Source organism: Dermacentor silvarum, chromosome 2, assembly GCF_013339745.2.
Source record: "Dermacentor silvarum isolate Dsil-2018 chromosome 2, BIME_Dsil_1.4, whole genome shotgun sequence".
NCBI classification, from domain to species: Eukaryota; Metazoa; Arthropoda; class Arachnida; order Ixodida; family Ixodidae; genus Dermacentor; species Dermacentor silvarum.
The window spans coordinates 2,917,803-3,900,011 of NC_051155.1; the positions used below are offsets into that span (position 1 = coordinate 2,917,803).

At 48.8% G+C, this 982,209-nt stretch overlaps 6 protein-coding genes, 4 long non-coding RNA genes and 17 other non-coding genes across 37 annotated transcripts; 5 read left to right on the plus strand and 22 right to left on the minus strand.

Moving 5' to 3' along the window:
• Positions 1 to 34,915: 34,915 nt before the first annotated feature.
• Positions 34,916 to 36,905, minus strand: LOC125943605 (uncharacterized). 3 transcript variants are annotated; one of them, XR_007465789.1, is made up of 3 exons: positions 36,798 to 36,905; positions 35,886 to 36,108; positions 34,916 to 35,071 (listed from the first exon to the last, which is right to left on the minus strand). It is a non-coding gene; the product is annotated as an uncharacterized LOC125943605 (long non-coding RNA). The 3 variants fall into 3 exon arrangements; XR_007465790.1 differs by lacking the exon at positions 36,798 to 36,905 and adding an exon at positions 36,587 to 36,791 and having other exon boundaries at positions 35,886 to 36,408; XR_007465788.1 differs by lacking the exon at positions 36,798 to 36,905 and adding an exon at positions 36,441 to 36,791 and having other exon boundaries at positions 35,886 to 36,251.
• A 26,058-nt stretch (positions 36,906 to 62,963) lies between these two features.
• On the minus strand, positions 62,964 to 65,860 carry LOC125943606 (uncharacterized). The gene is made up of 3 exons (XR_007465791.1): positions 65,651 to 65,860; positions 65,156 to 65,247; positions 62,964 to 62,986 (listed from the first exon to the last, which is right to left on the minus strand). It is a non-coding gene; the product is annotated as an uncharacterized LOC125943606 (long non-coding RNA).
• A 37,640-nt stretch (positions 65,861 to 103,500) lies between these two features.
• Positions 103,501 to 271,653, plus strand: LOC119441284 (glycosyltransferase-like domain-containing protein 1). Of its 7 annotated transcripts, XM_049661118.1 has the most exons (8): positions 103,501 to 103,928; positions 153,987 to 154,214; positions 166,933 to 167,042; positions 200,129 to 200,273; positions 221,878 to 221,948; positions 242,775 to 242,816; positions 257,177 to 257,268; positions 271,430 to 271,653. In XM_049661118.1, the coding sequence occupies exons 1-8, from the start codon at positions 103,576 to 103,578 to the stop codon at positions 271,514 to 271,516; spliced, it is 1,128 nt and encodes a 375-aa protein (XP_049517075.1). In that variant the 5' UTR covers positions 103,501 to 103,575; the 3' UTR covers positions 271,517 to 271,653. The 7 variants fall into 7 exon arrangements, with proteins under 7 accessions (XP_049517075.1, XP_049517074.1, XP_037561837.1 ...); XM_049661117.1 differs by lacking the exon at positions 242,775 to 242,816 and having other exon boundaries at positions 271,410 to 271,653; XM_037705909.2 differs by lacking the exon at positions 242,775 to 242,816.
• LOC119441285 (uncharacterized) lies at positions 140,287 to 141,508 on the minus strand. Its single transcript, XM_037705911.2, has one exon. It carries the CDS (start codon positions 141,492 to 141,494, stop codon positions 140,793 to 140,795), a length of 702 nt encoding a protein of 233 aa, XP_037561839.1. The 5' UTR covers positions 141,495 to 141,508; the 3' UTR covers positions 140,287 to 140,792.
• Positions 271,654 to 284,561: 12,908 nt separating the features above from the next.
• On the plus strand, positions 284,562 to 291,251 carry LOC119441287 (putative nuclease HARBI1). Its single transcript, XM_037705912.2, has 4 exons — positions 284,562 to 284,668; positions 289,334 to 289,533; positions 289,628 to 289,769; positions 290,249 to 291,251. The coding sequence occupies exons 2-4, from the start codon at positions 289,495 to 289,497 to the stop codon at positions 290,620 to 290,622; spliced, it is 555 nt and encodes a 184-aa protein (XP_037561840.1). The 5' UTR covers positions 284,562 to 284,668; positions 289,334 to 289,494; the 3' UTR covers positions 290,623 to 291,251.
• A 1,250-nt stretch (positions 291,252 to 292,501) lies between these two features.
• Positions 292,502 to 293,742, minus strand: LOC125942878 (uncharacterized). Its single transcript, XR_007465394.1, has 3 exons — positions 293,602 to 293,742; positions 293,301 to 293,515; positions 292,502 to 292,609 (listed from the first exon to the last, which is right to left on the minus strand). It is a non-coding gene; the product is annotated as an uncharacterized LOC125942878 (long non-coding RNA).
• Positions 293,743 to 307,585: 13,843 nt separating this feature from the next.
• Positions 307,586 to 313,827, plus strand: LOC119440843 (uncharacterized). Its single transcript, XM_037705711.2, has 5 exons — positions 307,586 to 308,405; positions 309,473 to 309,675; positions 311,853 to 312,012; positions 312,430 to 312,527; positions 313,529 to 313,827. Exons 1-5 carry the CDS (start codon positions 308,276 to 308,278, stop codon positions 313,559 to 313,561), a joined length of 624 nt encoding a protein of 207 aa, XP_037561639.2. The 5' UTR covers positions 307,586 to 308,275; the 3' UTR covers positions 313,562 to 313,827.
• Positions 313,828 to 434,236: 120,409 nt separating this feature from the next.
• Positions 434,237 to 974,817, minus strand: LOC119441288 (probable ubiquitin carboxyl-terminal hydrolase FAF-X). Its single transcript, XM_049661116.1, is given in 37 exon segments — positions 434,237 to 434,497; positions 458,908 to 459,054; positions 461,146 to 461,682; positions 467,127 to 467,300; positions 478,111 to 478,280; positions 481,874 to 481,964; positions 492,761 to 492,902; positions 528,576 to 528,667; positions 542,140 to 542,309; positions 566,869 to 567,113; positions 580,782 to 581,545; positions 590,721 to 590,822; positions 611,086 to 611,415; positions 635,035 to 635,193; positions 635,918 to 636,055; positions 647,699 to 647,807; positions 667,383 to 667,525; positions 670,458 to 670,559; positions 670,613 to 670,790; positions 699,933 to 699,998; positions 713,752 to 713,906; positions 713,969 to 714,096; positions 723,723 to 723,843; positions 729,929 to 730,066; positions 779,392 to 779,503; positions 799,114 to 799,242; positions 836,917 to 837,887; positions 838,539 to 838,985; positions 840,371 to 840,433; positions 873,794 to 873,926; positions 905,401 to 905,768; positions 921,009 to 921,041; positions 921,043 to 921,115; positions 927,904 to 928,016; positions 931,283 to 931,395; positions 958,479 to 958,686; positions 974,684 to 974,817. Coding segments are annotated over 37 exon segments (7,404 nt in total). The 5' UTR covers positions 974,801 to 974,817; the 3' UTR covers positions 434,237 to 434,374.
• Trnaf-gaa (transfer RNA phenylalanine (anticodon GAA)) lies at positions 468,039 to 468,112 on the minus strand. Its single transcript has one exon. It is a non-coding gene; the product is annotated as a tRNA-Phe (tRNA).
• On the minus strand, positions 468,291 to 468,364 carry Trnaf-gaa (transfer RNA phenylalanine (anticodon GAA)). Its single transcript has one exon. It is a non-coding gene; the product is annotated as a tRNA-Phe (tRNA).
• Trnaf-gaa (transfer RNA phenylalanine (anticodon GAA)) lies at positions 468,543 to 468,616 on the minus strand. Its single transcript has one exon. It is a non-coding gene; the product is annotated as a tRNA-Phe (tRNA).
• Positions 468,795 to 468,868, minus strand: Trnaf-gaa (transfer RNA phenylalanine (anticodon GAA)). The gene has a single exon. It is a non-coding gene; the product is annotated as a tRNA-Phe (tRNA).
• Positions 469,047 to 469,120, minus strand: Trnaf-gaa (transfer RNA phenylalanine (anticodon GAA)). Its single transcript has one exon. It is a non-coding gene; the product is annotated as a tRNA-Phe (tRNA).
• Positions 469,299 to 469,372, minus strand: Trnaf-gaa (transfer RNA phenylalanine (anticodon GAA)). The gene has a single exon. It is a non-coding gene; the product is annotated as a tRNA-Phe (tRNA).
• On the minus strand, positions 469,551 to 469,624 carry Trnaf-gaa (transfer RNA phenylalanine (anticodon GAA)). The gene has a single exon. It is a non-coding gene; the product is annotated as a tRNA-Phe (tRNA).
• Positions 469,803 to 469,876, minus strand: Trnaf-gaa (transfer RNA phenylalanine (anticodon GAA)). The gene has a single exon. It is a non-coding gene; the product is annotated as a tRNA-Phe (tRNA).
• On the minus strand, positions 470,055 to 470,128 carry Trnaf-gaa (transfer RNA phenylalanine (anticodon GAA)). The gene has a single exon. It is a non-coding gene; the product is annotated as a tRNA-Phe (tRNA).
• On the minus strand, positions 470,307 to 470,380 carry Trnaf-gaa (transfer RNA phenylalanine (anticodon GAA)). Its single transcript has one exon. It is a non-coding gene; the product is annotated as a tRNA-Phe (tRNA).
• Positions 470,559 to 470,632, minus strand: Trnaf-gaa (transfer RNA phenylalanine (anticodon GAA)). The gene has a single exon. It is a non-coding gene; the product is annotated as a tRNA-Phe (tRNA).
• On the minus strand, positions 470,811 to 470,884 carry Trnaf-gaa (transfer RNA phenylalanine (anticodon GAA)). Its single transcript has one exon. It is a non-coding gene; the product is annotated as a tRNA-Phe (tRNA).
• On the minus strand, positions 471,565 to 471,638 carry Trnas-cga (transfer RNA serine (anticodon CGA)). Its single transcript has one exon. It is a non-coding gene; the product is annotated as a tRNA-Ser (tRNA).
• On the minus strand, positions 471,817 to 471,890 carry Trnaf-gaa (transfer RNA phenylalanine (anticodon GAA)). Its single transcript has one exon. It is a non-coding gene; the product is annotated as a tRNA-Phe (tRNA).
• On the minus strand, positions 472,069 to 472,142 carry Trnaf-gaa (transfer RNA phenylalanine (anticodon GAA)). Its single transcript has one exon. It is a non-coding gene; the product is annotated as a tRNA-Phe (tRNA).
• Trnaf-gaa (transfer RNA phenylalanine (anticodon GAA)) lies at positions 472,321 to 472,394 on the minus strand. The gene has a single exon. It is a non-coding gene; the product is annotated as a tRNA-Phe (tRNA).
• Positions 472,573 to 472,646, minus strand: Trnaf-gaa (transfer RNA phenylalanine (anticodon GAA)). The gene has a single exon. It is a non-coding gene; the product is annotated as a tRNA-Phe (tRNA).
• On the plus strand, positions 493,124 to 499,343 carry LOC125942877 (uncharacterized). 3 transcript variants are annotated; one of them, XR_007465392.1, is made up of 3 exons: positions 493,124 to 493,389; positions 494,863 to 494,929; positions 498,995 to 499,343. It is a non-coding gene; the product is annotated as an uncharacterized LOC125942877 (long non-coding RNA). The 3 variants fall into 3 exon arrangements; XR_007465393.1 differs by lacking the exon at positions 493,124 to 493,389 and adding an exon at positions 493,640 to 493,657 and having other exon boundaries at positions 498,995 to 499,163; XR_007465391.1 differs by lacking the exon at positions 493,124 to 493,389 and adding an exon at positions 493,840 to 493,858 and having other exon boundaries at positions 498,995 to 499,163.
• On the plus strand, positions 625,043 to 627,227 carry LOC125942874 (tigger transposable element-derived protein 6-like). The gene is made up of 2 exons (XM_049661122.1): positions 625,043 to 626,360; positions 626,797 to 627,227. Exons 1-2 carry the CDS (start codon positions 625,444 to 625,446, stop codon positions 626,864 to 626,866), a joined length of 987 nt encoding a protein of 328 aa, XP_049517079.1. The 5' UTR covers positions 625,043 to 625,443; the 3' UTR covers positions 626,867 to 627,227.
• Positions 974,818 to 982,209: the final 7,392 nt, after the last annotated feature.

Here is a 982,209-nt window from a genome sequence, read left to right on the forward strand (position 1 = left end):
ATCCGCCTGGCCACTGGAGCTTTCAGAACAAGCCCCATTGAAAGTCTATACGTCGAATCAAATGAGTGGTCACTCCACCTGCAGAGAACATTCACCAGCCTCACATATTTCCTTAAAGTTCACTCTAATCAGCAGCATCCGTGTTTTAATACCGTTAACGATATGACGTGTGCTACACTTTTTCGGAATCGTCCCTCTGTAAGACAGCCTTTCTCACTGCGTGTCAGGGAGCTTAGCGAAGAAATGGACATCCCACTCCTCGAACATCGCTTAATGCCTTCAGCCAAACTGTTACCACCTTGGGAGTGGCAGGTAGTAGAATGTGATATATCGTTTGTAGAAGTTACAAAGCACGCTTCAGAGGTCGAAATCCGAATGCATTTCCTAGAATTACAGTCCAAGCACTCGTGCACAGAATTTTACACGGACGCTTCTAAATCATATGCCGGAGTATCTTATGCAGCCGTCGGTCCATCCTTCTCGGAATCTGGCGTACTCCACCCAGAAACAAGTATCTTTACGGCTGAGGCCTACGCAATATTGTCAGCCGTAAAGCATATAAAGAAATCAAAACATCAAAAAACTATTATATTTACAGACTCCCAAAGCGTCGTAAAAGCCCTGAAGTAACCCTGTAAACAGAAAAACCCTGTCCTCATTGAGCTCTATTCTGTTCTTTGCAGAGCATACGCAACTAACCAGCATGTGATTATATGCTGGGTGCCTGGGCATAGAGGCATCGAGGGCAATGTTCTTGCCGACCAAATGGCCACATCAGTCACATCACCCGCTAATAACCCTACAGCTGCTGTTCCTGCAACAGATTTGAAACCTTTCTTGCGAAAGAAACTGCGAAGCCACTGGCAACGCTCGTGGGACGCAGAAACAAATAATAAGCTTCATTTGATTAAGCCACAGTTAGGTTACTGGCCCTCCGTAACAAAAACCCGGCGAACTGATATCCTATTCTGTCGTCTGAGAATAGGACACACGTACGGCACCCACAATTTTCTATTGAATGGTAATGATACTCCTACCTGTGGTAGATGTGGCGAAAGGCTCACCGTCCTCCACGTCCTCCTGGAGTGTCGGGAAGCCGAAAGAGAAAGAAAAAAACACTTTCCTCTAGCATATCGCTACTGTCTCCCTCTACACCCCGCTATGTTCCTTGGTAAAGAACCGCTCTTTAACACCACAGCAGTCCTCGCATTCTTGAATGATGTTGTGCTACATGTTATTAGGCCAATAAGTTCGTAGCACATCCTCTCTTCAGAGGATGTTGCTGTGATAGTTCTTTATAGCACATGTCTCCAGGCCTTTGTGTTTCAAGGGCTCTGTTTTAGGCACTTGTGCTTCTGGCCGATTCTTACGGTCTGTGATATTTTGTCTTATCACTCTTTTGCAATGCATTGTTCATGTCTATAGTACACATCATTAGTCATTGCCATAATCTTATTACGTATAGATTTTACGCACTTTACAGCGACTGTTTTTAGGCCCCTTTACAGCCATGCCACATCTCTTCATGTAATTGACTATTCATATATCATTAACAAGTCATTACCATCGTCTTGGCGCTCTTTGGCCATAACTGGCCCTTGCGCCAACAAACCACAATAATCATCATCAATCATCATTATCTATGTCAGTAGAAGTACGGAGAGCACCTGACTGCGCAACTCTGTCAGCTACCTCATTGCCAGCTATGTTGCTGTGCCCCGGTACCCAGCATAGTGTGATTTTGTGCTTGGATTTGTGAGCCGACCTAAGACATTTTAGAAGGAAATTAGTTACTGGATTTGTATGCTTTTTACCGGATGACAACGCAGTCACCGCACTGAGGGAGTCTGTATATATGATGGAGGCTGGTTGTTTCTTCTGTAGGATGTGCTTTACGGCCAGGAGCATGCCACATCATTCTGCGGTAAATATGCTTGTATGCTCGTTGATTGTTTTCGATTTGGGAAATATAAGGGCCATGTGAGGCACATGCGACAGCTGAGGACTTAGAGACGTCAGTATAATACTCGGCGCACCTGTATTTTGCCTGAATACATAAAGTGCTGATTTATTGCGAGCGGATGCATGCCCATGTTTGCCCACCTCAAGAAATGAGATATCAAAGTTAACAGCGTGTATTTCCCACAGCACAATGGTGTCTTTATGGGAGACCACCTGGAGGTTGGAGACTGGTATGTGCAGGCTTTCAATGTGTGATGCGACTCTAACGGGATATGGTGGCGTTGCTGATGGTCGCCTCAAGAACAACTGGGCGTTGGTTGTGTCCCGCAAGAGTTCACCCGATGGATGATCTGCATGAGAGCGCACCTTAGTGGCATACACTATACTTGTGCACTGCCTTCGTCGTTCCAGTGACCATCTGTTCGCCTCAACATACAGGCTCGCTATTGGGCTAGTTCTGAAAGCACCAGTGGCCAGACGGAGCCCAAGGTGGTACACGGAGTCAAGCATCTTTAGCGCAGACTTTGACGCTGATTCGTACACTACCGAGCCTTGGTCAATACATGACAGGACAACACTTTCAGAAGGTTCAGTAGACAGTCACGGTTGGTACCCCATGACTTATGGGAAAGGATCTTTAGTAAGTTCAATGCTTTCAAGCATTTCAATCGCAACTGCTTGATATGTGCAACAAAGGTGAGCTTTTTATCGACCACAACACCTAGGAATTTGTGATCGTGTTTAACGGCTATGGTCTGCCCGTTCAGTGTGATGTTGGGGTCTGGCCTAATGCCACGCTGTTGAGGAAAAGGTAAACAGACGGTTTTTTCACAGTTGAATTTAAACCCATTTTTATCTGCCCAGCTTGAGAGTTTATTTACCCCCAACTGAATTTGCCGTTCACAGATGGCCAAGTTGCAGGATTTAAAACTGATCTGGACATCGTCTACGTAAACGTAAGAGATCGTTTTGGGCAACACACTGCTTAGGAAGTTCATTTTAACTATGAAAAGCGTGCAGCTGAGAACGCCACCTTGGGGGACGCCATTCTCCTCTATGAACCGCTTCGATATAGCATTTCCAAGACGAACCACGAAGGTGCGTTCGGAGAGGTAGCTTTCTATAGTATTGAGCATGCTTCCCGAGACTCCAAGAGAATGCAGATCACGGAGAATGCCATAACGCCAGGTCGTGTCATAAGCTTTTTCCAGGTAAAAAAATACAGAAAGACAGTGTTTGTGGATAAAGGCATCCCTGACATAGGACTCAAATGCTACAAGTTGGTCAGTTGTCGACCGACCAGACCTGAATCCAGCTTGACGTTGGTCGAGAAGGCCGTTATATTCAAGCAAATACACGAGGCAGCGATTTATAATTTTTTCAAACACCTTGCACAAGCAACTGGTCAAGGCAATGGACCTGTAGCTAGCTGCAAGTGTGGCTTCCTTTCCTTGTTTAAGAATGGGTATGATAACAGCCACTTTCCAGGCTTTGGGCAGGCGCCCAAAGGACCATTTTTTGTTGAACCGAAAGAGGATGGTTATAAGGGTGTGTTCATATATGTGCTTCAGCACGCCATATGTAATCTTGTCTGGGCCTGCTGCTGAGCATCCACATTTTCCCAGAGCCGCCTTCAGTTCCTCCATAGTGAAAGGGCTGTTGTACCCTGCTTTGGATGGCCTTTTATCACGGATAGGTTTCCGCTCCTCCGCTAGCTTGTGTCGCATGAAGGAATCTGTATAATGTGCTGAGCTGAAAATATATTCAAAATGTTGACCTATTTATTGCATCTGCTTGGTGTTCCAGTGTATCACCAGCAGTGCTGACCAGAAGCACTGGGTGAGCACTGCGCCCTTGAAGTGCTCTAAATCTGTTGTACACTTTATGTGTATCTGTGTAGGAGTTTACATATGAGAGGAATGACTGCCAGCTTTCTCGTTTGGATGCACGTCGGATACGCCTGCCGTTTGCTTTAGCACGCTTGAACTCTATTAGATTATCAACTGTAGGATACCTGCGCAATTTTGACCATGCTTTGTTTTGCTTCTCACGGGCATTCTTGCACTCCGCATTCCACCGTGGTCTTCGTTTGTTTTGGTTTTTAGTTGATGCCTGTGTAATTGATTTCTATGCGGCCTCTAGAATATGCAGTGTGATCATGGATTGAGATTCGTGTATATCTAGGTCTACGATTGATGAACTGGGCAGTTTTGAGAGTTCTCGGAACTTCTTCCAATCAGCAACCTGTTATTTAAATTTCCTATGATTATTTACACAAAAATTTATGTTTCCTGTGTATTTTAAGGAAACAGGAAAGTGGCCGCTACCATACAGATTATCAATCACAGCCCTATTGAATTGTAACATTTGTGCTTCCGAGGCTGTCGTTTTGTGTCGATCATTCACCGTATACATATAGTTTTTGTAGCTATTACCGACGCTTAGATAGTTGGTTAAAGATGTATTTAAATGAGTAGCAGTACACGAATAGCGCTTTCAACAGCTGTGATGAGGAGTGGCAAGGCTAAACGGGATAAGATTACGGAGCTAGGGAGCTGCACGAAAAGAAAAAATTGTCGGTTTCACCCGAAAGGCGAAGCATCAATTGCGACAGCAAATTAGAGGAGAGCTATACGAGGTAAGGATAGTAGTTTTATCAGCTGTATAAACTTGGACATGCAGCAGCACCAGCAACGCGCAGAACTGTTGTCAACGCCTTGGGCGTTTTATCCGCGTTCGCACCGAACGCGCGTGGCGTTGGTGACTGTTGCCGGTGTCTCTGTGGATGGCTCGGAGGTTTTCGACAAGATCATAATGGGACACTCGTAGAGCAGCGTCGGAAATCTTACCTACCTTCTCGCCTCGCAACGTTTTTAAAAAAAGTTGTCGCAGTTTCACCTGAAAGGCGAAGCATCAATTGCGATAGAAAACTTGTAGAGAGCTATACGGAGTAATGATATTAGCTTTATCAGCTGTATAAACTTGGACATGGAGCAGCATCGGCAACACGCAGAACTGTTGTCGACGCCATCGGCGTTTTGCCCGCGTTCGCTCAAAATACGTGCGGCGTTGGTGACTGTTGCCGGAGCCTCTGATATAAATAGGCACTGCGTGCCGCAGCTAAACGTCGCCTCCCTTCCCTCCCCCTCCCCCACGGCCTCTCGCTCGTCGGAAGAAGGCGCGTTTGCTCTACATACATGGTGATTGTGAAGGAGAACAGAGACGCCTACTTCTGCAGCCCTTAAGCGAGCACGGCGCAGAACGCGCGTTTGTTCTCCGCCGTGCGTTCACTCCCCGTGAAAGACGCGCCCCTCGCGCCCTTTCACTCGCACATACAGCGTTCGGCGCGCGGCAACGATTTCTTCTCCAAATGACGTCATACGGAACCTGACGGCGACGGCGACGCCGACGGCAGAAAGAAATCTGCTTTTGAGTGTCCATATAATTGCTATCGCAATAATAAATACGCATTTGGTGCCGCAGCTAAACGTCGCCTCTCTTTCATCCCTCCCGTCCCCCCACGGCATTTCGCGCCATGGAAGAAGTCGCGTTTGCTCTCTATATAGTGATTGTAACGGAGGAAAGAGACGCAGCCCTTCAGGGAGCACGGCGCAGAACGCGCGCGTGCTCTCCGACGTGCGTTCGCACCCCGTGAAAGCGAGCGTCCCTCGCGCCCTTTCACTCGCACATACAGCGTCCGGAGCACGGCGACGATTTCATCGCCGTTGACATCATACGGAACCTCACGGCAATGGCGACGGCGGCAGAAATCCGCTTTGGAGTGTCCATATAATTGCTATCGCAATAAAATGATTCGCCAGGCGATTGTTGTTCAATGTTTTTTCTTTATTCGCTATGATGCGGCTGCAGTCTCTGTTTAACCGGGAACTCGGCTTTGTCTGAGAAACTTTCAACCTCGTTCACAAGGTTCAGTTAAAATTGATCCGCCGCTAACATGCACACCTGCAACTACATTTAAGGTTGCGCTGTTGCGCTGCCTTGACGGTATAACGGCAATGTGAATCTGATATTCTGAGACGTCGAATAAGCGGGTGCGATTCTGCCGGCCCGTCCAAGTTTGTTGATCCGACAAATATTTCCATTTACTTCCGCTGGCCTCAATAGGGATGCCCTGTCTGAAAGACTGACATATATAGCCTTTTGGAGTACCAAGAAAAATGCTCTCGAACCGATCCTGTTATGCTGCTCCATTGCAGCTAATGATTCAGTGTTTATTTTGAAGCAGCAAGGCACGTCGGGATCACCGCCCGTGAGCGTACCGTAACTGCATCGCAAATATCGTAAGCTTCACTGCTTTGCAGACGCTAGCTTGATTTCACCTCTTGAGCTGCCAGGCGCATGCACGTGACGTTGGAACTAGCTACCGTGCCCATACCTGTAGTGCCAGTCGAGCTTAAAGGAATGAAGGGAGGAAAGTAATCGAGGCGTTGTTAAAGAATTTATATTGTGGGGCTCAGCGTAGCGAAATTGCTGTGGATTACGAGAGACAAAGTAATGGAGAAGTCCGGATAAATTGTGGCCACCTGGAGTTATTTAACGCGCACCGAAAGAACAACACAAGCGTTTTTACATTTCCGTCGGAATGCGACAGGTGTGGCCGATACCCTAAAGTCACCTTGTTACTGCGGTGACTGTCGTTGAAAGAACGAATCAGCTGTTTGAAATTTCGTATAACAAGGTGGGATTTTGCCGACGTGTCGAACCTTACAACGGCTTCATTCCTAGCCTTGCAAGTCGATGGCTTCGACGTAAAATGAACGTGGAAAAAACCGCGATTAGCCCATTGTATCTTGCGCTACATTTGTATCACCGCAAAGAGCAATTTCCGCTATCGGGAATGCAAGTGATTCTCCGTGCACAAGACGAGCCGCAATTCATGCACATCTTCATTTGGTTATGTAAAAAAAGAAAAGAAAGCAACATCCGGACTGCATTAAAGTGCACGCGCTGTATTAGGGGCACGCACTGTTGTGCTGTGTCAGGCAAATGAAGGTGTGCCATGAAGTGGCTGCAAGCAGGTGAGATGAACTGCACGCTAACATACCTAATTATCTCGAAGGAGAGATTGAATTCTTATTTACGCGTCATGTACATTAGTTGAGTGCCTCTGCCTTCGTTATATCAACTGTGCTCTATATACACAGTTTTTAAAAGCACACATTTTTCTTCTACCACGTTAAGTATACTTTTGCGGAATGCCACCTTCATCTGTGTATGCCATCTGAAACATGCTGTACATTCATGCAGACACGTTGATGCAGACATAGACAAAGATAATATTTTTCAAAGGAGAATGATTTATTTACAATACTACAAAGTGTCCAGCATAGTTTTACTGTACTTTTGTGTTACAGTTTTACTGTAACACAAAATGAGGACTTATATACCAAGCTCTGGACGTTCTTCTTTCTTCTTCTTTCTGGGGTTTTACGTGCCAAACCCAGTTCTGATTATGAGGCACGCCGTAGTGGAGGGCTCCGGATTAATTTTGACCACCTGGGGTTCTTTAACGTGCACTACAACGCAAGCACATGGGCGTTTTTGCATTTCGCCTCCATCGAAATGCGGCCACCGCGGCCGGGATTGCGCAAGCTCTGGACGTAACAAGTAAAAGACAAACTGCAACAGGAAATACAAAAGCAGATAGGCAGTGTTAGTGCCTGCACCTTTTAAAATGTGAAACAAGCATAACGCATGAACTTGCAGTGAACTTCATGCAGTTGTGACCAACAAGATCTGGGCCCCTGAGTTCATCGTTTTCTCGTTAATGAAAATGGTTCTGTTTATAACCGAAACTATGTAAAATTGCAGATAACTACAACATGAGGAACAGAAGTCACGTATGTACTAAACTTACTGTAAGGTCACATTTTCGATAGATAAGTTATCTAATGAGGAATTTAGACAGCTAAGTGCTCGCAGCTTTAGCATGAAAAAAGAAAGAATGAAAGCGATGCATGAAAATCTGCAAGGAGTATTCAAAAAGAAACTTTTGAAATAGCACGTCAACCGGCAGAGAGAGCGCGCTGCGGCTACTCAATGCACGTGCCAGCGGGTTTAGACAACCAACTGCCACTTGCGGCGTTTCGCTCTGACCATTATTGAGCGAACTACAGCCGCCGAAGTGAGAGCGTGCACAAGCTGTTTGTAGGATTATTAGTGCCAAAGTAGCAATGAAAGAGGTTGAAGAACAACGTGTGTGTGTGTGTGTGTGTGTGTGTGTGTGTGTGTGTGTGTGTGTGTGTGTGTGTGTGTGTGTGTGTGTGTGTGTGTGTGTGTGTGTGTGTGTGCGTGTGCGTGTGCGTGTGTGTGTGTGCGTGTGCGTGTGCGTGTGTGTGTGTGTGTGAAATTTTGCGACGAACTTGGCAAAACTTTCACAAAAACATTTCAATTGCTTAATCAAGCATACGGGGAAAACCGTATGAGTCGCACTCGGTGCTATCAGTGGTTTGAGCATTTTAAATAAGGCAGAATGTCGGTTGGTGACGATCCCAAGCATGGACGACCTTCCACATCAACAGATGTTGACCATGTCGAGAGAGTGCGTGCTGTGATTCGTGGAAATCGTCGTCTAATTGTTCGAGAACTAGCTGACGAAGTGGGCATCCGCGTAGGATTATGGAATCCTATTGTGAGTGACAAACTTGAGATGCGTCGTGTCAGTGCGAAATTCATACCGCGTTTGTTGACTGACGATCACAATATCACACTCTCGTTGCGCCTCATCCACCGTACTTTCCATACCTAGTCCCAAATAACTTGTTTCTGTTTCCCGAACGTAAAACCACATTGAAAGGACGATGTTTCCAAGCCATAAAATATATTTCAAGGGAATACGACATCAGACCTACGTGCCATCCCAGAAAAAGCGTTCCAGGAGGCTTTCCAAAAATGAAAGAAATGATGGGAACAATCTATTGCCAGAAGAGGGAACTACTTTGAGGGGGGCAGTGCCTAAAATGTTGTACAATAAGCAATAAAGATGTTATACCAAAAGTTTGGTTTCTTTTAGAACATACTTCGTATGTATTTGAATTGAAGAACTCTTGGAAGCCAAGCAACATAAAAAATCTTTTGTCCTCCGGAGAAAACTCCGTATTCATGTCGCAGTGGTTGGGTGAATGTAGGGAGATCTAAGTGAAGTTTTTTTGTATACATTGCTAACAAGATAAAAAACCGCTTTTAAATGTGTTTTATTTTGTCATAGTTGCTCCGTCATCACAAACACATTAGATATTCATCTATACTCAGAGTTATTTGTCCTGATGACTCCTGGACCTGCAGGTGACCATCGTAGTTGGAAGGAAAAAAAAGAAATTCCACTCAATGTTACACAATTCCAAAGACTGCCTGTTGTTCGAGGGCAATATAGTTGTTCGACGCCAATATAGTAGTTGTGTCTTGCACGAAATAGATCTCACTGTTAACCGTAAACTTCTGAGGCTGCGAGATAACGATCCGAGGTCTTTTATTTGACTGCCGTCATTGTGGTGTGGCTATAAAACCAAACTTTACTGCACTTAGTTGCACCTTGTTGGTGTAAACAATTGTTCTGATGTGAACATAGTCTGAACCATTGTTCAGACTGCGTTCATCACCCTTGCATTGCCCTGCTACTTGACATGTGAGTTGTTGCTGTAGTGCACGGATGCCGTGCACTACATTGATGTGTACACATTATCTTCCTTTCTATTTTAAAGCTCGGCTCTCCTGTTCCCTTTTCACTTAAATAAAGTTGTTTCTCTCTCTCTCTCCTGTTTCCTTTCATTCTCTTTATACGCGTTCCTCAGCACAGTCACTTGTATTTACACTGGTGAACCTGCCTGTCTTCCTATCTTTCTACCTCCTTCCTCCAAGAGCATGTGTCAGCATTAAAGCACTGCACGGGCTCGGGCTTACCTGAAAGCCCAGGCCTGGCCGGGTAGGGCAGTTCTTTCACGGGCTCGGGCCGGGCACGGCATGTGCTTTTTGACCCGGGACCGGGCCGGGCTCGGACTTTCTGGTGGTGTGCATGTAATGTGCAGCGAGTTATCCTCGTGCATCTCGACTATAGAAAACCTGTTGCCTCGGCGCAGCTGAAAGCTAGCAATGCTACTCCTGTGTACTTCCCTTTTCGTCTGTCGTCCAGAAATACCGAAGTCGCCTCAAACCAAAGGATGCCATTGTATTCCTTAGCTAAATCAATGTAATTGATGCTTTCAGCGTGGTGCAAGCACGTTCGCGACTTGCTGATTCGAAAGGCGAATTGGTAAAACGATGACTGGTAACATAATTCGTCACGTGGCTGAAATATGGCACTGCGTCCATCTATGATTGCACGCATGTTCTCAACCGGCCACCTAGCAGCAGCGCATTACCCTGCACCACGGAGGAACGTGAACCTTTCTCCATTTACTCAATTCATGCGTTGCGCTCACGACCGGTCGTCGCTGCGCTTCGGCTATAGTGTACTAGAATATGGTTGAGTGGGACGAGCGGCTGGGGCGGCGCATGCTTTGCAGTGAGGCGCCCGACGTGGAACAATACTGTGGCGTCGCTGCGATAGAAGTGGATTGGGCCGCATCAAGGTCGCGCCGTTGGAAACTGCTGGCGATACTGCTCGGCAGGGTCATTCGCACTACTTCGTGCACTGGTATTCGTATTTGCGTTCAGACCACTCAAATAGTGTTCATAATTGCATGTGGCATGTATTTGTGCCTTAAGAATACATTCCTTTCATTCTCTTCATTATTTTATTTTTATATTATTATATAATAATATAAGTGCTCGTATAAGTCCTTCAATGCCATCCGCATGTGAGCAATACTGTAAACACTTGTACCTTTGTGAGCCCCACACCACTTTTGAGCTGGCAATATATGAGCTTTTTGTTCGTGTTTTTCATCATAAGCGTATATTTCCGCACTGCAATGAACAACCATTATGGGCCTGATTTTCGCTTACCGGTGCTGTGGTCCGCTCTATAGTTGCACTGGAGAGCCCAGGGTTCTGCTTTCTTTGGTGGCGTTCTCATTAGTGTCGACCTCCCACTTTATTCCTGTATAGAAAAAAATTCAGTTAAGTGAGAATAAAAACTATCAGCCCTTCCACTGGGGTGGAGATGGAAGACCAGCGAAGCTGTACTATGATGGATAATTATGTATTTCCAATTATGACTTAAGGTGTGATGGTGTAATTGGTTATTTGAACTACTATATAAAGAATGAGAAATATATATAATCCGGTGGTCTTCATTTATTTAGTGACCACAAGGATCATGGGCTTTTGGTCGCTACGGTACAGCGTCATAGGGTGTACGGCAAAGGTTGGCACGTTCTCATAAACACGTCACCAACGCCTCGCGCATTCGGTGCGAACGCGGAGAAAACGCCGCTGCAGTCTACAACAGTTGTGCGCGTTGTTTGTATGACCGCACACAACCGCTGTCAAAACGCAGGCTACGTGACGAACGGCTAAACGCCGTTGTGGACACTGTTAGGGGAGAGGCGGGCGAGAGCCCAGAGAGAGTCGGCAGCAGAGGCCAGCAGGGCTGCGCGCATGCGCCACAGTGGGAGACGCACACGCACAGTCTATCAACGTTACTAGATTACCTCTTTCAAAGTAATCTAGTAACGGTGCAGTCTATAATATAGGGTGTCTCGATGCCCCTCCTCGCCCACCACTCCCCTTCCACTGGGAAGTCGCGTTTGCTCTCTGTCGTGCGGTGGCTCCCCGTGAAAACGCGCGTCCCTCGCCCTCGCGCGCTTTCACTGAAAAAAAAATTGTCGCAGTTTCACCTGAAAGGCGAAGCATCAATTGCGACAGCAAATTTGTAGAGAGCTATACGGAGTAATGATAGTAGCTTTATCAGCTGTATAAATTTAGACATGCAGCAGCACCGGCAACACGCAGAACTGTTGTCGACGCCGTCGGCGTTTTGCCCGCGTTCGCACAAAATGCGTGCGGCGTTGGTGACTGTTGCCGGAGCCTCTGATATAAATAGGCACTTGGTGCCGCAGCTACACGTCGCCTCCCTTCCCTCCCCCTCCCCTCTACGGCCTTTCGTGCGTCAGAAGAAGGCGCGTTTGCTCTACATATATGGTGATTGTAAAGGAGGAAAGAGACGCCTACTTCTGCAGTCCTTAAGGGAGCACGGCACAGAAAGCGCGTTTGTTCTCCGCCGTTCGTTCACTCCCCGTGAAAGCGCGCGTCCCTTGCGCCCTTTCACTCGCACATACAGCGTTCGGCGGCGCGCGGTGACTATTTCATCTCCATTGACGTCATACGGAACCTCACGGCGACAGCGACGGCGACGCCGACGGCAGAAATCTGCTTTGGAGTGTCCATATAATTGCTATCGCAATAAAATTCCGACAGTTGTGTCCGTAGCGCGGAATCGAACCAGGGACCCCTCGCTTCCGAACGCGCGGCGCTAACCACTACGCCACGAAGCGCACATGGACACACGCACCACGATGACAATAATACCCAACATTAACGAAAGACTGCGCGTTTATAACGCGTTTGTGATAGCGCGTTACGGCCCGTGTAAGAAGCTGGTGTAAGACGCTGTGGCCTCTCCGCCTTACCCCCGTATTCATAAACGCTCCTCGACTTGAACTTGACTTGCCACCGCCTTGGGCGGCGCGTTCGAAACGCGTTGAAGGCGGTGGCAAGTCAAGTTCAGGTCGAGGAGCGTTTATGAATACGGGGGCTATACTCTCTCAGCAGTCATGTGATGGCGTCGGCAAACGCGGTGCACGTTCCGGCATGTGTAAACGGCTGCGTAAGACGCTGTGGCCTCTCCCCCTTACTAGAGAGTACTGCACATTTCTAACGCGTTTGTGCTATCGTCCCCTTAAGCGGGAGATGGTGCAATTATAATGAAGGGCGCTGTTATAAAATAGGAATGACGTCACATATGGCGCGTGTCATTGGTGGAAGTCAATCGTTCGATTTAGTGCGGCGAGACTGGGCGAATTACACGGAAGATTCACGGTTTACCGATGATTACCTCCGGAGCTTCGCCCACTCATCATCATTCACCCCATGGATATGCGGTGTTTTTTTTTTTCTATTGCCGTACGCGACGATCGAAAGGTGAGCCTTTAACAGCTTCGCTGTAAAATCAAATGCAGACATCGAATAACTCGAGAAGCATATCATAAGAAATGTCTTATTAAGGCCTATTTTGGGGCTAGTGGGTACCTCATAGTCGCAAATCAACACTGAATAGCAATCACCACACAAAAGAAAAATGTCCAACTTGATATGTTCTTCTACTTCTTTCATAGTCTTTTTTTAGCTATACACAGCACTGCTTTCTAACAACATTATGAAACGACGCAAGTACTGAAAATCAGATTTTTCTGTCTGCTATAAAACTTGAAACTGCTACAATCAACGTGACCAATCGCGCCCTTGAAATTTTGCCAGAGGCATAGAACTTCGCCCCTTCTACAAGTAACGAGTGTACAGCTATCAAAGATATTGTGGCAAATCCTGCGGCTAGTGCAAACAGACATTTCGGAGCTGCTGCGTCGTCGGAGTTATATGATTACGGTCGCGTCACGCAAGCTTCGAGCTAAGTTGGGCTTTGAATTTTAGTGAACTCGACGTATTGAACAGGAAAGCCACATACCGACGCAGATCGACGCACTACACAGAGGAAAGTCCGTAACACACCAGAAAATTGTTCAAAATGATGATGATGATGAAAATGTATTTATTGGAGGATGGCTCGAAGGCCTATTATGTGGAATAGTAAGGGGAGAGGGAAGGAGAAATTAGAGCCGTCCTAGAAGCTGCGTGTCCTTGGCGAAACCCAAGAGCGAGTCCAGGATGGCCCTGTCGGAATCCGCCAATCCAGTTGCCGGCCTAATCCACTCCTCGTAGGAAGACACTTGCACCGCCCTCAGGTGGTGGTCCCGCTGCTTAGCGTAGCGCTGACACTCCCAAAACAAATGGGCTGCGGATGGTCGCGTGGCCACGCCGCAGTCAGGACACCTGTGCGGCTCCTGGGGTGCTTCTTCGTCCTCCGAGGCTGTCGAGGGGCCAAGTTCCTGCGACGGAAGGGGGTCAGGAGAAGGGAAAGGAGGACGTCTCTCCCTGCGTGGCCGGTACTGCCGCCACCGCTCTAGCACGTCCGGTGTAAGGACGAAGCCGGAACGGAGCCTATGCAGCAGCACCTGCCCCGCCCTGGGAAGACCCACGGGAAGTGGGTTTGGGTCTGGCGGGATACTCGCACGGAGTTTCCTCTTGCGTCGGTTGGCTGCTACTCTCAGAGCTCTATCTGGGTCATACGGTGGTCCTTTTGTCGTGCTCGTTGTGCTGGCGCTGAGGGTCTCTGAAGGATCCCGGGAGATGACGCGGTTGGAAAGAAGGGCGCGCGCCGCCTCATGGGCTCTCTCATTTCCCTCGATGCCCTGGTGACCAGGGATCCAATGAAGTGTTGCAGTGACCCCGCGGACCTCTGCACGCCTGAAGGCCTGCTTGACCAATAGAACTTCTGATAACAAAATCGTCGTTTCACAAACTGCGACTACAAAATGCAATGAATTAATCACGCAAACCACACGATAGGGATTTAAAAAATTTGTTACAAAATTTCATGGTTAGAACGCTACACACGATTACCAGCGGTGCTACAAAACGCAAGCCCTAATGAACATTCGCACATGAAATTTCAACAAATGAACACCTGGCTACGCGAGCAAAAACAATCGCCAACAAATCCTAGAATTTGAGGAAACCGAAATGGAAACGCCTCCAGTTATAGCTATACTTCACACGCCAAAGCTTCCAATGCGCGTGTTCGCATTAGTATACTACACGTTCAGATATTTAAATCACCGAGATTAGTTATCTGCTGCCTCATAATAATGCAATGGTAGATTAAGCATTTAGTAAGCGTAGCGTATGGGAAGCAAAATTCGACCTACCAAATAAACAGGTTCGCAGCTCTACAGCACGCACTCCTGGGCCCGCCGCCGCTGATCGCCCGAGTGGCCGTCGCACTCGCACGAGTTGTCGAAGTTGCACTGGCTTCTGCAATTTCCGGTTGATTTGACCATCACTGACATCACCGAGGGTGTTTATCGACGCGGCCAGATCACTTCACAACACGAACACAGTCGCATAACGTCGCCGGTACAAGATATGACGATAATTGCCGCCGAAAACAATTGCTTTGTCCACCGGCGTACGCCCAGTTCTGGCTTCTCGAACACAAACTTTCCTCCTCCTCTGCCATTAAAGCAACGCAGGGGCGACGCCTTTTTTCTCTTCGTTCTCTCCTTTTGCCGTTTCGCTTATGTTTCTTCCTCAGAGCATCTCCCTCACCGCTCCTTGCAGCTTTTGCTTTGTAACACTCTACACGCTACGGCGCGCTGTTGCGCGCCCAATTTCCAGGGCTGCATAATTTGCAGTTTGCACGTGACTTCATATCCGCCGCCTGCCCCTACCATCCGCCATTGCTAGGCGCCTCGCTACTAGCCGCTGGCCCGCTGCGTTTGTGTTCGGCGTTCGCTTCTACGTGTCAGCGCTGCATGTTTGCTGTCGTGAATGCTTTGCGATGGCAAAAGTCAGGAGCCCTGAATTTTGCCCTTCCTACATGGACGAGCTTGGAGGGCCGACGCGGGCTCGTTACAAAGAAAATGTCGGAATGTGCGACGGCGTGGACCCATTCTAGCTGCACGTTGGCGTGGATACCAGTTAAGACCCCGAGGTGCTCCCGGCCATGACGTACGTAGATATTATTATCTTTCCCGTCCATGAGCTACGTCACGCTGAACGAAATAAAGGCTTACAAATCATTGAAGGCGCACAATTACTTCACGAGCGGTTGGGTGAGGAAGGTTGCAGCGAAGCACCTGTCGTCGGGTCTGTCCATCGTCCTCGGCGAGGTGAGCCAATGAAAGCATATGTTTCTTGCCGTGCGGCAGGGAAAACTATCTCAGTATTTTTTTTGTGCTGCTCCATTCAGGGCCAGCTTTCTTGCCACAAAGGTTCACCTATATGCACTTTTTCCGCAAGCTTCAAAACGTGTGTTCGCTTCTTTCTGCGATTTTTCTTTTACAGTTCGGTGCATGTCCGTGCATGGGAATTCTGTTGCGTTAAAAAGAAGTAGCCCATTATATTAAAAGCATGCAGACATTAAAATATTGCTTAGCATATCCCTAAGCGAAGCACACATACCAAGAAATGACGATGCGAAGCAGTTTGCAGGCCGTTCAAAACACTAAATTGGGGTTTTCCGTGCTAAAATCACGATCTAATTATGAAACACGCGGCAGTGAAGGGTTCCGGGATAATTTTGACCGCCCGGACTTCTTTAACCTGCACTACAACACAAGTACACGGGCGTCTTTCAAAGCGGTAAAAGCGACCATGCGTGTGCAGCAGGCGGTCACCAACCATTACGGGGGCTTTCGATGCCGCCCTTTTACAAGCATGCGTGATTTGCAGTGTTTTGGCGTGTTATGTACTCGCCCGCAACAAAGTGACGACACGCACGTTGTTCAGGTCCTTTTGATTTATCCGGGAAAGCCACAGGCACCGACGTTTCGCCGACTGCATTCTTGTGCGTTCGCACTGCCATGTTATTACTTTTGGTGAAGACCTACGCCCGTTTATGCGTAGCTCGGCTTTGCGGCAGTGATACTTGTGCGGTAACCGAAAATCGCGCAGATTGGCATGATAACGACGCGAGAAGGAACTTCGGATCAACAACGCGTCAGCGCGCGCAGCCTGCTCCAGCACGCTTCCATAGGCGCGCAGGGTCCCAAAGACGGCTTGTTTTTGGGTCCCTCTGAACATTAAAAACAACCTAAATTAAAATGAGGGTAGCCCGCACCACTAGCGTATCGCAGGCTCAAACCAATCAAACGAAAATGATTAAGGGTACAACCCAAAAAGTAATTTAGGAAAAGCCAATTGAGAAACAACAAAAAAACATGAAAGAATGCGAAGGTGAGCCGACCCAAAAGGCGGAGAAGATATTCGGGCAAGTCCTGTCAAAAGGTGGGAGCTAAGTGTCTGCCATTGCGTGGCATGTCGCGTCTCAGCTTTTTATTTTAAACACACGCATAGTTCACAGACATACATACAATTAAAGAGACAATAGAGTAAGAAAAGGGAAAAAATAAATATAGAACTAAATAGAGAAATCAATAACACATATCGAAAAGCAAGGAAGAGAAGAAGAAAGAAAAAAGAAAGAAAAGAAAAGAAAAATTACAGCAAACACCAGCAGGAAAAGTCCAGACACCACAGTTGGTGTGCATGATGAAGGCTTCCATGAGGCATCAGCAGTACTGCCAGTCCGGGCCCGTGGCACCGAGCAGCACCCAATGGCTCCATTTACGGAAGGCCTGGAAGGCTAGCCCAGGGGTGACCTTTTGGCTACTAAGTGGTTCTTTTGGAAAGGAAGAGGTTGGCGCTATCTTCTGCAGCCCTTGAGGGAGCACGGCTCAGCGCCAACGACCTTTTGGCTCAAAGAAGCAATCATGAGCGAAAAAGGGGTGAGAGAGGGTGATGATGATGATGATGGTATGTACCAGACATTCCGTCCCAACTGTCCCCAGAGGCAAGCTCCACCTTTGTTGGCATAACAAAGGACAGCAGGTAACGAAATCTGAGAGTGAGTAAAAAAAAACACAAAAAAAGAAAAAAAGAAAAAGGGGGGGGGGGGGGGCACTCGCTTGAACATGGTCTGATTACGCAGTTGCCGGGAATGTGAATGAGGCTATGAGGTGGTACAGTTGAATGAGTAAAGCTCTCGTAAAGCATTATAATGATTATAATTATTATAAGTAAAGCATTATAATGATTAGGTGTTATTCTCAGTTTCAGAGTTGTCCTTTAACAGTCGGGCGAGATGATTAGTGAGAGGACATTCATTAAAAAAGTGTTGCACGTCTGTGCATGGCATCCCACACGCACGGGCGCGCGTGCTGTGGTTCGGTTGGGCCGGCACATCGCTCTCTGAATTTTCCTCAACATCGCAGGTATTTTTGATTTGGCTTACGAAATTTTAGCTGGGGGTTGTTTTTAAACGTGTAGGGACTCTATTCGACACGCGGGTTGGGACTAAAAGGTGTTATTTATCTTTTCTCGGCCGCTGGCTGTTTGTCGAAGCCCATCGGCCGGGTATGTGCCATAGCGCGGCTGGGCCTGCCTAGCTCTGCCTAATACTAGGCAGAACCACGTCATCTCGCCGTCCCCGACGGGCCCTCTCGGTGCTGGGCAGTCGCCCCGCTCGGAGGAGGGCGAGTTTTCGGACGACGGTGATGCAGTGATCGTGCGTTTTTGCGATTTGATTGACAAGATGCCGGTCACGTCAGAGGAGCAGCTCCCCGCAGATGCCTGACGAGGATGAGGCGCTGTCGTCCGTCCCGGAGGGGACGGCGGTTGCGGCGGCGCTTCCCGCGGACCTCGGCAGCCGCGTGCAGAACCGAGTGCGCGAGATTGAGGACGAGGTCCTGAATTACTGCACGTGTCCAGCCAACAAGGTACCCGTGGAGGCCCGCAAGTTCCTGATGGCCCGGGTGTTTGAGATGGTCGCGTTCTGCTCGGACCTGCGGGCGGAGGCGGCCACGGAGCGCGGCGCGGCCCTTGCCTTGCAGGGCCAGCTCGTGGAGGCGCGCCGCGATGTCGCGGCGTTGCAGAGGCGTGCCATCGTCGCGGAGGCTGGCCCTGGGGGTGCGGGTTGCGGTCTTGGCGCGCCGGTGGCCGGTGGCCGGTGCTGGCGGCCCGGCGTCCGTGCCCGCTGCGCAGATGAGCTATGCGGCTGCGCTGAAGTCGGGCATCCCGCCCGCCGCTGGCGCGGCCTGCGGCGGTCCTGGTGCGGCGGGCGGTGCCGTGGGGGCGCCTTCTCGCCCCATGCACGACCACGTCGCATTCTTGACACCGACTAGCCAGACGGACGCGCCGGCGAGGGACGTGGTGCGACTCCTCAAGACTAACATCGACCCCGCTGCAAAGGACATCAAGGACGTCTCGCTGCGGTTCACAAGGTACGGCGTCACGGTTTTCACGAGCCAAAAGCAGTTCGTGGCGAGCTGCGCGCCTCGGGTATCGCCATCCGCAGAACCCCAGAGTTGGTGTTTTGCGTTAAAGTCACCTGCCATGATAACAAAAGGCATGGTGATCCTGGAAAGGTGGAGTTGCAGCTCGTCGAATAGCGGTTCAAGAGGTTCGTGTGGAGGGGCATAAACAGCAACCACCGTAAACGAAACTGAAGGGGCGGCACAGGTGATAACAACATACAGGGAGTGAGCGTGCACTAAAAACACGTCATATGTATTTTTGGTTGCTAACAGAGCCAGGCGGGGATTAACGGGAGAAGCGTACGCAATATGCGTATGAGGTAGGTGTGGGAGGGAGTTGCCGCGTGTAAAAGGTCCCAAAGACGGCGGACAGGCTCGCGGACCGGTGCGGAAGTGACGCGCGTGCAAACTATGTATAAACGTTGCGTCCGCTGCCGGCCGCATATAGCGGGCCGAGCCGGCCGCCGCAGCTATTGTCACGCATAATATTGCTTGAAAGTCCGTTTATATGCAGTACTTTACGCTGGAACGAAAATATACCGCATATGTGCCGGACGTTATATGGAACTTGACTAAGAGTGTATGATGTTTCACACTTTCTCAAGGCCTCATAAACACATTCTTTAAGTATGGCTTAAGAGTAAGTGGTTATGGTAACAGCCCTTATGTCGAAGAAGCCTATTAAAAGGATCGGCAAAATGAAAGTCTGTTAGTCATTTCAATTTAACATTTCAATTTCAACAGACATTTCAATTTAACATTTTTGTCAAAAATGAGCGTCAGTTAAGTTAGCAGCGCAAGTCTTCTGTAATCACTGCTACCGCATGTATACGTTTGTCGTTTTCCAGCCACAAGCAGCTGCATCCATTAATACTGCAAAGTTTGTAGAATCGTCTCTTTGATGCCTTAAACAGCTTCCATAAATAGGCGAAAACACCATATGCTTCAACAATGAACAGTGTGTATGTGCATACATAATTCTTTAGAGAGTGCATATCTGTGTTTGAAAACCCGGAAGTACTAGGACGCGCGGCTACCTTCTTTATGCCAGTACTACATGCAAGGCGCGCCTTGCATTCGTGGATTCTGTTTTACTACGAAGCCTGTTATTATGCTGCGAGAGTACCTTACAGCGTAGTACGGTTTTTCTTATCTTCTAAATGGCTATTTGAACCAAGACGCAATCGCGAACACTTTCTGCACGATACGGTTCAAGCCGAACACAAATGCAGACAACAGCTCGCCAGTTTCAGGCAGCTCTCAGGCACCTCTTAGTCAACAAAGTCTTCAAGCTGTCAGAAACACCCAACTAGGCTGTGGACATCGTAGGCCTTCTCGCTACTCTTTTAGCTGGTGTTGCACCTGCTGGTCTACCAAATGTCCTAATAGCATGGTTCTTTCAATAAGAGCTGATGATTCGCTCTCTATTTTTCATCTGACTTGTGCCTATACCTGTGCAAGCCAGGTACTGCTGTATCCTAGTGTAAACTGCACTAGTGACTTAGACCTCTTTAAATCTTACAGTTCCATCTCCCTCTGTCACACGTTTTGTTTAAGCTTATGGGAAAAGTTTTCAAGCACTTGTAGAAATCCTTGTCCTGTAAAAAGATGCATACTTTCTGAACAGTATTTCAAGAAATAGTTGACAAGCTCCTCACCGTGTGCGACCATAATGTCTATGATTAGTTGTTTTCTTTGTTTACCAGAGTCAGGCTGTATTGGTATGCAAGGAAGCAAAATGATGAACTTCTTCAGGCAGCTGCATTTAACAAGACGAGACAACAAGCGAAAAGGCCGATAATGTGAAGTTTTGAATACTAATTTGTACACTTTATTGCCCTAATGTGGCACTGTCCCCATGAGAGACCTACTAGCGGACTCCTCAAGAATTACACCACCTGGAATTTTACATCTACATCAAAATATCGGGATAGCGTACTTGCTATTTCCATGTCGGCCACTGAGGTCAATATTCAATTCCACGACGTTCAGATCAGCAGCAGAGGACCTTCGCCACTGCAGTGGGTAAAAGCTTTGAGAGTTACCAAGGTGACATTAGGTATGTGGCAAAATGTTGCTTGAACGCGTACATGAATTTATTGCTAATACAAAGCGGCTGCTATAAGATTGAATAGGATCACAATCCGTGTTACACGTGTAAATTGTGAAGAGTGATTTAGGTGAGCCTGAACGAACCCCATTTTGCCAAAATAAATTAAGGGACCACCTTGTTGATTCAGTATCGTGGCATGCGAAGTCAATATTGGCGTGCTGTTTTTGAAATAATCTATTTTAATTGGACAGAACGCATTCAGAGTCAGAAGTCGACATTGAATGAATTAAAAAACTTGTGTTTACAGAAGGAGGTCCCACATTCGGAGACTGAATCGGGATCTCCTACGGTAGTTAATGTAGCAAATTTAATTAAGGCAGTAAACAGCAGTAGCGAAAACAAAAATAATATAGATCGCAGACAAAACAAGGAACTTGAGAAAAAAAGAACAGCAAATAAAAAGAAACGAACAGCACTAATTAGACAGGATAAGACACAAAAGGTAATTGAACATATCTAAGCAGTTTGCGGATTGTTACAGGGTGAAAAGTAGTGAAAATAAACGAAAAAAAGAAAACAAAAGAAGTTGCATGTATTATCAGCAATGTAAAACAACTCCTGATGATGAGACAGCTTGGTATGATAGGGAGCGGGACAACAAAAGGAAGTAAAAAGTAACCACAATTACGCAGAATATGACATGGATGTGAGGAAAGTTTTCAGTTCTTTGTTTGAATTTGCCAATTGATTGTGAGATTTTGATTGCCGGTGGTATGGTATTCCAGAGACGTATTCCGGTGACGTAGGCCCTTTCTTTGCCATAGTTTGTATGAACTGAAGGTGAAATAAAATTCTGATTACGTGCAAACCTAGTCAAGTTAGTATTCGCTAGGCTGGATTGAGGGATGATGAACAGAGGAAGCTGTTTGTTAATTTGCCTGAACAATAATATACCTAGCTGGTATTCGAAGGTGTTATCGACCGTTAGGGTGTTGTTGGCATGTAGGAGTGTTTTCGCGTTACTGCGATAAGGACTGCGGGTAAGTATTCTAATGAATTGATTTTGTATAGCTTGAAGGGAGACGAGGTGGCTGCTGTAGGTATTGCCCCAAGAAGTGATACAGTAATATATATGGGAATGAATAAAAGCATAGTATAACGAAAGTAATGCAGGCTGGGGAATTATACCACGGGATTGAATTAAAACACGGATGCCGTAAGCCATTTTTTTCCGCAGGTAAGCAACATGCGAGTGAAATTTCAAGTGACGGTCCAGTTTAATTCCCCAAAAAAGTACCCTCTTCTCCTGCTTCAATTGCAAATTGATCTAGAAATACTGGCGGGATATAATTATGTACACGTTGGTGAGAGTGAAAGACAACGAACTTCGTTTTAGTAGGATTAATTTGCAATTTTTTATGGAAGCACCAAGCTTGTCAGGTCATTGTTTAGTTTATATGTCAGAGAATGGAGGCATTTATCAGTGTTAACAATTGTTGTGTCATCTTCATATAGCATCCATTCTGAAGTAGTAAGACAAGTTGGCAGATCATTTATATAAATTATGAAAAGTATGGGCAGAGAATAGAACCTTGGGGTACTCCTACATTAGTTATATTAGGTCTATATTTATAACCTAACAGACTAACAACCTCACTTCTGTTGAGTAAGTAATTCTTTATTAATGAAAGTTCGGGACCAGTTATGCCTATTGCGTCAAGCTTCACAAAAAGAATGTGTCAAATGCTTTGTTGAAATCTGTGAATACAGAACCTGCGTACTAGCCCCATCGATAGCTTTCTTCAGCTTTTCGGTTAAAGATAACAAAGCGAGGTCAGTGGAATATGCTTCACGAAAACCAGATTGGGAAAGTGATAGAACCTGGAATTCATTGAGGTATTTCGTAATGAGAATTTCAAGTAATTTTTCAAATATTTTACTGAAAACAAAGGTAGTATGCAAATGGGTCGATAGTTGGCTATGAGCGTGCGGTCACCTTTTCTAAAAACGGGAACGATTTTACCGCCTTTCAGTTCTATAGAGAAGATGCCAGATTTGAAAGCTAGGTTGATAATGGTTGACAGAATATCAGAAACAGCAATCGCAATCATATTTATGTGGGTGGGGTGAATACTATCAAGACCAGCACTTGTGGTTTTCAGGTTTCGAATGACATGAACTTCATGAGGTGGGGTCGGAAATAAAAAGAAAGGTTGTGGCAGACGAGAAAGGGGAAGATGACAGTCAGCACTGGGGAGGACATCAGTGTGAAAAAAATTACTGAAGGCCTCAGCAATATCTAACGGGCAGTCATACGTATCGTTGTTATACAGAATAGTATTTATGCTATACTGCCTTTCATTCCTGTTCAGGAATGAGTTACCGATATCCCATTTTTTCGTAACTTTTTTTCTTAACAGGGCATTTAGAAGAACGTTCCTGTTATTGGTGTTGCTATAGCTATGCCAAGGTTGGCTATACTGCTTGGAATCGTTGAACATATCTGTGTCCTCTGAGCACCAGAAGCCTATGATACTACTTAAGAAATGTTGACGCTCCCGTAATCGAGAGTAGATGCAAGCAAGAAATAGCTACTGACAAAGCAGAGTGGTTGGAGATGATTGTAGCCACAATCTTAAAATAGGCGTAGTGCATGTTCGCAAGGGCACACGCCACCACACCACCCCGCACCTCGCGCACCTCGCCGCACCTCGCCGCACCACGCCATACTGTGCACTGGTCCATATGGGCGCAATAGTTTCCTGTCATAGACAGGAAACTATTTCAAGTCTCATTGCAAGTCTCGTCTCGGTCAAGTAGCCGCCCGGAGCGCGCCGGACGCTGCCAGCTTGGTCACGCAGCGCGGTGCCATCTCTCGAGTCGGCGCAGAACGCGCGCCGCGAAACTCACGGGCCGCTGGCGTTGAGTGAAACAGGCAACCCTGTCTCAGTGCCAAAAGATTACAATTAAGTGCCTGGTGCCCTGTATCTGTCCTTTGAACGTCGCCATTGGAAATGCCAAATAAACCTTCAGCGTACTAGAAGTTACAGCTTCAGTGCTATTGTGAACAACCATTGGGACGAACTCGGAAGCAATATTTTTAACTTGTTTGGGCAGCCACTAGTGCACGTAATGCGGTCCTCTACAAAGGGTTGGGGGCCAGGGACCGCATTTTACTAACTTTTGACTAGTTGCCCGGGTGGTCTCTTTTTTTTTCTCGCAACGATGCCCGGATGTTCTCGTTTGAGTTTGGCTCAGGGTCTCTTGAAAGTCGCCGACAACCGCATTTTGAGCTTAATTCTGTAAGTTAAAGGGCTCTTCGAATTAGACAAAGCTTGCATGGGACTGTTTAGCCTTTACAATATGTTAGTCATCTCTAATTAAGCCAGGCTGATTTCAATATAATTGCTGAAATGAGTTTCCATTCATTCCAAAAAGTAGTGTGTACATTTATAAAATGTTCAAAGGTGTGAATGAAAGTGAATATGTGAATGCTCCTATTTAGCAGCTGATTGCTAAATTAGTACATTACTCATTGTATATTCATACATTCCAGTCACATAATGTTTGGTTGTGTGGTGCATGTTGTGTTTATGTTTTTGTGCAATAAAAGGCGGCTTTGAAAGCTCTCTTGCATTGTCTTTCTTGCACCACTAATGTTTTGATAAAGTTTATATACACACACAAAATGCAGTAAATGGACATTGCAATGGAGGTACAAAGACAGGCTGAAGTGAGCCGCCAGCTTCCTGGAAAAGGTTTGAGAAGTAATCATTGGTAGCGTAATGGTCCCAATGGACAACCGTTAAAAATTCGCACCAAACAGCATGGCATAACTTACGGTGCCGGCATTGATGTCATAATCATTTATATTGTTTTTTCACATTAGGTGCCCCCCCACCCCCCACCCCTCTACTCTTCTAGTTCGCCGCACCGCGTCAACTGGAGTTGACCTGTTAACGGCGGCGAACAATGCAATGTTGCCTCTGACAGCATGGCATTATGTGTCCGTTTGTGTAATCAGACGTACCTTCGGGGTGATTTATAGCTTGCCAGAACCTTCAGGGTTTACTTAGTAACAGTGGCATGTCACTGAAACAGGAATAAATGTTTCGCCCACAGTACAGCAGACAATGCGGCGTCTGTGCAGTGATATCTCTCCTCAGCTGAGGGCGCTCCAGGGCGTAGCACGGAACACACCATTGAGAGACAGATAATTTATTAAACGCAAGATATATTGCGATTCCGGATACTTTATGCAGTTCCGGTATCTATCGTTATGTTCAAAGTACTTTGACGCGGACTTGAGTCACTGGGTATTTTATGGCCTAATGGGCTACTTTGTTGAGGGAACCGTATTTGAAAGTAATTTTTGACCAACTTTGGTCAGTGAGCATTTAACATTCCATATTTGCAATCGCTCACTGAACTTCTTCCACTTCAGCCTGCGTCAGTGAGTATGTTCTACTGGGTATGCAGCGCTCTTCAATGAACCTCTCTGACACCAACTTGAGTCATTGTATGTGAACCATTGGGTACGTTTTCAATGAACATAAAATTATCTAAAATTTATCGGTGCTAGGGGAAATCGAAGCTGCGTCATATATGCAGGCTTGGGCCACGCCTGGAGATTATGGTGGCGCCCCTAGATTGCGCAAAATGTCTAGAAGAATACGTGAGAAGAGTCCAGCTGCATACACACCCTATATATGACGCGTTTTGGTGATGTCAGTATGGTTTATCACTAATCGCCTTAACGTCTACATTTAGCGTGAGAAACGTTCTGCCATAACATTTAACTACGAGTTAATTCTTTTCTAAGTCCAAGCCAATGTCACAGAGTTTGTCACAATTTATCACGGAGTTCACAAGGCCCTTCAAGGTCAGTGTCGCCGATTCGCGCGCCACCCCAGGCGCCCGCTCACTGGACTCTATTCTCTCGGGCCCTCCTTGATCCATCCGCATGCACGCGCTCTTCCGCACACGTACAAGGTGTTAATGGCTTGGAGCCTTCTCTCCTCGCCCACCGGTATGCGCGTGTGCGCCACAAATAAATGGGATTCGATTGTGCTACATTCTAAAAACAGTTGTACCCTTTGGGGTGCATTTTTGCCACACAACAATAATCGTCATCTGTCTTGCTTGCGTTTCCTATCTTGAAAACTCTGCACTTGCTACTTTCCTGTCGAGAACGCTGTGTCACGCTGATAACGCTCTCTTGTCGTTCGTGACCGAGAAGTGCCGGGCGCACAGCGTTAAAGAAAGGAAAGCCACGCACGTCGGATGACGATTATTGTTCTGTGGCAAAAATACGCCCCAAAGGGTGCAACTGTTTTTACAGTGTAGGTGAGCTATGTTGCGCGCAGGCCTCGGATAGTAGATAAAGCAATGAGCCCTCGAAAGTAACAAGCGGAAGAGGAGAGATACTACAGAGGTATGCGATGTCTACCGAAGCGGCGACGCAGGAGGCGAAGCGACGCGCGGACAAGATACGCGCGGTCGTGGAGCTAGAACAAGAGAAGCGACACGCGACCGAAGAATAGTGACCCGCCAAGCGAACGGGAGCAACACGCCGCCGAAATCAAGCAGCGTCAACCGAAGGACCGCTGGACCGCTGGTATCTGCGTCCTGGTATTGTCTCCTACTATGGTATTGTACTCATACCACCGTGACGCTGTCGTCTTTATACAATCGTTTTAATTTCATAATGGTCATCCGTTGTGATTGCGTCGTTCGTTATACAACCTACATTCGTTCCATAGACATCATTCCTTCTAAGTTATCCCATCGCCGTCACTGCGTCATGTTCGACCCTGGCGAGTGAATGTCACAGTAGTGTGGCCCGATACCGGTTAAAGTACGACGCATACAGCCGGAGCGTTTGCAATCTGAGAATGACCACTACAGATTCTAAAAAAAAGTGCCTTCAGCAATGTGGTGTGTCACATACCTAGATGGTTAACGGGATCTAGCATCTTGAGCGCGCTTGGGGCGGCAGAGTGACATACTACAGCACCATAATGTATTAGCGAACGAATCAGACTTATAAAGGTTCAATAGACTCTTCCTGTCGCTGCCCCATGTTGTGTGAGATATAATCTTCATTATGTTCATGGTTTTTAGGCATTTCGCCTTGAGATATTTTATCTGGGGGATGAAGGTAAGCTTAGAGTCAAGTATGATGCCTAAAAACTTGTGTTCTTTGTTTACGGGTATTTGCTATCCACACAGTCATACACACGGATCTGGGATCAGGCCTCTCTTCTTGTGAAAAGAACACAATAACTTTTGTGGGGGTTTACTTTGAACCCGTTTTCGTCTGCCCACTTAGACACTTCGTTCAACCCCTGCTGTACCTGTCTCTTGCACACGGCACACGGCCAGGTTATAGGACTTGAAGCCCATTTGTATATCATCCAAGTAGATGGAATAAAAAATAGCTGCTGGTAGTGAATATCGAAGTGTGTTCATTTTGACGATAAAGAGCGTGCAACTGAGCACGCCTCCCTGGGGTACACCAGTTTCCTGTATAAATGGACGCGACAGTGCATTACCTATTTTAACCCAGAATGTGTGGTTGTGTAGGTAGCTTTCAATAATGTTTAACATATTACCGCGGATGCCCAATTCCCACAGATCGCGTAGGATTCCGTAACCCCAGGTTGTATCGTACGCCTTTTCCATATCGAGAAACACGGATAAGAAGTATTGTTTATGTATGAAGGCATCACGAATGTTTGCTTCGATGCACACGAGATGGTCGGTTGTAGACCGTCCTTCTCTGAAGCCGCACTGATATGGATCAAGAATTTTGTTTGACTCAAGGAAGTGTAAAAGGCGACGGCTTATCATTTTTTCAAAACGTTTGCAAATACAACTTGTGAGGGCTATTGTGCGGTAACTTGTTACTAATTTGGAGTCTTTACCTTGTTTCAAAATCAGAACGACAAGGGATTCTTTCTATGCAGTAGGTAGGTACCGGCAGCCCATATAGCATTGAAAAGTGTGAGTAGCGTTATTTGAGTATCACTGTGGATGTGTTTAATCATGTCGTACATGATCATGTCAGGTGCAGAGCTCCGACATGCAGTCAAGGAGGCTCTCAATTCGGCGATGTTAAAAGGCATGTTATAGGGTTCGTTCTGTGTTCTGTAGGGTTTGTTCTGGGTTCGGCCTTGCGTTCTGTGATTTGTTTGTGCTTTAGGAATGCCTCGGAATAATGATTCGAACTGGATACGCGCTCGAAGTGTTCGCCAAGAGCGTCAGCTTGGTCTTCCAAGCTGTTCGCTTCGTCGTTCAATAGGGGCAACGGATGGATTTCTTTTCCCTTTAGCCTGATTAGCCTGTCCCATACCTTTGCCTCTTGAGTACACGAATTGATACCTGAGAGAAGCCTCTCCCAACTTGCCCTCTTAGCCTGTCTTCGCGCCCTTCTTCCCTGGGATTTAACATTCATGTAGTTTGCCCCAAGCTTTATTTTGTCTCCTTCGTGCCTGTCTGCAATCGTCATTCCACCAGGGTACCCGTCTTTTGAATGAAGTGCTACTTGTTTGAGGAATGAACTTCTCAGAGGCGTCAATGACAAAAGCAGTAAAAAAATATGATAAGGCATGATATATATTAATTTTTTTATAAAATCTCGTGATAAGTACGTGGATTCCCCAAAGCATTCCCAGTCAGCTGAGGCCTGTTTCCAGCGAGGGACATGGGAAAGAGAGTAATGTTCGTTTAATAAGTTTAGGGTTACTGGGAAATGATCACTCCGAATAGATTTTTGATTACACGCCATCCTAAATCAGGGAAAAGTGAGGCCGAGCCAATTGACAGGTCTATTGGTAAATATGAACTATAATTGATATTGTAATATGTTGGTGATGATGATTGTTGGAGTTTATCGGTGCAAGCGTCAGATGTGGCCAAAGAGCGCCAAGGCGATGATAATGGCTTGTCAATGGTATGAATAGTGAATTATAAGGTGTGGATAAAACAGGTGTGGCATGGCTGTAAAGGGGCCTAAAAACAGTCGCTGTAATGTGCGTAAAATCGGTAGGGAATAAGATTATGGCAATGACTAATGAGGTGTGCTATGGACGCGAGAGATGCATTGTGAAAGGATGATATACTAAAACAAGTCACAAGCGGGAATTTTCAAAACGCACTACTGCCTAGACGGAGCCCTTGAAGTGCAAGGGCCTGGAGGCATGTGCTATACTGTACTCTATCGCGGCGGCATCCTCTGGAGAGAGGATGCGCTACGTATTTACTGGGCTTATAACATGTAGGACTACATCGCTGAAAAAAGCGAGGACTGCTTTGGGTTTAAAAAGCGGTTCTTTACCAAGAAACATAGCGGGATGGAGAGGGATAGAACAGCGGTATGCCAGAGGAAAATGTTTCTTCCTCTCTCTCTCGGCTTCCCTACACTCCAGGAGGACGTGAAGAACGGTGAGCATCTCGTCACATCTACCACAGGTTGGAGAATCATTACCATTCAATAGAAAACTGTGGGTACCATATGTGTGTCCTATTCTGAGGCGACAGAATAGGACATCAGTTCGCCGTGTTTTTGATGCAGAGGGCCAGAAACCTAACTGTGGATTAATAAAGTGAAGCTTATTATTTGTTTCCGCATCCCACAAGCGTTGCCAGTGGCTTCGCAGTTTCTTGCGCAAGAATTCCCCAGTCAAAAATTCCATCAAGCTACCGGCTTACATGTCTGTTCGCTATACGTAATTTCGGACCTTGAAGGTCTACAAGTCTACTGGTCTACAAGTCTACTGATCTACAAGTCTACTGGTCTACGAGTCTACCGGTCTACAAGTCTACCTGCCTACAAATCTACCGGTCTACTGGTCTACCAGTCTACTGGTCTACCAGTCTACCGTCTACCAGTCTACCGTCTACCAGTCTACCGGTCTACCAGTTTGGCGGTTAATGGTGCACTAACGTATAATTGATTTCATCAATTGTAATATGTATTTGCACGGCTGCTATGCAGGCTGGACTAGCATTTTTATTCTGAACGTCTCAACCAGTTGGTACAGCAGTCAATCGGCAGGCATGTGCACATTCCACCATTCAATTCAAGCTTTATTTGCAGTGGACGAGAGCAGTTCGGTCATTGAATAATGCAGTAGTTGGAAAAACCAACTTACTTGAAGCAAATTCTGGAGCAGCTGCCTCCCCTTTTGAAGCAGATGGCAAAATAAAATAAACATTTAAGGCAGAATATACTGTCTTAATTTAAAAAGTACACCATTTATGTTGTTACATAAAGGGCACTTAAACAGAACTGCAGGAAAAAAACATATTATTAAATGTGGGCAAGAATACTGGCTTACAGATTAGAGAGACATTCGAATGAGAAAATAATTGTACTACATGCTTCATTATAGAGTAGTAATCTTTCAATAACAACGAATCAATACGAAAGACAGCCACACTAAGCTTCCTGTACTAACTGAAAACTTTTAATGAGAACAATAGCCAAGGAAAGATAACACAAGAAACGAATTAGAGCAGGGGCGTAGCCAGAAATTTTTTTCGGGAGGGGTTCACCGGCCCGACCGGGGGGGGGGGGGGGGGGGGGGCTTCTGCTTTCCTCTAGATGTCGGTAGGTTAAGCACACTCTATACGTGTATATCAAAGACATGGGACTCTCCCCCCCCCCCCCTCGCGTGTGCGTGTGCTTGTGAAGAAATTAAGTAAAAAGTAAAGTAAGCTCAGTAAATACAGTAAGTACGACAGGTACAGTGGGCGTTTGGAGCAACGGTCTCTCATCGCGCCACTGAATGGACCAGTCTTCGAAAACGCATCATTGAGACGAGCCGTGCGATCGGAGAAGACATCATTAATTGTTCATTTCCGTTAAGCGTAGATGGCGTCGTCCTCGTCGGGGCGAAGTGCGTTTCACAAGTCAAGGACGGCTATACGTGCGAAAATGCACGTGTGACCAGGCCATACCTACTCCCATAGCAATAGCTTGTTCGCTGCGTCTTTGCGCTAGAAAACTTAAATACGCGCAAAAACGCGTAAGGCTTTTTTTTTTTTCGAAGCTTTCGTCGCCTTGCTCCCTCATACGAGAGGGTTGCATTTCCTGCGGCAAGTGCATGGGCCGCTGTGTCTTCCGCTGTGTGTGAGCGTGCAGCCGTCATTTGCCTTTACGTCAACAGATTCAGAATTGTACAGAATATTTCACCGCACAGCATAGATATGGCATGTGTACGCATTTTAAGTAGTGCGTGCAACTCATTTCTGCTTCACTTACGCCGGTGCAAACAGGAAGCGGCTTTGTACCTCACAGAATCTCGACTGATTGGTGTATTAGTGATGCAGGAATGAACTCCGGTATTGTTCAGTACATAGTGCACATAATCAATTTCTCAGGACGCGTGAACTCCGACGAAAACTGTCAGCGCCTGCAACAAGAGTTTACTTACGCGCTGTACTGCGCACAGCAGTAATTCATGCTTGTCGGCTGTCTGTTTCGTGCATTCTATTGCGAGTCGCTGGAATTTCACTGCTGTCATCAACCCCTACGTGTGTACATCGCTGGTTTGGGATTCCACAACTGAAACAGCAACTACCAGCCTTCCGTAATTGCTGGTTTGTGATTCAACAACACAACAGTAATTACCAGCCTTCCGTAGGGGCGCAATCGCAAACAAGAGACGTTTCTCGCGCAGACTAAGCCTACGTTCACACTTGGGAAGCGGCAAGCGGGCGGAAAGGCCAAAGCGGCCGGAAATTTTTTTCCGCGCCTAGCTGTCCAAGTTGTTCACATTTGTTTTGCTGCCGCCGCGGCCGCCGCTACCGTTTTCGTCCAGATCCATCTCGTCTGCGTACGTTTGTCGGCGTGGTGGCGCTCATTATCGCATTATGTCAAGCGGTATGTTCATTCTTTGACCCACGTACCGTCATCAAAAGTGATAATTTTACGCAACTTCGCGTGTCATCTGCGACCTTCGGTAAATTCCTCGTTGGCGTTCCGTAATTCTCCGCACACGGGCGCGGTAACGCTGAGTCATATAGGTTGGTGCCTAGGCGTGAGAATATTTCTTTAATAGCTTTTGTTTACAAGTTGTAATAACATTTCATCACTTCGTATTGTCGGCACCTCCAGGACACCAAAGGGGCAACGGGAACACCACAGCTAAAACCCGGGCTGGCCCTTGTGTTGGGGCTCGCCAAAGCCTGCGCGTCCTACGTGAGACCTACACTCCCAATCTATCGTCGCGACGAGAAAAGCACCGCGCGACTTCTGCAACATACCGTACACGTGCGAGGAGAATTATGGAGCGCCAACGAGGAATCTGCCTAACTATTGTCTGCCGTGGAAGTGGAAGAAGAAATGGCTTTTATACTTCTACCTACTTGTTTTCTAGAAATGGACAATGAATAAACGGAAGACGCGGACACCTAGGAAACGGCGGTGGTGGGTTCGCCTGGCTTTGCAAAAGCGCGAGAAGTTGGGTCACGCCAAGGCTTCGTTGCCGCACCTCCGGTCGCGCGACGTTAATACTATCGCGAGTATTGCTGACAGTACGTTTTAGTGCCACTCTTGTCGTAGAGCAAGGGCTGGTTCTTGATCGCATCGATCAGCATTACAGCCTACACTTCTGGTGCCACGTTCAATTTTACGACCGGTTGTTTACATGCTAGTGTAGCTTGCAGTGAAGCAGATCTAACGACTTTCCGCCGCGTTTCCGCTTCGCCATGGCGAAAAAATCGGCCCGAGACTGATTTGGCTCACAGCCTGTTTTTCTGCCTGTTTTGCCGCCTAGGCGGGCGGATTTTTGCAAGATTTTGCCGCTTCCTACAGTTTCGAGACCAAGTGTGAACGTAGCCTAAGATCCTGCGCGAGCGCGGTCTAACCTGCACCTGAAGGGAAGCGGCGGAAATGTATACCGGACATTTCGACCACCTGGGGTCTTTAACGTGCACCTAAATCTAAGTAAACGGGCCTCGAGCGTTTTCGCCATCATCTAAAATGCGGCTGCCGCATTTGTTGCTTCATTTGTTGCACATTTGTTGCTTCAGAATGCGGCCGTCACATTCTCGCCCAAAACTTCACAGAGTGTCAAAGCCTTCACAAACACCGTGACAGTTTTTTTCCACATGCAGACATGATTCGCTGTAAATTACCAACCAAACGGAAACGCCCAGGAATGAAATTGTGATAGTAGCACCGGTTTCATGAATTATGTCAGCGCGAAGCGACGAAAACAAAGGGCGGGTAAGGGGGGGGGGGGGCGGAAAAAATTTCGGGGGGGGTTTGAACCCCCCCAACCCCCCCCCCCCCTGGCTACGCCACTGAATTAGAGTGGTGGAACAGTCATTTTGCATTTTGGCGTAGGCCTCAGCGAGTCAAAAAACTGATCTGGCGCAGCGATAGGGCACGTTTGCATACCTGCCAGCCTAATATCACGAGGACGGTAGAGGTTAAATGGCACGCATTTTCATATTTTCCTTCAGTACACACTTTTGAAAATGCATATGGACTGACAATAAATGGATGCAGAGCCCATGCAGTGGCAAATGACTGATAAAAAGTGCGTTTTTATGACATACTGACTTTCTTTTTCACCGAGTTTGCTTTCGCTGACCTCAACTGTTTCGGGAACACAACTTGCTGAATAAACTTGCTTAGCTGAATAAACTTGCTTAGCTAAACTGAACAAACTTGCTTAGCTAAGCAAATATACCTTTGTTTTATGGCATCTTGCGCCGCCCTACTTTTCAACACGTTTATAATTACTTCACAACCTCATTTTGCGTAAAACACCACAAATTCGTAAAATCATAGAAAGATCCGAAAATCTTGAACTTTCCAAAAAAATCAGAGGTTTGGAAGGGTATGCTTCTTGTGCAGCATCGAGCATACCTCATACACAGCAATATTAGCTGAAATACAAGATGATAATAGACTTAATTTTGTTTCAGCTTTACTGACGGGACAGCATGAATGGAATGAAACTTTCATTCTTCCACTTTCTTTGGCAAAGGCTAAGTGCAATGTACCACTAAAATGCCATATTGTAGCAAGGTGGCAACACAGAATGCTCTTGCCGCAGCTGTTCCACCACTGTGATTATTATACAAGTACTTTGTTGTTATAGCAAGATTTAATGAATGCCACAGGATGCGCAAAACAAAAAATAAAAACTGACTAGAATATATAAATACTGGCTGAACTTTACAGGTAACACAGAAGCCAGAATATAGATTTTTAAAAGACTATATAACCTGGCCGCTGCCACATACCAAATAGGGCTATGCTATATATACACTAGCCGACTTAAACACAGGTGTGACGGACATAATAGAGGGGGACCGAAAGCATAGTCAGGTAGTCTGCAAAAAAAATCACTCTCGTCAACAGGCCAATTTGTTAGTTGCCACCTGGCCGCCCAAAAGTAGGTCCGCCTATCGAAACGTAGGCCAACCTTTCTGAGGCACTTTAGCGGAACTCTTATACCACAATCAATTGCGACTAGTTAGAAGAGATGCAACAATATCCTTGGGTAATAAATAAGTTAAAGTAAATCCTCCCGGCACCTGCATTGACCACAGTTCTGCTTGCTGCAGCTTTAGCACAGTGTCTTATTTGTAGCACGCATGTAACGTTTACAACTAAAAGGCACAGGCAAAAGAGTAAAAGGGCAAAGACAAGACAAGGCCACAATGGACAACACACTTGTGCTTGAGCTTGTCCCATCCTATGTCATCTTGTTAGTGCCCTATTGCTCTTTCTTTGCGAGCTGCAACAAGAGGGTCGAAAAGGCAAGAAAGTTGCAGGACATCACAGCTTATGTTGAGCATAGCATGAGAGTAGGCATTGATGCGACATGTGGAACCTGAAGGCTCAAGCTAGTTTATTTCAACATGCATTCGCAGAGTTCACCGCCGCTGCATATCGCCGAGCTTCTGCGACAAGTGTTCTCAGCCGCCTTCATTCTCTAGTCCGACACCTCCTTTGGCATGTCACCCATGTAGATGGCGAACAATGCTCCATAGGAAGTGAATTATTAGCTTCAAAAAAGACACAGAATTAAGCACAGTTTTTATTACTATATGGGTGTATTTAGAAGTCGCTGAAGTGTAATATGTGGGAAAATCAAATTTAGTTTACAAGGAAGTCGCTATTGGTCGTGAATGTATGAACTGATTTCCTGTTTGAAAAAATTAGTGTTCTATGAATTGTTCTGCACGACGCTGCTGTTCCCATACATGGTCATGTGTAACAGTATTGTGCTTGAATATTCTACATTTACTATGAAGCATCCATGTAACATAGCTATTAGACCTACAGCCAGTGATGAACTAGGTTTAGCTCAATATGACTTGCAATGCATGAGCACTGTTAACACCTGATTATAATGAGCATCTTAGTATACCTACATTGATGAGAAATAAAGATATGGCTAACTATCCGAGTGCAGCATGCTGCTTCACTACCTTCGGTGATGCACCTGTGATGGCAACTTGCGTTCTTGTGCAAAATTGTAGTCAGAAACTTAGTATTAGCAAAATAAGGCAAACAATTGTCAGACAAGTACTATCTGCTGAAAGATCATCGTAACAATAATGCTATTACAGCAACCTTCAGCTTTTTTTACTCAAAAAATACCGAATCCAGTATCACATGTCCAAATAACAGCTAAAATTTTTGTTTCCATCATTCAATGGTAGAACTTAAAAGGCGATTAAGCAAAATTAACGTGCCAACATTTTCTCTAAAATAAAACCCCATGATAAAAAAGGAAAACATGCACAAGCTCATTATGTAAACTTTCTAAAGACCACAGGAGAAAGACATATACCCTTTAGAGAAGGTACTTTCTCTGGTGTCAGCGCTGGCTTTGCCTCAGTGTAGCCAAGATGCCGTGCCTTGTTCGAAAGTGTTTCGGTGACACTCCTAGTTTTCAGTTGTTCGGCTGTCCAAAATACAGTAGCAGCACTTCTACAGAACATAGAGTCCGTAGAAGCGCTGAACAAACATCCCCAGGCTTTTTCATTAATCCAGGAGCCACAGCCTGCATACACCTGCATTACACAAAGAAATCATCACTTGCAAATTAGAGACAGTGACAGGTCTATCCCACATTTTTTTGCTTTATCAGGCAGCAAGCTGTCAACCACGTCACTACAGTGTCATGCCAGATTTCCTTGAATGCACAAAAGGATCACTTTTGCACCCAAAATGAAGACTGGCTTCTTAGAGATAGAGTGTGTTTACAAGTTATCTCACGAAAATTGAAAATTACGAAAATTCGACTCACAAACCACTGATACATGTGCTGGTCTTGGTGACCAGCACGTTGGTTGGCCTGAGATAGTGCACACCTTTATTTATTTCTTTCTAAATTACGACCCACAAAATGAAGACTGGCTTCTTAGAGATAGAGTGTGTTTACAAGTTATCTCACGAAAATTGAAAATTACGAAAATTCGACTCACAAACCACTGATACATGTGCTGGTCTTGGCGACCAGCACGTTGGTTGGCCTGAGATAGTGCACACCTTTATTTATTTCTTTCTAAATTACGACCTAAATGTTATGTCAGTAAACAGAACAAAGAATGATACTGGTGCTTGACATGTTGTACGGCTGTCAAACGTATGCGTGCGAGCTGTCACAGAAACAATTAGGCTCGTTCAAGCTGCAGCTCAATATGTGGCTTTGTGACCACATTCAGGCAATATATAAAGACAATAACTTTGGTGCGATTACCTTTCCGTCATCCCTTCTGGAGCCTATGACAAACTCTTCCGAGGCATTGTTCTCTAAACAAAGTTCTACCCCGGCCTCCCTATAAAAAAGAGGTTTTCAACAGACCAGTTATAAACACTGCAAAGAATAAAGAAACTCTTTCAAAAAACAATGTCATAATATAATTCCTAGAACTAAATAATATAATGCATAGAACAAATAACTAACACTCTATTACAGTATCAGAAAGAATGGAAGGAAAATGGAAACAGTTGAAGTCAGCAGAGTATTTAACCTACCAAGTAAACAATTTTTTATAAACAATAAATGAACAAACAGAAGTTAAAAATTTTTCATAGAATAAGAAAATGGAAATCGCACATCCTCAGGGCCTAACGGATAAATAAATTCGTAAAGCTTGCCTTGTAGAAACCCAAGGATGCTCAAGAAGATAAACTTCCTGTCCTTTGTGCCCTGTTCTTTACGACCGCTGGGGCGACCAATGCTCAGTGTTCAAATTAAAATGATACAGATCTCACACACTGCAGAGATCAATGTTATGCAAAGCATTACGCAGTTGACTAGCCATACAGAATATTAAGGACACTAATGTAGTGCAAATAAAACAAAGAACACACATGACAGCATAGGTGCCGCCTGCAATTGGTTTATCACAGCCCCTACAAGACCAGAGAAAGAACATGCCTGCATAGACTAATAAATCAGTAGCAAGTGTAGTGCCCGTGCTGCCCCACCTTCTGTTCTTTGCATCTTATTTGCCGTGCAATGTCATGCCACCTTCCTCAAGCATGAAAAAAATTAAATTGTAGGGTTTTTTACATGCCAAAACCACGATTTAATTGTGAGGCATGCTGTAGTGCCCCGGGGACTCTGGGTTAGTTTTGACCACCTTGGGTTCTCAAATGTGCACACAATGCTCGGTACATGGGTGTTCTTGCGTTTCACCCTCAACGAAATGCAGACACTGCCGCTGGGATTTGATTCCGGCACCTCGGGACTTAGCAGCACAACACCAAAACCACTATGCCATCATGGCACGCTTCAAGTATCAACCAACTTGTCTAACAACTTAGAGCTGCATAGCATCATTTGGAGTTCCATGAAGATGGTGCAACATGTCTGTGTAAGGCTAGCAATTACTTGATGTGTGTTTGTGGCAACAGCAAGGGATGGCATGACAACTGATATCTTGTTCTCCAGTGATGAAACATTCAACTTCAGGTATGTCCAAGGCTAACCTCGCAGGTGAATAAACTGGGCCAATCATAAGAGCCGCGCAATATCACAGCATGCACTAGCTTCCACAAGGGAAGGACCACGTGGTACATTCCTGCACGATGGAAAGAAACTTGCTATGCAATGCGACATATGCCAAGCATTTTAAAGCAATAGCTTGCACATGTGAAGAAGTGTCATAGGTTGCTATGCTGTCATGTCATGCACGCGCCTGTGGTATAATGGATATACCATCAGGCTGTTGCCCTGTGTGACCCTGGTTCAAGTACCACCACTAGACAACTTGCGACAACTGCCGCATCATTTCTCATTCTCCCGAGTGCCATGGATTGTAATAATGAGATTGGGAAGTATTTAAGCATAAAGTCGATTTGGCTGAGGAGGGACCAGTGTGAACTGGGCATTAGTACGAGAGGCTGTCCAGGCATCCAAACTGAAAGGCTGATAATGATGACTAACATGTATTTCCTACTCGCACGAAGAACACAAAGCTTTAAAATTTTTTACACTGAGCTTGGTTCCACACTAGATAAAACTGAACAATGCTGCTTCTACCAGGCTCTAAACGTGCCACAAATTTTCATCTCACTTCACTCCACAGGCTGCATGTGTAACAAAAGTTCGATGCATACCCTAATTAATGACTGCCTACCTTCAATCAGTCATTCAAACAGATTTAAAAAGTGCAGGCATTACTGTGGTGGTTGTATCTTCAGAAGAATGAGTGCATTAGCAGGTGACAATATGATCTCTATCAAGCCAGCTGCTATTTCAATCTGCTTCCAGTGTTATTTTTTTTTTGCCAAGGCTGGAACTTGAAACACCTACTCACAAGCACCTGTGACAAAAGGATGCAGCAGATTCACTTGTACTGAGGGTAAGAGCTCGGTAAACTACAGGGGACGTATATGAAAATTACTGCAATTACACCCCAGAAAAAAAATTGTTCCAATGAACCATGCTTAAAAATCAGTTCTCTCTGGGGTTTTATGTGCCAAAACCAGTTCTGATTATGAGACACACTGTAGAGGTAGAGAAAAGCTCCAGATTAATTTGGGCCACCTGGGGTTCTCTAACGTGCACTACAACGCAAGCACACGGGCGTTCTTGCATGTCTCCTCCATCGAAATGCGGCTTCTGCGGTCGGGATTCGATCCCGCGACCTCGTGCTCAACAGTGCAACGTTTTAGCTACCGTATTTATTCGAACCTAGGCCGATAGTTTTTTGAAATAATCATATACGAAACTCTAGGGTTGGCTTAGATTCGAGGATTTTAAAAAAACGCGCCAGTTTTTAAATGAGACTGATAAATATGGTGCATAGTTAGTGCCATCTAATAAAGTCAGTATCGCAGCCGCTACTAGCCGCGCCAGTAGCCAACTGAAGTACACGAGGGACGTCGCCATTTTGACCTGCGTCGTATCGGTAGTGTGTAGTACCGGCGCGCGGTGTGGCGTTAATGGCACCAAACAGGCGATGCCACTATAGTGCCGCTTTCTAACGTTCACGTTCTCTGCGTCTGCTCTATCAGCATGAAGTACCGAGTTCATCATGATGCCGCATTTAAAAGGAAAGTGATCATGTGTGCGGAGACGGACGGAAATCGGGCCGCATCACGGGTGTTCGGAGAATCCAAGACTTTCTAGCGGGACTGGCGCAAACAGGAGGAGCGGATTTTCGCCAGCAAAGCAATGCGGAACGGTTTCAGTGGACCGAAGCAGGACGTAATCTGCGACAATCCACTCCGGCGATACGATCGCCTTGGCCCTATCATGAAAGCAATCTGCGACGGGGTAAGTCTGCCGCGCGCCGTGTTTTCGCCGTCGCGTTGAAGAGAGGCATGCTAGTACAAAGGTAAATTCGCTCACCGCGCTTCGTCACTTCAGCGTTTTGACAGTTCGTTTCCGCAGTCAGCAAGCGAGATGTGTTCATGTTTGCTTGTGCGCGCGTGACACCGCGCTTGTTACGTTACACCGTGATTTGCTTGTTACATCGTGCGCGTGACACCGTGCTTTGGTAAGCGAATGTTTGCAATTTTATACGGCCGATAAAACTGCTATCCTTACTTCGTATAGCGGTCTACTAATTTGCTATCGCATTCGATGCATCGCCTTTCGGGCGAAACTGCGACTTTTTTTTATTCATCGCAACTTCAGTGCATCGGGAGGAAATCTATTTTTCTAAATGACAGTTGCATGTCTGTTTGAAAGCATGAGGTTCGCGGTACTGTAAAGGACTTTTTTCATCACGGAAAAAGGGTGCACGTTACAATCGAGGGCGCGTGAGAATCTAGTAAATACGGTAGTTGTGCTAGCCGCAGGGAGGCATTGTCAAATGTTCAAGCCTGGCGGAACTCGTTGGAGGGGCCACGGGAGATGCTTTTTGCGTGCGCCGCAACGAGGATGGCAATTGATCGTGCGCTCCTTCAAAAAATGCAACATCTCTAATGCGCTTGATGATACTGAATATAGTGCACTGTTTGAAGATGTCAGCAGTAAGATAGCGACGAGGCTAGCAGCGATGGTGACATAGAATGAGCTCGGCATGTTCATATGTAATAAATGCTGTTTCATTTTACGAACGCTGCCCTCGCGTTTTCGTTCGGCCTACTTTCGAGGTAAGTTTTTTTTTGTTTTTTTTTAGGGAGGGCGGGGGGTTGGCTTAGAATCGGAGTTAGCCTAGATCGAGTAAATATGGTAACTGAGCCACTGCGCCGGGTTTCAAAACCAGTGTCTGCTTTATTTCAGACTGGCTAAATATCAAATGATTCATTCGAGGGCCATTTGCCAACTGCTTTATATAAGCACAAGCAACTCTAACATTGTAAAGCTATGGCAAACCCAAGACGAATGCATAGCAGCACAGACTAATGTCACTAGCAGCTCACTGACAATTGGCTTAGATGAGTATGCTATTGGAAGCATGAAACATACACGAAAGCTGCTTAGAACCTTTTTTTTCTCTCAAAAAGCCAGCAGTTGAACGGGTGCTGTTTTGGTGTAGTGCAACTTTCACGGACGCAGATAAATAAAAGTATCCACAGACAGTCTTGTTCTTCCTCTATATCCATGTACTAGTTGCGCTACACCAAAAAGCTTCCATGATGACATACCAATAAGCCCATATCTCAACACTATTGAACTTAAACGAGGGTAATACCCACAAAACATAAAGAACTTGGATTCCAGCTTTCTGGGGGAAATAAATGAATTATAAAATTTGACTTAGTACCCTTAGCCTTTGCATCCCTGTCTGAAGTTCCTAAGCCACCAATACACAATGAACATCTTGCAACTCCCTTCTAGGAGTTTAGTTTGTAAAATATTGCTGCACTTACAAGTATGTCGACAATGCCACATACACCACCAAAAGATATACATACACCAGAAGACAGATCAAGTACAAACAAATCAACATACAAATGTTCCTTACCAAAGTCTTCTAATCTAAAACTCGATGCTGCAGCAGTATTACTCTGAGGAGTTGAAGACTGCAACGATTCAGTAGCACCACGGCCCTCGACAGTTGCAGATTGTAAATCAGCAGCACCAGGATTCCCGACACTTGCAGGTTCTGAGGAATACACATATTCACACAATCACTGCACTTATTCAACTACACACACCTGCCATTTACCTTACGGTTGCCTATATTCTTTAGTTTCTCTGCTCATCCGAGATTAAATGTATCCCCGAATTTCTTGGTGGATTTTAATTCCTTAGTGACACTAAACTACCTGCAATATATTTACTGGGAAAGTTAAGCACTGAATTAATATGGGAAATTTCAAGCACTTTCTTGGTGTACCTCACAGATGTTTGAATTTCAAAGATATTTACTATACAAGGTGTATTCAATGTGATCATTTATGGTGTGACTTAGCAAACTGAAAGAGTGCAGCATAACCAAAAATGCTGCACTTCGAACTAGCACCCTTTACAAACATCAAGCGCGCAAAACATCTGCCGGTCTGCCGTGTTGTTTGGTCTGCCGTGTTGTCCTAGCACTTCAGCATTGCATAATGCAACATAAGCTCCGAGCTACAACATGTACATTACTTACCTCTCTGGCCCAACACCCTTGGCATGGTGGCCTTCTCTACTGGGAGTTTTGCACGTCCTGCAAGAAGGAAAGACTTGTGAGCTGCGTCAAAGAACTAGACGCCCATGTGAAAAAACTTCCTCTACAATATCTTAGGTCCCGTCAGTGTACAGGTCATGCATGACTTGAGTGAACACAGCATAACGGGATCAGTACTGCATAATGCAAAGCGCCTGTATGTTAGACAATGACTTGCCTGTCTGACAATGCGCCCTTGGTGCAGGCACAACGCAGGTTGTGGACCCTAGAATATCAAAATTACAGTGTTGAAAGACCATATGGAAACAAACATTGTTATTGCAAATATATATTCTTGTAAAGCGAAAACCTTACTAAAGTGATCACAAAGCAAGTGCCTCTAGTGAATTTAATATTACAGTGCTTTCGAAGTTAAGTGCAGTTTAATAAATACCTTATGCTAGCTACACAAATGTTTGCAGAGGTGGTTTATGTGATTCACAGCAGGAACAATTTCAGCAAAACAAATACATAGTTAACGACAGTTTGTCAACTTTTTATTTTTATTTTGCAGTTATATATTTGTGTTAGAAACTTCAAGACAATTTTATGTGAAGGCAACTTCCCTTTAATCCTACTAAAGCACTTGTGTTCCGAGATCAATTTTATACTCAGTATGCCTAATCTTTCTTCCAGGGTCAAAGATAGCCTTATTTGAGAGGAAAATGACCACGCATGCTGCAGCTTGATGCAGAAGCCTCTTGTATTCCGGGAGCAGGAGCACAGCTGTTAGCTTTCCCTGGCTTTTACACAGGCATGCTAACCACAATGTGCTATGTCACATGGTGGGTTTGCCTTGTGTCGACGCCTCCCTCTCCTTTGAATGCGAAATTAGCTCATAGTGAGGCAAATTTTCTTATGAGTATAATGAAACACAAGTACTTTATAAGAACGAAACAAAATGTAGTTGTCTTCAAAACTGACTGTATTCAAGTTTGCAATATAAATGGACAACATGAATGCGACAAAAAATACTAAAAACATTTTTGTTAATTATGCATCACCAGACTACTTTGTTGCAAATATAGCCTAGGCGCTCGAAGTGTCTCAGCAAAGGTGCTTGAAGTGCCTGTGCAAGAACAATTTGTATAGCTAGCATAGTGTTAAGATTACTGACACTTGGAACGCAATATATGTGGACACAAGGCTGCACAGTGCACACTATGCAGGATGGATATCGTCAGATTCAATAAGAGGTGCTTCAGTAAGTTTCAGTTTCAGTTCAGTTTATTATTCATTCACACAGTTAATTACACAAGATATAATATACAGACAAGGGTCCCATAGTCAGCGACTGCACCGGGACCCTTGATTAATTGTTATATAAAAAATAAAGCGGAATACAGAGCAGAGAAACAACAAAATGGAATAAGCAAAAATACAAATTAACAATATAACATTATACAAAGTTAATCACAAAGCAAATAATTCTTAAGTTGGTGTTTAAATGAGTACAAGGTAGATGACAATTTAATGACATATGGTAGACTGTTCCAAAGTTTAATTGCGCAAAAAGAGGAAGCCATCTTTCCGTAATTAGTATGGCATAAAGGTAACAGGAAATTTCCTTCTACTGCAAACCTTGTGTTATTAGGATTAAGAAGTAGATCAGAACTAACGAAGTTGTAAGAAACTTGTTTGGTTAATAGTTTGAAAAATAATATCGCTAAATGATAGTTGAACAAATCTGTCACTTGAATAATGCGGTTTGTACGTAGTTGAGAGGAGGCATTAGAGAAAAAATGGCTTCGGGTTATAATGCGAATGGCCTGATTTTGAATGTGCTGAATAGAGGAAAGATGACAATGATAAGTATTACCCCAAGAAGCAATACCATAAATGATATGACTATGAATGAAAGCGAAGTATAACGATAATAGTGCTTCTTTGGGAAAAAATGCACGTGATTTGAGTAGTGCTCTAATACCAAATGCTGTTTTTTGTTTGATGTGAGCAATGTGATTGGTAAACTTAAGGTGGGGATCTAATTTAATGCCGAGGAAGGACACACAAGTGGAGGGAGGAATGTTATGCCTATTGAGGGTTATGGCCGGAGAGCAAGGTAAATGTCTCTGTGATGACCTAAATATCATAAATTGCGTTTTAGCAGGGTTTAAAATGAGAAAATTGGCGTTACACCAATCAGTAATTTTAGACAGGTCACTGTTTAGTTTCAAAATTAGCGAAAGTAGAGATTTATCTGCGAGGGCAACAGTCATATCGTCTGCGTATAATACCGATAGTGCATAATTAATACAGTCGGGTAAATCATTCATATAAATGCAGAATAATAGTGGACCTAAAATGGAGCCCTGAGGTACTCCTTGGTTAATCATTTTGCTTTCAGAGAAAGCCCCACCTGCATACACTGTTAATTCACGATTAGATAGATAACTTTTTAGCATATTAAGTGTGGGACCAGAAATTCCAATAGACTGCAATTTAGTAAACAAAACATTATGGTTTATTGTATCAAAGGCTTTAGTAAAGTCTAAAAAGACCGAGCCAACAAAGTGTGCGAGATCAAGTGAACGTCTAATATAATCAGTTAATGCTAGCAAAGCTAAGTTAGTCGAGCTTCCTGAACGGAAACCGAACTGACAAGGCTTCAGCAAGCTAAATTTGTTAAGGTAGCTGTTAATACGGCTAACTAATAACTTTTCAACACCTTTACTAATTGAAGATAAAATACATATAGGACGATAGTTAACGACTTGAGCTTTATCACCCTTTTTGTGAACGGGAATTACCTTAGCTTTTTTTAGAAATGTAGGGAATATGCCGGTTGTGAAAATAAGGTTAATTAAATTACTGAGAGCATCAGAAATAGTCGGAGCAACAAGCTTTAAATGAAATGCGGAAATTCCATCAAGACCAGGACTTGTGTTCTTTAAGTTGGAAATCTCAGTAAGGACTTCTTCAGAGGTCACAGGAAACAAAAAGAAAGAGTGGTCGCATCGGCTTACAGGATAGTCAGAAGAAACATGTGTGGTATTATATATTTCATAAAAGTGGTTACTGAATGCACGGGCAATGCTAGGAGGGTCAGTGATAGTTAGATTATTGTAAATTATTTTTTCAATGGAACTGCCAAAGTGCAGTACATTCAAAAACTCGTTGATAAGTTGCCATTGTTTTTTCGGATGAAACCTATTTTTCACGAATTCATTTTCATAATATTGCCTTTTAGACTTTTTCAATAAATTGCTCAGGATGTTGCAATATTTTTTATAGCGAAACGCTAAATTAACATTGAAAGGTTGTTTTTTAGTCTTTTACATGTTTTCTTTTTTCCTCATGCTCTGAAGTGATCCATTAGTGATCCACAGATTGTGTGGAAATTTAAATTTCTTTTTGCACTTTACAGTTACAGTGTTAGCTTGAACAGCTCTTAAAAATGAAGACGAAAATAACTGAAGTGCTTCTTCTGGATTTTGTTTGGTAGCTATCACTGTCCAGTCAATTTTGTCAATTGCATCAACAAACTTTATCTTATCAAGACGAGACGTGAAATAACAGCGATCTGTCCTCGGAAGGTTAGATTTGAAAGTGAGGAATACAGGGTAATGATCCGATATATCTATGTCAATTACACCAGAATCTGGCGAAGGCGAAATATTAGTAAGGACATGGTCTAAGAGGGAGCTGCTTCCTTGAGTAGAAATCCTGGTTGTAGAAGTAATTAATTGCTCAAGGCCAAAACCTGTAAAACAATCCGTATAGGCACACACAGCACCATTGTCGACATCAAGCGTGTTAATATTTATATCACCTACGATTAGAATGGGCTTGTTTTCACTAGTAATTTTTTGCAGAACTACGCTAAGATGACCAAGGAAATCAGGCACGGAAGAAGATGGAGAACGGTAAATACAGCCAATAATAATTCCGCCACAATAGTTTGGAGAATACAAGGCATCGGTTTCGATCCAGTTTCGCAGTGAAATACATCAAGGGATAGGTCAAGTCTACGTTTATATTTAATGTGGGGTGAGATAAAAATCGCGCTACCACCATGTCGATCTGCAGTACGATGACAATACTCTGCCTGATAGGAATAAAACCCGTATAAGTTGCTATCATCCGGGCCAAGCCATGTTTCAGATATGCAAATGAACGAAAAAGTGTGGGAAAGAGAATCGATGAATGAAGATATGTTGTCATGATTCTTACGCAAACTTCGCGCATTGATGTGAACCAAAGAAGGACCAGCAGAAGTAAGCAGTGATAAAGCTTCAGACGGGGAAACAGAGACATGTTTGAAGGATTGAGTCACACAAAGTACAAATAATCAGGTTAAGTCATGACGCGAAGGTCGGCCTCAGAGCTTATGAAGAACACTTTGCTATTTTCAGTCTTGCGTGCTTTAATCTGACAGTTGTCTGTCCAAAGGAACTGCCACTTGTGCTCCTTCTTTAGCGCAAGTGCTCTGCTGAACAGTCGTTTGTTCTCAAATGTGAGGTGCTCGTTAACATATATTGGGCTATCAGTACCTGAGAGCCCAATCATGGAGGTTCTCAGGCGTGCCTTTCGAGCCTTACGGAGGAAATCATTCTTCTTGGTACGTGAGCAAAATCGAACAATTAAATTTTTCTGTGGTGACTTGCTAGCGACCCGATGGACTGTGTCAATGTCCACCACATCCAGTGGACAGTCAATTGCATCAGCGACCGCAGTCAAAATGGCAGAGCAATCCTCTCCTTGCGTTGAAGGGATGCCTTTAATTTCAATATTGTTCAGCCTGCTGTACTGTTCCATTGATGCAATTCTTTTTGTCAAGGATTCATTCTGTGCTATCAAAGCCTTGTTTGCAGCAGATAGTCCATCAAACGTCGCCCGCATTTCTTCATACCGCTGACTTATGAAACGTACAGTCAACCACAAAAGTTTGCGGACCACGCGAGCGCGTGGCCAAGAGCCTCTTCGCGACACTTCCGCTACGTCACCAGCGATCGACAGCAGCGCTACGTTGAAGACGCATCCCTCCTTAAATCTATGGCCTGTCTATTTTCGCACTGTGCGCAAATATTTTCTACCTATCTCTTTCAACGTGACGCGCTCTTTGTTAGCCAGGGCTACTTGCTTATATTTTGAGAGCAGAATATCAGTACAAGTAATCAGGCAGCGTATTCTTCGGCTGTTATCAGTTCTATTTTCGCGTAGCCACGCTGTTTTTTTTTTTTTCATGAGTGCGTGAGTGAGCGGTGAGGCAGCCATGGGACACAGATGCTTAGTCAGTAGGCAGAATTTTTCCGTTCCTCCCCCATCGCTAAGTGACAATAGCGGCCGGGATTTGATCGCCTGCGCCCAGGTTTTGCTGCGCAAAGCCCGAACCACCGCGCTGCTATAGTGGTTACATTTAGAAAAATAAGAAATAATCGGGTGCGATGACTCTTTTTATAACCCTTTGCGACACGGCGTCCTCGTTTGGGGACTCGAACTTCGGAGGCGCGTCCCACGCCACGTGTTTCTTCAAATGACCTAAAACTCAGTGTGCACATTCGTGTCCGCTTCCTGATGGGACAACTAGCGGTCAGTTAACTTCATTGTCCTGCGTATTGCTGCAGATGATCACTTTGCTGGAGACACTACCATGTTAGACAATCGTTCGACGTGCCGCGTTCCAAGACCAACGTCAAGAGTATTTTTTTTCTCCGGTCGACACGAATACAACCGAAAAAGCAAGTGTGCATGCGTTTCGGGCCTAATAGTTGATTCTTTTTATGCAAGCATTGAAGCTGACGGATTTCAGAATAATTAGATAATGAGTTATACGCTAATTAATTTTTTTTACTGAAACTCGCACAAAACAGCACATTGCTTCGTCTTCTTTCTTGGAATGTAATAGTGAGCGTCTTGAAATGATGCCATGCGCATTTGACGCATTTGCAGACAGTGCATCATAATTCGTGTCTTAAGGGGATGAATTTATTCACAAGACATTTACAGAAGTGTCATGAAACATAGGTCTCTCAATGATCTAGTAGGAAGTGAAATGTCCGCCGTTTTCTAGCACCTTATTGATGCGTGTGGGCATCGACTCGTACAAAGATTCAGTAATCTCCGGTCGACCGCGCAGGCTTTCCCATTCTTGTGCGATCGCTTGCCACAGCGTATCGGCCGTGCGGCCGCGGTTGGCTCGTGTGGACAGCCGTTTCTTCAACATGCCCCAGACATTTTCTATGGGATTCAAGTCGGCACCACATGGAGGCCACTCAAGCTGGCAAACAGCATGTTCTTCTAGCAATGACTGGACGATACGTGCTTTATGGATCGGGCTGCGGTCGTGTTGAAAAAAATAGCAGCCGTCGCTGAAGGGACCGTCCAGCGCATACGGAACGAGGTGTCTAGTGATGACGTCGCAGTACAGTGACGCAGTGAAGGGCCCTTCCAGACGCACAAGGGGACCAAGGCCATCTTTGCTGATTGCTCCCCACACGCTCACGGAACACCGTCCACTGGATAGAACACTCTGTGTGTAATTAGGCAGATATCTGCAAGAAATAGCATACAATTGGGTTCCAGCGGCGCGTCTAAAAATGTTGTGATTCCTCTTGCGTATGAACTTTATAATGCTGTTATAGAGTTGCAATAGAAAACGTGCAAACATCATTAGATAGTACTGAAAGACCCACTGGCAGCTTTTAATTAGCTTCAGAGTAAGTAGTACTATGAAACAATCGTTAATGTTTTCAACATAATACCACTACAGAAAAATCTCGTAATGTCCAAAAGCTCATTTTACGTGAAACATGTTGTGATGCAGAATTAGCTTCGTGAATTAACTGCCAATACACTGTAAACACACCTGCAGTTTAGTGGACGCCAAACCCGCTTCCGTTGGTCCCAGCGCGTGGAAAAAGTTGACTCGTCGCTAAAGATGACATCGCCCCATTTCTCTGTTGTCCAATCTTTCATTGCTGTAGCGAACATGAGTCGTTCTTGTAGCTGGCTGGCTGAGAGGCAGGGCTTTTGTGCTGCTACGAAAGACTGCAGGCCAACTCAGCCTTCTTCTGCTCACTCAGCCTTCTTCTTACAGTCTCAGACGATACCGTGAGCGAGAGCGCTTCTCGGATATCCTCTGCACTTTGAAAAGGATCAGCCACGATGGCGGCCGTAATCAGGCGGTCCTCTTCCTCAGTCGTAGCCCTTGGACGCCCACTGCGCTCCATATCTGTGAATCTGTCATCGTCGCGGAAAGCTTGAATAATCCTATTCACGGCAGTCCGGCTCCTGTTGGTTCGGCGGCAGATTTCGCGCTGAGGTATTCCCTCTATAAATAAACGCACAATGTGCCTTCTTTCGTCAAGTGGAACACGCAGCGGCATCTTTCCAAATAGGCAATCACCACGTGGCCTGAAGCAAGTCTACTACGTTTTCAGCGACTGATGCGAAGATGCGCCTATGTGTGAAAGAAAATTTTCTATGCATCCGCTTTTTCTTTATTTTTGATGACAGTGAAACACCTCCCTACCCTTTCTCTCAAGACGCAGAAGCAGCAACGCTCATTGGACCAAGATGCTGCCAACCAAAGTGCGCCAGTAAACGTCGCGTAAAAAAATTGTCGCAGTGCTTCGTGAAACTTATCTACCCACTGGCACACCAGTCGACAAAGGTTGCAGTGATTGCTCCGATACTGCTATCAAGCCAGATATGTGGCGGTTTTATCGCAGACAGCGCTCTGCGTCAACACAACGAACTAACAATGTCATGCACGGGAATAAAAAAATTAACAGGCAGGCGAGTACCAAGAGGGCTCATATCCGGGAGAGCGCCCCTGTCGCCGCTAGGTGGCGTACCGCTAGGTGGCGCGGATAGGCAGTCTGGCACGCGCTCGCGTGGTCCGCAAACTTTTGTGGTTGACTGTACACTCAGGCGCGGATCCAGAGGGGATGTCCGGATGTCCTGACCCCCCCCCCCCCTCAGATTTCTGCATCGCCCCCTCGCTGACAGGGGGATGGCCCTGTCGCAAAAAATATGGCCACCAGCATTCTTGAAAAGCATTTTTCGCGAGTACCAGTGATATCAGCCATGTATAGAAGTAAAGCTAGCTCGCTCACAAGCTTAGTTGTATTCCGTCGGAGTGTGGTGTCGCGAAGTTGCCGTAGTTATTTTTTCTCATGAACACCTTGGACCTCCTGGCGCCGGCGGTGCCTTACTCGTCCCGTCGGTGGCGTCGAATGAAGGAGGTTGCCAAGCACGCCGATGTCCGCGCGAGCGCCTTCGCGCCTGATCAACTTAGTTGCCCCTTGGGGTGTCATCGGTTGCCTCATTGGCTGTCATCGGTTCCGCGACCAACCTGCTTAATGAAAGAGATCACTTGCTGAAGTGTTCATATATACAGTGTTTGTCCGAAAAGAAATGTCAGTGATTATATTGTGAAGCGACTAAACGTCGCAGCGCGCTAAGACCAGTTGGGATTGGTGGAAGGGGAAGTTAGCATACGCACGCGTGGTCGCTCAGTCGTCTGCGACAATCTGGAGAGTAAGGACAAGGTTTTTCGTCAACTCATTTTTATTTACCCTGCAAGCCGTAATGCAGCGCTCGTTGGCACAAAGGATTGCCATCGAGTGGTGTGTGAAACTCGGCAAGTCTGCAGTGGAAACTTTTCCACTGATAAAGACAGCTTTTGGTGATAATTGTTTGTCAGAACGTCAAGTTTACCCGGGGCACAATGCCTTGTTAGAAAGTTGTGAAGAGGTCAGCGATGAAGCCCACGCTGTACCGCCATCAACGACCATCAGCGACGAAAATGTGACGCGCGCGAGAGATCTTTTGTACTCAGACCCTCGTTTGAGTGTCCGTTTAGTGGCACAGACAGTAAACATTCCAAAAAGCACCGTTCACGAGATTGTGACGAATAATTTTCAAATGCGAAAAGTGTGCGCGAAGATCTTGCGCAAAATATTAATGGACGACCAACAATCAAGCCGAGTTGAAACATGACAGGAGGTTTGGGACTTGTGCGAAAGTGACCCCCACGTTTTGGACAATGTCGTCACAGGTGACAAGACTTTGGTGTTTGAATACGACCCCCAAACAAAAAGGCAAAGTGCCAAGTGGCACAGCTTGGCGTCCCCTCGCCCCAAGAAGGCCAGAATTAGCAAGTTCAAGACCATGCTGATTGTGTTCTTTGACATCAGTGGCCTTGTCCACCATGATTTGTACCCCATGGCACAACCGTGAACCCCAAATTCTACGTGAAAGTGCTCAAGCGACTCAAACGAAGGATTCATCGCACCCGGCCTGATATCGGGGGCGATTGGAAACTTCACCATGACAACGCACCATGCAGCCTGCACCGCCTTCCTCGTGACCCGCTTCCTGGCCGATTGAAAGATGTCAACAGTTCCCCAGCCGCCCTACAGTCCCGACGTGGCTTTACCAGGCTTTTTCTTCTTTCTGCACAATTCCCATAAAAGGACATCATTTCGCGACAGTTGGGAAAGTCGAAGAGGCTTGCACCAAGGCTCTAAAGGACATTCCTGAGGAGGCCTACCGTGACGCCTTCGATGGTTGGAAATCTCGCTAGAAGCAATGTAACGACGCAGGAGGAGCCTATTTTGAAACATTTCATTGTGTTGAACCAATCTGACCAATAATTTCTTTTTAATCGACTCACTGACATTACTTTTCGGACAAACCCTGTATAAATAACAACTAACAGCTAAACTAAGAACTACGGATGGGCAACTTTTTTAACTGTAGCACTCATTGTGATCACAGTTACACGTTGACAATATCCAGCACGAGCACAGTACCGTTCGTACGCTACAAGTTTTTCATTGTAACTTCGCAGTTTTATTGCCGTACATTAGGCATAGTAGGGTCAAAGCCGCTGGATCCGCTTATCTGAGTGGGCGTTCTCGCGGAGCGGGGCGAAGTCTCGAGCAGCGGCTGCGAAGTGGGGGAGCGTGACGTCAGCGGTCAACGCCAGCGCGCGGGCCAGGCATGGCGTCGCGTGTTTAGAGAAACAGGAGCAGATGCGCGCCTTGTGTAAAAGGATGGCGTCGCGCGGGAAACAAAACATGAAGATGCTGGCTCGCGCTCTCGGCTACTAGAACACATCGTTCTTCTTGTAGGTGGCGTCGTGAGTCTTCATACGCGGCGATTCGCATATCGTAAACAACAAGCGTAGTAGTTGCTGCGTTGAAGCTCCAAAGCAAACGAAGGTGTCTCAGCCGAACACAAAGAATCTCCTTAAGGAAATCAATGTGTCCCAACAGAACTCCAAAGACGGGCCCGTGCTTACGCATTTATAACGAACCTGCAACAGATCATCCCAAATTTTATTTTAAGAAACAATACAGGCTAGATATACCAGGTGTTCAAAATTAAGCATTATGGTTTTCTTAAAGTTAGGCACTGGGAGACACGTGAAGAGCACCTGCGCAAATAAGTTATGTGGCCAGGGGGACACAAAGTGAGGTGATAATTATCGCTGTCAGCAGCCGAATTGACTAAAATTGAATAATTAACATTTTATTGACTGCAGTAAGAAACACGACTGCCTCTAAGTTTTCAATACAAACATACCCACTTACTGTAGTCGACAAAGAAAGATTGTTCAATTTTAGTTAATTGGACTGTTCACAGCGACTATTATCATCTCACTTTGTGACCCCTCTGGCTACATAACTTATCTGCACGGGTGGTCTTCGCGTGCCTCCCAGTGCCTAATTTTAAGAAAAGCATAAAGCTTAGTTTTGAACACCCTGTATTATCAGGCACAGCCGCCAAGCACATGGCTGTATTGGGTTACGTCCTTTTCCTATAAGCTCGGAGAAACCTATATCTGGCTTCGCTACAGGTCTTCTTCCTCTTTCTTGGGTTTTACGTGCCAAAACCAGTTCTGATTATGAGGCACGCCGTAGTGGAAGGCTCCCGATTAATTTTGACCACCTAGGGTTCTTTAACGTGCACTACAACGCAAGCACACGGGCGTTTTTGCATTTCAACCTCCATCGAAATGCGGCCCCGATTCGATCCCGCGATCTCGTGCTCAGCAGCGCAACGCCTGAGCTGACTGAGCCACCATGGTGGGCTACAGGTGTTGCTCTAGACGTATAAAACGGGGGTTTATCGTGAGCAGAAACGGTGAATTTCGATAAATAAGAAAGGCTCTTATCATCATCATCATCATTGACAGAAGCTGACCCCCCCCTCAGAAAAAACCTGGATCCGCCCCTGCGTACACTATCAGCAAGTGCACTAATATTGCCAAGGCCCTGATCCTCAAGCTTCTGTGCAATTTTAGCAGCAAGCCCTTCAACAACAGAATCAAGTTTACCTTCAAGCAAGGACTCGAGGCGCTCAATCTTCTTGCACAACTCAGCGTTAGTAGGCATTTGGGGGCACAAGAATTAACTCAGCCAAATACCAGTAAGCAGAAAACCAGTGAGCAGCAGTCGCAAGAAGAACCGTGACGTAGGAAAGACCCCCAAAAAAATGAAAACCAACCTGCAGTCAGTAGAAGTAGCAGGAATTAGTGTACGTTCACGTTGTTGCGACTGCTGCTCAATGAAGCTGGAGCCACAGGGAATCCGTTTATATCCTCTCCGTGCCAAGGTAGCGCACGCGCAGCAGGGTCCAGAGAGGTGAAGCACGTGCCAGATGAGTGTACAGATGACACACGAAGATGTGTGAACTGCCCAGGGGACAGATAGCAGGAACCACGCAAAAACGAGGCAACAGCTTGGAAGAATCTGCAGTCAGTAGAAGTAGCAGGAATTAGTGTACGTTCACGTTGTTGCGACGGCTGCTCAATTGCAAGTACAGCCTTAATGTGAATCCTACACACCAGCAATGTCTCTGTAATGCAACGTTTCTTTCATGATAAAAATAAACTTTTTGCAGGGGTCCTCGACCGCCCGTTGGTCTTTGTAAAAAAACACAGTCCTCCAGATCGCATACGCTGCTGCGAATGTCTGTCAAATTTCGCAGTTGTGCACATGGAGCTCACAAGCAGAGCATGAATTCACCTTTTTCTGAAACACTGTTTTCAACAGAAGCCTTTTCTCTCTTTGCGGATGCTACATTTCGTCATATAGCATATTCCAATAGAGGGCTGCTATTGGCCAATAGCTTACATCAATCGAGAAGGGTGTTTGGATCAGTGTAATTCTTCCTATTGCTATTGTGTATATTTATAATTACTGTTTAATAAACAAGCTGAAGTTAGCAAAAATATGCTTTCGAATTTACGTATTTCAGGAAGCCTACTGTTGTCTGCTCTTGTGCAGCGTAGAAATTAAACTGACCACACTTCTTATCGGTGTTGTAGCCATTCGGTCGCATTATTTCAATTTGTTTTGAACATTCAACTAGCCTTGAACTATGTGAAACTTAAGGTCATACCCTACGTACATTTGCCAGCACGTGCTCACACCTGGTTAGATGCCTTCGCAGACATCACTTCATACTGAGCTATCGATATTGCCTCAAAATGCGCAAATTGAATGTGGTACTATCCTTCGGTCAAGCGGGTTCAGGCCAAAGCTGGTCCACACTGCGTAACTTAGGCAGATTGGAGCACATGAGCCCAAGCATGCACTCAAGCCTGTCGGGATATGGGGGATGCCAACGGCCCTCTGCCTCGACACACCGAGCCCCGCGGTTGGCGCATGCCTGCGCATCAACCGCGGTCCGGTACAAGCTCGAGGAAACAAAAGACGACAACCACGTGTACACTCGAAGAGCATTTATTACGACTGCAACTAACACTTCGAGCAGGCCAGCTAGCTCACTTTGCAGCACTTTGCAGCAGCAGTTACGGCTCTACGCAGCACGCTGGTCTAAACACTTCTGGACGCTTTCGCAGGAACCAAGGTTTCTGTTGGACGGCTGCCGCCACGATTTCGGTGATCCCTCACTACTGACCGTTCCAGCCTGGCCGCGCCGAGTACCGCCTGACATAGCCAGTTGCCTCGTGCCCTTACCACGAGAGCCATTGACAGCTATCCTGCGTGGATCGCGGATCAACAACGTTGATCTGCGCAGATCACCAGCTCGAATTCCGGCAAAAGGCGGCGGCACGCCTCGTCCAACATCACTTTGCAGCAGCAGTTACGGCTCTACGCAGCACGCTGGTCTAAACACTTCTGGACGCTTTCGCAGGAACCAAGGTTTCTGTTGGACGGCTGCCGCCACGATTTCGGTGATCCCTCACTACTGACCGTTCCAGCCTGGCCGCGCCGAGTACCGCCTGACATAGCCAGTTGCCTCGTGCCCTTACCACGAGAGCCATTGACAGCTATCCTGCGTGGATCGCGGATCAACAACGTTGATCTGCGCAGATCACCAGCTCGAATTCCGGCAAAAGGCGGCGGCACGCCTCGTCCAACATCACTTTGCAGCAGCAGTTACGGCTCTACGCAGCACGCTGGTCTAAACACTTCTGGACGCTTTCGCAGGTTGGTGTCTTTTGTGAATGGCATTCTAATTAGGTGTTTATCTTGCCGTAGCTGCTGCTGCAGGTGGTTTTGTCCCTTTTCTATGCAACTCAACTCTACCATTTAGCTGTGCTGCTAAGTACATACTTCATGGCAAACACCTGCGTTGCTTGTCACAAGTCTATCCCAACCGATGAAGTGCATTTATCCTGTTCAGAGTGCAATTATGAATATCATCTTGGTTCATGCTCAGGTGTAACAGAGAGCGCGTACAAAAAGAAATCAGTAGAGGCCAAAATCTCTTGGAAATGCACAACCTGTAAGACCTCAAATGCTCGTGGTAACCAAAGTAATGCAAAAGAAAAAATGAGTCGTGAAATAGACCTAACAAAAGAAATTGTTGAAATACACCAGAAGCTTTCTGCGCTGCTCACGATGAAAGCAAAAGTTGATGCTCTTGAAGGCATTATTACCACCGTTGATGCCATTGAAAAGTCTGTGCAAACAATGTCTGACAAGTACGATGAAGTAATGAACCAAATGAAGAAGCAAAACACCGACATAGACGGCCTCAGGACGCGGGTAAAAAAGCTTGAGGAGCGTGCAGCAGAACAAGAAATAGACAAGCTTAAGCAGGATATGAACGATCTAGACCAGTACAGTAGACGACTGAACCTCGAAATACATGGGCTACCTCAACAAATGAACGAAAATATACTGGAAAAACTGAACATTTTGGCTAATGACTTGGAACTGCCGAGGTTGTCTGAGTCCGATATAGAGGCTGCCCACCGGCTTCCTATCAGAGCGGGAAAAGACGAGGTCGATAAGCCCGCCCCTATCCTGGTACGCTTCTCATCTCGCCTGACACGAGATAACTGGCTCAAAAAGCGAACGGATCTAAGAAAAGCAAAATCCAAGATCTTCTTCAATGAAAATCTGACTGCGCAAAACAAAAAGCTATTTTGGCAGATAAGGTGTAAAGCCCGCGAAATGAATTATCAGTTTTCTTGGATTAAAGATGGTAAGATGTTTATGCGACGAAGCTCACAGCATCGCATTGTTAGAATAAGAACAGCCGAGGATCTGGAAGGGGTGCGATAGCTCATAATGTCATCCAATTGTTTTTTTTTGTTTTTTTTTAATGTCAAACCTAGCTCATGGCTTCGTTCTCGCGGTTGCATGGCTATTATGATGCTACTTCTTTTCAGCAACTGAAAGCTACGAGGGACGTAAAGCAGCTATCCTTGCTAAATTTAAACGCGCGAAGTTTAAGACACAAACAAGAGTCCGTAGGCCTGTTTTTGGATACACTCGATCACAATTTCGACATTTTAACATTCACAGAAACCTGGTTTTCTGATGATTGCCCTGATGCACATTTCTCTGGATACAATTGTAGTACGATATCGCGAAGAAACAGAAGGGGAGGTGGTCTGGCTATTTATGTCAAAAACCAACTCTATTGTGAAACAAACTCAGAATACTCAAAAATTGATCCTCACTATGAATGTCTAATGATTAAATGCATGGGCACAATTGTTGTCCTTGTGTACAGACCCCCTTCTGGTTCTGTTACCGCGTTTTTAATTTATCTTGAAAGTGTTCTAGAGTACTGTTGTCAGTCTGGACTACCTGCGATCTTTTGTGGTGACTTCAACATCGACTTATTATCACCAACGGGAAATAAGCAAAATCTCAGTGATATTTTCTGTTCTTTTGGATATCAAAATGTAATTAACATACCGACAAGAATTACGGATGCTTCTGAAACCTTACTAGATCTGTGTTTTACCAACTATCAGCCACGTGAGTGCGATGCAGGGGTACTGATAGCTGATTTAAGTGATCACTTGCCCTTTTTTTCTTTTTTTCACGCCCTACTTTACCAGACATAGCCAAAGTACACAAAATACATCCGTCACGTGCAGAATAATATCTACGGACAAAATTGAAATTTTTAAACGCTTAGTCGCAGGTACTAACTGGAACCCTGTAATGGAAATAAAGGACCCCGTGGCTTCATATGGCCTCTTTTTACGTGTTATCAAAGACCTTTATGACATTGCATTTCCTATGGTAACAGTTAGAAAACACCAGAAATCCAGGAAGCCCTGGATAAATTCAGGCCTTTTGAGGAGAATAAAAGAGCGTGACAAGCTATTCAGTTTATTTATCAAAACAAAAAACTTGGACACCTTAGCTAAATATAAAAAATAAGGAATAAATTAGGCTCAGATATTAAGCATGCACGTGCCGCATATTATGAAAATATGTTTGCTAACGTAGCCAATGACTCGAAAAAAGTATGGAAAAGGGTAGGTGATCTCATGCTTAAAGATGACAAATCGGTTATATCGGAGCTTATGATAGAAGATGAACCATGCTCGGGTGCACTGCTTGCCAATAAGTTCAATGAGCATTTCCTGAAAGCTGGCGTTTCGACGACCTGTGTTGACGAAAATAGCAGCTATACTTCGTACATCACTGACAATGTTGTATCCTCAGTTTTTTTGTTCCCCACAACTGAATCCGAAATATACACACTATTGCAAAAATTAAAAAATAACTGCGCATGCGGCGTAGATGAATTAAAGCCCCAGCCTATTAAAGCAGTTGCCCACTTTATAAGTCAGCCACTATCGCATATATGTAACATAATTCTCAGTTCTGGTATTTTCCCTGATGATTTAAAAGTCGCCAGGGTATCGGTTATTTTTAAGGGTGGTAATAAAAATGATTTTAATAATTATAGGCCAATCTCATTATTGCCTATATTCTCTAAAGTTTTTGAGCAGGTGATAAACTTACGACTTTCTAACTATTTACTGCAGGAAAAGGTGATCACAAAGCAACAATATGGTTTCCAAAAGAACAAATCTACTGAAACGGCCTTACTAGACATTAAAGAAAAAATACTTGACAATTTTGAACATAAACTACTCACTCTAGGGGTCTTTCTCGACTTCAAGAAGGCTTTTGATTCAGTTAAGCACCACATCTTATTACTGAAACTACCTAAATACGGAATTAGGGGAATGGCTTTAGAACTAATAAAAAGTTATTTAACTAATCGTCAGCAATATACTGGGATTAGTGACGCTAAATCCAACATGGGTAAAATCACATGTGGTGTTCCACAAGGGTCAATCCTAGGCCCTTTGCTTTTTTTGATTTATGTTAACGACATTCCTAACATACCACTTACACCCGACATAGTTCTATACGCCGATGACACCAATGTATTCTTCTCTGGTAACGGGCTCAATATTCTTGAACAACAAGCAAATCTTTGGTTGAGACATCTATCTGACTGGTTAAAAAATAATAGACTAGAACTAAACACTAAAAAAACGAAATATGTTTTATTCCGCCCACGTAATAAGGCTATCACGAGAGAAGCTAACATAACTTTTGAGGGGCAAGAAATTGAACGCGTCACAGCACATAAATTTCTCGGGGTACTTTTTCAAGAGCACTTAGACTGGCTCTTGCACACCAATTACGTCCGCTCCACCATATCAAGATCTACGGGTATTATTTGTAAATTACGACAGCTGCTTCCACAATGGTTAAAAAAACAACTATATTACACAATAGTTCACTCGCACATCCACTACTGCCTTCTTGTGTGGGGGAGTACGACTAAATCAAACACGGATAAAATTCATGTCTTGCAAAAGAAAGCTATACGACTAATCGAAGGAGTATCACACAGGTTTCATACGGCGCCTCTTTTCAAAAAACATGAAATACTAACCATTACAAACGTCATGAAAAAAAAGTTGGCGATGGTCATTTACAATCAAGTAAAATCTAATCCTACAGGTTTTTTTTTCAGAGATATCTTGCGAAAAACCACTGCCACAACCTACGTCATAAAATTTATAGGAAAGAAAAAACACGCACAAATTACGGAACCGAGAAACTGAGCTATCACATTCCGCATTTTTTAAACCAACACCCTTCTCTAGCTACGCTGATTGAGGAGATCGGTTCATACCGTGCTTTTAAAAGCAAGGTACATTCATATTTATTATCAATACAAACATAAACCTTGTTCACGTTTTATGTTGTCAAAAGTATTTGCTGTTGTTTTTTCTCTCACCTTGTGTCATCTGGAAGTCGGTAAAATCAATTCATTCGATGTCCTATTTTTGGTTTCACTTATATCCCTTCTGGTGCCTTAAATACGAAAATTATTGTTTACGTACAAAAGCGTTACTGTACTGAACTGCTTCTTCTTCTGTCCTATGACCATTTTTTTTTCTGAACTGTAATAGCTATTGCCAAACTGTAACTCTGTGCATTGTGTCTTTTTGGGGGTAAATTTGGGTTCTCGGGGGGCAGGCGCCCTGTCAGGCTTTTAGCCTTTTCGCCGGTCCCCTAGGCAACTGCATATGTGTGTACATATATGTACTGTTTGTTGCCTGAAATAAACTTCAACTTCAACTTCAGCTATAGTTGACATCGCTGCGGGGTTCCCTCGAAGAGAATAATACACTAGGTAAAGAAGGGCTTCCGACTTACCAACTGGGGAATACGGGGGGGCCGCGGCGTTTGCCGCGGCAAGAACGCGGTTGACTAACCACGTGCGGGAATCGGGAGCGGCGGCGGAGACTTCCGCCATCGCCGCTTGCTGGGGACCAAAGAGACCCGGGCGATCTCAGCGGGATCTCACGTGCCCACCCGGTGGCGCTGATAGCGCTTGCGATTCCCGCGCGCCGCCCGCGGAAGGAAAGTTTCCCCTCTCCCAACTCTCCCTGGCACGCATACGCTTGACGCGACGTTCGCTGCCCGTGCGGCGGTCATGGGATCCGAGGATTCCCACATCCCTCCACCCTTAAATATTGCACTACGGCGGAGAAATCGCTGAACGACGGCATTGACAAAGTATCCGGGCCGATGCGATGGTAAACTCCGGCAGGAAATGTCCGAATCCACGTTGATAGGCAGCACAGTCCTGTGTGGCGGCAGCCACATGTGGCAGCCGTCACAGTGGTTGACGATGACGGGGCTGAAGATGGCTTGCCCTCAAGATGCGCGCCGCAATGTCCACCCGGGAACAGCGGGTCAGGACTTTCTCGAAGCGGCGCACGCGCCGGCACGATGAACCTCGCACCGACGCACCCTCGTGGGAGTGTGATGGTAGGCCTCCCTCCTCGTGGCTGCCATGTGCTGCTGCATCGGGCCGCGAACAGGGAGGGGCCGAGACAGCAGGCAGGGACGTGGACCATGGCCGCAATAGCAAGTCGAGGCGGCTTCACTCGTTCTGCAAAGTCGCTCAAATGCACTCCACAAACACTTAGAATTAAGGCAGTAGAGGCCGCCGCAGCGTCGGCCGTCTGACACGATGCTGAACCACCCGTCTACCGCATAGCTTTATGCGGTAACGAGAAAAAAAAAACAATCCAGTACGTTTAAATGAAGTTATTCGCTTCGACCGAATTTTTCCGGTCCGATACAGCGCGAACGTGGGCGATGCTCGTATGACCAAAGCGCTCTCTGGTCCTCCGAGATTTCGGTTATTCCGCCCGCAAAATATTGAGTTCAACTGAACAAAATAAGCGTTCTATTTCGAACGAGGTTTCCCTGCTCAGGCGAGTATAGTATAACTAGCGAATCCGGTTGCACCCGCTAAATGTCACGGCATGGTCGTCTTCGCACATGCGACCGGCAGCTCCGCAGAGCCTTAGGCCTAATCGCGTCCATGACGGATACCAATGCCACAAAAGACCCATAAAGGGTTACAATGAGCCGCCGCGAGGAGATGCAGGCTTAGCTAAGCGGTCCCCGCTCGCTGCTCAACACGCAGCTTCCGAGCAGACTCCTGGGACTGCGCCCCACTGACGTCCTAGCCAGCGTTTCCGGCGCCCAGCTCCCAGAGCCAAAGATACAGAAAGGAGGCTATTTACATATGTACAGGGAAAATCGACCACCGGGTCGGCTGCTGCACTCACTCGCTTCGGGCGTACTCTTAGGAGAAAACTCGCTGCAAATCTCAGCGTCTACACGAGTTCGGTGACACTAGTGCAGCGTTAACTCGCACTCAAGAAAGCACATGCCCAATCTAGCTAGCAATCACGCCTTCGGTTGAGGCCTAACGCCGGTCCGGACAAAGCCTTCAGGCTTCCTCACATCCGAACCGATCGTCGTCCCGTTTTCCAAGAGCTTGCCCCACGTTGGGAACGCCAAAATGTCGGGATATGGGGGATGCCAACGGCCCTCTGCCTCGACACACCGAGCCCCGCGGTTGGCGCATGCCTGCGCATCAACCGCGGTCCGGTACAAGTTCGAGGAAACAAAAGACGACAACCACGTGTACACTCGAAGAGCATTTATTACGACTGCAACTAACACTTCGAGCAGGCCAGCTAGCTATAGTTGACATCGCTGAGGGTTCCCTCGAAGAGAATAATACACTAGGTAAAGAAGGGCTTCCGACTTACCAACTGGGGAATACGGGGGGGCCGCGGCGTTTGCCGCGGCAAGAACGCGGTTGACTAACCACGTGCGGGAATCGGGAGCGGCGGCGGAGACTTCCGCCATCGCCGCTTGCTGGGGACCAAAGAGATCCGGGCGATCTCAGCGGGATCTCACGTGACCCACCCGGTGGCGCTGATAGCGCTTGCGATTCCCGCGCGCCGCCCGCGGAAGGAAAGTTTCCCCTCTCCCAACTCTCCCTGGCACGCATACGCTTGACGCGACGTTCGCTGCCTGTGCGGCGGTCATGGGATCCGAGGATTCCCACAAGCCCTATTGCGAACAGACAAATGCTGTGCAGATGCATTACCACTGCAAGTGGCTGCATCTGCTACACATAAAAAATACCACAGCTGCCCTTGGGTGCCGCAATGAGCCCACTCGCTCAGCTCACTGCGCCTCACTGAGGACAAGCGTGCTTGGCATAGCCTTTACAGTGCACGGCATTGAAGGAGCCTGAGCACCACGAAGGGGATCAAAGGCAAATTTTGGCTGCTGATAACTTCGCTTCTGCTGAACGCATTGAAGCACTTTTTCCTGCAAAGTATTTATGATATAGTCTATTGTGACTTCAAGCGCATTTCTCGATTTCGATATGTTTTTCAGGGCTCCTTTAACAGTACATATGTACCGAGTATGAAATAAGGATGACTGATGCTTCTAAAAGACAATCATTGCGTGCTATACAAGCACTCCTGTTGGAATGTCAGTCCATTATGATAACACATAACAGTCCTTACTGTACATCAAATACAGAAAAGATGTTTTTTCTTAGTCACCCTTTGCTCTATTTCGAAACAAATTACGGCACAAACTGCCCAAAACAAGATAGTGCTAGTAATAAACATCAAACTAGATCACACAGCAGAAGGTAGAACTTGCCTCTAATATTTGACGGTGTCACAGGGTACTGTTGCGCTCGCACTTACACATCAAAGTGGCATAGACAACTCGGCTTTCTGAAAGGTTTTTCAAGGAGGCATCTGAGCTGTGAACATTTTACTAGTACCTCAATAGCAACACTCATCAGGACTGCCACCACTAAATGACAACTGCTAAATGAAATAGGATGTACCCCACAAAGACGATGTTAATTAGCCCATTGCCAAGAAATCACAAGCCGAAAAGAGAAAACCAAGTAGAAAACCAAGACAACAAAGCAACACGTGCTGCCAGCTGTTTCTGCTTGTTGCTTCGCCAATGCTCGGAATGATCACAAACATTTGACATACTGTATTGCATTTAGGAAGCACAGTTGTTCCCTTATTATGTTTCTTTGTTTAGGCAGTGCTGATATGAGACAAGAAAATAGATGTCTGCAAAGCAATATTCTCCAATAACAGTGACTGTGCTTGCACAACTTTATCAAAACACATTGCAGCTCTTTTACTGAAGTGGTCGCAACACACACATTTCTAGCATTTGTGCATGAGCATTAAAGCTCAAAAGAATTTCAGTTTTTCTTTCAGCATAGTCTGTTTCACGGAAGTTTCTGGCTAGAGAAACACTAATGCTTCATAATTCAAATAAATTTGCCTCTACAGCGCCCTTTTTGTGTGTGTGTGTGCTTGCAATGCTTATAAAAGTACATGCTTCGAAAAGGGCATGCTTCGAAAAGTGAATTCTTAAATCAGGCACTTATTTATAGCAGTTCATCTACATGCATTTTCTCTGCAAATGCACCAACTCTAGATCGTATATTTTCGCAACCACTTGCAGTTACTGTGGTGTTTGGGACTATTCGGCACTTTCGCTAGTGCGCAGTGATGCGGAAGAAAGACAGAGAGTCGTTTTGTAGCATTTATCAAAATGGAAAAGAACCCTAAAAATATATATACAGAGGTAGCTGATGGTCTGCGTAACGGCAGTCAGTGTGTCCACACTCGCACAGCACACGAGTATAAACGGACTGTGACAGTCCCGTGTTTTGAGGCTCACGCTTCCGTCGTCCAAGGCGCTGCAGATTCACCCGTGCTCGAGCCGACTGCGACGACGACACGTTCAGGCCCCGTCCAGCATGGTTCTCGGGCTCGGCACGCTCAGGAGCAGCAACGGCAGCAGGCAGGGAACGCCTTGTACAGCACGACCTCGGTGGCCAGCTCGTACGCCGCTCGAAATCCACGTGCGACGGTCGCACGTGAGGACCGCGTCTAGCACAGCAACATCTGTGCCAGACGAATGCTGCTGGGCACAGCTCAGGTGCAGCAGCTCAGGGACCGGCGGCACTCGGGTCAGCCAGCGCCTCGAGCACTGGCAACAGGAGCCCTGTTTCCTCGGACGCCTTCGTCCACGCCCGGCTCCGCGATCCTCTGCACCTTGCCACGGACGTCTCGCCAGGCAGGTCCTCTCGCCTCGTTCGCCCCAGGAGCTCCGAACTGCTGCCCGCCTGGCTCGAACACTGCGAGCTCGTCTCGTGCCGCCGCGCTCGTGCATCCGTTCACTTCTTCTTCCCAGAGATTGGGTGGCCGCTCCGATCCTCCAGCGGCACCTCGCGGCACTTACATATGACAGTTACATTTACCAAACACCAAGATAACTGAAGAAGAAAACTTGTACTTTTCCTTTCGTTCACAGTTTCACTTGGGGAAGAAACAATGAAACAAATTAGACTTGAAAAGGCAATGAACGAATGTCAACAACCTCCACTTCTGTACACATAGCATAGCTGGTGCAATAGCAGGCACACCAAATTTTGAAGCTGTGCTACAAATTCGCTAGATTTGGCTTCTTTATAGAAGGCATATCGCCTTACCATTGTGATCTGCTCTGCATTGTTCACCTATCTAGCACTCTAAACAAAAGAGATTCACAGAAAGATTAAGACGTAAGAAGCTTTACCCTGTGGTCAACACCGATTTCTTAATTGAAATTAATGCAAAATGCAAATATGTTTTCATAAGACATCCGCTGGACCGATATTGCTGCACTTAAGAGGCTGAGTTAAATTATGCTGACTGTAGAAACAAATTTTGACTTAGGAATATAATGTTTGACAAAAAAACTTTAGTATGTATGATACAACCACATTGCCTTCAGCGCAGTTTAGACATCACTTATCGAAAACGTAAGTGAAGTGCTCTAGGCTTCTGCCATGCATGCTGTAAATGCAATTATCAACAAGACATTACCTTTTCCTTGCTCCTTTTCTTTCCTCGTGGCAAGTCGACCAAAACCTTCCTGGGACGCTTTTCCTTCTATGCCTCCATCTCTTCCTCAGATTCTGCAGACTATATAGCAATGCGGCATGCAAAGAAAGCACACGCAGACACAAATCTGTCTCCTACAAGGCCTAGTCAAATAGTGCTCCTACGAACACAACAGCGCCGTTCACAATCCAAGGAGAGACACCGCCTGTAGGAGACTCTCCAGCTATTTAAAGCACGTCTACATCAAATGCTCATGATGCAACTGTTGTTCGATAGCGGATACTGAAAATTAGACTCCAAGTGAGTGCACATACAGGTAGTGCTACCCCGCATTTTCGAGACATAATTCATTGTGTGAGAATGTCTAGCGAAGTTGCTTTTAAATGTTACTGCGGCCACTGCCTAAACACAACGCACGCTCTTCGATGCATGGCATCACTGTGAAAGGGTACGAATGGAACTTGACATGTCACTTACCATCGAGATGCAGGATCCGCGCTTCATAAAAATCGCCGGTGGTGTCTTCGTCCCCAGGCCAGTAGACTCAAAATCGGTAACGTTTTTAGGAGTGAAAGCCTTTATAGCGGAGAGCTTCACGACAGCCGTCTTGCCATCGAATTTATATTGCACAAACGCAAACATCTTCACACAGCAAGGACACATGAACGAGCAGTCAGCACTGCCAGAGTCAGCGTTCTACCACGTGCGTGGTATGTGACGTCACATTGACGACGTCACCCAATGTCATGTGATCAAAGGCGCGAACATACGAAAGTGCCACACTGCCTTTCCTACGGACGGACGGACGGAAAAAAACTTTATTGATAAAAGCACCTGCGAGGTTGCCGGCCCGGGCTCATATAAAATAGCGAGACGCACAATAGAGCTGTTTCATTCAAAACATGTTCTATTAGGTGTGCCCCTACCAAATGAGTCACCATGACGCCGTTATGAGGTTAGGAAACGTTGCTTGCCCGCTTTATTTTGCCCTGGTTTTCTTTTTTTCGGGTTTTTTTTCCTTGCTGACACGAAAAAACACTGGCTTGATTTCCGGTCGCGCAGTTGCTAATAGTGCACGGCTTCGTCTATATCTTCGGGGTTATGACGGTTGTTTAATGTATAACTTTTCCATATGTTGTCATGCACAAGCATCTATATCGAACAATTAACATTTAAGATTATAAATGTTACAAGCCAACAACATCGTGCATGCTTGAGCGTTGGCACAGAATGTTAGGCTCACTTAATGTGTAGTACGGGGATGTAATATTTCCTACGACTTGTACAAACTGACATTTAGGAGGCTGTTTATACAGCGGGATATTTTAATGCACATGCTGATGTTCCCGTCCCTACGAAGGAAGTACAGGAGGTACAGCGAGGAGGTAATGAAGGACGTACAGCGTCGCAGACTTCCGAGCGCCACCAACTGCCGGTCACTTCGAATCACGCAACCAAGCGCAGGATGTAAACATAAGGCTCCAAATATTTTCACTCTTTTCATTTCAGTTATCACCACCACGCTTTTCTACGTAGCCTTAGCTGCTACTTTAGGAAAGTATACTGAGCAATGTTGGCTGATCACGGAGCACGCGGTGATGAAAAGCGCGAGTTGTCACCAGTGGCGTAATCAGGGTATATATATTGTCGCGGGCGAGACAACAGAGACAGCCAGAAGTCCACGTCTTTATCGGAACCAGACCAAAAGAACAACGTTCTCTTCTTCTACCTACCCCCCAAGCGTGTACGTGCCACACTAGATGGCTCATATGTGTCAGCATGTGCCATTACCCCCTCTCCTAAAGAAGCATTGTCTCGATGCTGCAAATGAGGGTAAAAAACTATATAAAAAATGAGGGTTACAATATAAACTAAAGAAATGTGTCGGAACGCGAAATAACAATCTGGTGCTGTGAAATAAGGAACAAAAGTAAAAAATAAAAGCACTGGACACAACGAAAACGAACCAAAAAAAGCAAAAACAAAAAAGGACGACGCTAAGTCGTCAATAGTCACTCGACGGTCGAGTCACGGCGCGAAAAATATGGTTTTAGTCTTGCAACATGAACCACTTCAGTTTGAGGAAGCCGACAGGAGTTTCTAGGGGTGCCTTCTGGGAGAACCTCGTAGGTAACGTCACTGAGTCGCCGTACAATCTTGTAGGGAACGAAGTAGCGACGCAGCAACTTTTCTGACCGGCCTGGCTCTCGGATGGGGGTCCACACCCACACTTCATCGCCAGGATTGTAGGCAACCTCTCGGTGGCGAAGGTTGTAGCGGCGTGCGTCTGCGGTTTGGCGGCACTGAATACGGCATCGCGCAAGTTGACGGGCCTCCTCGGCGCGCTGGGCGAACATGGCCGCGTCCATGTTAAACATTCCCAAGTTGTCGGGAAGGAGCATGGCGTCGAGCATCGTGGTGACTTCTCGACCGTGCACTAACCGAAAAGGTGTGAAGCCTGTACTTTCCTGAATTGCGGTATTGTACGCAAAAGTGACGTAAGGAAGGATCTCGTCCCAGTTCTTGTGGTCAATGGCCACATACATTGACAGCATATCCGCGATTGTCTTGTTCAGGCGTTCAGTCAGTCCATTTGTTTAGGGGTGATAAGCCGTAGTTTTGCGATGTGCAGTGCCGCTTAGCCTCAAGACTTCCTGTAGCATCTCGGCGGTGAAAGCTGTCCCACGATCAGTAATGACGACCGCTGGCGCTCCGTGACGGAGGTCAATGCTGTGCACGAAAAAATGGGCGATGTCTGTTGCAGTAGCTTTTGGGAGTGCCTTTGTTTCGCAGTACCGTGTTAGGTAATCGGTAGCGACCACAATCCGCCGATTGCCGGACGAAGACGTGGGGAATGATCCCAGCAAGTCCATACCAATCTGATGAAATGGCCTCTGCGGTATTGCTATTGGTTGTAGCAGTCCCGCTGGCCTCACAGGTGGAGTCTTACGTCGTTGGCAGTCGCGACATGTGCGAACGTACTGCTTCACAGTCTTTGCGAGACGTGGCCAGTAGTAACAGCGGCGAATTCGTTCCAACGTGCGTGTGTACCCCAGGTGTCCGGACGATGGTTCGTCGTGACAGGCACGTAAAATATTGTCACGAAGCGAGGTCGGCGCAACTAGCAGGTATGTAGCTTGCGTATGGTCAAAGTTCTTATAAAGGACGCCATCGCGGAAACAAAAGGAGGCTAGCGCGCGTGGGAAATTTCGAGGAAGACTTGAAGTGCGCCCTTCCAGGTAGTCAATGAGAGGGCTGAGCTCCAAGTCGTCGCGTTGATGTTGAGCCATATCTGTTACTGATACGGCAGAAAGAAAACTGTCGTCCTCTTCAAGGTCAGCGGAGGCACTTCCGATTGGGGCACGTGAGAGACAGTCAGCGTCGGTGTGTTTGCGTCCTGACTTGTGAACGATTGTGACGTCAAACTCTTGCAGTCGAAGGCTCCATCGCACTAGGCGACCTGAGGGATCTTTGAGATTCGCGAGCCAGCAAAGCGAATGATGGTCGCTGACTACTCTGAATGGGCGACCGTACAAGTATGGCCGAAACTTTGTTATGGCCCAGACAACGGCTAAGCATTCTTTTTCTGTGGCAGAGTAGTTTTTCTCGGCAGCGGATAACGTTCGGCTCGCATAGGCAATCACACGCTCTACGTCATTTTGCCACTGAACCAATACAGCTCCAAGGCCGACGTTGCTGGCGTCTGTGTGCAACTCCGTGTCAGCGTTCTCGTCAAAGTGACCAAGTACAGGTGGGGCCTGGGGAAGGTTGCGGAGGGTATCAAATGCGAGGCGCTGATCCTGACCCCAAACAAACGGGATGCCTTCCTTCGTAAGTTGGTTGAGCGTTTCAGCGATCTTAGAAAAATCTTTGACAAAGCGTCGGTAGTACGCACAGAGCCCCAGAAATCGGCGGAGATCGCGCTTATTTGTTGGCACGGGAAATGCGGCGACGGCGCTCGTTTTCTCGGGGTCTGGGCGCATGCCGGCATGGCTTACAACGTGACCTAGAAACTTCAGTTCTTCGTACCCAAAATGACATTTCTCGGGTTTTAGAGAAAGTCCAGCTGTTCGAATTGCCTGAAGAACTGTCTGAAGACGCTGTACGTGCTGTGCAAACGTGTCCGAAAAGACCACCACGTCGTCGAGGTAAACGAGACACGATTGCCATTTCATCCCAGAGAGAACCGTGTCCATCATTCTTTGAAAAGTAGCTGGCGCTGAGCATAATCCAAAAGGAAGCACCTTGAACTCGTAGAGTCCGTCAGGAGTAATAAAAGCGGTCTTTTCACGATCACATGCGTCGACTGCGATTTGCCAGTAGCCACTGCGTAAATCCATGGAAGAAAAGTAGCGAGCGTTGCGTATACGATCCAAGGAGTCATCTATTCGGGGCAGGGGATAAACGTCTTTCTTCGTGATCGTATTTAATTTTCGATAATCCACGCAAAAGCGCAAGGTACCATCTTTCTTTCAAAGACGATAGTCTTTCTTGGGGAACTTAAACGCTGAAAATTTGGTCTGTCTGTCTGTCTGTCTGTCTGTCTGTTTGTCTGTCTGTCAACCGATTCAGCCACCCGGCCAAAGTTGGACCACTTGCTTACCGCCCACACTACTTAAACTGGTACGGCTGTTCATACTTGTGAACGTTACCGATCAAAAAGTAAATATTACGCATATCTGAGGCGCAACATCACTAGATAAGTATTAGGAGGTGTGTTCCTTTAATAGAAAATACATAGCTACGTAACTCTAAAGACCCTAGTTTCTTAAGCTGCGCTGAAAATGCCATGCTATGCGCGCCGACGAACGACGTCTGCCACGAAGGGAGGGAACCCTCTGCACAAGGTCGTGTTTCCCCGACTGCGCGCCGACGAGCGCCCTCTGCCATGGAGGAAGGAAACCCTCTGCACAAGCTCATGTTTCCCGATGTATTCCCAGATGGCGTCCATGTCTCACGCAGCGCCTCCTCAATTTTATCAATGCCAGCCAGATGCGGCCGATTCAACATAAAGGAAGCGCTGTCTGAGGCAGGGCAAAACATAAATGGCCGCTTGATGAAATACAACCCACTCTACAAGACATGCACAGACAACGCAGGGAAAAGACCGACGACCAAATTGCAGCGGAGAAGCGCCGGCGTGCCGACGCTCGTCGTCTCAAGCGTGCCCAGGAAACGTCCGAGCAACGAGCCGAGGGGCTAGCGCAAGGAGCTTGGCAAGCGAAAGCAAAGTGCCTACAACCCGGTTTGGAACGGCTCTCGACCACGTCTTCCAACGCGGGCTAAAGAACGTGGAAGTACTGAAGTACGCCTCCTACTTCAGCGTACACAGACCTCTGCTCTGCTTGGTTGCCAATGCGTCGGACGACGAGGGATGTCATGGTGACACTCAGTGTGCCAGTGGTACCAGTGCCACTGTGGAACGTGATCGTGCCTCACACCCTGGCGTCACCGGAGACGGGAAGGCGTCTACTTCGGCGCACCAGTAGTACATGCGCACAGCCATTGACCCTTCCACGCAATAAAATACATTCATGTCTCACAAATGGTTCTTCTTTGCAAACTATCATGCTATACAGTATACCACACGCGACCGAAACATTGCTGACATATCGTGGAGGTACGAACACATGGCATGCCAGCAGTGATAATGCGGTAAAATGAAATCTGTTCAAACAAACCTCCATTGCATTTATCATGCCAGGACGGAAATGGTACGAGAACAGCATCACGGGTGGCCGCGGATGTAGTACGGCACCAGCACTCATGTAGTACGGCCGGCAGAAGACTATCGTCTTTCGACGACATTTGCAGCGAAGCACGCAGATACGCGGCCATTTTTTATCGGATGTTCTAGAGAGAACAGAAAATATATAATAAGGCTTTCACTACCAGATACCTTGATGTTACAAATGACTGAACATTGCTTTACGATCTCAGTCTGAGCAGAGCAAGAATGACAGATAGACATGCCGAAACACCCCGAACAACGAAGAACATCTGCGAAGGAATAATTTGAGGGCGAGGGATACAGCAGCGTTCCAATGTCTCTATTCACTGATTGATTGCCTTTGATTCGTGTTTAAATTTGCATGATTATTAACCTACTGTGTATTCAGTGTACGTTCTATGGTTTGCTTCCCTGTAACAAGGGAACCAACAAAGGAAAGCCCCTACTTGGTGTGCTTCCTGTTGACGAGGAATATCGGCTGCTGTACTGAGTTCACGAACTACGCAAGCGCATTTTGTTGAAACGTTTTTTTTTTTTTTTTACTAACACAACTGGCGAAGCCCAGGGACTGGTCGATGGCTAGATGACGTCATCTTTAAGCATCTGCTGAACTTGGTGACGTATGGCGTCTTGTTCCTTTTGCGATACCCGATAGGCATGTTGTCGAACGGGCCTTTCGGTAGGTTCGGTAATGATACGATGCTGGGCAAGCGGCGTCTGGTTAACCTTCGTCGTTGTAGCGAAACAATCTCGAAAAGAACCGAGTACATCGAGAAGCCTTTCTCGTTGTTCTGATGGTAGGCTCGGGTTCACATCAAGAGTGCTCGCAAACGCCATGGCAGAATGGTCACACGGTGAAAGAGCAGCTAATACTGGCGGACCGTTGACGTCGGCAATTTCTGCAAAGTATGCAATCGTAGTGCGTCTTGTGAGATGAAGATATTCCTCACTAAAGTTCGTGACCAGCAGGTGAGCCTGTCTGTTTCGAGGCTGAATAACTCCTCTGGCAACGCATATTTGTCGTGCAAGGAGGAAAGACAAATTGGCCTCCGCAATTACAGCGTGGGGAACGTCCTGTTCACATTCCACACCGACACAGAGGCTGCTGCGAGGAGGCAGAGTCACGGATTCATCGGACACTTAGCGCGGTCTTCGGTAATTGGGTGATGTCAGTATCAGAAGGAAAAGGGTCCTCGAACGACACCAGCAACTCACGTAAGTCAATGATTGCGCCGTATTCACAAAGAAAGTCCATTCCAAGGATTATTGGGCGGGAGCACACAGGTAATACGAGGAAAGACCCCGTGAACATTGACCCACGGATTCGAATACGTGCCGTACACATTCCAGTTGGCATCACCAGATGGCCACCTGCCGTGCGTAACTGGGGCCCTTGCCATGGCGTGGTGACCTTCCTCAATTTAGATGCGAGTGCGCCGCTCATAATTGAATAATCGGCACCGGTGTCGACGAGGGCAGTAACAGCATGATTATCAACAACTACGGCGATCTCGGCAGAAATAACCCTAGTACTGTCAGAAAATAAAGAAAAACCGGAACGATCGTCGTCGGGTCTGTGATGTGTTTTGTTGTCACCGATCTCGGAGGCGTGCGGGTGTTAGACGAGATGGGGAAGGAAGACGGATGGCGACACAGCAAACAGATTTTTTAATAACACACACACTCAAAACTCAAACTAAAAATCAAGCACATCTAAGCACACTACGAGAAGAAATACTAATAAAAATACAAACTAAAATACAAAGCCTAACATTCTACTTGGCGCCTATGCGCGTCCGTGGTGGCTAACTCTTCACAGTCAGGCAACCCTGTCTTATCTCAGAGACGCTACAAACAAAGAGTCACCTTGCTGCGTTCGTCGTTGCACGTCTGTCCGAGTTCGAAGCTCGTCGGTCCCTTTTCTCCAGCAGTCGGTGTACTCGTTGATGCTATAGTCGCTTTTGCCTTGTTGTCGGCGCGTCGTCTCTTTACCAGTAGGGAGCTCGCTGGTGCTTCATCGGTGATGAGCTCGTCGGCTCGTCCGCAACGGCGGTCGCCGTAGCTTAGGCCTACCTGCCTAGGCCTAGCGTCGGGACGCGTCCCAACTCCTTCAAGAGTGCTGACGTGGCGTCCCGAGGAGGATCAATCGTGCCGGTCTGCCGCAGAAGGGGGAGCCTCTCTGGGGTGCCTGGTCCTGCCGTGAGAAGCTGCAGCTCGTCCAGGAGCCTCGCCCGAACTTGCCGAGGTCGACGGCCACGCCTTGGACGGCCAACGTCACGGACTCGGCCAGACCCCCAAGTCTCCCGTCGCCAGTGCGGTGCTGGCGATGCGACCTTCCTGGCCCGGAACCACGTCGATAATCCTCAGACAGCGCCGTTCATCCCTCGATTACGGCTCGGCTCACGCGCCTCGCGAGCTCGTGCCGTTCCGAACGCTCCGCTCACATCGTCTTTTTCTTCTTTTATGGCGCCGCCGGCGTCTTACTCATGACATGGCTCCCCTTTTTAAGAGTTTTTTCTGAAAAAACTGCTTTCTGTCCGTCTTCTTTCTTGGTGGCGAACTTGACTCTTGTGACTTGGGTGCCTTTTTGTGCTTCGTCGGCGCTTACCGATTATCACCACACTTCACTGCACTGTCGCGCACATTTCACTGTTTGCACTGTTCACAACACTCATGAGTTCATTGTTCGCACCACTTCAAATATGTACATTTGTTTTGTACGCGTTATGTTCTCACTGCTTAGTCAATCCATTGCCCTACTCATGTAATCTGCCCCCACGTTCTGTCGTCCCTTAATATACTCTACGTGTAAAGTAAGGCTCCCTCTCATTATATCTGTTATACGTCGGCTTAGCTTTATATGCGCGGGCTCCTCTGTTAAACACTGCATCTCGCTCCGCCCAACTTCTATTTGCTCGGGTAGGTCTGAAAATCCTTCCTCGACCTTGTTTCTCTGCCTGGGGCCTGCCCACTGCTTGTATCGTATCTCGTGTATCCTCCTTGGGCTCGACGCGTCCCGTTCCCAACTTGTGCCCCACAAATTCCCTAGTCCTGTAGCCTATCTCACACTTGGTTGGCTCTATCGTCAATCCTATGTCCTTGTCATCGGCAATCGCCAAACAAACACCAGTCTTCTCCTCGTTTTTCCCCTTAGCCATCGCCTTTTGGCATACGTCACATGCTTTCACATATCGTTTCACGTCGCTCTGCACTCCCAGCCAAAAGAACTCTTCTGTTATTTTTTGTAACGTGTCTTTGATTCTCTGGTGACCTGCCGTTACACTATCATGCGCTAACTTCAATACTTTATTCCTCAGTTTCTTCGGGACCATCAACTGTAATACTACCCTACCTGAACTAAATATACATTTCCGGTACAATAAATTATTCTTCTTTATAAACTCCGCTACTGTCCGACTCCTTTTCCTTTGCACCCGTTCTCCTATCTTCTGTTCACACTTTCTTATCGACTCATCCTTGTTCTGCAATTCTCGAAACTCTGCTACCGTTATATCTAACCCCTTCACGGCCGTAACCTGCAATGCTGGCAGAGGTTTGATGCCCTTGCTACTTGCTCGTGTTTGTACTACAGCGGCTACGTCTGTGTCTTGCATCACTCCCTTTTGCGCTTCTAAGCGTTCCTTCTCTTCTACGTCCTTCTCGGTCCTCTTCCAATTTGGGTCGGGGTCATCTGCTTTCCTCGCTCCCGGTACATTTCCCACAATCAAATCATAGAGGGGATCGTCTACACATCTAGCTGTGACTAGTCCTGTATAGAAGGGTGTCGATATTTGGATCTGTGCCTCTGGCAGATACTTGACTGACTTGTCTACCAAGATCACTGGTTTAAAGTATCCGGTCATGCTTTCATGTGGCACTAAACTTTTCCTCACTATAATTGTATTTGCTCCTGTGTCTCTCAACACTGTAACTTGGTGCCCTTCTACCTCGCCTTCCACTACAGGCATGTTCTGTCCTCTCTGTCCTTCCTCTATTGACTTCACAATACATGCAGTCTTATCCATGAATCTGGTCCTGCATTCGTCTGCTCTGTGACCTTTCCTTTGGCACAACTGGCAAACTACCGGTGCTTCGTGACGATTACCTCTCACCCGACAGTTCATCGCTACATGACCCAGCCGATTACATAGGAAACACCTCTGTGGTCCCCTTGGTCTGTTCATTTGTCCTTGATTCTTCACCTCTTCTACCGCTGCTGCGTGCGTATCTTTATCACTCTTTCCCAAATTCTTCAACCCTTGTGCTTCTACAAACTGTTCGGCTTGTTCGGCCATCTGCTTTACTGTTTGCAACTTTCTTTCTTTGAGAAATATTGCCAGACTGTTACTGCACCTGGCCAGAAATTGTTCACCTACGACTTTGTCACGAACTGCTTCATACGTTTTGTCAGTCTCTGAAAGCTCTATCCACCTTTCAAAGTAGTTAGTTAGTCGGCACGCAAACTGTTTGCCTGTCTCCGAGTCTTCCGGCTTGCATGAGCGAAACTTCTCTCGAAACCCTTCTGCCGTCAACCTGAATCTCTGTAATAAAGTATTTTTCACCTTGTCGTAGTCTAGTGATTCTTCAGCTGACATACGCCCATATACACTCAACGCTTCACCCACTAAACATAGGCTTAAGGCGTTAGCCCACTCGCTCTTCTCCCAGCCTTGCCCGATGGCTATTCTCTCGAACCGATGCAAATATGCATCCAAGTCGTCTCTTCGCTCGTCAAAAGGAGCCATTAATTTTCTAGGGCAAATTCTCTTTGGTCTGGAAGCAGCTGAGTTGGATGACGCCGATCCGGGTGAACTTGTGCCTTCGCGAGAACCCGTGCCCATCTCCGCTAGTCTTATCTTTAGTTCTAGAATTTCCTTTTCATTTTTCTGCTGTTCGCGTACTTGTTCATGTTCCTCGCGTGCTCGTTCGTGCTTCTGGCGCTCTCGTTCGTGCTCCTTCTCTTTCTCTTGACGAGTGTACTCGAAGAATGTCATCGCCTCATCCTTAGACATATTCAAATCCTTTGCTATTGCCGCCAAACGCTCCCACTCCATCTTTGCTACTGCCGAGTATCGGTGACTGGGCTGGATAGAATCCGGGAACGGATCCTGGCAGGCTCGCCAATTGTGATGTGTTTTGTTGTCACCGATCTCGGAGGCGTGCGGGTGTTAGACGAGATGGGGAAGGAAGACGGATGGCGACACAGCAAACAGATTTTTTAATAACACACACACTCAAAACTCAAACTAAAAATCAAGCACATCTAAGCACACTACGAGAAGAAATACTAATAAAAATACAAACTAAAATACAAAGCCTAACATTCTACTTGGCGCCTATGCGCGTCCGTGGTGGCTAACTCTTCACAGTCAGGCAACCCTGTCTTATCTCAGAGACGCTACAAACAAAGAGTCACCTTGCTGCGTTCGTCGTTGCACGTCTGTCCGAGTTCGAAGCTCGTCGGTCCCTTTTCTCCAGCAGTCGGTGTACTCGTTGATGCTATAGTCGCTTTTGCCTTGTTGTCGGCGCGTCGTCTCTTTACCAGTAGGGAGCTCGCTGGTGCTTCATCGGTGATGAGCTCGTCGGCTCGTCCGCAACGGCGGTCGCCGTAGCTTAGGCCTACCTGCCTAGGCCTAGCGTCGGGACGCGTCCCAACTCCTTCAAGAGTGCTGACGTGGCGTCCCGAGGAGGATCAATCGTGCCGGTCTGCCGCAGAAGGGGGAGCCTCTCTGGGGTGCCTGGTCCTGCCGTGAGAAGCTGCAGCTCGTCCAGGAGCCTCGCCCGAACTTGCCGAGGTCGACGGCCACGCCTTGGACGGCCAACGTCACGGACTCGGCCAGACCCCCAAGTCTCCCGTCGCCAGTGCGGTGCTGGCGATGCGACCTTCCTGGCCCGGAACCACGTCGATAATCCTCAGACAGCGCCGTTCATCCCTCGATTACGGCTCGGCTCACGCGCCTCGCGAGCTCGTGCCGTTCCGAACGCTCCGCTCACATCGTCTTTTTCTTCTTTTATGGCGCCGCCGGCGTCTTACTCATGACAGGGTCCTTGCGTCGAGGGAGGTTCTTGGAGTGTTCGTTGTAAAGCGACTTCACCCCCAGAAGTCGCAGTTCCTAGTTTCCCCTGTAGGGACTCGGTGAGTGGTTCCTTAGGGGAGCGTAAGACGACGAGGGCAAGCTAGGTGACACGGACCGGCGAGGGGATAGTGATCGCGATTGGCGGCGCTGAATAGTCGATGGAATTCTCTGGGCCGTCAGATAGGCTTCGATTTCGCGAGGACGCTCACCGTAACGTGGGCACTGCGAGACCCAGCTGGCGGTACTGGCAGTCGCGGTACACGTGACCCGCTTCGCCACAGTGGTAACATAGCGGACGGTTATCCGACGAGCGCCATACACTTGCCTTACTAGCGCTCTGTCTTGAGTGATCAGGGGGTCGATACGTAGGTACGCTCGGGTACCTTGAGCCGGGTAGCGGATTCGAAGAGGTGTCCGGGAACAGATGTGTGGCCTGGTCCACTGTACGCATGACGGGATCTGTAGATGGGGGTGCAGGAGCCCTCAATGCCGCCGCATTGTTAGCACAGGGACCTCGGGTCTCGGTGGTGCGAGTGGTTGCACCGCCTGTCTGATTTCACTCCGGATGACGTCCGCAAGTGCTGTCATAGGTGGTTGGGGTCCCACTGGTGCCACTGCTTGGAGTTGCCGCAGTTCGTCACGCACAACGCTTCGTATGAAGTCTGCGAGGGCCTGCTTCTCGCTGTCGAACCCAAGAGAGCACGCAGTAGCCGTGATGTCGTGGCGTTCGTACTGTGACGACCGCTGCTGGAGAGTACGCTCCATCGTGGTTGCCTCACTCACGAACTCGGCCACAGTTGTTGGTGGATTGCGTACGAGTCCGGCGAAAAGCTGTTCCTTGACTCCACGCATTAAATGTCGCACCTTCTTTTCCTCGGGCATTGCAGGGTCTGCGCGTCTGAAAAGACGAAGCATGTCCTCGACAAACATCGAGACTCTCTCGTTGGGCCGCTGGTTCCTAGAAAAGATGGCTTGTTCAGCTCTCTCCTTTCTTTCGGCGTTGCGGTACGCATCGCGGAGCTGTCGGCTAAACTCTTGCCATGTCGCAAAGGAACCCTCATGGTTCTCATACCACGTCTTCGCAGAGTCTTCTAGCGCGAAGTAAACTCTCCGCAGCTTGCGAACATCATCCCACTCGTTGATGCTGGCAACGCGATCGAAGTGGTCCAGCCAGTCTTCAACGTCTTCAAAAGTGTCCCCGTGGAACGGTCTGGGGTGTCTGTGGCGCATGACAAACATGCGGGAGAGAATACTGGGCATCGTGGGTTTGGCTCGCCTGGTTTGTAGTAGTTGTTGACATTGTTATTTCCTGTGTCGATGACAAGGGAACGAATTCGGGTGGTAGTCCTTGCAGGCGGCGGCTGCTTCTTGCTGTGGGAGCTGTGGCTGTCTGTAAGGTGCTAGGAGTGACGGCGGAAACTTGGGAGCGAAGGTGCATTTACCCAGCAACTCCACCAGTAATGTCGCGGGCGAGACAACAGAGACAGCCAGAAGTCCACGTTTTTATCGGAACCAGACGAAAAGAACAACGTTCTCTTCTACCTACCCCCCAAGCGTGTACGTGCCACAATATGTCTTACACCGTGGTCAGGGGAAAGGCACGTAGCGCCTCTTCCCCCCCCCCCAACCCCTAAATAAAGACAAAAAATTTCCGTGTGTCGCTGGATGTCACGAGGAAATAATACGAGAAAATTAATGGCAAGTGATGCACGCCCCAAGGGTCCCACGAGCCGGCTTTGGCAGGAAAGTAGCACGGCCGCTGGATAAAAAAACAAAACTTTTTTTTTACCCAGCGGCCGTCAAGGTAGTATGCGGTTGGTGCGATCGTTGTCTAATGCCGAGGTTCAATTGCACTGTCGGCCATGTACATTGTTACAGCGAAGCTGCATATGGCTAGGATCTGCTGGATCGTCTCCGGCGACATAAACGAACATGTGGGCCGATCCTGGTGATGTGCAGAAAGGATATATATATATATATATATATATATATATATATATATATATATATATATATAAATGCCTTACACAGGTGTCAAAACGGATGATGGATGGCCCATTGTTATACCCATTGCCACCACCGATGTATCTTTCACAAGTGTCGCGGTACTCGGCAGCGGCACTTCCCACCAATCCTTGTGTCGCTTTGTCGCTATGGGACGGACGCGTGTCGTTCGCTCGGACGATATAGAGCGGGAATTGAAGGAGCGCCAACGCGCACAGAAGCGCGAATGGGCGCGAAAACGACGTGAAGCGCGCCAGCTTCGCTGGACTTCTCTGTTCACAAAGTGGAAGTGCTCTGTGGGTTTTTTTTTCATACCTAGAGGACCGAAGTGTGACGAGACAGGAAATAACCAGCCTACCACAAATGCCTGGAATGATACAAATAATATTTCGCATTAAAACGTCATGCTACATGCACACATACTAAAGTGCAAACCTCAGCGATATCCAAGATGTATATGATCGAAATGAGGCTTCGTACACACGCACGCCCAAGGGCTTATGAGTACAGAATTAAATAATAATGCATTATCAAATGATGGGTCATAATATAGAGGTGCTGGCTCGCGAGCCCAACTGCAATGCCGCCTATTCGAATACATGTAAAACGCAGAAATGCTTTCCAGACGTGGTCCCAGAACCAGTGTAATTAAAATTTGAGCTGAATTTGGACCTGATTGTCTTAACGAAAATTTCCGAAAAGAGCCAAGCACGAAAATATATATATATACAAATTCTGAGCTCTGCACCAAAAACAGATTTCGCAGTTCTGTTCTTTAAACTAGAGCCGTTTTAAAGCAAACAAATTAGGTTTATTTCTTTACAGCTTACGTGGATTTCTTACAGTTCATGTTTACTAGAGACTAGAGTTCTGCAAAAGTCCTTTGACAACAATGTATTTCACAGGGGTGTAAATATACCCATTCGACCGCTTTAGATGTATTATCGTTTTCCATTGCCGGGATCAACGTTACTAGAGCAATCTAGTAACGTTAGCTGAGATATCGAGTGTTAACTTGATAGTTCCATTTCCTGAAAATGTGCCGTTTTGAAAAATTTTTATTTAAAAAATGAGGACGTAAATATAAAGCCTGCTGCCAAGAGTCGCAAGATTCGAAAGTATTTTTTTTAACTGCAACAACCTTTATTAAATTTGATGCAGTAGTTGCCGAGAACGATTTCTTTGTTGATTTACATAGATAACAAACCCCTAACTAAAGGATGGACGAGCAAGGTTCGTCAAGAAAGCTGGCGCATGTGCCCTGATTTCTAACGATCAATTTCTTTCCACGGCTTAGCCCTTCGTCATTGGGTGGCTTATGCCGCCAGGCGTGATAATATAATTTATCGCCTCAAAAAAGGTGACTCAGTAATAAATCAGCAGCAACAAAAAAGCAACGGCCAGTTGGTGCCCACCAATGTTTTCTATCTGTAGTTTACACACAAGTAGGGAGACTACACACAACGGAGACGTACAGAAACAGAGTTCCCAGTAATGGTTCAAAAAGGTTGATGCCTGGAATTCTTTGTATTTGTGTGTTTCTCAAAAATGAAGGTACGACATTACTCAAAATAATAACAAGAGCTTGATGGCTAAACCCACCACCCCGTTTCAAAGGGGACGCTCATAGCATCCATCCATCTATCCATTTCCACCAATGTATTGAGGCTCTATTCTGGACTAGCATGGCGGCTGCACGGCCGCCATTATCCGCCATCTTGGTTGTCTCATTGGCTGTCCAGAGGTCACGTGTTTTGAAATTTGTGCCGGGAAACGGAAGTTTTGCAAAATGCAATTTTGCGTTCGCGTCAGAATGACGAAACGTGACGTGGAGCTGCAAGTTTTATCGACTAATACTTTTTTGTGGTCCTTGGCACCTATATTGCGACTTTAGCGCTTTAAAAAGAAAGTGCACGGTAGCGTGCAGAAGCCCGTGCAGTGCATCTGCAATTTCGCGAATATGTGGTGGCGTTCCAAGATAGCCGGCATGTCAGCTTGTTAATTGGCTAAAGGAATATCCCACGAAGAGCGTCACAGAAAGGGCTGTTTCGTAAACGTCAATTTGACGTTGCGTGACGTTGTGCTGGGCCGCCATTGCAGAGATTTTCCGCCATAATTTGTGGTGTGACGAGCCGCGCGAATTATGGTAATGAGCGGCCATATGCAATGGCGGTCAAGAGGCATGCGTATCGCCGCATTTTCCCTGTCAGTTGGGGCGATGAAAATCTTTTGTTCACAACGCGTGCTCATAGCATTTGCATCGCTCTCGGGTGGTGTTGGCATTTGTGTTTTGAACCATCATTTTTATTAAAAACACGCTTATTTAAAATAACATTGGTTGAAACTAGCAAACTTCTTGCGACTTTTTGCACTTTTCGCCACTGCGTTTGTATTGTAATCAATATTAATGTCTTTTCGCGTCATCAAAGGTTATGACAATGACGACTTTTTAATTTATAAAAATAAATGTACGCAAGGCAGCGTCTTCAAGTTTCCTCTCGCGGTGCGAGTACGAAGCGAAGTGAACAAGAAATGGCAGTGCCGGCGCTTGCGTCGTGCAAGCGGATACCTGTGGCGCGCGCAACGCTATCGATGATATTCGGCCGCTTCTCAGCCAGTCACTTGCGGATCACGAGATAGCGATAACGTGGCCTAGAGCGTGCGCTGATCATCACTGGCAGGTCGCGTATCTTGTCTCAAGGTAGAAAGCAAGCGCGTGGGCGCCAATATACGATGACTCATTCCGTTTCCCGAGGACACGCATCCTACCTAATGAAGCAGACGACAGCCTGCGCGCATGCAGACGACGGAGCGAGAAATGATTTTGATGGAATAATCGTACGCCTTGAGCTAGCTACTTTATTTTTACTGGGGAGGAAAACTGTTTTGCTTTATCAGCCATGCTATGTTCAATGCCTACATTACAGTTTCTTAGGCGAAACGTCAAATTTGCGTCACGTTACGAAAGCAAATCGGGGCTATCGGCGCCATTTGTAAGCGTCGCGCGTACGTCATGCTCGAAGAAAATGGCGGAATGTCCAGAATAGCGGCTTTGATCTCCACCATCTGATACAAAACACATTATCTATCCATTGCTCACCTGTAGCCTCACAAATGCCTAGGAGGCTTCGATTTCGCATGATTTGCTTAGTTCACCACGCCTCCTTTTGTATAGTGTAAGGTGTGCGGTGTGCCGAAAGTGAAGCTAGCTCTTAGTAATACTTGGGATCTTGTGCTTGTCCGCAAGTATTTGCAGCAGCGCTAATAGCGTGCCCTAGGCCCAGTCTGGTTTCTGCTAGTGTTGTTTGCGCGCTCGGCATGTCGCAGAAGACGCGAGGCCGCTACAGGTGGTACTTGGAACCGAACTCAACTGAGCAAGTACCAAAGCAGACTCAGCAGCATTGCCAAGCGAGCGAAAACACGGCGCGCAAGCAAGGTATGTGTATTGCTGAAAATTCATTGATTAGAACAAGTTCTGTTTTTTTTTTCGGGGGGGGGGGGGGGGCAGAGAGGGTGCTTTTGACGTGCGACTTTGGTTTAGTGGCTGTGGCGTTCTGCAGCCGTGCACCAGGTCGCGAGTTCTGCGCGGAGACATTTAACCGTCTTTATTGCCAAGTCCGAGGACTGTTGGAGGGGCCCCTAATCTGGAGCTCCCATGAAGAGTCTCGCGGCGCAGCCTGACGATGCGGGCAGAGCGCAAAAACCGTCCTGTGTGGGTTTTCGTAAAGAGCTCGATCAAGGCACTAACGATGAAAGCGGCAGCGGGAGCATGAGAGCTGGATTCACATGACGGACTGACTTCGGCGGACTGAGCCCGACGTGGCTGAGCCGCAGCGAATTGCGCCGCTTTTTGTCATGCTGTAAACAAAAGGCTCAGCGAGAAGGCTTTGGTGAACAACCACAGAAGAATTGCTACTGTGCCATTTGGATTACAAATCTAGAATGGACGAATGAGTTGATAACTTATTACTGGCCAAAACGTATTTCGAAAGCTTTTGTAGGCAAATTAACATAAGCAATAACTGAGCATGTGAAAATGTAGGTAATTGTTTCCCACAAATGGAATACATATCTTTCACATGCCACTGCTGCATTGGCCTAAGAGGCCAGTGTGTCGATTGCTGGTTGCATGACTGTGCCAACCCTTTGGATTCCTTCCCTTAAGTACCTTAAGTACTTAAGTACTTGTGCCCATCATTTAAAATGGGTAATGGAATATAATCGAGAGTGGGAGCTTGATAACTTAGGAAAACTTTCTCTATCCTCGACATTGAGTTTTGTAAGCAGCCGTTTGTATTACTGGAAAACAGGTTCACTTGTCTAATGCACATAGTGCAACAAAACAGCATTACTGTGTTGCTTCCAATGGCTGTATGTTTTCTCAAATTTTGTTGTGGTTTCCTCCTTTGCTCATGTCACTGGGCCTCTTCGATTATGCAATCCCGGACTGTCCGCAAACCGTCCGCGGCTTCCGGTCTGACTAGCCCTGACAGAAGAGCGCGTTACAGTCACGTGATCCAGCTGTCGGAGACTGTCCGAGATTTCGGTCGAAGCACCGCGACCGGAAGTCACTCTCCTGGCTGCCGTCGTCTGCTCTTTGCTACTCGTAGATAGCCCCCTACCCAGCGTTTTTATTAGCGTGGCCTCCGCAATGGTGCAGTCTCAGAGGCGCACGTCGCCGACACAACCATGTAGTCGTAGCCTGAACAGTGTAATCGTAGCCTGAGCGCGTAGAACGTTTTCGCAATGCCCAGTTTATTACGCCGCGCTATCTAGCTCATTGCCTGAGAAATTTAACTGGAATTCCCACACAGACGTAAGGAAAATCGTGGTGGTGGTGAAATATATTTATTGGCCCTAAAATTGCTGTGGAGAGACTCCGAAATTATGGTCATGCCACGTCGCTGTTCGTGCAGAAAGCACCCGCCTACATCCTCAAAGCTTGGGAGACCATCTGCTAATTAAAGGTCCGACGCGTGAGAGAGCGCGTGTACACCGTCTACTAATCCTGCACGTCAAAAATCAAACGCTCGAACTTGGTAGAAGAAAGGATCAACATATATGTCAACAGCAATCCGCGAAGCTCTTATTGTATACCACCCCAGTTACCGGCGTGAAGTAGCCACATGCAGTATATGATTCCTTGCATGCACGCTAGTTTCACTTACCTGAAAAGCAAAATTTACGTGCAATGAGCATGACAGATTTCGTGAAACACATTAAGAAAAGCAAACATGTGCGCCTGATCGCTGTGCTTCTTTCTTTAAAAAACACGAAGACTAAAGCTACAGCAATTGGACGGCTCGTAAAAAACTTGCATGATGGCACACAAAGCACCGATGTAACAGAAGCGATAACTCAATGCACAGTAGTTGCCGTCTGGAGTGCGCAAAGTACGCAGAAGCACACGGAATCTTTCACAACATGGCGTCAAACGCCTTGCGCATCTTTTTAAGACAGCCGTCGTCTGCTAGCTACTTGCGCTTGTCCGAGCAAACATTTGCTGACAGCTCCAACAGTCCGTGGGCAGTCCGGAACTTCCGGTCCGTGAAAAAACGAACGCGCTTCTGACAACACTCGGACTAGTGGGCGGAGCTTCGGAAGCTGTCCGAGCAAACTCGAATGCGCCACAGCAGTCCGGGACTGTCAGGGACTGATAATCGAACAGGCCAACTGTAAACTTATGTGCAACAATTAATCCAGGTTATTGTGAGTGTCATGGTCTCATACCATTCGTTCTCTGTATGGTACATTGTGCACTTTAAAAAACTGTGCTTCTATGGTGCCTTATGGACCAACCTGAATTGAGTCTTGCAATTGATTATATGGCAGGCAGGTTGTAATATACACATGTTGTGATATCAGTTATTAATAATGGCTGGACAAGGCCCCGCAGGGGCGTCTGCGTAAGCAGGCGTTTGGTGTGTTACGACACCACGTACCCGAGCACACGAAGGTTGGACCCTCCTGCGTCTAACCGTGCGCGGCTTAGCCGTGTCCGGGGAAAAGAGGATCCTGGGGGTTGAGCCAATGCTGAGTGCTTGGACCTTTATGGCCCCTTGGCGGAGGCAACACACCCCTTTGGCCTCGGCTTCACGTAGACGGCACCCCCGGACTGACCCAACCGGGGGAAATCGGTGGTCGCCTTTTCCTATCCCCCTCTCCAACCTTTTGCTTTCCTGTCTCCTTTCTTTAACTATCCTATCATCTCTTCTCTTCTGTCACTTCCTAATTTTCATAGGCGGCTTGGGTTAACCTTGCGTATGTGCCCTCCCTTGGGTATAATATATTAGGTTATAGTGGCAATGTACGGTTGGCGCCTGCAGCCTTACGCGTTAAGCACTGCAGCGTCCCCTAGTTGGGCTCTGTGGTGGGTGGCCGCCATTGCCGCCGAAATAAAACAAACCGTTATGGGAACACCAGCATTTCCCCGCCTACTTGATCGTTACCCTTTAAAGAGGGGACGCACCGATGAACTTAGCCTGTATTCCAACCGACCAAAAGAAATCTATCCGAAATACCATGTTGTACACAGTGAAAATGCTGCAAAACCGGCCAGATTCATTTCTCCATTCATAGTTGCGAAATCTTTGACGGAAGCTTTAGGCTCAGGTTACAAAGTGATCAAAATGGCTAGCGGAGACCTTCTTCTTGAGGTCCCTCAGAAACAACAGTACGAGAAACTCGGCAACCTTGTGACTTTCGGCAACATACCAATTTCTGGATCACCACACCGATCAATGAATAGCTCACGTGGAGTCGTATCAGAAGCAGACCTCCTAGAATTATCCGAAGCAGAACTCCTGGAAGGGTGGAAAGATCAAAATGTCACCAATGTAAAACGTATCATCATCAGACGGGACAACAAAGAAATCCCCACCAAACATCTTGTCCTCACATTTGGATCTAGCGTTCTGCCTGAAACCATCGAAATAGGATACATTAGGTTAACTGTTCGACCATATGTCCCTAACCCTAGACGGTGCTTCCAATGCCGAAGATTCGGCCATGGCTCACGGAGCTGTCGTGGTCAAATAACTTGTGCAAGGTGTGGAGTACAGGGCCACTCCTCCGACAACTGTACTGGCATCCCAATCCCTATGTTGCTGGGCAAAGGCCGCGAGCAAGGGCTTGAGGTTCCGGTTAATCCGTTCTGTCGGGTTGGCCTGTGGGTGATACGTGGTTGTCTTGCGGTGCTTAATGCCAAAGGCAGCACACGCATCCACGAACATCTTGGCCGTGAAGTAGGACGCATTGTCCGTTATCAGCTCCGCCGGAAAGTCAAAGCGGTTAAAGACCTCGGTCAACTTGTCCCAGATTGCGCGTGCCGTTAACTTCCGAAGGGGAAAAAGTTCAACCCATTTCGTGAAGTGATCTGTGACAGCCAGGAGAAAAACGTAGCCTCGCCGGCTTCTGGGAAAAGGTCCCATAATGTCACAGGCCGCGACTTGCCAGGGTAGCTGGCTGTCGATTGGCTGCATGAGCCCGGGGGGTTTGCCCGCGCGAGGCTTCACACATTGGCACACGCGGCATGAGCGGGCGTAGTGAAGAGTGTCACGCTTCATGCCTGGCCAGGTAGCGGAGCGGCACAACTTTTGGAAAGTCTTAAGGCCACTCGCATGTCCGGCCACCCGCGAGTCGTGGAAATAGCTCAGGGTGGCTTTCCTTAGACTGCGGGGTATCACCACCTTGAAAGACTCCTGAGGAGCCTCTTCAGATGGGATGTAGCGCAGGAGAGCTTTATCGGCGTCAAGCAGATACGTATCCCACGTGCCCGCAGCAATACTAGCTGTCCGGGTACGCCCGGCGGCTTTGCCGCCCCACTCCTCTTGGGAGCTCGGCTCTTGGAGCCTGTCAACGATTTCTATTTACAAAACGGGTCGTTCTGCTTAAGCAGATACGGATCCCACGTGCCCGCAACAATACAAGCTGCGTGGCACTCGGCGCCAACAGCAATACAAGCTGTCCGGGTGCGCCCAGCGGCTTTGCCGCCCCGCTCCTCACGGGAGCTCGGCTCTTTGAGCCTGTCAACGATTGCTATTTACAACATGGATCGCTCTGCTGAGCCTTTAGCAGCTCTTGCCTGCTGAAGACAATACCCGATGAGGTAACGGGATCCACCAGGTAAACGTCCTCTCCCGGGGCTGGCAATCCGAGGATCGCTTCGCCGTCGGGGGTCGCGCCTTTCGAGCCATTGGAGACACAGGCTCCGGTCTCTACTAAGTGCATGAGGTTCGCGCCTTTTGAGCCATTGGAGACTGAGGCTCCGGCTTCTACTTGGTGCGAATGCTCACGGGAGTGGCGGACCAAAGGATCAAACGCCGAAACGGGGGCTCGCGACAAGGCGTCCGCCACCACGTTTGAACTCCCTCTCCGGTAGCGCAGAACAAGGTACCACTGCCATGTCAACGCCCAGCGCGCGAGGCGGCCCGATGGCTCGCACAAGCGCTTAAGCCGGATTGTACGTCTCCACGGCAAACGGCACGTACGCTAACGCCAACTTCCGGAGAGCAAAAAGGACCAACGGACAGGTGGTCCGCTCAATGCACGACCGACCGAATAGGGCCAGTAAACGGCAAAGAGCTGGGCTGCCGCTCCGACAGGCGCATGAGGCCTCACATGACCGGCAGACGGATCGACCGCGGAGCGGGGTGACTCACGCACGTCGAAAATGTCGCTCGGGTGCGCGTGAGACAAGCGGTAGGCGGAAAACGCGGCGACTTTGTCGGCTGAGCGGGGTGGCTCGCGCTCGACATTGCTTCCCAGCTGTGCTCGGGACAAGGAGAGGCCAGCGAGCAATTTGCACCAACAGCGAGGCAGGGAGGCTCAGCTGCGGCGCACGGGACACCGAACTGCGCTCGGGACAAAGGAAGGCCAGCGAGCGAGCTCGCGCCTACGGCGTAGCGGGAAGGCTGCACCGCGGCGTATTCGTCCGAGAAATGCGCTCGGGACAACGGTGGGCCAGCGAGCGTATGCGTGCGAGCATCTAAGCAGGTTGGCTCCGATGCGGCACATGGCGCAGTGAACGATGCTCGAGACAAAGGGAGGCCGGCGAGCGTATTCGTACCGGCATCTAAGCTGGGTGGCTCCGATGCGGCACATGGCGCGGCGAACGACGCTCGGGACAAAGGGAGGCCGGCGAGCGTATTCGTACCGGCATCTAAGCAGGGTGGCTCCGATGCGGCACATGGCGCGGCGAACGACGCTCGGGACAAAGGGAGGCCGGCGAGCGTATTCGTACCGGCATCTAAGCAGGGTGGCTCCGATGCGGCACATGGCGCGGCGAACGACGCTCGGGACAAAGGGAGGCCGGCGAGCGTATTCGTGCGAGCATCTAAGCAGGGTGGCTCCGATGCGGCACATGGCGCGGCGAACGACGCTCGGGACAAAGGGACGCCGGCGAGCGTATTCGTACCGGCATCTGAGCAGGGTGGCTCCGATGCGGCACATGGCGCGGCGAACGACGCTCGGGACAAAGGGACGCCGGCGAGCGTATTCGTACCGGCATCTAAGCAGGGTGGCTCCGATGCGGCACATGGCGCGGCGAACGACGCTCGGGACAAAGGGAGGCCGGCGAGCGTATTCGTGCGAGCATCTAAGCGGGGTGGCTCCGATGCGGCACGTTGGGCGCAACTGAGCTCGGGACAAAGGCCAGCGAGCGGAGACAGCACGCCGGAGGGGCTAGTAGGCACCTGCTCCCCGCGCGTCTCAAACAGTTGATAAAACCCGTAACTGGCGTGGCTATATAGGACTAGCGTACACATCCGAGCTGTCGACATCACCTAGGGCGCTCCAAGGAAGGGATCGCTCCCGGTGGCCGAAAGCAGAGGGTCGCGAAGGCGAACCTACCTCGTGCTATCGGTGTCGTTCGCTCCGAAGGACGTTAAGTCCGCAGCCAGGGGGTGAGGCAGGAACGAGGGCCGTGAAGGGGCCTGCTCTGATGCCATGCCGAAACCACGTTGGGCGCCAGTTATGTGGCGATGGGTTTGCACAAGGCTTACCCTACGAGCGACGGTCAGGAAAGGGCACGACGCTCCTCCACTCCGCAACGCACAAAGGCGCTACGGCAGGGTTCGTCGACTCTCCGACACGGCGCAGAGAAGGCTCCGGAGTCAGATCGCCAACAAACACGGGTTTATTCACCCAAGGTACAGCTCAGTGCTACAGTCACGGCACTTACGGGCCAAGGCTCGCCGCAAGACCGATCGAGTACGCGCGCCCGCTGCGCTAGGGCTAACCGGGTAGCGGTCCGCCAAGCGCGATAACGAGGAGTCGCGAGAACAAAGGTCTCATGTAATCACCTCGTTGCGAGCCTGAGAGCCTCTGCTGCGGCGAGGAAGCGCTCCGCGGACGAGAGCTCGGGTGGAGAGGGTGCCCGGGGGCCGCCGCGCGGGAGGCCAATCAGGGCGCGTCCCGGTGACGTGTCTCGCGGGGCGAGTCCAATCCCGGGGGGGAGAAGCACGGTTTGCGCGGGAAAGTAAGTCCGGCGCGCTCGCCATGTCCGCCATGTTGCCGTTACGGCGGCGGTTCCCGGGGATCGAGCTAAGCGCCACGCGCGAGCTGGGGGACGAGGCGCGGGAAGGCACCTCGATCCCCACAAACTTTCTCCGACAGTATGTTACGTTTCGTAAAGACCGCGATGATGCTCTTGCATCTTCAGGCGGTGTTGCCGTTATAATTCACAAAAGCATAGCGTGTCAACGTTTAAAGCTGCAAACGCCACTTGAAGCAGTGGCAGTTCGACTTGTTCTCCTAAACAAACTCGTCACCATTTGCTCGCTTTACATACCCCCACATTGCGATTTACACAAACATGAATTTCAGTTCTTTATAAACGAATTGCCAGAACCTTATCTTGTTCTTGGGGATCTCAATGCACACAGCGGTCTGTGGGGCGACTCTCGCATCGATGCGCGAGGCCGTCTAATTGAAGGCTTTCTTTTCTCATCCGGTACGTGTCTGCTGAACAAAAAAGAACCTACATATTATTGCCTTGGAAACAAAACTTTTTCTTCTATAGATCTCAGCATACCTTCTCCATCCATATTTCCTGAACTTGAATGGGAAGTTATAAAAAACCCTTACGGGAGCGACCATTTCCCCATACTGCTGAGAACACCAAGACAATACGAATCTCCACCACATGCTCCCCGGTGGAAGATCGATGCAGCGGACTGGGAGAAATTCCAAACACTTACCAGTACGCTCTCGTGGGCTGACATTTCATCGCTCGGAATTGACGGTGCCGTCGAATATTTTACTAATTTCATAATTGATGCAGCTTTTAAATGTATTCCCCAAACAAGTGAACTTTCTAGCAAACGCCGTGTCCCGTGGTGGAATGAACAATGCCGGAATGCACGTAGGCAGCAGAACAAAGCATGGAGGCAGCTTCGCGATTTTCCTACTACTGAAAACCTTGTCAATTCCAAGAAAATCAAGACCCAAGGTAGGAGAACGCGCAGACAAGCCAGAAGAGACAGCTGGCAAAAATTCTTATCAAGCATCAATTCGTACACGGATGAGGCCAAGGTTTGGAACAGGGTCAACAGAGTAAGAGGACGACAAACACATCCGCCTCCCCTGGTACACACGCAGGGAGACAGCCTGGAGGACCAAGCGAACCATCTGGGTGCACATTTTGAAGATGTGTCCAGTTCATAACACTATTCTCCAGCATTTATAAAATACAAAACAGCAATATAAAAACGAAAACTAGACCGAAAGAGCATCGGGAACGAGCAATATAACTTACCTTTCTCTCTTGCAGAGCTGCATGCATCCCTCACCTGTTGCAAACAATCTGCCCCAGGTTCTGACCGCATACTATACGAAATGTTCAAACACCTGTCCTCTGAAACGAAGAAAACCCTTCTTTGTCTCTATAACTCTATATGGACCTCCGGCGAGATCCCCTCTGCCTGGAAAGAGGCCATAGTGATCCCTATCCTAAAGCAGGGCAAGGACCCATCGTCCGTATCCAGCTATCGGCCCATACCTCTAACAAGCTGCATCTGCAAAGCCTTCGAGAAGATGTAAACCGCCGTCTGATACATTTCCTAGAATCAAATAAGCTGCATGACCCATACCAATGTGGGTTTCACGATGGCCGATCCACCACTGACCATCTGATACGCATAGAGGCTCAGATTCGTGAGGCTTTTGTCAACAAGCAATTCTTCCTGTCTGTTTTCTTCGATATGGAAAAAGCATACGACACCACGTGGCGGTTCGGACTACTGAGACAGCTCGCACACTTTGGAATACGTGGAAATATGCTGAATATCATTAAAAGTTACCTGTCCAACCGCAGATTCCGTGTCCGTGTGGGTAATGCCTTATCAGTACCATATGTGCAGGAAACTGGAGTACCACAGGGTGGTGTGCTCAGTTGCATCCTTTTTATCATAAAAATGAACTCTCTGCGTCTGTACATCCCACGCAACATTTTTATTCAGTATATGTCGACGATGTACAGATAGGGTTCACCTCATGTAACCTTGCAATCTGTGAACGACAGGTTCAATTTGGTCTGAACAAGCTGTCTAAATAAATGGGCAGACGAGAACCGTTTAGGCTTAACCCACAAAAGTCCACATGCGTCCTCTTTTCCAGAAAAGAGGTCTGCAACCTGATCCAACATCGAGATGCAGGGTGAGGGTCTACCTGTAAAAACGGAACACAAATTCTTGGGCGTAATTCTAGACCCGAAGCTAACATTTATCCCACATCTAAAGTACCTAAGAAACAAGTGCATGAAAACAATGAACATCCTGAAAGTGTTGTCTCGCACTGCGTGGGGTAGTGACACAAGATGTCTATTGAATCTCTATAAGAGCCTCATCCGATCCCGTATAGACTACGGTTCCATTATATATCACTCTGCGACGCTGAGCGCCTTGAAGATGTTGGACCCTGTCCTGGACCCTGGACGTGAGAAAGAGGAGGTCCGAAGATGTGTTTACCAACTGCTTCCGTGGGCGCAAATTTCACAGTGAATATATCATGGATGGTTTGCACGATACATCATGCTTCCCCCTTGCAGGTCGGCTGCGAAGACCATGAAAAGAGCCTAACTGCACGTATGGTCGGGTTTTATGTTATCATGAGACTGCACTTTTTTGTGAAAGGCGAAAACAAATTCAAACTGCTGAGGAAGCGTAATTCAGCCAAACACCTTAAGCTAAGCAGGTTAAACTAGGTGCAGTGTAACTATCATATCGCGTGTTTTATTTTTGTCTCCCTAACCTGCTCTGTTATTTTTTTTCACTTCACCTTGCTAATTGTGCTGATTTGCTGAAGCAAAGCAAGCAGCTGCACATTTGTAGTTCATTTGTTGCCCATTGCCATGACAATGCTGTCACTGCATTAGTGTGGAAAGCTATTCCAGATATCAATGTTCTGTGCCCTACCTCGTTATATGTGTTCTCATACTCTGTGATACCTTATTGTTAGCATTTAGTTGAAGATTGCAGACTATGAGCTTGTTCCCCTTTTGTGAAATTCTGTAGCACGTTTAGCGCCTGCTTTGACATTTCACTGGAATTGCCATTTGGCTTCCTGCATCATTGCTGTGCTAGTCTTCTTCTGTTCATTTGTGTTTACTTTGCGGGTGGGACATGGTTTAACCGCTCAATTTCAGTGATTTTTTCAGAATAAATTGCTTCTGTGGACGTATGTGACTTTTTTCAATTCCTGCATGAATGTTTCCTGTGTAGCTTTTTAATTCGGGAAAATTTCAGCTCGCTTCAACAGCAACGGGTCCAGCTGATTCTGCGCGACGTTATTCATTGGCGCAGTTTTTTTCTTTCTTTTCTCTCTTTTTCAAGGCCGTCACCTAACGTGTCATTGAAAGGTGTAGCCAAGACCCGCCGTGGTTGCTCAGTGGCTATATGGTGTTCGGCTGCTTAGCACGAGGTCGCGGGATCGAATCCCGGCCACGGCGGGCGCATTTCGATGGGGGCGAAATGCGAAAACACCCGTGTACTTAGATTTAGGTGCACGTTAAAGAACCCCAGGTGGTCCAAATTTCCGGAGTCCCCCGCTACGGCGTGCCTCATAATCAGATCGTGGTTTTGGCACGTAAAACCCCATAAAAAAGGTGTAGCCAAGAAGATAACGAGTGTACAATGTACCTGCTTAATTTAAACTTGCTTTCGTTGTTGCGGGGACTAGCTACGTTTAATTACCCTGTCACGCGGCCAGCCGATTGCGATTATGTACAGTCCGAATCTGCTCACTCGCGATCGTAGACTCGTCTGCGCCCTCAAGCTCTGTAAGCTTAACAAATTCGATTCTGATTGCTGAACGTGTTGAAAAAGTTCATTTGGATGGGACTCAATTGCGATCCAAACTGCCCGTATTCTAGAGAGCGTGGCAAGATTCAAGCGGCGAGGATAGACGCGCTATAGTCATTTCAGAGACCGCTTTTGTTTCTGTGGCAAAAAAAAAGAATAAAAAGCAGTACGCATTGTATTTTCTGATCATAAGCAGACAATACTGACTAAATAAACTAAGTGCTTACGGGCAAAAATCTGAACAATGTTTCCAGCGCGCGCCAAGCATATACAAGCGTCGCAGTGGATGCGGGTGTGTCGTCTGCTTCTCTTCAAGAGTGGTCGATCGCAGCGCCGCCGCTACAGACGCCGCCGCCGGAGCCACACGGAGAGTGCCGCCCTCTGCACTGCCCTTTAAGCCCGACCCTCATGGAGAGAACTTTCCCGACGATGTTCGCGCGTCAAAAAGTGTAGCGAGACGCGCCGCCGTGTTTTCGCCTCACCGCCCCTCATGCGACGATCCAGCGGCGAACGCCGCCGAGCCGCTATCAATGTGGCCAGCCGTGAAGCAGGATATTACTGTTTTTTAAATGTAACCCACAGTAAGATTTAGCATGTTGCGACACTTAATAACGTCATAACTTAGTGTTTTATAATTTTCTTGAGTTATTTCTTCTACAACATACGCGGTTCCATTACGCTTCGAATTTCGCATACATAGGGCAACCAAGTAATTCTATGTGTGTGTGCGTCAGGAAAGTGCCAGAGGCAGCGCAATGGAAGCCAGGAGCGCGTTGTATTTTTACTTCCCATGTCCGCCGATCTGCAGCGAAACAGACAAGCAGTACAAGCTATCTACCATAGCCCCCGAAAGCTTCTCATCTCAGAGGCCATATGCCGTCGTCGCGCCTATTTCCCAACTTTACCGAAAGGTGGCGCTCGCATCTCAATGAAAATTTCTCTCGCTAGGCTTAGGCGCGTTCGAAACGAGAAGCGATCTCGAAAATTCCTCAAGATTAGCCATAACACTCTCTCGTCGAAGTGGCATGAGACTAAGCAAAAGCCGTTTGCGCAGTCAGTTGCTACGAACGAAGTGAATTCTGCAAAAACAACGCCAAATTCAGTTCGAAGCGGGCGACCGGGACCGCCGCCATGTTTTACATAAGCTCAATCCCATGATGCAACGGCCGGAAGTGCTGCCTCCTGATTGGATCGGGCTTGTCGCCGCGCGCTGGACGCTTCCGGCGGCGGGCGAAAATATCTATCCCCTCCAAATCGGTGGCGCGCGTCGCGATTTTTGACGCCGACCGAAGAGCGGCCGCCGTCGGACGAAGTTCGCCGCTTGGACGCCGGAAATTCGTTCTATGAGGGTCGGGCTTAAAGTACACTGTAGTGTGGTATGGTGCCTAGAGTGTACTAGAATGCGGTCGAGTGGGACGAGCGGCTGGGGCGGCGCAAGCTTTGCAGTGAGGCGCCCGACGTGGAAAAATACTGGGGCGGCGCTGCGGTCGAAGTGAATTGGGCCGCATCAAGGTCGCGCCGTTGGAAACTGCTGGCGATACCGCTCGGCAGGGTCATTCGTACTACTTCGCGCGCTGGTATTTGCGTTCAGACCGCTCAAATGGTGTTCATAATTGTATATGACATGTATTTATGCCTTAAGAATAAATTCCTTTCCTTTCTCTTCTTTATTTTTTATTATTTTCTAATGCCACTCGGTGATTGCGCGTGCATTGCGGCCGCAGTGTCGGCTTTCATTCTACTACGTTACTGTACGGTTCCCTTTGGAGAAAAAAATATTTTTCTCGTTCTTCAAGCAGCATATGTATCTCTCGTGTGTATTGTTGCGCATATAGCTTTCCATCAGTAGGTCTTGCGAAACGCAGACGGAGAAACATATGTAACCTTCCTGCTTGCCGCTTCAAACAAGTAAAGCATATCTGCCCCATCCGGCGCCTTGCACTCAGATTTACGGGAAGCATTGTTATAGATAAAAAAAACACCGCATATCCACGGGGTGAATGATGATGAGTGGGCGAAGCTCCGGAGGGAATCATCGGTAAACCGTGAATCTTCCGTGTAATTCGCCCAGTCTCGCCGCACTAAATCGAACGATTGACTTCCACCAATGACACGCGCCATATGTGACGTCATTCCTATTTTATAACAGCGCCCTTCATTATGATTGCACCATCTCCCGCTTAAGGGGACGCTAGCACAAACGCTTTAGAAACGTGCAGTACTCTAAGGGGAAGAGGCCACAGCGTCTTACGCAGCCGTTTACACATGCCGGAACGTGCACCGTGTTTGCCGACGCCATCAGCGTTTATGAATACGGGGGTAAGGCGGAGAGGCCACGGCGTCTTACACCAGCTTCTTGCACGGGCCGTAACGCGCTAGCACAAACGCGTTAGAAACGCGCAGTCTTTCGTTAATGTTGGGTATTTATTGCCATCTAGGTGCGTCTGTCCATGTGCGCTTCGTGGCGTAGTGGTTAGCGCCACGCGTTCAGAAGCGAGGGGTCCCTGGTTCGATTCCGCTACGGCCACAACTCTCGGAATTTTTTTTTTTTTCGCATAAAAGTAGACGTGGCTACCTACTACGACGTCTACTACTACAGAGGAGGGACAGACCCACACCCTAAGGAGCTTCGCCCCTAAAAAGACTAAACTGCAGCGCAACATTCCATTTAAGTTTCCGCCTTTCTCGCGTAACAGAATGCGGAGTAATTGGTAAGGGGTCATTTATTGCGGTAGGACCTCGAGCGCCGAAAACGGTTTTTAGTTAGCCAGTCTATACGCGAATCTTTGGCCGTAAGCCGTACGTGGAATTTTTTTCTAGTCGATACTTCAAAAAAGAAAAAAAAAAGCCTGCGCAGTAGTCTAATTAGTGGCTATATAGTGGATAAGCCGTTGCGCTGATAAACTGGAGCTCGCGGGTTCAATCCAGGTCGCGGAATTGGATGAGAACGAAATGGAAAAAGACTCGTGTACTTATATTTAGGTGCCCGTTAAAGAACCCCATTTATTATATCTAATTACCCAACATACTCCTGATATTATACTGTTGCAAGAGACATGGTTGACAGCTGGTCAAGATTTTCATTTAAGAAACTATCGTTGCTTTCGATTGGATAGGCCTTCCCGAGGTGGCGGGTTGGCTTCGTTCATTTCATCTAAAATTTGTCATACAGTAAAAATTTCATATCAGACTACGTCTCCTGAATGCGAATTTTAGTATTAGAGATAACACTTCCAGGCTGCGCACCACTTTCTGTAGTCAATACCTACTTCCTTGCTGGGATACAAGATGTCAGTACACTTGAGGTCACCTTGACCTACTGCAAAAAGAACACGTTCACGGGTGATTTCAATTCACATCATGTGGCGTGGGGATTCCGCACTGATGCATCCGGGAAACGTTTGTGGGATTGAACTTCTTCGAAAAATTTTACTTGCTTAAATACTAAAGTTGCAACTTTTGTTCGCTGTCAGTCGCGCTCTGTGACTTATCATTTGCTAGCTCAAGTTTATCATCCTCATCTTGGGCTGTCGTTGATGACGCCACAAGTAGTAATCACCGTCCTATACTGATGGATACTGTCTGCCCCTTAATTTCTTTAGATATTGAAGTCCATGTATTTGTGAACTATTCAAAATTTAAGAAAACGTTACAGTCCACGATAGCATCTTTGATAGGTATGGAGAGAGATTCTAAAGCTATACGCAATTGCGCGGTTTTGAAGGGTACCCTAAAGAAATCTGAGTTTGCAGTATCGAAAGCTAAAGGTAGTTCTGGCTGTCCCTGGTGCAACTCTGACTGTGCACGAGATTATAGACGCTGAAAGACTGCGTGGAAGAAACTTCTTCTTAACCAATGCCCTACAAATTGGAGTAACTATATGTATGCTGCAGCTATGTTTAAACGAACAGTATCTTTAGCAAAAAGTAATTATGATGAAAAACGATATAATTTTCTGTCGAAGAGTGGCGATAAAAAGCGCTTTTTAGGTTTCTTCGGTTTCGCAAGGCTATACCAACGCCAGTAAATATTGATTCAGTAATCCTATCGCCTAAAGAATTATCAGAATCATTGGAAAAAATTGCCAGAGGACTAGACAACCGTTTTACAGCTCAGGTACAATTGAACTTTGTCAAGATTGCATCCGAGGACAGTTTTATAGATGTGACGATTGAAGAGCTTTCGCACGTTGTAAGACTGCTACCTGCCTCAGCTTGTGGAACTTTTTGTGTCGATCACGCCGCTTCGAAGCTAGGCGCGGGTAGGCTTAGGCCTAACCCGACAAAGAGGGGCATTATGCCCGAAGTAGAAATGGTTGTAGGAGAGGACATCTCCTCCGAAGCAGCCAACAGCCCAGGCTGGACGACAGCGTTGGGCAAGAATAAGAAAACTCGGCAAGAAACACCAGTTTCAATGAGCAAGAAATCCTACGTGAGATCGAAGGGCGGCTGCCGCACGGCAGCCCCGCAAGGCGTGCTGCAACGCCTCGCAGCCTCGTCGAGGCTCCCTAGACAACCGAGGGAGCACATAAGAATTATTGTCCGCCCAAGGGACGGGTTGAACGTCAAGAAAGTAAGCCAAATCAGGCTGGCTCAAGCCTTGGCTATGGCGGCTGCACTAGCCCCCACAGAAACCGAGGGCGACATAGTTTGCCCTAATTTCACGCAAAACGTTCTCGTCGTCTCCACCCCGGAGAAGAAGAACGCCTCCGCTTACGCAGGGATCCAGCAAATCCGCATAAGCGAAGGACTATACAAGGTGGCCGCATACATCGCGGCCCCAGACAACACCTGCAAAGGGATCATACGAGGGGTCGACGCAGACATCAGCGAGACCCAACCCCAGCTCATGATCGTCAACCACCGTAACCTGAAGGCTCTGGAAATCAAACGCATCAAGAACACCCCAACAGTGGTCGTCCTCTTCGACGGCATGACAGTGCCTGTCATGTGCGGCGTCAGCCTTCTGCGCTGGACGCTCTACAAACGCCAAACCGAGGTGTGCTACGCGTGTGGCGGTTTGGGACATCGTGCGGACCGTCTGTCCCAACCCCACCAATAAGGATTGCCGAGGCTGCGGAATAGGGTTGCCAGATGGCCCCAACAAAAAATAGCCAAATGATCTCAAAATGTAGTCCAAAGATAGCCAGACCCAATTTTTTGTAGTCCAAAAGAAGCCAAAAACATAGCCAAAAGTTCGATGATGTTCTGCAGGTGTCTTATATATGGTGCAGATGGTTCACCGCGTATTTCCGGCTCCAAAATTGCTTCCCCCGCATGCGACCAGCACAACAATGGCCTCAAGATCTGCGTAAAGAATTCTAGTGAGAGCTGCCTCTCAGACGTGGGTTTGGACACCACTTATTGTTACGAGCCGAAGGATTTCGTTTCCGATTGATTCATGACGCTATCAGTATTTACTGAGCCACGTTGTGAGCAAACTTTAGTTCACGCCTCGTTTTACTCAAGGCATTTTTCTATAACTGTCGGGCAAAATACTGCCAGCTCCAGCCTCTAGGGTCAGCTTCGGCTGGTCACGATCGAGTGCCCAAGAGGCGGCCCTATAACGACATGTATATATATATATATATATATATATATATATATATATACAATCATTTTGCCTGCTATGAATATTATTTCTGCGAATGAGTTTTATGTGCAGTATTCACTAATACGTGTTTTGTTACTGCAAACACGTGCGCTTATTCCGGTCGGGAGTGTTCACTTTTCAATTATTGCATTTAGAATATTTGTTATTTTTTCCTTACATTATATCCTGAATATATATGTCTATGCACCCTTTGATTTAATTACCTCAAAATGCATTGACCATTCTTCGCGCCACGCAGTTATAAACCACCTGGTTTATTTCACTCTAATATTTTTTTCTTCGATCATTGTCCCTGATCAATATCCATCAACAAGAAGCGCGCGTAAAGTGACTCGATATCATGGAGGAAGGAAACCCCAGGAGAGGCCCTGGCCAGCACGAGCGTATTGGAGAAGGTGTGGCGGAAGTCACGTGCTGTTTTTCGCAAAGGAGCACTGGGATGGGTACCCCAAATGACCTGAACTACAGTGTACTAGAAGGGGGCAGTGGGTTTTACTCTCCGGCGGAGGCTATGCGATGCGGCGGCTCCACGAATGTCGCAAACATGAGCTTCCCCGATAGCCCGAGCGGCGGCGCTGGCGTCGGTTTCAATGGAACGTGGGTGTGACGGCGCAGCTGCCCAGTGCCCGCCCAGTGACCGATCATATTAGTTGGAGTTGCTGAGCTGCGTTGTTTTTTCTGTGGACGTCGTCGCCTGGGTTTTTTCTTTTGTTCTTTTTCCTTCAGTGTTTTTTTTTTTCCGCATATAGCTTGCAAGAGATTAGTATGCCTCGCAGTAACTGAGCCATGCCGCGGCATCGACAAAACCACTGTTACGCGCCTGGGTGCCAAACAGGCTATGTTTATGTGAAGGATGGGCCGAAGTTGTCCTTGTTTGGCGTCCCGAAGGATAAAAATAGGCGGAAAGAGTGGGAAAAGAACCTCCATAGAACCTCCCCTGGACGACACGAGCGCAGTATGCGAGCTCCATTTCGAGCCACGTTTTGTGCTCAACTCGAACGCAGTTCCTGATCACTGTAAATTGTTTTTTCTTTTTATGGTCTAGTTAGGTCAGTTAGCGAAGGAAACTGCGAGGAAGGTACACTCGCCTCCTTACTGGAAGTTGACTCTCTCGAAGCATCAGGTGACAGAAATGAGTGCAGTCAAACTGCTGCTAGCGCTACTGCCACAGAAGCCACACAAACGTGGTACCCCAGCATTGCACGGGCCTGCGGGTTTGAAACGACCATAGCCAGCACGTGGCCAGAAGCGACTCGAGGCTCACTTACCACATTGCGGGCTATGTTGCGCGGGTGTGTATCGTTAATTCCAGCACAAAATGCCAAGAATGCATAAAGCTGCTCACTATGACGCCACCAGGCGAAAGTTTTCAACTTGCCCTGCTAACAAACTTCTGTGACCGAGGAGGCCTCCTTTATCCCTCCAGTCAGCTGTACGGCTTTGTGAAAATTCTAGAGGATCTTTTCACAAAATGCTTCTCTCAGAGTGAGCTACACTCTGGCAGCGTTATGGATACGCTGGAAGTTGTTAAGAGTAAGCTTTAATTCCCTCGAAGTTGGCTGCAATGTGCACGCTCTTAGCCTCACAGCTAAAATAGTTAGCTTCTACATTGTCACACGTCTGCATTTTTATGTAAAAGGAATTAACTGTGACAAGACAGGAAAGCGGCAGAGGGCCAATCAGCTGAAATTGAGCCGTTGTACTTGTACAATGGCTCGCTGTACTTCTTGCAAATAAAAGCTTTGTGTCAGCAACAGCCCTGTTAACTTCATTTTGCTTACCCTTATATAACTGTACATAAGCATAGGCCGGAGCCTTTGTCAAGTGAACTAGTTTTTACTTTTTGTTCAGGCCTCCCTCCATTTCTTTATGGAAAAAACAAACCTGATTTGATTTAACAAATGTGTGCCGGCGTAATGATGGTTAATAATAAACGCAGAAGGCTACTGTGAAGCATGGAACAACAAAAGTGGAACAATGAAATATTTAAGTCATATATACATATTCATTTTGGCTAAGCAAAGACATGCACAAACCTGGTCAGCATGCCTGATTTTTTTTTCTTTTTTTTTTTTGAGCCCAGCTGGGAAGTATGCACGCGCTGTTTTCTGTCTGACAAAATTTTACATTAGGTCGACACGGCATGAAACCGTTTTCAATTTTTTTTACGATTGCCCGATAATGCGGAAAATTTGAAGGCCCCTTCCGCATAAGCAACATCCGTCAGCGACGACCTCTTTGCACAAAAGGTCTGGAGTTAGGATAGGCAGCAAATTTACCAAGAGTTGCCGTCTTGCTTTTCCACAAGGTACTATTATGGCAAATATCATGTGGCCTAAACAAATATAGTGCTTGCTAAAGATATGTAAAGACTGTCAAGTATGCCAAAATTAAAAACAAATAAGAGTGTGAACTGCTTCGAACTGAAACCGACAGAAACGCAAGGAAAAGCAAAGCTTCTGCAAGCAAAGCTTCCATTGAAGTTGCCAGTGGCGCCACCTCTTGGATGCGACGCTGACTGCGTCAGAGGAGCGGCTGAGTAAGCCCACTGCCCCCTTCTAGTACACTGTAAATGTCAACGTTGCCATGACAACCGCGCTCCTGAAGCTTCGCTACTGCTCTCGGTCTCTGAAAAGTGAGTTAAGATTTTTCCGCCGGTGTCTTTCCCGCAGCATCTTTTGTTCGCGAGAAAAGCTGACTTTGGAGTGTGGTGCGTAAGCTTGAAAGTTGTGTTTTGGGTCTGTGAGTGTGAGTGTCGGCCAGCAATAGATACACTCAAGCAATCACGGCGCGGGTCTTCGTCGTCTTCTTCAACGTGCCACGGAAAAACACAGGAGCGCGTCTGCTTCACTAAGCCTGTTACAGAAGTGTCGTAAGCTTTGTTTTGACGCGCGTCGGCAGCACACGCTTCCGGCCGCTCGTAACAATGCAAGTTCAAAGTTCGCGCCCATCTGCTCCGGCGAGCTGCAGAAGCCCTGATTGGAGGCGCAAAGAGAGGTGGCACACCAACATGGCTGCACTTCCGGCTTCAAAAAAGTGACGTCAGGGCCTCTCCTGGGGCTCTATTCTGGACACGCATGGCGGCGTGCGGCCGCCATTATCCGCCATCTTGGCTGTCTCATTGGCTATCCAGAGGTCACGTGTTTTGAAATTTGTGCCGGGAAACGAAGTTTTGCAAAATGCTATTTTGCGTTTTCGTCAGAATGACGAAACGTGACGTGGAGCTGCAAATTTTATCGCCTAATACTTTTGCGTGGTCCTTAGCACCTATATTGCGACTTTAGCGCTTTAAAAAGAAAGTGTACGGTAGCGTGCAGAAGCCCGTGGAATGCATCTGCAATTTCGCGAATATGTGGTGGCGTTTCAAGATAGCCGGCATGTCAGTTGTTGATTGGCTGAAAGAATATCCCGTGAAGAGCGTCACAGGAAGGGCCGTTTCGTAAACGTCAATTTGACGTTGCGTGACGTTGCACTGGGCCGCCATTGCACAGATTTTCCGCCATAATTTGGTAGTGCGACGAGCCGCGCGAATTATGGTAATGAGCGGCCATATGCAGTGTCAGTCGAGAGGCATGCGTATCGCCGCATTTTTCCTGTCATTTGGGGCCCTGAAAACCTTTTGTTCACAACGCGTGCTCATAGCATTTGCATCGCTCTCGGGTGGTGTTGGCATTTGTGTTTTGAACCATCATTTCTATTAAAAACACGTTTATTTGAAATAATATTGGTTGAAGTTAGCAAACTTTCTGCGACATTTCGCACTTTTCACTATTGTGTTTGTATTGTAATCAATATTAATGACTTTTCGCGTCATCAGAGGCTATGACAACGGCGCGCATGCAGACGACGGAAGCGAGAAACGATTTTGATCGAATAATCGTACGCTTTGAGCTAGCTGCTTTATTTTCACTGGGGAGGAAAACTGTTTTGCTTTATCAACCACGCTATGTTCAATGCCTACATTACAGTTTCTTAGGCGAAACGTCAAATTTGCGTCACGTTACGAAAGCGAAACGGGGCTATCGGCGCCATTTTGTAAGCGTCGCACCTACGTCACGCCTCGAAGAAAATGGCGGAATGTCCAGAATAGCGGCTCTGTTTTGTTTCCTTCCTCCATGCTCGATATGCTCGATATCAATAATAAAATTTTCATGCGTAGCCTTCATGGTGCGGCGATACCAGTTACTTTGGTAAAAACAGCAGTTCACCTGGCTAAAACTACATTTGGCACCGGCCATCAAGAGTCATAGGCGCACCGAAGCAACTAAAACATTTAAAAAAATGTACTGCGAGAAAAACTGGGCGCCCTCCAGCGTCCGCGTAGCGAACGCGCGCTCGCTAGCAGACGACGCGCTTGACAACGACAGCAAAATTGAAGACGTCGCGTTGTAAAATCTATGCCTCAAATATATATGTTTGGTAAAATGGTGTAAACATAAATTTGCAGTTGAAATAAAGCGCTATTTTAAGAGCGTGCTACGCGCAATTGGCCTCCGCCCCAATGCAGTTCGCTCGCAGCGCCCTCGCACTATTTTTCCACACGCGGCGCCTCACCGGCAGAGTGCCGTTCGGCCCACTCGACCATTGTCTGGTTCTGTGGTCTGGTACACTCTAATGGTGCCGTAGGTGCTTTATTTTATGCAGTAGGTGCAGTCGCGCAGTTGTTAAACGTCGTTGGTCATGGCGGTATTGTTGCTGGAACCCTTCTACGGTGGGTCGCACCGACAGTTGATGGATCTGCTAAGCGTGGAGCTGGGACCGCAGGGATGCCGCTTGGTCACGCTGCCGGCCAACAAGTGGCACTGGCGCGCGCGCACGGCAGCCCTGTGGCTCGCCGAACGCATCGAGCCGTCCAACGGCTACCGCGTGCTGATGGCCAGCGGCACGCTAAACCTGGCCGAGCTGCTGGGGCTGCGGCCAGACCTGTCGCCGCTGCGCAAGTTGCTCTACATGCACGAGAACCAGCTCGCCTACCCGGTGCAGAAAGAGCAGCAGCGCGATTTCCAGTACGGCTACAACCAGGTGGCGTCGTGGTAAGATTTATATAAAGCCAACAAGGAAGAAGAAGCTTGCCGCGGTAAAGCTATGGAAATGTTTTGGAATGTGAAAATTCTTATGCCGAGATTTCCAGGTGCGGCTTTGTTTGGCTTTGCAGCATTCGTTTGTTTTGCCGGTTGCAGATAAATATGTGATTTAAATGGGGACATCCTCACCTTGTCATTTACTTGACAAGAGATTTAGGTGCACGTTAAAGAACCCCAGGTGGTCAAAATTTCCGGAGTCCGCCACTAAGGCGTGCCTCATAATCAGAACTGGTTTTGGCACGTAAAACCCCATAATTTTTAGGTGTTCACTGCACCACAGGCTATCTAGGGGTCCACCTAGCTGACATGACCATTTCGTCTGTTGCTGAAGTGCTGATTGGCTGTGGCGCCTGGCTCCTGTTGAAGTGCACCCCAGCCCAGCCAATCAGAACTTCAACAGCTGGCGAAATGGACATGTCCACTAGGTGGACTCTTAAAGAATACCTACCCCAGCTGACGGTTTAGGTTACTCTGGCCTCCTTGAAGCCCTTGGGTTGATGGATAGATAGCAGGGGAAAAGTAAACATGTCCGCAATAGAGATTAGTAAGAGGCGATTGAAGGTTTGGTGGCAGAAAAGTAGCGAGACCACAAACAACTGAGGCATTCAAAACAAAGTTCCAAATAGTAGCAGAAAAGTTTAGTGCTGGGAATACTTTGTGTGTGTGTTTAAAGAAAAAGATAGGTAGAACATTACGCAAAATAAGAACAAGAATGTGTGGGTGCAACCCATTTTAAGCATCCTCATAGGACACTCGTAGCATCCAACCACTCATCCATCTATGCTGACCCCTCCCTCAGCTCTCGTAATTTTTGCACAAGCATGGAAGGAAGAACAGAACTAGGGAGGGAGCAGATGGAAGGTCATTGGGAAGGTAGAGTGCATGGTAGATTTTAGTTCTCCCAGTCTGTGAGGAGCAGTGCCACTGCTGCCAACCCCAGGGAAGTTTCCCTACATCTACGGATTCTAGACCTTGTTTAGGAAAAAAAAAATTAAAAAGCTAGCGAAGATTTGTGTTTTGGCCGAGACATGGCGAAAAGAAAAACACAGGACACTTGAGGGAACCACAGTTGCGACGCCGCAATGACTGACACGTAGAACTGCCGATGTGATGACGTGCTTTGATTTCAGTCAGCCTAAATTAGCTTGTGAAGTAGGATTTGTGGTCATACTGCCTGTGGTGCAGTGAACCCTTCTTGTCAAGTAAATGACACGGTGGGGATGACTGCATTTAAATCAAATATTTATTTGCAACCGGCAAAACAAATGTATGCTGCAATGCCAAACAAAGCTGCACCTGCAAATCTCAGCATAAGAGGAACACATGTACCTAGCACTGAGCATGATCGACTAGTCTGTTGGGGTGTTGCATAATCGACTATGCACTCAAATTTGCTGTCCATTGACAACCAAAGCGCCACGCAGGGTGCTGCGCTTCCGGGCAGCAATGTAGGCTGCAATGCCTACAATACCTACGGCAAAAAAATTTACAATGTTACAGTGTACAGTCTTCCTCCGTTCTTGCTGCACTCTTGAAGCATGATTACGCACCAGACTTGGTGCATTAAATTTATGGCGATGGTTTGCCACAAGTGCTTCATGTCAAAACACATGTATGCCATCTGATCTGGATCAAGTTCAAACAATAATTTTCACCGTTGAAAATTAGGTGAAGGAAACATGTGTTTGTGTCAATCTTTGTTTTTTTTTTTTCTGCCTGCAGCACATTTTAAATGTCTGTAAGGCAAAATGTGTTTTGATACAGCAATATTCCTGCTAAATAATCATTTGCATCAAATCACTTTTTTTTAATAGGTAATGAAATGATTACAATTGTTGCTTAAATTAAAGTGAAAATGTACAGTTTCATGCTTCTAAATAAAATTTGAGTCAGCAGAACTCTCGGGAGTCTGAAGCAACTGTGAATATGTTGTGTGCGTTCTGTTGAATTTACATTCCGCACTTTCAGTGCCAGAAGGCACTGTGTACTGCGTTTGCTTTGCGATGAACATATCATTCACACTATGTTTCTCAGTTATCCTGCATGTGAAAAATATGCATAAAACTGTGTTGTTCTTCCAGTGCATAGCAGTGTTAGGTTATGTTAAATTGCAGGGTTTAGAAGCTGAAAAGTGCACTACGAGGGACACCATGACTGCACACCCCAAGCGCGCCACACGAGCATGCTTTGCATTAAACTTCTCGAAACTCCTAGGCAGCTGGGAATTGAACCCATGGCCTTGTGCTAAGCAGCTATATAGAGCAGATTGAGGACATAGAGCAAGTGTGAAATGAAAGCAGCGAGTTCGAAATCACTTTCTGCTAACCTTTATCTTAAATTTCTTTCTTGCTCATTTTTTAACTGTCAGAACGGTATATCTCTTTTTCCTGTGATCACAACAAATTAGGCCCCTAGGATTGACAGGCCCTGCTTACACTTCTTGTCTACTTCGTATTCTTACTACCACTTGAAAGGATCAGCTGCACGTCCCCTCTTTTGTGGCTAACACACTCGTCTTTAAACATTTCGACTTGTGTCATCATACTCTACAGACCAACTTCACAATTTCATGGCTGCATGTTCTCTCGAGCATCTGTAGCAATTGTTGCCTCGGTGAAGACAAGTCACATTGTTGAAAGGCGGGCTCGCGAGAGACATCCCTCCATTAACCAGTGTTGATCTTTTCGTGTGAATTGAAAAACACAACATGAGCGGGTGCAGTTAGCGTAGTGATAAGCGGAGTAGACGAGTGTGACAACCCATGAAATAAACTTTTTAAACCGCAAACAAGAGACAAGGCACAAAAGGAAGGTTAGACACAGGACAGGCGCTACTACAACGTCGTGAAATATATATCAAAAAAGGCACATGCACAGAAACGTTATTGAAAAAAACTGCTGGTGGCAGGTCTCCCTCCAACAGTCATCTCTGCGGTTGCTGAGGGTCTGTTTTGCAGAAGTTTAAGAAAGGAAAAGAGGGCAATAAAGATTTCAGTCGGAAAAAAGGTGCACTTGACGTAGTTCCTTACTTCCACAAAGTTTCACATAACCTCAACAAGGTCACCAATAGGCACGAAGTTGGAGTGGTTCTTTCTGCCCCCAAGAAACTCGACCGTCTTTGCCCTCGTGTAGCCACACCAGGCGAAACAAGGCGAAGTTGCCTTAAGAACCACCTTTCGCCCTATCTCAGCTGCACCTGCGGAGTTGTTTATGACATTCCTTTGCTCTGGGGCAAAAGCTATGTCGATCAAACAGGAAGGTGTGTGAATGACCGATTTAGAGAACACGCCTTGAATATTAAAAAGAAGGAGCTAACACATTTGGTGGATCACGTGAACTCTTGCGGATGTGAGGCATTATTGTTTGACGCGAAGATTCTTGGTAGGAGCCACAGTGAGCAGGCCCGCTTGATACTGGAAGCATATCACATAAAAAGGAGGGGGGGAAGGTTGCATCAGTGAACCTTCTTAAGTCTCTACGCGAAAGAGTTTGGATACTTCGATGCGCATGTAAATTAGTCAGGCATTTCTCATACATTGTCCTTGTCGTTTTTTTTTTTTTCATTTCCCCTAAGTTTTTTTTTTTTCCATAATGTTTCTGCACATGTGCCTTTTTCAAATATATTTCATGACGTTGTGGAATAAACAGTTGAAAGTAGCGCCAGTCCTGTGTCTGACCTTCCTTTTGTGCCTTGTCTCTTGTTTGCGCTTTAAAAAGTTTATCAAGTATGCACCAACTAGGCCAATAGAAAGGTCTTCTAAACTCGTGAAAGTTCGCCTTGCTCCGATGGGCGAATGACAAGCCGGCCAAGAAACTTGACCTGTCTATAAGCAGGCCAACAGACTCGCATTGTAGAGTCCCAGTGGTCAGGTGTTTGGATGAGATTTGGCATAGAGGGAAAAAAAATTGGGTGCCTATCTGCGACTGCAAATTACTTGTAAGTGTGCAGACGTGGTGCTGCTATGTTGGTACATGACAGCATGTAAGAAAAATTTACTGCACATACTTGATGTTGGTGTCGTGAGGGGACACACTGTTTTGACATTGCTACATATTCTGTAATCTTGTGTAGTCTGGTGCCAGATTTCTTACAATTCAAATAAGGCTCCCTGTCAATCTTGGCGTCCAAATTTGTTTTGTATGTGGAGCAAGTACAAACATGCTGACGTCTTGTTCGTGAATGTAGTTTCAAGCGGGAGGCTTTGTTGTTAGCATGAAGAACTCTGGCTTGCACTGCAGTATCATTTCAGCTTGAGTACAGCAACTTCATTATATAAATTTGTAAAACGAGGTTAGAAATAAATTGAAACTCTAAATTTTCAATCTATTCGCATAGTGAAAATTAGGTCTTTACAAAAATCAAATTGGAAACTTAACGAGTGTATCTTGCAACAATCTAGGGAATTTTATTTTTATCCAGTTCGGGGGAAAACTTCCTTCGGAAGTTGGCAGCACTGGTGAGGAGGGAGCTGACGTGGTACGAGGTACAACGTACGCTTACGCTCCTCACGTACAGCCTTCATAACGAAGTGCTAGGCGCCCCCGGAATCGTTTGTTATACAGGCCACTTCGTTGTAAATGTTGCACACTGCACCGCTCACAATAGAGCCCAATTATTCCTTCATTATACAGGTCGTTTCGTTGTCAGAACTCTCGACTGTAGTTAGTCAGCTGGCATTGAAATGAAGCACCGCGCATGTGCCCTCCTGGGCATTCCAAGCACCCTCAAAACAAGTGAAGGTGGTAACTGCCAAATGACTGGCCTAGAGCAAATTGAAACACTGAACACGTGTTCGCTCTATCTTCACAAAATTCATTGTGTGCAGTGGTTGCAATGAACGTAGGTTTTTTGCGTGAAATGTGTTCCTCTTGTACGCCTCTGTATAAAAGCCGCCAATGTCATCTCGGTGCAGTGATTGCGCAGATTCTCAAATGAGCTTTTTCACATGCATGTCATAGTTCCATTTCGCAACATTATATCATGCATTATTGCTGTTTCGCTGCAAGGGGTGCGGCCTAGGTGATTTCTTTTTCTTTGTTGGAACAGATTCACAGATTCCCTCTGTTCACATGGATTATATGAAGTGGACATTACTTGCACCATGTAAGAGATTAAAAGATGCACTAAATAATGCTTAATTGTTACAATTGTAAAGTTAAAACCGAGACATGGTGAAGTTGTATCAGCCTAGCTGAAATCCTAGCCGACACTACCCAGATCTAGGGACATTTATGTTTGGACATTGGGGAAATCCTAAGGATGTACCAAACTCATCCTAAAGTTAAATACTGAAAGTGGTCCAATCCCAGCTAGGTCTTATTTTTAGTTGTCATTGGGACAGTGTGCTGAATGTCGAATACAAGCATAGAACTTAGTCTGGATGTTATTAATCAGGTTTGTTGATGCTGGCTTTCCATGCTTGTAAGGTGCCATGCAAAGTAGCTGTGAAAATTTTAATGCCACTGTCGTTCTGTAATACGAACTGTCAAGTATTACAGCTGTAAATCGATATCGCAATTTTCTTTAGGAATATAAATGAACGCCAGTAGTATTCAGTGCAATAACAGCTGATCCATGTCAACCGCGAGTGTTCGCAACGTATATGGGTGCACGTATATGGGTGAACACTCAAGCGACTGAATGCTACGTATTGTGTCTACATCACATGCAATGCATAGTATGCATGTGCATGCGCTCATACAATGTGCCTGTGCATGATCCGATGGATCCCATTGTTCCCTTCTTTAGGACCATCCGCCTGGAACTGCTTCTGGGATATTCAACCAAATAAAGTTTTCAAAGTCAATGTTATCAGAAAATGCATAAACTATGGTGTATGCACGAGCTTCAAATGTTATAGCTTTGGGTTATAATTTGAACATTTCAAAAACCTGTTTCTCTTTCTCGAACACTTAATTACCGACCACCTAGGAGGCTGACTAATAATGTGCAGGCTGAAAAAAGGCCAGCGTGTGACGTCCTCGTGATATCCCTGTTAATATAACCTAAAATGTTAAGTAAATTTAAATAGAGTGTCTATCTGGGAAGCAGGCACATGTGGCATGTGGTCTGCTGTTTCCTGATGCACACTCACAGAAAATATTTCGCATGCTTATTCCAAGTCCTAATCATGCCTGTGGTGGAGTGTTTTTCGGACCTTGCTGATTAGGGCGCTGCTTTTAAGCTTTTAAGATGTGGGATGTGTGGATCTTTCTGGGACGTCCATGGGATTTCTTGCGTCGTCTGGGTGGATGGATATCACTTTAGAGATGTCAATCCCTAAAACAGTGCTAAACATGCACGTTTGCAGTTGTCGTTTCAAACTCTTAGAGAGAGGTTCTTGTGAAACTGTTTGCAGGAATGCCTATTAAGTTCATACCACATTTTGCGGACGCAGATGTCAAAATTGGTGTTAGTCTCAGAATTTCTGCTACATGACTTCTGAATTGTGCAATTTCATAATTTCAGTATGTAATGTAAAGTGAACAGTTAAGAAGTTAAGTGTTGAACCTTTTCAGTTATAGCTATGTAGACATAGTGATTGGTGTGCAAGTAAATGTCTGCCTCTTCAGATAACCTATCTGAACAGATTGAATTGTGCTTTCGAAATGACCTTCAATGGGGCCCGTGACTATTTTGTACCCTTGTGTTGCTGATGTTATCCCGAGGTGAATGCAAAAACAATTATGGAAATTGACGCAGCTAAACAAAAGTTATTCAACTTACAAATTGAAAGTAAAAGCAGACGACACAAAGAGGCATGGCCTTTCGTATTTCACTCACCGAGGACTTGTGCTGTTTCTAATCAAAACACGGCTTACATCCCCAAACCAGGAGCTTTCTTCACATTGAGGCCTAGCCATGCTATTTGACAGCATCGTTACCATGATTACAGTAACCAGTACGGGTAAAGTTGTGTTCCTAGTGTAAGTCAACAGTAAGCACAGACGAGATGTGATTCAGGCGAGACGCACGATTGCATGCGTTCCCGAGCCTCTCTGGATATGGTGGCGCCATCTAGTTAGGGCGTCTCCAAATGCACCTTCTCATGCACAATAAATTCCATAAATAGCCAACGTATGTATATCAGAAATATACGGAATGAAGTGTACACACTATTTATATGTACATGCTATGTGAGAATGCCTATTTTTGCATTATATTTTGAGTGTATTAGTTGCAAGCAAGATTAATTTGTATTGCACAAATACCATGCATAAAACACATTTTTATTTTTAAGTGCTGATTGTATGTATGCATAAACACGTCTTTATGCTCAGCCAATCAAAGTGAACAGCATAAGTGACATGCCTTTGGCATCACATTATCTGCCAAAAATTGTTGATGTCTGTGCGGAAACTTACTTCAGGAGCAAATTAAAATATCAAATGCTCAGATTTCGGCATTTTCACTGGCACAGCAGGCATTGCCAAGTCCTGTAATTAGCAAACAAGGAATGAAAACAACATGCTTAATTTAGAGTGCAGAGCCCCTTTAAAGAAAATCTTCTCTAGCTAAAGTACAGTAAAAGCTCTTTTCACGGGGATGCCTAACGAGTTAGAATTAAACCGAATTCGAACTAACGAAAGTCATTCAAAAACAGCCAGAATTGAGACCGGGTTGCTAGAAAGCACTTGTAACTCACAATATTTATTGGCCAAAATAATCTGTGATCACTTTTTTGCGCTCAGTTTTTCCGCTTGATTGCTTTCGATGCTGACAAGTATATTTTATTCAGCATTGTAGACGCTGAAAGAAATTAATGAAGTGTTTCACTGCTCTTATTCCACATAGAAACAGCGAGCACTGACCACGCAGCCGATACAGCGAAGGTTTTTGTGGCCGCCTCGTGCCGAGGTTGGCGCCTGTATGCTGCTCATGCCTTGACAAAAGTACAGTTCATAGGAATCACCATGGAAGGCCAGCACGTTGGAACAACTTTGAATGTGCTGCCCGCACATTAGTCACGTATTTGCGATTGTAATAACACTTTAAAGGGAGGAAGTTAATGCATGATATCAGGAATGTGGTGAAAAAAAATTTAAAAAGTACATTGTGCTGGTGCTGGTGGCTTAATGTAAGTTTATTGCGAGTAGCACAGTCATTGCAGAGCATCACATTTTTACAAACCACAGGGCTAAACCCTCTTGACTTTTTTGTGAGTAGCACACTGGTTTAACCCTTTGAGCAAAAAGTGAACCTGTGTAATGCAGTAAAACCTAGCCACCGATCCTGTTAGAGCAGTGGAATGCTCGCTGCAGCCAATCTGTCGCACATTGGCTGCTAGAAGCAAGAAATCCTTTACCACTTTTGTGTGCAGTCATTTAGTGCTAAATACACGAGTGAGTCTGTCCTCGAGGGTCTGAATGAGGAGGCTGTACAGACTAACTGGTGGGTACAGAAGCCTCCCCCCGATGTCCAACTGTGTGTAAGCTTCTGCTGGCAATTGGTGCAACACACTTTCTCTTGTCACAAGGCAGGCATCACTGCATGCCTTGCAATCACTTGGAAGGGTGCGCTTCCTGGCTACATAGCCAGAAATTCATCTTTGCAGGCAGGCACGCGGAAGGGAGATGCTCATTTGTCCACATGACTTGTAGCTGGCGTTGCATTGCTTGCTTGCTTGTTCCTCACTTGTGGCGCTTACCCACTACGGAGGATTGACCAAGGAGCCGGCGGTTAAAGTTTAAAGGGAAGGGGGAGAGAGAAAAACCTAAACGAAAAAGTAAACCAGAGTGAAGTAATGATAATTAGGAAATAGATTGACCTGTCAGATACAGAAATAAAAATAATTGTAATTATACATGAACAACAATTTTTTTTGTGATGGTATTAGGATAATTTTGAACACACAGTCAGCGATTTAATGAGCTATCCAATTATTGATATAAAGAATTAACATGGTAGCCTTTTTGTGTCACAGAGGTAGTCGCAAATGGCCACACAGGTGTTCCTGTGGCCATCGTTCCTGTGGCCATCGTAGCCCAATGAAGAAGAGCATATTTTGAGTAGTTATAGAAATGCCAAATTTTCGGAATAAAGACTCTAGTTTCTTCCTCGGATTTCTAAATCAACAGCATGCTAGTAGAAAGTGATCAATGTTCTTGGGTTCCTGGCAGATAGGACACAGAGGGGACGGTGCCAGACTGGACATCTATAGGTAAAAATTGAATGATGGGATGAGGCAGCGTAATTTTGTCGCAACGTGGCACAAAACACCACTTTTGCATTTTTTTCTTTGTCGTTGACGGCATTCTTCACAGCGTGTCAAGGAATAGCAACAGCAGATCACACCACCTACTTTGAAGAATTACTGAGGAAACGCAAGAAAAATAGGGCTGCATTACACAGACCACAAAAGCTACTTCGCGCAGTTCCGTGGCCTACGAGATTGGCAGGCTCATGGCGCCCCTGACGGAAGCGCCGAATTTTCCCACAGTGGCAGGAATGCGCAGCGGGGCCTCGCTAGGCATTGGTGGCGGCGCCGCAGTCTTCACACATCCCAATTCTAGCCATCGTGAAGACCGCCAAGTTGGATTTTCTGCTCGCTGGGCCAGGTTTGGCTTCCAGTGGCCCACTCTATGCCCTGCTAGATTGGGAGCGAGTGCATTATGGTCTTGTCTCAAAGGTCATGCCCGCTTTTCCTTGGCTGAGAAAACTCTCCAGGGCACGGCACTTTTTCTGCTTTCGTTCTATTTTCGGTCAGCACTATTGTCATAACCACATGTTGCGGGTTCCTTTTTTCTTTTTATCACCGTGTGGTGGCGCACAGTTCGAATTAATGATGGAGGAGCCGATGCGCATGCGAAATAACGAGCTGGCTCACCCATAGATGCCTATGCTGCGTGCCTGGACCGCAACAGTCAGTTCGAATTATCCAAAAGTTGGAATTAATGAGGTGCAAATTAACTAACACTTACTGTAAATAAATAAGGCGCAGTATATTGCAAACATGCCTGAGTATACGTACCCAAAAAACAATGTGGAACAATAAGTAGTGGCCATGACGAGGTGGTGTTTGTGCACTCTTGTCCCGTTTTGTATGCATACTTTATTTGTGAATGCGCTATGTACTGACAGGGTTTACGCGGTGCGAGATTTGAGAAAAAGCAGACATCCTGCGCATGCAGCCTGCATTTCAAGTGTGCTACGTCTGACATGGGGCTGTGCTGTTTTAATGGCTGCAAGCTAAACTGGGCTGATATTGATGCGTGTGCATGTTTTTCCTGTGAGTGTTTTTCACTGGCTAACCACAGTTACAAAGTTATAGTGCGGCACAAGACGTACCTTCCTGTTTCGGAACTTTCGACTGTTGTTGCCGATTCTGCAGTGAACGAATCTTTGTCTAATCAGATTGCATGCACAAAGCGAATAATGGTGTACATTCTAGAATGTGTGTTTGAGCACCAGCGATTACACTGGTATGGGCAGTGAGCTGCGTATGAATAGCTCACCCATGAATGACATTTGTGTTCGCTGCTTTGTGTGTTGTTTGTTTTGCTTGGCACAGGTTCACCCAGTTGAGATTTATATTCTTAACTGGTGCTTCTGGTAGTCCTAGGCTTCACTGGCATTACAAAGTGACAATTGATCCTTATTGTTTTGATCCTTTTTATCCTTATTGTTATTGATCCTTTGTTGATCCTTATTGGCGCCGGGTCCGCACTTCTGCCGCCAGGGGTCATACTACGTGCTATTCGAAGACGATGATGTAGATAGACACTCGGATTTAGTGGGACGTACTCATAAGTGCTCGCTGGCTGATCTGAATACGACGACATGCCTTGTTTTGATGTTGGCCAGAGCTTGCTACCCCTTTTAAGTACACTGTGTAAATAGTTTACGTACTGTGCATCCACATAGCAATATAATGCACATACACATGACTTATGAAGCTCAAGTACAAAAAGATGACTTATGATGGCAAGACTTATATTTACGATGGTACAACAGATTCCGTATGGAGTACATTCAGTAGCAAACAAAGCGTGAGCCTGCACGGCTCTGAAGAAACACGTCAGGTCGCCTGTCCGTCATCCTTATCAATTGTAGGAGCCTGAAGAATAAAACATGAATTCTCTAGCCTACTGCACATTTCACAACCTGATATTGTCATCGGGACAGAATCGTGGCTCGAGCCTGGCTTATCGGATTGTAAAATGTCTCCATCTGAATACAAAGCTTATCGAAAAGACCATAATCACCAGAGAAGAGGCGTGTTCATCCTTGTACATGACAGAATCAGAAGTGTACCATTATACTGTGATGATGTTTCTTCAGAATGTATTGGGCAGAATATTGGTTTCTGGGGTGGTAACAGCTTTGTGGTGAAATCGTTTAACAGGTCACCATCTTCAACAAGCATAGAACCATTTCGCAACCTTGCATGATCACTGTCGGTCTTGTCATCGGAGACTATTCTACTATGGGGCGATATCGACATGCCTGAGGTTTGATCACGTGACCTCAGCGACGAGAAGCTCGGCACTTCCCTCGGCCTTCATTGAACTAACACGGAACAATGAACTTGCTCAGTTTGTGCATTTCCCAACGTGTTACGGTTCAGCTAGGGACAGTTCGTTGGGCTTGTTGTTTAGCAACAACGGTTGAAGCAGTTATGGCAGCACCAGGAATAATTGATCGTAAATGCAACAATAGTGTGCAAGAAGTTACAGGTTAGCAAGAATTGCCCGAGAAAGATTTTATGTATGAGCAGGCTAATTATAATGCCATAGATGAAGAGTTAAATTTATTTCTGCCAGTATTGCTGGCATACAGCAGTCACTTCAGCATAGAAAGCTTATGGGCTCTGTTCAGAGACAAACTCCTCTCTTTGGTCACTAAATACATTCCCTCAAGAGTGGTATCATCTAGACGTAGAATGGATAAACCTTAGATTAATAAAGAACTGCGTCTGTCAATAAGAAAGAAGGCCGGGGTATACAAGGCATTCAAGATAGCACCAAGTCAGAACTTGCATGACAAGCTTAGAACTCTAACTTAAAACATGAAACAAGAATTAAAGATGTCAAAAAGAACATACTTATCGTCGCTAGCTGATAAAATAAGACCTAACCCGAAGGAGTTATGGCGATATGTCGAAAGTAACAGAAAAGAGTGTTGGCATTCCGGCTCTCCAGCATGAAAGTGGTGTGTAAACTGGTGACACAAAAGAAAGCTGATTGCTTTAACGAATATTTTCACTGTCTTCACAGCATGTCGTCATACTCTGGTACCTGAATTATACGAACAATTACCTCAAATGCATGACGTTTTAAATGAGGCTGGAATTAGGGCTCTGTTGTGCAACATTAATCCTCATTCTGCTCATGGTCCAGATGGTATATCAAATCACATTTTGAAGCTCTGTTCCCACAGTATTGCTCCTATCTTGGTTGAATTATTTACCAAGTCAATAAATTTCAAAGATTATTTATAGTCGGGTACAGCTTTAGAAGTCAGGAGAGGCCCTGCCCAGATGACCGAAGCGCAGCAGCCGATTGTCTCCGCGACTAAAGAAATAGTACCGCTCAAAACATTGCGACTGCTTCTAAAACGTGTATTTCTCGGTATAAATAAGATTTGTGTATCTTGATGAGTGGTTTGGTAAAACTGTCATGATGGAAATGCTACAGCACATGCCAGATCACGAGAGAAAAATAACTCCTTGCCTTCTACAATGCTGTGCGTCATCTGCTACAGAGCAAGATCGACAGCACCGGGCATGTAATTATAAAGCAGTCGCTGGTTTAATAGCATGAGATTCATATATACTTTTTGTGTGTTTTCAGAAGTTTATTATTGCGATAGCAATTATATGGACACTTCAACCGGATTTCTGCCGTCGCCGTGAGGTTCCGTATAGATTCCAAGGGCGATAAAATCGCCGCACGCCGTATGCGCGAGCGAAAGCGCGCGGGGGACGCGCGTTATCACAGAGAGCGAACGCTCGGCGGAAAGCAAACGCGACCGTCGCGTGGGGGTATGGGAGGGAGGGAGGCGGGGCGGTGCTGTGCTCCGGCACCAAAGGTGTATCTTGCCACTCAATCTCCCACGCGGAAGCAACAAAGCGGGAAGAGGGGGGGATGGGGAGGGGGCAGCTTCTCCTCTGCCAACAACTTCTCCTTCGCAGTTTGGCCGGTGGTGCCCGTCGCCCGCACCGTCTCTTATCTCCACACGGCTCTGGTTTCCGTTGAAGCAATAGACCGCGCGAACCTGCGCTTGCTGCCAGCGTTCTGACAGTCGTTGGCTGCGGTCATTCAGTGTGATCTTTTCATGTTAGCTTGTGCGCGCTGGCACGACGATTGTTCATTCAGTTAGTAAGCCAATGTGTCCAAGTTTATGCAGCCGATAAAACTGTCCCTACTCCGAATAGCTCTCTACTAATTTGCTATCGCAATCGATGCTTCGCCTTTCGGGCGAAACGGCGACATTTTTTTTTAATGCCTTAGGCTTATTTGATGAAGGAGGTTAAAAAAAAGGACACTGGCCAATAAAAATACAAGAAAAGACATTTTATTGGTCGGTGTCTTTCTTTTTAACCTTCTTCATGATGCCTGAAGAAGACGGGCTTCCGTCAAAACCTCGGCTTCAGGCTTATTTTATAATACTAATTATTTTTTTTTATTTTTTTGCGGTTGCGAACCTGCAATCTCGTCAGTTCACGCACGTTCGCGCATGGCAATGTGCCAGTTTTCCGCCATAGAGCCTAGCGATGTGACATCAGAATGCGATCCTTTGTTGCCGAACGAGCCTTGTGTCGCCTCGATGACCACACCACCAAGGAGCCTCGGCAAGAAAAAGAGCGGCCACATCCTGAACAGCGATTCACGGCAACCTGATCTTCCACTGCTACACGTTTTGGCATAACAGGGAGTCTGAATGCAGCGTGGAGGACACGAGCAAGTTTGTCGCCAACATTTTGGTGCCAGCGAAACAACAGTGTTCAGGGTGAGGGAGGAAGTTAAAGCTTCGCATTTTTCGGGTGGCGAACTGACGACGTCGTCGCGAAAGCGCCCACGCAATGCGGAGGAGAGAAGGCGCAGCACGAAGTTTGACAGCTTCACCTTGTGCGCGCTGAGGTCATGTGTGCACGATTTCTTTCGCCGCAATGAGATACCCACGGTCGAGAAGATAACTACCGAGTTCTCAGAGCGTATTGACACGTATACATGTTTATCTTTCACCGGTGGCCGCTTTCCACCGGCTAACAAGTGTTAAACGTTATCGCTCGGCGCAGGACGCGCCTGCATCGGAAGCTTCTCGATCGTTGTAGCCTCAGAAAGAAATTCGGCGACAGTCTTGGGCGGGTTGCGCATCAATCTGGCGAATAGTTGCTCTTTGACACCCCGCATCAAGAACCGAACTTTCTTTTCTTCAAACATGTCAGGGTCGGCGTGGCGGAAGAGGCGAGACATCTCCTCCGTGAAGATCGCGATACTCTCTTTAGGCAATTGCACTCTGGTTTCTAAGAGAACCTCTGCCCTTTCCTTTCGTACGATGCTCGTGAAGGTCCTCGCTGAAGTTCTCACGAAAAAGGTCCCACGTAACCAGGGTGGTCTCTCTGTTCTCAAACCAGGTCCGAGCAGCGTCATCCAAAGAAAAATAGACGTGGCGCAGCTTGTCGTCGTCGCTCCATTTGTTGAACGTCGCGGTCCGCTCGTATGTCTCCAGGCAGGTTTCAGGGTCTTCAGCCGATGATCCACGAAAGGTCGGAGGCTCCTGAGGTTGTTGCAGCAGGATGGGGGACGCTGAGGCTGCCATTGGGGTCGACTTGGCCTTGATCGCTGTGGTCTTCTCAGAAGAAGTCCGTACTCCGGCAGAAGTCCTTGCTGCCTACGGCTAGCTCGCTGGTCCTTGGCGACGTTGGCAGTTGTCCTCCGGTTTCGGGCTTGGATCGCAGCTTTGCGGGGGCGTTCGCTGCATGAATGCACTAGCACCTCCACCAACAAGTCACCGTTCCGCCTCGCTCCAGCGTAATGATTTTCATCGGTACCGAAGTGCCTGCAGACATGAAGGGCGTCATCGAGGGCGATCATCACCCTACTGCTCGACCGTGAAATTTGCGTCGCTAGAGGCATAGCTGAGCTACGTGCAGGGAAAGCAACGGTGATGCTCACGAACTTCAGCCCTACATACAAGCACATTAACAAAGGCACCACGGTCGCCTACATCGACAAAATAATACAAGCCAGCAGTGCTTTCGCCTTCACGGATTCCAGTGCACCCGCAACGACGACTATAATACCTGAACCAACTTTCGACGTCAATCAGAACCTTCCCAGGTATAAGAAAGAACAACTAAAAGCTCTGCTCCTGCAATACAAGGACTGCTTCTCGTCGTCATCAAAAGTTTGACAAACCCCTGTCGCCAAGCACCGCATCATAACCGACGAAAATGTCCGCCCACCGCGTCAGAGCCCGTACCTTGTTTTTGGGCCACGTCATCAACAAGTCTGGAGTGTGCCCCGACCCTCAGAAAACTGCGGCCATCTCCAACTTTCCTCCACCCGCTGACAAGAAGGTAGTGCGTAGATTTCTTGGACTGTGTGCCTATTATAGGCGCTTCGTCAAGAATTATTCACGGATCGCTGAGCCACTGACGTATCTCATGAAGGCCGACATCGAGTTTAAGTGGGAGACGCCGCAAGTTGAAGCATTTGAAGAACTGAAGCGACGCCTGCAATCGCCGCCAATACTTGCACATTTCGACGAAAACGCCGATACCGAAGTTCACATGGACGCAAGCAGCGTAGGACTTGGCGCCGTGCTTGTGCAGAGGACTGACGGACTAGAAAGGGTTGTAAGTTATGCTAGCCAGCCGCTGTCGACGGCAGAGTCAAATTATTCCACAACAGAAAAGGAGTGTCTCGTTATCATCTTGGCTACATCAAAGTTTCGCCCCTACCTCTATGGCAGGTTCTTCAAAGTTGTGAGCAACCACCACGCCTTGTGTTGGCTAGCCAACTTGATGGATCCTTCAGGTCGCCTCGCACAATGGATCTGAGACTTCAAGCATTTGACATCACCGTCGTTTAGAAGTCCGGGCGAAAGCAGTCTGACGCCGAATGTTTGTCTCGCGCGCGCCCGCCAAACCGCTGCCACAAGACGACCAGGATGACGACACTTTCTTGGGACCCATCAGTGCGGACGAATTCGCCGAACACCAGCGAGCCGACCCGGAACTAAGGAGCCTTGTAGACTACCTGGAAGGCAAGACCGTCATTGTGCCGAAGGTGTTCAGGCGAGGATTGGCGTCGTTTTTCTTGCAAAACGACATTCTCCTAAAGAACTTCTCGCCTCTCCGAGTCAACTACCTCGTCGTGGTACCCTCAGCATTGCGTCCAGAGGTTCTGCAAGCTCTCCATGACGACCCAACGGCTGGACATCTTGGTTTTTCCCACACTCTCGCGAGGATACAAGAAAAATACTGGCCTTGCCTCTCTGCCGATGTCGCCCATTACGTAAGGACATGCCGAGACTGTTAGCAACGCAAAACACCACCGATAAGGCCAGCCGGACTTCTACAGCCAATCGAGCCACCTCGCCGACCGTTCCAGCAGATCGGGATGGTCTTACTGGGGCCTTTTCTGACGTCGACATCTGGGAATAAATGGATCGTCGTCGCTACGGACTACCTCACCCGCTACGCCGAAACAAAAGCCTTGCCCAAAGGCAGTGCCGCCGAGGTAGCCCGATTCTTCGTTGAGAACATCCTCCTGCGTCACGGTGCCCCAGAAGTCCTCATCCCTGACAGAGGCACGGCCTTTACGGCAGAACTAACTCAAGCCATCCTGCGATACAGCCAGACAAGCCATTGCCGCACCACCGCCTACCACCCGCAGACGAATGGCCTCACCGAGCGCCTAAATAAGACCATCGCCGACGTGCTGGCAATGTATGTCGACGTCGAACACAAGACGTGGGATGCCATCCTTCCGTACGTGACTTTCGCATACAACACGGCCGTGCAAGAAACGACGCACATGGCGCCGTTCAACCTGGTCTACGGAAGGAACCCGGCAACGACGCTTGACGCCATGCTACCGGACGTCGCTGACGAAGAAAATCTCGACGTTGCCACTTATTTGCAGCGTGCCGAAGAAGGTCGACCGCTCGCCCACCTGCGCATCAAGAACCAGCAGAGGACCGACAGCCGACACTACAATCTTCGACGACGACTACGTCGAGTACCAGCCCGGCGACCGTGTTTGGGTCTGGACTCCGATACGCCGACGAGCACTTAGCGAGAAACTGTTGCGTCGCTTTTTCGGACCATATAAGATAATCTGACGTATTGGCGCACTGGACTATGAGGTCGTGCCAGACAGCATTTCACAATCACAGCGGCGCCGGGCACGACCCGAAGTCATCCATGTGGTGCGTCTTAAGCCTTTCTACGCCCGCTGACGATGTTAGGTACTTGGTTACTTTGTTATTGTTTTTTTTTATTTATTACGCGTGGTATTGTTTTCGCTTTCGTGTTTGTATCATCGGGTCGATGCTCTTTAAGGGGAGGGTATTGACACGTATACATGTTTATCTTTCACCGGTGGCCGCTTTCCACCGGCTAACAAGTGTTAAACGTTATCGCTCGGCGCAGGACGCGCCTGCATCGGAAGCTTCTCGAATGTTATCGATGCTTCTATCCTTCGTCTGTGGTCACCGACGCTCATGTAATCTGATTGTATGAGCGACGCGAATTGTCTAGAACTTTCTGGAAGACACGCAGGCATCAGGGATTAATCTGGAACCTTAGATGACTCAGGTATAAAAGCCGACGCGATTCGCCGCTGATCAGATTTCGCCGATCGCCGACTGTGTTCGCCGCTATTATTGTGCTTTGAGTGTAGCTTGCTTTTGTGGGCACAGGTTCGTCCAATAAAGAATCACTTTCGTCATACCCAGTTTTACGACTGTTTTCTTAAGCGTCACTACTACGTGACATCCATCACTAACGCGGTGTACTGTGCATCGCCTGCTTGCCGAGATCGGCTTCAAGCACGAAATATCAGAACACACTTTGTCGAGACTAAAGTGTGAAACGGCAGAAGCCTGACACCATTGCCTGTTAAAGTGTTTGCTAAAGTAGTTTGTGGCTGCCTGGAACTGTTGCAGCGCCGTTTGTGGATCAGGAGGAGACGTGTCTTTCATGGCGGTGCTATGCCAGCTATACGCGCTACAGGCCTCAGGGCATGAGTGGAGCAGACGACAAAATGGATAGGCAAGCAGGCACCGTTGCTATAGCAACTGTAGCATCGACGCAGAAATGACAGACCCGTGCGGCGCTGAACCACCCCCACACCCGCACTTGATGACAGTGACGTCACGCACGTGAGCCAATCGGGAGGCACACACCTGCGCCTAGCAACAGTGACGTCACGACACAGAGGAGACCAATCAGGAGGCCGGAAAGCTGTGACAGTTCCTGCTAACGGCAGATGACCTTGACAATGAGCCATTAAAGGCTTCCGCCTTAAAACAGAAGCTGCAACTCGCAGCTTATCGACTGGGATGACATCGCCGATCGGCGGAATCGCTACCTCCGTGTCGTGGAGTGCTACCGGGCGGAAAGCCGAAAGATGTTCTACCTGGTCGAGACATGGGTGACAGCGGGACACACTCGTCGATCGTGTGGACAGACACTGTGGCGCAGAAGCGCGGACGCCTGTTCGCTCGAGGAAATGGCATGTCGATGGGTCTAAAACAACCTTCTGGGAAAGGTGAGCGCCTGATCGTGACGCACATCGGCAGCGAGGATGTCTTCGTTGACGGCTGCTTGGATGTATTTCGAGGCCAAAATACAGGCGAATTTGCTTCGAGGGCTGGTTCAATGACATTCTGCAGAAGTTGCCAGCTGCTAGCGTCATTGTTATAGACAATGCACCTTACCATAGCCGGCGAGAAAAATTGCCAGCGATGGCCTGGAAGAAGAAAAAAATACAGGAGTGGCTCACAAGCAAGAACAACACCTACGGTGAAAGGATGATAAAGAACCAGCTGCTTGAGCTGGTGGCATCTGTAAAGTTTTAGTCTCCGGGTTCTCTCAAGCCGCCTTTGCCGTAAGGCTTAGGCTTGACGGCTAACTCCCTTGTGCTTGCCTTGTACTACCGGGGTTCAGCGGTACAAGGACAGGCAGAAACACGACAACACACGATAGCGTAACAAGTATAAAAAGAGTTTATTGCTCCAGGGGAATTGGCGTGGAAGCAGGCTATAGAGTTGACCTCGACGTTTGTCGGGGTCGATAGTGGTCGAACGAGGTAGGGCGCGACAAAGGAGGGGAACAAGATGGTTACTTGAGCTCCGTCCTTCGTCGCAGCTCGCAGCGTGCGCAGGTCGCGCTGATCGCGACCGCCCCGTCTCATTCTGGGCTTGGTACAATGAGCGCGGGGCTCCGCGTACACATCACCGCTGCGTTTGCAACCGGTTTCCAAGAGGATCGCGCCACCGCACGAAGAGCCGTTTTGCTCCCCGAACGGGAAGAGGGAAAAAGGCGTCTGCTCTCCAACTAACGTACTCGCTGTTGCGGTTCCCTCAATGCAGTCGGCAGGTCGATGTCTTCAGATTCCTTCTCACCAGAACCCATTGTCTCATTTCATCCCCCGAAGTCGGCCACACCAGGGTCAGCCGACAAGGGCATGGTGTACTTGTTGGGTTGTCCATCGTCGACCTCTGATCGGATGGCTTGGGCCACTCCAGCCCCGCAGTAGCACGGCGCACGGACGAAGGTGCACTCCTTAACGGGTCCTCCGAAGGTTGGCTCTCCATGCCGGCACTCGTCTCTGGCGTCCAGTGGGCCCAGGGAGTGCACGAGCGCGGCTATCTTCTGGAAGGTTTGTTGGTGGCTTGTCTTCTTGATCAGCTGAGGTGCAGCCGTGGCTCCGTGCCATATGCCCTCACTGACTTCCATGGCCAGCTTTAGCTGCTGCTCCATAGGTGTGGTTCTGCTGCTTCGGGTGGGTCCGGACTGGTACGGTCTGTTCTGCCGACTGCGGGTATTGTAGGGGTGCGCCACGGGGGTCGATGGACATTCGCTTGCCTTCCCACGAGTTCGCGGCGCAGGTGCCGCAGCTTCCACAGTGCCTTCCCTCCGGAAGTACTGCTTCAGCTCACCGACGTAAATTGGTCCGCTGATACGACCTGTGTTCAGATCCCTCAGCTTGTAGTTAAGTCGCGAGAGCTTCTCAGCAACTTCGAAGGGTTCAACCCATTTGGGTGCTAAACCAGCAGCAAATCCTGTGCTCGCGTCGCTGAGCGCGTGGTTGCGTTTCAGGACTAGGTCTCCCATTTGGAATTCCATGTCCCGATGCGCTCGGTCATAGGAGGCCTTTTGACTCGCCCTTGCCCCTGCGCGGTTACGATTTGCTTCTATCATGGCGTTTGCCAGGCGATCACGCAGCCGCCGTGCATAGTCGGCAATTGGTGTTCTTGCGCCGGCTGAATCTGTCCGTTTGGATAAGATTGTGTCCGTTGGCATCTGGAGGTCTCTCCCGAACATCAGGAAAGCTGGCGTGAAACCCGTTGAACGGTTTTCACTCGTTCTTAGGGCGAAGGAGATCGCATCTAGGTGCTCGTCCCAGTCGTTGTGCGCTTGGGCGTATGCCCCAAGTAGTGGCTTCACATCTCGATTCCGGCGCTCTGTCACATTCGACTGAGGATGGTAGGACGTTGTCTTCACCTGCCGGACACCCATCGCTGCGCACGTATCTCCGAAGATTTTCGACGTGAAATACGACGCGTTATCGGTGATCAGCCGCTCTGGGAACCCATAACGGCAGAAGGTCTCCGATAGTTTTTTCAGGACCTCCTTCGTTGTCGCTGCTCGTAGCGGGTAGAGTTCAGCGATTCCACTGAAGTGGCAAGTGATGACTAGCACAAATTTGTGCACTATCTTAAGGGCAAGATATAGTCCGGCGTACCCGCAGGGGCGTCTGCGCAAGCAGGCGTTTGGTGAATTGCGCCACCACGTACCCGAGCACACGAGGGTTGGACCCTCCCGCGTGTAGCCGTGCGCGGCTTAGCCGTGTCCGGGGAAAAGAGTATCCTGGGGGTTGAGCCAATGCCGGGTGTTTGGACCTTTATGGCCTGCCGGCGGAGGCAACACACCTCTTTGGCCTCTGCTTCACGTAGACGGCACCCCCGGACTGACCCACCCGGGGGAAATCGGCAGTCGCCTTTTCCTGTTCTTCTCTTCAATCTTCATCTTTCTCCCTCACTTTTAATCTTTCCTGTCTCCTTTTCTCTTCTATTTACTTCCAACATTCCTGGCGGCGAGGGTTAACCTTGTGTGGGTAGCCAACCTTGGATATTCCATATTTGGTTATAGTGGTGGCGTACAGTTGGCGTTTGCAGGACCTGTCCTTTACAGATTCTGCAGCGTCCCCTTGTTGGGCTCCATGGTGGGTGGCTGGCGCCACCGCCGAAACAAATTCCGTATACATGGATAGTTCCTTTCCCGCACTTCCTGATCGCCGCCAGAAACGGGGGCGCACCGAAGCATTTCAATTTTTTGGCCAAAAAACAGAAATTTTTCCGCGCTTTCACGTTATTCATAGTGAGAAGCCAGACAAGAGCGTAAGAGTTCCATCACCTTTCCTCGTTGCGAAATGTTTGGCCGAGACCATAGGACCAGGCTACAAGGCTACAAAGTTGGCAAGTGGAGATCTCCTGCTGGAACTCCGCGACAAAAAACAACATGAAAAGTTAAATGCCTTAGTGTCTTTTGGCGAAATACCGATAACAGTCACCCCGCACCGCACGATGAACACCACTCGTGGTGTCGTCTCAGATGATGACCTCATGGACCTAACCGAAGCTGAACTTCTAGAAGGCTGGAAAGATGAAAATGTGATCAATGTAAAACGAATTAAGATGAGACGAGATGGCAAAGAGATCCAAACGAAACACCTTATTCTCACATTCGGTACAAGTGTTCTACCCGAGACCATAGAGACAGGATACATAAAGATCAAAGTCAGGCCCTACATTCCGAATCCTCTCCGTTGTTTTAAGTGTCAAAGATTTGGCCACAGTTCGCAGAACTGTCGTGGCCGCCTCACCTGTGCAAAATGTGCCCACGAACATGCATCCGAATCCTGTGAAAACAAACTGCAATGTGTGAACTGCGACGGCGAGCATGCCGCCTACTCGCGGTCCTGCCCGTCGTGGAAGAAGGAAAAAGAAGTCGTTACAATCAAGGTCAAAGAAAATATTTCGTTCAAAGAGGCACGAAGGCGGGTATCATACCTGCCAAAGAACACCTTTGCCGAAGTGGCGCGTCAGGGGGCAGCGTCGCAACGGCTTCTGGCGGCTGTCCGGCTCACACACAATGAGCCGGCAGTGACGCCATCCACCCCCTCTGCGGCTGCAGCTAGCGCTGCTCCGCCAACTCACAAGGGGCCATCGACCTCTGGGCTGGTGGCCTCCAGGGCCTCGTCCCTCGAGGCGAGGCCTTACCGTCAAACGAACCGCTCGCAAGAGCGCGTGTCCAGCGCCTCGCAACAGGCGATGGACACAACAACCGCCCAGACGGCGCCGTCAGCGTCTAAGGAGCCGCGAGAATCTCGCGATCGCTCCAAAAAAGAAAAAGCCCGCATCACAGGGCCCGGCAAGGGCTCTGTAAGTTAAGTTAGTCTCCTAAACGCACAGCACACAAAACACTTTCAACATGAATACACAAATAATACATTGGAACGTCAGAGGACTCCTACACAACCTCGATGACGTTAAAGAAATCCTACACAGGTTTAATCCTAAGGTGCTGTGTGTTCAGGAGACACACCTTAAATCTACACAATCCAACTTTCTCCGGCAATACGCCATTTTCAGGAAAGACCGAGACGACGCTCTTGCGTCGTCAGGTTGTGTAGCAATAGTTGTAGACAAGTCTGTAGCTTGTCAACATGTACCCCTTCAGACGGCCCTTGAGGCAGTGTCAATTCGGGCAATTCTTTTTAATAAATTGGTCACTGTACGCTCTATATACATACCCCCACACTATACTCTCGGAAAAACTGCGTTTTACAATCTTGTTCATCAGCTTCCTGAACCCTACATACTTGTGGGCGATTTTAACGCTCACAACACGTTGTGGGGAGATTCCCGATGTGACCCAAGGGGTCGTCTTATAGAAAATTTTCTTCTGAACTCTGGTGCGTGTCTCTTCAATGGGAAGGAGCCAACATACTATAATATTTATCATAATTCTTACTCATCAATAGACCTGTCAATTGGCTCTGCCTCTCTTTTCCCCGATTTAAAATGGCGTGTGCTTAAAGATCCACTTGGAAGTGACCACTTCCCAGTGGCACTGGACTTGTTGAAACAACATGACTCCCCTCCGCATGACCCTCGCTGGAAACTAGCCTCAGCTGACTGGAAGTGTTTTAAAGAATCCACATACTTATCACGAGATTTTATAAGTAATTTTAGCATAGATCATGCTGTATTATATTTTACCGCTTTTATTATTGACGCTGCAGAAAAGTTCATCCCTCAAACAAAAGGTCGTTCATGCGGAAGACGAGTTCCCTGGTGGAACGAGGACTGCCGGCAAGCTCGGAAAAAGCAAAACAAAGCCTGGGGCATTCTGCGCCGATACCCAACTGCAGAAAACCTTCTTCAGTTCAAACAATCCAAATCACAGGGAAGGCGCACGCGACGGCAGGCTAGGAGAGCAAGCTGGGAGAGGTTCCTGTCGGGAATAAATTCATATACCCAAGAAACAAAAGTGTGGAATGCGCTCAGAAGGCTAAAGGGGCAGGAACCGCATCCGCTGCCTTTGGTAAATAATCAAGGAAACAGGTTGGAAGACCAGGCAGACGCTCTCGGTACACATTTTCAGTATGTATCTAGCTCCGCGCACTATACACATACATTCGTTAAACACAAAGAAATAGAAGAACGGAAGACACTGGACCGCAAATGCAGAGGAAACGAACTATACAACTGTCCATTCAACATTGCCGAGCTTAAAGCAGCATTGAACGCATGCAAAAGCTCTGCGCCGGGAGCAGACAGGATTATGTATGACATGATTAAGATATACACACGGACACACAGATAACATTGCTCGCACTTTTTAATCACATTTGGGCAGCGGGACACCTTCCAGCGACATGGAAGGAAGCTATCGTTGTCCCAGTTCTGAAACAGGGTAAAGACCCATCCCTGGTAACAAGCTACCGTCCGATAGCACTTACAAGCTGCTTATGTAAGCTTTTCGAAAAAATGATAAATCGCCGTCTTATGCATTTCCTAGAATCAAACAACATGCTTGATCCATACCAGTGTGGATTTCGAGAAGGCCGGTCCACAACCGACCATCTTGATATTGAAGCAAACATACGCGATTCATTTGCTCATAAACAATATTTTTTGTCAGTTTTTCTCGACATGGAAAAGGCCTATGACACCACATGGCGCTATGGCATTATCAGAGACTTATCAGGAATGGGTATCCGTGGCAACATGCTTAGCGTAATTGAAAGCTATCTCTCACACCGAACTTTCCGAGTTAGAATTGGTAATGCCCTCTCTAGGCCATTTACACAGGAAACCGGGGTACCTCAGGGTGGTGTACTTAGCTGTACCCTTTTTATTGTTAAAATGACCTCTTTACGCTCGTTTATCCCACAAAGTATGTTTTATTCGGTATATGTTGATGATGTCCAGATTGGATTTAAATCGTGTAACATCGCAGTCTGCGAGCGACACGTTCAGTTTGGATTGAACAAAGTCTCAACATGGGCAGATCAGAACGGCTTCAAGCTGAATCCACAGAAAAGCTCCTGCATCCTCTTTACAAGGAAGAGGGGCCTTGTCCCAGAGCCCAGTATCCAGCTCCATGATCAGTGCTTACCTCTGAACACACAGCATAAATTTCTTGGTGTCTTGCTTGACTCTAAACTTACATTCATTCCGCATATAAAGTATTTGAAAGCCAAATGTTTGAAAACAATGAACATCCTTAAAATTCTTGCGCACACGACATGGGGCAGTGACAGGGGCTGCTTAATGAACCTGTACAGGAGCCTCATACGGTCACGTCTGGACTATGGGTCTGTGGTGTATCACACTGCCGCTCCAAGTGCACTGAAGATTTTAGATCCTGTCCACCATTTAGGCATTCGCCTGGCCACAGGCGCCTTCAGGACAAGTCCTATACAGAGTTTATACGTAGAGTCTAATGAGTGGTCACTCCACCTGCAAAGAACATATATAAGCTTCACATATCTCCTCAAAGTGCAGTCTAATCCTGAACACCCGTGTTATAAAACTGTTAAAGATTTCACGTCTGACACGCTATTTCAAAACCGACCTTCAATGAGAAAACCTTTTACACTACACGTGAGGGAGTTGAGCGAGGATATGAATGTCCCACTAGATTTGCACCCACTGATGGCTCCAGCAAGGCTGTTGCCGCCGTGGCTGTGGCAAATGATAAAATGCGACACGTCATTTGTCGAAGTTACAAAGCACGCTCCTGTGGAACACATCAGAATGCACTTCCGAGAACTTCAATTAAAATACCAATGCCCAGAATTTTATACTGACGCATCAAAGTCCAATGCTGGCGTGTTTTATGCAGCAATTGGTCCATCTTTCTCAGAATCTGATGTATTGCAACCCGAAACAAGTATCTTTTCCGCGGAGGCATACGCATTAATGTCGGCTGTAAAACACATAAAGGAATTAAAACTTGAAAAAGCTGTCATATTTACAGACTCTCTCAGCGTAGTAAGAGCTTTAGTGTCTCTACGGAAACATAAAAATCCAATAATCAATGACCTTTACTCATCTCTGTGTACTATGTACGCATCTAACCAATATATCGTATTATGTTGGGTGCCAGGGCACAGAGGCATAGTGGGCAATACGCTTGCAGACGAACTTGCTACATCCATATCTACGAGAACCTGCAACTCTACCGTAGCAATCCCTCCCGCAGACTTGAAGCCTTTCTTCCGCAATAAGCTGAAAAACTTTTGGAAATCCATCTGGGACCATGAAACCTCCAACAAACTTCATTCAATCAAGCCGCACCTACGAAATTGGCCTTCGGTAACAAAATTGCGACAAACTGATGTCGTGCTTTGTCGACTGCGAATAGGACATGTGTACGGCACTCATTCTTACCTGCTCACTGGTGGTGAACCTCCACTTTGTGGTAGGTGTGGTGAGAGGCTGACCGTTCTCCATGTCTTGGTAGAGTGTCGGGAACTAGAGGCTGAACGAAATAAGCACTTTCCTATAGCACACCGATGCCACATTCCCCTTCATCCGGTTTTGTTTCTTGGAGAAGAACCAATTTTTGACTATAAATCAGTGTTACAATTTTTACAAGATGTCGACTTATTGCGCGTTATAAGCCCACGTGATTCGTAGCGCGTCCTCTCAATGGAGGCTGCTACTACGATAGTTGTGACCTGTATGGCACATGCCTCCAGGTCCTTGTGCTTAAGGGCCCTGGTGAGGCACTAGTGCTACCTCTTTTAATATATCACCTCTTTTTAATACACCGTTTCTTCATAACATGTCATGTACCATCATCAACTTTTAATGCATATATAATTGCGGACATTTCAACGAATCTTAGGTTTATATACAGCCATGTCTTAATCCATGTCCTTTATCCATGTCTTAATATTAATTATTCATCCACCCATAGCAGCCTATTACCATAGCATTGGCGCTCTTTGGCCACATCTGGCCCTTGCGCCAATAAACCCCAATAATCATCATAGTCCGGCGTAACGTGCGCGCGCGGCCACGTGCGGCGCGGTTAAGCAACGCTGGTGAAAAGTGCGCAATCTACAGTCTGGCGTCACGGCGTAGCCGGCGTGCCCAGCTGCGTCTGGCGCGCTCAGCGCCGCTGGCGTGGAGATAGAACATGTTCTATTTCACGCGGCTGCCGCTAGACCAGAATGCACTGCGCGCTGTAGGGGCAGTGGGCAGAAAGCAAAATGGCGGCTTGCGGCGCTCGTAGTGAAAGCGCGGCTGTGGCTTTCTCAACGTCCGTGGACGATGACAACGCAAGTGAGGATGTATGTACGTTTCGCTTCCGCTTTTGATGTAGCCGACGCACTAGCACTAGGACTGCGATCTTCTCTGGCTTACAGGACAAGTTAACGCCATGCCGTGAAGGCAGTCAAACAGCACACGGAGCGAGACCTGTGTATAAGGTATTTTTTTGTGTGTTTGCGTATGTAAAAAATCACGATGTGCTTTCTTGTCGAACTTATGTTTATATTTATGCATGACTGGCCCCTAGGCAACTATGTATGTTGGTTGTCTGAAATAGTGTCTTCTCTTGTCAAAAAACACAAACAAAAAAAAAGCGCAGCTCGGACGGCGCGAGCACATTCTGTCAGAAACTGAGAATGCGCATGCGCCATGGATCGCGCGGCCGTAAAGTTGCGCTCCCACACACAGAGATGGTGCTAGCCTCGCGCGGCGTGCGCGCCGAACTCTAGAGGAGGCAAATTTCTTCCACAGGCTGGCGTGGCTGGTGTAGCGTATCCGACTTTGCCTGTCGTGGCTGGCGCGCCGAAAACGCTGGACTATATCTTGGCCTTTACTGCGCGGCAGCGGCCCGATCAAATCGCACAGCCACAAGTTCCCATGGCTTTGTGCTCACAATCGGTTGCAGCAAGCCGGGCGGCTACCCCGCCTCTCGGCTTTCTTGCTTGGCAGACGTGGCAGGTTTGCACGTATTTACATACATCACGCTTCATGCCAGGCGAGGTTGCGAATCGACATAGTTTCTTCCATGTCTTTGGTGCGCTCCCGTATCCATCTATGTCATGGTAATGCTGCAATGCCGCTCGTCTGAGCTGGCGCGGGATGACGGCTTTGAATCTCTCATATGAGTCTTCTTTGCCTGGCACGTATTTCAGCAAAACTCCATCTGCATCAAGCAGATAGTTCTCCAGCTCAGTCTCAGCTGCCCTAGAGTCCGCACCCACCGTCGTACTGGTGGTTTCCGTATGCTCTCCAACTCCTCTCTCTGAATCCGTCTCTTCCCTGAGGCTGGCGACCAGGTTTTGATAGTGAGTGTCGTCCTTTTAAGCCCTTATGAGCTGATCTCTGCTGAATGCACTCTCGAGGGGCGGTCTCACTCTAACGAGATGCACGTGCTCTTGGTTTTGTGCCGGCGGGGTTTTCCCTTCTCCCCGGCTTCCCCGCGATGAGAGCGGCTCGCCTGCCCCCTCCTCCTCCTCGTGACCGACTGGTGGGGTGTCCTTCACCGGCGCCCATGACAGCGCATCAGCGACCACGTTTGTGGTTCCTTTGCGATAGCGGATCTCGAACTCGAAGCGCTGTAAGGTCAGGGCCCAACGCGCAAGCCTCCCGCTTGGCTCATGGAGGCGGGTCAGCCAAGTCAAGGCCATGTGATCGGTCTCGACTGTGAACCTTGTTCCTTCTAGGTACATCTCGAATTTTCGGAGTGCATATATCACTGCCAAACATTCCTTCTCCATCACTGAATAGTTGCGCTCTGCCGGCGTCATCGCGCGGCTTGCGAATGCCACCGGACGTAGCTCAGTCCCTTCTGCCTGAAGGAGCACTGCAACAATTCCGAAATCGCAGGCATCTGTCTGGATCACGAAATGCCTGTTTAGGTCCGGTAGTTTCAGTGAGGCTGTGTCTGCGATGGCCTGAGCGAGATGGCGGAAGCTTTGCCGTTGTTCCTGTCCCCATTCCCGAGCCATGCCCTTCTTCAACAGTTTTGTTAAGGGGGCTTGCATGCGTACGCAGTTGGGAATGAACTGTCGGTAGTAGCCTACCATCCCAAGAAAGCGGCGTACACCACTCAGCATCTTGCGGTTCCGGAAACTCGACGATTGCTCGAAGTTTCTCCCGGTCCAGGGACACCTGCCCTCGTTCCACCCGGTAACCGAGCAAGCTCACTTCTGCTCTACAGATTTGCGCCTTGGCCGGGTTGAGTGTGAGGCCGGCTGTCCGGAGTTTTCCCAGGACGTCTTGGAGATGATCCAAGAGCTCTTCGAAGGTGTGCGAGTACACGACGATATCGTCGAGATAGGCGAGCGCGTGACGCCATTTGGCGTCCCCAAGTACGCGGTCTATCAGCCGTTGAAACGTGCTCGGACTTCAGGAAAGACTGAAGGGCATCCGCACGAATTCGTAGAGGCCCCTGTGGCAAGTAAATGCCGTTTTGCACTCGTCGCCTGGTCACATCTCTACTTGGAGATAATCTTTGCTAGCATCCAGTAGTGCACCCAGGATCTCTGCCAGGGGGGGGTTGACAGTTTGCCAATACCATCTAAACAGCACTAATTTCGATTTCTTCACGGGAAACTGTCAAAAAAATGTGCTTTTTGCGAGTGTGCAGACGATTGCGCGTCTTACATCTTAGTTGAAGTACTCAAATGTGTAATGAAAGAAAAGGGGTTAAACAAAAGGGGGGTTAAGTCGGCCTCAGGGGGGGGGGGGTTACAACCCCCGAATCCCCCCCCCCCCTCCCCCCCCGTCGGTGCGCCACTGCTAGCATCCAACGTAGAGAAGTACTTCGCTCCGCCGAGGTTGGAAACTCTCGTCCACCCTTGGCAAGGGATACGCATCCTTCTTTGTGACTGTATTCAGCCGCCAGTAGTCCACACAGAGACGGGAACTCCCATCCTTTTTGGGGATGAGCACGACTGGGAATCCTCAGGTCCCATGACCGCCGCACGCGCAGCGAACGTCACGTCAGGCACATGCGCGCCAGGGAGAGTTGGGAGAGGGGAAACTTTCCTTCCACGGGCGCCGCACGGGAATCGCAAGCGCTATCAGCGATACCGGGTGGGTCATGTGAGATCCCACTGACATCGCCCGGGTCTCTTTGGTCCCCAGCAAGCGGTGATGGCGGAAGTCTCCCTTATTCCCGCACGTGGTTAGTCAACCGCGTTCTTGCCGCGGCAAACGCCGCAGCCCCCCGTATTCCCGAGTTGGTAAGTCGGAAGCCCTTCTTTACCTAGTGTATTATTCTCTTCGAGGGAACCCTCAGCGATATCAACTATAGCTAGCTGGTCTGCTCGAAGTGTTAGTTGCTGTCGTAATAAATGCTTTCCGAGTGTACACGTGGTTGTCTGTTGTTTCCTTGAGCTTGTACCGCACCGCGGTTGATTCGCAGGTGTGTCGAGGCAGAGTGCCGTTGGCATCCCCCCTATATCCCGACATTTGGCGTTCCCAACGTGGGGCAAGCTCTTGGAAAACGTGACGACGATCGGTTCGGTGCGAGGAAGGCTTTGTCCGGACCAGCGTTAGGCCTCACCCAAAGGCATGATTGCTAGCTAGATTAGGCATGTGCTTTCTTGAGTGCGAGTTAACGCTGCACCAGTGCCACCTAACTCGTGTAGACGCTGAGATTTGCAGCAAGTTTTCTCCTAAGAGTATGCCCGAAGCGAGTGAGTGCAGCAGCCGACGCACGGGAAGAGGGAAAAAGGCGTCTGCTCTCCGCACTTCCGTGGCGCGCGTAAGGACGCAGGAACATATGAACCTTCGTAATTCCCACAAAGTCACGCTTTCTCAGCTATATCGTAGACAACGCAGCTGTTAGGGCCGGTTGCATTGTACTCGGGCTCCCACCGTATCACTGCGAATTTAATCTCATTGAGCTTGTGTGGGCCAAGGTCAAAAAAAGTTGTCGCAGTTTCACTTGAAAGGCGAAGCATCAATTGCGATAGCAAATTTGTAGAGAGCTATACGGAGTAATGATATTAGCTTTATCAGCTGTATAAACTTGTACATGCAGCAGCACCGGCAACACGCAGAACTGTTGTCGACGCCGTCGGCGTTTTGGTCGCGTTCGCTCAAAATGTGTGCGGCGTTGGTGACTGTTGCCGGAGCCTCTGATATAAATAGGCACTTGGTGCCGCAGCTAAACGTCGCCTCCCTTCCCTCCCCCTCCCCCCCCCCTCCCCCACGGCCTCTCGCGCGTCGGAAGAAGGCGCGTTTGCTCTACATATATGGTGATTGTAAAGGAGGAAAGAGACGCCTACTTCTGCAGCCCTTAAGCGAGCACGGCGCAGAACGCGCGTTTGTTCTCTGCCTAGCGTTCACTCCCCATGAAAGCGTGCGCCCCTCGCGCCCTTTCACTCGCACATACAGCGTTCGGCGCGCGGCGACGATTTCATCTCTATTGACGTCATACGGAACCTCACAGCGATGCCGACGGCAGAAATCTGCTTTTGAGTGTCCATATAATTGCTATCGCAATAAAATGGCACCGCTGCGGACAACAGAGACTTAAAGCTGTACACAGTCGACGCCATCTTGAGGGAGAAAATCAAGCACGTAACGGCGGAAGAGTGGAGAAAGAACATTCAGCACGTGATGGACTTGGAGGCAAAGTTCAGACTTGACACGTCTGGGAGTGAGCACATTCCACCCATCATCATCCAACTGGGTGAAGATGACACTGAAGAAAGCGACTCCAACTGTGAGCTGTCTGGCATTGAGCCACTTGACGAAGCATAACGGCTTCTTATTAACGAAAGAACAGCCCTTATTAGGGCTATCAAAATTTTGCCGGTAGGTTCGCAACAGCCAACCATCAATTCCGTGACCTCTCAAATAAATAAGGAGTTCCATTTATGGTGTATTCCTTATCATGGAAGCTCAATTCTGATAAGCAACATCCTGCACACATCGTGCTTGATTTAAGAAGTGGCATAGAAACACTCCTAACTGCTGGCATATCTGAATTGAAACACAATCGTTAACCTTAATTATTGTTGCCGGGCTCAAAATCCTCATTTGGGCAGCCACCATCGAGTTTGATGGGCCCCATTGTGAAATAGCAGTAGTCAAGGCAGGCTTTATGGCTCCGTTAATAGTCTGCACTGGAAATCACAGTCATGTCATAGCCAGTGTTGGTGAAATAGCAGTATTCAACATGAAATTGACAGCCACTGTTAGCAGCTTGCACGCCAAAGCACATTCGTGTGGTTGCATTGTTTATTTTGGTTATCTGACTCGGACAAGTAATGCGAATAAGAGAATATAAAACACCATTAGCTTAGTGGGGACCAAAATCCTCATTCAGGCATCCACCGTCGAGTTTGACGCGCCCCATAGTGAAATAGCAGTAGTCGGAGTACGCTTGATGGCTCCATTAGCAGTCTGCACGGGAAATGAGTCATGTCATAGCTAGTGCTTGTGAAATAGCAGTACCGTATTTTCCGGTCTATAAGTCGCACCTTTGTATAAGACGCACCCCCCTCAAACCGGCAGCTTTTCCGGAAAAGAACATACGTAAGTCGCACCGGTGTATAAGACGCACCTCTTCGTTCGTTAAGTGATAAAAAAAAATTGTGACGTTTCTTTCTGTGAAAGTGAGTCACGCGCAAGCATATGGGTGCCATATATTTCTGCTCCAGGCACATTTCTGCTGTCGTGGTTGCCGCGATGTTCTTTATAAAGTCCAAGGGCGATAACATCGTCCCCGCGTCCCATAAGCTGTATGTGCGAGTGAAAGCGTCCGACGGTGAGCCGAATCGCGCACAAGGGAGGAAAGCGGGAAGGCAAGGTGGAAGGGAGGGGGGGGCAGTTTGTACTCTTGTAGCAACTGCGTAGTTTGCGGGCGGCGCACGTCGTATTTAGCCAGTGATCTGCAGATGCGATGACTTCGGGGTCAGCCGACTCGCAGTCAGCCTGCCGCAGCTTGCGTTGCTGCTCCGTCCTCGCACGGCGCTCGGGAACTCGATCATAAGAAGAACCCGGCACCTCGATAGCGCGCACAGAACACGTAGCAATTACGTCAACCAGCGCGCTTCGCGTGGCCATAACATCGAATCCGATTTTGACGGCAGTTTTCCCATAAAAAAAAACTTACATAAGTCACACCGTTCTATAAGACGCACCGACGAAAAATTCAGAAAATAACCACGTCTTATACACCGGAAAGTACGGTAGTCCACGAAATTGACAGCCACAGTTAGCAGCTTGCACGCCAAAGCACATTCGTGTGGTTGCATTGTTTATTTTGGTTATCTGACTCGGACAAGTAATGCGAATAAGAGAACAAATATAAAACACCATTAGCTTAGTAAGGCCCAAAATGCTCAGTCAGGCAGCCACTGTCGAGTTTGATGCACCCCATAGGGAAACAGCAGTAGTTGGAGCACGCCTTATGGCTCCGTTAGCAGTCTGCACTGGAAATCACTGTCATATCATAGCCAGTGCTGGTGAAATAGCAGAAGTCCACGAAAATGACAGCCACTTTTAGCAGCTTGCACGCCAAAGCACAATCCTGTGGTTGCATTGTTTATTTTGGTTTTCTGGCTCAGATAAGTAATGCGAATAAGAGAACAAATATAAAACACCATTAGCTTAGTGGGGCCCAAAATGCTCATTCAGGCATCCACCGTCGAGTTTGATGCGCCCCATAGTGAAATATCAGTAGTCAGAGCACGCCTTATGGCTCCGTTAGCAGTCTGCACTGGAAACCACTGTTATCAACGTTACTAGATTACCTCTTTCAGTTTGCAAACTCCGGCGGCATGCAGCGGCAAAACGTGGCCCCTTTCGGTTCCCGCTCGCGAGGTGGCGCTTCCGACGCCATTGGCCCGGTCGCATCATGGTTACGGAGCCTGCTTGCTGTGTTAAACGCAATTTACGCGGTCAATTATGTGTAAAGGAAGTTATTTTTGAGATAGTGAGCAAATGTTATTTCCACTTCGCTACTAGAGTATCGTTTGAACCACTAGAGCGATGCCGCCGGCCAGAGGTGTGACTGAGATGCCTGAATATAGCTACTGCTACGCGGGACTGTTATTCAGTTGTAAGGATTCATCAGTTTCCTGTTCTTTTTAATTCAGTTTTGTATAAAATTACATGTTAGTGGTGAGCCACGTAGAATAGGTACCTGATGCCGCCGAAAATTCCAAAACCTAAAGCTTATAGAACCACCCTTTTTTAGCAGAACGCTTAATGCTAGGATACGCATTTATTCCATGCAAGATACTGAACTACTTCAGTGAAAGCTCGCCAGTTTAAGGCTATAAAACGTGAAAAATGACGAGAACAAAAGGCAAATGGGAAACAATTTATTCAATCAATGCAATAAAAATCAACTGGAAACCTTTGTCCAAGAGTTACAAGAGACGCGCTTTTTTGTTTGCTATAGCTACCTTTTCCTTGCTTTCTAACCGATGGTTAAAATCTCGGGAGAAAAAGTGCATTCTTGTCACAATGACAAAGTTCAATATCTGGCATGTGAATGCTGGCATGTGATCTGCACAGCCCAAGCGAGCAAGGCTGCACTTATCGAGCTGTTCTAGCACCTTCCAGAAAATGTTTTCGCAGGCACCAGCCTCATCTAACATGACAGAAACTACATCGTTTAGAAGTTTCATCACACTCAACAACTTAGCTGTAGGGTGTTTCGTGCAGCCTTCCTTGAAACTTCTATAAGTCGTCAGATATCCATCACAGCAAACAACGGGCACTGGACTGCTTATGTCTTCTAAGCACAGGAGGCATGATGTGTGCTTTTCAAATTTGTGCACAACATATCCACTCAAGTAGTAGATAATAGCATCACCCACTTCCCCTTTAAAGTAGGAGTGATCGTCGCCCTGCTCTCCAGGGTCCCTGACTGTTTCTGACGTCATCTCCAGTAGCTTTTCTTCTATGCGTTCACGCAAGGAAGCATGTTTGGCTCGGTAAAGCTCTCTCGTCCTTCTTAGTGTGTCCTGTACGCTGACAAGCACATTCCCCGGCACACCTTGCTCACTCCCACCCAAAGCAGTTTTTATCGGTGTGTACAAACTCAGAAGGCGAAATATTTGAGTGAAATTGACCACAGTAGGGGGGGTGAGATTCATCCCCTCCGAATGAACGGACAAGTCCGAAGTGGTGCTGGAAAAGATACATGGTTTGTTAGGCCACAAGCAACTTCATCACTTCAACACTCATAAATCAGCACCGATCACATTTATCACCTCCAGGGGGTCCTGGTTCAACTTTGCCGTCAAAACATAGTGTGCACCCTGATCCAGTAGGAAGTCGATGATGTCAAGCGTTGACAACAAAGTAACACGCAAGGACTCCGTGGTTAGTTGAGATGCAAAGAGCTTGAGACCTTTCTCCACGGCGTTCTTTTCTGTGACATTCAACATTTCTAAGAAGTCTTTGATGATCTAAAAGAATGCGGTAAAATGTCAGTAAATAAGCATCAACATGCATGAAAAGATACTTTGGCTTGCCTGTATTTCCTTTGAGTGCCTTTTAATGCCTCTTTCAGGTAGCTTTACATTCAAAGCATCAAAAAGGTCATTTAGCAATTCGGTGAATGCTTCTGTTCCCTCAGAACCCTTCATGCCTTCAGCACCGGCTTCTCTGTATATGCGGATGCCAATAGCTGTTCCACGGTTGAATAGCTGCAAAAAAGTGCATGGATAAATTAGTTAAAAAATAACCAAAAATACTAAGCACCGTCTTTCACGGTACTACCTGTGTAGTAAGTCGGACGCTCATCTTCTGGAGGTTGTCCGGGGCAACATGTGCTCTAGTCAGTTTTGGCACGACTCTTGTATGTTTGCTTTTTTCGGATTTATACAGCGCAACATAATGTGCAAAGTTGATCTGATGATCTCCAGCCTGAAAGAACCAAGCAGTTTTCTGAGCTCCATTGTAATGAAGTGCACATATTTCTTTTTACCATTCCATAGGTGTGCTTTTTCAAATGATTTCTGATGCACTTGACTATGTGTGGAATGTCACAGATAAAGAAGATCTTCTGCGAAGGCTCCCAGGGGTGCTCAATGCTGTTGCATGGCGATATCATGTCTCCCGATATTCCCAAGTGCGTCCACATTGAGCGGTTATTACCTGCTCCATCACTTACAACAACAAGCACTGAAGCATTATTATGCTTGTGAAGCTGCAACACAGCACTTCACAAGAGCTGTGCAAGAATCCGTCCAGGTGCCGCACCTCTTGTGGCAAAAGATGCTATGGGTTGAACCCAGCCCTCAAAAAGCGGAACAAACATCAACACCAGTGCGTGGTCAGCAAGTTGGTCGGTGGTGGCATTTGTCACATCGCCATAATCAACAAAGCCATCCATCTTGTATGAGGTTTTGTTGAAAGCAACGGTTTGCTTAAGCTTTACCTCATCGAGCAGTAGAACACCGCACCTTCTGAGGCGGCTCTTCTCATGAAAATGCTCTCGGATACTGTTTAGCGATACCTCCTTGAAACCGTACCCGCAGGGAATGCCACTAATAATCTGACGAAGGCGTGCTCTTGTAGGAAGCGGCAGAAACTGCATATCAGATAACAGTTTGTAAGCTTTTGGGCTTGAAATCTGCCAGCAGAAGGCACGTCATTAACCACTGTTCTGTGTACCGCCTCCCATTTTTAGATTTTGCCTTTGCTGCCTGAAAAGCAGTCCTGAAAGCGAGCTGCTGTTTATCTGGAAGAATGTCAAGTGCACGTTCCGCCCTCTCTTCTGTAACATTCTCAACTTGTTTTTTCATGGTGGTTACTTCTTTTTTCATCTTTTCTCTCTGCATAGTTGCTCTTAAGGCCTTTCGATGCAGGGACTTCACTTTAGTGCTCCTATATTTCAACCTGTTGCTTGTCTTGCAATGCCGTAAAAAGAGCTTGTGCAGACTCTGGCATTCGTGGCATGTTGCAGTTAGAGACAGAATTGTGCATGATTTGCGATGCCATGTATCGCCATTTTTAATGGCCACAGCTGATGACAAGACACAGGGGTAATTATAAGCAGGGCAACCTTCACAAAAATTCAGCCTTTCAATACATGAAAGTAGAAACTTTAGGTCGTCACATGATTTCATTTCAATGCCCGCAATCAGTAGCATACACAGCTGATGGCACACGTTGCCCCTTGGCACGGACAGAGGCGGTCATGTCTTTCGACACTACGACTGCCCTGTCAATTTCTGGAAGGTCTTCTCTCATTAGCAGCTTGTACACCACGATTGTAGTGCCAACAACCTCAAGTGACCAACCCTGCAACAGTTGGCCTGCTGCTGCCATGCCACACAACTCATCGAAAAGCTCTATGTTGTTCTCATGCACAACATTGCTGTCAATGTCACCACCGCTTTCCCTTGAAACGCAGAAGTTCGACGTCGCAGCTTCTTGGTCGTTCTCCTTTTGCTCTTTCCGACGCTTAGGCCGAGGCGGTGCACGCACGGTTGGAGCCTTGCGTTTTTTCGCTGGCTTCGACAAGTATTTAGGGCAATTGGGAAAAATGCGCGGCACAGTATCTTCCTTAAGAGCCCACTTGTCACGCGGTATGACAACTACGTCGCCATGAACTTTGTGAACGAAGTCTTTCACAATATCTTCCTCGTGAAAGTAGAGGTCGCAAACAGCGCATGAGCTGGACAGCTCCTTATCCAATCTCGGTATAGCCCGTCGCCACTGTTGAAGGCGGACCTCGTCAGTGGGTGGCTTAAAAAAATGTCTTTTTTCAGCCGTGGATTTCGTCGAATCGTACCCACTTCGGCAATTAGTCACAAAGCAACGAGGCATGTTTTCTCACATTCAGGACATGTCACAGCCACAAATGATATATATTGTGAGCGCTAACTGTGCAGCTCGTCATCGTCTTCATGTGTATATACCCATCCTCATAATCATCATCATTTTGTCGGGTTGGTGTTCGTGGGCTGTCTCGCGCTGTGTGACAATAGAAGAGCTCTGCCTTCGTCCTGGGCGTCGTCTCACAAGTCGTGGAGCGTGCGTTGTTATCCCCGTCCTCTTGCTCTACCGGTCACCCCTGGAGCTCCGCTCTGGTCGACGGTTGTGCTCGCCAACACCAGTCATGGCACAAACCACCGCATCCACTGCTGCTACCACCTCAGCTCCGCCAGGTGGGCCTATTTGGTCTGTCACCGCAACGCGACCCTCAGATTTTTTCTGGCCTTTGCGGCGAAGACGTGGAAGACTGGCTTGACCAGTACGACAGGGTGAGCGCTTGCAACCATTGGGACGAGTCACACAAGCTCCGCTATGTTGCCTTCTACCTGGGGCAGGTTGCCCAAACTTGGTTTTTCAACCATGAGCGTGACTTCCCTGATTGGCCAGCATTTACTGCGCAGCTGCGACAGATATTTGGCACATCTGCTGGGCGCTCCAAAGTAGTGAAACAGAAGCGCGCTACCCGCATCCAGGGAGCCGACGAATTCTATACGTCTTACATTGAAGACGTTCTGGCTCTCTGCCGTCGCGCTCATAGTGACATGCCCGAAGGGGAACGTATCCGCCATATCCTGAAGGGCATCAACTCCATTGCCTTTAACGCTCTTGTAGTCCAGAGTCCCACTTCAGTTACTGACATCGTCACGATATGCCAACGCCTTGCCACGATCTGCGCCTTTCGTCTTCCACGCGCCTCCTGCGACGCTCACCTTACCGACAACGACGAGTTTCGAGCGCTCATCCGCATCATTGTGCGAGAGGAGCTTCACGGCCATGAAGTCCGTCCAGCCAACACCGCCATTGCGTCACTGCGCGCTCCTCCTCCCAATTTGCGCGAGATCATCAAAGAACTGGCATCCATGCCAACTGTCACACATGCCCGGTCCCCTGCGCCTGTTTGTGCACCTTCTTACGCCGAGATTGCTTCGCGGCCTGCGGCCCCAGTTCCATCTGCGCCTGCCATCGTTGTCTGCGACCACCTGGCCTCGATGGCAGCGAAGGCCCCCATGCAACCATACGACTCTACCTGGCGCCCTTCTCGCCCAGTATGTTTCTACTGTGGCATACGTGGTCACATCTCTCGTTTCTGCTGCTGGCGCCAGCATGATGAACGACGTGGCTATTCCGCCTATGAGAGAGACAATGTGCCCAGATCGGATGCCTACGTTCAAGGACCCTATATATCCTCGTCACGTCGCTCGCCCTTACCTCCGTTGTCCCAAAACATGTCCCGGTCTTCTCGCTCACCCCGTCGTCGTTCCCCGTCTCCGTTCCGCCGTACTTCATCGCCCCTGCGTCCTGCCTCCACTTCTTTCGACACCCATCCGGAAAACTAGACGCTGCAGTTTTTGGATTAGAAACTGCTTGTTTGCGAACTGTCCCAATTCCCCCTGCTCGCCTGACTAATTTACTCGCTGTTTGTGTGGAAGGTGTTTCTGTCGACGCTCTTATTGACACTGGTGCCGCCATTTCTGTTATTCATCGCGCACTATGCTTCCGTCTGCGAAAAGTGCAAACTCCGTATGTTGGTCCGGTCTTACTGCCAATGACAGTCCGATTTACCCTACCGGACAGTGTACTGCTCGTGTCCTCATCGACGGAATTCGCCATCATATTCAGTTTACTGTGCTTCCGTCGTGTGCTCATCCGATCATCTTAGGCTGGGATTTCTTGTCAGCCGCATCTGCTGTCATTTCGTGCGGACAACCACTTATAAATATTACGGACACCGAGCTCTGTGACGCTGCTGATTCCTCGCCGCCCCACCTTGTCACAGCGGCAGATTTTGTTCTTCCACCCGGCCAAGCCCGCATTCCCACCATTAGATCTAGCGAAAATATCGACGGCGACGCAGTGGTCTCCCCTTCTCAGCGCTGCATTTTTCGGGGAATCACCATCGCTTCTTGTCTAGTGCGTTTCTCATGCGGCTGCGCCAGTCTGACCGCCTACAACACGACATCAGAGCCACTTCTGCTGCCGGAGGGGTCCACTGTTGCTATGCTTATCGACGCAGCACCAGTATGTGTTGTCGCTGCTTCGCCTCTTCCCTCCTTCGCCGAGTGTACGCCCACGGACGGTTCACCCAGTGCTCTCAGGGCCACTGTGAGTTCAGATCTGAGCCCAACTCAGACCTGATGCCTTGCTGACCATCTTAAGGAAACGCCAACCTTGCTTTGACGTGTGTTCGGATGGCTTGGGTAAAACAACCGTGGCCGCTCATCACATTGAAACCGACGGATCCCGCGTCATTCGTCGCCGCCCTTACCGTGTCTCGTCTGCTGAACGGAAAGTTATAGAAGACCAAGTCAATGACATGCTCGCACGGAACGTTATAAGGCCTTCAGCAAGCCCTTGGTCGTCTCCTGTTGTCCTAGTTAAAAAAAAGGACGGTTTGGTACGCTTTTGCGTTGATTATAGGGCACTAAACAAAATTACCCGTAAGGACGTATATCCCATTCCCCGTATTGACGATGCTTTGGATACCTTACAAGGTGCCGAATACTTTTCGAGCCTCGACTTGCATTCTGGATATTGGCAGATCCCGATGCATGAACCCGACAAAGAGGAGATGGCGTTTGCAACACCTGATGGCCTTTTCGAATTTAACGTAATGCCTTTTGGTCTGTGCAATGCGCCAGCCACATTTGAACGAATGATCGACACCGTACTACGCGGCCTCAAATGGAAAACCTGCCTATGTTACCTGGACGACATTGTCATCTTTTCGTCCAGCTTCTCCCAGCACCTAGAACGTTTAGACGACGTTCTCACGTGTCTAGCCAAGGTCGGTCTCCAGCTCAATACTAAGAAGTGTCAATTTGCGAGCCGCAGTATTAAAGTATTGGGTCACGTGGTCAGCAAGCACGGCATTGAGCCAGATCCCGACAAGGTCGCTGCTGTACAGCATTTCCCAACACCAACCACACCTAAAGACCTTCGCAGCTTTCTCGGATTAGCGTCGTACTTCCGCCGCTTTGTCCGTGGCTTCGCGACTATCGCAGCTCCTCTTCATAAACTCCTGACCACGACCACACCCTTTACCTGGACGGATGAATGTGAAGCCGCCTTTCAGACCCTCAAGCGATGCCTCACATCAGGACCAGTGCTTCGTCACTTTGATCCCACAGCCTCTACTATCCTCCACACGGACGCAAGTGGGCATGGAATAGGCGCTGTCCTGCTGCAGCGAAACCACGCAGTCTGACGAGCAAGTCGTGGCCTACGCGAGTCGTACTCTTTCTCCTGCTGAGCGAAACTATACTATCACCGAACAAGAATGCCTCGCCATCGTATGGTCCATACAAAAGTTTCACCCCTATTTATATGGCCGCCAATTCACAATTGTGACTGACCACCATGCTCTGTGTTGGTTGTCCTCCCTGAAGAATTTGTCCGGACGCCTCGGCCGTTGGTTTCTGCGTTTGCAGGAGTACGACTACACTGTCACATATAGGTCTGGCAGGCAACATAAAGATGCTGACGCTTTGTCTCGTTGCCCGCTGTCGCCACATGCCCCTGTCTCACCTTCCCTCCGTTCGGCACCGCCCAGCCGTTTCCCCGATTTGTAGACAACAGTGAAGTCGAACTCCTGGAGCCGAAGGCTCCAGCGTGCTAGCCGACCTGCTGGATCTTTTAAATTAGTCAGCCAGCAAAGTGCATGGTGATCACTGACGACGGTGAAACAGCGACCGTATAGATATGGGCGAAATTTCAAGATGGCCTAGACTACCGCGAGGCATTCTTTTTCTGTAGTGAAGTAGTTAGTCTCCGTTCTGGATAGGGTCCTGCTGGCATAAGCAAGCACTCTTTCGGTGCCGTCCTGCCGCTGAAGAAGCACTGCGCCAAGGCCGACATTGCTAGCATCGGTATGAAGAATCGTCGGGGCGTCATCGTCAAAGTGTGCGAGCACAGGAGGCGTCTGCAGCCGTTGCCGTAGCTCGTGAAATGCCCATTGCTGCTCTTCGCCCCACACGAAGAGGACATCTTCGCGGGTTAGATGTGTCAATGGACACGCGATGTGCGAAAAGTCCGCAATAAACTGCCGGTAGTAGGCGCAAAGGCCCAGAAAACGTCGCACGACCTTTTTATTAGATGGCGTCGGGAAATAAGCGACGGCAGCAATTTTATCAGGGTTAGATCGAACACCTTCATGACTAACCACGTGACCGAGGAATTGAAGTTCCTCAAAACCAAAATGGCACTTTTCCGGTTTCAAAGTTAGGCCTGCTAAGCGTATTGCCACCAAGACCGTCTTCAGTCTCCGTAAGTGTTCGTCGAACGTGGCTGAGAAAACAATCACATCGTTTAGGTACACTAGGCAGGTTTGCCATTTGAGGCCTGAGAGTACCGTGTCCTTTAGTCGTTGAAACGTTTCTGGCGCAGAACACAAACCGAAGGGAAGCACCTGAAATTCATAAAGTTCATCAGGTGTCACAAAAGCGGTCTTTTCACGGTCTCTCTCATCAACTACGATTTGCCAGTAGCCGCTTTTCAAGTCCATTGACGAAAACTAGCGTGCATTTCGTGTCTGGTCCAGTGAATCATCGATACGCGGTAGCGGATAAACGTCTTTCTTTGTGATCTGGTTGAGTTTTTGATAGTCGACGCAGAAGCGCAGACTACCGTCCTTCTTTTTCACCAATATGACAGGCGATGCCCACGGACTCTTAGATGGCCGAATAACTCTGTTCTCAAGCATCGTCTTCACTTGTTTTTGTATTGGCTCCCGATCTTTCGGTGCTACACGATAAGGATTCTGCCGAATGGGTCTTGCGTCGTCTTCGGTGATAATACGGTGCTTGGTGAGCGGCGTCTGGCTAACTATTGACGTAGATGAGAAGCAGCTGTTAAACTCATTGATGAGCTCAAGAAGGCTGTTGCGTTCGATGGGCGATAAAGCTCGACTGACATCAACCACAGGTGCAGGCATAGGCACGGTGGACGCCACGTGCTGCACTGAGAGGCAATCTTGTATTGGGGCAATTTCGGCGAAGTAAGCAACAGCGGTGCCTTTAACAATCTGTCGACGTTCCCTGCTAAAATTCGTCACCAGGAGTTCAGCATGTCCCCCGAGTACACTAATTACGGCCCTGGCGACGGAAACGCCCTGACTGAGTACTAGTGCGTTGATGTGTTCAGCGATGCCAGGCCCGCTGTGAAAGTTATCGCAGATTACAGGCACGAGGGAACAACTTCTCGGCGGAAGCGTCACGTCGTCGTCGGCGATACGTAAACGCGGTCGCTGGTCATCCGCGGGGTCGACGTCTTCGGAGCTCGTAGAAAATGTCACCATGTGGTCGCAGACATTAATAACTGCACAGTACTCCTTCAAGAAATCCATTCCCAAAATAAGTTCTTTACAGCACTCAAAGAGAATGACGAGGGTGGCGACGAAGGCTGAACCGGCGATTACGATGCTGGCTGTGCATTTTCCAATCGGCGTCATCAACTGGCCTCCGGCAGTTCTGATGTAGGGCCCGGTCCACGGCGTCTTCACTTTTCTTAGTCTGTCGGCTAGCTTTACACTCATTATCGAAAAATGCGAACCAGTATCAACGAGAGCGGCCACTTGGTGGTTGTCAATGCAAACGACAAGATTGGCACTGACGGCGTCTGTTACATGTGGTGTGGTTGGAATCGTCGGAGTCGTAGAGTTGTCGATCGTTGGTGATGGGGGTTCTTGGGAAGCTGCACGGTTTGCAACCTCACCCCCGGAGGTCGCTGCCTCTAGTTTCCCTGGCGCGGGCTAGGAGACCTGCCCCTAGAGGCGTCAGGAAAACCGCGACGGGTTGGTTGGGTGTAACGAGTAGGTGATGGGGAACGCGATCGGGGCGTCGTTGCACCTTCCGGCTGAAAGTTTGAAGGATTGTCGACGCAGGTATGTGGAGCGTCAAACCGAGGGTAGCTATAGTTGGTGGGAAATCTGGGAAACCCAGCTGCGCGGTAGTGGAAAGCTCGATAAACATGTCCTGCTTCACTGCAATGAAAACATAGTGGTCAGCGGTGCGCCACACATCAGTTTTTCAAAGCGGATAGTCGGCAGGGAATTCTCCGTAAGACCGCGGCGCAGCGATTGGCTGTCGGTGATACGGCATTGCTGGCGGCGGCTGTGACTGTCGAAGATAGGGCGTCGGGGATGGCGGCGGTGGCTGCGTTGGAGTGGTCGACGGTGTCAGCAGCATCAAAGTGGCAGGAGGTGGACGACAAACAGTTTCCACGTATGTGCATCGTCGCGGCACCGCTTGCCAGTCGGGCGAAGAAAAAGGCCTGCCAAACTTCCTCCCGGATGACATCAGCGACAGAAGCCACCGCTGGTGCCATGGGAGCAATTCCGAGCTGCCGGATCTCCTCTCGCACAATCTCTCGGATAACTTCACGCAGAGATGTGCTGCTGCCCTCAGGTAGCAGTGAAGCATTTGTTGGTGAGTTCACGCGATCGTATTGGCGGTACCACTGCTGGCACTGATGGCATGCCCATTTGATAGCGGTAGCCTCCTTGGTAAATTCGGCCACTGTCGTTCGGCGGATTCCTCACAAGTCCGGAAAACAGTTGCTCCTTCACTCCCCGCAAGAGATAGCGCAACTTCTTTTCTTCGGCCATCTCAGGATCTGCTCTGCGGAAAAGGCGGGCCATATCTTCTGCAAACATGGCAACGCTCTCATTTGGCTTCTGAACACGTGATTCGAGAAGGCGCTGCGTATTGTCTTTTCTGTCGCTGCTAGTGAACGTGTCTAGCAGCTGCGTGTGGAAGGCATCCCACGTGGTCAGGCTCCTATCCTGGTTCACAAACCACGTCCGCGCACTGTCTCGAAGAGCAAAATAGACATTAGACAGCTTTTGCCGGGAGCCCCATCCATTATGACTGGCAAAACGCTCGAACTGGTCCAGCCAATCTTGGACATCTTCAACGGCGTCACCATGGAAACTTTTTGGGACCATAGGATGCTGTAGCGTCACCTGCGATGGAGTTGCAGTGGCCATGGCGGTAGTACGTAGACGCGGTCCGGCAGGATCCTGCAAGGGGTTGAACTCGGGCGTCAGGCCTAGCAGGCGGTGGCTGTACCGGTGAACAGGAGTTTCGATGAGCGAAGGCGATCCCGCGTTCGATGGATGGGTTCGCGAAGGGGTGCCAAGCATGAGGCAATCCTACCCCGCACCTCCACCAGTGTCACGACCTCGCAGGAGACGTGGAAGCCGGTGTACAGCACGTATATAAGCACTTTATATGAACAGCCAACGCAATGTCGTTGTCGTCTCTGTTTCTCTACCCGCGCGCTACTTCAGCGTCGTTTCCATGGCCGGGCCATCCTGTATCCATGGATACAGGATGTGGCAATATGACAGTTCATCTATAATGATACATCATCGGCTCAAGAAAAGTCGCGGAAAGTAGATACCTTGTGTCTTTCAGTTAGAGAAACGATAGACAGGGTAAGTAACACTGCCTGGTGTTAGGATATGCCAGGTATAATTTCGCAATTGTAATTAGCAGTAATAGTTCCACTAAGAAAAAATAAGTCAGGAGTCAACTTAGAGGTACATTGTAATCTCGTAAAGTTGTCTACAACTTGTAATAAATCAAAGGTAAATGCAATATACAACATTGCTTCTCCAGATTTATCGTTAGGATCTTTGAGCGAAAGAGTAGACCCGTTCACATTTGGCAGAATAAAATCGTCTGCCAGGACAACACGATCACCAGGCTTCACATGCATGCGCAGGTAGTTAGTAAGGCCTTCTAGTACGCTAACAGAAGAACCAGGGTGTCTTACATGGCTCCAATAATATACCTGACCTTGTCATGATAGGCCTTACAAAACATACATTCAATATTAGGTGCTTGCGGCATGCTGATAATGTGGATAGAGCCCTTGACAGTTAAGTATACCCCTACACCTTTGCCTTTGCGATCATTCCTGTACGCGCGATATCCATTCGGGACAAATTCACTGTCATAAATTGCAGGGTTCAACCAGGTTTCTGTTATGATAGAAATATCTGAATTTGTATAAGAAAACAACAGAGCCTCGAAGTCGGTCACCTTATTAACTATACTTATAAAATTTACGTTGAGTATTTTCAGTGATGTCCGGTCATATGGGCGATAAAATGCACAGTTGATCTTTGTACTTTGTCTTCTTTGTCTCTTTGTCTCTGTCTCTTTGTCATCTTTGTCTTCTAGCTTATTGATCTTAGTTTTGGTAAAAGGTTCCCAGCTTGTTGCGGCATACTCAGAAATTGGCTGTGCAACAGATTTGTAGGCCAAGTCTGACAGAAGGAACTGAAAACTTTAGCATGCCTCAGAAAAAAGAAGCTTAATGTTTGCATTTGTGACAACATTGTTAGTATTCTTATTCCAGCTTGGATTGCTCGAGATTGAAAGACTTGTATTTATTAGTTAATACGGGCATTACAACACCTTAAATGTCATATTGAGAGCTCAGTGGTCTTTTCCCCTACAAGTTATTTTCATAAACACTGTTTTATCATGATTGATCACCATTCTCTGCACTACAAAGAAGCTTTCAGTAATGCTTGCTTTAATAACAACTGGTTGCACACATGCTATCTATTTCCGAGTCAGAATAATCGGTATATAGTTTAATTTTTATTGGAATGTTTTCCACTATGTCATTAATAAATATTGTGAGTGCATAACTGTGCAGTTCATCATCGTCTTCATACCCATCCTCATTATCATCATCATCGTTTGTCGGGTTGGTACTCGCTGGCTGTCTCACGCTGCGTTGAAATACAAGGGCTCTGCCTTCGTACTGGGCTCTGTCTTACAAGTGATGGAGGTGCTGGATGAGTCCTCGCGACGACTTCAGAGTAGCTGAGCGGTGCAGTCGTCAGGACCTGTTGGGGCATTGCGACGACATCAGCGCAGCTTAGTGGAGCGGCCGCAGGAAGATGTTGATGCTGGTCTGGCAAGACCTCAGCGATTTCCTGCTTGATCAGGCGACAGAGCGTGGCCATAACATTCGTTGCGGTCTGTTGCACATGCGGCGGCTGAGCGAAGGTTAGCAAGGAGAGCTGACTTGCAATTTCCACCCGAACAAACACTTTTATTTCTGTAAGCAGTGCTGACTGGTCGGAGATGGTGGACAAACCAGCAATGTGTTCGTCGCACGATGAAGGGCGACGTGTGAACGAGCACGGCCTGCGTAGCTCCTCGTAGCTTTGGCATAGAGTGACGATGTCAGTCACGCACTGAGGATTTTTCGCAAGTAGCATGTTGAACGCATCGTCTTCCATTGGGCCAGAGCCCGACAAGGTTGCTGCTGTACTGCATATGCCAAAACCAACCACATCTAAAGACCTTCGCAGCTTTCTCGGATTAGCGTCGTACTTCCACCGCTTTGTCTGTGAGTTTGCGACTATCGCAGCTCCTCTTCATAAACCTCTAATCACGACCACACCTTTTACTTGGACAGGTGAATGTGAAGCCGCCTTTCAGACCATCAAGCGATGCCTCACGTCAGGCAGTGTTTCATCACTTTGATCCTACAGCCTCTACTATCCTACACACTGACACAAGTGGGCATGGAATCGGCGCTGTCCTGCTGCAGCGGAACCACGCGTCTGAAGAGCAACTCGTGGCCTACGCAAGTCGTATCCTTTCTCCTGCTGAGCAAAACTATACTGTCACTGAACTATACTGCCTTGCCATCGTATGGTCCATACAAATGTTTCGCCCCTATTTATATGGCCGCCAATTCATAATTGTGACTGACCATCATGCTCTATGTTGGTTGTCCTCCCTGAAGAATTTGTCCAGACACCTCGGCCGTTCGGTGCTGTGTTTACAGGAGTAGGTCTACTGTCACATGTAGGTCTGGCAGGCACCCAAGATGCTGACGCTTTGTCTCGCTGCCCACTGTCGCCAAATGCCCATGTCTCACCTTCTACCCGTTAGGCACTGCCCAGCCAACTGACCAAGACGATGGCCCCGGTACGATTCGGGACCTCGGTAGACATTCTGTCATCAGGAGACCTCGCCTCCCTATAATGTGCAGACTGCTGCACAATTATCGACCGGCTCGCTGGCTTATTCCGTCCTCCCAACAGCCGCTTAAGACGACACCTTGCACGTTTTAAACTTCATGATGAATCATTATTTCGGCAAGTTTACCACCCTACCGGTCACCGATGGGTCCTAGTCATCCCTCACTCACTTCGACTCCAAGTTTTACAAGCGTTTCACAACGACGCAATGGCTGGCCACTTAGGATTTGACAAAACCTATGACCGCATTAAGACTAGCTGTTTTTGGCCTGGCCGGTCCATTAGTGTTGCCAAGTAGGTCGGTTCGCGTGCGTCATGCCAATGCCGATAACGTCTGACCTCTCTTCCCACCGGCCCTTTGCCGTGCAATGCCATGCCCATCTGTTCCTTTTGAATTCGTGGGTATCGACTTATACGAACCCCTTCCGCTTACACCCGCGGGTCACCACTGGATTGTCACCGCCCTGAACCATCTCACTTGCTACGCTGAGAAGGCAGCTCTTCCTTCTGGTGCTGCCTTTTAAGTTGACGAGTTTGTCCTGCACGCCATGCGCCACGGCACACCTCGTGTTCTTCTAAGTGACTGTGGCAAGACATTTCTTTCGCATGTTCTTGCTGAAGTCCTGCAGGCCTTTAGCACCATCCATAAGACCACCTTAGTGTATCATCCCCAAACCTATGGTCTTACCAAGCTTTTCCATCGAACTTTGTCCTACGTAATCTCCATGTATGTTAAACCGGACCACAAAAACTGGGACACTATACTTCCTTTCGTCACATTTGCTTATAACCCTGCCGTTCAATGCACAACTACAGCCCCTTTTTCCTCGTGTACGTACGTGCACCGTCGTTTGTTTTGGACACCACCTTTCTCTCTACGCCTTCTATTCCATCCGCATCTCTACCAGAGTCCGTATCGCCCACTGCATGAAATTGCTCACGCGAACACCGTGACCATTCAGGACAAGAGGAAAGTCCGTTGTGATGCGATGTGCCGTGTCATTTCGTTCCGCCCAGGCGACGAAGTGCTCCTGTCGACACCTGTTCGAGTACCGGGGCTCCTTGAAAATTTTCTTCGCAGGTATCTCAGCCCGTACACCGTGCTTGAAAGAACGTGTGCAGAAGTTGTGCAGAAGTTGTGCAGAAGTTGTGCAGAAGTACTATATGAGAGATAGCGTGAGTGTCCATTGTATGTGTCACCTGATAGCGCGGTTACTTTGGCGTGAGAGGAACCAGCCTCACCACGTGGGCAGACTGGGCCGCAGACACATTTGCTCGTATGCGCCTCCGTTCACATACCTGCAAACGACTTGGGCATTGCTGTCCGGCAGAGGGTGAACATATTCGCTCGATATCCTGTTGTGGTGAGTCAAACTTTCACAATTTGTCAGTGCCCATCGGCATGTCCCATTAGTTGAAATTCGGCTAGCTGGCCTTATTTTATAAAAGGCGTAATAAATGCCTTTTGTTTGTTTCCACTAGTGTGTTGTTGATCCTTTGTCAGCAGCATAGCACACAGTCTAGGTCGTTCCACAATCTTACCAGCCTATAGATGACTGAATACAAGCAGTTTAAATGTCCTGATATTGTGAAGAGCCATTGGTGTTCAAGGGAAAACAGCAAGCATCAGAAGAAGGCACTGGTACAGTGAAACCTCGTAATAACAAAATCGTATCCAACATAAAAATACCTTTGTTACATTCGGTACAGACTGATAAACATCTTGTATGTACTTGGTTATGTTGGGGTTCAAGATTCTTTTGGACCATCGCTAGTGTGCTGTGACACTGTAGGAGAGGCCTCAAAAAGGGCTCCACTGACTTTTTCCAGGCCCACTATTTGTGTGTGCAAATTTGTCAGTCTTGCTTGTTGCAAAGGTACTGTTCCTTTAATTTTCTACCAGTGCGTGTTGCTTTATTCAGAATGAAAGAGAGACAGGGTTGCTCAGTGCTAGCTGGTGGTCACATGTTTTAAGATTTCTTCCAAGATCAGCAGTGCTCAAAATCTGGTCTAGTAGGTGAAGGCCGCAGGTCAGCAGAATAAGCCGACACTCACTCGTGTACACTTGCTCACTTCCTACTCATGTTCAATCACGTTCATGCTCAATTTCATTCATGCTTACTGGCACTCACTCACATAAGCCGCCAGGCACGCACGCTCACAACTCGAAATATCTGTCATTGAATTTTGTTCGTATTCACACTAACCAGTTCATGTGTCGCTGTCTGACGCTCTATCTCGCGCCTCTGAAATCAGTTTCGAGTGAGTATGCTGACCTCCATCATGTTGTCCTCTAACTATACTCGCTTGTGCAGCTTGGTAGCTGATGTGGTGCTGTTCAACTCTTGCTTCAACCGGGACTCGTTCCTGTCAGCTGTGGAGCCATTCCTGAACCGTGTGCCAGGTGCAGGCCACCTGGGGCCACTGCGGTATCGCCTGGAGGCCAAGGCGCAAGTGCTGCCCTTTCCGGTGGACGTGCCACTTGCCCCAGCGCTGTGCAGGGACCCTGCAGCACCCTTGCACATTGTCTGGCCTCACCGATGGTCAGTATTAGGCTAACCATGATTTTGAAGGTGTCTGGTTAGGTATGAGACGACTTTTCCTGGCTACGTGCTATGGAATGGGTGTGATGCTCAAACTTGTCCCACAATCTGTGATGTGAAAACATGATGATTTTATTCACTTTAGCGTATAATTTCAAGCAAAATTCAATAATTTATCTCAGGACCTGTGAATCAAAAAGCCGTGCTGGGGCAACATCACAAGCGGTTGTTCCGCCTGCTTCTTGCCCACAGCGTCTTCAAGGCGGCAACACCCCACTTTTCTGACCATGCCTGTTCCAGCGTGGCGTCGGTCATTATGTGGGCTGCACCATCTTTAGCCGTCAGGATGGGGAGGATCATCCGGTTGAGCCCTTCAACAAGTGGGGTGGCATACTATGGAACCGCACAATGGTGCCTGATGGACGTAACTTATTTTATTATTTTTTTAATTTTATTTCAAAATACCTTACAGGCTCCATGAGGAGCATTGGGTAAGGGGGGCATCACTGCAAGACAGTTTTACACGTGAATTCCGAAACTCGAGGACCACAAAAATGAGCAGAAATCATCGTCGCAAAAACAGGGTTACAAATGAAAAAGACGCGTTAGCGTACAAAACATCAGACAAATGTTATCACGCATATTGCTCGCGCACATATCTAACATCATGTAAAAATGTGTATTTGAAAGTATGAAAGAGAAAAAAAAACAATACAAACAATACTTAGATAAACAGAAATAACAGTTCAAGGTAGTGTGCAAAATACCAGATAAATTTTACCAAGCACATTGTTCACGCATATAATCAAACATTGCGTAAGAAAAGTTTACTTTAAAGGATGAATAGGAAACAATAGTCAGTGTGACGTTACATACAAATAGAGAGCATGGCATACAGAATGACGCATTTTTAGGACATAAACTGCAGGTTCAGGAGTTTCCTAAATTTATCTCTGTCCGTTTGCATGACAGCGCTGTCAGGGAGGGAATTCCACAAGCGGATGGCTCGTGGCAAAGCCGACATATTAAATGCATCAGTGTTTCCGTAGATGCGAGTGAAACTTAAATCATTATTCAGTCGTCGTGATACGCAACTTGCACGTTCCAGCAGCAAAGACGATGACTTCAATTGATGAACATATTTATGGAACAGCAATGCCACGTCACGACGACTACTTAGTGCAGGAAGCGAAAGGTCAAGTTTGATTCGAGTTATGCCTATTGCAATTGCGGGAAATGAAACGACTAGCTCGGTTTTGGATGGCTTCTAACATGCAGATTAGGTACTCGTGATGAGGAGACCAAATCGGGGATGCGAACTCGAGCTGTGGATGTCAGATGGAGAATTTCGTAGGTTGCGGTGAATGTACCCTAGTGTTTTTGAACCATTAGCGCATATGAGAGGCCCAGGAAAGCGAGATGAACGCCTAGGTATTTGTACAGTGAAGCTTCGGATACTAGATCCGCATTTATATAATAAGAAAAGCTTGAGTTAAAGTGTTTGCGTGTGAAAGTCATTACCTTGCATTTAGATGAGTTAAGTGTCATTTGCCAGGCGTTGCACCAGTCGCTAGTGTGTTGAAGGTCGCCTTGAAGCATAAGGTGGTCCTCAAAGCTGGTAATTGGTCAGTATATTATACAGTCATCGGCGAAAATGCGCGTGCAGGAGGAGATTTTATTAGGCAGGTCGTTGATGTAAATTAGAAAAAGCAATGGTCCTAATGCACTGCCCTGTGGTACACTGGAATTCACATAGGTGAGGGGTGAAGCAAAATTGTTCGCAACTGTAAATTGCTGACGATTAGTTAAGAAGTTACGGATCCAAGATAGCGTTAAAGAGTCTAATTTGAGAGCAGATAATTTGGAAATTAAGCGGCAGTGGGCTACACGGTTGAAGGCCTTGGAAAAGTCGAGAAAGATGCGATCTGTTTGAAGGTTATGGTCCATGTGGGAGTGTATATCAGTGGCGAACTCTAGTAACTGTGTCTCGCATGATAAACCTTTCCTGAAGCCATGCTGGTTAGTGAAGAAAAAATTATTTGATTCAAGGTGTTCGTATATGTGAGACGCTATAATATGCTCGAGCATTTTGCAGCATATGCTCGTTAATGAAATTGGACAGTAGTTTTCTGGGGAATTCTTGCTGCCGCTTTTGTACACAGGTACCACTTTAGCAATTTTCCAATCGGAGGGGAGCTGGCCTAATGACAATGACTGGCGGAAAATATGGTACAAAATTTTACTAGATACCGAAGTTGTATTTTTTAAAACTTTAGAGTTAATTTTATCGACGCCTGAAGAGCTAGATAACTTAAGGCTATTGATGAGACATGCGATACCATCTTCAGTAATATCGATGGGCTCCATATACTGGCAGTCGAGATCAGCGACTTCAGGAATGAGTGAAAGATCTTCATTTGTGAACATGGACGAAAAAAACGTGTTAAAGATTGCAGGACATTCGCTATCAGCAAGCGGAACTTGATTCTCACCATCTAACGAAATATGGTTTGAACCGCGATCGGGTGATATTGCCTGCCAAAATTTTTGTGAGTTGGACTTAAGAAGGGAGGGTAGATCATGAGAATAATATTTATCTTTAGCTTCGCTTACAGCTGAGCAGTAAGCTTTCAAACAAAGGTTATATTTGTACCAAGCCGTGGGTGAACGGATATGCTTCGCATTCATGTACAACCTTTTCTTCTTATTTCTAAGTCGTCGAAGGTACTGGGTGAACCATGGGTTCATTTTATCACTTAATATTTTGATTAGCGTCAACTGACCGAGCGGACAGCAAAGGTAAGAAAGTCTGAGAAAGGAACGTCTCAAGTTCCTCGTTTATTTTGTTGTAGTCGCCTTTGTTATAGTCGCAGATAGTTTTCTTAGTGACGCTTGTAAACTGCAAGGGGACATTAAGAGTAAGTTGAAGCAACTTATGGTCACGAAAGCCCTCTAAGTAAGTCACTTCACCAAATGTTTCAGGGGCACTAGTAAAAACGAAGTCTAAAATGTTAGTGCCGCGGGTGGGTTGCGTAACCATTTGGAACAAATTGTAATCTAACGTTAAAGAAATAAACTCAAGTGACGACCGACAGGATGATGTTAGTTTATACCAATCAATCAGTGGAAAATTGAAGTCTCCAAGGAGATAAATGATATCAGCCTGACAGGTCTCCAAGGAGATAAATGATATCAGCCTGACAGGTGTTAGTTGCTTTTGTAATGCTATTGCGCAGTTCAACAAGAAAGCACTGATTCGAATCGGGAGGGCGATAACAGCCTCCAATTACCACTTTGTGGTTACGGGTTAGGTATTCTGCCCATACTATTTCAATAAAAAAATTGGTGTTAATAACATGCGATTTAATTGTTTTTTTGACGCCTAAGAATACGCCACCACCTCTTTTTCCAGTGCGGTCACACCTGTATACGTTAAGAGTTATCGCCAGGGAAGATTTCATTATCAGCTATATCGGGATGTAGCCATGTTTCAGTGAGAATAACGATATCAGAATTGCAGTTGTCAAGAAATGAGGCAACATCGTCGCGCTTAGGTAGCAGGCTTCGAATGTTTGTGAATGATAGTGATAATGATGTCACGGTTGTAGGTGACTCAGATCTTCGACAGTTCGGATTACGCGGTGTGGTTTTTAGCTATCTGCTACAGAGGACTACAGCTTTACGGGTGTTGTCAAAAACATAAATTGCATCCTCAATGCGCAATTTGTCAGCAGAAAGGCTAAAAGGCTTCGCTTTTGCCTTAGCAAATGCAATCAACTGCCTTCTTGCCTCCCGTGTAGTTGGTGAAAAATCTTCGCGGATAGAGAAGCCAGACCCTTTAAGTTTTCGTGCAGAAGACAGAATACTTCCCTTGTCTTTAAAGAAAGTCATTTTAGCTATAATAGGCCTTTTCTTGTCTTCTGCATACTTCCCTAACCTATGAACTCTTTCAAACTGAGCAGTCGACATTTCGATGCCCAATTTTTCGGAGCAGAATTTGATAACCTTTTCTTCTGAAACAGCCCAGTTCTCTTTGGATTAGAAGACAGGTTAGATCGCCTCATTCGGTTTTCCACGTCGTCGCATCTAGAATTTATTTTATTCAGTCGATTAGATACGTCTCGCAATGTTTCAGTGCATGATTCAGAATCGGCAGCCGGTTGACATGGGATAGTTGTCTCCAACGTCGCTATCTTTGTTTTTAGTAGTGCAATTTCTTTCACGGCTACAGCATGTTCTTCTTTCGCGTGTTTTAAGTCGTCACGCAGAGCCTTTTCATTAGCCACATGCTTGCGTACGGTTTCCAATGCAGCTGCCTGCCCCTCTTGGGAATTTTTAAAATCGGCCAGCATAGCTTTGACTGTGTCTTCTAGCTTACCGATTCTATCCAACGCGGCAGCAAAGGCATCTGCTTCAGCCTTGGACATAGGTCCAAGGCTGAAGAGAGAATGCATTTAACAGAGGCTTTTCAGAAATATTCGGCAGCCCCACTGTGCTTTATGGGGAACAGCGCCTACATGGGCGAGTGTAGCAGCAAGGCGAGAACTTGACAAGTTACATACATGTTGTGATTGACATATAAAAGAGCATTAATCCTTTCATGACTGAACGAGAGAAGGTGAATCGCGTAATGAAAGGCACAGACAACTCTGTCCAATTATTGCTTTCAAGGGTTGAGTAGAGGGTCATATATTGTGTCGTGAATTCATGCTAGAGCTTTGATGAGCTATACAAACAATGTGTCTTAGCTCAGCGGCCAATACCAACAGACACTGCCTTGGTTATTGGTTGGCCAGAGTATGCTGGTGTGACAGGTAAGAGAATTCGTGCCAGTAGGCAGCTGTCATCTTTGCCAGCCCTCGCACATTAATTGGCTCCTACAATCCAATGAATGGTTCAAGAGCAAGTGATTGGGGCCTTGTTGTCTGCCTATGAGCCAACTAACACAGATGCGCAATTTTGTGGCTGCACCACTCCTGTTGCCACGCCACTGACAAGTGCTAACAACATTTCCTGGCTACGTGCCACGCCACTGACAAGTGGCGTGGCAACAGTGGCTCAGCAAGTGTTAGCCACTCAACCTGAACAACATTCCTTGGTTTCAAATCTTGAAACGTTCTTGGCTACCACTAGTGCACACTTCCATTTCGCATGTGACACCGCTACTCACACGACATGCTGCTGACCTTTGTTGCTCACCGCACTCTTTCACCTTTGCGCTCCCAGCCCAGCACCACTGAGGCAAAAAAACTGGCTGCTCCTGAGGCAAGAGGTGTGTCACAGTTCACTTGTTCTCACTTTAAGTACTTGGTCCTAACCCTTGCTGTTGCAGGTGATGTGATGAGTGCGGATACTATGATGAGTGCACAGAACATTCAACTTCTGTAGAGCCAGGATCGAAGACGTATTGAGTGTCCCCACGATGTGATCCCTGGCTGGAATTTTAGTCACGCTGGCATTGCAGTGATTAAACAGCTGTTGCCAGTGATGGTAGTGCTGCTCCCAAAAAGAGAAATGCTGCTGCATCTCCAAACTGTGGTTGTTGCGAGTAACTGCTCTGAACCTGCTCCGAAAATGGCACTGGGAAATTCCATCTCATACTGATTACGAACTGCTGCTGTGGCAACTGTGGTTGTTTACGTTTACATTGTGATGCCAAGCTTTATTTGCTTTGGCCTCACTTCTGCCACAAGAATTGGCATTTTAAATATATAGCTCATTTAGGTGTATTTTTGAACTTGGCATGTAGACTATTTTGGTGAAATGTGAAAGTGACTGAGATTACATGGATCTCATACCGATTATCAACTGCTGCTTTGGCAACGGTTATATGTGACTGTGGTTACTTTTATAGTGTGATGCTCAGCTTTACCTCTTTGTTCTTATTTCTGCCAATAGCTCTGCTATTTTAAATATATAGCTCATTTTACTGCACGTTCAATAATCATCCATCTTCTTAATTGTTTGTTTCTTGCAATTTGTGCTGATCATTGTATGTGCAATATGTTTCATAATAAATATTAATATTTATGAGACGCTTTGGTGATGCTTGTAACTCCAGGAGTCGTATGGCATATTTTGCCATCTGCTCCAAAAACACCAATAGCTGCACCAGCATAGCATTTTTTCTGCTCTGAAAACACTTATGGCTGTTCCAAAGTGGAATTTTTTTCTGCTCCGAAATCTGCTCCAAAAACGTAAAATGCCGCTTCCATCAATACGTTGCTGCCCAAATTGCACCGAGAGCAATCCTTTGTGCTACCCTGCTCCAGAACGGTATTTTTGTGGAAAATCGCACCAAGGTATCAACACCGAGTGGCCGGTGTTGATATATAGCCAATGCCATCGGTCCTCCATTTGCTGTTTTGTTCTATTTCTCGATGGTGGAGGTCCCAATGTTCTGCTGTGGGGCAGCTATTCCTTGTACCACTGTGGTGGTGCGGAGCTCTCTCAAGGCTGTCACATCAAAATGCAGCTTCTGATAATGTTAGGGTGCACATTATTTAGCATAGTTGTTGTTTTAGAGATGATAAGGGGAGCAAGAGAAATAAAAATATGGAAAACAGAGACCTTAGCAACTGCTGGCTAATGATTACCTTCCTTGCAACCCTGCTCAATTGGAAGAGTAGATCCCATGGTTGTAATTTAAACAGCTTTCACATTATCCAACGCACAGTTATGCAGGAGAGACTTTGCAAGTAAAAAAAACCTCTGCATGTCTTGACCGCAACCTTGGTTTAGTTGTGCACTTCTATATAGGCATGGTCTTCCTTACATCATCCTTGGTCCATGCATTTATTGCGCTACATTCCTTATTCAAGATATTTTTACAAAAATGACAACCCTTGTTGCAAATCAAAATGGTAGACCGGTATATGTACACAGAAAAAGGAATTATTAAATTTAAATGTAACTAGCCTTTTAATTTTTATCCCAAATCATGCAGTGATGTGATTGCTGCTCTAATTGCTCAAAACTGCTCCAAAAAGAAAATTGTGCTACATCCTGCTACAATTTTGCTGATGAGCTTCCAAGCTGCTCCGAAAGGTGGTCTCTCCTACTTTTGGAAGTGAAAGTAATTGCCGTATTTACACGATTGTAAATCGACTCGAATGTAGGTCGACCCCCCCAAAATTGCATGTCTAAAAAAAAAAATTGAGGGGGGGGGGGGAGAAAAACCACGCGAGTGCATTTCACACAAGGGAAATTTATTGATGGGGTTGCTAAGACTACTCATCGTCACTAGAGTTGACCTCACTGGTACTGCTGCCGTCATAGCTGCTGCGGTCCCACAGCATGTCGTCATCAAAAGTGAGGCCACACTTCGCGAACGACCGCACCACGACATCGCGCGGTACAGCCCCCCACGCAGAGAGGACCCACCCGCACACAGTAGCCAGAGAGGCCAAATTTTCTCGCGCTGAAGCCGCCACTGCCGCACCACACGTTCACTGACTACAGACTTGCGTCCCGCTGCGCAGTTGTTAGTTTCCTCAACATGGAGGATAGCAGCCCGTTTGAACGCTGCTGAGAACGAGCGCCAAAAGTTCTTGGCACTCATGACAGGCGCGACGATTCAGCACAACAGCAGAATTGACAGATGCGCGCGGCCGTCGAAAACAATCGTATCTCAAAGAAAAGCTCTTCCGCTAACTACTAATACCCCCCAAACGACGGCTCTTCCGCCAACTACCAATACCACCCCACGACCTACTGGAACTACAGACCTGCACAGATGTCCGGCTTCTATGGGAGCAGCTTGCGCCCACTTTCGTTCAACCGGTGGCCGTAGGTGGCGCTTTTATAACATGTTCGTCTGCTACTCGGCGGGTGGCTGGGCGGCGTTCGAATGTGTGCGCCTCCTCTTCTGTAGCGGGCTGCTAGCACATGTGACAATTTCTTACGAAGACAACAGCTAGTATGTAAAAATTGTTTAAGTGTACTCATTGTGGTGGTATCTAATAACGCGTAAATAGTACACGAATTCTTTCTAGGTTTGCTATTATGCGGAAATTTCGCGCCGCTCCACACACACACACAAAAAAAACAAAAAACTCGCTGATGGAGTGATTGTTTACCTGTTTGTTCGATCCGTCAAATATGCATCGCAAAGCTTTTATGAAACTGTGAAAACTGATGTTAGAGTCCTTGCTTTGTTCTTATTTTCATGATGGCACACAGCAATATACCACAATGTGATCATTGACGTTATCCCATCTGTAATTAACTCAAGCAAGCTGCATGTAGCTAAGGCTGAAGTTACATGCCTTCTGCAGCGTCTGCAGATTCACGCAGTTTGTGTGTGGTCTGCGTATACATATCGTCTGCGTGATTCTTTTAAATGTCCTTGTTCATATCAATATATCAAGTTCTTTATTACTCCATTGTACTATATTTTATCCTATGAATATTCTAGTAATTAGATTTTTTTTTCTCTACTGCGAAGGCAACGGGAGGAAATGTTATCGTCTGCCGGCTGTACTCGTTGTTTTCCTTTCTTGCACCGCTCTACCTACTGTACCTCGTGATTGAAATGAGAAGCAATCATTCGCAAATTTTGTTTTCTTTTTTATTTTCGTGAATTTATGCATTTACAAACAATGTAAACGATCTGGGGCTGCCGAAATAGCGGCACGAGCGCTGGAACAGATTGCAAAAGCAGATGACAGCGAACAGGTTATAACTAGCGCCACTCTGCTCGTACGTTCTGTCCCTAGCGGCAAAAGGGGTGAACTAGACCAGGCGTGCTGGAGCAGGGAGATCTGTGCAGGTCTGTAGTTCAGTAGGTCATGTACCACCCCCCTAACGGCAGCTCTTCCGCCAGCTACCAATACCCCCCAAACGGCGGCTCTTCCGCCATCTACCATAACCCCCTAAACGGCGGCTCTTCCATGATCGATGCTCCCACAAGAGCCGTGCGCTTGTGGTGCACGCAATCAAAATGTACGCAATACAGTAAATTATTACGCTACGCTTCTACCGTAACCATACAAACGTAGGTGCAAAGTTGCAACCACGCCGTAGCGCCCCTGATTTCTCGTTTCTCTTGCCGTTACTAGCGGTGCACGGTTCGGTTTCGATTCTAAGTCGACCCCCCAACATTGGATTGCCAAATTTGAAAAAATGGGTCGACCTACAATCGTGTAAATACGGTGCTCAAGTTCGAGGTGCTTTACTATGACGAGCGACATCATTCATTAAAAAAAATAGTGCGAGAAAGAAAGAGTGAAGGAAACGCAGCGTTGTGCTGCTAAGACAGAAGAGAAATTTTATTGCGATAGCAATTATATGGACACTCAAAAGCAGATTTCTGCCGTCGGCGTCGCCGTCGCCGTGAGGTTCCGTATGACGTCAATGGAGATGCAATCGTCGCCGCGCGCCGAACGCTGTATGTGCGAGTGAAAGGGCGCGAGGGGCACGCGCTTTCACGGGGAGTGAACGCACGGTGGAGAACAAACACGCGTTCTGCGCCGTGCTCCCTTAAGGGCTGCAGAAGTAGGCGTCTCTTTCCTCCTTTACAATCACCATATATGTAGAGCAAACGCGCCTTCTTCCGACGTGCGAGAGGCCGTGGGGGAGGGGGAGGGAAGGGAGGCGACGTTTAGCTGCGGCACCAAGTGCCTATTTATATCAGAGGCTCCGGCAACAGTCACCAACGCCGCACGCATTTTGAGCGAACGCGAGCAAAACCCCGACGGCGTCGACAACAGTTCTGCGTGTTGCTGGTGCTGCTGCATGTCCAAGTTTATACAGCTGATAAAGCTAATATCATTACTCCGTATAGCTCTCTACAAATTTGCTATCGCAATTGATGCTTCGCCTTTCAGGTGAAACTGCAACAACTTTTTTTTGTGCTAGCTGTGGTCAGCAAAGAGCTTGGCTCATGTCCGATCTTGTAGCAGCATTTTCGGCGATGCTATTGCATTGTACTGCCGCTGCTGCCTTAACAAATGGCCAGAAATTACGATGCTGTTTTCTCTGCACACTGCAGGCTGCGCATACATTCGCACTTCCATTTTGAAGTTTTTTTTCCAAAAATGAATATGATTATCACAAAATGTACACTGCAATACAAAAATATTGACACTAAAACTTAATGTTGTTAGCATGAATGTACACTACATTGTCAATGGCACCGGACCACATTAAATAGAACATGGCAGGTGGAAGCAGCTTCTAGTGGAAAATCTAACGCTGACGTTCTCAATTCTGGACGTCAACCTTGTGGTAAAAATGCACCAATGTTCCCCAGACATATGTAACAGGATGCCGTTTTATGTATTGAAGCACAAAAGTAACTGGAATGCTAATGTATTTCATCGCACATTTTGGAAATCGTGATCTTGGAACTGGTGTCATTCTGGGAATTTGTTCCAGGTGGATAGATCTTGTGAACTCCCTGGCTAAAATTTATAAATATAATATGCCCTAATGTAATTAGTCAGAAACTTAATTCATATGAGCATGTAATGTCCACCTCTTCCAGTAATCCTCCTGCAGGTAATCCTCCTGCAGGTAATCCTCCTGCAGGCAATTTTTGAAACTTCTGCTAAAAAAAAAATGTGGTTGATCCCTCTTATATAGGAATCGGTATAGAACACGAAAGTGAAACGTGTCTTCACAGAAGTAGTGTAATGTTTATTGCACATTGATATATAATGTCTATTGGTGTTTTGTGGCTAAAGCGCCCTTAGGCGTTGATGCACCCACGCTGACGCCTGGTGGCACGTCTCCTCCATCACGACTACCAACGTCGATGACCATGAGCAACCGTCGTGCATATGGAAGCTGCACTACGCTGCACACGCTAGCACAACGCGAAAGACGAAGCACGTAACTGACACACTAATACAACGCGCAAGACAAAGCACGTAACTGAATCGTCACCGAGTCAAATCAGCGCGTACAGCGCGTCGTAATTGCAGCCTCCGCGATCAACTTCAGAAACATTTTCAGAGCTAATTGCGGAGGCCACGCTCCGCTGTGCTGAGTACGGTGAACGCCACCTAGGTGGCGTTGGTAGTGCTTCTTGATGCCAGCGTCCCTTCGAATGCTGGCATCGAGGCGTCGTAGTACTGAGACCACCGAAGCGTTCACTGTCGGTGCGCGTTAAGGCCGGAATACATGGAGCGAATAACCGGCGTCCGAGCGAAGAACTTCGTCGGGCGGCGAACGTCCGACGGCCGGCGTCAAGAAATTTGCCGTCCGCAGCCGATCTGCCTGTCCAAACATTTTCGTCGGGCGAACGCCGCCGCCGGAAGCGTCTAGCGCGCAGCGGTGGACGACAGCCAATCAGGAGGCACTAGTTCCGGTCGCAATGCATGCTGGTGTTTCGCGCGCGCGCGCCTTTTCGCGTCGTCTGCAATCGCGTTGGTGTTGCCGTGTCTGCATGTCTCTGCACCGATTGAGTAGTTCCTAGTATGATCTCTCAGGAATCGCGTTGTATTTGTACATCCCATATCCGCTGATCTGCGAGGAAACAGACAAGCAGTGCAAGCTCTCTACAACAACCTTCAACAGAAATCTTCTGATCTCAGAGGCCACATGCTGTCGTCATGCCTATCTCCCGACTTCCCCGATAGATGGCGTTGGCATCGGATATTTCTTTCGCTAGGCTTAGACGCGTTCGAAACGAGAAGCGATCTCGAAAACTACTCAAGGTTATCCATAATACTCTGTCGTCGAAGCGGCCTGAGACTAAGCGAAAGCCGTTTACGCAGTCATTTGCTTCCAACTAAGTGAATTCTACAAGGACAACGCCAAATTCAGTTCGAAGCGGGCGGCCGGGACCGCCGCCAACACGGCGGCCAACGCGCGGCGGCGTTCGCCGCATGTATTGCAACACAGCAAACATCCTGCGTCGTGTCGCCGCGTCGTTACTTGACGCGTGAAGTTCGTCGAGAAAGTTCGCTCCATGTATCCCGGGCTTTAGTGTCATAATGCAGTACTTCTCTTTTCTGCTCATAGGCGGCGGCACCGCCCCGAGCAAGAGCGCGGGTACACGGAGGAGTGTTAGATATATAAGGCGCGTCTGTGTAGCTCTCTGCGAATGCGTTTGTGGCGCAATGGGTTAAACGCTCGGCGATCTATCGTCGCGGACCGAGAGGTCGTGGGTTCGATTCCCAAATTTTGCATGTTTGTGGAACTTTTTCTTCTGGTTTCTTTCTTTGTATTATGTTCTATGACGTATTTCCGTGACGGAAATACGTCAGTGAAGTCTTGGTGGACCCCGGAATAAAACACTTTCGTGTTAAAAAACAGAAGGGAATTCACCAATGCACACATATAAACCATTCACACTCCGTTGCTGTAGTAGTTGCTCCTCTGTTGCTAATGTGTGTCGATGTCTGACCTTGTAGTTTACTGCAATCCTGTTAAAATTGTTTGCTGGACTCATCTGATTACTTTTAAATCAACAGAACTTGCTTTTGGGCTAGTTTTGTTCATAATGCTTAGGTGGGCATGATACAGAAAAGGCACAAACTGGTTTCAGTCAATTCATGTGCAGCTTCATTCACTATGAAGAAAAGGCACACCTTGTCTTTCGCAATCCTGAAGGATTGTTAAACACTATACACAAGTGCTTGTGTATGTCGTTTTCCTTCTGTCTCATCCTTTGTTTCGGCGCTAAGAAGTTGCATCATGGGTTACTTTTATCTTGTAGCTTGATGTGTGCCCACCGCAACTCAAAACTAAGTGGAATTAATCTGTGGTGCAGGGAGCATGACAAGGGTCCTGAAGAGTTTGTGCAAGCACTGCTTGAACTGCACCGACTGGGCCTGCGCTTCCAAGTCTCCTTCCTGGGGCAGCAGTTTGACCAGCTGCCTCGTGAGTCACCTTACCACCATCTGGCTTGCTGATTGTAACTGCAGAGCTACTCGCCAAGCACTGCCATTGTTGATTGGTGTTCTTCAATACCTGCCTTTGTGCTGTGTCCTACCCAGGCAATACGCATCACAGTTCTTCTAGACTCACTGCAAAAAAGCTGGGCTGCTGAAGGTGCTCCCAAAGTAGAGCATGGCATCACTCTTGCTTTGGCTGTAATTAATTGAACAGTTGGTGCACCTTCGTATCTACAGGCATCACTCGAGGCATGTATTTTTCTGCAAAAGTTGCCATCTTTGAGCAGACAACGAAGTTGCCACGGCATAGCAATTTCTTGAATGCAGTTCATTTGCCCATGTCGTTAACTCTGTGAGCAAAGCATCTGGCAACCTTTTTTTCCATTGCGTTTACACAAGCAACTCTATGTTGGTGTTCACACTTTTTTGTGTTCTTTGGCATTAGTGTGTCTGTTAAAACCTTTTCTTCACACAGCTAGCAGACTTGTCATCGTATCACTTGCTCCTCACAAGCTGCTTGTGCATGAGTGCAGCAGTGGCCTGCCAGTCCATTAAAATCAGTGCTTGGGCCATTCCACTGCATGGTGTCTTTTGCCCTTGATGACAACCAATGCGGCGGACACAGAGGTTCACCACCATTTCAAGGTTCTAACAACAGGCTTTTCTTAGCCAAGTGTTTTGCAGAGATGAACTACAGTTAAACCTCGGTGTAATCAAGTTGGTAAAATTGGCAAATAGCTTCGTTATATTGAAATTTCGTTATATTTAAATTCAGCCCTTTATACAAATAAGTTGTTGGAATTGAGGAATGCTCCGGCGCCATTGCGCGGGCTTCACCTGTTCTGCCGTGCCTACGCCTTCCCCCCAGTTTCATTCGCAACCAGTTTCAGCGGCGGCGCTCCACTCGCGGCGGTTTGCGGTAGAGGCGGGGCATTGGCGTCTTGACATGGCCACGTTCGGCTGCTGACAGCTGAGCGTGGCTCTCTTATCTCCGGGACCAGCACTGGGTATGTACATGCTTCCCTCTCATCCGCTGACACCTTTGTGACTAGGACTTGAGCTCGCGCACGGTGCCTTTGCCCATGCAGGGAGTGCATACTTTGTGCTGATCCTTTCCTGACGCTAAGCCGAAGAGCAGTGCATAGTGCTCGTGCGAGGTTGTACCACGCTAAGCCGCAATTGCCGAAGGCCCAAGCCGAAGGAGATTGCCCGAGTTCTCGCAAGTTGGCCCATTGGTTATTGCAAAGCCTCAGAGACTTTTCCTAGCGGCATATCCCAGCTTGAGCTCACAGCGACATGCTATAGGCACCCCTGTCTATATTTTCGCCCTTGGTGTGGGACCCCGTTGGTGCCCACGCTGCCCCCGGAGCGGGCGTTTATACTGTGTTGGGTGGCGCCAGACACAATAAATGGTTTCCACTAACTCAGGGCAATACTGTGTTCTTGCATGCGTCACTCGGTAGCCCCTAGTGGCCTGAGCTCATACGCAGCGGTGCTGGAGGCGACAGCTGATGCAGCCCTGTGGCTCGCTAAGCTTGAACCCACAGTGATCGGTACTCTTTTGAGACCCTGCTTCTTTCTGGGGTTTTATGTGCCAAAACCAGTTCTGATTATGAGGCACGCCATAGTAGAGGGCTCCGGAATAATTTTGACCACCTGGGCCCCGAGACCACACAAAGTAAAAAGTATAGTCGCTGATAAATTTTGCTTACATGAAGGGGCTGCAAAATTTTCCAAATTATTGGGCAATTGGAAAATGACAATTTAAATTAGAAAAAAAAATTCATTTTTTTTTAAATTTGAGAGTCAGCAACGAAAAATACTGTTTCATGCTATGTCGACGACACCTTCACATTGGCAGTACAAAGCGAAGCCAACCACGCTTTCACACCCACTTCGCCCCCGCGACTGGTAGTGTCGCCTGTAGAGGGATGATTCTATCACGAAAAGCGCCGGCAGTGGGTAGTGAATGCCTTGTCTGCCTCTAGCCCCAACGTGTCTCTGAAAGTCGACGTTGCGCAACCTTGTGGGGATGCGCGACTCTCACACGTCCCCTGATGTTGTTTTTCCCGCATGGCTCCCGTCTCCTGTAATCCGGCTTCGCCGCGTTGCGTTACAGCAGCAGCGTATTGCGAGAGATCGCGCGAGTGTTGGCGGGGTCACTTGGGCATAAAAGGAAGACGGTGCTTCCTCTTAGGCGTGGGGGATCGGTGAGCTGCACACAGGGACGCTTAGCGCTTGCGCTGGCCCTCTTCACGAGACCATCTTGTGAGGCTATGAGCAGGATGAACACGGTTCGTTCGAACGCGCCACCGTTCCCATGACCGTACACGTGAACGACTAGGTGATGGTGTCATAGCATGGGGTGAACATGTTCGCTCGCTATCCGGTCGCGGTGAGTCAGACTTCCTTGATTTCTCGAGCGCCCATGTGAAGGTGCTATTGGTAGTAATTTGGTTAGCATGCATTAGTGTATGGAAGGTGTGATAAATGCCCTTTTGATTGTTTGCACTACTGTGTTGTCGTTCCTTTGTCCCAAGAGCACGTCTGGAGAGCCCACAACCTCCAGTACTAAACATGCAGGAAGACAGCGCACGTGATGCCACGCTATTTGGCACGCCCACTCTGAAACAGGGCGTGCGAGTTGAATATGCGCTCAGCCGCGCTGGCCTTGCTAGAGAAGGAGATGCGTTCCAACCTGCCCCCCCCCAACTCATGGCGAGCTCACTACCCTCCCCTCTTGCTCACATGGGAAGACTGCGCTTATCAAGCCACCGTTCTTCTTGGCTCACATGCTTTCAACCAAAGCATCCGATAAGATCCTAGCATGCGGAGCACAATAGGATCTTATCACACTTTATACTGAACATTATGCTGCTCCGCCTCGACGGTTGCTCTTAGTCACATGGCACATGAAATTGAGAGGTGCAGCCACTTGTCATTCAACAACTTGACTATCTGCGTCTGCCCAAGTTTCCATTTATTGTCTCGGTATTCCTTCATGCCTGCAGTGAAATTTCGTTAAATTGAAATCGTGTATAAAGACACTTCGTTATAATGAGGTTCTAATACATATTGAGAACCTTTTTTATATTGAAGTGCGCCATATCGAGGTTTAACTGTATTGAAGTCGCGTACAAGCACACTTTATTGTATTGAGGTTCTAAGTACATGGTGTTCTATGGAGAAGAAGGTATAAAAAGGTAAATACTTCGTTATATTCAGAATTTCATTATATTGAAGTTCGTTACATGGAGGTTGAACTGTATTACAGTGGAATCTCGATGATACGAATCTCACGGGGTCACGAAAAATATTCGTGACCCCGTGAGATTCCAGATTCCTGACCAGCTTGCCTAAGCGGTCATACATATATATATATATATATATATATATATATATATAGTTCAATTTCATAACCTGAGTCCCCTCGTACCATAAAGAGACTCGCGTCTCTCGGATGAGCCATGCAAAAAGCCGATTAAGTTATTCACGTTAGGGAGATATGTGTGTTTTGTGCCTATAAGTCGCACAACTATGCATAAATGAAAACAGCCATGTCACGATTTGTGAAAGTTTTAATATACAAAGACACAGTCAAGAAATATTTTCCTGACTAAAGGTCAGTTGAAAAGATAAGACATAACATATATAAAACATACACAATATATAACAATTTCTGTACACAACTTATGACTACAATTATTAGCATAAAACAACGTGACTCCATGACGCAATACTTTATTTACTTGTCAAAGCATGCCTTATGCCACTGGTTTCATTTATTTTCCGGCGGCGGAATAAATGATTATAGAGTAATAAATTATCAGGCGCAGAAATACACAGTCATATTAACAAATAAATAAATAAGACACAACGATATCTCAAAAGTGGGAAAGGGCACGAGAGGAAGTAGTAAGAGCGTGGATTGCGTTTTTGAGCAGCTAATGCAGCATATGACAAATAAATATTAATAAGGAAAAAGCACAGCATAGACTGGGAAGCTTTGGAAATAGCGCAATGAAATGTCTTTGCGTACCCAAAAGGCCTCACCCTACTTGCCCTGTCATGCACCCCGTTTTCGTTCCTGGAAATAACTTTTATTGCGATAGCAATTATATGGACACTCAAAAGCAGATTTCTGCCGTCGGCGTCGCCGTGAGGTTCCGTATGACGTCAATGGAGATGAAATCGTCGCCGCGCGCCGAACGCTGTATGTGCGAGTGAAAGGGCGCGAGGGGCGCGCGCTTTCACGGGGAGTGAACGCACGGCGGAGAACAAACGCACGTTCGGCGCCGTGCTCGCTTAAGGGCTGCAGAAGTAGGCGTCTCTTTCCTCCTTTACAATCACCATATATGTAGAGCAAACGCGCCTTCTTCTGACGCACGAAAGGCCGTAGAGGGGAGGGGGAGGGAAGGGAGGCGACGTGTAGCTGCGGCACCAGGTGCCTATTTATATCAGAGGCTCCGGCAACAGTCACCAACGCCGCACGCATTTTGAGTGAACGCGGGCAAAACGCCTACGGCGTCGACAACAGTTCTGCGTGTTGCCGGTGCTGCTGCATGTCCAAGTTTATACAGCTGATAAAGCTAATATCATCACTCCGTATAGCTCTCTACAAATTTGCTATCGCAATTGATGCTTCGCCTTTCAGGTGAAACTGCGACAACTTTTTTCCTTTGTTTTCTTAGCCAAATGGTTAGCTTTAACTTGTGAGTTGGCAACTTTCCCTTTCCTATTAAAGACATCATTTCGTTGTCTGATGGGATGGTTTCACCTTGAGGGAAAATGTGTTCATTCGGGCACTTCTTCTAGCAATGAAGTCGTCGGCAATTTTATTTAAATTGATTTTGCGGGAGAGTTCTTTGTGAGTGTGCAAAATGGCCAGATGGTTCAAACGGGCTTGTCCAGTCGTCTACCGCAGGTACGTTTTCAGTCGCCGAAGACAAGAAAAGGACCTCTCGGATGTGCTTGACGAGACCGGTATGGTCAACGAAATTTTTGTTAGCTTGGCCATTTCCGGCAAAAGGTTTCACAGGTGTTCGCCCTTCTCCCCCGAAAACATCTGCACGACGTCCCCGAATGTGTGCAATGGTGCCGACTTTTGTTGGCTTACGATGTAAATGAGCATGTCTCTGTGCAAAATCAGCCGTCCTCGTTCAAGGTCGTCACCGTATAACTTTGTTGTGTATGCTTCGTCTTGCTTTCCTGTGGCAAACTGCTCAATGTGTGACATATGCTGCCACATCTCAGGTGGATATATGTCGCTTAATGAGGACAGTACAGTGTGAAGTACTTCGTAGTACCTCTGGCGGTACATGTCCTCCGCTGATGTGAACACGTGAGCTGAGGAACCTTCTTGATAGCGTTGTGGAGCTCTCTTTCGCCTAGCAGCTGGAACATACGGGTCCTCAACTCCTACTTTTCCTGCCTCTGCCAACACCTCCTCCCAAACCAAGGGAAAACTTTGCCTCAGTTCAGCGACACTTGTAGTGACGGATTTCACCATTTTCTCCGCTTGGTCAAACCTGAGGCTTGGTCAAACCTGAGCGTTCTCTTTTGTAAGGCGGTATTCGGTGCTTTCATTCGTAAAAACACTTTTGTCAGAAGCGTCAACATGAAAAATGATTCAAGCTTGAACAGCATCCTTAAAAATCCGCTGGCTTGCGCACCGGCCTCAGTTCGCTCTTCGGATGCTGTTTCAGAGAAAAATGTTATGAGACTGCTATAATTTGAAAGAACTCATCGCAGCGATGAAGCCTTTAGCGTCCACCTTGTCGGGCAGAATTTTCGCAAGTTGCTGGATGAGGGACGGCTCTCCTCGCAGTCTTCACCGGGGGCTTTCCGTTTCCTGATCAGATATTTTTCCATTGCTTTTGAACAGTCTGCAAGGGAAATGAATAACATTCTGAATAGACGCTCGCATAAACATACAAAGTTTGGTATAATATTCATATTCAGAGTTGGTCAAGCGCGTAGGAACCCTGCTCAATTTTTAAAAAGACAAAAGAATCTTGACCATTTCTGGAAGCATGAAGAATTATCCCGTGGTAAGAAACCCCAGTTTTCACACAAAAAAAATAGGATTTGCCAAGTCTGAATGATGGCGCCGCCTGTGGCAATGAGCTGTAAAAATTTTCGGCTACCCATAATATCATTTAGTGCGCGCTGCAATAAAGGTATGCGTCTTCTTGAAATTAGAAATACATTTCTTCAGAATATGGGCCGACCAGCATGGGAATAATTTTATACCCTCTGTCACAGACCCCGTGAACGAGGCGCAGACGCCGGACCAAATTCCAAAGCCGGCTTATCAGCTTCCGAAAATAATCCCACGAAAGCAAGGATAATTAAGAATGGGCCCTCTGAGGCACCAGCGAACGCCGGTTGCTGTCCAAAGACCGAGTCAGAGCCCAGAGTTGTCAAGACACAACAAAATATATTCTTCACACAAGGCAGTTACACACACACTTGCACACTTAGGCTAGACACAACACAATACAAATCAGATGGGTTTCACAAAACACAAGAAAATAATTAACGAGAAGCACTAAGAGTCCAACACTTAAAGTACAAAATAAATAGGAACACTAAGTGTCCAATCGTATTCACCAGTGTTGGTCTTGAAGTCGGACGATCTCGGCGTGGCTCAGGGCAAATCTCGAAGATCGAACTTCTTCCGGAAATCCAGACGCTCGATGAACTCGTCGACTAGCTTGCCGGGGAATCCCCTTCTTCCGCAGACGCTCGGTCTTCACGTTACATCACTTCACCGGTGCGGACTGAACTCGCGAACTCCCTGAATTCCACCCTCCGATTCTCGCACGGCAGTTATATAGCTTCCACAGGCGTTCTCGAACTTTCCTATCGGTGTCGTGATCTCGTAGCATGGCCAAAGCTTGGGAAGCTTCGAGTCTTTTCTCGTACCTTCGACCGCCGCTGTCGGAGCATTCTCGAGGGGGGTGATGACTCATCCTGTTGGTGTACGCTCACGCGGTAGTAATGTCTGTCGACTCACCGGGTGAGAAGGTGTCTCGGCGCGCACGTGTGCTCTCTCTCTCTCTCTCCGGTTCACGTCGCTTCGTCGAGTCTCTTCCAGACGTTTCGGCGCCATTGTTAGCATTGTTGCTTGAGGCCTATGCGCTCTCCCCCTCTCTTGAAGTTGCCGCGGGGCCGGCGGGTTCTTTCGCTGGCTTGCGTGACACTTGGCGCGCGCTTGGATTACGCGCTCTTTTGTGACACCCTCACGTGGCAACGAATATGGGACGATCAACCTACATTTGTCTACAAGCTATACGCGAATACACATGGCATACGTACTATCACGATGAAAAGAAATGCGAACAGCGGAGCGCGTGGCCGAAGCATAACAAGCTTGCAGGTATAGGGCGCGCCGTCCAGTTATCAGCATTGACAGGCACGCACGTCTGGTTTGATCGTGCTGTGCGATGATGCACCCCTATACTGCGATATTTTTGTTTGCGCTGTCCAATTTGCGATGTCATCATTACTGCGCCATCAACTTTTCTCTTTTTGAAATAAAAGAGAAGCAGAACACAAACAAAAATATCACAGTATAATCATCGGTCGCGAATAACCAGACACTTGTGATCTCTGCAGCTACATTATTATTGTCATCAAACAAAATTATAAAGCAGATAAGACGTTTCATGTAAAAAGAAGATGCAGGCGCTACATTTGTGAACTACATCCACACGTCATGTTATTTTAATTCTTTGAGCGCACTGCCGCACGACGGTGGCATAAGATAACACGCTCTATCTCCTGTTCCTAGTCCCTCAAAGTGCCACCGGGCCATGATTGCGCCGTTAGATCTCTCACAGGCGTGCAGACGGTGCAGTTACTTTGTTTACAGGCGCCGTGACACCGTGGTACATTAAACCACAGTCGGCGAGTTTCTTTTGCCGAGAGCCGCGAAAACGAATTGTTTCGATGAGCGATGCGCCAAGCGAATATGCAGCTTGCTTTTTCTTACGCCTGAGTGTCTACCCTACTTTCGTTGCTGGCGCTCGCATGCGCGTTTTAACTTTCGGCATGGCAATGTGTGCTGGCTTCACTGCGAAGGAGCTCGGGCTCATAATTTGACACAGGAATGACTTTTCGGGCGCGGGAGAGGCATGAGGACGCTGAACAAAGTGTCACACGTTAAAGAACTACCACAAAGGTGCAGATCACGGCTGTTGTGAAAATAGAAATAAGTTGTGTGGCTGTTAGCATGTTTGTGAATACGTTGTGCAGCATGACCATACATTTTGGAATACATTATTCAAACTACATACAAAGCCATTTTGTCAATCTATTGCCACTTGAGCAAACTGTTGCTATTTTTAAAGGCTATTCTCTCAATTTCTTAAACTGGAATAATAGATCTGCCACTGGGAACCAATTTTGCGAGAACGAATAATCCTCAAAGGCCGATTCTCTACGCGATCAAGCATTCCGTGCCTACACGATCATTACATAAACACAGTAGTTGTCTTACACAGTAATTGCCTTACACAATCAAAACCACGCACGTTCACTTTTCACTTGTTCCTGAAGGTTCCCTCACTGCCTCCTCTGCTCGTATTAGCGCCTGATAAGGTTTGCCAACTGAATACCTCGTACATGCCTTATTGTAGGAGCACTCTCTCTGTTAGACTGCCATCCTGGTACAGAACGGCTCAGAACTACGCGATAGCTCCCAGTTTTTCCTTTTATTAAAACTTACCGCCACGCAATGTTCATAAAGACGCACCCCTTCATTAGAACGAGATCGAACAATTTTCCGAATCAGTCAGCACTGGCCACTTTTGGTCACTCTGGGTAGCTTAAGCGCGGGCACTTTCGCTCCTGCTGACGTGGTAGCCGACTTTGACGCCGCCAGATGCGCAAGGCTGCCATAAAGAACCATGTACGATCGCGTGCATATAGTATTATAGTTAACGCAAGTCAAAGTATCATGACGATGCACTTCACATTGCTTTCGTGCTGACGACGCTTACTGTGACAGTGAACCTCTACTAAAGACGTCGAGTATTCTAAGGGGTATGCGTTAATAATGGAAGACTTCACTCACCTGTTCTGACCGATCAGGTCGCAGACGTCAGTTGTCAACTTGTCTGATGGGCAGGCACTCGCTTAATTTCACAAGTAAGACGAGTGAGGCGCATCCAAAGGGCCTGGACACGATGGTACTACCTCGTTGAAAAACCAGCGAGATTTTTAAAGTCCTCTACATTTCCGAAGTTGTGCATATGAAAACCACAATGGACACAATGGCGCTTCGCTTGGTTCTCCTATCTCGGATTCTCCACCTGCTCAAACGCGAAGGTGCCTCCTGCTAATGCTCACAAGACATCACTATAGATGGCGCAGTGGCAGCGCGCTAAGCTTAGGGTTCTTGCAAGGCTCAGAGGAGAAGGCAGCGGCGCATGTGCAGAATACAAGTCTTGAACGCGCGGTCACTTTATCGATAAAGCGTGCGCTTTGAAGAAAGGGGGGGGGGACAAGCGCGGCGGGTATCTGCTAGTTTGTAGTGACTGCGGCTGTCCGTGCGCCTGGGGAGTACTACATACGCGGGTCGCGTGCTTTATTTTGGCAGTAATGTGCGCGCGGTATCTTGAAAGCGATCCGCGGATGGCTAATACCTTTGTACACGCTGTGGTTTTGCCGCTCAGTTTCCGTTGAAGCGATAGACAGTACGAAGATCACTGCTTGCTGCTGCTGGTGCGGCACTTTCATACTGCCAGCGTTTTGACGGTTAGTGTCAGAGGTCATCGAGTGTGCTGTGTTCATGTTTGCTTGGGCGCGCTGACAACATGCTTGATAATTCAGTTAGTAAGCAAATGTTTGCAAGTTTATACGGCCGATAAAACTACTATCCTTACTTCATATAGCTGTCTACTAATTTTCTATTGCAATCGATGCTTCGCCGTTCGGGCGACACTGCGCCTCTTTCTTTTTTTCTTCTTTTTACGTTTAGTGCGAGTATAAGCGCTGCTGCGCATGGCGGCTATTGATTCTGATTGCGAGTGATTCCGGCTTAGCCTCACTTCGGTTACTGAGTAAATTATTTTCATTTATGACCGCTGCAGGCATGTGGGGATGTTTCCATCCCTAATAAATGTTATAAATTATTAGAACAGTTTTTGGTTGGTTTTTTTTCGTGAGTCGTTAGCATTGCCTACTGGAAACAGTAGCAATACTCAGACACACAACATTCATGTGCATTTCACACGCCGCTGATAAAAGACTCTGCTGAAGGGGCCACTGAAGACTGCAGGTTTTTCTTTTCAGGGTCAAAAAAAGCACGCAATGCAATTTGAAGAGAGGTGAACATTCTTCTTCTTTTGGGGGTTTTACTGTGCCAAAACCAGTTCTGATTATGAGACACGCCGTAGTCTAGGGCTCCGGATTAATTTTGATCACCTGGGGTTGTTTAACGTGCAGTAAAACGCAAGCACACGGGCGTTTTTGCATTTTGCCTCCATCGAAATACGGCCGCCGCGGCCGGGATTTGATCCCGCGATCTCGTGTTCAGCAGCGCAACGCCTTAGCTGACTGAGCCACCGCGGCGGGTGAGAAGTGAACATCATCATCATCATCAGCCTATATTTTATGTCCACTGCAGGATGAAGGCCTCTCCCTGCGATCTCCAATTATCCCTGTATTCCAAGCGTATTCCAACTTTCAGGCGTAAGTAGGAATACGCTAGTGCAAGGCAGGGGTAATTGGAGGTGAACATAGAGGAACGTATTCATTCTCCAGGCATAACCTATCCTTACAATTAGAAATAATTGTTACTTGGCTAAATCCTTCTCTTTAAAAAACGTAACAAACTTATTCCTCTGTATATATTTAAATATATTGTATGTGTGTGTATAGTGTTCACAGTCCAAATTAAAAAAAAACGTTGAAGTGAGAAAAAATGCTTATGAGGTAGTCGCGGCTGGCGCTTCTAATGCGCTTGTCGTCCTGTGGTCAGGATTTGCAGAAATATAGCGAAAGTGTGAATGTAAAGCCGTGCACGTCCGCGCTGATGCAGTAAGCTTTCAGCCACAATAAAATGTTTAGTGAAACGTTGAGGCAACTCTAAAGAAACCGCAAATGATTTGGGCAACAGAACTCTGGTGATGACATTTTGGCGAGAAATGGGGGGGGGGGGGCAGGCTTCGGTTTTTCGGGGGGGGCTCGAGCCCCAGAGCCCTCCCGTAGTCGGCGCCTATGCGTCCGCGCCTCCTCACCAAAAGAGAAAGGGAGAAAGCACGTGACTGCGCGCTGTTCTCTTTCGCGGCCATCGGTGGAGCGGCGTTTATTCGTATCAACCGACACTGGTCGAAAATCGATTCGTAACAACCGTTTTCTAGCACGTTGCAAAGTAATGGGGCTCGGCCGGGACCGCAGTAAAATTCCTATCATCCGAAAATTCGTATTAGCCGTGACCGTATCATCGAGATTCCACTGTATTTGTACACTTTCTCAGATGCAATCCAGTGTCTTGTGGAATACTGTAGTAGTCTTCCACAAGTTTTTACAACTCCTCTACATTACATGCACCAATTACATAAAAACTATCTCTCAGCATATGGGATATTAATCTTCCACCTGACCCAGTACCAATAAAAATGTGTGCATCAAAGGGAACTCACTCCATGACATTTCTGCTCTACAGAAATCAAAATAGTCACTGCTCGCCAGTGACATTTCCAAAAATGCTTTCTTAATGTTTGTTGAAATTTTAGTTTTTGGGGGATTGTGCCACATCAAGAATGTTTCTCCCTTGTCGGAAATTGATGCGTATGAGAAGTTGCACTGAAAACTACTTGCGCCTTCGTTGTCACTGTCTCACAGTGAGGCAGAGTAGTATGTTAGTGACTGCATAGTTTTTTCACCAAACTTGTTTCCTAGGTCATATTGTAACACTGTATTACTATATTAGCACATTTCTTACCCTACATTTTTTGTATATGTATTCACATATGTATTCTAACTATTGTATAAGTAATAATTTTTATTGTACTCTCCCCCCTCACACAATGCCTCTTGGGGCCTGTAAGGTATCTTTAAATAAATAAATAGATAAATAATCCCATAATGTACCGTCATACTTTTCAAAGTTGTGGGTCTCCGCCGAGTTTCTGTTGCAATGATCCCAGTCGCTCAAGTAGTACTCCTTAATTGTCTTTCAAATCATGTAAGTTTGGTCAGTAGAGTTGTCCAACTTCATATTGACCTCACAGTAATTTGTCAAGTTTATCATAATGTCATCGTCTTCCCTTGAGAGCGGTCATACAGCACTGATGCCAAGATATTCAACCGTCCAAAAGAACTTTAGCTGTTCAGCTGGAAATCTCTCAAGCACGAGACATGAAAGCCCTGAACCTCATTTGACTGAATATCATGTGAAAAAAGTCTCTGCACATCGGACGACAGTTCTTACCATACTGAGAGACATTGAGCTGGTCAATTTTCCCGGTTCTCATTGTATTTAGTTAGCCTTGTTCAGCCTGGACTTTGTAGGCGGAGAGTGTAGTCCTTTCTCTCTGATAACTTCGTTGTATCTGAGCACTGTCAAATAATTTAATTGAATTCCAGGGTCTTACGTGCCAAAACCATGATTTGATTATGAGGCATGCCGTAGTGGAGGACTCCGGATTAATTTTGACCACCAGGGGATCTTTAACGTGCTCCCAATGCATGAGACACGGGTGGTTTTGCATTTCACCTCCATCGAAACACGGCTTTGTGCGGCAGGGATTCAATCCTGCAACCTCGTGCCTAGCAGCCACTATGGGTACACTGTCAAGTTACTCCATATTTGGGAACTTTCAGTAGCATTGGCGTAGCCAGACGGGGGGAGGGTCTGGGCAGTCGAAACCCCCCGCCCTCCTTTCAACTCTTTCCCATGGAACAGAAAGTTTCAGGAGGTGGGCTCCTAAAAAGCAACATTGATAAAAGGGAAAGCTTGAATGTGACGGCAATGCGAGGGCTAGATGCGGTCCGCAGGGGGGGTGTCATGGAGGCGATCCCCTCTCCCATGCACAGAACAGTGCATCCCCACTCATGTTGCACCTCTACCTCATTCCTTATCGTGTTAACCATAGCTGCTGAGGGGGGATCAGTGCTAAAAATTCCACGCACAGATAGAAATGGGATGAGCACGTGCATAAAATTTAGAGACGTTGTTGCTTCCCACCAGGCCTTCGTGTACTTGACCGAATCGTCGACTACACTGCGTGGAAGAAAAGCATTCTGAAAATATTGCAACTTGCTTGTCTAGGAAACAGATAAGCACACCCCTCCCCCATTTTTTTTTTCTTGTCCAAAGGCCCACCCCGAATTAACTTCACAGGACTCTCAATAAAGTTGTTCAATCAATCATTTGCCCTGGCTCTGACTTTCATTATGTCAATAAACTTCAGAAGAGCTTACTGTTGGGCTAGTTCGTACAGGCTGTTAAGAATGAAAACAGCAGAAATCGGAACAAGAGAGAAAACCTACAGAACGCTGATTAGCGCACGCTGAAATATATGAAGGACAGGGGTGCTGGGCCAAGGAAGCTAAGAAACCTCTCAACAAACAGGTCGGAGGGCAGGTAGGTGAATGGCCTCAACGTCCACGCAGAAACATAAATATAGGAATGTTAGGGGCCGCCGTGCTGTTCAGCGACCCGGTGAATGTGAAGAGTGCGGCACTGACTTACGGAAAATAATTTCAAGGGGAGTGGAGTGATGGATATGAGGAGGGAAGGGTGGGGGGGGACACACATAAAGGCGTCAAAAACGAAATTGGCGGATAATTATGGACATAGGGAGAGCGTCTCGTCACTTCCTGATCGCTCAACACCAGACGGCCGTGGCCAGTCGCCTAGCTGAGGCTCAACTACCCCGTCGTAACATGTGCTGCTTGCTGCGGAGCACCTGTCCTAATGTCTCTTCAATTTTCAAAGTAGATGGGTGTCAGGAGACACGATGCTTTCAAATCACTCGGAGCTACAAGCCCTTATTTTGCTGCGAACTAGGATGCCCTAATTTTCACAAAGGCTTCTAAACAGGAAGCAGCCCGGCTTTGGACTATCTGCCTCATCATTTCCCGAGTGGGATCAAATATCAAATGCGTCGCGTAATGACTTCAATACCATGACCACAAGTTCCTTCTAAACATCTCTTGAAACAAGTCGGACAGCAGGTCACTGAAAGTGAGTGCAAGTTGTTCTAGCGCAAAGCTTCATTCCCATATTTTTAAATCTAGAGTAATATAGCATGCCCGTAATGCCGAAAGCATGATTGAGTGATAGGCAACTTGCAAAATGGTGCTCACCCTATTCCGTACGTAGCTGTGCCTGTACCACTCACTAGAAGATCTGGCAGGAAAACAACGGTTATCTTGACTGTTTCCTGGGCTGCAACAAGTCTGGCTTGCAAACAAGAAGGCACACAATAGTGCAGTCTTCTTTTTGTTTGGCCCCGTGCGTGTGGGTGTTATGCTCATTGTATCTGTCACACACCATCTGCTTGTAAACGGGGTAGTATTTATAATAGCAAACACTCCAATGAACCCCCACACGTTTACCCAGCATGTCCCCCACAGTGTTCCTCACACACATGCAAGAAGTACACTACATGACCATGCACGTGCCTATGGGTGTTATGCTCATTGCATCTGTCACACACCATCTGCTTGTATACAGGGTAGTATTTATTATAGCAAACACTGCAAAGAGCCCTGACACGTTTACCCAGCATGTCCCCCATGGTGTTCCTCACACACATGCAAGAAGTGCACTACATGACCATGCACGTGCCTATGGGTGTTATGCTCATTGCATCTGTCACACACCATCTGCTTGTATACAGGGTAGTATTTATTATAGCAAACACTGCAAAGAGCCCTGACACGTTTACCCAGCATGTCCCCCATGGTGTTCCTCACACACATGCAAGAAGTACACTACATGACCATGCACGTGCCTATGGGTGTTATGCTCATTGCATCTGTCACACACCATCTGCTTGTATACAGGGTAGTATTTATTATAGCAAACACTGCAAAGAGCCCTGACACGTTTACCCAGCATGTCCCCCACAGTGTTCCTCACACACATGCAAGAAGTACACTACATGACCATGCACGTGCCTATGGGTGTTATGCTCATTGCATCTGTCACACACCATCTGCTTGTATACAGGGTAGTATTTATTATAGCAAACACTGCAAAGAGCCCTGACACGTTTACCCAGCATGTCCCCATGGTGTTCCTCACACACATGCAAGAATTACGCTACATTACCATGCACGTGCCTATGGGTGTTATGCTCATTGCATCTGTCACACACCATCTGCTTGTATACAGGGTAGTATTTATTATAGCAAACACTGCAATGAACCCCCACACGTTTACCCAGCATGTCCCCCATGGTGTTCCTCACACACATGCAAGAAGTACACTACATGACCATGCACGTGCCTATGGGTGTTATGCTCATTGCATCTGTCACACACCATCTGCTTGTATACAGGGTAGTATTTATTATAGCAAACACTGCAAAGAGCCCTGACACGTTTACCCAGCATGTCCCCCATGGTGTTCCTCACACGCATGCAAGAAGTACACTACATGACCATGCACGTGCCTATGGGTGTTATGCTCATTGCATCTGTCACACACCATCTGCTTGTATACAGGGTAGTATTTATTATAGCAAACACTGCAATGAACCCCCACACGTTTACCCAGCATGTCCCCCACAGTGTTCCTCACACACATGCAAGAAGTACACTACATGACCATGCACGTGCCTATGGGTGTTATGCTCATTGCATCTGTCACACACCATCTGCTTGTATACAGGGTAGTATTTATTATAGCAAACACTGCAAAGAGCCCTGACACGTTTACCCAGCGTGTCCCCCATGGTGTTCCTCACACACATGCAAGAAGTACACTACATTACCATGCACGTGCCTATGGGTGTTATGCTCATTGCATCTGTCACACACCATCTGCTTGTATACAGGGTAGTATTTATAATAGCAAACACTGCAATGAACCCCCACACGTTTACCCAGCATGTCCCCCACAGTGTTCCTCACACACATGCAAGAAGTACACTACATGACCATGCACGTGCCTATGCGTGTTATGCTCATTGCATCTGTCACACACCATCTGCTTGTATACAGGGTAGTATTTATTATAGCAAACACTGCAAAGAGCCCTGACACGTTTACCCAGAATGTCCCCCATGGTGTTCCTCACACACATGCAAGAAGTACACTACATGACCATGCACGTGCCTATGGGTGTTATGCTCATTGCATCTGTCACACACCATCTGCTTGTATACAGGGTAGTATTTATTATAGCAAACACTGGAAAGAGCCCTGACACGTTTACCCAGCATGTCCCCCATGGTGTTCCTCACACACATGCAAGAAGTACACTACATGACCATGCACGTGCCTATGGGTGTTATGCTCATTGCATCTGTCACACACCATCTGCTTGTATACAGGGTAGTATTTATTATAGCAAACACTGCAATGAACCCCCACACGTTTACCCAGCATGTCCCCCACAGTGTTCCTCACACACATGCAAGAAGTACACTACATGACCATGCACGTGCCTATGGGTGTTATGCTCATTGCATCTGTCACACACCATCTGCTTGTATACAGGGTAGTATTTATTATAGCAAACACTGCAAAGAGCCCTGACACGTTTACCCAGCATGTCCCCTATGGTGTTCCTCACACACATGCAAGAAGTACGCTACATTACCATGCACGTGCCTATGGGTGTTATGCTCATTGCATATGTCACACACCATCTGCTTGTAAACCGGGTAGTATTATAGCAAACACTGCAAAGAACCTTGACACGTTTACCCAGCATGTCCCTAGTGGTGTTGCTCACACACATGCAAGAAGTACACTACATGACCATGCACGTGCGTGTGGGTGTTATGCTAATTGCATCTGTCACACACCATCTGCTTGTAAACAGGGTAGTGCAGTATAGACCACTTATAACGTAACCGCTTATAGACTGTTTTTTCATGGGCGCCGCCATTGCATTGGCAGTGGCGCCATCTATGGGCAGTTGGTATGCTGGCTTGGGCGAACGCCCGTGTTGTATGCTGCGGTATACGCTCGGCGGCAGTTTCTGGTGGATTTTTTTCGCACTCGCGCGGTCTATTGAGCATGAAATGGCGTCTTTTACGTAGGGAATGGTCCTGTGAGGTGTAGTGAAGGAATTTAAGTCTGAAGTAATTAAGCGGCTGGAGTTACTGCTGGCCAAATTTAGGGCGGACGGAGCACCCAGCGCAGGGTGTGCGCGTTTGTTTGAGCTTACAATCAGCCTCGGATATCGGTTAAGTATTTCTGAAAATTCGTTTCACGAATGTTACCTTACTGCAGCATTCTCAGCACTGCAATTCTAACCTCTGGTTTAGCTGCAACAAGTATTTGCGAAACATTTGACGATCCTAACAGCGTGAGTACCGTTCTGCTAAGTCGTGCTGTTTAGTTTGACAAGCGTTCAACTTGTAATCTGTAGATACATTGGGCGACTGCCTTGTTTGCTGGGCAAGGTTTCTGCCCACAAATAAAACAGTTTGGTTAATAATAACCGCATACCGTACAATGTGAATCACACTTTTTGAGTGGTCGAACGAGCAGCTGCAGACTGTGTGAGCTAAATGTTGTGTTATAGATATGTTTGTTCTATATAGCGTATGGTCCAAGTGGTCCAAGCATGCGGCACTTCCATGCGGAGTCATATTGCGTCGTTATCCCGTGTTCTGTTTTATTTTGCTGCAAAATGAGCACATATGAACTCTTTTTTTTTTTTCAGTCTCGTAAGTTCAATCATCTACGACGCATTCACCCATCTTACGGAAATTATGTCCTTGCAAATAGCTGTTGGTTTCTCTTTATGCGATCCCCTTTGTATACTCTGCCTTACAGGGCAAAATGGCAATGCCGATCGAAGCACGAAGCTTGTGTGTGTCATGTTGGTTTGCCAACCGCAGTGCTTGCTATGTTGAGCAAAGCCTTCGGCCTCTTGCAGGAGGCTAACGTAGACATAGTGATTTGAAGTGTATTAGACTTAAAATGTGTGAGAACGAGGCTGGTGGCTGTTGGAAACGTTTTACAACAACTCTTCGTCGAGTGAAACTGATACATCCAACATAGTTCACAACACCTACACGCACCGCGGCTGATGATGCGCGTCGCATTTTTGCACATCCAAGAGAAATTTCCAGATACTGTAGCTACTGCTGCACCTAAAGGCTACACAGTGGTTGTTCGACGACCTCGTAAGAACTGACATCCCGTAAATTGTACTCAGAACCAGCTAAAACACCTCCAAATCGTTCCGCGGCGCACGACCGGCAACACATTCAAGCCGCGCCGCGCCGGTTCGTACAAGCCAGAGAGGAGGAAAGGCTTGTCGCGCGCCCTTTCCTCCTCGCCCGATGAAAGCGTCTATAGTGCAGGACCGGATATAGTGCGGTCTTTTCAGACTCCCGTTAATTTTCCCCTAACACTCCATGTATACACGTATCGCTTATAGTGCAGTTGCGGGAAACAAAATACCGGTTACAGTGCAGCTGCCTGGGAGTACGGAAGTCAGCGTAGACGGCGAACGTTCCCCTCAAACGGGCGCCCCAAGGAGTGCTCGAGGAAGAAAGAGAGACGAAGTGGAGGAGAAGTGCACGTGGTGTGAACGAACAGCCAATGAGGCTGAAACCAGAATCATGAGTGCGAGTCTTGAAATATCACGGCGCCCATATCGAGCGAGAGCCTTGAAACTGCCAACGCCGGCCAACGCTCGCTTCACGATAACAGCAGTAAATGAAACTTCAGAGAGCGGACAGCGCCGGCACGGCACGGCGAAGGGCATTCGTGGAGACCGTGGAATGTGAGGGAGAGGAGGACAGCAGGGAAGCGGAATTCGCCTCGGCAACTCCGCCGCTTCAGTGGCTCCCCTCGCCCTCCCTCGTAGCTCCCTCACTTTCGACTGTTACCGTGCACTCCCGCCGCCGCTCCAGCTAGCCCGGCGCCAGCTCCCCAAAGTTTCGTTTTCTGCCGTTATCGGGAAGCGGGTGTTTGCCGGCGTGGGCAGTTTCGTTGGCCGGCCTGGGACAGCGCCACTGCTTCCCTCTGCACCGTAGCCGCACCGTGCAAGGTCAACACGTGACTAGAAAGTAGAGGAAGCATAGGACAAAGAAGGGTTCGCTGCCATTTTCTACGCGTGGCTACGGTAGCGTGGCCGAGACGTCGGCACGTACACGCATGTTCCGGCGCAACGCAGAATCGGCGACCTATCCATTTGAGAGAGGGCGAAATTTCCGCCCCGTTTTTTTTTTTCTTTTTTTGTTCGCGCGCAACTTTGAGGGGTCTCTCCTAAGCTCTTACTCTATGGCGCTGCCGGAGTAATGCCGGTCGGAGGTGCCGCCGCGTGAGTTATTTCAAATTAACGAGATTCGACTGTAAATTGAATGCAAACGTTCTAGCCGCATTCCTCGACTGTCGCATGCGCGTGGTGGCTCGGTGCACATGTTTTGCATATATGCGGGCCTTGAAAATTGTTGCTTTGGTTATAGTGCGGTACCGCTTATAGTGCGGATATTCGCGACTCCGGCGACTTACGTTATAAGCGGTCTACACTGTATTTATTAGCAAACACTGCAAAGAACCCTGACACGTTTACCCAGCATGTCCCCCACGGTGTTCCTCACACACATGCAAGAAGTACACTACATGACCATGCATGTGCGTGTGGGTGTTATGCTGATTGTATCTATCACACACCATCTGCTTGTAAAGGGGGTAGTATTTATTATAGCAAACACTGCAAAGAACCCCGACAAGTTTACCCAGCATGTCCCCCGTGGTGTTTCTCACACACATGCAAGAAGTACACTACATGACCATGCACACATGCACGTGCGTGTGGGTGTTATGCTCATTGCATCTGTCACACACCATCTGCTTGTAAACAGGGTAGTATTTAGTGCACACGTAGAGAGCTATGTGTGCACTGTGTTTTTGCCACTTAGTTCGCATTGAAACGAGAGGCAGTTTGCTCACTGCTGTGGCCGCACTTCCTCACTCCAGTGTTTTGACTATAGAATAAATGGTCACGGCCTATGGTGAAACACAACTGTATTTACATTATTTACAGTAATTGGATTGAATGCTGTCCATGGCGGACGCTGTCTCTTCTTCTACTTTGTCGTCTTCTCCATGCGTCCGTGCTCCCGCGTGCCTTGCAGTTGGCTTCTTCTTTTTCTCTAGCTCTTCGAAGAAGGGTAAATATTCAATATCCTCCGCCCCCGGAAAGGCGCACAGTTTGAGTTTGTTACAGCGAAGAAAGTTCAATTTGGTACAGAAGTTGGACGGGTCGGCGTATTAGAGAGCCGTTTGGAAGCTTCACCGAACAAGTTCTGATATTTTCATCACGTCCTCGGTGTACTTCTTCGATTCGTCCCGTCTTCCATAGTTGTCGTGGTGCATTTTCTTCGTAAAGAAGCACAAGATCACCAGCTTTCAGATTGTTCGAAGCTTGAACATTGGCATAGTGCGCTGAGCGCAGGCTAAGAAGATATTCTCTCCTCCATCTTCTCCAAAAGTGCTCCAGTAACTGCTTGCGATGAAGCCACTTTCTTGTGACCGTAGATCTTGACCCTGAAGTATCGACATCTTAGTTGTGGTAAGGAAGCCTTGTTAGTCATTTACCGGTTAAGAAATGAGCCGGAGTAAGTATTTCCATTTCTGCTGGTGACGTTGACAAGTAAGTGAGGGGCCTGGAGTTTACTACTGCTTCTACCTCATACAATATCGTCATTAATTCTACTGGCGTAAGCTTTGCGTTGCCAAGGATCTTCCGGAGGCTGGTTTTCACAGTTATTATCAATCTCTCCCAGAAACCGCCCCACCATGCAGCTCTTTCTGCGATGAACTTCCATTCTATTCTTCTTTGAGAGCAATAGTCTTGTAGCTTTCCACTGAAAAATACTCTTGCTAAGGAGGCGATTTCCTTTGACGCTTTCTTAAAAGCCTGCGCGTTGTCGGTGTATATTATGTCAGACAATTCACGACGCGATAAAAATCGCCGAAACGTGAGCAGGAAACTTTCTGCTGACAATCCGGTGGTTAATTCAAGGTGTACTGCTCTTGTGACGGCACAAGTAAATAACACTATGTAGACCTTCGACGTACTGTCTTTCATAAATAGAGGTCCCGCAAAATCGATTCCAACCGCTTCAAAAGGATCAGATCGGCGTACTCGTTCACTTGGAAATGGTGCGACAGGTGCGCTGCTGGGCTTTAAGCGTGTCTTGATGCAAGCGTTGCATCCTCTGATGACTTTCTTTACAGTTTGTCTTCCGCGGGGTACCCAAAATTTCTCTCTAAGCTCGGCAAGGGTATCTAGCAGACCACCGTGGAGTGTACGCGTATGGCAGTCTCTTATGACAAGTTTTGTCAGTTGGTGAAGCAGAGGCAACAAAATAGGACGTTTAACTTCTTCCGCTACCTGTGAGAATTGCAGTCGTCCACTTACACGCAACCTTCCTGTCATGTCGAGAAAAGGATGAAGCATTCTCAGGTCTCAATTGCGATTCAGCTGTAGTTCCTTTTCAAAGCTTGTTTCAAAGCGAGTTTCAAAAGGCACCCTTGTCATGCGCCATTCCTCTATTTCAGGATCTTGTTTTCTCCTAGAGGGTATATCCTTGAACCATAGGAATCTCAACTCATCTGTCTTTCATTTTTACGCTAATCTGGAGAAAGGCTTTCTCTATGTCAGCCGTCAGAGCAATACAGTTCATACGAAAACGTATGATAAGAGCAACCGAGTCGGCTAGTAGCTTTGGTCCTTTCTCGAGATGTTCATTGAGGGACAATGAATCACGATCATGAGAGGATGCGTCAAAAACTACTCGTACTCGAGTAGTTGTAGAGTCGCTTCGCACAACGGTGTGATACGGCATGTAGTAGAGCTTAGAGGGTTGCGCCTGAATTTGGCTAGGTACTCTCTCGGCGTGACCCATCTTCATATAGTTCCTGATGGTGGTACAGTCGAATCTTGTTAATTCGAACACACTTAATTCGAACTGCCGGTTTATTCGAACTGACGCTCTGGTCCCGTCAAAGTTATGTGTATTTCAATGGGCGAAAACGCTCGGTAATTCGAAAGCGAAAGCATTTGTGACGGTTAATTCTAACATACTGCGGACCTACAATGCTCTCAGCAGCGCGCCGAATAACGCGGCGGCGCCTCTGACCGGCATTGCTCCGACACCGCCATAGCGCAAAAGCTTAGGAGAGACCCCTTCATGCAGCGGTGGAGGCCCAGTCCGGCCGACGAACTGCCCACGCCGGCAAACGCTCGCTTCCCGATAACAGCAGAAACGAAACTTCAGGGAGCGGCCTAAGGGTACGGCCACGCTCCCTGAAACGCGCGGCAACGCGTCATGCCGCGCGTGGTCAAAAGCGGCAGGAATCGGGGGTTTTACGGCGTGCCGCGCGAAATGGGTTCGAGACCCATTTCTGCGGCAAATGCCGCGTGCCGCGAGATGAAGAACCAATCAAGAGCGACGAGGGTGACGTCACGGAGCCATCACAACCGGAGCGCTGCCGGTCCGTGCCGGGTTTTCAATCGACGATCGTCGTCTCTCGCATGAAACAACGAGCGCTGGCGCGTTCGGAGAGCGTGGGGGATCTTATCGTGCTGCCGCGGGGCGAGACGCGCGTGACACGGTGGCCTCGCGGCAAGGCGTTGACGCGGGGCAACTTGCCGCTCACGACGACATGACGCCAGTGGCGCACCGACGGGGGGGGATTCGGGGGTTGTAACCCCCCCCCTGAGGCCGACTTAACCCCCCCTTTTGTTTAACCCATTTTCTTTCCTTACGCAATTGAGTGCTGCAACTAAGATGTAAGACGCGCAATCGTCTGCACACTCGCAAAAAGCGCACTTTTTTGACAATTTCCCGTGAAGAAATGGAAATTAGTGCTGTTTAGATGGTATTGGCAAACTGTCAACCCCCCCCTGGCAGAGATCCTGGGTGCGCTACTGCATGACGCACGCGTTTTTTGCCGCCAGCGTGGCCGTGCCCTAAGCTGGCCGGACTGGCAGCGTCGGCACCCACGCCGGCAAACGCTCGGCAGAAAACGAAACTTCAAGGAGGCTAATCTACGCCGAACCGGCTGTACCGGCGGTGCCAGCGGGCGCGCACGGAGACTCGAAGGTGAGGGAGCTGTGAGGGACTTGAGAAAGTGGGCGAGGGGAGCCACCGAAGCCACTGCCACCGAAGCGGCGCCAAATCCGCTTTCCTGCCGCCCTCCTCCCTCACCTTCGATGGTCACCGCGCGCGCACCCGTTGCCATGTCGGCACCGTCCGCTCCCTGAAGTTTCGTTTTCTGCCATTACCGGGAACCGAGTGTTGGCCAGCGTGGGCGCAACTCGCTATGCGCTTGCGCGCCGCGAAATTTCACGACTCGCACCGTTCGTTCCTCATGCTATGGTGCTCGAATAGTTCAAAAATACGTCTTTCGTTAATTCGAACTTCTTTTAATTCGAACAAATTTTTGGGCCCCTTTGAGTTCGAATTATCGAGATTCGACTGTATCATATTCTACGGCAAACTCTGGCTTGTTCTTCATTTTCTTTCCGAGACACATCAGTTGCTTCCGTGCTTACAATCGGTTATCTTCTAGTTGTCCACAGCTTTCTTTCCACGGAAGGGCTACTTGGTAGCAACCGTTGACGAAGGCGATATCGCGTTCGAATTTTTCTAGCACCATATTAGGTTGCTTATTTGGAGTGTTGTCGACTGGCGTAATCCCGATGCTCTCTAACTCCCAGAACTTCCGATGTAGATCGTCGATAGAGTCAGTAGATGCACTTACTCGCAATACGCATGCGTTGAGTGCGGCTTCCAAAAAGGTGTTGAACGAAAGTGGTCCTTGTAACATCCAGCCAAATGCAGAACCCAGCGCCACCAAGTCTGCCTGGGCGTGGTATCGTTTCATTTCTCCGGACATGAATTGCCATAGCTGGTCAGCACCAATTAAAAGGCTAATACCAGGAACAGCAGCCATGCCTGGTAACAACAGCTTATCAGCAATGAGGTGTTCATCGCTTTCAATGGTTGTAACAAAGTAATGTTCGAGTGGTACTTGAAAAACAACCTTGCAGACGAACGGTACTTCAATGGCCTGTAACACGTATTCCCCGAGTGTCATACTGACTGTGAAGTTTTAGTTCGACAAGGCGATGTTGGATGGTAACCGAGCTTGTCTGTCCAAAAGTATTTAGCTGTAAATTCACAGATCCCAGTTCTTTCAAGCAAAGTGTCTTGGATACGCCTTCACGAATGAATGTGCGCTGGCTTCCGCTGTCTACAATTCCACGAATGTAGGCCCTCTGCTTTTTTCCGATAATCCATGCCTGAAATGTCTGCATTAAAGCCTCAGCATCCACGAACGAACGAGAGCTGGTATGAAGACTGTTCGCGGTTACGAGACTTTCTTGTTCCGTCTTCTTAGGTTTCCACTTGGGATTGCACATTGAGGAGACGTGACTTCCTCTGCATGTTCCACACTTGACTTTTCGATAACAGTCTTTGGCAAGATGTCCTCTCACGGTGCATCGATAACATCGGTTTTCTGTAGTCAATTTCTTCAACTTTTCTTCATGGTTCATGACGCTGTCACAAACTGGAGTTGAGTGCTTTGAAGACCCACAGAAGAGACAGTCCTTGTCTTTAACTTTTGAGGAAGATTGCAGGACAGCTGCTGTTGGTAAGGTGGAGTGCAAGTTTCTTCTCTCCTCGGGTGGTTTAGCGCATTTCTTTCCTTTAAAGTCATAAACTCCACTTCCTTCTCGGCTTTCAACTTCCACGCGAAGATAGGTTCAAGAGTTCTTGCAACTCCTCGTCGGCTGTCACTGTCGTTGCGCCTTGCTGTTGTACAGAGCCTGAACTATCGATAGCAGATGGTGATGACTTTGAACTGGCTTCTTTGTCATAGCCAATGACATTGTCATAGCCAATGACAATGTCTGCTGGCAATGCCTTCAATAGAATGTCCGTCATCATAGTTGCATGGCTTGCAGGACTGACGTTTAGACCTTTCAGGCCTCTGATATGGCACTGCACATAATCCAATAGCCTTCGAAGATTGTATACATCTTCTGCGGAAGCAACTGCTGGTAGTGTGCGCAGACGGCGTAGATGCTCCTGCACAATGCGACGCTTATCGCCGAAACGACTCTTAAGAATTTCGATAGCATCGTCGTAGCACTCGCCTGTCGCTTGTAGACCAGAAATTGAAGCTGCTGCTGTACCGCTAAGAAGATTCTTCAGATATTGAAATCGTTCTCCTTTCGTGAGCTTTTCGTTTTCATGCACAGGCACCTTGAATTGCTCCCAAAAAGCAGGCCAGTGATAAAGCTGTCCGTCGAATGTCTGCAACTGTAGAATTGGAAGCTTGATTGATTTGCGCGGGGCACGATCATCGAGTGCATTTGATGAGCCTGCAGCTGCGGAAGGGGCAGTCGTAGAACACTGATTTTGACGGAGTAGCCACTCCCGAGCCTTCAGCTCCCCCAACATTCCTCGCGCAGCATCTTAATAAGTCAACACAGTTTCAAATTCTGCCGCGAACTCATCCTCGGGGATAGTTTCTTCGAGCTCGGCGTTAAGCTTGTCCCTCCCGTGACCCACAGTTATTAAGGAGTTATAAAGCATACCGTAATAAGCTGAATAAAGAAATTCGGAATGCTAGGACTGCATATTTCAATAGCACTTTTGCGCAAGCTACAGACAACCCGTCACTCACTTGGAAAAAAGTAAATACAATATTTGGTAGCAATAAGGCACTTCATAAACCTCTTGAGCTTAAGATTAATGGGACCTTAAAAAACGGTAAAGAACTAGCAAATATTTTTTAATGATTACTTTGTAGATATGGATCATCCTCCTATTGCGGATACCAACACATGTCATCATAAAGAATCGTGCAAGGATACAGTGTTCTTAAACAGCATATCTGAGTGCGAGGTGTTCAATCTAATCTTAGGTTTGAAAAATAGTTCTGCGTGTGACTACTATAACATGCAGGTCCGCCCAATAAAATTTGTTGCAGATCTTATTGTGGGGCCACTCACACGCATTTTTAGTCTCTGTTTTGCTAGTGGTACTTTTCCAACGCAGTTACAAATCGCCAAGGTGTCCTTCACAAAAAAGGTGACCGGAATAATTTAAACAATTACAGGCCTATATCAATCTTGCCTGTGCTTTCAAAGGTTTTAGAAAAAGCTTTACTTTCTCGCTTGTCGACTTTTACAGATAAACATAGCCTAATAACAAACTCACAATTTGGGTTTAGGCAGTACCGGTCCACAGAGCTCGCCCTCCTCACACAGAAAGAGTTTATATTGGAAAACATTGAACGTAAAAATTTTATATTAGGTAGCTTTATTGATTTCTCTAAAGCGTTTGATTCCTTGAACCACAGTCTACTTTTGCGCAAACTACAATTATGTGGCATACGTGGCTTAGCGCACAACATGATTCAGTCCTACTTGAGCAATCGTAGGCAGTGTGTAGCAATTCATCATCACCTTTCGTCCGTGAAAACCATTTCCTGTGACATACCCCAAGGCAGTATTTTAGGACCTTACCTCTTTAATCTGTTCATTAATGATATCACACATATTGACCAGGAATTAAAATTTGTAATATATGGAGATGATACAAGTTTATTAATTCCGGATAGCAATCCCATGGCACTATTCCGCCGAGGGAATGAAATTCTCTCCAAACTAGAACTCTGGGCCTCAAGTAACGGACTAACCATAAATGTGAAGAAAACCAAGGCAATTGTATTTAGATCAAAGGGCAAGCAACTTCCAGCAGTTTTTTCACTCTTTTTAAATGACAACCCAATAGACATAGTCAGCAATTTCAAATCTTTAGGTGTGATATTCACTGAACATATGCTCTGGGACATGCAGACCGATTATACAATAGCAAAGCTGTCACGAGTAACAGGTTTACCTTATAGGAATAGAGATCTACTACCCATGAACATTAGGATGTTACTATATCACTCGCTTTTTCTTTCTAGCATACAATACTGCTTTCTTGTATGGGGCAATACAACTTCAATGAATATAGGAAAACTCGCTCGTACCCAAAATAAGATAATCAGAGCTATATCTAATGTTCCATCGTATACTGCAGTGGCTCCTCTAATTAAAAGATATGGTTTAATCTCTATGGAAAACTTTTATAATTATTGCCTCAGCAAAACATTGTTAAGAGAAAAACGGCATCACTTTTCTAATCTAACTTGCCTTGTGAAACTTACATTTCCAATACACATATACAATATAAGAAATTGGGAGTGCTGCAATGTGCCACTTAACTGTACTAATTATGGAGAGCAGATGCTCAAAAGTACAATCCCAAAACTGTTAAATTACTTTAATGAGCATGATATTGTGTTAGAAAATTTAACCGCACTAGAACTTAAGCGTGTTTTTTCATAGTTTGTTCCTTTGTGTCGCTTTCCCCCCCCCCCCCCCCCCTACATAATCGTTTTTATTCAATTGAACATGGCTCACAAACTTGCACTTTGCTTTAACATTGTATAAGCCAGCATGCAAGTTAATTTTTTTTTCTACTTTACATTTATATTATACCTGTACTAGCTGAGCGAAATACTTGTACTTGCATTATTTGTTTACCTTTTTGTGCTTGCTGTAAACGGTTGCTGCTCAAACGTTTCGGGGGTGAGAACCCGTCAAGCTGCCTTATCGGCAGCTTTTTCTTTTCGCGCACCATGTACACTGATACATGAATAAATGATTGATTGAGGTCCACATTACATACCTGCCAACTCTTCCGAATTTTCCGTAAAATGTACGAATTTGGACCACTGATCTCCACTAGGTTTCTGGATGGCGCTTCGCTGCTGTTGCGGCCGGGCGCGCGCACGGCCACCGGAAGTTGAAAGGCTTGTCCCGGAAGTCGGGCGTCTGCTACGCTTCGCAGCCGCGGGTTACCATTCCTAATTGCAAATTTTGGCATTTAGTTGACACGTTATTGCGCTTTTGAAGATTACTTTTCGTTGAGATCAGAACGTCTACGGTACCGAAACATGCGACGTGAATATGGAGCAGAATATAGCGGCGCAACATAAAAAAATGTCACTTGTGTCTTGGTTTCAGCGGACAAGGCGCAGCTCGAACGGGATTCACGCTAGCGAGCTCTACGACTGGTGTTAGGACGCACGTCTTATAAATTAACAGTCGCGAAGGCACTTAGACTAGCTGAAATCAACTCACGCGTATGAAAAGACAATAAGCGAGGTCGATATCAAAACGGGGGAAGCTGCCTGATAACAGTATATATCGATTGTGGGGACTGCTACATGCCGAGAAGAAAAATAACGTGAAAATGACTTTGGGCACTGTTTGCTCGGATAACCTTGAAGGCCAATCCACTAGAACCCTCCGCAGTACAGCAAGCAAAGAAATTCAAAAATATTTGTAACCAGGCCGTGGTATATTCTTTTGAAATTAGCTTTCTTATCATCGCAGACAAAAAGTGCTGCCCACGTCAAGTTTTGCTCCAGACAGAAAATTTATGGCTTTATGAACACATTTATTACTATCTTTCAGGGACAGTCAACCAGTGTGCACATGCAGTTCCTATTGCAAACTGGCATTTCCAACCAAGATTTGCCAAGTGGTTACAGCTTTAACCAGCATTTTAGTGATAGTTTTAGCAAATGATAATGAGGAGTGCACGACAAAATGTGCTTCAGTGAGAGTGTGAAGCCTGCAATTATACCAAAGGATCAACGATTATTTTACAATGTTTTTATCCTTGTTACCGGCCACGCAGTCCCTGGAAATGAGGTTGACATTAATGTATGCAGATTAATTTTTAATAATGCTTGCAGCTTCGTAATTGAAACAAAAACATAAATGTACACAGATGAATTTCAACTGTTTATTGCACTAGAAATATGGAAGGCCTCTGATGAAAAAAGGCCCTGTCAACAAACTTTACTAGTGCTTGAAAATAAAAAAAAAAGTAATTACGTTTTATTGTTTACAGTACTTTTTTTTTCAGTGTCACTTCGGAAAACGCTTGCTCTGACACAGTTTGTCACAAACTCCACGAAGAAGATGTTCTTGTTTGCCGTTTTAATGTGTAGCACGTCACTGGCAAAGACGCCATGCAAAGATGTGCAAAGAAGGTCGCGCACATGCAGGCGATTTTTTCTAATCAACGTAGCATTCACTGCAGGGCAAGTTATACGTATACGTACGCTAAACGAGCGAAGTGCGACGGCTTAACGTTATTATATTTATTATGTCGAGGCCTGTCGTACCTTTTGCAAATGCTTTGGAAAGGAAAACAACGTGGGAACTGCGTCAGGCTGTAGCCGAGTCCGTGCGCCCGTTCTAACGAAACAAGTATCAGTAAAGTGGTCACTGCAAAGCCTGCTGCCTGGGGATGGTGTCCATTTGTCTCTTCTTAAGTTTGCGACCCAACGCTGGTGCAAATCCGGCCTAGAGCGAGGGAATCTGCGTAACAAGAGGAACAGCTGTAAAACTGACACTGATACGACACGAGTGTTTCGCTACGTATCGCGTATGTTGTGCATAATATCGTAATACTTACAAGTGAAACGTTTTGCCAGACGACTTCTCTGGTCTGCTTGTACAGTTTATGGCGCAACAAGCAGGCATTTTTCGATGAAATGCGAGCGACACCGGCCCATACACATCAGTAGCTATGCTTGCACGGCGACCATTTGTCCAACTTCCGGGACGAGCGGTCGAGCTTCCGGTGGCCGCGCGCCGGAGAGCTCGAAGCGCCATCCAGCAACCCTAGTGGAGATCAGTGATTTGGACCCGTCTTACGATTTTACGAATGTTGGCTCAATTTTTACGGAAAAATGGTTATATTCGCGAAATAGTTTTTTAAATTTTTAATAAATTCACACCGTTGCTGGTGGGTAGGGGCGCCACTTACGTAGGGGCGCATAGAGATGGAGGTATGCGCCGTAATCTTTATTGTCTGCAGAGTAAGGAGATTTTTCAATCTTTGACGTTGCCTTCGTCATCGGATTGTTGGACTACCTGACGACGGCTGGAAGTCACTGGTTGTCGTTACTCTCAACATAGAGGTCCACCTGTACGTAAGTGGCGCCCCCAGAGACGACGGCGATTTCGGGTCGATGCGGCAGGCACAGTTTCGGTATGGGAGGCTGTGGCTAGTCGTCTTGCCTAGCTGTCACCTTCGCTAGGCTTTTTTCGCGAGTACAGTAAAAGCTCGTTAATTCAGACACGTCCTTTGGTCCCGGCAGGCGTTTGCATTATTTAATGCAATGAAACTCTCGTTAATTCGGACGTATTTGGCCGCACATCGGTTAATTCGGACAACTCTTGGTGCTCGGCGAGCGCGGAGCGCCGCAAATGTGCGACGCAAACGAGCTATAACTAGAGTGTACTCTACCATAACGGCATTAGCGTCCACCGAAACGAAGCGACGGAGTTCAAATCGTACGGGAATGACAGCAACGCCAGGACGCTTCGTGCCTATTTGAGCCTTTAAAGCTTTTATTCTTTCGTTTGCCGGCGCGCATAGCACCGCGTTGGCCGCGTGCCTTCAAAACTGCGTAGTCGCCATCCGTGATCGCGTTGATAGTGGCCGCGGTTTCATCCGCAGCGGTTGCGGCAAAAAGTAGTTTCGTTTTCACTAGTACACTCTAGTTTTCACTCAGTGTCCGTGCCGTCAGGGAATGGAATACGAACTCCTTGAAAAGACCAAAAGGAAAAAAAAAAAAAAGAAAAAAGAAATCTGAGCCATTCCACGCCGCCGCGCGTTGTTTTCCATCCTTCTCCGCATCGCCAGCCTCGCGCGCCTCTGTCCCGTTGCCCTTCCGCCCCTCCGAACACGAATGGTCCGCGCCCATAGCTCTAAGCCACGCCACCCTCCGAAACATGAATGCACCGCGCCAACACAACGTTAGCGTCCACCGAAACGAAGCGACGGAGTACTGGAATGACAACAACGCCGGAAGGCTTCGTGCCTATACGTGCCTGGCTTGCGTTTACCGCCGCACATAGCACCGCGTTGGCCGCGTGCCTTCATGACTGCGTAGTTAATTACCAACCATGATCGCCTTGATAGCTGCCGCGATTCCGTCCGCTGCGGTTGTGGCAAACAGTAGTTTCGTTTTGACTCGGTACGCACGTCGGCCGTGTGCCTTCATAACTCGGTAGTCGCCATGCATGATCGCGTCGATATCGACAGCGGTTTCGTCCGCAGTTGCAGCAAACGGTAGTTTCGGTTTCACTATGCGTGCGTCAGCCGCGCGCCTTCAGAACCGCAAGGTCGCCGTGCATGATCACGTTGACAGCGGTTGCGGTAAGCAATAGTTTCGTTTTTACTCAGTGTAAAGCTGTCGAGGATGAAGAGAGAGAGATTGCGGTTGTGAAGAGGAAGAGGCGCACCGTCTACATCGCGATGGGCGGCGACCCGGCGACATTGGCGAAAAAATAACGGGATGTGCGCGCGCTAGTGAAAAGCCCGTCTCAGATGAAGACGCGCGCCGCGGCCGCAATGTGAAGGAAGTCGCGAAACCTTCGCAGCGGGGAGCTCTAATCAGTCGCGAGATGACGAGAATTGCAGCTTCCGCATTGCGTTTATGCAAAATAGAAACATAATTTGCTGATTCATACTGCAAATAAGAGCGTGTTGACGTAGTAAGCATTTGTTTATTGTTTTCTTGATACCCTCGATAATTCGATATTCGGTTAATTCGGACATTTGTTTCGGTCCCGTGAAATCCGAATTAACGAACTTTTACTGTATGACCTGTTTTGTGGGCCTCGCTTTTTTTTTTTTTTTTTTGTGCGACGTGCTGCTGCATCGGGCGCAGTGCGACTCCGGCACTCCGGTGTTTTGTAGCCGTAGAGGCTGCGAAGTGCTCGAAGCCTCGTCAGCACTAGATACTATCAGTACTTCCAAGTGTGTTTGAAGTCGTACCCCTCGGCAGAATTCCCGTGCACGCCCGCCCTCCCCCCCCCCCCCCCCCCCCCGCCCCCCGGTCGCGAGTTTACGAATTTGCAAGTCTTGAGGTTGGCAGGTATGACATTATTTGCGTCTAGTCGTTCGATCAAAGATGAAATCCTTGCACTGTCAGCACTTTCAATCACGGCTTTTGCTTCATTGATGAGACGTGTGTTCATCTGGCGTCGCGCGTTCGCTTGTGTTCGGTTCATCTTGTGTTTCAAGCATGTGGGACCTCGCTCACCTTCTCAGATGAATGCTGAGTAGATGTCTTATCACGGCGAAGGGTAACGGCGGATGGTCCAGTCATGTTGTACCGACTGGCTTTCGGAGGAGGTTTCTGCTGTCCCTACGACGTGCTGTCTTCACTTTCAAAGTTCCCGATGAGCACTCCAGGCATGTAGAGTCCCAGCGAGCACTCCCAGGGGGTTTCGGCACTAGAATATCGAATAAATGGTCACGGCCTATGGTGAAACACAACTGTATTTACATTATTTACAGTAATTGGATTGAATGCTGTCCATGGCGGACGCTGTCTCTTCTTTCACTTTGTCGTCTTTTCTGTGCGTCCGTGCTCCCGCGTGCCTTGCAGTTGACTTCTTCTTTTTCTCTAGCTCTTTGAAGAATGGTAAATATTCAATATTGACAGTGAGTTTCAGCGGTCGTCGAATGAGATGTGTTTATGTTTGCATGTTTGCTTGGGTGCGCATGACACCATGCCTATTAATTTAGTTTGTAAGCAAATGTTTACAAGCTTAAACGGCTGATAAAACTACTATCGTTACTTCATAAAGCTGTCTACTAACTTGCTATAGCAATCGGTGCTTTGCCATTGGGTGAAACAACGTCTGTGTGTTCTTTACGGTGGTTTCTTTCATGATTACTGGTGTTTCCTTACATAATACCATGTGCGACCAACTTGCCCACCAAGCCACTACTCCACTATTGTGTTGTGCAGCATCTTTGGTTGGAGTCCGGGACGAACTGGGAGACCACATCCAGCAGTGGGGCTCCCTGCCGGACCGGGACCAATACCTGGCCCTGCTGTGCAAGGCTGATGTGGTTGTTTCCACGGCCACCCATGAGTTCTACGGGGTTGCCATGCAAGTTTACCGAGCTCGTGCTTTTGTCCCTCACATAAAGATGTTTTGTGTTGTCTCAGTCTAGTTTCCTAGGGCTGTGTTCGTATTTCGGCCGGTTTATTAAGAACTTCGCCCAACTTGCTCACCCACTCACGTGCCTTCTTCAGAAAGACAGTCCATACGTATGTACTACAGAGTGCGAGGACGCGTTCTGTCAGCTGAAGTACTTACTAACCTCTGGGCCAGTCTTGCGCCATTTCGATCCCGAGGCCATGACTGAGCTACACACTGATGCTAGCGGTGTGGGCGTTGGCGCCGTCCTCGTTCAACTTCACCATGGGCGCCAGCACGTCATTGCGTACGCAAGTCGGACACTGACTCGAGCGGAGCGAAATTACACTGTCACCGAATTGGAATGCCTGGCAGTAGTCTTCGCCATCCAGATATTTCAGCCATATCTGTACAGTCGCCATTTCAAGATAGTCACGGACCATCATTCCCTTTGTTGGCTTATTGGACTGCGAGATCCTTCTGGACGGCTGGCACGCTGGGCGTTACGCCTTCAAGAATACAACTTTTCTGTCGCCTACAAGAGCGGTCGGTGTCATACCGATGCCGAATGCTTGTATCGTCTCCCGTCGCCACACACCAACGCTAACGACGACGACTTCGACGACTACCTTGCCAGCATTACCGAGTTTCCTGACGTCAGTACCTTTAAATGTGAACAACATCGCGATCCTAGACCGATGTCCCTATTGGAGGCTGCCCGCACGTCAGGTCAGACCACGCCGTTCATGCTGTGGGACGGCCTGCTTTATAAAAAGAATTACTCTGCTGATGGCGCTTCGTTGCTCCTAGTCGTTCCCGAACGCCTGCATACTGCGATTCTTCGCGCCATGCATGACGACATCACGTCGGGTCACCTGGGCTTTGCCCGGACGCTTCATCGATTACGCCAGCGCTTTTATTGGCCGAAGCTTTAGAAGAGCACAAGACAGTACATTGCCAGTTGTCCAGGTTGCTAATGTCATAAGAAGCCGGCGTCGTCTCCTGCAGGCTTTTTGCAACCAGTGATGCCCCCTACTTCACCATTTGAAAAAGTTGGTATCGACTTGCTCGGCCCCTTTCCTAAGAGCTCTACCGGCCGTCGCTGGATTATTGTATGCGTCGACTACTTGACAGGCTATACTGAGACTGTGGCGCTTACCTCTGCTACAGCCGCCGACGTGTCGTGCTTTCTGCTTCATTCTGTCGTCCTACGCCACGGCGCTCCCCGTGTTGTTATAAGTGACCGCAGACAGCAATTCACCGCCGACGTTGTTGAAGATCTGCTGCGCCTTTGCGGTTCTACATATCGGCATTCAACGCCATACCATCCACAAACCAATGGCCTGACCGAACGCACGAATCGTACTCTCACCAACATGTTGTCACTCCACGTCTCAGCTGATCACAAGAATTGGGATGCTGTGCTGCCCTTCATCATGTACGCATACAATACAGCCAAGCATGAAGTAACCGGGTATGCGCTTTTCTATCTGTTGTATGCTCGCAGTCCCCAAACTTTCTTGGATACAATTTTGCCGTTCATACTGAACGAAGACACATCTGTTGCACAGATTGTGTCGTGCCGAAGAAGCGCATCGGCTTGCTCACCTAAGAACCATCTCCTCGCAAGTTTCATCCAAGGCACGCTATGACGCCCAGCATATACCTGTCACTTTCGCTTCGGGCGATCACGTTTTACTGTGGACACCTGCACGGAAGAAAGGCTTGTATCGCAAGTTTATCGCAACGTACAGTGGTCCATTCGTGATACTCAACCAATTAAGTGACGTCAACTACGTCATAGCAAAACTGACCTCCAATAATCGCCGGTCGCGGAAGACACAAGTGGTTCATGTGGCTCGCCTGAAGCCCTACCATCATAGGGTTCCCGAATCGAGTGCTACCAACCACGTACTTCCTTAACTCGCTCGGCGAGCTTCGTCTGCGCCGGAGGAAGATGTTACGCTGCGCAGCGTAGCCGAAGAAGAGGAGATGGAAGGAGTGCACGCGGTGTAGAGCAATGCCTGACTGCCTGCAATCTCCTCGCTACGCCCCCTCGATCATCTTGTAAATAAACCCATCTCACCCGCAACACTATTACGGCAGTACTTGAGTAAAATTTTTCTGCTCGCTGATGTTTATTGTGTGGCAGGTATTGACTGGCCCCATCGTATGATCTCACTCTCATTGTTATGCGAATTATCCAAACATTTTCTATTTGCAATGTTGACTTCCATATGTATTAGCATCATGCAAGGGTTGAAGCTTGGGTGAGTTGGTAATGGTGCATTTTGACGTTGTTCACAGCGCACACTAATAAGCAAAAAGGGCAGGTAGAGTGAAAGAGCAAGGACTACAAAAGGACAGGACAAGGACAGAAAAAGTTGGAAGTCAGTGCTCTTTCACGCTGCCTGTTCTTTCTTTCTTCTTTCATTTCATTTCATTTTTATTTCCTTAAAGACCCCTGAGGGGGTATTGCATAAGGGGTGGTTTGCTGTTTTTTTTTCACAAACTTGTTTCTACACTGAACATTTTTGTGTTTCGATTAGCTAAGTCTGAATGAGTAACTTGCAAAATGTATATTAAACCCTTATTAACTCAGACTCTGATGTCTCAAAATATTGGTCAAGTTGAAGTTTTTTTCTGGCCATGGGTTTCAACCCATGTATTTTTCACCACTTATCGTGAAAATTTCTTGCGTCGGGCTCTGGATATTTCGAAATCTCAACATTGAAAATACCAGGAAAAAGGCAACGGGGCAGCGTTGGCAGCGTCGCTGGCTGAGCTGCACGAGGTCGCACTCCCTGCTTCTCTTTTCTGCCCTCTTCCTGTCTTGCTCGGCTGCCACTTTGTTATGGCGTCACAGGGCAGCGTTGAGTTGGGAGTCGGTCTTTTCTTTTTTCCCTCTCATTTAGCATGCCGTAAGTGACGCATCAGGGTGGTCATATCATATTAATTGTCACCTTGGGCAAGGTTATCTGCACTTTTCAGCAGGCATGATATCAGCCCATCCTCTGCACCCAAAAGAAGCCAGCATAGAGCCCACAGCATTTCAGTGAGATCACAGCTTGATAAGGATGCTCACTCCATGCTCACGTGATGATGAGGCGTAAATGCCGTGCCACTCATGGGCATCTGCTAAAGGTGTGACAGTTGCGCCATCTTGTAGCTTCAGTTTTCAAAATTTATCATCCAGAAATAAGTGTGTCGGGTTTTGGGATGTCTTTAAACAGTTATGCTTGGATGACTGACTTCAAATGTATCGTTAGGACCCATCGTCTTGACTCTGTGCCAAGCACGCTGTCTTGGTCAATAATGCTGTTGGCTGTAGACCTCACCAGTGTAGATGCATGGAAAAGTGATTCAAAAATAGTTCTTGCAGTATCTTGGAAATGCTCCGTGAGGTCTGTGCGCGACTCTTATTTTCATAATTTCGCTTATCTCAAAACTTCTCTTATCTTGACTTTTTCCGCGGTTTTTACAGCTTTGAGTTAACGGGGTTTTACTGTACGTCCACTGATATCTACCGCTGTTAAACTCTGTTGCTACGGAAGTGTGAAATTTGCTTTCCACGGGGCCTTACCAGTGGCGCAAAGTTCTTTGCGGACAACTAGAGATAAATTTTTGTGCCATTGAATTTTAATCCCATAACGCCGGACATTGCATTTTTTTACCCATGAGCCACTTAAGGCTTTCGCCATAATAACTCAGATTATGTGTGCAATAGAGTGCAGCAACATGAAATGTAAAATGAATTACGAACCTTTACAATTTCCAACTATATTTTTTCCATATATATTTCCTAACTTATGTCCTATGCATGCTCATTTATGTACAGGCAGGGCACATTCAAAACGGGATGTCCCCCGGACATCCGAACGAGATATGGACAAATTCTTGTACGTCCTATGGACGTCCATGATGGATATTTAAATGGATGGACATTCTGATTTCTCGCGGACGTCCCACGGATATACGTGGTTACTTGGGTCTGTCTGTTTGTCCGTCCGTCTGTCATGCTCGTGGTGCCGTCGTGGTTCTATCGTCGTCAATCCAGCTTCATGATCCGACTCTCGTCATGCCATCATCGTCACGCATTCTTTGCCAACCTAGTGGCCCAAATTCCTAATAGCTTGGGACACTAGGACACTCATGGTCATGATGCTGTCAGGGTTGTTACATCTTCGTCATTCCAACGTTGTCATCCGTCTCTCGTCAAGCCGTTATCGTCACATAGTCATGCATTCGTCATCACACTGCCATAGTGATGTCATCATGGTTCTATCGTCGTCACTCCAGTGTCATCATGCCATTGTCGTCACGCCGTTGTTGTCATACAGGCTTTGTCATGCCATTGTTGTCACACAGTTGTGGTTCAGTTCAGTTTTATTTCCTTAAAGACCCCTTTGCTGGAGGTATTACATAAGGGGTGGGTACAGTTGATAACGCAACAGAAACACAGGTATTCATAAAAGCTGTACAAGAAAGCTACATTTCGCATGTGCATAAAAACAGAAAGAAGGTGATACTTATATCGTCAGGCCATCGTGATCGCTACAGCATCGTTATTCTAACTTCATCATTTGATACTTTCATGTTGTCATAGTCACGCCATCATTGTTACACAGTTGTCGTCGCACCATTGTCGCCATGCCATTGTCGTCATGCTCTTGCATTACCATCGTCACCACTTCAGTAACGTCATCCAGTTCTCATTATGCCGTTGTCATCATACCACCTTCGTTGATCCATCGACGTCAATTCTTTGTAGTTCTATCGTAATTATGCTGCCGTGTGATGATGATGTGGGCCCAGGCCTCAAACACACAGGGATGGCACAATGAACACACAGAGGCTTAATGACATGGAAACGGGACTAGGACAACGCCCACGATTAAACACACAATTCACTTCCTAGTTGTCTGTCGCTTGCATACAGCGTGTCTGTAGGATGACGTCTAATTGCGTGTCCATATAGTATCGGGTGATATCGGCATGTACTACACATGCCGATAAGTACAAGTTTTATCGATGTTGCCCTCTCCCGATCCAGGCATTTATATAAAGCCTTGCTCAATAAACATGACATGATTCTTCCCGTTACACTCGGACTGTCAGGATGGCCCAACGGTGCCAAACGATACATGGTGTCAGAAGTGGGATCTGGTGAAATCCGGAGTTTGCATCCAGGCGCGAGAACACTGTCGCTGCCGGCGAGATCTGCTTCTATATCTTCTCTGCGAGGCATTATGTAATGCTCTCGTTTTAGGCACTCATTTATGTTTCGTGGATCGATGCACACTCAGATTTTCCTGTCCTTCTTTCGAACAATAACGTCAGGACTCACCCAGTCTGTTGGCTCAGTCACTTTCGTGATAATGCCTGCACGTTGCTTGCGGTCCAGTTCCATCTTGAGGGGTTCCTGTAAGGCCAATCGAACACGCCTTGCGGCCTGGACGACGGGAACGGTGCCATCACGCAACACCATCTTGTATACTCGTTGCACGCACCCGGTTCCAGTAAACAGATGGCGAAATTCGTTGAAGATGTCTTCAGGGCTGCTCTTGGATACACTGTGTACATGCTGAACGTGCCGGTCTAACATTCAACGCTGAAAAGTGCACGATTGCTGTCGAAAAGGTAGAATTTCTTGGGGACGTAATTGACAAAAATGGCATCAGGCCAAGCCCATCCTTGACAAATTGCATGTTGCAAATGCCATTACCGGTGGACAAGCTTGCGGTGCAAGGAATGTTGGGTGTCGCCAATTACTTCGGCAAGTTCTTGCCGTCGCTCGCTGAAAGAACAACACTACTGAGGGGTCTGATAAAAAAAAACGCGTTTTCGAATGGACAGCCAACCACGATCAAGAATGGAAGCAGTTATGTGACAATTTGAGCAAAGCACCTTTGCTATCTATCTTTGATGCTCAGCGGAAAACTAAAGTGTCGTCCGACGCGTCGCGAAATGGGCTTGGATCTGCTTTGTTGCAATGCCACAATAACACGTGGAAACCCGTCGTGTACATGTCACGAGCGCTCAGCGAAACAGAGCAACGATATTCACAAATCTAAAAGGAAACATTAGCTTTGCTGTATGGCTGCGAAAGATTCCATCACTTCATCTACAGCCGCAAAGTAACTGCAGAGACCGATCATCGGCCCTTGATTGCCATCGCTCGAAAACCAATGGGTGATATGCCGCCAAGGCTACAGCGTTTTTTCCTGCGTCTGCTGCGTTATGACCTTGACTTGCAATTCATTCCAGGGAAGCACCTTGTCCTCGCCGACATGCTTTCGAGAGCCACCAGCAGGCAAGCGGGTGACACCGACAGCGACGATGTAGAAGTCCACGCAGTAAGTGTGATGTCTTCATTAGCGCGCGACCAGACTCGAAAGCGATTGGCAGCAGAAATGGAGAGGGATGAACAGCTTAAGGAAGTACTGAAGAACCTAGAGTTTGGAGAGGATATCAAGGGTCAGTAGAAGCCATTTCAAGTAGAACTATACCAAGTTAAAAGAGTACTTTCTAAAGGATGTAAGGTGGTAATACCGGCTACTATGAGGTGTGAAATGCTAGAACGCATTCACCAAGGCCACCTAGGTGTCAACAAATACAAAGCGAGGGCCAGACAGCTTGTTTTTTGGCCTGGAATGAATCAAGATATAGAATTGTTGAACTATAAATGTGCAGCATGCCGAAAGTACGCCTATAAACAGCCGACAGAGCCCCTTATAATGCGCCCGGCACCACCTCAGCCATGATACCGTGTAGGGACGGACATTTTCAAATACGGCGGTAGAGCATACTTGTGCGTTTACGACGTGCTTTCCAACTTTCCCGAGGTGGAGTTGCACAAAGACACATCTTCGAGAACCGTCATAGAAGCAGCAAGTGCAATCTTCACCAGGTACAGGCGTACGAATTGAACTTTGTACCGATAATGGCCCCCAGTTCACAAGTCATGACTTCACGGCATTTTCTCGATTATACGATTTCAAACACGTCACTTCAAGCCCGGGATACCCTCAGTCAAATGGTCTCACAGAAAAAGGAGGGTAGGTTGTTAAGCGCATTCTAAAAAAGAACTACTGACGTGAAACAAGACTTCTGGCTTTCACTGCTCGCTTACAGGACGACTCCGATGGAGGGGGCCCCTTCGCCTGCCAAGGTGTTACAAGGTGTGGGGAGCACACGCCACCACCTTCTCCTGCGGGCGCTCACCCTCGCTTGCGCACGAAGCGCACTCGGCGTGAGCCGGGTGGACATCTTCTCGTGCGCGCGCAGCGGGAGTTGGGCGGACACGGGAGAGATGCACATTGCCCTCTCCCAGTTCTCGCTCACCTCTCGCGACGCGCATGCCCGCGCGGGAAGAGGGAAAGTATCCGACGGGCGAGGAGGACATTCCCCTTGCGAAAAGGTAAAAAGGTATAAAAGAGCGCGACCGAGAGACCCCCGGGGCTCTCTTAACCTCGCTACACCTACCTGCCCATACGGATATACCCACTGCAACCCGTGAGTGGCCTCATTTGCGTGACTACCACACGCAACGAGGCAAGCCTATTTTATTACTTATTATACAGAGCAGACTTCCCACTGCAAGTGTGTTTTATTGCCCACAGCAACAAACGTTGTTGAGTTGACTCACTTGTTGCCTTATTCGCCCGAACCCTACGTAGCTGCGATTATACGCGCTACGGGTTGGGGAAAACCCCCACAAAGCAAGGTAAATGCGAACGACACTGCCGGATGTCCGGGTCGTTCCGAGAACTACAGGTCTGAAAACATTGCCAAAGCAACACTTGGAAGAGGACACTAGTGCCGCTGGGAACAGGCGACACCGTTCGGGTTAAAACAGGGTCATGGGCAACCAAAGCCCAAGTCCTCGAGCCGTGCAACACTCCCAGGTCATATCACGTAGTCGCAGAGGAAGGAAGGGTGCTCCGCCGCAACCGCCAGCACCTACTGCCGACTGGCAAAACCTTCCGAAGGCGTACACGTTCCGACAGCGATGAGGACTTTGGCGAACAAAATGCTAATTATGCTATTTGCAGTGGTAAACCCGCCTAACCACATGCACCCAATGCGACAAGCACCACAGCAGCATCGAGATGCTCGACAAGACGACGGTGGCCACCACAACGATTGACCTATGACAGAAACTTTATGCAGGTGTCGTGATCAGCCTCCAAGCAGCGTGCAATGAATGTTGCCACTTCAGTACACTGTTCTATTTGTTAACCTTCTGATGGAAACTTTTAACAGTTCTGTTTTTGTTTTCTCAAACGAAAGAGGATGTATCGGGTGATATCGGCATGTACTACACGTGCTGATAAGCACAAGTTTTATCGGTGTTGCCCTCTCCTGATCCAGGCATGTATATAACGCCTTGCTCAATAAACGTGTCATGATTCTTCCCGTTACGCTCGGACTGTCAGGGTGGCCCAACGGCGCCGAACGATACATGGTGTCAGAAGTGGGATCTGGTGAAATCCAGAGTTTGCTGGAGCTCAAGATTGAGCTCCAGGAAAACACAGCTGGCGCACAAGGTGCGTTGAGTGACCCCACTACGCAACAGTTGGTTACCAGGGTGGCTTCCTGAGGTATTCAGTCTGCACAAGTTGATCCCCCCATTTAACGAAGCCCGGGATGATTTAGACGCCTACTTGCAACGCTTTCAGCGAGTGGATGGCCCCGTTCAAAATGGGCACTCTCTGTCAGCCTTTGCCTGAGACAGGAAAAGCATTGACAGTCATAGGACGGCTTGATTCAAATGCAGCCCTAGACTATGACCAGCTGAAGGCTACTCTTCTTCAGCGGTTTCGGTGCACTGCTGAGGGATACCGAGAAAAGTTTCGAACCGCAAGGCCCGAAGAGCACGAGACTGGCCCGCAATGTGCAGGAAGAATATCGGGCTACTTCGACCGCTGGCTTGAAATGTCCCATATTGAGAGAACCTTCGACTCCTTCAGGGATGCCATAATTGCTGAACAGTTTTTGAGATGTTCTGGGTTGCAGCGAGTGTTCCTGAAAGAAAGAAATTGTAGGACCCTCGCTACCTTGTTGAAGAATGCCAATTGTTTTATAGAGGCACATAACCTGACCAATCAAGGTGGAGAGAAGCTCTCCAATGAGATCACGTTAAACTCTGCTCACAAGACTGCACCTCCAACTGCAGCGCTGAGGACAACTAATCGGTGTTTCCTTTGTGATAAAGCAGGACATGGAGCTTTGGAGTGCTGGCCGCGGACTAAAGAAAACCCTGAAGGTCACGGATGGTCCGGCAGAAATGAACAAGGAGGTGAACCCCCAAGGAGGAAAAATCAAGGACAAGCTTCGTGTATGCTGGCTCCGTTGCAAGCCGAAAAACCGACGGAAGAGGTTGGCGGATACGTCTTACTTCAAGGTGGCGAAACAGTCCCAATAGCCACCGTGATGTTAATGCGACCAGGCCCCAAATGTGATGGTGGAAATCTGCCAGTGGAAAGAGGCTTCCTCGAATCATAACCGGTGTCTGTCTTACGAGACACTGGCTGCAATACCGTGGTAGTGCGGCTTTCATTGGTACCTGAGGACAAAATGACAGGAACAAAAAGCGCAGTGTTCTTGCCTGACCGCACGGTTCACTACTTACTGGAAGCGATAGTATACTTAGACACGTCATTCTTTACAGGCTACCCCCTGTATGACGTGGTAGCGGGAAACATTGAGGGTGCCCATTCACCTGATGACCTGGCCTAGTTAGTTCATGGTCTCCACAGCAACATAACAGCAACAAGACGAGTTACCTGCCATGAGGACGCCAAAATTGTGATGATGTGGGCCCAGGCCTGGCACAATGAACACAGAGGCTTTATGACGCAGGGAAGGGACTAGGACAACGTACACGATAACACACAATTCACTCCTAATTGTCTGTCGCTTACATACAGCATCACTGTAGGATGATCTATAATTGCATGTCTGTATCACAGTTGTCATTCAGTCGTGTTTATGCTGCCATTGTCATGCCATTATCGTCATTGCGTCGTCATCATACAGTCTATATCATGCATCTGTTATCATACCCTCATGCCGTCGTGATCGGGCCATCATTGTTACACCAAATTCGTCGACTCTCGTCATGGTGTCGTCACGCCATTGCTGTCATACACTTGCCGTCATACCATTGTCCTCATACTGTTGTTATGCCATCATGATTGCGTTGCCGTCGTACAGTCATCATCATCCATTCGTTGTAATAATGTCATTGTGATGCTGTCGTGGTCGTTTCATCGTCATCATTCTAACTTTGACATCTGACTCTCGTCATGCCATCGTCGTCATACGGTCGATGTCATGCCATTGTTGTCATCTCGTCGTCGTCACACTGCCATTTTATCATCGTCATCACCTTAGTGGGCCTATTCGATTTTCGGAGTTCTGGCAGCCAGACGGCAGCCAGCTAATTCCGTTCCTGATAGGAAGTCAAGTAGGCTGGGATCCCAAGACAACCTGAAGCTGCCCGAAGTTTGCAAAATTGAGCACTGGGACAGCTGGGCGCGGGATAAACGTAAACACTACCAGCATGGCAGTGGTACGCGTGCTCGGTTGTCACATGTAAGAGGTCGCCAGCGGTATACGAAAAAGAGGACGAAGTTTGCGGAGCGTTCCGAACGGCGCGAGCGCGCGAGGCTTGTGAACCGAGCTGTGATCGTGGAAGAAACAGCACGGTTCGATTATTATCGACGTGGCTCTAGAGCTGGAAGGTCACCTCGTCAGCCATGCTCTGACGACAGGAGAGCGGAGGACCCGGCCACGAAGTCTTGAGACTGGCAAGGCCCAGGCGTAGCTGGAGCCCTCGGAGACGTCCGGACGAAGCTCCTGGGACCGGCCACTGCTGCTCACGGTGGTTCCGGTCTTCTTCTCGAGAATCTCTCTTCCTCGGCCAAGCCCGTTCAACTGATAATCACCGTGCTACCTGGTCGCCATGCCGAACGACGTAAGGTGAAGAACGCTTCGCGAGGCCTAAACCGGCTAGTGACACGTCAGCGGCGGCTACCGGGGCACCAGCCACGTACTCGGCCAGGTCGACAGAACCGCGAGGCATCGGCACCTACGGCACCCTCAACGCTTCGGACGCGCACGACGCGGACTTAACAGGAACTTCGAACTGCCGGTCTGTAAGAACCCGCACTTCCATGTTGCGACGCAATTAGGCCGGGGCCAGGGTGCTCAGACTTTGACGAGTCGGTGCTAGGACTGACCTAGAGACATATAAGGCGGAGCTGGGCTCTGGAAATGAGATAGTTCTTTTTTAGTAGTGTTGTATTTAGTTAGAGTTTTGGATCTTCTGTTGAGTGAGCATTCTTGGCTGAGTTATAATTTTAGTTTTGTGTGCCTTATGCATTTACTGTCCCTGTACATATTAAATCCTTGTTTGCTGTGCTGCCAGTCGTGTCTCTCCTTCATCGAGAGTGGCACATGTACGCAACTCTCCGCCTCCCAAATGAGTAGAAGGTGACAAAATATTGGCAAGCCTGCCAGGATTGATACAGCCCAGTCACCGATACTCGGGAGTTGCAAAGATGGAGTGGGAACGCTTGGCGGCGATAGCGAAGGATTTAAACCTGTCAAAGGATGAGACAATGACGTTTTTCGAATACACTCGACAAGAAAAAGAAAAGGAGCACAAACGAGCACGCATGGAGCATGAACGAGTGCGCGAACAGCACAAAAGCGAGAAAGAAATTTTAGAGTTAAAGATTAGACTGGCAGAGATGAACGCCAGGTCTCGCGAGGGGTCGATTTCCCCCAGGTCGGCGTCATCCGACTCGACTTCGCCCAGGCCAAAACGAATTTGCCCAAAGAAATTGATGGCTCCGTTTTATGAGCGTAGAGATGATTTAGATGCGTATTTGGATCACTTTGAAAGAATAGCAAGGCTGGGCAAGGAATGAGTGGGCTAGTGCCTTAAGCCTGTGTCTAGTTGGTGAGGCGTTAAGTGTGTTTGGACGGATGCCCGCCGAAGAGAGTTTAGAGTATGATAAGGTGAAGAACACTTTATTGCAAAGATTCCGGCTAACCGCTGAGGGTTTCTGCGAAAAGTTCAGGTCATGCAAGCCGGAAGACGCGGAAAGGGGAAAACAGTTTGCATGTAGATTAACAAACTACTTTGAAAGATGGATGGAGTTGTCAGAGGCGAACAAGACAAATGAAGGGGTGCGGGACAAGGTCGTAGGAGAACAATTTCTCGCCAGGTGCAGCGACAGTCTGGCGATATTCCTCAAAGAGAGGAAATTAAAAACAGTATAAGAAATGGCGGCGCATTCAGATCAGTTCGTAGAGGCGCAGGGACTAAGGAATTTAGGAAAGAGTGGCAAGGACGCGCCGATGGCAGCAGTAGGGGAGACGAGGAATCGGGGTCCAATGAACAGGCAAGGGACGTCACAAAGGTGTTTTTTTTGTAACCGGCTGGGACATATAGCAATGAACTGTCGGGTGAAGGATAGTCGACGTGGTCCACCAGTGGTTTGCCAGCTATGTCAAAAGAGAGGTCATGGGGTGCACGAATGCAGTTCAGGATACGTGGACAAAGCTGCATGTATGATGAAAGGCAAAGAGGATGGGCCGAGAGAAAAGAACATGCCCGTGGTAAAGGGAGAAGTTCAAGGATGCAGGGCCATGGTATTGAGAGACACGGGGGCGAACACAGTCTTAGTCAGGGAGAGTCTGGTACCATCCGAGAACATGACCGGCTATTTCAAACCAGTCATTTTGGCGGACAGGTCTGTCAAGTATTTGCCAGAGGCGCAAATTCAAGTATCGACTCCATTTTTTACGGAAGTGGTCACAGCTAGGTGTGTAGGAAGATCCCCTGTAGGACCTGATTTTGGGGAATGTATCAGGGGTGAGAAGGGCGGATGACCCAGACCCTAACTGGAAGAGGACAGAGGATTTAGAGAAGAGGAAAAAATCAGAAGCGCTAGAAGAGGAGACACCTGAGGTAGAGGTAGCAGCGGCAGTACAAACGCGAGCTATGAGTAAGAGTACTAAACCCTTAACACCATTACCGGTCACGAACATTAAGGGGTTGAGCATAACGGTGGCTGAATTCAAGGAATTACAGGAGAAAGACGAGTCGTTGCAGAAGTGCATACAGAAGATAGGAGGAGTAGTATGAAGGAAAGGAAGTCGAAACCTGGTGGAGTTTTTCAAGAAGAACTATTTATTATACCGGAAGTGTGTGTTCAACTCGGGAAGAGAGGTGCAGCAGTTGATGGTCCCGAAAGTTAGGGCACGATAATGCAATGGCAGGTCACCAGGGAATAAAAGACACTTTGGAAAAAATAACAGAAGATTTCTTTTGGATCGGGGTACAGAGCGATGTGAGGAGATACGTCAGGTCATGCGATGTATGCTAAAAGACTATGGCTAAGGCGAAAAACGAGGAGAACACTGGCGTTTGCATTATTGCTGAAGGGAAGAACGCAGGCAGACTAGATAGTACCCCTGACGTCGGAAAGAAAAAGCTTGCGACGGGAGAACTCTTGATTCAGAGTAAACGGGATAAGAGGATAGACAACGTTCCAATCGAGGTCTGCATACCCGAAGAGCAGAGGAGAGTGGAGAAGGTAGTTTCACCTCGGAAGGATAGGAGGTCGATAAGTGCAGTGGAGCCCAGGGAGTACCAGACACTAGGCATGATGGAACATTGGGACTCTGAGAAAAAGGGCGAAGAAGGCAGATACCCGAATCTCCATAAACGTGTAACGTGCAAGGGCAGAAGATGGAAAAGAAACAGAGCAGGTGCAATGGCTATAACCAGAAGGAAAACCATGTAGGACTGACACGCGGAATATTGCAGGATTCAGAAATGTGTATAGAGAGGAAAGAATGGAAACAGTACCTATGCAGATATAGAGTAGGTAGAACTCTCCGCCTTCCAAACGAGCAGAAGGTGACATCGGTCCAATGCCAACGCTGTTCTGTACAGAATCGGGCTGCGCGATTTATAGCTTCACAATACGATTGGAACACAAGCATCACTAGCATTAAATTTTCTCTTAATCTCCAGTCCTTGTCAACTCGCCACCCAATTGCACAACTGTGTCTTTTTCACAAACTCTACTACTATTTTCCCCAGTTGCGTAATACACTTCTTCCTCCTCACCACACTTCTCATCGACTTTTCAACAGCTTAAGTGTACGTCTTCATGGAACTACCACCGCATTTCATAAATCTTTCCTGCCCATCACAATAGAGCACTGGAATGAGCTGCCACAATCAATAGTTATTGAGCGTGATAGCTCAAAATTCAAGCAGTTACTGACAGCCCATTATCTAACCTAATCACCTTGCTTACACCTGTGCCACGTCTTACTACTATTGCTTTATTTTTATTTATTTTTATATATGTATATATATGTGTGTATAATATCTGTATACGTATATTTATTTTTCTTTTTTCCTATATTTAGCGTTCATACAATTTTTGATATCATGACTGCTCTGTATTTCTGTTTTTGTCCCCCCCTTATGTAATACCCCGAAAGGGGCCTTTAAGGGTTATTAAATAATGATGATGATGATGATGCCAACGCATCCGATGCCAAGATACAAAATCGCACATAAGTGATCACAAAAGAGATCGCTCGAGGATGTCTCCTTGCAGCGATCACGATTGATGAGTTGGTGTGTTGTCATTTTTTGCCAAGACACGAAAAAGCAGGATATCTGGTACGTCTTATAGGCATAAAATTTAGTGCCGACTTGCTTGCGTGGGCTTCGATTTCATAAAGTTTGTTTCGGCTGATGGTGCTTCTCTTCTGCCCCTGTGCTGAAGGAACTAAGGATAATGAAGTCTTTGTGTCCTACGAAGGTGTAGTTGAAATGTTGCTAAGATTAGACCCCAAATGTTCTGTTGGTCCTGACAATGTCCCAAATGTATTCTTGCGCCGCTATGCAGAGCCTCTTGCACATTTTTTAACTATAATTTTTCGTGTCTCATTATCATCTTTTTCGTTGCCTTCTGACTGGCTTACAGCGAAAGCTGTTCCTGTTTATAAGAAAGGAGACCGGTTGTGTGTGAGGAACTATCGTCCCATTTCCCTTACATCCACCTGTTGTAAGATGCTTGAGCACATTGTCGCTGATCACATTCTTCAGATACTAAAAACTAAGGCAGCTTTAAGCCCCTGCCAGCACGGATTCAGAAAAGGATTTTCTACTATCACACAATTAGTTACGACCATTCACAACTTCAGTGCCATTTTAGATAACTCAGGACAAGTAGACACAATATTTCTTGATTTTAGTAAGGCATTTGATAAGGTTCCGCACAATAAATTGCTCCTCAAGCTTAAGATAATTGGGGTTCCTCTAGCCCTCATCAACTGGATTGCCGCCTATTTGAAACACCGTACACAATTTGTAGAAGTTGATGGCGCTTGTTCCTCACCCCTTCCCGTCTCCTCAGGTGTTCCCCAAGGAAGTGTACTTGGCCCCTTACTTTTTTTAGTGTATGTGAACGATATAGTTTCTGCTATAGATCCCAGTGTTGCTATTAGTCTGTTTGCTGATGACTGCATGCTTTCTAAACCGATCTACTCACCTTCTGATCAAGCCTTGCTTAATACTGCACTGAACGATGTCCTGAACTGGTGCGACAAATGGGGAATGGTTCTTAATACAGAAAAAACGGTATCCATGCGAATAACAAGAAAGAAAATGCCACTAAAATTTGACTATTCTCTTGAAAACAGACCTATTTCTGATGTTACATGTTATAAGTACTTAGGTATTATCATTAATTCCCAGCTTAGTTGGACTGACCACATTAATTATATCACGTCATCTGCAAAACGAAACCTAGGCCTCTTGAGGCATAAACTTAAAGGAGCACCAAGCAACGTTAAGAAACTGGCATATATATCTCTCATCAGGCCGAAATTGGAATATGCAGAAATAGTCTGGGATCCACATACCAAAAAAGACATTACAGAACTGGAAAAAGTGCAGAGACGTGCAGTGCGTTTCATCTACAACAAATTTCGAAATACTGACTCTCCATCTGCTCTAATGGTAGCTAACCAAATTCAGCCCCTCCACATAAGACGAAAAATTTCTCGATTAAGCTTTCTTCATTCTCTTCTTCATAGGAAATTTGGAATTTCTCCAAACCCTTACGTCACGCCTTCAGTCACACGGAAAACCCGCCACAAACATAATTTCACCTTAGCCCCTTACTTTGCTCGAACTAACCAATATAAATATTCGTATTTCCCGCGAACAATCACGGAATGGAATTCATTACCAGAAGATGTGTTTCAAAGTGAAAATTTTGTGAATTCCATTGCCAACATTGTATAAATTGTGTCCTATTCATGTTTTCCATATTCGGCCTGTCTGCTGTTAGTGAATAACCCTGTATTTTATTGACTTGCAGTATTGTTTCTTAGCGTTCCGAATATTCTGTTTTATTTTTGCCCATCCTGCTTGGACGATACTGCAGACCTCCAGTATCGTGTAAATAAATAAAAAAAAAAACTGGGGCTGCGGTTGGCGCATGAAAGTACACGGCGTGAAAGTTCGTGGGCCCAGGGACTCAGATACAGGAAGCAAAGTCATAGACAGGACAAACATTTATCGACCACAGACGGCACCAATTACATTTACGATGAGTTAACAAGACACTGTGGCTATTTGTATAACGGTCCACGCAGTCCACGACTCACACGAGCTATCACAGTGCGTGTCCTTCGGCCATTTCGTAAGATGGTCACTCACAATACTGGTGACGATGGCGGGGGCGTCGGCGCTTGCAGACGCAGCGTTGTTTGTACGAAGAACTCGTGCAGGCGGCCAGCGCACAAGAAGATGTACTGCTCGCGCGACAGCACGGCAGGCCCACGCGGTCAGCAATGCGGCACTGTGGCCACGACCCCAGCAGGTGGTTGTGCCGGACCCTCTCACGTGGCTCGCCCAAACTTCGCACTCCCGACCAAGGCCATCTGGTACCGCTTGGCTCGAACGCTCGTTCACCGCAGGAACAGCACCGACCCGTTCAGCCTGGTCTGCATCTCAGCTCTGGCCGGAACACAGGTTCACCGTGGGACACGCCAGTCTCGTCCCGGCTAGTCTGGTAGCACCGGCTCGGTCCGTGTTGTGCCTCAGGTCGAACCCGTACACGCCCTGGCTAGCCTGGCAGTGCTAGCTCAGCCGTTTGCATTCCGAAGGCCCCGAGCTCCCACGCACGTTCGTCCCGAGCTCGCGCATTCACTTCTTCGTGGCTTCCGTTGGCTTTTTTCAGGTTGCCATATAGTAGTTTCTTACTACACCAGCGAAAAGTTTCACACCAAAAATAGTATTGGTCGATCATGAGAGCAATAAGATGTATATAATATCTAAATATATAAATAGAATGTGCATAGCTGTTCATCACTAATCTTAGACCTCATTAATGTACATTTTTGAACTATATAATGGTATGTTCTATGTATTCTGATTTTGCACTTGCGTCACAAAAATTATGCTCCCTTTCTTTTAGCTGACTTAGTTTTGTTTTACTTACTGTGTTTTACTTACTTTTACTATGTTTGAAGTACTTACATCCCTTATACAGTGTAGACCGCTTATAACGTAAGTCGCCGGAGTCGCGAATATCCGCAATATAAGCGGTACCGCACTATAACTAAAGCAACAATTTTCAAGGCCCGCACATATGCAAAACATGTGCACCGAGCTGCCACGCATATGCGACAGTCGAGGAGTGCGGCTAGAGCGTTTGCATTCAATTTACAGTCGAATTTCGTTAATTCGAACCAAATCACGCGGCGGCGCCTCCGACCGGCATTCCTCCGGCACCGCCATAGAGTAAAAGCTTAGGAGAGACCCCTCAATGTCGCGCGCGAACAGAACAAAACAAAAAAAAAGAAAGAAAAATGTGCCTGAAATTTCACCCTCTCTCAAATGGCAAGGTCGCCAATTCTGCGTTGCACCGGAACATGCGTGTACGCACCGACGTCTCAGCCACGCTACGGTAGCCACTCTTAGAAAGTGGCAGTGAACCCTTCTTTCTCCTTTATGCTTCCTCTACTTTCTAGTCGCATGTTGACCTTGCACGCTGCGGCTACAGCGCAGAGGGAAGCAGTGGCTCTGTCCCAGGCCGGCCAATGAAACTGCCCACACCGGCAAACGGCCGTTTCCAAGAAGGCATTGCCGCTTCCCGATAACGGCAGAAAACGAAACTTTGGGGAGCTGGCGCCGGGCCGGCTAGAGTGGCGGTGCCTGCACGGCGGCGGCGCGCACAATGACAGTCGAAAGTGAGGGAGCTACGAGGGAGGGCGAGGGGAGCCACCGAAGCGGCGGAGTTGCCGAGGCGAAATCCGCTTCCCCGCCGTCCTCCTCCCTCACATTCCACGGTCTCCGCGTGCGCCCTTCGCCGTGTTGTGCCGGTGCCACCCGCTCCCTGAACTTTCGTTTACTGCTGTTATCATGAAGCCAGCGTTGGCCGCGTTGGCAGTTTCGTGGCCCTCACTCGCTATGCGCGCCGTGAGATTTCACGACTCGCACTCAAGATTCTGGTTTCAGCCTCACTGGCTGTTTGTTCGCACCACGTGCCCATCTTCTCCACTTTGTCTCTCTTTCTTCCTCGAAGCACTCCTTGGGGCACCCGTTTAAGGGGAGCGTTTGCTGTCTCCACTGACTTCCGTACTCGCAGGCAGCCGCACTGTAACCGGTATTTCGTTTCCCGCAGCTGCACTATAAGCGATACATGTATACATGGAATGCTATGGGAAAATTAACGGGAGTCTGAAAACACCGCACTATATCCGGTCCTGCACTATAAGCGGTTACGTTATAAATGGTCTATACTGTATTGTTACAGTGGACTTGATGAATAATTATTGTAACACTGTATTGCGTTGTTTCACCTACCTGTCTTATGTATCTTTTACACTGTACTCATGTATGTTCCCTCCCTGCTATGATCTCGTGTGAGATCAGCAGTATTGCTAAATAAATAAAATAAATAAATAATGGATTTGTCGCCATTGCTCAACTAGTGCATTTCTTTAACATCAACGGCCTATAGTTAGAACACATCGGTTTCAAGCTGCCACTCAAGTATACAACGGAAAGACTGAACGAACACGGCGGGGCTAGCTGCACAAAAAAGAGATATCACCGCATATGCGCGAAATATGCTAAAGGGATACCACGAGAGAAAGGTCAAGTGAAAAGGCACCGCAATGTGTGGGAATGAACGTCTACAACTTCACGGACTACAACTTTCATGGAACACGATGCAGATAGCATGTACGCATGCATGATCAAGAGCGTGACGTGCTGTTTACAGCAGAAGAGCAGCTTTTATGGGACACACAAAAGAAAGCTTGAAATGGTTTGCCGCCACTCGTATCGCACCGTCTCGCAAGGCGGAAATGAGTGTTAGAAACTTAGAAGATAACGCCAGAAGTAATGCTACCCAAAGGTGACTATAGCCAGTTTGCTGAGCGAAGTAAAGGTCCTTAAACGCCCGCGTTGCAATCCGTCAAGTCCCCACAAAGATGGCGGCGAGTGCTCATCGCCTCATTTTGTCGTCTGCTAGCCAGAGAACTTCCGGTGAGCAGCCAGGCCAAAATCGTCCTGGCTGGTGCTGGGAGCCAGTGGGTAGCCAGAACCGTCGAACCCGAGTAAAAGGAATGCGCGGCTGAAGTGCGTTGCGCGGTGGCCGGACCAACCCAAGAAAAACGAAGGCACTCTTGACTGGCTCTGGCAGCCTGCAGGTATAGCCAACAGTGGAGAATCAAAGAGGCCCAGTAAGGTCGTCCCATTGTTGTCATACCGCTTTCATCAATCCTTCGGTGTCATTTTATTGATAGCAGTTATATAGACACTCTAGGCGCATTTCTCCGTGAGGTCCCGTATAAAGTCCAAGGGCGATCAAATTATTGCCGTATGCTGTATGTGCGAGTGAAAGTGTGTGAGGGTGAGCCGACAATCGTGGCTCAATGTCACGCACGCTTCCCTCTCTTCAGAGAGGGAAGTGGGAAGGAGGCGCGCAACGCTGTGGAGGGAGGGTACTGAGGGGGGGGATGCGTTCTCTGGGGGGAGGGTAAGGAGGGAGGGGGGGGGGGGCGTTCTGCCATCTGCGGCGGGGACAGACTCTGCCTTGCGCGGCTCAGTTTGCATTGATGCGAGCGTCAGCATGAAGGTCAATTCGCTCGCTGCTGCTTTCGTGCTTACTCACTCCAGCATTTTGACTGCGAGTTTCCGCGGTCATTGAGTGAGATGCATTCATCTTTGCTTGTGCGTGCTTGACACCATGGTTGTTAATTTAGTTAGTATGCCTATGTTTACAAGTTCATATGGCCGATAAAACTATTATCCCTACTTGGTATAGCTGTCCACTAATTTGCTATCACAATTGATGCTTCGCCTTTCGGGCAAAACTGCAACTTTTCTTTATCATTCGGTTGTAATCATCATCAGCATGCCATCATCGTCATTGCGACGTTGTCAGACAGTCGTTACTATTCATCCATTGTCACACCATCGCAGTAGCGCACCCAGGATCTCTGCCAGGGGGGGGTTGACAGTTTGCCAATACCATCTAAATAGCACTAATTTCGATTTCTTTACGAGAAATTGCCAAACAATGCGCTTATTGCGAGTGTGCAGACGATTGTGCGTCTTACATCTTAGTTGCAGTACTCAAATGCGTAAGGAAAGAAAAGGGGTTAAACAAAAGGGGGGGGGGGGTTAGGTCGGCCTCAGGGGGGGGTTACAACCCCCGAATCCCCCCCCCGTGGGTGCGCCACTGCACCATCGTCATTCGTGCTTCGTAATCCGGTTGTCATACTGTCGTGACGCCATCGTCGTTCGTCGTCATCCCATTGTCCTCGTGTCATCGCCATCACACTATCTTCGTTACACCATTGTCATCATTTAAGAGTCGCCATCTCATTGCTGTCATTGTCAAGCCACTATGCTCATGGGCAACACATCGGCAAGGGACTCCCATAGCAAAGTCAGAGGATACCGCAGTATATCGCATGTAGCCGAATAAACAAAAGTATCAGAATGAACTCTACAGATGTTAAATAAACCTGACTTCATAAGTACAGCATGTCGCTACATTTGTCGAATACTAATCGCACTACCATCGGCAGTCATCATGAGATGAGTTCTGTGGTAATTTTTTAGCATTTGTAATTATATTGCCTATGTTTAGAGTAATCACTTTGTGCAGGTGTTGTCCCTTATGTGCGGCAACTATGGGCTCTAATAGAAGCAAGTAGGAGCAACACAGCTTGTATAATGTATGGACTTGTTATGCAAATGACTTTTGTTTTGCTGTGGTTGAAGAATATTTAATTCCAACACATCCAGTCCACACACATACACGTCACTGCCTTCTTGTGTGACCTGTCATCAGCATACAAATGGGAAGGCAGTGCATTCAGTTGTAGATGTTGACAAGCCCATTAAGGATTGCTTGTGACGGTGCCTATTCGTACCTCTTTAAAGCAGTTTGAAAAGTACTACTTTGCACAAAAAGTGGCTGACACTCACCTGAACGATGTGCAGGTTGGAAGCAAGCCTGCTTGGCTGCTACCCACTGTGCCCAAATCGGCTTGTCTACCCGGAGATCTATCCTCGTGAGTACTCTTCCTCTCTTCACATTGATTCGGCACTAAGAACATGAAGCTTCAACCGAATTCATGTTCCTGCTACCATGCCCACTTTATGTAGGTTCATCCACATTTGCCTTTGACTTGGCAAATAAAGACTATGGTGGAAAAGTGCCTTGACTATCTGTTCTTGTGTTACATGTGTGTTAGTCAACAAAGTTGCAGTAGCAGCCTTCCTTGGTCAATTTGAGATATCCAATGCTGATAAAACATTTGATTGGATGTAATGCACATGTTGGAGCCTGTGAAGTGTTTTGTGAAATGCTATACAACTAAATGCAATGCATACAGTTGTGTTTATTTTCAGCCTATGTAATGTTTAAGCAATTTTAATGTTTATGCACTGCATAGATCACAAACTTTAATCTCATGCAATGTTTATTCATTTTTTACAAGCTATGTCAAAATGCAAGCACCAAATATAAGACAGATGTAATGTTGTCAGAAGGCCACGAACAGCTTTAGTTTTTGAAAAGACAATATGGGTTGTGCTTTAAAAGGTTACTGGCCATGAAAGACACAGACCATTACATACAGGAACATGCTTTTTTGACAAGGGCTCAGCTTAAGACACCCTTTTATAGTCTGCATACGAGGATGTAGCTCCTCTCGCAGTCACTGCAGCAAAGATTCGGAAAATACTGCTTTGCCGCATCTACCACAGTGCTGCGATTATGAACGACAAAAGTTGTTGCATCTCTTACAATATAAGGTAGTAGAAAGAATTAATATTCAAATGAGCCTTTTTGTGAAATGTGTGGCGTTAAAGGGCTACAAATCTTTGGTAAGAGTCAACAGCCTCTATAATAAACGAGGACCCGTAGCTCCGCAACACGTCTTTACTATCCCAGGGCTCGCTCCGATACCCTACTTCTTGTTTTCTCTCCCGTGTTTCCCCCCTCCTGGTGCCCCACATCTTTATTTTCAACATTCTCTGGCGGGAAGGGAAGAACAAGGGAGGTAGCGGGTGCCATGCTCCTGGAAGTGGGCGAGAGGTCATTTAGCTGCCTCAAGAATGTACAACTTCTGTATCAGGCGGTTCACCATGTGGCCAGTTGCAAGACACACTGAGCATGCCCTGACCAATCCGTCTCGTGCGGGATGTAGCGATGTCACTCACCCAAGTTTCCAGAACATCGGACAAGTGTTCTCTTCGTGTACAATCGCAACGTCACCGACGCGAATCTGTGATGAAACTTGGTCTGGGTAGTAGTGCGCTGATTGTAGTTGCAAAAATAGGCACGTTTCCATCTTCGCCACAATTCCATGCTGAGACACTTGCGGTATTGAGTGCGTCGTTGCAACTCAGCATGAGTCGATGTCTCTACGGTGGGGCTGCTCTCGGGCATGGCGATGGCTCGTTTCCCAGCAAAAGTGAGCCGGAGTTAAAGCTTGCATCTTGTTGGGGTCATCCTCAAGATACGTTAGCGGTCTGCTGTTACTAACTGCTTCAACCTCGCATAATGTTGTCGTGAAACCCTTTGCGTCCAGGCTGGTGCCTCCTAAGGTCTGTTTCAAAGCGTCCTTAGTGGACCAAATAAGACGCTCCCACCATCTGCCCCACCAGGTAGCGCGTTCTGCAATGAACTTCCACTAAATGTGCGTTGTGGCAGCATATTCTTGCAGCATAGGGACGAACGCTTTGAAGCTCCGCACACAATGACGAAATGTTTGGGCATTGTCCAAGTACACCGTTGTTGGAACACCTCGCCTTGCAACAAACCAGCAAAAAGCAAGGAGCATGGTCGCCACTGCCATACCGGACATAAGCTCGAGCTGGACAGCACGTGTAACGGCACAGGAAAACATCAATATGTAGGCCTTGTTCGAGTCCCCGGCGGTGCGGGCATAAAGGGGCCCACAATAGTCGATGCCGACAACGGAAAATGCTTGAGCTTCTGTTATGAGCTCTGGTGGTAATGGTGCCACAGGGGCAGACCCTACCGTCAACCGCCGCTTTCTACAAGGTAAACATTGGGAAATGACAGTCTTTACAGTTTTCCGTCCCTTTAACACCCAGAATCATTCTCGAAGTTCTGTTAGCGTGAGCTCGACACCGCCATGAAGAGTACGTGCATGTGCTGCTTGAACAATTAGCGCTGTGAACTTGTGTTCGGCAGGCAAAAGGATGAGATGCCGAATATCGGTAATGGCGTTGAGCAGGTTGAGCCGCACTCCCACACGTAATAATCCTTCTTGGTCCAGAAATGGAGCCAAACGAAGGACAGAAGACGTCAATGACAGCCATTTGTGTTCCAGGAGGAATTGAATTTCAGCTCTGAAAGAGTAGTCTTGCACTGCTCGAAGCCAGTAACGCTCGACGTGCTGTAGCTCCCAAGTTGTAAGCGGTCCACTACGAACGTGGCTTCTTTTCAACGTGTTGTTAACAAACTGTTGCACGATAGCGGTAACACGAATAGCCGATGAAGAGAGCTATAATCTTCCGCATGAGCAATTCCATTCCATGAAGGGGTGGTTAATGGACAAATCTCTGTTCCTGGTTCACGCAAGAGTTCAGCGTCGCTTATTTCCTCTAGGCTTTCGTCATGCTTGAAACTTGGGACTTGCCCTGGAGTTTGTGCAGTCTCACACGTGCTCTTTGGACAAAGGAACGACAACACAGTAGCGCAAAAAATCAAAACGGCATTTATTGCACCTTTCGTACACTAATACACACTAGCCGAAGAACATTCACATGGGCGTGCCACAAATCAAGGAAGTCCGACTCACCGCGACCCGATAGCGAGCGAATATGTTCGCCCCATGCTGTGACACCATCGCCTAGTCATTCACGTGTACGGTCACGTGAACGGTGGCACGTTGGAACGATCCGTGTTCATCCATACCGGGGTCCAGACGGTCCCGCGAGGCTAATGTGCAACAGGCACGCGCGAGGCGTTCGTGCGTGTTGGTCGCCGACCCCAAGCCAAAGAGGAAGCGCCTTCGACCTTTGCTCCCAAGTCACCCCGCCGTCCGGTGGCGTTAGCATCGCGACACTCGCGCCATCTCTCGCAATGCGCCGCAACCACTACGACCGCCACCGGCGCTTAGCCACGCGGAGAAGCCGGACCACAGGAGACGCGAGCCATGCTGGGAAAACAACATCAGGGGACGTGTGGACGTCGCGCATCCCCACATCCCCCCAACCTTAAATCACTACACATACTCCGGCGAAACATGTCACACGGTCTGTCAACGCACGCGTCGCGAACAAAAGTTAGTACATGCGACAGTGGACGCGCCGAGGAAATCTCCACACGTTGCAATCCACAACATGCGAACCGACATTGTCTCTGGGGTTCACCGCTGGCGTCTGTTGGTCACAGCACCAGCTCTGCAAATTCGACGGCACGACTCCAGCCCAGGACTCCGGAAACAGCGACGCAGAAGTCGGCACGAGCAAGCGTCGTTCGCGCCGACGCGCCCTGCTGGCAAGAGACGCAGCAGCCGTTAGTGACTGCCGGCTCTTTTCCCAGCCACTGAGGGTTGCGAGCCGGACATAGGCGGCTGCCGAAATTGCTGCGCCGAACTGGCCACAGGCATCCGCATCACCTGGGGTAGCTCGATTGTTGTCCGGGGCAGCAGCGCAGACGATGTGCAGGTGACAGCAAACCAGCCAGGGGTGACTTCGCTCATGCTGCGTACACTCAATGCACTCGACAAACACTAAAGTAGTGCAAGGGAGAGGAATTCGGCATGCGCATCGCCCACGTGGTACGATGTTCACTTCGGCTAGCAAAAAATCAGGCGGCTACTCGGATGCTAAGTTCACGTGAACAAAGCTCGCTTTCTCGAGTCGAATGAGTAATTTCAAATCGTGTGAGACTAACTAGAATGAGGGAAGCAAAAGTGCGACACCTCAACACCACGGTCCACCAGGTTGTGTCCCTCAAAGTGCGACAGGCGGCTTTGTAAAGCCTTAGGCCTAATGCGTTGCTTCAGCATGTCAGAATTCTGTTGCTTCAGCATGTCAGAATTCGATGCCCATTTCCGCAGCTCCATACATGCTCCCACGAGGATGGCGCGCACTTATTTGTACACGGCCCGAGCTTGTTCCGCCATTGACATTCCTATCATAAGGTCATCCATATAGATGGCTTCTTCCAAGAGGGCTGCTGTGACCAGAAAGCTGTTCCAACAACGAAATGTTGTCGAGGAGTGGCGGCGAGCAGGAATGGACTTGAGGCAGCTCCAAACGGAACTCTCATCATCCACCAAGCCACAACCGGCAGGCTACAATCTTTATCTGTTGGGAGCCGTTCAACCCTTCTAATGTAACTGTGCTGTCTCGGAATCGTCCACAAAGTGTCACTGAAATGCGTTGACAACGCAAATGATGCCATGGCTTTGCATTCCTGTACGTCACCAATGACAACTCTTCCGTACCCAGTGCTCCACACTGCAATGTATTCGCAACATTGGTGCGGATGAATGAGCGCTGGCTGCCGCTGTCGAGCATCACACAAACAAGGAGTCGTCGGTCACCGCATTCCACCCAAACGCGACCAGTCTGAAGCAGCACAGACTTGGCTCTTCCGTTGCCCGCTGAAGCCATAGTCACAGTCGGTGAAGTCGGGCCAGACGCAGCACGCTGCTCAGTAGCACAGGGATTAGCGGTTCTTGCGACGGCGCCTGACAGCTCGCAAAGCACCGTCAGGTTTCGGCATTGGCACTTGTTGCATGTGAGGCTGCGAGAGACCCTGCAGAACCGAGTGGCACGATCACGTGTACCGCACTGGTAGCAGCAGTGCGCATTGCGTAGCTTGGCTCGTTTTTCGTCGGCAGAAATGTTGGCCGTGCATTCTGCGATGCTGTGATCTGTGCTATTGCACAAAGGGCAAGAAGGAATGTGTGGCTGCGGGTTTTCTATTGTGGCCTGGGCAGACGTCGATGGAATGGCAGGGGTAGATATTGTCCGTGAACTTATGTCGTCAGGTTCCTTGGCCGAGTGGCGGCCTTGCACCTCGACCTGAATCTTCAAAACCATCCAAATATCTTTCACCTGTCGCGTCCTCGCCTCTGGAGTCATGCACTCAGCTGATGCATCAGCTTCCGATGTGCTCTTCTTTTTCTTTTGGCAGTACAGTATTGCCAAGTCTTCTGGGTGGCACCTCATTAACACGCGATTTAGCACCTCGAGCACGCTCACATGAAATCGCACAGTGTCATGTAACTGCCAAAGCTTTTCCACGTCTCTTTAAGTTTTTACTGCCAAGAGTGCAAGGAGCTTATCGTTGTGCTCGTTGACCTGCAGTTCAGGTCGGCCGAAGCAGTCGCACAGCGTCTTGACAGCTATCTCCTAGTTGCTGTCGGAAAGCCTGATGCCTTTGATTGCTCGTTTTGCAGCTCTGGTCAAGTACGTCAACAAGTACTTGAATTTTTCGATGGGAGGCAACTCAGGGTGTTTTTGGATCGTGGCACTATAGTGGTCCCCGAACTCTTGCCACTGATGCAAATCGCCTGCATACGTGGGCACCTGAAGCCTTGGTAGCGCGACGGATCTATGATGCGATGCGCTGACCTGGTCTTGCGACACAGCAGCAGGCCCGATGCTACCTTGGGTTGGTTCTGTGTGGCGATTCAAACGTCCACTCGATAAAGGGTAACTGAGATGAGAGGACTCTTGCCGCTGATAAAGGACAAACTCTGCATCTGCGATTGCAAACGGGATCTTCTCGTTGTCGTTGTAGTCGGCAGCACTCTCAAACTCGCTGTCAATCGCCTTGTCTGCAATATCGTCAAGGATCTCCTTGTCCTGCTTGCGTAGCTCAGCTTCCTTCGCCTTCAAAAGGCTGACATATATGTTGATCTCTTGCACCTCGGCATCAGGGTTCTGCAGCAGTTCTGTCAGGAACATAATATTCTAAGAGACGCTGGCCCTGATAGTTCCACGCACCTTCCGAAGATATTCTGTCATCGTTGGCGGTCGGCCCAGGTTTCACAGTACCATTAAATAATATAATAAACGAGGACCCATGGCCGTAGCTCCGCAACACGTCGTTACTATCCCAGGGCCCTACTTCTGTTCTCTCCTGTGCTTCCCCCTCCTTGTGCCCCACATTTTCAACAGCTTGCTCTGACTGCACTTGAAGCTGAGCTGATGCAAAGCATTGCTCAACCATCCTTGTATATACAGCAGTATTGTGCTCTGCCACTAGATGGCACTACTGCATCTTCTGTTTTGGTCCTGGTGGAAGCACTGGTCTATTCTGCCAACCAATAGACATCGGGGGATGCATCACAAAAGTAGAGTGGGCTTCAGGAAGAGGTGAAGAACCCTATTGCATGTTCGTGAGAGCGCTGTTTGCCAACGGGCAGGTTTATTTGTCGCAGTCAAAAAGTATTGCAGGACCCCTTTAAAAGTCACATTTCAAATATGTAAGGATAAGGTGCGGTCCCTTCGTTCTGACACTTTGGTTTCTCTCGAAACTCTAGTTATCTCAGAAATAATTCTAAATATTTTTTTCATAAGGGCATGGGTTTCATGTTGTAGTACAGTTGAACCCAATTATAATCATCTCAGATGTATAATGATCTGTCGGTTATAACGACCACATTTCGGTGTATTTACGATTTTCCGACCCTCCTTACGGAAACTGCTCCCAAATATAACGAATATTTTCTAAATCGCCGTACTGCTACAATGAACCCTTTGAACCCAGTCATTGTAAAAAGCGGACACACGAAAAGTGGCAAAGCACGAAAGCACGACTAAACTGGCCGCACGGCAGTGTGTGCACCCTGCTGCAGTCCAACTGCGACGATGATGCGACCTTCAAGATGAGCGAGCGACTGCCTTGCGAGGATTTCAGTAGTTGCGAAGAAGGTCACGCGTGGTCACGCATTTTGAAGGCGTGCTGCATACAGCATACAGTAGAACCTCGGTGATACGAATCTCGCGGGGTCGCGTGAAATATTTTTATCACCCAAATTTCGTATCATCAAAACATACACAAAATCAAGAAAAAATTAATTTATCTTTATTTGAAAGAATTCCTAATAGTGGAATCCCGTTGATACGTTCTTTGCCGCTGCGCTTTCCCGGCTGCTACGTCGCGTTCTTGCGGTCCCGACCTAAATCCTACATTTACTTCCATGTTCCCCTTGATACGTTGCCAATCTGTCATTTTCCTGCATCTTACATTACGTTTGAATGGGGCGGTCACGTAAATTTAGCGGTGCAGCCAGCTTGTATATTGCAACAAGTGACCAGTACATTGCAACAAGCAACTGGCACGTCGCCGATATGGCGCGGCAGCGCTGGCACCATATCACATGGCCGTATCTTGAAAGAGATCTACAATGTGCGCAAAGTGTGCGCCCGTGAGGGCTTCATCTTCAAAACGACCTGCGATGTTGACAAAGTGTGCCCATAGTGCCGGATACCTTAGTATGCACTGTGCTTTTGACGTTGTGATGGTTAGGATCGTCACGTTGCAAGGCGTGTGACGCGAAGAATGTGGAGGAGATGGTGCGTGATTAGGAAACACACGACAATTATATTAGACGACACATAGACACAAAAGGACATCTTAAACTAGATCAGGATTGTTCAAAAACAAGGAAAAAACTGCGCAGTCTCGGGAGGTTGCTGTGGAAGTCCCGAGGGTTGGGAGACTCGTAGAGATGGAACACTCGCAGGTAGAGTGATGTCCGACATGGCCAAGTAGAAGAATCGGCACGGGGCAGGAAAAGGTGGGTGGCTCACAGCTCGATAGACGGCAGCAGGCCGATCTGAGGCCTCTTGCAAGGCGACCACCTGAGGCGCTCTTCGCCTCGATGACGGACGCCGGGTCTCCTGAACCTCGCACGTTGTCGGGATATGGGGGGATGCCAATGGCTTTCTGCCTCGACACACCGAGCCCCGCGGTTGGCGCATGCCTGCGCATCAACCGCGGTCCGGTACAAGCTCGAGGAAACAATAGACGACAACCACGTGTACACTCGGAAAGCATTTATTACGACTGCAACTAACTTCGAGCAGGCCAGCTAGCTATAGTTGACATCACTGAGGGTTCCCTCGAAGAGAATAATACACTAGGTAAAGAAGGGCTTCCGACTTACCAACTGGGAAATACAGGGGGGCCGCGGCGTTTGCCGCGGCAAGAACGCGGTTGACTAACCACGTGCGGAAATACGGGAGCGACGGCGGAGACTTCCGCCGTCGCCGCTTGCTGGGGACCAAAGAGACCCGGGCGATATCAGCGCGATCTCACGTGACCCACCCGGTGGCGCTGATAGCACTTGCGATTCCCGCGCGCCGCCCGCGAAAGGAAAGTTTCCCCTCTCCCAACTCTCCCTGGCACGCATGCTCTTGACGCGACGTTCGCTGCCCGGGCGGCGGTTATGGGACCCGAGGATTCCCACATCCCTCCACCCTTAAATGTTGCCCTACGACGGAGAAATCGCTGGAACGACGGCATTGACAAAGTATCCGGGCAGATGTGATGGTAAACTCCGGCAGGAAATGTCAGAATCCACGTTGATAGGCAGCACAGTCTTGTGTGGCGGCCGCCCAGATATGGCAGCTGTCACAGTGGTTGACGATGACGGGGGCTGAAGATGGCTTGCCCTCAAGGTGCGCGCCGCAATGTCCACCCGGGAACAAGGGAACAGCGGGTCAGGACTTTCTCGAAGCGGCGCGCGCGCCGGCTCGATGAACCTCGCACCGACGCATCCTCGTGGGAGTGTATGATGGTGGGCCTCCCTCATTGTGGCTGCCATGTGCTGCTGCATCGAGCCTTGAACAGGGAGGGGCCGAGACAGCAGGCAGGGACGTGGACCATGGCAGCAATAGCAAGTCCAGGCGGCTTCACTCGTTCTGCAAAGTCGCTCAAATGCACTCCACAAACACTTAGAATTAAGGCGGTAGAGGCCACCGCAGCGTCGGCCGTCTGGCACGATGCTGTACCACCCGTCTACCGCATAGCTTTATGCGGCAACGAGAAAAAAAAAAACAATCCAGTTCGTTTGAATGAAGTTATTCGCTTCGACCGAATTTTTGCGGTCCGATACAGAGCGAAAATGGGCGATGCTCGTATGAACAAAGCGCTCTCTGGTCCCCCGAGATTTCGGTTATTCCGCCCGCAAAATATTGAGTTCATCTGATCAAAATAAGCTTTCTATTTCGAACAAGGTTTATCCGCTCGGCGAGTATAGTAGAACTAGCGAATCCGGTTGCACCCGCTAAATGTCACGGCATGGTCGTCTTCGAACATGCGACCGGCAGCTCCGCAGAGCCTCAGGCCTAATCGCGTCCATGACGGATACCAATGCCACAAAAGACCCATAAAGGGTTCCAATGAGCCACCGCGAGGAGATGCAGGCCTAGCTAAGTGGTCCCCGCTCGCTGCTCAACACGCAGCTTCCGAGCAGACTCCTGGGACTGCGCCCCACTGACGTCCTAGCCAGCGTTTCCGGCGCCCAGCTCCCAGAGCCAAAGATACAGAAAGGAGGCTATTTACATATGTACAGGGAAAATCGACCACCGGGTCGGCTGCTGCACTCACTCGCTTCGGGCGTACTCTTAGGAGAAAACTCGCTGCAAATCTCAGCGTCTACACGAGTTCGGTGACACTAGTGCAGCGTTAACTCGCACTCAAGAAAGCACATGCCCAATCTAGCTAGCAATCACGCCTTCGGTTGAGGCCTAACGCTGGTCCGGACAAAACCTTCAGGCTTCCTCGCATCCGAACCGATCGTCGTCCCGTTTTCCAAGAGCTTGCCCCACGTTGGGAACGCCAAAATGTCGGGATATGGGGGGATACCAATGGCCCTCTGCCTCGACACACCGAGCCCCGCGGTTGGCGCATGCCTGCGCATCAACCGCGGTCCGGTACAAGCTCGAGGAAACAATAGACGACAACTGCGTGTACACTCGGAAAGCGTTTATTACGACTGCAACTAACACTTCGAGCGGGCCAGCTAGCTATAGTTGACATCGCTGAGGGTTCCCTCGAAGAGAATAATACACTAGGTAAAGAAGGGCTTCCGACTTACCAACTGGGGAATACGGGGGGGGCCGCGCAAGAACGCGGTTGACTAACCACGTGCGGGAATACGGGAGCAACGGCGGAGACTTCCGCCGTCACCGCTTGCTGGGGACCAAAGAGACCCGGGCGGTATCAGCGGGATCTCACGTGACCCACCCGGTGGCGCTGATAGCGCTTGCGATTCCCGCGCACCACCCGCGGAAGGAAAGTTTCCCCTCTCCCAACTCTCCCTGGCACGCATGCTCTTGATGCGACGTTCGCTGCCCGGGCGGCGGTTATGGGACCCGAGGATTCCCACAACGTAATGCGGGTTCGAGGTTGCAGCAGGCCGCTCCGAGGTCTCGTGCCATGCAACGACCCCAGGCGTTCTCTGTCCTGAAGACCGGTCTCTGGCCCGGTCAAGTGAGCCTCACTCGTAGATGTGGGTTCCATAGGCCCTGCGGCCCTAGTCATGCCGGCGTACAAACGATCTCTGCGCGAGCCCCTTTTTTCATTTGCTGCACGAGCCTCGCTTGTCTTTCTTTTCCTCTTGTTGAGGACAGCCGCACTGTCGTCTGCTCTTGTGCTCCTTGCTTTGTGAGTACTTTTTCACAGACGTTTAGTTCGCATTGAAGCGAGAGACAACCGCTGCTGCCGCACTTTCTTACTCCAGGGTTTTGACAGCAAACTCCCGCAGTCATCGTGCCAGATGGGTTCGTGTTTACCTGTGCATGCGTGACATTGTGCTTGTTAATTTAGTTAGTGAGCAAATGTTTACAAGTTTATACGGCCGATAAAAATACTATCCTTACTTTGTACAGCTGTCTACTAATTTGCTATCGCAATCGTTGCTAGAGCACTGCACGGGCCGATTTTTACGGCCCGGGCCCGGCCCGGGCCCGTTTTCACATTGGGCGGCCCGCCCGAGCCCGATCAAAACTTTTATGGCGAGACCCGGGCCCGGCCCGGGCCCGGAAAAAATCTACGTTACCCGCCCGGCCCGGCCCGCCACCCCTTTACCTTAAGCCCGAGCCCGGCCCGAGCCCGACTCGAAACCGGCCTGAACCCGGCCCGAGACCGAAAAATACATGTTTTTCAGAGTTGAGAAGCCCGAGAATAACTCGGAGAAAGCCCGAGCCCGGCCCGGGCCCGCGTCAAAAAACCCGAGCCCGGCCCGGGCCCGAGTCAAAAAGCACACGCCGTGCCCGAGCCCGGCCCGAGCCCGTGAAAAAACTCCTCTACCCGGCCCGGCCCGGCCCACGGGCCGGGCCGGGCCCGGGCTTTCGGGTAAGCCCGAGCCCGTGCAGTGCTCTAATCGTTGCCTCGCCTTTCAGTGAAACTGCGACTTTTTTTTTTACGGTCCCTTGAAAAAGTATTAACGGGGCTCTACTATCTGTGTGCGTTTTCTTCTTGCCCAGATCGTCAACGATCACCACCTGGAAGGCGTAAAAGTGCATGCGCGTGATCTCACAAATGTTTTTGCATGCCACTGAACGCCTCAGCACGTCGAGTGCAGGGAGCATTTTGGCCATTGTGGCAGCTGCCGCAGTCGATGGTGATGATGATGATGCCTCAATAAATGGCACAACCCACTGTGGGGGATAGGCCATGAACCGGAGGGTATTATGATAGAAATTTAAAATAAATTAGTTTAGAAATAAATAAGTAATAAAAATTAAAGGAAAATAAATAAATAATTGAAGATGTGAAACGAACCGATAATAAAAGAATTAAGTAGTCTATACCAACTTAGTCAGCCTTACCTAAAAAAATTAAATTATGGGGTTTTACGTGCCAAAACCAGCTCTGATTATGAGGCACGCCGTAGTGGGGGACTCCGGAAATTTGGACCACCTGGGGTTCTTTAACGTGCACCTAAATCTAAGTACACGGGTGTTTTCGCATTTCGCCCCCATCGAAATGCAGCCACCGTGGCCGGGATTCGATCCCGCGACCTCGTGCTCAGCAGCCCAACACCATAGCCACTGAGCAACCGCGGCGGGTAAGCCTTACCTAGATAGGAATATTAATATGAATTTAATAATTAATTAAATACAGTAAAGGATAGACGTAAATTTTGAATAATAATATTAACACTAATATAATTGTGATTTTGTGACATTACTTTTTGAATTTGCTAAATCTATAATTTATTGAAGAATAAATAAATCAATCATGGAAAGATGGGAAAATATTAATAAGGCAATCTTTTTGTGTCACAAAGAAAATTATAAATTGCTCGGCAAACATTCTCGTGGCCATACCCTAACACCGTGGCTCCAAGTGAGATTATAACTGGACTGCTTAAAGGCAGTCCTAGATTGCGAAGTGGGATTTCCAAACATCGTTATCGATGATTAGAAAAACGCCGACACGATAATAAAAAGTGATCGATGGATTCTGGTTCATTGCAGAGGTAGCATAATGTCATCGTTGCTGCAGCGGTCCTCGTCTTCCTTCTCGTTGGTCAAAGCATCAGCTAGACTTTGATGTGGTCCGGTTCTCGTTTGTTCGCGTTCTCGTTCGCGTTGCTCTCGTTTTGCGCAATTGTCCGTGCAGCACCATGTGCATTACGCCTGTTTCAATGATTTGAAAATATATTGTTACAAGCAAGAAAGTCTTGTATAATTTGGGTATGTGCCGCAAGCAGTAGTGGAACATGGGGTACAAGAGGGCAGAAGAAGACATTCGCCTAGTGATATCGGAACCTCGGCTGGCGCTCAAGACCGGTTGTGTCCCAATAAACCCTCTCTTCACCGAGAGTTACCCGTAACAGAGTGGTGGAGGTGCGGGGTACACGACGTCGCCATACTACGGAGTCGCGACCGCTTGAACTTCACCGGACCCACCGTCTAGCCGGTCTCTCGGCGACAACAGTCATAATGCCACAGAACGGAGGAGCAGACCTGGAACCAGTTGCAACCGCGCAAAGGTCAACTCCAGTTGCTCCTGCGCATCATTACATGGAACCACGCTCGTTCGCAGGAAGAGCGGGAGAAGACGTGGACGAGTGGACGTGGACGAGTGGATAACATGGGAACTCTTTGTTGAGGAAATAGGGAAACGTTTTGGTGACACTGATGCCAAAAAGAAACGCGCAGAGAGAACAGTTGCCCAAAGAGCTCAAACTCCAACAGAGACATGCACTACCTATATAGACGTACTCAAGTTGTCCAAAATCATAAATCCGCGGATGTCTGCAAACGACCGAGGCGGACATCTTCTGAAAGGCATAGCAGAAGATGTCTATAATTTTCTGATAGGGAGAGAAGATCTCACGTCCATCTCAGATGTCTTGCGTCACTGCTGTACATTGAGACGTTGAAGACCCGTCGCATTGCGCCCCAATTTGGATGACTGGCAAACGTGACAACTGTCGCCAGTGTCGATACGAGTCCGTCCACCGACCTTGCCTCTACTATCTGGGAAATAGTGCGCGAAGAACTGTGACGACACAATGAACTAGTGTGCAACACAGCTCAACCGCCGGCTACGTACCCAGTGTATCACTCAGCGCCCACAGCACCATGCGCTACTTTGCCACCGTCTGCGTGTGTCATGGACTTCGATGTGGCTGGAATGACGTGGCCACATCTGGAGACGTTTCCGTCAGAGCAGCGGTACGGGCAACGCTTTCACTCCAGCTGTGATGCACAGAGGCAAAAGGCTCCTGTTCAACGTACTGGGGTGCTGTACCCTATTCGACAACCTCTGCCGGCTGAGCGCTTTGAGCGGCATTTCGTCGAGCGTCCTCTGCCCTTGTGCCACAACTGTGGTATCGAGGGCCACATCGCCACGTACTGCAACGTGGCCCCACATCGCCGCCAGCTGCCGAGGTACGACCGATCTACAACATCTGGCCAGCAACACGTTGGCGGTGCATACACATATCCACACGGTATGTCCAACGAGAACCTGGGAACACTGCAAAACCATTCACCAGCCTCCGATCGGAGGTTCTGCCTCTCGCGTAAGCCAGTCATCGTCTCCCCGGCGCTGCTACCCGTCGCCTTCGCTGAAAAACTAGTCAGCGCGGCCGTTGGAGGTGAGGCCGCTGGACAGTCTTCGATTATGACAGAAATACCTCCGCCAATTTGCATGTTTAAAAATAAGGTTTGTGTACGTGTAGACGGCATCTCAACAGTGGCCTCAGTGGACACTGGAGCAACCGTTTCCGCAATGAGTCACGCATTCAAACGCCTGCTAGGACAAAAAGTGCTGTTTTCATGGGACCGTGCCGATGTGTTTTGTGGAGTGAGTGGAGAACTATTGTACCCTGTAGGTGTGTAGGTGTGACATGTCTGCGGACACACAAAGGGCACATTTGTAACACGGCGGGTGTTCCACAAATACGGCCCGAAGGCTCGAAGTCTATAGTAATTTCTCCCATTCGGCAATCGACATTGGCACCACACAGTTCAAGAAAATCGAGGCCCAGAATTACATCACGCGTAGCATTAGGTAAAACTACAAAGTCCGTGTTAAACGTTTCACAACCCAAGCTAACTGCTGCACTAAACACACAGTAGTGCAAACAATCAAAAGGACATTTCTTGCACCTTTCATACACTAATGCACGCTAGCCGAATTACTACCAATAGAACATTCACACAAATCAAGGAAGTCCGACTCACCGCTACCCGATAGCGAGCGAATATGTTCGCCCCATGCTGTGACACCATCGCCTTGTCGTTCACGTGTACAGTCACGCGAACGGTGGCGCGTTCGAACGATCCGTGTTCGTCCATACTGGTGTCCTGCTCTTAGCCTCGCGAGACGGTACCAGTTTTGCTCGGTTCAAGACAACCTTTGTTTCAACCGAAGCGTAGTCCTAGCGTGGATTTTGATCGCTAGTGTCGGCGGCGTCCTTTCTTGAGTGAGGCGACGGTTGCTGTACCGTGTTTGAACTTTTCAAGCATGCGAAGCCTTTTTGCGAGTGTTTTGTTGAAGTACACTCGTCGGTACGAGAGCCATGTGGTCTGCATCCTGGGAGAGCGAGGCCTAGTGCCCGTGGAGCATTGGCAAGCCTGAAGCAAGTGACTACGGAAGCCTCGTGGGAGGTCCGAATTTCTTATGTAAATAACTTCTATCTTTTTTACTTCGGAAGTCGCGGCTCAGGGAGCCAGGTGATCGCGGGCCACGGGTGCCGCTATGGGCTGACTGGTATTGCGGCCTGACCGGCGCTCCGACACCATCTGAGATGGTGGGCGCCGTCAACTCGGACGCTGTGTGCACTGAGCAGGGTAGGACCACCTGCCAGAGCTAACGTTTCCTCACGGCTGCCTGTTGTGCCATGTTGGGTGATGTTTTTTTTTTTTTTTTGATGCCGGTTGTTGTCAGGGTAGCGACGCATTAGGCCTTAGGCTTTACGAAGCCGCCTGTCGCACATGGAGGGACACAAGCTGGTGGACCGTGGTGTTGAGGTTGTCACACTTTGCTTCCCTCATTCTAGTTAGCCTCCCACGAATTGAAATTACTTGTTCGACTCAAGAAAGCAAGCTTTGTTCACGTCAACTTAGCATCTGAAATGCCACCCGAAATTTCGCTAGCCGAATTGAACATCGTACCACTTGGGCGATGCATCGTACCACGTGGGCGATGCGTATGCCGAATTCCTCTCCCTTGCACTACTTTAGTGTTTGTCGAGTGCGTTGAGTGTACGCAGCGTGAGCGGGGTCACGCCTGGTTTGCTGTCACCTGCACATCATCAGCGCTGCTGCCCCAGACTACAATCGAGCTACCCCAGGTGATGCAGATGCCTGTGGCCAGTTCGGCGCAGCGATTTCAGCAGCCGCCTGTGTCCAGCTCACTACCCTCGGTGGCTGGGAAAATAGCCGGAAGTCACCAACGGCTACTGTGGCTCTCGCCAGCAGGGCGCGTTGGCGCGAGCTGACGCTTGGTCATCTTGACTTCAGCGTCGCCATTTCCGGAGCCCTGTGCTGGAGTCATGCCATCGAATCTGCAGAGGTGGTGCTGTGACCAACGGACGCCAGCGGTGAACCCCAGAGACAATGTCGGCTCACATGTTGTGGATAACGTGTGGACATTTCCTTGGTGCGGCCACTGTCACATGTACTAACTTTTGTTCGCGACACGCGCATTGATACACCGTGTGACATGTTCCGCCGGAGTATGTGTAGTGATTTAAGGTTGGGGGGGGGGGGGGAATGCGCGACTCTCACGCGTCCCCTGATGTTGTTTTCTCCGCATAGCCCGCGTCTCCGGTAGTCCGGCTTCTCCGCGTGGCTAAGCGCTGGAGGCGGTCATAGTGGTTGCGGCGCGTTGCGAGAGATGGTGCGAGTGTCGCGATGCTAACGCCACCAAACGGCGGGGTGACTTCGGAGAAAAAGGTCGAAGGCGCTTCTTCTTTGGCTTGGGATCGGCGACCAACACGCACAAACGCTTCGCGCGTGCGCCAGCCCCAGGATCGTCTCGCGAGGCTAAGAGCAGAACACCAGTATGGACGAACACGGATCATTCGAATGCGCCACCGTTCGCGTGACTGTACACGTGAATGACTAGGCGATGGTGTCACAGCATGGGGCGAACATATTCGCTCGCTATCGGGTCGCGGTGAGTCGGACTTCCTTGATTTGTGTGAATGTTCTATTGGTAGTGATTCGGCTAGCGTGCATTAGTGTATGAAAGGTGTAATAAATGCGCTTTTGATTGTTTGCACTACTGTGTTGTCGTTCCTTTGTCCCAAGAGCCCGTGTGAGACCCCACATGCTTCACAAGATATTACGACCGCCGACACCGACACGTCACATATGATCCCGGTGACTTAGCGTGGCTGTGGACACCTACCAGAAAACGTGGGTTGTGCGAAAAACTACTGGTGCACTATGTTGGACCTTACGTTGTGTTCGCTCACCGCTGTGGCCACGCTTCCTCACTCCAGTGTTTTGACAGTGAGTTTCAGCGGTCGTCGAGTGAGATGTGTTTATGTTTGCATGTTTGCTTGGGTGCGCATGACACCATGCCTATTAATTTAGTTTGTAAGCAAATGTTTACAAGCTTAAACGGCTGATAAAACTACTATCCTTACTTCATAAGCTGTCTACTAACTTGCTATAGCAATCGATGCTTTGCCATTGGATAGTTGGTGCTAATACTAGCTGGATAGTTGGTGCTAATACAAGCTGGATAGTTGCTCCTAATACTGGATAGTTGGTGCTAATACTAGCTTGGACCATTAGTGCAGTTCTATAATCAATTAGAATGGGGAACGGCATGATGTTTAGGCTTCGGAAGAGTGGTAGTGTATGTGCAGTATAGTCTGAATTTGTAATAAAGCGTATTGGGGGGGGGGGGGGGGGCTCTTTTCTGGAGTATAAGAACTGGTTCTAGGTATGTGCGGTATGTGTGACCCAGGTAACACATACCTGGGTACAGTAACTTAAATGGTTATGAAATATACTTAAATTAATTATTCGTAATGGTCGGTATGTCAAACATGTTTTGGTATTTGTGCAAGAGAAAACAAGCTTCACTAAGTTTCTTGCTGACTTTGTCGATATGAGGTTTCCAGTTAAAAAATTCATCAAGTATAATGCCTGGGTATTTTATTGAATTATTTAGTGTAAGTGTACGTGAGTGTTCTTGCTGAATTTTGTGCGGTGAATTAAAAACAATATACTTGGTTTTCTGTGTATTTAACGTTAGTAGGGTGGCTAGGATGGGGAAGTGTGAATACCGGCGGCGCTTTCCTGCGGGCGCGTGTGACCCCCTTGCGCACCGATGCCACCAGGGGAAATATGGCGCTACCGCTTGTGGCGCAGTAAGCATAGCCAGGCTAGCCGCGCCGGCCTCGCCTCGCCTCCGTGCCTTCGCCGTCAGTTTTGGTCTCGTCGCCTGTTTTGGGGTGTTTCTCGCGATACATAGCGTCTTGCACAGCATCGTCGTGGCATTTCCAATTGCCATCCAAGTATTATTCACGAGGCCTTTCACGCTAGCTCAATCTGATCACCACCTCTGTTTTTTTTTTGTTTTTTTTTTGCCTTAGGTTTATCATTCGCGACTTTATTAAGGGAACTGCAGTCTTGCTACCACGTCGCATTCATGCCCTCTCAGAAGATGCCGTGCCCACAGTACTTCCGAACTTGCCAAAATACATTAGCAGGACTCAGACGAAAGAAAGAAAAAGAAGAGATGTCTCGCACGCTCCACGGGTGCCAGGTTCCGCACGCAAACCACTCCGGTATAGGCAGTCCCGCATTCTGTGACCCTGTATGCCTGGACTACATATTCGACTCTCTGAGTACAAATAAAGTATTATTATTATTATCTTACAAGAGAAGCGGCGCTTGTCTATTGACAAGACTAAGAATGGGTGCCCACCGGCAGACGTGGAGGCTGCAAATATACAGCTGGATGGAATGCCAATCCAGTCACAGAAGAATTGTTCAGTTTCGAGCTTAAGCGACCTTTGGAACTGTGGTCACTGCAAAAGTTTAAACAAAGCATTGCTCGTTACCGGACTGCAGAGTTTGCAATGAACGAAATGACGCACCTGTTGTGTTAACCAAAATGGTAGTGTTCTTTATTGGTGAAGGACTTGCCATCTGTAGCATCTACTTGGCTGGGCAGCTTCACAAAGAAACCGTTGTGGAATCTAAAGAACAAACAGAAGGGACCTTGGGGGCCTTTTATATCCATCAGAACCATTCTACAAGCTGGTCAATGCCCTTGAAAACAAACTCGCTCGTTTGCATGCCAATTAGCTGTGGCAGAGTTTATGCAGTCGATCAATTGGTGATGTGCCAAAAATTGGTTACCTAGAGCATTCTGCTGCCCTGACAGCATAAGTTGTACATTTTTATTGTGTAACAAGGATTCATTTTTGCTTAAAGGTGTCATTCAGCAGGGCACTGAGAATAAACTAAAAGTTCTGAAATCTTGCGTGTTGTAGATCAAATTTTCCCATAGTTGTTTTCCTCACCTAAATAAACGATTTTATGACCAGATCTGTTGCTGTCTGCAATCATAGGAAATTGCTTATTTGAGCGTCGAAAGGACATGCTATAGCTCTGCAAGCGCTGGCAGGAAGTGGTTTATATGTCGAGAAATAATCTGGTAATGACTGCAGTTTACAGGTAGTACGTACGGCACGCATAGGGTGATTACTGCTGACCTTGAGGATGACGGTCGCATTTTGAGGGAGTCGAAATGCAAGGCACCCGTGTGCTGTAAGGTGTCAGTGTGCGTTAAAGAATCCGAAGTGGTCGAAATTATTCCAGAGCCCCCAGCCCCTATGATCCTGATCCAGAGGGAAAAAAAAACGCGTTCGAATCTATCGACGCAATGCGAACTGGGCCCGTAAAATCTCACAGGAGTAATGATGCGGGTTGATAAAATGTTGATTTCATGAAAAAGACGTATTTTATGACGCTCACAGAAAGCATGCGATACCCGAGGCTGGCGATGCGCTCATTTCGGCTGCGTGCATTCCCGCGCCTCGGTCAACAGTGCCGCCCTGCGGCATCGGTGCGCTGAGGGCTCACGCTTGCATCGCCGGTATTCACACCTCCCCATTCTAGCCACCCTAACGTTAGTTTGTTTGAAGAGAACCATTTGTGGATATTGTTAAGCTCTGAATTCGCACAAATAAAGGTATGGTCTGGAGAGTCTTCGGCACATGTGAGAGCTGTATCGTCAGCATACATAAATATTGAAAAGTTTTTTACTATGCTAGGAAGGTCGTTAATGTACAGTGCAAAAAATATTGGCCCAAGAACTGATCCTTGGGGTATGCCTACAGTTGTTTCAAGGAACTCGGACCTGGTATCGGCTACTTGCACTGCCTGTTTACGGTTTTCTAGATAACTTAAAAAAATTCTAGGCACATTCCATGAAAGCCATAGCATTCTAGTTTGTTTAATAATATGCTGTTGGAGACAGTATCAAAAGCTTTTTTAATGTCAAGAAATATACCTACAACTGTTCTGTTGTTATTTAAGTGGAAGTTAATAAGTTCAGATAAGGACAAGGCGGCTGTATCAGTTCACCTTCCCTTTCTAAACCCACGTTGACAGGGTGTAAGAATTCTTTGGCCTTCTAGGAAAGACATGATTCGTTTGACTATCAGTTTTTCGAATACAATATTTATAGTACTTGGGATGGAGAGAGGACAGTAGTTTTCTGGGATGTTTTATTGCGATAGCAATTATAAGGACACTCAAATGCAGATTTCTGCCGTCGGCGTCACCGTCGCCGTCGCCGTGAGGTTCAGTATGACGTTAATGGAGATGAAATCGTCGCCGCGTGCCGAACGCTGTATGTGCGAGTGAAAGGGCGCGAGGGGCGCGCGCTTTCACGGGGAGTGAATGCACGGGGGAGAACAAACGCGTGTTCTGCGCCGTGCTCGCTTAAGGGCTGCAGAAGTAGGCGTCTCTTTCCTCCTTTACAATCACCATATATGTAGAGCAAACGCGTCTTCTTTTGACGCGCGAGAGGCCGTGGGGGAGGGGGGGGAGGGAGGCGACGTTTAGCTGCGGCACCAAGTGCCTATTTATATCAGAGGCTCCGGCAACAGTCACCAATGCCGCACGCATTTTGAGCGAACGCGGGCAAAACGCCGACGGCGTCGACAGCAGTTCTGCGTGTTGCCGGTGCTGCTGCATGTCCAAGTTTATACAGCTGATAAAGCTAATATTACTCCGTATAGCTCTCTACAAATTTGCTATCGCAATTGATGCTTCGCCTTTCAGGTGAAACTGCGACAACTTTTTTATCACCAGCCTTGTGAATCGGTATTATCTTAGATAACTTAAGAAGGTATACGTAGATGTATAAAATGATAAGTTAAATATTTTTTCTAAAGGTACACAAAGGATATCGATGCATTCCTTGAGGGCCAAAGAAGGTATGCTGTCACAACCGACTGAAAATTTCACTGACATAGCACTAACTAGAGTTACAATTTCAGTAGCTGTTATATCTGTAAATTTAAATGTATTAGGATTGCGAGGAGGGTATGTAATGTATTGTTCGTTGATAGCCGTAGCCATTAGCCGAGAACCTACTGTGCAAAAATAGGTATTAAACGTCAAAACGAGGGTGCTCACTGATACTCCGAGAGCCTCGAAGTCTGGCATGGTGTAAGAGTTGCAGGCGGTCTAAGAATAGAGTTTATAATAAGCCATGTGATTAGTGAGTTATCCAAATTTTTAATTATTAAGTTTGTGTAGTTTTCTTTCTTTCTTATTCAAATGAGTGATGTTACTTTATTACAAGCCAATCTGAATTGCTGTAGGTAATAGTCATTGTTTTTGTGCATTTTTACTTTTGAATGCCAAAAGTCTTTATTCTTAATTTGTTCTAAAATGCATTTATTCATCCATGGGCAAATTGCCCGGTGGGCTTCGTCTACGTGGGGGGATGTGTTACAATCGTGTATGATTTGGGAATGTGCCGCAAGCAGTAGTGGGACACGGGGGCAGAAGGAGAAGACGTTCAGCTGGCGCTCAAGACCGTTGGTTGCGTCCCAATAAACCCACTCTTCATGGAGAGTTACCCGTAACAATATGTCTTTACACCATGGGAACAGCGGCCGTTCAAGCGCTCCTGCTGATGCAGCCCGAGCGAGAATGCTGCACCACGGGCTGCCTCCTTGCAATGTTGCAAAGGGTCAGCAGTTACTGCGCCGTTATTAGCGGATCACGATCACAGCGATCGTTTACGTGTTGCCGATTTCTGATAATGGTTTGCAGTGATATTTTATGTTTTGAACAACGCATTTTTTTTCCCGCCAGAAGAGACATAGAAGACGTAATCTTACAGCCCTTGTGTGGCTGTTGCACAGTCATAATGCCGAGACCATGATGTCCGAGACCTTCGTTGAATGGCAGCATGCCACAGTAGTTAACGAAGCTTACGCTGCTGGCCAACTAGAACGCTTCACTCTTATGTACAGAATACAGTCATGGCCTGCTGGTAGTAAAATATATCACAAGCTCCTAAATAAAAAATGGCGGCTACGCTTGCAGTTTCTAAACGACAGGTGATCGGAACCGGGCGGCATTTTAAAAGAGCTACACGATGCTGCATTTCGTTATTTAGATGGACAATTTTAACGGAAGTGTGCAGCTAGGTGTGGGAACGTACCGAGAACAAAATTGACAGTGAAAATCTGGTTTTCGGACCAAAGTGCTGCCGAATTGTAACTGCTGATGCCAGCTTCAGTGCGGTTAATTTTTGAGCGTTCTTAAGGGCGAATCCATATTGTAACGATGTTGAGCAACACAGGTTAATAAAACAACTCTATTTATTAAGGGCTAACCTGTGCCCACGACTCAGTCACTACGATCGTGAAGAATGCCCGTCAGTCATGTTCTAAAACTGGCATCGAACTGTCTTCTTCTTTCTCCTCACGTGATACCTTGTGTGCGTGGCATGGGAGCTGGCTCCAACCGGCTACTCGTGCCTCGATGATCACTGCTTGTTGTTGCTGAACTACAGCATAGTACTGCGCACACAGTGTCCAATACGAAGGGCGACAGGCGCGCTACTTGAATGTGGCCCAGTTGTCGCGGCAGTATCCCCCTCGTTAACGCATCAGTGAGAGAAAGTAGGGATTACCTCTCGTGGTAGGGTTTCATGCGGGCAACATGTACAACTTCCGTGGAGTTGCGGCATCTTAGGCTCTCGTGTCCAGTAGATTTCACTTCGTAAGTGGCGTTGCTTATACGACAGAGTATTTCGTAAGAGCCTAAGTATCAGCAGAGGGTATCGGCGAAGTTCAGAAAGTCCACGGCGGCGCACTGGGGTCCATACCCACACCTTGTCACCGGGCTGATAATGAGCTACTGCGTCGCTAGTTATACCGGCTGGAGTCGATGCGTTGTTGGCAGCATATTCAGTACCTTGCCATCTGTCATGCTTTCTCAGCTCCTTGCAAGGAAACATCTAGGTCGGATGAATTATTGTTTTCTTCATCTAATGCAAACATAGCATCCAAAGTTGTGGTTACTGCTTGGCTGAATACAAGTTAAAACGGGGCGACTCATGGTGTTTCTTGAACGGCCGTATTATATGCAAAGGTGATATACGGCAAAATTTCATCCCACAGCCTATGTTCAACATCGACATACATCAAAAGCATGTCAGCCAGTGTTCTGTTGAGGCGTTTAGTTAAACCCTTTCTCTAATACCCCTTACACACGGGCAAAAGTAGAGTCCTTTGCAGGAAACCCCTTTTGTTGCCCCGAAGGACCCTTTGCAGAAAGGTGTTGCGCCGATGACACACGGCCCCGCACTAACTTCTTGAGGCGGTTCCTCAGATAAACGCCACCTATAAAAAAATAAAAAAGAAGTGTTGCTTGTTAAAGCAGCAAGAGCAAGAACATTTACAAAAACTGCGCATGTAGATTACATTTAGTGATTGTACAACCTAAAAACATTTTTTTCACATTTTTGGTGGCTTAGAATGCGCATATCGGAATTCAACATTGCGGCGGTAGCGATGTGCATGGGGTGAGCGTTTGAGAGTATAGCTAGAGCAAATCTTCACTGTTCGACAAATCACATTACCACTAAAAGTAACATAACTATGGGGCACCGTAGTTATGGAACAGGTTTTCTTCTATTGATGAGTTGTGCACGCTGTATGCGAGAGTACACCTTTCCGCTCGAAAAGTAGATGCCCGGTCTTCTTTCCTGCAAAAGAACTTTGCCGGGAGGGAGATACTCCTTTGTCATGTGTCACTGCACTTGAACGCCTTTCCAGTCGATGTCCCTTTACCTAAAGGACTTTAGAGTGCCCGTGTGTCAGGGGTATGAGGGTGGTATGCCGTAGTTATTCTATGATCAGTTGAAGAAATTCACATCAAGCATTGCATTTGGTCCACAGTAAAAGCTGTTCTACGATCGGTAATAATCACAGTGATAGCACCATGCCTGAGTACGATATTGTTGACAAAGAATCTTGCAACTTCAACAGCCGTTGCACTGTGCAGAGAATTAGTTTCTGCGTAATGGGTCAGATAGTCCGTGGCCACAACTATCCTCTTTTTGCCTAAAGATGATGTTGGGAAGGGTCCAAGGAGGTCCATACCGACTTGTTGGAAGGGGGCTTTTGGTGGATCTATTGGGTGGAGGAGGCCTGCCAGTTTTATGGATGGAGACTTGCGCCTTTGACATTCGCGACAAGTCTTGACATAGTGCTGCACTGATGCTAATAACTTAGGCCAGTAGTATTTCAGACGAATCCTGGCGAATGTACGGCTCACGCCCATGTGTCCAGATGTCGGTTCATCATGACATGCATGCAAAATTTCTTCTCGTATAGCTATGAGTACGACAAGTGAAAACTTTTCCTCACTGTGCTCGAAGTTTCTCTTGTAGAGGAAACTTCCTCACAGACAGAATGATGAGAGCCCTCTAGATAAACACGCGGGAGTTGAACGTCGAGTCTCTACCGGCACTGTATAAGTGGAAGCAATTCCGGGTCATCTCGTTGTTGAGCGATTTGTGCCGCGTCAACAGTGCCAAGGAACGGGAAGTCCTCTTCTTCTGACACAGTTGTCTTGACTGGTGCACATGACAAGCTGTCCGCATTGCTGTGTTTCCTCCCGGATCAGTATACAACAGTAATATCATACACTAAGCACGACTTCCATTTCAATCTTGCAAGTACAGTGTCAATCATTCGCTGGAATGTCGCAGGTGCGGAACAGAGGCCGAATGAAACTGCTTTAAATTCATAGAGGCCATCTGGGGTTACGAATTCTGTCGTTTCACGGTCCCGCTCATCCACCTTCATTTGCCAATATCCACTCTTGAGATCCATGGAGGAGAAAAACTTTGCACATCGGAGCCGATCTAACGTATTGTCGATACGCGGAAGGGGGTATACATCCCGCTTAGTTACACTGTTCAATTTACGGTTGTCGACGCAGAATCGAAGTGTGTTATCTGTTTTTTTTAACGAACACTACAGGAGACGCCCATGGACTGTTAGAAGGCTTCAGCCTTCTAACGTCATCTGGAAGCATCTCCTCTACTTGCTTCTTAATGATCTTCCTTTCTTTTGGTGAAACTCGATACTGGTGCTGGCATGCCGGTCTCTTGGCGTTCTCTGTTATAATTCTGTGCATTGCAACAAATGTGTGCCGTACCTTCGAGGAAGTGGAGAAGCAGTCAGAAAAATCCTTTATCAGGGCATATATCTGTTTCTTTTGGGCTTCTGGGAGTCTCGGGTTGATGGTAATTGATCTGTAGACACTGCAGGTTCCTGGCAGAGCAGTTGACATTGTCGGTAGGCTGCATAATTAGGTTGCCACACAGAACTCGTGGAAATAGGCAATAGCTGTTCCTTGTGCGATATGTTGGAATTCATTTCCGAAATTCGTAAGTACGACATTTGTACGCCCATTGCTTAAGTGAATGAGACCCCGAGCCACGCAAATACCTTTGTTCAAAAAGAGCGCCATGTTTCCATCCCCTATACCTTCGCGGTCGTGAAATGTTTTATTCTGCACTGCAGCTTGGCGGCACAGTTACATCGACGACGCGCAGTGCAGCAAGACGTCACTCCTCTGATTGCTCCACAGGTATAGCTTGTTCTGTCGAGAATGACACACTGGACCTATGTAGGCTAATTATGGCGTCATTGGCTTGTAAGTTCCGTTGAACATTCTGGCACTACAATAAAGTCGGAAACGTAAGTGAAGCCTCTTATCTTAAGCCTTGCGGTGCATCGGCCAAGGGGCGTAATAAGATGATCACCTGCTGTGCGTATCTGCGGTCCAGTCCACTGTGTCACAACTTTTTTCAGTTTCTTCGCTATTTTGTAGCTTATTACCAAATAATCAGCGCCGGTGTCAACTAAGGCATTCAGCTTGCATCCGTCTATTATCAACAGCAAATCTGATGTAACCTTTTCGTTCCTGCACTTATGTACAGGAATATGTCATCACACTGGAACCGTGCTTAAGAATCTTCATAACTGTGGTTATTAGTGGCCTCACGTCCACAGGTCGCTTGCTTCAGTTTTCCTGGTGTGCTCTTCGTGAACGACGCCTAGGCAATCTTGGAGACGCGCGTGGGCTGGGCGATCGGTAGCGTATGGCCGACGGTGACTGTTTATTTGTTTACTCTTATACCCACAGTGCCATTTAGGCATTACAGTGTTACATACAACAATGTTAACAGCTTATGGCATATAACAAACAGCAGGATACTATACAATACAAAAAAGGCAAGAAACGGCATCATAAAACTAAATAATAAAGCACTATGTACTGATAGCAAACTCTACATAAACTATGTACTGTAAAATAAAGAACAAAATTTCAAAGAGCATTTGCAAAAAGTTCATTATTAAGTATACCAACCACGGCAGCAGGCAGTCGATTCGATTCTAAAATGGTTTTGGGGAAAAAAGTGCTTTTGAAAAGCTTAGTTCTACAACTGTATTCCCTAACCTTGAGCTTGTGACCTGTTCGCCTGGATATATAATGTGGTTGAAGAATATACTTATTGCGGTCTATTCCAATTTGGCCATAAAATTATATTGTGAAAACGTTTCAAGCATAATGTCTGCCTTCTTTTTTTCTAAAGTGTCCCATTTTAATGTTTGTTTTGCACTAGTAATGCTAAAGTTTCTCTCATAGTTGCCGATTACATACCGTGCTGCTATATTCTGAACTCTCTCAAGTTTATCTCGGTCGGTACACATATGAAGGTTCCATACGGTGAATCTATATTCTGAAATGGGTCTAAAATAGCTTTTGTACAGAAGATCACGAGCCTGCTGGGGAAAGAGTTTTGTATTGCGCCGTAGAAATCCTAACACTTTGCATGCCTTTGCTGTAATGAAATCAACGTGCCTGTGCCAACATATGGATGGTGTGAGAAATACACCCAAGTGCTTATACTCGGAAACAATCTGCAATGGGGAACCGGATAGATAATATACTGCTTCTGGCATACACTTTTTAGAAAAGCGCATGTGGACAGTTTTCTGTATGTTTATTTGCATATGTGACTCTCTGCACCAGTTTTGTATTTTAACTAAATCATTTCACAAAATAACAGTATCGGCAATGCTTGTAATTTCTCTATATATTATCAGATCATCAGCAAACAATCTTACGGAAGAAACAATAGTGTTGGGAAGGTCATTTATAAATATTAAGAAAAGTAATGGGCCCAATACCGAGCCCTGGGGGACGCCAGACGTTATGCGGGCCGCACTAGATTTTGCACCATTTACCACTACATGCTGAAACCGCAAAGAAAGGTATTCCTGAATCCATGCAATTACTTGTTCATTGATATTAAACCAACATAGTTTACATACTGTAAAGGTGTTTATTAGACACCAGCTATTTGGGCTGTCCGTTGTTTGAAGGTCCGAGCTCTCAGCACGAGCGGCGTTTCTCAAGGAAAGCGCATGAGGGATAAACCCACTAGAAAGGGCTGCAGAGCGTGACCCACTACGGCATTCGTATTCTTCGCTACAATCACCCCCAGGAACGAATAGGGAGCCATCAGGCGACCTAACCGCTGGTCGCTATGACTGGGTCATAGTAAGTCTTGAGGCGCTCGACGTAGACAGTGTCGCGTCCACGACGGCGCATGTCCACAGAAGGTTCAACTGGATCGATCACGTAGTTGACGGGAGATGTGCGTTTGACAATACGGTAGGGGCCTTCATACTTGGGCACTAGTTTGGATGAGAGACCAGGGGTAGCGGAAGGAATCGAGAGCCACACAAGCGCTCCAGGAAGGAAGGTGGGTGCAGAAGTGGTGTCACCACATGTGCTCTTCTGCTGCTCTTGGTCATAGGATGTAAAGACCTGTGCGAGATCGCGGCACTTCTCAGCATGTCTTGCCGTGTCAAAAATGGGCGCACATTCAGATGCATCCGGCCGGTATGGCAGAATTGTGTCGATCTTGTGCGACGGTTGCCGACCATACAGTAAGAAAAAAGGTGAAAAGCCAGTGGTGCTCCGAGTGGCAGTGTTATACGCGTAAGTTATAAAGGGCAGAATGGCATCCCAATCAGTGTGGTCGGAGGCGACATACATAGCAAGCATGTCGCCGAGCGTACGGTTGAAGCGTTCGGTAAGGCCATTGGTTTGGGGGTGGTACGCCACAGTTGTGCGATGAACAACGCGGCACTCCTTGAGAATGGCTTCAACTACTTCGGACAGGAAGACACGCCCACGATCACTGAGTAGTTCCTGGGGTGGCCCATGTCGCAGGATGAATCGTCGAAGCAGGAAGGAGGCAACATCACGCGCTGTAGCTGCCGGTAGGGCGGCTGTTTCGGCATATCGCGTCAGGTGGTCGACGGCCACAATGGCCCAGCGATTTCCAGCCGAGATCAGGGGAAGGGGTCCATACAAATCGATGCCGACGAGTCCAAATGGCCGGTTAGGGCAAGGTAATAAAGGTTGCAGACCGGCGGGCGAAAGGCGGGGTGAAGATTTCCGGCGCTGGCAATCGGGACAAGAGCGAACAAACTTCTGAACGTAGCTGTACATCCCGCGCCAGTAATACCATTGTTGAAGGCGCTGGTAAGTCTTGAAAACTCCGGAGTGTGCACACTGTGGATTAGCATGGAAAGCTGCACATACTTCGGAACGCAGACTGCGGGGTACCACTAACAACCACTGGCGCCCGTCGGAGTTATAATTGCATCGGTGAAGCAGGTTGTCGCGAGTGGCAAAATGACGTGCTTGGCGACGCAACGTGCAAGTGCTTGGTTGTGCTGACGAACTAGAAAGCAAGTCTATAAGGGAGGCAATCCAGTGGTCCTTGCGTTGCTCAGAAGCGATGGTGATAAGGTCGAGCGAAGAAACAATAATCTCGGATAGTGAGAACTAGGCATTGCCAGGCAAGGGAGAGCGCAAGAGGGCGTGCAAGAGGGCAGAATGCTGGCGTCCGTTGCGGCACAGCACCCAGACATCGTAGTCCTGCAGGTAAAGTGCCCATCGAGCAAGACGGCTCGAGGTGTCCTTCAAGAACAACAGCCAACATAGTGCATGGTGGTCCGTGACTACGTCAAATGGACGACCATATAAATAAGGCCGGAACTTAGTCAGAAGCCAGATGATGGCCAGGCATTCTTTTTCTGTCGCAGTGTAATTTGTCTCAGCTTTCGTAAGCGTACGACTTGCATAAGCAACGACATATTCAGGAAACCCTTGTTTGCGTTGGGCAAGAACAGCGCCGAGGCTGACGCCACTGGCATCTGTGTGCACCTCAGGCGGAGCTGTCGGGTCGTAGTGGCGCAAAATCGATGGAGACATAAGTAGATGGCGGAGTTTCGTGAAGGCCTCATTGCACTGGGACAACCATGAAGTTGAGTGACAGCAGTTTCGTCAGGGGTGAGATGATGACGGAGAAATTGCGAATAAAGCGTCGGAAGGAAGAACACAGACCAATGAAACTGTGCAATTCTTTGATAGATCTTGGCTTAAAGAATTTGGCGACGGCTCGAAGTTTGGCTGAATCCGGGAGTATCCCATCCTTGGATACGACGTAACCGAGGATTGTCAGCTGCCAAGCAGCAAATCGGCACTTCTTCAGGTTTAGTTGTAGGCCAGCGTTTGTTAAACACATCAAAACGCCTAGGGAAGTTTGCCCGACATCGAAAGAACGAAATTCTTCTAAGAGGCACAAAAGTTGAGATCGCTATTCTTGAGGTGTTTGAGAATTGAGGCGTTTATTAGACACCAGCCGTTTGGGCCGTCTATTGTTTGAAGGTCCGAGCTCTCGGCACGAGCGGCGTTTCTCGAGGAAAGCGCACGAGGGATCGACACACTAGAAAAGGCTGCACAGCATGACCCGCTACGGCATTCGTATTCTTCGCTACAATACAAGTAATGTGTGATCCATCAGGTCGAAAGCTTTTCTTAAATCTACAAACACCGAATCAACACAAGAACGAGCATCCAATGCACCACAAACTTCATGAACGAATTCTGTTAATGGAGACGTACAGGAAAGCCCTTGCCTGAAACCATGCTGTTTTGGATTCAGGAGGTTATGATTGGTAATGTGTGTCATTATGTTACTGCACAAGACGTGCTCTAATACTTTGCAGACAATACTTTAGAGATATCGGTCTGTAATTGTTGACTAGCTCACGAGGCTCCGATTTATACACTGGCACAACGCACGCCATCTTCCATTCGTGTGGTCATGTGGCACGCCATCTTCCCCGGTGCTCAATGACTTCGAGTACAGTACCTTTAGAAAGGGTGGGATGAACGACGCACACAATTTGCGAAAAGCGCCTGTCAATACATCCGGCCCCCCTGCTTTGCTGGAATCTAAATGTTCAAGAAGAGACCGTACCGTATTCCACTTTCATCAATAACTGTATCATCCATGTTTTCAATAACCTCATTGGCAGACGGATGCGGAATTGCGCTCGAGGCACTGTGTGCGATAATGGAAGCAAAAAACTTGCTGAAGCAGTTGGCTTTTTCAAAGCTATCTTCTATTTCCACTCCGTCATGCTGAAGTGATGGAATACATACTTTGTCTTTTTTTTTACATTTGACAAGATTCCAGAACAGCTTTTTCGTTGTTTGAAGTCTAGAAGGCAAAGTGTGAAAGAATTCTTTTTTTGCCTGGCTGATTTTTGTTTGCATGATTTTGGTTATAGTCGCAAGTTGATCGCAAGTTCTCGAAATGAAGTTTCTTTTATATTTCCTGTATATTCTATTCCTTTTACTAGTAAGGCGTCGTAGCTCACCATTAAACCATGGCTTAGATTTATTACGCCGTTTGGTCTGCACCCACGACGGCACATCGTTTTCTTGTATCTCAAGCATTTTTGTTTTAAAAAGGACCCGTAACTCACGAACGCTGATTGCTTCAGAAAGTATTTCGAATTCCGGAAGGAATTCCTGTAATGCAAGTCCTATTTCGTTTACGTTGGCTTGTCTGTAATTATACATCCTTCTGGCTGTCGAGCTTTGTGTCTTTTTGTACGTCAGATTTATTTCACAAACCACAGCTTTATGGTCGCTAATACCTGGCACCACCAAAACTGTCCTAACCCAATTTGGCTGATTAGTTAAAATTAATTCTAAGACGTTATTTTGTCTCGTACCTTCTGTTACAACCTGGGTTAAGGAAAAACTGCTTAGTATCATCAACAATTCCTTTGCCACTGTAGATGTAGCCCTAATATTAGAAGGTTGCTTATTCCAAGAAAGCTCTGGAATGTTAAAGTCCCCATCAATGACAAGGTAATCTGTATTGACTGTCTCTATTGTCTTTGAAAAATCAGACATGACAGTAAGAGAACTTGAAGGAGCCCTATAAAATGAACATACTGATAATGTTTTCCCGTTTGGTAATCGAATCTTACATTATATATCCTCGCAATTTCCGCTGCTGATATTGAGAGCGGAACAAGAAAGCAAAGTGTCAACAAGTATAAAGACTCCACCGCCATGATGGTTTCTATTGTTCCTAAAGCATATGTAGCCGTTTGGAAAGACTTCATTGCTTGTTATTTTGTCATCTAGCCATGATTCCGTTCCAAGCACTACACTTGGTTTGGTCATGCGTAGTAGGTTGTTGAAATCATCTACTTTGTTCTTGATACTACGGCAGTTGACAACAAGCACATCTGCTATGGAGCAGTGCATGCGTCATGTCGTTTGTACAACCTAGGCTTCGTCATATACATATGCTTGCCCGTTTAAGAACAGCTTATCATATTTTAGGGTCACGCGAGCACCATCAAGAGCATTCCTACTGCCGAATTCCCAAAGAAACATTCTTTTTCTGCGCACTGCCTCTGAAAAATCTTCTGATATACTAATATTGGATCCTTTTAGTTTCCTTGCGTTGGCTAGAATTGCCTGTTTATCTTTAAACATCGAAAACATTGCAATGAGCGGCCGAGGTTTATTGGCCTGGGACCGGCCAAGTCTGTGTGCCCTTTCAATCTGCACTGGCGTTAGTCCTAAACGTGATACGACTTCTTGTGCTCTTTTCTGAGAGACAGCATGCAGTTCACGACTTTCACTGTCAGGGACACCATAAAATATCCGGTTACATTGCCTGCTGCGGTTTTCCAAGTCGTCTATTTTACGGGATAAGTCCTTCACCGTGCTACGTGTACTTCAGTTTTTTTCCTACATTCAGTAACGACTCCTCTTAGGTTTACGAGCTGTGCTATTGCACAGAATCTATTTGCGATTTCAGCTCTTCGATATCTATTTGACGTTGATTCTGCGATGTTTCAATAGCCTGTAATTTGGCCTTTATTTCTTTTTGGCAGTAGTTGGGCCAGGATTTATCTCTACGTCACCGCACAGGAATAAAAGCAAAAAATAGAATGCATATCTTTGCAGTAAAAAGAAACTACATTTGGCATGACAACGGACAGCACAGTACTCTGATTGCACACTTGAACCATGGGGCGTAACCGGCACCATGAATACGTGAAAGGTGAAACTCTCATTCGAATAATCACCAACCTGCGTTAGCAGAAGAAAATGCGTGAGTGGCACAATCATGTTGGTGCCGGCCTCACGCCCCTTGTTGATGTTGGCGAAGAACAATGGGGCTTTGGTGGGTGGACAAGTACTCTTCGATCTTTGCTGGTCGTTCACCATTTTGGGGGGCTTTGCTCCACAAAACGAGGTGCACTACATGCTGGAGGCAGATAGGCAGCCGTTGGTTCCAGCAGACGAGGTGCGTTGCGTGCTGTCGGCGGGTAGGCAACGGTCGTCGCAACTGCTGCGCTGCACTACTTGATAGGGGAACAGCGCAAAAAACACAACAGGCAATAAAGTAGACACACACCAGTGCTGGTGTGTGTCTCCCTTCTTGTCTGTCGTGTTTTTTGCGCTGTTCCCCTATCGAGTACGTACGGACTAGCCCAAGCCTCAACGGTGCTGCACTACTGTGTACCGTGGGTTGCCTGAGTACGTCGGCGTACATTGCGATGCGCCGCATTGGCTGTGGCTCATGCTCTGGATCTCGTATGACCTGCCTCAGTTTGTCCTGGATAACTTCGATGATAGTGCCGTTGGAGTCTGAGGTGTTTGCAACTTGCCGAGCTCTTCCTTGATCACTGACCAGATGAGCTCCCACAGGGCTTCAAGGTTGTTCGGCACGCCTCCAGAGAAGATATGGGCAGGTGCACAGCTTGCTTCACGGTTGTATTGCCGTGCCCGCTGTTCCAGCATCTTTTCGATGGTCATTGCTTCGGATCTGAACTCAGCAACAGTGCGCGGTGGGTTGTGGACGAGAACTGCGAAGAGCTCTTGCTTTACTCCACGCATGAGCTTCTTATCTTCACTCATGTTGGGATCAGCACGCTTGAACAGGCGGGACATGTCCTCGATGTACATCGCCACGTTATCGTTTGTGAGGTGGATTCTAGCTTGAAGTGCAGTTTCCGTCTTTTCTTTACAATCCGTGCTGGTGTATGTAGCTAGCAGTTGTCGTCGAAATTCCTCCCAAGAGGACAAAGACGGTTCGTGGTTTTCATACCACGTTTTTGCGAAGTCCTCCGAAGCGAAATTTACGTTACGGAGCTTCTGTCTCTCATTCCATTCATTAAAGCTTGCCACTCTTTCGAACAGTTCCAACCAGTCTTCCACGTCTTCGAACGAGTCGCCATGGAATGTTGGTGGCTTGCAAGGTTGGCTTACGACCAGCTGTGCTGGTGTTAGCAGGCTAGTGGCGGCGTCCATTGTCTGAGTTTCCCTTGACGTGAAGAGAAGAGGGCCGAATTTAGGCGAGTCACCTCGAAGACAGCATCTGGCCTGCTGAGGCACAGGTGTCAGTTCCACGGGATCAACTCGCTGGCGGTTGGGGCTACGCTGACTTTCGTTCGTGGGGCTTCGACTCATACCCCGCACCTCCACCAGAAATGCAACGATGTTCAGGAACACAGGTTAATAAAACAACTATATTTATTGAGGGTGAACCTGTGCCCACGACTAAAAGTCACTGCGGTCGTGAAGAATGCCCGGCAGTCGCGTTCTAAGACTGGCGTCCAACCGTCCTGTTCTTTCTTCTCGAGTCCTGCCTCGTGCGCGTGGCGCATGCGAGCCGGGTCCAACCGGGTGCTCGTGCCACGAAGATCGCTGCCTGTTGTTGCTGAACCACACCATGGTACGGCGCACACAGTGTCCAATACGAAGGGTGATGGGCGCGCTACTTGAATGTGGTCAAGTTGTCGCGGCTATAACGTACTACTGATATAACGACCACTTTTCATGGGACTATTAAGTTCATTATAAACAGGTTCAACTGTACCACGTTGATTTGTTGGACAAGCACATTGGAAAATGTAGTTGGGTGCTAGATATTAAAGGCCATGAAGCAGCTCTAGGCAACGATGCATTGAAGTTGGTCACAGTTGCTTTGCTGCTGCATTGTGGGTTGCATGTCATAGATGTGGCAGCAAGAGCATATTTTTTGGTGCATCCACAAAGTGTTTATCCTTAGTGATTATCTGTGGGTTCTTAAGCAAATGGTTCTTGGAAAATAAAAGTAGTTGTTACAAAGCATGCATTCTTGTGTTGCTCCTTTTCTTCGTCCTTGTTTGCTTGTGTGCAAAAAGCTTTTTAAAAATTAGTTTATCCACTGTAGCAATTGATGGTGGCTTCATTAGTGGATGCCAGCCACTGCAATGCAGGCTGCATAGTCCTGGCTGCTTGTGTCGTGGGTACACAACCCAGAACCTTTGTATTGTTTCAGGTTGTTAATCCTTATCAAGCATCTGAGAAGTCAACTCTCAGAATATGGTCTCTGGATGCATTTGTACCAACATTGCAACTTTTGCCCTGCATACTGTAATGCTGTTGTTTTCTACAAATGCAGATTAGAAACCTTATGGCCATAACATGATGGACAGCTCGTGGTAGCAGTCTACCCTGAGTTATGGTCGCTTAGGATTAGTCGAAACGTTCTGTTCAAGTAGAAGCAACAGACAAAGAGGGCCTCCTGCGGTTTCACATAATCAGATAAGTATCAAGGCAAGAGCTGTGCAAGACTCACAACCTGCAGTAAAATGTCTGAAAAAGCACAAGGTGCAAAGAAATTGTAATCGTGTAGTATTGGGTCAGAGTATGATGCATAAAGCAGTGTCTCTCAGCTTGCCTTATCCTGAGCCTGCATCACACCTGGCATAACATGGTTGTTCCATAGTGTTAGCTGTTCTTAGCTTTTAGCGCATTTGTACCTGCACCTACAAATAATTGTCACTGGAACAATCCCTGTTGTTGCTTTCAGCATGCTGCCTCTACAACACTTGGCGGCAGCTGGTCAAGCGGCTACACAGCTTCTGCCTACAACCCGAGGCTGCCCGAACGATGGCCCCCAAGGTATTGCATACTCTTGCTAACGTCAGGGAGGCCCTGGGCTGCCTTCAGTCATTGTCAGAATAGCGGCATTGTTCAGAAGTTACAACACTGCATTTGATAACCTGCTGACAACTTTAATAAAAGAAGTACTGCTTTGGTTTCACACAAGGTGTGGTCTGTAGTACCAGTCAGGCTAGTATAACCAAGGGTTCAACGGAACACCACCCGGTCAGGTAAAAGCATCACAGCAGGTCACTTACCAATGTAAACAAAACAAAAAGCTTGAAATTTTGGAATCTGTGACTACCCTTGTTTACTATGAGCTGGTCATTACAAGGTTAATTTATATATGGTTGGGCACTTGTCCCGAGGAACAATACACTTTTGCCTTGTGTCGTGTTGAGCATGTCGTCTGTCATTTGGATAACCAGATGTATTCTTGCTGTTAAGTTCTTTTCTATGATGATGATATTTGCCTCGTCCCAGTTTATCGCATGCTATGTGTTTTCAGTATGCTATGCAATGACATTTGAAGCCATGTGGTTCTGACGACGTCATTTTTATCTCGACGTCATTTTTATGTTGTTTTAGTTGCCTTTGGAAGTTTCCCATTTCTCCGATCTAGGCAGATTCACAATCTGCATAGGGAATCTTGTAAACCATGTCGGAATACCTTTGAGCAGGGAAAGTGTCTTTCACATTGAGATTTAATTCCTCAGCTTGCTCGTCAGCACATGCGTAATCTGGGCGCCATCTTTCTTGCATCCTCAACAGTGTGTAAGGCAATCTGGACAATGTATACTCTTGATCCGTGAAACGAATGCTCAAGCATATTGTGATAAGATTAGTTCTCGTTCCGGCACCCAGGGGGTCTCACAGGTTCAAGAGAATAAATACAGCGCACACAACCCCACTTGGTCAGCATAAAACCTGGCCAACTGCATGCAATCTTGTCAGTCCGTTGGCCAGCATGTGCCGGAACTGCACAGTCATCGCAAGTAGCTCCAAGGATGACTAATGAAGCAGACCGGCAGAGCACATCGATCGTCAGCATGCCTGTTGTTGAGAAGCTGGGCACGTTTGACCAGAGTACATTGGAGTGGGCAGAATACCATGAATACCGTACTTTGCCACGAACAACATTCCAAGTGATAAGCAAACAGCAGTGTTATTGACATGCTGTGGTCCACAGGCTTATTCCCTGCTACGGAGTCAAGCCCGCACAAACAGGACTGACTGAAATCTTCACCGTACTAGGTAAGCACTATGCCCCTGCTGTGTCGGAAGTGGTAACGAGCTTCAAGTTTTTCTCAAGGCACCAAAAAGAGGGGGAGATTACATTGCGTCGCTGAAGAACTTGGAAGAAGGCTGCAATTTTGCAATACAGTCGAACCCACTTATAACGATACCGGTTTTAACAATATATTGGTTATAACAATGAGAAGCTGCCACGCCGTCAACTTTTGTATGTTTTCTATGGTGAAATAACCCGCTTATTAGGATGCCCCCATGCCGCATTATCGGTTATAACGATGAAGTCTGGCTACTGGGTTTCTGTGCTGAAAGGAAATGGAATGCGAACTCCTTAAAAAGAATTTGAGCCGTTGCACGCCGCCACGCGCTGCTTTCCATCCTTTTCCGCATTGCCAGCCTCGCATGCCTCTGTTCCATTGCCCTTCCACCTCTCCGTCCGCATCAGATGTGACAAAGACTATAGTTTATTTTTGACTCGGTAAGCGCGTCGGCCGCGTGCCTTCATATCTGAGTAGTCGCCATCCATGATCGCGTCGATAGCGACTGCAGTTTCGTCCGCAGTTGTAGCAAACGGCAGTTTCGTTTTAGCACGATAGCGTTAAGGGCCCCGTGTCGCAGATAATCTGGCGTCGGCAACCGGTGTTGGCGTGCGATTCCCCAGCCACTACAACCGCGCAGGCCCTGCACGTGCTGCAAGGTTTTGGTGAACAAAAATTCAATTTCTCACAGTGAAATCCGTCAGAAAAATGGTAAAGTACGACTTTGCCATTTGGCGTCGCATTCGCCGTCGGATTGTAATTTGAATGTACGAGAAAACCTAATTCTGCTACGAAGAAACTCAAACACAAACCCATTTTCCAGCATTTCTGCCAGACCTACAGCCGCGCACTCAGGTACAGTTAAACCTGGATATAACGAAATTGGCAAATTCCCGAAAAACTTCGTTATAAAGAGGATTTCGTTATATGCAGGTTCAGCACGAAAATTCGAAAAAAAAAACGTTTACCGTATTTACTCGTTTCTAACGCTCCCTCATTTGTAACGCGCACCCGTTTTCCGTTTTTGTCGAAGCACTCATCCTCGAAATGTCACACCAGGTACCAGATGCGTGGACGCGTGTCGTTTCGCACAAGCGCGAGGCATCGGAAACGAAGAGCGAGCATCACAATGGCGTCGTAGCGTCGTATAATGTTACAGTAGAACCTCGCTGTTACGTTCCCGGGGGCTGCGTTTTCCCGGCTGTTACGTCGTTTTCGACCGGTCCCGGCACAGCTCCTATAGATAGAACTCAATGCATTGGTAACCCCGCTGTTGCGTCGCAACTGTGGGACCGTTCCCGCATCATACACGTTGCGAACTGCCACTCCGCGCCGGCCCGAGCGGCCATTTTGACTTTTCATGTCGCTTCGCTTGGTGGCTTGACGATGGCATTGGCCGCCCAAAGTGCCGGGGGCGACAACTATGACGTACTTTGGTTTTCCTCCTGCAAAAGTATGGCCCTTGAGATCCGTGTTTGCTATGTAAAGATGGTGTCTATGACGCGTTGTGGCCCTAAAATTGGTTTTGGCTCCTAGATATTCCATATAAAGTCCAAGGGCGATAACGCAGTCGCCGCGCACCATATGCTGTATTTGCGAGTGAAAACATGCGAGGGGAGCCGACGACCGCGTCTAAATGTCGCGCGTGCAAGAAAAGCAGGGAGGAAGCGCGCCTTCTTCCATTGTGCTTGAGGCACAGGCGAGGGGGGAGGGATAGCGGGGCGGCGTTGTACTGTACTCTGGCATCAACTGTGTACTGAATGGCGGCGCGCGGTTGCGTATCTTGAAAGCGATCTGCGTTGGGGGCTTGGGGCAGAGTCTAACAGTGTTGCGTCGGCGGCTCGTAGCTTTGTGCATGCTGTGTGTTCTCGGCGCTCAGTTTGTGTTGAAGCAATAGACAACAGCACGAAGGTCACTTCGCTTGTTTCTCCAGCGGCACTAATTCCACACGCCGCCAGCGTTTGACAGCGCGTGTCCGCGCTCATCGAGTGCGATGTGTCACAGCGTGTACCAGCGCGTCGGCAACATCAACTGGAAAAGGAGAGTGCCTGTTTGGCGGGCTAGGCTAGCTGCAGCAAGCGGCAGGATCAGGTTTGAATGAAGGGAGGGGGAAAGGTCACGCCCGCGGCGGCAAGATCGCCGGGTCGAGGGATGCAGGCCCGCCTGACACACGCTCGCACGCACACGTGCGCTCGCTTCGCATTCCGTCGCGGCGGAGAAGGTGCTTCCGGTTGTTGCTCGCTCAAAAATGACAAAATTTGGGGCGAAATCTCTAGATTGTCGGAGGGGGAAACTTGTTATATCGAGGGGGTCTTCCGCTGCCACTTCGTTACGTAGAGGTCTCAAATACATGCGTTTCTATGGAGTAACGGCGGGGAATAGAAAAACTTCATTATATCCAGGAATTCGTTATATGGAGGTTCATTATAAGCAGGTTTAACTGCATCTTCATTTGAGCGTTTAAGCAATGCAATGCAGTTTTTACAACAGCAAACATGAGGAGATATGATGTAAATAGTTGTTTTTCTCAAGTACATGGTGACGCAGCTTTTGGTATTCGTGATATTCAAATTTAAAAAATTGTTTTTCAAGTTAACTGAAGACAATATAAACCACCTTTAAAAGTGATTATGTCCCATAATTGTGTTCGGCTCTCAGGACGTTAAAGGGAGTCTAGTGTACAATCCCAACACCGATAATTCCAACAGTACTGTAGCTCCGGATGTAGCTCCAAGCCTTGGCACGGTTCAGAGGCAGTCAACTCCAGACCACCGCTCTGACCGGGCAAGATTGTGTTGAAGGTGCGCCATCACAGCACTCCTGTTTTGATTTGAAGTAATGGGGTGTAACGACATGTCTTGGGCACTACTCGCCTAATCGCTTGGCCCTAACCAAATAAAGAGGGGAGGGATGTTACCTAGTAGCATGACGCAGCATGCAAGGCAACTCCTGTTGGGCAGAAGAAGCTACAAAATGGGATTCACGTGGGAAATTTTTAAAGGTTTTCTATTCTGCCTGCTGAGGCAAGCGTCCGTGGAATAATGGTGTTGCGCTTCCATGCTAGTTGTTCTTTGATCGAATCGCCATCAGACAATTTTATATATTGTCACGTAGTAGTGACGGTGAAGCAAACAGTCGCAAAACTGTGAATGACGAAACGGACTTTTTATTGGGCGAACCTGTGCCCACAAAAGCAAGTTGCACTCGAAGCACAACGATAGTGGCGAACAGTCTGCAATCGTCAAAAATCTGATCAGCGGTGAAATGAGTCGGCTTTCATACATGAGTCATTGAAGGTTCTAGATTAATCCCTGGTGCGCGCGTGTCTTCCAGAAAGTACTACATAATTCGCGTCGCTCATGCAATTAGATTACATAAGCGTCAGTGACAACAGACACCAGATAAAAGCATCGATAACGTTCAAGAAGCTTCCGATACATGCAGGCACGTCTTGCGCCGAGCAATAAAGTTTAACATTTGTTTGCTGGTGAAAAGCGGTCACCGGTGAAAGATAAACATGTACACGTGTCAATACCCTCCCCTTAAAAAGCCCGATACTATAAACAAACAGCAAAAAGTTGGCGCAGTTTCACCTGAAAGGCGAAGCATCAATTGCGATAGCAAATTTGTAGAGAGCTATATGGAGTAATGATATTAGCTTTATCAGCTGTATAAACTTGGACATGCAGCAGCATCGGCAACACGCAGAACTGTTGTCGACGCCGTCGGCGTTTTGCCCGCGTTCGCTCAAAATGCGTGTGGCGCGTTGGTGACTGTTGCCAGAGCCTCTGATATAAATAGGCACTTGGTGCCGCAGCTAAACGTCGCCTCCCTTCCCTTCCCTCCCCCTTCCTTCTCTCCCCCACGGCCTCTCCCGCGTCGGAAGAAGGCGCGTTTGCTCTACATATATGGTGATTGTAAAGGAGGAAAGAGACGCCTACTTCTGCAGCCCTTAAGCGAGCACTGCGCAGAACGCGCGTTTGTTCTCTGCCGTGCGTTCACTCCCCGTGAAAGCGCGCGCCCCTCGCGCCCTTTCACTTGCACATACAGCGTTCGGCGCGCGGCGACGATTTCATCTCCATTGACGTCATACGGAACCTCACGGTGACAGCGACGCCGACGGCAGAAATCTGCTTTTGAGTGTCCATATAATTGCTATCGCAATAAAAGAAAACAAAACCACACACAGTAAACAGAGAAAAAACAATAACAAAGCAATAAAGTACCTACGTTCATCAGCGGGCGTAGAAAGGCTTAAAACGCACCACGTAGATGATTTCAGGTCGTGTGCGGCGCAGCTGTGATTGCGAAATGCCGTCTCACACGACCTCCAGTGCCGCCACTGCATCAGGATGATTTTATAGGGTCCAAAATAGCGACGTAACAGTTCCTCGCCAAGTCCTCGTTGGCGTATCGGAGTCCAGACCCAAACACTGTCGCCGGGCTGGTACTCGACGTAGCGTCGTCGAAGATTGTAGTGACTGCTGTCGGTCCTCTGCTGGTTCTTATGCGCAGGTGGGTGAGCTGTCGACCTTCTTCGGCATGCTGCAAATAGGTGGCAACGTCGAGATTTTCTTCATCGGTGGCGTCAAGCATGGCGTCAAGTGTCGTTGCCGGGTTCCTTCCCTAGACCAGGTTGAACGGCGCCATGTGCGTCGTTTTTTTTTGCACGGCCGTGTTGTATGTGAAGGTCACTTACGGAAGGATGGCATCCCAAGTCTTGTGTTCGACGTCGACGTACATTGCCAGCATGTCGGCGATAGTCTTATTTAGGCGCTCGGTGAGGCCATTCGTCTGCGAGTGGTAGGCGGTGGTCCGGCAATGGCTTGTCTGGCTGTATCGCAGGATGGCATGAGTTAGTTCTGCCGTAAAGGTGATGTCGGTGATGAGGAATTCTGGGGCACCGTGACACTGTAGGATGTTCTCAACAAAGAATCTAGGTATCTCAGCGGCACTGCCTTTGGTTAAGGCTTTTGTTTCGGCGTAGCGGGTGAGATAGTTCATAGCTACGATGATCCATTTATTCCCGGACGTCGACATCAGGAAAGGCACCAGTAAGTCCATCCTGATCTGCTGGAACAGTCGGCGAGGTAGTTTGATCGGCTGCAGAAGTCCGGCTGGCCTTGTCGGCGGCGTTTTGCGTCGCTGACAGTCTCGGCATGTCTTTACATAATGGGCGATGTTGGCAGTGAGGCGAGGCCAGTAGTATTTTTCTTGTATCCTCGCGAGCCTGCAAGAAATACCGAGGTGTCCAGCCGTTGGGTCGTCATGGAGGGCTTGCAGAACCTCTGGGCGCAATGCTGAGGGTACCACGAGGAGGCAGTTGGCTCGGAGTGGCGAGAAATTTTTCTTTAGGAAAATGTCGTTTTACAAAAAAAACGACGCCAATCCTCGCCTGAACATCTTTGGCACAAGAACGGTCTTGCCTTTCAGGTAGTCCACAAGGCTCCTTTGTTCTGGGTCGGCTCGCTGTTGTTCAGCGAATTCGTCGGCACTGATGGGTCCCAAGAAAGTGTCGTCATCCTGGCCATCCTGTGGCGGGGGTTCGATGGGGGCGCGAGACAAGCAGCCGGCGTCAGAGTGTTTCCGCCCTGACTTGTAAACGACAGTGATGTCGAATGCCTAAAGTCTCAGATCCATTGTGCGAGGCGACCTGAAGGATCCTTCAAGTTAGCTAGCCAACACAAGGCGTGGTGGTTGCTCACAACTTTGAAGGACCTGCCATAGAGGTAGGGGCGAAACTTTGATGTAGCCCAGATGATAACGAGACACTCCTTTTCTGTTGTGGAATAATTTGACTCTGCCTTCGACAGTGGCCGGCTAGCATAACTTACAACCCTTTCTAGTCCGTCAGTCCTCTGCACAAGCACGGCGCCAAGTCCTACGCTGCTTGCGTCCATGTGAACTTCAGTATCGGCGTTTTCGTCGAAATGCGCAAGTATCGGCAGAAATTGCAGACGTCACTTCAGTTCTTCAAATGTTTCGACTTGCGGCGTCTCCCACTTGAACTTGACGTCGGAGTTAGTAAGGTACGTCAGTGACTCGCGATCCGTGAAAAGTGCTTGACGAAACACCTGTAAGAGGCGCACAGTGCAAGAAATCTACATACTGCATTCTTGTTGGCGGGCGGAGGAGAGTCAATGATGGCCGAAGTTTTCTGAGGGTCAGGGTGCACTCCAGACTTGTCGATGACGTGTACCAAACACAAGAGTTCCTCGTATGCGAAGTGGCACTTTTATGGCTTCAACGTGAGTCCGGAGGTCTCGATTGCTTGAAGAACATTTTCAAGGCGCCGGAGGTGTTCTTTGAAGCTTGAGGCAAACACAACAATGTCGTCCAAGTAGACGAGACAAGTCTGCCACTTCAACCCTGCCAGTACTGTATCCATGACGCGTTGGAAAGTCGCATGTGCCAAGAAAAGACCAAACGGCATGACCTTGAACTCAGACAGTCCATCTGGTGTTAGAAAAACAGTCTTCTCCCGGTCCCTCTCGTCGACTTCGATTTGCCAGTAGCCGGTTTTGAGGTCCATCAACGAAAAATACTTTCCATTGTAGAGTCGATTCAAGGCGTCGTCTATCTGTGGGACACGTCCTTCGTGATTTTGTTGAGGCGACGATAATCGACGCAGAAACGTAGGATTCCCTCCTTCTTCTTCACTAACACCACAGGGGACGCCCACGGACTCTTGGATGGCTGGATGATGTCGTCGTGTAGCATTTTGTCGACTTTTTGCCTTATGGCCTCACGTTCGCACGCCGAAACTCGGTCCGACCTCTGATAGGAGTGGGCGGGCATATTCGTAGGTTATGATGTGGAGCTTGGCGACAGGGGTTTGTCGAATTTTTGACGACGACGAGAAGCAGTCCTTATACTGCATAGCAGGGCTTTTATCTTTTCTTTCTTATGCCTGGGAAGGTTCTGATTGGCGTCTAAAGCTGGTTCAGGTACTACAGTCGTCGTTGCAGGTGCACTAGAATCCGTGAAGGCGAAAGCACTGCTGGCTTGTACTATTTTATCGATGTAGGCGACCATAGTGGCTTTGTTAATGTGCTCGTATTCGTGGCTGAAGTAGCATCACTCTTGCTTTCCCTTCACGTAGCTCAACTATGCCCTTAGCGACGCAAGTTTCACGGTCAAGCAGTAAGTGATGGTCGCCCTCAACGACGCCCTCCATGTCTGCGGGCGCTTCGATACCGACGGAAATCATTACGCTGGAGTGAGGCAGAACGGTGACTTGTTCTTCAAGAACATTCAAGGCATGGTAACTGCCGTTTGTATCCGGTGGTATTGCTTTGTGCGTTGAAAGCATTATCGACTTGGACCTTAAGTCGATGACTGCACCGTGTTGGTTTAGAAAGTCCATGCCTAAAATGACATTCCTGGAGCAGTGCTGCAGGATTACGAAGCTCGCTGGGTAAGTGCGCTTGTTAACCGTGACTCGCGCTGTGCAGATTCCAGCCGGCGTTATTAGGTGTCCTTCCGCTGTCCGGATATCGGGTCCTTGCCAGGCCGTCTTCACCTTCTTCAACTTGGCGGCGAACGGGCCACTAAAGACGGAATAGTTGGCCCCAGTGTCGACGAGAGCCGTGACATTATGACCATCGATAAGCACTTCTAGGTCGGTAGACCATTGTCTAGCGTTGTGGTTATATCGTGCCGTCGGATCACGGCTGCGTTGGCTTGCTCCGCTGCTGCTACGTCGCGTCGGCAGGTCTTCTTTTGGCGGCGAAGTGTTGTCGTCAAGGATCTTGCCAGGCGGTATGCTGATGCCGTGTTGTGTTGACGTGCAAATCGTCGGTGGCGGCGGAGGATCTTCGGCATTACGTCGTACAGCAACCGCACCTCCATCAGTTGCTGCTTTTAGTTTCCCGGATAGGGGCTCACAGACTGGCCCCAGGTTGGGTCAGTGTATGGTCAGCGCTGCGGGGACAGGTAGCGTGAGGGTTGTCGTGCTTGCCACTGGGCTCCGGCGATGTTGTTGACCATGTCACATGATCGCTCGCCAAGCTGTGGACGTGGTGCGTTGACGGCGAACCCTCGTAGGCCCATCTCGCGGTATGGGCATCGGCGGTAGACATGGCCGGCTTTCAGGCAGTGATAGCAGAGCGGGCGGTGGTCGGGGGTGTGCCAAATGTCAGTTTTTCTTGGGTAGCTGCGCTGGGCGAGGGGTGGGCGTGCTGGTGGCAGTGGACGATGGAACTGCGTCGTTACAGGGCTCTGGGGCAAGCGCGGAGGGGGACATTGACGGCGGGCGACGGCGGCGTAGGTCACCACTTGCGGCTGTGGTTGAGGCGACGCCGGAACTTCTGGCTCTGAAGTTCTGGCGTCGCCTGAACCGCTGAATCTGTTCTTTAATTATATCAGCGATCGAGGCCACCTGTGGCTGCGACCTTGGGCATAACTGCTGTAGTTCTTCCCGTATGACAGCTCTGATCTTCTCAGCAGGTCGTCGGCACCTAACACTTGAGCTTCAGCGTGGTTTGTCAGCGCATGGTGGTTGTATTGCCTGGTGCACATTTTAAGCGTCTTCTCGATCGTTGTGGCCTCCGAGACGAATTCTGCGACAGTCTTGGCCGGGTTGCGTATCAATCCAGCGAATAGTTGCTCTTTGACACCCCACATCAAGAATCGAACTGTCTTTTCGTCAGACATTTAGGGGTTGGTGTGGCGGAAGAGGCGGATCTCCTCCGTGAAGATCGGGATGTTCTCTTTCGGCAATTGTACTCTGGTTTCTAAGAGAACCTCAGCCCTTTCCTTTCATACGACACTCGTGAAGGCCCTCACGAAGTTCTCACGAAATAGGGCTCTCGTCACCATCTGTTCTCAAACCAGGTCCGAGCAGCGTCATCCAAGGAAAAATAGACATGGTGCAGCTTGTCATCATGGCTCCATTTGTTGGAACGTCGCGGTCCTCTCGTATGTTTCCAACCAGGTTTCAGGGTCTTCAGCCGATAATCCACTGGAAGGTAAGTGGCTCCCGAGGTTGTTGCAGCAGAATGGGGGACACTGGGGCTGCCATTGGGGTCGTTGACCAGTCCTTGATCGCTGTGGTCATCTCAGGAAGAAGTCCGTACTCCAGCAGAAGTCCTTGCTGCCTACGGCTAGCTCGCTAGTCCTTGGCGACGTTACTGTTGTCCTCTGGTTTTGGGCTTGGATCGCAGCTTTGCGGGGGCGTTCGGTGCATGAACTCACTAGCACCTCCACGAGAGTGTACTAGAATATTCTAGTACACTCTGCCTCCACCATATGTGTCATGTAGTAGTGACGATGAAGAAAACAGTCGCAAAACTGTGAATGACGAAACGGACTTTTTATTGGGTGAACCTGTGCCCACAAAAGCAAGTTGCACTCGAAGCACAACGATAGCGGCGAACACAGTCGGCGATCGTCGAAAATCTGATCAGCGGCGAAATGCGTCAGCTTTTTACATGCGTCATCAAAGGTTCCAGATTAATCCCTGGTGCCTGCGTGTCTTCCAGAAAGTACTAGACAATTCATGTCGCTCATGCAATCAGATTACATAAGCGTCGGTGACAACAGACAATGGATAGAAGCATTGATAACGTTCGAGAAGCTTCCGATACATGCAGGCACGTCTTGTGCTGAGCGATAAAGTTTAACATTCGTTTGCTGGTGAGAAGCAGTCACCAGTGAAAGATAAACATGTGCATGTGTCAATATATTTATTCATTTAAATACGTGCATACTTTAGCACTGCTGTATGTTAGGTGTGTTAGTACTCGAACTTGGATAACATTTTAGTGCCAGCGGACAAGGACAGCTAAAATGCTATCCAAGTTGATACAGTTAACATTCGATTTTTCGAACTCCCTTGGGGCTGCAAAAACGTCCAAAAAATCGGGCAGTTCAAAAAAAATAAATGCATGCCTTTTACTCCCCCCAAGGCCTAAATCGCCACAGGCACATCCGAAATAGCTCTGAAGGCATGCCGGTACACTTATTAGGCGTATCGGTGCTCACACTGTGACAGGAGATGCCGGGTGCATGCATGCATAATTAAGGAATACATACTGGGTGCACGAGTAGTTGAGAACACTGTTCCTTATTGCCATAGACACCAGCAGGCTAATCATATCTATCTAGGCGTGCGGCTTCTTGTTGGTTGACCCCTTATCATTCATACTGTGCAGTTTGTTCAAAGATGGAAGCATACAGGTTGACGCAGGAAATGAAACGCCATGCAGTCCTCGTCGCCCTGGCTGCACACCCCAGCCACTTGGAAATTGCCACCTTTCTGAACATAGCGAAGTTTTCATTTACAAAGTGCAGGAAAGAACTGATGTGTTCTGGCGGTGACGTGGCATCTGTGGCGAAAAGGGAAAAGCACAGTCAGCGGTCAGACGTCGTCAGAACCTCAGATTTTCTCCAGCGGCTGCAAGTCATTGTGAGTGACGACCCAGGGAAGTCAATGCGGGCCATTGCAAAGTCACAAAGTCAACTGTCAGACTCGCTGTCTGATAAAACTCGGGAGCATCATCTGCTCCAGTCCAAGCGCTTGCTAAGCAAGCTGAAGAGACCTGAGGACCCTGGAATGCTGTTTTTTTTTTCAGGTGAAAAGAACTTCGACCAAGACCAAAAAGTTAACCGCTGTAACGACAGGTGGCTTTGTGCAAGCGCTGATGAGGTGCCTACAGTGATTCAAACAAAATTTCCGTCGTCTGTGATGGTGTTAGCCGTCGTCAGCAATGAGGGTGTCGTCATACCGGCACACTTTTTGCAGAAGGATGCCGCATTAATGCTGCCGTGTATGTGGAGGTACTTGCCACAGTTGTAGAGCCCTGGATAGAGACTGTTTCGAAAGGAAGAACTTATGTCTTTCAGCAAGATTTGGCTCCCGCCCACACTGCCTGCGTCACCCAGGAGTGGCTGGCTGACAACTTCTATGACCACGTCACTTCCAACTTGTGGCCTCCTAGTTCTCCCGATTTAAATCTGCTCTACTACTATGTCTCGGGGCATCATTGAGAGAGAGGCCAACAAACAGCCACATAAGACAAAAGACTCACTGAAGCTGCTATTACTGACTCAATGGCCAACAACTCTAAGGACCACCTGATCCATGCATGCAGCTGTTTCTGAAGCCGAATTGAATCGGTTAGTGCTGCGGATGGTGGATTCATTGAGTAATTGTGGAAATAAACCGTAAGAAAAGTATTTCCAAAAGTTTAGTGAAAATGTGTCTATTTTTGCTGGAGATATTCTTCTCTACCTGAAGCCAATATTGTGTTCTCAAATACCTCGCGCACTCAGTAGTATCGTGTCCCGTGACAGTTGCCCCCTTTCTACTCTTGGTATGCTTCACCGCAATATATTATGTATGCTTCACCGCATATCACCATTGTATTGCGGAGAAGCTGACTTTTGAGAACCGGCTTATGCAATGCGCCGTGCTTTTCGCACGTCTAAGCCATCGGCGAGGATTACAACGATGGAGTTGGCGCCATTGCTGACAGCGGCGAATTGTTACAATGAAAAACATGGCAGCGAACAGCGGGAAGCTTGGTAGCGAATATCAAAGCAGCTAGGTGATGGCTACGGCTGCCAGCACATCGGCGTGCGAGAGTAGAGTGCCAGTTCGAGGCTGCGAGATAAGTAAAATAGCGGCGGTAGTGGCGTTGATTAATGCCTCTTCGGACCTGCGGTCAGGCAAGACGGCGAAGGGTTTTCGCGTCCGAAATTTCAGTTTCTTGCATCTTGGCTCCATGGGTACGTGGCGGGGCCGCGAAGGCGTCCGAAATATCGGGCTTTCGAAAAATTGGTCGTGGACTGTATATATACTTATGTATATCCGAAACATCATGGCAGCACCGAAGACGAAAATTCACCTGGGGTGTTCATATCATTGCTATTGCAATAAAAAATTGACGAGGACATTATAATGTGATTATCATTCTTATTAGCAAACTACACACCCATCTTAAGATAGGTGTGTAATTGGTGATGATATGTTTACTGATATGTATACTGGGACATGCCCAGCAACCCAAGTTGGCATGAAGCTGGAGTGCTGCAGCAGGCTCAGCAGAAGAAGCAAGATGCAGTGCAGTGCACATTGCTGGTTGACAGGAGGTTGTTATGCAAAGAGTGTATGAAGGAGGTCCATTGGAGAGTGGAACCTACCCTGGTGCATACTTGGGTATGCGCCAGTTTATTAAAAAATGTTTAATTTTGAAAAATTTGATGCAGCTTAAGAAAAACATATATACTATATGGCAGAGGTGGCTCTGGTAAGACCATATATAGCATAGGTGAATAAATAAACAGTTGTTAATGTGTAAGCTTCATGTTCATTTTGTGTTTTTGTGTCAGTGTCTCTGTGCACCACCTTAGTATTGCAACTATGCACACATTATATCACTGGATTCAGGGCAGGGTCCTCAGCTAATAGTTGGACAAAAAAACAAGCATACCAAGTTTACAACAAACTAGGCTCTAGCGATGAGTGTAGCACATAAAAGGAGCAATAGTTTTTCACCTGCATGGTGGGCAGGTCATTGCTGGTATACTGCCTGTTGTAAAGTGTAGCAATTTCATCGAGCCCTTTTAAGATGTAAGTGATTATTTTGTGCCATGGCAACTAGGCAGCTGGAGTGCTGCAGAAGGCTCAGCAGAAGTAGCAAGATGCAGTGCAGTGCACATTGCTGGTTGACAGGAAGTTGTTATGCAAAGAGCATGCACATACCAAAAGAAATCTCATCAAAGTATAGTGGATGGTTGGTATACTTCAACTGGTGCTTGGATGGTTCACTTATCTGTCAGCACATTTTGTGCATTACGGGAATTGCCTACTAATGAACTCGTGCCCCCAGTTTGGCCTCCCCGTCTTTATCGGGCTTCCACATAGAGCTGGAGTTCCTCTTGCGCAGCTGGATCGCAGCCGTTTCACTTGGGAGTCACTGCGGCCATGCTATCGGGAACTGCTGCTGCCGCCGCCTGATGAGCCCAGCGGATGACAATGCCTTTGGCCATGTCATGTGACCTGTGTTGATGATTTGGGATGAACGGTGCGATCGTGGTGACCTCATCGTGCAAGGAAATGCAATTGTAAAAAGAGACACAGCCAATAAAGCACACTATCAAAGAACTGTAAGTAGGTAGTTGTTATGTGTGACAAGCAGTTGTGATGAACGAGAAGGAGAACCGAAGGGCATGATTTTGTTAGTCACAATTACATAAATGTGGCTGTAGGTAAATCTAAAGTGAGTGGAAATGTGCCATATTCATAAAGATACAAAATTATGATTTCAGATTGCAACATCTTGCCAGCACTAAATGTTTGCCTCATGAACTTATTTACGCTGTTTTTCATACATTAATCTAACATATTCTTGAGATAGGAAATGCAGATAATACATTTTATTCATTTAATACACTTCCCACTCTTATTTATAAGAAGCTATTCAGAAATTGTTCTCGAGTGATTTACGCTTACTGTCCTCGGTCGCGAAAGGAGCTTTTACTGTTCGATGCTGCCCACTTCGAACGATCGTTATTTGGGGTATGGCATCCATGTGTCTGGAGATGGCTCTGGTAAGATCTTGCCATCACAGGATGCAGAAAAACTTCGATATTCAGGTTATCTGGCTTTATGAATAAAGCCGGCTCTGGGACAGAGCCGGATGTCCCAGCTCTGTTATTGCCGCAATTGCAGATCCGACTGACCGAGATATTAATTTTTTTTTCTTGTGCTGTAGGACCATGATGTGCCTTGTGCTTTGTAGCAGCAGAGGAGTGTGTGCAGGCATATGCTAAAATATACTTCGTCAAGCTGCAGCTGTGTGGTGTGAATTGAGGTGAACAATGGGACAAGCAGCTATGACCAGTGCCTTCCTCTCATCCATGTCTGCTTCTTTCCCTTTTCAAATGTAAACACTGTGTGCTGGCTGGCACACATTCATAGGGTGCTTAATACTGGAGCACATAATGTGTGTGTATTTTTCTTCTCAACCTATTCAGTTGTATGCTTTATTGACTTTTATGAGGTAGAGGCTGTTACATCGTCATGGGTTTCAAGAAAGATCTGCATGTGGCCATTACATGCCTGAAGATGACAATTCTGCATATTGAAATACCAAACACTTCATACAAGAAATCGAGAGGTAACCATAGGTACAGCGAGACACTCTTATTTCAAGCTTCTTGTCGTTAGCTTCCTTGTATTCTGCTCACTGCATTTAGGCACTGGTCACAAGAAAATGTAATAACTATATTGATCCCTAAAGTAACAAACTGTGATGGTATAGTTTTGACTTGCAAAAGTAACAAACTGTGATGGTATTGTTTTAGCTTGCAGTATATAATTGTTGCAGAGACTTGCTAACAAAATAACCTGCCGAATAGGTTCATAAAACTGTCAATTGCATCAGTTCCTTGTGGTGACCCGCAGCGTTGTATGAACTGCCCGATCAAACTCTCTCCTCATTTATAGGAGGTCAATTTTGTTTGCTTTCAAAGCGAATAGCATTGCCTATCTTGACAGGCTTTTCTTATCGAATTGGCTGACAAGAGGCTAAGAGCACGCAGAAGTGGAAGTGCTGAGCTAGCACAGAGAAAGTACATAACTGGATGAGGAGGGTGGTCTGGTATTGGTATGCATCCCCTTGCTTAGCTTGCGGTGGCTGGTATAAGATCGTGGTGGCATGCAACGGAAGGTTAAAAATGCCACTATAGTGGATGCTCAGCTAAGAGTTGGCAGTGCAATGTCGTATACATGCCGAAAGGGCTCGTCAATGTTATACTGCCACGCAAAAGTTTTTATCATATGCAAATAAATTCATTGTCCTCGGCAGCCAGAGAAATTGACGGCCAACCATTTTCTATTCCTTTCGGAACGGGGCGATCTCCGGCTATTCTAAAAAAAAATTCAGCTTTGTTCGGCATATTAATGCATCTTTAATGTGTGCATGTTACTTGGACGAGCCTAGTTGCCACGGCTTTGTCATGTGGCCTGCCAGACAGGCGAAGTGGGTGCAGACAAAAATCTTTCTGGCTAATTGCGAGAGAGATGTAGAATCAGAAACAATAGGTTTTTGGGGGAGGGGGGGCTAATCATGCATAATCAGTGCATACACGTCATATCAGGTGGGGAGATTTAGCAGTTTATGTGACGTTGGATGCAGACAGCCAAAGTGGGGGTGGCCCGAAAAATGTTTGACCGCTTGTGGAGGGCTGATTGCAGAATGGAATAGAAACGGTTAAGAATACCTTTACATTATAGCACCCATAATGTGCGTGTTGGTCAGTGGCATCCAAGAAAACTAAACTGTGTCCCGGTATTCATTTTGCATCTGTAGATTCAATGTCAACTTTGGCAAGTTCTAAAATACGCAAAATCATATAGTAAACAATGAAAGGAAGTGTGTATGTGAGCCACTTTGAAAATACATAGCTCTGAATTCTGTGCAGAATGAATTATACTGCACTCACATATTGAAGGACCACTGAAGTCAAAGGTCATCGAAATCCAAGAGCTTTCACAAAAAAGCCAATGAGGCACACAGGTTTCAATGACCTTTTGGTTCCAATGGCCATTGAATGTGAACATGTGACTGTGGTGTTAAGTGAACTAGTTACTCGAGGGCCTGTTATCAAAAGAGCACTTGTAATTTTGGTACCATCCTATATCCGTTATGCAGGTATGCATTGTATTTTCACATTATTGCTATACAATATAGGGCAGAATGTTCAATCAAATGTTACGTATACCGCAGATTCAGTATGCATGAATTTCTGGTTTAACTTTGTGGGGAGCAGACGCCACCACATTCTCCCGCGGGCGCTCGCCGCCGCTTGCGCACAGTAGCGCACGCGGCGGGAGCCGGGTGGACATCTTCTCCCACGTGCGTGCGCAGCGGGAGCCGGGCAGACACGGGAGAGAGTATAGTGAACTAGAATATACTCTAGTGGCACGATCGGAAGGCCACGTCGCCTCTCTCGGTGGTCGGAAATGCCATAGACCGCCGCTACGGTTTCGCGTGGCGCTACTGCGTCTTTTCCTAGGGTAAGCGCGGACGGGGCATCGGAGCGGACGGCACGTCTGGGTACAGCTGCCCGAGACTCGTGAGCCGCTGCGTCAGCAGCCACGAAGTGACGACTGCACGTGTACCGGTGTGTTCTCCAAAATTACTTGAGTGCCGCGCGGACATTTAGAATTGCGAGTACATGTACAGCTTCAACAATCTTGCCACACTCAGTGTCAAAGGGCAACTGTGAGCCTGCAGTTCTCCATGCCATTTTGCCCGCTAATTCGGCACCGAAATGTTTTCATCTGGTAAACAGCAACTAATTGACAAATTTGCAGAGAATGGCAACGTAGCTACCGCACAGACTTTGCTCACAGAGAGTGCGCCAGATCATGCGTCATGTGTTACATCTGCCAGTGATGTAGATGTAGAGCCTTGGTGTTAGTGGCACATACCCACTCTGGGGGATTGGCCAAGAAACAGGTAGTTCAATATAACATTGAGAAAGGAGATTTATAAAATAATGCAAACATAATTTTGGGAATATATATAAGCCATTGATAACCGGCTGATGTTTTAAATAGCAGGGTACGTAGCTCGGAAGTGCATTCTAAAGACAGCCTACGAAGAGTGCCTGAAACTTCTAATGCAAAAGAAGTCAGCTGAAAATTTGAACCTAGCACAGTTGACACGCATGAAGGACATTCGATGAGGGCGAAATGCGAAAACACCCGTGTACTTAGATTTAGGTGCATGTTAAAGGACCCCAGGTGGTCCAAATTTCGCGAGTCCCCCACTAGCCGTGCCTCATAATCAGATCGTGGTTTTGGCACGTAAAACCCCATAATTAAATTAAATTGACGCATGAAGGACAATGGTGGCCTGCTTTACCCTTCTAGCCTGCTGTATAAGTTTGTTCTTGATCTAGAAAAAAAGCTTTCACAGCGTGTTTCACTTTGCTGGAGCTACACTCTGACAGCATACTGGACATCCTAAGCCAACTTAAGGCAAAGCAGAAAAACCAGCTTGGTTGTCCTGACCATTCTGAAGGCATTGCAGCTGAGGTCACAGTTTTACATCACCACTCGGCTGCACTTCCCAAGTGAAAGCCTAAACCAGAGTAATGATAAAAAACGCGAAGCACCCAACTCTTAAAGGTCAGTAGGTGTTGAGTTGCGCTCATGTCTATCTGATGTGTAATTTGTGCTGCGAATCATTGGAATACTTTTGAAAAGCTGTTAAATGAGTGAAATAAAGAGATGTCCTTGTTTTCATGTTCGATGCTGAGCACTGTATCCTATACCGTAACCTCCTACATAATAAGCCTTTAACACCACTATATTAAATCGGCCATGGTGGCTGCATTTCGATGGGGGCAAAATACGAAAACACCCATGTACTTAGATTTAGGTGCACGTTAAAGAACCCCAGGTGGTCCAGATTTCCAGAGTCCCACACTATGCGTGCCTCATAATCAGATCGTGGTGTTGGCACGTAAAACCCCATAATTAAATTACTTAATTAACTATATTGAATTCAGAGCCAAACGCATATGCCTATATTGAGCAATTAATCGCGATCACTGGGTAACGAAGGTTCTGAGTGCAGGTGCTAAATATGAAAAAAGATATATACTGGTCGCCATGGTATATACGAACAGCTAAGCCACGCAGTGACTAACCTGACTATTTTATGTTTGCAGTTAACCAGAAATCAAACGTGCATTAGAACCGCAGCTGAAACTGCTAAAAGAACCCTACAACGCAGCCGAAAATGCTAGGAAAGGTAGCAGTGGCGCCATCTCGCAGTGTCCGTAGAAAAAGAGGACGCCAGAGTCCGGCCGGTCACACCACTAGAGTATATTCTAGTTCACTATGGGGAAGCAGCGCTGGAGTAGAGTGCACTAGAATACTTGGGTAGTGGAAAGAGCGGCGGGCAGCGCGTGAGGCACTTGATGTTAACGCTACCAGGTGGCGCCAGCGGCTCCTAACCGAGCACCAGCAAGCGCTCGAAAGCGGTCAGGCAGCCGCAAGCACGGAAGTTTTCTTTTATTATTACTGCAGTTATGCATAGTACTCGCGCTGCAAATGTCATTGATAGCTTATGGGCGAATTAATCAAAGCAATATGACTTCAGCAGGGCTAAGCTTTCGTCAGATTACCTCCGCTGAGGAGACGGCGCCAAGGCACGAAGTGTGTGAAGCTTCGCGCTTACAGTAAGAAGTCGTCTTAGGAGATCTTGCATGGAACGGCGACGTCTGCATCAATTTACTGGCGTGTTAATACGAACAGCCCCTGTGAGATGCATACATCACGTCACGAGTGCACGCTCCGGGCACTTCGTACTCCCGCCAGTTCTCTTATCACAGGCACGTGCCTTTGCGGCACTAACAGACAGAAATTCCAGGTGTTCTGTGCGTTTCTTTTTTCATATTTTGGAGTAAATTTTAAATTAAATTGCGATATCATTATGAGGCACGCCGTAGTGGGGACTCCGGGTTAATTTAGACCACCTGGGGTTCCTTAACGTGCACTTAATGAACGGTACAAGGGTGCTTTTGCATTTCGCCCCCATCGAAATGCGGCCGCCACGGCCGGTACTCGATCCCGCAACCGCGGGCTTAGCAGCGCAGCACCAAAGCCCTTATGCCACCACGGCGGCGTAATGTTTTGTCCCTGGAGTGGCAAACCTCTTCTCTTTTGTTACGCTTTTCTCTTGTTCCTCAAACACAAGACGAAGCTATCGTTTCATCTAATACTTAAGCATATAAAATGCAAAATTGAAGGGAAAAACATTTTTTACATACCAACTGTTTATTTAAATCCGTTGGTTCAAGACATGTGCACCAGGTATAATCACAACACAATTTGTTCAAAGCTGGTGTGCGTAAACTGTTCACACGAAAGTTTAAAGGAACGGAGTAAGGTTCCCTGAAAACCAAGCAAGCACGCTCATGTGCAGTGGCTTAGCTTTAGGTAGTTAGCAGTTTCCGGTTTCTGGCACCCAGCGCCAGAAAAAAAAAAAAAAGCCCTTACAGTGAAGTGCAGACGGGTAGTCGGCTAGTCGCAAACCGCCGACGTTTCCGAGTGTGGCCTATTTGTCTTTGCGGTGCAAATTCCTATTCCACTGATTTCGTTGGGCTTCGTCTTTCGGGGCTTTAAACAACGACAACGTCCGTTCATTTAGCTCACGAAATCCGTGTACCGGCTCTTGCAACCTCATCTCATCTCCCAATTGTTGGCTCATACCCACTACGGGGGATGCCAAGAATCCGGTGATTTCAACTATATATGTTTATTAGAATTTAAACAAAAACTAAATTTGTATAGCAGAAATTAGAAAAATACCATAAAGAATTTTAAGATAAAATAATTTTGACATAAAAAAGGTAAATAATAGGAATAATTCATAATTCTAGAAATCCAGCAAGGTACTCTTTTTGTGCCTCTTATGAAATTGTAAACTCCAAGAAAAGCATCCTTGTGGCTGTGTCCCAGTGAAGTCACCCCAAAAAGACAGAATCGTTGGCGAGGTTAGTCTTTCGAAATGAAATTTCTAAGTGTTTTATCAGTCTTAAAATTCGGTGGCACAACAGAATAACTTCTTGTTGGGCGAGTTGGTGTTTACAGTAGTGCTCGTCTTTCCTTTCCTCTCGTCTTTCGCTGTTGTCTTTTATTTCGAGTTTTGCGCTAATAAGTATCATGTTTGGTGGCACAAGAGGAAAAAAATAAGTGATCAATGAATTCAGGTGCATTGCAAAAAGAACATAGAGGTGACACAGCGAGACCAGACCTGTGTAAGTAAAAATTTAGAGGCGGTATATGGCATCTCAATTTTGTAAAGGAATCTGACACCGATTATTGTTCTACGGTAAACAAAGATAGTGGAAATCAGAAGAAGGCGTTAAAATAGATTTTGCGATAGCGTAAGAAAATCTAACGTGTCGGAAACGCGGTAAAAGACGCAGAAACTGCGTTCGCAACCTCACTGACAGCCGCTACTGCGGCCGTGATCTCCTCGGATGGATGGATGGATGGATGAGGCTGAACCCTTTAAATCGGGCGGTGGCATACGCCACCTAGCCATGACTATTAACATAAATTGTACTTTGTGGTGGGTGAAATTTCACCCCTGCCTTGATTTTATCCACCAATCAGATAACCTCTGTTTGGTTATTTCTACCCGCTTAAAGTCTATTTTGCCTTCACTGTCCCTAAACCCCAATGCTTTGAAAAAATCAGCCCCGTTGCCTTGCACTGTAGGGTTAAGCCCTTTACAGAAAAGTATGAGGTGTTCAGCCGTTTCCTCTTCTTCTCCACACGCACAGCACATCGTGTCTATAACTTGGTACTTGACTCGGTACATCTTAGTCCGCAATACTCCCGTCCTGGCTTCAAACAACAAAGAGCTTCCCCTAGAATTATCGTAGATATTTTCTTTGGCAATTTCTTGCTTGAAAGTTCGGTATCTTCCCAGTGCTGATTTCGTCTGCATCCCCGTTTTCCACAGACCCCTCTCTGTTTCCTTAACCTTTTTCTTAACCGCTGTTTCCTGGTGTGCACCCCTCCTGCAGTCCAAATATTTGATTGACAGTTTTCTGGTCAGCTTCCTCCATTTTTTATCAACATTCCTCATGTACAAATAACTGAAAACTCTCCTTGCCCACCGCTTTTCTGCTATTTCTCTCAATCGCTCCTCAAATTCTATCTTGCTGCTGGCTTCCCTGCCCTCGAATGACGTCCATCCCATGTCACCCTGAACCCCCTGATTTGGTGTATTTCCGTGTGCTCCCAGAGCCAGTTGACCTACCCCTCGCTGCCTCGGTTTTTTGACGCCAGCGCCACGCGCGGCGGTTACAGAAGTGGCAACAGCTCTCCCATAGGTCGCGCGCTCTTTCCACTACCCAAGGTATTCTAGTACACTGCAGCTGGAGTTTTCACGACGCCTGCAGCGCCGCCCTGGCGGTCAGGACGTGCACAGTGCAGCCGCTCCCGCGGGCGAAAATGGCTACTGGTAGTGGCGATGCGGGCGCTGAACGTCGAAGGAAAACAAAAGGAGGCCGACGGTACTATTGCGTATACAAGTGCCACAACTACGTCAGGATGAGGGAGAATATATCCTTCTACGTCTTTCCATCTAAACCCTACGAACAAGAACGGAGGCGGCGTTGGATCCAAGCAGTCAGGCGAGCGGAGTAAGTTCTCGTCTTGTCGCCCTGTCAAGCGGTGTCGGGCTGGTTTCTAAATTGAATTTCACGTGTGTGATTGTTTTATTCGATAGTGAAGATGGTCAGCCGTGGCAGCCAGGACCAAACAGCAGAATCTGCAGTCGGCATTTTGTCGGAAACAAAATGAGCAATATCATGCACTATCCGGCATATGTACCAACCATTTTTCCGTCGGAATACCACCGCCAAGCCCCTTCTGATGCCACCGCACCAAGCGAACGATACGAAAGGTAAATAGTTTCCATTCATTGCAAGAATTATGTGGGAGGGAAGCTGCCTTGTAATACGAGTTGTGTGCGCATACTGCCGGCGCACGTGCGATAAGCCGCCGATGTATTTTTAAAAATGCGCACGCGGATGGGGACTCGGCGCCGATATGCATTCGTGCTAAATGTAGCTAGGGTTGTCACGGATCAAACAGCGGAGCTCGAGTCAGCTGATGCTTTCTTCTCCATTGGCTGCTGTGGCGAAGTAACATATCATAATTCCTCGTGCCTAGCCAGAGAAGTATTGAATTTCTTGAATTTTTACTTATTTTGTTCGCCCGACGTATTATATTGTTTCGTCTGCGAGTGCCTGATTAAAAATGCAGTGCTTGATCAAGCTCTGCATGCATACTTACCGCGGACTGCGATCTCCTTGAAAAAAGAAAAATGAGGCGGATACCCCTTGAATGTTTTGATTGTGAAGGTGGGCAGCATGGCATCGATCCAGCGCAGGCTTTTCATTGGGAGCTTGTCAGCCTGCACAGCTTGACAAGGGCCAATATATGCAGCCAGAAAATTATGACCAGGTAAAAGTCCAAACACAGTTCCATGAATAAGGCATTTCATTAGTACATTTTCTTTCACTTTAATGCTGCTTGTTATTTCATTCACAGGACAAGGATGTTTGCTCCCAGAGCCATAGTCATCTTGACCCAGATAAAAATGCAAGTTTACTTCCGCTCATTGCAAGCCCAATTATGTTTCACGACATGTGGTTAAAAATAATGGGGTTTTACTTGCCAAAACCACTTCGGAAATTTGGACCACCTGGGGTTCTTTAACGTGCACCTAAATCTAAGTAAACGGGTGTTTTCGCATTTCATCCCCATCGAAATGCGACCGCCGTGGCCGGGATTCGATCCCGCGACCTCGTGCTCAGCAGCCTAACACCATAGCCACTGAGCAACCACGGCGACATCTGTTTGCTTATATGTTGTCTTCACTGTGTCATGACATAGTTGTCCAGCCCAGGGGCGGATCTAGGTTTTTTCTGAGGGGGGGGGGGTCAGCCTCTGTCAATGATGATGATGATGATAATAGCCTTTATCATTTATCGGAATTCACTGTTTCTGCTCACGATAAACCCGCGTTTTATACGGCTAGAGCAACACCTGTAGCCCGCCGTGGTGGCTTAGTCAGTTCAGGCGTTGCTCTGCGGAGCACGAGATCGCATCCCGGCCGCGGCGGCCGCATTTCGATGTAGGCGAAATGCAAAAACGCCCGTGTGCTTGCGTTGTAGTGCACGTTAAAGAACCCCAGGTGGTCAAAGTTAATCCGAAGTCTTCCACTACGGCATGTCTCATAATCAGAACTGGTTTTGGCACATAAAACCCCAGAAAGAGGAAGAAGCCCTATAGCGAAGCCAGGTATCGGTTTCTCCGAGCTTATAGGAAAAGGACGTTACCCAATACAGCCATGTGCTTGGCGGCTGTGCCTGATAATACAGGTTGTTCAAAACTAAGCTTTATGGTTTTCTTAAAATTAGGCACTGGGAGGCACGCAAAGACCACCTGTGCATATTGGCCAGGGGGGCACAAAGTGAGATGATAATTATCGCTGTGAGCAGCCCAATTGACTAAAATTGAACAATTATTTTTTGTCGACTGCAGTAAGTGGGTATGTTTGTATTGAAAACTTAGAGGCAGTCGTGTTTCTACACAGTATCAGTCGGAAGAATTATTCTAGCGTGTTCGTGCTCCGAGATATCCGACTCCAAATTTCTATTGTACTGCGCAGAGTTATCGACTCAACGCGAGAGCGGTTTATGCTTTGCGTTGCTGTGGAAGGGAGGCATTTTGAACATTTTTAGGGCATTGACATCTGGATGGGTGAAGTGTTGTCATGAGATTTGTGCATGACAACACCAAAGTTAAAGCGGCAGTATGAAATATTCGTAAGCATAGCTAAAAAAGGTTTCTGCTGTTGATGGTGCAGTTGTTGCTTTTGATTTCAATACAACTTACAATACTTGGAAATCAGCAGTCACTTTATTTGCGTAGCCCAAACAAGGACCATGCCCGGTCGTCTAGTCACCATTACGCGCGCGCACTGCCCTACGGCTTCTCCGCTCGCGCCATTATCTCGGCATGGCAGCTGCCGCCATCTTTACAGGCTGCGCGGTCGCGTGTTACGACAGTGGTTATGGGCTCTTCGATTTTTTTTATTTCGCCAGCCATGAGGGAAAGGGGGGCAGTTATTATTATTGCGATAGCAATTATATGGACACTTCTACCGGATTTCTGCCGTCGCCGTCGCCGTCGTCGTCGCCGTGAGGTTCCCTATAGATAAAATCTTCTCCACGCGCCGTATGCCCGAGCGGAAGCATGCGGGGACGCGCGCTTCACGGAGAGCGAACGCACTCAATCACCCACGCGCAAGCAAGGAAGCGGGAAGCCAGCGCCGGAGGGAGCGCGGGGGGGGGGGGGGGGCGCACTTCTACGCTGCCAACAACCGCGCTCGTCGCTCGTCCGCACCGTCTCTTATCTCCACATGGCGCCGTTATGCGCCGTGTATTAGCCGCACAGTTTCCGTTGAAGCGATAGACCGCACGTACCTTCGCCCGCTGCGGCGTATATACGCTCGCTGCCAGCGTTTTGACAGTCGTTGTCTGCAGTCGTTCAGTGTGATCTATTCCTGTTTGTTTGTGCGCACTCACACCACGCTTGTTCATTCAGTTAGTAATAGTTGGGCCACATTTTTCAACGCACGCTACACATGCAATGCTGCCCGGATTGGCAGTGCAGCACTACAGGTGTGTCCCTTCGCACGCACTGCCCACGGGAAGCGCTTCTCATCAACATCACGGTTTCACACGCGCCTTCTCGTGGTCATCGAGTCTCTCTTCATGTCGGTCTACTTACGCCGCAGCACACCTGCTTACTTAATCAGCTCATGTTTACTACAATTCATATTGCTACCAAAGCCGCTCACCTTACTTCGTATGACATTGCTGTGTTGCTATCGCATTCATTGCTTCGCCCTTAGGGCGAAACTGTGACATTTTTTTTTTTGCCAATGCCTCCGCCGCGTTTTCAGACTAAACGCTGCACCCAACAGCCGCGTCACATCAGGGAGGAGCTTTGCGCCGATCCTCACTTTCTTGCATGCATAATCATGCAAACGACAATTAAAATTTGGAGTTGGATATCTCGGAGCATAGACATGCTAGAAGAATTCGTCCAAGTGAAACTTTGGAGAAACACGACTGCCTCTAACTTTTGAATACAAACATGCACACTTACTGCAGTCAATAAAAAGTTAATTATTCAATTTTAGTTAATTCGGTTGCTGACAGCAATAATTATCTCACTTTGTGTCCTCCTGGCCACAAAACTTATTTGCGCAGGTGGTCTTCACGTGCCTCCCAGTGCCTAATTTTAAGAAAACCATAAAGCTTAATTTTGAACACCCGGTATATCAGCCTGTATTGTTTCTTAAAATAAAATTTGGGATGGTCTGTCGCAGGTTCGTTATCCATGCGTAACCACGGGTCCGTCTTTGGAGTTCTGTTGGGACACCTTGATTTCCTAAAGAAGATTCTTTGTGTTCGGCTGAGACACCTTCGTTTCAACGCGGCAACCACTACGCTGGTTGTTTACGATATGCGAATCACCGCGTATGAAGACTCACGACGCCACCTACAAAAAGAACGATGCGGCGTAGTAGCCGTGAGCGCGAGCCAGCGTCTTCATGTTTTGTTTCCCACGCGACGTCATCCTTTTACACAAGGCGCGCATCTGCTCCCGTTTCTCTAACCACGCGACGCCATGCTAGGCCCGCTCGCTGGCGTTGGCCGCCGACGTCACGCTCCCCCACTTCGCAGCCGCTGCTCGAGGCTTCGCCCCGCTCCGCAAGAATGCCCACTCAGATAAACGGATCCGGTGGGCTTAATGTACGACAATAAAACTGCGAAGTTACAATGAAAAACTTGTAGCGTATGAACGGTACTGTGCTCGTACTGGATATTGTCAACGTGTAACTGTGATCACAATGAGTGCTACAGTTTAAAAAAAAGTTGCCTATGCGTAGTTCTTAGTTTAGCTGTTAGTTGTTATTATTTATATATGAACACTTCAGCGAGAGATCTTTCATTAAGCAGGTTGGTCGCGGAACCGATGACAGCAAATGAGGCAACCGATGACACCCCAATGCGGAACTAAGTTGATCAGGCGCGAAGGCGCTCGCGTGGACATCGGCGTGCTTGGCAAAAGTCCGTCCCCTCATTCATTCAATGCCACCGACGGGTCGAGTAAGGCACGGCCGGCGCCAGAAGGTCCAAGGTGTTCATGAGAAAAATTAACTACGGCAACTTCGCGACACCACACCCCTACGGAGTACAACTAAGCTTGTGAGCGAGCTACCTTTACTTCTACATGGCTGATACCACTGGTACTCACGAAAAATAATTTTGAGGAATGCTGGTGGCCATATTTATTTTGACAGGGCCAACCCCCTATCAGCGAGGGGGTGATACAGAAATCTGAGGGGGGGGGGGGGGTCAGGACATCCGGACATCCCCCCTGGATCCGCGCCTGGTCCAGTCGTATGTAAAGTGTTTTTACCTGTCTCATGCAGGAAAAACGTGAGCCTGCTGTGAACAGCCTTAATCAGGAGCAGTCTGTTTACCAAGTTGCTCCACCAAGTGAAAATGTGAGTTTAAAGCTCTTCAGTTCGCACATTGCTGTAGTTCAGGTGCAGCAAAATTTTTTGGTTGCTTTTGTTGTGCTTTTTAGTACATCGCTGGTCAACAGAGCCATGGCATTGAAAAAACGTATCCTGAACCAATGGATCTGACAACTGGGCAACTGTGCCAGACTGACCCACTGGCCATACCTTCCGGAACTTTGCCGTCGCAGAGATGCCCGCTCATGCTTCATCACGCTGTAGGACAGGATACAAGATCTTGCTTCTTTGGGGGCTATGACACACTTTCCCTCACACCTGGGGCAATATCAGACTTATGTGGGGTTGATGAGAAAGTGTTTTCCCTCCTATTAAGCATGCTGCCTCAGGTGAGAGATAAAGCAAGTGATGTCGGTCTCCCAAACAAGCTTGTGATCTTACTTGTGTGAGACGTCGGTCGATGCGATGCCTTTATTTCCGAGCAGCCGCCCGAGTCAGAGACGAAGCACCGCACGAGACAAAAGATGATGATGAGTGGTATGTACAGATGATGACGACGATATGCACAAATAGCGCTCACATAAGATGATGAGTCGTCTGTACAGATGACGACGACGATATGCGCAAAATGCGCTCACACTTGTTAAAATAAAACATGGTATGCTGTTTAGTGCCATAGCCGTATTGTTCGCAATTCACGAAACAACTGCGTCAAGAATTTTCCTCAGTGTCTTTGGCACACGCCACAAGTGGATTTACAAGCCAAACTTGCGTGTCATTCGTGAAACAATGCCAGAGTGCTTCAAGCTTAATTACCCAGAATGCACTCTCATTGTGGATTGTACAGAGCAGCGAACAGAAACTCCATCTGAAGTGAGGCAACAGCATGCTTTGTACTCATTTTACAAGAATGGCTTTACACTCAAATTTTAGTAGCCATTGCTCCCTCTGGCCTCATTGTATACAAATTGCAGTCTTTCAGAGGACGCTGCTCTGATGCACACATAGTGCTAGAGTCTGAATTCCTAGATATCATTGAAGAGGGTGATGTGATCCTCGCAGACAAGGGCTTTTCAGGCATACAAGCAGGCGTGGCAGGGAAAAGTGCAGTGCTAATCATGCCACCTTTTTCAACAGGCAATCAGCCTTTTTCTAGAGAGCAACTTTAGCAAACACATGATATTGCTCAAGTACGAGTACATGTTGAGCGTATGATACAAAGAATAAAGACACATGGAATTTTGCAACATCGCATCCCAATTAGCTTGATCCCTGTCATGAGCAAAATATTTCACATGTGATGTGTGCTGGCAAATTTGCAGAGTCCCATCATACAACATAACGGAAAATGAAAAACTGCATCATAAATCAACATCTCGAAAAACCTTCACACCATTTATCATGCATTTGTGATGCAATTAGTTGCATATATCATCTAGCACTTCATCATCATTAGCCTATTTTTATGTCCACTGCCGAACGAAGGCCTCTACCTGTGATCTCCAATCTTGCGCTAGCTGATTCCAACTTGCACTTGCTAATTTCCTAACTTCACCTAGCACTTAGTGAGCCCATAAATGTGAGCGTTCGGAATAACTTGTAGCATTGCTTGATGTCTTTGTGTTGGCGTTTTGTTTGTTATGCCAATGACAAGCACATACAGGGTGCGCCCTTTGTGAAAGGCAATATGTGAGTGCACAACGTGAATGCTGCTGTAAACACACTTTCAAAACTAGTATTTATTATCAGCCATTAAAACGCAATATGAAAATATCAGTGAAAGCAGGGTGACTAGTCCTCATGTAAGAAGGTTTAGAAGGAGCTTATATTACACCACTACTCCTGAACATGTGCAATACAACCTCCCCTCCCTTCGAAATTGGCATCTTAGTTAACTAAAACACCTGTTCAGAAAACTTCCAGTAATGACGAGATAGTATACTGAACACATGCATTTTCCATAGAAGCTGCCTACTTTCGATGCAAACAAAAGAATGAAGAATGCTCAGTGCACACTCAATAGAAGAATCTCGCTACATAAAAGCATCAGCATTGAAACATCAAAAGGGCACTATGCTGTTTAGTGTGTCAGGAGCTTTATGTAATACTTGTGATAAAACCACTGAAGCCGTGGAATGCTCTTGGCAAGAAAGGCTTCATCCCTTTCAACTAAAATAATGAGGTCCTGCTTGCTGCTGAACACAAAAAAAGAAACACTCTGTGGTGTTCGTTACGTACATTGCCACTTGCACTTGACAGTAGTACGGGTGCTTGCGAGCTAGTCTAAGGCAGCTGTCCTCATACACAACATAGCTAATAAAGCTCTGGCACAGGCTGGGATCAATGATGAAATCGTCTTTCCTGGAGAAAGGGCACTTAATTTCTAGTAAAGTTATCCCCTTGCTCGTGTGGAACAGTCCATCTGGGCTTGCACAGAGCCAAGGCTGTCGTGGATGAACGAAGAGGCCAACCTGCACAGATAATTATTTGTCTAAATAAGCAAATAATTTCCTTTCGGGGATCTGCTCATCCATTTTTAAATAAATTCTGCACACAGCCACGGAGTGAGGCAGCAAAGAGAAAGTAAAATATTATTCTGGAGCACATTACCGTGAATAAAAAATTCCCAGTTACGATCCGCCTATTTGCATACAGTCCTGCTTTATTTAATATACTGTGGTAGCACGTTCGAGAAATTAAACGGCATATGCATCTAGCACAAATGAATGCAGCGCGAATTATTGAGATGCATGCCGTCAGTAGTTTTTCAGGGATTATTATTTTTAAAACCTAGCTCACATGACGCTGAAAATACTGCAAGTATGATGATTGCTGCACTAGTCTAAAACAATCTATAACAGAAAAAAAATGCAATAAGCTAGGCATTTCCTAAGTTTTTGTGTAATAAAAAATATAGATGTGTTACAAACAGCTAGCAGAGCATGTTCCTTTTACACTTCCTTAGAAAATGCCTTCACAGTGAATGCATCAACTGGAAATTTTTACTACCACTTTTCTAGACAGGCCAATTCTCATTTGCACTGAAAATATGCTTGTAATTTCAACAGACTACAGTAGACCAGAGATGTAAATATGATAGTGATACATTGGGATCAGAGATAGCAATTTCTTAACAGTTAGGATAAATATGTAATTAAGCTTCAATGTTCTTACAGCTGGTTAGTGAACCGTGCATAAGAAAATTTATTTCCTTTAACTGTGTCACTAAAAGAGAAAGACATCGCACACTAAAATACAAATATAAACTACAAAGTGTTACAAGCATTGCTAAGAATTATTCTATAAATGAAGTGAGACAGCATTTGAACGCATGGTTGCCAGGAGAGCACAAAGGAGGATCACCGCAAACACAATGTAACGAAAATTTGAGTCCCATTTTTGAATTAAAGAAACACATGAATTTACCTTGTATATGAAATGTCCGAAAATGTGAAAGTCTGGTTGATGAACTACTATTACAATGAAATAATTCTCTCGTGCGTATTCTGTGACAGCAACTGCCTGCACAATTTTCACATCTTTTCGCACAGCAACAACTTTTAGTGCTGATAACACACAAGAAAGGAGCCACAGAATTCTTATTACCTTGGCGATAAACTAGTTATAACCGAATACTATGCCAACTTATTGCAAGTAAATTTTAACATTACTGATTGCAATAACTGACCTGCGTCACTGTGGTGCCTGCTTTTCTTTCGAAGACCTGCCGAGCCACTGGTTCCAATGCAATACCTGAGAATTTTGAAAACGAAGAGGCTAGCAAAACTGTGCTTACAAAAATGCACATCTCTAGCCCTCACATGTACGAGGATTACTGCAGTGCCAACACCGTCTGACTGTCTCCGAACAATACGTCACTGCTCTGCAAATATTCACAAATATTAGTGTTGCCAAAATAAGTGTTGAGTAAACAAAAACATAATGGTGTGTACTACCATATGCATGAAAGTCAAGGTTCTTTGAAAACATGCTGATTGTGAAGTCATTGCTGTAACAAAAATTGTGCAACTCTGGACTAACAGGTGTGCCAGGCTTATCACAATATGTTTGGCAACTGAGAGTGCAGTACGAAACATGGTTTCTACAGAATAGTTCCTGAGCTCATTGCTTGCACATAGCACAAATGGTTTCCAGCAGAACGTACTGACATGGACAGAAAGATACGACGACAACGCTGCTAGACGACACACGCTGCTAGTCCAGCGTGTGTCGTCGTCCCTTTCTGTCTGTGTCAGTAAATTCTGTTGAAAATCATTTGTGCTATGGTTGCTCCAACTGTGATTTGCATCTGAGGGAAGCAGAAGCCACCAGCAATGACTGCATATCTCTTGCATGAGGGTGTGCCTCATCTGAAAATTTAAGTCAGTGCCCAGAAATTAAGAATGTGCTACTTTGAGCTCTGGTTGATTCAATGCACCCTGGCGGAATACCAGATGCCCATTTGTGTTAGCACAAATGCCAAAGTAACCGCGCACATGAAGCACTTTAGATGTTTGAACATGTGATAGTATGTGATGCAGCCATGCATTTACAAGTAAGACGGCTTTACTCTGTTGACTGGCTTTACATCATGTTACATAGATTACTGACACTGGCTTACTGTGATGTGGTGCCACACGGCATTTATGCACTAGTTTCTGACCCAAATTAAAACCCAAATCGTAAACGCAGGGGTCCGCAACAAGTGTGACAATTTTACGAAGACGTCTGAAGAAAAGGCAGCCGTGAAGGAGGGTTTCCTTCGGCACGGCGCTATTCCCGGCGTGATCAGATGCACGGACGGTAGCCTCATTGCCATTATCACACCAAAGGGTGAGCGCAATACTGCGTTCATGTCTCGGAAGGGCGACTACGCCGAAAACTGCATGTTCGTAAGTATGCGTCATGTTCTCTAGTGCTGCTCATTCTTTTGACGGTTGTGTTGCACTTGTCAACGCCGACTTTATCCGTTCACATTTTCCGCAGATCTGCGACGCAGACATGAGCATCCTGAGCGTGTATCCCATGCGACCGGGGTCGGATCACGACTCATTCGTCTGGCGGACGACATGGCTGCGCCGGCGGTTCCCGGCGGGGCGCATCGCGAATCCCGGTGTATGCCTCATCAGTAAGACAGAGCATTTTTTGTCGCAATCACGCTTCATTAGTGAATAGAACGCCATGTGCACCCCAACACAGACTTATAACTAAATAACATACACACAAGTAAGTGCCTGCCTAAGTAGAAAAAATCAAACCAATCAGTGCTAGTACTGACAATTTTAAAAGTGCTTAAGCTACAAGCATGTTACTAAGTACCTGCCAGGAGCAGAAGCAACACGTATTAGTGCTACTACTGTATCATTGGTAATACCAAATAGTTTCAGTTTCAGGGGGGCAGGGGGGCAAGTAGTACACTTGTAATTTGTTTAACAGTTTGTGTCGGGGTGGACATGCCCAACTCTTGCTCTTACTTGCGACTCATGACAGTGCGAGGTCTGCAACGTCTGAACCCTACCTTTGTTGAATGATGCTGTAACTTTCCTCAGTTGTCAACTTGCCTCTCGTCAGAGCAGTACTAAGTGCACCGTTTCCATTTTCATGCAGGTAATAGCTGCTACCTCTTGGATCCGTGGCTCCTGACCCTGGTTCCCGGCCATCCTCCTATGCAAACAGCCGAGGGGAAGTACAACACAGCACATGCCACCTTGCGTTCCGTAGTGGAGAGGCGTATTGGGCTCTTGATGAGCCGTTTCCGCTGTCTGCAGCGGTACCTGCACCCTCCTCTACGAGCCAGAACGTGCGGCCAACATTGTCGCCGCATGTGCTGTGTTGCACACACAACCTTCGGCTGTCTGAGGGTGACAAAGACGACGATGATGAAAGTGATGACGACAGCAGCACCAGCAGTAGTAGCGAGCTCGATAACAATGGCGACCCCATACCACACGGTCTGCCCCGAAACAGGGGGTCTCAATTGAATTATCTGAGAGGGCGGCTGTCCGAGACAATGTAATCAGCATATGCATTACTTGAGGAGTGTGTGGTTGCATTTGCGACTTCAACAGCATTGCGAGCATTGCTAGGTGCATACACGCTGTTGTTGTGTCAGCCAGATGTGGTGGTCTAACAGATACAAAATTATTGCATTGTGCATTCTGTAAAATTGCTGACAAAACGTTTTCCATACTCAGCTGTAGTTGATGTCTACATAATGTAAAGCATTCACGATTTGTAGAGAAATGTAGAAGTTGTATAGTTGAGGGTTATGTAGACCTTACATTTATAATAAGTAAAACAGACTATATAGTGGTAGCATATAAGATTGAAAGCAAACTAAAATTAAGTGGCTTTTAAAAGTGTGCATGACATGATTTCCTTGCTGCTGCTGTCGTCATGTAGATGCCCTGTGTGCCATAGATGTAGCGTGCAGTTTTGTTTTGTAGCCTTTTTCCTTACTGGTATCCCTGACAGTTCTCCGCTCCCCTTATGCAATGAAGGACATTAGCGTTCGTCTCCTCGCTTTCTACTCGGGCAGTGAAGCTCACAAAAGCCAAAATGCACAGTGCACATCACACCTTCCGCTCCATCGAACGTGCTGTTACGCGCACACCTTCTAGGTCCTGCACCTTTTTCTCTCGCAACAACCCCAAAATTTCCTCCTAGTGACGAAAATGCTGTCAACTGGTCATCCAACATGTCAAGTTGTGTGGCTCCCGTGAAGTGTGCACACACATGAGCAGTTGGTAGATTTCAGCAAAGTGCCCTCATTTGTAAATAGTAGAGTCAATAACTGAAATGTTACACAGTAATGTTCTTACAGTGCAAGCTAGCACTGCAGATATAGCAGTGACATCTAAATAAAAACATTAAACTAAACTGCAGCTTTCTTTATTCTTCAACCTACAGGCCTTTTTTAAAGTAAAACGTGTTTATGCACACATCACATGCAATAGCAATTACATTAAATAACCGTGAAAATCATCAGGCGGCAGTAGTAGAGACATGCAGCATATATCACATCACCTTGTATAAATATCACATCCCCTTGCACTTGCATTTAAAGTATCACAAGCAACGGCATGCATTGTTTCAGAAAACTATTGTGCAATCCATAGTTACACAGAAATAGCACCCAGTTTAAACTGTGCCAGAAAAGAATGTACAGGTGCATAAATTTTCACGCACCAACAGAACTATATTTATCACAGCCAGATGTGTAAGCACATCACCACATGTGAAAGGAACATGCTGTCGTGGAGTTACTTACAGAAAAAAAAAATGTCGTACTTTGATATTCCCAATTATACAAATGAAATGAAGGAGCATAGGCAAGGAATTTTCATCGCATTTTTGTGTGTGTTCATAGGTTGCTTTCAATGTTACAGTAAGGTCCGAATTCCCCCGCCTCTCAAGAAGTGATCGCCACTATTTGATGAGACAGGATGAAATCGTCGAACAATTGTGGTGTAGCCTTGTGCGCACATTGACATGACAGCAATCAGGCGCCTGGGAATTTCAATGCCACAGTTAGAATGCTCGCACCACCAGGCTTACTGGCACTTGTGCAGGTGAGTCTGATAGTGTGGACACGCCTACTGCTGCAGTATCAATTCAAGCACGAAATCATGCTGCATCTGCTGTGCTATTTGTGGTTGCATTAAAGGGTAACATTAGCAATTATTTGTTGCACACCAACAATAGTGTGACATTACTACATCAGCAAATTTTTTAATGTGATTAAAAAATGCGATGAAAAATTCCTTGCCTATGCTTCTTTACAATTAATGAGGGGCCTGAAAGGGGCTTGGCTTGCACCATGAGTAAGTGCAGCCAGCAACAGCTGTAGGAGGCGAGGCTTTGATTCGTCCCCTGAGACCGGCGCTCCTGCTCGAGGCACTGCTGCTGTATGTCCCACAGGCTGCGCACTTCCTCTGTCAGCAGGCCAGCCATCTGTGCCTTATGGTGCTGTTTGCAAGAAAATAAATTAAAATTTACTTACAGAAGCTCAGTAACAAGTCCTTGGTATATTATATTGGTTCGCAGGCTTTGGCGTTACTGCAATAATGCTATTGTCACTCTATATTGAGACACCAAAAATACACTTCTGGCCCATCAAAATTCTGCCGTCCCATTTCATTAAGATTTCATGGCTCCTTGAACTTGACTTTTTTCTTGCCTAGATATTGCCAGTTAAATCATGCAAATGTATACAAGAAGTGATCATCACAGTACTACATGTAAATTTTATGCTTGTTTACTTATCGATACAATTAATCCAAACGTCAGCACATGCTGACCCAGTGATTGCGGCTTATCTTTATCGCTTTTCATTTAGAAGGGCCACTATCTCTTCCCACAACTCGTTTTTTTGAGCACCACTCATACGTGGCGAGAATTCAGTAGAAGCTATCGCCAGGTATGGATGCTGCTCGACAAACTGCAACAGAATAGTGGCCTGTTCCCCTGGCACGCGTGGGCCTTTCGCTGAGATTTTGAAGCCCTTCCTAAAAACTAGAAAATTTCAGCCCGACCTCAACACAGTAAGGAAATTATTTTGTCTAAGCTTTTATCGCCCACATAAAATGCTGACTTCGATTTCATTACATTGGTTTACCTTTTTATACCGTTAATGTAAAAAAAGTTAGTCGCTACTCACATTTACCGTTGTAGCAGCTTCTTTCTCGGAGCGGAACCGTCGGTGCAGGGGCGCCTGATCTAGGAAGGGTTACCGTCGCTGTGATCACTTTGATGAAGCTATTGTTCTGTCGTGGCGCTGCCCCACTGAAAGGTGCTCGGTGCCTTGACAGTTCTCGATCCACTATAATCCAAATTTTTTCCTCCGGTGTTATGAATAATTCTTGTTGGCTCTTCCTAAAAAAAGAACGGATCACACGTCATTCACTACATGCAGCGATACCACACAACAATGCAAGCACCACACGAGAATATTTACTCACCTCTTTCTTCTATCTCACGTTTCCCAGAAGCCACGTCTGAATTTCTTCTCAGACGAAAGTACACAGTCGTGGGCCGAAATCACTTGTGGAACATTACGGACTAGTGTAAACGCTCGGTGATGCGACAGTCAGCTACCTGGCTCCAACAGAGGCCGCTGATTTGCGTGCGCTCAACGGCATGGATTGGATGTACATTCAACAAATATGTGGCTACGGCTTCAAAAATAGGAGCACTTGCGTTTGATTTTCTTTGTGCAACGGCGGCTTTCGCGTTGTAAGGTTATAAAACAAGTTTGCTTTACGAAGAATGGATGTGCACTTTTATTAAATGTAGTGGAACCTCGATGATACGATCACGGCTAATACAAATTTCCGGATGATACGAATTTTTCTGCGGTCCCGGCCGAGCCCCATTACTTTGCAACGTGCTAGAAAACGGTTGTTACGAATCGATTTTCGACCCACGTCGGTTGATACGAATAAATGCTGCCCCACCGACGGTCGCGAAAGAGAACAGCGCGCAGTCACGCGCTTTCTCCCTTTCTCTTTTGGTGCGGAGGCGCGGACGCGACGCCGGACAGCGCGGAGGCATCGATGGGCGCGAAGAGTTCGAAGCAGTGGTGCTTTTGTTGCTTTTGGGCTTGTCCTCCTTTTCCGCGTGCCATCGGGCGGAGTGGCTGCCGTGCTTCGGGCCGCGTTCTTTTTTGCGCCATTTTGCCTAGTCGCAGCGAGCTACGTCTACCGAGATAGGATCTCAGCTGATTCGCGTGGCCGTACGCCGAGGCGCGGGAGCCTCCGTTGGTGCGTCTTCCTTCGGCTGCGTTATCGGTGCCGATGGCACAGGGCGATTGTGGGTTTCGCTGCTGGAGTCACACTTTGCAAGATAGCGCGGCACGTAATCCACGGTGCAAGGTTGCGCTCGTTCAGTCGGGTGCTCCTCCGCTTCTCCCGCTAATCACTGTATTTTTCTTGCCCTAGGAACGCTTCCGTATTCCGAATGCGTGCTTCGTCCAAAGTTTATTCGCCAACGAGCGACGATCCATCACTAACCTGGGACTTCTCAGTAATCCGAATTCTGTGTTCAAGTGAAGACGCCGGCATGGTTTACGAAGCAGACAACTGCGGTTGCCATCTTGCCCCTGTCACAGCAGCAACCAATGGAGAGACGCCTTTCAGCACGGCAGCCAAGCGGAGGCCCGCTTTTATCAGAGGGCCCGTGTCACTACCTATCGCAGACCCGTGCTTCTTTGGTGTTTGCGCGTTTGTTACAAGTTGGCGACGACAGACGAATTGAAAAGCGGAACAGCGAAACTTTGAGCTTTCGAACGATACCAAGATAGCGGCGCTCGGTGGCGGGAAATACGAGATATGGCTCCGTGAACGGCGGTGATTTTGCGCGATTTAAAGCTGTTTTCTCGCCCTGCGCACTGACGAATTAATCTTTTTCGGGCACTTTTACTGCGTTTTCAGCCAAACCATTTTGATACAGCGTAGATTAGGTGTTGCAGATACCGAAATGCGTGGTTTTCAAAAATCGATTTTTCTTGCGATTTTCGCGATCTGATCCCACGTCCTCCCTTAATTTGGCTAGTTTTAATTGCGTTTCGATGATACTGAATTTCGGCTAATACGAATACTTTTCGTGACCCCGTGAGATTCGTATCATCGAGACTCCACTGTATTTTCACAAAACAACTTTGCTATACAGCCCCGGAAAAAGAGAAGAGACCACGAAAAAACATTCGCCCAACGGAGGGAGCTGTTGATTGCACTATTCAAAAAATGCCGTGCACACGTATACACCATTTGCAAAAGCGGTGACGTCGCGCGATAAGCCATTGTGACCTTGAAAGTCATTTGTACATAATCGCACCCCTGCTACGCTACTTTCATGACTCGTGCATCGCTGGGCACGCGAGCAGCCCCATGACATATGCTAAGTTGTGTCGCTTCGCTACCTGGCCAGGCATGAAACGGGACGTGATTCACTACGTCCGCTGTGCCAAAGCGTGAAGCCCCGAGGCGGACGACCGCCCGGCTTCATGCAGCCTATCGACAGCCAGACTCCCTGGCAAATCATGGCGTGTGACATCGTGGGACCGTATCCGACAACACCGAGCAGGAACAAATTCTTGCTGGATGTCACGGATCACTTCAGTAAATGGGTAGAACTTTTCCCCCTACGAAAACTGACGGCACGAGGGATCATGGATAAGTTGATGGAGGTTTTCACCAGGTTTGGTTTTCCGGAGCAGTTGATAACGGACAATGCGTCCTACTTCACTGCAAAGGTGTTCGTTGACTCGTGCGCCGCACTTGTCATTAAGCACAAGAAAACGACAACCTACCATGCTCAGTCGAACCCCACTGAACGAGTCAATCGCAACATCAAGCACATGCTTGTCACGTTCTCTGAAAGGCATAAGGACTGGGATACCTACCTTCCAGAGATCGGGTTTGCATCGCGATCGACAGTGAACCGCTCGACTGGGTATGCGCCTTCTTCTCTCAACCTGGGAAAAGAGCTGCCGAATACGATGAATAGGGTTCTCGCGGAACACACCGGAATGCCAGTCGCGCGGTCAGCATGAGCTGAATACGCAATGCATCTACGTGCCAAGATGACGGAAGCTTTACATAAAGCACGCTGTAATCTTCGCACTGTTAGGGCACAACAGAAGGCGCAGTACGACTGCTCGCATCGGAACGTCCACTACGAAGTGGACAATCTGGTGCTTCAACGCCAGCACATTCTTAGCGATGCTAGCAAACAGTTCGCTGCCTCGCTGGCGCCGAAGTGGACCGGGCTGTATCAAGTGCAAGAGAAGGTTTCCTCGCTTGTTGTGATGTGTGGTGCGCGACGGTGATATTTGTGGTGTGCGACAAGGTGCGTTGCATTTCAAACAAGAAGCAGACGACAAGGAGAGCGCGCGGCGCTCTATCGCGCCGCGCCGAAAACGACGACGCCGAAGACCGTCCGGCACGTGAACACGCGGCACAAGAAAAGAAATCAAAAGAAAAAAGCCAATCCAATCACAAAAGAACACGGAGCCTCGAGCAGCCAATCAGAAATCGACGAATCGACCAGAGCAGCAGAAAAAGGAGCCCCGCTGGCAGTAGGGAGAGGAGTTCCAGAAGCGACACCAGGACAAGGTCGGCCACCGGATCGGGAGTTGAAGACGGCCGTCGGGTTCCGGACCCGAGCCACCAGGACTTCACCCGGCCGGGGCCTCCTGCCAACCCGTTCCTGGGAGTCGCCACTCCTCCTGATCGTCAACCGCTGACCGAGGCCGGCAAGCGTCTGCGCCCGTGGGCAGAACGAGAGCTGTCGGGCTACTGGCCCGAGCTCCACGACCAGCTGCCCGGCCAGAACGCTGCCGCCGTCAACCCCTGCTGCCAAGCCGCCTGCCTTCCCGGGCATCGCCACCCTGCCCAATAGTCAACTGCTCCTGCCCGAGGCCGGTGAGCGTCTGCGTCCGTGGGCAGAACGTGAGGTGACGGGCTACGAGCCCGAGTGCCACGATCAGCTGCCTGACCAGAATGCCACCACCGTCGGTCCGTGCTGCCGAGCTGCCTGTCTTCTCCCTCCGAGCCAGAGTTGCCACGCTCTGGCAGCCTGTACGACGTTCCGACACAACGTCTTTTGGTGAGATCAACAACGCTTCTCTCGTCGTCTCGTCTCCACTTCGCCGCGTTGAGACTGTAGTGCATACGCACACCCGCAGCCTGCCCGAACTTGCCTCATATCATTAGCGTTCTAGCTACATGTTTTCATGTTATCTTTGTGTGTTTGTTTTTATGGGTTAATTTTCGTTTCTAGTTTCATTAAAAGTTTGTGTGTGTGTTTCCCGACAAACGGCTTTGTCCTCGATTGGGTTCTGGGAGGCTTCGCCTCAGAGAACCGCCAGAAAACATTAACACAAAAGAACCTGCTCATCACACTTGTTTACCGGCTCGAGAACAAGAAAGGAAAGCCGATCGGCAGACCGGTACACGTATGCGACCTGAAACGCTACGTGCCGCGTGCTGAGCAGTGGGATGATGATCTGGCCCTCCCTCAACCACGATCGGTGAGAGAGAGCAGTCAGAACTGAACGGCGAGCCCGCAGCGGTGCTACAATTTGTGTAGCAGGCGAAAGTAATCTGACTGCTCGTTGCATAACCCAACAACTGCGAGGAACATCCGTAAGTCCGGGTGGCATTGCATACAGCCGCACCGGGCTGGCACTTTGGTAGTTCCTGATGGGGAAGCGAACGTCTAGTGACCACGGAGCGCCAAGTATGGATGACGAGTCGTCGCTCCAGCAAGTACCCTCACAGGCCACGACAGGAATGTGGCGTGAACGTTCGACGCGTGGGCACCGCGTGGGTACCGCGACAGAGGGCACCCCTGCCCTCTGTCACCTCTGTTGTTCATGCTGTATTTACAAGGACTAGAGAAAAAATGAGAGAGGAGCGGGCTTGGCTTCAGCCTTTCCTATTTCAAGCAAGGAGAATGAATTAAACAGTCATTACCAGGACTGATGTACGCGGATGACATTGTACTTATGGCTGACAGCAAGGAAGACTTGCAGGGATTAATGGACATCTGTGGTAACAGGGAGATAGCTTAGGTTTCAAGTTTAGTAAATAAAAATTGGCAGTCATGATTTTTAGTGATAATCAGGTCAGTGAGCATAGGGTACAGGAGATAACACTGGAGGTAGTGATAAGTACAAATATCTTGGAGTGCAGATAAACTATGGGGCTGAGTACCCAACGGAACTGTGAAAAATATGTAACGACTAAAGGTAGCAGGAATGCAGCTGTGATGAAAAATAGGGCACTGTGGAATTACAGTAGGTACGAAGTGGTGAGAGGGATTGGGAAAGGCATGATGGTCCCTAGTTTGACTTTGGTAATGCAGTCCTGTGCTTGAGATCAGAGGTTCGAGCAAGGTTGGAAGTTAAGCAGCGAGGGGTAGGTAGGCTTGCTTTGGGAGCACACGGAAATACACCAAATCAGGGGGTACAGGGTGGCATGGGATGGACGCCTTTTGAGGGCAGGGAAGCTAGCAGCAAGATAGAATTTGAGGAGCAATTGAGAGAAATGGCAGAAAAGCGGTGGGCAAGGAGAGTTTTCAGTTATTTGTACATGAGGAATGTTGACACAAAATGGAGGAGGCGGATCAGAAAATTGTCAATTAAATATTTGGACTGCAGGAGGGGTGCAAACCAGGAAACAGCGGTTAAGAAAAAGGTTAAAGAAACAGAGAGGGGTCTATGGAAAACAGGGATGCAGATGAAATCAGCACTGGGAACATACAGAGCTTTCAAGCACGAAATTGCCAAAGAAATATCTATGATAATTCTAGGGGAAGCTCTTTGTCGTTTGAAGCCAGGACGGGAGTATTGCGGACTAAGATGTACCGAGTCAAGTACCAAGGTATAGACACGTTGTGTGGTGCACGTGGAGAGGAAGAGGAAACGGCTGAACACCTCATACTTTTCTGTAAAGGGCTTAACCCTACAGTGCAAACAAAACAACGGGGCTGATTTTTTCAAAGCATTCGGGTTTAGGGACAGTGGAGGAAAAATAGACTTTAAGCGGGTAGAAATAACCAAACGGAGGTTATCTGATTGGTGGCTAAAATCAAGGCAGGGGTGAAATTTCACCCACCACAAAGTACAAAATATGTTTATAGTCACGGCTAGGTGGCGTATGCCACCGCCCGATTTAAAGGGTTCAGCCTCATCCATCCATCCATCCATCCATGGGTATGCGGGGTGCGGTTTGACCAAAGACTGCTGTGAGGGCCAGTGTGGTGATTATCTTGTGCTGCAACTCGAATTGGTGATGATGCTTGCGAACATTCCCTTCGTAACAGACGTCGACGGTGTTCCCGGATATGGCCAACTATGCTGCTGATCACAGCTATGCAGCTGAGCGCTACATACCACCAGCCCGACGCTTCCTCGGTCGCCAACCTCGGCGGGTACTCGGGCAAACAGACGTCCCTAGGTGCCAGCCTCAATGTACGGGGGCCTTCTTAAGGGGGGGAGGATGTGGGGAGCACACGCCGCCACCTTCTCCCTCGGGCGCTCACCGTCACTTGCGCACGTAGCGCACGCGGCGGGAGCCGGGTGGACACGGGAGAGAGGCACTTTGCCCTCTCCCGGTTTTCGCTCGCCTCTCACGACGCGCGTACCCGCGTGGGAAGAGGGAAAGTATCTGACAGGTGAGGAGGACATTCCCCTTGCGAAAAGGTAAAAAGATATAAAAGAGCACGACCGAGAGACCCCCGGGCCTCTCTGACCTTGCTACACCTGACCTGCCCCTACGGATATACCCGCTGCCACCCGTGAGTGACCTCGCTTGCGTGACTTCTACACGCAACGGGGCAAGCCTATTTATTACTTATTATACAGAGTGGACTTCCCTCTGGAAGTGTGTTTTATTGCCCACAGCGATAAACATTGTTGAGTTGACTCGCTTGTTGCCTTATTCGCCCGAACCCTACGTAGCTGCGATTGGTTGGGGAAGACCTGCACAACTTTTACTTGGTACAAGGGCACATCATTCAATTGTTTCATAGCGTAGCAAGGATGGCAAGGATAGCAAGGAAGGAAAGCGAGGATGTGCGAAGCAGGGGTGGTTGAGAATAAGGTCAGTGACCATCAACGAACAGTGAGCAACAACTGGGCAGAGGGTGCAGCGCTCAAGCTCAAATGGGTGACTTTTTCGAATAATTTGTAACATTAAGGCATATAATGCACTGCACTTGTAGGTGGAATAAAATTGCAGATGGTGCAGCCTGTTTAATAATTCCATCAGGTCTTATGTTCTTGAGGTTCCATTGCTAGCAAGGTAAACTAAAGTAAACAATACTAAGGTGAAACCAATTTACTGGTTTGCAATAGGGAAGTTTACCAGCGTAATGTTACAAACTTAGCGGAAAAACATCTTTTTGTTCTGTGTATTTTTTTCTTGGTCGAATACTTTGCTTGAAATGCACTGTACCCAGCAGCAGACTGAGCAGCAAGCAGTGAAAGCAGAAGCAAGCGCTCAAAAGCATTGGTGCCTGAAACACGTGGTCAACTTTTTCTGTCAAATGAACTTTCTTTTGGAATATTGGTATTATTGGAAAATGGATGCAGACGTTAAGTATAGTGGCCTGCATTGCATGGTGTAAGCTGCCTATCCATCTTTTGGAAATATGCTTGACCTGTGTGTACTCTTGCTGGACTAGTTTAAAAAGTCCATCTTTAAGCTGTATCAAAAGCAGTTTCAAAAATGCCGATCTGAATAAATTTTTATTTCGGGGGGGGGGGGGGGGAGTTTAAAATTTTTTTTCTGGACAGGGTAATTCTATCATTTTAAAGACATATTTTGTATTTTCTTGTTTAGGTGTAGTCTGGCGTACATTGTAGAAGATATAGAGCTTCTTTTTGAAGGTTGGTGGTCTTGTTGGATATTTCACAGCTTCTATAAAACCTTCCCCTTATTTTGAGAAATTAGGGTGCTAAAATTTATCTCTTTTGTACTACCTGGGTATCGTCATGTGTACAGACCTATGCAATGTCTGCGTGTCTCCCCACACAAGATGCACATGACAGACATGTACCGATTATGGGAGAGGAAAGAAACACGTTATGGAATGAAGTGGTTCAGTTTTTGAAGGCTCTCAGCCCGACAAGTATTGAGGCGCTCTCTGTGTTGACAGGCAAGGAACGCTGGAGACACTAAAAGAAAATTGCAGTGTATATGATGTACACAATCCAGGACAGTCATCCATTCTTTTCTAGACCGGACCGACCCAAGTGGCCACCCCTCTCGGACGCCAGGCTATTGAACATTACCTTTTTCTTCTGCGTATTAATCTTCAACCATACACTTACGCTTTCTCATCATAAGCGTATCTAAAGGGGGGGGGGGACGACACTTGCCTCCCACCGTCAGAAGCTTTTTTATTTATTTTTATTTACCGAATACTGAAGGCCAACATGTGGCCCAGGCAGGAGGGAAGTCGTTAATACAGTAATGAAATTAAATACGTTCATGGAAAAGAAATACATATGAAATATGAAATACATTGAAGCATATGAGATATACATTGAAGGATGATATTAAATACATTAAAAAAACACATTCTACAAGCATACAAAGCAAGGGATTGAACTGAAAGCTGAGAAATATTTTTGCAGTACCAGTTTATACAGTTTCTTTTTTTCAGGCCTAACGCAGCGAAGATAGAAGTGATCTCTCTCATGCGCCGGCTAACACGCATGAAAGTACTCACGCGCTCAAACGTTTATTTGAAATGCAGTTTTTCAATGGCATGTGGTATTGGACAGGAATACATCGGCTGGCAGAGAGTTCCAATCATTTATTGTTCTAGGAAAAAAAGGAATACTTAAAGCAATTTGTGCGTGCGAAAATAGGGGTTATCTTGTCAGGGTGATGATTTCTGGTAGGTCTAGCTGGTAGCGGCTAGAGACAGGGTAAATGATCAAGTTGTAGTTCTCGTTTCCAAAGGCAGAAAAGCAATGTTAGGCGTGCTGCCTTTCTTCGGGATTCTAGGGTGGCAATATTATTTTCATTAATCAATTGAGATGGGGAGTCATAACGTCCATAACAATTATATATGTAGCGGACGGCAAGCCTGTTTATGTTTTCCAGTTAATATTTCTTTAGTGAATGGGTCCCAAACGACGCAAGCATATTCTTCTAATCGCGACCTTACCAGTGTGTTGAATGCTAATTGTTTCACAGATGGAAGAGAATGTTTCAGCTTGTCTCAGTAGGCCGAGTTTGCGTCGAGCAGATGCACAAACATTATCAATATGTTGCGACCAGGTGATTATTGATGGTTACACCTAAATATTTAAAGGAGTCTGTTTCAGTGACCGTAGATTGATTAATAGTATACTGATGTGCTAGAGGGTGTTTATTGTTGGTGATGCGCATAAAAACGTTTTTTTCTTCATTAAGTTTCATTTCCCCCGTGTCGCACCAGTCAGAAATCGCATTAAGACTTTTACTCAGGATCACTTGGTCATTGGCATTTTTGATCTCTTTGTGAAGTAAGCAGTCATCCGCGAACAATTTAATACTCACACTATCCTCTATGCATGCTGTTATGTCATTAATGTATACTAGGAAAAGTAGCGGTCCGAGCACACTTCCCTGCAGAACTCCGGAGTTTACAAGAGACATCCAGAGTAATGGCCCTCAACATCAACGAATTGTCTCTGCATGCTCAAATATGCACAGATCCAGTTTACAATGTTAGGCGGAAACCCATAGTTGCTTAGTTTTGTTATCAAACCAAAATGAGAGACCCTATCAAAGGCTTTGCTGAAATCGAGGAATATAACATCAACCTGGCAGGCTTTATCAAGAACGGAGGCAAAAGCGTCAACGGTGGAGAGAAGCTGAGTAGTGGTAGAGAGCCCCTTGCGAAAGCCATGTTGGCACGGGGACAGAATACCATGTTTTTCAAGAAATTCCGTCATGTAATTTCAGATAATATGCTCTAGAAGCTTGCAAGATGTAACCGTCAGTGATATAAGGCAGCAAAGTCCAGATTCTTCTCGTTCCACTCCTCTACTTGGGCGTCCGAGACGCACCGCCACAGCCGGTCTACGCAAGTAGAGGATGTACTGCTGCTGACGATAGCGGCGACGGGTTCGCTGGGTGCTTCTTGTAGATTGAAGTAGACAGATGACGAAAAAGAAAACACTTTCTATTTACAATTATTTACATGAAATTACAAATACACATACAAGACGGGACTGCAACGCATAGGGCGACCCTATATTGACATAGTCGATCGTGCATAGCACCGTACTTTGTCCAGAACGCTTGGTCGGGGCAGCGGGGCCACGTTTTCTGCCCTTTGGCGCCCTGCCCCAAGCATTTACCACCCAATCGCCACCAAGTGGCTTTGAGTGGTCCGCCGACGCACCAATCCCGAATCCTGTATTAGGATCGTCTTGTGCGCTGGCACTTCCAGTATTGCGCTTCTTCTAAGCGCCCTTTTCTTTACCACCTTTTATGGTGTCTTTCTCCCTCTCCCTCAAAACAGCATACAAATAAAAACAACGCTCCAAGAAAGGGGGGGGGGTGACTGATGCATAGCATGCGTGCTTCCGCGCATAGCCACAGCGCCCAGCACAATGGGTTCAATACAATCCTAATGAACAGGTAGTACCTGCAAACCAAAGTGGCAGGGAGATTGACCTATGCCCTGACTCCCCCCCGCTCGTACCTTTACGAAAAACTGATAGCAGTAGTAGCTATGGGTCATTCGTCAATGCAAGCTGTCAAACGACACTTTGGGCTCGCGTACCCCTATTCAGTAAATGCTTGCTCGGAGAAGCTTTTCACGACGGTCGATTGGCAACGGTCTTCAAAACGGGTTGTCAAAGGCAGTTACCATGCAAAAGGTGCGCGTGGTGAATAATGAGCACTGCGTTCACGCTTTCTGTCTCCATTACACGACCGGCACGCGCACATCAGGAGCCAGCGACAGTCACGGACATCTAAGCTTTTGCTGTCATGGCGACTGCACGGGATGTACGTGACGAAGCACCGATATTCCCTCTTCTTTAGGTCAGCTTTGTGTACTCTTGGGTGCTAATGGCGTCGTGACGCACCCTCTACGTTAGCTCAGTGCCAGCCGGCTCAACTCATCCTTCCGCGTGTCAGGTATAATCTGCATGTCATGAGCTGCGCCTCTGCCTAATCTCGGCGCCGTCACCGCGACGGGCGCCCACCGCTGGCACTTAATCATCCCATTGTATTTCGCTGGTCAAGCAACGACCATTGACCAAATACGCTAGCCGTCTCTTAAGCTTTCCTCTGCAGCCGTTCCCTTCAACAGGATGAAAAGGGTGGAAAATACCGGTTTCAAGCTTGCCGAGCTATAATTAAAGACATAACTTGTCCTTTTCTAGCAGCAGGCTTACACCCCCCACCCAAGACAAGGTAACAACTTGCCTACAGTGTTGCCGAAGCGGAAACCAGAAACAGCCGGCTGCATGTAACATCCCACGAAACAGACAAGCAGCTATTTGATGTCTAAAAGATGTCTTGGAACGGATAATTCAAAAGTCTAATAGCTGTCCTGGTCAAGACATTTGCTAGCTGTGGACGTCTGCAGGTACTTTAGTAAGCCCTGCTAACGTTACACTAAAAGTTGGCTAATAAACATCTCGACAAGAACAACTTGGTATTATACGTTTCCAGAATTCTGTAATAATGGTTTCGGAAACATTGTGCAGGCTTTTATAAAACATCTTGACAAGAACAAGTTAAGAATTTTATTAGACGTTCCCAGAATTTTGTTACAAATTAAGCTATAAAAGCCTGCATATTGTTTCTGAAGCCATAACATATTGTTTCTGAAGCCATAGCGTATAATGGCTTCAGAAACAATATGCAGGCATTTTATAGCCGTCTTCAAAGCAGCATTTATACGATTGTCATCCTACAGTGGCATAAGCAATATTATTGGCAACTTCTTGAGCATACCATGCATCCTTATGCTAGCTTCATAGTACACATGTTACTATATAGAACTGAAAATTAAATCGAAGCATTACATTATATTATTTATAATAACTTGCATAAATTTTTTAAACATATATGTCTAATGTGCAATACACATCCAAAGCAAATGTGCATAACCTGCAGAAAAAATTACAACCTGTCCTTGTGAGAAAGCGGCTTTATTGAGTAGTAAATAAAAGGACACGCAGAATGATTTTACAAAATTATACAGTAGAAAAGGTAACCACATAAAAAGACGTAGCTGCAGTAACCACAGGAATCCAGGTCCCTTCCCTCTTGGACGCCACTGGCTGCCCACAGAAGTTTGCTCTGTAATACAAAAGTGAAGAAAAAAGTGAGTAAGCCACACTTGATTTACAATAAATATGTGCAATTCGGTATTTCAAATAGGAACATATGTGCGGTTGTTTTACCTTGGTCACATTTACTTTATAAATTTAAGCAATACTTTCTCGCAATATCTTATGCTGTACGATGACGATCAGAAATATGTTGCAGATAGGATATGAAAAAGCTACTGTAGAGTGAAATTAAACTGGCAATTGATTTAATACACACGACTTCCACTAGGTCATTAGCAGTTAGATGGTTTGCAAACAAATATCTTACAAGAGTATGTTACTTTTATTTAAGTAGTGGTGTTGGTGGGTTGTAGCAACAGGCGGGCTTAGCCTGGCAATCAAGGCCGGCAACTGCTCCTTCCGAGTGTCTCTTACAATATCACTGCGGTATTGTATAACATGCCAATAAAACCATTGTATTGAAAGACGGAAGACGACCAGGACAGGCAGCACTGGCAGACCCGTTTATTCCACCGGCACGGCCGAGGCTCAAACACGAAGAAGAAGAGAAACAGGGATGATGATGGCTATATACAAATGAGAACGATGAAGTACGTGAAATGCGCTTACACTAATTTCCCCCCCTCGTGGAAGCGGCCAACCTGGCCGCAATCTAAAGATCGGCTGAACGGGGAATAAAGTGCTTCATGCGGGAGACGTGAACAATTTCTGCACTACGACGACGGCGGTCCTCGACGGAGTGAAGCGGAGTGACTAGATAGTTCACTGCGGAAGTTTGTTGTAGGACTGTGTAGGGCCCAATGTACCGGTGAAGGAATTTCTCGCAAAGTCCAGGGGTTCGAACCGGCGTCCAGAGGAGGACTTGGTCTCCAGGATGGAAGGCGATGTCGCGGCGTTTACTGTCGCAGCGACGTTTTCTTTCTTCTTGGGTAGCGGCGGTGTTGCGACGAGCAATTGCACGGCAATGCGCGAGTCGAGCTGCAAACTCTTCTGGGAGGGAGGTGTTAGGCGAAGCAGGAGAGAAAAAGAATTCGGAGTCGAAGACGGAGGAGGCAGATCGTCCATACACCAGGAAGAAAGGGCTGTAACCGGTAGTTCGTTGTGTCGCAGTATTATAAGCGAATGTAACACAGGGAAGGATGTTGTCCCCAGTAAACCACGAATGTCCATGGGACGTACTGGTAAGGTCGAAATGTCCAAGACGAAAAACGACATTCTATAAACATCTAATGGATGTCCCATTCGTGCTTCGTGCCATGTGGCTGTTCAAGGGATGTTCTTTGGCTTTCTATTCTGGATGTATAACGTACATCTATGACATGTGAGCCATGGACGTGCTTTAGATGTATGCGACAGCAGCACACATATTACAGCAGAAATTCCACTGGAGTTGTCTAGTATGCGAAGCATACCCCAAAATCCTGGCAGTAGTGCAGAAAGGGTCCAAGCACAATGGCACATACCCCTGTGAACTAGCGAAGGTGTTTAAGCCTAGTCAAAATACGTGGCCAATACCTTGTGATATCCAATAGATAGCCAATCAATAGCTAATTGATAATCTATCAATAATCAATAAATTCTGGAAAATGCTGGGGATTACTTGGTAGTGCTTAGTCTAGCCAAAATACGTGGCCAATACCTTGTGCTAGCCATGCAATCAATAGCTAATCGATAATAGATCAATAATTAATAAATTCCGGAAAATGCTGGTTCGGATGACTTATAGTGCTTAGTCTAACTCAAATACGTGGCCAATACCTTGCGATAGCCAATCAATAGCTAATCGATAATCAATCAATAATCAATACATTCCGAAATATCGGGGTGATGACTTGGTAGTGCTTAGCATAGGCCAAATACGTGGCCAATACCTTGCAATAGCCAATCAATAGGTAATCGATAATCGATCAATAATCAATAAGTCCCTCGAAATGCTGGGAATGACTTGGTAGTGCATAGCCTAGCCCAATTACGTGGCCAATACATTCCGATAGCTGATGGATAGCCAATAAATAGGTAATCGATAATCAATCAAAAATCAATAAATTTCGGCAAATGTTGGGGATGACCTGGTAGTTCTATGTGCCGATCAGCTGCGCTGTTTCGTTAGCCTAGCGCCACTAGTGCAAGCTACAGTATTTTTTTATTGTTCCTTAACGCTTATAAAGCTGCCAATCATCTACATTTACACTATTATAACGAATAAATGTATTCGGAAATTACGCATTTTAGTACAGATGCAAGGCATTACACTTTTTGCGTCACGGAGAGATTTTCCTGGGGTACTCGCTGAAGAATGCTTGCGCATTAATACGAGATGCTATTATTGGAAACAAATTTAATCGATGTGAAAGTGTTTTATTCACTCGATCGTCAATTCAGCGCGGCGGACACTAGTTAAATAGGCGCCTTTCAGATAAATTAAAAAATTCATTTAATTAACTTTTCCATAAGTGATCTTAACGCCCATCCTGCAATAGAGCCCCGTGATAAGCTCTTTTGAGTCATGTGGATGCCCCATGGAAATCAAGAAAACGCGGTTTCGGCATCATATCTGCCTAGTTTCGGTTTCATGAACACATCGTTACTAGCAAAACAAAACAAAAAAAAAACAGCCTGCTCTTTAAAGTCATTTTATTAAAAAAGTGAAATATACATGTGCATGTACACCTTAAAAATAAAGTTGTGACTGTGTTAGAAAATTTACATCAACTTCGTGCTTGTACAAGTTGGGACGCCGCCATTGTCATCGCCAGCACCATTTACCGCTCGTAGCCGCTCGCCGCTCGTTCGCGCGCATTTTTTACAGCTTTTCGTCTATGGTGCTGCTGTGTTCCGAGCCGCCCGGGTCGCCGTTTTCAGAGCCTTGTTTATTTTCTTTAATAGTTTATTGTGAGCTCGAAAGACATAAGCTTCAAGAGCCTTCATCCTGTTCTGCGCAACATAAAGGTAAATTGAGTTGACGCTTCTTAGACTGGTTGAGGTTCGCCGTCATGATTCCGTAACCATAGAGTTCGTAACGGCATTAATGGTGCAGCAACTTTGGAAAGCTCAGCGCTAGAATTTGTGATTTCATTTTCGTGATGGTAGCCTTCATTAGCATTGTTTAATTTTGCGTTTGGTTATTGTTTTCTGCAGCATGCCGAAGCTCAGCTGGACAAAGCGCCATGTTCGCAACAGAGCTCGTCTCGAAGTCGCGGCAATTTTGGAAAGAATTTCAAGCTTGAATCTTGCAGTGACGGAGCATTCAGCTGAAATTTCAGTTGGGACTGTTGCAATGAAGAATGCATTCAAGAAATAACTGTTCACAGCTCTAATTCACCCACTGGCTGTAAAAGCCGTTCATCTTCTCAGCAAAGTGCTCGTGAACTGTCCCCTGTTCGCAGCTCGAATTTCCCCTTTAGCAGCGAAAGCGTTTCGCCTTCCCAGCAAAATGCACATTGTGTCTTGGAGTGCGTTTCTGAAATTCAGAGCCCCGTTGATAGCAGTGATGTTGAGCACGAGCTAAGGGTCAGAATTTGGTCCGAAAGTGATCCAATGACTGACGGTCCGCAGCCAGGCACTCCCGAAAATTCGGTTTGGCATGCTGAGAAGGGAAGCTCTAATGCGAGTGACAATTTTCCCTCGGAGTTGGCAAGATGGGCTGTTGTCAACAATATTACTCATCAATGTCTCTCAGCTCTACTGGTTCTTTTGAAAACTCATATCTGTTTTTCCACACTTCCAAAGGATGCTAGAACCAAAGGACATGGTATAGAGGTTATTGGAGGTGAGATTAATTTATGGCAAAAACGTAAATTGTATTGGACTGTAAGTTTCTGCAATGTTATCTATACCAAAGTTGCATGTTAATAGCACACGAATGCCTTAATAATCTAAATACATTCTTGATAAAAGTGCTTCCAGAGTTTTGGTTTTTGCATTATTTGCAACATTGCATTGCAGAATTCTGTTGTGGTACTTGAATTACAATTGCCAGCACATGACATTTGCACCTTTCATACATTTATGTGCAGAATTTCAGCGTGAGGTGCTGACACGGCTCTCTGTACTCAGGATTGTTCAGCAGCAGCAAGGCGAGTTGCTAACAGCGTTGACAACCCGGTGCACTGTGAAACAGTCTGACAACGCTCCTCAAGTTGTAGTGGGCCAGTTTGACAGCTATGACGAACTGAAGAAATTCGACCAAACACTAACTGGACCAGTCAAGGAGGCTGTGGTAAGATCTTGCTCTGCTTCCAAAGGCTACCTTGTCTGACCTTCCATGTCTTGTGAACATGAAAAGTAAATTTATTACGAGTGTTGTCCAAAACGAAAGTTCCGAATACATTTTAAGGCAGGCATGATCATCAATGAAAAATTCTGGGAGAAACCAATTTATGATGAGTGTCGACTTTACTGTGACTAGCACTGAAGAAATGTATCAACACTATGCCACTGCCGGGTTCCTCTTTAACGCTTCCCTCTGGACATGCAGCACCACATAGTGCTGCCGTAATGTCTCTGTGTGGCACGTGTGTGAACATATATTTTAACAAGATTGTGGAGAAATACGACGGGGGTTTCATTTTGCCCAGCACCAGACAAATTTTAATTTTTTTCCATTGAGGAGTGGCAAGTACCCAGTTGCACATCCAGTGACCCAAGTTGGCACCAAAAAGTTTAATTGAAGACCGGCACATAACCCAGTTAATATAACTAGTGACCCAAGTTGGTGTCAAATAGCTTAATTGAAGGGTGCCATTTACCAAGCAACGCATACCTAATAACGCTTCCTTGCGGGCTAGTTGGTGACCCGTTCTTCAAACTGTTACTGCTGTTAAACAGATCACGTGTTGAACTGTTTTTTTTTTTCCTGCGTGTATATGCGCTGTATGAAGGACTCATACCTGGTGACTCAGGTTGGCGCAAAACAGGTTTATTATGGAAGACATAAACCATCGCACATGTCCAGTGACCCAAGTTGGTGTCAAAGAGGTTTATTCAAAAGCGGCACATACCCAATTCACATATGCAGTGACCAAATTTGACATAAGAGGTTCGTTCACACGTGGCACGTACTTTCATATACCCAGTGACATAAGTTAGGATGAAGGATGTTCATTGAAGGGCAGCACGTAAACAGTGACATATCGCAGTGACACAAGTTAGTGTGAACCGAGTTAACTGATCAGCGTCGCCTACAAAATGTCACAAATCTCTGACACAAGTTGGCCCGAGGATGGGACAGCAGCTCGATGCTCGCCATTAGACCATGAACTACCCAGTGACCCAAATTGGCGGGCAAATATGTAGCCCTCAGAAACACCGTGAAGTGTGCTAATATTCCTAATCGCATTAAAATGTTTATGTAGCCAGATACAGTGATGCATAGGCCATTTTATCAGACATGAACCATAGTTTTGCAGGAATTTGTCGTAGTGCAGCACCTGCTAGGCTACTCTATGCTGAAGTCGTGCTATTCTGCTGCCAGAGACTGCACCTAAGATATCACCCCAGTCTTAGCTGCTTGAAAGCGTAGTTGATATCTGGAAACAGGAAAACTTGGAAATTGAGAATAATCTTTTTCTTAAATTCATCGGAGCCTTTTGTCACTATTGCTGTAAGGAGCCAGCCAGCATTGTCATGCGTATTGCATTGGCCTACTGTGATATTTCTACATCGTGGTCTATAAAATCCAGACACTTTATGTGCCTGCTGTTGTATCCCTGCTGACGTCACCTTTTTGCCATGCAAAAACCTCATTATGTAAGCAACTGTCAGGAAAGCCATTTTACATTTTTATGCAATGTAAACTTGGAACAGGACATGCAGCACTGTACTCAACGTGGGCCACCCTTACAGGACTCAAAAACTAAATGTTTTCTTGCAGGGCAACTTTCTATTGGCCATGTTGAAGTTCAGATACATGCATGACATTGTTTGTTATTGGCAGCAGATTAACTTAACACTTGAATATAAAACATACTGTTTAGCTGAAGCACATTTCTAAAAGAACATAGCTCACATCTGAAATAGCCCTTGCATGACTCAATAAGACGACATAAACATTTTCTTTTTCTGAAGTTTCTGGTGAAATTTGTGCTTGTTTTCTTATATGGCTCAGGAGTAACACTAAAAATTTTAATTTCGATCTTTACCTTTTCGTCCAGTTTTAGATACCAGATAAAAGGCAAGTTTTGGTAATAGTGCAGTAATCTTGGGCTACTTTTTCTTTGCTCTTGATTAATTCAGCTTACCTGACTACATCTGAATATTCCAGATATTGCTTCCTTGAACTTTTGAACAGATTAACTCAATATCTCATGTTTGTTTGGGTCTAACTTATAAAGATACACTTGATCATGCATCAACATTTTTCATGCACTTGATTTTTAGTAACTTTGAATTCTGCAGGTTCAACAGCTTGCAAACATTGGGGGTCCAAGCCCAGAGTCTTGCACACGCAGGGTTTTGAGAAGTGTGTTGTCAGACAAACTTGCATCAACATTCTCATGGCACGGACGAAAGGGGAAGAATGCCTTTGACTGTCTGCTTCTCTCAAAGTGCATTGTTGGTATGTATATATATGACCTTACATAACATAGTATTCGCTTGTCTTTTCATGTTATTTCCTTTTAGAATATATTTTATGGTCATTGCTGACGTCACTCACTCTCGACATTACTTTAATACTTGTATATTTTACGTACCTTACATGGAATAATTTAGGCCTCTATACAGCCCGCAACATCGTCATCCACTGTATCATCAACTTCCCTACACCATTTTTTGGCGCTCTTTGACCATCTCTGGCCCTTGCGCCATAAAACCCCATATCATCATCATTTGCTTGTCATGCAGGCATTTTAACAAAGGATGTGGCAAATTTGAATTTTTGGCATTTTAAATATTGCTAGTCTTTTGAAGCTTGTCAATGCACAACAGGCAAGCTTGTGTTACTTTGTGTTTTGTCCATGCTTTTTAATTGCAGATGCTGTAAAGGTCACCCATAAATGTGACAATTTTGTAGTGGAAAGTGCAAGCAAAGACTGGCTTCGTCATGCCCCGGCAAGATGTGCATCGGAAAAGGTAATTAAGAGCATTCTCGTTAGTAATTTTTACAGAAAGCTATGTTATTTATTTTACCAGTGTGAACAATATTGCAGAAATTTGACGTCTGTTGTTATTGATAAGATTTACGGAGTCCTTGCAGCAGTTCACGCCGGGACCACAAGCACACAAATGTTTGACAGCGCACTTGGTGTTGTAGCTTAATGGAGCGCTAAAAAATAATTTGAGGTGTGCTAGTAAGCTAGCTATATATAGCACAAAAAAAACTCATGACATGGGAAAATGCTTGATAAACTAGAAAAGGCGCAACAACGAGACAAGAGGCAATGCTGCCTTAAACTTCCAGCACCAGCTCACCATGGTCTTATGGATGTTTACAGCATTTGCTTTTGGCCTAACAAAATTTTGTGGGTAAAGGTGGACAAATTTCTAGTCGAAAAAAGAGGAAGACTGAACTTCACAAGTTTAAAGAAATTTTACTGGGCTACAATGGCACAAATACGATGTCAACGTAATGTAGCACAGCTAACAGTTTCAGCGCAAAATTTAAAAAAGCGGAGCTTTCACATTTTGTCCTCATTTCTAATAATCAACTTCTTACCGTAAAACTAACAGAGTTATTAGAGTTATTTGTCAATTCAGCTGACTGGGTGTTTTTTAGGGTCCCTTTATGTTCAAGCATAAAAAAGTTATTGTGATGAGCTTCTCATAGCAGCTTTTTCATTTGCAAATAGAAAATACGTCTGTACAAGAACTCTAGGTGGCTAAAAGTAATCTGGAGCCCACTGTGGCAACCCTCATAATTGTATATGTTGCTGTGTGACATTAAACTTCATCATTCTGTCGATGCCATGGGAAGTTTTATCCATGTCCTGTATCTCAGAAACACAAAAGCCACATGCATTTTTATTTTTTATGGGAATCACTTCGATGATCCTGTTAATAAATGCCTAATGTTCTTATGTTTGCAACTGTAAGAACTCCAGCTATGCCGTTTTTTTTTTCTTTTCTACTTGCAGTCAGCAAGCCATCCTTCCAGCCTGCCGGACTAGTGATCCAACCAGTGACTAGACGTGATTTAGCCAGTGACTAGACATGCGATTCAGCCAGCGACTAGACCCGTGTCCCAGCCAGCGACTAGACCCGTGTCCCAGCCAGCAACTAGTCCCGCGTTCCAGCCAGCGACTAGACCCGCGTCCCAGCCAGCGACTAGACCCGTGTCCCAGCCAGCGACTAGACCCGTGTCCCAGCCAGTGACTAGACCTGTGACCCAGCCAGTGACATGACCCGTGACCCAGCCAGCGACATGACCCGTGACCCAGCCAGCGACATGACCCGTGACCCAGCCAGCGACCAGACCAGTGATCCAGCCAGCGAACTAGACCAGTGATCCAGCCAGTGACTACTAGACCAGTGATCCATCCAGCCAACCCCTGCCAGGGCATGAACATAAGTTGGGCGTGAGCTTCTTTGGCAGGTTGCTTTGGGAGAGGGTTTGTTTTTACTTTACTGAAGGCTTTACTTCTTTTAACTTGCTTCGCATTAGCTGGCACATTTTGCATGCACTGCTGAAGTAGTCACTATTTTACTGCACCTTAAGCACTTTTTTCACTTCAGCTGCGCAAAAATTATGGTGCCCTGAATGCAAGAAGAGCATACGTTTTATTTAGTGAATGTTACTTGCAGTTGACTTTTTTAAGCTGGTACAGTGCCACTCTTTTTCTTGCTCTTCTGCTTTGGAATACCTATCTTAGCAGCAGGTGTTGCACTGCTGTGGTTTTTGTAGTGTCTGAGCGTATTTGAAAACATCTGACAATGCTTTCCATGATGTGACCATTATATTGATAAAATTTACAATAATGTATGCGCGAAAGCTACCTTTGTAGGAGCTGGGATGGGAGATGTTTTAAAGGTCTCGTTATGGAGGTTTTTGTGATGGCATCTATTAAAAAATATATGTAGCTAGTCAGCTCGCGATGTGAATCATTTTCAGGTTTTTAATCAACACAGAATTAATGTTCCGCTATCTGAAAGTACTGTCAGCTGGTGGACTTTTTAATTAGTGTTCTAGAATGTTCCATGTTTATTCTAATCTAATTGCCTAGCAACCAAGCTTGTGTATTTGGTCTTTTTTGTCACATTGCATTGTTGCTTTAGAATAAGTTCTTCCTTTGACTTGTTCAGTCACTTTTATCATACTTGTGATATCGTGCAATATCTTTCGTTTTAGCCTAGTCATAAAAAGTGCCCGTTAAGGTGAAGTCATGGTCAACATGCTTAACTCCGGAAACTTTCATTTTTATTCTAGTCTACTTTGCATTCGTCTGCATACGTGTTCTTTTTTTGTGATATTGCGTGGCTGCTGTATCACACTTTATCCTCTCGTCATTTAGCCATTCCTAAAGTACTGTCTTTTGTGGTTATCCTTGTAGAAACATTTTGTAGTGTTTCATTGCATTCATTTTCTGCAACAAAATGTTAAACATTGAGAAGCGAGTTACTTCTTCACATAACCTAGTCATGACAAGTGCCTGTTATGGTTAGCCTGTAATAATAATAGCAAGAGCTAAATTTTAATAATGTTACTAAAGTGCTTAGTTGTGAATGTAAGCAACAATCTGGTATCTTGTGTCAGCAGATCTCATAATGTCTCATCATGTATGTTCGACACATTACCATGTGTGATAGCCTTGCACTGGTCCTTGAATAAAAGAAAAAAAAAGTTTAGATCTGTGTTGTGCTTTCAGCGTAGCAGGCAGTGCAATGGTACTGCTTCTATGCCAGCATGTTTGGAACATTATTACAGTGTATCTCCGATTCGTTTACTCATGGTGTTCTGTTAACTTGGATACAAACAAATACACTTTAATGGTTTCATACTTTCATATCGCAACAATTTCATAAACACTCAGCCGGCCACTGGTAATGTGCAGTACTAAGAGAACACATTTTTATGGGCCTTTCTATAATTTTGGGGGGAGCCGCGAACAGTGGTCTTAACTCCTGTGGACATCTTATGGATGTCAGTGTTTCATGAATAGATATCTTTCAGATGTACATAACATCCAGCCTGAACATCCATATAACATACCAGGTTTGTGATCTGGATGCATTTTAGATTATCTATAGTACATCCGTGGAATGTCATTGGGAGAATGCTGGATATCCATTGGATGTCTTGAACGTCCAAAACCTAGCATCCTATAGACATCTTAGGGACATTCCTGGTTTACTGGGTCCCAGTTTGTGTGGTCAGGACGTAAGTACATAGAAATCATGTCAGAGAGCGTTCGGTGGAAGCGTTCAGTAAGGCCGTTGGTTTGCGGGTGATATGTAGAAGTGGTTTTATGCTTCCTATTAGTCTGCCGCAAGACTTCTTCGAGGACGTGGGACATGAAGGCTTTGCCATGATCGGACAAAAGAACGCGAGGAGCACCATGGCGCAAGACTATGGATTGCAGGAAAAAGTCAGCAACCTCAGAAGCAGCACCAGATCGAAGAGGCGCAGTCTCGGCGTATCTTGTTAAGTGGTCTACCGCTGTGACGATCCAGCGGTGACCGGAGGGCGTCAACGGCAAGGGACCGTATAAGTCAATTCCAACGCACTCGAAAGGTTTGGTCGGACATGGCAGAGGCTGAAGAAAACCGGCAGGCGGGGATGTGGAGCGTTTGCGGTGCTGACACAACGCACATGAGGCAACGTATTTGGCTACCGTTGTGGACAATCCAGGCCAGAAGCAGCAGGTCTTGATGCGGTCGTAAGTCTTGAGGAAGCCTAAGTGGCCGGCGGCAACGTCATCATGAAATGCTTCTAAAGCTCGAAGACGAAGGCAGCGAGGTATGACTGGGACCCACTTGTTACCCGTAGGATGATAAATATAACGATGAAGCACCCCATCTTGAAGGCGAAATTGCTGAAGCTGGCGTCGCAAGCGGCTGTTGGGTGGTTTAGTTAGGCCGCGAAGGCGATCAATGAGAGTTCGACAGTAGGAGTCTGCGTGCTGAAGGGAAGCTAAATCGGAGCGTGAAGAAAGCTGAGCTTGATCCAGTGACATTAGCGTGAGCTGGTGGGCGGCAGGCGTAGCGTCAGAGTGACGTGGTAGAGACGGGGAGTGCGCACGATCGATAGAAGGCGAAAGCGGGCATCGAGACAGTGCGTCTGCATCATGATGACATTTGCCAGACCGGTACGTTATCGTGAAATCATATTCTTGTAAGCGCAGTATCCAGCGTTCCAGGCGTCCTGACATGTTCTTCATAGATGACAGCCAACAAAGAGCATGATGGTCGGTTACGATGGTGAAGTGGCGACCATAGAGATACGGGCCAAACTTCTGAATGGACCAAACAATAGCCAGGCATTCCTGCTCTGTGATCGTGTAGTTCCGTTCGGATGGCGAGAGGGTCCGGCTAGCATACGCCACAACCTGCTCTTTAGACGCGGGACCCCGTTGCAGGAGCACTGCTCCGATGCCTTGCGCACTTGCGTCAGTGTGGAGTATAGTGGGTGCCCTCTCATCAAAATGGCGAAGCACCGGTCCGGAAGTGAGATGTTTCTTAAGGGCTTGAAATGCCGACTCACAGTCTTCGGACCATGTGAAAGAGGCGCCGGTGACCAGGAGCTTATGTAGAGGAGCTGCGATTGTAGCAAAATTGCGTATAAAACGGCGAAAGTAAGACGCCAGGCCGAGAAAGCTGCACAATGTTTTTTGATTTGATGGGCAAGGGAATCGAAGCACAGCAGCAATCTTCTCAGGGTCAGGTTGGACGCCGTCTTTTAAAACGACGTGACCCAGCACTTTGATGCTTCTGCTGGTGAATGTGCACTTTTTAGTATTAATCTGGAGACCAGCATCTGAAAGGCATTGGAGGACTTCGTCTAATCTCTGTAGGTGTTGGCTGAAGCTGGAAGAAAAAACAACGATGTCATCCAGATAACAGAGGCAGGTCTTCCACTTAAGGCCACGAAGAACAGTGTCGATCATACGCTCAAACGTGGCTGGAGCGTTGCACAGGCCAAATGGCATTACATTAAATTCATAAAGTCCGTCCGGCGTGGCGAAAGCGGTTTTCTCTTTGTCAGCCTCGTTCATGGGAATTTGCCAATATCCCGATCGCAGATCAAGGCTGGAAAAATATTCCGCTCCTTGTAGTGTATCTAAGGCGTCGTCAATTCGAGGCATGGGATACACATCCTTGCGTGTAATCTTATTGAGCGCTCGATAATCAACGCAAAAGCGAACGGAACCATCCTTTTTCTTCACCAGAACGACAGGAGACGCCCAGGAACTGGATGAAGGTCGTATAATATTTCGTGCTAGCATGTCATCAACTTGTTCTTCAATGATCTTCCGTTCCGACTGCGAAACACGATATGGGTGACGGCGTATAATTGCAGAACCGTCGGTTTCGATGCGGTGTGCAGCTACGGAAGTCTGGCCCAATGCGGTGGCACAGCTATCAAAGCAGGATTTGTGCTTAGCCAAAAGGGCGAGTAACGCATCCGACTGGGCAGCGGTTAGGTCAGAACCAATTAGGGCTCGGAGAGAAGAAGAATCCAAACCTGAGGTTGGTACTTGTGACGAAGAAGGGGAAATCGCTGCGACAGAGATCAGTGGCGGGTCGGTGAAGGTTGCCACGGTCATCCCTTTGGGCAACAATACAGGATCTGGGGTTGTGTTGCAGGCGTACAGGAGAGCTCGGCCACATGAAAACCGGACGAGACAAGGGGCGACTAGAATTCCTCGTGAAGTGCAGCGTGAAGAGGGGGTAACCAGTGCGTCCCAGTCATACCTCGCTGCCTTCGTCTTCGAGTTTTAGGAGTATTCTTCGAGTATTCTTAAATGGGCCCTGAAACGCTTATACAATACAAACAGCAATACAATTAAGCTCTGGCTTGCCATGACTAACAGAAATGGCAGCCACATGGCACCAAATAAATAACAATACACAAAAGAGGTGCATTAAAATCAAAAGAAGCACTTAACAGAACAGTCAAGCCTTGCATGCTCCTACAGGTTTACCTTAAGATTATTCAGGTGTGCATGAAACTGCAAAACACCGTTTGACCCCTCTTCATCTGTTTGCGGAACATATGCCCTACTGTAAGATAAACAAATTTGTAGCAGCATACAAACGGTAAAATGCCAAAAGTATGGAAACAATGCAGCGATTGTGCACGCACATAAAGCGACCGAATAAGCATACATTCAGGCTCTGGCTTGCAACCATGCAACTTACCTTGACAAAACAAAAACAATGGCGCCAGCAGGCCTTGTGGTTCCGTGACAGAATAAAAGAGCTGCATAGGAATTAGAAGGATACAGTCAACAAAACAGTCAACGTTTTGCTCGCACGCCCAATTTCTTAAGTTGCGAGCCATCTCTGTCGAACTATCACTCTGTTCCTACGGACGAAATGACTCACTTTGCTCACACGTCTCACTTGGCAGCGATGCAGTAGAGCTTGAACTACTGTACTGTTCGTCACGATATAACACTGCACTCGCTTCTTTGTCCGGCGCACCAATAGGTCCTGACATAGTCCTGTCACGCGGGTTTCGCGATACGTTGCTTGTAGAGCCAAAGCTGTGCTCCGATATACCATCGTTTGAAGAGACACCAACAGATGAAAAAAAAAGCTGATTGCGGTGTGTGCACTCTGTCCGTACCGTCAGTTAAACATGACTCTCGGACACTTTTTGGCACGTGGAGATCGCAAAACAACGGCTCGACTACAGCGTTCAGCCGACGATATTTTTCCTGTCGAGATAAGGCTGCTAATAGCTTTTTCTTCCTTTGCATTGCCGCATGCAGCTAGAATTTCTGTAATAATTAAACCAATTATGTGAAACTCCAGCTTTACCTCCCACAACACAAAAGAATGTTATTTTACATACCGCGCATGCAAATATATGTGAGTCTAAACTTCGCGCCAGCATGGGCCCGCCAAAACAAAAGTGGCATGCAAGTTGTAGCAGGTAAATGCATACGTACTGTAAGGAACTACACCACCGTATCTGCAGGCGCTTGTCAAGGGTTGAACGCGGTCGCTCCACGGTGCAGTCTCCGCTTTGTTTACATTGTTTCGCCCGCGCTTTCCTTCGCTGCTCATGCTCACGGCGCTCTGTTTTCGACGGCGGCAGATCGCCTGCTTGCTGAACAGGGATGCAAAGACTGCAGTGCGATTTCAAGACGGTTGCCGACGCCAACAGTTTTTATTGCGATAGCAATTATATGGACACTCAAAAGCAGATTTCTGCCGTCGGCGTGAGGTTTCGTATGACGTCAATGGAGATGAAATCGTCGCCGCACGCCGAACACTGTATTTGCGAGTGAAAGGGCGCGAGGGGCGCGCGCTTTCACGGGGAGTGAACGCACGGTGGATAACAAACGCGCGTTCTGCGCCGTGCTCGCTTAAGGGCTGCAGAAGTGTCTCTTTCCTCCTTTACAATCACCATATATGTAGCGCAAACGCGCCTTCTTCCGACGTGCGAGAGGCCGTGGGGGAGGGGGGGGAGGGAAGGGAGGCGAGGTTTAGCTGCGGCACCAAGTGCCTATTTATATCAGAGGCTCCGGCAACAGTCACCAACGCCGCACGCATTTTGAGCGAACGCGGGCAAAACGCCGACGGCGTCGACAATAGTTCTGCGTGTTGCCGGTGTTGCTGCATGTCCAAGTTTATACAGCTGATAAAGCTAATATCATTACTCCGTATAGCTCTCTACAAATTTGCTATCGCAATTGATGCTTCGCCTTTCAGGTGAAACTGCGACAACTTTTTTTTCGTGGCGGCAACCTCAAGAAAGGGGAGCGTCTGCTTCCACACGTGTTTGGTGTTGGAACAAATTGTGGGCGGTGATGTGACAGTAAAAGCCAAGTGCGTGTCGGAGGTGTCCAACAAGATTGTATATGACATCTAGTTAGAGGTACACACCGAGTTCAGTCATTTAGTCACTTTTATTTCTCTATGACGCAGTCACAAAGCGGTCATGCATGCTTGCAGAGATGTGCAGAGACGGTGACGATTGCAGTTGGTTTCGTTGGTTGCTGGGCGCGCACACACGGCTGCTCTCAATTTGGCTCTCAGGGACTGGCATCAGCACTGTCGGAACAGAAAGAACACATGCATTAGGCACCAATAAGCCAATAAAATTAATTAACGATGTAAGTACTACATATGTGCATAATGCCTTATATCATGCTGTATAAATATTTAATCATGTATATCATGCCTTATTCAATGCTAGAGTCATGGCAACTCATTGCATTATTGAGCAAGGTATCTTTTCACTGGTCATGAGAAATCACTCGTACAAACTGCTCCGCGAAATGAACCCAGGTCTCGGTAACCAGCGATTACCTTGGAACCAGCAGCACGAGCGCAAGAATTAGCAATACATGCCTCATCAAAGCAAATCTAGTTTCTCGTCGGCCGAATGGCCCCGCCGCAGCTAAAGTATAGCTCACACCGATGGCCGGCTACTACACGAAACAAAGATTCTTGGCGGGAAGAGTGGAGCAGAAAGAATGTACAAGGTGGCAATTACTTTAAAACATGCTTGGGTATTGTGAACCCAGAAAGCATGGCCAAGCAACAAACATAGCGCGTGCGTCTTGGGCAGCTGCTTTGCGATCTGCCGCTTACCGACGCATGGGATGACCACAGCTTGCATTAAATACGGATTGCCACCACAGAACAGACAAATAAAGTGCGGCCCTATTTGTTGCCTGTACAACTAGGAATTTCAGTTGCAGCGTTTTGAAAAAGGATATAATTATCTTGAGCCAGTCTTTGCCGATCGCGAGTGAACGAACAGTACAATCAATTAAGTTCGTAGGTTTTACATGCAAAAGCACAATATCATTATGAGGCACGCTGTAATGGATGGTCTCAGGAATGAATTTGACCACAGGGGGTTCTTTAACGTGCACAAAAATCAAAGTACATGGCCTGTACTGTACTGTATTCTTGCATTTCGCCCCCATCGAAATGCGGCCGCCGTGGCCATGAATCGAGCTCGCGTCGTCGAGCTTAGCGGCGCTACATGTATGCATTTACCGCTAAGCTAACACGGCAGATTTCACTGTACGATTCAACTACGCGACCCGTCTAAACAAACGGCCATGCGCTAGATACAGGCACATTACTATTGCGTTTTTATCGAGCGGCCATGATATTGCACGCGAATGCGAAAGTACGTGACTTACTTGACTCGGCGCACTGCAGTTATCCACGCTTGTCGTCTGTCCTCCTCGTACCACCTCTCCGGAATTCTGTAGAACTTCACGGGCGGCTTTCGACTTTTCGAGGCTCTTGTGGCAATCAACAACACAGCAGTATTGCGTGCCATCTTTCCTGGTTGATGAGGTCGCGCTCGCCGTCACGAAAACAACGCACGCGGTCGCTCGCGCCGTAGAGAACACGGGCGCGCGCTGGCCCGGCGGCGACCTTCCACACTTCCATCCTTCCGCCAGGGGAGTTGGCGGCGCTGGTGCCGCGCAGGCAAACTTTAGATTGCCTCGTCTATACGGGCTTTACCACCATGGAGGAAGGAAAAAAACTAGGAGGGAGCGTCACGTGACAATCTTGAAGCCTAGTCATAAAAAATTTAGAGGAATGGGATGATGGGAAATAGGCCTTCACGTGATAGGCAAGCGGTAAATTTTACTCGGCTCGCTTCGGTGGCTTCGGTTTCGTCTGCTGCGGGGGTGGAATATACGCACATACTCGACGTGGCAAACGCGCGCCGAGGTTAGTGAAGGAATTCGAGTGTGTGAAGCAGTTGAGTCTCACCGCTTAATTAGCAGACAGGTGCCAAGGCTGTTGAGAACGAAGGCGTCGGTTAACCGGCATTGCGCCCAACAACCCGGGAGGACCACCTCAAGGACGACTGGTTGCGTTTTGGTGTGGTTTCAGGCAAACGAGGGAACCTTTCGCCCTGCAAACGTGTGAAGGCAACCAAGTCGCCCTTCCAACGACGATTCGTTGCGTTTGACGACGTCTTCTGGGAAACAATGATGCCTTTCGCCCCGCAAAATGTGCAGGTGATTAAGCGAGCGTACAGGGTCCGAAGCGACTGTTTCCCTACGGGAAAAAAAATTCGTCCCGTCTTGTGCCCAAGGATGGACTGGCGAGCCGGAGACTCCAAACATATTTAGGGCCGTGCCGGCCTGTAGTTAAGGTAGCGCAGATCGACACTGTTGCTCGAGATCTGCTCAAAGCCTTTGGCCTCTTAGCAGACCGGCGAGAACTCCCGTCAGCAGTAGGCGCACCTGCGTGATGAAGTGTTGTGTGCCAGGATGCCCTAATCGAACAGAAAATCGGCGCGATGGTCTGTCCTTCCATAGGTAAGCACAATGAACGTTTCTTTTATTTATGAAAATGGAACTGCAATATTCGCGATCGTTAGTGACTATACGTGCTCGTGTGAATTATAACTGACGAAGTAGTGGCGCAATACTATTCAAGCCATTTTTTTTCCAACTTTGTCATAATTCCCACTAAGTGTTAAACATTTATTTCTCCTTAAAGTACTTTTATCAGCTAGCGTACACTTCTAAAAAGCCCACGATGTGAAGCTATTTATTGTCGAATAATTACATTTTCTGCTATAAAAATTATTATTGACTGAATTTTGTATGTATTTCTTGTGGCTGAAAACAATGAAAATTGCAATAAAACTAATTAATTGAAGAAACCATGAAAGATTAGTATTCACATAACATACCAAGTTTTGCAATATTCGCCAAGAACAATAATTTTGTAGAGAATATTCTGCTCGTAGTAACTCGGCTTGTGAGTGCAAAGTTCAAACATCATGTTGCAAAGTTTAATCACTCCCCATGTTGAGGCTAAATATCATTTTCTTTTTTTTTGAGAAGATGATGTTGGTTGACAGATTTTAAACAATTAACAGGTAAATGACAGTTGAGATGAAATAACGCAGTTTTACTTTAAATTACAGGAGGGAACATCATTTTTATTCATTTATTAGTAGTACCCTGAAGGCCTGGAGGCATTACAGAGGGGGCATTACATTACATTATGTATCTGTTACAGCTATATCTATGATATTTTTGTGTGAAACATGCACTGCGATGTTACTACAGCTCCATTTTCTCCGAGATTCAATTAGCGGTATGTGTATTTTACAAGCGCACTTAGATCAAACATAGTTTCCTACACAAGGGGATGTGGTGTGTAGGGAAAGCATGCACAGATCATGCGAGGTCTTTTGCATGACTCTGAAAAGGTTGTGTAAATGCATTCCACAGCAAATGTTATTGTTGGACCTTAAAAATATCTGGTGGGTTATTCTTTAACTCCAGACGCTTGCAAAGGACGATGCCACAGCAATGAGTCAACCTTAAAGTGAAGCAGCTACATCCACGGGAACATAACAGCATCAAGTTGAGCCAGTAAGTTGATGCACAGCTGTATGCAGCCATAATGCATGTTTCCAGTTTGATCATACCTTTTTCATGACTGTGGTAGATGTCCCCCACCATTCCTAAAGTGAAATATGCTTTTCTTATATTCAGGCAGGTCTCTCTCAAGCCACAATGGATATGGACATCTCTGAGGGCTTGTCTATTGTGCTAGCAGAGGGTACTGCTACATCTGCTAGCACGTCCTTGACTGATTCAGACATTGCTGATCAGCCTTCCGAAATCCAACATGTCCTGGCAGGTATGAGACTGTCATACAGCTTTTTGTAAGATGTTTTCGACAGATTTAAAAGATCTATTAGTAATGCTCAGAATGAAGAGAAAGATAGAACTGTTCAACCTATCATTGGCTACATTACAGCCCTTTTTTTGACACAGGTGACAAGCATACTGCGTTCAAATTTCGTTTTTAACACTGGCAAAAGGAAGTGCTAATGAATGAAAGCCATATATGCTACATCATAACCTCATTTTAGTCAATCTAGGATAAGTACAAGATAGGGAAAATAAAACAAACTGCAGCAAAGCAGTGTTATGTAAGATGAACAACTACTTTTTTTCAGTAAAGTTGGAATAAGGAAAACACACTCCTTCTCTGAATTATATTTCAGCCATGTCCTCTCATTACACACATAATTAACACCCTTGCTAGGCTCCAACATTTACTACAGTAATAAAATTTATAACATGCCAACTGTGCTGGTAAGCTTTATCAACATTTTTTGGGATAGTAGATAAAAAAATACAGTATATAGCCACAGCCACTGATCTCCCTAACGATGTCCTGCTTGCTGGTCATTATTGTGCTTAAATTTTAAATGAAGCCAATGGTGTCGCTATTAGTCCTGGGTTTTAGCTTCAACTGTGCATCTGGTGTTTCGTTTGTACGTTTGCACGGATGTTGGATCCCTGTCACATGCTGAAGCTACTGCAGCACACCGTGTTTGATAAAAAGGCTATTGTGATACGAACAAACAGTTCATATTGTTGAAACACATTGATGAGCTGCATGAAATCCAGTACACAGAGGGCCTACATTTGGCAAACAAACTTAGACAAGCACATATTACCTGGAAAAACCAGCCCATGAAAGTCTCATTGTTGGCTGAAACGTTTAGTCAATCGGTAGCAGATTGCTCTTAGTGACTGCAGAGCTCAAAAAAATTCAAAATTTTCTAATTCCTTGCCAACAGAAGAGTTTATCAGACATGTCAACAACGCATTTGACATTTTAAACTCAAGACATCCAAGGCAAGAAGAATAGAAAAGACCGCTGTGTCCTGAAAATGTGGCTCCTGTCGCTGCGTATGTCAAAGAACTGATGGCCTACTTTTGCTCGCTTAGGGAGTCTGCAGCTGGTAAACTAATGACAGGGACCAACCAAAAGACAGACTTCATTGTGGTGTGCTTAGACAACAGTCTATACAACCACTTGGTTACAGAAAATGGCCTATTGGATTATCTTGCGACTTACAAGCTCAGTCAGGACCACCTTGAGTTACTTTTTGCTGCAATAAAATCATTTGGGGGCTGCAATGACAACCCAACAGCAAAGCACTTTGCAGCAGCACTGAAGCGTCGCAATGAGTTCGCAATTAGGTCAAGTACATTGATGGCGGAAATTGCTTTCTATTGAAACACATCGAAATTCTCTTTGTACGCTCCTCTGAAAAAACCATACTCCATCGATGTAATTAACCTCACTGCCCCTCAGAGAAGCCTTGCAGCCAGTGAACCACTCACAGAGGCAATTTTACAGGATCATGGTTACTCTGCTGACCCAGGCAGGGTGTCTGAGCTTGGGTCCCTGCGGCTCGCAGTACTGGAAGAATTGCTACACCAGTTTCCTCGTGGGTGAATTACGTTCATGATGGCCCACACAATTAATTGCTTTATCCATCAACTTCAGCTATCCCACCAGGTTTTATGTTAAGGCTTTTGTTTTTTGAGTGACTGTAAAGTGCATATATTGTTCAAGAGCGCTGTATGCAGATGCCAAACTTTTATAGAGGGAAAATGTGATACCTTATTGTAAATTCTGCAAGTACATGTTTGTTGTCTTGCTAAATGCTGTAGCTTGAATCACCTGCTTGCAAATTATGCTTAAACAATTGTTCTGTTCAGCCCCAGCTAAACAGTGTGGACAATGACGGTAGGTTAGCTGTCCTACCTTTCACTAGAGCAAACTGTGTTATGACACGGACATGCTGTGAATGCTCTCAATGGATTATGTGTGAACTAAGTATACTCTTGAGGATGACAATGTTTTTTTAATGTTTATCCTATATGTCTTTACTTGACCTTTGTGGAAATTTGCCACTGTCACCTGGAATACCGTTGGTTTTACTATTTTTAAATAATTTAATGTGCTCACTCTGTTGATTTGCTTTACAATAGCCTTTTATGATGCCAGATTCACTGTAACCACTGTAAGGAAGAAGAAGTGCCGGTTAGTCAGGTGTATCTCCGGTGTATGAACTACGACGAAGAAGTGCCGGTCGGTCAGGCGCATCACCAGCGCTTTTACGCACGGGGCTTGTCCTGACTGCTCGCAGGGTTCTGACTGCCGCACCGAGTTCGACCTCTCAATCCTGTCAATAAACACCTTGACATTTGGTGGAGGTGCTGGGTACGACTCCATCAACGCTGGAACTTCGCAGCCGAACCCTTCAATCATCTCGGCCCATGCCGGACGATCCAGCCCAGTCTTCTCGAACCATGCCTGACGATCCAGCCCAAGAAGCAGCAGTCACGGCACCAACTGTCATCTGTCCTGGCGTGCAGCGTCAGCGGGATCCTGCGATTTTTGCGGGTACCGGTGATCAGGACGTCGAGGACTGGCTCGCCTCGTACGACAGAGTCAGCAGGCACAACCACTGGGACGATAGGGAGAAGCTCAACAACGTAATTTTCTACTTGAGCCACGTTGCGCACTTGTGGTATCGGAACCACGAATCCGACATCTCGACATGGTCGGCGTTCAAGACCAACTTCACGGAAATCTTTGGTCGCCCTGCCGTACGTAAACTTCAGGCCGAACAACGCCTGCACCACAGCTACCACAGCTTCTCGCCGCCTGCACCACAGCTACCACGCCAGCCAAATCCTTGGCGCACAGCCGACAACCGCCCGATTTGCTACCATTGTGGTATTCCGGGACACGTTGCCCGCTTTTGTCGACGCCTTATGCAGCCTACTTATGATTACCGCCGACCCATGAACTGTTACGCCCCTCGACAGCTACAATCCCCTGTGCCACCAGATGAAACCCCTGTTCCCTACACTACTCGTCGTTCGCCATCCCCACGCCGCCGTTCCATCTCACCGATGAGACGCCGGCCAAGCCCTCTGCCTCAGGGAAACTAAGTGTCGCAGTTCCCGAGGCGAGAACTGCGTCCCCTTCGCTTTACCCAAGGCCTCGAAATCACCCCTGCAACGTAATTGAGGTATACGTCGAAGGGATTCCAACATTCGCACTGGTCGATACGGGCGCAGCAATCTCGGTGTTAAGCGCAGGACTTTGCCGACGGATGGGAAAAGTAACGACGTCGCTTTCCGGACTGTATTTGAGTACTGCGAGCGCACAGCCTGTAGGACCTTTGGGAGCCTGCACTGCTCGTGTTGTCATCGCGGAATCTCTTCATGTCATTGGGTTCGTTGTCCTGCCGTCCTGCTCCCACGATGTCATTCTAGGCTGGGATTTCCTATCGTCTAACAATGCCATCATTGACTGCGCCCGCGCCGAGGTGGAGTTGTTCCCTTCCGCTGCAGCCATAGACCACGATCCTGTGACGCCTCCAAAAATGATTGTGGCCGATGTTACCGATATCCCTCCTCAGTCCGCCGCCGTCGTCTCTGTGTCTTGCGTATCTGCACGTGACGCAACCGTCTTATTCACGCCATGTGACTTGTTCGCCCGTCGCCGTTCCCTTCCGCTGCCCTTTGCCGTCATCGCCATCAGTGCTGGCCGTGGTGTGATGTGTGTGTGCAATGTGTCTTTCCTGCCGGTTACTTTGCATCGCGGAGAGTGCCTCGGTTATGCTGAAATTGTGGATTCTTCGATGCTCTTCGATGCTCCCGACACCGCGCATTCGACATCCCTTGTCGCGCTCGACAATGCGACTCGACCGCCGTTGGAGTGCTTCCAACCGTCAATCTCCGGTGATTTGACAACCACACAACGCGCGCAACTTGTCAGCCTGCTACTCACTACAAAACCCTAGCAGAACTCCTCGCACGACTCAAAGAGGACGTTGCAAACTCGACTCAGGATGTTGAAACCGAACTGGAGGTCGAGCGAATGGATAGCCGGCTAGCTCACCTACTCGAAGCTAAAAAATCACTGCACGCGAAATGGCGCACGCAGAAGCTCAATCGTAACCTTCGTAAAAAAGATAGCTGAACTCAATCGTCAAATCGAGGCACATTGCCGTAACCTAGAGCGTCAGCACTGGGACGAAGTGTGTAACTCGGTTGATGGTCAAATGAGAAACGGGGCCAAATGGAACCTGTTGAAACACTTACTAGGTGACAAACCTTCGACAGCATCCCAACAACTCACGATAGACAGACTAATCCACAAACTCAAAATCTCGGGTAAGACCGACACTCAAATCACCGACGAGCTAGCTGCGCGTTACCTATGTACCGAACCTAGCTCCCCATCCGATTACCCGCCTGCCCCGGACGCTACGGAGGAGGATCCACTAGGATCCCCCTTCACTTGCGCCGAGGTTAAGGCGGTCCTCTCCGAACTCATCTGCCGCTCGGCCCCGGGTCCCGACGGTATACAGAATAAGCTTCTTAAAAATTTCGCCGAGGAGGACATACAACTTCTCACCGAGCACATTAACAAAATCTGGGAGACAGGTAACGTCCCGCCTTCATGGCGCGAGGCAACCGTCATACTTATCCCCAAGCCGGGTAAACCCTTAGCGCTAGGCTCACTTCGTCCCATCTCGCTCACGTCCTGTGTGGGTAAGGTGGCCGAACACGTAATCCTCAAGCGAGTCACGAAATTCGTAGAGGAGCGTCAGATTCTACCGATCAACCAAATTGGCTTTCGCCCGTCCATGTCCACGCAGGACGTAATGCTGATGCTCAAATACGAGCTCATGGATAAGATCACCAGAGACACTAGAGCCATCCTAGCGCTCGACCTCGAGAAGGCGTTCGACCACGTAAACCACTCTCACATCCTCAACTCGATTCGCGAGGCAGGATTAGGTACTCGTTTCTACAACTACGTTAGCTCTTTCCTACGCGACAGGACAGCTACAATCCAACTCGGCTCGATGGGCTCGAAGCAGTTCAACCTGGGACCGAGGGGCACACCCCAAGGGGCCGTGAGCTCTCCGTTCCTGTTCAACCTCTCCATGCGCGCTCTGTCGCGACAACTCTCACAGATCGACGGCATCAGCCACGCCTTCTACGCAGACGATATCACCGTCTGGAGTACGAGCGGCAGTGACGGCCATATCGAGGAGCGACTGCAAGAAGCGGTCAACATGGTACAAACGTTCTTATGGCAGGCCGGTCTCTCGCTATCGGCAGAGAAATCAGAATTACTACTCTACCGCCCGAAATACAAGGCGCGCAGAGACGCATACGCGGAAATCAGCGTCCTGACGACGGACGGTACACCGATCCCCACGGTGGACCAAGTTCGCATTCTAGGCATGGTCATTCAAGCCAACGGCCATAACGACGCCAGTATCACTCACATTTCTAAGAAGGCCGAAGCAATGGCTAAATTAATTAACAGAGTAGCTAACAAGCGCGGGGGACTGTCTGAGGAGAATCTCCGCAGACTATTCCACGCGTTCCTCATGAGCCACATCAACTATGTGGCTCCCGCCCACCTGTGGCAAAAAGGAGATGTACGCCGTCTCGACGTGATCATCCGCCGGTGCGTTAAACAGGTGCTCGGGTTACCGGGCAGCACCCGCACGACCAAGCTCAACGAGCTAGGCATTCATAACACATTCAAAGAAATAGTAGAAGCTCAAAAAGTCTCTCAAATTGTAAGGCTGTCTTCCACTGAAGCTGGGCGACGGTTACTAGCACACCTCGGGCTCCAATCTCCCGTAACCCAAGAAAGCCCGCGACAGCTCCCCGAAGAGCTGCGCGCAAAATTTACGGTATTACCGATACCCCGTAACATGCATCCCACACATAACGTGGGAAGACGTCAGGCACGGGCGCGAGCCCTACTCAGTACCGCAGCCGCCATGGAGGATAACGTGGCCTTCGTAGACGCAGCGCAGTACGGATATACGGACCACTTTGTCTCGGTTGTAACAACAATCAAAGGCGAACACTTGTCGTCTATGACTTTATTAAATTCAAACGCTGATCGTGCCGAGCAGGTCGCTGTGGCACTAGCTCTCGCTGCCACCGACCGCACCGCCATTTACACAGATTCGCGCGCAACCGCACGGGCCTTCATGACGGGCTCGGTTTGTCGGGAAGCCGCGCGCGTTCTCTATGCTGCTAATTGGTCAGACAAAAAGCACATCATCTGGTTCCCGGCACACGTTGGCCGACACGTACACGGAACCATCCTTAATGCCTACGAGTTGGCTCATTCCCGGGCGCGAGGTCTCACATTCCGCGTCGGGGAGAACCACTCGGAGGCTGAGGACGTTACTAGGTACTTCAGAGACCCGTTGTTAACCTTTACTGAAATCTGCAAACATTACCAATTGGAGCGGCGGAAGTACCCACTCCCGCACCCAAACTTAAACAGAGCTCAGTCTATCACTCTACGTCTGTTACAGACGGAGGCGTATGCATCGCCTCTAAAATGTTCGAAATACATGGATGGCATAGAGCCGGGGTGCCCGCGCTGTGGCCACCCCAAATGTACCTTACAACACATGCTGTGGCAATGCCCTACGTTGCGCGAGAGCAGCGAGTCTCCCTCTACGGAGGCGGACTGGAACTATCTTCTCACTAGCCAAGACAAAAGAGACCAGCTTAGGGCCATCCAGAGGGCCCGCGACATGGCCGTGGAGTTTAACCTCCCCGTCCCGTCGTGGGAGTGGCCCACCAGTGTCACCCCCTAATGGGGGTCGAGCGCCGCCTCCGGATAATAATAAAGTTCTTTGCCTGCCTGCCTGTCAGCCTGCTACGCGAATTTGCCGCCTCCTTCGACTGCCATCAACCTTCTCTCGGCCGCACCACCACAGTGTCGCACAGCATCGACACCGGTTCGCACGCCCCACTCCGGCAGCGTCCTTACCGTGTCTCAGCTTCTGAACGCCGCGTCATCGACGAACAAGTGAGCGATATGCTTCGGCGTGGCGTGATTCAGCCGTCCCATAGCCCGTGGGCATCACCTATTGTCCTCGTAAAAAAGAAAGATGGTTCTATTCGATTCTGCGTTGATTACAGACGTCTTAACAAAATTACGCGCAAAGACGTATATCCCCTACCGCGCATAGACGATGCTCTTGACTGTTTGCAAGGTGCCGAGTTCTTTTCCTCTTTGGACTTGCGGTCTGGATATTGGCAAGTCCCCATGGCAGAGTCTGACCGCTCCAAAACCGCCTTCGTTACACCGGACGGATTATACGAATTTAATGTCATGCCATTCGGCCTATGTAATGCGCCCGCTACGTTCGAGCGTATGATGGACAGTATCTTGCGCGGTCTCAAGTGGCACACGTGTTTGTGCTACCTAGATGATGTCGTTGTCTTCTCACCTGATTTCTCGACTCACCTCCAACGACTAAGAGAGGTATTAAGCTGTCTGACTAAGGCTCGCCTGCAACTTAACATCAAAAAATGCTTCTTTGCTGCTCATAAGCTTACCATCTTAGGCCACGTGGTATCCAAAGAAGGCGTGCTTCCGGATCCTGCAAAACTCCGTGCAGTTGCCGAGTTCCCCAAGCCCACTAATCTGAAGACACTACGCAGTTTCGTCGGCCTCTGCTCCTATTTTCGCCGCTTTGTGAAGAACTTCGCCATGATCATCGCCCCTTTGACTCAACTGCTGGCTGGAGACAACGCCCTATCCGCCTGGTCGAAAGCATGCGATGACGCGTTCACGACCCTTCGCCATCTGCTCACCTCTCCTCCTATTCTGCGGCATTTTGACCCCGATGCTCCAACTGAAGTCCATACCGATGCTAGTGGAGTCGGCCTTGGGGCGGTTCTTGCCCAACGCAAAAGTGGTCTTGTGGAATACGTCGTTGCTTATGCTAGCCGCACGCTGACAAAGTCGGAGCTCAACTACTCTGTTACAGAAAAGGAGTGTTTAGCAATACTGTGGGCCCTTACGAAATTTCGACCTTATTTATACGGCCGCCAATTTGATGTAGTAACGGACCACCATGCGCTGTGCTGGCTCTCCTCATTGAAAGACCCCTCTGGCCGCCTCGCACGCTGGGCACTCCGTTTGCAAGAGTACGACATCCGGGTTGTGTACCGCTCTGGACGCAAGCACACCGATGCCGACGCTCTCTCACGCTCGCCACTATCACCTGACCCTGATCCTGACAGTCTTTGCCCACTCAACTTCGTCCTCTCAGCACTTGCCATCGATGACATGCGCTCTGAGCAGAGCAAGGACCCGTGGATTTCTTCGCTTTTGGAGTTTCTATCTGATCCTACCACTGTTACGGCGTCTAGGACTCTACGGCGGCAGGCGCATCACTTTGTTATTCGCGACCAACTCCTATACCGTCGCAATTATCTCCCCGAGGGTCGGCAATGGCTCCTAGTAATACCGCGTCATCTTCGGGCTGAGTTATGCGCATCGTTTCACGCTGATCCCCAATGTGCACACGGTGGCGTGTTAAAGACCTACACCCGCCTTAGGCTCCGGTATTACTGGCCTGGCATGTACAAGTTCGTTCGGAAGTACGTCCGCTGCTGCCTCGACTGCCAGCGCCGAAAGTCGGCCCCTACTTCCACGGCCGCACCCTTGCAGCCGCTTCCTTGCCCATCCCGTCCTTTTGATCGGGTCGGAATCGACCTTTACGGCCCGCTTCCTTGTACTGGTGCTGGCAACCGCTGGATTATCGTTGCAGTGGATCACCTCACACGCTATGCAGAAACCGCTCCACTTCCATCTGCAACTGCCCAAGATGTTGCATCCTTCATACTGCGGCGTTTTGTTCTTCGTCACGGAGCCCCTCGGGAACTTCTCAGTGATCGAGGCCGCGCATTTCTATCTGAAGTCGTGACGTCACTTCTGAAGGAGTGTCACATCATCCACAGGACCACTAGCGCATACCATCCACAGACGAACGGGCTGACGGAGCGTTTCAACCGTACTCTTGGCGACATGCTCGCCATGTACGTCGCGTCCGACCATTCCAACTGGGACGCTGTGCTTCCGTTCGTCACGTTCGCCTATAATACTGCCACTCAAGCTACCACTGGTTTTTCTCCGTTTTTCTTACTGTACGGCCGTGAACCTTCCTGCACCATCGATACCATGCTCCCCTACCAGCCTGATTCATCGGAATGTGTTCCTGTGTCTCAAGCTGCGCAGCATGCTGAAGAATGCAGACAACTCGCCCGTTGTCTTACCACCGCAGATCAGACACAACAGAAGCTCCGTCGTGGTGGCTCTGTTCCACCAAGCTTCCCTTCCGATTCGTTGGTTTGGCTGTGGGTTCCACCTGTAGCTCCCGGCCTTTCTTCTAAGCTGCTCCCAAGATATCACGGACCTTACCGTGTAATTGCACAAACTTCCCCCGTGAATTATGTGGTCGAGCCTGTGTCCCCGTCCTCTGATCAGCGCCGTCGCGGTCGCGAAACGGTTCACGTAGATCGGCTCAAGCCCTTCTACGATCCCTCTATGTTACCGTATGCTTAGATCGCCAGGATGGCGTCTTTTTCTCCGGGGGACAAATGTAAGGAAGAAGAAGTGCCGGTTAGTCAGGTGTATCTCTGGTGTATGAACTACGACGAAGAAGTGCCGGTCGGTCAGGCGCATCACCAGCGCTTTTACGCACGGGGCTTGTCCTGACTGCTCGCAGGGTTCTGACTGCCGCACCGAGTTCGACCTCTCAATCCTGTCAATAAACACCTTGACACCACAAACATTTGGTGTATACCACTCAATGAGTGTTTTAAATACCGTGAAATATTGATTCATTTGAGGTTCACAACGTAATAGAGCCGTCGCCTCTTAATTTTGCGGTGTGTTGGCTCAGCTTCGACGGTGCTAACTTTTTTGTAGGTATGTGATACAGCATTAGCTTTGTTGTACATTTTACTTGCAGCAAAATGCATTGAATTTAATGTTGACATACTTAGTTTGTGGGTCTGACCTCACAAATATTCTTTCAACTTTGACTTTGTGAACTACCACTCTTTTTTAAATTTCTGCATATGTATTGCTTACTTTTCTGACAAGCACAATCACCGAAGCCTTTCAATATTTCTGAGGACAGCGCAGATATAAATATTATACAATTATAGCCCTGCATTGAAGGCGTTGCATACAAGGCATTGTAAGCAAAACTGCAGCTACATTCAAGGACAGCTGATCCCATTGACCAGTTCTATTAAAGGTATCAATACTACATGTGATATAGTTTACTTTGTACAACATTATTTTACAAATGCCCTGTGGCATACAAGTATGCTAATACTGATACTGAAGAGCAGTATTTAAATTATACATGTGGCTTCCTTCTGTATTTGTGTGAAATCTTGTGGCTTCTATAGGTACAATAAACATTGAATAAAGAATGAAACAATTACTGTTGTCATAAAAATGTTCTTTCCATAGTACAAGTACACCAACAACACAATGAATCCACAAGTGCAAATGAATTCTGCCATTTTCCCCTTGCCGCTATGTATTCAGTTTTCATGCCGTTTCACACTAGCAGAGGAAGAAGGGTCCCCCTGGCAGTGTTTGATTCTAGGACATAATTATGCTTTGGAGCTATACTCGAAGAATGCCCCTAGAATGCTCTAAAATAAACTTTGTTATACACCTAATTTCAGACTTGAATGAAAAAAAAATTACCACCAACCAACTATTGCTTCTTTGCGGAAACTTCAAATACCGCTCACGTGATCAAAAAAAATTTGTCGACCAAAATACTTTGGTGAAACCTTATTCACACAATAGCCATCTAGCCCAATTTTGTCAAGAAAATAAACGATGGTCGGTTTTTGGGCTGGGACGTTTCGCGTGGAATGACCCAACACCGCGCGGCATTTGCTTCCTGCGCGCGCGCGAGGAGTGGCTTCACTGCATAGCTGGAACATAATGGCGGACCTATGCGCAACTCTGCTCCCGTAGGGAGCATATACAGTAACTCTCCTCGCGCTAACTTCAGCGCGCCCCCTGGTGCGGTTCAAGAGCAGATAGCAGTTCGCTCAACGTTTGTGACTGCGCGCGGCCAGATTTGTCGGTGACGATTGCTGGTATCGCAATTCCGGCTTCTTCAGCGCTTGTTAACGCAAAGGGATAGGAAAACACGGCTCTAGCTTATAAGGACGCTGCAGACGGGCGCGCACGTGTGCGCCCGGACGTTTTCTTTTTATTGCGATAGCAATTATATGGACACTTAAACTGGATTTCTGCCGTCGCCGTCGCCGTGAGGTTCCGTATAGATAACATCATCGCCGCGCGCCGTATGCCCGAGCGGTAGCGCGCGGTAGCGCGCAGCTATCACCGAGAGCGAACGCACGGCGAAAAGCACACGCGACCTTCGCGCGTGGGGGTATGGGAGGGAGGGAGGGAGGGAGGCGGGGCGACGCTGCGCTCCGGCACCAAAGGCCTATCTTGCAACCGGGCGCAAGGGGAACTTCCCACTCAATCTCCCACGCGCAAGCAAGGAAGCGGGACGGCAGCGCCGGAGGGAGCGGGGGGGGGGGGGGGGGGGGGAGGCGCACTTCTACTCTGTCAACAACCGCGCTCGTCGCTCGCCGGCCGCACTGTCTCTTATCTCCACACGGCTCTGACCTTTTCTATGCGCTGTGCATTCGCCGCTCAGTTTCTGTTGAAGCGATAGACCGCACGTACCTTCGCCCGCTGCGACGTATATGCGCTTGCTGCCAGCGTTTTGACAGTCGTTGTCTGCGGTCATTCAGTGTGATCTATTTATGTTTGCTTGTGCGCGCTCACACCACGCTTGTTCATTCAGTTAGTAATAGTCGGGCCACATTTTCCAATGCACGCTACACATGCAATGCTGCCCGGATCGGCAGTGCAGCGCTACAGGTGTGTCCCTTCGCACGCGCTGCCCACGGGAAGCGCTTCTCATCAACACCACCGTTTCACACGCGACTTCTCGTGGTCATCGAGTCTCTCTTCATGTCGGTCTACTTACGCCGCAGCACACCTGCTTACTTAATCAGCTCTTGTTTACTACAATTCATATTGCTACCAAAGCCGCTCACCTTACTTCGTGTCACATTGCTGTGTTGCTATCACATTCATTGCTTCGCCCTTAGGGCGAAACTGTGACATTATTTTTCTAAACTTTGACTGTCGTGACAGACCCACCCTTATCGTGCAACGCGCCGTGGCCCGGGTGAGTTTTGCCGGCCGCGCGGCACACACGTACGTAGTCGACGCGGCGATCGAGGGAGAAAATCGGAAAGGAATCAAAGAAAATAACCCCGCGGGCTTTTTCTGCTTGTTCACCCAAAGGGGGAAAGCAGCGAAAGGATGCGACGTTTAACAGATTGCATATGGCTTGTTAAAGTCGCATGGAATGTAAGGCTGCGCGTCGGGCACGCGCATTTTAAATCTTTTTCACGCGCACGCCCAAGCATGTCGCACATTTTCCGACAAAAACATCTAAAAAGGTTCTTGAGTTAGACACTCTCAAGACATTCACCAAAGTATACTCCGGTGACGCCAGAGGTGGGCTGTTACCCCAGCTGAAACACAATAGTATAATTGATTAATCGTACTTCTTGCTACGTATTTCCAAGAACATCTGTTTAACGTCTTCGCGTAGATCAAGACGTCTTCTATAGCCGTTTGTAGCCGTTCTGAGAAGTTTTCAAGACGTTTTGTGTTTCGTCGGATAGCAATTATGCAGCAGCTTAACAAAAAAAAAATAAATGAAAACAACAGGAGTGCCGTAAACATTCTAGTACAGTGGCGCACCGACGGGGGGGGATTCGGGGGTTGGAACCCCCCCCCCCCCCTGAGGCCGACTTAACACTCCCTTTTGTTTAACCCCTTTTCTTTCCTTACGCATTTGAGTACTGCAACTAAGATGTAAGACGCGCAATCGTCTGCAAACTCGCAAAAAGCGCATTTTTTACAATTTCCCGTGAAGAAATCGAAATTAGTGCTGTTTAGATGGTATTGGCAAACTGTGAACCCCCCCTGGCAGAGATCCTGGGTGCGCTACTGTTCTAGTATTACGACTAGCTCTTTCCTACCGAACTAACCATGTGACAGGTGCTACTCCTGGGGTGTAAAAAACAAAAACTACCTGTTGCACTCGCTAGCTTACAAAAAAAAAAAGGACAGCTGAATTCTAACACTGACGGAACACTTCATACGCGCGACATGTCATGCAGTAGAAGAAAATCCCCCCCCCCCCCCCCAAAAGATCGAAGCTCCAGCAAAGTAGTTTATCACAAGAACACAGCTAGGGAAAGCACATGCTGCAAGCACCAATAATGTTAACTTGCCACTTATAAGAGTAAAACAAAGTGCCAGTTACAACAAAGAAACGAAACACAAATTAAGCCTTTTGCTAATGCAACCGCACTTGCCAAATTATAAATAGCATGCAACATAAAATAAGGCTAGACTGGTAAGACAGAACTACACAATGCATTGAGACGCATGAAAAGCAGTCTCGTGCAACACTGCGACTGTTCGCGTACGGCGAGCCTGCAAACCCCGCTATTCGCGATGATGATGATGATGATTTATTGGCATCCCCTTTGAAACGGGGCGGCGACAAATAGTCACCTAGCCTGCTTGATTTAAAGGTATACTATACATGTTCTTCATCTAGCATTTTTGTATACCTCTCATTATTATTTTTCTTTTTCAAAAATTTACCTTGTGTCGCTGCCTATGATTTTAAGAGATCAGGTCGTATCCATCTTTTCCCTGCTTTTTTTCCACCAGTACTCCAATCGTCTCTTGCTGATCTCTACGGCTGATCTGTTTATGTTTCCTTCCACTTTGAAACCAAGCGCTTCTAGGAGTTGCACGTTACCTACGGTTCTCGCTGGGTGGATCCCGTCGCATTCCATCAGGATGTGCTGAGTGGTTTCTGGATCTTTACTGCAGCATGCACATGTCTCATCTAGTTCCGAATATTTGTTCAGATATGTTTTCGTCCTTAGGCAACCTGCTTGAGCCTCAAATAGCAAGGCACTGCCCTTTGTGTTATCGTACAGATTTTCCCTTGTAATTTCTTTCTTCTCATTCTTGTAAATCTCCATTGTCCTTTTTGTTTCCATTCTTTGCATCCAATTCACGGTCTCTATTTCTCTCACTTTCTTTCTGATGACTCCTGGTTGTCTATTTGCAGTTTCGATTATCCTGTACTTGGTTGCCAACTTCCTTGACCTCTTCCTCCAATCTGTGTCTACGCTTTTCATGTAGAGATACTTGTGCACTTTAGCCACCCATTTATTTTCATCCATGTTCCGGAGCCTTTCTTCAAAACTAATTTTGCTCTGTGCTTCTCTGACTTCAAAAGAGGCCCAACCCATGTCACCCTGCACTGCCTCATTTGTTGCGATGATGATGATGATGATTTATTGGCATCCCCTTTGAAACGGGGTGGCGACAAATAGTCACCTAGCCTGCTTGATTTAATCAGGTATACTACACATGTTCTTTATCTAGCATTTTTGTATACCTCTCATTATCTTTCTTTTTCAAAAATTTAGCTTGTACCGCTGCCTATGATTTTAAGAGATCAGGTCGTATCCATCTTTTCCCTGCTTTTTTTCCACCAGTACTCTAATCGTCTCTTGCTGATCTCTACGGCTGATCTGTTTATGTTTCCTTCCACTTTAAACCCAAGCGCTTCTGGGAGTTGCACGTTACCTACGGTTCTCGCTGGGTGGATCCCGTCGCATTCCATTACGATGTGCTGAGTGGTCTCTGGATCTTTACTGCAGCATACACATGTCTCATCTAGTTTCGAATATTTGTTCCGATATGTTTTCGTCCTTAGGCAACCGGCTCGAGCCTCAAATAGCAAGGCACTGCCCTTTGTGTTATCGTACAGATTTTCCCTTCTAATTTCTTTCTTCTCATTCTTGTAAATCTCCATTGTCCTTTTCGTTTCCATTCTTTGCATCCAATTCACGGTCTCTATTTCTCTCACTTTCTTTCTGATGACCCCTGGTTGTCTATTTACAGTTTCGATTATCCTGTACTTGGTTGCCAACTTCCTTGACCTCTTCCTCCATTCTGTGTCCACGCTTTTCATGTAGAGATACTTGTGCACTTTAGCCGCCCATTTATTTTCATCCATGTTCCTGAGCCTTTCTTCAAAACTAATTTTGCTTTGTGCTTCTCTGACTTCAAAAGAGGCCCAACCCATGTCTCCATGCACTGCCTCATTTGTCGTATTACCGTGTGCTCCCAAAGCCAACCGGCCTACTGATCTTTGGTTAACTTCCAAACCCGCCAATATATCCGATTTTAAGCATATAATGGCATTTGCAAATGTTAGCGCTGGCACCATTACTCCTTTCCAGATTCCACGCACCACCTCATACTTATTGTGGCCCCACAGTGCTCTGTTTCATTAATGCTGCATTCCGCTTCCCCTTTATTTTCAGATTATCTTGGTGGTTGCTTGAGTAATTCTTTCCTTCGTTTATGTGTACGCCGAGGTACTTATATTGCTTCACTATGGGTATTACTTGCTGTTGAATTGACACCACGAAGTTACTCGTGTGTTCATTAAAGATCATAATCCCTGATTTCTCTGTGCTAAACTTAAGGCCTAGATTTGTCGCTGCGTTCCCACAGATATTCGCAAGTATCTGTAAATCTTTTTTATTGTCCGCTAGTAGCACAATGACGTCTGTGTACATCAATCCAGGGACCTTCTGTTGCACCATTTGTCCATTACGCATGTAGGATAAATCAAAACCTAATTCGCTGTTTTCCAGTCGTCTTTCTATGCCCTTGACGTAAAGCGTGAACAACAATGGTGACAGAGGGCATCCTTGCTTCAATCCTTGGTGAATTCCCACCATTTCATTTCCTTTTCGGCCTTCCCATGCCACTTGTACTTGGTTGTCTCGATATATCTCCCTCAGCAGCTCCACGAAATCGTCATCTATGCCTTCGTATTGAAGAATATCCCACAACAATTCCCTGTCTACGTTGTCATAAGCTCCTTTAATATCTAGAAATGCTACCCATAAAGGTCTTTTCTGAGCTACTGAAATCTCTATGCACTGAGTTAGTACAAACATATTGTCTTCTAAGCGTCTGCCTGGCCTGAACCCATTCTGTAGTTCCCCCAATACACCGTTTTCCTCCACCCACTTCGACAGTTCTAATTTTATGGCTTGCATTGCCATTCTATATATCACCGACGTTACTGTAACTGGCCTGTACGAGCTCATCTTATCCTTATCTCCTTTGCCTTTGTAGATGAGATTCATCTTGCTTTCACGCCATCCAACGGGAATATTCTTTGTTCTAATCACTTGCTCTATGGCATTAGTCACCAGTGCCTTGCTTTTTGGACCGAGGTTTTTGATTAGCTGTATTGGGATTTCATCGGGTCCTGCTGCCGTGTTGTTAGGGACATTTTCTGCTGCCTTTTTCCAATAAAAGCTTTCTATGCTGAATTTTGATCTCTCAAGCCTCTCTGTTGTTGCTGGATCTGTTGTCTGAACTACGCTTTTTCTCGTACCGAAGTTATGCCTGATAACGTCTGTGATGTACCGCAGCGCATCATCGCCTTCATAGATGTTACCGTCTTCATCCCTTATAGCCGTTTGCGAGTTTCTAGTTGGAGCTCCGAGTGCTTTTATATGGTTCCAGAATCCTTTTGGGGCGCCTTTGTCTCTTTTGTGAAAGTTATGCACCCAACGTTTACTTGCACATTTAATTTTCTCTTGCACGAGCTCACTCGCAACCCTTTTCTTTTCTCTGTATGTATTCCATCTAAGGAGCACCTCTTCTTCTTGTAATCCCAACTTTTTGGCTTCTCGATGAACCCTAGATGCCTCTTTACGCTCGTCTATAGCTTGTTTAATTTCCTTGTTCCACCACTTACGTGGTTTCCTCTTTCCAATCCAACAATTGTATTGCCGTGTCCGCCTTATTTCATGCTGCATAACCTCCACCAGTTCCTTATATTCCCAGACTGCTGTAGGAAAAGCCTCAATTTTCTTCTCTATGTTGTTTGCGATCTCTGTTATTTGCTCGTCATTCGTTTTTAAAAACTCTGAGGCTATTGGTTCATGTTCAGCGCTGGTATCTCTCCCAAACTTTAATGCTAAACGTCTATGATTGCTTCCCAGGCTATTTTTTCCATTTTCGTCTATTATCATTTGGTCCAGTTGTTCGTAGACCATTTCTGAGACTAAGGCGTAGTCGATACATGACTGCCTGTTTCCGCATTGCCACGTTACCTGTCCATGACACTTATTCTCCCTGTTAACTACTATAAGGTTCTGTTCATCACACGAATCCAGCACTAGAGAGCCGTTGTAATCAGTATATCCGTCTAAATCGTCCATGTGCGCGTTCATATCTCCCACTAATATCACCTGGCCCGAGTTACTGAACTCATTAATATCGCTTCTAATGCAATCGACCAATTCTTTATTTTTTTCCCTGCTGTCACTACCTGTCCATAGGTAAGCTACTCCCAGCCACGTCTTTTTACCTTGCCATGTACCACTAATCCATAAATGCTCTTTACATGTCTCGTTTACCCTTCGCCACTTCAGACCTCGCCTAATTAGTACGCCTACGCCTCCGCCTTTCCTTGACCCGGTCATTCTGTTGCACCCTTCCCATACAAACTGGTCAATAACAGGCGGCTGCTCCAAATCTCGTAGATGCGTTTCGGTCAAGGCGTACACGCTAATTGCTTCATCATTCAGTTGCGTTTGAATTTCCAGCCATTTTTCCTGCTTACGACCACCCTGCATGTTAATGTAGCAAATTTTACCTTCTCTATTCTTATCCTTTCTGCGTCTTTTCCTGACTCCTGGTCGCCTAATTCTGCCCTTTACTGGTGTTTCGCTATGTTCAATACTCAATCCTGGTTCCTGATTGCCTGGGGCCCGCCTAAAAAAGCTACAGCTCGTGCCGCGAATCGACTTCCGACCGGTGTTGCTACACTTTCACTAAAATGTATCCCGTCACGCACAAAAGCGCCTTCGCGGCCTGCTCAGTGCACTTCTCGGTTGATGTCAATGACCGTAAAATTCATTGCTTTAGCTAGAGTCCAAATTTCCCTGTTTACTGCAAGAACTGCCCTTTCAATTTTATAACCCTGCCTTTCAACCTCTGGCACCGTGCACACCGCGATTTGTACTTCTTTTGAAACATTCCGCAGGTCGGTGACCCCTTTGGCTATTTGCTTTGTGATTCCTGCTCCTCGTCCGTTCAGTACGTCAATCACTCCGCCCATTATCACCACTAGGTGTCTCTCCTCCATTGTGTCCCACATGCGTTCCTTGGCCTTCACTATCACCTCTCTAATCGGCTTTCCGGGAAGCGCGCTAACCTGGACTCGTTCGTCTGCCCCTACGCTCTCTGCTATCGCCCGTTCTACTTTACGCATGTTGGAATCCTCAACAAAGACAACTCGACGCTTTCCTTCCCCCTCACCGCCGAAAGCTGCCCCCGAAGTCACAATGCCCTCCCCTCCTTTCTTATCCTTGCCCTTGGCTTTGTTTTCTTCCCCGGCCGCGTCAGTGGTATCCCCTTCGTGACTATCACTGACGTTTCCGCCACTGCTTCCCGGCGTGGCGGGTTCGGCTGTCTCTGTACTCGCATCGGAGCCAGCTCCGTTCGCGGTGCTCGCCTCGATGCGTTCATCATTGCTTTGCAGAATGGTGGCGCTCAGCTGGATTTCTGCGTTAGCTAGCTTTTCATGCAATGATGATGATGATGATTTATTGGCATCCCCTTTGAAACGGGGTGGCGACAAATAGTCACCTAGCCTGCTTGATTTAATCACGTATACTACACATGTTCTTTATCTAGCATTTTTGTATACCCTCTCATTATCTTTCTTTTTCAAAAATTTAGCTTGTACCGCTGCCTATGATTTTAAGAGATCAGGTCGTATCCATCTTTTCCCTGCTTTTTTTCCACCAGTACTCTAATCGTCTCTTGCTGATCTCTACGGCTGATCTGTTTATGTTTCCTTCCACTTTAAACCCAAGCGCTTCTGGGAGTTGCACGTTACCTACGGTTCTCGCTGGGTGGATCCCGTCGCATTCCATTAGGATGTGCTGAGTGGTCTGTGGATCTTTACTGCAGCATACACATGTCTCATCTAGTTCCGAATATTTGTTCCGATATGTTTTCGTCCTTAGGCAACCGGCTCGAGCCTCAAATAGCAAGGCACTGCCCTTTGTGTTATCGTACAGATTTTCCCTTCTAATTTCTTTCTTCTCATTCTTGTAAATCTCCATTGTCCTTTTCGTTTCCATTCTTTGCATTCAATTCACGGTCTCTATTTCTCTCACTTTCTTCCTGATGACCCCTGGTTGTCTATTTACAGTTTCAATTATCCTGTACTTGGTTGCCAACTTCCTTGACCTCTTCCTCCATTCTGTGTCCACGCTTTTCATGTAGAGATACTTGTGCACTTTAGCCGCCCATTTATTTTCATCCATGTTCCTGAGCCTTTCTTCAAAACTAATTTTGCTTTGTGCTTCTCTGACTTCAAAAGAGGCCCAACCCATGTCTCCATGCACTGCCTCATTTGTCGTATTACCGTGTGCTCCCAAAGCCAACCGGCCTACTGATCTTTGGTTAACTTCCAAACCCGCCAATATATCCGATTTTAAGCATATAATGGCATTTGCGAATGTTAGCGCTGGCACCATTACTCCTTTCCAGATTCCACGCACCACCTCATACTTATTGTGGCCCCACAGTGCTCTGTGTTTCAACTCCAGCAATAGGTGAGGCGTAAACTCGTAAAGGCTCACGGGAAACGTCGTCTGCTCGGCGCTTCCGGTTCAACCGCTGACGGTTCCGGCACACGATTCTCCGTTCGCGGGGCCGGTCGCGCTTGCTCTCTGTGCACTTTCATCACGAAGTATCACCCACGCTGCAAATATCTAGAGCCCGTGACGTACGCATCGATGACTGACCATTATATCTGAGCATAGGCAGTCATTTAAAATATTTTTTTCTACCCGAATTGACCGAACACGTGAATTAGGTATGCGTGCTGTCACAGTCGCGGGTTTATCTTGAATGACGAATCGCACTTTTTTGTTCTAAAGTGAATTCTGTTCGTGCCAACGACAGAACCCACCACAGCTTCGCTGGATTCCATCTGCACGGTAGTGTAATAGGGATCTGATTTTTTTTTTTTACTTGTTACATCTAAGTTTCACTAGGCTGATTTGATCAAACATGCATGGTTTAGTAGTGGAGGCGTTAGAGGCGGGCAGGCGGTTCCAATCAATAGCTTTTTCTTGGCACGAATGTCTTGGAACAACATTTAAGCGAATAACTTGCATAGTATAGCGACCTTAATTTAGTGCTAGATGCATGCAAGATGAGCAAGGTGTAGTGGAAGGATTTAAAAAGCGTAGACCGTAATTTTTCTCGTAAAAAAATTAAATTATGGGGTTTTACGTGCCAAAACCAGTTCTGATTATGAGGCACGCCGTAGTGGGGGACTCCGGAAATTTGGACCACCTGGGGTTCTTTAACGTGCACCTAAATCTAAGTACACGGGTGTTTTCGCATTTCGCCCCCATCGAAATGCGGCCGCCGTGGCCGGGATACGATAATTTTTCTCGTATGTTTTGTGAAAGGTGCACAAGACGAGAAACATTAGCCTAACGATCACAAAGCTGCAATATTACTTATAAAGAGACGTCGAAAGCATATTAAGACAGACTCAAGCGTGCGCGGAAGTCAACTGCAGTCGACAAACGCTTCTAGCATACCTTGCGTTCCATATCTTACACAACTATCACAAAGTGTCCCAAACACAAGGGGTATACTGCAGCTTGGATCGCGTTAAAATGTGTTATAAATTTCTGTACACTTTTATAACGAATGTTTTGGTGAAGTTGCAGAAAGAGATACTACGTTAAAATATCGTTAAACCATGCCGATCGCGTCGTTAACGTTTGGTTATTAAACATGTTCCATGAAATATTATCAGTAACGTGGACAGCAAGTTATTGTAGAAAACAACACATGCATGATAAACGTCGCAAAACCTATAAAGGTTCGCTGTAAAATGATATAAAATTCCTTGTATGTCATACCAACTGGTCCAAGCATCTACGTTATCAGTGGCATAAAAGTTCGAAAAGCTACACGTGTGTGGGTATCTTTTTTTTTTTTTAAGTAAAGCCAAGTTTCTTAGCTGTGCGCGCTTGCTCAACGCGATTTATCAAGGACTACGATCAAAGGCAAACACGTTAGTGTATACGACGGGCTCTAGCCCAAATCTGATATTCACCATTGAAATGTTACAAGATCACTCCCATTGTTGATCCGAACAGAATTCACTTAAGAACAAGGAAGTGCGATTCGTCATTCAAGATAAACCCGCGACTGTGACAGCACGCATACCTAATTCACGTGTTCTGTCAATTCGGCTAGAAAAAAAAATATTTTAAATGACTGCCTAAGCTCAGATATAATGGTCAGTCATCGATGCGTACGTCACGGGCTCTAGATATTTGCAGCGTGGGCGATACTTTATGATGAAAGTGCACAGAGAGCAAACGCGACCGGCCCCGCGAACGGAAAATTGCGCGCCGGAACCGTCAGCGGTTGAGCCGGAAGCGCCGAGCAGACGACGTTTCCCATGAGCCTTTACGAGTTTACGCCTCACCTATAGTCACCTAGCCTGCTTGATTTAATCAGGTATACTATACATGTTCTTTATCTAGCATTTTTGTATACCTCTCATTATTTTTCTTTTTCAAAAATTTACCCTGTCCCGCTGCCTATGATTTTAAGAGATCAGGTCGCATCCATCTTTTCCCTGCTTTTTTTCCACCAGTACTCTAATCGTCTCTTGCTGATCTCTACGGCTGATCGGTTTATGTTTCCTTCCACTTTAAACCCAAGCGCTTCTGGGAGTTGCACGTTACCTACGGTTCTCGCTGGGTTGATCCCGTCGCATTCCATTAGGATGTGCTGAGTGGTCTCTGGATCTTTACCGCAGCATACACATTTCTCATCTAGTTCCGAATATTTGTTCCGATATGTTTTCGTCCTTAGGCAACCGGCTCGAGCCTCAAATAGCAAGGCACTGCCCTTTGTGTTATCGTACAGATTTTCCCTTCTAATTTCTTTCTTCTCATTCTTGTAAATCTCCATTGTCCTTTTCGTTTCCATTCTTTGTATCCAATTCACGGTCTCTATTTCTCTCACTTTCTTTCTGATGACCCCTGGTTGTCTATTTACAGTTTCGATTATCCTGTACTTGGTTGCCAACTTCCTTGACCTCTTCCTCCATTCTGTGTCCACGCTTTTCATGTAGAGATACTTGTGCACTTTAGCCGCCCATTTATTTTCATCCATGTTCCTCAGCCTTTCTTCAAAACTAATTTTGCTTTGTGCTTCTCTGACTTCAAAAGAGGCCCAACCCATGTCTCCATGCACTGCCTCATTTGTCGTATTACCGTGTGCTCCCAAAGCCAACCGGCCTACTGATCTTTGGTTAACTTCCAAACCCGCCAATATATCCGATTTTAAGCATATAATGGCATTTGCGAATGTTAGCGCTGGCACCATTACTCCTTTCCAGATTCCACGCACCACCTCATACTTATTGTGGCCCCACAGTGCTCTGTGTTTCATTAATGCTGCATTCCGCTTCCCCTTTATTTTCAGATTATCTTGGTGGTTGCTTGAGTAATTCTTTCCTTCGTTTATGTGTACGCCGAGGTACTTATATTGCTTCACTATGGGTATTACTTGCTGTTGAATTGACACCACGAAGTTACTCGTGTGCTCATTAAAAATCATAATCCCTGATTTCTCTGTGCTAAACTTAAGGCCTAGATTTGTCGCTGCGTTCCCACAGATATTCGCAAGTATCTGTAAATCTTTTTTATTGTCCGCTAGTAGCAGAATGTCGTCTGCGTACATCAGTCCAGGGACCTTCTGTTGCACCATTTGTCCATTACGCATGTAGGATAAATCAAAACCTAATTCGCTGTTTTCCAGTCGTCTTTCTATGCCCTTGACGTAAAGCGTGAACAACAATGGTGACAGAGGGCATCCTTGCTTCAATCCTTGGTGAATTCCCACCATTTCATTTCCTTTTCGGCCTTCCCATGCCACTTGTACTTGGTTGTCTCGATATATCTCCCTCAGCAGCTCCACGAAATCGTCATCTATGCCTTCGTATTGAAGAATATCCCACAACAATTCCCTGTCTACGTTGTCATAAGCTCCTTTAATATCTAGAAATGCTATCCATAAAGGTCTTTTCTGAGCTACTGAATCTCTATGCACTGAGTTAGTACAAACATATTGTCTTCTAAGCGTCTGCCTGGCCTGAACCCATTCTGTAGTTCCCCCAATACACCGTTTTCCTCCACCCACTTCGACAGTTCTAATTTTATGGCTTGCATTGCCATTCTATATATCACCGACGTTACTGTAACTGGCCTGTACGAGCTCGTCTTATCCTTATCTCCTTTGCCTTTGTAGATGAGATTCATCTTGCTTTCACGCCATCCAACGGGAATATTCTTTGTTCTAATCACTTGCTCTATGGCATTAGTCAGCAGTGCCTTGCTTTTTGGACCGAGGTTTTTGATTAGCTGTATTGGGATTTCATCGGGTCCTGCTGCCGTGTTGTTAGGGACATTTTCTGCTGCCTTTTTCCAATAAAAGCTTTCTATGGTGAATTTTGATCTCTCAGGCCTCTCTGTTGTTGCTGGATCTGTTGTCTGAACTACGCTTTTTCTCGTACCGAAGTTATGCCTGATAACGTCTGTGATGTACCGCAGCGCATCATCGCCTTCATAGATGTTACCGTCTTCATCCCTTATAGCCGTTTGCGAGTTTCTAGTTGGAGCTCCGAGTGCTTTTATATGGTTCCAGAATCTTTTTGGGGCGCCTTTGTCTCTTTTGTGAATGTTATGCACCCAACGTTCACTTGCGCCTTTAATTTTCTCTTGCACGAGCTCACTCGCAACCCTTTTCTTTTCTCGGTATGTATTCCATCTAAGGAGCACCTCTTCTTCTCGTAATCCCAACTTTTTGGCTTCTCGATGAACCCTAGATGCCTCTTTACGCTCTTCTATAGCTTGTTTAATTTCCTTGTTCCACCACTTACGTGGTTTCCTCTTTCCAATCCAACAATTGTATTGCCGTGTCCGCCTTATTTCATGCTGCATAACCTCCACCAGTTCCTTATATTCCCAGACTGCTGTAGGAAAAGCCTCAATTTTCTTCTCTATGTTGTTTGCGATCTCTGTTATTTGCTCGTCATTCATTTTTAAAAACTCTGAGGCTATTGGTTCATGTTCTGCACTGGTATCTCTCCCAAACTTTAATGCTAAACGTCTATGATCGCTTCCCAGGCTATTTTTTCCATTTTCGTCTATTATCATTTGGTCCAGTTGTTCGTAGACCATTTCTGAGACTAAGGCGTAGTCGATACATGACTGCCTCTTTCCGCATTGCCACGTTACCTGTCCATGACACTTATTCTCCCTGTTAACTACTATAAGGTTCTGTTCATCACACAAATCCAGCACTAGAGAGCCGTTGTAATCAGTATATCCGTCTAAATCGTCCATGTGCGCGTTCATATCTCCCACTAATATCACCTGGCCCGAGTTACTGAACTCATTAATATCGCTTCTAATGCAATCGACCAATTCCTTATTTTTTTCCCTGCTATCACTACCTGTCCATAGGTAAGCTACTCCCAGCCATGTCTTTTTACCTTGCCATGTACCACTAATCCATAAATGCTCTTTACATGTCTCGTTTACCCTTCGCCACTTCAGACCTCGCCTAATTAGTACGCCTACGCCTCCGCCTTTCCTTGACCCGGTCATTCTGTTGCACCCTTCCCATACAAAGTTGTCAATAACAGGCGGCTGCTCCAAATCTCGTAGATGCGTTTCGGTCAAGGCGTACACGCTAATCGCTTCATCATTCAGTTGCGTTTGAATTTCCAGCCATTTTTCCTGCTTACGACCACCCTGCATGTTAATGTAGCAAATTTTACCTTCTCTATTCTTATCTTTTCTGCGTCTTTTCCTGACTCCTGGTCGCCTAATTCTGCCCTTTACTGGTGTTTCGCTATGTTCAATACTTAATCCTGCTTCCTGATTGCCTGGGGCCCGCCTAAAAAAGCTACAGCTCGTGCCGCGAATCGACTTCCGACCGGTGTTGCTACACTTTCACTAAAATGTATCCCGTCACGCACAAAAGCGCCCCTCGAGCACCTGCGCCGCCCCTCGGACGCCCGGCGAGTCGTCCGCTGCCTCCTTCGCGCTCTCCCCGAGGGAGGGCGCGCGCATCAACACGGTCGCTCCTCCGGCTGCCGGTGAGGCTGGCGCGAGCCCTGCTGCGTCGTCTGCTACGGCGGATGCTCGTGACGCGCCCGAGTCTGTGCCGTTGGGGCTCGCGCGCGATCCCCGAGCAGACACAGCCCCAGCCGGTCCGACGCAGCACGGCCTCGCCCACCCAGCGGCGAGGTTCCTGAAGGATCCCCCCCACCACACTCTACCGAGGCAGGAGGGGAAAAACAAGAAGAAGCAGAAGAAGGCGGGGAAAAGCTCTGCACCCAAACAGGCTTCCCCCCCTGCTGCCCCTCCGGCCCCGAGGCCCACTCTGGCGGGCTCCGGCACACCCACAGCAAAGGCTGCTGCACAGGAGGCCCCATCCACCCATGCACCACCAGCTGAGGGCTTCCAGCTGGTGCTGTCCAAGGCCGATCGCCGCCGCGCAAGGGCACCAGTGAGTGCTGCCATCCCGGTGGACCCCGCGGTCATTGGAACGGCCCTCTTCCGCCCATCTGTGGTGGGTGGCACTTTCAGAGGAGCACCACGCCTCTCTCTTGCGGCGGTGCTCTCAGCGCGGCCAGGTGTTGCCGCTGTGAGAGTCAATCACAGGCGCAACATCGTGGCCGCCGACGCCACCACCAAGAGGTGCTTGGAGGAGCTGCTGGCCACCACGGAGCTCCGGGGAATACCGGTGACTGCCCGGCAGCCTGCTGAGCGAGGCAGGAGCACTGGTTTTGTCCACGGCGCCGACGGCATCCCCGCAGACGCGGACCTGCTGGGGGCCATCGAGTCGGGAGTCCCAGTGCTGGCTGCTACCAGGGAGGCCGACACCATCACCATCCGGTTCGCGGGGCCGGTCCCACCTGAGCATGTGAGCCTCTACAAGCTCCGGTTCCCGGTGCGGCCATCCAGACCGCGTCCACTGCAGTGCCAGCAGTGTGGCCGCTTTGGGCACGTGGCTGCCTCCTGCGACTCGCCATCCAGCTGCCGTCATTGTGGGAGGTCTCACGAGCAGGGTGACAGCTGCCCCAACGCGGCCCACTGCCGCAACTGCGGTGGCCACCACCCCGCAAATACTCCTGCCTGCCCCAGGTGGCAGGAGGAACGCAGGGTGGCCACCATCTTGGCAACTGCCCCTGCTCCCCTCTCCCGCCGGGCAGTCCGCGCTGGTGTCCGGGAGGAGAACCTGCAGGCCAAGGCCACCTCAACGCCTGTGCAGGGCCTGTCTTATGCACAGGCACTGGCCGGCCCCCCACAGGCGCCCCAGCAGAAGGCAGCGCCCCCCCCCGGACGGCCCCCCACACCGGCCCCACGGAAGCAGCGACGCCAGCCGCCTGCCACCCCTGGGAGCGAGCCCACCACAGCCCCAGCATCACTGGCAATGCCTGGCCCGGACCCTCGGGACCAGATCATTGCCAGCCTGCAGCTCGCCCTGAAGGCCATCGGGGAGATGCTGCCTGCCGAGAGCCCCCTCCGAGCCATCTGCCTGCAGGCAGTGGCAGTCCCGACCACAGTCAACCAACATGGCTGATCCCTCACCAGCCACAGCTGGGAAATGCCATCGCCGCCCGAGTGTTCTCCAATGGAACACCAACTCACTGCGGCGGCGGCATGCAGAGCTGTGCGCGCACCTCCTGCGGTGTGATTTCGACGTCCTCGCACTGCAGGAGGTGTACACTGTGGCCGAGGACCTGCGGCTGCCGGGATACACGGGCTACTCTGGCGCCACCACCTGCTCGACGCAGAGCTGCACGGACGCTCCCTGCCTGAAGGGTGCCCACAAGAAGGGGAAGCCGAGGACTGCCATCTACGTCCGCAGCAGCCTGGCCCACTCGGTGACCCCAGTCTCGGACGTCGTAGGCGGCGCCATGGAGTGCTGTGCTGTCACGGTACGCCTTGACAGACAGGACACGACCGTGGCGAGCGTCTACGTTCGTCCTGGACAACAGTGGGACCCCTCCAGCCTGGTGCGGCTTGCAGCACGCCTCGGCGGACATGCAGTCCTGTGCGGTGACTTCAACGCCCACCACACCGACTGGGGCAGCCGCAGGTGCACCCACCGAGGCAGGGACCTCTGCAACGCCATCAGCCGAGCAGGCCTGGTGGTACTCAACAAAGGAGGACCCACGTACGTCCGCCGTGGGGTGAGCACAGCCATCGACCTCTCCCTTACCACCGAGCAGCGCTCCTATGACTGGGCTACAACTCCCGACACTTGGGGATCTGATCACTTCCCCATCTTGATCACCCCCGGGTGTGGGAGAAGGCCGAGGTCACGAACATACCACGTCACAGACTGGTCCCTGTTCAGGAAGCGCTGCAGTGAGTTGGAAGATGGCTGTGACCTCCTGAGTGCCATCATGGAGTGCGCCCAGGCAGCCACAGTCCAGTGCTCTGCTCTGCCCGATACTCCTGCCCCGGATCTGCTCCTGCTCAACCTCCGTGCGTCCAGGCGACGCGTGGAGCGCCGAGCAATCCGGACGGGCAATGCAGAGCACTGGACCGAATACAGGAGAGCGGATGCCCGCTGCAGACGACAGGCCAGGCGCAGAAGGAGCCAGAGCTGGGGGAGCCTCTGCGCCACCATCGAGAACCGCTCCAAGGGCCCCCTGGCCTGGCGCCTCCTAAAGTCCCTGACCGGCAGGAAGGTCAACCGTAGCCCCGTCCACGCGGTGGCTATCTCGCTGGGCATCAGCGAGGCGGCCCTGGCGGAGTTGCTAGCGGACCACTTCGCCCCCCCGGCTGCCCTCGCTGCGGCCATCCTGCCGGTCGGACTTCCCCCTGCCAACCCGCCTACCTGCCTGCTGGAGCTGCATCCGGAGTGGGCGACCAGCCAGATCGCGGCCATCTGCCAGGACCCACTGACTCTCCACGAGCTGCAGACGGCCCTGAGGAGGGGTAAGCGTCGCAGTGCACCGGGAGCAGACGGAGTGACACTCCAGATGCTCCGCAACCTGGCCACCAGTGAGCAACGACGCCTGCTCGACTGCTACAACAACATCTGGTGGTCAGGACAGGTGCCGGAGGCCTGGCGCACAGCCATCGTGGCCCCCATTCTGAAGAGCAATAAGCCGGCTAACGAGCTGTCTTCATACCGACCGGTCTCTCTCACCTCCGCTGCCTGCAAGGTGATGGAGGCCATTGCTCTGGCACGGCTCGAATGGGTGGCCCGCGCCTGCGGGTTCCTCGCGGACCAGCAGACAGGCTTCCGGCGCCGAAGGTGCACTGCGGACTCCATCGCAGACGTCGTCTCCACCCTGGAGGACGCCAGGGCCAGCGGAGACCTCGCCATGCTCCTCCTCATCGACGTCAAGGGGGCGTTCGATGGCCTCCCACATGCGGTCGTCCAGCAGGCTCTGGACCTCCTGGGCATTGGCGGCAACCTGCGGCGGTTCCTGTCATCGTTCCTGAACGACCGCACCCTCAGGGTCCGCGTGGGCCATGCAAGGAGCACTCCCCGTCCGGTCGCAGCAGGCGTACCACAAGGTCAGTGGTGAGCCCGTTTCTCTTCAACCTCGCCCTGGCCCGGTTGCCTGCTGCACTGCCGACCGACCCTCACTACAAGGTGGAGTGCTCCATCTACGCGGATGACATCGCCCTGTGGGTGCGGGGACCGCCGCAGTCAAGCCGCCACGTGTGCCTGGCCCTCCAGAGAGCCCTGGACACCACGGCCGCCTACCTGGGAAGCATCGGACTCTCGGTTTCGACGGGGAAGACGGTGGCCCTCCTCGTCCACCCGAGAGCAGCGGCACGGCGCTCAGCTCCCGGCTGCAGCTGGAAGGCGTGCGCATCCCATGGAGTACGACTGTGTCGTACCTTGGGCTGCGCATCGACCACCGGCTAACCTGGCTACCGGCAGTCGGGGCCATGCAGACCCAGACCATCAGGGTCCGCAAGGCCGTGTCGCAGCTCCTTGCCCATGGAGAGGGCTGCTCGGTGAAGTGGGCCCTGCGGCTCTACGAGGCGGCGGCCACATCACGCCTGCGGTACGCCCTCCCGCTGGTGGCGCTGCCGCCACGCCGCCTCGAAAAGTTGGAGCTGCAGCACCGGGCGGCCATCCGACTCTGCCTGGGCGTCCCCCGAAGCTCCCAGATTGCCGCTACCCTTGCGGAGGCTGGAGCATGGCCCCTGTCGCTCCTCTTCCTGCAGCAGGGGCTGAGGCACGTCGACCGCCTCCACCATGCTCCTGATGGCAGAGGCCTGCTGCGTCGCCTCCAGTCCCGGCCTTCCTCAAGGATGGGTCAGCTGTGCCGCCTCTACGAGGAGGTGGTTGGCAACCCACCGCCGAATGCGGTACAGCTGCCCCCACCGCAGAGGCCTCCTGTCCCCATCGCCACGGAGCTGCCCGGGATTTCGAAGAGGCGCTCGCCCGCTTGCGCCCTGCAGCAGACGGCCGCCTGCCTCCTGGACGAGACCCTCGGAGACCACCTCCTGGTGTACGTCGACGGTTCGGTGGTACCGGACACCGGCTCTGCCACGGCGGCCTGCACGGCACCAGCCCTGCAGAAGAGCAGGCAGTGTCGACTGCCCAGACACGCCAGCTCGACTGCAGCGGAGGTGGCAGGCCTCCACCTGGCCGTCGACCTACTCTCCGAGGAGCTTCCTGGGGTACCAGCGGCCATCCTCTGCGACTCCAAGGCAGCCCTCCTCGGCCTGCAGAGGCCAGAAAGCGCCAGCCTTGGAGTCGCACTGCTGTCCTACCCGGCTGACAGCGCTGCAGGACGCAGGCCACCCGGTGTCCCTGCACTGGATCCCCGCCCACGTAGGGATCCCGGGCAACGAGGCAGCCGACACCCTGGCGAAGGACGCCCACCACACCACTGTGCCCCTCAGTCGGGTCGTGACGGAGGGCGACTTCACAGGACTGAGGCTGCGGCGACACCTGGCGACCCACCACCCAGACAAACGGGTGGCACTGGGATGCCCCCCACGACCACTCCCCCAGCGAGGCCTGGCTCGCAGGGAGACCTCGCTCCTTCTCCGGCTCCGCATCGGCTGCAGCTGGACGGCAGCACGCAGCTACCGACTGGGACGAGCGACGTCCCCGGCCTGCAGCTCCTGCGGGGAGCCGGAGACGATCGAACATCTCCTGCTGGCCTGCCCGGCGCACCTCCAGCAGCGGGGCCCACTCCTGCAGGAGTTCCGCCGCCTGGGCCTCCCCTCTGGCAAGGAGGAAGATCTCCTCTTCCCCGGCCGACACCACCTTTCTGCACTTCGAGGCGTCGTGGAGTTCCTTGACTCGTCAGGGCTCTCCGCACGCCTCTAAGGACATTTCTACAAGCGGGAAGGCCTCACGGCCTCCCACCCCACCCCGGGCCTGACCGGCCTGGCACAACACCCCTGCAGACTCTGCAGCACACCAAGGCCTTCCATCTCGGCCTGATACGTGCCGCCTATGCCTGCCGGTTTTGCTTCGCCCAGCCATGGCGACTCCACTCTATCCCTTCTTTCGCTCCCACTTACCCCTCCCCGTTGGCGCTGAGCCGTGCTCCCTCAAGGGCTGCAGAAGATAGCGCCAACCTTTCCCTTTCCCTCAAGAACCACTTATCATCCTTGAGGGAGCACGGCTCAGCGCCACCGGGGAGGGGTAAGTGGGAGCGAAAGAAGGGATAGAGTGGAGTCACCATGGCTGGGCGAAGCAAAACCGGCAGGCATAGGCGGCACGTATCAGGCCGAGATGGAAGGCTTTGGTGTGCCGCAGAGTCTGCAGGGGTGTTGTGCCAGACCTGTTAGGCCCGGGATGGGATGGGAGGCTGCGAGGCCTTCCCGCTTGTAGAAATGTCCTTAGAGGCGTGCGGAGAGCCCTGACGAGTCAAGGTACTCCACGACGCCTCGAAGTGCAGAAAGGTGGTGTCGGCCGGGGAAGAGTAGATCTTCCTCCTTGCCAGAGGGGAGGCCCAGGCGGCGGAACTCCTGCAGGAGTGGGCCCCGCTGCTGGAGGTACGCCGGGCAGGCCAGCAGGAGATGTTCGATCGTCTCCGGCTCCCCGCAGGAGCTGCAGGCCGGGGACGTCGCTCGTCCCAGTCGGTAGGTGCGTGCTGCCGTCCAGCTGCAGCCGATGCGGAGCCGGAGAAGTAGCCAGGTCTCCCTGCGAGCCAGGCCTCGCTGGGGGAGTGGTCGCGTCTCGGTTTTGCGTCGTCCCGTAGGAGCCAGTGCGGAGCGCAAGAGATCGTCCCGAGGATTGTGCGACGCGTCTCAGTTTCAGATCCAGCGAAAGCTTCAACACGTACACGTAGCACCCATTGCGCAAGAAAGCGGCCCGAGTGTTTTGCGACGTGTCTCGGTTTTGCGTCGTCTCGTCGCAGCCAGCGCGCACAGTGCACGAGAGCGCCCCGAGGATTGTGCCACGCGTCTCAGTTTCAGATCCAGCGAAAGCTTCAACACGTACACGTGGCACCCATCGCTCAAGAAAGCGGCCCGAGCGTTAAGCGATGCGTTTCGGTTTCGCGTCGTCCCGTCGCAGCCATCGCGCGCAGTGCACGACAGCGCCCCGAAGATTGTGCGACGCGTCTGTTTCAGATCCAGCGAAAGCTTACACACGTACACGTAGCACCTATCGCGCAAGAAAGGGGCCCGAGCGTTATGCCTCACGTCTCGGTTTCGCGTCGTCCCGTCGTAGCCAGCGAGGAGCGCAAGAGAGCGCCCCGAGGATTGTGCGACGCGTCTCAGTTTCAGATCCAGCGAAAGCTTCAACACGTATACGTAGCACCAATCGCGCAAGACAGCGGCCCGAGCGTTATGCCACGCGTCTCGGTTTTGCGTCGTCCCGTCGCAGCCATCGCGCGCAGTGCACGAGAGCGCCCCGAAGATTGTGCGACGCGTCTGTTTCAGATCCAGCGAAAGCTTCAATACGTACACGTAGCACCCATCGCTCAGGAAAGCGGCCCGAGCGTTATGCGACGCGTTTCGGTTTCCCGTCGTCCCGTAGGAGCCAATGCGGAGCACAAGAAAGCGCCCCGAGGATTGTGCGACGCATCTCAGTTTCAGATCCAGCGAAAGCTTCAACACGTATACGTAGCACCAATCGCGCAAGAGAGCGGCCCGAGCGTTATGCCACGCGTCTCGGTTTTGCGTCGTCCCGTCGCAGCCATCGCGCGCAGTGCACGAGAGCGCCCCGAAGATTGTGCGACGCGTCTGTTTCAGATCCAGCGAAAGCTTCAATACGTACACGTAGCACCCATCGCTCAGGAAAGCGGCCCGAGCGTTATGCGACGCGTTTCGGTTTCCCGTCGTCCCGTAGGAGCCAATGCGGAGCACAAGAAAGCGCCCCGAAGATTGTGTGACGCGCCGCAGTTTCAGATCCAGCGAAAGCTTCAACACGTACACGTAGCACCCATCGCGCAAGAGAGCGGCCCAAGCGTTATGCGACGCGTTTCGGTTTCGCGACGTATCGTAGCAGCCATCGCGGATCATAAAAGAGCGCCCCGAAGGTTGTGCGACGCGTCTCAGTCTCAGATCCAGCGAAAGCTTCAACACGTACACGTAGCACCCATCGCTCAAGAAAGCGGCCCGAGCGTTATGCGACGCGTTTCGGTTTCGCGTCGTCCCGTAGGAGCCAGTTCGGAGCGCAAGAGAGCGCCCCGTGGATTGTGTGACGCGTCTCAGTTTCAGATCCAGCGAAAGCTTCAACAAGTACACGTAGCACCCATCGGTCAAGAAAGCGGCCCGAGCGTTATGCGACGCGTTTCGGTTTCGCGTCGTCCCGTAGGAGCCAGTTCGGAGCGCAAGAGAGCGCCTCGTGGATTGTGTGACGCGTCCCAGTTTCAGATCCAGCGAAAGCTTCAACAAGTACACGTAGCACCCCTCGCTCAAGAAAGCCGCCCGTGCGTTATGCGACGCGTCTCAGTTTCGCGCCGTATCGTAGCAGCCATCGCGGATCATAAAAGAGCGCCCCGAAGATTGTGCGACGCGTCTCAGTTTCAGATCCAGGGAAAGCTTCAACACGTACACATAGCACCCATTGCTTAAGAAAGCGGCCCGAGCCTTATGCGACGCGTCTCGGTTTCGCGTCGTCCCATCGCTACCAGCGCGGAGCGGAAGAGAGCGCCCTGAGGATTGTGCGACGCGTCTCAGTTTCAGATCCAGCGAAAGCTTCAACACGTATACGTAGCACCAATTGCGCAAGACAGCGGCCCGAGCGTTATGCCACGCGTCTCGGTTTCTCGCCGTCCCGTCGCAGCCAGCGCGCGCAGTGCACGAGAGCGCCCAGTAGATTGTGCGACGCGTCTCAGTTTCAGATGCAGCGAAAGCTTCAACAGGTACACGTAGCACCCATCGCGCAAGAAAGCGGCCTGAGCGTTATGCCACGCGTCTCGGTTTCACGTCGTCCCCTCGCAGCCATCGCGCGCAGCGCACGAGAGTGCCCCGAAGATTGTGCGACGCGTCTGTTTCAGTGCCAGCGAAAGCTTAAACACGTACACGTAGCACCCATCGCGCAAGAAAGCGGCCCGAGCGTTATGCGACGCGTCTCGGTTTCGCGTCGTCCCGTAGCAGCCAGCGCGGAGCGCAAGAGAGCGCCCCTAGGATTGTGCGACGCGTCTCAGTTTCAGATCCAGCGAAAGCTTCAACACGTATACGTAGCACCAATCGCGCAAGACAGCGGCCCGAGCGTTATGCCACGCGTCTCGGTTTCGCGTCGTCTCGTCGTAGCCATCGCGCGCAGTTCACGAGAGCGCCCCGAAGATTGTGCGACGCGTCTGTTTCAGATCCAGCGAAAGCTTCAACACGTACACGTAGCACCTATCGCGCAAGAAAGGGGCCCGAGCGTTATGCCTCACGTCTCGGTTTCGCGTCGTCCCGTCGTAGCCAGCGAGGAGCGCAAGAGAGCGCCCCGAGGATTGTGCGACGCGTCTCAGTTTCAGATCCAGCGAAAGCTTCAACACGTATACGTAGCACCAATCGCGCAAGACAGCGGCCCGAGCGTTATGCCACGCGTCTCGGTTTTGCGTCGTCCCGTCGCAGCCATCGCGCGCAGTGCACGAGAGCGCCCCGAAGATTGTGCGACGCGTCTGTTTCAGATCCAGCGAAAGCTTCAATACGTACACGTAGCACCCATCGCTCAAGAAAGCGGCCCGAGCGTTATGCGACGCGTTTCGGTTTCCCGTCGTCCCGTAGGAGCCAATGCGGAGCACAAGAAAGCGCCCCGAGGATTGTGCGACGCGTCTCAGTTTCAGATCCAGCGAAAGCTTCAACACGTATACGTAGCACCAATCGCGCAAGACAGCGGCCCGAGCGTTATGCCACGCGTCTCGGTTTTGCGTCGTCCCGTCGCAGCCATCGCGCGCAGTGCACGAGAGCGCCCCGAAGATTGTACGACGCGTCTGTTTCAGATCCAGCGAAAGCTTCAATACGTACACGTAGCACCCATCGCTCAAGAAAGCGGCCCGAGCGTTATGCGACGTGTTTCGGTTTCCCGTCGTCCCGTAGGAGCCAATGCGGAGCACAAGAAAGCGCCCCGAGGATTGTGCGACGCGTCTCAGTTTCAGATCCAGCGAAAGCTTCAACACGTATACGTAGCACCAGTCGCGCAAGACAGCGGCCCGAGCGTTATGCCACGCGTCTCGGTTTTGCGTCGTCCCGTCGCAGCCATCGCGCGCAGTGCACGAGAGCGCCCCGAAGATTGTGCGACGCGTCTGTTTCAGATCCAGCGAAAGCTTAAACACGTACACGTAGCACCCATCGCTCAAGAAAGCAGCCCGAGCATTATGCGACGCGTCTCGGTTGCGCGTCATCCCGTAGGAGCCAGTGCGGAGCGCAAGAGAGCGCCCCGAAGATTGTGCGACGCGTCTCAGTTTCAGATCCAGCGAAAGCTTCAACACGTTATTGAATCTCTGCTTCGGTCGAAGGTTCATCCTTATCGCTGCCACCAGTTATTATATCTGGTAGGCGTTGGTTGCGGGAGTTGGGGGACGTTGAGGCGGACTTGGGAGAAACAGGAGGGATTTATTTACATTATGTACAGTGATTAAAATACAAAGTAAGGAACAGTCATACAGTGATCGACGGCCGGCAGCATATCGGACGCTGCGGCCCGTGGCAAGAAGAGCTACCTCTCCTCGATTTGTCGCTCTTTTAACCCCTTCGGTCTCTCGGGGTCTCGTCCTTTTTGGCCAATCGTCGAGCCAGCTCAGGTGTCGTCATTTTCCTCCCCTGGTATTGGCCCGTGCAAGTGCCGTCATATTCGGCCAATGGGGACGCTCCGAGGGCTTCATTGTCCGATGGCTGATTTACCTCCGGCTTTGCCTCCTCGCCTGGAAGCGCTCGGCTGAAGGAGACGGGATGTTCTCGGAACGGCCCTCCAGAGCTGCAAAACCGCTTCGCACTCGACCAAGGCTTCCTTCCTAGAACCGTGCCAGCCTCCCGTTCCACTTTTGGGAAGAGTCAAGCAGGGGGAGAGACAATAGCTCGACGTTCGGTGCGTGAGGTAGGAGTCGCCAACCTGTCTGACGGGTCCGGTAACGTGGTTGATGCGCCCCGGCGCACCATAATTGGAACGCGACTGCCTTTGAGGTGGTGGGGAAACTTGATTGATTCCGGGAAAGGGTCCGTATCTAACAGCTCCTCCTCGCCCCGGAAGTTCGGAATGGCCGGTGAACTCAATTCACTGGCAATGAAGAACGCTGATGAAGCCTGTAGTCCATTGGCGACGAGCCCCGTGTGACGAATTTCTGGATCCTGGGTCCTGGAGAATGTGCGTCAAACAGACGAAACAACATAGTGCTGCACCACGTACAAGCGCAGGCTCTTCAACTTTGACCCGCCAGGCTATTACTCTATCAAAATCAACCCTGCGTTCTTTTTTCCCCCAATTTTGATACAGTCGTTCCAACCACCTTTCCAAACAGCTTTCCATATCTCCGCGAATTCCGACAAGCCCAGAATGCTATTGTCGCAAAAGGATCGTGAGGAAACGGAACAACCAATGCTTCAGAACATCTTAGGCGGCCTCACTCCACGAACAGCCTGTTCATAAACTGTCGCGATGGGCGACTTTTCGCACGTACTGATGCCAATGAACAGCCTCGCCAACCTAAGGATGCATAATTAAAAGCGCTCGAATTTTGCGGGCACTATTCTTAATGCCTTCTTTCGTCTCAAGCAGACGTTTTCTAACGCTTAGTCAGGTTTCTTCCTTTCGTCCACACAGGACATATCTTAGGTGAACAACAAAATTAAAGTTGCGTAATTTACGCACTCACAAGAACCTTTACAAGAAACCGCTTCTGCTTTTAACTAATTGTACGCACGCTTAATAGAAAACTCAGAACACTGCCGCCCGCAACACACACGAGCGACCCAGTCACAATAGTTCTGGTTCCTTCTGTCCGCACAGGACACGTGCTAAGTGGTATCGTACCAACGCTTCTCAATGCAAATTATGCACTTACAGAAAACTAACGAGCTTAACCTTAAAAGATAGTAATTTATACTTTTAACCAAGATTAATTGATACACACGCGCGTTACTATCGGCTTTTAACAAATGACCTAGACGCTTCAGGTCGCTCACACAAAAAAAGCCTAAACACTAATGGAATGATTACTTCGCGAAACTAACGCTTAACTCAAAACGCATCTTTCAAACTACGGAGCTTTTCAAACTAAGAAATAAACAAAACACATAACTTACTTATTGAAAGAAACTCCAGTCTAAAATCGCGAAAACTATCAAATGCTCAAAAATAAACAAACAAAACAGAATGTTTGCTTCTATGGAACCGTTATTTTTGTCTATCGTTCCGACTGTTTATGACGAACTCGTTTTTTGAGCCGTACACGAGGTGGTCGCGCGCTGAAAGCTATTCTAGCTAACCAGGGACAACAAAAGGCCTGACCGCCCATCAGCTCTTTAGAGACGTCACGGTCCCCTGTCAATTTGCGTCCCAGCGACACGCTTTGGCCAAGACCTTGTATGACCGCGTCGCGTCTCCTTGCAACCTCGTCTCGTCCTGCCACCTTGCGCTTTCTTGGAATGCGTGCTGCACCCCGAAAAGATCGACGGAATGACTGGGACACTACTTGCCCCTTGCCCTTTTTCCGCACCGAACACGCTTCTCTGACTCGTTTTCTCCGGTGGCCCGGACGCGCTTGAATGCAAAACGTTGTCAACGGCGATCGCACCTTTCTTTTATTTGCGCACCGTTGATGCTGTTTGACTAGCTTGACACTACTCACTTTCTTAGGCTGTGTCAAACTCTCTGCCGCATTCTGATCTTTACAAAGCTTCTTCTTACGGCGCCTTTTCCTAGTGCTCTTTTCTGAGCCATCTGCTCGCGCCTCGTGCTGGCCGTTACACATCTCGTCGGCCCGGATCACTACTGTCTCATCCGCACAGTCCGAGTGATTATCCATTAAATCATATCTCTCTTTGCCTTGACTGGCGGACAGCTCGACCGACTCTGGAACAATGCAGCAGGCTTTACTCGAGCTACGCAACTCGCACTCCTGCGAACTGCGCACTACTACACTGTCCAGCTCCCGCTGTGCATCGACACACAACACTGCGGTCTCGATCGCTGTCTCACTCGCACAGTCTGAACGATTCTCGCTCATTTGGCTATCTGGACTGGCGGACAGCTTAACTGATCCCTGAACAATGCAGTTGTCTGACCTTGAGCTACTCAGCTCGCACTCTTGCGGTCTACCCTCAACTACATCGTCCCTCCTGCACTGCGCTACGGCCCTCAGTCCTGACTCGACATGGGTGCTCATGTCTGTCGGGTCAGCAGCATTCACAATTTCGTTAACGACCTTGTTAACATTAGATGCGACGTACACACACGGTGACTGTGCCAATTCGGTCACAGCTGGCCTAGCTGTGTCTACGGTGCTCTGTTGGCACAGCATCTCGTCGCTCTTACTACGGCCTTCAACGGCCTCCGCTGCCACTAAGGCATTGCTAGCAGATAACACTTTTGGTTCACTTATGAACATGCTGCTAATCTCACATGAGTTACTCTTCTCTTCGGCTTTTGACGAAAATCTGCTAGCGAGTTCCTCATACTTTCGCTGCGCATTACCTACAGATTTTGTTGGCTGCGGTTGTCTTTGTTCGATCAACGCTTGAAACTTTTTGTTCAAGGCTGCCATTACCCTTTCGTGCTCTTGCCGTTCTCGCTCGCGTTCACTGTCAAGCTCTCGTTCTCGACGTTCACGTTCTTTTTCACGTTCTTGGCGCTCACGTTCCTCCTCACGTTCTTGACGCTCACGCTGTACTACCTCCCAAGCAATCTCAATGCTTTCATCATCAAAGCCACTATCTATTATTGCATTTTCGATAGCTGGCCTTTCCATTGTTTCTTCCGCCTCAACTCCCAAATCCTCGCATACCAACAGCAAGTCTGCGCTCGTCAACCTTCTAATGAGATCCATGGTAGCTGCCCCGACTGGTGGTTAGAACTGTTTCCTTAATTTGTGCAAACTCAAAATATGCTACAAATGCCCGATTCCCAGAACAATCAAAATAAACACACAATATTTGAAATCTGGCGAATCAAAGGAAAAAACCACGCGCTCACCCATGGATGCAGCACCACGCCATCTCGTTCCTCCGTCCGCTGTTCCCAGTTCCTCGGGACTCCCTGGGTCGAAGGCTCATTCTTCTTCGATGTTCCCAGTTTCTCCGGACTTTGGTCGAAGGTTCGTCGCTGTCGTTGTTCCGAGTTGTTCAGCTGGAATCCCTGGGTCGAAGGCTCATACTTCTCCGTTGCTCCCAGTTCCTTCGCTGTTCGCTCTCAGGACTCCTTTGGTTGAAGGCTCATTCTTCTTCGGTCGAAGGTTCGTCCCTATCGCTGCCACCAGTTATTGAATCTCTGCTTCGGTCGAAGGTTCATCCTTATCGCTGCCACCAGTTATTAGATCTGGTAGGCGTTGGTTGCGGGAGTTGGGGGACGTTGAGGCGGACTTGGGAGAAACAGGAGGGATTTATTTACATTATGTACAGTGATTAAAATACTGTAATGAAGAAGAGTGACCTGTGCCTCAGCAGCATCGCCACCGGCATGAGCTCGTGGTTGCTGTCCTTGGCCGAACGCTTGTGACTGCTACCCGTTCGCCTGCATCCGTTGCTATTAAACCTCTTAGCAAGTGGTGGAGGCGCTGGTTTTCGACCACCCTGGAACTGCGGAGTCGCACTCTACCCCCCATCATGCCCGAGGACGCAAGCGGCACTCCTCCAACCCCTCCACCGGCGCCGCCCACCCTGGTTTGTGCCGGCGCCTTGCGTCTGCGAGATCCCCCTATCTTCTCCGGCACAGATGAAAAAGACGTTGAAGATTGGATCTCCTCATACGAGCGAGTGAGTGCCAATAACCATTGGGACGATGCTACCAAGTTGAGAACCGTAGCATTCTATCTCTCGGACGTTGCGAAACTATGGTTTCTCAACCATGAAGGCGACCTCACTACGTGGTTGGTCTTCAAGACCATGTTTACCTAAGTTTTCGGTCGGCCAGCAGTACGAAAGCTCCGTGCAGAACACCGTTTGCGCACACGATCCCAAGAGAGCGGAGAGAATTTCACGAGCTACATTGAGGACATTCTTGACCTTTGCAAACGGGTGAAAGCGTCGATGTCGGAGGAGGAGAAGATCAAACATATAATGAAGGGTATTGAGGACGACGCATTCCAAATGTTATTATCGAAGAGTCCTCGCACTGTCGTTGAAGTGATCGAATTGTGTCAGAGTTACGACGAGTTGCGCAGGCAACGGCTTCACACCAGACGTCCCCCTGCGCCCGCCGACTCTGTGTCCAGCCTTGGTGTCAGCGACGACTATGCTGCCCTGTTTCTGAAGATTCAGGAATTCGTTCGCGCAGAGGTTGCTCGCCAGCTATCTTTGATGTCTTGCGTCCCGGAACCACCACCCGCTTTGGCACCTACGATCCGTGACTTCATCCAGGAGCAAGTTTCGCAAGCCATTCCTCCAGCACGTGATCCGACGCCAGTCAATGCACCTCTCACGTACGCAGAAGCAGTTGCCCGACCTCGCCCACAAACGCTCTCGCCGCCCGCTATGCATCGACCACCGACCTTTTCGCCGCATCCTATGCCGTTACCAGATCGACAGCATTTTCCGACTTCTCAGCCACGAGTCGGAGCTTACCCCCAACAATGGCGCACCTTCGATGACCGTCCAATATGTTTTGCTTTTGGTGGTGCTGGTCATGTGGCGCGCCATTGCCGTCGTCGCATGCTTCCTTTCCCGAACATCTGGCGAGCGCCACCGTTCCCCGCTCAATTTTCATCGTCGCCTTCCAGCCTTCCTACCTCTTCATTTTGTCCTGATCGCTCACCCGCGCCTACCCGCCGCTCACCATCTCCACGTCGTCGCTCGCTTTCTCCGATGCGTCGCCGTGCCGGACCCACCGAGCAGGAAAACTGAAGGCCGCAGTTCCCGAGGCACGAACTGCGTCTACGTCGAAATGCTCAAGTCCTCGTCCCTCTCCAGCCAACGTAATTGAAGTGTATGTCGAAGGAGTCGCCGTCCTGGCACTTGTCGATACAGGAGCCGCAGTATCTGTAATTTCCGCCAAACTCTGTCGCATACTAAAAAAAGTTCTGACGCCTTTATCCGACCTCTCCCTTCGAACCGCAACCGCTGAAAACATTACGCCTCTCGCTGCATGTACTGCTCGAGTCTTCATTCAAGGAGTTCTGTATACCGTCGAATTCGTCGTCCTGCCCTCGTGTTCCCATGACATTATATTAGGCTGGGACTTCCTTGCAAATAATAACGCCGTTATTGACTGTTGCCACGCCGAACTTGAACTTTCTGCGCTTCACGATTTTGAGACAATCGACGACCACCCTTCTAGTGATAAACTTTTTGTGTCCGAAGACAATGCCGTTCCTCGGTGCTCTTCCCTGCTTGTCCCTGTGTCGTGCGCCGCTATTTCTGAGGGCACTGTTCTCTTTACGCCCTCTAAAGTGTTCCTTCGCCGCAAATGCTCTCCGCTGCCCTTTGCTCTCCTTACTCTTCGCAGTGGCGCCACGAAGATGCTCGTCGACAATCCCACGGCGTGCCCTTTACCTTTATTTCATGGCGAATGCCTAGGCCTTGTTCAGCCGGTCGACACCTTTTGCATCTTTGACGCTCCTGCGGCTTCTACTCCTACAGACCTTAGCGCACTTTCTTGTGACCCTGCGGTTGATCAGTCCCTGCGCGACGCTTTCAACCGCTCCATCGACGATGAAACGTCATCTTCACAAAGAAGCCAGCTGCTCGCTCTGCTTCAGAAGTTCCGCGCCTCTTTTGACAGCCCTGCTTCCGGTTTGGGTCGCACATCAACCGTTTTTCACCAGATAGATACCGGCAGTCATGCACCTCTACGGCAACGCCCTTATCGGGTATCCGCCTCGGAGCGCCGTGTAATTGATGACCAGGTTGATGACATGCTCAAGCGCGGGGTTGTACAGCCTTCGAACAGTCCCTGGGCGTCACCGGTCGTTCTTGTTAAGAAAAGGGATGGCTCTATTCGGTTCTGCGTCGACTACCGACGCCTGAACAAGATAACGCGCAAGGACGTTTACCCGTTACCGCGCATCGACGACGCCCTCGACTGTTTGCAGGGAGCGGAGTTCTTTTCTTCGCTGGATTTACGTTCCGGATACTGGCAAGTCCCTATGGCACCATCTGATCAGCATAAAACAGCATTTGTGACGCCTGACGGATTATATGAATTTACCGTGATGCCTTTCGGCCTGTGTAAATCTCCAGCCACTTTTGAGAGGATGATGGACAATATTTTGCGCGGCCTCAAATAGGCACACATGTCTCTGCTACCTGGACGACGTCGTTGTCTTTTCCGCTGATTTCCATGCACATCTCAGCCGTCTCGAGCACGTTCTGAAATGTCTCACTGACGCGGGACTTCAACTCAACTTAAAAAAATGTCGTTTTGGTGCCCGAAAGCTCACCATTCTTGGCCATGTTGTCTCGCGAGACGGCATTCTTCCGGACCCAGCCAAGCTCCGCGCCGTCGCTGACTTTCCAAAACCGAAGAAGTTAAAGGAGCTTCGAAGTTTCGTTGGTTTATGCTCGTATTTCCGACGTTTCATTCGAAATTTCGCATCCATAATTGCACCCCTGACAGACCTTCTAAGCGGCAACAACGAACTTTCAGCTTGGTCGCCCGCCTGCGATGACGCCTTCACGAAATTACGCCGCCTGCTAACCTCGTCACCTATCCTCCGCCACTTCGACCCTGCCGCCCCCACCGAGGTCCACACCGATGCCAGCGGCGTAGGACTCGGTGCCGTACTCGCGCAACGGAAGGCGGGGTTCGATGAATATGTCGTCGCCTACGCGAGCCGAACTCTGACAAAAGCCGAGGCTAATTACTCGGTTACAGAGAAAGAGTGTTTAGCCATTATTTGGGCCCTTGGGAAATTCCGCCCTTATTTGTATGGTCACACTTTCGACGTCATCACTGACCACCACGCCCTTTGTTGGCTGTCCACCCTCAAGGACCCCTCTGGCCGACTTGCTCGCTGGGCCCTTAAGCTACAGGAGTACGACATCCGCGTTCTTTACCGTTCTGGCCGCAAACACACGGACGCTGACGCCCTTTCTCGCTCACCGGTCGCAGCTGACAACGCTTGCCTATCCGCCCTTGAGCCCGCACTTGCATCACATGCACTGCACAACATGCCGTCGGAGCAGCGCAAGGATCCCTGGATCAGTGCTCTCATCACCATCCTTTCTGATCCATCCACCTCTTCACCATCTCGCGCTCTTCGCCGCCAGGCTACCCACTTCTGCATTCGCGATGGCCTTCTTTATCGTCGTAATTACCTTTCTGACGGACGCAAGTGGCTTCTTGTGATACCCCGACATCTCCGTGACCTTATCTGCGACGCTTTCCACGCCGACCCACAGTGCGCGCATGCCGGCCTCTTCAAGACTTACGCTCGACTACGCCTCCGATTTTATTGGCGCGGCATGTATAACTACGTGCGAAAGTTCGTTCGCTCCTGTACTCAGTGCCAACGCCGAAAATTACCTCCCGGACAAGTCTACCCGTCACAACCCCTTCCCTGCCCTAGTCGTCCCTTTGATCGTGTTGGTATTGACATATACGGACCGCTACCATCCACTCCAGCAGGGAACCGCTGGATTATTGTTGCCGTGGATCACTTGACCCGTTATGCTGAAACCGCCGCTCTGCCGACTGCCACCGCCCGCGACGTTGCATCGTTTCTGTTACACCATTTCGTTCTGCGCCACGGTGCCCCTCGCGAACTTCTGAGCGATAGAGGCCGAGCCTTTCTTGCCGATGCTTTGAAGGCACTACTCGACGAATGCCGAATCATTCACCGCACAAGTACAGCGTACCATCCGCAAACTAACGGCATGACAGAACGCTTCAACCGTACTCTTGGTGATATGCTATCAATGTACGTCGCCTCTGATCATTCAAATTGGGACCAAGTTCTCCCTTTCGTCACGTATGCGTACAATACTGCGGCCCAAGCAACTACTGGATTTTCCCCGTACTTTCTCCTATATGGCCGAGAACCATCTAATACGTTCGATACAATTCTTTCATATAAACCTGATGCGTCCGAAAGTACTCCGCTGTCTGAAGCTGCTCGACATGCTGAGGAATGCCGCCAGCTTGCCCACTCTTTTTCCACCGAGGACCAGTGGCAGCAGCAATCCCGTCAACCAGCCGACCGTTCTGCACCTACATTTTCCCCTGGCTCTCTGGTCTGGCTTCGGGTACCCGCTACCACACCCGGCCACTCTGCAAAACTTGTCGCGAAATACCTCGGACCCTACCGCGTTCTGGAGCAAACGTCAACCGTCAATTACCTCGTGGAGCCCCTCAAGCCACCGACAGACCTGCGCAATCGCGGCCGCGAACTTGTCCACGTCTGTCGCATTAAGCCGTACTACGACCCACTAATAGTGTCTTCGCCTTAAGCCGCCAGGATGGCGCCTTTTTCGGCGGAGGGCGATTGTAATGAAGAAGAGTGACCTGTGCCTCAGCAGCATCGCCACCGGCATGAGCTCGTGGTTGCTGTCCTTGGCCGAACGCTTGTGACTGCTACCCGTTCGCCTGCATCCGTTGCTATTAAACCTCTTAGCAATACAAAGTACGGAACAGTCATACAGTGATCGACGGCCGGCAGCATATCGGACGCTGCGGCCCGTGGCAAGAAGAGCTACCTCTCCTCGATTTGTCGCTCTTTTAACCCCTTCGGTCTCTCGGGGTCTCGTCCTTTTTGGCCAATCGTCGAGCCAGCTCAGGTGTCGTCATTTTCCTCCCCTGGTATTGGCCCGTGCAAGTGCCGTCATATTCGGCCAATGGGGACGCTCCGAGGGCTTCATTGTCCGATGGCTGATTTACCTCCGGCTTTGCCTCCTCGCCTGGAAGCGCTCGGCTGAAGGAGACGGGATGTTCTCGGAACGGCCCTCCAGAGCTGCAAAACCGCTTCGCACTCGACCAAGGCTTCCTTCCTGGAACCGTGCCAGCCTCCCGTTCCACTTTTGGGAAGAGTCAAGCAGGGGGAGAGACAATAGCTCGACGTGCGGTGCGTGAGGTAGGAGTCGCCAACCTGTCTGACGGGTCCGGTAACGTGGTTGATGCGCCCCGGCGCACCATAATTGGAACGCGACTGCCTTTGAGGTGGTGGGGAAACTTGATTGATTCCGGGAAAGGGTCCGTATCTAACAACGTACACGTAGCACCCATCGGTCAAGAAAGCGGCCCGAGCGTTATGCGACGCGTTTCGGTTTCGCGTCGTCCCGTAGGAGCCAGTTCGGAGCGCAAGAGAGCGCCCCGTGGATTGTGTGACGCGTCTCAGTTTCAGATCCAGCGAAAGCTTCAACACGTACACGTAGCACCCATCGCTCAAGAAAGCGGTCCGAGCGTTATGCGACGCGTTTCGGTTTCGCGTCGTCCCGTAGGAGCCAATGCGGAGCGCAAGAGAGCGCCCCGAGGATTGTGCGACGCGTCTCAGTTTCAGGTCCAGCGAAAGCTTCAACACGTATACGTAGCACCAATCGCGCAAGACAGCGGCCCGAGCGTTATGCGACGCGTTTCGGTTTCGCGTCGTCCCGTAGGAGCCAATGCGGAGCGCAAGAGAGCGCCCCGTGGATTGTGTGACGCGTCTCAGTTTAAGATCCAGTGAAAGCTTCAACACGTACACGTAGCACCCATCGCGCAAGAAAGCGGCCCGAGCGTTATGCGACGCGTTTCGGTTTCGCGTCGTCCCGTAGGAGCCAATGCGGAGCGCAAGAGAGCGCCCCGTGGATTGTGTGACGCGTCTCAGTTGCAGATCCAGCGAAAGCTTCAACACGTACACGTAGCACCCATCGCTCAAGAAAGCGGCCCGAGCGTTATGCGACGCGTTTCGGTTTCGTGTCGTCCCGTAGGAGCCAATGCGGAGCGCAAGAGAGCGCCCCGTGGATTGTGTGACGCGTCTCAGTTTCAGATCCAGCCAAAGCTTCAACACGTACACGTAGCACCCATCGCGCAAGAAAGCGGCCCGAGCGTTATGCGACGCGTCTCGGTTTCGCGCCGTATCGTAGCAGCCATCGCGGATCATAAAAGAGCGCCCCGAAGATTGTGCGACGCGTCGATGTTTCAGATCCAGCGAAAGCTTCAACACGTACACGTAGCACCCGTCGCGCAAGAAAGCGGCCCGAGCGTTATGCCACGCGTCTCGGTTTCGCGTCGTCCCGTAGCAGCCAGCGCGGAGAGCAAGAGAGCGCCCCGAGGATTGTGCGACGCGTCTCAGTTTCAGATCCAGCGAAAGCTTCAACACGTACACGTAGCACCCAACGCGCAAGAAAGCGGCCCGAGCGTTATGCCACGCGTCTCGGTTTCGCGTCGTCCCGTAGCAGCCAGCGCGGAGAGCAAGAGAGCGCCCCGAGGATTGTGCGACGCGTCTCAGTTTCAGATCCAGCGAAAGCTTCAACACGTACACGTAGCACCCAACGCGCAAGAAAGCGGCCCGAGCGTTATGCCACGCGTCTCGGTTTCGCGTCGTCCCGTAGCAGCCAGCGCGGAGAGCAAGAGAGCGCCCCGAGGATTGTGCGACGCGTCTCAGTTTCAGATCCAGCGAAAGCTTCAACACGTACACGTAGCACCCAACGCGCAAGAAAGCGGCCCGAGCGTTATGCCACGCGTCTCGGTTTCGCGTCGTCCCGTAGGAGCCAGTTCGGAGCGCAAGAGAGCGCCCCGTGGATTGTGTGACGCGTCTCAGTTTCAGATCCAGCGAAAGCTTCAACACGTACACGTAGCACCCATCGCTCAAGAAAGCGGCCCGAGCGTTATGCGACGCGTTTCGGTTTCGCGTCATCCCGTAGGAGCCAATGCGGAGCGCAAGAGAGCGCCCCGTAGATTGTGTGACGCGTCTCAGTTTCAGATCCAGCGAAAGCTTCAACACGTACACGTAGCACCCATCGCTCAAGAAAGCGGCCCGAGCGTTATGCGACGCGTTTCGGTTTCGCGTCGTCCCGTAGGAGCCAATGCGGAGCGCAAGAGAGCGCCCCGTGGATTGTGTGACGCGTCTCAGTTGCAGATCCAGCGAAAGCTTCAACACGTACACGTAGCACCCATCGCTCAAGAAAGCGGCCCGAGCGTTATGCGACGCGTTTCGGTTTCGTGTCGTCCCGTAGGAGCCAATGCGGAGCGCAAGAGAGCGCCCCGTGGATTGTGTGACGCGTCTCAGTTTCAGATCCAGCCAAAGCTTCAACACGTACACGTAGCACCCATCGCGCAAGAAAGCGGCCCGAGCGTTATGCGACGCGTCTCGGTTTCGCGCCGTATCGTAGCAGCCATCGCGGATCATAAAAGAGCGCTCCGAGGATTGTGCGACGCGTCTGTTTCAGATCCAGCGAAAGCTTCAACACGTACACGCAGCACCCATCGGTCAAGAAAGCGGCCCGAGCGTTATGCGACGCGTTTCGGTTTCGCGTCGTCCCGTAGGAGCCAATGCGGAGCGCAAGAGAGCGCCCCGTGGATTGTGTGACGCGTCTCAGTTTCAGATCCAGCGAAAGCTTCAACACGTACCCGTAGCACCCATCGCGCAAGAAAGCGGCCCGAGCCGTATGCGACGCGTTTCGGTTTCGCGTCGTCCCGTAGGAGCCAATGCGGAGCGCAAGAGAGCGCCCCGTGGATTGTGTGACGCGTCTCAGTTTCAGATCCAGCGAAAGCTTCAACACGTACACGTAGCACCCATCGCGCAAGAAAGCGGCCCGAGCGTTATGCGACGCGTCTCGGTTTCGCGTCGTCCCGTAGGCAGCCAGCGCGGAGCGCAAGAGAGCGCCCCGAGGATTGTGTGACGCGTCTCAGTTTCAGATCCAGCGAAAGCTTCAACACGTACACGTAGCACCCATCGCGCAAGAAAGCGGCCCGAGCGTTATGCGACGCGTCTCGGTTTCGCGTCGTCCCGTAGCAGCCAGCGCGGAGAGCAAGAGAGCGCCCCGAGGATTGTGCGACGCGTCTCAGTTTCAGATCCAGCGAAAGCTTCAACACGTACACGTAGCACCCATCGCGCAAGAAAGCGGCCCGAGCGTTATGCGACGCGTCTCGGTTTCGCGTCGTCCCGTAGCAGCCAGCGCGGAGCGCAAGAGAGCGCCCCGAGGATTGTGCGACGCGTCTCAGTTTCAGATCCAGCGAAAGCTTCAACACGTACACGTAGCACCCATCGCGCAAGAAAGCGGCCCGAGCGTTATGCGACGCGTTTCGGTTTCGCGTCGTCCCGTAGGAGCCAATGCGGAGCGCAAGAGAGCGCCCCGTGGATTGTGTGACGCGTCTCAGTTTCAGATCCAGCGAAAGCTTCAACACGTACACGTAGCACCCATCGCTCAAGAAAGCGGCCCGAGCGTTATGCGACGCGTTTCGGTTTCGCGTCGTCCCGTAGGAGCCAATGCGGAGCGCAAGAGAGCGCCCCGTGGATTGTGTGACGCGTCTCAGTTTCAGATCCAGCGAAAGCTTCAACACGTACACGTAGCACCCATCGCGCAAGAAAGCGGCCCGAGCGTTATGCGACGCGTCTCGGTTTCGCGCCGTATCGTAGCAGCCATCGCGGATCATAAAAGAGCGCTCCGAGGATTGTGCGACGCGTCTGTTTCAGATCCAGCGAAAGCTTCAACACGTACACGCAGCACCCATCGGTCAAGAAAGCGGCCCGAGCGTTATGCGACGCGTTTCGGTTTCGCGTCGTCCCGTAGGAGCCAGCGCGGAGCGCAAGAGAGCGCCCCGAGGATTGTGCGACGCGTCTCAGTTTCAGATCCAGCGAAAGCTTCAACACGTACACGTAGCACCCATCGCGCAAGAAAGCGGCCCGAGCGTTATGCGACGCGTCTCGGTTTCGCGTCGTCCCGTAGCAGCCAGCGCGGAGAGCAAGAGAGCGCCCCGAGGATTGTGCGACGCGTCTCAGTTTCAGATCCAGCGAAAGCTTCAACACGTACACGTAGCACCCAACGCGCAAGAAAGCGGCCCGAGCGTTATGCGACGCGTCTCGGTTTCGCGTCGTCCCGTAGCAGCCAGCGCGGAGAGCAAGAGAGCGCCCCGAGGATTGTGCGACGCGTCTCAGTTTCAGATCCAGCGAAAGCTTCAACACGTACACGTAGCACCCATCGCGCAAGAAAGCGGCCCGAGCGTTATGCGACGCGTCTCGGTTTCGCGTCGTCCCGTAGCAGCCAGCGCGGAGCGCAAGACAGCGCCCCGTGGATTGTGTGACGCGTCTCAGTTTCAGATCCAGCGAAAGCTTCAACACGTACACGTAGCACCCATCCCTCAAGAAAGCGGCCCGAGCGTTATGCGACGCGTTTCGGTTTCGCGTCGTCCCGTAGGAGCCAATGCGCTGCGCAAGAGAGCGCCCCGAGGATTGTGCGACGCGTCTGTTTCAGATCCAGCGAAAGCTTCAACACGTACACGCAGCACCCATCGGTCAAGAAAGCGGCCCGAGCGTTATGCGACGCGTTTCGGTTTCGCGTCGTCCCGTAGGAGCCAATGCGGAGCGCAAGAGAGCGCCCCGTGGATTGTGTGACGCGTCTCAGTTTCAGATCCAGCGAAAGCTTCAACACGTACACGTAGCACCCATCCCTCAAGAAAGCGGCCCGAGCGTTATGCGACGCGTTTCGGTTTCGCGTCGTCCCGTAGGAGTCAATGCGGAGCGCAAGAGAGCGCCCCGTGGATTGTGTGACGCGTCTCAGTTTCAGATCCAGCGAAAGCTTCAACACGTACACGTAGCACCCATCGCTCAAAAAAGCGGCCCGAGCGTTATGCGACGCGTTTCGGTTTCGCGTCGTCCCGTAGGAGCCAATGCGGAGCGCAAGAGAGCGCCCCGAAGATTGTGCGACGCGTCTCAGTTTCAGATCCAGCGAAAGCTTCAACACGTACACGTAGCACCCACCGCTCAAGAAAGCGGCCCGAGCGTTATGCGACGCGTTTCGGTTTCGCGTCGTCCCGTAGGAGCCAATGCGGAGCGCAAGAGAGCGCCCCGAAGATTGTGCGACGCGTCTCAGTTTCAGATCCAGCGAAAGCTTCAACACGTACACGCAGCACCCATCGGTCAAGAAAGCGGCCCGAGCGTTATGCGACGCGTTTCGGTTTCGCGTCGTCTCGTAGGAGCCAATGCGGAGCGCAAGAGAGCGCCCCTTGGATTGTGTGACGCGTCTCAGTTTCAGATCCAGCGAAAGCTTCAACACGTACACGTAGCACCCACCGCTCAAGAAAGCGGCCCGAGCGTTATGCGACGCGTTTCGGTTTCGCGTCGTCCCGTAGGAGCCAATGCGGAGCGCAAGAGAGCGCCCCGAAGATTGTGCGACGCGTCTCAGTTTCAGATCCAGCGAAAGCTTCAACACGTACACGCAGCACCCATCGGTCAAGAAAGCGGCCCGAGCGTTATGCGACGCGTTTCGGTTTCGCGTCGTCCCGTAGGAGCCAATGCGGAGCGCAAGAGAGCGCCCCGAAGATTGTGCGACGCGTCTCAGTTTCAGATCCAGCGAAAGCTTCAACACGTACACGTAGCACCCACCGCTCAAGAAAGCGGCCCGAGCGTTATGCGACGCGTTTCGGTTTCGCGTCGTCTCGTAGGAGCCAATGCGGAGCGCAAGAGAGCGCCCCTTGGATTGTGTGACGCGTCTCAGTTTCAGATCCAGCGAAAGCTTCAACACGTACACGTAGCACCCATCGCGCAAGAAAGCGGCCCGAGCGTTATGCGACGCGTTTCGGTTTCGCGTCGTCCCGTAGGAGCCAATGCGGAGCGCAAGAGAGCGCCCCGTGGATTGTGTGACGCGTCTCAGTTTCAGATCCAGTGAAAGCTTCAACACGTACACGTAGCACCCATCGCTCAAGAAAGCGGCCCGAGCGTTATGCGACGCGTTTCGGTTTCGCGTCGTCCCGTCCCTTACAAAAATGAGTTTAGACTGTCTGTAGAATGTCTATAGACTTCTTCTAGACAACTTTGCCTTTCTATAGATTTGTTCTTTTGTTGATAAATAATCTATAGACTGTCTATAGACAAAAGTTGATAGGATTTTTATTTCTTTTTGTCTACTCACATTCTATAGACAGTCTATAGAAAGAAGTCAATAAGGTGTTTGTTTCTTCTTGTCTACTTGCTCTCTGTAGACTATCTATAGAAAAAAGTCGATACAGACTCTATTTATTCTTGTTCATTCATTGTCTATAGACTGTCTATAGACGAAAGTTGACAGGATTTTTATTTCTTTTTGTCTACTCACATTCTATAGACAGTCTATAGAAAGAAGTCAATAAGGTGTTTGTTTCTTCTTGTCTACGTGCTCTCTATAGACTATATATAGAAAGAAGTCGATACAGACTCTATTTATTCTTGTTAATTCATTGTCTATAGACTGTCTATAGACAAAAGTTAATAAGATTTTTATTACTTTTTGTCTACTCCCATTCTATAGTCGGTCTACAGAAAAAAGTCGATAAGATGTCTGTTTATTTTTGTCTACTTCCTCTCTATAGACTATCTATAGCAAAAAGACGATACAGTTTCTATTTATTCTTGCCCATTCATTGTCTATAGACTGTCTATAGACAAAAGTTAATAACATTTTTATTTCTTTTTGTCTACTCCCATTCCATAGTCGGTCTACAGAAAAAAGTCCATAAGATGTTTGCTTATTTTTGTCTACTTCCTCTCTATACACAACCTATAGAAAAAAATTCGATACGGTCTCTATTTATTCTTGTCCATTCATTTACTATAGACTGTCTATATACAAAAGTTAATAAGATTTTTATTTCTTTTTGTCTACTGCCATTATATAGTCGGTCTACAGAAAGAAGTCGATAAGTTGTTTGTTTCTTATTGTGATCTTCCACTCTATAGACTACGTATAGACCAAAGTCGATAGCGTGTCTATTTATTGTTGTTCATTCTGTGTCTAAGGACTGTCTATAGGCGACAGTCGATAAGGTGTTGATTATTTTGTATACGCCCGGTTTATAGATTTTCTATAGGCGAAAGTTGGTAAGGTGTCTACTTCTTTTATCTATTCCCCGTCTATAAATTTAGTCTTGACAAAAGTAGTTAAATTGTATTTTTTGTCTATATTAGCGGTCTATACGCCGTTTATATGCAAATTTTTTTCTGTTTGCCATTTCTTTAGCCGATTGCCAGTTTATAGAGTGTCTACAGAGAAAAGCAATAAATGTCACCATGGCATCTCTGTCATTGAAATACGCAGTCCTTAATTGTTATTTTACCAGATGATTAGGTGTTTAAGAGTGTGCTAGCTCGCCGAGTTTCATCCAGTATTGCACTGGTTGTTAACATGTAACCTCTGGGCCCGGCACCTATAGTTAGTCGGGAATGCATCCCCAACGATAATTTTTCCTTGCGAACCACACGGAGGCGGCATATATACTTCTATGTGATTGAAATTATTTTTAATGGCTTCCTATATCCCCCCCCCCCCCACCCCCGGTGAAGGCTATAGGATGGGATATCACCAAAGATCATGTTAACTCGAGCGAACACACCGTATACCGATTGCGGTATGCTGTGAGATGAACTAAAGGACAGCCGATATTGTAAAAGTGTTATTGCTTCAGGTTTACTTGCCGTCTATAGACAAGAGTCGTTAAACTCGGCCCAACCCGTGTACGCTGTAACCAAGCGGAGTTACAGGCGGATAACACGGAGCTACGTTTGATATAAGCCACTGGGATTGAATATACTGCTGACATTTCTTTAAAGCCTTCTTGTAGAGTTTATTATAGACATGGTGTATATACTTCCGCATTTGTTCACCACATTATATGACCTCCGTAGTCGCTCTCGGCAATCCCAAGACAGTCTTTAAAGTTGTTTTTCATAGCATTACTTTTGCGGCAGTAAAATAAAGAAAGCAAAATGCCGATCCAATCATGCAAATAGAGGTTATGAATGCCAGTTTTAGCGAGAAGCGGATTACAAACAGGCATCATGCTAACAGCACAGAGACTTGTAATGTGTATAGCTGACAACGCAGAATTTGCTAGTGTGCGATGAACCGATGTCGTGTATGTGGTGTGCGCCTTATGTGTCGTCTGATTCTCAGATACTCTTTAGGTTCTCCCCATATCTAGGCTGCATCACTAACATCGGGTGGTTTTTCGCAGACTGATATCCCGCGCTATACATTCATTAAAGCTTCTCGTTCACTTACAATGTGCGCTGATACTCTGAGCCCACCCAGTCCTTTCTAGGCGCTATATGCCTGTGCGGCCGAGTATATGCGTACGTCATTAGTGTATTGATTGCTTTGACATATCACCGGAACAGACTGCACTAACATGTGCGCAGCTAGGTATCCCATTTGGCGGTATACGTTGAAAGCTATGCTAGAAATGCACTACATTACTCATCGTCGCTGGCCATAATGCTAGCGCCTGACGTGCGTGCTAACGGTTTTTACAAACACTGCGTTCATCCAAGTGTGCACTCCTGCTCCATGCGATAGCCCACAGCGTTTGTAATACAGCGTGCCAAGGCATTTCCCTTTTCCATGGAAAGAACTGAAAAATGGAAGGTTAAAGCAACCGGTTTCGCGCGCATGGAACGCAGAGAGAGAGAGAGAGAGCGACAATAAAAAAAAAAAAAAGAACAGAAAAGGGCAAAGGCGCTCGGGTTTCTCGGAGCACGTACGCCGTCGCCGGCCGCAGCGCCTGCGCATGCGCAGCGGCAACGGCGGCGCGCCATCTCTCCGCGTCGATTTGAATTCTCAACGGCTGCGCCAGGCAAGTCAACGCTTGTTGCTGCTGGTGAGCTGCCTGCACCTTGGTGTCTGTGTATTCGTCTCGACTTTGTGGCATCACACGTCAACTACACTGAACGGTAAGTTTTAGCGAAGATGTTTTCCGTCACTAGCTCATGACTAGGTGAGCGTATTTCGTAGCGCGAACCGGCTGCATGTAATGTAGGCGACTCGGGCGTAGTGTCGGTTTGTCGTTTGGTTTGTAAACGCGCTCGGGTTCTCGATTCTACTATAGGGAATGTTTAACGGCAAGCGATCGCTCGCGCTTGTTCATTTCACCGTCATTGTCAATGTCCGTGAAAAAGGAAATACACCATGTTTAACGTGGATACTGAGCAGAAATAAGCGCGGATTGTGTGTGTTAAGCGGCGTACTGTGGGCAGGTCTCGTTTTGTGGCGCTCGATCGGCGGCCATAAACGCTGCGCTGCCTGTCTAATAAAACTCATCTAAAGCGCTTTATGTATATACCTCGAAATTGTGCTAGAGTGACGAATTGTCTAAAAGAGACGTACTATCGCGATGGAAAGAAACGCGAACAGCGGAGCGCGTGGCCGAAGCATAGCTGAAGGCATAGTGCGCGCCGTCCAGTCATCACCATGGACATGCGCGCATGTCCGGTTTGATTGCTCTGTGCGATGATGCACCCCCTATACTGCGATATTTTTGTTTCTGTTAGTACAGTTTGCGCTCTCATCATTACTGCGACGTCACCTTTTGTCGTTTTCAAATAAAAGAGAAGTAAAATAGAAAGAAAATATCGCAATATAGGGGGTGCATCATCGCACAGCGCAATCAAACCGGACATCCGCGCCTGTGAATGGTGATGACTGGACGGCGCCCACTATACATTCAGTTATGCTTCGGCCACGCGCTCCGCTGTTCGCGTTTCTTTCCATCGCGATAGTACAGTTGAATAAATGCTAGCGTACTCAGATGAAAGGCCGTGTTTGCGGGTCATGCATCAGCAAGCCGCGTGTGCTGCCGTTTTCGTAAGTCAAAAGTCGGAGTATTTATGGGGCTCCTGCCAACCAGTATAAATATATATAACCGCAAAAGCTTTCAGAGCACGAAACTCGCGATAAGCTCAGTCAATCGCAGCTTCGCAACTTAACCGAAAGAATTGGAGAACAATAAACTAGTGGCTCGGGCACGCTTTACACGTTTGAAACTGAAGCCATTGGGTTTGAGGAGAGTTTGAAGATTTTCTGTGCTGTGCTCGTGTTGCCATGAATTACGAACTTCGCCAAGCCCTTGTCAGCTTTATTAAACAAGTGATTCAACTCAGCTGAATCTAATAGTGCATTTCAAGTGACTGACGTGTCATTCTTTATAATTACAATTATGCAAGCACTAAACCACAATATTTTTTATTGCCCCTAAACAGCGGGTGTCATAGACTGCCAGGGAATTTTCATGAAAACAGCCAGGGAAAGCTTGGAAAAACATCAGGAAAATTGAAAATGACAACATAGGTATGCTGTCTTGTTATTTCCATACAATGTTTCTAGAGAATCGCTGTCTTAAAGATATTTTTGAAGCATTTCAACTCCCCCAAAAAATTACAAATTGGTATCATTTTCTGAAAAAGAAATGAAAGTGAAGCATGCTGACATGGGACATTTCTTACTCAATCTTTTTGCATTGCCTAAGTGTCCTGAACCTCGAAACTCTAGAAAAATATACTTATGTTATAGAGCGCCTTCAATTATTTACTGTGATAGCATTCATTGTAATGACAGTTCAATTTTGTTTCCCAGGAGGTACATATGTGTCGTGCCACAACACAGAAAGTGCTCACGGGGTATTTCTGGTGCTCATGTGGTATACCTAACTTGCAACTGTGTCAGCATGCCCAAAAGATATGATTATCTATAGGAAACTAAGTGACCATATCAACACAATCAATCCATCTGCCTTCTATTGAAGTTATGGCCAATGATGTATCAGTTAAGAGTATAAGAAAGACATTTAAATGTGTATTAAGGAAAATAAATGACAATCTTTGTCATGATACGTTCAATACTCCAGTCACTCATTTGAGCATATTATTCCGCACGGGTATATTTAATTACCAGCCAAAAATGTAAACAGTCCAACTGTGTAGCCTAGTTTCAGCAATTAATATAGAGATCATTTGGGTTAATTAAGTACATTAATGTGTCATATGGGCTTGTCATAAAATGTAACATACTCTTGCTGGCGCCAGCAGCAATTGTAACAGTTTAATTGTTCATCATACGGCAGAGTGAAACATTATGCGATGGTACTGTTTTGTATTGACAAGCAGCCATTAGGCATAAATAAACCGTAATAAGGATTGACTTAAGTGGTTTGAGCGAATATATTAAGCTGCTTTATGAACGTACAAAGAATACACATTTGTTATTTTTGCCTCACATTGTTGTATCTACATATTTGCAGCATGCACCTGCAGCACCTTCGGAACGGCTGACACGAAGGTCAAGGCCAGCCAGGCAACCGTGCTTGCCAAGGGGAAGCAGCTTTAAATATGTAAATATTCTCTTTTGATGATAGCATAAGACATGCATTTTAATAAATTAATGTATTATATCGTTCAATAAAAACATTTAATTCAATATCGGTGCACTTGTTTTCTTTTTTGCACTACATGAGTCTGCACTAGTGGAATTGCTTGAAATATTTATTTCTGCTACATATGAGAGTACAGCTGGTTCAGGATCATTATTAATCTATTAACATGAATGCATAAATGCAGATGGGAAGCAACAGGTGCACATGCATAATATACGTTCAAAATTTTGTTGCCGCCATATGTAAACAAAAATTTTAACTACCTTGTAGATAGATTTCATTCAAGCGAATGCATTGCATGCGACTAAACTTTCTTCAATGTGCAATTACACAAATGCTCATGCAGCTTTACATAATGATTCACGGCTGCATACATTTTAGATTTTTGACTGCTTCCATCTGCATGCATGCTTTTCTATGTACAGTTCCCTATGTATGTTCCCATATGCATACTGGATACAATAAATTTTTATAGACATTTCCAATAATCTGCTTATTAGCAAACCCCAGCAGCGAGTGTTTATGGAATAACATTGCCTGCCGAAACATAGTTAGAAAAATGTGGTGTATTATCTAGTATATATGGTGTCCCAGTAATTTTAGCCAAGCTGGTCAATGAAAATGAAAGGTTAAAAACAACACGGTGCAAGATATATGATCATAAAAAGACCTGAAGGTCAGACCTCTGAATTCAAGGCCGAATGCACGCCATAGGTCTTAAAATCGGATCTTATTGCACCGTCTTTTCTTAATATTATTTTTCATTGAACTGCTTCAGTAAACTTAAGTTAGCTGGTACACCCTGTTAAATTGTAAGGCTGAAGTCTATGGATTAGCTATAGACTGATCTACAGGAACTCTCTGTAGGTAGACTACCACATTCTACAAAAAGTGTAAGGCCATAAGTCCATAGACTGTCTATAGACTGGTCTATAGTAATAGTCTATAGATAGTCTATAGACGTTTGTAGATATTTTATAGACACGTATACAAAAGTAGAACTAAATGAGCCTATAGACTTTTGTCTATAGACATTCTGCAGACATTTGTTTACAAAAGTGAATTTTCATTGATCTATAGACCATCTATAGTCAGTCTATAGACTCAAACATTTTGTAGACTGGTCTAGAAAAAGTGTATGGCCATAAGTCCATAGACTGTCTATAGACTGGTCTATAGGAATAGTCTATAGATAGTCTATAGACATCTGTATATAGACATTTTATAGACTTATTTCTACAAAAAGCAGAACTATATAAGCCTATAGACTTTTGTCTATAGACATTCTACAGACATTTGTCTACAAAAATGAAAATTCGTTGATCTATAGACTGTCTATAGTCAGTCTATAGACTCAGACATCTTGTAGACTAGTCTACAATTAGTGTATGGCCATAAGTCCATAGACTGTCTGTAGACTAGTCTAAAGAAATGTCTACAAAAAGTCTGTTGACTTCATAGACAGATGTCTATACACTTTATATAGACTTTCTACAAAAATTTTTGTAAGGGGTAGGAGCCAATGCGGAGCGCAAGAGAGCGCCCCGTGGATTGTGTGACGCGTCTCAGTTTCAGATCCAGCGAAAGCTTCAACACGTACACGTAGCACCCATCGCGCAAGAAAGCGGCCCGAGCGTTATGCGACGCGTCTCGGTTTCGCGCCGTATCGTAGCAGCCATCGCGGATCGTAAAAGAGCGCTCCGAGGATTGTGCGACGCGTCTGTTTCAGATCCAGCGAAAGCTTCAACACGTACACGCAGCACCCATCGGTCAAGAAAGCGGCCCGAGCGTTATGCGACGCGTTTCGGTTTCGCGTCGTCCCGTAGGAGCCAATGCGGAGCGCAAGAGAGCGCCCCGTGGATTGTGTGACGCGTCTCAGTTTCAGATCCAGCGAAAGCTTAAACACGTACCCGTAGCACCCATCGCGCAAGAAAGCGGCCCGAGCCGTATGCGACGCGTTTCGGTTTCGCGTCGTCCCGTAGGAGCCAATGCGGAGCGCAAGAGAGCGCCCCGTGGATTGTGTGACGCGTCTCAGTTTCAGATCCAGCGAAAGCTTCAACACGTACACGTAGCACCCATCGCTCAAGAAAGCGGCCCGAGCGTTATGCGACGCGTTTCGGTTTCGCGTCGTCCCGTAGGAGCCAATGCGGAGCGCAAGAGAGCGCCCCGTAGATTGTGTGACGCGTCTCAGTTTCAGATCCAGCGAAAGCTTCAACACGTACACGTAGCACCCACCGCTCAAGAAAGCGGCCCGAGCGTTATGCGACGCGTTTCGGATTCGCGTCGTCCCGTAGGAGCCAATGCGGAGCGCAAGAGAGCGCCCCGTGGATTGTGTGACGCGTCTCAGTTTCAGATCCAGCGAAAGCTTCAACACGTACACGTAGCACCCATCGCTCAAGAAAGCGGCCCAAACGTTATGCGACGCGTTTCGGTTTCGCGTCGTCCCGTAGGAGCCAATGCGGAGCGCAAGAGAGCGCCTCGAGGATTGTGCGACGCGTCTGTTTCAGATCCAGCGAAAGCTTCAACACGTACACGCAGCACCCATCGGTCAAGAAAGCGGCCCGAGCGTTATGCGACGCGTTTCGGTTTCGCGTCGTCCCGTAGGAGCCAATGCGGCGCGCAAGAGAGCGCCCCGTGCATTGTGTGACGCGTCTCAGTTTCAGATCCAGCGAAAGCTTCAACACGTACACGTAGCACCCACCGCTCAAGAAAGCGGCCCGAGCGTTATGCGACGCGTTTCGGTTTCGCGTCGTCCCGTAGGAGCCAATGCGGAGCGCAAGAGAGCGCCCCGTGGATTGTGCGACGCGTCTCAGTTTCAGATCCAGCGAAAGCTTCAACACGTACACGTAGCACCCACCGCTCAAGAAAGCGGCCCGAGCGTTATGCCACGCGTCTCGGTTTTGCGTCGTGCCGTTGCAGCCATCGCGCGCAGTGCACGAGAGCGCCCCGAAGATTGTGCGACGCGTCTGTTTGAGATCCAACGAAAGCTTCAACACGTACACAAAGCACCCATCGCTCAAGAAAGCGGCCCGAGCGTTATGCGACGCGTTTCGGTTTCGCGTCGTCCCGTAGGAGCCAATGCGGAGCGCAAGAGAGCGCCCCGAAGATTGTGCGACGCGTCTCAGTTTCAGATCCAGCGAAAGCTTCAACACGTACACGTAGCACCCACCGCTCAAGAAAGCGGCCCGAGCGTTATGCCACGCGTCTCGGTTTTGCGTCGTGCCGTTGCAGCCATCGCGCGCAGTGCACGAGAGCGCCCCGAAGATTGTGCGACGCGTCTGTTTGAGATCCAACGAAAGCTTCAACACGTACACGTAGCACCCATCGCTCAAGAAAGCGGCCCGAGCGTTATGCGACGCGTTTCGGTTTCGCGTCGTCCCGTAGGAGCCAATGCGGAGCGCAAGAGAGCGCCCCGAAGATTGTGCGACGCGTCTCAGTTTCAGATCCAGCGAAAGCTTCAACACGTACACGTAGCACCCACCGCTCAAGAAAGCGGCCCGAGCGTTATGCCACGCGTCTCGGTTTTGCGTCGTGCCGTTGCAGCCATCGCGCGCAGTGCACGAGAGCGCCCCGAAGATTGTGCGACGCGTCTGTTTGAGATCCAACGAAAGCTTCAACACGTACACGTAGCACCCATCGCTCAAGAAAGCGGCCCGAGCGTTATGCGACGCGTTTCGGTTTCGCGTCGTCCCGTAGGAGCCAATGCGGAGCGCAAGAGAGCGCCCCGAGGATTGTGCGACGCGTCTCAGTTTCAGATCCAGCGAAAGCTTCAACACGTACACGTAGCACCCATTGCGCAAGAAAGCGGCCCTAGTGTTTTGCGACGTGTCTCGGTTTTGCGTCGTCCCGTCGCAGCCAGCGCGCACAGTGCACGAGAGCGCCCCGAAGATTGTGCCTTGTAAAGCAAGCAAAGTTAACGGTCTAAAGTACTAGTATACATATATAGCTACGGTTTGCATTGAGTCACGTCCCAATGGGCATTGAAAATCCCTCGCACGTCCGGATAAGATTCTGACGTTCAAGTCCAAGAGCAGTCGTCCCGAGGACATCCAGTGGATATCATTATCGGACTAATTTTAACACCCACTTCTCCTCCTTCGGACGTCCTTAGGTCATTCGTGCTGGTCATTTTTCCAACTGACCGAGCCGGACTTCGTTCGGATTTTTAGTCGCGAAGGTGCCCCTGTGGAGCATTTCTGCATTTGAAAATGCCAACGCAGAACCGGCGTCGAATTCATTCAAGCTATGTGAACCACATCTAGCTTTGTTTAATAGACATCAATTACGATAAGAGTATTTCGCTGAGAACAGCGAAATATCAACCAGTCGTCAAATGTTAACATGCAGCATAAACTAAAACAAATTCAAATTCTACCCATCATTTGTTTTTCTTCTTTTGGAGAGCATTCAGGTACCAACGGAGGCAGGTTTATGGACCGGTTCTAATGCACAGCGTGATCGTAAGTTTCGCAAGCTTTCGTGACCGCCTCATTATTTTTGCTTTCAGCGCCACAGAAATTAACTTTTCCGTGCTAGCTTACAGTGCTCAGATAATATAAGCAGATACTTGTATATTCTCTGATCTCATTTAACTTGCAGCACTTGGGGGCTCGCAATTTTTTACTATAGTGCTGCAAAAGCTGAATAAATTAATAAAAATATGTGTGAAAGTGTTTGTCCTTTTTTGCGTTATCATAGCTTGCTTTTGAAATCTGTGTTTCATGGGTGTGCAAATTGTGTTTTCATTGGTACAAATCAATACTGCATCATCTTTGCAGCACAGATTCTACAGAGGGTTATAATGTTTCCACCAACTGTGCAAATCAGCCGATTATAAATAAAAACGAACATCCGGCAGCTAGGCATCCCTTAATGGTCCACGGTTTGTCGTACGGATGTCTGACGGATATTAAGAAATGAAAACAAACTATACCCTAGGAAAAATTCCAATAGACATCTCTGTTGGTCTTATATGAAACATATAGGTCCAATAAGAAAACCTACATGTCCCAAAGCAGAATGTATAGGTCCCATAAGGATTTTTGCCGGTCCCGTATCAGCGCAATACAGTGTTCTATAAGACAAAATGTTTTATGTGTCCCACTTGAAACAACATAGAAGTACTGATATGAACTTGTATTGGACAAATAAAATGTTATTATAAGTCGCAATAGATGCAATAGAAGTAGTCACTTTATTAAAGGGTTTATGCGTTCCAAGCAGTTTATTTGTTCTACTGAGGATATTTAGGTACCGTTTGTTGTTTCACTGCGTAATCTCGTAGAGATCATAGCTGGCCGCTAGCACACCTGTAGGGGTAGAACAGTTGGGGCTATATATAGGCCACGATTCGGATTCGTTAATTGTACGAGTGGTGGTGGTGGTGAAAACATTTATTTTAGGAAAATACAAGAGTTGACCCCCGAAAGGGGGACACGTAAGTGGACTCCCTAGTCCGGGATTCCATTGGAGATGGCCGCCGCTCGGGCACGCGCTACCAGGACGCGCTGGGCGCACAAGGTAGAGCAGCTGAGCAGTGTCTCCTCCCAGGCCTCTCGTGTGGGAACGGGAAAAGGGGGGGAGAGAGGAAAAGAGAGTGCTGTCTCGTCATTCTGATTCTGGTCACCGACGCGTGCGGACGCAGGATGGAAGGCTCTCTCCGAGCTGTGACAGCGGCCGACGCCTTCCGTGGTAACTCATGCTTCTCCGTACCCAAGGACTACCGTGTTGTTCTGCCTCCTCTGCCCACCGGTGACGGACTGAAAACCACTGTCGTCCTGCACTGCGACATTGCAGGACGGCCTTACAGGGTCGACGATTTTCGCAAGCCCTTAAAGGACGCCAATGTAATACAGCAGGTGAGCGGAATCGGTGCTTACCACCCAGGCAGCACATAACGTGGGGCCAACTAGGGCCGATGATTGTTTTCAGCCGGCACTGGCTGGGCCGCGAAGGCCCGCCTTTGCCTCCGTAATGCCAGTGCTGGCAAAGCCACTGTAACAGACATCCAGCGCTGGCCCTGCTTTGCCGGTGAATGCCCGTTAATGGCTAGGCCGGGTGTCGCAACTGGCTATACCGGGCCTGCTTTGCCGTAAGAGTGCCGTCATTGGCTGTACATCTCTAAACATTGGTTAACAACGTCCGTTCAAAGCTATAGGCATAACCACATTGTTTAGCGGTTCTGATAGACCCGTAAATATCGGCCTGTCAAACAGAACGGCATTTCAATATTACTTTTCACGCAGCATTCGCTGGCCAATCCCGATTATATATGCTATACAGCCCGCAATATTTATTTGAATTTTTCACCGCTCACGCCAACTACAACAAGATCACTCTGGTACTTTTTTGTTTCTTTATAATTTCTGCATATTTTTTTTGTTTTATTACAACGGCTGTTAACTTTCGCGTAATTGTATTTATTGTGTTGAATCATTCGATCGGACATTGTTAACAAGTGGCACAAGGGCACTCCATTATAATGCGTCAATGCGCGCTTGCCGTGTGCATCCTCGATAGGCGTAATAACAAATTAAAGGGGGTATATAATTAAAAAGCATGTGCGCTTACATGTGCGTCGTTTAAGTAGTGTTGCGGGTAGTGAATTTCAAAACACTGCATAACTTTATGGTGCAATCATCTGTACCATTTGCCAGTAATGCCGTCGCGAGCTCAACTTCTGTAGCGGCTTTAAATTTTATTGCCAGTAAGGCATTTTGGATGACTGCTCCCTACATTATTTTTCTGCATCGAACTGTGCAGTAGTGTCTCCTGTGGCCAGCTTCATTATAATATTAGGTGCCTTTCCCGGAAAACTCTGTCGTGCGTGTTTTTTTTTTTTGTTTTTGTTTTTTTTTTTTTTGATGCCAGATGATTTTTTCAGACCAACTGGCACAGTAGGCGTATATTCCTCCCCGCAGAAAGAACCGAGGAAAAAAAGAAATGACGCCATGTTGAAGAAAAGGTTTCTGCTGGGCTATTGGTGCATATTACTAAAACAAAAAACAGCCAATAGAAGAGACAAGAATGTGAGACAAGCCCCACGCTAACTTACAATGAGATGCTTATTTTGCATAACGCCAAATATATCTACACTGAAGAGAAAGTGGAAGGCGGAGAACAGAGACAATCGCCACAATAGATATACGGGGGTGGGAGGGGGGGGGAGTGAAAAGAAAGGTTTGGTCAGACGACCAAGACGTCTATGCAAGGCGCTCTCCGTTGGAAGGGAACAGAAAATAAAGAAAAATAAAAAAAGAACAGGAATGTTCGTGGCCCACCGCGCCATTCCGAACCGTGACGGATGGCTGAAAGAGTTGAAGTTACCGACCTAGGACTGAGAATGAAGAACGAGGCTAAGATTAAGGAGAATACAGGAAAATAGAATGAAAAAAAAAGAAAATGAACGCTACAGGATAAAAATGTAAGCTATACTGAATAAAATGAATTTCTGATTAAAAAGTGGAACAAGCATAAAGAAAAAAAATACTAAAATATATATACGTTTTTCAAGTAGGTGAATTCTTTTTGTGAGAGCAACACAGATTTGAATAATTTTTTTGCTGACGTTTGCATCTTATATCAGCTAATCAATAAACCTATCGTTGTTTTGACTTTGCAAGGAGGCATACATAAGCTTCCTTATTCCTTATTAAATTCAGGCTCCCACTTACACCCTCAACGATCACACCTCTGGTAACTTCTTCCTCTTGTAGATAAATATCTCGGTATACACATCACACACAACATTTTTCTAATATGCATGTTGAGTTTTCAATTTACCAATGCCAACCGCATGTTTGGTTTCTTGCTCCAAAGTTTTCTTCATGCATGGGAAGCTTTTATTTTATAAATCTATGGTGGGGTCAATCTTCGAGTACACCAGTTCTGTCTCGCAAGCTCTCGAAAGTGTCCAAAACCTTGCCGTCCTTGTTTTGTTACATACAATTACTCACGTGTAGCCAGTGCGTCTTCTACAAAATCATCGCTTGGTTTACCTTGTCGCCGTATGCGATCTCGCTTGTGTTTGTTTATTACGATTAGCCGTGACTGCACAGTTCCACGCTGCGCGGAATGCAAGGCTTTCGGCCACGAACAAGCGGACTGCTCAAGATCCTATGCTCGCATCGCTAGTCGCAACGCTGCTTGCGACAGCGGTGAGAGAGAGAGACTAACATTTATTGAGGTAAAAGGGAAGGGGTTTAGGAGCTAGATGGGTGGGGCCCCAAGTCCAGAGCTCCACTGGCTTCTGCCGCCAGCCGGACGTGGCCCAGAAGCGCTAGTTGCACTTCCGGGTCTGAGCTAGCGAGGAGTGCCTCCCATTGCTCCGGAGAGCTTTCTAGTCTGTACCTATCCTGTAAGGAATTTAATTTCTCTGGCCTTTTACTACATCCCCATGAGACGTGGTAGAGGGTCGGTGGCGATTCGCGACACCACGGACAATCGTGCCCGTGCAAGGTTGGAAAAATTTTGTGCAGTCGCAATAAATTTGGATAGACCCCCATTTGAATTCTACGGAGGTCCATTGCGTCTTCCACTTCAAGAGATTTGTGGGGGACGCCATATTTTTGCCGTGCGCCTCGCTGATGAGCAAGAATCTCGCGCGGATCCATCCGAGCAGGATCACTGTCTTCCTCCCCGCGAAGGCCATCCAGTGTCGTGTGGGGTGGTTGTAATTGGGAGGGCGGCTGGTGCTCCGCTCGGTTCGTGAGCTCTCGAGCTAGAGCGTCCGCCCTCTCGTTACCCTCTAGGCCAGCATGTCCCGGGTACCAGACCAGCCTATAAGTGTTTTTTAGTTCCCTTCCTAATAAGTTGCGTATTTTAATGGGAGGCGGCCGTTCGTAAAGAGTCGGCACGCCTCCTGGGAATCCGAGATGATGGTGATGTAGGCCTTCCCGACTTTTCGCTCCCCATGTTTAATCGCCAAGGCGATGGCGAAACACTCGGCCTTTGCGATCGAGGACGTGTACAGGGAGGCGCTTGATACCATGCTACTCGTGTCGCTATTGATTACTGTAACTACTGCGCGCTTCCAATTATATCTCGAAGCGTCTGCGTAGAGTACGTTGTCATTGCCTCTGACTAGTTTTCAGAGCCATTTTATTCGTTCCTCTCCTTTTTTTATGCCTTTCTTTGGCCATATTCTTCGGGATAGGGGCTACCGAGATGTTGCGTCGAACGGATTCTGGCATGTCCACTAGCACCTCGTCCAAGTTTTGGGGATGCGGTGGAAAGCCCGTCCTTATCAGAATCTCCCTTCCCGACCTCGTCTGGCTGAGACGGTTCCTTTGAGAGATTAATGTAGCAGCCTTGAGCTCGGCGTACGTGTTATGCACGCCGATCCCGAGGAGCCTGTCTGTCGCAGTGGCTACCGGTAAACCTAATGCCGCCTTGTAGATCCCTCTAATGATAGAGTCTACTTGCCCTTCCTCGCTCTTGTTGAGCGTGTGGAAGGGCAAGCTGTATGTCAACTTACTTATTACGAGCGCCTGCACTAAACGTAGAGTGTCGGTTTCCTTCATCCCCTTTTTGTGGAAGGTGATCCTCTGAATCATCCTAGCCACCTGCTTGGTTGTCGATTTTAGGAGACCAATTGTGTAATCTGCCCTACCGTTGCTCTGAACCCAGAAACCCAGGATACGAGCAACGGTGACCTCTTTAATTTTCTGATTTTCGATTTGAATTTCTATTTGTCCGTTACTTTTGTAACGTTTTCCATGTATACGGATCACCTCCGACTTTTCGGGGGCGCAGCTGAGACCGCTGGCTCTGGCAAAGTTTTCTACGACCAGGGCCGCCTCCTGCAGGGTCTGCTCCTTGCTGGCCAGAGACCCGCGCGTGGCCCATAGAGTGATGTAATCCGGGTAGAGGGTGTAACCTAGCTGCGGGACACCGTCCAAGGCCCGCACGAGTCTACGCATGGCGATGTTAAACAACAAAGGTGATATGATGGCTCCCTGAGGCGTGCCCTTGTTTGGCATTTGGAAAGGTTCAGACTTTACTAGTGAGATACCAATTGTTGCCGTCCTCTCCGTGAGGAAAGCCCTTATATAGTTGAATATGTTTTCGCCGCAACCAATTATGTTTAACTCTGAGAGTATAGCCTCGTGAGATATATTATAAAAAGCCCACTTCAGGTCGAGAGCAAGCAGCAAATGCTCCCCACCCGTGGGAACGCCTTTTAGGACCTCTTCCTGTAACAGGAGGAAAGCGTCCTGTGTCGAGAGGCGACTGCGGAAGCCCAGCATGGTAGCCGGGAACAAGCCCCTGTCCTCTATGAAATTTTGAAGTCTGGTGTGAATGACCCGTTCGAAAAGCTTTCCCATGCATGACGTCAGTGGTATGGGTCTGAGTGCCTGCAGGGAAGGCTTCTTCCCGGATTTTGGAATCGTTATAATTTTGGCCTTTTTCCATTCTTCAGGGATCTTTCCTTTAAGCCAATAGTGTTCATTAAATTTATTTGTTAGGTCCTCTATGACTTTGTCACTAAGGTTCCTGATCATGGCATTTGTAATTTGGTCCTCACCGGGGGCTGTGTTCCTCTTGGCCGCCTGGGCTGCCGCAAAGACCTCCGCCTTTGTTATCGGCGCGTCTAGGTTTTCGTTTTTTGCTCCCGTGTAACTGATTTGATTTGTCGAATTTGTTGTGGTTGCACTCTCGCCAATGTATCTGGCCTTGAGAGCCTTTATGCGGTCGTCATCCGTGCCTGGGAAGTCTTCCGCGATTTTCTGCATTGTTCTGTTGGTCGCGGATTTGGACTTATCTGGGTCAAGGATGTTCCTCAGGATGGTCCAAGTTTTAGCAGTGCTTAGTGTGCCCTGAAGCGAGCTGCAAAAGCTGACCCATCCCTCAGTTGCCAATTTGCTTGCGTGTTCGTTTGCTTCCTCTGCCAGAGCCGCGATCCTGCGCAAGAGTTTCCTATTCAGTCGTTGACTTCTCCACCGCTTCAGGAGGCTTCGCCTGATCTCCCATAGGCGTAACAGGTGGCTATCTACTGCCGGTGCCTCTATGGTTCTTGCTATTTTCTTCGTTGTGTTTGCGTGTACCGATTTTATGTACTCAGACCAAGCCTCAATTGATTCCGGTACGGATTCGGGTGGGGGATCCCATTTTCTGAATTCCGCCCAATCTGTGATCCTCGCGTCCCCTATGACTCTGCGCAGTTTGGGTGTCGATAGGGAGACGCTGATGATATAATGGTCGCTTCCTAGATTTTCCTCCAGATTTGTCCAGGAGGCGTCTTTGATGTTGAAGGTGAAAGTGAGGTCTGGGAACGTGTCCATACTTACACTGTTGCCTACTATTGTGGGCGCGGTGGGAAGCGTTATTAAGGTCAGACCCAGCCTAGACGCAGCGTGCTCGAGACGTGTTCCCTTGGGTGAGTCTTTTATATAACCCCATGCGCTGTTAGGTGCGTTAAAATCGCCCAACACCAATAGGCGCTCCTTGGTGCCCGTGATATTAACCGCTTGCGCGAGGAGCTCGCTAAAATCCACATCTCTCTCTTTTGGAGGACTGTATAAGTTCACTATTACAGTCCTCGCTTTGCCCCTCTTTTGGGGGAATAAGCTGATTATTTGATGATTGAATTTCTATATACTTTTCCTTTGCCGCAATCGTCTTGCTCACCAGCGTGGCTATGCGGGGATAATTAGGGTTTTCCAGGGCGTAGTATCCGCGCAGCTTGACCATTTTGGTGCCAATTTCTTGCAAGCATACTACGTCCGGTTGAATTGGTGTCGAGTTTATATAATTCTGGAGTGCAGCTGCGCGCTTGTGAAAAGTGCGGCAATTCCACTGCCAGATCTCTAATTGTTCCGCACTTTTTGAATTATTTTTGGCCATGATGTATGGGCGCTTCCGTGTCGTCGCGCTCCGCCTTTGATTGTTTGCTCCTGCCCGCGGAGGCCGAGCGAGGGCGCTTGTTTATCGCCCTCTGAAAACTTCCCACGGCTTCGTTTACGTACTGTCGTTGAGTTCTCAATTCCTCTCCGACGAAAAGTTTGATTTCCATCATGAAATCTTGTAGGAGTTTATTAACGTTAGCGATACCCTGCCTGTTTTCCTGTAACTGTGCCTGTATTTGCTGCGTTAATTGATCGTTATTTAGTATAACGTTCGGGGCGGTGGTGGTACTTTAGTCCATCCCCCCTTCCCCTCCTTCACCCGACTTCGCGGTTCCCCTTGAATTCACGCGGTTTATTGACGGTGTATCGCTTGTGCTCTCACTACAGCCTCCAGCTGTCCCTTTCGGAAATTGCGGTGGTGGCTGCAGCTTAGCCTCTAGCCTTCTCTCTAATGAAGATATTGCCGCCTGTAAATCATTACGCTCCTCGGCCATTTGTTTCCTGAGCTGCTTGACCTCTTGCGTCAGCCTCTTATTTTCTTCTAATATTTTTTATATTGCGGATTTTCTATTACCGGAGCACTGGGAGATACTACTCTCGCCCAGCTCACCTGATTTTTGTTTGTCCGACTGGCGGCTTGCGGGTCTTTTGATTCCTTGGCCTGGAGGGAGTCCGTGTTGGTCTGGGGTCCTCTGCTTTTGTTCTGTTTCTTTAGGCTGGATGACCCAGGGTGAGCAGATACCGTGCTGCCGTTGTTGATTTGCCACTGGTTCCTAGATTGAGATCTTGATCTGGAACTCGATGGGGATTGGGATCTTGATCTCGACTGGTGCTGTTCCTCCCGTTCCGAGCTGAACCATCGATGCTTGTGCAGTTCTAGTTGAGGGAATTCGCTGTCCGAGTTGGCATCGCAGGTCCACTCAGGTTGGTCTCCCCTCTTTTTTGGCTGCTCCATCCTGGATTTTCTGGGAGGAGCAACGCTTTTAAGTTTTTTCTTGCATAGACTGTCTCCCGTGGGGTGCTCCCCGTCACAGATGGCACACTTGGGGGTGCAGTGGTGTCCTAGCGTTGGTTCTCTTGCCCCGCACTTGGGGCACACGTTGATATTTGGAGTTGGACATACATCCGTTCGGTGTCCGGTTAAGAGGCATATCTTGCATACCTGTACTGTTGGCTTGTATGGGTAGCAGATTAACTCGGCTCCCATCATGTATACGCTCCTTGGCAGTACACGGCCCGTGAATGTGATTATTGCCGTCTTTGACGAGCCCAACATTCTTGCTCTCTCAATTTTCACTCCTTGTGTCCGAACACGCAGGTTCTCCATAAGCTCAGCCTGAGAAGTTCCGGCTGGTATTCCGTGAACTATTCCCCGCAGGACGCCTTCGGGGTCGGCCACGTATGCGTTGAAGGAGTGAGTTGTCCCCCTGATGTTTAATTGGCTGATCTCTCGCAGCCTACTCGCCACGTCTTCGCTTGGCGTGGATAAGATTACAATGTTTGATCCTGGGTGGATCTGCAACAAAAAGTCGTTGCCGTTGAAACTTTGTTGGCAGGCATCTATCACCGCCCTGGAGAGTTCCAGTCCCAATATGTTTTTCACCAAAAGACCCCTGTGTGGCCTCAGAATAATCTTGATATCCTCTTTTGGCAGAGGAGGTGGGCCGCGGCGTTTCATCCGTCGTAATCCCTGTTTGGCGTGACTTTTTTCTTTTTCGGCGAGTGGATCGCCTTTCGATTTCTCGTTTGTATTCGCAGTCTTCTCCATGTCGGATTTCTGCTTTTTTAACTGTTTCTTCTGTTGCCTGCGCGAGAGGACGGTATGCCAAGCGTCCTCAGTCCAAGCGCGGCGTTCCGAATGGTTCTCGTCGCAATTCTCGCTTCCGAGAGACGCGTCGCCAGACGCCGGTTGTTCATCCGAACTTGTCTGCGGAGACGAGATTTCCCTCTCGTCCGTTTCATTGGTTAGACATATCGGCTCCTGAGAAGGGCCGGGAAGCTCTTCATCGACGTCCATATGGCGAAAAAGGCGATCAAGCCCAGCTAGGCATGCTGTTGGCTTACGCGTTTCCCGCTAGTGTTCTTAGCGTTTCACACAGAAAGGAACGAAGGTGAGGTAAATATCGCTCACCTTGAGTCCTTCGTTCGTGTCGGTAAGTGTCCAAATTCACTGGTTGTTGGTCCGTGCGCCCACACAGACACACAAAGTCGTCGCACCCTGCACGTGCGAGAGTCTCCCGCGACACGCGACGCCGGCCGTAGTCGTCGTGAGGGTTAGCGTCCTTACTTGTGCTTCCAATCTTCCGAAAGTGGTTTCTCCTCGTAAAGTCGTTCCTGGTCCGAGATCGTGGTATCCACGGGATCCTCACAGCTTCACGAAGCAGAATATACGATTTTCAGGTGGGTTTGAGCGAAAATTCCTCTTGAAAACCTTTGAGAAGGCGGAGCGTAGTGCGAGTCCGTCCTCGCTGATCGGCGCTCCGCCTGGTGTCTCCGACAGCGGTGAACTTTTAACGGACGAGGAAGACGCAGAGCGGGTGGCAGCGTCTGCAGGAACGCAGGCCGGGTCTGACGGCGGAAACGCCGGAGCGTCCTCCGAAGTAGAAGGCAGCTTCCAGGAACAGTCGCTTGCTGTTGAGACCACCGTGGTGGACGAGGCCTCGCGCGGCGCGGGAGACGCTACACAGGCGAACGCTGCGGAATCCGGCATGAGCGACGCGGGAGACGCGACGCAGGCGGACACTGCGGGGTTCGACAAGAGCGGCGCGTCTCAGGACAACGGTGGAGACGCGGCGTCGACGCAAGCCGTGAAATGCAGTTCTGCGAACATGGATGTGGACGTTCCTGCTATAAAGCGTCGCCTCGAAGACACCGTCGATCCTGTGCGCGAGCAACGACAGCGTCAACAGGCGAAGGAAGGAAACCACGTCACCGGCAAAAAGAAATGCGTCGCGAACACGCGGCGTTCGTCGTCGCTTCAGCGCGACGACAAAGCCAAGCTATAGCAACGCCGCTTTGGCGCCACTCTGCAAGACGTCGCATGGCTAAGGTAAGCGCTATGCTGTCGGCCTGATCCACCAACATTATAATGGCTATCAACAATAACATTCGAGTAGCAACGCTATATACGTGGGCTTTCCTCCAACAGGAAGCAGAATCAACTTTACAGATTGATAACAGAGCACGAGCTGGATGTACTTGCCGTGCAAGAAACTAAAATAGAATCACAGGATCAGACATACAGCATGGTGCGGAGGTTTACCAGAACTTATGATGTTTGTGTAAGCCATGCAAGAGGTTTGTCGGGAGGAAGTCTCTTGCTAATACGCCGGTGTTTGGGAGGTAGTGTTGACTCTGTTACAACTGATGATGCTGGTCGCCTAATAGTTTGCGATTTTACTCTACTTGATTGCAAATTGCGGATTTCTGTGCATTTACGCCCCATCAAATTCGAATGAACGGGATTTATTTTTTCGAAGTCTTGAACAACACCTTAAAACAGATTTATAATAGCACTTGGCGACTTTAACTGCGTATTGTCAGCAAGTGACAAAACCAGTCCTACATCCTACAGAGACAGCAGTACAGACATTCTTGATCAAATCATTGAAGAACACCTCTTGGAGGATGTGGGAGAGTGTTTGGGATTAAATGCATGCGGGCGATTCACGCACTTCCAAGGAATTAGCCATGCGCGGCTAGACCGTGCGTATGTATCAGCAGAATTGTTAGCTTTCTGCCGCGAGTATCGACTAACACACGTTTCTTTTACGGACCACAGTCTAGTTAAATTCGATATTGGTAAATTGAAAGAAAGAAGCAAATTCAAATGGGAAAATTGGACGTTTAACGACAAACTACTGCATGATGACGATTTTGCAGCGCACATCAATGAAGCTGTTCAAAAATTGCTCACCATCGACGAGACTACTCTGAGGGAACAGTGGGACCTGTTCAAACAAGGGGTAAAATTTAAAGCACTCGAATCTGCGAGTAGAATACAGCACGAAAAAAGGAAAGAAGAAAAATCTCTTCATGAGTGTTTGGGCATTCTAATAGCTGAAGAATGCCAACAACCAGGAATGTTTAAAGACGACATCCTAGCCGTGAAGCAAAAGCTAGAGGCAATTGACGAGGACCGTTACCGTGGAGCAATATTGAGAGCAAGTGCTGAACGAATGGTGGCCGGTGAGACACCCACCAAACGAGCCTTTGGCATAGAGAAAAAACGTGCCCATATAAACCACATTTCGCAAATTGAATGGCAAGGAGTGATCTGCGTAGAAAAGGGTGACATTCAACGAGATTTTTACGATTATTATAGTAACGTCTTTGCTCATAGCTCGGGCAATATTGAAGCGTTTAAAAATGAATTTTTGCATTCAATGCCAAGCATAGATGATGACGCTAAAGAGCTATTGGAAATGCCTATCTTGATTGAAGAAGTGAAAATGGCAATTGACGAGCTCAACCCTAACAAATCACCTGGTTCCGATGGGCTGACAGCAGCGTTTTATAAATCAATCAAACATAGCGTTGCTACTGTCTTGACTTCATTATTTAATAACGCTTATGACGTAGGTCTCCTCCCGCCGTCATTCCTAACTTCACATACTGTCTTGATTCCTAAAACAAAAGATGCCAGGCTCCTGAGACAGGTTTCTTCATACAGACCAATAGCGCTTACAAATGTGGATAAAATTTATATGAAGGTATTGGCTAAAAGATTGCAAATGGTCATAAACTAATTGGTTGGAGAACATCAAACGTGTGGAATTAAAGATCGCACAATATTAACGAATATTCACAAGGCCAGGGGCGTGCTCGAATGTTGTGATACTACAGGCGAAGGAATCGCAATGATACAACTTGATTTAGAAAAAGCTTTTGATAGAGTGCCTCACGACGTACTCCTGTGTGTTTTGCAGCATGTAAACGTTGGTTCTATTATAAGAGACGGTGTTGCCATGGCGTACAGAGGTTGCACAACACGGATTATTGTTAATAAAACAGTGGGAGAGCGCATCAAAATGCACCGTTCTGTACGCCAGGGACGTCCCCTCTCCTCTCTACTGTTTTGCTTGTACATTGAGCCATTTTGTCTAAGCGTTATCAATAGCACCAACATTCGAGGTTTCCGTCTGCATGCAACTGAAGTACGGCTTTTTGCATACGCTGACGATATAGCTAGCTGTATTCTGTTCGAACCAAGAAAGCGTGCTTAGAGTTGTGAATATTGCAAAACATTTTTGTAGAGTCAGCGGCAGAGCTATAAACTGGGGAAAGAGCTTGGGGTTCTGGCATGGCTATTGGCTATCAACCCCAAGTATTTTCGCAAACATGTCTTGGGTGACTACGCCAGTTAAATACTTAGGTGTACCTTTGCAGCATTATAGAGACAGTGAACACTATTGGCGTGGAGAAGTAGCCGCAATACGGGAAAGCTCCGAGCGTTTTAAGGCCCAACCACAAGGAACGGATTTCCGACGGATTTTCGGCGTCGGCGCCGGCCGGCGGCACGCGACGGCGGCCGGCGGCGTGGAGAACAATGCGCCGCCGGTCGGCGCCGCAAGACCGAGCAGGCTAGGGTGCCTCGATGCCCAGCGCCGCCGTCCAGGGTGGAGGCAACCCCGCTGGCGCCGCCATATTGAGTCACACGAGCTGAGAGACAGCTACGCTTGCGTTCATAAATAGTGTTACTCGCGGCGCACTTCCAAGTGCTTTGCCTTGATGAGGATTTTTTTATCGGCATCTGCACATCTTTATAACCAATAGCCGTTAACTCGTCGAAGGTCCAAGACGTAAATGTATGGCGCCGGGAACATGCCCCAAGTTGCCTAATTCAATTTACATTTAACATGCCGTGTGTATGTTTGAAATACGCACTATTTTTTTTTGCGCTTCGATGCTTGGTATATAAGGTTTGCGACCCCCTGTGTGTGGAAGTTTTTCTTTTTCGCTGTTGTATTTTGGTTTACACGTCACGCCTCCTTTACCGTAGCCAGCCACTCGCGCACGGCGGTTAGTTTCCCTTGCGTTGCGCGTGCTCTTCGCGTTTGTTGCAAATATTTGACGATATCTACGCGCAATTTTGCTTTTTTTTGCCCACAAAACTGTGTGCTGACAGGATTAAGCTGGTGTAAAAATAACTGCGATGTGAAAATAAGGTTTAGTTAGTGCTGTAGAGAAACATGTAACGTAACTTGTCTGTGTCAATCTTGCGTAGTACACACAAGAAACCAAACGATGCACAAAATACATTTACTTATAATGTCTAGTACAATCAATCATGAAAGAGATATGTACATGAAAGATTATATGTACTGTGTGGCGCCTGAAGGTTATGTTGAAAGACGAGATAAAAAAATTCGCAAGATAGGCTCGACACACAATTCGGGATAGTGAGAGTTTTTTTTTATTTATTCATTACATGGGGGGGGGGGGGGTTCAAGTGAGTACATCAACCTTATTACACACAATATAAATCGAAAACAAGAATGCAAACAAGAAAACGCAACCGCGGGTAATATTAATCAAGATATCCAGCCAGAATACATCAGCTACCATCGAATACGTCGCATCAGCCAAACACATCGATGGCGAGTACAGAACATTTTATAAATAACCATTGAAACACTGATAACTACATTGAAAAAAATAAACAACACTGCATACATATCGCGTACCAAAACCGTAAATGAAACTAAGACAGTCAAATACAGATTAGCAATGTTTTTCACTTCGAAAATATTGTCCATAATGATGTAGGGCTGTTGACTTTAACAGACGGCGCCCATCCTGTCGATTTCCCTCGTACTGGTCCTCTTCAAAGTGTTTCTAAGTACAAGTAAAACAACAAAAGTGGTTATTGATATGAAAAGTTGCCTTGTAAATACAGAGAACCCATTACAGTGCTTAAAAAAATTTCGCAGAAGTAATGCTGTATTACCTCGCTTCACACGTTTTGAAGAAATGCACAGGGTACAACAGACACCATGCCAGAAAGCGCCGAAACATTTTGGTCCCATGATGCCCCTTTACTCTACTACACCTGGGCATACCGTGCACAGGCATTTAAAGACCGTCACAGTACCCACTACGATCGGGAATGAGCACGAATGACCATCGGCTTACGAGCACCACGCTACAAATATATTCGTCTAAAAAATCAGCTATATAACGTAACAACCTGAGATCCGCAAGATATCTGCTGAGAAATCAGAGAAAATCACAATGCTTCGCTTGCCACGTACACAACAGCCGCTCTCCCCAGAAGAAGCACTGCGTTCTTTAGTCCCAAATAACCAGTAGCGAAAAAAGAAACGGAGGGAAAAAAAGAAACAAGAGACACACGATGTGTGCTTCCCGCGAAAAAGTAAAATAGGTGGTTTACATGACGATTTGTAGCTAATGTAAGGCTATTTCGCGGCGAAGCATTTTCGTCAGTTCTTAAAATAAGGGTACTACTCGCATAGACTGCGCTGATCAAAACGGCAAAAGCCTATGCGACGCGCGCTCACAAACCATAGGCTACTCAGCATCGGTGCAGTGCTTAGTTCGTGAACGAACGTAGGTACGTGAGCGAGGATCAGAGAATACTTTCTTATTTATGAAAAACACGATGCGATAGTCTAAACTTTCTTGACACTTACCTCGCAAATGTAGGAGCTATCCATTGCCTTCCAGTGATACCGCTTTACTTGGGCTTCCCATCTCTTCCTTCGCTCTGGGTCCCGGGGGAAGCGTAAACAACGAAGCCCTTTACGCGTCGATCCGGTGCACTTGGGAACACAACAGCCCGTCATGTCGACTCGATGCACTTGACAAGCTTGTCATTCATGCGGCTGAACACTGTCCAGCAAGTAGAAGCGTCAGCGAAGCATCCGCGCGCACTGTGTCTCGAACTAAGCACCGGCACCAAGCACTCGCAACCGCTCGCTGTGACTCAAGATGGCGTCGCAGCGAGAAAGCGGCGGCGCGGGTGCGGTCAAAGGATGGCACCACCCTGAACGGCGGCGCTGGCATCGAGGCACCCTAGAGCAGGCTAGAGCAGGCCAGACTGCAGCGCTGACGGCGGAAGTGGCGGTAGACGCAGGAGACAAACAAAATATAGCCTCCGAGATGGTGCACCGTGCCATGTGAGTGAGCTCGGAGGCCATTTGCAAAGCGAGCTTTCGGCGTTGTCGTGCGCGAGTGCCTGTGCCTCGTCTGCGTCCCAAACAGCCGATCGCTCGCGCGTGCTCCGGCCATTGCATGTGGTGCAGCTTTGTACGGTATCATAGATAATGATGTATACTCTTTCCAGACAGGGACATGCAGGGAACGCCGAAGTGCCCACTTAAGGCCCGTCCACGTTACCGGCACGCCAACTCGCCGTACGCCGTTCGCGGGTCGCCATTTGACGGTGGTTTCGCTCGCGAGCGGCGAGATTTCCTTGCCGTAGACAGGATGGGACCGGGACCCATTTGTGCTGCAGCTGTACAGCGAAGTGGCCAATCAGTGACCGAGGGGTGGTCACCCTGGCATCGACGGCAGCCTCACCGCCGCTGATCGTTCGGCGGCGCCGATATCGTCGCTAGGCCTTCTCCGGCTCACTCGAAAGCTTAAGTGACGGCGGTTCGGAATGAATCACCGACGCTCACCAGCCGCGATATTTTCTCATCGTTGTTGTCGCTCTTCACTATAATTATACACAAAGAAGAAAATGCGCTGATATTAGCGGCGCCGTCGGCTGTGATGCGGGTACAACCGAGCCGGTCGTCTGCCGCCGGTAGCCTTGCACTGTAGCTGAGCTCGACAAGTATCGGAGCTCTCGTTCGTGTTTAACGTTCGACAGCAGATATAGTTCTTCATACAATGTAGAATTTACGCGTCACGTTATCTAGCGGAAAGTAATTTTGCTAGGAACAGAAGCTGCTGGTGATGCTATCCATGCTATGCGACTGGTGCTACGTTTTTCAGCACAGACAACCAGCGTATATGTTTGCACTAGAGCTACGGACGATTTTTATGAAGTTTTAAAAGTACAAGAAGTCCTTGCTTAGTAAAAACAATTGTTCTGTTAGCGCAACGTTTTGCAAAACTGACCGGCTAAATTCGGGGCCAAGGATCTGGCCACATTGCGCCACGCTTGAAATACGTCGACGCCGAGAGTCTCTTGTGGTTGAGAGCCGTCAATGAGCGTCCACGCCGCGTGCCGCCGGCCGGCGCCGACGCCGAAAATCCGTAAAATCCGTCGGAAATCTGTTCCTTGTGGTTGGGCCTTTAAAGGCTTCAACCTATCTATATTTGCTCGCGCCACAATTTGCAACTTGTTCCTTATTAGCAAGCTGTGGTACGTGCTGCAAGTATTACATTGCTCACGCGTTAACATTCAGAAATTACATCGTGTTTTTGCTGTTTTAGTCTGGGGTTCCACGTGGGAAAGAACTAAACGAACAAGTATTTTTAGACGTGTCCGCCTAGGAGGACTTGGCCTATCACATCTGTATCTTAGACAGCTGGTGAAGCGTTTTATGTTTTTTCGCAATGCTACTGACCCCTGTTTACGAACTGTGCGCCAAGTGAGGTTAGGTAGACATCTGCCAAACTTAATTGTGTGGTCAGAAAATATGCCAGGAACCATTTCTGGGTATATGAGAGAAATGTACCTTTCGTGTCGTATCTTACAAAATCATTTCTCCCTCGAATACCTCTGTGGCGTATCGCGGAAAAAACTATACAAAGACTTATGTGATGTATTTCTTCCCACTCCCCTGTATAGAACCCAATACAATGATGGTCCAGGTCAAGACATCTTAAAAAAGTTGTCGCAGTTTCACCTGAAAGGCGAAGCATCAATTGCGATAGCAAACTTGTAGAGAGCTATACGGAGTAATGATATTAGCTTTATCAGCTGTATAAACTTGGACATGCAGCAGCATCGGCAACACGCAGAACTGTTGTCGACGCCATCGGCGTTTTGCCCGCGTTAGCTCAAAATGCGTGCGGCGTTGATGACTGTTGCCGGAGCCTCTGATATAAATAGGCACTTGGTGCCGCAGCTAAACGTCACCTACCTTCCCTCCCCCACGGCCTCTCGCGCGTCTGAAGAAGGCGCGTTTGCTCTACATATATGGTGATTGTAAAGGAGAAAAGAGACGCCTACTTCTGCAGCTCTTAAGCGAGCACGGCGCAGAACGCGCGTTTGTTCTCTGCCGTGCGTTCACTCCCCGTGAAAGACGCGCCCCTCGCGCCCTTTCACTCGCACATACAGCGTTCGGCGCTCTTTGGCGCTGAGCCGTGCTCCCTCAAGGGCTGCAGAAGATAGCGCCAACCTTTCCCTTTCCCTCAAGAACCACTTACCACCAGCGACGATTTCATCTCCAAATGACGTCATACGGAACCTCACGGCGACGGCGACGCCGACGGCAGAAATCTGCTTTTGAGTGTCCATATAATTGCTATCGCAATAAAAGGGTAAAAAGCATGCCTGTTAGGGGAGGTGTCAAAACCTTCTTCTTTAAACTGCATACTAATACGCTAGAAGTAAAGACATATATGGAAGAAAAAGGAATGTTCGTACCTTGGGGCACTCACTGTTTTATATTGTTACGGGTTATTCTGTTAGGAGAGGGTTTATTGGGACACGACGTACCCGACGGTCTTGAGCGCTAGCCTAGGTTCCGTGATCCCTTGGCAAGACGTCCTCTTCTTCCACCCCTCGTATCTGTGTCCCACTGCAGCTTATGGCACATACCCAAATAACACAACACTTTCACGCTTGTAACAATATCTAGGAAACCAGAAACAATTGAACACGTTTTTCTATATTGTTCCGGAGGTTCCTTCTTTTGGGACATACTTCAAAGAACTTTAAAAAAAGACTTACCTATAGATAGCTACGGCATTAGATTTTTACCAGTCAATAACGACGAAGGCATCCCATTCGACATGATAATGCTCCTGGGCCTACATAGTATTTGGTTGTCAAGAATGGCCTATCGTCATGCAGATATTGACGCGTGGCCAATAAGGAGTTACTTTCGCGAATCTGTTAGCAGAATGGTTCAGGTGTATAAACTTCATGAACCTGAACCAGACTGGCTTCCTAGGTTAGAAGGGTTGATGTACATGCCCGAGTTTTGATCGCTCCCCTTTTCAGCCCTTGATGTACTGATATGATTGTACACCGTATTTCTGTGTGAATTGAATAAAGGCAATAAAGAAAGAAAAACGAGTGCTGTCTCGTGTGTGCTGATCATGGTAGCTGCTGTTGCCTTGCCAAAACGCTCGAAGTTTGGGAGGATTCACGTAGAAAGATTCGCTTTAGAATAAACAATTAATGCACCTTTGTAGAAGAAACCACTTTGGTACACAGTGCTACCGTCGACACCAATACAGGCCATCAGCTTTATTAGTTTGTCAGGTCTGTCGTTTCATAATCCAATAAGATGAAACCAATAAAATATTTCTATTATCTTTCCTAGAGTACTTCCTGTATCCATGAAACATCCGTGTATCCGTTGCAGACATCCGCGGAACATCCTTAGGACTGCCAATTTTTATGCGGATTGTAGTCCTGCGGATGTCCGGCGTACATCTTTTGGCGATCTGTGGATGTCCTATGGCCGTGTGACCAAAATATCCAGAAGCGGTAGTCCAGTGGACGTCCAGAGGAGTTAAATGCCCATTGGGTATAAAGCAATTAAACCAAAGCATGGCCGATGAACATCCCCAAGTTTCAATAATAGGTTCCTGTGGATGTCCGATGGATGTACTGAAAGGGCCTAAGTGTGTGGTTTTGCATGTCCCTGTAACGTCCGAATGTACGGTTTTGGCAGCCATCGGACGTTCGACGGACTGCCAATTTTCTTGCGCGTAAGCATCCTGTGGACGTCCGTAGTAAATCCGGTCGATTTCTGTGTATCTCCGACAAACATCCATATGTCCAAAACTGACTGACCAGTGGATGTCCACCGGCCGGAGTTTAATTGCCCATTGGGGTTTGCTAAATAGCTGTTTATCTCTAGAACTCTCCATTAGTGCAACGCCAAGCACTCGACTTTTCGATTGATTACCTAGCTCGTATAAAAAAATGTCACATGTTTCGCCCTAAGGGCTATTTGATCTTGCCGTTGAGTGCGGGAGTCGGGGGACGTCGAGGACGGACTTTGGGAAAAGGAGGTTTATTTACAATATTTACAGTGCTAATATACAAAGTAATGAACAATCAAACAGTGATCGCCGGCCGGCAGCAAGTCGGACGCTGCGGCCCGTGGCAAGAAGAAGAATAATCTCTCCTCGATTTGTCGCTCTTTTAACCCCTTCGGTCTCTCGGGGTCTCTCGGGGTCCCGTCATTTTTGGCCAATCGTCGAGCCAGCTCAGGTGTCGTCATTTTCCTCCCCTGGTATTGGCCCGTGCAAGTGCCGTCATATTCGGCCAATGGGGACGCTCAGAGGGCTTCATTGTCCGATGGCTGGTTTACCTCCGGGTTTGCCTCCTCGCCTGGAAGCGCTCGGCTGACGGAGATGGGATGTTTTCGGAACGGCCCTCCAGAGCTGCAAAACCGCTTTGCACTCGACCAAGGCTTCCTTCCTGGAACCGTGCCAGCCTCCCGTTCCACTTTTGGGAAGAGTCAAGCAGGGGGAGAGACAATAGCTCGACGTGCGGTGCGTGAGGTAGGAGTCGCCAACCTGTCTGACGGGTCCGGTAGCGTGGTTGACGCGCCTCGGTGCACCACAATTTGGAATGCGACGACCTTTTAAGGTGGTGGGGAAACTTGATTGATTCCGGGAAAGGGTCCGTATGCAACAGCTCCTCCTCGCCCCGGAAGTTCGTAATGGCTGGTGAACTCAATTTCGCTGGCCATGAGGAACGCTGAGGGAACATGTAGTGTACTGGTGACGAGCCTCGTGTGACGAATCTCAGGATCCCGGGTCCTGGAGAACGTACGTAAGACAAACAAAACAACATAGCGCTGCACCACGTGCAAGCGCAGGCTCTTCACCCCTGACTCTCCAGGCTATTACCCTGTAAAAATCAACCCCGCGTTTTTTTTTTTTCTCAATTTTGACAAAGTGTTCCAACCACCTATCTAAACAGCTTTCCATATCCTCCCGAATGCCGACAAGGCCAGAGTGATATTGCCGTTGCAAAAAAAAAAGAAAAAAGACGAGCGAAAGTTAAACAATTAATGAAAGCAACTTTTATAACTATACACAAGCAAAGTGTTGAAACTACAAGGATGACTTCTAACCCCTAATAACACTTCCTACCTCGTTAGTCAAGGGAAGGAAGGTAATTCATCGGTTTACCGAAACAACCGGCTCAAACCATCCGCGTTGCCATTTAACTTGCCCCTTTTGTAACGGACGGTGAAGTTATATTCCTGGAGAATTAGACTCCATCTGAGCAAGCGTCCGTTCTTAGGGGACATGTGTCTGAGCCAGGTCAGAGGACAGTGGTCGGTCTCGAAAGTGAATTTCGCTCCGTACAGGTAGCAAGATAATTTCTGGACCGCCCAAACTAAACAGGCGCATTCTTTTTCGGAAGCGCTGTACGCCTCCTCTCTGCACGTTAATTTTCGGCTAGCATACAGTACCGGATGCTCCTCCGCGTCTTCGCCCACCTGGCTGAGGACGACTCCCAACCCTCTGTCACTAGCGTCGCACTGCACGATAAATTCCTTAGAATAATCGGGGGTCCGAAGCACTGGTCCTGAGCTCAGAACCCCTTTCAAGTGCTGAAATGCGCTTTCTTTGGCCTCATTCCATCGAACTTTTATTGCGATAGCAATTATATGGACACTTCCACCGGATTTTTGCCGTCGGCGTCGCCGTCGCCGTCGTCGTCGCCGTCGCCGTGAGGTTCCGTATAGATAAAATCTTCGCCGCGCGCAGTATGCCCGAGCGGAAGCGTGCGGGGACGCACGCTGTCACGGAGAACGAACGCACTCAATCTTCCACGCGCAAGCAAGGAAGCGGGAAGCGAGCGCCGGAGGGAGCGGGGGGGGGGGGGGGGGGGGCATTTCTACTCTGCCAACAACCGCGCTCGTCGCTCGCTCGCACCGTCTCTTATCTCCACACGGCTCTGACCTTTATGCGCCGCGTGCATTCGCCCCTCAGTTTCCGTTGAAGCGATAGACCGCACGTACCTTCGCCCGCTGCGGCGTATGCTTGCTGCCAGCGTTTTGACAGTCGTTGTCTGCAGTCATTCAGTGTGATCTATTCGTATTTGTTTGTGCGCGCTCACACCACGCTTGTTCATTCAGTTCGTGATAGTCGGGCCACATTTTCCAACGCACGCTACACATGCAATGCGGCCCGGATTGGCAGTGCAGCGCTACAGGTGTGTCCCTTCGCACGCGCTGCCCACGGGCAGCGCTTCTCATCAACACCACCATTTCACACGCGTCGTCTCGTGGTCATCGAGTCTCTCTTCATGTCGGTCTACTTACGCCGCAGCACACCTGCTTACTTAATCAGCTCATGTTTACTACAATTCATATTGCTACCAAAGCCGCTCACCTTACTTCGTATGACACTGCTGTGTTGCTATCGCATTCATTGCTTCGCCCTTCGGGCGAAACTGTGACATTTTTCGGGCTCTCCCTTTCGGAGGGTGTCTGTCAGGGGGCTTGCTATCTGGGAGAAATTTGGAATGTACCGCTGATAATATCCCACGAGCCCCAGAAAGGCCGTGACATCCGTCTTAGTTCGTGGTTCAGGAAAGTTATTGATAGGCCCTATCTTTAGTTCGGAGGGCCGCCGCGTTCCCTGTCCTACGACATGCCCTAGGTAGGTAACTTGCGAACACCCGAAGTTGCACTTTTCGGCCTTTACTGTGAGACCCGCGTCTCGTAGACGTGCCAGCACTTTCCTTAAGTGCTCCATGTGTTCGCTCCAGCTGTCAGAAAAGATAGCCACATCATCTAAGTAGGGGATGGCGTAATCTTGTAGGTCTTTCAAAACAATATCCATCAGCTTGGAAAAGGTAAATGGTGCGTTTTTCAGCCCGAAACTTAACATTAATGGTCGAAATGTGCCAATCGGGGAAGTGAACGCTGCGTAGCGACTTGAGCTTTCTGACATGGGCACCTGCCAGTACTCCCTAACTAAGTCGATTGTTGAAATATACTGGGCTCCGCTCACCCGTTCGACTCGTTCTTCTATGTTAGGTATAGGGTAAAGTTGGTCCCTTGTAATCGCATTCAATTTCCTATAGTCCACACATGGACGCGGCTCTTTCCCGCTCGCTTCTACGAGAATCATAGGGGAAGTGTAATCACTGTCTGCTGGCTCAATGATTCCAAGCTCAAGCATTCGTTTGATCTCTACCTCCATTATTTCTCGCTGACGAGGCGAGACACGGTACGGTTTGGATCGGTCAACTACAACGTTTTCAGGGTGCCAGTTTAGTGACTTCAATTTTAGTATAACAGGAAGCTTTACTCACGTGAAGGATGACGTCGTTTACTTACTTTCCCTGTTGCGAACGGCAGTTCGCGTGAACGTCCACGCCGTCCACTTCTTTCACACAAGCAACATGCGAAGCAGCGTAGAGCTTGTCTCCGCTGGTTAACGCTGCACCGTGAAAGTAATCGTCTATTCCTTTAATAGGCCTGAACCCCGCAAAAACTATTTCTGCCATCACAGAGGGCCACGCTTGTACTTTCACGTACACACACGCACAAAAAAAGAAGGCGGATCGCGGATATACGTGCGGCTTTCGGAGGCGTGTATACGTAGTTCCGAAATCTCGCGGTCTTCCCCCCTTCCCAGTTTCGCGCCGCCCGCCACATGCGACGCTGAGCATCGCGCCACCGCTGCTGCGCAGCAGCGCCGCCTGTTCACTGTACGGAGCCTATAGGCCTAGCGCGTCCGTCGAGTTCGACCGGCGGTGAACGAGCCCAGCTGAGAAACTCTGCCGAAGGAAATGAAATTTCAGTTACGTTTTGCGCAGCTGTGATTTGAAATATGGCTCTCCTGACTTCGTGCTGTGTGTGGTGTGGTGTAAATGAACCGTGTGGAACTTCAGGTTGTGAACCGCGGCGTGTTTCGTGTGTGAATTATGTGGTCTCGGGACTCGGGTTTAACGGGCGAGCTCTGCGCTGTTTCCAGCGGCAAAGATAACTTGCGAAAGCGAAATGCGCTAGTAGCCGAACAATGGGAAATACGCGTACATCTTCAGCCATACCATCCGTTTAGTTGAAAGTGCACTCTTCGATTCGGCGTGTGAAATCTAGTTCAGTACAAGTTCACAGTACTCCTTCACTCACTTTTTTCAAGTGCAGGTGTCTTATGGGCTAGTTGGCGATAAATCGCTCGTGCAGCGCTCAAGAACGCTGACACACTGAAGGAAACGTGATACAACACTGTCTTGTGTTCTTGTAGTTGAGCACTTGGAAAAAAACAAAAATCTGTTTGCACCATGTGCACCGTGTGCAATGCATAGGAGGACCTTATGCATGCTGCTGCGTATACCAGGATTGCTTCGATGCCGGCTTGACAAGCAGCACGTACTGAGTCAGTGAAACTGCAATTGGCTTTTGATATATTTTTTGTTTTGTTTATGGAAAGAGCAGGTGGTGTGAGTGCATGCATTGCAGGGAAGGGGTAAAGATGTCATCAGTGCATTTCGCGGTCTGTATGCTTAAGCTGCCCAAATCTCTTCAGCTTGCACTAAAATGCATCTTGCTGTGATACTATAAACTGTAGTTGGGAAAAAGATTAACTCAAAACCAAGTTCCTAATGCATCTTCGCAGAATGTGTTTAATTCACTAGTTAACACTTGCACTGCAACATTATGCCAATACGCAGTGCAGCATATGCGCATGAAATAAATACATTTTGTAAAGGTGGATGACTGGGCCTACAATGACAAACTTTGTGTTAGCACTGAAATAAGTGCTGCCATGCATATCAGCCACACCACAACCTCTGTGCACCCAACCTACTTCCTCAGTGGCACCCCCATGAAGACCGTTCGGACCCTTCCCACCCTGGGTGTAATATTCACCCCTTCTCTCGACTTTTCCGCACAAGTCACTAGGCTCGTCGCATTCTGGGATTTGTGACCTGTCTCTCCCTTCCCTGGGGACCTGAGGTTTTCAGAGCACTCTACACTTCTCTCGTACCACCACAGCTTGAGTACTGCTCATCAGTTTAGTCCCCTTACCAAACTCATCTCGCTGACATTGAGCTTGTTCAGCGCCGGGCAATGCACACCCTCTACTCCCGTCTTTTCGATCATCGCAAGCTCATGCCAGCCTACAAGGATCACCTCAAAGCCCTTAAGTGGCGCACCCTGCAATACCAGCGCAAAATTGCACTTGTCCGTCTATTCTGCAGGGCGCTGAGTGGCTCTCTGGAAACACTTATATTTCTTGTTCTGTCCGTCTGAACAAGCCATCAGGACAGCCTGAGCCCCATCACACCTGTACAGTCCAACGCCGCAACTCCATTCTTATACAGAGCTTTCTCTCCATTAGGACTCCCATTCCTTGCGACCGTAGTGAAACGGCACTCCTGTGCATTGTGCACCGTCGACTTCCCTGTTATTGGCTTGTATGTGCGTGTGATGTGTTCTGCAAGTGAGCAAGCGTGTTTGTGTGTGTGTGTGTGTGTGTGTGTGTGTGTGAGCGAGCGAGCGCGTCATCTAGAGCAAATTCCTGCTCAAGATGGCTGGCTATCAGACGCTCTAGCATGCAGGCATGAGCCTTACTTTTTTAAAAAAGCCTTGCGAGCTGTCTAGAGTGCCATGGTACTGCTAAGGTTATTATTATTATTATTATTATTATTATTATTATTATTATTATTATTATTATTATTATTATCATCATAGTTATAATGATCCCTACAACCACATTGATGGCGTTGAAGCCAGCATGACACATAATTCAAAATATTTTTGGAGCTTCGTGTGCTGTCATTCTTCTAAAGAGAGCACCAAAGAGGTGTCTTCTTGATGAAAATGGTGATGATGTCTTGAACACTGGTGATACCTTTGCAGAACATTTCTGTTGTGTCTATTGTGTAAAAGATGCTTCAAGTAACCTTCCTTCTCAGCCTGGCACAGTGTTTATGCTATCAGTCAATGAAGACCTTGTTTTCAAGTGTATGAAGTGCCTCAAACCTTCCGTTTCTTGTGGTGTTGATGGTATTCCTCCCACATTGCTTAAGACGTATAGAAGCGTCCCTGTTGTCCCAAGCATCTTCCATAATTCCCTAAAGTCTAGCATATTTTTTAGCACTTGGGTAGGTAGCATGGATATTGCCCGTGCTTAAATCGGGTGCTGCGAGTGCAGTTACTAACTACCAGCCTATATCTATCTGCTGCATTGAGTCAAAAGTGTTTGAATCAGTATTGCATTCCCTGCTTTCTGTTAGTGCTAAGAACATTTTAATAGATGGACAGCATGGCTTTGTATGCAGACGACTTAAGGATATTTAAGACTGTCAATAGTGTTCACGACTGCATTGACCTCCAAAAAGACATTTTCTCACTCTCAAGCTGGTGCAGAAAAATAATGGTATGTACTATTAAATGCTTCCAAAACTATGGCATTAAGTTACACGCCCAAAACATACCATGTACAATTTTCATACGCCCTTCGGGATGCTCCACTGTCCAGTGTCGATGAAATCAAAAATCTTGGTGTGTACTTCGACAAAACACTAAGCTTCTGTTCACACATTAAATATGCACTAAGTGCCCTTCACGCTCTTGGAATTGTATGCCGTATGTTTCTGAAATCGTATGCTGCTGTGTGCCTTCCACTACTAGAGTATATCTCTGTAGATTGAGGTACAACATGCAAATCTAATTCTGACATCACTGCATGTATCCAGAATAAATTGATATCTGTCTTCCAACACCACTTTTGCCATTCTGGCGACCATAGTCCAGCACTCTCAAATGTACCTCAACTCACACCTCTAGACTCCCTTACACCTCACCCCTTCGATTAATGAAGTTGTTAGTCACTCATCCAAGACTTATTAAATCATGCATTTTCGTTCCTGTATAAGGTGGTCCATGGCATTATACTTTCCCAAAGCTGCGCAATTTGTTGTGCTGCAACAGTATACCAAGTAACATTCCGCATTCTCTGCTTGGCCTTGTTCCAATAAAGACTGTCCTATATATGGCTCGACTCCAAGAAAACATAATAAGAATTGTGCCTGCATTGACATATTTCAGAGTTCATTTCCTATGTATTGTATATATGTAGATAATCATGTTGTATGATTAACTGCAGTTTACGCTTCCTTGTTTTCTTTTCCCTTATATTATTGCGATAGCAATTATATGGACACTCAAAAGCAGATTTCTGCCGTCGCCGTCGCCGTGAGGTTCCGTATGACGTCAATGGAGATGAAATCGTCGCCGAAAGCTGTATGTGCGAGTGAAAGGGCGCGAGGGGGGCGTCTTTCACGGGGAGTGAACGCACGGCGGAGAACAAACGCGCGTTCTGCGCCGTGCTCGCTTAAGAGCTGCAGAAGTAGGCGTCTCTTTTCTCCTTTACAATCACCATATATGTAGAGCAAACGCGCCTTCTTCAGACGCGCGAGAGGCCGTGGGGGAGGGGGAGGGAAGGTAGGTGACGTTTAGCTGCGGCACCAAGTGCCTATTTATATCAGAGGCTCCGGCAACAGTCACCAACGCCGCACGCATTTTGAGCGAACGCGGGCAAAACGCCGACGGCGTCGACAACAGTTCTGCGTGTTGCCGGTGCTGCTGCATGTCCAAGTTTATACAGCTGATAAAGCTAATATCATTTACTCCGTATAGCTCTCTACAAATTTGCTATCGCAATTGATGCTTCGCCTTTCAGGTGAAACTGCGAGAACTTTTTTTCTCTATCTCGCATTGTTTTCTCTTCCACATTTGTGTTCTCTGTACATTTTGTCTCGCATATTGCTTTTTAAGTGCACCAGTCAGAGGCCCTCTAGCTGTTTCAGGGCCCTATAATAAACATTTGATTGATTGGTTATTGTTACTGTAATATGAAATTGATCTTTAAATATGTACTAGTATATTAGTTTAGTTCAGTAGCTTTTGTGCAATATTATTATAGTGTGACAGTTTTTGAAAGCATCCATTAAGTGTAATGAAACGCTGTTTGCTTGATCATATGCATTGTGCCATTAATTTCTTCTGGGGTTTAATAATGGTTGGCTGCCATGTCCAGTGTTCTGCAATATATGGCACAGCAATTGTTACATGCCTCACATATAACAAATTGAATGTCTTTCTCATTCGAAATATCATTGTAGGCTGAAAACAATAAACAAATTGTTATTTCTTTCCGTTTTTTTTTTTGTGGGGACTTGAAGAGTATAAATTTGAAAAACAACCTGTTTACATATATTTTTTTTCATATTATGCAAATGAGCTACCCATACATTTGAATAAGTGCTTCAAGAGTACGAATAAGTGCTTCAAGGCCTCCCGATGCGGTGTTGATGCTTCAAAACAACCTAGAAAAATTAAAGGTTCCATGGGAAAGATTAGACAAACAAGAATCAGGAGACAAGCTACCAAACTGGTAAATTTTGGCTGTTCGAAATGTCTCTTTGTGAGCGCCACAAGTGTTTCAATTATTTATTTATTTTTTTGCTGGTTTTCTCAGAACCCACTTACGCGTTTCATTCATGCACCAACAAGCATAATTATATTTATAATACAGATTTTTTACTGATACTTTGCGTAGTTCCTACGTAGTTCTTAGGTAATTCTTACATAGTTGGCTGTGCAACGAACTACAAAAAAAAAAAGAGAGAGAGATTGTACGAGAGCTATTGATGTGACATGCCATGCTCGTGCAGGTGTTTGCAAAGTGATCTTGCAGACGACAACGCAAACGCAATCGCTGATGTCGATAGCTTGTGCAGTTATGTTCAAGGAAACCGTTGCGGCAGGCGTACATTCATTAATCAAACGCGTTTTTTTTATATCTAAAATAGCATACAGATCACTGACTTATTGTTTCAAGCTCAGTTTACAGAAGGCTGTTTTAGGCCGCACTTGGACAGTTGAAGACAAAATGGTCAAGCAACAGTGCACCGCAGCCGAGGAGCGAGCGCAGTAGTAGTAGTAGTAGTAGTGATTTTATTGAAGACGAAAGTGACGCTTATTTCTGCTGCCCAATAGGGAGCACGGCGCAGCGTCAGGGGAAGGGGAAAAATGAGATAAAGATGTTGAAAGGAAGGAAATAGAAGAAGAAGCAGCAAGAGTCTCATCCGATCATGGAGGAGGCTGGTGATGGAGGCGGTGGCGTACTAGGGACGAGCGCTTAGCGATGGGCGGAGATTCCGTTCAGTTCCACAAACTCCAAAAGGCTGTGGAGAGCTCGGAGGTGGGGAGGCGACGGGAACAGGAGGTCGCTGGTTGTCGCAGCAGGTAGACCCTGCTGTCTGTAGGCAGTGATGACCCTTGAGCGGTCCTGTGCCAGCGCTGGGCATGCACAGAGAAGGTGCTCGAGGGTCTCGGGGTCGCCACAACGTTCGCAGGCCGGTGATGTGGAGCGTCCCTTGGCGTGCAGCCGCGCCGCCGTCCAGACACAGCCCGTGCGCAGTCGAAGCAACGTTGCGCGTTCCCTCCTGGTAAGGCCACACTCTGGAAGTGGCCTGGGACCGTTGCCATTTGCCACTCTGGCATCCGGGTGGACGATTGTGAGCAGTTTTTTCAGGCGCTGCCTTGAAAAATCTCAGGAAGCGACTGCTCGTGTGAGCGGCACTTCAGGATGGTGGGCGGTTTTGGCGAGGGTATCCGCTGCCTCATTACCGGCTATTCCAACATGGGAAGGCAGCCAATGAATTGAGATGGTGACCCCCGCGGCAGCCAATGCCGAGAACTTCGAGCTGAGCAGGGCCCCCGTAAGCCCTGATCGGCGGTGGTTGATTAGGCTCTGGAGCGCTGGCTTCGAGTCGCAGAGCACTGCCACCGGTTGCCCAGGAGGGTCCTCAGCCAGGACATCGGCGGCTAGGTGGAGCCCCGCTAGTTCTGCCGCGGTTGAGCTCGCGGCAAAGGGGATCCGACATTGTCTGTGGACCGCCCTAGCCGGGATGGTGCAGGCTGCAGCGGCCGATCCATTCGCCAGGACTGATCCATCTGTGTAGACCAGCAGAGTTCCTTCCAGATCCTCGTGGAGTTTGCAGGCAGCAGCCTGTTGCAGTGCTGCAGCTGGTGTCTGTCGTTTATGCGCTCCACTGAGCGAGAGGTGGACGTCCGCTGGTCGATGGTGTGGTGGAGGCAGGACGATGGTCACAGGAGGGTCCGTGATCATCTGCTCGTACAGCTGGCACAGACCTCCCATCCGTGAGGACGGCTGGCTGTGGAGTCTAGTCAGCAGGTCTCCGCCATCCGGAGCACGATGAAGGCGGTCAATGTGCCCCAGGGTGCGTTCAAGCATCCTCAGCGAGAGTGGCCATTCACCAGCGTTGCAGCGACCGGTGAATACTTTGGGAGCCCTAGGATACTCCTAATAGCACCTCTGTGCAGACCCTCCAGCTGCTCTCTCCTGGCCCGAGTGAGGTTGACCAATGGAAGGGCATACAAGAGCACGGACGTTGCTGCGGCCTGGTTCAGCCGCAGCGCCCACTTTGTGTTGCAGCCACGGCCATGTTGCTGCAGCTTGCTGACAGCTCCCTGCACGCGGCGCACCTTGGTAGTGGCGGCTTTGGCTGCAGGAATCCACGTGAGCCGGTGGTCAGTGGCGAGCCCCAGGTAAGTGACCATTTGCTGCCAAGGTAGGGCACGGCCAGCAATCTTCAGCTGCTTTGTGTAGCGTCGAGCTGAGGCCAGTGGATGAATCAGCATGGCCTCGGTCTTGGCTGTGGAGACGGTGAGGCCTATGCTACCAAGGAATGCGGTCACCGCATCTAGTGCCCGTTGTAGCGAGCACCGAATGGATGGCATGAACTTCCTCGGCCCCCGGGTCCAGAGTGCCACGTCGTCGGCATAAATGGAGCAGCGAACAGAGAACCGTGGGTCCGCCGGGAGAGATGCGGGTAGGCCCGCGAGAGCCATGTTGGACAGGAAAGCGCTGAGCACCGATCCCTGTGGGACGCCAGTCGTGATATCCCTGGGCTCGCTGAGTTCCTGTCCAACGCGCACCCGGAAGGTTCTGCCGGTCAGGAATGCGGAAATGAAGCGTCTGAGGCAGCCGCTCAGGCCAAGGCGGTCTAGGCAGGCCTCGATGACCGCGTGTGGAAGTCCGTCAAAGGCACTCTTGACGTCCAGAAGCACCAACATTGCCGCGTCCCCCGTGGGTTTGGCATCCTCCAGGGTGGCCACCACATCGGAGATAGAGTGCCGTGCAGCGTTGGCACCTGAAGCCTGACTGCTGCTCCGGGAAGTACTGGAGTTAGGCCGCAATCCACTCTAGGCGTGCCAGTGCCACCCTTTCCATCGCCTTGCAGGCGCTTGAAGTGAGGGACACCGGCCTATATGAGGATAGGGCTATGGCAGGCTTCCGGGATTTCAAGATTGGTGTCACCACTGCAACCAGCCAACTCTCCGGGAGGACACCAGTGTCCCAGATGGTGTTGAAACACTCGAGGAGCCGCTCCTTCTCGGCATCAGCCAAGTTGCGCAGCATTTGGAATGTGATTCTGTCAGCTCCCGGAGCACTGCGTCGCCTGGTCTGATCGAGTGCCGCCTTCAACTCGTACACGCGGATTGGTTCGCTGCACAGTGCCTGTATTTGTGCAGCCACCCAGTCCGCATGATGGCAGGAGGATGGGATTGATAGGGCGGCTGCCTCTGGAGGTGGTGCCTGCAGGGCTGGGGGTCTGGCCGCGAACTGGTCCGCGAGAGGCTCGGCCAGGTTACCCGCGCTGATGCCCATGTGGACCGCTACGGACAGTACCTGGCGATGTGCACGGGGCGCCAACAGGAGTGACATCAGGAGGCGCCAGGCTTGTGGTCCTTTGGGAGGGTGGTTGATGGAACAGCAAACGCCCTGCCAGCTCTGATTTCGCCGTCGCCGAGCATGACGCCTGCAGACGGCGTCTACACGGCGGAACGCTGTCCAGTGTTCCGGTCGAGAGGTGCGCAGTGCTATGCGCTCTGCGCGGCGCCTCGCGGCTCGCAGTTTTAGGTGCTGGATGTCCGGGACTGGCTGGCCCACCTGAGCCGTGGAACGGATGGTGGCCGCTTTTGCACTGTCTGCTACCAGCTGGAGAAAGGTCCCGGAGTCAGCATCTTTCTGGCAGTGCTTGCGAAAGGCCCTCCAGTCGACAGTGAAGCACTCCCTACTCCTAGCGGTCTTGCCTCTGAACGGGTTGAGCAGGAGAGGAAAATGGTCCGACCCCCAGCTGTCCGGAAGTGGTGCCCACGTGTAGTTACAGCCCTCCGTTGCCAGGCTGACATCGATGGCGGATAGGACCACCTGCGCCGCGCGCCGGATGAATGTGGGTGCTCCGGTGTTGAGAATTGACAGGCCTAGTTGGCTCACGACGTCCCACAGTCCTTGGCCACGTGAGCAGCAACGGCGGCTTCCCCAGGCGGTGTGGTGGGCATTGACATCCCCGCAGAGGAGGAAGTCTTTCCCGAGGCGTTGGGCCAATGTCAGGAGGCTGGCTGGGTTCCATGGCCGGCTTGGCCGGACATAGATGCTGGCCACGGTAGTGTCGGAGTCACCCAGTCGTACCCGAACAGCACAGCATTCAATAGCACTGCTCATCAGGTCTGCCACGTGGACTTCCGCCTGTGACAATTCTCGCCGCACGTAGATCGCACAGCGTGGTGATCCCTGCTGGTGGCCCTCATCAAAGCAAGGGGCAGACTGGCAGGACTCTCGATTGCAAGAAGTGAGGCTGCTGTAGCCCACGTATCCAGGAAGGCGCAGGTTCGCTGCAGCAGCGTAGACCTCCTGCAGAGCAAGCACATCGTACTCGTTCCGCAATAGGTGCACGGAGAGAGGTCTGCCTGCCGCCGCCGCAACGAGTTTGCGTTCCATTGGAGCACGCTTGGGCGGCGGCGGCAATGTCCTGCTGCAGGTGGGAGGGGACTAGCCATGTTGGCTACTGGGCGAGGGCGCGCCACCTGCCTTGAGGCAGATAGAACGCAGCTGTTGGTTCTCTGGAGGCAGCAGGTCGGCGATCGCCCTGAGGAGGAGTCGCAGGTTCTTGTTCTCCTCATCGCTGGTTGACTTAGGAGCCTCCTTCGGGGACGGCCCTAGCTTGATGCTGCCCCGCTTCTTTGCGCCTGCCTGCTGTACATGTTGCTGCAAGCGGGATTGGGGGTGGTTGATAGAGGTCGTGGCCTCCTTGTCAGGAGCACCGAGTGCTGCAGCGTAGGTTTTGCATCCTGTCGGTGTAACACGTGGTGGTCCAGAAGCAGCTGCTACTGAGCTGGTGGGGGTAGCCCGTAGGACCGCCTGGGCCTCGCGATGCGACAGGTGTGTGGGAGCTGACGCCTTTATCGTGGCCAGGCGCCGTTCTCTCTGCCATAGCTGGCAGTTAGGCGAGTCAGCTGGATGTGGGCCCCCACAATGCAGGTATCTGACCCTACTCGAACAGCACGATTCCGTCTGGTGTGGGCCACCGCACCGCAGGCACCGTACCGGTCTCTGGCAGGTTGCTGTGGCGTGCCCGTAGCACCCGCAACGTAGGCACTGCAGAGGGCGAGGCCGGGAGGGTCGCACCTCGAAGGGCATGCTGAAGAGGTAGATCCTTGCGTGGGGGGGGGGGGGGTAAGGGGCAGCAAAACGCAGCACCAGGGTGGTGCCCTGTCGCTTAGCCGCGACCACCCGTACCTTCGACGATACGGCAGCCAGCAGGTCCTCATCGGCATAGTTGCCATGTACGCCTTGCACCACGCCACTGCTCTGGGTGCGGTCGGTTGGAAGGCGCGCGGTCACGGGCATCCCGGCGATCTCTGACGTGACCATCAGGTGCTCCGTCCATTCCGGCGATGCCGCGTCCGCAGCCACAATGTTCTTCGTGTTCACGCGAACCTCCTTTACTCCAGGCAGCGCGGAGAGCGCCTGCGCGATGGCGAGGCGGGAGGTACGGGGAAAGGCGGCGCCGTTGTGTGCCGGACGAAACAGCACTGTGCGGGATGTCAGTGGCGAGGTGGGCACAGAAGTTCTGGGAACCCCGGCAGTAGCAACGGGATCCACGTCAGGAGGTGCAATAGGCGCAGGTGAACTACAGGGAGCCGTAGGTTGTGCGGCAGGAGCGACGGCAGGCTCGGTCCCGGGAGAAGGGATGTTCCCGGCTAGGCCTGGTGGTAACGCAGAACGCTGGCGGCGTTTCTGCGCCTTTGACAGAACGTGCTGAAACTCGCCTTCGGTGGTAATGCCACTAGCCAGGGTGAGGTGGCGATTGTCTTCACCTGTGACATGTGGCGGCCATTTAGTCGTCGATGCATTGTGTGGCGCAGTCCCGACTGCTTGCACCTTGCGCGAGGCACCCTCATCATCACTACCGAGCTCGCTGGGACGCGAACGCTTACGTGTAATAGTGGTGTCCATATCTTCGAGGTTTGCGTCTATCGGCAGTGGGACGTACTGCGGTTCGACGAGAGACTCACCCGGCAACCCAGTAACAGCGACGAAATCCCCTGCAAGCAGTACATCCGAAGAGCTCGTGGGGGTTGTCGAAGGCGCAACGGCTGTATCGAGTGTGCCGGCCGATAGTGTCTGCCGAGCCGCCGCGGTGGCCAGGGAGGCAGCAGCAGCGGTAGCGGAGCAGGAGGATCCTGAAGTAGGCGGGTTCCCGGCGATCTCGTGCAGCTGCTCGGCCGGATCATCCGTCAAAAGAGGCGGCGTCGCGAACATCCTCGTTCCGCAGGTGGTCGTTGAGGAGGCAGTAGATGTCGGCCGTCCGCTGATGGCCCGGCACAGGCGTTGCGCCTGCTCGTGTTGCAACCGCACTGCCTCAGCGCTGGCGATGAGCTGCCACAGAGATCGTGGGCAGGCGACGCTCACCGCGCGTTTGCGCGACGAGCCGCGTACGAGGGAACGCCGCGGGTGGTCGGTCGGCTGCGCCGGTGAAGCTGGGGGCGCCCCTGCCATCCCAGCCGCGAAAACGGCTGCGTCAGACAAGAGCACAAATGGCAAGAACCAAGTCCAGCTCGTGGATAGCAAAAGGCGACGAGGAAATCTGCGGAGACGACGTCGTTGACCGGGCGAGCAGGCAGCGAGGACGACGGTCAGGCGAACGGGCTCGGAGAAGTCCACTCACAGTTGCAAGAACGCACCAGTACGTAGTAGAAAGGGGGGCCGGAGCGTTGCATGAGACGCCACAGCGTCTCCCGCAGACGCGAAAGCTCCGAAAGACACGTCCGATCTCCTGGAACGCTCGAGCGAAACTCCGAGCCACTGTAGCTCGGTGCCCCAAGACTACCGAGGAGCGAGTATCCTGTGGTTGCGCGCCCTTTTCCTCCAGCCGACGCGAAGCGGCGCGTTCGCTTGTCGGCGCGCGCGGAAGCGTGCCGACGCATGCCTGTGGTTGGGGCTTACACCAGCTTCTTACACGGGCCGTAACGCGCTAGCACAAACGCGTTAGAAACGCGCAGTCTTTCGTTAATGTTGGGTATTTATTGTCATCGTGGTGCGTGTGTACATGTGCGCTTCGTGGCGTAGTTGAAAGACTCCCAACCAGACTGGTATCCGTTGTTGTTGAAGTGTATCCTTTTGCCTCCCTTTTAGAGAACTCTTACCGTAATAATTGTACTGTGAAGTGTTTGTTTTGTGCTTGTAGACGCGGCTGACTGTTTTGGCCGCTATGGAAATATCTTACGTATTCGTAATAAATACCATGAAAGAAAAAAAAAGCGCTTCGTGGCGTAGTGGTTAGGGCCACGCGTTCGGAAGCGAGGGGTCCCTGGTTCGATTCCGCGCTACGGACACTACGTTCGGAATATTTTTTTTATCATAGAAGTAGACTTGGCTACCTACTACGACGACGACGACGACTACTACTACCACTACTACTACAGAGGAGGGACAGACCCACACCCTAAGGAGCTTCGCCCCTAAAAAAACAGACGTTTCGCCACTTGTGCGGGTGCCATCGTCAGTACACAAATGGCAACTAATGGGAAAATACATCCTATTTATGTATGATACTGCCGTAAACATCCGGCAGGGGGCCACGTTAGAATTGCATGCAGATTGATTGCGACGGATAAACCATGATTCCACAAATTTTCTTGGGCCCCATCGGTGTTCCCGTGCTAACGTGGCTACATTATCAAAATTAAACATGTGTCCTTTTGCTAAACAATGATCTACGTACCAGTTGTGTCTTTGCATGCGTCGTAGCGTCCCTTAAGTGCCCCTTGAACCGTGCCCAATGCAAGGGACGCTTCTGCGTTACGTTCCCATCGAAATGCGGCAGCCGGCATTTGATCCCGCGACATCGTGCTTAGCAGTGCAACACCATAGCCACTAGGCCACCGTAGCGGGTAATAGATTTCTCAGCTGTGTCAATGGCAGAAGTGCGATACAGCATGACCTATACTAAAATTACTTTTCAAATCTCGCGATAAAAAAAATTGGTCGCATATCTGCTTGCTTCGCAGTTAAGTGCACTTACGGAGAGTGTCACTCGGTTTAAGTGCACTTTGTCCAATCTAAACGTCGCAAGTGGAGTGTCACTCGCTGCAGAGTGTACTCCGGTCGAAGTGCGTTCACGGAACGCACTTTGCTGGCCGAGTGCGTAGCCTCGTCGCCAGCGGTTTCAATGGTATAAAATGTAATGCATAAAAAAAGGACACAGAAGTTCATTTTAGTGGTTGAACAGCTCTTGCGCACAAATAATAGCCTAAAACGCGTTCATATTCTGTCCGAGCAGGATCAAATGCCACCTCGTCGCACGCCGCTATCTCGTTCTGGATTGGCTAGGCATTTTTCTTGGCCAGCATTGACTTGCCACACTCTTAAATAAAAAATATTTTCGTTTTTTGTTGAAAAAACATGGATTAAGTTTGTTTTAATTAATGATACAACGTAAGACAATCACTTTTTAGAAGTACTTTTCTTTTTAATCTACGTTTTCACAAAACGCGCTCGTAGTCTGTCGCCATTTTTTTTACTGCGAGTGCACTCTGTTTTCCCGTTTAGAACTGCGTAGCCTAAAGTGTCACTCAAGGTCCCGAAGTGCACTCCCCGTAAGTGCACTTAACTTGCCCGCTTGACAGGGGTATTGAAAGACGATTCTGCCGCCCCTGATAGGTAACACCCTCTCTTCTCACCCTTCCCACCCTTCACGCTCTTCCCCTAGCTCCCCTCTCACTCCTCCCATGATGGATGCAATGGAGGTTTTGCTGAATTCAATTCAAATTTTCGGCGTGCGCCCTGCTATCGGGCCATCTGTTGAGACCTTTTATTAAAGTTGGCTTAAAGCCGGTTACAGAGCCGTGGCTTCAATCGGCTTGTTTTTAAGGCGTAGCGTCTGTTCGACACCAATTTATAACGGGTTGATTTTTCATTTACTAACGTAAAAACCAGTCCAATATGTATTCTTTATTAAATGAACGCTGCGGATCACGGTTGTGTACATATATTTTGCCTCAAATAGACCTGAGGTTTCCTTTGTGCTGTATAATGTTGACGTGTATGACCCCGTGCTAGTAGCTTGTGTTAAAACGATCGAGACAGGTGACTGCTTCGAACATGAACGGTTTATTGAAGAAGTGAAGTGGCGCGCGCTTGCGCCAAGGAGGCGTTCTCTTGCTCTTCGTCTTCGAGTATCTTGATGATGATATTTTACAAGCTCTCGCCCGCCCAACTGGCACAGAGATAGGCTTTGGCGGGCTATTTGAAACACTCTTCAAGAGGGTAGATAGATGTTATTCACGGATCTTCTGAGAAACTCTTTGTTGCCTGTCCGAAGTAAGCAAGCTCTTGTTACTCCGTCGCGTCCAGGGTAAGTTTTTTCAATTCGGCCCATTTTCCAAAATGTCCTTGGACCCCGGTCTTCGATTAAAACCACATCGCCTTGGGACAACGGTTTCGCTTGTCGTGTCTTGGCTTTGACAATAGCTCCTATTTCCGTGAGATATTCGTGATGCCATCTTTTCCACCAAGCTTTCACTAGTTTGCATCTACTTCGCCATGCTTCTTCAATGTCTCCGTTGTATAGTCTTGTTTGTCCGTCTTGAAGCTGTTGGCGACCGCCTATGATGTCTGCAGGAGTTATTGGCATGGGCTCATTAGGTTCACCATACACGTATGTTAACGGTCGATTGTTGAGCGCTCCTTCAACTTCTGCTACAATTGTGCGTAGCTCCTCCACTGAAGTTGTTTTTCTTGAGATTATTTTTCGCATCGATGTCTTTAGGCTCCGTATGAGGCGTTCGTAGAATCCTCCCCACCACGGGGCGCACTCGGCTATTGTTTTCCATTGTATTTGGCGTATACTGCAGTAATCCTTCACCAGTTCGTGCCCAACATCGTCAAGCTTTCCGTTAATTTCCTTCTCGGCCTTTGTAAAGGTCCTGGCATTGTCTGAGTAGATTATGACAGTTATACCACGTCGTGCGGTGAATCGCCGGAAAGCTTGTAAAAAACTGGACGTCGACATGTCGTTGGTCATCTCCAAGTGTACTCCTCTCGTTACCGCGCAGGTGAAAATTACTACGTATTGTTTCACAATCTCGTCTTTGCTTTTCGCGTAAAGTGTTCCGGTGAAGTCAACTCCTGTGACTTGAAATGGCCCAGATTCGTTGACTCTGTCCGCAGGGAGTGGAGGCATAGTTTGAGTGGCTGGTCTTGTGTTATGCCTCTTGCATACTATGCATTTGTTTAAAACTCTTTTTACAGCTTGGCGACCTTGCAATATCCAAAACTTAGCCCGTAGTTGCGCTAGCGTGGCTTGAACTCCGCCGTGCAATATTATTTTATGAACGTGACGTATCAGTAGTTCCGTGAAATACTCGTCCTTTGGAAGTACGATGACGTGCCGGTTTGATTCTTGGCTGTAGTGCAAGCGTCCTTTCTGTCTTATGAGTCCTTTGTCGTCATAGTATACTTCTTGTCCATTTATATTAAAGGGTTTAGTGCTTGACTTAGCACCGCCACTTGTCTTCCTGAGTAGTACTTGTGTTTGTCGTATCCAATAGGTCTCTGCAGTTATAATCTCTTTTCCTGTTAACGGCCCCTCGCGATGTTCTTTTCTTGCGTTGTTTATGAATCTGAATATCCATGCCGTTACTCTTAGAAGTCGCCCGTATGCTGAATAAGTTTTGATTTCCAAGATTGGTTCATTCTCTGTTGATGCTGTGCAGGTTTGACGTTGATCTTCGTGTTGATCGTCCATCTGTATATTCATGCGCATCACGCTTGCTCTTTCCGGCTCCACGGAGGTAACCCATTCGGGTCCATGCCACCACATTTTGGAGTTCATTAACGTCTTTGCGCTGATACCCCGTGTGAGTAGATCTGCCGGATTGTCTTCACCTTGAATGAACGACCAGCTCGTTTGCAGTGTCTTCTCTCTTATTTCTGCGACTCTGTTGGTAACAAATGGATCCCTTTTGCTGGTTCCTTTGATCCAATGAAGTACAATCATTGAGTCAGTCCAGCAGGCAGCTTCTTGAATTCTTTCGGTGAAGTGACTTTTGATGTAGTCGCTTAGTCTTGATGCTATCACCGCTGCCATTAGCTTAAGTCTTGCTAAACTTAGCTCTTTGATTGGAGCTACACGGCTTTTCGCTGTCAGTAGCCTTGACTCGTTTGTTCCATCTTTGTACACTAGTACCAAGTATGCTGCAGCTCCGTATGCTGTTGGACTCGCGTCTGCAAACACATGGAGCTTGTATGCGTGTACTGCTTGATCCTTACTTGCGTAGCATCGCTGAATTTCTAGAGCTCGCAGCTCCTCCGCTTCGGACATCAGGTCCCTCCACTTGTCGCATTCTTCTTTAGGGAGTGGATCATCCCAAGTGACGTCCGTTTTCCACAGTCGTTGAAAGCCTATTTTTGCGCGTATCGTAAAAGGTGACAGCAGACCAAGCGGATCAAATATTCTTGCTGCTGCTTGCAATACTGTCCTCTTGGTTAAGCACGTGGTTGCTGGTAAGGGCGCCCATTTGTTCACAGGGAAGGATATCACGTCTTCTGAGTGCTTCCATATCATGCCAAGAAGCATTGTGTATCCTTTCGATCGAATCTCCATGTGAGCGTAGTCCTTTTCGTTTTCATCTATCATTTTGTTTAATCTCTCTTCATTCGATGTCCATTTTCTCAGGTTCATCGCCGCCTCATTGAACACTTGTTTTGCCTCTTTGTACAGCTTGACAGCTCCGTCGAACGTTGCTGCTCCTGTGATTACATCATCCACGTAAATCGCTTTCTGTAGTTTTTCTGTTGTATCCGGAAATCGATCAGCCACTTCTTTCAAATGGTGCTTGATTGTAGCTGCCAGAAGAAACGTGCTCAGTGTTGTACCAAAAGTAACTCTAGTCATGCGCCAGGTTTGTACTTCATTCAGCAGCCTACCGTCAGCGTCGTGCTTCCACCACAGAAATCTCATGGCATCTCTGTCCTCTTCATGGATTGAAATTTGTAGGAATGCCTTCTCCACGTCTCCTACTAGGGCCACCTTTTCATTTCGAAAGTTGATTAACAGCGAAAGCATGTCTTCGTTTAAATTAGGTCCTGCCTCCAGATTGTCGTTTAATGACATACCTTCCTGCGTGTGTGAAGAGGCGTCGAATACTACACGAACTTTAGTCGTCGCTGGGTCCTCTCGAATAACCGCATGATGTGGCATATAGTAACACAACGTAGTCAGTGGTTCTTCTGATTCCTGAACCTCTTCCGCGACTCCCGAGGTCATATATTCTGAGATAGCTTGATCGTAGCGACACAGCATTTCCTCATTTTTCTTTAACCTTTTCGTCAGTTGGAGGAGTCTTTTCATTGCATTGTCTTTGTTGATTTCCAAGTTGACGTTTTCTGTCCAGGGCAAGCTGACTTGATAACGACCGTTTAGTTGTACTATCTTATTCTCGAATTCTTCTACAATTTCTGCTTCTGTAGTAGTGCAACTATGTTGTTTGATTCCCATTGATTCCAAGCTCCAAAACCTCTGTAGCTCTTGCTGTAGTTTTGTTTCCGCAGCTTCAACCTTCAGAACCATGACTGCTTCATTTTGGGCTTGAGTTAATTGTGTTTTAGTTTGCTCCGATGGGCCTTGCAGTACCCAACCCAGTATTGTCTCGACAGCCATCAATCTGCTTTCGATTTTTTGTGTTCTGCCAGTGACGAACTCCCAGTAATAATCTGAGCCGATGAGCAGCCCTATAGCATCTGTTGCCGTAGTCTCGGTTTTGTCATCTGCCACTTGTAGCTTTAGTTGATTCATTTTCTCGTTGAGTTTGTCATTTGGAGCAGGTAGACAACTGTGTGAGATGGCGTCGACTTGTAGAGCTTCGATCACCGTGGCTGACTTGTTTTCTCGCGTCGCTATAGTTACCTGTACCACATTCATTTGTTTGAATTTTTCGTTTCCTCCGAACGAACCAATTGTCAGTCTTTCCTTTCGTATTATCTTCGCACCTATTTCTTTTGCTAATCCAGCTTCAATAAATGTCCGCTGGCTTCCGCTGTCCAATAACAATCGGCAATGTCGGCCACCCTTTTTGCCATCTATCCAAGCTACAGCTGTCTGCAAAAGCACAAAGTTTTGCTTTAGATTCTCAGTTGCATGTAGAGTAGACGTCTTCGCTTCCGCTTGCTTTGTTGTGACCTGATCTGCCTTTTCTTGCCTCACCGTTCTACACACTGATGTAGCATGTCGTCCTTTGCATTGCTTGCATATAACTCTTGCTCTACAAATACGTGCGGTGTGTTTTGGCCGGGTGCATCTGAAACATGCTCTATTCTCGGTTAGAATGGCCTTTTTTTCCGTCATAGGAATGTTCCAACGACAGTCCTCAGTTGCGTGGTTGTTCTGCTTGCAGAACAGGCACCTTCTGTTTTCCGAGCTATAAAAGCTGGAAGTTGTTCTAAGCTCTCTGCTGTTATCCCTTGTCTTCTCAGTTATCCTCTCCTGTTCACGCTGTGTTTCTTCCCGAAACGATATTTGCTCTCGCAGAAATGACATAAGCCTGTTCAGCTTTTCCTCGCATTCTTTTCCTGTTGTTCTGATTTGTGCGCTAGCTTCCATGTTTGAGCTGTTTCTCATTGCTTCTTTTGACTTGAACTGCAGGGATAACTCCGGTGGAATTGCTCTTTTCAACGCTGTTAATAACATTGGCGCGAAACTCTCAGTCTCCACCTTCAATGATTTGAGTGCCAATGTGTTGACCTGCACTCTGTTCACTAGCTTGCGTAGTTCATCTGTTTCTTGCGCCGATTTTACTTTCTCTAGGCTCAATAGCTCGGTCATGTGCAGCTCCACTGATTGTTCACGATTTCCGAACGTTGTTTGCAGAATTTTTATCGCTTCATCATAATTTTCTTCTGCAGAGTATTGAAGCCCTTCTATCGCAGACGCTGCCTTTCCGGTTAGAGATGCTAATAAATAATTGAACTTTTGTCCCTTGCTCATGTTGGGTCTGAGGTGAACTGCTGACTCGTATTGAGCCCAGAAGCGGTTCCACTCCAAAGCTCTTCCGCCAAACTTTGTCATTTCTAGCTTAGGTAGTTTAACTAGTTCCTTTGCTTCTTGTTCTGTACTTGATGCGGCCTGCCTTGTTCCGTTATTTAAATCCACCTGTGCAGGCTCTCTCATTCTGAATTCTATGGTGGCCAAGATCTTCGTTATTTTCATGTCATACTCTATTATTCTCTCGAATTCAGCTTCGGCAGTATCTTCAGTTAAAAATTTCTCCATTTGTTCGTTGGCGTTCTTGAGGCTTTCGCTTATTCCCTTAATCTGAGCATGCGTGGAGATCAACTCTTCTCTGTTAGCTCCTTCATTAATTTGCTGTTCTGCTCAGTTGATGAGCTGCGTTATCTGGGAGCGAAGTGCTTTCCTCTTCTTCGTTATTACTTCTTTGCTCATTGCTATAGGCGGTAAAATGACCCCTTACTTGTCAGTCAGCCGTTCCGGTGCTTTTGGTTTTCACTTCGGTCTCGTCGCTCTATCCAGGTTGATTCGCTGCTCCACCGCCGTTTTCTTCTCTGCTGCTTCTTTGCAGGTTCACCTACTTGTGGGCGGGGAGGTAGTAATCCTGGTCACGGCACCATTGTTAAAACGATCGAGACTGGTGACTGCTTCGAACATGAACGGTTTATTGAAGAAGTGAAGTGGCGCGCGCTTGCGCCAAGGAGGCGTTCTCTTGCTCTTCGTCTTCGAGTATCTTGATGATGATATTTTACAGCTTGGTTGGTTTTGGCCAGGCGGTTGAATAGAATGACAGACAGACAGACGAACGGACGGGTGGACAAAGTTTTTCGTACTTCAACGTTTTATCACTGGCTTTACTCAACAATAAAATATAACAAAAAACACGTTTCGCCACCTATGCGGGTGGCATCGTCAGTACACAAATGGCAACAAATGGGGAACTACATCCTATTTATGTATGATACTGCCGTAAACATCCGGCAGGGGGCCACGTTAGAATTGCATGCAGATTGATTGCGACTATATATGTTCTAGTACACTGTAATTGCGACGGATAAACCATGATTCCACAAATTTTCTTGGGCCCCATCGGTGTTCCCGTGCTAACGTGGCTACATTATCAAAATCGAACATGTGTCCTTTTGTTAAACAATGATCCACCAGTTCTGTCTTTGCACGTCTCGCCAATGTAGCTGGCACCACGGTCCGAGCAGTTGACCTTGTAGACGACACCACTTTGTCCGTCCGGAGGTGTACGGTCCTTTGGCTTCGGGAACACGTTTGCCAATGTGTACGAGGGTTCGAACTTTGAACACAGTTCAAACACTCAAAGGCCGTAAAGCCCTGCGCACTGCGTCTGATACACCATCGTGGCCCCCTGCCGGATGTTTACAGCAGTATCATACATAAATAGGATGTATTTTCCCATTTGATGCCATTTGTGTACCGACGATGTCACCCGCATAGGTGGCGAAACGTCTATGTTTTTTTTTGTTATATTTTATTGTTGAGTAAAGCCAGTGATAAAACGTTGAAGTACCACATTAGAGGGACGAGGATTTTGATATACAGTGGAATCTCGATGACACGAATCTCACGGGGTCACGAAAAATATTCGTATTAGCCGAAATTCGTATAATCGAAACGCAATTAAAACTAGCTAAATTACGGGGGGATGAGGGGATCAGATCGCGAAAATCGCGAGAAAAATTGATTTGTGAAAAGCACGCGTTTCGGTATCTGCAACGCCTAATCTACGCTGTATCAGAATGGTTTGGCTAAAAACGCACTAAAAGTGGCCGAAAAGATTTATTCGCCAGTGCGCAAGGCGAGAAAACAGTTTTAAATCGCGCAAAGTCACCGCAATTCACGGAGACATATCTCGTATTTCCCGCCACCGAGCGCCGCCATCTTGGTGTCGTTCGAAAGCTTGAAGTTTCGCCGTTCCGCTTCTCAATTCGTCCGTCGTCGCCATCTTGTAACAAACGCAAAAACACAAAAGAAGCGCGGGTCTGCGATAGGTAGTCACACGGGCCCTCCGATGAAAGCGGGCCTCCGATTGGCTGCCGCGCTGAAAGGCGTCTCTTCATTGGTTGCTGCTGTGGCAGGAGCGTGATGGCAACCGCAGTTGTCTACTTCGTAATCCACGCCGGTGTCTTCACTTGACACGCAGAATTCGGATTACTGAGAGCTCCCAGGTTAGTGATATATCGTCGCTCGTTGGAGAAGAAATTTTGGACGAAGCACGCCTTCGGAATACGGGAGCGCAAGCCTCCTACGGCAAGAAAAAATACGGCGATTAGCGGTAGAAGCGGAGGGGCACCCGACTGAACGATACCTTGCACCGTGAGACTCCAGCAGCGAAACCGACAATCGCCCTGTGCCATCGGCACCGATAACGCAGTCGACGGATGACGCGCCAACGGAGGCTCCCGCGCCTCGGCGTACGGCCGCGCGAATAAACCGAGATCGTATCTCGGTAAGCATAGCTCGCTGCGACTAGGCGAAATGGCGCAAACACAAAGAACGCGGGCCGAAGCACAGCAGCCACTCCGCCCGATGGGCGGCCGCCGAAAAGGAAGAAAAGCAACAAAAGCGCCACCGCTTCAAACTCTTCGCGCCCAGTCGCGGCCTCCGCGCTGTCCGGCGCCGCGTCTGCGCCTCCGCACCAAAAGAGAAAGGGAGAAAGCGCGTGACTCCGTGCTGTTCACTTTCGCGGCCGTCGGTGGGGCGGCGTTTATTCGTATCAACCGACGCGGGTCGAAAATCGATTAGTAACAACCGTTATCTAGCACGTTTCAAAGTAATGGGGCTCGGCCGGGACCACGGAAAAATTCGTATCATACGGGAATTCGTATTAGCCGTGATCGTATCATCGAGATCCCACTGAGTGCACGATCGAGTGAGTGGGAGGCGCTTTCCAAAAGTGCTGTTTATTCTAGAGCGTTTGCACAAACATTATTTTGCAGTCATTGTATTCGTTGTGTCCGATGCATGCTTACATTCCTCTGCACGATTTCTAATTTCAAAGCTAATAATGCGTACTTCCAAAAGCTCTTATCTTATCAAACCCCATGTTCGAGGGTGCGTCTTGGCTTCACTACTCTACTTGAATGGCATATACCTTGCTCCGTTGGAACGCTGCTGGGCCCTGGCAAAACTATCTTTTCCTTGGTACTGTTCACAAACATGAATTGGACTGCTGAGACGTTTATCTGACTTTCGGTGAGTTTTTAAGTTCCCTGTGCTTTTCATTTGCTCGAAAATATGAGCTAACATATATTGTTTTCTTTCTTCAGTTCGGACAGATTTTCAAGAAATCTCACGGACATACAGTGCTATATTCTGCTTGTTCAGGTGGATTACCTGAAGTGGCAGACATTATTTTCACGAGAAATACCAGCGTCCAGGTAGGCAATCAAAACTATTCAATAGTTAACTTCGAACGTTTTCACTTTAAGACACACACTGAAATTGTGAAATTGAAACTGAACAGTAGTGAAATCTACCAGTCAGCAGAAATACCGTACTCAGACTAGCACTGCACTGTTGAAATGTACATCCTTAAAATGTGCAGCGAAATACAGTGGCATTCCAGTTGTTCTCCAAAACACTCTCTCAAGCAGTTCGTGACAATCTTAGATTGAGCTAAAAAATGATCCGGTAATATGTCAGCGTGTCGTAAATTGAATTATCAAGTGGCATACAAAAACACGTCCACGATCCGGAGAACACACTGCGATTAAAACATTACAATGAAGCAGGAGATATGTGCCAATTTCCATGGTGAACAGCGCTTGTGTGTGCGTGTCTCCCTTCTTGTGGTCGTCTGTTTGCGCTGTTACCCAAAGGTTCAACACATAATTAATTCTTATTTTTATTTGTTGCAGATGGCTTGAGATGCAGCCGGTCGTTCCACGGAGCTACTGAGTTCAGACTGCTTAATTGTAGCCAAGGAGGTGGAAACCAACGAAAGACAGCACATTCTCCCGGATGGCAAGTACTTACAACTATCCCTCAGCCTACGTTACCCTTTTTTACCTTGATTTGCAGTACTGTTATGAAAATACCATGGCGTAGGCATCATTCTACAGGTGAGTGCTTCTCTCAGGTACTACTATCAGACTGCTAATACTTCACCTTTTCTTTGCAGGTTTCTGCTAACACATAAGAATTTGGATGCAACTTCACAGTGACAGGTCACTTGTTAGAGTTTTTTTCAATAATAAAAATAATTTTTGCAATAAAGAATTCTTTGAACCGTAGTTTTGTGCACCAATTGGCACACGGACCCATTTAAACCAATTGGCTTGCATGAACCAGTTGGGTTGCAAAACCATTTGAACCATTCCAATTGGGTTTCTCCCACCATTTGAGAAAGCATACCAATTGGTTCGGAAAACCAATTGGTATGAATTTCCAATTGGTGCAGTTCCAAATGGTGGTGAAAGCACATTTGGAATCATTCTGTAACCCTAATGGTCCCTCAGTTATCCGTCCCACGCATTACATAGCCAGCCCAGCTCCATTTTTTTTCTTAATGTCTATTGCCGTTTGCTGCAATCCACACTGCTCTCTTCCTATCTCTTAACGCTAGGCCTCACAGTTTTCGTTCCATTGCTCTTTGTACGGTCCTTGTTGTCGAGCTTCTTTGTTAACCTGCAAGTTTCTGCCCCATATGTGAGCACCGGTAGGATGCAATGATTATACACTTTTTTTTCAGCGACAGTGGTAATCTCCTAGTTGGGATTTGGCAATGCCTGCCATACGTATATGCACTACAACCTAATTTTATTCTTCTGTAAATTTCTTTCTCATGATCAGGGTCCCCTGTGAGTAATTGACCTAGATAAACATACTTTACAGACTTTAAAGGCTGACTGGCGATCCTGAATTCTTGTTCCCTTGCCAGGCTACTGAACATTATCTTTGTCTTCTGCATATTAATCTTCAACGTATTAGCCACTTATAATTCTATAAAGGAAGTTTTATTCATCCTGCCTGAGTGATTAACTCTTCGCTAAATGTTCTAGGTACATTTTGCTGGAGACCAATTTGAGCCGCGCATATTACAAGAACTCGAGAAAAAAAAAAGGCTGAAGCCCAACGCAGTTCCAACAATTTTCTCCCACCAAGCTGTCGTGAAGCACAGAAAGCCCTTTCCACAGAGACATGAACCTCGTACTGACAGTAGTAAGTGATTGCTGCTGCTTGCTCCTTGTCCCGCCTCTAATAATTTCAGCAATAATGTTCTCGGTTGCTTAATGACGCAGCAAACGACATCCTTTATGCAGAGCCACTGCTTGCCCGCAAAATACAATGCGTCAGCAACAGGTCCCGTCGCTTCTCCAAATGAACCCTGCTGTAAGCTACCGTCCTATTCCAACTAGCGATCCACAGCGCAAAAGCTACTTTCACATTGAGACAAACACATGGACAGACGATGCACTCACGACTAATTTAATATAAGAAGGCACGCTGAATATAATACCTGCGGTTCACATGCGCGCACAGGCAAGACAAAAAATTCCAACACAGAAGGATGTCCCACAAGCAATACTAGATCAGATGCACAAAGTAAAGCATCGTATCATGTGGCAGAAAATGTCTGGTGTATAGAACTCACCTCAAAGCTCCTTTAACGTAAGTGTGCCTCATTCATACTGCTTTAAGAAGAAACCAGCCTCCTCATAAACGTTGCCTTCAGCATTCTCGATGCTGTTATCACCATATTTCATAATTTTCTACACCACTTAGGGGCGTGCAACTGGCCCAAAATGATGCGCCTCCATCGAATGCTGCGGCCCGTCTGCGGGAGCCAAGGCAGAAAAGCGTGCCGTGCACAGCACGTGCACCCGGCGTGCGAGGAGTATCGAAGAGGAAAGCGTGGCAGGGAGGAGTGTGTCACTACTTTCAAATTATCAAGGGGCGTTACTGCCACCACCACATGCATCGACTCGAATTTCTTATTTTCTTTGCAAGGATTTTGCATTCCATTCCCTTTCGGCATGACACCCATCGTTATAACCGATAATGCGGCGTGAGGGCATTGTAGTGAGCGGGTTATTTCAACATAGAAAACATACAAAAGTTGATGGTGCAGCAGCTTCTCGTTATTACCGATATATTGTTAAAACTCCAACTGTACATCAATATATTCAGCGCCTGCCGGCCTTGAGTAAATGAAAGCTTTTTAGTACCCGTGCTTATAGACACAGCAATGGTGCATTGCATTTCCCCTGACGTTGCATACATGTAATTGCATACTTGTTGCATGACTGTAATCCATGAAAAAGCGATCTCTTGCTCTGCATTGCGAACGGTAGCCGTGACGTACATGACTGAGAGGACGTTACGTTCAAAGGGTGGCTCATTCATCTACTTGCTATTCCTATAATTTTGTTGCAAGAGCGAATACGGGGAACTAGTAAAACAGGACAACAGACGAGGATAACGATAACGTACGTCAACTTGTAAGATAAGGAAGCGGATCATACCTCCGGTGGTGCACTTTATTCCCTTCGTTAAAATAAGCATAAAGGGATCACCAAACCCTTCTTCGTTGTTTTTGGTAATCTGTCTTCTTTTAAATGTAATAAAATAATGCCTGAAACGAGGATTTGCAGAGGCGAGTTGCCAGTACTAAATGTCCCTGCAAGTGATTTGGCTTGTTTAGCCCTATCAGCCCCAATCCTGAGTTGTACTCGTCATGGGAGGTTGTACCAATATCGCCAATGACAAGTCACACTCGTTCTGCCCCAAGTTGTGCTGCTCCTACTGCCAAAGATGAGTTATGGCCAGGACTGAGGGAGAGCTGCATGCCTTCAAGCGCAGCTTTTATTATCTTTTTTTGTGTATTTCTATCCAGACACCCAATAAATTATACATTTAGAGAATTAAAATGACATAGAAAAAGTTATGACTACATAAAAAAAAATTTGTACGTTTTCCCGGAATTAATTTAGGGGTTATAAAGGCTTAAACAAAAGATTTGTGTCCAAAACGAGACCCTTGCCGTGTTAACTGTTTCTAAAAGTTACCAGGAAAATCCTAACAATTCGCCTGCCAGACAACAACCCCCCCACCCTGATATCTACCCGGTTTACCTCTCTAAAAATAATGCTCAATTTTTACCCCCTCCTCCCTGAATGAAAAAATAAAAAAAACCTGAAAGCGAAGGACCCTAAGCATAATCAATGCACACATGCTATGTGTGATGCAAAAATGATACCATCCAGTTATAGTTAGGGCCTGCAGCGAAAGTTCACCAATTCCCTCTACTCACTATTCATTAGGCGAGGGTAGAGCGCCCACTTGACTGTGTTATGCTACAGCTCTCTGCAACCTCGTGAGGCTGCTCGAAGCTTCCCTGCATTTAGAGTGAGCATGAGCCTTCCTTTACACATTCCATGACTAGGCTTCAGAAGTATTACGTGAACGCAGTTGGGGGACACTCACCTTTCCATCACGGGCTGTAGATGCAAGGAAATGAGTAACAATTTGTGTCATTTTATTTAGAAACAAGACGGAAAACAGGCGAATAGAAGGCAAGCCAAGCGTGGCACGAGCCTTTATCGCTCTATCACATCAGGCTAAACTTGCACAGCACAATAGTTTGTACACCAGAAGAGTCAGGCATCGTCGGTCCTGCGGGGCTGCTCCTCCTTGCTCGGCGGCTGCTCCTCGGCCTGGTAGCGCAGGGCGGGTGGTGCGAAGACCGGCGCCTCCTCTGGCAACTCGGCCTCCTCGGGCTCCTGCGCACACAAAGGCAATTATTTATGAGAACAAACACTTAGCAATTGGGTGTATATGAGATGCAGTGGCAATTGCCAAAATTACGAGCATCTTGTGCTTTTCAAGTAAGTGCAGCACTTGAGCTTCGCAACTTCACTTGTTTCTCTGCTGGAACTGCCTGGGTGGCATATTGGTAAGTGAGCGCGCTGGCTGTCCCCATTACCGACACGTCAAATCCCCATTGTGCAGTTTCCTCGACAAGTGAGTGTTTACAGAATGCCCCACGAAAAACAGACTAATGTTCCCGCTGTGTGTCAAGCAGCATTCCGATGCCTTTGTTGTGGTGTTATGACACCAAGTCCTAACACAAAAATGCATTATTGTATGTTATGGAAGGCTTTTTTAATGGCCCAAGCAGAAAGAAGCACATGTGGCTGTTTGTGATTTGCATAATGGCAATCACAATAATATTGTTACGGTGAAGGGAAAGAAGAAGGTGACACGAACTAGTGGAAGACGAAGACTCTGGCCGTTGCTTGAGCGCCATATACGTCGCTTGTAAATATACATTATTCTACACTCGTGGGCCTCCTTTCTTGCAGCAACGTTCCGGTGGAACTGCGGGGTACAATCATGGAAGGACGACGTCTACCTGCCGCCACAATGGCAGATCAACCGACACAACCGACAACCCCTCAGCAGTCCGTGCCAACGGTCATCCTTGCTCATCTGCAGGACCCGGGGACATTTTGTGGCACGGACAATGCCGACGTCGAGGACTTGCTTTCGATGTACGAGCGACTGTGCGACAACAGGTGGGATCCAACATTGATGTTAGCAAACCTGATATTTTATCTGAGAAGAACTATGAAGCAATGGTACGATACACATGAAGCTGACCTAACGAGCCGGGATGTCTGCAAAGAAAACATGTGAAACCTGTTTGGCAGACCTGTCGGTCGTCAGTGGCCAGCAACACAGAACTTGCGCGCCGCACTCAAACGTCAACAGAATCGTACGCCGTGTACGTACAGGATGCGCTGGCCCTCTGTCTCAAGGCTGATAAAAACATGACCAAGGCAGACAAGATCACAGCTGCATTTCTCTTTAGTTTTCACATTCCGCGCATGCTTTTAACTTTTTGTTGATGCACTGTCCATATTGGCCAGTGTAAATATTGCCAGATGTCAAAAGAAGTAAATAAACCACCCCGATATTACAAGATATAAATTGAGACTTGTGGTTAATCTAGCAGGGCCCTTTTGCTTCTCCGTGGCTTTCTCTTGAATTAGGCTGCACATATTTTCCAGCTTACAAGCATCTGAAAACGCCACAGGAACTACAAACCTTTCCCCTACTTTCTTGAACTCGTGCGATATTCCATGGATGTATGGAATAACTAACGTTCTTTATTGCTTTTCGCCTGCTGTTTCTTGGTCTCCAGCCAACACTTTACATTTAACACGTTTTAGCAACTCTGCAGCAACAGATGAAAATTTGAGATTGTTATAGCCTGCGGCCCTCAACCGTCAGCTTCCATCAAAGCTGTCACTCATAAGATGGGCACACGACTTGAAAAGGGCCGATTTCAAGCAGGACTGCACAATTCCATTTTAACAACCTTCGAATGCACAGAGGAAGTATTCAGCAGTGGTTTCACTCTACAGTAAAACATCCAACAGAGATCGTTACGTTTTTGTACTAGTTTTAAATGCAAGAACTGCAACTAGTTTTCTTGCGGCATTTCACACATAAAGGTCAAACCCCATGCCATTTTATTTTAGCATGTAAATTTTAATTTGGAGTGTTATTATACTAATTAACTGGGGTAACAGTCACAAAACCTTGCATTCTGCAGCATTAAAGAAGCAGAAAAGAACAGCCTAAAGACATTTTTCATACCATTTTTGTATTCAATGCTGGTGCAGTGACAGGAGGTGTTCTTCAACAGAAGTTGCGAAGAAGCTAGGATTAGTGAACACCACAGTGGCTTATTCAAAAACATTTTTTGGTAATGTGACAGCACTAACTAGCTCAAACCAAGATTGTGCATGTGCCTTACTTCAGCTTGCCACTCACTAGAAGCACCTAGACATCTGGATTTGAGTGTAATGACCCTGAATAAGTTAAAGGGAACCAAATGATACCTCTCTTGGCCTTTCCTTTTACGAGTCCCCTTGCCCTCTCAGTTTGCGCTTTCTGATCGCAGCGATCAGCGCGCTGTGCAGCAATGACATCGACACCATATCGGGATGCATGATCACTGCAATTCTGGGGCTGCGACCATGATCAAGAGCAGCTGTCATGGAGGCAGCGAGAGTCAAAAGAAAAAAAAACCAAGAAAACAATAGGCGTGGCCGACAGTGCACGGATGATCGTGCGCCGGAACGGTGCCTGCACAACCACGTGACTCCACTTCACCAAAAGGGAGGTGCAGATAAGCCCCAGACCTCCTCGCTCACCAGCTCAGGAGGAAAGATGTCGGCTGTTTGCGCCCACTGGCAGACAGAATATGCAGGTTACTTTACATGCTCTCCAATACCTACGACAGAACAACCTGCACCACGCCGGTGATCTTTCGCTGATGCCTTCTAAGCCAGTTTTGACGCAGTGTGGCACAATTATGATAACTTTTCTGCCTTCGCCATAATTCGGCCCAGAAATTTGCATGAATATCAAAATGGGGCAATTGGCACTGGATTTCCACTCCTGTTCATATTTTATCAGTCATGGTGTTGCAAGTATAATCATAAGATAACGACAGAAGAAAATACTTCAAGACCCAAGACCCTCCAATTCAAGACCGTTCTTCTATAGAAGTATGTTGCTCAAGGCAGGTGCAACCCTTGAACCAATGCATGCCCCATCCTCCAAAACAAGTATTTCCCGATTCCAATCAACAATAGTGGTGTTCAAATAGAAGAAAGGCAGTTCTAGAAATCCTTCAACTGATACACTGAACTCACTGATGAACTTACGCTCATCATTGTCCTTTGTTCAGGGTGCGTACAGGTCCTTGAAATCCTTGAAATTGAAAAGTGCGTTTTTAAGGCCGTTGAAAGTCCTGGAATTTTTTTCCTTCCTTGAAAATCCTTGAATTTCGTGAGCAATGCACTCCGATATCGACATTGCGACCTCCTTTCTGTGGTAGAATGCCGTCGATCTGGCAAGCTCCCCATTTCAGAAACAATACGCCGGCACGAACACACATGGTTCCGTTTTGCAGAACTGCACGGAAAAAATAAAAGGCTTCACCACGTATAACCGTGAACAGAGCCCGTGCCGCACTTCGGTGCTTGTTCGGCTGGCAGTGTTTACGCTGCTTTCCTCACCCTATCCTTCGTTTCACTCCTACCCCATCGGTCTGCCTTGTCCCACTTTCACTCTTGCGCGCTAACTGAAGCTAAAGAGAGCTACAGTGGAGAGCAACTTTACTACTGATGCTCAGTGCCTTTAGGTGGAGGTTTGTTATAATATTATTTATCATAAGATAAGTGCAATAAGATTACCGTATTTTCCGGTCGCACTTCTGTATAAGACGCACCCCCCTCAAAACGTCAGTTTTGAGGGGGGTGCGTTATATGTCGCACCGGTGCAAAAAAAAAAACATATAAGTTGCACCGGTGCATAACACGCAGCTGTTCTTTCGCTAAGCGATTTAAAAAAGTTACAGTGACGTTTCGCTCCGTGAACGCGGGTCACCCGCAAGCGTATGGGTGCCACTCCAGGCGATTTCTGCCGTCGTGGTTACCGCGATGTTCCGTACAAAGTCCAAGGGCGATAACATCGTCCTCGCGAGTTGAAAGCGTGCGACGGTGAGCCGAATCATGCACAAGGGAGCAAAGCAGGAAGGCAGCCCGAAAGGTGGGGGGGTGGGCTGCCTGTACTCTCGTAGCAACTGCGTAGTTTACGCAGTGGCGTGCGCCGCATCTTGACAGCGATCTGCAGATTGTCCAGGTGGGAAAATCAAACAAGACACACAGCCGTCCTCAGGCCGGTTTTGACTTTAGGGTCGATCGACTCGCGGTCGCCCTACCACCGCTTGCGCTGCTGCTCCATCCTTCTCGCACGGCGCTCGAGAACTTTATCACGAGAACCCGGCACCTCGATAGCGTGCACAGAACCCGTAGCAATTAAGACAACCAGCGCGCTTGGCGTGGCCGTAACATCAGATCCTATTTTGACAGTAGCTTTTCCGAAAAAAAACAAGAAAAAAAAGATTAACCTTGTACTCGGCCACGCAACGCTTGAAACAGCGAAGGTGGGCGATCGTAGCCCAATATTTTCCGGAAGTGCGTGCAAACTTTTCATCTTATTACTCATGATGATAATTTCTTTTTGCGCGTCTCGGCCTTACGGCCATCACTGCGAGTTGCATAGCGCAGCTTGCAACACGGACATCGCGTTGTTATGCCGACAACACGTTCCAGCAGACCCGATATGTGAATGCATCTCTCTTTCTCATAGTGCGCAAAACCTCTTCACCTCGCAGAGCACGAGCATTTGAACGTGCACGCTATGGACAAAGACGACGACGCTTGAATGCAATCATACGGTTTGCATAAATGCGTGCTCTGCAAGCGTGGCTGTATAGCCTAGTGGTTACGACGCTCGCCTTGGGACCGCGGGTACGCGGGTTCGAATCCCGCCTTGGCAAGAAAGTTTAGTTTCTTTTATTTCTTCATAGTTTCTTGATACGAACCACAAATTACAGCTGACTTAAGTATAAACTGTATGCACGCGACAGCGACAACTTTGAGCGACGTCTCCCCGGTGTTGCCGATATGAGGGCAGCAAATACTCGCCGAAACTGGCGTGACGCTTGCTTTATTAATTTAAGTTGATGTGTTTTAGTGTAAAGAGCAGCATAAATATTTCTAAAGGTCTTGCACTACGTTACTATCCTTGCACGTATCGAAATCTAGTCGTTTGCTCATTCCGTGCGACAATCGGTAGTGCTTGACTGATGTATATCCAGTTCCGGCTTCGTGCTATTGGCTAGTCGCTCATAGCAGTTCCGGGCGACGAGTGACGAATTATAGAACCAAGCGATTGAGCGAAAAAACCGAGCGATCTGTTCGCGCGACGGTCCGTTTCGTCGCTCGAAGTCGTTGCTCGTCGCCGTTGCGCACAAAATCGCTCTCATGCGGTTTGGGCTTTAAACAGCTTCGCTGTTAAAAACGTACTTAGGTCGCACCGTTCTATATAAGATGCACCGACGAAAAATTCAGCAAAAAACGTGTCTTATACAGCGGAAAATACGGTATGCTGAATGTTTTGAAAATGTTTGATGAACCCACCCAGCTAATACTGCAGAAGCCTGAGCAGCTGTTGTGAGTGTTCGTTGTGTTAACTATTAATATTGCGGATTCGAGAAATGATCAAGAGAAGACATGTTTTACAAAATTGCAATATATACATCTATTTGTTATAATATAATGGATGTGCAGCAAGACTACACTGAATGGTTTGGAAATGTTCGGTAAACTTGCTCAGTTAATACTGGAGAAGTCAGAGTAGCTGTTGGGAGCATTCATTGTATTTTGTGAACTTTTTTTTTGTATTGTGAACTTGCAAGTTGATCAAGGCTGGACATTATTAACATCATTGGGATATACATTTATTTCTTTTTATTTTAGTGCAATAACCCTACGCTGAATATTTTGAATATTTTTGGTGAACTTTACCCAGCCTATACTGGAGAAATCTCAGCCGCTGTTGTAAGCGTTCATTTTGTGTTGTGATCTTGAGAAGTTATCAAGGCTAGACATTTTTAGTATAATTGTGATATACATTTATTTATTGTAAGCGCAATAAACCTACAGTGGAATCTCGATGATACGGATCTCACGGGGTCAGGAAAAATATTCGTATTAGCCGAAATTCGTATAATCGAATTGCAATTAAAACAAGCCAAATTAAGGGGGGATGCGGGGATCAGATCGCGAAAATCTTGAGAAAATTCTATTTTTGAAAACCACGTGTTTCGGTATCTGCAACGCCGTATTAAAATGCTAAGCTGTATCAAAATGGTTTGGCTGAAAACGCACTAAAAGTGCCCAAAAAAGATTAATTCGTCAGTGCGCAGGGTGAGAAAACAGCTTTAAATTGCGCAAAATCACCGCAGTTCACGGAGACATATCTCGTATTTCCCGCCACCGAGTGCTGCCATCTTGGTATCGTTCGAAAGCTCAAAGATTCACCGTTCCGCTTCTCAATTCATCTGTTGCCGCCATCTTGTAACAAACGCACAAACACAAAAGAAGTGCGGGTCTGCAATAGGTAGTCACACGGGCCTTCCGATGAAAGCGGGCCTCCTATTGGCTGCCGTGCTGAAAGGTGTCTCTCCATTAGTTGCTGCTGTGACAGGGGCAAGATAGCAACCGCAGTTGTCTGCTTCGTAAACCACGCCGGCGTCTTCACTTCACACGCAGAATTCGGATTACTGAGAGCTCCCAGGTTAGCGATGGATCGTCGCTCGTTGGATCGAGAAGAAATTTTGGACGAAGCACGCCTTCGGAATATGGAAGAGCAAGCCTCCTACGGCTAGAAAATAAGGCGATTAGTGGGAGAAGCGGAGGAGCACCCGACTGAACGTGCCGTGCTATCTTGCACCACGTGACTCCGGCAGCGAAACCGACAATCGCCCTGTGCTATCGGCACCGATAACGCAGTCGACGGAAGACGCGCCAAGAGAGGCTCCCGCACCTCAGCGTACGGCCGCGCGAATCAGCCGAGATCGATTTTTGGTAGACATAGCTCGCTGCGACCAGGCTAAATGGCGCAAACACAAAGAACGCGGCCCGAAGCACAGCAGCCACTCCGTCCGGCCGATGGCACGTGGAAAAGGAGGAAAAGCACAAAAACAACAAAAGTGCCACCGCTTCAAACTCTTCGCACCCAGTCGCGGCCTCCGCGCTGTCCAGCGTCGCGTCCGTGCCTCCGCAGCAAAAGAGAAAGAGAGAAAGCGCGTGACTGCGCGCTGTTCTCTTTCGCGCCCGTCGGTGGGGCGGCGTTTATTCGTATCAACCGATGCGGGGGAAAAATCGATTCGTAACAACCATTCTCTAGCACGTTGCAAAGTAATGGGGCTCAGCCGGGACCACAGAAAAATTCGTATCATCCGGAAATTCGTATTAGCCGTGATCGTATCATCGAGATTCCACTAGTCATTTTTGGAAATGTTAGAGTAAAGAAATCCTACTTTGGATACATTGAAGTTCTTGAAAAACCTGTGACAGGTCCTGGAATATCCTTGAATTTTTGCCTTGGAAACCTGTACGAACCCTGTTTGTTATAGGAAGCTTAACACATTCCATAAGTTCTGGTTAAGGGATGGTGAGTTCTTTGACATCAATGCATCAACATATTGTCACCCAGCTAGTACAGCTAGAATAGTTGACCAGCAATAGATAGGCAAAAAACACGTCAGGCTTTAGCAATGGCTGGACCTCAGAGAGCGTGTGCGCAACCACGAACTTCGTCGTTCTCACCTCAAGGGGGCCAGTTTCACCACGTGCCAACTTATTTTGCGTCATTGCTCCCCTCTCAAAAGCGACCGAGCCGGTCGCTTCAAGGGCAGTGGGCGAGCACTATGGGCAAGAGTGCCAACATAAAAAGAAAAAAAAACATACAGGAATGTACACAATGCTGAAGCGGTTTGTGAGGGTTGCTTATCCCTCGCGTGCGTAGTACAGCTTCATCCGTACTACGTGGACAACTTCAGCACGGGGACAGTGTCGGTTCGAACCAGGATCAGAGCTTTGAGGCACCACCTCGTAGTTCACATTACTGAGGCGGCGTACAACTTCGTAGGGGCTGAAATAGCAGCGCAACAATTTCTCCGAGAGCCCATGGTGTCGGATAGGTGTCCACATCCACACGCGATTGCCTGGTGAGCACTGGACGGTCCGTCGGGTCCGGTTGTAATGGCAGGTGTCGGTGTTCTGCTGGGTGCGGATGCGATTCAGAGCAGGCTGGCGAGCTTCCTCTGCTTTCTCGACGAACTCTTCAGTGGTGTCATTCCTTGTGGTTCCGTGGTCTACCGGGAGCATGGCGTCTAAGGGGGTTGTAACGCGATGTCCGTAAATGAGCTCGAATGGCGTAAACTCGGTGGTCTCCTGCATAGCGGTATTGTAAGCAAACATCACGTATGGCAAAATTTCATCCCATGTTTTGTGTTTGTCATGAGTAAGAGGCCGGCGGCGAAATAAAAGAAGACAAGGACGATGCGATCGGAGCGAGCGCGCGAGGCACGTGATCCGAGCTGTGATCGAGGGAGAAACGGCGCTGTCGGTGGATTATCGACGTGGTTCCGGGCCAGGAAGGTCGCATCGCCAGCTACGCTCTGGCGACGGGAGACTTGGGGGTCTGGCTGAGTCCGTGATGTTGGCCGTCCAAGGTGTGGCCGTCGACCTCGGCAAGTTTGAGCGAGGCTCCTGGACTGGCTGCAGCCTCTCACGGCAGGACCGGGCACCCCAGAGAGGATCCCCCTTCTGCGGCAGACCGGCAGGTTCGATTCTCCGCGGGACGCCACGTCGGCACTCATGAAGAAGTTGCGACGCATCCCGACGCTAGGCCTATCCAGGTGGGCCTAAGCAACGCCGAGCGCCATCACTGAAGACTTACTGACGAGCTCATCACCGACGAAGTACCGACGAGCTCACCACCGAGAAAAGAGACGACGCGATGACGGCAAGGCGACTACATCATCAACGAGAGCGACAATTGCTTGGGAAAGGAGCCGACAAGTCCGAACAGACGTGCAACGACGAGCGCAGCAAGGTGACTCTTATTGGTAGCGTCTAAGCGATAGGACAGGGTTGCCTGACTTTGAAGGATTAGCTACCACAGACAAGTGTAGGCGCAGATTAGAATTTGTTTAGTGCATGAAGCTTCAAGTTGTTCTTGTATTTGTTCAATAAGTTTTAGTGTGCTTGATTTTTCTTTTTAGTTTGAGTCTCGAGTTTGCGTGCTATTAAAAAATCTGTTTGCTGTGTCGCCATCCGTCTTCCTTCTCCATCTCTTTTACCACCCGCACGCCCCCGAGATCGGTGACAAAAACATCACAGTGTTCCACATCAGTGTACATGGATAGCCGGTCGGTCAATGTTTTGTTCAGGCGCTCTGTTAAGCCGTTAGTCTGGGGATGATAGGCTGTGGTCCTTCGGTGGTCGGTGTGTGTCAGCGTGACGACTTGTAGCAACAACTCCGCTGTAAATTCTGCACCGCAGTCAGTAATGAGCACAGCGGGTGCACCGTGATGAAGCACGATCCTGTGGACGAAGAAGCTGGCGACTTCAGCAGCAGTTTCCCACGGCACAGCTTTTGTCTCCGCATAGCGAGTTAAATAATCAGTTGCCACGATTATCCACTTGTTTTGCAAGGAAGATGTGGGGAATGGACCAAGAAGGTCCATTCCCACTTGCTGGAATGGCGCCGGAGGCGGATCCAAAGGCTGAAGGAAGCCGGCAGGCTTGACGGGTGGGACTTTACGCCTCTGACAGTCACCGCACGTTCGCACATAGCGCTGAACAGACGAAAATAGGTGTGGCCAATAGTATTTCTGCCATATGCGCGCTAATGTCCTCGCGAAGCCTAAGTGGCTGGCACAGAAATCGTTGTGACACGCCTGTAAAACTTCCTCGCGCAGTGCCGTCGAAACGACGAGAAGAAACGTTTCTTGGCTGTTCTCTAAATTTTTCTTGTACAGGACATTGTTCCGTAGGCAGTACGATGTCAATCCTCGTGAAAGTGCATGTGGGACAACGTCAGCTCCCTCGAGATATCGGATGACTGGAAGCAGTTCAGAGTCTGCACGTTGATAGTCAGCCATGCGCACCACGTCGACGACACCAAGAAATGGCAAATCTAGCTCCAAGTCGGAGGATGTCAAGGGAATCGGAGAACGACAAGCAGTCAGCGTCGCTATGCTTATGGCCTGATCTGTAGACAACAGCTATGTCGTATTCCTGGAGGTGGAGTCTCCAACGAGCGATGCGACCTGACGGGTCTCGTAGATTGATTGGCAAGCCAGCAGAGCGAATGGTGGTCACTGATCACTCGAAATGGCCCGCCGTACAAGTAAGGTCAGAACTTGCTGATGGCCCACACGACTGCTAAACATTCTTTTTAGGCGGTTGAATAATTAGCTTCTGCTTTTGTAAGACTACGGCTTGCATACACAATTACACGTTCTGCGTCGAAGGACTCGGGGCCATTCTGGTTCAATAACCAGAATGGCCCCGAGTCCTACGTTGCTTGCGTCTGTGTGAATTTCAGTTGCCGCGGTGCCATCAAAATGCGCCAGCACTGGAGCAGATTGAAGGCGTTTACACAATTCGGCAAAGGCTTCCTCTTGGTCTTCCATCCACGTGAAGGGCACATCTTGTCGCGTCAGTCTCGTGAGAGGTTCAGCAACCCTTGAGGAGCCTTCAACGAAATGACGGTAGTAAGTGCAGAGGCCCAGGAATCGCTGAACAGCCTTCTTGTCTTAAGGGTGAGGAAACTCGGAAACAGCAGCAAGCTTTTCTGGGTCTGGTCGTACTTCTTGGGAGCTGACCATGTGGCCTAAAAACTTCAGTTCTTGGAAGCCAAAGTAACATTTTTCAGGCTTGATGGTGAGGTTTGCCTTGCATATTGCGGTAAGGACACTTCGTAGTCGGGTCAGATGTTCATAAAACGTGCTGGAAAACACAACAACGTCGTCTAGGTACACTAGACACGTCTGCCACTTTAGCCCGACGAGTACAGTGTCCTCATTCGTTGAAACGTAGCAGGAGCGGAACAGAGACCAAAAGGCAGGACTTTAAATACGTATAGCCCGTCGGGAGTCATGAAGGCGGTTTTTTCACGGTCACACTCGTCCACTTCGATTTGCCAGTACCCTGACTTTAGGTCTAACGAAGTAAAGGACTCAGCATGACGCAGACGGTCCAAAGCGTCATAGATCCGTGACAGGGGGTAAAAGTCGTGTTTGGTGACTCGATTAAGCCAGTCTATAGTCAACACAGAAGCGGAGTGTGTTGTCTATCTTTTGTACTAGTACGACAGGCGACGCCCACGGACTTGTTGACGGCTGGATGACGTCGTCATTTAGTATTTCTTGAACTTGACGCTTAATCGCCTTCCGCTCCATAGGTGACACGTGGTACGGATGCTGACGGACAGGCCGTGCCGACTCCTCTGTAACTATCCGATGTTGCGTAATGGAGGTGCGCTGGACTTTAGATTCTGTGGAAAAACAGCCAGAGAATTCTGTCACTAGGCCCAGCAGCTGATCCTTCTGTATATCTGCTAAGTCAGCATTAATGTGGACGCGGGTACTCAGGCTGGCGTGAGTTGTTGCATCCGGTGAATTCACTTGTAACGTGCCGACGTCGGAGAAGTCAGCAATGTCGTTCAGAAAGGCCACAGCTGTACCTTGAGGGACGTGCTGATACTCATGGCTGAAGTTTGTCAGCAAAACTTGCGAGCACTTATTTTGTATTCGAACAAGGCCCCGGGCGATGCAGATGTGTCTTTCGAGCAACAGCGGGATATTTGCCTGCATCGCAGGTTACGAGGGTCAATACGCTGCTCCTTGGCGGCACCGTGATGTTCTCGTCGACAATCCTCAAGGCGTTGACATACGTGTCGTCAGTGCTGCTCCCTGCTAAGGCCTGCGCCGTTGAAAACGTTACCAGGGACTTCTGTAAGTTTATCACGGCTCCATTAGCCTGCAGAAAGTCCATTCCCAGAATTAGGTCCCTCGAACAGCTTGGGAGGATAACGAAATCTCCGAGGTACGTAAACCCACGAATGCTCACTCGCGCTGTGCATCTTCCTACCGGGGTTAGCAGATGGCCTCCTGCAGTGCGAATCTGCGACCCAGTCCACTCGGTAGAAACATTCTTCAGCTTGCAGGCAAGGTCCATGGTCATAACTGAGGTGTCCGCTCCAGTGTCGATTAACGCCTTTATTTCTTCGTCTACAGTGATGGGAATGTTCGACGTTACTACCTCTCGTACGGTGTTTGACTGCGTCTGTACGTCTCGTCGTTCTGTTTTCGTCGTTGTTGTCGTAGTGGAGGATCTTGCGCACAGTCGACGTCAGTGGCCTCACCTCCGGAGGTCACTGAACTCAGTTTTCCCGACCCGCCGGGCTAGGTGAGCGGCGTCAGAGAGCGCTGCGAGAGAAGGCTTGGCTTGGTGATGGTGACCTGTAACGAGCAGGAGACGACGAACAGGGCTCGTGCCATCGTTATCACCATTGCGACAATTCGCGACGAAACTCTCTATTTCCGGTGGCCGCTCACCAGGTCGTGGACGAGGTGCATTTGGCAAGAATCCACGAAGCCCAACACGACGATAAGGACACATTCTGTAGATGTGCCCGGCTTCGCTACAATGATAACACAGGGGCTTGTAGTCTGCGGTGCGCCAGATGTATCTCTTCCTAGTTATTGCTTCGGTGATGAGCGGTGGGCTGCGAGGCCTGAAGCTTACGTCCATTTGCTGAGCGGGGTTTCCCATGCTATACGCACTTGAGGGTGGTGGACGGCGTACTGCTTCAGCGAAACTCATTTCAGCACGTGGTCCCGGCTGTGGTGCTTCGCACTGTCCAGGAACATGGACAGCCTGCCGGACCTCGGCGCGCATCATTTCCGCAATGGAAAGTTGTCCCACAGAGGCAGCGGTCGTCTGCATCTTCTGCAGTTCCTCCTTGATGACAGCCCTGATGAGTTCTCGCAAGGCGCTGATGTTGTTGTTGAGGGTAATGGCAGAGAGCTCCCTTGAAATCACGGCGTCGTGGTTGTATTGCCTGGCCCGCTGTTGAAGGGCCTTTTCCATGGTAGTGGCTTCGTCGTGGAACTCTGCAAGTGTCGTCGTCGGATTTTGAATGAGGCCAGCAAAGATTTCCTTTTTGACGCTGCACATTAGGTGCTGCACATTCTTTGCAACAGTCATTCAGGGGTCCGCACGTCTGAAGAGCTGATTCATGTCTTCTACGTACACTGTCACTCGCTCATTCGGGCCTTGAATTCTCGCCTCCATTGCTAACTCCGCCCTCTCCTTCCTGTCCACCCTGGCGAAGGCATTGAGGAACTGCCGACGAAATTCTTCTCATGACGTCAGTGTCACCTCGATGTTCTCAAACCATGTTTTCTCGGAATCTTACGCTTGTGGGTCCAGTCGTTGAGGTTGGCGACCCGGTCAAAATGGTCAAGCCAGTCGTCGGCGTCCTCTGAAGCACTCCCGTGGAACGGATTCGGCGTCCCGGTCTGATTGACGACCACGTGCGATGCTGCAGTAGCGGCAGGAGGTGGTTGGTTCGACTTCGTTCGGGTAGTAGACCGTGCTGTAGCTGGAGTACCTGGAGACGTCGGCTGGTACAGGGGTAAGCTCGGTTGAACTACTTGCCGGGCTTAGGTCTGGGGTACGCTCCGGAGATCTTAACATCGACCGTACCCAGCACTTCCACCAGAAATGTCACCCAGCTAGTGCAGCTAGAATAGTTGACCAGCAACAGATAGGCAAAAAACACGTCAGCCTTTAGCAATGGCTAAAGCGCGCGCGCGCAACCACGAACTACGTCGTTCTCGCCTTAAGGGGCCAGTTTCATCACGTGCCAACTTATTTTGCGTCAATATCACAACAACCTGGCTTTTCTTCCTTAAGGTAATTACTGATTCAGAGCTATACACATAGAATGGGCCAACCACATGCAAGCAGCTTAAGTGCTTTTGTAGAAAGCCAGAAATAAACTGCCATGTATCCCTTTCGGAAGCTGTGGCCCAAAAAGGTATGTTTGCCTTATGCATTTTTGCTGTGAAAGAAGAAAAAAAAACCCATAGCCTTGGCCTTGTTCAACAGCATCTTTTCCAAAAGACATTCCTTTAGCATTTCCTTCGCCTTTTTCATTAAGGGAAGTTCTGCGTCAAGGCCTCAAGAGCCTTTCCAGAAACACGGCTTCTGGCAACATGACGAAACAGCCCTCTTTGTCAACAACTTTCTCAGTTAACTACCGGCTTAGTGTGAAATGGTCTTTTCCCCACACCTTCAATTCTTATACCAATACGGTCCCGACATCCCTTTGTAACCTATAGACCAATAGGTTTGTAATATAGCCGAACCCGTTTATAATGAACTTGATAGTTCCACCCTTCCACCTAGTGCATTTTTTTTGTTCGCGAACGTGTTGCCGTGTTGCTTCTTTAAATTCGTAATTTTTGTTTGATTGTTTAAAGTCATACAAAATCAGCAATGTTTCTTTTTTGTTGTTGTTTTGTAGGTAACCACTTTTACGCATGTGCCCCCCCTTGTGTAATGCCTTCGGGCCTTAAAGGTGATAATAAATGAAATGAAAAGTGGTCTTTATGTCAGTAGTTTGTTATATATGGACTCGCCCTTAAAAATGCTCAAAAATTAAACTGCACTGAAGCTGGCGTCAGCCGTTACAATTTGGCAGCACTTTCTGTCTGAAAACCCAATTTTCAGTGTCATTTTTGTTCCCACATTTAGCTGCCAACTTCCGTTAAAGACGTCCATCTAAAAAACAAAATGCAGTCGTGTAGCTCTTTCAAAACCGCGCCCGGTTCTGAACGCCTGTCATTTCGAAACTGTAAGCACAGCTTCCACTTTTTATTTGAAAGCTTGTAATATATCTTACTACCAGAGGGACATGACTGTATTCTGCACCCGAGAGTGAAGCACTCTAGTTGGCCGGAAGCGTAAACTTCGTTAACTACTGTGGCATGCTGCCATTCTGCGAAGGTCTCAGACATCATGGTCTCGGCATTATGACTGCGCCTCAGACACACAAGAGCCGTAAAATTACGTTATGTCGCTTTGGGCGCAAAAAAAATGCAATTGGAAGGGGGTTTATTGGTCATTGCCGCCTGCCATCCAAGGACTGCACGACGAGCACAAAGACAGTCTCAGCCGGCGTCGGCAGCTCTCGATCTACGCTCGCACCTCCAGCCAAGACAGAGTCCCACTAGCTGCTACGTCTGTTGCTTCATCCCCACTACACAATGTTCGAAAAGTAAACTATAACCGCGAACCGCTAACAGCAATCGGCAAATGCGTAAACAAAGCGCTGCTGAACCATGATTTTTCATTTCATTTATTTCCTCTCAAGGCTGTACAGGCATTACAGAGAGGAGTGGAAATAGAAAAAGAAAAAATGGCTGAAGAGGCAGCACATGATCACTGATTGCAGACTTGAACACATCATGATCTGTGATAGTGACGATGGAGGCGGGAAGGCAATTCCAGTCTTGACTTGTTTTCGGGATGAAGGTTTGGAGGTATGGTTTGAAGGTTGAGGCACCCCAACCTTCATTCTATGATCAATACGGGATGACAATGGCTTTGAGGCGAAAAAAGTGTAATTTTTAGGTGATTATTAGGGTAGTATATTTTATGAAACAGGCATGGCATAAGCGGGAAATTCGACGTCTAGTAGAAAGGAGAGGTACGTCAAGCTTTTGCTTCATGGGGTAGTCGCTGATAGTCGATGATCCGCTGATAACAGCGTAGTAACCGCCCACCCTTTGCAACATTGCATGGAGGCAGCGCGTGGTGCAGCGTTCTCGCCGATTGAAGCCGCGTAGGGCTGCGTTGACACAAACGCTTGAGCGGCCATGGTGGAAAGACATAGACGGTCGTTCCAAATCGCTGAAACTGGCATAACGCACGCGGTGCCACACGGAAAATTGCACAATAAAGCGAGCGATGCCGTCGTGGCATCCGATATCGCAGTGGCGCACGCTCCAGCGCACGATTCAGGTCATGCTGTTTATGCTGTACGCGTTACGCCTTCACCCTGAAGGCGCGCCTTGAAAACACGTGACCACGCGTGACTACACCAGTGTGACCTTCTTTGTGGCTTCCGAAATCCGTGAGGCAGTTGCTCGCTCATCTCGAAGGCCGTATCATCGTCGCCGTGCGCCCAGTTTTGTAGCGGTTCCATGCTTTGGAACTTCGCGTGTGCCCTCTTTTTACCATGACCGAGTTTGAAACGTTCATTGTAGCAGTACGACGATTTAGAAAACGTTCGTTATATCTGGAAGCAGTCTCCATAGGGAGGGTCCAACAATCGAAATTCAATTAAATGTGGTCGTTATAACTGATAGATTGTTATATCTGGAATCGTTATAAGTGGTTTCGTCTGTAGTACCAATTGGGGTTAATAAGTGACAGCTATTTGTTGCCAATTTCCTAACTGAGCAATTTCCCAAATCACTTCAGTGTACAACTCGGAAAAGTATATGATAGAGTGGTGGTGTTCACAGAACTCGCAGCTCTCAGGCTAGCCTGTGCAAATGATCAGCGGCCTAATCACCGATGAGCGGGAAACTTCTCGTGATGTTTCGCCGGCCACCACTGTAGGCCAAACGAGCGCTGCTTCGCTTTGTGTCAGCTACTAAAGTTACAGTTCAGTGCTGCATTGACACAAATCTGTTGACAGCAGCCATATGACAGCGTGGCCCACGCTGCTGTGAAACCACGTTTAGGACAAAGTTCTTCGCTATCAGTGTCACTGAAAAGGCAGGGCTGCTGGAGGAAAATAATATGCAGAAAATTCATGCATACGTGAATGGAGACTGTTCTTGCAAAGATTTGAGCATTGCATGCAATTATTTCTGCGAGTTATGTACGCGGATATTAAATTTTTTTTCCTGGGTGCTGTAATCGCAAGTGCAGCTTATACATGGAAAAATACGTATTGGAAAGACAAAGTGAACTTGGCCTCGGGTGCTAGCAAGGTGGGCGCTGGAAGGGAAGACGATGAGGCAGAGAATAGTACAGCCAAACAGGTGTTGTCTCTGTTCTCAACTTTACAAATATATATCAAAACGTTTATTAAAAATAACAGGTGTAGGGAGCGGGTGGGTGGAGCCCCTAGTCCAAGGCTCCACTGGCTTGAGCGGTCCGCCGTGCCTGGTCGAGGAGAGCTAGTTGCATCTCCCGATCCTCGCTGGCGAGCCAAGTCTCCCACTGCTCCTTTCTGGAAAGTTTGCCGGCTATTTGCGGTGTATTAATTTTGGGTAGCCTGTTCTGGCAATCCCACGTAATGTGGGCTAGAGTTGGCTGGCCTCCGCACCACAGACAGTGAGCGCTGTAGAATGTGGGGTGAATGGCATGTTTCAAATAAAGATTTGGATATGTGTGCGTCTGTATTCAGCGCCAATCGTAAGAGTCCCGCCCGGATAGATCAGGCTGTGGTGGACTGTACTTTCGTCGCTCGCGCCGTTGGTACTCAAGGATGTCTCGCGGTAAGAAGGGTTTTTCTGAAGAGTGGTCGGCCGCTCGGTTGACAAAAGCACGAGCTGCGCCGCCCGCTCTCTCATTGCCATCGAGTCCTATGTGACCCGGGCACCAGATGATCATGTGGTTCTGCGTTAGGTTGGATCCTAATAGGTGAGTGGTGCTATGTGGTATCCTCCCGGTGAGGAATAATCTACATGCGACTTGGGAATCTGTAAGAATTATCGACGATTTTCCCAGAGCGTCCTTAGTTTTTATAGCTAGCACGATGGCTGAAGCTTCTGCGGTATTCGCAGATGCGACTCGAGCCGTGGCGCAAGTCAGAAGCCCTTGATCTGCGGCCGCTCCTACTACTACGAGGGCGTACTTATAAGTATTGCATCGAGCGACATCTGTGTAGACCGTATCCGGATTTCTACCGAATTGCTGCATTAACTTGCGTGCTCGTGCACTTCTACGACCCCGGTGGTATTTCGGACTCATGTTTTTGGGTAATGGAGCTACTGTGATCTTTTCACGAAGAATTTTAGGTAGAGATTCCAGTTCTTCTCCTGCGTACTGTGGACGAGCGGGGTAACCAACGTGGCAGAGTAATGCTCTGCCAGTGGAGGTTAAGCTAAGCCTCTGCAGTTGAGACATAAGCACCACTGCGCATAGCTCCTCGTAGTTGTTATGTATTCGTAGGGCCACCAGGAGTTCAGTGGAGGTTCCCTGTGGTAGGCCGAGAGCCGCTTTGTACGACGTTCTGATCAACGCATCTAGGGCATTTAGTTCAGTTTTCGTGGGGTACTGGAAAGGGAGACTATATGTGAGACGACTTAGCACAAAAGCCTGAACGAGCCGGATCGTCTCAGTTTCCTTGAAACCTTTTCGGTGATAAGTTACTCTACGAATCATGCGGGAGATCTGTTTCACCATAGTTCTAAGAGTTTTAATGGTGTGGTCCACTCGTTTGTTGCTTTGCAGCCACAGTCCGAGGACTCGCATTTTTCTGGACTTCTCTTACCTGGCTGTCTCCTATAAAGAGGTTTACCGGCTCTTGAGTTTGACGGCCTCGACCTCGGATCCTGATATATTCTGATTTATCGGGAGCGCAGCTCATTCCGCTGCTGCGAGCGAAGGTATCAACAGCGGTCGCTGCTTCTTGCAGGATTTGTTCTTTTTGTCCTAAAGAGCCGCTGGTGGCCCATAGTGTAATGTCGTCCGCATATAATGCGTATCCGGGCCTGGGTATGACGTCGAGTTTTTTGGCTAAGCGCCTCATGCCGATGTTAAAAAGAAGGGGCGAGAGTATCGCCCCTTGTGGTGTACCTCTACTGGGCATGGGAAAAGAGTCTGAGCGTGTAGTGCCGATACCTATTGTCGCGATATGAGAGATCAGGCAAGAGCGGACGTAGTCATAGATTCTTTCTCCACAACTGATGTCATTCAGCTCAGATAAGATTAGTTCATGTGACATAGTGTTGAATGCACTTTTCAAATCAAGAGCGAGGACGAGATGTTCTGTACCAACCGTGGTGTTGCAAAGGACTTCTTCCCGAAGTAGCAGGAAAACATCCTGAGTTGACAAATGTTGGCGAAAGCCGAATATGTTTGTGGGAAAGAGGCTGCGGTCTTCAATGTAAGACGTGAGACGCGTGTGAATCACCTTCTCAAATAATTTTCCAAGACAGGAGGTTAGTGATATCGGTGTGAGATTTTGTAGATCATGAGGTTTTCCTGCTTTTGGAATAAGCACAATTTTGGCCTCCTTCCACTGTCGTGGAACCACGCCCCTCTCCCATACCTGTTCATTAAAATATCAAGTAAGCTGTTCTAGGTGTTCATCACTCAGGTTCCGGATCATAGCATTTAGTGTTAAAAATTACTAAAGACATCAGTGCTGCTTATTTGTGCTTGCTGTTCTCGCAGTCACTCTCATCTCTTTACTACAATTCATATTGCTACCAAAGCCGCTCACCTTACTTCGTATGACATTGCTGTGTTGCTATCGCATTCATCGCTTCGCCCTTAGGGCGAAACTGTGACATTTTTTTTTCATTAAAGTTCTTTGGAGTCCGCGATCTGGATGGACGGCGAGTCCCTGGTAGCTCTGGGAAGGGATCCGATGCGGATTCTTCATCGTCGGAACTTAACCAACGTTGGCGTTGAGGTGGCTTCGTTGAGGGGTCCTTCCGGGTAGTCCGGGGAACACCAGCCCTCGGAGGTCTGTTGCTTTGGGGTTTGAGACGTTTTTTGCAACTTCGGTCTCCTGTCATGTGACCCTCGCCACAGGCAGCACATTTGGGAGCGCACTCGTGTCCGTCTACAGGGTCCTGTTGTCCACATGTACGACACACTGGAGTGTCTGGCTGGGGACAGACGTCCGATCGGTGACCCATTTGGTGACACACTTTACACACCTGAGTGGTGACCTTGTAGGGGTAGCAAGCAAGTTCTCCGCCGTTGTAGTAAACGTACCGCGGCATTATCCGTCCAAAAAAGGCGATAACGGCCGTTTTAGTGTTACGGAACATGCGTGCTTGGAGAATTTCGACCCCTAGCGTGCGAATGCGCAGGTTTGCTTTTAGTGCTTCAGGCGCCGTGTGCCGGTCCAAGCCATGAATGACACCCTTGGTTGTCCCATCACTTGTCGCTACACAGGCATTGACCGAGTGAGGCCGGCCGTTGATGCTTAGCGTTGTAATACGTCTAACGTAGTCCGCCACTGTCTGGTGCGGCGTGGATACGATAAAGATGTTGGAGCCTGGCTTGATTGTGAGCAAAAATTGCTCACCTGATATTTGCCCGCTGCATGCAGCAATCACGGCGTCTGCCAGTAGTGGACTAGTCAGGTTCTTGATCGGTAGCCCCTGATGTGTTCGCACCACTATCTTGAAGTCGTCTTTCGGGAGGGGGGGTAACCGCCTGTAGGCTGGTTTGCGTTTAGATTTTCCGGTTGCTTGACCAGCGGAAGCTTCTTGGTGGTTCAAGGTCCCCGAATATTCCGGTGGTTTGGTCTTCTTCTCTTTCGCAATGGCTTTTTTCTGCCGAAGCGTGAGGACCGTCTGCCAGCCCCCGTCCGTTTGACTTTGGCTCCCTGTACCGGCGTTCTGATCGCTGGGTCCTCTTGGTGCCGGGAGATTTTGAGCAGCGGAGTCTTGAAAATCCATGTTATCAAAGTCTTGGCGTCGCGTGTCCGTCATCCGCGAGGGTCCGGGACGCGTGGTTACGTTGGGGGCTTGATTTGCAAGAGCCATCGAGCGCGCGTTCGCCGCACACTCTGGCGTTCCTGCGGCCGCCTACGTGGCGGCTTTGGTTTTAGCGAGCTCGCACGAAACGAAGGCACGTTTGAGCTTGTAAAACAATAAGTTCCGGTCACTCACGGCTGTGGGTAGTTTCAGTCGATGCGGGACCACTTCACAGATCCGTGATGATCGTGGAAACCAGTCGCACACACAATTTTCCACCAAAAAGCAGGAAAATTAGCGGAGCACATGTGGACGCGACAGTACTCGTCGCCGCCGCCACCGCGCATCTCTCAACTTTACAAATAGCGCAGTCTATAACGAACCTGCCTTAAGTGTCTACTCGCAGTTCTTCCGCGTGCCGGGTCCCTTCTGCCCAGGAACGCCATACACGCTTCCTCGGTTATGGAGCCGGCCACCCTACCACTGTCGCAAGCACCCACCGCACCATCTGGCATCCAAGCCTCCTCAGTGGCTCTAGTACAGGACTACCGGTGATCTTGTCCAAGCCATCGCCAAGCTGAGGTGCCAGCTCGAGGTTATGACGAACGCTTTCACATCTGTCAGCACTTGCGCCGCTGCACCTCACACTGAGACAGCGCTTCAGCCTAGGACGTCTTGGACCTGTCCTGCCTAGGAACGCTGTACACGCTTCCCTTGGGGAGAATATCATCCTAGAAACTATTTCCACTCCCCAGCCACCAAGGTATGCTGTCGATGCTTCCTTGGTGGAAGAACCAGCTGCCGCGACTACCACAATGACTGCACTGTCCGTGGACACCGGCCCCGGTTCCTCGGGCAGCTACACAGGCAGCCTGGCAGAGTTGAGCCACTGCGACTACGAGCTGCCGGCTTACGTAAAAATACCGCCGTTTCGCGGCTTTCAAGATGACGCCATTCCTTTGGGTTCACACTATCAATGCCTTGGGTGATCATCATGCTTGGCCGGACCAAAAAAGATGGCTGGTTGTAGCACAACAACTTTGCAGGGCTGCCAAAGCATGGGACAACTATGCAGGCAGCAAGGGGGGCCCCTGGCCTGAATGGAGTGCAGCTCCGATAGCTGCTTTCGGCCCACTTCCTTATGCCTGCGCGGCCCCTCCATCCCCGAGCATCAGCTGTGGCTCATCGTCGTCGAAGATCGCAGCCGAGAACCAACAGTTCAGCAACAGCGGTGGCAGCAGGTCGAGCCCTCAGCCACAGGCCTCTGGTTCGAGCTCCATGTCGGCGTCCTCTGCCATCCATAGTGAACCCGGCAGCAAGGCCTCCAAGGCAGCGGATGAAGCTGCATCAGCATTGGCGTCAGCAGCAGAGGCATGCGGTGAGAACGCGGGCGATGTGCAGTACTGCGATCCTTGGGATACGAGCCCAGCCGCCGTGGCTCTGCGGCTGCTGTTGGCTGAAGAGCAGTGAGATCTGGACCAGGGCTTGGATCGAATGGCGCAGAGCTGCGTACTCCTCCTGCCTGGGCTGCAGCAGCAGCCGCGTGCAGGCCCTCTCTACCCAGTGCCTTCATCGTCTTCGAGAGTGTCAGTTTTACCAGGTGGCAAGGGAGGCATCACAAGACAGACTTCACTGCAGAATGTCTATTGCCTGAAGCCACTGCACCAGGGGAGCAGTAGCAGTACTTCGGTATCTTCTAGTGTTCAGCCACAACCAGCATCAACACATTGTGGTTTCAGCAGCAGTGGCGGTGGCAATCCTTGAGTTCCGATTCCTGCTACCAGAGATCAGGGTTTGGCGTTCAAGCAAGCGTCAGCAGCCATTTACCGAACCATCCATTACCACGGTCGCCTATTTCCGAGAACTCCCCTGCTGCACCTGTCGCTGTTAAGCGTAGCATCCACACAGATGGACAGTGCCCTCCAGTCATTCAGAGCATCACCATCCGTGGAACGCCTTTCCAACTCTTCCTGTTATAGTCCTCGAAAACCTGAGGAGAAGCGGGGAAGACTGGTAGTAGTCACACCGCTCACAGTAATCAACAGAGCACCTTTAAGGGAATCTCCTCAACTTTGGTTAAAATTGACAAAGCTGAGCGGCGGGATAATCGTTGGCGAGATTTGCGACCAGCACGCACAGCCAGTGCCGCCTGCCAGAGAAGCTGGTTGCGTGCTGGGCGGCTCACAAATGACGACTTCAGTGCCTGGACAAGTTGTGTGGTTCCAAGCACGCCGAAAACTTGCAGTGTGGCCGAGTGTAAAAACGAAGTTAACTTGTCCTGAGAAGAAGCAGGGATGACTGGTAGTAGTCACACCACTCACAGTAATCAACAGAGCACCTTTAAGGGAATCTCCTCAACTTTGGTTGAAATTGACAATGCTGAGCGGCAGAATAATCGTTAGCTAGATCTGCGACCAGCGCGCAACAGCCAGTGCCGCCCGCCAGGCTGCGTGCTGGACGGCTCACAAATGACGACTTCAGTGCCTGGACAAGTTGCATGATGCCGGAAACTTGCAGCGTGGCCGAGTGTAAAGTGAACTTGGGCGCTCGCAAGGCAGGTGCTGGAAGGGTATACGACGAGGCAGAGAATAGTACAGCCAGACCAGTGAATAGGTGTTGTCTCTGTGCGCTCCTTTACAGTATATTCGTTTGTTTCGAATACTTTAAAAGACTTGCGCACTAAAATTCGAGCCAGACCGAATACTTACCAGCTTAATATTTCATGACATACAGATAAACTTTGATATGGGAAATTCCCGACATAATGAAGTAGTTAACTTTTTATAACTTATTGTCCATAGAACACCATGTATTTTAGCCTGAATATAACGAGTGTGTTTATACACAATTTCAATATAACGAAATTTCACTGCTGCCGCCAAAGGAATAATGAGGAAGTAAATGGAAACTGTTGCCGATGTTTATGGTAAAATTGTTGAGTTACATGTGGCTGCTTACACACGCACCTCTCAAATGACATGCTACGTGATCAAGAGCGACCACTGAAGTGGAGCAGCATCATGTTCTGTATATAAAGTCCAAGTGCGATAAGATCCTATCGCACCTGGATCTTTTCGCACCTGGAGTGCTGTATCATGTAGGAGGTGTTCACTGCATAATTTGGGAGCAAGTAAAAGCTTGCAAGAGTGACTCGAGAAGGATGGCAGCTTGACGAGCGCCGTCTACCTGCGTGAGCGAGATTGCGGTAATGCAATCAAGCGTACATGAGGGGAGGGAGGAGTCAGGGAAAGGTTGGCGCGTGTCTTCTTTTCTAACACCGATGTGGTGGCACACGGCTATCAGCATGGCTGAGCGCAGCTGAACCACCTTGTTTCATAGGTAATCCACCTGTTATGCAAAGAGTGGGCATGTCGAGATGGCAGGGCATCAGGAGCACTATCTTTCCGCATGTTTAGTACTGGAGGCTACGTAATGTTGAGTTTTGTAGACGCGTTCAAGCAAGAGGCATACGAAGCATTTGCTCCTGGCTGCTGACGCGGGGGTGCAGTGGACGCAAAAAGTGTCGCAGGCTGCTTCGTACCACTGATGCCGAAGATATCGTCGGCACCTCATGAAACTGTACCTACCATTGGTGAGTATCATATTCAACAAAATCCATCGCCAACTGTACTTAATTGCACAAAAGGTCAAATTTCAATATAATGAAGTGCCGATTTTACCAATGTTAATTATCCAGAGGTTCAAGTGTATTTGAAAATATTGAATATTTGCAGAAGCCTGTTCATGACATATTTGAGGCATCCTCAACTGTCAGTTCTAAAAATAACATTGACTGATCAGCTGTCTTTATCGACAGCGTGTGCAGGGGCCCTCTACTGCCAAAGTGAGCAAGGCACCTGAAAGGGCAAATTACTTGAGGCATTCGTGGAGCAAGCTTTTCTGCGAATCAGTGCTTGTGTTGTCCTCACAGTGTTCTAAAAGTGTACCCAGCAGTGCCACAAATAGTAAAACCAGTCTGGTCAGGCTGAAGTGCACCTGACCACTCACCTCTTCAGGGCAAAGCTGGATGGCACGCGACAATGTGAGCCGGGCACTATGAGATCGTTCCAAAAAGTAGCCATTAGATGTCTCGTTGGACTGGGCTGGTGGCGACCACTGGCTGTAGCCATACTGGCTGCCAGCTCCGTAGGGGCGCTGCAAAACAGAAGAAGATGTGTCTAGGCACTCTACTGTGGTGTGCACAGAAAATTCATGCTGCTCCCTCTGCACTTGAGCTTTTGACTTCGCTGCCTTCCAGACCGAGCAAAGCAGTGAAGCTCTCGTACGGGCTAGATGGCAAAGAGACAAGTTTACTTAGGGGTGCCCCATACTGGACACGCATGGTGCCAAGATAGAAAATTCAAATAATGCACGCATCACAACACAGTCCTTGCCACTTGGTAATCTTATATGCAATTATAAAACTTAGCATTTGTCCTGTAAAACTAGTGCAGCTTTTACTTAGCATAATGTCGTGGTTTCATGAGCGTGGAACAAACAGTGATGTGTGCACACCCAAGAAAGTGAAACACTATTATTTTATCATTTTGCTGCCAAAAAGAATATGCAAGAAAATATATGCGAGGCAATTAATGTTTTCCACTCGTACAGATATTCGTATCTTCCAATGAGGATATGTTCATGCTGTATAAAAGAAACATCATTACATATTTTGCTATAATCCATTTCATATTTGACTATTCATTGTTTTTCATCATGACTAATGATGCATGGTAGAGCAATAACAGTTGAATGATGGTGTTCGAGCCAATGACGGAAGATGAAAAGTGTAGAAGGGATTGGAAGGGAGAAAGTGCATAATTGCCAAGTTCTCAGTAACTAAATCCGGGAGATGTTCTGACCGGGGGTGGGGGGGGGGGGGGAAGGGGGGAGAGGCGTCAGTCGGTTAGACCCCCCCCCCCCCACGACATCTATATTTTCAAGTACTGCTAGGAGAACTTCCTTATAATTATATTTACAGATATACACATGACCACATCAACATCAAGGTCTCACTTTTGCTAGCATTTCATTGTTGCTAAATTTGTCTTCAAAAATTCTCAAAAATTTAATTAATTTTTCGGGTCTTACGTCCCACAACCACCATCCGATTATGAGGCATGCCGTAGCGGGGGGGACACCGGATTAATTTTGACCACCTGGAGTTACTTAATATGCACCCAATGGACGGCACACGGGCGCTTCTGAATTGTGCCCTCAACAAATGCGGCCGTCGCGGCCGAGATTTGATCCCGTGAACTCGTCCTTAGCAGCACAATGCCAAAGCCACTAAGCAACCATGGCGGGTGTTAAAAAATTCTTCAGATAATGTTTGATTGCAAGAAATTTCATTTCTTTCACATTTCACACATGGACGAGTGGCACTCTGTCCTCGTATTTTTCACGATGTTAAATTGCCGCTCGCACTCTGCATTGCTCTGTAGTATCAACAAAATACCCAGCGTCACTTCAGCTGAGCACTACATTGAAAATACTTGCAAGATATTTTTTGAGCTAGCGCTCCTTGCTTTTAAACCCATGAGTTACCGTAGGCCTACGCAATGCCAGAGCGGCTGATACCGAGAACAATGGAGAGTCGAGTGTTGCTAGTTGCGAAACGCGGCATTCGCTCGCTAGCTTAATGAGACTAGGGCCACTAGGGCACCCAACAACCCCATCAGTGTGAGGAGCAGCTCCGCGGTTAACGAAATAGCGCATGTATAGGGTTTCCCTACTACTTTCTTAAAAATGTTTTGCGCGATGAACTTTCAATTGGATTGGATTGGGTTGAGTTCTTTTTGCCAATGTGGTCTGACAAAGCGCTGGACGCGGATAGAAATTGGACACAACTGCAATTTCCGGGAGATTTTCCTGTCAACCGGACAACTGGAAGAAATGGTCCAAATCCGGGAGTCTCCCGGGTAATCCAGGAGACTTGGCAGGTATGAAAGTGGAAGAGATTAACGCATGCTTCACAGTTTTATTTAGCTACTGACAAGCTCCGATTGTTGATAATGTGAGACACAAATATCAAATGTTGGCAACCTGCTCATGGGAGGGCCAATGACTTTCCTGGTTGGTGGATGCCATTTTTTCAATAGAGAGAGCAACAAGAGCAGACAGAATCCAAGGTCGAGGATGAGCAGGTTGTACGCAAATCCGAGGCTACTCAGAGAGGCTTTCTTCGGCAACAGGCAAATGTTTTTCAAACCTTTCCAAAATGAGGCCCAGTATGGACGCACTCACCCGCTCGAGCTCGTCGTTGAGCCAGTCGACGGCGGCGGCCCACTTGCGCTTGAGCTCACCATTGGCGTGCAGCATGTGGGCTGCCGCTGGGCATGAGTCGAAGAGCGCCACCAGGCACTTGATGCACTGGTAGGCCCGCTTCTGGTAGTGGCTCTTGGAGCGCTGGATCGTGTCGAAGAGGCCCTCCCGGTCGTCGGGGAGGCCCCGCAGTGCGTTGTGGATGCGGTGAACCTGCCACGAGTCCTCGAGCAGCAGCACACCCAGCAGCAGGTCGACAAAGGGCCGCAGCTCGTACGTGTACGTGTACGCCACCTGCCACAGCAGCTCCCCTAGCACGGCTGACGAGAACTGGGGGTTCTCCCACGAGCAGAACTGCAGCAGCTTGAGTGTGTCCTCGGCACCGCTTGCATCCTCAATCACCTTCTTCACATAGCTGCTCTTGTTGTAGAGGCATGCAGCCACCTGGGGCTGGATGGGCATCAGGTACTCCTGGCACAGCTGGTCGCCCATGTGCGGGTTGGCCAGGGGTGCCGCATTCTGCACACAAAGGGCACTTCTGAGAGAGAACCATCTTTCCAGCAAGAAAGGGGGGCGAATAAAGAAATCGGTAGTCCCTGGCGCGCATGCGTCTGCCGCGACGTTCGCTGCGCGTGCGGCGGTCATGGGACCCGAGGGTTCCCACAAACTAAAGAGGATGTCTACCCTTTGCCGCGAATAGACAATGCGCTCACTCTCTCCATGGCGCAAGGTACTTCCATATATTTTCGGTCCAGCTATTGGGAAATTGCCGTTGACGAGCAAGATTGCGAAAAGACTGCCTTCATTATGCCCGATGGGCTCAACCAGTCATGCCTTACGCATGACTGGTTGCGGGTTTACGTGGTCTACTTGTTTATGTTACCTTGAAGTCGTCGTCGTTTTTTCGCCCACATTCCCCAATCCTCTCTAACGACTATTGGATATTTTGCAGCTGAACTCCTCTAAATGCCACTTCAGACGCTGAGAGATCACCACACTTGTTCATTTCGTTGATGCGGCCGGTATCCAACCTCACCCTGCCAAAGTATGTGCTGTTACCAACTTTCCAATGCCCCGTTTTTCGCAACATTGTTCTTTGGCCTGCGCTCTTACTTTTGTCGCTTTGTGAAAGGCTTTGCAGAGATAGCATGGTCGCTCACAGGCCTGCTCAAGAAAAACTCTCATGGAAGTCCGTACAGATGCCAGTGGCCACGGCATCGGCGCTGTTCTGGCTCAGTGTCAGCGTGGTCAGGACTGTGTTATTGGGTATGCCAGCCGCCTCCTTTCTGCCACTGCGGAATTATTCAATTACAGAGAGAGAGTGCCTTGCTCTTGTTTGGGCCGTCACAAAATTTTGCTCTCATCTATATGGCAGAACTTTTACGGTCGTCACTGACCATCACGCTCTCTGCTGGCTATCTTTGCTCAAAGATCCCACGGGTTGCCTTGGACACTGGGAATTACGACTTCAGGAATATTCATATACAGTCATCTACAAATCTGGCCGTTTGCATCGGGATGCCGACTGCCTTTCCCGGTACCCTGTTGACCAACGGGAACCTGCACAGAGAGACTACAGTCCTTGTGTGCTTGCTATCTCCGAACTCTTCAATATTGCTGCTGAACAATGCCGCGACCCTGTCCTATGCAAGATTATCGACCGACTCAACTCCCAGGCAGAGCGGAATTGTTCAATTACAGAGAGAGAGTGTCTCTAGCCGACTTTTCGTGCTACACGATGGCAATTTACATCGTCACAGTTTGCTTCCTGATGGTCCTGACCTCTTACTTTGATTCCGGCACATCACCACTCAACTATTCTGGCCCAGCTTCATGATGCTCCAACAGCGGGTCACCTCTGCGTTTCACACACATACGATCGTGCCCGCCGTCGTTTCTGCTGGTCAGGCATGTTCTGCTCAGTGCGGCGTTACGTGGCCTCTTGTGACCTCTGTCAGCGCTGGAAAAAAGCCGCCGCTCCCCCCTACTGGTCATCTTCAGCCTTTTGACAGTCCAAATGAGCTGTTTCATTGCGTTGGCCTTGATTTACTTGGCCTGTTTCCTCTGCCTGTCTCAGGAAACACATGGGTCGCCGTCGCTACAGACTATGTGACGCGATTCGTGATCACCCTTGCTCTTCCCACAAGCTGCGCGACCGACGTTGTGCACTTGTTACTCCATAATGTCATTCTGTAGCATGGTGCACCTCGGGAACCCCTAACTGACCTGGGTAGACAGTTTCTTTCGAAGGTGATTGAGGACATTCTACAGTCTTGCTCGACGCAACACAGACTGAACATGGCCTACCATCCACAGATCAATAGCTTGACGAAGCGACTGAACCGAACAATTACCGACATGTTGGCAATGTATGTGTCCGCCAACCACCAGGATTGGGACACTGCATTGCCTTTTGTGACATTTGCGTATAAGATGTCAAGACATGAGACCACTGATTTTGGCCTTTCTTACTCTTATTGGGCCAAAATTCTACGTGGCCCATGGACACGTTGGTGCCTTCCGCGTGCCCTGGTATCGAGTATGCTCCAGAGGCTATTGCCCATGCTGACCATGCACATCAAGTTGCCCCGTGCTTAATTCAGCGAGTTGCTGATCCACTAGCAATCTCAATACAATAGCCATCACAGGACTACCCCCTTTTCCCCTGGGGCTCTTTTCCCCTGGGACTGAACCGAACAGTTACCGACATGTTGGCAATGTATGTGTCCGCCAACCACCAGGATTGAGACACTGCATTGCCTTTTGTGACATTTGCGTATAAAATGTGAAGACACGAGACCACTGATTTTGGCCTTTCTTACTCTTATTGGGCCAAAATTCTACGTGGCCCATGGGCACGTTGGTGCCTTCCGCGTGCCCCGGTACCGAGTATGCTCCAGAGGCTATTGCCCGTGCTGACCATGCACATCAAGTTGCCCCGTGCTTAATACAGCGAGTTGCTGATCCACTAGCAATCTCAATACAATAGCCATCACAGGACTACCCCCTTTTCCCCTGGGGCTCTTGTCCTTCTCTGGTCCCCAGCGCGCCTTTTCGGGCTTTCTGAAAAGCTGCTGTTCCCATACACCGGCCCATATCAAGCGTGTTGTCAAGTGACCGACGAAATGTACAATATCGCTCCATTGTCTTTGTCCCATAGACTCAACCCCGCACCGACATCGCGCACATCGTCCGCCTGAAGCCCTACCTTGTCCCAGACACTGATTAACCCTGTGTGTGCAGTGAACCTTTTCCGTGCCGTCATACTTCGACTGCATCGAGTCTGTGCTTTCGCCGCCATGGGGTAATGTAATGAGCCATGCACCTGTCCTGCGGACGAAATAGACGTGGCATAGCTGACAAGAAAGAGGATGAGTGGTATCCTGGCCCACCATCTTTGTTGGTGTGGTGCCACTCGCTGTCACTTGTAAATATGGTATATAAACCCTTTTTGGCATCTCCCCATAACAACAGTAATCATAATAGTGGCATGCCGCCTTGTTGCCCGCTGTTTTCCGGACACTGGCCACCAACAAATGGTAGTTTCCCTGACGATTTTCCTGTTGGCAAGAAAAATCGGTGAAAGTGATAACATTTTGCCATTGTGGTCAGCTCCTCATTGTGCTGGCTAGCCCGAATGCACTGCCTTCACTGATGACATGAACATCAGTCACACATTGTCTTTCACACAAAACAATGGTCAGTAAAATTAACTGATGTCTTAATTTATCTTTTGTGACAAGCGACATCTGATGTCATACCTCCAGCAGAAAATTAGAGCTTCAATATGAGGCAAGCACAACTCGGAGCCCACATTTAGTTTCCACTGCACTTCGCAACCTGGATGCTGCAAATTACAGCCTATTGTCATTTTTGTGTCAACTGATGCAATAAGAAAATGCTTTCAAAATGACACACTTTGCGATTATTGGCAGTTCTTTTAGAAGTTGTTGTGGGACACTTGCACCTAATGTGCTTGTTTCTTAAAATGTGTATTTTCACACTTTCTGCAAGTGGCCGGAAGAAGTTGTCTGCAGTAGCCTTTTGCATGGATGCAACAGCTAGGTCCTTTAAAAGCAGAATTTGTGGCAGGAATAACACAGGTAAACAAAACTAACCGAGAAGAATGGTCTGTTTTATCCAAAAGTACGTTTTATGTGGATCCCTTGTAATGGGTGCAGACTGTACAAGAGACACTTGCACAACCTTTATTGAAGCTGTGCTATGTGCTAATACAATGCCTTGTCCGAGTTTCCCTACAAATACTTGCCTTCTGTGCTGTCCATTGCATTTGAAATACTGCGTTTCTTGTAGGCAGTAGCCTCAAAGATGTTGGCCTATGCATCGAATGGTGCAGCATGATTCAGTGTAGGTAGCGCATAATAAATGACTGCTCGAGTGCATCCGGTTTCTGTAGCACTCGTTGAACGTCACATTTCAGTTTTCCATTTAGTGACACCACCCTGCGGCAATGCAAAAAGGAACTCGGGAAGCTGCTGGTGGTGCACCAGCACAGCCTGTCCTGTGGTGCATCTTCATTTCTTGGCATCGCCCTGTCTACACCCTGGTCCTTGAAAGATAAAGCAGCTGAGAAGTGGCATTTCAGTGCGACCAAGCAGTTTCTTCACGAGTCTTAGACAAGGGTGGATACTATGCTCCCTTTGTCCCCTTTGTTCCTGGGTGCGTTTCAGCAGTATCCTGCACTTGAAAGCAAAGTGCACCAGAAGCCTGCTGTACAGCATAGCATAACCAGTCATTGCCACTTTTTGGTCACGAAGCTGGCAGGACATTGAAAGCCGTCCATGCTGCAAATTCGTTCATCACATTCTGTCCAGGGTAAGAATGTGATGCTGATGTAATGAAAGGCCATTGTGGTTCCATCACCTTTTGTTGTACGAGCTCAATGTTCACGAGTACATGTATGCAGCCAGGCTCTCCTCGACGCCTGGGAAAGCTCCTTTTCTGGAGCCTCGAAATCTTCGTCTTGTGCCGGCGCAAGCAAAAGGTGCTTCTTTCTATCATCACCAACTTCAGATGCTGTGTTCAGTCATTCCTAATTGTCATTCCTTGCCACTGTTGTCTCGACAGTCAAAATTGCTTTCCGTTTCAAAGCAGCCAAACAGTGGGGTTGCTATTGCACAACTAGAGAACTGACACATGGATGATGACGATGAAATAAACTTTAATTTTCTAGACAGTATTCCCGAGCGTTTGAGCTGTGGATCACTCTAGGTGGAATGTCTGGCAAATGGATCCACGGGATATAATACAAAAAGCAAACTTGAGAGCCATTAAAATGAGGAAAGAAAGCTTATATTACCCTATTTATTCGAATCTAAGGTGGTCTTCATTCCAAGCCGACCCCCAAAATTTGGAAGGTCTCTAAATTAAAAAAAAAAAACTTTCCTCGAATGCAAGCCCAACAGATCAATAGTAAACGGCCACAAATGCAAATGGCATTTATTACCAGTATCCAGTGCCAGCCATGGCACTGCCCTAGCTCACTTGCCGTCATCATGGCTGGGCTCTTTGTCGCTGTTGTCTTCACACACCACACCATTTTCAATGCCATCACGTGCATTTGGAATACAGCATTTTCTAAATGCACGTCTAGTCAGGTCTTCTGGAATGTCGTCCCAGGCTACGGCAATGCAGCCCACCACTTACCCAAGGAATGCAAGGCTGTTTGACGTTTCCTCTGTCAAACAGTCTGTGTAAAACTTCTACAGCGTATAGTTAAAGGGCTTATTTACACAAACATCAAGAAGATGCAACTGGCTGGTCAGGTGCAAATGAATTCTGCATCAATGGCAATGTGAATTGCTCAGCTTACACATTTTCAAACTGATAATCGTTTGCTGAAATTCAATCAAAGCGAATACTGAATAGCAAAATAGCCAATCAAATAATTTCGAATATTAATACAGGCCTAGTGGCTCCACAATAAAGCTGGTCTGACTCACAGGCAGGCAGGAGTGTGTCTTGGAGGAGACGTCGCAGCAGCGCACAAGCAGGGAGACCAGCTGGTACAGCTTGCTCAGGTCGGCGTACTGGTACTTGATGGGTGGGCCAGGCCCCTCATCTAGTGCAACCAGCATCAGTGTGCCCAGCACGTTCAGACGCAGCAGCTGCAACCTCTGCACAAATCGGGAGGGGGGGGTGAATCCTTTAATCGGGGGTGAATCCTTTAACAGGACTGCACTTGTTTAGGCCTGCTTGTCAATACTATTGCAGTGCAAACATGGGCACAGCACTAAACATTGTTTGCATTAGGGCAGTGCCTGCATGTTTCCCTTAACCTTAATAGATTTTGTACTTACTGATGCTATGTTCTTATGATCAAAGGGGCCCGAACCACCCCTCGGGCTTGGTGAAAACATATATCACGGATAGCATACGCTGCTGTGAACATCTCAGCCGAACTTTACAGTTGTGCGCGGCACATGGATCTCACAAGTGGAGTGCGATTCACCTTTTTTTCAAACTCTTTCTTTTTACAGCAAATCAGTAGTGCGGAATCTTGCAAGGTGGAGGAAGTATATCGTGAAAGGGAAAAATCCCCCCGAATGTAGCACGAAGCTACAAATACGGGTTTCGCAGAAAGAACGCTTCGCAGTAGAGGAATCCTGGTCCGAAATTCCAACCCGGGACCAACGCCTTTTCGGGGCGGTCGCTCTACCATCTGAGCAAACCAGGAGGCTAGCAGATTGCAGCGCGAGGGCGAATTCATCGACAACTCAAAGAACAGAGAAAATGGCAAATCAGTTCTGCGGAATCTTGCAAGGCGGAGTAAATATAAAAATCGTCGTCCGCTCGAATGTAGCACGAAGCTACAAAGGAAACCCGTCTCAGAAAGAATGCTTCGCAGTAGAGGAATCCTGGTCCGGGATTCGAACCCGGGACCAACGCCTTTTCGGGGCGGTCGCTCTACCATCTGAGCTAACCAGGAGGCTAGCAGATTGCAGCGCGAGGGCGAATTAATCGACAACTCAAAGAACAGAGAAAATGGCAAATCAGTTCTGCGGAATCATGCAAGGCGGAGGAAATAGAAAAATCGTCGTCCGCTCGAATGTAGCACGAAGCTACAAAGGAAACCCGTCTCAGAAAGAATGCTTCGCAGTAGAGGAATCCTGGTCCGGGATTCGAACCCGGGACCAACGCCTTTTCGGGGCGGTCGCTCTACCATCTGAGCTAACCAGGAGGCTAGCAGATTGCAGCGCGAGGGCGAATTCATCGACAACTCAAAGAACAGAGAAAATGGCAAATCAGTTCTGCGGAATCTTGCAAGGCGGAGGAAATAGAAAAATCGTCGTCCGCTCGAATGTAGCACGAAGCTACAAAGGAAACCCGTCTCAGAAAGAATGCTTCGCAGTAGAGGAATCCTGGTCCGGGATTCGAACCCGGGACCAACGCCTTTTCGGGGCGGTCGCTCTACCATCTGAGCTAACCAGGAGGCTAGCAGATTGCAGCGCGAGGGCGAATTAATCGACAACTCAAAGAACAGAGAAAATGGCAAATCAGTTCTGCGGAATCTTGCAAGGCGGAGGAAATAGAAAAATCGTCGTCCGCTCGAATGTAGCACGAAGCTACAAAGGAAACCCGTCTCAGAAAGAATGCTTCGCAGTAGAGGAATCCTGGTCCGGGATTCGAACCCGGGACCAACGCCTTTTCGGGGCGGTCGCTCTACCATCTGAGCTAACCAGGAGGCTAGCAGATTGCAGCGCGAGGGCGAATTAATCGACAACTCAAAGAACAGAGAAAATGGCAAATCAGTTCTGCGGAATCTTGCAAGGCGGAGGAAATAGAAAAATCGTCATCCGCTCGAATGTAGCACGAAGCTACAAAGGAAACCTGTCTCAGAAAGAATGCTTCGCAGTAGAGGAATCCTGGTCCGGGATTCGAACCCGGGACCAACGCCTTTTCGGGGCGGTCGCTCTACCATCTGAGCTAACCAGGAGGCTAGCAGATTGCAGCGCGAGGGCGAATTAATCGACAACTCAAAGAACAGAGAAAATGGCAAATCAGTTCTGCGGAATCTTGCAAGGCGGAGGAAATAGAAAAATCGTCGTCCGCTCGAATGTAGCACGAAGCTACAAAGGAAACCCGTCTCAGAAAGAATGCTTCGCAGTAGAGGAATCCTGGTCCGGGATTCGAACCCGGGACCAACGCCTTTTCGGGGCGGTCGCTCTACCATCTGAGCTAACCAGGAGGCTAGCAGATTGCAGCGCGAGGGCGAATTAATCGACAACTCAAAGAACAGAGAAAATGGCAAATCAGTTCTGCGGAATCATGCAAGGCGGAGGAAATAGAAAAATCGTCGTCCGCTCGAATGTAGCACGAAGCTACAAAGGAAACCCGTCTCAGAAAGAATGCTTCGCAGTAGAGGAATCCTGGTCCGGGATTCGAACCCGGGACCAACGCCTTTTCGGGGCGGTCGCTCTACCATCTGAGCTAACCAGGAGGCTAGCAGATTGCAGCGCGAGGGCGAATTAATCGACAACTCAAAGAACAGAGAAAATGGCAAATCAGTTCTGCGGAATCATGCAAGGCGGAGGAAATAGAAAAATCGTCGTCCGCTCGAATGTAGCACGAAGCTACAAAGGAAACCCGTCTCAGAAAGAATGCTTCGCAGTAGAGGAATCCTGGTCCGGGATTCGAACCCGGGACCAACGCCTTTTCGGGGCGGTCGCTCTACCATCTGAGCTAACCAGGAGGCTAGCAGATTGCAGCGCGAGGGCGAATTAATCGACAACTCAAAGAACAGAGAAAATGGCAAATCAGTTCTGCGGAATCATGCAAGGCGGAGGAAATATAAAAATCGTCATCCGCTCGAATGTAGCACGAAGCTACAAAGGAAACCCGTCTCAGAAAGAATGCTTCGCAGTAGAGGAATCCTGGTCCGGGATTCGAACCCGGGACCAACGCCTTTTCGGGGCGGTCGCTCTACCATCTGAGCTAACCAGGAGGCTAGCAGATTGCAGCGCGAGGGCGAATTAATCGACAACTCAAAGAACAGAGAAAATGGCAAATCAGTTCTGCGGAATCATGCAAGGCGGAGGAAATAGAAAAATCGTCGTCCGCTCGAATGTAGCACGAAGCTACAAAGGAAACCCGTCTCAGAAAGAATGCTTCGCAGTAGAGGAATCCTGGTCCGGGATTCGAACCCGGGACCAACGCCTTTTCGGGGCGGTCGCTCTACCATCTGAGCTAACCAGGAGGCTAGCAGATTGCAGCGCGAGGGCGAATTAATCGACAACTCAAAGAACAGAGAAAATGGCAAATCAGTTCTGCGGAATCATGCAAGGCGGAGGAAATATAAAAATCGTCGTCCGCTCGAATGTAGCACGAAGCTACAAAGGAAACCCGTCTCAGAAAGAATGCTTTGCAGTAGAGGAATCCTGGTCCGGGATTCGAACCCGGGACCAACGCCTTTTCGGGGCGGTCGCTCTACCATCTGAGCTAACCAGGAGGCTAGCAGATTGCAGCGCGAGGGCGAATTAATCGACAACTCAAAGAACAGAGAAAATGGCAAATCAGTTCTGCGGAATCATGCAAGGCGGAGGAAATAGAAAAATCGTCGTCCGCTCGAATGTAGCACGAAGCTACAAAGGAAACCCGTCTCAGAAAGAATGCTTTGCAGTAGAGGAATCCTGGTCCGGGATTCGAACCCGGGACCAACGCCTTTTCGGGGCGGTCGCTCTACCATCTGAGCTAACCAGGAGGCTAGCAGATTGCAGCGCGAGGGCGAATTAATCGACAACTCAAAGAACAGAGAAAATGACAAATCAGTTCTGCGGAATCTTGCAAGGCGGAGTAAATATAAAAATCGTCGTCCGCTCGAATGTAGCACGAAGCTACAAAGGAAACCCGTCTCAGAAAGAATGCTTCGCAGTAGAGGAATCCTGGTCCGGGATTCGAACCCGGGACCAACGCCTTTTCGGGGCGGTCGCTCTACCATCTGAGCTAACCAGAGGCTAGCAGATTGCAGCGCGAGGGCGAATTAATCGACAACTCAAAGAACAGAGAAAATGGCAAATCAGTTCTGCGGAATCATGCAAGGCGGAGGAAATAGAAAAATCGTCGTCCGCTCGAATGTAGCACGAAGCTACAAAGGAAACCCGTCTCAGAAAGAATGCTTCGCAGTAGAGGAATCCTGGTCCGGGATTCGAACCCGGGACCAACGCCTTTCGGGGCGGTCGCTCTACCATCTGAGCTAATCAGGAGGCTAGCAGATTGCAGCGCGAGGGCGAATTAATCGACAACTCAAAGAACAGAGAAAATGGCAAATCAGTTCTGCGGAATCATGCAAGGCGGAGGAAATAGAAAAATCGTCGTCCGCTCGAATGTAGCACGAAGCTACAAAGGAAACCCGTCTCAGAAAGAATGCTTCGCAGTAGAGGAATCCTGGTCCGGGATTCGAACCCGGGACCAACGGCTTTTCGGGGCGGTCGCTCTACCATCTGAGCTAACCAGGAGGCTAGCAGATTGCAGCGCGAGGGCGAATTAATCGACAACTCAAAGAACAGAGAAAACGGCAAATCAGTTCTGCGGAATCATGCAAGGCGGAGGAAATATAAAAATTGTCGTCCGCTCGAATGTAGCACGAAGCTACAAAGGAAACCCGTCTCAGAAAGAATGCTTCGCAGTAGAGGAATCCTGGTCCGGGATTCGAACCCGGGACCAACGCCTTTTCGGGGCGGTCGCTCTACCATCTGAGCTAACCAGGAGGCTAGCAGATTGCAGCGCGAGGGCGAATTAATCGACAACTCAAAGAACAGAGAAAATGGCAAATCAGTTCTGTGGAATCATGCAAGGCGGAGGAAATAGAAAAATCGTCGTCCGCTCGAATGTAGCACGAAGCTACAAAGGAAACCCGTCTCAGAAAGAATGCTTCGCAGTAGAGGAATCCTGGTCCGGGATTCGAACCCGGGACCAACGCCTTTTCGGGGCGGTCGCTCTACCATCTGAGCTAACCAGGAGGCTAGCAGATTGCAGCGCGAGGGCGAATTAATCGACAACTCAAAGAACAGAGAAAATGGCGAATCAGTTCTGCGGAATCATGCAAGGCGGAGGAAATATAAAAATCGTCGTCCGCTCGAATGTAGCACGAAGCTACAAAGGAAACCGGTCTCAGAAAGAACGCTTTGCAGTAGAGGAATCCTGGTCCGGGATTCGAACCCGGGACCAACGCCTTTTCGGGGCGGTCGCTCTACCATCTGAGCTAACCAGGAGGCTAGCAGATTGCAGCGCGAGGGCGAATTAATCGACAACTCAAAGAACAGAGAAAATGGCAAATCAGTTCTGCGGAATCATGCAAGGCGGAGGAAATAGAAAAATCGTCGTCCGCTCGAATGTAGCACGAAGCTACAAAGGAAACCCATCTCAGAAAGAATGCTTCGCAGTAGAGGAATCCTGGTCCGGGATTCGAACCCGGGACCAACGCCTTTTCGGGGCGGTCGCTCTACCATCTGAGCTAAGCAGGAGGCTAGCAGATTGCAGCGCGAGGGCGAATTAATCGACAACTCAAAGAACAGAGAATATGGCAAATCAGTTCTGCAGAATCCCGCAAGGTAACAATATACGCCCATATAGCACTGCCGTTGGCCGATAGTAGACATCAATCAAAAAGCATGCTTGGATCTACCTGCTGTTACTGCCTGATTTTTTAGACATTTTTGTCACCCCCAGCGAGACTGAAAAATAAGACGCTGACTGTTAAATCTGGACCATAAAGGTCGTCTTGATTCAATTTTCGAGCAAGAACGAAGTAATGGTAAGTGCAAAATGTTTTTTAAAGGAATCTTGAGCCACCCCTTGGGCTTGGTGAAAAAACAGTCTCCGAATAGCATATGCTACTGTGAACATCTCGGCCAAATTTTGTAGTTGTGTGCGGCGTGTGGAGCTCGAAAGCGTAGCGCGAAATCGCCTTTTTCTCAAATGCTCTTTTTTCAACAGAAGCTTGCTCCTCACTATTTTCAAGCTGCTTTATTTCGTAATTCTGAACTTAAAATTACAGCACAGACACCTAAGATGGACCACAAAAGGAAGATACGACACACACACACACATTTCGTAATATAGCGGTTGCTATTGGACAATAGCTGACATCAATCAAGAAGGGTTTTTGGATCAGTGCACTTCTTTCTACTGCCACTGTGTATATTTATTGCCGCACTTTAATAAACAGGCTGCAGTAAGCAAAAATCTGCTCTCGCATTTTCCACTTTCGAACTGCGCACAGCCATTCCTTAAGTGTAAGAGAAGCTTCGACATGTGAACCCGTGCTCCTTCTCGCAAGTTATGCCACGAGCTGAAACACTAAATATTCCCGGCCATTGTATACAGGATACCTTGTGCAGACTTGGTGAGAGTGGAAATTTCTAGAGACGCCTCAAAGAGCACAACATTGCCCTCTTCCAGCATGCGCAGCATCACTCGGACGACACCATTGTGCAATTACCGCAAGAGGCATAATCCAGACAACTAGATACATCGGAATGACGGTAATCTGCCGCCTGCTGGCACATGATGCCTTAACCCTTTAAAGGTCACTTTTTTTTTTTCAGATTTAAACTCTTGAGAATGACCTATATTGAAAAAAATTAGAATAAAAATAAGTAGATACACTTGAATTGATACATTCTGATTCGGCCCTTGTGTAGTAGTCCGCATGGGAATAAACGCCGATCGACTCACTTGCAGCAGGGCAACCAGCGCGCATGCTCACAGTGTAGTGTAATCAAACCGTGTAAGTGAGCACACACAAGAAAACTCGATGGGTGTGCGCCCATCAGAAAAAACCAAACGAGTCAGACACTTGAAGTAATTCTTCATTCCGTCGCGAAGAGGGGCAGTCAGTTTTCGCGAGCCGACTCTCGAGAAAAGAAATGCAGGCATGACATCACCGTTTGTATTAGGCGGCATTGTACGGCAGCACCGCACGCCCTATACAGTAAAACCCCGGTGATATGATCCCGGCTGGTATGAATTTCGGTGTGATACGAATTCGTAGCATTCCCCGGCCGAAATACATTGCTCGCAATACGAAAAAAAAAAAAAAAAAACGGTCGTTCCGAACGTATTGCCGTGCCGCTGCGGATCATAAGAACGCGTGAGCAATGACGGTGGCGGCTGAGTCAGCGGGGCGACCGGCACAGACAAGCCGGCACAGCGGGATCTGGGCGGGATCTATCGTCGCCAAGCAACCGACTACGTCACGCGGCTGCGCAATCTCTCATTGGTCCCCACGTCGAACGGACCGGACCACATCACAGCCTAGCCGATGCTTAGCGAGAAAGTAGACGAGGACTAAGGCTGCAACGACGACTGCGACGCAGCCCCAACGGCCAAAACGCCCCCTGCACTCGATGTGCTCAGGCGTGTTCAGTGGCATGCGAAAACATTCCTGAGATTATGTGGGTGCATTTATACGCCTTTCCGACGGCGTTTGTTGACGATTTGGGCAAAAAGAAAACGTCCCGTTGATATGTTTTTCAAGGGACCGCGCGCAAAAGAAAAAGCTGCAGTTTCGGCCGAAAGGTGATGCAACGATTGCGATAGCAAATTAGTAGACAGCTGTACCAAGTAAGGATAGTAGTTGTACCGGCCGTACAAACTTTTAAACATTTGCTAACTAAATTAACAAGCACGATGTCACGTGCGCACAGGTAAACATTTAACACATCTCGCTCGATGACCGCAGACACTCGCTATCGAAATGCTGGCATGAGGAAGCGCAGCAGCAGCAGCGAGCGAATTGACCTTTGCGCTGTCTCAACGCGAACTAAACGTCGAAGGCACAGCGCATACGAAGCTACTGGCACTAGGCGCACTTTGTCAACATCGCAGATCATATTGACGATGAGGTCCGCGCGGGTGCAAATTTTGCGCACGTCGCAGATCGCTTTCAAGATACGGCACCCACGCAGGTGCGTCGTATCTGCAAGGTGTCGGTGGCTTGTTGCAACGCATATCGGTCGTTTGTTGCAATGTACAAGCTGGCTGCACCGCTAAATTTACGTGACCACCACATTAAAACGCAATGTAAGATGCAGGAACATTATAGATTGGCAACGTATCATAGGCAACGCCCGGTAATTCGAATGCGAAAGCATTTGCGATGGTTAATTCGAACATACCGCGCACCGACAATGCTCTCAGCAGTGCGCCAAATCACGTGGCGGCGCCTCCGACCGGCATTTCTCCGACGCTGCCATAGAGAAAAAGCTTAAGGGAGACCCCTCAACGCCGCGCGGAGAGGAAAAAAAAAAAGAAAAAGAAAAAAAAAGAACCGCGGCGCCACTCTCAAATAGCAAGGTCGCCGTTTCTGCATGGCACCGGAACACATGTGTACGTGCCGACATCTCAGTGAACGATGCGGCTGCGGCGCAGAGGGAAGCAACGGCGGAGGCCCCGTCCGGCCAACGAAACTGCCAACGCTCGCTTCAACGGCAGAGAACGAAACTTCAGGGGGCACGGAGACAGCTGAAGGTGGGGAAAGCCACCGAAGCGACGGAGTTGCTGAGGCCAAGTCCGCTTCCCTGCCGCCCTCCTCCCTCACCTGCGACAGTCCCCGCGCGCGCACAGCACCGTGTCGCCTTTTCCTCTTCACAACCACAATCTCTCTCTCTCGCCGTGCCTGCGCCGCCTGCTATCGGGAAGCGAGCGTTGGCCAACGTGGGCAGTTTTGTGGCCCTCTCTCGATATGTGCTTGCACGCCACGATATTTCACAAATTGCACCGCTCGCACGTCGTGCTATGGTGCACGAATACTTAAAAGTAAGTCCTTCTTTTAATTCGGACCAAATATTTGGGCTCTTTCGAGTTCGAATTATCGAGATTCGACTGTACATAGAAGTCATTGGGATTTAGGTCGGGACCGCGAAAACGCGACATGTAGCAGCCGAGAAAACACAGCAGAGAGGAAGGTATCAATGGGGTTCCACTATTAAAAATCTTTTCTGGTAAAAATAAATTCACTTTTCTTGATATTGTGTATGTTTTGATGATACAAATTTCGGGCGATATGAATATTTCACGCGACCCCGCGAGATTCGTATCACCGAGATTTTACTGTACAGTGGAACCTCATGGATACGATCTTCACGGGAACTGGCAAATAAAGCGTATCATCCGAAAATCATATTATCCAACTAAGTATTATCGAGGAAAAAAAAGTATCCTGAAAAACATATTATGCAGAATCGCATCAACGAGGTTTCACTGTACCGGCGCTTGTCTGCGAATAAATGTAGTCGCGCCCCTATGAGCAACAGACAAGCGAGCATCTAGCAGTGACCCTCTGAGAGATTAGAAACCACATAGACATCAGTTTTTACGAGCACAATTAATGAAATCAGCCCACGAGACGAAATCAAAACTAAGCGCTGCGAGCTCTTGCATGTACTAATGCGTGAGTGGTCGCTGAAACACCAGCGTAAGGAAGCCATGGAACGAAAACCAAGAGACTACGAAGCAGAAACGATAGAAAAAAAAATCCTTGTATCCACACAGAGTGGCAGCACCTGCTGGGTTAAAGAGTAAAGAATTGCCTCGTTTTTCAAACATACAGACGGCACCATAAATATACGGCATCGACCATTTGGGACTTGTTTGCGGTGCCGAATATTTAAGGCCTTGACTCTCAAAGGTGTGCAAATACTGAACAGTAGATTTTGAATCGAATCAAGAAAAAGGAAGCTGAATATAGAATCGAATATTAGAAAGTTTTTCACAAAATAAATGTTAAAAAATTTCGGACATCAAAATACAGCGCTGCATATTCTCGGGAGTCTGCTAGCATTGCACAACAAGCAAGCCATCAGCAATGCACATAAATCAAGATATACCCTGCTGTTACGTTCCCGGGTGCTGTGTTTTCCTGGCTGTTAACGTTGTTTTCAGCCGGTCCCGGCATAGCTCCCATAGGACCCAATGCATTGGTAACCCCGCTGTTGCATCGCAACTGTAGGACCGTTCCCGCATCATGCGTTGCTAACTGCCACCCCGCGCCGGCCCGAGCAGCCACGTTGACTTTTCATCTCACTTGGCTTGGTGACTTGACGATGGGATAGGCCGCCCGAAGTGCCGGGATCAACACCTATGACGTATTTTCAGTTTCCGCCAGCAAAAGCATGGCCACTGAGATCCGTATTTGCTATCTAAAGATGGTGTTTATGATGCGTTGGGGCTCTAAAATTGGTTTTGGCACATACCGTATTTACTCGCATAATAGACACTTTTTTTTACCGAAAAATATGCACAAAGTTGGGAGGTGCGTTCATTATACGGGGTAAAATTTTGAGCAATTTTTTTGTCCGTGGCCACCTCTAAAAAAGTTGCAGTTTCGCCCAGAAGGCAAACGATCGATTGTGATAGCAAATGCGTACACAGCTATACGAAGTGAGGATAGTAGTTTTAACAGCCGTATAAAGTTGCAAACATTCACTAACTACGTAAATTAACGAGCATGGTGTCAGCGCACACAGGCAAACATGAACACATCACACTCGATGACTGCGGACACTCGCTGTCAAGATGCTGGCGTGAGCAAGCGTGGCAGCAACAGCGAACGAAGTGACCTTCGTGCCATGTATCGCTTCAACGCAAATTGTCCCTCTGTCCGGTGTCGCGTCATCATTTCGATAGGTCCTGTTGAACTGAACGAACCTTGTACTGACCGAGGCGGACTTGGCGACGTGGCGCCATTCTGCAAAGTGCCGCGTTCGGGCGCTGTGTGTGCGATCCCCGCATCGGGCTGACGTTGGGGAGCGCTTGCAGTGTCTAAGTCTGCTACCGTGTCAGCACAATATTGGCACATGCCTAAACGTCATGCAAAAAAGTTGTGTTCGCGATGATGCAGATTTCCAATTTCTTTTTCTTAACAGACTTGTGGCAGAAGTGATGGTGCCCCATATTGGCTCCTTCTGAACAAAGCAAACACTATACCTCGGCGACTCCGTAGCAGGCGTACATGTAGAAGAAGCCAAAGTACTGGGCCAGGTGACGACCATGTTCTGACACCTCCTTGTTGACAAGCGACAGGACAGCCCCCAGCAGATGGTCCGACAGACTGGCAGCACTCGGGTTTGACAGCAGGCCTGCCCCATCAATATTTGCTTTGCAAAGAAGGACAGGATGCATTTTCAGCCACAACATCTGATTTAGTGCAAGCATACAGAGTCTCATTATAAGAAAGCAATCATAATTCCGCTTGAGATTCCTATATAAACCGATGAATTTTTTTTTATTTCAAGCATACTGCCAGCCTCTAGCAAGTGGCCTTAGGCAGCAGTGCTTACAAGACATGTAGAGAAAGTAACATAATAGCAATACATCGAATACAAGGCGCGATGTTTGACAAAAAAAATATATATATACAGTGTAGACCGCTTATAACGTAAGTCACCAGAGTCGCGAATATCCGCACTATAACCAAAGCAACAATTTTCAAGGCCCGCACATATGCAAAACATGTGCAGCGAGCTGCCACGCGTATGCGACAGTCGAGGAATGCGGCTAGAACATTTGCATTCAATTAACAGTCGAATCTCGATAATTCGAACCAAATCACGCGGCGGCTCCTCCAACCGGCATTGCTCTGGCACCGCCATAGAGTAAAAGCTTAGGAGAGACCCCTCAAGGCTCAATGTCGCGCGCGAACAAAACAAAAAAAGAAAGAAAAAAACACCGCATATCCACGGGGTGAATGATGATGAGTGGCCGAAGCTCCAGAGGGAATCATCGGTAAACCGTGAATCTTCCGTGTAATTCGCCCAGTCTCGCCGCACTAAATCGAACAATTGACTTCCACCAATGACACGCGCCATATGTGACGTCATTCCTATTTTATAACAGCGCCCTTCATTATAATTGCACCATCTCCCGCTTAAGGGGACGCTAGCACAAACGCGTTAGAAACGTGCAGTACTCTCTAGTAAGGGGGCCACAGCGTCTTACGCAGCCGTTTACGCAGCCGTTTACGCATGCCGGAACGTGCACCGCGTTGGCCGACGCCATCTCATGACTGGTGAGAGAGTATAACCCCCGTATTCATAAACACTCCTCGACTTGAACTTGACTTGCCACCGCCTTCAACGCGTTTCGAACGCGCTGCCCAAGGCGGTGGCAAGTCAAGTTCAAGTCGAGGAGCGTTTATGAATACGGGAGTAAGGCGGAGAGGCCACAGCATCTTACACCAGCTTCTTACACGGGCCGTAACGCGCTAGCACAAACGCGTTAGAAACGCGCAGTCTTTCGTTAATGTTGGGTATTTATTGTCATCGTGGTGCGTGTGTCCATGTGTGCTTCGTGGCGTAGTGATTAGCGCCGTGCGTTCGGAAGCGAGGGGTCCCTGGTTCGATTCCGCGCTACGGACACAACTTTCGGAATTTTTTTTTCTCATAAAAGTAGACGTGGCTACCTACTACGACGACTACTACTACTACTACAGAGGAGAGACAGACCCACACCCTAAGGAGCTTCGCCCCTAAAACGCGGCGGAAATTTCATCCTCTCTCAAATAGCGAGGTCGGCGAGGTCGCCGATTCTGCGTTACGCCGGAACATGCAGTGTACGTGCCGACGTCTCAGCCACACTACCGTAGCCACGCGTAAAAAATGGCAGTGAACCCTTCTTTCTCCTTTCTCCAAAGTCAACACGTGACTTTGTAGTCACGTGTTGACCTTGCACGCTGCGGCTATGGTGCAGAGGGAAGCAGCGGCGCTCTCCCAGGCCGGCCAACGAAACTGCCCACGCCGGCAAACGCCCGCTTCCCGATAACGGCAGAAAACGAAACTTCGGGGAGCTAGCACCGGGCTGGCTGGAGCGGCGGTGCCCGCGGGCGCGCACGGTGACAGTCGAAAGTGAGGGAGCTACGAGGGAGGGCGAGGGGAGCCACCGAAGCGGCGGAGTTGCCGAGGTGAAATCTGCTTCCCTGCTGCCCTCCTCCCTCACATTCCACGGTCTCCGCGTGCGCCCTTCGCCGTGCCGGCGCCGCCCACTCGCTGAAGTTTCGTTTACTGCCGTATCGTGAAGCGAGCGTTGGCCGTTTCGTGGCCCTCGCTCGCTATGCGCGCCATGATATTTCATGACTTGCACTCAAGATTCTGGTTACAGCCTCACTGGCTGTTCGTTCGCACCACGTGCCCTTCTCCACTTCGTCTCTCTTTCTTCCTCGAGCACTCCTTGGGGTGCCCGTTTGAGGGGAGCGTTCACCGTCTCCGCCGATTTACGTACTCCCAGGCAGCCCCACTGTAACCGGTATTATGTTTCCCGCAACTGCACTATAAGCGAAACGTGTATACATGGAGTGCTATGGGAAAATTAACGGGAGTCTGAAAAGACTGCACTATATCTGGTCCTGCACTATAAGCGGTTACGTTATAAGCGGTCTATACTGTATATATATATATATATATATATATATATAATAAAATTTATCGAAGCAAAAATCTCCTTCAAATAACAAACCTTCTTTTTGTTCAGAATGAAGATTTACTCTATGCTGAATAAGAAAAAAAATGTGGTGGAACTTCTTGTAACTCATCTGATTTCAAATTGGCAACACGCGTCCTTCCTGCCCTCACTCTTTTGGGCTACATAGTTGGCTTCATACTGTGACCATAGTGCTCCAGCCAAGAATGCTCACTTTCAATAGATTTGTCATTGATTCAGACTGGGTCAATGTATGAAACCAACTGTTACAAGATGCGGGACATCTCCTAGGCTGCGCATGTGCAGCAGTTGTACAACGTATTGAAGCACTAGTGCTTCTGCAGGGTCTTTCGTTTTCAGGTACAACTGGATAATTCCAGATTTTTAAACCACCACCAAGATTTATAACACTTGGGTTAAACCGGTTATTCCCCGAAGCGTTGCCCCTTTTGTAAAGGGTAAGAGTAAATGCAGGCATTACAAACTAATGAATGCTACCTGCCTTGCGCGAGCTAGTAGTCAGTATACATTATATCAAGATTATTAATATATGATACATGCTTCCTTTCCACTCTACACTCGAGCAAAAACTAGCATATATAATATATTCAACACCTGCTGGCCTTGAGTGAATGAAAACCCCTTTAGTAGCCATAGTTACATAAATATGACAATGGTGCATTGCTACATTGCTAGATGTTGTAAACATGTAATTGGCAGAGAAGTAATGTGCTAGGAAATGAATGCAGCACTGACTATATTCTGCACTGCGAACGGTGTAGCTGTAATGTTGAGAGGGCATTTTTGCAATTAACGCACATTCAAAGGTGATGATGATGAAGTGAGTTCAGGGCCAGACAGTGACTGTTGTGAAGAAACCCGTGATCATTTGGCTGAGCATGGGTGACCTCAGTTTAAGTTGTAAGGAGACTTTGTGCATGCATTGACTGTACTCGAGTCTGCCGTGGCTACACGGACTGACTAGGCTGCAGGCAAGCTCTTTGGTCACTTCTGGAATAAATGCACTTAGGAAAGAGGTATAGAAGTAAAAACCAGGCGGGTAAGCGTGTCTCCAGGCACGGAGGCCTCTGGGTGCCCGCATTCCTAGACAGGTCTGGAGGTATTCTCCCAATTATTTGGTCCAAAGTTGGCAACCGTATCAAAGAACTAGCCCACATGTCATTATCCCTGTAAGAACGTTTGTTCGGCGAGCTCGCCTCATCTGTATTTTTGCAATGTGGTCACAAGTCAAGAAGAGAACGACAGAGTGACTCACTTGAGATGGGTGGGCAGAGTGGCGTGTATGGGCCGTCCCTCGACGAGGCATGCGCCAGGAACACCACGATCTTGGCAAAGGCACTGCGCACCTGCACAGCAACAATAGCTGAGAAAGGCTCCACTGACGTACAAACAAACCTCAACATTATTGGACATCCCCAAGTAAATGAAAAGTTTGCTTGGCCATGCTGTTACTTATTTATTTACCTATACACACTGCAGCCCCGCTGGCACTATAGCAGCAGTGGGGAAAACATATCAAGTGTAGTTAAGGGTGGAAAAATCGCATTTCAAATCTCAAAATTATGCTTACACATTTCACTTTTCATGTGCAGAACTCGAGGCACTTCCTCAACCAGAAGACTGCAAAAAATTATTCTAATTGAGGCATGGTAGCTGTAGGCACTTCATTTTTCCATTCATCACTTCAGGCTAGGTGGCTAGAATGGGGAGGTGTGAAAAGCGGCCACTGACGGCAAGGGTGCCAAGAGCTGTAAGCTGCTGCTGTCTGAACTGCATTGGTTGTGCGATTGAAAATTTATACCACTCCGTTCAGAAGCCCCATCTTATTTCAAAAGAGCTGAACCCTACCTCCCTCTTGGCTGGCACAACCTCCAAGCACTTCCTTATTGGTCACCCTTGCCGTCGCGTCAAAAAAAAAAAGCTGCAGCACTCACGCCTTCATGGTACAAATGCACTTAAGTACACACAAATTGTTCTTTAAAAACTTCTTTGCCAAGTGTTGGGTATCACGGTTCAATTTTTAAATATTGCTTCTGTTTTTCACATTGCCTCTGCTTGTGCACAAAGAAGTACGCACGTGAAAAACATGTGCAGTGAGCTCAAGCTCTTACATAGAGGCATGGATTTGTTAAAGCCAATGACAAGAGGAACCACTTTCTTTACCAGCAAAAGATGCTGAACAACTTAGTTTGCTAAGGCAGTTTGGGCAGTGTCTATTATCTAAATTGTGCTGTGGTCTAAACTAGAAAACACAAAAATCTAGTAGAACTCTTCTAATATTTTCCACGGGACCGCAAGAAAAAAAACGTAGCACCCTGGAAATGTTTCACGTGAATGCGCTGTTAAAGGGGCCCTCAAAGATGTTTCAGGCCCCCGTTCTTTGGTCTGTTGGCGAGGTATATACACAAGACGGCAACATACCCTACTGGTATCCAGTACAAAGTTAGCCAAGAAATTTCAAAATACAAGCAAAAAAAAAAAAAAAAAACATGCCCTTAATCCTTTGAGGGTCGAATTCTTTTGCCAAATGCGACCCCCCAGGGTCAATTTTTTTTATTGTTGATTCTTTGAAAGAACCTATGTCGAAAAAAATGTGGTCGTAATTTTTTTAAGGTGACAGTAAAGTGAGGAAGAAATGGTTTGTGTTGTAAAATACACAATGTTCATTCATGAATAAGAAGATATGCACAACGAAAAATGGTTGTGTGCACACCCCTAAACCGAAGCAACTGAGAAGCCTTCGTCTTATTGCTAACAAGGTGTGATAGAGCTTTTGTGGTCTCCAAAAAAGGAAACGCAAAAACGGCAGCATCGTTTGTGTATATATGCGGCTGCCTGGGAATAGGTGTAATCGCGCCGCGGTGGGCGATAAACGATCGAGTAACAAGCGGTCACCCTTTGAGAAATTTGAAACCAGATAGCCATCAGTTTAGCGCGTGCAACAAGCTGGATCCGCCGCAGGAGACAACCGTAACTTGCCGCCGGTGCCGCGCGCACCCGAATGCGCAAGCGAAAGCTGATGTGCCGTTGCCATAAAAAAAAACAAAAAAAAAAAAAAAAACAGAGAGGCATTGCTGCAAGTGAGGAATTGCACATCTTCCCGTTGAGTGGCAGCACATACCAAGCGAAAGAAATGATCGAAAGAGGCGTGCACTTGCCGCCGCCACCGCGCGGGAGTGCCCGGATGCGTGAGTGATAGCCGACGCGCCGTTGCCAAAAAAAAAAAAATGGAGAGGCATTGACGCAAGTAAAAAATTCCATGTGTTTCCGTTGAGTGGCAGCACATGCCAAGCGAAAGAAATGATCAAAAGAGGCGCTTTTTAAATGTAAAAGCGATACCGTACATGTACGCCATTGACCATTTGAAGGTGTTCGCGGAGGCCCTACTTCCACAGTATTGACCCTGAAAGGGTTAACTAGAATTTTGTGTGTTCCCCATTTCTCTCACCCACTGACTTGCTGTCAATGACGTTGTGTGCTCCATGGTCACAGACTCTGGTGTGATGGTGGTGCTGTTACCAAACCATGTGGAGCTTTGTTTACATTGTTGAAGGGAAGGCCACAGTTGCAGGTAATGACGGAGACGCATGGTTGTCCACTACCGGATGAGCAACTTGGGACTGCGCAATGTCTTCTTTCATAGCGTGCGCCGGCAGTTCAGCACAGCAACACAAACAACCGAAAAGGGTGCAGCAACAACGATGCACCGAGGTGAGAAACTTGCATCACACTCACAATTGCACTGCATGTGCAAAACGAGGCGGCGCAGTGGCATACACGAGCCAAAAAAGAAGCTTTCGCACAGACACATTATTCATGTGCGCACTTGACATAGAGCAATGTTCAGAGGACAGAGGCGAAAGAGCAGCCCCAACCGTGTTTTGTAGTTGTGCTTTTTTTGTATCAGTGTCAGTTTGTTCTAATACAGAGTAAAGCAAACAAAAGTTATTCCAGATCTTAATTTATCACGTTTCCACTGCAGTGCGGTGGTTATCTTCAACTTCGTTTTCAACCAATCAGGGACAAGCGAGTGGTGACGTCCATTCCGGACAAATGCTTCTGGCGAGTGCGACTGGGCGATGATGCAGTCAGCAGCAATGTGGCAACTTGTTTGCGTGATTAAAATATTAAATATATTGATGTTGGTGCTTTGACCTACACTGCATCTCCAAAAGTCAGTTTATGCAACCCGTAACAGAAAGACAGTGACTTGAAAAGTGTTTGAGGGCCCCGCAGACACAATGCCTCAAAAGGATTTGCAGTGGCTGACTGATAATGTGGATTTGGCAGAGAATGAGTGAATTATTCCACAAGTGGCCGAAAAAAATGTGATGCATTCTCGGATGGTCACTTTCAAGGATAACTTCTCTTTCACAAGATATCACGTGACTAGCACAAGACCCATTGGCATCTATGAGAGGTGGCATTCTGGGCACATTGCCAAGCGGTCTTGTCTCACTGCTAGGATCGCTGTCACCTGCCGATGCAGTTGGTGCTATGAAGCAAAGTTTCTTCCAAAATGATCCTCCGCCCAAATGGCCTAAGTTTGTCAACGCGTTGCTGCATGCAGATACACTTGCCTACATGGTCAGTCTGTATCACTAGAGATAAACGAAAGTACAGTCCCCAAGCGATTTTACGGACCGCGAGGACCGAAAAATAGTCTGAAAAATCTAGCAGTCTGATAAACTCGTTCAGCCAAAAAAATAAAATTTATTAGGCTTAGAGCAGCTTAAAAAATTCTGTAATAATACTGTGCCTCATACTACGCTTGGAGGCGATCAGATTTGCTTGGATTTGCGCAAGAGTGACATCGTCTCGGTATACTGTCGACAAGAGCGTGTCATCATGTTGGCGATATCCACCAACGGAGTTTGCCATGGAGATCGAAGAAATGAGCCACGTTTCTTCGCACCGCTTGACTCTCGTGAAGGCACAGGAGGTGGCACCAATCACACAAACACAAAGATGCAACAACGACACCCCTAGCTGCTCTGGGATGCACCACGTGCAAAATAGCAAATAAGGATTTAGAAAAAAAAGAGGAAGAAAGAAGCAAGGAGCATTAAGTGATTATGACGATAGTACTGACCAAAGACAGAATGAAAAAAGTCCCTTGACAAATGGTCCTTTGGACCATTGTATCAGCCAAGGAAGAGTGGGCATGGCGTGCAACACTGGAGGATGACGTGCGCTCTCTAGAGATAGTAGGTCAGTTTGATTCGCCTGCATCACTGTGAACCAGTTCACAGCGGTTCACGAGAAGTTCAGAAATTGTGCAGGTCGAGTTCTGCGGTGCAGGCACAGCGCGGCACTTGAACCGAATGCCAAGGTGCAGACGCGGTGCAGGTTTTATGTCCAACTGTGCACGGAGTGCGCAAGTTTGAGAGGTCTTGAACTGAAGGTATGATCAGCTTCTGCGACGTAAATACACACCACACTTGTGTAGACACATCAGGCGTGTGGAAGCGGGGTTTTAATGGCGCTCGCACCCACGTGCTACGGTTGTCTGCTGCGCTGCTGCTTCACACTTGTACGCCTGCACCAAGGCGTCACTAACAGTGGAGTGGGTGCAGCGAAATCGTGAACCAGCCCTGCACCTTTCGAAACGAACAGCATGGTTCAGCGGGCGCCATTGCTGCACCGCTGAAACGAATGGCAGGGTGCAGCACCTCGTGAACTGGTTCAGGCGGTGCAGGCGAATCGAACGTACGCAAACCTAAAGAAATGGTTCCGAAAACTGACGCTGGATTTCCTGTCGCCCGTGAGCTTTGCTCAACGCCTTTTAACAACACATTTTCGCTATCTTTTTCTGACGCTATAATAGATACTTCACCGTCCGCACGTGCCTTTACGTTCCTTGAGATGGGGCCGATTTCGATAGACGTTGATGGCATGTACAATTTGATAAAAAAAGCTGAACTTTCCTCATCGGCAGGTGTTGATAACATCAATGACAAATTCCTTAAGAGTACTGCAGCGTATTCATCTGCTTTCTTGTCATATATTTTTACTTGGTCTTTGCAGAGTTCAACACTGCCAGATGACTGGAAGACGGCGAAGGTGATTCCAGTCCACAAGTCTGGTGATATTCATAACCCCCTAATCTACCGGCTGATCTCCTGAACTTCCATTCCATGCAAGTTATTAGAGCACATAATCTACTGCAACCTGATTAGTTTTCTCGAGTCTAATAACTTTTTTTTGCGTCACAGCAGCATGGTCTTCGTAAAAATTATTCTTGTGAGACTCAATTATTATTCTTTACTAATGATTTGTCTTCCGCTTTAGATCGAGCTTCAGTTATTGACTGCATCTTCCTTGACTTCGCGAAAGCTTTTGATACCGTCTTACATCGACAGTGAGCGCACTCCATCTTGATTGTAGCTTGCTTAAGTGGATGGAATATTTCTTGCAGAATAGAACACAATATATGTTTCTGTTTATGATCATGACTCTAAATCCTGCAATGTAACATTCGGTGTTCCTCAGGGGTCAGTCCTTGGGCCTCTCCTTTTCCAATTTATATTAATGACCTGATTCTGTTACTTCTAATATAAGGCTCTTTGCAGACGACTGCGTTCTGTACCGTATAATTTCTAATGACTCCTCTGTTCTTCAATCTGACCTAAATAAAATTTCTTGGTGTGATACATGGCTTATGAAACTAAACATTAACAAATGTAAAGCAATGAGGGTGTCTCGAAAAATTAACCAGTCCATTTCTGAGGGCTATGAACTTAACAGTTGCCCTCTTCAGTTCGTCGACAGCTACAAGTATCTAGGCGTCCACATCACTAATAACCTGTCATGGCAGAAACATATCCACCATGTTACTAACAAAGCTAACAGTACTCTTGAATTTCCTTGGCGGAATTTCCGCCTCACTCCCGTTCCGTTGAAACTACTACTATATAAAACACTCGTGCATTCTAAACTAGAGTACGCTTCACCCGTATGGGAGCCGTACACTAGCTCGAAAACACAGGCCTTAGAATCGGCTCAAAACCGCTCAGCTAGGTTTATCCTCTCTAACTACTATCGCTTAGCCAGCATTTCTTGCATGAAGCAAAATATTGACCTACCTCTCCTTTCTACTAGACGTCGAATTTCCCCCTTATGCCCGTTTCATAAAATCATCATCACCATCAGCCTATATTTTATGTCCACTGCAGGACGAAGGCCACTCCCTGCGATCTCCAATTCCCCCTGTCTTGCGCTAGCGTATTCCAACTTGCGCCTGCAAATTTCCTAACTTCATCATCCCATCTGGTTTTCTGCCGACCTCGACTGCGCTTCCCTTCTCTTGGTATCCATTCTGTAACCCTAATGGTCCACCGGTTATCCATCCTACGCATTACATGGCTTGCCCAGCTCCATTTCTTCCGCTTAATGTCAACTAGAATATCGGCTATCCCCGGTTGTTCTCTGATCCACACCGCTCTCTTCCTGTCTCTTAACGTTAGTCTCACAAAATATACTACACTAATAGTTTCATAAAATATACTACACTAATAATCAACTAGAAATGACACTTTTTTCACCTCCGAACCATTTGTCATCCGGTAGTGATCATCAAATGAAGGGGTGCCTCAATGTAAAAGCAATGCATACCTCGAAGCCTTCATCCCGAAAACAAGTCAAGACTGGAATCGCCTTCCCGCCTCCATTGTCACTATCACAGATCATGATGTGTTCAAGTTGGCTATCTGTGATCATGTGCTGCATCTTTAGCCATTTTTATTGCGATAGCAATTATATGGACACTCCAAAGCAGATTTCTGCCGTCGGCGTCGCCGTTGCCGTGAGGTTCCGTATGACGTCAATGGAGATGAAATCGTCGCCGCGCGCCGCCGAACGCTGTATGTGCGAGTGGAAGGACGCGAGGGACGCGCGCTTTCACGGGGAGTGAACGCACGGCGGAGAACAAACGCGCGTTCTGAGCCGTGCTCCCTTAAGGGCTGCAGAAGTAGGCGTCTCTTTCCTCCTTTACCATCACCATATATGTAGAGCAAACGCGCCTTCTTCTGATGCACAAAAGGCCGTGGGGGGGAGGGGGAGGAAAGGGAGGCGACGTTTAGCTGCGGCACCAAGTGCATATATTTATATCAGAGGCTCCGGCAACAGTCACCAACGCCGCACGCATTTTGTGCGAACGCGGGTAAAATGCCGACGGCGTCGACAACAGTTCTGCATGTTGCCGGTGCTGCTGCATGTCCAAGTTTATACAGCTGATAAAGCTACTATCATTACTCCGTATAGCTCGCTAGAAATTTGCTATCGCAATTGATGCTTCGCCTTTCAGGTGAAACTGCGACAACTTTTTTCTTTTTCTATTGCCACTCCTCTCTGTACGGCCTTGAGAGTAAATAAATGAAATGAAAGTCTTGCTGGTTCTGAAATCATCATCATCAGCCTTTATTTATGTCTACTGCAGGACGATCTCCAATCTCCCCTGTCGTGCGCTAGCCGACTCCAACTTGCGCCTGCAAATTATACAATTGCGCCAAAATAATACAGCTGTGTTATGCGATCCAGCATACGCAATGTACTGCGATGAAGCACAGGAAAAGGGCCACGAGATGTATTCTTTAATTATACACGTGTGCATCTACTGTCACAGTATGAGCACTGGCAAGCCTTCAGAGCTATTTAGGATGTGCCTGTGGTGATTTGAGTGCTTGGGGGCAATAAAAGACAAGCATTCATTTTTTTCAGACTGCCTGACCTTTTAGATGTTTTCGTGACCCACAGGGCACTCAGTGTGAAAAATTGGATGCTCACTGTATATGCCAAAGTGACAATGTATTATGAGGGAAAGGACGACGTATCAAAGGGGGTTCTAGTAAATAGTTGTCTATGAGCCCTTTGGTGGGACTGTGCTTCAGCGACGTTGTAACAGGGAAAACATATGAATGAGGCACATATTAACAGAGTTCTACTGTACAGTAAAACCCTGTTTACACCAAGTTGTAAAGACTGCAGGATAAATTTCGACATAGGTGAGTTTCGAGATAAGTGAATTCACAAAAATATAAGCCCCTGATCATGCACAGACACATAGAGCTTTTTGAAATAGCTCCCAGTGGCCGCCAAATTTCTTGCAAGAGCTCAATATACCAGGAGCGTTTATTTTCAGTATATCACGTTTGCGAGATATTGTGCGACTCGGCACCCGACACGTAGGCTGTCTACAGGCAACAGCGATCCTCACACACAGCCAAGCATACAATGTTGCACGTTAGTTCGTGCACACAATTTGGAGCTTTGTTTACGCGTGAGCACACAAGACTTCTCACGCACCTGTCATTGAGTTTCTGGTTTTGTGCGGGTCATCGTGTCATGCCGAAAGTGCAATTTGCACACAACCGTAGTGTCTCAGCACATGAAATCTAAGCCGAGTGGAACGTAAGTGGCACTCAAATAAACTGTCTATTGCCAATAAGATCGCAGCTCACCCAGAGTGGTGGATGATAAGAGTGGCATAGAATAAAGAGGAATTCACTACGAACTAAGAGTCCTGGCCATTTTTTGGCAATAATATTGCAGCGGTGAATAAAGTATGTAAGCCTTTGGGTAGTGTCTCTTTCCCAATGTTTTCACAGTCGAGATTTCGAGATATCCAGAGTGCGGCGCAAAAGAATTTCGAGATAAGAGGTGAAAAACGCACTGAGTTGACACCGAGCGGGAAAAACTTTTGACTTTGCCGATATTACGAGATATCTGAGTACGAGTTAACGAGGGTTTACACTATTGCTGTTGGTAACAATGTACAGTAAACTTCCGTCAATTCGACTGCAGTTAATTCGATCTCAATTAAAGGTCCCGGCTGGTGCCCATACATTTCTATGGAACCAAACTTTCGTTATTTCAATCCTGAAATTAGACTTCGCAGATAATGCGAACTTGGCTAGTCATCACGCACGCGCCTCATTCTACTGGTGACCGCAGTGGCGACTCTAATCACAGCAGTGTCCTTATTGGCAGTAATTAGGGTATAGTGAATGCTTCGAACACACGTAACCTCCCATTGCAAATGCCCATTTTCAACCTACCCCAGGACGGTAGTTCGTTAGGAAACACAGTATTTACCCGATTCCAATGCGTGCCATTTTTACAAGAAAGTTTGCATGAAATTGCTTGGGCGGTGCAGTTTGATATGAAATGAAAACCACATTTGCAACAGCTAGCCTAGCCAGCGCCATCACAAGATGGCGACCACGGATGGCAACAGTTCTTGCATAGCACGGTGACGACAACGCGGCGCCTTTAGTCTGATTACGAAAATGCATTAAAATGGGAAGTTATTTCAAATGTTAAAGCTAGTGGCAACATATCGCATCATGTGTTCTTGGCGTTCCAGAGAATCAGATGCATCGCAGAATGAACTAGCAATGTGGTTAGTGCGCGTGGACCACCATCCTGCTTGTGCTTGTTGCCGAGTCGTTTTATAAATGCAGAATCTACTATGGACCTTCCAGAGGATGACATGATGTGGTTCTTCATAGACAGCAATAAAAGTGTTCAGGAAAATCCTGCATGCGCAATGCAGTCGGCAACAGTTCCTTCCACAAATGACGGAGAAATGTCCTTGCTAGCATCATACGTGACAAGCATCCTTTGCACGGGAGACCAGCTTGCACGGGAGATCATAACCTGTCCAAACGAACCAACTGCAGGTTTTTTCACACAAGAACCACAGAAGTTGAAACCTTTGCGCACAAACAGCGTGCGCAAAGCTGGACAGGCCTAACGTCTCTATCACACACTCGTGACTACCACGGTGCATGTGCGCAGCACAGTGGCAAAAGCAGGGTGCGAGCCTCCCATGTGACCTTTGATATTGGGAGCACATGACAATCTCGAGTCCTACATCTTATAGAAGTGGCAGGCATTGCACGAATCAAAGCTCCATTTAAATGCTGGTTCTCCATGTTGCGTTTGAGGAAGGAATTGGAGCAGAAAGGACTCGGAAAAAGGGCGGGCTTCCCTCTGCCTTGTGGGCGGGGCAGGGAGGGCATGCAGGCTTCGGGCCTAAAATGCATGCATTTGGTTCAGGAGCATGTGACACTTCACTTAAATCAATAATTAGAATAAAGCGACTTTGTTGTAACGTACGATGGTTTACTGTATCTAATATGCCAGTGCACAACCATCGTGGCGACCGTTCACGCATATTTCAGGAGGAACCAGACGATGATCCGCAGGTGTGCAACAACCTATATAGAAATGTGCATGAAATGGTTGGCGAGGAACCCAAAGATGACTTCAGCTCATTCATGCTCACTGATGCAGTTGTTCCCGTCCCGTTACTGCCCCATCACAGATGCTGAGACTGGATATGCAGTGTTGAGTCATCCCGATGAACTGGCAACAGATGATAGAATCTCAGTAGATGAATAAAACTTGCTGTTGGATTAGTTGGTTCATAATGTAGACAAAAAGAATACTGTTCAAAAAAGCAAACAAGCATGAGAGGGTAGAGACGTGGAATACTGCAAGCCCTGTGCTTGTTCGTGCCTCTACCCTCTCGTACTTTTGTTATCTGTGCAGTATCCTTTTCCTATGCAACCTCGATAGATACTGACAACAGTGCAGACGTGGGAGTGCCTGTGTCTGCTTCACAACAGGATTGAATGCAGCGGCACTTACGCAATGCACGAATAAGTGGCGTTGCTTGTGCCCAGCAGAAACTCCCACGGTGTTGCCAAACAGCTGCTGCCTAAGCTTTGTGGCGCATCCACTTATATAAAATTACTGCTTGTATCGACATTTATTGCCGTCCCATTCTCTTGGATATAATAAAGGTTTACTGTATACCAGGCTTCAGTGGTGTCTACGTCTCGCCAATATCTGTACCCATTAATTTACGCACAAATCACGCACATGCTCCAACATAGATGCAAAGTGCAATTACACAAGTTTATTTGTCATGCCGAGTTTGCATTTGAACGCAGTGTGCTCAACTAGGCTGGCATGTTTCCAAAAGTTGTTTTGCGCAGCTCGATCCCCTCAACCAGGGTGCTGCCATGTGAGACACTATCTTCCATTGGCTTGAAACACCGAACAGCACACCCAGTCTGATATGCACACACAGCCACTGTGGAAGGAACAAGCACACACACCAGCAGCAGTCTCTCACCTCTGTAGTGGGGCACTCGAGCAAGTACTCGGCCAGTCGATGAGGGTGCGCAAACAGCACCTGGTTCGCAAACCAGAGCCGCACATTGCGAGAATGCCGCAGGTGCACGCACAGCACTTCGTACCAGTCCGAGGCAGAGCCCCTGCGGCAATGACGATACACAGGCATCAGCACACGGCAATCTCACGTCTCTGTTGTGACCATGATGACCCACAAAATCCATCCTCACATGGGACTGCAGCAGTCAAATTATCGAATGCATCAAGAATGTAATAAACAATTGCTCATTACATCAACATTGCCGCCAGTAAAGACGAAGAAAAAGGACTGATGCAGGAAGAAAATAAGTATGAGGGCACCTTGGCTGTCTAAAAGTAGATGTGTCAGGAACAGAAAACAGGAGGCAACCATCAGCAGTGCGTATGTCACAGAGCGGCATAGTTTCGAGTCATCGACACGCCGATTAAAGGACGCCAAAAACGTCGTGATCTCACGGTGCGGCATATAGTTTTGAGATAGCAATACGCAGATTAACGGGTGTCAAAAACGTCGTGGTCTCATGGTGCGGCATATAGTTTCGAGATAGCGACACACAGATTAATGGGCATCAAAAACGTCGTGGTCTCACCGTGCGGCATATCGTTTCGAGATAGCGACACGCCGATTAACGAGCGTCAAAAACGTCGTGGTCTCATCGTGCGGCATATAGTTTCGAGATAGCGACACACAGATTAACGGGCGTCAAAAACCTCGTGGTCTCACGGTGCGGCATATAGTTTCAAGATAGCGACACGCAGATTAACGGGTGTAAAAAATGTCGTGGTCTCACGGTGCGGCATATAGTTTCGAGATAGCGACACGTCGATTAACGGGCGTCAAAAACGTCGTGGTCTCATCGTGCGGCATATAGTTTCGAGATAGCGACACACAGATTAACGGGTGTCAAAAATGTCGTGGTCTCACGGTACGGCAGATAGTTTCAAGATAGCGACACGCAGATTAACGGGCGTCAAAAATGTCGTGGTCTCACGGTGCGGCATATAGTTTCGAGATAGCGACACGTCGATTAACGGGCGTCAAAAACGTCGTGGTCTCATCGTGCGGCATATAGTTTCGAGATAGCGACACACAGATTAACGGGTGTCAAAAACGTCGTGGTCCCACGGTGCGGCATATAGTTTCGAGATAGCGACACGCCAATTAACGGGCGTCAAAAACGTCGCGGTCTCATCGTGCGGCATATAGTTTCGAGATGGCGACACACAGATTAATGGGCGTCAAAAACGTCGTGGTATCACCGTGCGGCATATAGTTTCGAGATAGCGACACACAGATTAACGGGCGTCAAAAATGTCGTGGTCTCACGGTGCGGCATATAGTTTCAAGATAGCGACATGCAGATTAACGGGCGTCAAAAACGCCGTGGTCTCATCGTGCGGCATATAGTTTCGAGATAGCGACACACAGATTAACAGGCATCAAAAACGTCGTGGTCTCACCGTTCGGCATATAGTTTCGTGATAGCAACACACAGATTAACGGGTGTCAAAAACGTAGTGGTCTCATGGTGCGGCATATAGTTTCGAGATAGCGACTGGCCGATGAACGGGCGTCAAAAACATTGTGGTCTCACGGTGCGGCATATAGTTTCGAGATAGCGACACGCCGATTAACGGGCGTCAAAAACGTCATGGTCTCACGGGGCGGCATATAGTTTTGAGATAGTGACACGCCGATTAACGGGTATCAAAAACGTCGTGGTCTCATCGTGCGGCATATATTTTCGAGATAGTGACACACAGATTAACGGGTGTCAAAAATGTCGTGGTCTCACCGTGCGGCATATAGCTTCGAGATAGCGACACACAGATTAACGGGTGTCAAAAACATCGTGGTCTCACGGCGCGGCATATAGTTTCGAGAAGCGACACACAGATTAACAGGCATCAAAAACGTCGTGGTCTCACCGTGCGGCATATAGTTTCGAGATAGCAACACACAGATTATTGGGCGTCAAAAACGTCGTGGTCTCATGGGGCAGCATATAGTTTCGAGATAGTGACACGCCGATTAACGGGCGTCAAAAACATTGTGGTCTCAAGGTGCGGCATATAGTTTCGAGATAGCGACACGCCGATTAACGGGCGTCAAAAACGTCGTGGTCTCACGGTGCGGCATATAGTTTTGAGATAGTGACACGCCGATTAACGGGTGTCAAAAACGTCGTGGTCTCATCGTGCGGCATATAGTTTCGAGATAGTGACACATAGATTAACGGGTGTCAAAAATGTGGTGGTCTCACCGTGTGGCATATAATTTCGAGATAGCGACACACAGATTAACGGGTGTCAAAAACCTCGTGGTCTCACAGTGCGGCATATAGTTTCGAGATAGCGACACGCAGATTAACGGGCGTCAAAAATGTTGTGGTCTCACGGTGCGGCATATAGTTTTGAGATAGCGACACCCCGATTAATGAGCATCAAAAACGTTGCGGTCTCACGGTGCGGCAGTGGCGTAGCCAGAAATTTCGTTCGGGGGGGGCTCAGGTTGCGGCGCGGCCTCCTCCTTAGAGAATTTGTCGAGGGATCAAATGCATATACAATAGCTGCATTGCCAATGCCATTGTATATTAGATGCTGCAAACGAATTATTGAATGCTATGCACTGTCAAGTAAAATATGTATTTTAGGGGCGAAGCTCCTTAGGGTGTGGGTTTGTCCCTCCTCTGTAGTATGTAGTAGTAGTAGTCGTCGTCGTCGTAGTAGGTAGCCACGTCTACTTTTATGAAGAAAAAAAATTCCGGAAGTTGTGTTCGCAGCGCGGAATCGAACCAGGGACCCCTCGCTTCCGAACGCGCGGCGCTAACCACTACGCCACGAAGCGCACATGGACACACGCACCACGATGACAATAAATACCCAACATTAACGAAACACTGCGCGTTTATAACGCGTTTGTGCTAGCGCGTTACGGCCCGTGTAAGAAGCTGGTGTAAGACGCTGTGGCCTCTCCGCCTTACCCCCATATTCATAAACGCTCCTCGACTTCAACTTGACTGGCCACCGCCTTGGGCAGCGCGTTCGAAACGCGTTGAAGGCGGTGGCAAGTCAAGTTCAAGTCGAGGAGCGTTTATGAATACGGGGGTTATACTCTCTCAGCAGTCATGTGATGGCGTCGGCAAACGCGGTGCACGTTCCGGCATGTGTAAACGGCTGCGTAAGACGCTGTGGCCTCTCCCCCTTACTAGAGAGTACTGCACGTTTCTAACGCGTTTGTGCTAGCGTCCCCTTAAGCGGGAGATGGTGCAATTATAATGAAGGGCGCTGTTATAAAATAGGAATGACGTCACATATGGCGCGTGTCATTGGTGGAAGTCAATCGTTCGATTTAGTGCGGCGAGACTGGGCGAATTACACGGAAGATTCTCGGTTTACCGATGATTCCCTCCGGAGCTTCGCCCACTCATCATCATTCGCCCCGTGCATATGCGGTGTTTTTTGCTGCAGTGACAAACAAAGCCCCCTGTTTGAGCAGGTCAGCAGAGAGAGGCCTGGCCTCGCGCGAGCGTTGCATGCTGCCGCCTCGCGCGTACATTAAAGGGGGGGGGGGGTTCATAAAAGGATATATCGTATGTCCCAAAAATTGTGGCAGAAGTAACTGATATCAATGTGTCCGCGTTTTCTTTTGTCTATTTAATAAGTAAAGAAAATATCACACGAACTTTAGAACTATATCAGTTCGAAACGAGCAAAGCAGTGTGTGCAGCTGATATGAAAAACGTAAAGGCCAAGAAATGAATAAGTTGAGGAGAAATATTTTGATGAACCTTTGTCATTCAAGAACCTTGTTTACATTTTTGTACATATGCAACGGCCAGGAAGAACCTCAATGACGCTGTCCTTCGGTGCAATAGATTGCGCAGGAGCAGCTGTAACCGGTCGCGTATTACAATTACACCGAGATTATACTCGCAAAAGTGAGTACAAATAAAATGTAGGAGTTCTGAAAAATATACATTAGAAATGCGAAGATAGAATGGAAAAAATAAATGCGAAGATACAACTCGCTAAGGGGCAAAAAAGAGTCGCTGGAAACAAAGTTCACTGCTTGTATACACAAAACCTCGCAACAAGATATTTAAAGACACGTATAAGTCTGCAATAAATCTACGTATTCAGGCAAACGTCACTGCATATAATGCGTCAAACAAGACAAATAAACATGTTGCGCAGTCACAGATAGCAAGCTTTGCGCACAGAAAGACAGATGATCCAGGCAAGAACAAAACTATGATCGCAGAAATCGTGATATGTACTCGGGCCATGCGGCGGTCGCGACAGCGCCATATGGGTAGAGTAATAGAGGAATAATACAGAAATCCGTTCGAAAATGTTAAATTTAACTGCCTGCACCGCGCCAACAATTATTCTGCACCCAAAACTAAAGGAGGGTGTTGCTTCGTTTCAAAAAAGAAATAAAAGCAGGTAGCTAAAAAGGAAAGAAAAGGACAAACAAAAGCCACGGATGATGCGGCAAGTTGAACTATCCAATATCCGAGTGTGTTTTTGGCAAACGCCGCGTGGGCCGGGGTTTCAATGAGCAAGGTCAGTCAAAATTGGTTATTGATGTCCTCGTAATTTTTGTATTCGCTTGATAATTTTGATCATGATGCTAACTGCGAGAATAAACGGCGAAAATTTCTGCAGTTTTAAAAGCAAATGAACAGTCATACGTTTTCATAATTAAAAGCTTATGGACCTGAAGGAACATAGCTTTTTACTTGCATTGATTTTTGCTGCTTCGCTATCTACAGGACAAACTTCTCTCGGCGGGGAAGTTTAGTGAAGCGGTCAATGACTTCGGACACGTTGATGCCGACATTTCTGTGGGTGTATAGAAGCGCCAGCCTAATCATGGGTTCCACAGACATTATAGAGCTCAAGTAGTTTTTTAGTAAACCCTTGTTAAAAAATATTCTCTCTGCGCTGGCAGTGGTCACTGGAAGGGTGACTAGAATCTGCAGTATTATTTACAAATTTACATAGAACCTGCAGTGTCAATGAGAGCTGGGCATTTATTCCGGTGTTAAAACCTAAAACACTCCCTCGATGTCGTTGGCATCCTTGTTTACGTACCTTGCACAAGCAGTAGGCTGTTCGATTCCAGCCATGTCCGTCGTTTCGTCAGGAAGTATGGAGAAGCAGCCTGCTTTTGCATCTATAGGCTTTCTTTGATAATTTCACCTCAAATTTCTATAATTAGGTTTTGCGGATCTGGGCTTAAATACCAGGCATTACTGGGGCAACTTTCCAAATGGTTCTTCAGATATGTATCTCCACAATCAGCTCGCATGCGAAGAAGCGCTTTGAAAATACCTGTATTTTCAGGGGGGGGGGGGGCTATGCTTAAATCCATAGGGCCACTGCTCCTGTGGCCACGGAGAGCCAGACCTTGTAGCACGCAAAAAAAATTCTCAATAGTAGGCCGTTTACTTTCTTCTGTTTTCCCATATTTTACTTTGCCTGCCCTGGTCCAGCTGATCGATCATATTGGGCACGCTTTCTGAAAATCTTTGGAGAAAATTATCAGCTGCTAGCTGACAGTCACGGTGATATTTAGTATTTTCTTGTGTGTAGAAGATTGCGAGCGCGTGCTTCCATTTCTGGAACGGCTTGGACACGAGGGCTCCAGTGCGCGCATGTTGGCCCAAGTTTATAAGAACATTAACCCCATAAAGTTCCAGAATGGAAAATCTTTTAAAGCACGCCTTTGGTAATGTCAGTGCACCTTTCGCATCAAAAGTTTATGAGAACTTTACACCCATAAAGTTTCGTAATTTAAATCCCTGCGCTCCGTAGATTCTGCGGCCGCTGAGAGAGGCCGCAACGCGCCCGCTCACTATCGAAAAACCCTTGAACGTTTGTGCTCGGTTGGGGCTCCATGCGTTACGTGACTCCAGGTGCAAGGGCAATGCCACGAAATCCAGCCCGGGTTAGCAATGTTCGTGCCGAAATGTCTTTTAGAGCATGAAAAAGACATTGTAGACAAAATCCAGAATGATTACCGGCGTCAGTGGTAGTTTTGGTCGGCGGTGCATGCCAGCACGAAAAAATTTCGGGGGGGGCTGAAGCCCCATCAGCCCCCCCCCTGGCTACGCGCCTGCGGTGCGGCATATAGTTTCGATTTAGTGACACGCCGATTAACGGGCGTCAAAAACGTTGTGGTCTCAAGGTGCGGCATATAGTTTCGAGATAGCGACACGCCGATTAACGGGCGTCAAAAACGTCGTGGTCTCACGGTGCGGCATATAGTTTTGAGATAGTGACACGCCGATTAACGGGTGTCAAAAACGTCGTGGTCTCATCGTGCGGCATATAGTTTCGAGATAGTGACACATAGATTAACGGGTGTCAAAAATGTCGTGGTCTCACCGTGTGGCATATAATTTCGAGATAGCGACACACAGATTAACGGGTGTCAAAAACCTCGTGGTCTCACAGTGCGGCATATAGTTTCGAGATAGCGACACGCAGATTAACGGGCGTCAAAAATGTTGTGGTCTCACGGTGCGGCATATAGTTTTGAGATAGCGACACCCCGATTAATGAGCGTCAAAAACGTTGCGGTCTCACGGTGCGGCATATAGTTTCGATTTAGTGACACGCCGATTAACGGGCGTCAAAAACGTTGTGGTCTCACGGTGCGGCATATAGTTTCGAGATAGCGACACGCAGATTAACGGGCGTCAAAAACGTTGTGGTCTCACGGTGCGGCATATTCGCAACTCCAATGAACTGCAGGGGGCGCTGCGAAAACTGGCCGCGCCTGGCTACACTGTGCAACATGGCGGCTATACGGCGGTCCCCCCGTCGCCTCAACCGCTGTGTTTGATGTACAGTAGACTGTAGTTTGATGATTTTCGTGCAGTGTGGTGCCAGTTTACTGTTTTGTGAAAGGAAAGCAAGTAGCTTACGCCGACCAAATCATTTTAGCCGATCTAAGAGAGGCACAAAGGGTAATGAGGCTGAAATGGTTGCACGGTGTGTGAAAACATCTGGCGTGACAGCGGAACCGCACGAAATTCTGATAAAAAACACCAATGTATTCTTGAACCCATTGGTCGTGGAACCGAAGTACCCGTGCACTATCGAATTGTCAGACAAGTACAAGCACTTTCTGCTGCTTTGATTCACTGTGAAGGCGCTGATAGATAGTCCGGCATTTCGAGCGTGCGAGACAGCGGCCGGCGAAGTTGGAAACGTCACGCTGGCCTCGCCAGGATTGCCGAAATCTTACAACCTGCTCAATTTTGCACGTTTAACATGGCCCGCAGCAGTGCACCGACTTGCTCGATCAGCTGTTGCTGCTGTACATGCGAATAAATGCGCAGCCGGCGCGCATGCACTTTCTCATTGTTGTTCGTTCGGCGAAGGCGCAAACTCTGCATGCTCAGAGAGCAAGCGAACCTAAAATAAAGCTTTGCACTTTCTCGCAAGCATGCACTACGAATCTTTGGCAAACCTTTCCCACTACTTTTGCGTTCCTGTTATCTATTTTACATTCAAGATTTGCGCAACGTGACTGCTGCTTCGCTTAGCTGTAGTTATTGCAGTAGTTGGCACATTGTTTCTCTCGTAGAGAACAAACCGATAAATAAGAAACCCCGAAAGATCTGCTTACTAGAATAAAAACACATTTCCACAACATGTACAGGTATGGCTTGTGCTGCGTGGTCTGACCATGACTGATTACTCATCCCCGCTTTCTACGAACATGTCGCTTATGGCTGCTGTGTAAACTAATGAAATAAAATGTTTCTACGTAAATTAATGTTAACTAAGCTACTGCACTATGAATCTAATTAATTTTAAATGTTATTCTATAATTTATCATTTACGTATCCTGCACTTTATGTGGCCAAAATTGTGTTCGCATCTGAACTGCCAATTTCCTTAATACACTGATAAGGGATACAATTGCTTTGATAATTACGCACTTTCAGATAAGCACCTACTAATTTGCACTAGTTACACATGTAGCATGTCCACGTCGCAATGAAGGCGTACCACTATGCCACCCCATAGTTATTTTGCACGCTGGCGCGTACATATTGCGCTTACATAGAACGATTTACTGACGTTACCCGGGAGTACCTGAAACTCCGATGTACCGATTTTCGCTGATGTACCATACGCGGTAGTTCCACGTTGTGCGCCGCATGTATCCGATATAAAAGCTTTAATCAATGAAAGCTTGAGTACTGCGGTGACATTCGCATCAAACTGCATTATCACGCTGGCTATCACATGAAACTGCATGTTGCAGCACGCATACGCTGAACGTTATCACGATGGCAGTAACAACCTCAATGCAAACTTCCTGAAGCTCGCTGTAGCGCTTTACTGCAAACGTAGTACCAGCAACAGGATCGCGTTCTCTTCACACAAACAAGAAACCGACCCTCGCCTGAAAAAAAAAAAACTTTCTCGAGGAAGATGTGGAGAACACAACTATTGCTGTTTTTGCAGCTTATAAGATTCGCAATCCATGTGGCTCTTCGGCGCCGCAAAACTGCAAAACGCAGCATAATTCCACGGCCGTGCGGATTTTGTACATGGTGGCTCCATCGTATCGTACTAGAAGCGCACCCGATCGCAGTACGAAGGCTACGGACAGAGCGTCTGCTCTGACACCTCTGTGTGAGGTTTCCGGCGCTCGCCGCTAGGTGTCGCATGAATTGCTGGAGTCGCAAATAGTTTCGAGTTAGCGAAACGCCGATTAACGGGTGTCAAAAATGTCGTGGTCTCACGGCGGGGGCATATACATGTAGTTTCGAGATAGCGACACGCAGATTAACGGGCATCAAAAACGTCGTGGTCTCACGATGCGGCATATAGTTTCGAGATAGCGACCTGCCGATTAACGGGCGTCAAAAACGTCGTGGTCTCGTGGTGCGGCTTATAGTTTCAAGATAGTGACATGCTGATTAACGGGCATCAAAAATGTCGTGGTCTCATGGTGCGGCATATAGTTTCGAGATAGCGGCATGCCGATTAACGGGCGTCAAAAACGTCGTGGTCTCACGGTGCGGCATATAGTTTCGAGATAGCAACATGCCGATTAACGGGCGTCAAAAACGTTGTAGTCTCACGGTGCGGCATATAGTTTTGAGATAACGACACGCCGATTAACGGGCGTCAAAAACGTCGTGGTCTCGCGGTGCGGCTTATAGTTTCAAGATAGTGACATGCTGATTAACGGGCATTAAAAACGTCGTGGTCTCATGGTGCGGCATATAGTTTCGAGATAGCGGCATGCCGATTAACGGGCGTCAAAAACGTCGTGGTCTCACGGTGCGGCTTATAGTTTCAAGATAGTGACATGCTGATTAACGGGCATTAAAAACGTCGTGGTCTCATGGTGCGGCATATAGTTTCGAGACAGCGGCATGCCGATTAACGGGCGTCAAAAACGTCGTGGTCTCACGGTGCGGCATATAGTTTCGAGATAACGACACGCCGATTAACGGGCGTCAAAAACGTCGTGGTCTCATGGTGCAGCATATAGTTTCGAGATAGCGACATGCTGATTAATGGGCGTCAAAAGCGTTGTGGTGTCAGAGTGCGGCATATAGTTTAGATATAGCAACACGCCGATTAACGGGCGTCAAAAACATCGCAGTCTCACGCGGATTAACGGGCGCCATATGGCCGGTGTTGCTTCTGTGCTGGTCAACGGACCCAAGTGTGTGCGTCTGTGTGGTGCAGTGCGCGGGGCGCGACCTCGGACAGTGGGGAGGGGAATGAACCATTCCCTCGCCCATGACTAAAAGGGGCGTGGCCAGGACTTTTGGGAGGAGTCATGAAATAATTAGGTGAACTCTGCATACCTGCAGTTCCCCGACATAGGGAACTAGGGAAAGGAGAGGCTATTTAACCGCAGGTTTCTGGCCCTGCTAATCAGTCTAGAAGGTGAGCCTGTAATCTGCTGAGAAGCAGTCAAGGAGCTAGTGCCGTCCAGTATCGCCTGGGCCACCTAGCCGCGTCGGAACTCCAAGTAACTAGTTGACGCACGAGACGACAAACTAACTCTGCAACGAAGCTCACGGTAGTTCGCCTCAAGTTAGCTCAACCCTGCTTGAGGGAAGTAGTCAGATCTAGACTCCCGGGAAACCCAGCCGAGCAATCACATCTGCCTCAACAAGATCGACTCTTCGGGAAAGCTCTGCGTGCTGACTTCACGGTTTATGGACTTGCTGCTGCTGCCCGGCTATGCGTATGACATCGTTTGTATCTTTTGAACTTTGTTTTCGGTTGAACTTTGTTTTAATAAACTACTGTTAAGTGTATTCTTGTATATTTGATCCGCATCCTGTTTCATTTTGATATCTACTGTTAATTGCTCGTCATATTTATTTGTCATCACCATTGTGCTATATTAAGCTCAGGTGTTTTAGTTTGTCTTGTGTCTTTTTTAATTCTTTTAATTAATTTGTGTATCGTTATCAGTCGATAAGTATCTTGTTTACTCCCGCCTCTGACTCTTTCACTGTGTTCGTTCGAATACAGAACGACCAACCGGCCTGTATACCCCATCGATCGACTTCGCGCTGACGACGAACGGGTGACAATCGTGACAGCGTGACATGGCTGGAGCGTCTCCAGTTGGAGGCAGCCTGCCCTGTCCCTATGGTCTGTTTGATGCTTGAAAGGGTCTGAAGGCGAGCTCGTTGGTATGCATCCATGGTGGAAAAACAGTGCTAAGAACACGGTCAGCGTTTGTCCTGGTTTCTTCCGTCCTGTGGAAGGCCTAGGAGTAGGACACTGGAATGGAACACGGTCAGCGTTTGTCCTGGGTTCTTCCATTCTGTGGAAGGCCTAGGAGCAGAACACTGGAATGGACGAACACAATCGCTCAAATGCCGACTTTTTGCAGTATTGGAACAATCGCCGTAGCCTGAGAGTGAGTGGTCAAAAGCAGCGGGAAGCTGGCCAGGTACCACCGTTGCAGTGCTCTATATTTCAATATGCACCAACTCCCCGAGCCTAGTTAACCCAGTGCTTCGTTTCTGAGTGGTCCATGTTTTGAGCACCGTTTCTTCCACCACAGCTGCCTGATACATACTAGTAGGCAAAGGCTAGAGAGACTTGTTCACATCCACAACCAAAATGAGCGCGTCACATATGAAAGATATAGGCACGTGTCATGCAATTTGATGAGAAATTAGGTCTCGTACTTTTATGTCTCAAATATGATGTATTCATTAAATGAACGATGTGAAAGGTCTCGACATATTTACCACCAAACGAGAAGAGCAACATGTTCCTGTGACCAGCGGCTACAGCGCATCATTTGCACTCACAACGAAAACAGTATGCCATGCACTGAAAGCAGAAAGGTGCACAAATAATATGCTATTTGTTATAAATTTGCATCTACAAGTTGTAGTTTGTGGGGACGTGTGACTCTAACGTGTCCCCCGATGTTTTCCCTGCATGGCTCTCGTCTCGTGTAATCCGGCTTTGCCGCATGGCTTTATGCCGGCATAGGTCGGTGTGGTTGCAGCATATTACGAGAGATGGCGCAAGTGTTGCGCTGCTAACGCCACCTAATGGAGTGGTTACTGGGGTAATGTACTTGGTAATGTCAGCGGCTTCCACCATGTTGGTTTCACTATCGTGGGGGGATTTCGCAATGGCGCACAAAGCCCACCTTTTCTGCTGATCGGCTAGAACCCTGGCTGCAGCCATCATGATCGTCCTGCATGAGCTTCGTCTCAAGCAAATCAACATTGTGCTTTGTTGGCGCCCCCTTCTATCAACTGGGCTGTCCATTGCTGCTTACGTGGCGCACTTTTGCGTTCACTGAGAAAGGGAGGGCAAAGGGCGCTTCTTGCTTTTTAGGGGCGAAGCTCCTTAGGGTGCGGGTCTGTCCCTCCTCTGTACTATGTAGTAGTAGTAGTAGTAGTAGTAGTTGTCGTCGTAGTAGTAGTCGTAGTAGGTAGCCACGTCTACTTTTATGAGAAAAAAAAATTCCTAAAGGTGTGTCCGTAGCGGAATCGAACCAGGGACCCCTCGCTTTTGAACGCGCGGCGCTAACCACTACGCCACGAAGCGCACATGGACACACGCACCACGATGGCAATAAATACCCAACATTAACAAAAGACCGCGTTTCTAACGCGTTTGTGCTAGCGCGTTACGGCCCGTGTAAGAAGCTGGTGTAAGACGCTGTGGCCTCTCCGCCTTACCCCGGTATTCATAAACGCTGATGGCGTCGGCAAACGCGGTGCACGTTCCGGCATGTGTAAACGGCTGCGTAAGACGCTGTGGCCTCTCCCCCTTAGAGTACTGCACGTTTCTAACGCGTTTGTGCTAGCGTCCCCTTAAGCGGGAGATGGAGCAATTATAATGAAGGGCGCTGTTATAAAATAGGAATGACGTCACATATGGCGCGTGTCATTGGTGGAAGTCAATTGTTCGATTTAGTGCGGCGAGACTGGGCGAATTACACGGAAGATTCACGGTTTACCGATGATTCCCTCCGGAGCTTCGGCCACTCATCATCATTCACCCCGTGGATATGCGGCATTTTTTTTCCCCCTTTCCTCTGGATGCGTATGCAGCATGCTCGTGGCCGACACGGACGTGAAGCGGCTAACGCCATATTGTGGCACGCTGTGCCAACTCGTGATACTCTTCATGGTTTTTGCAATCAGCATGCAGGCAGGGCGCTTTGCGTGGTTAATGACAGCAGATGTGAACTCGCATAGGCAAACCTATTGCCCTGTCTCGGCATCGTTAGTTTAAGGAGAACTAACCAATGCAAATTTCACGCTTATTCTGCATGAAAAATGCCATGCAGAAGGCAAAATTTTGATCACTATATCCAATATGTGGCGAATAACATATAATAAGATATGCTTTTTTTTCTCGTAGCCCTAGTGTATGAGTTGACACTCTTAAGTCGACTCATCATTACAACCAACATATGGTGATATGTGGTATCGCCAGAAGTGGACTGCACTGTAGTTCGCTAATTGGCTCTGGGATGAGCCTCGAAAAAAGAACACAAGTACATTTGTGGGGGTTAAGTTTAACACCATTTTGACCCTTTGTAGAGACCAAGCTGCACTTGTAGCTCGTACACAGTGATGTTACAAGATTTATGACCAATCTGCACTTCGTCCACGTACACAGAATAAAGTAATTGACTCGCAAAGTACGATTGTGCAAGTAGTTTTCCATAACACTTAGCATGTTCCCGTGGATGTCCACTGCCGACAGGTCTCGCAGGAGTCCATAACGCCATGTTGTGCCGTACGTCTTTTCCATATCAAGATATACAGATAAGAATTGCTTATGTACAAAAGCATCACGAATGTTTGAATAGATGCACGCGAGATGGTCGGTTGTCGACCACCCCTCTTTAAAGCTGCATTGATATGATCAAGAATTTTGTTTGACTCAAGGAAGTGTAAAAGGTGATGGTTGATCATATTTAACGCATTTGCAAAAGGGTTTTGCTCGATATACAACAGCAAGTGTCTCTTAACTCTTTCGTTACCTCACCCAGTGATCAATGCTTTAAATCGCAGATTTGGACACGTTGGAATAGTTTTCTGTGCACTTAGTGCCACCTAATGGTGTTAGTCCAGGCACTCCTCTTTCACAATCAGTTAAAATTTTCCTGCTCTGACGACATTCTGATTTTTTGGCGGACCTTTTCGCGAACTAATGTGCGTGTGTTAAAGTGAAAAGGGGGCGTGGCTGTCACCCTCGAACGTTAAAGCTTGACTCCCAGGACGTGAACAATGAAATTATTATGTTGGTTTTGCCATCTGACAGTGCTGGGCAGTGATAAACACCTTAAAATGATGCCAGCTGTTCAATAGTGAGCTTTGGTTTGGAGTTCAAGTAGTTCTATTCCACAAAGCATATTTCTAACGTCCATCGCATGTCCAACATTGTGGACTTCAAAGAGTTTCAGTTTCGCTCCACTTGCAAATCTGCAGGGTGTGTACTTGGCTTGGTCAGGATGTGCTGCCACCGGCAGCAAAAAACATTCACTTCACACCAAGAAGACCGCCCTTGGCCCAGCACTATGGAGACTGTTTACAACGGTGCAGGATTTCTTTCTGCTCTTCTTCACTACGGAGGTGATAAAGACCAGTTGGGAAAATAACCAAATATACTTGGATGCATGTTGTGGGCAACTGCCCAGCTACGCTAAGAGAGATGGGTACTGGAAAGAGGTGGCTCCAGACGAACTGGTGAAGTTTATTGTACTTTTCAACGAACCATCCTCAGAAGATGCCGAAAAGGTGAAACTGTAAAATGTGTTACGAGGGCCACAAAGTTGAACAAAAATTTATGTTTTGTGCAAAAAATGTGGAGTGCACCTACACTTCACCAAAGCTTCACCGTATGGCACGAGCAAAAAGCAATTCCTGGTCTTAGTTTCATTTTTGTGTCTGAAGAATGGCAGTGTACTGAGCATTTATTTTTTGAGACACTATTCCTGGGTCATTTATCCTTGAAATGTATATTCAGAATTTCTTTTGATATTAATGGTTTTGTAGATATCACATTTTTTTATTGTTTTTATCAACTGAAAACAAAAAGTGTTTTTTATAGAATTTTTATGTGTTACCTAATAAATGTTTCTACTTTGCAACATATGTTTTCGGAAAGAGCATTTCATTATGTACAATTTGCTCTGCTACAGTGTGTGCTGGAATATTATTAGTGGCAAAAAGTTTTTTTGCGGAAACCTATAAAAAAACTGCCATTTTCACGTGGTAGCGAGAGAGTTAACATGAATTTAAGGATGCAATCAACATGGTTCGTGGTGGCAATTGAAAGCCACAAAAATAAGCAAGCACTTTCAAAAGGCTGGCTTTGTACGTAATGCTGAGGATTCTGAAGCCGATGAGAAGAGGTTTCGTTGGTGAGGCAGTCAACAGCGATCACATGTGGTCTGGAGCACTTTCAAAAGGCTGGCTTTGTACGTAATGCTGAGGATTCTGAAGCCGATGAGAAGAGGTTTCGTCGGTGAGGCAGTCAACGCCAATCACATGTGACTCTGTTTCCACAACAGACACCCTTGAAGACAACATCGATGCCGGTGAGAATGATCCGGCTGTCTGTGAGGAAGTGAGCACTGACTATGTGATTGTTGCAGTGATGCGCAGTAGCATGGAACTTGCGATTGACGACGGGTCTGGTGATGAGGACGATGAAGACCCCACACCAGATGTGCCATGCAAAGAGGTGCCTTAACCCCCAAAGTGAGTATGCACTGCGCTTAAAACAGTTTGGTCGGCAAAGCGTTTCAGTGCATAAACCTTCTTCTTTCTGGGGTGTTACATGCCACGACCAGTTCCGATTATGAGGCACGCTGTGCATAAACCTTGTTCGAAGATGAAATAATTCAAAGTGCAGTAAAAGAAGCACTGCTAGATGAAAATCATAGCATTCTTCCGCTGATAAGGTGCTTAAGAAAACTTACTTCTCGTGCTTAGTCATGATTATTTTTTTGTGCATGTGAAAGGTGAAATAAATTGTGTTTGAAAGGTAGGTTGCCCGCTTGGGATGCGTAAGAACCTAAAAAATGTGATGTCTTGGTTATAACACAGTATCACCAAAAGTGTGGATTTTCCAATTCCTGTGGCCTATGTTAAAACGGTCTACACTCTAATTATAAATGTTTGTTTTGTGCATGGAACTTCTCCCAGTCTGTTTCCTGCCTCCTAGAATTTGTGACAAGGATGCCATGATTTTAGGGGTGTGCGAACACCGAATAGCAGATTTAGAATCCAATACAGAATTGAATCAAGAAAGAAAAACCGAATATCGAATATCTGAAAATTTAGTGCAAACATTTATGCTTCCAAATTTTGTGCGACCACGAAATATTTTTTCATGTTTAAAAATAATACCTTTTTGTAACATCCCAGATGCATATAAGACATGCAGGTATATGTAATGATGTATCACATATTTTCAGGCCGACCACCTAAGCAACTGTTTGACCTTGAACGTGAAGTGTTTTGAGAAAAATCCGAACTCTTTTTTTTTTCAGGCTATCTACTGAACCTTTAAAGCTTCAAATATTTTTTTTTGCTATACTATGTTGACCGGCCTACAATTATATATTTCATTTGTGCCTTCTGAATTTTCCTGTGTGGAGCAAAAAAAAATTCAAACTTTGCAATTTTACTCACTTTTACCAGTGCAAAAGCACTCGAAGTGTTCAACTATTTGAAACACTGGCTATTTTGGCAGTCACATCACTTTACTGTGGTGTAACTGCCAAAGTACATTGCATGATCCGGGCATTCAGATGGTGTGTATGGCAAGCCACACCATCAGCCATACACACCATCTGAAAGCCCTGATCATGCAACGTGCTCTTAAAAAAAATTGTCGATTGGTGCTTTCTAGCTCAGCTGGGCAAGAACAATATTTTTTCACCAGAATGCTAGAAGATTTTTGGGAAGAAAAATAATAGTGGAGAATGAGTTTTGAAAATCAACAAAGATGTGGAACTTTGTTCAACTATATTTGTGATGGTCGAAAACACAGTGGTTGACTTTGCGTGGCCACAATTCCATCTGGCCAGAGAAGATTATAACTTATAATATACACAGTGCTGACCACAGTAAACTGTGTAAGACGTTTTGGCTCCCCCACGGAAGCCTTGCTCACAATGACAGCAAACGGCAAAGTATCATGCTGCAGGCACTGCGCATATTCCGGTGCTGCTGCAAGTATTAAGCGTGGTGGCAAACGTCGTGTCTATAATGACCGTGCACACATCACGCCAGTAGGTTTGGGCCTTTGGCAGGCGAGGCACACCATCAGCGCCACCGAGCATGTCACGTGGGGATCGCTCCTATATTGTCTCTTCTCCTGTCTTCCTGCACGTGGTTAGTCAACCATGTCTTGGCAGATGCCGCGGCCGCTCGTAGCCTAGCTGGTAGGCCAGAAGCCCCTCTTTACCTGGCATATGGTCACGATGTCGGAAACTCGAGGGACAAACGAAACGCACTTGTCAGCAGAGGCAGTAACAAGAACAGATGGCTTTTGAATACTGCGCGCTAGTCACTGCTTCTTCTTGCTCTTTATATTTTTCACAAGTGCCGATATGTCTTGCTACGTCCTCGTCTTTGCCAAACTACAGACGCGGCATTTGCCTCCCTCTCAAGGGAAGCATTGTCCCGATGCGCAATGTAGGCGTAGGCATGCACGAGACACTAAAACGTGAGTCACTTGGAAAAGTATGGCTTCACGTGCACCACTTCAGAACGGTGCTTCTGGCATCGTGAACAAGTTTCACCATCAAGTACGACCTCGTAATTCACATCGATCAGTCGTCAGATAACTGTGTATGGTCTGAACTATCGCCTTAGTAGTTTTTCAGAAAGTCCCCTACGCCGAATCCCACACTCTCTCGCTGAGTGTGTAGTCGACGAATTAGTGCTGACGATTGTACCGCACTGCGTCCAGGTCTTGCTGGTGGCAGATGCGTACATGTGCAAGCTGTCTAGCTTCTTCGGCACGTTGAGTGAATTCTTCAGCATCTGCATGGATGTCGTCGCACTCGTGGGGCAGCATTGCATCCAAAGTTGTGGCTTCGCGACCGTGTACAAAGCTGAATGATGTCATACAAGTCGTTTCCTGTTGAGCGGTGTTATATTCGAAGGTTACATAAGGCAAAATCTCGTCCCAGTTCTTATGGTCCACGTTGACGTAGATGCAAAGCATGTCCGCGAGTGTCTCGTTCAAACACTCCATTAGCCCATTCGTCTGGGGGTGATAGGCTGTCGTTTTCTGGTGGGCTTTGCCGCTGAGTTTGAGAACTGATTCTAAAAGTTTGGCCGTGAACGCAGTTCCTCTGTCAGTAATTACGACCGCTGGGGCACCGTGCCTAAGCACAACGTTTTAGACAAAAAATTAAGCTGCTTCAGCTGCTGTTCCACGCTGGGTAGCTTTTGTCTCCGCATAACGGGTAAGGTAGTCAGTGGCGACAATAATCCACCTGTTCCCTGTACTTTAAGTTGGAAATGGTCCAAGAAAATCCATGTGTGATATGACGATTTAGTAGACGTCTCACGCAATCGAGGCAGTCCACGAACGCTGATGGTGCGCACAACGAAACGCAAGAGCACTTCTTCCTCTTCTTCACTACTTAGGCCCCCGGAAGAGAAGATGAGCCATCCTGGCGACCTACGGCGTAGGTAGGATCAGGGGGTCATAGTATGGCTTAAGTCGGCTGACATGAACCGTGTCACGTCCGCGATGTCTAAGGTCGTGTGAAGGCGTCACAGGCTCGACAACGTAGTTGACAGCCGAGGTACGGTCGATGACGCGGTAGGGACCATCATAGCGTGCAAGAAGTTTGGTTGAAAGGCCAGGGCTGTGAGGTGGTATCCACAACCAAACAAGGGAACCAGGCGGAAAATGTGGTGTAGGCACGTTACTGTCATGCCGCAGCTTTTGGCGACCTTGGGCGGCGGTCGTAAGGGTACGGGCGAGCTGCCTACAGTCCTCTGCGTATTTGGCGGCTTCAGACACTGGCGTGCATTCAGAAGCGTCGGGTCGGTATGGGAGCAGGGTGTCCATTGTACACGAGGGCTCGTGGCCATATAACAGAAAGAATGGCGAAAAGCCAGTGGTAGCTTGTGTGGCGGTATTATAGGCATACGTGACGAACGGCAAAACAGTGTCCCAGTTACTGTGGTCCGAGGCAACGTACATAGTCAACATGTCACCGAGTGTGCGGTTGAACCTCTCTGTCAAGCCGTTCGTTTGCGGGTGGTAGGTGGTAGACTTGCGGTGAACGATGCTGCATGCAGCGAGAAGGGCTTGTATTACTTCGGACAGGAACACACGCCCCCGGTCGCTGAGCAGTTCGCGTGGTGCTCCATGTCGAAGAACGAAGTTCCGCAAGATGAAGAAGGCAACGTCACGCGCAGAAGCCGCCGGAAGTGCGGCAGTCTCGGCGTAGCGCGTCAAGTGGTCGACGCCTACAATTATCCATCGGTTACCCGAGGAACTGTAGGGAAGTGGCCCGTATAGGTCTATGCCGACGCGATCAAATGGCCGGGCCGGGCAGGGGAGCGGCTGTAACTCGCCAGGAGGGCGCTGTTGAATTTTACGCCTTTGGCACGCCGTGCAAGCGCGTACGTACTGGCGCACGAAGTGATACATGCCGTGCCAGTAGAAATGCTGCCTCAGCCGAGTGTACGTTTTCAGAACGCCGGCGTGACCATTATGAGGAGCGTCATGGAAATAAGCGCATATGTCAGTACGCATGTGTCGTGGTATCACAAGCAGCCATTTTCGACCATCAGGCAAATAATTTCTGCGGTAAAGGACGTTGTCGTGGACAGCAAAGTGAGCGGCTTGGCGACGAAGTGTTCGAGAAGAGGGTGTGACGGAGGGATCGTGGAGGAAATTCAGCATAGTTGAAAGCAGGGGATCCTTACGCTGCTCGGCCGGCATATCAGCGACGTTGATCGTCGACATGGATGCGAAGGGCGTTGACACTGAAGCCACATCGGAAGGTAGCGGTGATCGGGAAAGCGCATCGGCGTCGGAGTGCTTTCGGCCCGATCGGTAGACAACGCGGATGTTATATTCTTGTAAGCGAAGTGCCCAGCGGCCGAGGCGACCTGACGGATCTTTCAACGAGGACAGCCAGCAAAGGGCGTGGTGGTCGGTAACAATGTCAAAAGGGCGACCATATAGGTACGGACGAAATTTGACGAGAGCCCAAATAATGGCCAAGCACTCTTTCTCTGTGACAGAGTAGTTGGCTTCTGCCTTCTTTAAAGTGCGACTTGCATATGCGACGACGTACTCGTCGTAGCCGTCTTTCCGTTGCGCTAGGACTGCACCAAGTCCGATGCCACTGGCGTCCGTGTGTAGCTCTGTGGGCGCTGTCGGATCGTAGTGTCGACGAATCGGCGGCGAAGTAAGTAGACGACGTAGTTGCTTGAAGGCGTCGTCACACGAAGTTGACCACGCGGAGATGCCGCTGCTAGCCGTAAGCAAATTGGTCAGTGGTGCGATAATAGTGGCAAAATTGCGCACAAAACGCCGAAAGTAAGAGCAGAGCCCTATAAAGCTGCGGAGTGCCTTAAGAGTGGTGGGCATCGGAAACTCTGCGACCGCGCGAAGCTTGGCTGGGTCAGGAAGTACACCATCCTTCGAAACAACCTGTCCCAATATTGTTAACTTGCGGGCAGCGAAACGGCACTTTTTGATGTTGAATTGGAGGCCGGCAGAGGTGATACACGTCAGGATCTCACGCAAGCGAACGAGGTGCGTCGGGAAATCGGGCGAAAACACGACAATATCATCAAGATAGCATAGACATGTTTTCCACCTGTAGTTACGAAGGATAGTGTCCATCATACGCTCGAAAGTAGCGGGCGCGTTGCAGAGCCCGAATGGCATTACGGTAAATTCATACAAGCCGTCGGGCGTGACGAAAGCGGTCTTCTCACAGTCGTCTTCAGCCATCGGCACTTGCCAATAGCCGGAGCGAAGATCCAAAGATGAGAAGTACTCCGCGCCTTGTAGGGAGTCGAGGGCGTCATCTATCCGAGGCAGCGGATACACATCTTTACGAGTTATCTTATTGAGCCGACGGTAATCCACACAGAAGCGTATTGAGCCGTCCTTCTTGCGTACTAATACTACAGGAGACGCCCAAGGACTCTGGGAAGGCCGAATGACGCCACGATGCAGCATATCGTCGACTTGCTCGGTAATGATTTGTCGCTCGGCTGCCGACAAGCGGTATGGCCGCTGGCGTAATGGTGGATGGGAACCAGTGTGGATGCTGTGAGTGACGGTCGCCGTACGTCCCAGGGATGGTTGGTCGCAATCAAACGACGAGCGAAAATTCTGAAGAAGCGCGAGGACTTGCTGGCGGTACGCAGGTGGGAGATCGGCGTCCAAGGCAGATTCGAGAACGTCTGACGACGACGACAATGATGATGATGATGCGCACAGCAATGGAGAAGTGAGGGCGTCGAGCTCATAACAGGCCATGTCGTCGGAAGTATCGAGAATGTGAAGCGGGTCAAGGGGCTGAACACGACCAAGGGATTCTCCACGCAGTAAGGTCACAGGGGATTGAAGCGGGTTACACACAAGCATAGTGGATAATCCAGATACAGTGTTGAGGACGGCAAATGGTAGAGGGAGAGCCTTGCGACGTAGAAAAATAGGCGATGGTGTAAAAAGCACCGTAGCGTCTGGCGCGGCGGAACAAGATACGGGCACAAGAACCGACATTTCGGGTGGTATGTTCGTATCGGAGACAACTGTGAGCTTGGCGGCTTTACTTTCAGAAGGGTCAGGCAGCGAGGCTTCGGAAAGCGGGAAAAGCGCCACTTCGGCCCGAGCACAGTCGATGATGGCACGATGGTGAGACAAGAAGTCCCAGCCAAGAATGATGTCATGTGAACATGAAGGAAGCACGAAAAATTCAACAACATAAACTACGTCGGCAATGAGCACTCTTGCGGTACATTGAGCGAGCGGTGCTATATGCTGCGCACTCGCGGTACGCAGTAGCAAACCAGACAACGGCGTGGTGACCTTGCGGAGCTTACGACAAAGCTTTTCGTCCATAACAGAAACCGCAGCCCCAGTATCAATAAGCGCAATTGTGGCGGTTCCTTCAACCAAAACGTCCAGTAAATTGTGTGGCGACTGTGCAGGCCTTGTAGAAGTCGCGAAGCTGGCAGTTCGTGCCTGCAGAACTGCAGCAACTAGTTTCCCTCGCTAGGTGACTGGCGACGACGTAAGGGGGAAAGCGAGCGACAACGTGGTGACGGAGAACGATGGTTGCCGAAAGGGCGTCGAGAAGACGGCGGATACTCTGGGTCGGGATGCATGGAATGGCCGGTAGCATCGTGGGAATATCCATACCCAGGCGTTGAGACAGCAGGGTTAGAAGGTGGCATGCGACGATGGCAGAAGCGCGCGACATGGCCGGCGAAACCGCAAGCGAAACATATGGGTCAGTTGTCGCGTGTGCGCCAAGGGTTCTGAATTGGGCTTCGAGGCGGAATAGGAGGCGACACGGGAGTTGGCACTGCTTGAGGACGCACTGTCGCAGGAAATGCGAATGTCGGCGGCGCAGGTCGCGCTGCGACTGCGGCATAGGTCAGAGGTGCCGCCACGGGAGGACATGGTTGAGCCAAAGGTAGCGAGTCGGCAAGTTCCTCGCGAATGGCTCTCCTAATGGGAGCAGCCAGAGATGTGTCAGGCTGTAGGGGTCGATCGCTGAGAGGCAGCATAGACAGTTGGCGCGCCACCTCCTCACGAATAAAATCCTTAATCTGAACGGAGAGTGAGGATTCAGGCGAGGAGTTGGAGGGAAGCGTGAGGCCCGAGAGAGAGTGGCCGGGTGCAACAGCGCTGCGCGCAAGGACCCTCTGGCGACGCAGCTCATCGAAGCTCTGGCAAAGAGTGACGACGGCTGCGACAGATGAAGGGTTTCGCGCGAGAAGCATTTGAAATGCATCGTCCTCGATGCCCTTGAGGATGTGCCTCACCTTGTCCTCTTCACTCATGGTAGAATCGACGCGGGCGCAAATATCGACGACATCCTCTATGTAGCTGGTGTACGTCTCGCCGGGCTGTTGAGCGCGCTGGCGTAGACGCTGTTCAGCACGGAGCTTTCGTAAGGCTGGGCGGCCGAAGACTTCCGTGAATGCTGCCTTGAAAGCGGACCAGGTTTGGAGGTCCCGCTCATGATTGCGGAACCAGAGGTTCGCAACGTCAGCAAGATAGAAGATGACGGAACGTAACTTCGTCGGGTCATCCCACTTGTTGTTCTCACTGACGCGCTCATAGGTAGAGAGCCAATCTTCCACGTCAGTCTCACCGGCTCCGCTGAAGACGGGGGGGTCCCGCTGCCGCTGGACGGCACCGCAAATGATGGCCGCGGCGGAAGCTGCTGGCGGATTGTCGGTAGGCTCGAGCATGGTAGCGGCTGAAGCAGTCGGCAACGTTCGGCTGCGAAGTTCCAGGGTGAGGTCGGGGATTGCAGCACCTTCCACCAAATGTGATATGACGATTTAGTAGACGTCTCACGCAATCGAGGCAGTCCACGAACGCTGATGGTGCGCACAGCGAAACGCAAGAGCACTTCTTCCTCTTCTTCACTACACATGCCAAGTTTGGCAAAGGGCGTTCCCGGTACCTCTACAGGATGTAGCAGACCAGCTGGCTTGTCGGGTGGTGCTTTGAGTCTTTGGCAGTCAGGACAAGTGCGCACATGCTGTTTAACATCGGCTGGGAGCTTCGGCCAATAATACTTCCGCCGCAGTCGGGACAATGTTCGTGTGGAGCCCAGATGACCTGAGGTGGCCTCATCATGACACGCTGTGAGAACTTCATTGCGAAGCGAAGCAGGCACGACCAGCACTTGCTGTCCGAGAAAAGTTCTTCTTATAGAGAACATTGTCCTTCAAACAAAATGACACCAGACTGCGTCCGAACAGGCGAGGCACGTCTTTGCCCCGGCTTTCCAAGAAATCAATAAGCGGAAGCAGTTCTGGGTCGTCGCGCTGCTGCTGGGAAATGGTAAATTTATTGACGACTTGCAAGAATGCACCGTCTGTGTCCGGATCCTCGGTGACAGAAGGCTGTACTGGTGACCGAGAGAGGCAGTCGGCGTCAGTATGCCTTTTCCCTGACCTGTATACGACGGTCATGTCGAACCCCTGAAGCCTGATGCTCCAGCATGCCAATCGACCGCAGAGGCCTTTTAAATTAGTCAGCGACTAATTATGACTTTAAATGAGCGACCGTACAAATAAGGGCGAAATTTAATCACAGCTCACACTACGGCGAGGCATTCCTTCTCCGTAGTGGAATAGTTTTCTTCTGAGCGCGAAAGAGTTCTGCTGGTGTAGGCTATCACTTTGTCAGAGCCGTCTTGTCACTGCACCAGCACGGCACCCAGACCTACATTGCTCATGTTGGTATGAAATGCTGTCGGGGCGTCCTGGTAAAGTGTGCAAGAACTGAGGGCATTTGCATACGCTGAAGTAATGCCATTTGCTCGCATTCGCTCCAAACAAAAGGAACATCCTCTCGTGTTAGTCGTGTTAACGGTGAGGCAATACGTGAAAAGTCTGCAATAAAACGCCGATAATAGATGCACAGGCCCAAGAAGCGTCTCACTGCCTTCCTGTCAGATGGTGTGGGGAACTTTGTAACAGCGTCTATTTTGTCTGGGTCAGGCTGGAAACCTTCGCTACTGATGACGTGGGCCAGGAATTCGAGTTCGTTAAAGCCAAATGACATTTTTCTGGCTTTAACGTGAGGCCAGCAGAGCGTACGGCTTAGAGAACAGCCAGTAGCTGAGTTAGATGCTCTTCAAATGTAGCCGAAAAATCGATAACATCGTCGAGGTATACCAAGCACGTTCGCCACTTTAGGACTGAAAGTACGGTGTCCATTAGACGCTGAAAAGTGGCTGGCACTAAACACAAACTGAAAGGGAGCACCTTAAATTCGTAAAGATCGTCGGGCGTCACGAAGGCAGTTTTCTCCCGAGCTCTCTCATCGAATTCTATCTCGGAATACCTGCTGCGTAGGTTCATGGAGGAAAAGTAAAGTGTGTGGCGCAACCTGTCTAGTGAATCGTTGATGCGTGGTAATGGATAGACGTCTTCCTTTGTTACCTGATTTAACTTACCGGATGTCACGGCCATTAGTTTCCCCAGTGAGGGCTGGGGGGAACGGCCTCTGACGACATCAGCGAAACTTGAGCGGCTGGGGGAAGTGGAACGTTGAGGTGACGGAGACTGCCAACGACGACATGGCAAAGCGGCTTGCATGATCGGCAAATGATCCTCGTCCAAGGCATGGCGGTAGTCAAAGCGCAGGGAAGCAGAATGTGGAAAGCTTCCAAACGCGACATCTCGATGAGGGCAGTAATGGGCAATGTGGCCTGGTTCCCCACAGTAAAAGCAGAGTGGCTGACGGTTGGCAGTGCGCCACAAGTCAGTTTGGTGAGCTGATGGTCATCTCCCAGGCTCCAGCTGCCACAATGGAGTGGTAACAGGTCGCGGATGGAACGGCGTGGTCGGCGGTGGAGGGGGAGGACGACGAACGACATCGGCATGGCTCAACGGGCGTTATTCGGGGCACGGCGCAGGCGATTAAAAAGGCTTCCCGCAGCTCCTGGCGGACGACTTCGGCAAGGGCTTCTACTGGCTTGGTAGAAGGAGCAACCAGGGTTTGTAGTTCCTCACGCAGTATTATGCGAATCAGCTATCGCAGAGAGCTTTCGCTAGTGGTGGCATTCTGAGCGGCGGCACTCATCGGTGTGGCATCGGACAGGCGGTCAATATGGCGGCATCGTTGCTGAAGCGCTCGTTCAATTATAGTGGCCTCCTTGATGAACTCGTCTACTGTGGTTGGTGGGTTTCGTACCAGAACAGCAAACAATTGTTCTTTAATTCCGCGCATGAGATGGCACGCTTTCTTAGTGTCGGGCATATCGGGGTCAGCTCGGTGAAATAAACGGGTCATATCGTCAGCATACATAGCGACGCTTTCGCTGGGTTTCTGAAAGCGCGCTTCGATAAGCTGTTGTGCATAATCCCGTCGGTCGGAACAGAAGAACATATCCAGGAGCTGGCGTCAAAAGTCGTTCCATGTTTGGAAGCACGCTTCCCGGTTCTGGAAACACGTGCGCGCGCTGTCTTCTAGTGCGAAATAAGTCAGCCTAAGTTTTTGTTGTGCACTCCAGTCGTTGACTTTAGCAACCCTCTCATACTCATCAAGCCGGTCCTCAACGTCTTCAAGTGCATCGCCACGAAAGATGTCCGGAACGCGAGGATGCTGAAAAGTTACCTGGGAAAGGCTTGTCGTCATCTGTGAAGGAGCAAGATTCATTGATGTAGGAGTTTCCATGCTGGTCTGAGCTGGAACGCTGGTGAATTCGGGGCTCAGGCCTAACAGGAGGCAGCTGAATCAGTGCACTGGAGTAATGATAGGTTGATTCTCCAGGACTGTGTGTACGGGTCCTAGTAGGAGTCCAGAGCATCAGGTACCCAGCAACTCCACCGGTGTCACGACGTCGGAAACTCGAGGGACAAACGAAACGCACTTGTCAGCAGAGGCAGTAACAAGAACACACGGCTTTTTAATACCGCGCGCTAGTCACTGCTTCTTCTTGCTCTCTATATGTTCATAAGTGCCCATATGTTTTTTGCTACGTTGTCGTCTTTGCCACACTACAGAGAATAGGCAATATCATTCTCTTCGAGTTTAAGCTAGCCAGCCTGCTCGAAGCTTAGTTGCAAGCATAATAAATGCTTCCAAGTGTATGCGTGGTTGTCATTCCTTGTTTCCTCGAGCTTGTACCACATTGAATGGGCAGGCGTGCGCCAACTGCAGTGCGCAGAGTGCCTCCTCTACTCCTACAGCTTTCGCACAGTAGTATCAGAGCCTTCTATCTAAATTCCCAGTCTACGCAAGAAATGTTGTACACAACCCCCGGAAAGTCCTTATTGTCCAAATTGTCTTTGACATTGACAAGGCTGATTCTGTACCAGGAGGACGCCACTTGTATGTCGCAAGCACGGAGAACCCGAATGAGCGCTTCAGTGAAGCCCAACACACAAGGCACCAACACCTTGATAAACTTTTTAGAGCGCAAACAAGAGACACGGCACAAAAGAGAGGTGAAACACAGGACAGGCGCTACTTTCAACTGTTTATTCCACAAGTCGTCATGAAATACAGTGGAATCTCGATGATACGAATCTCACGGGGTCACGAAAAATATTCGTATTAGCCGAAATTCAGATCATCGAAGCACAATTAAAACTAGCTAAATTAAGGGGGGACATGGGGATCAGATCGCGAAAATCGCGAGAAAAATCTATTTTCGAAAACCACGCGTTTGGGTATCTGCAACGCCTAATCTACGCTGCATCAAAATGGTTTGGCTGAAAACGCACTGAAAGTGCCCGAAAAAGTTTAATTCGTCAGTGCGCAGGGCGAGAAAACAGCTTTAAATCGCACAAAATCACCGCAGTTCACGGAGCCATATCTCGTATTTCCCGCCACCGAGCACCGCCATCTTGGTATCGTTCGAAAGCTCAAAGTTTCGCCGTTCCGCTTCTCAATTCGTCCGTTGTCGCCAACTTGTAACAAACGCACAAACACCAAAGAAGCGCGGGTCTGCGATACGTAGTCACACGGGCCCTCTGATAAAAGCGGGCCTCCGATTGGATGCCGTGCTGAAAGGCATCTCTCCATTGGTTGCTGCTGTGACAGGGGCAAGATGGCAACCGCAGTTGTCTGCTTCGTAAACCACGCCGGCGTCTTCACTTGACACACAGAATTCGGATTACTGAGAACTCCCAGGTTAGTGATGGATCGTCGCTCGTTGGAGAAGAAATTTTGGACGAAGCACGCCTTCGGAATACGGAAGCGCTCCTACAGCAAGAAAAATATGGCGATTAGCGGGAGAAGCGGAGGAGCACCCAACTGAACGTGCCGCGCTACCTTGCACCGTCGATTACGTGCCGCGCTATCTTGCACCGTGTGACTCCGGTAGCAAAACAGACAATCGCCCTGTGCCATCGGCACCGATAATGCAGCCGACGGAAGACGCGCCAACGGAGGCTCCCGTGCCTCGGCGTACGGCCGCGCGAATCAGCTGAGATAGTATCTCGGTAGACATAGCTCGCTGCGACTAGGCAAAATGGCGCAAAAAAAGAACGCGGCCCGAAGCACGGCAGCCACTCCGCCCGATAGCACGCGGAAAAGGAGGAAAAGCACAAAAGCAACAACAGCGCCACCGCTTCGAACTCTTCGCGCCCATTCGCGGCCTCCGTGCTGGCCGGCGTCGCGTCCGCGCCTCCGCACCAAAAGAGAAAGGGAGAAAGCGCGTGACTGCGCGCTGTTCTCTTTCGTGGCCGTCGGTGGGGCGGCATTTATTCGTATCAACCGACGCAGGTCGAAAATCGATTCATAACAACTGTTTTCTAGCACGTTGCAAAGTAATGGGACTCGGCCAGGACGCAGAAAAATTCGTATCATCCGGAAATTCGTATTAGCCGTGATCGTATCATCAAGGTTCCACTGTATATATGAAAAAGGCACATGCGCAGAAACATACATGAAAATGAAAAAAAAAAACACCATAAGGAAAAAAACAGATGATAAAGACAATGTATAAGAAATGGCTGACTAATATACATGCGCGTCGAGGTATCTAAACTCTTTTGCGTAGAGACTTAAAGAAGGTTCACTAATACAACCTTCCCCCCTCTTTTTTATGTGATAAGCTTCCCGTAACAAGCAGGCCTGCTCATTGTGGCTCCTATTAAGAATCCTCGCATCAAACAATAATGCCTCACATCCACAAGAGTTCACGTGATCCACCAAATGCGTTTGCTCCTTCGTTTTTAACATTCAAGACGTGTTCTCTAAATCGGTCATTAACACACCTTCCTGTTTGACCGACATAGCTTTTGCCACAGAGCAAAGGAATTTCATAGACAACTCCGCAGATGCAGCTGAGATAGGGCGAAAGGTGGTTCTTACGGCAACCTCGCCTTGTTTCGCCTGCTGTGGCTGTGCAGGGGCAAAGTCGGTCGAGTTTGTTGGGGGCAGAAAAAACCACTCCAACTTCGTGCCTATTGGCCACCTTCTTGAGGTTATGCGAAACTTTGTGGATGTACAGAACAACCTCAAGCGCACGTTTCTTTGCGCCAAAATCTTTGTCCTTTTTTCCTTTCTTAAACTTCTGCAACAGACCCTCAGCAACTGCAGAGATGAGTGTTGGAGGGAAACCTGCCACCAGCAGTTTTTTCACCTGCGCCTGGAAGCTGTCTTGCATCGTGTGGTGGCACGATTTCCTCAGCGAGGACTCGAGGCAAAGAGAAGCTTTTCACTATCTTAGAGTGAGAGGAGTCATAAGATAGGATCCCCTTCCTAGCCCGAGGTCTATAAGACCAGCACACATGTTCGTTAGAAAAACTAAAATTAATGTCTAAAAACTGGAGGCCGTTCTGCGTGGGGAGTTCATGGGTGAAGGTCAGTCCCCTCCCATGCCGATTAAAAAGGTCTAAAATCACTTCAACTTGATGCCCATAAAGGCCCTCCGCCTGTGGCTTTTGCAAAACTAAAAAATTCATCTACAAATCTAAAAACATGTAAAACCTTCCCGCCTTCTTTAAAGGCATGGTCAAGTGTGCAGTCGACCTGGGATAAAAAAATGTCGCATAAAATTGGCGCCACACAAGAGCCAATGCAAATGCCCTCCCTCTGCAAAAAGAATTTTTTGTCATAAGATACAAAGGTGGAGTGCAAGTAGGCCTCTAACAAAGTTATAAAGTTACTAGTACTAATGCCCGCTGTGTTCTGGAAGGTGACCTCGTTGTTTTCAGCAATACACTCTTAACAGACGCTAGCAATTCATGCTGGGGTACAGAGTAAAAAAGGTCCTTGACATCAACGGAAAAGGCGTATCCGAGGTCCGGTTTTTCCTTGAAAAACAGGACCAGTTCATCTGATTTGCGAACAATGAAAGGGTCTGAAATTTTGAACTGTTTAAGATATTTCAGTAAAAACATGCTAACGCAGTGCTGCCAGGATCCTTTTTCACTCACGATTGACCAGAAAGGAATATTGTCTTTGTGGGTTTTAGCTAAAAAAAAACACCTGCAGTGCATTTTTAGAACATTTGTTGAGGCAGCTAGCCAGACGAGTCAGGTTAAGTTCCTTGCACAAATGCTCAAAATCCTTCATCGCGCGCGTTGCTTTTACCTTGATTTCAGTTGAAGCTCTTGTGAATTGCTTGCAGCGCCTTGTCTTTGAACTCGGCGTTAGACAGGACGACGAATCCACCCTCTTTGTCCGCCTGCAGCAACGACAAACCATTTTTGCGGAAGTATGAGACGACTTTTCCAATGGGTAACATGTCTCTTCGTGGTCTGTGTTGGGATCCAGTGTTGACAAGGCCATCTGCACCCTGTAGAAGGCAACTTTCGGTGGCCTCTGCGCCAGCTTTTCTTGCAACTCTCCTATTTATTGCCAGGAGCTCATGTGCTTGAACATCAGGCGCAACACCGAATTTTGGTCTTTTCTTGAGCACTGCGGCTACGTCTTCGGGTAAGTTTACCCCGCCAAGCACAACCAAGTCGTTGGTTTCTTGACCTTGCGTCTTAGGCTTCATTCCAGTCGACTGAAGCATGTTGCGGAGCAACCCTTGCCATGACGCTTCAGTAATCCGGGCTGCCAAGGACCTGATGCGCTGCAGCTTTTTTTCTGCAACCCACGGAGGATCACTGGAAAAGCAGATGATGCGTAGCCAGTCCTGGTAGAGCCGCACTTGACGCCAGAGCTCAGAGCGGAGAATCTTGCAGATGCGCTTGACATGACCCCAAGACGGGCGCACATTGTCGAATAGGCAAGACAACTCGGTGGGGATGATGCCGTTCCGGATGCAATATGCGTAAAGCCTAGAGCGGCATGTAGCTGTGACGATGTGGGTGATAAACAAGTCGATGCTGCGATGTGCACTTGAACACGGAAAAGACGGGCCCGATGTAGAAGAAATATGGCTTAGAAGAACTTTGTGTGGGCCTAGTTGGTGCATACTTGATAAACTTTTTAGAGTGCAAACAAGAGACACGGCACAAAAGAGAGGTGAAACACAGGACAGGCGCTACTTTTAACTGTTTATTCCCCAAGTCTTCATGAAATATATATGACAAAGGCACATGAGCAGAAACGTACATGAAAATGGAAAAAAAAAACACCATAAGGAAAAAAACAGATGATAAAGACAATGTATAATAAGTGGCTGACTAATATACAGTGGAATCTCAATGATACGATCACGGCTAATACGAATTTCCGGATGATACGAATTTTTCTGCGGTCCCGGCCGAGCCCCATTACTTTGCAACGTGCTAGAGAACGGTTGTTACGAATCGATTTTCGACCAGCGTCGTTTGATACGAATAAACGGCGCCCCACCGACGGCCGCGAAAGAGAACAGCGCGCAGTCACGCGCTTTCTCCCTTTCTCTTTAGGGGCGGAGGCGCGGACGCGGCGCCGGACAGTGTGGAGGCCTGCGACTGGGCGCGAAGAGTTTGAAGCGGTGGCGCTTTTGTTGCTTTTGTGCTTTTCCTCCTTTTCCGCGTGCCATCGGCCGGACGGAGTGGCTGCTGTGCTTCGGGCCGCGTTCTTTGTGTTTGCGCTATTTTGCCTAGTCGCAGCGAGCTGTCTACCGAGATACGATCTCGGCTGATGCGCACGGCCACACGCTGAGGCGCGAGAGCCTCCGTTGGCACGTCTTCCGTCGACTGCGTTATCGGTGCCGATGGCACAGGGCGATTGTCTGTTTCGCTGCCAGAGTCACATGGTGCAAGATAGCGCGGCACACAATCCACTGTGCAAGGTAGCGCGGCACGTTCAGTCGGGCGGTCCTCCTGCTTCTCCCGCTAATCGCCGTATTTTTCTTGCCGTAGGAGACTTGCGCTTCCGTATTCCGAAGGCGTGCTTCGTCCAAAATTTCTAAACGAGCGACGATCCATTACTAACCTGGGAGCTCTCAGTAATCCAAATTCTGCGTGTCAAGTGAAGACGCCGGCGTGGCTTACGAAGCAGACAACTGCGGTTGCCATGTTGCCCCTGTCACAGCAGCAACCAATGGAGAGACGCCTTTCAGCACGGAAGCCAATCGGAAGCCCGCTTTCACTGGAGGGCCCGTGTGATTACCTAATACCTAATACCTAGCGTTTGTGCATTTGTTACAAGATGGCGACTACAGACGAATTGAGAAGCGGAACGGCGAAACTTGGAGCTTTCGAAAGATACCAAGATGGCGGCGCTCGGCGGGAAATACGAGATATGACTCCGTGAACTGCGGTGATTTTGCGCGATTTAAAGCTGTTTTCTCACCCTGCGCACTGACGAATTAATGTTTTTCGGGCACTTTTAGTGCGTTTTCAGCCTAACCATTCTGATACAGCGTAGATTAGGCGTTGCAGATGCCGAAACGAGTGGTTTTAAAAAATAGATTTTTCTCGCGATTTTTGCGATCTGATCCCCACGTGCCCCCTTAATTTGGCTAGCTTTAATTGCGTTTCGATGATACGAATTTCGGATAATACGTATATTTTTCGTGACCCCGTGAGATTCGTATCATCGAGATTCGACTGTACATGCGCGTCGAGGTACCTAAACTCTTTTGCGTAGAGACTTAAAGAAGGTTCACTAATGCAACCTTCCCCCCTCTTTTTTATGTGATAAGCTTCTAGTAACAAGCAGGCCTGCTCATTGTGGCTCCTACCAAGAATCCCCGCATCAAAATATAATGCCTCACATCCACAAGAGTTCACGTGATCCGCCCAAATGCATTCGCTCCTTCTTTTTAATATTCCAGGCGTGTTCTCAAAGGAAATCGAAGTTGGAGTGGTTTTTTCTGCCCCCAACAAACTCGACCGACTTTGCCCCTGCACAGCCACAGCAGGCGAAACAAGGCGAGGTTGCCGTAAGAACCACCTTTCGCCCTATCTCAGCTGCATCTGTGGAGTTGTCTATGAAATTCCTTTGCTCTGTGGCAAAAGCTATGTCGGTCAAACAGGAAGGTGTGTTAATGACCGATTTAGAGAACACGTCTTGAATGTTAAAAAGAAGGAGCGAACGCATTTGGCGGATCACGTGAACTCTTGTGGATGTGAGGCATTATTTTTTGATGCGAGGATTCTTAATAGGAGCCACAATGAGCAGGCCCGCTTGTTAATGGAAGCTTATCACATAAAAAAGAGGGGGGAAGGTTGTATTAGTGAACCTTCTTTAAGTCTCTACGCAAAAGAGTTTAGATACCTCGACACGCATGTATATTAGTCACAGGGGCGGATACAGGTTTTTTCTGAGGGGGGGGTCAGCTTCTGTCAATGATGATGATGATGATGATTATGATGATGATGGTAGTAGAATTTCTTATTTACCGAAATTTACCGTTTTTCCTCACGATAAACCCGCGTTTTATACGGCTAAAGCAACACCTGTAGCCCTCCGTGGTGGCTCAGTCAGCTCAGGCGTTGAGCACGAGATCGCCGGATCAAATACCGGCCGCGACGGCCGCATTTCGATGGAGGCGAAATGCAAAAACGCCCGTGTTTTTGTGTTGTAGTGCAGGTTAAAGAACCCAAGTGGTCAAAATTAATCCGGAGCCTTCCACTACGGCGTGCCTCATAATCAGAACTGGCTTTGGCACGTAAAACCCCAGAAAGAGGAAGAAGACCTGTAGCGAAGCCAGGTATCGGTTTCTCCCAGCTTATAGGAAAAGGACGTTACCCAATACAGCCATGTGCTTGGTGGCTGCGCCTGATAATACAGGGCGTTCAAAACTAAGCTTTATGGTTTTCACTGGGAGGCACGTGAAGACCACCTGTGCAAATAAGTTATGTGGCTAGGGCAGCCCAATTAACTGTGATCGCTGTGAGCAGCCCAATTAACTAAAATTTAACAATTATTTTTTGTTGACTAAAGTAAGTGGGTATGTTTGTATTGAAAACTTAGAGACAGTCGAATTTCTACACAGTATCAGTCGGAAGAATTATTCTAGCGTGTCCGTGGTCCGAGATATCAGACTCCAAATTTCAATTGTCGTACTGCGCAGAAAAATCGAGAATAAAGACGCGACAATTCTCATGAATTCCCGTGAATGATCATGAAGCTCAGTAACCACTTCTGTGGAGGGATGGCGGTGCCATCTTCTCTCTTGAGTCGTGGTGGTGTGTTGACTAGAGGAACGTTTTTGAGTACGGGCGTAACGGTCCGCTCCAAAGCAGCAACCACTACGCTGGTTGTTTACGATATGCGAATCACCTGCGTATGAAGACTCACGATGCCACCTACAAGAATAACGATGTGGCGTAGTAGGCGAGAGCGCGAGCCAGCGCCTTCATGTTTTGTTTCCCACGCGACGTCATCCTTTTACACAAGGCGCGCATCTGCTCCCGTTTCTCTAACCACGCGACGCCATCCTAGGCCCGCGCACTGGCGTTGGCCGCTGCCGTCACGCTCCCCCACTTCGCAGCCGCTGCTCGAGCCTTCGCCCCGCTCCGCAAGAATGCCCACTCAGACAAACGGATCCGGTGGGCTTGAGCCTCCTATGCTTAATGTAGGACAATAAAACTGCGAAGTTACAATGAAAAACTTGTAGCGTACAAACGGTACTGTGCTCGTACTGGATATTGTCAACGTGTAACTGTCATCACAATGAATGCTACAGTTAAAAAAAAGTTGCCTATGCGTAGTTCTTAGTTTAGCTGTTAGTTGTTATTATTTATATATGAACACTTCAGCAAGAGATCTCTTTCACTAAGCAGGTTGGTAGCGGAACCGATGACAGCCAATGAGGCAACCGTTGACACCCCAAAGGGAAACTTAGTTGATCAGGTGCGAAGGCGCTCGAGCGGACCTCGGCGTGTTTGGCAAAAGGGACGTGCCCTCGTTCATTCGACGCCACCGACGGGACGAGTAAGGCACGGCAGGCGCCAGGAAGTCCAAGGTGTTCATGAGAAAAAATAACTACGGCAATTTCGCGACACCACACTCCTACGGAATACAACTAAGCTTGTGAGCGAGCTAGCTTTACTTCTACATGGCTGATACCACTGGTGCTCGCGAAAAATACTTTTGAAGAATGCTGGTGGCCATAGTTTTTTTTTTTGCGACAGGGCCATCCCCCTGTCAGCGAGGGGTCGATGCAGAAATCTGAGGGGGGGGGGGGGGTCAGGACATCCGGACATCCTCCCTGGATCCGCGCCTCATTAGTCAGCCATTTCTTATACATTGTCTTTATCATCTGTTTTTTTTTCCTTATGGTGTTTTTTTTTTTCATTTTCATGTATGTTTCTGCGCATGTGCCTTTTTCATATATATTTCATGACGGATTGTGGAATAAACAGTTGAAAGTAGCGCCTGTCCTGTGTTTCACCTCTCTTTTGTGCCGTGTCTCTTGTTTGCGCTCTAAAAAGTTTATCAAGTATGCACCAACTAGGCCTACAAAATGTGCTTCTAAACTCCGACACCTCTTTTTATGTGGGAAGAGTGCTCGATTGAAATTGGCACGACAGCTGTCGTCGTACCATAAATGACACCGGGTATCCGCACGCAGCCAGCTCCCGACAAATGGATTCCACGTCCTTCTCGGACACCGGCCGCTCGACTGGCTGGGAGAACGTGCCAAACCTTTAAAAACAGGGACACGCAGCAACTTCGCCATGCATTGCAAACAAAAGCTTAGCGACGCAACCATTTTAAAAAAGTAAGGAAATCAAAGGATGCGTGACATCTTTGAAGACAGTGAAGATAGAAGCAGTATGTGTCACGTGTGCGGTTTGGCTGAGGAAGAATTGCACTGATGTCATGATTCCCTTTCCTGCCTATATATTCCATGCGCAGCATGAAATAAACGTTAGTTAATGTCATTTGTGTTTCTTTTCCCGTTATAACTTTGAATACGTTTTACCTTTGTTGGTGCTTTGTCTAACACAGTGCTGCTCCTGTCTTTTTGTGCTGCTAATTTGAGCCACATGGTGTTCGGTACGCTCCGAGGTTTGTCCGAATCAACTGGCGCCTGGCCAAATACCTCAGAATCAATGAGAGCTCGGTGCCATTAAATAATGCACACACTCAATGGCACGGCCAGGTGGCACTGCTGTTTGGCACACAGGATTCTGCTGCGAGAGGAGACACTGCTCAACGGTTGGAGTGCTTTCAAGGGATCTAACCTGAGTGTCTTCTTGGTGTGGAACGCTGTCTGGAAGAGGAACTTGGAGGCCAGCTGCATGCTCACCAGGGCCAGCTCCTCAGCCTCGGGTGTCTGTGAGATTGTCCTCAATAAACACCACTACCCAGCACACCTTGAAACATGCAGAGGAGCCTTGCATCGCATTACAGCTTTGATGTTCTCAATCACAATGCTGCAACATGGCCCATTGAATCATCTCACGAGAAATTTGCACAATGAAGGATATTTTCAATCCCATAGCATTGCTTACAATGCATAATCAAATTGCTGAGAAATTAGTTGGTCAGTGTGCAACAAATTTTTCTTTCAAAACAAGTGTGAAAGAAGGACAGGTGCTCAGCAATTAAAGGCAAAATTTTCATGCATCCACCCTGCAGTTTTTCAGCGGATGAAATTTCGCCATACTTTCTCTTTTTCCGATTATATATAGAAACAGTACAGGCCACAGAGCGCAAGCAAGAGGGCAATACAAATCATAATACAGTATAGACCACTTATAACGCAACCGCTTATAGTGCAGGACCGGACATCGTGCGGTCTTTTCAGACTCCCGTTATTTTCCCATAGCACTCCATGTATACACGTATCACTTATAGTGCAGTTGCGGGAAACGAAATACCAGTTACAGTGCGGCTGCCTGGGAGTACGGAAGTCAGCGGAGACGGCGAACGCTCCCCTCAAATGGGCACCCCAAGGAGTGCTCGAGGAAGAAAGAGAGACGAAGTGGAGGAGAAGGGCACGTGGTGCGAACGAACAGCCAGTGAGGCTGAAACCAGAATATTGAGTGCGAGTCATGAAATATCATGGCACGCATAGCGAGCGAGGGCCGCAAAACTGCCAACGCCATCTAATGCTCGCTTCACGATAACGGCAGTAAACGAAACTGCAGGGAGCGGGCGGCGCTGGCACGGCACGGTGAAAGGCGCAGGCGGAGACCGTGGAATGTAGGGAGGAGGGCGGCAGGGAAGCGGATTTCGCCTTGGCAACTCCGCCGCTTCGGTGGCTCCCCTCGCCCTCCCTCGTAGCTCCCTCACTTTCGACTGTCACCGTGCACGCCCAGCGCTGTGCAGGCGCCGCCCCTCCAGCCGGCCTGGCGCCAGCTCCCCGAAGTTTCGTTTTCTGCCGTTATCGGGAAGCGGAGTTTGCCGGCGTGGGCAGTTTCGTTGGCCGTCCTGGGACAGCGCCGCTGCTTCCCTCTGCGCCGTAGCCGCAGCGTGCAAGGTCAACACGTGACTAGAAAGTAGAGGAAGCATAAAGGAGAAAGAAGGGTTCACTGCAATTTTCTACGCGTGGCTACGGTAGCGTGGCTGAGACGTCGGCACGTACACGCATCTTCCGGCGCAACGCAGAATCGTCGACCTTGCCATTTGAGAGAGGGTGAAATGCCCGCCGCGTCCCCCCCCCCTTTTTTTGGTTTGTTCGCGCGCAACATTGAGGGGTCTCCCCTAAACTTTTACTCTATGGCTGTGCCGGAGCAATAACGGTCGGACACGCCGCCGCGTGATTTGGTTCGAATTGACGAGATTCGACTGTAAATTGAATGCAAACGTTCTAGCCGCATTCCTCGACTGTCGCATACGCGTGGCGGCTCGGTGCACATGTTTTGCATATGTGCGGGCCTTGAAAATTGTTGCTTTGGTTATAGTGTGGTACCGCTTATAGAGTGGATATTCGCGACTCTGGTGACTTACGTTATAAGCGGTCTACACTGTACAGTAAAAACACGAGTCACAATTACAAGAGCCAGAAATCAATGCAACAGGAACTGAAATATTCAGTCTAGTAATGCATGTCAGATAAAAAAAAAAGAATCCCCGTGAAAGTACATATACAATATATGCAATAATATATCACACAGAACTACAGGGGACATGCAACCTGAAAAAGACGGTGATTCTTGCACACAGAAGAATCCACAAGCAGCATCCCACTCACTACTGGGTGGAATTCTGCGCTGTAGCTCACTTCGATGCTAATCAGTGCCTGCGTGGCTAAGGGCTTGCTATTAAATAGGCATTTAGAAGTGGCTCTAAGTGTTATAAATAAAAAGGTTAGAACAGAATGAACATAAAATTTGTAAGAATGGGCCTTCAAAGCACTGAAATCAAGAAAAAAGTTGTCGCAGTTTCACCTGAAAGGCGAAGCATCAATTGCGATAGCAAATCTGTAGAGAGCTATACGGAGTAATGATATTAGCTTTATCAGCTGTATAAACTTGGACATGCAGCAGCACCGGCAACACGCAGAACTGTTGTCGACGCCGTCGGCGTTTTGCCCGCGTTCACACAAAATGTGTGCGGCGTTGGTGACTGTTGCCGGAGCCTCTGATATAAATAGGCACTTGGTGCCGCAGCTAAACGTCGCCTCCCTTCCCTCCCCCCCCCTCCCCCACGGCCTCTTGCGTGTCGGAAGAAGGCGCGTTTGCTCTACATATATGGTGATTGTAAAGGAGGAAAGAGACGCCTACTTCTGCAGCCCTTAAGCGAGCACGGCGCAGAACGTGCGTTTGTTCTCCGCCGTGCGTTCCCTCCCCGTGAAAGCACGTGCCCCTCGCGCGCTTTCACTCGCACATACAGCGTTCAGCGCGCGGCGGCGATTTCATCTCCATTGACGTCATACGGAACCTCACGGCGACGGCGACGCCGACGGCAGAAATCTGCTTTTGAGTGTCTATATAATTGCTATCGCAATAAAATCATGTGGGAAAAAGCTCGAACAGTTGCCAGGCAGTGGTTAATATTAAGTGTGTTAACATTTCAACTGGAAAAGTAGTCAGGCAAATTCAAACAATGGTGTTGTGGTACAGGTTCTGATTGCTGCGATACGGTTGCTGCACCGGTTTTTATTTTCTTTCTTTCTTGTTTGCGGCAGTTTGTTTGACATGGCAAAATCTTTTCGCCACTTGAAGATGGCAAATGAGAGCAGGCAGTGCGTCCTCTCTACCGCTTGACAGCCACATCTATTGGACCGTCGAGTCATGAATATAATTAGGCTTTGACTGGCTAGTTCGTATGACATTATTCAATGACAAGCCATGCTTGTTACTGTGAAATTAGATGTGCTTAAATGACTTTCATTTTGACTTTCATTGCATGTTTTGTAATTAGTTTCAGTGACCCTATCCAAAGTACATACATTCGAACCTCGTTACAATGAAATGGGATAAATCAAAATAATGGATGTAACGAAGTAAATGAAATTCCCCTTGAAATCTCCATAGAGATTCATGTACTTAAAATCTCATTTTAACAGAGTGAAACTGCTCTGCCAATGAATATAACGAACTAAATTCATCTCTAAAACAAAGAATACCCGACCGTTGCTCGCCGAGTACATCGCTTTCCGTGGAGTTCGGCACTCGTTCACCGCGACAGTTTAAAACTCCCGCGTCGAATACGTCGTCGAGCAACACTGGTCTTTCTCATTGCCGCACGTAGCTGCCCACCTGCGCACAAGCCGCAGCTCACTGTTGAACTTCTCTACTGGCCTCTCTCTCTTCCATGTGCCTGGCCACCCGAGCCGCACCACGCTGCACGACCACGTCCCGCAGTGCAAAAGATTAGTGCATTAACTTCTTTCTCCACAGTGTGCCGTGCAAGCAGCCGGAGCTAGGCCTGGACTCAGAGACGCAATCTCGGGGGGTCACGCCTAGGCCCGTGGATTCGCATCTCCCTCTCCCAGGGGTGCACCACGCGGGCTGGCAGCTGGGCGTGGCTTCCGACGTCACATTGGCATCGGAGAGGGTGCGGCAAAGTTCGCTTGCCTCCACGACCACACAGCGGAGCGCTGTGTTGTGTGCCACGTGCTGCTCGACTGCGACGAGCCAAGTGGAAAGCTGATGCGAAAGACCATCGCAATGGAACAGAAGGCTCTCTGAAAGCTCTTGCGCCAGGTGCTAAGTTGCGTGTTGCCCACACCAAAGATCCTTTTGCTGTTTTATTTAAATTTCCTCGCATGCATGGCCGTGTAGCAGTTCTGTGGGCCGCAAAGCAGTCTGCTTATTTCCATGTTTACAATTGTGCACCCCATCAGCCAGATATTGCAGTATATGCCAATATGTATATAACGAAGTAATTTCAGCTCCTCTTCAACTTCGTTATACAGTGGAATCTCGATGATATGATCATGGCTAATACGAATTTCCGGATGATACAAATTTTTCTGAGGTCCCTGCCGAGCCCCATTACTTTGCAACGTGCTAGAGAACGGTTGTTACGAATCGATTTTCGACCCGCGTCGGTTGATACGAATAAACGCCGCTCCACCGACGGCCGCGAAGGAGAACAGCGCGCAGTCATGCGCGTTTTCGTTTTCTCTTTTGGTGCGGAGGCGCAGACGCTACGCTGGACAGCGCAGAAGCCGCGACTGGGCGCGAAAAGTTTGAAGCTTTTGTGCTTTTCTTTTGGTCGCTTCGCTCACTGCGGCGGCCGCGCTGCCATGCTTCCCCACGAGCGGCCGCCGCAGCAAGCGAAGGTTTGTGCGGTCTATCGCTTCAACGGAAACTGAGCGGCATAAGCACAGCGCATACAAAGGTCAGAGCCGTATGGAGATCACTTTCAAGATACGGTGCGCGCGACAACACCGCCAGCCGGCACAGGCACAAAGTACAAGAACGCATTTGTTGGCAGAGTAGGAGCCGCCCCCCCCCACTCTCTCCCTCCCGCGCTACCTTCCCGCTTTGCTCCTTTCGCGTGGGGAGATTTCGTTGCCAGTCACCCTTGCGCTCGTTTGCAAGATACGCATTTGGCGCCAGAGCACAGCGTCGCCCCCCCCTCTCCCCCTTCCATACCCCCACGGCCTTTCGCGCAACGGAAGTCACATTTGCTCTCCGCTGTGCGTTCGCTCTCCGTGAAGGCGCGCGTCCTTTCACTCGCACATAAGGCGCGCGGTGACGACTTTATCGCCCTTGTGCTCCACGTCGCATGCTCCTCCTCCGCATCGCATTCCTTAATCTCCTCTTCAATCGGTGGGCGCACCTCGTGCTCGCTACTGCCCTTGTCTGCGAGATTTTCCCGCGGAAGCCGCAATTTCATCTCACACGGCTGCACTGTAAGCAGTATGCGTATACATGGAGTTCTATGGGAGGGTAAACGGGAGTCGGAAAAGGCCGCATTGTAGCCAGTTCTGCACTATGAACGGTTACGTTATAAGTGGTCTATACTGTAAATGCTTTTTACGTACGTGTGCCTGAGTGAGTTCACCTCTCGACTCTTTAATTTAGCTAGTTTTAATTGTGTTTCGATGATACGAATTTCGGCTAATACGAATTTTTTTCATGACCCCGTGAGATTCGTATCATCGAGATTCCACTCTAATGTGGTTCGAGTGGATTCAGATACAGCAAATTATAAAGAGTTGAAAGTTTGTGTGCACGTGTGTCAGTTTATTTTATTTTGTCCTTTGTGTAACAGTATAGCACGTAAACAGAATGAAATCATACATATAGGTACATTTATTGCATGGCACTCGCACTACCTTTATTCTGTTGTTTTTGCACATGCTCTCCAAGAGAGAGCTCAATAAATTTTCTTAAATGCATGACCCGATGGTCCAATGGATGTGGCTGTCCGGCAGCAGTGAGGATGCACTACTGGCTGTCATCTTGCCTTGCCACTGATACAAGTGGTGAAACAGGTTTGTGCCACATCAGGAAAACTGCTGCAGATAAGCACGCATGCATGCACATACACATGTGCCCACACACAAAAAAATAAGGCGAAAGAACAAATCCTGACAAAACAATGACACTGTTTCACCCGAAAGGCAAAGCATCGATTGCGATAGCAAATTAGTAGACAGCTATATACACAAAATTGTAAACATGCACTTACTAACTAAATTAACAAGCATGGTGTCAAGCGCGCACAAGCAAACATGGACACATCTCACCCGATGACCGTGAAAACTCGCTTTCAAAACGTTGGAGTGAGAAAGCACGGCAGCAGCAGCGAGCGAAATGACCTTCGTGCTGCTTCTCACTTCAACGCGAACTAAGCCGCGAAAACACATTGCACATCGTAGATCGCCATAGGCAGCAGCAGCAGCCGCCGAAGTAAACTCCCCCAGTGCATTTCCGCGCGGCGGAAGACGGCGTGCTTCCTCCCACTTTCCGCCCTAGCGCGCACGAGATTGAGCTGCCATTGTGGGCTCTCCCTCGCATGCTGTCACTCGCACATACAGTGCACGGCAACCATGGACTTTATAGGAAACATCACAAGGACGACGACAGCGCCTGGAGTGTCCATATAATTGCTATCGCAATAAAAAAATTTAGTGAACCGGTATCAAAATTTTATTGCAACGCTTACAGTGGCGGACCTGCAATTATTTCTGCACTTGTAATATTAACCACTGACTGCAAAGCATTGAGCACTGTGCCTCATGATTTCTGTTGATTTCGGTGTTTCCAAAGGGCATTTCTGGAGCACTTGACTACATTCTACTCTAACCTTTTTACCTATGATGCCTACAGCCACATTTATATGCCTGTTTTGCTCATAGAAAAGTGGGCCCGCAGCCGCACTGACCCTGATTGCCATCGATGTGAGCTTGTGCGTGTAGATTTTCTCTCAAGTTTTCATCCACCCACACAGCATTTCCTACTATTAGTAGATGAAACAGCGTCAAAGTAACCGTGTGCACGGACACGGCTGAAAATGCATATCTTCGCGTTTCCTGGTACAGTAGAACCTCGCTGATACGTTCCCGCTTAATACGATTTCTCGGCTCCTACGCTCGCAATCGCGAAAAATAAACATAACCCCATAGAGGAATGTGTTAATACGTTTTGGTTAATACGTTCCCGGAAAATACGATTATTCGGCAGCAACGTTCAGCATTGCGGAAACTGCGGTCGTATGATACGTTCGGCAGTGAAAAAATTATCATTCAGGTGTGCAAAAAGATCGCTCTCTTGTGTGCTTGTGCAGCGCTAAGTGGCAGACAGCCGCCGCACTGCTTCTCTAAAGTGCTCGTTCGCCCGAAGTGACGAAGCGCGGCAGCAGTGGCGAGCTAATTGACCTCGCCCCTCGCTTCAACGCAAACTACTAAGCGGCGCATAACAGGCGGACGCCTGTTTTCGCAGCAAATGTTCCTGTCCAAGGGTGTGACGCACCATCAGAAAATATAGTCGAATCTCAATAATTCGAACACAAAGAGGCCCGAAAATTTGTTCGAATTAAAAGAAGGACTTATTTTTGACGTATTTGTGCACCATAGCTCTACGTACGACCGGTGCGAGTCGTGAAATATTGCGGCGCGCAAGCACATAGCGAGCGAGGGCCACGAAACTGCCCACGCCGGGCAACGCTCGCATCATGATAGCGCCTCTTTCTCTTCACAACCACAGTCTCTCTCTGTGTCTCGCATCCCGATAACGGCAGTGAACGAAACCTCAAGGAGCGGGCCAAGCCGGCACGGCGACGCACGCGCGGAGACCGTCAAAGGTGAGGAGGGCGGCAGGGAAGCGTATTTGGCCTTGGCAACCTCGTCGCTTTGGTGGCTCCCCTCGCCCTCCCTCTCAACTCTCCCTCGTAGCTCCCTCACCTTCGACTGTCTCCGTGCGCGCCTGCCGGCCCAGTGCCAGCTTATCCCGCTCCCCAAAGTTTCGTTTTCTGCCGTTGAAGCGAGCGTTGGCTGGCGTGGGCAGTTTCTTTGGTGGGACTGGGCCTCCGCATTGCTTCTCTCTGCACCGCAGCCACTGCGTTGGCTGAGACGTCGGCACATACATGCAAGTTCTGGCGCGACGCTCAAACGACGATCTTACCATTCGAGAGAGGAAATTTTCGCCGTGGTATTTTTTTTTCTTTCTTTTTCATTTCTCCGCACGGCATTGAGGGGTCTCTCCTAAGCTTTTGCTTTATGGCGGTATCGGAGGCGCCGCCACGTGATTTGGCATGCTGCTGAGAGCATTGTCGGTGCGCGGTTATGTTCGAATTAACCGTCGCAAATGCTTTCGCATTCGAATTACCGAGCGTTCTCACCCATTGGAATACACATAACTTTGACGGGACCACAGCGTCAGTTCGAATTAATAAGATTCGACTGTAACTATGTTTGCCAGAAATAAATGTTTTCTACCCTTGCACCTCAATATGGGCTTGTCAGCTTAAATTTTTACTGGATTCAAATCGTACGTTTTCTTGAATCGTATGTTTATTTTTCGCGTATTTTTGGAAAACGTATGAACGAGGTTCTACTGTAGATGGCCCAGCGGACAGTACATGCATGCTGTCTTAAACTGTTTCCCTTTTTATCAGCCAGGCTTCTAAACCAGCAGCAGTGGCCCTACCTTAGAAGAACTTTCTGTGGGCCTAGTTGGTGCATACTTGACAAACTTTTTAAAGAGCAAACAAGAGACAAGGCACAAAAGGAGGGTGACAGAATGAGGACAAAAAAAGAGAGAGTCCTTTTTGTCCCAACTTGACTGATCCCCCCCCCCCCCCCTGAGGGTGGGGGAGGAAAGTGAGCTGCACAAAACACTGCTAAGGAAAACAATGGCAGCCCTGACAAAGAGAAGTGCTATAGCCGAAACATTGGCTTGAAGCACTCTTCAAGTGCTTGTCAACTTACGTTCCTAAGTGGTCGGGGCATTTAAAAGAATGTATTTAAAATTTTAAAAATAGCTTATGGGCCTTTAGAGGCAATTGCATAAGGGGGGGGATATATGTATAGGAAAAGTCAAAGCATTATTATAAATACTTGCTAACTAAATAAATAAGTAAACATACAGCTAGCAATTCAACATATTGTGTGGCAATAATTCTGCCGCTAGACCAGTGTTTTAAAATTCACCTGGTTTGAAATGGCTGTGGGTTTGCTTTGTGTACGATGTAAAAGGAACTTTCTCGGGAAATGTGTATTTCATAACTGACCTGCATAATGAGAAATTAAATTGGAAACTTGGTCCCATGTATTGCTATGGGCCAGAAAAGCCAGTAACCTCAATCGGCCATCGCTTCTGTCAACAGTGCCCTCACATACTGTTTATGCCAGCAACTGCAAGTGGTCTATAAACATTAAACTTGCTACAAAGCAGTAAGGCATTACCCTCAGAGTTATCAAGACAGTTGAAAGTACCACCGCTGTCAGTGCATGTGTAATCTTCTGATCACCCTTTTTGGTGCATGACTAACAAGTGCAAATGAAAAAGTTATCAGAGAATCAGGACTGTACACTGTAATCAACAACAGACCTATCCAGGTACACCAGATCAAGAAATCGAATAATTCAGAGGTGGGACTGTCCAAAGTCACTTTGGTGCAATTTTTGGAGCAGGTCAAAATTCGATTTGGAGCAGTTTGGTGCAGACAAAATAGCGTTTCGGAGCAGTTTGGAGCAGACCAAATTTCATTTTGGAGCAATGTGGAGCACATAAAATTTCAATTAGTTCGGAGCAGGCCAATCTGAATTTTGGTGGAATAATGGAATATGGCAGCCCACTTCTAAACCACGACGAAACACAGAATAAACAGGAAGCTCGTAGTGGAAGCACACTTCGCAGCTATAGCGTACTAGACTATGGAAGAGTGGGTCGAGCGGCGGCTCGGCGCATGCTTTCCTGTAAAGCCAGAAACGTCAGTTGCACAATGATCAAACAACAGTGGAATCTCGATGATACGAACCTCACGGGGTCACGAAAAATATTCGTATTAGCCGAAATGCGTATCATCGAAACACAATTAAAACTACCTAAATTAAGGGGGGACGCGGGGATCAGATCGCGAAAATCGCGAGAAAAATCTATGTTTGAAAACCACGCGTTTCGGTATCTTCAACGCCTAATCTACGCTATATCAAATTGGTTTCGCTGAACACACACTAAAAAAGGCCGAAAAAGATTAATTCATCAGTTCGCAGGGCGAGAAAACAGCTTTACATCACGCAAAAACACTGCAGTTCACGGACAGCTATCTCGTATTTACCGCCACGAGCGCCGCCATCTTGGTATCGTTTGAAAGCTCAAAGTTTCGCAGTTCCGCTTCTCAATTCGTCCGTCGCCGCCATCTTGTAACAAACGCACAAACACAAAAGAAGGGCGGGTCTGCGATAGGTACACCAATGCCTCCTTTTTTTTAGGAGTCATAGGGTACACACGGGCCCTCCCATGAAAGCGAGCCTCCGATTGGCTGCCGTGCTGAAAGGCGTCTTTCCATTGGTTGCTGCTGTGGCAGGTTGCAAGATGGCAACGGCAGTTGTCTGCTTCGTAAACCATGCCAGCGTCCTCACTTGCCACGCAGAATTCGGACTACTGAGAGCTCGCAGGTTAATGATGGATCGTCGCACGTTGGAGAAGAAATTTTGGACAAAGCACGCCTTTGGAATACGGAAGCGCAAGCCTCCCACGGCACGAAAAACATGGCGATTAGCAGGAGAAGCGGCGGAGCACCCGACTGAACGTGCCGCGCTACCTTGCACACCTTGCACCGTGGATTACGTGTCGCGCTATCTTGCACCGTGCGATTCCAGCAGCGAAACCGACAATCGCCCTGTGCCATCGGCACCGATAACGCGGTCGACGGAAGACGCGCCAACGGAGGCTCCCGCACCTCAGCGTACGGCCGCGCGAATCGGCCGAGATCGTATCTCGGTAGACATTGCTCGCTGCGACTAGGCAAAATGGCGCAAGCACAAAAAATGCGGCCCGAAGCACAGCAGCCACTCCGCCCGATGACACGCGGGAAAGGAGGAAAAGCACAAAAGCAACAAAAGCGCCACCGCTTCAAACTCTTCGCGCCCAGTCGCGGCCTCCGCGCAGTCCGGCATAGTAAGTAGTTTATATGGAAAGGGAAAGGTTGGCACTATCTTCTGCAGCCCTTGAGAGAGCACGGCTCAGCGGCAGCGTCCGCGCTTCCGCACCAAAAGAGAAAGGGAGAAAGCGCGTGACTGCGCACTGTTCTATTTCACGGCCGTCAGTGGCGCGGCGTTTATTCGTATCAACCGACGTGGGTCGAAAATCGATTCGTAACAACCGTTCTCTAGCATGTTGCAAAGTAATGGGACTCGGTCGGGACCACAGGAAAATTTGTATCATCCGGAAATTTGTATTAGCCGTGATCGTATCATCGAGATTCCACTGTATATATTTCCGCGCCTACGCTCATGACGATAGCGGAAAATGTTCTCAAATTATGCAGTCCAATCGACGCTCTAACAATTTCTGTGTCACCATATGTCACCGCAGACCAAGAGAGCTGCAATCAACCCTGGGCTGGCATAATGTAAAACTATTCCAATCTGTTTCTGTTGCAATATATGGAGACTCCAGGTGCATTTCTGGCGTCGCCATGATGTTCCATACAAAGTTCAGGAGCGATGGGATGAGTGCGAGGATGAGTCGACGAGGGCTGCTCAATCTCACGCACGCGCGAGAGAGAGGAAAGCGGTCGTTCTGCGGCGGCTGCTGCGTATGGCGCTATCTTGAAAGCAATCTGCGATAGGGACATAGTGCGAGTGCTGATAGCTTTTCACAGCAAGTTGCTGCGGTAATCGAGTGAGATTTGTACATGTTTGCTTGTGTACGTGTGACACCATGCTTGCGAATTTAGTGAGTGAACACATGTTTACAAGATTATACGGCCGATAAAACTACTATTCTTGCTTCTTATAGCTGTCTACTAATTTGCTATCACAATCGATGCTTTGCCGATGTCTTATTCCAAATCCGCCATTAGCCCTTGGTGATAGGTCAAAATGGCTCACGTCTCGCCCATATGGGCATAAAAACAGATTGGAACAGTTTTATGTTATACCGGCCTTGGGGACACCGTCGCCCACCCGCTTCACCCGCTGCAGCGCGTGCCTCCAAAATGTCTAGTTCGCTCGCAGCGCTCTCAGTTTACTTGTTGTTTTGCACCTCAGTTAGGGAGCACTGCACGGCTCGGCCCACTAAACTGTATTCTAATACACTCTAAACACCATAGAGTTAGTATACTAACTCTAGAGGAAAAGATGGTCGAAAAAAGTGGGAACCGCATAGGTGCCACCATGTTGCTACGACTCATTTTTGTAGCACTAAATACATTATGCAAACATAGTAAACATATTATGCAAAAGCAAGCACATGCACGTAGCACGTAAGCACGGACAACGTTTGAAGTTCATTCCGTACATTTTTCAGAAAGATTGGATGGCTATGTAGAAAATTTCTATGCAAAATTTACGGTGCCTAAAAGGTTGCATTTGCAGGCACCTTCACTAGATGGCGCTACCATACTGACGGAGGCTCGTCTGAATGCCGTCTGCGCCTGCAATCCTGCATAGGGTAGCAACATGGCAGGGCCCTTGCGGTTCAATACATGGGCGCTATGGGCAGCTTTTCCTCTAGAGTTGGTTATAATAACTCTATGCTAAACACAGCCGCCCTAGCTGTTCCGACAGCAGCGACAACAGCCGCCGCACGCGTGCCTGCCACTTGCCGGAAGCGCTGAGAAGTCGTGTTGTATTGCTCAGTGGCTATGGTGTTGGGCTGCTGAGCACGAGGTAGCGGGCTCGAATCCCGGCCACGGTGGCTGCATTTCGATGGGGGCGGAATGCGAAAACACCCGTGTACTTAGATTTAGGTGCACGTTAAAGAACCCCAGGTGGTCCAAATTTCCCGAGTCCCCCACTACGGCGTGCCTCATAATCAGAACTGGTTTTGGCACGTAAAACCCCATAATTAAAAAAAAAAAAGTCGTGTTGTAAGCGCGAAAATTACGAGAAACTCTACGGGAGGTGCCATCATACGGTGTGTGTAACGCGAATGACTGCTTTCTTTTTCGGAGAATGAATCTGCTCGCTGTTCACGGGCACTGCCGAAGCCGTTCTGGCGCTGCGTGGTGCAATTTCGGTCAATTTTCTGCGTTTGGCGCAGTTTGGTGCATCTGTATCAAAAATGTGCAATTGGCGCAGGAGTCCCAGTCCTCATAATTGCTAATGTGCATTGGTTTGTTGACACGTGATTGCAGGACTGCAAGTGAAACGGTTCCAGTATATTGCTGGGAGGTTGAAGTCACTGGCTAGGCATGTTTTTGGAATATTAATTGTGTTTACTATGTTGTATAATGAGATTCTTCAAGTCAATAAAAAAATCTGGATATGAATCAAGGGGACTGTACATTGCAAGGAGAACCAAAATGGAACCAAATACTGGCTGTTCCAACTAAGTGTTGCCAAGAATGAAAAAATAATGAAAGGCCTTGGGCAAATAACAATCACTGTATGTTGATGGACACCTGCTCATGCTAGCTATGAGTATTTTTTAATTTAGCAAAAATAATTTAATTAGTTTTAATTAGATATTTTAATTAACTTACCTTATCAATAAGGCATAAATGCAAAAGTTGACGAGAATGTCAAAAAATGACCGATCACACAGTCTAATCCAACACTGGTCTTGTCTAATACTCTTACCTGATGAAAAAAGAAAGCCCACGAAATGTTAAAAATAAGCCAGCCCACTTGTAAACAGGTGTGGCATCTTGCACACGGGCAATGCAGACCAGCTTTCAAGATGTGACGACCTCGTTTGTGCCCTTGCACAGTTTAAGCCAGATGACACTAACCAGCCTGTCCTGGTCGGGTGCCAGTGTGACAAAGGGTGTGTTGCAGCTGACCAGCTTCTTGGTGAACTGGAAGTACTCAGGGCTGAACTGGTTGCGGGTGTGCAGGAACTTGATGTTCTGTCGCCACACGCTGCGCTCAATGGCCGCTGGCATCCGGGGCATAGCAGCCACTGCATCGAGGCACCAGGTGTATGAGCTGGTCAGTTCACATTCATGACCAAACAGGTAAACAGCATCAAAAACTCAAGACCTGGATGCAATTCTTGGTGTCCCCACGATTCCTTATCACGAACGCTACCAATGGTTGGCTGAGTGACACAAGATGATACTCATAAAAACGGTTCCAGACAATTTGTCTGGTCGAAACACCTAAGCAGCACAGTTGCTCTGGCACACATCAGCCCACATTGCAATGTGATGCTAGGCACGGAAGCACTCATTGAGTGACAGAATGACTTCGCCCTGCCATCTGCTAGCCGCCTGGTTAGCTCAGATGGTAGAGTGGCTGCCCCGGAAAGGCGCTGGTCCCGGGTTCGAGTCCCGGACCAGGACGAATTTTTCTTCAACTGTGAGGCTTTCTTTCGAGGAACCCGTATGGGTTTCCTTTGTAGCAATTGCTACATTTGGGTGGATGTCTCATTTTCCCTTTAATTACTTCTCTGCACATAGCGGGTTCCCGCTGAACTATTACAGTCAAACACTTGCCTTTGCTTCGAGTTGTTGACAAATTCAACTTCGCCCTGCCATCTGCTAGCCGCCTGGTTAGCTCAGATGGTAGAGCGGCTGCACCGGATAGGTGGTGGTCCCGGGTTCCAGTCCCGGACAAGGACAAATTTTTTACTTCAACTGCGAGGCTTTCTTTCGAGGAACCCGTATGGGTTTCCTTTGGAGCAATTGCTACATTTGGGTGGATGTCTCATTCCCCCCCCCCCTTCATACAAATTACAGGGCTGTCGTAGTCTTACACACAGGACACTTGTTCAGTGGTGCCACTGACGAACTGAGATTTAGAGCAATTTTCGAAGCACTTTGGAGCTAATAAATTGTAGCTGCTATACACGTCCTAAGCTATTTTAAACACTTAAAATTGACAAGCGTTTTTCCAGAAAGTATTTGCTTGCTGTAAAACAATGTTGCTTTGCCTATAAATTACATGAGTTTCCCTTTAAATTAAATGAAGACAACAAACCTGTTCACACAGTGGGCTGTAATTAGTTTATTGCAAGTTGAGTGAAGCTGCTCTGATGGTGCCTTTTACATCGTATGATTTTTTCATTGACAGCTGACACTTTGTTGTGTTTTGTGGGGATGCGCGACTCTCACGCGTCTCTTGTAATCCGGCTTCTCCGCGTGGCTAAGCGCCAGCGGCAGTCGTGGTGGTTGCGGCGCATTGCGAGAGATGGCGCGAGTGTCGCGATGCTAACGCCACCGAACGGCTAGTGACTTGGAGCGAAAGGTCGAAGGCGCTTCCTCTTTGGCTTTGGGATCGGCGACCAACACGCACGAACGCTTCGCGCGTGTGCCGGCCTGCTTCGTGGGACCGTCTCGCGAGGCTAAGAGCAGGACACCGGTATGGACGAACACGGATTGTTCCAATGCGGCACGGTTCGCGTGCTCGTACACGTGAACGACAAGGCGATGGTGTCACAGCATGGGGCGAACATATTCGCTCGCTATCGGGTCGCGGTGAGTTGGACTTCCTTGATTTGTGGCGCGCCCATGTGAATATTCTATTGGTAGTAATTCGGATAGTGTGTATTAGTGTATGAAAGGTGCAATAAATGCCCTTTTGTTTGTTTGAACTACTGTGTCGTCGTTCCTTTGTCCCAAGAGCATGTGTGAGTCCCCACAGTTTTCAGCAATGCTCTAGCATCAGTCAGAAACACCTGGCCAGACTCAATGTCATCAATGCTTTTCTGCGCCAGACCAGCCTTGATAAGCCCCTCGTTACGCTCAGTCAATGCTTCAGACGACACCAGGTACTCTTCAACGGTCTGTTTTTGCTCGTAAAGCTGAAGCCTCTGTTCATCAACTGGCCGATTCTCAACTGGCGTCGACTGATTATTTCGACATCAGCAATTCAAACAAGCTCGATTATTCGGACTACTTTGAGGCACCATCACTGGCCCATAAATTTAAAGTATAAGTACAACCGAAATTTTGGACACCTTAAGGTACAAAATTCTATATAGTTCGGAGTCCGCCTGCACGACTGCCTGCTAATTTGACCGCCGAGTTGAGTGGAAATACCAATATTTTGGCATTGATACGTCGCTGGCATCACCGCAGCATGGTGGTAGGCCATTTTGCCGACACCTCCTGGAAACCGAGACTCATCATCATCATCAGCCTATATTTTATGTCCACTGCAGGACGAAGGCCTCTCCCTGCGATCTCCAATTACCCCTGTCTTGCGCTAGCGTATTCCAACTTGCGCCTGCAAATGTCCTAACTTCATCATCCCATCTGATTTTCTGCCGACCTCGACTGCACTTCCCTTTTCTTGGTATCCATTCTGTAACCCTAATGGTCCACCGGTTATCCATCCTACGCATTACATGGCCTGCCCAGCTCCATTTCTTCCGCTTAATGTCAACTAGAATATCGGCTATCCCCGTTTGTTCTCTGATCCACACCGCTGTCTTCCTGTCTCTTAACGTTAGTCCTAAGATTTTTCGTTCCATCGCTCTTTGTGCGGTCCTTAACTTGTTCTCGAGCTTCTTTGTTAACCTCCAAGCTTCTGCCCCATATGTTAGCACCGGTAGAATGCAATGATTGTACACTTTTCTTTTCAACTGACAGTGGTAAGCTCCCAGTCAGGATTTGGTAATGCCTGCCGTATGCACTCCAACCCAATTTTATTCTTCTGTAAATTTCTTTCTCGTGATCAGGGTCCCCTGTGAGTAATTGACCTAGATAACATACCCCTTTACAGACTCTAGAGGCTGGCTGGCGATCCTGAATTCTTGTTCCCTTGCCAGGCTATTGAACATTATCTTTGTCTTCTGCATATTCATCTTCAACCCAATTCTTACACTTTCTCGATTAAGGTCCTCAATCATTTGCTGTAATTCGTCTCCATTGTTGCTGAATAGGACAATGTCATCTGCAAACCGAAGGTTGCTGAGATATTCGCCGTAGCTCCTCACTCCTAAGCCTTCCCAGTCTAACAGCTTGAGTACTTCTTCTAAGCATGCAGTGAATAGCATTGGAGAGATTGTGTCTCCTTGCCTTACCCCTTTCTTGATAGGTATCTTTCTACTTTTCTTGTGGAGAACCAAGGTAGCTGTGGAATCTTTGTAGATGTTTGCCAAGATATTCACGTATGCCTCCTGTACTCCTTGATTATGCAATGCCTCTATGACTGCTGGTATCTCTACTGAATCAAATGCCTTTTCATAATCTATGAAAGCCATGTAGAGAGGTTGATTGTACTCCGCAGATTTCTCGATTACCTGATTTATGACATGGATATGATCCATCGTAGAATATCCCTTCCTGAAGCCAGCCTGTTCTCTTGGTTGGCTGAAGTCAAGTGTTGCCCTGATTCTATTGGAAATAATCTTGGTGAATATTTTATACAATACTGAAAGCAAGCTAATAGGTCTGTAATTCTTCAATTCTTTAACGTCTCCCTTCTTATGGATAAGTATAATGTTGGCGTTCTTCCAGCTCTCTGGTACACTTGAAGTTGTGAGGCATTTCGTATAAAGGGCCGCAAGCTTTTCAAGCATGATCTCCTCCATCTTTGATTAAATCTACTGTTATTCCATCTTCTCCAGGCGCTTTTCCCCTGGTCATGTCTTTCAAGGCCCTTCTAACTTCATCGCTAGTTATAGAAGGAGCTTCTGTATCGGTTCATCACTATTTCGAATGGAAGTAGTTTGGCTGTTTTGGCTACTGTACAGGTCAGTATAGAATTCTTCTGCTGCTTTTACTATGTCATCGAAATTGCTGATGATATTACCATGCTTATCTTTCAGTGCATACATATTGCCTTGTCCTATGCCTAGTTTTCTTCTTACTGATTTCATGCTGCGTCCATATTTTACGGCTTCCTCAATTTTTCCCACGTTATAATTTCGAATATCCCTTACTTTCTTCTTGTTGATCAGTTTTTACAGTTCTGATCTCTTGAGTTGGACACTTTCATGTTTTGTCGTTTCTTTATTAGGTCCTTTGTTTCTTGGGAGAGCTTCCCTACAGGTTGCATTGGTGCCTTACCTCCCACTTCAATTGCTGCTTCTGAGATCAGCCTAGTTACAGTTTCATTCATTAGCTCTATGTTGTCTTCATCTTCCTGTTCTAAAGCTGCATATTTGTTTGCGAGCACCAGCCTGAATTGGTCTGCTTTTACCCTTACTGCCTCTAGGTTGGCCTGTTTCCTCTTGACTAAATTCACTCTCTCTCTCTCTTCAAACTGAGAGAAATCCTAGACCTCACTAACCTATGGTCACTGCACTTAACCTTACCTAACACTTCTACATCCTGCACTATGCTTGGATCGGCAGAGAGTATGAAATCTATTTCATTCCTTGTTTCTCCATTAGGGCTTTTCCAGGTCCACTTCTTGTTGCTGCGCTTCCTGAAGAAGGTATTCATTATTCGGAGCCTATTCCTTTCCGCGAATTCTACTAACATCTCTCCTCTTGCATTCCTAGAATCGATGCCGTAGTTGCCAATTGCTTGCTCACCAACCTGCTTTTTCCCCACTTTTGCATTGAAGTCGCCCATGACTAAAGTATACTGAGTTTGCACCTTTCTCATTGCTAGTTCAACATCTTCATAAAATTGTTCTATTTCTTCATCATCGTGACTAGAGGTTGGGGCATAGGCTTGTACTACCTTCATTTTGTACCTCCTATTCAGCTTTATTTCTTGAACTGCTACCCTCTCATTTATGCTGTAGAATTCATCAATGTTGCCCGCTATGTTGTTATGCACTAGAAATCCTATCCCGGATTCTTTCTTATCTAGAAGACCTCTGTAGCAGAGGACGTGGCCGTTAGTCAGCACTGTGTAAGCCTCACCAGTTCTTCTAACCTCACTAAGGCCAATAATATCCCAGGAAATGCCTGATAATTCTTCAAATAGTCCTGCTAAGCTAGCCTCACTCGAGAGGGTGCGCGTGTTGAACGTTGCCAGGTTCAGTTTCCATTGGCGGCCTGTCTTGACCCAGAGATTCTTAGCACCCTCTGCCGCGTAGCAGGTCTGACCGCCGCCTTGGTCAGGTGCTCCGCAGCCACTGGGAACTGAGGGCCATGGGTTAATTGTCGGAGTCATGAGGGAGGTAGTGGCCGAATACTGCACCAGGGAGGCCAATTCCTGCTCTGGTGAGGGAGTGACTTTTGATGAAGCTTTATGGGCCTTCCTAGTTTGGTTGCACCTGAACTAGTATAGCCCCACTAGCTCTCGGCGATATATTTTTTTTCTTGCCGGTGTCAGGCACCACTCCATGCCTGAAAATGTGGTGGACTGGAGTAGGATTCGAACTTACGACCTTCAGATTTGAAGCCGGGTATTCTACCTCTGCTCCATGCCACCACCCCCGAGACCGAGACTAGCAAAGCCTAAATAATCCAGCACCGACTGCGCCCAAACAGTAAAGCAAACTTCGGTAAGTCAATTCAGGAGTGCATTCGGGTTGGCTCCGCGCGTCCAGCGTTTATTTATTGATGTGTTAACTAGCGACACGGTCGCGGCTACTTAAGTTGTTTAAGCGGCGCCGACTACACCCTTGATATCTCCACCAATGAGGACAGTGACTGTATCAAAAAAAAAAAAAAAGACATAATTCAGCTATGATAGCGCGGTCGACTCCTGCGCGGCGATTTTGTAGTGATGCATTTCGCTCGATTCTATATGCCACCCTTATCGTCCACTGTTCTCTGCCGGCTGATTCCATATAATGCAGGCAGAGCGCCACTCTTATGCCACTGACGAAGCGCAAGGAGTGGCAGCGGAAAAGGCATTGCTACAAAATCGCAGTCTTGTTGGCAAAGGTTGAAGATTCAGTGCATGCATTAATTGTACTTTCGTCTTTTTCTGGTGACAGCATAACAATGATAGAGATATGGACTGACCAGGTCGTAGGCAAGCGTACGTGCGTGCAGGACCACGTTGACAAACTTCGGCGTTATTTTTGGACGATCCCCCTTTCCGGGATACTCTCACTTTCGCGACATTGTGCGCGACTAGCACAGGACATGCCGATGGATAAAAGCGTTCCTGGCACACTACCAAGTATGCCGACGCTGACACTAGTGACGCGAAATCCCGCGAAAGTCAGCGTATGCCCGAAAGTGGTCAACCGAGAATAATGACTTTTTTAGCCACTGGCGGAATAAATTAAGTTATTGTCGGGCGAATTTGGATATTTCAGACTCCCAGGTGGTCCTCATCGAGCCCGAATTATCGATTGCCGTTCGATTTATGAAGCTGCTTTAGTCATGCGCGCTACGCACGTCTGCGGGCCACTGCGGCCACACACATAATGCGCAGGTGCTAATTTCAGCGCAAGAGTAGGAGCACTGCTTGTTGTTTCAGCAACGAACTACACCAATGCGTGGTACGCTGTAAGAATTAGATGCTTGCTTATACTACCAGACGGAGCATTCTTAAGCTTATGCTGCTCACCTTCTCGGTCAAACAATTTAGTTCCCACATTGAATCAATTAAGGAAAACCTGCAGCCAGTCTATTTACCTTAAATATATGTGCCATATTCGATTTTTGAAGTCAAGACTGACTATGTTAATCACTTTTATTTAACGATCTTCAAGTGCCTGAAATTAAAGTGCACTGCTCGAGGTTTGGATTATAGTTCCAGCGAAACTGGTTCTATACAACTTGATGTCATGTTAGGAAGCATATTTATTATTATTATTTTTAGTTATTTATTTTATTGACCCTCAGGGCATACAGAATGCATTATAGAGGGGAAGGGCTAACATACCACCAAGAATGATGTACATGACAAAAGACACAATCTAACAAAAGAGATGATAACAATTTTTTAGTACAGCATAGCACAGCAGAAATTAGAGTAATGAGTACCAAATAAATAACACGTGGAACAGACCTGTGATGTGTAGTGCGCGACACGGTGCGTTGGTAGGCGACGGTGATATTTGTGGTGTGTGACAAGGTGCGGTGGTTGGAGACAAAGAGCAGACGACGAGTAGTGCACGCGCCGAGGCGAATTCCATGCTGTCGGAAAACGATGACGCCGAAGAGCGGCCAGCACGTGAACACGCCGGCACAAGAAAAACAACAAAAGAAAGCCAATCCAATCATAAAGGAACACGGAGCCTCGAGCAGCCAATGAGAAATCGACGAATCGACCAGAGCAGCAGAAAAAGGAGCCGCGCTAGTAGTAGGGAAAGGAGTTCCAGAAGCGGCACCAGGAGAAGGTCGACCACCGGATCGGGGGTTGAAGACGGCCATAAGGTTCCGGACCCGAGCCACTAGGACTTTGCCCGGACGGGGCCTCCTGCCAACCAATTCCATGGGCGTCACTACTCCATCCGTTCGGGAACTGCTGCCCGAGGCAGGTGAGCGTCTGCGCCCGTGGGCAGAACGAGAGCTGTCGGGCTACGGGCGCGAGCTCCACGACCAGCTGCCCAGCCAGAATGCTGCCACCGTCAACCCGTACTGCCAAGCCGCCTGCCTTCCTGGGCATCGTCACTCTGCCCGATAGTCAACTGCTGCTGCCCGAGGCCGGTGAGCGTCTGCGCCCGTGGGCAGAACAAGAGCTGTCGGGCTACGGGCCCGAGCTCCACGACCAGCTGCCTGGCCAGAACGCCAGCGCCGTCTGCCCGTGCTGCCGAGCCGCCTGCCTTCTTCATCCAAGCCAGAGTTGCCACGCTCTGGTAGCCGGTCCAACACAGCGACCTTTTGGTGAGAAGAACACCGCTTCTCTCGTCGTCTCATCTCCGTTTCGCCGCGCCGAGACTGTTGTGCGCCTACGCACTCGCGGCCTGCCCGAACTTGCCTATTGTTAGCGTTCCAGCTACATGTGTTTTGTACTATGAGTTTTCAAGTGTTTATTTTATGGGGTTTTCTTTTCTCGTTCTAGTTTTATTAAAATTGTGTGTGTTTTTCAACAAACGGCTTTGTCCTCAATTGGGTTCTGGGAGGCTTCGCCTCAGAGGACCATCTGAAACCATTAAATAAAAGAACCTGCTCATCACAAGACCAAAGCAAGCATGTGTAAGGATTTCATGTGAGGTATGTGTTAGATGGCACTGCACTAGAAAATGAAGATTTCTGATGTTGACCACAGATGCAGGCAGTCTGGGCATGTTTTCAGAAGAAATGATTAAGATACCTCCCCGTTCTATGTTGAGGAAACGCCTACTTTATGATGATGAATTTTAGAAGAAATAGAAGAGAGGTGCAGCATTATTGCATTGGTAGATTCGGGCAGAAGAGGAGACTGCAAGTGATGGGAGACTAAGGTTAGGCTACAATGGCGGTCTCATCATACTTGGATGGGATGAAGCCAAACGGTTGCGTTCGAGTAAGTGTGCCGTGACCAGGATTGAAGAGGCATATTCCAGGTAGGGTCGTACGTATGTGAGATACAGCTAGCTTTTTAGAGAAGCTGGTGCAAAGCAAAATTCAGCTATAAGCACATAAGCGTGCGATTAACTTTGCAAGTTTTGTATTCAATTTGCTTATTCGATGTCAGATTAATAGTAATGGTTACACCCTAGTGATAACTGATTAAATATATATTGTAAACACTATTAACGTACTTCGTCATTTTCATTTGTACATAGCCATCATCATCTTCCCTGTTCTTCTACTTCTTAGCGCATGAGCTGGGGCGTTTCCTTTTTTAAAATAAAAAGCGCTTGACAGCTTGGTCGGTCTCGGTCTTATAAATTGGTGGAGGTCAACCACGGTGTAAGAACATTAAGGTGTTCACACTGCGCGCACGCGAGCGTCTAGATTATGTATGGCAGCGCACAGGCGAGCCGATAGATGGCGCCGCGGTCCCAGCTTAGCGGCGGCTTGACATTGCTCTGCTTCCGTAAATTTTCGTTCATAGTGGAACGAATAAAACTCAAATCTCGAAGGAAATTCGTTATTTCAGATTAAAGGATAAGTATACCAGGCTTATTGCTTCGCTATCATGAAGGTTACTTGAGCAGGGCGTGAATGACGTGAACACGGATCGATCGGGCAGCACTCAAAGCCCACTCAAGTTACGCTCGCGCACACAATTTGTTTCGTCCGTTCTAGCCGTTAATCCAAGCATAAAGAAAGTAAAAGCGCTGGCCCACGTGCCCATGATCAAAAGAAAATAGTGATGGCGCCGAAAAATGTTGTATTTCATGCTCATCGCTGCTTCTATTCACACTCGGAAAACCTTTCAAGCATCGTTGCGCGAATTCAGTACGGCTGCAATATGAATTAAGGAATGAAACGGCACAAGCTTGCAATATGCAACGCACTAGAGGAAAGTGGCTGTTCATGGCTAGAACTTAAGATGAGAATGCACATCAGCTATGTAAAAACTCTTTCAAATGGGAATTTTTTAGACGGGACGAAGGCAGGCATCTTATCTTGGATTACAGCATCACTAATACAGTTTACGAATGAAAACCTGAGCAAGTGCCGTTTTTATTTCAATTCCACTTAACATAGACCGTGTATATCATTCATTTGGCTTTCGTCCATTGAGGACTAAGTGGCTCTTGCAAGATCTAAAGAAAGAGGCGACTTTCTTTTTTCTTAAATTGCATATGAGAATATGCCAATGTAAGCGTGTTTGACAATGCATGCTACAGCCTGTCCACAAATAACACTTACACCCACGACACAATAATCCCATATACATTTTTTTTGCAAAGGCAACAAATTGTGCATGAAGAAGCTCGATAATTTTAATAGGGTTTAATCAGCCCAGATGCTTATGCTCTCATACACTCCCACAATGGGAAAATGTTGAATAAAAACATGCAAGCGTGTAATATACACCGCACACGCAATGTAAAAAAAAAAAAATTCAGTAGCCAGGATGGAATAAACTTGAAAATCAGGCACACATCTGCACAGAAAACAGCAGTATTATACACAGGGTTCGTACAGGTTTGCAAGAAAAAAATTCAAGGACTTTCAAGGACCTTTCAAAAAATTTAAATGTTTATTACGGTAGTTAACACACGTTACACTTTATTGGACAGAACAACGGAAAGTGATTTGACTTAGTGCACGTACAGTTTGTGGGGATGCGCGACTCTCACGCGTCCCCTGATGTTGTTTTCCCCGCATGTCTCCTGCAGTCCGGCTTCTCTGCGTGGCTAAGCCCGGCGGTGGTTGTGGCGCGTTGCGAGAGATGGCACTAGTGTCGCGATGCTAACGCCACCGAACGGCGGGGTCACTTGGGAGAAAAAGGTCGGAGGCGCTCTCTCTTTGGCTTGGGATCGGCGACCAACACGCACGGACGCTTCGCGCGTGCGCCGGCCCGCTTCGCGCGACCGTCGCGCGAGGCTAAGAGCAGGACACCGGTATGGACGAACACGGATGGTTCGAGCGCGCCACCGTTCGCGTGACTGTACACGTGAACGACTAGGCGATGGTGTCACAGCATGGGGCGAACATATTCGCTCGCTATCGGGTCGCGGTGAATCGGACTTCCTTGATTTGTCGCGCGCCCGTGTGAATGTTCAATTGGTAGTAATTCGGCTAGTGTGCATTAGTGTATGAAAGGCGCAATAAATGCCCTTTTGATTGTTTGCACTACTGTGTTGTCGTTCCTTTGTCCCAAGAGCCCATGTGAGACCCCACAAGTTTCATTCAACTAGATGAAATTGTGAAGCTCAGGGCAGGTCTTTCAGTTTATTTTCTATTTGCATCTTAATGCTGATGAGTTCTTGAGCCTTCACTTTTGCGGTCTTTCTCAAGCTGTTTGATTTCACCACGTGCGAGATGTCACCAGTTTTCTCAGCCTTTTCTGCCTATTCATCTGCAGAAGCCGTTAAATCGGCAACAACTGCCTCAAGCTTCTTTTTCTTCATCTGCAACCCTTCAACTTCTTCCATGATTGTGCGCCTTTTTGTCTGCTTTGAGTTTTCCTGGTACTCGTCAAAAAGCAGGAAGTAATAGTCAGACTTCTGTACCTATTGTTGCAAGGACGATAAAAAAATGCTCTGAGCCCATGGCACGCAATATACGTGCATTTTTTTTCTCCGCAGGAAAATAATTTAGCCACGTTGCTGTCGGGAAACATCCGCTTGGACAAGTTGCCGGTTTGTGTGGATTATCTGTACGAGTAGTGGGAGGTAATCACTTTCATTGTCCACAGAATTTCTGCATTGGTAAGCACCTCGTGTGACTTGCAGGCGCTGTTTAGATGAGCCGCCTGTGATGGAGCCAACGCAGTGGACCACTCGCTTGTGCTTGGTGCCAGGTAGTTGTGTATAGAGTTTCCAGCTGCCATTTGCAAGAGTGCACAGTGCTTTCGCGTGGCTTCTGAGAGCAGATTCGCCCATAGAAGCGATGTCGAACGTCTTTCTGCAGGTTGTGCATTTCGCGCGGTGGGGGTCCAATGTATCCGGCGTAACCCAAAGTTTGTAATCGTCGTTGCTGAGATGGGCGCTTTGGAATTTACATTTCCCAGGCATTATTCTGAACCATGCGCACCACAACCGAAACGGGGGAAAAAGCAAACAAAGCATCGACGGCACCAGAGCGCGCACGCCATGTTTTGATTCCTTCCTCCATAGCGCATGCAGATAAACAAAGCACAATGCGGCCAACAGAAACCGCTCAGGCTATGAGGCTGTACCTGTATTTAGTGGGTTGCCAATAAATTCAGCCCAAGGCAAACCCCCCAAAAGTGAAATACTACCAAATTAAACTATTAACATTCATGTAACTGCTTTTTCATTACAAATAAGCATGATAGCACAACTTGTATTTTTTCCGAGGAGATCGAGACGCTCTAGCCTCATTATGGCCAGCAACTTATGGCTTTTGGCCAACCCCGAAGTCGAAGCAAGCCAGGGGAAAAAAAAAAAAGAAAAAGTGCGAGCAGGGTTCGTACAGGTTTCCAAGAAAAAAATTCAAGGACTTTTCAAGGACCTTTCAAAAAATTTCGATATTTAATACGGTGGTTCACACACGTTACATTTTATTGGACAGAACAATGGAAAGTTATTTGACTTAGTGCACGTATAGTTTCTTTCGACTAGATGAAATTCTGAAGCTCGGGGCAGGTCTTTCAGTTTCTTTTCTATTTGCATCTTAATGCTACTGAGTTCTTCAGCCTTCGCTTTTGCAGTCTTTCTCAAGCTGTTTGATTTCACCACGTGCGAGATGTCACCAGTTCTCTCAGCCTTTTCTGCATATCCATCGGCAAAGGCCGTTAAATCGGCAACGACTGCCTCAAGCTTTCTTTTCTTCGTCTGCAACCCTTCAACTTCTTCCATGAACATTGTGCGCCTTTTTGTCTGCTTTGAGTTTTCCTGGTACCGTTTCGTTTCCGATTCCAAGTGTGCACCGTAATGCTGCCTCGCTGCGGACACAGCTATACTGAGTTCTTTTGTTACAGGAACATTCATAATTCCACCTTCCCTGTCCTCTGCGTCACATATGATACGCTGTGAAATGTATGACAAAGCTTTCAAATTCTCTAAGGACATATGGCGGTTGACGCTGAACCCCCGTTCGACAGTTGCTTGCCCATGGCTCAAAACAAGCAACAGCCTGACTGCTTTCCACAGCTCTTTGTAGGAGGGATTGAAGCTCAGGAGGCCATGAAAAAACTCATCCAGCCTGCTAAGGCTCCTCTCAAATTTTCGCGCGGTGGGGGTCCGATGTATCCGGCAAAACCCAAAGTTTGTAATCGTCGTTGCTGAGCCCGGCGTTTTGTAATTTAAATTTCCCAGGCATTATTCTGAACCATGCGCACCACAACCGAAACGGGGGGAAAAGCAAACAAAGCGTCGACGGCACCGGAGCACGCACACAGATAAACAAAGCACAATGTGGCCAACAGACAACGCTCAGGCTATGAGGCGGTACCTGTTTTTAGTGGGTTGCCAATAAATCCAGCCCAAGGCAACCCCCCCCCCCCCCCAAAAGAAAATAGTGAAATACTACCAAATTCAACTGTTAAGATTCATGTAACTGCTTTTTCGTTACAAATAAGCATGGTGGCACAATTTGTATTTTTCCCGAGGAGGTCGAGACGCTCTAGCTTCATTGTGGCCAGCAACTTATGGCTTTTGGCCAACTCCGAAGTCGAAGCAAGCCAGAGGGAAAAAAATGAAAAAAGTGCGCGATGGACACGCGCTCGCTTCTTCCTCGAGCGGGAAGTTTGACTTCGCGGTCCCGGCGTTGCGGAAAGCAATGAAGTTTGCCGGGACCACCCTCAACTGCCATATAATGCGAGTCGCACTGTCGGACCCCATGAAAACCCCAAGAATTCAAGGGATTTCAAGGACGGAAAAGAAATTCCAGGACTTTCAAGGCCTTGAAAACGGAACTTTCAATTTCAAGGGTTTTCAAGGATTTCAAGGACCTGTGCGCACCCTGTGCGAGGCAGACGTGCGCTCGCTTCTTCCTCGGGCAGAAAGTTTGGCTTCGCAGTTCTGGCATTGCGGAAAGCAATGAAGTTTGCCGGGACCACCCTCAACCGCCATATAATGTGAGCCACACTGTTGGACCCCGTGAACACCCCAAAAATTCAAGGGTTCTCAAACGCGGAAAAGAAATTCCAGGACTTGCAAGGCCTTGAAAACGGAATTTTGAATTTCAAGGGTTTTCAAGGATTTCAAGGACCTGTGTGCACCCTGTATACAGGGTGCCCAAAAATTTTAAAATTGAAAATGTCACTTAGCTGGACAGAACCCTAGTAATGTTGTTGCCATCCTTTAGAAATACTCAGATAATTTTTTTTTACATTCTGCTAATTACATAAGTAGTCTTAATTAATTAATCAACTTCTCAAATATTATGATTAAATTACACGTGTCAATGAGAAAATTGTAGAGCAACATGAAAGACTCCCGATACAGCTTTCTATTGCTCTATACGCACTCTTAGAAGTGTTTTTCCGAGCGTGAAAGAAGCCCGCGAATACACGCAAAGTGCCTCGAGCAGCCACTCGTGCGGCAATTTTGCGTGTATTGGCGGGTTTCTTTCACGCTCGGAAAACACGCTTATGTACAGTATAGACCACTTATAACGTAACCGATTATAGTGCAGGACCGGACATTGTGCGGTCTTTTCAGACTCCCGTTAATTTTCCCATAGCACTCCATGTATACACGTATCACTTATAGTGCAGTTGCGGGAAACGAAATACCAGTTACAGTGCGGCTGCCTGGGAGTACGGAAGTCAGCGGAGACGGCGAACGCTACCCTCAAATGGGCCCCCCAAGGAGTGCTCGAGGAAGAAAGAGAGACGAAGTGGAGGAGAAGGGCACGTGATGCGAATGAACAGCCAGTGAGGCTGAAATCAGAATCTTGAGTGTGAGTCGTTAAATGTCACGGCGCGCATAGCGAGCGAGGGCCACGAAACTGCCAGCGCCGGCCAATGCTCGCTTCACGATTACGGCAGTAAACGAAACTGCAGGGAGCGGGCGGCGCTGGCACGGCACGGCGAAGGGCGCACGCGGCGACAATGGAATGTGAGGGAGGAGGGCCGCAGGGAAGCGGATTTCCCCTCGGCAACTCTGCCGCTGCGGTGGCTCCCCTCGCCCTCCCTCGTAGCTCCCTCACTTTCAACTGCCACCGTGCGCGCCCGCCGCCGTGCAGGCGCCGCCGCTCCAGACGGCCCGGCGCTAGATCCCCGAAGTTTCGTTTTCTGCAGTTATCGGGAAGCGGGCGTTTGCCGGCGTGGGCAGTTTCGTTGGCTGGCCTGGGACAGCACCCCTAAATCTTATGTTTCAAAGCTGTTATTTTGTCCTGTGAAAAGGTGGTTATGAAATCAAAATTTATAATATGAAAACAGCTGTGTGAAGTTCAACGAAAAATCTAAGGCGACTGCATGAAAGAAACAGCTTCACTCGAAATTGGGCTGTGCTTCCCTCTGCGCCGTAGCCGCAGTGTGCAAGGTCAACACGTGACTAGAAAGTAGAGGAAGCATAAAGGAGAAAGAAGGGTTCACTGCCATTTCCTACGCGTGGCTACGGTAGCGTGGCTAAGACGTCGGCACGTACACGCATGTTCGGCGCAACGCAGAATCGGTGACCTTGCCATTTAAGAGAGAGTGAAATTTCCACCGTGTTTTCTTTTTGTTCGCGCGCAACATTGAGGGGTCTCTCCTAAGCTTTTACTCTATGGCGGTGCCGGAGCAATGCCGGTCGGAGGCGCCGCCACGTGATTTGGTTCGAATTAACGAGATTCGGCTGTAAATTGAATGCAAATGTTCTAGCCACATTCCTCGAATGTCGTATATGCCAGGCGGCTCGGTGCCCATGTTTTGCATATGTGCGGGCCTTGAAAATTGTTGCTTTGGTTATAGTGCGGTACCGCTTATGGTGCGGATATTCGCGACTCCGGCAACTTACGTTATAAGCGGTCTACACTGTATCACGTATTGCGCAACAGAAAGCTGTATTGGGAGTTTTCCATGTTGCTGTATAATTCTCTCGTTCACACTATTTATCGAATTATAGCATTAGAAAAGTTGATTATTCAATTACAAAATAATTATGTAATTAGGTGGAATGCAAAAAAAATAATCTGAGTATCTGCAAGCCACAGCTGACAACATTACCTTGGTTCTGTCCAGCTACATGACATTTGCATATTTTTAAATCTAGGTGCATGATAGTTAAGCCACCCAATATATATCTTGTACATACAGCAAAATTTGCACAAACTGCTGTGGCACACAGAAGGTTCTCTATTCCACAGCGGCTTTCGAGGTTTATTTCACCGTGTTAGGTTCTGTGGACCGTTCGGAGATAAGGTGGGAACCCTTTTATCGAGCTCCGCGTAATATGCCGTCGATATCAGATCCTCTGAAAAATGCTTGGCGCAGACATGGTTGGTAGGCATTAGAGTTCGGTCTGCCCTCAGATGCTCTAGACGACTGCTGTCGGACGGCGCTTTGAATAAAGGCATACGCTCTGCACAAGTCTGGTATCCAGAATTGCAGTTCGAAACGAAGCACTTTCTACCCATTTCAAACGCCCATCAGAAGGCCGCTGCCACCTTTGTCGAGGGCCTGCGGCGACAATACCCAAGCAGAAGGTCATGAAACGCACGTGAACAAAAAGCGTGCCTTCAAAACAGCACGGCCGCACATGCAAGCAGCAAGACGAACAGCGGCAGCCACCGCCGAGGCTAGGACTGCATTCCGTAGCGCCCTCTACGACGGCGCCGACCGAGCTGTAACCGAGCCGAACATAACCTGGACGCGAGCGGGCGGCGCTTTCGTGCGCATTGTGGGGAGAGTGTCAGCACCTCTCTTGCTTATTCTTACACCGTGAGGTCAACTGAGATGGAGGGAAAACTTTATTTCCGTCAGATGTAGTTATTTCAATTACAGAATTCCTTCTTCTGCCAGGCGATGCCAGCGCATGGCCTCTAAAATGCATGGTGCGCCAGTGTGTGCGAACGCTGAGAAAGGCGACATGCAAAGCCGGACTTCTCTCTCGCCTTTTTTTCTAAACACGCTGCGGCACCAGTTGGCGCTTCCAAGAAGTCCGTGCGTGGCCTTCGAGACGAGAAGTGTGGTGTGAGGTGCCCTCGCTTGCCGCACACTCAGTGGCACCCAAGGGGTGAACATACCCGGGGAATTTGTGGTGCAGCCTGCTAAAGTTTCGAGTTGCTGTCCTTGAGGAAACCGTGTGACGTGGGTTCAATTCCGTCCAGCATCAGAGAAATTTAAAGCATCTTTTTTTTCTGATTGTAGAGTGGCACATATCCAGTGCTCCACGTCGGCATTTCATTTTAAAGAGTTTCACTGAAGAATGGCACATGCCCATCGATGCCAGCCCCGAAAATGAAGCAAGAGACAAAATTACTGCAGCAAATTTAGGAACGCTTCACAGCCACCACAATCCATGCAAAACCCAGGAGTCTCCAGCGAGAGACTGGAGAAGGAAAGAGCCCGGAGCGAAGAGAGAAGGGCCCCACCGGCCAAGAAGACACCACCACAAAAGGACCAGTGCCTGCACCTGCTAGGGTAACATGGGCTACACAGCCAACCCTATTAGCCCCTCTGCAAACTACTAACACAGTCCATTCCAACCCCAACATGCAATGTTGTACCAAACAGGAACTGCAGAATGCCCTCCGAGCTCAAGTAAGGCAGATGATCCTTGAATGTTTTCGGGGACGAGCTCTGGGAAATGTTCATCAACATCATCATCAGCCTATATTTATGTCTACTGCAGGACTAAGGCCTCTCCCTGCGATCTCCAATTACCCCTGTCTTGCACTAGCCGATTCCAACTTGCGCCTGCAAACTTACAATGCTACATGCCCACAAACAACATTTAATTACACAACTGAAGCAGTACAATCAACAAGCCTTCACATCATTCAATGCCGGGACACAGAATACTCAAAGAATTATACTCGAACAATAAGAGAAGCGAGCGGTACATTGCAAGGGACCCAAACCTCAATATCCCAACTACCCTTACACCGAAGAAAGAGCCCTAGACGCTGACATAACGGAACACGAGATCAGCATGACCCTCCAAAGTACAGTTAAACCTGGATATAACGAAATTGACAAATTCCCGAAAAACTTCGTTATAAAGAGGATTTCGTTATATGCAGGTTCGGCACGAAAATTCGAAAAAGAAATGCTTACCGTATTTACTCGATTCTAACGCGCCCTCAATTGTAACGTGCACCCGTTTTCCGTTTTCGTCGAAGCACTCATCCTTGGAATGTCACACGAGGTAGCAGTTGCGTGGACCGTGGACGCGTGTCATTTCGCACAAGCGCGAGGCATCGGAAACGATGAGCGAGCGTCACGATGGCGTCGTATAGTGTTACAGTAGAACCCCGCTGTTACGTTCCCGGGGGCGGCATTTTCCCCTCTGTTACGTCGTTTTCGGCCGGTCCCGGCACACCTCACATAGAAGCCAATGCATTGGTAACCCCGCTGTTGCGTTGCAACTGTGGGACCGTTCCCACATCATACGTTGCGAACTGCCACCCCGCGCCGGCCCGAGCGGCCATTTTGACTTTTCATGTCGCTTCGCTTTGTGGCTGAAGATGGCATTGGCCGCCCAAAGTGCCGGGGGTGACAACTATGACATATTTTCTATATAAAGATGGTGTCTATGACGCGTTGTGGCCTTAAATTGGTTTTGGCTCATAGATATTCCGTATAAAGTCCAAGGGCGATAACGCAGTCGCCGCGCGCCGTATGCTGTATGTGCGAGTGAAAACGTGCGAGGGGAGCTGACAACCGCATCTAAATCTCGCGCACGCAAGAAAAGCAGGGAGGAAGCGCGCCTTCTTCCGTTGCGCTCGAGGCACCGGCGAGAGAAAAGGGATAGCAGTGCGGCGTCGTACTGTACTCTGGCATCAACTGCGTACTGCGCGGCGGCGCGCAGTCGCGCGGGCCGTATCTTGAAAGCGATCTGCGTTGGGGCAGAGTCTAGCAGTGTAGGTGCGTCAGCGGCTCGTACCTTTGTGCGTGCTGTGTGCTCTCAGCGCTCAGTTTGCGTTGAAGCGATAGACAACAGCACGAAGGTCACTTCGCTCGCTTGTCCAGCGGCGATTCCACACGCTGCCAGCGTTTGACAGCGTGGACATAGAGTGTGATGTGTCACAGTGTGTACCAGCGCGTCCGCAGCATCAACTGGAAAAGGAGAGTGCCTGTTTGGCGGGCTAGGCTAGCTGCAGCAAGCGGCAGGATCAGGCTTGAATGACGGGAGGGGGAAAGGTCACGCCCGCGGCGGCAAGATCGCCGGGTCGAGGGATGCAGGCCCGCCTCACACACGCTCGCACGCACACGTGCGCTCGCTTCGCATTCCGTCGCGGCGGAGAAGGTGCTTCCGGTTGCTGCTCGCGCAAAAATAACAAAATTTGGGGCGAAATCTCTAGGCTGTCGGAGGGGAAAATTCTTTATATCGAGGGGGTCTCCTGCTGCCACTTCATTACGTAGAGGTCTCAAATACATGTGCTTCTATGGAGTAACGGCGGGGAAAAGAAAAACTTCGATATATCCAGGAATTCGTTATATGGAGGTTCATTATAAGCAGGTTTAACTGTATCAAACAAAACACAGCCCCCGGTAGGGACAATGTACAGTGCCGTATTTTCCGGTCTATAAGCCGCACCTTTGTATAAGTCCCACCCCTCTCAAAACGGCAGTTTGTCCGAAAAAAAAATTCATATAAGTCGCATCGGTGTATAAGACACACTTCTTCATTCGGTAAGAGATTTAAAAAAATTAGAAAGACGTTTCAATTCATGAATGTGGGTCACGTGCAAGCGTATGGGTGCCATTCCTATATAATTGCATATGGACACTCCAGGTGTATTTCTGCCGTGGTGGTCGATGTTCTGCATCAAGTCCAAGGGTGATAACACCGTTCCCGCACGCCGAATGGTGCATGTGCGAGTGAAAGCGCGCGATGGTGAGCCGAATCGTGCACAAGGGAGGAAAGTGGGAAAGCAGCGTGGGAGGGAGAGGGGTGGCTTGTACTCGGGTAGCAACTGCGTAGTTTGCCCAGCGGCGTGCGCTGTATCTTGAAAGTAATCTGCAAATTGGGGTCGGTCGACTCGCGGTTTGTGATGTGTTTTGTCACTGATCTCAGGGGCGTGCGGGTGTTCGAAGAGATGGAGAGGGAAGACGCATGGCGACACAGCAAGCAGATATTTAATCACACCACAAACTCAAAAACCTCAAATCAAAAACTCAAATACGCACTGAACAATGAATAAATAAATGCTGACAAAAATACAACCTAAAGAACTAATAAACACTAAACATGTGCTTACCTGCACCTACATTAAATCTGGACGTTTTCTACTCGAAAGTCTGGCAACTCTGGCCTACTGTTGTGACGCTACTAAGGATGGGACGCTCTTACTGAGTTCGTTGTTCTTGTTACACGTATTTTCCCGACGGCAATCTAGTTGATCCTTTCTCAGTGTCGTTGTATTTTCGCCGACCGTCGCATGAACCTTGCTGCATTGAAGTCGGTTCGTTCACCTGCTCATCTTCGGAGCCTGTTTGACCCGGTCGCTGTTGCTGACGTGGCCGGGAGAGGTGACGGGTTAGGCCTAGCGACGTCCTCGGCCGCTGCTTCGTCTCGCTCCTTTCCCTTTCCTTTTCCTTTCATGACACGGTTGGCCTGCTGCCGTTTGCGTTGTTGCTCCATCCTTCTCGCACAGCGCTCGGCAACTCGATCACATGAACCTGGTAGCTCCATGTGCACACCCAACACGTAGCAACTGCCAGACGAAGCCAACCCAGCGCACTCTGCGTGGCCATACCATCCAATCCAATTTTGACGGCAGTTTCCCCCCCTCCCCCAAAAATAAAACAGATTGTGAGCATTATATTACCCCTTCATCTTCTTCATCTGTACATATTCATCTTCATCTATATATATGTATATATTCATCTTCATCTGTAAAGCACAGTTTGCTACACATCCAATCATCTTAAGTAAAATTTTCCAGCAATCATTGCACGATGGTATTCTTCCGTCCGAGTGGAACGTCGGGAAGGTAATTCCAATCCATAAATCAGGCAATAAGCATCCCCCTCTAAATTACAGACCAATTTCGCTCACAAGTATACCTCGCAAGATACTAAATCATATCTTGGCTTCTCACCTAGCTACGTTCTCGGAATCACACACATTTTTCGCACCATCGCAGCATGGATTTCGTAGATCATACTTGTGTGAAACTCAATTAACACTTTTTGTACACAAACTAAACACCATTCTTGACAATAGGTCCTTGGCTGACTGCATTTTTCTTGACTTTTCTAAAGCCTTTGACAAAGTGTGTCACAAACTGCTCATTTATAAATTACGACTACTTAACCTCAATCCCTGCATTTTAATCTGGATTGAAAGTTTTCTTGCTAACTGTTCTCAGTTTGTTTCAGCTAACGGCGCGAATTCTGAAGAATGCACAGTCCATTCTGGTGTACCGCAGGGCTCAGTCCTCGGCCCTGTTCTTTTCCTCATTTATTATATTAACGATTTACCATCTTGCATTTGCTCATCCGTTCATTTGTTTGCCGATGACTGCATAATTTTCCGAGAAATAACAGGTCCGAACGACACCGCTCTTCTTCAAGCTGACATTAACACCGTCTTTGAGTGGTGTAACACCTGGCTTATGGAACTAAGCAGTAAAAAATGCAAATTCATGCGAGTGTCTAGAAAGATTACTAGTTCAACTATTTATCACCTAAATAATGTACTACTCGACAGCGTATCTTCATATAAGTACCTCGGAGTTCACATCAGTAGCAATCTAACATGGGATACTCACATCTCTCATGTTGTCTGCAACGCTAATCGCATGCTCGGATATCTTCGTCGTAACTTTGGAAAATCGCCTTCGTCTCTCAAACTAATGCTATATAAAACACTCATTCGCCCTAAGTTAGAATATGCCGCTTCGGTTTGGGATCCACATTATTATAATTTGGTACATTCGCTTGAACTTGTGCAAAATAATTCGGTGTTTTATACTCTCTAATTACAATCGAATCTCGAGCATCACGGTAATGAAAGCTAACCTTAAACTACCAACGCTTGCTTCTCGGCGTGCGATGCTTCGCTTAAGCCTTTTTCACAAACTGTATCATCATCCTTATCTGCGCGATTTACTAATACTACCTCCCCATTATGTTTCACACCGTCTGGATCATGCTCATAAAGTTGGCATTCCATTGTGTAAAACAGAATCATTCCTACAGTCGTACATGCCACGCACATCAAATGATTGGAATTGCCTTCCCAAATTGGTAGTAACAATCTCAGATCACGAAAAATTTGTGACTTTATTAACTAATGCATTGTAACATCTTGTTGCATTTTGCCTCTTTATAGTGTGGGGATGCGCGACACTCACGCGTCCCCTGATGTTGTTTTCCCCGCATGGCTCCCATAATACGGCTTCGCCGCGTAGCTTTACGGCGGCGGAGTTGCGGCGCATTGCGAGAGATGGCGCGAGTGTCGCGATGCTAACACCACCGAACGGCGGGGTGATTTGGGAGAAAAAGGTCGAAGGCACTCTCTCTTTGGCTTGGGATTGGCGACCAACACGCACGAACGCTTCGCGCGTGCGCCGGCCCACTTCGTGTGACCGTCGCACGAGGCTAAGAGCAGGACACCGGTATGGACAAACGCGGATCGTTTGAGCATGCCACCGTTCGCGTGACTGTACACATGAACGATTAGGCGATGGTGTCACAGCATGGGGCAAACGTATTCGCTCGCTATCGTGTCGCGGTGAGTCGGACTTCCTTGATTTGTCGCGCGCCCATGTGAATGTTCAATTGGTAGTAATTCGGCTAGTGTGCATTAGTGTATGAAAGGTGCAATAAATGCCCTTTTGATTGTTTGCACTACTGTGTTGTCGTTCCTTTGTCCCAAGAGCATGTGTGAGACCCCACAATAGCAAATATTGTATAATTAGAAACACTGGACTACTTCTTTGTATTTATAGTATTTTTTGTAACATGTATTCTGCCTTTTCATAGCTATTATCGCATCTTGTAACTGCAGCGCGCACACGAGAAACGAGGACAAAAAGGTGAAAGCGACAGACAGGCACTGACTCGCAACTCAGTTTATTTTGGGGGGAAATTACACACATATATATAAACCCAGTCTGCCTAAGTGAGCATGTGCAAGAGCATGTGGAAAAATAAAAATAGTAAATATTATTTTTATATTATTTTTATTTTTCCGCATGCTCTTGCACATGCTCACTTTAGGCAGACTGGGTTTATATATATGAGTGTAATTTCCCTCCAAAATAAACTGAGTTGCGAGTCAGTGCCTGTCTGTCGCTTTCACCTTTTTGTCCTCGTTTCTCGTGTGCGCGGTGCAGTTACAAGATGAATAGATACCAACTCGCCCAACTTTCAGTACTTTTATTATCGCATAACTAGAAACATTGTGCTGCTTCTTGCAGTTAAAATTTTGTAGTTTTTCTGTATTTTATACCACTCCCCTCTGTAATGTCTGTTGACCCTGAGGGTATCATAAATAAATAAATAAATAAATAAATAAATAAATAAATAAATATTCGTCATCATGGCCAGCGTCATTCTCTTCAGCGTGCGGCCTGCATAATAAACCGTCGAGGTTGAACAGCTATCTCGCAAGTGGTGGAGGTTGCTCTCGATCCCTTGGTCCTCTACCACTCAGAATATACAAGTCTCGCCATTCTATAAGACGCACCACCGAAAAATCTTGAAAAAAGCCACAACTTAAACACCGGAAAATACGGTACTCCTTACTCCAAAATCTAGATGACCAGGCAATCACCCAACTTACATCTTTCTACTATGAACACTGGTGGGAGGGCATGCTCCCTAAGTATTGGTGGCATGCCAAAATTACTCTCACAATCAATCTAGGTAAACCCCCATCCAACCCATCTCCACCAACCTCGGAAGAAAACTACTAGAGCATGCAGAGCGACTGCAACCATTTTTTGAGGCGTGTGGCTTTTTCCCGGATGCACTCTCCAGCTACCGACCCAATCTGTCTACCTAAGACATTAGAGTAAGTTGCCGAAGGCCCTAGTTGGGCTCAGACCAGAGCTATCCTGGCACTGGATCTCAACGGAGCCATTGACGTGTCTCATGACCTCATTCTTAATGCCGCATCACACTGTGGTCGGTGCACGTCGGGGCTTTCCCGATGGACTGGACAGCTGCCATAGGGATAGCAGAACTGCGATGAGACACAATCCAGCTTACAGGATGAGGCACCAACGCTAGCCTCAGTCTTATCCTCGACACGTCTTAATATCTCCATGACCCAGCTCCCGCCGGTCTTGGCACGAATTCCTGACGTGTGCTGACGATGTGATGCTCTGGGTAAGACGTAGCTCAGATGCCAACATTCAGGGTGCACTTCAGGAGGCAATGAACACGGTGCAGGGTGGGCTCACTGTGCTCAGACAAAAAACTCCTCACAGTGCGTCGCATCAAGCGTCAGACACACCTTTCCTCTCCAATCACAAGTACAACTGGAGGGGAGGAGAATCATGCCCCGGATTCAAACCTAGGACTACACATCAAAGCAGAAGGCAAAGCTACGCACACAGTACATATCAAACGGCAAGTCCACCAGATTATCCACATGATCTGGTGAATCACGCAGACGAGGGCTAAAAGAGACGGATGCACTGCGCATTGTAAGCTGCATCACACTATCACTCAAACCCCCCCAAAAAGGTAGTCTATTACTGCACACTGTTGAATGGTACATATTAGTTGTCCTCTCTGATCGTCTTGCCTGAATTCAGCCCCTTGACAAATCATGCATCACAATACTATTGATACCAGTAAATACAATTGAAAAAGAATTTACAGAGCCATTACCATCCCAATTGACAGAACGACTCTATTGTAGCAATAAAAAATTCAGTTTGTATTTTTGCTAGACACTAAGCATCAATGCATGCCGCATGCCGATAACATATTTCAGGCAAAGCCTCTAGGATGAAGGTGGCATGATGTGTGCACAATAAGTTTGCAAAACCTTCACACAGAGCTGAATGACAGAGCAGCTGTCATGGCCCAACTCACCCTTGGGGTTTATGCTCAGGCCCGCCATGGCATCGGCCAGGGGTGCTCGCTGGTAGAACAGAATGTAGGCATTCCACCAGCGCTTCTGTCGCCGGTAGGACATGCGCTTCAGCATGTGGTCAAACACCTCGCCCATGTACTCGCCCCCAAAGCATTGGTTCTTCATTTCCTCTTCCTCCTCCATGCGGCACTCGGACACTTCGCCATCGTCAAACTTGTACCACCGATATGCACCACCAGGGGGCCTGCATTGTTTTACAGAGGGTTACTCAACGTTTCTTTTTGAGAAAAAAAAAAAATTAAATTTTCTCAACTCTTCCCTATTTCGTAGCAAAAAAAGCTTGTGCGAGAGCGTGCATGTGTGCACATAGCATAGAAATGTTTTGCAATTTACAACCAGAAAAAGTCATAACCTTCACAAATGTCCATCAGTGTGAATTCCTTCAAATTTAGTCAGGTATGTATGGAAGTCAACCAAGTCTCAAGCAAGCAGAGCACTCAAGTAGATTAGGGTTGCGATATGAGCTTGTTGGTTCATGGTGTCAAGGTGAGTCATAGTGCAAAAATTACCAAGAGACACACTGCAGAGACGTGTATTCCCATGTCTTTGATAAGCAGAGTTCCCGGTTGTGACTTCCCGGTTGTGTTCTGCATAGAGCAGTGTCACACGGCAGAGATAAAGTTAGCCCTTCCCTTTATAATGCGCTCTGTATGCCCGGAGGGTCAATAAAATAAATAAATGAAAAAAATTATTAAACATGCTTCCTAACATGGCATGGATATACATTCAACCATCTTTGACTATAATAAACAGTTGCAAGTAGCGCCTTGTCCTGTCTTTGTTCCTGCTTAGTGTGCTGTCACTGGTGGCACTTCATCTTTAGGAAGGTCTATAGGCACAGGCTAATATGGTGCAGCATGTGTCCATGCACCATGTGTCCTCAACAGTTAATAAATATAGTGGAGTCTGCTTTATGGACACCAATTACCATATTTTCTGGTGTTGTGGGGATGCGCGACTCTCACGCGTCTCCTGTGATCCGGCTTCACCGTGTGGCTAAGTTCTGGCGGTGGTCGTAGTGGTTGCGGCGCGTTGCGAGAGATGGCTCGAGTGTCGCGATGCTAGCACCACCGAACGGCGGGGTGACTTGGGAGAAAAAGGTCGAAGGCTCTCTCTTTTTGGCTTGGGATCGGCGGCCGATACACACAAACGTTTCGCGCGTGCGCCGGCCCGCTTCGCGCGACCGTCGCGCGAGGCTAAGAGCAGGACACCGGTATGGACGAACACGGATCGTTCGAACGCGCCACCGTTCGCGTGACTGTACACGCGAACGACTAGGCGATGGTGTCATAGCATGGGGCGAACGTATTCGCTCGCAATAGGGTCGCGGTGAGTCGGACTTCCTTGATTTGTCGCGCGCCCGTGTGAATGTTCTATTGGTTGTAATTCGGCTAGTGTGTATTAGTGTATGAAAGGTGCAATAAATGCCCTTTTGATTGTTTGCACTACTGTGTTGTCGTTCCTTTTTCCCAAGAGCACATGTGAGACCCCACAGTGTATACAAGTCGCAGGTTCTTTTTTGATTTTGAAGCGAAGCGCACTTGCTACAGGTTGTGTGCGCACTATGGAGGTACTGGGTTCGTCTAGTGATCGAGTTGCTGAGCGCTGTGCAAGAAGGACGCAGCAGCAATGCAAGTGGCGGTAGGCCAACCGCGAGTCGCCTGACCCCAAAGTCATCGCATCTGCAAATTGCTTTCAAGATACAACGCGTACCGCTGAGCAAACTACGCAGTTGCTACCAGAGTAGAAGCCCCCCTCCCCCCTCCACTTCCGCGCTGCCTTCCCGCTTTCCTCCCTTGTGCGCAATTCGGCTCACCATCGCACGCTTTCACTCACACATACACCATTCGGCGCATGGGGACGATGTTATCGCCCTTGGCCTTTTTATGGCATATCGTGGTAACCACGATGGCAGAAATGTGCCTGGAGTGTCCATATCATTGCTATCACAATTATATAGGAATGGCACCCATGCGCTTGTGCGTGACCCACTTTCACGAAGTGAAACTTTACTGTAATTTTTTTAATCACGAACAGGCGTGTCTTATACAAAAACTGCCGTTTTGAGGGGGTGCAACTTATAGACCGGAAAATACGGTAAACATCTCCTGGGTGGGTTACGACACAGTGGGCATTCCTGGCTATGTTGGGAAAAATGTTTTAACGCAATGTCTTTGAAGGAAAGCCAAAGATGAGCGACACTGGTAGCAATGTTTCTAAAGTTCTAATTAAAAGCCAGCATGCCTATAATACACTCATCATGGGCAAATGAAAAAAATTGGAAAAAATGTGAATGTTATTAATTTAATTTATTCAAGTTCTGTCTAGAAGGGGTGTGTGAATACTCGAACATTCGATTTCAAATTGCATAGTGGATGTCCGCATTTTGATTCGTGAATTGAATATCTAATATTTGATTTCTTGAATATCGGTCTTCGGTGAATGACCCGGACACGGTCGGTGCCTTCACCTTGGCATTGTTCCTACAGTGTGCAATCTCTATCAGTACAAGGTTCGTCCAGGTCGACAATACTAATTGAAACGATCAACGTGATGAGGACAAAGGGAACTACAACAGCAGCGCGTATGAAAAGCACGAGAGCATGTGCGAAGATCGATCTGATTAGCGACCGGATGGCACGTTGATTGCATCCAATATGCAAGTTCAGTGTGCACACATGCAGATTCGCGCAGGTGGGTGCTTTCTACCCACACATGAGCACACAGACGAACTTGGCATGTGTGCTCGCAGTAGTTGCCAGCAGGTCGACCACGGACCCAAATGCAGTGCTTTAACAGCCATCAATCTAACCCATACGCGCGCTTTCGTGACCGAGCACTGATGAGCAGCCTGTGGGAACATATTAGTGATAAGCTTTCCACGACGGATTGAGAAAATTTGCGTTGAATTTTCACACAACAGCCACACCACTGGCCACACAGTCTAGCCTGTTAGGCCTAACTGGAGCTGCGACGTCGTGTTTCTACGACTGAAGTTACAGTTACCCAATCAATGCTCTGTTCACAACGGCTGTACGAGCCTCGCAACGCCAACAACCGCCTCGCCAATGAAAGCAAGTGCACGGCATGACCGTTGCATGTTCACAGCCGCCATCTTTGTGAAATACCGCACGGTGGCCCCTTGTTCCTAACGCCAGTCATGGGTACACAACAGCGCACAACACTCTCTATTCGTAGCTTTGAGCGACTCGTGACAAAACTAGCTTTGGATTTGCATGGCGGGCTCGAAAATATGTGGCACTGCGCTAACCCGCGGCTGCAGCTACATTTACGGTAAACAAAAATGAATGCGGACAAAAAAAAAAAAAAAAATGCTAGGGGTGGGTGTGAGGGTACGTTTCGCAAACTTGCCCTGGGTCTTACGATTTGAGAACTCTTTACCGTTAGCGCCGATTGCGGCCGATGTGTGCAGGCCCCGATTCTTGCGCGGAATGGCAGAGAGATGCGTGCTTCCCGCTTTTGTCTGTCGTGCAGATTGGCCTGATAACGAGCTGACAATAACCCACAGAAACCACCTGCCATAAAGATGAAAAGCCCTCCTGTTTTCATGAAGACAAATGGAAAGCAATACTTTCTAAGCAACACTAGATTGCCATAAAGTCCCTTGATGTAGGAAAGAGCCGCCACTCTTTGTACTTTGCCGCCGGCGCGCGGCCTCCTCGCCCCTTGCGAGTCCCCTCCGCGACAGACGGCCTTGGGCGCGTTTTCCTGCATGATGATTCGTCTCCCTGCCGTTGCACTTGGAAACGAGCGGAGCTTGCGTTTTGCTTTTTCGTTCGCGCCATTTTGCGCCTCAGCTCGGCTGGCTCGGCATATAGAGAACGTTGCGCGCTAACATTGCACGCTGTTTCGAGCACTGTCTGCTAGCGCTATGCCGTGCTGCTGCACATGTAACTGCAGCAAGAAGCGTGATGATGGCTATGCAGTTTTTACGATACCGCAAGGAAAGTGTGATGGCTTGCGCAAGAAGCAGCGGCTGCACAACATTGGCCGAAAGAACTTTGTCCCGACAAGGAACAGTGTTGTTTGCGAGGTAAGGCGCCTTCTTATTGCTCGTATCAAAGCATCCCCTAATGCTGCATTTTTTCAATTCTTCCGACCTGCTCATTCGCGTTTTTGCTGCGGCAATTTGTACGTTGCATAAAAATGGGGTTCTCCTCAGAATGCTGAATATTCTGCTGGGACTCCATCACCTCGCACGTCGTCAACTCTTATTCAATCGGAAATGGAGCACTCTAGATTCTGCTTTCCACTGAACAGATATACCCAAAGATACAGCCTCTCGATCGCACTTTTCGTGATTGTTAGGATCCGTAGCCTGTTTTACTGAAAATCGAAATAGCAGCTTGTAGAGGAGCTATTTACAGCTTGCTTCGATGTGTGTGTCACTCACAAATACAATGAATGCAGGGCCCCAAAAAAATAGTGGCAAGTATACCCGTGGTATTGCAGGTGATGAGTGCCAGCCAGTCCACATTTTAAGGCGAGACCCTTAGTTGGATATGTTTCGAGGTGAGCGTTTGAGGTACAGAAAGTAACGTGACCTAATGAAGGCCAGAAGCGAGTCAAATCATGTCCAGCCGTGTATAATAAATCATTAATGATTAGCAAAGTAAATTCATGACTGATTAACAATTGTATTAAGGTGTTTAAAGTTGATTAAGGGGGATTAAGGTTAAATAAGGAGGGCTAGGGTCGATTAAGCTGGATTAGGGTGCTTTAGGGTGGATCAAGATATAATAAGGAGGATTAGGGTGGATTAACATGCATGAAGGAAGATTAAGATAGATTAAGGTTGATTAAAGTGTATTAAGGAGGATTAGGGTGGTTTAAGGTTGAATAATGTGGATAAAGGACGATTAGGGTGCATTGAGGTGGATTAAGTTCTATCAAGGTGTATTAAGGAGGGTTAGAGTGGGTTAAGGTCGAATAAGGTGCGTGAAGGTGGATTAGTGTGGATTGAGGTGAATTACAGTAGATTTTACAAGACTTGTATTCGTGTCTTTTAGGCGATAGCTAAGGACACCTGGTAATCTTTTTCAGTTCTTGAATTAGCTTTGAACTGGGCTTCCGTGCACGCGTGAGTGGGTGACGATTATTATGTGGTTGTCTCACGGATACAGGCAATGTGCAGGAGGTGTTCACATTCACAGGAGGTGTTGCTGTTGATATCGACTTCTAGGCGGAGGCCGGGAATCTTTGCTTTAATAGCGAATGCGTTAAATCACCTTTCTTCGGTTTTGTTCTGTGGGTAAACCTTTTCCATCCATGTAACTCAAGCCGATGTCATTGTATCAATGCACTTTGATTACGAAGTTGAGCAATAAATAATGATTGTGGTTATGATGTAGAAATGCAGGAAATATTATGTAGGCAATAATGGTTACCACTGCAGTGTATTAGGCACTTGTACTTGTATAAAGGGTGTTTTATTCATCCTGCTTGAGTGATTAACTCTTCGATAAATGTTCTAGCTACATTTCACAGAAGGCCAATTTGAGCCGCGCATACTACAAGAACTTGGAAAAAAAAAAAAGCTGAAGCCCAACGCAGTTCCAACAATTTTTTCCCACCAACCTGTCGTGAAGCACAGAAAGCCCCCTCGACAGCGGCATGCACCTCGAACTGACAGTAGTAAGTGATTGCTGCTGCTTGTTCCTTGTCCCACCTCTAATAATTTCAGCAATATTGATCTCGGTCGCTTAACGACGCAGCCAACAACACTATGATGCTTTATGCAGAGCCTGTCGCCACCGCATGCTTGCTCGCAATCTACAATACGTCAGCAATAGGGCCCCCCGCTAATCAAAATCCCAATTTTAACTATCCTACTACATAATTTAACGGTATGTTGGTGTGAACTATCAAAATGCCTTTTCCAGAGGCGTTTCTTTTGCCTAAAAATATAGAATGCCTTCTTCCATAGGTATACCGAGTATTTTTTAAGCTTCATTGACACCGACGCCTGAAGAATAATCTGTAAATACCTTTCCTCAGATTCTGTTATTGTGGGTGATGAGTGGCTGCCGGCACCGCTTCATCGCACTGAAATTGTGCAACCGTCCTATTCAATGCAGAAACCACAGCGCAAAAGCTACTTTGACATTGAGACAAACACATGGACGGACGATGCTCTCACCAGTAATTCATTATAAGAAGGCACACTGAATATAATACCTGCGGTGCACATGCGTGCACATACAAGAAAAAACTGCCAAACATAGAGCGATCTGCCACAAGCAATACTAGATCAGATGCAAAAAGTAAAGCAGCGTATCATGTGGCAGAAAAAATAACTGGAGTATAGAACTCGCCTCAAAGCTCCTTTTACATCAGTGTGTGTCATTCATACGGCTTTAAGATGAAACCAACCTCATCATAAATGTTGCCTTCAGCATTCTCCCATGCTGTTAACACCATTTTTCAAAATATTCTATGCCACTGGGGCGCGCAACTGGCCCAAAATAATGCGCCTCCATGGAATTCTGCGGCCCGTCCGCGGGAGCCCAGGCACAATAGCGTGCCGGGCGCAGCGCGCGCAGCCGGTGGGCGAGGAGAATTGAGGAGGAAAGCGTGCGCGCGGAGGAGAGTGTCGCTACTTTTAAGATCAAGGGGCTTTAGTCCCCCCTTAAGCACACTATGGCCCACTATTAAACTGAAAATCCCATTAGGACAACTTTGCTATTTCTTCAGCTTCAGAGGAAAAAAAAAAGCACTTAATTCAATTTGCCAGAGATTCCATCGCTAGAAAATATTTTCCAGACCTTCGTATATGGATTGAGTTGTTATCAGTGGTGGAATACTAATGGACCTTTTTCCAGTAAGTGACCCCTCTAGCGGCCGCCACTTCAACTAAATTTGACAGGCAAGACACATGCGCTCCCGCCGCTTGCCTCTACGCAGAGCATCGTAGCGTTTGACCAAGCAGTCTCTCGCAATGGCCGTCCCTGCTTTTTTTTTTTACTTCTGTCGATTGTGTTGTTGAAGTAGCATCTCATCGTCCTGCTCTAGCACGCGTGTATTTGCTCGCATGTAGTAATAACACAGTTTACATTTACCAATGTGACGGCAACAGGCAGATGCGACGTGCAGGCCGTTTGTAACCAAGATTGGAGAGATGCACCAGCCTTTATTCTTCAACAGCTTGGTCAGTACTTTCTTCAGGATAAACTGGACCGTCGTTTGGAGTGGCTCGACTTGAAGGAGGCGGTCAACTTACGCATGCACGTATAGTGCTTGCCCTCAAGAGCGGGCATGCAAGCAGCTCGCCATGATGAAAAAACAATGCGCAAAACTTCTGCACACGTACTGCGAGTGTACTGCAGGGCAAGTGTTGTTTTATCTCGAGATATCTATCGTATATGGCATGGTCTGGGGAATAAGTGTACTCAAACAGTACGAGGGGGAGTAAGCGGAAGGTAGGTGGACGCAACACGTTGTTTTGTCAGGCGCGTAAAGCTTCATTTGCAAGCAAAAAATAAGACTCGCGAGTTTTGTATAATGCGGCACCGCGGGTGTGTCGCTTTGGCCTCACACGATGCATTCTGATCGGCTGTGTGGGGAGATTCTTCTTTTCGTTTGGCCCCACGTAACCGTACAGCTATTTCCGCCTGCATGCGGTAACACCTTCTTAAGCCAATGGGAAAATCCGTGCGGTACACATACCAGTAGAGTAAAACATCTCCGTGACTTCCGAGTCAGTCGTTAAGCGAGAAGTGCAATAATCACAGCGCTAGTGTCATACTGTTACCAGAACGCAGGCTTGCCTCACTCAGCAAGAATCGTGTGATAACTCACTGATAACATGGGGTACTTTTTTTTTTAATTTGACCGTGCGCTCCACTCCAGTACAATACGTTAACCGTCCCACGCCGGTTTGTGCAATCGACAGTACAGCAAGTGCCCGGCATGAGATTTGTCGCAAACGCTGCGCCTATTGCTCGAGCATTAGTTCACGTAGTCGTTTTCATCGACCAAAGTGCTTGCAGTTTTTCCCACGAACTGCTAAGTGTTTCCTTTACCCATATTCTCGTCCAAGAACACGAGACAAATTATTGTTCAGCCCCTCAAACTCAGGAAATTGCCGCGGATCATGCAAGGGTTCACGCACTCACTTCGCACACCTGCCGTGCGATGATGGCGGCGCAGCGTGGAATGCAGCTGGGGCGAGGGTAAGCGCATGCGCATAGCTGAATTGAAAAAAGGTCCATTGGTGTTCCCTTTAATAAGAGTACAGCAGAGTTGCCAGATGCCGCAAAGCAAACAAACTAATAATCATCCCAAAAGAAGCCAAAACAAAGTGGCGCGGCTTTTACGAAGAAGCCCAAAAGAAGCGGAAGTTGAACAAATTTTCTCATTCTTGAAAATAGTTTCATTATAGTATGAAAAAATCTAAGAATACAAAGGGAAGGTGAGCAAATAACTTTAATTATTTTGTACATAGAAAACGTGCACAAGAATGAATGAAAGCACTCGTTTACTTTTTGAAATAGTCTCCGGGTAGTCTGCACCCCGTTCATTGCATGTTTGAGAGTACATTAATCTCACACTTGCAATACTTGCAATATTACATACCTGCCAAGTTCACAGAAACTAAAGCTGGGAGATCTTCCGACCGGGAGAGGGGGGGCAGTCAGTTACGCAACTCCCCACACCCTGACGTCTATATTTTCAAGTACTGACAGGAGAACTTCATTACAATTTTTTTTACAGTGTCATGAAGCAGAGGCGCCCCTGTGTATGTGCCGACTGAAGAGGAAGACGAAGGACTGTGCCGTGATCGCGAGGGAACCCCGTGCTACGAACAGCCCTTGCAGTGCATATACCTGTACCTAGCGTTCTTGCAACGTTATCGACGACAATAAAACTCGTCGCATTTAGTGGAGGTTGCTGAGATCCTTTGCCTCGTCCTGGAGCCCCGCACTCGAACCCTGCCAACACCAACACGATCGCCTTGCACGATGCCTGATCCAGCCACTTCGTTGCCTGCACCGCCGGCTGCCACTGTCGTCTGCGCCAGCATCCCTCTTCATCGCAACCCACCCATTTTCAGTGGGACCGCCGAACACGACGTGGAAGACTGGCTCTTATCGTACGAACGTGTAAGTGCCCATAACAAATGGGACGTCGAGTCTAAGCTGTCGCATCTGTCTTTCTACCTCGCCGACCTAGCCAAACTGTGGTTCTTCAACCACGAATCAGACTTTTCAAGCTGGTCAGCATTTAAGACCCTTTTTGCCGAAGTGTTTTAACGCCCCGCTGTGCGTAAGCTACGTGCTGAACAGCATCTCCGCCAGCGCGCAGAGCAGCCTGGAGAGACATTCACCAGCTACATCGAGGATTTTCTCGATTTGTGCAAGCGGGTAAATCCCAGCATGTCAGAGGATGACAAGATCAAGCGTATCCTCAAGGGCATTGAGGACGGCACATTCCAGATGCTGCTGGCAAAAACCCCAACGAGCGTATCCATCCTTAGTAACCTACGCCGGAGCTTTGACAAGCTGCGCCGCCAACTTTCCATCGTTCGCCAGAACATTGAAGACGCCGATTATGTCTCGAGCATCGCGGTTTCTACCGACCTTCTGGCCAACTCGACCCTATCGCAGCATATCAAAGATTTTATTCGTGAAGAGGTGGCCAGGCAGCTATCGCTGCTGCCTCACAGTGACGCACCTACGGCAGCTTTGACTACAACGCTACAGCAACCCATCCGGAATCAGATATGGGAAGCACATCCTGCCGCTCCTACACCCCCCCCCCCCCCCACCCAATCCTATGAGTGTGCCGCAGTCCTACACCAACTTTACTACTCACCCTACGTCGCTGCCGCTCAGTTATGCAGCCGTGGTTGCACGGCCACCTCCGCCGACAGCTTCCTTTTCATCGTCCATGCATCTGGCTTCATTTCCAGTTGCCCGACCGTCACCGCAGTTTTTTCATCCAACCGCATCGTGGCGCACTCGAAGACAACCGGCCTATCTGCTTCGCCTGCGCCATTGCTGGCCATGTGGCAAGCTTCTGTCGCCACCGCGCCCCAACAATGCATACCACCTTTGAAACACCCACTTACGCACCACAATACGCCGCCGCGCCTCTATTTTCACTGAGACGTCTTGACACTGATCGCTGATCAGAAACCCATCGTTTGCCTTCCCCTCGTTGGTGTTCGATTTCGCTCCTGCGTCGTCGAGCTCCCACTAAACTGACTGGTGCAGTTCCCGAGGCAAGAACTGCAAATACATCGATGTTCTCAAGACCTCCATCTTCGCCGCCAAATGTTATTACCGTTTTTGTAGAGGGAGCACCTGCAGTTGCGCTAGTCGATACCGGAGCCGCTGTTTCCGTCTTTCATGAGAACCTTTGTCGCAAACTCCAAAAAGTGACTACAGCTCCCTCTGGCCTAGTGCTAGCCACTGCCAGCGCGCAGCCAATTCACCCTTCGGCTGTGTACATGGCCCATGTCATCATCAACGACGTTCTGTACATAATTGAGTGCGACATATCCACCGGACGAGTGAGACCATATGTCCCTTTGCCGCACTGTTTTCAACCAGTTTAACAACCTCAGCCCCCCGGCATCCGTGCTTCTACATGCCTTGTGACTGACCGCTATGTTTGGCCCTCAATGCAACGGGACTGCCGCACCTGGGCACGCACGTGCATTCCATGTCAGTGTGCCAAAATCACCTGGCACGTCACATCACCGCTCGGGACACTCCCCCTGCCGTCGGAACCGTTTCAACACGTCCACACGACATCATTGACACCCTTCCACCGGTCGGGCCTTACTGCTGCTGCCTCACCGCCATCGATCGGTACACTCGATGGCCCGAAGTATTGCCGCTCGAAAGGATTACCGCAGAAGACGTCGCCTCGGCCTTCTTCACCGGCTGGATTTCCCGCTTCGGCACTCCTCGTCGCGTCACAACCGATCAAGGATGGCAATTCGAGTCCCAACTCTTCAGGCTCCTCGGGCTTTCCACCGGGTTCGAGCGCTCACGGCCTACCAGCTACCACCCCTGCGCCAAAGGGATGATTGAGCGGTTTCACCGACAGCTCAAGGCAGCCATCACGTGCCACCTTAACTCAACGTGGCTCGAGGCTCTCCCGGCCGTCGCTCTTGGTCTGCACGCCACTTTCAAACCAGACATCCAGGAAATGCCCGCAGAATTCGTTTACGGGGAGCCGCTTCGCCTACCTGGGGAACTTCTCTCCGCTTCAACTCCCGACATCACCACCTCGGACCCTACAGACTTTGTCGTCCGGCTGCGCCGCACAATGGCCTCACTGCGCCTGTCTCCAGCAGCACGTCACACCAAGCCGACCCCGTTCATGTTCAAGGACTTGGCAACGTGCTCGCATGCCTTTCTCCGCGACAACACTGTACGTGTGCCGTTTCAACCACCTTATTCCGGACCCTATAAAGTCATCCGCCGTGATGACAAAACATTCACACTTCAAATCAGCGGGAGGGATTTGAAGCCACAAAAGAGAGAAGGTTAGCGGAGGCAGGGAGCACAGTAGAATACTGGGTGCCTGTCATCGATAATACTTCAGTTGGCTGTGGCAGTGCAAGAAATGAGAGTCAGCGTGCCTTTATATCTCACTACGTGGTTAGGACGCATGCACGTTTACACCTTTAGCCGAGCATGACCTGTGTTGGCCGCGTGTCTGCAGAACTGCATGGTTACCCTCTGTGATAGCCTCTACAGTGACAACAGATTCGTCTACAAAGGTTGCAGCGTCTCCATCGACCGACTGAAGCCGTCATACATCCTCTCCGAGGAAACTACCAACTCCTGCGCGCCTCCCGTAAATCACCCACAACAGCCTCCAACGCCTCAGCCCGTACCCTACATCACGCGCTTTGGGCGCCAGGTACACGTCCCCAATGCTCTTCAAACCTGAGGGCACCTCTCTGCGTGGGGGGGTGGTGTGGCGGCACAGTGTGGCGCCGCTGCTGCACCTGCGTGCAGCGCCGACACTACTAAACCGAGCGCCAGCGTGATAAGAACACTCTCGTCCGACGACATAAACTAAGTGTGCTCCCGCAATCAGATTAGTTGTTGTAGTTACGTGTTTCGTGCGGACGCATTAAAGTTATGTGTACCCACAACTACTTTTTCATCCCCTTTGGCACCTTTCACTTGACCTGTTGTTTTAAGAGGCGTAGCGCCACCCTGTGAAGACTACGAGAAACAGCGTTTCTCCATAGCTTTCAAAAGCATCGTTTTCAACATTTCTTTGCATTTCCGCGAGAAAACATCAATTCCGTGATTTTTCGTGCAATCGTGGAAAGCTAGGGCCTCTACTCTTGGAATAGGCTGATCGCATATTTACCAGTTATTACTTGATTTGAAAACATACATACATTTGACAGGAAAAGGCACGGTGTAAGAAGATAGGTGCTCTGACGACGCACCCGCACTGGGGCGAGAGAGCGGCTACTTTGTGTGACCGGAAGTGAGCGCCGCCGCTAGGGGCAGCACGTGTTCAGGAGGCCTTGGAGCAGCGGCACAAGAGTGGATAATTTACAATCTCCATCAGCATTTAAACACCCATACCTAACAATATGCCATTTTTTGTTATTCAGACACCAAATCCTGAGCAGGTAGAAGGTTTCATGCCACTTACTGTCAAAATACCGTCATTTCCAACATAAGAGAGACGCGTCTTCTGCTCGAGCAGACGGCGCGCTGTGATTGCTGCTGCTAGGTAGCCGCTGCTCGCCGCATCGGAGTCAATCAGAATGTCGGCAGAAATATAAAGGGACGTTCCTCCAACCAAAAGAGTCACTTTAAGCAGGCGAACGATATATATGCATCGAAATAAAGCACCTCTGCCGCGCGTGCCCATAGAAGCGCCAGCAAAGCGTGCGAAAAAGTGGCCCCCAGAACAGGTGCTTCCCCTTGTGGCCGCAGCGTGCGTAGAGTCACACTAAGTGGCCGCGCCTCGCGCCGTCAGATCACCTACCTTCTTACACCTTGGGAAAAGGAAAGCGAGGAGTAGGCTGGCAAATTGACCAGTTGCAGTCACAATCGAATAACACGCCACAACGCTATTCTGTTTCAAGCTACAACGAAGGCAAAATCATGCCCTCCATAGCTCTCAACACGTGCATATCTCGGCACTGACCTGCGAGTGGAGTGCACATTTGGCGCCAACCACTGAGGAAGGAAGAAAGTGACGACAGTTCCTTGAAAAGCCACAAAAAAGAGAGAAGGTTAGCGGAGGCAGGGAGCACAGTAGAATACCGGGTGCCTGTCATCGCTAATACTTCAGTTGGCTGTGGCAGTGCAAGAAAGGACAGTCAGCATGCCTTTATATCTCACTACGTTGTTAGGACGCACGTTTACACCTTTAGCCGAGCATGACCTGTGTTGGCCGCGTGTCTGCAGAACTGCATGGTCACCCTCTGTGATAGCCTCTACAGTGACAACAGATTCGTCTACAAAGGTTGCAGCGAGCGGTTGTTTCGACTCCGGCGCGTCCTATGTTACAAACACACTGGAGAACAATCGAGGATGAAGCGCGATTTTACCATGGCCTGCACTGTGGCGTCGAGCCTGCCAGCTACATTGTCATAGACATACTAGCCCACTGGCAATAACGTAATTGGGAGGTGCCCGCGGTGGTGAAATGAATGCCTATTTGAATCAAGGCGTGGGTTTTGCAAAGCGGCCGCATATTCAATAACCTAATAATGCAATATTGTAATAACCGCATACTGGATAATCAATTTGCAAACAGCATTATTCAATCCATACAGTCAAGTATACTTGGTAACATTGAGGATTTCGTAATACTACTGAAGATCACAAGAAGACCCCACCTGGTGTAGATGTAGGAGTAGTAGTGGCCCCCAGAGGCCTGTCCGCTGTGCACCACAATGCCCGTCAGGCGGTAGCGAGTGGTGCCCAGCTCACTCTCGGCCGCCTCCTCGTCCATGAGCTCCCCCTCGAGTCGGGCCAGGCCCCGCACCGTGTACGGCTCCATGTCCAGCTCCCGGGGGAACTCAAAGTAGTCGTTGAACTTGATGGCACACTCGCGCTCCCAGTCGTAGTCGAAGCGCTTCAGCTGGATGGCCAGGATCGGGGGCAGGCGCTTTATGCAGAGCCGCTTGACCGTGTCCACCTTCTTGTTGCACTTGTCGCAGTGGTAGGCATTGGCCCCTTCCAGGAGGTCCCCCTTGACGTACTGTTCGAGCGAGTCGAGCAGGTTGCTGTGGTTGCGGATGTCAATGTTGAGCGTGGTGAAGGACTCCTCTCGCGAGTACCGGTGTGGGCAGCCGCGACAGATCTTCTGGTCGGCAAAGGTACCCCCCAGGGCCTTGGCCAGAAGGCAGGGGGCACCAAGCGCCTTCAGGGCCTCGTCCAGCGAGTCCACCAGAGAGTTGAAAAACTCGAGCGCATCGTGCTGTTCCCGCAGGTTCACCGGTTCACCCCACAGCTTGAAGTGGCGCCAGAATCCGCGTGGAACGTAGTACTGCAGCTGCGATGCTGCCAGATGACCAAAGACTGCCTGCACCTGTTTGAGCACGCCCAGGTGGTAGTCGCGGCGATGCTCCTCCCGGCCTTCCTCGCAGGGACGTGTCTCCTGCACATGATGGTTTCAAAGGTCACCAGTGCACCAAGTGTGAGGCAGAGTGTTGAAGCAGGGTGGACTGCTGTTCCAAATCCCTGGACTCCCCAAACAAGTACGCCTGTTTGTGCAGTAACGTCAGATCATTTTCCCAAGTTTCATAAAAAAGGCTCATTATTTATGATGTTGCTTGACCAGCAGCCTACAACAGTTAAATTTCCACAGAATTTGGGAGAAAAATACGATCCACTCAGCTTCCATGGAAAGCCGAGTTGGAATGGCTGGCCAGTTGTGCTCACATGCCACGGTGGATGCCGACTTGGCATTAGATGCTGACAGACTCTTTCATTTGGAACATCATAGACACTAGTGCGTGACAACTTGATCATACGTTTGAGTATTTGGGTATTTTTTTAATGCATTAGCATTCTTAATGCACTTTCCAGGGGTTATATATCTATGTATGTATGTATCTATGTATGTTTGTGTCTATGTATGTTTGTTTGTATCTAACCGTTTTCCCACCTATCTGGGTCGCTGGGCAGTCTGTGCAGGAATGGTTAGCGCATCAGGCTGTTGTGCTGAGGTAACAGGGTACGAAACCAACCGTCACACCAACTTGGGGCACTGAGTATGTCGCAATGTGTACAAACGTGTACAATGGACCTCTTTCCCGCCGACATGGGTCAGATGCGGGACTGGGTCTTTGACAGCGACTCCGAGAACTGGGTATGTGCCACTCGGTCTTGGAACCTCAACTTGGGTCACTGGGTATGTGCCAGTAGCTGTGTGCTCAGGCCAAGTGGAATTGAACAAGGACCTGACGCCCAGAGTATGTGCCAACGCTGTGCCATGAATGGACTGGGTATGTGCCATTCCTCAACAAACCTCACGCCAACTTGAGTTACTGAGTATTGTGCACGACTCTCACGCGTCCCCTCATGTTGTTTTCCCGCCTCCTGTTCTCCGGCTTCGCTGCATGGCTTTACGGCAGCGCAGGTCGGTGTGATTGCGGCATATTGCGAGAGATGGCGCGAGTGTTGTGCTGCTAATGCCAACTAACAGCAGGGTTACTTGGGCACGAAAGGAAGAAGGCGCTTCTTCTTTAGAGTGATGTTGGTGAGCAATGTGGACGTTCCGCGCGTGAGCCGGTCCACTTTTCGCGAGACCGTCTCGCGAGGGTAGAAGCAGGACACCGGAATGGACAAACTCGGATCGTTCAAACGTGCCACCATTCGCGCGACTGTACACGTGAACGACAGGGCGATAGTGTCTAGCATGGGGCGAATATATTCGCTCGCTCTCGGGTCGCGGTGAGTCGGACTTCCTCGATTTGTCGTGCACCCATCGGCGTAGTAATTCGGCTAGAAGGCATTAGTGTATGAAAGGTGCAATAAATGCCCTTTTGACTGTTTGCACTACTGTGTTGTCGTGCTCTAGGTTCCTTTGTCCCTAGAGCACGTGTGAGACTCCACATCTGGCTGCCCAACTGGACCCCTTGTGGCATTGGATGATAATTTTGACAGTTTTGCTCGGTTCGAGACAACCTTTGTTTGAACCGAAGCGTATTCCTAACGTCGATTTTGATCGCTAGCGTCGGCGGCGTCCTTTCTTGAGCGAGGCGACAGTTGCTGTAGCGTGTTTGAACTTTTCAACAAGCTAATGCTGAATTCCAATGGCGGAGCCGGAGCAGCCAACGGACTCCGCGAGCGAGCATTCGACTCTGGCGCAGAGCAACGCCTCCAAATCCGCGAGTGGAACACAACCATATTTCCTTCCTCCATGAACACAACCTGCGCCGCCGGAGCAAGGCGGAAGCGGAAGTTCTATCCTTCGGGCGCTGAGTTACCCAGTATACCTTGCGTGTTGTCATTCCCTTCCGCTGTTTGCTCACAGCACCACCGCACCGGTCACTTGTCTATTCCGCGCCGTTCACCTGCTGCTTAAAAGTGCGGAATGGATATCTCGCCAAGCGCGCAGCAGATTTTGTCTGCTATGGTGAGCACACAGTATGCGGACAAACATGGTAGGCGTCTAGCCGACTACTTTGGGCCTCATCGCGGGAATGCGGAACATCCTTCAAATTTCCGCTCGTAAGTGGCAGTTTCAGCGTCGCTGTTACTCTCCGAGAAATCGCTCGTGTCGGAACTTGAGCTTTCCGACTCGGAGCTGTCGCTGTAGAGTAGCAAAAGCAATGCCGCACGCTTTGCCGAACTATCCGAGTCGCGACAGGTGGCGCCCCCCAGCAGACCAACGTTGTAAAGGAAATGCGTCACGCAGAGTTCCGGTCCACTCCGCCTATTTTGGCGGAGCATCTTTTCCTGCTCCACGGAGTGACTCCCGCTCTAAATCCACTCCGACTCTCTCATTGGAACACTTTACTCCCGCCCTCACTCTGTCATTGGAACAAACTTGCTCCGAAACGAGCAGAAAAACTTGCTCTGACTCCGCCATTGGAATTCAACATAAGGCTTTTTAAAGTGTTTTGAACAATACTCGTCGGTACGAGAGCCACGTGGTCTGCATCCTGGAAGAGCGAGGCCTAGCGCCCGCGAAGCATTGGCAAGCCTGAAGCGAGTGAGTACGGAAGCCTCGTGGGTGGTCTGAATTTTTTATGTAAATAGCTCCTTCTATCTCTTTGAATTTAGAAGTCGCGGCTCTGGGAGCTGGGTGGCTGCGGGCCACGGGTGCCGATATGGGCTGTCTGGTATTGCGCCCTGGCACCTGGCGCTCCGACACTGCCTGGGACAGCGGGCGCCGTCAACTCGGATGCTGTGTGCACCGAGCGGGGTAGGACCACCTCCCAGACCTAACGTCTCCTCGCGGCTTCCTGTTCTTGTGCCTATTTTAGGTGGCGTTTTTGGATGCCAGTTGTTGTCAGGGTAGCGACGCATTAGGCTTAAGGCTTTACGAAGCTGCCTGTCGCACGTGGAGGACACAACCTCGTGGACCGTGGTGTTGAGGTGTCACACTTTGCTTCCCTCATTCTAGTTAGCCTTGCACGAATTGAAATTATTCGTTTGACTAAAGAAATCAAGCTTTGTTCACGTGAACGTAGCATCTGAATAGCTGCCCGAAAGTTTTGTAGCCGAATTGAACATCGTACCATGTGGGCGATGCACACGCAGAATTCTTCACCCTTGCACTACTTTAGTGTTTGTCGAGTGCGTTGAGTGTACGCAGCGTGAGCGGAGTAAACCCTGGTTTGCGGCCACCTGCACATTACCTGCGCTGCTGCCCCGGCCTACAAACGAGCCACTCCTGGCAAAGGAATGCCTGTGGCCAGTTCGGGGCAGCGATTTCGGTGGCCACCTGTATCTGGCTTGCAACCCTCGGGGGCAGGGAAAAAAGCCGGCAGCCACCAACGGCTACTGCGGCTGTTGCCAGCAGGGCACGTCGGCGCGAGCGACTCTTGCTCGTGCCAACTTCTGCGCCGCCGTTTCCAGTACCTGGCCTGGAGTCGTGCCGTCGAGTCTGCCGAGCTGCTCCTGTAACCAACAGACGGCAGCAGTGTGCCCCGAGACATTGTCGGCACGCAGGTTGTGCACAACGCGTGGACATTTCCTCGGCGCGGCCACTGCTGCATGTACTACCCTTTGTTCCCGACGCACGCGTTGTTAGACCGTGCAACATGTTTCGGTGGAGTATGTGTAGTGATTTAGGATTGGTGGGATGTGGGGATGCGCGACTCTGACGCATCCCCTGATGTCATTTTCCCTGCATAGCTCCCGTCTCCTGTAATCCGGCTTCACCGCGTGGCTTTATGGCGGCGCGGGTCGGTGTGGTTGTGGCATATTGGGAGAGATGGTGTGAGTGTTGCACTGCTAACGCCACCAAACAGCGGGGTTACTTGGGCACAAAAGTAAGAAGGCGCTTGCTCTTTGGATTGATGTCGGTGAGCGATGCGGACGTTCCGCACGTGCGCCGGCGCACGCTTCTCGAGATCGTCTCGGCGAGGGCAAGAGCAGGAGACCAGAATGGACGAACTCGGCCTAACGTGCCGCTGTTTGCGTGACCGTACACGTGAACGACTAGGCGATGGTGTCTAGCATGGGGCGAACACATTCACTCGCTATCCAGTCGTGGTAAGTTGGACTTCCTTGATTTGTCGCACGCCCATCGGCATAGTAATTCGGCTAGCAGGCATTAGTGTATGAGTAGCACTGACAATTGGGCGAGTTGGTACGGATGCATGGTTTTAGAAGGGCGCAACAAGGAAGACGACAGACGAAAGAACACACGTACACAAGCGCCGACTCACAACTAAGGTTTATCCTGTACCTGAATGGTTAACGTGTTCTGGTTTTTTGGTTATTGTTGCGTTGTGTGTGGCCATGTGTGTGTATAAATCTGCTCTAAGATGTGGAATAAACCTTAGTTGTAAGTCGGCGCTTGTGTACGTGTGTTCTTTCGTCTGTCGTCTTCCTTGTTGCGCCCTTCTAAAACCATGCATTAGTGTATGAAAGGTGCAATAAATGCCCTTTTGATTGTTTGCACTACTGTGTTGTCAGTTCCTTTGTCCCAAGAGCCCGTGTGAGACCCCACAGTTTGTGAAAAAATGTTCTAAAAGCCAGGGGAACTCATACTTCAACGTGTTATCACTGGCTTTACTCAACAATAAAATATAACAAAAACATAAACGTTTCACGACCTATGCGGGTGGCATCGTCAGTACAGAAATGACCATTTGTGTACTGACGATGCCACCCGCATAGGTGGCGTTCGTCTATATTTTTGTTATACAGTTAAACCTGGATATAACAAAAGTGAAAAATTTCCGAAAAACTTTGTTTTAAAGAGGATTTCGTTATATGCAGGTTCGGAACAAAAATTCGAAAAAGAAACGCTTACCCTATTTACTCGATTCTAACGCGCACCCGTTTTCCGTTTTCGTCGAAGCACTCATCCTTGGTATGTCACACCAGGTACAGGATGCTTGGACGCGTGTCGTTTCGCACAAGCGTGAGGCGTGGGAAACGAAGAGCGAGCGGCACGATGGCATAATATAGTGTCACCTAGTGCCAGGTTAGTGAAGCGCAGAGACTTGCGCAGTAATCAAAGAGTGGCACTGCCAGCGTGTCGAAAAAAAAAAAAAAAACAGCAAGCGGCGGGATCAGGTTTGAATGAAGGGAGGGGGAAAGGTCACGCCCTAGGTGGCAAGATCGCTGGGTCCATGGAATGCAGGCCTGCCTCGCGCACGCTCGCACGCACGCACACGTGCGCTCGCTCTCGCCTCGCAGTGGCTGTGAATTCGAGCGCGCCAAGCGCGATGCCGCCGTTTCGCATTCCGTCGCGGTGGAGAAGCGCTTCTGGTTGCTGCTGGTGCAAAAATAACAAAATTTGGGGCGAAATCTCTACGTTGTCGACGGGGAAAATTCGTTATTTTGAGGGGGTTTCCCGCTGCCAATTCGTTACGTAGAGGTCGCAAATACATGCGCTTCTATGCAGTAATGGCGGGGAATAGAAAAACTTTGTTATATCCAGGAATTCGTTATATGGAGGTTTGTTATAAGCAGGTTTAACTGTACCATCACTTTTGTGAGATTTCACGTGTCTCGGCAAAGGTTGCGTCGGCTAATTGGTTTTGGTGTTTTTGGCACTGTGTCAAGCTCACAGTGCTAGGCATACTGTCGCACGCATACTCCGATGCAGAATCTCACGAAAGCGATATCTCTAAAGCCTGAGAATACGGCCTCTGTCTGCCTGGTATCTGTAGCAAATGAAAGCGGCACGTCAACATTACTTCTCAGAGCAATTCATTATTTCTCATTTGCAAAGGTAAATTCTGCACATCTCGTTTCTTTCCAGGGTTCGTACAGGTTTCCAAGGCAAAAATTCAAGGATATTTCAGGACTTTCCAGGACCTGTCACAGGTTTTTCAAGGACTCAAAGCGGCATCTGAAGTAGGGTTTCTTTACTCTAACATTTCCAAAAATGACTAGTTTTATTGCACTTACAATAAATAAATGTATATCCCAATTATAATAAAAAAATAACTTCTCAAGATCACAACACAAAATGAACGCTTACAACAGCAGCTGAAATTTTTCCAGTATAGACTGGGTAAAGCTCATCACAAATATTCAAAATAATCAGCATAGGGCTATTGCACTAAAATAAAAAAAAAAATAAATGTATATTCCAATGATGTTAATAATGTCAAGCCTTGATCTTCTTGTGAGTTCTCAACAATACCAAAAAAAGTTCACAAAACACAATGAATGCTTACAACAGCTACTCTGACTTCTCCAGTATTAACTGGGCAAGTTTACCGAACATTTCCAAACCATTCAGTGTAGTCTTGCTACACATCCATTATATTATAACAAATAGATGTATATTGCAATTGTGTAAAGCATGTCTTGTCTTGGTCATTTCTCAAGTCCGCAATATTAAAAGTTAACAGAACGAATACTCACAAAAGGTGCTCAGGCTTCTGCAGTATTAGCTGGGTTGGTTCATCAAACATTTACAAAACATTCAGCATAGTGTATTTTCCTGTGCATAAGACGCGTTTTTTTTCCTGAATTTTTCGTCGGTGCGTCTTGTAGAACGGTGCGACCTATGTACGTTTTTTTTTCTCGGAAAAACTGCCTTCAAAATCGGATCCAATGTTAAGGCCACGCAAAGTGCGCTGGTTGACTTCATTGCTACGGGTTTTGTGCATGCTATCGAGGTGCTGGGTTCTTGCGATCAAGTTCCCGAGCGCCATGCGAGAAGGATGGAGTCGCAAGGCAAGCAGCGGTTGGCCGACCCCGAAGTCGTCGCATCTGCAGGTCGCTGTCAAGATACGGCACGCACCACTGTGCAAACTACGCAGTTGCTACGAGGGTACAGGCAGCCCCCCCTCCCTCCCGGGCTGCCTTTCTGCATTCCTCCCTTGTGTGCGATTCGGCTCACTGTCGCACGCTTTCACTCGCACATACAGCGTAAGGCGCGCAGGGACGATGCTATCGTCTTTGGACTTTATACGTAACATCGCGACAAGCACAACGGCAGAAATGCGCCTGGAGTAGAAATATATGGCACCCATGATGATACGTTTGCGCGTGATGCACGTTCACGGAGCGAAACATCACTGTAACTTTTTTAAAGTGCTTACAGAAAGAACAGGTGCGTCTTATACACTGGTGTGAGTTGTATAACATTCTTTCTTTTTTTTTTAAAACTGACGTTTTGAGGGGGGTGCATCTTATACAAAGGTGCGATTTATAGACCGGAAAATACGGTAATGTTATTGCACTTATATTATCATAAATAATATTATAACAAGACCTCCATCCAAAGGCACTGAGCATCAGTGGTAAAGTTGCTCCACTCTCTTTAGCTTCACCTCGCACGCAAGAGTGAAAGTGGGACAAGGCACACCAACGGGCGAGGAGTGAAACGAACGATAGGGTGAGAAAAGCAGCGTAAACACTGCCAGCCCCAAGCCAGCACCGAAGCACGGCACGGGTCTCGCTCCGTTCGCGGTTTGACGTACATGGTGAGGCCTCTTATTTTTTCCGGGCAGTTCTGCAAAACGGAACCATGTGTGCTCGCGCTGGCGTATTGTTTCAGTTTGTCAGATCAACGCTGATTTACCACAGAATGGAGGTCGCAATGTCAATATCAGAGTGCAGTGCTCACGAAATTCAATGATTTTCAAGGAAGGAAAAAAATTCCAGCACTTTCAAGGGCCTTGAAAACGCACTTTTCAATTTCAAGGGTTTTCAAGGATTTCAAGGACCTGTACGCACCCTGCTTTCTGAACGGGAATGTGGGGTGCACGCTACATTTTTATTTTAAAAACCTGTGGCATGTTACATTCAGGTACATTTTTATTTTCTTACTTTAAGCCCGCAAAAATGAATGTATGTTAGAATCGGGTAAATACGGTACTACTTAAGTGAACCCTCTTACTGGTACCTGCAACGTATGATTCAAATTAGTGTTACAGTTGCAACGTGAAAGGCCATTTAAGAGAACTTGGAGCCTCCTGTCGCCATGTGACCAAGAAGGGGTGTTTGGTCTATGGCATTCTAAGAATGATCGCGTGCAGCATGTTTTTGAAGCAACACTTGAGAGTGGGCTAATAAACTTGCAGCGCAAGCGAGATGACAGTAATGAGTGAAAAGACACGTGCAAGCGCTAACTTGTCTCTCATGGGACAAGAAAGAAGACACATAACTAATAGTTATTCAACAAACCCCAAATACGGATTCAGCGGCGCGCTAGGTCACCCATTATTGCACCGGAACACGCAGAGTATGCTCGAAAAAAGACGAATGCAGCGACTCCATGAATTTCATAAAACCGAGGATTTTGACCACCGTCTTCTAAATCGGGCCGAAACACGAAATCTTGGTGGCCGCGCACAGTGTTCTGGAACAGTTTGAGTGCAATACGAGGCATTTTTACGTTTTTGGAGCAGCTCGACAGGCAGGTCGCAAATGTAGCCCTTTGGCACAATGGGCGTAGCTACACCAGCCGATTATAAATGTGCAAGTGCTCTCGTGAGCTGCAACAAAAGAGGAGCACACACCACCATAACATTTGCACAGGTGGGCACACTCGGCAAATGCATTACTGTGTCTCCACTTGCGATGTGTGTGGCTGCTCATGTGCTGCACTTGGGTTGACGAGGACCTAATTTGGGTGCTGAGACCTGTGGGGAGCACACGCTGCCACCTTCTCCCGCGGGCGCTCGCCCGTCGCCTGCGAACGGAGCGCACGCAGCGGTAGCCGAGCGGACATCTCGTGCGCACACAACGCGGCGCGCCGCGGGAGCCGGGCGGACACGGGAGAAATGCACTTTGCCCTCTCCCGGTTCTCGCTCGCCTCTCGCGACGCGCGAGCCTGCGCGGGAAGAGGGAAAGTATCAGGTGGGCGAGGAGGACACTCCCCTCGCGGAAAGGTAAAAAGATATAAGAGCGCGACCGAGAGACCCCCGGGGCTCTCTGACCTCGCTTGATCTAACTGCCCAGACGGAATTTACCTGATGAAAGCCGTGAGTGACCTCGTTTGCGTGACTACCACACGCGACGAGGCAAGCCTATTTTATTAGTTGTTATACAGAGCGGACTTCCCTCTGCAAGAGTGTTTTATTGCCGACAGCAATAAACCTTATTCGCCCGAACCCTGCGTAGCTGCAATTACACGCGCTACGGGTTGGGGAAGACAGACCAGAATAAGTTGCACGTGGCTGTACCTCATGGTCGGGCCGCTCCTCTCCCGAGAAGTCCTCGTTTGGGTCGGTGGCTGCACCTTCCACGGCCAGGATGCCCTCGCGGATGCTCTCGATCATGTAAAGCTGCACAGGGAGTGAGAAGACGACACAACTCATTGTTTGCCTCTTCACACCAACGACAATAAGACACCCACTGTGTGTGCATTACACTCATCTCTCTCAATTTAACACAAAAGATGCCTGACTTAAGGGGGGACGCGGCTTTCGGTACCAACTTTCTTGTTTCTTGGTGGATGACAATGAAAATTGGTACATAGAATAAGAATGGCTCTATGATGCTTTCATAAAAATTTCAAAGCGGTACCATGAAAACTTTTTGCTAGACAAATTATTTCTTTCTTGAACCTCGTGGAGGGACTGGAGGATTTACGAAATCAAGTGAAAAGTTTGTTAAATACTGTATGCACAGCCAAATGTATGCAGAAGGAGATAGCGTTCTCGAAATAATTTTTTTTCAACACTAAAATTTGTAGTTTGTTTTCTCCAGTCCCACTGCAGTGAGCACGCTTGCACTGCAAACAAGGAACCCTACTACGAATTCTTAAAACACTAGGATAAAAAAAGAAGAGCGCTATCCTTTACAGTTCAGTGAGTCTGACAAAACAATCGCAATCAAAATGTGTAAAGTAGTTACCAAGATATCTGCTCCACGAGCTGAGCAACATGCCAAAAAAACTGTACTGAGAAAACAAGGTTCAAAGTTGTCAAAATTTAATAGGCACCAGGGTTATAGTCCTTTGTGTCCTTTGCGATGCGGCATCGCTTGACCATCTGACCTGATGGTCTGATGAGCTTTTGCAGCTTTCTTTTTCTGCATGGTATCTTTTTCGGCTGAGTTCCTGAACAGTTTCGCCAATACGCGCGGACGATGTTCCATCCGTGCCGTGTTGCATGCCACCGTCATTGTCACTGCTGAAGTCGTCGGAGCAAACTTTGTTTTAGAGATCGGTGGCTTCGACTTACGAGCCCCAAATTGATGCGCAGTCTTGCGTTTCTTCTTGAACGATCGTCGGCCCATGATAACAGACCTGAGCTGTTCTCCAAGCTAAGAAAGGCCGAGCTTGACAACGTTTTATTGCGATAGCAATTATATGGACACTTCAACCGGATTTCTTCCGTCGCCGTCGCCGTGAGTTTCCATATAGATAAAATTTTCGCCGCGCGCCGCATGCCCCAGAGGCAGCGTGCGGGGACGCGCGCTATCACGGAGAGCGAACGCACTCAATCTCCCACGCACAAGCAAGGAAGCGGAAAGCCAGCGCCGGAGGGAGCAGGGGGCACTTCTCTGTCAACAACCGCGCTCGTCGCTCGTCCGCACAGTCTCTTATCTCTCCCACGCGCAAGCAAGGAAGCAGGAAGCCAGCGCCGGAAAAAGCGAGGGGGGGGGGGGGGGGGGGCGCACTTCTACGCTGCCAACAACCGCGCTCGTCGTTCGTTCAACCGCACCGTCGCTTATCTCCACACGGCTCTGACCTTTATGCGCCGTGCATTCGCCGCTCAGTTTCCGTTGAAGCGATAGACCGCACGTACCTTCGCCCGCTGCTGCGGCATATATATGCGCTTGCTGCCAGCATTTTGACAGTCGTTGTCTGCAGTCATTCGTGTGATCTATTCATGTTTGTTTGTGCGCGCTCACACCACGCTTGTTCAATCAGTTAGTAATAGTCGGGCCACATTTTCCAACGCACGCTACACATGCAATGCTGCCCGGGTCGGCAGTGCAGCGCTACAGGTGTGTCCCTTCGCACGCGCTGCCCACGGGAAGCGCTTCTCATCAACACCACCGTTTCACATGCGCCTTCTCGTGGTCATCGAGTCGCTCTTCATGTCGGTCTACTTGCGCCGCAGCACACCTGCTTACTTAATCAGCTCATGTTCACTACAATTCATATTGCTACCAAAGCCACTCACCTTACTTCGTATGACATTGCTGTGTTGCTATCGCATTCATCGCTTCACCCTTAGGGCGAAACTGTGACATTTTTTTCGTTTCTCTAACAGCGAGCGCCGGTCCATTATCATAAGTGAGATACGATCTCCAAACCACACCGCGACGACTTGAAAAGACGCGAAATCGGCTCCTCAGCACTGTCAGCGCGGCGAGCAGACGACCTTTCCGTCGGTTGCTAAGGGTAACCGCCCGGGAGACCAATGCGGAGCCGCGTACAGTCACGTTGCGCGCGCTGCTGATCAGAAACTGCCGCGAGACCTTGAAACTTTTGCTTGCTGTGCGCTTGCTCTTGCCTGGTGCAGCTGGCCGAGGCGCCAGATTTGAAGACTGAGAATTGTGCTATCCATAGAGACCAAGATGGCGGCGCTAGGTTACGCGGTTGCGGAGATATCGCGGCTTGAAAAATGACGTTTTTTTCGCTATTTTCGAGAAACTCCTCGCCACCTTAGCTTCGATAAACATTTTTTACATCATTTCCGCGCGATTTTCTGTGACGAAATTTTGAAATAAAATAGAAAAGAAGTCATACAAACTGAAAATGTGATTTTCAAAAAATCGGTTTTTTGGTCAAATTTCGCGATGCGAAAGCCGCGTCCCCCCTTAAAAGTAGGGAGTCAGTGCTTGTTGAGTCCAGACACTGTGAGGGTGCGCCAGTGTAGAAATCAATAATGAACACGACAGCTCCAAATCCATCTGAACCACAAGCGCAGTATATAAAGCACTCCAAGCCCTGTCCTACCTTATAACACTGGAATCTACCTTATAACACTGGAATAACCAACACAAGGTTTCCATGATTCTTTGTTCCTTTCTCAGGCTACTGAATGGTTTTCTACGCGTTAATCTTCAGGCTTACTCTTTGTCGGCTAAACTTCTCAATTATTTATTGCACAGAACAATGTCATCTGGAAACTGAAGGTCAGTGAAATATCCCCCATCAATTCTTTTTCTCCTTGAGCATACTGAATGCTTGTTGACAGCTTGCAGTGAATTGAAGGCTTGTGTCATTCTTCTGGACACCCATCTTAATCAGTGTCTTCCCACTTATCTGTGATACTTACAGTAGCTCCTTTTACAACAAAGCTGATACCGCATTAGCACACCTTTTATTGGGATCTTGAGTAAAAAAATTGATTACTTGAACATGATAAGTGGTGGACGTGTTTGATGGGCGATTTGTATGATAAGACATCTAGTCTCGAATGTTTATTTTATTTATTTATTCAGTTACCTCACAGGCTCCCGAAGGAGTACTGCGAGAGGGGAGTATAAGGAAATTAGCAAAAAGAAGAAAGGAGTACAAAGAAATTATACATTGTTAGCGGGTAAACATGAAAGAACCAATATCTAACAATATAAATAATGCGATAAATGAAGCAAAACGACTGTGTGAAGTAGCAAAAAAGGAGTACCAAGAAATTATACAAATGGTAGCTGGTGAAAAAGAAAGAAAAATGTTAACGCAATGCAAAAAACAAGAGACTAACAAAAACTACAGTTAAACCTGGATATAACGAAATTGACAAATTCCCGAAAAACTTCGTTATAAAGAGGATTTCGTTATATACAGGTTCGGCATGAAAATTCGAAAAAGAAACGCTTACCGTATTTACTAGATTCTAACGCGCCCTCAATTGTAACACGCAACCTTTTTCCGATTTCGTCGAAGCACTCATCTTGGAATGTCACACCAGGTACCGGATGCATGGCGGCATGTCGTTTCGCACAAGCGCGAGGCATCGGAAAGGAAGAGCGAGCGCCATGATAGCGTCGTATAGTGTTACAGTAGAACCCCGCTGTTACGTTCCCAGGGGCTGCGTTTTCCCGGCTGTTAGGCCGTTTTCAGCCAGTCCCGGCACAGCTCCCATAGAACCCAATGTATTGGTAACCCCACCATTGCGTCGCAACTGTGGGACCGTTCCCGCTGCCACCCCGCGCCGGCCCAAGCGGCCATTTTAACTTTTCATGTCGCTTGGCTTGGTGGCTTGACGATGGCATTGGCCGCCCAAAGTGCCGGGGGCGACAACTATGACGTATTTTCGGTTTCCGCCAGCAAAAGTATGGCCCTTGACACCCGTATTTGCTATATAAAATAAAGATGGTGTCTATGACGCGTTGTGGCCCTAAAATAGGTGGATAGCAAAATGACGATGTCGTCAGCTAGCAACTTCCGGTTCGCGGGTTAGCGCTTCTGTTGCTTCGTTCAGCCTTGTCAGCAGTGTCTACGGTGCGATTTCCCGCTGTTCGTGAAGAAAACACGCTTCAGCAACGTGATTATGGTTGGCTGCTCGGCATTAGGGTGCACGAACTCTTCCGTGAAAGGGAAAAAAAAATTTCGTTTTCCATGGAATGAAGCGCACAAACGTAAATGGGCAGTTGCGGTCAAACGAGCGACCGTGAACGGCTAGCTGTGGGTACCGACCGTAGGAGCCAGAATATGTGAAGATCATTTCGCCACAGGCAAGTGTTTCAGCGAATAACTTCGTCTACTAACGTTCTAGTACAAATACCCCCTTTTTAACAATCAGTTAAATATACGCACAAGTGCACCCAGCAAGGATCCTCAGCACATTGATTATGTGCCGTCTTCATTCGGGTACAATGAAAAGGCCACTGAGGCTGCCCGAAAAAGGGAGGAGAGGTAACGTCAAAATAATTCGTGCACTTTTCAGATATTTAAATCAGTGCTTTCTCTCTGCAGTTATACACGACATGCGTCTGTTAAGAAAAACCGGGAGACTGCGAAGGCAAAGCAGCCGACGACATGGCGCGTGCTGGGCACCGCTGCAGACAAAACAGCGGACGAAGCGATCGACTGCACTGTTGGTTATAGCAAGCGTTACAAACTGCCACTTATTAGGTTGACTTACCACTTATTAAAAACTACTTTTCAAGTTAACGAATGTCTATTTGCGCTCGACGAACGTTTGCGTTTGATAAACGTTATATGACTATTTGACGCGATACAAACACGTTAGGGCATGAAATGCCTGCCGCCTAAATATACACGAGTCTAAGGGCGCCAACATAAGTACGAAGGAGCGATAGCTCCCACCTACGTTTTGCAACTGCTCAGCAGTGCTTGCATCATGATTTTTCACCAAAGTACCGCAGTATATAAAAGACAAAGCGTGTGAAGCATGGGCATGAAATGACGGCGTCGTGGTCGCGATCCAGAAGTTGTAGCAGAATACACCGTACCCCGCAATGCCTTGCGACAACCGCGATTTTGCTATCCACCTATTGGTTTTGGCTCCATAGATATTCCGTATAAAGTCAGAGCGATAATGCAGTCGCCGCGCGCCGTATGCTGTATGTGCGAGTGAAAACATGCGAGGGGAGCCGACGACCGCGTCTAGATCTCGCGCGCGCAAGAAAAGCAGGGAGGAAGCGCGCCTTCTTCCGTTGCGCTCGAGGCACCGGCGAGGGAGCGAGGGGGAAGCGATAGCGGACTGGCGTTGTACTGTACTCTGGCATCAACTGCGTACTGCTCGGCGACGCCCGTATCTTGAAAGCGATCTGCATTGGGGCAGACTCTAGCAGTGTAGGTGCGTCGGCGGCTCGTAGCTTTGTGCGTGCTGTGTGTTCTCGGCGCTCAGTTTGCGTTGAAGCAATAAACAGCACGAAGGTCACTTCGTTCACTTCTCCAGCGGCGCTTCCACACGCCGCCAGCGTTTGACAGCGCGTGTCCGCGCTCATCGAGTGTGATGTGTCACAGTGTGTACCAGCGCGTCAGCAACATCACCTGGAAAAGGAAAGAGTGCCGGCTTGGCGGGCTAGGCCAGCTGCAGCAAGCGGCAGGATCAGGTTTGCATGAAGGGAGGGGGAAAGGTCACGCCCACGGCGGGAATATCGCCGGGTCAAGGGATGCAGGCCCGCCTCACACACGCTCGCACGCACACGTGCGCTCGCTTCGCATTCCGTCGCGGCGGAGAAGGTGCTTCCGGTTGCTGCTCGCGCAAAAATGACAAAATTTGGGGCGAAATATTTAGGTTGTCGGAGGGGGAAATTCGTTATATCGAGGGGGTCTCCCGCTGCCACTTCGTTACGTAGAGGACCCAAATACATGTGCTTCTCTGGAGTAACGGTGGGGAATAGAAAAACTTCGTTATATCCAGGAATTCGTTATATGGAGGTTTGTTATAAGCAGGTTTAACTGTATACAACTTCGCTATAGGTAATTACTTAGATGCGCAGTAAGGTTTCTTGTGATTAATTATGGAAATAATATGCATAAGTTTGCTTTGAAGGAATCAGGGTCAAGAATGTCAACTATGTCATTTGGTAGGTTATTCCAATGCTGAATGGCACGTGGTTGCGCGGATGAATTGAAAGCATTAGTTCGGCCAAAGATACTCTGGAAACAGATGATTATGCAGATACCGAGATGTACGAGATGGACGAGTGAGCAGCAGGGTGGATGGGCACGTGCTATGGACTATTTTGTGAAACAGACAAAGCAATGCTATGGTTCTTCGCGATTTAAAAGATGAGAGGGATAAAGATGACTTAATGATGGTCACGCTAGAGTCGCGGTGATAATCTCTGACAATGAAGCGGGCGGCGCGGTTTTGGACAGACTCGAGAGTCGCGATTAGGTAAGCTTGATGAGGTGACCAGATAGGGGCTGCGAATTCCAGTTGTCGCCTTACGAATGTCTGACAGGCGATTTGTCTCGTGAGGGCAGGAGCATCGCGCAGGTTACGTTTAAGATAACTGAGTGTACATGAGGCTTTAGCAGTTATTTTTTCGATGTGCGCAGACCATGACAGGTTAGGTGTAAGGAGAATGCCGAGGTACTTGTATGAGTTGGTACGAGTAACGGGATTCTTATCCAGTGAGTAACCGAAAGTGGAAAATGTCTTTTTGCGGGTGAATGTTATTAGTTTGCATTTATCAGTGTTTAGGGTCATTTGCCAAGAAGAGCACCAGTTAGTAATACGGTCAAGATCTCGTTGAAGAGCAACGTGATCGGAAGGTGAGCAGATTTGACGATAGATCACACAATCGTCGGCGAACAAGCGAATGAATGACGTTATTTCGGATGGCAGGTCGTTAATATATATCAGAAAAAGTTAAGGTCCGAGTACGCTTCGTTGTGGTACGCCAGATGTTACATCGCTGATACAGGAAATATAGTTATCGACGACAGTGAATTGCAGTGAAATGACAAGAAATTTCTTATCCAAGATACTGTTAGGGAAACTGTTAGGGCTTAGTCGGAGCTCCCGCTACTTATCAGAGGTTGATGAACCGAGTTCTAGGAGATGCGAAGTGGTAACATGCTCTCGCATATCTCGACGACATAGTGGTTTATTCGAAAACATTCGACGAGTGCTTGGGCCACTTGAGAGACGTCCTAGACAGGCTGAGGTCCGCGGGTATCACGTTGAACCCGAGTAAAGCTCAGATAGCTGCGAACAGAATAACGCTGTTGGGATTCACGTTGGACAAAGGTCGCATTCTGCCGAGTGAGGATAAGCTCGAGGCTATACTGAGCTACCCGTCGCCGAAAGATATCGGCGAACTGAGACGCTTTCTGGGATTGGTGAACTTTTATCGCCAATTCATTCCAGACTGCGCGGCAGTGCAAGCGCCTTTAACGAAGCTCTTGAGGAAAGACGAGCGTTGGACTTGGGGTCAAGAGCAGGAGGCGGCACTGCGCGGCCTCACAAAGGTGCTCGCTGACACGGCAAAGTTGCAGCTGCCCGACTTGAATAGGGAGTTTATGATTCAAACAGACACAAGCGACCTGGGTCTAGGTGCAATTTTCCTTCAGGAGCACGGAGGCATTCTCCAACCGATTGCGTTCGCGAGCCGTTCGTTGACGCCGGCGGAAAGGAACTACTCGGTGACAGAGAAGGAGTGTCTCGCGATAGTTTTCGCTCTGTGAAAGTTCGACTATTATGTAGACGGAGTGGCATTCACGATTGAGACTGACCACATGGCTCTCACTTGGTTGAGGCGCTTGAGCCGAGTGGCCGCCTGGCGCGTTGGGCACTGCTGCTGCAGCAATACGACTTCACCGTGCACTACCGCAAAGGAAAAAGCAATGCTGCAGCTGACGCACTTTCGCGAGCGCCAGTCCGAGGCGAGGGAGAAACCCTGGCCATAGCCCGAGTAAGGGAGGCGGACCAACCAGCGATCCTGGACGAGAGCGTGAACCACGTAGATGTTGTCGGTACCGCAGGAGTTGTCTTCAGCAGAAAGGAGCTGTTCGAGGCTCAGCAGAAGGATCCGTTTTGTCGAAAAGTTTTGCAAAAAGTGCTAGATGGGCTCCGGGAGCCGGGCGGCACGGTCGCTGTGCACACGAAGGCAGCTGGTATTGCTGTCGGTGCGGAGCGCTCAGGAACCGCTGGTTATGCTGTGAGCGCACTGGATTCCTATCTGCTGAATTCCGTCGGCGTCCTGCTGAGGTATATTCCCACTGAGAACGACACAAGTGAGGCATTTAAGGTGGTGATACCGCGCGCGTTGAGAGGAGCAGTGCAACGCTACTTTCATGACTCGTGCATCGCTGGGCACGCGAGCGGCCCCAAGACTTACGTTAACTTGTGTCGCTTCGCTACCTGGCTTGGCATGAAACTGGACGTGATTCGCTACGCCCGATCGTGTCATGTGTGCCAAAGCGTGAAGCCCCGAGGCGCACGACCGCCTGGCTTCATGCAGCCTATCGACAGCCAGACTCCTTGGCAAATCGCGGCATGTGACATCATGGGACCGTATCCCACAACACCGAGCAGGAACAAATTCTCGCTGGTGGTCATGGATCACTTCAGTAAATGGGTAGAACTTTTCCCCCTACGAAAACTGACGGCACGGGTGATTATGGATAAGTTGATGGAGGTTTTCACCAGGTTTGGTTTTCCGGAGCAGTTGATAACGAACAATGCGTCCTACTTCACTGCAAAGGTGTTCGTTGACTCATGCGCCGCACCTGGCATTAAGCACAAGAAAACGACAACCTACCATGCTCAGTCGAACCCCACTGAACGAGTCAATCGCAACAACAAGCACATGCTTGTCGCGTTCTCTGAAAGGCATAAGGACTGGGATACCTACCTTCCAGAGATCGGGTTTGCATTGCGATCGACAGTGAACTGCTCGATTGGTTATGCGCCTTCTTCTCTCACCCTGAGGAGAGAGCTGCCGAATCCGATGGATAGGGTTCTCGCGGATCGCAGTGGAATGTCAGTCGCGCCGTCAGCACGAGCTGAATACGCGACGCATCTACGTGCCAAGATGACGGAAGCTTTACATAAAGCACGCCGTAATCTTCGCACTGCTAGGGCACAACAGAAGGCGCAGTACGACCGCTCGCATCGGAACGTCCACTACGAAGTGGGCGATCTGGTGCTTCGACGACAGCACGTTGTCAGCGATGCTAGCAAACAGTTCGCTGCCTCGCTGGCGCCGAAGTGGATCGGGCCGTATCAAGTGAGAGAGAAGGTTTCCTTGCTTGTTTACCGGCTCGAGAACAAGAAAGGAAAGCCGATCGGCAGACCGGTACACGTATGCGACCTGAAACGCTACGTGCCGTGTGATGAGCAGTGGGATGACGATCAGGCCCTCCCTCAACTGCGATCGGTGAGAGAGAGCAGTCAGAACCGAACGGCGAGCCCGCAGCCGCGCTACAATTTTCGTAGCAGGCGAAAGTAATCTGACTGCTAGATGCGAAACCCGAAGACTGCGAGGAACATTCGTAAGTCCGGGTGACATTGCATACCGCGTGAGCATACAGCCGCGCCGGGCTGGCACCATGGTAGTTCCTGCCGGGGAAGCGAACGTCTAGTGACCACGGAGCACCGGGTATGGACGACATGTCGTCGCTCCAGCAAGTATACCCTCACAGGCCACGACGGGAATGTGGCGTGAACATTCGACGCGTGTGTATGCGGGGTGCGGTTTGACCAAGGACTGCTGTGAGGGCCAGTGCGGGGACTATCTTGTGCTGTGACTCGAGTTGGTGATGATGCTTGCGAACATTCCCTTCGTAACAGACGTCGACGGTGTTCCCGGATACGGCCAACTATGCTGCTGATCACAGTGCTGCTCCGTGCAGTTTTGCTAATAATAATTTCCAGGAGCAGAGCAAGATGAGATAGGGCCGTGCAAATTGCCTGCAGTACGCGCTGGAACAACTGACGTCCTTGCAGCACTGACGGCGCTACGCCGGCCTTGCAGCCGCACGAACCGCTAGCCGGCGGCCGGCAGGGGACTGCCCCTCCAGCGCAGCCGACACCTGGGGCGCAGAACTGAGAGCCACCGTCGAGCCCCGACAACAATCCCGCCCGTCTCGCAAGCACGAGCAGTGCAGCTGACCAGCCGCCTCCGAGTCGGCATCAAGTGTCCACCAGCTGAGGGCTACATCACCACCAGCCCAACGCTTCCTCGGTCGCTAACCTCGGCGGGTACTTAGGCAAACGGACGTCATTAGGTGCCAGCCTCAATGTACGGGGGCCTTCTTAAGGGGAGGAGGATGTGGGGGGCACACGCCGCCACCTTCTCCCGCGGTCTCTCACCGTTGCTTGCGCACGTAGCGAACGCGGCGGGAGCTGGTTGGACACCTTCTCCCGCGTATGCGCGTCGTCACAAGCGCGCGCAGCGGGAGCCGGGCGGACACGAGAGAGAGGCTCTTTGCCCTCTCCTGGTTCTCGCTCGCCTCTCGCGATGCGCGCGGGAAGAGGGAAAGTATCCGACGGCCAAGCAGGACATTCCCTTCGCGAAAAGGTAAAAAGGTATAAAAGAGCGCGACCGAGAGACCCCCGGGGCTCTCTGACCTCGCTACACCTACCTGCCCATACGGATTTACCCGCTGCAACCCGTGAGTGACCCTCGTTTGCGTGGCTACCACACGCGACGAGGCAAGCCTATTTTATTACTTATTATACAGAGCGGACTTCCCTCTGCAAGTGTGTTTTATTGCCCACAGCAATAAACGTTGTTGAGTTGATTCGCTTGTTGCCTTATTCGCCCGAACCCTACGTAGCTGCGATTATACGCGCTACAGGTTGGGGAAGACCCCCACACGGCCGGTCCCGGCACAGCTCCCATAGAACCCAATGCATTGGAAACCCCGCTGTTACGTCGCAACTGTGGGACCGTTCCTGCATCATACGTTGCGAACTGCCACCTTTGACTTTTCATGTCACTTGGCTTGGTTGCTTGATGATGGCATCGGCCGCCCAAAGTAAAGTTCCTAGATAGAGCAGAACATCTAGGGACTTTAGCCCAAAGTGCTGGGGGTGACACTTATGACGTATTTTCGGTTTCCGCCAGCATAAGTATGGTCCTTGAGATCCGTATTTGCTATCTAAAGATGGTGTTTATGACGCGTTGCGGCCCTAAAATTGGTTTTTGGCTAATACCCAGCGAATACCCAGTTGAATATCCGAAAGCGGATCACACAAGTAGCAGGGCGTAAGCAGTAACAGTTTTTTATTTGTGCGCTTTCGCTGAGGCAACATGCGGTGCGCCGCCGAAACACAATCTCATTCCTCTACAGTGAACTGCTCCGCCAAAAAGGGTCAATAGATAAATTTCGTTTTCCGACCTTCGTACACAAATTATCAGTGTTGGCATGGTGTTCTTTAATAACAGTAGAGTAGGGGTTCTCAAGCATGTTCGTTCCAGGGAACCCTGCTCAGCTCCATGACGCACAATGGAACCTCCCCCCAAATTAACCGAATTAAAATGTCCCAACTAACCGAATGTCGAACTATCCAGGGTATCAAGAAAACAATAAATGAATGCTTACTATGTCAACACGCTTTTATTTACTGAATGAATCAGCAAATCTTGTTTCTATTTTCCACAAGATCAGTGCGGAAGCTGAAATTATCGTCATCTCATCTGAGACGCTTTTCACTACTGCGCGCACATCCCGATTATTTTTTCGCCACTCAGCTGCTCGCCAACAAATTGTCCATCCATCGCGATGTAGCCGGTGCTCTACATCTTCAACAGCTTTGCACAGAGTCAAAGCAAAACTACGGCTTGCCGCAACCGCTGCAGACAAAACCGCGGCTATTATCGACGCGATCATGGACGACGACCTCGCAGATCAGAAGGCAGGCGGCCGACGCATGCACCAGTCAAAATTTAACTGCACTTTGCCTCATCAAACGCAGACGAAACCGCGGTCGCTATCGACGCGATCATGGATGGCGACTACGCAGTTGAGAAGGCACGCAGCCGACAGGCGCACCGAGTCGGCCGCAACCGCTGCGGACGAATTTGTGTTGGCTATCGACGCGATCATAGATGGCTACTACGCAGTTGTGAAGGCACGCGGCTAGCCGCCAACGCAGTGTTACGCGCGACAATTAACGCAAGAATAAAGGCTTTGAGGGGCACACTTAGGCACGAAGCGTTCCGGCGTTGCTGTCAGTCACGTATCGCATACATACGATTGCCGCTGTGGACCATGGCGATGCGGACTGCGCCGCTTCGGTTTTGTACGCTAGCGCTGTTTTTTCTCTTTCGCGGCGCTCATTTGTGGTGCTCCGCACATTATTTTTTTATTCCTCCGACATATACGCCAGTGCGCATGCTATCGGCACCTATCCCACCTACCAACGGGAGAAATGTGCATGTTGCTAAGTTACAGCCTCCAAGATTTAAGTGCAAAATCTTATGTTGAATTCCAATGGCGGAGCCAGAGCAGCCGACGGACTCTGCGAGTGAGCACTCGACTCTGGCGTAGAGCAACGCCTCCAAATACGCAAATGGAACACAACCTGCGCCGCCGCAGCAAGGCGGAAGCGGAAGTTCTATCCTTCGGGCGCCAAGTTACCCAGGGTACCTTGTGTGTTGTCATTCCCTTCCGCTGTTTGCTCCCAGCACCGCCGCACCGGTCACTTGTCTTTTCAGCGCCGTTCACCCGCTGCTTAAAACTGCAAAATGGATATCTTGCCAATTAAGCGTGCTACAGCTTTTGTTTGCTATGGTGAGCACACAGGATGTGGACAAACATGAAGGACGTCCTCGATGAAGCTCACTACTTCGGGCCTCTTCGTGGGAATGCGGAACATCCTGTCGAATTCCCGCTCATAAGCGGCAGTTTTAGCGTCGTTGGCACTATCCGGGAAATCGCTCGTGTCGGAACTTCAGCTTTCCGACTCGGAGCTGTCGCTATCGAGTAGCAGAAGCAATGCCGCACGCTCTGCCAAACTAGCCGAGCCGTTCATGTCGTCCGCCATTACCATCGCGAGTCGCGACCGGCTGCACCCCCGAGCAGACAAACGTCGTAAAGGAAATGCGTCACGCAGAGTTCCGGTCCACTCCGCCGATTTTGGCGGAGCATCTTTTCATGCTCCACGGAGTCACTCCCGCTCTGAATCCACTCCGACTCTCTCATTGGAACATTTTACTCCCGCGCTCACTCTGTCATTGGAACAAGCTTACTCCGAAAAGAGCAGAAAAACTTGCTCCGACTCCGCCATTGGAATTCAACATTAGGCGCGCTGCCCGTTTTCGGAGGTTGGGTGGCTATAAGCTGCTTGCAGATTTATTGCGCAGTTCACGCGTTGCCGTTACGCGCTGTGATGTGCTTTTTGACACTCGGACATGGGTAATGGAAGTTCTGTGGATCGACCGCAGCTTGAGTCCGCCGTTTTACCTACTTGGCGATCGCGGCACCACGGAAAATTTATCAGCGGCTCGCGGAACCTCGAGCAGGGGCCTGCGGAACCCCAGGGTTCCGCGGAACCCACTATGAGAACCCATGCAGTAGAGCATCTCGATTCATAGGTACTTAAGTTATTGATAGCTAGCACGATTCTTGTAAGGAGATTAGTCTCCTGAGCATGTGCAGTGCTGAGTATTTTGCACAAAATATGGAAGAATATTTTTTTCTTGATTCGATTCACTAATTGATTTGCAATTACTATTCGGTATTTACAGCCCTATAAAAAAGGCCGTCTTATCAGCGCTGTAAATGTCACACATGGCATAGTCGTTTAGCAATGCTGAAACGGTGTTTGACAACAATGCTGGTGTGCTGCCTGTGTATGCCCATGACGACTTGTTGTAAAGCGACATGCCGACAATGTCATGGCGGGTCTTGAATCTGCTGAGCCAGCTGGTGCTGAAGCGCGTTTTATTCAAGTGAAGAAATGCACTTGAAGTTAAAGCAACTTTGCAACAAAAAGTACTTCAATGGGTTCAGCAGAAGTGGAGTCATTGGCTATCAAAGATCCCCTGTCATCTTCTTTCTGGTGCACCCAGTCCTACTTCAATGCCTTGCACTGCGAAGGCTACAACGAAGCGAGGTGATGCCCACAATGCTCCACCTTCTAAACGTCACTGTGGCGGACAGTTCTAATTTGATTTTGGATGTTTACATAGACGCCCCACTTCTGATTTTGGTGCCAACAGTGAGGCCAACTCGGAGGCCATCCCTCAGCTTACGGTTGACTTCATGGTGTCTCATCCCTTTGCTGCGATACAGTGTACTAGATAGCTACACTCAGCTATTCTCGCCCCGAGTGACGTGAGTAGCACATTTCTTTTAACATCATCTCTATGTTTGTTCGTGCGAGTGCGTCGGCAGAATGAGCATCAGCTAAGCGACGAATGCCGCACTCCGGACTCGTGCTGAAAGTAGGGGTGCGCAGATACTCTAATCGAATAGTAAACGCTCGAATAATTCGATTAGTGAATCCAATATCTACTATTTGATGTTTCGAATATTCAATACATTCGATGTGGAGACTCATGCAATGCACATGTCGAGTGCGACGCGCTCGATGCTGCCCAAGCAAGCGTTTCACTTTGTTTTCGGTGCGAAGAGAGTGCCGAGCATGCCGCAGACGGGCTGCCGCAGCTGACACTGTATTTATTTATTTATTTTGCATACTTTCAAGGCCCCTAGGTGCTAGTGGTACATACGCAGGAAAAGAATGCAGAACAATGAATAAAAGATTTGTTAGATGGCATGGAAAACAGCAGTCTTGAACCTCGATGTGTCTGTAATAGTGGTGACTGATGTGGGAAGGTGGTTCCAGTCAATGCACGTGCGAGGTAAAAAAGTAACAGTACGCGTTTGTATGAAAAGATGGCAGGAAAACCTAATGAAGGTGATCGCTGCATGATGAAAAGTAAGAAGGAGGTGCTAGAAGTTTCTCTTTTAATACCGGGTTGTGGAAAAAGCAGAGGCGACTGTATGCATGACGTACTGAAAGATCCAGTATGTTAAAGGTTTGCTTCATGAGTGTAAAGCTTGTCATGAGCATGACAAGAGTGATTAGAATGAAGCGGGACGTGCGGTTCTGAATGACTTCGAGGGAGAGGGTTAGTGATGCTTGAGGGGGATCCCAGATGGCGGAGGCTATGCGATGCGGCGGCTCCATGAATGTCGCAAATGTGAGCTTCTCCGATAGCCCGCGCGGCGGCGCTGGCGTCAGTTTCAATGGAGCGTGGGTGCGACAGTGCAGCTAGGGCAGCTGCCCAGTGCCCGCATTGCCTGCCCAGTGCCCGATCATATTCGTTGGAGTTGCAAACAGAGCTGCGTTTTTTTTTTCATTCAGTGTTTTTTTCGCACATAGCCTGCAAGAGATTAGTATGCCTTGCAGTTACTGAGCCATGCCGCAGCATCGGCAAAATCACTGTTACGCGCCTGGGTGCCAAACAGGCTATGTTTATGTGAAGGATGGGCCGAAGTTGTCCTTGTTTGGCGTCCTGAAGGATAAAAATAGGCGGAAATAGTGGGAAAAAAACCTCCACAGAGCTGGACGACATGAGCGCAGTATGCGAGCTCCATTTCGAGCCACGTTTTCTGCTCATGTCCACCGCAGTTCCTGATCACTGTGAATTGTCTTTCTTTTTATGGTCTAGTTAGGTCAGTTAACGAAGGAAACTGCGAGGAAGGTACACTGGCCTCCTTACTGGAAGTTGACTATCTCGAAGCATCATGTGACCGAAATGAGTGCAGTCAAACTGCTGCTAGCGCTACTGCCACAGAGGCCACACAAAACGTGGTACCCCAGCATTGCACGGGCCTGCGGGTTTCAAACGACCATAACCAGCACGTGGCCAGAAACGATTCGAGGCTCACTTAACACGTTGCGGGCTATGTTGCATGGGAGTGTATTGTCAATTCCAGCACAAAAGCCAAGAATGCATAAAGCTGCTTACTATGACGCCACCAGGCGAAAGTTTTCAACTTGCCCGGCTAACAAACTTCTGTCACCGAGGAGGCCTCCTTTATCCCTCCAGTCAGCTGTACGGCTTCGTAAAAAGATAGAGGATCTTTTCACAGAATGCTTCTGTCAGAGTGAGCCACACTCTGAATGCGTTATGGACATGCTGGCAGTTAAGAGTAGGCTTCCCCTCGAAGTTGGCTGCAATGTGCACGCTCTTAGGCTCACAGCTAAAATAATTAGTTTTTACATTGTCATACGTCTGCATTTTTATGTGAAAGGAATTAACTGTGACAAGACAGGAAAGCAGCAAAGGGCCAAGCAGCTGAAGTTGAACCGTTGCTTATGAGTTGAAGTGCATGAAACAATGGCTTGCTGTACTTACAAATAAAAGCTTTGTGTCAGCAACAGCCCTGTTATCTTCATTTTGCTTACCCTTATATAGCTGTACATAAGCATAGGCCTGAGCCTAATTGGCAAGTGAACTAGTTTTCACTTTTTGTTCAAGCCTCCCTCCATTTCTTTATGGAAAAAATCAACCTGATTTGATTTAATAAATGTGTGCCAGCGTAATGATGGTTAATAATAAACGCGGAAGGCTACTGTGAAGCACGGAACAACTAAAGTGGAACAATAAAATATTTAAGCCATATTGACGCGTATACATGTTTATCTTTCACCGGTGGCCGCTTTCCCCACTCACCCCCGGAGTGGTCAACGATTTGGCTCGCGAGTCTTTCGACGGGCCTTCAGGGCGCGGGCTCCTTCGAGGGTGATCATCACTTACTGCTTGACCGTGAAATTTGCATCGCTAGAGGCATAACTGAGCTACGTGCAGGGAAAGCAAGGGTGTTGCTCACGAACTTCAGCCCCGAATACACACACAACAAAGGCACCACGGTCGCCTACATCAACGAAATAGTACAAGCCAGCAGTACTTTCGCATTCACGGATTCCAGTGTACCTGCAATGACGACTATAAGACCTGAACCAACTTTCGACGTCAATCAGAACCTTCCCAGGCATAAGAAAGAACAACTAAAAGCCCTGCTCCTGCAATACAAGGACTGCTTCTTGTCGTCATCTAGTTCGACAAACCCCTGTCGCGAAGCACCGCATCATAACCGACGAAAATGTCCGCCCACTCCGTCAGAGCCCGTACCGAGTTTCGGCGCGCGAACGCGAGGCCATAAGGCAACAAGTCGACGAAATGCTACGCGACGACATCATCCAGCCGTCCGAGAGTCCGTGGGCGTCCCCCGTGGTGTTAGTGAAGAAGAAGGATGGAACCCTACGTTTCTGCGTCGATTATCGTCGCCTGAACAAGATCACGAAGAAGGACGTCCCCCTCCCACGGATTGACGATGCCTGGATCGACTCTACAACGCAAAGTAATTTTCGTCGATGGACCTCAAAACCACCTACTGGCAAATCGAAGTCGACGAGAGGCACCGGGAGAAAACTGCCTTTATAACAGCAGACGGACTGTTCGAGTTCAAGGTCATGCCGTTTGGTCTTTGCTCGGCACCTGCGACTTTCCAACGCGTCATGGATACAGTACTGGCAGGCTTGAAGTGGCAGACTTGCCTCGTCTATTTGGACGACGTCGTTGTGTTTGCCTCAAGCTTCGAAGAACACCTGCGGCGCCTAGAAACAGTTCTTCAAGCAATCAAAACCTCCGTACTCACGTTAAAGCCAGAAAAGTGCCGCTTCACATATGAGGAGCTCTTGTTTTTAGGCCACGTCATCAACAAGTCTGGAGTGCGCCCCGACCCTCAGAAAACTGCGGCCATCTCCAATTTTCCACCGCCCGCTGACAAGAAGGCAGTGCGTAGATTTCTTGGACTGTGCGCCTATTACAGGCGTTTCGACAAGAATTTTTCACGGATCGCTGAGCCACTGACGTATCTCACGAAGGCCGATGTCGAGTTCAAGTGGGAGACGCCGCAAGTCGAAGCATTTGAAGAACTGAAGCGACGCCTGCAATCGCCGCCAATACTTGCGCATTTCGACGAAAACGCCAATACCGAAGTCCACACCGACGCAAGCAGCGTAGGACTCGGCACCGTTCTTGTGCAGAGCACTGACGGACTAGAAAGGGTTATAAGTTACGCTAGCCGGTCGCTATCGAAGGCGGAAGCAAATTATTCCACAACAGAAAAGGAGTGCCTCGCCGTCATCTGGGCTACATCAAAGTTTCGCCCCTACCTCTATGGCAGGCCCTTTAAAGTTGTGAGCGACCACCACGCCTTGTGTTGGCTAGCTAACTTGAAGGATCCTTCAGGTCGCCTCGCACGATGGAGTCTTAGACTTCAAGCATTCGACATCACCGTCGTTTACAAGTCCGGGAGAAAGCACTCTGACGCCGACTGCTTGTCTCGCGCCCCCGTCGAACCGCCGCCACAGGACGACCAGGATGACGACACTTTCTTGGGACCCATCAGTGCCGACGAATTCGCCGAACAACAGCGACCCGGAAATAAGGAGCCTTGTAGACTACCTGGAAGGCAAGACCGTCATTGTGCCGAAGGTGTTCAGGCGAGGATTGGCGTCGTTTTCTTGCAAAACGACATTCTTCTAAAGAAGAACTTCTCGCCTCTCCGAATCAACTACCTCCTCGTGGTACCCTCAGCATTGCGTCCAGAGGTTCTGCAAGCTCTCCATGACGACCCAACGGCTGGACACCTCGGTTTTTCGCGCACGCTCGCGAGGATACAAGAAAAATACTACTGGCCTCGCCTCTCTGCCGACGTTGCCCATTACATAAGGACATGCCGAGACTGTCAGCGACACAAAACACCGCCGACAAGGCCAGCCGAACTTCTACAGCCGATCGAGCCACCTCGCCGACAGTTCCAGCAGATCGGGATGGACTTACTGGGGCCTTTTCCGACGTCGACGTCCGGGAATAAAGGGATCGTCGTCGCTACGGACTACCTCACCCGCTACGCCGAAACAAAAGCCTTGCCCAAAGGCAGTGCCGCCGAGGTAGGCCGATTCTTCGTTGAGAACATCTCCTGCGTCACGGTGCCCCAGAAGTCCTCATCACCGACAGAGGTACGGCCTTCACGGCTGAACTAACTCAAGCGATCCTGCGCTACAGCCAGACAAGCCATTGCCGCACCACCGCCTACCACCCGCAGACGAATGGCCTCACCGAGCGCCTAAATAAGACCATTGCCAACATGCTGGCAATGTACGTCGACGTCGAACACAAGACGTGGGATGCCATCCTTCCGTACGTGACCTTCGCATACAACACGGCCATGCAAGAAACGACGCACATAGCGCCGTTCAACCTCGTCTACGGAAGGAATCCGGCAACGACGCTTGACGCCATGCTACCGGACGTCACCAACGAAGACAATCTCGACGTTGCCACCTATTTGCAGCGTGCCGAAGAAGGTAGACAGCTCGCCCGCTTGCGCATCAAGAACCAGCAGAGGACCGACAGCCGACACTACAATCTTCGACGACGCAATGTCGAGTGCCAGCCCGGCGACCGTGTTTGGGTCTGGACTCCGATACGCCGACGAGGACTTAGCAAGAAACTCTTACGTGCGATTTCGGACCATATAAGATCATCCGACGTATTGGCGCACTGGACTATGAGGTCGTGCCAGACGGTATTTCGCAATCGCAGCAGCGCCGCGAAATCCCTCTCTCTTTCTTTCTCTTTCTCCCTGCATCTATCTTGCCTTCCCTCTCTATTTTCTTTCACTCCCTTTCTCTCTTTTTTTTTCTTTGACCTTCGTGGTGACTTTCTCTATTTATTTCTCTCGCTCCTTAGTTCTTTCTTTCTCCGCCTTTTTTCGCACTCTTTTTCTTTCTTCCTTTCTTTCCCTCTTTCTCTATTTTTTCTTTCTCTCTCTCTTTTTTGTCCCTGGAATGTGCCATTGAGCTTGGACCTTTTCTGCATTATCGCCAGTATCGGTCCACTTTTCAGCATGACACCTTCGCTGCCACCACCACCGCGGAGACACTTGTGAGCCTATAAAGCTTTGCTTAAAAAGCTACTCCTTGTTGATGGGGTTCATACTTGTCATGGTGCACTAGGACACAATATCAAATAAGAACAGGACTATCATGTTCCTTGTTCTGCATCCCATTACATTATAAAGAGCAGTGCTAATTAAGCTGGGACACAGCGCCACATTGTGCACACAAGAGGTGCCAAAATGTTGTTTACACTACCATCCCACCGGAGACTGTCGCAGCCGAAGCTGAGCAATACCTGTTGTAAGACCGAGTTCATGTAGCAGGTGGCACCAGCATTCTTGAGGCCCACGAACCCTCCTCGGGGCCTGGGCCCCACAGGGGGCAGGTACTCCCACTCCTGCAGCGGTGGCTGATCGGCATAGAACATGTCCGAGAGGAGTGCCGCGCAGGTGGCCAGGTTCTCGGGGCTCTGGGTGCACAGCGCCACCAGCAGGTCAAGGGCCGCGCGCAGTGCATCCGGCCCAGGGCAAACGGCCACTGCCGCCGTGCCACCCCCGTCACCGGCGCCACCTCGCAGCTGAGCCTCCACCCGGGACGCCGGGAAAGCAAAGTCCTCCAGCAGCTCCTGCACTCCCGCATTGTCGTAGCTTCATAAGGCACATCAGCAATACGAAGGCTACTTGTCACTTATGACAATTTTTATTTGCACTGACCCATTAAAAATAAGGAAAAATAGCATGGCAAAGTCTATCTTACAATGACTGTCGACAGCAATGTGTTTAGCATTGAATTAACATAGGAACACAACGTATTATGTATAAGGTGTGTACTGCAGCGGGGCTCCTCTGTCGCGCTTCCCTCAGAACGCCATTTAGCGAAGCCACCACAATGCCTGCGTGTGGCCTCAGCAATGCATGGCGCACCAGTACGGTGGCTAGATGGGTAGGTGTACCGTCTGCCGGGCATAAAGCATAGTTGAACACTTCTCCACTTCATGACGACAAACATGGCACTGGGACCAGAGACCTGTCCCAAGAGGCAAGCATCGTGTGCTGCTGCGACTGCAGTGCCACTCGTACTGTCATGATGCAGAACTACGCTCGTCGGCACACCTACCTATCTAGGTACCATAGCACCGGTGCATGCGAACCCTAAGAAATGCATAATGCGGCAACCAGGCTCCTCTCTCTTTTTGGACATTGTCTGGTGACGCTGCCAAGAAGTCCACACGTGGCCTCCGACACGAGAAGCGTGGCGCGCCGGTGCCTGCGAATTATTCCCTCGCTTGCTGCACAGGACACACACTCAGTAACCCAAGTTGGTGAGAGGTTCATGGAAGAGTGGCACACATCCTGTTGCAACTCGCTAAAGTGTGAAAGACATTCCTTCAGGACACCCATTGCATTTGCAGTGCCGCCTGCTAAAGCAGCAGGTTGCTGTCCTTGAGGAACCCTGGTAGCATGGGTAACAAATGTTATACGTTATCGCTTGGTGCAGGATGCGCTTGCATGTACCGGTAGTTTCTGGAATGTTGTCTATTCCATTGTCACTGAACCTTGTGTAATCTGACTGTGTGTGCGACGGGAATTGTGTAGTACTTTCTGGAAGGCATGTGGGCACCAGTGATTATGCCGGAACCTCCGAGTCATGTATAAAAGCAGACGCACTTGACCCGCACATCAAATTTTTACCGATCGCCGACTGTGATTGCCACTATCGTTGTGCTTTGATCGTAGCCTGCTTTTCTGGGCGCAGGTTCGCCCAATAAAGAGTTCAGTTTTACAATTCATGGCTTTTGCTACTGTGATTTTGCACTGTCACTACAACGTGACAATATATATGTTGTAAAAGGGCATAAATACAAATTTGCAGTTGAAATAAAGCACCATTCTAAGAGCATACACGCACAATCAGTCTGTGGGGGGTCTTCCCCAACCCGTAGCGCGTGTAATCGCAGCTACGCAGGGTTCGGGCGAATAAGGCAACAAGCGAGTCAACTCAACAACGTTTATTGCTAGAAGCAATAAAACACACTTGCAGAGGGAAGTCCGCTCTGTATAATAAGTAATAAAATAGGCTTGCCTCGTCGCGTGTGGTAGTCACGCGAACGAGGTCACTCACGGGTTTCCGCGGGTAAATCCGTATCGGCAGGTAGGTCAAGCGAGGTCAGAGAGAGCCGGGGGTCTCTCGGTCGCGCTCTTTTATATCTTTTTACCTTTCCGCGAGGGGAGTGTCCTCCTCGCCCGCCGGATACTTTCCCTCTTCCCGCGCGGGAGCGCGCGTCGCGAGAGGCGAGCGAGAACCGGGAGAGGGCAAAGTGCATTTCTCCCGTGTCCGCCCGGCTCCCGCGGCGCGCGTTGTGCGCGCACGAGATGTCCACCCGGCTACCGCCGCGTGCGCAAGCGACAGGCGAGCGCCCGCGGGAGAAGGTGGCAGCGTGTGCTCCCCACATCCTCCCCCCCTTAAGAAGGCCCCCATACGTTGAGGCTGGCACCTAGGGACGTCCGTTTGCCTGAGTACCCGCCGAGGTTGGCGACCGAGGAAGCGTTGTGGTGATGTGGCCCTCAGCTGGCGGACACTTGATTCCGACTCGGGGGCGGCTGGTCAGCTGCACTGCTCGGGCTTGCGAGGCGGGATCGTTGTCGGGGCTCGAAGGTGGCTCTCAGTGCTGCGCCCTAGGTGTCGGCTGCGCTGGAGGGGTGGTCGTCTGCCGGCCGCCGGCTTGCGGTTCGTGCGGCTCCAAGGCCGGCGTAGCGCCGTCAGTACTGCAAGGGCGTCAGTTGTTCCAGCGCGTACTGCAGGCAATTCGCACGGCCGTATCTCGTCTTGCTCTGCTCCTGGAAATTATTAGCAAACTGCACGAAGCGGCACTGTGATCAGGAGCAAAGTTGGCCGTATCCGGGAACCCCGTCGACGTCTGTTACAAAGGGAATGTTTGCAAGAATCATTGCCAATTCGAGTCGCAGCACAAGATAATCACCGCACTGTCCCTCACAGCTGTCTTTGGTGAAACCGCACCCCGCACACCCACGCGTCGAACGTTCACACCACATTCCCGTCGTGGCCTCGACGATTCGTCGTCCATACTCGGCGCTCCGTGGTCACTAGACGTTCGCTTCCCCGGCAGGAACTACCAAGGTGCCAGCCCGGCGCGGCTGTATGCTCACGCGGTACGCAACGCCACCCGGACTTGCGAATGTTCCTCGCAGTCGTCGAGTTACGCAACTAGCAGTCAGATTACTTTCGCCTGCTACGCAAATTGCAGCGCGGCTGCGGGCTCGCCGTTCGGTTCTGACTGCTCTCTCTCACCGATCGCGGTTGAGGGAGGGCCTGATCGTCATCCCACTGCTCATCACGCGGCACGTAGCGTTTCAGGTCGCATACGTGTACCGGTCCGCCGATCGGCTTTCCTTTCTTGTTCTCGAGCCGGTAAACAAGCGAGGAAACCTTCTCTCTCACTAGATACGGCCCGGTCCACTTCGGCGCCAGCGAGGCAGCGAACTGTTTGGTAGCATCGCTGAGAACGTGCTGGCGTCGAAGCACCAGATCGCCCACTTCGTAGTGGACGTTCCGATGCGAGCGGTCGTACTGCGCCTTCTGCTGTGCCCTTGCAGTGCGAAGATTACAGCGTGCTTTATGTAAAGCTTCCGTCATCTTGGCACGTAGATGCGTCGCGTATTCAGCTCGTGCTGACGGCGCGACTGGCATTCCGCTGCGATCCGCGAGAACCCTATCCATCGGATTCGGCAGCTCTCTCCCCAGGTTGAGAGAAGAAGGCGCATACCCAGTCGAGCGGTTCACTGTCGATCGCAATGCAAACCCGATCTCTGGAAGGTAGGTATCCCAGTCCTTATGCCTTTCAGAGAACGCGACAAGCATGTGCTTGATGTTGCGATTGACTCGTTCAGTGGGGTTCGACTGAGCATGGTAGGTTGTCGTTTTCTTATGCTTAATGCCCAGTGCGGCGCATGAGTCAACGAACACCTTTGCAGTGAAGTAGGACGCATTGTCCGTTATCAACTGCTCCGGAAAACCAAACCTGGTGAAAACCTCCATCAACTTATCCATGATCACCCGTGCCGTCAGTTTTCGTAGGGGGAAAAGTTCTACCCATTTACTGAAATGATCCGTGACCACCAGCAAGAATTTGTTCGTGCTCCGTGTTGTGGGATACGGTCCCATGACGTCACATGCCGCGATTTGCCAGGGAGTCTGGCTGTCGATAGGCTGCATGAAGCCAGGCGGTCGTCCGCCTCGGGGCTTGACGCTTTGGCACACGTGACACGATCGGGCGTAGCGAATCACGTCCCGTTTCATGCCTGGCCAGGTAGCGAAGCGACACAACTTAACGTAAGTCTTGGGGCCGCTCGCGTGCCCAGCGATGCACGAGTCATGAAAGTAGCGTAGCAGTGCTCCTCTCAACGCGCGCGGTATCACCACCTTAAACGCCTCACTTGTGTCGTTCTCGGTGGGAATATACCTCAGCAGGACGCCGTCGGAATTCAGCAGATAGGAATCCAGCGCGCTCACAGCATTACCAGCTGTTCCTGAGCGCTCCGCACCGACAGCAATACCAGCTGCCTCCATGTGCGCGGCGGCCGCGCTGCCCGGCTCCCGGAGCCCGTCGAGCACTTTTCGACAAAACGGATCCTTCTGCTGAGCCTCGAACAGCTCCTTTCTGCTGAAGACAACTCCTGCGGAACCGACAACATCTACGTGGTTCACGCTCTCGCCCAGGATCGACGGTTGTTCCGCGTCCCTTACTCGGGCTACGGCCAGGGTTTCTCCCTCGCTTCGGACTGGCGCTCGCGAAAGTGCGTCCGCTGCGGCATTGCTTTTTCCTTTGCGGTAGCGCACGGTGAAGTCGTATTGCTGCAGCAGCAGTGCCCAACGCGCCAGGCGGCCACTCGGCTCACTCAAGCGCCTCAACCAAGTGAGAGCCATGTGGTCAGTCTCAATCGTGAATGCCACTCCGTCGACATAATAGTCAAACTTCCGCAGAGCGAAAACTATCGCGAGACACTCCTTCTCTGTCACCGAGTAGTTCCTTTCCGCCGGCGTCAACGAACGGCTCGCGAACGCAACCGGTCGGAGAATGCCTCCGTGCTCCTGAAGCAAAATTGCACCTAGACCCAGGTCGCTTGCGTCTGTTTGAATCACAAACTCCCTGTTCAAGTCGGGCAGCTGCAACTCTGCTGTGTCAGCGAGCACCTTTGTGAGGCCGCGCAGTGCCGCCTCCTGCTCTTGACCCCAAGTCCAACGCTCGTCTTTCCTCAAGAGCTTCGTTAAAGGCGCTTGCACTGCCGCGCAGTCTGGAATGAATTGGCGATAAAAGTTCACCAATCCCAGAAAGCGTCTCAGTTCGCCGATATCTTTCGGCGACGGGTAGCTCAGTATAGCCTCGAGCTTATCCTCACTCGGCAGAATGCGACCTTTGTCCAACGTGAATCCCAACAGCGTTATTCTGTTCGCACCTATCTGAGCTTTACTCGGGTTCAACGTGATACCCGCGGACCTCAGCCTGTCTAGGACGTCTCTCAAGTGGTGCAAGTGCTCGTCGAATGTTTTCGAATAAACCACTATGTCGTCGAGATATGCGAGAGCATGTTGCCACTTTGCATCTCCTAGAACTCGGTCCATCAACCTCTGATAGGTAGCGGGAGCTCCGACTAAGCCAAAAGACATTCTTTTGAACTGAAAGAGCTCGCGGTGACAAGTGAAAGCCGTTTTCTCTTTGTCACGCTCGTCCATTTCGACCTGAAAATATCCACGACTAGCATCGAGCGTCGTAAAGTACTTCGCCCCGCCTAGGTTAGATACTAAAGAGGAAATGGAGGGTAGAGGGTACGCATCCTTCTTCGTAACCTCATTCAGCCTGCGGTAGTCTACACAAAGGCGATAAGTATCGTCCTTCTTCGGGACTAGAACTACCGGGAAGCCCCATGGGCTGTTCGACCTTTCCACAACGCCTGTGTCGATGAGTTCGTCTAAGGCGCTGTCAAGTGCTTTTCGTTTAGTCAAGCTTATCGGCCAAGGATTACATTTCCACGGCGCAGCGTCACCCTTGTCTATCCTGTGCCTGACTAACGTAGTGCGGCCCGGACGGTCCATGAAAATCGCGTCGTATTCGTACAACAGCGATGACAGTCGTGCCCTTTCTCTCTCCGGCAGGCTGTTGACCTCTGACAAAAGTGGGTGCGCTGCCCCTTGCAACGCCGCGGCACAATGTTGTGCCACCGTCTCTCCGTTGCTTTGATCGTCTTTACCGATTACGGTTTGCTCGCTCGGCTGCGTGTGGTCCGCTCGCGCCGCCCCCGGAGACTGGCGTGTCTCCGCAGGCGCAGGCGCTTTTGCGAAACGCTTCAAAACACCCGTTCCGTTCTCTCGGTAACCTCCGCTGGCGATGTCTATCAAAATACCCGACTTGGCAAGAAAGTCTCGACCTAAAATAACAGGCACTGACAGACCGGGAAGATGTACGAGGCGTTGTCGCCTGACCCGTCTCTCCCAACGAATAACTAGTTTAGCTGCACCGCTCGATTGTGCTGTGCCGGAAGCAAGGCGGAAAGTGATGTCACTATCTCTTAAGCGGATATTGTTCTCGCGGAGATGCTGCAACACCTCGTCACCAAATAAAGAAGCGCTTGCCCCAGTATCCAATAATGCGGCAAACTTCTTTCGGGCTATCGTTAGCTCAATGAACGGCGCCTGCGAGTCCGCGACTTCTCCTACGCGACAAGCCAAAGGCGCAAGTAAATCGAAATCACTGGTTGTGTTCGAGATCGCCGCCCGGGACCCAAGGTGGATCACCGGCGGCCTCGCCCGTTTCCCGAACCACGTGCTCAACCTCGGCCCGGCGTACTTGTGCAGTCACGGGCGATGTGCCCCAGTCCGCCGCACTGGTAGGAACGGCCACCGAAGCCTCGGTGGCGTGGGCGCCCGTCGCTCCAATCCGGCGGGCCGTAGCTTCCACGCTCAGCGGTCGGCATGTGCCGCTCCTCCGTTCTCGCATTAGTCGCAAGTTCCTGCCGCGGCGCACTGCGTGCCGCGTTATGCTGTGCTGTTTTCAGCGCGTAGGCGTACGGGTCCAAGGCGCGGTCTGATAATTCCCAACCACACTGGACCTGCTCCACGGCGAACGATGCCGACACGTCGACCCTCGAGGAATGTGAAGCGATCCCGCCGCCGTTTCACGCGCAGCGAGGCTCTAGTGACAGCGCGGCGTGTGGAGGCGGACGGTATGCTCGCGCCGCGAGGATGTCCCCTTGGATGCGCTTTGCTTCGGCGGCGAGCTCGTCTAGGTCTTTGAACCTACAACCCCTGAAGTAGGCCGTGAAAGTCGGGTGCGCTTGCCGTGTGACGCGCTCGACTTTCTCGGCGTTGGTGGCGAGGGGGCTCGCGAGACGATAAAGTTCGTCCATCGCTCGAACATACTCCAGCAGGGACTCGTCCGGATGCTGGGTACGCAACTCCAACTCTCTCCTCAAACGCCACTCGTAGTTGGCCGGAAGAAATTCCTCGCGGAAGTTCGCGCGGAACTCTTCTACCGTGCGCGCTCTGTGTCCGACCAGTCGGAACCAACGAGCCGCCTGTTCAGTCAGTGAAGCAGGGACCACGCAGCGCGAGAAGTTCGGCGTCTGAAAGCCCTGTTGCTTGCTGATAATAGTGCAGACGGTCGAGGTACTCGTTTGCACTAGTGCGATCGTGGTACCCACTATAGGTAGGCATGTCTACCTTAATTCGTGGTCACTCGCTCTGCGACGGGGCCCGCATTGTGTTCTGCAGGGCGCCGGCTAAGCTATGCATGACTTGCAGCGCATTCTGCAGCATTATTTCGCTTGACGGAATACTACCGCCCGAAGGTTCGGACGCATCTGCAGCTTGCGTCGAACTATTTAGAGGCATAGGTGGCTCTGAGTCCGCGGAACGAAGCAGCGAGGTGTTAGGCGTGTTAGGCCTACTTTCAGGCCTAAACCCTGCAACGTGGCGTTTCCGCGATCCCGACTGTTCCGCGTGAAACACTCAAAATAAAAGCTACCGGTTTGTTCGGAAGCTGCCGCCGCGTTAGCACTAGGCCTCTGATTACCTGCCGCGACATCCGACAACATGAACAAATCTGGAAAGTCAGACAAGCCCGTCGCCATTGTTTGCTGCAACTTCAGTAGTCCCAGCTCCAAAAAATAGAAAAAAAAAAAAAAAAAAACTCGCCGTGTTGTCGAACTCGAACCACGTTGGTAGCGCCAAATGTGGGGGTCTTCCCCAACCCGTAGCGCGTGTAATCGCAGCTACGCAGGGTTCGGGCGAATAAGGCAACAAGCGAGTCAACTCAACAACGTTTATTGCTGTCAGCAATAAAACACACTTGCAGAGGGAAGTCCGCTCTGTATAATAAGTAATAAAATAGGCTTGCCTCGTCGCGTGTGGTAGTCACGCGAACGAGGTCACTCACGGGTTTCAGCGGGTAAATCCGTATCGGCAGGTAGGTCAAGCGAGGTCAGAGAGAGCCGGGGGTCTCTCGGTCGCCCTCTTTTATATCTTTTTACCTTTCCGCGAGGGGAGTGTCCTCCTCGCCCGCCGGATACTTTCCCTCTTCCCGCGCGGGCGCGCGCGTCGCGAGAGGCGAGCAAGAACCGGGAGAGGGCAAAGTGCATTTCTCCCGTGTCCGCCAGCCTCCCGCGGCGCGCGTTGTGCGCGCACGAGATGTCCGCCCGGCTACCGCCGCGTGCGCAAGCGACGGGCGAGCGCCCGCGGGAGAAGGTGGCAGCGTGTGCTCCCCACAAGTCTCAGAACCTGCAGCGAAAGTACGTTGAACAGGCGGCGAAGCATGTCTCCACACTAATCCTGTTTACTCACAGCGCCCTTGCACAATTTTTCATCTCAAGGCACCTCAGCAGGAGAGTGCGTCCGGCCTACTCAACCCTATTCTACTGTACTCTACATTTCTCCATCTTCAAATTTGCCACTTCAGCTGTCTCCTCCATACAGAAACAAGCGCAGAAAAAGCAAATGATTGAAGGACGTTCCTGGGCCTCCGATTGGCTGCGCTCACCTAATGACTCCAGTGCGCTTCACAATTGGTCCGACGCTCGCTCCATAAGGGCGTCGTCTGCTCTTTGCACCTTGCAAGCTCGCGATGAGTGTTGAAATGGGCACAACATAGACATCAAAGAAGCTATCGCAGAAGCGTGGCCAATCCCTTCGTTACTGGAAATCTCAGACCCACGGCCAAGCCTTCCGAGCATCGGCGACACGAACTTCACAACCAAGCATTTTGTGCACAGAAACTTTGGGCAGTCAGATAAGCCTTTTGACCATAGGTGCTTCGGACTTTGCTTCCTAGTTTACTTCCAAGCACATCGGACATGCAATCCGTGGACCTGCGGCTAAGCCTTTCGAGCATCGGTGCTTCGGACATCGCGACCAAGTAGATTGCGCACGCAATGCTCAGGATCTGCAACCATGCCCATCGCACCTAGTTTGTACTCGTTGGACCCACAGCTATTCATTTCGTGCATCCGCGGCTTGGACTCTGTGATCAAGAACATCCCACGCGGACTCCTTGGACCCAAACTAACCTAAAAACACCCCTTTGACACCTTTTTTCGCAAAATACACCTTTTTACACCTCCCCAAATCTAACCTAACCGAAACTAACCTGAAAACACGTTTAAAAAAAAAAACCACCTTTTTACACCATGACAAACCGAAACTAACCTAACCTACCCGCAGCTAAGCATTTCGCGCATTGGCCCCTCAGATTTGACGAACGAGCACATAGTGCTTGGACTCCTCGGACCTGCAGCTAAGTACATCGTGCACCGAAGTAGGGCTTTCATTTTATTTTATTTTTCTTAGTCAGGGTTTCTTGAGCTGCAGTGCAGGTCAGGACATTCGCGCTTCCTTGGTTTGATTATTTCAGTTTGTTCACACACAAAGTGTGTGTCTGTGAAAGTGCCAAGAAAAATGAAAGGTGCAAAGATGGGGGGGGGCTTGGGAAGGTCACATTTAGCTATGCTCACAATAATCAACTAACCTTCCACTGCACACTTTGTAAGCTCTCCAGGCCCTCACAAGGTTTAAGGCAGACAAAGATTGTACAATACAATGTTCTCAAAATATGGTAGCTGGTGCAAACATTAGGCTGCAAATGCACAGGGTAAACCTCTACATAAGTGCTGCCTCGCAAGGCATGCATGTTTCAGCTGCATTGCTGCCCATGTACCAGTGCTTTTCTGATGTGCAGCTCCTCGGTTGTTGTCTAGGAAACAAAATTCAAAATGCTGCCGAACGCCTTCATTTAGTTATATGGGGCGCGATCGGAGATCTTTGTTTGAAACGTGTTCTGTTCAGTTGCTGCGACGTCGTAAAGTGGCAGTACGCAAAATTTTTTGAGAATGGGAGGGAAAAAGCAGCCTATCGGCAAGCGGTGAACCATTCCGTAGCCGCAGCTGCCGTATGGATCCAATCAAATCCACCAGACATGCCATGTGAAGCCTGTCTAGTAGCGAGCGGAAGACCACTCAAACTTCACACTCTCGTTGCGTTCTGCTCCTAGCAGGCGTGCTCGTAATCAAAATGATTGACAGGAGCGTGTCACCATTTTGACGTCCCCAAAAACGACGAACTCCTCGGACGACAAACATCTGGGGAGTTCACCGCTTGCCGCTCTCTCCCTCTTGTTGTCGAAAATTTTACATACTGCTACTTTGTGACGTTGTAGCAACTGAATAGAACGTGAAACAAAGATCTCCGATCGCGCCCCTGGTCATTGCTATACTCGGTGACAACTTTTCTTGACAGTGCTGTGGAAGCTACAGAACCGAAACATATGCCCGCCCACGCGCCAAGAAATAGTACCTAATTTGATTAATACTTTTCTCACTTACCTAGCTTAAATAAATACTGCTTTATTTATTATGAAACAAAAACAGTTATGGGAAGTCGTAGGTAAAATTAAATTATTCTTCATTTTACAAGAATATCTTCTTTTTTTTGCATTTCTTAGCACCACGTTTTCTGCACGCCTGTTCTCCACAGGAAACATGGCGTCCCCGAAGTGTGTTGGTCTGTGTGTAACCGCAAACTCACCGTTTAGTTCTCAAAGTAAACTATACTCGAAATGTGCTAAGGAGGGGCTGTCAAAACAGACCAAGCAGATGGTTTGCAACGTATATGCTGGTGTAGGGTGCCTTCAGCCTGAATTGTTGACATGTTAAACGCTGCGAGCAAGCAAAACCAAAATTGAAATCGGCTGCAAGCTGCCGAACTGCTAGGGGATCCGAGTAACACGAATGTGCAGAAACCCTGCCTAAGTAGCCTTCACTGCATAGCCAAGATGAACCGTCCCCGAGCATACAAAAAGACAAAAACGTGCCATTGAATGCGACACAGACATTCTGTGGGTAATGCTAACGGGTGTTGAAGACAGAGACTGACGTCCGTTGTGGGGACGACTCTCGACTCTCACGTGTCCCCTGATGTTGTTTTCCCCGCATGTCTCCTGTAGTCCGGCTTCTCTGCGTGGCTAAGCCCGGCAGTGGTTGCGGCGCGTTGCGAGAGATGGCGCTAGTGTCGCGATGCTAACACCACCGAACGGCGGGGTCACTTGGGAGAAAAAGGTCGGAGGCGCTCTCTCTTTGAGCTTGGGATCGGCGGCCAACACGCACGAACGCTTCGCGCGTGCGCCGGCCCGCTTCGCGCGACCGTCACGCGAGGCTTAGAGCAGGACACCGGTATGGACGAACACGGATCGTTCGAGCGTGCCACCGTTCGCGTGACCGTACACGTGAACGACTAGGCAATGGTGTCATAGCATGGGGCGAACGTATTCGCTCGCTATCGGGTCGCGGTGAGTCGGACTTATTTGATTTGTCGCGCGCCCGTGTGAATGTTCTATTGGTTGTAATTCGGCTAGTATGTATTAGTGTATGAAAGGTGCAATAAATGCCCTTTTGATTGTCTGCACTACTGCATTGTCGTTCCTTTGCCCCAAGAGCACATGAGTGAGACCCCACATCGTCGAATGCGGTTTATTGACAGAACTGCCCAAGATGGCGCGTGCACGAGCCTTCTTTGCCTCCCACGATCTTAACCTCTTCTTTCTCTAAAGCTTTCAACACACTCCCGCGGCCGCATTGCACGTGTGCGCTTCCAGAAGGTAGAGACGTTGCACGGGACTTCGGACCTGCTGATCGACCATACTATCAGAAAGGACCATGCAATACCGTCTCTTCCTGGAAACGCCTTAACGACACAGCCCGTCTTCCATGCTTGAGGCGGCGCGTTTATGCCCTCGTCGACAAGATAGTCGCGCTGTTAGTTTGAAGACAGCATCGGCTTCTGTATTGAGCAGGGCGTAGAAACAGGAAGCATCTCTTCTTCCTCCGTTTCCAAAGCCGCTCTTTCTCGTGCCAGGCTCCTCAGGGCGGCTGCCCCAACCTGGGCAGCTGCACGTGGCTGTCCTAATCAATGTTAGATGTATCCATACTGTACTCATTGAGCATCGTTTGCCCGCTATCAATGGTTTGAAATGCCGCTTTTGAGACCTTCCACACCCCTCACGAACATACTGTGCTATCGGACGTGAAGGAGGAGAAGTGTATTTTAGTTTTCTAAGCAGTTCGCTTTTTCCCCGCGAGGCGGCGATTTTTGACTGCGTGCCAAAATTTCGCGATCGTCAAAGTAGAAAGCAAAAATGGCCGCCTACTATCGATGGTTTGAAACGCCACTTCGAGGCCTTCTGCGCCGCTCACGGACACACTGCGCCATCGGACGTGAAGGAGGAGAAACTATATTTTTGTTTTCTAAGCAGTTCACTTTTTTCCCGCTGGGCGCTCATTTTTAAATGTGCTCCGAAGTTACGCGATCGTCAAAGCAGAACGCAAAAATGTCCGGCTCTGGAAGCGGCGCGCATGCTTCGGGAGATAGCAGAATTCACGATTTCGCTGCCTCTGTGACTTATCTTATCGATGCATCGAATAGCAGTGAGTCGGAGCACGCTGACTTTTCATTGGACTTTGAGTCTGAAAGCGACGGTGATGCAAACCAGCCCGGAACATCGGCGGCCGCAGCCCAGCATGCCTAACTGTAGTGCTTGCAGTTAAATTTTTGTAGCGGAATACCTGTTCAATTAAAATTTTTTATTTTTTCGGAGAGAGTGTAAATGGCAATACATTTTGTATATCTCATAATTTTTATAACATTCATTTCTTAATAGATAGCGTGTGCTTCTGGAGATCGCAGATATTGTGATTCTGCTGCCTCTGCGGCTGATCTTACCGATGCATCGAATAGCAGCGAGTCGGAGGACGTTGTTCAGTCGGACGTTGAGTCTGAAAGCGATGGCGACGCAAACCAGCCAGGAACATTGGCGTCCGCAGCCCAGCACGCTGAACTTTAGTGCTTGCAGTTAAATATTTGTAGCTTAATAATTGTTCAAAGAAAATTTTTTATTTTTTCAGACATAGTGATAGCCGGCAACACATTTTGTACATTTCATAATTTTCGTTACATTTCTTTCTTAGTAGATAGCGTCTGCTTCAGGAGATAGCAGATATCTTGATTCCGCTGCCTCTGCGGCTGATCTTATCGATGCATCGAATAGCGGCAAGTCAGAGGACGCTGACTTTTCGTCGGACTTCGAGTCTGAAAGCGACCACGATGCAAACCAGCCCAGAACATTGGCAGCCGCAGCCCAGAACGCCGAACTCTAGTGCTTGCAGTTAATTTTTTGTAGCGAAATACCTGTTCAATGAAAAATTTTTATTTTTTCGGCGGGGGCGGTCGTGGTGGTTGCGGCGCATTGCAGGAGATGGCACGAGTGTCGCGATGCTAACGCCGCCGAACGACGGGGTGACTTGGGAGAGAAAGGTCGTGGGCGCTTCCTCTTTGGGTTGGGATCGGGGAGCGACGCGGACGTCCCGCGCGTGCGCCGGTCCACGCTTCGAGAGACGTCTCGCGTGGCTCGGAGTGGGGCACCGGTATGGACTAACACGGATCGTTCGAACGTGCCACCGTTCACATGACCGTACACGTGAACGACTAGGCGATGGTGTCATTGCATGGGGCGAACGTATTCGCTCGCTATCGGGTTGCGGTGAGTCGGACTTATTTGATTTGTCGCGTGCCCGTGTGAATGTTCTATTGGCTGTAATTCGGCTAGTATGTATTAGTGTATGAAAGGTGCAATAAATGCCCTTTTGATTGTCTGCACTACAGTCGAAACCCGCGATAACGAAATCCCGAGGGAACGAAATTCTCACCGCAACAAAATATTTTCGGAGCACCGGCGAACGCCCATAGGAGTCAATGCATTTCGTAACTCGCGACTACGAAAGATATTCGTACCGCAGTCCCTCATTAACGAAATTTTTGAAACACGAGTGCGCAAATAATTTACTCTCGCAACATTAACTACATTCCAAAACTGCTGAAATGCATTCATGCTACACTTAAACTGTGCAAAACTACCGCTACAGCGCACTTGAGAAGCAGCCGCCATCATTGTTTACAAAAAAAAACAAAGCTGGCGACAATGATGATGATAGCTTGCCGAAACACCTGCTCGTTATCGCGGAGTACGTAGCCAAATCGAGGGGAAAATCCACATTCCTTGGCTTGGCTCTGTGCTTGGCTTTGTCGGCTTCGCGCGCACATGGTCGCGTGTGTGGAGCCATTTGTCGAGCGTTTGCTTGGTCGCTTGGTGGCTTGGTGCAACGTGAACTGTGTGTTGCGATTGCTTTGTCCGATTTCGCTGCCTGCGAAGATGCCGCCTCCAACGAAAAAGCGGAAGTTCATCACGCTGGAAGATAAGGCTGCAATCATCGGTGAGGTGGAAAAGGGCAGGAAAAAAATGGACATCGCCGAAGAATTCGGCATTGCTTGCAGCTCGCTGTCCACGATTCTCAAGAACAAGGCCTCCATTCTTGGTGCGCTTGAAAACGGCGCGAGTGCAAGAAACAAAACCGTGGCGGCTGCAGCGTTCCCGGACGTGGACAAGGCGGTGTTCGCGTGGTTTTGTGAACAGCGTGCCAACAAGGTGCCTTTATCTGGCAGGATCCTGCAACAGAAGGCGCTGGACTTCGCTTGTATGCTCAGCCACGACAACTTTAAGGCGAGTCGCGGCTGGCTGAGCCGTTTCAAAGCTCGCCACGACATCGTAGCCAAAGTCATCTCCGGGGAGGCAGCAGCCGTCGACTCGGTGACAACGTCGTCGTGGCTGCTGAGCAACAAGGAACTGCTCAGCCAGTACAAGCCCTCAGACATCTATAATGCCGATGAAACGGCACTATTTTATGAAATGCTACCATCCAAGACCTTGGACTTCAAAGGCCAGAAGTGCCATGGTGGCAAACACAGCAAGCGGCGCGTGACGATTTTATTGTGCGCCAATATGGATGGCACAGATAAATGGCCGCTGCTCGTTATTGGCAGAAGCAAGAAGCCCCGCTGTTTCAAGGGGAATCGCAGGCTGCCAGTAAGCTACACCGCGAACTTGAAGTCATGGATGACGCGGGCCATTTTTAGCAGCTGGCTCCAGTCCTTCGATGCCGACATGCGGAAGGCAAACAGGTCGGTCTGCCTTCTTCTCGACAACTGTAGCGCCCATCACGTCGACGTGCAGCTCGGAAACGTGCGCCTCGTTTTCTTTCCACCAAACTGCACTTCGGTGTTGCAGCCCCTCGATCAGGGTGTTATTCGCAGCGTGAAGTGCGCTTACAGAGAGAGGCTGATTCAGCGTTTGCTGCTAAATCTACAGATGAAGCGCCCCACTGACGTGGACATGTTCATGGCGCTAGAGATGACCGCCGCCGCATGGATTGCGACGAGTCCAGCCGTGATAACCAATTGCTTCACACACGCCGGCCTTGTCACACCGCAGGCATCGTGCGCTGATCCAGCGGAGCCGGAAGAAGGTTCGCCTGTAGGCGCACTTGATGACGGTGACAGCGCAGTGCCGCCGTCACTGACCAGTGCATGGGGCGAACTTTGTGCCGTGGCAAACGAGATTCCCGATGGCCTCAGCGTCCATGAGTTCGTTTACGCGGACGAAGGCGTCGTCGTGCACGAGGAAGTGACTGATGAAGCCATCATCAGTAGCGTGTGCGAGGCGGGCGATCCCGATGAGCAACGACCGGAGCAGCCAGAGAAAACAACAAGCCCGCAGGATGTGCTGAATGCCTTCGACACAATTCGCTCGTTTTTCGGCGAGCACGACGACGACGTGGCGATGGACCATTTCTTACAGTGTGAGTCGAGAGGCATGAAATTGCTGCATGGTAAGGCCCGCCAAAGCAAACTAACTGACTTTTGGAAATAAAATGTGTTTTTTGTAAATTCCGTGTCTTTTCTGCCGCATTCTCGCGCCAACGAAATTCCCGCAATAGCGAACATTTGTGCTTTCCCCGCCGATTTCGTTATTGCGGGTTTCAACTGTACTGCGTTGTCGTTCCTTTGCCCCAAGAGCACATGAGTGAGACCCCGCATTGGTCATAACGTGCTGTTGCGATTCGCCGTTCTTCAGAGCTTGTAAAATTTCCACTTTAGTCGTCAAGTTCTTGGCTTCGTACTTCTGCCACTTTGCCGGCGTCGCCATCACTGTAGCGCATGATGGTGGTGGCATGCAAACACAGTCACAACGAAAAAAAAAAAGAACTCCGCAAGAAGAGATGGTCCACAAGAAGAGATGGTGCCGACTCGACAACACAAGGGAAAATGGCCTCGAAGGCGCAGTGGAGCGAAGAAAGAAGACACCGATGTTTGGTGATCGCCCCCACTAGTTGATGATGATGACGATGCCTCTCAGGTTTTCGTTTCACTCCAGTGGTGCCAGCGCTGCTTTATCACACTCTCGTGTAGCGGCAGCCGTCAGCATTTTTCCGAATTAAGCGGTTCGGGGCCGAATTCTGACGAATTAACGAAGGTTTGGTCCCATAAACTAACATGCACTTTGGCCGGGACCAATAGAGCCGTCCGAACTATCCGAATTACTGAATAACGGGTGTCGGATTAACGAGCTTTTACTGTATACAAAGGAAAATGGAAGCCCTAGTGGCTATTCAGCACTGCAAAAGAGCTGCGCGATAGCTTTTATGAATCGTCGCGTGGCACTGCGGAGTGCAGTGCCATTCCCGGCTGTCTTTTCGTGCAAAACACTACTCTTTGTGCCGCCACCGCCAAGTAGTCCTGCCCAAACGATGTTGACACCCTGCAGATAAGAACTGTCGACCTTTAGAACACACCGGATTTGAGAGCAGCAGCGACGAAACGGTTCAGAGTAGAAAACTAAACTTGCCGGCGGATACCTGTTCACTTTCCGGGGCTACTTGGCGCACTTTTGCCGTCCGTGCTGAAGTTCGATGAATCAAAGTCATCTTCTGAGTCTGTTCTGCTACCACCATGAAAACATTCTGCCGCAAATTCATCGAAATCCGTCTAAATTCACCGCTTCTGATGCGCAGCTGCGCGCGACGTCAACGACATGTTGGGAGCTACGAGCGCTTGTCATGCCCGACTAAAAGGCGCTTTAAAAATCTCCCCATGGTGAAAAAAAAGGGAACACACAAGTCAAGCTAGAAAAATAGTGCCTCTTTTAGGCGCTGGATGGCGCTAGATGGAGGGCGCTGGATACCCGAAAGTGCTCCGAGTGCAGCGAAAGTTCTCCGAGCGCAGTCCTTGCTGCGGACTGCGATGAAGCGGTGTCACCTTTACTTGGGAGTGCGGAGAGCTGCGAGCATGCACTACTCTCGATGGAGGAGAGAGACGACTGGCGGCACGGCAAACGAGGATTTAATATTTACAAGGATGGTAAAAGCACGCGACACACAACACTAAAACCATAACTCAAAACTAAAATGCTTACTCAACAGGAAATGCAAAACTAACTAAATCCAACACTACCAGAAGATAACCTATCTCTGTCTCGGAGCCTAGCTCCGTCTAAGAGTCTCTACGTCAGTCTTAGCGCTGACTCGTCAAAGTCTGGCCACCTTGGCCCCGGCCTAACTGCGTCGTGAACAAAACGTGATCGTCTCTTACGGATCGTCTCGACATTCTAGTCGCACACGTGTCGGGCTCGTCGGAAGCGTTGAGAGTGCCGTAGGTGCCGACGCCTCGCGTTGTCTCTTTATCGGCGGTGAGCTCGTCGGCTCGTCGGTGATGAGCTCGTCGGCTCGTCGGCGATGGCGTTCGGCGTTGCTTAGGCCCACCTGCCTAGGCCCAGCGTCGAGATGCGTCGCAGCTTCTTCAGAAGTGCCGACGTGTCGTCCCGAGGAGATTCGAACGTGCTGGTCTGCCGCAGAAGGGGGATGCTCTCTGGGGTGCCTGGTCCTGCCGTGAGAAGCTGCAGCCCGTCCAGGAGCCTCGCCCGAACTTGCCGAGGTCGACGGCCACACCTTGGACAGCCAGCGTCGCGGACTCAACCAGACCCCCAAGTCTCCCGTCGCCAGAGCATAGCTGGAGATGCGACCTTCCTGACCCGGTGCCACGTCGAAACTCCACGGACAGCGCCGTTCATCTCTCGACTATGCCTCGGTTCGTGCGCCTCGCGCGCTCGCGCCGTTCCGAACACCAGGCATCGCGTGCTCCTCTTCTTTTTCGCGCCACCAGCGGCCTCTTACATGTGACAAGCGGTGGTGTCCTAAAATGTGCTTTAAGGTATGTCACCACCTTTGAAAAGGCGTTTTTTAAGAAAAAAATACATTTTATCTTTTTTAGATTTCGAGAATTCCCAAACATGCAAAAATGTTCTGCAGAAAGAATTATATTCTCATCTTATTTAGTTCAAAAGTTATAGCCAATTTACTAATAGCTGGTGAACGGTTCTGAAACCGAAACGAATGTGGTGCGGTAACAAAAACTGATATGTCAGCGAAAATAGGCGGCGTATATTGACATTTTTCTGTTATGTTTTAGTTTGATACGTAAAAGAGTATTCAAAGAGAATTTGTAAGGCTTCCTTTTTTTTTTCTAAACATTGCTTTAAATTTCCGTAAGGGGGATGCCAGACGCCACAAGCGTTAAAAGTGCGTCTCTGTTCACGTTGCGCGCGCTTATGCTGCGGCTATGAATGCTACCGGGATCGTCATTTTTATAGCTATTATTTTTAGTAGCAACAGTAATAACATAGCATAACATTTTTATAAGACGGCATGGCCAAGTTCAAGGTAGAAAGACGATTGAAACGAAAATTTCAATCAAAACTGTCGAAAAAATAGAGAACATTCGAAAAAAAATTCAAACGAAAGTGAAGCCAGTTTATGCTGACCTTTGTACAGATGAGCCCTTAAAGAAGTGCCTGCACGGAAAATCCCAAAATGTAACGAGAGTTTCAATGGTATGATTTGGCAACGGGTTCCCAAAGACGTCCGCGTGAGCCTGCCCATCCTACTTTTTGATTTATGTGATAATGTGTGCCACTTTAATGATGGCAACAGAAGTACAACAGATATTTTGAGGGTAGCAGGCATCGAAGCTGACCATCACACACTCGTAGCATGTTGCACCAGTGACCAGTACCATTTGAACAAGGCTCAGTGTCAATCAACGGCTGAGGCAAAATATCTCCGCAAGAAAAGATGGGCTGCAACAAAAGCCAAAACAGAGCTCCTGGCAGCTAAGAAGGGCCCTAGCTATGAATCTAGTGTATTTTAACTTTCTAGAGCGTGAGGATCTTGTTTGTGCAAGGGTTTGAAAACTTTAATCTTGTTTTTCTCAAAACTTGATTTCTGGCACTTTCCTGTTGCTCAAACAGGTGTAACTTCCAAATCAATGAATAGTTTTCAACAAAACTTTGCACGCACGTTCCTTTATTGCTAGCCTGTGCAATGAACTAGGATTAATGAAAACTAATGATAAGTTTTGATGTAATCATGTTTTATTCCAAGCAATGCAGACAAAAATGACAAATGTTTTTGTTTTCTTTGGTATTTTTAATATAACTTCATTCCCACTCATTGGATGGCAAAGATCCTAGTTAGTTGCACAGTCTGGTTAGTTGGCTGCCTCTGTGCCAAAAAGTTTACAATTCCTGCACCCCATTCGCTAGTTATGAATGTTCGCGTAACAACCAAGTTTGAGCAATGTTTTGTCAATAACAAATGCCAGTATGAGTTTTTTTCACTCTTTCTTGCTTTTGAATATAATTTAAAACGGTCCTTTATAAGGCCAATGTGAAATCAAAATTTAATGACGCTAACTAAAAAATGCTTTGAAAAAGGTGGTGACATACCTTAATAACCCTTCGATGGCTTAGAAAAGCATGGAAGCACTTGGACATGCTACGTGCAAAATTCAGAAGCGTTTTCAGAACCTTCAGCATGATCTCGCTGCTATAAATGTATCCTTTAAGCTGGAGCTCGTGCGTAACTGATATACCATCTACTTGAAATACTGCAATGGTCAACACCGCCGGGGCGGTTTGCTTTCCCTTGTCACACAGCTCGATGTGCGTTGCGTGCCGTCATGAGGTGCACATTTACACGTGTCATTTAACGCTGTCAGATTAGGCTGTGATGTGTGAATTGAGTTTAGAGCTTTCTGCATACATGCTAACTTTCGCCGTACCGCCCACAAGTGCAAAAACAACCTTTGTGAAAGTGTTCGCAGTAGTTGCCGGCATGTCATCCATGCACCCAACTTTCGCTTCCGGCCACCAGCCTAAGCCCGTGATCTCACGCATAATCACGAAAGTGGTTTACTAGTCCGAACATAGTGGAGGACACCTTACCTACAATCTGTTGCCCGCCACCGCGTCCACTGGTAGCAAATTTCGGTCCCGGACGTACGATACAGCAAGGCTGAACTAGCCGCGCTTTGTCAGTATCCAGGGGCGAAAGTTGTTGTTTGGTGCCAAATCGACCGAAATCTTAGTAGCGGCCATGCGCCATTCCTACGTCGTGAAATTGCCACACCAAGAATATTGGGGGACAGGTGACAAATAGAATAGTGAAAAAATTGTTCACGGCCTCCATGTCTGTGCCAATGTGCTCGTTATGTTAGGAAAATCTAGCGAACAGCCCCTGAAACTTCATTCACCGTTTTACATTGTTCATACAGGAGAAGTGCGCGGAATGTTGCTCGGCACCACACGATCGCTTGCTGCCGCCTGAAAAGCGAGACTATGCCATTGCTTAAGCAACCTGCACGCGTCGTTATGGACGGTATTGCATATAGACAACATCCCACGAAAGAAACTTCAGTACGAGTCAGGCTTAATTGCAGAGTCCACCGCAGAGCTAATGCAGCCACTGGTCCATGCCATGCCACTTTCAATGGTGCGGTAAAATGGCACTTGAGGACTCAGCTGCTTTTTTAAAAGCCTGAGCAACCCTTTCGTTTCGAAGCAGAGTGGGCACATCATATACTGCTCAAATGCAGCAGAGTTCCCCTCTCGGCGCAGCATCACTGCATTGCTTGGTACAATAGAACCCCGCTGCTACGTTTTTCACGAGACCGTAAAAAAACAAGAAAAATTGAGAAATTGGAGTAGTGTTTTAGGCGCTGGATGGCACAGAATATTATTTTAATTCTTACGTGTGAAAAAAAGTCGTTGTTTCACCCGAGAGCCAAAATATCGATTGCGATAGTAAATTAGTAGACAGCTGTACAAAGTAAGAATAATAGTTTTATCGTCTGTATAAACAAGCATGGTGTCAGCGCCCACAGGCAAACATGAACACACTACACTCGATGAGCGCGGACACGCGCTGTCAAACGCTGACGGGAGGAATTGAAGCGCCGCTGCAGAAGCGAGCGAAGTGACCTTAATTCACGCTGTTGTCTATCACTTCAACGCAAACTGAGCGACGAGAACACACAGCACACACAAAGCTTAACATTTTATTGCAAGTGGCAAATTTGGTTTCAGGACTACAAAGGTATATTCGGCAGTTTTTTTTTTTCTTGTTTTTTTTTTAAATGGCAGCCCAGATATAGCGATGATCGGTTATAACGATGGGATTTTTCGTCCTTCTTGATATCGTTATAAGTGGACTGCACTGCACGAAGTGTGTGAACATGCTACATAATGTGCACAGTGGCAATGTTTTTCTGCCACCCCTGTGCACCAACTCCTGCTTCTGTTTTGTTGTGCAGTGTCGGGATATGGTGGGGATGCCAACGGCCCTCTGCCTCGACACACCGAGCCCCGCGGTTGGCGCATGCCTGCGCATCAACCGCGGTCCGGTACAAGCTCGAGGAAACAATAGACGACAACCACGTGTACACTCGGAAAGCATTTATTACGACTGCAACTAACACTTCGAGCTGGCCAGCTAGCTATAGTTGACATCGTTGAGGGTTCCCTCGAAGAGAATAATACACTAGGTAAAGAAGGGCTTCCGACTTACCAACTGGGGAATACGGGGGGGCCGCGGCGTTTGCCGCGGCAAGAACGCGGTTGACTAACCACGTGCGGGAATACGGGAGCGGCGGCGGAGACTTCCGCCATCGCCGCTTGCTGGAGACCAAAGAGACCCGGGCGATATCAGCGGGATCTCACGTGACCCACCCGATGGCGCTGATAGCGCTTGCGATTCCCGCGCGCCGCCCGCGGAAGGAAAGTTTCCCCTCTCCCAACTCTCCCTGGCACGCATGCGCTTGACGCGACGTTCGCCCGTGCGGCGGTTATGGGACGCGAGGATTCCCACAGCAGTAAAGATCAGTTGAAGCTCCACAATGCTAGAAACCAACTAGCCCACCTTAGTATTGGTTGTTAAGTTGATGTCATTGGTGTGAGGGCCAGTTATGCCCAAAGACTGGCAAGCATTGGTAAAAATGAGTTGTGAATGAAATATGAATTGTGGATGCAATAGGGCTGTAAAAAGGCTTAACACATTGGCTGTAGAAGTGCCTACTTCTTCTTGCTTCTTTCTGGGGTTTTACGTGCCAAAACCAGTTCTGATTATAAGGCACGCCGTAGTGGAGGGCTCCGGAATAATTTTGACCACCTGGGGTTCTTTAACGTGCACTACAAAGTAAGCACACGGGCGTTATTGCATTTCACCTCCATCGAAATGCGGCCACCACGGCCGGGATTCGATCCCGCGATCTCGTGCTCAGCAGCCCTTAGTTGACTGAGCCACCCCGGCGGGTTGTAGAAGTGCCTAGAACATGTATGTAATTAAAATATGGCAATGAATATGGGTGAGGAGCAAAGATATAACCTAAGCCTTCAAATAATGGCAATAACTAGAATAAAATTATTGCTCCATTTAAATTGTTTTTCACCAGGGCCCTTGAATGCCTCGAGGCATCAAGTGTACTGCACAAGCAGCCTCTGATGGGAGGCTGTATTACCAAATCATGTGATGACTTGCCGACATTACTTAATAAAAATTGAATGACCAACTTGTTGTCAAAGCTGAGGAACAATATTGGCGAAAGATGGGATGTATCCTAGTGAGAAGCAAAAATTTCTACACTGAAATTGCAAATAAACACAACTAGTTATATTAAGGCAAAAATGCTTGATGTTCTATGAACATCAAGTTATGAAAAGTTAAGTGATTTGTTACTTTTGAAGATTTCACAACATTGAAGTTTGTTTAGACATAGAGGCTTAACTGTGCTGTAATGGGCGAGGATGATGACATGTCCATTGCAACGGCACCCGAGATAGACTGGTTGCAACTGTATCTCAGAGGCCAGACGAGATGGTGGTACGCGAGCCTGCTGTTGATGCAATGAATGAGTTTAGAGCTGGAGTAAATTGCTTAAGTCTGATGGCTTCTTTTCTCACTGTTTAGGTGCAAAGACCACTCATCTCATAGAGACATTGTTGTAACAGTTGAGGTTCTAAGAATACAAAACTAACAAAGATACTGTCACATCTTGCGAGCAGACCGAAGAAGATGCTGTCTGTACCACACTGTGTCATTGGTGCCCAAATTTACAGGTGCATTGTGTGGATCAGTGCCTAGTTGTACGAACGAGACCAATCTAACTGACATGTGCATAGGCCATGTCGCATGACTTGAATGGAAGCAACTTGGTGCTTCAATGGCTAGCCATGCTGCCTTGTTCTTTCTATATGGGGGTTGGCCTAAGAGCCCAATCCAAGAGTATAAAAACACCAGCCCTGTACCAAAGCGTACCATGACAAGGAACGTCGATGCACATGCTAGCTTTTGTTCAATGTAAGCAGAACCCACTTGCCATTCAGAGATGATGCTGGGCTGCACACAGCTTATCAGCTAATGAAAGGGTACAGCTGCTTTTTGTGCACTTGATGCGGTGCATAGCTCACCTTGACCAGGTTCCCGTGAACAGTGTTGCCAGAGTCTGAGCCTATGTGGTGCTTGTCGGCTGGTGAGAGGAGCGATACCAGTTCACGTGCGACTCCTAAGTGACCCTCGAGCAGGGACTCCTCGGCATCCGACAGGCCGCCTGTCTGCTGCACCTTCTCCTGCACACCAACAACCACTGTTACTGCAATGCAACATTTCGGCAGAGCAAGTTGAGTTAACAATACAAACTTCTTTAAAACCAAGTCACAGCTGCCACTAAAATTACTTCATTATATCTGATATTTCTTATAACACTAACATCAAAATCTGAGATTGCACCTACGAGAGAGAAGCACAAGCGTGACACCACATGTGTCAGCATTGGAAGCCACCCAAACAAGGATACATGGTATTGTTGGTCATTTGGTTTCACAGATAAAGTAATCGCTTTTGCAGCTTTTCGTATGTGTCATCCTCCTGGCACTGTGCCAAGCGTGCTACCCGACGAGAATGGCAAGCTGCCAAGATTGCCATTACCACTAAGATCACACTCTTAGTGCAGTGTGGCCAATCCCAGCAATTACAGCTGTGTAGCGGCGTGCCAGACATGCCCGAGTCCAGAAAAACCCATGCCTGCCCGCCGACTGTTTAAATGCATTCGAATGCCTTGGCGCGTTATGACACATGAGTGCTGGCCCATCTGCAAACTTTTATTTGAAAAATGGCATATTGACGTCTGGCAGCTTCCCATGGAGTTCCAGCCTTGCAAGTTGTTGACACACACACACAATTTTCTCGGGTACGAATGCAGAGAGTGTCCGTGATTACACCTGTGCTGTTTTGCACATCTATGCACAAAGGTTTTTATTTATCCCAGCGCCCGATAGAATGAGCACATAGTACCCTGATGCGCTTGAGCCACCCGATCTCGTCTGCAAGCAGCTGCTGCAGGGCAGGCAGTGGGCAGCGGCAGGCAGCGCCCAGCAGACGACACAGCAGCCCAAACAGCTCCTGGCTGCTATCCGCAAGATCCTCCAGGCGCTGCACACAATTAGGCACCACAACATTGAATGAAGAAAACAGCTCGGCTCGCAATTTCCAGTACTTGAGGGTGTTTCGCAAGTACCGTGCCCCTTTTAATGTGTTAACATTTGGAGTGTCAAAGTGAACAAAAACTGTGCGAAGTGTGGGAATCCAGTCACGAGGCAGAGTTGTATAGCACGACTGACGGAGGCCTGCTCTGGACCAGTTGCTCCTCGGAAAGGCAGGATCGAGTGAGCAACACTTCGCAACGTGATGAGTGCGGTTATCCAGAGGTGCGATGTAATGCTTAATGCATTCCCCTCGAACTTACCGCTAAATCGCCACTGAATTTGCCCAGTGGTAAGAAATGATTGAAAACTATTGAATGCGGCAAAAATTTATTGCAAGAAATATTTTGTCTCAAAAATGCTTTATTCATACCACCAGTACACACAAATATGTCATACAGTAAGAGATCCGAGAAATATGTATAGCCAGATGTATGGCTATGAATTTGTTGCCCCAAAAGCACATTTCATCAGAAGAAGAAATGCTTGAGCAGTTGCCGCAAGAAGGGGCTCAACCAAAATCATGACTGCGCTCACCGCATGAATCGCAACCAAAGGGGGACCCACAACTGAGGGCAAAGAAAAAGAAAACTTATTTGTTTCTTTCAACTTGATCCCCGCAGGGCTACCGGCAACATGATAGCAGTGGCCGTAAGAAATGATAGCATCTCCTCCACAGACGCCTTGGAGGTAGCAAACAACGTGCATGCGACCACATGAGTGAACGCTTGGGGGTAAACAAGTCGTGTTGTGAGCACTGGTGAACGCAATTTCAAATGAGCTTGGGCGACTCCATAACGATGGTGAAAAACATAAGATCACTGCCGTACGTCAAGAACCATGCGGGATGGATGAGCAGTGCCATACATGTACGGCAAAAACCCTCAAAGGGTTAATAAGGACATGCAAATTTGATTCTAGCTGCAAATTCAGAGCAGTCAAATAAATTCATCAGCCTATATTTATGTCCACTGAAGGACGAAGGCCCCAAACCAGGAGGCGCTCATAGTTTTCTATGAGGCAAAACTTAATTTGATGATGCTAAGATGGATTCATTTGTTCAAATAAGAAATATTTCAATCCTGAATCTGACCCTCGCGTGATAATCAGGATTAACTGACAGTGATGGCACATTACCTCTTGTTGAAAATGCCGATTGTGCAGATTTTGAAGCAAATACATCACAAAAAATTATTTACCAACTTTTGACACGCCCCTTTTTTCCGATAAACTGGTCTGAAAATTGCTTGCACATCACAATAGGGTAGAAAAGCCTGAACTGCATTCGCAGCGTAAACAACAGCCCTGATTGTGAAACTTAAGTTGACACTTAAACGAGCACTTCTCTGGCACACTTCCTCAAATGTCGCAACTATAGTTTCCATGGGCCAAAGCTTGGTTTAGGGTGACAGAACAGCGTTTTTATGAAAGTCTTTTCAAGGTCGTTGCTCTAAGATGGACAAAGCAATAAGAATGATCTTACTGGATTTTTTTTAATTGTGCAGAAGCTCCTGATAACCTGTTTAGGAAACACTAAGGAACCAATTTTTCAGAAGATTAAAGAAACTAGCATAAAATTAGATTTATATGAGATTAACAAAAACGGACCCCACCCATTCAAAATAAGCAGACAAATTTCCACACATTAATTTTTCAGTGCAATTACTCAAAGAATAAACATCTTAAACATTTTTATACTAAGAGCCAACTTTGTTCTTAAAAAGAACATGTTCAGTGCAGAATTTGCACAAGAAATGGGACTGAAAAAAAAAAAAAAAACGTAAACAGAGCCCGTCTCTCGGCTAACTTTACTCAGACACATTTACATTAACTGCCTTACCTGTGTCAGAAGTGCGCGTATGTTGTGAGATGCTAGTTGGTGTGGACAGAAAAAGGAACACCCGCTTACGGCACACAAGAATGGCATAATAAAGATGACGAACATCCTGGCGTGGCACGAGCAAGCAGAGACGTAAAATAACGAGAACACTGCAGCAAGTTAGAGACTGACACGGTCAGGAAGAAAATAAAGAAGAATTGGAACAGGAGAGCGCGTCGGGTGCTAGAGGAAGCTGTCGAGCTGCGGGCTTGAGCTCCAACTGAGCCAAGGCTGTGGGAACTGCGACATCCTCTTCGCTGTTTCCAGTGGAAGTGGACAAACGTGACTACCTCGCCTGGGGGCGACCAGGAAGCTCCGTCACCACGGTTCATCTGCTCGGGCCGCCTGGGATACAAGTCTTCGCAAGTCATGCCACTGGTGACCAATCTTTCCATCCCCTTTCCTGCCACACTTCGCGTCATACTCTATCAGGCATCCACTAATAATGACTTTCTTGTTCCAAGTTCTTATTGTGTGCTCAGTTTTGCTCAGTATGCTTGACTCAGTTTTGTCCCTTGTGTGCTTTGCTGTAAATATAGTTTTGTGTTTTCCCGTACTATAACAGCTTCGTATTCTGACGTTGCACACAGGCTTGGCCTAAGTGGCAACCCCCATGCCCAAAGAACTTCGTACAGAGCCACAGAAAAAAACCCATAAAATCGACCAGCTGAAAGAATGTGTGTGGTGAAAAAAAAATACGTCCTGTACCATACCCCATTCACGACGATACTCCTCCATGTGCATCTATCGCCGAGCCGCACTGTCACCGCTGCTTTTCCCCAAGTTGCTCGGGCTGCATACTTACCTAAGTTAACGCAATCTCGAAACAGTGGTTTACACTCATTATCGTGCACACGAATGCCAAGATGACGGGACACACAGCTCTACAAATTATCATAATGCTCCCAAAGACGCTCAATAAGCAGCGCCCAGTTTGGCCAAGTTGCCTCTTAGTGGAGATCAACAGAAATGCATTTGCAATGGCATTCACACAGCACACAAACTTGTTTTTATGTTTGACTGTGGACCCTTTTTTTGAGGAGTGCCGCAGTAAACCTGCTCAGATGTGACAGCTTTTGCGACGCAGAAAAAAAGTTTTTTTTTTCATCAGGGCACAAGGTATCAAAAATTAACAGGAGGCATCGAATAAATGCATACGGCGCTGGCACTGCAACAGTGAATTAGCGGTTGTCCCCTCCTCAACCTTTTTCAGCCACATCCAACAGTGGTGCTCCTTTGGTGACAGCTGTGCTGAGGGAACCGCTCAAAATGCTACATCCACCACCTTAGGTGAGGAAAAACATGCGTTAGCAGTGTCATGCCCAGGCAGCAGACACTCTTCTGGCTCTTGTCATTCCTGTCACGGCTGCGAGTACGGTGTGGAATGATGAGTAGATGCTTTTGTGTCAGACAAGGCAATAAATGTGTATGTAAATACAGTTAAACCACCAAGTCGATAAAATCACCAATTTGCATCGTTATATTGAAATTTTATTGTATTAAAATTTGAGCTCTTATGCAAATTGTTACAGTCGCCGATCGATTTTTCTTACGCGGAAAAGGGTCACAAAATTTGCCGAATTATCGGGCAATCCAAAAAAACAAAAAAACCACATTTGAATGAGGAAACAATTCATTTTGTTGAATTTGGGAGTGGGCGACGAATGATACGGTTTCATGCCCCGTCGACAATATCTTCACATCGGCGGTACAAATTAAGTGAAGCCAGCCACGCTTTCGTGTCCACTCCGCCCCCGTGGCCGATAGCGTCGCCCACACTAGGACGACACTATCGTGAAAAGTGCCGGCAATGGGGAGCGAATGCTTAGTCTGCCTCCCGCTTCGACGGGTCTTCAAAATTGGAGATTACGCAACCTCCAATACTAAGCGCGCGGGACGACAGCTCACGTGATGCCATGCGGCACGCCCACTCTTTGCACACACGGCAGATTACCTCTAAAGCAGCACAGCGCGTGCTGTGACAGTAATCCACATTATAGTAAACACTCTCCTAAAACGGTACCGCCCTCTCAGACAGACCTCAAACGACAGCTGGAAAAGGGCTTTGTCATTCAGTGTCTGCATAAAATATTTACGTTTTATTGTATATTCGAATGACAATCCGAAGCTATCGTGTCTGCAGCTCGTACTGTACGCATTTTTGTGACGCAATTTACAAACTTTCATTGGTTGACTTGCCTCGACGAAGGGGGCAAATTTCAGTTGTGTTTCGAAACTTTCATTTAGTTCAATAAGGCGCTTGCCTAGAAGAAGAGAGGACGTATGCTGCCCTTCCGTACACCTACATTGCTTGTGGTGCTCGATTTAACTTGGGTTTTGCTTGTTTAACGTCGGCAACAGCTTCGCTGTACATCCATTTTCACAGGGTGGAATATTTTTTTGAAGACAAGGTCTGCCTTGGCAACTTCAGATTGATTTGGGGTTCGTGAGGTCTGGGCCTCTGGGTACTTTCGTCTCGTAAATTAGATGATTTGAGGCCTTCGAGTGCACGCTGGACAAGAAAACGGGCATCAAAATGAAGCTTGAAACGAAAAAGACGCACAAAGTTAGCATAGAGCTATGTACGCAGAAGTTAAAATGCGTATTTAGTAAATTTACTCTTTTCGTTCTACAAGATTTACACTTTTCGAGATCTGAGTGCTTTGCGTTGCGCGGCGCCGTAAATCTTGGACGCCACGTCTGACCCACAGCCGAGCTAGAGGAGCCTCCCTCTCTAGCCCGGCTGTGGCCGACTGCGCTTGCAGCTGTCATCAGGTGGTGGCTACAAATTAAAAACAAAAGTGTAAAGATATGGATGTTCGACCTACGGCATGCCATGCTTCTCATCTCGTAGGACTTCTCACGAGTGCCATTAGACGGCGCACCAGGGAGGAACCCGGTTGCCGCATGATGCACTTCTCAGCGTTCGCACGCATGTGGCCATGCATGGCGCGCTCAGAAGGCTTTGTGGCGACAGCGCTAGATGGTGCAGTGTGTTCTTAGGGAAGTGCCATAGAGCAGTCCCGCTGCTGTACACGCCTCATGCATATAACTCAGTGGCAATATGGTGTGCCACTATATTAATTCAACGCTAACGCATTACTAGAGTGTACTAGATTAGGGGAGTGGGTCCAACGAGGGCTCTGTGCTGAGGCATTTTTTATGGAAAATCCAGGTGGCGCCATCGTCACTTTCTTCCGAATGAGCGGCCCCGCTCACCGACCGGACGCTTGTCGTGTCGGAGACCCTACCACAGCTGCATGGAGCTTTGACAGGCGGATACTCAGTGGCGGTAACACTGAGATTATTCCCCACCGATCTATTGTAAATAAAATGTACAAAGAGCGACGGAAAAAATGCAAACGACGCAACAACGACAGTGCGTCGAGCAGACGACAGCTACTGAGCCCGCGAGCACGCCTCAGCCAATGAGCGCTGCCGAAACAGCCGGAGCCAACGTTTATTGGCCGGAGATTTAGAAGAAAGCGACGGCAGCGCCGCCACATTTTCCGTGTTTTTTGCTTCACCCTCACCGATTGCTAAGGCGTCCACTGGACCCACTCCCCCATTCTAGTACACTCTAGCATTACCATTGACAGTCATCGTGAGATGGGTTCTGCCAAAATGTTTTTTCCAAGGGGATGTTATAACCGTTTGATAAAGAAAATAATTGTATATATATCTGGGTTAACCCGTAATTTCAACTATGCTTTAGGACCATTTTATTTTTAAGTGCAGGAAGCCTTCTACCAAAAAAGTTGTCGCAGTTTCACCTGAAAGGCGAAGCATCAATTGCGATAGCAAACTTGTAGAGAGCTATACGGAGTAATGATATTAGCTTTATCAGCTGTATAAACTTGGACATGCAGCAGCATCGGCAGCACGCAGAACTGTTGTCGACGCCATCGGCGTTTTGCCCGCGTTCGCTCAAAATGCGTGCGGCGTTGGTGACTGTTGCCGGAGCCTCTGATATAAATAGGCACTTGGTGCCGCAGCTAAACGTCGCCTCCCTTCCCTCCCCCTCTCCCACGGCCTCTCGCGCGTCGGAAGAAGGCGCGTTTGCTCTACATATATGGTGATTGTAAAGGAGGAAAGAGATGCCTACATCTGCAGCCCTTAAGCGAGCACGGCGCAGAACGCGCATTTGTTCTCCGCCGTGCGTTCACTCCCCGTGAAAGACGCGCCCCTCACGCCCTTTCACTCGCACATACAGCGTTCGGCGCGTGGCGACGATTTCATCTCCAAATGACGTCATACGGAACCTCACGGCGACGGCGACGGCAGAAATCTGCTTTTGAGTGTCCATATAATTGCTATCGCAATAATATTTACAATTTGTGCGCTGAGCAAACCAGTCGCTTGCAGTGCCCTTCTGGTGGCGTAAGAGACCACGGGTCTTCCATTGCACTTGCTGTGTGGACGACACACTGCCCATTGTTGTACCCCCCACTGTGTGAATTACGTCCGAGGCATATCCTATGCTCCTCACAGCACTTCCTGTGCACCACCTGCGAAAAAGGGGTTGCCTCTCTTCCCAACCTGCTTGGCGTGCGTGCGACAGTCATGGAACCCGAGGATTCCCACAAGTTATCCGAATTATCGGGCAATTGGAAAAAGCAATTTGAATAGGAACAGTCATTTCGTTGAATTTGAAAGTCCACGACAAAAGATTGTGGGAATTATGGAAACCGATAATTCCGCACTTCCAGAGGCGCGCCAGGAGACGCGAGTAGAGCAGACGCTCCTTGCACGGTTCTCCCGCTCGGGAAGGCCAGGCGGCTTCCCGGCGGCGCGATCTCACCCCCTCCCTTCGAACCGGTCACATACGTAGACCGTCACGTGGCCGCGGAGTCCCGCGCCCATTGGACCGAGCCCAGAACGAGGCGGGGCGGTCGCGATCGGTGCGACCGGCGCACCCCGGGGACAGGGGGAGACGACTGCGAGCCGCGACGAAGGACGGAGCTCAGGTAACCATCTTGTTCCCTTCCTTTGTCGTGCTCTACCTTGTTCGACCACTCTCGACCCCGACAAATGCCGAGGTTGACTCTATAGCCTGCTTCCACGCGAATTCCCTCTGGAGCAATAAACCCTGTTTGTACTTGTTACACTACCGTGGGTTGTCGTGTTTCTGCCAGTCCTGATACCGCCGAACCCCGGTAGTACAGGTCAAGCACAAGGGAGTTGGCCATCAAGCCTAAGCCTTACGGACAAAGGCGGCTTGAGAGAACCCGGAGACCATAAGAAATGGTTTGATTCTGTGTCAACGAAATCTTCACATCGGCAGTACAAAGTCACTTTCGCTATCAGCCATGGCTGATAGTATCGTCCCACTACGGGACGACACTATCGTAAAAAGTGTTGGCAGAGGGCAGCGTAGAGCACTGCACGGGCTCGGGCTTACCCGAAAGCCCGGGCCCGGCCCGGCCCGTGGGCCGGGCCGGGCCGGGTAGAGGAGTTTTTTCACGGGCTCGGGCCGGGCTCGGGCACGGCGTGTGCTTTTTGACCCGGGCCCGGGCCGGGCTCAGGTTTTTTTTACGCGGGTCCGGGCCGGGCTCGGGCTTTCTGCGAGTTATTCTCGGGCTTCTCAACTCTGGAAAACATGTATTTTTCGGTCTCGGGCCGGGTTCGGGCCGGTTTCGAGTCGGGCTCGGGCCGGGCTCGGGCTTAAGGTAAAGGGGTGGCGGGCCGGGCCGGGCGGGTAACATAGATTATTTCCGGGCCCGGGCCGGGCCCGGGTCTCGCCATAAAAGTTTTGATCGGGCTCGGGCGGGCCGCCCAATGTAAAAACGGGCCCGGGCCGGGCCCGGGCCGCAAAAATCGGCCCGTGCAGTGCTCTAGGGCAGCGAATGCTTTGTCTGCCTCTCACTTCAACATGTCTCCTAAACTCGAGATTGTGCAACCTCCAGTACTAAATGCACGGGAAGTCAACGCACATGACACCCCACCATCTCGGAATTATCACTCTTTGCATACGTGGCAGATTACCTCTAAAGCAAGGTGCTGCTTATGTGATCAGCCGTGTTGACAGCCATGTGCAGATACGCTAGAAAAGGAGAGGCGCACCAAACCCTCCTTTTGTGCGTACTGCCCTACAATGTGTGTACTCTTATCTGCCCTCCTTTCCCCTTGCTCATGCAGGAAGATGTCATGAGTAAGACGCTGGCGGCGACATAAAAGAAGAAAAGGACGACATAAACGGAGCGTTCTGAACGGCGCGAGCGCGCGAGGCGCGTGACCCGAGGTATGGTCGAGGGAGAAACGGCACTGAGCGAGCATTATCGACGTGGCTCCGGGCCAGGAAGGTCGCATCGCCAGCTCCGCTCTGGCGACGGGAGACTTGGGGGTCTGGCCGAGTCCGTGACGCGGGCGGTCCAAGGTGTGGCCGTCGACCTCGGCAAGTTCGAGTGAGGCTCCTGGACTGGCTGCAGCCTCTCACGGCAGGACCGGGCACCCCAGAGAGGACCCCTCTTCCACGGCAGAGCAGCACGTTTGATGATCCCCGGAACGCCACGTCGGCACTCGGGAAAGAAGCTGGACGGAAGCGGCGGCCGAGCACGTCGCTAGGCCTAACCCGTCACCTCTCCCGGCCACGTCAGCAACAGCGACCAGGTCAAACAGGCTCCGAAGATGAGCGGGTGAACGGACCGACTGCAAGGCAGCCACGACTATGCGACAGTCGGCGAAAGCCAACGACTTTAAGAAAGGCCCAACGAGATTCCCGCCGGGAGAATACGAGCGACGAGGGCGAACTGAGTAAGGACGATACATTCTTGTAGTAGGCCAGAGTTGCCAGACGTTCGCGTGGGAAACGCCCAGAATTAGTGTAGGCGTAGTTAAGGACATGTCTAGTGTGTATTAGTTCATTAGGTTGTATTTTTGTTAGCATTTATTTATTCATTGTCTTTTAGTTCAGTGTGTATTTGAGTTTTGGTTTGAGGTTTTTTTTTGGTTAGAGTGTGATTAAATATCTGCTTGATGTGTCGCCATGCCTCTTCCCTCTCCATCTCTCATAACACCCGCATGCTCCCGAGATCGGTGACAAAAAAAAACATCACAATTGGCGAGCCTGCCAGGATCCGTCCCGGATTCTATACAGCCCAGTCACTGATTCTCGGAAGTTGCAAAGATGGATTGGGAGGCGATATCGGCTACAATTCGCGAGCAGAAGCTCAACAAAGAGCAGGGCCTCAAACTAATTGAAGATGAAAGGAAACGCGTCGAGGCAGAACGTGCGGTAGCTAAAAAAGCGTACAAAGAGAGTAGGCAGCTCCAAGAGAAGGAGATGAAGATACTACGAGAGCAGTTACAGGCATTGGAAATGCAAGCGAGTGAGGCCGAGTTAAAGATGGAGAGTAGGCCCACTAGCGTAGTAGAACAGCCTGACGTCAGAAAGATGCCAGAGGAAGTTGGCAGAATAGAGCAGCCTGAAAGCAGAGGGACGTCAGAAGACGCAGAAAGAATAGATAGCGCCATGACAGTGTAGAGGAGAAGCTCACCACTGAGGAGCCTTTGACGCATAGTGGACAAGATAAGAGGATGACTGACATACAGACCGAGGTTTGGGTAAAGGAGGAGCAGTGCGCAGCAGAGAAAGAAGTAGCTTCACCTCAGAACGATAGTGAGTTTATAATGGAAAATGACTCCAGGGATGAACAGGCACCCGACAAAATGAGGCATTTAGACTCCGAGAAAAAGAGTAAAGCTGGTAGATACCCTAATCGTCCTAGACGTGTAACACGTACGGGTAGGAAGAAGAGTCAAAGGAGATGTAAAGGAAAGCAGCGTAAGAAAACGTGTGCGCATGAGATATGTGCGTCAATGAGAAAGTTGATGAAGAAGCCACAGTTAAGGCAGAGCCACTCCAAGCTGCACGAGAAATGTGCCAGAGCAAGAAAGCGAAGGAGGCAGGCTGGGCGTAGAGAAGCGTGGAAGCGTAGGAAAAGGCGGAAAAAATGATCAGGTATAACCGGTAGGGTACTAAAGGAATATTATTTAGGAATGCCTTCGGACAGTGGAATTGTCAGCTTTTACAAATGTGTGTATATAGAAAGTTTATTCATATAGAGTGTTTGGGACAATGAACATTACGAACAATTGAGTGCAGTGTTGTGTGAACAGAACAAATGGTGAAACGTGCGTGACAGTGCAGTGAAGTGTGGTGATGAGTGGCAAGCGAAGACGACGCACAGAAGAGCACTCAAGCCACAACAAAAGTCAAGTTCGCCGCCAAAAAGAAGGTCAAGAGGAAGCAGTTTTTTGAGAAAAAACTCTTAAAAGGGGAGCCATGTCATGAGTAAGACGCCGGCGGCGACATAAAAGAAGAAAAGGACGACATAAACGGAGCGTTCTGAACGGCGCGAGCGCGCGAGGCGCGTGACCCGAGGTATGGTCGAGGGAGAAACGGCACTGAGCGAGCATTATCGACGTGGCTCCGGGCCAGGAAGGTCGCATCGCCAGCTCCGCTCTGGCGACGGGAGACTTGGGGGTCTGGCCGAGTCCGTGACGCGGGCGGTCCAAGGTGTGGCCGTCGACCTCGGCAAGTTCGAGTGAGGCTCCTGGACTGGCTGCAGCCTCTCACGGCAGGACCGGGCACCCCAGAGAGGACCCCTCTTCCATGGCAGACCAGCACGTTTGATGATCCCCGGAACGCCAGGTCGGCACTCGGGAAAGAAGCTGGACGGAAGCGGCGGCCGAGCACGTCGCTAGGCCTAACCCGTCACCTCTCCCGGCCACGTCAGCAACAGCGACCAGGTCAAACAGGCTCCGAAGATGAGCGGGTGAACGGACCGACTGCAAGGCAGCCACGACTATGCGACAGTCGGCGAAAGCCAACGACTTTAAGAAAGGCCCAACGAGATTCCTGCCGGGAGAATACGAGCGACGAGGGCGAACTGAGTAAGGACGATACATTCTTGTAGTAGGCCAGAGTTGCCAGACGTTCGCGTGGGAAACGCCCAGAATTAGTGTAGGCGTAGTTAAGGACATGTCTAGTGTGTATTAGTTCATTAGGTTGTATTTTTGTTAGCATTTATTTATTCATTGTCTTTTAGTTCAGTGTGTATTTGAGTTTTTGGTTTGAGGTTTTTTTTGGTTAGAGTGTGATTAAATATCTGCTTGCTGTGTCGCCATGCCTCTTCCCCTCTCCATCATAACACCCGCACGCTCCCGAGATCGGTGACAAAAACACATCACAGAAGACAACGCTCATCAAGCCACCATGCTTCTCGGATCACCCTTGCCACACTTTCACTCGCATCTAAAGCATACGATAGGGTCTTATAACACTTGAACTTCATACAGAACAAGATGCTGCTGCGCTTTGGCGCTCGGCATGCAATTTGAGAGGCGCGTTCGCAACCAGCTTTTTGTAATTCAACCACTTCATCATCTTCGTCCACAGAAGTCTCCATTTATTGTCTCCGTATGCCTTCGAGACGGCTGTGAAATTTCGTTATATTCAGGTTCTAAGAACATGGTGTTCTATGGACAAAAAGTTATAAAAAGTTGAATACTTCGTTACATCAAGGTTTAACTGTATATATGACAAAACGAAACACTAATATGCTGCAGCACTGCTACCTGTCATGCTGCAGCACTGCTACCTGAAAGTTGTGCAGACTCCACTGAATTCTTTCACACTGACACACACGCTTGCTTTGATCAGCGAGTATGTTATTGCCAGGTTAGTGCCCAAGAAATGAGAAAGCTACTCACAGGCAGCTGAGCAAACAGCAGCTCCACCAGGGACAGTAGGCAGAGCTCGCTTGCAGTGCACTTGGTCGCAATGAGGCACAGCTGATCAGCTGCACACTGGCGTATGGACCTGCACAGCACACATCTGCACTGCAACAGCGCTAGCTATAACTTTGTACCCTAGAACACATTTAGATGGACTATAAGTTTTGACGAGGTGAAGGGTCGCTACTAGATGGCTCTAGACTAGGGGTTCTCAAGCATGTTCGTCCAAGGGAACTCTGCTACGCTCCATGAAGTGCCAAAGAATCCCCCCTAATAGAGAGGCTAGGCTTAGTGTGCAACATGTTTAGGGCCAACGGTGGTGTTTGGCAGGCTACTTTGACGGCGATGTGCAACACACGTGGTCCAAACTGGGTGCAATCGTTATGAGCCAAGACAAGACAGCATCACAACCAAGACATGCAGAGAAAGATGGCAGTTTTCAGTGCTTATCGTATAGGAACACTTGATCATAACATTTCATCACAAGAGGTCTTAGAATTAGTGTCGACTCTACTATGAGTACAGTAAAACCTCGTTAATTCAAATTTCACGGGACTGAAAAAAAAAAGCTGAATTAACCGAATGTACAATTATCGAGGGTCTCAAGAAAACAATAACCAAATGCTTACTAAGTCAACACGCTTTTATTTACTGAATGAATCAGCAAATCACGTTCCTATTTTGCACAAGAGCAGCGCAGAAGCTGCAATTCTCGTTATCTCTTGACTGATCAAATAGCGCTCGCAGCGAGGCCGCGGCACGCTTTTCACTATCACGAGCACATTCCGATTATTTTATCGCCTGTGAGCTGGTCGCCAACAAATCGTCCGTCCATCATGATGTAGCCGGTGCGCTCCATCTTCGACAGCTTTGCACTGAATCAAAGCGAAACTACTGTTTACCGCGACCGCTGCGGACGAAACCGCGGCTACTATCGACGCGATCATGGACGGCGGCCTTGCGGTTCTGAAGGCAAGCGGCCGACATACACACCAAGTCAAAATGAAAGTACCGTTTGCTACAACAAGTGCGGACGAAACCGAGGTTGCTATCAATGCGATCACGGATGGTGACTACGCAGTAGGCATGCGGCTTCGGGACACGGAGCGTGATGCTTCTCTGTTTTTTCCAATTTCGATCTGCCAATTTTTTGCCTTTACATGGGTGCGGTCCTTACACGAGTAGGTATATACGATATTATGCGATGCTTAGCAGCTGGTGTTTGGTGAATCCTCGATGGCGCCGAGAAGTAGTCCTTGTATTACTTGAGAAGACTTTTGAACTGTGCTTGCTTATGCCTATGAAGGCTTGGGATCAATGGTTCAGTAACAAGGACCATCGTTGTAGGTTCGGCTGAATCTGAGTGGACTGACAGCTGCAACTGTCATTGCTGAGTATTGCTGACAGCTGCAACTTCTTCAATACATGCAATCTTTGTGCCCTTGTTGAGGTGTTTAAATTCTAAACTGAAGTATGTCACCATTACCTGCGCTTTACCTCCGCAACATTGCACGAATATCCTTGCGACGCTGATTTCATGGTCGAGCAGCTGTTGTTGGTCACTCTTGATGATGGCTTCCACGTCTGCTGTTCCTTCTGCGCCAACGAAAATCATGATGCTGGCGTGAGTCGGCGTAGTGACTTCATCTTCAAGCACACTGAAGCCACATTCACTCATAGAGCTCTTCCAATGGTTGGTTTTTGTATAGCGTTATCAACGTCAGGTCGATGATTGCACTGTGTTGAAGTCCATGCAGAGAATTAGGTCTCGTGAGCCCGGCTGCAGGAACGTCATAGGGTAGGTCTGGTCATACAACTCTTGCCGTGCAAGTTCCAGTTGGGTGTGTCCTCCTGCTGTCCAGATTTGAGGGCCTTTACATGCAGTCTGTAACTTTTTTCAACCAGGTGGCAAAAGTCCACTCACGACGAAATACTTGGCTCCTGTGTCCATTAAAGCAGTGACTGGGTGGCCTTAGAGAAGCAAGTCGAGGTTGGTGGTCCGTTGTCTTGCATTGCAGTTAGGTCGCGGTATCAGATCACGGATTTGTCGCGTTGTCCCAGTGAACATTGTGCCCTCATATCTTTTTTTGAAGCGGCGTTTTCTTGGCTTCCAAGCTTCGTTCGAGTGGAGTCATATCGTCGCTATGTCGTAGAGATGGCCTTTTCGGTGTCTGCGTCAACGGCGGAGGATCTTCAGGATTTTGATGAACAGCAACGGCACCTCCATTGGTTGCTGCTTTTAGTTTTTCGGGTATGGGCTTATGGACTGGCCATGGGCCGAAACAGTGTATGGTCGGCACTGTGGCGGCAGGTAGTGTCCTTGAGACGGCAAACGGAAAGGTCATCGGGGTCTCCACTGTGTTGGGGCGATGTAGTCGGCGATGTCACGAGATCATTCGCCTTGCTGTGGATGAGGTGTGTTGACGTCGAACCCACATAGTCCCATCTTCCAACATGGGCACTGGCAGTAGGTGTGGCTCGCTTCTCTGCAGTGGTAGCACAGTGGACAGTGGTCGGGGGCTCATCAAATGCCCGTCTTCCTCGGGGAATGGCACAAGCCGATGGACGGGCGGGTGACGAAATGGCAGCGTCATGGGTGTTTTGACGCGGGCGTGGAGGTGGAACAAGGCAGCGGCGTAGTTTATGGTATGGCTGAGGCTGCAGTGGTTCAGGAACTCCCAGTGACTGCTGGATCTCCTCGCGGACGATGTCAGCAATCGAAGTCACTTGTGATTGCGGAGAAGGGAACCACTTCTCAAGCTTCTCCCGCATGACCGCTCTCTTGGTCTCGCGCAGGTCGTCAGTGCCTAGTGACTGAACTTCGGCACAGCTTGTTGAGAGCATGCGGTGGTTGTATTGCTTGTTCCATGTTTCGAGTGTCTTCTTGATGTTAATGACCTCAAAAAGAAAATTTTCGACATGTTCCTGCCTTGCACCATGCATGATCAGGCAAACTTTCTCCTCAGACATTTCCGTGTCAGTGTGGTGGAAAAGACGAGTCCTCTCTTTCGTGAAGAGGCCAATGTTCTCGTTAGGCCGCTGAACTCATGCTTCCAGTAGAACCTCAGCCCTTTCTTTCTCTTCAGACGGCACTCATGATGGTGTCTTTACTACATGGCTACAGAACAGGTCCCACGCTGCAATAAGGGACTCCCTGTTCTTAAACCAAGTCCTTGCGGCATCTTCTAAGAAGTATACATGATGCAACTTGTCCTCCGAGGTATAGTTGTTGAACACTGAGACATTTTCGAAAGTGTTCAGCCAGGTTTCCAGTTGGTCTGATGAAGCTCCATGGAAGGCTCCCTGGGCTGCTTCAGTACAACAGCTGCAGGGAACGTCATCTTGGCTGCTCACTTGCCTGGTACATGCTCCGGGAGCAGGTTTCATAGCCCAAGGCTAGCTCGATGGTCCGGGGAAATGTTGTCTTCCGGGTTTGGGCTTGAAGTGCACATCCGGTACGTGAATGCAAAGAACTTCCACAAGATGTCATGTTGTAGTGACGATGAACAACCACAGTGACACGATACAAGTCACGAAATAAACTGTTTTTTGGGGAAACCTGTGCCCAGCAAAACAAGTAACACTCAGCACAACGATAGCAGCGAGCACTCTCATCGATTGCTGAAAATCTGATCTGCAGGTCAAGCATGTCAGCTTTAATACATAGAATGTTGCAGCGCTGGATCCTGCGTGTCTTCCAGAAAGTACTACACAATTCGTGTCGTGTATACAATCTGATTACACAAGGTTTGCTGACAACAGACAATGAATAGAACCGGCATAACATTTGAGAAACCTCCGATAGAGAAAGACACGTCTTGTCTTGTGCTGAGCGATAACTAGGGTTATTCCACACCAATCCAACCAGCATTCGTTTGAACATCACAGATACAGCTGAAAAAATTTCAACATGTTTGTTGAAGCTCATAGCTCATTTTATACGTTTAACTTATTTGCCATAAATTTTCTAGCATTTTGGCAAAAATTTATTTTTCCTGCCCAGCAGAGCTAAAAGGCATCAGTCAACATTTGTTTCGGAGGCACATTGTATCATCCAGTTGTTCAAATGGTGTGTATGGCAAAACAATGAAGTGGCATGGCTGCAAAAATCACCAATTTTTCCAATGTTTTCTAATATGAATACAGGACAAGAGAACAGCAGGCAGCGTGTCTCAACCAGAACAGCTCAGGCAATCTCGAGCTCACACCTCCCGGATGACTGGCGAAGTGGCTGCAGCGCCGGGTATTCCTCTTCACTACAATCACCCCCCATCGGAAAAAGAGCCATCCTGGTGACTCATGGTGAACATAGAATCATTGGGTCGTAATACGGCTTCAGGCGTTGTACGTGGACGGTTTCACGACCACGGCAGCGTTGGTCCGTAGGTGGCGTGAAAGACTCGACAATATAGTTCACAGGCGATGTCTGTGTTACAACACGGTAGGGTCCTTGATATTTGGAAACAAGCTTGGATGAGAGTCCAGCAGGAACGGCAGGAACCCAAAGCCACACAAGGGAATCCAGAAGAAAGTGACAATGCGGGTGATCATTGTCACGTCGAGATTTTTGTTGCCATTGGTCGACGGCTGTAAAGGAACGGGCGAGCTGACGGCATTCCTCTGGGCGGCGGGCAGCTTCAGAGATGGGCGCACATTCGGATGAGTCGGGTCTGTACGGAAGAATGGTGTCGAGGGTAGTCGAAGGTTCGCGGCCATATAAGAGGAAGAATGGGGAGAAGTTTGTGGTCGCGTGTGGTGCAGTGTTGTAGGCGAACGTGATGAATGGCAAAATGAGGTCCCAATCAGTGTGATCAGAGGTGACGTATTTGGATAGCATGTCGCCAAGGGTGCGGTTAAATCTTTCCGTCAAACCATTAGTTTGAGGATGGTAGGCGGTGGTGTTGCGATGAACGATGCGACATTCAGCAAGGAGCGCGTTTACGACTTCAGAGAGGAAGACACGTCCTCTATCACTCAAAAGTTCGCGAGGTGCACCGTGACGGAGAATAACGTTTTTCAGGAGGAAGGATGCTATTTCACGAGCGGTGGCAGCAGGCAGAGCGGCTGTTTCTGCGTAGCGCGTCAAATGGTCAATGGCGACAACTATCCAGCGGTTTCCGGAAACCGTGCTCGGAAGGGGTCCATACAGGTCAATGCCAATGCGATCGAAGGGCCTGGCCGGACACGGGATTGGCTGGAGCGGACCAGAGGCATGCTGAGCAGGAACTTTGCGGCGTTGTCACTGAGGGCACGACCGAATGTATTTGCACACAAAGGTGTACATGCCACGCCAATAAAACCTGGAGCGAAGCCGAGTGTACGTCTTGAAGACACTTGCATGTGCACACTGCGGGTCAGTATGGAAGGCAGAACATATTTCACCACGAAGATGTCGAGGTATGACCAGCAACCACTTGTGGACGTCAGAGGCGTAATTCCGGCGATAGAGAAGTCCATCCCGAATTTGGAAGTGAGATGCTTGACGGCGCAAAGCTCGAGAAGGTGGAGGAACAGTCGAAGGGTTTGAAAGGAAGCGGATAAGATCACTAATCCAGGCATCCTTGCGTTGCTCCGAAGCCATGTCGCAGCCTGCTGGGAACGAAAGCACCTGGTCAACGGCAGAGAGGCAGCTATCGCTTTCGGTTGACACGGGCGAACGGAAAGCGCGTCGGCATCAGTGTGGTGGCGGCCAGACCTGTAGACAACGCGCACGTCGAAATCTTGCAACCGCAAAGCCCAACGAGCTAATCGACCTGAGGGGTCCTTCAACATGGACAGCCAACAAAGTGCATGGTGATCTGTAATTACGTCGAAGGGGCGGCCATAAAGGTAGGGTCAAAATTTACCAAGTGCCCAGATTATGGCCAAACACTCCTTCTCCGTAACGGAATAATTCTTCTCGGCTTTGGTGAGGGTGCAGCTTGCGTATGCAACGACGTACTCGTCAAATCCAGATTTGCGCTGCGCGAGCACAGCGCCGAGACCAACACTGCTGGCTTCGGTGTGTACTTCTGTCGGAGCTGTCGGGTCGAAGTGACGCAGTATAGGCGGCGAGGCCAGTAGACGACGCAACTCTTGGAAGGCATCGTCACAAGCCGACGACCAGGCATAATCGTTCAAGTCGCTCCGTAGAAGCTGATTCAAGGGAGCGGTGATGGACGCAAAATTCCGAATGAAACGGCGAAAGTAAGAGCACAGGCCAAGGAAGCTGCGAAGTTCTTTTACGGAGGAAGGTTTGGGAAAATCAGCAACTGTACGGAGCTTGGCGGCGTCAGGAAGAATACCGTGTTTAGATACCACGTGGCCAAGGATGGTGAGCTGACTTGCACCAAAGTGGCATTTCTTCAGGTTGAGCTGAAGGCCGGCGGAAGTTAGGCACTGTAACACTTCCTCCAGCCTACAGAGATGGGTGGGAAAATCGGGCGAAAAAATAACCAGATCATCTCAGTAGCACAGGCACGTTTTCCACTTGAGACCACGCAAAAGGTTGTCCAAAAGGTTGTCCATCAAATGTTGCGGGGGCGTTGCAAAGCCCAAAAGGCATAACGCGAAATTCATATAGGCCATCTGGTGTTACAAAGGCCGTTTTAGGTTGGTCTTCGGGTGCCATGGGGACTTGCCAATAGCCGCTGCGTAAGTCGATAGAAGAGAAGAACTCCGAGCCTTGGAGACAGTCAAGGGCGTCGTCAATTCTCGGAAGAGGGTAAACATCTTTACGAGTTATTTTGTTAAGACGACGGTAATCGACACAGAATCGAATCGATCCGTCCTTCTTCTTAACAAGAACAACGGGAGATGCCCAGGGACTATCCGATGGCTGAATGACGCCGCGCTTGAGCATGTCAGCTACTTGGTCATCAATAACACGGCGCTCTGTCGCGGATACACAATATGGTCTTTGTCGCAGTGGCGCACTGGTGCCCGTGTCGATGCGATGACAAGCAGTTGACGTGCGGCCCAAGGGAACATGCTGGCAGTCGAAAGACGAACGGAACTTGTCGAGAAGGTGTAGAAGCTGGGCGCGTTGGGAAACAGTCAACGTGTCGGCGATGGAACCATGTAAAACATCGGGCAAAGTCAGCTCCTGCGCGGGGTTACAGGTCACTCCGGCGACCTCATGACTGCCGATGGAACCAGTTGGCAAGTCAACGATGGCAGCAAGGTCGACACACTGGACGCGGCCAACGCACTCCCCACGAAGCAACGTGAGAGGACAGGACAATTGGTTGGCGACGAGCAGTCTGCTGACGCCGGCATGAACGTCTAAAAGAGCGAAAGGCAGCGGGGAACATTAGCGACGAGCGAAAATGCCAGATGGCGTAAAAAGTGCGCTGGCACCCTCAACAATGTTGCATGACACTGTGGCAAGGGCGGATGAGTGCGGTGGAATTGTAACGTCTTCGGCAACATACACTTTATCTTCAGGTTCACAAGCGTCAAAGTGGGGCATGACACAGCGTTTGAAATTCCACTTCAGCACGAGAACAGTCGATGACGGCCTTATTAGCGGAGAGGAAGTCCCAGCCCAAAATAAGATCGTGGGAACAAGAACACAGCACCAAAAATTTGACGATGTAGAGGAGGCCCTTGATCACAACGCGAGCAGTACACACAGCTGCAGGCGTGATGCGGTCGGCGCTTGCAGTACAAAGTGATACGTTCGACAGGGGCGTCGTAACTTTTCTGAGAGAACGGCAAAGTTTGGCACTAATAACTGAAACTGCGGCACCAGTGTCAACGAGAGCGAGTGCAGCGACGCCGTCCACATATACGTCAATAACATTAGTCGGAGAAGAGAGAGGCCTTGTTCTGTTCGTGGGTGACGCAGTTCGTGCCTCTGTAACTGCGGCGATTATTTTTCCCGTTCAGGCGTAGAAGGACGACGACGCATCGACGAAAGCGAGCAGCGTCGAAGTGATGGCGAACGGCGGTCAACAAGAGGGCGGTGGTTGGAATAGGAAGACATCGGGCCAGGGTTCCGAGACGCAGAGGACGACGGGTATGGGGAAACGTGTGGTTCGGAGTCGACGCGACGGCGGTAGGATGGTGCGCGGCGACGGCAAAATCGTGCAATGTGGCTAGGTAGAACACACTCAAAACATATTGGCCGGTTGTCAGGAGCGCGCCATTGTCCATTGCTGTGTGGGTACCGTGGCTGAACGGATTGAGGAGCTGGATGCAGTGGCACGGCTGATGGGAATGACGCAAAGGCCTGAGGTGGGGGCCGCACGAGAGCCTCGGCATAGCTGAGAGGTGCAGTCGCCTCGGGAAAAGCAACAGGAGTTGGCACCGGCGGAGTCTCGCGGGCAGAAGAGAGAGCTGCGCAAACTTGCTCGTGGATGACCTGGCGAAGGTTGGCCGGCAAAGGCGAGGGTGGTGGCGTGGTTGAAGACAGCAGCGAAAGCTGACGAGCGACCTCAGCACAGACGAACTCTTTTATCTGGCAGAGCACGGAGTCCATTTCAGGAGCCGCGGCCACGCTCGCGAGGCGTTCATCGGACACAGGTGGGCGCCATGTGAGAAGACGCTGTCTGCAGAGCTCGTCAAAACTCTGGCAAAGCTCAATGACCTGAGAAACAGTGCCTGGGTTTTTGGACAGCAGCATATGAAAGGCATCGTCGGAAATGCCCTTGATGATGTGGCGTACCTTGTCTGCCTCTGCCATCGTCGGGTTGACACGCCGGCAGAGGTCGACGATGTCCTCAATGTAGCTGGTGAACGTTTCACCAGTTTGCTGGGATCGGGTTCGTAGGCGTTGTTCAGCGTGAAGTTTGCGCACGCCAGGGCGACCGAAAACGTCCACGATGCTGGTTTTGAAGCTAGCCCACGTGCGGATCGGCTTCGTGGTTTTTGAACCAGAGCTTGGCGACGCCCGATAAATAGAAGATCGTTGCTGAGCTTGAAGGGATCATCCCATTTGTTGGTGTTGCTGGTGCGTTCGTACGATTCCAGCCAATCTTCAACGTCTTTCTCATCGGTGCCGCTGAAGATGTCAGGATCCCGCTGACGCTGGGCACCGGCACATACGATGGTTGGAGTAACCGGTGGGGATGTCGGTCAGGCATGACGGACGGCAGAGTTCGGGTGCGTAATTCCAGGTTGGGGGAAAACCGCAACACCTCCACCAGAATCTAATATGAATACAGGACAAGAGAACAGCAGGCAGCGTGCCTCAACCAGAACAGCTCAGGCAATCTCGAGCTCGCGCCTCCCAGACGACTGGCGATGTGGCTGCAGCGCCGGGTATTCCTCTTCACTACAGTTTGAATACTTCGAGTGCTCTTGGCACTGGCAAAAGCAAGTAAAGTTGCAAAGTATGAATTCTTTTGCCTGAATGCATTGAAATGCCGAAGGCACAAATGAAATATACAATGGTAGCCCGGTTGACATGGTACAGCCGAAAAATATTTGAAGCGTTCAACGCTTCAAATAGCTGGAAAGAAAAACTGTCAAATTAAATTTTTTTTATTGCAATAGCAATTATATGGACACTCTAAGCGAATTTCTGCCGTCGCCATGAGGTTCAGTATTAAATCCAAGGGCGATAAAATCGTCACAACACGCTGTAGGTGCGAGGGACACACATGCAGCGCGTAAGAGACGTGCGCTTTTATGGAGAGTGAACGCACGGCAGAGAACAAACGCAACGTCGCCGTCAAGCGAAAGGCTGTGGGGTGATGGAGGCAAGGGAGGGGGGTGGCGTTATGCTACGGAACCAACTGCGCATTTAGCGACCCGGCACAAGGGGATCTGGCGATTCAATCTCGCGTGCGAAAGGAGAAAAGTGGGAAGGAGGGGGTGCGGCTTCTACTCTGCCAGCAACTAGGGCAATCTAATGATGTATCACAGGTATTTTTAGGCTGACCACGAAAGCAACGTTTTTGACCTTGAACACAAAGCTTCTTGCAAAAATATTGAACTTTACAGTTTTGTTTCAGCCGATCTTCTAAACCTATAAAGCTTCAAATATTTTTGTATAATGGCTTATTAGTCAAGTTTTGTAACGTTCACAATGTAACTGCAATGTTCCAACACATCAAATTAACCCAACTTGCTAATAAATGCATGTGCGTATTATTACTCAATACTTGATACAATATTCGAAGTTTAAGTATTCATATTCCGATTCGTATTAAAAAAACTTTAATATTCACACAGCCCTAAAAAAAAAAACAGAAAAAAAATAAAAATTGCGAGTTTTCTTTAGCACCGACTCTTTCCCAGTTCCGGGACCTGCTTCCGGAACTGTGGCAGCAATCCGCACAAGATAATAATGAAATAAAAGACGTCACAATGTTTGTTGCCAGTTTTTTAACACCGGAGCTCATAACTCGGCCTGCCACTGCGTTGCTTAGCAACCACCTCGGGAAAGCATTGTGCGCTATGCTTGAGAAAGAGAAAGAGAAAATGAGAGCGAAAGAGAGTGCGTGCGTCATGTGCGATGCTCGGGAGAGAGAAGCAACCACCTCGCGAAGTGTCGCGCACTATGCTCGGGAGTGAGAAAGAGAAAATGAGAGCTAGAGAGAGCAAGAGAGAAACAAATTGTAGCAGCACCAACGAGGCAACGTGCAAAGGTGCTGCCAACGCCATCCATGCTTTTCCGTTTCCCTGCATTAGCGCCGAACGCTGGCAGTGTCAGTGACTGTAGCAGGCGTCTCTGGCGACGGCTCGGCCGAGCTCACACTAGCTGCGCGCTACTGTGCATGCACCGTGATGTCATCCCGGCGTGTCGTCTGCTGCACGCCGCCCGTACACTGTGCATAGCTTTCGCCCCACTTCCTCCTATGTCTGCTCGGACTGCAAGTGCTTCGCGAGGCGTTCCCTGATGCCACGGACCACGAGGAAATGCTTATACACTTTGTATAACTTAGCATCACTTGGCATTACTTCGTATAACTTAGCATCACTTCGTATAGTGTAGTCTCCGGGTTCTCTCAAGCCGCCTTTGTCGTAAGGCTTAGGCTTGACGGCCAACTCCCGTGTGCTTGCCTTGTACTACCGGGGTTCGGCGGTACAAGGACAGGCAGAAACACGATAACACACGATAGTGTAACAAGTATAAAAAGGGTTTATTGCTCCATGAGAATTCGCGTGGAAGCAGGCTATAGAGTCGACCTCGACGTTTGTCGGGGTCGATAGTGGTCGAACGAGGTAGGGCACGACAAAGGAAGGGAACAAGATGGTTACCTGAACTCCGTCCTTCGTCGCGGCTCGCAGTCGTCTCTCATTTCTCCGGCGTGCGCCGGTTGCGCCGATCGCGACCGCCCCGCCTCGTTCTGGGCTCGGTCCAATGAGCGCGGGGCTCCGCGTACACGTCACCGCTGCGTTTGCAACCGGTTTCCAAGAGGATCGCGCCACCACACGAAAAGCCGTTTGGCTCCCCGAACGGGAAGAGGGAAAAAGGCGTCTGCTCTCCTCACTTCCGTGGCGCGCGTAAGGACGCGGGGAAATATGAACCTTCATAATTCCCACATCCCTCCCCCCTTAAGACCGAACGCCCCCTTGACTCCAGTGGCGCAATGTTATGGCGGTCTCGCCACAACTAACCTACTCGCTGTCGCTGTTCCCTCGATGCAGTTGACGGGTCGATCTCTTCAGATTCCTTCTCACCAGAACCCATTGTCTCGTGACATCCCCCGAAGTCAGTCACACCAGGGTCAGCCAACAAGGGCATTGAGTACTTGTTGGGTTGTCCATCATCGACCTCTGATCGGATGGCTTGTGCCACTCCAGCCCCGCAGTAGCACGGCGCAGGGACGAAGGTGCACTCCTTAACGGGTCCTCCGAAGGTTGGCTCTCCATGCCGGCACTCGTCTCTTGCGTCCAGTGGGCCCAGGGAGTGCACGAGCGCGGCTATCTTCTGGAAGGCTAGTTGGTGGCTTGTCTTCTTGATCAGCTGAGGTGCAGCCGTGGCTCCGTGCCGTATGCCCTCGCTGAGTTCTATGGCCAGCTTTAGCTGCTGCTCCATAGGTGTGGTTCTGCTGCCTCGGGTGGGTCCGGACTGGTACGGTCTGTTCTGCCGACTGCGGGTATTGTAGGGGTGCGCCACGGGGGTCGATGGACATTCGCTTGCCTTCCCACGGGTTAGCGGCGCAGGCGCCGCAGCTTCTACAGTGCGTTCCCTCCGGAAGTACCGCTTCAGCTCACCGACGTGAATTGGTCCGCTGATACGACCTGTGTTCAGATCCCTCAGCTTGTAGTTAAGTCGCGAGAGCTTCTTAGCAACTTCGAAGGGTCCAACCCATTTGGGTGCTAAACCAGCAGCAAACCCTGTGCTCGCGTCGCTGAGCGCGTGGTTGCGTTTCAGGACTAGGTCTCCCATTTGGAATTCCATGTGCTGATGCGCTCGGTCATAAGAGGCCTTTTGACTCGCCCTTGCCCCTGCGCGGTTACGATTTGCTTCTATCATGGCGTTTGCCAGGCGATCACGCAGCCGCCGTGCATAGTCGGCAATTGGTGTTCTTGCGCCGGCTGAATCTGTCCGTTTGGATAAGATTGTGTCCGTTGGCATCTGGAGGTCTCTCCCGAACATCAGGAAAGCTGGCGTGAAACCCGTTGAACGGTTTTCACTCGTTCTTAGGGCGAAGGAGATCGCATCTAGGTGCTCGTCCCAGTCGTTGTGCGCTTGGGCGTATGCCCCAAGTAGTGGCTTCACATCTCGATTCCGGCGCTCTGTCACATTCGACTGAGGATGGTAGGACATTGTCTTCACCTGCCGGACACCCATCGCTGCGCATGTATCTCCGAAGATTTTCGACGTGAAATACGACGCGTTATCGGTGATCAGCCGCTCTGGGAACCCATAACGGCAGAAGGTCTCCGATAGTTTTTTCAGGACCTCCTTCGTTGTCGCTGCTCGAAGCAGGTAGAGTTCAGCGATTCCACTGAAGTGGCAAGTGATGACTAGCACAAATTTGTGCCCTCTCTTACTACGCGGCAGCGGCCCGATCAAATCGCACACCACAAGTTCCCATGGCTTTGTGCTCACAATCGGTTGCAGCATGCCGGGCGGCTTCCCGCCTCTCGGCTTTCTTGCTTGGCAGACGTGGCAGGTTTGCATGTATTTACATACATCACGCTTCATGCCAGGCCAGGTTGCGAATCGACATAGTTTCTTCCATGTCTTTGGTGCGCTCCCGTGGCCATCTATGTCGTGGTAATGCTGCAATGCCGCTCGTCTGAGCTGGCGCGGGATGACGGCTTTGAATCTCTCATTTGAGTCTTCTTTGCCTGGCACGTATTTCAGCAAAACTCCGTCTGCATCAAGCAGATAGCTCTCCAGCTCAGTCTCAGCTGCCCTAGAGTCCGCACCCACCGTCGTACCGGCGGTTTCCGTGCGCTCTCCGACTCCTCTCTCTGGGTCCGTCTCTTCCCTGAGGCTGGCGACCAGGTTTTGACAGTGAGTGTCGTCCTTTTGAGCCCTGATGAGCTGATCTCTGCTGAATGCAATCTCGAGGGGCGGCCTCACTCTAATGAGATGCACGTGCTCTTGGTTTTGTGCCGGCGGGGTTTTCCCTTCTCCCCGGCTTCCCCGCGATGAGAGCGGCACGGCTGCCCCCTCCTCCTCCTCGTGACCGGCTGGTAGGGTGTCCTTCACCGGCGCCCGTGAAAGCGCATCGGCGACCACGTTTGTGGTTCCTTTGCGATAGCAGATCTCGAACTCGAAGCGCTGTAAGGTCAGGGCCCAACGCGCAAGCGTCCCGCTTTGCTCACGGAGGCGGGTCAGCCAAGTCAAGGCCATGTGATCGGTCTCGACTGTGAACCTTGTTCCTTCTACGTACATCTCGAATTTTCGGAGTGCATAGATCACTGCCAAACATTGCTTTTCCGTCACTGAATAGTTGCGCTCTGCCGGCGTCAGCGCGCGGCTTGCGAATGCCACCGGGCGTAGCTCAGTCCCTTCTGCCTGAAGGAGCACTGCACCAATTCCGAAATCGCAGGCATCTGTCTGGATCACGAAATGCCTGTTTAGGTCCGGTAGTTTCAGTGAGGCTGTGTCTGCGATGCCCTGAGCGAGATGGCGGAAGCTTTGCCGTTGCTCCTGCCCCCATTCCCAAGCCATGCCCTTCTTCAACAGTTTTGTTAACGGGGCTTGCATGCGTACGCAGTTGGGAATGAACTGTCGGTAGTAGCCTACCATCCCAAGAAAGCGGCGTACACCGCTCACGTCTTGCGGTTCTGAAAACTCGACGATTGCTCGAAGTTTCTCCGGGTCCGGGAACACCTGCCCTCGTTCCACCCGGTAACCGAGCAAGCTCACTTCTGCTCTGCAGATTTGCGCCTTGGCCGGGTTGAGTGTGAGGCCGGCCGCCCGGAGTTTTCCCAGGACGTCTCGAAGATGATCCAAGTGCTCTTCAAAGGTGTGCGAGTACACGACGATATCGTCGAGATAGGCGAGCGCGTGATGCCATTTGGCGTCCCCAAGTACGCGGTCTATCAGCCGTTGAAACGTGCTCGGACTTCCAGAGAGACCGAAGGGCATCCGCACGAATTCGTAGAGGCCCCTGTGGCAAATAAATGCCGTTTTGCACTCGTCGCCTGGCCGCATCTCTACTTGGAGATAACCTTTGCTAGCATCCAGCGTAGAGAAGTACTTCGCTCCGCCGAGGTTGGAAACTATCTCGTCCACCCTTAGGAAGGGATAAGCACCCTTCTTCGTGACTGTATTCAGCCGCCGGTAGTCCACACAGAGACGGGAACTCCCATCCTTTTTGGGGACGAGCACGACTGGGAAACCCCAGGGGCTCGTGGACCGCCAGACGATACCAGCCTCGAGCAGCTCCTGTAGCGCCGCGTCAATTGCCTCCCATTTGGCAGGACTGACCGGTCTAGGGTTGGATTTAAAGGCTGCGCGTCGCCCGTGTCGATGCGGTGTTGTACCAACTTCGTGCAACCTGGGCGGTCTGTAAACATCTCATCGAAGTCGTTTAACAACGATAAGACGCGGTCTCGCTCGTGCTCTGTCAGATCACCGACGTCCGCCAGGAGATCGCACCTTTTCCGATCCGGTCTTGGCGAAAATCCGTGTTGACAGGCCGCCGCGAGCGGTTTCGGCAGCGCGCGAGACGCGTTGCTCTCTTCGAAAAGATTCCTCCTTTCCACTTCGGCGAATGCCGGTGCGGCGAAATGCGCGAGCGGCGCCAACGAGTGTTCCCGGTAACCACCGTTGCCGAAGTCGATCACAATGCCACTCTTCGCCAAGAAATCTCGGCCGAGGATTACTGGGACCGTGAGGTCCGTCAGATGAATGAATCGCTGCCTCTACCGCCGCTGATTCCAGTGCATGACGAGTCGCACATCGCCGTTCGAGCAGGCCTCTCCGCACGCCAATTGAAGAGGTAGTTTTCGCTGCCGTAACTTGACCCCTCTCCGTTCGAGGTGGGACGCGACCTCGTCTCCGATCATCGATGCACTTGCACCGGTATCGAGTCGTTTTTTGAAGGTAGTCCCCGCGATTGCGAGATCTATAAAAGGGGAATTCACGTTGTTAGGCGCTCCGACTCGAAAGACTGAAGATGCCGCGATGGTGTTTGCCTCGCAGGCTGTTGCCGTGGCCGCCGGCAGTGTTACCGGAGGCCCGCCTCGTTTCCCTGCTGGTTGGAGCACTCACGCGCGATGTGTCCCATCTGGGCACAGTTGAAACTGCGCACGGTGTTCCTCGCCGTGGCTTGAGCGAAGTGGGGCTGCTCCGCCGATCCCCAATCGTCAGGGTGAGGTCGACCGTACGTGATCGCGTTTCTATCGGGTCCACCTAGCTGCGTCACTGGTCTGCGATCGTCTGATCGGGCGTGATGTTGCGCGCCGGACAAGCCTCCTGACTGTCTTGCTTGCGCGGTCCTCCACCCGTATGAGTAGGGATCGAGGGCGCGGTCCGAGATTTCGAACGGCACGGGTGCACCCGAGGACCGACCCGGCATCACAGCGTGTTCGCTGCTCGTGCGCCCGCTGCCGTGCCAAGCGCAGCTTGGTTCCAAGGACTCCGATGGAGGCGGCGGTGGTCGATACGCGCGGGCTGCCGAGATTTCGGCTTGCACCCGGCGTGATTCTGCGGCCAGCTCATTCAGGTCTCTGCAACGTGAACCGCACAGGTAAAGTGCAAAGGTAGGATGACTTTGTCGAATTACTCGTTCCACTCGCTCCGTGTTCGAAGCACTCGGATCCGCGTACTCGAAAAGCTCCTGCATCGCTCAGACATACTCCAACAGCGATTCGTCCGGGGCTTGCGTGCGCAGCTCCAACTCCCTCCGCATCTGCAGTCGGTAGTCGTACGGAAGGAATTCGTCTCTAAATAGCCTACGAAACTCGTCCATGCTGCTCGCCGTGTGGCCAACCAAACAGTACCACCGGGCAGCTTGGCCGACTAGAGCAACCGGGAGAACTCTCTCCAACACCGCACTCTCGCGCATGCCAGTCCCTTGCTCGTACTGTCGCAACGCCAGTAAAAAAAAATTAGCGCTCATCTGATCGCCGTAACCACTGTACGCCGGTATCGGTACTCCGATCCGAGGCCCGGGTGAAATCGCGGTTTGCAACACCTGTTGCAAAGCGCTCGCCAGCGTGTGCACGGGGTTTGCCGCGTCTGCAGGCATTCCTCCGCTATTGGAACCGCCAACACTGTCCGGCCCGATTGCGGAGGCCCCCGTGTTTACTGGGCACTGGTCACTATCGGGCTCCGTGACGCGTGGCGATCTCGCTGCGTGACGGAGAGCGGAGTTGCGCCGTTTGGCCAGACCGAGTGCGCGCTCAAAGTGCCCGGGGCGGCTGCGCCGGCGGCGGGCGCATTTGCTACGGGCACGACCTCGTCTGAGTCGGGCCCTGGGTAGTGTACACCGAAATTTTCCGATGTTCTGAGGACATGTGTGGTGGACGGAGGTTCTTCGCCGTTCGAAAAGGGGCTCCGGGAACCGCCGCCGTAATCCGCTGTGTTGACGGCGCGCACGGAGGGAACCAAGATTTCCCCGACTGAAGAGAATAGGTTCGGTAACCCGTCGAAGAATGCCGGCGTGTTGGTGAGGTGCGCGGGGTCGGGCACTCCTACATTTGTAGCGGGTGCGGTAGTGCAGTACGTGTTTGCACGGCCCACATTTGTGGGTGATGCGGCCGATGCAACGAGGCCCGAGTTTTCCCTGGCCCGACTGCAAATATTGGCCAACTCCATGAGATCGCTAAGTTCGTACTGCGGGCTCGTCATCGTGTCGCGGGAGCCGGCTGCTCGATTGCGTCTGCAAACGAGAAATCCCGTTGGGCGCCAGTTGTAGTCTCCGGGTTCTCTCAAGCCGCCTTTGTCGTAAGGCTTAGGCTTGACGGCCAACTCCCGTGTGCTTGCCTTGTACTACAGGGGTTCGGCGGTACAAGGACAGGCAGAAACACGACAACACACGATAGTGTAGCAAGTATAAAAAGGGTTTATTGCTCCATGGGAATTCGCGTGGAAGCAGGCCTCGAACTCGACGTTTGTCGGGGTCGATAGTGGTCGAACGAGGTAGGGCACGACAAAGGAAGGGAACAAGATGGTTACCTGAACTCCGTCCTTCGTCGCGGCTCGCAGTCGTCTCTCATTTCTCCGGCGTGCGCCGGTTGCGCCGATCGCGACCGCCCCACCTCGTTCTGGGCTCGGTCCAATGAGCGCGGGGCTCCGCGTACACGTCACCGCTGCGTTTGCAACCGGTTTCCAAGAGGATCGCGCAACCGCACGAAAAGCCGTTTGGCTCCCCGAACGGGAAGAGGGAAAAAGGCGTCTGCTCTCCTCACTTCCGTGGCGCGCGTAAGGACGCGGGGAAATATGAACCTTCATAATTCCCACAATAGCCAGGACCAGCTAGGAACCGATCAGCCCCGCTATATCTGTAGCCTTGCGCCACTAGTACAAGCTACCCTGATTTTCATTTTGTTTATCTTTTTGTGGAAAAGGAAAACATTTGACCCCTCCCGCCCCATCACTCCAAGGGGATCCCCCATCTCTTCCACCGGTCCACAAGGGGTCTCAGACACATCCATGGCTGAGAACCACTGTTCTAGAGAAATACTACCCAATTTTAGCAAGCAATGAGTGCCTTAGAAAAGTGTTGCTGGATGTACCTAGAGTTACATATCGCGGCAATACAAACATTAAGGACATGTTAGTACTCGCTAAAGTAAAGCCACAGTACACTGTCAAAATAGCAGCCTGTGCTCGCTCCAATTATAACACCTGCAAACACCTTGAAAATGACAAAGTTATGGCTAATTAGTTCTGCAGAAGCCAACAAGGTGGAGGAAAGTTCATGACACATGACATAAAAGTTAGAAGCGACTATATTGTTACGTGTAACTGATGCCCAAGGCTATTTACACTTTATTTACAGGGAAGATAAAGGAGGCCAAAATGGCGACACTATATCAAGCGGGCGTCTTCCTAAGTGTAGCCACACTGCGGCGGCTGTTCCGTATGCACGAAATCCAGTACAGGCTGCACCAGTTCAAACATTGTTTTCATGTTCGAATGTTCACTGTGCCACAAACAATATACCGGTGAAATAGGACATCCAATTAATGTTAGACTATATGGGCACTGCGTAGACACAGCCATCTTCTTTCTGGGGTTTTTACATGCCAAAACCAGTTCTGATTATGAGACACGCCGTAGTGGAGGGCTCCGGATTAATTTTGACCACCTCGGGTTTGTTAACGTGCACTAGAACGCAAGCACACGGGCGTTTTTGCATTTCGAGTCCATCAAAATGCAGCCGCCGCGGCCGGGATTTTATCCCACGATCTCGTGCTCAGCAGCGCAACGCCTTAGCTGACTGAGCCACTGTGGCAGGTTGTGGATACAGCCAAGAAAATTCCTTAAGCAGTGGCACAGCTCTTTAATTTGTCAGGTCACAATTTCGATGAAACTAAACTTTGTTTCCAACAGTCAAACTTCTGGTCTCCCAGAGATAGAAAATATAGACCAGTTATATCTCATTCACAAGCTAAATACATTCCAACAAACAAGTATAAATATTTCAAAGGGAGCTCTCGAATCCAGTCGCAATACTAATCACACAAAGTACCCTTAATTATTAAGGGTCTTTTTTCTTCTCCCAGACGTATGTGTATGCGTGCTCTTTCAGTTTTCATTTGCACTCTCAACCGAGCCAGAGTCCCGTAATAGCTCTTTCAATTGAAGCTATTCAAGGACTCTGACCGAACACAGGTTGCTACCAGGTCTTCCCCCTCTGCTCACCTCTTTCGAATTCCAGAGAGATTTGTTCAACAGTTCCTGATAGAACCCAAAACAGTACCCCCATTGTTCACCTTTTCTCTCATAACTCCACACTTACCTTTGTCCCTCCTTCTGTGCTTTCTGATCTGTCTACCTCTTCCTTTGACGATAGGTACACCACACACCATGCCCCTGCCTATTCTCCTCCTCCCCCATTGTGGGTGGCGCAGGAGGAGGCGAACTTATTATGCGTAGATAAAAATGCTGCTAAAGAAAGCAGTTGCTGCCCTGACAAAGACACGACCCGTTTGTCGCAATACTGGCCCAAAGCAACGTTCCTTTTCCGACTACTTCTCAGCATTTCATGTTTCCATCTTCCTTTGAACATCTGTTTTGCTGAGAACCTGAAGTACCTTTTCATGCTGAAAAAAAAAAAAAAAAGAAACCTGTGCAGCTGGCAAGTTCACTGACCTGTGCGGGCAGTGCAGCAGCAGGTCGAGCACAAAGTTTGACCAGTCGGGGTCCCCAAGCAGCTGTGACAGGGCCGAGGGCTGCAGGCTCAGTGCCAGCGTCAGTGTTTCCAGGGCCTCCTGGCACAGCTCTTCATCAGCCGCCTGGACCACAGCCGCTCTTTTTAAATTACATTTGGCAATAAAAAGCGTTCCTATCAAGCTATTATAGTAAACACTCATTATTTTATCACCCCTGCCCCCGCATTTCGTAAATGTCAATTCCCACAAGCTCTTGGGCCACCGTTGACATGCCATGTTGACGAGAAACACATTTTCTTGTTTTTTAGCAAAAAGTCACTACTGGGAATATGATGATCGATGATGAGTTAGTATCTCGGCAGAAGGAATCTGTAAAATAATTGATAATTTAAAGATATCCACTGGGCCTGACAACATATCTGCTAAAATCATTAAAGGTGCAAAAGTAATATCCAGTCACGTTCTACAAATCATTTTCATGCAGTCCATTTCCAGTGGCCAAATCACGTCCAAGTGGAAGGTAAGCAGAGTTGTACCCATTTGCAAGGCAGGAAGCTGCTCCGATCCGTCAAATTATCGTCCTATCTCGCTAACATGCATTGCATGCAAACTTATTGAACATATAGATAGGGTTCTTTGTTTTCGGGTAAAACCCGATTTTACCCGATTTTTACAACCCAAACATGTTTAAGGAGAATCGGGTTGAACCCTATTTCTCCCCAAAGTTCAAAACCACATACCAATTTATTTTTATTACGCTGCACAGAGTTCGCTGTGCACATGCGCTAGCTACTCGGCCTCGGGACAACGAAGTGAGATCCTGTTGGCGTGAACTCCAGTGACCTATAGTTCATTTCACAAGTTTTGTGCAGTACTGTGGACACTACATGGCTCCCAACGCCTCACTCTAAGTTAGTAACTCAGCATGACATTCTACGGAGGCCGGCAGAAGAAAAGCGGGTTGGAACCGCCTCGGCCCTGCTGCATGCAGCTTGTGAAATGCACTATTAATCTTCCTCCAACCGCGCATAGTAGAAGTGAAAGAGGGCGATTGCACTCTTTTCGTGCAGAAGAATGTTTTATTGTTTTTTTTAACTTATTGATACTGCAATGTTTTACAACACCTTTGGGCAAATAATATATAAGTAAACAGCCATTGGAAATGGCAAACATAATTCCAAAAGAAATCATAAATAAATTCATAAATAAATCATAAGTCAAGATCAAGGAACACAAATGCAAAAATCTACGACACAAATGCATGCATTTATTTGTAATCCTAATGAATTTGAGTATTTGCTAGAAAACCCTGATGTCTCCCCGATTGCCTGCTTGAAACAGATCCCTAGTTTTAACACGGTAGTGTTAAAGAGATCGTGATACGCTCCAGAAAAAAAAAATAATAAACAACGAAAGCCCCGAATGTGTTACAATTGTAAAATCAACCCAAAAAAAACAGAATTTCGGAATGGTTCCACAAACAACCCGATTTCTCCCTGATTATCAGCTTGAAAGATAGCACCCAATTTTTACCCCCCATCCCCCCTTGAATTTTAAAAAATATAAAACCTAAAAATGCACAACCCTCCCACTTGGCAAAGCACCTGTATGATAATTCCTTTTTCTTCTCAAACCAACACGGATTTTGGTCTGGCTTATTGTGCGAATCTAAACTTTTTTAACTCACGACTGACCTCCGCCTAAGCCTAGACTCATCGTTTCAAATTGACATCATTTACCTTAATTTTTCTAAGGCTTTTGACCGTGTTCCCCACCAGCGCCTCATGACTGAACTGGATCTGCTGATATTTTCATGGATTCACTGCTTTTTAACTGAATGTTCGCAGTACATCGTCATCGAAAGCCATCTTTCTGCCGCTACTAACGTTATCTCCGGAGTCCCCCAGGGCTCTGTTCTTGGCCTGCTTCTGTTCCTAATCTTTATCAATGACCTTCCTGCTGAAATTTCATCATCCATTCGTCTCCTCACAGATGATTGCGTTCTCTACTGACATATCTCTACTATTGACGATCAGTCATTGCTGCAGCACGATTTAACCTTAATCCAAAATTGGCGTCCGACCTGGCTGAGGCAGTCAAATGCATCAAAATGTAAGTTTATGCACATGTCTCGTAAGCGATTTAACCTACACTTCTCGTACATGCTAAACACTACCGCGCTATCACAAGTAGCATTTTATAGGTATCTAGGCAAAGAAATAACAAGTAATCTAAGCTGGTCAAAGCACATCATGTCGCTTTCTGCAAGCATTTTAAATCACTAGGTTTCATCAGATGATCACTCACGTTTGCTTCGCCCACGGTTCAACGAATCGCATATGGAACTTTCATCCGTAGCAAACTTGAATACGTATTCCCTATCTGGAACCCCCTTCAAGGGTACCTAATCCAGGCATTAGAGGCATCACAAAATCGAGCTGCTCATTTTATAACATCCAAATACAATTCTCGGCTCAGCATCACTAACATCAAAACTTCGATTGGGCTAACCCCTCTGGCATCCCGTCGTAAGATTGCAAGTCTTTGCCTTTTTCATAAGCTACATTAAAATTTTCCTCAATTACGTGAGAGCCTAATTCTGCCCCCCACAAGATCATCACGACGTCTGTTTGATAGTCACATTGTTCAACTAACGCTTTCAATAAATCATTTCTGCCAACTGCCATATCAGATTGGAATGTACATCCTGCGGTATCGTCAGTGAAATAAATTCTGTAAAATTTGAACAGTTATTATTACACTAGTATTGTCCACAGCCCCAGCAGTAACCCGTTTTCTTTTCATGTTTATGGGCTTTTTCATTTTCATGTGTTTACTGTGTTTACGTGTTTTTGCAATATGTATCAATGTGCTTCATCTTTGTGACACGTGGTTACCATTTGTTACCCCCATAAGGGGGGGCCTTATGTAATGCCCCATCCGGGGCCCTTCAGGGCAAATAAATGAGTTCCTGGGTTAAGCTTGTGCCAATTCCATCAGGTGCAACAAACACCAGGCTGACTGCAGTCAATTGTGAAAGCCATGTTGGACCAACCTGACTGGAAGCGCTGCCCTCTTCTGGGGCTGGCAGTCCAGCCGAGTCCCAGGCCAGCTTGAGGACGGCTTGTATAGTGCCCAGGTCTGGCAGGTGGAGGGCCTGTCAAGAAACAAATGGTGAGCCTCCTCCTTCGCCCACCTGTAGCCTCTGACCTGGTGTCGAAGCAGGGTTGCCAGCCGCATGCCAACCGAGTGCAGGGTGCCCTCGGGCCCCATGCTGGGCACGTGCTTGAGGGCCTGGGCCAGACCCTCGGGTGCCTGCTGGGCGAGGCAGTGGCCCACCACCGTCAGCAGCAGCTTGCTCAGCTTCAGCAGCAGCAGCGAACCACGCCTGCAGGAAGGCATCAAAAGGAGCAGCTGAAAGACAGTTCCCCAACACAGCACTCGTGTCTACAAATTTTGCAACTGGGCATGCTCAAACAATCGAGCCTACCAATACAACTGAAATAGCGAATGCTGGAATTTGAGTCACGAATCAGACATCTCCCAGACACTACTGTGACATGTACAGACCGCCAGAAATTCCAGGAAATACCAACACAACATTTAGCGTAACTAAGCATTACATCCTAAAGTAAGTGCACATACGTCAAATACCATGCAAATTGTTGTATGTTTTACTTGAAAATTTTTGTTAATACTACTGATCAAATAAACATGTGTAGCTTAATTTGGCGCTAGTACTGTACAATTATTGCCATATAATGTAACACCTTTGGTTAGTAATACATAACTACTCACAAACTGCATTCTTCCATTTCTTATCGTTTGGTATGTTATTGTTTCTTTTGTGTTGTTAACTTTCTGAGCTATTGAAAACATGTCAATGCCTCCTTTTATGCAATGCCTGTGGGCCTTTGAGGTGGAAATAAATGAAATATATGAAATAAAATCTACTTTATGGTTTCTCTGATATTCAGTGTAGTTGGAGGGTTGATGCACGCAGCTTTTCCATGACGCACAATCACTGCTGAAAGCTTCACAAGCTTTCAGTGCAAGAAGCTCAGCTGACAACAGCGGAGCATCCCAATCATGTTTGCCACCTGTGCAGTTTCAACGCCTTCCTAGCAACAGATGATCACACATTCGCATTGTGTAGTTTGTCGCTGTTTAGAATCGCTTTCTCACTTTCGATATGAAACTTGAGCATACACTCGAACCTTGTTATAACAAAGTTGAAGGGTGTGGAGTCTTAGGGCCTCACAGGAATACCGACCACCGCGGGTTCGAGCTTAGTGAGCTACAGGGCCGCATCAGCCGTCGCCTCTAGCGCACCGCTGCGTGTGCGCTCAGGCCGCAAGTACAGTATTGCCCTGAATTAGGAAACCGTTTCCTGTCTCTGGCGGCACCGAACACTGCACAAACGCCCGGTCCCGGGGCAGCGTGGTAACCAAAAGGCTCCCACACCACGCTCAAAGGCTCCCACTGGGACATGGTGCTAGGAGAAGTTCCAGCGGCTATGCTACTTGCTCTCGCGATAACCAATGGGCCAACTCACGAGACCTCAGGCAATCTCATTCGGCTTGGGCCTTCGGCAAGTGTGGCTCAGCGGGGAATGACCCAGCGCGAGCACTAGGCACCTCTCTTTCGCTTAGCGTCCAGAAAAGATCAACACAAGGCAGGCGCCCACTGCATGGGCAAAGGCACTGTGTGCAAGCTCAAGTCCTAGACAGAGAGGTGGCTGGCAGAAGAGAGGAAAGCATGTCCATACCCATACCCGGAGAAAGGCGAGACCTGCACTCCGCCGTAAGCAACCGACAGTAACTATCCCGCATGCAAACACTTCCACGCCAACAAACGTCGTGGGGGGAACGGGGAGAGGCCCAGGGACTGCCAGACAGGTGAATGCCCATGCCAACAGTGTCGGTGCATACCTCAATCCCCACAAGGGGGAGCCGAAATTATTTCATTATATTGCCACCAGGTCACGAGCTGCGGCGAGCGCGAGCCAGTATTCAGGCAAGGAGAGAAGAAGAAGAAGAGGTTTTTCGTTTTTGGGGTCAGCCATCTTCCTGGCTAGTACTCGTCTCTGCCGGTGTAGTACTTCTTGCTCTGAAGGCCTTCTGTTGCACGTGACAAACTGGTGGAGGTGCTGGGTAGTCCCAGCAAATGTCCTACACGCCTCCTGGTAGCCCTGTGCCTACAGTGACAACACCTGTTCACCGGGCCAGCCGAAGAGTCCGAGGATTGCCCCCTGAGCTTGGACCTCTTCCCGAGACTACGTCAGCTACGCACCAAAGCGGTATGGAAGGCACTACTACTGCTGCTCACTATACGCTACAGAAAGTGCCAAAAGTCTTCCATGGTTCCATCTTTGAGGACGTCGAAGGCTGGTTGGCTCAGTTCGAACGCGTCGCCGATTTCAATGGGTGGACCGATGTGAATAAGCTGAAGAATGTGTACTTTAGCCTGGAGGATGGCGCTCGCACCTGGTACGAGAACCGCGAACCCTTCTCGTCGTGGAGCGACTTTTGTCGTCATCTGCGGGCAAGTTACGCCAATGCTGATCGCTGTGAATGCGCCGAGCAGGCCATTCAGTCGTGCATCCAAATGCCCAACGAAAGTATGATGATGTACGTTGAGGACATGACGCGCCTCTTTCGTCGAGCTGACCCGGACAAGGCAGAAGATAGGAAGCTCCGCCACTTAATCTGAGGGGTTAAGGAGCAGCTTTTCGCTGGCCTTGTTCGGAGTCCCCCGACAACTGTGGCCGAGTTCTTTACGGAAGCCACGACAATGGAAAAAGTGCTTCAGCAGTGGTCAGCAGTGTACGACCGGCAAATCAGCGTCGCGTCATCGATGGATCAGATCGGAGCTGCCGGAGGTAGCATCAACATCGACTCCCTCTGCGACCTCATCCGATCAGTGGTACGCGATGAGCTGCAAAGTATCCACTGCCCGCCTCAACCTACTGCGTGATCCATATCCAGCCTCATCAGGAACGAGATGCAGCATGCTCTGCAAGTCCCGCTTGCCAGGGAGGTCACACCACCTGTGCCGAAGGAGCTTCAGCACGCATCATACGCGGAAGCTGCGAGCCGGTATATTCCTGCTTCTCCACGCTTCGTGCGCCCCACGCCTCACGATACGCTTCCATCAGTGCAACCGAACCAGCACTTGGAGAACCGCCAACCACTTCAAAGAAAATCGGACGTCTGGCGCACACCGGACAGGCGACCGCTGTGCTATCACTGTGGCGAAGCCGGACATGTATACCGTGAATGCCCGTATCGCTGCCTTGGACTTGCTCACGGTTTTGCCGTGATCAGATCAGGGTTTTGCCGTCGACTCTCCAAGGCCAAGATTCGGCGAAAGACCAAGAGCCATTGAGGAATAAATACCTGTCTCAACAGCGCATGCCACTGCCCTTGCGATGGCAGTCATGGTCACCGTCGCCGAGACGATTTCCCCAAATTCCCGGAGCTCTTCGTGGTGGCGCAGGGGCGTTCGCCAAGCCCTAGACGGGAAAACTAAAGACAGCGACCTTCGGGAGTGAGGCCACTGGTAATCGACGCGAGCAAGGCCTCCCAGCGACGCGACCAGGTACTGGCAGTGATTCGACGACAACTGAACTCGGAAGCCGACTGTCTTTGGATATACCTGTGGTGCTCGACGGTCACCATGAAGTCAGTGCATTATTGGACACAGAGGCTGATTACTCGATCGTGAGCCGAAAACTAGCGACACACCTGAAGAAAGTAGTTACGCCTTGGTACCGAACACAAATTCGTACTGCCGGCGGACATGCAGTCACCCCACTTGGTATATGCACACTCCGAGTTGGCATCCGTGGACGTACGTTTCTCTCCAGTTGCCTTGTACTTCGCGAATGTTCCCGAGACATCATCCTGGGAATCGACTTTCTACGGAAATATGGCGCTATTATCGACCTGCGGGAGCGCACTGTGACCTTCTCGACAGAGAGAGCAGCAGACAAAACCGACGACAGCCATCTCACAGGGTTCGTACAGGTTTCTAAGGCAAAAATTCAAGGATATTCCAGGACTTTCCAGGAGCTGTCACAGGTTTTTCAAGGACTCAAAGCGGCACCCAAAGTAGGATTTCTTTATTCTAACATTTCCAAAAATGACCAGTTTTATTGCACTTACAATAAATAAATGTATATCACAATTATAATAAAAATGTCTAGCCTCGATAACTTCTCAATATCACAACACGAAATGAACGCTTACAACAGCGGCTGAGATTTCTCCGGTATAGGCTGGGTAAAGTGCACCAAAAATATTCAGAACATTCAGCATAGGGTTATTGCACTAAAATAAAAAGAAACAAATGCATATCCCAATGATGTTAATAATGTCCAGCCTTGATCACTTTGCAAGTTCACAATACCAAAAAAAAGTTCACAAAACACAATGAATGCTCCCAACAGCTACTCTGACTTCTCCAGTATTAACTGGGTAAGTTTACCGCACATTTCCAAACCATTCGGTGTAGTCTTGCTACAGATCCATTATATTGTAACAAATAGATGTATACTGCAATTTTGTAAAACATGCCTTGTCTTGATCATTTCTCAAGTCCGCAATATTAAAAGTTAACACAACGAACACTCACAACAGCTGCTCAGGCTTCTGCAGCATTAGCTGGGTTGGTTCATCAAACATTTCCAAAACATTCAGCATACCACATTTTCCGGTGTATCAGATGCGTTTTTTTTCTTAATTTTCGTCGGTGTGTCTTACAGAATGGTGCGACCTATGCTTGTTTTTTTTTTCGGAAAAACTTCCGTCAAAATCGGATCCGATGTTATGGCCACGCGAAGCGCGCTGGTTGACTTAATTGCTACGGGTTCTGTGCGCGCTATCGAGGTGCCGGGTTCTCGTGATCGAGTTCGGGCCCAAGCGCAGTGCGAGAAGGATGGTGCAGCAATGCAAGCGGCGGCAGGCCGACCACGAAGTCGTCGCATCTGCAGATCACTATCAAGATACGGCGCGCGCCGCTGCGCAAACTACGAAGTTGCTCCGAGAGTACAGCGCGATTCGGCTCACCATCGCATGCTTTCATTCGCACATAATACAGCATACGACGCGCGGGGACGACGTTATCGCCCTTGGACTTTATACGGAACATCGCGGCAACCACGACGGCAGAAATATGCCTGTAGTGGAAATATATGGCACCCGTACGCTTGCGCATGACCCGCGTTCACGGAGCGAAACCGTCACTGTAACTTTTTTAAATCGCTTAACGAAAGAACAGGTGCGTCTTATACAACCGCGCGACTTATACACGTTTTGTTTTTTCGGAAGAACTGCCGTTTTGAGGGCGGTGTGTCTTATATACAAAGGTGCGACTTATAGAACGGAAAATACGGTAATGTTATTGCACTTGTATTATCATAAATAATATTATCACAAACCTCCACGCAAAGGCACTGAGCAACAGTGGTAAAGTTTGCTCTACTATAGCTCTCTTTAGCTTCACTAGCTCCACCTCGCGCGCAAGAGTGAAAGAGGCACAAGGCAGACCGACGGGCGAGGAGTGAAACGAATGATAGGGTGAGGAAAGCAGCTAAACTGCCAACCGAGCCAGCACCGAAGCGCGGCACAAGTCTCTCGCTCCGTTCGCGGTTTGACGCGGTGAAGAGTTTTATTGCGATAGCAATTATATGGACACTCAAAAGCAGATTTCTGCCATCGGCGTCGCCGTCGCCGTGAAGTTCCGCATGACATCAATGGAGATGAAATCGTTGCCGCGTGCTGAACGCTGTATGTGCGAGTGAAAGGGCGCGAGGGACGCGCGCTTTCACGGGGAGTGAACGCACGCCGGAGAACAAACGCGCGTTCTGCTCTGTGCTCCCTTAAGGGCTGCAGAAGTAGGCGTCTCTTTCCTCCTCTACAATCACCATATATGTAGAGCAAACGTGCCTTCTTCCGACGCACGAAAGGCCGTGGGGGGGAGGGGGAGGGAAGGGAGGCGACGTTTAGCTGCGGCAATCAGAGGCTCCGGCAACAGTCACCAACGCCGCACGCATTTTGAGCGAACGCGGGCAAAACGCCGACGGCATCGACAACAGTTCTGCGTGTTGCCGGTGCTGCTGCATGTCCAAGTTTATACAGCTGATAAACCTGCTATCATTACTCCGTATACAGGGTTCGTACACAATATTTGGCTGGAAATTCAAGGACATTTCAAGGATTTCAAGGATGCAAAAAGGCAGAATTCAAGGAGTGTTAGCGTAATTTTATTTCCTCACATGACTTAGGAAAGGAGCCCTATTTTCGCATTAATTTCTCTTTCAAGAGCTGTTATCTCCACTTCTTTTTCTTTGGCTGTTCGACGGAAACTGTTTGCCTTGACAAGATAAGTCAGGTCGTTTTTTGCTTCGGCGTTTTCCGAAAAGCGATCCGCTGACTCCTGCAAGCACTTCAGAGTTTTTTGGAGCTTTGTCTTCTTCTCTTGCATGCTCTGTAGCTCTAGCTCGAGTGCTTATCTCTTCAAGGTTACCTGTTGAGCTACAGCTTGCTTCTTCTGTGCGTCCATGTTGTCGGGATAAGGGGGATTGCCGACGGCCCTCAGCCTCGACACACCGAGCCCCGCGGTTGGCGCATGCCTGCGCATCAACCGCGGTCCGGTACAAGCTCGAGGAAACAAAAGACGACAACCACGTGTACACTCGGAAAGCATTTATTACGACTGCAACTAACACTTCGAGCAGGCCAGCTAGCTATAGTTGACATCGCTGAGGGTTCCCTCGAAGAGAATAATACACTAGGTAAAGAAGGGCTTCCGACTTACCAACTGGGGAATACGGGGGGGGGGGGCCGCGGCGTTTGCCGCGGCAAGAACGCGGTTGACTAACCACGTGCGGGAATACGGGAGCAGCGGCGGAGACTTCCGCCATCGCCGCTTGCTGGGGACCAAAGCGACCCGGGCGATATCAGCGGGATATCACGTGACCCACCCGGTGGCGCTGATAGCGCTTGCGATTCCCGCGCGCCGCCCGTGGAAGGAAAGTTTCCCCTCTCCCAACTCTCCCTGGCACGCATGCGCTTGACGCGACGTTCGCTGCCCGTGCGGCGGTTATGGGACCCGAGAATTCCCACAATGTATAGCGCATAATACCTATGCCTGGCTTGGCGCACTGATGACTTCAGTTCTTTCGACAGTGGAACGTTAAGCAGCCCACCGTGGGTTTTCACGGCCTCGCAGATGACTCGTTGTGAGATATACGAGAGCTCTGCCATATTTTCGACCGCGATCTGCTTGTTTACACTGAAACCTCTTTCTACTGAAGCCTGCCCATGGCTAAGCTAGAGAAGGACCTTCAGTACTTCCCATAACATCGAGAACGCCGGGTCATGCTTCAAAAGGCGCACGAAGAGAACGTCAAGGCGTTCATGGTCTCTTTCATAATTTTGCAGTTCATGCCGCTTTTCTTGGCAGAACTGAATGTATTGTGCACACACAATATCTATCTTGTGCTCAGAAAGAAGCTTACTGTCAATTAAACAGTTAAGAACAACTTTCAGCTTCCCGAGGCACATTTCTGTCTTCGCCATCTCTCTGGGGTCGAAACATGACAACCCTCGAACCAGAGGGTACCTAAGAGGACTTCTCTCCATGATTTTCAGGATCATGTTCACAATGAACTAACGACACTCGCCCCTAAATTCAAAAACACACTTGGTACTCGCTTTTCCGCTTTTTAAGATCTTCTCAGCCACACGTCCAATGTCCACCTTCTCAAGTGACGTGTAATTGGCAGTATCATGAACATCAATTCGCAGCAGTTTCGTGATGCTCGTGGCGTCTGTCAATACCGAGCGCTTCACGAACCTTGCAAGGAGGCTCCTCAAGACAGTTTCAAGCTCTTTTGCTAAAAAAATGTCTTTGGAGAATCACTCTGAAAAACAGTCAAAAAAGGCTGCACAACGATTGCAACGTTTAGGGAAAAGTTCAGTTTCGCAAGTGCAAGCTGGTCCTTTAGAAAAGCACTGACGTTCTCATACGCTCTACATTTCGGCAAGGGTAGCCTATGGTCGCTCACTGCTTCGGTGTAGTGTCTCAAATGCTCCCACAGCCAGGGCTCTCTCCAGTATGGGCACGTTCTCGACCCAACGGTGGGGTACGAAAGGAAGTGGAAACAGCTTGCTCCCTGTTTCTGCAACAAAATCTTCACGGCGGGCCGGTGCATCATGGAAGAGTGAGAATAAGCTCGACAGAAAGATGTCAACTGGCCAGCTTGTCGCATACATTCCTGCTTTGTAAGCATTATGCACTGTGTGCAAGCCACATGAACCAATATCCAAGCACTGAACTTGAAAGTCATTCTTCATGTGCTGCTGCAACTTGTTGAAAAGACTCCAGTTGACATTCGGGCCGTCCATCGAGAGCTGCACAATCCTGCTCAGGGAAAAGGACGCGAGTGTTTCCGTCAACTTCTGCATAAGGTCGTCCGCTATGCTGTGACCCATGAATGTCGAAGTCAGATATCTGGTTGTCACCTCACAGTTATTCCACAATCTGACGTGAACATCAAGTTGTTTTCTTTGCAGGTATTCATTCAAGGTTTCGTCAAAAAGCACAACAAAATTGTCAGACTTCTCCATCATTTGTTGTACTTGCGAAGTGAAAAATGGGCGCAGACCGTGGTACGCGACGTACGCGCACTTTTCTCAGAGCAAGTGAAGCTTCTCGCGACCTCGCTATCCGGAAACCTCTTTTGGAATAGCTGGGAAATGGATCCACTGGAGCTGTAGGAGTAGTGCGAGGACACAACTTTCATCGTCCACAAAATCTCGGCTTCGATCACGGAATCATGCTTTCTGCAGTCTTCGTCAAGTGTCGCAGCCCGAGAGGAAGTTGCCGTGCTTTCACGCTGACAAGCAGCCTCGGACGACAGATTTGCCGCTTGCATGAAACTTGCGACGGATGAGCAGCCCTCACCTGCTGCAGCTTTGGATCGGTGCTTCGCGCCTTTCTGGTGGCTCTTCAAGGCAGATTCCCCCATCGTTGCAATGTCGACCGTCTTCTGACATAATGCGCACATTGCTCGATAAGGATCGCTTGGTTCCGGTCTCACCCAGTGACGATAGTCCGTATGTTGCAGCCACGCAGGCTGAAACTTGCACTTCCCGCCTGGCATCTTGTCAAAGTAAACACACAACGCAAACGCGTACTTCACTGCAATGGCGCACACGAGGCCAACAAACGGCCCGACTATAGTGCCTAGAATATACTTCTAGGCACTATAGCCCGACTATAGTACCTAAATGACACATACTAGTGTGCCGAGAGCGGGTGTCGCGGTAGCACCGAGTGTGATGCCTGCCGCCGCCGGCCGCTTGGTGCGCTGCACTTCGAGACTGTGCCGGACCATGCTGAGACATGGGCGGACTTCAGGCAAGACACGACGCGAGTCTGCCCATTTGCCCGGCGATCTGCCTCTTATGTTCTTGTCCCAATCCGCAATACGTTCGGGGTCTGCGGACGCGCTGGGTAATGAGATGAGCCGGTTCTTTCCGCGTCTCTGGGAAATCGCGGTTTCGCAGCCTGTTCAAAGTTTCTTTAGACAGACGAGTGCACACATAGATGCAAAAAACCCACTCACAAGAAGAAAAGAATGCAACGAAAGCGGCAGCAAGGCGAGAAATGAACTACGCATTGCAATCAACATGTAGCAATCAATGCATCGCAAACGAACGCGAGTCGAACACCGCAGGATTTAGCATGGTGCCGACAGGCATCGCCATCTGGTGGCCCACGGCGGCAGGCATCACTGCCCGCGCCACCGTCCCGCGTTGGAGACGCTCGGTGGACGGCACACTAGAGTATATTCTAGGCACTATGCGCAAGCCGAGCAAGCGATATGCCTCGCATTGGATTGGATTGGATTTCCAAGGCATATTAGTTGCCAGACGACGTAGGGGCTGCGAGATTTTAAACCGAAACTTCCTGATGTTGCTCTTTAGTCAACACAGCTTGTTTTCATGGGCATTCGTAAGCGAAAGGGCCTTAAATATCAGCATGACTTGCGGAGGTACATCGTTAATTTCCTCTAGCGGAACAAATCCCACGGGATTTTCAAGGATTACAAGGAGCTCACGGGTATTCAAGTAGTTTCAAGGGCCCTTGAACTTATACTGTCAATATCAAGGATATTCAAGGATTTCAAGGGGCTGTGCAAACCCTGCGTATAGCTCTCTTCAAATTTGCTATCGCAATTGATGCTTCACCTTTCAGGTGAAACTGCGACAACTTTTTATTTTTTCCGCGCAGTTCTGCAAAACGGAACCATGTGTGGGGAGTTTGATGCCGATCTACCACAGAAATGAGGTCGCAATGTCGATATCAAGAGTGCATTGCTCACGAAATTCAAGGATTTTCAAGGAAGGAAAAAAATTTCAAGGAAGGCAAAGTCGACATTAATTCGACTCTACTGGAGGACCAACAAATAGCGCTGCATGAATTGCTGCTTCAATTCCAAGAATGTTTCGCCTCGTCCTCTAAGGTGCGTCAGACGCCCATCACTAAACACCGAATCATTACGTATACCGACGTCTCGCCCATAAAACAACAGCCTTACCGAGTTTCGGCCAAAGAACAGGACGCGATACATGCGCAAGTCGAAGAGATGCTTCAGGACGATGTTATACAGCCTTCCAAAAGTCCCTGATCATCGCCGGTCGTCCTCGTGAAGAAGAAGGACGGAACGCTACGTTTCTGCGTTGACTACAGGTGGCTAAACAGCGTGACTAAAAAAGACGTCTACCCACTGCCCCGCATCGATGATTCACTCGACAGACTGCGACGCGCCAAGTATTTTTACTCTATAGACTTGAAAAGCGGATACTGGCAGATTGAAGTTGATGAACGAGATCGCGAGAAAACTGCCTTTGTTACACCGGATGGAGTGTATGAATTCAAAGTGCTCCCTTTCGGCTTGTGTTCTGCACCTGCGACATTCCAGAGAATGATGGATACTGTTCTCACCGGTTTGAAGTGGCATACTTGCCTCGTTTATCTTGATGACGTCGTCGTATTTTCGGCAACCTTTGAGGAACACCTGAATGTGCTGGACTGTGCTGGACGCCCTCCGTGCCGCTAACGTCACGCTGCAGCCAGAGAAATGCCACTTCGGTTATAAAGAACTTAAGTTTCTCGGCCATGTTGTGAGCTCGGATGGCGTTCGGCCTGACCCTGACAAGACCACCGCCGTAGCCTCGTTTCCTGTTCCCCGTGACAAGAAAGCAGTCCGTCGCTTTCTGGGGCTCTGCGCATACTATCGCCGCTTCATTGCCAATTTTTCTAGGATTGCCGAACCTCTGACTCGCCTCACACGAGAAGATGTACCATTTGTCTGGAATGAAGAGTGGGACGCGGCTTTCACCGAGCTGCGGGAGCGTTTGCAGACACCACCAGTTCTTGCTCATTTTGACGAGGACGCTGATACTGAAGTCCATACCGACGCCAGCAACGTGGATCTTGGCGCCATCCTGGTCCAACACCAAGAGGGCACACGGCGCGTGATAGCTTACGCCAGCCGTACTCTTTCACGCGCAGAAGCAAACTATTCCACCTCAGAAAAAGAGTGCCTTGCAGTGGTATGGGCGACCATGAAGTTTCGGCCTTACCTCTACGGTCGCCCCTTCAAAGTAGTGACCGACCACCATTCATTGTGCTGGTTGACCAATATACGAGACCCCGCTGGGCGACTCGCACGATGGAGCCTTCGTCTGCAAGAATTCGATCTGACCATCGTATACAGATCAGGCCGCAAGCACGAAGATGCGGATTCATTGTCGTGTGCACCCACCGATGTTAGTGATCCGGCCGCTGAGGATAACAGCGGATTCCTTGGGGCCCTCACCGCAACGGACTTGATTGAATGACAGCGCAAGGATGCCGAAATCCGCGCAATCATCGAAAACCTCGAAGGACGCAACTCTCCCATACCTCGACGCCTTTCTCGTAGTCTCTCGTCCTTCTGCCTTCGAAGTGGTGTCCTGTATAAGAAAAACTTGAACAGCAACGGCAAACCCTACCTTCTCGTCATACCTGCTGACATGCGCGATGACATTCTTCTTGCCTGCCATGACGAGCCCACATCTGGTCACTTAGGCTCCTCACGAACTCTCGCCAGAGTTCAACAGGCGTACTACTGGCCCAAACTTTCTACATATGTAAAGCGCTACGTCAAGAGTTGTCGTGAATGTCAACGCCGCAAATCCCCGCCACTGAAGCCCGCGGGGCTGCTGAAACCGATCGCACCGCCCAGGGCACCATTCAATCAAATAGGAATGGATTTACTCGGGCCTTTTCAACTATCATCAGCCGGGAACAAGTGGATCGTAGTCGCCACAGACTACTTAACCAGATACGCCGAGACAAGGGCTCTACAACGCGCTACGGCTGCCGATGTTGCCCAGTTCTTTATAGACCAGATCGTTCTTCGACATGGAGCCCCGTCTTACGTGATCACTGACAGAGGCACAGCTTTCACGGCCCAGCTGATTGACGACGTATTCAAGCTAACCTACACGAACCATTGCAAGACCACTGCATATCACCCGCAGACCAACGGGTTGACGGAACGATTAAACAAAACCATCGCCGACATGTTATCCATGTACGCCTATGTACAACACAAGACGTGGGATCAGGTTCTACCGTACGTCACATTTGCGTACAACTCTGCCATCCAGGAGACAAGGCGATTCACGCCGTTTCATCTTGTCTATGGGCGTGAGGTTCAGACCATGCTGGATGCGATGCTTCCACACGATTACGACGCGCTGCTCACCCCTGACGCTGAGCAATTTACGCAGTACGCCGAAGAAGCTCGCCAATTGGCACGCCTACACATCACGCAACAGCAGAGTGTAGATGCACGCCACTACAATCTTCGCCATCGCCAAGTGGAATACCACCCGGGCGATCAAGTTTGGGTGTGGACGCCGGTGCGCCACCAGGGGTTGTCAGAGAAACTGCTCAGTCGCTACTTTGGACCCTACAAAGTGCTGTGTCGCGTTATTGATGTCAACTACGAGGTTCTCCCGGATAGTGCCATATCGCCCCAGCGTCGAAGGCACCACTCTGAGATTGTGCACGTTATACGACTTAAACCTTACTTCGCGCGATAGTGCGACAGCATCTCAACTTTAAGACGCACTTTATTTTTCTCTCCCTCACCCCCCACTTGTGCATACTTTATGTTCGTTCCCTTTTTTTTCTTTCCCTCTACCTACGTCGACTAGCGCTAGCATCGGGACGATGCCCGTTTTTTTTCACAGGGGGAAAATGCCACCAGGTCACGAGCTGCGGCGAGCGCGAGCCAGTATTCAGGCAAGGAGAGAAGAAGAAGAGGTTTTTCGTTTTTGGGGTCAGCCATCTTCCTGGCTAGTACTTGTCTCTGCCGGTGCAGTACTTCTTGCTCTGAAGGCCTTCTGTTGCACGTGACAATATCTATACTATTGCAGCATATGCCCAATGATGCGCACAATTTTAAACATCCAAAGAAAGAAACCGCTCCACAGCTCACCAAATCACTACACAGTCACGTAGGCAATAAAATTATAATGAAACAACCACAAAAGGCTTAGGCATCATGAGAATTTATAGCACCAGACACAACTTTTACGATAGCTCCCTTTTGTTCTAGTGTGGTGGTATTTCGGTTCCGCTTTCAACTTGTCTCATTCATTTTTTGTAGCCTGTGGCACAAAAGCTGGTGACAACAGTCCAGGGTGTGCTTGCTCAAGCATGAACATTTTGGCAGGTGCAGGAATATCAACCATAGAGTTTCTCACTATAACACCTAGAGGGTAATCTGGTGCCACCACCTATGCGAGTTTCTTAAAAGGGCACTGTGCCGTCATGGGAATGACGGGATATGTGTCTGCGAGGCTTATGTTGGCGGGTGTTGTACAAGGCTTCGTCTCAAACGTGGATACGACTACACAAATAATGCGTTCCTAAAATAAAATCTGCATAAAAGGCTTTCATTCACCCATATTACATATCTCAATAAAGTTTACTCACCTACAATGCAGAATAAACAGAAGAAAAGCAAGAACAGACGACAAGTTGTTCCAAAGCGAGTAAAAATATTGTTGCCTGTCCTCCAACTTTAGTGGCCAGCTGATACTTTACGTTTCATATAATCGTACATCCAATAATAAGTCCTCAAAATGAAACAAAACATGTTTTTGTGTAATAATATAGCTAAAACAGCTTTTTAGGTGCTGTTTCAGCAGGAAATTAATCATTGTGACAGACGGAACGGTACTATCCAGGCGCATCTTTAAGGCTTCCTAGCTGTCTGAGAACGATGCCAATCTGAAGTCACAATGTACCAGCATTCCCAAGCAGCGGCGCCAGATTTCCCTCTACTAATATAGTAAGAAACTCTATGATATCAACGCTGCTTGTTGGCAGCTGGTAACCTACTGACGGCATCAGGATGACCAAAGTCCAGACTGTACACAAGCTTTTACTTGTAAGCAGAAAGTTTCAGTGCCCATCTGACTAGTCGTGGTGAAGCTTGCACTGGAACGGGCTTGTCAGCACTCAAAAATCCCAGTAGTGGTACAGTGGAACCTCGATGATACGAATCTCACTGGGTCATGAAAAATATTCGTATTAGCATAAATTCGTATCATCGAAACACAATTAAAGCTAGCTAAATTAAAGAGTCAGAGGTGAACTCACTCAGGCACATGCACGTAAAAAGCATTTACAGTATCGATCACTTATAACGTAACCGTTTATAGTGAAGAACTGGCTACAATGCGGCCTTTTCCGACTCCCGTTTACCCTCCCATAGAACTCCATGTATACGCATCCCGCTTACAGTGCAGCCGCGTGAGACGAAATACCGGTTATAATGCGGCTTCTGCGGTAAAATATCGCCGACAAGGGCGGTAGCGAGCACGCTTCTCAACGAGGTGCGCCCAGCGATGGGAGAGGAGATCAACGAGGGCGATGCGGAGGAGGAGCATGAGACGTGGAGCATGAGCCCAAGGGCGATAAAATCGTCGCTGCGCGCCGTATCTGCCAGTAAAAGCGCGCAGGGGATGCGCGCCTTCACGGAGAGCAAACGCACAGCGGAGAGAAAACGCGACTTCCGTGGCGGGAGAGGCCGTGGGGGTAAGGGAGGGAGGAGCGCGTGGCGACGCTGTGCTACGTCACCAAATCCGTATCTTGCAACCGAGCGCAAGGGTAACTGGCGACGCAATCTCGCACGCGAAAGGAGCAAAGCGGGAAGGTAGCGCGGGAGGAAGGGAGTGAGGGGGGGAGTGAGGGGGGGGGGCGGCTCCTACTCTGCCAACAAATGCGTTCTTCTACTTTGCGCCTGTGCCGGCTGTCGGTGTCGTCGCGCGCACCGTATCTTGAAAGCGAACTCCACACGGCTCTGACCTTTGTACGCGCCGTGCTTACGCAGCTCAGTTTCCGTTGAAGCGATAGACCGCACGAGCCTTCGCTTGCTGCGGCGGCCGCGCGTGGGGAAGAGCGGACGCCGCAGCGAGCGAAGAGACAAAAGGAAAAGCACAAAAGCAACAAAAGCACTGCCGCTTCAAACTCTTCGCGCCAAGTCGCGGCTTCCGCGCTGTCCGGCGCCGCGTCCGCGCCTCCACCCCAAAAGAGAAAGGGAAAACGCGCGCGACTGCTCGCTGTTCTCTTTCGCGGCCGTTGGTGGGGCGGCGTTTATTCGCATCAACCGACGCGGCTCGAAAATCTATTTGTAACAACCGTTCTCTAGCACGTTGCAAAGTAATGGGGCTTGGCCGGGACCTCAGAAAAATTTGTATCATCCAGAAATTCGTATTAGCCGTGATCGTATCATCGAGATTCCACTGTATATGATCCTTATAAGAAGCAAAAGGAATGCCACACAAGAACTGGTGAAATTCTTAAAGCGAAGCTTTATATGGCTAGGCAAAATCGCCCGTCCAAAGAAAACTATCACCATCAGCATTGGCTCGAGCGTTGTCTTCTTCCGCAGCTGACTTGTTGGCTCATGCTCGCATTCGTCGCCGTCTGCTTCCACAGCTGGCTGCATTGCCGCTAATCACTCCAGTATAAAATTTCACTTCTGTCGTCAAATGGGGAAGCTGTGTTTACGGGGGTATGAGCCATTGCTTAAGGGGGTATGAGCCATTCCTTGTCTTACGCATACCTGCCAACCTAGCAACATGAACATTCGGGAGACCGCAGCGCGCGAGGGGGAGGGGGTCAAGAAATATTTCACCCACCTACCAAAAAATGTTGCCGCCATGTAAAACGGTGCACGTGGTACAAAGTCCATACCTGTCATGACTCTGCGAAGTCACAAAGCACAGAAACTCAGTCGTGTATGATCTCAGAAATACTAGCAAGTACTTATTCCTGGATTTTGAAACTGCGATCGATCGTTCCAACTAAACTCGGGGCAACAAGAGTAGTTCGGCATTCGCACTTGTGGGGATGCGCGACTCTCACGCATCCCCTGATGTTGTTTTCCCCGCATGGCTCGCGTTTCCTGTAATCCGGCTTCTCCGCGTGACTAAGGGCTGGCGGAGGTCGTGGTGGTTGCGGCGCATTGCGAGAGATGGCGTGAGTGTCGCGATGCTAACGCCACCGAACGGCGGGGTGACTTGGGAGAAAAAGGTCAAAGGCGCTTCCTCTTTGGCTTGGGATTGGCGAACAACATGCACGAACGCGTCGCGCGTGCACCGGCCCGCTTCGCAGGACTGTCTCGCAAAGCTAAGAGCAGGACACCGGTATGGATGAACACGGATCGTTCGAACGCGCCACCGTTCGCGTGACCGTACACGTGAACGACTAGGCGATGGTGTCACCACATGGGGCGAACATATTCGCTCGCTATCGAGTCGCGGTTGTCGGGATAGGGGGGGGGATGCCAACGGCCCTCTGCCTCGACACACCGAGCCCCGCGGTTGGCGCATGCCTGCGCATCAACCGCGGTCCGGTACAAGCTCGAGGAAACAATAGACGACAACCACGTGTACACTCGGAAAGCATTTATTACGACTGCAACTAACACTTCGAGCAGGCCAGCTAGCTATAGTTGACATCGCTGAGGGTTCCCTCGAAGAGAATAAACACTAGGTAAAGAAGGGCTTCCGACTTACGAACTGGGGAATACGGGGGGGCCGCGGCGTTCGCCGCAGCAAGAACGCGGTTGACTAACCACGTGCGGGAATACGGGAGCGGCGGCGGAGACTTCCGCCGTCGCCGCTTGCTGGTGACCAAAGAGACCCGGGCGATATCAGCGGGATCTCACGTGACCCACCCGGTGGCGCTGATAGCGCTTGCGATTAGGGTCATTAGGGGTCTGAGCAGACCACTTGGGTACGGCATAATGGAGGTAAACCTGGAAGTGTACGAGTCTGGCTCCCACCCTTTTGCACAGGATGGCATTCACTACAGTGGTGCCACGGGCGGGAGCATAGGTAGTAGGATAGGGCGCCAAGCTACGGCTTTTTTGGGGGGCACCCAGAGCCCTAAGACCACCAGTGTAGACGAAGATGGACCCAGAGAGGCTCCAAGATTCAAGAAACGTAGAATCGGTAGAAGAAATAGACGTAAGCACCAGGGGCAAGGTCATTCTGACATAGTATAGGGTACATTAACATGCAAGGTGGCAGGAATAGGCTGAAGTGGGAGGAGATAGACGAGCAACTAAGGCAAGAAAAGCTGATGGTATACGGGTTTGTGGAGACACAACTTAGGGACATGGAGCAACCTCCCTGTAATCCTGACTATGTATGGGAATATTGCAATAGAACAGAGGGCAGCAGAAAAGGGGGTGGAATTGGTGCATTCATTCATAAAAGTATGAACTGGCAAAGGGTCAAACAGGAATGCAAGGAGCATTTATGGCTAAAAGGGAAAGTTGCAGGAGAGCAGACACTCCTTGGCTTTGTATACCTGTGGACAGGAGCAAATGCCAAAGAGGAAAACAAAAAAATGCTGGAATGCATATCAAGTGACATTAATGAGCTAGGAGAAGGGTGCGAGATTATTATACTAGGAGATATGAACGCACACATAGAAGACATGGACGGGTACACAGACTCAACAGGCAACATGATGCTGGATATGTGTGAAATGCATGACTTAGTTGTATGCAACAGTACTGAGAAGTGTGAAGGGCACATAAGATGGGACGTAGGGAGCCTGCAGTCGACAATAGATTATGACTAATGTCACATAGGATGCACGATAGGCTAAATGTAATGAGCATAGATGAATATGGCTCCAGAAGTCTAGGTAGTGATCACAAACGTATTAAGGTGAGTTTTAGAAAGGAAATGAAAGTAGGTAGGAGGCAAGATGAACAACCAGGTGGGATATTTTACTCGGAAAAGCAGCTTGAAATAGCAACCCAGCAAATTGAGGAAGTAATTTCAGAGGATATACAAAAACAGAATGGACATATGCAAATTTAACAGGACTATTTGAGCTAGAGCTTACTAAGGTACGAGTCAGGACAAAAGGGAACAGAAGACGTAAACCTAAGAGCTGGTGGGATGAGGAGGTTAAGAAGGCCATAGAGAAACGTCAGGAAGCATCCAGGGAACACAGATATTCAAAGCAGAGGGGTGAACCAGAAGCTGATGTAGGCAGAAAATGGAATAACTTCTTAAACTGTATAAGGGAAGCATCCAATTTGATCAATGAGAAGATCAGAAGAAAGGGGAGCCAATGGTTGTCAGAAGTAAACAAAAAGGATAGAAAAGCAGCGAAGAAATTTTGGAAACATCTCAACTCCTTGAGTAATAAGACTAGCCTAGAGCAGAGGTTTATAGTTAAAGCTCAAGGTGTTCGACTAGAGGGAGATGAGGCAATGGAACATATAAGAACAATGATGACAGCAAAAAAAGTTGTCGCAGTTTCACCTGAAAGGCGAAGCATCAATTGCGATAGCAAATTTGAAGAGAGCTAGCTATACGGAGTAATGATAGCAGCTTTATCAGCTGTATAAACTTGGACATGCAGCAGCGCCGGCAACACGCAGAACGGTTGTCGACGCCGTCGGCGTTTTGCCCGCGTTCGCTCAAAATGCGTGCGGCGTTGGTGACTGTTGCCGGAGCCTCTGATATAAATAGGCAAAACCTCTGATTGCCGCAGCTAAACGTCGCCTCCCTTCCCTCCCCCTCCCCCCCACGGCCTTTCGTGCGTCGGAAGAAGGCACGTTTGCTCTACATATATGGTGATTGTAGAGGAGGAAAGAGACGACTACTTCTGCAGCCCTTAACCCTTTGAAGGTTTTTGCCGTATGTGTACGGCGGCGGTTTTCTGTCCCGCAAGGTCTTTGCCGTACGGGTACGGTTTCGATCCTCCGTTTGAAATTTCGCGCCATAATGACGATGCATGCTAACCGGGAGGTGCTGCCACCTTTTAGGACTTACAAGAAACGTTTGACATTTGTGCTACCTTCTTGCGGAGATAAACAGAACTGATTTCTAGTTTCAGCGCGTGCGTCGTGCAGGGCAACACCCCTTTCGCGCTTTCGGTTCCGCCGCGTGATCGCAACGGAGGCGCGCGAAACGTGAGTTTTCTCACTGTCGGCCCGGTCTTGCAGTGGCGCTGAAGTTGATTTCTGTAATGAGTGGCGCTGTCTTAGCTTGTTTATCAGCGCCGCTCACGAGGTATTCTCGCTCTCTTTGCGGCAACGCGCTTACGCGGTTTCGGTTGCGCCGCGTGATCGCAACGGAGGCGCGCCAAACGTGAGTTTTCTCTCTGTCGGCACTCTCTTGCAGGGGCGGCGGAAGTTGATTTCTATCTTGATTGGCGCTGTCTTAGCTTGTTTATCAGCGCCGCTCATGAGGTATTCTCGCTCTCTGCGGCAACGCGCTTAGCGGTTTCGGTTCCGCCGAATGATCGCAACGGAGGCGCGCGAAACATGAGTTTTCTCTGTCGGCACTCTCTTGCAGATGCGGCGGAAGATTTCTACATTGATTGGCGCTGCTCTTTGATTGGCGCTACCTTGATTGGCGCGATAAGGCGCTGTGCGTAGAACCGTGTTTCAAGGAATACCACACTCTGAAATATTATTGAACATTTGGAGTTCTGAGTGATGCCGACATCAAAATACTGTTTCTAATTTTTTTTCACTATTTATTCCCGACTTTATACATTTTTTACATTCAATATCCGCAATAAAGTAATTTGACCATCTGGGAAAGTTTTTTTCAAAATAATTCGACCTTCAAAGGGTTAAGGGAGCACAGCGCAGAACGCGCGTTTGTTCTCCGCCGTGCGTTCAGTCCCCGTGAAAGCGCGCGTCCCTCGCACCCTTTCACTCGCAGATACAGCGTTCGGCGCGCGGCGACGATTTCATCTCCATTGACGTCGTACGGAACCTCACGGCGACGGCGACGCCGACGGCAGAAATCTGCTTTTGAGTGTCCATATAATTGCTATCGCAATAAAATTTAAAGAACGAAACATAGCATGTGCTCAATCAGGCGAGGATGGACTAGTCAGTGCAGTGGCCCCACTGGCACAAAGCGAGTGGGAAAGGGCAGAGAAGAGGGTTCCTAGTAGCACGTCGACAGGTCCTGATGGCATCCCAATTATGTTGATAAAGACATTGGGCCCAAAATCTAAGAAAGCATTAAGAGAGGCAGTGAGCAAAATGATAATGGACGGTAAAGCCCCCGACGGGTGGAGACTGAGCAGGATGAGCATGATATATAAGGGAAAGGGGGACAAAGCCGACACAAACAACTACCGTCCCATAACAGTGACGTCAGTGGTTTACAGGGTGGTGATGCATATTATAAAGGACAGACTGCAGGCATGCGTGGAGAGCGAGGAGGTGCTGGGGGAACTACAAAATGGGTTCCGAAAACAAAGAAGGTTAGAAGATAATCTGTTCTCATTGACACAGTGTGTTGAAATAGCAGAAAAGGAACACAGGCCCCTATGGCTTGCCTTTCTGGATATCAAGGGAGCCTATGACAGTGTAATCCAAAAGGATTTGTGAGACATACTGGGCACTCTAGAGGTGGAAGATGGAGTAAGAAATCTTTTAAAAGATATCTATAAAAGTAACAAGGTGCTTATAAAATGGGAAAACAAGGTATCTGGGCCTATAGAGATACAGCAGGGGCTTAGGCAGGGGTGCCCTCTGTCACCTCTGTTGTTCATGCTGTATTTACAAGGATTAGAGAAAAAATGAGTGAGGAGCGGACTTGGCTTCAACCTTTCCTATTTCAAGCAAGGAGAATGGATTAAACAGTCATTACCAGGACTGATGTATGCGGATGACATTGTACTTATGGCTGACAGCAAGGAAGACTTGCAGAGATTAATGGACATCTGTGGTAAAGAGGGAGATAGCTTAGGTTTGAAGTTTAGTAAAGAAAAATCGCCAGTCATGACTTTTAATGATAATCAGGGCAGCGAGCATAGGATACAGGAGGTTACGCTTGAGGTGGTGGATAAGTAAAAATATCTTGGAGTGTGGATAAACAATGAGGCTGAGTACCTAACGGAACATGAAAAATATGTGACGGCTAAAGGTAGCAGAAATGCAGCTGTGATGAAAAATAGGGCACTGTGGAATTACAATAGGTACGAAGTGGTGAGAGGGATTTGGAAAGGGGTGATGGTCCCTAGTTTGACTTTCGGCAATGCGGTCCTGTGCGTGAGATCAGAGGTTCGAGCAAGGTTGGAAGTTAAGCAGCGAGGGGTAGGTAGACTGGCTCTAGGAGCACACGGAAATACACCAAATCAGGGGGTACAGGGTGACATGGGATGGACGTCATTCGAGGGCAGGGAAGCCAGCAGCAAGATAGAATTTGAGGAGCGATTGAGAGAAATAGCAGAAAAGCGGTGGGCAAGGAGAGTTTTCAGTTATTTGTACATGAGGAATGTTAATACAAAATGGAGGAAGCTGACCAGAAAACTGTCAATCAAATATTTGGACTGCAGGAGGGGTGCAAACCAGGAAACAGCGGTTAAGAAAAAGGTTAAGGAAACAGAGAGGGGTCTGTGGAAAACAGGGATGCAGACGAAATCAGCACTGGGAACATACCGAACTTTCAAGCAAGAAATTGCCAAAGAAAATATCTACGATAATTCTAGGGGAAGCTGTTTGTTGTTTGAAGCCAGGACGGGAGTATTGCGGACTAAGATGCACCGAGTCAAGTACCAAGGTATAGACACGTTGTGCTGTGCGTGTGGAGAAGAAGAGGAAACGGCTGAACACCTCATACTTTTCTGTAAAGGGCTTAACCCTACAGTGCAAGGCAACGGGGCTGATTTTTAACACGAAAGTGTTTTATGCCGGGGTCCACCAAGACTTCACTGACGTATTTCCGTCACGGAAATACGTCAGTGAAGTCTCAGTGAAGTCTCGGTGAAGTCTTGGGACGTATTTCCGTCACGGAAATACGTCATACGGAAATACGGAATGACGTTCTTAATATGTAAACGAACATAATACAAAGAAAGAAACCAGAAGAAAAAGTTCCACAAACATGCAAAATTTGGAAATCGAACCCACGACCTCTCGGTCCGCGACGATAGATCGCCGAGCGTTTAACCCATTGCGCCACAAACGCATTTGCAGAGAGCTACACAGACGCGCCTTATATATCTAACACTCCTCCGTGTACCCGCGCTCTTGCTCGGGGCGGTGCCGCCGCCTACGAGCAGAAAAAAGTTGTCGCAGTTTCACCTGAAAGGTGAAGCATCAATTGCGATAGCAAATTTGTAGAGAGCTATACGGAGTAATGATATTAGCTTTATCAGCTGTATAAACTTGGACATGCAGCAGCACCGGCAACGCGCAGAACTGTTGTCGACGCCGTCGGCGTTTTGCCCGCGTTCGCTCAAAATGCGTGCGGCGGAGGTGACTGTTGCCGGAGCCTCTGATATAAATAGGCACTTGGTGCCGCAGCTAAACGTCGCCTCCCTTCCCTCCCCCTCCCTTCCCTCCCCCACGGCCTCTCGCGCATCGGAAGAAGGCGCGTTTGCTCCACATATATGGTGATTGTAAAGGAGGAAAGAGACGCCTACTTCTGCAGCCCTTAAGCAAGCACGGCGCGGAACGCACGTTTGTTCTCCGCCGTGCGTTCACTCCCCGCGAAAGAGCGCGTCCCTCGCGCCCTTTCACTCGCACATACAGCGTTCGGCGGCGCGCGGTCACGATTTCATCTCCATTGACGTCATACGGAACCTCACGGCGACGGCGACGCCGACGGCAGAAATCTGCTTTTGAGTGTCCATATAATTGCTATCGCAATAAAAGAGAAGTACTGCATTATGACACTAACGCGCACCGACAGTGAACGCTTCGGTGGTCTCAGCACTACGACGCCTCGATGCCAGCATTCGAAGGGACGCTGGCATCAAGAAGCACTACCAACGCCACCTAGGTGACGATTCAGTTACGTGCTTTGTCTTGCGCGTTGTATTAGTGTGTCAGTTACGTGCTTCGTTTTTCGGGTTGTGCTAGCGTGTGCAGCGTAGTGCAGCTTCCATATGCACGACGGTTGCTCATGGTCATCGACTTTGGTAGTCGTGATGGAGGAGACGTGCCACCAGGCGTCAGCGTGGGTGCATCAACGCCTAAGGGCGCTTTAGCCACAAAACACCAATAGACATATATCAATGTGCAATAAACATTACACTACTTCTGTGAAGACACGTTTCACTTTCGTGTTCTATACCGATTCCTATATAAGAGGGATCAACCACATTTTTCAAAGCATTGGGGTTTAGGGACAGTGAAGGCAAAATAGACTTTAAGCGGGTAGAAATAACCAAACAGCGGTTATCTGATTGGTGGATAAAATCAAGGCAGGGGTGAAATTTCACCCACCACAAAGTACAAAATATGTTAATAGTCATGGCTAGGTGGCGTATGCCACCGCCCGGTTTAAAGGGTTCAGCCTCATCCATCCATCCATCCATCCATCCATCCATTCCCGCGCGCCGCCCGCGGAAGGAAAGTTTCCCCTCTCCCAAACTCTCCCTGGCACGCATGCGCTTCAGGCGACGTTCGCTGCCCGTGCAGCGGTTATGGGACTCGAGGATTCCCACACGGTGAGTTGGACTTACTTGATTTGTCGCGCGCCCATGTGAATTTTCTATGCATTGTATCTCGGCTAGTGTGTATTAGTGCATGAAAGGTGGAATAAATGCCCTTTTGCTTGTTTGCACTACTGTGTTATCGTTCCTTTGTCCCAAGAGCATGTGTGAGACCCCACAGACTTCACTCGACAACCTGACCACGGCCACTCCCAAGTGTTTCCTTTGCCACTTGTTCCCTGTCGCGAAATGTTTTTCAGCCATGCTTTACGGCGTTATGTTGCACGGAAACTCAGGGTACCGGATTAATGGTTCTTTTCTTGCGTTAGTAGCACACAGCGGCGCGCAACATTTGGGCGGGATAGTGCCACATGTAACACGACAAGGACCTTGACACATTTATACTACCACGTGTGCATGAGGACACTTCTGCTGCCCCTTCCTGGAGGGAGAGCAGTCCTGAAGCAGATGTGCCACCCCTAAAAGAGCGGCGGCAAATGTCAAGTTTCGCTTCACTGCTCCGCCCATACTTCGCCGTGCGACGTGGCAGGCCGTACCTCGTGCGTTTCATCGAGCGGAGGGGACCTGACAAAGCCAACTGAAGCCTGGCGCATCTACGGTCATATAATGACTGGATTGCTAAAAATGCTCGACCCAGCCCGAGACGAGTCAATCCAGAAATTCCAATAAGGCAGCGCCTGTGGGCTGCTCGCGTTTGTGGTGGTGCCGGCGGCCCCTAACACGATTCACGGTGCATGCTGGTGAAGAACTCTGCTCCTGCGCGGCTTTCTCGCATGGTTATATTACACACCGCAAAAAAAAAAAAAAAAAACACACTGTGCTGTAGCGGCCCCTTCTCGGGAGATTTGAGGTCACTACCATACAATCGGGAGATGCGAGGAAAATTCGGGAGGCTCCCAGACAAGTCGGGAGAGTTGGCAGGTATGCTTAGGTAAGGGACAGATTTCATTTTGAAGCCATTTAATTTCGAAGAATCGCAAGCAGCAATGGCCGGCGAATGCTGCTAACCACGCTGCCGAGCGAACTCGAGACATCGAACGCAAGCGATCACGGCGGCCTGCGGGCATACTGTCATTAACATCGTTCTTTCGGTCACAGCCAAATGTGTGTGCAACCCCGTAATTGAGAAATACTATTATGAGCCCTTGTAATTACCCCGTGATAAATACCGGGGCCGCACGTTCCAGCTTCGCTGGTAAAGCATCTTTACGGAGTAGAAGGGGCGACAAATTTTTAAACATCAATACGAAGGCCTCTTTGTCAATTTGGCTGTAGTGTTGCTCTGCACAAGACAGACTTCTGGAGGCAAAGGCAGTTCTCGATGTGCCAACACTGTGCCAATCCCATATGCATTCTGGGGATGCACGACTCTCACGCGTCCCCTGATGTTGTTTTGCCCGCATGGCTCCCGTAATCCAGCTTCGCCGCGTAGCTTTACGGCAGCGGAGTTGCAGCGTATTACGAGAGATGGCACTAGTGTTGCGCTGCTAACGCCACCTGACGGCAGGGGGTTAGGCAGGCGCAAAAGGGAGAACGTGGTCCCTCTTCGGATTGGGGTCGGTGTGCGATGCGGACGTCCCGCGCGTGCGCAGATCCATGCTTGGCGAGATCGTCTCGCGTGGCTGGGAGCGGGGCACCGGTATGGACAAACAGGGATCGTTCGAACGCGCCACCGTTCGCATGACCGTACACGTGAACGACTAGGCGATGGTGTCATAGCATGGGGCGAACATATTTGCTCGCTATCCGGTCGCGGTGAGTCGGACTTCCTTGATTTGTCGCACGCCCATGTGAATGTTCTATTGGTAGTTATTCGGCTAGCGTGCATTAGTGTATGAAAGGCGCAATAAATGCCCCTTAACTTGTTTGCACTACTGTGTTGTCGTTCCTTTGTCTCAAGAGCACATGTGAGACCCCACAGCATCAGAACATGACATAGCGATTTCTGGAAATGTACTATGACTGGAGCTGATGTTACCAACTGCTTTGCTGTAGTGAATGCAGCTTCTTACTCTTTTCCCCAGACTCATTTTTTAGTGTTAATGAGAAGAGAATGCAGAGGGCATCCAGAATGTTTGAAAGAAAACGCATGTAGAAATTCACAAGCCCCAGAAAGCTTTGAGATCACGGGGTGCAGGTGCATGAAGGATTGCAGATACCTTGCTCATGCTTAGAGATAGCCTTTCTTTGCTTATGATGTGTCCTAGGTACTCAACCTGTGGCACAAAAAAGTGACACTTGTCAAACCTGAACTTGAGTCCAAGATGAAAATTCGAGACAGAACAGCGCTGAGGTTCTCTGAATCATTCAAGTCAGTGACAAGGATGTCATGAAAATGCGATAGTCTTAGAAGAAGATTCTGCATTTCATTTTAGAACATTCATTTTGGTGCCGATAGAACACTAAAAGGAAGACGTGTATACTGAAATAGCCCCATATGAACGGTAGCTAGATGGGTAGTTGTGCCGTCTGCCGGGCGTAAAGCGTAGATTAGCGCTTCTCTGCTTCATAACAACAAACGTGATGCTGCGGTCAGAGGCCTGTCACAAGCAGCACGCGTCGTGTGCTTCTGCGGCTGTAATACGGTGCGGCATATTTATTACTGCACTGAAACTGGAAACCGTCTTCAAAGTGACATCCCAGACAGATTTCTGAATGCAGGGAAGCCCTACCACTTATGAAGCAAACGCCTTGTCTGTCAGCTTTTTCTTTCCCGGTTTGAGAGGCAAAAGTACAGAGCTCTTAACGGTGTTTAGTTCGGTATACACGTTAGAATTGGGTCTACGTAGAGCGGCACACATTCTGCACGAACGAAACAGCCGTTTATCAGCTCTTCTAAAGCGAGAGGCAATTTTTTTTTTAAGAAACAGTATGTAGGTGCTGCATGCGAACGTAATTCACACATGGCCAGACTATTCTTATAGCCCAAGATGCGTAACCGACACAACTTAGCTAGAAGGAATATAAAATACAATCGAAAAAATATTATTCACACAAATAATCTTCCTGGTTTTATTCCTTAGCATGTATGGGTGCTATTATATGTTAATTTGTGTCGAGCTGTACAAATTTGCAATATAAATTAACAATATTGTCACGTAGTAGCTATGATGAAAACCGCAGCAAAACTGTGAAGGACGAAACTAGCTCTTTATTGGGCGAACTTGTGCCCACAAAAATAAGGTACACTCAAAGAACAACGATAGCTGCGAACACAGTTGGCGATCGTCAGAAATCTCATCTGCGGGTCAAGCGTGTCGGCTTTTTTACATGAGTCGTCGAGGGTTCCAGAGTAATCCCTGGTGTCCCCGTGTCTTCCAGAAAGTACTACACAATTCACTTCACTCATACGATCAGTTCACTTCACTCATAAGCATCGGCGACAACAGACAACGGATAAAAGCATCGATAACATTCGAGAAACTTCAGATACACGCAGGCACATCCTGCGCTGAGCAATAACGTTAAACATTTGTTAGCCGGTGACAAGCAGTCACCGGCGAAAGATAAACAAGTACACGTGTCAATATTTTTTGCCAATAGGAATAAAGTTGTTTTTGTGGGAAAAAACAAACAATTTCTTAGCTTGTTCTATAACCAATGATTAGCTCCATGAGAGGAGTAGGTCGTAGCATGCAAAATAATAGTCTTGATGATCATATACAGTTAAACCTGGATATAACAAAATTGACAAATTCCCGAAAAACTTTGTTATAAAGAGGATTGCGTTATATGCAGGTTCGGCACGAAAATTCGAAAAAGAAATGCTTACCGTATTTACTCGATTCTAATGCGCCCTCGATTGTAACGCGCACCCGTTTTCCATTTTCATCGAAGCACTCATCCTTGGAATGTCACACCAGGTACCGGATGCGTGGATGCGTGTCGTTTCGCACAAGTGTGAGGCATTGGAAACGAAGAGCGAGCGTCACGATGGCGTCGTAGCATTGTATAGTGTTACAGTAGAACCCCGCTGTTAAGTCCCCGTGTGCTGCGTTTTCCCGGCTGTTACATCGTTTTCGGCCGGTCCCGGCACAGCTCCTGTAGAACCCAATGCATTGGTAACCCAGCTGTTGCGTCGCAACTGTGGGATTGTTCCCGCATCATACGTTGCGAACTGCCACCCCGCGCCGGCCCGAGCGGCCATTTTCACTTTTCATGTCGCTTGGCTTGGTGGCTTGGCGATGGCATTGGCCGCCCAAAGTGCCGGGGGCGACAACTATGACGTATTTTGGTTTCGCGCCAGCAAAAGTATGGCCCTTGAGATCCGTATTTGCTATATATAAAGATGGTGTCTATGATGCGTTGTGGCCCTAAAATTGGTTGTGGCTCAGAGATGTTCCGTATAAAGTCCAAGGGCGATAACGCAGTCGCCGCGCGCCGTATGCTGTATGTGCGAGTGAAAACGGGTGAGGGGAGTCAACGACGGCATCTAAATCTCACGCGCGCAAGAAAGAAAAGCAGGGAGGAAGCGCGCCTTCTTCCGTTGCGCTCGAGGCACCGGCGAGGGAGCGAGGGATAGCGGGCGGCGTTGTACTGTGCTCTGGCATCAACTGCGTACTGCCCGGCAGGTCGCGCAGGGCCGTATCTTGAAAGCGATCTGCGTTGGGGCAGAGTCTAGGCAGTCTAGGTGCGTCGGCGGCTCGTAGCTTTGTGCGTGCTGTGTGTTCTCGGTGCTCAGTTTGCGTTGAAGCGATAGACAACAGCACGAAGGTCCCTTCGCTCGCTTCTGCAGCAGCGCTTCCACACGCCGCCAGTGTTTCACAGCGTGTGTCCGCGCGTATCGAGTGTGATGTGTCACAGCGTCTGCCAGCGCGTCGGCAACATCAACTGGAAAAGCAGAGTGCCAGCTTGGCGGGCTAGGCCAGCTGCAGCAAGCGGCAGCATCAGGTTTGATGTCACGCCTGCGGCGGCAAGATCGCCGGGTCGAGGGATGCAGGCCCACTTCGCACACGCTTGCTCACACACACACGTGCGCTCGCTTCGAATTCCGTCGCGGCGGAGAAGGTGCTTCCGGTTGCTGCTCGCGCAAAAATGACAAAATTTGGGGCGAAATCTCTAGGTTGTCGACGGGGAAAATTCCTTATTTCGAGGGGGTCTCCCGCTGCCACTTCGTTACGTAGAGGTCTCAAATACATGTGCTTCTATGGAGTGACGGCGGGGAATAGGAAAACTTCGTCATATCCAGGAATTCGTTATATGGAAGTTCGTTATAAGCAGGTTTAACTGTACGTATATTTGAATGCAATAGGGTAATTCGTTGGTTGAAAGCATAGACCAGCCATGTAAAGGTTTTACAGGAAACTGTAGCCTTAAATGAAACACTGCACAGCATCACATCGCTGACAATACATGTAGCGTATATAGCGTTTCTGAAGTACGCTCAGGAGCCAAGTTCTTGCTCATCACAAGGAAGCGCCGGCGAGCAATGAATTACCTTGATGATGCTGTTTGTAAGTTTGAGTTCGTGCTGCCCACGAGCGACCGGTCCAGAAGGCTTGAGCTGGAAAAAGGAAGAGAAATCTGCAAGCTGCAGTGCACGCAGCAGTGGATTTCATGGCACTGCACTTGCAGCTGAATTTTCCTCTGCTTTGTTGTCGTACTTGGCAAAATGTCTTCAGGCTTCTCACACAGAATCATTTTGCCGACCGTCTTTTAACAGGTTCACTTGTGCACAAATAGTTATTCTTCACTTGTTCAACATGCGTCATTTTCATTCGAATCATATTTGCCTGAAGCGTGTGCAAGTTTGGCTCACTGTCTCCTCAGAATTATTTTAGCGGCTGGCATGCCGCTAAACACTTGCTTCCTTCTTTTTGCAGGAATTTGCTTCGATATCGAAGCGTCAGGTAGCAGCAAAGGAACTCATTGGCCGCAGATGCACCATCGGAATCTGCACGCTAGCGCAACGAAAGGCTCCTGCAAGTGGCACCCAACTACTTCAGTTGTAACATTTTCTCAGGATGGTGAAGTGCAAGCTCACATTTCTCAGAAAGTTCGGCGTCAACATCAGTAATGTTTTAGCCCGTGACTTGCATGTTTGTAGCTTCGACGCAAAAAGGTGCCCTTGTGGCTAGTTTTCTTCTGTGCACTTTCACCGAGTCTCAAAGCCTCAAACGCTTGGTAAAGTCGAACCCAAGTTTCAGTGAATTTTCGATTTTCCGACCCTCCCTACGGAAACTGCTTCCAGATAAAACAAACATCGCCTTTCTGCTACAATGAACGCTTTGAACCCGGTCACGCTAAAAGAGGGCACATGCAAGTGCCAAAGCACAGAAGCACGACCAAACTGGGCGCACGGCAGCGCGCGCCCAGCTCCAGTCTACCCGCGATGATGATAAGGCCTTCGAGATGAGTGAGCGACCGCCTGGCGTGGGTTTTGGAAGCAGCGTTTTCAAGAGACGCCTCCAGGCCGTGCAATTGTCTGTGCGGCACCATGCGCCTGTTTCAACCATTTGGCTCGACCATGTCTTTCCCCCATGGGAACAACGGCCGCTCAAGCATTCCTGTCGATGCAGCCCGAGTAGGCAAGAATCGCGCACTGCTGCCACGCATTGTTTCAAAGGCTTGGCGGTTACTAGGCCGTTATGGGGAATCGCGGTTCGGCGGCACTTCGTTTACGCGTTGCTAATTGCTGATAATGGTTCGTGGTTTCAAACATGGCATTTTCTTTCCGCCCGAGGTGACATGGATAACGTAATCTTACGGCTCTTCTGTGGCTGGTCGTAATGCCGAGACCATGATGTCCGAGACCTTTGCAGTATGGCAGCATGCCACAGTAGTTTCAAGTTTCCTCCGGCCAACTAGAACCCTTCGCTCTAGTGTGAAGAATACAGTCATGTCCCACTGGTACACAATATATCGTAAGCTCTCGAACAAAAAATGGCGGTTGCACTTGCAATTTTGAAATGGTCGTCGAAACCGGGCGCCGCTTTGAAAGAGCCACACAATGCCACATGTCATTCTTTGGATGGACGTTTCTAACGGAAGACTGGTGTGGAAATGCACTGAGAACAAAATGACACTGAAAATACGGTTTTCAGAGCAAAGTGCTGCCGAATTATAACCATTGACGTGTACTTCAGTGTCGTTCATTTTGGAGAGTCTTTAAGGGCGAGTCCATATATAAAGAACTACAGATATAACGACCACTTTTTGCGGAACCGTCGAGTTTGTTTTAAACGGGTTCGAATGTATTCATGAACATCACCCACAGTATTCACTTTGCTCACAAGAACTTGGAGAACTATCCGGAATGTGAGAACAGTGCTCCGTGCCATCTGCGTGTGATGATGTAAATGACTGCTTTGGAATATTACTCATTGCAGCAAACCAGGGAAAAGACGGGGAATGCGGGAGATGGGGATTCAAGACGATCAGTAACACAAGAACAAGGTGAGAGCAGGAGCCAATGTTTCGACAAGTGGACTTGTCTTCCTCAAGGCGACATATGCTCTCCTCGGCACAGTATATATAGGTAGGGTTCTTCTAAAGGGGAGAAAAGGTAAGGCGGGTCGGTGAGGTAACGAGCGAGAGTGTGTGAGCGGCGAGGGTGTAGAATTGAAAAGAAATATAATGCACTACTGACAGTCGGTGGAGAAGTTTGAGGCAGCGTCATGTGTTAGCAGGTTGGCGTGTCATGGCAGGTTCCTCTTTTCGTGGCAGGGGTCTGGACGACGGGGGGGTGTCTGCTCCGCTGGAGGTCAGTGAACTATCGTGTCTGACAGGGAGAATAAAAGTAGCCGCAGAAAATTGGTGTTCGGGGGCCAAATAATAATAAAACAGGAGGTGGGGGAGCGTACATATATAAATAAAGAACGAAAGGATTGAGCGTATATGGTGCTTGTTCTAAAAGCGGGGCTAAATATGTATTCGAAGCTATCGAAACTTTCCGCTCATGAATTGAATCAGGATTACGGTGTATTGGTCTTCGTTCTTTACTTGGCAAATATTTTGAAGCAGCGGCTTGTCACGTTTCTGACTCAGTAAGGCTCCTTGGTGCGGTCACTATCTGACCATTCTCTGCCTAATTGCTCGTGGGTGTGCTCAGTTCCATTAGATTTGTTCTTGCTGAGCACAAGGCTTGAAACATAGCTGTTCCGCACATTGTAATACCTTGCAGCAAATGCGTATTATCGCTAGTAACTCGCTTACTCTTGAGGACCGTCACGAAACATTCACCTTCAACCATACGTGCGCTATTGGTGTAGTACCGTCGCTTATTGTGCGTATATAGTGCGCATATATTTAAGTGTGTGCCCATTTACTTATTCTTGACATGTTGGCGAAAGAGTGGGTGTAAGTTTTTGTGCTGGTTGGGGTAGATGTGTGTAGATACTGTGTGCGAAACCTACTATGACAGGAAGCGGCGCTACTCCCGTTAACATTGTTTAACGAGCGGTACTCACTGTTGCCGATGTACTGGGACTGAAGCACTTTATTTGAAGGTTAGCAATACAACGCTAGCGCACGAGCAAATTTCTGTATCCTCGAGGAGAGCCGTACATCTCAAAGTGCCAATAGCACGTACGGACAGTTGCAACAGCGGTTCGCGAACTTGACCCCACATATTCACTACAATCCTTAATATGCCAGTAAGTATTTTTGTAGCCAACTACTGCACATGTCTTCAATACACATGATTCAAGCCTGCATGAATGGAGCACAGTGCGTTAGGGAAAACTCGGTTGCATTTCCGACAGCTGATCGCACAGAAGCAAAGCGGTAATGGTTTCGTATTCGTGCGCGGTCGCTGAGGAGAGGTATGGCGCGCCACCGACTTCATCGCCCGGCTCCGACGCACCATCGCCGCCTTACGCCCGTCACCTGCAGCCCACCACTGCAAGCCTACACCTTTCGTGTTCAAGGAGCTAGCATCGTGCACGCACGCTTTCCTCCGTGACGACACCGTCCGCAGGCCTTTCCAGCCACCCTACAACGGACCCTACCTGGTGGTCTATCGCGACGACAAAAACTTCACTCTGCGCCTGAACGGGAACGACGTCCGCGTCTCGATTGACCGGCTGAAGCCCACATACATCGCTGCAAATGAACCGGGCAGAGCCACTCCATCCACAGGCATCTATCTGCAGCCACCGACGTCGCAGCCCGCTCCGGTCACGACATGCTCCGGACGTCTGGTACGCCTCCCAGATTTCTACAGACCCTGAGGGCTCTACACTCTGCGGGGGGGGGGGGGTGATGTGGCGACACACTGCGCACAAACCGGCACAGCCTGCGCCTCGCCACTTGCTAGCCCGGCATGACACCGCTGCATGCTGCACCATGCCTCCGATAAGGGACAGCGCCACCGCAGCATCACCGGAAGCTTACGTCACCGACGGTGGCTATAAAACCAAGCTGCCAAGCTCGAAAGGCCTTAATTCGTTCGCTAACCGTTCGAGCGCAGCGGCGGTATGCTCGCCCCGCCGCTGCTACTACACTAATAAACAGTCGTTATGTTTTATGTTGGGATGCATCCTTCCATCGACACGGCATCCCACAGGAGCTTCGTATATCCGCGTCATATCAAGGTCATCTAAGTAATTTTTTTCCTTTACTTAATTTTTCATGTTGGTTCCAGCATGTCCAATTCAGAGACCAATTGGTCCAATTGGGCCTGTTGGATTTTTCCAATGGGTGTCCCAAAACACAATTGGAAATATCCAATTGGTTCCAATTAGAAATTGTCAAATGGTTTAACAATTTTTTTTGACTGGAATGTACTCATGTTTTCTTGTGCGCGTGTGACACCATGCTTGTTAATTTAGTAAGAAATTTGTTTACAATTTTATATGGCCGATAAAACTACTATCCTTACATCGTATAACTGTCTACTAATTTCCTATCGCAATCGATGCTTCACCTTTCGGGCAAAACTGCAATTTTTTATTCCAAATACGCTATTAGCCCTTCGTGGTAAGTCAAAATGGCTCAGGCCTCGCCCATATGGGCATAAGAACAGACAAATAGTTTTACATAACACCGGCCCTGGGGACAGAGACACCCGCTCGCTTAACCCGCTGCAGCGCGTGCCTCCCTATTGTCTAGTTCGCTCGCAGTGCCCTCAGCCTACTTTGTGTTGCTTCGCGCCACTTGGCCCCCTCAACCGTATTGACACGTATACATGTTTATCTTTCACCGGTGGCCGCTTTCCACCAGCTAACAAGTGTTAAACGTTATCGCTCGGCGCAGGACGCGCCTGCATCGGAAGCTTCTCGAACGTTATCGATGCTTCTATCCTTCATCTGTTGTCACCGACACTCATGTAACTGATCGTATGAGCGACGCGAATTGTCTAGAACTTTCTGGAAGACACGCGGGCATCAGGGATTAATCGGGAACCTTCGGTGACTCAGGTATAAAAGCCGACGCGTTTCGCCGCTGATCAGATTTTCGACGACCGCCGACTGTGATCGCCGCTTTCGTTGTGCTTTGAGTGAAGCTTTCTTTTGTGGGCACAGGTTCGCCCAATAAAGAATCAGTTTCGTCATACACAGTTTTACGACTGTTTCCTTCAGCGTCACTACTACGTGACATCTGGTGGAGGTGCTAGTGCGTTCATGCAGCGAACGCCCCCGCAAAGTCATGATCCAAGCCCGAAACCGGAGGACAGCGCCAATGTCGCCAAGGACCAGCGAGCTAGCCGTAGGCAGCAAGGACTTCTGCCGGAGTACGGACTTCTTCCCGAGAAGACCACAGCGACCAAGAGGACAAAAGTCACCACTTCGGCAGCAGCTACCATGACAGCCCCTGCGCCAACATCTGCAATCGTGATGCAACAACCCAGGGAGCCGCCGACTTTCCGCGGATCGCCATGTGAAGACCCCGAAAGCTGGCTGGAGGCATACGACCGGGTCGCTACGTTCAACAAGTGGGACTGCGACGACAAGCTGCGCCATGTTTACTTCTCGCTTGAAGACGGCGCCAGAACCTGGTTCGAGAATAGGGAGCGTGCACTAACAACCTGGGCCCTCTTCCAAGCCGCATTCCTGGACACCTTCACTAGCGTCGTCCGAAAAGAAAGAGCTGCAGCCTTGCTGGAAAACCGTGTACAGCTTCCGAATGAGAGCATCGGTATGTACACTGAAGAAATAACTCGATTATTCCGGCATGCCGACCCCGCTATGCCAGAAGACAAGAAAGTTCGCATGCTCATGCGGGGAGTTAAGCAGGAGCTATTCGCCGGACTTGTGTGGAATCCACCAACGACAGTCCAAGACTTTCTCTCGGAGGCTACGACGATCGAGAAAGCACTGGACATGCGCAACCGGCAATACAATCGCCGTTCGACGCCACAGTACGCCGAAGTCCAAGGGCTCTCCCACGACCTACGAGACACCATCAGTGCGATAGTACGCGAAGAGCTGCAGAAGTTGCTACCATCGTCGCAGCCTCAAGTTGCTTCCATCACCGATATCTTGCGGGAGGAAATCCAGCAATCGCTAGGACTTCCCGAATCACCGCAACCCCAGCCGGAAGCGATGACCTACACCGCCGTCGCCCGTCGTCAAGGCCCCCCTCCGCGCTCGCGCCAGGGCCCCGTAACGCCGCAGTCCCGTCGCCCACCGCCGCCGCCGCCAGCATGCCCGCCTGTCGCCCAGCGCAGCTACCAGAGGAAGACGGTCATTTGGCGCACCCCCGACCACCGCCCGCTCTGCTATCACTGCGGGGAAGCCGGCCATGTCTACCGCCGATGCCCATACAGCGAGATGGGCCTACGAGGGTTCGCCGTCAACGCGCCACATCCACAGGTTGGCGAGCGACCACGCGACATCGCTGATTACCTCGCCGGAGCCAAATGGCAACCACGACGACCCTCACGCTCGCCGTCACCAGGACGTTACCTGTCGCCGCAGCGTCGACCATACACTGGCCCAGCCCGGGGCCGGTCCGTGAGCCCCTATCCGGGAAACTAAAGGCAGCAACCGATGGAGGTGCGGTTGCTGTACGACGCAATTCCGAAGATCCTCCGCCGCCGACGAAGAAGATTCGCGAATCTTCACGACGAGATATCAGCACGCCGCCTGGAAAGAGCCTTCACGACAACACTTCGCCGCCGAAAGACGACCTGCCGACGCGACGTAGCAGCAGCGGAGCAAGCCGACGCAGCCATGATCAGACGCCACGACTTAACAGCAACGCCAGACGACGGTCTAACGACTTAGACGTGCTAATCGATGGTCATAACGTCACCGCTCTCGTCGACACTGGAGCCGACTATTCCGTCGTCAGTGGCCCGTTTGCCGCCAAGTTGAAGAAGGTGAAAACAGCCTGGCAAGGACCCGATATCCGGACAGCGGGAGGCCACCTAATAACGCCGACTGGAATCTGCACAGCGCGAGTCACGGTAAACAACCGCACTTACCCGGCGAGCTTTGTAATCCTGCAGCACTGCTCCAGGGATGTCATCCTAGGCATGGACTTTCTAAATCAACACGGTGCTGTCATCGACTTAAGGTCCAAGTCGATAACGCTTTCAACGCACAACGCGATACCACCGGATACAAGCATAAGTTACCATGCCTTGAATGTGCTTCAAGAACAAGTCACCGTTCCGCCTCGCTCCAGCGTAATGATTTCCGTCGGTAGCGAAGTGCCTGCAGACATGGAGGGCGTCATCGAGGGCGATCACCACTTACTGCTCGACCGTGAAATTTGCGTCGCTAGAGGCATAGCTGAGCTACGTGCAGGGAAAGCAAGGGTGATGCTCACGAACTTCAGCCCCGAATACAAGCACATTAACAAAGGCACCACGGTCGCCTACATCGACGAAATAGTACAAGCCAGCAGTGCTTTCGCCTTCACGGATTCCAGTGCACCTGCAACGACGACTATAGTACCTGAACCAACTTTCGACGTCAATCAGAACCTTCCCAGGCATAAGAAAGAAGAACTAAAAGCTCTGCTCCTGCAATACAAGGACTGCTTCTCGTCGTCGTCAAAAGTTCGACAAACCCCTGTCGCCAAGCACCGCATCATAACCGACGAAAATGTTCGTCCACTCCGTCAGAGCCCGTACCGAGTTTCGGCGCGCGAACGCGAGGCCATAAGGCAACAAGTCGACGAAATGCTAAACGACGACATCATCCAGCCGTCCAAGAGTCCGTGGGCGTCCCCCGTGGTGTTAGTGAAGAAGAAGGATGGAACCCTACGTTTCTGCGTCGATTATCGTTGCCTCAACAAGATCACGAAGAAGGACGTATACCCCCTCCCACGGATTGACGACGCCTTGGATCGACTCTACAACGCAAAGTATTTTTCGTCGATGGACCTCAAAACCGGCTACTGGCAAATCGAAGTCGACGAGAAGGACCGGGAGAAAACTGCATTTATAACACCAGACGGACTGTTCGAGTTCAAGGTCATGCCGTTTGGTCTTTGCTCGGCACCTGCGACTTTCCAACGCGTCATGGATAGAGTACTGGCAGGCTTGAAGTGGCAGACTTGCCTCGTCTATTTGGACGACTTCGTTGTGTTTGCGTCAAGCTTCGAAGAACACCTGCGGCGCCTTGAAACAGTTCTTCAAGCAATGAAAACCTCCGGACTTACGTTGAAGCCCGAAAAGTGCCGCTTCGCATATGAGGAGCTCTTGTTTTTGGGCCACGTCATCAACAAGTCTGGAGTGCGCCCCGACCCTCAGAAAACTGCGGCCATCTCCAATTTTCCACCGCCCGCTGACAAGAAGGCAGTGCGTAGATTTCTTGGACTGTGCGCCTATTACAGGCGTTTCGACAAGAATTTTTCACGGATCGCTGAGCCACTGACGTATCTCACGAAGGCCGATGTCGAGTTCAAGTGGGAGACGCCGCAAGTCGAAGCATTTGAAGAACTGAAGCGATGCCTGCAATCGCCGCCAATACTTGCGCATTTCGACGAAAACGCCGATACCGAAGTCCACACCGACGCAAGCAGCGTAGGACTCGGCGCTGTGCTTGTGCAGAGGACTGACGGACTAGAAAGGGTTGTAAGTTACGCTAGCCGGTCGCTATCGAAGGCGGAAGCAAATTATTCCACAACAGAAAAGGAGTGCCTCGCCATCATCTGGGCTACATCAAAGTTTCGCCCCTACCTCTATGGCAGGCCCTTTAAAGTTGTGAGCGACCACCACGCCTTGTGTTGGCTAGCTAACTTGAAGGATCCTTCAGGTCGCCTCGCACGATGGAGCCTGAGACTTCAAGCATTCGACATCACCGTCGTTTACAAGTCCGGGTGAAAGCACTCTGATGCCGATTGTTTGTCTCGCGCCCCCGTCGAACCGCCACCACAAGACGACCAGGATGAGGACACTTTCTTGGGACCCATCAGTGCCGACGAATTCGCCGAACAACCGCGAGCCGACCCGGAACTAAGGAGCCTTGTAGACTACCTGGAAGGCAAGACCGTCATTGTGCCGAAGGTGTTCAGGCGAGGATTGGCGTCGTTTTTCTTGCAAAACGACATTCTCCTAAAGAAGAACTTCTCGCCTCTCCGAATCAACTACCTCCTCGTGGTACCCTCAGCATTGCGTCCAGAGGTTCTGCAAGCTCTCCATGACGACCCAACGGCTGGACACCTCGGTTTTTCGCGCACGCTCGCGAGGATACAAGAAAAATACTACTGGCCTCGCCTCTCTGCCGACGTCGCCCATTATGCAAGGACATGCCGAGACTGTCAGCAACGCAAAACATCGCCGACAAGGCCAGCCGGACTTCTACAGCCAATCGAACCACCTCGCCGACCGTTCCAGCAGATTGGGATGGACTTACTGGGTTCTTTTCCGACATCGACGTCCGGGAATAAATGGATCGTCGTCGCTATGGACTACCTCACCCGCTACGCCGAAACAAAAGCCTTGCCCAAAGGCAGTGCCGCCTAGGTAGCCCGATTCTTCGTTGAGAACATCCTCCTGCGTCACGGTGCCCCGGAAGTCGTCATCACCGACAGAGGCACGGCCATTACGTCAGAACTAACTCACGCTATCCAGCGGTACAGCCAGACAAGCCATCGCCGCACCACCGCCTACCACCCGCAGACGAATGGCTTAACCGAGCGCCTAAAAAAGACCATCGCCGACATGCTGGCAATGTACGTCGACGTTGAACACAAGACGTGGGATGCCATCCTTCCGTACGTAACCTTCGCATCCAACACAGCCGTGCAAGAAACGACGCACATGGCGCCGTTCAACCTGGTCTACGGAAAGAACCCGGCAACAACGCTTGACGCCATGCTACCGGACGTCGCTGACGAAGAAAATCTCGACGTTGCCACTTATTTGCTGCGTCCCGAAGAAGGTCGACAGCTCGCCCGCCTGCGCATCAAGAACCAGCAGAGGACCGACACCCGACACTACAATCTTCGACGACGCTACGTCGAGTACCAGCCCGGCGACCGTGTTTGGGTCTGGACTCCGATTCGCCGCCGAGGACTTAGCGAGAAACTGTTGCGTCGCTATTTCGGACCATATAAGATAATCCGACGTATTGGCGCACTGGACTATGAGGTCGTGCCAGATGGCATTTCGCAATCACAGTGGCGCCGGGCACGACCTGAAGTCATCCATGTGGTGCGTCTTAAGCCTTTCTACACCCGCTGACGACGTTAGGTACTTTATTACTTTGTTAATTTTTTTTGTTTATTACGCGTGCTTTTGTTTTCGCTTTCGTGTTTGTAGCATCGGGACGATGTTTTTTTTAGGGGAGGGTATTGACACGTATACATGTTTATCTTTCACCGGTGGCCGCTTTCCACCGGCTAACAAGTGTTAAACGTTATCGCTCGGCGCAGGACGCGCCTGCATCGGAAGCTTCTCGAACGTTATCGATGCTTCTATCCTTCGTCTGTTGTCACCGACACTCATGTAATCTGATCGTATGAGCGACGCGAATTGTCTAGAACTTTCTGGAAGACACGCGGGCATCAGGGATTAATCTGGAACCTTCCGTGACTCAGGTATAAAAGCCGACGCGTTTCGCCGCTGATCAGATTTTCGACGACCGCCGACTGTGATCGCCGCTTTCGTTGTGCTTTGAGTGTAGCTTGCTTTTGTGGGCACAGGTTCGCCCAATAAAGAATCAGTTTCGTCATACACAGTTTTACGACTGTTTCCTTCAGCGTCACTACTACGTGACAGTATTCTAGTACACTAAACACAGCCGCCTTGGTCGTTCAGACAGTAGCGACAACAGCCGAGAGTGGCTGTGCATGCACCAGCCACTTGCCGAAAGCGCCGAAAAGCGCTGTCGTGCGGTGTGCAGAATGTGAACGGCTGCACTATATTTCAGAGAACGAATTCGCTCGCTATTTGCGGCCACTGCCGGAGCAAAGAAGCCAAAGCTGTTTTTGAGCAGCATGGCGCAATTTCGGTGAATTTTCTGTGTTTGGCGTAACTTGGCGCAAGAGTCCCATCCCTGCTAATGGAGAAACAAGGAATGAAATAGATTTCATACTCTCCGCCGATCCCAGCATAGTGCAGGATGTAGAAGTGTTAGGTAGGGCAAAGTGCAGTGACCATAGGTTAGCGAGGTCTAGGGAGTTCTCTCAATTTGAAGAGAGAAAGAATAAAATTAGTCAAGAAGAAACAGGCCAAGCTAGACGCAGTAAGGGTACAAGCAGATGAATTCAGGCTGTTGCTCACAAACAAATTTGTGGTTTTGTAAACAGGAAGATTAAGAGAACATAGAGATAATGAATGAAACCGTAACTAGGTTGATATCAGAAGCAGCAATTTAAGTAGGAGGTAAGGCACCAAGGCAACCAGTAGTTAAGCTCTCCCAAGTAACAAAGGACCGAATAAAAATGACAAAACATAAAAGTGTCTAACTCAAGAGATCAGATGGAATTCCATGAACTGTGAAAGCTGATAAACAAGAAGAAAGTTAGTGATATTTGAAATTATACAGATCACGTGATTCAGTGAGAAGAAAACGTGGCATGGGACAGGGCAAGATATGTGCAGTGAAAAATAAGCAGGATAATGTTATCAGCAACTTGGAGAATATAGTAAAAGCAGCAAATTCTATACCGACCTAAACAGTACCCAGAGCAACCACGCAACCTTCATTTGTAGTGATTAATAAAATACAAAGGCTCCTTCTATAACTAGCGAGGAAGTTAGGAGGGCCTTGCAAGACATGTCCTGGGGAAAAGTGGCAGGAGAAGATGGAATAACAGTCAATTTAATCAAAGATGGAGGAGATAAGCTTGAAAAGCTTGTGGCTCCTGGTATGCAATGCCTCACGACTTAAAGTGTACTAGAGAGCTGCAAGGATGCCAACATTATACTAATCCATTAAAAAGGGAGATGTTAAATAATTGAAGAATTATAGACCCATTAGCTGGCTTTCAGAATTGTATAAAATTCACAAATTTCCAATAGAATCAGGGCAACCTTTGACTTCAATCAACCTGACCAGGCTGGCTTCAGTAAGGGGTATTAGATGGATCATATCCCTGTAATTAATCAGGTAATTGAGAAACGTGCAGAGTACAATCAACTTCTCTATATGGCTTTCATAGATCATAAAAAAGCATTTGATTCAGTAGAGCTACCAACAGTCATGGAGGCATTGTGTAATCAAGGAGTACAGGAAGCATGCGTGAATATCTTCGGAAACTACAAAATGTCCAAAGACTCCACAGCTACCCTAATTCTCCTCAAGTGCAAAAATACCTATCAAGAAAGGGGGTCAGGCAAGGAGACAAAATCTCTACAATGCCATTTACTGCATGCCCCCATATCTTTGTACTGGTAGAAAGCAATGATTGTACACTTTTCTTTTCAACGACAGTGGTATTCAAGCTATGAGACTGGGAAGGCTTAGGAGTGAGGATCAACGACGAAATTCTCAACAACCTTTGGTTTACAGATGACATTGTCCCATTCAGCAGCGCTGGGGATGAATTGCACCAAATGATTGAGGACTTTAACTGAGAAAGTTTAAGAGTGGGTTTGAAGATTATTATGCACAAGACAAACATACTGTTAAATAGCCTGGCAAGGAAACAAGAATTCAGGATCCCCAGTCAGCTTCTAGAGTCTGTAAACGAATACCTTTATCTAGGTCAATTAATCACAGGGGACCCTGATCATGACAAAAATTTACAGAAGAATAAAATTGGGTTGGAGTGCATACAGGAGGCATTACCAAATCCTGATTGGGAGCCTACCACTGTCGTTGAAAAGAGAAGTGTACAATCATTTCATTGTACCGGTGCTAACGTATGGGGCAGAAACTTGGAGGTTAACAAAGAAGCTTGAGAACAAGTACCGCACAAAGAGCGATGGAACGAAAAATCTTAGGACTAACATTAAGAGACAGGAAGAGGGCGATGTGGTTCAGAGAGCAAACAGGGCTAGCCGATATTCTAACTGGGAAAAAAATGGAGCCAGGCAGGGCACGTAATGGAAGATATCCATTAGAATGTGTGCCAAGGGAAGTGCAGAAGGTGGGGTGATGAAATTTGGAAAATTGCAGGAGAGAGCTGCAATCGTGCTAGTGCAAGACAGGAGATTGCAGATGATGATGATCATGCATGTCCTAGCAGTAAAAATGACTCCACAAGTTCCAAGAACTGTCGTAGTAAGCAGTTATGAACACAACCCCATAACAAAGCTGACCAATAATTAAAAGCATGGGCATGTGTGGCAGATGACATAACGTCACACATGACCAGGACACAATGCAGGGTAGGTTCCCTTCTGGTCAGTGCTTTCCAGCTCAGACTGGTAGGTTTGCGAGCATACCTGCGAACACAAAACTGAGCACTGCTACGTCAGATGGATAAATGGTGCGTTCCATCGACTGTCGGTTGCTTTCTGCGAATCACCAGCAAAACGTGCACATCAACAGGCGCATACAAATGACCAATTCACGGGCGGAAGATGTCTTGCTTGCCACAAAGGTTCTGGGTACACGTACGCAATGTGCGTAGGCTCGGTTGTATTCAGACTGTAGAAAAAGTTGCTTTGCTAAAGACAAACTATATGGAGTTGAGTGGAACTAAAGTTGGGAAATTAAAATGTAATTATCCAACGTTATACTAAACTGAGGTTTTTTATATCGAGATTAGACTGCATAAGCTTACAAAAACGTCGACACGATCAATTAAAACAATGTGACCACCAGATACTCCATTTGTGTAATAAAAGAGAGGCGCTCACTGTTGAAGCAATGTGGCAGACGAGAGGTGCTTAAAAAGCAGCGTGCAAAGAAAGACACAGAGCGACTCAACAGGAAAGCCACATTTACATGTAGCTGGCCAAAAGGACTCACCCGCGGCAGGCGGGGTCCACACCATCCGGGCAGTTGAGGCCGCTTAGCATGCGCAGCACCACGGCCACGCCACCCGCGCGCACAAAGCCAGCCTGGAATTCCTGTGCTTCCTTGGAGCAAGGCGCCAGGGCAGGCAACAGCAGTGAGTAGGCCACCTGCGGCAAAGCGAGGTGGTGGCATGGGCCGAACTGCCCTGGGCACTGCCGCCCGTGCATACCTCGAGGTGGTAGAGAAGCTCGGTGGGCGACAGAGTGCGCAGCAGGGCCTCCAGCGCAGCCCCCGATGGGTCGCCTTCTCCACGGTGCTGCTCACACAGCTCGCGCAGCCGCTCCACCGTCTGCACATCTGCACACACACGGGTCGCTCATGGGTGCAGGTGCTGTAATCCACAGCTCCTTGCAACTCTGTTATTTATTGTCTTTAGGATGTTGCCATGTAATCCTGACAGGGCCAAACAACCCTCACCTAAGGAACACACACATATACAGTCGGTTTTGGATATATCAAACTCAGATGTATCGAATTATAGCCTATATCAAACAGTTGAAAGATCCCCTAGAAAATCACATGCAAAAGTATAGCGATGTCCGCCACGTACGTTGAACTGCCGTTCACCACCACATTTGATATATTGAGCGCAGCATTGTGTCGCGCCCCTGCAAGTGCGCTTCTCCTAAAGGACACGCAATAACTTCTAGCGTTGTCGCAATACATTTTATGCCGACGATTTCAAAACAGCACTGCCTGAGAACGACGTGTTATACCGGATGTTTCTACAGTGACTTTATGTAACATTTAAAGATAGCTGCTCTGAAATAAAACAATGGTTCCTTCGAAAATATGGCATCCACGGTGCCGACCATGAAGTGACTGGTGATATGTGGTAATTAGTTGGTAATTAAGAAATAAAATTTAAAAAATAACTTTTAAACTTTTATTTTCATCTGGCTCATTGTAAATGGGAAATTGAAGCGATCTCTCTGTACAAGTCATATGAACTTTTGGATCTAGAAAAATGCAATTCCTGCGAAACTGTGGCTGACGAATTTCAGCAATCGAAGCATGCAAAGCTGAAACGGGGAGGCTACATCGAGCGCAAAGCTCCCTTGAGGTGATGTTCTGCTTACGTGACCTAGCAGCGGGCAGCTAGTGCGTGCGACAGTGCATGGGGATAAACCATTACAGAATAGTATTTCCCGCTGGTGTTCTGATTGGCTAATGAAACTTAACATTTGCAAGTGTAAAAGCATGCACATGTCCCGAGTACCTTACTTAATTCTGCTGATTACACTGATTACACCCCCCCCCCCCCATACCCCAACCGCCCGTGACTTCCTCCAAAAATCTCGGCGTCATTATAACCCAGAAGTTATCATGGACATTGCATGTGAACTACAGTTAAACCTGGATATAACGAAATTGACAAATTCACGAAAAACTTCGTTATAAAGAGAATTTCGTTATATGCAGGTTCGGCACGAAAATTGCAGCATGACAGGACAAGACAGCATGCAGCATCTTTAGAAGGAATCTCCGCTGGGCATCTCGCTTTTCATCATCGCCAGCCCAATTGCACCAGTACAACTTTACGACATACAGGTTTTACAAAAAAGTAAAGACAAGCTGATAGGCGAAATTTTAGAAGCCAGGCCATTGACAGAAGCGGGCTATCATGCATCAGTACATCATTGATACTACTAACAGAAAAAGAAAAAAACTACTTGCGCAAAGATGACATTTCGCTCTGAAAGACGGATAACCGGCATGACAAAAGAAAAAAGCATTGGCTGTCTTGAGCTATAAAAGGTGTGGGAAACCAAGAATAAACATTCAGTTGCTAGTCCAGCGTGTGTCGTCGCCCCTTTCTGTCCGTGTCCATACGTTCTGCTGGAAAGAAACCATTTGTGCTGTGGGACGTAGCTGGGTTAGCACTACTTCTGCTAGTGTCTGAGCGGCAAAGGCAGCGTCAGTAGCCATAACAGCGGAAGCGATGTGAAGCCCACTGCGAAGATCCAGGGCCGGCTTGTGGCGAGATTACCCCGCACCTCCACCAAAAATGTTACGGGGGCAAAATATATGTATTACAATACAGTGGAACCTCGTTCATATGTTTTCAAAAAATATGCGAAAAATAAACGTACGATTGAAATAATGCGAAATAAATATGCAATAAATATGTGAAATAAATATGCGAAATAAACGTACGCTGTGGTTCCATCAAAGTTACGTGTATTCCAATGGGCGAGAACGCTTGGTGATTCGAACGCGAAAGCATTTGTGACGGTTAACTCGGAACATAACCGCGCACCAACAATGGTCTCCGCAGCACATATGACGGCGCATTAGACTGGCATTGCTCCGACACCGTCATAAAGCAAAAGCTAAGGAGAGACCCCTCAACGCCGCACGGAGAAATAAAAAAGACAGGAAAAAATAATGCGGCGAAAATTTCCTCCCTCAAATGGTAAGGTCACCGTTCCCACGTCGCGCTGCGCCGGAACACGCGTGTACGTGCCGACATCTCAGCCAACGCTGCGGCTGTGGCGCAGAGGGAAGCAACGCGGAGGCCCAGTCCGGCCAATGAAACTGCCCACGCCGGCCAACGCTCGCTTCAACAGCAGAAAATGAAACTTTGGGGAGCGGGATAAGCTGGCACTGGGCCAGCGGGCACGCACGGAGACAGTCGAAGGTGAGGGAGCTACGAGGGAGAGTTGAGAGGGAGGGCGAGGGGAGCCACCGAAGCAACGGGGTTGCCGAGGCCAAATGCACTTCCCTGCCGCCCTCTTCACCTTCTCAAGTTTTGTTCACTGCGGTTATCAGGATGCGAGAGAGATTGCGGTTGTGAAGAGGAAGAGGCGCTACCGGGATGCGAGCGTTGGCTGGCGTGGGCAGTTTCGTGGCCCTCGCTCCCTATGTGCTTAAGCGCCGCGATATTTCACGACTCGCACCGTTCGTACGTAGCACTGTGGTGCACAAATAAGTCAAAAATAAGTCCTTCTTTTAATTCGAACCAATTTTCAGGCTCCTTCGAGTTCGAATTATCGAGATTCGGCTGTATTTTCTGTTGGTGCGTCACACCCTTGCTTGGACAGGAACAACTCTTTTTGCACACATTGCAGAACCTCGTCCCCATTTTCGTTGTCTTTTCTGCGAAAGAAGCTTTGTAAGGCTTCCAGGCCAGCAAGGGCTTCAGCGAAGGTAGCCGGTGGGTGCAAGCCTTTGTTCTCGCCATCGTCTGAAGCGCTGATTCTGCCACTCAGCGCTTCACAAGCACATGAGAACGGCCTTCTTGCACATTTTAATGATAATTTTTCACTGCAGAACGTATCATATGACCGCAGTTTGCCGCAATGCTGAACGTTGCTGCCGAACAATCTTATTTTCTGGTAACGTATTTACTGGAACGTATTGACACATTCCTCTATGGGGTTATGTTTGTTTTTTGCGATTTACAGTAGAACCTCGCTGGTAAGTTCTCGCTTAATTCGATTACGCAGCTCCTACGTTTGCGATCGCGAACGTAGGAGCTGGGTAATCGTATTAAGCGAGAACGTATCAGCGCGGGTCTATTGTATATTGTGGGGTCACACATGCTCTTGGGACAAAGGAACGACAACACAGTAGTGCAAACAATCAAAAGGGCATTTATTGCACCTTTCATACACTAATACACACTAGCCGAATTACAACCAATCGAGCATTCACATGGGCGCGCGACAAATCAAGGAAGTCCGACTCACCGCGACCCGATAGCGAGCGAATACGTTCGCCCCATGCTATGACACCATCGCCTAGTCGTTCATGACTACAGTCACGCGAACGGTGGCGCGCTCGAACGATCCGTGTTCGTCCATACCGGTTCCCCGCTCCGAGCCACGCGAGACGTCTCGCGAAGCGTGGATCAGCGCACGCGTGGGACGTCCACGTCGCTCACCGATCCCAACCCAAAGAGAAAGCGCCCTCGACCTTTCTCGCCCAAGTCACCCCGCCGTTCGGCGGCGTTAGCATCGCGACACTCGCGCCATCTCCCGAAATGCACCGCAACCACCATGGGCTTAGCCACGTGGAGAAGCCGGACTACAGGAGACATGCGGGGAAAACAACATCAGGGGACGCGTGAGAGTCGCGCATCCCCACATCCCCCAACCTTAAATCACTACACATACTCTGACGAAAAATGTCCACGCGCTTTCCATAACATGCGAGCCGACATTGTCTCTGGGGTTCACCGCTGGCGTCTGTTGGTCACAGCACCAGCTCTGCAGATTCGATGGCACGACTCCAGCACAGGACTCCGGAAACGGCGACACAGCAGTCTGCACGACCAAGCGTCGCTCGCGCCGACATGCCCTGCCGGCGAGAGCCGCTGTAGCCGTTGATGACTGCCGGCTCTTTTTCCCACAGCCGAGGGTAGCGAGCCGGACACAGGTGGCCGCCGAAATCGCTGCGCCGAACTGGCCACAGGCATCGCATCGCCTGGGGTAGCTCGATTGTAGTCCGGGGCAGCAGCGCTGACGATGTGCAGGTGACAGCAAACCAGGGGTGACTCCGCTCACGCTGCGTACACTCAACGCACTCGACAAACACTAAAGTAGTGCAAGGGAGAGGAATTCGGCATATGCATCGCCCACGTGGTACGATGTTCAATTCGGCTAGCGAAATTTTGGATGGCATTTCAGATGCTAAATTCACGTGAACAAAGCTTGCTTTCTTGAGTCGAACGAGTAATTTCAATTTGTGCAAGGCTGACTGGAATGAGGGAAGCAAAGTGCGACACCTCAACACAACGGTCCACCAGGTTGTGTCCCTCCTCGTGCGACAGGCGGCTTCGTAAAGCCTTAGGCCTACTGCGTCGCTACCCTGACAACAACCGGCATTCAAAAAAAAAAGAAAAACACCCAAAATGGGCACAAGAACGGGCTGCCACAAGGAGACGTTAGCTCTGTGAGGTGGTCCTACCCCACTCGGTGCACACAGCATCCGAGTTGACGGCGCCCAAAGTCCCAGACGGTGTTGGAGCGCCCGGTGCCAGCCCGCAATACCAGTCAGCCCATAGCGGCACCCGTGGCCCGCGGCCACCCGGCTCCCTGAGCCTCGACTTCCGAAGTCAAAGATATAGAAGAAGCTATTTACATAAGAAATTCGGACCACCCACGAGGCTTCCGTACTCACTCGCTTCAGGCTTGCCAATGCTCCGCGGGCGCTAGGCCTCGCTCTCCCAGGATGCAGACCACGTGGCTGTCGTACCGACGAGTGTACTTCAACAAAACACTCGCGAAAAGGCTTAGCATGTTGAAAAGTTCAAACACGCTACAGCAACCGTCGCCTCTCTCAAGAAAGCAAGCCGCCGACACTAGCGATCAAAATCCACGCTAGGGCTACGCTTCGGTTGAAACATCTCAAACCGAGCAAAACAGTTATATCGTCCGATGCCCCAAGACGTCTACGTTGGGCAGCCAGATGTGGGGTCTCACACATGCTCTTGGGACAAAGGAACGACAACACAGTAGTGCAAACAATCAAAAGGGCATTTATTGCACCTTTCATACACTAATACACACTAGCCGAATTACAACCAATAGAGCATTCACATGGGCGCGCGACAAATCAAGGAAGTCCGACTCACCGCGACCCGAAAGCGAGCGAATACGTTCGCCCCATGCTATGACGCCTTCGCCTAGTCATTCGCGTGTACAGGCACGCGAACGGTGGCGCACTCGAACGATCCGTGCTCGTCCATACCGGTGCCCCGCTCCGAGCCACGCGAGACATCTCGCGAAATGTGGATCGGCGCACGCGCGGGACGTCCGCGTCGCTCACCCATCCCAACCCAAAGAGAAAGCGCCCTCGACCTTTCTCTCTCAAGTCATACCGCCGTTCGGCGGCGTTAGCATCCCGACACTCGCGCCATCTCCCACAATGCGCCGCAACCACCACAGGCTTAGCCACGCGGAGAAGCCGGACTACAGGAGACATGCGGGGAAAACAACATCAGGGGACACGTGAGAGTCGCGCATCCCAACAATATACAGTTACAAGGTTGTAGCTCAGTGGCCAGGGGAACACCATCTACCAATCTTCGAGACACTTCAACCTCCTCATCTCCCAACGTCATTTTGTCCACAGCGGCACAAACTCGTACGTGGCAATATTTTGCGCAATAGCAGTGCGGAAAGTGCAATCCTTGTCATCTCGTGACTAACCAGCGCTCGCAGCGGTGAAGGCCTCGCGACTTCTGTCACACCGCGGCTTCATCTGAGACACGCTTTTCACTACCACGTAGCACATCCTGCGCACACATCCCAGGTCGTCGCCCATCGCTATGTAGACGGTGCTCTCCATCCTCAACAGCTTTGCGCCCAGTAAAAACGAAACTACTGTTTGCCGCAACCACGACGCGATCATGGATGGCGACCTTGCGGCTCTGAAGGCACGCAGCCGACGCACGCACTGCGTCAAAACGATACTGTTTGCCGCAACCACTGCAGACGAAACCGCGGTCACTATCGACGCAATCATGAACGGTGACTACTCAGTGATGAAGCCACGCGGTCAACGTGCGTACCATACCAAAGGAAACTACCGTTTGCTGCAACCGCTGCGGACGAAATCGTGGCCGCTATCGATGGGATCATGGATGGTGACTACGCAGTCACGAAGGCCAATGTGGTGCTGTGTGTGGCGGTAAACGCAAGAATAAAGGCTTTAAAGGGCCTCTAAACCACCTCAGATATCTTTTGAACATTTCAAGTAAACGCTCATCGAGTTCAGAATGCCGTCACGATCGACGATGACAAACGCTGCAGCGCTACGCGCTGCGGGAGTGCCACAAAAAAAAAAAAAAAAAACAATGCCGTTCTCCTGCCCTCGCCTTTCCATTTTCTGCGGCAGATTCACCGCCGCTGATCGCACCGATATCGTCGCTAGGCCTTTTCTGGTTCCCTTCAAAGCTAAAACGGACGGCGCTTTGAAATCAAATACCGACGCTCACAAGCCGCAATATTTTCTTATCGTTGTTATCGCTCTTCGCAATACTTGTACACAAAGAAGAAAAATACGCTGATATTAGCGGCGCCGTCGGCTGCGATGCGAGCACAGCCGAGCCCGTCCTCTCCCGGATGCAGCTGATGTTTTCGTTGCCGGTGGCGGAGGCGCGCAGGTTCGCGGTCGTCGATTGGGCCATTGATGGTGCAGCGGGTGGGGCGCCGGCCGAACTGCAGTCTACTTTGGACACCTCTCACGCGGCAGACGTTCTATGGCACTCACGGACGGCTCCCCGTCGGTATACGTGCTGCTAGCGTGGACGTGACCGGAAGTATGGAGTGTTTTGAGAAGCGGTGTGGCGATTACGTATGTCACGTGACCTTTCGAGAAGCACTCGGGGAGGAGGTGAGACCAGCCGACGAGGAAAGTAGCGAAGAGCGAAACGAGCGATGGCTGTTTTTCGGTCACCAAACGCGTGTAACTCCGCTATTACGGCACCATTTCGAAAAATTCCCATGGCTACGTGTTCGTTGTACACTCGTGCACAACTGCAACACTACAACTAGATTTTGACCTCAGGGTGGTTTAGGGGCCTTTTAACGACAAGAGGTAAACGTACAGTTTACGTCCTGGTCTTCATTTGTGCTAATTAGTGTAGTCATGTGTGGGGATCGAGGTGCCTTCCCGCGCCTCGTCCCCCGGCTCGCGCGTGGCGCTTAGCTCGATCCCCGGGAACCGCCGCCGTAACGGCAACATGGCGGACACGGCTAGCGCGCCGGACTTACTTTCCCGCGCAAACCGTGCTTCTCCCCCCCGGGATTGGACTTGCCCCGCGAGACACGTCACCGGGACGCGCCCTGATTGGCCTCCCGCGCGGCGGCCCCCGGGCACCCTCTTCACCCGAGCTCTCGCCCGCTGAGCGCTTCCTCGCCGCGGCAGAGGCTCTCAGGCTCGCAACGAGGTGGTTACATGAGACCTTTGTTCTCGCGACTCCTCGGTATCGCGCTTGGCGGACCGCTACCCGGTTAGCCCTAGCGCAGCGGGCGCGCGTACTCGATCGGTCTTGCGGTGAGCCTTGGCCCGTAAGCGCCGTGACTGTAGCACTGAGCTGTACCTTGGGTGAATAAACCCGTGTTTGTTGGCGATCTGACTCCGGAGCCTTCTCTGCGCCGTGTCGGAGAGTCGACGAACCCTGCCGTAGCGCCTTTGTGCGTTGCGGAGTGGAGGAGCGTCGTGCCCTTTCCTGACCGTCGCTCGTAGGGTAAGCCTTGTGCAAACCCATCTCCACACATGAAAATGTCGCCCATGACATCCACTTCAGTGCATTTTCTGAGCGTGTATCATTAGCACGTCAATAAAACGAGGCCAATGATCTGTTGTGTTGTAATAGAACTTATTTCTTTTTTTTCTTTCTTTTTTTTTGTCCTGGTGTATGATGGCATGATCGCCAGTATCGCATGTGCACTCAAGGGGAAAAAAAAAACGAAATGTACGTACGGCAGTTTTGTGGATCTTTCGTATGATTTTTTGTATTGTACTTCAAGAAATGATTTCTACATTCATTTTGCATGGCATTACAGCTTGCTCATATTATAGTGAACGTACGTATGTGAATAAATGAATAAAGATGAAACATAATGTACAATGATTTTGTGTTCTTAGTTTGACAAAAGTTGATTTTAAAGTACCCTCAAAAATGGCCAAGCTTCTGTAATGACGATGAAGTTACATATTTTTTTTTTCTGAAAAAAGTACGTCGCATTCTGCCTGTCACAGTATCATAAGCATTTTATCCCCAATATCAGAAAAGAAAGCTTCTTTACAACAAAAAATTCAAGCTTTTAATATATGTAAAAATATTCTCTAAACATAGCTAAAAATACCAATAACACGGTTATTAAATTAAGCATATATCGTTTTTTTTTTCAAAGCCACATAACTATATAATATGGATAACACAGGTTACACGTTTAAGTGAACCGGTGAGCTGTTTAAATGAACCGGTTCATTTCAGTGAGCTGAGCTGTTCCAAGCCGCTCACTGAAGTGAGCCGTTTTGCCCATCTCTATTCTGCGTGGCCTAAAGTATAAACCGCATTCATGCGATCTTGCGCGCGACGGCGACAAGCGACGCGATGGAGATGGCTGTTGCGGTCGCTCGTCGCCTACAAGTCCCGCATGCGAGCGACGACTTCGAGCGACGTCTCCCCGGTGTTGCCGGTGTGAGGGCAGCAAATACTCGCCGAAACTGGCGTGACGCTTGCTTTATTAATGTAAGTTGATGTGTTTTAGTGTAAAGAGCAGCATAAATATTTCTAAAGGTCTTGCACTACGTTATTATCCTTGCTCGCATCAAAATCTAGTCGTTTGCTCGTTCCGTGCGACAATCGGTAGTACTTGACTGATGTATATCCAGTTCCGGCTTCGCGCTATTGGCTAGTCGCTCATAGCACTTCCGGGCGACGAGCGACGAATTCTAGATTTCTAGAACCGAGCGATCTGTTCGCGCGAACGCCCGTTTCGTCGCTCGAAGCCGTCGCTCGTCGCCGTCGCGCACAAAATCACATGAATGCGGTTTGGGCTTAAGGCAATGCACTGGACAGGCAAAAGGCAAGATGACACAAGGAACTCTCAACTAAAAAACACGACAACATTGAGGGATGCCCCTCATTGTGCAACCAACCATAAAAGCTTTCCATTACATGTGCTCAAACTGAAATGAACCGACAAGGGACGTCCCTCTACCCTTTACACATTAACAAATCCGGCAGAAGTTGCAGCTTCATTTGGGCAGTCCCTATAAACACATAGTGACCATGTCTGTTATGGCAGATGACTGATGGCCTATGACTGCTAAAAAAAAAACAAGAAAAAAAAAGCACCAGCTCAAATGATCACCGAATTACAGTCCATCAAAGCGCTAAATGCCTTAACGTAGACCCGAGTCAACGAGAAAAGCCCAGCACACTTGTGCAGTTGCATGCTCACCTGCAGGCAGAAGCTTGAGCAAACCTAGGGCGCTGTCCCTCAGCTCGGCCATCGGTAACGTGCTGCCCAGGTCTGCAAGCTTGAACAGGAAGTTGGTATAGCGGGGCTGCTTCGACATCAGCTGCAACAAATAGGGAGCATATTTCACCTTGCTCTTGCAAAAGACACAACCCCGAGTAAGCTTTGTCAATTCCACAGATAATTGAAACATTGTGATATAAATGGACCAATTAGAAAGATTATGACCAGGATGGCATTGATGAAGCAGTAAAGCAAGCATGGATGGAAAACTTGTTGCATTGCTTAGAATGGCTGTAAGTTAAGGAGGTTGGTACAAGGATTTATGTTACTGAAAGGCAGGTGTGCAAACGTGGACGCAACAAGGAACAAAAAGTACAGCAGGACAAACAACTACAGTCAAACCTCGATACAGTAGACTTCCGTTAATTCGGCTGCAGTTAGATTTTTCAGTTAATTCGAACCCAGCCGAAGGTCCCGGCTGGCACCCATGCATTTATATGGGCCCAAACTTGCATTATTTCGATCCTAAAATTGGCCTTCAATGGATAATTCGAACTTGACCAGTCCATATGCCTGACCGCTATGGCAACACTAATACCGACCCTTTTGGAGGCGGCGTCTGTCTCAGCAGACCTTAGGGGACTGTGAATGCCTTAAACACACGTCATCTCCCGTCGAAAATGCCGTTTTCAGACTGGCCTCGAAAAATTTTCAAGCAATAACCGTAGCTCAGAATGTCTGATTGCAGCATTTACTTGAACACGTACATTTTTTTTTCTTTCATGAAAACTGAGCCGAAAATTGACTGTGCGGCGCAATCGGACACGATACCAAAACCGCCAGGTGACATTTGTGTGTTTGGCCGCATAACACTGATGTACCGCGGCGACAATATTTTTAGGAAACTGGCCACCATTATGCAAAACACATAAGACCTTTGCCCATTTTTTTTGATAAAAAATTAGGTGCATGTTATATTTTTACTTTCTTTAGGAGCTTTAATGTACTTTCTATGTTCATTTTCAACTTTATACAGAATTGTGTCAGAATCGGAAAAAAACTGCCAAATGAATCTGTTTTCGATTTTTTTTTTTTTGCATCTTGTTTAATTCAACCCACCATATCTTTGCCGTGTCAACGGTGAGGCAATGATGATGATTGCATTTTATTGGCGCAAGGGCATCTAAGGCCAAAGAGCACCAGGGCTTGTGTCTTGGTTTATTAAATTGTGAGTTTAAAACTATGATTTAAAATAAAGGCTGTAAAGAGGCCTACGTGTAAGATAGATAGATATTAGTGCATTGATTTTAAAATAATTTCTAAAATAAATATTGTGAGCGCTAACTGGGCAGTTCATCATCGTCTTCATGTGTATATACCCATCCTCACGATCGTCATCATTTTGTCGGGTTGGTGTTCGTGGCCTGTCTCGCGCTGTGTGACAATACAGCGCTGCATTTTTCGTCGAATCGCCATCGCTTCTTGTCTAGTGCGTTTCTCACGCGGCTGCGCCAGTCTGACCGCCTACAACACGACATTAGAGCCACTTCTGCTGCCGGAGGGGTCCACTGTTGCTATGCTTATCGACGCAGCACCAGTATGTGTCGTCACTGCTTCGCCTCTTCCCTCCTTCGCCGAGTGTACGGCCACAGACGGTTCACCCAGTGCTCTCAGGGCCACTGTGAGTTCAGATCTGAGCCCAACTCAGACTGATGCCTTGCTGACCATCTTAAGGAAACACCAACCTTGCTTTGACGTGTGTTCGGATGGCTTGGGTAAAACAACCGTGGCCGCTCATCACATCGAAACCGACGGATCGCGCGTCATTCGTCGCCGCCCTTACCGTGTATCGTCTGCTGAACGGAAAGTTATAGAAGACAAAGTCAACGACATGCTCGCACGGAACGTTATAAGGCCTTCAGCAAGCCCTTGGTCGTCTCCTGTTGTCTTAGTTAAAAAAAAGGACGGTTCGGTACGCTTTTGCGTCAATTATAGGGCGCTAAACAGAATTACCCGCAAGGATGTATATCCTATGCCCCATATTGACGATGCTTTGGATACCTTACAAGGTGCCGAATACTTTTCGAGCCTCGACTTGTGTTCTGGATATTGGCAGATACGGATGCATGAGCCCGACAAAGAGAAGATGGCGTTTGCAACACCTGATGGCCTTTTCGAATTCAACATAATGCCTTTTGGTCTGTGCAATGCGCCAGCCACATTTGAACGAATGATCGATACCGTACTACGCGGCCTCAAATGGAAAACCTGCCTATGTTACCTGAACGACATTGTCATCTTTTCGTCCAGCTTCTCCCAGCACCTAGAACGTTTAGACGACGTCACATGTCTAGCCAAGGCCGGCCTCCAGCTCAATACTAAGAAGTGTCGATTTGCGAGCCGCAGCATCAAAGTATTAGGTCACGTTGTCAGCAAGCATGGCATTGAGCCAGATCCCGACAAGGTCGCTGCTGTACAGCATTTCCCAACACCAACCACACCTAAAGACCTTCGCAGCTTTCTCGGATTAGCTGCGTACTTCCGCCGCTTTGTCTGTGGCTTCGCGACTATCGCAGCTCCTCTTCATAAACTCCTGACCACGACCACACCCTTTACCTGGACGAATGAATGTGAAGCCGCCTTTCAGACCCTCAAGCTATGCCTAACATCAGGACCAGTGCTTCGTCACTTTGATCCCACAGCCTCTACTACCCTCCACACTTACGCAAGTGGGCATGGAATAGGCGCTGTCCTACTGCAGCAGAATCACGCGTCTGAAGAGCAAGTCGTGGCCTACGCGAGGCGTACTCTTTCTCCGGCTGAGCGAAACTATACTATCACCGAACAAGAACGCCTCGACATCGTATGGTCCATACAAAAGTTTCGCCCCTATTTATATGGCCGCCAATTCACAATTGTGACTGACCACCATGCTCTGTGTTGGTTGTCCTTCCTGAAGAATTTGTCCGGACACCTCGGCCGTTGGGTTCTGCATTTGCAGGAGTACGACTACACTGTCACGTATAGGTCTGGCAGGCAACATCAAGATGCTGACGCTTTATCTCATTGCCCGCTGTCGCCCAAATGCCCATTTCTCACCTTCCCTCCGTTCGGCACCGCCCAGCCAACCGACCACAACCATGGCCCTGGTACGGTTCGTCAACTCGGTCGACATTCTGTCCTCCGAAGGCCTCGCCTCCCTCCAACGTGCAGATACGTACTGCCGCACAATTATCGACCGGCTGACTGGCTTATCCCGTCCTCCCAACAGTCGCTTAGGACGACAACTGGCACGGTTTAAACTTCATGATGGGTCATTATTACGGCAAGTTTACCACCCTACCGGTCACCGATGGGTCCCAGTCGTCCCTCGCTCACTTTGACTGCAAATTTTACAAGCTTTTCACAACGATGCAACGGCTGGCCACTTAGGATTTCATAAAACCTACGACTGCATAAAGACTCGCTGTTTCTGGCTTGGCCTGTCTACTAGTGTTGCCAAGTACGTCAGTTTGTATGCGTCATGCCATCATCGAAAACGTTCGACCTCTCTTCCCGCCGGCCCTTTACAACCATTGCCGTGCCCGCCCGTTCCCTTTGAATTCGTGGGCATCAACTTATACGGTCCCCTTCCGTTTACACCCGCGGGTCACCGCTGGATTGTCACCGCCATGGACCATCTCACTCGCTACGCTGAGACGGCAGCTCTTCCTTCTGGTGCGGCCTCTGAGGTCGCCGAGTTTGTCCTGCAAGCCATTATCTTGCGCCACGGTGCCCCTCGTGTTCTTCTAAGTGACCATGGCAAGACATTTCTTTCCCATGTTCTTGCCGAAGTCCTGCAAGCCTCAAACACCATCCATAAGACCACCTCTGCGTACCATCCCCAGACCAATGGTCTTACCGAGCGTTTCCATCGAACTGTGTCCGACATTATCTCCATGTATGTGAAACCCGACCACACAAACTGGGACACTATACTTCCTTTCGTCACGTTTGCATATAATACTGCCGTTCAACACACAACAAACTACAGCCCCTTTTTCCTCGTGTACGGCCGTGCACCGTCTTTTGTTTTGGACACCACTTTCCTCTCTACGCCTTCTGTTCCATCCACATCTCTACCAGAGGAGTTCGCCGCCCGCGTCCCCCACTGCCGCAAAATTGCGCGCGCCCACACCGCGACCATTCAGGACAAGAGGAAAGTCCGTCGTGATGCGACCCGTCGTGTCATTTCGTTCCGCCCAGGCGACGAAGTGCTCCTGTGGACACCTGTTCCGAGTGCCAGGGCTCTGAAAAATTTCTTCACAGGTATCGCGGCCCATATACCGTGCTTGAAAGAACATCTGCCGTGAACTATCGTGTAGCTCCTGTTACCTCGGTTACTGACCGCCGTTGCCGCATCACTGAAATTGTTCACGTCTCTCGCCTGAAGCCGTATCTTCGGCGTTCCGACCCCGTTTCTGACTCGCTGCCTTGCCGGCCGCTTTCGTGAGGGGGGGGAAGTTAGTGTGAGCGCTAACTGGGCAATTCATCATCGTCTTTATGTGTATATACCCATCCTCACGATCATCATCATTTTGTCGAGTTGGCGTTCGTGGGCTGTCTCGCGCTGTGTGACAATACAAGAGCTCTGCCTTCGTCTCAGGCGTCGTCTCACAATATAAGATCTTAGCTGCGTTGCATACCAGCACACATATTTAATTATTGTGGATAGTTCGAGTCCCTTGCTGTACAATTCTTGCCTCGTACAATTCGGGCCTCGTAAAGCGGGCCCGGGCCGGGCTCGGGCCGAAAAATCAGGCCCGTGCAGTGCTCTAGCAGGTGGTGCGCACTTGTCTGCACACTGTAAAGAGTGCGAGTGCATTCAGTTGCTTAGCAGTACAGTTGTTCTTAGCAAGTCAAAAGACAGACTGGCAGGGGATATCACAGAGGCAGGGCAGATTTATGTACATTCAGGCACGTGCATTAGTGTCCCCTCTACAGCACTCACGGATAAAGAAATAGGCTTTCTCAACTGTTAAATTTATGGTCTTTAGACACATCTGATATCAACGGTTTTATTGTTAGCCCTGTTGACACTGTATGACTGCACCTTGTGATGTGTTTGACTGCATATGCGTGAAATCACTGCTTTCGTGAACAACTTTACAATAAACATCAGTTGTAAGTGAGTATCTGCCCTGTCAAGTCTTTCTTCACCCCTGCTGTTAAACAGCTCGTACTTTTACGATAAGTTTTCAGCAGTTTGTCTCTTTTATCTAGATATTCAACTTTAAATAAACTTTTGTGTGAGAGTAGCTTTTTGCCTGATCTGTAATGCTGCCAGAAACAATGGATATTACATTTTCCTGTATCACACGCTCTTTTTCTGTGATCGGCTAAGAAATATAACAATGTGGTTATACCGTTAATTGCTCACATCAGGCTAGTTGATTCATGTCGCAACATGCCAAGTACAACCGACAACTACTCTGTTGTCCTTGTCCTTTCGTGTTTGCCAGTTGACACATTACACATTACATTACATGAGACATTGCAATCCGATGAAAATACAGCCATCACAGCCCAGCGCTTACAGTGCCCCTGGGCACCATGGTGTGCTTCAAGCTGAATTAGTGACAGCTTGATGACGGGAATAAAGAGTGCTATGGAGGTACGCATTCACTTAAGTCATGCTCAGTGCAAATCTAATTGGCAATTGCACCACACACTGTCACAAGAAATTACCAGGCGAATTACAGAAGCTATGCAATGCGGCAAAGTTTTGCTTTAAATTGTTAAATGACGATTCGGTGGGGTGTAACAACCCACAGCAGCAACACAGCAGTTAAGAGATTCCATAATGGAGGTCATCCATGGCTCAGTACATGAGTGTTTTCACATTCAGCCACCGCTGCAGGAAATGCAGCAGCCAACCTGTGACCTCGTGCTCAGCAGACATGTGCCACTGCTTTATAATTACTGTTCAGTTCCATTATTTCTGTACTCCTCAAATATTCTGAAGGAGATGTCCTTCAACTGAACGGCTCGTATACACTCCATTCTCAAGTGGTTGAGAGGCTTGTCTGGTCACAGTTAGTGACTGCACTTGTGTAGTTGGCAGCAGACAAAATCAGTGGCAGTGAGTTATGCGAAATGAGCTACACTGTGAACAATGGAGATAAACACCAGAAGGAAGTACTGACCACACCGGGCAGGCAGGCCTCAGCATCGGCGTGTGGCCCTTCGTATTGGTGCTGGGGTGAGCCTGCAGAGCTGTCCGAGCTAGATTCGGGTGATGATGGCAGCTGTGCGTTTAGCTGGCTCAGCTTGGCTGACAGCACCTGCACCACAATTCATCCGCACTCCTTAATGCCCACCGCTATCACACAAAAAATGTCACGCTACATTTAAAAAATTAATTTTCAATCTCTAGTCACAACAGTCTATGGCACTACGCTGAAAACAGGAATTAGAGGCTCGATTCTTTAGTAGGTAACAGCCTTATGAAGCCAACACAACATAAAGCCAGGGTATACAGAAGGGAACTTAACTTTATTTAACTTTTTGAAACGCAGGAAAAAAAGAAAGAATGAACTGGAGAAAAAGACATCTTGTGGCCGTGGGAACAAAACTCGCCACTTCTGTGTGATGCGTGCAATACAAACGAACAATACATAAGAAATGTCTGACAAGTGCTAGTGGTTGGAAAGAACTGTTTTCTTCCCTTGTAATCTTGATGCCAAAACACTTGGTTAGTGTATCATACATGCCACGCATGTGCTCCTGGTATGGGCCCTTTGCCTAGCATGATCATTGTAACACGTGGATGTTATCATGCAGTTACCTCAAGGCTATATATAAAACCAAGCAATCACAAATAAAGCGTCTTTCTTCTTGTTGCTCCCATGCTGTGTGTTCATTGCTGCTTGCCGGAACATGGTATCAGAAGTGGGTTCACAGAAGCAGTAACACACAGGCAGACTGTGTCAGAGTGTACCGACACAATGAATTTACTGAAACCACCACAAGCACTGGTGCTGTCCGGGAGTACCGCAAATAACTAGAGCCTGTTCAAGAAGAGGTTCGAACTATTTCCACAAGCAATGGAGTAGATGAAAGAACCAAGGTCGAAGGTAGCCAAGAGCGCGCTTCTGCTCACCATTTCAAGAGAGGATGCCCTAGAGGTATTCAACAATCTTTTGTTTTCGAAGGATGAAAGCAAGGAAGATTATGTAACAGTGACGGGAAAATTTGAAGAATACTATCGGCAGCAGCAAAACAACGAGTACGAACAGTATGTCTTCCACTCAAGAACGCAAGCAGAGGGGAGCCTTTCGAACATTTCGCAGCTGACATGGGGAAGCTAGCCCAAAGCTGCCATTTCGGAAACTTAGATGACTCTATGGTCAGAGACCAGGTTGCCTTTGGCCCAGTTAATATGAAATTGCGGGAAGAGATGCTAAAATTTAGGGAACTTTCACTACTCAAAGCGGAAGAAGTATGCGCCGAGCAATCAATGCAAGGGCTCAAGCGGAGAAGCAAGTAGCGCCAATCGAAATGCGCAGGCAGTTCAACGTTCAGCGTCCAATGAATGTGCCTCTTTTTCTGAGCAAAACTACGCTCAAACTGAAACTGTGGTCAAAGTCAGTGAATCGACCGACTGGGTAAGCCCGTTTGCTGCAGCAAGAAAAAAAGATGGCAAACTTCGCATATTCATTTGCAGTGAACGTCCAATTTTTTAAACTCTCCAGGGGCGACAAAAAAGTCCGAAAAAAAAAATGAATGCATGCCCTTTACTGCCCCCAAGGGCTCAGACTGCCACAGGCACGTCCAAAATAGCTTTGAAGGCCTACCAGTACACTTATTAGGCGTGTCGGTGCTTGTAGTGCGATAAGAGACAACGGGTGCACATGTGTGCACCCGCCGAAACACATACGATGTCCCTGTGACAATTGCCCCTTCCCACTCTTGGTGTGCTTCACCGCAATACTACACATATGCCTTACTGCGTAACATTGCTGTATTGAGGCGAAGCTGACTACCGGGTGTTGAAATTATGCAACGCGCCATGCTTTTTAAGACATTGGCGAGGGTTACAAAGGCGGAGTCAGCACCATTGCTAACAGCGGCGAATTGTTTACATGAAAAACATGGCACTGAATGGAAAGAAGCTTGGTAGCGAACATCGAAGTACCGTATTTACACGATTCTAATGCGCACCCGTATTCCGTGACCAAAAAAAAAAATCCTTTAGAGTACCGTGCAGCTTATGCTTTCATACAGAAATACAACTTTCTCTCGTTTGGAAAAACAAAGATTTTTCACTCCTCATGCACTAAAGTTGCGATGAAAAAAAAAAGTCGCAGTTTTGCCAGAAAGGCAAAGCATCAATTGCAATAGCAAATTAGTAGACCGCTATACGAAGTAAGGGTGGCAGCTTTATCGGCTGTACAAACTTGCAAACATTCGCTTACAAGCATGGTACCACGCGTACGCAAGCAAACATGAACACATCTCGCTTGTTGACCGCGGAAACTCGCTGTCAAAACACTGGAGTGATGAAGCGCGGCGAGCGAATTGACCTTCGTGCTAGCATGCCTCTCGCTTCACTGCGACCTATAAGCGGCGAAAACACTGTGCGCGGCAGACTTTCCCCGTAGCAGATCACTTTAAAGATAGGGCCAAGGCGATCGTATCGCCAAAGTAGATCGTCGCAGAATACGCCCCGCTTCAGTCCACTGGAACCCTTCTGCACTGCTTTGCTGGCAAAAAAACATCTCCTTCTGTTTGCGCCAGTCCTTCTGTTTGCGCCAGTAAATGCGGCATGAACTCGGCCTTTATGCTGATAGAGCAGATGCAGAAAACGGAAAGACAGACGGTAGACTAATGCCTAAGTACGTGTACTGCAGCACATGGAGGAAGCTACGGAAGCTAGGCTAGAGTGTAGCTAGGCTCGAAGCGCAAGCGAGGCGGCGGCCATTTGGGAATGTCGACAACTACAGTTAAACCTGCTTATAACGAACCTCCATATAACGAATTCCTGGATATAAGAAAGTTTTTCTATTCCCCACCGTTATTCCATTGAAGCACATGTATTTGAGACCTCTAAGTAATGAAGTGGCAGCGGGAGTCCCCCTCGAAATAATGAATTTTCCGAGCCGACAACCTAGAGGTTTCACCCCAAATTTTGTCATTTTTGCGCGAGCAGCAACCGGAAGGACCTTCTCCACCGAGACGGAATGCGAAGCGGTGGCATCGCGCTTGGCGTGCTAGAATTCACGGCGACTGCATGGCGAGAGCGAGCCACATGTGCATGCGTGCGAGCATGCGCGAGGCGGGCCTGCATCTCTCGACCCGGCGATCTTGCCGCCGTGGGCATGACCTTCCCCCTCCCTTCATTCAAACCTGATCGCGCCGCTTGCTGCCGCTGGCCTAGCCCGCCAAGCCGGCACTCTCCTTTTCCAATTGATGTTGCCGAGAAAAAAAGAACCCCCCCCCCATTCTTTTTTTCTTTTTTCTTTTTTCAACGCACTGGCAGTGCCACTCTTTGGTTACTGCGCAAATCTCTGTGCTTCACTTCACTAACCTGACACTAGGTGACACTATAGGTCCGTTTATAGTCTGATGTAACGCCACGCGCACGCTTACGTAACCGGCGACTTCTGACGCGCCCTGACGGGCTGGGCGCTGAATTGGCTCCAGAACCATTCGCGCGTTAGTCGCGCCGACACACAATGCCGTTTCGCGTGAAAAAATAAAGGTGCCAACGTCGCTTCGCCGACGGTCGCAGACAGCGGCGCGCGGTCTTGGGATCGTTCTGCACATGCTCTAAAGATAACAGCCACCGGCACGCGCGTCGGAGTATAGGGATGGCGTTTCTGCTGGCGTACTGCAACCGGCGTAGCGTGACTGGCCGCAAACGACGCTGGCCCGCGCGCCGATAACGGACTATAAACGGGCCTTATACGACGCTACGACGCCATCGGTAAGCGGCAAGAATCGAGTAAATACGGTAAGCGTTTCTTTTTCAAATTTTCATGCCAAACCTGCATATAACGAAATCCTTTTTATAACGTAGTTTTTCTGGAATTTGTCAATTTCATTATATCCAGGTTTAACTGTATATGGTAATGCAGATTTAATGATGATGTATGCTGTTTTAATGGCGCAAGGGCCAAGTATGGCCAAAGAGCGCCATGCCATTGTTTGTGAGTTTGCAGTGGAGCGATGAATTCTGAGTAGTAGATGAGGCGTGGCTGTAAAGGGGCCTAAAAATAATCGCTGTAAAGTGCGTAAAATATACATGTACTAAAATCATGGCAATGACTACTGAGGCGTACTATGAAATGAAGAATGCATTGGGAAAGAGTGACACGATATTTAAAATATTTAAAACTGCCTACACAGAGCCCTTGAACCACAAGGGACTGGAGGCATGTGCTACAAAAAACTATCACAGCGGCATCCTCTAGAGAGAGGATGCGCTACGAACTTATTGGGCTAATAACATGTACCACAACATCGTTCAAAAAGCCGAGGATTGCTTTGGCGTTAAAAAGTGGTTCTTCACCAATAAACATCATGAGATGAAGAGGGATATGATAACGGTATGCTGTAGGAAAATGTTTTCTTCTTTCCGTTTCGGCTTCCCGACACTCCAGCAGGACGTGGAGGACGGTCAGCCTCTCACCACATCTACCACAGGTTGGTGGTTCATCACCAGTAAGCAAAAAATTGTGGGTGCCGTACGTGTGTCCTATCCTGAGACGACAGAATAGGACATCAATTCGTCGTGTTTTCGTAGCTGAGGGCCAGAAACCTAAATTTGGTTTAATCATGCGAAGTTTATTATTTGTTTCAGCGTCCCATAAGTGCTGCCAGTGGACTCGCAGTTTCCTTCGCAAAAAAGGCTTCAGATCTGTGGGAGGAATAGCAGCGGCAGGATTATTAGTTTGCGGTGTAGTTGATGTGGCTAACTGGTCTGCAAGCTCATTACCCTCAATGCCTCTATGGCCAGGCACCCAGCATATAATCACATGCTGGTTAGATATATACGCTCTGCATAAAATGGAATAGAGCTCAGTAAGTACAGGGTTTCTGCGTTTACACAGCGACTTCAATGCTTTCACAACACTTTGGGAGTCTGTAAATATAATAGTCTTTTGAAGTTTTGATTTCATTATAAACTTCACTGCCGATAATAGTGCGTAGGCCTCAGCCGTAAAGATGCTTGTCTCCGGGTGCAGTACACCGGATTCCGAAAATGATGGACCGATGGCTGCATAAGATACCCCGGCATGTGACTTCGAAGCGTCTGTATAAAACTCTGTACATGAGTATTTAGATTGGAGTTCTAGGAAATGCATTTTAATGTGTGCCTCTGGCGCATGTTTCGTGACTTCTATAAATGATGTGTCACAATCTATGAGCTGCCACTGCCACGGCGGTAACAACTTTGCTGGAGGCATGAGACGTTGAAGGAGTGGTACACCTAGTTCTTTGCTGAGGCTCCGCACACGCAACGAGAAAGGTTCTCTCGCTGCAGGTCGATTGTGAAAGAGTGTGGTATTAGTCGTGTCATTTATGGTCGGATATGCCGGATGTTCAGAATTGGCATTTACCTTGAGAAAATATGTGAAGCTGGAATATGTCCTTTGTAGGTGGAGTGACCACTCATTTGCCTCTACGTAGAGGCTTGCCACAGGACTTGTCCTAAAAGCACCTGTGGCCAAGCGGATGCCTAGATGGTGCACGGGATCCAGCATCTTTAGCACGCTCGGCGTAGCAGACTGGTACACTATAGCCCCGTAGTCTAATCGTTTATGTATAAGGCTCTTATATAGGTTCATGAGGCATTTCCTATCACTACCCCACGTTGTGTGCGACAAAAGTTTAAGAATGTTCATCGTCTTTAAGCATTTGTTTTAAGATACTTTATGTGTGGGATGAATGTAAGCTTGGTGTCTAGTATTATGCCCAAAAATTTCTATTCGGTACTTACAGGTATCCGCTGTCCATACAGTTCTACATCAGGATCAACATTCAATCTTCTGTTTCGTGTAAAAAGAACACAAGAGCTTTTATTCGGGTTGAGCTTGAAGCCATTTTCATCAGCCCACTTGGAGACTTTGTTGAGACCGAGCTGAACCTGTCGCTCACAGATTGCCAGGTTGCACGACCGAAATCCTATCTGTACGTCATCTACGTATACCGAATAAAACATACTGCGTGGAATGAATGAATGCAAGGAATTCATCTTTACAATGAAGAGCGTACAACTAAGTACTCCACCCTGTGGAACCCCGGTTTCCTGAATAAAAGGTCTGGACAGAGTAGAGCCAATTCTAACTCGAAAAGTACGGTTAGACAGGTAGCTTTCCCGAAGCATGCTTCCCCGAATACCCATCTCGGACATATCCCGCAATATTCCAAAGCGCCACGTTGTGTCGTAGGCCCTTTCCATGTCGAGGAATACGGACAAGAAAAACTGCTTATGGACAAAAGCGTTTCGGATATTTGCCTGGATACGTACTAGATGGTCGGTTGTTGACCGGCCTTCTCTAAAGCCACACTGATATGGATCGAGCAGATTGTTTGATTCGAGGAAATGCAGGAGACGGCAGTTAATCATTTTTTCGAATAGCTTACACAGGCAACTTGTGAGCGCTATTGGGCGATAGCTTGTCACTAAAGAAGGGTCCTTCCCCTGCTTCAGAACCGGAACGACAATTGCTTCTTTCCATGTAGAAGGAATGTAGCCAGCAGCCCATATTTTATTAAAAAGTGTGAGTAGAGTCATTTGGGTGTCTGTGTGGAGGTATTTGACCATATCATAGACTACTTTGTCAGGACCCGGAGCAGAGCTCTGACATTTCTTTAAGGAGGCTCTTAACTCGGCAATGGAAAAAGGGCTATTGCAGGGTTCGAACCGTCTGCACTTCCGATCTAATGGCATGCATTCTATTTGTTCGTTGTGTTTAAGGAATGACTGTGTATAGTTGATTGAGCTAGACACGTACTCGAAGTGCTCCCCGAGAGCGTTAGCCTGGTCTTCCAAGCTATTTCCATAGTCATTTACCAGAGGCAAAGAGTGGGTTGATTGCCCCTTAAGCTTTCTGAGTCCATTCCACACTTTTGTTTCCTGTGTATAGGAATTAATTCCTGAGACAAACTTCTCCCAGCTGGCCCTCTTTGCTTGTCGCCGCGTCCTTCGCTCCTGTGATTTAATCTGTTTAAATTCGATTAGGTTCTCCGCAGTTGGGCATTTGCGTAGTTTGCCCCAGGCTTTATTTTGTCTCTTTCTGTCTATTTTGTCTCTTTCTTTCCCTGTCTGCAATTATCATTCCACCAGGGAACCCGTCTTTTGGATGTAGTCCCATTTGTCTGATGAATGAACTTCTCAGCTGCGTCAATGATAAAAGCGGTAAAATATGATACGGCATCATCTATACTAAAGTTTCTTATAAAATCCTGTGATAGGATAGGTGGATTCCTTAAAACATTTCCAATCAGCTGAGGCTAGTTTCCAGCGAGAGACATCTGGAGGGGAGTCACGTCGCGTTACCAAGTTTAGACTTACTGGGAAGTGGTCACTTCCATATGGATTTTTGATCACATGCCATTCTAAATCAGAGAAAAGGGAGGCAGAGCCAATCGACAGGTCTATTGATGAGTATGTATTGTGATGGAGATTATAATAGGTTGGCTCCTTCTTATTGAAGAGGCATGCACCGGTGTTTAAAAGGAAGTTTTCTATGAGTCGACCTCGTGCATCGCATCGCGAGTCGCCCCACATCGTGTTGTGGGCGTTAAAATCACCCACGAGCATGAAAGGCTCGGGAAGCTGATCAATAAGGTTATGAAGGTCTGTTTTTTCAAGTTTATGGTTCGGGGGTATATAAATGGAACATACCGTGACCAATTTGTTAAATAGGATAGCCCGAACAGACACTGCCTCAAGGGGCGTCCGAAGGGCGACGTGTCGACAAGCTACGGACTTGTTGCCAACTATTGCTACACCGCCGGAGGCGTTAGCCTCGTTACGGTCTTTTCGGAAGATGGTGTATTGACGAAGGAAGTTTGTGTATGTAGGTTTCAGATGTGTCTCTTGAACACACAGCAACTTTGGATTATGTTTGTGTAGGAGTTCTGTAATGTCGTCGAGGTTGTGAAGAAGTCCTCTGACATTCCACTGTAGTATTTGTGTCTCTACAATGACAAATGTGTTTGTGCTGTGTGTTTAAGAGGTGAGGATTAGCTCACGGGGCCCTTTGCAGGCGCCGTGATAAGAGATTTTTCTTTTCTGGAGCGGTCGAGAGATTCTCGCCGCTCCTTAGGCGCTGGTGGCGCCGTCTGGCCGATTGTTGTGTCCATCGCATCTTGCGAGGCGCTGGACACGCGCTCTTGTGAGCGGTTAGTTGGACGTGAAGGCCTCGTCTCGAGGGACGAGACCTTGGAGGCCACCAGCCCTGAGGTCGATGGCCCCGTGTTCTGAGATGGCGGAGCAGCCTGAGCTGCAGACGCCGAGGGGGCGGATGGCGTCGCTGGCGGCTCACTGCGTGTGAGCCGGACAGCCGCCGGAAACCGTTGTGTCGCTGCCCCCTGACGCGTCACATCGGCAAAGGTGTTTTTGGGCAGGTATGATAGCCGCCTACGAGCCTCCTTGAATGATATGTTCTCCTTTACTTTGATTGTTACTATTTCTTTTTCTCTTTTCCAGGTAGGGCACGACCGCGAGTATGCGGCGTGCTCCCCATCACAGTTTACACAATGGAGAGAGTTTTCACATGATTCAGAGAGGTGTTCGTTCGCACTGCATTTCGCACAAGTCTGACGGCCTCGGCAGTTCTGTGAACTGTGGCCAAATCTTTGGCATTTGAAGCAACGGAGGGGGTTGGGGATGTACGGCCTTACTCTGATTTTAATGTAACCTGCCTCGATGGTTTCTGGCAGCACACTGGAACCGAATGTGAGTATTAGATGCTTAGTGTCAATTTCTTTACCATCACGCCTCATTCTGATTCGTTTTACGTTGATTACCATTCTGTTCTTTCCATTCTTCCAGAAGTTCAATCTCGGTAAGCTCCATGAGATCATCATCGGAAACTACACCGCGGATGGTGTTCATGGTGCGGTGTGGGGTCACTGAAACGGGTATGTCCCCAAGAGACACTAGGTTAGATAGTTTTTCATGTTGCTTTTGTCGTGAAGTTCCAGAAGAAGGTCCCCACTTGCTAGTCTGGATGCCTGATAGCCTGGGCCAATTGTCTGAGTTAGACATTTGGAAACGAGGAAAGGCGAGATCATTTTCGTTGTCTTTCCTGGTTTCTCACAGTGAATTACTTGATAGCGGGGGAAATTCTCGGTGTTACGGCCAAAAAATTTAAATACTTCTTCGGTGCGCCCTCGTTTCTGAGGGCGATCAGGGAGTTTGGGAAAGGATCTATCCATCCAAATTTGCAGTTTTCGGCAGTAACGCCAGCCACCCACCATGGAGCCCAACAAGGGGATGCCACAGGTCTTATAGAAAACAAGTCCTGCGGACGCCAACTGTACGTCACCACTATAACCGAATATGAAGTAACCTAGGTTGGCTCCTCACACAGGGTTAACCCTCGCTGCCAAGAAGGTCGGAAGTAATATAGAAGAGAGTAGACGACAGGAAAGATGAAAAGGTGAGAAAGAAAGACGAAGATTGGAGAGAGAAACAGGAAAGGCAACTACCGATTTCCCCCGGGTGGGTCAGTCCGGGGGTGCCGTCTACGTGAAGCGGAGGCCAAAGAGGTGTGTTGCCTCCGCCGAGGGGCCATGAAGGTCCAAACACCCGGCTTCGGCTCAACCCCCAGGATCCCCTTTTCCCCGGACACGGCTAAGCCGCGCACGGTTAGGACGCGCGAGGGTCCAACCCTCGTGTGCTCGGGTACGTGATGGCGCAACTCACCAAACGCCTGCTGACGCAGACGCCCCTGCGGGGAATGCAGATTTAGGGTCATACTCGATTCTAACGCGCATGCAATTTTTGGACCTGTTTTATCGGAAAAAAAGTTCCGTGTCAGATTCAAGTAAATATGGTAGTTAGGCCTAGCGTTGTCCGTGGTGGCGCAGCGCCTCCTCTACATTTTCAGCGCCCAGCAGTACGCTCCGCCAGCGCCATCGCGTGTCCTGATTCCACGGCGCCCTTGGCAGCTGTGTAGTAGCACCACGCAAACAGGGTTGATTTGCCTCCTGGCATTTCGCATCGGCGTGTCAACAACGTGTTTTGACACGTCGATGTCGGTGTTGTCTCTGACATGGCGTACTGCTGCGTGCCGTTGTGCAAGTCCGACGAGAAGAAGGCTGTGGGACTTTCCTTTCACGAATCTCAATCAGACTTCAATGTGAGGGAGAAGTGGCTTGCTGCGATTCGGCAAGATGGTTGGAAACCGAACAACAGGTCATGCTCTTCAAAAGTTTTGCAGTAGGCACTTCAAGTACGAAGATTTCATAGAAGGGAAAAGACATCGGCTGAGAAAAGGTACTGTACCATCTGTCTTTAAGACTACCCTTATCATTTACAACCAAAGTCAACACGAGAGAGGAGTACAGCGAGCATAGAGAAACGTGCTTGTTTAACGCGTTCAATGCCAACAGATAATTCCGCCATGGGAGCATCAGCATCTCTCTTGCTGACGTCACCAAGTTCAGTCGGACCACCTCCCGAGGAAGACGTGGTAATGGACACAAAGCCTACAGTGGACGGATCCGCCAACCAAAGGGATGTTGGAAGTAAGAATGATCGAGGCATCCAGGTTGACAGCAGGGTGCCATCAAGCCTGATAATTACTGAAAAGGCAAAATGAAAGAGGAAGGAAAAGGATTTAAGAAGTCACATTTCGCGGCTGACGCAGACGGTGGACAAGTATAAGCAGGAGTTATACAATTATCCCTCGCCGCAGAACTTAATACATACGCGTAAAAGCTATCAAAAATCCACCTTCTGCACTGCTTTTACTTGACCAAGTAAGAAATTTTAGGAAAAAAAAGCCCAACGCGGTTCGAAGAAACAACGCGTCGATGTGTTTTGAGGCACCTGTCCACAAAAGCCTATGAACACATGAGAGGCCAGAAGCTTTTCATACTGTCTAGCAGAAATACGCTGTCTACCTATATTGGGATCACGGTGTAAGATATATATACTCTTTAGGTGGGAACACTTCTCGGCTTGCTTGCTAGATGCGATCGACCAGATAAAGTAGCAAGGGCGCGCGTCTATCGGGCCGGCGACGGCAGCGGATACCTATCGGCGGAATGGCGCAACTTCAGTTAGAACGCAGGCGAGACCTTGCGCGGACGAAGAACGCGCGCATGCGCTCTCCCCCACATTCTCCCCTCTCCCCGGTGACCTATCCTCACGCGTCACTCAATCATTTCCGATTTCCCATGAAGCGCTGGTTGCTATACCAACGGGAGATTAAACCAATAAAAAGTTTTCTGTGTTGAAGTTGCGTCACACCGCCGATAGGTATGCGCTGCCGTCACGGGGCTGATCGGCGCGCGCCTTTGCTACTTTATCTGGTCGATCGCGTCTCGCGAGTGTCCTCACCTAAAGAGTATATATCTTACAGCGTGATTGCGATACAGAACAATGAAACAGGATTTATCGCACTAGTCACAGCTGGCCTCAAAACAAAGCTTGAGAACGTCAAGGCATCACAATCCAGGGCATGTTGTCTCATCATGGATGAGATGCGCATTAACTTGTAGCGCCTCAGCATGCGGCGCCCTTCAAGGAAGACGAAGTTGGCATTCGAACGCGCAGCAGGTGCAGAGCGAGAATAAAAAATATCAGTTCGAAAACTCAACGCTGTCAGGGCTGGATCTTTCTCGTGTTAGCTCCGACAGTTAATGGTGACCCGATAATGAACACGCAACCCCAACCATCCCGCATGGATCCCGCCGGCTCTTCCACCCAGCCTACCGGTCCTGACGCCCAAGAAGACGCCAGACCTAACAGTGCTGCGGTGGCTGCGATCCAACACGTCAACCTGCCACCATTTTGGCCAAACAACCCCTGCACATGGTTACTGCAGGTCGAGGCGCACTTCCGTCTACGGCAAATCACCAGCCAACAGACCAGGTACTGGCATCTGGTGTCCGCCTTACCTCCGGACGTAGCTGAAGACTTCACAGATATTTTAGCTTCGCCGCACCCGAGCCATCCCTACGACACGTTGAAGGAAGCTATCATTTCCCGCAAGTCCGAGTCTGAACACAGCAGACTCCAACAGCTCATCACGGCCACAGAGCTCGGTGACCGTCGCCCATCCCAGCTCCTGCGACACATGCGCCAGCTCATTGGCGGGACCTCCGCCCCTCAAGAGGAGAAACTTTTGCGTGAGTTGTTCCTTCAGCGCTTACCGCAGAGCATGGTCCCGGTCCTCGTCGCTGCAGGAGATGTCCCAGTAGACACGCTCGCTGAAATGGCAGATCGAGTGGCAGACTACTCGCGGGCACATAGCCTAAACGCCATGACCACGTCGCCACCGGCCACCGCTGCAGACCCCGCGCTCGCGAGCATCGACAATCGTTTGGACGCCATTGTCAGACGTCTCGATGACTGCGTGCCTGCGCATCGCCGATCGGCATCCAGGTTCCAGTTCCACAGTCGCTTCTCGACGTCTCCACGCTCTCCGGGACTTCAGACAACCGACGCGCCACGGGACGACTCGTCCTCGACCATGTGCTGGTACCACCGCCGATTTGGGGCCTCTGCACGCAAGTGCACTCGCCCGTGCTCCTGGTCGGGAAATGCGACGACCGGCCACTGACGGCGGCGAGTGGTCCTGGTAGAACGTCATGCCGCCTTTTCTATGTTTCCGATAAGATCACTGGTGCTTGCTTCCTCGTCGACACAGGAGCCCAGGTTAGCGTCATACCGGCCTCCTGTGCAGATCGCCGTCGCAACGAACAGACCTGCCCACTCCAAGCGATCAACAACTCTGCCATTCCCACATATGGCCAACGCTCTCTTACACTTGACTTTGGACTACGCCGTACGTTCCGCTGGATTTTCATCCTCGCTGACGTCTCGCAAGCTGTTCTTGGAGCTGACTTCCTCAGTTTTTTCAACCTTGCTGTGGACATGCATGCTCATCGCCTCATCGATCTCAACACGCGCCTATCCATCAACGGTATACCCTGCACTTCCTCGTCAACGAGCCTTCGAGCTCTCACACCTGCTTCGCCGTATGCAAAAATTCTCGCTGACTTCCCCAACCTCACGAAGCCGCACACCAGAGAGTCACCGGTGAAGCATTCCGTCACTCACCACATTGTGACCACTGGACCTCCCGTTTTTACACGGCCTCGTCGACTTTCTGGAGAACGCCTCACCTATCGCCCGCCGTGAGTTTGAGCACATGCTTGAACTTGGCATTGTGCGGCCTTCCTCCAGCAACTGGGCATCGCCACTCCACATGGTCCCGAAAGAAAGATCCTGGCGACTGGAGACCATGTGGGGATTACCGCGCTCTCAATGCCCACACCTTACCAGACCGCTACCCACTTCCTCACATACAGGATTTCACATCAAATTTGGCTGGGTGCACGATCTTCTCTAAGATTGACTTAGTGAAGGCTTACCATCAGATTCCTGTAGAACCCGCTGACATTCCGAAGACGGCCATCATCACCCCATTTGGCTTGTTCGAATATGTAAGGATGCCTTTTGGACTGCGCAACGCAGCACAGACTTTTCAGCGCACTATCAACGAGGTCACGCGAGGTCTCGATTTCGTATTTGCCTACCTTGATGACCTCCTGGTAGCAAGGTCATCGGGCCCTGAGCATGAATACCACCTGCGCACCCTGTTTCACCGTCTGGATGATTACGGCCTCGTCATAAATCCCAATAAGTGCATCTTCGGCGTCGCTACAATCGAGTTCTTAGGCCACCTTGTCACTCCACAGGGTATACAACCGCTCGCCAGCAAAGTGAAGGCTATCCAAGACTTTCCACCCCCGACATCAATGAAACGACTCCGAGAATTCCTGGGCCTACTAAACTTCCATCGCCGCTTTCTTCCTAAGTGTGCCACTTTCCTAAAGCCCTTAACCGACCTATTAGCTATAAAAAAAGACCCGGCTGCGCCACTGGAATGGACCGACGACGCCGCATCTGCCTTCGCCACTGCCAAAAAGGCTCTGGCAGACGCCACCATGCTCATACATCCCGTTCCTGATGCCCCAATTCGTCTCATCACCGATGCATCGAGTGTAGCAGTTGGCGCTGTTCTCGAGCAGCACGCATCAGGTTGGCAGCCCCTTGGATTCTTCTCGCAAAAACTCAAACCACCGGAAGTAAAATACAGTACATTTGCCCGAGAACTCCTTGCTGTGTACCTCGCCATCAAGCATTTCCGCCATTTACTGGAGGGCCGGGACTTTTACGTCGTTACAGACCACAAGCCCCTGACGTTTGCCTTCCATCGCAATCACAGCAATTACACTGCAAGGTAGATCCGTCAACTATGCTTTATCTCCGAATTCACCGTGGATCTCAGACACGTACACGGGCCGGAAAATGCCGCCACTGATGCACTCTCACGCATCGATGCCTTGTCGACCCAGCCACCACTAGACATGGAAGAGCTAGCGGCTGCCCAGAGCAACGATCCTGAGCTGCATAGTCTTCGCTCTTCATCCACGTCTCTATCTTTCACGGAGTGCCTACTTCCATTTTCTACCTCCTTAATAACGTGCGAAACGTCTACTGGTGTTCCTCGGCCCTTCGTGCCTAAAGCGTTTCGTCGTGCAATTTTTGATCAATTGCACAACATGAGCCATCCGGGTATTCGTGCGACCCAGAAGCTAGTCACATCTCGTTTCCTTTGGCCAAGTATCAATGCTGACGTCCGACGCTGGGCGCGAACCTGCCTTCAGTGCCAGCGTGTTAAAATTCACTGTCACACGGTCACTGCACCATCCCCCTTTCGGCCTCCCGACGCAAGGTTTTCCCACGTCCATCTCGACATCGTCGGCCCTCTTCCACCATCACAAGGGGCCTGTTACCTACTGACATGTGTGGATCGCTTCACCAGATGGCCGGAAGCGTTTCCCGTTTCCGACATTACAGCACCGACAGTGGCCAAGGCTTTCACAAACGGCTGGGTATCACGCTTTGGATGCCCTTCTGTCGTCACCACTGATCGCGGTCGTCAATTTCAATCGGCCCTTTTCACCGCACTTGCCAATATCTTGGGCATTCGACACATCCACACGACTGCCTACCATCCTTCAGCCAATGGCATGGTCGGACGGCTTCATCGACAACTGAAAGCTGCCCTCACTGCTCACCAGCCAAGAGAACGTTGGCTTGATCACCTCCCCTTCGTACTTCTGGGCATCCGATCAGCATTGAAGACGGATCTCGGCTGCTCGTCAGCTGAACTAGTCTATGGCGTGTCTCTGCGTCTTCCAGGTGAATTCTTTGAGCCGTCGTCGCCCCCTTCCACTCATGATGCCGCTACGTACATTCGAGAGCTGCGCACCACGTTTCACGACCTTGCTCCTGTAATTCCTGCCGACCGACACCCCCAATCTGTCTTCGTCAGCCAGGATCTGCATGACTGCAGTCACGTTTTCGTTCGGCGTGACCAAATACGGCCACCACTCACACCGGCCTATGATGGCCCATTTCGCGTCCTCCATCGTACACCTAAAACGTTCACGCTGGACATCAACGGCCGTGAAGACGTCGTGGTTGCCGATCGCCTAAAACCTGCATACATTGCCGCTCTCGCGTCCGCGGAGCTTCCATCTCAAGTCTGGACTCCCACATCCAAGCACGTTCACTGGGCGACTCCTATGGCTCACGCTCTACGGGGGGGGTAGCCCTGTAGCGCCTCAGCATGCGGCGCCCTTCAAGGAAGACGAAGTTGGCATTCGAACGCGCGCAGCAGGTGCAGAGCGAGAATAAAAAATATCAGTTCGAAAACTCAACGCTGTCAGGGCTGGATCTTTCTCGTGTTAGCTCCGACAAACTCTTTCCCTACCATGGGAAAAATAGGTGTTTTTTGTATGTTACAGCAGATGTTTTTTTTTTTCGGAAGGAACTACTGCACTCAATATTTATAGTAATACATAAACAGAAAGCAAAATGAATGCACTTTTCACACTAAAAGCTTTATTAACGAGATGTATGTCATCAAAAAAGATATAAATTGTTATTAAAATCAAGACTGTACGATAAAATTGAACAATGTTTGTAAACACGTGCTTGTATCTATAAAATGTTACGAAAATTATGAGATATACAAAATCTATTGCCGTCTATTAGGCACTGTCTCCAAAAAAAATCAATATTTTTCATTGAACAGCTATTTTGCTACAAAAATTTAATTGCAAGCACTACAGTTGGGCGTGCCGGGCTGCGACCGCCAATGTTAAGGGCTGGTTTGTGTTGTCGTTGCTTTCAGATTCAAAGTCCGACGAAAAGTCAGCATCCTCTGACTCGCTGCTATTCGATGTATCGATAAGATCAGCCGCAGAGGCAGCGGAATCGCGATATCTGCAATCTACCGAAGCGCGCGCCATTTCCGTAGCCGGACATTTTTGCATTCTGCTTTGACGATCGCAAAACTTTGGAGAGCGTTTAAAAATCACTGCTTGGCGGGGAAAAAAGCGAACTGCTTAGAAAACAGAAATATAGTTTCTCCTCTTTCACGTCTGATGCGCAGTGCGTCAGCGGCGCGGAAGGTCAAGTGGCGTTTCAAATCTCAAAAGTGGCGTTTCAAACCATCAATAGTGGGCGGGTATTTTTTTTTTCTCTTTTGACGATCGGGAATCTTCGGAGCATGTTAAAAAATCACCACCTCGCAGGAAAATCGCGAACTGCTTAGAAAAAGTTGTCGCAGTTTCACCTGAAAGGCGAAGCATCAATTGCGATAGCAAATTTGTAGAGAGCTATACGGAGTAATGATAGTAGCTTTATCAGCTGTATAAACTTGGACATGCAGCAGCACCGGCAACACGCAGAACTGTTGTCGACGCCGTCGGCGTTTTGCCCGCGTTCGCACAAAATGCGTGCGGCGTTGGTGACTGTTGCCGGAGCCTCTGATATAAATAGGCACTTGGTGCCGCAGCTAAACATCGCCTCCCTTCCCTCGTCCTCCCCCCTCGGCCTTTCGCGCGTCGGAAGAAGGCGCGTTTGCTCTACATATATGGTGATTGTAAAGGAGGAAAGAGACGCCTACTTCTGCAGCCCTTAAGCGAGCACGGCGCAGAACGCGCGTTTGTTCTCCGCCGTGCGTTCACTCCCCGTGAAAGCGCGCGTCCCTCGCTCCCTTTCACTCGCACACACAGCGTTCGGCGGCGCGCGGCGACGATTTCATCTCCATTGACGTCATACGGAACCTCACGGCGACGGCGACGGCAGAAATCTGCTTTGGAGTGTCCATATAATTGCTATCGCAATAAAACTAAAATATGGTTCTCCTCCTTCACGTCCAATAGCGCAGTATGTCCATGAGCTGCGCGGAAGGTCCCGAAAGCGGTGTTTCAAACCATATATAAGGGCGAACAGTGCCCAATGGCCGCAGTACGGAAAAAGTTAAAGAAAAGCTGCAGTCCAACAAGCAGCAAGACTGTTTTGTCGGCCAGACAGATGTTACCTTGTCTGATGCTAGCAGTGGTCTCACCCTGGCAAACTTCCTTCTTTGTTTTGTAATAAGTGGGCTATAAACATTGTACAGTGGAATCTCGATGATACGAATTTCCCGGGGTCAGGAAAAATATTCGTATTAGCCGAAATTCGTTATTATCGAAACACAATTAAAACTAGCTAAATTAAAGAGTCAGAGGTGAACTCACTCAGGTACACGTACGTAAAAAGCATTTACAGTATAGACCACTTATAACGTAACCGTTTATAGTGCAGAACTGGCCACAAAGCGGCCTTTTCCGACTCCATGTATACGCATACCGCTTACAGTGCAGCCGCGTGAGACCATACCTTTATTTGTGCGAATTCAGAGCTTAACAATATCCACAAATGGTTCTCTTCAAACAAACTAACGTTAGGGTGGCTAGAATGGGGAGGTGTGAATACCGGCGATGCAAGCGTGACCCCTCAGCGCACCGATGCCTGCAGGGCGGCACTGTTGACCGAGGCGCGGGAATGCACGCAGCCGAAATGAGCGCATCGCCAGCCTCGGGTATCGCACGCTTTCTGTGAACGTCATGAAATACATCTTTATCATGAAATCAACATTTTATCAACCCGCATCATTACTCCTGTGAGATTTTACGGGCCCAGTTCAGCATTGCGTCGATAGATTCAAACGCGTTTTTTTTTTCCCCTCTGGATCAGGATCATAGGGGCTGGGGGCTCTGGAATAATTTCGACCACTTCGGATTCTTTAACGCACACTGACACCTTACAGCACACGGGTGCCTTGCATTTCGACTCCCTCAAAATGCGACCGTCATCCTCAAGGTCAGCAGTAATCACCCTATGCGTGCCGTACGTACTACCTGTAAACTGCAGTCATTACCCGATTATTTCTCGACGTATAAACCACTTCCTGCCAGCGCTTGCAGAGCTATAGCATGTCCTTTCGACGCTCAAATAAGCAATTTCCTATGATTGCAGACAGCAACAGATCTGGTCATAAAATCGTTTATTTAAGTGAGGAAAACAACAATGGGAAAATTTGATCTACAACACGCATGATTTCAGAACTTTTAGTTTATTCTCAGTGCCCTGCTGAATGACACCTTTAAGCAAAAATGAATCCTTGTTACACAATAAAAACGTACAACTTATGCTGTCAGGGCAGCAGAATGCTCTAGGTAACCAATTTTTGGCACATCACCAATTGATCGACTGCATAAACTCTGCCACAGCTAATTGGCATGCAAACGAGCGAGTTTGTTTTCAAGGGCATTGACCAGCTTGTAGAATGGTTCTGATGGATATAAAAGGCCCCCAAGGTCCCTTCTGTTTGTTCTTTAGATTCCACAACGGTTTCTTTGTGAAGCTGCCCAGCCAAGTAGATGCTACAGATGGCAAGTCCTTCACCAATAAAGAACACTACCATTTTGTTTAACACAACAGGTGCGTCATTTCGTTCATTGCAAACTCTGCAGTCCGGTAACGAGCAATGCTTTGTTTAAACTTTTGCAGTGACCACAGTTCCAAAGGTCGCTTAAGCTCGAAACTGAACAATTCTTCTGTGACTGGATTGGCATTCCATCCACCTGTATATTTGCAGCCTCCACGTCTGCCGGTGGGCACCCATTCTTAGTCTTGTCAATAGACAAGCGCCGCTTCTCTTGTAAGATAATAATAATAATACTTTATTTGTACTCAGAGAGTCGAATATGTAGTCCAGGCATACAGGGTCACAGAATGCGGGACTGCCTATACCGGAGTGGTTTGCGTGCGGAACCTGGAACCCGTGGAGTGTGCGAGACATCTCTTCTTTTTCTTTCTTTCGTCAGAGTCCTGCTAATGTATTTTGGCAAGTTCGGAAGTACTGTGGGCACGGCATCTTCTGAGAGGGCACGGATGCGACGTGGTATCAAGACTTCAGTTCCCTTAATAAAGTCGCGAACGATAAACCTAAGGCAAAAAAAAAAACAGGCAGTGGTGATCAGATTGAGCTAGCGTGAAAGGCCTCGTGAATAATACTTGGATGCTGTGCAAGACGCTATGTATTGCGACAAACACCCCAAAACAGGCGACGAGACTAAAACTGACGGCGAAGGCACGGAGGCGAGGCGAGGCCGGCGCAGGCTAGCGTGGCTATGCTTACTGCGCCGCGAGCGGTAGCGCCATATTTCCCCTGGTGGCATCGGTGCGCAAGGGGGTCACGCGCGCCCGCAGTAAAGCGCCGCCGGTATTCACACCTCCCCATCCTAGCCACCCTAGTGGAGAGTCCAGCGAGTCCGGGCGGGATATACTCAGTAGCCGAATCCGAGGGGCTGATGTGCGAAATGCTGAGCAGCGGGTCCGGGGAGTCCGTGCGGTATGTACTCAGTTGCTGAATCCAAGGGGTCAATGTGCGAAAAACAAAATGAACATACACAGTGCCACTTATCAGGCGGCGATGAGCTGTATAAGCACCGACACGGAATGATGCCCAAGATATTTCTTTCTCTAACATTGACTCAAACAACCAGAACTAATTCAGTACTCGCATGCACATATAGGAGTATTATGAAACATGGTTTTAAGGTGCAAATTTAAACGGGACACAGCGAGATAACGCGTCTAGGTTGCTTAGTGGCTATGGTGTTGGGCTCTTAAGCACGATGTCGCAGGATCGAATCTCGGCCACAGCGGCCGCATTTCAGTGGGGGCAAAATGCGAAAACACCCGTGTACTTCAATTTAGGTGCACGTTAAAGAGCCCCAGGTGGTCAAAATTATACCGGAGCCCCCCACTACACGCGGCTCATAATCAAATCGTGGTTTTTGCACGTAAAACGCCATAATATAATCTAATATAACAGCGAAATACATAATACAGTCGAATCATGTTAATTCAAACGCTTAATTCGAACTACCAGTTTATTAGAACTGACGCTGTGGTCCCGTCAAAGTTATGTGTATTTCAATAAGCGAAAATGCTCGGTAATTCGAATGCAAAAGCATTTGCCGACGGTTAATTCGAACATACCGGGGACCGACCATGCTCTCAGTAGCGCGCCAAATAACGCAGCGGCGCCTCCGACCGGCATTGCTCCAACACCGCCATAGAGCAAAAGCTTAGGAGAGACCCCTTAATGCAGTGGCGGAGGCCGAGTCCGGCCAACGAAACTGCCCACGCCAGCAAACGCTCGCTTCCCGATAACGACAGACAACGAAACTTCAGGGAGCGGGTTAAGTAGGCCGGACCTGCGGCACTGGCGCCCACGCCGTCAAACGCTCGCTTCCCGATAATGGCAGAAAACTGAAACTTCACAGAGCGGGCTAATCTGCGCCGGCCGGCTGTACCCACGGCGGGCGCGCACGGAGACATTCGAAGGGGAGGGAGCTGAGAGTGAGGGTGAGGGGAGCCACCGAAGCGGCGGAGTTGCCGAGGCCAAATCCGCTTGCCTGCCGCCCTCCTCCCTCACCTTCAACGGTCTCCACGCGCGCGTGCCGTCGCCATCCGGCGCCGTCTGCTCCCTGAAGTTTCGTTCACTGCCGTTATCGGGAACCGAGCGTTGGCCGGCGTTGGCGGTTGCGCGCCTCAATATTTCACGACTTGCACCGTTCGTGGATCGTGCTATGGTGCTCGAATACTTCAAAAATACGTCCTTTCTTTAATTCGAACTTTCTTTTAATTCAAACAAATTACGGGCCCCTTCAAGTTCGAATTATCGAGATTCGAGTGTACTCATAAGCAACTAGCCCACATTGGTTCCTCGAAAGCAGATAGAGGTAATGCGCAAGTTGACAAAAAAGCGAAAACTTTTAACTACGTAGCAATTCAAATGAACTTCGAGTTTCGACCGAGAAATGCCGTTTACAGCGCGAACTTTTGAAACATTTTCAGCACTTCATTTTTTAATTATGGTAGCTGCGCCGTTACCGACGATGTTGGTTGCAGCGACGATCACAGAGCAGCATTGACTAGACCATTGTAGCCATCGCCTCAGCACCCGATTTTTTAAAGTAATGCTTCTATACGCTTGATAAATTACCGGATAAAGATAACTTTTTCATCTGTCTGACTTAATCACAGGCAGAGCAGTCAGTGACAATGCATCCAAGCAGCGGCAAATGTCGTAAAGCTAAACCTGTAAGAAACAAAAAAGGCTGCCAAAACGAAAACTAAAGTTTGTTTATGAATATAACCATATCATTACCAGTTCTTGGCTTGTCATCGTCGCACCCAGAGTGAAGTGAAACCTAGAATTCACTGCATGAATGGTACGACATGGCTGCTCGACAAAGCGGACGGAAAGATTCACACGAGTGACAGTTCAAACGGCACAGAAGAACACGTGCGCTGGGCATGCCGTTGATGCCACCGCATCGTTCGTCGAACCAGAAGCTGCCAGCAGATGCCCCAAAATTCCTTAAGATTGCTCGTTTTACCGGTCACCTATTGAGAGGTGTGAAAAGCGGTCGCAGAAACAGGTCCCCAAAGCACGCCGGTGCCACAACGGGTGCTGTACGCAGGGGCACCATCCTGATGCCATCAGCACATCCTGATGCCATCAGCACATCCTGATGGAATGCGACGGGATCCACCCAGCGGGAACCGTAGGTAACGCGCAACTCCCAGAAGCGCTTGGTTTCAAAGTGGAAGGAAACATAAACAGATCAGCCATAGAGATCGGCAAGAGACGATTGGAGTACTGCTGGAAAAAAAGCAGGGAAAAGATGGATACGACCTGATCTCTTAAAATCATAGGCAGCGACACAAGGTAAATTTTTGAAAAAGAAAAATAATAATCAGAGGTATACAAAAATGCTAGATAAAGAACATGTATAGTATACCTGATTAAATCAAGCAGGCTAGGTGACTATTTGTCGCCGCCCCGTTTCAAAGGGGATGCCAATAAATCATCATCATCACCATAAAAGAGTGGAGCAGACGGTGTACTGTGTAGCACTGCTCGCGCCCAAGAAATCTCGCTTCGCGCTACTTTGCACGTACCAAGTTTTGAGCATTAAGTGTTTCTTTTTCTGACTGTGCATTAACATATGGCACACTTTAATCGTGCAGCTTGTTCTTCTCTGATAGCCTGTGAAAGCATGCGCATCGAGAGGGAATCGGAGTGAGACATGGCGTACACCAACAAGAAACTAGATTTGATCACACGGTTCGACGCGGCACAAGAGCACCCAATTAAGAAGCGAAAGTATATCAGAGAGCTACACATTCATTCAGATGTGTTAGGCTCCTCCTTTCAGGTGCAGAAATGTCAGAACACGGAACTTTCTTTACATTCGACAATGTAAACACTTAGCCAAGGGTTGAATGCACGACCTCTTTTTATTTCTTTTTTTGCGGAAGCATGTCCTACTGAAAACAAAAAAAATTAATGCTGAACACAGGGTCAAGCACGAGCTGGGAGAGGGGGGGGGGGCAGAAACCTATCTGCCTTCTCTTCCTAGCCTGTGCGCGGGCCATGTATCTTGGAGGTAGTCATACCCACTTATAATGATACCGGTTTTAACAATATATCGATTATAACAATGAGAAGCTGCTGCACTGTCAACTTTTGTATGTTTTCTATGGTGAAATAACCCGCTTATTACAATGCCCCCATGCTGCATTATCGGTTATAACCATCAAGTCTGGCTTCTGGGTGTCCGTGCTGAAAGTGAATGGAATGCGAACTCCTGGAAAATAAAAAAGAAAAGAAGAAATTTAAGTTGTTGCACGCCGCTGCGCGCTGTTTTCCATCCTTCTCCACATCGCCAGCCTCGCGCGCCTCTGTCTCGTTGCTCTTCCACCTCTCCAACACGAATGGACTGCGCCCATAGCTCTGCGCCACGCCACCCTCCGAAACACGAACGGACCGCGCCAACTGAGTTGATAGGTGCTGGGCTGGCGGAGCACCGCAAATGTGTGACGCAATCGAGCCAAAACGGCATTAGCGCACACCAAAACGCAGCAACGGCATTCGCATCGCCATAGTCATCAGTGAAAATCGTACTGGAATGAAAGCAACGCCGGAACGCTTCAGTGCCTGTTTGTGCCTTTAAAGGATTTATTCTTGCGTTCACCGCTGTGCATAGCACCGCGTTGGCCGCGTGCCTTCATAACCGAGTTGTTGCCATTCATGATTGCATCGATAGCGACAGCGGTTTCGTCCCACGCTGCAGCAAACGGCAGTTTCGTTTTTACTCATGCGTGTGTCATCCGCGTGCCTTCAGTAGGTTGCGGCAAAGAATAGTTGCGTTTTTACTCACTGCATAACTGTCGAAGATGAAGAGCACCGTCTTCATCGCGATGGGCGGCGACATGGCGACACAGGCAAAAAAATAATCGGGATGTGCGCGCAGTAGTGAAAAGCGTGGCTCCGATGAAGACGCGTGCTGCGGCCACGCTGTGACAGAAGTCGCGAGGCCTTCGCCGCTGCAAGCTCTTATCAGTCACGAGATGACGAGAATTCGAGCACTGCACGGGCCTGATTTTTCGGCCCGAGCCCGGCCCAGGCCCGCTTTACGAGGCCCGAGCCCAGCCCGGGCCCGTAATACAAAGCCCGAGCCCGGCCCGGGCCCGGGCGTACATGACCGAGACCAGCCCGGGCCCAGGCGTTCATTACCAAGCTTAGCTAGGGCCCGCTGTGTGCATGACCAGGCCTGGCCTGTAAGAAAAAAATTATTTTTTTTACTTACAGATTGTATCGTATCTGTCAGCCTCACCTTCTCGAGGTTTAATCAGCTGCAGTATATACGCAATAAAAGGCCGAAATCTTTGTTTCTCCCACGGGAACATCAGTAATCCGGCCCATTGCCTGTGCTACAATTTTTTCTGGTGGTGCGCATGCCTTGATTTGTACGATATCGTTCTATGATGTCATTTAGAATGCAAATATACAGGACGTTTCATTTTACCTGAACCAAATTTTTAAAGATTGCCTGTGGCAGATAGCACAGTTATAATCCTTTATCTAAACTACTCGATGAGGCGGCCATTACTTCCACGAGAAATAAAAACGCCTAATTGAAGATTTACTATAATTACGCTAATTAACGTTTAATTAATTATTTTATGGCACATCCTTCAATCTACGAATTATAGCCGTCGAGTTCGCAAGGCGTATCCACTTGGAACGAATTCTCAGGACTAAACCAGTTTCACGATAATAATGTTCAAAGTGTCCGACGAAATCAATCAAACCAAATCAATTTATTGTCCAGTTTACATGCTGGACGGTCATTTTGGACTAAAAGCTACATATATAGCTTGACGTGACCCATAAGACCAGGCAAGGCAATAGTACATCAAACAGAGTGCACACATGCACAATAATTCACATATATTTCCAGCTATCGCTGGAATTATTCATAGACGAAATGGCTATGAACGGAAAGAGAAAGAGCGAGTTAACAGAATAGCTGGAATTCCTCATAGACGAAATGGCTATGAACGGAAAGAGAAACAGCGAGTTAACAGAATAGCTGGAATTCCTCATAGACGAAATGGCTATGAACGGAAAGAGAAACAGCGAGTTAACAGAATAGCTGGAATTCCTCATAGACGAAATGGCTATGAACGGAAAGAGAAACAGCGAGTTAACAAAATAGCTGGAATTCCTCATAGACGAAATGGCTGAGAACGGAAAGAGAAACAGAGAGTTAACAGAATAGCTGGAATTCCTCATAGACGAAATGGCTATGAACGGAAAGAGAAACAGCGAGTTAACAGAATAGCTGGAATTCCTCATAGACGAAATGGCTATGAACGGAAAGAGAAACAGCGAGTTAACAGAATAGCTGGAATTCCTCATAGACGAAATGGCTATGAACGGAAAGAGAAACAGCGAGTTAACAGAATAGCTGGAATTCCTCATAGACGAAATGGCTATGAATGGAAAGAGAAACAGCGAGTTAACAGAATAGCTGGAATTCCTCATAGACGAAATGGCTATGAACGGAAAGAGAAACAGCGAGTTAACAGAATAGCTGGAATTCCTCATAGACGAAATGGCTATGAAAGGAAAGAGAAACAGCGAGTTAACAGAATAGCTGGAATTCCTCATAGACGAAATGGCTATGAACGGAAGGAGACAGAATATTTGCGTCACAGCGAGTTAACAGAATTGGAAAAAGTTTTAACAGAATGCATTTTAAACAACACTACAATAACAATACTAGCTATACAAAACAACGCAACACCAGCTATACAACATAGCATGAGACTGAATTTTACCAAGTCAACATTTGCTAAGAAAACGAAACAGCATTTACATTATATACTCAGAACCATACACAAAAGCAGAATAATAATCCCATCAGATACATTACAAGCGACCAAAGTGTCAGCTGAGTTCTTTCTTACTGAAATTACCGCTATTTTTGTATCTGTACAAAGTGAATGATAGGTAATGTATTAACGACTGATGGTTATAGTGTTTTGAAGTATGGAATTGACCATATCTCAGGATTTCTTGTGCTGGCATTAATGCGACGACGCTCTAAAGAGGCTAATTGTTTTATGTAGTTCCAAGCTAATTCTGACATGGATGGCCTAATGGATGGTCAAAATGCCTAATTGAATATTTAACATAATTATGCGAATTAACTTTTTAATTAATGATTTTACGGCACATCTTTCAATCTACGAATTATAGCCGCTGAGTTCGCAAGGCGTATCCACTTGGAACAAATTCTCAGGACTGAACCAGTTTCGAGATATTAATTTTCAAAGTGTCCGACGAAATGCATGGGTGTTCCAGTTAACTTTTTGAGGAAAACGCTGTTTTATGCATTGAAGCACAAAAGTAACTAGCCGTAGCGCTAAAATAATGCCATAGTATCGACACTGGTAATAGTGCGATCGCAAAAGCGGTAACATGCAAATGGTTTGGGGAGTGGTTCTTTGTATAATTAATTTTTCCTTGTGCGGAAACAATGTTCGTTTTTGCGGAGAAGGAAAAAAAAATTTGCGTAGCTTGCACTAGCGGCGCAATGCTAAAGAGACAGCGGAGATGATGGGCACCAAGCTAGTCCTGGATTTTGGGCTAGACTAAGCACTACCAAGTTATCCCCAGAATTTCCCAGAATTTATTTATTATTGATTGATTATCGATTAGCTATTGATTGTCTATCGATTGTCTATTGCAAGATATTTGCCACGTATTTGGGATAGGCTAAGCACTACCAAGTTATCCAAATTTATTGATTATTGATCCATTATCGATTAGCTATTGATTGGCTGTCGATTGGCTATCGTAAGGTATTGACCACGTATTTGGGCTAGGCTAGGCACTACGAAGTCATCCCCAGCATTTTCGGGAATTTATTGAATATTGATCAATTATCGACTAGCTATTGATTGGCTATTATTTGCCTATCGATAGGCAATTAGTCCCCACCATTCTTAGCTAGACTTATCCAGGCTCAGCTTCGCTAGTTCACAGGTGTATGTGGCATTGCGCTTGGACCCTTTCTGCACTGCTGCCAGGATGGGCCCACATTTTTGGATTCAACGGACACATTAGGCCCGGCTGAAACAGCTCCGCGGTTAAAAATGAGAACTTCATCTGTTTTACTATTTTCTTTGATAAGATAAAGTCATGTGATAAGATATACAGTCAAGAGAGCGGTGTGGATCTGAGAACAAACGGGAATAACTGATATTCTAGTTGACATTAAGCGGAAAAAAATGGCGCTGGGCCGGCCATGTAATGCGTAGGATGTAAAACCGATGGACCATTAGAGCTACAGAATGGATCCCAAGAGAAGGGAAGCGCAGTCGAGGACGGCAGAAAACTAGGTGGGGTGAAGAAGTTAGGAAATTTGCAGGTGCAAGTTGGAATCATCTAGCATAAGACAGGGTTAATTGGAGATCGCAGGGAGAGGCCTTCGTCCTGCAGTAGACATAAATATAGGCTGATGATGATGATGACAGTCATCTTGCATGTGTCACTTCAGCTTGGCACAGAATGCACTGAACCATGCAATGCATAACGGTCGCGTGTGCTCGGAGGCCTACTTAGGCCCTTCAATGAGCGGGCCCGAGTCTGGCCCGGGCCGGTGGCTTCAAGCCCGAGTCCGGCCCGGGCCTGCGGCCTCAAGCCCGAGCCCGGCCCGGGGCCGCGGCCTCTAGCCCGAGCCCGCCGACAAACGCTTCGGACGGCCCGGCCTTTCGGGCCGGCCCGGGCCCGTGCAGTGCTCTAACGAGAATTGCAGCTTCCGCACTGCTTTTGTGCAAAATAGAAACAGGATTCTGCCGATTCATTCAGTAAATAAAAGTGTGTTGACATAGAAAGCCTTTGTTTATTGTTTAAATCAGACATTTTTTTGGTCCCGTGAAATACGAGTTACCAAGGTTTTACTATAGCAGTACAGCCGCAACCTGTTAAAGGGCAACTCCGGCGATTTTTCGATGACAACGGATGTCGATGAAATTTGCTGGGTCTGTTCCTCTGAATACCTCCGTCATGTCCTAAAGAAAGCAGGCTTGAGAGTTGCACAGATTTTTTACAAATGAATTTAATCTATTGCCTCGAGCACCCTACCTTACCCCCTCCTCAGTTATGGGCCACATTGTGTATGACGTCAGGAATGGTCCACGCAGAGCATGCGGGGTCATGCAGACGACAGCGACGAGAACGTGCAGGAGTCGACGATCGTGAGCTAGCACTTGGCGTGAGATGTTGCTGTCGCGAGAAGTTGCATTCCTTGTGGACGGGCAAGTGGTGTGGGGTGGCAAGCGGTGTTGCGTTGTTCGCTGCACGAACTTCAGCCCTTGCCATCCGCAAACACAGTTTGAGCCGATCCCGATCACGTTCAGCCGAGGTTAAGCCTATCACAGTGGCCGAGTTCGTGCGTCTGCTGCTGGCGGACCAGACCCAGTGATATCAAGCTAATTAAGCTATTAGGACGAGGAAAGCTGCTTCTGTAGTTCAGTTTTGACCATACGGATTTGAAATAAACCATTCCTCATTTCGTACAGTGCACACGCAAAAAGCTAGAAGCGACAACACGACGCGCAATCAACATCCGTATACGTTGCCGTTCTCGAATGCGGCCGGTCGCACTCGCCGGCGCTTCCCTAAATGAAATGTGACTACGCAGATCCATGGGTCTATTATTACCTATTGTTATGCTGACTCATTATTTAGCGTACGAGGTGCACTGTTTGTCTCGTATCCCAAATGGGCAGCAAGCGGAGGCCCCTTCGATACAGCATGTGTAAACAACCGTCTCGTTCAGCTGCCAACGATGTCATACTTCATGGCATCTGCGTTTCCGCGAGAAAACTATACCTTCTCTAAATGAGCGTTCATACGCGCAATGTCCCAATCTATGTCTACTTTATGGAGCACTAATTGTGTGCATGAAGAGAATACGAAGAATGATAAGCAGGCTGCACAACGCTTCCCTACTACGGTCTCCCGCTCGCCGTTTCCAAAGGTGTGTGGTAGCACGTATCAGCGCGACCCAGAGTGATGTAACGGTGCTTACATGCACAAACGTGTTTTGATATGTTCTGACATTAATTGATGTCACCGATGAGCGGCTATCTCAAGCGAACGACGTACGAGTGGTCGCTGTACCTGCCGATGTAAACAAATGCACCGGTCGGTGCTTTGGACTGTCAGCGGTGTTCTTGTGGGATACAAATGCGGAAAGTCGTGCTCCACATCTTATAGTGAGCATGCGACGCGGTTCCTTGAGAGGGGTATAACACCTAAAATAGCAAGTAGCACGTATATCAGTGGTTAGGGCTACCCTTGGTCTTCATGTCGCAGCGCGATATGTTGCGCATGGGTGCTGGCTCTAGTGGTGGAGGACAGCGATTCGTGGCTATTGAATTCTTCTGAATCATAACAGATCCGAATAGGTGGTGCAGCTTACATACAATGTCACCCGAAGGTCCGGCGCGGCCACGAATAAGCTGAGCGTCTGCTCTTCGCCGGTTTCGTTCACCCCGCGGGTGAGACCAGCATGCGTTGCGCGCCTTCCCCGCCGGAGATACATTCGTGACGTCACACGCAGAGGTTCGCTCGGCTGCTTGCTCAGGTTTCAGTTTCGTTTTGCGCTTTTTTGCTTATTTAAAATTATTTTCCACTTTGCGGAAGAATTCTCCTATCAGGTGCGTCACAGGAGGGTCTCGGGAACCTAAATATTTTATTAGCTCGACATGATCAAAAAATCACCGGAGTTGCCCTTTAAGACGCAATCCGAGCACGCAGGAAGCAGACGAGTCAACACAATCAGCAGCCGGATGGAGGAAGGTGGTGGGGAGGGGCCTTCCTGCCATTGTAGTTTTCTCATAACAGCTCTGCCATTCCCTTTTGTTGTTTTTTTCGTGCAACCCTGGTATGACAATTATCGGTTATAACAATAGAATTTTCGTGGCACTTGAATATTGTTATAAGTGGGTTAGACTGTAATTTCTCCGTGGCAAGTGCAAAGAGCGAGCTGAAATGGTTAGTGCCTTCATGCGTATTCTGTTGTTCCTGCATGTCTAGTCTTGGCAGTCACGTAATCCCAAGTTACGAGCACTAAAACAAAGTGCTCCTCAAAATAAGAAAACCATGGATCACGGCAGAACTATTCCAAGAAATTAAAAAAAAAATTGGCTGTATAACAAGTTTATTGTGTCCCGTGACATGGCAGATCTAAACACATTTAAAAGATATTGTAATAAACTTAATAAGCAGCTGCGACTTGCTAAGATTTCCTATAATAATGAGTATTTTGAGTCGTTTTCGAGCAATAGCAGGAAAGTATGGAAGGCCAATTCGCTACTCGTTCGTTCACCTGATGCCCTACTTCCTTTTATTACTAAGAAAGACGGGGTTGATATTAGCGCTGAAATGTTACCTGATGTCTTCAATGATTATTTCACCAACATTAGTAAGTTACCGACTAATAGCACTTCTTGCCGTCATAGCAAAGCTGCGCTTGATGACACTGTTTTTCTCCGGCCGACTGATGAAGGTGAACTTATCTGTATCTTTTCAACTTTAAAAGACAGTAGCTTTATTCAAGAAAGGTGACAAACAGCTATGACCAACTACAGGCCAATATCTATACTCCCAATCTTTTCGAAAGCTTTAGAAAAAATTATTTTAGCCGTGTATCTAACTTCCTTGAAACTAAAAACCTCCTCACCGACTCGCAATGTGCCTCTCGCAAACACAGATCGACTCAGCTTGCACTTCTTCAGCAGAAAGAATATATTCTACAAAATTTTGAGGATCGCCAGCTTACTTTAGGAGTATTTATTGACTTTAGCAAGACATTAGACTCCATCAGTCATGAACTATTATTAAATAAACTTATCTACTACAGTATTCGCGGTGTCGCGTTCAAATTATTTCAGTCGCACTTGCAGCACTTATGTGATCATTAACAACAAATCGTCTAACATTTCTTGTGTTAAGGCAGGTGTTCCCCAGGGCAGTATCCTTGGGCCTCTTCTGTTTAATCTTTACGTCAATGATTTCGTAAAATTGACCCCGATGCCAAATTCATAATCTATGCCGACGACACTACTGTCCTGTTTTCGTCCAATAATGCTCCGGAGCTAGTATCAGTGGTTTGGGGATGCGCGACTCTCACACCTTCCCCTGATGTTGTTTTCCCCCCATAGCTCGCGTCTCCCGTAATCCTGCTTTTCAGGTGGCTAAGCGCTAGCAGGGGTCGTGGTGGTTGTGGCGCATTGCGAGATGGCGCGAGTGTCGCGATGCTAACGCCACCGAATGGCGGGGTGACTTGGGGAGAAAAAGGTCAAAGGCGCTTCTTCTTGGGCTTGGGATCGGCAGCCAACACGAACGAACGCTTCACGCGTGCGCCGGCCCGCTTCGCGCGACCGTCACACGAGGCTAAGAGCAGGACACCGGTATGGACGAACACAGATTGCTCGAGCGCGCCACCGTTCGCGTGACTGTACACATGAACGACTAGGCGATGGTGTCATAGCATGGGACGAACGTATTCGCTCGCTATCGGGTCGCGGTGAGTCGGACTTCCTTGATTTGTCGCGCGCCCATGTGAATGTTCTATTGGTTGTAGTTCGGCTAGTGTGCATTAGTGTATGAAAGGTGCAATAAACGCCCTTTTGTTTGTTTACACTACTGTGTTGTCGTTCCTTTGTCCCAAGAGCATGTGTGAGACCCCACATCTGGCTGCCCAACGTGGGGCTCTTGGGGCATCGGACGATAATTTTAACAGTTTTGCTCGGTTCGAGATGTTTCAGCCGAAGCGTAGTTTTAGCATGGATTTTGATCGCTAGTGTCGGCGGTGTGCTTTCTTGAGCGAGGCGACAGTTGCTGTAGCGTGTTTGACCTTTTCAACATGCTAAGCCTTTTCGCGAGTCTTTTGTTGAAGTACTGTACACTCCTCGGTACGAGAGCCACGTGGTCTGCATCCTGGGAGAGCGAGGCCTAGCGCCCGCGGAGCGTTGGCAAGCCTGAAGCGAGTGAGTACGGAGAAGCCTCGTGGGTGGTCTTCTATCTATCTTCTTCTAGCTTCTTCTAGCTTCTTCATCTAGCTTCTTCTATCTCTTTGACTTCGGAAGTCGCGGCTCAAGGAGCCGGGTGGCCGCGGGCCACAGGTGCCGCTACGGGCTGACTGGTATTGTGGCGTGGCACCAGGCGCTCCGACACCGTCTGGGACGGTGGGTGCCGTCAACTCGGATGCTGTGTGCACCGAGCAGGGTAGGACCACCTCACAGAGCTAACGTCTCCTCGCGTATGCCTGTTCTTGTGCCCATTTTGGGTGTTGTTGTTTTTCTTTTTTTTTTTGGATGCCGGTTGTTGTCAGGGTAGCGACGCATTAGGCCTAAGGCTTATTACGAAGCTGCCTGTCGCACGTGGAGGGACACAACCTGGTGGACCGTGGTGTTGAGGTTGTCGCACTTTGCTTCCCTCATTCCAGTCAGCCTCGCACGAATTGAAATTACTCGTTCAACTCAAGAAAGCAAGCTTTGTTCACGTGAATTTAGCATCTGAAATGCCGCCCGAAATTTTGCTTGCCGAATTTAACATCGTACCACATGGGTGATGCGCATACAGAATTCCTCTCCCTTGCAGTACTTCAGTGTTTGTCAAGTGCGTTGAGCGTACACAGCGTGAGTGGAGTCACCCCTGGTTTGCTGTCACCTGCACATCGTCTGCGCTGCTGCCCCGGACTACTAATGAGCTACCCCAGGCGATGCGATGCCTGTGGCCAGTTCGGCGCAGCGAGTTCGGCGGCCGCTTGTGTCTGGCTCGCAACCCTCGGCAGCTGGGAAAAGAGGCGGCAGTCACCAACGGCTACTGTGGCTCTCACCAGCAGGGCGCGTCGGCGCGAGCGACGCTTGCTCGTGCCGACTTCTGTGGCGCCGTTTCCGGAGTCCTGTGCTGGAGACGTGCCATCGAATCTGCAGAGGTGGTTCTGTAACCAATGGACACCAGCGGTGAACCCCAGAGACAATGTCGGCTCGCATGTTGTGGATAACGTGCGGACATTTCCTCGGTGCGGCCACTGTCGCATGTACTAACTTTTGTTCGCGACACGCGCATTGATAGACCATGTGACATGTTTCGCCGGAGTATGTGTAGTAATTTAAGGTTGGGGGGATGTGGGGATGCGCGACTCTCCCACTTCCTCTGATGTTGTTTTCCCCCCATAGCTCGCGTCTCCCGTAATCCGGCTTCTCCGGTGGCTAAGCGCTGGCGGGGGTCGTGGTGGTTGCGCCGGCCCGCTTCGCGCGACCGTCGCGTGAGGCTAAGAGCAGGACACCGGTATGGACGAACACGGATTGTTCGAGCGCGCCACCGTTCGCATGACAGTACACGTGAACGACTAGGCGATGGTGTCATAGCATGGGGTGAACGTATTCGCTCGCTATAGGGTCGCGGTGAGTCGGACTACCTTGATTTGTCGCGCGCCCGTGTGAATGTTCTATTGGTTGTAATTCGGCTAGGGTGCATTAGTGTATGAAAGGTGCAATAAATGCCCTTTTGTTTGTTTGCACTACTGTGTTGTCGTTCCTTTGTCCCAAGAGCAATGTGTGAGACCGCACAGTGGCTAACTCTTGTTTAGAAAAAATACATTCCTGGTCTCTAGAAAATGGTCTCAAGATTAACGCTGATAAAACAAAGGCAGTTTTATTTCAAGCGAAGAATAAGATTATCTGTCTTTGCAGAGACGTGGTGTTAAGGCCTTCTAAAATTGAACTTGTCCCTTCTGTGAAAACACTCGGGGTCATTTTTGATGAAAATATGAGCTGGAGCGATCACATTGATTTTCTTGCAGGCAAGCTCTCCCACATTACTGGACGCATTTTCTCTCTTCGCTACATGCCTCTGAAGATTATAATGTTAATTTATAATGCTTTATTTGCGAGCCACCTTCATTATTGCAGCCTTATTTTGGGCACCACATCTGTTACAAATATTAACTGTTTGCTTGTAATACAGAAGAAAATTGTTCGCCTAATTAGTGATATGCCCTTTGACTTCCCATCTGAACCCCTATTTAAAGAACTTTGGCTAATTAAAGTCAGTGATATATTTAACTACCGCCTTGCTCTTGGATACCTAAAAGAAACCTACAGAACGTAAGCCTTGTTTCATCTCTGGCCAGATTAGAACACAACATCCCATGTTATAACACCAGGTCCCCGGAATACTAGCATGTGCCGCATGTGCGTTCAACTTATGGTAACCAGATGATTTGTTACACTCTCCCCACTTTGCTGAATAATATCAGATTTGCGTCCATTGATGTACCTAATTGTTCTGGCAGAGAACTGTGTAATTTCTACTGCCCCAAGAATTGGGTTTGACTATATATGTAATCTTTTTTTGTTGATGTATCTTTATATCCATATTGTTTGTTTTTCCAAAATTGTTTGATGTGTGAAGCAAATTTGTTTAAATGTGATTTTACTCTCTCTTTACTTTCTCTCTTTTGTTTTTCCTTTTCTCCCATCTGTTTGCTTCTTGCTGCCTTTTGGACCCTACGGTTATTAGGACTAGTCAAGTTGCTGTTTGTAGCAACTTTTTTCCTAATGCCTTGGCACCTTGTACCACTTGTTTTCAAGAATAAAGGTATTATTATTAGTATTATTATATTTACTTCATATTTCAGTGCGTGTAATCAGCAGTCATGCGAGAGATCATAAATAGCGAAATGGTGGTGCACAGACCTTTCTCGGATTGCAGTCGCCACCGATAGTGACGTCAAGACATGGCAGCCATTACATGTTTCCTGCTCTCGTAGCTTCTAGCACTTCCATGTCGTTGTCATGGGTGACAACCTGGATGACGGCCCTTCCGTACCCAACGTCGCTAGTGTGTTAACCATCATGATCGCTAAAAAGTGGGGCCTGATGGAAAAACTGGCTCGCGGCCTTTGCTAATACTGAGGATGTCATTGTCGTGGCAATTGAAAATCAAAGATTTTTTTTCTGAATGCTCACAAATAAAACTTGTCTGCATGTGTGCTTGAGAGAGAATTATTATGTTTTTTTCTTGGCCGGTATAAGTCTATAGCTGCTCATCTGCCATTGTCGGTTTGTCGGTTAATTAGTACAGTCAATGGCCTATTTTCCGGACCTCTGCGGGCACCGAAAAATAGACCGAAAAATTCGTTCTGATTTTCTAATAATGCCCTGCCTTAACTGCGCTTGGAGGCAATCAGATTTGCTTAGATTTGTGCAAGAATGTCGTCGTCTCCGTATACAGTCGACAAGAGCGTCACCACGTTAGCGACCTCCGCCAACGGAGATCGCCATGGAGACCGAAGCCATGTTTTTGCGCACCCGCTCTCGCAAAGGCACAGAAGGTGGTGCCGATCACACAAATGTGGAGCTGCACAAACACACACAAAGTTAACACAACATCTCCGAGACATACCTGCTCTGTGGACACACCACACGCAAAATAGCAACCGAAACTTGAAAACAAAGAAAAAACAGATCCCGAATTGTGAATATGACGATAGTGCTGACCGAAAAGAGAATGAAAAAAGAAAAAGTGCTGGTCCCCTGAAGAGTTGCCTAGAAAGAGCGAGCATTGCCTCCGTACCAGTACGATGGCGCGCTCTCTCTATTCATAGTGCGTACTTCAAAATCTTTGAGGCTCTAGAACCGACCACTGGAAGCCAAGCCTAGCCAAGCCAGTGGAAAATCCAACATGGCGTCTTCCAAGATCACCTGGCGTGGCTCGGAACAAACAATTAAGTCTTGAAAATAGAACTTTGGCACCTACATTCATCCGAAAAATCGGTCGCGATAATGCATTAGCTCTATAGGAACCCTGACGTAGCATTTATGAAGACTGGAAAATCCTTCAAGTCCAAATTTTTGGAGTCCGAAAATGCCATCGGCTACTCTACATTGCTTAGAGCATACCTGATCCACGTTCCCTGCCAACTACGTATTAACAAGGTTTTAGTGTACAACGCCGCCAAAGATGTTCACAAGACGCTCATTTTGTGCTACCTGCATCAGGAAACGGCAGCATATAATCTATTAAAAGTGTGCAGTATGCTTCCAATGGCAATGCGCCACACGCGCTGTGAAACGGAAAGGTGACAATGCTTATCACAATAGGGTTGACGGCGATAGCCGTTAGGCGATATGCTGGTATTGGAAGAGATGCGTGAGCCAGATCCTCTCTATCCTTGTTCACATGAATCTAAACAACTGGATTTAGTGGCCGAAAAACGTATCATACGATTGCAGTTTAGCAATGTAATGAACATTGGTTCCAAAAGATTGTGTTTTCCAGGAACGGATTAACCAGTAAAAAAAGAAGCATAACTTTATTGGGTCGTGCTTTGTGTTCTCGATCGCAAGCGTTGGCGCTGAGAAAACATACAAAAAGGGATCATATCGAAGAGGTTCTACTGTAGCATCGTTTTGAATAACATAATGTAGATGGCTATGTTCAGATAAGAATGAACTGGGCGGTTTGATGACCATTTTTGGCTTTGAAACCAATTTTTATATGAGACAGGAAAATGTGATGACAGAAATCTACCTCGGTATTGTGAAGCTGCTTTGGTGAGATTAGCAATTTTCGAAAGTTTGAAAGGTTGTATCTAAAGAATTAACATGCACTGAGTAACAGTAACTCTTTCAGTGTCAGGCTTTTTGCAGAAGTGACGCACCCCCACTGTTGCGTTGCGATCTTGGATATTACAAAACAAACACGTTATGCAGAAGGGAAAAATGGCATGGATAATGACAAATGCACTCTTGGTATGATTCTCATATTCCTCTCTGGCTAAAGGAATACTGTATTTATTCGATTATAGGGCGGTTATCATTATAAGGTGATGGTGCAATTGGGCCACCCGAGAAAAAGAACTTAAGTATGCACACTGATCTAAGGCGCTATAGAGTAGCCTACGGATTATTCAGACTCGGTGGGGTTTGCCCAAAATACCAAGTAATTGGAAGCCCCCCAAAGTAATCAAAACACAGTGTAGACTGCTTATAAGATTAAGTCGCCGGAGTCTTGAATATCCGCACTCTCAGCAGTACCGCACTATAACAAAAACAATGATTTTCTTGCAATAGTAATTACATGGACACTCCAGACGCATTTCTGCTGCCGCTGTGATGTTCAGCATAAAGTGCAAGGGCGATAAAATCATCGCCGCGCGCCGTATGCTGTATGTGCGAGTGAAAGCGTGCGAGGGTGAGCCGGCGATTGCCACTCAATTTCGCGCACGCAAAGGTGCCCACCGGGGGCAGAATCTGCCGTGCGCTGTGTTTTCACGGCTTAGTTCGCGTTGCTGCAAGACACAGCACGAAGGTAAACTCGCTCCCTGCTGCTGCCGCATTTTCTCACTAAAGCGTTTCGACCGCGAGTTGCCGCGGTCATGGAGTAGGATGTGTTCATGTTTCCTTGTCCGCACATGACACTATGCTTGTTAATGCACAGAGAGCCGCCACAGTGGACGCGCTTTCGCGCGCTCTTGCAATCCCGTTATTCTCCCTGCTTCGTGTGAGGAATGCTGGGATGCGTGGCTAGCGCGGCTCGGTGCAGTTGGCGAGAAATAGGAACAGAGCTATTCACACGCCAGCAACGTTGGAACGTGCCCGACAGCGCCAGACACGCTGGTTGTGTCGTGTCGTTGGAGTATAGACACCGGTTGTTCGCCACCGTGACATCGTGGAGCACAATGTGCGCGTGCGTGTTACGTCAAAGTGTATTTGTGACTTGAGGGCAGTGTTCACTGTCTCGGTTGACTGTCGAACTTCCAGGCAGCCACACTGTAACTGGTATTTCGCCTCCAGCACCTGCACTATAAGTGATACATGTATCTGTAGACGGCTATACGAAGTGTGGGATCTCACACGTGCTCTTGGGACAAAGGAATGACAACAACACAGTAGTGCAAACAATCAAAAGGGCATTTATTGCGACTTTTATTACGCTAATGCCTGCTAGCCGAATCACTACGCCAATGGACGTGTGACAAATCGAAGAAGTCAGACTCCCTGCGACCGGATAGCAAGCGAATATGTTCGCCCCATGCTAGACACCATCGCCAGTCGTTCACGTGTACGGTCACGCGAACGGTGGCGCGTTCAAACGATCTGAGTTCGTCCATTCCGGTGGCCTGCAGCGCGAAGCGTTCATGCTGCCCCACGCAAAAGAGGAAGACCCTGCTTCCTCGTGGGCCCGAGTAACCCCGCTGTTAGGTGGCGTTAGCAGCGCAACACCTGCGCCATCTCTCATAACATCTACGCCAACTGCCGCCAGCGCTTAGCTACACGAGGAAGCCGGATTACAGGAGACTCGAGAGCCGTGCAGAGAAAACAACATCAGGGGACGCGTGAGAGTCACGCATCCCCACGGAAGTAAGGATAGTAGTTTTATCGGCCGTGTAAACTTGCTAAGTAATTTAATGGGAGCCTGAAAAGACCACATTATATCCCGTCCTGCACTATAAGCAGATAATTTATAAGTGATCTATACTGTAATCGGCGTGGGTTATATGCGAATTTCACCTTGAGGTGTGTCTTCACAGCAGCATGTATTTCGCCTCATAATGTGACTTTACAGCAGTGTGCGCCCTCAAGGTCAAATTTGCAATGACCTGCATTTCACCTTTTACAGTAAAATTTTCTAATGTTGCATAATGTTACAGATGCAAAAGTACGCTAGTGCCTTACCTGCCGATGTTTATTAGTTACTACAATTCGCACTATCTGGATCGCTGAAAGTGTGTCTAATTTCACATTGAAACAGTAATTGAATCTATCAGCCTCACATATATGGTGGGGGCTGACCTTGAGGATAAGCATTCTGGAAAATAAGTTCACCCTATTATTCGAATAAATACAGTAACACGCGCGGCAGACTCGAATACACTCCTGTTCTCAGTACTTTCTCACAATGTCAGGGTCAGAATCCGGCGCTGTCGAAGTTGACTCTTCCTAGGACGACAAGCTGTCATCTGAGTCCACGCTTGGCTCGTATATTTGGAGTCGGAAGAGTTGACACTCCAAATAAGAGTTGAAGGCCCAACGTGAGCAGCCAGCTCAAGGCATTTACACTGCCACACTCAAGAAAGGAGCGCATTCGTTCACTCGAACTCGACCACACAAAGCAAACTGACAAATGAAATGAGGGCAGAGCCATTCTGGAGAAAGCACCCCGACGAAAGGAGCGCCCTTGTCGCTGGAAAGAAGGTGTGCTGTAGTGGAGATAATAGGAGACAAAAAATAAAAAACTTCCGCAAACATACAAGAGATGGTAGAAACACACGAGAGAGGTGGCCTTGCGCTACAGCATAAATATTTGAATGAAGAATCGCAGCTGTAGTGGTGCGGACACACCGTGAGGCGCAACCACGCCCATGAAGGGGCACTCTCTGCAAACCCAGAAAGAGGAGAAAACATGTTTCTAGAAATATACAAGAGACGGCGGAACCCCCTCGGAGATCGCAAACTTCGTGTTACTGCACACATCCAAGTGAATAAAGTAGAGGATGTATGGCCATGTCACTGACATCATCATCATCATCATCAGCCTATATTCATCATCATCAACCGTCCGATTTGTTTTTATTGTCGCCGTGCTGGACACAAGGCACGTCACTGTCACCTACTTGCACCGAACGTCTCCAACAATGTGCCTCCATATGCGCCACGTTTCCAACAACGGCGCAATTATTCGGAGAGCTACGATTCTCCTCCTGCCGCTGAGACCGCCTTCTCCGCTCGCCGTTCACCATCTCCTCGCCGGCGCTCCGTTTCGCCCATGCACCGTCGGCGGAGCCCTCTGCGCCAGGAAAACTGAATATCGCAGTTCAGGAGGCAAGAACTGCGAACTGCGGTGTCAGCAAAATGTATAAGGCCTCATAGTTCACCGAAAAACGTTATTGAAATCGCAATAGAAGGAATATTGACGCTAGCCCTTGTCGACACCGGCACTGCACTTTCAGTGATAGATGCCCGTATTTGCTGTAAAATTGGAAAAGTGACGACACCGCTTTCTGGATTATCCCTTCGGACGGCCAACACGCCGCACGTCGAGCCACCCGGTGCCTGCACCGCTCGTGTCGTCATTCAGGAGGTTCTCTATGTCATCGAATTCATCGTGTTGCCATCATGTTCTCACGACGTCATATTACGATGGGACTTTCTCTCCACACATCATGCGATCATCGACTGCCCCCGCGCCGAAATTGAGCTGTTTCCGTTTTCGACAGATATTATCCATGCCAACGAGGACTCTTGTTGCAAAATCACCGTTTCAGAAGATACCATTATACCTGCCTGGTCTTCTGCTCTTGTCAGTGTATCTTGTGCCTCTGTAGATGCAGGCACAGTACTCTTGTGCCCTCTGAACTTCTAGTTCGGCGCCGATCACTACCACTGCCGTTCGCTGTTCTCGAGTTCATCACTGGCGTCTCTCTGATGTGTGTGTCAAACCCGTCGGCCGAACCAATTACTTTACGCTGCCGTGAAAGCCTTGGGAGAGCAGAGTCACTGGCTTCACCTTCAATCCTTGGCACAATGGACGACTCCGCTTATTTTGCCGCACTCGGAAGAATCGCCTCCTCAGTCGCTGCCGCGTTCTTTTACGCCGTCTATTGCCAGGGACCTTACGACAACGCAGCGAGCCAAACATCTTCACTTGCTCCAAGGCTTCTCTTCCTCTTTTGACTGTCAAGCAACGTCACTTGGCAGCACAACGACTGTTTCGCACACTATCGACACCGGAAGCCATGCACCCATTCGGCAGCGTCCGTACCGAGTATCGGCGAGCGAAAGACGCGTTATCGATGACCAGGTGAACGATATGCTCAAACGCGGTGTCATCCAGCCTTCTAGTAGTCCCTGGGCATAACCAGTCGTCCTGGTTAAGAAAAAAGATGGCACCATACGATTTTGCGTTGATTATCGAAGGCTTAACAAGATTACTCGAAAGGATGTTTACCCGTTGCCACGTATAGAGGACGCTCTTGACTGTTTACAAGGAGCGGAGTTCTTTTCCTCCTTAGATCTCCGCTCTGGCTACTGGCAGGTTCCCATGGCTGATGCTGACTGTCCAAAAACCGCATTTGTAACACCAGATGGCTTGTACCAATTCACTGTCATGCCGTTTGGTCTCTGCAATGCACCCGTCACCTTTGAACGCATGATGGACAGCATCCTGCACGGCCTGAAGTGGAATACTTGTCTCTGCTACCTCGATGTCGTTGTCGTGTTTTCTCCTGATTTTCCGACCCATCTTCGCTGCTTACATCAAGTTTGACCTGTCTCCGGAATGCTGGTGTCCAGCTTAACTTGAAGAAGTGCCTATTTGCAGCTAGAAAACTGACTACACAAGCCACGTTGCCTCCAAAGAAGGCATTCTTCCCGACCCTGCTAAACTTCATGCCATATCCGAATTCCCAAAGCCCACTAACTTGAAAGCACTACGCAGCTTCATTGGACTATGCTCCTACTTTCAACGATTCGGTCGCAACTTCGCTACTGTGATTGCATACCTCAACCAACTTCTCCAAGGCGACAATGCACTTTCTAATTGGTCAGAAGCCTCCGAGGAAGCGTTTACCACTCCTCGCCGCCTACTTACATCTCCGCCAATCTTGCGCCATTTTCACCCAAGCGTACCTACAGAACTTCACACTGACGCCAGTGGTGTAGGCCTTGGTGCCGTGCTCGCACAACGTAAGAACACTAGTGCCGAATACGTGGTCGCTTATGCCAGTCGTGCCCTTACAAAACCTGAGGTCAATTACTCAGTAACCGAAAAAGAGTGCTTGGCCATCGTACGGGCACTTCAAAAATTTCCCCCATATCTCTACGGTCGACCCTTTGGTGTGGTGACGGATCATCACGCTCTTTGCTGGTTATCTAACCTCAAAGACCCGTCGGGTCGCCTCGCTCGGTAGGCCCTCCGCCTCCAGGAATACGATAACCGTGTCGTCTATCGCTCTGGACGCAGACATTCTGACGCCGATGCCCTCTCGCGCTTCCCAGTTACTTCAGACGCCAGTACTCCAACCGACAGTCGTGATATCTCCCCACTTGACATCATGGACATGGCCTCGGAGCAACGAAAAGACCCATGGATCGTAACGATATTCTATATTTTGTCCAACCCTCCGGCGGCTTCGGCAACTCGAGCGTTACGCCGACAGGCCAGCATTTCGCCATCCGCGACGAACTTTTATACAGCCGCAACTACCACAATGACGGCCGCACATGGCTCCGCCACCTTCGAAACGATTTATGCTCCGCTTTTCACTCCGACCTCCCAGTGTGGTCACGGCGGAGTGTCGAAGACCTACACATGGCTTCGCCTATACTATTGGCGCGGCATGTACACCTTCATCCGCAAATATGTACGCTCCTGCATTGCTTGCCAGCGACGCAAATGTGTCTTGCACCTCTCCACCGCACCTCTCCAGCCACTTCTCTGCCCAGCTCACCCATTTGACCGTGTCGGCACTGATTTATACGGGCCTCTTCCATCTACTGGCGCTGGCAACCAATGGATTGTCGTTGCCGTAGATCATTTCACACGATATGCTGAAACCGCCAACTACCTGCCGCATCAGCAAAAGACGTCGCCTCGTTCATTCTACACAACTTTGTTTCTTGACCATGGCGCACCTTGTGAACTGCTGAGCGATCGGGGTCACGTATTCCTCTCGGACGTGCCGCAGTCACTCCTATCAGAATGCCAAATTATTCACCGCACAACTACCGCTTATCACCCACAGACGAATGGCTTAACTGAACGATTCAACAGAACTCTTGGTGACATGCTATCAATGTATGTGGCAGTCCGACCATTCCAACTGGGATGCTGTACTTCCCTTTGTCACATATGCATATAACACTGCCTCCCAAGCCACTACCGGGTTCTCACCATTCTTTCTGCTTTACAGCCGCTAGCCCTCCAGGACCATTGATACGGTTCTTCCATACCGGCCGGACCCTGCCGACTGATCACCTGTTGCTACGGTCGCTCAGAACACCGAGAAATGCCGACAACTTGCCCTTTCATTGTTGTCTGCTCAACAGTGTCGCCAAAAACAGCGTCATGACCTCAAACCAGCTCCTCACCCTTTCGCCATCGACTCCCTCGTGTGGCTTTGGGTCCCACCTACTGCTGCTCCTGGTCTTTCGTCAAAGCTCCTTCCCAAGTACCGCGTGGTTGCGCAAGCATCACCAGTTAATTACGTAGTTGAACCTGTGTCGCCATCTTCCGATCTCCGTCGTCGCGGGCGAGAGACTCTACACATTGACCGGCTCAAGCCGTACTACGATCCACTGCACTCTCCCTAGGTCGCCAGGATGGCTAGTCTTTCATATCGGGGGGTGATTGTGAGGAAGATCGGCATGCTGAACAGCCCCGTTGCCATCGTGTGGCTCGTACCCAGTTTGCTCTCTGGCTACGCCCTACCTGCTGGTGCTGTGTTTCTCGCTGCCGCTCTACGACCCAAATAAACCCCCTTTACAGTCCACTGAATATTATACAGTGTAAACCGCTTATAACGTAAGTCGCCGGAGTCGCAAATATCCGCACTATAAGCGGTACCGCACTATAACTAAAGCAACAATTTTCAAGGCCCGCACACATGCAAAATATGTACACCGAGCCGCCACGCGTATGCGACAGTCGAGGAATGCGGCTAGAACGTTTGCATTCAATTTACAGTCGAATCTCATTAATTCGAACCAAATCACGCGGCGGCGCCTCCGACCGGCATTGCTCCGGCACAGCCGTAGAGTAAAAGCTTAGGAGAGACCCCTCAATGTCTCGCGCAATAAAAACAAATAATAATAACGAAAAAGAAAAAAAAACGCGGTGGAAATTTCACCCTCTCGCAAATGGCAAGGTCGCCGATTCTGCGTTGCGCCGGAACATACGTGTACGTGCCGACGTCTCAGCCACGCTACCGTAGCCACGCGTAGAAAATGGCAGTGAACCCTTCTTTCTCCTTTATGCTTCCTCTACTTTCTAGTCACGTGTTGACCTTGCACACTGCAGCTACGGTGCAGAGGGAAGCAGCGGCGCTTTTCCAGGCCGGCCAACGAAACTGCCCACACCGGCAAACGCCCGCTTCCCGATAACGGCAGAAAACGAAACTTCGGGGAGCTGGCGCCGGGCCGGCTGGAGCGGCGGCGCCTGCGGGCGCGCACGGTGGCACTCGAAAGTGAGGGAGCTACGAGGGAGGGAGAGGGGAGCCACCGAAGCGGTGGAGTTGCCGAGGCAAAATCCGCTTCCCTGCTGCCCTCCTCCCTCACATTCCACTGTCTCCGCGTGCGTGCGCCCTTCGCCGTGCCGTGCCGGCGCCGCCAGTTCCCTCCCTGAAGTTTCGTTTACTGCCGTTATCGTGAAGCGAGCGTTCGCCGGCGTTGGCAGTTTCATGGCCCTCGCTCGCTATGCGCGCCGTGATATTTTCTCGCACTCAAGGTTCTGGTTTCAGTCTCACTGGCTGTTCGTTCGCACCACGTGCCCTTCTCCTCCACTTCGTCTCTCTTTCTTCCTCGAGCACTCCTTGGGGCGCCCGTTCGCCGTCTCCACTGACTTGCGTACTCCCAGGCAGCGGCACTGTAACCGGTATTTTGTTTCCCGCAACTGCACTATAAGCGATACGTGTATACATGGGGTGCTATGGGAAAATTAACGGAGTCTGAAAAGATCGCACAATGTCCGGTCCTGCACTATAAGTGGTCTATACTGTATATGCTCCATATGGAATAGAAAAAGATGTGGCACTGTTGATTCCAGGAGAAGGCTTGTTTTATTTCATGATCAGAGTAGCATAATAAGACCACCTATACTCAAACACAAAACTCCAAATTTTGGTATGTATTTCCTCAAATACTGTAAAAACCCGTGTATAATACGGTGTGTTATTTGGGGATAGCAATAACGAAAAAAAAATGTTTTCAGCCGCATATAATGCGAGCGAGGAAAACCCAGTCTCAACAATCTCGGAGGCGTTTAATGGCTATTTCAAATCTGTGTTTGGATATGACAGTGGTACCACCACTGACATTGGTATTATCCAGGAAATTGCACCGTTTCCAACAATTGAAATTAGTTATACCGGGATTTACAACCTTCTCTTGAACATCGACACAACTAAAGGTGCCGGACCGGATGGTATACCAAACGTGTTTTTGAAGCGCTATGCAGAATGGAACGCTCATTATCTAACCATAATTTTTTGTAAATCGTTAGAGACATGTACTGTGCCGGCCATTTGGAAAATCGCCAATGTAATTCCTGTGTTTAAATCAGGTAATAAGCAACTCATTTCCAACTACAGGCCTATCTCATTAATGTGTACCTGTTGCAAACTCTTAGAGCACATAATTCACAAACATGTTCTTCAGTATTTCACTACTAATAACATATTGTCGCGGAATCAACATGGTTTCCGCTCTGGTTTTTCTACAACTACTCAACTCATTGAATTCACTCATGATATCGCTTCGGCTCTAAATAATCGAGGTCAGGTAGATGCCATATTCATAGATTACAGCAAAGCGTTTGATATGGTGTGCCACAGAAAACTTCTTTTTAGGCTCAGTAAAATTATTAACGATGAAAAAATACTCAGTTGGATAGCTGATTGGCTACATTCAAGGTCTCAATATGTTACTTTTAATCACGCACAGTCATCGTCGGCCACAGTCACTTCCGGGGTACCGCAGGGCTTGGTCCTTGGGCCCCTGTTGTTCATTATTTACATTAATGATATCGACAACCTCTGCCTGTGCCGGCATCGAGGACGGTAACCGCGCCTACCGCAAATTCAGGATCTCCGAGAGCACAGGGCGCACATTCGTCGCCCCTGGGTGGCACAGACACGGAGTGGCCTTCGCTACCGAGTAGATCCACGGGCACGATACCATGCCGTAGTGTTCCTCTACGTCAAAAAGTTGATTCTAGGGCTAGTAAAGCCGATGACCCTATAGGCAAGCAAGGAGCTGAAAAGAATGACAACGAAAGCATTGAAAAAATGCTGAAACGTCTGCTAGAATCAATGCGCGTGATTCTCTGTGGTCTCCAGCCGCTAAAAGCGCCGTGCATGTCCTCGCCGTACTGGTGCAGCTGATCGCTGCTCTTTACGTAATTTAATTACCTTGCTTGGCACCTGTGCTGCTCACGCAGGAGAAGCCCATACTCGCGCGGCGAGTTTTTGTGAACTTTCAATTGTATTCGTGACTCCGTCCATGCTCTGGAAGTTGATGACACGTTTGAATGACCTTTTTGGACTTTGTTGATAGCCATGAGGATGCTGAACTTGCCTTTACCGTTGTCCATCTCTGTCAGCATCACCCCTCATCCCCCCTCCTCCTGTGCAGAGTAGCAGGCGAGAGGATGCTAGCTCAGGCCGACCTCTCTGCCTTCCTTCAAATAAATTATCTTTCTCTCTCTCTTAATGATATCACACAGGTCATTAGGGACACACCAGTGAAAACTGCGATTGTACGCTGACGACTGCGTGCTCTATACCACAGTGACTAACAGACAAGATCAAGAGGTTCTTAACAATGTATTTTCGTCCTTTTGTGGTTATAGCAACGCATGGCAAATGAGTATTAATTACCAAAAAACTGTACAAATGACTTTCACTAATAAAAAGCAGCCGTTAAGTTTCACTTATAGTTGCAATGGGCACTACCTAAATTCTCTGAATACCTTCAAATATCTTGGAGTTACCTTCACTCAAAACCTAAAATGGCACCTTCATATTGAAACAACTTGTGCTAGGGCTCTTAGGAAACTGGGATATTTAAAGCAAACCCTCAAGTTCTCTACTAAGGACTGCAAATTAACAGCTTCTAAATCCCTCGTCAGACCATTACTAGAGTACGCCTCAGTGGTATGGGCACCCTACACTGCACGTGACATTAGTAAGCTTGAATCCATACAAAAGAAAGCAATACAGTTCATTTATCGCCGATATGACCGCAACTTTTCTCCCGCATATCACGCATGCGCATTATCGATAGAACCCTTGGCTCATCGACGCACACTTGAACGTATCACTTTGCTACATCAGATTATACACGGCCAAAGTTGCATTCAAGCACCAATTTCCTTCAGTCATTCTACTGGGCATGCCACTGGCGTTCCCACCCACCTAATATTGTTCCTTTCAAGTCTTCTGTAAATTGTTTAAGTATTCTTTTTTTCCAAGCGTTGTTGAAATTTGGAACAACCTAGCTGGTTCCTTGCGGGAAAAACCTAATGAAGAGTTTTTGTAAGAATTGTCTAACCACATTTAGTAATTACGTTTCAAATTCATTGTATGTTGTTTTGATAAAGTGTCTGGTGTATCCACTCCTGCTATGTCTCGTGTATCGAGACAGCAGTATCTGTAAATAAATAAAATAAATAAATAAGAAGCATTTACAATCTCATCTCGTTAATTCGAACACGCTTAATTCGAACTGATGCTGTGGTCCTGTGAAAGTTATGTGTATTCCTATGGGCAAAAACACCCGGTAATCGAGTGCGAAAGCATTTGTGACGGTTAATTCGAACATACAGTGCACCGACAATGCCCTCAGCAGCACTCCAAATCACGCGGCGGCGCCTCCGACCGGCATTGCTCCGACACCGCCATAGAGCAAAAGCTTAGGATAGACCCCTCAACGCCACACGGAGAAAAAGAAAACGAAAAAAAAACACGGCGGCAATTTCACTCTCAAACAGCAAGGTCGCCATTTCACCGTCGCGCTGGAGCACACGTGTACGAGCCGACGTCTTGGCCAACTTCCCGACAACGGCAGAAAACGAAACTTCAGGGAAAAGGCTAAGCTGGCGCCGCGCCAGCGGAAGCAGCGGCGGGCGCGCACGGAGCCAGTCGAAGGTGGGGGGCGCTACGATGCAGTTGAGAGGGATGGCGAGGGGAGCCACTGCCACCAAAGCGACGGCGTTGCCAAGGCCAAATGCGCTTCTCTGCCGCCATTGCAACCATAGAATAAAGAACCAACTTTGCAACTGGGATGTAATCCGAGCCGTGAATGCTGCCCACGGTGACGCCGAAGTGCCATCCTGCGGCGCAATTTCCGATGGCCTTGGCAGCTAAAATAACTTTCCCTTTAAAGGCAGCTGGGTACTACTTTCACGGTCCCGACATCGTGCGAGATAGACTAGCGAACGTGCCGATTCTTAGCGTGGTCAAAATGGAGCCCGTTGAAAGCAGCAGCAGCCTACCGACGCCACCGCAAGATGACGCATACTACGCTACAAGTCTTGATGATGATAGCAGTGAGCAAAAACTAACCCGAAACTGCAAATTTTATGCTGAAAACTTTGGAATCCGCATATAATACGAGGCAGACATTTTACATGGTAAAATTTAGAAAAAAAAAACCTCGTATTATATGCGAGTTTTTATCCTAACAACGTTTATTATTGAGAAAGCTCACAACCATAGGCTGTTTAGTTATTTGTAAATTACTGTCTAAAGAGGTTACAAATTTTTAAGTTGTGAAATTTGCCATTTTTTGCTGCTATTTAAAAAACAAACATAGCTATTTTTCATTTAAATTTCCCTGAACGTTTGTCCACTACTGGTTCTTGAGCAAGAACATTCTTGCATTGCATCGTCAGAAAAACTGCCTTATATCTGAACTGTCGTTCCTGCAATTTCGAACATATTGTAAATATTACAGGAATATTTTTGCTGCAGGATGTTTGGCTGTGGAATGGACGATGTCCAAATCATGGTGATGATGATGTGTTTCCTGCTCCTGCAATCACTGCCGGTGCTAGCATTCCACAAAAAGCAGAGCCTCTGATATTTCTTTTTGTTACTCTAAGGGTTTCAATTTCAACCTTACTTATCGGCCAGAGATGTAAAACAAATATTTTGCATAACATGTGTATTTTGCTGGTCTAAGTTGGTCAACAATGCATGTGACAATGGATGAGCAAGAAAGAGCATGCATGTGCAAGACTTTCTATTACATGCCTTCTTCCAGTCTTGCAACAAGAATACTGCGTGAAGAAGGCAAGCTGGACCAGTTGGTTAGGATTCATCGTAAGGTTCGGATTCAGCGCAATAGGAAGGAAAAACGACAACACGGCCCGGATTCTCCACTGATATTGAGAGTCAGCTCCGTGTCAGCGCAACAATACACCACCTGAGAGAGAGTCAGCGCTGCATTCTCATTCTTTTTTTAATACGATTGTCCGTGTCTGGTGTTATGCTGTTATGTTATGCCCTTTCACTCGCACATACAGCGTTCGGCGGCGCGCGGCGACGATTTCATCTCCATTGACATCATACGGAACCTCACGGCGACGGCAGAAATCTGCTTTGGAGTGTCCATATAATTGCTATTGCAATAAAAAGCCCCACAGAAGGGACTGCAGACAGGTAAAAAAGCTGGTCCATTTTTCAGGGGAGAGTCTGAGCACGCACATCTTGCACAATGCGCCACACTGGAGGCTACCACAGCGAGCAGTGCTGCTAAATGGGTCATGGAATCTGAGGGGCCACACAATGATTGTGAAGAGTTTTGGTTCAAATCTGCCCGACCAGTGGCAGCTGCAGCACTGACCGCTTTGTCCTTGATGGGTAGCTGTCCAATGAGCTTCTTGTCGTCGGCTGGGTCCAGCAACTCTGTGTTGAGGAACAGGTCCAGTTTCATACTTGCATTGTTCACCTTCACCCTGCGAGGAGTTGTTACAGAAATGATCGCTTTTGGGTCTCTTCAAAAATTATAGCAATGAGTTGTTATAATTTTCCATCTCAGGATGGCGACTGTGGAGGCACTCCTATGTACATTTCACTGTTTCTTTCAAGAGACTACTGATGACAGTATTGGTTTCACATTTTCTCCACTGCATAAAATTTTCATATTATTGCAATAAAGTCACAAAAAGTTTCACAAAATCAATCCCCATTAAATATAAATGAGAAAACTGCTTGAATTTAGGTCCATCGTGTTCATGGGGACGCAATGGCCTTCCTGAACTAGGACTTTTCTGAAGAAAGAACACAAAGGTGAGTTGGAAGCTACACAATTGACCCACTCATTTTGGTGAATCAACATTCCTTGAAACTAGGATACCATCAAATGTTGTATTTTTAATATTCATATTCAATTTGAAAAGTAGGTATTCAAACATTTTAGAATATTCAGTAGGATATAAACAGTAAGAAATGGAATATATTGCTGACTGTGCAAGTGCAAGCACGGTCCATAGTGTTTGTTTCTATCTAATCTAAGAATATGTGTCTGACTTATTGCTGCTGGTGAAATTTTGCATGCAAAGTGCGCACAGCCACTGAATGACAAAGCTTTGCGGAAAAGCCAATCTTGCAAGGGGCACGGGTTTGTGGAAAGCAAGGGTGTGCTCAGAGCGCAATGACAGCGCAATAGAATTTAACTGCAATAAGAATGCTCTTTCCAGAAGTACAGGGCTAATGGGCTAACCCTATGCGGCGATGCCCATCCACGTGGCCTCACTATGCAAATATGCCAGCTCCCTGCCGCATGCCCTTGTCACACCGTCATGCCTCATTTCAGGATAAAAATAGATTCGCTACAGCAGCCGAGCAAACCCAGGCCTTGTAGTACAGATCACGATGGGCATTCCATGATGAGCATTACCATGCCCGCATCGCCATGTGCTAAAGGGCTGTAGCCAGCAAAAACAAAAAATGGAGAGGCAGACAAATCAACAGGAACCAGCCACCTTCCTGTCGCTTTGTCCATGTCGATTTTTCCCTTCTTCAAGTTTGCTGGTGTTCTCCTAGCATAATCATGAACCAACTAGCCCAAATTAAATTACAGTGTTTTACGTGCCAAAACCACAATCTGATTATGAGGCACGCCAGAGTCCGGAATAATTTGGAACTAAATCTAAGTACACGAGTGTTGACTGCATTTCACCCCCATTGAAATGTGGCCGCCATGGCTGGGACTTGATCCCGCGACCTTGTGCTTAGCACTAAGCCCAACACTATAGCCACTAGGCAAACATGGTGGGTTGTACCAACTAGTCCAACAAGCCACTCTCGTGCTAAAAGGCACTATTCTAGGTGAGTACGAATGCATTACAATGTTTACCAGGAGTTATAAACAAAACATTTTCTTTTTTTTTTTTACGTAATCGAAGGTTCTTTTTCCTGCAGCTGGTTGCGCAATCTTCTTGCAAACCTTGACAACAGTGAGTCAGGGTCACACTGAACGAAAACAACAGAAGGGGGCTTGCTGCCCAAGCTCTGCTGCAGAAGTCTTGCTTCCAGGTGATACAAAACATAGGAAAAAGAAAAGACAATGTTCTTGCAGTTCTTTTCTGAGCAATCGTCATAGCGAACAACACTTCCTTTTGGTTGGCTGTGAGCAGAGCTCTTGCCTTGCCCCCGATGCCGGGCTTATTGCTTGACAGCAAATGCGACAAGTGACGGCTGGAACACGGTCAAACGCCTCTCACTTTACGGGCATTTGATGCGGTACAATAAGGCACAGGTTGGCGAGGACACACCGCCAGTGGAATTTTCCAAATTAAATTGAGTCAAATACACAACCTTTCACAATACACAACTAGTCAAATTTCTGACCGTTGAAAATGTAATTGCAATGTTCCAACATGTTGAAATAACAAAACTTGCTAGTGCATATCATTATTGGATATTAGAAGCCAAGTACGTATTCGTATTTGATTCGTATTAGAAAATTCTTATTGTCTTGAAATTTGCTCTTGAACATTCTTTGAGGATTGTGAAATTTCATGATTTCGTTTGACTAAGTCATGGTACTTTGCCGTTTCTGCCTAATTGAGTTATTCATGCAAGAAGGACATTGCCACTGCCTTGGTAACCAGACTGAAATCTTGACAAGTGTGTGGCTTCAGTAATTCCTGACCTGACATCATTTTGACAGAGACAATATGGCTCGTGCTGAACTGCCTCAGCGCAGCTATTGCAGATGTCTCAATGCTGCAGGCAAATACTGATCTCTCATCAACACCAAGTTGGTGTTGCAGAAGTAAATGTGCCTTGGTGTTGTAAAGCAGCTTAATTTTAAGTTGACACATTCCTTGCTCAGAGCGATAGTCATCATTAGCAAACCAATTCCACCAGACTGTCGACTGCAGAGTGCCCACAGGGGACACGAGAGATGGTCTGGTCTAGTGTCTGCTCTGGCCATCAGGCACATGACCTGCTCACAACCTCGCCACCACAATATGTCAACACAATTGCAATCACCGGATCCAGCACAAGGGTTTCATGAATTTTCGTTGAAAAGTGTACAATCATTGCATTCTACCGGTGCCAACATATGGGGCAGAAACTTGGAGGTTAACAATGAAGCTCGAGAACAAGTTAAGGACCGCACAAAGAGCGATGGAATGAAAAATCTTAGGACTAACTTTAAGAGACAGGAAGAGAGCAGTGTGGATCAGAGAACAAACGGGGATAGCCGATATTCTAGTTCACATTAAGCGGAAGAAATGGAGCTGGGCAGGCCATGTAATGCGTAGGATGGATAACCGGTGGACCATTAGGGTTACAGAATGGATACCAAGAGAAGGGAAGCGCAGTCGAGGTCGGCAGAAAACCAGATGGGATGATGAGGTTAGGAAATTTGCAGGCGCAAGTTGGAATACGCTAGCGCAAGACAGGGGTAATTGGAGATCGCAGGGAGAGGCCTTCGTCCAGCAGTGGACATAAGATATAGGCTGATGATGATGATGAATTTTTGCCAGTAAGGTGATTGTAACCGGGAAGATGGAGAAGATTGAGACTGTGACAGTGGGTTTGCACAAGGCTTACCCTACAAGCGACGGTCGGGAAAGGGCACGACACTCCTCCACTCCGCAATGCACAAAGGCGCTACGGCAGGGTTCGTAGACTCTCCGACACGGCGCAGAGAAGGCTCCAGAGTCAGCTTGCCAACAAACACGGGTTTATTCACCCAAGATACAGCACAGTGCAACAGTCACGGCGCTTACGGGCCAAGGCTCACCGCAAGACCGATCAAGTACACGCGCCCGCTACGGTAGGGCTAACAGGGTAGCGGGCCGCAAAGCGCAAGAACGAGGAGTTGCGAGAACAAAGGTCTCGTGTAACCACCTCGTTGCGGACTTGTGGGCATCTGCCGCGGCGAGGAAGCGCTCAGCGGACGAGAGCTCGGGTGGAGAGGGTGCCTGGGGGCCGCCACTCGGGAGGCCAATCACGGCGCGTTCCTGTGACGTGTTCTCGAGGGGCAAGTAAAATGCCGGGGGGGAGAGAAGCACGGATTGCATGGGAAAGTAGCTCCGGCGCACTAGCCGTGTCCACCATGTTGCCGGTACGGCGGTGGTACCCGGAGATCAAGCGCCAAGCGCCACGCGCAAGCTGGGGGATGAGGCGTGAGAAGGCACCTCGATCCCCACAAGGCCCGCAGCATTATTAAGTTTCTATATTTTGTGGGGTCTTCCCCAACTAGTAGCGCGTATAATCGCAGCTACGTAGGGTTAGGGCGAATAAGGCAACAAGCGAGTCAACTCAACAAGATTTACTGCTGTGGGCAATAAAACATACTTGCAGAGGGAAGTCCGCTGTGTATAATAAGTAATAAATAGGCTTGCCCCGTTGCGTGTAGAAGTCACGCAAACGAAGTCACCCACGGGTTGCAGCGGGTATATCCGTAAGGGCAGGTCAGGAGTAGCAAGGTCAGAGAGGCCCGGGGGTCTCTCGGTCGCGCTCTTTTATACCTTTTTACCTTTTCACAAGGGTAATGTGCTCCTCAGGCATGGATACCTTCCCATCTTCCCGCACGCGTCGCAAGAGGGCAAAGTGCCTCTCTCTCGTGTCCAAACAGCTCCCGCTGCGTGCGCTGCGCGCGCTTGTGACGACGCGCGTACTCGGGAGAAGGTGTCCACCCGGCTCCCGCTGCGTTCGCTACGTGCGCAAGCGACGGTGAGCGCCCGCGGGAGAAGGTGGCGGCATGTGCTCCCCACAATTTGAAGAGCTCTTGTGTCAGCAAATTCATGATGAAATGAAGATTGTGAATGGTGATGATTGTCCGTCATATGCCGCTGCTAAGAGGTGGAAATGAAATTTTGACACAGGTCACATGTCTCTCGCTGATGAGCCTAGGGTTGACCGATCCTCATTCACTGATGACATGGCTCTAGTGAAGAGAGCAGAAGATTTCGTTCGGCAAGATTGACCATTCAAATGATGATGCACGCAATGGACTCCAGCTATTGTAGCATGCGGGACATAATTTACGACAAACTGCCCATGTGCCTAAAGTATCTGAACCATCTCGACTCCTTTCCACAGCAGTCGCATGTCAAGGCACATGTTAGCTCTTTAGGTGGAGAACGGGGAAGAGGATTTCTTTAGCCGCTTGTAAACTATTTATGGATGTTGAATCTATGATCCAGAGACTGATGAGATGAGCAAAAAGCACTCCCCCCTTCCCGAAGGTGCGTAAGTCCGTAGGGAAGGTCATCCTGGCTCACCTTAATAGAGATCAACAGCACATGTTAATGCTCACTAGTGAATAAATAACTGAGATGGTCTGAAGCAGAAAAAGCACAGTCTGACAACGCACCCGCTCACTCATCTCCAGCTGCTGCTGCTGCGGAGCAAAGCAATGTGGCTATGAAATACAGTAAAACCCCGGTGATACGATCCTGGCTGGTACGAAAATATCTCGGTGTGATACGCGTTCGTAACATTCCCCAGTCGAAAGACATTGCTCACAATTTGAAAAAAATTGGATGTTCCCGACGCTTGCCGCGCCGCTATGGATCATACGAACTCGTGATCAACAGCGGCAACGGCTGAGCCAGCGAAGCAACTGGCACAGACACGCGGCTGTGCAAAAACGTCCGGTAAATCGAACGCGAAAGCATTTGCGATGGTAAATTCTAACACACCATGCACCGACAATGCTCTCAGCAGTGCGCCAAATCACGCGGCGGCACCTCCGACCGGCATTGCTCCGGCACCGCCATAGAGTAAAAGCATAAGAGAGACCCCACAACGCCGCTCGCGAACAAAAAAAAAAATTTAGAAAAAAAAGCATGAAAGAAACGCGGGGCGGAAAATTACCCTCTCAAATGCAAAGGTCGCCGTTTTTGCATTGCGCTGGAACACGCGTGTATGTGCCGACGTCTCAGCCACGCTGCGAAAATGGCAGTGAACCCTTCTCCTTTATGCTTCCTCTATTTTCTAGTCACGTGTTGACCTTGCACGCTGCGGCTGCGGCACAGAGGGAAGCAGCGGCGGTGTCCTAGTCCGGTCAACAAAACTGGCCACGCCGGCAAATGCCCGCTTCCCGATAATGGCAGAAAACGAAACTTCAGGGAGCTGGTGCCGGGCCAGCTGGAGCGGCGGCGCCGGCACGGCGGCGGGCGCACGCGGTGACAGTCGAAGCTGAGGGAGCTACCAGGGAATTGAGAGGGAAGGCGAGGGGAGCCACCGAAGCCACTGCCACCGAAGCGGCGGAGTTGCCAAGGCCAAATCCGCTTCCCTGCCGCCCTCCTCCCAGGTGCGTCTGTCGCCGTGCCAGCGCCGCCCGCACCCTGAAGTTTCGTGTTCTGCCGTTATCGGGAAGCCAGCATTGGCTGGCATGGGCAGTTTCGTGGCCCTCGCTGGCTATGCTCTTGTGTGCCGCGATATTTCACGACTTGCACCGTTCGTGCATCGTGCTATGGTGCACGAATAATTTAAAAATACGTCTTTTTTTTAATTCGAACAAATTTTCGGGCCCCTTCGAGTTCGAATTATCGAGATTCGACTGTACGTGGAAGTCAATGAGATTTAGGTAGGGACCGCGAAAACGTGACGTAGCAGCCGGGAAAACGCAGCATCGGCGAGGAAGGTATCAATGGGGTTGCACTATTAGGAACCTTTTCTGGTAAAAATAAATTCATTTTTTATTGATTTTGTGTATGTTTTGATGATACGAATTTCGGGTGATACGAATATTTAACACAACCCCGCGAGATTCATATCACTGAGATTTTACTGTATTGCCTCATCCATCTTATTCTCGCGATCTCATACCCAGAGGCAATTTTTTGTTTTAGGAAATGAAAAATCCATTGCGAGGTCGTCGTTTTGATGATAGAGATGACGTCATTCAAGAAGCTGATGATATGTGGTGTTTTGTGGAGCAAAGGCCAATGATGGCCAAAGAGCGCAGAGAACTGTTGTGATGTAGTCGATGGTGCAGTCAGTGACAATGGTAAATGTAACATGACTGTATAATGGCCTAGTAATATTCTCTATAAAGTATGTCAAATATATTGTATGCGTATTGTAACATTGCAGAAGTAACATATAAAGATGCATATTTACAATATTTACAAGACAGGCAACGATGTACGAACAAGATGGCTGTCGAGACCGATTTCACCTCGACACGGCAAATCGTCGTATTCTGACTTACGGAGCCATTCTTGGTTGCGCCGTGTCGGGATATGGGAGGGTGGTAACGGCTCTCTGCCACGGCACACCGAGCTCCGCGGTTGGCGCATGCCTGTGCATCAACCGCGGTCCAGTACAAGCTCGAGGAAACAATAGACGACAACCACGTGTACACTCGGAAAGCATTTATTACGACTGCAACTAACACTTCGAGCAGGACAGCTAGCTATAGTTGACATCGCTGAGAGTTCCTTCGAAGAGAATAATACACTAGGTAAAGAAGGGCTTCCAACTTACCAACTGGGGAATACAGGCGGCCGCAGTGACTGCCGCGGCAAGAATGCGGTTGACTAACCACGTGCGGGAATACGGGAGCGGCGGCGGAGACTTCCTCTATCGCTGCTTGCTGGGGACCAAAGAGAACCGGGCGATGTCAGCGAGATCTCAAGTGACCCACCCGGTGGCACTGATAGCGCTTGCGATTCCCGTTAACAGCCCGCCGTAAGGAAAGCTTCTCCTCTCCCAACTATCACTGGCTCGCATGCGCCCGACACGACGTTCGCCGCGCATGCGACGGTCATGGGAACCGAGGATTCCCACAACCGTAACATAGCCCCTACCTGTAAAGGCGGTCTTAGCGCCACCTATAATGGACGTGAACTCGTGGCAAAGTAAGGCTTCAGCCGAGACACATGCACGTCAGTGGGGACACGCGAGTCCAGCAGAGCAATCTTGTAGTTGACATCGCCAAGCTACCGCAGTATCGTATAGGGCCCTGTGTAGCGCGGCAGCAGCTTTTCAGACAAACCAATGCGGCGACGTGGCATCCATAGGAGGACAAATGAGCCATGGAGAAGCTGAACGTCTCGATGTCAGCTGTCGTACTAGATCTTCTCGCGACCGACCTGAGACTCGGTGAGCTGGGAGCTGGCAATATGCTGTGCTGATTGAGCCCTGGTGAATACGTCTTGAGCATATTCAGTGGGAGTGTGCATTTAGGAAGGAAGCAGTGTGTCAAAAGGCAAAGTAGGGTGGCGTCCGACCAGGTGGTAAAAGGGCGAAAAGCCAGCGGTCTCGTGACGAGACGAATTGTAAGCGAAGGTCACGAAAGGTAAGGCTTTGTCCCAATCACTGCAGTCATCAGAAACGTACATGGACAGATTTCTGTCAACGTGTGATTAAGCCACTTCGCGAGTCCGTTTAACGGACTGTAGGCAGTGGAAAGCTTGTGCTCGGCAGAACAGAAACGAAGAAGTCTTCAACAACTCAGGACAAGAAGGTGCGGCCACCATCAGTGAGGAATTGCTGGGGTGCGCCGTAATAGAGGATGACATATTGTGAAAGGTAATCCGCCACCTCAGTTGCACAACTTGTGGGCAAAGCTCGCGTGATCGCGTAACGGGTCGTTTAGTCTGGCGCGACAACGACCCACTCATTGCCCACTTTCGACATGGGAAAAGGTCTGAGAAGATTAAGATTGACAGGAAAGAATGGTTCTGAGGAAATATTGATGGGGTGAAGGTGTCCAGCGGGTAGCAGAGCAGCTTTTTTGCAGCGCTGACAGAGTGCACAGGCTGCAACGTAGCAGCGCACAGAGCGGTACAGGCCTGGCCTGTACCGGTATGATACATGATACCTGTACCGGTATGATACATGAGCCTGTACCGGTAGATGGCATGATACGAGTCCTGATACAAGCCGCCCTCCTCAGCGAGGCACCCGAGGACCAGGAGTGGGCCGTCCAGCGGGTCAGGGCCATTGCCGAGGATCTCAAAAGATTTTTCTCCGGCGATGGACCCCTGGCAGCCTAGCCCCAGGCACCAACAGCCATAACCGTTGGACAAATAAAGTTTATTCCTATCCTATCCTAGCAACTTGTCGGGGTCTGCCGCAACCCGTAACGCATATAATCGCAGCTACGTAGGGTTCGGGCAAATAAGGCAACAAGCGAGCCAACTCAACGTTTATTGCTGTGGGCAATAAAACACTTGCAGAGGGAAGTCCGCTCTGTATAATAAGTAATAAAATAGACTTGCCTCGTCGCGTGTAGTAGTCACGCAAACGAGGTCACTCACGGGTTTCAGCGGGTAAATCCGGATGGGCAGGTAGGTCAAGCGAGGTCAGAGAGCCCCGGGGGTCTCTCGGTCGCGCTCTTTTATCCTTTTTTACCTTTCCGCGAGGGGAGTGTCCTCCTCGCCCGCCAGATACTTTCCCTCTTCCCACGCGGCACGAGCGTCGCGAAAGGCGAGCGAGAACCGGGAGAGGGCAAAGTGCATTTCTCCCGTGTCCGCCTGGCTCCCGCAGCGCGCGCTGTGCGCGCACGAGATGTCCGCCCGGCTACCGCCGCGTGTGCTCCCCACATCCTCCCCCCCTTAAGAAGGCCCCCGTACGTTGAGGCTGGCACCTAGGGACGTCCGTTTGCCCGAGTACCCGCCGAGGTTGGCGACCGAGGAAGCGTCGGGCTGGTGGTGAAGTAGCCCTCAGCTGGCGGACACTCGATGCCGACTCGGAGGCGGCTGGTCAGCTGCACTGCTCGGGCTTGCAAGGCGGGCTTGCAAGGCGGGCTTGCGAGGCGGGATCGTTGTCGGGGCTCGAAGGTGGCTCTCAGTGCTGCGCCCAAGGTGTCGGCTGCGCTGGAGGGGGTGGTCGTCTGCCGGCCGCCGGCTAGCGGTTCGTACGGCTCCAAGGCCGGCGTAGCGCCGTCAGTACTGCAAGGGCGTCAGTTGTTCCAGCGCGTACTGCAGGCAATTCGCACGGCCATCTCGTCTTGCTCTGCTCCTGGAAATTATTACCAAACTGCACGAAGCGGAACTGTGATCAGCAGCAAAGTTGGCCGTATCCGGGAACCCCGTCGACGTCTGTTACAAAGGGAATGTTCGCAAGAATCATTGCCAATTCGAGTCGCAGCACAAGATAATCACCGCACTGTCCCTCACAGCTGTTTTTGGTGAAACCGCACCCCGCACACCCACGCGTCGAACGTTCACGCCTTATTCCCGTAGTGGCCTCGACGACTCGTCGTCCATATTCGGCGCTCTGTGGTCACTAGACCTTCGCTTCCCCGGCAGGAGCTACCAAGGTGCCAGCCCGACGCGGCTGTATGCTCACGCGGTACGCAACGCCACCCGGACTTACGAATGTTCCTCGCAGTCGTGGGGTTACGGAACTAGCAGTTAGATTACTTTCGCCTGCTACGCAAATTGTAGCGCGGCTGCGGGCTCGCCGTTCGGTTCTGACTGCTCTCTCTCATCGATCGCAGTTGAGGGAGGGCCTGATCGTCATCCCACTGCTCATCACGCGGCACGTCGCGTTTCAGGTCGCATACGTGTACCGGTCCGCCGATCGCCTTTCCTTTCTTGTTCTCGAGCCGGTAAACAAGCGAGGAAACCTTCTCTCGTACTCAATACGGCCCGGTCCACTTCGGCGCCAGCGAGGCAGAACGTGCTGGCGTCGAAGCACCAGATCGCCCACTTCGTAGTGGACGTTCCGATGCGAGCGGTCATACTGCGCCTTCTGCTGTGCCCTTGCAGTGCAAAGATTACAGCGTGCTTTATGCAAAGCTTCCGTCATCTTGGCACGTAGAAGCGTCGCGTATTCAGCTCGTGCTGACGGCGCGACTGGCATTCCGCTGCGATCCGCGAGAACCTTATCCACCGGATTCGGCAGCTCTCTCCCCAGGTTGAGAGAAGGCGCATACCCAGTCGAGCGGTTCACTGTCGATCGCAATGCAAACCCGACCTCTGGAAGGTAGGTATCCCAGTCCTTATGCCTTTCAGAGAATGCGACAAGCATGTGCTTGATGTTGCGATTGACTCGTTCAGTTGGGTTCGACTGAGCATGGTAGGTTGTCGTTTTCTTATGCTTAGTGCCCAGTGCGGCGCATGAGTCAACGAACACCTTTGCAGTGAAGTAGGACGCATTGTCCGTTATCAACTGCTCCGAAAAACCAAACCTGGTGAAAACCTCCATCAACTTATCCATGATCACCCATGCCGTCAGTTTTCGTAGGGGGAAAAGTTCTGCCCATTTACTGAAGTGATCCGTGACTACCAGCAAGAATTTGTTTCTGCTCGGTGTTGTGGCATACGGTCCCATGACGTCACATGCCGCGATTTGCCAGGGAGTCTGGCTGTCGATAGGCTGCATGAAGCCGGGCGGTCGTCCGCCTCGGGGCTTCACGCTTTGGCACACATGACATGATCGGGCGTAGGGAATCACGTCCCGTTTCATGCCTGGTCAGGTAGCGAAGCGACACAACTTAACGTAAGTCTTGGGGCCGCTCGCGTGCCCAGCGATGCACGAGTCATGAAAGTAGCGTAGCAGTGCTCCTCTCAATGCGCGCGGTATCACCACCTTAAACGCCTCACTTGTGTCGTTCTCAGTGGGAATATACCTCAGCAGAACGCCATCGGAATTCAGCAGATAGGAATCCAGGGCGCTCACAGCATTACCAGCTGTTCCTGAGCGCTCCGCACCGACAGCAATACCAGCTGCCTCCATGTGCGCGGTGGCCGTGCCGCCCGGCTCTCGGAGCCCGTCGAGCACTTTTCGACAAAACGGATCCTTCTGCTGAGCCTCGAACAGCTCCTTTCTGCTAAAGACAACTCCTGCGAAACCGACAACATCTACGTGGTTCACGCTCTCACCCAGGATCGACGGTTGTTGTGCGTCCCTTACTCGGACTACGGCCAGGGTTTCTCCCTAGCCTCGGACTGGCGCTCGCGAAAGTGCGTCCGCTGCGGCATTGCTTTTTCCTTTGCGGTAGCGCACGGTGAAGTCGTAACGCTGCAGCAGCAGTGCCCAACGCGCCAGGTGGCCACTCGGCTCGCTCAAACGCCTCAACCAAGTGAGAGCCATGTGGTCAGTCTCAATCGTGAGACACTCCTTCACTGTCACCGAGTAGTTCCTTTCCGCCAGCGTCAACAAACGGCTCGCGAACGCAACTGGTCGGAGAATGCCTCCGTGCTCCTGAAGCAAAATTGCACCTAGACCCAGGTCGCTTCCGTCTGTTTGAATCACAAACTCCCTGTTCAAGTCAGGCAGCTGCAACTCTGCCATGTCAGCGAGCACCTTTGTGAGGCCGCGCAGTGCCGCCTCCTGCTCTGGACCCCAAGTCCAACGCTCGTCTTTCCTCAAGAGCCTCGTTAAAGGCGCTTGCACTGCCGCACAGTCTGGAATGAATTGGCGATAAAAGTTCACCAATCCCAGAAAGCGTCTCAGTTCGCCGATATCTTTCGGCGACGGGTAGCTCAGTATAGCCTCGAGCTTATCCTCACTCGGCAGAATGCGACTTTGTCCAACGTGAATCCCAACAGCGTTATTCTGTTCGCAGCTATCTGAGCTTTACTCGGGTTCAATGTGATACCCGCGCACCTCAGCCTGTCTAGGACGTCTCTCAAGTGGCGCAAGTGCTCATTGAATGTTTTCGAATAAACCACTATGTCGTCGAGATATGCGAGAGCATGTTGCCACTTCGCATCTCCTAGAACTCGGTCCGTCAACCTCTGATAAGTAGTGGGAGCTCCGACTAAGCCAAAAGACATTCTTTTGAACTGAAAGAGCCCGCAGTGACAAGTGAAAGCCGTTTTCTCTTTGTCACGCTCGTCCATTTCAACCTGAAAATATCCACGACTAGCATCGAGCGTCGTAAAGTACTTCACCCCGCCTAGGTTAGATACTAAGAGGAAATGGAGGGTAGAGGGTACGCATCCTTCTTCGTAACCTCATTCAGCCTGCGGTAGTCTACACAAAGGTGATAAGTATCGTCTTTCTTCGGGACTAGAACTACCCGGAAGCCCCATGGGCTGTTCGACCTTTCCACAACGCCTGTGTCGATGAGTTTGTCTAAGGCGCTGTCAAGTGCTTTCCGTTTAGTCAAGCTTATCCGCCGAGGATTACATTTCCACGGCGCAGCGTCACCCGTGTCTATCCTGTGCCTGACTAACGAAGTGCGGCCCGGACGGTCCGTGAAAATCGCGTCGTATTCGTACAACAGCGATGACAGTCGTGCCCTTTTTCTCCCCGGCAGGCTGTTGACCTCTGATAAAGTGGGAGCGCTGCCCCTTGCAACGTCGCAGCACAATGTTGTGCCACCATGTCTCCGTTGCTCTGATTGTCATTACCGAATACGGTTTGCTCGCTCGGCTGCGGCTGGGTGTGGCCCGCTCGCGCCGCTCCGGAGACTGGCGTGTCGCCGCAGGCACGGGCGCTTTTGCGAAACGCTTCAAAACACCCGTTCCGTTCTCTCGGTAACCTCCGCTGGCGATGTCTATCAAAATACCTGGCTTTGCGAGAAAGTCTCGACCTAAAATAACAGGCACTGACAGACCGGGAAGATGTACGAGGTGTTGTCGCCTGACGCGTCTCTCCCAATGAATAACTAGTCTAGCTGCACCGCTCGATTGTGCTGTGCCGGAAGCAAGGCGGAAAGTGGTGTCACTATCTCTTAAGCGGATATTGTTCTCGCGGAGATGATGCAACACCTCGTCACCAAATAAAGAAGAGCTTGCCCCAGTATCCAATAATGCGGCAAACTTCTTTCGGGCTATCGTTAGCTCGATGAACGGCGCCTGCGAGTCCGCCACATCTCCTACGCGACAAGCCAAAGGCGCAAGTAAATCAAAATCACCGGTTGTGTTCAAGATCGCCGCCCGGGACCCAAGGTGGATCACCGGCGGTCCTCACCCGTTTCCCGAACCACGTGCTCGATCTCAGCCCGGCGTACTTGCGCAGTCACGGGCAATGTGCCCCAGTCCGCCGCACTGGTAGCAACGGCTACCGAAGCCTCGGTGGCGTAGGCGCCCGTCGCTCCAATCCGGCGGGCCGTAGCTTCCACGCTCGGCGGTCGGCATGTGCCGCTCCTCCGTTCTCGCATTAGTCGCAAGTTCCTGCCACGGCGCACTACGTGCCGCGTTATGCTGTGCTGTTTTCAGCGCGTAGGCGTACGGGTCCAAGGCGCGGTCTGATAATTCCCAACCACGCTGGACCTGCTCGTCGGCGAACGATGCCGACGCGTCAACCCTCGGGGAATGTGAAGCGATCCCGCCGCCGTTCCACGCGCAGCGAGGCTCGAGTGACAGCGCGGCGTGTGGAGGCGGACGGTATGCTCGCGCCGCGAGGATGTCCCCTTGGATGCGCTTTGCTTCGGCGGCGAGCTCGTCTAGGTCTTTGAACCTACATCCCCTGAAGTAGGTCGTGAAAGTCGGGTGCGCTTGCCGTGTGACGCGCTCGACTTTCTCGGCATCGGTGGCGAAGGGCTCGCGAGACGATAAAGTTCGTCCATCGCTCGAACATACTCCAGCAGGGACTCGTCCGGATGCTGGGTACGCAACTCCAACTCTCTCCTCAAACGCCACTCGTAGTTGGCCGGAAGAAATTCCTCGCGGAAGTTCGTGTGGAACTCTTCTACTGTGTGGGCTCTGTGTCCGGCCAGTCGGAACCAACGAGCCGCCTGTTCAGTCAGTGAAGCAGGGACCACGCGCGCGAGAAGTTCGGCGTCTGAAAGCCCTGTTGCTTGCTGATAATAGTGCAGACGGTCGAGGTACTCGTTTGCACTAGTGCGATCGTGGTACCCACTATAGGTAGGCATGTCTACCTTAATTCGTGGTCGCTCGCTCTGCGACGGGGCCCGCATTGTGTTCTGCAGGGCGCCGGCTAAGCTATGCATGACTTGCAGCGCATTCTGCAGCATTATTTCGCTTGACAGAATACTACCGCCCGAAGGTTCGGACGCATCCGCAGCTTGCGTCGAAACTATTTAGAGGCATAGGTGGCTCTGAGTCCGCGGAACGAAGCGGCGAGGTGTTAGGCGTGTTAGGCATACTTTCAGGCCTAAACCCTGCCAACGTAGCGTTTCCGCGATCCCGACTGTTCCGCGTGAAACACTCAAAATCAAAGCTACCGGTTTGTTCGGAAGCTGCCGCCGCGTTAGCACTAGGCCTCTGATTAACTGCCGCGACATCCGACAACATGAACAAATCTGGAAAGTCAGACAAGCCCGTCGCCATTGTTTGCTGCAACTTCAGTAGTCCCAGCTCCAAAAAACAGAAGAAAAAAAAAAAGAACTCGCCGTGTTGCCGAATTCGAACCACGTTGGTAGCGCCAAATGTGGGGGTCTTCCCCAACCCGTAGCGCGTGTAATCGCAGCTACGCAGGGTTCGGGCGAATAAGGCAACAAGTGAGTCAACTCAACAATGTTTATTGCTGTGGGCAATAAAACACACTTGCAGAGGGAAGTCCGCTCTGTATAACACCTAATAAAATAGACTTGCGTCGTCGCGTGTAGTAGTCACACAAACGAGGTCACTCACGGGTAAATCCGTATGGGCAGGTAGGTCAAGCGAGGTTAGAGAGCCCCGGGGGTCTCTCGGTCGCGCTCTTTTATCTTTTTTTGCCTTTCCGCGAGGGGAGTGTCCTCCTTGCCCGCCGGATACTTTCCCTCTTCCCGCGCGGCACGCGCGTCGCGAGAGGCGAGCGAGAACCGGGAGAGGGCAAAGTGCATTTCTCCCGTGTCCGCCCGGCTCCCGCAGCGCGCGCTGTGCGCGCACTAGATGTCCGCCCGGCTACCGCCGCGTGTGCTCCGTGCGCAAGCGACGAGGGAGAAGGTGGCAGCGTGTGCTCCCCACAAACTTCAAGTTGTTTAAGCAGCACCAACTACACCCGCAATGTCTGCGCTGACGACGACGACGAAAAACGCCGGCATGTGGATATGATAGCGCGCTCGACTTCTGGACCACGATTTTCTAGCAATGCATTCCACTAGATTCTATATGCCAGACTTATCATCCACCGTTCACGGCCAGCTGATACCACTGATAACACAGGCGGAGAGTCGCTATTAGCACTGAAGAAGCTCAAAAAGAAGCGGCACAGGAAAAGGCATCGTTACAAAATTGCGATCCTGTTACGTTGCCATGGGTTGGAGGTTTGGTATATGCATTTATTGTGCTTTCATCTATCTTTGGCGACAGCATGACAACGGTAGAGATACGGACTGACCAGATTGTAGGCAAGCGTACGTGCATGCAGCAAGGCATTGACAAACTTCAGCTTTATTTTTGGACTATCACTTTGGGGATACTTCTGCTTTCGCGAAATATTGCCTGACTAGCACTGGAGACAGCGTTCGTGGCACAATGCCAAAAATGCGGCCGCTTGTAGACATAGATGCTGACGCATCTGATGCTAGTGACGTGAAATACCACAATGATGAACATATGAATGAAAGTGGTCATCCGAGAATATGGCACACTTTATTAGCCGCTAGTAGTATAAAGTCACTTTTTTAACTACTTGTGGGATAACGTCACTTGTTTACTGTTGAATTTTGATATTTCCAATCCCAGATTATTCACACTTCAAGGCAGTCCTCGTCAAGCCAGAATTATCGGTCAGCAAAATTTAAACAACGGGAAGTTCTATTAATTAGGCTGTTTTAGTAAATACACGCTATAGACGTCTGCAGGCCACTGTGGCCACGCACCTATTGTGCAGTCGCTAATTTTGGCGCACACAAAATCGTGTTTTTTCGATCAGGGTGGCACAGGAAATGTTGTTTGGTGCACTTTGGTGCAGGAGTGTGTGGGGATGCGCGACTCTCACGTGTCTCCTGTAATCTGGCTTCACCGCGTGGCTAAGCACCGGTGCATTGCGAGAGATGGCGCCAGTGTTGCGATGCTAACGCCATCGAACAGTGGGGTAACTAGGGAGAAAAAGGTCGAAGGCACTGCCTCTTTGGCTTGGGATTGGCGACCAGCATGCACGAACGCTTCGCGCATGCGTCGGCCTGCGTCGCGGGACCGTCTGGCGAGGCTAAGAGTATGGATGAACACAGATCGTTTGAACGCGCCACCGTTAGCGTGACCGTACACGTGAACGACTAGGCGATGGTGTCACAGCATGGGGCGAACATATTCGCTCACTATCTGGTTGCGGTGAGTCGGACTTTTTTGATTTGTGGCGCGCCAATGTGAATGTTCTATTGGTAGTAATTCGGCTAGTGTGTATTAGTGTATGAAAGGTGCAATAAATGCCCTTTTGATCGTTTGCACTACTGTGTTGTCGTTCCTTTGTCCCAAGAGCGCGATTGAGACCCCACAAGTGGGAGTAATGAGTAATGAGTTTCAAGAGAGGTCGTCTGGTGGGCTCTACAGCGGGTCATCCAGGCACGAGCAATGCCTGTGGTTCAGCACGCTGGCTCAAGAGAGAGAAGCAAATTGGGGTAGAGCAACCACGCAAATGTGCAACCACAAGAATCCTGCTCAGCCCATGTTTGTTGCACTGCATCAACCACATGCAAGGTCTGCTGCTGACAGATGCTGCATATCAACCTGAAGCCGATTTCAAGAGTACCAAGGCTTGCTTCAGTATACCCCTTCCAAGTGATAATGAACCTTAGTTTGCAAACTTCACCAAGAACCTAGCATTATGCAGTTCAATGTGAGGGCCTCCTCTGCAACGCTGCTGTGTCACTTGCCACCCCCAGCAAGCCAAGAAAAAGCTGTCACAAAAAAAAAGAAGATTCACTTTTCTGTCCTCTTGCACTGTTTTTGAAAACCAACTTGCGACTTCTCCCAAAAGGGCAGCAACGACAACACAGAAGCTTCCTTCAGTTTGCAGCAGAGTGCAGCAGCGGAGAAGGTCAAGCATGAGAGATGCCCTTCCGTCACGTTCCCGATTCAAGGCCCTGGTTCAAAACTCTCCAGCTACTTTCGTTATTAAAAATATCAGCGCATGCTGTGAGAGCTCCAAAAGGCGGGTTATCCCACCAAATAGAATGAACCTGTACTGACACACTTCAAGTAGGGTGGTTTGAAATTCAAAGGAAACCACAGAGAACAGAAACAGAGGGACCACCAAGCTATTATGCTCGCAAATGCGTTCCTTCATAAAAGTGTTGCCATTTTAGCACATTTCTCACCAAAACAAGTTTCCACTAGCCACTGAAATATGTGATTTCAATAGGTAGTGGAGTCTTTAGCAGCTGAGTGATTTTTAGTAATTAATGATGCCGACAGCAAAACATAAACAACCTCAGTGGATTTCAAGTGGTTCTCAGCAAATGGTGGCATTCTGGGCAGAGCGTATATGCTCCTAGTCTGTTGATGTCACAGCTGTCACAGGCTCTTGGGACAAAGGAACGACAACACAGTAGTGCAAATAAACAAAAGGGCATTTATTGCACCTTTCATACACTAATGCACGCTAGCCGAATTGCTATGCATAGAACATTCACATGGGCGCGCGACAAATAAAGGAAGTCTGACTCACTGCGACCGGATAGCGAGTGGATATGTTCGCCCCATGCTGTGACACCATCGCCTAGTCATTCCAAGTACGGTCACGCGAATGGTGGCACGTTCGAACGATCCCTGTTCGTCCATACCGGTGTCCTGCTCCTAGCCTCGCGAGACGGTCCAGCGAAGCGAGCCAGCGCACGTGCAAAGCGTTCATGCGTGTTCGTCACCGATCCCAAGCCAAAGAGGAACAGCCTTCCTTTTGCGCCCAGTGTAACCCCCTCGCCATCAGGCGGCATGAGCAGCGAAACACTAGCGCCATCTCTCACAATACGCTGCAACTCCGCCGCCGTAAAGCTACGTGGCGAAGCAGGATTGCAGGAGACGGGAGCCATGTGTGGAAAACAACATCAGGGGACGCGTGAGAGTCTCGCATCCCCACAATACTTTAAAGTGCAGGTGAGAAATGTGCTGAAATAAACAGGTTGACATGCTGCTGAAAAATAAGCGCACACCACACACCAAAAGTAGGCAGACTGCGACTAGACCAACAAGATTGGTGGTAGCATTTGTGGTGAGTAACATTTGCATTACGTAAGAAATGCTTGCCAATACGCTCCATCTCACTGCAGGTGACTTTTAGGGGCGAAGCTCCTTATAGCGGCACCCGTTCGTCCCCGTCGTAGTAGGTAGCCACGTCTAGTTTTATGAATTGCTCAATAGATGGCGTTGTGTGTCCGTATATGTATGTATACCCATATATACATATATATGTATACGTATAGTATAACCAGAAGCCGACTTCCGCTTCCGGTTCCACTTCCGGTTTCGGTTCCGGAAGCCAGCTTCCTGGCTTCTGGAGAACGCTTCCGGTGTTTTATGAAAAAAAAAATATCCGAAAGTTGTGTCCGTAGCGCGGAATCGAACCAGGGACCCCTCGCTTCCGAACGCGCGGCGCTAACCACTACGCCACGAAGCGCACATAGACACACACACCACGATGGCAATAAAAACCCGAAATTAACGAAAGGCCGCGTTTCTAGCGCGTTTCTAACGCGTTTGTGCTAGCGCGTTACGGCCCGTGTAAGAAGCTGGTGTAAGACGCTGTGGCCTCTCCGCCTTACCTTCAACGCGTTTCGAACGCGCTGCCCAAGGCGGTGGCAAGTCAAGTTCAAGTTGAGGAGCGTTTATGAATACGGGGGGTATACTCTCTCAGCAGTCATGTGATGGCGTCGGCAAACGCGGTGCACGTTCTGGCATGTGTAAATGGCTGCGTAAGACACTGTGGCCGCTCCCCCTTACTAAGAGTACTGCACGTTTCTAACGCGTTTGTGCTAGCGTCCCCTTAAGCGGGAGATCCGATGATTCCCTCTGGAGCTTCGCCCACTCATCATCATTCACCCCGTGGATATGCTGTGATTTTCTTTTATTTTATTTATTTCTTTCCTTGCCTTTTTTTTTTTTTCAGCAGATCTTAGTGGTTGTTGGGTGTTGTCATAAATAAACTTGTGTGAGACAAAATTTTGACTTTTCTCATAGCCTTAAATATGCTTGTTTACTATAGCTGTGCATTCTTGCTAAACTTGTTATTAGCACTGAAAGAGGTGTTATGGAATGGCAACAACTACCGTTGCAATATACAGCGCCAAACTCAGATAACAGCCACCAACCTGGTGTAGATCTGCCGTCGAATTGCACCCAATGTGTCATTTGTGTGCGCAGTGATCTCCAGGTCTTCCACCTGTCGTCCCTGGCTTGGAAAGCGCACTGTCAGCACCACCTGCCTTCCACGGTGAGCCCTGAAAAGAAATTTAGAACAGCTTCATTCCTCTCCCCTTGCAGCACCAAGGCTCTCATCGTGTCTTGAAAAAGGCACCCCAAGCCACCTCCGACCACATTAATACAGAATAAACCATCTTTGGCAAACATGGCAGCACTAGGCAACGCGCGACTCAGGGCTTTTCCAGTCCCTTATTCACACGTCGTGACACTAGCAGGGTGAACGTTGTGAACTGTCGATCAACAAGAGGCTGTTTGTGTTTCGCACGAAAACAGTATGGAAGCTGCAAGTCTTGTCATCTCGTGACTGATTAGTGCTCACAGCCGTGAAGGCCTTGACTACCTTTGCTGTGCAACCGCAGTGCAAGGCCCACATTTTCATCTGAGACATGCCTTTCACTATTGTGCACATGTCGAAGTTATTATTTCACTGCCGATCAGGCCGGCAACCGACCTGTCTGTCTATCGGGAAGCAGCTAGCAGGTTTGCTGCCAGCATGCGCACGGTGGTAGAATCGCCTTTTAACCTCGATGGCTCCCTCTGTGTAGGGGACATTTCGGGGTGAGCATTGCACTAAGTTTTCTGCCTTGCTGTAACCACTGTGGACGAAACCAGGGTTGCTATGGATCTGAGGGGCTGAATGCACTGTGGCGCAATTTGGTGGCAGACAATGAATTGGCTGGGTAGTACAGAAAATATGCCATCCTGAAGGTCTCGCTCATTTTGTGCATCGTTTTGAGTTCTACACAGTTCTCACACTTGAAAAGTGTTTGAAATGTGTGTACGACCGCCGCCTGTGACACAGGTCATAGACCAACAAGCGGAGAGACCCATCCACAACACCGAGCAGTGCACTGTCCCCAAGCGTCGTCACTGTTGCATTTTGAATTGTGATGAGCGTCATGGGCCTGACAAACTGAAGCTTTGAACACATCATGCTGCGACTTGGTACCAAGCGAAGAAATTGGCTGGGAGTAGCACAAAAAGTCACAGTTCTTTTCATTGAGTTATGCTGTCACCGGGATGAACAGCTGGCCTCACCTGCTTCGTCTGCGTGTTCAGGTTTCATTTCCTACTGTACTTTGATGTTCAGCTACCAGAAAAAGACCCTGGGTTCGCCGAGAGAAGCCCGCAGATCATCTTGCCATGAGAGTGCCCCATTCTTCCCTTAACCATGCAAGAAGCTGGAGCAAAAATGCAGTTGAGTCTCTAAAACTGGGGATGGTGTTTATTTTCTTTAGTAGAGAATTGCTGCACAAGAATTTACAGGATCTAAAGTAATTTCTGATGGTGAAACGGCCCATGTAATTAAGGGACAGTTCATAGAGCGGTAGAAACTGTTTCAGAACACACTGCTAAGAGAATGAGCGAAACAAGATCAGTCGTACGATGTGGTACAGACAGACAGTTACAGCATGAAGTTGGGGACTGTACATAAAAAGTGTTACTTAAACATCCGTTGCCACATTATATGGTGCTGTAAAGAAATGAATGACAACGAATTAAAATAGAGCTCCTGTACTGTTCGTTCTCTGAAAGCAAAATGACTGCGTGTGAGCACTATGGTTACAGACACTCAATCACGGTAGTACTTATTGTTGGCCATGTCTGGAAATGTGGTTTCATAGCATAAGCACGTATGTGGTTGGCAACCTCAGTACCAACACCTACTGAAACCGGTCAAGCTCAGTAATGATGCTAATGCCAGCAGGTTTTTAATCCATAAATTAGTTTGATTAGTTGACTCACTCTTCAGGAGCCACGGTTCTAAGTTAATGCGCATTAAGTGAAAAGACACATATTGCAACAACTTCCTGTTGCAGCCTGACATTGTGAGCGCCGGCTCATGCGTACTTCGAGGATGTGGTGTAGAAGTTAACCAACTCCAAAGCTGTCTAATTAAAATTCTAGAAGACCAGCACACAGATGAAATACAGAGAAAAGAGGCATACACATATTGTGTTGAATAGCAACTGAGTTTATTGCTTCTGGCTTCGAACTTTACACATTCGCAAATAATAAAACAAAGAAAAAAAATCACCGCCCAAGCACTCCGTACAGATGGTTAACCAGCGAAGCTGAAACGTGCGGCCCTGGTGTTTAGCAGTGGGTTAATCCTGACGCTGTATTTAAGCGTTTCTCAATTATTGGTTACCTGTTTGTGTTTCTAGTGGCCGCAAGCGCCAATGATGGGCGGATGCTGCTAACCACGACGCCGAGCTAACTTGAGATATCGAACGCATGCGACAATGGCGAGCCGAGGAGGCGGCGTTGTGGGCAGAGCAGCGTCAACGTGGCAATGACGGGAATGCGTTCATCGGGGCCAACGCCTGCTTTCGGAGGGGAGTTTCTCGAGCGGCACTTTCGCTTCGGCTGCGACGAAACGTCCAAGTTGAAATCGCGAAGTGGAATGCAAGCGCCAATGGCGGGCGGATGCTGCTAACCACGTCGCCGAGCTAACTCGAGATATCGAACGCATGCGACAACGGCGAGCCAAGGAGGAGGCATTGTGGGCAGAACAACGTCAATGTGGCAATGGCGGGAATGCGTTCGCTGAGGCCAACGCCCGCTTTCGGAGGGGGGTTTCTCGAGTAGCACTTTGGCTTCGGCTGCGACGAAACGTCCAAGTTGAAATCGCGAAGTGAAATGCAAGCGCCAATGGCGGGCGGATGCTGCTAACCACGACGCCTAGCTATCTCGAGATATAGAACGCATGCAACAACGGCGAGTTGAGGAGACAGCGTTGCAGGCAGAGCAGTGTCATGTGGCAATGGTGGGAATGTGTTAGCTAACGACATCACTAACGGCGCTGCCAATGGGGCACATGCTTGGGTGCGACGTAAAGAATGACGTAACTGACAGTGCAATCAATGGACACGAACGTTCAGAGAAACATGGGACGAACGGTTCTTCGTTTTGCCTAGCCATATACAACTTTCGCTGTAAAAAGGGGGGGGGGGGGGGTTAGGAACATAGATCAGACCTACCGCGACACATACAATATCTCTGTTTTCTGCAGCAACTAAGTAGAGGTGTCCTGACATACGTCTCCTTGTTTATTGTGATGGCAATTAATGGACACTGCAGGCGAATTTCCGTCAGGGCCGTGAGGTTTCGTATAAAGTCCCAGTGTGATAAGATCGCGTCCGTGCATAAAATGGTGTAGGTGCGAGAAAAAGCGTGCAAAGGTGAGACGAGAAGGATGGTGGCTCGATGCTGCAGTGTGTTCTCTTGCATGCAAGGGAGGGTGTGTGCCGTGTTTTGCTTGCACATCTCTCTTACTGAGGGCTGGGTGCGGTAACACGCACCTATTTTTGGAGGTAATCTGCGGTGGGTTCGCAGGCTACGCAATCCCTGACGGCATCATGTCCACAGTGTTCTCGCGCGCCTAGTTTGCAATGAAGCGAGTAGCAGCACAAAGGGTAATTCACTCGCTGCTGCTGCCGCTCTCCATGATGCCAGCGTTCCAACAGTGAATGTCCGCAGTCATCGAGTGAGATGTGTTTGTGTTTGCCTGTGCACACATGACACCGTGCTTGTAAATTCGGTTAGCAAGCAAATGTTTACAGCAGTTTATATAGCTGATAAAACTACTAACCTTACCTCATATAGCTGTCAAATAATTTGCTACTGCAATCAGTGCTCCGTGCTTTCCGTGCGAAACTGCGACTTTTCGTGTATCAAAAGGGCTTCAAATATTTCCCAGCCTCCTGGTAGTTTCACACAATCTGACACCTGTTGAAATCTGGAAGACACTTGCTGCAGTGCAAGTCTCATGCTGCTGAAGTATTCTAGTATGCTTGGAGTGCCCTGTCTCGCTCCCAGTGGAGACCACTTCGAGCAGACACCTGGCTGGGGTCATTGCCCTCCGAGGTCACGGATCATCGGATATGCTATGCTAAGTGGTCTAGGTGACCTGATTGGTGCAATGTGAGAGAGATCACGAACCTGCCATGCAGAAACAAATTCGAATTGCTTTTACATGATTTGTCCGCTCAATGCAAAGCCCTTCCCTCTACTGTACTAATGCTGAAACACAATCTTGAAAAAAATAAAATGCAAGGTGCCACAGGGGCAAAACCCGACAAAAGCAAGAGTCGGGCAACAAGCTATTAATGTGGGGGATTTCAGCTCCCCTGAATGTTTTTTGCGTGTTCTGCATCTGCTTTAAATCTTTTTTGATGATTTTCTCAGAACCTTTTTCTTTTAATACACCAACAAACTTTTAGGGGCGAAGCTCCTTAGGGTGTGGGTCTGCCCCTCCTCTGTAGTATGTAGTAGTAGTAGTAGTAGTAGTAGTAGTAGTAGTAGTAGTAGTCGTCGTAGTAGGTAGCCACGTCTACTTTTATGAAAAAAAAAAACATTCCAAAAGTTGTGTCCGTAGCGCGGAATCGAACCAGGGACCCCTCGCTTCCGAACGCGCGGCGCTAACCACTACGCCACGAAGCGCACATGGACACACGCACCACGATGACAATAAATACCCAACATTAACGAAAGACTGCGCGTTTCTAACGCGTTTGTGCTAGCGCGTTACGGCCCGTGTAAGAAGCTGGTGTAAGACGCTGTGGCCTCTCCGCCTTACCCCCGTATTCATAAACGCTCCTCGACTTGAACTTGACTTGCCACCGCCTTGGGCAGCGCGTTCGAAACGCGTTGAAGGCGGTGGCAAGTCAAGTTCAAGTCGAGGAGCGTTTATGAATACGGGGGTTATACTCTCTCAGCAGTCATGTGATGGCGTAAACGCGGTGCACGTTCCGGCATGTGTAAACGGCTGCGTAAGACGCTGTGGCCTCTCCCCCTTACTAGAGAGTACTGCACGTTTCTAACGCGTTTGTGCTAGCGTCCCCTTAAGCGGGAGATGGAGCAATTATAATGAAGGGCGCTGTTATAAAATAGGAATGACGTCACATATGGCGCGTGTCATTGGTGGAAGTCAATCGTTCGATTTAGTGCGGCGAGACTGGGCGAATTACACGGAAGATTCACGGTTTACCGATGATTCCCTCCGGAGCTTCGCCCACTCATCATCATTCACCCCGTGGATATGCGTTTTTTTTTTCCTAATAATGTTTTGAGAGTGAAATGTTCCACTGCTTGTAACATATTTGGATCTCCAGAACCACAGCAAACGAAATCATGTAACAACTTTCGATATGACTAAATTTTGTAGCAAGGTGTTAATTATATCAGAAGAGCACATTTTCTGGCTTATTTCTTTATGGATTCTTCCGACAGTGTTACTTTTGGTTCATTGCACAAACCACCTATATGACTGCCAAACATTGTTGAGCTAAAATAAGGTTATGAGTGCTGGCACGGTAAGCTAAATAAGAGACCTGGCTGAGTGGCTCAAGGGAACTACAGTATATTGTCGCGTAGTAGTGAATGTGAAGAAAAAAACAGTGGCAGAACTGTGAAGGACGAAACGCACTTTATTGGGCAAGCTTGTGCCCACGAAAGCAAGTTGCACTCAACGCACAACGATAGCGGCAAACACAGTCGGCGATCGTCGAAAATTTGATCAGCAGCGAAACGCGTCTGATTTTATACATGAGTCACCGAAGGTTCCAGAATAATCCCCGGTGCCCGCGTGTCTTCCAGAAAGTACTAGACTATTCGCTTCGCTCATACAATCAGATTACATAAGCGTTGGTGACAACAGACAACGGATAGAAGCGTCGATAACGTTCGAGAAACTTCCGATACGTGCAGGCACGTCCTGTGCGTAGCGATAACATTTACCATTTGTTAGCCGGTGAAAGATAAACATGTATATGTGTCAATACCCTCCACTTAAAAAGCATCGTCCCGATCCTACACACATGAAAGCGAAATAAAAACCACGTGCAATAAAAAAAAGAAAAAAAGCAACAACAAAGCAACAAAGTACCTAAGTTCGTCAGCGGGCGTAGAAAGGCTTAAGACGCACCACGTGGACGACTTGAGGTCGTGCGCGGTGCCGCTATGATTGCGAAATGCCGTAGGGCACGACCTCTTAGTCTAGTGCGCCAATACATCAGATGATCTTATAGAGTCCGAAATAGCGACTTAACAGTTTCTCGCAGAGTCCTCCTCAGTGTATCGGAGTCCAGACCGAAACACGGTCGCCAGGCTGGTACTCGTCGGAGCGTCGTCGAAGATTGTAGAGTCGGCTGTCGGTCCTCTGCTGGTTCTTGCTGCACAGGCGGGCGAGCAGTCGACCTTCTTCAGCATGCTGCAAATATGTGGCAACATCAAGATTTTCTTCGTCTGTGACGTCCGGTACCATGGCGTCAAGTGTCGGTGCCGGGTTCCTTCCATAGACCAGGTTGAACGGCGCCATGTGTGTCGTTTCTTGCACGGCCGTGTTGTATGCGAAGGTCACGTACGGAAGGATGGCATCCCACGTTTTGTGTTCGACGTCGCCGTACATTGCCATCATGTCGGCGATGGTCTTATTTAGGTGCTCGGTGAGGCCATTCGTCTGCGGGTGGTAGGCGGCGGTCCGGCGATGGCTTATCTGGCTGTATCGCAGGATGGCTTGAGTTGGTTCTGCCGTTAAAGCCGTACCTCTGTCGGTGATGAGGACTTCTGGGGCACCGTGACGCAGGAGGATGTTCTCAACGAAGAATCGGGCTACCTCGGCGGCACTGCCTTTGGGCAAGGCTTTTGTTTCGGCGTAGCGGGTGAGGTAGTCCGTAGCTACAACGATCCATTTATTCCAGGACGTCGACGTCGGGAAAGGCCCCGGTATGTCCATCCCGATCTGCTTGAACGGTCGGCGAAGAGGTTCGATCGGCTGTAGAAGTCCGGCTGGCCTTGTCGGTGGTGTTTTGCGTCGCTGACAGTCTCGGCATGTCTTTACACAATGGGCGACGTCGGCAGTGAGGCGAGGCCAGTAGTATTTTTCTTGTATCCTCACGAGCGTGCGGCAAAAACCGAAGTGTCCAGCTTGCAGAACCTCTGGGTGCAATGCTTAAGGTACCACGAGGAGGTAGTTGGCTCGGAGTGGCAAGAAGTTCTTTAGGAGAATGTCATTTTGCAAGAAAAACGACGCCAATCCTCGCCTGAACACCTTCGGCACAATGACGCCTTCCAGGTAGTCTACAAGGCTCCTTAGTTCCGTGTCGGTTCATTGCTGTTCGGCGAATTCGTCGGCACTGACGGGTCTCAAGAAAGTGTCGTCATCCTGGTCGTCCTGTGGCAGCGGTTCGACGGGGGCGCGAGACAAGCAGTCGGCGTCAGAGTGCTTTCGCCCAGAATTGTAAACGACAGTGATGTCGAATGCTTGAAATCTCAGACTCTATCTTGCGAGGCGAACTGAAGGATCCTTCAAGTTAGCTAGCCAACACAAGGCGTGGAGATCGCTCACAACTTTGAAGGGCCTGCCATAGAGGTAGGGGCGAAACTTTGATGTAGCCCAGATGATGGCGAGGCACTCCTTTTCTGTGGTGGAATAATTTGCTTCCGCCTTCGACAGCGACCGGCTAGCGTAACTTAAAACCCTTTCTAGTCCGTCAGTCCTCTGCACAAGCACGGCGCTGAGTCATACGCTCCGTGCGTCGGTGTGGACTTTGGTATCGGCATTTTTGTCGAAATGTGCAAGTATTGTCGGCGATTGCAGGCGTCACTTTAGTTCTTCAAATGATTCGACTTGCGACGTCTCCCACTTGCACTCGACGTCGGCCTTCGTGAGATACGTCAGTGGCTCGGCAATCCGTGAAAAGTTTTTGACGTAACACCTGTAATAGCCGCACAGTCCAAGAAATCGACGCACTGCCTGCTTGTCGGCGGGCGGAGGAAAGTCAGTGATTGCCGCAGTTTTCTGCGGGTCAGGAGACACTCCAGACTTGTTCATTATGTGGCCCAAAAACAAAGGCTCCTCATATGCGAAGCGGCCTTTTTCTGGCTTTAACGTGAGTCCGGAGGTCTTGATTGCTTGAAGAACTGTTTCAAGGTGCCGGCAAGTCCGGCACTTCAAGCCTGCCAGTACTGTATCCATGAGGCGTTGGAAAGTCGCAGGTGCCGAGGAAAGACCGAACGGCATGACGTTGAAAGACAGTCTTCTCCCGATCCCTCTCGTCGACTTCAATTTGCCAGTAGCCGGTGTTTAGGTTTATCGACGGCGTTGTAGAGTTGATCCAAGGTGTCGTCTGTTTGCAGGAGAGGCTATACGCCCTTCTTCATGATTTAGTTGAGGCGACGATAATTGACGCAGAAACGTAGGGTCCCATCCTTGTTCACTCACACCACGGGGGACGCCCAGGGACTCTTGGACGGCTGGATGTCGTCGTGTAGCATTTCGTCAACTTGTTGCCTTATGGCCTTGCGTTTGTGGGTCTCACACATGCTCTTGGGACAAAGGAACAACAACACAGTAGTGCAAACAATCAAAAGGGCATTTATTGCGCCTTTGATACACTAATACACACTAGCCGAATTACTACCAATAGAACATTCACATGGACGTGCAACAAATCAAGGAAGTCCGACTCACCGCGCCCCGATAGCGGGCGAATATGTTCGCCCCATGCTGTGACACCATCGCCTAGTCGTTCACGTGTACGGTCACGCGAACGGTGGCGCGTTCAAACGATGCCGGTGCAAGCGCGAAGCGTTCCTGCATGTTGGTCGCCAATCCCAAACCAAAGAGGAAGCGCCTTTGACCTTTTTCTCCCAAGTCACCCCGCTGTTCGGTGGCGTTATCATCGCGACACTCACGCCATCTCTCGCAATGCGCCGCAACCACCACGACCTCCGCCAGCGCTTAGTCAAGCGGAGAAGCCGGATTACAGGAAACGCGAGCCATGCGGGGAAAACAACATCAGGGGATGCGCGAGAGTCACGCATCCCCACACGTTCGCGTGCCGAAACTCGGTACACACTCCGAAAGAGTGGGCGGACATATTCATCGTTGATGATGTGGTGCTTGGCAACAGGGCAACTTTGTCGAATTTTTGATGACGATGAGAAGCACTACTTGTATTGGAGGAGCAGGGCTTTTAGCTGTTGTTTTTTATGCCTGGGAAGGTTCTCATTTACGTCGAAAGCTGGTTCAGATACTACAGTCGTTGTTGCAGGTTCTCTAGAGTCCGTGAAGGCTGCTGGCTGGCTTGAACTATTTCATCCATGTAGGCGACCGTGGTGCCTTTGTTAATGTGCTTGTATTCATGGCTGAAGTTTCCCTTCACCTAGCTCAGCTATGCCTCTAGCGACGCAAATCTCACGGTCGAGCCGTAAATGATGATCTCCCTCGACGACGCCCTCCATGTCTGCAGGCACTTCGGTACCGACGGAAATCATTACACTGGAGCGAGGCGGAATGGTGACTTGTTCTTCAAGCACATTCAAGGCATAGTAACTGATGTTTGTGTCTGGTGGTATCGCTTTGTGCTTTGAAAGCGTTATCGACTTGGATCTTAAGTCGATGCCCGCTCCGTGTTGGTTTAGAACGCCCAAGCCTAATGACGTCCCTGGAGCAGCGCTGCATGATTACGAAGCTGGCCAGGTAAGTGCGATTGTTAACCGTGACTCGCGCTGTGCAGATTCCAGCCTGGGTTATTAGGTGGCCTCCCGCTATCCGGATATCGGATCCTTGCCAGGCTGTCTTCACCTTCTTCAACTTGGCGGCGAACGGGCCATTGAAGACAGAATAGTCGGCTCCAGTGTCAACGAGAGCAGTGACATTATGACCATCAATTAGCACGTTGTGGGGATTGAGGGAGGCGCCGGTGCCATTGCGCGGGCTCTGCCATCCATCGCTTTCGTTCCCCGCTCGCCCGCGCCGCCGAACCGGTTCCCGCGGTGGCGCTGCGCACGCGGCGGTTTGCGGTGAGGGCGGGGCGCTGACATCACGCGGCCGCACGTTTGGGCTGCTAGCGGCGGAGCGTGGCTCGGGACTGCTCTCCGGGACCAGCGCACGGTACGTTCATGCTTTCCTCTCGTCCGCCGACACCTTTGTGACTAGGGCTGGAGCTCGCGCACGGTGCCTTTGCCCGCCGAGCCGCACTTGCCGAAAGCCTAAGCCAAAGGATATTGCCCGTGCTCTCGCGAGTTGACCCATTGGTTATCGCCAGAGCAAGTAGCATAGCCGCCGGGACTTTTCCTAGCGGCGTGTCCCAGCTTGAGCCTGTGCTCTCGCCGCGACGTGCTATAGGCGCATGTTATTGTATTTTCGCCCTGGTGCGGGGCCCCTTTGGCTCCCCTCTGTGCGGGCGTTTGTGCAGTGTTGGTGCCAACGGTTTCAGTAAACGGTTTCCGTCAACTCAGGGCTTTACTGTGTTTTTGCGTGCGTCGCTCGGTAGCCCCTTGTGGCCTCTGAGCTCGCGCGCGAGCAGTGCTGGAGGAGACGGCTGACGCGGCCCTGTGGCTCGCTAAGCTCGAACCCGCGGTGGTTGGTGTCCTGTGAGACACCAAGAACCCACAACGTCTAGGCACGACCGTCATCTAGCATTGCAGTTAGGTCGTGGCGTCGATTCACAGCTGCATTGGCTTGCTCCGCTGCTGCTAGATCTCGTCGACAGGTCTTCTTTCGGCGACGAACTGTTGTCGTCAAGGCTATTGCCAGGGGGTGTGCTGATACCTCGTGATGATGCGTGAATTGTTGGCGGCGACGGCGAAGGATATTCGGCATTGCATTGTACAGCAACCGCACCTCAGTTTCCCGGATAGGGGCTCATGGACCGGCCCCGGGCTGGGCCAGTGTAAGGTCGGCGCTGTGGCGACAGCTGGCGTTAAGGTGACGGCAAGCGTGAGGGTCGTCGTGGTTGCCACTAGGGCTCCGGCAAGGTATTCGGGGATGTCATGTGGTCGCTCGCCAAGCTGTGGACGTGGCGGGTTGACGGCGAACCCTCGTAGGCCTATCTCGCGGTATGGGCATCGGCAGTAGACATGGCTGGCTTCCCCGCAGTGATAGCAGAGCGGGCAGTGGTCGGGGGCGCGCCAAATGTCCGTCTTTCTCGGGTAGCTGCACTGGGCAACAGGCGCGTGCTGGCAGCGGCGGCAGTGGACTACGGAACTGTGTTGTTACTGACGCCCTGGTGCGAGGGCGGAGGGGGACTTTGACGACGAGCGACGGCGGCGTAGGTCAGCGCTTCCGGCTGGGGTTGCGGCGATTGTGGCTGCATGTCGGGAACTCCAAATGAGCGCTGAACTTCTTCTTTGACGATGTCGGCGATAGATGCCTCTTGAGGCTGCGACCTAGGAAAGAGCTTCTGCAGTTCCTCGCGAACGACCGCTCTGATGGTCTCGCGCCGGTCGTCGCTGCCCAGTGCTTGAACGTCAATGTTGTTCGCGGCCAGTGTTTGGCAGTTATATTGCCTTGTCCGCATGTCGAGTGTCCTCTCAATGGTTGTGGCCTCCGAAACAAATTCAGCTACAGTCTTAGGCGGGTTGCGTATCAATCCGGCGAATAGCTGGTCTTTGACACCCCGCATAAAGAATCGAACTTTCTTTTTTTCAGACATGTCGGGCTCGGCATGGCGGAAGACACTGCATCTTGGAGTGTCTTGGATATTCTGTATGGAAGACCAGCGCACTGACTAAAATGCCAACACGAATACAAGAAACTATGCACGTGTCATCAATTCCCAGGAACATGCACCCAAACTTCCACATCATACGAAAATAGGTTTCCAGAGTGAGCGCTGTGGAGGCAGAGGAACTAGCGATAGCGTTAGCCATCACGACGAGACCGCACTGGGATTGCGTCATAGTTCTGACGAACTCTCAGACGGCATGCAGAAATTATTCCAGGGCCGCACATCGCATTCTGAATGAAGCACACCAGCTCCCACCATACATACAAGTCGTGTGGACTCCAGGGCATGAGTCCTTACGCGGCAATCAGCAGGCACACGGATAGGCCCGAGCGCATGCACACCGGGAGCGGCGAGATGACCGCGCCGAGCAGTTCCATCCAGAGCCCATACCATTATCCTACACGCTCATCCAACAACACTATCGCCCTTCACGAAGAACAATACCGCCACCGCATAATGCTCTGACCCGAGAGGAAGCCGTAATATGGCGAAAACTCCAAACAAACATATATCCACATTTAAGTCTTTACCACACCATACACCCTGCACTGTATTTTTATAAATGTCCACACTGCGATCAATGCACAATGCTTTACCACATGGTATGGGCTTGCGCAAACACACCACAGGTCACACCCATAGCACACCTCACCACACGGCAATGGGAGGCAGCGCTGTCCAGCTCCGACTCGACGGACCAGCTCAACCTGGTCAACCGAGAAAGAAGGGCAGCTAAGGCCTCTGGACTCCTGGACTGAGGGGACCACCCACTGCGGAGCAGAGGAGCTATCTATGCTAACGTGCTCTTTTGTTTAAAGTTTATTCTCTCTCTCTCATCTCCTCCGTGAAGATCGCGATGTTCTCTTTCGGCAATTATACTCTAGTTTCTAAGAGAACCTCGGCCCTTTCCTTTCGTACAACACTCGTGAAGGTCCTCACAAAGTTCTCACAAAATAGGTCCCACGTCACCAGCTTGGTCTCCCTGTTCTCAAACCAGGTCCGAGCAGCGTCACACTAGCACGGACACACTAGCTTATGGACTGTAAACTGTTGCAGTGAACCTACAATACTACCAGAGAATCTCAAACTTTCCGCCTACCATGAAGATCAAGTGCTGTCACTCGCCATTCTGACAGAGGCCCCTGAGTCTGCAGATGAACGCCATTTCATTAATGCATGCTGTGCTGCGGACTCCTCCATTCTAACTATGGTGAACAAGTCGCTCAGCACTAACCTGCGTCATGAAGTAGCGAATATTCTGCTAAAACATGCCGGACTGTCGGACTTTTCACAGCAAGAAGGGGCCACCATCGTTTACTCTTTCTCGCTACATGAGAGAACAATAGCTGCAGTAGTTTACACAATTTGCAATTGCACACTGTGTATCAGAAACTTAATCTTCCTAAGCCTTTGCAAGTCCTTTCACTAATAATTCACTGTCGTGGTAAGTGCACAATAAGGACTTTTAGAAATGCTGTACATGCGATAGCATGTTTTGGAAGCAATGATGATATATGAATTTTATTGGCGCAAGGGCCAGGGATGGCCAAAGAGTGCCAAGAAAGGTAGTATGAAGCAGTCTATGAAGTGGTAAATGGCAGACGGTGATTGCACGTGGGCTGTATAGAGGCCTAAAACATACGTTGTAAATGGCGTAAAATATATAGACACTAAAATAATGAGAATGACAAGCGATACGGGCTATGATCATAAAACATATTATATGTCTGGATAACACAATAAAATGTGGCAAGCCAATAATGGCACAGCTGCCTCACCAGAGCCCTTGAGCACAAGGGCCCAGAGGCCTGTGCCTTACAGCACTACTATCGCAGCTGCAGCCTCTATAGAGAGGGCGTGCTACGAATCCCTTGGGCTAATAACGTGCAACCCAATATCGTTAAAAAAATTGAGCACCACTTTAGACCCGAAGAATGGTTCTGCACCAAGAAACAGTGCGGGATGAAGGGGGATACGCTGCTGGTAAGCTTGAGGAAAATGCTTTTTCCGTTCAGGTTCTGCTTCCCGACACTCCACCAAGACGTGGAGGACGGTCAGCCTCTCGCCACATCTACCACAGCTGGGAGGTTCAGCACCAGTTAAAAGATAACAATGGGTACCATAGGTGTGCCCTATTCTCAGTCGGCAAAAGAGCACATCACATTGTCGTGACTTTGATAGTGGCGACCAATTCCCTAACTGGGGTTTGATTGCGTGTTGCTTATTCGAGGTTTCGGCATCCCACAAGTGTTGCCAATGGCTCCTGAGCTTGTTGCGAAGGAATGGCTTCAGGTCTGTGGCTGGGACTGCTATGGAGAAACTGCTAGCTTTCGTTACCATGGCTTTAGCCATTTCATCTACTAGTACACTTCCCTCGATGCCTCTGTGCCCAGGCACCCAGCATAATACAACATGTTGGTTTGACATGTAGGTTCTGCATAGCAGTGCGTAAAGGTCGTTGATTATAGGATTTTTATGTTTCTGTATTGATTTTAAAGCTTTCACTACACTTAAAGAGTCTGTGAATATAATGGCTTTTGGAAGATTTGTTTTTATAATATGTTTTACAGCTGCCATCACTGCATAAGCTTCTGCAGTAAAGATGCTGGTTTCCCGGTGCAGGACATCGGATTCTGCAAATGACGGACTAGCAGCTGCATATGAGACGCCGGAGTGTGACTTCGATACGTCTGTGTAGAATTGTGTACAAGAATACAGTAAAGCATAACTGCGAGTCGGCCTAGTTGGCTCGTCCTTGTGTCTCCTTTTCTTCGTCCCTGTTTGTTTGCGCGCAAAAATTTAAGAAAATACAGTAAAAGCTCGATGATACGAATCTCACGGGGTCACGAAAAATATTCGTATTAGCCGAAATTCGTATCATCGAAACAATTAAAACTACTGTCGAATCTCGATAACTCGAACTCGAAGGGGCCCGAAAATTTGTTAGAATTAAAAGGACGTATTTTTGAAGTATTCCTGCACCATTGCACGATGCACGAACGGTGCGAGTCGTGAAATATCGCTGGCGCGCAAGCGCATAGCAAGCGCGGGCCACGAAACTGCCCACAACGGCTAACGGTCGCTTCTCGATAACGACAGAAAACGAAGCTTCAGGGAGCGAGCGGGCGGCGCCGGCACACGGGTGCGTGCGGAGACCGTCGAAGATGAGGGAGGAGGGCTGCAGGGAAGCGGATGTGGCCGCGTCAACTCCGCCGCTTCGGTGGCTCCCCTCGCCCTCCCTCTCAACTCCCTCGTAGCTCTCTCACCTTCGACTCCGTGCGCACCGCACATCTCCATGCGCGCCCGCCGCCGTGCTGGCACCAGCTTATTTTAGCCGCCCCCTGAAGTTTCGTTTTCTGCCGTTATCGGGAAGCGAGCGTTTGCGGGCGTGGAAGTTTCGTTGGCCCGACTGTGCCTCCGCCGCTGCTTCCCTCTGCGCTGCTGCCGCAGCGTACAAGGTCAACATGTGACTAGAAAAATGTCACAGTTTCGCCCTAAGGGCGAAGCAATGAATGCGATAGCAACACAGCAATGTCATACGAAGTAAGGTGAGCAGCTTTGGTAGCAATATGAATTGTAGTAAACATGAGCTGATTAAGTAAGCAGGTGTGCTGCGGCGTAAGTAGACCGACGTGAAGAGAGACTCGATGACCACGAGAAGGCGCGTGTGAAACGGTGGTGTTGATGAGAAGCGCTTCCCGTGGGCAGCGCGTGCGAAGGGACACACCTGTAGCGCTGCACTGCTGATCCGGGCAGCATTACATGTGTAGCGTGCGTTGGAAAATGTGGCCCGACTATTACTAACTGAATGAACAAGCGTGGTGTGAGCGCGCACAAACAAACATGAATAGATCACACTGAATGACTGCAGACGACTGTCAAAACGCTGGCAGCAAGCCCATACGCTGCAGCGGGCGAAGGTACGTGCGGTCTATCGCTTCAACAGAAACTGAGCGGCGTATGCACAGTGCATAAAGGTCAGAGCCGTGTGGAGATACAGAGACAGTGCGGTCGAGCGACGAGCGCGGTGGTTGGCAGAGTAGAAGTGCAGGCCCCCCTTCACTCCCTCCGGCGCTGGCTTTCCGCTTCCTTGCTTGCGCGTGGGACATTGAGTGCGTTCGCTCTCCGTGATAGCGCGCGTCGCCGCACGCTTCCGCTCAGGCATACGGCGCGCGGCGAAGATTTTATTTATACGGAACCTCACGGCGACGGCAACGGTGACGGCAGAAATTCGTTTGAAGTGTCCATATAATTGCTATCCCAATAAAATAGAGAAGGGTTCACTGCCATTTTATCCGCGTGGCTGAGACGTCGGCACTAGTGTGTGCTAGAATACGGTAGTCTAGAACACTCTAGTCGGCACGTACACACTTGTTCCGGCGCGATGCAGAAACGGTGACCTTGCAATTTGAGAGAGGGGGAAATTTCCGCCGCGGGTTCTTTTTTTTTTCCCCCGTTCTTTCGCGCACGGCATTGAGGGGTCTCTCCTGAGCTTTTGCTCTATGGCGGTGTCGGAGCAATGCCGGTCGGAGGCGCCGCCGCGTTATTCGGCGCGCTGGCTAAGAGCATTGTCGGTGCGCGGTATGTTCGAAATAAGCGTGTTCGAATTAACGAGATTCGACTGTAGATAAATTAAAGAGTCAGAGGTGAACTCACTCAGGCACATGTACTTAAAAAGCATTTATTTCTAGAAGCGCCACCGCTTCAAACTATTCGCGCCCAGTCGCGGAGTCCGCGCTGTCCGGCGCCGCGCCTCCGCACCAAAAGAGAAGGAGAGAAAGCGCGTGACTGCGCGCTGTTCTCTTTCGCGGCCGTTGGTGGGGTGGCGTTTATTCGTATCAACCGACGTAGGCTGAAAATCAATTCGTAACAACCGTTCTCTAGCACGTTGCAAAGTAATGGGGCTCGGCCGGGACCACAGAAAAATTTGTATCATCCGGAAATTCGTATTAGCCGTGATCGTATCATCGAGCTTTTACTGTACTTCCACTGGAGCTCAAGGAAGTGCATACGAATGTGTACTTCTGAAGTGTGTTTCGTGATTTATTCAAATGATAAATCACACACTATCTCCTGCCACAGCCATGGCGAAAGCGGCTTTGCTGGAGCCATTATTTCACGTGTAGGGAGCGGAATACCCATGTCCTCACTCAATTTCCTTACACGCAGTGAAAAGGGCTGTCTCACCGAAGGTCGGTTGCGAAAAAGTATACTAGATGTTGTATCGTTTATCATTGAATATGCTGTTCGTTTATCGTTGAATATATGTTCGCAGTTAGAGCTTACTTTCAGAAAGTATAAGAAACTAGAGTATGTCCTCTGCAGAACAAGAGACCACACATCTGATTCTACATACAGGCTCTGTATGGGACTTGTTCTGAAGGCACCGGTCGCAAGGCGGATACCTAGATGGTGCACGGGATCTAGCATCTTCAGGGCGCTGGGTGAAGCAGATTGGTAGACTACAGCACCATAGTCTAATCGCGACCATATAAGTCTTTTGTGCACAGTCATGAGGCACGTCCTGTAACTACCCCACGTTGTGTGCGACAGGATTTTAAGGATATTTAGTGTTCATAGGCATTTACCTTTAATGCGCTTTTATGAGAAATGAAGGTAAGCTTTGAGTCTAGTATGATACCTAAGAATTTGTGTTCTGCATTCACAGGAACACGTTCTCCATGGAGTTCAATAATTGGCTCTCGGACCAAGCATCTTTTCCTTGTAAACAGAACACAGGAGCTCTTTTGGGGATTGAACTTAAATCCATTCTCATTAGCCCACTTAGACAGTTTGTTCAGGCCTAGCTGAACTTGTCGCTCACAGATGGACAGGTTATATGACTTGAATCCTATCTGCACGTCATCAACATATGCACTATAAACAAGACTTCACGGTATACAGGAGCGCAATGAATTCATTTTAACAATAAAAAGGGTGCAACTAAGGACGCCACCCTGAGGCACTCCAGTTTCCTGCACAAATTGCCTAGACAAAGTGTTTCCAATTCTAACACGGAATGTCTGGTTAGAAAGGTAGCTTTCAATTAAGCTAAACATGTTTCCACGGATTGCCATTTCGGAAAGGTCTCTTAATATTCCGTAACGTATGGTAGGTAGTGTCGTATGCTTTTTCCGTATCGAGGAATACCGATAGAAAGAATTGTTTATGAATGAAGGCATCACGAATAATGCCCTCAATGAGATGGTCATTCGTCGACCGGCCTTCCCTAAAGACACACTGGCACGCATCAAGTAGTTTGTTCGATTCCAGAAAATGCAGAAGACAGCGATAAACCATTTTTTCGAAGAGCTTACAAAGGCAACTCGTAAGCGCTATTGGACGATAGCTTGTTACAGAGGAGGGATCTTTACCCTGCTTTAGAACTGGAACAACAATAGCTTCTTTCCATGCAGCTGGAAGGTACGCGGCAGTAAAAATTTTATTTAAAAGTACTAGGAGCGTCCTTAAAGGGCAACTCCGGCGATTTTTTGACCATGTCGAGCTAATAAAATATTTAGGCTCCCGAGACCCTCCTGTGACTCACCTGATAGGAGAATTGTTCCGCAAATTCGAAAATAATTTTAAATATCCAAAAAAGCGCAAAAACGAAAGCGAAACCCGAGCAAGCGGCCGAGCGAACCTCTGCGTGTGACGTCACGAATGTATCGCCGGCGGGGAAGGCGCGCAACGCATGCCGGTCTCGCCCGCGGGGTGAACGAGACCGCGCCGGACCTTCGGGTGACATTGCATGTAAGCTGCACCACCTATTCGTATCTGTCAAACAGTGACAGTTATGATTCAGAAGAATTCAATAGCCACGAATCGCCGTTCTCCACCACTAGAGCCAGCACCCATGCGCAACATATCGCGCTGCGACATGAAGACCAAGGGTAGCCCTAACCACTGATATACGTGCTGCTTGGTATTTTAGGGGTTTTACCCCTCTCATGGAACCGCTTCGCATGCTCACTGTAAGATGTGGAGCACGACTTTCCGCATTTGTATCCCACAAGAACGCCGCTAACAGTCCAAAGCACCGACCGGTGCATTTGTTTACATAGGCAGGTACAGCGACCACTCGTACGTCGTTCGCTTGAGATAGCCGCTCATCGGTGACATCAATTAATGTCAGAACATATCAAAACACGTAGATTTTGTGCATGTAGGCACCGTTACATCACTCTGGGTTGATCTGATACGTACGACCACACACCTTCGGAAACAGCGAACGGGAGACCGTAGTAGGGAAGCGTTGTGCAGCCTGCTTATCATTCTTCGATCGTATTCTCTTCATGCACACAATTAGTGTTCCGTAAAGTAGACATAGATTGGGACATTGCGCGTATGATCGTTCATTTAGAGAATCTATAGTTTTCTCGCGGAAACGCAGATGCCATGAAGTATGACATCGTTGGCAGCTGAACGAGACGGTTGTTTACGCATGCTGTATCGAAGGGGCCTCCGCTTGCTGCCCATTTGGGATACGAGGCAAACAGTGCACCTCGTAAGCTAAATAATGAGTCAGCATAACAATAGGTAATAATACACCCATGGATTTGCGTAGTCACATTTCATTTAGGGAAGCGCCGGCGAGTGCGACTGGCCGCATTCGAGAACGGCAACGTATACGGATGTTGATTGCGCGACGTGTTGTCGCTTTAGCTTTTTGCGTGTGCACTGTATGAAATGAGGAATGGTTTATTTCAAATCCGTATGGTCAAAACTGAACTACAGAAGCAGCTTTCCTCATCCTAATAGCTTAATTAGCTTCATATCAGTGGGTCTGGTCCGCCAGCAGCAGACGCACGAACTAGGCCACTGTGATAGGCTTAACCTCGGCTGAACGCGATCGGCATCGGCTCAAACTGTGTTTGCGGAAGGCGAGGGCTGAAGTTCGTGCAGCGAACAACGCAACACCGCTTGCCACCCCGCATCACTTGCCCGTCCACAGGGAATGCAACTTCTCGCGACAGCAACATCTCACGCCAAGCGCTCGTTCACGATCGTCGACTGCTGCCATCTCCTGCACGCTCTTGTCGCTGTCGTCTGCATGATCCCGGCATGCTCTGCGTGGACCATTCCTGACGTCATACACAATGTGGCCCATAACTGAGGAGGGGGTAAGGTAGGGTGCTCGAGGCAATAAATTAAATTCATTTGTCAAAAAACTGTGCAACTCTCAAGCCTGCTTTTTTTAGGACATGACGGAGGTATTCAGAGGAACAGACCCAGCGAATTTCATCGACATCCGTTGACATCGAAAAATCGCCGGAGTTGCCCTTTAAGGTGTCTGCGTCATACATGATTTTGTCGGCCCCCGGGGCAGAGCTTTTACACATGTTCAAAGAAGCTTTTAACTCAGCGATACTAAAAGGAAGGTTATAAGCGTTGTTCTGTGTGCACTTACGGTCGAGTGCCTTGCGTTCAGCTATCTGTTTGTGTTTAAGAAATGATTCGGATTACTGGGTCGAGATCGAACAACGCTCAAAGTGTTCACCGAGAGCATTCGCTTGGTCCTCCAAGCTGTTCCCTTGTTCACTGACAAGCGGTAATGGATGGGTTTCCTGCCCCTTTAGCCTTCTAAGGCCATTCCATACTTTAGACTCTTGTGTGTAAGATGTTATGCCAGACAGAAACCTCTCCCAGCTAGCCCTCCTTGCTTGTCAACGCGTCCGTCTTCCCTGTGATTTTACCAGTTTAAATTCTGAGATTTTCCGCAGTCGGGCAGCGACATAGTACACGCTTTGTTCTGTTTCTTTCGTGCCAGTCTGCAAACCTCATTCCACCAGGGGACCTGTCTTTTACATGAGAGACCTTTTGTTTGTGGAATGAATTTTTCCACTGCGTCAATTATAAAACCAGTAAAATAAGCTACTGCGTCTTCAATACTAAAATTGTTCATAAAATCTTGTGATAAGTACATTGACTCTTTAAAACTTTTCCAATCAGCGGACGGTATTTTCCAACGGGGGGCGTGGGGTGAACTGTCATGTTCCTGATTACAGGAAAGTGGTCGCTCCCAAATGGGTTCTTGACAACATTCCAGTCTATGTAAGGAAGGAGGCTCGCAGTGCCAATCACTAAATCTATAGAAGAATATGAATTGTTGTGGATATTATAATAGGTGGGCTCTTTTTTATTAAAAAGGCACACACCAGATGTTAACAAAAAGTTTTCAATAAGTCGACCCCTGGCATCACACCGGGAGTCTCCCCACAAAGTACTGTGAGCTTTAACGCTCACAGTACTTTGTCACTATCACCGGTTATAATATAGGGCTCCGGGAGCTGGTCGTTCAGCTTGTAGAAATCTGTTTTGCTAAGTTGGTAATGAGGCGGTATGTAAATGCAACAGATTGTTACTAATTTGTTAAAGAGAATTGCTCGCCCAGACACCGCCTCAAGGGGCGTCTGAAGAGAAAGGTTCTGACAAGCAACAGACTTGTAGATCTACAATTATTGCTACTCCACCGGATGGGGCGACCGCGTCGCCACGGTCCCATGGTGTAGTACATTCTGGAAGGTACGAGGGCACCATGCTAGAACCTTCGACGAGTCATGTATAAAAGCCGACGCGCTTGACCCACAGATCAGACTACGACAATCGCTGACTGTGTTCACCACCATCGTTGTGAGTCACTTGTTTTTGTGAGCACAGGTTCGCCCAATAATAAGTTAGTTTCGTGATTCACAGTTTTGCTACTGTGTTCAACAATATGACTATATCTGTTCTATTCATAAGTTCACCTGTCTTCGTCTTACGAGATTTTTAATTTTCCAACTATCAAGTGGTCACATTCCTGCCATTTTCCTAATCTAGCCTCAGCAGAGGCCACAACCTTCTTTTTTATATTGGCTCGAATTTCATCTTTTCACAGATAGTTATCAGTCCAACACACGCCACACCTGCTACATGTTCCTTGCTTGACTTGATTCTAGCCACTCATCCTGATAATGCTTCATCAGTGACCCACGTGCCTGGTCAAAGCAACCACGACGCATCAAATATATCAAACGCATCAAATATATCAAGCTCTACGACAAGGCTAACGTTGACACAATTCAGTCTGAGCTCTCGGCATTCCTTGATCACTTTTCTAGGGACACACATTGACCTACCAATTCAAGAAATGTGGTTTGCTTCTAAAACTACAGAAATGCAAATATATCAGCAAATATATTACCCTCCGAGTAATTAATGAGCCTTCTAGTGCTCCCTGGGACAACAACCATACGAAGCAAATGTCTAGCAAGAACTTTTTCGTTCTGCCACAACGTCAATAATTTATTAGTGTATACGTCTGCTGTGAACGCTTACACCTGCACTCTAAGAATGCAGTAGAGTAGCTATTTGGGTCAGTTGGTACATACTGTCGTCGTTAGTCCAGTCGTCGTTTGTGCCACGTCTCTTCTCTGTCCTTCCGTCTCGACTGGTTTTCACTATTCACTCTAAAAATGTCGTGGTTTACTTGTTTATTTCGACCTTACCACTTCTAACAAACACTAACCCAGAGTGCAACTGAAACATCATCAAATGTACCAACAATAACAGTACAAGCCTCATCAACGATTAAGGTGATCAAGTTCCTCATCATCTTTGCACTTCTCTACTTGACATTTTTGCCTAATCATTCCGCACAGTGAAAATCTGCAAATACCTCCCTTCTCCTTTGTAAACTAGCTGATGACTGATGCCATTAACTTGGACCCAGCACGCATCCGAGCAGGAATTTCCACGCCAAAGCAGTCTTGTAGGATTGATGGTATCACTTCCAAGTTTCTCCAAAGCATCGTAGAATACATGACAAAAACAGTGTTAACAATGACGAGGACGAAGAAATCAAGGTAGCTTTACGGAGGAACGAGAATTTTATTTGTGAAAAAACAAGCACATAAATGCTGGAACTTAACGAAGATACGAGCTGTGCGTATGCAGCAGAGCTAGCTGGGTACAGCACAGAAAATGCTAACCAAAATGCGTTGTCAAGTATCAAAATAGGCCTGCGCTTAAAGAAAAAAAGTCACATGACAACCTAAATATTTACCCTAGGACAATCTAATGAATAAGCCGCCGGGCCAATCTGTCTAGACATGTTGGGCCATCTAGTGGCGGCACCATGTCTTGAAGGGACACCAAAGGCAAGTCAAGTGATGGATTATCTCCAAGGCATCAATATCATAATCAAGAAATTGAGGTAAATGCAGGACATGATTAGCCCGAAGGCACTCCTCAATTAAATTCTGTCGCTTATAATCAACCACTCGTTATAAAAACATCGTTATATTGTATTATAAGACAAAAGAAAATGCTACTCGACCAGTGTTATTTTATTTTTAGAAAAGAAGGCCTCATTGACATTACATCGTCGACAACAATGCGGGCGGTCGAAAGGTTTCATATTGCAAAACTCTGCGCTGCCTGTGCTTTCGCGTTTCAGTAGTTACGTTGTCGCGTAGAGCTGCGCTGGTTTTGCTGGCTCGCGAAACTCGCAAAAACTGCAAGTGGCAGAGATTCCTACTTCCATGCGATGTCGCGGGATGCCCCAATGAACCACGCCACTCGACCAAAAGCAGCTATGACGGCGCATAATACCGGCCATCTGTTGGGTGCCGTTTTACTCACCGATGGCAGCAAAGGGCAGTGATGGCGCATGCAACGTCACCGCTCCCCAGTTGGTGTGGCGGGAGATTTGAATTGCCATAAAGGTATTCGGACCCTTCAGATGCAATTTTCTCATAAACTACGGTAAGTCATTTCTTTGCACAAAACAAGCGTTGCGAGGTCTCTGGAATGGCATCTATACAGTGCCTGTCGACTTACTATTTGCCTTTAGTGTCCCTTTAAATATCTACTCAGACAAGATTGTCTAAATGTTGTGAGGCGGGTTTGATTTCACGGAGCGTCAAATTTTTTTTGTGACTGAAGACACGGTGGCACACAGCAATGACCCAAGTTGGCATGAACGAGGTTAGATAATGACAAACAAACTGCAAACTAGGTGAAGTTCCCAAAGCATGCTACAGTGAAACCATTTGGATTTCACAGGGCAGAAAATATGTCGAATTAACAAAATGTAGAATTATCGATGCTTTCAAGAGAACAATAAATGAAGGCACACTACATCAAATGCCTTTATTTACTGAATGAATGTACAAATCCTGTTTGCGTCACCATTTTCGTTGTTGATACCATTGCGAACATACGAACTTAGCTTTGTGGGTACGTGCTTTACTACTGTTGTGGAGCAAAAAATTTGGAGTGTCTAAAGAAACGTTGGGTGTATGCGCACTTACTTTTTATATGGTGTGTGCTGTTATCGCCTGCCTGTGTTCGGCGTGTGACGTCACGACAGATAGCTGGGCGACAACTGCGTGCGCCAAGCTACTTTTACCACGTGATGATCCTCAGAGTCTATATTATCGGCCAGCACAATAAAGAGGGGTTCTTTCCTTTCGTCACCTAGAGCACAGCTCGTCGGCTGTTTATTCCAACACCCATACGCGTCGCACTCATTTGCAGTGTCACCACTTGGTGTCAGAAGTGGGTGGTGCTCAACTATCTCGCTGAGGCCGTGGGCGGCAGCATTTCCAGAAAATGGCAAACAAGCCCGCAACGGTAATCCCGGGGCTACAGCAGCCACCACTGTTGGACTTTGACAAAACGTCAGAGTGGCCGGCGTGGATCGACCACTTCGATGACTACCGCTTCGCCACAGCTGTCAACGAACGTTCAGGAGAGGCCCAGGTACGCACGCTACTTTACACAATGGGACGCCAAGCCGCGAAGTCTTTGCTACATTTGGGCTGACCGACGAAGAAGCAAAAAGTTATGATGTGGTGAAGCAGAAGTTCGACAGTCATTTCGTCAAAGAGCGGAACATTGTGTATGAAAGTGCCTGCTTTCACAGACGCCAGCTACGGCCAGAAGAATCGGTGGATCAGTTCGCAACCGCACTTCACGTGCTGGCAGACCGCTGCGACTTCGGGGATATGAAGAAGAGACTCATCCACGACAAGTTTGTCGTCGGTCCCCAGGACGCGAAACTATCCGAAGCCTTGCAGATGGATCCGCAGCTGACATTGGCTACAGCGCTGGCCAAGGCTCGCCTCAAGGAAACCGTACGACAGCAGCAGCAGAGCCTTCGACCGGAAGGTGTCCACATCGGGAGCCCGCCAGAACTTCAGGACCAAGGCGTCATCGTGGACGCCGTGGGCCACCAGAAACGCCCGCAATACAATGGGGGACGGTGCTCCTACTGCATCGGCGACACGCACCCGAGGTCGACGTGCCCAGCCAAAGCTTCCAAGTGCCACTACTGTGGTAACAAAGGACATTTTGCGAAAGCCTGCCTCAAGAAAGTTGGGTCAGCGCAAAGAAAGGTACGCGTCTCTGCTGTCGAACATGGTACCAGAGAAACTTTCATTGGCGCGATTGACGCAGCCCGGAAAGCGCGCTGTGTGCATGTTCTCGTAAACTCTGTGCCTATCCTTGCTAAAGTTGATTCGGGTGCAGAAGTGTCGGTTCTACCTTCTACATTTCCAGGATTGCCCACCCACCTGGATAACACAGACGAGGTACTACAGGGGGCGGGCGGCAACAAGCTCAATGTTCTAGGCAAATTTGACGCAGAGATTGCGTGGAAAGGGAGGACTGCCCGTCAAACGTGCTATGTCGTTAGCCCTCTTCGCGATGTACTTCTCCGGCTGCCAGCCTTAGAGGCTTTAGGTATCGTTAAATTGCCGACTCACTTACTGCAGACAAGCAACGGTATGAGACACTTTTTCCGCGCATGGGTCATAGTCTAGGCACTCTCCCAGGGGAATACACTATCAGGCTACAACCGGGCGCAATTCCAAATGCGATTGCCGATTCGACTCATGGAAAGGCTAAAGCACGAAATCGAGAGACTCGTGCGCATGGGAATAACTAGAAAAGTAGACGGCCCCACTGATTGGTGCGCAGGAATAGTCCTGGTAACGAAACCATCGGGGGAACTGAGAGTATGCGTCGACCTGACAAAGTTAAATAAGTGCGTTGTTCGTGAGCGCTTCACGCTACCTACGGTCGATCAAGCATTAGGCTCTCTGGCGGGTGCGAAATGGTTTTCGAAGCTTGACGCCTTCTCGGGGTTCCATCAAGTCCGACTAAGTAGGAACTCTGAAGAACTAACTATGTTCTTGACTCCATTCGGGAGGTACTGTTTTACCAGACTACCGTTCGGAATCACGTCCGCTCCGGAGTATTTCCAGAAAAGGATGTCTGAAATCCTATGTGGCCTGCCAGGTGTTGTCAACATCATGGATGACATTTTAGTGTTTGGTGATACGAAAGCCCAGCACGACGAACGTTTAGGTGATGTCATGTCACGCCTAGCTAGCGCAAACGTGACTCTGAACAAAGAAAAGTGCCTGTTTGGCGTTAATAAAGTGAAATTTTTGGGCCATATTCTGAATGAGAATGGAATTGAGCCTGATCCAGCCAAGGTCAGCGCTATTAAGAACCTAAACGCACCGAAAAATGTCACCGAACTGAGAAGCTTGCTCGGTATGGCCAATCACCTAGGTCGCTTTCTGCCTCACCTGGCGCAAACTACTGCTCCGATGCGTGCTCTTTTGCACAAAGATAGCGAATGGGTCTGAGGGTGTGACCAAGCAAAAGCGCTGAACGAGCTGAAAGGGCTAATTTGTTCTGCGCAGTGTATGGCCATGTACGATGCAACGCTTCCTACCATCCTTTCAGCGGAGGCATCCTCTTTCGGACTGGGAGCTGTCCTTTTTCAAACGCAGAAAGCCGGTCACCGTAGACCAATAGCTTTTGCGTCTCGATCCCTCACGAACACAGAACGGCGATACTCCCAGATAGAAAAAGAAGCGCTAGCCCTGACGTAGGCAGCCGAAAGATTTGACGAGTACATCCGTGGCCTAAACGTTACCTTTAAAACTGATCACAAGCCTTTAGTATCGTTACTGGGCCAGATGGCCACTGATGATATGCCCTCTCGAATTCAACGCTTCCGGCTACGCCTAATGCGCTATCTTTTCAGTGTCCAGTACCTTCCCGGCAAATCGCTAGTCACAGCCGACACCCTTTCGCGGTCCCCTGTTGCACGCAGCGATTCTGGAAAAGGCTTGAGTGTGTCAGATATCACAGCATACTCTAAGGCGTGTTTGCTTGGCTTGGAAACGGGAGACAATTTTTTATCTTGAGTGAGAGAATGTCAAATTAATGATCCCGTTTGCAAACACCTGCGCAGGCTGTGTAAAACCAATTGGCCAAGGAAACCGAATGTTCCTTCTTTCCTCATACCTTACTGGCAAGATAGAGCATGTGATGGTCTCTTGTTGAAAGGAACAAGGCTTGTAATCCCACAGTCTCTAAGAAAGGAAGTGCTGTGCAGACTGCATGATGGGCACCAAGGTATCGGGCGTTGTCACAGTGTTGCTAAAGGTTCTGTCTGGTGGCCAGGATTGAGCAACGAACTGGTACAGTTCGTGAATCAGTGCACTGTTTGCGCACAACATGCCCAGCAACTAGCCGAGCCCATGATCGCAACCGCAACACCATCGTTTCCTTGGGAGAGAGTGGGAGTAGATCTGTGCGTAATCAACGGCCAGGTATACCTTGTCGCCGTGGATTATCTTTCACGTTACCCTGAGGTAGCCATTCTTCCTTCCACAAGGTCTAGAACGGTCATTGATAGACTGAAAAGTATTTTTGCTAGGCATGGAATCGCTGAGTGCGTGGTGACCGACAACGGTCCTCAGTTCGTGGCTACTGAGTTTGAACAGTTTGCTGTGTCATACGGGTTTCGCCATGTCACCGTGAGTCCGAGGCACCCGCAGGGCAACGGGGAAGTAGAGCGAATGGTTCAGACGGTTAAGCACCTCCTTCTAAAGTCTAAAGACCCTTACCTGGCATTGTTGGCTTACAGGTCGACGCCCGGCATTCTTGGGGTCAGTCCTGCGGAAATACTTATGGGTAGGCGACTGAGGACAAGAGTCCCAATGCTTCCACTTCATCGAAATCCGGAAAAAAGCAGCCCGAAAAAAGTCGTGGCTAGCGACCAGAAGGTCAGGCGGCGGCAATGCTGCTACTACAACCGACGTCATCGTGCCAGACGGCTTCCCAGGCTAGAATCAGGTGACCTGGTCTGGGTGACAGACATGCAATCCAAGGCCACAGTCATCGCACCAGCACCAAAACCGCGGTCATATGTAGTGCGAACAGACGACGGCGTTGACCTCCACCGAAACAGGAGAATGCTTAACCGTCTCCCAAAAGGAAGGGCGCACACGGAAACTATGGAAACTTACGAATTTCCAGAAAACGCAAAGCAGCCGAGCGCGGCACAATTGGCTCATAGCCCAGATGGCTCGAATGCAACAGATTCAGCGGTGCCTCCTACTCGCCCTGTGGCCAATGGTGACCCCACTAGCACTGTAACGCGGTTTGGTAGAGTGGTTAATAAACCCATGCGACTGGGCTTTGATGAGTAGTGGTTTCATGTTTTGTTTCTTCTAGTACTGCATATATTCTGTACCATGTATCTGCGCATGTTCCTGTGTGGTGAAAAAAAACCCATAAGACTGGGCTTTGATAAGTGGTTTGGTGTTTTGTTTTTCTAGTATAACATATATTCTCTATCATGTATGTGCTAATGTTCGTGTGCTTGAAAAAGAGGGATGTGCTGTTATCGCCTGCCTGTGTTCGGCGTGTGACATCACGACAAATAGCTGGGCGACAAGTGCGTGTGCCAAGCTACTTTTACCACGTGACGTCCCTCAGAGTGTATATTATCGGCCAGCACAATAAAGAGGGGTTCTTTCCTTTCGTCACCTAGAGCACAGCTCGTCAACTGTTTATTCCGACACGCATACGCGTCGCACTCGTATGCAGTGTCACCACACATAAAAAGACACATAAAAAGAAAGCTCTTCCACAAAGCTTCGCAGTACTTTGCACAGTGGTTAGAATACATACCCAATCTATCACACATGCGCACCTTACTGGTAACACAAGTGCTAGGTAGGATTCTGCGCAAACAAGAGGAAAATCTAAGTGCTGTAGCTCACTTCGATGGCCTGTGCCAGTGCAGCTGATGGCTCACTATTCTAATCAAAGAGGCATCTAGAAGTGGCTCTAGATGTTAAATACGTTATACCGGGTGCACAAAATGTATTTGAGGACACTACTTGGAATCATCATAAACATTAACGTTCTAGTTCAATCTTTGTGCACACCAACCCCTCCATCAACTACCGTATTTATTCGAATGTAAGGCGAAGCTTTCCCCCAGAATTTTCGAGCCTCGAAGTCACCCCCCCGCCTTATACACTAATTTTTCCTTTAGGTGTGGCTTCACGGCAGCGTGAATTTCGCCTTACAGTGTGGCTTCACGGCACCACGGTGCGCGCTGCCGTAAAGCCACACTACAAAGAGAAATTCGCGCTGCCGTGAAGCCACACCTAATGGCAAAATTCGCATAAATCCGCACTCCACGTGTTGAAGCAACCTTTCCCCCCTATTTCAAATTTTGGCTGTGTTAGTAATTCAGTATTTCAGGCAATCCCTGCCGAGTCTTGATAATCCGTCGGCTACTCTGTATAACCTTATATTAGTGTGCATACTCAAGTTCTTTTTCTTGAGCCCCGCAATTGCACCCTTGTCTTATAATCGTGACCGCCTTATAATCGAAGAAATACGGTATCTAGCAGATTTATTCCACGGATCGGCATTCTGTCTGACGCTAGAGATGAAGCAATAAGTTTCTGTAGTCTCCCTACATGCTGACCACAGTGACTTGGAGATCGCACTTACTGAAATGTCGCGAAACCCTTTGTTTTTGGCATGAGGCAAAAGAGTTTTTGGTCAATATACAGTAAACTCTCAGTTGTAGAAACGTCGATTTAACGAATAGTTGAGAATAATGATCTTTTAGAAATTCCCCTGCCATTTTCCTATGCATTCTACGCAAAAATCTTTCAGTTAAACGAACAATAGGTGCTTGAGGCACCACATGGGAAATGACCGCCATGGGAGCGGTCCAGACATCACTTATTTTCCGTGCTCACGTTGGTTTCGACGGGAATTCAGGGCGCAGGCTCCTTTCCCTAGCGTATTACCCCTGAAGGAAGCCGAACGCCAGGCCGGGGTACGCTTGTACCCTTTTGAACCAGTGGGTGCCCGGCGGCGGTGGGAATCGAACCCACAGCCTCCCGCAGCCGAGGCGGGCGTTCTACCACTAGGCCACGGCTGCGATGGCCTAGTGGTATAGCGAATATTTTAGTTAAATGAACAACATCCAGCTGGTGACAGAGGTTTGTCACCAGTAGGACAGCAACACTTCGTTGAACACTTCGTGGAGTGTGACAGTGAGTTCGTTACCTGTGCTGAACTATCAGATCTGGAAATTGTTTCCAACGTTCGTCCCGAAGAAGAGTACGACGAGGACGATGCAATGGCAGAGGCAGATTCAAATCCTGCAACTCTAGCCGAGGCCTTGGAAAGTGTCTCAGCTGTGCCAGAGGAAGCGCATACTCTCTGGAGAGCTTTGTTACTTTTTGAGCTTTAAGAGCACCAGTGCAAATGAAAATTAGATTTTTTTTTTCAAAATGAGATAGGCAACTTACGCTCTATAAACCATAACTCCATAAATTGCATTTCACCCATTTGACTCTATGTCTGCTGTGCCCCATGCTGTTCCATATTCTAGTGAATATCATGTTTAGTGAACTTTCAGTTAAGTGAGCTATTTCCTTGGGTCCCTTAAAGCTCACTCAAGTGCGAGTTCACTGTAATCTGTGGAAAGAACAAATAGCCACAGCCAGGGCCATTCAGGCGATTGAGTTTCTCCAAAAGGTGGGCGTCACGATGAACCCTGAAAAAGCGATAACAGGCATTGCGAAGCGGCTTCCAGTGGCAGAGATTCACGCTTCCTATGCACGATTTCACTGGGCATCACTGCTAACAGATTTGCTTGCTCCCCCAGCGCCTGCATGACCCAAGGATGTGTGGTTGTGATCTTGTGTTCACCCTTAATGTAGCTTTCTAGTTCTGAATGTACGCGGCTATGCATGGCAGGCATCACTGAGAGGGAGACTAATAAGCCACCACACCGGTGAATAATAATTCATTAGTGAAAAAACAGCGCGAAATAAAGATGGATGAGAGAGGAACACAGCACAAGCGCTGACTGCCAACAACAGTCGAATCTCGATAATTCGAACTCGAAAGGGCCTGAAAATTTCTTCGAATTAAAAGAAGGACATATTTTTCAAGTATTCGTGCACCATAGCACGATGCACGAACGGTGCAAGTCGCAAAATATCCCGGCGCGCAAGCGCACAGCGAGCGCGGGCCACGGGACTGCCCACACAGGCAAACGCTCGCTTCCCAATCCCAACAGAAGACGAAACTTCAGGGAGCGGGTGGCGCCGGTACGGCAACGAGTGCGCACGGAGACCGTCAAAGGTGAGGGAGGAGGGTGGCAGGGAAGTGGATTTGGCCTCGGCAACTCCGCCGCTTCGGTGGTGCCCCTCGCCCTCCCTCTTATCTCCATCGTAGCTCCCTCCCCTTCGATTGTCTCCGTGCGTGCCCACCGCCGTGCCGACGCAAGTTTCGTTTCCTGCCGTTATCGGGAAGCGAGCATTTGCTGGCGTGGGCAGTTTCGTTGGCCGGACTGGGCGTCCGCTGCTGCTTCCCTCTGCGCAGCAGCTGCAGCATACAAGGTCAACACGTGACTAGAAAATACAGGAAGCATAAAAAAGAAGGGCTCACTGCCATTTTCTCTGCGTGGCTGAGACGTCGGCACTAGAGTGTACTAGAATATGGTTGTCTAGTACACTCTAGTCGGCACGTACACGCGTGTTCCGGCGCGATGCAGAAACGGCGACCTTGCCATGTGAGAGAGGGTGAAATTTATGCCACGGTTTTTTTTTTCCTCCGCGCGCAGCATTGAGGGGTCTCTATTGAGCTTTTGTCCTATGAGCAATGCCAGTCGGAGACGCCGTCGCTTGATTTGGTTTGGCGCGCTGCTAAGAGCATTGTCGGTGCGCGGTATGTTCGAATTAATCGTCACAAATGCTTTCGCGTTCAAATCACCAGGCATTTTCGCCTATTGGAATACATATAACTTTGACGGGACCACAGCGTCAGTTCGAATTAAGCGTGTTCGAATTAACGAGATTCGATTGTACTTGGGTTTATTGTGCTCATACACAAATATACCTTTGACAAAGGGTTCGTGGGGAGGAGAAGCTATCACGGGACCAGCATGCATCAGTGCTCCTTCAATTACTCTCACTGACAAAGAGCTTATGTATCTCCGCCACTAATCTGTTTGGACATTTTAGTTTCATTCTTAAGAGTCTACTTTTTATCACTTGACGCATGCACAGATAATGTGCATGACAGCTTCCTCTCCCCAGGAACCCTTTTTCAAAGGTATATTTGTGTATGAGCACAATAAACCCACAAAGTTGGCAGCACTTGTCCCACGTTGTCGTACTTGCTGAAACCAATGAGAAAGGTCAAACGTACTTCCATAAAACACTACGCAGTCAGTCTAACATACCTGTAAACAAAGTTGAAGGGACATGTCGGACGTAGCTTTAGCCACAGCCCATAAAATTAGCAGGTCTCAGCTTCACCGCAGTGCTGCATTTGAAAATGATATTGACACGTATACATGTTTACCTTTCACCGGTGGTCGCTTTCCACCGGCTAACAAATGTTAAACGTTATCGCTCGGCGCAGGATGCGCCTGTATCGGAAGTTTCTAGAACGTTATCGATGCTTTTTTCCGTTGCCTGTTTTCACCGACGCTTATGTTATCTGACTGTATGACCGACGCGAATTGTCTAGAACTTTCTGGAAGACACGCGGGCATCAGGGATTAATCTGGAACCTTCGATGACTCAGGTATAAAAGCCGACGCGTTTCGCCGCTGATCAGATTTTCGCCGCTATCGTTGTACTTTGAGTGTAGCTTGCTTTTGTGGGCACAGGTTCGCCCAATAAACAACCAGTTTTGTCATACAGAGTTTTACGCCTGTTTTCTTTACTGTCACTACTACATGACATCTGGTGGAGGTGCTAGTGCATTCATGCAGCGAACGACCCCGCAAAGCCGCGATCCAAGCCCCAAACCGGAGGACAACGCCAACATCGCCAAGGACCATCGAGCAAGCCGTCGGCAGCAAGGACTTCTCACGGAGTACGGACTTCTTCCCGAGAAGACCACAGCGATCAAGGCCAAGTCAACGACCCCAATGGCAGCCCCAGCGTCCCCCATCCTGCTCCAACAACCTCGGCAGTCACCGACCTTCTGTGGATCATCGGCTGAAGACCCTGAAACCTGGCTGGAGACATACGAGCGGACCGCGACGTTCAACAAATGGAGCGACGACGACAAGCTGCGCCATGTCTATTTTTCGTTGGATGACGCTGCTCGGACCTGGTTTGAGAACAGAGAGACCACCTTGGTGACGTGGGACCTTTTTCGTGAGAACTTCGTGAGGACCTTCACGAGCGTCGTACGAAAGGAAAGGGCAGAGGTTCTCTTAGAAACTAGAGTGCAATTGCCGAACGAGAGCATCGCAATCTTCACGGAGGAGATGACTCGCCTCTTCCGCCACGCCGACCCCGACATGTCTGAAGATAAGAAAGTTCAGTTCTTGATGCGGGGTGTCAAAGAGAAAATATTCGCCGGATTGATGCGCAACCCACCCGAGACTGTCGCCGAATTTCTTTCCGAGGCCACAACGATCGAGAAGACGCTTGAAATGCGTGCCAGGCAATACAACCGCCATGCCCTGACCAACTACGCCGATGCTCAAGCACTAAGCGCCGACGACCTGCGCGAGACCATTAGAGCAGGTCGTTCGCGAGAAGTTGCAGAAGCTCTTTCCCGGGTCGCAACCTCAAGTGGCATCAATCGCCGACGTCACCCATTACGTAAGGACATGCCGAGACTGTCAGCGACACAAAACATCGCCGACAAGGCCAGCCGGACTTCTACAGCCGATCGAGCCACCTCGCCGACCGTTCCAGCAGATCGGGATGGACTTACTGGGGCCTTTTCCGACGTTGACGTCCGGGAATAAATGGATTGTCGTAGCTACAGACTACCTCACCCGCTACACCGAAACAAAAGCCTTGCCCAAAGGTAGTGCTGCCGAGGTAGCCCGATTCTTCGTTGAGAACATCCTCCTGCGTCACGGTGCCCCAGAAGTCCTCATCACCGACAGAGGTAGGGCTTTAACGGCAGAACTAACTCAAGCCATCCTGCGATACAGCCAGATAAGTCATCGCCGGACCACCGCCTACCACCCGCAGACGAATGGCCTCACCGAGCACCTAAATAAGACCATCGCCGACATGCTGGCAATGTACGGCGACGTCGAACACAAGACGTGGGATGTCATCCTTCCGTACGTGACCTTCGCATACAACACGGCCATGCAAGAAACGACGCACATGGCGCCGTTCAACTTGCTCTACATAAGGAACCCGGCAACGACGCTTGACGCCATGCTACCGGACGTCACCGACGAAGAAAATCTCGAAGTTGCCACCTATTTGCAGCGTGCCGAAGAAGGTCGACAGCTCGCCCGCCTGCGCATCAAGAACCAGCAGAGAACCGACAGCCGACACTACAATCTTCGACGACGCTACGTCAAGTACCAGCCCAGAGACCGTGTTTGGGTCTGGACTCCGATACGCAGACGAGGACTTAGCGAGAAACTCTTAGGTCGCTATTTCGGACCATATAAGATCATCTGACGTATTGGCGCACTGGACTATGAGGTCGTGCCAGACGGTATTTCGCAATCACAGCGGCGCCGCGCACGACCTGAAGTCATCCTTGTGGTGCGTCTTAAGCCTTTCTACGCCCGCTGACGAACTTAGGTCCTTTGTTGGTTTGTTATTTTTGTCCCTTTCTGTACGTGTGGTTTTATTTTCGCTTTCGTCTTTCTAGCATCGGGACGATGGTTTTTAAAGGGAGGGTATTGACGCGTATACATGTTTATCTTTCACCGGTGGCCGCTCGACTGAAATTCGGCGCTCGCCCGTTGCTTGCGAACGGAGCGCACGCGGCGGTAGCCGGGCGGACATGGGAGGAATGCACTTTGCCCTCTCGCGGTTCTCGCTCTTCTCTAGCGACGCGCGCGCCCACGCGGGAAGAGGGAAAGTATCCGGCAGGCGAGGAGGACACTCCCCTCGCGGAAAGGTAAAAAGATATAAAAGAGCGCGACCGAGAGACCCCCGGGCTCTCTGACCTCGCTTGACCTACCTGCCGATACGAATTTACCCGCTGAAACCCGTGAGTGACCTCGTTTGCGTGACTACCACACGCGACGAGGCAAGCCTATTTTATTAGTTGTTATACAGAGCGGACTTCCCTCTGCAAGTGTGTTTTATTGCCCACAGCAATAAACATTGTTGAGTTGGCTCGCTTGTTGCCTTATTCACCCGAACCGTGCGTAGCTGCGATTACACGCGCTAGGGGTTGGGGAAGACCCCCACATTTGGCGCTACCAACGTGGTTCGAATTCGGCAACACGGCGAGTCTTTTTCTGTTTTTTTTTGGAGCTAGGACTACTGAAGTTACAGCAAACAATGGCGACGGGCTTGTCTGACTTTCCAGATTTGTTCATGTTGTCGGAGGTCGCGGAACATAATCAGAGGCCTAGTGCTAACGCGGCGGCAGCTTCCGAACAAACCGGTAGCTTTGATTATGAGTGTTTCACGCGGAACAGTCGGGATCGCGGAAATGCCACGTTGGCAGGGTTTAGGCCTGAAAGTAGGCCTAACACGCCAAACACCTCGCCGCTTCGTCCCGCGGACTCAGGGGCACATATGCCTCTAAATAGTTCAACGCAAGCTGCGGATGCGTCCGAACCTTCGGGCGGTAGTATTCCGTCAAGCGAAATAATGCTGCAGAATGCGCTGCAAGTCATGCAGAGCTTAGCCGGCGCCCTGCAGAACACAATGCAGGCCCCACCGCAGAGCGAGCGACCACGAATTAAGGTAGACATGCCTACCTATAGTGGGTACCACGATCGCACTAGTGCAAACGAGTACCTCGACCGTCTGCAGTATTATCAGCAAGCAACAGGGCTTTCAGACGCCGAACTTCTCGCGCGCGTGGTCTTGCAAAATTTGTAGCTTCGTCTCAAGCGACACAACCTTGTGCTTTGTTGGCGACATCTTCTAAATCTGGGCGGTCCACTGCTTCGCAGCTGCTTCCACGGCGCATTTCCATGCTCGGTGCGAGACAGATTGTAGGAAGGGCAGACGGCTACCTCTTCACTTTTCACTTTTTTTTTCTCTCTTTCTCTGGGTGTGTAAGGAGCACAATCGTGAGCGACGCGGATGCGAAGCAGCTGGTGCCATTCTGAAGTGCACTGAGCCAACTCGCGATTATCTCCATGACTATCGCGGCTTTCGCAATCGGCGCTTGGGTGGAACCTTGTGCTTTGTTGGCGACATCTTCTAAATCTGGGCGGTCCACTGCTTCGCAGCTGCTTCCACGGCGCATTTCCATGCTCGGTGCGAGACAGATTGTAGGAAGGGCGGACGGCTACCTCTTCGCTTTTCACTTTTTTTTTCTCTCTTTCTCTGGGTGTGTAAGGAGCACAATCGTGAGCGACGCGGATGCGAAGCAGCTGGTGCCATTCTGAAGTGCACTGAGCCAACTCGCGATTATCTCCATGACTATCGCGGCTTTCGCAATCGGCGCTTGGGTGGAACCTTGTGCTTTGTTGGCGACATCTTCTAAATCTGGGCGGTCCACTGCTTCGCAGCTGCTTCCACGGCGCATTTCCATGCTCGGTGCGAGACAGATTGTAGGAAGGGCGGACGGCTACCTCTTCGCTTTTCACTTTTTTTTTCTCTCTTTCTCTGGGTGTGTAAGGAGCACAATCGTGAGCGACGCGGATGCGAAGCAGCTGGTGCCATTCTGAAGTGCACTGAGCCAACTCGCGATTATCTCCATGACTATCGCGGCTTTCGCAATCGGCGCTTGGGTGGAACCTTGTGCTTTGTTGGCGACATCTTCTAAATCTGGGCGGTCCACTGCTTCGCAGCTGCTTCCACGGCGCATTTCCATGCTCGGTGCGAGACAGATTGTAGGAAGGGCGGACGGCTACCTCTTCGCTTTTCACTTTTTTTTTCTCTCTTTCTCTGGGTGTGTAAGGAGCACAATCGTGAGCGACGCGGATGCGAAGCAGCTGGTGCCATTCTGAAGTGCACTGAGCCAACTCGCGATTATCTCCATGACTATCGCGGATTTCGCAATCGGCGCTTGGGTGGAACGTGCTGCACAGTAATGGCAGCAGATATGAACTCGCGTAGGATATGAACTCACCCCGTCTCGGCATTGTTCCTTTAAGGGGAACTTAGCAATGTAAAGCTCATGCTCAGTCTGCATGGGTAACACTGTCCAGAAAGCAAAATATGGATTGTTGTATCCAACATGCAGTCATAACATATCGTTATTTTTTTTTTTTCATAGCCCTAATGCATAAGCAGATACCCTTTAAGTTGACTCACCGCTATAACCGATGTATCGTTATCTGTGGTATAGTTATAAGTGGACTGCACTGTGTGGTGGAAGATGCACTATTAGCTCAGACCAATCAGCAGCGTGGAAGAGAGCTCCTGTCAGCCACCACGGCACAAGAAACTTGAATCGTCTGTGGACATAAGACGACCATAAACGTGAGCGAATGGTTGGCAGTAGCCCAAGGACGGCTACAGGCCAGCCGTAGTGATGAACGCCATCCGTGCATGTCAGGTGCCCAATGCAGCATAACAAAGGCCCTGGACATCATTGTGCTACAATGAAACTTACCTGAATTTGCTTTCACATACAACAAGCAAAGCCAATGAAGGCTTATGCTTGTAATTGCGAGCTCTTCAAGCACGCAGCTTACAATGGTAGACCACCTCTTTTACAGCCTTGGAAATGCTTACCCACATCCCTTCCCTCCCTTAGGTTGTGTGTGCAAGCGGCTGAACTTCAGCAACCTAGATGCACTGACATAAATCTCTGGTGCAACCAAGCAGATCTTGCGTGTAGAAGAATGTCATCAAATCCTAGCTCCATAATTACAAGCATTTGCTGAAATCACAAAACCCTTTCGTAGCAAAGATGATTATCACATACCTGGCCATGGGCAGGATTGCTCGGTCGTGGGGGAAGTCCCCGTCGCACTGGGCCACATACTCAGAAAGCACGCGCAGCACGCGCACCATGCGAGTGGCACTCTCGCGGGCAGCCCCGTCCCCCGCACCGAGGGCACACACCGTGTCGTAGGCCGCCTTGAGCCGGTCCATGCACGACTGCACCATGTCCTCGTGAATATCAGTGCGCGAGCCCTGTAACCGGGGCCCCAGGTTGGTGTACGTCTCCCGCAGCAGCTCAATGGCTCGGTCAGCCACAGCATCCTGCGCATGCAGCACCACGCGCCACAGGTAGTCGGCCCCCATCAGCTCAAGGTCCTCGAGCAGGTGCGTGCGCCGGCGCAGCAGCAGCCGCCCTTGGCGGCAGTTTACGGCACGGAAGAAGCGTTCGAAGCAGCGCAGCCCGCTCTCCGTCAGCAGCGCGGGGTCCAGCTGCAGCACATTTTGCTCAAAGAAGTCCTGGTTGATCTCAGGGTCGAGGTCGGGCTCCTCGCCCATCAGTTTGGAGAACCACTTGAAGCAGGCCTCCCGGTCGGTCGGGTACACGGCGTTCTCGGCGAGGCAGTGCCAGATCTGCTTGGCCTGCGCCGCGCACAGCCACAGCTGACCATCCTTGAGCAGGAAGCGCAGGAACTTGAGCCGCTCCTGCACCTGCTGCACGTGGCTGTAGCGGCTGTCCCCGTACACTTGCGTCGGGTCGGGCCGCTCGGCCAGCAACTGGCGTGCATGCGCCATGTAGGCCGAGAGCCCGTCCGCCACCAGCACAACAAGCGAGTGCTGTTGCTGCAGCCGATTGATCACTTCGTGCCGGTACAGGGCTTGGCCCCCGGGTGCCGGCCCACCCCCGCTGCCCGCTGCCCGAGCGGGCCCCAACGGGGCCTCCGAGTACAGGCCAGCCACCTCCTGCATGTGCCGCAGTGCCGGTAGCGCCCACTGCGGGTCCTGCCGCAGCTCCTGCAGCACAACTCTCGCGTCAGCTGCTGATCTGTCTTATATGTCTTATGGCTCTGCATGTACAGTAGACCCCTGTTAACTCTAATGTCTCAAAATATTGTTTAAGTTGACATGTTTTTTTTTCCCACCACGGCATCAACATGTATTCGCACCCCTCATCTTGAAAACATTTTGAGCCGTACCTCTGGATATTTTTAAATCTCGACTTAAAATTACCATGCAAGAGGCGACGGGGCAGCTGCACATGCACTCGCCAGGCAGCAGCACACGATCACACTGGCACCACGCTTACTAGCCAAGCCAGATGCCGCACCAGGCCCACTTCTTTCTGTCTATCATCGCTCGTGCGTACTTGCTTGGCTGCTCCCGGCCACTTTATCGTTGCCTTGCACAGCCGCTGTGAGCCGGGAGTGGGCTTCACTTAACCTCCGCTTATCTCAAAATTTTCGCCGGTTTTTACTGCTTCTAGTTAATGGGGTGTAATGAAGGTCCTAAAGATGTGACAACACTGTATTTCAGCAAACTGTCATAATTTGTGCTTCACGTGAAATAAACAACCTTACATGCCCAAACTAAAACAGACGGTGCACATCAGTTGCTCTAAACACACCAGGCTCACTGGATGGTGCCAGCTTTAAATGTGATTCCCACCTGGACACATCGGTCCAGCCAGAGGGTCTTCTGGGCGTCCCGGTCCTGGGAGCAGCTGTAGTCGAGTATCTTGACGTGGAAGCTCAGGGCGAGCTCCATGGTGTCGGTGGGCACCTCGCGGCTATGCGCCAGGTTCCACAGCAGCTGGAGCACCTTGTGAGCCATGAGACCCTCCTTGTCGTCCTCGGCCAGCCGGCGGATCAGCTCGAGCAGCTTCTCTCGCTGGCGCTTGGCAGCGCTGGCCCAGCTGGCCTGGAAGCGTCCAAACAAATGGTCCAGCTGCTCGGGCGAGAAGTCCCAGGCCAGCTTGGCGAGCAGGTCGTGCACGTTCTGCACAATGGCCTCGTGCTTGCCGTGCTGTGCCGCCCACAGGTCGTCCAGGTCGGCCAGGGTCAGGGCCTTCTCCTTGATCACAAAGCGCACTATCTTCTCCAGCTTCTCCACATACTGCAGAGATCAAGCTCACATTCTCACCACAAGGTGTAGCTACTGCAAAGTACACTGCACTGCCAGCCAATTATTCCATAAGAAGCACAGTGGCCTCGCACACACACACACACTTTCTTCTTGTTTAAGAAAAAAAAAACCATGCAGTTCTTTAAAAGAAAATGCGAATTTTATTTGTTGGATCCACTGGAGAAAGTGACAGAAAAGTACTATAAATGAGAGTGCTGCGATGATGAGACACAGAACTAAAGGACCCATAGAAGTGCTCATCCACATTTGGATTTTTATTATACAAAAGAGAAATATGTAAAGGCACACTGTACGTGTTAGCATGAGATTAGGCCGTGGACCACTACACTAGACATGGCCACTACAAAAGCACAATTTTCTCAACTTCCACTTGAGATTTCCCAATATTTCTACAAGTGACAACAAAACAACTAGGAATCAATAAGAAAAAAAGCCGTTGGAAACTTTGACCTCCTCAACAATTCTAATTAGTGAGACTGTACTGAAAGGGGTCAATCAGAGTGGCAGGCAGCGTTTCCCTTGCTGCCCATTGTGGGATGAACCCCGATTGCCTGATATAGCTGAACCTTGTTACGATGAAGTTGCATGTGACACAAATATAGCTTCATTATATACGATGTTCATTATAGGCACATTTCTGTTACACTGTAATAGCGGTGAGACAACATCCATTTACTTCCTTATACCCGATTACATTTTTATTGAGGTTTATCTGTACCGTTAATAGTGCAGGGAGTTAAAATTTCAGTAACATCGTTAAGGGTGTTGCCACTGTCTTCAAGAGCTGCTGGTCTTGTTTGTACATGTGGCCTATTTAACTTATAACTAGGGAATTCTTGATACCATTTCCATTTTTTGACAGGCACGTCTGCTGGGAGAACCGTTCATAGCCGGCTTAATAGCTCGTACTGTCCAACCCCCGATCCCGAGCTAATGAAAAAAAGGCATTGTAACGAAAGCATCCGTGAATAGAAAATGGAAACCTCGGGTGCATACGCGTGCAAAGCAGCCGCTTGTGATGGACACCACGTGACAGCAGCAGCGCCCGTGAATCACCCTGCACGGAAGAGTGCTATCCGAACCCCACACAGATCTACAAAAGCAGCAAGCCTGTGCTCAGGTGACAACAGGTGTAGCAAGTGATGCACCCATATTATCAATTGTGCATACTCCCTATGCATACACCACGAAATGCGTCGACAGTCCCATCCCCGACAATGCAAGTGAAGGCACCACCTGTGCAGGACTTTCCTGCAGTGCACAGGTGGACACGTGGTTGTGGCACCATGCTGTGAGGCACTGGTGACTCAGTGGTGGGCCCCCTCCAAAAGCTTTGTGGCTCATGCTGTGCTTACCTGTGGCTGATGCAGGCTGTCTCGCAAAACAATCTGCAGCACCCGGTTCTCCTTGATCCACTCCTGCAGTGAGCAGCAGGCAATTCAGCAATGGCTGGATTCAAAAGCTCATGTCGTATTTAAGGCAGAGAGTTAGGCTAGTTGGAATTTAGACAAAGACATGTTCCAGCGTGTAAGAAAAATGAAAAGAGGTGCAGAGACAAAAGGACGACAGAAAAAGTAGAGCACTGGTCTTCAATTGTATTGACTTTGAAAAGGACGATGGCACGTCACGTGATTACACAAAAGGCACATCTTGGTACATGCCGACAAAGAAGGGTCAGAAACAATACAGCTTGCATAATGCCACTATCAATTCCACAAAGCACGATACCGCTTGTCAAGATAGTCGAGCTCTTTTTTTCACCAAAGGAACAGAAGGAACACTGACGCAATTGTCAGTATCGTTTGATATACGAAATGCTTCATGTATTTTTCTGCCCTTTTCCACTTCGTATTTCCTAAGAACGCATGTGTTGTCAAATAAGGGCGGGCAAGGGCACCTGCTGCAGTGGACAATCACCTGATCCCACCAAAGCCTGGACCTGTACCCGGTGCTCCCTCAACCTCTCATTAACATGCGCCCCTGTCAGGCCCACATAGCACTTTCCACATGACAATATAAGTGGTGTTATATTAATATGTGAAGGCCCTAGCACCTTTTTTATTATTTTATTAATTGTTTGCTATTGCCCCGACGCACGCGTGTCCAAAACCAATTAGCTGGTGAAGTACCAATTTGACCTGCCTAGGATGTGAGCGCCATCTGGATATCATTTTTGCAAGTACAGTTAAACCTGCTTATAACGAACCTCCATATAACGAATTCCTGGATATAACGAAGTTTTTCGATTCCCCGCCGTTACTCCATAGAAGCACATGTATTTGAGACCTCTACGTAACGAAGTCGCAGCGAGAGACCCCCTCGATATAACGAATTTCCCCCTCCAACCACCTAGAGATTTCGCCCCTAATTTTGCCATTTTTGCGCGAGCAGCAACCGGAAGCACCTTCTCCGCCGCGATGGAATGCGAAGCGAGCGCACGTGTGCGTGCGTGCGTGCGTGTGCGAGGCGGCCCTACATCCCTCGACCCGGCGATCTTGCCGCCGCGGGCGTGACCTTTCCCCCTCCCTTCATTCAAATCTGATCCTGCCGCTTGCTGCAGCTGGCCTAGCCCTCCAAGCCGGCACTCTCTCCTCTTCCAGCTGATGTTGCCGACGCGCTGGTACAGGCTGTGGCACATCGGACTCGATGAGCGCGGACACGCGCTGTCAAACGCTGGCGGCGTGTGTAAGCGCCGCTGGAGAAGCGAGCGAAGTGACCTTCGTGCTGTTGTCTATCGCTTCAACGCAAATTGAGCGCCGAGAACACACAGCACGCAGAAAGCTACGAGCCGCCGACGCACCTACACTGCTAGACTCTGCCCCAACGCAGATCGCTTTCAAGATACGGCCTGCGCGACCGCGCGCCACCCCGCTATCCCTCCCCCCTAGCTCCCTCGCCGGTGCCTCGAGCGCAACGGAAGAAGGCGCGCTTCCTCCCTGATTTCTCTTGCGCGCGCGAGATTCAGACGCGGTCGTCGGCTCCCCTCGAACGTTTTCACTCGCACATACAGCATACGGCGTGCGGCGACTGCGTTATCGCCCTTGGACTTTAGCGTACGGCCACGCTAGCGGCAAAAACACGCAGCAAAAACGCGCGTCAGAAACGCGCGGCAACGCGTCATGCCGCGCGCGGCCAGAGCGGCAGGAATCGGGGGTCTTGCGGCGTGCCGCGCGAAATGGGTTCTGCGGCAAATGCCACGTGCCGCGAGATGAAGAACCAATCAAGAGCGACGAGGGTGACGTCACGGAGCCATCACAACCAGAACGCTGCCGGTCCGCGCCGGGTTTTCAATCGACGATCGTCGTCTCTCGCATGAAACAACGAGCGCTCGCGGTGTTGCTCGCCCGTTCGGAGAGCGTGGGAGATCTTATCGCGCTGCCGCGCGGCGAGACGCGCGTGCCACGGTGGCCTCGCGGCAAGGCGCTGCTGACGCGCGGCAACTTGCCGCTCGCTGATCGCTGCAAGACGCGCGCGTTTTTTGCCGCTAGCGTGGCCGTACCCTTATATACGGAATATCTATAAGCCAAAACCAATTTTAGGGCCACAACGCCTCATGGACACCATCTTTATATAGCAAATACGGATCTCAAGGGCCATACTTTTGCAGGCGGAAAACCAAAATACGTCATAGTTGTCGCCCCCGGCACTTTGGGCGGCCAATGCCATCGTCAAGCCACCAAGCCAAGCGATATGAAAAGTCAAAATGGCCGCTCGGGCCGGCGCGGAGTGGCAGTTCGCAACGTATGATGCGGGAACGGTCCCACAGTTGCGACGCAACAGCGGGGTTACCAATGCATTGAGTTCTATGGGAGCTGTGCCGGGACCGGTCGAAAACGACGTAACAGCCGGGAAAACGCAGCCCCCGGGAATGTAACAGCGAGGTTCTACTGTAACACTATACGACGCTACGACGCCATCGTAACGCTCGCTCTTCGTTTCCGATGCCTCGCGCTTGTGCGAAACGACACGCGTCCACACATCTGGTACCTGGTGTGACATTCCGAGGACGAGTGCTTCGACGAAAACGGAAAACGGGTGCGCGTTACAAATGAGGGCGCGTTAGAAACGAGTAAATACGGTAAACGTTTATTTTTCGAATTTTCGTGCCGAACCTGCATATAACGAAATCCTCTTTATAACGAAGTTTTTCGGGAATTTGTCAATTTCGTTATATCCAGGTTAAACTGTAGTATTCCATACCTGCCCAACACTCCCCCCCCCTCAAGCGGCCAGAACACGTCGAGAGAGGTTCTTGGACATTACCATGATTTGTAGCGATAGAAACAGGCATGCTGTTGTTCGTGGTTCAAGTAGGAATTATAATTCGAAATTTGCACAGATGGTCACAAAAAATGCGATGTCATAACACCCTATGGTGAAACTTTGGTACTAGGGGTTGGTTGCCCACCATGCAACTGACATAAGTCTGCTGCTATCAAGTGCACCATTGATATATTTCTATAGTTACCTTATACATTTCAATAAAAAGAACAGTTAGTTTCCCGTATGGTTTGAATGTTTTCAGAGTCTGTTGCTGTCATGTGGTAGTGACTAACAAAAATTCAAGCCCCTTAGTCCCCCTTATTCATCTTGCCTATATTATCATCATCATTAGCCTATTATTAAGAAATTTGTTGTTCCAGTCTAATAGCTTGAATACTTCTTCTAAGCGTGCAGTGAATAGCATTGGAGAGATTTTGTCTCCTTGCCTGACCCCTTTTTTGATAGGTATTTTTCCACTTGTGGAGAATTAGGGTAGCTGTGGAGTTTTTGGACATTTTAGAATTTCCGAAGATATTCACGTATGCCTCCTGTACTCCTTGATTATGCAATGCCTCCATGACTGCTAGTAGCTGCACTGAATCAAATGCCTTTTCACAATCTATGGAGGCCATATTAAGAGGTTACATAGGGTTGTTACACTATGTAATGTAACCTAGCCGAGGAAGAAGCGATGGAGATGCTCCTGAAGACAAAGTGTGGGGCTTTTTAGCAACAGCAATAAAGAGTGAGGGCCAACTTGTTCGGTTAAAATTGGGCGCAGTCAGATATGGAACCTTGTGCTGCTCGCCTGAGCCACTTCCATTTCCCATGAACAATGTGCACCGACATTACAGTTGCCCGCGATAAGCCGGTGAACGTCGCACAGTGCGTCTGCGGTGAAGAGCTGTCCTGCTCAGGTGAGCACTGATCATGATCATCATCAGCCTATATTTATGTTCACTGCAGGACGAAGGCCTCTCCCTGCCATCTCCAATTACCCCTGTCTTGCGCTAGCCGATTCCAACTTGCACCTGCAAATTTCCTCATCATTCCATCTGGTTTTCGGCCGACCTCGACTGCACTTCCCTTCTCTTGGTATCCATTCTATAACACTAATGGTCCACCGGTTATCCATTCTACACATTACATGGCCAGCCCAGCTCCATTTCTTTCTCGTAATGCCAACTAGGATAACGGTTATCCCCGTTTGCTCTCTGATCCACACTGCTCTCTTCTTGTCTCTTAACGTTAGTCCTAACATTTTTCGATCCATCGCTGCTTGCCGGGTCCTTAACTTGTCCTCGAGCTTCTTTGTTCACATCCAAGTTTCTGCCACGTATGCATACCTGCCAAGTTCTAAGCAACTACATCCGGGGGATCTTCGAACCGGGGGGGGGGGGGGGGGGGGGGGTAATTTATAACCAACTTTCAGCTTAACAGGAATGAAGTGAGTGGCGCGCTTTTTTGAAAAGGTGTCACGTTTACCTTGGCGCTCATTGTTGGCTTGGCCCATACGAGCTAGCCTGTCCAGAGCTGAAAGCTTGCACAGGAGCACAGGAACACCACACAGTCGGTTAGACACCCCCCCCTTGCAATGTCGCTATCTTCAAGTCCTGACAGGGGAACTTCATTATCATTTGATCTGCAGATATACAAATCACCACATGAACATCAAGGTCTCACTTTTGCAAGCATTTCGTTGTTGCAAATTTTGTCTTCAACAATTCTTTATATTCAATCAAATTTTTGGTCTTAGGTCCCGCAACCACCATACGATTAGGAGGAACGCCGTAGCGGCCTACGGGTTAATTTCGACCACCTGGGGTTCTTAACATGCACCCAATGGACAACACACAGGCGTTTTTGAATTTCGCCCACAACAAGTGCGGTCGCCGCGGCCGAGATTTCATCCGGCGAACTCGTCCTTAGCAGCGCAATGCCAAAGCCACTAAGCAACCATGGCAGGTGTTCAAAAATTCTTCAGATAATGTTTGATTGTAATAAATTTCATTCCTTTAACATTTTGCGAGGTTGACATTTCCCAGCGTCTTGAACAGCAACACATGGACAAGTGGCACTGCGTCCTCATATTTTTCACGATGTTAAATTGCCACTTGCACTCTGCATTGCTCTGTGGTATCAACAAAATACCCAGTGTCACTTCGACTGCGAATTACATTAAAAATACTTGCAAGATATTTTTTGCGCCAGCGCTCCTTGCTTTTAAAGCCATGCGTTACCATAGGCCTACACAATGCCAGAGCGGCTGACACCGAGAACAATGGAGAGTCGAGTGTTGCTAGTTGCAAAACGCGGCATTCGCTCGTTTGCTTAATGAGTCTAGAGCCACTAGGGCACCCAACAACCACGTAAGCGTGAGGAATGGCTCCGCTGTTGACGAAATAGCGCATGTATAGTGTTTCCCTACTACTTTCTTAACAATGTTTTGCACGATGAGCTTCCAACTGGATTGGATTGGGTTGGAGAATGGTGACTTGCTGGGCTAGTTGGTTCATTGCAACTTGTGTAACAGTGCGAAAAATAACAAGGAAGGAACAACAATAGAGAAAGAGTGAAAAGAGCGCTGACTTCCAACTGTTTATTCTACTGACGATGCTAAGCATATGTACACATACGAAGTGTCAGCAGGAACTACGTCACTGCGTAGTTTGCGCAGCGGCACGCGCCGTATCTTGACAGCGATCTGCAGATGCGACGAATTCGGGGTCGGCCTGCTGCCACTTGCGTTACTACTCCGTCATTTTGGCGCGACACTCGGGAACTCGATCACAAAAAGAATGTACCCGCCACATCGATAGCGCGCACAGAACTAGCAGCAATAAAGTCAACCAGCACGCTTCGCGTGGCCATAACGTCACATCCGATTTTGACAGCAGTTATTCTGAAAAAAAAAAAAAAAAACGTACATAAGTCGCACCGTTCTATAAGAGACACCGACGAAAAATTCAGAAAAAAAACGCGTATTATGCACCGGAAGGTACGGTACTACTCTTACTACTGCAAGCTTGACTCCCTAAAGTTGAACGCTGGCCAGGGCTTTCAAGATTACCATGAGTGAATCTCAGCATGACGCATACTTCGTGCATTCTTGTGAGTTTCGCTGTTCCACCGCGGCAAATCCCATCTTTCCGAAAACGGAAGTAACCTCTCACAACCATGATTCAGAGGGCCACAGTGCAAATGCGCTGATGCACGATATATTGAAGCTGCAAGAAACGAATGGCCAGCATCAGCAGCAACTATTCGATTTCTTACTGAAAGCAAACTTTCGGCAAATGAGCAAGACACCTATGCCAGGCCTGAGGTCTACGACTGGTTGTACACAGGAACTGCTCAGGAATGGCTTTTTTTTTAGTACGTCTATGACAGAAATTGATGCCGGGAGGACAAGGACAAAGTTATGAACATGCGGCTGTACTTGGAGGTAGTACAAAGATTTAGCATGAGCTTCGAGCTTCTAAAAAAGTTTAATGCTCATGGAACGAGTGGAAACAGAGCTTTTTAATTTCATTCAGCGAGAGCAAGCTTCAAAGCTGGGATAAAGCTATAGACAGTTACAGTGTTTACAAACAAACCTCGCTTGCCGCTGATTGGCTGCCCCATCAGAACTTCCGGCAGGAGAGCTAGAAGCACTTCCGGCTATGTTGTTTGAAGGCATGCGCGACGTGAGGCCGCCATGTCGATCTTTGCACTGCTTGGTGGAATCTGTGATGAGCTGATTCTACATCGTGAACATGGTCGAGATGACGAGCGACTACTTTAAGGCGCTTAGCACCGAAGCAAAAGATCGGTATCGCCAAAAGCTGATGTTTAGAGGCAGAGAGCTGCCCGGTCCGCTGAATGATGATGTCGTGCGATTTTCGTTTTCACCGGCTCCAAACACCTTCCCTCTGTCACAACCCTGGAGCAACAAGCGAAGCATCTTAGTGAGGACATGCAATGAACGCATACTGTTGTGTTCAAGGCAGGTAATGGGACTGCCGAAAACTAGAAAAACTTTAATCACACTTTTTTCTTCTTTCTGGGGTTTTATGTGCCGAAACCAGTTCTAATTATGAGGCTCGCCGTAGTGGAGGGTTCCGGATTCATTTTGACCACCTGAGGTTCTTTAACATGCCCTACAACACAAGCACACGGGCGTTTTTGTATTTCGCAATGGCACTTTTATTCCTGAAAGATGGGAGGATGAAGTGGTAAGCTGTGCTTGTGTACATGCACATGTTTTCTGCGTCATATGCCTTGTTTCTGCTTTTCAATATGCGTTCACAAATAACTGTACATTCTCAAAAGTAATTTAGTGCAAGAAGCCTAGGTCGACTGAAATGGGACTAACTTAAATGCTCACGAATTTACCATACTTCTAACAAAATGAAACCTGTAGTGTAGGGCACGAGATTGCAATCCATAATTGGCCTCCGTTAATTCGTAAATGCTTTAGAATGTGGGCGAAACTTCCTACATGCATGCACGGAAATCGCTAACTTTTCTGCGATTCTGCTCTGAGATACCGATACGAATGCTCACATGCCGTCGCGGTGGCTCAGCAGTTACGGTGCCCGGTTGCTGACCCGAAAGAAGCCGTTTGGGCCCCGACTGTCGCATTTCGATCGAGGCGAAATGCTAGAGGTCCGTGTACTGTGCGATGTCAGTGCACGTTAAAGAACCACAGGTGGTCGGAATTATCCGGAGCCCTCCACGGCGGCGTCCGTCATAGCCTGAGTCGCTTTGGGACGTTAAACATGATAAACCAATGCGCACATGTACCTAGGTAGTAAAGCTGCAGAAGTGCACTTGTGCCCCCCCCCAGATACGAAAAACGTTAAAATAAAACCGCGGCAGCATGGCACCCGTTCAACAATAACTTTAACTCATGTTCGTAGCATGGCGATCCACGCCGGGGCAAGAAACTGGACGAGCGGGCAAACTCGGGGCGAGGGTCGAGCTACTCTCGCGTGAGTTACACGACATACGGCCAGAACAATCGTGCAGTAGCACTTTTATTGTTCAGCATTATAGCAGTCCGACTACTCCACGTAGTAACGTACCTTGGATGAAGTGAGCAGAGCAAATCTGGGAGCGCTTGGTAGGCTCCCAGATTTGAAAAACACCGTTGACGAGTAAACGTAATGAAAACAGTCGATGCTCCAAGAGCTACTCGCCGTCACGCAACACACTGAATGCCACATCATCATCATCATCATCAGCCTATATTTATGTCCACTGCAGGACAAAGGCCTCTCCCTGCGATCTCCAATTACCCCTGTCTTGCGCTAGCGTATTCCAAGTTGCGCCTGCGAATTTCCTAACCTCATCATCCCACCTGACTTTCTGCCGTCGTCGACTGTGCTTCCCTTCTCTTGGTATCCATTCTGTAACCCTAATGGTCCACCGGTTATCCATCTTACGCATTACATGGCCTGCCCAGCTCCATTTCTTTCGCTTAATGTCAACTAGAATATCGTCTACCCCCGTTTGTTCTCTGATCCACACCGCTCACTTCCTGTCTCTTAACGTTACTCCTAAGATTTTTCGTTCCATTGCTCTTTGTGCGGTCCTTAACTTGTTCTCGAGCTTCTTTGTTAACCTCCAAGTTTCTGCCCCGTATGTTAGCACCGGTAGAATGCAATGATTGTACACTTTTCTTTTCAACGACAGCGGTAAGCTCCCAGTCAGGATTTGGCAATGCCTGCCATATGCACTCCCACCCAATTTTATTCTTCTGTAAATTTCTTTCTCATAATCAGGGTCTCCTGTGAGTAATTGACCTAGATAAACATATTCCTTTACAGACTCTAGAGGCTGACTGGCGATCCTGAATTCTTGTTCCCTTGCCAGGCTATTGAACATTATCTTTGTCTTCTGCATATTCATCTTCAACCCAATTCTTGCACTTTCTCGATGAAGGTCCTCAATCATTTGTTGTAATTCCTCTCCATTGTTGCTCAATAGGACAATGTCATCTGCAAACCGAAGGTTGCTGAGATATTCGCCATCGATCCTCACTCCTAATCCTTCCCAGCCTAAGAGCTTGAATACTTCTTCTAAGCATGCAGTGAATAGCATTGGAGAGATTGTGTCTCCTTGCCTGACCCCTTTCTTGATAGGTATCTTTCTACTTTTCTTGTGGAGAACCAAGGTAGCTGTGGAATCCTTGTAGATGTTTGCCAAGATATTCACGTATGCCTCCTGTACTCCTTGATTACGCAATGCCTCTATGACTGCTGATATCTCTACTGAATCGAATGCCTTTTCATAATCTATGAAAGCCATATAGAGAGGTTGATTGTACTCCGCAGATTTCTCGATTACCTGATTGATGGCATGGATATGGTCCATCGTATTGTCCTGATTCTATTGGAAATTATCTTGGTGAATATTTTATAGAATACTGAAAGCAAGCTAATGGGTCTGTAATTCTTCAATTCTTTAACGTCTCCCTTCTTATGGATAAGTATAATGTTGGCGTTCTTCCAGCTCTCTGGTACACTTGAAGTTGTGAGGCATTGCGTATAAAGGGCCGCAAGCTTTTCAAGCATGATATCTCCTCCATCTTTGATTAAATCTACTGTTATTCCATCTTCTCCAGGCGCTTTTCCCCTGGTCATGTCTTTCAAGGCCCTTCTAACTTCATCGCTAGTTATAGAAGGAGCTTCTGTATCCGGTTCATCACTATTTCGAATGGAAGTAGCTTGGCTGTTTTGGCTACTGTACAGGTCAGTATAGAATTCTTCTGCTGCTTTTACTATGTCATCGAAATTGCTGATGATATTACCATGCTTATCTTTCAGTGCATACATCTTGCCTTGTCCTATGCCTAGTTTTCTTCTTACTGATTTCATGCTGCGTCCATATTTTACGGCTTCCTCAATTTTTCCCAATACTGAAAGCAAGCTAATGGGTCTGTAATTCTTCAATTCTTTAACGTCTCCCTTCTTATGGATAAGTATAATGTTGGCGTTCTTCCAGCTCTCTGGTACACTTGAAGTTGTGAGGCATTGCGTATAAAGGGCCGCAAGCTTTTCAAGCATGATATCTCCTCCACCTTTGATTAAATCTACTGTTATTCCATCTTCTCCAGGCGCTTTTCCCCTGGTCATGTCTTTCAAGGCCCTTCTAACTTCATCGCTAGTTATAGAAGGAGCTTCTGTATCCGGTTCATCACTATTTCGAATGGAAGTAGCTTGGCTGTTTTGGCTACTGTACAGGTCAGTATAGAATTCTTCTGCTGCTTTTACTATGTCATCGAAATTGCTGATGATATTACCATGCTTATCTTTCAGTGCATACATCTTGCCTTGTCCTATGCCTAGTTTTCTTCTTACTGATTTCATGCTGCGTCCATATTTTACGGCTTCCTCAATTTTTCCCACGTTATAATTTCGAATATCCCTTACTTTCTTCTTGTTGATCAGTTTTGACAGTTCAGCGAATTCTATCTGATCTCTTGAGTTGGACACTTTCATGTTTTGTCGTTTCTTTATTAGGTCCTTTGTTACTTGGGAGAGCTTACCTACTGGTTGCCTTGGTGCCTTACCTCCCACTTCAATTGCTGCTTCTGAGATCAGCCTAGTTACGATTTCATTCATTCCTGTTGCTGCGCTTCAGAAGGTATTCATTATTCGGAGCCTATTCCTTTCCGCGAATTCTACTAACATCTCTCCTCTTGCATTCCTAGAATCGATGCCACAGTTGCCAATGGCTTGCTCACCAACCTGCTTTTTTTCCCACTTTTGCATTGAAGTCGCCCATGACTAAAGTATACTGAGTTTGCACCTTTCTCATTGCTAGTTCAACATCTTCATAAAACTGTTCTATTTCTTCATCATCGTGACTAGAGGTTGGGGCATAGGCTTGTACTACCTTCATTTTGTACCTCCTATTCAGCTTTATTACGACGAATGCTACCCTTTCATTAATGCTGTAGAATTCATCAATGTTGCCCGCTACGTTGTTATGCACTAGAAATCCTACCCCGGATTCTTTCTTATCTGGAAGACCTCTGTAGCAGAGGACGTGGCCGTTAGTCACTACTGTGTAAGCCTCACCAGTTCTTCTAACCTCACTAAGGCCAATAATATCCCAGGCAATGCCTGATAATTCCTCAAATAGTCCTGCTAAGCTAGCCTCACTCGAGAGGGTGCGCGTGTTGAACGTTGCCAGGTTCAGTTTCCATTGGCGGCCTGTCTTGACCCAGAGATTCTTAGCACCCTCTGCCGCGTAGCAGGTCTGACCGCTGCCTTGGTCAGGTGCTACGCAGCCACTGGGAACTGAGGGCCATGGGTTAATTGTCGGATTCATGAGGGAGGTAGTGGCCGAATACTGCACCAGGGAGGCCAATTCCTGTTCTGGTGAGGGAGTGACTTTGATGAAGCTTAGTGGGCCTGCCTAGTTTGGTTGCACCTGAACTAGTATAGCCCCACTAGCTCTCGGCAATATGTATTTTTTTTTTTCTTTGCCGGTGTCAGGCACCACTCCATGCCTGAAAATGTAGTGGAATGGAGCAGGATTCGAACTTACGACCTTCAGATTTGAAGTCGGGTGTTCTACCTCTACTCCACGACACCACAAGTCGCACTTATATCGATATAACCGAAAAATAACACAAAATATGCGCAGGACGAGCGCGCAAACGAACAAATACCAGCAAAAACGAGCAAAAGGTACGGCTACTGGAAGTTTCCTAGGGGCGCCGGATGCCGGCACACAGCGCTGCCAGAGCGCGGTGGCGCTGGATGAAACCGCCTATATCTTACAAGTACAACTCCACGCCCGTTCTTGACTATGTCTTATAAAAAGGGAGACTGCTGCATTTAGCTGACTCTGCTCTATCCCAGGCTTCACTGGTTCTGCTCATTATGCTGGGACTTCCAGAAGACATGTGGTGTCGTGTTCAGCTTCGAAAATCAAACAACACAGATGAGTTATTGCAGAATATGAAAGAGCTGTGTAATAATTGAGAGTTTTAGCTTGTCCGGTAATCGGGTAAACGCAAGCGGGCCGGGCGTTGGGGCGGTTTGCCGGAACCGTAAACGTGAGCGGCCTGTATGGTGCTACCACCTGGTGGCGCAGAAATAAAACATACAAAAACAGCTAATATTGCAGTAACCAAGTGTATTCTACTTCGCTGCTGGTGTGAATGTTCGACAGTGGCGTAATCGTGTTGCCACCGAAAATTTCCACCAGCAGAGAAGTAGAATACATATGGTTACTGCAATATTAGCAGTTTTTTGTCAGATTTCTGCGCCACCAGGTGGTAGCACCATACAGGCTGCTCACGTTTACGGTACCGGCAAACCGCCCCAACGCCCGGTCCGCTCGCGTTTACCCGATTACCGGACAAGCTAAAACTCTCTAATGTTGAGCAAGCTGTGAGCAGTTATGATAGTGTCAGCAAGGTATACGGAGGAGCAGAATTACAGTAGAACCTCGTTCATACGTTTTCAAAAAATACGCGACAAATAAACGTACGATCCGAATCCAGTAAAAATTGAAGCTCACAAGCCCATATTGAGGTGCAAAGGCAGAAAACATTTATTTCTTGCAAAACATAGTTACAGTCGAATCTCATTAATCAGAACTGACGCTGTGGTCCCATCAAATTTATGTGTATTCCAATGGGTGAGAACGCTCGGTAATTCGAACGCGAAATCATTTGCGACGGTTAATTCGAACATAAGCGCGCACCGACAATGCTCTCAGCAGCATGCCAAATCCCGTGGAGGCGCCTCTGACTGGCAATGCTCAGACACTGCCATAAAGCAAAAGCTTAGGAGAGAGCCCTTAACGCCGCGCGGAGAAATAAAGCAGAAAGAAAAAAATACCACGGCGAAAATTTCTTCTCTCAAATGGTACGGTCGCCGTTACAGCGTCGCACCGGAACACGCGTGTATGCGCCGACGTCTCAGCCAACACAGCAGCTGCGACGCAGAGGGAAGCAACGTGGAGGCCCAGTCCGGCCAACGCTCGCTTCAACGGCAGAAAACGAAACTTCGGGGAGCGGGATAAGCTGGTGCCGGGCCGGCGGGCACGCACGGAGACAGTCGAAGGTGAGGGAGCTACGAGGGAGAGTTGAGAGGGAAGGCGAGGGGAGCCACCAAAGCGACGGGGTTGCCAAGGCCAAATACGCTTCCCTGCCGCCCTCCTCACCTTCGACGGTCTCCGCGCGCGTGCGTCGGCATGCAGGCTTGGCCCGCTCCTTGAGGTTTCGTTCACTGCCGTTATCGGGATGCGAGACAGAGAGAGAGACTGTGGTTGTGAAGAGGAAGAGGCGCTATCGTTGGCCGGCGTGGGCAGTTTCGTGGCCCTCCCTCGCTATGCGCTTGCGCGCCGCAATATTTCACGACTCACACCGTTCGTACGTAGCGTTATGGTGCACAAATACGCCAAAAATAAGTCCTTCTTTTTCTTCGAACAAAATTTGGGGCCCCTTTGAGTTCGAATTATCGAGATTCGACTGTATTTTCTGCTGGTGCCTCGCACCCTTAGACAGGAACAACTCCTTTTGTGCACATTGCAGACCCTTGTCTGAATTTTCGTTGTCTTTCATGCGAAATAAGTTTTCTAAGGCTTCCAGGCCAGCAAGGGCTTCGGCGAAGGTAGCCGGTGGGTGCAAGCCTTCATTCTCGCCGCCATCTTCAGGCGCCTCGTCCGCCACCACCTCCGCTACGACCTCGGCGAGTCGTAGCGCGCCGCCTATTATAAATGTATTCACCGGAATGTGTTAACACATTCCTCTATGGGGTTATGTTTATTTTTCGTGATTGCGAACGTAGGAGCCAGGAAATCGTATTAAGCGGGAACGTATCAGCAAGGTTCTACTGTACATAGTGTGAAATCCCGAGATGAAGTGGCTGCCCTGAATAAGCAAGTTGCATATCAGGAGGAGAGCAGGAAGGCAGCTAACCAGACCTATGATTTTAACTCACTGCGACTGCAACACAAAAAAAAGTTATCGCAGTTTCACCTGAAAGGCGAAGCATCAATTTCGAATAGCAAATTTGAAGAGAGCTATACGGAGTAATGATATTAGCTTTATCAGCTGTATAAACTTGGACATGCAGCAGCACCGGCAACACGCAGAACTGTTGTCGACGCCGTCGGCGTTTTGTCCGCGTTCGCTCAAAATGCGTGCGGCGTTGGTGACTGTTGCCGGAGCCTCTGATATAAATAAGCACTTGGTGCCGCAGCTAAACGTCGCCTCCCTTCCCTCCCCCCCCCCCCTCCCCCACGGCCTGTTCGGCGTCGGAAGAAGGCACGTTTGCTCTACATATATGGTGATTGTAGAGGAGGAAAGAGACGCCTACTTCTGCAGCCCTTAGGGAGCACAGCGCAGAACGCGCGTTTGTTCTCCGCCGTGCGTTCACTCCCCGTGAAAGCGCGCGTCCCTCGCGCCCTTTCACTTGCACATACAGCGTTCGGAGCGCGGCGACGATTTCATCTCCATTGACGTCATACGGAACCTCACGGCGACGGCGACGCCGACGGCAGAAATCTGCTTTTGCAGTGTCCATATAATTGCTATCGCAATAATATTTCTTGTGGGGAGTATCAACTTGGTGTATGTTCCGGTGCATGTAAATGGAAAAGAGGTCAGCGCGTTGGTTGACAGTGGAGCTTCCATCACTGTTGTGAACAAGAAACATATTCCGGACTTGAACCCAGTAAATGATTTCCCAGTCAGTATGTATCGATATGACAGCAAAAAGCAAGTGCACGATGAGTGGGCGGAGGTAATCGTCACGTGTCAGGGCAAGAGTATCGCAACAAAAGTGCTGGTGCTCGATTGAGTAAAATATCAAATGCTTTTGTCATGGCCAGTAATGCAAGAGCTCCGTCTAAATCTTTACTGGGATGGCCAAGTTATTACTCAAACTGATAGTCAGTTATCATCACTCTCCCTACGAAGTGATAGCCTTCGGAAGCCCGCTACAGCGGATGATGTCACCAGGATGTACCCGGAGCTCCTCTGTGTAGGAGGTTATCCTAAGGCTACATCCAAGTTTAAAGTACCGTTTGAGCTGCAAGATACAACAGTTGTGAAACGCAAGCCTTACAACATGTCACGGGATAAGAAGCTATGGCTTTGCACCGATTACAGGCAAATTAACCAACTGACCTGTTCCCTTTCCCGATGCCACACATCAACAAAAGTATCAATGAAACTGGTGGCTGCAGCATTTTCTCTTGCTTGGATCTTTGCATGGGCTTTTGGCAAGTGCATTTAGAAGAGGAGACCAAAAGGTTTTCAGCATTTGTGACACCTTTCGACATATATGAATATAATAGACTGCCTTTTGGTTGGAAGAATTTGCTAGCTTGGTTTGAAAAGATGAGGAATAACGTTTTTAAGTCACATCTTGGACTCTTTTGCAAGGTCTATATTGATGATATTGCTACACGCGTGTGGTATTTTATTATTCGAACGAGGCGCGCGGGCGCCATCACTCGAGAAAAGAGGAAGAATGAACTGGGCTCGTGCTGTGAATCTAACCGGTCAGCGCTGCAACCGCTGTTGTAAATATAACCTGTAAATAGTTGCTCGTCTTACTGACTCGCCCTTCGCACTCTGTATCACATATAATATAGTCTACTCGAGGTCGGAAAAAGAGCACTCTGAACATTTGGCCACTGTTCTGCAAGCGCATAGTGATGCAGATCTGAAGATAAATGAAAAGAAAAGTGAATTCTTCAAGTCTCGGGTAGTTTTTCTTGAAAGGGTGTTTGATGATGCCACCGATTGCACCAAACAAGAGTCGGTGCAACGAATCTCGAAGCTTAAGAAGCCACATGATTTGCATTCACTCAGAGTTTTCCTTGGACTTGCTGGCCACTTCAGAGCATTTATCAAAGATTTTGCTAAAAGAGCAAGGAGCTTGACAGAACTGACCGAAAATGGGGTCCCTTTTCTCTGGTCAAAGAATCTGAGGCAGCCTAGCAAGAACTCGTACATGGAATATCATCTGACCCAGTACTTACGATACTCGACTTGAGATGAATACTGATGCAACTAACTATGGTACTGGGGCAGTTTTATAATAAAAAGACACACGATCTTCCCCAAGTCAGCAGCTATGAGTGATAGGTTACTATTCCTATACCTTCAGCCAGGGGCGGATCCAGGGTTTTTCTAAGGGGGGGTCAGCTTCTGTCAATGATGATGATGATAGTAGTCTTTTTTCTTTACCGAAATTCACTGTTTCTGCTCACGATAAACCCACTTCTTATACGGCTAGTGCAACACCTGTACAGAAGCCTGGTATAGGTTTCTCCAAAGTTATAGGAAAAGGACGTTGCCCAACACAGCCACGTGCTTGGCGGCTGTGCCTGATCATTTATCTAAGTGTAATTGGTTCATCTTTCTGAGTCTAAGACTCGGGAACAATGTGTGAACGTTTGCTTCCTTTTCCATAGACTCAATGCAAAAAAAAAAAGTCCGCAAGAGTACCACTTGAAAACAATTTTCAGCTAAATAAATGCTTTTTATGTCATTTTTCGCCCATTGTACGTTAGACTACTTCATTTACCGCTTTTAAGAAAGATATTTGGATGCACCTGGTCATGTTGTCAATTAGTTCTTGGAGTTTTTGAGGAGCTATCACTCAAGCTATCGTTGAATCATTGGAATCGACGAGCACAGTAACAAATTTTTGAAGCAGGCAAATCTTTATGAAACGAGAAGGCGAACAAAAGACGGCAGCGTCAATGCTGCTGACGTTTAGGGAATTTATCTCATTATAAATCAATCCAGTAACTTTCCTTCCAGCTGGAAGGAAAGTGGCTGCTTTTAAATATGAATTACGTGAGCTGCTTGCTTCGCGACGATCCGAAGCGCGGAAGCAGACGGTAGCAGACGATGAAAAAGCAGCGCCCACAGCACTCACTGCGCCTTCGAGACAGTCGTTGCAGCCGCCGGCCACGCGCTCCAGTGTTAAGTGGACCGCTCTGTACGTCATCAACACGTGCTCTTCTTTCTCGGGTTTTACGTGCCAAAACCAGTTCTGATTATGAGGCACGCCGTAGTGGAGGGCTCCGGACTCATTTTGACCACCTGGGGTTCTTTAACGTGCACTACAACGCAAGCACACGGGCGTTCTTGCATTTCGCCTCCATCGAAGTGTGGCCGCCGCGGCCAGGATTCGATCCCGCGATCTCGAGCTCAGCAGCACAACGCCTTAGCTGACTGAGCTACCGCGGCGGGTATCAACACGTGTTACTTCGAGGTGAAAGACCCAGATATTCCATCTGCGCTTGCTCTTAACTCCTCTCTAACTAGATTCTTTATTGCGATGGCAATTAAATGACACCCCAAGTGCACTTCTGCAGTCGTCGTCACCGTGAGGTTCCGTATAAAGTCCAACGACCATAATATCGTTGCCACGCACCATACGCTGTGTGCGTGAGTGACATCGTACGAGGGGGGCTGGCAATCGTGGCTCAATGTAGCGAACGCGAGGGAGGAAGGCAGGCCGGAAGCGCGCGGTCATCTTTCGCGCGCACGAGGCCACGGAGAGGGGGGGGGGGAAAGGGGGGTGCGTTCTGCTTCGTCACCTGCTGCTCACAGCGCAGCTGCGCCTTATCTTGAAAGCGCTCTGCGATGCGGGCGAAGTGCACGGGCCTCATCTTCAAAGCGATCTGCAATGGGGACAAAGTGCATGCGCCGAGTACCGGTAGTTTCGTATGCGCTCTGCTTTGTGGGGGTCTTCCCCAACCCGTAGCACGTATAATCGCAGCTACGTAGGGTTCGGGCGAATAAGGCAACAAGCGAGTCAACTCAACAACGTTTATTGCTGTGGGCAATAAAACACACTTGCAGAGGGAAGTGCACTCTGTATAATAAGTACTAAATAGGCTTGCCCCGTTGCGTGTAGAAGTCACGCAAATGAGGTCACTCAGGGGTTGCAGCGGGTATATCCGTAAGGGCGGGTCAGGAGTAGCGAGGTCAGAGAGACCCGGGGGTCTCTCGGTCGCGCTCTTTTACACCTTTTTACCTTTTCGGGAGGGGAATGTCCTCCTCGCCCGCCGGAAACTTTCCCTCTTCCTGCGCGGGCACGCGCATCGTGAGCGAGAACCGGGAGAGGGCAAAGTGCATTTCTCCCGTGTCCGCCCTGCTCCCGCCGCGTGCGCTCCATGCACAAGCGACGGCGAGCGCCCGCAGGAGGAGGTGGCAGCGTGTGCATTGGACGATAATTTTGACAGTTTTGCTCGGTTCGAGACAACCTTTGTTTCAACCGAAGCGTATTCCTAGCGTGGATTTTTATTGCTAGTGTCGGTGGCGTGCTTTCTTGAGCGAGGCGACGGTTGCTGTAGCGTGTTTGAACTTTTCAACATGCTTAGCCTTTTCGCGAGTGTTCTGTTGAAGTACTGTACACTCGTCGGTACGAGAGCCCCGTGGTCTGCATCCTGGGAGAGCGAGGCCTAGCGCCCGCGGAGCATTGGCAAGCCTGCAGCGAGTGAGTACGGAAGCTTCGTGGGTGGTCCGAATTTCTTATGTAAATAGCTTCTTCTATCTCTTTGACTTCAGAAGTCGCGGCTCAGGGAGCCGGGTGGCCGCGGGCCACGGGTGCCGCTATGGGCTGACTGGTATTGCGGCCTGGCACCGGGCGCTCCGACACCGTCTGGGACGGTGGATGCCGTCAACTCGGAGGCTGTGTGCACCGAGCGGGGTAGGACCACCTCACAGAGCTAACGTCTCCTCGCGGCTTCCTGTTGTGCCCATTTTGGGTGATGTTTTCTTGGGGGGGGGGATGCCGGTTGTTGTCAAAGTAGCGACGCATTAGGCCTAAGGCTTTACAAAGCCGCCTGTCGCACGTTGAGGGACACAACCTGGTGGACCGCAGTGTTGAGGTGTCGCATTTTGTTTCCCTCATTAGTTCGCCTCGCACGAATTGAAATTCTCGTTTGACTCAAGAAAGTAAGCTTTGTTCACGTGAACTTAGCATCTGAAATGTTGTCTGAAATTTTGCTAGCCGAATTGAACATCGTACCACGTGGGCGATGCGTATGCCGAATTCCTCTCCCTTGCACTACTTTAGTGTTTGCCGAGTGCGTTGAGTGTACACAGCGTGAGCGGAGTCACCCCTGGTTTGCCATCACCTGCACATCGTCTGCGCTGCTGCCCCGGCCTACGAAGAAGCCACCCGTGGCAATGGAGATGCCCGAGGCCAGTTCGGCGCAGCGACTTCAACAGCCGCCTATGTCCTGCTTGCAACACTCGGCGGCTGGGAAAAGAGCCGGCAGGGCACGTCGGCTCGAGCGACGCTTGCTTTTGCCGACTTCTACGTCGCCGTTTCCGGAGTCCTGGGCTAAAGTAGTGCCATTGAATCTGCAGAGGTGGTGCTGTGACCAACGGACGCCAGCGGTGAACCCCAGAGACAATGTCGGCTCGCATGTTGTGGATAACATGTGGACATTTCTTCGGCGCGGCCACTGTCGCATGTACTAACTTTTGTTCGCGACGCGCACGTTGATTGACCGTGTGACATGTTTCACCGGAGTATGTGTAGTGAGTTAAGGTTGTGGGGATGCGCGACTCTCACGCATCTCCTGTAATCCGGCTTCACCGCGTGGCTAAAGTGCAGGCGGCGGTTGTGGTGGTTGCGGCGCATTGCGAGAGATGGCACGAGTGTCGCGATGCTAACGCCACCGAACGGCGGGGTGACTTTGGAGAAAAAGGTCAAAGGCTCTTTGGTTTGGGATCGGCGACCAACACGCACGAACGCTTCGCGGGACCGTCTCGCGAGGCTAAGAGCAGGACACCGGTATGGACGAACATGGATCGTTCGAACGCGCGACCGTTCGCGTGACCGTACACGTGAACGACTAGGCGATGGTGTCACAGCATGGGGCAAACATATTCGCTCGCTATCCGGTCACGGTGAGTCGGACTTCCTTGATTTGTCGAGCGCCCATGGGAATGTTCTATTGGTAGTAATTTGGCTAGTGTGCATTAGCATATAAAAGGCGCAATAAATGCCCTTTTGATTGTTTGCACTACTGTGTTGTCATTCCTTTGTCCCAAGAGCCCGTGTGAGACCCCACATCTTTCGACGTTTAGTTCGCGTTGAAGCGAGCCGAGAGACAGCGCGAAGGTCAATTTGGCCGCTGCTGCTGGTGCACTTTCTCATTCCGGCGTTTTCACACCGAGTTTCTGCGGTCATCGAGCGATATGTGTTCATGTTTACCTGTGCGCGCGACACCGTGCATGTCTATTTAGTTAGTAAGCGAATGTTTACAACTTTATACGGTGAATTAAACTACTATCCTTGCTTCGTCCAAGGTGTTCATGGTCCAAGGTGTTCATGAGGAAAAATAACTACGGCAACTTCGCGACACCACACCCCTACAGAAAACAGCTAAGTTTGCAAGCCTGCTAGCTTTACTTCTACATGGCTGCTACCACTCGTACTTGTGAAAAATACTTTTGAAGAATGCTGGTGGCCACATTTTTTAGGACAGGGCCATCACCCTGTCGGCGAGGGGTGATGCAGAAATCTGAGAGGGGGGGGGGGGGTCAGGACATCTGGACATCCCCCCTGGATCCGCGCCTGCCTTCAGCCCTCGTCAAGGTAATTGTACGGTAATTGTACTACAACCAAGAACGAGGCCCTGACTGTTTTAATGGCGGTGCGCTATTTTCGGTCATACAGTCGAGTCCCGGTACAACGAAATTCACGGGACATGCGAAGAATTTCGTTGTGGAGGAATTTCGTTGACACGAAATTATTATGTATATACGTACGCCCAATGGCAAAGCCGTGAACGAAACCGAAACAATCGCCCAGGAAACCTGTGCAATGGCGTGGGGGCAAAGGTTGAGACGTACTGAACGTGGTCAATAAGTGTCAACTTCACGAGAGAATGCATTTCGCGCCGCTGTTGCAGCTATTTTCGTACATTGCGGCCTATGCCGATCGCAAAACACAAATTTTTCGGCACCTGCACTGAAACGGTTTGAATTATGAGAATTTCATTGCATATTGATAACAAAGTCGGCAAACATTGCAAGCTTGTGCTGTGGGAATTATCAAGGTTCATATTTTCCCGCGTCCTTACGCGCGCCACGGAAGTGAGGAGAGCAGACGCCTTTTTCCCTCTTCCCGTTCGGGGAGCCAAACGGCTTTTCGTGCGATGGCGCGATGCTCTTGGAAACCGGTTGCAAACGCAGCGGTGACGTGTATGCGGAGCCCCGCGCTCATTGGACCGAGCCCAGAATGAGGCGGGGCGGTCGCGATCGGCGCGACCGGCGCACGCCGGAGAAATACAGACGACTGCGAGCCGCGACGAAGGACGGAGCTCAGGTAACCATCTCGTTCCCCTCCTTTGTCGCGCCCTACCTCGTTCGACCACTATCGGCCCCGACAAACATCGAGGTCGACTCTATAGCCTGCTTCCACGCGAATTCCCATGGAGCAATAAACCCTTTTTATACTTGTTACGCTATCGTGTGCTCTCGTGTTTCTGCCTGTCCTTGTACCGCCGAACTCCGGTAGCACAAGGCAAGCACAAGGGAGTTGGCCGTCAAGCCTAAGCCTTACGACAAAGGCGGCTTGAGAGAACCCGGAGACTACAGCGCTTACCGAAAGTTTTATTTTTAGAAGTCGGTCAGCCTGGATTTCACTTCACGGCAAGCAAAGGCGTTACGCGAGCCTCACAGTCCGTTAAAACAGCCATCGCAATGTCACTATCATGGGCTCTGATAACTTTTAAGATGAGGTCAAAAGGATCCATTACGTTCAAAGCAGTCACCGGAGTCAGTGTGTCTAGTGGGTTGTCATTTTCCCCAGACGTTGAGACGTTAGCATCTTGACAACAGCGGCTGCGGCGCGGCCGCTCGGGCGCTTTTGAGTGTACTAGTCTAGGCGCTATCGTGAAAGCAATATGCGACGTCCACAAAGTGAGCGGCCGCGTGGGCCTCATCTTCAAAGCGATCTGCGATGTGGGCAAAGTGCAACTAGTGCTGGTAGAGTGTGTGCGCTGTGCTTTCTACGTTTAGTTCGCGTTGAAGTGAGAGACGGCACGAAGGCCAATTCGCTCGCTGCTCACGCCTTCTCACACAGAAACTCAGTGTCAACAGTCTGGAATGCCAGGGTGTGGACACCGAGTTTCCGAGGTCATCGAGCAAGATGTGCTCCTGTTTACCTGTGCGCGCGCGACACCGTGCATGGTAATTTAGTTAGTAAGCGAATCTTTACAAGTTTATACAGCTGACAAAGCTACGATTCTTAGTTCGTATAGCTGTCTACTAATCTGTTATCGCAATCGATGTTTCGCCTTTAGGGTGAAACTGCGAATTTTTTCCTTCAGCTTTCTGCCTCGGCGATCATACGTGTTGGCATAGCCATTTCGACTGGACACACACCACAGAAAACGGCAGCGATTGTGGTGATCCCGTGCAGCTTCCTGCAGGTGCGCGATGACCACGCGTGGCTATGGATTGCAGTGGCGTAAATCGGTACTTTGAAATTGATTTCGTTCGCGAAAACCTTGTTCAAGCGGACATACGATCGTCACAGCTTTGGAAGGTCCTTCTAATTTGACTACTCCGCAGTTCCAATTTCAATTCAGTCCCAGTTGCGTTCTCGAAAAGTTCGTTGGAGCAGAAATACCGAATAAAACGCCTTCATTATGGAGAGACTGTTTTTGTATTACTTTCTATGGGCAGCTGACGGGGAGAATCGGAAAATCTTCGTTGTGGCGGAAATTTTGTTGTAGCAGCATTCATTGTAGGGGGATTCGACTGTATATCGATGGGAGAAATTACATACAGATCATCAAGCCCTGACTTACCGTAATCCTGAACATGTCGGAACACAGAGTGAAGCTTGCTCATTGGATAAATGAACTACAACATTATGACTTCGAAGTTTTTCATCACCACCTGACAGATGCAGAAGCACTCTCTCGGTTGTCAATTGAATTGCCACATGAGATGATTAACATGACCAAACTTTGGGAAGGATGTGATGGCCTATATTTTGAAGATGGAGAGTTCACGGTACCCGAGACTCTTGTTTCAAAAATACTTCACTTGTACCACGGCACTCCAGAGTCCGGCGGCCACAACGGTTTCTGGCGCACGTTGTCGGGATATGGGGGGATGCCAATGGCCCTCTGCCTCGACACACCGAGCCCCGCGGTTGGCGCATGCCTGCGCATCAACCGCGGTCCGGTACAAGCTCGAGGAAACAATAGACGACAACCACGTGTACACTCGGAAAGCATTTATTACGACTGCAACTAACACTTCGAGCAGGCCAGCTAGCTATAGTTGGTATCGCTGAGGGTTCCCTCGAAGAGAATAATACACTAGGTAAAGAAGGGCTTCCGACTTACCAACTGGGGAATACGGGGGGGCCGCGGCGTTTGCCGCGGCAAGAACGCGGTTGACTAATCACGTGCGGGAATACGGGAGCGACGGCGGAGACTTCCGCCGTCGCCGCTTGCTGGAGACCAAAGAGACCCGAGCGATATCAGCGGGATCTCACGTGACCCACCCGGTGGCGCTGATAGCGCTTGCGATTCCCGTCCCCTCTCCCAACTCTCCCTGGCACGCATGCGCTTGACGCGACGTTCGCTGCCCGTGCGGCGGTTATGGGACCCGAGGGTTCCCACAACGTACAACAAGATTTTTTCAGAGGTTTAGATGGAAACACAGGAAAAGAGACACTGAAAACTATGTGAGGTCATGCCACTTGTGCCACATAAACAAAGCAAAGTACTGGCCAAGACAAGATGAGCTTGTGTTGCCTGAACACTCGGACAAACCTTCTGAAGTCACACACCAAGCTGAGAAAGAAATCTCCAGGCAGCACGGCCCAGCAAGGAAGACGCAAATACAGTCGCCGACCGTTTATTCGGACGCTGAAAATTCGGACATGCTCGTTTATTCGGACACCTTCGCGGCACCGCCACTCCTCCCATTGAAGTAATGTATAACCACGACCGATAGTTCGGACGCTCTACAGCGCGCCGTTCGATTTTTCGGACTCCGGCGGCCTGGTCAGATGCGACGTCGAACGCCACGATACGGTCACGACTAGAGTGACCTAGAATATGGGAGAGTGTCCAAAGCGCCGCGCGAATGCATGGGAGGAGCGGGGACCTTTTTGTGTGAACTCCCGCGCCGCGGCGCTGCTGTACCGGACCCGTGGGCTTTCTCCGCTGCGGAAGCCGCGCCAAGGCGGCGGGCGTCTGCTACGAGCCTGATATTTTGGTTGCTATTAGCCAAAATCGCGATAATTTCGGATATATTAAGTACCACGTAACCGCAAGGTAATACCGCAGTGACTCACCACACAGAGAACGCGTTTGCCGGCTGTGAATATGGCTATTTTGTCTATTTCCTTCTAGCTCGCTTGATCCGCGCTTACGCGGCTGTTTGAGTAACGCATTCCGCGCGCTTACTTCATTTAGTTATGCGTGGAATGAGCAACGTGAACGTGCTGCAGAAGAAAATAAGCTGGAGACCGCGATAATAACCAAGAGAACGTAGCAGATAAGGCTAACTAATGCTAACGCTTTTGCACCTTATAACCGTTTCTTTTATTTCATGCATTCGATTTGCTTTACAAGACTGCATCCAGCACTCTGGTGTTTCCTTATTAAGGCGAAATCCTTAACTGCGCTCCTGGGAAGCGGAATGTGTCTGTTGGCCGATGCCGCGGTACCAAACATAAATACAAACCGCGTAACTCTCGCGGCTCCTTCACTTGGTATATCAAAGTATAGTGTGGAAAGGCACAAATGTGCGACTAAGATGGCTGATGGGTCATGGCATTAGTAACTTCACATACTTGCACTCACGTCACGATTAACGATAACAATATGACGTGTGGTCACATGACGACGGCCAGAAATCCCTCTGATGCTGTGGGTGTGACGATAAAAACGTGTTGAATGCCAATCTCGATCATGAAGAATGGAGAGCACAGGTAAAGGGTAATAATAGTAATGATAATTTCTGGGGTTTTACACCCAAAAATCACAATATGGCAATGAGAGACGCCGCAGTGGAGGGCTCCGTTAATTTCGACCACCTGGGGTTCTTTAACGTGCACCTAAATCTATGTACACGGGTGTTTTGTGCATTTCGCCTCCATCGAAATGTAAGCCGCCGTGGCCGGGAATCGAACCCCCGTCCTCGAGCTTAGCAGCACAACCTACCAAAGCCACTAAGCTATAGCACGGCGTGTATAGGTAAAGGGTACGCGAGAAATTTACGCGGCAAGAAACAAGACAAGCCAAAATAAATGAAACGCTAACAGTGCAACATTGTATACGTATGCCTCATTTCATAATTACGAGCAAGCGACGCGTCAGAAAACGAACATGACGGATTACGTATGTGCAACTCGTCTTTCGCCTTCTTGTGTTGCAAGAGCGCAAACACTAAGTGAATTTTAACATGAAAGTAACTTTAGCAATATTTATTGCGTATGCTCGCTGGTTCGTACACAGCAAATATACTTACTGATCAATAACTACGTACTTGTAGTTACGTAATGAAAGGGGCAACAAATCACCAGAACATAAACTTTTCATTTCTTGCTGTTATTGAAGGTAACTATTTTAGGGATATGTAGATCCATTGTGAAATTTGTAGTGCATCAGACAGTAATTTTCAAGACGATTTTCCCCTCAATATAATTGCAAACACAAACATCGTCACGCGCCATGAATGCTTGTTAGTTTACGTAAAAAAACACACGCTACGCAATAAGTATGGTATAATGAGAAGTTACATGTTGGTAATTTCAGAGAGGATTCACGGATTATTAAAACAAGGCTATTCCAGCAATAACTTTTACATGAGAAATTAGTAAATGGTTAGGCCAGTAGTAGCTATCTATTCACTTCAATGTAGAAAAAATATATTTGTTTAGCTATATTGGCTGCATCGAATGGCTTTTCTTTCGAATGTCTGAATTTGAAAAAAGCTTCGCTCACGGTGAACCTTAAGGTACATCATGCGCGAAGTTTGCATTAAAGAGATAGCGTACAGCAAGAATTGTTCGTGTACGCAATCTTTGAAGCGAAATAAGCCAACAATATTGTGGCGTTAGGGCCGTCTCTGCTCTTTCTCTTGCTTCCCTTACACCTTCTCAGTCTGGTCTGTTCATAATGAAATATTGTCGTGGCTAAAAAATATTCGAATAGGCATATTCCACTACTACTGACCGTGAACGAAAACGCGTAATGGTGAGCGAAGCGGTCACTGCACGCACGTAAGTTTTTCACTTGACTGCGCGAGTAATTTACTTTTTTCGTTACTCTTTCTTGCAAGCAAGGTGCTATTGCCCGCGTACCCATGCGAATAACGTTTCTTTATTTACGTTCTTTCCTTGCGCGGGCTCATTTAGCGCGTGTCTACGCACGCGCCGTTGCCGTAATACCGTTCCCGAACTCTAGCACCGGAGCTAGGCCGCGCTGATGAATTTGATACGTTAGTTTTTGCATTATCTTACTGCCCAAGCACAAATAAACGCTCAAAGATGGGTAATCTCCATGCAGCACTACACTGTTCAAGTTAAATAGACTTTAAGTGCTTTGCGTGGAAATTGAACGCAAAAAATTACAGCGCGTAGCAGACGACCCTCGCTTCCCGCGCGCTTCGCGAGCGCGAAAAGCCCACGATGATGATGATGATGATTTATTGGCATCCCCTTTGAAACGGGGTGGCGACAAATAGTCACCTAGCCTGCTTGATTTAATCAGGTATACTACACATGTTCTTTATCTCGCATTTTTGTATACCTTTTTCAAAAATTTAGCTTGTACCGCTGCCTATGATTTTAAGAGATCAGGTCGTATCCATCTTTTCCCTGCTTTTTTTCCACCAGTACTCTAATCGTCTCTTGCTGATCTCTACGGCTGATCTGTTTACGTTTCCTTCCACTTTAAACCCAAGCGCTTCTGGGAGTTGCACGTCACCTACGGTTCTCGCTGGGTGGATCCCGTCGCATTCCATTAGGATGTGCTGAGTGGTCTCTGGATCTTTACTGCAGCATACACATGTCTCATCTAGTTCCGAATATTTGTTCCGATATGTTTTCGTCCTTAGGCAACCGGCTCGAGCCTCAAATAGCAAGGCACTGCCCTTTGTGTTATCGTACAGATTTTCCCTTCTAATTTCTTTCTTCTCATTCTTGTAAATCTCCATTGTCCTTTTCGTTTCCATTCTTTGCATCCAATTCACGGTCTCGATTTCTCTCACTTTCTTTCTGATGACCCCTGGTTGTCTATTTACAGTTTCGATTATCCTGTACTTGGTTGCCAACTTCCTTGACCTCTTCCTCCATTCTGTGTCCACGCTTTTCATGTAGAGATACTTGTGCACTTTAGCCGCCCATTTATTTTCATCCATGTTCCTGAGCCTTTCTTCAAAACTAATTTTGCTTTGTGCTTCTCTGACTTCAAAAGAGGCCCAACCCATGTCTCCATGCACTGCCTCATTTGTCGTATTACCGTGTGCTCCCAATGCCAACCGGCCTACTGATCTTTGGTTAACTTCTAAACCCGCCAATATATCCGATTTTAAGCATATAATGGCATTTGCGAATGTTAGCGCTGGCACCATTACTCCTTTCCAGATTCCACGCACCACCTCATACTTATTGTGGCCCCACAGTGCTCTGTGTTTCATTAATGCTGCATTCCGCTGCCCCTTTATTTTCAGATTATCTTGGTGGGTGCTTGAGTAATTCTTTCCTTCGTTTATGTGTACGCCGAGGTACTTATATTGCTTCACTATGGGTATTACTTGCTGTTGAATTGACACCACGAAGTTACTCGTGTGTTCATTAAAGATCATAATCCCTGATTTCTCTGTGCTAAACTTAAGGCCTAGATTTGTCGCTGCGTTCCCACAGATATTCGCAAGTATCTGTAAATCTTTTTTATTGTCCGCTAGTAGCACAATGTCGTCTGCGTACATCAATCCAGGGACCTTCTGTTGCACCATTTGTCCATTACGCATGTAGGATAAATCAAAACCTAATTCGCTGTTTTCCAGTCGTCTTTCTATGCCCTTGACGTAAAGCGTGAACAACAATGGTGACAGAGGGCATCCTTGCTTCAATCCTTGGTGAATTCCCACCATTTCATTTCCTTTTCGGCCTTCCCATGCCACTTGTACTTGGTTGTCTCGATATATCTCCCTCAGCAGCTCCACGAAATCGTCATCTATGCCTTCGTATTGAAGAATATCCCACAACAATTCCCTGTCTACGTTGTCATAAGCTCCTTTAATATCTAGAAATGCTACCCATAAAGGTCTTTTCTGAGCTACTGAAATCTCTATGCACTGAGTTAGTACAAACATATTGTCTTCTAAGCGTCTGCCTGGCCTGAACCCATTCTGTAGTTCCCCCAATACACCGTTTCCACGGGTCCGGAGCAGCAGCGGCGCGGCGCGGCAGTTCACAGAAAAAGGCCCTCGCCGGAGCCGGTGCTTTGGACACTCTCCCATATTCTAGGTCACTCTAGTCACGACAAGCTGGCCGCGATGTTTACATTTTGCTAGGTTGCCAGCACTGAAAGGGCGTGCTTGCTATGGTAGGATTGCTGTTGTCTAAATCCACGCAGCACCTACAAGTGTCAGTTGCCGATCTCGAAGGCTATACTTTTGTTGGCTGCACCTATTGGTTGTCGTGTTTCGGATTTAGCCAGTCCAGTATCCATTGACTATACCGCGGCCAAACAGCAGGCCAGGCCAAGCCAAGCCAGCGTGCTTGGAAGTCGGTGCTCGGCTTTTGCGTTGTCAGTTGTTACGTGACCTAGGCCTTGGCAACAGCTACCTTTCAAGTCTCGCTCTTTTGCTTAGTGCAGGGGTTCTCAAGTACGTTCATCCCAGGGAACCCTGCTAAGCTCCATAAAGTGCCAAGGAAACCCCCCACCCCGAATTATGTTTCTATTTAGCACAAGACCAGTGCGTCAGCTGAAATTCTCTTCATCTCATGACTGATTAGCGCTAGCAGCGGCGAAGGCCTCGCGACATCCTTCGCGGCGCGCGTTTTCATCTGAGACGCGCTTTGCAACAACGGGCGCACACCCCGATTATTTTTTCGCCACTCAGCTGCTCGCCAACAAATTGTCCGTCCATCGCGGTGTAGCCGGTGCTTTTTATTTTCGACAGCTTTGCACTGAGTCAAAGCGAAACTACTGCTTGCCGCAGCCGCTGCGGACGAAACCGCGGCCGCTATCGACGCGATCATCGACGGCGACCTTGCGGTTCAGAAGGCAGGCGGATGACGCACGCACGCACGCACGCACGCACCAAGTCAAAACGAAACTACCTTTCGCTGCAAGAAGTGCGGACGAAACTGCGGTCGCTATCGACGCTGCCATGGGAGGCGACTACGCAGTTGTGAAGGCACGCAGCCGATGCGCGCATCGAGTAAAAACGAAACTACTATTTGCCGCAACCGCTGCGGACGAAACTGCGGTGGTTATCGACGCGATCAGAGATAGCGACTACGCACTTACAGAAGCACGCGGCTAGCCGCCGACGCGGCTCGCGGCGATAAACGCAAGAATAAAAAGGCTTTAAAGGCACAATCAGGCACGAAGCGTTTCGGCGTTGCTGTCAGTCACGTCACTCAGTGCCGCGTACGATTGCCGCTGAGGACCACGGCGATGCGGACCGCGCCGCTTCGTTTCGGTTGGACGCTACGCCGTTCTTGCTCTTCTGCGGCGCGCACTTGCGGTGCTCCGCGTTTTTTTTTTTTTTTTTTTTAATTTTTCCTCCAACGTATAGGTCAGTGCGCACGCTATCGGCACCTACCCTATCTACAAATAGGAGAAAGGCGCATGGTGGTAAGCTACGGCCTCCGAGATTCAAGTGCGAAAGCTTTGGCGCGCTGCCCGTTCTGAGAGGTTGGGTGGCTACAAGCTGCTTGCGTATTTATTGCGCAGTTCGCGCGTTGCTGTTGCGCACCGTGATGTGCTTTCTGCATGGAGGAAAAAAAAAAGAAGGAAATTTTTTTTCCTTCCTCCATGGCTTTTTGACACTCGGGCATGGGTAGTGGAGGTTCTTTAGATCAAGCGCACCTCGTGTTTGCCGTTTTAGACACTTGTCGAGAGCGGGGCCAGGGAAAATTTATCAGTGCTCGCGAAACCCCGAGCAGGGGCCTGCGGAACCCGTAGGTTCCGCGGAACCCACTTTGAGAACCCATGGCTTAGTGTGTTAGGCCTGATTTGCTTTTTCGATCTCGTCCAGTCGTCGCGTAGTGCGAAATGGCTCCGACGCCTCCCGTGCCATCTGCGCCGACGAGACGCGGCAATTACAAGACTCTGTCTATAGCGATAGCCAGACACTTTCGCAAATCAGGCTGACCTGATCGCGTGTAAGCGTGCTTCTGTACAGTCGCGCATTGACAATTTTTTCCGTCCACTGGGACCATAAAGGTACTTTTTTCTGGCGAATCCTTTTTTTCGGACTCTCGATTATTCGGATTTTTTCGCGGTTCCCGTCGAGTCCGAATAAACGGTCGGCGACTGTAGTGTCAGAGCCCTCCTTGAAGGTTGCAATATCGGACAATGGGTCTGCACTCCTTAGCAAAAAGATTCAAGAGTGGGCAAAGAGCTGGCGTCACACTGCGAAGTTATGCGCCCTATCACCCGCAGGCAAATGGAATGGCGGAGGGGTGATACGCGATTTGAAGCAATTCATGTCGGTGTATCCAAGTTTTAAGGGCAGCTGTAAATGTTGCCTAGAAGCAGCTGTGGCTAATCATAACAAGACACACACAAATAGCCTTGGGTGCAGTCCATATTTTGCTGCCTATGGTGAGGTTGAAAAGGTAACTGCAGACAAAGAGCTTGGAATTGCAGACAGGCTAATGCTGACTGAGCGTTGCAAAACATCCGAGGAGCGACACAGATATAGAAAAGCCATGAAGTTTGACTTTGACAAGCGGCGCCAAGACCATATACTAGACGTTGGACTACAAGACCTTGTGCTCGTTCGGAAAGGACTAGCGGCCAATGAAGCAACAGTTCTTGGAGCTTTTCAAGTAGTGAAGTTGTCGGCACCACAAGGTGTACTCAAGACTGTGGGCTACATGGATAATGGACAGCTGGAGTTTGCGGCCATAAGCAACGTTCTTCCTTATCACCCCAGGAGGAGTGGCGCAGAAAGAGGGGAAGTGTAATCTAGCCGAGGAAGAAAAAGCGATGGAGATGCTCCTGAAGACGAAGAAGTGTGGGGCTTTTTAGCAACAGCAATAAAGAGTGACCAGGCCGCCTTGCTGGCCTGGTCACTTGTTCTGTTACATCCTGCACTATGCTGTGATTAGTAGAGTATGAAATTAATTTATATTTATTGTTTCTAAATTAGGGCTTTTCCAGGTCCACTTCCTTTTACTGCACATCCTGAAGAATCTATTCCTTATTCGGAGTTTATTCCTTTCCGCAAATCCTACTGACATCTCTCCTTTAGTGTTCCTATAATCGATGCGGTAGTTGCCAATTGCTCGTTCCCCAGCTTGCTTTGCCCCCTCTTGCAATGAAGTCACCCATGACTACAGTATACTGAGTTTGCACCTTTCTCATAGCTAATTACACATCTTCATAAAACTGTTCTATTTCTTTATCATAGTGACAGGAGGTTGGAGCATAGGCTTGGACTACCCTTAATCTATATCTCCTATTCAGCTTCATTACGACGACTGCTTCCCTCTCATTAATGCTGTAGAATTCATCAATGTTCCCTGCTATGTCCTAGGTCAATTACTCACAGGGGACCCTGATCATGAGAAAGAAATTTATAGAAGAATAAAATTGGGCTGGAGTGCATACGGCAGGCATTACCCAATCCTGACTGGGAGATTACCACTGTCGTTGAATGAAAAGTGTACAATCATTGCATTCTACCAGTGCTAACATATGGGGCAGAAACCTGGGAGGTTAACAAAGAAGCTCGAGAACAAGTTAAGGACCACACAAAGAACGATGGAATGAAAAATGTTAGGCCTAACGTTATTAGACAGGAAGAGAGCGGTGTGGATCAGAGAACAAACAGGGATAACTGATATTCTAGTTCACATTAAGCGGAAAAAGTGGAGCTGGGCAGGCCATGTAATGCGTAGGATGGATAACCGGTGGACCATTAGAGTTACAGAATGGATACCAAGAGAAGGCAAGCACAGTCAAGGATGGCAGAAGACTAGGTGGAGTGATAAAGTTAGGAAATTCGCAGGCACAAGTTGAAATCAGCTAGTGCAAGACAGGGGTAATTGAAGATCGCAGGGGGAGGCCTTCATCCTGCAGTATAGGCTGATGATGATGATGTCCTTAAGTATTAGAAATCTTACCCCGAACGACGCCGAAAAAAACAAACATTCATTTGTTTTTTTCTGGGCCACAGCCACGTCAGAAACAGCTTTGGATGGCTGCCAGAACAGTTATGAAACGTTTCGGTACTCGTGCTGTGACTGGACACGGTGCATGTATAATTACGGAGCGCGTATTCGGCCCCATTAGAGTCCCGTATATGCACAAGGCCGAATGGTAAAGAATGCATGCAGCGAGCTATTGACAGTACTTTATTATGCACAATTTCGATGTGGCTGCTATTTGTCGGTCAAGCTGGTTGCAGGATAAAATCCATGAGTGCGAGCGTGCACTCCTGCCCTTACGTGCACATAGCAAACATAGCACTATACACTACAGTTAGCCACTACAATTGCACGTGGCTGTGTCTGCTGCATAGTGCAAATACTGTCCGGGCCTTCCTTGCATGCGCTCTGAGTGCACACACGCAAGACGGAACCTGGGGAGACCACATCCAGGCGTCGCAACGTATGTTCCTCTCTGCCGGTCGATGGTTACTTCGGCTCGTCAGGGTCCCAGCCTCGGTGGTCGCACGCACTCTTCTGTCGTCTCGATGTCCTCAGGCAGTGCCTTTCGCCCCCATCTGTTCCTCTGTTCATCTTTCTAGTTTTCTCTGCTGAGGAGTGCGCGATGGCAGCCGCTCTATAGGCTGGGTTCTTTGTTCTTTATTCTCTGTCGCAGTACGCCGTTAGCGGCCACAGGCAGCCATTTGGCCATGCTTTTGTATAATGAGGTTCAGATTCTGTCGTGGTGTTTAATCTTATGTTGTATCGAAATCAAGCTTAATAAATGTTGTTCCTTCTTTCCAAAGAGCTTTGCCGAGGGTCTCCCTTGCTGCACATGCAGTGTCGCCTTGCCCTAGCTAGGACCAGCTGGGTGCATGCATGCGCGCGCAGTGGCGCGTCGGCATACGCAGTGGGCTGGAGCAGGTGTGCAAGCAGCAACCCTGTACCCATGGCAGCTCGGAGTGCTCGAACCCACAGTGGTCATCCGGCGCGCATGATCAGAGCGTGAGACCGCACCCTTTTAAGATTTTCGTTGAAAAAAAGTCACCTCTTCCTACCGTGGCGCTAAACGTGGGCACTTACAGATTAAGTAAAGAAAAAGATTGCTGAGTAAAAGCACATTGGTGAACATGCCAGATGCGTGAAAAGAGAGACACTGACCGCCATGCGTTCAGCTGTGAGCCACTCCTCTTCGTCAGTGTGCCGGTGGGCATAGTAGGACACGTTGGCGATCACCTTGTTCACCTCGTTGAGCGCATTCATCTTGCCGTTGAATGAGGAGATCTGCAGTAGCCTGCAATGCACACAAAGACACCTCTACTTCCACCCTTCTTTCTGGCACCTGAGCAGGCTTAGCTACACCAGTAAGTGTCCACGAGAACTTTTCAACATAAACTCACAGTGCAGGATCAGTAGGGGTCCAGCTAGATTAAAATTTGGAGCAATTTTTGGGGAAGGAAAAAAGCAGTTCTGAAGCACTTTAGGACCGGCCTTTTGGAGCACAAAAATTTGTCTTTTTGGAACACTTGGGGCAGTACAGCAGTAATGAGCAGCTATATGCTGCACCTTGTTATTACTGTACGATGAGTAAATGCTGCTGAACAGTAAAGCATGACACAAAGCCAATAAATAGCCAGCAGCAGCCAATTAAGCCTGTCTTAATTATTGTCTTCAAGGCAGCATAGCACGCATGGTATGTACATTGCAAACAGACCTTTATTTGGATAAATAAAAAGCTTTTGTGAGTAATTAGATAAAATTTTGCTGGCTAGCAAGATAACAAAGCTATGCAGCCATACGTAAGACAAGTTACAACTGAACTAGAACAATTTGAGCTATTAAGCATAAGACAAAAAGTAACGCCAAATGTCCTATGTGCGTTCCAAATGACAGATGTGCTGTGATATGCTTCACTACAATACACACAATGCTTGAAGGCATGACAAAAAACCAATGTGCATCTATAAGCGGCGTTCACAATGAGATGCCATGAAATGTTGCAAAAAAAATGTGGTTGATCCCTCTTATATAGGAATCGGTATAGAACACGAAAGTGAAACGTGTCTTCACAGAAGTAGTGTAATGTTTATTGCACATTGATATATAATGTCTATTGGTGTTTTGTGGCTAAAGCGCCCTTAGGCGTTGATGCACCCACGCTGACGCCTGGTGGCACGTCTCCTCCATCACGACTACCAACGTCGATGACCATGAGCAACCGTCGTGCATATGGAAGCTGCACTACGCTGCACACGCTAGCACAACGCGAAAGACGAAGCACGTAACTGACACACTAATACAACGCGCAAGACAAAGCACGTAATTGAATCGTCACCGAGTCAAATCAGCGCGTACAGCGCGTCGTAATTGCAGCCTCCGCGATCAACTTCAGAAACATTTTCAGAGCTAATTGCGGAGGCCACGCTCCGCTGTGCTGAGTACGGTGAACGCCACCTAGGTAGCGTTGGTAGTGCTTCTTGATGCCAGCGTCCCTTCGAATGCTGGCATCGAGGCGTCGTAGTGCTGAGACCACCGAAGCGTTCACTGTCGGTGCGCGTTAGTGTCATAATGCAGTACTTCTCTTTTCTGCTCGTAGGCGGCGGCACCGCCCCGAGCAAGAGCGCGGGTACACGGAGGAGTGTTAGATATATAAGGCGCGTCTGTGTAGCTCTCTGCAAATGCGTTTGTGGCGCAATGGGTTAAACGCTCGGCGATCTATCGTCGCGGACCGAGAGGTCGTGGGTTCGATTTCCAAATTTTGCATGTTTGTGGAACTTTTTCTTCTGGTTTCTTTCTTTGTATTATGTTCGTGTACATTGTAAGCTGACGTATTTCCGTGACGGAAATACGTCAGTGAAGTCTTGGTGGACCCCGGCATAAAACACTTTCGTGTTAAAAAGGCAATGGCAGCCGTGACCAATGTTGGCACCATCCTGTACACTCGCTTTCATTGCAAGGCAGTTTATCAGCTCTCTGAGGGCCAACCTGCAAATAGATATCAGTCGATCTGGCACCAAACCGTTAACTTTAGTTGTCGACACACGACCGACCTGACGAAGCAGAGCCGATTTAGTCTAATGTACTAGGCACATGCACACGTGACAAAATTTCCCTGATGGCAGATGTGATACATGCTACAAGCCATTATGGGAAGCTTGCTGCTACAGTAAAAGCTCATTAATTCTGATTTCACAAGACCGAAAAAAATGTCCGTAGTAACCGAACATCGAATTATCGAGGATATCAAAAAAACAATCAACAAATGCTAGCTACGTGAACACACTTTTATTTACTGAATGAATCGGCAATTCATGTTTCTATTTTGCATAAAAGCAGTGCGTAAGCAGCAATTCTCATCACCTCATGACCGATAAGCGCTCGCAGCGATGAAGGCCTCCAGACTTCCTTCGCAGTGCGGCTGCAGTGCACGTCTTCACATGAGACATGCTTTTCACTACCGCGCACACATCCTGATTATTCTTTAGCCAGTTAACTGGTCGCCAACAGATTGTCCGCTGATCACAAGCAGCCAGCCAGTTTAAGAATTAGAACAATTTTTGGAGTAGGAAAAAAGCTGTTTTGTAGTAATTTAAGAGCAGCCACATTAGCATTTTGTAGCAGTTCGGTAGCACAAAATTTTGCGTTTTGGATCAGTTGGAGCAGAAGAAAAGCAAGTGCATGACATTTGGTGTACCTTATTACTACTACCCAATTGTTAAGTACTTCTTTAGAGCAAATGGACACAAGCAAGACAGATTGACGCAGCGATTTAGCTCGCGTGCCCAGAGCAGAAAACGTAGCAAACAGACTTTATTTGCCTATGTAAATAGCACTTGTCGAGTACTGAGAATAGTTTTAAGCAATCAGACATAATACAAGCGCGACTAGAAATGCAGAAAAACAATTTTGTGCAACAACAATACCTAGCCGCGGGCTCAATGAGCCGCCGCTCGATGTGCTTAGTCGCGCAGTCCCAAGTGCCGATGCACCAAATGCCTAGCCACGGGCTTGAGGAGACAACGCTCGATGTGCTTAGTCGCGAATTTTGAAACATCGAGTGCTGAAAGGCTTGACTGCGTGTCCGATCGAGAATTCCGTGCGCAAAGCTTGGTCGCGAAGTCCGCGTCGCCGATGCTCGGAATGCTTAGCCGCGGGTCTGTACACAAACCGAGGGATCGGCCACACTACTGCGATGTCCGCGTAGCGCCCGAGGCAAAGGTGGCACACTTGGCGCAAGTTGTACTTCGGTGGGCTGCCAAACACATCCGAATCACCGAGAGTTTGATTGCACTAAATAATGCATACACTTGCCGCGAGGAGAGGGCAAGTTCGAATTAAGGAGGCTTTACTGTACATGCTTGTACGAGTGGCTAATCGGTGATCGGTTCCGAGATCTTGCATATAGGTTTTTGACGGCTGCTGAAGTGCAAACTTTCATTGCTGTTCTCTCTGTCGGTGTTGCGTATGGGAATTGTTTCAATCGATGTTGTCAACCTGCATGTACCTTCTACAGACACAGACTAAGCGGAGCAGAAAGGCTGCATTCAAGGCACTAACCTCGGTCAGGTGTTTCAACTGAATATCCTAAAAATTTAATAGTAAATAATTAATTTGTGAACTGAATTATTTTAATGCTCACTATTCAATTCGAAACAGAATATCCGAGTATTTGCACACTCCTAATCTATATACAGTAAAAGCTTGTTAATTCGAATTTCACGGGGACGCTTAACGAGTTCAAATTAAACCGAATTAGAACTAACGAAAGTCATTGAAAAACAGCCATAATTGAGACCGGGTTGCTAGAAAGCATTTGTAACTCAATATTTACACAATATGTACAGGTCCCCTTCCTCTTCCCAGTCAGTTTTGGGTGATTGGGTTTGGGTTTTGGGTGATTATACGTGTTCACATGAACACGTATAAAAAACCTGGCGATCGGATAATTCTAGCTAGCGATTTCAACTTGCCTAATATTGACTCGTCCACAATGACCCTCGTAAATCATAATGACAAAACAGGTGATGCAATGTTGGATATAGCATTTGCTTTTGATTTATCTCAAGTTGTTGGCAAGTACACTAGGATACAGAACAGTTCTAAATCTATACTGGACCTTTTCTTTGTGAGCAGATCTATTAGTACTAACTCAAAATGCGAAATTGTCACGGGAGTCTCCGATCACCAGGTTGTACTCCTTACCTTATCTGATACTGCTATCGACAAAAATCGTAAACATTCTTGTTTTCCTAACTTCTCACGTGTAGATAACACATCGATAATCAATGTCTTATCCTTTCATTTTGATAGTTTTTCGGAGTCAACAGCAAATGTGGACGATCGCTGGATTTCCTTCAAGGATCTCGTATTGATGTGTATTGACCGTTTTGTGCCAAGCATTATTAAAGAGAGAAAACGTGAGAATCCCTGGATTTCTCGAACTTCAATACAAATGTGAAGAAAATTAAAACAATTGAAAAAGAAAAAGCACGCAGTTAACCGTCCTAGCTGTCTCCTAGAAAAAATTTCCGTTCTTACCGTTCAATTTAAATGTCAAATAGCACTCGATAAAGAAAATTATTTTGGCTGCTTGTTGCCTAACTTCATTTAAACTTCACCAGAGAAATTCTGGCACACAATCTCTCTGGTATCCAGAGATTGTCATGCGTTTGAAGTCAACGGCACTCTAACCCATGACAATTAATTTGAATCTCGATACCAAAAAGTCCCCAAATGCATTCCTAACGAGGTATACACAATGGGTAGCCAAGTACTTGTTTACATTATTTTCAAGATCTCTAAACGAAGGACAGGTTCCGAATTACTGCAGGACGACGGCCAGAGTTAAACCAGTTCATAAAAACGTTAAGAAACAGTGCATTAATAATTATCGGCCAATCTCACTAACATCGATAACTTGCGAAATTATGGAGCACATAATTACATACCCACATTTCTGATTTTCTTGACAACATGATTTTATTACAAATCTTCAGCACGGATTCCGGAAAGGTTATTCTACTTGCACTCAATTAGTCTAAACGGTACATGACTTTGCTATCTCTATTTATAATAGAAACCAAACAGATGCTATTTTAATGGATTTCGCGAAAGAATTTGATAAAGTTTCTCATAAAAAGCTGCTTTCCAAAATCAATAACACAATAAAAAATAACAACATTACTAATTAGATTGCAACATACTTGAGAAACCATCAATATGTCACTTTTCGTGATCATTCATCTCAGTCTTTTTCTGTTGAATCTGGCATCCCTCAGGGTTTTCGGTGTTTGGGCCAATTCTGTTCATCATTTATATAAACAACATTGTAAAAGACATTCCAGTTCATATTAAATTATATGCGGATGATTGCGTGCTCTACTCAGAAATTAAAACTATATCAGATCAAACAATACTGAATAAGGCTTTCCAAAAGATTACTGAATGATGTGATGCCTGGCAGATCCCGATAGATTTTTTTTTTTTTTTTTTTACGTTTACATGAGAGTAACTCGCAAGAAAAATCCCCTTATATTCCAATACTCTTTTGTTAACAATATCCTCTCCGAAGTTGCACAATGCAAATATCTGGGATTATGGATTACTAATGACCTTGACTGGACTAAACACATTGATCAGGTGATAAGCAATGCTAACCGTAAACTTTTTTTCTTAGGCGTGCACTAAAACTCTTCGCACCCAGAGTCCGGCTCCTAGCTTACAGATCGATTGTCCTTCCAATATTAGATTATGCGGCAGTTATTTGGGATCCATTTACTAAAACGAACATGAATAAAATTGAAAACATACAAAATAAAGCAGTTTGTTTTGTTTACAATAGCTATTGGACGCACATCAGTAACTGATCAGTTAAATGGGGCTGGTTTGACATCTATATCCGAAAGAAATCGTGTTTCCCTACTTAAGTTCTTATAGCAATTATTCAAAGGTCATTTTAAGATTAAAATTGACAGACTAATATCCTTCTCTTCAGGTTACACTACCAGACAACGTCATACTTTCAGCATCACCCCTTTTCGTCAGTGTATTAACTGCTTTAAATATTCATTTTTTCCAATAACAGTAACGGAATGGAATCGGCTTACTAACAATCAAGTACTACAGCTATCTCTGACGTCATTCACCAGAAGCCTGAGTGTCCATTAACATTTACTTTCTGTTGTATTCATTCCCTGCTGCCAATTAGTTACTAATTTCTTACTTTTATCAACTTGATGCCTCTTACATTTTGTATGTATTCACTCAATATCTGATGTGTTCTTGATTAATTAGGATTTGCCATAAACCTTACTCTACCGCTATGTCTACGACTATGTTGCACTGCCATCATTGAACTTTTTTTTTTGTCTCTAATGCTGATGCGTTTTGTTTGTTTACTAATCATTTGCGGCCTTTGTTCTTCCTGGATTTTTTTTGTGAATATTTGATCCGTGCTTGTATCTGTGCGCCCACCTGCGAAAATCCCTTCCTAGGATTGCACCCTCAATAAATAAAAAAATAGACTCCCAATATCTATTGACAAAAATATTCTGTGACCACTTTTAACTTCTTTTCTTTGAAAGCGATGGCGATCAGTTTGCCTTCCAAAGCGCGAATGTGACGCTTATCTTCACCCTACTTCAAGTTGAAAAATAGGCGCCCAACACCGAGCGCCTCCATTACAGTTGCCGATGTATTTTTGGGACTTGATGGATATTCCGGACTGGATAAATGCATCGTCAGGGTACCATAGAGCTAATGCAATTTTGAGACCGCTGTTTCAGACAGATATAGGCCCCAAAATTCAATTTTTCGAACTAAATCGCTCATTCCGAGCCACGCTACCAGATCGTGAAGGCCGCCATGTTGAATTTTCCGCAAGTTTGGCCAGACTTTGCTTCCAGTGGCCTGCTTTATGGCCTCCAAGATTGGGAGCGACCATGCTATCCTCTCATCTCCAAGGCCATGCCCGCTCTTCCTTGGGTGACAAAACTCTCCAGGGAACAGCACCCCTCTGTTTTCTTTCTATTTTCGGTCAGCGCTAGCGTCATAACCACTTATTGTGGGTTCCTTTTTCACTTTCTTTCTTTTTTTTTCTAAATCACTGCATGGCGGCACGCAGTTCGAATTAATCATGGAGGAGCCGATGCGCGTGTGAAATAACAAGTTGGTTTATGCATAGACGCCTATGCTGCGTGGCCGGACCGCGACAGTCAGTTCGAATTATCCAAAAGTTTGAATTAATGAGGTGGGAATTAACAAGGTTTTACTGTACAATGGAATCTCGGTACAATCTTCACGGGAATTGGAAAATATAGCGTATCATTCGAAAATCGTATCATCCAATGTAATATCCAACTAAATTGTATTATCGGGAAAAGAAAAGAAATGTATCATCCCGAAAAATGTATTATCCAGAATCATATCAACGAGGTTCCACCGTGCCACATATGGTCTCAATTTTAACTGAAAGAGTAAACAAACACAGTGGAGTCAGTTTTGTGTGCATCAATGAGGTATTTAGGACTATAAGGAACCGTTTATTCCAGCCGAGCTCGAGCTACGGCAAGAAGAACAAGCTGGGCAGCTGATGATGATACAGTTAAACCTGGATATAACAAAATTGACAAATTCCCGAAAAACTTCGTTATAAAGAGGATTTCGTTATATGCAGGTTCGGCACGAAAATCCGAAAAATAAACGCTTACCGTATTTACTCGATTCTAACGCGCCCTCAATTGTAACGCGCACCCGTTTTTCCTTTTTCGTCGAAGCACTCATCCTAGGAGTGTCACACCAGGTACCGGATGCATGGACACGTGTCATTTCGCACTAGCGGGAGGCATCAAAAACGAAGAGCCAGCATCACGATGGCGTCGTAGCGTCGTACAGTGTTACAGTAGAACCACGCTGTTACGTTCCCGGGGACTGCGTTTTCCTGGCTGTTACGTCGTTTTTGGCCGGTCCCGGCACAGCTCCTATAGAACCCAATGCATTGGTAAGCCCGCTGTTGCGTCGCAACTGTGGGACCGTTCCCGCATCATACGTTGCGAACTGCCACCCCGCGCCGGCCCGAGCGGCCATTTTTACTTTTCATGTCGCTTGGCTTGGTGGCTTGACGATGGCATTGGTCGCCCATAGTGCCAGGGGTGACAACTGTGATGTATTTTCGGTTTCCGCCAGCAATAGCATGGCCCTTAAGATCCGTATTTGCTATATAAAGATGGTGTCTATGACGCGTTGTGGCCATAAATTTGGTTTTGGCTCATAGATATTCTGTATAAAGTCCAAGGGCGATAATGCAGTCGCCACGCGCCATATGCTGTATGTGCGAGTGAAAACGTGCGAAGGGAGCCGACGACCGCATCTAAATCTCGCGCGCGCAAGAAAAGCAGGGATAAAGTGCGCCTTCTTCCGTTGCGCTCGAGGCATTGGCGAGGGAGCGAGGGGTGAAGGATAGCGGGCGGCGTTGTACTGTACTCAGGCATCAACTGCGTACTGCGCGGCAGCGCGCGGTCCGTATCTTGAAAGTGATCTGTGTTGGGGCAGAATCTAGCAGTGTATATACGTCGGCGGCTCGTAGCTTTGTGCGTGCTGTGTGTTCTCGGCGCTCAGTTTGCGTTGAAGTGATAGACAACAGCACGAAGGTCACTTCGCTTGCTTCTCCAGCAGCGCTTCCACACGCCACCAGCGTTTGACAGTGCGTGTCCGCGCTCATTGAGTGTGATGTGTCACAATGTGTACCGGTGCATCAGCAACATCAACTGTAAAAGGAAAGAGTGCCGGCTTGGAGGGCTAGGCCAGCTGCAGCAAGCGGCAGGATCAGGTTTGAATGAAGGGAGGGGGAAAGGTCACGCCCGCGGCCGCAAGATCGCCGGGTCGAGGGATGCAGGCCCGCCTCGCACACGTGCGCTTGCTTCGCATTCTGTCGCGGCGGAGAAGGTGCACCGCTTGCTGCTCGCGCAAAAATGACAAAATTTGGGGCGAAATTTCTAGGTTGTCGGAGGGGGAAATTCGTTATATCAAGGGGTCTCCCGCTGCGACTTCGTTACGTAGAGGTCTCAAATACATGTGCTTCTATGGAGTAACGGCGGGGAATATAAAAACTTCGTTATATCCAGGAATTCCTTATATGGAGGTTCGTTATAAGCAGGTTTAACTGTAAATACAGATGATGAATTTGTACTAGTGATGATGATGTGTAGAGATGAAGAAGAGTCAGTCATGGGTCGCGCTCACACTAATTCCCTCCCACGGTGGAAGCGGCCGCCTGGTCGCGCGGCATTATGATGAAATGCGGCGAGTGTACGGTTTTAAGCGCGATACATGCACAATTTCTGTACCACGGCAACGGTGGTCGGAAAAAATTCTAAGAGCGAGAAGCGGTAATTAACTGGAGATGTCTGCTCAATGACCGTGTAGGTTCCAATGAAACGACTGGCAAATTGTTCGCATAAACCGGGAACGCGCACAGGAGTCCATAATGATGATGATGATGATATGTGGTGTTTAATGGCGCAAGGGCCAGCTATGGCCAAAGAGCGCCATGACATATGGTAATAAAATGTTTATCTATTATGAATGAAGTGATTTAATTGAGTTGCTAATGTACATGTTATGTGGCTGTAAAGAGGCCTAAGAACGGGTCGCTGTAAACAGCGTAAAATAGAATGACAATGATTCATGATAAAATAAAAATGAGCATAAAAGTTTCACTACGGAAAGGTGATATAATAAATGACATACAAGGACTACTGCCTCCACAGGGCTCTTGAAGTAGAGAGCTGAGAGGCGTGTGGTATAAGAACTTATGTCACTGCGGCTACAGCCTCGAAGACTAGGCTGTGCTACGCATGACCTGGCCAAATGATTTCTAAGACGTTAATTTCATCTAAAAAGCTAAAAACTGTGTTTATGTTAAAAAGTGGTTCGTTGCTCAGAAAAAATGCTGGGTGAAATGGGATATGCTGGCGATATGCAGAATAAAAGTACTTTTTACGCTCCCTTTCTATTTCCTTGCACTGGATGAGGACATGGAGCACTGTAAGGGTGTCGCCACACCTTCGACATGACGGAGTATCACTTCCTGTCAGTAGGTAAGAGTGGGTGCCGAAGGTATGGCCTATTCTTAATCGGCAGAGGAGCACTTCTTTGTATCGTGCTGTTTTCTCTGATATCCAGTGCCCTAATTTTGGTTTGATAAAATGCAGTTTATTGGATACCTGGGTATCCCACTGTTTCTGCCAGTGCTTCTTCAGCTTATGACGTAAATATGGTTTAAGGTCTGTGACTGGAATTGGTATGTTTCTGTCGGCGTTGCTAAAAACTACTGAGGTAGTGTTCTCGTCAGCATCTTCGTTGCCTTTTATGCCACTATGGCCAGGCACCCAGCATAGGACGATGACTTGTTTAACCGTATAAGCTGAGCACAGCAATGCATATAGTTCGTTAAAAACAGTGTTCTTGTTTTTTTGTACGCTCATTAGAGCTCGGACTACACTCAATGAGTCCGTGAACACAATAGCTTTTGCGAGGTTCATTTGTTTTATGTGTTTAACTGCAGAGAGTATCGCGTACGCTTCTGCCGTAAAAATACTTGTATGTGGATTTAATGTACCAGATATTAAAAACGATGGTCCTAGAGCTGCATAGGCAACACCAGCAGGAGACTTCGAAGCGTCTGTATAGAATTCAGCACAAGAATACTTATTCTGAAGTTCACGAAAATGTGAATGTATACGTGTATGAGGTGCTCGTTTCGATATTTCAGCAAAAGAAATGTCACACTGTATATTCTGCCACTCCCAAGGTGGTGGCAGCCGAGTAGGAGCCATTAGAACATTCTTCATAAGAGGGGCGCCTAATTCTTCTGACAGTGCTTCCAACCGAAGTGACAGAGGAGGCCTAGTGGCCGGGCGGTTACGGAACAGCCTGGCCGCGGACATGTCGCGAATGGTAGAATGGCATGGATGCTGACTATCTGATTTAACCTTCAGGGCGTAGGCAAAGCTTAAGTATGTCCTTTGGAGATGTAGTGACCACTCGTTTGATTCAACGTACAGACTTTCTACAGGACTAGTCCTGAAGGCACCTGTAGCAACACGGATACCTAAGTGGTGAACGGAATCTAGCATCTTCAAAGCACTAGGTGCAGCGGAGTTGCATACTATAGCCCCATAGTCGAGGCGCGACCGAATGAGACTTTTGTAGAGGTTTAAAAGGCATCCCCTGTCACTTCCCCAAGATGTCCGGGACAATAGCTTCAGTAGATTCATTGTCTTCAGACACTTCGCTTTCAGATATTTTAAATGGGGGATAAATGTTAATTTAGTGTCTAAAATGAGGCCTAAAAATTTGTGTTCATGGCTCACAGATAGCCATTGTCCATTAAGATGAATACAGGGGTCAGGTAGTATACCTCTCTTGTTCGAGAAAAGAACGCAAGTGCTTTTTTGAAGGTTCAGTTTAAATCCATTCTCGTCAGCCCATTTACTTACTTTGTTTAACCCAAGTTGTACATGTCGCTCACAGATAGAAATGTTACATGATCTAAAACCTATTTGTACATCATCCACATACACCGAATAAAACATCGTACTAGGTAAGACAGTATTGAGCGAATTCATTTTCACAACGAATAGAGTACAGCTCAGTACACCACCTTGTGGTACGCCCGTTTCTTGAGTAAATGGATAGGATATTACCAACCCTAACACGGAACGTGCGATTAGATAGATAGCTTTGAATCACTCTCAAAAGGTTGCCTCGGACTCCCATTGCAGCCAGATCACGGAGAATTCCAAACCGCCAAGTTGTATCGTATGCCTTCTCCATATCTAAAAATACCGATAATAAAAACTGTTTGTGCACGAAGGCATCCCGTATATTCGCCTCGATGCGAACAAGGTGATCAGTTGTGGATCTACCCTCCCTAAAACCACACTGCAAGGGGTCTATTATTTTGTTGATTTCAAGATAATGGATCAGGCGTCGATTCACCATTTTCTCAAAGAGTTTACATAAGCAGCTTGTCAGGGCTATAGGCCTATAGCTGCTGGCCGAACACGGGTCCTTGCCTTCTTTAAGAATAGGTATTATGATTGCTTCCTTCCAGGCGGACGGAATATAGCTGGCAGAGAAAATGGCGTTGAAAAGCGATAGGAGTGTTTTGTGTGCTTCGGGGTGTAAGTGTTTTATCATCTCGTAAACTATTCGATCGTTTCCAGGGGCCGATTTATTACAACAATTTAGTGCAGCCTGAAATTCTGCCATGTTAAATGGACGGTTGTAAGGTTCATTTCTGTCTCCTTTCCGATCCAGAGGCAGTCGCTCTGCTTGTCGCTTGTGTCTCAGGAATGTGTCTGAATAATGGGATGAACTGGAAATGTACTCAAAATGTTCCCCTAGAGAATCAGCTTGGGCCTCAAGAGTTTCTCCTTGTGTATTCACTAATGGTAGAGGATGAGTTTCACGGCCTTTTATCTTGTTTACCCTGTTCCAAGCTTTTCTTTCGTCTGTATAAGAATTTATACTAGATATGTATCTTTGCCAGCTTTCCCTTTTGGCACGGCGGCGTGTTCTTCTTCCTTCAGACTTTATTTTCTTGAAGCTGATAAGATTCTCTGTAGTCCGAGAGTCGCGGAGGTGATTCCAAGCCTTATTTTGTTTCTTTCGCGCTTCCTACATTCATCGTTCCACCAGGGAACACGTCGTTTGGAAGGTGAACCATTTGTTTCGGGGATACATATTGACGCCGTATCAACAACAAATGCCGTCAGATATGCCACTGCATCATCTATAGGAAGCGTAGAGATGTCTTCCCAGTTTATGCGCGTGAGTTCTTCATACCGCTGTGGGGATTGAGGGTTGCGCCGGCATGATCGCGCGCGCTCCGCCTGCTCTGCCATCCCTCGCCATCGTTCCCCACTGGTCTCCTTCTCCGCCCGCGCCGCCTAACCGGTTCCCGCGGTGGCGCTGCGCACGCGGCGGTTGGCGGTGGGGGCGGAGCGTTGACGTCACGACGCGGCCGGTTGTCGGTCGCTAGCGGCGAAGCGTGGACTTCTCTCCGGGACCAGCGCACGGTACGTTCATGCTTTCCTCTCGTCCGCCGACACCTTTGTGACTAGGACTGGAGCTCGCGCGAGCACGGTGCCTTTGCCCGTGCGGGGAGCGCGTACTTTGTGCTGATCCTTTCCCGACGCTAAGCCGACGAGCGGTGCCATTAGTGCTCGCGCGAGGTCGTACCCCGCCGAGCCGCACTTGCCGAAAGCCTAAGCCGAACGATATTGCCCGTGCTCTACCGAGTTGACCCATTGGTTATCGCAAGAGCAAGTAGCATAGCCGCCGGGATAGCATAGCGGCGTGTCCCAGCTTGAGCCTGTGCTCTCGCCGTGACGTGCTATAGGCGCCTGTTATTGTATTTTCGCCCTGGTGCGGGACCCCTTTGGCTCCCCTCCGTGCGGGCGTTTGTGCAGTGCTGGTGCCGACGGTTTCAGTAAACGGTTTCCGTCAACTCAGGGCTTTACTGTGTTTTTGCGTGCGTCGCTCGGTAGCCCCTTGCGGCCTCTGAGCTCGCGCGCGAGCGGTGCTGGAGGCGACAGCTGACGCGGCCCTGTGGCTCGCTAAGCTCGAACCCGCGGTGGTTGGTCTCCTGTGAGACAACAAGAACCCACACTGGCGCCCAACGCGGATTCAAAGGCTCATTAAGCCTTTGTCTGTGCTTAGCCGAGTCAATACGCCTTAGCGAATTGGACTCGCCGCGTTATGTCTGCTAGGCGTAGTGACCTTTGTCCTTTGTTAGTGCTAGCAGACGCCGCGTTGCTCGAGAACGGGGCCAGGGCCCCCCTTGAGCAGCGCACTCCTGCACCCTCGCTTGTAACGACCCCCTGTGGGGACGGCAACGTGAGGCGCTACGTACCAGCTCCCTTTGGAGCAGTAGCGTTGTTTGAAAACGGGGCCAGAGCCCTCTCCGAACAGTGCACACGGGCACATTCGTCTGCCACGGCTCCCTTTGGAATGCCAAGCAGTGCGATGTCGCAGCGCTCCCGATCATTGACTCCTTCGGGAGTAAACAGAGCGCAGCGCGGAAACGGGGCCTTAGCCCTCTCCGACTTTTGCCCGTTGGCTGCTTCTCAATTGAACAGCCAAAACCAGTGGTATGCCGCGGCCCCCTGTGGGGAACCTTCAATCACGGCGACCACGAATTCCGCTCATACGTCTCCCTTTGGAGTACACTCGGTGGCGCCCAGTGGCACACCGATCGAGCACACACCTGTTGTATCGACACTGGCTGCTTCTCAATTGAACAGCCAAAACCAGTGGTATGCCGCGGCCCCCTGTGGGGAACCTTCAATCACGGCGACCACGAATTCCGCTCATACGTCTCCCTTTGGAGTACACTCGGTGGCGCCCAGTGGCACACCGATCGAGCACACACCTGTTGTATCGACACTGGCTGCTTCTCAATTGAACAGCCAAAACCAGTGGTATGCCGCGGCCCCCTGTGGGGAACCTTCAATCACGGCGACCACGAATTCCGCTCATACGTCTCCCTTTGGAGTACACTCGGTGGCGCCCAGTGGCACACCGATCGAGCACACACCTGTTGTATCGACACTGGCTGCTTCTCAATTGAACAGCCAAAACCAGTGGTATGCCGCGGCCCCCTGTGGGGAACCTTCAATCACGGCGACCACGAATTCCGCTCATACGTCTCCCTTTGGAGTACACTCGGTGGCGCCCAGTGGCACACCGATTGAGCACACACCTGTTGTATCGACACTGGCTGCTTCTCAATTGAACAGCCAAAACCAGTGGTATGCCGCGGCCCCCTGTGGGGAACCTTCAATCACGGCGACCACGAATTCCGCTCATACGTCTCCCTTTGGAGTACACTCGGTGGCGCCCAGTGGCACACCGATCGAGCACACACCTGTTGTATCGACACTGGCTGCTTCTCAATTGAACAGCCAAAACCAGTGGTATGCCGCGGCCCCCTGTGGGGAACCTTCAATCACGGCGACCACGAATTCCGCTCATACGTCTCCCTTTGGAGTACACTCGGTGGCGCCCAGTGGCACACCGATTGAGCACACACCTGTTGTATCGACACTGGCTGCTTCTCAATTGAACAGCCAAAACCAGTGGTATGCCGCGGCCCCCTGTGGGGAACCTTCAATCACGGCGACCACGAATTCCGCTCACCCCGCTAGGAGGCGACCATGAAAGGCGATCACGACCACGAAAGCGCACCCCGCTAGGAGCCCTTTTTGCTCTGGGGACGGCGGCGCGCCGGCCGGTATCCCTGTGGAAACCGCGCCACTCATCGAGCTGGACGTCAGTTCATCCTTGCTCGATCGCGCTGCTAACGCGCCAACGGCTCCCTTTGGAGCAGGCGCACAGACGCTGTTGCATAACGCCGCCGAAATGATCCAGGCGCTCTCTGGGGCAGTTAAAACGCTGTCGGCTGTTCCAAAATGCGCTCACCCCGCTGTACGGTTGGCAGTCCCGACCTACAGCGGATACGGTGACCTGCTCAGTGCCAGGGACTACTGTTACTCCCTCGCACGCTACCAGAGAGCTCTGGGTTTGAACGATCAGGATGTACTCGGACGCGTCGTCCCTGTTGCACTCACTGACTCGGCGGCTAGGTGGTACAGGCTTTCCGGACACCGTGCAACAACCCTCGAGGAGTTCCGCGCGGCATTCCTGCGTGAATTCCTACCCGCTGACTACGAGAGTCGGATGCGGCGAGAGCTTGGGCTACGTACACAGGCTCCTGATGAGTCGCTTCAGGAGTACGTACGGGCGATGCAAGACCTTTTCTTAGTCGCCGAGCCCAATGCCTCGAACGAGGAACGCGTCGAACGGGTGATCAGGCAGGCGCATCCGACCTTTTCGGCGTACCTGCGCGGCGGCCGCTTCCGAAATCTGGAGGAATTAGCCGCCGAGGCAAAGCGCATTCAAGGCGACATTATCGCCGCGCGCGCCTATCGCCCACCGCCGCCCGCCAGCGAGGCCCTTGAGCCGAGCTGCGCGTGGAGAGAGCCTGAGCCCTTTCCCCAACGGCAACCCGGCCAAGCTGCCTTTGCGGCTGCAAGCGGGTGTGTTTGGGAGCTGAGCGCGCGCGCTCTCGACCCCTACACGCACGAGAGACGGGCAGCCTGTGCTGAGCCACCGACCGAAACGCATGCGCAGGGACGCTTTTCGACCCAGCGCATCGCGGAGGGAAACGCTCGTTATCAAGCGGCGAGCCGACCCCGGCAGGGAGCTGAGGCTGCTCCGCCTCGGGAAAGATACCGCGACGGAGTACGCTGTTTTCGCTGCCAACAACGAGGGCACATTGCAAGGGATTGCACCGCGCCCCGGTCTCCTGTGAGGTCGGGAAACGGGATAGCAGGTCGCTCGTGAAGGCACGAGTGACCGAACCTTTGTTTGTTCCCTCGGCGTACCGAGCAGGTTGTGTTGCTGGTGCGCACGCGCCGTTTATTCCGGTGACCATTGCCGGCCGCGAATTTTCGGCGCTGCTGGACACGGGCGCAAGCGCTTCGTTGTTCGGCGAACAGGTTTTGTCCCACTTGCAAAAGCACGCAGTGCGCTTGCGGGACTGCCGAACGACATTCAATCTTGCGAAAGGCGTGGCCCATTCGGCTGGCGCCGCAAGGCTGACTGTCAGGTGGGGAGAGCGAATGAGACGCACGCGTTTCGTTCATCTCCCAGGGCTCAGTGTTCCTGTGATTCTCGGCCGGGACTTTCTCCTTAAAACTGGGATCGTTGTGGACATTGCGAATGGCGGCTATCGCGACGGTCAGTTCACGTCGCTAAAGCCGTTCATCAGCCCGCCGGCGTCCGATCTTGCCTGTGCAGATGGGGCGTCGGAATCGTGTCGCGCGCCGAGTTCGGGGGCAAGCCCCCGAGCTTCGCGCTCGCCCGCTCATGGTCCCCTTTGGGATCGAGAGGCACGGCACGAACCGTGTCGCGCGCAGAATTCGGGGGCAAGCCCCTGCGCTATGCGCTTGTCGACTCACAATCCCCAGTGGGATAGAGCGACACGGCACGAAGAGGCACCACATCCTCTGTCCGCCTGTGCGGCTCATTTGGATGATGCACAGAAGGCTCGTTTGTCGGCACTGTTACGCGACAACGCAGACCTTTTTAACCGATCAACCGGGCTGTACCGATTTGGCGAGCCACGCGATCGAAACTGGTGACGCGCTTCCTTTGAAGTGTAACCCCAGGCCCGTCAGTCTTGCCAAGAGGCAGGTGATTGATGGTTTGCTGGACGAGATGCTATCGGCCGACATTATCCGCCGCTCGTACAGCGCCTGGGCGTCTCCAATTGTGTTGGTGCCTAAGAAAGATGGCAGTCATCGCCTGTGCGTAGACTACCGCCGTCTGAACGGAGTGACTCGTAAGGATGCCTATCCGCTTCCTACGATTAGCTCCATTGTAGGAACCCTGGGCAGTGCGAGGTACTTCACTACGTTGGATGCCTCGAAAGGGTACCTACAGGTCCGGATGGATGCGCGTGACCGGTCCAAGACCGCGTTCACGTCCCACAGAGGGTTGTTTGAGTTTACTCGTATGCCCTTTGGTCTATGCAACGGTCCTGCGACCTTTCAGAGACTGATGGACCGCGTCCTCGGGGAAGCAAAGTGGTCATACTGCATGTGCTACCTCGACGACATCGTGATTTACTCACGAACCTTCGAAGAACACTTGGCCCATGTTGCCGATGTGCTCGAGAGGGTGCGGGCCGCCGGGATGACTTTGAATCCTGCGAAAGCCCAACTAGCGCAAACCCGAGTTCAGTTACTGGGGTTTACGCTGGGCGAAGGCTCCATTGAGCCGGACCGGGAGAAACTTCGGGCAATCCTCGATTTCCCCGCGCCCAAGGACGTACGTGGCCTTCGCCGCTTTTTGGGAATGGCCAACTTTTACCGGTCGTTCATCCCGTCCTGTGCCCGAGTGCAGGCGCCCTTGAGCAAGCTCTTGGGTAAGTCGGCCGAGTGGCAATGGGGACCTGAGCAGCAGCAGGCTTTTCACCAACTGTCTAGTGCCATTGCGGAGACAGCGCAGCTCAGACTCCCCGACCTGACCAGACCGCTCGTTGTCCAGACCGACGCGAGCGATCTGGGTTTAGGAGCAGTCCTCCTACAGGAATACGATGGCGTGTTGTAGCCGCTGGCCTTTGCCAGCCGCTCCTTGATACCGGCTGAGAGGAATTATTCCGTGACGGAGAAGGAGTGCCTCGCTATCGTGTTTGCACTACGTAAATTCGATGTCTACCTTGATGGTATGAAATTCGTAGTGCAAACGGACCACAGTGCGCTAAGCTGGCTGATGCGGCTCCGTGAGCCTGCGGGCCGGCTGGCGCGCTGGGCTCTCCTGATACAGCATTATGACTTTTCTGTGCAGTATAGAAAGGGGAGCACTAACGTGGTAGCTGACGCGCTATCTCGTGCCCCATTGTCCACCCAGAGCTTTTCTCCAGGTGCAACAGCCGCTGCCGGTGCCTTAGCGCCAGCTAGCGTCGGGGGCGAAACGAGCGGAGAGAGAGGCGAGTCCGCAAGCGGGCAAACCTGTTTCTCCGCGCTCCAGGCAAGCAGCGCGCCGGAAAGCGTGCGTGCGGGGGAGCTTCTCGAAAGCGAACCCATGACGCCGATGGCTGCAGTCCTGAGTGAGGACGAGACCAACCTCCCCTTTGGGAGAATTGGAATCGCTTTCAGCAGGCAAGAGCTACTGAAGGCCCAGCAAATTGATCCGTTTTGTCGCGGAGTGAGCGACGGTCTCAGGGAGACGGAGCGCCGAGACGCTGCTGGTAGTGCGGCGGGCGCAGGGGGGCCGGAAACAGCGTGTGTCGCTGAGTCCCCCGCGGATTTATATTTGCTGGATCATGATGGGCTCCTGCTGAAATACATAGCCACCGATGATGACGCTGTGGACCCGTTTAAGGTGGTTATCCCCAAAAGTCTGAGAAGCGCACTGTTGCGATGTTCTCATGACGAACCCTTGGCCGGTCATTTGAGTGGCTCTAAAGTTTTTGCGAAACTAAGCCAAACTGTGACCTGGCCTGGCATAAAGCGTGACATTTTTCGCTATTGCCGTTCCTGCCATGTCTGTCAAATGGTGAAATCAAGGGGTGGCAAGCCGCCCGGGCTGATGAAACCAATCGACAGTGAGCGTCCGTGGCAAGTGACCACCTGCGATCTTATGGGGCCTTTCCCCAGGAGTAAGCAGGGGTTCACACACCTGATGGTAGTCGTTGATCATTTTTCTAAATGGGTGGAACTGTTTCCGCTTCGTAAAGTGACAGCGCGAGCGGTGCTGGAAAGGCTACAGGAAGTGTTTTGTCGGTTCGGCTTTCCGAAAAGACTGATTGCGAACAACGCGTCCTATTTCACCGCTCGGGTGTTTGGTGCTACGTGCCGTTCCCTGGGAATTAATCACTGCACCACTTCGCCCTACCATCCCCAGTCCAATTTGACGGAGAGACTCAACAGAACTCTTAAACCAATGTTAGCGGCCTTTGCCGAACGTCAAAAGGATTGGGCAGACCACTTGAGTGAGCTCGTGTTCGCAGTCCGAACCTCCGAGAATCGCTCAACTGGTTTCTCTCCCGCCTTCCTCAATTTTGGAAGGGAGTTGGCTAATCCGGTGACCAGTGTCATGCAATGCCAGCTCGGGGACGAGGAAGCGCCGGCAGACTGTTCTGCTTACGCTTCAGCACTTCGGGACAGGCTTTGTCGGGCTCTCTGTAGAGCAAGGCAGAGTTTGGCGTCGGCCAGGGCCCAGCAGAAGGCTCAATACGACCGGAAGCATCGCCATCTTTCATTTAAGGTAGGTGATCTTGTCCTGAAGCGCAACCACGCTCTTAGCGATGCGACCAAGGGGTTCTCAGCCTCGCTCGCCCCTAAGTGGCTTGGTCCGTACCGAGTAGAGAAAGCTTGGTCTCCACTCGCGTACTTGCTGAAGGATCCCTCTTCGGGAAAACTCAGCCGTGCCCATATCGCCGACCTGAAGGCCTTTGCGTCACGGTCCGACGAGCTTGCGCCAGTGCCCAGTGGCATTGCGCGCAAGCAACGGGGCACACCCGGAGCAACGGACCGCATTCGGACCACGCACCGGTACAATCTGAGGAAGCGGTCACCTGTGTGATCTCGCGCCGGACGACGGACTTTTCCGCAACCGAAGGCCCTCAGTAAAATGCGTAGCCTCAGTGGGCTAGCTTCTTTGCGGCCAGTGCACGAAAAGAAGCTAGTCCCAGCCCAGCGTATGGCAAGTGTGTTTGGGTAGTGTTTTAACAGTGTGCATTTTTACCCATTTTTTAAAGTACGTACGCTGAGTGTATTTGTTTTTGTTTTTTTTGAAAGTGTGTTTAATTTTCGCGTGTACAGCCCTATAGTTTAATTAATTACTTGTTTTTTTTTCTTGTACGTAGACGGTGAAGATTTTCGTTTTTCTTGTTCTTTTCTTTTTCCTTTTTTTTTATTTCACTTTGCCGAGAGGGGGGTTGTTGATTTGCGCGGTCGTCAGGCGCGGTGGTGGACAATGGTCCCATTGACTTGGCGCTGAGCCGTGCTCCCTCAAGGGCTGCAGAAGATAGCGTCAACCTTTCCCTTTCCTCAAGAACCACTTATCATCCCATTGACTCGTCGGTGTGAGGGGGACGAAGGACGCTTTGCGCCTTCTATGGCGCGGCGCGTTGTGTACGGCGATGAGCATAGCGGTGTTAGGGAGTGTTGCGCAGCTTGGAGAAAACCGCAAGGAGTGTGTGTGCGTGCGTGTGTGTGTGCGCGTGCGTGGTGCCTGTTGCTCTTCGAAGCAACCAGAAGTCGCACCAACTGCAGCATCGGATCTTCGTGGACACTGAAGGTGGACGGGGTCACTGACCCTCTGACGACAGACCGAGAGCCCGGCTCTCTGCGGTCGCCGCCTCTGTGCAAACGCCTTGCCGCCACGGTTGTGGCTGCCCCTTTCATCTTGGCTCCGGCGGCGTGGCCAGCTGACCCGGCAGTGTCCTGCCCCATCCGGCTGGAGTTCGGGACCGCCACCACCACGAAAACAACAACTCCGATCTACCAACGGTGAGCCCGTTCCTGCAATCAAGGCTGCCCTCGAGACTCCTACGTCTTCGGCCACCGCCCCTAGCCACAGAACTTTACGCGCCGTTTCCCCTTCGCACCTTGGACACTGTCCCGCGCCAGCGGCCGACTATTTTGTTAATATTTCTCCCCCTTCTCGCGGCAATTTTTTTTTTGCATTATAGAGCGTAGCAGTTTAATTTTTTATTTTCCCACGATCCTTGTATATAATTATTATTTTTATAGTGCATGAAAGTGTTTTGTTTTATATGTCGGAACGCGGTGTTTTAAGAGTACTTGCTGGGCTGAGGTTAGCATTTAGCTTGTGCATGAAAGACTCAATTGTCTTTGATGCATAAGCCCCTACTAGCTGTTTCGCCAGGCTGGTAGGGGGGCATTTAAGGAGAGGAGGATGTGGGGATTGAGGGTTGCGCCGGCATGATCGCGCGCGCTCCGCCTGCTCTGCCATCCCTCGCCATCGTTCCCCACTGGCCTCCTTCTCCGCCCGCACCGCCTAACCGGTTCCCGCGGTGGCGCTGCGCACGCGGCGGTTGGCGGTGGGGGCGGAGCGTTGACGTCACGACGCGGCCGGTTGTCGGTCGCTAGCGGCGAAGCGTGGACTTCTCTCCGGGACCAGCGCACGGTACGTTCATGCTTTCCTCTCGTCCGCCGACACCTTTGTGACTAGGACTGGAGCTGACTCGACTTTCCTATGGGGGACGCGTGGAGAGCACTCATCAGCTTTTGTTAATTTTAGGACGATAGGAAAATGGTCACTTCCATATGGATTTTTAATCACGTTCCACTCTAGGTATGGCACGAGTGTACTAGATGCGATGCTTAAATCGATAGATGAATATGTTTTGTTTGCCACGCTGTAAAATGTAGGCTCTTTCTTATTTAGTAGGCATGCATCTGTAGAGAGGAGGAAGTTTTCTACTAAGCGCCCTCTAGCATCACAGCGACAATCTCCCCAAAGGGTGTTGTGTGCATTAAAATCTCCAACGACAACATAAGGTTCGGGCAGTTCGTAGATGAAGCTGTGAAATTCTGCTTTTGATAGGTGGTAGTTCGGGGGGATGTATAGTGAAGCAATTGTTACCATCTTGTTAAAGAGTACTGCACGGACAGCAACTGCCTCCAGAGGCGTTTTAAGCTGTATTTGCCGGCAAGCAACACCTTTATTTACTGCTATGGCCACACCGCCCGACGAGGCAAGGGCGTCGTTGCGGTCTTTTCGGTAAATGGCATACTGCCGGAGAAAGTTCGCATGAGAAGAATTAAGATGGGTTTCTTGGACACACAGCACCCTTGGATTAAACTTGTGAAGGAGTTCCTGAATGTCATCAAGATTGTGGAGTAAACCTCTAACATTCCACTGCAGTATCTGTGTATCCATTTTATATGTCTTTTGTGCTGTGTGTCTGAGAGGTAAATTAAGCTAGCTCACGAGGCCTTTCCAGGCCCCGTGATGGGGGTTTTCCCTTCCTTCCCGGCGCGCTCGAGGGAGCTGCGCCGTTCTTTGAGCGTCTGAGACGCCAGTGTTTTTCTTGTATCCATCACCTCATCTGAGGCGGTGGATAGTGCCCGCTCAGCGGGCACGTTTGCGGGGGTTTCGGGCCTATCTGCACGGGCAGTGGCCCTGGGTCCGGCAGGCCCGCGGGTCTGCTGGCCCTCCTTAGCAGGGGGCGGAACAGCGCCGGCTGCTCCAGCCGGGGGGGCTGATGGTGTGGCTGCCGTCCCACTCCGTGTGACTTGAGCGGCCGCCGAATGACGTGGCGCTGCCCCCCGGCGCGCCACATCGGTGTAGGACGGACTAGACTGGTTATGCATAGAGAAACGCTTGCGTGCTTCTTGGAACGACAGATTAAATTTGATTTTGAGTTCAATGATTTGCTTCTCTTTTTTCCAAGACGGACATGAACGGGAATACGCGGGGTGATCTCCGTCACAGTTAGCACAGCGGGTGGTGAAAGTGCAGGAGTCAGATAGGTGCTCATTGAATGCACATTTTGCACAGGTGGTGCGCCCTCGGCAGGTTTGCGACCCATGCCCGAACCGCTGACACTTGAAGCATCGGCGCGGATTCGGGATGTATGGCCGTACACGGAGTTTGCAGTATCCAGTTTCTATTGAGTCTGGTAGGTTACTTGTTCCAAAGGTAATGATTATGCGTTTCGTCGGGATTTGCTTGTCATCGCGCCTGATGGTTATTCGTTGTACTTTTACTACATTCTGATCTTGCCACCCCTCGAGTAGCTCGCTCTCACTAAGGTCAATTAGGTCATCTTCAGAGATGACACCGCGGACAGTGTTCAATGATCTGTGTGGGCCCACTGATACAGGAATGTCTCCAAAAGCAATGAGTTTTGTTAATTTGCTGTACTGGGTCTTGTCTCGAACTTCAAGAAGAAGGTCGCCGCTTCCCATCTTAGTTACTTTGTAGCCTGGGCCGAGCGATTCTGTCAAAGATTTTGACACAACAAAAGGAGATATTGTGCGGACTGTCTTGGTTTCATGCTGACTGTGGATTACGTGGTACTTTGGGAATGTTTCTTTCGGCTGCATGAAAAAATTGAAGCTTTCATCGGTGCGCCCCCTCTTAAGGGAGCGATCAGGTAGTGGGGGGAAATTGGATTCCATTAAGAGATTCCTATATTCGGCAGGGATGGCCGCCACCCACCATGGAGCCCAACTAGGGGACGACACAGGACAAACTATTCAGTTCTGTGCACGCCAACGGTGCATCCCCACTATAACCAAATACCTATACCCAAGGCTGGATATAATGCACAAGGTTAACCCTTGCTGCCCATGAAATCGGAAGTAAAAGGAAAATAAAGAGAGGACAGGAAAGATTGAAAGTGAAAGAGAAAGACGAAGATTGGGAGAGAAGGACAGGAAAGGGCAACTACCGATTCCCCCCGGGTGGGTCAGTCCGGGGGTGCCGTCTACGTGAAGCCGAGGCCAAAGAGGTGTGTTGCGTCCGCCAGGGGGGCATAAAGGTCCAAACACGAGGCTTCGGCTCAACCTCCAGGATCCCCTTTTCCCCGGACACGGCTAAGCCGCGCACGGTTAGACGCGGGAGGGTCCAACCCCCATGTGCTCGGGTCCGTGGTGTCGCAACACACCAAACGCCTACTTGCGCAGACGCCCCTGCGGGGCACAGGAGTCCATAGAAGAACTTCGTCACCAGGGGGAAAAGTGACAACCCGGTGAGTCGAGTCGTAGCGATGCTTCCGAACATCCTGAGCGATGTCGGTGTTAATGCGGGCTCGATGACGGCAGGCTTCGAGGCGAGACAAAAATGGAGAAAAAACGGTGGTGTGTTGCACAGCCGTATTGTAAGCAAATGTCACGATTGCATCCCAGTTGGGGTGGTCGAAGCTGATGTACATTGCAATCATATCCAATAGAGTACAATGAAAACGCTCTGTAAAGGTGTTAGTCTGCGGGTGGTAACTCGAAGTGGTCTTGTGAACAGCGTTAGAGGCTTGCAGAACTTCGATAAGAAGAGACAGGAAGGCTTTGCCGCGGTCGTTGAGGAGAACGCGCGGAACTCAGTGACATAAGAGGATCTGGCGTAGAAAGAAATTGGCGACTTCAGCAGCACTCCCAGATTGTATACAGGCTTTCTCAGCATAGGGTGTCAGATGGTCTACGGCCATAACAATCCAGCGACTGCCATTGGAGGTCTTGGGAAGAGGATCATACAAGTCTATTCCGATGACCTCGAAGGGTGAAGCGGGTCAAGGAAGAGGTTGCAAAAAAACAGAAGGAGAAGTCGTAGGTCGTTTGCGGCGTTGACAAAGAACGCATGATGCGACGTACCTGGCTACGGCAGAAGAGAGGCCAGGCCAAGAGCACCGACTGCGTATTCTGTCGTATGCCTTGTGGTATCCGAGATGACCTGCCGTCGGATCATCATGAAAGGCTTCAAGCATGGTATGAGAACGTAGTATGATGGGTATCTATTTGTTGCCATGACGTGATAAATATAGCGATGCAAAGCCCCATCATGAAGCTTGAATTGTTTAAGTTGTCGACGGAGTGGGGCATTCAGAGGTGAATCAGAACCTTCCATGCGATCAAGAATAGTTTGGCAGTATGAATCGGCACCACATTGGTGGGAAACAAGGACAGACTAGTGATTAGGTTTCAAACAGTCGAGCGTTGAGATGGACAAGGGTGATGAAGTGGTCTCGGGCTGTACATCAGTACGATTAGGCGATGCTGAGTCATTATTGCTCTGCAAAGGGCAACGAGATAATGATCTGCGTCTGGGTGACTCTTTCCAGACCGGTAGGTAACGTCGAAATCGTAATACGGATCACCCAGTGACCAAGGCGACCAGGGAGGTTCTTTAGCGACCATAGCCAGCACAGTGCTTTATGGTCGGTGACGACTGTAACGTGGCGGCCGTAGAGGTATGGCCGAGACTTTTGCACTCTTGTTACAACAAGGCACTCTTGTTCGGTGATGGTATAATTTTTCTCGGCAGCAGTCAGTGCCCGACAGGCGTAAGCAACGACTCGTTTGCGCAAGGTGGTGTCACGTTGCAGGAGAACAGCACCGAGGCCATGACTGCTGGTGTCAGTGTGGATGATAGTAGCTGCACTTTGGTCGAAGTGGCACAAGTACTGGGTCGGACGTCAGGCCCTGCTGGAGTGTCAAAAAGGCACTTTCACATTCGGTGGACCAAATGAAGGGCATGTTATTTGAGAGGAGTTGATGGAGCGGCGACGCAAGCGCAGCAAAGTTGCGTATGAAGCACCGTAAATACGAAGCCAGTCCGAGAAAACTGCGCAGGTCTTTTTGGCACAGGGGACGAGAAAACTCAAGGACGGCGGATAGTTTCTCAGGGTCTGGTCGAATGCCTTCTTTGCTGACTAAGTGCCCCATAACTTTTATAGACTTCGCTGAGAAAGTACATTTTTTCGTGTTGAGCTGTAGGCCAGTGTTTGTGAGGCAGGTTAGCACTTGTTCAATACGCTACAGGTGTTCTGGGAACGTGGTTGAAAACACTACGATGTCGTCGAGATAGCAAAGACAGGTCTTCCATTTTAAACCACGCAGGGCATTATATATCATATGTTCGAAGGTGGCAGGAGCATTGCAGAGCCCAAAGGGCATCACACTAAACTCGCATAGCTAATCTGGCGTGGCAAAAGCGGTTTTCTCCTTGTCAGACTCTGACACCAGTATTTGCCAGTAGCCGGATCTAAGATCAAGACTAGAAAAATATTCGGCACCCTGTAAAGAATCTAGTGCGTCGTCGATCCGTGGCAAAGGGTAAACATCCTTGCGCGTGATTTTGTTCAGGGCACGGTAATCGACACAAAAACGCACTGAACCGTATTTCTTCTGCACTAGAACAACTGGAGAGGACCAGAGGTTCGAGGAAGGTCGTACGATATTCCGTCGAAGCATGTCCGATACATTTTCCTCTATGATTTCGCACTACTTATGAGACACGCGATATGGCCGCCGGTGAACAATGCGGGAGCCGTCAGTGTGTATGTGATGAGTCGCGGCTGCCATCATACAGAGGGCTGGCGAATTGACGTCGAACAAGGAACGGTGTTTTTCTAATAGTGCGAGCAGAGCGCGACTCTGGGCAGCAGTCCGATCAGGGCTTATGGTTGCCGACAGCGGTGTGAAGCAGGCAGTGAGTGGCGAGGACGTTGACTCTGGTCACACAGGTGAAATGGCAACAACTGCATTAGGCTGTGTATCAATTGCGCAAGTGACACTTGATCCAAGGGGTGGTAGTGGAGGTTCGGTAGTTATGTTGAACGCGGTGAGGAATGCAGAGCCATGAGAGAAGCGAACAAGGCCAGGAATAATAAGAATTCCTCTAGATAGCGTATGACCGTAGGGAAGAATGAGAACGTCGCCATCTCGAATGTCACTGGAATTGACCCATACATTTTCTTCTCTAGAAATCTTCTCTAGAAACAAGTCCGAATTTTTGGAGTACGAAAAATCCGCCGGCTACTGTAGTGGTCCGTTGGTAGAGGATCCGCGGTAACCGGAGGGAGAGCCGCAACGTCGGCATATGTTGGCACCTGTCAAGCGCAGGGACTGTCGGAGCACGTTAGACGTGACGTAGAGGCGATCTCTTGCTTGATTATCTCGTGTAAGCCGGTCGGAGAAGGGGCGACGCCAGGTCCTGTCGCACAGGCAGAGCACCCTCAGAGATCCTCAGAGGTCCATCAGGTCCACCGTGAAGTTCCTCCCAAAGGCAGACGGAGGTCTGTGTTATCCGTGTATAGCCTGTCAGGTTGGTGGGGATCGCCGACGGCCCTCTGCCTCGACACACCGCGTCCCGCGGTTGGCGCATGCCTGCGCATCAACTGCGGTCCGGTACAAGCTCGAGGAAACAATAGACGACAACCACGTGTACACTCGGAAAGCATTTATTACGACTGCAACTAATACTTCAAGCAGGCCAGCTAGCTATAGGTGACATCGCTGAGGGTTCCCTCGAAGAGAATAATACACTAGGTAAAGAAGGGCTTCCGACTTACCAACTGGGGAATACGGGGGGGGGGGGGGCCGCGGCGTTTGCCGTGGCAAAACGCGGTTGACTAACCACATGCGGGAATACGGGAGCGGCGGCGGAGACTTCCGCTATCGCCGTTTGCTGGGGACCAAAGAGACCCGGGCGATATCAGCGGGATCTCACGTGAGCCACCCGGTGGCGCTGATAGCGCTTGCGATTCCCGCGCGCTGCCCGCGGAAGGAAAGTTTCCCCTCTCCCAACTCTCCCTGGCACGCATGCGCTTGACGCGACGTTCGCTGCGCGTGCAGCGGTTATGGGACCCAAGGATTCCCACATCCCTCCACCCATATTGCCCTACGGCGGAGAAATTGCTGGAACGACGGCATTGACAAAGTATCCGGGCAGATGCGATGGTAAACACCGGCAGGAAATGTCCAAATCCACGTTGATACACAGCACAGTCCTGTGTGGCGGCCGCCCACATGTGGCAGCCGTCACAGTGGTTGATGATGACGGGGGCTGAAGATGGCTTGCCCTCAAGATGCGCGCCGCAATGTCCACCCAGGAACAGCGGGTCAGGGCTTTCGCGAAGCGGCGCGCGCGCCGGCTCGATGAACCTCGCACCGACGCATCCTCGTGGGAGTGTATGATGGTGGGCCTCCCTCATTGTGGCTGCCATGAGTTACTGCATCGGGCCGCGAACAGGGAGGTGCCTCCGCTGCAATTTGAGGCCAAGACAGCAGACAGGGACGTGGACGATGGCAGCAATAACAAGTCCAGGCGGCTTCACTCGTTCTGCAAAGTCGCTCAAATGCACTCCACAAACACTTACAATTAGGGCAGTAGAGGCCGCCGTAGCGTCGGCCGTCTGACACGATGCTGAACCACCCGTCTACCGCATAGCTTTATGCGGCAACGAGAAAGAAAAACAATCCAGTTCGTTTGAATGAAGTTATTCGCTTCGAACGAATTTTTCCGGTCCGATACAGCGCGAAAGTGTGCAATGCTCGTATGAACAAAGCGCTCTCTGGTCCCCCGAGATTTCGGTTATTCCGCCCGCAAAATATTGAATTCATCTGAACAAAATAAGCATTCTATTTCGAACGAGGTTTCTCCACTCGGGCGAGTATAGTACAACTAGCGAATCTGGTTGCACCCGCTAAATGTCATGGCATGGTCGTCTTCGAACATGCGACCGGCAGCTCCGCAGAGCCTTAGGCCTAATCACGTCCATGACGGATACCAATGCCACAAAAGACCCATAAAGGGTTCCAATGAGCCGCCGCGAGGGGATGCAGGCCTAGCTAAGTGGTCCCCGCTCGCTGCTCAACACGCAGCTTCCGAGCAGACTCCTGGCACTGCGCCCCGCTGACGTCCTAGCCAGCGTTTCCAGCGCCCAGCTCCCAGAGCCAAAGATACAGAAAGGAGGCTATTTACATATGTACAGGGAAAATCGACCCCCGCGCTGACTGCTGCACTCACTCGCTTCGGGCGTACTCTTAGGAGAAAACTCGCTGCAAATCTCAGCGTCTACACGAGTTCGGCGACATTGGCGCAGCGTTAACTCGCACTCAAGAAGAAAGCACACGCCCAACCTAGCTAGCAATCACGCCTTTGGGTGAGGCCTAACGATGGTCCGGACAAAGCCTTCTTCGCACCGAACCGATCGTCGTACCGTTTTCCAAGAGCTTGCCCCACGTTGGGAACGCCAAATGTCGGGATATGGTGGGGATCGCCGACGGCCGTCTGCCTCGACACCCCGAGCCCCGCGGTAGGCGCATGCCTGCACATCAACCGCAGTCCAATACAAGCTCGAGGAAACAATAGACGACAACCACGTGTACACTCGGAAAGCATTTATTACGACTGCAACTAATACTTCGAGCAGGCCAGCTAGCTATAGTTGACATCGCTGAGGGTTCCCTCGAAGAGAATAATACACTAGGTAAAGAAGGGCTTCCGACTTACCAACTGGGGAATACGGGGGGGGGGGCCGCGGCGTTTGCCGTGGCAAAACGCGGTTGACTAACCATGTGCGGGAATACGGGAGCGGCGGCGGAGACTTCCGCCATCGCCGCTTGCTGGGGACCAAAGAGACCCGGGCGATATCAGCAGGATCTCACGTGACCCACCCGATGGCGCTGATAGCGCTTGCGATTCCTGCGCGCTGCCCGTGGAAGGAAAGTTTCCCCTCTCCCAACTCTCCCTGGCACGCATGCACTTGACGCGACGTTCGACGTTGACGCGACCCGAGGATTCCCACAAGCCATAGAGATTGAAGTTCCCCTAGGTGCTGGCAAACAGCTATTATATCTTGGATGGTGGTAGGATTTTGCGTAGGGAGTGCACTAAAGGCGACGGTGTTTATGCCTTTAATAATATGCCCTATGTGGTCGGTCTGGGACATGATGGCGTTGACATGTTTGCACAAAGCTAGCACATTCTCATTGTATGATTTGTACAGTTCCCCGGGGAGCTGGACGCGCTCACTGTACTTCTTCTTCGCAGCCTCAGTGCAAACAGTGGAAGCGCCGAAGATCTGACGAAGTTGCTGCGTGAACGTTTCCCAGTTGGGGAGATCAGGCTGATGGTTTCAAAACCAGGCTTCCGCGACATCAGTGAGGTAGAAGGGGACATTGTGCAACTTCTGTGAGTTATCCCACTTATTAAAGTCGCTTGCCAGGTTGTAGTTCTGGAGCCATTCCTCAACGTCATCTCCCCGCAGACTAGCGAAGACTGGTGGGTCATGGTGGCGGTTGTGGATAGCCACGACAGATTGCGAAGGCTGTGCTGGGGTGGTAGTAGTGGACGTGCTCAGATTGTCTTGAGCAGACATGGCAGTAAGTGGTATGCGGCGACCCAAGCGGAGCTCCAGTGAGAAGGGTGAGAGGTCTTCCAGAACGAAAAGCACCTTCCACCACCTATAAGGAACCGTTTATTCCAGTCGAGCTCGCGCTACGACGAAGAACAAGCTGGGCGGCTGATGATGGTAAATGCAGATGCGGTAAATACGAGGCGTTGCACCCTCTAAACCCTGCAGTTCATTTTAAAATGTGCAGCAAAGGTGCAGGGCTGGTTCATAATTTTTCTGCACTCATCCTGCCGACAGTGCCAGCTTGGTGAAAAGGTGCAGGTGCAAAGGTGCAGGTGCAAAGGTGCAGGTGCAAAGGTGCAGGTGCAAAGCAGCAGCGCAGCAGATGCCAGCACACATGAAGGTAGCGTCACTGAAACTGCACTTACGTGCACCTGCTATGTTGTTTACACCGCAGAAGCATACCACACCTGCGGTTTGGGACCTCTCAAACTTACCCAGACAGCCTACACTAGACGGACAAGATATATTGCATGTGTAGCGAAAACTGACCGAAGCCGCCATTTGCCACAGAGCCTATTACTTTATATATCGAATTATCTATATATTGAACTTTTTTGTGAAGCCCTTCAGATTCGATATATCCAAGTTCGACTGTAATTGTGCAGGGTTGCAAGGAAGGCCCTCACTCATTAGCACATTTTATTTCAGCAGCTGAGTACACAATTAATATTCTCATGCGATCAGCATTCTTAGCCTACTTTGCCCACTTTGATATGCGCTGCTGCTGCCTGCTACCTAGCCCTTGAAATGTCACTCTCGCTAACGAAGCAAAACAGAAAATCACATGTCTGACCAATAAAAGTGAGAATGCATGCCCTTCTAGCTTAGAACAAAAATTTGTTTTACGCTTCAAAAAAAACTATAATTTGCACCGTAGTTAGTTACGAGTGAGATATGTTGAACCCCTATTCTACAGCGCCAATGAGACAAAGGTAGCTGCGGTTGGGAGGACACATTGAGTAAAGCTTTCGCTATGCTATGCGAAGGTGTAGACGCTGTGGTCTGCGGTGGCGCCGTGGTGCGTGGGTATATTATTGTGAGACAGTGCTCTGCCCCACAAGGAGATGCTATGTTTCAAATCAGTTCCATGAAGCAGAGGAAGACGACCATCAGCCGAGTATTGTTCATGTCTTGCTTCTGTCGTCTTGGCTTTTCTAGACTGTAAGTAAGACTGTATGCAAACCTTCTGCTCCATGTTACTCATTTGCCTCTCTACAACAATGTTCTTATTACCGTGCAACATCTGGAAGCAATCCCTCAAATTGCATTCTGTGTGGCTCGAATAAATTCAACCGGCAGCTCATACCTGAGGATCATGCGCAGGCGGAACATCTCGAGCGCGCGCACAGTCTCTTCCTGGTGGGGCACCATGGCGGCAAGAGAGCGCAAGGCACGTACAATGGCCGCCAGGGCATCATTCTTGCTCTCGTTCTTGGCTTCGCGCTTGAGCTCCTCGTCCGACAGGCGCTCCAGGAAGGCGGGCACCAGTGACACGATGGGCATCAGGTACCGCTCCACTGTGGGTACTGTCAGCAGGCTGTGGCACAGCCCAAACGGCCGGATGAGTGCAGCTATGACAGCCACGGACAGTGGGGGTCCCGAGCGGAACCGTTCCAGCAGGATGGTGAAGCCCCCCAGGTTGCCAAAGCGGTTGATCAGGTCCACCACCCAACCCTGCACAGAGCACGTTGGGCTTGGAAGGCTGCATCACCCAACAGCAAAGCAGGCGATCAAAGATGCCAGCCTTGACAAAGGTGCAAAAGACTGTTTCATTGTCACGGGAGAAAAGTTTGCATCATGTGACGACAATGTAACATCTTGTCGGGACCAAAGGGCTGACGTTGACTTCGCATGTGAATGGGAGATGTTGCGCCGGTACTTCTTGGCAGGGGACAACACAGCAGGGATCTTGCCGTCTAGTCTAGCAACCTATCACTCACCGGCAGTGTAGAGGCGGCACGGAAATCGCTGCTGCCTTTGCGTATGCCAGGCAGTCTTGTTCGCTTCGCAATGATTGTCTTTCATAAGCACTAACACCGGCCAACATGCGACCCAAACAAGTGACCCGTTTTTCTTGTGATTCAGCGCAGCGTACCCGTGGCTCAGCACATACGTACACCCAATATCGAGAGTATAGGTCGCTGTGAACATTGACATCCCCCACACTGTCCGTGTGAGCAAGACAGCAGTGTGTGACAGCTCGCGACGCGTAGAGTTATTAATCCCTCAAGGCGGAAATAATTTCTCTCGATTTAAAATTTAGGTTCAGAACATTTCTTGCATCTTCAGAATGGTGAAATGCCAAGAGTTGTAGAATGCCTTCAGTATTGTCAATTCTTCAGTGAGTGTTTTGTTTAATGAATGCGAGAACTCTCTACATGGAAGGATGCTGTACAGGAGCGTCGGATATGAGAACCATTTTATGTCCAGATTACTTATAAAGAACTAATCCAGCCACATGAAAAACAATGAAAGAAATGAACCAGCTATGTGACGGCATGCTGACACTGTAAGAAAATATGCTGCCGTCTGCCCTTCCAGCTCATTCTAATAAAGTACACACATTATTCAAACTTGCAGCACGTGTCAAATCAGAAGTGTTTCAGAAGTGGTCCCGGCCCGCACCAGTGCATTTCTATGGGATTTTGATCCTAAAAACAAAGCCTTCGCCAAATTATTTGAGCTTGGCTTGTTCATCACACACGCACCCAACATCCGTCTTGGCGGTGCTTAAGGAATGCATCGAACATGCCTCACCTCCCATCAAAAACACCTATTTTCGGCCTCTACCAGAAAAATTTTCAAGTGAAATAATAGCTTTCAGTATTTACCTAATTCTAACATGCACCTTTTCCCCCAAGAAAATTCGTCCAAAAATTGCTTGGGTAGAGCAATCCGATAGGAAACCAAAACCACATTTACGGTATTCACAAAAGCCTACCGTCAGAGCCAGCCTAGCCAGTGTCGTAACCATTGCCATCACAAGATGATGACCATGGATCGCGACAAAACGAGTTCACACACATTGTGACGATGACGACACGTCACTTTTCAGTTTGACTATGAAAGCACATTCAAGTGATAAGCTAGCAGCAACGATTTACATCACATGTTCTTGGTGTTCCAGAGAATTGCATTTGTCGCAGGACAAACTAGCAAATTGATTAGTCTAGGCGTGGGCCACCATGCCGTTTCCGATTGTTGCAGAGTTCTTTGATAAATCTTCATCATCATCAGCCTATATTTATGTCCACTGCAGGATGAAGGCCTCTCCCTGCAATCTCTCCAATTACACCTGGCAGGCGCTAGATTATTCCAACTTGCACCTGCAACTTTCCTTGCACCCCACTTAGTTTTCTGCCGTCCTCTACTGCGCTTCTTTTGGTATCCATTCTGCAACTCTAATAGTCCACCGGTTTTCCATCCTACACATTACGTGGCCTGCCCAGCTCCATTTTTTTTCTGTTAATGTCAGTTAGAATATCGCCTATCCCTGTTTGCACTCTGATCCACACCCCTCTCTTCCTGTCTCTTAACGTTAGGACAACCATGTTTCACTCCATCGATAAATGCTGCACATCAAATGTGCTTAGACCGTATGGAAAATGAGACGTTGTGGTTCTTCATAAACGATGATAAAGGGCTGTCTGAGAGTGATGACGATGGACATTAGGTAAATAAAGTTCCATTTTGTGACGGTAAAGTATGCAGGTTCTGCCTTTTTCCTTTTTCTTACTGTCACAATTTGAGGTATGATAAATCTTGCATGTGTGGCGATGCGTGACTCTCATGGGTCCCTTGAAGTTGTTTTCCCCGTATAGCTCGCGTCTCCTGTAATCCGGCTTCTCCGCGTGGCTAAGCGCCGGCGGCGGTCGTGGTGGTTGCAGCGCATTGCGAGAGATGGCGCGAGTGTCGTGATGTTAACGCCACCGAACGGCGGGGTGACTTAGGAGCAAAAGGTTGAATACGAGCTTCCTTTTTCGGGTTGGGGTCGATGAGCAATGCAGACGTCCCGTGCGTGCGCCGGTCCACATTTCGCGAGACTGTCTCGCGTGGCTAGGAGCAGGACACCGGTATGGACAAACACTGTGGGGATCGAGGTGATTTCCCGTGCCTCGTCCCCCAGCTCGATCTCCGGGAACCACCGCAGTAACGGCAACATGGCGGACATGGCGAGCGCGCTGGACCTATTTTCCCGCACAAACAGTGCTTCTCCGCCACCAGAATTGGACTTGCCCCGCAAAAACACGTCACTGGGACGCGCCCTGACTGGCCTCCCGTGCGGCGGCCCCCAGGCACCCTCTCCAACCGAGCTCTCGTCCGCTGAGCACTCCCTCGCCGCGGCAGATGCTCACAGGCCCGCAATGAGATGGTTACTTCAGGCCTTTGTTCTCGCGACTCCTCATTCTCGCACTTGGCGGACCGCTACCTGGTTAGCCCTAGCGCAGCGGGCGCGTGTACTCGATCGGTCTTGCGGTGAGCCTTGGCCTGTAAGCGCCGTGACTGTCGCACTGTGCTGTATCTTGGGTAAATAAAGCCGTGTTTGTTGACGATCTGACTCCAGAGCCTTCTCTGCGCCGTGTCGGAGAGTCGACGAACCCTGCCGTAGCGCCTTTGTGCGTTGCGGAGCGGAGGAGCGTCGTGCTCTTTCCTGACCGTCGCTCGTAGGGTAAGCCTTGTGCAAACCCATCTCCACAACACGAATCGTTCGAATGTGCCACCGTTCGCGTGACCGTACACGTGAACGATTAGGCGATGGTGTCATAGCATGGGTCGAACATATTCGCTCGCTATCCCGTCGCAGTGAGTCGGACTTCCTTGATTTGTCGCGCGCCCATGTGAATGTTATTTGGGTAGTAATTCAGCTAGCATGCATTAGTGTATGAAAGGTGCAATAAATGCCCTTTTGACTGTTTGCACTACTGTGTTGTCTTTCCTTTGTCCCAAGAGCACGTGTGAGACCCACACATGATAAAAAAACTGGGTACATATTTGATTGATTTCTATTTTTTTTAGTCAGAAGCTTTAACTGTTTTTTGGCTGCAGTGCATCAGGTTGTCGATATCTAATCGGTGCAAGCATGTATTTGTTTGTGGCTGTCACTTCACAACAGAGGATATCTACTCTCTACCACAATAGAGTTAGGCATGTCCGTTATTTGGGTAAATGCAAACACAAGCAGACTACGTGTTTTACTGGATGAGTGGACGCGACGAGAATGGCCTGCATGGTCATCATCCTGGTGGCATGGAGCTTAACCAGACACAGAGCTAATACAGCAGTAACCAAGTGTACTCTACTTTGCTGGTGGTGTAAATTTTTGGCAGCAGCATAATCGTAAACCCGTTGTCATATTGAATGTTTAAAAGGTTTGACACTTGGTTACAGCAACATTAGCTGTGTCTCTGACTGGTTTAAGCTCTCCACCACCAGGTGGCTGCACCATGCAGGCCGCTCAAGTTTACGCTAAAGCTCCTTCTAAACAGTGGTAGTAAGTATGGTGGGGCTTCAGTTTACGCATTCGCCCATCCATCAAAACGCCCAGCTGAGTTGTTGAGTGCGCGATAGTCACCACACGGTCTCCAGTCACCTGATGACTTGTGGTTGCCCACATTTATTTATGCACTATCATAGACGCTGTTGCTCTTGCCACCGTTCTTGCTGTCTTGTCGCCGTTCTACTCTCGCGCTCAGCTCGAACGAGCGGAGCAGCTGAGCAGCTGAGCAGAGCAGCTGAGGCCATATGCTTGAAGTGTTCTTGTGCACCATTGTTCATAACCTCCACGAAGGTTATCATTATCATTGCCTCACATGACACCTCGCATCATGACAAAAGTGTTACACTTTAACTAAATTATGGGGCTGTAGATGCCAAAACCACAATCGGATTATCAGGCACGCCGTAGTGGCAGAACCCGCGATCTCAAGCAACGCCACAGCTGCAATGTTACCAAAGCGGGCACAGAAGTGTTGATTTAATGTGCGGCAACTTCCATAAAAGCTCTAGAGCTATGCTGCTTTATTGTGACTATGCATCTGCACGTCCAGCATCAGTTGTCCGCTTGACCAAATTTCGTTCTCGAAGTGTTCGTTGAAACGGAAATACCGAATAAAACGCCGTCGTTATTAAGGAACTTTTTTGTATTACTTTCTATGGGCAGCTGACGGGGAATCGGAAAATCTTGTTTCTGGTGGAAATTTCATTGTAGCGGCATTTGTTGTAGGGCATGGGTTCTCAAAGTGGGTTCCGCAGGCCCCTGCTCGGGGTTCCACGAGCCACTGATAAATTTTCTGTGGTCCCGCGCTCACCAATTAAGTGGCTCAAACGGCGAACAAGAGGTGTGCTCGATCCACAGAACTTCCATTACCCATTAGTTTAATTAGGACATTTTTATTCAGTTAATTCGGGGGGGGGGGGGGGGGGGTGTCCTTGGCGCTTCATGGAGCTTAGCAGGGTGCCCCGGAACGAACATGCTTGAGAACCCCTGTTGTAGGGGGATTCGACTGTAGTACGGTGTATAAGTATAATCTGTGACCAATGCTTGTGACCAATCTGTGACCAATAAGAGGGGTCCATACTCGGCCCCCTCTTATTTCTAATCTTCATTAATGATGTCCCAAACTGTCTAACTTCTACAGAATGTCTTTTGTACGCGGACGACACCACTGTTTACGCTTCCCATAACGACATCTGTACGCTAACTGAGCGTTTAAATGATGAACTAAATAATATCAGTAGTTGGTGCAAAAAAAATAAATTGCTAATTAACCCTCAGAAAACGAAGTTTATGGTCTTTAGTTCACACAATAAACCTCGCCCTAACCTTCCACCACTGTACATAGCTTCCCACCCAATATTACCATCTAATGAGTGCTCATTTTTAGGTATTCAATTAGACTCCTTTCTAAAGTTTAATTTGCATGTCAGCTTCATAAAAAAGAAAGCCGCTTATGGTATCAGGGTGCTTTTAAAGGCCAGACACTACTTTCAAAAGCACACTCTCCTGACATTGTATTATGCCTTTATTTATAGCCATTTAAATTACTGTATCAGCACATCCAAAATAACGCTGTCCATATAATTGCTTTGGCTCCATATAACGCTCATGTTACCCCCGTTTTCACTGAGTTAAATCTCCTCACAATAAATAAAGTTATCTGGTACAACCACAGCATTGTTATTTACCGCCTACTTAAAAATCCACAATTACATTATATCATTGGCAGGAATAGTCTTGCTAATCCTAACACTACCAGGTTCTCTTTACAAAATAACCTTTTACTTCCAAAATCACGCAGCAACTACGGCCAACTAACTGTTGGTTTTGCTAGTGTGAAAATGTGGAATAACTTGCCTGCTCACGTGAAATCCTCACCTACATTATCGTCATACCAACGTTCACTGAGAGCTTATATTAGTACCTTGTAAACTGCATTTCTTTGATGAATTTTTTATGCTGCTTATTATGCACATTTTTTATGTTGTGATGTGTTGCCATAACTTGTATTGCTTTAACATTCTAGAAATTGTGTAATTCGTTCTTTGTTCATAACCGCAATTGACGCCATTTTATTTATATAATATTATGTAACCAAGAACAAGAGGTCCCGCTGCAGTTTCTAACTGTGGGACCTCATTCTGTATATTTTCTACTGCATATATGTACCACTAATGAAGCAATAAACTTGAACTTGAACCTGTGACCCCCTCCCCATGTAATACCCTCATAATGAGGGCCTTTGGGGGTATCTTGAATAATATTAATAGAATACTATGCTGCTCACGCCATTTGGACAGCTTAATCAGCTTCGAAAGTGCTTTTATACGTTCTTTGAAACTGTGGCCAAAGCTTTGTGTCGTTTACCCAGTCACCATCTACGATATCTCTCGAAACAGAGGTTTACTAAGCTGCACCAGCGTCATACACATCCATTGCGTCAACACGGAGGCAACGAAGGCAGTTGAGGCAAGCAGTGGACTCGGCGCCACGTGATCAAACATGACAGCGCCCATGGGATCGTCTCAATAAGGGTCAATATATATATATTTAAAATCAGGTGCATTTTACAGTAAGGTGCATGTCACACTTGGGTGCATTGGTGCATGCACATTCAGGTGCATATTACAATCAGGTGCACGTTTATTGTCACCTTGTAAGCCCGCAAAAATTGGGCGCGCATTTGATTCGAGGGCGCATTAGAATCATGTAAATATTGTACATTCATGATTCCACCCTTGGTGGAACTTGCTTTGTATAAGAAGTTTACCATGTTATCATGCTACAGTACTCGAGTCCGAAAATGTGCGAGGATGAGATGTTTAACTGGTTGATTCACAATAACGGTGGAACCACTACTGCAAACATGTTTGACTGGATAGATGAGCTGACCGAAAGATACTGTTGTGACCGGGGATCAGTAGACATGGGAGTTCCAGCACCATGAAGCAAAAGATACCAGAGGCCTTGGCCTGATATTCCCGACTGTTTTAAAACATATACAGCAAACCCTCGTTATAACGAAGTGAACGCGATGGCCAAAAAATTCAATATAAGTGGTAATTTGATAAAAGCGACTACTCCATAAAGCTAAAAAAGCAGAGCTGAACTGGCACAACTTCATGAAAGTCTAATGTGAGTGTCACGCGGCGCATTTTTGGTAGCAAGCGCACCAGATCAGGATCGAATTTCTCGATCATGATTGGCTCCTACACGAGCTGCGGGAGGGAGCCAATAGGGTCTTGATTTGGGTGACTTTGGGCATGCCGGCACATAGAAGGCCGCGCAGAGTACCCTTTGTCTGTTACGTTGCGCATTACTTCCACAGTGCAGTGGTGCTCACTGATAATGTGCGGGCGTAGCATGGAGACTCGTCCAGTTCACACTTTTCTTAGTCGCCATAGAGAGGGGAGGGTAGTGGTCAATGACTCAAGGGTATTCCGACTGGAGAGTTCGCAAGGCTCTCGGTTGACTTGTCTTGACTTGTTTGAACGCTGGGCAATTACCTAGCTCCCCCTAACAGTGGACTTGGGCTGCTTGTAGCTATGTTGCAACACTTTTTATCACCCATCGCAGAGTGCTGAATTCTATGACTTGCTTACATTGTGGTGTACATTGAGGCAAGCACGCTGCATAGATCAGTCTATGACAATTGTGCCTGCAAATTACCGTATTTATCGCGTAATAAACGCACTCCCAACTTTAGTGGTCAAAAATTTAGATTTTTTTTCTCCCGCGTAATAAACGCACCCTGAACTTGCTGCTGTGAAATAGGAGAGACACGGCAGGATTCGGCGTCCGATATGGCGTCTGGTGGGTACGCTTGTCCTACCTTTATTGCGATGGCAAGCATATGGACACTGTAGGCGGATTTTTGCTCTCGGCGCCGACGATCGCAGCTCTGTCTCCCTCCTCGTTCAAGGGAGGGGAGGAGAGTGGAAGGAGGGGGCAGCGCGGCCGCCTTATCTTGAAAGCAATGTGCGACGATACCTTTGCGCGTGCTCCGTTAACACCGCTCAGTTTGCATTGAAGCAGCACGAAGGTCACTTCACTCGCTGTTGCTGCCGCGCTTCCTCATGCCAGCGTTTTGACAGCGAGTATCAGTGGTCATCGAGTGTGATGTGTTCATGTTTGTCTGCGCACGCTGAAACCATGCTGGTTAAGGGAGGAGGAGGGGATGAAAAATAGCTTTTTTTGTTTCTTGGCAGAAAGGGCTGAAATTTGGCACACACACTGTACATTGCAATAGAGAGGCAAATCTAAAATTTCATTAGGATATCTTCATTAGTTTTTGTTTTATAAGAATTTACAAAAGTTTACAAGTTCCTTGCTCGTGGACAGCCTGGCACAGTAACAAAACATGGTACGGAACTGGGAATACTTTGTATGTTTGCCCAAATGTCTAATCTATATCAAGACAGTGTTAGATTTTTTTTTTAGCGACCTCCTAATTTTTTACTCAACATGATATGCATGTGACTTGTGTTTCACCGCATAGAGCCATGAAGTTACCGTATTTACACGATTGTAGATCGATCCATTTTTTCAAATTTGGCAATCCAAAGTTGGGGGGTCGACTTAGAATCGAAACCGAACCGTGTACTGCTAGTAACGGCAAGAGAAACGAGAAATCAGGGGCGCTATGGTGTGGTTACAACTTTGCACCGACGTTTTTATGGTTACGGTAGAAGCGTAGCGTATTAATTTACCGTATTGCATACATTTTGATTGCGCGCACCGCGAGCGCACGGCTCTTGTGGGAGCATCGATCATGGAAGAGCTGCCGTTTGGGGGGTATTGGTAGCTGTCGAAAGAGCCGCCGTTAGGGGGGTATTGGTAGCTGGCGGAAGAGCCGCCGTTAGGGGGGTATTGGTAGCTGGCGGAAGAGCCGCTGTTAGGGGGGTATTGGTAGTTGGCAGAAGAGCCGTCGTTTGGGGGTATTAGTAGTTGGCGGAAGAGCTTTTGTTTGAGATACGATTGTTTTCGACGGCCACGCGCATCTGTCACTTCTTCTGTTGTGCTGAATCGTCACGCCTGTCATGAGTGCCAAGAACTTTCGGCACTCGTTCTAAGCAGCGTTCAAATGGGCTGCTATCCTCCATGTTGAGGAAACTAACAACTGCACAGCGAAGTGCAAGTCTGGAGTCAGTGAACGTGTGGTGCGGCAGTGGTGGCTTCAGCGCAAGAAAATTTGGCCTCCCTGGCTACTGTGTGCGGATGGGTCCTCTCTGCGTGGGCGGCTGTACCGCGCGATGTCGTGGTGCGGTATGTCGTGGTGCGGTCGTTCGCAAAGTGTGGACTCACACTTGATGACGACGTGCTGTGGGACTGCAGCAGCTATGATGGCAGCAGTACCAGTGAGGTCAACTCTAGTGACGATGAGTAGTCTTAGCAACCCCATCAATAAATTTCCCTTGAGTGAAATGCACTCGCGTGGTTTTTCTCCCCCCCCCCCCCCTTTTTTTTTTGAGACATGCAATTTTGGGGGGGTCGACCTACATTCGAGGCGACTTACAATCGTGTAAATACAGTTATCTGAAATAATTAAATAATGGAAAGATAAATGAACATTTCAAGACTGTCTTGATGTGCAGCACAGTTTATGGAACACAGCACAACAAACTGGATCAAAATCAGTCCAGCCATTGTTGTGCTATGCTTTCCATGAGCAAGGTGACCGACAAAAAAAAACACAATTGAGAAAAAGAGCTGCAAAGTTTTGCAAGCAGTGCAGGTTTATTAGAACGCATCGGGCTGGTAATTTTTGGCATCATTGCTGTCAGGCATCTTCTTGCACCTTTGCCTCTTCGTTTTGTGGGCTTTGAAAATTTCATAGCCTGGCTAGTCCATCAAATTGACCTTCCAGTCAGTTGCGGACACCGTGCGAAGAGAGTCGCGAACGCTGCATGCTTGTGCTTCTGCCGTCACCGCTGACACGAAACGCGGCTCGAGGCGTGTCTGAATGGTGCGCCATTCGGGCGACTATTTGTCCGGTGAATCTTCGGTTATCACACTGTAGCGCGTCGGCGGTTGGGGCTCGCTCGGAGGCGGCGTGTCCGTGTCGCACGATGCATCAGAAACTGAGTACACCGTCTTTGTCGGCGATGGTGACCTTCGACCCGCGTCGATACGATCTCAGATGATTAGCGTGGCCGTACGCCGAGGCGCGGGATCTTGTGTCCTTCAACGGAGCCTCCATTGACGAGTCTTCCGTCGACTGCATTGTCGGTGCCGATGGCACAGGGCGATTGTCGGTTTCGCTGATGGAGTCACATGGTGCAAGATAGCACGGCACGTAATTCATGGTGCAAGGTAGCGCGGCACGTTCAGTCGGGTGCTCCTCTGCTTCTCCCGCTAATCGCCGTAGGAGGCTCGCACTTCCGTATTCCAAAAGTGTGCTTCGTCCAAAATTTCTTCTCGAACGAGCGACGATACATCACTAACCTGGGAGCTCTCAGAAATCCGAATTGTGCGTGTCAAGTGAAGACACCGGCGTGGTTTGCGAAGCAGACAACTGCGGTCGCCATCTTGCCCGCTGCCGCAGCAGTAACCAATGGGGAGACACCTTTCAGCACGGCAGCCAATCGGAGGCCCACTTTCATCGGAGGGCCTGTGTGACTATCTCCAGCAGACCCGCACTTCTTTTGTGTTTGTGCGGTTGTCACAAGATGGCAACGACCGACGAATTGAGAAGCAGAACATCAAAACTTTGAGCTTTCGAACGATACCAAGATGGCGGCGCTTGGTGGTGGGAAATACGAGATATGGCTCCATGAATTGCGGTGATATTGCAGAATTTAAAGCTGTTTTCTCGCCCTGCACACTGACAAATTAATTTTTTTCGGACACTTTTAGTGCGTTTTCAGCCAAACCATTTTGATACAGCGTAGATTAGGCGTTGCAGATACCGAAACGCGTGGTTTCCCAAAAATAGATTTTTCTCGCGATTTTCGCGATCTCATCCCCGCGTCCCCCCTTAAGTTACTTAGGAAGTTTACACGGCCCGATAAAACTACTATCCTTACTTCCGTGGGGATGCGCAACTCTCACGCGTCCCCTGATGTTTTCTCCGCACGGCTCTGGTGTCTCCTGGAATCCGCCTTCCTCGTGTAGCTAAGCGCTGGCGGCAGTTGGCGTAGATGTTACGAGAGATGGAGCAGGTGTTGCACTGCTAACGCCACCTAACGGCAGGGTTACTCGGGCCCACGAGGAAGCAGGGTGTTCCTCTTTTGCATGGGGCAGCACGAACGCTTCGCGCTGCAGGCCACCGGAATGGACGAACTCGAATCGTTTGAACGCGCCACCGTTCGCGTGACCATACACGTGAACGACTGGCGATGGAGTCTAGCACGGGGCGAACATATTCGCTCGCTATGCGGTCGCAGTGAGTCGGACTTCCTCGATTTGTCACGCGTCCATTGGCGTAGTAATTCGGCTAGCAGGCATTAGCGTGATAAAAGGCGAAATAAATGCCCTTTTGATTGTTTGTACTATTGTGTTGTCTTTCCTTTGTCCTAAGAGCACGTGTGAGATCCCACACTTCATATAGCTGTCTAAACATTTGCCATCGCAAATGATGGTTCGCCTACTGCGACTTTTTTAGAGGTGGCCGTGGAAAAAAAATCACTCAAACTTTTACCCTGCATAATAAACACACCCCCTAACTTTGCATACCATATTTATTCGAATCTAGGCCGATAGTCTTTTTTTAAATAATCATATATGAAACTCTATGGTCGGCTTAGATTCGAGGATATTGAAAAGCATGCCAGTTTTTAACTCAAACTGATACAGTCGACGTCCGATTTCCCGGACCCTCAAGGGACCGCGAAAACGTCTGGAAAATCGGGCAGTCCGGAAAAACGAATGCACGTGAAAACGCACCTTTTTGGTAGGTATTTTTCGCTGACGGAGAGGGTCACGGCCGGAGTACAAGATTTCCATTGCTATTCAGCCAATGCATCGTTTAGGTGGCTCTGAAAAGAGCCGTTTATTAAAAAAGAAAAAAAAAAACGACGTGGCCGGCGCTATCTCATAGGTCAGCACTTGGGCGCAAAGAAGTCGCTTATTTTCTTTTGCACGGTCCGCTTGCCCGCGATCATGTCTGCCTTAATTTCAGTCAACGTCATGTTGCCGCTGTACACCGATGACAGTGTAATCAGTGCTCGCGTCAACTCCGAGCTCGGCGAATCCGCTCGACGAAAAGCGCAGCACTAAACAGCTAGGAACTCGGTGGATGCTGAAGGTCGGGAAACGTGATCACTGAAGATAGCGCGCAGCAGCAAACGATCAACCGCAGACACGACCGCAGAGCTGACAAAACAACACGTGAACGAACACAGTGAGGTTTGGCTCGGATAAGCTACGGCTGGCAACGGATTGACACGTGCGGTTTCGAGGTTACGGCAGCCGCGGCGCGGTGCGGCGGTGCTGCTGGCCACACCTGCGATGTGAGTATGGTGGGTTCGAGGATATGAAAACAACCAAAATGGCGGCGTCGGTGGTGACTTTGGGTCGGCGGTTAACAGTAAAAAGTCCGGGAAATCGGATGGCGAAGGCTATAAGCGTCCGGAATTTCGGACCTTTTAATACATTGACTCTATGGGGAACTTGACGGTGCCACAGATGAGTCCGGGAAATCAGGCATGTCCGGAATTTCGGGCGTCCGGGAAATCGGACGTCGACTGTAAATATGTGCATAGTTAGCGCCATCTAGAAAAGTCAGTATCGCAGCCACTACTAGCGGCGCGAGTAGCCAAGTGAAGTACACGAGCGACGTATCAGTAGTATTGGTAGTATCTGTATGGTGTAGCATCGGCATGCGGCGTGGCGTTATCGTAATAACCTAACAGGTGATGCCACTATAGTGCCGCTTTCTAACTAACAGTTGTGCTAGCAGCGAAGGCATTGTCAAACGTTCAAGCCGGGTGGGACTTCGGCATCGATTAGAAAAATGTCCGTCGTCGGAGGGGGCAATGATGTAGTATCAGTGTGCGGCATGGTGTTATCACAATGGCACTAAACAGGCGACGCCACTATAGTGCCGCTAACGAACAGTTGTGCTAGCAGTAGAGGCATCGTCAAACGTTCAAGCCAGGCGGGACTTCGGCATTGATTAAAAAAACGTCCGTCATTGGAGGGGGCAATGATGTAGTATCAGCGTGCGGCATGGCGTTATCGCAATGGCACCAAACAGGTGACGCCACTATAGTGCCGCTTTCTAACGAATAGTTGTGCTAGCCGTAGAGGCATTGTCAAACGTTCAAGCTGGGTGGGACTTCAGCATCGATAAGAAGAACATCCGTCATTGGAGGGGGCAATGGTGTAGTATCAGCGTGCGGCGTGGCGTTATCGCAATGGCACCAAACAGGTGACCACTATAGTGCCGCTTTCTAACGAATAGGTGCGCTAGCCATAGAGGCATTGTCAAACGTTCAAAGCCGGGTGGGACTTCGGCATCGATTAGAAAAATGTCCGTCGTCGGAGGGGGCAATGATGTAGTATCAGCGTGCGGCATGGCGTTATCACAATGGCACCAAACAGGCGACACCAGTATAGTGCCACTAACGAACAGTTGTGCTAGCAGTAGAGGCATCGTCAAACGTTCAAGCCAGGCGGGACTTCGGCATTGATTAAAAAAACGTCCGTCATTGGAGGGGGCAATGATGTAGTATCAGCGTGCGGCATGGCGTTATCGCAATGGCACCAAACAGGTGACGCCACTATAGTGCCGCTTTCTAACGAATAGTTGTGCTAGCCGTAGAGGCATTGTCAAACGTTCAAGCTGGGTGGGACTTCAGCATCGATAAGAAGAACATCCGTCATTGGAGGGGGCAATGGTGTAGTATCAGCGTGCGGCGTGGCGTTATCGCAATGGCACCAAACAGGTGACCACTATAGTGCCGCTTTCTAACGAATAGTTGCGCTAGCCATAGAGGCATTGTCAAACGTTCAAGCCGGGTGGGACTTCGGCATCGATTAGAAAAATGTCCGTCGTCGGAGGGGGCAATGATGTAGTATCAGCGTGCGGCATGGCGTTATCACAATGGCACCAAACAGGCGACACCAGTATAGTGCCACTAACGAACAGTTGTGCTAGCAGTAGAGGCATCGTCAAACGTTCAAGCCAGGCGGGACTTCGGCATTGATTAAAAAAACGTCCGTCATTGGAGGGGGCAATGATGTAGTATCAGCGTGCGGCATGGCGTTATCGCAATGGCTAGCCGTAGAGTGTAGTATCAGTGTGTGGCGTGGTGTTATCGCAATGGCTCCAAACAGGCGACACCAGTATAGTGCCACTAACGAATAGTTGTGCTAGCCGTAGAGGCATTGTCAAACGTTCAAGCCGGGTGGGACTTCGGCATTGATTAGAAAGCGTCCGTCATTAGAGGGGTCAATCGTGTAGTATCAGTGGTGTGGCGTGGTGTTATCGCAATGGCTCCAAACAGGCGACACCGGTATAGTGCCACTAACGAATAGTTGTGCTAGCCGTAGAGGCATTGTCAAACATTCAAGCCAGGTGGGACTTCGGCATTGATTAGAAAAACGTCCGTCATTAGAGGGATCAATCGTGTAGTATCAGTGTGCGGCGTGGTGTTATCGCAATGGCTCCAAACAGGCGACACCAGTATAGTGCCACTACGAACAGTTGTGCTAGCCATAGAGGCATCGTCAAACGTTCAAGCCGGGCGGACTTCGGCATCGATAGGAAAAACATCCGTCGTTGCAGGGGGGCAACGGGAGATGCTATTTGCGTGCGCCGCAAGGAGGTTGACATTAACGCAGGAACTTTGATCGTGCGTTCTTCAAAAAGTGCAGCATCTCTAATGCGCTTGATGATACTGAATATAGTGTACTGTTTGAAAATGGCAGCAATAAAGAAGATAGCGACAAGGCTAGCAGCGATGATGATGTAGAATGAGCTCGGCATGTTCATATTCAATAAATGCTGTTTTCATTTTGTGAACACTGTTCTGGCTTTTTTTGTTCGGCCTACATTCGAGGCAAGGTTTTTTTGTTTTGTTTTCTGACTTCAGACTCGGAGTCGCCTATTTTCGAGTAAATACGGTATATTTTTTGGGAAAAAAGTGCGTTCATTATGCGAGTAAATACGGTATATTACAGCGATGCATGCTACAGAAAGATCAAATAAAATTCAGACAACACTTACAAGCCCTTCTTCTCGAAGGAGCCATTCTCCCAAAGGCAATTGTTGCATGCACCACACAGAAAACCAGCAGCAGCAACACCCGCAAAATAAAGAGTGTGATGGCATTAGAAAGGCACAAGGTTAAGTTGGCTCTGGGGGAGGTGATGAAACTATGTGGCCATGGGGAGTAGGAGAAACCCTTTATGAGATCCGCGCTCAGAGAAATAAGCTCTATAAACGGTCATGCAAAGTGTGTATTGTGACCCACCTTGGGCGTCCTGGTGTCAACAGGACGGGCAAAACACTTGGTCATCTGGAATCTGAGATCCCGGAGGCACTGAATCCGAGGGCCGTGTTCCATTGTACGAGTGGAACCTGTAAGGGCAAAGGAAATGGATGATAATGAAAAATGGACGATGGGCGAGACATTGGTGAAATCGGCAGGTCCTACTCTCATGAAGTGAAGCAACATATTCGCCTCTTTGAACTGCTGTGTCTGTCCTGGTGCTGACAATGACACCCACTTGAACTTTGCCCTGTGCGCTTAGGCCCTTTTGGCCGAGCCAAACTTGCCGGCTGGCCTTGGTCTTTAGGAGGGGGGAATGTGGGGATCAAGGTGCCTTGCCCGCGCCTCATCACGTTTGGTGCTTAGCCCCATCTCTGGGAACTGCCGCCCTAGTGGCAACATGGTGGACTAGCGTGATGGAGCATATTTCCTGCACAGACCACGCGGGCATATGTCCTGAGCCACGCCCTGACTGGCCTCCCGAGTGGCCAGTCAGGGGCCACTTGGGAGGCCAGTTAGCCTCCCGAGTGAGCACTTCATCACTGCGGCAAATGCTCACAGGCATGCAACGAGTTGGTTACGTGGGACCTTTGCTCCTCCAACTTCTCGATCTGATGCTTGGTGGACCGCTAACCGGTTAGCCCTAGTGCATTGGGTGCACATACTATAAAAGTCTTGCAGTGAGCCTTTGCCCATAAGTGCTGCAACTGTCACACTGTGCTGCATCTCCAACACACTCGGATGTTAGAGCACATGACTGGTCAATACAGTACCCATACTTTAGGAACTTTATTTCACTAACACACAAGGTGAGTACTTTACTTTTCCACGGAGCACTTCCTATTACAGATGTAAGGCTAGGAAGAAATTCAGACAGACTAGGAACAAATTAATTTTTTTTTCAGCACAGAGAAAGTGTAAAAAAAAAACATTAAAATTTTCACTGTTGTGCAGCGTACAATTCTAGAAGCAACAATGATGGCGTAAAGAAAACGGCCAAACAGTGTTTAAGTTTGTTCATTATTCGAGGGTCAGCTGGAAAGTTTTGCGCCTGATCTAGAAGGAAGTAGTTCATAGTTATGAAACTGTAGCATGTTCGATAGCAAGTTTCGTATGCACTGCCTGCCACATTTCATGTCTTGCTTTGCAGGTGGAATTATGAGGAAACATAGAGGTATCTGTAAGTGAGCAGCGCATCGCTGATAGCGCAGAGATTTGATATCCGTTCCGGAGAGCTATGACCGCCAAAGAAACTCATGAGGACATGCAACACACCTTACACGACGCTGCTCCTTTGTATGCGACAGTGAAATGGCTCGTGAACGAATCTAAACATGGGCAACAGTCTATCAGTGTAGAACCACATGTAGGGCATCCCCGCAGAGTTCCCACAGACGAGAATGTCACAAAAAGTGCACATGAGCATGGCGCATCACCGAGTGATACAGGAAGCCATTGCAACATGTCTGGGCATCTCGAAGGAACTCGTGCAGGTCATCTTTCACGAGCAAGTGGAAATGTGCAAGTTGGGCTTCCGCACTTGGTTTCCGGAAACTTGATGGAAGCCCGAAAAATGCCAACCTGTATGTTTTACAGCATTTTGTCATTATTTCACGTCAACACTGCGAGTTCCACTGTACCTGAAGCACCAGCAAGTGGTCACCAGGACTGTACTGTCAGGAGCGCCCTAAGGGTCGGTCTTAGATCACTTTATTCTTGATTTATGTCTATGATATAGCTGATGACCTTGTGGGAATTATGAGGTTCATATTTTCCCGTGTTCTTTCGTGCGCTCACAGAAGCAGGAGAGTGGACAACCTTTTTCCCTCTTCCCGTGCGGGTAGCCGTACGGCATTTCGCACGGTGGGGCAACCCTCTCGGCAACCAGTTGCACACGTAGCGGTGACGTGTACACGGAGCGGCGTGCCCACTGGACCGTGCCAAGAACAAGGTCGAGATCGGCACGGATGGCGAACGGGGGTACAAGAAGAAGACTGCGAGCCACGACGAACGAAGGAGCTCAGGTAACGTCTCGTTCCCATCCTTTGTCGCACCCTGCCATTGTTCGCCCCACAACCGACCCCGGCAAACGTCGCGGTCGAACCTACCCCTGCTTCCTCGTGAATCCTCTGGAGCAATAAACATTGTTGTGCTTGTTATTTCTATTGTGCATTGTCCTGTTTCTGCTGTCCTGGTACCGCCGAAGCCCAGCCGTACGGGGCAATCAAAAGGGCGTTGGCCGTCAAGCCTAAGCCTTACGCACAAAAAAAAGAAAAGCGGGGAGGAAGCACGCCTTCAAGATATGGACCGCGCACAGGCCGTATCTTGAAAGCGATCTGCGTCGGGGGCAAAGTCAAATCAGTGTAAAGTGCATCGGCGGCTCGTAGCTTTATCCGTGCTGTGTGTTCTCGGCGCTCAGTTGCATTGAAGCGACAGACAGCACGAAGGTCACATCGCTCACTGCGGCGCCTCCTCACGCCAGCGTTTTGATAGCAAGTGCCCCCGCTCATTGAGTGTGATGTGTTCATGTTTGCCTGTGCACGCTGTACTTACTTTGTATAGCTGTCTACTAACTTGCTATCGCAATCGATGCATCGACTTGTGAGGATTGAGGGAGTGCCGGCGCCATTGCGCGGGGGTTTCACCTGTTCTGCCGTTCCGGCTTTCCCCGTCCTGCGTAACCGGTTCCCGCGGTAGCGCTGCGCACAGCGGCGGTTGCCCTGAGGGCGGGGCGCTGACGTCACAAGGCGGCCGCGTTTCGGCTGCTAGCAGCGGAGCGTGGATCTCTCTTCTCTCCGGGACCAGCGCACGGTACGTGCATGCTTTCCTCTCGTCCGCCGACACCTTTGTGACTAGGATTGGGGCTCGCGCACGGTGCCTTTGCCCGTGCGGGGAGCGCGTACTTTGTGCTGATCCTTTTCCCGACGCTAAGCCGACAAGCGGTGCCATAGTGCTCGCGCGAGGTCGTACCACGCCGAGCCGCACTTGCCGAAAGCCTAAGCCGAAGGAGATTACCCATGCGAGAGCACGGGCAATCTCCTTGGTTAGTGCCAGAGTAAGTAGCATAACCGCCGGGACTTTTCCTAGCGGCATGTCCCAGCTTGAGCCTGTGCTCTCACCGCGACGTGCTATAGGCACTGTTATTGTATTTTGCCCTGGTGCGGGACCGCTTTGGCTCCCCGCGCGCGGGCGTTTGTGCAGTGCTGGTGCCGTGACGGACCCAATAAACGGTTTCCATCAACTCAGGGCTTTACCGTGTTTTTTTCGTGCGTCGCTCGGTAGCCCTTTGCGGCCTCTGAGCTCGCGCGTGAGCGGTGCTGGAGGCGACGGCTGATGCGGCCCTGTAGCTCGCTAAGCTCGAACCCGCTGTGGTTGGTCTCCTGTGAGACACCAAGAACCCACAGGCTCTCTGGAAAAACTGCGTCTTTTTTTAAAACATAAAAATTAAAATAAAATTGTGTGCAGTTTACCACTACTCTCATTTCTCAATTTTCCCCGTTTCTCAGCTCTTGCGTTTCCCGGTTCTTACATTTTTCTTTCTTTTCTTTTTACGGTCCCGTCAAAAACGTATCAGCTGTATTCTGTCACCTCCCCAGCACTCAGCAAGGTTAAATCCTTCAAAAAATGTTAGACCATATGCTCTAAAAAATAACACATTCAAGTTTTTTGTATGAACCATTGACGAGTGGAATTCACTGCCCTCCAACTGAATTCAAGCCCCAGCATCAAATGCTTTCCATTCTTTTGTTAAGAACATGATGTAACCCTCTACTGCTAGGATGGTGAAAAACTATCCACAGTATTTCTTAAATAAAAGCTACAGAAATTCTGAGAATTGTCTACTAATGCGTGAGCAATGTTTGGCTCGGCTGTGACTTCGCTTTTGCTTACTTGCTTTTCCTAGCTTATGCGTGTCTACCCATGGCCTTTCCGGTGGCAAAGAATGCTTAGGCTTTAGTAGAGAATTGTCAGATTTTTTCACCGCATCCAGCTCCTTCAAAGCAATCGTACCAATTGAGCTGGAATGGCACGCATGAGCGCTCCTCGACGGAGCAGAGCGGGTGAGGTGTTGCGTGAGGGGAAAGTGCATCGCCGTAATGCCAAGTCACCCTCGCTATCGCTCTCACAAGCCTAGCTTATGCACGCATCCTTGTCCACACAAGCTCTGCCTGCATTCTAACTGCTCCTCGTAAAGGCCCAATAAAAACATGCTAAGCGTCTTAACACGCTCGCTTACCCGTGAGGAGTTCGTAATTTGAAAGAGCACTCAGCGGCGTTCAATTGGACGTTGGGCCACCCGAAAATCTCAAGTTGGCTCAACCCACGTGGACGCTAACGCCGTTATGGTAGAGTTCACTCTAGTTATGGCTCGTTTGCGTCGCACATTTGCGGCGCGCGCTCGCCGAGCACCGAGAGTTGTCCAAATTAACCGATGTGTGGCCAAATACGTCCGAATTAACGAGAGTTTCATTACATTAAATAATGCAAACGCCTGCCAGGACCAAAGGACGTTGTGGGGGTCTTCCCCAACCCGTAGTGCGTATAATCGCAGCTACGTAGGGTTCGGGCGAATAAGGCAACAAGCGAGTCAACTCAACAACGTTTATTGCTGTGGGCATAAAACACACTTGCAGAGGGAAGTCCGCTCTGTATAATAAGTAATAAAATAGGCTTGCCTCGTCGCGTGTGGTAGTCACGCAAACGAAGTCACTCACGGGTTGCAGCGGGTATATCCGTATGGGCAGGTAGGTGTAGCGAGGTCAGAGAGGCCCGGGGGTCTCTCGGTCGCGCTCTTTTATACCTTTTTACCTTTTCGGGAGGGGAATGTCCTCCTCGCCCGCCTGATACTATCCCTCTTCCCGCGCGGGGACGCGCGTCGCGAGAGGCGAGCGAGAACCTGGAGAGGGCAAAGTGCACCTCTCCCGTGTCCGCCGGCTCCCGCTGCGCGCGCTGTGCACTCACGAGATGTCCGTCCGGCTCCCGCCGAGTGCGCTCCGTGCGCAAGAGACGATGAGCGCCCGCGGGAGAAGGTGGCAGCGTGTGCTCCCCACATCATGTCCGAATTAAGCGATTTTCCGAATTAACGAGGGTCGAATTGACGAGCTTTTACTGTACTAACAGTCGCAAATAAAGCAGATTACCTGCCTACACGTGTCAAATAGCGCGCACCAACAGAATCACATGTTCACATGTTGGTAGAGTGGAAGAGAAGAAAACGCAAACCACTGAGGTGACGTCTCGGCAGGCGCGGCACGCACAAAAAATGATGTGCGTGACCTTCGGCTAACTCCGCACACCCACGCGTTTTGTCGCTCTATCACCGCCACCGTTTGCATCATGCCGCCTCGAGAGAAGTATCAAACTCTTTCCGTAAAGGAGAAATTGGCTGCAATAGAAGTTGATGCTGGAGTGAAGACTTCAGTAGCACTGAAATATGGTGTATCGAAGAGCACGCTGACGACCATCATCAAAACAAAGAACAAGCTTCGGGAAAATGCAAACCGAATGCGGCCATCTCCAGGGCAGAGGCGTGCCGCGTACAGCACAAACAGCATGGCGGCGGCATGTGCCGTTGCAATTACGGATGCCACGACAGCGTCACTCTTGTTTTTGTGAAATTGTCCGTGCGACACCATGTGCATTACGCCTGTTTCAACGATTTGGAATCACCACTTTCTTTCCACTATGGGAACAACGCCCACTCATGCGTTCCTGTCGACGCGGCCCGAATCGACAAGAATGCTGCACCACGCGATGCTGCCACGCAATGTTACAAAGGGTCGACAGTTACTACGCCATTATCAGGCGATAACGGTTTGGCGGCGCTTCGTTTACGCGTTGCCAATTGCTGATAACGGTTGACGGCGACGTTTTGCCTTTTGAGCATTGCATTTTTTTTCTCGTGGGTTGCGACGTAGATAACGTAACTTTACGGCTCTTGTGTGGCTGACGCGCAGTCGTAATGCCGAGACCATGATATCCAAGATCCTCGCAGAATGGCAGCATGCCGCAGTCCTTTCCCCAAGTTTACACTTTCCCCCAACTAGAATGCTTCGCTCTCGTGTACAGAATGCCCCACTGGCAGTAAAATACAACAAGCTCGAAAAAAAATCGTGGCAGCACTCATAGTTTCGAAATAACAGGTGATCGGAACTGGGCGCCGGTTTGCAAGAGCTACACGACGCAGCACTTCGTTCTTTAGATGGACGCTTGTAACGGAAGTTTGCAGCTAGGTGCAGGAACGCACCAGGAACAAAAAATGACACTGAAAATCAAGTTTTCGGACCAAAGTGCTGCCCAATTGTAACTGCTGACGCCAGCTTACGTGCAGCTAATTTTTAGGTGTTTTTAAGGGCAAGTCTATATAACGAACTTCTGATATAATGTTCACTTTTCGCGGAACTATCGAGTTTGTTATAAATGGGTTCGACTGTATTATTGAATATATGTGAATTTTCATTATAACACTAGTTGGTATGTTGTCCCGAGTCATATTGATGAGAACATTTGACAATTTAAACTTCTGACAATTCAAACAAAATCCTGGGGTCTCCTCGAGTTTGAATTATCGAGTCAACTGCATTTTCTTTATTCATTGGCTTCACTGTCGATTGGCTTCATTTATATGGTTGTTACAGATTCGCCAAGTTACACAAGCATGACTTGATGCAAGACACTATAGGAGTTGCTTGAATCTGCCTCTTCCTGGCAATTTGATGGCTGCCCCTTGAATTTTGTGTAGACCCTAGAAAGGGCGCCCCAGCCCTCTTGAAGAACATTCCCCCTAGCGGAGAGCTTCCTCGTTAATTTACAACACACAAGGCAGCTGACAAACGATGAGAGTGTTGACATCACCACGTTGCCCACCACCACTCACTTGTTGTGTGGGTTCAGCACCATGGCGAGCAGGTCGAGCAGAGGAAACCAGTCCTGGTGCAGCTTGGTGACGCATAGCTCCACCAGCCGCTCGCAGTTCTTCATGATGCAGCGCTGCATCAAGCATTATTGAGAAAATCAATAATAATGAAGACTTGAAAATGCACGCACGTGTTTTTCCGCACATATCCAGCTGCCCCAATTACGACGACCCAGAAAAAAAAAATCCACACTATAACTCGCAAAATAACTGCATACCACAACTCCATTCAATATCCATTCGCAGATGCACGACTTGACCCCGTTGTGTGCCCCCCTCTTTTGCGATGCTGACAATCTCCAGCTCCTGCTGTGCTGTAAAGCTGTATTCACATGACAGAGCAAATGACTTTGCACACCATGTGAGCATACGTCACCCATTCCCGCAACGCTCCTTGGTCCATGCAAAGCACTTCACAAACCGGCAGGTTGGGATTTCCCACTCGGTCGCGATTTCTACGTTGCTGTCAACGTAGAAATCGCGATGCAAGGGCTGCTCCGTTTGCTTTCATCTTCTGTCGTGTGAATACTAGCTGCGAAGCAAGTCGGTGAGTGGGGGTGGTGTCAGCGAAATTCTTGGCGAAACGACGGAAATACGAGAACAGTCCTCCAAAGCTTCTTGCATCTGCGGTGGAAGACAGAACAGGAAAGTTCTGGACAGTGCGAATCTTTGTCAAGGTAGGGTTGAACGCCAGCGGCACTGAAGAGATGGCCAAGAACGGTAATTTGACGACGTCCAAAGTGGTACTTGGATGAGTTCAACTGCAGGCCGGCCCGTCGGAAACAGCAAGAATGGCCAAACAGACGCGCGAGATGACTCGCGAAAGTTGGTGAAAAGACTATCACATTGTTTACATAACACAGACATGTGGACCATTTATAGCTGCGAAGTAAGGAGTCCAGCATTCTTTCGAAGGTTGCTGGGGCATTACAAAGGCCGAACGGCATAACCTTGAATTGGTAGAGGCCGTCAGGTGTAACGAAGGCAGTTTTCTCACATTCCATGTCATCTGGACCGAGATTTTCTAATAGCCTGATCGAAGGTCTAAGGATGAAAACTACTTGGCTCTGTACAAGCAATCCAAAGCGTCATTCTTGATTGCGCCATAACATTATGTACATTTAGCCCAACTCCCTTCAGTAACGTCCATTGGGCTTTGAAGATATTTTAATAAATAATTAATTAATTAATTAATTAGGAAATGTGCGACTTAAGAGAGTGTTCCAACCAAAACAAAGGCTGCATGGCCACAGTGGAAATTGTAGGTGAACGACAGGAACACCGGAATGGCTTTGTGCCTGTTTGTGTTTTTTGAGCCTTTATTCTAGCGTTTACTGTCTGTGGCTGCGCTGTGAAGGAGAGCGCGATGCCTTCGCCGCTGCAAGCACTAAACAGTTCACTACATGATGAAAATTGCAGCTTCAGCACTGCTTTTGTGCAAAGTAGAAACAGAATTTGCCGATACATTGAGTAAATAAAGGTGTGTTGACGTAGTAAGCATTTGTTTAGTGTCTTCTTGATACCCTCGATAATTTGGCATTTAGTTCATTCAGACATTTGTCTTTTTATTTGGTACCGATAAATCCAATTAACAAAGTTTTACGGTACCAGGACAAGTTTCAGGGGGTAACAGAAGATGTGGCGCACAAATACTTGATGCAAATGTTGAGCCACAATAACAGTAACAGCTCAACAAACATGCCGCTCTCCTTCTGGGTTGCGTACTGTGCTCATAACCAATGTCACGAGTAAACAGGGGACAAGGCCAAATTCCACACCTGATGTGCTCAGGGTGTGGGATCGCACACGCATCCCCATATCTTCGGAGCGGCCGCGCGGTTATCATGCCATGATCACAAGCTTGTTTGCGGAGGGTAACGGAGAGAAAGCACATTTCACCACTCCCGCTGCTCTTCGAGTCTGGCCGCGAGACCACATCCGAGGCACCCCACCCCGTTCCCTCCTTTCCCCTTTCTTGGAACCGGGGAGACTCCCTCTCCGTCGCCGGGAGAAGCGCTATTGCGCTTTTGTCTTTCGGCTGAGGAGCTTGCGACTGGCTGCCTCTCAATTCAGCCGCGGAGACCGCCGCACGCCGTCCCCCTACAGCGCCCCCGACCTTTGCGAGCGACTGACCGCCCCAGGGCCCGAGCGCGGATCCACGCTAGGCGAGCTGAACCCTTATCAGCCCTTGTGTGTTTCCACTATTATGCGGTTTGTCACATCAGTCGTGCGGAACGCTCCGGCGCTGTGGTTTTGTTTGCTGGCTTGTTGTTGCTCTGTTGTGTGTGAAACTCAAGGTGAATAAACACCTTAAGAAAGACTCACCCTGTACCCCTGGCCTGAACCCGCTGTGGTGGCAACTCACTGCGAACTGCGGGTTAGACGTCACAGCTCTGACTGTTAGGGCTGCTGCGAAAGTGCTTGCGAGCGACTGCCGCTTCACTGGCGCGGTGCAATCCAAAAGGGTCAGGTGCACACGATCGAACTTGAGTAGTACCCCTATATTTGGCACCCAACGTGGGGTGTCATTTTGTGGTCTCATCGCTACGCTCACGGCACGAACGCTCTGTAATCGCGTGCGCCGGATGACCACTGCAGGTTCGAGCACTCCAAGCCGCCATGCACAAGGTAGATCCAAATGGTCGCAAACAAGATTTATTAAGCTGTGGTTCGATACAACATAAGTTACAACAAAACATACAACAGAACATGGCCGAATGGTCACCGATACACAAAACATGGCCAAATGGTCACCGGTGGCCGAACGGCGCACCGCGACAGAGAAACAAAAACAGAGAACGCAGCAGAGAGGGAGGCCGCCTATCCTTCGGCCAGCGCCATCGTGCACCCCACAGCAAAGAAAATGGTAACAGAAGAAACAGAAGAACAGGCGGGGGCACGATCGCAAGGCGCTGCCTCATGACATCGAGCCGATGGAGGAGTGCCCACGCCGCCGAGGCGAGGACCCCAACGAGCCGAAGTAACCATCGGCCAGCGGCGGACAAAGGGGGGCCACCGCCGGCAGAGAAAACACGTACGCACCTCCGACGCCTGAATGTGGTCCGCTCGGGCCATGTCTTGCGCCCGCGTAACCAGAGTGCACGCAAAGGGGCCCGAATCCCGCCAAAAAGGCGGCCAATGGGGGAAGCCCGTTGACCCTGCCGTGGGCGGGATGACAGCCGAGTGACAGTGTTTTATGACCCACTGCCACCCGTCCAGGCAGAAACAAGGGACACGGAGCTCTCAAAAACGCATCGCAATGGAACGGCGTCGCACTACTAATGCGAGCGCCCGAAACCCCACAAGGGAGAGAAATGCACCACAATGAAGCCCAACTCACGTGTATCTCAAATTTCCATCCGCTGACTGCCTCGTCGGTGAGGATCTTGGTGAAGGAGATGGTGAGGCCCTCACGGAAGAACCGCTGGCATGGCTCACTCTGCACGTCCCGCCCTGCATGTTGATCATTCGCACATGTCTGTGAGTGTGTTGGCATTTATAATCAACACACCCTTGTCTAGCTTGTGTCAGTAGTACATAGCCAGGAAGGAAGCCCACCCTGAAGCTGCAGCACATACAGTCAAACCTCGTTAATACGTAGTCGGCCGGGTACGACGTTTAGGTATGCACTAAACGATGTACGGATTAACCGATGCCAGTTTAACGGCTACTTACCGGCCAAAAAAGAACTACGTCATGATGCTCTCAAACAAACACACTCAGAAAGGCTTTATTTGCAGATAGGTAGCAAAACACCGGCTATCTTCACTTGCAGCGACGACGGCATCTTCGAGCAGAACGCTACGACAACACCACGACCGCAATCACACTGGCAGAATGAAAAAAAAGAATGTGGCAATTTCACCTGATAGGCGAAGCATCAATTGGGATAGCAAACTAGTAGACAACTATACGAACTATGGATAGTAGTTTTATCGGTCGTATAAACTTGCAAACCTTCGCTTACTAACTAAATTAACAAGCACAGTGTAAAGCATGCACAGGTAAACATGAACACATCGCTCGAGCACGGAAACTCGATGTTACATCGCTGGAGTGCGGAGGCGTGGCAAAAGCAGCGAGCAAATTGACCTTCATGCTGTCTTTAGCGCTGAGCTTTCGACTAAACGTCGAAAGCTCAACGCACACGAAGCTACCGGCACTAGTTGCACTTTCTTCACATCACAGAACGGTTTGAAGACGAGGCCGACGCGGATGCGCACTTTTCCCATGTCGCAGATCGCGTTCAAGATACGGCCTGCGCGGCCACCGCCGAAGTAAAAGGCCCCCCACTTTCTCACCTCCCCCGTCATGACTCGCGCGCGACAGAAGCGCGCTTCCGTCCCACCTTTCTCCTTTGCACGTGCGATAATGTCCCGCAATCGTTGGCTGACCCTCGCAAACTTTCACTCGCACATACAGCGTACGGCACATGGCGACGATGTTACTGTGTTTGGATTTTATACGGAACCTCAAAGCGACGACCACGGCAACGGAAAAAATGCGCTTTTAGTGTCCGTAAGATTGCTATTGCAAATGTGCTTTTGTGTGGTTACTACTCGAATTGGATTCGCACCCCCTACCGGCAGCTTCTTCGCGTTACAATCTCAAAGCTGTTGCTGAATGTGCGCTGCATTCGGCAACAGGAGCAGGAAAGACGTCATGGTGGCCATGTTTTTAACCCTTTGCGGTCCAATGTCGGGCAGGGCCCGACAATGCAAGATGGCCGTAGCGGTCCAGTGTCGGGCACCGTCCGACAAGGGGGCTGGGGGGTTAAATTTCGTGGTTTTTCTCACTGCGATTCGTGCGCATTCTTTGTATACACGATGAGCCATCTCTTGAGGGATAAATAAACTTTGTTTGTTGAAGTTTACTTCTTTTTTCACTAGGGTGCAGCACAATGTTCAGTACGGCCTCTGGATCCCAGAGCATTCTCACTTGCGCGCAGAACAGCACGTTCGCGCGGTTCGCTGAGAAGCATGACCACTTTTTCATTGCGTGCGTTTTACGGTGGTGCATTTAGTGAAAGCTTCTAGGGGTTTCCATTGTCAATAACTTTATTTTGAGGTGCACACAGCTGCAGAATCATGGTGAGAAAGAACAGCGACACCTGCAGTACCGCCGCAACCTCATCCTACAGCTGGTGGGTGACGTGAGGGCTAGAGCCAAAAAGCGAGGCCCGTCTGTGTAGAAGCAGTGCGAGGAAAGGCTAGATGGGAGGAGCCATTTGATCTACAAGCTCCCAGGCCGAAGCAGCGAGGACTGTGCCGCTTGTAGCGATCGAAAAACAAACGGAGGCAGGAGGGAAACTGTGTTTTCCTGCAAAACCTGCAGTAACAACCCTGGCCTGCACCCAGGAGAATGATTCAAGCGGTATCACACGCTGCTCAAATATCGGTAGAGAAGTTGCCTGCAGAATGCAAGAGAAAAATAAATATCCTGTGAGTTTTTCTTCCACAGTTGGTGGTTTTCTTAGCGGCGCCACAAACTGGCAAAATAGTTTCGGACCAGAACAGCCGGAAAGTGGGTAAAAGTTTCGGACCGCAAGGGGTTAAGGTCACTTTCACTGGCGGCTGGCGGCCCGGCGTCGCAACTCAAGAATCGAATGACTGCGCACATCGCATTTTGCCGAGTTTGAGCCTGTGTGTAGAACTAGAACGAAAATAGTACGCACTAACCGTATGGTGGCAAATGAGCGACTACGGCTTAAGCGGTCAGCCAATACATGGGTTTCAATGGGGGCTGGGTGGGGGAATCTTCAAGACTATGTTTAAACCGCACTTACACATTAAGCGGGTACGTATTAACGAGGTTTGACTATATTTACTGAGCATCTTCAAAGTGTAATTTTGGAAACACAATTAGATACAAATTGTGGTGCTGGAAAAATACTTTTTACGTAGTTTTGAAGTAGTGATCAGCCTATCATTAATACAGTCGAACCCATTTGTAACTAACTCAACAGTTCTGCACAAAAGTGGACGCTGTGAGCAGTTTGTGACATGTGAACTCGCCCTTCAAAAATGCTCAAAAGTTCACAAAACTACAGCTGGTGTTGGCAGTTACGATTCAACACCATGTCGGTCTGAAAAGAGGATTTTCAGTAGCTCCATTTGTTTTTGCCTGCACTTTTCCACATCTAACTGCAAGTTTCCATTAAAAAGTCATCTAAAGAGTGAAATGTGGCATCGTAGTCCCTTCGAAACAGCCCACGACGGTTCCAGTCACCTGCCATTTCGAAACTACGAGTGCATGCGCCGCCATTTCTTTCTTCAAGAGAATGGCATATTTTACTATCAGTAGGACGAGTGGATTCTGCATACGATAATGAAGTGTTCTAGTAGGCTGGAAGCACAACTACTGCTGCATACCGGCATTCTGCAAAGGTCTTGGTGTTATGGCTGCAGCATTGTCCACACGCACGCCGAGAGCCATGAATTATGTTTTTTATGCCGCTTAGGCCAAAAAAGTGCCAAGTTCAAAAGGTAGAATGCCATCACGAACAGTTATCAGCAACAAAGAAAACAAAGCGTCAACGAACTGTAACCACCAACTCTTTGCAACTATGCATGCAGCAGCGCGACACAGGTCGCGTGATTATCAATAGCAATGCTTGAACAGCTGTTGGTTCAAATTGGTCCAAATGGTACAAATAGCTCGGCGGTCAAACCTTCGTCGCAATCGGACTGGAGCACGGGGGTGCGCTTCCATGCTTCGGAACTTCACCCTTCTTTTAGAGTGACACATTTACAAATGTTCGTTATATCTGGATGCAGTTTCAATAGGCAGGGTCAGAAAAACGTTAATGCCATGAAATGTGGTCACTATAACTGATAGATCGTTATATCTGGGATTGTTAATGGGTTTGGCGGTATAAGGAAATCTTCACACCAGACTACACAGCCCGATAAGTGGTATATGTATTATTCAATTCAATTTATTTGTTTCGTTCCTGAGAAAGTGTAAAAGGGAAGATCACCATACTCGCTTTAAGGCTACATTGCCTAACAAGGCTCGACCCCGTTTACAGATATACACACAGCATAGCTACATACAACACTGTACAAATGCATCAGCTTGTGCAAACCACACTCAATACCGTGAAAAGTAAAACAAAAAACTAGAAGCATAATAAACATAGCATATCAACACGGATTGCAATTACACAGCGTAACATACCTTAGTGCATGAATAAACAAGTAATAAGCACCAAACAGGAGAAATGACGCACTTGCACCGTCAATTTATTTATAAAATTAAAATATGGTAGTAAGAAATGAACAAACGATATACAGTTTCTGCACATGGAAGCCTCGTATGAGTAGCATCAGGTACGTATGTACCTTGTGGGGATGCGCGACTCTCGCGCGTCTCCTGTGGTCTGGCTTCACCGCGTGGCTAAGTGCTGGCTGTGGTCGTAGTGGTTGCGGCGCGTTGCGAGAGATGGCGCGAGTGTCGCGATGCTAACGCCACCGAACGGGGGGTGACTTGGGAGAAAAACGTCGAAGGCGCTCTCTCTCTTAGGATTGGGATCGGCGGCCAACACGCACGAACGCTTCGCGCGTGCGCCGGCCCGCTTTGCGTGGCTGTTGCGCGAGGCTAAGAGCAGGACACCGGTATGGACGAACACGGGTCGTTCGAGCGCGCCACCGTTCGCGTGACTGTACACGTGAACGACTAGGCGATGGTGTCATGGCATGGGATGAGCGTATTCGCTCGCTATCGGGTCGCGGTGAGTCGGACTTCCTTGATTTGTCGCGCGCCCATGTGAATGTTCTATTGGTAGTAATTCGACTAGTGTGTATTAGTGTATGAAAGGTGCAATAAATGCCCTTGTGATTGTTTGCACTACTGTGTGTGTTCCGTTTTGTCCCAAGAGCATGTGTGAGACCCAACATCTGGCTGCCCAACGTGGACCTCTTGGGGCATCGGACGATAATTTTAGTTTTGCTCGGTTCGAGATGTTTCAACCGAAGCATAGTCCTAGCGTTGATTTTGATCGCTAGTGTCGGCGGTGTGCTTTCTTGAGCGAGGCGACAGTTGCTGTAGCGTGTTTGACCTTTTCAACATGCTAAGCCTTTTCGCGAGTCTTTTGTTGAAGTACTGTACACTCCTCGGTACGAGAGCCACGTGGTCTGCATCCTGGGAGAGCGAGGCCTAGCGCCCGCGGAGCGTTGGCAAGCCTGAAGCGAGTGAGTAAGGAGAAGCCTCGTGGGTGGTCCGAATTTCTTATGTAAATAGTTTCTTCTATCTCTCTAACTTTGGAAGTCGCGGCTCAGGGAGCCGGGTGGCCGAGGGCCACGGGTGCCAGAAGTCGCGGCTCAGGGAGCCGGGTGGCCGAGGGCCACGGGTGCCAGAAGTCGCGGCTCAGGGAGCCGGGTGGAAGAGGGCCACGGGTGCCGCTACGGGCCGACTGGTATTGCGGCCTGGCACCGGCGCTCCGACACCGTCTGGGATAGTGGGCGCCGTCAACTCGGATGCTGTGTGCACCGAGCGGAGTAGGACCACCTCACAGAGCTAGCGTCTCCTCGCGGCTGCCAGTTGTGCCCATTTTGGGTGATGTTTTTTTTTTGGATGCCGGTTGTTGTCAAAGTAGCGACGCATTAGGCCTAAGGCTTAACAAAGCCGCCTGCCGCACGTTGAGGGACACAACCTGGTGGACCGTGGTGTTGAGGTGTCGCACATTGCTTCCCTCATTAGTTCGCCTCGCACGAATTGAAATTACTCGTTCGACTCAAGAAAGCAAGCTTTGTTCACGTGAACTTAGCAACTGAAATGCCGTCCAAAATTTCGCTAGCAATCGAACATCGTACCACGTGGGCGATGCGTATGCCGAATTCCTCTCCCTTGCACTACTTTAGTGTTTGTCGAGTGCGTTGAATGTACGCAGAATGAGCGGAGTCACCCCTGGTTTGCTGTCACCTGCACGTCGTCAGCGCTGCTGCACCGGACTACAATCGAGCTACCCTAAGCGATGCAGATGCCTGTGGCCAGTTCGGCGCAGCGATTTCGGCGGCTGGGAAAGGAGCCGGCAGTCACCAACGGCTACAGCGGCTCTCCCTGCCGCGCACGTCGGCGCGAGCGATGCTTGCTCAGGCCGACTTCTGCGTCGCCGTTTCCGGAGTCCTGTGCTGGAGTTGTGCCATCGAATCTGCAGAGCTGTGCTGGACCACGGACGCCAGCGGTGAACCCCAGAACAATGTCGGCTCGCATGTTGTCGATAACGTGTGGACATTTCCTCGGCGGCACCACTGTCACATCTCCTAACTTTTGTTCACGACGCGCGCGTTGATAGACCTTGTGACATGTTTCGCCGGAATATGTGTAGTCATTTAAGGTTGGGGGGAAGTGGGGATGCGCGACTCTCACGCGTCTCCTGTGGTCCAGCTTCACCGCGTGGCTAAGTGCTGGCTGTGATCATAGTGGCTGCGGCGCGTTGCGAGAGATGGCGCGAGTGTCGCGATGCTAACGCCACCGAACGGCGGGGTGACTTGGGAGAAAAACGTCGAAGGCGCTCTCTCTCTTTGGATTGGGATCGGTGGCCAACACGCACGAACGCTTCTCGCGTGCGCCGGCCCGCTTTGCGTGACTATTGCGCGAGGCTAAGAGCAGGACACCGGTATGGACGAACACGGGTCGTTCGAGCGCGCCACCGTTCGCGTGACTGTACACGTGAACGACTAGGCGATGGTGTCATAGCATGGGATGAGCGTATTCGCTCGCTATCGGGTCGCGGTGAGTCGGACTTCCTTGATTTGTCGCGCGCCCATGTGAATGTTCTATTGGTAGTAATTCGGCTAGTGTGTATTAGTGTATGAAAGGTGCAATAAATGCCCTTGTGATTGTTTGCACTACTGTGTTGTCGTTCCTTTGTCCCAAGAGCAGTGTGAGACCCACAACCTTTTAAAAGAAATTACATGAAACAACAGTGATTTACAGCAGCACATGTCACTAGCGCTTGAAGAAGTCTTGCGTATGTCTTACATAAATGACCTGTTATACCAGTCGGGCACTCCATAAGACCCTTGAACTAAGGGGCATCTACTGAAAAGGCATTCAGACGAGGTGACACCCAACAAAGGAGTATCTCCTTCCTGGTCCCTTGTGGAAAGAGAGATCTATTTCATGGGTGTAAAGGCGTAGTCTCGTGCGTAATCAATCAACAACACAAAAGTTGTTGGAACACTTTGAACTCTTGGTGATAATTTATTTGCTTTCAAAGATGTTTTTTACAGATGCCTCATCTGTATCGCAGTGCAGCCATACTTTCCCACGCAGGCTACTGGCCCTTTGCATATGTCGCCACCGTCGCATCCCCATACTCTCTTAATGCAGCTTCGTCCGCATGTTTTTACAGCCACACAGTTTCATTGGTGCAGCGATACAGTGAACTAGAATATACGGACAGTGTGCCCACAGCCACGCCGTGCCTTATTTTGCGTGTCATACAAAGCGGTGCTCGTAGCAGTGGTCACTGTGCCAGTGTCTTAATGGTGTACACTGGCCCATGACCACCATCATCAGCCTATGTTCATGTCCACTGCCTCTCCCTGCGATCTCCAATTACCCCTGCCTTGCGCTAGCTGATTCCAATTTGCGCCTTGGAATCTCCTAACTGCATCACTACACTAGTTTTCTGCCGTCCTCGACTGCACTTCGCTTCTCTTGGAATCCTATCTGTAACCCTAATGGTCCACCGGTTAGCCATCCTACGCATTACATGGCCGCCCAGCTCCACTTTTTCCGCTTAATGTGAACTAAATATCCGCTATCCTCGTTTGCACTCTGATCCACAGCTCTCTTCCCGTCTCTTTAAGTTACAGCTAACATTTTTCGTTCCATCGCTCTTTGTGCGGTCCTTAACTTGTTCTCGAGCTTCTTTGTTAACCTCCAACTTTCTGCCGCATATGTTAGCACCGGTAGAATGCAATGATTGTACACTTTTCTTTTCAACGACAGTGGAAATCTCCCAATCAGGCTTTGGTAATGCCTGCCATATACACTCCAGCCCAATTTCATTCTTCTATGAATTTCTTCCTCATGATCAGGGTCCCCTGTGAGTAATCGACCTAGATAAACATACTCCTTTACAGACTCTAGAGGCTCACTGGCGATCCTGAATTCTTGTTCCCTTGCCAGGCTATTGAACATTATCTTAGTCTTCTGCATATTCATCTTCAACCCAATTCTTACACTTTCTCGGTTAAGGTCCTCAATCATTTGCTGTAATTCGTCCCCATTGTTGCTGAATAGGATAGTGTCATCAGCAAACCGAAGGTTGCTGAGATATTCGCCGTTGACTCACTCCTAAGCCTTCCCAGTCTAAGAGCTTGAATACTTCTTCTAAGCATGCAGTGAATAGCATTGGAGAGATTGCGTCTCCTTGCCTGACCCCTTTCTTGATAGGTAACTTTCTACTTTTCTTGTGGAGAACCAAGGTTGCTGTGCAATCCTTGTAGATATTTGAAAATATATTCACGTATGCATCCTGTACTCCTTGGTTACGTAATGCCTCTATGACTGCTGGTATCTCTACTGAATCAAATGCTTTTTCATAACCTATGACAGCCATATAGAGAGGTTGATTGTACTCCGCAGATTTCTCTATTACCTGGTTGATGACATGGATGTGATCCATCGTAGAATATCCCTTCCTGAAGCCAGCTTGTTCTCTTGGTTGGCTGAAGTCATGTGTTGCGCTGATTCTATTTGATATTACCTTGGTGAATATTTTATACAATACTGAGAGCAAGCTAATCGGTCTATAATTCTTCCATTCTTTAACGTTTCCCTTCTTGTGGATGAGTATAATGTTGGCGTTCTTCCAGCTTTCTGGTACACTTGAAGTCATAAGGCATTGCATATAAAAGGCCACAAGCTTTTCAAGTATGATATCTCCTCCATCCTTGATTAAATCGACTGTTATTCCATCTTCTCCAGCAGCTCTTCCCCTGGTCATGTCTTTCAAGGCCCTTCTAACTTCATCGCTAATTATAGAAGGGGCCTCTGTATCCTGTTCATAACAACTTCGAATGAAAGTAGGTTGGCTGCTCTGGGAACTGTACAGGTCAGTATAGAATTCTTCCACTGCTTTTACTATGTCATCGAAATTGCTGATCATATTACCCTGCTTATCTTTCAGTGCATACTTTTGCCTTGTCCTATGCCTAGTTTTCTTCTCACAGATTTCATGCTGCATCCATTTTTTACTGCTTCCTCAATCTTTCCACGTTATATTTTTGAACATCCTTTACTTTCTTCTTCTTGATCAGTTTCGACAGTTCAGCGAACTCTATCTGACCTCTCCAATTTGACACTTTCATGTTTTGCCTTTTCTTTCTTAGGTCCTTTGTTCCTCGGAAGAGGTTACCTATAAGTTGCCTGGCCTTACCCCTCACATTCTGCTTCTGAGATTAACCTAGTTACGGTTTCATTCATTACCTCTATGTTGTCTTTATCTTCCTGTTCAAAAGCTGCATATTTGTTTCGCGCACCAGCCTGAATTGGTCTGCTTTCACCCTTACTGCATCTGGTTGGCCTGTTTCTTTTTGACTAATTTCACTCTCTCTCTCTCTTCAAATGAGAGAAATCCTAGACCTCACTATGGTCGCCGCACTTTACCTTACCTAACACTTCTACATTCTGCACTATACTTGGATCGGCAGAGAGTATGAAACCTATTTCATTCCTTGTTTCTCCATTAGGGCTTTTCCAGGTCCACTTCCTGTTGCTGCGCTTCCTAAAGAATGTATTCATTATTCGGAGCCTATTCCTTTCTGCAACATTACCAACATCTCCCTCTTGTATTCCTAGAATCGATGCCAATAGTTTTTCAATTGCTGCTCGCCAACCTGCTTTTTGCCCACTTTTGCATTGAAGTCGCCCATGACTACAGTATACTGAGTTTGCACCTTTTTCATTGCTAATAACATCTTCATAAAACTGTTCTATTACTTCATCCTCGTGACTGGGCTTGTACTACCTTCATTTTGTACTCCTATTCAGCTTTATTACGACGACTGCTACCCTCTCACTAATGATGTAGAATTCATCAAGTTTCCCGCTATGTTTTATGAATTAGAAATCCTACCCCAGATTCTCTTACCTGGAAGACCTCTGTAGCAGAGGACATGGCCATTAGTCAGCACTGTGTAAGCCTCACCAGTTCTTCTAACCTCACTAAGGCTAATAATATCCCAGGCAATGCCTGATAATTCCTCAAATAGCCTGCTAAGCTAGCCTCACTCGAGAGGGTGCGCGTGTTGAACGTTGCCAGGTTCAGTTTCCATTGGCGGCCTGTCCGGACCCAGAGATTCTTAGCACCCTCTGCCGCGTAGCAGGTCTGACCGCCGCCTTGGTCAGGTCTCCGCAGCCACTGGGGACTGAGGGCCATGGGTTAATTGTCGGAGTCATCAGGGAGGTAGTGGCCGAACACTGCACCAGGGAGGCCAATTCCTGTTCTGGTGAGGGAGTGACTTTGATGAAGCTTAGTGGGCCTTCCTAATTTGGTTGCACCTTGACTAGTATAGCCCCACTAGCTCTCGGCGGCATTTTTTTTTCTGCCGGTTCAGGCGCCACTCCATGCCTAAAAATGTAGTGGACCGGAAAAAAAAATCAAACAGAACACTACACGTCTATGCATACAACACCAAAATCCTGCAACTTAACTGCAGAATGACCCTAATCATTGAGAATTGAAATGTCATATGTTCGTACTCTGCATCCGTTATTAACGCATGTCATAGTGCCACTGAGAGCCTCGTTGACTTCACGGATGTACTATCAGACTCGCTTTCATTTTGCAGTCAAAACTCTTGCGTGGAACTCATGCATTAAAGACCAAAAACAAAGAAACTTCTGCAAATTACACGTTGAAGACTACAAGAATATTCGCGCTTATTTAAGTACTTCCAGGCACTACCATAAAAAGGACTATAGGTCGAACCGGAATATAGGTCGACAACCTAACTAACCAATTCTAAAAATGAAAAAATCTCTTTCAATGGCAAAAGTGCCGAAAGACACCCTTACCTTTAAACAAATGCGACTCAGCCGGTTGCACAATGGTGACAGTATTTATTAAATGCTGCTCCTTGCCGTGATGATAATGTGCTGACAAACACGCGGGTCGATGGTCGCACGATACGAAGCCCACGGCAACCTGGGTTGCCGTGGGCTTCCACATAGTCAATCGCCTTTTTCTTGAAGGCGACGGTGAATTGCCGTCGGCTTCTGCTCATTTTGAAACAATTTGTGAAAAAGCAGCCTGAATGCGATGGCAAAGGCGGCTGTTTACTTCATCTGCCCATTGTTGCAAGACTTCCCTAGTTTTTTCCGCCAATGTCCGGTATATAAGACGAGGTCCTCTTTTCGCAATTGTGTTTCGAAAAAAGTTCTACCTATCCAGTTTTTACGGTAAATGAAACTCAAATGCTGCCGTCGTCTAAATACACGTGCGAGACATGCACAGCCTTAGACATACCCTTACAGAATACGTTGAAGAGAAATCTTATAGAGTATACCATTACTAAAAGCGATCCGCTCAGCCCATTTCTAAGGAGCGGTACTCTTCACGTGTGTGTGGCAACAACCATGCGGTGATTTCTAAAAATCAGCTGAAGTAGACTGCAGAATAACCAGTATCTAACCTGATACAGCGTTATTTTTTCCTAACTCGCGAAATCAGAAAATAAAGTCTTAGTTTAATGGAAACTCGCACGAACTATCTACATATCTTTCTGAAGAAATCAGAAAATAAAGTCTTAGTTTAATGGAAACTCGCACGAACTATCTACATATCTTTCTGAAGAACAACCACTGACGCTATCCTTTCTCTAGCGTTCAGCTGTCACGTTTTCCTGAAAGCCAACATCAAATTAACTCGCATTTTTTTTTTTCAGAACTTTCCTAAATTTACAGAACGTTCCTAAAACTCAAAGTTGTTCCAAAGTATCCTCAGAGAAATGAATAATAATAAATGCGACTTACCAAATGCCTCGAAAGAAGAAGCGCCACTGTCAACAGAACACGACTTGTCACGAACTCGTGCAGAAGCGTCGCTCATCAAATGGTGCAACTTATGCGTGACCTTCCAAACTATATGATACAACACTCGTTAATCGGCGTGTCGCTGTCTCGAAACTATGCCGTACCGTGAGACCACGGCGTTTTAGTTCGTGACAAGTCGTGTTCTATTTGACAGTAGTGCATTTCTTTCGAGGCACGTTTGGTAAGTCGCATTTATTATTATTTATTTCTCTGAGGATACTTTGGAACAACTTGGAGTTTTAGGAACGTTCGTTAGGCAAAGGGCAGTGTTGGTCTCTTCTGATCGTGGTAGAGGCAGCTAAATTTTAGAGTTAATTTGATGTTTGCTCTCAGGAAAACTTGATAGCTGAACACTCAAGAAAGGATAGCGTCTGTGTTTTTTTTTTTTTTCTCAGAGATATGTAGAAAGTTTGCATGAGTCTCCAAACTAAGACTGTTTTCGGATTTCGCGAGTTCTGACAATAAGGCTGTATCAGATTAGATATTGGTTATTCTGCAGTCTACTTCAGCTGATATTAAAATTCGCCGGATGGTTGTTCCCACACGCACGTGGAGAGTACCGTGCCTTAGAAACGGACTGCATGGATTGCTTTTAGTAATGGTATACTCTACAGATTTCTTTTCTCTTCGACGTATTATGTAAGGGTATGTCTAAGGCTGTGCGTGTCTCGCACGTATATTTAGAAGACGGCAGCAATTGAGTTTCGTTTAGTGCGTGGAAGTACTTATAAATAAGCACGAATCTTCTTGTAGTCTTGAACGCGTAATTTGCATAAGTTTCTTGTTGTTTGTTTCTTTAATGCGTGAGTCGCACGCAAGGTTTTTGACAGCAAAGTGAGAGTGAATCTCATAAGGTACATCCGTGAAGTCAACAAGGCTCTCAGTTGCACTATTACGTGCGTTAATAATGGATGTAAAGTACGAACATATGACATTTCAATTATCAATTATTTAGGGTCATTCTGCAGTTAAGTTGGAGGATTTTGGTGCTGCATGCATAGGCGTGTAGTGGTCTGTGCGATTAATTTTTTTTTGCCCGAAAATGCCACTCGTGCAAGTGAACATTATGCTGTAATATTCTTAAAGTAGGAGGCAGTGTCACGGAGCGGCATAATTTTGACTCATCGACACCCTGATTAACGGCCGCCAAAAACGTCGTGGTCCCATGGTGAGGCATATAGTTTCGAGACAGCGACACGCAAATTAACGGTCGTCAAAAACATCGTCATCTCACGGTGCAGCATATAGTTTCGAGATAGCGACACACACGATCAACGGCCCATGACATTGTCACATTAAACTGACCATGCCCTCCATGAGTGTACAAACTGCTTATGTGTGTGTAATGTAGCACGTGTGCTTATGTAATACCTGTGACGCACAAGCGAACTAAAGTCCTTTAAAGTGATCCCCTTTACTTTGCTCGACGGGGCTCTACTTATGGTCGCTCACCCACGGTCGGTCTGGAATACGTGCCTGATCAGACACCTGACGCGCATTCCTGACAGGCCGTACTCAAGTGCGCAATCACTGCCCCTTGCTGTTCAAAAAAATTTTGCTACTGACAAAAAAGCACATCGATAATAATGAATATGCAAATTTTAGTGCTTTGCAGCAAGTCTTTTATGCATCATGCTTTCTTTTTCTCATACTTAATGCTTTTTCACTTTTGTTGTTGCTTACCAGATCCACAATTCTTGAGCATATAGTCAGTTAGAGTTAAAAAAAGGAGACCATGCCGTATTGCGTGTTACCGGTGAAACTCCTTTTCATAACGGTCCTTTAGCGCAAAGTAAAAATTATATTATGGGGTTTTACGTGCCAAAACCATCATCTGGTTATGAGGCACACCATAGTGGAGGACTCCGGATTAATTTAGATAATCTGGGGTTCTTTAACGTGCACCTGTACACTGGTGTTGTCTTCATTTCGCCCCCATCGAGCAAAGGGGTTCACTTTATAGGACTTCAGTCGCTTGTGTCACGGTATTACATAAGCACAAGTGCTACATACACACACATAAGCAGTTTGTACACTCATGAGGGCATGGTCTGTTAATGTGACAATGCCATGGGCCAGTGTACACGATTAGGACTAAATCAGTGGCATAGTGGCAAGAGCAGCCCACAAATACAGTGGAACCCACTTACAACAATCCCAGATATAACACATTACAGCGTATCTGGGCAGTACAGTGTACGGAAGCCACGACAGCGGCACTCTAGTTATTACGCAGTTCTCCATGTGGCATCGTGTGCACTACAGCTATTTGGACAATTTGGGCAAAGCTGCTAGTTTATCATTGCAGTCGATATTCAAGCTGTCCGAATCGACATGAGCGTGGCACGACACGCAGCTGTTAAGCAGTTGCAAAGAGCCAGCAATTACTGCGCCGTCATCGGGAGGTGGACGCTACATTTACATCTCTATTGATAAATATTCACATGACGTTGTACCTTTTGAACTTCATACTTTTTCGGCCGAGGCAACACAGAAAACAACTTTGCAGCTCTCGGTGCGTGTGAGGCTGATGCTGCAGTCGTAACGGCAAGACCTTTAGAAAATGCCGGTATGCTGCAGTAGTTTCCACCTCCAGCCAACTAAAATGCTTCGCTACTGTATGCAGAATCCACTATCACTCACTGGTACAGTCGAATCCTCCTGCAACGAACACCGCGACAACGAAATTTCCTACCACAACAAAAATTTTCCGATTGCCTGTCAGCTGCCCATAGAAAGTAATACAAAAATGTCTCCTCATAACGAAGGCGTGTTATTTGGCATTTCCGCTTCATTGAACTTTTCGAGAACGAAACTGAGACTGAATTGAAATTGGAACTGCCGAGTAGTCAAATTAGAAGGCCCTTCCAAAGTTGTGATGATCATATGTCCGCTTCAACGAGGTTTTCGCAAACTAAATGAAATTCAAAGTTCCGATTTGAGCCACTGCAATCCATAGCCACGCGTGGCCATCACGCCTGCACGAGACTTAAGGGATCACCACATTGCTGCCGTTTTATTGTTTTCTATGCAATGCGTGTTCGGTTGAAATGGCTACGCCAACGAAGAAGCGTAAATTTCTCTCGAGGAGGAGGAGGAGGCACATATGATCACGAAAGCAGAAAGCGGAAGGAAAAAATTTCGCAGTTTCACCCGAAAGAGGAAGCATCGATTGCGATACTTCTGAAGTTGGAATCAGCTAGCACAAGACACAGGTTTTATTGGAGATCGCAGGGTGAGGCCTTCATCCTGCAGTGGACATAAACATAGGCTGATGATGATGATGATACGAACTAAGGATAGTGGTTTTATCGGCCGTATAAACTTGTAAACATTTGCTTTCTAACTGAATTACCAAGCACGGTGTCACGCGCGCACAGGTAAACATGAACACATCTCACTCGATAACTGCGGAAACTCACTGTCAACCAGCTGGAGTGAGGAGGCGTGACAGCGAGCGAATTGACAATCGTGCGCGTCTCGCTTCAACGCGAACGTCAAAAGCACAGCCCACACGACTCTACCGGCACTAGTTGCACTTTGCCTACATCGCAGATCGTTTTGAAAATGAGTCCCGCACAGGCGCGCACTTTGTGCACGTCGCAGATCGCTATCAAGTACAGCACCCGCAAGGCTGCGCCACAGCCGCTGCTGTCAACATAACGCCAACATCTCCTCGTCTGGGGAAAATGACAATCCGCTAGACACATGACTCGAGACTGCTTTGGAATTGATGGATGATTTTGACCTCATCAGAAAAGTTATCAGAGCTCACGACAATGGCATTGCAATGGCTCTTTTAACGAACTGTAAGACTCGCATAACGCCTTTGCTTGCTGTGAAGCGTAAGAAATCCAGGCTGACTGACTTCTGTGAATAAAACTTCCGGTAAGCACAAGCTTTCCAAGCTTGCTGACTTTGTCATAAATGTGCATTGAAATTGTGAAACAGTAAAACCGCGTCAATTTGACCCTCATTATTCGGAAAATCGAATAATTCGGACTAGTCCTCTGGTCCCAGCCGGCGTATGCATAATTCAATGCAATCAAACTCTCGTTAATTCGGACGTGTCTGGCCCCATATCAGTTAATTCGGACAACTTTCGGAGCTCAGCGAGCGAGGAGCGCCACAAATGTGCGAGGCAAAAGAGCAAAAACGGCGCTAGCGCCCAATTGAAACGAAGCGGCTGAGTCCGCGTCGCCATAGTCATCAGTACGTGAATGACAGCAATGCTGGAATGCTTTGTGCCTATTTTTACCTTTAAAGCCTTTATTCTTGCGTTTACAGCCGCGCATAACACCGCGTTAGCCACATGCTTCATAATTGCGTAGTCGCCATCATGATCGCGTCAACAGCGGCCGCAGTTTCTTTTACAACGATTGCCACAAACAGTAGCTTCGTTTTCGCTAGGTACGCATGTCACCCGCGTGCCTAAAAAACGGCGTAGTCACCGTCCATGATTGCATGGATAGCAACCGCGGTTTTGTCCGCAGTTGTTGCAGCGAACGGTAGTTTCGTTCCGACTCGGTGCGTGCGTCGGCTGCGTGCCTTCAGCACCGCAAAATCTACGTTCATAATCGCGTCAATAGCGGCTGCGGTTTGCTCAGCAGCGATTGCGGCAAACAATTTCGTTTTGACTCTGTGCAAAGCTATCGAGGATGAAGAGCACCGGCTACATCACGATGGACAGGCGATCTGTTGGCGATCAGCTCAGTGGCGAAAACATAATCAGGATGTGCGCACGCTAGTGCGAACGGTAGTGCCATGGCCGTGCTGCAAAGGAAGTCGTGAGGCCTCGATGGCCACTGCAAAAGCCAATGAGTCACCAGATGACGAGAATTCCACCTTCCGCTCTGCTTTTGCGCAAAATAGCAACAGGGTTTGCTCATTCATTCACTAAATAAACGCGTGTTAACGTAGTAAGCGTTTGCTTATTGTTTTCTGGATACCTTCGATAATTCGATATTCGGTTAATTCGGACATTTTTTCGCTCCTGTGAAATCCGAATTAATGAGGTTTTACTGTAATTCAAACTGCTTCATTGCAGCGGTGCATGTGCTGCAAAATGAGTGTTCTTTCGCGATTGGCCAGGCACGCGCATTGGGTTAGGTATCAGCCGCAATGTACAAAAAATGCTGTAACAGCGGTGCGGAATGCATTCTCTTGTGAAGTTGAGACTTTATTGACTGCCTTCGGTGAGTCTCATCGTTTGCCCTGTGGGGATGCGCGACTCTCACGCGTCCCTGATGTTGTTTTCCCCGCATGTCTCCTGTAGTCCGGCTTCTCTGCGTGGCTAAGCCCAGCGGTGGTTGCGGCGCGTTGCGAGAGAGGGCGCTAGTGTCGCGATGCTAACGCCACCGAACGGCAGGGTCACTTGGGAGAAAAAGGTCGGAGGCGCTCTCTCTTTGGCTTGGGATCGGCGACCAACACGCACGAACGCTTCGCGCGTGCGCCGGCCCACTTCGTGCGACCGTCGCGCGAGGCTAAGAGCGGGACACCGGTATGGACGAACACGGATCGTTCGAGCGCGCCACGTTTCGCGTGACTGTACACGTGAACGACTAGGCGATGGTGTCACAGCATGGGGCGAACGTATTCGCTCGCGATCGGGTCGCGGTGAGTTGGACTTCCTTGATTTGTCGCGCGCCCGTGTGAATGTTCTATTGGTTGTAATTCGGCTAGTATGTATTAGTGTATGAAAGGTGCAATAAATGCCCTTTTGATTGTCTGCACTACTGCGTTGTCGTTCCTTTGTCCCAAGAGCACATGTGTGACACCTCGCATCTGGCTGCCCAACGTGGACCTCTTGGGGCATCGGATGATAATATTAAGGGGGGACGCGGCTTTCGGTACCAACTTTCTTGTTTCTTGGTGGATGTCAATGAAAATTGGTACATAGAATAAGAATGGCTCTATGATGCTTTCATAAAAATTTCAAAGTGGTACCATGAAAACTTTGTGCTAGACAAATTATTTCTTTCTTGAACCTCGTGGAGGGACTGGAGGATTTACGAAATCAAGTGAAAAGTTTGTTAAATACTGTATGCACAGCCAAATGTATGCAGAAGGGGATAGCGTTCTCGAATAATTTTTTTTCAACACTAAAATTTGTAGTTTATGTTTTCTCCAGTCCCACTGCAGTGAGCACGCTTACACTGCAAACAAGGAACCCTACTACGAATTCTTAAAACACTAGGATAAAAAAAAAGAGCGCTATCCCCTAAAGTACAGTTCAGTGAGTCTGACAAAACAAACGCAATCAAAATGTGTAAAGTAGTTACCAAGATATCTGCTCCACGAGCTGAGCAACATGCCAAAAAAACTGTACTGAGAAAACAAAGTTCAAAGTTGTCAAAATTTAATAGGCACCAGGGTTATAGTCCTTTGTGTCCTTTGCGATGCGGCATCGCTTGACCATCTGACCTGATGGTCTGACGAGCTTTTGCAGCTTTCTTTTTCCGCATTGCTTTTTCGACTGGGTTCCTGAACAGTTTCGCCAATACGCACGGACGATGTTCCATCCGTGCTTGAGGTGCTCAGCTGCACGTCCGCGTCGCGCTGCATGCCACCGTCATTGTCACTGCTGAAGTCGCCGGAGCAAACTTTGTTTTAGAGATCGGTGGCTTCGACTTACGAGCACCAAATTGATGCGCAGTCTTGCGTTTCTTCTTGAACAATCGCCGGCCCATGATAACAGACGAGAGCCGTTCTCCAAGCTAAGAAGGGCTGAGCTTGACAACGTTTTTCGTTTCTTTAACAAGCGAGCGCCGGTCCGTTATCATAAGTGAGATACAATCTCTAAACCACGCCGCGACGACTTGAAAAGACGCGAAATCGGCTCCTCAGCGCCGTCAGCGCGGCGATTCTAGCCACCGTAGCGGCGAGCAGACGACCTTTCCGCCGGTTGCTAAGGGCAACCGCCCGGGAGACCAATCCGGAGCCGCGTACAGTCACGTGGCGCGCGCTGCTGATCAGAAACCGCCGCGAGACCTTGAAACTTTTGCTTGCTGTGCGCTTGCTCTTGCCTGGTGCAGCTGGCCGAGGTGCCAGATTTGAAGACGGAGAATCGCGCTATCCATAGAGACCAAGATGGCGGCGCTAGGTTACGCGGTTGCGGAGATATCGCGGCTTGAAAAATGCCGTTTTTTCGCTATTTTCGAGAAACTCCTCGCCACCTTAGCTTCGATAAACATTTTTTACATCATTTCCGCGCGAATTTCCGTGACGAAATTTTGAAATAAAATAGAAAAGAAGTCATACAAACTGAAAATGTGATTTTCAAAAAATCGGTTTTTTGGCCAAATATCGCGATGCGAAAGCCGCGTCCCCCCTTAACAGTTTTGCTCGGTTCGAGATCTTTCAGCCGAAGCGTAGTCTAGCATGGATTTTGATCGCTAGTGTCGGCGGTGTGCTTTTGAGCGAGCGACGGTTGCTGTAGCGTGTTTGAACTTTTCAACATGCTAAGCCTTTTCGCAAGTGTTTTGAAGTACACTCGTCGGTACGAGTGCCACGTGGTCTGCATCCTGGGAGAGCGAGGCCTAGCGCCCGCGGAGCATTGGCAAGCCTGAAGCGAGTGAGTACGGAAGCCTCGTGGGTGGTCCGAATTTCTTATGTAAATAGCTTCTTCTATACCTTTGACTTCGGAAGTCGAGGCTCAGGGAGCCGAGTGGCCGCGGGCCACGGGTGCCGCTACAGGCTGACTGGTATTGCGGCCTGGCACCGGGCGCTCCGACACCGTCTGGGACGGTGGGCGCCGTCAACTCGGATGCTGTGTGCCGAGCGGAGTAGGACCACCTCACAGAGCTAACGTCTCCTCGCGGCTGCCTGTTCTTGTGCCCATTTTGGGTGTTTTTTTTTTTTGGATGCCGGTTGTTGTCAAAGTAGCGACGCATTAGGCCTAAGGCTTAACAAAGCCGCCTGTCGCACGTTGAGGGACACAACCTGGTGGACTGTGGTGTTGAGATGTCGCACATTGCTTCCCTCATTAGTTCGCCTCGCACAAATTGACGAATTGAAATTACTCGTTCGACTCAAGAAAGCAAGCTTTGTTCACGTGAACTTAGCATCTGAAATGCCGTCCAAAATTTCGCTAGCCGAATTGAACATCGTACCACGTGGGCGATGCGTATGCCGAATTCCTCTCCCTTGCCCTACTTTAGTGTTTGTCGAGTGCATTGAGTGTACGCAGCGTGAGCGAAGTCACCCCTGGTTTGCTGTCACCTGCACATCGTCAGCGCTGCCTCCCCGGACTACAATCGAGCTACCCAGGCGATGCAGATGCCTGTGGCCAGTTCGTCCGGCTCGATACCCTCGGCGGCTGGGAAAAGAGCGGCAGTCACCAATGGCTACAGCGGCTCTCGCCGGCAGGGCGCGTCGGCGCGAGCGACGCTTGCTCGGGCCGACTTCTGCGTCGCCGTTTCTGGAGTCCTGTGCTCGAGTCGTGCCATCGAATCTGCAGAGCTGATGCTGTGACCAACGGATGCCAGCGGTGCACCCCAGAGACAATGTCGGCTTGCATGTTGTGGAAAACGTGTGGACATTTACTCGGCGGCGCCACTGTCGCATGTACTAACTTTTGTTCGCGACGCGCGCGTTGATAGGCCTTGTGACATGTTTCGCCGGCGTATGTGTAGTGATTTAAGGTTGGGGGGATGTGGGGATGCGCGACTCTCACGCATCCCCTGATGTTGTTTTCCCCGCATGTCTCCTGTAGTCCAGCTTCTCTGCGTGGCTAAGCCCGGCGGTGGTTGCGGCGCGTTGCGAGAGATGGCGTTAGTGTCGCGATGCTAACGCCACCGCGGGGGGGTGACTAGGGAGAAAAAGGTCGGAGGCGCTCTCTCTTTGGCTTGGGATCGGCGACCAACACGGCCGAACGCTTCGCGCGTGCGCCGGCCCACTTCGCGCGACCGTCGCGTGAGGCTAAGAGCGGGACCGGTATGGACGAACACGGATCGTTCGAGCGCGCCACCGTTCGCGTGACTGTACACGTGAACGACTAGGCGATGGTGTCATAGCATGGGGCGAACGTATTCACTCGCTATCGGGTCGCGGTGGTGAGTCGGACTTCCTTGATTTGTCGCGCGCCCGTGTGAATGTTCTATTGGTTGTAATTCGGCTAGTATGCATTAGTGTATGAAAGGTGCATAATGCCCTTTTGATTGTCTGCACTACTGCGTTTTCGTCCTTTGTCCCAAGAGAACATGTGAGACCCCACAGCCCCCATGCCATCGCGGAGATTGCCAGGACGACGGTTTCAGTTTCGTTTGCAGCTTTGCCGTTTGGCGTACGTATTTACTTGCTAATTTCGTGTCAACGAAGTTCCGCCACAACGAAATTTTTTGCATGTCCCCTGAATTTCGTTGTAGCGAGACTCGACTATAGTAAAGTATATCACAAGCTTGTGAAAAAAAATGCGGAGAGCTGCGCTGCTAGTTTCAAAATGGCAGGTTATTGGAACCAGCCGGCAACCGTTTTGGAAGAGCTACGACGCCCATTTCATTCTTTAAATGACATTTTAAAGGAAACTGCAGATAGAAACGCGAAAGTGCCAGGAACAAAAAAATTACAGGGTCCCTGAAATGGTTGGACAAATTTTAGATGCATAGGGTACAGCTACAGTAAAACAATTGCGCCACAATTTAAGCGAAGTGTCTCATATTAAGAGAGCTGCGATTATTACAAGTTACCCTCCTCTCTAGCCATGCTTTCTCTCAACTCGTTCGCCGAGCGATCAAGGCGAAGCTCCACCTTCACTGGCTCTGGGCACGATGTGAGGTCGTGTTGTCTACTTTCAGTGTGCGAAGCCTCTCCGACCTCTCCGCTAGCCACATGGCCGTTGATCCCAGCGAGAACTATCCAAGCAGCATGCGTTATGAGCGTTCAGCGTCGAGTGTCCAGTATGCCACTAAACACAGGTGAGCTATAGTGAGCTATTTTAGCTCACTGTAGGTGAGCTGGCCATTTTGGCGGATGGGCAAGGCATAAATGTGAACGACCGCATGGTGCCCAGCCACCTCGTGGCACAGAGCTCCACCAGCCAAACACAGGGCTAATATTGCTGTAACCCAGTGTAAAACATTTTAAACATTTGAAAATGCAATGTGTTCATGATTATGCTGCTGCCAATATGCTGTTCTCAATGGTGCACACACAGCACTGGCAGATTAAACCTCGATAAAGAAGTGGGTAAAATCGGCAATTTGCTTCATTACAGTTGCCGACTGATTTTTCGGACTCCAAAAATTCGGACTGTTGGATATTCCGGACTTCATAAATGCACCGTCCTGGTCCCTAGAGCTGATGCATTTTCGCGACCGATTTTTCGGACGAATTTAGTCACCAAAGTTCGATTTTCCGGAATAAAATCGCTCGTTCCGAGCCACGCTACCATTTCTTGGAGACTGCCATGTTGGATTTTCGCTGACTTCCCAGGCTTGGCTACCAGTGGCGCGCTCTATGGCCTCCAAGATTGGGACACGCACGCACGCGCCATTCTCTTGTCTCAGAGGCAATGTCCACTCTTCCTTAGCTGATCTAACGCTCTAGTGGACCGACACTTTTTTCTTTCTTTTTCCGGTTACCACTATCGTCATAATCACATTGCAAAATACGTTTTTTATTACTTTTTTTTTTCAAAGCTTGTTTGCTATTTTTCACCTTGTGTGTGCGCCTCAGAGACGTGTGCGGCTTCGCATTTGCGTGATCAGCGCCACATCCTGTGCCTTCGCGAGAGCCAAGTGGTGCGAAGCGCGGCCTCTGCGATCAGCTCCAGCCATTCCATTCGGCGCGTAGCGCTACGGTGGCTAGAAGGGGAGGTGTGAATACCGGCGCTTTCCTTCGGCGCGTGACCCCCTTGCGCCCGATGCCACAGGGGGAATGTGGCACTGCCGCTTGCGACGCGGTAAAGCCACGCTGGTCTGCGCCTCCGTGCATCTGCTGTCAGTTTGGTCTCGTCGCCTGTTTTGGAGTGTTCCTCGCGACATTCCGTCATTCGAGGGTGAGATGCAGTCGTCACCGAAAGAAGACGGGAGCGTTGGTGCTTTGTGCCTGGATGTGATACTGGGTACAGGAAAACCTCAGAAAAAGTATCTGTCTTTCGTGCCCCTGCCTACAAACAAGCGTTTGCCAAATGGGCTCGAGCGATCCCAAGGGCCGACAAAGCATTGCAGGAAAACTCGGCAATTTGTTATGTTGGCACCAATGTTATGTTGAGCACCGCAGCGACGCACCGATAGTCTATTACATTGCAGGTTATTTGGCGAGAAGGCGTGTTTTGCCCACACATTGTGAAGACTGCAAAGCAGCATGTATTAGCGATAAGGCAATATCCCCAGAGAACTTCCATCAGAAGCATCCAAAGAGTGGGACCTTGAGGGCCTTTATATCCCTCGGAATCGTTCTATAAGCTGGTCAATGCCCTTGAAAACAAACTCACTCGTGCATTCAGTGTAACACGCTTGCATGCCAAAGCTGTGGCCGAGATTTGCAGTCAATTGGTGATATGCCAAAATTGGTTGCCGAGACCATTCTGCTGCCCTGACAGCATCAGTTATACGTTTTTATGCCTCATAAGGATTCATTTTTTGCGTAAAGGTGTGAATCAGCAGGGAAGTGAGAAGAAACGGAAAACACTGAAACATTGTGTGTTGTAAAGTTTCCCAATTTTTTTTTCCTCACTTGTAAATAAATGATTTCATGACCAGATCTCTTGATTCACTGTCTGCAATCATGTAAATTGCTTATATGAGCGTCGAAATGGCATGCTACATGTCTGCAAGCCAGTGGCGCACTGACGGGGGGGGGGGGTTGTTTAACCCTTTTCTTCCTTGCGCCTTTGAGTACTGCAACTAAGATGTAAGATGCGCAATCGTCTGCACACTCGCAAACTTGCGCAAAAAGTGCATTGTTTGACAATTTCCCGTGAAGACATTGAAATTAGTGCTGCTTAGGTGGTATTGGCAAACTGTCAACCCCCCCCCCCCCCCCACCTGGCAGAGATCCTGGGTGCGCTAAGCGCAGTGAAAGAAAAGTGGTTTGTAAATACGTCGAAACGTTATCAGGTAATGTCTGCAGTTTACAGGTCCTACGGCACGCATAGGGTGATTGCTGATCTCGAGGACAACGATCGCATTTCAGGAAGGCGTAATGCGAGGCGCCCGTGTGCCGTATGATGTCATTGTGCGTTAAATAACCCGAAGTGATCAAATTATTTCGAAGCCCCCCCCCCCACTAGCCCATAACACCCGAGCCACTTCACGAAATGTGCACAGACAAAACGCGTTTGAATCTCGATACGATGCGAACTGGGCCCGTAAAATTTCACAGGAGTAAGCATGTGGGCTGACATAACATTGTTTTCATGATAAAGATTTATTCTTTGACGCTCGCAGAAAGCGCGCGATATCCGAAACGGGCTCACTTTCACTTCGGTGGTAGAGATGCAGCCGACGCGAGGCTGGCGATGCGCTCATTTCGGCTGCGTGCCTTCCCGCGCCGCAGTCAACACGCTGAGGGGTCACACTTGCGCCGCCGGTATTCACACCTCCTCTTCTAGCCACCTAGTGGCGCAGCAAAGAAGTGTCATCTTGCTGACTTTGTAACGGCTCAGCAACAGATGCGCCGTTGCTGAGCCGTTACGAAGTTAGCAAGATTACACTTCTCCGCTGCGCGACGAGCCGAATGGGATGGCTGGAGCTGATCGCGGAGGCCACGTGCGAAATAACGAGGCTCGTGTTTTCGACCTCCATGGCGATCTCCGTTAACAGAGATCGCCAACGCCGTGACGCTCTTCTCGACTGTATGCAGAGACGACGTCAGTCTTGCGCAAATCCAAGCAAATCTTATCGCCTCCACGCATAGTATGAGGCAGGGCATTATTAATTTTTTTTATACCACTCTAAGCCCAATCAATTTTCTTTTTTAGGGCGAACAAGATTTTTCAGACTTCAATTTTTCGGACTATTTTTCGGTCCCCGCAAAGTCCGGAAAATCGGTCGGCGACTGTATAAAGAAATTCTGCCTTTTATGCAAATACGCAGTTGCCGGTGGACTTTTCTTACTCGGAAGGGACCGCAACATTTTCCAAATTGTAGTGCAATCAGAAAAAGTAAATTTGAATGAGAAAAAAATTTGTTGAATTTGAGAGTCTGCGACTAAACTCTTTCCGTACCGCGCCCATTGGGCATCGTTAGACTTCTATCGATGGTTTGAAACGCCGCTTTCCGTGACCTTCTGCGCCACTCACGGACATACTCTGTTATTGGACGTGAAGGAGGAGAACTATATTTTAGTTTTCTAAGCAGTTTGCTTTTTTCCCGCCAGGCGATGATTTTTAAGCGCGCTCTGACGTTTCGCAATCGTCAAAGGAGAACCGCAAAAATGTCCGGCTCCAGAATTGTCGCTAATGAATTGGGAGATCGCAGATATCACGATTGCGCTGACTCTGCGGCACTACAGTAGCCGACCGATTTTCCGGACTTCGCGGGGACTGAAAAATAGTCCGAAAAATCCAGCAGTCCGATAAACCAAACAGACCGAAAAACTCGCCCCCCCCATCCCCAAGAGAAAACAATTATGAGGCCGGCTTAAGAAAAATGTCGTAGTTTCGCCCAAAAGGCGGAGCATCGATTGCAATAGCAAATTAATAGACACCAATACGAAGTAAGGATGTTAGTTTTATCGGCCGTATAAAGTTGTAACTATGCGCTTACTAACTAAATAAGCACGGTGTCACGCGCGCACAGGTTACATGAACACATCTCGCTCGATGACCGCGGGCAAATTGACCTTCTCACTGTCTATTCTCTCGCTTCAACGCGAACGTCGAAAAAAAAACGAAAAAAAAAAACGGCGCATACGAAGCTGCTGGCACTCAGCGCACGCCCTTTGTACCCATCGCAGATCGCGGGCGCACACTTCGGCCACATAGCAGATCGCTTTCAAGATACGGTGCCTGCGTGGCAGCTCCGTCGGCAGCAGCCGCAAGAGCTGAATGCAACTCCCCACCGTCTCCGCCGCCTTCTCCCCTTGCCCCGCGAGCGAACAAAGTCCGCGCGCCTCCGGCCGCCTTCCTTTCTCGCGTGCGTGAGATTAAATTGTGGTTGCCGGCTGACCCTCGCAAGCTTTCACCCGCGCACAGCGTACGGCGCAACCGACACTTTCCGCTTAAAGTGATATGATGATAGTGCCGAGCTGACCGAAAAAAAAAAGAAAAGTGCCACTTTTGGAACGTTTTGTTGGCCAAGGAAGAGCGGGCATGGCCTCGGAGACGAGAGGATACCGTGCGTGTACTAATCTTGAAGGCTATACAGGGGGGCACTGGAAGCTAAGCCCGGCCAAGCCAGCGGAAAATCCAACATGGCGGCCTCCAAGATCGGATAGCGTGGCTCGGAGCGAGCGATTCAGTCCGAAAAATCGAACATTGGCACCTATATTAGTCCGAAAAATCGGTCGCGAAAATGCATTAGCTCTATGGGAATCCTGCCGGTACATCTATGAAGTCCGGAATATCCAACAAGTCCGAATTTTTGGAGTCCGAAAAATCCGTCGGCTACTGTATAGTGGCATCGCCTGTTTGGTGCCATTACACGGCGCGTGCCGATACTACCCCATACCGACACGACACAGGTCAAAATGGCGACGTCGCTGTGTACTGCAGTTGGCTATTAGCACGGTTAGTAGTGGCTGCGATACTGACTTTTCTAGATGGCGCTAACTATGCACCATATTTATCAGTTTCAGTAAAAATTGGCACGTTTTTTTAAAATCCTCGAATCAAAGCTGACCCTAGAGTTTCGTATATGATTATTTGAAAAAAACTATCAGCCTAGATTCAAATAAATACAGTACATGGCGTTCTATGGGCAAATAAGTTATGAAAGTTAAATACTTCGTTATATCAAGAGTTTCGTTATATTAAAGTTCATTATATCAAGGTTTAACTGTATTTCAAGCATGATGGGGATAAGGCCGAGGGCAGCAACGCTCCCCTAAACAAAATCAATAAAAAAAAAGTAACAACATCAAACACAAGGGAGAAAATGGTATGAAGAACACTTTCTCTGTCTGTGCCCGTGTCCTCTGTTCTCTTTATCTTTTGTCCCCTTTTAACAGCGGAGCTGTTAAGCCGACAATCAGTCCGTAATGCGCGAATAGAAAATGTGGGCCAATCCTGGCGGTAGTGCAGAAAGGGTCCAAGCGCAATGGCACATACCCCTGTGAACTAGTGAAAGTGTTTAATCTCGAGGATGGTAAATCGAGTGTACGGCGCAAAACCTTCGATAGCCAATCAATAGCTAATCGACAATCGATCAATAATCAATAAATTCCAGAAAATGCTGGGGATGACTTGGTAGTGCTTAGCCTAACCCAAGTACATCGCCGATCAGCTCCGCTGTTTTTTTTAGCCTTGCGCCACTAGTACAAGCTACGCTAATTTTTTGTGCTGTCGTACCAACAAGCCCGGCTAACAACCATTCTGCAACACTTACCCTGCCTGCAGAGGCGGATGGCAGCCTCAAGTAGCACTTCGAGCTCGCCCTTGGGTAGCACAGGCACCACCCAGCGTGGCCGGTTGATCATCTCGTCGAGGCGCGCCAGCTCCGCCAGTGGGAATTCTTCCTCCTCCTCTTCCACCACCACGGAAGGGGGGGCCTCTTCCGCAGGGGGCTCCTCGGCAAGCTGCTGCTGCGGCTGCTGCTGCATTTCAAGAAGAATGCGTGCTGGCTCTATGGAGTAATGCTAAGTGGACCCTCAAACAATTTCGACACCTTTGCATCAAGTTAGCAGTGTAGGAAGTAGTACAGTAGAATCTCGTTGACTTGAACTCCAAGGGGACCAGAAATTTATTAGAATAAAACAGTGCTCGAACTAAGGAGAGTCCCTTTAAATATCGTGCCAGATCAAGTGTTTGGCAAAGCGCACAACACCAATACCGTCACTGGGCTCGCATCGAGTCTCATCTTTCCACCATCAGCGTGCGACGACACGTGCCAGAAGAAGCCTAGCTTCTGGATAAAGTCCAAGTGCGATAAGATCGCGGCTTGCATGCTGTAGGTGCAAGAGAAAACATGCGAGGGTGAGCCGAGAAAGACGATAGCTTGAGGCACGCAGTCCTCCAGCGTGCCGAATGTGGAGCACTAGGGGGCTCTTCTCCTTTTATTTATTTATTTATCACAGTACCCACAGCGCCATTTCTGGCATTACAGTGCCAGAAAGAAGGAAAAGGTGCACAAAGTACTACCGTGCACAGGCGGCGAAAAAAAAAATAACATTGAAATAGGAAAAACACAAAATTATTAAACATAAAAATTTCACAGCAAGGAATAAAATGAGTCATTTGATGTTATGGACACTTAGGCAATTTGTTCCAGTCAGAAATTGTTTTGGGAAAGAAAGACATTTTGAAGAGGTCAGTCCGGCACCTGTATTCTTTAACTTTGAGCGAATGGTCTCTTCGGACGAACACATAATCAGGCCTAAATATATATTGGGTTCGGTCAATTCCAGTTCTTGAATGAAATATGTTATGAAAAAATTTTAACCGAAGAACTTCCCTACGTTTTTGAAGTGGGTCCCAGCGCAAAGTGTTTTTCGCACTCGATATGCTGAAAAACCTACCATAGTCATTAAAAACGAATCGAACAGCCAAATTCGGAACTCTTTCTAGCTTTTGTATGTCAAGTAGAGATTTCGGGTCCCAGACTGTGCAAGCATACTCAAGTATGCTTCTAACATTTGATAATATAACAGTTCTTTGGTTTTTACAGGAAAATGTTTGGCGTTACAACGCAGGAAGCCCAAAACGCGGCAGGCTTTGGCAGTAACAAAATCGACATGTTTTTTCGACATCACATCAGGTTTGTTCAAACACTAGTCCCTGGGAGCGAGAAATTTTGTTCGAAATAACCAATGCACCATTCTTAGCGTTCAAATTCACAGGAGCTTAACTATCTTCAAATAAATATGGCTTCGCTGGCACCAACAGAGCATTTCTACTTATTTGACGATTAGAATTAAGAAACTCTGAATTATCAGGATTTCAGAACCTTATGTGAAATCAATCAATAAATCAGGGGCCAAATTTAGGTGCTCTGCGTAAACCATGCAACTTATTATTAGGTCTTCAAACACTACAGACTGCAGTGGCACTGATGTCTACGCTATCCTCCACTCCACCCCTGCCATCCTATTTATCATCCTATGTAGAACAAGCGAGCCATGCATACCTTGCTAACTCTCCCGATTTCACTTGGGAGGCTCCCAAATTCCGACCAATCCTTCCCATTGTACGGAAACGACCATAAATCTCCCAAAATACTGCCCCAACCCCACCGGTAAAAAACAAAAAAAGCAACTGCGTCATGCAGCACAGCTGGCATCATAATTCCCATTATGTACTAGTAGGTAGCTAGCCAAGTCGGATTGAAATCCAAGCCATCTGTGTGTAGACAGCGTAGGCCTAACTCTGTTCGCTTCAAATTGGGACATGCATTGAGGTGTGCGTGTCTGATATGCGTGGTATAAAAATTGAGCGGTTCCCTTAAATCACTTCCGTTGCTGTATCATCTCGTTATGTGGTGAAGCATATTAAGAGTAGAAAGGGTCCCCTGTCATGGGTTCCTTAATTACACACCATGCGCATGCACTGTCTCCAGCCAAAGTACGCGACAGTGTACTGGCAGCCATTCAGAGCCGTTGTCGTCAACATTGTGGCGATCTGAGCCCTTGTTGAGAATTGCGGCAAAAATAAAATAAAATAAAAAACACATTATATTCGTGTCTCGATGTAATGCAACGTTCTGAGGCCAGAAATCTAGAAAAAACAAAATACTTGTATTATATTTGTGCAAGTACAGTATACACGCGCCTATGCACCATTACCGGTTCCAGTCGCAGACCAAGACAACTAGAGAGCAATCTACTTATAATGATATCAAAAAGAACGAGAAATCCGATCATTATAAGCAATCACTGTTATATCTGGACTGCTCTAAAATAAAGCTGCCAAACATATCTTTGTAACTCCGAACCCAAATTTGCCACTTGCGCTAAAAAATAGACGTAAAAACTTGGAGGACGCTTAAGCTTCGCCTTTAAGAGTGGAACGCGATAGCATTCAAATATCCGTGACTGCTTCTCACCCTTCCCGGAAACTACAGCTAATGTAACCGTAATGTTTACCGGGCAACGCTGGCGGTGAATGCTATGCACGAACGCGACCTTTCTGGTAGAAACGCGGCCTCTTGCATGGGCCAATCCCAGAGGTAGTGCACAGCTAAGATAATAGATTATACCATTTTCAGGTTTGTGTTAGTGTTTCGCCCTTTAATTATGACATTTGTCTGTGGGATGTCATTCTCAAAATTCCGAGAAATGTCGAGAATGTAAGACAAGCACCTTTAGTGGTGGAATGGTGTGGCAATATAACCTGCATATACCACGTGTCCGATAGCACGGCGTGGCATATACCTAAATACACACGGAAATTTATCCTAACAATGACGCCGACACCAAATTTTCTGCGTCACAGGGCCCTTAACGCTCTCGCGTTAAAAATGTAGACTGAAAAATAAAACATTTATTTATACTTGTAAATGGCACGTCAAGCGTTAGGCATGCTGGAATGGTCAGAAATCTGCAGAAATCTACGAAATTTTGCGCCAGTTTCAGGTTTACAACCACGGTATGCATCGCGTACAGCTGCTGCGCAAACACTGGTGGCAATCCTTTAGCGTGCCCGAAATCAATGAGCGACTCCCACGCTTTACTGGTCCTAGCTGTGACTGCGATGATTATTAACTTAGAAAAGTGGGCTGCCATACCCGAGACAGGAGTACACATTCTTGAGGTAATTAATTATGGGGTTTAACGTGCCAAAACCATGATCTGATTATGAGGCACGCCGTAGTGGGGGACTCCGGAAATTTGGACCACCTGGGGTTCTTTAACATGCACCTAAATCTAAGTACACGGGTGTTTTTGCATGTACTTAGATTTAGGTAGACACTGAAGTTTTCATGCTACTGCACACACGAACGCTCAATGAAAGAGCATAAATATGCTCGCTATGCTCATGCTGGATAATCAGGCCATTTCTCAGTTGCAGTGATGCTACTGCGGACTTATGATGTGGAGCAATTTTTGGAGCATCAGACATTTCATTTTGGAGCACTTTGGAGCAGGCAATTTGGCATTTTGGAGCAGCTTGGAGCAGCTGATTTTTCACATCCTGAAGTATTTCGAAAAAGCGAGTTGCAATTTACATTCAATAACCTGAATAATTCTTATGTTCTCAGGAGAAGCTTCGTAAACATTTCCATCTATTGCAGATCTCGTGGAGAAAAAAATGCACTTGTGTGCATGCGACACACAAAGACACAAATTGATATTGTTTCGTATATTGCTAGTTTTCCCAGATGTCATCGGTAATATCTAGAAACAAAAATGATGGACACATTGGCGGCACGCAGTTATTATAACCACGTCATGCTGCGCTTCAAACAAGCTACTAGCTGCGTTTCCGGAGTAGATAACGTCCGCCGATGAATCGCCAATTAACCTTGAAGCCGCGAGCCTCGGCAGAAACCGCACTTTGCCGTCGAGCTGCCTTGCTAGGCAGACGCCACGTCGGCGCCGTGCGTGGCACTGCTAAAGTCACTGGAACCTGGAACTTGGAAAGTACCGCAACCGCCGGAGCGAGCGCAGGCAACACTGCGCAGGCAACACTGCGCGGAAAAGATGAGCAGCTCTTCCTAGAGTTTTCTAGGCTTGCTACAGTGAAGAACAGCACGATGGCTGCCGCAGTGGGCCCTGTGAAATCCACAAACAAAACCGCATTTCGTTTAGCTAGATACGATGTAAATTACAAGTACAGTAGCCGACCGATTTTTCGGACTCCAAAAATTCGGACTTATTGGATATTCCGGACTTCATAGATGTACCGGCAGGATTCCCATAGAGCCAATGCATTTTCGCGAGCGATTTTTCGGACAAATCTAGGTGCCAATGTTCGATTTTCCGGACTAAATCGCTCGCTCCGAGCCACGCTACCCGATCGCATCACTCCAATTGCTAGTAGATACAGCGTTCGACCGCTGGCGCCACGCTGCGCCGCTCGTGCGTACCGCGTTTCTAGATGGTTTCTTTCGCCGAGGGCGCTTTGAACGCAATCATATGGTTCACATGAATGCAAGCCTCGGAAGCATTGCTATATGTCCGAGTGGTTACTGCGCTCGCTTCAGGATCATACGCACGCGGGTTCGAATCCCGTCCTGGCTAGAATTTTTTTCTTAATATCACGCTTTTCCTTTTTTTCCCCTCTCTGTTTGCCAGCGCGGTCGTTTGAACCCCGGTGCCACGGCGGCAGCCGTGGTGCCGGGCGCCGACGCGATGCGGCGGTCCTTGGGGTGTTACGGAGCGCAGCGTAGCAACACCCCAAATAAAAAAATACTGCTCCAGTCAGGTAGACTGCTCCCTCCCTGATAGTGAGATTATATTTGGATCATCAAAACAGTGATGCGTTTATAATACCACCGATCCCAACAGCAGGCTAGTCACCACCGACCCAGCGTTTTCTCCGTCAACGCCTCCTCCGTTCGAACGGCGGCGGCTAGAAACATGGTACGCGCGAGCGGCGCAGCGTGGCGCCAGCGGTCGAGCGCTGTATCTACTAGCAACTGGAAATACGCTACCCAATCTTGGAGGCCGCCATGTTGGATTTCTTGGCTTCCAGTGCCCCCCTGTATAGCCTTCAAGATTAGTACACGCACGCTATCCCCTCGTCTCCGAGGCCATGCCCGCTCTTCCTTGGCCGACAAAACGTTCTAAAAAGCTGCACTTGCTTTACTTCTTTTTTTTTTCGTTCGGTCCGTACGCTGTGTGCGGGTGAAAGCTTCCGAGGGTCAGCCAGCAACCGCAATTTATTCGCACACACGCGAGAGAAAAAGGCGGCCAGAGGCGCGTGCGGACTTCGTTCGCTCGCGGGGCACGGGGAGAAGGCGGCGGAGACGGTGGGGAGTTGCATTCAGCTCTTGCGGCTGCCGACGGAGCTGCCGCGCAGGTACCGTATCTTGAAAGCGATCTGCTATGTGGCCGAAGTGTGCGCCCGCGATCTGCGATGGGTACAAAGGGCGTGCGCCGAGTGCCACTAGCTTCGTATGCCCCGTTTTTTTTTCTTGTTTTTTTTCCGACGTTCGCGTTGAAGCGAGAGAATAGACAGCGCGAAGGTCAATATGCCTGCAGTCATCAAGCGAGATGTGTTCATGTAACCTGTGCGTGCGTGACACCGTGCTTATTTAGTTAGTAAGCGCATATTTACAACTTTATATGGCCGATAAAACTAACATCCTTACTTCGTATCACTGCCTATTAATTGGCTATCGTAATCGATGCTCCGCCTTTTGGGCGAAATTGCGACATTTTTCTTAAGCCTCATAATTTTTTTCTCGTGGGGGGGGGAGGGAGTTTTTCGGACTGCTCGATTTTTTCAGTCCCCGCGAAGTCCGGAAAATTGGTCGGCTACTGCACTCGGAAAGTGAAGCATTCAACTGTGCGCCACCTAAATGCAAAGCATCCCGATGCTCGTGTGTCACACAAGAATTTTTTTTTTCGGATGACTAGGTATCAAGCGCTGCCACAAAATCGTTTACACGCGTGGATATTATCACTTTCTAACGTGGCTACTGATTTAACCGCGCACGAAATGTTTCATACAGATCTATTTCTACGAAAATAAACGGTCCCTGACTGCCCTACAAGAAAAGGGATGCTAAAACAGAATTAACCAGGTCATGTTCGTGTTGTTTTATACAACACACGAGAAAATCTATATTTTAATTTTCAACATTGACAGGTCGATCGATTTTTATTGCAATGGTTTTCTCACTACACTTCATTATTTTTGACACAGCCGCCCGTATTCCGTCGCTCTTCGAGCCACATTTTGCTCGGTTCTGCATATTTCTGAACCTCTCCTCGCTTTGTTTACTCAAGGCAAACCGCAGTCTTCAAAGCAAATGCGCGAAGAAGCTTTTCCATCACATTATAGCATTTAGGGAGTTCGATGAAATACCGCAAGGAGCTTCTCAGCTTTGCGATATCAACAAGTTCACCAAGTGGGAGTGAACTTGTCGGTCTTTTTCCGGTGAAGCCAGAGATAGCACGGCGCTTGCTGTCGCTCTTTCCGCTTAACTGGTATCGCGAAAAGCGCTTTCCTGGACTCCCGGCGGTTGCTGCACCCGAACGTGCAGCACCCGGGCATTTCCTTTCGTTTTGTTTTAAGTCTACGAAAGTTACATATACACTAAATTATACAAAATGCAAAATCTGACCTCGTTGATGACTCGTACGCGCGGCGTGTGCGAGCGATGTCTGTCTGCTTATCTCCTCCGGCGCGGCTTAGATCCGCCATCTATAGTGGAAAGTGATCACCTGACGGCAACTGACCAATCGGCGGCGCGGCGGCTAAGAGAAAAGGGCTGCGGTACTTTCCAAGTTCCAGTGACCTTAATTGGGACCTACGCGCTAGAGCTTTCTCGTCTCCTGTTTGCAGCTAAGGTTGCAACTAAGGCTCGCCCTATCGTCACGTTGAACGTTTTAATTCCCCGGTGGTGCAATTGGCGATAGACGCCGTCAAATCCGAGACTGTTTGGCGCAGTTAGGCGCAATTTTCGTCGATTGTATCAGGATGGCGCAGTAAATCCCAATTGGCGCACTTTGGCGCAGTTGGCGCAGGAGTGGAATCATTGCAGTTGCATGGTCAACAAAACAAAGAAAGAAATGCGCGAAAAAGTAATTACTTGCTGAGGAACCGCACAGTGCACCAGTTTTGAGGCCGCTGCTTCTTTTGTAAATAGAAGCTTTGAAATGTCGGCTGAAGCGCAGATAAACATTCTCAGTATCAGAAAAATTGCAATAAATCAGCTATCACCTAAAGTTAAGTATGCCACGCTGGCGAAGCACTTGCACAACACGCGCGCCTGTGCTGTAAGCATGCATCCCTCTAGACTTGGGAGGGGTAACTCGAGCACCCCCTTGGCGGCGACCGCTGGAACGACAAGTGGCGCAGGCAGCTCCATAGAGCGCCGCACATGCTACTAGTGGCCAGTTTGAACACATGATCAAGATGGTGAGTTGTGATTGGCTCCAAGGACCACAAGCGAAGAAACAATGAAAAACATCCGCCATTTTGTCTTGGTCTCTAAAGTGTGACCTAGGATACGCCTGCAGGTCCAACAAAGTTTCGTTCTGTGCATCTAACGGGCGGAAATGCACAAGATGCAAGAAACTTCTGAAAGTGATTTCATCGTCACAGTATACCCAGCAGCTCGCCACTGATGCCGTAACGCCGACAAACGTCAACGCCTTGACTGCTCTGCCGAACCAGACATCTCCCCATGCCAGCTCCGGTTGTCCAAGAATCAGCTGTCGTAACTGAAGAAGTGGATCAAATAAGAACGCGCTCGACAAGATTGCATCTATGCCATCCACGGAGTGAAACATTTGGCGTTTCGATGAAGCTCCGATTGCCGATAATGCGACAGCCACGGTCGCAGAGCCCCCTGCTCCGTACCTTTTCCTCGAACTTGCAGCAGTCAACAGTCTTCTCAGCGTTCTCTCGTGCAATATGAGCAGTGGTTCTGTGAAGCTAGAATAGAGCGATCAGTATTATCAAGTTGCGACAAAACTGACTGGTTTGCGAGAACTGCGATGAAGTAACGTCGGGATGGAGCTTGTGGAGAATGGAAGGCCCCAGAATGTGTATTGGCAATATAGGTTGACCCCTTAAGTTCAGGTGAAAAAAAGAGGAAAGAAAAAAAAGACGACCAAGAATCGCCGAAACGCATTTACCGCTCACTCACATTCGTCGGAAGTAGCAGCACTGTCCTTGGAAGATGACCGTTTGTCGCTGGCCGCCTCCCACAGTCTTCGGAGCCATCGAGTGAGGTGATGATGCAGCACTTCTTGAACGCATTTTGCACCATGGCGTCTGGCAAAAAACACCAGGCCGGGAGCACCAAGCCACCGACAAGGGAGTTCTCTGCAGGCACCCCGGGGTCTTCAGGCAGGCAGAGAGAAGATCCTTTGCTTCTCTAACGTGACGCACCCATGAGCTTCTCTTGAGAGCCTAGCTTCTCATGCAAGCTCCACGGCTTGGCCACCGGCAGAGAGCGTGCACCAAGTTCCCACACAAAGTCCGCGAGTGTGTTCTCAAGCTGCGGATGAACCGCACCACACCCACGAAATGACGTTTTGCATGGGTTGCACTTTCCTTTCTGCGCTCTCCAATACCGCATGCTTTTTCCGAAATGCCAAACTTCCGAAACGTATGCCGCTTTGACATACATGCACACCACACAGACGACTCACGTTCAGCTAAAGACCATTACATAAGATGACGGGGTGACTTTAGCTTGCTTTTTTCATGAAAATATCTCAACTGATATTCCAGTTTATATGATAATCCTTTTCAGGTACTCACAGTGGACAGAAAAAAAAGTGTAAAATGATAGCATAGAGACAAGATGCAGTCGGATTATTCACCTGGCGCCTACTGTTTCAAGCTCTCTTGCAATATATCAGTTGTGAATGGTTTTTGGCTTTTTTCTCAACACCACTAATTTGATGATGATGCCGTATTGGAAATGCAATATCACTGCTCCTACTTATGCTGTCACTGTAATTCTTTTTTTGCCAGCAAGGTGTAGAGAGCAAACATTTTTATAAATGTTTCTTTTTTTTAGTAGTTAGATGTATTTCTGTCTCTTAGATTTGCAATGTTGCCATTTGATATAAAATTGGGTGAGAACACTATCCTTGCTAATTTGCGCTCTTTGTTCTACATCATTTTCGTATGTAAATTTTTATTACGCTATATATAGTTCAGTAAATAGCTTTCATCCAAGCAAGTTATGCAAGAAACAAAATTTTTTTGTAATTCTGGAAAGTTATTCACTATGAATACTTAAAATGTATGCTTAAAATTAGCACACCGAAATAAATAAACTCGGTAAAGTATCTGACAGATAATTTTGACGAATTGACAGATAATTTGAACTGCTCCATTGGCCCCGCAAAGTCCTATGTAAGTGCCGTAAATTCAAACTGCGAAAAAATTGCAGCAAAACGCATCTCACGATGTCTGTGGACAGTAATGTGTTTGGCATTGAATAGATATAACGACCCAACGTACTGCCACCATGGAAACGAATTACGTATGAGGTGCGCACTGCATCCTTTTCCGTGCTTCCCTAAGAGAACCACCTAGCGTCGCCACTGCCAAGTGCGAAATGCATGGCTGCCATGCAAACAATGCCTCTCTCGCACTTCTTTCTGGACATGCTGCATCTTTTATTGGCACTGCCGAGAAGTTTGCCTCCAAGAGCACCAGTGCCGGCGAACCCTCACTTGACGCACACTCAGTGACCCTGAGCATTCATGACAAGCGTTCATTGCAAAGCGACACACACCAGTGCACTTGTGGCACAGCCTGCTAATGAACTCCTGTGACGTGGGTTCGCTCAGCAATTTGAGATGATGACGATTTATTGGCATCCGCTTTGAAACGACGCGGTGACAAATAGTCACCTAGCCTGCTTCAGTTACTTAGGTATGCTATGCAGTGAAAAAGTGAAAGCTCGTTACTACGAACGCCACATTAACAAACTTTTCACAAATCCCCTGCTGACGGCTTACCAGTGGCGCACCGACGGGGGGGGATTCGGGGGTTGTAACCCCCCCCTGAGGCCGAGTTAACCCACCCTTTTGTATAACCCCTTTTCTTTCCTTGCGCCGTTGAGTACTGCAACTAAGATGTAAGAGGCGTAATCGTCGCGAGTACACAAAAAGTGCATTTTTTGACAATTTCCCGTGAAGAAATTGAAATTGGTGCTGTTTAGATGGCATTGGCAAACTGTCAACCCCCCCCTGGCAGAGATCCTGGGTGCGCTACTGCGGCTTACAGTTTCATTGTAAAAATATTTCAGTACTACAGTACTACGAACTTCAAAATACCGAACTTTTCAATATAACGATCGTTATTCAGTTTCCATGTCATATTAACAACGCCTCAGTACTACGAACTAATATTCCAAAATCTGGAATCCTTAGATTTCAGTGTATCCTTTACAGTAGCCGGAACAGTAGGCTAGCAGACGACAAGGCACAAAAAGCGGACGTTGCGGCAAAACCCAAGATGGCGCCGGAGAAAAAAAAGTGCCGACAGGCCCCCCTCATAGTGCGGAGGCAACGCCACATCAGGTTTTGCGAGTGCATGCTCTGCCCAAACAAGTGTCGCCTAGCAACGGCGGCACGTCTGTTCCTTCTTTCACCCTTCTGCGCGCACCTCTTCTTTCCTTCGTGCTTCTTTCTGCAGCTGTACCAGCTACGTGTGCGGAGAAATGTAACCTCGTGGATGCCCCACAGTCGCACTTTCCGGACAGTGTCGTTTACACGCACTTGCACTTTGAAATAGTTGAGGTGTCCACTTCGAGCGAGAAAGTTGCGATGTCCATAGCAAGGAATGTAAAAAACAAACAAACAAACAAAACATTACGCTTTAAAAGCAACATGGAGCTTCTTCATTGTCGGTGGCTTTCTCGGCATCAGCGTCTCTTTTGAATGTGCCACTCTAAATACGGCGGTGCATGGCAGCAGAACCTATGAAGGCCAAGAGCTAACAGCAACTTTTTTGTGGATAGCTCATACGGTGTCAACTGATAAACTGATGGGTTGATGGGCAAAATGATTAATTTTGGGGCTTTCACTATAACGACCTTTCCGAATAACAAATAATTTGCCGCAGTCCCTTGAAGTTCGTTCTATCAAGATTTCCCATGCATTTCGTTCTAGCATTTTTGTATACATCTCCTTGACCTTTTTTCTCTTGTTCAAAACTTTTTTTATCTACCTTGTACTGCTACCTAGTATGCCTGTAAGTCATCTGGTCATATGGATCTCTTCCCTGCTTCTTTTCCCACCAATACTCCGAACGTCTCTTCCTTATCTCGACTGCTGACCGGTTGACGGTTCCGTCCGCTTAAAATCGAAGCGCTTCTGGAAGGTGTACGTTACCTATGGTTCTCACGGGGTGAATCCCTTCACATTCTATTAGGATGTGCTGAGTGGTCTCTGGATTTTTGCTGCAGCATACACATCCCTCATCTAGTTCCGAATATTTGCTCCAGTATGTTTTTGTCCTTAGGCAACTGGCTCAAGCCTCAAATAACAAGGCAATGCCCTTTGCGTTATTATACAGATTTTCCCTTCTAATTCTTGTAAACATCCATGGTCTTTTTTGTTTCCATTCTCTGCCTCCAAGTCACTGTCTCTGTTTCTCAGTTTCTTTCTGATGACTCCTGGTTGTCTATTTACACTCTCAATTACCCTGTACTTGGTTGCCAACTTTCCCGACTTCTTCCTCCATTCTGTGTCCACAATTTTCAGGTACAGATACTTGCACACTTTAGCCGCTCACTTATTTTCATCCATGTTTTCATCCAGAAGTGCCGAGTAAACTAATTTTGCTCGGCACTTCTCTGACTTGAAAAGAGGCCCAACCCATGTCACCCTGTACTGCCTCATTTGTGGTTTTACTGTGGGCTCGCAAAGCCAACCAGCCTACCAATCCTTGATTAACTTCTAACCCCGACAAGATATACAATTTTAAGCATAAATGTCATTTGCAAAGGTTAGCCCTGGCACCATTACTCCTTTCCAGACTCCACCTCATATTTGTTGCGTTTCATCATTGCTGCATTCCACTTGCCCTTTATTTTCAGATTACCTTGCTGGGTGCTCGAGTAAGTCTTTGCTTCATTTATGTACAGACTGCTTTCCAGCTGTCTTTCCAGACTCGCTTTCCAGACTCGCACATTACCAGTGGCACATACCCAGCCAAGTTAGCATCTGACAGGGGTGAAACTGATAGTTTGTCTTGGAGCAACTAAAATACCATTTCAGAAGAGATCGAAGGGGCATATCAGGCTTTATTTTGCATTAGAGGAGCATGCATCATATCTTAAAATGTTCAACCTGATAACATTGTTACGAAAAGAGGCTCAATCGCCTTGCACCATTTGATGCACATAAGGAACACTGGTGTGCTAGGCACTGGACAGATTTTAATGAAATTTGTTGCATTTGTGAAAGAAAGTTAAATTCCAGTTACTGTTGGAAGCGGAATTTTGGCTTTATGCCTGAATTTTTTCAAAGGAATTTTCAAAAAAATTGGGAAGGTCGAAAAAAGAAATACCATAAAATTCCGAGCAAGCGCCCCCCCTGGAGCAAGTCGAAATTACCGGCAAAGTTAGGGGGGGCGCCATCCCGGAACGGCACCAAAATTCAAGATGGCCACGACAAAATTTTCCCGCAAAAAAAAAGCGCAGTGGGAATAGCATTAAAATTTTATTCAACATGAACTTTATTAAGCCAAAGATTTGTTAGTGGTGTTTATCACTCTCAAAACCACCGTTACTCAAAACCACCGAGAGAACTACAGAAAGAGCGCATCGACGCTGCACCGGCGCGTTGCCGCGACCGGCGACACGAACATTGGTTATTGGTTATGCAGCTTCTATTCCAGGCAAAATTATATCCGCTATAGAGTAAAGTGACGCGTAATGTTCACTTTATTAAAAACCATATGTCCACGGTGAAACGTTTAGCGCTAATGAGAGTTCCGATACAAGTGAAGCTCAGCTGCAGTGCATGGCTACCGACAGCGGACAGCGAACCGCGGCTCGGCCATGCTCGCATCGCAGCTAGTGGCGCCGCAAATATCAGCATGTTTACTTCATCGTGTGAAATTATTGCGAGGAGAGGGTAAAGCGGCAACGACGGTAACAAAAAATTGCTGCTTGGGAGCGTCAGCGGTTCGTGCTGAAGCGTCGTCTGCTACAGATTCGAAGTGAACTGAAAAAGGCCTAGCGACGATATCGGTGGCGAGTGATTAGCAGCGGTGAAGCTGCCGGCGATGCCAGAGCGTAGCCGCGACCACTCCTCTGTCGCCGAATGGTCATGTCGCTGTGCCGCAGGGAACTCCTTTGTGCCGTGCGAGAGGCAGATCTCGCCGTCGGCCGGCGGTCCGTGAACTACAGACCGCCAGCCGCAGTTCGCCCCGATGCACTCGTGTGCCCACTCCCCGGGTACGACCATGATTTGATGAAATGGCTCATTGGGGCGCCCCGATGCGCACCGGTGCAATTTGCCAAATTTGCTATTATTTTCGTGGACTGGATGTGGCAGGCCAGTGTTGGTGCGGAGCGGGAGGGGGGGGGGGGGGGGGGGCGTGCTTTTCCGGAACGGCGCGGAAATTTGAAATTAGCAGTGAAGTTAGGGGGGGCTCTTGCACGGGTGGGGGCGCTTGCTCGGAATTTTACGGTAAATAGAAGCACGACGTTTACAAATTTGTAGCTCTGCACCATGACAGATATCGCAGTTCTGTAAGCTGCATCCGTTAGAACATCCAAAGCGGAAAAATTTTATTTATCAATTTATATCTTACGTGAACTTGTACATTGTTTACAAGGGTTTCGCAAAAGTCACACACATAACGGTACAATGCAGAGCAGTGTACATATTAAACATAAATTATGTCTGCTTTAGATGTACTATGAGATTCAATTTACGGAATTGTGATATCGTTTTTCATGGCCAATTTACAAAGTTGTAAGCTATACAGTTTCGTTTTCTTAAAAGTTGCGATGTTCAACAATTTTTATAAAAAGATCTATGGCCTAAATCAAAAATCTGCTTCCACCAGTCACTAGATTTGAACTTTATCTTTTGTATGCAACAAATCTCATCAAATTTTTTGCAGTGGTTGCCGAAAAAAACTATTTCTCCTTTCCCATGTATTTAGATAGGAGTCCACGAGCTAAAGCTTCCTCTGAAACCCTAGAATGCCGTAACTCTTACACGTGCGCTCTACAAACTGAGCCGCAACACCTGTTTATACCACTTCACAATCGTGACAAAGGCAAGTAATGAAAACGTGCGAGCACGGAGAAAAGGCTAAAGGCCTACCGCTCGCTTCCGACCACTTCTGACGCCGCACAGCTGACTACACGCTAGCTGGTGCGCTCAAAACGACCCTTACACTTTGGCAATTGTATGCTTAGTTGCCCATTATACGAAATACCAAGAGAATAGTATTAATTTTTGGCCACTTCTCGGTCCTTGATCTTCCCGGCTCACAATGATAGTGGCCGCCAACTTCACCAACCACCGCATTAGGGTAACCGCTTCTGAAAAAAAAAATGCTTAATCCTTGCACTCGGCCGCGCAACGCTTGAAACAGCGAAGCTGGGCGACCATAGCCCAGCATTTTCTGGAAGTGTGTGCAAACTTTTCTTCTTATTACTCGTGATGATGATAATTTCTTTCCGCATGTCTCGGACTTACGAACGTCACTACGCATTGGATAGCGCAGCTTGCAACACTGACAGCGCGTTCCAATGCCGACACCACGTTCCAGAAGACCCGCTCCGTGAATGCGGCTCTCTCTCTCGCTCACTCGCTCTCATAGCGCGCAAAACCTCTTCACCTCGCAGAGCACGAGCGTACGAATGTGCCAGCTGTGGACGAACACGACGACGGTCGAACGCAATCATATGGTTCGCATAAATGCATGTTCTGCAAGTGTAGCTGTATAGCCTAGTGGTTACGACGCTCGGTTTGGGACCGGGGGTACACTGGTTCGAATCCCACCTCAGCAAGAAAGCTTATTTTATTTTCTTTCTTGGTAGTTTCTTGATACGCACCACAAATTACGGCTGGGTTAAACAGCTTTGCTCTTGAAAATTGCTACAGCCAAATTGTAGCCAGAATTGGAACTAGTCAGCAAAAGACGAGCTTGCCTAGTACTGAAACCGAAACTAGCCAAAGTGGCCGGCCTTATTTGTAGCAAAATTTCCTGTATGGCGCAGTGCAGCGCAGGGCTTTAGTTTTGGTGCAATTGGCGGGCGATGGAGCAGAATGGCGCAGGAAAGTTCAAATGAAGCAGGATGGTGCACATGGAGCAGGAATTCCACCATAATAGTACGCAGGAGCCCTCGGTGCTCTCCACGATTGGGTGCGCAGGAGTACGGCGTGTGTCAAGCCAGCATCCTTCTCGGCTCACCCTCGCACGTATCCCTTGCACCCACAGAAAACGGCGCAAGAGGCACAATCTTATTGCACTTGCAATTTGTACAAAACCTAAGCTTCTTTAGGCACATGTCGCGCGCTCATGCAAGAAAGATAAGACTTTTTCAATGCGAGCTCCTTGACGGTTTTCGCTTTGCACGCTGTACCACACCATCGATTGGGCACTATACTAGGGGCTCCCCTTAGTTGGAACACCGTTTTATTCAAGTAAATTTCCACTCCCTTTGGGGTTTGATTTAACGAGATGCCACTGTACTTGTGCATTGCACGATTGTGCCGCATGTTTTTTAGTTGCTTTCTGTGCATTGTCCTTTCTGCACACACACTACCACAGTGCCACTGTCTAAAATGCCTGCATTGGTGCACAAACTTGTAGCAACCTCAAAATTGAATTCCTTTACACAGTTAAAACAGTCTGTGCGCAACGAGCAGCCAAGGCAGAGGATAAAGTCGAATTTGCTGAACAATTTCGCAAGCCCATTATAGTATTTTATTTTCCCAAATGGGAACGGAGTGAAGTTCGACACCCGGACACAGACCCCACACTCACCTCCTCATGATTGCTGGCAGGGGGCGGCTCCTGGTCACCCCCACCACTGCCCTGCTGCTGCTGCTGGGGGTTCCCTCGGGCAGTCATGGCTGGGGGGGGTCCATCCAGCCTCTGCATAGGGGCCAATTATGCTCTACACGCCTGTTCAATCACATTTCACCACTTGACGCATATTCAGGTGCCCTGCAACCATCTGCACAGTATTTGCTTCATTTGTATGATACATGCAACTAACATTTTGCCCAAATACTCTAGAGGATACTGAATTGCAGCGCTCCCGTGGACACATCCTCCAACTACTCCAAATGAAGCAGCCAACTGTGTTGCTGTTTATCTGTCTTGCTTGTGATGCACTGCTGCAAGGTGTTGACTTTGGTGCCTGAGCATTGTCCAGCCGTCTTGCAGGCTAGCTGCGGCAGAAAACAGCCGAACGAGGGCAGTATAAGCAAAGCTCTTGTGCATCGGTGTCGCATCAAATCACTTGCAGATGCTCGTATCCTCACGAGCGCTGGTGCTCTGCCCAGCATGCACCAGTGTTCGGCAGATTAGACCTGGCACGTAATAATAATAATAGTAACAGTGTCTATTTAATGTTGCAAGAAAGGACCAGGCAAAAAGCTGTGCATACATCTCGAGGGGCTTTGGACTCCTCGTAAGCTTATTGGGCCACAACAGCAAACAAATGCTGACAAGTCCCCATCTTTAGGGGCCTGTTAATGCACACGGGCCTACCCTGTCACTCGTCAGCACACACTTTGCTAAGTTTTCTCAAATGATATGCTTGCCGCATCACAAAAAGGTGATAAATACCTGCTCCTACAATGACTTAACAAGGACTGGAAGCAACAGTGTTGGCATTGTGCTTCGATTTAAGCGGGAACCTGCTTGGCTGTGCACCGCTGCTCACAGCTTCATGCACTATCGGAGCTGGAAGCAGGCTCCAATGTTTTGCAGCAGGACTGGAAGCAGCAAATGGGCCGTTTTGAAGCAGCAAATACGATATTTTGGAGCAGCATCGAAGCAACAAATTTGTTGTTTTGTAGTGAGTTTTGGAGCAGGTCGCCATCCTAAGAACATTTAAATTAGCAAACTTTTGCTTTCAACAACATTATGTTCCAAGGTGAAATTTCTGTGGAAGATTCTGTGCTCTCTTTGCCAAGCAACTTAAAAGAATTTTGATCGATCTGCAACTGTAGGAAACTGTAACGGTAATACAAGTTCTAGTAACAACACAATAGCAATAAAAATTTATGTATGAGCATAAGAGGCATGAAATATATAGCAAAAACAAATACTTGAGCATAAAGAAACAACTACAAAACAGCTCTAAAAGTAGCACACGTAAATCACACGGGATGTAAAGCTAGTTTGTACCTTATCAACAAATAACTGAAAAAAATGTCACAGTTTCGCCCTAAGGGCGAAGCAATGAATGCGATAGCAACACAGCAATGTCATACGAAGTAAGGTGAGTGGCTTTGGTAGCAATATGAATTGTAGTAAACATGAGCTGATTAAGTGTTATGTACTGACGTCACATGTACATTTCATCGCTTATCACCCACGCAAGCAGCGGTGGCCTTATCACGAGTTTCACTCATGCTATAAAAGGAGTGTGCGTCAATAAACCTACGTTCATTTCACCACTGGGCGTCCGACTGATTTACTACATTGGCGACGAGGCGGACCGGCCCGGCGAGGCCGCCGTTAAAGAAGGCGGGATGGCTGTCGGCAAGATCGGCGAGTATCGTCTTGGCACGGGCGCGTCTTGGGATGAGTACGTCGAGCGGTTGGAAATGTTTTGCGACGCGAACAAGATAACAACGGACGAGCAGAAAAGAGCAGTTCTGCTGAGTTGTTGCGGCGAAGCAGCGTACGGGCTCATCGTAACCCTGGTGAAGCCAGTAAGACCGACCATGGCAAGCTACGACGAAATCAAGACGGCCGTTCGCAAGCACCTGCATCCGAGGCCTTCCGAGCTGCACGCAAGGTTTTTGTTCTACAGGAGAAACCAGGCGGCTGATGAATCGGTGGCAGACTACGTCACGTCTCTGCGGAAGCTAACGGAAGACTGCGGTTTTGGTGACAAGCAACTACCGCTGGACGTCATGATGCGAGATCGTTTCGTGTGCGGCATCAAGAACGAAGCAGTCCAGCAGAGACTTCTCGCCGAGCCCAACCTTACGTTCCAGGTCGCGTACAACATGGCCGTGACAGCTGAGGCTACAGCAAAGCAGCAGCGAGACATACGCAACCAGGGACGAGACGAGACAAAAGACAGCCAGGGCCTAATTCAAGCAACTCGCACGAAGCAAGACACCGCAGCGGAAGAGTCCAGTTGCTATCGCTGCAACGGTAAGCACGCTCCGCATTTATGCAGTTTTAGAAAGGCGGCATGTTTCAAGTGCAAGAAAATCGGACACATTGCGAAAGCCTGTCGTTCGAAAGACGAAGTTAGAAAGTTTCAAAGAAAAACTTCACACGAGCAGAAGAAAAAAGAGAGTAAAAGCAAGGGCGCCTACGAAATGACCGAATTATTTTCCCTCTGCGAGGTGAATGAGCAAGAAGAAAAATTCATGGTTGAAGTACAGATTGAAGGGCAGAATGTACCCATGGAAATTGATTCTGGAGCATCGTGCTCAATTGTGAGTGAAGAAACGTTTCGCTCTATCGAGGGAAAGCAAAGTAAAATACCCCTTCGAGAGTCAAGCACAACGCTCGTAACCTGGTCAAAAGAGGCGTTGCCTGTAGTTGGTCGCGCAAGTGTTGTGGTGGAATTCAAGGGTCGGACGGCAAAGCTGCCTTTGTTGGTAGTGAAGAGAAGCGGTAACAGTTTGCTTGGGCGGAACTGGTTTAGGCCGTTGGGCATTGGGCTGCATGGAATTCAGCAACTGAATGTTGAAGACGTCACTTCACGATTTTCTGAGGTGTTTCGCAGTGACCTTCCTGGCTTCAATGGACCGCCAGTGCACATCGAACTGAAAGACGACGCCAAACCAACGTTTCTCAAAAGTCGTACAGTTCCACTAGCACTGAAAGACGATGTGGCCAAGGAAGTGGACCGCTTGGTGCAACAAGGAGTCTGGGAACCAGTCGAGTACTCCAACTGGGCAACTCCGCTCGTGGTGGTAAGGAAAAAAGACGGAACCTTGCGTCTCTGCGGGGATTACCGTAGCACGGTAAACAAGGCAGTTAAAACCAGCGGGTATCCTTTGCCTACTGCCGCGGAAATATTGTCGACTCTCGGGTCAAGCAAGATATTTACTAAGCTCGACCTAGCTCAAGCTTATCAACAGCTTATTCTGGATGAGGTGTCGGCCGAAGTGCTCACAGTTAACACTATCAAGGGGCTACACAAGGTCAGGCGGCTACCGTTTGGAATTTCTGTCGCGCCATGGGTGTTTCAACGAGTCATCGACACGTTGTTGGCAGGCATTCCTGGCGTTAAAGCTTATCTTGATGATATCCTGATTTTCGGGCGTAACGCAGCAGAACACGCAGAAAGACTGGAGGCTGTGTTGTCGCGTTTGCAAAGAGCGCAGTTGAGAGTTAACAAGGAGAAGTGTGAATTCAACCAGACGAGCATTGAATTCTTGGGACATCGGATTGATAATACAGGGATCCACCCGAGCCAAAGCAAGACTGACGCCATCCAGCAAGCGCCAACGCCCACTAGCAAGAAGCAGCTGCAAGCCTTTTTGGGGCTACTGAACTTCTATAGCAGTTTCCTCAAGGGCAGGACCGGAGCGGCGGAACCTCTATACCGGCTCCTAGACCACGACCACGAATGGGAATGGAAAGGTGAGCACCAACGTGCTTTCGAGAAGCTGAAGAAGCTACTTAGCTCCGATGCCGTACTTGTTTCTTATGACCCCGAGCGTCCCTTGATGCTGTGCTGTGACGCATCCCCTGTAGGGGTGGGGGCGGTGCTGGCCCATAAAGCAGCTGACGGGAGGGAGCAACCCATAGCTTATGCTTCACGAACTCTAGGCGCAAGTGAGCGTAACTACGCCCAAATTGACAAGGAGGGTCTAGCAGTCGTCTTCGGGGTAAAAAAATTTCATCAGTACCTGGCTGGGCGAGAATTCACGGTGATAACAGATCACAAACCGCTTTTGGGTTTATTAAACACGGACAAGCGAGTGCCGGAAGTACTGTCACCCAGAATGCTGCGCTGGATTTTGTTGTTGTCTGCGTATAACTATCGCATCCAGTACAGGCGAGGTGAGGACAACTCCAACGCTGATGCACTCAGTCGTCTGCCAGCCCCCGGAGACGAGGACGAACCACAACCACCTGGAGACGTGCTTCTACTGGAAGCTGTCGAGTGTGCACCGTTACAGGCACCGGACATCGTCAAGCTGATCAAAAAAGACAGCGTCTTGACCAGGGTGAAGGACTGGATCCTGAGTGGTTGGCCTTCGACACAACTAGACAGCACGTTTACACCATACGAGGTGAGGAAGACAGAGTTGTCGTTGCACCGGGATTGCATACTCTGGGGGAATCGTGTGATAATTCCCGAAGCCGCAAGAGAGCGAGTGCTCCAACTACTGCATGCAAATCACCCGGGGATGAGCGCTATGAAAGCAGCAGCTAGAGGGCTCATGTGGTGGCCAAAAATGGACCACCAGATTGAAGAGTACGTACGGTACTGCCAGACATGTCAGAGCAACCGACAAAGTGACCCCAAGGCTCCCGTTCACTTTTGGGTCAAACCAGACCAACCTTGGAGTCGTCTACACATGGATTTCGCGGGCCCAGTCAAAGGAGATGTATTCCTTGTCGTGGTAGATGCGTACAGCAACTGGGCGGAGGTTGAAATCATGTCATCAATGAAAGCTGCGGCCGTCGTGACAAGCTTAAGGAAAATGTTTGCGACACATGGTGTGCCAGACGTTATCGTTTCGGATAATGGAACGGCCTTCACAAGCGCTGAGTTGCAAACTTTTTTGAAGTGTAATGGTGTGCGTACTGTTTTTACTGCACCTTATCATCCCGCCAGTAATGGCAGAGCCGAGAGGATGGTAAGAGAAGTGAAAGAAGCTTTAAAAAAGCAACGGGAAGGAACAACACAGTGCAAGATTTCGCGATTCCTGTTTAAACAGCACACGACGCCACATTCTGTCACAGGGAAATCGCCAGCAGAAATGATGATGGGGCGAAGGTTGAGAACTGCGCTGGATCGTCTTCATCCGGACCGACAACATGCACCTGAGGTTCACCACCCAGTTACAAAGAGGTACTGTGTCGGTGACACTGTCTACTCTAAAAGCTTCACTCCAGGTCCCAGGTGGAAGGCGGCCAGAGTGGTGGCGGTCAGAGGCCCGGTGTCGTACACGGTCCAACTGGATAACGGCGAGCGCCATCACCGACATCGGAACCAACTGAGAAGCGCCTGGACGAGGTCCGAATCAGACAAAGGTACCGGGGAGGGCTGCCATGCCGAGTTGTTTCCCACGGCAACACGACCCCAGCCGCAGCCGACGGCCCCAGAAGCAACCACAAGGGCGAGCCCGAGTCAACCTGTTCAAGAGCCAAGCGCAAGACGCCCACAGCAGCAGCTGACGAACCCAGAGGCACCAGAGGCAAGCCCAGAGCATACCAACCAAGATTCGATCGCGCCTCGAAGGTCAACGCGCGTTCGACGGCCTGTCCTACGTTATGGCATTAATGAATAGCCCAACGTAGCTTTGTATTCTTTGTATAACTAATCTTAGAAGGAAGGAGTGTTATGTACTGACGTCACATGTACATTTCATCGCTTATCACCCACGCAAGCAGCGGTGGCCTTATCACGAGTTTCACTCATGCTATAAAAGGAGTGTGCGTCAATAAACCTACGTTCATTTCACCACTGGGCGTCCGACTGATTTACTACATTAAGTAAGCAGGTGTGCTGCGGCGTAAGTAGACCGACATGAAGAGAGACTCGATGACCACGAGGAGGCGTGTGTGAAACGGTGGTGTTGATGAGAAGCGCTTCCCGAGGGCAGCGCGTGCGAAGGGACACGCCTGTAGCGCTGCACTGCCGACCCGGGCAGCATTGCATGTGTAGCGTGCGTTGGAAAATGTGGCCCGACTATTACTAACTGATTGAACAAGCGTGGTGTGAGCGCGCACAAACAAACATGAATAGATCACACTGAATGACTGCAGACAACGACTGTCAAAACGCTGGCACAAGCGCATATTGCCACGGGTCTTCAAAAGGGGCTGACCATGAGCTGTTGGAAGGTTCGATCACGCCATCTTCAAGCATCTCTTGTACTTGCGTACGAATCGCCGCGCGTTCCTTTGCCGACACGCGGTAAGGCTGCTGGTGTATCGGGCGTGCGTCGTCGCATGTGATGATCCTGTGCCTTGTAACCGAAGTCTGGCGTACCTTAGACGAGCTTGCGAAGCATGCCCTGAATTCAAGCAAGAGCTCGTGCAGTGCTGCCTGTTTGTCGTTAGATAACTCGGGATTAATGTCGACGGTGCCCAGTGACTTGTCAGCCAGCCTCACTGGTTCAGGGGCAAAACATTCAGCTACGTGTTCCACTTCTTCGGCAAACGCTATCGAAGTATCGCGGAAGAGGTGTCGATGCTCATTACTAAAGTTGGTGACTAGCAAGTTATATCGGCCATCACGAAGCTGTAGCACACTCCTGGCCGCACAAACACCTTGTGTCAGTAGATGCGCTAAGTTACTTTCTGCGACCACTCCACCTTCGCGCATTCCACCGCACATCACTTCGACTAGAACACTGGCTCGTGGAGGAAGCGTAACACTTTCGGTGGAAACACGTAGCGCGTCATCACGTCGTTTGTCGTCGTTTGCGTCGATTGCTTGGTCGGCTGAGAAGGTGACTACACCGCCCCGTAAGTCAATAACAGCGCCGTATTCCTGCAGGAAGTCAACTCCGAGAATGACGTCGCGGGAGCATTCGCGTAGGACAAGGCAACTCGCCACGAATGTCGATCCTCGAATCCGAACTCTTGTCGTGCAGGTTCCCAGTGGAGTAACGACGTGACCGCCAGCCGTACGAATCTGCGAGCCATGCCAAGGTGTAATTACTTTCTTCAGAAACGTCGCCATCTTCCCGCTTAATATAGAATAGTCGCTCCGGTATCCACTAAAGCGCTAACCGCGTAACCGTCGATCACCACCGGTATGTCGAGCGAAAGCCGGTCATTCCGTTCAGTTGATGGCGTACCGGTACCCTTGTTTACTCGCGTCGATCGGAGGTCTTCAGCGCGTCGACTGCCAGCGGCCTCGCCCCCAAAGGTCGCTGTAGTTAGTTTTCCCGGCGGGGACTTGGCGACCGTCCGCTCGAATACCGCTGGGGCGATGGTGAAAATCGCCTTGGCGACGGCGAGCGTGACTGCCGCCCGGTAGGCGGTGGCATGCGTTGCTGAGCCAGATAATCCTCAATGTCCCGAGGTCGTTGGCCCAGTCGGGGTGGCGGCGAATAGGCAGAAAAGCCCCGCAACCCGAGGCGTCGGTATGGGCACTGGTGGTACAAATGATCTGCCTCACCACA

Bases quoted from the DNA above. Each gene is read 5' to 3' on its own strand.
- LOC119441284 (XM_049661117.1), top strand. From the start codon at position 103,576: ATGGCGGTATTGTTGCTGGAACCCTTCTACGGTGGGTCGCACCGACAG. The intron at 103,929-153,986 runs GTAAGATTTATA...TCGCTTGTGCAG, and splicing joins TACAACCAGGTGGCGTCGTG to CTTGGTAGCTGATGTGGTGC. The intron at 257,269-271,409 runs GTATTGCATACT...TTCCACATAGAG, and splicing joins CCCGAACGATGGCCCCCAAG to CTGGAGTTCCTCTTGCGCAG.
- LOC119441285 (XM_037705911.2), bottom strand. From the start codon at position 141,494: ATGCCTCGTTGCTTTGTGACTAATTGCCGAAGTGGGTACGATTCGACG.
- LOC119441287 (XM_037705912.2), top strand. From the start codon at position 289,495: ATGTCTCGGAAGGGCGACTACGCCGAAAACTGCATGTTC. The intron at 289,534-289,627 runs GTAAGTATGCGT...CATTTTCCGCAG, and splicing joins ACGCCGAAAACTGCATGTTC to ATCTGCGACGCAGACATGAG. The intron at 289,770-290,248 runs GTAAGACAGAGC...ATTTTCATGCAG, and splicing joins TCCCGGTGTATGCCTCATCA to GTAATAGCTGCTACCTCTTG.
- LOC119440843 (XM_037705711.2), top strand. From the start codon at position 308,276: ATGGTGCTGCTGTGTTCCGAGCCGCCCGGGTCGCCGTTTTCAGAGCCT. The intron at 308,406-309,472 runs GTAAATTGAGTT...ATTTATGTGCAG, and splicing joins CTGTTCTGCGCAACATAAAG to AATTTCAGCGTGAGGTGCTG. The intron at 309,676-311,852 runs GTAAGATCTTGC...TGAATTCTGCAG, and splicing joins GACCAGTCAAGGAGGCTGTG to GTTCAACAGCTTGCAAACAT.
- LOC125942874 (XM_049661122.1), top strand. From the start codon at position 625,444: ATGGTCGCGTGTGTGGAGCCATTTGTCGAGCGTTTGCTTGGTCGCTTG. The intron at 626,361-626,796 runs GTCGGTCTGCCT...GTGGCAAACGAG, and splicing joins GACATGCGGAAGGCAAACAG to ATTCCCGATGGCCTCAGCGT.